Source organism: Camelus ferus, chromosome 2 (genome assembly GCF_009834535.1).
Source record: "Camelus ferus isolate YT-003-E chromosome 2, BCGSAC_Cfer_1.0, whole genome shotgun sequence".
NCBI lineage: Eukaryota > Metazoa > Chordata > Mammalia > Artiodactyla > Camelidae > Camelus > Camelus ferus.
In genome coordinates, this window is record NC_045697.1 from 113,880,006 (window position 1) to 115,033,438 (window position 1,153,433).

General features: G+C 35.3%; 2 protein-coding genes, 1 long non-coding RNA gene, 2 other non-coding genes and 1 pseudogene across 6 annotated transcripts; 3 read left to right on the forward strand and 3 right to left on the reverse strand.

Moving 5' to 3' along the window:
• Positions 1-62,410: 62,410 nt before the first annotated feature.
• Positions 62,411-729,921, forward strand: FSTL5 (follistatin like 5). Of its 2 annotated transcripts, XM_032465748.1 has the most exons (17): positions 62,411-62,794; positions 107,660-107,801; positions 170,773-170,806; positions 294,155-294,403; positions 416,733-416,929; positions 430,034-430,154; positions 509,688-509,854; positions 558,088-558,208; positions 599,007-599,168; positions 603,618-603,752; positions 627,918-627,944; positions 637,424-637,542; positions 657,649-657,798; positions 673,048-673,155; positions 677,373-677,497; positions 727,364-728,074; positions 728,959-729,921. In XM_032465748.1, the coding sequence occupies exons 2-16, from the start codon at positions 107,676-107,678 to the stop codon at positions 728,064-728,066; spliced, it is 2,544 nt and encodes an 847-aa protein (XP_032321639.1). In that variant the 5' UTR covers positions 62,411-62,794; positions 107,660-107,675; the 3' UTR covers positions 728,067-728,074; positions 728,959-729,921. The 2 variants fall into 2 exon arrangements, with proteins under 2 accessions (XP_032321639.1, XP_032321646.1); XM_032465755.1 differs by lacking the exons at positions 62,411-62,794; positions 107,660-107,801; positions 170,773-170,806; positions 294,155-294,403 and adding an exon at positions 349,149-349,207 and having other exon boundaries at positions 727,364-729,921.
• On the reverse strand, positions 86,359-86,430 carry TRNAL-AAG. Its single transcript has one exon. It is a non-coding gene; the product is annotated as a tRNA-Leu (tRNA).
• On the forward strand, positions 360,560-370,710 carry LOC116659047. Its single transcript, XR_004314330.1, has 3 exons — positions 360,560-360,680; positions 368,766-368,769; positions 370,701-370,710. It is a non-coding gene; the product is annotated as an uncharacterized LOC116659047 (long non-coding RNA).
• Positions 488,576-491,846, reverse strand: LOC116667968 (NTF2-related export protein 1-like). Its single transcript, XM_032494100.1, is given in 3 exon segments — positions 488,576-488,756; positions 488,758-489,050; positions 491,765-491,846. Coding segments are annotated over 3 exon segments (513 nt in total). The 3' UTR covers positions 488,576-488,618.
• Positions 535,877-537,409, forward strand: LOC102511808 (annotated as a pseudogene).
• A 48,970-nt stretch (positions 729,922-778,891) lies between the features above and the next one.
• LOC116659415 lies at positions 778,892-778,994 on the reverse strand. Its single transcript, XR_004314795.1, has one exon. It is a non-coding gene; the product is annotated as a U6 spliceosomal RNA (small nuclear RNA).
• Positions 778,995-1,153,433: the final 374,439 nt, after the last annotated feature.

A 1,153,433-nucleotide genomic window follows, 5' to 3' on the forward strand; every position in this document is an offset into this window, starting at 1 on the left:
TTTATTTTAAACTTGAAGAAGATGGGACAGCATGCAGTAGAAGTCAATTTCAAAGAGAAGGCATGTTTTGAGGCATTATTTTTCAGTGAATCATTTTCATGACAAAAATTATAATAAGCTAAGTATGGTACAAAATCCATTTTTCTAACAAGGCTAGAAAATAGTATTAAATTGTACCATCCTCATTACCATCCTAAGGCAGTCACTTCACATTACTTTTTGCTCAGGTTGATACGTGCATTCACAGTCATTGCCAGACTTCCATTACCACCTTCCCTGCCATTTATCATTAGTATAGGGTAGGTAGAAAGCCAAAAAGAAATCTAACGTGATAAGGAACACATAAAAGGAATACAGCAAGCAAAACGAAGTGTCCCAAATAATACTTCTTGCATATTCTGGTACTTTAGAAGTTAGGGGAAGAATATTATTTTTTCATTTGCTCCCTTTCTAATATTGTCATAACATCACTCATATGGGAAATATGCTAATAAGATACTGTTCAACAAAGTCTGATCATGAGCAATTTATAAATTAATAAAGTAAAAGCTAGCACCTATCCCAGTCCCCTTCTCAGAATTCAGTGGAGATGAAAAGTACAGAACTGTGAGTGAAGGCTCAGGTGAAGTTACCCTACGGGGAGTCTGAGCTTGACCTTATGCCACTTTCCATCAGTGAGACCCGGTATCCTAGGAGCTGTCACCTTCAGTTCATGAAAGTCCCTACCTGAATCAAACCTGATCTGCGGCAAGCTGAGATGGAAACAGATTTCCTAACTATCTGGAAAAGTCATAGAGCCCAGTTAACAGGCAATCTCTTAGGAGTGGTTCACATCCTTATTAAGCATGATGGGCCAGTCTGTCCTCCAAAAATGAAGTACTCTGTGTCTTTCCATATCTTTTGCTATCAAATCCATGAGGCCATCCTAATAACTGCTGCAAAACGAGCAAGATGGGTTTTAAGAAAGGGAGTTAAGTAAGACAGTGAATCACGTAGAACCTCTCTTTATTGTTAGTAAAAATACCCATTGGATGTTCAGAAAAAAAATAATTATGCCATGAAAAAGAGAAACATGTGGCCAGACTAGGCATATGATTGACTTATCTCAACTGTATTTAGACTCCAAGTCACTGGTTGTTTGCATGAGAATTGTAGCAGTACTATACATAGTGCCAGCAGTACCACAGGGGTACTAGTAGTACCACTGTAGTACTGTTATAGGTGCATAGTACTACCATGCCTAAGTCAAAACGTAAAATTAATCAACAGCTAAAAAAGAGCTAAAAGAGCTTAATTAAGAGCTAAAATTAATTGAGAGGAGCACAGATATCAGTGGTATTGCATCCAGGAAATTAATAATAATAATAATAATAATAATAATAATAATAATAATAATAATAATAATAATAATAATAATGGCAGTGTCAGGCAATTAGACCAAAGTCCAGTGTGTATCTAAGGCAAGATTTTGGTCAATGTCCTTAATGATGATTAACAAAAGAGAGAAATCAACACCCTCAAGTATGCTATTATCTTCCAAAATGGGAAAAAAATAAAACTAGCAATGCTTTTTTAAAACAAACGTACTTCTCATTAAAATTGAGACATTTTGATTGTGTTAGATACGTTTACTGAGTTCTCAATATCCATTTGTTCCTCCTATGTGCCTTGTTCTATTTCTAAAAACTACATTTCCCAGAATCTCTTGCTGGATGTTCTAGATGCAAATTAAGTTTTACTAATTTTCTGCTGTCTCACTGGTGTTTTGCTCTTTTGTTCAGCAAGAAAAACCTAGAAGGACATGGGTGTCTCCTCAACACCTTCATGGATGCAGAAGGCGATGGCGGATTCAGGATGGCTTCCTTCTCCTGGCTTTTTCATTCCTGGATTGATATGTTCATTTGTGGCCTCCTGATTCTCATTCACTTATCCTTTCTAATTATTTAGTAAAATTTACAAAATTTAGTGGATTAAATGTCTTTATGTTTAAACTATCTGGAATGATTTTGTTTCTTGGAACAAAGTGCAACTAATACAAGCAACAAAAAAGTAGGAAATGGGGTTAGTTTATTTCTTCTGTTCAAAAGGATCATAATTATTTTGCAAAACAAACTACATTTACCTGTGGAGCAGGCAGAGGTGCCAGGCATACAAACGCAAAGGAAAAAGTCTTTTTTCAATGTCTTGAAGAAAGACATTATTTTCCAGTGGCAGCTCAAGATTGGTGCATCCACTATCTAATTATTAAATTTGAAATTTCTTCACTCAATCATTAAGTGAACAATGTGGACATATCTTCAACATCAACCTATGAGTCCCATTCCCCTGAGATCAGCAAAAGAGAAGAAAGAGACCATTGAAAATGTCAGAGGAATGAGTACATACCACTGAAAAATCCTACATATCTTTTGAAAAAAGAAAGGAACCATAAAAGAATGCAGAGAAGTGCATTAAGGATGCACTACTGACACATTCTACATTAAAAACAGAGAAAACCTGAAGTCACTGATCATAGTTGTAAAACAAAACATGGCTTCCCACTGATTATATTCCTTCCATAAAACTTTTTATTATCTTATGGAAACCCAGCAATTTTTAGGGAAAGAAATATGATCACCAATGCTATTAAACGACATCATGGAGGACTCTACTCAGCAAATGGAAGTTGATTGACAAGCCACCATCTCAATCTTTTTCCAGTAGTTTGCAAATCAAAAAAGCATAAAAGGAAGCCATGCAGGGTCTTATTACCAATTATTAAACAAATGCCAGATGTAAGAAAACTGTAACTCTTCCTGTAACAAGAGACATTTGGAAAACATGCAACTTTCAACTAATCAGGCCCCCTGCAAGGCACTGAGGTTGTTCTTCTACCTGCAGTACTCTTTCTAGAATTTACTCTAGCATGAGTTTATTGCTTGTGCCTTTTCTCTGTTTTCATTCCTCTGAAGGATATTTGCACTGGAGCTAGAGTTCTGGGATGATAGCTGACTTTCTTTCAGTGTTTAAAAAAAAAGTGTTATACTTTGTTTTCTTCTGTTGAGAAGTCAGATTTAAGCTTATTGTTTCCACTGAATTTTATTTTCCCAAGCTGATTTTCTCCACCAATTTCTGAGGATATAACACATACAGAGTGTGTTTTTGCAGTAGAATTAAATTAGAAACCAGTAACAACATGAAAACCAGAAGATATTCAGTGCTTGGAAATTAAGCAATACACTCCTATGCAATTGATGGGTCCAAGAACAAATCATAATAGGTTTTAAATAACACTTCGAAACAAGTGTTAATAAAAAATATTCCATATCAAACCTTGACGGATGCAGCTTGATAATCTTGACAGAAGGATAATCTCTTTAAAGCATATAATAGAAAACAAGACTGAAAATCAGTGAACCAAGCATTCTCCTTAGAATTTAGAAAGCTAAATAGCAAATTAAAGTAAAAGTGTGAAAAGAATGAAATAATAGAGTCAACAGAAGAAATTAATAAAAGACACATACTAAAGTTGGCTTAGTGAAAATTGGTTTTTGAGATAATAAAATTGATATATCTGTAGAAACAAATCTAGGGGGAGGGGATGGCTCAGTGGTAGAGTGCCTGCCTAGCGTGCATAAGGTCCTGAGTTCGATCCCTAGTACCTCCACTTAAAAAACTAAGTAAATAAATAAACCTAATTATTTCCTCCCCCCCCAAAAAAATAAGAAAAAGAAATCCATAGAGAACCTGTACTTAAACTAAAGCATAAACAATACTAGTATTTAAAATATTAACACTACTATAGAACCTACAATTATGATAATGTTATTAAATAGTTCTAGAAACACCACTGTGGGATAAATTTGAGCAATATATATCCAATGAATACACTCTTAGAAAAACAACTATAAATAAAACTGACATAAAAATAGACTTTCAATATACACAAATGTGCACACACACACACACACACACATACACAGGCAATCCACAATTTCTTACAAAGAAAACTCAACATTCATGGCATCATGGTGAATGCAAGTAGACATCATAAAATTACCTGAGATAAGGGAAGCTGGGGAAAAGTGTGGTATGTGCCAGTCCCCTCCACCTTGTTCAAGGAGAAAGTTCAAATTCATGTAAGGATGCAGGAAGGGTAGCGTGTTAGTCTAGGTTCTGATCTACACTGGCTGTTATATTTCCATATACATTATTGAGGAGGTATAAGTGAATTTTATCACTGGCTCCCAGGGTGGGACGGGGGCTCACTTAAAATTTCCAGTATTTCCTCTCAAGGACTTAATAAACCATACATTTTTGGAACCATGAGGAGATTTGGGGGAGACTGTATAGATTTAGATAAAACTTTAGATTTAATAAAGATATAAAACAAAGACTCATTTTAATATATTAATGAAAAGCCACCTAACGGTGAATAAGCAGACAGTTTAAAAGTAAAGATATTATCTTTATCAAATGTATTAGAAAAGGAAGATAAAAGAATAAAAATATTCTATTTATTATATTTTCCTTCTTTTTAAAATTTTTCATTCTGTAATAGAAAAGAACAAATTGGACTCCACATTAGATCTGTTCCTTTGGCTTTAACCCTGCGTCCTGTTTTCTAGGCTTGGTCTTGCTAGCTCTGCACTCACGTAAAGATAACAAGTTGCAGAACAGAGAATAACATTTGTCTTGTGGTTTACAGGGACACCATGAGCTGGCCCACGCGATAGCTGTGGGAACGGGTAATTCCTACACCAAGAAGTTTGCAACAACCAACCACACCTCCTCCCCTTTTTTTGTGTAAAAGGAGCCCGTATTCTGACTGGGGAGGATGGTCCTCCAAGACATTAGTCCGCCAGCCTCTCGGTCTGCCAGCTTTCCGAATAAAGTCGCTATTCCTTGCCCCAACACCTCGTATCCCGATTTATTGGCCTGTCGTGCGGCCAGCAGAATGAGTTTGGACTCGGTAACAATTCCATTTCCATGATTTTGGATTGACTGCGTTATAGTATTTCTCTGTAAACAATAACATAAGCTATATCTAGGAATTTCTTAATATTGATATATGTGAATTTTATAAGTTGTTATGGAGTGTTTATATTGACTTACTCTCTAAATTATCTCTTATTTTTATTTTAATGCAATCTTAAAAGTTTAGAAGAAATATAATCCTCAATTTAAAGCTTAAAATGCATATCCATTTAGTTATATAGCATACATTTAGTGAGAGTCTATGTCTAGCATTGTGCTAAGTAAGAATAAAAAATTAACATAGTCCCCAACACCAAAAAGCTTCCAGAATATAGATACTAATGAAATTATAAATAACAAATAACAACATAAAATATTTTAAACTATTTAAAATTCAAACTGTATGGAAAGTCTCATTATTCTTTAACCAGATTTCATAGGTAAAATAAGTAAATTAAAAATTGAAATGAATAGGGTACTTTCAGTGTATTTAATATATATCAAAAGTTAAAGAACATTTTTATGATTTCATAATTTGTCTACAAAAATATATTATAAAATCTCCAAAAAGAAAATGTTGAGAAATCAAATTTAAAAACAAAAAATTTTGCAAGGTACACTTCATGTCAAAAATTAAATCTGCATGTCAAAAACTAGAAATTAGTAAAAAATAAAATATTATTTTATATAACAGATGAATCAAAAAGAAATTAAAAACACAAAAATGGAAAACTTAGGAAATAATGTAAATGATAACGTGATCTGTCCACATGTGAGACTTAGACAAGTGAGAATTCATAAGAAAACTCGATTACAAATTATCTTGAAAATCGAACATTAAATAAACATAGTCAGCAATGGTAATATTGCAAAAGGAATTGAAAAACAACCCAAAGTAAAACAGGAATGCGAGGAAGATAAAATCAGAAATGTGCACATAAAATAAGGAAAATTATAATGAATTCATCTGAACTCATATTTTTACAAAAATGAATCGAAAACCATGAAGGCTTTTTGAGCTTAATCTGAGGAACAGGACAAAAAGCACAAACAGCAGTACATTAATAAAATAGAGTTTAGGAAAGTATAATGATGAAGACTGGGTAGTTTCTAACAGTTAATACTATCAAAGTAATATGTTGTTTTCTATATAAAATATAATTTTATAATTATAATGGACAGTAACCAAAATTTCTAAAAATAACACTTCATGCCGATTACATAGCTATCAAAAATCAAAACCAAGAAAGAATGTGCAACAAATTAGATAATCCTTATTATTTTACAATAAGCCTTAGTCAATGTTATACCACTTTTGGAAATTAACAAAATACTAAAAATGAAAGTGTTCTGAACAAGGAACGTACCTCTTCAAAGTCGAGGCATATCTAAGCATTGAGTCTCATCTCTGTTTCTTGAAATACATACTGAGAAAGATCCTTTTCTCCGACTTCTGTTCAGAAAAGTTGCTTCTCTTGCCATTAAGAACTATAACTATCTCCTCTGAATTAAAATCATTATTACTAAGATAATAACAATAACAATATTAATTATAATCAGTTGTATTAATGTAAGTGTGAAACTTGCCTCTTCCAGACTAGGTGGCCTTACAACTAGTCTCAATGATTCTGCTCTGGACTTTTGGCATTCTTCTTTCTTAAATATATCATTTTTTTTTTTGCCCTTTTATGTACTGGGTTATGTAATGATCTCTGGGGGTTTGGGGTTTTTTTCCCTACCAAATTGATCTTTCTTATTGAGTATAGTCGATTTACAAGGTTGTGTTAATTTCTGGTGTACAGCATAATGATTAATTTAATATATAAATATATACATATTTACATATTATTTTTCATTTTCATTATGGGCTATTACAAGATATTGAATACTGTGCTATACAGTAGGGTGCTGTTTATCTAATTTATACATAGTAGTTAGTATAATGATCTTTGAATATAACAAAATATATAAAATACATTTTAAACAGCTTCTGAACATCAGAAGGATCTGTTGCCTATGGGATGGTTTAGGTGGGACATGATGGTCTAAAATTTTTTGAGCACCAGCAATGAGCCAGGCAGGATACTGTCCTTTACAAATACTACTCCATTCAGATGAATGCAGGTATGAGGCAGGGTTTTAACATTCTTGTTTTATAAATGAAGACACTGAGTTCCACAAAGTTAGGGGAATTGACCAAGGCCCCAGTCAGTTAATCATGAAATTAGTGTTCAAATCCTGGTCTGTTCCAAAAAAATTTTTATTTTTATTGCTACTATACTATATCATACCTAGAGGGAATGTGTAAATAGGAGTCAAACCATTTAAATTTTTTAAAAAAATTCCTCAATTTCTCTAATATTATTAACATCGTTGAGAGAAATAAAACTCCCCAGTGGGTGCAGGTTCCCACTGGGGTCATTTGCGAACTCTCCCCGCCACCCGGCATCTTTTCCAATGGTCCAAATTGCTTTCCATTCTAACTTTTGTTGGAATTATTGATAGGACCCTGTTGTCTTTAATGTACCCAGAGAATCACCTCATGGTGTATTTCCTCAAAAAATTTTTTTTCTGTACTTTCCACAAGTGAAAGGAACAGCCACACAGCAGAGTGCCAATTATTATTATTATTTTTTATTGGTCTTTTCCTCGCACATCTAACTTTTACGCTACTGGATCTGTAAACATTAAACTCACATTAGAGTTCTGCGTTTCCTTCCAATTAGCGCTGATTTCCCTAACGTTCTGGCGACGCACAGCGCTGTGACGCCCTGTTTACCAGCGTCTCTCGCATCATTCTAGTTACTCTCTAACCCCCACCCACTGTTCTCATTCTCTTTGCCTGCTCTGGGGCTGGGAGTGTTTCCCTGCCTTCCTGTAGCGGCAAAGGATAAAACAACAAGCTGAAAGATGTTTTCAAATTCTCAGCTTCTCCCTTCGTGAGAGAGAGAGAGAGGGGCTGGTACAGGTCTGAACTACTGAGAGATCTAATTTGTATTCCTCTTGTGCTGAGCGATTCCCGCAGAGTCCTGAACAATCAGTCGTACATCGCGGCGGTGAGACTGGCCACGCTCCTCCCATAGCTGACATTTGGTTGATTATCTCAAGAATGTCCTTGTATCACTTTCTGTTCTTGTTGATGAAACATCTGATGAATTCTGTCCCTGTTCTATGTGTGTCATTCTTTTTCTCATTATGAGTTAGATTAAACAGGAGATAACTTAAAATTTTCACATAATTGACTCCTCTCCTGTTTTTTTTTCCCCCTTAATATCAATAGTACTCAGTATTTCCCTTTTGTGTGTGACTTTCCTAAATCTATTTAGATTCTGTCTAAACTTGGGAGGATCCTTTAAAGTGATATGCAATAAAGCATATATCTAAATAATTTAAATGAGGCATTTGCAGTATTAATGCTCTAAGTCCCTCAAGGGATCATTTATTTCCTCCTTTAATTAGAGCAGGAAAGATGATTGAATTGGTATCAAAGTACAATTATCTTTCTGTGGTTTCCTTTAACATCTGTTTAGAGTGAGATGTTAATGTATCTTATTTAGATTGGAAAGTTTTTACTTCCCTAGACAATTCCAATAAGAAGGTCAATATTATTCATGGAAACATATGTCATTTTAAGTTAAAACTGAGAAAAATATTCACGATTTTATTATTTTAAAAAATCCACTAATTTTAATGAGATGGATATAGTTACTTCTCTAAATATTAAATTTAATATTACATTTTAAATAATATGGAACCAATATTAAATTATAGATTATGCCATTTCATACAATTACATTTAATCTTTTAGAATATGTTCTTAAATTATACATGAGTATTTATTTCAAAGTGCTAAATATCCTTATATATGGTCAGCCCACATAATGCATGTGAAAACACAAAGGGAATGTCATTCACTGTCGTTTAATAAAATTTACTGGAGAGCTCTGGTACCAGATACTCAGCTAAGTGCTAGGAATGAACTATTGCCTTGAGAAAATTACAGTTTAACAGTGAAACACATAAACTTCTAAATATTTTTAAATATTTTAGCAAATCCTTATAAATGGTTCCAAGGAAATACAGATACAAGCCAATAGTTCCACCTAAAAGAGTCATGGATTCATGACTGAGTTATGCTGTGGACAATACGAAGGGTGCCATTTCCATCAGGGACCAGAATCAGAGACATGCAAAAGCAGAGACAGTGTCTTGGGAATCAGAAGAAATCTGTATTAAATCCTCGGGCTGCCTTAACAAAGCACAACAGTCTGGGAGGTTTAAAACAAAAGGAGCTTACCCTCTTCCATCCCCAGAGGCTTGAAGCCTGAAATCAGTGCCCCCTCTGAATCCTCTAGGGCTCCAGGGAATAATCCTTCCTTGCCCCCTCCAGCTTCTGCAGTTCCTTAGCATTTTTTTTTTTTTTTTTTGGAATGAGAGAATTAAAACTTACTATCTTATCAAAATTCTCTGAATATACACATATGCATACAGATAATGTTAAAAAATGTAAATATGTGTGTGTGCCTGTGTGTTTGTATGTGCAGTTTGCATACCCATATTCACAACTCAATGTGCATCTTAGTTTTTTAGTTTCTTAAGAATAGTTTTACCAAGGGAGCAAGGAAGGGTATAGCTCAGTGGTAGAGTGTGTGCTTAGCACGCATGAGGTCCTGGGTCCAACCTCCGGTACCTCCGTTAAAAATAAATAAATAAACATACTTATGCCCCCCCCCCAAAAAAAGTAGTTTTACCTAACCCAGCCCCCTTAGTTTCTCAAGAGAAAGTAGATTGGACTGGAAAAGGTGACAGGTAACGTCCAGTCCAGTCTTATGTCACCGTCATCTGCTTCTAGCATTTTAAAATGCCCATCTCTTCATTCCTCCATGGAGAAATGGGAACTTATTAGAAATACAAATCCTCAGACCCGCCCTCAGACTTACTGAATCAGGGACTGTGCGGGGAGGCTCAGCCATCTCTGTGACAACCTGCCGCCAGGTGATGCTGAGCTTCACTAAAATGTGAGAACTGCTGCATTCAAACTTCCCCAGGGAGGAACTATAGGCTGGAATCCTAGGCAGAAGTGGAGAGGCAGTAATTAAAGGAAAAAAAGCAGGATACTCTACAGAGAACGTTGGGTCAGAGGTGGTAGTGTTAGGTGGTTAGATAAGTGAGGGGCCTGGGCAGATAAGGTGAAGGAGAGACTGGAGGGTCCGGAAGATGGCAGTTGTGCCCGCCTTCAGCATAAAGGGGCTTTGCTTCCTCTACACGGGTGCCAGCAGGAAACCAGTTGGAACCCGACTGGCCACAACTGAGTGATAGCCATAAGGACCTAACCAGACATGACCCAATGTTCATTGTATTATAATTAGCATTGCAGCGTAGGCCTCCCCCATGGGGTTTGTCTATGTACATCACGGGTAAGGACATGCACAGAGGGGAATGAGCATGACGGAGCACTCCAGGGCAAGAGCTGTCAGTCAATCAAGAGACCCCCCTCTCAGTGAGCATGCAAACAAAGACCATCACTATCCGCCCTTGGATCAGCCCGCCTCCCATTCCTGGAGGGGTACTTTCCCTTTGCTAATAAATCCTTTAAAATCTTTCACTACACAATGCTTCAATCTCCCGTCTGAATTATTTTCTTTCTGGCAAGGCAAGAACTGAAGTTTTTCCCTTCCCCTATGGGGTTACAGTAGGAACAGAGTTTAGGGAGACAGAGCAGTGGGGTCAAGGGGACTGTTATTTATGGTCATAAGGAACCTGCAGGGTGGTGAGCAAACAGAGCAGAAGCACAAGCAGCAATAAGAGAGCAGTAACCGCGTCCTCCCGTGTTAGATCTTCTGTTCTCCAGCAGTCAGTTTCTGCTCCTGTGTTAAGATCTGCTGGCTTTAGAAACTTTTCCCTACAATGGATCCCAAAGAAGACACAAAAATCAATATCACTGCAGTTTCTGCCTCTGTCAGCCCATGGCTTTCATCCCTCTGTGTCCTCTCCATTCCTATGTTCCAAAATCTCTATCCTTTTAAGAACACCAGTCATCAGATTTAGAGACCATTCTAATCTCGTAAGACTTCATTTTAATTTGATTATATCAGCAAACACCCAATTTGCAAATGTCACATTCACTGGCAAGAGGATTAGGACTTGAGCATATCTTTTTGGGGGACACAATTTAACCCAAATCAAAGTCCCACCAAAGATTCTTTGGAAACAAATACGAAGCAGCTGATAAGATACGGTCAGGAGTTTGGATCTGAGGCATTAGGGATATACCAAGGGTTTTAATCCTATCTGCTAAGGTGCTAATTTTTGTTTTAGGAAGCTAACGGTTGGATCTGTGGAAGATAAATTGGAAGATGGGAATCCCAGACTTGAACTAAAAAAGGGCTACCAAAGACTGGCAAGAGAGGGGAAAAAAAAAATGAAAAAAAGTAGTTAGTGACTTATGACAAATTCATACTTAAGTGGAACACAGGGTGCTGGTTGGTGAGATCTGTTTTAACAACAGACACAAGAGGAATTGAAATCTAGCAGTTTATTACTCTCAGGTCCTGAAGGAAACACCAGGCATGCCTCCAGGGGCCACAGGGAGGTGGAGGCAGAGGGCACACTGGAGAAAGACAGGACCTGCATTAGGGTCTCTGCATGCAATGCTTTGGGGTTCCTGGGATGAGGCCAGTTTGGATCAATTTAAACCAAAAGAGCAGGGTTTGGGCAAGCCCCACTAGGGTCTTGGGGCCTAAGGTAAGCAGGTCCTCGGAACCAGGGGAGATGGTCACAAGGCTGTTGGGGAAGTCATATGAGGAACTTCCATTTGCTTGTGATTCTGTTAGTTCTTTTTCGGTGTTCCCAGGAGGGGCTGGAGTTAGTTTCAGGTCCCCACAGACAGCTCAGCCAAACAAAATGGATGCAGAGGCAGCAACACCATGGAGTAGCTTAAGAAATTCTCTACATGATAAAATATGTGCGAGTTACGTGCAGGGAGAAAGGGGGGAAGTGAACTAGATACAGAAGTTCTTGGTGCGTGGGGGACTGGGTGGAAGACCCTCTTCGCACACAGTGGGAGCAAAGAAAAGCTGGTTTGGAACAGGAAATCTGGAGCAAGAAAAACTGGAGTTTGGCTTTAGCTTTCTACAAGGAAACCTTGAGATCTGGGGAATATGTTAACGAAAGAATGTTCCGTGAACAGTTGCCGATACCAAGCTGGAAGCCAGGGAAGGGTTAGATGCTGAAATGATGTCATCAGGTACAAATGATGATTCAGTCCTTGTAAATCAATATCACTGCTCAGTTTACTGGGGTGGAAGAAGACAGGAATAAAGACCAAACCCCTGGAAAAATTCAACACTACCACAAGTGTCATATATATAGATCGATAGATAGATATAAATCACTATAATTTAAACTATTTATATTAAAAATATAACTATATTTAAACTATTTTCAGAATTAAAATGAAACAATACATTTACATCACTTAGAACCATGATTGACATAAAATATTTTTACAAATATATGCTATTATTATGTTATCATTTGCTATTATTATATCCTTATTTGCTACTATTAAAGGTGTTAAATATTAAATTAAAATTAATGTGTAAACTAATTATAAATATAAATAAATTAAAAACAAATTTTAAATTAAATAATAAAATATTAATGATAGTAATATCATTAGTGTGATTTCTCAAGTGAAATACACTTACTTTCTACAAGTCTAGAAAGATTTCTTTAGGTTACTAAAACTATCATACATTTTAAAGTTTTATTTTAGATTTTCAGAGAAAAGCAAAGATGATACAGAGTTTCCAAATTTTTCATCCTCATTCTCTTTTATTATTAAAACTTACATTAGTGCGGTGTATCTATCATGACTAGTGAACCAATATTTTGCATCATTAAGTGAAATCTATCATTTTAAGATATTTTTCTTTGTTTTGCCCGAACAGCCCTTTACTGTAGTTGTGCTTCCTCTGGCTCCTCTAAACTGACAGTTTCTCAGACCTTCCTGGTTTTGGACGACCTCAGGAGTAGGCAGGGCAGATATTTTGTAGAATGTCTTTCAATTGGGATTCGTCTGATGTACTTCTCTCCATTAGACTGAAGTTACGGGGTTGGCTGAGGGGGAGAGCACAGAGATCAAGTTCCTTTTTCATTGTATCATATCAGGGGACTGTACATCAACATGATTTTTGACTGCTGACGATGTTGACTTTGATACCAGGCTGCGTAGTATTTGCAAAGTTTTTTCTCTGTAAGTTACTCCCTGTCTTGTCCCCTAGGGAAACTGTAGGAGAAAGTCACTGTGCGAAGCCCATGCTTACAGAGTGGGAAGTTACGCTTCTCCTTCTTTATAACTGTTGATGTGAATGTGGTTTCTATTTTATTATTTTATTTTATTTTACTTTATTTTGAGGATGTCTTTGCTGTCTGGCACCACTACTTTGCTCCTTGTATATTCCTTCCTCAATCCTAAAAACAGCTGTTCCCGAAGGAGCCCCAGATCCTCTTCCTGGAGAATGGTATTAGAATCCAGTCCTGAGTGTTACATGTTCTTATTGCTACAGGGATGTCATTGCTTCTAGCCCCTCTCAGATGAGAGAACAACAAAATATGTGTGTGCACACTGATCTCTGCATATACACATATCTATAAATATTTCTATGAGCCACCCTTTGTATCTATATTAACTACACATGAGTTTATATTAATATGTCCCTCTCTAATACATTTCCACCTAGGTTATTTCAACCTTCTCTTCTTGTATTTCTGTAATGTCTCAATCCAACAAGGAGAAACCTGGCTGCACTATCCACAGTCCACGTACAAGATTGCTCAGTTCCAGGATGCATGCACAATGGTATCAGAATTTTCAGCTTGAATCCCTGTGGAAAACCAGTATATCAACTAGAGTACAGTGCTTCTTACTTACAGTTCCTTTTGCTTTTAGTCTTACAGAGCTCAACAATAGGCAAAGTTACTTCCACAGTAACCTCTCCCCACATCCCTTTCAGTGAGGTCAATTTATTATCTGCACAGACTTTATATTTTAACAAAAATGATTTTAAAATAATTCTTGAATCCACATACAAGGGATTCATACTTTTACAATAAAAAGGAAAGAAAAAGTTGATTAATAATAAGTTTGAATAACTGCAATTCTAAAGCGATACTCTTTCAGAGGCAAAAGATACTTTTTAACTATCTCTATAAGATGTTCATTTAGTATTATTTTGAAATTGTCCTTTGCAGAGTGAAAAATGACTTAAGTAGAATTTTACTTAAGTAGAATTTATCCAAATTATCTTTTTGAAAATTTAAGGAAGGAAATAGAGATTTAGTATTTATGTTACAACATCTATGCAATTCCATCTCTAAGGTTTTCTACAACTAAAAATGAAATACTGGCTATCTCGAGAAGAGCAAACCAATTTGTGGTGTCTCCAGGCAAATTTTATATTATTCCTTTTGTTTAGATATCAGTCGACATTTTGGACAAGTAGTAAACACACTATGATTATTCAGATACTGCACCTGCAAAGTTAATCAAGCAACAGCCCTCTGTGTATAAAGGTCTGTCCTAGGGAACTGTTAACATAGTTCTAGAATAGAAAGGAGGAAATATATATATACTTTATCATTTCATGTCTTTCTAATACCTTTTAACTAGAATACTTTGAAACTAAGTAAAATAAGTTTCTAGGCATCTGAACCCACTGCCGGATTTGTTCCTTTCAGTGGTGTAGAACTATTCTTCATCAGTACCCCATTATTTGACATGTGAATGTTGAAATCTTATTCATTTCCTGAAAAGCAATAGCTAGGGTAAGTTACCCAGAAATCAAACCGAGGTGTAGTGGGAAAAAATAAATCCATTACCATAGAGCCGAGTAGATCTGTTTCAGACCTGGGTTTTTCACTGAATTTCTTGTGACTTTGAGCTCTCCCCTTAACTCTTTTGTGTCTTCACTTCCTCCTTTAAAAGTTGTTCAGCTTTGGTATATTCTAATGAATGTTCTAATATTAGTAGGGTCTGATTTTCTATGAAAACTACACATGACATTCTTTATTCCTCTAATCACACCTGTATAATCATACAAGGTGGCACTTCTCAGCACAAAATAACATAGAAAGCAACTGGGGGAAAAAAAAAAAAGAACCTTAACAATTCCTTTTATTTTAAAATTATTATCTTTGAAATCTTATCAAAACCTACGCAGGGATGAGCTGACACTGTGACCTAAAACATTTAATTCTGAATATGGGTCTGATTATTCATCAAAATCCTATCCGCACCCCAGGCAACCTAATAACCCAAATATATTTTACTAGAATAACTTTCCCTTTCAGGGAACAAATACTGCTCCATAAAGGTGTTTGCAAATAGCCAGCAGAAGTTGCAGAACAATCTTGTGAGTGACATCCCAATAAATCGCTGAAAACTCTACCCTTGACACAAAATTTGCTTTCGAGTCTGCTGCTTACAATTCTGCAGTTCTAAAGAGCCCGCATTTCATTCTTCAAAGCTCAGTTCCATAGAAAACATAAGTACATACAAGTACAGATTTACAGCCCATTGCTTGGTACCCAAGCTGTTAATCATCTAGCCGGGCTCTGTAGCTCAAGCCTCATGGCCTGTTCCTGCTCATGGTTATGTACGCAACAGCCTTTCAGCCTGCTCACAGCTGCCCAGACGACACCTTCCATCACAGGCTTCCACACGTGTCTTCACATATGCTGTTCCTTCTGAATGCAATGGCTTTAGACTCATTTCTTTGTCTGGAGGGTCTCTAAACATTGAACAGACTCACGGGCTCTCCGAATCTCCCCACTGCTTTGGGGTTTAACTGAATTATCTTGCTTCTGATTCCAGAGTAGCATTTCATGCACAGCTCTATGGTATGGCATTGTGTACAACTGAGTCACAAGACCTTTCCTGTCTAAACTAGGGTCAATGTTTTATTTTATTTTGACATTATCCACACTTAACCAAATGCGATGGTCACTCGGTAATGCCTCCTGACTGAATCAGTGAAAAACTAGTTTCTTAAAGAAAGTTGGAAGTGGGGGGAAATCTATGCTAGGTTAATCAATAAAGCCATCTACAATACACTTAATTTTTATAAGTTGAAGCAGGCCAGGCATGTCATGAAAGGTAAAGTGATTCCAATCGGGCTGATTTTAATTTAAATCTTGGTTATGGTAGGCTGTTCTTGAACAAACTGCCTTTGTTTTATGAAACTCAGTTTCTTGATTTTAAATAACTGAACGAAAATAAGCTTATCCACATTGTTAAGAGGTTTCCGTGAAACAAAAAATGACAACCCCACTATGTGCAAGGCACAGAGTAGATACTAATTCTGTTCCTCACTTGCTTAGTTTAAAGCTTAAACTGACACATTGTAACTGAGTATAATTCTATAAAAAATTGCATTGCAAAAGATTTAAATAACATATGAGATTTGTACATAAGCCCCACAAACAGGCAATTAGGTCTTTAGATATTAGTCTTATTTTTTCTTAAAAGTGGATACATCAAGTTAGGGGAATATCATTTTAAAGAAGTCTCATTTAGTCTTAAATTAGAAAAAAAGAAATATTGATATAGTAAATGGCTGGACAAAACCAAAGACATGATGTTTGTACTAGACTAATCAGAAGACAATAAAAATAAACATTACTGGTATCTAGGATAAATTATTGGCATTCAACCTTCTACCATGTTCCAATTGACACTTATCCCATTTATATGTCAGATATGGGTCAAAACAGAATCTGATTCTATTAAAATTAACAACTGATTACTGAAACACTGGTTAAAATGTTAAAAAGCTGATTTTTATCAGTCAGTATCAATATATCCTGAGAGATTATCTGCAGTGTAGAATGATTAAAATGCGTATTGTCATGTCATAAAATAACCAATTGAAGAAAGGGTTGACTGTTTCGTTAATTGAAACATTAGATGAAAATATCATATTTTGAAACTGAATTAATTTTTCTCCCTCCTAGGCTTTTTTCAGTGACAGCTCTAGTAATACTCAGGTAGTGTCAGAATAATGTATACAGTTAAATAGTAAAAGTAAGTGGCATGAATATTATGAAATTGGATTTTCTATTTTTTGCCTCTTTAAAAATTTTAAACGAATACTCTGGACATATTAGACTAACTTAATGGCCTTTGTAAAGATTAGATATTATGAAAATCCAGTCTCTCTTATGGAGACCACAGCATCTACAGCATGCAAAGATGAACCTGACTAAAGTTATAAAAATACAGCTAATCAGTTTGGAAAATACAAATACGAGAGAAAATGCAGTCACTCCCTTCTTGCATTCTCCAGTCTCTTGGCTGCGAATGCCTTCTAAACTGGGAGAAGTCATCATTTTATATCTCTAGCCCCAACTCCCCCTGAACTCTAGGCTCCTGTATCCAACTACTTACTTAACATCTTCACCACGATGTAATCTCAGGCATCCCGTGTCCAAAGCAGAACTCCCCTCTTTAAACCTGCTTATCCTTCAGTTTTCTCAATTTCAGTAAGTGGCAATGTTTTCTATCAGCAGTTTATGCCCAGGATTTTAGAGTCCTCTTTGATGCTTCTTTTGGTGCATTCATATGCAATCCATTAGGGACTGCTGCCAGCTCTTCCCTGGTAGACATCCACTATCCAACCCCTTTCCAGCCCTTCTGTGTTCACTGCCATATTACTTCACCTTTGAATTCTTGTGTTCACCTTCTAATCGATTTCCCTTCTTCTGTCTTGTCCAACTGCCATCTGCATGTAAAACAACAGCCTAGATGTTGCAAAATATAAATTATAATATGATCGGTCCTTTGCTCAGAACTATCTAATCCCACCAGTAGGACACTTGTAGTCAATGTTAGATTGATTCAGCTTGGTGTAGGAAGAGAAAGTTTACATCAGAGTGTCTGTAAGTGTCGGAAAGACAGCATTTATGTGGAGGGTCTAATGATGAGATTTTAAGGAGGAATTTAAAAGGCAAGGGTCTTTTTGGATTAGATACTCTTAATTCGCAGGGCAGGTCAGCACTGGGTAGCTTGCTAATCTTTGTTCAGAAAACAAGAAGAGCGATTTGGGGCTGGTAAGAAAGAAATCACATTTAAGGAAAATGTGGTTATTTTGTAACTATGATGTGGTCTTGACTGTGTTCTTCTAGAAACAGTGTTGATGAAAGAAAGGACAGATTGTTTTCTGAGAAGACTGATTTTCACCTTCTCAGAGCCCATGAACATCACTCGTTTTAGGCAAAATCCAGTTATCACAGTGAACTACAAAGCCTTAGTAAATTTCATCACATGTCTCTGACCAAGTTTATTCCTACTACTTGAATCGCTCTTTTTATAGACACTCGCCTCTGCTTTTTCTGCGCAACCAGGTGTGCCTCATCTTGGTGTCTTTATATTTGATGTGCTTCTGCCTGGCATCTTCAGGGTCTGTGGAGAGCTCACTTAGTCTCCTTCACATCTTCATTCAAAGGGCACATTCTCAGCACTGCTTTCATGGCCACATTTGCATTTTAGCTTTGCAAATGCCACCCTACAGACATTCTTTAGCCCCCTTTCTGGCTATATTTTTGTTCTCATTAACACATCACACAACGTAGCTTGCTATGGACTTCATATATATATATGTATGTTAGTTTATATATTTATATATAAAAATGTTAGTTTGTTTACCACCTCCTTATTTGCACTAGAATCTAATTTCCATTGAGACAGGTTTTTTCATCTCTCTTATTCACTGATGAGCCTCTCGTGCCTAGAAAAGTGCCAAATGCAAAGTAAAAGTTCAATAAAGGTATGTGCCAAGGAAACAGTGGGCAGCACATTGTTTTCTCTGAAACTTAATCACATATGTAAATTTCAAGAGGTTAAGGTAATGCCTTTTTCTGCTTTAATGTTATTGTCTGTGATCATTTAAACAATGATGGACTTTTTTTTTCAGCAGTACACTAAACCTGAAATTAGATTAAGAGAAATAGTCCAAACAAGGTAAATACAAAATGCCTTAAGGAGTTTAAACTGAACTTTGTGGATGGGAATTTTAGGAGATGAAAGTGCATAAGGAGACTGAAAAAAATCTTGATTGGCTTTTGGCTTTTATCTTAGAGCCGTAACAATGGACAGTGTTCGGTGGTCTTAAATGCAGAGATATTTTTTGATAGGTACATTAAAATATAAATTGACAACCATGTGGAAAATTATTATAAAAAAGTAAGATGGGACATGATCACTGCTTGCTGATAGAAGTGTTTGAATTTCCTATTAGCCAAACTGTAGATACTAGTCTTAATCATATGAAGTGCACAACAAAGACTAAAATTTCGCAACCTTGATACACATGGGATTTTGCCATTCCCTGTAGGATATTTCAGTGATGGATATTTATTGTATTATAAGTTAATCACAGATTAGGTTCCAGAAAATAAGTTTTCTGCTTAGACTTGAAGAACATATCCTCATGCAAGGACCACATCACTCTTTACCATTGATTGTGTTTTTTAAATATACACAAAGAAAACTTTTGAATCACTAAATGTCAATGCTTGTTTGTTCATGCACATTTGTGCTACTGATTTTACTCCTTCGGAATGATTAAATGTGCATGTTTTTAAACTAATCATTTTATATCTTTAATAAATTCTAACCAGTTCCAAAATCAGTAGCCTAATAAGAACGTATACCTGCAATTCACTAATAAACAGAGTTCCCATTATATCAGGCAAAAAAAAGAGAAAAGAGAAAGCCATTCACAAAAGATGCCCAGGCTTTCAAGCTTGGATCAAACCACCCTGGGAGCCGAAGACCTGAATAAAGTCTTTAACATGTCAAATAAAATACCACCTCAAAAAGATCAATATGAGCAAAACACTCATTAGCAGTAATGAGACTCTAGTGTAAACAGCTTTAAATAAAACAGGAAAGGGCACCAAAACCAAGGAAAGAAAAGTTGGGACCTCTTACATAGATCCCTATGATTCAAATTCCCTTCCTGGTCAAAAGGAAGAGACTGGTCTTTGGCTCCTCTGAAAAATCTAGCCATGCAAGTGGTTAAAGTTTGTTTCATTTAAAAAATACACTTGAGGGGGAGGGTAGCATAATTTTGGGGGGCTTAGGGTATAGATCAGTGGCAGAGTGCATGCTTAGCATGCACAAGGCTCTGGGTTCAACCCCCAGAAACTCCACCAAAAATAAATAAATAGGTAAATACATATACATATTTTCTTATCCATTCACCCATCAATGGACACTTTGTTTCCATATATTGGCTATTATAAATAAGCATGCAATGGGCACTGGTGTTTATGTATCTTTTAAATCAGTGTTTTGGTTTTCTTCAGATAAATATCCAGACGTGGAATTGCTGGATCATATAGTAGTTCTATTTAAAAGTTTTGATTTACAAAAAGGAAATATTTTGATTTCTATTTCATAGTGATCATTTCGGTTGAGAATCTTTTCATATTTTTACAGTTGGTCCATCCTCATTGGAGAAATGTCTGTTAATACCTTTTACCCAAGTTTGAACTGAGTTTCCTTTTCATTTTTGAGTTGTATTTGTTCATTATATATTCTGGATACCAGCACCTTACAAGATAAAATTTGCGACTATTTTCTCCCATTCCATGGGTTATATTTTCACTTTCTTTTATCCTGGGAAGTACAAAAATCTTTTTAATTTTGGAAGAGTTGAATTGACCTATTTATTTGTCACTCTTGTTTTTGGTGTCATATCTAAGATACCATTGCCACATCCAAGATCATGAAGATTTATTCTGAGATTTTCTTCTAATAATTTAGTAGCTTTAGCTTCTATACTTGGATACATTATATATTTTGAATTAATCTTTGCACTTGGTCTAAAATGCAAATACATGTATAGGTCCAGCTTCATTTCTTTGCATGTGGACATCCAGTTGCCATCACCATTCGTGGAGAAGACCACTCTTTCTACACTGAATTGCCCTGGTACCTTAGACAGAAATCAATCGACAGTAATTGTAAGGGTTTACTTCTTCACTGTCAACACTGTTCCGTTGATCTATATTCTATTCTTAATCTAGATCCACATTGTCTTGATTACCACAGCTTTATAGTAAGTTTTGATACCAGGAACTGTGAGTCCACTTATTTTGCTCATTTTTAAGGTTGTTTTGGGTATTCCTGTTTCTTTGTATTTCCATATACATTTTAGGATCAGTTTTTTTTTAATTTCTACAAAAATATGTTTTATGATTTAAATCATTTCAATTTAATGTGGCTTTTTAGAGGTCTAGCAGTCTGGTATATCCTCATTACTGAACCAAATGTGGGTACACTTGGACCAGGTACAGTAAAGCCAATCTACTGACACCAGATTGTGGTGAAGGAAAGTACAGTGTTTATTGCAGGTGTCTAACGTGGGACCAAGAAAGGACAACAGGCAGCTCATGATGGCTTTAAGGGGAAGATTTGGAAAGGCAAGGTGAGGGAGAGGGTCGAACGTTGCCTAATCAGCTCATGGACCTTCTGCTGACTGATTGGTGAGGAGGTAACCAAGCGGTATCATCTGAGTCAACATCATCAGCCTTCTGGTTCCAACGGGTCTGGGGTATGTGTTCTCATGATCATCACCCATCTGGTGAGGCTGTAGTACCTGCAAAATGATTCAAGGACACCACTTGGAATATTATCTCTAGCCCTCGAGGAGGAGGTAAAGGTCCTTGACCCTGGTTTATGGCTAAACTACTATTATTTTTTCTTGCTTGACCATTTTCCTTTGTTTCTCCATTTTCTCACTTATCTAATTAAATTTGCTCCTTGGAATTCAGGGAAGACCTAGGAGGTTAAAGCTTTTCTATAAACAAGATGAAGGAGACACCATGTGGGTCTGTTCCCAGGAAAGCCCGGAATGGTCCTGCTTGGTTTCATCTTTAAAAAATGTTCCATGTTGAATTTGGGAAGAATTCATTCTTTCCTGTTTCTATGTTGAGTGTCCCATAGATTTATGTGAATTCCTTTTGGTTTAGAGTTTTGCCTAATTCTTCTATTTCCTTGATACCTACTGTCTAGTTTTTCTATCCATTATTGAAAAGAGGTATTTAAGTCTCTAATTATTATTATTAAGTTGTGTATTCCCCTTTTCAATGGTGGCAAGGCTAAAATATGTTAGTACTTTATAATGGATCAGAAGAATAAGCAATCATTGGCACCATGGTGTTGCTATGTTTGTTTGATGGATCAGATAACACTTTTCAAAAGTTGGGTTTTTTTTTTTTTTTTTGCTTCTATCTTAAAAAGAAATCCTCTGAAGAGCATCTAATGTGGTCTGTTTTTGAACTCAATGTTCATCAGTTTTTTTAACACCTTGATTATCTAAATCTACCACTATTATGGCGTAAACCTCAGGTTTCTGTAAACCACATCATTATTTTTCTAAACTGGACTTTTATAAAATAAAACCAATTACCCAAAAAACAAATAAGAGTACTCATTTGATTTACTCAGTTAAAAGGTGCATTCCTGATCATTTCTGGACCTTATTCCTCATTCAAGAGCCCTTTAACTTCCCTAATGCTGCGACATTTCTTCATTCCTGCAGAATTCTAAACTTTTAATTCAGTTTTGAAACACGTTTATATCAATATGAACCCTCCTCATCTTTTTTAAGAATTGGTGTTATGTTTACCTGGCATAATTTTCTTCTACCTCTCCACAATAACGAACATAGTTTTAGTAATGGATATCACTTGCAACTTCTTTTTAAGGACACTATAATGTAATTTTATAAGACTAGAGTCTTGAACTAATTTAGAAGAATGATTCTCTCTTACAACCTCTTTACAAGTGTAGACTTTAATTCCTACAAATCTATGCTAATTCTACACTTTTGAGCCTGCATATCATTCTTCTAGATGAAGAATGTAACTTACAATTGGAGTTGAGGAGGGAAAGTTCTAGAAAGTTGAATAGTGAGAAAGTTGAAAAGCTTTCCTTCTTTTCCTTCTGTTTACTACTTTTTCTCCTGATCAACTTTATGAAAATATTTTTAATGAGAAATTTCAGTCAAAAGATGAATATCTTCACTGCTCATTTAAGAGATTCAAGCTCAAAAAAAAAAAACTTGCAAAACTTTGAGATTATCACCTTTTTAGTACTTCATAGTTTTAATAAGTGTTATTAACAATTAGGGTTAAAATAACTAAAAACATTCATTGTCACTTTTTTTTTTTAAAGTAGAAATTGCATGGCACACAATTAAAGGAACAAGTCTGTTTTATGATTTCTGATGAGTCTCTAAAAATAGCCAGATTGCTGTTTGGTTGATGATGTTGATACACAGGATTTTATGAATGAATGAAATTGGAATCATTATCCATGCTAAAGAAGCTTTTCCTGACAGCTGTTTAGACAATTTCCCAAATGGAAATAGTATTATTTAAATTATTTATTTTTAAGTTTGTACCTCCTATTCTCCCTTACCTATTTCTCTCCTCCCTCCCCTTGGCAGCCGCCAGTTTGTTCTCTGTATCTGTGACTGTGTTTCTGTTTTGTTCATTTGTTTTGTTTTTTAGATTCTACATACAAGTGAAATCATACAGCATTTGTCTTTCTCCACCTGACTTATTTAACTTAGCATAATGCCCTCAAGATCCATCCATGTTGCAGCAAATAGCAGTATTTCATTCCTCTTTTAAGGCTGAGTAATATTCCATATATATACTGTAATATATATATAAAACACATCTTCTTTATCCATTCATTTATGATGGGCACCTATATTGCTTCCACATTTTGGCTATTGTATATAATGCTGCAGTGAAAATAGAGGGTATTTTCTAATTAGTGTTTTCATTTTCTTTGGATAAATATCCAGCAAGGACGTTTCTGGACCATATGGTAGTTATATTTTTAATTCTTTGAGGAAATCTTCATACTGTTTTCCATAGTGGCTGAAACAATTTACATTTGAACCAACATGTCAGTATGATCACCCAGTTTTGGAGGGATGATAGATACAAAGATGAAAGAGAGAGAGAAGGAGAGGATAGATAGACAGAAATATGCATATGGATAGGCACATAAGTATAGAAATACAGATGAGTGCATATGTGTGGTTAGAATATGTACATATACTTCCTAGCCACTGAGAGGACCTGGAAGTAACGACTCTCAAAGCAACATTATGTTTAAAAAAAAAGAAAACAAAATCTTGAATATCTTGCAGAAGTGGTTGATTGCAGGGCTGAGACAGAAAATATACAGGATGGACATGAAACACATTGTGGTGCCATGATGGAAAAAGAACTAGAGAAGGAAGGAAGAAGGGAGGAAGGGAACGAGGGAAGGAAGAAAGAAGAAAATGAAGGAGGAAGGAGGAATAAAGTGAAATAAGAGAGAGGACAAGTGAAGGGAACATGGTAAAAGAACAAAGCACACATCTGCAAGAGCTCTTTATGGCCAAAGGTAGAAGAGTTTGACCTCCATAAAATAATTACATAAAAGTAGACGTTTTCAGATCATAACCCATAGAGTACGAGAAAGAAAGGAACATAGAGTCCAGATAGGATCCTAGAACAGAAAAAGGAAGTCAGTGGATACACTGGTGAAATTCAAATAGTGCCTGGATTAGATCATAGTGTTACACAAGTGTTAATTTCCTGGTTCAGATAATCACACTACAGCTATTTAAGATGACAATACCAGGGGGGTTTTGATGACGTATTTATGAAAATTCTGCACTGTTTCTGCCACTCTTCTGTAAGTCAGGAATTAATTCAAAATATGAAGTTAAAAATAAAGTCAAAAGGAGGAAAAAAGGAGAAGGCACAAATCTAGGGAGGAAACTTCAGTTTGCATGGTCTTCTTTAATGTCTCCAAGTGGCCAAAAGCCAGGTCTTTAATGAGTTCTTACCTAAAATGTATGAAATGCCCTGAGTAAATGGGTAAAAAGGGGGCAGGATCAGATATTTTGGCATACAGTGGGAGTACCAGAAAATTTTCACTGTGCACAAGGAGATGCTGGAGATGTTTATCAGCCTCTGCTTTATTTGGGGGTGGGTGAAAAATGAAAAAAAAAAAAACTGAAAAACAAGATGAAGACACAAACAACACAGAAAAATAGGTTCCTTACCTCATGGCAATCTTCACACTAACAGAGAAATATAAAGGCAGAAGAAATTTAAAGTGGTCTCAGGTTGGTAGTATCCAAGTTCATGGCCAAGCTAGATACTTTTAAAACATAGACTTCAAAGAATTGCCACAGGTAAATATACAAGGATCATACCAAAAAATACAAATACTTTTGGAAACAATTAACCTTGAATGAAAGCCAGCAGATACACACATAGAATGTGTTTGTTTTTTAAGTATTGATACATCCAGACAGTGGAATATTATTCTGTGCTAAAAAAATAAAAAGAGTTTGTCAAGCCAGGCGAAGACATGGGAGAAATTTAAATGCACTCACTAAGCAAAAGAAGCCGATTTGAAAAAGCTACATATGAGTAATTCCAACTCTATGACAGTTTGGAAAAGTAAAAACTAAAGAGATAATAAAAAGATCAGGGGTTTGCCTGGGGTTAGGGGAGAAGACAGGAATGGGTGGGCAGAGAACAAAGCATCCTTAGAGCCCCAAGGCTACTCTCTGTGATACTATAGTGGGAATGCACGTTGCTGCAAAAGGCAGTATTTTATTCTTTTTTAAGGTTAAGTAGTTTCATTGTGTATATACACCACATCTTCTTAAACCAATTGTCTTTTAATGGACACTGGGTTGTTTCCACGTCTTGGCTATTGTAAATAGTGCTGTCTGCATATATCTGGAAAAAAGATGAGAATTCTAATTCAAAAAGATACACGCACTCCAAAATCCCCACTGTTTTTAAAAATCAAGGCACACATGAGAATGGAAGGCAGAAGAAATTCAGAAGCAACTATGATTTTAAAATCTTTGTCTGGTCTTGCCAGCCTCACTCTGGCACCACCTGTTCATCCCGGCATCCAGATTCACTTGGCATGTTAAGAATGAGGTTCTCATAACTTTGCAAATGTGACAACCTCGGGTGGTTGCTCCTCAAAAGCCTGATCCCCAGATCTGAGGGACTATATTTTTTGGAGTCTTGAATTGCCTAAAGTTTTTTAGTCTCTCAATCTTGATTTTTGATCGAATAAATACTATACTTGAAATATATTGAGGAGATGCAAATTATATGTGTGTGTGTGTGTGTGTATTGGTTGGGTGTTGAATAACAGTGAGCAAAATCTTCAACTTTCAAAGTGAAAAGTCAAGAATGAAAATAAAAATAAAACAGAAATTTTAAATTGAGAGAAACTCAATAAATAAAAATAGAAACATAGTTAGGGATGTAGAAATTAGTACCAAAGCAACAGGTGAAAGAATAGAAATAAAATGCTTTGGTGGAATTTTAAATGAAAGGGGAGAAGTGGACATATTTTTAACAAATCTTACTGAATTATTTAACATTTTAAAGTAAATGCATGTTATACTTCAACACTTTGATACTAGTTGTAACTAAACTAAGATAATCAATTCAGGAAACTAATTCCACAAAATAAAGTCTGATTACCTCAAGTAACAGGAAATATGATATTAAGTGTTATTACTCTGAAGACAGTTCTATTAAATTCAAGAATAAGATACTGGTAGTAGCTTTTACTAATATTTTTTGCCCTATTTGGGGAGATTTAGCCAATATTATCATATAAGAAAAATTTTTAATTTGTATTTTTTTAAAGTAGATTAAAATCATGTTATATATTACAATCATAACAATTATAAGATTACTATCTAATTATGGTTAACTAAACATCAGTCACAGTACAACTGCAAATGCTTGTCACGTGCACATGGCCAGAGACGTCAACGTTGCCCTTACTTCAGTTGAGTCACATATATTTTCGGAACTCCATCCATTAAGTTTCACTGTCACTTAATATACCTTTACAAAAAAGAGCATACTATGATTTGACATTGAGACAAAAAGTTATCTTGTATACAAAAAGGCTTGCAAACAGTAGTGAGGGTTTACATTTAATATAGTAAAATGGATGTTTGTCGCTTGAAAAATGTCTATGACTTTGTTTCCTCGCATGGAAAGAGATAAACTAGTCTAGGGAAACTGAGAAAAGAAGGAACACACAAAAATCTACAGCTATGTTATAGTTTGTCATTTATATATGAGCAAAAAGACCTTCTATTACAAGCCAAGTAGTTCAACTGAAGGCAAGAGAAATTGCCAATCTCTTAGAATAGATTAAAAAAAAACAGCACAGTGAGACATAGATTTGACCAATTATTTATACATCAGTGTCATCAAGAAAGCAAGCATCATTTTGTTAGAAACATCCTTGCTCACTTTGAACAGAGACTATTTAACTTTCAATAATACGTGATGCAAATGAGGGAAAAATTATGATTTAGTCAAAAAGGAAATGCTGATAAAGTCTAATGCACATCCAGCACATCCAGAAAGTCCAGTGCCCAGCCTAACGATGCTAAAAGTGTCGAGAGCAAGATCATCAGCATGGGTTACAAAAGCCACTGCTTCATTGTGACTTTATTGCTATATTAAATTTTAAACTGCAGAAGAATGAGGCCACCTCCAAAGATTTTATCATAAGGAGGAAAGAAAGCTTTGGATAAAGGTTGAAAAGGAAGTGTAGGTAAATGTAATTAGAAATAGTCATAGAAACTCATCTACAAAACAGAAAAAGACTCGCAGACATAGTAAACAATCTTATGGTTACTGGGAAAAAGGGGTGGGAAGGGATAAATTTGGGAGTTGAGATTTACAAATGTTAGCCACTATATATAAAAAAGATAAAAAAACAAGTTTCTTCTGTATAGCACAGGGAACAATGTTCAATATCTTGTAATAACCTTTAATGAAAAAGAGTATGAAAACAAATACATGTATGTATATGCATGACTGGGACATTGTGCCGTACACCAAAGACTGACACATTGTAATGGACTGCACTTCAATTAAAAAAAGAAATTGTCATAGAAAATATAATTAGAACTATATCTACTTTATAATTAAGTTTCTATTCAAACTATTTCCCTCGATGAAAACTTTAGACCAAAATGGCTCAAATGTTGATTTCTGTTCAACGTTTAAAGATGACAAATCCTTATCCTTGGTCCTTGGACAATCCCATCAAGTAGAGAGGCGATGAGGACTACCAAACTCACTCACCCTCTTTTCCAAGCTGGGACAGGTGTTACAAGAAAAGACGAGGGCGGGCAGGTGGGTGGGCAGGTAATCTTTCAGAAATGCCAGTACCGAACGTTCCACCATATAATAACATCAATTTCAACAATGCACAAAACTATGATCTGACATGGCAAAATGGAGCTTATTCAGGGATTGAATGTTATTTTAATATTTTAAATTTAAGTCAAATATTTCATCAGATTAACAGAATAAAAGATAAAAACCACACAATCCTCTCAATTAATGCATAAAATTCATGTGATAAAATCCTATGTCCATTCTGATTTTCAAAAAAATTTCAGCCAAGTGAGCAGAATATCCTCAATGTTTCAAAGGGGATCTACAAAATCTTACTGCCAATACTATGCCCAGTGCTACAGTTTTGAACACTTCCCCCTTATTTCTTGGGGGGAAACATGACTTGATATTTATCCTAACATCTTCTGTTTAATTATTCACCAGCAAAAACTCAAGGATAAATAAGTAGAATAAATACAGAGTGTAAAAAACCTTGCAGATTACATGGTTGGGTGTATAGAAATCCTAAACACGTATGCAAATCTACTGCAAATAATGAGTGAATTTTTAAGTTCTTAGGATGCTAAGTCAATATATTAAAAACTCAGTTGCATTTCTGTATTTTAGAAATGTTTGAAAAATTAAATACTATAAAACTGTATTATTCATAGAAAAGGTCTATTATTCAAAAGGTCTATTCTACAGAGCCACCCAGTATGGGGTACTTCGCTGTAACAGCCCTAGAAAACAAATAATAGTGTTTAGCTAAGATGATCTAAAAATGCATGTCAACAAACAGGCTTGAACAAGAACACTGCTATCAGCTATACTCATGACAGACCTCAGAGAGGAAACAATAAACAAAAGTCAAGATGAGAAAAGAGGGAAAACAGCGATGTAATTTGCAATGTAATACGGCCCATCAATAAGAAATAATGCATTGCAGATACACCCATCAGCATGGGCTGGTCTCAGGAACGCTATGGTGAGGAAAAGAAACCAGACCAAAAAGGGTTAAATACTTTCTGAATCCTATTGTTATGAACTTCCAGATCAAGCCCAGGGGAATGTCTTGTGTAGAAGGTGATTCCCAGTCTTGAGTTGCTCTGCACCCCTACCTCCCTCCTCCCAGTTTTTTTTTTTTTTTTTTTTTTTCTTTCCTGCATCTCAGATTTTGTCTCCATTCTTTTCCTGACACTCCCATCATCCTGGCTTCTTCTGTTTCTCAAACTTGCTAAGCAGATACCATTCTCCCTACCTGGAACCCTTGCCCTTGAAAGATCACGTGGCTTTCTTTCTCACAACTTTTAGATCTCTTAGAAGTGTTTCATTCTCAAGAGGTCTTCCTCCTTTACCTGAAATGGTTCATTCTCATCTGTCTTCTCCCTGACTTCTTTTAGCCACAGCATCCATCAGCGCCCATCACTGTGTGTGTGAGCACAGACGTGGCTGTGAGCTCCCTGAGAGGGAAAGCCTTTCTTCTTTTTTCTCTGCTGCTGCACGTTAAGTCCTTGATAATTATTTGAATGACTAAACAAATGAATCAGCTCAGTTGTTTATTACCTTCTAGAGAAGCAGAGGGGATATTTTTAGCTTTTATATTAATTCTCTTGCTGTAAGGCAATCAGTATTTATAGCTAACTATGGATTATGTTGTTTATTTAGAACCCACAGGTCTTAAGTAAAATGCAACAAATTACTTCATATTTTGTGTTTTTTTTTCTTTTTACTGGAAGTAGACCTTCTTGAAAGTAATTGCATAATTTAGCACATTAAAAAAACTTTCCAGAAAACATAAGCCACTAATAAATATAAAAATTAAGTATAGTTGAAATTTATTAAATGGAGGCCTGATAGTAAGTTCATTTTTAAATTTTTACATGCTTATTTAATGTCCTATTCCAAGAAAAATTTTTCTTTTTTTTAAATCACAAACAAGAACAAGCAGGGAAAGACATACTAATTATGACCAATTAACTTTCAATTTCTATTATTGTAAAATATTCTCTTGTAACTTTATAAAGAAAAATATTCATGGATTAAAAAATAGTAAAGGAAACACCACCTGTCTTATTATAATTTAATATGTCTTTTATACCTTTAAAAATCATTGTATTGAACTTGCCTATGTGCTCCATATTTTAATAAATTATCATTTTCAAGAGAATAGTAATGTCACAGAATTTAAATTGAAAAATTTATAATTAGAAAATTGTACTCTACACTGGAATTTGACACAACATTGTAAAATGACTATAACTCAATAAAAAATGTTAAAAAAATAAATAAAGTAATAGTATTTCTCTCCCATTCTTGAAGTGTTATAATATGGCTAATAGAAAAACTGAATCAAAATGGTACAGTATGTAATATGACAGCACAAAAAAGACAGAGAAAAGAATAATTTATTATTTACAGTACTTGCATTGCTTGATAAACTGTTACCAGGACACTATAACCTGATTAGAAGGAGAAGGGGGAGGGGAGGAGGGGCAGGGAAGTGGGAGGAGGGGGAGGAGGTGGCCATTCAGCAAAGAGTGAAGAGTGATGAAATTTAAAGCATCCCAGTATTTCAGGAGAATATGTTCTCTTTTATCAGTTCAAACTTTAGCTGTGCCAATTTATGCAAGGATAGAGTCTAGATGCTTCTCACTTCCCGACTGTATAGAGGAAACAGAGAAAAAAAATTGCATATATATATGCACATACACCTATTTCCAGGCACACACTCAGATTTGGAAAAAAATGTAAAAATTACATTTTCCCTCTAACTTTATGAGTCAAGAGATATTGCAGAGTTATTACTGATTTGTGTCTAAATTCATTTAGCTCAACTTTACCACCATACAAAATAAAAATGATTTATGGATTTAACCTAGCCTATCAGTTATAACAATGTGATTTATCAGTGATAATTGTCTTTGTCATTTGTTAAAGCAGAAGTAATTAAGTGCCTGGAGTATGAACCCAGATCTCAAGTCCACACTGTGTGAACTTGGACAAACTGAACAGATTCTCTGACCTCAGCTTCCATACCTGTATTGATGGGACAGATGAGCACCCAGAGAAACAGCACTAACCACGTCTTAGGTCTTTGTAGGGTTAAATGCACACACTTACCATTTCATAATAATACTGCATTATTATTGTCCTTTTTTTCTTTTATCTGACTGAAGGAAAAATGTTATCTCCTTAGCTTAGCACCGTGTTTGAAACAGGGAACATGTTTGTTAAACAGATGTTTAATCAATGATTTGTCAGCTTTTCTGAATGTATTATTTCTCACCACACAGAAAATGTCAAAAGTTGGTTTCTGAATATTAGATATTAAAATGATCACACTAGCCCTCGGGAAATTTTTAATTAACATAAAACCAATGTTTGAATGTAAAGTCTGACCTTTCTACTCGGTACCACTCCCATGCATCAAGCTTGTTTGTGGGTGTGATTCCGACATCCACACCCATGCACATCTAGGCTGACACCGTTCCTCTTGAAGTAAACAGAAAGTCAAAACAGGGATATTCCAACATCAGCAAAATGCAGACAAAGGTCATTTGTCTTCAGAATAGAGACCCGAGAAATAAACCCACACTTACCTGGTCAATTAATCTATGACTAAGGAATGAACAAGATACAATGGGGAAAAGACAGCTTCTTCCATCAATGGTGCCGTGAAAACTGGATGTGCACATATGAAAGAATGTAACTGAACTGCTTTCTCATGCCATATACAAAAATAAACTCAGAATGGGTTACTTCAGTGGAAGGCTTGAAACCATAAACTTCCCAGAAGAAAGCACATGCTGCGTGCTCTGTGTCACGTGTCTTAGCAGTATTTTTTTTTTTTTTTTTTTGGGATCTGTCTCAGGCAAGAGAATCAAAAGCAAAATAATAAACAAAAAAGAATATAAGAAAGTTAAAAAAGCACCTTACACAGTGAAGGAAACTATCTATACAATGAAAAGGCCCTCTAATGAATGAAAGAAGATATTTGTAAATGAAATGTCTGATAAAGGTTAATATCCAAAATATATAAAGAACTAGAACTCAACAGCAAAAATACAAACAACCCTGATTAAAAAAATGGGTAGAAGACTTGAAATAGACACACACATACTTCCTTTCTAAGGAAGAATGGCCGTATTATTTGAAATTCCAAGCAAGTCAAGCCAGGTGACCTTTGAGCTCCACGTCAGTTTAATTACTTTTTATACTTGCTTTAATAGTGAGCTTTAACATTTTCACAAATGAAACTGTCCTGTGTGACCTTGCTCCCTAGCTATGCAGGTAGAAGTTAGATGACCATGAGAGGAGGTGTGGTAGCGAGATTTCCCCTTCAAAGGGTCTCTAAGGTACAGGCAGCCGCTAGGATGCTGCAGGTCCAGGAGACTAAAAAAGTGTTAACATTAAACCTCATCTTTATATTTTGCCCAGAAAGTATGTTATTCCACATGCAGTTATCATAATCAATGTACATTTGATTAAGAAATTATATGTTAAACTTTAATCATTCTTAGCCTGGAAATATGCAAGTGGAGAATTCGCATAGAGAATTTCAACGAATAAATTTCCAGATAATGAGTCTTTCCATTACACAAATTCAGATTTTTGTGCTAGATTTGACCCTTACTGTAGTTTCGAGAATACAGTTTGACCCAAAGGATATTAGATATTTTTAATAATATAACAAGGAACTGATCGATATTTAAAGCACCAATGATTTGGAATTTGTGATATGAAGAGAGGGGTGGATTAACATTTCTTTGTCATTAAGAGAAGGTTCTAAAGAAATAAATAGTATTTAAAAATGGCTGGATATAGCATTTAAATGTTTCAACTGTACACTATTAAGAGCATTTCAATATCTTAAAATATCAATCTCAGAAATAGCAAAAAAAAAAAAAACAACAGACGTATCTTCATATACAGTACAGTAGATTTGACCCGGAATTTATAACAGATTACAATTTTCCCTAGTGAAGCAAGCACAGTTTTTTAATGGGTTCTAATGGTTGACACAGTTTATAAATAATACATGTAAAATTTACCTATTTATAATTTTGCATGAATATTTGAGGGAGAATCTCCATCATGAAATGAATAATCGTAAATCTTACTAAATTAAAATATTATTTTATAGTTTACTAATGATAAAAATAAAATATACTTAAAATAATAAACAAAATAACAAAATGCATAAAATTCTCTTTTCTCCAAAAATACAGAATTGTAAGATCATTATGAATTAAAGCTGCACTAATATGGACATAATGAGATAAAAAATTAAAATAGAAAAATAAGATACTAGAAGTAAATTTTATTCTAGTATATCAATTGTCTAAGGAAACAGGAAAAGATGAAAAAATGCCATTACTATCAAATTTACCTTGATAAATTGAAATGCAGGAAACAGAATTTTACTAATTTGATTTTAGCCTGTGGAGAATTATGTCTGAATATAAACCAGATTCATAACATACTGATAATATAATTGAAATTTGATCAACTGTATTACATGGAGACTAATTTCAATTAATTTATCTATAAAATAATAAATTGATTATAAGAAAAGTAGCAGAATATCTTTCTAACACATGTCAAAGATATTCCTGTAGGCAAGGGTGTTTTTTCTTCTTCCTAATCAAGATATAATTTAATATGTCTGTAATTGTTTGATGAAGGGGATATCAAATGCTATATCTCATTACAAGATAAGTCTTCAAGAAAGCCAAGTTGTAAATTCTTAAGAAAAATATGATGATATAAGTAAATTTAAATTAAAATTCACATTTTAACCTTGTACATGCAACACTGTTAGAAATAGTATTATGTGTGTGCATATTCTAAAGATAAAGGACAACAAAATATACCCCAATTATATGTACACCCACCCAAAATAATCGTTTTATTGATCGCATTTTAGATTTACCAAACTTAAAGGGCACAAGTAAATAGTGAAAATTTCTACAGAGACTTATCCAAACAATCTTAAACACCATTCTAATGAATTATTGCTTAATAGTGTCAACAGAATAAGACTACCTACATGGCATTGATTACTAGTGTTCCGTGCTGAGAGTGGGTATTCCATATTTTTTTCATGAAATTTATTGGGTAAGACAGATAATAACATTACTTGAGTGCCTGATATATTCCATGTATTTTTATATTATTTTATTTTATTGTCACAGAAGCTGAGAGCTAACCACCATCCACTTTTTATTTCTATGAAAACAGAGATAAGTTGTCAGTAAGTTAGTTTGTCTTAAGAGGTTGTAGAAATTTTCAATAGAATAATAGACTGGGGAGAATTGTCAGGGAGAATGACCACACTCTCCATCCAGCCAGGATAAGCCTGGTTTACCTGTGTTGCCTGAGGGTGACAATTAATCACGGCTCTTTTACTCTCACCAGCCTTCCAGTTTGATGAAAAATTATACGGTGACTGGAGCAATGGGCAACCATGACAGGCTTTTTAGTGGGATAATGGCATGATGTGGGCAATGCTTTAGGAAGATTAATTTGAAAGAAATGTGTCGAAAAGGATGAAGATAAGAAAGACCTGTAGCAGAGAAACCAATTAGGATGTCTATTTCAGTCATCTCAGGAAATGTACTAAAAATCTGAACTAGGTCTGAGACAACGCAAAGAAAAATAGAATATGTATATTGCAAGCTGAATGAAGCAATGTTACAGATATAAACTAAATAGGATTTGGTACTTAATATGAGAAAGAGTGAGGAATTAACCGTGGTCACATGGTTTGCATCCAGCGTGACTGGGAACCTGACCCCCAAACATGTGAAAAACATCCTGATTGTGTTCTTGGCCGGGAAACACTTTTTTTTTTTTCTCCTGAAAAAGCTGCTTCAATTATTATGGATTCTCTGACAATGTTTTCCTGTAAATTATAACACTTCAAATACTAAGATGCAAATTTATATTTGATGGCAGAATTCCTAGCTATGTAGGTCACTCTTACATGTACGGTTGATTTTACAAACTATAAACGTAGAAAATCATGTATTCCAATATTTTCACAACTGATTTTTCTTCCCTCTTTGTCTGTTATCCTGCCTAACAAGCTCCTTATCCTTCATCACAAACAGTAATTTTAAAAAGTTGTCATGGTTTCTGTCATATTTTCCCACACAATGAACACTATTTATAATAGAGCTTAGAAGCCCTAGGTTACTATAATCAAGTCCTCAAAGTGAATGATGGTCATATTCCTTATATTTCATGGAAAACTCAAGAAAACCATACTAACAGGTAAATAGTACTAAAATGCCAGGTTTACCAATAAACGATGTTTAAGGTAACTCAGAATAGACATATTCCTCTGAGTAAAAAACTTAATTTTAACAGGAAAGCTGATCCCTGAAGAAATTCATGCCTGATTAGAGGGTAACAAGGAGGTAGGTCAATGGAAATTTAGGGGGGCTGTGAAGTGAAATGAGGCCTCTTTAATGGAATCAGAGGATTGGATTTTTTTTTTATTTGGAATTTCTCAATAAATGTCTTTACTTTGGGCTTGAATGCACCTATTACTAGCTCTATATTTATAATTGTGAAAAGAATTTTCCCCTCATATTTTAAATTTGGTCTTTTCCTTCTTTAAGTATAAATGCATCTGATACATGTGGTAAATGCAGTATCTAGCCTCTGAGAAACAAATTCAGTGGTTGTATTTTTCTTGTTACCATTTTGTTGAGCACAAAATGCTTTACATAATAATACAGACAAGCCAATGAGTATGGAGATCAACATATACCCTTGAAACAAGACCCACAATGGATGGCATCATTTCTATCCCCTCCAAAAATCTCCTCCCACTCTCTCTCCTTATTTGGTTGTTTATTTCTGATAAGAAAATTTCACATAAGATCTTCCACCATCTGAGCAAATTGTAAACTCTATAGTTCAGTTCAGTTCTATTAACTATATCTCGTGCCGTTGAGATATCTAGAGCTCTTTGTCGAATATAAGTGAAACTTTATAGTCTCAGCCTTTTAATTTTAAATGATAAATGGGATGAAAAGTGATAGAAATCATAAAGACAGTAGATGTTTTCTTGTGTTATCTGAGCAGGTGGTGAAGGGAGATGGAGGATAATTAAAAAGAATATCCGTGTCTCTGGGAAAGCACGTGTCTACAGTGAACCTAAGTGAGGTGTAAGCAAGAAAAATCCTTTAAATATTCTGAGGAAATTCTAGGTACAAGAAAAAAGACAAATTATAGGAAGAAACATCTCATTTTTGATGTCAGGCAGCACCATTATTTTAGAGTTAAACAGTGTGGCTATAAATGGAACGACTTGCTGGCAGATAAAATGAGTGGAGTGAGTTAGTATCCAAAGGTGTGATTTCAGCATTTGTAAGCTAAGGTTTACGCGTCTAGTCCATCAGGGGGGAAAAATAATGACACCACCACTATTATTATAACGACAGTTATTAGTTCAATCATTTGCCACGTAATGCATTAGGCAATGTACACATCACCGCACAATGTTCCTGTATCATAGTAACATTAAGAGATAGCATCAACTTTTTTCATTTTACAGATGAGAAAATTGAACCTGAGATTAAACACCTTTCTCAAGTTCCCTCTGCTCACGGAAATTTGGAGGCTCTAGCCTGTGGCTTCGGACAAACAAGATTATACCCGGAAGGTGCGTTACAATCTGAACCCACATATTCTCTAAACTGATTAAATAGTTTAGACTTGAACTCCAGGGAATTTCTAAAACAATAACAGCTGAATATTTCATAGATAGACAGCTTGGTTACAGTTTGAAAGTCCTGCACTGGCAAATTGATAGCCAGTCTTTTATTTCCATGTCATCTCTGAATAATTCAAATTGTTTCTCAGCCATCTATTGCAGTTGTGTATGTATATAACTGAATTATAATGAAAACGTGTGTCTTTTGATTGTAATAGACTGATACTTTTGGATTGAATTTTAACTTTCAGGTTGAAGAAATATTTTCTCACTATATTTGTGTGAAAATATTTAAATTACAGGCAGGTGCTGTTTTGCAACTTAACAATGAATGTTACTTGCCAGTTCTCTCCTCTCTTTTCTGCTTATTATGCACTAATATTATTAATATAATGATTAATATTTTCTGTGGAAATCTTTAAAAAAGAAATGATATTACCTAGATCTAAAAAGTTTTCAAAACTAGTACATTGTAACAAAAATCATTTAACTTTAACTAATATTCTCGCGTAGAAATTTAGCAGGGAGTGAATAAATGAAACATACTTTAAAAGCTGCTGAGTGTGTGGTGACTCCTTTACCTTTGCCCCTCCAGATGAATCTCTCCCGCACCCTCCCACCCCATCGTTCTATGCCTCCAGAGGCTGAAACATTGGTGGATGACATCAATGCTTCCCAGCTGAGTTTCAGTCAATGGGTGGCATCAAAAGAATACCTGGAAATGGGAAGGCGCAAAGCAAGATCAATGTATTTATTCTCCTATTTCCAGCTGGAGGGGCTTTCTTGACCAACTGCATGTCTCTAAGTAAAGCCTCATCTTTTATAGTGAAGGCATCTCCCTGTAGTCTCTCTTTTTGTGCGCAGGACCGGATACCTGTTCCCCATCTTCCCTGCCCCATCAGACCCAACAGACCCATCAGACCCATCAGACCCATGAGTGTTTGTGACAGATTGAGGATGCAGGTGGCACTACGCCTCCTGCTGTTCCTACACGATTGTTTTCCTTGCTAGGGCTGCCACCACAAAGTCCCAAAGCCTGGGTGACTTAAACAACAAAAATACATTGTCTTCTGAAAGTTAAGACTCAACATATCTTTTTTTTTTCTGAGGATGTAATTTGATCCATAGCTCTGTTCTCTCAACATTATAAGCAACCCTTTTATTAAACTCTCTTCATACTAATTTTCAGAGTCCTACCTGACTCCCTGACTGACAGAGCTCTTATTGGAGGAAAATTAACAGCTGCTTTCAAATGTATGATATCTGAAGTACACTGAAAATAACATAATAAGTATTTGTGTTAAGATACAGGGATGTCAAATTTTGCTTCCTCTGTACAAATGCATGTTGAGGACACAGAATGCGATTTTAGTTACAAACATCCAAGTACATGTATCCAAGTTATAAATCTCCAAAGTTGATTCCCTTTGGTTTAAAATCAAATTGCTCTAGCAAATTTCATGAATTTCCATTAAAAAATTTGTGAAATTTTGAAGTAGACAAAAATGTGTTTTAACTATGCTTCTATAAATTCTTGTAAGTCTTAAATATATTGATACTACATAATTTTTTTTGGTTATTTTTTGCCTAACCCTAATCTCTTGGACTCATGTGAGGCATCTCTGTAATACAATTCTTACCACCTTCCCCATCAAATGTTATTGAGCTATTTATTGTAAAACACTGAAGAGAATTGATCAATTAGCAAATACTAAATAATTGCTTACTTTTGTATAGTACAATACTAGACTATAAGTACTACTGGCAGCACTATTAAAAAGTCAAACAAATATGAAATGATGGTGATGCCGAGAGTGAAGCAGGAATATAATACTTCTCACAGGCTGAGAAATTGTTCCAGTTCAATTAGTAACAGGGTCATTTAATCACGAAGTGGAAGTGACGAGGACACTGATGGAAATACATGTGGGGTAGAAATGGAAGTGGGAGAAATAAAAGAAAATGAAAGTAAACAAACTGGTTCACTAAATGCTTATTCTTTCCCATTTTTCTTTTTAAGTAATAAGGTTTCTTGGGGATTATATATATGAAATATAATATGTATAATAAATTATTCTTCCAAGATAACCCATATCTTAAAAATAAATGTTTTACTGCATTGTAAGAGTACATTTGGGAAAATAAAAAGAGAAAAAAGAGGAAAAGAGTAGTTGGTTTTAGGTTCTGTTTTGCCAAGATCCTTGATGTTACTCATCTGTATCTGGAATTGGGACAAGAGGAAGGTTATATGGATCCTAAATATTTATAGTAATTGTAGGAATGTCCTAATTCTTAGAGGATGCCAGTCATCATCCTGACATTTCCTCAGCATGTCTGTTTAGAGGTCATGCTTCTGGGAGGCAGGAAGGTGAGCAAGTGTGAAAGCAGAGGGGAAAGGATCCAGATAACAAGGCTGCAAAAGAGGGAAGATGCCATGAGGGTCGAGAGTTCATGGAAGTCATGATTGGATCAGGAGACAGAGAGAAAGCTACAGTCTTACAGAGAAAGAAAAATGTCGCTTTAAAGTTATGAATAAAATAGAAGAGGGAAGACATGGAAATAGGAAAACTGGAGAATTAGAGAATTTGTACAGTAGCTTAAGAAAAATTCAACGTAGAAGATGAATTTCAGTGGAGGATGTGTAAAGTGAGGGAAATGCTGCTGAATCTGGGAAGCATGACTTTCTATGTCCCAAAATTCAAATCAGGAATTTCCTTGATCTTGTAATCAAGGTTGGCTGTATTCTACACCATAGAAAGGGAGCATAATAGGCGAGAGAGCATGTATTCGTTTAGGCAATAATCAGTAATCATAGAGTTGACCATAAACCAAGCAATAAATCTGGATCTTAGTGGATACCATCTGTGGTCAGCTGTGTCCTTCCTTTCTGTTGTCCTTAAGTCTTTATGTACAGACCCACTGGTATCTTATATCTGCTAGCATTTATTTAGGAATCCATCTTCAAGAAGGCAGAGAATACCCCAAAGACATCAGTCTCCTCCATTCATGAGGTTAAAAGTTACTTGTGATCTTCAAGTCTATATGCTGCTGATCCATTACTAGTAAGTGTATACGTACTATTTAAAATAGGCAATGGAAAATCTCTGATACAGTAGAAGTACCTATAAACTTTTGGCATCACATCAATCTTTTTAAATTTTTAAAAAATTATTTATTTTTTACATGAAGCCACATCAGTCTTTTTTTTTAATTGATTGATGTATAGTCAGTTTACAATGTGTCAATTTCTGGTGTACAGCATAATGTTTCAGTCATACATATACATACATATATTCGTTTTCATATTCTTTTTCATTATAGGCAACTACAAGATTATGAGTATAATTCCTTGTACTATACAGAAGAAACTTGTTTATCTATTTTATATATAGTGGTTAATATTTGCAAATCTCAAACTCCCAATTTATTGCTTCCCACCTCATTTCCCCTGGTAACCATAAGATTGTTTACTATGTCTTTAAGTCCCTTTATGTTTTGTAGATAAGTTTATTGGTGTTTTCTTTTTTCTTTTTCTTTTTTTTTGATTCTACATATGGGTGATATCGTATGGTATTTTTCTTTTCTTTCTGGCTCACTTCACTTAGAATGATGATCTCTAGGTCCATCCATGCTGCTGTAAAAGGTATTATTTTTATTCTTTTTTATGGCAGAATAGTATTCAATTGTATAAATATACCACAGATTCTTTATCCTGTCATGTTGATGGAACTTTAGCTCATTTCCATGTCTTGGCTATCAGATAGTGCTGCTGTGAGCATTGGAGTGCATGTATCTTTTCAAATTAGAGTTCCTTCTGGATATATGGCCAGGAGTGAGATTGCTGGGTCATATGGTAAGTCTGTTTTTAGTTTCACATCAACCTTAAGGTATCCTGCCCCTATCCTCACCCATGGAAACAAAACAAAATAAAAACTAATACATTGATCCAGTTTATAAACCTCAACTTTTGCCTTAGAGACAAGACTTGCATCAGCATGGAGAGTGGAAGAAATCATGATTGTTAGATTAAGGCAGAATTCGATGTGAATCCTACTTTTAACCCTTTCTAGATACTATACTTTAAAATAACAGTTTTCTAATCTGAGATAGGGATAAATTTGAGGATGAACTTTTAAATTGTAGTTAAAATACATAATCAAAAGTCATCTTCTTAAGCATTTTAAAATGCACAGTTTAGTAGTGTTAACCATATGCACATAGTTGTACAACATATATCTCAATCATTTTCATCGGAAAAACTGAAACTCTAAACCCATTGAACAACCTCTCATCTCCCTCCATGTCAGCTGCTGGTAACCACCATTCTCCACTGTGTTTCTATGACTTTGGTTAATTTTGATACCTCATATAAGTGGACTCATACATCATTTGTCTTTCATGAGTAGCTTGTTTCACTTAGCATAATGTCCTCAAGGTTCATCTATATTGTAGCATACAACAGGATTTCCTCCTTTTTTTTAAGCCAGAAAACAATCTCAATGTAGGTATACACCACATTTTATTTACCCATCCATTCATTGATTGACACCTGGGTTACTTCCACCTCTTGACCATTGTGAATAATGCTGCAATAAACCTGGGTAGCAAATATCTCGTCTAGATCTTGCTTTCAGTTCTTGTGGGTATATACCTGAAAGTGGAATTTCTGGATAATGTCATGATTACATCCTTAATTTGTTGAGGGACCTCAATTCTGTTTCTCATAGCAGATGCACCATTTTACATTCCTATCAACAATAACCAAGGTTAGAAACAAGAGTTCCAATCTCTGCACATCTTCTCCAATGCTTGTTTTCTGGTTGTTTTGTTTTGTTTTGTTTTGTTTGATAGTGACTGTCTTAATGGGTCTGAGGTGATATCTCATTGTAGTTTTTACTTGCATTTCTTTAATGGTAAGTTTTGTTGAGCATCTTTTCATATGCTCACTGGTCACTTGTATATCTTCTTTGGAGAAATATCTATTCAAGTCCTTTGTCTACTTTTGAATCAGTTTGTTTCTGAGTTGTAGGAGTTATTCATTCATTCTGGATATTAACCACTTATAAGCTACATAATTTTCAAATATTCCCTCCCATTGCATATGCTTCTTTTTCATTTAGTTGATTGTTTCCTTTCATGTGCAGAGATGTTTAAATTTGATGAATTCCTGCTTGTCTATAGCCTGTGCCTTTGCTGTCATCAAAAGGAAACACTGCTAAATCCAGTGTCCGAAATTTTTCCTTTGCATTTCCTTTTAGGAGTGTTTACAGTTTTACATTTAAGTCTTCAATCTATTTTGAATTAAATCACATTTATGGTGTAAGGTAAAGGTCCAACTTACTCTTTTCCATGTGGATATTCATTTTTCTTATTTTTCCAACACCATTTTTTGAAAAGACTGTCCTTTTCCCATGTGTGGCCTTGGAACCCTTGTTGAAGATCATTTTACTGTATGTGTGAGGGTTTATTTCTGGGCTCTCTATTCTTCCTATTGCTCTACATTTCTGTCTTTATGCCAATACTACACTGTTTTGATTTTTTAGCTTTATAATATGTCTTTAAATCAGCTTGTGTGAGGCCTGCAACTTTGTTCTTTTTTTAAGGTGCTTTTGGCTATTTGGGGTCCCTTGTGATTTCATATAAATTTTAGGATTTTTTTTCTATTTCTGCAAAAAAATTCCATTGAGATTTTGATAGGTATTGCATTGAATCTGTAGATCTTTGAGGTAATGTGGACATTTTTAACAATATTAAGTCTTCCAGTTCATAAACACAGGATTTTTTTCTTTATTTGTATCTATCTTAATTTCTTTCATCAATGTTTTGTAGTATTCAGTGGGCAAGTCTTTTGCCTCTGTTTAAGTTTATTCCAAAGTATTTTATTGTTTTTGGTGCCATTGCAAATGAGATCATTTTCATAGTTTATTTTCAGATGATTCATTGTTAGTTTATAGAAACACAATTTATTTTTGCATGTTGATTTTTGTGTCCTGCAACTTTGTTGAGGTTGTTTGTTAGTTGTAACAAGTTTTGTTGTTGCTTTTTGCTTTGTTTTGTTTTTGTGAAATCAAAGTCTTTCCACATATAAGATCATGTTATCTGTGAACAGAGATGTTTTTACTTTCTCCTTTCCTATTTGGATGCTTTTATTTCCTTTTCTTGACTAATTTCTCTGTCTAGGACTTCCAGTAGTATGTTCAATATAAATGGCAAGAGAGCCTAGCCTTGTTCTTGATCTTAGTGGAAAAGATTTCAGTCTTTAACCACTGAACATGATGTCACCTGTACTCTTTTGTATATGGCCTTTGCTATATTGATGCAGTTTCTTTCTCTTTCTAGTTTTTTTTTTTTTTTTGAGAGTTTTTCCGTGAAAGCGTATTTAATCTTGTCAAATGCTTTTTCTTCATACGGTTTTTGACCTTTATTCTATTAATGTGGTGTAGATGTTCTCTTCAGTCACTACCACATACTCAATGCCTATTACAGCACCTGACCCAAGGAGTTGCTCAAAAAATACTTCAGTAATGATTAAAATCATAAACATACCAAATAATAAAATCCCTCCCTTATATTTCACATCAAACTCTTCCTCTAAAATCTAAAATTTGCCTATTTTATCTTCTCTTATATGACAATATTTGCCAATCTAATTCATGTGCGTATTTCAGGCAACTGTAACTGTAACTTAGAAGCAAGTCATGTAAGATCTTCTCTTTCTTATTTGGAGATAGACTTGAATTATAATTAAAGTTGAATTAGTGTCCAGTCATCCATCTCTGTCAAAGTATTTCATGAAAATGTTAAGGTTGGAGCAAACGTAATGAACATGTGTAGGGGAGAAAAAAAAGGAAATTCTGCAATAGATGAGGTAGAAAGTGTTGAGAATCCTCAGCTCTGGTTTAATTAGGATTGATTAAGTGTTAAAATGATAATGAAACAAGGGAACTAGGACTATTAATTGAACACAAAGGTGGGCAATAAGACAGGGTGTCTGTGAACTGAAACTGAAGAGGCAGCTCTGTGAAGTCAACTAGGATTATTCCGGGATATACATTGTGCAGCTAAGTGAACCGTCACTTGCCTAGAGTAAGTATATAAAACATTGTGCCAGTAACAGGGCCTGATGTGAATTAAAAATAAATAACCAAGCAAAACATTGCATTATGTGCATTAGGTTGTTGCTTATGTCTAAGGCATCTGATTATTTTAACGTTTTTTCCATAAATTTCCATTACCAGTTTGTCTTGATATTTTATGCTCCACAGTAAACATAGTAAATAGAACATTAATTTTAAGACTCATTTTAAAATGTATTGTTTCTCTTTGTTTATAACTTTTAATTTCTGTTTTGTATTTCACTGGTGAGCAGAACACTTTTATTTATTTGGTATAAAATGCCCTCAGAGAAGTATTTTCAGTAATTTAAGAAGCATTCTACATTTTATAATGATTAAAGGAGTGATACAAGATGAGGATATCACACTCGTTAATATATATGCACCCAATATAGGAGCACCTAAGTACATACAAGAATTAACTAACAGAGATAAAGGGGGATATTGATGGGAATACAATCATAGTTGGAGATTTGAACACTGCATTAACATCACTAGACAGATCTTCCAGACAGAAAATAAACAAGGCAACAGAGAAATTAAATACTACAATAGAAAAACTAGATTTGGTGGATATTTTCAGAGCATTACACACCCAAAAAATAGGATATACATTCTTTTCAAGTGCACATGGAACATTTTCCAGGATCGATCATGTACTTGGGCACAAAAGAAACCTCAACAATTTTAAGAAGATAGAAATTATCTCAAGCATCTTTACTGACCACAATGCCATGAAACTGGAAATCAACAACAGAGAAACAAAGGAGAAAAAAAGGAAAGCATGGAGATTAAACAATATGTTATTGAAAAAACAATGGATCAATGAGGAAATCAAAGCTGAAATTAAAAAAATACCTTGAGACAAATGATAATGAAAGCACAACCACTCAAAACCTATGGGACACAGCAAAGGCAGTGCTAAGAGGGAAGTTTATAGCGATACAGGCCTTCCTCAAAAAAGAAGAACAATCTCAAATAAACAATTTAACCCACCACCTGAATGAATTAGAAAAAGAAGAACAAAAAGCCCCAAAAAGCAGCAGAAGGAAGGAAATAATAAAGATCAGAGAGGAATTAAATACAATAGAGATTAACAAGACCATAGAAAAAATCAACCAAACCAAAAGCTGGTTTTTTGAAAAAGTAAATAAAATCGACAAACCTCTGGCCAAACTCACAAAGAAGAAAAAAGAGAGAGCACAAATTAGCAAAATAAGAAAGGAAAATGGAGAAATTACAACAAACAAAATAGAATACAGAATATCATACGAGAATATTATGAAAAACTATATGGAACCAAACTGGATAACCTAGAGGAGATGGACAAGTTTCTGGAAACATACTGTCCACCAAAACTGAATCAAGAAGAATCTGAACACTTGAACAATCCGATCACTAGAAAGGAAATAGAAATAGCAATTAAAAACCTCCCTACAAATAAAAGTCCAGGACCGGACGGCTTCACCGGGGAATTCTACCAAATATACAAAGAAGAACTCATACCAGTCCTTCTCAAACTCTTCCAGACGATTGATAAGGAGGGAATACTCCCAAACTCATTCTATGAAGCCACCATCACCCTGATACCAAAACCAGGCAAAGACACTACAAAAAAAGAGAATTATAGGCCAATATCACTGATGAACATAGACGCCAAAATCCTCACCAAAATTTTAGCAAATAGAATCCAACAACACATAAAAAAGATTATACATCATGACCAAGTGGGGTTCATCCCAGGGACACAAGGCTGGTTCAACATACGCAAATCAATCAGTGTAATACATCACATCAACAAGAGAAAGGACAAAAACCACATGATCATCTCAATCGATGCAGAAAAAGCATTTGATAAAATTCAACACCCATTTATGATAAAAACTCTCGCCAAAGTGGGTATAGAGGGAACATATCTCAACATAATAAAAGCTATATATGACAAACCTACAGCCAGCATAGTACTCAACGGTGAAAAACTCAAAAGCTTCCCACTAAAATCTGGGACAAGACAAGGATGCCCACTATCACCACTCCTATTCAACATAGTCCTGGAAGTCCTAGCCACAGCAGTCAGGCAAGAGAAAGAAATAAAAGGGATCCAAATTGGAAAAGAAGAGGTAAAAGTGTCATTATATGCTGATGACATGTTACTATATATAGAAAACCCTAAAAGGTCCACACAAAAGCTACTAGAGCTGATTGAAGAATTCAGCAAGGTAGCAGGTTACAAAATTAATGTTCAAAAATCAGTTGCATTTCTTTACACTAATGATAAATCAACAGAAGAAGAAAGTAAAGAAACAATCCCCTTTAAAATAGCACCCAAAGTAATAAAATATCTGGGAATAAATCTAACCAAGGAGGTGAAAGCATTATACACAGAAAACTATAAACCATTGATGAAGGAAATTAAAGAAGACTTTAAAAAATGGAAAGATATTCCATGCTCTTGGATTGGAAGAATCAATATTGTAAAATGGTCACACTGCCCAAGGCAATCTACAGATTTAATGCAATCCCTATCCAATTACCCAGGACATATTTCACAGAACTAGAAAAAATCATAATAAAATTCATATGGAACCATCAAAGACCTAGAATTGCCAAAGCATTACTGAAGAGAAAGAAAGAGGCTGGAGGAATAACTCTCCCAGACGTCAGACAATACTATAGAGCTACAGTCATCAAGACAGCATGGTATTGGTACCAAAACAGACATATAGACCCATGGAACAGAATAGAGAGCCCAGAAATGAACCCACAAACTTTTGGTCAACTCATCTTTGACAAAGGAGGCAAGAATATACATTGGAATAAAGACAGTCTCTTCAGCAGCAAATGGTGTTGGGAAAACTGGACAGCAGCATGTAAAACAATGAAGCTAGAACACTCCCTTACACCATAGACAAAAATCAACTCAAAATGGATTAAAGACTTAAACATAAGACAAGATACAATAAATCTCCTAGAGGAAAACATAGGCAAAACATTATCTGACATACATTTCAAAAATTTTCTCCTAGCAAGAAATAAAAGCAAGAATAAACAAATGGGACCTAATGAAACTTACAAGCTTCTGCACAGCAAAGGAGACCAGAAATAAAACAAGAAGAAAACCTACGGAATGGGAGAAAATTTTTGCAAGTGAAACCGACAAAGGCTTGATCTCCAGAATATATAAGCAGCTCATACGACTCAATAAGAAAAAAATAAACAACCCAATCCAAAAATGGGCAGAAGACCTAAACAAGCAATTCTCCAAGGAAGACATACAAATGATCAAAAAGCACATGAAAAAATGCTCAATATCACTAATTATCAGAGAAATGCAAATCAAAACTACAATGAGGTATCACCTCACACCAGTCAGAATGGCCGTCATTCAAAAATCCACAAATGACAAATGCTGGAGAGGCTGTGGAGAAAGGGGAACCCTCCTACACTGCTGGTGGGAATGCAGTTTGGTGCAGCCACTATGGAAAACAGTGTGGAGATTCCTCAAAAGACTAGGAATAGACTTACCATATGACCCAGGAATCCCACTCCTGGGCTTGTATCCAGAAGGAACTCTACTTCAGGATGACACCTGCACCCCAATGTTCATAGCAGCACTATTTACAATAGCCAAAACATGGAAACAGCCTAAATGTCCATCAACAGGTGACTGGATAAAGAAGATGTGGTATATTTATACAGTGGAATACTACTCAGCCATAAAAACCGACAACATAATGCCATTTGCAGCAACATGGATGCTCCTGGAGAATGTCATTCTAAGTGAAGTAAGCCAGAAAGAGAAAGAAAAATACCATATGAGATCGCTCATATGTGGAATCTAAAAAACAAAAACAAAAACAAACAAGCAAAAACAAAGCGTAAATAAAGGACAGAAATAGACTCACAGACAGAGAATACAGACTTTTGGTTACCAGGGGGGTGGAGGGTGGGAAGGGATAGACTGGGATTTCAAAATTGTAGAATAGACTACACTGTATAGCACAGGGAAATATACACAAAATGTTATGATAACTCACAGAGAAAAAAATGTGACAATGAGTGTGTATATGTCCATGAATAACTGAAAAATTGTGCTGAACACTGGAATTTGACACAACATTGTAAAATGATTATAAATCAATAAAAAATGTTAAAAAAAAGAAGCATTCTATAAGATAAATATTATAATATTATTAAAATATTATCAATTTATAAAGATTTCATAAAAATTTTGTAACATTTTATTGCTATTTATAATTCCTGTGCATGACTGAATATAATTTAAGTATAATTGTTTTCATGTAAAACATCTTTTTGTATTTGTTATATATTTCTATGTCTATGATAATTATATTAGGTTAGTCTCTATTTTTAGGTAAAATAACTGTCATCTGTGTATAATATTTAAATTCTATAGCACAGAAATATTTATTCTATTTGCCACAAGTTTTTTTTCCTGTTAGTAGTTTAAAGATTCCTTAAATGAATTAGTATCTGCTGATTGTTTTTGTTTATAAAGCAAGACATAGTTCCTATCTTTTTTTTTTTTTAACTGACGGGAAGAAATCTCACATTACTAGAAATTAGTTTGCCAATTTCTGTACTTTTCTTCAATAAAACCACTCAACAAATACAATCAACTCAGCTAATAATTGCTAGTGATTACATGTTTGGCAGACAACTCAGCTTAACATTACCATCTGTGTTTTTACAATGGGCATATAGACAGTGTCTATGAAATAGCCACATTTTGTACATCACCCCCGAAACGTGAGCATACATTTTCTTAATTTTTTGAAATCTTATAAATTGCGTTTGTGTCATTAACAAGATCATGGCAAAGGGGAACTGAATACGTAGCCATGTGTGACTAACAGGTATTGTTTTGTTAGTGTTTTCATGTACGTTTGGTTTAAAAGTTCCAAACCTGAGTCAGAGTTTGAAGTATATATTCTTAAGTCAGCCTGGCTTACATCCCCTTCACCTACATTTACCAAAGGTAAGTGTAGACGAAGACTCATAAAAGGCTTTACAGAGCAAAATAAAACATCTCAGTTCATGTCAGGAGGTTGAAACTTATGACTCTCAGGGTGTATTGCTTGTTCTCAGATATTACATTTTCCAACCACACTATTCCTAGAAGCTGATATATTATCTTTATTCCTAAGCCATTCATAGAATATTAAATTAATAATTTGTCTGATGAATAATTAGACATCATTAAAATTCTAGTAATCTTAGAACTCTGCTTGATCAATTAAGCAGTTTAAATGATGATAACAAAATATAGCAGGCTTAACATACATTAACCAGATGATGATGATGTTAATACTTTGATGGACAAGGTGAAAGAATATTTTAGGAAATGCTGAATTTTAGTGAGAAAATGGGCAGACTTTCCTTCTTTCAGCAGCTTTCTGTTCGGCTTTCCTGTGTTGAGGAGATGAGGATTAGCAATGGACAAAAAAAGGCGACAAAAATCTCATTTAGGGGTAGACAACAAAGACATAAGTAAGTATATATGTTTCTAGATTGTGTGTTTACTGTGAGTCAGAAATTCACATCACATTCTGGATATCAAACTTGCATATCCTGGTTGTTACCTCTGAGGTGTTCACTAGTGATTAGAGTGAGGAATTTAAAGAAAGAAACAAAAAAACTTTGAATGGAGTCAGAAAAGAGCATCATAACAGAATTCTAGTGGTTCAAAGGACGGAAGTGTCACAGCAGTTGTGCAAATCAGATAAAGTTTCTGAAAGAAATAGCATTCCGTATACTCTTGAAGAATGGGTAGATTTTTAAAAAGTGAAAAGGCACAACAAACAAACGCATTATCAAATACATGAACGCATTCACTCAGGAAATACTTTGAGCAGTTACATTAAAGACGGTTATCCAAGCCACAGAGAAGAAACATACATATGTCAGGTTTACACTCAGTGAGCTGACATTAGAGTGGGAGAAGACATGAGTGAATGAATAAATGAATGATTAATGTATCTTCAAATTTTAATATATCCTATGAAAAAGTAGCAGTGTTGTTACTCCAAAAGGGAAAGGGAAAAGACCCCAGTTGTTGTCTTACCCAAAAGGTAAGATTTCAGTTGTGCAGCAAAAGATTTTAAAGAATTTATTTAGGAAAGGAAAAGTGCACCTCCAAGAACAGGAGGCGGGCTGATCCAAGTTAGGGAAAGCAGTAGTTTTGTCTCCGTTTCTCTTATACCCTCGCTTAGAGATATAAACAGTCTCTTGATTGATTGACAGCTCTTGCCCCTGGAGTGCTCAGTCATGTTTGTCCTCTTTGCCCACGTCCTTACCCGTGATGCACACAGAAGAACCCATGGGGGTTGGGAGGGATAAACCACAATGTTAATTATAGTACAGTGAGCTTTGGATCATGCCCGGTTAAGTCCTTTTCACTATGGAGCAGTTGTGGCTGTCGGGTTTTAACCGGTTTCTTGCTGGCGCTCATTTAGAGGAAGTAAAGCCCCTTTGTGCTGGAGACGGGCACAGCGCCATCTTCTGGACCCTCCTCCCGCTCCTCCACCTTGTCTACCCTGTGCCCCCACTTATCTAACCACCTAACAATATAAAGGGTAAGAGCTGATAGTATACAGGGTTGGTAGGCAGAAAAAAGTCCACTCCTTAGGGCTAGCTGTTAAAGTCTCACCCATAAGGAAATCTGGGGAACAAAACTTGGGTAAAAGAGACATCAAATATGAAGTCATTAAAATGAGTATGAGCGTCCTATGTTCAGAGAACAGCAAGAATGCTTCAGTGATTGAAACTCGGTGAAGAAAAGGACAGAACTAGCATCCGACCTTGAAGATGTGTGTGCCTGGGGGTGGGTGGGAGGACCTGTGACCAACAGTAAGTAAGCTAGATAATTTTTAAGCAAGGAAGAGAAATAATATGACATAGTTTTTTTTTAAACAATAATTATAGCTTATGTTGGGAAATGCACTTTAATGGAGGTAAGAAAGGAAGCAAAGAGATCAGTTAGGCAACCAGGTCCTGGTGGATTATTGATGATATCTAATATAGGTCTCATGGATGATGACAGGTCTGAATAAGGTGCGTAGCAGTGACAAATAAACCTACAAAGCTCAGGAAAACATGTGTTGTCCAATTTTAATTGTGTTGGAGCTTAGGGAGTCATTCAGGCAAATCCAGGAGTTTTCATTTGAGTTAGTAGACAATAATAACTCCTTAGGGGTTTTTTTTAATTGGTGATGGTGGTGGATTTTTCTTTCTTCTTCTCTTTCTTCTTCAATACGATAACTCTTGACTCCGCATTCCCCCTCTCGCTCCCCCCACCGCGTAACCCACTCTCAACTTGCACACTGTGGCTCCCCTATATGAAAGGTCACCATTTAGGATGTAGAAAAGTCTGAGATTCCTGAACTCATGAAATTCAGCACAACTTTCATTAGGTACTGATTCTATACTATGGGCTAAAATTAGACATCTTGTAATGAAGTTTTTCATGAAGCTTATAGCATAGGAAACAGGATACATGCTTACATATAGAATTGCATGTAATATAATAAAGGCAGCAATTTTGAGGAAATTGAAGATGCAATTAACCATAATTTGCGGATGTCTAACTAAGAATGCAGAGAGTGGAATCAGGAATTCTTTCTGAAGACAGTGACATGTGAGAACTAAAACCTTACAACCACGTTTTGAGCTTCAACGCTGATGGATGGAGGAGTCGCCCAATAAAAAAAAGGGACATTAATGGAGAAGATTTCAGTGTGATAGATGTATTCAATTTGGGATGTGCTGTGTTTTAGATGTCTGTGAATTACTTAATTGCCATTGTTCAGTGAAGCATATGACTCTGAGCCTTGAATAGGGGACACAAAATATAGAGGGTTGTGGAAGGTGTTGGGGAGAGTCTCAAGAAAATATGTAGAATAAAAAAGAGAGAAAGGTGGAGAATTGAACCCAGAGAAAGATCCTCAGCCCAACAGATGAGGGGGAGTCAAAAGGATGAAGGAATGAGGAAGGAAGAAAGGAAGACAGGAAGGAAGGAAGACAAAAGAGAGAAAAAAAGGACAAGAGAAGAAAAGCAAAGAAAAAGCAAGGACAGTAGACTGAAAATGATCCAGCAGTTTCTTTCAAATGAGAGGGTGCAGCTTCCATCTTGGAAATCAAATGAAGAGTGTGTCTTCCTGCAGGAGTGGGCAATTCTGAGAGCTAAGGACAGGAGAAGTGTCCTCAAGATTTATTGAAAAAGGGATCACTTTGATCCTGACCAGAGTCATTTCCAAAGAATATTTGAAGCAGATGCTCTAAAGGTCACAGTATTTGGAGGATGAAAAGGAAGAGGAGAAAGCGGGGGGGGGGGGGGTTGTAACAATCGTATACAACTTTTCAAAGAAACTCTTCTTGTGCCTTTGGACTTCCTTCCATGAACCTTATGTACCCAGTGCTTTCCTGGACCAGATTACTTTAGAAACCATAAAACAAACAGCTCTCTCATCCACCCCCAACTTTTTTCACATTTTCCCTCTGCCTGGAATCCCATTTTCTCTTCTGTAAACCAATCTGTTGTTCCTCCAAATAGAAGTGATTGTCCCTGACTCCTTCTGTGATACCTCAGCAAAACAATTTGAAAATACTAGGGGCCATGAAGACACACTATTGGTGGTCAAGTGGAAAGATTTTCTGAGTTAGGCTTGAACTAATTCTGGTGTATTGCACTTACTTGATCAGTAACAACCAGCAGATTAGTTTACTTTTCTCATCTCCCTCAGCTGTACGTCAGTAGCAGTGGTAGACTTCAGGTATCATTGTGGGTTATAAAAGAGAGAACACATTTGAAGAGGCTAGCAGTGTTTGATACCACGTATTTTCTCATGTAATGCCAATTCCCCTCCCCTGTAAGTTTCCTTAGCACTCAAGGCGAAATTCCTTGGAAACTTTTTAAGTAGTTAGTTTCATCATAACAAGACTGGCACGAGTCTGGGAAGGAAGCAGGAGGGTTTGATAAAACTAGAGCAGCTGATTGGTTTAACAAAGCAAGAAGGCTAATTGCTGAAATTCAGCCGTTCAGGTGAATCACAAGACTCAAAGAAACAAGTAATTCATTATCAACTTTAGGTAGATAGTATAGGATACTATGCATTTAAATATCTGCTGCTCAGCTAAGTGGGTGGAGTATGCAGATAGAGAATACAACCAGACAGTACTTTGAAATTCAGAGATCAGGAATTTTACACCTGGGGGCAAAGGCCATGGAAAGTACCAGCCAATGCTTCGGAATGAATCTTCAAGGCAGCAATTTACTTCCTAGTAGAAACAGCCATAAGGCTCGTAATGAACTGGGATGATTCTAGGCACATTACCCTATTTCAGGACTTATTCCATTGTATCGTGATGCCTTAGATGGGCTGTATTTATGGGATTACATTATCTATCTTTGTCTCTCTCACTCCCAGCATATCTGTTTCAGAGTAGGAACCTGATTTTTATGTGTTGAAGGGATATTTAAAGGAACACTTGGAAAGAATCACCAAGGAAGTGGCTTGGCTCTTATTCTGGGCACATGTGGGTAGGAGGAAATGGAATCCTTAACCGAAAGATAGTCATTACCAAAAAAGTCTAGAATAGAAGCCAAGCAAATAGCTCGAGAGTCGTGTCTGTAGGTCAGAAGGATGGAAAATTTAGCATGGCCCAGGTCCGCACAGGGGAACCGTATCGCGCCAGTCTACGAGGATGAGATTCGTTTTGTTTAATTTCGGATACATGCGGTAAGGCTCTATCTGAGGCCATCAGTGATGTCCTTCATGTAGGAAGCTGGAGACATCTCCTCAGTGTTGACACGTGCTGTGAGAGGTTTATGCATCCGCAATTGTTGCAAAATCAACTCCCGTGCTGATATTTATCTGTTAGTTGAAGCCATCTATGCTGTGGTAACAGACTAGGGAACTTCAAATCTCAGTGGCCTAAAACAACCAAGGTTCATCTCTCGCTCATGTTCCATGTCCACCGTGGTCAGCGCATTAGACGTGCGTGGCTCTCCTGAGAAAATGCACCTATAGGATTTAGGTAGATAGACAGTAGATGGAGAGACGGACAGATAGATAGATAGGTAGACATTTATTATGAGAGTTGGCTGACACAATGACGGAGACCAAGAAACCCCTGATGCCTGCCAGCTGGATGAGCAGGAAGGTTGCTGGTGCAATTCAATGGAGTCCAGAGAAATGGGGGTTTGGGTGGGGCAGAGGCTATGGTGTAAGTCCTGGTTTGAGTTCAGAGGCCCAAGTACCACGGTGCCGATGACTGAGGCCAGGAGAAAATAGATGTCCAGTTCAAACAGAGAGTGAATTTGCCCTTCCCCTGCCTTATTGATCTGTTCATATCCGCAGTGAATTGGACGGTGCCTCTTCCCACTGGTGAGCGCGATCTTTGCTCAGTCTACCAATTCAGATGCTCATCTCCCCTGGAAACACCCTCATGGACATACACTCAGATGTCATGTTTTACCAGCTCTCCTGGCATCCCTTAGCCCAGTCAGGTTGACACAAAATTAACCATCACAGTCAGCAGAAGCTTCTTGGCTCAGGCATGTCCCCCAGGGGTCCGGGGAACTGAGCGGCCAGTCTCTCAGACATTAAAGAGCTCACCAGGATCTCACTAAGTTCTCAGCTCAGAAGTGACACGTGTCACTTTGACCCGTAGCTCTTTGGACGAAAGTGGGCGCGGGGCTCCCTCAACCACTGGGGCCATGGGGTGAGATTCAAACTCAGTTATAGGAGGCCAGGTGGTGCTGGCTGGGGAGTGGTGTTGGTAAATACAAAAAAAGTTAGGCTGTGAGATCTTAACCGGTGCTGTAGAATTGTTTCCAAGTTTCTTTCCTGGCAGTGTTTGTTTTTTTTAAGTTCAATCATTTCTGTATATTAATCAACAGAAATCCACATTAATGAGTAAGTCTGTAAGAAAGGTAACATCTACACCATTGCTTGACCTGTAGCCTGTTTCCTCCCAGACAACGCTAGCACCACTCTTGGGAACAGACTGGGACAGCTGCTTTAGCCTGTGTGCTCTGGAAGGACCTTCTACACGGGGAAGGCCAAAAAGAACAAGAGAAATCAGTAGCAATTGCTCACTTCACCAACCTCTTCTTTACTTCTCTGTCAATTCATCTCTTCGTAGTTGTGACATTTTCCTAATTTTTATTTGTAATATTTTATATATACTGGTAATATTTTTACATCCATCTCAAATGTATCATATTATAATTTAGTTATAGTTATTAATCTACATAGTACTTACTAGATAACATATTAATGTTATGTGTTATATACACACAGGCGCTAGACAGACCCAAGTCCTTTCCCATCTGTTTCCTTGGAGGAGCCTCACGTCCAGCAAGTGGCTGTGGTGTTTGGACAGGATGACCTCTCCATCTGGGCCAGTACACGGATTAGTTCCACGTCTAGTAGTGTATTTCCTTACACATTTCATTGCAGTCTCTGTACGGGAGGCTTCCAGTCATAGACTTGACATCGTATTCTCAACGTTCTGCTCTCAACGCCTGTGATGTAAAATATGTTACTCTGTGTGCCTCTCTGAAATTTGAAAATACAATATTTTGAGACTCCTGAAAGAAAAAAAAACACAATTTAATTAAAATATTGATTGATGGCTGCTAACCCAACAGTGACTTATAGATTCTGAGACAATTAAGACACATTTTGAAAATGTTGAAATGTAAGTGTAGTGTTACAGAAGTTTTATAAGATCAACTGCCATGCCATATTGTGTTTTCATCTATTTGCTTAATACTTTACATCCAGCAATCAACATTACACATTTCTGTCATAAATCTCTTCATTACCATGCACTTAAATAATTGTTTTGATACGCAGAACTGGAGTTCACACTGCTGCACTCAGATTCTCATCTGCAATACTAACATTGGCCAATAGATGCCCTAAGAGGTCTCCTAAACACAGGAACTCCAAAAATTAAAATCATCTATTTGAGCATCAGTAAGTTCTTGTACTTTATTTTCATAGTTCAATGACACTTGTGAAAAGGCACAAATATTTTTAGATCCCAAAGACTCTAAATATTACCATATTTCAAATTACCTCCCCTACACTAATTATGAAAATAATAGAAGGAAGAAAAAAATAAACTTTCCCAGAATAGATTTTAAAAACTACAATGGAAATAGTGATACAGTTGATACACTTAAATTGATCATTTCTAATTTCAATAAATGTGACCAATATAGAGTGTGTAAATAACAGCTCTAAGGTTAATTTAACCAGAGAAGATCAGGTTGAGTCCTGAAGCATTTGTATTACCTCACGTTTGAATTTTTCTGATTTTACTAAAATTTCTATCATTTTCTTAACATAGTTATTATCAGCATCTTCATCAATCAGTCTCTATTAATGGAAGTTACTTTAATTTTAGTTCCCTACTTCTAGATCTCTTAACAAGAAAGTTCATTCATACAAAACAAGATGACTTAGATGCATTTGTTCTATAAAACTAGGAAAATAGAATTAGGTTGTTTTCTCTCTAGTTTATAAAAAATTACACAATTATTCCTAGATTTTTTTTTTTTTGAACTAAGCCAAAAACTAAATGATTTTCTCCTAGGCTTATGTCAGCCTCCTAAGAAGCTAATTGAAAATGTATAGACACATGGCCATATAAAAACAAATTTTAATTTATTGAGCTACACTTATAAAAATATTTTTGAAATCCATCATTTCATCTGAGACTCCCTTTTGGAAAGCAACCCATTTTGGCACCAACCTTAACAGCCTGAGAATTCTGTGCATGGACATATTGATAGATGACAATACTTACTGAAATCTTATTCCCACCACTTTCATTCTAGGTCATACAGAATCCTGTTGACCAAGCCAAAACAGAGAGGAAAAGCAGCTCTGGGGAAAATTCACAGTGTCATCACCTTGATGTCAGGGGGAGCATGTCTGTAAAGGAGCTATTAACTGAGGAAGACGAAAGTGCCTGGAAACTTGAACCCTGGAGTAGGTAACAAACCTGAGACAGTGAATATTCATTTCCCTTGATATGATTTATATAAAAAACCAGTTTCATTTTTTCCCTTCAATTTAGAAGGTAAAATTCAAAAGGCCAAGGATCTGTGTTTATCACAAGAGAAATATTAGGTTTATAGGCTTTTTCACACTCAGCACCCCTGACCCACACTTTTCCTGTGGTCTTCAGCGGTCTTTTGAATGGCCGTCAGTATTTAATTCTAAATTCAAACTCAGAATTTTAATTTGATCCCAAATTATTGATGATAATTATTCACAATAACGAACCTTAGATTATTGACCATAATGAACAAATCTATTCCCTAAACCCAACTGTATTGTTCCGTTTGCTGCTGTAGGTTTTGCCTTTTTAGTTTAGCAGTGTTTCTTGAAATAGGTCCTGTCCTTTTTCTATGTAATATTACCTCAATACAGATTGACATCAACAAATGTCTTAAACCTGTAACTTTTATTCATATTAAACATTCCAGGTTCCTGAAGAATTTGAAAAGTCCACTTGCACAGTGGGAATTAGAGTTCATAAGTGTATTGATCTAAAAGTTTGAGTGATAAAGAGTCATATAAAAGTTTTAGCATATTACTTCTGAAAAAAACTCTAATCATTTATGAAATGTGCCATTGTGATGGTAAGTGTATGATTAAAATTTATAAAAATAATCTTTCTTGATGTATCTCCCTGTGTGTTAAAGTGAATACTAGTAAAAAAAAAAAAAGTGACTTTTATATTATTCATGATACAGGTAAAAATCTCTTCTCCAAAACCAACACAATGCCTGCACTATGATAGTGGAGACAAAAAAAAAAAAAAAAATATATATATATATATATATACATATATATAAACATAATCTCAATGTTCACATATTAAAAAATAAGCTAATATAATCTCATGAAATTATGTGGTTGATTGGAAATACCACTTAAGTCAAAAAAAAATGTGTGTGTAACTGAACAGTGTTCTTTAGTCTAGACCTTTATGTATTAGTACTGAAGTTTTGATTCTTATATGTATCCTAAATCTTATGTTTATATCTTAAAGAAAACATCTGAAAATCCTCCTCAGCGCAGACTTTCCCTCTCACACCTTCCTCACAAAGTGCATTTAAAATCACCAATCTGAGTTAGTTAAGAAATTTAGATACAAATGCATTGTATCAATATTCCATCCATAACACAGTTTTGTATTTAAATATCCTATAACACAAGACATATCAGTAAAGAATGTTTTATTGAACTAAAAATCAATTTTTTTTTTAAATTGATAAACAGTAGAGAGAGAGAAAGATCCTGAAGGAAAAAGAGTTAGACAGGGGGAAAGAAAGAAAATAAAAGAAGTAAGGAAGGAAAACAAAAGAGGAAGTTGGAAAAGGAAAATATACTTTCAAGTGTCACAAATTCAAACAATATTGTAAAACACTGCATATTTAACACTTGGAATTGCATCCAAAGGCGGAGAAGAAAGGTTTAAATTAAATTTCAGAAATTCGTTTTTCATGAGAACTAATTGTTTAATGTGTCATCCCACTTTTTAAACCATGTGTCTGTACCTATCAGGAGAAAACACCGTAGTATAGAAGCCCGCAGTGCAGGAGATTCGAGGTCTCTAACAGAGACACGTTTTGTGCTTAGTTGTAATCTCACCACTCTCTTTAATGAAGGAAGGTTTGGCCATTATGGTGGTGATTTTTCCTGGCCCTGCCTTATTTCACTCCCCTCCAAATTAAAAGTACAAATTACCTAGCCCAAAGTTGTGAACCTTTGCTTTTCAAAATAAGCATGTTCCTAACTTTCAGCCAACCTTCTTAGAATTGATTCAAAAAGAAAAAATGAATAACTCATACAGTGTTATTTTCTTTAGAGTGTTCATAATTCTAATGGACTACAAATACATTAGTATAATTATCATTTGCAAAGGCGCTTGTAAAATTTGATGACGCAACAGGAGCCCAAAAATGGAGAACTGAAAAGCAGTATGATTAAAAGGTAAAGCCTTCATACAAGTATAGATGTGTACTCACAAGACAACAACACAGCGCACTTTATAATGTCTGTCTATTACATTTTAATGTGTTTGTGTAAATTACCTGAATTAAAACCCGTCAGTACATGTTGGTTATTCAGCCTTAAAAATATTTTCCTTGAGTATCCTTACTTAATATTTCAGTCATCTTTCCAGTGACATTTACGACTAAAAAGCCATCCAGTCCCTCCCTGCATGCCTGGCATCTTACTGTTGTTCTGCAGTTACTTTCAATATCCTACACAGTAATTACATGTGTGACTATGTGGGAATATTGTAATATTGCTTATGAAAAATACGTGACTACTTTAATAGACCCACTCTGTCCTCTTTGAGTTTCATTCTGAGTAGGTAAAATGTACTCTCTGACCTCTTAACTTAACTCATCCCTGGTTCTAGTCACTCTGCCCTTTCCACGTCTCCCAAACTAACTACTCTAAGGTACCATTTTCACAGTCTTAACAACAGATGCCAATTTTTCCCACCTAAGGGGAAAGCTCTTAAGATATCAAATTCCAATATAAAAATTTCTAAAGTTTTTGAATTCTTGTTTTAATGTAATTGTATTGAAGTGTAGTCAGTTGACAATGCTGTGTCTGTTTCTGGTGTACAGCACAACACTTCAATCCTACATGAACATACGTATATTCGTTTCCATACTCTTTTTCACCATAAGTTTGAATTCTAATGTAGACTCACAAGATGGCAGGTACGTAACGGACTTTAGTGACAACTTAGTACAAGATCCACATTTTACGAATGATGAGAGTGATGAGAGAATAATTTGCTTTTGGTTACATAGCCAATTAGCAGAGAACAAAACCTAGACTCCCCTAGGAAGGTGCTGTCTTCCCATTACTTTTCTGTATGCATGCATCTGCATGCATGTATGCCCAAATAGTTCTATTTTGTTTTCTTTTTTTCTTTTTTCTTTTCTCCTTTCTTTTGTCCTCCCTCTTTTAGAGACAATGAGAAATTATTCTGCTTTTTCTTTCCATACTTGAGACACGGTTTTGTTTTCCAGTTTCATTCCCTTAGGCTTTTGAATAATATTATGCCTGCCTTAATTGAATTCATAACCCCCGACAGTATGATCACTGGAGTGAAGTGAGAGATAGTGTCTATTAAACAACATGACCACAGGCTTTGGTGGAATCATGTAAGAATTTTTATAATGCACTCTCTATATTTCTATAGTGAACTTTTCGGTCTTCTCTGACATTTTGGCAGGTTGGTATGAAGCAGACCAAAATATGTCATGTGACATTTCCAAAGAAACAAAACACATGTGCTTTGATCAGCCTAAAAACAAGACTATTCTGCTGGCTCTGTTGTAATTGCAATTGTGGAATGACCATCTGCTCCCACATGTCGTTGTTCACGCCCTCCTCTGATGTCAGAAACCATTATTAAAAGCACTTTGGTATTGAGGGACTTTTAGAATATGTGTGTGTGTGTGTATGTGAAGATTTAGTAAGCAGTGCAGAAAGGCATGACATGTCATTTATATATTTACATAAAATCAAGAGTTGTCAGAGGGAGACTGAACATTGCAGATTACCTGGAATGCAAGCATTGTGGTCTAGATGTGTCAGAGGGATATTCCTAGGAAACTGGGAAAGAAACTGACATATTTGGGAATAAAACTGAAAAGAAAGGTTCATGTGGATGCAAATTAGTAAAAAGAAAGCCCTCAGAAGCAAAAATACTGTATTTTTGCCTTCAATTTTGCTCTTGTGTAAGTAACTACTAAGAAGGCATTGGATATATATGTGCACAAAATAAGTATGCTTCTTCAAATAATTTCTGAAACATGGCAGAAAAATCAAACTTATGAATTATTTTTCCAGATAGGATTATAAACAAGTGAATTCATTTCACCAGAGTCCCTGAAAACACTCATGAGTAAACTCAACCCAAAATTATTTTAAACTTCAGGACTATGACAACATGTATCAGGATGTGTGCATTTTGATTGTAAACAACGTGTTGAATGCTATGAGATTTCTTGAATAAACAACGTTTTCATGAAAAATAATGTATCAAACTTAAGATGGTTTAGGCTGGACTTGCCATGTCTTTGTACAACTATATCCTGATGGCTAATAGCTGTTGGGGGGAAATGTGGATAGACTGTGAATAATGACCCTGTAGGATGATTGATCATTTCAGCTCACTGGAAGTGTTTACAAGTTTAAGCAGTCAGGAATCTGGCATCGCAGCCCCCTTTCTCTTGCCATCAAGAACCTTAGATAGAGCCTCATGGGGACAAGAAACATCACATACACAAGAGAATTGCTAAAGGTTCTGAAATGCTTCCAGCATACCCCATCTTTCATAAAAAAATTGATATATTGGACATAATGAATACGGCATAACCTTCAGAATGTTGGCAGTGGAAGTTGGATTTGAAAACTCTCACTCTTTTTTTTTCTTTAATTTAATTATGTGTTTAACCCTGGAATCTCCAAACCCATTTAACTTAATAACGTATTTAATCCTGAGAATGAGAGGGAGGATTCTGCAGATTTTATGGGAACACACGAAGTCTGATACGTGCTATGCAGCACTCATAAAAAAGAAAGAAAGAAAAAACATTCATTGTGTTTACGAAAGATAAGTATTGCAAGCTTTCACATTTTCTCCCAGTGCTCAAAGCTTTTTTTTTTTTTTTTTTTTTTTTTTCCCCTCCAGAACAAGTTTCTGCTGCAGCGACTCCCTCTAGCAGCTCCGTGAACCGCGGAAAGGGAACGGAACATCAAAACACATCCTTTCAGGAAACAAATGGCCGGGAGAAGGAGGGAAGTTTGGCCAGGAAGATCAGACAGATCTTTTGGTTTGTTTTTCTTGGCGTGGTTGCACGGACTCCTCCTGTCCCCCATCCCTGTCCCGCTCCACCGGCCCCCAGCCTGCCCTCTGTGCCCCGCGGGCCCCTCCGCGCGTCTCCCTGCGGGAGCGGCCAGCTGAGGTCTCCGGAACGCACAGAGCGGCGTCCCAGCGAAAGCGAAGCTCCGTTCAGCTTCCTCAGGGCGGGCGGTGATGGATCGTGACGTCCAGCGACGCCCACGCCGACCCTAAGCCCGGACTCGGCCGCCTGCGCGGCCCCAGCCGACCCCGGCAAGGAGCCCCTTCCAGGGGGCGGCCCGCGCCTCCCGGGGGGAGCCGTATGCAAAATCGTTACGTCAGGCGGCGGGGCGGGGCGAGCCCGGGTTGAGTGGCAGCCGCCCCTGCTCGGGGAGGAGGCGCGAGAATCAGCCTGGTTCAGTGACTGAGACTAACCGGAGGTGAGAGCAGCGGGTGCTGTCCACTGCGCTCTCGGTGCTGAACCCGGGACCGGCTCCTCCCGCACCTCGAGGCAACGCCCTCTTCCACCTTCTGCGCCCTGCGGGACCCTCGTCACCAGCTGGACCCTATCAACTTGATAAAGGAGTGTGGTATCGGACGTGGGAGAGAGTCCTCTGTTTGCCACCTGGGCGCCCATTCAGGCGTGACTTCGGGGATTTCTATAGTTTTAGACCAAACTATTTCCACCTTTTCCCAGCAAAGACCATCTTTTGGTTTTTTTAATTTTTAAAAATTATTATTATTATTACTGTGATTTACATACCCACACCGTTTAAGATTCTTTCCGGGAGACTTTTTTGACTGTTGAAATAAGGTAAGAAAAAGAATGTTATTATATATATATACATTTTTCACAGATGGGGGAGCAATACAGACTGCCATACAAAAATTTAAGAGCAAGTTATGATTATTTTTATAATTTGAAATGGGACAGTTGGCAATGATTGCAACAATTATTTTAATAATGACTGCTCTCATTACTATTATGAGAATGTCTGTTGGTGATTATTCACTGAATTCTAGAGGGGAAGTTGAGAGCTTTGTTTTGTGTGTGTGTGTGTGTGTGTGTGTGTATGTGTGTGTATGTGAAGTTTATGTCATCATGTTACATCTTGCTTATAAATATAAATTTTGTAGAGCAACACTTCTAGCACGGCTCAAAGAACAGGAACCATTCCAGGCAAGTCCTCAAATATGTTGGTAAATTATATTAAATAAATCAACCAACAAGTTGTTTAAAACAAATGCAACATTAAAAAAATATGTGAGTGGACTAATCTCTGATAATCGGTATTAGTTCTGGTATCTAAATCATAGGCTGCAAAGTGCAAATCTTTCTTAACATTATTTTGGAGGGGAGGTGGTAGGGCTAGGAGCATTTATACCATGCTGGGTTCATTTAGATGTGTTGTTATGCAGTAGATCCAAATAGAACTTGTGAAACTCAGTCTCTGAGAATTCTATACCCCAAGGTCATGTGTATTTCCAAGTTGGGGGCTGTTTGTTCTGCTACTGACTTGTGACTGTCATCCCCTCCTCACCCCCTCAGGTTAGAGGTGGATGTAAATGGGAAACTCTGATTTAATAACACAATATTACCTTGTATTATAGTCGCTACTGCTGTTGGTAATTGAATGGAACTGGGAAGCGTGGGCTGAGAAAATGTCTCGCTATTTCAGCAATGTTTAACCTCTTGCATGCTTAACAGAGAGCTTTTCTCTACTTAGGCGATTTTCTTTTGAAGCTATGTTCCTTTTGTCAATTGGCAGTGCGTTTTGAATGTGTCTGGAGACAGAATTCAGTGCAGAAAACCCCTGAACAGTACTTCCCATAGTGAACAATTATTAAATGATAGAAGTTAGCTGGTGCTCTGTGCATTTCTATGACTACCCATGACTTTATTGATAGGCACGATGGTTTGCCTGGTAAATGTTGCGTCCTTTCATTTATGTCATTTAGTGACATTAGATTAAGTGTAATTGATGGCTAGGAAGACATTGGGGGAGGTTCCTTTACACTCAGAGAAGAGTTCAGGTTTCAACTAGATGTCCTTTACTAACAGGACTGGGTAAAATATAAGCTATTTCAGACAATAAATATCAGTTCAGCTGACTAGGGCTATATTTTTCAGCAACTAAAAAAGTACACTAAGTTAAGTTTAAATATTTGTATATTTTTAATTATCATGAAAATGCTTACTCCAGTTGTATCACACTTACAAGGATGAACTTTAGATTTAGAGTTTCGTATTTAAAATAATTCCTTTGGGTAGAGGTCTTTTTATTTTATTTATAGCCCAGCCCTACATAGGAGTGATTGTTACGAGAAATGGATATTACTGCAAACACTGGAGGTCAAATGTAAATCCTCTTTAGCTGTCCTCATGTTTTACCCTGAGCAGATGTGCTTTGTAGGATTCCTGTCAGTCGTGTTATTGTACATAAATTAGTGATGCACATTTTTAAGGACTAAGCAGGTAGAAAAGCAAAGTAGGATATATGAAAGCTTATGCCAGTGTCTCTTAATTGTTTATAGAATTATTCTTTTCTTCTGTACATTTTGAAATTTTCTCTTTAAAACTAATTATATTGGTCTAAATACTCAGACTGTTGAATTTCAAACAGAATTATGGCTTTTAAATTTTTCAGCTTTATTTTGTTATTTGTTATATTGAAACATAAACATATATTTTAACTTTGTAACTTACTTTAAAAATAGTAACATATATAACCACTATATTCACCCAAATGAGTATCTCATTGACTTCCTTTTCCATGAAGTTTTCTAAAATGTATGTATTTGTTTGGGTAGAAACAGTAAAGCTTGAACTACCAATTTTCAGAATTCTTTTAGATGAAGTTTAGAGTTGTCACAATGAAATGGTGAAACACTGAAAACCAAAATCAAAATATGTTATTGGCAATAGTGAAACCAGTAAGGTGGGCTCCATGAGATTGCAAACTTAAAATACTAGTAGCATTTTACCCTGATTTTTTTTTACCCATGAACTTTTATGTATTAGTTCTGAAGTAAGGTAAAATTAGGTGACCATAGTAAGTCCAAAATTAGAACATTGAAGATAGTATTTGGATACAGAATGTAATTCTAACTGTAAACAACTAAAATTGCCAACTTTGAAGACATCTATTGAAGATATTCACATGTAGTGATCCTTCATTAATTCTTTGTTCCACAAAGAAATGACTGTGTTTTGGAATTATTACTTGTCCATGTGAAATTCAAGTGGGTATTCAATACCACTGCAACAGACAGCTTGCTATATCATTCGTTCATTTCACTTCATCAGCACTGCAAATATATAAAGCACTTCTTACTTCAAGATGATAAACTTTCATAAAGCATATAGACAAATTATTGAAATAATTTAATGGCACGACATGTTCAAATTGTCTTTCTTGTTTCTCAGTTTCTTAAAGCACATTGATCTAGTTAAAAATTTCAAAATGATATGCTGGATAGATGTCATCTTTTTCTTACAAATAAGATTAATAACTATATATGTTTGATTGGAATTTAAGATAAAGTTGAAACAATTTAAATTTGATGTTATCAAGGCTACATATTGCTTTTTTTTCTGTTTATTAACATGTACAGCAGAAAAATCAAGAAAGTAATAATAAACCTGAAATATGCTAAAAAGTTTTAGCAACTTGACTTTTTTAAAGTAACTAACTTTTAAAATCATATTTAATAGTTTATTGAGAATTTTCTTTGAATGATGGCCATCTTTTTATGTTTGATGCTCATTTATCCATGAAAACAAAAGACGTTGAATGATATGTTCCTACCAACCCTTCATATTTGCTCCAAGTCAACATACTATTGCTAGTATTTTTAAAAATTATTTACTATGTTATAAAGTTCAAAAGACTCTTGTGAACTAATAGGCTAGAAAAATACTCCCTATTGTTAACATCATCATAAAAGGCATGTGACCAATTATTCTCCACAAAACAGACTTAACCACCTTCTGCTTCAGCATCTCCAGTGTCCTCTGGGCATAGTCTACTTAAGGTGAGCTGTAGGGTGCCTTGTGGAAAATCACAATTTTCTCATTAAATTGGTCACCAGACAACAAAACAATTGGTCCCTTTGTGCTTTAAGCACCCTGGTATCAAAGAAGCTAATATTGCTATCACAGATGAGACAGTGTTTTTGATCAATTCAGAATTCTAATGAGTCTTAATATGGATTTTTTGAAAGAGCAAGAGTTAAACAGTAGTATAATGTTACTATAAGGCATGTGTCTGTGGGTGTGTGCATGTATATGTATGTATGTACACATACAAATATGTATATATGCATATATTAGCTATCTATCTTCATATATAATCATATATATAATTTTTGGTAAATTCTACTCTGCCATAAACATGCGATGGGAATGATCTGGAACATGGAAGCTCAAGAAATTCTACTTACTATAAAAGTAACTTACATGCTAAGCTATAATACAAAATGTAATTTTCAGTGGCAAAGGTGTTTTCCAATTATTGTCATGTTGCATTTAGGCTGGTATGCCTAAGCACACACCAGTTTTTGTTTTCTTGCCATGAAAATGTCATTCAGAAGCTCTCATGCTGATCAGCAAGGGAAGGGACAATTGGAAACGAAAATTTGCCAGGAATAAGAAATGGAACAAATGTGTACCTATGAAGAGATTATAGTACTACACTGATTGTACAAACGTATGAGTAATGATGGATAATTTGGAAGTTATTATCCTAAAAGAGACACGTAAGGTTTACTTCTTATATATCTTCTGGTAATAAGCCAGGTACTTCTGAGGAACAGAGCCCAGATATTCCTGCACCTAAAATATTTTTGTTATTTGTGTATCAGTGTTTTCACACATAGATGTGGTAAAATGTGGGAAGAAGAGCAGCTTAACTCCAAACTTTCTTGCTTTAAAGCCCAGTAATTGATACTAATTTAATGTGGTTTGGGTATCGAATTATGCAAATCTCTAAAGCCAAGTAGTTGCTTAGTGAGTTCATTTCCATGTCAATACAGAGAATATTATTCCAGCTCATAACTGGTTCATGGCACTGCTAACAATTCCAAAGCACAGTGCAAAAGACTTGAAAAATCCTTCTTGCATTGAGTTTTATTTAAATATATTCTTTTTAATTGACAGTTAAGAGAAAGTTACTTTAGCGATATATTTTCCCTGTGTAAGTAGCACCAAGGTACCAATTAAAATATAAATACAGCAGCAATTAAGACACACAAGCCTGAACTGTGTTCCCCAAAGACGATGATGAAATGGAAATAATTTGGCGTCCCTGGTTGGACCAATTCCACCAAACACATTAGATAGTGTTTTAAGGACCACTGAGACCTTAGCTTTTCTAGTTTCTAAAACCTTCAAAGTTAAGGTTCTCACACACATGAAGTGACCAACACCCCCACACCCTTTGTGATTATGTGCCCCCCTTTTCAAAGACACAGGGGTTGTTGAGGCCCTGGTGTCAACCTGACTCTGGACTACCTCATCTAGGGTTAAGGAAGTGGTTTCATTTATCTTCCCAAAGAAACAGGGCCAGCGAGCTGCTCCTAGTACAGGCTTTTGCTGTCTCATAATGGATTACCTGTTGATATCCGAGCATATGGTCTGTGGGCGTGGATTTGCCTACACAGGAAGACGAAAAATACAGAAAGATGATCTTCAAAGTACTAATATGTGTACATATATATTTTATTCATATGAGGTCATTTTTTCCATATTAACTCATTTTTACTTTTACATAGCCATGTAAAATTTCTATTACCAATCATTTTAGATATAAGAAAGCAAAAACTTGGATCAAAGCTTTCCACCTCTCCAGCCCATGGTCACACAGCTAGGGTTAGGTGGACTAGGCGATGAAGTTGGTTCACTCATCTTGTATCCACACTGTGAACTTCTGGTCTCTCTGTTTAGATCAAATATTGAAGTGGATGTGTCTTATTTAAAGTCAAGTCTTTTTCTATGATCCTTTCTTTGCTAAATGTGAATGCTACTTTTCCCCTCTTGCCCCACGTTTTTTCCCTTAATTATTAAGTTACGTGGAATGATTTCATGTCATTTATTCTTTACTATACACACTTTTGGATGTACAATACCAGAGGTCTTAAGGACCATTTCCTCTATATTTAATGTTAAAAAGGTGCTACATTATTCAATTTTATAGACTATGTATAATATTAGCAGCAGACAGCATTCCCCCTTTCAATCTCAAGTAGAATAAGAAGCAATATGATAAAGTGCTCACCCAAGAGCTCCCTTGTTTTTGTTTTATTCTCCTAAAGTCCTCCCGGATGCTACATGTGAATACACATACATCTTAAACTGGAGTTCAAGCAATCACCCATTGAAGCAGATCACCACTTGTGTTACCAACTGCAACTCACGTTGAATCTTCAGACTAGTCAGCTGCTAATAGTTCAGTCTATAAACTGAAGTAAAATCATCAGAATACAATGAGTAGTTCGGAAGGACCACACAGAAAGAGGTGATGTGAAGTGAGTTCTTGAACACTTAGGAAGCATTGACTACCTTGGTCTATTGTTTCTCTATTTGAGGTACAAATGTTGGCCAGGATTGATGCTCTTTGCTTTCACGCAGCCTTGAGGCTGGATAGAAGAGGTGAGTGCTGGTATCAGTAACAATAACAGCACTCCTGGAGGAGCCACACGATTGCATCAGATTCCCTAGCGAATCCTCGTTATCCAAGTTCGGGCTGTCCTTTATTAAATGGATCCCGAAGGAGAGAGAAAAGTTTGATTTGTGGGAAGTTTAACGTAAAAGTGGAAAGATGTATAGAGCTTTTATTAAACATTTTACGTATTGGTTAGCAATCCCCAGTGTTTGACTTTTGGAATGAAGCCTGATGTAAAAGTTTTTAATCTTGAAATTTCTCTACCATTTTGTGTACTATGTGTGGTTCCCTATTTTCTCTAACACCCTGCGGGAAGGCCATTCACTCCAACAGCTACAATTATTCTCTCTTCACAGATACCTTCCAAACCGAGGGCTCTGGCCCACATTTGAACTCCATTAATGTATTTATACAGGTTTGCTAGACATTTTGACTCTGATTTCATGGTAACAAGGAAAATTCCATGAACTCCATCTTATCCCTATATGGTCCCCCCGTCCTGATTTTTCTGCCTATCAGTTGATGACACACTTTTTCCCCATTCACCTAGGTCTGCAAATGCGTACACATTTTCCACTCACATCATTCTTACTCTTCTATATGCAGCGAGTCTCCAAGTTTTGACGTTCCTCCCTTTGTAAGGCGGCTTTATCTAATTCTCTATTTTCTATTCTTTCTTCTTATCATTTTTACCTTGACCCAGACTGTCCCATCTCACCCAGAATTATTTTGACATCTTCAACATGGATCTTTCTAATTCTTGTTTCTTCCTGTGGTAATAATAATTAATGATTCTAATGACAAGTCAAAATGTTGATGATTCCTAACACGCCAGGAAAGACGTTAAGTATTTATAAACATTATTTCATTTTCTATGCGTAACACCCTTTGGGGTAGATATTGAGGGACCGAAGCTTAAAGAGTTATGTTACCTACAGAGCTGGACTCAGACCAGGCTCAGTCTGAGGCAGCTGCCTGATCATAACATTCTACTCTGCTGATACAGACCTCTTACCTCTTCTGGATTCCTCTTGATTAAAGGAAGCTTTCAAATGTCACTGTGTTCTGAAATCATCAGTGGATATCTAATTTTTCCTGTAATAAGGTGCAATTCTCTGCTTGGTTATAAGATCCTTCTAATTGGTTCTACACCCTGCAAGTAATCAGTCTGATTTTCAGTTTTCCTCATATGTACAACGCACATTTGCAAAACAGAGATCGGTCAAAACAGAAAGCATGATTCTTTCCCTGTATAGAAAAACAAAGTCTTGTCTGAACTGTTGTGTTTTCCAGGATCCCAACCTCCACCCCACTCCTCTTTGCAGCCAAGTTTTCTCACAGGATAAGAGCAAATTGTGCTCATGTGTACTTTTTAGAGTCTCTGTAGTTTTTGTTGCAACAAATATCAGGTCACTGTCACCCTAAATACCACCAAAATGCCCATTTTTACATATATTTGTTTTAGGTTGTTGCATAAAAATTACCATGATCTCAGTGGCTTAAATGGTTATGACCTCACAGTTTCCATGGGTTTCAAACCTAGGAAGAGGCTAGCTGGAACCCCTCCTCAGGATCTCACTTCAAGGTTTCATCCAGGGCTGAGCTCTTATTCGAAGCTCTGTTTCTTCCTCCAGGCTGTCGGTTGGATTTATATCTTTGCAGCTCATAACTCATGGAAGATGGTTTCTTCCAGCCTAGGAAGAATCTTGCTGACTTCTTCAGTTTCTGACTTCTAGAACTGCTTTTTAAAGGGTTCACACCATTAGGTCAGCTCCAGCTAGAATCTCCTTTTTGACATATGTATACAGTCATCTGATTTGAAATCTTAATTGTATCTTAAAGTCTCACCTCTTCACCATAGAACGTAGTATAATCACAAGAGTGTTATCACAGCACCTTGGCCACATTCCGTCGGTCAAAAGCAAGTTAAAGGTGAAGTGGTTACAAGAATTACAAGAATGCAGGCCTTTGGGAGTCATGTTGAATCCCTGTCTACTGTACCTGGTTCAACTTCTACTTGAACTTTAGTCTTTCTTCATTGAGGTAGTGCCTCTGAGCCCTTGTCTCTCCTCCCCAGCATTTCTGACCTGGACTAGAGGCAGTGGACAGTTTGACATTGTTTAGGATTTTTAAATCTCTTTTAGGCTATTCTATCCAATTAATCTTAAGCTCTTAAAGGAAGAAGTCTAGGAATTCCTTCTATGTGCACAAGCCTTTGTGGTTTAAAATTACTTCATACACATATTATTATTTAATCCTCATTGAAATGTATTCTTTTTATGTATGTTTCTATTATGCAATGTTTTATACATGTAAGATTTAATAAATTTGTACAGTGTTTTGCTCATGTAAGACTGTATGTAACAGTCTTATTCTTACAGATTAGTTGATATTTTTAGATTTTCGACTTTGGTAATCTCTGTTTTCATGTTTCTTTATCTGATCCCTGACTAATTTACAAACCACACAAAGGATTTTTTTTATTATTATCTTACTTCATGTAACATGGAGTCTTTCCATGCAAATTAGGAATTTATGTTCAGCATTATGCTTTACAGATGAGGCATGATGAATTTACAGAATGATGATTGTTACCTCTGAAGGAATATTGCACAATGATACTAATAATTTTGTTCTTGCTGATTTGGTCTAAAGATTGGTAAATAATTCCACAATTTCTTTTACTAACATTAATTATGCAGAAAAATTTCATTGGACTCATATCTTTCATAGTTTACATACAAAACTAAGGTCATTTTATCTTTGACAAAAGCTAAAGAAAATTACCTAGTGTATAAGTTCAAAATGTTAATTTTAATGAACAGTAATTTTCTTAAAATAATAAGGTCTTAATTTATTATAAAACAAACGATTAATTCACTAATAGTGATTAAGTTCCTATTATGTTTCAGGTGCCCTTTTGGTTGATGGGGGTTGAGCAGGAGTGAGAGACCAAGTTCCCACTCTGCTCTTTCTGTGGAAAGACAGACAATAACAAACCAATAGAGACAAAGGATAATGTCTATCACTGATAAGTTTTATGATAAAAAGTAGAACAGGGAAAGGACTACCGAGGGATGAGAGTGTACCTGACCTCGGGGTCTTCACAGGTGCCAATTCTTCCATTCTAAGGTACTCATTAATTAGTTTCCAATAAGCTACCGTTACTTAGGGCAATTGTGAATAATGCTGCAGTGTACACAGGTGTGCAAATATCTCTTTGAGATTCTGCTTCAGTTCTTTCGGCTAAATACCCAGAAGTGGGATTGCTGGATCATATGGGAATTCTAGCTTTAATTTTTTAAGGAGCCTCCATACTATTTTCCATATGGCTGCACGAATTTACATTTCCCTCAACAGTGCACAAGGGTTCTAATTTCTTCAAATCCTTACCAACACATTACCTGACTTTTTTCTTTTTTGTAATAGCCATCCTAACAGGTGGGAGGGGAACTCATTGTGGTTTTGATTTGTGTTTCCCTGATGATTAGTGACATTGATCATCTTTTTATGTACCTACTGGTCATTTAGCTGTCTTCTTTGGAATCTCTCTCTCATTCTTACATATATATATATATATATATACATATATATATATATATATATATATTTTATTACAGAATTAGATTTTTTTTAATTTAGTGGAGGTACTGTGGATTGAACCTAGGACCTCGTGTGTGCTAAGCATGCACTCTACCACTGAGCTGTACCCATTCGCCCCTTTTTCATTCTTAATGTCAAAGTGTTGACAAAAACTCAAAAGCTCTCATCATGAAAAAATTACATTTTTATTTGTGGTTTTCTCATTAGTGAAAATTATCTTCCCTCTTTGTGCTACAATGTATTAAATCTATGTTATTTAGGTTAACTTTTCTTTCCACTTTTAAACACACTAGACAAAGTGTATTACATCTAAATTCTGGGACTTAAATAAGCTAATCCAAAAATTAATTTATACTCTTTGTGCATTGTACAGTTTATTTGTTCAGAACTTCATAGTCTTTCATAGAAAACTTAAGTGTTTCTCAACTGTGTTCCTTGGAGGCAGTGATCCAGTGGGCTGGTATTTATATCAGATAAGCCATTATCCCAGACACTTATAGCATTATTAGGGAAAGCGAAATGCTTCAAATGCCTTTTGGGTTTGTGCACATGCTTGAGAAACTACAGTGTTTAATAGTTATTATGTAATTATGTTCTTTTTACCAAAACGTGTGACATCATGGAACCACACAAGGAAATGGGAAAAGAAAATCAAATTAATAAAATTCCATTCACAACTTGACAAAATAAATGCAACAATTAGATGCACGAATCTCTATTATTTGGCAGAGTCTCAAGAAAGAGTGCATTTACACAAAAGTAAGGCTGGAAATAACTTGCAAACATTGTGCCAGTGCTTGGCCTGACTTACTTCCTTTAGTGAGATGTCCCATGAAGCCATAATTAATTGAGCTATAAAAAAAAAAAGTGAAGAGAAACATTTCTAGCAAATGTTTTGCATTTGAAGTCTACATATTTACAATTCATGACAACAAAGATTTCGAATAAATACTCTCTACGATTATTTCTTTTCTTTGGGTAAGTGTCCTATTTCCCAAGTTTCCCGAGGCCTGAGGAAGCGGAAAGAGTTTTGGAATTTGTTTCCTGTCTGTGCACAAATGGGACAACTTAATTGGTCATGTCTAGGATAGAAGTGTGTGCCCAGCTGTGAAAACAGCTCTGGACGCTAGGTCTCGCTCAACTGGACACCTCGTTAATTACATATGTTTTGTGGAACATTTCAGTTAGGTTGACAACTGTGTGAACACCAGTACAGGAGGCTCAGGAAGGCATTAAGCCTATTTTCATACTAGCTTTCTGATGGCACTGTGCATTTCCTGCAGTCTTCTTCCCATCTGGGGAATAAAGACGTCCTTATGCGCAAAGTAACCTCTTGGAGGTTACAAAATTTACAATCATTTAAATCATTAACGAAGCTGCACTGTTTCTCTTTAAATGTCATTGCCCTAGTTCTTACAGAAGGTAAATGGGTTTGATTTCTAAAATACTGGAACACACTGAGGACCCCGCTTTGATCCCCAGGTTTTTACTGCCCCAGGTTTCAGACGTTAGTGCAGGGCTCTCAGCCCAGGAGAGAGAACCTGAACACTTTCAGCTGTTTTTTTTTTAATTCTTTTCCATTATGTTGTTTACAGGTTATTGAGAGTAGTTCCCTGTGCTGTACAGTGCGATCTTGTTGTCTAGCTAGTTTATAAGCAGTAGTTTGTATTCCATAATCCCAAACTCCTAATTTATCCCTCCCCCATCCCCTACTCCCTTTGATAACCATAAGTTTGTTTTCTATGTCCGTGAGTCTGTTTCTGTTTCGAAAAAAAGTTCGTTTGTGTCATATTTTAGATTCCACATTATAAGTGATATTGCATGGTATTTATCGTTCTCTTTATGACTTACTTCACTTAATATGATCATCTCTAGGTCCATCCATGTTGCTGCAAATGGCATTATTTTATTCTTTCTTATGGCTGAGTAATATTCCATTGTATAAATATATCACATCTTCTTTATACAATAATCTTTTTTTTTTTAATTTTTTGGTGAGGGGAAGTAATTAGATTTATTTATTTTTATTTATTTATTTTTTTAATGAAGGTACTGTGGATCAAACCCAGGACCTCATGCATGCTAAGCATACACTCTGTCACTGAGCTATACCATTCCCCCTTATCCAGTTGTCTGTTGATGGACATTTAGGTTCCTTCTATGTCTTGGCTATTGTAGATCGTGCTGTTATGAGCATTAGGGTGCATGTTTCTTTTAGAATCAGAATTCCCTCCAGATATATGCCCAAGAGTGGGTTGCATGATCATATGGTAAGTCTATTCCTAGTCTTTTGAGGAATCTCCGTACTGTTTTCCACAGTGGCTGCACCAAACTGCATTCCCACCAGCAGTGTAGGAGGGTTCCCTTTTCTCCACAGCCTCTCCAGCATTTATCTCTTATGGACTCTTTAGTGATGGCCATTCTGACGGATGTGAGGTGTGAGTTTTTAAGGGACATATAAACACCAGTAGGCTTAAAGTAAATCTGTGATAGTCATGAGAATATGGCAGACCGTATCCCACAACTGCACTCGTTTGCTCAGATACACAGGACTTCCGTTGCATCCCAGCACCTGGTGTAGGAATGAGCTGTTACATAGCAGCACTCTTGAAAATGAAATAAATATTCTTACTAATAACTTCTTAATATAGTTTCCATGTGATAGTATCATTAATCTTGATTTAATACTAAATTAATAGATTATTTCTTTGCATAATGTCAGTTTTGGAATTAACTGCCTTTTTCTATAGGATATTTAAATTGAATAGTAGCATATATGTAAGATCATATTAAATTTGCATTTTTAGTAAGATTTAAATCTACTTACTATTTATTCATTTACTATTTGTTAATTTGCTATTTACTATTTCTTATTCTTTGTCACTGAGTTTTTATATGAACATTAAGTGATCTACAAACCCTTGAAATGTACATCTGAAATCTATCCAAAGATTTTATATTGTTATTATAAAATTTCCCCAGAGGTTGAATTACTTAGTAAAATCACTTGATTGTTCTTGAGATTAGAGATACCTATTGTCATATTATTTTCTTAAATGATTACATCAATAGATTTAGGCTAGTAATGTTTGGGATATTTGGCCATAGTGTTGTGTGTTATGACTTTCTTTTTTTTCAATGTTTTTCTTGATTTAATAGTGAAAATTGCACTTTCTAGATTTTTATTTACCATTGCTTACATGATGTTTTAATACGTTTCTTAGAAGAAAGTCTTCTGTTGTAAATCATCCTGAATATTCTTTGACCATTAATCTAAGGGAAGGGAAGCTTGATTTTAGAGAATCAAAGAAAATTGGAGTCTATGGATTAATAATAATAATAATAATAATAATAATCATAGTTTATTGAGCAATTGTTGGGTTTCAAGCACAATTCTAGACACCATATATTTTACTAAAGTTTTAGAAGAGCTTTTAAGGGCAAACAGAACCCAAGACTTCTTGGGAGGCTAGAGGCCCAATATCTATTTGCGAAGAACCCTGTAGTTTTAGTGTCATATTTTGCTGATTTTTTCAGTGTCAAAGTCTTCAATAAAAATACACCAAGCTCAGCTTGTTTTTCTAGAAAGCACTTGAATTTCTCAAGTACGTAAGTATTTCTTCAGAGCAACTCATCTCTTGAATATCTAAGATTCTAAACAAAGATGTTTTATCCCAGTGCCATCCTGATCTTCCATTATTTTTTAATTAAGCAATTGTCAATTGTTAGCAAAAAAGCAAAAACACCATGAAGCAAAATTTTCCCTTATTTACCAGAAAAAAATCAAACATTTTATGAATGCAATTTTATCTCTTTGTTTTTCACTCAAGTCCTCACTAAATAATGGACTATTAGATCTAATTCTGGCATACTCCGAATAGCCTATCTTAAAAACAGGTGATAAACTGAACATAATATTGAAACTTACTTACAAATTAAGTAAAATCACTAGGTGGCATTTTTATCAGAAACAAAAATATTTAAAAAGTCATCTTATGTTTCCAATAAAATTAAATATATGTATACCCATATTAATATAGATACAAATATACAGACAACATGGATCTATGCTGACTTTTCAGTGGTGCAATCTTTATTTTCATTGAATTCAATAATAAGAAAACTAATATTAAGTCATTTTATTTTAATGGGAATTGAACTCAACCATGTGTGAGTCTCATTTCAATCACTCCCCATTTCCAGATTTTTGTGAACAATCCTGGCATACATTCAGAGACATCCAGCCATTTAATTTCAAGGTGGTTGTTACTGCAATAACTTTTGAATACTAAAATTCCATTTATGGGCCTCATCGCTATGATTATATGGTGAAGAATATAAACAGAAAGAGTTGATTTTGATTCTTCAGTATTTTTCTTCACACAAACTTGGATCGAGTGATGTCAAACACTGCTTTGTTGTTTGTTTTCCTTTCTTATGTATATTCTTTGCAGGCTGAGCACTAAATGTGGCACTTCTCAAGAGTTTACCCTTTTGTAAAGACAGATATCATATGATATCACTTATATGTGGAATCTAAAAAAAAAAAAAGGGATATAAATGAACTTTTTTACAAAACAGAAAGACTCACAGACATAGAAAACAAACTTATGGTTACCAGTGGGGTGTGGAGTGAGAAGAGATAATTTGAGAGTTTGAGATTTACAGACACACACTACAATATATAAAATAGATAAACAACAAGGACCTACCATACAGCACTGGGAACTATGTTCACTATCTTGTAATAAGTTATAATGGAAAAGAATCTGAAAAAGAATATATCTATATGTACATATGTGTAACTGAATCACTTTGCTGTACACCTAACTAACACATCACTGCAAATCTACGATACTTTAGTAAAAAAAAAAAGTATACCCCTTTGCAATCATTATAGCACTTAAAAGTCATTTTAATTTATATAAGCTGTATTCATTTATAAATTGATTTGGCAAATCATTCCTTTTGAAATGCAAGTTAATAATGCCTGACTCTGAAAAACAAAGTGTGGTAATAAATCACATGGACTTAAGAAGTTTCATATCATTTTTTTGCGCTATACTGTACAATACTTTTACATGTTTAATATGAACACAATTAACTTTTGGGGAGTGAACTACATAAGTGATAATTTATTATTGACAGTGAAAAGTCTAACTTTAATCCTGTTTAATATGACATAGGTAATATTCTATTTTTATAATATATAATGTATATCTTCTAAAACTCTCATGTCAGTTAGAATTTCCATACTTACAAATGTATATAACTACATTTTCAATTGAGTATTATGTTGACATATTAAAAGTTGAAGATCCACTAGAATCATGTATATACTCAATAAAATGGTTGTAAATGCAATAAAACTCCAAATTCTAGACATAACAGAATTTAAGGTGACACAATAATTTTCACACTAAAAAAAATACCAGCAATGCCTTTGATCTTACATTAATTTGAATTGTACTCGAGGATTTTTTTAATGATGGACTAGTTGTGGGTATCAGAGGGAAGGACTGATCACCCAGTAGGGAATAATATAATTTTCTTAGAAACTTATCTAATATGGGAAGGTTCTGATAGCTTAATTGTTTAAATATCTATTTATTACTTTTAGATATCAAACTTCATTGAATATTCACCAATAAGCTGCCAGATTCCGGGTAACTCAGATTGTGATTTAGGTGATTAAGATGCATGAACCATTCAGGTATAAATACCTGTTATTTACTTAAGCGATCTATATAGTTAGAACATTAGTTTTGCAGATACAAGTGAATAAGCAAACTAAGGAAATGATACAAACAATAAAAATGCTTCTAGAAAGCGTCATCAGAGAAAGAAAAGTGAATTGATCCCAAGTAGAATTCCAACTTAAATTGTGTACAAAACTGACTCCAATGTGGACTTATCACTCTATTTTGTATTTTCTCACAATAATAGAGTGAATGTATGATTCTGTACAAAAAAAGAAATCTTAAAGCTTTTATTATAGGATACACTTGGGGAAACCAAGCATCAAAGAACTGTTGTAGATTGAAAATCCAATTTTTGCCTGTTGTGAAAACAGCTTCTCGTGAAATGTTTCTTGACGTTGAACTTGATTGGCATTATTTGAAAAGAAACATTTCTATGGTAGGTTAGAGAGAGTGACTTAAAAATAAATAGATACATTTAGAAACTAATTCCCGGATAAGAATATTTACAAAATTTTGAAAACATAAAAGTTAGAAAACAAGCAAGAACACAGCTAAGAAGAGCCTAGAGAAACCTGATGACTAAATATGTGATGTCTTCAATGAGATCTTGGGAAAGAAAGAGGACGTTATGTTAAATCTGAGAACTCAGAGTAAAGTATGGACTTTAGTTGGTAATAGTGTATTGGTACTGGTTCATTAATTGTGACAAATATATCACACTAATAAGATGTTTCTAGTAAGAGATAAGAGGAGTTGAGTTATGATCTAGTATGCAAAATATGTACTATCTTTTCTGTAAATCTAAGTCTTGTGAAAACTATAAAAATCTTTTAAGGGGGAGGGTAGAGCTCAGTGGTAGAGCACATGCTTAGCAAACACAAGGTCTTGGGTTCAATCCCCAGTACCTCCATTAAAATTAATAAAATTAAAAAAAATTTTTTAAATCTTTTAAAATGAGGTAGACAAAGAAAAACATGACAAGAAGACTAGTTAGACTACAAATATAGTGATTCATTTCTTTGGCTAATCAGTAATTTTATGCTGTACAGAAAATCATAAAGTTGAATATGTTTTAATACTCCTCTGTGTAAGGAGTGTAGAAATTATGACAGAAGGTCATTATTAAAGATTTGATCCTAGGAAGGGAATTCTGTATTTGATCCTGCCATTAGGATAGGTTCATCCCAAAGCTTCACAAGTATTTCAATTAAAGAAGAAGTATTCTTTATCTAGATAATAGACAAATATATAAATGATACTTAGATAATAGAGTTATAGACATTGATGTTATTAGTTATATAGACATGCCCATCCAAGTGTTAGAAAGAAAATAACATTTGAGTGCTTAATTGGTGAATGTCTGTGTTCCAGAAATTCATTATTATTTCCTTCCCTATCATTCTATATGAATAAGAAATTATTACAGATATATCTTAGTAAATAAAAACATCAAATTTTTAACTACTAAAACACAACTGTGAAATACTTGTAGTCTATTTATCCGTCCCAGAGTTAAAATATAGCATAAAGTGCTCTTTAAGATATATTCATAGAAATTTCATGCAAAAATATCCTACTTAAAAAAAAAAATCACTTTTTCAAAAAGTTGAGGATATTCAATACAGCCTTGGAGAATCATAATGCCCATTCAGGTATTATCAACTCTACGATATAAAAGGTTCTGAATCGTGGTAGAAATGATGACTTCTCACCAGTTCTTTACTCCTGATCACAAGGCCACGTCCTCTCACCGTGAGGTGTGGCCACATGACTTGTTTGGCCAATGAAAGCAGAGTAGATACAGCAGGGTCTCTCCCCTCTGGGAACATTGAAGGGCAGGTCCCTACTTCTCTCTGTTTTCTTTCCCTCTGTGGCATATCCTGATGCCCATGTTGAGATAACAGTGGCATAAGAAGGAGTACTCTTCATTAGTTCTTTTTTTTTTTTTTTTAATTCTAGGAGAAGACTTTTTTCCTGCCAACTATCAAAGAATATATAGCACAGGCAAAGAATGCAATTTGAAAAATAGAATCCTAGTAACCCATAATGAAAAAGAATATGAAAACGAATGTATGTATGTATGTATATGTGTGACTGAAACATTATGCTGTACACCAGAAATTGATGCAACATTGTAAACTGACTCTTATTTCAACAGAAAAGGAGAAACTACAATCTTGACTGACTATGCACTGTATAAAAACCTCTCTAAACTTGCATTTTTATAGACCTTTTGAGAAGAAAGGTTTATTTATATCATAACCACTAGTGACATTCCATAGGCATTTTGCCCTAAATGTTTCTAAATAGACATTTTTATTTTTACTTCTTAAAACTCATGAAAAAGTTGAGATAGTTATAAAATTTCACTTTCATTATTTGTCAAAAAATAAATTCTCCTATTTTATAAGTTTCTAACTATCTTTATATATAAATGCACATGCTTGTATGAATTATGTGTGTATGTGTACTGATAGTGGATGTGTGCTTATTTCAAATGCTATTGAATTATATAGACACTTACAACAATAATTTTGTGTGGATATCTACTGTTCAGAAGAAGCTTCACATTTCTAAAACACACACCTTTACAAGCATTTGATAAGAAAATTCCATAACAAAAAAACAGGGTTTTGAAAATATTCATTTAACACACTGGATCACCATGCGACATGCATTTCTGATTTTAGTTAATTCTTTTTGCTTTTCTGTACTGGTAATTTGATGAAATATGCATTCACTTTTTTCTTTTTGATCATTATGTTTTTCTATTCACATTTTCAAGACGATCGTGATGTTCTGTGATATTTACAACCTCATCATGAAGATTTGGTGTCATCCTCCGGAGCTGACAAAGTTATTTAAAAATTTAAGTTGAATTTGATTCCATACTAATCACAGACTCTAAGTGATTGTATGCATCATAGCATACTATGACATGTTTGATGGTAATGAATGGAATACAGCTCAAATAGTCACCTAGAAATAAATTCCCATTTGGAATAGCCTTGTGGGAGAAAAGTTCAAATTAAATCCTCACAGTGCATTAAAATGCAAATACAAGAAGGCAATCCAACTGAGTTACATCGATAATAGAACATATAACACAAATGGAAATTCCTCCCCAATAATTAAGTTATAGTTGTATAAATCAGTGATGTGTGCATTTGGATTTTGTTCTTTCTGTGCATGCTTGAAAGTTCATTAACTTTGGATCACATTAGAGAACTGTTTTGTTTATCTCCCACAGACCAGTTGCCAGACACGTCCTTTTCCCCAGTGAGCCCTATGAAGGCCCTTCCCTGCTCTTCCTGGCTTTCCCGATATGGTTAACCGAAGCTTTCAACTCTGTTGGCAGGTTTTGTTTCAGACAGAATGATGGAAGCTCTGTAATTGGGGTGTCACCCTGGGAATGTCACTGTCTTGGATTTTCTCAGTAGATAATCTGGACTCTAAAATATGCATTATCATGAGAACAGTAATGTTCACACTCCAACTGTGTAATCTTGAAAGAAAACAAAGAGCTTTAGAGAAAATTCTGCTTAGAAACTCTATAAAAGCATGCTTCTGTGTGTGTGTGTGTGTGTGTGTGTGTGTGTGTGTGTTAAAAGTCAGATGTAATGTCACTTTAGCTGTTGAGATTTGAGATTTTCTAAGCCTTAGTCTTTTGAAGTGTGATTATCCAGGTATCCAAACAAGTGCTACTGACAACGATTATGGAAGTCAAGTAACACTTGCAGTAAAAACAGGAAATATAAGAAGAAAATAATATGATTTCAACATTTAAATTAGTAATGATGCCAATTACACGTCCAATTAGTAAGGAGCATTAACGATTATGTTGACCATTAAACATGTGTAAGATTGTCTTTGGTACAAATTCTGATCTTGAAAAAACTGATCATCCGCTCTCAGATTTAAATTCTATAAGGACACTTGGCAGTGAGAATGTGAATTCATAATTAACATTTTAAAGTAAGATAACTTGGGCTAAATCTAATTTAATTTAAATTTAGCAAGCATATGCAAATGCCTTAATACAGATCAAGCTACAGTGAATAACTTTTAAAAGTAATTTTTTTGGACATTGTAGTTTAGTATCTATACTAGAAACAAAATGACCTAATTTAATATAAACTTCAGTTGTTACGAAAAGAAGTGTAGGTGTTGTTTGAGTTAATATTTCTAATGTTATCTATCATTGGATTATCAGTGGGTTTTTTTCTCAGCAAAACATACTCTATTTTACCCTATATTATATATTGTATATTAGCTAAACTCCCTGCATTAGTTTGCTAAACAGCTATAGATGTTACCTTTGAGACTTTCAATGATGCTAGCAATCAGAGAAATAGTTCAGGGATGGATGGGTTGATTTTCTCATTAACAAACTGGAATACTAATAGTTGTCATTGTCTGAGAGACTAATGTGTGTAAGCGAATTGTCAGATGTCATTTAATTCACACAGCAGCCTCATAAGAAGCAATGATTGCCCAGGTGAAAGCTGAATTCGAGTCGAAATAATTTGACTAAAGTCACTTTGCTAATAGTTGACAGAAATCACAGTGAATGTCATGCAGGTATTCGTGCCTGACGGAGCATCCTTGTTCTCTCATCTTCTTTAAAAAGATTTTGGAAAAATCAATGACTGTATCACCTCTTCCCTTAGCTACTCAAGGACTCAGCTCCAAGGATTCTCTCCCCTCTTTCCACCCCATCCATGGGTTCGGCTCTGCCGGACCATTTTCATCAGCAGAAAAGAATGTTGTCATTTTCCCATCTTTAAACCCAACAAACAAGCAAAACTCTTTTGACCACAATTATCCTTCAGCTGTCACTCCATTTTGTTTTGTTCAAAATTCCTCAAAAAGTCATCTCTACCCACTTTCTCAAATTTCTGTCTTCAAATTCATCCTCACCAGAACTGGTCTTACGGGCCCCCGAGATCTGCACTGAGGTCAGATGCCCTGTGGTTACTGCAGACCTTGCTCAGCCTCAGGTCGCACTTTCCTTGAACTACTAGACAGTTTGCTCCCTTCTTTCACTGCAGATGTCATTGCTCTCTCTCTCTCTTTCTTTCTAATTTTCACTTTTTATAATTTTTAAAAATTTTATTTTTTATTGAAGTATAGTCAATTACAGTGTGTCAATTTCTGATGTACAGCATGATGCTCAGTCATATATATACATACATACATTTGTTTTCATAGTCTTTTTCATTATAGGTTACTACAAGATATTGAGTAAAGTGTCCTGTGCTGCACAGAAGAAACTTGCTTTTTTATGTATTTTATATATAGTAGTTAATATTTGCAAATCTCAAACTCTCAATTTACCCCTCCCCACCCCCTTTACCTCTAGTAAAGCTTTTTTTTTTTTTTTTTTTTTTTTTTAGATTCCACTTACAAGTGATATCATATGGTATTTTTGTTTCTCTGTCTGGCTTACTTCACCTAGAATGATGATCTCCAGGTCCATCCATGTTGTGGCAAATGACATTATTTTATTCTTTTATCTGGCTGACATTCTCTTTACTTGTCAATTTCCCCACCTGGTTCTTCCCGTGGCATCTCTCAGACGTCTTGGCTCTTTCTTCTTTCATATGCAATTTAAAATCAGTTAATCAGGTTCTGTAAAGAATCCCATTGGGGTGTAGATCGGAACTGCACTGATTCTTTTGCTCAGTTTGAGGAATATTGATATATTTATGATAGAGAAGTCTCTCCAAGATATAGTCAATGTCACCATTCATTTAATATTGTTCAATGTTTTCACTAAAATATTTTAATTCATTCTATAAAGAGCTTTTATGTTTTTTTATTGACACACTAAATGTTAATTTTTTTTAATATATTTTCTAACCGAATGTTGCAGCCTAAAGACTTGCAGTTGTGTGCTGCATGCCGAATATCCTTTGGGTTCAGCCACCCTTGTTTATTCTAATAACAAAAAAGCATTTGGAGCTTTTTATATAGACAATCACACCATTAAAAATAAACAGAGTTTTGCTCAACTCTCCAGTCATAGATTAGATTTTATTTTATTTTTTTCTTTTTTAACTACACTGACTAGGGCTCCAGAACAATCCTAAATAGCATTGATAACAGGAACCATTTTTTTTTGTTGCTGGTTTATTAATAATTATTTTAATTAGTATGATGTTTTAATATTTTTTCTTTTCTTTTTTTTTAAATAGATGTCCTTTTTTAGGTTAGGTAGTTCCCTTCTATTCTGAGTTTGCTAAGTGTTTTTATCAAACATTACCTTAAATTTAATTAACAGAATCATATCTACATGTATTAAGATGAGCTCCAGTATGTCACTGTCCTTTAATTGGTAAATTGGGTAAATTACAGTAAATACTAATCAAATTAAGTAACTCATTTAATTACTTAATTGGAGTTTCTGTAACTCTGAAATATTCTTTCTGTCACACTGTGCTTTCTCAGAAACCTGTTTCATATTCGGATTAGAGCTGGATTGTCGACCTGCATACATCACTTCGTACATTTACAAGAGAGAGGCTTATATTCCACTTATTTATGTCTATCTAGTCAGAGTGTGTGTTCATATATATATAGAAAGTCTCCAGATTCTAAATAGTGGACTTCCGTAGATTGTGACCTAGACCATGTCTACAGAGCTTTTGTTTTTGTGAACAACTAAATATGCATGTTGAAAATTTGGGGGCACATACTGTAATTACTCATCATGCAGAAAATATTCACCAGCATTTATTTATTTTCTCTGGCGGAATTATGATGATAACTATTGATTTATAGCGAACGTAGCAAAATAGCTGAGACAAAGTTAGATAGAATTTAAACATGTTTTTAATTGCTTAGTACAATGCATTTTTTAAATTCTTGTTTTACTTAGTACTCAGTGCAGCAACTGGGGTGCCTGCAATTATTTATAGCCGTCTAGTTCAAAGTTTAATCATGTCTATTTATCCCTTTATATGCTCTGGTTAAAAAATAGGAGTTGCTGTTAAATATATTTAAGAAACCCTGCATACTACAGCTTCCTCTTGGAGTTTTCAGTACATATTATCAAACTGAAGCCTCTGAGAAGTCCTTCCTAAAATTATTTCTTATCTCAGTTTTTTAAATTTTATTTGACCAACTAAGTCAGTTTCCTTCCCTTATAAATCCAATTAATATATTACGAATGCTCTGCAGAATGAGTTTTGGAAAATATAATTTTAGGCAAGAAATTTATAATTTTGCAATCATACTGTCACCTGGCAGATGTTCTTTTGGTGTGTAAGTGGCCATATTCCCAGGCTGGATTTTCCAGTGTAGAGTGATGGCCCCTTTCTAACTTGTTTAGCTTGTTAATTCAGTCTACTGCTGCGGAGTTCTGTCCAGGTTTATTGGTTAATTCTCTAACCAAATCTCCCTCAGTCCTAATCCATTTCACAGGGACTTTTACGTCCACGTCCTCCGTCCCCCAACCCTAGAGTTGTAAATCCGACACACTCCTAGTGAAGAGTTTCGTTTGCGGATGCATTTCCCTCAAAAGTAATCACCATGGGCATGGTCCTCCTCCAGGGTGTCTTCAATTCTTCTCCTTTTTCACCTACAACTGGAGTCTCAGCTTTCCTCAAGGTCAAGCCCATTTTGGGTCTGAATCTTCCTAAAGATCTCCCAGAGAGATGGTTATCTGGGGAGAGGTGAGAGGGTGAGCTTTTTGGCTTAGGACCTGTTGTTTCTGAGATATGTGTGCGTGTGTGTGTGTGTGCGCGCGTGTGTCAAAGTGGAAAGCTACCGTAGACAGTCACAGTGATGAATCTGGTAAGAGAAGATCTGTAATGGATTTTGATTTAGGAAAGGTAACCATCTAGATGGCTACTGAAATAAGGAGAGTGTGTGGAGAATCAGGCGGATTGTGAGAGATGGAAATGTGGAACAGGAAGACACCAGCATTGAAAGTAGCGAGGAACAAGATAAAAATAAGATTTGGAGTGCCCTTGTAGAAAAGTAGTGGAAAATCCACAAAGTTTACTGCCATAAGATAGAATGCAGATATTGTTTGAAGATGAAGGATGTGACTGTTTATTCAACAAAATATCTAAGGGGCCATAGTATGTGCCATGTACTGTGCTAGCACTATGGAGCTAAATAAGACGGGTATGACCCATGAGCTCAGAGAGACGGAAATATATAGTGATACCCAATTATATAGGGAAAGCCAAGGCCAGTAAGAAAGTATTCTGAGGATTTCATTAAATTTAACAGCAATGAGGATGCAAAAGCCTCAATGAGATACCTTTTTGTGGCTTAATGGGGGGCCATGGGGGGAGGTGAAGCCATATTGAAATGGGTTAAACTGTACTGTAAGTTATTTATTTTAACTTAATTTAATTTAATTTTTGGAGGTTGGGAAGTAATTAGGTTTACTTACTTAATAGAGGTACTGGGGATTGAACCCAGGACCTTGTGCATCTTAGGCATGCACTCTACCGCTGAGCTATACCCTCCCCTTTAAGACATTTATTTTAGATTACATGCATAAGGAAAACACTGAAATGCACCAAAATATTAAGCATCATTGACTCTGGATGGTGGAGTTACAAGAAATTTTTGTTGGGTTTTTTTCCTCAAATGTGTTTTATAAATGCTTACAATGAATATATATCCTTTTTATAATACATTATTTTTTTAAAAAAGAGCTACTCTGTTCTAAACCAATTATTATTAATTACAATTTAAATATAAGTGAAATGGAGGCATAAAGTTTATCTGACTAACAATATGATGAACACAAAGAGCTTAACCAGATGATTCAAACAAATACTAATAGTAGCGAAACCTGAGTAAATCTATTTTGAAGACTTCATTATTTTGATTGGCTCCAGGATGATCTCATTAGGGAGATAATTGCAGAAACGCAACTTTTTCTATGCTGACAACACACATCCACCACAAAACTAGAGCTGCTGAAGCTGCTAGAAGTTTTTAAGAAGTGGAAGGCAGAGCATCAATTTCTGTAGCTGCTAACTTGGCACACGCTAATGCTTTCAAAATGCAGAATGGCTTCAATTCCCACCAGCTTAGCAGCTGACATGATTATGTACATGAATCCTCCAGGAAATTGAGGGAACGGTAATAACAAGCCCAGTTAACAAGAGAAGAAAAGGACTGGCTGGCTGACGGTCTCGGCTTCCTCTGTTAACACTGATTATAAACATCAGCGGTGGTAAACACAGCTCTTCCACCAGACTGAGCCGTGCGCATTTATGGGAATATGAGACCACCAGCCATGATTCCACTCGGTTAAAACCCCTCCTCTGAGGCCCGTGGAGGGTAATTCCTTGGTTGGTCTGCTTTCCTCCAGCATGTGAAAGGGACTATGGGATTACCTTCTCTAGGAGCAAAATCCAAAGGGGTTAAATTGTTAATTTCTTCCAACGTTATTGCATTGTTTAAAAAAACCCACCTTGGAAACTGATCAGCTACCAAATTCTTTTTTTTTTTCTTTATTTCTTTCAGATAGCTTTCCAAACAAATTAAAATGGGTGGTCTCCCGTGTCATTTAACAGAAAAGCATGCGTAATTGCTAGCTTGAAGCCCATCCACCAATTATGGATTAAAATACACCTTGCAAAAAAAAAAAAAAAAAAAAACTCCACCTTGCAAGATGGGAAACTTCAGGGGCAACGTCATCACATATTTTCAAATGGATTGTTCTGCGTTACCTTTCTAGGTCACCTAACTAAGCTCATTCTCCCCCAGCGCACTTCCACGAAGCCTCCATCGCCTGAGATGCCACAGCGCTTGACGTTTCCGGGTTATTCTTACTTCTCAGCATTTTACAGTTAGGGGGGCCCAGAGGTGGACGTGAGGGAAAATAAACTGTGTGTGGGAAAAAGAGAGGATAGTGGAAGCTATGGGTTACAGATCTGAATTTTGAGCTTTAAGAGACCAGAAGTTCATTCACGCCAACTCCTATGATTGACCAAAAAAAAAAAAAAAAAAAAAAAAAGAATCAAAACAATTTCAGTGATTTACAAAAGTTGGGGCCAGATCACAATCTCCCCAGCTCTCAGGATTAGGTGCATTTCCAACGTAAGCACAATGAGTTCGGTTCCTTTGGAGACAGGGAAAATGTCAGAGAGCCCTGGAGAACGGGGGTAGCTGTGGGGACGCCAGATAACAATGGGTCCCGACAGACAGAGGAGAAGCGGGCACATGAGCACTGTGATCTCTGTCCTTTGTGTTCTAGACTTGCTCACTGCAAATCCCTTCGAGGCAGACACAGAAGAAAGGAAGCATCTCTTTAAGGTGCCAGTTACCCCAAATTTAGGAAGGTTCATAATTTCCAAGGAACTACTTCTGATAGAGCTTTATGGCTTCAATTTAGGAGTATTTATCTAGGCCACCCTGTGCCTGGCCCCAGCTAAAACACTGACCGAGACTGAGAGAAGGGCATCATTTTAAAGTATCTGAATGTTGTCAGTATTTGTAGTAAAATAAGATGCTGCATGGAATTATTGCCCATGAATACAGGTTCTTGTCCAGCTGCAAAAGAATTCAGAGAGGATATATGGAGGTTGAAAAAGCTAAGTGGGGATTTTTTAAGGGATGGATAGTGCACTCTCGAGGGGAGACCGGGCAGGCTGCCCTGAGTTTCTTTGGCAAGTTGCTTACATAGGGTGTAAAAATGAATGGGCAGAATATTCACTGGGGAGGGGAGGGTTTGAGGTCATATTCACTGATTTTCATCCCAACTCCACCTTCCCGAGGGGAGGAGAGATTTTTGTCCATGTTTAGTCCATGATGTCAGTGCATGATGGGTTCTTCTGATCTACAAGGCTAATTTTATTGAAATGAGGGTGTAATGAGCAAAAGGTTGCATTTGGACACTGGAGATTTCTGCTTTTTCCCACCTTTCTTTGTCAGTCTCCAGGCTACTCATCAGCTAAAAAGGTATGACCACTTACCAGCCCAAAGGTTCCTGCTTTTCTTTCTCTGCCCAGGGACCCCTGGTGCTTACATGTTGTAGGGTTTCCTGCATTTGGTCTGTGCCCCCCTTACTCTGCTCCTATCTAGCTATCTGCCTGCTCTAACAGAATACCTAAACAAGGAACAAATGAGGGCGAGAAGAAGGAAGAATGAGGAGGAAAAAAAGCACAGGGAGTTGAAGAAAAAGTCATCAGTGGCCATCAGGGTAGTCCCCCTCTTCTGCTTTGTATGCTGTAGAAAACCTGAGTGGGGACCCCAGAGGGAGACTCAGGGTGACCTTCTAATGTTCTCTGTGTGACCTTGGAATTTCTTAATTGTACACTGCAGACCAGACTCTCATTTCTACCTTATTCGTGTCTTGGAAAACCACAAATATTATCAGAAGCTCAAAAGCACACAAAGATACTTAGATGAAGCTCGACTCTCAGCTTCTGAACATTAGAATTCTATTGCTACTACTTCTTTGCTACAGATTGAGACAGTTTTGATCAATTTCTAATAATTAAGCCAAAGCCAGATTTTAAAATAATTAGTTACAGTAACTGAATAGCATATGAGAGTTCACAGGTTGACAATCTTAGGGGGCCCAACAACTTCCTCCCCTAGATTAGTTGGAATTAGTTCCTCCCAGAGAGCAGATAGCAAAATCCCCCAGAGAAATACAGATGCCTGCAGTTTCCTTGATTGCACCTTCTTCCCGCTTCTGAAAATGATTTCATCTCTCTCACCTCTAACAAAGGTGCCCTATTGTCAAACTCTGACGAAATGGCAGGGCAGGGATTTTTAACGCCGCTACCAAGTTCCTCCCTCTCAGGGTGGAAAGATTAAATTTTTGAAATTCTAAAGTGCCCCGTATCTGACCTCTGTGTTTTTTCTGGCCCCCAGCCCTGTAAATCAGGATACTTGAAATAGATGTGATTCGGCCCGCCCCTGCTTAGGTCTAGAACAAAACGGATCTCCTGGCTCTGGAATTCCACACTCAGTTTCATCAAAGAAGCAAATCATCAGCCACAAGTATTTTTCGTAGACCGCGATGTGCAAGTTTAATCCGTGCGCTTTGAGGTTAATCTGTGTCCTATGTGAATAGAGCAGATAGTCCAGGGCAGTGTTTCACAAGTCTGGGGCCTTCTCTGCCAGGACTGGGGTCACCTAGGATACCTGTTTGAAATGCAGATTCTTGGATCTCAGCTAAGGACCCTGAAATCAGAATCTCTCTGGTTGAGCCTCAGAACAGCACTCTATTTAAAACTCTCTTGCCCACCAAAATCTGACAGCTGTGGGCACAGCATCAGGTCTGCCTGTCTGAATACAGAGGCTGGGAGAGTCAGCGAGGGGGGAAGGACACGGGCAGCGTCAGCGCGCACCCCGCGCCTCCTGCTGAAGCTCTTGACTTTCATTTGGATGCGGCTGGTGTCCACCTAGCCCAGGGAGTCTTCTCTCAGTGAGAAACCCCCTCTACAGCAGGTACTCTTCAATTCCATGGACTAATTTTATGTCATTCTGACATTTGATGACTATAATCTCCGTAAAGGGAGTTGAATGGCTTAGCCACATCCTCCAGAGAACAGAGTACATCTTTGGGAACGTGACTTCAATTCGAAACGATGCCACCAGATGGCCAGTTTTAGAGAAGATCAATGAACTGGTCCCTAAGCGGCCAAAGAGTCCTCCATTCTAAAATTTAGTTGTTTTTGATACGAAGCAGTTGTGACCTTGTTATAAGCACAGCCCACACTTTTTTCTCTGTGTGAATGCCGACAAAGGCTGTCGTGGATTTATTGGTTTAGTATGAAATATAACTAGGGCTTTATTGGCCCACAAATAAGAAATAATAGAAGATCTTCCCAGTGAGAAAGCATGGCCCGTGATCATTCAGATTACCCAGATGACACCTGAGATTCTAACGCTATGTAATTTAAGGGGTGATCGTGTAGTAATGCGTTCCTGCTGGCTTAGGCATCTTCTTAAATCATCTGATGAGACTGAATTTTGATGAATGCACCAGACGAAGGTATGTAAACCCACTGGACCGCCGCATTTGCAATGAGCATAATGCAAGCTGTGGTCTAATTCAAATGACACATTCACATGGGCTATAAGTCTTTCGGGCTAGAATATGTCTGTAAAAAAATAGATGTTTAAAAGCAATTTTCTTTTCTATTTAACATTATTCATATATCTAATGAGCAATGTGGCTTAAAGCTACCACTATTAGGATTGACATGTATATATTAACAAGGACTAATATTATATACTATACATATATATAATATATAGGATTATATATTATATATAATAGTATTATATATTAAGATTGACATATATGTTAATATGGACTAATGTTATACATTATACATATATTATATATATTAGGATTCTATATATTATATATATAATAAGATTATATATATGGATTGATATATATATATTAACAAGGACTAATATTATATATTACCAAGGCTTAAGAGAACACATCATGTCCGTAAGCACAGAAATATGTTCAAGGCATAATCATTGACCGTATTTAATACTTCTTACCACACCTACATTATGGAAGTGTTGATAAGGTGAACTGATAACTTGCTATTGTTTGCTACTGTTATTATTATATCATTTTAACTCTGTCGGCCTCCACATATCTAAAAAAGTTTTTCCTATGGTTCTCTTTGAGCTCATGCAGCTAATGTAAATACAAAACAGAAAGAAGATGATCACATTCTTTTGGAGCTTTTTAATTTAACGTAGTTATCAGTCATTTGAAACATATGATTGTTAAGGGTAATACCTGTCTTTTTACATAGGTCTTAGGTATTTTGCTCGTGCACTTTCTAATCGGTTGCATAGAAAATGTTCACAATGTTCAGGCTTGACTGAGTTCATTTCAAAAGACTATAATCTTCAAACCCATGAATCGATTTATGACACACTTGATGACGGGGGAAAATGTAGTTAAGAGGGAACATTTTATACGGGTAATACTGGAATTTTGGATCTAGGAATATTCCTTTGGAATGAACTTACGGAGACACTGAAAACAGAAAACAAAGTGAAAGTTTCTCAAAGACCAGACACACATGATTTTTTTTTTTTTTTTTCCTAAACACTTTGTCAAGTGCTCAGGGATAGCAGGAGAAAATCATTTTACAAGACCTTCAGTTTGTTGCTTAAAACGGCAGGGTGATTTCAGACAATGAGAAATGTTCCACACCTGTGTGGATTTTATGCCTCTAGGTTCTTCTAATTCTATTGCTTCATATTGGCCATCTCACTGTATCATCTTCGTCAACTGTATTTATAGTGCTACCACGTTGCCTCTTAAAAAATGGCACATTTTAAATCTTGTGATGAGTAAATCTAAAAGGAATTGATGGCTTTGTTTGATTAAGCGCTTCCTCTCTTCCCTTCATAGCAAATGTATTTCAGAGTACGATCTGTAAAGCAATAAAGTTTTAAAAATTGTTTTATTATTTATTTAAATGTAGTATTTGCATAAGATACTCATATGAAATGGATTATTTAATTTGCATTAAATTAATATTTGATTCCAATGTAACGGGTTTTGCTTTTGTTTTCATTTTATTTTGTTTTCAGCGTGGGACTGAGAGATGCCTTCTCTTATTAATACTGACAGGAGACAGTTCAATGCCAATTTGGAAAGGTTTCACAATTATACAGCATTGTGTTAACATTCTTCTGGGGAGAAGAACATAAATAATGTTCTCTTGATTTTTTTTTATTATGTGTGTTTTGATTACTATGTTTTAATTAAGAATTTGCTGTATAACATCAAGTATACTGTCAAAGTTTTCTTTTCACTTATTACTTTTCTTTACATATTTTTTTATATATGAAGACCTGCAGAGTTTTTTTTTTTTTTTTTTTTGGAAATATTAAATTCCACTTGTGTTCCCTGGGAGAACTTTTTTTTAAACTTAAAATGCAAATGATGACAAGTCACACTACAACATTCAACGCATTCTGCTTATGTAAGAAGTGGCTGTTAACAACACAAATTAATTAAAGATAAAAATAAAGTCTTGAGCAGTGAGGTACCAAAGTTAAATTTAACTTGGAGGTAACACACTGCCAAAGTGTGACTGACCTCTTGTGTATAAAGTCATTTCCACAATGAGAAAAAAATGTCATTTACAAGCACTGTTACAGAAGTATGCGTGCTAAATAGCCAAACACATTGCTAGAACAGGGATAAAGAAATTATCAGCAGTTTTATCCTGATTTCTTATTCTAGATATCGTTCTCCTATAATATTAATATACTCATATGGACGTATTCAATTAGAATCTTCAATTAAAAACTTGAAAAGAACTCTAGGTATCAGGAACTTTTATGTCTAGACATATTCCCATACATGTGTCTATAAATAGTCTACATCTATTACTAGAAGCAATTAGCTAAGTACCATCCAATTTTGACTCATTATACTGTTTTTTTCCCTCATCTGTGAGAATTGACTTTAGACTACATCAATTCTAAGATGCCTTTCAAATATAAAACTCTAGTTTTTATAAAATTTTATAAAATTCACATTTCATTGAATTTATGTTGGCAGTAAGTTAAATTTAGCATATTAATCACTTGCTCTATAGTTTCTGGAAATCACTACAAACAGACAGATTTTTTTTTAATGTATAAAAATTTCCCTAATGCATCATTTGAATTATTTCCAGGGTTGTAAATCCAATAAATTCATGACTTTCACATATTATCAATTTGGACCACCAAAGCATTTCTATTAGTTTATGAATTGAATAATAATATGTCACTTTTTGACTAATATTTATAAAAGACCCTCCGTTCAGGTTGGCATTGTCTTCTTTTCTCCAGACTTTTACGGTGAAGGCCCAGTCATACACCAATAGAATGTAAAATTAGCATTTTTGTATCCATGTTTATATTTTAAAACACTTATAAATGCAAAAACATTGTCCACTTAACTTTTATCACGAAAGAAGTTAACAAACATGCATTTAAATTGCCTAAGGAAATTTCCAAAACAATAATCATTAAATGACTAGCAAATGATATTTCTGTGAAACCCATGTTTTTTTTTTGAATTCTTAACAACACAAATTTATTTTTTGGACCTACACAATAAATCGTTAATATTTGGTTCATCTTTGCAAGTACAATTACTTGCATGGATTATAGTGTGAGCGCATCTCCGTCAGTACACAGGCACAACAAAACAAAACAGAATTTGTTTCCCTAGTTGTTCTCTGAGGCTCTTCCCAAGCATAAAACGTATAATAATAAGGGAAATCAAAGAGGTCTAACTTTGTGGGGAAGGGGAGGATTTGGTGGCAAAATCGAAGGATATACAAGAGAAGCAGGTAAAGTCGCCTGGACAATCAGTACTTTTGAGTTAATGGGAAAGAAACCTTTCCATGCAAATTCATGGAGGGGCCAGAAGCAAACTGAGTCCAGGGACTGGAATAGTATTGATTTGAGATGGAGAAAAAAGTCTGATTGGTTCTGCAACTTAAATAACTTATTGTATTGAGAGAGCTAGTCACTTTAAAAAAAAAAAAAAAATTCTTGTGATCTGGCAAGCTGACCACAAGCTTGGTGATACTGCGGTGCTTTGAGCAGAGGCAGGAGTCCAGAGCTGCAAATGTGGGACCGGGGCCACCAATGCTACAAATAAATAAGCAAAGATGGCATTGAAGATGATTATGTTCTAGAAGAAATTTTTTTAAGTCTGAAAAATTTATAAATTGATATATTTAAGATCATCAAATAAGTAAAAGAATGCATAATGTGCAACAATAAGAAGGCATTATGAAATGAAGTCAGGATAAATCAAAGACAAAATAAGTTGATATTTTTAAAAGAGAAAACAATTTGAAACTTTGACAAAACAAATAGACCATTAAAGTAACAGTTAAATGGAAAGACATTAGATTATACACAAAAAGAAAAATAAATGATAAATCGCAAAGTACTATTGAGAAATTCGCCAAGAGGAAATTGCTGAAAAAAAAAAAAAACAGAAGAAAACAATTAACAAGGAGAATATTAAAAGCTACCAAGGAAGAACGCATTGCCTCTAGAGAGTGACAAATAGATTAACAGATGACTTGTCATCAAAGCAGTACATGCCACAGACATTTGAAAGTGCTGGAGAGGCAACACTACCAACCTAGAATGACTAGCCTCTCTAAAATATGATCTAATAGTAAGAGCAAGACAAAGATATTTTAAGACACAAAACACAAGAGAATTTGCTTCTCCTTGACCCACACTGAAAAATTATAGAAAAGTTTACTTCATGCAAGTAAACCACTAGAAATGTGTGATGTGCAAGGAAAAAATGACAAAACAGAAGTTAGATATCACTTTTGACTTTAAATATAATAATCTATTGTCTTTTAAAAGTGAAGCAGTTATTCTTGTTAATTTCATATAAGATCAAAATATTTAAAGCTTAAGATTTTTTCTTGTTCGGAAGAAAGATCATCTATTGAATACTTTGGACAATAGAAACTCCTCTTCAGCTTCTAAGTGAGAAAAAGAGAATGTATTCAAAGTGTATCAATCCAACAGAATGTAGGAGAGGAAACAAAAGAATCAAAGATAGACAGTGGTTAAAAAACAACACACATGCAAAAAAAAAAACCTGCAGAAATCTGTTAAAATATGTCTGCAGTCTTAATACATGTAAAAAATGTATATTCACCTATTAAAGACAGCTTTTCATAAGGGTTTAAAAAATTTCGTGTGCTGCTTAGATAGTAAACCGCTACAGTAAATTTTTGTGAAGAATTAAAAATAAATGGAAATCAAACATGCATGGCAACACATTCTGCTAAAGACCTTCATGTGCTCATTCTGAAATGGATATGGAAGGAGAAAAGACCAAGGGTTTTCCTTACTGAATAGCAAGAATTCTTATCAAACTCCAGTCATTACAATCTGTGACATCTGCCTAGGAATAGATAAGTTAATGGAACCAAATAGAGAATTTAAAAAACCTAATCACAGATGCACCAAACCTAGTATTTAACCAGGACAGAATTATAAAGCAGATAAACTTTTTTCAGAAATTGTAAATAGAATAAAATTAAAATGCAAGTAAAATGAAATAAAATAAAAATAAAATAAAATCTTGTCCTCAAGCCACACCTCAGATTAATTCCAGACCAAATAAAAAACTAAAGTGAAAAAAACTTTAGCTGAAAATAAAATATTTTTGAGAAAAGGAGGATTTTTTTTCTTAAAAATTTTGGCTTTATACCAATCCATTAAATATTTGGATGAATTGTATACATTAAATTTGAAATTATATACATTATATTTAAAAGTAAAAACTAGAGACTATAGTCAGAAATTTATTAAAAATACAAGAAGTCAGAAGCCAAAGCTGAGGGGCGGCTGCATTCCCTGAGGTAGTTTTTTCCCTGTGCTTTTTGGGCAATTCTGCCCTCTAAGGGTTGGTCTCAGCTAATTGTGTGTTTAACTACAGGACAGTCAGCGGGCTGAGTCCAGCTTGTACCTTGCTTTTTCAAAAAAAATAATGAAATAAAAGAAGCATTTAAGTGTGCTTGAGGGAAGTTTTGATAGGCTTTCCAGCTTTTATTCAGTATTTTCTTGGCTCCTCTCTGGGTGCTCAAGGACCCATTCGGCAATAGGTTCCCTTATTAAAGAAACTTGAGAGGCCTTTCTTTCAACCCCTAGCTGCAAGGCATTGTTAGGGTCATTTCTGGTTCTAATTCCAGGAGAACAAAGGAAGGCAAATAAATGTTAATTGGTCTCCATCCCAACCAATTCTGCTGTGAGGTTTACATATTCATGATCCAGAGAAGAAGAGGAATTGAGACCCAAAATGGTTTAAACAAATATATACATAAAATAAAAATATTGATTGTCAAGTTACTGTAGATTTTGCAGAATTGCAAGGGACTACATTTTTGTTAGCTGCCTTCACATTAGAGGCAGCATCTCGATGGAGTGGCAAGTCAGCTCCAATTTTATGTAGTTCCATTCCATGTAGTATTTACCCCTCAATTTAATTAGAAGGACTCACCCCCAAAAGCCTCACAGGTGAGATTTTCAGAGATTGCATTGGTCCCTGTGCCTTGCCTTTATTTTCTTCTAGAAAAATGTGTTTCTAGGTGTAGACTCTAGTAAACTGTTAGTTTTATTGACTGGACTCACGTATCTGGGCTACCTACACTGGTGGATTTTATGTTGATAGCTTGTTATCAAGATTGTGAAAGCACATGGTATCCTTGTCTCTGAGTAAATATCCCAAATATTCTCTTTACTGTTACAATATAAAACATTGTATGACTGATTGTGTTTTCCGTCTTCAGTTTTCTTTCTTCCCCTATCTGATAAAATGTTCCTTTTTCTTCTTCTTCTTAATCCAACCTTTTATCTGTAGTTTACTTGTGAATTTTGAAAACTGTTGGTTATAACATAAAATGCAAGTTCTCTTACGTCACTTGCTGAAAACTACCTCGACTTTTGCTGGGCTTTTGCTAATTAATGACTTGTGTTTTGATCATTGGTCACCACTGACCGCATACCTGGCTGGAATAGCTCCTGTTAATTCCTGTTAGGAGTTTCCTGGGAAGTTTCCAATACTCTTGTCTGCTTTGCTTCAGATCTCTGGGAATGTGTCCCTCTTTTGTGACCTAGCTGAAGTTGATCTATATGCTTTACTATCTGCTTTTCCTATCTCCCAGGAAAACATGGAGGTTTTGATGCTGAGAAACTGTGAGAATCCCCTCCCAGGGAGCTAGAAGTAACTTTAATCAAGTTTCCTCTTTCTTCTGTACACCAGGTGGCTAAGATCTCCCCTTCTGGGGAGGCATGAGGTCCTTCTGGAAAATATACTGGGTCACAATGACTTCTGCTGACTCTGAGCTCTATCCTTGGACTCTCCCCACACTTTCCTGAATCTCAGCTAGAAATTCCTCTGAGATTCAGCTGGTCTGAAAGAATGGGAGAGTTTCTCCGCTGGCATTTCAGTTTTAAATACAGAGGAAAATTAAGTCGTTTCTTATGCAGGAATTCATTGCTAAACTGTGACAGATTTTTTTTTCCCTTCTATACTAAGTGTAGTTCCAGATTTAAAGAACATAGGCTGCTAGAAAATTTGGTCTGGAATAGGTTGAATTTAAAATGTCTGACATTGACAAAATTGCAATGATTTTTTTTAATAGCAAATAAAATCTATAACATAGTACCTTTGGGATTTTAGGCAGAGTCAATCCTAAGAGCTGTATTCTCCCTTAATTTACATTTTAAGTGCTCATCAAGGTAGAAGGCAATGAATTCAGAAGACATAACCTATAATAATTTTCTCTACTCTTGAACCAGGGCAATATCTTCAAGGTCATATAATATATTATTACGTTTAAACTTTCAAAGCATCATTTTTCATTTTTTTCATATTATATCAGGCAAATAGGCAAACTTATTGTAGTTTAGATACAAAGTGGAATAACAGGTCTTTCACGCCAAGCATATATAAAATTGCTAATTTTTAGCTACCATTTTGCAATATGTAGTAAGTTACATCCGTAGTGTATAGGAGAAAAGAGAGAAAAACTGCGATCGATGTGGTTGGTTAGTTTTGGTTTGCATAATCACTTCCAGCTGGTACTTACTTTGAAAAGAAAGAAGGTATTTTTTATATCTTTCAGTTTATATTACTGTGACATGCAGCTGTTGCTCCTTATTTTTTTTTTTTGATCTAGTATTGAACATAAAAATAAAAAGACAAAGGAGAAATGAACTTTATTATTCTGATTAAAATTTTCTTGTTTGAATCTAACATTAAGCTGGGATATCAGCTTTCAGAGGTCAGGTAAATGAAGAAAAGTGGAAAAAGGCACTGCAAAAGGATGGCTGGAAGGTGAAATGAAATGAGACTATTGAGAGATTGAAGGGAAAATGGTTAAAGGTGCCATAAAGGACTCACTTCATGAAGAGGCTTCTGTGCATTAGCTGGGAGACACTTGTTCAGAAAACAGTTTAGGAACACAGCCATAAGTCTAATCCATTTTTGACTTTTAGGTGAGTGTTATTTCCGCTATAGCATGCTCAGTATTAAAAGGACTTTTTGGTCAGGTTTTTATAAATCAATATCTTCATTTTATCAAACAAGGAAAAAAAGTGCCTGTTTGGTGTCATATTTCAGGGAAAATAAACTAACACTCAGAAATTTAACCTGTGTAATAAATTGAATACAGAAATAGAGGAACCGGGGGAGGGTGTAGCTCAGTGGTAGAGCACATGCTTAGCATGCACAAGGTCCTGGGTTCAATCCCCGGTATCACCATCAAATAAATAAATAAGTAAACCTAATTATCTCCCTCCCCCTTCAAATAACAATAAAGTAAATAAAATTGTTTTAAAAAGTGGAAAAGAAGTAGAGGAACCATACTGAAGTGGCTTCTTATTTTGAACTAGTCACACATAAGGCAGGTAAGGCAAACAGCAGAGAAATTTAAGAGCAGCAGGTGAGCTATGTCACAAAACCTCGGTCAGATTAGGACCCGACTGTGACCTGTCACTTTTCACCATGTTATGGGGCAAAGTGGGAGAATGATGGTCTGTTACATGTACATAAAAACATACATAATCCAGAATATTAGGATCCAATCTGCTCTAAGATAACTGAGGTCATTCATTGTGAAGAAGAAACTGACAGCACGTGATTCAATAGGCTGTACACAAAGAACTGAATCAAGTTTAGTTTTAAAATAGTGTCTACTGAAGTCATCATGAAAATGGACATAGGGAATTAAGTTAACTTCAGGCTACACATAATATGCCTTTTGACTGTTGAATCATGGATGTATTTATAAAGTCCCAGGACTTCTTTGGGAGGATTGAAAATGAGTCACTGAAGCTTTTATTAGTTTTTTTCTGCCTAAATTTGAGACACGGTGTATACAGGTGGAAGTCCAGCCTACTGTAAGTTTATACAATTTAAGAATATTTCCTGGGTTAAGCGAGCTAAACCCAAAGTTCATTCTTTAATGAAATAATTCTGTTTTAGCAAGAGCAAAAACAAAAACAAACAAATTCTTTAAATATATATACATATTCTGTATTATATATATATAACCATTTATGTATGTATAACCAGAAATATCTACATGATTATATAATTATATCTATATATCTAACACAAGTTTTATATATATATTTATTATATATATAATTTTACATATAGAAAATGTAATTATAGTTACAGGAGAATAACTGTAACCATCTGCGTATAACTTGAACCATAACTCTGTATAACCATCTTCCCAGTGAAGATCATGGTGATAGAACAAATGTACAAACAAAAAGTTTTCCAAAAATTCTACTTACACAACAGGATTCTGAAGAGGTGGTGACTCTGGTGTCCCAGCATTTGGCTTTCAGGAAGCCCAGCAAGTAGCAAATACAAGGGTGAAAGGGCTCAGAGAGATGCTATTTCTAAGCAAAGCTTCATTTGTGTCTTTGTACCTTTCCTAGAATCCACAGTGAATGGATTCTAGCTGGGTATGTTGCAGCATCTAAAAAATACGACCTGTGTCTTCGGCATCAGGACAGCTGTGTTCCAAGCCCTCACCGCTCATCTCATAGGCAAACCGCATTCTCACTGGTTTTCCTGTTCCTCGCAAGTAAAAGGAAAGCGTTACACTAGGTCTCTAGTATGTTTTTCCGTTTTGTTATCTGGCATTATAGATTGCACTTGAATATTTTATTTAAAAAATTTTTTTCAGTGCTCCAGAAGACTTAATGTAACTGCCACATACTTTTGTAAAGCAAAGATGGTTTTGGAAAACAGTATTTCCCCCCTAACATGCTTTTTTCATAATGTCAAATTTTCACTACTTTAAAGCAGGATAATATACATTTTTTTCACTTAAATGGAAGTTAGTGTGAATACTTTCTCCTAATGTGAGCTTAAATTATTATGCATTTTAGACTGCAGTCCTTCTAAAATGGCAATGAATATATTTTATCTATATTTAGCATCTTTCAGCTTCAAATTAAGCTGCTATTGAAAGGTATAATTGATTAAAATCTGGACAGTTTTGTTCATCTGAATTAATGACTCAGATGTCATTAAAATACAAGTTCCTCCTTCTTTGAAAGAGTGAAATTAATTTAATGATCATAATTCTTATTATTTAATGCTTATAATTCTATTCTTATCCCAGATATTAAGAAAAAAAGTATACTGCACATTTTATAATCCTTCAACTTAGAGCATTACTTTGAAAAGTTTTAGACACACTCACAACATGAGCCATAGGATTAAGGATAAAGAAATTTCCATGTTTACTGGTGCTTCTGTATAGATTCGAACCAGTCTTATCCATGCAATCTGGCCATTAAAGCTATTACTCTCCCATTATGACAGCATTTGTTAGCTTACGTCTTCCCTTACATTGCTCTAAAGCAAATGTAAGTGAAAGATTCCCTCTTCCAGTTGGATAAGGTCTGAATAATTGTTTTTTTCTCTATGGCTACTTCTTTTATAGGCTCTCCCTTTATATCTGCCACATTGTGTGTGTCTTCAAAGTAGAACTGTGTAACAGAACCATGGGTCAAATTTGATCGGAGTCAGCCTTGGACACTTTATCTTGAGAAGTTTCTCTTTCTTTGGAGAGTAATTCAATATAAGCAATTGTATCAGAAAATGTTTTGGGGTGATTAAATACCACAAGGAAGGTACCATCCCAGCGTGTCTAGTAGGGTACGCATGATCTGTTCTGCCTTTGTTGCTTTCCCTGTGGTTGTACGACTCTTAGTGTTTTCATTATTTGGTTTTCTTTTGTGTTCAGTGATGCTTGTTAGAATGAGTATTTGGACATAGGACATTGATGGGGAGAATCCATTGCTCTGATGAGGATAATTCACTGCTGAATGGAAATAATCTTCTTCCCTGAATGGGAAAGAATCCAATGCCTGTTATAAAACTGGATTCATGGACAATACTTCCTCCTCAGAGAAATATTAAAGTAGATCTTAACCCCAGAGTTCACAGTGGTGGGTGTCCTGCTAAAGTGGGTCAGGAGATGAAAACAGTCGCTGCAACAGACAAGCCTGACGGACGTGGGACAGCGTCTCTGGTCCTTGCAGGTTCAGTGGAGCCAAGGCAGGAGAAGGCCCGTCTTTGACAAGTGAGGCTTTTTCAAAAGAACCTCCGATTGAAAGCCAAGCTCAAAGCTTTTTTGATCCAGGGGTTAAAGAAAAGCCTTTTGCTTCTAGATTGATTTCTTAGTTTTCATGAATATTTTTGATCACATGAAGAATTTTAAGCATCCTTTAATGTTATACCTACAATTTAAAATTCATTACTTCATCACCATTAATTAATTGACTAATTAATTAATCAAAACTATGTATTGAGCTTGTGCTGTGTGCCACATACTGCTCTGATTCACACAAATGATTAACAAAGACCCATCTTTATGGAGAGAACATTCTGGTTGGACAGAGAACACACAAGCAAACCAGTGAAAATACCGGATGTCGAATGATGCAGACAGCTCTGGCCTCCAGTCCTTCTGCTCTGATGAAAATGCCCATCTATCATTGTTCTAAAATTGCCATTTCAGTCTTCTCACTTCCTCTACCTCCTAGCAGTGTTTAATTTTCTCTTCCAGCCTCTAAACCTGACTGAGGGCTTACTTAGTCTTTAGACCTTTTCTCCTCTCTAACTGCTTCCCATTTCATACTGAGATGAGAAGAAATATCAACGTTAACGACCCCAAACAGGTGTCTCCAGCACATCCCTCTCTGCTGAGCTCTCAGTTCCATATCTCAATGTCCATTTAATATCTCCAATAGGACTACAAAAGGTGTCTCAAAAATAGAAATCATAATTTTCTCTCTCAAACCTGTGTTCTCTCCAGATCGATAAATCTACTCAGTAGGAAGAATCTGGTACAAGTGCTAGACTTTATAAGCAAATAAATTTCTTCTTACAGATGGGGTCCAAGTAAGGCAATCGATTTTGCTTAGATTGTACAGCATGACACAAGGTTTCTCCATCTCATTGAATTCCAGGATACCAAAAAGGGGAAAATCACCCGTGATTATTTCGGCACCTTCCTGTTATGGAACAGAGCAAAGAGAGGCCAGTGGAAGTTTAGAAACTTGCTAATTGTCACAGAACCAATTTATTGCATATTTCCTTCCATATCCATATGAGGGTGGAAGCCTTCCTAAATCAATAACCATGTGCAAGGTAAACACTCACGGACTGCAGCAGAGAACAGCAGAGCTGGTGTGAGATTGGCAGGGAAGGTTTCCCAGGGGAGGTGCTGCAGCTATCTCTTGAAAGCTGTCTTTCTAGGATGGAGGGAGACACAGTGAGGGTGCTCCTGGTGAAACTCTTAGGATGCTTGACTTCTCTGAAACATTTGATAATATTGGGGATTTGCTCATCCTTGATTTTCTTTGCATTAATAGCCGTGACACTGAAGTTTCCTTCTCTATCTCAAATGCTGCATTTTGTTCCTAAGGCAATGCTTTAACCCTCTTATTTTGTCTTCCCAAATGCTTAGACATTCAATTATATGGAATCTGTAAACAAATCAAAATGCCTCTAAATTGAATCTACGGAATAACATAAGTACTCTAAACCCTACTGCCGTAAGCAACATGGCATATTATGCCATATGGTGAAAAAAAATAGTTTGATTCAGAGGAAAACACTATTTTTGAAGGAAAGAAACCTCTGTCCATCCCCCTTATGATTTTTAAGTCCAACTTTGTTAACTTCAAAGTTAGACAGATACCTTTTGGGTACACAAGCATGTTGTTTTCTCTAAGTCAATAGTGAAGTTCTTTTTTAAAATTTATTTCTTTGGGGGGAGGAGTTAATTAAGTTTATTTATTTGTATTTCTTAATGGAGGTACTGGGGATTGAACCCAAGACCTTGTGCATGCTAAGCAAGTGCTCTACCACTGAGCCATTGCCCTCCCCTTGTGAAGTTATTTTTGATGCTTCTAATATAAATGTTGAGGTTACGAGGAAAAGTCATAGGATCATTATCTCACCATCTGTTCCAGCTTGTTTGTTTCAGTCACATGCTTTTCAGTGTTCTTCCTGAGCTGTCAACAAACTGCCAATTAATTATGAAATCTAGCAGGTTTTCAGAGGTTACTACACTGAGAAAGTGAGATCATGAGTCAGTATATCATGGGATCAGTTACTGCTGATTTACAATTTCCAGAACACCTGTGGACAAGTAAACTTTTCAAGATGGAATAATGACTTCTTTGGATCCTGTAGATGGGGAGAGGGAAGAAGCTGATATTTTCTGAGCATCCACTGAGAAAAGCCCTCTTTCTGTTTAAGTTGCCATTTGATAACTATGTAACTGAATTCTAGTATTTTTCTTAGTGATATTTCAATGGAGGGAATCTTACGAGATACCCATTCACAGAAGATAAACACGGAAACTAGTCTTTTCTCTTTGTCTTGTCTAACACCCCACTGCTGAGCTCAAATGCCCATCTGTAATAGAAATCAGTGTTCTCCTAAAAAAAAAAAAAAGTTATCTGACTTTTAATGTTAGTTCTGTTTCACTTCATCTGTAATACCAAGTAAATCACTCCAGTTGTACAGTCATTTTTGCTGAGAAAAGGCATTTTTATTTTTGTATAACATGGTATTTTTAAGAAACTTTAGACTTGAAAATCCTGACTACCAGTGAAAAAAGTTAATCATGGTTCACAGTAGGAGGCGATTGAAATAGTATAAATAGGCTGCATATACTACACTGAAGATTTACGTGCTGACTTATTTTTCCAACTTTTATTGAAATTTCTTAAAGTAGATATTCCTATCCTATTGCCTTTTGGGAGAAAAAAATATTTCAGGAGACTGTTGATCTAATTATTGATGTGTGGGAGTTTACGCACCCAAGATGTGTGAGATTTTTATTCACCTACTAAAATTAACTCATTGTTCATTAGTTCTATATTTTATAGTAGATGAACTCTTTCTGATGTGGGAGATGTGTGTGTGTGTGTGTATGTGTGTACACAAAGGAAAAGAGACAGAGAGGTTAGGAAGGGAAAAGAAAGAGGACAGAGAAAGACAAAAAAGACAAAACTTGAAATGAGCACTTGGAATATTTAGGACCTCACCTTCACAAGAATCGTGATGGGAGAGGATTGTTGCCAGGCCCCCTCCCGCCCTCCCTTTCCCGGCTCATAACAGAAGGAACATAATATTCAGAGCTCTGACGAAAATCTTCCTTCACCTCAATTGTTGGCTTTATTCTTGGTCTCTATCTTGGATTTAAAATATTCCATCCAGTTGTCTTGTGAAACAAATATTTACCTCTGAGAGAAGGATTAGACCATACATCAAAATGACAGCCAAAGGATGGATTGCAAAAGAAAATATTTAGTTTTCCCGGGTTCGTTTTCAGATGTTTTGTAGCAGCAGTGGAAATAGGAATTGTATTCAACGTGGTCAGAATGCAGGAAAACACGATCTTTCTTGTTACCCTTGTAGATGAGATGACATTCATTTATGCATTCATTCCTTTAGTGTCCAGTAAGTGTCAAACGACTTGGTAGGCCCAGGTGATCTAATGCTTGGGGGGCGAAACAAAGCAGATTCCAACATTCATGAAACTTGAAGGAGAAGTCAGGTATATAGTCCAGTGAAGAAAGCCAGAATCATTAAAGTATTCATATTAATGGTGTATAATTAGATGTTCTGAAATGAAGGAAGACTGATCTGTAAGCAAAGTAACCAAGAAACGTAACTGGCTTGGTGTTATGTGGAACGATTCTATGGGATATTTTTGAAATGTGATGGTATTTGGGTGATAAATGGGGAAAAATGTATTTCAGTTGGAGGAAATGGATATACAAAAGCCTTAGGGTAGGAATGAACAAAATAAGTTTAAAGAACTGCAAGAAGATTAGTCTGGCTGGAGAATGGTTATTTGAAGACAAAAGGAAGACATGCAGAGCCAAGATGCTAGAGGATCTTGTAGGATCCAGGGATTTTCTTCTTTATCTCAAGGACAAATAAGTATAGCCCAAAGTTACTAGTAAAGGCTACAACACTGTGATGTTTGAATTTAAGGTGATGACTCAGGCCATTGTGTAGAAAAGGATTGAAGGTGCATGTGTTTAAGTGTGGAAGGCCAGGAATGATGGGTTTGGGGCATTTCGAGAGCTAAGTGGTGCCAGTAGCTTGAATTAGGGTTGTGACAGGGGTCTTAGAAAGGAACTGATGTTTGAGAGATATATTATGAAGGTAGCACTAAAAGAACTTAGAGATGGGTTTAATATGAAGACGTCAAAGGTGTCTCCCTTGTTTCTGGCTTCATCAAGTGGATGAATGAGAGTCTGGAAAAGCATGGCTTGATGTGGGGTATGAATACCATGAGGAGTTGCTTTAGGAACATGAAGGTGGAGCTGTGAAGAAGGCTAATTATACCAATCTGGGGACTGAATGAGAAGCAATACATATAATTACAACCATAGACTCTGCTGAATGTCTGGCTGAGTGCATGGAGTAGGATGAATGGTTAATAGAATTAAACAAAATATAGTATTTCATGGCAAAATAAAAAAGGATGAACTTGCCACAGGACTGGGAAGGCATTTTTACAAATTCCATAGAAACAGAGGAGCCAGATGTTATAGACATCAACTAAAGTGATCATTTTTTTGAGGAAAAAAAATATTTTGATAGAGTGATGAGGAGAGAAGTATGATTGGTCAGAAAATGAACAGAAAGAGACAGACAACTCTTTCTGAAAACTCAGAAAGTAGAGGAGGGAAATTATTTTAAACCATGGGTAATTTGAGCATGGTTAAAGACGGAGGAAAATAATGGAGAGAGAGTTTCAATACACTGAAAAACAGGGTTAGTCAATTGGCAAAGTTTCTCAAGATGTCAGATGAACAGATTGGATTTGGCAAGACAAAGAGCGCCTCCTGTTGTCACAACAGGGGCAGAGATGTGTTCTGAAAGTGATAAAGAAAAATATAGATGAACTCAAGGCATAGATTTGTTTGGAAGAGAGCTTCGACTTTATATTGTAATATGTTTATGCCATTTTACAATTTTCTCTGGTATATCCAATAATACAGAGCTGTGGAAAGAATCATAGGACTTGAGTTTAAAGCACTTAAAAAGCAATTTTCTAGGAAATGTCCCTTTAGATACTATTGGAAAAATGCATTCATAACTCAATATACCCCACCTGCATAATTTCTGTTGTACCTACCATGGAAGACTACCTTATGAACCTTTCACTGATCTTTGCCAGTAAATTATGATAGCTACAGTTTTATTAAACTTTATTCATCAAATGTAGTCAATGAGGAGTTAGAAATTTATAAATATGTTGTTAAATGTATTCTGTATGGATGCTTAAAAGTAAATCAAAGTTTAATGTTTTCTCTGGTTTTAGTACATTTTCTTTCAGCCTATGTTTATTAATTTTTCCTCAATATATTTTTATTTGCCCCTATGTTTCTACTTATTGAATGTTGTATAAAGCTGTATGAGTGAAACAAACAAACAGTATTTATTATGATCAGGAGGTTCATAATCTTTATTCAGAGATGCTTACCTATGATGGATTTTTTTGACATTTGCCACCAAGTTTCGATTAGCTCAGTGGAGATTTCTATTTGCTATTGAGCAATTCTTGATACATTTCTCGATACATTTCTCCAGTATATCATGTATTTGCTGATTATTTGCACTGTTAATTTTCACAGGTGTAAACCAATAAGGATGTTTAAGTGCTGGCCAGCTGTTTTGATTCTTGGATTCATTTTTCTGGAGTCCGAAGGAAGGCCAACCAAAGAAGCGGGATATGGCCTTAAATCCTATCAGCCTGTCATAAGATTGCGACACAAGGTACAATCACATTCTGAACTGACTCATGGTGCCTGCAGATTATGAGCTAAACTATTCGACGTCTGAGTTACTACTCATTTAGGAGCACTTATTTCAGAATATGCTTTCAGAACATAACTTACATGCAAAAACACACATTGTAAAACGTGAAACGGCAGTACTTTTGGAAATTTACAATCTGGAGAATTAAATACCTCTTGACAAAGTATAGAGATGGGTCATTTAAAAAGATATCATTAAAAGTTTACGTGAAGTAATAGTAAAGGATTTGTAAGAATAAGGAAATACGTTAAGACCTAAACTCCCAGATGCTTTCTCTTATTTCCATATTAATTTTAGTTTACAACTTTTGAAACGGAAACAAAAATGTTGTGCTCTTGAATTTGCCATAAAGCTAAACAAAAAGGATGTCTATACCATCTGCAGATATGTAGTTTGACAAAGTTTTTATTTTTATAGAAATCATTAGGCATTTTAATTTCATCAACAATTATCATTTTGGGTGGTCCAATGTTGAGGAAATATGTCATTCCTTTATGTTAAATATTTTCAAGCATAAAATAAATTGACATCTAGGCATACTATAAATGATATAGATTATATACTTACAATAAATAAATCTGGTGCTTTTATTTTAGTAACAGATCATGATACTGAAACCAAGAGACTAAAGCAACTTTTATTCGATCAAATAAAAGTAAATAACACATTTTGGTTTTAATAGACAGCATACAAAAGATAAGAAATGCTAAATTATGAAAGGAAAATATATATTTTAAAATTTCTTGTCACTTGTCCTTTAAAAAATAGGTAAAATAAATAAACACGATCATATTGATTTTCTCCCTTACATTCAATACATGCTTTTGGCATTTACATTGCATATATTTTTGTTGAAATTATTTCATAATATTATAGTAATCTGATAAAATAGCGAACCTTTACTGGGATTTTTATGTGCCAGATACTAGGCTATGCTGTTAAATTTATTATTTTATTTAATATTTAAAATAATCTTATGAAGATGTACGTATTTTCATTCTATAGATAACAAATCAAAATTCTTGGAAATGTTAGAGGTTTTCTGAATGCGTGCATTTATTAAAGATATCAATTGGCTAGATTATGTAACATGCAAGATAGACTTGATAGGCAGACAAAAGAAAATAAGTAAAATATAAAATATACTTCAGTGTCAAAAAGCATTGTAGAAACTTAGTCACATGGAGAAGTAAGTTCTTAGTGTGTCTAGTCTGGATAAATACAATTGGAAAATTAGTCTTGTTCCACTATCTTTTAATTATCGCCCGTTTCCTCTACTTCATGGACTAACAGTAAGTTTTTTCCTGGCCCCACTCTTAGAAATAGTAAATGCTTTATGAATGTTCTCAAAACACATTATTAATTCAACATATTGGCTCATGCTGTTAGAGACCCAGTTAATATTTATTCCGTGCTGTGTGTCTGCCCTAAGTGAGGTGTCTTGAGGTTAGAAACTGTGTCTTTCTAATCTTTTCATTTGTGGTGCCATGAATATAGTAGCTACTGTTTAATTGAATTGATGGCAGAAAAATAAATGACAGGTAGAATGCATGACTAGGTGTTTTTGATTGTCCCCTTGCTAAAATATAATACCGCAGATTTGTATGTATTAGAGTACATTTATAAACGATTCTGAATTAACTTTGGATGTTGAAGATAAATTACTTATTCCTCCATTGTTATGTGATTCAATTAACCTTTAAAGAAAAGAAACGGCACAATGAGTTAAACCTATTTTGGAAACACTAATGTCCACCAAATTGATCAAAGTCACCTCACGATCTTTTCCATCTCTTTAGTCTGTACCTCTAAATAGTTAGAAATAATACATGATTGTTGGTATTTGAAAGCAGAGAGGCAGAGAATGTCATGGTAATATCTAACTTTCAAGTGACTTGGGACAGAGGTGACATTAAGCTATAAAAGGCATTTTGTGATTTTGTGTGTGTGTGGGTGTGTGTATTTGACAGGAATAAAGACACACCTTGAGTTGTTCAGGTCCCTGCAAAAACCCCAACAGATACTTTCTATTTCCTGTCAACCCCTGACCCAGTTGTTACCCCAAAAGGGGGAGGGAAAAGACCCCAGTTCTTGTCTTACCAGAAAGATAAGAATTCAGATGGGAGATGGAAGAGTTGTGTAGCAAAAATACGAAAGGTTTTATCAGCAAAAGAAAAGTACCCCTCCAAGAATGGGAGGCGGGCTGATCCAAGGGCTGATAGCAATGGTCTTTGTCTCCCCTTCTCTCATACCCTCTCTTAGAGGTGGTCTCTTGATTGATTGACAGCTCTTGCTCCTGCAGTGCTCAGTCATGCTTGTCCCCTTTTGCACATGTCGTTACCCATGATACACACAGAAAAACCCATGGGGGCCTAGCTACAACGCTAACTATATTACAGTGAGCATTGGGCCCTGTCTGATTAGGTCCTTGTCTCTACTGCGCAGTCATGGCTGTTGGGTTCTAACCGGTCTCTTACCTGCCTAACACACCACTGGGATCTACCCTTCCTTTCCCAAAATCTTGAAGACCAGTCTCTTAATAGCATTTATTTTTGCTTGGACCAGTAGCTATTTGAATCCCAGAGATACCTGGTCACCCCCTTTTCCACTGATTCCCATTCCAATTAGGCTCATAGGCTACTTTATTGGCTAGGTTTTCCCAACCATAACTGGAAATGGAGCAGACATAGACATTCCCTGCCTCCCCTTTCTGATTTACTTCAATTCACAGAGCACATCACTATTTGTCAAGATATCTATTTCACTTATGTATTAGTTTGTTGGATGTGTCTTTCCATTATAATCTAGGCTACTATTCATCTTGTATCCCACAGCCCCTAGAACAGAAGTCAGCACACAGTAAACGCTGAACAAATACATGTGGAATGAATGATTCCGTCTGCTGGCTACAATATGTCAGGATGACATACGCATATAATCACATTATATCATTAATTACAGTTAATAATAAATTGGAAATAATTTCCTTTTCTATAATTTCATCAGAGTAAAACCAACAAAGCAATATTAATGCACTTTAAAATACATTATTTTAATAGCATTACATAAATTGGTTTTCTCTTATTTGCTTTTTTAACCTACATAGTTTTATTTAAACTGCAAAGAATATAAACCTCGATAGTTCTGTAAGACTTAGGGAATGCAGAGGAGATTTTCTGTTTGTCTTAGATTTATCTGGTGTTAAATATTAATTATTAACTACAAACTATAAAATGAATAATAGATACAATGGATCTCGAGGTCTGATTAGACATTTTCCACAGTTTCCCCAGAGAGGTGTCAGTACCTTACATCTGAACAAGTACATGTATAGAATTCATTTTTTATTGAATACTTGTGTGCCAACTGTATAATGAATTCCCTTTGGGGAGCAAAAAATGAAATGTGAGTCCTATTTGTCAGCTTACATAGAAATATTGTAGATATAAATATAAATATATAGGTACTTAAGCTATATCATTTACAACTCTCTCTATACACACAGGCTTGTGATTGAAAACACATTTGTCTGTGTCTCAGGATAAAAATGAAAACATAAATCCATCATGCTAACTATAGAAATCTTAATTACAGTCCACGGTATGTATCCGAGGGAGCTGATCATGTGTTTCATCCAATGTGTTTATCCAACCAGCATTTATCAAACATAAACGTCGGAATTCATTAGCACTGTAAAACTGCAAAATACAATTACAAAATGCAAATCCAAACAGTGGCTTTTTCTTTCATTATTTTAAAACAACCGCCACATACTTACATTGTGCTAAGTACTCTCACATACATTAATTGCTGTAATTTAATTCTACAATAATGGGATGCAAGGAATAGTATTACTGTTCATCCAAATGATATGATTAAAACCCAGAGAGGAAAAAGTAACTTTCCCAAGGAGAAGGGGTGGGGGGGACAGATACACTCAATGAGCTTAGTAAGAGGTAGAGAAAAGCACTGGTAGACCAGAGAAGAACAAAGGTGATGATGGTCGTAGAGCGACTGCGACATTGACCTCAAAGAGAACCGTCTAATGTTCTTTCACATAGTTTCTCCTGCCCCTACATAAGCACCACCATAGTACTCCCATATCTATTTCCTGGCCAGACTGAAACAAGTCTTCTTCTGAAGGTTGCTGTAGCTCTGGTTTAGGGCACCTTCCCGATGGAGACTCACCAGAAAGCAATAGTCACTCCCCTAAATGCTCATCTGCAGCTAGGAATCTGGGTGTTGAGCATAGTCGGAACACATGGCAATGTGCATTGGTAAGAAAGTTTCCAGAAGTCCCACAAATTTTGAGCCTTCTCTAGAACTGGTGTACTCAGAGCATCCTCTACAGAACTTAACAGTATCACCAGGCATTGATTCTATGCAAGGCAGTCTGTTAGCTTTATTCTATACACTGATTTAATCATACGAAGATCCTCGTGTTGTAAGTGGTTTATTGTTATTGGATGGATGAGAAAACTGTGGTTCACCAATGTTTAGTACCTATTAATACCACATACTTAGAATGTTAGGAAGCAGGATTTAGGGTTTCATATCAAGCCTAGATACTTAGCGCAGGTTCCACAATGAGTACTTTTTGTAGTAATTTGACCTGAGAACTTCCTATTCTCTTTATATTCTGATCATATAGTAATCAGTCATGTCTTGGTCCCCTTGTGCTTGGGTGGGACTATGTGTCTAGTTCCGGCTAATGAGTTTTAAGGAGCGCCATGGAGTGCATCTGGGCTGAACATTCGATCACAATGATAAAACCTTCCTGAACTCTCGTTTCCTCCTAGCATGACAAATATCATCTGTTCTAGGTGGTGGCTGCTTAAATCAGCCCAAGTGTCTAAATCACTGGGCTGAGTAAACCACCTTGGCGATTGATGATTACCTGGCAATGTGAAATGAGGGAAAAGCTTTTGTTTTAAATCACTGAGATGTGGGGTTTATTTGCTATCTCAGCATAACCATGGTCTATCCTCACCAACAGAGAAAAATTTAGACCTTAACCTCCTATTACCTAACCAAGATTTCCGGGCTGCTTTCCCTGGACTACCTTGGTTTCCTCTTTCACTTCTACTTCTAGACTTTTCATCCTCTTTTCCATCCATTCTTTCTTTTTTCTGTTTCTTGCTGGGTCATGATTTTCTATCACAATTAAACCTCCTGTTGTATTTACAACCCTAAAATATGCATATTTCAGCATGTTACTGTATATCCTAATTGGTTTGCTGTAAACCCCGTTAAGATCAATGCCTTATCTTACATCCCTTTTCTTACCCACAGCACTGACCACACTGCTACATTTTGTGCTGATAATGATCATCAGAGTCAAGCTTGAGGGAAGATCTTATAAGGACAGCAAGGAGCGCCCTTTGAGTATACCTAGTGGGACCACTATAAGATCTGAAATTGCTCACATCTTTGTGTGTTCAGGAAATGCTATGTCCAGCTTTAGAGCGCAAACTAAAATTGCCTTATGATTCCTTTACTTCCTAAATCAAAATATTTGTCTATGAAAGTAGTTACTGTGTGAATGGGGCAGAGAGTTTGCATAATTGAAATAGATCCAGAGAGCATTGGTATGCACGCAGTACGGTCGAATTCAAAGAAGTCATTTGTGGGAGGTGATGCTTTCCTTTTGGTATTAAAAGAATGATCCATGGGGAAGGGTGGAGAGTGGCAGGAGAGAACTCTAGGGAAGGAGAGAAAAAAAAAAAACGTTAAACACCACATCAAAAAGGTGACTGCTCAGAGGCTGGAAACCTTCAGGCAAAGCCCAGGAGCATTATTTCCTAAATGACGAAAAATTGGGCCATTCCATCTGAAATATCTGACTGCTTGCAGCTTCTTCAGGGGAAGGCCCTTTAAAGTGTTAATGTCTTTCGGAGAGGTCAAGAAGCAAGCTGGGCTGTTGCCTGAGAGCAAAGATGGTCATGATGAGGGAAATGGAGTGCTGGTCAAAGAATTAATTAAATGTTAAGGAATATATTAATTAATATATATATGTATGCATTCCATTGATATCATAATGGCTGAATACTATTCATAAATATCAGATTTTTTAATTAAAAAATTATGTTTGAAAAAGAAGATTTTTTTTTTTTTTTCTGAGAGATGAAGTTCCACTATTAACTAAGCTAGTGCCCTGAGCCCAGCTTCCACAGGGCAATGTAAAGAGGGTCAGATTACACCTGCACACATCATGCAGTCTGTTACACAAGATCTGTGGTCTGTGGGTTGAAGAACATCGTATGGACCAAAGCCTGCCTGCTCTTTGCACCAGAGGAAGACATTATCTTTAGGACACTGGATGGTCAGTAGTCCTACCTGGAACACCAATGGCAGTTGGTGTCTCTGCTTCCAAGATGTGCAGAAACATGAGGGACCCGTGGAGAGCTGTCTCCCAAAGCACTTGGCGAGTACCGCCTGTAGCAGGAGGTCAGAGTCACCATCAAGTGTATCTAAGGCCAAAACTAATGCTGTGCATGTTTCAAAGTTGATTTGCAAACCAAGTGCATAGGTGTAGCTTCATCCTACCTTTTACCTGGTTAATTTTGTCCTTTCTAGGACTTTAAGGTAAAAAGAAAATGTTTTGTTGACCTTTGAATATGTTGCTTGCATGTTTATTCCATTAAACCAGGTTATATTTGCTAATCTGGGGGAAATTGGCATGCAGTGGACTGAATCGCTTTGCTTAACAAAAAATAAATCAATGAAAGGATATATCTGACTTCTAAAATTCTCAGGATAGGAAACTACTATGGAAAATTGCCATTTGATCCTTTTAACAATGAATTCCTAAAGCAGTCTTATTAGTACAGACGTGGAGGGTGGTGAGCCTGTTCCTTTACACCTCTGTGGCCCTACATTAAGATACTTTTTGTAAATCTTTAAAAGTAATACTTATATCTTAAAAAAATAGAGCTGCTTTCAGTTGAAGATGTGAAGTTTTGAAATGGTAAAAATGTGATGCATTAGCTTCTACTTACATCTTTTCCATGACTCACAACAAAGTAGTCAAATAAAGTCAAATTCATATGGTACATTAGATCCAAGTTCTCAGGATTCCAGAAAACTCCATTTATGCACTATTCTTGGGCACTTACAATGTTTTCTACAGCCCCAGTATGAACTTTCAAGGGACTTAAGCCACAGTGCTTTCTCTGACCTGACTTGATCATTTTAAAAAATTATGTTGATAGTTTAAAAAATGGCTTTATTCCTGTTTCCCTAAACAGTCACTGATCCTTTTACTGACCAAGGAATACCAGACTCTCAGGACCAAGGTGCAGGTTGGTCGTGACTGTTCATCTCCCTCTGACTCCCAAAGCCTTCTTATCTTTAGATCTAGTTGTACTTTTCTCATCATTTCTGTGGAAAGGATAGTGCTCGTTCACATCAGTTTGCAAAAGAAAAACAAACTATTGTTAGTACATCCAGATCTACTACTGATTAAGCATGTTGTTCAAAAAATAAAATATGGGTGTGATTGTTTATAACAGGGCTCAATGTGGATACTCTAAACTTGTAGATGCAGGAAAGAGGGTTATAAGTTAAGAACAGCTGAATGAGATAAGTGAATATTAATACAGCTCAAGCTAGTATTTACATTAACGTCTTCAATGTGTAAATTATAAGTTTCGTACATCTTTAATTATTAAAATTCTAATGCAAATTCAATTAGCAAAGCCCATATTATAAATAAAAAGAAATATCCTAATTTACGAATATGACATTCAAAATGTTTAAGAGATAAAAACCCTAAGGTGTATAAACCACAGTTGAAAAAAGATAGTATTCTTTTTAACTAATATTACTCACTGCCTATTTCTGGCATCAGGCCTTCCATATGAGCTGAGAGGCAGTGTTTTTAGAGCTATAAGATAGTAGCAAATATTCAATCTATCTTTAAGAGCATACCGTACAGATGGGAAAAGTGAGGGCCTGAGAAGCAAAGATCTTTGTTGAAGGTCACATGTGGCTGTGTGCCATTCAGCTGAGATGATAACGGATTTCCTGTCTTCCAGAACGGCTGTGCTTTCCTTTAATACTCTGTCCCCCAGATTCACACTTTTCTTCAAGTCCAGCATTTACCAACAAAAAAGTAAATTCACTCATTATTTCAACAGTGTTTGCTAAGTCCCTACTACACACGAAGTACTGAACAACATAATTCAAATTGTGTTCTTAAATACACGTGCTGATTTGCCTGTGATTGTTGGTGAGGCAAACATCTCAAATGAATTGATTGAAAACATCATTCAAGACTATCTTTAAACATGCACAAAGGGACCATCCTTCAGGGACAGCTGGTGCAAAGTTGGCTTTATAGGGGTTGGTCTATAGTAAAATAAATGGAGTGGCTAAGCACGTATGCTGGACTAGGCACTAGAAAAAAAATGGTTAGTTAAGACATTGAACTAGCCATCAGGCTGTCTGAAAGTGATTGCAGTTTATCAGCTGTGTGGGTTAAACACGTGGCCCATTCAAAGATTATACTGCCAATCATTATACTACCAACTGGTAGAACCTTCCAACAAAAAACGTCTACTTTCAGCCTTCTGTCAGATGGTTGCTTACATATGCTATCAGCAATACTGGTAGCGTGGTTATGTTTTCTCCTAAGAAAGGAGCCTCTTTTCCCTTTCTCAATTTTTAAATAGACTTTATTTTTATAGCAGTTTTATATCCACAGAAAAATTGAGTAGAGAATACAGAGGGTCCCCATACCTCCTGGCATCATACCTACCTGTACAGCCTCCACCACTGTCAGCATCCTGCACCAGGTGGTACCTTTGTTGTAATCCATGAACTTACATTGACAAATCATTACCACCCAAAGCTCATGGTTTACCTTGGGGTTCAGTCTTGGTGGTTTATCCTTTTGGATTTTGACACAGACATGATAACTTGTACCCAACATTGCCATATCATACAGAAAAATTTCATTGCCCTAAAAATCCTCTGTGCTCTGCCTATTTATCGCTCCCTTTGCCATAACCTCCCATTATCACTGATTTTTTTTTATTCTCTCCATAGTTTTGCCTCTTCCAGAATGTCATATAGTTGGAATCATACAGAATGTGAACTTTACAGATTGACTTCCTGCACTTAGGATATGCATTTAAGATTTCTTCCATGTCTTTTCATGGCTTGATAGCTCATTTCTTTTTAGTGCTAAATAATATTCTATTGTCTGGATGTACCACAGTATATTTACCCACTTACTTATTGAAGGACATCTTGGTTGCTTGACTGGGAGAATTAAAAATAAAACTGCTATAAACATCTATGTGCAGGTTTCTTTGTGGACATAAGTTTTCAACTCATTTGGGTAAATTCCCAGGTATGTGATTGTTGAATCACATGATAAGAGTACATTTAGTTCTTTAAGAAAGTGTTACACTGTCTTCCAAAGTAGCTCTATCATTTACCGTTCTTACCAGCAATGAGTGAGAGTTGTTCCACATTTGCAGCATTTGGTGTTGGCAGTTTTTGGATTTTAGCCATTCTAATATATGTATAGTAGTATCTCATCCTGGCTTGAATTTACCATTCACTAAAGACATAGGATGTTTAACACATTTTTATATGCTTATCTGCCATCTGTATATCCTGTTTGGTGTAGGTGTCTCTCAGTTCTTTTGCCCATTTTTAATTGGGTTGTTAGTTTCCTCATTGTTGAATTTTATAAGTTTATTGTGTATTTTGAATAGCAGTCCTTTATCAGATGTGCTCTTTGCAAATATTTTCTTCCTGAGCATGATTTATCTTTTTATTTTCCTGATCAGAGTAGGCTTTTGTAATTTTAATAAAGTTCAGCCTACAAACTATTTCTTTCATGAATCATGGCTTTGTTGTTTATGTTAAAAGTCGTTGCCATACTCAAGATCATCTTCGTTTTCTCTTTTGTTATCTTCTGGGAGTTTTATAGTCTTCATTTTACATGTAGGCCTATGATTCACTTTGGGTTAACTTTTGTGAAGGGTTTAAGGTCTGTGTTTAGATTCATTATTTTGCACATGGGTGTCCAATGGTTCCAGCATCATTTGTTGGAAAAGCCATCTTTGCTCCATTGTATTGCTGTTTCTTTTTCACCCAAGATCAGTTGACTCTAATACTGTGGATCTGGTCTGGACTCTACTCTGTGCTGCTTGTCTATCCTCCCACCAATAGCACACTCTCTTGATTACTGTAGCTTTATAGCAAGTCTCCAGTGCATTAGTGTCAGTCCTTCCACTGTGGCATTGTTCTTTTTCAATTTTGTATAGTCTCTTCTGGGTCTTTTGCCTCTCAAAGTAAACTTTAGAATCAGTTGTCAATATCCATAAAGTAAGCTACTGCAATTTTGTCTGGAATTGCATTGAATCTGTCAAATTGGGAGGAATTGACATTGTGACAATATTAAGCCTTTCTATCCATGAACATGGACTATATCTCCGTTTATTTAGTTCTTTGATTTTATTCATCAGAGTGTTGTAGTTGTCTTTATATAGATCTTGTACATATTGTGTTAGGTTTATATCTAAGTATTTAATACTTCTGGGTGCTAATGTAAATGGTACTGTGTTTTAAATCTCAAATTCCACATGTTCATTGTCAGTGTGTAGGAAAATCTAATATAATGTGATATTCTGAAGTTGGAGGCTATCTTTGCTCCATTTTACTGCCTTTGCTTTTTTGCCAAAGATCAGTTGACTATCTTTATGTGGGTCTGTTCTGGACCCTCTACTCAAAATCTGACAAAATAACTCCTGGAAATAATAAGTGATTATTTTATAGAACTATTTATATTATTGCAAAATTTCAGGCTATATAAAGCCGCTGTTGGCCTCTTTAGTGTGATTTCAGAAAAAACAACGTGAAGATGATGAAAAGGGTCTACATTTGGACAGATGTTTCAAATGTTTAACAAAACAATAATTAATTAAAAGCTATAACTGTTAACACAAATTAGATATGGTTAAAATAATGCCATATTTTATTACAGTGCATCTGAAGATATATATGGATACATTTTATATGTATGTACATTCCTATATGTCTGTATTTAGAATTATATATAATAATATATTTTATAATTACATAATAATTATTTTATTATATTCTATATAATTAAATTATATAATATTATTACATATTATATATATTACTATAATATATAAGTATACATATAATTAAAAAACATACATGTTTCATTGTTAAAAAATGTAGGAATTCATATATTGCAGTCAGTTTATGAGACACTAAAATTAATCAGTTACACCCAATTTAAGATCTAAAATAGTATTTCCCTAGAATATTATCTCTATAACTCACTTCCCTGAGAAGATTAACGATATGCAAACCATAAATGGCAGAAATAACACTGAAAAGAAGAAATTAAAGACTCCAATTAAGAAAAGAGTAAGAGAACACACAACTATTGTAATGAGAAAAATCTCTTGCTTTATCACATTATATATTAGATTTTTAACAAGTCTTAAAAATGAACTCATATTTCATCTTTGAAGAATAAGGAAGTAAAAGGTACTTAACTCTACTGAGTTCTACATCCCTCTCAGCACCACAGGCATGTGGCAAGCGTTAACATAGTGTCAACAGTGTATCACTCAATGTAGCAATCTCGTATCATCAGCTGAGTATTGTTGGCTTTTATTTTTTGTATTTATCTTTTAAGTTTATTTTGAATTGATAGATATTTAAGATACATACGTGAATATATTTGACAATTCACATGAAGCTTGCTCATATTTAAGCTGTATTGTATTGGAATAAATGTTAAGGCTACATTGTTTGTCCACAGAACTATTTCTTTCTTTGAGTGGAGAACATTTATTAAGTATTAGAGTTCCTAAGGGAAGGAATGTGTAGACATCTGTGAGTGATCACTAGTTCCCTTTCTATTTTATGCTTAGCTTTAACGTTATGTGGTTGTGACCAAGAAATAACACACAAAAATGGCATGTAGGCAGAAAGCTGAGCATAACGCCCTCTTGATTCTACTTCTGTTTCACCTGGAATATTTAGGATTTATTTTTGTATACAGTTTGATTCATAATGTATTTTGATTCATAAAAAAGTCTAGTTTAAATACAATATTTCAGTTGCTTAATAAAAATGAAAATATTAGAATGGATGGTCTTGGTTACTTAGTCATTTTGTGGATTATGGTTTCCAATGGCTTAGCTAGTTCCAAAAATCAAATATATCCCCAAAGGATAAAGATAGCTGCAACTAAATAAACGAAACACACACACACACATATAGTCTATACATAAGTATATATATATACACACACGTATATATGTAGTATATATATATATATATATATATATGTATTCTTGAACATAGACTATCCCAAGTTCTGAAGAAATAATAAAAAATTGCCTTGGAAGACTTTTTTTGGTAAAAAAAGAAATACATATATGTATATATACATATTTTTTAAATTGAGGACAATTCTAAAAGATTTTTCTAGGAGAAAATACTAAAATTGGGGGAAACATAATTGCTTTTATTTATACATACATGACAAAAGCATCACCGAAAGTTAAAGTTGAAATGCATCTTATCTGTCTACAAATCTAACATCTTCACCTGGCTAATGAAAACTTTAGGTCCTAATTGTTATGTGCCCAAGTTGTTAGCATCAAGTAGAGATGGATTTGCGAATAAAATCCTGATCTAACGAAGAGTAGATAGAACTCTACACAATAGCAATATACTTTTTGATAAATTTGTTCAAAACACTCTGTCATAGTATTTACATGCATGCAGCCTATGTGTGTATTGTGTGTACAGATATTTCCATCACAACAGTATTTCTACCAACTCTACCCAATTTTCAGCTCCTATATAGGAACATTTTCTTCAAAACTTGGAATTCCAAATAACTATGTATTTCCACAAAAGAAAAGAAATTCCTTTAAATTCTCCCTGTGAAATATCACCCAACTATTTGAGTCCATCATTATAATAACCTCCCCCCACCTTTAAAAAGGTAAATATAATCAATCTAAATGCTGTAGATAAAAATCTCTTGCTGTGTTCAGTGTCCCTCTCTCTGGAAAATGTTCCTAAAGATCTTAGGGGTTTTCCTTTTGATTGATATAATAAAATACCCTGTTCACTTCCCAGACGTCTGCATTCATTGCCCTTGAGAGCATTATTTCTGTGAAATGTTCTGCTGAAAATGGATTCTAATGACCAAGTCATTTGGAGAAAACTGCGTATTATGCTTCTGTGGAAATCCACAATGCACAGGAGCATATTAAAGTCTGAGAAATATTCTAAACTTTACTTAACCTAGAATTTCCCAACTAAATGAACTATAGAGAATTTTGAACACTTTCTGGTATTCTGGGAAACAATTTGGGAAACTGCTCTAGTGACTTTTAGACTTAATTGCTGCTATACACAGCAGCTGACGACTTTGACATCTCTTGAAATTAACCATGTCAAGGATCTGGCTTAATATCTTTCTGCAGTTACAGATACTACAGTGCAATTAATCCAGTCTCTATTTTAGGGTATTTTTTTTTTCTAGAAAGAGAATGTTGATGCTATATTTTGAGAATTATGATACAGGATTTAAATCACAAACTGGCATGTATGAAGCACTCTTTCTCAAAATACTGCTATCAGTAACCAGACTGTATTGTTAAAGAACATTATTGAAATAAATCAATTTTCAATTTTTAACTTGATGCAAATAGATACAGTAATGTACCAAGGCAATCATTGTACATTTAGATACATATTTTTATATGTATACGCTCACAATGCTAACACTCAAATTAAAATGCAGACTATTTCCTGCAATCCAGAAGTTTCTTCTTACCACTTCTAATCAATCCCATCTTCTGAAGGTAATTACTCTTCCACATTTTTTCACCATAAATGTTTTGCTTTTGAACTCCATATAAATGGAACCCTACTAATAGGTACTCTTTAATGTATTACATTTTTCTCTCTTTTTTGTTTTGCTAAATACTCTGTGATATTTATCTACACTGTTGAATATAGTAAAGACATATTGTTTTCATTACTCTAAAGGGGTTTATCACACAAAATTCAGTTTTGTTTGTGTTGTTCTCTTGGTGTATTCTTGACTATTTTCCAGTTTGGGGTTATTCAGACAGTCTTGTGTATGCCTTTTACTGGGCACGTGCATTTGTTTCTCTTGAAGTGTAGATGTAAGATCATAGGGTTGGTGTATATTTAGCTTTAACAGATAATTTCAAATAGTTTTTCAAAGTGTTTGTATCAGTGTATTTATTTTTGTAAAATATTTTAAAATGACTCTTAAGAATTATTTTAGTTCTAGATCTTTCTTTTGTCTACCTAGTTAAAAAAAAGGGGGGATGGGAGCAGATGTTATATTAATGCAACTGCTGACAAATGTTGAGCAAAACAATTACAGGATGATTAAGGGACTGAATATTCATTCTTTAAGAGGAAAGAAATACTAAAACTGAAGCTCTAGAATTTCTTGCTTAGTCCCCTTGGAAAGTTTAATATAATGTGAATTAGAATGCAATATCCAACTCAGAAACAGTCACTCCTCAATTATGTATTTATTTTAATGATAAACACATCACAGCACTTTATAGCTTAAATGTTTCTTAAAGGTATTTATCTTTTTTGACATATGAGGAAATGTAGGGATTATCCATTTCAACTTCTTACAGCTTTTGTACATGGCAAAAACATCAAAGTTCTTAACATGATTTGTTTAATTATTTCATATAAAGTAGTCTCTCAGGTATGGCATTTCATATTTATACTCTTTAATGTAAGGCATTTGAAACAGCTTTTATCTTTCCTCAATCCTTACTAAATTGACTTCAGCATTTTATTTTTAAAATGTTTGCTGATAATTAGTAAAATCAGATTTTACTGTAGAAAGTGTTATTCCTCTGAAAGAGTGCTTGCCACTGAAAAGCACATTAATTTTGGTATTCATTTCTGAATATCTTATTTTTCTCACAATCTTATTACCATTAATTATAGAGACTTGCTGGACCTAGCAGCTTATTGAAATTGCCAACATTTATAAGATAGAAGCCTCTAAACCACCAGAAAACACAGACAGCTATTTTTTAATTATGTGACAATTGGTAGAATTGTTGAGTTTCTAAATGAAGCTACTGTAGCTTATTTCTCTTTTTCTTATTTCTTTTTAACTTATCAAACAATAAAAAAATGACTGTCTTAATCAGTTCAGGCTGCTCTAATGAAAACACTATACTGTAGACTGGGTGGGTTAAATGACACTTATCACAATTCTGAAGACTTGGAAGTCAATCATCAAGGTGACAGCAGATCTGGTGTCTGGTGAGAGCATTCTTAATGATTCTCCCTATATCACCACATGACTGAGAGAGACAGAGAGACAGAGAGAGAGAGATAAAGAGAGAGCTCTCTCTTGTTTCTTCTTGTAAGGGCACTAATCCCATTCGTGAGGGCTGCACCCTCATGACCTAATTACTTCCCAAAGTCTTCACCTCTAAATACCTCCACACTGGAGGTTAAGCATCAGCATATTACAAACATTCAGTCCATAGCAATGACCTCAAAAGCATCTCCGTCCATTGTTGTGGTAGTGCTGTTACCAGGAATGTGTAAGTCAAGCGGAGTGATGCCTGGCAGCAAAATGACCATCTGCTGGGAATTTCACCTCTTACCAGTTATAAGTGATCATAAATACGACTCACTCCCAACAGTAAACTTCTATCTAGTGTCATCATGGTGAAACATTACACAAATCTGCAGAAAAAGGTTTTAAATTTCTGTCAAATTTCTTTGTAGCATTTTAAGAATAGTTCAAGATTCACAGAAGCAGATGGACTCCAAGGGCCTGTAGAGCAGTGCTATACATCTTAAGGGCACATCAGCACCACCAGGGAGCATACAGAAGTACAGATGTCTGGTCGGTTCCCTTAGAAACCTAATCAGAACTTCTGGGATTGGGCGCCAGGCATCGATATTTATAAAGGTTCCTGCATAATTCTAAAGTGCATTCAGGGTAGATAACCATTATGCTAATGGCTAGAATTCCATATCTAAGAGTTGAATATAAAAGTAGAAAAAACATAAGAATATCAATTTTTAAACAGGCAATATTAAGCATTTTTCAACTTAGAAATTAAATATAATCGTATAATAAGAACATGGAGAGAGAATATATTCAAGTCATATATAATAGTCTATTATATATTATTAGAAAATATATATTCTAGAAAAGAATATATTCTAGAAAGAATATATATTCTAGAAGGAATACGTATAGAATTTTCAATATTTCTAAATGTTAAACATATGTATATGTATAAAATAATTACATAAGTAAATTGAGTATAAGTAATAAAGTAAAATGATTCCATATATAAAGAAAGCCACTTTGATGGAAACTTTGTGCAGATGTCAGGGATTATTTTTACCACTGCAGTCTTTGTCAGAACAAAGGAAATAATAATGCAGCGACATGAAGCAGGGAGGATGTAAATGTGTGATGCCTGAGGTGGGTGGCTGACTATGAGATGTACATGACGTTAGCGGAGGAAAATCAAACCTATAATCTTTGGAGCCACAATCAAGCCCTGGGAGAGTGAACCTCCAAACAAATAATAAGAACAGAACTTCCAGAGGGCATGTTTGGATCATCTCTTTAATTAGCCTCCTTTAATTGTCCGGTTGGCTGGGGAAAGCTGCTTGGAAACTTTTAATGACAATTTACGGTGAACAGAATCCCCAAAGGGGCCAACACCTTTGTTGAGGCCAGAGAGATTCTGTTCATAATTAAGAAAATATATTTGGCTTAAGCCACAACTGACAGCAGTTGAAAAATATGAAGCAAGGTGGTGGTGTAAGGCAGGTAGTTAAAATCTTCCAATATTAATCTACTTTTATTTAAGTGTGTATTATGACAGAGATTTCAATAGTATATACTTAAACGTGCAGGGAAATAATTCATCAAGCAAAAACTTGCAAAGTGCAATGGACATGCATAAGACAAGTATTCAAACTGGTTTTGGGGGGTGGATTAAGTGAAGAAACAACTTAGCTGAAACCTGAAAATAAATGTTGGTGGTACATAGTAAAAAGAAGGAAAAAATGTTCTAAGCAGGAGGAAGGTCCTATATATTCAAAAACCCTGAGAACTATTTCAATATTTTCAAGGTTTAAGAGTATTCAGACTACAGGAAAAGAGAGGCAGTGAATCCTTTTAAAGAGGTAAGGAGCAGAGAGGTGATGGAGGATACTGGAAACAACCAGTAAAACCTTTGGCTCTTATTCTGGGATTGACAAGGGGGCAATGGAAAGAGTTTAAAGAGAAGAAAATCAAAGTTAGTAATTTTGTATATCTTAAACATAAAAAATAATTTGCTAATTTTTAATAAAACATAATTTTGTAAAGAAGCTAATTTTTATCACGCTTCAGCTAATCATATTTTGGAAAGTCCAGACATTCTGTTCCCCACCAGGTTCTTTGACTTCTTAATCAATGGACATTGATAAGAGGCCAGGCAAGAAATTCAGTCAAGGCTTTACTGGGACTTGTGCTGCAGTACTGGGGAGCAAGAACTGCTAACTGGTTCCCTTGCTCACTCCCCAGGGTGGGGAGCTGGTCCCTTAAACGGGGTGAGGTTAGAGGTGGGTCCAAGGGTCAAGCCAGAGGGGTGGCTTTGGTGTTCTGCCCACCTTCTTGGTGGTAGAGTGTGCAGTAACCCATGTACAGTAACCCTGATTTTGCTCCAGACACCTCAGAAATGGCATTTGGGTTTTGGTCTTTGTGTATCTTGTTTACAATTTGCCCCAACTGGCATGCCGGCAGTTATTTTTAGTGCCTTATGGTTTCTTTGTATCTTGTTGCTCCAGGAGACATTTGTCCAGGTGCCAGCACTGCAGCACAGGGTCCCAGGTCCCAGGTCCCAGCCTGTCTCAATTCTGCACAATAACCTGGAACTCAGCTTGCACTGCTGTTTAAGTAGGCCCTTAACCTGCTTGAGAGTTAGCAATACTACTACAAACCCACTCCCTTTAGGCAGTGGTTCAGAAAGTGTGGTTCTGGAATTGACCCCACCAGCACCCTTAGGGAATTTGTTAGGAATGTTAACTCTCAGATACCATCCAGCTCTATTAAATCAGCCTTCCTGGTAATTCTGGCTCAAGATAAAATTTGAGAACTACTGGCAAAAGCATAACTCAAAATGTTCTAGTTTTCTTCACATAACAAAATAGCTCCCTTTTTCCCTCCAAATAAAATCAAAATGTCTAATAAGTATATAAGAATTTAAATCATATCTGTTCCTTCTCTTAACATAAGATAGTTGATCACAGTGTGTTATTATTTTGAATGTGTTAAAAATCTAGTTTACCAGATGATTATCTTTTTGTGATTAAATAATCTCAAAAATGCCTGTTAGTCGTTCAGCTTATAGTCGGTAACTTTGCATAACTTGCAACCACTTGTAAGTGGATGAAACTCCTCATTGCAACGTGAAAACATGCTATTTTGACAAAAATCTATTCCCTTGTAGCTTTCACTTACTGGTGCTAATTCAGCTTTGTGATTTGTTTTTTCATGAAATAGCAAATAGTCTTCCCAGAGAAGCCCTGGAAATATCTGAACAGGGCTGCCATATTCTCTGAAATGCTCTATTTCTTAAGCTAATTTTTTTTTAGTTTTATTAACTGTTATTTCTATGACTTGGTTTCAAGTCCCTCTGCCTTCTTGCTTTGCTAAATACAATCTGTTTTAACCCTTCCCCGTGAAGCGCATTGTCTGGAATACAACCCAGTTCTCTAGGTGTGGTTTTCCCCCCAACCTAACCTAAAACTTCCTTCTTGATATGACATTTGTATCAAAGTACTTAAGTTGTTAATAATAAATTAGTTGTTTCTTTTTTTTTTCTTTTTTCCCCATCCTATTAAAGATGGTACACATTAGTTACTCTAGAATCTACAGTCTAGAATCAAAATTTTTGTTTTTGTTTTTGTTTTCTTTTTTTGGTGGGAGAGATGTTTTTTCTATCATGTGGTTAAGTCAAGCTCTTTTATTGTGAATTTGGTGGACTCTGGGTTTTGAGAATTAAACCAGTGTCTTATCTTTATTTTTGTTAAAAGATAAAAATCCCCGTTTTATTCATTTTGTTCCACTTAGATTTATGTTACTGTCAAATCAATATATTATTTTGTCTATACCAGGACAATGCCTGCAACTTACAGAATGTTGATATAGCTGTTCTTATTGAAAACGTGAACAAGTATGCAAACAGGTGTGAGGGCCCTTAGTTGTTCCAGAATCAACCTATCAGCACCCCTTAATGATACTATGAAATGTATTCCATACTTTACTGAAGTGAAGATCTATCCTCTCTCTCCTTGTGATAACCTTCAGAAGTGAAAATAAAAAATGTAGTACATGGTTAATTTTTACTTAATCATCAGACTCTTAGCCGGTAAGTGTCCAAAGCCTTTGCTCAGTAATTGCTTTTGGAAAATTGTCTCGAATTAAAATTCTTCTATCTGTGATTTGATGAATCTGTTTTTGGTTTTGAGGACTTTTTTTGGGGGGGGGGTAATGGGAGAGAGTGAGGAGAATGGAATTCATTTAGACCATAAATATGAATTTGATTAAAACAGGAATAATTTGTGTCTATAACCCCTTTAATTTTTCTAAGCTTTTATTTACCAGTGTTTTCCCAAGGTTTCATTCTCTTGATTAAAGTCAAAACAAAGCAAAAGCAAGTTGAAGATCTTCCCTTTGTGCATGGCAATCATAACAGAACAGCAGACCTGTGATTTGCTTGATTTTCCCCCAATACAAATAAAATTAAAAACTAATAAATAGCCAAGCAGGCTTTTGTTCAACTTAACTTCCAATAATTGGAGTAGTCTTGTATCAGCTACTCTAAGAAATGATCATTGCAGAGTTTCATTTGGGCAGAATTTAAATTACTTTTTTTTTTCATTCTCTTATTCAAAAAGAATAAAGTTTGATTTATTTCCCCTGAGCAGAAATAAGGTAGCCATCATGGTGAAGAACCCAGGGAATCTGAAGAGAGTTCTGAAACCTCTAAGTTGCTGCATTTTATATAATCACACAATTACATTTCCTCAGATTCGGTGCATAAGTAAATCACCTTTATAGATACAAAAAATAAATTTCTTATCAGAAACAAGTCATTACTTGAAAATATACAAAGAATGGTTACCTTGCTACACAGGATAACGTGTAATGTTAAGGCATTATTTATACACTTGGATTTAACTAAATATTCAGACATACTTCGTTCTATTTTTTAAATTATAGAACATTGCTGAAATGTTAACTTCGTCTTTCGAAGGTTAAAATTATATTGTGATTTTCCTAAATGGAGGTGTCTGTTGAGTACATAGGAATTAAAGTTTGAACTCTTTGAAAAAAATGAAAAATCAGCTCAATAATCATTTTGAAAGACACAGGAAAACCGAAGGGGGAAATAATCCCTTCCAGGCAAAATACATTTGGAATAAAACACACAAATTGCCACCATTTCAACATTAAAAGAAGTAGTAAAAAGGGAATTATATTTGAGATTGGGTCAATTTTCAAAAGCATCCCACAGAGATAAAAGCCATAATGACTTAAACATAATAATTGTTAAAAGTTTTATGAACACTCAAATATCGTTAATGTTGACAGTGGAATACCAGGTCGGGACTTAATTGAGAAAGCAACATCCATTATCAAAACTGAAGCTTGAGAAAGCATAGCAAAAACAAGGTGGTAAGTCAAAGGCAGTAATATGTGCGGTGGAAATGATGTCAAGGAAGGAAAAAAATATGAGCATATTTCCCCTAATCTATGATACAGAAGTTTTGGATTCAGCCTGGTGCCTTGTGAAATCAGGTAGCTAAAGCATGTGTTTTGATAATGGTTGAGTTAAGAACACATTAAATCCATTAAGTATTAAGGGAAAGAGCGAAAAGAAAATTAAAGTTGGCATCTGGCGCCTACATTGACAGTGCCCTGAGGCTAATCACGGATAAAATTTCAGAGACCACCTTCCAACATGCTGTATTTTTTTAAAAAGCCGATTCCATTTACATTCTGGTTCTATTTTCATATCATTTACCTTCTTTCTCGTTGACGGTGTCTACGGATAAGATGCCACACTAGAATGAGCCCCTGTTCAGCAAATCGTTATATTGACTCTACCAGGTTGTTAAATAATAAATGGCATATGTTTTCAGTGGCCTCCTTAGAAATAAAAGATGAGTCTGACTCAACCGAGACAAGTCTGAGCTTGGCTTCCCACCCAGACGTATGCTGTCTCTTGTTTGGAGGACCGAGAGGAAAGGCTGGGTGGGGTTCCTTTCCCATCTTATCTTGTTTGATTTATCTGGGTTCTGCCCACTGATGGAACGAATCAATTTACAGGTTGGCCTTTGACAAAACAGACGCCAGGCTGGAAATAAATGTGAGTTAAATCGTTCTCACCGATGCCTGCCTGCGGTCCGCTGCATTAGGCATAAGGTCCTCTCCCTAGGGGCCCTTTGAACTCCCAGGCTCCACTGTGGTCCGTTATATGGTGTCGGTTGTGAATGGACTCTGAGACTTGCCTGTTAAATGCCGCTGGGTGCCACTGACCCAGGAAAACCCTAATTTTGTATAAACTCCAAAGCTGCTAAACCTTGAGATGCAGGCATTAAAGGATGAACAATGAAATATTCATCTTTGAAAAATTAGAATGCTTCCTACGGTGAAGATTATTTAGAGGGCAGACATTAAAAGCGTTTTTGCTAAAATTCACTTTTCAGCTAAATCAATCTAATAATATATTTTGAGCTTGGGATTTCAATTCTTATTTTGGAAAAAAAAAATCCTATGGATATAATTTGTACAAAATAATATTGTCTAAAACACCAAGGCTTATTAATGCTTGGTCACAGCAATGCTTTTATTTATTTTATTTTATTTTTGTTTTGCTTTGTTTTGTAAATCGGTACTTGCTGACCTCTGCCCTTGGGTATTTTCTTTTCTTTTTTTTTTTTTTTTCTCTTATTGAAATACAGTTACAATGTGTCAATTTCTGGTGTACAATGTCCCAGTCATGCATATACATACATATATTCCTTTTCATATTCTTTTTCATTAAAGGTTATTATAAGATATTGAACATAGTTAACCTGTGCTATACAGAAAATTTTTTAAATCTATTTTTATATATAGTGGCCAACATCTGTGAATTTGGGAGTTTGAGATTTACAAATGTTAGCCACAGCAATGCTTCTAAATGAAGCCAATTGAAATATCCTAAGTTCCTTTTAGTCAATTTATTTAGGATTTGAAAGCTGTGTTTAGAAGGCCCTGTATTGAATCTACTGCACAGTTTGTCAAATTCACATTAAAAACTTTAATAGCAAAAAAAATTAGCAAATTTGGAAGCATGGGGGATTTTGTTCAGATTCAGTTTCAAATTATTGATACTCTAATTAAGATAAAAAGCAATGATTTGGAGACAAGATAATGAGGTGACTCACGTCCCACTAGAAAATTAGTAAAACTTTGAACCACGATTTTGTAATTCATTTAAAGGAAAATGCTAGTCTTTGGTACATTTATAAAGAGTACACTTTGTAGTACTTTACGAAAATGTCTAGAATGAACCTCAGTACCTTACTGCCTTACTTCAGTACCAGTGATGCAGTAATGAACAGCAAACTCTTCCCCCGCCCCCTCTCTTTTAATTTGTCATTACACAGTATTGTGCACAGAGGGAAATAGCTCCTTAAAACCCTCTAGCAATCGGCTTATGCCCTGCAGCCTGAGATTTAATTATTCATGTCAGTTTCAGGATACGCATTAAATAAATTAAGTCAGGAAAAAAAAGATCCTTACAAATTTTTTCATAGAAAAATAAATAGAATAAAAATGGGAGTAAAATTACCCTTAAAACTGATTAAAATGAATCATATCTGAAGGGGCTTAGGGAACTCAGACACATATAATCTCAGTACTATGTTGTTTCAAGAGATGTTTTTCAGCTAGTGATAAAAAAAGACAGACTACTTAAAAGTTCACGTGGAGCAGGACAAAATACAGCGTTCTAGGGAGGGGGTATAGTTTTTCTGTCTGCAATTTCTGTCATCTTACTTTTGGAAAAAGTTATGATCCCTCTAGGAATATACGCCTTCCTTTTCCCATCAAGATGGTATTTTATCTTTGGGCTGCTACAGTCCCTTAATTATCGTTGTCCTAAAGTGTGTACCCTATGCTTTATCTCTTCAACAAATCTAATGGATTTGTTTTAGGGAAAACTGACAATAGTTTCTTGTTTATACCACACACTAGCATTACCTCAAATCCAAAGTGCAATTTTGTGTCTTAAAAATTAGTCCCAATTTGATTATGTTGCGTGTTCTTCTTAGGTAATTTTTTCTTTTGTTCCTTTATTTTCCTTAAATGAATCAAACCTTCCTAATTCCTGCTCCAGTTCTCATGTTTATCATTGTCTCTTTGGACACTAAAATGCTTTGAGATTGTCCTGCTCCTGTCTTGAAGAACTTGCTAATTAAAGGGTAATTATCACCATATTGAAATGTTTACACATGAAAATTTAGGGACAAGTAAACATGAATACATTATTGTATTTTTAATTTTATTGAATTTTTTAAACTTTTAAATACCTAAAGCAGTATATAAAAATATATAAGATAAACAAACTCATGAGCTCATAACCATATAATGAGAGATTCAAGATTGGTTTCATATTTCTTTTGGTAAAATAAAAAAGAAGAAGAAAAAAAAAAACACAGGTATACCTAAAGACCCTCTGTCCATCCCTCCCCACTTCTCCATGTCCAGACGTCGTTTCTCCTATTGTGTAATGCAACTATCTATTTTTTTTAATTTTGTTTTTTATTCAAGGGTAGTTGATTTTCAATATTAGTTTCAGGTGTACAGCAAAGCATTTCAGTTATAAGTATAGATACAAATGTTTTTTTCAGATTCTTTTCCATTATATGTTATTACAAGAAACTGAATCTAGTTCCCTGTGCTCTACAGTAGGTCCTTATTGTTTACCTATTTTATATTCAGTAGTGTGTGTCTGTTAACCCCAATCCATGTGCCCAGAAGAAGACACACTAAATTCCACTAATTGTGGAATACAAACGGATATGATACTCACTGCACTAATTCAGCCATGATGCCAACCTTTGTAACCCTGTTATTAACCAGTCTCCACATGTGCTTGCATCTAAGGAGGATGTGCAGTGAACATGTGAGTGTCTCTACATCGACCTAGTGGTAACTGAGCAGGAAGAGGACCCAGCACATGGCTCCTACTTTCTGCTTATGCTGTTAGTGATAAAGTCATTTGCCTGTGAACTCTTGGTGTCTTCTGCCTGCATCCCTAACACTGGAGTGGAGTAACTGGTTAGAGTGCAAGTCGTGTAAATTCTCAGATCCTTCACAGTTCTTGACATCAGGAAGCTATCGGTGCTGGCGCTATAGCTGACCCTCATACCTGTGAATGTGATGGCCATGCCCTGGAGCATGGATCTGCCAGGCTCCATGCATCTGTCCCTTGCTCCTGCCTCAGATCCTCATGACAATGACAGCTAGATGGCGGAACACTAATTCCTGCCATCTCAGCTGTGTCCAACACTCACTGTCATCACCACCTTGCTTTCTGTTAGCAACAGCATCAGGAAGATGGCCTCTGCCTCAACGATTGTGGTCCAGATCTGATGCAAGTGCATCTAACTGGGAACAGCCAACTTACATCCACACCCACGTGAAAAAGGAAGTGTGGGAAAGAGAAATTTTGCATCTTCTGTCTATCCAACCAGCAGCACAGAGACAACACAGAAAGATCAGGAGGTTGAGAGATACCTGTAGGGTATTTCCTGGCTCGTGTCTCTCTGGAAAGCTTTTGCTTTTGATTTGACTTAGTGATATAGGCAGCCAGGGCCCAAAGTTATGTTAATAACTTGCCTGAGGTTTTCCTATGGCACAAGCATTACATATATAAAACCTGCCCTGGTGGGCTCATGGTTATAATTTATATTTGCAGAGATTTCCCCAATTCCCCAGAAATAAATCAGAGATTGTTGCCTTGTTTTCTTCTTGCTCTAATGCTCTATATTTTTATTTTCTACCTAGTTCAGATTTTCATTAAGGGTAGAGCCCCACTGAAGGTGCAGATGTTTTTTGCAATCATTACAGATATAAGGCAGTTGTTGGAAGCTCAAGGCTTCATCTCCTGCTTCATGTGGACGACATCTTTCAAAACCCAGAATGGCTATATCAGTAGTTTATGGAATGTGCAGTATTCGTTTTGACTCTTGCAATTTGATTTTTCACTTTCCTATGCGTTTCTAGTACCTTTATTTCTCTCTTTCTTGAAAGCTCAGGTATGCATTTGAGTGAAAATTTGTTATATTTATCCAGAATTTCTAGGCGTTCTTGGAAGGAGTGTCTGTGTGTGTGTGTGTGTGTGTGTGTGTGTGTGTGTGTGTGTGTGTGTATTTCTAACAGATTTCTGAAGCTAGGAACCAAATTATCCTTATTGTAATCATTTCACAGTACTTAGCATTGCCTGGCATATTTCCTTCCTCTTACTTATTTATAGACACTCAATTTTAGTCTGATGAGAAATTAGTAGTTTACCCCCTAGCTCTCTCCTTAAAGATGTTTTCTTCATTTTATTACTAGGTTATTTTATGTCAGTCTCCAGCAAATCTCTCTTACCAGCTTCGGACCATTTTCACAGAGACATGGGGCAAATTAAGGGAAGATGGTGACCAGGCTATACAAAACTGTTATTTGGAATATGAATTCCCTGTAAATGTCCTAATGAGATAAATTCCTATATATCTAAAGTTGAAAATAATGACTTCATTTTATTAAATTGCTATGTTTGTTTATCTCTGACGCTGGTGATTTTGCCATGAATAAAAAGATAAAAGAAAAAATATATGGGATTTGTTTATAGGAAGCTCATATAATGGTAAAATAGACAATGATTCCAACAAGTTATGCAAAGAGGGTGCCTAGTAGGAGAGCTACATCAGTCCGTTATGCTTTATGGATTTAGTATTTTAATAATTAAAATTATATGTATGATGTCAATTCAACATATATTCATTAAGCCCCTAGAACATAGTGTCTTCAGTATTCTATATTGAAATTTGCAGTCTTACTGAAAAAAAACTGTTGGTTATAGTTGTAATATATATATGGAAAAATACAGGAAATAACAAAAGACTCAAACTAAAAATAAAGAAAATTTAGCCAGCATTATTAAGAATACTATCATGCTCCTGGAGAATGTCATTCTAAGTGAAGTAAGCCAGAAAGAGAAAGAAAAATACCATATGAGATCGCTCATATGTGGAATCTAAAAAAACAAAAACAAAAACAAACAAACAAACAAAAACAAAGCGTAAATAAAGGACAGAGATAGACTCACAGACAGAGAATACAGACTTGTGGTTACCAGGGGGGTGGAGGGTGGGAAGGGATAGACTGGGATTTCAAAACTGTAGAATAGACTACACTGTATAGCACAGAGAAATACACACAAAATGTTATGATAACTCACAGAGAAAAAAATGTGACAATGAGCGTGTATATGTCCATGAATAACTGAAAAATTGTGCTGAACACTGGAATTTGACACAACATTGTAAAATGATTATAAATCATTAAAAAATGTTAAAAAAATACTATCACTAACTAATATATATATATATATATATATATATATATATAAATAAACAACAAGTTTATACTGTATAGCACAGGGAACTATATTCAATATCTTGCAGTACCTTACAGTGAAAAAGAATATGAAAACAAGTATATGTATGTATGACTGAATCACTATGCTGTACACCAGAAACTGACACAACATTGCAAACTGACTGTATGTCAATGAATATACATATACACAGAAAAGCATACCATCACTTAAACAATAATAAATATTCAAAGGAAACTGTAACTACATGATTGTAAAAAACAATTAAGTGTAGCTGGCAGGAAAATAAGGTTTTTCAGTCTTCTTAGGTAAAAGAAAATAGTAAATCTGTAAATTACTAAGTGGTGAGCAGAATATTGTGCCTGGGGAATTACTGGAGTTCACCAAAGGCAACAATTTAGAATCACCTAAAATTGTGAAGGCGCTGTGCGTAATTGACCTGACTTTTTGAAGGGCTAATGTGCTGCTAACCTAATTTCTTTTCTTTTTTTTTCTTTTTTTTTTTTTTTTTGGTAGAGTAAGAGTTTTCCTAAGCAGGGAACAACTGAGAGATGTAGAAATGCAAGTGAAAAAGGTAAATTTTAGAATATAAGACTTGTCGTTGAGCAGCTAAAAATATAAAATGCATTGTTCAATTTTACTTTTAAAGTTCATTAGCTCAGTAATCTCAAAATTCTCTAAAGATAGTATCTGTTTTTCTTTGGCAAAACTTGTAAAAACTGAAAATATTGCCTGATCTTTCCCACCTTATTTCTGTGGAAAGGAGTAAAGTAAGAATTTTCAATATTATAAACAGGGAAAGTGAAATAAGTATAGTATTTTTTTTTAATTTTACAACCATTAATTTCCCTGTAATTTTACCCACTATTATCCCAAACAAAATTAATTCACCAAAGTAAACTACAATACAAACAAATATCCATTATTTTACACTTGCGACTGTAGTCCAATATAGACCTCTTAATCCGAAGAAAATTTTCAAAGTACAACTGTTTAGGTCTTATGTTTTGCTGCTGCTTGAGATATTTCTTGATGTAGAGTTTTTCTCTTTTTGCAAAGATCAAAGACATAGCACAAATAAATAGCTCACAGTTTACCTTCATATAAAGACCTTTACTGTGATGTTTTCAGTGTAATCAATCAGATAATTTACTAAAAGAAACAAAGAAAAAAGAAAAAAATGAGTTTCCTAAAATGGTCAATGTAAAAGAAGTTATTTTTTAATTCAAAATAATACCATGATATTGCGTTTATATCATAAAACAGACACACAATGATATAGTGATTAACAGCAGCAACTCATTAACAACTCATTTTTTACATTCTGTATTAGTCAGGTTTCTCCAGAGAAACAGAAGCAATAGGATGTACATGTATTTTTGAAAGAGATTTCTTACAAGGAATTGGCTTATACAGTTATGGAGGCTGGTAAGAACCAAGATCTGCAGGGTGAGTCCGCAAACTGGAGGCTCAGGAGAGCTGATGGTGTTGTTCCGATCAGAGCCTGAAGGTCTGAGAACCAGGAGGTCTGGTGGTGTACTTTCAGCCTGGATGCTGGCAGGTTTGAGAACCAAGGAGAGTCAAGGTTGCAGTTCAAGTCCAAAGGCAATTAAAACAAAAAGTCCCAGATTTAAGAGACTCAAGCCAGAGAAATTCTCTCTTCCTGAAGACAGTCAACTTTTTTGTTCTAGTCAGCCCTTCAACTGATTGGATGAGGCCCACCCACACTAGAGAGCAGTCTGCTTTAGTGACTCTACCTATTTAAATGCTTTTCCCCCAAAAACACCCTTATGGAAACACCCAGAATAATGTCGGACTGAATATCTGAGCACCCCTTGGCCCAGCAAGTTGAAACATAAAACTAACCATCACACATTCTAAACTTAAACATGCCAACTATGTTGTAACTGGATCTTAGATTCCAACTGTATTACATTACCCATAGCAAGTGTTTGCTGTTGTGTCAAAATGCAATTGCACTGGTAAAATCATTTTCACTGAGGGGTACCTATATTATATAACTATAAAACAGCTCTGCTTATAGAACTAAATTAATATTTAGACACAAAATCATGTCATATATTTATTTATTGAATTAGTAGTAAAAAATGAATAATTACTTTTGAATTCATTTCTTAATTTAAGAGATTTTCCCTTATAGATTCTTAATAAATTTAAGAACAAAGTTATCTTCCATTATAAATAATTTATTATATATTTCATTTCAACATTTTAATTATATTGTATCTCTGCATTTTGGAAGAATAATTATAATTGGAATTCTCTTAGTAAGGTTTTATCCTTGTCCTCTGTATGTAGTGGTGGGAAAAAACTATTTACTTTAATAAATAAACACTTGCAGTTTGATTATTTAGAGGTGAAAGTAATATCGTGAGCTCTGATTAGATATTCCTTATTAACTGTGCATCATTTAGTCTGTTGAACTAATGTCAATTAAACTGACATTATTGAAAAAAAATTATAAAGACCAGCTATTTGACTTAAGACTCCTGCATATTTCCTCCATCTATTAAGATTCCTTTGCACCAAAGCTTCCTTGATCACTTGCTGTGGATATTGATATTACAATATCCTCATGGCATATATAATATCTAGTAACCATGCCAGTTCATCAAAACTGATGCTAAGCCTCACCTAATTCTGGGGTTAAAAAATCTAACATCGAAAGATGCTAATTTAATTGTTTTGGTTCAGTTTAGATATGTTTTAAGCACAGTATAAATAAAAGAAGTAGTGAAACCGGGGGGTAGGGAAATTGAGTTTGAGCCCTGATATCCTTCTTAGCTACTGATTTCTTATAAACCAATGTTATATGTAAAAACTCATGTGTTGCTCAATTTTATTTTTATACTCAGAACGTACCTCTCCAACATCACCTTGCTTTTCATCAAGTCAAATTGAGACAGTTGGGCTTTCTCTCAGTGTCAATTCTTTTATTTACTGCCATTTCCTCTTTCTAAGGTTTACACTGAAGTACAATTGGTAGAATATTTAGAAATTATAGATGTTAGAAACCAAAAAAGTAAGAGGTTTTAGGAAATGAATAATTTTCATAAATGTTAGTGCACATTTCCTTGGAATGAATTATGATTGTGCTGAGAGGAATTGCTCAATCATGTCTTTCTAAAGTATGCCAAGGAAATCTTCTTTGATAAGCCAACCTCAGAAAAAAATGAGACCAAGAAAAGTCTTAAGGGATAATTTACAGGCAGATGTGGTTACATGGGAGGAATAGGAAACAGGTGAACCTTTCCACAAATTCCACTCTTTTGTTTATTTTCCTTGTATTCCCATTATATGATACAACTCTGGGGAAAAAAAAGTTTATTTTTAAGAAATGAAAACACTATTATTTAAAACAGATATACTATGCAAGATGACATAATTTGGCTTCAAAGTGGACACAGATATGTTAAATCTGTGTACTATAATCCTCAAAGGACCAATACAAATTTTAAAAAGTGGAAGAATTGTAGGTAATAAGGAAGAAGTTAATGCAAAATAGAATATAGACTTAAATGAAAAATACTAAACTACAAAGCTCCTAGAAGTTAACAAAGGAGAAAACCTAGAATATATATATTCTGTATAGCAATGACTTTTTATTTACAACATCAAAGGCATGATCTATGAGAGAAATAATTGATAAGCTAGACTTCATTAAAATTAAAAATGTGTGCTCTTCAAAGGACACTGTCAGAGACTGGGAAGACAAGCCACAGACTGGGAGAGATATTTGCAAAGACATATCTGATAAAGGACTTGTAGCTAAATAGTTAAAGAATTCTTAAAATGCAACAATAAGAAACAAACAACCCAATTAAAATTGGGCAAAATATCTGAAAGAACACCTTACCAAAGAAGATAAACAGAGGGCAAATCAACACCTTACAAAGAAGATAAAAGGACAGCAAGGATGCTCAGTTAATCAAAAAGGAGGAAGAATAAAATGAAGGTAAACAAACCACAGAAGATACAGATGTAAAAGATAGTGAGAAAACAGATTCCAATCTAAGTCCATTAATAATCACATTAAATGTAAATTGTCAAAATATCAAAATTCAAAGGCAGAGATTGTCAGATTGGATAAAAAGACCAGAGATAATTATATGCTGCCTATAAAATGCACTCTAAGTGTAAATATCCAAATAGATTAAAAGTTAAAGGATGGAAAAAGATATCACATGGTAACATGAATTAAAGAAAAAAGCTAGTCTAGCATTATCACTGTAAGACAAAGCTGATTTCAGGGTAAAGTATATTTTACTGGGGAAAAACAAAAGCATTTCATAATGATAAAGGAGTGGATTCTTCAAGAGGGCAGGATAATTTTACACAATAAGTATCTAAAATTGATGCTTTCAAATATGTGAAGAAGAGAGAGAGATTGAGACTTACTATAAGGAATTGGCTCACACAGTTATAGGAGGCTGAGATGCCCCAAGATCTGCAGTTGGTAGCTGGAGACCCAGGAAAGCCAATGGGTGATTCCAGTCTGAGAGCTAACAGGCTTGAGACCCACGGAAAACCAATATTTCAATCAAGTCCAAAGGCAGGTAAAGACCAATATCCCAGCTCATGTGGTCAAGCAGGAGGACTTCCCTCTTAGTCTTTTCAGTCTATTCATGTCTTCAACTGATTGGGCAAGGCCCACCCACATTAGGGAGAGCAATCTGCTTTCCTCAGTTTACTGATTCTAATGTTACTCTCATCCAGAAACACCCTCACAGACAAACCCAGAAAAATGTTTGATCAAATGTGTGGGCACCCTGTATGGCCCAGTCAAGTTGACATAGAACATTAACCATCACATATACCATCTATTGATAAAAGTTCACCCCTCCAGCAACAAGACCCAGAGGCAATCAGGAAAATATCATGCAAGTACCCCATAGGTTACTTTTAATTAAGAATTCTTCATCAGTAGGTTACATGCCTATTTTAAGAGGAAAACAATAGATCTGAGGGTTGCAGAAAGGCCTGTTGTCATATTAAAAGCTGTTAAAGAAATTTAAACAAGGAAACCAAGAGAAAAATGAATATGCCAATAGAGATATAGTTGAATAATTAAGAAAGAAAAAAATCTAGAAAAAGTAATTAAGGTAAATATTGAGCAAGGGAAAGGGAAGAAAATGTGTTTCTTAATTTTTTAGTCTATTTTTCACTGGATCTACAGGATGAAAGGTGAATTTAGAAAGTGTACACAAGTCTCCAGGAAGAACAGAAGAGAAAAACTGGAGACAGGACAGAAAAAAACACTTTCAAGGAGAGTTTCACTTTCAGACTTCACTTCATAAGTAATAAGAGTAATTTCCCAGAAAAGTTTTGTGAAATTGGAACCTTGATTAATTCCAGAGAGATGAATTAAGAAAGCATAATTGTCCAAATTCAAATCTTTCAAAGGCATGTATTGTTTTAGAGGATAAAGAAATAGAATTATTTTAAGAGATGGCAGTTAGTTTAATCAAACAATAGCAAATCAATGAGATTTCAGGAAAAAGAAAATTAAATGACTTAACTGTCCAGGCCAAATTTAAGATAGCTAATTCTCAAATATAATGTTACATATTGTTTTTCTTTTAAAAGTTAGCATCTAAATTTAGCATTTTTATTACACAATATAAGATTTGGAAGGATGAGTTTACTGTGTCCTTTCATTCAATACGAAGAGTTTTAGTTGATACAGCACATTGATCAATACAGACTATCAATAAAACTCAGGAAGCCATTAAAACAGGCTTTTTGAAATTTAAATGCAATCATGGTTTTATATTTAGAAAATAAGGAATGTGAAAGTTTCCTTATGTAAAAGAAGTTTATAACAACTGCATTGGAAAGAGTCTTTGTTATTCAAAGATTAAAAACAGATGGGAAACCAGTACGTCAAAAAATAGTTCATAATTTTATGGATGATAGACAGGAGAAGAAAAGAATGAAGTGAAAATAATGGAGTGAGATAACAAAAGCAAACAATGATAACCACATCATAGTTAAAGGACTAATCTCAGAAGAGTTAAGGACATGTGGGCGATTAAATGATGTTAAGATGTAACAAAGGAACTGGAAGAGTCAGTAGGATCACAAGGGAGGGCATTTAGAATACTATTTGAAAAGAAAAGGGAAAAAGCACAATTTAAAATAGTAGCATATAACACAAATAATAAATAGATGAATTATGCAAACTTAAGACAACAGACTATCAGTATCTTTTATAAGAAACTGGAGAGAATCCGACTAGACAACATTTTGTTTATGGAGAAACTTGATTTGAGGACCATTTGCAAAATTTATTAGAAGAGAAGTGTATGGCTTTTATTATTATTATCATCATTCTTTTTTAGAAAACATGAACGCTTTGAAAATATTGCTTAGTGTGCACAAAAAAAGGCTCAATTATGCAACTAAGTTGTATGAGTAAAAATACATACTGTTAAGCATTCTTTAAGTAAACTTTATTGTAACATACCTTTTAATTATAAAAGAGTATATGAGGAAGATCAAAATATTATTAGATATTTAATTATACTGATTAATAATCAATCCCACATTGATTTCTTACTTCAACAGTATATGGAGATTGATATGAAATGAGGATGGGAAATGTCAAGTGTGTGAATGTAAATTGTTCCCAGAAGAAACTTAAAAGAGGGAAAATATAGTGTGTGTATTATCTGCATTTACTAAGGCAGGTAAAGCAGGTACTAAGAAAAGAAGGTTTCAACTTACTTTAGGAAATTCTAATAGGAATTGAACTAAGCCAAAAGCAACATAATGATCCTGAATCTCTGAACAAGCACTTTACCTTTCATGATGTTAATTGTGGTCAGGTATGTTGAAAAATGTCCTTAAATATTTTCAAAAATGTGTCACAGGATGTAAATAAGATACATAATATACCTCTTGATAAAGCATCTCATGAAAGGCAATAATATTTTTAAAAAGCAAAAACTTATAAAAATCAAAGACCAAATGAGAGGAGTTGAAAAAAATGAAACAGGAGGGAGGCCTATGACCAAACAAGAACAAAAACAGCGCCTAGAGTTCTCATGTCCTGAGAGGAAAACCTAGGGCAGAAGCTGGTTTAAGAAATAAAATAAGAGCATTATGGTGCCAATTGAGAAACTCCAGGATTACAAAGTTCTTTTCTAAAGCGAAGTTAGTCAAGATGGGATTTGGATAGACTGGAAAACTTGTCTAGGGTATGGCCACAGATTTTTTTTTTGTTTTGTTTGGGACATTGAAAACCAACACCTTAAAACAATTACTTTATAGCTATCAGTTAAAAATAAAGTCATTCCACATCAAGCAGGAAAAATAACTATAACTATCACCTTTTTTCCACACTGATACGGTAAAAGGAGAATTTCAATCCTGAATATTTTAGAGAAAGTGGCCAGAATGGGTATTTCCACTGTGTTGTAGGAATTTTTAGAGTTCACTGTCTCCATGTGGCTGAATGTGGGATTCCAGCCACTTGGAAACTTGTTTTATGGTTGAAAGATGGTCATCACAGCCACTGACTTTTTCACAGTCATCTTCTGACTTCGAATGTCATCGTGTTACGTAGCTCAATCTGCTAAATAGCGTAAATTATCCTGTCTTTATAGGAGGACAGCTTGTAAGAACAATGCTTATTGAAACTTGAAATGATGCCAGATATAACTCAGGTCTGAAAATGACCAATATCACAGTATAAAAACTGAAGTAAATGAGGGTTATCTAAAAAAAAAAAAAAAAAAAAGAGTTATAATGTATTTAGAAGCTTACATAGCCTTGTATATTATAAAGCTAGTTTTATTCTTATCAGAAACTAACTCTGAAATTATTTTAGAGAAATCCAATCACCGTTCCAAAACTCAAAGACGCTCACTGTGAGTCACAGAGGGTCTGCTGTAACATGGTGCTTATAGTTTCAGCCACCGTTCCACCAATTTGAGTACAAATCTAGCATGAGACCACTATTCTACAATTTTACAAAATTTTTCAACAACAATTTTTAAGAAAGTCTTGGAGTGAAAAATGTTTAGGGACAAGAGAACAAAGGGCAGAACTGAGTATAAAGAATTAATTGAATCCCCCAATAAACACAAACCAACTGAATGTAAACTTCAATTATGATGTGTTTTTATTCTACGTTTCCAACATGATTTTGAGAGAAAGTATAAGAAAAGGCTCCTAGGAAGAATTTATTTTAAAGATATTTTAGATGAAGCATACTGAATTCATTCACTCCTCTTAAAGTGAAATTTAAGGAAGTCTTCAGTTTAACAAGTTCCCCAGTGATTCTTATGCACACTCAAAATTTGAGAAATACGAATTTTTTTTTCCAGACCTGTGACCTTCGTGCACAATTCAGACATCTGTGTGGATGTTTCTGATCTCTTAACCTCGACCTTCTTTGTAGCCCAATCATTCCCTATAGTCCCCTTAAAATTTGAGCGTGATCTTGCCCTGTTCTCTCCATGTTTATAGACATAACCATTTCCTATTTTTCTGAGTTACAGATTATGCTATTTACAGGCTATTATTAGCTTTCCCATTCCACTGTGGCTCTTGACTTCTCCTGACCATTGTGATTCTTCATGCACTGACTTGGCAGACCAATATGGTATTAACAGGCATCTGAAACAGAAGGTGGTTTGTACATGACAATACTGATGATCTTACATAGACCTCAATAAATACGCAGTAACTGATATTATGTTCATTTCCATCTACTTCTCAATTTCCAATGAGGCTAAATTTGACAGCTTTGAATCTAATTAGATTATTCTCCTGCATCTTGATTTTTATTTGACTTCACAAAAGTTTGAAATGTGAATACTTTAACCCAACCACAGCACGCACATATAAGAATGTATTATGATTTCAATTATGCCTGAAGTTCTGGGGCTAATTTTTCCATTGTGAGAACTGAAAATCTCTGACTACCAATGAGTGTAAGAAATTAACACATGACTCCTGGCCTTTTTCTTTTCCTCCTTCACTCCTGTTGCATCACAAGTATTAGCCACTCAGCACCTGTTGGGGTTCCAATACCAAATAGTTTTAGATTGTCTCAGACGTTTGTTACCTTCTCACACTTTTAGAAATTTTGACTGTTATTTGAAAGATATGCATGTAGCTTTCTAACTATTTAAGAAGTTTATAAGATTTCTACCTTATTTTAAAAAGATTTCCTCAATGATCTTGAGATGTTGTTCCTTAAATTTCAAATCGATAGAATCACACCTGTTCAAAGAGTGAAGAACTAATGAACTTGCTTTCCGATACAGTTATGCATTGTTTTAGATGTAATAATGAATTGTAACCTTGAAAGACTGTAGGCTAATTGATTTTTCTCTCTTAACTAAGAGTGTGAATATATCACACCTTCTTTATTCTTTGACTTTATTCAAAGACTTTATTCTTTGACACAAAGTAGTGTATCCCCCTTATATTAGTTTAGAAATCTAATCCATTTAAATTGTATGTCAACCTAAAAATGTTCAAATAATACTCTAATTGAATAGACGACAAGTTGAAAATCTGAAGTTGATCAGATGTATTCTCACTTTTGGAAAACCAACATAAACATTTGATCTATTTCCCTGTCACTTGATACCTTTGCTTTCTTTTATGGCCACTGATTTAGATGAAAGGTTTATAATTCCAGTCTAGCCTTGTCCCTAACTCTTGGAACATCTTCCTCAACACTGATGTCCCAGAACAACACATAAAGGACCCTGATCTACACCACCCTCCCCCTCATGTGTCTCATTACCTGTTCCAAGCTTCACAAGTATATATGTACCTTCTCTAGCTTATAACTATTAATGGAATCAATTAAGAATGCACACACCTGTAATTGGCTAAATACTGAAATTTTCTCATAATACGTCCCACTATTTCAGAATGTGTTTGTGGCATACTACGTTCTCATTGCCAATACCCCAGCATTATATCTTCCCAAATATAAAAATGGATGGAATACAAAGTGAAATTAAAGTTAACATTTAAAGAGCAATTGTAGGCATGTTTCGTAACCTCAAAGATGCATTTTTATTGTTTCTTCAAGCAAAATAGCTCAAGTAGTTGTAAATATATTTAACTTTGCATACAGGTCTATATTGTGCATAAGGCAAAAACATTAAAAATAATAGAACATACTTTTTGTATAATAAATCTTGGATAATTTTTGTAATTATAAATCTTAAAAATGTATAAGAATTTATAAAGAATCTATATTAATTCTTAAATCTTCTTGCAGTGAGTTTTTGATAATATGAATAATTTTTTAAATTATTTCAAGATACTTGTTCTGCTTAAATTTTAGCTCTGTGGAGTTATTTGTTTTGTTTTGTTTTGTTTTGTTTTCCCAATAATGTAATGTCAGAGGATGTGAAGAGTTTATCAGAAATACTAACCATCTATCAGTAGAGCCCTTGAGGGAAATCCAGGTTAGGAAGGACTAACAGATGGAAAGCTTGTCCAGTCCCACTAGAAAGCTATGGTTTAGTGAAGTGAGGTTCCTGGAATTTAAAGATTAGATAAAAATAGAAGCTGCTTGTCAGCTCGGCTCAGCCACGGTGCTAATCGGGCAGGTGGTCCACACACTCCATCCCCTCAGGACCTATTTGCAACCTGCTGCACACGGCCTTTTATATGAAGCAGCAGTTTCAATCATACACCTGTGCAGACACATGATATCAAGTCTCCATGCATCAACGTATTTCCTCTGTGATAATGAAATTCACAAAAGATGTTTTAAGTTGTCTTTTTAGTTTAGTTTGTTGGAATTTGGCATTTAGATAAATTCTTTTCCTATCACTCATTAGAAAATAATTCTGATATACAATAACATATAAAAATAATTGAATAAGCCCCTATGGGGGTTGTCAAAGAAAGAAATAAGATAGCAAAAATATTGTTTAAGCCCCTCTGTACCTCTTCCCAACGATATTCCTTACTTAATTACCTCTTTAAAAGCGTTATACTATTCTACTTACTTGGATGAGTTTTTTAAAATTACAAATTTCAGACTCACAGACATAGAAAACAAATTATGGTTCCCAAAGGTGAAAGGGAAAGGGAGAGATAAATCAGGAGTTTGGGATTAACAGGTACACATTACTATATATAAAATAGATAAACAACAAGGACCTACTATACAACACAGAGAACTATATTCAATTTCTTATAATAACAATCTGAAAAGAAAAAATGTATATATGTATATGTATAACTGAATCTCTTTGCTGTACACCTGAAACTAACATTGTCGATCAACTACAATTCAATAGAAAATAAAATTTAAAAGAAGAAAGTGTTTTCCTTGAATTTTGTGTTAAGCACTCCCATTGTATTCTTTGCAAGTTTAATATATATGGATATGTTGATAAATGATAGTGATTTTATGTGTTAGAAAATGTTACAGAATTGTAACATTTTATTTAATCATAATGATTTCAATAGCTTCAATTTATTTATTTCCTCTATAATTAATACTCCACTTATAAATATGCCACATTTACCAGATGAAGGATAGTTTGTTTCAGATTTTTATTACAGTTGTTGCTAGGAGCATTCTGATACATTTTTCCAAAAGCACGTATGCAGACATTACTCTAGTATACATTATCAAAAGTGGGTTTGCTACTTCACAATATATCTGCATATCCAAATCTAGTTGATATTCACAAATAACTCTACACATGTTGTCAAACAGTAGTATTTCTGATGACATCTGGTGGCAGTCAGCTGCGTTGATTCCAGTTTCTTTGGTTGAGCTGTTCAGATTTGTCTTCCGCTTCTCCAATTCTTCAGCTTGGTGCTGTTCAACCTGTTAACTAGTTAGGTCATTTTGTTACCAAGTCCAAACTCGTTCTGCTCACCGCACGACAGGCCAATAAATCGGGAGACGAAGTATTGGGGCAAGGAATAGCGACTTTATTAGGAAAGCCAGCAGACCGAGAGGACGGCAGATTAATGTCTTGGAGAACCATCCTCCCCCAGAATATAGGCTCCCTTTATACAAAAAAAAAAAAGGTGGGGGGAGTTGGGGGTGTGGTTTGTTGTTGCAAACTTCTTGGTGTTGGAATTACCTGTTCCCACAGCTGTCACGTGGGCCAGCTCATGGTGTCCCTGTAAACCACAAAACAAATGTTATTCTCTATTCTGCAACTTGTTATCTTTACATGAGTGCAGAGCTAGCAAGACCAAGCCTAGAAAACAGGACACAGGGTTAAAGCCAAAGGAACAGATCTAATATGGAGTCAGATTTGTTCTTTTCTATTACAATTTTTAATTAGCTCGGTACACATTTAAAAGGGTCCCACCCCTTACTTGTATGTCTCTAATTCTCTGCATCTCCTTAAATATTTTAATCTCTTCATTTTATATTCTATGTCCAGTAACCCCAATGGTTGAGACATGGGACAGCCTAGCTAGTCTATTTTTGCTTCCACTGACATTCACATGACATAAATGGCAGTTTGGATTCTGAGATTCTGTTCTTTTAATTCCTGTCTTTGAGAACCTTGTCAGTCATGAGCCAAGAACACAGATTACCAGATATGAAAACCTCTCTGCTTTAAGGATCTTAAAGCTTTACCAAAGTACAAACACTTTAAATTTATTTCTTGAGTTTTGATGGCCATATCAGTGATATAAATTTGCATTTCAAATCTTTATGAGGACATGCCCATAGTTACGGATACGAAGGAAATTATCTTCCCCCAGCTAGAGCTCAGCCTAGAAATGGCATATTCCATCGTTGCTTCTACTTGCTAAAGATCTTATTTTTTAAAAAATTATGTGGATATGTATGTACGCATCTCTTCTGTTTGAATTCCATACAAAACAGCTAATTAAGGCATGTTAAGTACCTGTTATCCTCATCTAGTGAAATGAATTATCTTTTTATTTTTTTCTCTCTATGAGTATGTATCTGTGTGTTTATCTACCTACCTGCCAATCATCTATGTACCTACCAATCATTTACCCACCATTGTATCAATCGCTCTGTCTTTTTATCTTCATTCTCTATTTAACTCTTTCCCTATGTCAACCAGTTTAATTTGTTCGATGACTAAGTTTTCTCTGTGCGTACTCTCATAAACCTGTATATTCTTGTGTTTTTGTGTTTTGAATTCACATAAAAAGCATTGCTTTTGTTCTTGTGCCATTGATTAATTTCTTGTTCAGTACTTTGTTTTTAAGATCTTTCACGACATTTGATTATTGTTTCTATTTGTTGAACGCCCAGTCTTCACAAATCAGGTCTCCTAGTGATGACCACGTCAGCTGCCACCAGTGCCTTTTACCACAAACAACGCCGTAATGGCCATCCTGCTACCCTGTGCCTTATGGAACTTGTGAGAATTTCTAAGCGTTTATAGTATATTGTTTGCAGAAAATTGTTTTTACTTGATTGCTCTAGTCTCAACAAAAAAGTAGTGCATCTTTTGTCATTTTATGTTTTCTTGAAAATTGTTTCTAATATATGAAACATTTATTTCCTAAACATATAGTAGAACTCATCTGCTAAAGTATTCGGGTCTTTGGATTTCGGAAGAGAGATTTTTCATGGCAATTTCAGGCATTTCTGTTGTTTTGTTTGTATTTGTGGTGGTGTTTTTAAAAAAATTTTACTTACCTATGCAGAGGTAAATAAAAATACTATACTATTATGATATTTTGCATTTTTTCCAGAAATATATCATTTACATATACAATTATTAGATGAGACATATTAGAATATACTATTTCAGTACACTTTACATTAAATCTTAGTTTTCTGTATTTCCAATTTTCTTCATACCACATTTTGTTTACTCTTAACATTCTTTTACTTTTCAATTCAGTCTTGCAAAGCATTTGTCTTATTCATCTTCACAAAAAGAAAGTCCCAATTTAAATTTTGTTTATATTCTTTATTTCTTTTTGTTCTGTATTTCCCTGATACCTACCCTTCTTGTTCCTTTTTGTTTGTGCTGCAGCTATGTTTTAACCTCTTAAGTTGAATGCGTGGTTTGAATTTTATAACCTTTCTTATTTCCTGATAATTAAAGCAATAAATTTCCTCCAAAAGTTGTTTTTCGAGCGCTCCATGCATTTTGTCATGCAGTGATTTCCTTTGCTTCAATCTAAATATTTCAGAATCATTTCATGGTTTCCTTTTTAATCGAAAGATGGTTTAGTAATCCATTATTTAGATTCTGGTTACAGGGTACTAATTTCAGCATCATTTTGTTATTATTCCAACATTGCTGATTATTATCTGGTAAAATTATATGCATAATTTTCCCATCGGTTTTTATGATGCTCCATTTATGACCTAATACATATTCAGTTGTTATAAGTGTGACATGCGTGCTTTAAAACAATGCATGTTGTCTTCATTGTGTACAGGATTCTTTACCTCTCTAATAGCTTGAGCGGGTTCTTTTTAGATCTCATGGCTCAGACTGTGCCTTGCTTGAATGTTCGGTTTCTGGGATGTTGTTAAAGACCACACCACCGCTTGTTGGCCCACTTGTTTATTTGTATATATATATTGCTTATCTCGCCACTGAATCATGATTTTATATAATTAATTTATACATTAATTCAGTGATAAGTCTACTAGATGAATATGTGTTGATGATGGTTCTATCTTCTTGTTCTATGCTTCCTGTTACGACTATAATTTTTCTCTAATACCGTCACCATATTTGCCATATTTTTTTTTACAAGCATGTGATCTCAGAGTCTAGTATTGCCATGTCAAATATCTTTTTGTTCTTATTTGAATAGATAGATGTAACTGGACATTTTTGTCTTTTAAGCACTTCCTGAAGACAGCATATTGCTAGACCTTATTTTTTGACCCATCAGAATTTTAAATGGTTAATTTAAACCATTTTCAATTATTATTTATTACTCCTACATTTGGTTTTGTTTTTGCTATCTGCTGTTTATATTTCATATGTGTTTTACTGTACTTTTTTGTTCATTTTACTTTTTTCTTTCATTGTATAGGCATCATTTTCTTGAATTGGTCTAAATGTTATCATTTGGTTTTAATCATTATTGTAGGAAATCCATACTTAAAACTCAGATTTATATTCTATTTATTGATTTATTAATTTCCTTAATATTTATATCTTCCCATAGAACAACACACATTTTATTTAGATTAGACTCAAACCCCTTTGTTTAATTCTGCCTCTCCTCCCAAAACACAGCAAGTTGGTAGTCAGTATCTCTCCCTTTACCTTAAGAACTAGTTTTTATTTCCTTTTTCTTTTTTAAGTCCTTGTTATTTAGGCAACAATATATCTGATGTCATGAGGTTATTTTCTTTGTAATTCTTCTGGAGTCTTTTCTCTCATCTTAATAAAATATTTTCTCAAAGAGTGACTTTCAAAGTGAAAGAAGAAAGAAAGTCATACAGTGGAGAATTCTGCTGAATTATTGACAACTGAAAATATTGAAGCTATTTTTTTTTGCCACCCTTATGCCTAAGGATATTTTATTATGAACTCACACATAAATGTTAAGAAATAAACTTAGTAATATAAAACATTCCATTGTCTTATTACAAGTACATTGCTATTGAGAAGTCTGGTATCTATATAATTATATTATTATTATTATTATTATTATTATTATTATTATTATTACTCTTTATGGAATTTAAATATATATACTTATATATACATGCTATATATACATACATGTTATATGCCTTTGTCATTGATCTCTTTCTATTTCACTCAATGCAAGTAGTTTTAAATTTCTTCTTATATCCTAATTAATACTTTTTAAGCTCTCTTGATTCTAGACTAATTGAACATTGTGGATAATGCATTTTCACTATTTCTTCTACTCTTTTCTGCGTTCATTTTTAGATTGCTGTTTTTCCTGGAATTCCTATCAACAGTCGATGGCATTACTACTTAGAAGACTTATATCACTTAGCATCATTGATAGATTTTCTAACTCTCTTTTCAGGATTTTTTGTCTTAATTAAGTCTACACTTCACTAACCGTTGAGTTTCCTTCATCCTGCTTTTTAATTCATTTCTCACTTCATCATTTCAACTATTATATTTTTTATATTTGATATATCTACTTAGTTTTTTCTCTATGATTACTTATTATTTCACTTACTAAAACATTTTCTTCAATATGCCCATCATGTTTATTTTAAAATTGTAATTATTTCACATGGTTTATGTTGTCTATTTTGCCTTTGATGGACCTTCCAGTAATTGTATTTGAGTTCAACTATTTTAGTAATTGTACTTCTAAGGTGACTAGTTGTTTTGATCTGCAAAATCATGTTCCAATGGGAAGATGTTATCTAAGTTGAGAAGGGCAGATAGTCAGGCACTGTTCTCTGTTAATCCTGATTTGATTTGAGAGAAAGAGGTCACAGAGTTAAAATCCTTAGGCACCAAAGAAGGTCTCTGATCTTCCAGGTGCTACAAATATTCCCTGAGCTCCTATACTGAGAAGTTTACCTTTTAACACTTCGAAAGGAAGAGCTTTGTGTAGGTCTAATGCCCTTAGACTGCAATCCATAAATCTTCGTGATTTTGAAATACAGTAGATAAAGAATTACATGAGCAAGAATATATAATCAGCCAGCCTACGCCAGCTGGGGGTTTGGGCTGCACTGAGAGTATCCTGTGGGCAGTGGGCTTTGGGGGTTTTGCTGCAGACATATGTGTTATGGTACCATTGGAAAGGGCATTAATAAGATTTTTGTCGCTAGGTAGAGGTGGAAGCAAGAGCAAATCTCCAAAGATTTCCCTCAGTCCTTCTTTCCATCACTCTTAATTGGTCACCTGCACCAATTAATCTCTGATCTTCCCAATGGTTTATTATATTTTGTAGTCTCTTACTTGCATGTTTTAATCTTATCTTTGTATATTCTCACAAAGAATCAGCAGGTGGTACCAGTTGAAAATACATGTCCCCAGTCCATTTCAAGGGTTTAATATTATGCCAACATCTCAGTTCTGACACTTCCATTTGCACTGTTCCAAGATCATTTGTCCATGTCCCCACATAGGGTGTACTGAGTGGGACAGACACTCAATGTTTCAGTGTCAGTTTCCAGCTACCTCCTCTGCTTTTGGACCCTGTATCTCTGAGAAGACTTTTTTTCCCCAGAATATCTAGTGGGAAGAAAATAATATGCCTATGGAGTCAATAAGGTTTTAATTGTCAGATTTAGATATGTGTGTGTATAATACGAAATGTATTTATGAAGCTGATGTGTTTTCCAGAGCGGGGAGAAAATAATACTAGCAGCAGTGGGGAGATCAGAGTTACTGTTGACCACCCAGGTTGTGCCTTGGTCTGTAATATGCTATTAAGTGTCATCTGTAAACTATTCTGAGATTTTACGTATTCTGTGTCTTGCCTGTTTTCATCCTTCAGAGGAGACTGTGAGTTTTTTGAGGGAAGAGGCTTTGATAACAATTGTAAACAGGAGGTGACGTCAGCAAGATGGAGGGCTAGGAGGTTCCGCGGCCCTTCGCCCCCAGAAACAATAAATAAATGACTATGAACTGATGAAAGTAGCTCTGGGAAAGGAGCTCTAGAAAAGGAGCAGCAGAAACCAAAATCTGAGGATGGCCACACAGAAAAACGTAAGAAATATTTTATCTGCATCCTTCAGTCCAGAGCAGCTCAGCTCCAAGAGGTATTTGGGTACTTGGAAGTTTTTTATCCCATACAAGCCTCACTGCCGTGGATATCTAAAGCCTTTGCTACTGAAGACCCTCAAAGTCTTCTCCGGCAGTGGACTCAGCTGATGGAGATGTCCAGGGCTCCTGCCTCTGTGTCTGCTCTCTGGAGGCCCCACTCACTGCCTCACTGCTGTGCCCTGCTCCCAGGATTGGAACAGCACAGTGCCTCACTACATACACACAGGACCGGCACTGCTGCTCTGCACCCTCCCTCCTCACCCAGCCCAGGTTCTAAAGCAAGGCTTTGATCTGCCGTCACTGTGGCTGTGCTGTTGCACCTGTGTGACTGGCCACTGGAATTCTGAGTTACAGCTTCGTTCCGCCATCACTGGGGTAAGCTTCTGCTGTTCCATGATTACCCCAGGTCCTAGGCTTCAGCTTTGACCCACCATCTCCAGTCTGCACTGCTGCAGCTCTGTGGTTGGAGTCCCAGGTTGTGACTTGGACTCATCATTACTGGAGCTGAGTGGCTACTGTTCTGCAATTGTCTCCTGGGGCTGGGGTCAGGACTTTGACCCAACTTCCCCAGAGCATGCTGCTCCTGCACTCTGTCCCCTAGGCACAAGCCACCACCACTGTACTCTGTTAACCCAGGACCTTGCCACTGCAACATCTTCCCTCATCCCCTGCAACAGCATGAGTCACTGCAGTGGGTCCCAGAGACCCAGACCCTGATTCCATAGGAGACTGGCACCCTCCTGGACCTCAGACACTGACACCACCACTGCAGCAAGTGTGTTTACACCCCAGGAGTCAGGCACTTTGGAAGTTCTATGTGCACCTGGTCCCAGGACCCGAGCTTCACTGCTATTCTCAGTGCTAATGTGCTAGACCTGGCGCCAAGATGGATCCCCAAGGCTAGAACATCCTCCCATGGGTGAAAAAGAATAAGGGGGCTCTAAGCCTTCACCTCTGAGGACTGAAATAGCCCAAGTTACCACTGCCATCCACAGAACCTCTGTAGGCTTGGCAACAGAAGAACACCCACTGATTTTGCCAACATTAACCTAGGCTGATGGAATTTCATGTGACCTCCCTGGAACCAAAACACTGTACCCGCTCAGCCAGTACCCTTGTAATCACGTTCAAGTGAAAGTATTTCCACACTGAACCCAGTCTGGAAAGGCTGGAATTGGTGACTGCTCTTTCAAATAAACAAGCATCAGTGTGAAGCTAATGGAAACATGAAAAAGGAAGGAACCATGACACGGTCAAAGGCACACAATAATTTTGCAGTAGCTGACCCCAAAGTAATGAGATCTGCCAGGTACCCGAAAAATCATTCAAAATAATGATTTTAAGGAAGCTCAGTGAGATGTAAAGGAACACAGATAAGGCAGTGAACTCAGTAAACAAACACATGAACCAAATGAGTAATTCAACAAAGAGACAGAAATCATAGAAAAGAAACAAACAGAAATCTGGAGCTGAAGAAAATAATGAATAAAAATAAAAAAGTCACCAGAGAGCTTCAGTAGCAGGCTTGATCAAGCAGTAAAAAGAATCTGTGAATTTGAAGACAGGTCTCCTGATATTATTGAGCCATATGAGAAAAAAAAGAAGAATAAAAAAGAGAAAGAAAGCCTAGGTGAATTATGCAACACCATTAAAAAAAAAACAATATTTGTGTTATAGAAGTCCTAGAAAGAAAAGGGAGAGGGAGAAAGGGACATAAAACTTATTTTTTAAAAAAATATCGTTGAAAGCTTTCCAGATCTGGGGAGAGATACAGCCATCCAAGTACATGAAGCTCAAAAATCTCCAAATAGAGTCAACTCAGAGATCATCATCAAGACCCATTATAATTAAACCCTCAAAAATCAAACACAGAGAAATAATTTTGAAAGAAGTAATAGAAAAAAAATTCATCATATACAAGAGAACTTCAAAAAGACTATTGCTCAGCAGAAACCTTGCAAGCTAGGAGAGAGCAAGCAATCCCATTTACAACAGCATTAAAAGCAATAAAATGCTTAGGAATACACTTAACCAAGGAAGTGAAACACCTAGACACTGAAAGCTACAAGACACAGATGAAAGAAACTGAAGTAGACACAAATAAATGGAAAGACAGCTTGTGTTCTTGGCATAGAAGAATTAATATTGTGAAAATGTCAATGTTATCCAAAGAAATCATCAATTCAATGCATTCTCTATCAAAATTCCAATGGCATTTTCCACAGATTAAAAAAAAAATCTATCCTAACATTTGTAGGAAACCACAAAAGATCTCAAATAACCATAACGATCTTGAGAAGAAAGAACAAAGCTGAAGCCTTTACACCTAATTTCAAACTATGTTACAAAGCTAAAGTAACCAACACAATATGGTGCTGGCATAAAAATAAGCACATGGACCAGTGGAACAGAATCAAGAGCCCCAAAATAAACCTACACATATGAGGTCAACTAATTTTTGACAAGGGAACCTGGAACACACAACAGGAAAAGGGTAGCCTCTTCAGTAAATGGTGCTTGGAAAACTGGATATTCATATGCAGAAAAATAAAACTGTCTTCTATTTTACAATACTCATAAAAATTAACTTAAAATAGATTAAAGAGTTCTGAAACAGTAAAACTACTAGAAGAAAACATAGGGAAAATATTATTTTTGGAAATAATACCAAAAGAATAAGCAACAAAAGCAAAAATAAACAAGTAGGACTACATCAAACAAAAAAAGCTTCTGCACATCAAATGAAACAGCCAATAAATTTAAAAGGCAACCTACAGAATGGGAGAAAATACTTGTAAATCATATATCTGATTAAGGGTTAATAGCAAAAATATATAAAGAACTCATATAAATCAATAACAAAAAAGTAAATCATCCAATATAAAATGGACAGAGAAAGTAAATAGACATTTTTCTAAAGAATACATCCAAATAGCCAACTGGTACCTAAAAAGGCACTCAGCGTCACTAATCATCAGGGAAACAGAAATCAGAAAAAAAAAAAAAAAAAAAGCACAAACAGATGTGATCTCACACTTGTCATAATGGCTGGTATCAAAGAGACAAAATATAACAAGTATTGAGAAGATGTGGAGAAAAGGCAACCCTAGTGCATTATTGGTGGGAATATAAATTGCTGCAGACACTGTAGAAAACAGTAGAGATTTCTTCAAAAAACTTAAAATAGACCTATGGTATGATATTGCAATCCCACTTCTGGGTGTATATCTGAAGGAAAATAAATTACTCTCTTAAAGAGATATCTGTACCCCTGTGTTCTTTTAGCGTTATTCACAATACCCCAGGCAGAAACAGCCTAAGTGTTCATGGGCAGATGAATAGTTACTGAACATGAAATAATATTCAGCCATTAAAAAGTGGAAATCTTGCCATTTAGGACAACACTGTTGAAATTGAAAGGCATTATGCTATGTGAAATAAGCCAGGAGGAGAAAGACAAATACTGTAAAGTATCATCAATATGCAGAATACTATTTACTGTGTCTGCGAGTCTGTTTCTGTTTTGAGTTCATAGTGTCCTTTTTATTCTTTTAATTCTTTTTTTTTAGATTCCACACATGAGTGATATTATATGGTATTTTTCTTTCTTTTCCTGGCTCACTTCACTTAGGACAATGATCTCTAGGTCCATCCATGTTTCTATATTCTTTTTTATGGCTGAGTATTATCCCAATGTATGATTACCAGGGAACGGAGGTGGGAAGGGATAAATTTGGGAGTTTGGGATTTACAAATGTTAGCCACTATATATAAAAATAGATTTTAAAAAGTTCCCTCTGTATAGCACTGGGAACTATGTTTACTATCTTGTAACAACCTTTAATGAAAAGAATATGAAAATGAATATATGTATGTATATGCATGCCTAGGACATTGTGCTGTACACCAGAAATTGACAAAATGTAACTGAATGTACTTCAATAAAAAGTATGCAGAATATTTTTAAAAAGCCAATTTCATGGAAACAAAAAATAGCATGCTTGTTGCCAATTATTAGGGAAAGAAGAATTGGGGAGATGTAGGTGAAAGGACAGACATAAAAAGTTATTATAAGATGAAGTTCTGAGGATCTAAATGACTATATTTGATAATGCCATTTTGTATACAGTCGATCCTTCACATCTCCAGATGTGGAACCATGGATACGGAGGGCCAACTGTATTGTGTCATTTTTATAAGGAACTTGAGCATCCATAGATTTTGGTATCCTTGGGGGTCCTGGAGCCAATCCTGAGCAGATCCCAAGGGATGACTGTACTTGAAAGTCTCAGAGAGATCTTAAACATTCTCACCACTCACAAAAAGAATTCAACATGTGATGTGATGAATGTGTTAATCTCTTGATTTTGGTAATCATTCCATAGTATGTATGTTTTTGTAAATACATATAATATCATCAGGTTGTACACTTTAAATACTCCCAATTATATTTGTCGATTATTTCCTAATAAAGCTGAAAATAGTAAACTCGTATAAACACAAGGCCCTAAGCCTCACTTACCCTTTGGTTAAAATGAGGCTAACATTACAGTCACCTGCCTGCATAAGCACGAGTGAAAATCCTATCAGATATTCTTCCACTTATTTCAGGACAGCCCAACTGGGCAGCTCTTCCTTTAATAACAGCAGGTTAGCTCATGGTTTTGCTTCCAATCTTATGTAATTTGCTTGAAAATGCTGTTGTACATGTCATGGTCGTCAACTCCTAGAGGCTGTCATGAGCCCACAGGTTGAGCATGAAAGTAGGGGAAGCTAGACCATGACTTCGGTAACCTCAGATGAGATGATACGTGTAAAGAACTCAGAAACTGCTTGCCACCTAGTAAGACCGATGTAAGTGTTTTAATCTCTTCTCCTCTTCCTCCTCTACCTCCTTCCTCCTCCTCACCCTCCTATTCCTCCTTCTCATCCCCCTTTTTCTTCTCCTTCATTTGTATTCCCTAATCTAGCTTTCATAGACCCTTGCAACCAACTCTCTGCCTACTGGGAGCTCAGTCGGTGTGTTTATACTTCGACTCCATGCTACTGACCTCCTTCTGCTTATTTCCCCAAGACTTGGTGGCCTTGGTTACTTGCACCGAGAATATCTTATAGTAGTTTGGGTTTACCTGCAATACCTGGCTACAGGTGATTATATTTTCTACATTGCAGGATATAGTTTTATGGACAAAGTATATTCTCCACAATAAATGTGAGTTACAGATAGTCTCTGTAAATTTAAATTCCTTGAAAAAGCATACTACATGCTCCAGATCATGGGAAATTTAAAAATCAAATCATTAAATTCCTATGACAATTATTACTTATGATCCACTTGTAGACGTAATAAATTACAAATCCCAATCTACTGAGGGATAAACATAAAATGGAAAGAATTCTAATGTAAACATTTGCATTTTAAATCATACCTCACCAATTTCTGTGTCAAAATCACTAATTAATTAGTGACTTACATTTTTTATTTATTCCAAATCCTTTAATTAGTGATTTGTGTTAGGAAAATCATCATTATTTTTCACACTCCAAAAACACACTGTAAAAACTGCTATGATTATTTACTTTAATTTGTATGACTCTTTACCAAGTAACTATAATATTAAGTGGGCATAAATTTTCTTCTGAAAATAGAAGAGAATGTTTTGAATATATTTTTATGTAATTCTCATGTCTAAAGAAGTATAGAGTTGAGCTATGCTGAACTATTCAGAGTTCCTCCCAAAGGATTAAATAGTTTACAACTCTGTGTCTTAGCATAGCTTAAAGCTCTTTTTCCCAGAAAATTGTTTTGTCATTCTTTAAATCTTACCTTTAAATCTTAGCTTGAATTCTTTAAATTCATTTTCACAGTGATTTCTCCCTTTATCCCATAGTCAGTAGACAATTGCCCCTCTCATTCTTGTTTTCACATCATTCTATAAATGCTTTATCATTATTATGTAATAAAAGGTATCAGTCTCTCCAAATAGAATGTGAACTTCTGAGATCAGAACTTTATTGTTCTCCATATTTAGTCCCTGTCTGGTGACACAATGCTGGTTATGTATTTTCCAAACAAACCTCAATCTAAAGACAGAGTAGTTTAGTATCAATACCTGGAAGTGGTAACATGATCATAGAATAGATAACTTCCAATCACATATCAAACTTCTTCACACAAAAATGAGATACATGCATAAAGGATCTGAAAGTCATTAGAATATGCATTATCCATTTGGTGTGAGGTGATACCTCATTGTAGTTTTGATTTGCATTTCTCTGATAATTAGTGATACTGAGCATTTTTTCATGTGCCTATTGGCTATTTGTATGTCTTCATTGGAGAATTGCTTGTTTAAGTCTTCTGCCTATTTTTGGATTGGGTTGTTTGTTTTTTTCTTACTAAGTCATGAGCTGCTTGTATGTTCTGGAGATCAAGCCTTTGTCAGTTTCATCTTTTGCAAATATTTTCTCCCATTCCATAAGTTGTCGTTTTGTTTTGCTTATGGTTTCCTTTGCTCTGCATAAGCTTATAAGTTTAATTAGGTCCAATTTGTTAATTTTTGCTTTTATTTCTATTGCTTGGGTAGACTGCCCTAGGAGAACATTGCTAACATTTATGTGCAATAATGTTTTGCCTATGTTTTCTTCTAGGAGGTTTATTGTGACTTGTCTTATGTTTAAGTCTTTAAGCCATTTTGAGTTTATTTTTGTGTATGGTGTGAGGGAATATTCTAACTTCATTGACTTACATGCAGCTGTCCAGTTTTCCCAACACCATTTGCTGAAGAGACTGTCTTTATTCCATTGTATGTTCTTGCCTGCTTTGTCAAAGATTAATTGACCAAAAGTTTTGGGTTCATTTCTGCACTCTGTTCTGTTTCATTCATCCATATGTCTGTTTTTGTATCAATACCATGCTGTTTTGATTCCTGTAGCTCTGTAGTAGTATTGTCTGAAGTCTGGGAGGGTTATTCCTCTATCTTTGCTCTTTTTCTTCAATATTGCTTTGGCAATTCTGGGCTTTTTGTGATTCCATATAAATTTTAATATGATTTATTCTAGTTCTGTGATAAATGTCCTGGGTAATTTGATAGGAATTGCATTAAATCTGTAGATTGCTTTGGGCAGTATGGCCATTTTAACAATATTGATTCTTCCAATTCAAGAGCATGGGATATCTTTCCATTTCTTTAGGTCTTCTTTAATTTCCTCAATCAATGTTTTGTGCTTCTCCATGTATAAGTCTTTTAACTCCTAGGTCAGATTTATTCCTACGTATTTTATTGTTTTGGGTACAATTTTAAAGGGGATTTTTTCTTTACTTTCTATTCCTATCAATTCATCTTTAGTGTAAAGAAATGCAACTGATTTTCGTACATTAATCTTGTATCCTGCTACGTTGCTGAATTCTTTTATCAGCTCTAGTAGTTTCTGTGTGGAGCTTTTAGGGTTTTCTATATATAGCATCATGTCATCTACATATAGTGACAATTTTACTTCTTCTTTCTCAATTTGTATTCCCTTTATTTCTTTTTCTTGCCCAATTGCTGTCGTTAAGACTTCCAAGACTATGTTGAATAGAAGTGATGAGAGTGGACAACCCTGCCCAAGATTTTAATGGGAAGGTTTTCGGTTTTTCACCATTGAGTACTATGCTGGCTGTAGGTTTGTCATAAGTAGCTTTTATTATGTTGAGATATGTTCCCTCTATACCCACTTTGGTAAGGGTTTTTATCATAAATGGGTGTTGAATTTTATCAAATGCTTTTTCTGCATCTATTGAGATGATCATGTGATTTTTGTCCTTTCTCTTGATGATATGGTGTATCACACTGATTGATTTGCATTTGTTCATGCAGCTTTATGTTCCTGGGATGAACCCAACTGGATCATGTTGTATGATCTTTTTTTATGTGCTGCTGGATTCTGTTTGCTAATATTTTGTTTAGGATTTTTGCATCTATGTTCATCAGTGATATTGGCCTGTAATTTTCTTTTTTGGTAGTGTCTCTGTCTGGGTGATGGTGGCTTCATAGAATGAGTTTGGGAGTACTTCCTCCTTTTCAGTCTTCTGCAGGAGTTTGAGAAGGACTGGTATGAATTGTTCTTTGTATGTTTAGTAGATTTCCCAGTGAAGCTATCTGGTCCTAGACTTTTGTTTGCAGGGAGGTTTTTCATTGCTAATTCGATTTCATTTCTAGTGATCGGTTTGTTCAAGTGGTCAGTTTCTTCTTGATTCAATCTTGGTGGACTGTATGTTTCCAGAAACTTGTTCATTTCTTCTACGGTATCTAATTTGTTTCTATAAAATTGTTCATAGTATTCTTGTATGATATTTTGTATTTCTGCCATGTTGGTTGTAATTTCTCTATTTTACCTTTCTCATTTTGTTTATTTGTGCTCTGTCTTTTCTCTTCTTGGTGAGCCTGGTGAGTGGTTTGCACTTTTGTTTACTCTATCAAAAAAACAGCTTTTGATTTGATTGATTTTTTCTATTTTTTTTAATCTCTATTTATTTCCTTCCTGATCTTTATTATTTCCTCCCTGCTGCTGATTTTTGGTTTTGTTTGTTCTTCTTTCTCTGATTCTTTCAGCTGGTAGATTACATTGTTTATTTGATATTGTTCTTTCTTGAGGATGGCCTGTATTGCTATGAACTCCCTTCTTAGGACTGCTTTTGTTGCATCTCATAAATTTTGTGTGGTTGGGTTCTCATTGTCATTTGTCTCAAAGTAGTTTTTGATTTCTTCTTTGATTTCATCATTGACCCATTGTGGTTTTTTTGTTTGTTTGTTTGTTTGTTTTTTGTAGTGTGTTGTTTAATCTCCATGCTGTCTTAATTTTTTTTCCCTTTGTTTTTCTGTTTATTTCTAGTTTCATGGTATTGTGGTCAGAAAAGATGCTAAAATAATTTCTATCTTCTTAAATTTGTTAAGGCTTCTTTTGTTCCGAAGTGCATGATCTATCCTAGAAAATCTTCCGTGTGCACTTGAAAAGAATGTATATTCTATTTTTGGGAGATACAGTGTTCTGAAAATATCAACCAAGTGCATTCATTCTATTGTATCATTTAGTTTTTCTGTTGCTTTATTAATTTTCTGTCTGGAAGATTTGTCCAGTGATGTTAATGGGGTGTTAAATTTTCCAACTATGTTTGTGTTTCCATCAATTTCTACCTTTATATCTGTTAGTATTTGCTTTATGTATTTAAGTGTTCCTATACTGGGTGCATATATGTTAATGAGTGAATATCCTCATCTTGTATTGCTCCTTTAATCATTATATAGTGTCCTTCTTTAGCTTTCTTTCTGGCTTTTGTTTTAGAGTATATTATGTCTGAAATCAGTGTTGCTGCTCCAGCTTTCTTGTCATTCCCATCTGCATGGAATATCTTTTTCCATCCTCTCACTTTCAATCTATGTGTGTTCTTCTCCCTAAAGTGTGTCTCTTGTGTGTAGCAAATTGTAGGTTCTTGTTTTATTATCCAGTCTGCCACTCTATGTCTTTTTATTGGAACATTTAGTCCATTGACATTTACAGTAATTATTGATTGATGTGTCTTTATTGCCATTTTGAACTCAGTTTTGCAATTTCCTCTTTGTTCCTTTCTTTTTCTTTTTCTTTTTGTGGTTTGATAATTTTCCTTTGCATTATCTTGATTTCTTTTTAGTTTTTGTGACTGTATTTTAAGTTTTGGCTTGTAGTCACCATGTTTTGTACATCTATTAACACATTAGTATATCTGTTCATTTTAAACTGATAGTGTTATAATCTCAAACTCATCTTATAAAGAACAACAACAAAAAAATCTATATTTTCTTGCTCCCCTCTCCCACCCTTCATGATTTTGATGTCCTCTTTTACAATTTCATGGTTATTCTGTTGTAACTCATTGTAGTTATCACCTTTCCAATTATGGTTTTCTCCTTTCTGTAGCATCCTAGACAGGTCATTTTTATCTTAAGATTATAAGGTAGGTAAAAGAGCATTTTCTTCTAGCATTTAAAAAAAACCTCAAATATATATTTATTGTGAAATAAATGAAAAATTGTATACTTTAATATGAAGAGAAGTGCTTGTGTATGTTTTACTGTGTGGTGGCTTTTTTTGTATAATTTTCCTTTTGATTATTTTCATTATCTACTCTGCTTATGAGTCTTTGTGATATTTCCAATATAGAACATATCACTACCTAATTCCTCATGTTGCCGTGCTATTTTTCTGCCCTGTATAGCATAATTCCTTCACCTAATTAAATGCTCACCTTTTAAGATCCTGTTTATTTATGTCTTTCATGAGTCAATCAACCAAAGGTATCCTCTGAGGCACTTTGGGCAAATTCTTATTGATTGTATTTGACACAATATGTAGTAACTGTTTATTCATGTGTCTTATCCATTTTCCTTGAACACACACACACACATACAATCAGACAAAAAAAAAACTTTGATGTTTACAATTAGATTTAAACCATGAATGCAATTAATTATATCTCTCCTATAGTAATCACTGATTTTATTTTAAATGTAAATACAAATCAATTTCCATTATAAAACTTCTAAAGATAATATTTAAAATTACCATGTATGTCATAAAAGTATAATACAAGTATGATTGACTATCAGAGAAATTTGGTGAGCAAATTCAGTTCTATTTTGAATTTTTTTTTTAAATCCTGTGCATGTCTCTCTTGAAACCTTGCTTATGGGATTCAGAATCTGAAGTAATATTGAGACTATCCATCAATCCAATGACAAGTTCTCTTTATCTTATCTTAAAATCCTATAAAACATCAAATATGATAGGAATCTACACTAAGAAGCAACTATGATTTTTGACTTGGGAATTAATGACATCACATCAACAATTAAGCCAGAAGAGACGTAGCTGTAGATGGATAGTCATCGCTTTTAAAGTTTATATTTTCAATGTCTCTGTAGAGCTAGGTCTCTCTCTCTCTTGCTCTCCTTCTCCATAGCAAATATTTTAATCAAATTTTATGCATATGTTCGACTGTTAATATATCTGATGCCATTTCTTTAAAAAAAGAAAATTACTTTCATTTCATAAGACAGCTGAAACATACAAGTTGGCCAACTCTACTGAATAAGTTTACCATCCCAATTCTGCACTACCACAAACACCACTGGTGATTTTTCAGTCTTACCGTGCATTCTCATGGGTCCGTGATGTTGTCCATGCTGTGTCTTCTGCACAGAATCCTCCTCTTCCTTTTGCTGTAAAGATCAACTACTTATTTTCACAACTTCATCTTCTCTCTGTGTATTCCACAATCCTCTGCATTCCCAGAGCATCCTTCACCTGCCTAGGTGAAGAGCAAACATGTTGTTCCCTTGAACTTACTGTCTAGATTTTATACATAATTCCACTACTGAATGTCACATTTTATTTCACTTTGTGTATGTGTGTGTGTGTGTGTGTGTGTGTGTGTGTGTGTTTTGCCTGTCCTTACACCAGACTGTTAAGGTCTAGAATTCAGACACTCTGTTAAGAATGGTGCTAGATAGTTCTAGACACTGTGGATATACCAGTTAAGACTCATGGAACATACATTCTTGTAAAGGGAACATACCATGCACAAAGAAATACACAGTATTCCAGGAAGTAGTAACTTCTCTGAGAAATGAATAAAAAGCTAAAAAAATCAAATAGAAATGGGGGTGTTGTTTTAGGGAGAATGGTTAGGGACTGAGGCTTATTAAGGAGGTGACATTAAATCAGAAACATGATTCACATTCCAAGGTAAATCATTTTAAATAAAAGATAAGAAGGTTGTGATTAAACTAAGTAAGACTGAAAATTCACTATTACAGTTTAGCAAAAATACATAGATAAACCCAAGATTTAGGAGGCCAGATATACTGCATTCTGATTGCCATTACCTCTTATTTTCCAGGCAATTTATAATTAAATTGTCACCAACAAAGTACGCTTTGGGAAAGAATGTGCATGCCTCTGTGTGTGTGCGTGTGTGTGTGTGTGTGTGTGTGTGTGTGTGTGTGTGTGTGTGTGTTTGAGTCCCTGGGGAGGAAGTTCACGTGTTCATGGGTGTGCTTGTATCATAATGGCATGGAAAAGATTTCTTACAAGATTGTGGTGGACTGGCTCTACTGAAATGGTCTCTCTTCCAAACTTCCATGAATTTACAACCCATATTACTGAATACCTCTAATACATATTTTAAAAATCTTTAATATTGTATATTTTCACCACCAAGCACATGGAAATATTAAACAACTATTTATTGAACATGAGTAAGCTGCTGTAAATTAGCACTCCACAAATTTTGTTTGGTGGCAGTTGTATGGAAAACAATTATTATTTACATCAAGGAGAAGGGAAGAGTTCTGAGAAGGAATATAAACTAGGAATTTTAAACTTCTAAAATTATTAAACTTTATTTTTATGTATGTTTGCCACTAAAATTTATACTTATATATATTTTCTTTCCATCCATTCTCTATTTTCTATTGGTCTTAAGTCGTTAACTTAAAATTACACACATTTACCTGAGCTTCCATAGTGTTTATATAAAGCAGATATTCACATACATATATGGCCACCTTTGGTGAATGATGACATCAGTTTACTTCAAGAAAAAGTGTGGATCTTATGAATTGAGGGCAAGATTCGCTCAACTAGGACACGTTACTTTTGGCTACTACCAACATAGTTGTAACTTTTGTTCATTTAAAAATTTTAAGTTTAGTTGATTCATTATGGGCTTTATTTAATACACTAGTAAAACTCTTGCATACATTTGATTTGTCTTAAATCCCATGACAGAAGTTGCTTTTTTTCCAGCATATGGTCAACCTAAGCACAGTTTGAGTGCACTTCATTGCACACTTTAGGCAAAGAAAAATAAATAAATAAAAATACCTTTCTCCCCCCTAAAAGGAGAGGTGAGGTCTATGGTTACTCAGCCTATGCCACCTGTTCAACCAAAGAATGTTATGTTTGGAATGAGCAGGAATCCTTAAGAAGAAAATAACTTCTTTTTTAATATTACCATGTTAATTACCATGTTAGTTACCATGACCTTACCATATGCTTTTTATTAATGACCTGAGTCCCATGAGCTGAGAAAAAAAATAGCAACCCAGAAATATTTTCTTCATCACTCTTGCATGAAAGGTGGAAAGATTCTTGCATTCTATACACTTCCTTCATGTAGTATAGATAAATTATGCTCATGAATAATCTGCTGAAAGACTAAAAGAACTCTCTCAAAATGAAAGAGAGAATCGGTTTACTTTTTTAAGGAACCAACTCAATTCTACCTGCACTTGTTTCTTTCCTCATCTCTCAGTGTGAAGACCCTGTGGGATTCCTGGCAATGACCAAAGGGCACATAAGTAGTCCCATTTATCTAACCTCATACATATGCAATAAAAAAAAAGAGTATCCATGGGTATCTCCTGTGTAGGGTCCCTGCCTTTTCCTTAGAGTGATTTCAGCATGGAATGGAAGGGCAAGTCACAGATGATCTGATGTTTATAACTCAGTGTTGTTATGATGAGGAGGAAGTGCTTAGCATTTAGGTAGTTTTGTCTCTACCCAGAGAGTAGTGAGATGGAAGGTATCCGGTAAACTATGTCTGAAGAAATGGTGGCCATATATTTAGTTTTAGTGTTTGACTATAAGAAGTCAATTTTTAATGATATAGCCATCATCAGATGTTAATAAATGTCATACCAAAATCCAAATGCTGGATAAGAAATGCTCAATAAGATCGTCCAGGTTGATAACATTCTGTCCCCTTAAAGGACTAGCTGCCTGTGTATTGATGTTATTTGGGTATATTTTAATTTGCCTAGATGCTTCAGGGACCACCATATCTCCTTTAAAAATTATTGCTTCCAACTAGACTTAATTTTACCCTGACTTAGCTCAGTTCCATTTATTATATATTTTTTTTAACTTTAAAGAGATCATACCTTACGATCATGTGTTTTCTCTGAATCCATACTTCTGTCCAGATTATCTTTGCTAATCTTTAACATACTGCCTGCAAGAATCTATTTGCCCATTTCTACCTTTGGGCTGGATTTCATGGAGTTTATTTATGTAATCAATATAGTACGTTGGGATTCTTCTAAGAAATGATATGGTACAAAGTAAAGCACAGATCATTTGCTATTATTTAGCTTCTATATGTGGCCAAGTATATATTTATTCAATTAAGACAAGATCACTTTATCAGAAAATCTTTTGAAAGAATATTAAAATTGAGTTATACCAAGAGATTGACATTCTACTCTTATGGACAAGACCTAAGATTTCCTGGCGTAAGATTGTTTCTCAAATGTATCACACAGCCAGGGTAACAAATATTTCCAACTTCTTAAGAGTTCTCACATAATTCAGTAATTCCAATTTTCTTAATATTTCCTCATTTCAAAATTAACACTTGAAATATGAGGTAACAGTTTATAAAATAAAATTGTGGAAAATATATATTACCAAGTGAATATGCAATATTTTAGTCATAGAAACAAGTTGGAACAGTTTTGACTTTGAAAATCCTAAATACATATATGTTTTTCTATGTATGACATACATATGAATTTTACATTTTTATAATATATTAAATTCATATATACACATATATTTAAATACAGGCTTCTGAAGCATTTCCCATTTGTAGAATATTTTAAAATATTTCATTGGTAATTTATAATTATGTACAATTGTACAAATAGAGAATTGGGGTTGAAGAAAAGAACATAATAAAATACTGACATCAGTGAGTGCTAAGCCTATTTGACTCTTGCTAAAGTAAGGCTTAGATCAATATCACTGCATATTTATGACAGACAAACTCAATTAGGCTTCCATCAACACCAAGCTCTTTTACTCCTCTCACAAAAACCAATAGGTTGAAAGTCTACTCTATCTCCTCAAATTTCTGACAAACCCTCCTACTCTACCACTCAGCCAACTTTCCTTCCATTGCATAAAGAAAATAAATCATCCCAAACTGCACAGCGTTCAATTCGACAGGTCAAACCCGCAAACCTCCGGCACCTATAACCATGCTTTCCTATGCCCACCAGTTATTGCAGAGAAACCGGTTCTCCTTCTAACTAAATTTTGTCCCCACTTATATTCTATATAACATCTACCTTTTCAATAACCTTATAAATACAGTCTAATCAGCTCTCCCTTTTATCTGAATTCTCTCCATTTCTATTATGTATCTCCTATCATTTAGACAGTCTAAATTCTCACTGATATAAATAACATATTCTAAATTTATACAAAATAAAACAAAACAGCAAATGAGCAAAAGCAAACACATCTCTGCAGACTTTGCTTTATGTTCAGCTACACACCATCCCAGAACTTTCTTTCCCAGTCATGTTCTCCCATCCCATTTTCACCACATCACACATTTCTCAATCACCTTCTCCTTCCTTGACTAACTTCAATTTTACTTCCAGGCCCAATACCACCAAAAATAAGTTTTCTTTGAAGTCAGTGATTCCATCTATGTCAATACAAGAGATTGGCATTGTCTTACACATAATTGTACTTGAGCTATCAAAAGAATTCCCCATTATTGAAAATTTCTCTCTTATATAATACATTCCCTAGTATGCCATGATTCCATGCTCTCCTGTTTGTGCTCCTATAACTTGTCCACCCTCCTATTCTCTTTGACTAATTTGACATTATAGTTTTCTTATGTTGTTTACAGTATTCAGTTCTAGATCATTCAACTCTACTGTATGTTCTCCAAATGCAGTACTGATGATTTAAACATAGGCTGGTGATTTCTAAATTTATATGTTTGTTGAAGGACCTTCCAAAAGTTTTAGACATTTTGACCATCAGCCTACATTGCCTCTTCAAAGTAGTATTCAAAGTAAAATCAGAGTCAAATATCAAACCCATGAAAATTTCAGGCTCTTCACTCTTAAGAGACAGAATAGACCAAGATTACTTTAAGTGTCTGAGCAACCAGAAGGACAGAGAGATGAAGAAGATGGGGCAGATGAGAAAGATGGTCAAAGAAGTAAGGGACAGTCAGAGTTTGGTTTTAGACGTGACAGGTAGGTTGTTATTAGATATCCAAATAGAGATGTCAAGAATACACTTCAGTATGAATCTGAAGCTAAGGGATAAGGATTGGCTAGAGATATAAATTTGAGAGTCCCTAGGCAAAGGATTGCACTTAAGGCTGGAAGACTAGGTGAGATCACCCAAGGAATGAGGTATGTGGAAGAAACATCAGGGCTCAGTGTCTGGAAATCTAGTATTGAGAAATTGAGGAGACTAGGAAGAATCAGCAAATGAGCTAAAACAGGCATAGCCAGATAACAAGAGAAAATTTCACAAAATGGAACAATTCTAGAAGGCAAGCGAAGGAGGTATAAACGTGTTTCTTATTTGGCCATCTTTCTTATCTTAGAGGTAATGCCATTCTTCTAGGGGCTTAGACGCTTGAGATCACCCTTGTCTGTTCTGTCTCACATCCACAACATTCTATCAACAAATCTTTCCAGCTCTAACTGATATTCTAGCTCCGTTGGTACCACACCATTCATTCCAAGTTATTATCACCTCCCACCAGGATTCCTGCAAGACCTTCTACTGGTCCCTCTAATTTTATCCTTGCCCTGTTCAAACTATTCTCAACAGCCAGAATGAGTCTACTGAAATGTCACTCAGATGATGTGACTCCCCTGAGTAGAAACAATGTTTTGTTCAGCTCTCTCAGTGCAAAAGCTGAAGAAGTAATCAGTTAGCCCGGTGCTGGTCTGTCTGCCCCTGTTACCTCCGTTATTGCACTTCCCCCTAAACTCCCCTCCCACCACCTGCCTGCCACACAGGTCTCCTTGGTATTTTTGACAACACCAAGACCTCTTGTATCTCAGGCAATTTGCAATTTTTTTTCTCTCATGAACATGTTTTCCCCAGATATGTGCCGAGATCATTCTTTCATCTCAGTCAGAATTTTACTCAAAAATTATTATCATGGTAGACTTGGATAAAATTGCAGGCAGTCACGCCACACTACCACCTTCTATGGTGTATCTTTTTCTAAGCAGAATTGATTACCATTTATATCATAGTTAGTTTCCATACGGAAATCATTTTTTTCTATTTTGTTCATCCTTTAGAGTTTTATCACCTGGAACAGTGTCTGGCACATAAAAGTGATCGATACAAATCTGTTGAAAGAATGAATGACTAAATGAATGAATGAATGGCAAAAAAGGAAGGGATACAGAGACAGAGAGACAGAGAAAGATTTTTTTTCATTAGTATCTATTTGGAAAATTTAAGTGTGCTTGCCCTATAATTTTGAAAAAATAAGGTAGTTTTAAAACAAGTAATTTATATTTAAATTTTAGTTTAAATGAACAACAGATACTCTAAATTAAAAATAAATCAGAACTGGAAGAAATAAATTAGTTAACAAAGGACAGTATGGAATTTAAACACAAAGGTTGGATGGGTTAGGATAACAGCCTTAGAACACAAAGTATTAAAGTCCAGTAGACTCATACATTGGGTTAGCTGATTCAATAAATATACATTTGTCAATATACATTTTTTATTCCTGAAATCTGACTAGGTGAATGCTTGCAGCAAAATACGTTTTGTATGTTTTTTTTACTATGTTTACACATTTTACCAAAATTTATTGACATTCATACAATTCTGCAGCTAAATATATAATTTTTATTAGAAGCATATTTCAGAATTATTTTTAGTATGAGACCCTGAAACTTTTAGACAGAGTAAATTGTGCTTGAATGTTAATTGAGAAGTTATAGAGTGCACAATTTCTACTTAAAAACTTGAACGCAAGCTAATTCTTCTGTGGTTGCCTGGGAACTAATAAGGAGTATGTCAAATTGACAGACAGGTCTGACTGAAGCAGCTTTGAATAAATAATAGAATTGTTGTCAACTTTAGCCTCAGATAAGTGAGACAGGGACCAATTCTAAGCTAAACTGAAGGGAAGACAGTTGAAACATCTTTTGTTATTTTTAGTGAATTCTTCATTGTTTGCCCCTAAACTTTTTTTTCTCACCATTTATGATTAATGTAAAGACTCTGAAAGCAAATTTTGAAGATGTCATTCAATATCTGTTGGAATTAAATGGAACAGACCAAGGCATTTGAGAGGCATAATGATTATTATTCATTAGCCATTTATTTATAAATTCTTATTATATTATATGCATTGATTTCTTATATGTATTGGTTTCTTAGAAAAAAAATTTATATCCACTAAGAATGATTACTACTCTAATAAAAAAAATGTGTATAAAATATTTTTAAGGTGAGAATTGTGTTACAATGACTCCTGGCTAAACATACAACAAAATATTTTAACAAGTCTTTAGTTATAGTGATGTTTTATATCAGATTGTTGATCAAATTCTTACAAATTTTGACCTCTTTTTGTTTTAATTCCAGCAGGAAAAAAGTCAAGAAAGTTCCAGAATCAAAGGTAAGTAATGACTGCTTTAAGATTATTATACATTTATTTAAGTATAGAAGAAAAAAAAAACAGATTTGATGCTACTTTGAAAATATAGTTAAACATGAAAAAACAATGAAACTTCAAAATCTTCAGTATAATTTTAAAACCATTGTGAACCCTCTGGGAATTCCCCCAAGGCCATCGAAGATTCTCTCTTAAAATTTCCTTTCTTCATGTAGTGCTTTTGGAAACCTCAAGACAAATTTCTGTTTATCCCCTGAGCTGTCCCCATTGCCATCCTTCACCAAGCATTGTCCCTAAGAGTTGGTGTTCTGTCACGTCCAGAGTTAGCAAACGAATCTTCTCAAAATATGTTTTGTGGAGAACCAACAATTTAGTCACTGCCATCTCCTTTTATTTTCTCTGAAAAAGCAAGAAAATGTTTATTTATATCTTAATAGTTGGAGATAACATTTCATCTGGCATAGTGTCAATGCTAGTCAGACATAAGGAGGCTCTTTTCCCCATGAAGACAATCCTAACTTTTGAAATACATTCACTGAGATGGTGAATTACTCTAAGTAGATTGTAATCCTTCGGTAAAACGTCACCCTGAGTGTGTGCTCCAGCGGATCATAATGATAGAACTTCACAGGTTGTTCCAGCTTACTCTTTCTGGCCTTTCCATTCAGGCACTGGCCCTTAGTCTTCATTTTAGACACTCATCCACCTGACCCTTCCCAAATGTGTCCTAGGACAGAGCCTGACTGGAGCAAAGCACAATTGCCCTGTTTTATTCCATCATTTTTGCATAAGGAAACATATTTATTACTTTTTTTTTAGACTTCTATACAAATAAATTTAAAACATGACTGTGGAGAAGTTACAAAGGTCACACGTACTCCTGAAATGATAAAAGGGCAGTTGTACCCCTGAGGGTCTCTACATTAATGATAATACCAGTCATGATTGCTTTTCACAAGTTCAACTATAACTATCTCTGCACATTATCCCACAACTGACTGAGTGCCACCATTTTCCCCCCTTGTTTGATCATCTGTGTCTATATTACTGAAGAATATAAAAATTCATGCTTTCTTATTTTGCTAGGTATGTTTTATTCAAGTGAATTATGTAAGACTGTCCTTCCAGGAATTCCCAGATTGTGTTTTCTTTCAGCAAACTGAAACATGAATTGTTATTTTATATGTGAAATCATTATCCTTATTTATCCTCAAAACACTCATATTAACTCAAAGTTTTGTATTTCTGTGTTGCCAAAGGGAATTTCTATTCCGAGATGGGCTGTGTGATGTTCATTCAAATGATGTATGCATTTTAAGCATACTGAGTGCACATCTTCCTTTTCATGAAGGGCCTCGTGTTTCAGATTAATCTTAAATCATATTTATAATTTTGCTATAATTGACATAAGTTTAGTATAGCTTTGTTTTTGATACCTGATTGTCTTGGAGTACATAAATTATATCGTCTGAAGTAGTACAAATTCTGTTTTTCCAGCCACCCTCTAGGAACGTGTTTTCTTTTATAACGTAATAAAATTGTCAAGATGATGTTTGTCACAGCTTTCATTGCTATTGGCTGACTCATGTCTCAGAACGCTCACATAATGTCTTCTAGACCACCGAGGTGTAAGTAAATCAGAGATACATGGTTGCATTAGGACTTAATGCCTCCCTCTGCTTAGAATAAATCTAATTTTTTTCTTGAATATTTATGGGAATCAGCCTGAAACATTATCTTACTGGAAACTATGAATAGCCATTTAAATGTGTTAAAGCAAGACTGAGAGGAAAAATCTGAGTCATAAAAGCAATAGTTTACCCATTATTAGATAACAAAAAATTCTGAAAATTAAATACTGTACATTTCCTCATCATTAATAGTTGAATTGTGAGCTGTACCCTCACTTGATGTTAATAACCAATTCTCAGCCAGTAATTCTCTGGATTTCCTGATTAATCGGTAATCTCATTTGCTAGAACACGTTTATTGCACTGTCAAGCATGTATACAGAGAGCCTTTAATCTTCTAATTTTCTGCATTTGGTGCCTATTTCTGCTTAAAATAGCAATTCCAACCTCAAGATACCAGTGACCTGAAATTACATTAACTGGCAAAGCACGCCAATGAAAATCAATCTGTGTTTTTTCTGTGTACATGGAGATAAATGTTGAAATGTTTGGAAACTTGCAATTCTATCAGTGATTATTTGACACTTGTACATGCTCTTATTCTATTGTTATTTTGAGATAGCATACAAATCCATATGTTACATATTCTAAAATGATATTTATATGGAATTCCACTAACAAGGTGAATTTCGGTTCAGTAGTCAGTATGTTATTGGATTCTCCAACTCATTTCCACCTTAATATTGCCTATTATTCAATGAGACAGACTAATCTCTATTTAGTACACAATTCTGAGGTTTACACTTGTTTAAGATACCCTTCCTGAAAGTTACATTAAAGATTATAGCAGAAAAATGAAGACGGTCCCATGGGTGTGCAAGAAGGATGGACTACCCAGGAAGCCATATTTCACTCTGTTCTCCAGGGACAGGCTGATATGTTAAAATGAAGTGCATTGTGGGTTTAAAACCCATTGAGAATTTTATAAATATTATCAAGAAATGATTTCTTTTGAAGAATAGTTCTACTCTTAAGGAGCACAACAAATCAGTTATCCTCTGCCACGATTTCTCAGGGGAGTTTTTAAATTTCTGTTTGGTTTATTCAGGCCTATTTAAGAGCATCTCTCCAGAGGTCTTAAGTGATAAAACAGTAACAGTTTCTGAGGAAATTTTAAATAAGCCTCACTTTACAAATAGCTTCAAAATTCTGTCAACGTAATTGAGTCTTTAATTTGCCAAAATGGTTTGAAGTTTTACTACAATTAGAAGGATTAAATCACTGTGGAAAGTTTGCACCTGGTTACACTGTGGCGTTACCTCAGGATCATCTTTGCCCTCGTTCTGCCAATAAAAGAATGTTTATCCATTCACCAAAAAGATCCAATAGCTTTTATCACACAGTTTTCCCTCCTCTCTTCTCAGCTGGATGTTCTTGGCTTCTCGCATTCAGATCTGATAAAACAAAGTATGTTGCCCTTTCATCACTAGCTATATTGTTGTTAAGAGTCTACGCTGGCGGGACACTGAGGACTAAAGTGTGTTTCGTGCTAGTCATTTACATGTTATGAACATGTGTCTTTGGCAAATGTCTAATAATGTCAGATGCTCTGCTGAGCTTTTTACATATATTATCTCATTTTCATCCTCAGGCACACATTATAGGCAACAATGAGCATCCAAGTATGTCAGCATTTTGAGAAATCATATCCAAAGCAAATAATTCAGATCAATATTATCGTTTTTGCTCTGTCTTAAAAGGGGTCATACTTTAATCAATCACCAATTGTACATTAGGTAAATTTACCATACTGTTTTTAGAAATGCTTTCTACATTTTCATGGATTTGACACATATGAGTTTTATTGTCTATGCATGATTTTTCTTTAATGTCATGCTTACAAATATTTTTATACTGCTAATTTATATAAAAACTGCTCAGTACTTTGTAACTTTAAGAAAAAAAATTAGATCATGGTACATGCAACCTGGTAACATTCTAAGGGACAGATGTAAGGCTCATGTCAGCTTGTTCACCAAATACTTGTGATCTTTCACAAACGACTTAACACTTCCAGAAGTGATTCCTCTTTTATGGTAAATATTAGCCTAACACAGCCTGTAATATCAAAAGTTCCTGCCTGTTTGAAATTCTGATGTTTATACTTCTATAAGGACATTGGACAATGCTATTATTACAATTACGCATCCTTCAAAACTCTGTAATTCTCAACAGGATTCCACATGGTAAATATTATGTCAGATACATTTGTGTATACGAAAAGGTAAGCTGCACAGTTTCTCTTCCTATGGTACATGCATTCTCATGTATACTGAACAATAACAGAAAATATTATGTAAGACCATACTTCATCAAATTAAAAGAATGTGAGACAATAGATGCTGTTACAGAATTATGAAGCCTGCAGTCTTTCTACACACAAATGCACATACAAGCGCTTTTCTATGTACTTTTTATACACTCATACATTCAGATTCTCTGTTATTTCCTACATCACCAGATTGGCAACTGAGAGCACTAAAAATAGTCAGATATACAGGGATATATATATTTCCATTGGGCAGAAGGGGCGTTGCTATGAGATTGGAATGCTAAACGCCTAATTTGGGCTGCCTGAATATTCAGGGCTCTTTAACCCAAATTCCCTGACTTTCTGAGGTCAGTTCACTCCTTCCAGGTCAGGGACGGTGAGGGGATAGAAACTGATCTTCAAATTCTTGTTCATTAAAGCCACTGAATATATTAACAAATGAAAAGATCATATAAAACAGAAAGATGGTAAATCATGTAGATGAGCCATGTATGAGACTGTTCTAATTGTTGCATTTCTTTATGTTTAAGAAATAAAATAGAGCCAGCACAGCAAGTCATACCTGCAATGGAAATTCTTACCATTAAATGAAATTCAGAGTCACTATATTTTTTAATGGATTACAATATCATGCGTTATGAATGTTAGGTTCCGTGGTATTCAGTTCAGAAAGTTATTGCTGAGACAAATAACCATTTACTGGATTTATGAAAACTGTGGTGTTGGACCATCCGAGTCCATAGTTATTTATACAATCCTTAGAAAGTCCAAGTGCCTAAGAGATAAGAAAACTCACCTCTAGAAAATGTCCACTGAAGGACTGGCTTCTTCGCTCATTTGCTTGCTTTTGGCGAACTGTGATGTTGGATAAACCCCTGACAAGTACACCTAGAGCAGACGTGTGATAATAATTCTTAAAAAATAATTTAATGTTGTAAAAGGTTGTGAAGAAACGATAATTACTTTATATATATTTTATGCCGCACTGGTTGCATTATATCAGAACAATTCTGTTTCCACTCTATTTGTTTCTTTTTTAAATGCACTTTTGAAATTAGATGGGGTCAAATACATTCTTATGAGTAATTATTGCACCTTGCAGCAAAACATCAATGTCATATATACACAGCTTAGTAGTGACCGACTGGCCACTCTAATTACTAACATGAGCCCCTCAAATATCTAAATCCATTTTGCTCTATTCCTAACTTAACAATATAAATACAAATTGATTGCAGAGTAAGCAATTAAAAATGTGATTTCCAATTATTGCAAACACATTGCCAGACTTTTCTGATTTTATTAGCTGAAATCTGTTGCATTTCTGATCTTCCACTATTAGAAAAAAAGTGTCAAGTCTCTTTATGTGAGTTATATTTTGTGAGTTCTTGTGTTAAAGTGAGTAGAGTCTTTGAGACAAAAACAACACATAGATGCAAATTCTGGAAGCCATTATATACGCAAGACAGTCATAGTTACTTGGACAAACTTTCAAACGTATAACAATTTAAGTCCTAATGTATAACTCCATAAAAGAAAAAAAAAAAGAATGAATGGAAATATATTCACTACAGATAACCTAAAATGATGTCCCCAAATGTCCTCCTGAATAAATTTTAAGTAGGAATTTCACTGTAAGTAATAACTTCTCAGGGAATTAAGGTATTATCCATGCTCCATTCTTTAAAGAAACTCATTTATGCAACTTGGTCCAGTTTTAGAAGATCTTGTCTCATGATCTCCTCCCACAGCAAACAGGAAGACAAAAGTCCTTCCCACCTAAAGGTAATATTATCATTGACCAGAAGAGGTTTCCAAAAGGATCTGATTCTGTGTCTCATTTATGCCAAGAAGGGCTCAGTGTATATTATACATTGTCTTTCCCCATCCGTGTTACATACATTCTCTAGTTTTCACAAGGATACCAGTATATACTTTCCTTCAACGGGCCATTGATTTTGGTTTCAGGATGATTAATTTTGCAGCTCCCTTTGCCCATCAGGAGGCAGTGCTATTTAAAAGAAATCAAGGTGTAATAGGGAAAAAAAAGGGGGTGTAATAGGTTTGATGAGGTTGGGAAAACAACCCAGAATTACTGGATTTGATTTTTTTAAGAAATAATGATTTAATGCTGCGTGTAATATCAAATAAATATTGTTCAGGTTTTTCTCTTTTTTTTCTTTTCTTTTTTTTTAATGAAGTATAATCAGATTACAATGTTGTGTTGATTTCTGGTGTGCAGCACAATGTTTCAGCCATACATACATATACATAGATTTCATTTCTTTTTCATTATAGGTTACTACAAGATATTGAATATGGTTCCCTGTGCTACACAATAGGACCCTATTGTTTATTTTATATCCAGTAGTTAGTATCTGCAAATCTCAAACTTCCAATTTATCCCTTCCAAACCCCTCTCCACCTAGTAACCATAAGTTTGTTTTCTATGTGAGTTTGTTTCTGTTTTGTAAATAAGTTCATCTGTGTCTATTTTTTTTAGATTCCACATATGAGTGGTATCATATGGTATTTGTCTTTCTCTGTCTGGCTTACTTCACTTAGAATGATGAACTCCAGGTCCATCCATGTTGCTGTAAATGGCATTATTTAGCTCTTCTTTATGGCTGAGTAGTAGTGCATTGTATAAATACACCACATCTTATTTATCCAGTCATCTGTTGATGGACATTTAGGTTGTTTCCATGTCTTGGCTACTGTAAATAGTGCTGCTATGAACATTGAGGTGCATATATCTTTTCCAATTAAAGATCTCTCCAGATATATGACCAGTAGGGGGAATTGCTGGATCATATATGGTAAGTTTAGTTTTTTGGGGACTCTCCATACTGTTCTCCATAGTGGCTGCCCCAAACTACACTCCCACCAACAATGTAGGAGGGTTCCCTTTTCTCTATACCCTCTCCAGCATTTATCTTTTGTGGACTTTTGAAAGATGGCCATTCTGACTGGTATGAACTGATACCTCATCGAAATTTTGATTTGCATTTCTCTGATAATTAGTGATACTGAGTATTGGAAAAATGCTTGTTTAGGTCTGCCCATTTTTGGATTGGGTTGTTTGTTTTTTTGTTATTAAGTTGTATGAGCTGTTTATATATTCTAGAAAATAAGCCCTTGTCAGTCGCATCCTTTGCAAATATTTTCTCTGTTCAGGCTTTTCTTTACATAGTTTATTATCATTTTTCTTTTTTTTCCTTCTTTGTTTTTTTTTTAACCTGCTCACTAACATCCCAGCCCTGGTCTTCCCTTCAATCATGAATACAAAATATCTTTATTCTAGACTCTTAACAGAGTTCAATGGTTTCCAAAAGATTTTTTTTTAACTTCACATGCTGTCTCCTGAAATAGCTGAATATCATGTTTCAAGAAATTTCTAGTAATATTAACCGAAATGTGTTTTATGGCTTCATTTATTTAGCTTACAGCAGTATCTTCACTTACGTGCAATTAACTGGTTAGCCTTTGTGAAAGAATAATTTTTGTAATGGTCATGTGAACATGACTTTTTTTTTCTTTTTGGCAAAAGACTGTCTTATCTTCCAATGAACAACTGTATGGTCTGTGAGTTTTCCCTTTTTGCTTTGTCTCCCCTGTCAATTAAACATGACATTTGAGTTTATTAAATAAACTATATTTACTTGACTTTTTAAAAAATATATATGTCTTCTTTTTTACCCAAGGTCTCAACCTAACATTCAATGTAGTCATTTTTAATATTTCATATTTTTTTTCAATTTTTTTTAAATTATGAAGGATATACATTTTATGTAAAGATAATTTTTGACTCTGTAAGTGATGTTATGTTCAATGACTTCTATGAGGCAAAGTAGACATGCATTTCTTTGTCGGATTGTGATGGATTAGACTGTGATAGATTAGTTAATTTGAAGTTTTACCTATTATGTCAAAGATCATATAATTTCCCTTTTAAATATCTATAAATGGTATTTCACAGTTTTAAGTCATTATATGGGTAATAATAATGATTTAGATAAAAAGCTATAAATGTTTTTACTGGAAAATAATGCCTATCATTCTACTAAAATTAACTATCCTTGTTCCTTAAATTGGTGGACAGGATTTCTGATCCACTGGACATTGAAGAATAAGGAAAAACTCTGGTCAAATATGCCCTGTGATATTGTGAAATTTTACATAATCCTCTAGCAATGCATGCATTTGCTTTATTAAGCATTTCCATTGTATTTAACCAAAGATCTCTTTCTTCCTCTCTGCTCAGCCACCTTTCAGGAAAGAGCTATTATCATTCCAAGCGTTAGAGTTACATGAACCACATTCTCAGAAGCACTGATTTATGTAACACTTTTCAGGATATATCATGGGGTTTAGACTCAGCACATTAAGCTCAATTATATATCTCCCCACTTTAGGACTCTTAATCTCCTTTTCTCTCCTGTAATATAAATATACTGCCAAGAGCTGCTTTAAGGATTAAATGAGGTAAAGTACAGAACCCTTTAGAGTGCAATGAAAAGTTCTTGGTTTATGTGAGTTCTTATCTCAACATGTTTTGCAATGTCTATAATTATTTTCGAGTTACATCCATGGTAGACATTAATTTTTTTAAAAAAAGGTTTAATTTACAAAATGTTAAGATTAGAGGTCAAGATGCATTGATTTTATTTTGCCTCATTATTTTATATAATTCTAAATTAAAATCCACATATTTTCCCTACTGGAAGATATAAAATAATCTCCAGGTGGCCTGTCATATTTCTTAGACTAATGTTCTTACCGGGTCCCGGTCAAGATGCATGAGGTTGCATGGAAGAAAAAGTATAGAGCAATGCAGTGGACCTTGCTTTGAACATAAACACAGATAGAAGATTATATGTTCTGATGGTATGAATTTATGTTTTAAGGGCTTCTATTAAATTTGAAGAAATTCATGAGAACTTTTAAAAAACTAATGTAACCCACTGATTTAAAAGTTAACTAACTATTGCTTCAATTAGAAATTGCCGCTTGCTGTTAGAAATATTGTGTTCAGGTTAGCCTGCCCCAAGAATTCAGAAAAGAAGATATGGTAAGTACAGTTGTATTCAATAACAAAGCCTCATCTAACCAACATTTGGGAATTTAAATATTAGAAATGAAGTTAGAAGCCAGGGAAATTAAGATTAAGGAACAAGTTTTGGCCTCAAGGAGGCAAGTAATACTAGCTGTGAGTTTGGGAGCTAGGGCTTAGGACAGACAAACGCAGTCACCAAAAAAGTGTGATAGATCATTTGGTAAAGGCACAGAATGCTATGTAAGCTCCCAGGGAAGGTGAAGTGTGGGGAGGGAATGTGGGAATGGACTTTTAAAAAAGACTTGCATTTTCTTCTTATAGGGGGAGAAGATCTTGTCTAGAAGAACAGGGAGGAATAAGGGAAGTGAAAAATGAGGGAAGATATTCCAGGTTGTGGGGGCTCAGTGAATTACAGATATTTAAATATTCACGTGAGGCTGATGAGAAACAAAGGAGACATCAGTACACACCAGAATGGATTCATAGAGTAATTTGAAACTAGAAAAGTATTGGTAGAAAATTTGGTGGTGTTATCAAGTCCAAACTCATTCTGCTGGCCGCACGACAGGCCAGTTAATTGGGAGATGAGGTGTTGGGGCAAGGAATAGTGACCTTATTCAGAAAGCCAGCAGACAAAGAAGATGGGAAACTGATGTCCCAGAGAACCCTCTTTCCTAAGTCAAAATTCAGGCTCCTTTTACTCTAAAAAGGGCAGGAGGGTGTGGCTGGTTGTTGCAAATTTCTTGGTGTCAGAATTCTTTGTTCTTGTAGCTGTCCACCTGGGTCAGGTCATGGTGTCCCTGTAAATCTCCAACAAGACAATTGTTATTTTCTATTCTGCAACTTTTTATCTCTATATGAATGGGAAAGTATTAACCCTTAAAGATCAGAGCCTTAAGAATGGGCTCTCCTGTCTATTTCAGGCTCTAGGCAACATTCTATTACAAAACTTGCAGAACCAGCATGATTCAGCACAGGAAACAGAGCACAGGGTTAGAGCCAAAGGAACAGATCTACTATGAAGTCAGATTTGTTCTTCACTCCTACAGTGGCAAAAATAATGCATGTGTGAGGCTATCGCCCAGGCTAGACAGAAGGCTAATACTGATTAATAGGTACAGCATTGAGAAATACTGGGTACAAGCTCAGCAGTTTTCCAGTTTGATAAGCTGCAAGTTTTTCTTCCATTTTCTGAAATCATGATTCCATTTTTCCCCTTACAACAAGCAGAGCAAAACCTGAGAGCTGCACGATGATATGAAATCAGTTTTGCTTGGTGCCTGAGCACTTAGGCTCTAGGACCACAGTGAGCTTCTATCCTGGGTCTGCCACTAGACCTGTGTGACTATGGAAAATTATCTGACCTTCATAGAATAATGTCCCCACTTGTATTACCCCTAAAATGGCATAATAACATTCCCTTCCTGATGAGTTTGTTCTGACGATTTAATGATTTATTAAATACAGAGCACTTATGGGGAACAGTCTGAGATTTTACCCTCTTCACCAACTAATTAGCAAGTGAGCCTCACTCTTCTGGATGCTGGCAGAAGTCATTAGGCTTCCATTTCAGAAGCAAAAGAACAGTTACTTCCTCCCGGCCGTAAAAGTAGCCAGAGTACCAGGACTTGGGCCGATCCCAATGGGGTGACGGGAAGAGGACCACGTGATGCCTGCAAGTGCAACAGTTTGCTTTCCAGGAGAGAACCACCACCCCCACCTGCCCAGCTTAGGAAACCCAGGCGTTTTATAATGGACAGGAAGTGCACCTGACATTTGACTGCAGAGAGATGTGTTATTATTACACCTGACAAGTAAGCACACTTGCTTCCAGTTCCAGAGGGAGGTACTCTTTCTATTTCTAAGGATATTCACCATTCAAAATCCCTGAAAAGAAAATTAGGAGATCACAATTTGCAGATACACACTATATGTTATAAAAGAGATAAACAACAAGGTCCTACTGCATAGCATAGGGAACTATATTCGATATCTTGTAATAGCCTATAATGAAAATGAATATGAAAAGGAATATATATACGTATAACTGAATCACTGTGTTGTACACCAGAAATTAACACAACATTGTAAACCAACTGCACTTCAATATGGGGTAAAAAAAGTCAAGTCTGAAATAATAAATAAAAAAGTGTCTCTTCTCTCAAGACATGCAGTAATGCAAGAGACTCATGAAGAATTTTCTCTCAGAGAACTTAGAGTGGTAGGAGCACAAAAAGGTACCCAATAAACCTTTATAATTGCCACCACCATTGCCATCATTCTCATTCAGAGAGTAATTTGAGAGAGGAATTTGAGAGAGGGTGTTACCCTCTAGGCTGCAAGTGAATGTACAATAGAGCATCTATCCGGCTCACCTATTTACAGCCTCTCTGTTGATGTTTCATGGAAGGGGCATGTTTCTGAATTTGCTTTGAAGGTAAAAGAATTACATAAACATACAGCCTATAGATGGATGCATAGAGAAATACACGTATATTTTTTTCTCTCCAGAAAGTTAATGTGTCATCATTTAAAAAATCAAATTCAGAAGTTAAAAAGAAAAATTACAGTAATTCACAGTGATTCACCTACGTAAGTTGCTTCAGTTGCTTTATCTTGCTTTATATATATGTGCGTGTGTGTATATAGATATGAATAGTTAACGTTTATGAGTACTTTTTTATTGCTAGCTCTTCTGCTAAGTGCTTTCCGTGTATTATATAACTCTCAGAAGAATATTATATACTAAGAAGAGAGTACATTTTACTGATAATCTATCTGTCTAAAAATGACCGTCATTAACAGTTTGGTATGTGTGAATTCAGAAAAATTTTACATGCATATATTTCTGCAAATAAAACTCCCAGTATTCTTCTTTTGGAAGTTTTCATGTATACGCTTGTTTCTCAAAACTTTGCAAAGACTCTGTGGTGGATTCTGTGAATTGGTTCACTCAACAACCATTTTAAGCCCCAATTAGCATGCTTTCTTTTTATAGACTTTTTACAGAGTCTAGGAAATTGAGAGCTTCATTTCCCAGATTCCCTTGCAGTTAGCTTTCTGAGTCTATTTTAGGTTTCTCTAATCAAATTCATGCAAGCATTATCCTTGTATGAAACTCCTGTTGGAACACAAGGACAGTTTGGTGGGTTGGGGAGAAATGTTCCTTTCCCGGATAACGGCAAAGGTGGTGTAGTTCCGAATCTCGCCACTAGGGGGATAACTTCCTGTTGAGGGTTGGTCCGGATGATGGCAAAGGCAGCAACCCTTTGGCATTCCAGTTCTGATGGGTTTTAGAAGTTATTTCTAAAAGCTTAGTATACGACCCTTTTCTTCAGTCCTGTGCGCTATTTCCTATATCCTTTCATAAAGATCTTTCACTTAAATTAAATAGTTCAGATACTGCTGTCTGTAGCAAAGTCTTGATCGATACATCCATCCAGCCTAGGGATCTGGTATGGAAAAAGTCAGGTGCCAAGGGATTATCAGAGATCTATTTGCCAGATCTTTGGGAAAGACTCCAGAAGAAAACCAATCTGCAAAGCTGACGCAGGCAACAACAGCCAGGAGGCACCAGCTGTTAAAATCAAATTGCAGAAAAAAATATACATATATTGTTCAGGAAAATGTAAAAGGAGATGGTCCTATGTAGCTGGCAAGTGTAACAGTAGGAGTTCTCAAGTCAGACATAATGATGGCTCATACAGTCACTTATTCAAACTCTTCAGTCTTTTGTGTTGAGCATCAAATATGTGCCAAATACAGTTCTGGTCCTGGAGATATAGTAGTGGACAAAACAGGAAAAATACAGTGTCTTCCTGGATGTTAGGCTGCAGCTCCTAGGAAACCTGCCCATGCCACAGGATAGTGCTACTTTCAAAAAAAAAAAAAAAAAAAATCTAAAGTCCCATAAAAAGTACAGGCAGCTTTTCTTCTCCTCTCTTCCACTAACCATCTCTATCTCAGCTCCTGCCTGAAACTTTGGGTGAGACACCAATACTAATGAGTGGTGGAGGCAGAAGGGTAGATAGAGCTGGAAAATTCGAATCCAGGCAACACATAAGGATAAACTCCATCCTGGAGAGGTTAAACCACTGCTACCTTGAAATTACCCTCCTACCAAGCTGTCAAACCTTACACTAGAAATTATTTCCAGTTATGCAAAATACATCTCTCTCTCTCTTTTTTTTTTTTTTTTACTGTGCTCATTTTTTTATTCTTATTTTTTATTAAAGTGTAATTGGTTTGCAGTGTTAGTTTCAGGTATCCAGCAAAGCAATACAGTTATACATATACATATACATATATATATATACACACACATTATATATATATATTCAGTTTCTTTTCCATTACGGCTCATTACAAGAATGTAAACTGGTGCAGCCACTTAGGAGGACAGTATGGAGGTTCCTTAAAAAACTAAAAATAGACTTACTCTGTGATCCAGCAATCCGACTCCTGGGCATACATCCAGAGAAAAACTACAAAGCTTTTAGGCTTGCCCTCAAATCTCTTCCCACTGGCTCTGAATCATGGGAATTAAGTGTTAATTTCATTATGTAATCCTCATGAATCCATAAAAGAAAAGGACTCCACGTCATTCCTTGGCTCTGTTTGGTCTCCACTGTTTTATTTCCTCAGGAAAGAGAAGCAGCAGGGCTTTGACAGGTTGACTTAGAACGCACAGTCAGTGTCTATGGGTATCATCGCTTTTCTCAGTTTTCTGTGTGATTATTCTTCTGCTCTATTATGCAACCATTTCTCCTCTCACAGGCATTGATAGAACATTATTATCTCATTGTAATTTTTAATACAAAGTGTTCCAATTGTCTTCTTAAAAAAATCTTAGTATGAAGGATATTATATAAACGATACATGTAATGCTAATATAAAATGTTAATATAGACACACTAATATATAATATATATAATACATAATAATATACAATATTATGAATTATATGATCTGATAGATCATATAATATAAAAGATTTATGTAAATAATATAATTAATACAATCACAAGAGTAGGTTGTCATAGATGTGATTTAGTTTCTGTTTGTGTATTTCTTTTGTTGTGTTTGTTGTAAGAAAATTAATAGAAGAGCTAAAATCGATCAGTTTCTTACCATGTACCACATACCTATTCATAGATTTATTTCTCACCTTAATATGTCTATAAAAAAGCCCAGAGAACTAGACACACGTTTACATGTAAGGGAAATGAATCTTAAAAGTTAAACAACTCATGCAAAATTATACATCTAATAAATGTTTGAAGCTTCATTTAAAATAAACTTACTGCAAAAATTAAATGAATGAATTAATAAATACATAAATAAATAATTGAAAATAAACTTACTGCTTTTATTCAGGGTTACTGATGTCACAATTATCTGTAAGCATCCTTCTGCATGTGTAAGCCAGTGAAACCTTTCTCTTTTTGGATAAGTCTAAATCTGAGAATGTGTTCATTGTTTGAAACTGCATAGTAACCAATATAAATCACATTGTGTCCATTGTAAGATAGAAAGTTCCCAGCCCCCCCCCCAAATTGAATAAATAGGTTAATTATTTAAATGTCAGAATCTAAGTGAAAAATTCATGCCAATAAAATTGTAGACAGGTTGAATGAATTAAATGGGAGAAAAACTTTTAAACTTTTGCCATAAAATAAAAAAAATTGCTCTGTGATATAAAAAGTAAAAGATTAATTTTATTTACTGCAATTTCAATTATAAAAGAAAACAAAATGGAAACATTAATTTACCTCTTTGAGGTGTCTGATAAGGCAATCATCATTTGGGTCAATCAGCAAAGAGCACATGACATACATGTGCTGAAAAAGCATAATTTTTGTGTGAAACACTTTTTTGTTTATTTGTTCTTTGTGTGTGTGTGTGTGTGTGTTTTTTTTTTTTTTTCACTGAGTTGGAGGTAACTTCATTCTCTGGTGTCTGGTTAAGCAGAGTCAAATCGCAGTGCGGTGTGATCCAGTCCAATGCCTGGGTCGGACCCTGGCTGGGGTCCTCACTAGCCCGGGGACTGCAGGCACACCTCCTCGTTAGCCCGAGCCTTGACTGTGTCTGCCCTAAAAGACAGACAACCAATAGCATCCATCTAACTGTTCTGTTGTGCGCATGAACTATGACTGCGTATAGTAGTACTTGGAACACTTCCAGCACATAGTTAACACTCAAGAACTCTTAGCTTAAACACTATCATTACAACTTACTGGGTGATTTGACCTCTGAACTAAGATTCAAGGAATTGTTTAATAAATATATTACAAGCCATCTTGGATGGGAGCAGAAGATACCTGTTTTAAGGAAAAGGATACTTTCCAACATCAGTATCATTTACGACACTGAACTTAATCACCTATTTTTCTAAATACTGGATTTAATTGTAACTGAACAGATTTACTTTAAATCCGCATTTTCAACAACTTAAGTAGTTAGTTTTATCCACAATGTGAGTTTATCCATAGGCTTGTGTCCATGACCCTGGTTACTCAAGAGATCAGTGTGTAGTGTTATTTGTTCAAATTGAAAAAGATGTTTAAATTGTACATATTTTTTTCATTTCTCTTTAAATTTTCTCATATATAATTTGGGATTTTTAAATAGTTTTCTTTGCTAAGGCCAAATAAGATAATGACTCTAACAACATATATGAGACGTACTTAACACGTTACCTGGAATCTCCTAGTCAACGAATATTAATTAAATCTAAATCATAGTTTATGAATATACATAGATATGCATATATAATGACCATATTATATATAGTATTAAATATCAGTTATAACTATAATTTCCACAAGTTCATATATAAATGAACTATATTTAAAATAAATTTATATAGCTTTATACATACTTAGATATATAAAGATATAAAATTTAAATCCTTTTCCACCTTTTGAAAATCCTCTGTGTATTATCCCTCACTGACACGCGCACGCACGCACACACACTCACACACACAAGCCAGTGACTTTGTGGTTAAAATCAAGACTGACCCAGATTTGTACCTCTCTTAAAACCTTGGCAGGTGCATCCTTCATAAAAGGTATTTAGCAAATACTTGTGAATAAGTGATGAATGAATTAGAAAACACATTCAGTTACAAATACTAGTTACTTTCACATAAAAGCATTTAATGCAATACACAGTGAATTATTTGGACTATTTCTAAGCAGGAATGTGATGCATTGTTTATTCTCCAAATTAACTACTCTTATCACTGTTCTATGTCTAAACAATAGCAGATATATTCCCTTTTAAAGTATATAATCTAGAAAAACAATGTGGTGTAGTCTGTTATTAACTTTTTACATTTATTGTTGCATTATAAAAATTTCATTTAATTTCAAGAGTTGAAGCTTACAAATGTAGAATCCTATTTTCATTACAAATTAAAAAATGAATTGGAATTTGAATCATATGTTATGTTCAGCTAACTTTTTAATGAGTAAGATACATGAATTTGGGATTGGCTCAAATTGCTTTTATTTTATAAGACACTTTAAGGATTCTACATGGACTACTTAAAATTCCATTTTCCCCAGCTGAGGGAAAACATGTGCCATATAATAAAAGGGAGCAAATTTCAGAGGCAGAGAGAAAAAGCATCCTTCATGGTTGATTGACAAAATCAAATGTACAAACCAAAATAGTTTGAGGAATATCATCGAAGGCTACAAATCCAACAACAGAAAGTTGTGTAAGTCTTTGATTAGGATAAAGATATTTAAATGCCAGTAAATCAGCGGGAGGGTATAGCTCAGTGGTAGAGCGCATGCTTAGCATACATGAGGTCCTGAGTTCAATCCCCAGTACCTCCATCTAAATAAATAATACCTAATTACCTCCCCTCCAAGCCCTCCAATTTTTTTTTAAATAAATAAATATCAGTAGAGCAATTACTGCAGCCACACAATAAATAATATGTGGGCCATTTAGACTTTGAACAGATTGTTTACCTGTTTCCATGCTTTATTATTTAAAAGGTTATTCAGCATGGAATAGATGGGGGTAGTTAGTGGGAAAGACAGATCTGCCCAGATTGAAGTAAAAGAAAGGACTTTATGCAGCACCTTCAATCTGAGTGTTAGCTGAGGGGATGAGAGAACAGTAACTGGGTCTACATTTATTTAGAATGCTTTCTCAAGTTTTCTGGAAGTTGAGAAGGAACACTGAACAGGCAGATGGCACTCGTCTGTTTTTTTTTTTTTTAATTAAAGAAATGTAAAATTACTAGAAACAAAATGGAGAAATATTATACAGGTGGACACAAACGAAATTCAGGTAAGCAGGCTTCAGTGGCAACAAGGATGAAGGGAGAAATAACCTAAGCTGCACTGTGGTTTCCGCGATGCACTAAATATATCAGCAAGAGCATCTCATAATTATTTAAGAGTTACTGTCGCTCATCATGCTGCCAAATAATAATCATCCACAGATAAAACAGTTCTCAAAGTACTGTCACCAATCCATGACAACGTTCACTGCCAATAGGATTTTGAGAAATTAAATGGAAAACAGTAGTCTAACTATGTAAATCCTATGAAATTTGGTTAAACCTATATTCACTTGCACAGTCTTGCTTCATGCAAGTTTTAAACAGGTTGGATTCTAACGTTTGTGGGTCGTGGACCAAGAGTGCAAATAAAGCCCTCCCCCCACTCCCCATACACCATGGTCTGTCCTCTTCTTCTCCCCTACTTGCATGCCCTTTCCACCCTATTACCTCTTTTGAAAATTAAAAAAAAAAAAACAGTCTTTGCTATGTAGGTCCAGGAAGCAAGTTCAGGTTCTTTATTCGGGGATTCTAGGGTCCAATCCTTCCAAAGAAGTCCCAAAAGATAGCAACTCCCACACTTACACTTCGCCCCTTGAACTGCTTGCCTTGCTTAGAAGGGAACAGCCAAAGAAGGGTGCTGGGGCATCCTCCCAAATCAGGTGCTCAAGGCAGGAGCTTAAGTGCCTCACCCCACCCAGCTCTGCCAGAGAAGGTAGAATGGGTTGGAAAATACCACTTAAGAAACTTACAATGAGTAGGAGATTTGCACTGGGGAATCTAAAGAAGAGGCAACTGTATTTGAAAGTATTTCTGAGTCCAAGCTCAAAGTGCTCGCTGCATGACAGGCCAATAAACTGAGAGGTGAGTTGTTCGGGCAAGAAGCAGCAACTTTATTTAGAAAGCCAGCAGACCGAGAAGATGGTGGACTAGTGTTCCAAAGGACCACCTTACCTGAGTTTGAATTCAGACTTTCTTCATATTGAAAGGGGAGGAGTACGGTTGGTTGTTGCAAATTTCCTGGGGGTAGGAATCCTTTGTTCTTACAACTGCCCAAGTAGGTCAGGTTATGATGTTCCTTTAAACCGCCGGTAAGACAAATGTTATTCTCTGTTCTACAACTTTTTACGTCGATACAAACAGAAAAGCATTATACCCTTAAAGGTCAGAGCCTTGAGGATGGGATACCTGGTGCATTTCACAGTCTTAATTGTGGCAAAAGCAGTAGAATATAAAGGTTAAGGTACAAGAAACAGATCCAATCTGGAGTCAGATTTGCTCTTCCCTGTTACAAAAACAATGGTTTACGTGAGATACAATCACGTTTTGAAAAACATCGGTATCATAACTTGTTACCCAAGCTTTATACGTTAGGAAAAAGTGCTGTCCACGGTTGTCTCCCCCTCTAACATATTTTACAGTTCTCGCTGACCCCATCCTCCATTGATCTAATTACGCTGACTTAGTAAGTGGTCTGCTGGAAGTATGAAAATAAATAGTGATAAAGTACAGAAAACTATGCCTTCCAGCAGACTGACGGTTTGGGTGTTCCGAGATTAGCCTGTTTCCAACTGCTCTTCACAATGGCAGTGGAAGCCGCATACTGAGTCTCAGTGCATCTACTGCATGTCCAACACAATGTCCCCCTGCATGGTCACCTCTTTGGTAACAGATATCTTGTGTAATGATCTTAGTATGATGTAATGGAATTTGGAAATATCAGGAGACACTTTGTCAAAGAAAACATGTTTTCACTTTTGTCTTAGGGCTCTGAGTCTTCAGTGAATTTATCTGAAAACAAAACAAAACAAGATCAAGGTCAGGTAGAAATGTTGCAAAGAATTTGGCTGTTGTCTGGTCCATCTGGAGAGAATTTGCTGGCAGGTAATCTGCAGGCTTATATCATACAGCCCATCTGGTATGTAGCCTGCACACCACAGGTCCCGTGATTCCCAACCCAGAGGTAGGAGCCTGCACGGGTAACTCACAGGCAGTGGCACACACTGACTTGAAGGGAAATTTACTAGATCATAGGAGCAGAGAGGACATCCACCCTGTCCATCCAGATTTTTGTAAACTTTACCTTTCAACCATTTGGCTAAATTACTAAATTTACATTCAATCTGCAATGTGAGCATCGTCCTTGGAATTTACTGGGATAGTTACAGGACTTTGTGAAGTCACAAACTCCGTATTGACCAGAACTACTAATGGTCTGATGGCTGGTGTAGATTTTGTCCCCAGAAGACGCTGAAATGGGATTCAAAAAATAACTTAAGACTACTCCCTTCAAATCTGGAAATCCATTCCAATTCTCTTTCACTTCCCAAATTAAGCACAGCCGTGTTGTGAACTACATTTCACCCAAAGTTCCATATTGAGATTATATAACTTTAGAGACTCCAAAAATGGCCAAGAACGTAGAAATACCTCAAATACAATGATAAATCTCATTCTTACTTGAAGCCTGTGGAAGCTATTAAAGAAATTTAATCAGAAGAATACATCCCTATGTAAGTTGAAATCCAAAGACACTAAGAGTCCAAAGAATGAAAATTAAAAAAAAAAAAATCAATTACCCAGGTCCTGTAAATCTAGAGAAAATAGAGTTTTCCCCATTTTTCATCCTGCTCAGCAGGAGACCTGAGGATGCACCAGCCTGGTGCTGAGGCAGCTTCACTGAGCAGCAGCAGCTGGGTGTCCGTGTTCCCTGGGGTGGCCGTGGTCCCCCCACAAACGCAGAATCTCAATGAGATTCAAGTCAAGTCATTTTGGCAGAGAGCCCAAGGACTGGCAACATCTGCATTCTCATCCAAGAGGTTTTCTAAAGTGGCTCATTTCTAGAACCCAAAGTTATTCCACTCAGAATTAATTCTTCAGAGCCTAAGATTCAGGTCTGGCAAAGACCAAAATACAACCTCGTTATCTGAGGAAATGAGACCGTAGAGGGAACGCGTGCAATGCTTCAGTCACTCCAGGACTCCTGTTACTCTGCGCCGGGGCCCACGGTCCATGAACTTTGAAAGCAATTTCAACCAGAAAAGACTTTCATCAGGGGATTAATTAAGGCGGAGAGTTTCCCGCGTCTGGGATACGAGTAATCTCTTAACACTCTGCTTTCTCAGATAATGGCTGTTGAGACATGGCCACCTTCTTTTGAAGTCTGGAAATACACAATGAAACAGCTTTGGCAAGTCTTAATTTATGTAATTTTGTTTCTCATCCAGCATATTAAGCACCTTTTAATTTCTTGTCTTAACGGAATTTCCTCTAAAAGCAGAGCCTTTGGAAAAGCTTATGTGCTGATGTTTTATGGTGAATAAATCCCTAGGGGTTGTAGGGGAAAAAGTAACATAGGAAAAGGAGGATATTGGAGAGTCACAGATGTGGTGTTCTTACCAAGCTGGCCTTTTAATGCTTCGGAAAGTTTGCACTAAGAACATAGTGAGAATGCAGCCAAGAGTTGTTTTCCCAGTCACTGCCACTCCTCAGATTTTTAATGTTTTAGATTTTTTATTATTAAAGTAAGGTCGAAATATATAATATTAAATTAGTATCAGGTGCACATCATAGTGATTCAAAATTCTCATAGATTATACTCCATTTAAAGTTATTATAAAATATCAGTTAGCAGCATTCCCTGTGGTGTTCATTACATCATTGTATCTTGCTTGTTTTATACATAGTAGTTTGTACCTATTACTCCCCTACCCCCTACCTTGTCCCTCCTCTTCCTTATCCCCACTGGTAATCACTAGTTCATTCTCTGTATCTGTGAGTTTGCTTCTGTTTTGTTATATTCATTCCTTTGTTTTTGTTGTTGTTGTTGTTGTTCCACTCATAAGTGAAAACATGCAGTGTTTGCCTTTCTCTGACTTATTTCACTAAGCATGATGCCCTCCGGGTCCATTCATGTTGTTGCGAATGGCAAAATTCCATTCCTTTTTATGGCTGAGTAATAGTCCATTGTGTATGTATACCACATCTTCTCTATAGATCTTGAGTGGGATTTCTAGCAGACATATTTCACACCATAATGGAAGACAATGTCAGTTGTTTCATTTCCCAACTCATACTCTTCTCTTTTTAGAAAAGCCATTGTGACCTGTTTATAAAGTTGCTTTCTTCCCTTCTCTACCATGTAAAGAGATAATAATTTCCTGGATCCAAATGCCTTGCTTCTGTTAGCATCCATTTGTTTCCATCCAGAGATTTTTGTTTGTTTGTTTGCTTTTTAAGATTTCAACTTGTTTGTTCTGTGTTTGCCAACTGCATGTGCTGTTCAAACAAATCTTGTACACCTTCACTTTCTTGGCTTGGACAATCCCACCCAGGAGATTTTGCCGACTAACCGCAGCATGGACTGAATCTATCATCATCCCGCCTGCCTTCCTGCCACACCCCGCTTTTTTTGCCATGTGGTTTTGTGTGGTCTCAATTCTGCGAATTTATCAAACATGTTCCCTCAAAGCACAGCAAATCCCTGGATAACATGTAACTTCATTACCTAACACTATTTTATTCCATTTCAGACCTCAGGCATGTGGATTAAGTCCCTGAATCCAAGCTTAGTGTTCTTCCACACTCTCTTCTTTAGCCCTGAGTATAAAATGAGATTCGAAGCATCAAATCTAAGCCTGACAATAATAATTAAAACCTGAGCGTCTTTAGTGTTACGAGTATGCTTGGAATCCAGCTGCCTTGAAATATAAAAGGCATTCCAGGCAGGTAGACTGAAAATCGTGGTGCAAGTAGGAAAAACTGTTTTGCTCTATAAAGTCTAAATGGCAGGCGTATAGGAAGGTGCCCTTTTCCATCCAGTTGAACTCTTGCTTCAGTTAAATCTGATGACTCACACCTCTGTAGCCCCGATAGTATCTCCCAGGTACTCACTGCCTTCACACATGCACGGGGAGTGGGGTGCCACCAAGCTGCCACAGATACACTCGGAGCCAGGACCCACGGACACTGCCTCTTTCGAAAGCCTGTGAGGCTTTGAGTGTGCTGTGGCATTTTCTGCTCACATACAGTGCATTTTGGCTTCTGAGCTCCGTGTAACTTCTGCTTTGCTTAAACCCAGGATGCCCCATGTCTTTGTCAAGGTCAGTGCACCTTTGCTTATGGTCTGGTGTTTGCAGGGATGTCTTTCAATCTCTTTTAGAAATTGCTAGTGGACAAGTCCTTCATAAACTGGGATGGCCAGCCAAGGCAGAAAAATCAATCACAGATGTTTGGTTTAAGGCTGTTGACAACTTAAAGTTCCTTTGCATAACCCAATCTAAGCCTCTGCAAAAACAAACAGAAGAAACATAAGACCCTTGTTTACAAGGGAGGGAACAGCTCAGTGGTAGAGCACATGCTTAACATGCTCGTGGTCCTGGGTTCAATCCCTAGTACCTCCATTCAAAATGATACATAAATCATTAAACCTAATGACCTCCCCCAAAAAATTTAAAACAAAAAAAGACTCTTGTTTACCAATGCCTGATGGAGAACCGTGTGCCATGATCCCAAACTGTAAGTCAATCTAAATAGTGGAGAGTAGAGAATAATCTTCAAAAAATAAAAAAAAAAAGGACTAAACAGAACAAATCTAGTTTTTCTCCCCAATTCAACTCTCCCATCAGCCCTTCTCCTGAGTGACAGGTGCCAGGAGTGTTATGTTAGTGGAGTGGAGTTCCTCTTGTGGGAGGTGCGTCCTGAGAGGGAGAATGTTCCTCCACCTCATCTCTGCCCTCTGGTCTTCCGCGCTGTCCTTCCCCAAATCTCAGGGGGACAGAATGACTATTGAAGTGGCCGTAGGGAACGTTTAGACTGTAATAGCTTTTTGTGAAACTATCCTGAGAGGTTACACTTTAGTGAATACAATTCAAAATACTCTAAAATTTAAAAATTCTAATGAAATATCATATCATATAGAGGAAGAAGGTGAAAAAGCACGATTCTTCATCCACTCTGGGAAAAGTCTCCAAGTGCCCAATATAATATTATTAACCGCTCAGATACTTGATATTCACTTGAAATGCATTTGACGTATTTAAATAGTTTCCTATATAATTTCACTAAAGGATAAAACTTTCTATGAGATTTTCAACTTTGGTCAAGTGGGGATTTTTCTACCAAAATTCATGAGCAGGGTAGAGATGAAAATTTATTTGCTTAGGACTTTTAATTGATACTTTTAGTTGATGCTTTGCCACAGAGTTTTCTTCATTGAAGAAATAATTGGAGTGTTTTGAGTTACGATTGAAAAAAATTGGGGTGACTTAACTTCAGTTTTAACTGTGCTTTTCTGTTTTATTAATCATCAATGTTCACTTGAAGAGTCTGTACATCTTGTTCAGATATCGCGGCAAGATGCTCACCAAGGCAGGAGAGTCACGTGCTGATAATCTGGAAAGTTGGGAGAATGTTTATTAAAATTCAGTGCTTTTCCCTCTGGAAAATCATCAAGATTTCTGCGAGTGGCATATTCTTCAGATAAATATACTGTTTCTCTTAGCCTAACCTGAAAGGTGATATTGAAGTTTTTGTCTCATTCAATCTGCTGCCTTCCAGAGATACTCTCCCCCACAGAGGGTTCCTGCAAGTGTGTATCAATATTTGAGATGCCCTAGGTAGTGTGGCCCAGACATCTCATGGGGATATAGAATCCACAGACTTATTAAACTCAGTGTAAACACAGAATACTCCCCTAGGCACACCAAAAATGCAAACTCATAAATTATTTTTCCTGTCTTCCGGATGCTTGAGGTCTACTAGGAAAGTCAAAAATACACAGGGGGAAGAAATGTCATAACAGAATACATGAGACTGCAGAGGAGTAACAAATGGCGGATTTTCAGAAGGCTTTTGGAAGAGTGAGGTTTGATATGGTGCTTGAAAAATGGGCAGAGCTTGAGAAGTATTCATAAAAGAGACACACACGCCAAGCAGACAGCACAACTGAAAGGCAGTCTAAGTTAAGAGAGTGAAATAATGAGGAGGCAGGTTCCCAGAGAGGGCGAGGCAGAGGGAAGCCAGGAAACGGAGGGAGAATTATGTCTCCAAAATTTTAGGGAAATATGATTTTCAATATTCGGTCCTGCTGTTGGCCCATATGTCAACCATATGTTCTGGTTTTACTTTGGAAATCTGGTCTCTGGACTAGGAGCCAATTTGTGGGGAGATTATTCCAGAAAAATTCTAGTCAGATCTTTGGCATGTAACCGAGGTATGGCAGCCTGAGGATGGAAATCTTAGTGATTTGGAGATAAAAAGTATGGCGGCTCAGCAGAAGAGTGGCATTGAGTATCTGGCGTGAGAGCTCCCCGAACTTGGAACCCCAGTCTTCCAGGCATCACTGCATGACTCCCATAACACGACAGCCAAGAAAGAAGGCAGTGAAACAGATGTGTTCTTTCCTCCTGGAGGATCTACAAACTGTTCTGGTGTTTCTGGCTTTTTCTGGGCTATGCACAATTCCCCCAAATCCAATTAATTAAACTCAGAGTTACCATATGGTCCAGCCATGGAACTCCTAGGTGTATACCCAAGAGGAATAAAAACATATGTCCAGGCAAAATTTGTACACAAATGTTCATAGCTGTGCTACACATAATAGCAAAAAAAGAAAAAACTGAAGCAATCCAAATGTTCATCAACTGATAAACGGATGAACAAACTTGCCATCGTACAGTGGAATATTATTCTGTAACAAAAAAGGAATGAAGAACTGATACTTGGATGGATGAACTTTGACCACATTATACTAATGAAAGAAGCCAGACACAAAAATCTTATATGGTTGCATTTATATGAAATATCCAGAATTGGCAAGTCTATAAGGACAGAGAGTATGTTAGTGGTTGACTCAGGCAAGAGAGATAAGAGGAAAGATGGGAAATGACTGCAAATAGGCATTGGGCTTCTTTTTTGCGGTGATGAAAAGGTTCTAAAATTTTAGGGATTGTTGTACAATCCTGTGGCTACAACGGAAAGTCACTAAATTGTCCCCTTTAAATAGGTGAGCTGTATGGTATGGGATGTGTTTCTCCTATGTTTCTCTCTCATTTTTCCTCCTTAGCATGACAGACATATTATTAAGCAGAACTACACATCCTTTTTAACTTGCCCATGATCTTTATCAATAATTCATCACCACCTCAAGGTGCTTTGATACGTTTATGATTTTGTTGGTTTACAAATGCATTAGAAAATAGAGAAAAAGGTTTGAGATATGTTGCATGATACAAGCTTGTTACTTTGAAATAATGTCATCTGCTAAACTCCTAAGTTCAGTGGGTTGAACTCTATAAAAACCAAATTAACCTACAAGGAGGGACAAAGCACCAAGAAACGGTTCAGAATCTCACCACTTCCGTTTATATTCTGTATGAGTAAAAAGACAGGAAAATTGTCCAAAGATGTAATAGGTTCCATTTCCTCAAACCAAACAATCGAAAAGTAAAGAAACAAAAAAATACCAAGCAAATGTGTTTAAAATTTCCCATCGAAAGCTGAACACCAAAAAAGAATCCTACTTTTCATCTTTATAGCTTGCCACCACCGTACCTAATTTGTAGAAAACTGGTCAGAAGTACGTTGAGTTGAAAGATGATTTCTATAATGCACATAGGAAGAAACACAAAACACTAACTGATTTTGAAATGTTTATGCACGCACAGAATAATGTAGGAATAAAACTCGTAATCCTTACTTTCTGTGGATAGCAGTTTTATTATTTTTATTTGTATGCCACCCATTACCTTCACGTCTATGAGTTAATGCTTTTAAATATTATTAATTACATATTAAGATGTAGTATTTTTCTCTTATATTGTCTCCTGGTAATTTAAAGGGCAATCAGCGCTCATATAACCTTGAAATATGAACCCAAGGGGTGCTTTTCTCGTGGCGTATTTTATCATGGTAGCCTTTTGCATTTTGCAAGTTCTTACTGGAACAATTATGGTATCCTTTTGGGCTTTTTGCTTTTCCAAGGAACCGCGACACTTCACTGACATTTAAGGTCACGTGCTGGTTCACCCCAAGTACTCTTCTCTGCCCCCCCACCCCCCGATCCAAGCTCATTATGAATAGTGCCAGCTCTGGTTAACGTTTACATCAGACTTGAGAGGGGATGTTAGAGTGAAGTACAAATGAAGCCTGCTAAAATACTGCTGCCGACAGTTATACCAGGGCACAAGTATGTTTTTCATTTATTTCAGTGGGTCAGATTAACAAGGCTGTGTGCCGCATTATCATAAAAGGTGGACGAGGCTGTCACTTCTGATTATTGTCACAGGAATGGCATCTCAGAGACAGCTTTGCTAAAAGAGACGCAGCTACTGCTAACTAGTAGTTTAAATGTAATTATTGGACACTGTGTGGGATGTTAGAAGCTTCTGTCAATCAAAGGTCAATTTTTAAAATGTTCCCTCTTTTATTTGTGTGTTTTTTTCTTTTCAATTTAATCTCTCTACATAATCAAATCTCTTTATGTAAGCTAAGTAGAAGGGAAAAATGCTTGCATGCCAATAGCTTCTTGAGTAACTACGCCTGTTTAATTTAATATACTACAATACAAATTACTATCCTCGAGGAGAACTGTGTAAATCAGTCCCAAGTTTAGTCAAGTCATCCTCCATATTAAATATTAAAAAAAGGAGAGAATGGCCTAAAGCCATTCAAGTGAAGGAGGATAGAGCCCAGCCTTTTTCCTACCTATTTCACTGTCTTTGGGGTAATTAATGGTGTCTGTCTCCTGGAACACAGATGAAACTTGCATTCAATAACTCATTGTTTATTCCTGTAAAATATGAGCAAATGTCACAGTGATTACACCATTATTTCTACAAAACAGGAACATCAAACAAGATTTTTCTGTCCCTGTCAGGAGAATAGTGCACGAGTTATAAACCATCTCTAGATTAAAAGAAAAGTAAAATATGACTTTCCTATTGAAACATCTTTAATCAAACAACCATCCTTTATCAAACAGCTCTCTTTTTACCAAAATTAGCTGAAATTAAATATTCTAAAGCATTAAAAGATACTGTTGGAAAGTAAGTCATGGGTCTTAAGGTTAGTGCCTCACCATCTGAAAATAAGATTCTTATCGGCTCTCAGAAAGCCGAAATATCCCAAGGACTGACATGGGATGTTAGCAGGTGACTTATTTTATAGTTCAAAAAGTAATACTTACTGATCTAATAATTTAAAGACTTGAGCAATCCCTTCCCAGACCCATGAGACTATTTCATTGTTTTTTGTCACTGTGCATTATTTGGAAAAAAAAATCTACCACAAAAATAGAAAATTGTAATGTTGTTTAGGAGCCATAGGAATTGAATAATTTTCAAAGCAGGAACCATACTTGGAAAATAACCTAAGCATGGCAAAACAAAAGAAATTGTTTTGGCTTATTATTAAGTCACTTAGAGCAACAAACAACACTGGTACTTAGGAAATATGGTTCTTTTCCTGTTAGCAAAGGAACAGTGATTCTGATTCATGAATAATCATTCTACTGTAGAAACATAGAAAAATTGACATTAATCACAGCATTTTTTACTTGTTAATAACAACATATAATTTTTTTCTCACAAAAATACCCACAGAGAACATGTATTATCTAAATTTTTATATAATGTATTTATTTATCTGGCTCTCATTTTTTTAAACATCACTCTCCAAAAAAAAGGTCAGAAAATTATTTTTCAAATTCTACTATTACCCCAATGTCTTTGATTTTTTTTTTCCTGAGTTTGCAGGGGATCTAAATCGTTAATTATGTTTAGAAGAAATGATGGAAAACTTTTTTAAAACATGTATTAAAGATACAAGTCTTATCAATAATAAAATTATATGTGATAATGATAAAACACCGCAAGAATCTATCCAAATAATTAAAAATTATACAGAAATATAATGTTAGCCTTTCCCATGGGGCACTGCAGCATCTTATCTCTTTTAGAGTCTTTATCTACATTAGTCAAAAATTAAAGCCTGTGTTAAGTTTGATTTATGCAATGGAAACTCATAATGCTCAAGATGTATATATAACTGCAGCCAGTTAACTTTGTGTGTGCATTGGGAGGGTGGCTGCGGTGGTTGGGGAGGAGATGTGTATGTTCATATACACAATTTAAGACCAAAACATGACAACAGCACAACTTGTAGAATTAAAATTGTGGATACAGGCAAAAGGAGCTGTGTACAAAGGAATAAGGGAGAGGGTTTCTGGGTTTAAATCCACTTACTAGAAGCATTTGCTCAGGACAGTTACTGAGTCTGTCTCTGCCCTGGTGGAGGTGTAAACAGTACCTGTCCCCCCATGTCACAGGGGGAGTCACGTGGTCATGGATAGAAAGGGGTTAGAGGTGTGCCTGGCACTCACCAGTATCGGTGTTCCTCAGCGTCACAAGATGAAGGAGGTGACTGAGCTGAAACAAGAAAGAGCCGATGATTGTAGGATCTCCCCCAACCCCATTACTTTCTCTGCTCCTCCCTCTCCTCTTTCACTGGCTTTCCTGTCCTCTCAAAGTTTCTTGGTTTCCCAGTCTCCATCTCACTGGTCCTCTCACTGAACTCCCTCCCTGGCGAGCTTGCTCAATCACCTGATTGTATCTGTCATTCATCTGTTCAAGGATGCACCAACCGATGCAATGACGCAGGTTGGAGAAGACCGCCAGGAGCAAAAGGAGTAACACAAGCTCCATTGAGGATGTGTGAGTTTACGCTGTGTGCTATCCAGGTGAAGGAACGTGTAGAGCAGGGAACTTAGATCCATGTGTCCAGAACTTAGGAAAAAAGAAATAGTAAGGTCTATTTCATAAGGTGAAGAACACAAAATGTGGATAAGTGACGTAATTTGCCAAATAATGCCACTATTAAGTGGTAGAGAAAAGATAAAACAATCTTTTCCTGGCTTTCCAAATAGATCTAATGCTTCTCTTCTTGATTTTGCTCCCAAGCTGTTTCCAGAAGACTCATTTCATTTATTCAAGGCTATTCTCACTTGCCAAATAATCGCAATAATACATGAATTACCTATAGCCATAGGATTAATGGGGGGGTAGAGTAAAAAATGAAGTAATATATGAAAAAGCACTTTATTCTTATAAGTGTTAAATGAATAAAATGTTATATGTAATTTGCATGCATATAATTTAATGAAATATTGCATTTATTTGTGCATAAAGATTTTACATTTAAGTTATATATGTGTATATATAAAATACATATTAAATGGGTCACTCTTATGGATAGTAATCATACCGTTTATTCTGTCTTCACCATTGAACGCACAAGTTAAATACTATTCTTTCCTCCCTACCTTGCTGCCTTATTGACCAGCTATCTTCTTACTCTCTTTCTTTCTTTCCTTCTTTTCCTTCTGTCTTCTTTTCTTTTATTTCCCTTCCTGTTTTCCCTAAGCATTCACGTGTTTAGAAGCAAATCTGCTAAGACTGCATACCGTAATGGCTGAGATGCCAAATTTCAAAGCCAATCACCTGAATGTAAATTCTGAATGACTTCGGTTGCTGTGCTTTAGTTTCCCGTCTTTTAGGTGGACATGGCAGTTCCTGCCTTAGAGTTGTTGCTAGGAAATGGAATAGTGAGTGACCAACATCTGAACCGCAGTCAGTGCAAATGTAAATGTAACGTATTATTACTTCTTGACAGATACTGTGATAGAAAAGTCAAGATGAAAAAGATGATGAGTGACCCCTGCCAAAAATTTTTTTAATTTTTTTTTGAGGGGGTGGGGAGTAAGTTAATTAGATCTACTTATTTAATTATTTTTTAAATGGAGGCCCTGGGGATTGAACCCAAGACCTCGTGCATGCCGAGCATGTGCTCTACCACTTGAGCTATACCCTCCCCCCACCATGTCTCCTCTAAGTGATCTTTAACAACCCAAGGTCGATGGAAGGAAAAGACATGGAAACAAATAACTGTAATAATAATTTGGGAGGTGATTACCAATGTAGCATAATCCTGCAGTAAGACAGAAGAGAAGCTCTCTGATGTAATAGGGAAAGACTTCACACAAAGCACATATATTTGGGTCTATGCGGTAGGTTGCCACTATTTTGACTAATTCTATTGCATCTCTATGTGTCTAGAACTAGAATCTGGTGTTCTCATGTGTGACTACGACTACGACAGAACGTAGCTGGAAGCAAACCACAGTGCACTGGATTTTTGCATTTGTAGCCATTTGTTAGTCAATAGGATTGCTAACAAAATATATATAATCTCATAGTTAACAAAGTGAAAACAGCAACTGTAATTAAATCATTGGCAGGACAAGACAACATGGAATGAACACCCCTGGGCGAGTCTCTGTCCTATGGATCGCCTGTGCTGAGGCTGGAGGGTTGACGAGAGGAAGTTTCCACTAATCTTATACGTGAAATATGAGCACCCGTCAACCGTGGGATGGCACGCTGGATTTGGGGAAAGGATTTTTACTGATTTTAAAGTCAATCTTTTCCTCTGAAATTATTTTGAATCAATATTTCTGTGTTAGTGTGCTAATTAAAGCTGTGCAATGAAGCCGACATAGAAGTTATAAAAGCTGCACATTAAATCATAAAACATCAGTCTCTCTGTGGTTATTGAGAGGTTGGTCCCAACGTGAAATTTTTGCATATCATTGATTTAGATAGTTTTCCTATATGAAATGCTAACTTTCTAACTCAATTGATCAAACAAAATAATGATACATTTTTAAAGAAAACAGTAGGCAGTTTCAATTTTATCTTGGAACTTTATACAATTATGATTACCCTTGTAATCTAAAAATTATCTCCCTAATGGATAGGCAGTGTCATACTTCTTGGAACCACCACAATGTCTGAAACAACATACAGAATTTTATATAAAAATAAAAGTAAAGGGGAATAAATCCCTTTTTTTAATCTCTATCAAAGCAGCAAGAGAATGAGAAGCTTGCGGCTTTCGCACTAATGCCGCGAGAACAATGGCTGTGGTGTGAAAATAACCTCGGGCTTGAATCCTGGCGCTAACAGTAACAGCGCTACCATTTCTTGAAGCATCAAATGTGTACCCCACTTCTTGGATGTTTTGCATCTATTTCTCTGTACACAGACACACACACAGGCATATGCCCGGATCAGAAGGAGCCTTGAACATGTTAATCTGACCGACAGTTCCCACATACGAATTTGCTATCAGACCCTTCATGTACAATGATGAAAAGTAAAACTCATGGAAACGATGCAATGTGTCTAAGATCTAATGGCCAGCGAGTGACTTCGTTGTCATTCAAATTCATGACCGTGTGACTCTTAGCTTCTATTCAATGATAACCTTCTTTTCACAGTCCTTGCAAGTTACTAAATGTCTGCTCAGTTCCACTCCTTACATATGACGTTCTTCATCGATACAGGAGGGAGTGCTACCAATTGCCTTATAAGCTTGTTGTAAAAAATGAATGCATTAAGGAGATGCACATAGAAAACAGTGAGACACACCTATAAAACACTGACTTTTTTCTTCCTGAAGGGAATCCACCATTTTTAATATCTTATCTGGATCGCAGTCTTGCATTGTATACGATATATACAAGGAGTTTCCCTTTGTTAAAAATATGAATCTGATAAAGATGTAAAATGCAGTATGGCAGTCCTCACTAATCTGAAGTTTAGCTTTTTCCATGATTTTAGTTAGCCAGGGTCAACAGTACAGGACAAAAAAATATTAAATGGAAAATTCTAGAAATAAACAATTCTTAAGTTTTAAATTTCATACCATTCTCAGTGATGTGATGAAATTTCACACCACCCCCCTCAGTCCCTCTGGAGCCACGATTCAACACTTTGTCCAGTGTATCCACCCTATATAAGGTCCATGCCAGATAGAATGGAAAAAAAAAATCACAGTATATGAAAGATTTGGTACTATGTGCAGTTTCCCACATTCCGGTGGATAAGGGGGTGGGACTAAGGCATTCAGTTCCTGGCCCAGGGTGGGTAGGTAATAATTGGTAGCAGATCATTCTTATTTGTCTGTTTTCATGAAATTCAAAATTACAAAATCTCGGGACTTCTTGCTGTTGTGGTTGTTTGGATATTTTTTGAAATCAAATTAAGAATCGTGCTTGCTGATCCACTTACAGTTTCTAGGAGATCTGAACCCACAAGATATCAGATTTCATTATTTTTACATAATTGGATGTTTACTCTCACTTACAACACTTACAGCTTTAATCTCTTTGCAGACATTCCCAGGTCTCTCTCTTTCTCTGTGTCTGTCTTTATTTTGGTGTTTCCTTATTTTGGACCAAGGATTGATATTCCTTTGAGTCCTATTTTATATCTACTTCCACAATCCCTGTAATATAGTTTACAATTATGACCTTCTCTTTAGAAAATAATAGCATTTATGTTAGTAACACAATTTCTCAGTCTCCCAGTCGATTAGAAAGGTCATTCATTGTACAGAGGTGATTTTGGACCATCATCCAATAATACTACCTTAGCTTTGCTGTTTTATTTCACAGAAGTTTAAATTTTAAAAAAGTGTAAGAAATACAGTGTGTTCAGTTATTTTATGACTATAAGTGGTACAATAATAAAGGAAAATATTCAATCTTCAATCTAAAGCATGAACTATTCAACCTTACGGATGCTCGAGTCTTTGTGCCTGGCAGGCATGAGTGCACGCACAGGGATTTTGGCTGATGCTAACAGAAGTCAAACCTCCTGGCATCTGCTCTCCTGATAGCCCCCAAGCACAAGAACTTCAAATCCAGCACCTCAGACCACCTCATTAGAATCAGTTCCAATCTTCAATCACTTAATACAGGTTGACCTTATGCTGCCTGAAGAAACCAGCAAAAATGGTTACCTGTGTTTAAAAGTCTACATGTGATTTACTTGGGAAATCAGAGCTGAATTTGACCTCTGCAACCTTTTCTGACTCTTGACTAGACTTCGAGCTGACTTTGATGGTTCCCATGTGAATTGTCTAAGGAAGAATGACAGGGGATGTGCTTTTTTACATCATTCTTTTATGTAGGGCTATTACGTTTCTAAGACTTAACGGATTACACTTGAATTTTTCATTTCAAAAATTAAGATATAATTGCAGCATAAAGGAAATTTGCTGGCTATCATGGAGGTAATTCAGCTGCATGAAAGTGTCATATCCAAATGATCATTTGTGCGTGTGTAAGGCATTGTAATTTTCCCAGAAGAGGGGGATTCTCTTCCTGTTAGACACTTTAAGACAATCGATTTGCTGATGAGTACAAATATCTTAGTGACATCATAAAATATTTACTGCATACAACTAATGAGAAAGAGATTTACTACATACAAAAGCAGAAGATTTCAAAGTGAATTTGTTTTCTCATCAATATCAATTTGTATTACCAGATTAAAGTTTATGTTGCATTTTCAACATTTAACTTTACTTTCAGGGAACTGTTAGTTGTTCATTTTCTATCAGTATTTTAAATAGAACAAATAAATTGTAACTTTTGATCCATATGGCATGGCATTTTTCCATATAGTCAGGTAACACATTTTTTTAAAATTTATCATGCACTTTTAATAATAGACTTTATTTTTATATATTTACATTCTGTACATATCACTGTAGTGATTGCATTATAAAACATCCTGGACAATAACCTCATACTTCTTCGTGAGATTATTGTCCAGGATGCTTCTTTATTACGGCATAATCTTTATCTTAAATAGCTACCTTCATATTTATTTCAGCGTGAAAGTAAAATAAATTAATGTCTTTATAATTAATCTTCACTAAAACTTGAACAGGTCTAAAAACTTGAAATGTTAACAAAAACATATTAATGACTTAAATATTGGACATATTTTTATAGAATTCTCATAGCTCATTTTGATCAATATGTCATCAATTATTTTGTAAACAGTACTAAAAACACATATGCTCTATGAAATTCTCTTTTTTCTAAGTACCTACATGTACTTTTTTTTTTATTGAAGTATAGTCAGTTTACAATGTGTCAATTTCTGGTGTACAGCACAATGTTTCAGGCGCACTTATACATGCATATATTCCTTTTCATATTCTTTTTCATTATCGGTTACTGCAATGTATTGAATATAGTTCCCTGTGCTATACAGTAGAAACTTGTCATTTATCTAGTTTATATATAGTAGTATCTGCAAATCTTGAACTCTCAATTTATCCCTCCCCACCCCATTTCTCTGTTAGCACAATTTATATTCTTTTTTTCTTTTCTTTTCCTTTTTTTTTAACACCATTATGAATTAAAAAATCTAGCCTCTTAGCCATCTTTGACATTATCCTAGACATTTCTGAAAACAGCATTGTTTTTCACTGAAATAATATTTTCAGCCCCTGTTAATTTCTTCCTCCAGGATCCGGAATAACTTGCTCGGATAGGAGGCCTAATTCCTTTAATGAGGTACCGTTATTAACATGATCATCACATGTGATTACCACTTACAGGCAGGGTTATACCCCTTGGGGGTTATTTCAGAGACTAAGAAGGAAAATTTTAAAGCCATGAGTTCCTGAAAGTATTTTCAGTTTAACTGTCACCTCATTTATTTTCTTCTGTTGCTCTCTGAAGATTTTTTTCAATTATTCGCATCTGCTTTGCATCCAAGCAAAACAGGTGATATTTTATTCTCACTCTTACATTTTTAATGTTTTTATTTTTTTCCTTAAAATTAAGATGGCCAGAAGAAATAGAGTATTTAAAGATACTCTTTTTCTGTATTTTTTGTAACAGCCTATCTTGGATTACATAACGGGATGAAAGTTTTATCTACTTATTAGACATCATGGTAATAAACTTCAACATCAGACTAGAGGTCACAAATTCCTATCATTTATAGAATCTCATACTTAAAAAAATAGGGTAATTCACAGGAAAATCAGAGATATTTTACCTAAGAAAAAACACAAATTTGAGTGAAGCCAGGATCAAAATCCAAAAGCCATAGATCACCCAGCACCTTATCTAAATCATTATTTTAAATAATATACTTGACACTTGATGTGGGAAATATTTTTAGATATACATGCTGAAAAGTAAATATCCTATGAAATAAACAACATAACATTTATTTCAAAATACATCTGTAAAGCAGGAGCAATGTAAATATAAATTTAGAGCTTAATATTGTGTTGTAAATATTTCCCATTAAGGATTGGACTGTTATGATTTATTTCCTGTACTATTTACTATTTACTAAAAAAGTACTTATTCCACTTATATTGGTAAAATTTGAATTCACAAAATTATTTCCCAATTTGCTACTCCTTCACCATTTACCTTCTTAACTGGCGCCCAATTTGTTAATATTTTTTTTAAATGTCGTGAGCTTTGAAGTAATGGAATAATATCTCTCCTATGCCTTTTGTCTATGTTTAATCACCTGAATGTTTGACAAATCAATTTTTAAATCTTTATATTCCTTTATAAGAAAGCTATTTTTTGTTTAATACGTAAATACAATAGTACATATTTTGTTTTCCCAGGATATAAAAAATGCATATATATGTGTGTGTGTGTGTGTGTGTGTATGACTTAAGTATATACCCTCCAAAAGCAAATTTATGATTAAATTTCCCTGTATAATTCCTTTTGTATAGTACAAAAGGCCAATGATCTAACCATTTAAGGCTCTGTTTGCATGAATGAATCAATTGTCTGAATTGGCTGGTTATTAATCCAAAAGCAATTCAATCAAATTGTCTTTCAGCTACATATATTGAATATATACTGTAAGGAAAATTGCGATGTCCCAGTCATGCATATACACACATATATTCATTTTCATATTTTTTCATTAAAAGTTATTACAAGATATTGAACATAGTTCCCTGTGCTATACAGAAGAAACCTTTTTTAGTCTATTTTTATATATAGTGGCTAACATTTTTGAATCTCAAATCCCCAAATTTAGCTTTTCTCACCCCCTCTTCTAGGTAGCCATAAAATTGTTTACTATCTCTGCTAACTATAAAAAATAATAAAATAATGCCATTTGCAAGAACATGGATGGACCTGGCGATCGTCATTCTAAGTGAAGGGAGCCAGAAAGAGAAAGAAAAATACCATGTGATATCACTCACATGTGGAATCTGAAAAAAAAAAAAATGAAAAAAAAGGACACTATGAAATCATCTCTGATACACATCTTGATATATTCTAAAAATAAAGAAAATCTATTAAAATATAAAATTTTTATACAAAAGATAAATTGTGTTTAATTCATCAAATAAGTTACGTGATGAAAATTATGTTTCTAAATATCTTTATCTTTCCGTCTCTGAGGACCTTATTCGTTCAAAATAATTCTAAAAAGTAGATTTAGCCACTTTATTTGCTCTTCACCAAGGTAATAATAAAAAGTTAAATAAAACATTGTAAAACTATGAAATAAAAACACAATATACATCTGTCTGACTCATCCCATGAAAGATCTAATTAGCATGTGTTTTGACTATACTCACATAAATTTTATCAGAGTGGTGATTTCACACGTTAAATATAATTGCCTACTAAAATGTGGTACATATTTTTAACTATAAAAAGAAGATTTCCTTGTCATAACATCTATCGCAAGAGAGCGATGTTTGCAATGTTAAAAATATTTTCTAATTAGCAATAGCTATCCTTCTTAAAATACAGATGAGTTCCTTATTTATAATGAAACTTTTAAGACAGGAAAAAATATAAATCTATATTGCAGTGATTTCAGGAAGCAAATAAGGTTGGCATGTGTATCAAACAGTAATCTGGGCCATTGGGTCCAAAGTGGGGAGAGTGCCTGCTAGGTGGTACACAACAGGATGCACTGGGATGCAAGAAAAATATGATGCTGTGGGCAAAGGCCATTAAATGACTCTTGATATGGTTATTTTGCTATGTTAGAAAGATGGCATCAGCAGCTATATGGAGCACGGACTGAATGAAGGAGACAGAGAAGGCCGGCGAGGGAGCAGGCAGTTGTGTGAAACATGAACGCCTAAATTATGGCAGTGGCGATGAAGTCTGAGCAGAGGGAGAGGGTTTAAGAGATCTGGAAGAGTTAAGAGTTATCAGCAGGGGATGTTTGGATGTGAGGGAGCAGGAAGAGATACCATAGATGGCTTCCAAGTGCCTGGATATTTGCCACACATTGTGACAATGGAGCCAGAAAGAAAAGCAAGTTCTAAAGAGTAATTTTGCTGAGATTCCACTGGTGAGCAGCCCTAGTTCAAGGCACCCCCAGGCCGCCCACGGAAGTCAGATAGTTCATGGTTCACATGTAGTCGCGGGCAGGATATATTACCTTGGACAACGTACGTATTACCTTTGAGTCTTAGTTAACATGATCGATAATGGAGATTGTAGTTGCTACTCCATACTGTTGTTCTCAGGATTGAATTCATTAGCAAAAGTCACCTTTTCCTAGAGCCCAGGCTTTACCTCTCTGGTTTTTGGGGGCCTTAATTAGCAAATAATTCTGTCACGGCTAACTCCTGTGTACTTTTGTCTTGCTAATAAAGTGGTTTTATAGCCTTACGAGGTGACTGAGTAGCAGATGGTCTTTTTAGGAGAGCAACAGGCCGTAAGACTCCGATGGGTGATCTGAAGAGGGGTATGAATCCCCAGAGAGTTCTCCTGGCTACCTCAGAGAAGCAGTGTGTTTTCATTACATTAAAAGGGATATACACCCAACCACATAAAAAGCTCACTACATGTTAATAGATATTTGGGAAACTGCCAATGTATTTAGAGAAATATTTTGAGAATATAAATTAATAATTCATTAGTGGTCTCTCTCCTAATTCGTATTTTTGATGCGATAACACCATCTTTCGTACAAGAGTACTGGTCAGAGTGTTAATTCCCATATTCTTGGGTTCTGACAGGTGAATTACACTGGTCCATCTGCTTAAGGCTGATAAGAACTATCTTCGCTTTCTGTACTAAGAGAGCGTTTGTTCAGAGGAGTTGGGTCAACCAAAGGATGTAGGTAATACATAAAGATCTGACAGATTCATAGCAAGCCAAGTGTAGGCTCTGGCGTTTGCCTGTCTGATTTGGAATCCTGATTCCATTGCCTCCTCACTCTGTGAAATTGGGGAAGTCACTTCTCATTTTCCTTCTTTGTAACAGGAAGTAATTTCAATTTTATCCGATAAGAGTGGTTATGAGTAACCAGTGCTGTGCCTGTAAAAGTGCACACAGTTGTACCCGATTCGCCTGGCATACAGCACACAAAGCATCAACGCTATTTACCATCATCATTATTTTTAACTAAAGAGTGAGCATATGGTTTCCCTTCCTAAACTTACAGTAAGGGTAGGCCTAAGAAACTGTAATCTTTTTTGCCTAATTGTCTACAAAATATCCTTTACTGCAGTTATTTTAATCAGGGTCCAGTCAGATTATACATTACACATGTTTGTCATAGGTCTTTGGTTTCTTTTAATCTAGCATATTCCCCTCTCTTGTTTCTCTTTGACAGTATTAAGATTTTTTTTGAAGTATACTCAGTTACAATGTGTCAATTTCTGGTGTACAGCACAATGCCCCAGTCATGCACATACATACATATATTTGTTTTCATATTCTTTTTCATTAAAGGTTATTATAAGATATTGAATATAGTTCCCTGTGCTATACAGAAGAATTTCTTTTACCTTTTTTACATATAATGGTTATCAACTGCAAATCTCAGACTTCAAAATTTATCCCTTCCCAGCCCCTTTCCCCTAGTAACCGTTAAGACTGTGACTATGTCTGTGTGTCTGTTTCTGTTTTGTAGATGAGTTCAAAGTTAATTATTGTAGAGAATGTTCCACCATCTACATCTGGTTGTTCTCTTGTGATTATATTCACATTAAACATTTTGGTAAGAATACTGTATATATTATATACTTTTGATAACATCACATCAAGAATCATATCATGACAATTTATCCCGTTACTAAGGATGTTACATTTGATCACGTGGTTACGATAGTAACTGCTAGATTTTTATATCGTTAAAGAAGAAAAGTCCAGTTTAGGATTTCATTTTTTTGTTAGTAGTACAATTTTTTTGTAATAACTCAAATGAGAAAAGCTATGCACTTATTCAAATGTAAAATAAATTATATAAAATTTGCACTTAATTCCGGTTTTTAAAAAAAGTCTTTATTTTATACAAATATTCAAATTTTTATTTATTTGTAATTGAAATTTAATAAACACACAATATTATTACCTTACTGTCATGTGTACTACATAAAGGTTGATACTTGCATACGTTGTGAAATTATCACTATGCTAAGTTTGAGCATCATGTGTCCCCACACAAAGCTATTACAATGCCACTGATTAGGTGCTTTATGCTGTATATTACATCCCAATGGCTTATTTATTATATAACTAGAGGTTTTTACCTCTTAATCCACTGCACCTCTTTTGCTTATCCTCCATTCCCCCCTTGCTTCTGGCAACCACCTGTTTGTTCGCTGTATCTGAGTCTGTTTTCATTTTGTTTCCTTTTTGTTTTCTTTTGTCTTATATTTTAGATTCCACGTATAAGTGAGATCATATGTTATTTGTCTTTCTCTGTCTGACTTGCTTCCCTTTAATATGATAATCTCTAGGTCCATCCATGTTTTCCATGTTGTCATAAAGGGCAAAATGTATTTTTTTTTATGGCTGAGTAAATTCCATTGTGTACATAAATGTGTGTGTGCATGTATGTGTATATGTACGTATATAAATCTATGCAGACCTCATCTTCTTTATCTACTTGGCTATGGATGGACACTTAGGATGCTTCCATACTTTGGTTACTGTAAATAATCCTGCAGTGAATATGGAAGTACATATATCTTTTCCAATTAATATCTTTTATTTCCTTTGGGTAAATGCCCAGATGTGAGATCGCTAGATTATATGATAGTCCTATTTTTAATTTTTTGAGGAATCTCCATGCAGTTTTCTGTAGTAACTGTACCAATTTATGTTCCCACCAACAGCATACGAGGGTTCCCTTTTCTTCATATCCTTCCTCATCAACACTTGTTATTTGTTGTCTTTTTTGATGATAGCCATTCTGACAGATGTGAGGTGATATCTCATGGTTTTGATTTGCATTCCCCTAATGAAGAGTGATGTTGAGCATCTTTTCATGTGTCTGTTGGCCATCTGTATATCTTTTTTTAAAAAATGTCCATTCAGGTCTTCTGCCCACTTTTTAAATGGGTTGTTTGTTTTTAATGTTGTGTTACCTAAGTTCTTTGTTTTATTATGGATTTTAACCCCTTCTTGGATATATCATTTACAAATATCTTCCCCCATTCAGTAGGTTGCTTTTTTGTTGATAGTTTCTTTCACTGTGCAAAAGCTTTTGAGTTTGATTAGGTCCCGTTTGTTTATTTTTGCTTTTATTTTTCTTGCCTGAGGAGACATATCCGAAATACTTTTACTAAGACCAAAGTCAAAGAGTGTACTGCTTATGTTTTCTTTTAGGAGTTTTGTGGTTTCAGGGTTTACATTTAAGTCTTTAATCCATTTTGAGTTTATTTTTGTATGTGTTGTGAGAAAATAGTTTGATTGTTTTGCACAAAGCTATCCAGCGTTCTAACACCATTTACTGAAAAAGCTGTCTTTTCCCCATTGTATATTCTTGCCTCCTTTGTCATAAATTAGTTAACAGTATAAAGGTGATTCAAGTTGCCTCACACCTCTGCTTTTGTCAACACCCCTATCATCTCTGCTGGGAAGTTTACCCCCGTCATTCACTTCGTGCCTGCCCTTTCTTCCCTTCAAACTCTTCTCAATCCAGCATCCAGGATGATTTGGATAAAGTTGCTCCTCTGCTCAATCCACTCTTGTGTCATGCTGCCTGTGTAATGGCCAAAGACCCAAAATTATTCACAAGGCCCCGCGGGGGGTGAACCTGCCTCCAGCTCTCAGACCTCAACCAGCACTATTTCTTTTCACTCGTGCAGCTCCCGCCACACCGCCCCTCCTTGCTGCTTTTTTTTTTTTTTTTTTTGATTAATAATCATTTTACAATGTTGTGTCAAATTCCAGGGTAGAGCACAACTTTTCAGTTATACATGAACATATATATTTTCATTGTCACATTTTTTTTCTCTGTGAGCTACCAGAAGATCTTGTATGTATTTCCCTGTGCTATACAGTATAATCTTGTTTATCTATCCTACAATTTTGAAATCCCGTCTATCCCTTCCCTCCCTCCGTCCCCTTGGCAACCACAAGTTTGTATTCTATGAGTCTGTTTCTGTTTTGTATTTATCCTTTGTTTGTTTGTTTTTGTTTTCCTTGCTGCTTCTTGAGCAAGAACAGATCAGGCCCTCTCTTCCTCGGGTCTTTGCACTCCATCCGCCCTCTTTCTGAAGCCCTCTTTCCCAGTTCTCCATGTGGTTTATTCCTTATGACACTGATGTCTGTGCTTACAGGCCACCTTCTCCATGAGGTCTTCTCTGACTCTTCTATTAAAAACTGAAACTTCCCTTTCTTCTCATACTGTCACTTCTCTACCCTGCTTTCTTTTTCATCGTGGCCTTATCACTTTCTGAGAAACTCTATATTTTGTTTGCTTATCCCATTAATGTCTGCCTTCCTCTCTAAAATGTGAGTTACCTGAGGACATGGATTCCATCTTTTTGGGTCACTGCTGTACATCTTGTTGATGGAATATTAGCATATGAATATTTTAATGAGTTAATAATGTAGGGCTTGCCTTATATTTCTATCTTTAAATATTTGATTGAAGACTTGAAAAAGTCTCTCCAAATAATAATCTTCCATTAGAAATGTTGAACTTAGTGAGAGAAAGGACATACATAGAGTTGAGGATAGTCGGTGCTGGAGCCACTGAATGGGTTCACAACTTTGGTACTCCAACTTCTTCAAGAAGTTTCTTCTTCTCAGTTTTTTTCTGCTTTCCCAAAGATTAGTTATCCTAGGTATAAAATTGGGTGCAGATTATAAAACAACATTGATTATTCAGTAGGTATTAGAGATACCAATGCATTATGTGAACTGACTTACATGAAAATAAAATGCAAAATTATATAAAATCAAGATGTAGTATTTTCCATTTGAATATATTAATAGTCCTTTTATTTGTATGCCTTGATGGTTTTTCCAAATCAATAACAGTGTAATAAGTTTTGCTAGGAAATTAGCGTTGGGAATTTGGTCCACATCTGGAGAATTTTTTTTTCTAATAAAGCCTTTTCCATTCAGTCACTTCTGGGACCCCACTGCTAACATGCTGCAAGTCACTGCTCTATCCTGATTTCTAGGTAAGTGGAGACAGCAAGTTTGGGCATGCACACCTAACACCTAGCTAGAAAGAGTGACCATTTGGCAGCTATGATTCAATCTGAAACTTTTTCATTCACTGAATCTCACATATTTCATTCACTGGAAGGCGCTTAGGAGCGAGTTGTCAATTCAATTCATTTTTAACTAGCATTATGATGCTTCATAAGGAATTAAGCTAAAAATGTGTACTCAGGAAAAGAACAAGATTGAACTTTAAGATAAAAGCTAAATACCCTTTCAGTGTAGTACTTATCATCCTATAAATTTTGACATCTGTTTGTGTTTCTCATTGCATTTCTTAATGAGTTGTAATAAAAAGAAATTTACATAATAGTTGTATAATTTATATGTAAATTTATAAAAGAAGAATAATTGATATATTTTTATTTTTTAGATTAACAAAATTTTATCATACTTATGTTCTTAAGAAAGTATCACTTAATAATTTATTCATATTTAAAGTGTTTAAAATTTAAGTAACTTTATTGATCTTAATTTTATAACATCATTTTCTTTGAAAATGCATCAAAAAACAAAAAAATAAACAAAATTGAGTACTTCTGCTTCAAGTGTTTTGATAAAGAAGGCGTTTTGTATGTAGCCCAATATATCTTTCCTGCCAAAAATCCAGCATATTATAATCTTATTATGAAATGACAGTCACATAGAAACTGCTTTAAGATGGTTTATATTGTCTACATTCTTAAAACACAGTGGACTGAACAAGAAACCATCATCACTTGTTAGAACAGGAGCCACCAGACTGTAAAGTATCTGAATTTCCTCTTGGGGTTTTATTTTGAATATTTGAATTTGACTTTAATTTCTAGCAATAGCGTCTCCAAAGTTATTTCCTATACATCTAAATGCGTGTAATATAATTTCAAAAGTTTATCAAGGTATAATTCAGTTATGGGTGTTTATGAGGGTTTTTTAAAATAACATTTATCCACCATTAAGGTTTCATACAGAGTGTTTTCACTGCTGTAAAATTCCTCTGTGCTCTGCCTGTACATCCCTTGCTCCCCTGTAACCCTTGACAATCACTCATCTTTTTAGTGTCTCTACAGTTATGCCTTTTCCAGATTTATACAGTTAGAATCATACAGTGTGTAGCCTTCTAAGACTGGCTGGCTTTTTCTGTTTAGTAATATGCATTTAAATTTCCTCCTTATCTTTTCATGGCTTGATAACTTATTTCTTTTTAGTGCTGATTAATAATCCATTGTCTGGATGGACCATAGTTTATTTATCCATACCCCTACTGAAGGACACATTGGGTGCTTCCAAGTTTTGACTGTTATGAATAAAGCTTCTGTAAACATCTATGTGGAAGATTTGCTCTATGAGTTTGACAATATATTCATACATACAAGGCTTATCAACACAATCAAGAGATATATGAATAGATATCTAATAATATCTATGTCAATATCTATGCCTAAATCTCTCTCTATCCACACACATATAATTAAATGTCTTACTTCCTATTTTTATGCACAAATCTATGAGTTTTAAGACCTGTTTAGCATCTTGAAATTGCCACCAAAATCAAGACACTAGACAGATCCATCAGCTAAACATACTCCCTCATGCTTTTCCCCCAAAGCCAAACCTTCCCCGTTGATGTCATTTCTGTCCCTGTATGTCACCTCTTCAGGGTAACAGATGAATGAAATCATGCTGTAAGTAACCTTTTGACATTGGACTGGCACGTAATGCATTTAATATTTCAATGAGGTAGTGCTTGTTTTTACCTTGTTAGAACACATGGATAAAAGTCAATATACAGTTAGCCATATTTTTAAAAATTTTAATTGATGTATGTAGTCAGTTACAATGTGTCAGTTTCTGGTGTACAGCACTATGTCCCAGTCCAGTTAGCCATATTTTTTAAAGCTTTGATTCTATAGCTCTGCTTTAACTGGTATTTGGAGCATGATAAGTCCATGTTCATGAAATGTGAAACATGCTGTAATATTTTTAACAATATCTTGATTGAAAAGTACTAGGGTATTTTCCTCCTTGAAACATTAAATACTTTAATCTGACTAGTATATTTCCAGTAGTTATTGATTATTTAGCATACAATTGGCTGACCTTTTCTATTCTCTTCTCAGTTTACTCAGAGGAGGAAAGCTTTTCACATGCACTTTGTCTTTTTGAGAAGTCAATTGCAACCTTAGGCTTTTTTGGCTTGGATCTCCCGAGAAACATTACGAGACACGAGCGAGGCCCGTTGATTTCTTCCAAGCCTTTACTGTGCTGGCAAAGACTGCCCTTTTCCAGATGTCTGTTTTATTTCTCAAGTTGTGGAAACTGTTTAAAGGTTAGCAGAATCAGAGATTCAAGTGGAATACATCCTCGGCATAGGGGGTGTGAAGGTCATGGCCACATTCCGCAGAATGATTACAGTTCCCCAGCAGACACGTTTCAATCTGATCCACTTGCTATCAGAAAAGTCAATATTTGCATTCTGTTGAATATGCATGACCACTAGTGTTTGAAGAAAGGGCTACTTGATACACACTTCTATGATTATCTTGTTTGCATTCATAAGAAATTGTCTGGAAATCCTCTAATGATTCAAAGACTTGCTGTCAGGGGTTATTTCATTATTAGAATTAGTTCTGCTGCAACTTTCAATTAAAAACTGACTTAACGTTTTATATATAGCTTAATTTTTAAAACTTCACCAGAAAAGGGAAAAAACTAAAATATCTAAGAAATAACATCTTTTGTTCATAAACTTTTGGATGTATGAGGAAAGAACTTTTCAGTAGTTTCATCATATTCTTGACTTTTTTTTAATTTCAAAAGTGTATGCGTTGAAGGAGTTTGCCTTCCTGGGTGTTGAGATTCTCATATTTTAATAAAGCCAGCTAGCGTCTTTTGAAAATTATAATATGGCAGTTTTTAGTTAATAAATTATTTTTCAAGCTTTATTTTCTATAGAATTTTCTTCCTTTTGAGATTGAGCATCTCTTTGGGAAGCACTGTCACTATAATTTATTTACACACATTCTGGATTTTTTGGTGTTGCTTTGCTCTGTATCACCGTTTTGTTTGTAAATGTTCCATCTTCTGTTTTCAGTGACTCTATCAGCCTAAATACAAGAGATCCCTTTGTCTGCTTGGTTATTTGTGACCTCTATATTTTGGGGTTTGTAGGCCATGAAAACAGAGAAATCTTGTTAATTACCTCCTGAGATGAAACTTGCCCACTTTCTGGAGATTCTATTTACCTTTTCCAATTTTGTGAAATCAAAAGAACATGCTACAGCTAATTTGATACTAGAAGCATCTTTCAACTGTCATTGAGTTTCCTCTGTTGCTCTTTTAGTGGCTTTTAATTCAATCGTGCATATTCTCATTCAATAAAATGTCTAGTTTGCTCTTTTTACCCTTAGTTTAAAATTTCCAACTGAAATGCCTTAGAGTTAAGTTTCTTTCCTTCTCTTAGGTTCACTTTTTAAGTCTGTAAAGTGATAAATAAGTTGGAGCAGGCAAATCCTGAATTTTAATACGGTTTGTTAGTCTAAGCTTTATTGACCTCTCAAAGCCAAGCTGAAGGTGGCCAACCTCTTGCACAGGGATTATTTTAATTAAAGGTACACTCAGGTATGAAGCCCTTCTCTGTTAGCAAGTTTCAGCCTGCAAGTTAGAACTTTCTGGAGTCTTTGAGTAGGAATATTCCTTCTAATTCTGACTTCATCTGTTAGGCTTGGTAAATTCACTGAATTCTCATATTATATAGTATTTAAATTGTTACTTAAGATTTAGAAGCCTACTTAAATCCTTTAAGTATGTAAAAACTTTTTTCTCCTTTTCCTGCCTTTCCAAAATATCTTCCTCACTACTTTGTTACTGTCTCTGAAAACCAACTGGAAGAGACACACTTATTTGGGTTACAGAAATGATTCTGTGAAGACAAATAAATTCAGCCACCACTGTAACAAAACCTCTGTGAGCCATAAGGCAGAAAGATAGAGGTAATACAAAAAGAAACCGGGATTGTGTTTTGGATCAGGTTTCCTCTGCATAAAATTTAATGCATGGGCTTGATGAGGGAATAGGAGGGGTGGAGAAGGGGAGAGGTTGGGGCTGGAAGGTTTTCATTGTGTGTGTGCCCCCTGGAATGACTGAAGGTCAAGGCTCCTCTCTCCCTCAGGCGCCAAAGCCAGTTTCACAACTTTTAGTATCCAAATATCATGTTTTTAGGGTTCATCTTTCAAGGCTTATGATTGATCTGTAGTTAATTCCCCAAATTTCATAAGTTACATCTGATTCTTGTCTTCAGCGGTTACTTAGACAGAAAGAACTAAAGGCAGACTGGAACCAGGAATGCCAGGCACGATATTTCCATCCACCCTTCTTTCTGGCCTCTGTCTGTCCATCACCTCACGCCCTCTACTTTTCAGAAAGCTTTTCTGCTGAAAAATCTGGCCTCCATTCAGTCATCTCATTCTAGAAACTAAGACGTCAATGAAGCTATTTCTGCATTGGAAACAACTGCAAAATCCCTCAATTATTAACTTTAAAAACTCATTTAGGCAGGACATTTATTCCTCTAATGTCTTTCACTCTTCGTTCTTTACACAAATATTTATGTAGTGTTTACAAATACCGTGACCTTTGGTAAAACCTAAGGCAGCAATTGTTAAAGTTCCCATGCCCTACTTTCAAATACTTCATATTCTAAGGGGAAAATGTGTTCCAAAAAATCATAATGTGACTGAATTATGTTTGGTCCAAAAGCCTTTTGGAGCCTGAGAGGAGCACAGTGGCATTTGCAGGGGAAAAATGTGAAAAACTTTACAAAGAGGTGATGTTTAAATAAATTGTGACAGTTACACATGTAATACTAGGCGAAGTAATACTAGAGAAAGTAGTTTTAAGAGGACATTACCTCTCAAAGGAATGCATATTTAAATAATATGGTTTATATGCATAGCTACATAGCATTCAAATTATTAGATATACATAGGATGCAGGCATGTGGGTAACAATAGATAATCTGTATGCAGATATTCATAGAATTACACTTCCCTTCCCTCCAATAATTTCAATCTCATTTAATTTTTGAGAAGGCAAGTATAAGGTGCCATCAAAACTAAGTGATATTAAGTGTTTACCTAGTGATATATGGATATTTAAAATTATAGGTGCAGTTCAAAATTAAATCCACCATCATAATCAAAAAGTTTAGCTAGTCTTTATTTCGATGAAATTCTAAGTCAATTATATTTTTAAGAAAGTTACTTGATTCAGAAACAAATTTATTTGTATTTACAACTTAAATGTGTGGTGAAACCATTGTCAACAACAAAACCCACGACCTCAAATTTGAGAATTATGTCTAATTTGGTGGCTTTGCTGAGGACCATGGCTTGGGATCCAGCCTCTCAGACTGTTCCAAGGAACTTGTAAGAGCTAAGGGAGGAGCCAGGAGATAGAGGAGTTTTTGCTGAAAAAAAAAAAAAATATGTAGCTGAACATCAAAAGATTGCTGCTAATCACGAAAAGGACATCACACGTCAATGACTTTGGTGTTTTTGGATGTACAGGAAGATGCAAGGGTCTGGGCTCATTAAAATCCTTCCTTTGATATGCATCTTAACCATCTAGGGACAGAACCCTGTTTTTCTCCATCCTGAGTCCCCTCAGGGGGCACCATGTTGGGGGATTGGCAGAGGGTGGGGCACTGCAGTGCCTGATGGCTTGATGGCAGGTAATGCTCATCATTTACTGAAATGCCAGTCAAATTTTTTTGTCCACATCATGCAATATTAATAGATGGAATAATTGGGTAAACCACAAATTGGTCTTACAAATGAAGTTTTTCCCAAAATGTGCACTATTTCTTAAAGTGATTCATAACGTTAATAAAGCTTTTTTAGTGAAGTATAGTCAGTTTACAATGTTGTGTCAATTTCTGGTATACAGAACGATACTTCAGTCATATAGGAACATACATGTATTCATTTTCATATTCTTTTTAACCATAAGTTACTATAAGATGTTTCAATAAAAATACATTTTATAAGATATTCTTGCTAACAAAAAAACAGTTTTTCATGAAGTTTCCAGAATGTTAATATCCTTGATAGTGAGATTGTAGAACCTTAAAATATAGTTGTTGTTTTATAATGAGATATGAAAGCAACAGTACATTTAAACAATTCTGAGGGCGTATTTGGTTTACAAGTAAAGTAATCTTGGGTAAATGTAAGAATCACTCAGAAAAATGTTAGAGAGAGAGGAAGAGAGAGTGACTCTTTAACCTGTTACTCAAGATTTTGATTTAGTGGTTCTGAGAAGGGGCCAAAGAATCTAGTTTTGTAAAAGCTGTCCTAACACCAAGTTTCTACTGTATAGCACAGGGTGAAAAAATAAAATAAAAGCTGTCCTAGTTTTTTTGATACATGATCAAATTTGCAGAACCATTGCTGGAGTAGTGAACACACTACGATATTTTGATCGTATTCTTTAATATTAAAATAAGGACAATTGATTATCGTTAATATTATTGTAATCATTTGGAAATAACTGAGGATCTGGAAACAAAAGTCAGTTAAAAACAGTTAATAGCATTACAGAAACCTGATTCTAAAGTGAGTAGGATTATTTCTGCTATACTTGTTAATCCTCCTTATTAAGTTTTACCTACAAACAGTTGGCAAATTAAGAAATATTTTTATCGTATTAATAAAGGTAAAACATTCACACTTAAGTGCTAATTATTGATATAGTATCTGTCAAGAATAAGTGTTTGAAATATCAAAAAGTGAGGTGAAATCTATAGCAGAAAACCTCAGAGAAAAAGAAAAAAAAGTAAAGAATTGCAGAAGATGAACTTGAAGCATGTAACCCTAATTGATTTTATCTATTTCACTTTACCTATTACTTGGTTAGAAAAACATTCTTGGTAATTTTGACTCTAGAAATTTAAAAAAAAGAGTAGAGAGAAACACACATTTTAAAATAGCATGGTATGGGATATAAAATAGGAGTTAAATATTTTTCACAATGTTATAGAATATTGTATTATTTAGAGTAGAATTCCTCTAAACTTCATTATGAAAACTTTAGGGGAAATATGTTTATTAGATACGAAAATGAAAGGATTTAGACCTTGGGTATTGTCTTGAAAAAGAGTAAAAGGAAATAGAAGAGAACAGTTTTACAGGGAGGTCGACTCTGAAGTTATTTTATAAGAAATTTTTCTAGGGATGCTTGTCAATTACATGAGATTAACCATGACAGCATATTTTAATCCAAATTATGTGATTTTGTATTCTGTGGTTTTAAGAAGTTTGTTTTGCATGCCCCAAAGTTAAACTGGTAAACAATATGATCCTGGAGTAAATGAATAAGATAGATCTCATACTCTTGATGTGTAAATGAATGTCCTGAGTTCCAATTTTAATCCTTCCTCTGTAATTTTCATGAAATGTATAGATATTTAAAACTCTCTAAGACTTGAAACATTTCACATGAATGCTAAAATAGCAACTGTGAATCTCAAACCACAGACACAAGTTTTGAAAAATATACCCCTTACAATTGATGTGTACAATGTGTGGTTTCCTTAAGAGATCATTCTTTTGCATGTTGTAAAAACCTTCTTGAAAGTGTTTTTCCCCCAGTTTTATCCTAATTTGTCAGTGCAATGCATGCAAAATGGATATGTTTCATGATCCTTTTGATTAACTTAGTGCTTGCTCTAAGAATATCCTCTTTTTTTTCAAAGATTCAAATGCCAAAGTTTAGTATTTGAGTTACGTTTGAATAATACAACATTGTAGAAGCTTCCAAAATCTGGGGAATGAACTGTGTATTTTGATGGCAACTGAGTGCATAGTATAGTATCTTTTTTTCTGTAATAGATCTTATCTATTGTTATAATACAATTAATGTATTGTAAGCAATATCAAATTCTCAAGAAATTCAAAAGAATATTACGCAGTCCTAAGAAGTAGGCCATGAGTATTTTTTTTTGATTTATAATCATTTTACAATGTTGTGTCAAATTCCAGTGTAGAGCACAATTTTTCAATTATACATGAACATATATATATTCATTGTCACATTCCTTTCTCTGTGAGCTACCATAAGATCTTGTATGTATTTCCCTGTGCTATACAGTATAATCTTGTTTATCTATTCTACAATTTTGAAATCCCAGTCTATCTCTTCCCACCCCCCACCCCCTTGGCAACCACAAGTCTGTATTCTATGTCTATGAGTCTATTTCTGTTCTGTATTTATGCTTTGTTTCTTTGTTTGTTTGTTTATTTTTAGATTCCACATATGAGCGATCTCATATGGTATTTTTTCTTTCTCTTTCTGGCTTGCTTCACTAGAATGACATTCTCCAGGAACATCCATGTTGCTGCAAATGGCATTATGTTGTCAGTTTTTATGGCTGAATAATATTCCATTGTATAAATATACCACTTCTTCTTTATCCAGTCATCTGTTGATGGACATTTAGGCTGTTTCCATGCCTTGACTACTGTAAATAATGCTGCTATGAACGTTGGGGTGCAGGTGTCATCCTGAAGTAGTGTTCCTTCTGGATATAAGCCCAGGAGTGGGATTCCTGGGTCATACGGTAAATTTATTCCTAGTCTTTTGAGGAATCTCCATACCATTTTCCACAGTGGCTGCACCAAACTGCATTCCCACCAGCAGTGTAGGAGGGTTCCCCTTTCTCCACAGCCTCTCCAGCATTTGTCATTTGTGGACTTTCAAATGATGGCCATTCTGACTGGTGTGAGGTGATACCTCATTGTAGTTTTGATTTGCATTTCTCTGATAGTTAGTGATAGTGAGCATTTTTTCATGTGCCTATTGATCATTTGTATGTCTTCCTTGGAGAATTGCTTGTTTAGGTCTTCTGTCCATTTTTGGACTGGGTTGTTTATTTTCTTCTTATTGAGTTGTATGAGCTGCTTATATATTCTGGAGATCAAGCCTTTGTCGGTTTCACTTGCAAAAATTTTCTCCCATTCCGTAGGTTGTCTTTTTGTTTTATTTCTGGTTTCCTTTGCTGTGCAGAAGCTTGTAAGTTTCATTAGGTCCCATTTGTTTATTCTTGCTTTTATTTCTTCTAGGAGAAAATTTTTGAGATGTATGTCAGATAATGTTTTGCCTATATTTTCCTCTAGAAGGTTTATTGTATATTGTCTTATATTTAAGTCTTTGATCCATTTTGAGTTGATTTTTGTGTATGGTGTAAGGGGAGTATTTTCTAAAGAGTTAATGAGTGAAGAAGGTGGCAGTTGCTTTTGTAACTTTTCTTAATTTATCATCAAAATGGACCGTAGTTGAATATATAAGGCCATAATTACTGTGGATATAAATTAACACTCTATTTCCATGTCACGGATGTCAACTGAAATATTATTCGGGTATTTGAAAAGGCAGTCTTTTAAAGGTATGTGGATAGCATTTCCTAAACAAAGTAATATTTAATACATATATGGCCACAAATACAAAGAAGTCTGCAGAATTCAGCAAAGGGCCAGGAGAGGGAGAACGTTCTCTGTCCTAAGCACAACTCTGTTTTCCATGTCGGTCGCTGTGTTGTAGGAAATGGCAGTTGTACACAGAGAACGCTTCTGTTTTCTAATTGCTGGGTGCCTCTTCATCCTTACAACAGACATTTTTACAAATTTGGTCTCAACTTCCTGTGAATACAGTCAGTGGGAGGAGGACCCACAACATTTCTAGGAAACAAGTCTTAATCCAAACAAATAAATCAACAGGCAGATCCCGTCCATGCAGTTCATTCTCACGAGGCGACGTCTTCACCCATCTTCTTTTCCTGACCCAGACCAGGTCTCAGTTTGGTGTCATTTCTGTTGCTATTTGTGAAGGCACTGGTAATACTCAAAAATCAGAGCCTGCCCTTCCACAGAACTGCTGTAGCTCAAATTCAATCTTGAGTACCAACTAGAGCCACAGGCATCGTAAAGTGGACTCTAAAACTTCCATGAATCAAAGAGAAATCAATCAGAATTAATGAGCTTGGGTTTTTTTGAAGATTTTATAAAAGTTAAATATACTTTATTTCAACATATAGCTATTTCTAACTGAAGAAAATCAGGACCAACTTTGAGGTTATCTACAGATTTTGACATATATTGATTGTGTTCACAATCATTATATAAATGTTCAATTTAAATACATAAAGTACATATTAATTAAGAACTCATTTAATGTCTAATGCCTAACATATATATGCAAAAAGAAGAATGAAAAGGTAAAGAATATGTTTAAACACTAAAATGTCAAGATGAAAACCAATTCCAAGGAACTGAGAGGGACAATCCAAACTTACATTGCTACAAAGTGTCATCTGGATCAACTAGTTACATGCTCTGAGGTGACACTATAATTACATATCATTATGAAAAGAAAAGGAAGTATAATGGCTTATTACTAGGGTATAAGAAGAAAATATGGGAGAAATCTGACATATATATAGTCTAAGTGCTATTTTATAACAGTTACCCACACTTCCAGAATTAAATCAATAATTCTGAATTAAACAACGTCATGACAACATGAAAGTGTTACATTTTGGGGTTGTAGAATATCAAAAAGCAAAGGGCTTTGTTAGATAATCTCTGGAAGTCTGTTCACTACTCTGATTTCTTATGGGAAAGTTACTATAAAATGCCAGATCAGCATTATAACAGTAAAGCATTTTCATTATCTTTTAATGGATCTAACTTCTGGTGTAGAATGTGTGCTGTGCACGATAGCGAATTTCAATTGCGGGAGCTAGGGTTTTAGATCTGTCTTTTAGTAAAGAGGTAACACATGTGATTTACTTGGTTGCCTCCTCAAATCTTTTCCTACACTGACTTTTCAGGAATTATATATCTTAGAACTATAAAGTGTTCATTTGCTTTTGGCAGAAAAAAAAAAAGCGCAGAGATTTTATTCTTGCTAAGTTTTGCAAAAATTACTTGAAGAAAGTACAACCACATTAGGCTTATTATTAAATTCCTTTTGTGGATTTTTTTTTTTTTTGTAAGAAAAGGGACTGGTGTCTTGAATAGATAAATTTAGAGACCAAGTCAGAGCATAAAAAATACCACTCACTCTCTTCTAATTTCCACATGTTACAGATGACAAATGAGAAACAAAAGATTAAATTGAAGACTATAAAAAGAAAGATAGGGAAGATGAAAATGTTCGGAGGGAGTTATAATGAGCAAAGAAAAAGACAAATGGGAGGGGAGAGAAAAAAAAAAAAAAAAACCCTGCCATGTTTAGGAATAAAGAAAACAAAAGAACAGGTGCCTGTGGATGTAACTTGTCATTTGTTCTTTGATCTTAAGCAGCTGCTCCTTCTTTCCCAGCGTTTCATTTTAAATCCATCTGTTTCTTGACAATGCAGTCAGTTCCTTAAACTTTCTTATTTCTTTCTTTTTTTGTGTGGGGTGGGAAATAATTCAAGTAATTTTTCTTGGAAGAGTTTGGCCTTTAGGTAGGAAAAATGCATAATGTTGGATTTGCATTGGAGGCATCTGTGTGAAATCATGAATTATATGTGTATATAACCTTAGCTTTGTCCTCCAGTGTGACTGGAAGCAATCGCCCATAGTAAGACTGAGGCTAGAGTCTACATCCCTATGTTTAAAGAGCATCTCTCACTAACGTGGGTCAGAGATCTCTGAGAAATGGGTGACCCCACGTCTGGGCAGCAGTGAATATGCTCTTATCACAGAAAGCAAAGAAGTGTTCAGAGACAACAGGGTCATATGCAAGGAACACAATAGTGGTGAGGGCATTCCCCTGTACAGTTTGACATAATTTAAATTTTAAAAGGAATAATGATGTAAATAAATTATAACCTATTGAATAAAAAATATTTGAATCCATAGAGACTCATAAAAAAACAAGGAGAGAGAGAGTTTTTAAAGGCAAGTTAATAAGTATGGAAGGAAAGAAAAATTAGAGAATCATTATTTTTTGAAACCCAAAATTTCTACAAGTAAAGATCATCCATGCATGTTATATATTCCATTCTCATACAGTCTTTGCATGCACAAAGAACATTTATTTCTCCTTCAGATATGTTTACTCTAGGCTATATATTGGGTTCAGATCAACCTTATGTATTTCTCTTTCTCTCGGTCCAGTAGCTCTTCAAGGTCACATTCTTCTTGTGGTGACAGGCAGGAGTGTGAAAGAATAAGCCCAACTGAACAAGGACATTGAAGCGTGATTTCTTCACCTCCACTGACATCTCTGTGGCCAGAGTAAGCCTCATGACCAATGCAGATCCAAACAATGAACAACTTTCCCATGACTCAATCTACTAAAGATTAGATAGATCTATCCAATTAATAGTCTGAACGTTTGGTGGACTTCAGGGTATTCATACTCAAATATTTCAATGCAGATTACTTTTTTGGTTTAGAGAGAAAATAATACACCTAGTGAATGATGAGATAGTGCTGTTACCATTTAAATTAAGAGATACAGCAAAATCATCAGAAAAGGAACAACCTGATATTACATAGCTCCTAATATAATGCAGTAAGTGCCTAATATCACCTGCATGGTAATCTTGTCCCCAAAAATAGATTTAAATTTAATTATGAGAAACCAGTAGGCTAATATGGAATGTAAGATATTCTAGAAGACAAGTAGCATGTCCCATAGTCTTCAAAACACACACTAAATGACAGTGCTGTTCTACAGGAAAAGAAACAGAAGATAAACACCAAAGGTTGATTACATTCTAGATGCAAAAAAAAAAAAATCTTGGATAAGTTGGAAAACAGGTAGAGACTATATATTACATGATATTATTAAATTAATATCAATTATATTTAGTGTTACAATAATGCTGTGTTATATAGAAATCTGTCCTTATTCATAGCAGATATGTGCTGAAATATTTAGAGATGATTTTCATGACATCACAGCTTACTTTCAAATGCACAGATAGATAGAATAGATGGATGTATAGACGATACATAGTATAGGGCATTGTTGAAATGTAAAACTGCTCTTAGATTGTGAATAATAAAACATGAGGGATGTATTATTTTTTGCATGAAAATAAAGTGTATCAGTCAGCTTAATGTGATTGAGACAAAAGAATAAGTATCTCAGACTAGCCATCAGTGTCCGCTGAAAGGTTTTTCTTTTTTTTATTGAGGGTTATTTTAACACTTCAGAAAACATCAACATTTTATAATCAATAGCTTCACAAGATTGAGCATACGCGTATAAATATGCAGCTGACTATTTGGTATTCTGATTTACTTCAGCGAGGCATGAATAACACCATTTAGGTCTAGCAAATTATCATGATTTGTGAATTATTAATAAGAACTCTTATTAGCCATTATTTTCAATGGCTGTTGTGTACAAACCACATTAAACAGGCACAGTAGGTTGCCTCTGGATGTTTACAATGTAAGTAAAAGTGGAAAGGCCAACACAACTAGTTTCAATTTGATACTGTCAGGACAATAACAGGAGTTATTAGTGGATTCTGCATTGTCATGAGAGCATCAAAGTATCTCACAGATTTTTTTATGGTAAATCTTTGTGGTGATGTAAACAGACACATAAGCACTATGGATTCTCAGTCCCTCACTGGGATATAGATTAATAAAGGATATTATAGCAATGGAACCTTCTGGTTTACCTCATTCTACTTTGGTGAATTCTGGCCCATTAGCAAAAGATTAACTTATGATTGAGACTTTAAAACTGCCCTTCTGTGAATGCACCAAACAAAGGTAGCCCAGAATAGTCATCAATTAAATCAAAAAAGATGGTGTCTATTTTCAGAGATTGGTTATCTTGATAGTAATAAAGTTTGAACCATGGAAACTTTTGGATGAATTTGTAATTCTCATGTATCTCAAAGACTTTTTTCCTTCTGCTCTCTAGGTCCCATGGGGTTAACTTGACTTATGCAAATTTCTCACTTAGCTGTGCCTTAAAATCACTTGACAGATATCATACAAACTACTCATGCCTGGATCCTTTACCAATAAATGTTAATGTTTATATTAGGAGAAACAGTTTATCCCATTCTTCCTTTAACAGCCCTTATGCCTATTTTGAATGAATCACTCTATGTGTACAAAGACCATCAAAGAGAAGCCTTTATGATTGGCTGTGGGGAACAAAGCAAGAAGTAACAATACCAATGCCCCTTCCCCATATTCCTCCATCTTTATTTCAAAGGAGAATGTGTTCATAGTCTGAGATTTTCCACTTGGGATGAATGTGGGCAAAGATGAAATGATAGAAGAGGTCATTAAGTGACTCCAATTTGATCCCTGCCTTTCTTTGCTTGTTCAGTGTTAGAAGTTGGGTCTTACACAACACACACAGTTAAAATTCCCCCCCACTCTTTTTTTTTTTTTTTATTGCAGTATAGTCCATTTGCAATGTTGCATCAATTTCTGGTGCTGAGCATAATGTTTCAGCCATACATATACATACATATACTCCTTTACATATTCTTTTCCATTATAGGTTAGTACAAGTATTGCTATAGTTCTCTGGGCTATACAGAAGAAACTTGTTGAACTATTTTATGTATAGTAGTTAGTGTCCACAAATCTTGAACTCCCAATTTATCCCTTCCCACCCGCTTTCCCCTCTGGTAAGCATAAGTTTGTTCTCTATGTCTGTAAGTCTGTTTCTGTTTTGTAAATAAGTTCATTGGTTTCTTTTCTTTTCTTTTCTTTTTTAAGATTCCGTGTATAAGTGATATCTTATGGTATTTTTCTTTCTCTTTCTGGCTTACTTCACTTAGAATGATGATCTCCAGGTCCATCCATGTTGCCTGCAAATGGCATTATTTTGTTATTTTTTATGGTTGAATAGTATTCCATTGTATAAATATACCACATCTTCTTTATCCAGGCATCTGTTGATGAACATTTAGATTGTTTCCATGTCTTGGCTATTGGAAATAGTGCTGCTATGAACACTGGTTTCCCGACTCTGGTTATCAAAATTGGAGGGAGGTTTCCTCCTTAGTACTCTAAGTTCCCTAAAACTATCACAAGTGGGAGTACTTTGCATTGTACTGAATTGCATTTTGAACACTTAAAAAAATCATTTTGAATACTTACTTTGTAGTAGACGTAAAACTGAGTGCTTTCCACATGTAAACTCATTTAATCTTCTTTATGACCTTATATAAGTTATATAAGTATAACATAACATATTATGTACATAGAGAATGAAGACTTTCTCATTGCCAGTGAAGAAAGTGAGCCACAGTTTTGTTCACTGAATATTTTGAAATACTTTATTTTTCCATCCATTGACTATTCCCTCTAATTTTGTGCTATTTAAATTAATTGTATACTACTTCTAGTTTCTCCTACACATATTGTCAAAATATTTAACAGAATAGGGCCTGACCTAGGGACCAGGGACAGCTTTACAGACATCATAGCTTCATTTGATATAAAATAATTATGCTCAAATCACTGTTCTTTGTCATGGTTATATTGGTGCAATTAAAACTACCATGAAAGATAACATTCAATAAGTAATACAAAAGATGAGGCATTTTAGAAAATTATTTCCTGAATTTGACTGCATGGCCAATAAGAGGATCCCCAAAGTATTATCTGGGGAGAATTATCAGAGACTAGAGAAATAGGGAACGGCCACGCATGTAAGTTTTTGAGGCCATATTAAGGACACATGCATTTCTTATGGAGAAACCATTAAAGGGAGGACTCAAGGTGGTTGGGAAAAGATAGTAGGTACTGGGATTGGGGTTTCGTTTCATTGCTGAGTGGTGTAGAGGGTTTGGGATGGTGCCAGAGGAGAAGCTATTAAACTACGAGAAGCCCAGGTGAGTGTGATGGTAACTGTGTTATCTGTCTTTGGTAATGAAGGGTCACGTACGTAGAAGCTTAAAATGAAACACATTTCTATCTACTTTTTGACTCAGTTTCTGTGAGTCAGAAGTCAGGGCTAGGTTTCACTGGATCCTCTGACTCTGTATCTCTCTCGTGAAAGATCTGCTAATGAGACAGATGTCAGATCTTACAGTATCCTAATACATTCCCCACTTTCTGTTTTTACACTTCTTATTGAGGTATATTTGGTTTGCAATGTTGTGTTAGTTTGAAGTATACAGCAAGGTGATTCATATATATGTATATATGTTCTTTTTCAGATTCTTTTCCATTGTAAGTTTTTACAAGATATTGAATATAGTTCCCTGTGCTGTTTTATATGGAGTAGTGTGTATCTGTTAATCCTAAACTTAATTTATCCCTCCTCTCCCTTTTCCTCTTTGGTAAGCATAGTTTGTTTTCTAAGTCTGTGAGTCTGTTTCTGTTTTTTAAATAAGTTCATTTGTAACATTTTTGGGGGAATTCCACAAATAAGTGATGTCATATTTGTCTTTCTCTGTCTGATTTCACTTAATATTTAAGATAATCTCTAGGTCCATCCATGTTGCTGAAAATGGCTTTATTTCATTCTTTTTTATGGCTGAGTAGTATCCCATGGTATAAATACACCGCATCTTGTTTATCCAGTCATCTGTCAATGGACACTTAGGTTGCTTCCTTACATTCTGTTGGCAAGAATCAAGTCACTGTTTCCTCCCACAATCACCCAGGGAGGGAGGGGCAGACAGGAGGTAGTATGCAAGTGATGAACACCAGCAGGCAGGGACCGCTGAGGAACCTGTAGTCTGTGCACCACGTTAACTTTGAGTTGATACAGCTACAAGTGATGGAAGACAGTATAGAAAGATTATTGAGATAATTAGAAAACATCATCAACTTACTAATGGTTGGATAAGGTAAGGGTGTGGGAATGAGTTCAAGAATATTTAATAGTGTATATACAATATAATACTACTCAACCATAAAAATAATGAAATAATGCCATTTACAGAAACATGGATAGACTTAGAGATTATCATATTAAGTGAAGTAAGTCAGACAGAGAAAGACAAATACAATATGATATCTTTTATATGTGGAATCTAAAAGAAAATGATACAACTTTTATTTACAAACCAAAAATAGACTCACAGACGTAGAAAAAAACTGTGGTTACCAAAGAGGAAAGGGAGTGAGGGATAAATTAGGAGTTGGGGATTGATTAACAGATACACATTACTATGTATAAAATATATAAACAATAAGGACCTATTGTATAGCACAGAGAACTGTAATCAAAGTCTTATAGTAACATATAATGGGAAACAATGTGATAAAATATATATATATATATGTGGATATGTGTATGTATAACTGAATCGCTTTTCTATGTACCTGAAACTAACATTGTAAATCAACTACACTTCAATAAAAAATAAAATTTATACTAGGAGGGAAGTTTATAGCAATACAGGCCTTTCTCAAAAAAGAAGAACAATCTCAAATAAACAATTTAACCCACCAGCTAAAAGGATTAGAAAAAGAAGAGCAAAAAACCCCAAAAGTCAGCAGAAGGAAGGAAATAAAGATCAGGGAGGAAATAAATAAAACAGAGATTTAAAAAACCATAGAAAAATCAAACAAAAATATGTTTTTTTGAAAGAGTAAAGAAAATCAACAAACCTCTGGCCAAACTCACAAAGAAGAAAAAAGAGAGAGCACAAATAAGCAAAATAAGGAAGGAAAATGGAGAAATTACAACAAACAAAATAGAAATACAGAATATCATATGAGAATATTATGAAAAACTATATGGAACCAAACTGGATAACCTAGAGGAGATGGACAAGTTTCTGGAAACATACTGTCCACCAAGACTGAATCAAGAAGAAACTGACCATTTGAACAAACCAATCACTAGAAATGAAACCAAAATAGCAATAAAAAAATCTCCCTACAAATAAAAGTCCAGGACCGGACGGCTTCACCAGGGCATTCTACCAAACATACAAAGAAGAACACATACCAGTCCTTCTCAAACTCTTCCAGAAGATTGAAAAGGAGGGAATACTCCCAAACTCATTCTATGAAGACACCATCACCCTGATACCAAAACCAGGCAAAGACACTACCAAAAAAGAGAATTACAGACCAATATCACTGATGAACATAGATGCCAAAATCCTCACCAAAATATTAGCAAATAGAATCCAACAGCACATAAAAAAGATTATACATCATGACCAAGTGGGGTTCATCCCAGGGACACAAGCGTGGTTCAACATACACAAATCAATCAATGTAATACATCATATCAACAAGAGAAAGGACAGAAACCACATGGTCATCTCAATAGATGCAGAAAAGCATTTGATGAAATTCAACACCCATTTATGATAAAAACTCTCACCAAAGTGGGTATAGAGGGAACATATCTCAACATAATAAAAGCTATATATGACAAGCCTAGAGCCAGCATAGTGCTCAACAGTGAAAAACTCAAAAGCTTCCCACTAAAATCTGAGACAAGGCAAGGCTGCCCACTCTCACCACTCCTAGTCAACATAGTCTTGGAAGTCCTAGCCACAGCAATCAGGCAAGAGAGAGAGATCAAAGGGATCCAAATTGGGAAAGAAGAGGTAAAAGTGTCACTATATGCAGATGACATGATATTATATACAGAAAACCCTAAAAGGTCTACAGGAAAACTACTAGAAATAATCGAAGAATTCAGCAAGGTAGTAGGTTACAAGATTAATGTTCAAAAATCAGTTGCATTTCTGTACACTAACGATGAATCAACAGAAAAAGAAAGTAAAGAAACAATCCCTTTTAAAATAGCACCCAAAGTAATAAAATACCTAGGAATAAAGCTAACCAAGGAGGTGGAAGACTTATACATGGAAAACTATAATACACTGATGAAGGAAATTAAAGAAGACTTAAAAAAATGGAAAGATATCCCATGCTCCTGGATTGTAAGAATCAACATTGTTAAAATGGTCACACTGCCCAAGGCAATCTACAGATTTAATGCAATCCCTATCAAATTACCCAGGACATATTTCACAGAACTAGAACAAATCATATTAAAATTTATATGGAATCACAAAAGAACTAGAATTGCCATAGCATTACTGAAGAAAAGATAGCGGCCAGAGGAATAACTCTCCCAGACTTCAGACAATACTATAAAGCTACAGTAATAAAAACAGCATGGTATTGGTACAAAAACCGATCCATAGACCAATGGAACAGAATAGAGAGCCCAGAAATGGACCCACAAACTTTTGGTCAACTGATCTTCAACAAAGGAGGCAAGAATATACAATGGAATAAAGACAGTCTCGTCAGCAAATGGTGTTGGGAAAACTGGACAGCAGCATGTAAATCAATGAAGCTAGAACACTCCCTTACACCATAGACAAAAATAAACTCAAAATGGATCAAAGGTTTAAACATAAGACAAGATACAATAAACCTCCTAGAAGAAAATATAGGCAAAACATTATCTCACATACATCTCAAAAAGTTTCTCCTAGGGCAGTCTGCCCAAGCAATAGAAATAAAAACAAGAATAAACAAATGGGACCTAAATAAAATTACAAGATTCTGCACAGCAAAGGAAACCATAAGCAAACAAAACGACAACCTATGGAATGGGAGAAAATTTTCGCAAATGAAACTGACAAAGGCTTGATCTCCAGAATATATAAGCAGCTCATATGACTCAATAAAAAAAAGACAAAAAAACCCAATCCAAAAATGGGCAGAAGACCTAAACAACCAATTTTCCAAGGAAGAAAAACAAATGATCAATAGCCACATGAAAAAATGCTCAATATCACTAATTATCAGAGAAATGCAAATCAGAACTACAATGAGGTATCACCTCACACCAGTCAGAATGGCCATCATTCAAATGTCCACAAATGGACAAATGCTGGAGAGACTGTGGAGAAAAGGGAACCCTCCTTCACTTCTGGTGGGAATGCAGTTTGGTGCAGCCACTGTGGAAAACAGTATGGAGATTCCTAAGAAGACTAGGAATAAATTTACCATATGACCCAATAATCCCACTCCTGGGCATATATCCAGAAGGAACCCTACTTCAAAATGACACCTGTGCCCCAATGTTCATAGCAGCAATATTTACAATAGCCAAGACATGGAAACAGCCTAAATGTCCATCAACAGATGACTGGATAAAGAAGAAGTGGTATATTTATACAATGGAATACTATTCAGCCATAAAAACCAACAACATAACGCCATTTGCAGCAACATGGATGTTCCTGGAGAATGTCATTCTAAGTGAAGTAAGCCATAAAGAGAAAGAAAAATGCCATATAAATCACTCATATGTGGAATCTAAAAAAAGAACATAAATACAAAACAGAAACCGACTCATAGACATAGAATACAAACTTGTTGTTGCCAAGGGGGAGGGGGGTTGGAAGGGACAGACTGGGAGTTCAAAATTTGTAGATACTGACAGGCATATGCAGAATAGATAAACAAGATTATACTGTATAGCACAGGGAAATATATACAAGATCTTACGGTAGCTCACAGAGGAAAAAAAAAACATGAATGAATATATGTATGTTCATGTATAACTTAAAAATTGTGCTCTACACTGGAATTTGACACAACATTGTAAAATGACTGTAACTCAGTAAAAAAAGTGTTTAAAAATTTATAAAAAAGAACACTTAACAATGAATTGAAGGAAAGATGTTAGTATTTCTGAGATATAAACCAGTGTTTATATTATTGTTTATTTTTTTTTTTGTTTGAGACATGCACAGTTTATAACTAGGATTTTTGCCTTGTTTATGTCAATCGATAGACTGTGACTGATGTCTTTTTTGTTCTCATATTTAAACTCAGGAGATTTATAGTTTTCAGAAAATAAACCCATATTACTGATTTAAATATTTTCCCCAAGACTTTTAAGCCAATCACGATGCTTATTCCATGTTTCTGGCCACCTTCTAATAGTATATTCATGTATGAGGATGGCTCCCTGGGCTCCTTACAGAGAGAAATTGTGAACATAATTAATAGGTACCTCTTAAATCATCCAGATTCTATGAAAAATGTTAGAACCCCTAAAAAGTAGCTTAGGAATGCTTTAATGTGGGATTTGTCAAATTAACTTCTCATATCTTAAAGTAGAACTATATGAAGTTTCTGATATTTCACAGTTTATGATCTATTAAAAAGAGCATTTTTAAAATGATGGACAATAAGTTATCAGATGCTATCTGATTTGAGAACACCACTCTGTTTTTCTCATGAGATCTCCAGTGTGAGTCCTTTTATATGAATGAACATTAAAAAATAAACAAGCACTTTATATTTGCCATTGCTATTATGATATTATGGCAGTAATTGACATATGCATTAGTAGGAAATTATTATTGTTTCCGAGTAAAATAATTCACAGGCCCAGATGGAAAAGTCATTTCTTAACGATGAACCAACTCCCTTTTTATGTAATTGCATTGCTTACGGAGAGTACACGAACGAAATAGAATCCTTGCCAGGTATTAATTCTAATTTCTACATGAGTCACTTGAATTTCATTGTTCAAATATAACTGAATCAGGCAGAGCTGCTTAGAATATAAATTAATTTCCAATCATCTATTGAAATCATGTTGCTCTGTTTGCATTTCAGAGGCTCTATTCTGAATATTTCCATGCTTTCCTATGGGAATCTTATTTCTAATATTCTGATTGCAATGGCCTCGTTCTTAAACCAGGATTAAAATTTTGTGCCTTTTAGAAAACTTTCTGCTCAACATTCCAGCCTGAGAGAGCTTTTGTTCAGGATGGAAAAAACTCTTGTTTCTCACTGCACAGATGCCTTCTCCATAAGGCAATGTTTTGCTTTTTATTTCCTTTTTCATTCAATCTGGACACCAGATTCCTGAAAGATAAACAATAGAATTTTAGGTGAATTAAGTATGTTTGAAAATGTGTGTCTTGAAAGAAACGCAACGTGCCATAATAAAACTTCAGTTGTCACCACAATGTTATATTTCAAAATATTATAGCTCAGAAATCTCTATTATTCTCCTTGCTCTTTTCTTCCTAAATCCAAATTCAGTGCTGTTTAGAATCAATCAAGGTGTTTCCATATTGCAAAGGGTCCCTTACCATCCTGGAAAATGGTATTGATACAGTCAAGATCAATTTGCCAAATACAGAAGGCACCCTGTGATTGTCAATGCTTATTGTTTTTAAAATCTATTCTTAACCTTTCTGTTCCTACTACCATAATCCTACCCAAGTCCTCATCTTCTCCATCTGGACTGTTTTCATCATACAAAACAATCTTTTATTTAATTCTTCTCCACTCAGAAAATATCTTCTACTTTAATGCAACTGTTCGTAATTTTTTTTTAATCACATAATTTTCCTGAATTTCCATCGAATCCAGCTGAGATTTCTGAGCCTGGAACTCAAGACTGTGGTCCCCCCAACCTCTTCAGGTCATACTGGCTCTCTATCTCTCTTTCTCTTTTCCTGCATTGAATCTACACTCTATGAATATTAAAATTAAGCTAATTGCAGTTTTTTCAAACATATACCATCCCTTTTATGTCCTCTCTAATCCTCCCTCATTTCCTCTGCATACATTATCATCACCTCCCATTCCTTTTTCACTTCTCCTATTTTTTTTGTTTTTCCTTAAGATTAGGCTCATAAGTCAACCTCATTAAAATAAAAAATTTTAAAAATGCCCTTACCCATCCTGAGACTAAGATTTCCTCTCCTGTCTCGTCTTTCCCTGTGGTATCCTACATTACATCTGTAATAGTAGGTGTTACCATTCTTTGTTGCTCTGGAAATAAAGGTTGCACCATTGTTATACACTTGGTTGTGTTTTAGAGTCAGTGAAATAGAGAAAGAAATGCAACTGACTTTGTAACCTGCTACCTTGCTGAATTCTTCGATTATAGACATAGAATACAAAACGTGTGGTTGCCAAGGGGGCGGAGGGTGGGAAGGGACAGACTGGGATTTCAAAATGTAGAATAGATAAACAAGATTATACTGTACAGCACAGGGAAATACATACAAGATCCTGTGGTTGCTCACAGTGAAAAAAATGTGACAATGAATATATGCATGTTCATGTATAACTGAAAAATTGTGCTCTACACTGGAATTGGACACAACATTGTAAAATGACTATAACTCAATAAAAAAAAGTTAAAAAAAAAGGAAATAGAGAATGAGATTGTTTTAGACTTTGAGGAATACTCTATCACTGCATTTTCCTTCCCTTAGGCCTAACTTCCCACTCAGCAGGAAGTATAATAACTCGATTTCTTCTAAAATGGAATATCTACATTAATATGTTGATCTCTCTGCTCCCTAACATATTCTGCTCTTTATCTTACTACAGTCTCGTTCCTTTCTAGGATTCTATAGACAGATTTCTGTCCTCACTTAGACAGTCTTGACTTTTATTTTTACCTTCTCCCCCAAAAGCTGAAGTCTGCAAACAAGTATCCTTGGTCCATCTGTCATTGACTGTTCATTTCTTTGGGCGCAGGGATCTATTATTTTTGGTCTTATTCTCTGCTCTTTGAACACACTGCTCTATAGACTATAAACATAATCTCAATTATTTTAATTTTAGTCTGCATTCCAACTGGGTGACTCATGCCTACTCTAAGTTAGACTTTTATTATTAGGGAGAAGATATTTATAAGATGTATTGATCGTTTCTGCAAACTTTCATTGAGTTATCATTGTCTCCATCAACAGCGCACCACGTCAGACTGTCCCTCTTTATGTCTTCAACTATATGCTATTTTGCTACTTTGAAGTAAGTCCCCCAAGCAAATGTCATTCTTTCATCTCCTAGGGGCCAAGTATCTTGAAAGAACCAACTGTGATAGTCAATTGCACATCTTCTATATTTATGACTTTAGTTCATTTCTCCCAGTGATAAATTTGGCCCAAATACATTAAAGTATATTCTTATAAATGTATTCCTTTCAAAAGAAATGCAAAATGAAAGGTACTTAGACATTTGTGAAACTGTATTATTGTATCTTTTTGGATTATAGAAGAAATGCTTGTCAAATTTGTGTAGATCACAAAATTCTGATCAAAACCTTGGTAAATATTTTGTAATCTTAAACCTGTAAACGTCTTGGCCAAGATTTTTTGTAAGACCCAGTAAAATATGTTTGTTCCTACACTTGGGTAGACAAAACGGCTTGAGAAATGTAGGGAAGGGAAACAGAACAGTAAAGTATCAGAAAAAAAAGTATGAATTAAACTCACCCTCTCCTATAAATAGGCCATATGCCAGAATAGGTTAACTGATAACTACCTTCTTCCAGTTCTCACCATGGAGTACTTTCTTCATATATGTATGTGGCCCTATACTTTCAAATGATAAAGCCCCTACTCCTTCCCCCAATCTTAGAACTTGTACAGAGGATGCCAGTGATTGCAAAGCTTCACAGCCAATTCATAAGTTCCTGATCTTTACACACTTCTCTTGAAAAAGAGAAAGTCTGAGTGTGTGTGTGTTTTGTGTATGAGTGTGTGTGTGTGTATACATTGTGTGTGAGTTTTAGTGGGAAGCAAAATAATTGTCTTTGCTTATTTAAAGTCAGTTATGACAAGAAGGACTTTTCCTCTCTTTTAATGTCCAAAAGGATTACTAAGAAGAGGCTAAAGGAAATGCATTTGGCTCTATAGAAACCAAATATTAGCTTTGAATAATGGAGATGCTAGAGACAGTCTTGGCAGGGAATTTGTGGTATTGCTTGTCACAACAGGTGTTCAAACATAGATGAATGGTTGCTTGGCTAAGATGCTTTGAAGGAGATTAAAATATCAAATGAATGGTTGTCTTAGAATGTCTCTGAGGGTCCTTCTAAAGCCCAGATTACCTACTTTTAATATCCTCTTCCCAAATGGATAGTCAGATATTCAGTGGGGAATTTCTGTTTGAAATACCTGCTGTGAGAAAAATCACAGATTTTCTTTTGAATTTCCCCTTATGTGTGCTCCACATATGAAGTAATGTAACTACTTGATTTATAAACACACTACTTTTCAACTATATGTGCTTTTGTCTCTTTTATAGACTATGTCACATATTTCAAGGGTGAGAATGATGAGAATGACACCTTTTCAAAAATATTGCATTTACCTTTTACACTTGTGTTTAATTTTTCCCACTTACTTAACTAATAATGAAGGTATATTTCTTCCTTAACCTACTTTTCGGTAACATTTGTCTCAGACACTGAACTCTGTTTGCATCATTAATTTAACTCTAAGAACAATACATTTTACAGATGAGGAAACTGACAGTCAGGGAAATAAACTAATTACCATATCTGCCAAACTCAAGAGAAATCAGGGTATTTTCAAAAATCAGAAATACATCAAACTTTTTTTTTTAATCAGTTCGGATATCCTTCAAACAAACAGCAGAGAAAGAAGCATTTTTTCCTTGAAACATTCATAAGCACAGAAGATGCTTAAAGGCAAACTCTTCCTTGGGAAAATTCTTCTGTTCAGCATAAAGTATTCTCATTATTAAGATTTCTCTTGGGGGGAGGATAAAGCTCAGTGGTAGAGCACCTGCTTAGCGTGCACGAGGTCCTGGGTTTATTCCCTGGTACCTCCATTAAAAATACATACATACATACATACATACATGTAGTTACCTCCCCCCAAAAAAACAAAACAAAACAAAACAAAACAAAACGGCAAGCCTAACCTAATAAATTTTTTTTTAAAAGAAAAAGATTTGTCTGGAAGACCTTTTTTTTAACAACTTTTTTTTCAGAACAGACACTTAAATAAGGAGGTTTTTTAAATCAGTTGCTTCCAGTGATTAACGGTTTTAAAAAAGAAAAGTCAAATTAGTGTAACCCAGCAGGACCCTGTGGAGCCTTCCCAGGACAGACCTCCCCCGTGCCCTCTGCTGCAGCTCCTCTCTGAGGTGCCCTGATAATAGTATCTCACGCATATTTCCTGAGTGTTTCAGATGCTAAAAACCACCACCTGATGGAAGAAATGAACTACTTAATGGTGGAGAGCACGTGGCCCCCAGACCTCCTGGCGCCCAGGGGTTGATAGAGCTGACCACCCTGTTCCCTCTACATCAACCAGTCAGAATTGTGCACAAGGTGATCACGTACCCTGCGACCCCCGCCCCTCCCTCACCTGCCTTTAAATGGGCTTTGCTCAAACACTTCTGGGAGTTCAGGGTTTTGGGGGAGCATGAGTTACTTATTCTCTGTGCTCTGACCTGCAATAAACCTTTCTCTGCTCCAAACTCCAGTATTTCCATTTGTTTGACCTCACACGGCACATGAACTTGCCTTCGGTAACAATTTTCATGAAGCCAGCAAAGGAGTCTGTGCCCTTCTGGGGCCATCCTTCCCTGGTCCCAGCAGCAGCCGGAGCTCACTTCCCTCCGGGGAACCGGGAGGTACCCTCTCCCACAGCACGAGTCTGTTTGGAGCCTGAAAATGTCCGGAGCTGCGCCCACACTCGGTGTCACCGGCGGTGAGTGGCTCCAGCCCGCGCAGGCTGGGGCTTCTCTCCACTGTCTGGGCTCGTTCCCTCCAGGAAGGGGGTCCCTGGGGGTGTGTCTCTTTGGGGAGCTGAGCTGCTCTGTTTGCAGGCCTCCCATCTGGGAGTGGATGGAAGTTTTCAGTGACGCCTCCTCAGATGGGTTGTCTGTGTGACTGTAGCTTATTTGTTGTTTTGTTTTATGTGTCTGGTTTTGGGGTGAGCCACTCTGACTTGCACAAGATGGAAAATTCTGGCTGCTCTATCCGGGCTCCTTCCCTTGCAAGGAGTGAGCCCTTCTGGGTCCGTCCTCTTTCAGGAGCTGGGCCCATCTGTTTAAAGATCTCCATCTGGGAGAGGAAGTGGAATTTTCAGGCTGCACCTCGCCTGAACTTTTGTTTGGGGGACCACGTTTGTTGTTTGTACATGCGTGTCAGTACTTGCAGGGGCCGCGGCTGAGACGTCTTTGACTAACAGGGCCCACGTGTGAGGACACCGGGGTGTCCCCCCTGTTGCACTGGCCTCATCGGTGGTGGAGCGTCGGCTGGGACTTCCCCTTTCTCTAGCCTCGGTCTTTCATTCAGCTCCATCTCTGATGGATATTGGTTGGGGTTCTCCCCTTTCAGATTGATGGGCCATTGGTTGGGTATGTCCCTTTTGGGGATGAGGAACTGTGACCCTGAGAGACCACTTTGGATTGTTTGATTGATTGAAGTGTAGATAATCAGAACTGTGTTTCATCTTATATACAGTCCTCCTAGAGTGTAACTCGCAAAACTGGGGAATCTTCAGCTCTGCTCCCATAAATGAAAGAAAATGATGTTTTTATTGGAACACTGTGTGAGCTGAGTACTCCCTGAGACCTGGAGAACAATGACCCTCAGTGCTCTGTTATTATATGAAAAGGGGCCTTTTGGAGTTTGGCTTTTATCGCGCGTGTATGTGTGTCTTGCTTCCTGAGTCCAAATCCTGTTCTCTTGTCTTTGTTTTGTTGAAAGTGAGGCACATGAATGTGAGAGATGATATCAATATTATTATCTACTATTATTATTTCTTTAAACTGAAGTGGATATTTGGGAACTGGAAGAAAAAAAAAATCCCTGAAATTAGCCAAGATGATTGAGTTCTGTACAAGCCATTAGAGGAGGAATTCGCATTTCTCTTTCTGTGCCTTTGACCTATAAATGATCTACCTGGGCTCTCAAGGAAAAAAAATTTTTTTAAACTCAAGGAGAAAAGTTGATCTCTACTTCTGTCTGTCTTTACGTAAAAGCATGTAAAAGAGCTCATGTGATCTAGGAAATACTCAATACCAAATTAATATGGACATTAATGCTAGCTTAAGTTTGTTGGTATAATCAACACCAAGACACATCTTTTATTACACCTGGGTTTACTGAAAGCCAATAGGTTTATGTTGTTTCTGTTCTGAGTTTGACAGAAGAAAAAAAAAAATTCAACTACCTTGGTATGACAAAGTTCTTGACAAAATTCTGACAAAATTCTTATAAGTCAATTAAATGCAAATAACATAAAATCTTTTGACTGAACTCTTTAGATATAATTCTGTTTTAGTTAATGTCTACCTGAAAATGATCTCTCTAGATATTGGGTAACTTGAAATTTTAGAGTTGTGCTAACTTAAATTAAATGATGGAAGTTTATTGAATAGCTAGGTGATTCCCCCCCAAAATAAGATATTGGAACATTATTTACTAAATATTGTCTTCCCTTTACTAAACTAAATGTGGTTAGGACTATTAGTAAATATGATATTTTCTATAAAAAGCACATGCTCATGGAAATTATTATTGGAACTTAAGTTTGCCAATCTACAGAATGCTAATGTAAAAGACAGTTTATAATTGTTTACTTCTTGGTTTTCACTAGAAATTAAGGTTTTTAAGAGTTGTTAAATATATTTTAATTTAAATATATCATTAAAGCTACTAAAATGAATAAAGGCAACGTTTCACTACACAGTAAAAAAGTAGGATATATGTTTTGAATGAAAAGTATGAGGAATGGAATTGCATTTTGTTAAGGGAAAATTTTTAAAAAGGAACCCCTGAAAAAGGAGTTTTGTGCATGATTGGGCTGAAATGAGATTAAATTTAAGTAGACAAATGGATTTTGCTATTAAAAGTAGACCAGTGCAGGACTAGATTTGATTTCTCTCTGTTAAGAGAACAAGTTTACTTAGAACGCTTCTGATTACAGACTGTGTGAAATTTTTTGATGTTGTTGACAAACTTCCTATCAAAATCTAATCAAAGTTCTTTTGACTTCAGCTAACTTTGGGATGCTTGAGAGGACCCCTGAGACATCTCAGAGGAAAATATTAAACTAAGTGGGATTGTTGGTATGTTACATTACATGACATTGTCAAAGGAGTGATGAGTCTCCTCAGATTATACGATATGTATAAATGTTACTAAGATAGATGTTCTGGAAGTGATGTAAGGTTTTTGAAATTTAGATGCATCCTGGTATAATGCTGTCAGTCATAATTTCAGTTGTTATCTTACAAGGCTGTATGCCACAGCAACTTGATTAAGCTTGATTAAGTCAGAAACTTTGTAACCAGATCTTGAGCCTTGCCTTTTTAGGTTTTGTCACTCATAGGCAGTTAAGCTGATGTTTTGCAAAGCTGCTTCATCTTTAATAAGATTGATAGAAAGGACTTTTTGACAAGTACGGGTTTCTTTTAAATCATACTGTTGAGCTGGATAAGATATTTTCAAAGTCTAATGAAAACTCTGATTTCACAAAACTTAACAAAAAGGATTGATTACAGAGGATTGAGTGAACTGGTGGATACAGTTATGATTTTTTTTTTTTTTTTAGTTTTGTCTGAAACATTACTGGCTTTTAATCTATATTTTCTAATCGAATTTTTTATAAGATATTTGTCTTCCTATCAATATTGAAAGTCATTGTTTTATTTCCAACCACACTGTTGCCCCCAGTGTTTAGGCTAGAGAGAGAATTCTCTGGTGGAGCTGTCGCAGCACAACCTCTCACTGGTGCACAGCAGTGCCTGCTCTGTGTCTGTTGCTAAAAGCACACGCACTACGCTTGTGTAACAATGGGGTGGAAGTGACGAAATGTATGGCCTGTAAAGTGTGTCCCCATTAACATGCCTCTGAGCCTGTTCACAACACCTGGCTAACTTTGCCTCCACGTGGATAAGTAGGCAAATAGAAAGGAGCCCCAGCACCGAGGGACATGCTCTGAACCTGGAGCGGGAGCCCTCACCCCAGCAATGAGGGACTAATATTTTGATCATGAGTGCTTTTTCTACTTTGCAATCAAAAGGGGAAATGATGGGAAAACCTGCACATACTGAGGTGTGGGGAAGTCGTTCTGGCTTATACATAGTTTAACTTAAACTTTGGCAACCAAAGTGGCCTGTTTTGTGGCCTGCAAGACATGTATTGCACACCTGCTTTGGCCTGGAGGAGGGGGATGCACTTGAAAGTCAAAGTGGAGTCGCTGTGGTTCAGACAGTCAAGGGAAAACTAGGTGGCCAGGGGGTGTGTGATGTCAGACACGTTCTTGTATCATGGAGAACTCAAATTTTCTGAGCTGTGCCAGACTCGGGAGACCACCAACCATGCTCAAAGCAGTGCCAGCTGGCAGCTGCCACCTTACGACCTTAATGTCTCCTCTCGTACATCAACCAATCAGAGAACTGTGTATGAGCTGATCATACACCTGCCTTTAAACATGCTTTGCTGAAACCCTTCGGGGAGTTCAGGCTTTTCTTGGGTAGAAGCCATCCCATCCTCCTTGCTCAGCCCTGCAATCAACCTTTCTCTGCTCCACACTCTGATGTTTACGTTTGTTTAGCCTCACTGTGTGTCAGGCACACAAACTTGAGGTAGTTAATATTAGCACAAACTATGTTACCCAGATATTAGTGTGAGCATTTTTTTTGTCTGTTATGTCTCCATGTTGTGTCTGTCTGTCTGTCATATCTGCTTGTTGTATTTGTCTCTTATATCTTCACATCGTTTAACAGATCAACAACTTACAAAGTTACTTTCTATAATTAAATTTTTTTCCCCTTTTCCTTAGGTCTGAGACCGTCCTCCTTTTTAACTTCCTCTCCTTAGGGTTCTTTTTTTTCCCCTTCCTTTAATTTCATTCCTTTCCCTTTTTCTTTTCCTTTCCTTCCCTTCTCTTTCTTTCTCTCCTTTCCTTTTCCTTTTTTTTTTTTTTTTTTGATTTTGTTTTTGATTGTTGTTAGTTTTTTTTTGTTGTTGAGGAAAGTATTGGTTTAGTTTAGTTGAGGGTATATGGAGACAGGATATTTGTCTCCTTTCTAGCTCAATAACCCTCAAGATTATTCAAAAGGAAATTTCATAAAGTGGACCTTCTTAACAGTACACGGCAATTATGTGTCCAGTATCCTTTAACAGCTGTGACCCTAGCCTGGAACATTTTGAGGTAGGTGTATCTAGTTGACTATCTCAGCTAAACTAAACTAAAACTAAAATGTTTACTTCAAATTCTTATATTTGAGTAATACTATAACATTGTATATCTATGAGTCACATTAAATGGTCAACTTTGTGTGAAACTGTTTTTTACAAAAAATAAAAATTATGGAATGATTAAGGAAAACTTTAGTTTTAAAATAGCTCATTTGTGTCACTTGTAGAGAATCAATCATCTGTTGAGAAACTTGAAAACCTGAAATAAATACAAGAATGTTTGTGTAGGAAAAAATAGTTTTCTTATTCATTAAGTTACTTTCTTCAAGTTGTTATCAGACCATTCAGATATGAGTCAAAAGAGGACATCCTGGAACGTACTCTGTTTTATTGTGTTTTAATGATGTAATTCTTGCTTGATGTTTAGAGAGCAGTTTCTAGTGTTTCATCAATGACACTGAACTCATGAGGATTAGATGGTAACTTATTGTGTATAAATAATGACAAGCTGGCGGGGAGATAGAAAATGAGTCAGTTTATCTTTCATTATTTTTATGTATAGAAGTTTAGCAGGTTTATTAGGGCTAACGTAGCTTGTCACTAAGTCCATCTTGTGCAAAATATTTCCACTGTAAGATCTAGATATTGATGCAGCCAAATAGAATCAGGATGGGAAAATAAGGAAGAGATTCTGTGTTAGTTTGCTGGGCTGTGTAACAAAAGACCACAGACTAGGTTGCTTAAACAACAGAAATTTATTTTTTCAAAGTTCTGGAGGCTAGAAGTTCAAGATAAGGTGTCAGTAGGGTTGGCTCCTTTGGAAGGCCATGAGGGAAGGACCCCATCTAGGGATCTTTCCTTGGCTTGTGGATGGCCACCTCCTTGTGTCTTCACATTGGTGTCCCTTTGTCCATCACTGTGTCCAAATATCCTTTTCTTCCAAGAATGCCAGTCATATCGGATAAGGGTTCACATAATGACCTCATTTTGACTTAATAACCTTTGGAAAGACCCTATCTTTAAATGAAATCACATTCTGAATATTAGGGCTCAGGACTTCAAAATATGAATCTTGTGGATGAAGACAATTCAGCGAATAACTACCTCTTTTAAAATATTTCCTTAAGTGCTTATGAAAATGTCTTCAAAAAGACTGCCTGAATAATGCATGTCGTGTTTCTTTTTATACTTAGCTACACAAGTGAGGAAGTTAGTGGAACCTGGAATGGACAGCTAGAGATCAGCAAAACAAGGAGAGATCTTTTCCAACTGTAGAGCTGTAAGCCAAATGTCTGTATGAACCGGAATTTCAGTTTCCACAATCTCATTCATCTGCTTAGCATGAATCAAAGAAAGTACATATGTTTTCTTGTTGTTGCTCCATGTTTCCTACTGCAGGATTTTATGGCAGCTCTGTTATCTCTGTGGCAATAAGAAAATTACACACATCCATTCACACATGCTCACACATGAAATAAGAAATACACATACACACATGTGTACTAAAATGTATTGAGTCCTAGGTGTGTTGCCCCTCATCTACCTGGTTACTCAATAATCCCTAAATTAATAAACTAAGTAGGTGGGAACATTATAAACTGTGGCAGATTATCTGTAATCTACCAGTAATTGGTCAAAAGAGAAACGTTTCCAAGGCAGCTAAGTCAAATTTCTAAATATACTTACCAGTAGAAAATGATAACCCTCATCATTTTTCCTTTCCTTAAATGCCTCCATCAGCATGGTCTGAAAAAGGGCCTGAGAACTGCTTTGTTCAATATTAAGCAGAATTAACACCTTCTGACACATTTAAATATTCTAAGGAGAGTAGGAAGCAAAAGAAAAAAAATAATAATGGCTTCTATAGTAGATATGTAGGTCACGTTCCTTCCAGATGTATTTCTGCTGGGCAGAGCCAATTCCTGTCTCAAGACAAATCCCACCTGGTCTTCCCTGAGACTCTGAGCTACCACCAACTTTGCTCTCAGAAAGGATGTTAAATGAATTATTAATTATATTGAATCTAAAAATGAGACAGCAGTCAATATTCGCCTCTTGTCTAGACCAGACAAAAATTCCATTTGCTCTTCCAAGGTGGAGTTACCAAAAGTCTTTGAGTCTTTCTTGGGCTCAGAATGAGATTGCTAGAAGATCTAACTCCCTGAAATAAACAAGGGTAGACTCACCCTCTACTTCAACAAAGTTAGAACACTCAGAAAAGTGTCTAGAGGGTGGGTCATGGGCTGAGACTCAATATATTTTTAAAAAGGGACCATGGATGTTGCATGGAAATTATGATCAAATAACAAAGGGAGTGGACCCAGTAGACATAGGAAGGATTCCCGTGTAATAAAAAAATTCAACTTTCGTGTGGATAACATGTGTTTTCAAAAAATATGCAGAACAATTAATGTAGGAGGATGGGTCTAACTCAGTGGCAGAGTGCATGCTCAGCAAGCATGAGGTCCCAGGTTCAATCCCCAGTACCTCCATTAAAAAAAAAAATTAAAAAAACTTTGTCAATGCTTACCAGTAATCAGTTCTTCTTTAGCTGTGATAATGTTTTCGAAGATTTTTTTTTTAAGGGGAGGTAATTAGGTTTGTTTGTTTGTTTGTTGACTCATTTATGATGGAGGTACTGGGGATTGAACCCTCCCCCCAACCCCTGAGAAGATATCTTAACAGTTTTATATCAACTCTCAGTGTTTTCTCATTAATTAAATAAGCGTTATCCAGCTCTAAAATAAAATGAAGCAACATAACGATGAACCACTAAGTAAGGAGGGTCTTATTTGTTATAAAAAATTATCCTACTTTTCCAGGAGCTCAGGAAAAAAATCCTCAAGAATTGTGACCATATGTGTTATAAAATTAGGAAGTGTTTGGTTCCAAAATGTAACTGTTATAACTAGAAGTCAGAAATCCTGTTTCACAAATTTCTCTGTCATGTTGCGTCCTAGAAGGCAAACACAGGAAGCCATTAATATTTATAGGCTGAGAATGAGGCAAACATTATAAATTAAATATTACCTGATTTCATAGAAGAGCACAGTAAATGGACCAAAAACCTGGCAGATGATTTCCTGTGGTAACAGAAAAAGAAAGACCACAGGGGGTCTTTAAAATAGTTAACCTTTGATGTTATTAAATCTCCCTCTTTGCTGCATGCAAGAACCTGAGATTCCCCGAGGTAAATAATAAATAACTAAGCTACTCCTTAGGCTTTGAGCTAAAATTTTATATTCTTTAATTCCTTGCAACGTAGCCTGACTGTGCTGTGTGGTTTTGAAAGAAAAACCATAACAATCTACATGTACATTGTAAACCACATTTAAGGAGCTGCTGCAAAGCTCTGTAGAATCTAATAAAGAATTTGATAAATTGGTTGTTAATTAAATAATCAGAAACCAATATCAGTGTGCTGGAGTGTGAAGATGTCATTTTCTGCTAGAGGTGAAACCTGACTTGAAATTTTCCACCTCAGTCAGATGACTGCCAATCCAGAACATACTCTCAGAGACGGTCTTCAAATAACAATAAAAGCCACCTTCAATGCAGTATTTTTATTTACAACTATTTCGCGGTCACGTTAGAATTCAATAGGGGCACGGATCACTGCAAATGTAAATAGTTAATATGTAATATTCATAATGCTTAAATGAAAATAGATAAAAAAAAGGATATTACTTAAAATTACTCTATATTATCTTCTCTGAAATCCTTTGTCCCAGTAATACAAATCTGTATAAAATTCATAATTTCTGGAGATATCTTGCTAAATGCAAGTACTCTCATAAGATCACTATTACATCCAATTTCCCAAGTGTTTTGGTCGGTTCGGAAATGATTTAAATCACCACTCAGTGTATTTTACAATTAGACGCGTGTCAGGCGCGAACAGGGAAAATGCCTTTTCAATGTGTTCAACATAGCATAGTATCAATTAATACTTAGACAAGGCCATTCATTGTTAATAATATGTATGCACATTATGTTAAAAACAACAATAGTTGGACAGATTTTTATAAAAAAATAAATCTAAGGAACTCTCTACCAAAAGACATCAATCTCTCACCAAAGGTCAGGCATTAGAAATGGCCAGTTCATAGAAGACTGTGGTTTAAATAAGTCCCATTGTTTGTTACGATTTTCTTTATATGAGTGTTCAAGCATATATCATAATTTGTTACTTTCACTCTGTTTGAGTCTTTTTAAATTGGAAATATATTAGAGGGGGATTAAATTATCTAAGAAGACACCAAGACGACTGCAATATTTCAGTTTTGCATGCATTACGTGCAATAAATAACCCTACAATTGAGGCAGATAGCTATGAATGCCTTAACTGTTTCCACTTCTGAAAATTCAAAACCATCTTCTTAAAACTACCCTTCTTAGAAGCATATACAGTAGGTAGGGGATTTTAAAACCTGTATCATGTTGACAAAGAATATTTTTGTGGATTGCGGGTGACTGGAAACTTGCTAGAACAAGGGGAGATATTCTATTTCACAGTTATTTAAAATTCAATTACAAGGAAGTTCAAGGAAAAAGATAACAGAAACACTCATGTATTCAGGTGTTCTGCATAACATGTTACTTGAATAATTTCATTTAAATTGACAGCAAATCTGTAGGATAGTTACTGTGTTCCCCAGTAGTGGTAAATTGGGGCTTAACAAAATACAGCTCACATAGCAAGTGGCTTGGCTGGAATTCAAACTTAGTTCTAACCCCAAAGCATAAGCCACCCCTTTCATAATAAGACTTACCTCCTGAAATACAGCTTACACCAACACACACACACACACACACGCACACACACACATTTGTTTCCTCCCTTAAAATATCCTTATAAATTAAAATACTCCTTCACTGGGTTCTAAACATATATGCAAATAGTATTTCAAATAATTATTTGTAAATAGCAATTACCAATGCTTATTAATTACACACACACACAGAGACATATATGCATATGTGTGTGTGTATATATACATATATATATACATGTATATATACACTTATGAAAATATATACTACTGTTACTGGCAAGACTCCATTTTTAGAGGAATAGTCATTTTGTCCATAATTGTAATAATAGGGGGCTCGTTGGGAGAAAGGAAAATGGATCCTGAACTCAAAATCACAAATCCGGCACATAAAACTTTTACATCAATTTTCCTTAACTGGGAAATGAATGTGTTTAAATGATAGTCCTTCAAGTGCCTTGGGAAATAAAAGTTCTTTAGTTCTATGAACATGCCTGAAAATTGCACTTAGTGATTACCTAAATAGTGGTTTAAAGAGTGTTAAAGACTCAGTTAATAAGCTGTCTCAGTGACAAAATTGAATTTAATTCATGGTGCCTGCCTCAGAGGAGCTCAAAGGACGGGGTATCAACTTATGAAAATTAAATGACAGATAATCAACAGTAAAGGTAATCATAGAAAATGCTATTATACAATGCCTGCAATTCCATTTTCAAAGAGCAGGATGGACAATTACTCCTCTGAGTTCACAGGAATGTACAAAATTAGCGTGTTCTGGAGTGTTCCGGCAGAGGGAAGGAGATATGTTATATTTCAGTAAGGGAGCAGTCTTGGCTAGATTAGCAAGCCGAAAATGTGTTCTAATTTATAGAAAAATAGTTACACAACAAGAGCAATGCTAGGTTCTGAGGTGACATATTTAAACAGTAAGCTGAACTCTTTTCATGGAGCTTCCAATCTATTTGGGAATATTTACATAAATCATCAAATTTTATTCTGTAATTTTCTTAGATTAATCTTTTCAAATTTAATATTGTATTTACTATTATAAAAGGTTTTATATTTGAAAGTAGGGTACACAGAAAAGTACATGGCTTATTAGATTTTACTCATTTTTTATTATTTTGTGAGCGGGACATTTTTCAAAAAATGAAAAGATTCTGTTGCAATAAATACACATTATATGATAATGTATTTGTAATAACATAGTGATCACATATCACTATATTTATCATAAGTAAAGTGTATATTAAACTAGTTAGCAGTTTATTTGTTTAAAGTTATGTGAGTTTACCTAATTTGAGCAATCAAATTCTACAATGACTATATCCATTTTATGAATTTTAAAAAGTATTGTGGTGAAATTAGGTCATGTACTAGTGATCAGGACCAGGATACAATTGCTAATTGAGGTTGGGGGAAGGTCAACTTTTTTTTAAAATTAATATTCAGGGACTAACTGGGTTTTACAATTTTTAAAAAACTGTGTAACATCATACCTTTAACTTTGGAGACACTGACATTGTTCTGTTCTGTGGAGAAATTTGTCACTAACTGTTGTTTTTTGGAATGAAATCATAGTTTCCTGGATTAAGAGAATTTCAGTTTATATGAAATGATGTCTCATCAATAAAGACCCTGAATTAAAGATTAAATATTTCAAGGTGAAGCACAGTACATATTACTTATTTGCTCATTACCTCTTTGGGGGCAAGTATTCCAGTTGTTAGTAACTAAGCAGCGGTATCATTTAAAATTGAAAACCCTATTATAACCAGAGTTATCCCTCTGCTTTCCTTTATGACAATAAAAAATAGAACAAATTAAAAATACATGATCAAAAGAGTGTGCATCAGAAATCTGCACCAGATCCTTATATTTAATGAGATATATGTCGAACGACAATTTAAATTTAAACGTTTTCGTATTCACTTGAAAATGAACTCACTACGCTCCCTGACTTATTTTCTGTGTGACTTGTCGACTGAAATAAATGCACAGCTTAAAAGTTGAGAGTTATGTTTTATTTGGAGGGAGGACTCGAGCTGGGATGACAGCCTCTCAGATGGCTCTGAGGGACTGCTCCGAAGAGGTAGGGAGGAGCTAGGATACATAGGAGCTTTACAACAAAGACCAGGTAGTTGGAACATTAAAAGATTACTTGTTAACTAAGAAAATCAGACATCTCAAGTTGAAGAATTTAGTGCTTTTCTATGTATAGGAGAGAGCAAACATTTGGGCTCATTGAATTCATCCCTTTGACAAGCACCTAGCCATCTAGGGCCAGTACCCTGTCCTTTCTTATTCTGAGTCCCCTCAGAGGGCACCACTGGGAGTGGCTGCAGAGGCCAGGCTGCAGGCTTGTCTTCACTCGGGGGTGCTGGCAGCCTAGATGACTTGATGGCTTCAGCATTCTTTGTTTACTGATGTGGTTTGCAGTATTTTTCTTTCACAGACTCAAGACTTTCCAATATTGAATTGTTAGCTAGGTTTTCCCATCCATATCTGAACCTTCTAAAATGATTATTGCTTTGAATCATCTTCTCAGGGTCTTCTTTTTATTTTAGGGTGGTATCTGGCTTGCATTTGGTGGGAAGCAGATAGTTTAGCAGGAGGTTCACTTCTGTCTTGAAATCAACAGTAAGCATTGATATATACAGGAAGAGCATTATAGTTAAGTAATTTGAAATAAATTATTTAAGCCAGGTATAAATATTTCTACATAATGACCAAACATATTAGCAAGAACTATGTTGGCACTGATTTTTGGCCCTGACTCTATATATACCTTTCATTGGTTAGAATATGTTAAAATTCTGTACATTTCAGTCTACTTCTATTTTAGCATAGAAATAAACATTTTTGAAAAAGCAAATAGCTCACTGAACAGTCGAATGTCAAAAGTTACTTTTATTTAATTACACAGTAGATAATAAATGTTTATCTGCCTTACTTCGCTTGATTTGGTGTTTCAGTGTGGTTAAGTTTGGGGTCTGGGAAGACTTGGAAACGTTAGCTTTGTCATGCTGAGCACACAAGAAGCCAGAATTGGTCTTCTGTATAAACGGCTCCCTAGATGTAAATTTAAGGCATAGTTCATTCTCCCAGGCAACCAGAACACCATTTTGTGAATTACTGTTTGTGTTAAAGGATAATTCAATAGCACACCTCTGAGTGAGCTCCCTCAGATGGCTAATTCTCACCCAGTGAATTGTGAGGCACGTAACTCTGCAGGGAAGACACGTTATTGAAAACAGTCTCCCAAACCCCCTCTATACTGAGAAACATACCTAATCTGAGTGCACGATATTTCTCATACATACGTTACTTTTTATTAAGGGAGTTAGAAATTGTTGATATTATTAAAATACATTCATTTAAAAGCTTGACAGAATTTCATGCCGTTGTTTCCATTATCTTGATCGTCAGTAGAATTTCTGTTATGTAAGGGTCTACATATTTTAAACATGAAAATATAATTAGTATGCATTAAGTAATTAAGAATTATCTACCTAAAGGATTTATAACCAACTGCACTGAACAGAGAATGTCATTAATTGTCAGACTTTATTTTGATACTACAAATAAAAAATGAAATCCTATAAATTATTGCATCTATGTTAAAATGTGGGAATATGTGCACCTTAGAATCAATGAAATGGATACATGTATTTAAAAGTTATAAGTCTTTGCTAACCATTAAAGTTCTTGTCACCAAGCATAAAATAATAGTTTTATAAGAGTAAAAGTTCAAACTCTATTATGAGATTTGTGCTTCTAAGATGAAGGAATAGCCTTCTACCTGAAACAACTCAAAAATCAGGACAAAATATATTTAAAAATAGTTTTAAGGCATTGAGCATCAGCTAATGAACAGTGATCCCTGGGAGTCAGGAAATCAACAGTGTGAGAACTAAGCTTGTAGAATTCATAGACTGGGAAGTTTCCACACCATGGCACAAGGAGAGAAGCTTAAAAAGAGAACTGGGGAGACAGAGTTGGATTTGAGGGAAGCTAACACAACTGGAGTTTAAAGGATAAAGTACTGAAAAGGAAAGAACTGCACAGAGAAAAAAAAAAATTGGACATCTGGGCATCTGCAGAAATTCTTCCATCAGGCTTCAGCTGAGTTCTGAGCAGCGCAAACATGTGAGAAAATGGTCTGTGGCCGGAGAAGAACCAGAGGGAATAATCCTGGAGCTTACAGGACTAGGAATATTTCCTAGTTTGTCCAACATCCGAAGTAGAATACTTCACAATTCAACAAGTGGCGTATTGGGGAGAGTCCTGAGAAATCTTGTCTTGCCTGAGAAATGAGTCAAAATTAGCACTGGCTTAAATACTATTCTGAACCCCATTATAAAAGCTTGAAAGCAAGTTAGAAAAGGATCAAACTGTTTCCAAGTAACTTAATTTCATCCCAGAAAAAAAACTCAGTAACATTTATATTAATACAAACATCAAGCACCCAAGAAGGTAGAGTTTGCAATGCCTTCTATCCAATCAAAATTCACTAGACACATGAATAATCAGGAAAGGATAACAAGCATGAGAAGAAATAGCAGTCAGTCAAAACCAGCATGTGACAGAGATAATTAAATCAATACACAGGGACATTAAAAGAGATATTACAACTGTATTCCATAAATTTGAGAAACTAGAGGAAATTTTTAATGTATTAATTAGAGGTATGGAAATTTTTGTTTTTATTATTATTTAAGACAAAATTTATGTAGAATAGTTTTTTGGGGTTTTTAAAATGTGCTTTAATTACTTCTGGATTTTTTTTTCATTATTTATTTACCTTGTTATTGCTTTGAGGTCAAATAATATGCTATGGAGAAATTCCACATTATGGAATTAGTTACAGTTTCCTTTGTGTTTAGGTACCTAATCAATTTTTGTAATTGTTCCTTAGATACAAAAGAATAATTTACTTTGTCAGTACAGGGCATAGTCCTTTTGGAAAAAACAACCTCAAATTAAATGCACTTTTCAAACTGCTACCAGATGCTACCAAGTTATATATCTTATAATTATATAGAAAATATTTGAAAATCATTGGAAAAAATTCTCTGTGGGATAACTACAGGGTTTGAGATACACAAAGTGAAACAATTTTCTTGTTTTTCCCTCTGGATTTAAAATATCTCTACCCAATTTTTCAAAAGATTCATTTGGTAATTTTGTGATGACCTAAAATTGCAATTTTATCAAAATGACATAAAATGATTGTTTTTTGACTGCATCAAGGCAAACTTAACCTACCTACATAAAGAAGTTTGTCATTTCTGTGAAATATAAGACTAACATGTGGACTAATATGAACACATACAGCTTATAAGTTAGCAATGTCTGTTATATACCGTCTTCTGTATAAAATAAATGTATTATCCTAAAATAAGTTTTCTATATTTTTCCAATTATTTAAGCATGACTAGTCAAAAGTTAATGGAATATAGTGTTAAATATAAAGTTATACATTTAAAAATTTCAGAATATTTATATTTTATGGTTATCAATTCGTACTAAGATTTAGATGAGTTAGTTGTAAAGTTACAGTACAAATCTTGAAGTAGTGTACTTGAATTGAGTCCACAGACTCACACATTAGACCATAAATTAGACAACAACTCTTCTGAATATAGGGAACCCAGAGCCATATTTTTAAAGTATGCTCTGAACGACCTACTTAGGTTGCCTGCGATAATAGATTCTTAAGGGAAGAATGAGAACTAAACTAACCCTTTGATCATCCATCTATCTTCAGGGCCTTCAGGCAGTCAACTGTGTAAGTCATTTTTAAGAGTTGTCCCTTATACTCACGAAGATGGGGAACCTTGCCCTGAGCCAATAGTAAATAATCAGGTAATTTAATGTGGGCTTAATTCTCTGTAAACCCATCATCTTTTTGGACATGGTGGTGTTTTTAATAAAATGATAGTTCTTACAGTTATGACTGTAATGGCTAAATACAACACTATTTTCAGAAGCAGTTAACCTTGAGACTGCTTACCTGGTCTGATAGAAACTACAACATGTCAACAGCTTGATCATTTTCTTCCTTAGCTTAGTACCATGTCTAGGAATTCCTTTCTAAATAAATGTCCTTTGCTAAATAAGTGGATGAATATAATTATTTTATTGAATTTAAAAATGAACCTAAGACCTTAATCATGTTTATTGTCAAGGCCAGGTGCGATCTCTTCACTGCATAAGAATACTGTTTAAATCCAAAGAGTTGATTTCTTATGCTAAGTGTCTATCTGATGGCCAAAAGAAAACTTAACTGCAACTCTGAGATATTTCTCAAGGTTTGAGCAAAAAGCACTCTGCAGTATTTTTTCTTTCTTTCTTATTACATGATGGGTTAAATTACCTTCCAGAGATCTCAAGTCTGTCTGTAATAGCCCCTTGGAAAACACTGCGTCCTGTCCCACTGCTTTTCCTTGTCGGAATTTTCATCTTCTCTCTCACTTTCCATCTCAAGTTCCTCCTGAGGCATAGTTTTCAATAAGGTCAAAAGCAGAACTATTGATTGTGTCTGACAAATGTCAACAGTCTTTTCTATCAAAAAGAAAGAGATGAGAACAGTACCTGAAAGTCTGATCAAAGACTTGTGAGATGGACATGTCACATTGAAAGGAAGATCCATTATCTCGCCACTTTCAACTCTTAAACCCCCTTAGTTATTTGTCAAGTTAGATTATATGTCTGTAAAGCTTTCTTTGTTCAGAGATTATTTTTAATTTAATGTTCTGTCAAGGGGCTTATATATTCATTACTTCAAAGAATAAACGTGTAATACCTTGAAGGCTGTATATTTTAACTAAATGAGAAATCAGTGAATTTGGTTGTAGCTGCATCTAAATCTTTTTCTATTCATATGAATTGAGTTTAGGTTTATGTTAATTAAAACATTTCTATGAAAATGTCTTTATTGTTCTACTGCTATTATTCTAAAAAACACATAATTCTGTTTAAAAATAAAATTGTATTCCCATGTAAGGATATACTATATGAAAATTTACAGACACCAAACAGATAAGTTTAAAATCTCAAAATATATTTCAACCATTTTGCAGAAAAAAGTACTGTAAGATTCTTTAGTCAAAAGTTATGGATCTTAATACGTAATGGCATTTGACTTTTAAACTTCACTTACACTACACTTTCTAATGTATTTAATGGATAAAATAATTTAAATATTAGTAGTTAAGTTAATTTGGAAGATATGCCTTCAGCTCAGGACTAGTCACTACACATTTAATATCAAACATTGCAGACTTCTGCTTTAAAGTAAGACAGAGAATGTGGCAAAACAATATTACTTTCACTGTAATAATGAGAAAAAGCCACATAACTGACAAAATCATAGTTTTAAAAACCCGCCAGAGATGTAAGATTGCATTCGGAAATCTTAGTAAACTAAAACCTGTGACGTGACCGGTTCCTCCTAGGAGAGAAGAAAGCTAAGTCTGCTTCCATTCCTGGTGCAGTGGAAGGAGGAGGAGGAACTCACCAAAGAGAGTAAGGAGATACAAGGCAAAATGAAAATATAATAATGATGATGATGATAGTAATAGCCAAGTGTTGTCTACAGTGATGGTTGAGAAGCCCAAAGGGACCCAACCTCCAAGCAAGTCTCCACCTACCTGCTAACCCTTTCCAGAGTCTTCACTGAGAACTGGAGTTGCGGCCAAAGGAAAGGGACAGAGCAGAAGAGTGAAGGGAGCGAATCTTCCTGAGGCCCTGGGAGCCCATCGAAGGCTGGGGGCAGGACCATTGAGCAGAACCATTCTGAGGCGCTCTGTGCCTCCAGTCTCTGGGAGGCTGTGGCTGCCGAACACTGAGGGCAGGATAGGCCTGTTAAGAGATGCTTCCAGGTCAGCATCCTGACCCCTGGGAAATGCTGGGCGTGGCGGCTGCAGGCGGGCAGCAGAGGAGCTTATGACGATGCCTCCGAGGTGCACCGAGTCTTCTCAGAGCCTGAGGCCCTGCAGCTGAGGGTGGCGGCAGAAGAGGAGAGTGGAGAGGAGTTCTCTCAGGCATTCCCGGCTTTCGCTGAATGGTGGACCACAGCCCTTCAAAGGATGGGCTCAGGGCAGAGGAGAGAGCAAGAAAGAGAACACCTGAATCCGTAAAGCCAGACGCAGGAGTAGAAAGCAAACAGTCTTCCTGGGTGTCCCAAACCCCTGAGAGCCGAATCCCCCATGGTTAAGCACATTGGGACTGTGCTGTATATCAAGAGGGATTTTTCACCATGTCCTTTCTACTAAGAGCCCAAGTTCTGCTGAGAAGGATGTGCCACATCAGTACTGAATTCAGTCGAACCACAGTGTCAGCCTCGCCTAGAACTTCTCAACATCAGACTCACTGGCTCAGAGACCCACATTATCATTGAGACAGAGAGTGGGGGGGACCATTTTTTAAGGTCATGTTATTTATCACATTTTTGCCTTAACTTTTTAAATGATGAGATATGAGAAAGGAGTTATAAAATGTAACATCCTTCAGAGATGAAACTGTTAATAGAGGCAGATGCAGAGATGGCCCAGGTACTAGACTTAACAGAGAATTTTAAAGGCTTGTGATAAATATGTTAAAAGATACAGCAGAAAAGAAAATGACTTGAGTGAGCAGATTAAGAATTGAAGCAGAGAACATCAACTATTAAAAAAAATCCAAATGGAGATGTTATTAAAAAAAAATTCAGTGTGGATGTCATACAAATGGACACGGGGGAGTAAAGGATCAGTGAACTTAAATACTGATTTTTAAAATGATCTAAAACATGTAGAAAAATACAGAATGATAATGACTTTAGATAAAACATTTGAGGTCTGTGTAACAATAAGAAATGTTCTAATGTATAAACTGAAGTCTAAAAGGAAAGAGAAAAATTGGAAGAGGGAAAAAGAATGATGACATAATGCTAGGATTTAAAAAAAAAAAATGGTAAAAGACCTTAACCCACAGACTCAAGAGTCACAGCAAACATTATGCAGGAGGAAGAACATAAAGCTGTGCCCAGGCATATCCAATGACAAATTGAAGAAAATCAAATATAAAGAGAAAATTTGTAAATCGCTGTGTATAAACTGAAGACTAACTCCCCAGAGACATCCACATCCTCATCTCCAGAGCCTTACATGGCAAAAGGAACTTTACTGATGCAATTAATCCTGTGAAGGGCATGAATATGGGGAGATTATCCTAGACTATCCAGGTGGGCTCAGTATAACCACAAAGGAACTCAACAGGGAAACAGGCAGACAAAAGGGAGAGTCAGAGAAAGAGAACAGAACAGAGAGGGGAGAGGGACTGGAAGATGCTGTGTTGCTGACCTTGAAGGTGGAGCAGGGAGCCACAGGCCAAGAAACACAGGCATCTCTAGATGGTACCAGAGGCAGATTTTTCTCTAGAACCTCCAGAAGGCACATAGCACTGCCAGTGCCTTAGTTTTAACCCAATAAGACCATTTCTGACTTCTGATTTCTAGAATTGTAAGAGAACTGATCTGTGATGTTGAAGCCACCCAGTTTGTGGTGATTTGCTGCAGCATCAATGGGAAGGTAACACAAGCTTCCGGAGGAAGAATCTAGGGGACACATGAAAAGCAACAAGAGACACAGCTGAGTTGTCATCAGAAAGTATGCAGGTCAGAATACAATGGAACAACATCTTTAAAAGGCCAAATACAAAATAAATGAGTGAAAATTTAAAAATTCATTAAACTGTCCACCTAGACTTCAATTGCTTGCAAAAAAATATCAGTCAAAAATGGAAAGTAGTAAAAACTACTTTTCGAAGGACAAAAACTGAAAACATTCCTCACACTATGAGACTGATTTAAAACAAGAGCAAGAAAGTAACACAAGCTGATCAAAACCTAGATTTTAAGGCACAGAGGGTAGCAGAAAACAGAGACACAGAGAGTAACGGAAAAGACTGATCAATTTCTATTTCTTTCTCTATTTCTTTCTCAATTAGAAATCAAATAAAACAGCATTAACAACAGTTTTACATTAAATAAATAAGTGTAAGTCTAATGAATCTAAGAAAAGCACTGAAAGGCATCTTTATGGAAATCCTGAAGGAGGGAGAGGCAGACCAAATGCATGGATTAGAAAACACAATATTGTTGTAATGTTCGTTTTTCTCAGATTGATCTACAGATTTAAATAAGGCTCAATCCAAATACCAGAAGACATGTTTTTGTAGAAATTGCAATATGATTCTAAAACTTAGATGGAAACTCATCACACCTAGGCTGGACGAAACTCTTTGAGTGGAAAAAAAAAAAAAAGAAAGAAGACGTCATAAAAAAGAAAAATTCTGTTAATCAAAACTCTCCATTAAGGAAATTGACAGGCATTGGCAAGGCACAATATGATACCCACACACCCACACAACATATATAACTGCCAAAGGAGTATATACAGAACTTCTAAAAAGCGGTATATAATGATATATGACCCAATAAATATGGACAAAAGACTTGAACGGAAACTTTGGAAAGCAAGCATATAAATGGCCAATAAGTACATTTAAAGAGGTTCAACATTATTATTCATCAGGAAACTTAAAATTAAAACAACAATGAAATAGCATCCCACATGCATCAGAATGGCTAAAATCAAGATCAATGACAAGAACATGATTTAGCAAAGACGTAGCATGTGGAACTCGCACGTGAGAGTGTAATATAGTAAGTCACTTTGCATAACAGCTTGGCGGTATTTTATACAATTAAACATCAACCTACCTTATGACAAAGCAATGCCACTACTAGGCATCTACCTCAGAAATGAAAGCATATTCCTACAAAGACATGAACATTCATCACAGCTTTATTTGTAATATCCCAGAACAGGAAACAACTCAAGTACCCATCTGCAGGTGGGTGGGCACGTGGATATCCATATACTCATGTAACGGAATACTACTCAGCACTAAAAATTGAAGAACAGATACTTTACATAGTAACATGGGTAGTTCTCAGCAAAACTCCATAGAAAGAGTACATTCTGTATGATTGATTTCATTTCCACGAGGTCCAAAGCAGACGAAGCTTTTTTTCTAGAAATCAGGGCTGCATTATGACTCTGTGGCACTAAACACGTTTGCCTCAATGGGCTCTTTCCCTTATGCAAAAAAAAAAAGATTGTGCCTTATGATTCTTCTTGTATAATGAAAAGTAGTATCTAGCATTCCTTTCTACCTGAAGTTCACTTTCCCTATCCAATTTAAAATAAATCAAAACCTTTCCACGGAGCCCTAAGAGTGTTATGGGCACTAGATACTCTGTCCAGACAGAAACAGAAGGATGCTTCTCCCTGGGCTGGGGAGTTGAACTTGGAAATTGACAGGAAAGTTCAGAAGTGAACTTGGCTTATCTTGACATGGGTACTGTTGATACTGAGTATATAATACTGTGAAAATTGAATATTTGAGACCTATGCACTTAATAATATATAAATTCTATCCCAAAATAAGCTAAATAGGTACAGATTTGTAGTATCTCCAAATATGTTTAGAGAGAAATAAATTACTGTGTGAGATTAGAAATTAATTCCCGCCTTCCTGAAAGATAATTTTATTCCTCATTCTCATTGCTATGTGATTCCTATCCCAGATGTCCCCCAAAATGTTAATGCTTCACAAAATCCTTCCTTTTGGTCCAGTTTAGTGTTGTCTTTACATTATGTATATAACAATTATTTTCAAGTGATAAACCACTCCATGTCTCAAGTAATGTAAATCAGCATAGATAAAGAGAAAAAGTAATTAAAAAGGGATTCCTTTCTTTACTTCTGTCTCAAGACCATTAAAAGGCAATGCAATGCTTTTTTTTTTTCCCTGCACTATAATAAATTAATTTTGGAAGTTTCCTTTGTTAATCTGGTAAAGTTATTTAGCAACCTGTCCACATTTTACTGTAAAGAGTGAGAAGTGGAGGTCACCCCACCTGACCTGTGAGGTTACCTCTTTTTTGGGACATATGGGTTAATCCATGGATGGGGCATGATCCAATCAGGGCCAGTTAGAAACCTTTGGAAGGCACTGATGTCCCAGAGGATGGTATCACCTCTCCTGAGATAAGATGCTGGTTAGCTCCATGAACATCCATAGCAGCCTGGAATCATCATGGCTGCTGGGGGGACGGGCTATTACAGAAGATGAGGCCAACAATAAGGAAAACGGCTTGAGGGTAAGAACAACATTCGTGATGACACTGATGCAGACCTGAAAAGAGCTGCGCCTAAAACCAGGATCAACCCGGGGCTCTGAGTTCCAGCAGCCAGATACTCTGTTCTGTGTGCATCTAGAGTGTGCTGTTTCTGTCAGAAACAAGTAGGACCAGTCTGACCAACACCAGCTATGTTCATAACCCCCACGGACACTTCCCGAAGGCCCTGCTATCTATTCTTGAATTTTCTAGCCAACCCCTATGTCTCTGGAATCCTTCTCATGCCAGCGTTTCTCAGACACCTTGGCCTTGGAGCTTTTCCGTCTTCCTCTTCCGCACGCTGTCCTTTCATCATCGATACCCTGAACATCCCCCACACGCGTGCCCACAAGCCCACACCCTGTTCTTGAGGAAGAGAGGAAGGTGGAAAACAGCAAGGGGAATACAGAAAGACCATGAGCATTTCCACAGTAATAGTTTCTCTGGCCCTTTTCTCGCACGAATTGTTTGAAATATAATCTTGTTTGCAGCAGTAATTATCCTCAGCTATTTATAATAAATTCCGTGTTGAAATAAGAAAAGCAGACATTGCAGATTAAAATTTAATCTGGAGGAAAATAAACGCAAAACTATGAGTATGAACAATCATTTATGTCTATTGTATGTATTCTACATATTTATGTACATTCGTGTGAGTATAAATATATGACATCTAAGGCTAAGATGCATTAACACGGTTGTCATCTATATAGTGCTTAAAAATTAAAATGAGCTTTTCTCTGGCTAAAAAATGTGCATTTTAATTTTTCAGTAGATCTTAAATTACTACAGTGTCTTTTATGAACTTTTGCAGGTAAATTTTTTAAATAATATAAAGCAAAGCAACCCCATAGATATATCAACAGAAATTAGCAAGCATGGCTTACACATCTGGAGCGCAGCTGTTAGACAGGAGGGCTAAAGGTGAGCGTGAGTCTTGAGTGTTTTGCGTGTGCTGTGTAATTCCCGGTCTGTTATATCTATGAAGGAGCAGGGCGTAAACCTTTTCTCTTCACTTATATCATGTATTCCTCTTGGTAACCTGAACCCTAACATGTTACACGTGTCCAAAATGTACCATCAAGATCATTTTCTCCATTGTTGCATTAATGTAAGTTTTGGTTATTTATAATTGTATTTGCAAGAATGGAAATTAAGTTGCTTTAAGGAATAATAAGAACAGGAGAATTTAGAATCGGGTTTGTCTCATAAACCCAACCAGAGGCGTGATATAGAACTGTGCTTAATGTGCAGGTGGGGACAGGAATCAGAGTCCACCGTCACTGGATTTCCTGATAGCACCTGCTTTTCCACTGTCTAATCCCTCAGCAGGAAGCAGGCCATGCTCTGTGCAGAAGCTCTGATGACCCACCCTCCAGTTCTGCGTGTTAGAATCCCCCAACCACATCCTGAAACCATCCAGTAGTCTCTTGCTTCCAACTTCAAATTAGAAATAAAGTCTAAATAACAGAGTTTGGATTAGGTGTCCTCTCCCCTCATAAAATTAGCTGTGGTCAAGGTGTGAACATCCTTATTTGAAGGTCATTCTGAAACATGGCAAGTCCATTGTTCTTAAATTACTCTCAACAGACCAGAGCATGTGGCACTGAAAACAAAGCAAAGCAGCAATAACAAAATAAACCTATTTTCTGTTTTGGCTAGGTTCTGAATATTGCCTCCACTCTAAGGGTTCCCTCAAATCCAGCTTTTAACATTCAAAGATTAGTTACAACTGTATGCAAACAGCACAGTCCAAACACTTGCTCTCCTTTGCAAATGTGCAAAAGAAAACACTAACTAAAACAAGAACTAAGCAGATGAAATGACTCATGACTGTTCACTTTGTTTGAGGATTCCCCAGAAGATATTCTAACATGATTCATAATTGGCTATGAGGATATTTTTACTCATTTTTGTGAATTTGCAATTAATAGTACTTTAAGTTAAGAATGAAAACAGAAGCAAAAATCAAAGGATGGTGCCTAGCCATTTAAATTACTTGATTTTCTCAGGTGCCTTTCAAAATCATCAAATCATTACAGGATACTGTTCCATTACAATGACAATATTTCCAAAAGATACAAGAAAACTAACTTACACTCACAATCTGATTTCATCAAAATATCTGAAATCCAATACATATTCTGTATGAGATAATTCAGTTTTAAAACGCACAGTGACTTTTAAGAGAGTAGCATAAAATCATAGAAGCGGAAAACAACTTTTCCTCTGCCCTCTTATTGTGAGTACCGGGGGCCTGCAAATTAAATGGACAAAAGAGAGACTGACAGGAGAAAAAGGGTTATACATATGCAGGCTATGCACTGTGGAGACAACAAAAGAAGTAGCTGGCTGGTTAAATGATTTAAGTTAGTAGTCTAAGTACCTAGTGCTGTAGGGAAAAGGGAAAAAGACAAGGCTCGTATAGAAAGAACAGAGACATTTCTTTAGGAAAGACGCATGGGTTCTTAGGAGAACACAGGGGAGAAAAAATTCTTATACTGCTTGTCTACACAGGTGTGAGTGGTCTTTCTGTTTGGGAAGATGGGATTTATGGTAGGTTTATTCTTGTTTTTCCTCCTGAGAGTGAACCCCTCTTTGAAGAGGGGATTTAAGGCAGCCTTATTTCCAAGGTTACAGACTTTAGTCATTTAAGGGAAGCTCAGAGAAGGCTTCATTCTCTATCTGTTGAATTTCAAATGTCTTCAGCTTAAAATAATATTTACACCAACTCCAAGGTTTCCAGTAGGTCCCCGCAGAAACAAATGGGTCACATTGATGAAAGATAAACTGACACATAGTAACTATTTTAAGAGTTTATATAAGTAAAAATCAGTTCAGTTTGGGCAACACCAAAACAGAAGTGGTTAGGAGCACTCAGCCACAGGGAGCCAGAGGGAAGAATTATTTGGAAAAAACGTGAAAGCAGAAAAAGGTCATTATTGGATTGGCTGCAGCCTAGCGCCTCAATGGCTGTTTGTGATTGGTTGTTCTTTGCATTTGGACTTCATAACTTTGAGGAATTTTCAGACTTAGATTTTTCTTTGCTTATGTAAGTCGCTGCGGCATTAAAGCCACCTCGGTCTAAATGGTCTCCTTGTTTAATTAACTTAACAACACACATTATGTGAGTGTTCTCACCAGAATTCTGTGTCATTTGAAATTGTAGTAAAGCTTTATATCTTCTGAAGCCATCTTCATAGGAGGAGGTGAGAGAACAGTGATTAATGGGTACACAACAATTCACTTAGGCCTCAAAGTTCAGAAATGACCAGGCAAAGCTGGAGCCCATAAGACGTAGAAATGTTGCTAAAAAAAATAAGTTAATGAATTTACAAATCAGACTGCTTTATAAATAATTCTGATCCAGGAATTTGAAATGATTTAGTGTGCACAAGGAGAAATATGTGATGAATCTATAAGAAAACCCTTGGTAAGCCTGAGTTATATCCTTTTTTGCATCAGCGTGTGCTAAAAATTATTTTATCCAGATAAATATGTGATATTGATCGGAATAGGAAAAGATCACTAGAAAATTTTAAATTAGAATTATAATGTGAAAGTGTTATGCAATTTTTTAAAATGTCCTTAGCTCTCTCTTTCTCTGTTACTTCTCCTTAAAGGCTCCTCTCAGAATTCTATCTTTTTTTTTATTCTTAGTTTTTCCTGATTCCAGAGTCTAAGAATGTTGTGCCTTCCTGCTCCAGGACTACTTCATTCCTTATATGTAGCTTATGAAATTGGGAAAGGGGAAAGAAATGTGGATAGAATGCATCCTCAAAAAAGGAGATCTAAAAAACTAGCCTTTCTGTTGTTTGACAGTGGTTGAATTCCAGGAGGAAAATACCCGAGACCTGTTTATAATATACATTTGGCTTTGGAAACGATGACAATAGTAGCCTTCCTTTGATTTATCAGGAGCCTTCTGTCATTGCTAGATTATGTTAACAGTAATAACAAATGTTTTCATGAAAGAGAGACTCAAGTTCTCTTAATGTACAAATGAAAGCCTCACCTGGGAGAAACAGCACAGAAAGACAGGACCGTCCAGATTCCCCAAGTCTACCACTGAGTGTTTCAGACTTTTCTGCATTAGTTCCCTGCTGCTGGCGTCCAGCTTGCACAGGCACTCCTGTTTCCTTATCTGTTTGGTTCCCAACTGGTAAAACTACTATATATAAAATAGATAATAGATAAATAGGTAAATAGCTAAATAGATAATAGAATAATAGATAAATAAATAAACAGATAATAGATAAATAGATAAATAAAAAGATAAATAAAATTTTGTTTCTATTTTGGATTGTTCACTCACTGCTAGTTTATTAAAAAAAAAAAAAACATACTGATTTTTCTGTTTATTTTGTATCCGGTAACTTTCTTGAATTTTTTTATTAACTATCATAGTTTTTTTTTTTTTCCATAGGTCCTTAGGATATTTATACGTATAAGCATGTTACATCTTCCTTTCCAGTTTAAATGACTTTTATTTCCTCCCCTACTCCCCAAGATTGTTCTGTCTGGAACTTTCAGTACAATATTGAGTAGATTGGGGAAACTGAGCACCCGTATTTTGTTCCTGATCTTAGGGGGAACGCTTTCAGTCATACAGTATGAGCTAGCAGTATTTTTTTTTTTTTTCTGTAAATGATCTTTATCAGGTTGTGGAAATTCCCTTCAATTCCTGGTTTGTTAAGTGTTTGTTTGTTTGTGTTTGTTTTATTTTTTTAATGAAAACATATTGAATTTTATCCAATGCTTTTTTGCATCAGTTGAGATGGTCACGTTTCCCTCTTTCACTTATTGCAATGGTGAATTACATTTGTTTTCATATGTTGAAAAATCTTTGAATTCTTGGAGTAAATCCCACTTGGTTATGAGGCATAATCATCTTAATATGCTGCTGGGTTGAATTCACTAGTATTTTGTTGAAGATTTTTATATCTGTGTTCATAAGGGATATTGTTCTGTGATTTGCTGTTCTTGTGATAGCTTTTTGGATTTTGTAGTAGAGTAATGTTGGCGTCATAGAATGAGTTAGGATATATTCCTTCCTCTTCTGTTTTTAGAAAGTTCAAGAATAAGTGGGTAAGTTTTTAAAAATGATTGGTAGGTGTAATCAGTGAATTCATCTTGTTGGGAAGTTTTTGAAGTTGCTGCAAATAGCATTGCTTTATTCTTTTTCATGGCTGAGTAGTATTCCATTATATAAATATATGACAACTTCTTTATCCAGTCATCTGTTGATGAACACTTAGGTTGTTTCCATGTCCTGGTTGTTGTAAACAGTGCTGCTGTAAACATTGGGGTGAAGGTGTCTTTTTTTTGAATTAGAATTCCCTTTGGACATATGCCCAGGAGTGGGATTGCTTGATCATATGATATGTCTATATTTAGTTTTATAAGGAATCTTTATACCATTTTCCATAATGGATACATAGCTTTGGGTTTCTTTATCTCTTCTTATTCCAGTTTTGTAAAATGTAGTTAGGTTATTGATTTGAGATTTTTTTTAAATGTAGGCATTTATAGCCTGGTTCTCTCTTAGCTCTTCTTTTTCTGAATCTCAGAAAGTTTAGAATGCTACGTTTTTATTGTCATTCACTTCAAAGTATTTTTAATTTCCATTTTGTTTTCTTTTTTGATCTTTTAGTTGTTTAAAAATGTGTTGTTAATTGCTACATTTTTTGTGAATAGTCCACTGTGCTATTGATTTCTTGTTTTATTCCACTGTGGTTGGAGAAGATAACTTTGGATCATTTCCATTATTTAATGTGTTGAGACTACCCATGTGACTTACATATGGTTTATTCTAGGGAGTGTTCTATTTACACTTGAAAAAATTGTATATTCTGCTATTTGGAAGTGAAGTTTCCTGAAAATGATCATTAGGTTTAATTGATTCATTCTGTTGTGCAAGTTTTTTATTTCATTATTGATCTTATGTCTACTTATTTTCTTCCATTACTAAAAGTGGAGTGTTGAAGTATGCAGTTACTATTTTGGAACCATAAATTTTTCTCTTCAATTCAGTCAATGTTTGCTTCATATATTTTGGACCTCTGACATTTGTTGCTGATACGATTGTAATTGCTTTATCTTCTTGACAAAATAATTCTGCTGTCAATATATAAAATCCTTCTTGGTCCCCTGTAACAATTTTTGACTTACTGTCTGTTTTGCCTGATATAGTATAACCATCCCATCTCTCTTTTGGTTACTACCTGCATGAGATATTATTTTCCATCCTTTCATTTTCAATTTGTGTCTTTAAAGTGAATTTCTCATAGATGGCATATAGTTGAATCACCTTTTTTCTTTTCCTATTCTTACACCTATCCTTCCCTATTCTGCCTTTTGAGGGAGAGTTTAATCCATTTAAATTTAAAGTAATGAATAGTAAGAAAGCAATTACTTCTCTATTTTCTTATTGTTTTTCCATATGTCTTTTTTTTTTTTTTTTTTTTTGTCCTCCAATTTCTTCCATCATTGCCTTATTTTGTGTTCAAATGAGGTTTGGGTTTTTTTTGTTTTTGTTTGTTTTGTTGTTGTTGTTTGTAATGTATCATTTTGATTCTTTTCTCATTTCTTTCAGGCATATTTTTAGTTACATTCTTGGTGGTTCCCCTGGAAATTGTATTTAATCTCTTAAACTTATAATTATTCATTGTGAATCAATATCACCTTAGCCTTGATAGCATATAAACCCACTATTCCATAAGCTCTGTCCCTCACCCTGTATATTGTTGTTTTCCCAAATTAGATCTTTATTCACTATAGACACATTAATCTATATTTAAAATGATTAGTTTTTGCTTTATAGTGTCGTAGAGTTAAATGAAAAGAAGATACCACCCTAAAATACAATAATACTGGCATTTGTATTTACCTGTGTCGTTCCCTTTACCAATTCTTAAAAATTTCTTGATATGGTACTGAGTTAGTGTCTAATATCCTTTTATTTCTCTCTGGAGGACTTCCTTTGGAGGTCAGGTCTACAAGCACTGAACTCCTACACCTTTTGTCTGTCTGAGAATGTCTCATTTCTCCTTCAGTTTTGAGGGATAGTTTTACCTGCTACAGAATTCTTGGTTGTCAGCATCTTCATGTCAGCATGCAGAAGTTAACATCCCACTACCTTCTGCCCTCCATCGTTTCTGCTTAGAAATTAGCTGTTATTCTTACTGAGGATCCCTTTTAAAGAACAAGTCCCTTCTCTTGTTTCTTTCAAGATTCTTTCTCTTCATCTTCTAAAGTTCGATTATGTGTTTCAGTGTGAATATTTTTGTGCTTATCTTTCTTGGACTTCCTTGGATGTGTAAACCCACCTAAAACTCTAGAAAGAATTTGTCATTATTTCCTTAGTTTCTTCTTCTGCTCCCTTTTCTCTTCCTCTCCTTCTTAGATTACCATGATTTATATTTTACACATCTGGTGGCACCCCATATTCTCTTAGGCTTTATTCCTTTTCATTTTCTTCTTCAGACTAGACAATTTCAATTTACCTATCTTCAGGTTTTCTAATTCTTTCTTCTGCTGACTAATATCTGCTATTGAAAGCCTCTAGTGAATTTTGCATTTCCAATTATTGTAATTTTCAGAGCCAGGATATCTGGAAACATGGCTGACATCCTCAACTCTACAACAGACCTGGGAAAGGGGATGAAAAAGAGCAAACAGAAGTGCCACAGAGATTTTCTACCACTTCCAAGTTGCCTTTTTCTGGCTTCAGTATTCTCTGGGTTTCCATTAAATTTTTACTATTTCCAGAGTTCTGATAAAGCAGATTCTGACAGTTTCTGCCCAGTATTTTGGTGTTTCTGTGGAAGGATGGGCCCTTAGAATATCCTGCTCCACTGTTAATGTTGATGTCATCTTGCACAAAAATTTAAAATTAACCGTTCTGATTCACAGTTTTCCTCGTGTTACAGCTGGTTCAATAACTAAGAATGATAGTTTATTTCTGGTCAAATAGAGCCACACTCTCCAAACTGGCAATAAAATTTCTATGTGTTTCCCTTTCGTAAGTAACAAAACCCAACTCCTGTTGCACAGTCCTCCCACTGCATGATCATTTTCATGCCTGAGTTATGAAATGTGTCAACCAGCTCAATGAGCCTCAGTGCCAACTAGATGAGAATCAGCTAATAGTTATAAAGAAGAAAAGTGACTGAAACCATTGACTGAATAACTTTAAAATAGAATTGAGTCTTATCTTTATTATTTGGGATTAAAAAAATCATAAAGTAATGTATCTGCTGTAATAAAAGCTTCTCATATTACAAATATTTCCCATATAATTTCAAGTTATAGGTACTCCAACATTAACAAGAATATGCATTTTAGGAATTCATTATAATTCCTGTACTCTAATTTAATATATGGAAACATACTTTTCTTATATTTATTCTAAGCAAAAAAAATGAACTTATTTTTCAAATGCATCCTTATTATTAAATATTTCCACAATTTTCTGTTCCTATATAAAAAGTGGCAGGATTTTGTACAGCATAATAATTAAATTATGTTATCAATGTTTTTTGCATCTCTTAGATGATATGATTAAGGGTCTCAGTTAAAACTAAGAAGGTGATGTACTATGCTCATTGTCATTCCCTTTTCCTGTGGCTATAGTTTCTTAATATATTCTTATATTATTAAGTATTCTCTTTGTTAAAGACTAAAGCAAAAAATATACATTTAAATTAAAATTTTTTAAATTACTGATTAATAAATTAAAATTAACTACTGGAAAACTTTTTCTATGACTTACATCACCAATAAAAGATAAGTTAAGTTTGAGAATAACTTATTCCTTTGAGACAAAAATTTTAACTAAAGATACTACTTACTCATAAGAATGCAACAATTATATTATCTTACATCTATAGTTCTCACACAAAATGGAGATCAAAGACAATCACTTTGACATGTACTGTACATTGAAATATTTCTTTAGTTATGTTATATTTTTATAAACTCTAATATTTATTATTTTTCAATATTGGACTTTTTACTGCTCTAATCTATCAACAGTACATTTTAATCAGCCATGGTACACAAAGATGAAGATGTGGACCAGTGTTTCATAAAACAAATTTTCTCATATAATATACCTTATAGGTAAAACTTGTGCCCAGCTTCTGGAATTTTAAAAGGATCATTTTTGCTGAATATTACTTTAAATGCTATATATATATGTATGTATACATATATATCTTATTAAAATATTTCACAATGTAGTACCATTTGATGATGCATTTTGATCTTTTTGCATACAGTACAATATCAACTTTGTATCAAGCATTCATTTGTTCACTGTTCAGTATTCACCAGAGAATTTGCCAGCCCCAGACAATATAGTTGCGGAACTAACACATATCTTCGCTCTCTTGGGACCCAGATGTATTGAGACAAATGTATTTAACAAATATTCCAATATGTAATCCTTTAATCACAATTTTGTTTAGATGTTTTGGAGAAAAAACACAGAATTCTGCAAAAGTGCATTGACACTGTAGCAGTAAAGTAGGACAAGGAAGGGTGGAAAGGAAGGGGGAGGTGGAGCCTCTTAGATGAGAAGACATGTCAGGAGAGACCTGTAGGATGATCGTGGGTTAGACAAAGAAAGAAGGGTGTGTGGGTAGGAAAGAGAGGTGATTTCAGAGAAGTCAGTGTGTTGGAATGCCTCCAAGACCAGGAAGATTGTAACACGTAGGGCTGAAGTGTGAACCAGGTCACAAAGTCCAGCAGGCATATGAGCAGAGGGAGAGGTCTGCATATCTTGGCTTCTAAGTTTCATTCGTACCTCCAACTCCCAGGAGGACCCCAAAGCAGAAAAAATGTCTCTGAAGATGAAGAATCGTCCTCAGGAGGGGGACGTGGATGGGAGAGCAGGAGCAGGGACTTCGTCAGCACAAGGTTCTTCCCCTTCAGGCTTCTGCGCTGCCTGGTGGCCTTCATGCTTCCCTGTGGCTGTTGAGAACTCAGAAGCAATTCTGATTCCTCATCCATTTCGTGTGGCTGAACATTTTCTTTTTCCATGTGGGAGCCTGTAGATCATTCTCTTTGTTTTCGCTGTTTTAAAATTTCACTATGTGTCATGGCAAGAATCTATTTCAGTTTATTTTACTAGGCACTGGCTGAAATCTCTCAGTTTGGCAACTCATGTCCATCAGGTCTGGGAAATAGTTTAATAATTTTATTAATTATTTTTTCCCACCATCTGTTTTTCTTCCCTCTCCATCTGGACATTCTATTATTTGTACTTTGGAATTCTGGAAATGATATCTATGTTGTTTTATATTTTCTTTCCTGTGTGTAATCTTTTTTTTTCCTATTTATTTATTTTCTGTAAGATTTTCTTAACTTTATTTTCCACACTTTCTCCTGAAGTTTTTTTTTTTAATTTAACAATCAAGTTTTTAAATCCCAATAGCTCTTTTGTTTTTTGTAAAGTTTTTTTCTTATTAATTCAGGATTCACTATTATGTATATCTTCCTAGAAATAAAAAATATTTCATTTGTTTTCATAGTATTTTTCTCTCTGCATATTCTCATCCCATATTATTTTATCTGTTTGTTTATTTTGGCCTGATTTTCCACATTAGATAGTTTACTCAGATGTCCAGTTAATCATAGCTTCCTGCTTTTGATTAAGAGAAGGATATCCAAAAGCTGACTTGGAATTTCTGAGCACTGGGTAAGATTTTTAACCAAAAGCTTCACTGTGGGTGACCTGGGTGGATCAGTTTTAGGGAACTCCCAGAATGAAATTCCCTAGAGAAGAGTCTTTGAGTCATCTGCCTAAAGATGGTACCTGTGACTTCGGATTCTTGCAGGTGTTGGAATGGACTGCCCTGGGGCAGATGACAGCCTCTCATGATCCTCATTTTCCATGTGGGTGTGTCCTGAGTAAATCAACCTCTAGACTTCTCCCAGGGTTGTACAGTGGAAGGGATCTGGAAATTTAACCACTTCTCAAAAAATTTTCAGCAGCCCTCCCTATTTCCCAATCACTGAGCTTTCATTTCCAAAGGTACTTGGTATTGCTGAGTGTATGTATGTTTTGAGGCATCTGTGCAGTAAATAAGGTTCTCTACCCACTACAAGGTTGGGAGTCAGCCTCCTTAGGGCAAGTAGGTCAGTTCCCATTTATCCATGTGCTGTCAGACTTCCAGTATTTCATTGTTGTCTGTTCTCCAGTTCTCCTCATCCTTGTATGTATCTTTTAAAATAATTTCATTTTAGTGGTTTTGAAGGATTTAAAGAGGGGGCAAAATGATGTTTGTGTGTTCAATATTCCATAGTAGACCAGAAGGGTACGTAAGAGGACTATCTACACACATATACACATACTGTTTAGGTATATTGCATATATGTATGCAAAACATCAAAGAAACATCATTGCTTTCTTAATTTCTGCAATTCCCCAAAGAAATAAGTATCAAGAAACTCTGTTTCATGAAAGGAAGCTGTGTGTTGGGTGGAAATTGTTCCTATTTTTTGCTTGCTTGCTTGCTTGTTTGTTTAATAAAATATTAAAGAGAGGGTCTTTAAATCTATGCTTTTCTCAAGAATCTCTGTGAAGGATGTATAGATTTATCCTATTGGTTGCCATCAAGGCCACTGAGAAACCTAGGAAGGAAATCTATTAATTGGGCATGACTGGATGAAAGCTGAGTATAGGGAAACTGACTTAGGGCCAAAAAGACTGAGAATCAGAAGGCACGGAGACGTGTGCAATGGAGGAGGTAGAAGATGACACCCACCAGCTTGAAAAAAGCCCTCATCTTCTCCTGAACTGTTCCTGCCAAACATTCAGCCTTTAATTACTTCTCTCTGGTCATTACAGAAATGGCTCTGACCACGCAGCCCTAGATGTCACCCTGAATTTTTATAACAGAGACGTATTCCGTAACCCCAGCTTCCTTGGGTCTGTGCAGACTGCCATTGGTAAGCAGATGGACAAGAAGCAGTGTAGGACTGCCTTTTGCAGGAAGACGTGGGATGGTTGACTTGTTGAGGAAAGGTAGGGAGATCTGCATCCTTGATGCTGTGTTCCCAAGAGAATGAACTGGAAACAAAGATTGGGAATCAAATTGAGAGAAATAACTTGTCTCCACAGTTTTCTCTCCCTACGATCTTTACGTTCTCATCCTTCTCTTTAATGACCCCTTACAAATGTCCTGCCAAATAGCGTCACAAAGGAGGAACTGGCCGGGGTTCTTACTTCCATAACTTGGACAGGACATTTCATACAGTAGAAGAAGTATGGTCCTGAGATCCAAAGTTAAATTGCTGCCCACATTTTACCGAAGAACACTTTACACATAATGTTTATCTTCTGTAATATCATTAATAGGGCCCATAGTATTGAAGCATTCATGACTAAGTAGAGTTTGTGGGCTAACCTGGGAGTCTATCGTGTTACGTATTGTTTCAGTAAGTATTCATAGCACATAAACTCTGGATTGTAACTCCTTTGAAAATTGCCTACTTTTTGGTTTGCTTTTTAGAATGAAATAACCTGACGACAACAACATCAGCAGGGATAATACTGATGTTAGTAACAGTTGGCATGAAAGTTGTGCCCATTATCTGACAGGTACTAGTTTACAGGATTTACATGCTTTAATTCACAGTAACTCACTAAGATCAGTTCCATTACCATCTCCATTTTACTCGTGAGAAAATGGAAGCAAAAATAAACCAAGGAAATTGCCAAGGTTACAGAACAAGTTACTGTTGGATTTTAAGTTACCAGTTTTTTAATGACTGAGGGGAAAGATACTTCTGGTCCTCTTGGAAAACTTCTGAGGTCCAAGTTGCTGTATTTCCAACTCTCCTTTCTACGTATACTTTTATTTACTTTTTTTTTTTTTTTTACAAAACATTCAGTCATATCTTCACCTATCATTTTATATAGGTGACTGTAAAACTTAGATTCCTGGGCTTTCTACTAAGATCAAGTTTTCATTTCCAAATGCCTACAATGCATATCTCCTGTATGTTCCACAAGAATCACACAAATCAATAGAAATGGCATCCAGGCAGAATCACATAATTGCTAAGTGTTCAAATAGACTTGAGTTTGAAACTTGGTGTCATCACTCACAACTTTGTGACTTAGGACATGCTAAGTAGCCATTCTGAGCGAATTCCTTCCTTATTTGTAAAACGGGAAACAAAGAGCACTTACTTCATATGATTGGCTAAAAGATCAGAGGAGGAAGAATGCTTCAGGAAACGTTTTAGGCAGTGTACATAAACTGTAGTCATTAGAAAGGGGACTTGGTTTGGAGATGTTTTCTTATTCGTTTCTACTTGAGAACTCTCACTCAAAGAACTAAATACATAGAGCTATATTGTTCTTTTTTATGTGTAATTTTTGAAAGTATACGATAAGCAATTATTTAGAAACAAACAGTTTAGGAAGAGATACAGGAGATTTTGCTAGATGGCCTTAACTGGGACAATAAACATGGTGGGCTCACCCACTTAGGAAATGATGACTCTGAAACCACTGGTAAGGACGATGTAAAACTGATAGCAGGGTCAAGTTTTGTGAAACACAGAATACTGCTCTTTTGTCTCCCTTTGCTCTTCTGTTTCCAACACATTTCCACCTGTCAAAAGACTAACCATTAAAAAAAAAATCCCTGATCAAATCTGACTTTTATTAGGAAGCTTTTATTACTTTCCTTCAAAATAAATGTCTTCCACCTCCAAACATCATATCGCTTTGTATCTCCCATGTGACAAGGTTTTTTTTTTTTGTACCTTACAAAGTATTTGTTTTAATTGTATCCCATCCCTACTAAAATATAGTGCCCTGTGAGCCTACGCACATGGCATGTATCTTAGCGTACAGTATGCTAAGGGCATTACGTTTATGTAAAGTGTTCTATAATTTAGCCTCTACACCAAAAAAGGAGAAGATGGGCAAGGGGAGGAAACATGGATCATCACCGAGTTGCAAACACCATAAACTATCAGTCCAGTGGGATCCTGAGGCCCTGAAGCCTGAGATACAGAATGAGAGAAGGCCCTGGAAAAGAGCCTTGGTGCCAGATATGTTGGCAGAGTAGGGAGACTGAGGAGCCAGATCACAAACTAACTTTTACAACAAGCCTGCCATACCTGTCTGCCAATGACGTGAAACAGATAAACAATATTATTATCTAAGCAAATTATACATGATCTAACAGTGTATATGCAGAAGATTATCATATGTAAATTAAAACATTTAAAAAAAAAGTATTTAAAACCATATTTCTTTATGTATCGTAGTGTCCTGGTCTGTTTTGTTGTACTAACTTGTACAGAGTTTATCAATGGTTTGAAAAAACCAAAAGCCAGTGATGGGAAGGACACCACAACCAAAATATTCAGAAGGCTAAGAGAACAATGCAATTAGCTAAAAAAAAATTAATAAAATAATTTTTAAAAACAATTTAAAAACTTCTGGTTAAGCAATTAATTTAAATATTAATTTCACACCAGAAATTGACACAACATTGTAAACTGACTATACTTCAATAAAATATGTGCCTATCTATCTATCTATCTATAAAATTGGCTGTGGATAAGTGACACAGTTGAGAATGGAATGCAAGTATCTTTAATTATACCAATCTGCAAAGTCATGCTATTTTTCATCAGTACTCAGTCATCTCACTTGGAAGAGTGGAGAGGTAAGATCATGGCGCTGTTCAGAGCAACGGTCCTACTTGTCCTGTGTGGTGGAAGGATTTGAATGGAGGCTGCCAGGGGCTTCTCTCATTCTGTATCTCAGGCTTCAGGGCCACAGGATCTCTTAGATATAGATAGATAGATAGATAGGCAGACAGGCAGACAGACAGACAGACACATGGTATGTGTATGTGTGTGTGTATACATATATGTATATACACATATACATATATACACACACACATACACAAAAAATACTGACTTAATTTTGTGGAAAAAAGAAGATTCCAAATATGTAGAAGTCCTAAATATAGAATAAGTTTAAAATACAAATTGTTTTTTCAGAAAGTAATAAACAGAGTGATATGGGGCAGAACCAAAATATTTGTGCTATAGGATAGAGAAAAATCAGTTAAGACCAAAGACCTAGAGATCACAGTGGGGCTTATGCTATTAAAATGGGATTTTAAATGCTAATATATTAAACATCTAATATGATAATTATATTTATTGTTAGGATAATTAGTTTTAACATACTTAAATTTTATTTCTGCTGCATAAAGCTTAATTTTCAGGCCCATGAGAATGGCGGGGAAGTATCAGAGCTTATGAATATAAAGGAGATAATAAATAGTTATCTTGAAAAAAATATTTATGATCTTGGCAATCTCTCATTAAAAAAAGTTCTTTGTTAGTGGGGTGGAATGGAAAGAGAATTTCTTATTTTCATATATATTAGAGACGCATCACAATAGATGGTCACTTCAGCAAAGACTATGTTGGACTTAATTCCTAGACTGTTAGTGATATTAAAGTACAAAATGATTTGCCAGGCAAGCATTTATGTAACTTTGCCTGGTTTCCTGTATTTGTACCCTGTTCCTTGTACCCTGTGTGCAGTACTTTCTTCTGAGTTACTTATCTTCTCCTCCATTCAAATCCTTCCACCACACAGGACAAGTAGGGCCGTTGCTCTGAACAGTGCCATGATCTTCCCTCCACTCTTCCAAGTGAGATGATTGAGTATTGATGAAAAACAGCATGACTTTGCAGATTGCTGTAATTAAAGAGATTTGGTTTCCATTCTCAGCTGTGTCACTTATCCACAGCCAATTATTTATTGTTCTTGTGCTTAGTGTTGTTATTATTATTCCAATAATATTAAGAATATTGGTTATGAATCCCTTCAACTGCTGACATTACTTTTCACAAAAATTTTATTTATAGCCTTGGCTCCTTCCTTTATGTTCAAAGCTACCCTTTTTGCATCCTCCTTTTCCAACTCATTCAATATTATTCCATAAATCAATTTTTTTTATAGTTCTTTCCTTGGTCTGACCCACATGATTTTCAACTAGACTGGGGGTGTGGATAACTTCCTAACTCATGTGGTTTCTTTTCTATCCTCTACATGTACTCCTTCTTAAAACTATTAAGTACTAACATGCATAGCCCCAGTAACATATCCTTAACATAGCCTTCAGGACTTCTAGTACCATTTCCCTAATTCATTACTGGCATCTTTTAACAATCCCAATCATACTTTGGCAACACTAAATCACCTTATGCATCTGTTCACAACTTTGCCCCAAATCTCCTTGTATGAGTGTCTTCTCTACATGACCAATTCCTATACAGTGCCAGCTTTTTTCTCTTCTAGAATGCCTTCTACAACCCTACTAGACTGGGTTACCTATTTTTTCATTATGGTGGTGACATAATACATTTCAGGTCATATTCTTCCACTTATTTTTTTTTATTAAAGTATAGTCAGTTACGATGTGTCAATTTCTGGTGTTCAGCACATTGTCCCAGTCATGCATATACATACATATATTTGTTTTCATATTCTATTTCATTAAAACATTATTACAAGATACTGATCATAGTTCCCAGTGCTATACAGAAGAAACTTTTTTTAAAATCTATTTTTATATACACTAGCTAACATTTGTAAATCTCAAACCCCCAAATTCATCCCTTCCCACTTCTCAGGTTGTAGTCTACATTTTCTCCTTGACCTTTGTCCAATTCAAGCAGTGGACTGAATCTGTATCTGTGACCTCAGGGAAGTTAATGGCATCAAAAGCTGAAAAAAGCCTGCTTTTATTCCAAACACCTAAGCTGGGGGCATTAAGAGAATTCAGAGAATGTGTCAAGTTTTTGGGCAAATCAGATATGAAATAGTTTTAAATCACAGATGGTGAAGGAGAGACATGGGAGGGTGAAGGAAATGAGTTGAGGAGTGTAGAGACAGTGCCTTTTGTCCTAATTTTTTTTTTAATATTCAAAGAGCTTGAGCAACCAAGAAAACAGAAACCAGAATTATACCAGTAATAAACCGTGGGTTCTGAACCTGAGGTCCATGTATTTACGTCCTGTGCCTGGCTGTTTCAGTAAACCCTCCCTAACACTGGCCTCAACTGTCAAAAGAGAAAAAAATGATTGAGATGGAAGTTTTATAACTTACTTAGAGAAGTATAGAATTTCTGGTGTTGTAATAAATTGATTCTTAGGAAATATGTAAAGGTCTCTTTTTTTTTTTTTTTTTTTTTTTTTTTTGCAAATGGTAGGTGCTCAGATTTTTTGATGGTGGTGAAGGCTGTGTTTTTGGAAGAAGAAGATACTTAGGAAATCTCTGGACCTTAAAATTTTTTTCCAGTTTTTTAGTGGTAAAATGCATATATCATAAAAGCTACTTAACTGTTATTTATGTATACAGTTCAGCGGTATTAAGTACATTCGTATTGTTGTGCAACCATCACCTCCATCCAGCTCCAGGACCCTCTTCATTGTGCGAAACTGAAACTCCGTACCTATAAACAAGAATTCCCCATCCCCTCTCCCCTGGTCCCTGTCAAAATTCCATGCTTTTTTATGTGTATGATTTTGGCAACTCTAAGAAGCTCATACAAGTGGAATCCTACCGTATTTGTCTTTTTGTGACTGGCTTATGAAACTCTCTGTACTTTCCATTCAATTGTGCTGTGAACCTAAAAATGCTTGCAAAAATTATTCCTTAATTAAAAACATAAAATCAAGTCATTAAAACCCTCTTTCATTTAAAGCAAAATGATTTTTTGAAATACATTCAGTATATTGAAATAACTTAGGAAAGTGAATTTTAAAATGAAAACTTTTAAATTCACCAAAAGCAGTATTTCTCTAGCAGTCATTGATTCCTGTAGTTATGACAGAATTAGCTATGTCTTCCTGTCTTCCCCCAGTTCCCTCTTAGCAATATGACTGGTCTCACTCTAATGGTTAGTATTAGAACCTAAAGATTACTTAGTTATATCTACCCTTTTATTAAAATCAAATTATAATTTGATCAGTTATCATCAATTATATAATTTGATTTTTATAATCAATCTTCACTTTCAACTTTTTATTTTGGTATTTAATATTTTTCATCACAGTGTGAAAATATCTACTTTATGTGAGAAAAATCCATATACTGCTTTAAACTTTAATAAGAAATCATGGTGTTTTAAAGTTTTGGGTTTATTCCAAAGCCTGAAGTATTTTTAGTCTCACAGATGATTTAGCATATATCTTTACTCTCATTGCATAGACTTACATAAAATAAAAAGCATTTCTTTAATGGCTGCTAATTAATTTAGTTTCTTTTTTACAATACCTATCAACACCTTAGTGGACAGTGGCACCCAAATACTAAGCAAAAGAAATGCTTTTCTTCTTTTTAATATCACTCAAAATCTTCACTAAATTAAAACATTTTAGAACAGACATTTTGCTTTTAATAATCAGGGATATCTAAAAGAAAGCCTTAAATAACTATATATTCACCTATGATTTATCTGTTTGTCTATCTATCTATCTGTCTACCTATCTATAATGTTAAGACATTTTTAGGCACTAGTGGAAACTGTGAGAGTGAGATTTCTTTGGCTTCTGATCCATTTGTACGATCTACATAAATAATACAGATGATGAAAGTGTTTTTATCTGGTAAAGTATTAGTTATAAGTATTCTAAGTTCTCAGGGGACTAGAGTTTAAAATTTTTATTTTATTTTATTTTTTTATTGAAGTACAGTTGCTTTATAATGTTGCATTTGTTTCCAGTGTACAACACAGTTTACAATATTGAGATACTAATAGAGAAATATTGGTTCTTAGATGGGACTTAGAAAGGATAAAATTAATGATATGGAAAAATAATTTTATTATTGAAGGTCACAAGTGGAAGCTGGAATTTTGAGAGTATTTCTTCAGCTCTTCCAGGGTTCAGCTGTCATAATTAGAATGCTCATAATGCAGTTGAGACCAGGAAATAAGGAGTAATTGTTGCCATATTGGTTAGTGACCCCAGATCATGTAATCTTTGAAATGACAGATCAAAAATCATCTGCACTGGGAAAAACTAATTTGCACTAAACAGAAACTAAAATTTGGATAGATGCAATTTAACTGAATCCCCAGGCTTTTTTATACCTATCTTTTTGCAACTTTACTTCTTTTAAAATAAATTTGATTGCAGCATTTCATGAAGGTGCCTGCAGAAGTCCAATGGATTGTCTGAAATAAGTTGGAGAAAAAGGTTCCAGATTCACTGAACTGCAGATATGGGACCGTTCAAACAATGTTTCAGCAGTGGCCCACCGGGCAGACCTACAGTCAGGCAGTCTTGTTTTGACCACCTTTACAAATTAGCCACAGGAAATACACATCCTAGTCATTAAAACTCCTGAAAAGATCATACTGTGCTCAATCTTCTCAGGTTTGGGTTATTTACTTGAACTAGCCATGAAGTTTGCCAGGGCTGAGTGTGTTTTGTTAGAGTTTACAGTATGCAATGGGAAATTGTATTTTGGATTTAAAGAATTTAACAGTTTCACAATACATAGGGAGCAAAATGTCACCAAAATTCTTATTTTTAAATCAAAATATTCCATTAAATAAATATGAGCTTGCTTGCTTGCTTGCTTGCTTTTTTTGCAAGTGAGGGAAATTCTTATCTAGCGGATACTCTTGAGAAATTTAGGTGCATTATTTGAAAACACATATTTCAAAATATGTAACAAAAACTAGTCATAAGGCTGTTCTTTCTTTATTCCAATGATCTTGAGCCAATATATTGTATGTGCCAAAACTACAGTAAATGATACTTTTTAATAACTACATTTATGAACACCCTATGCCAGGCATTTTCAGTGTGTCATCTCACTTAATCCCCTCAACAACCATGTGCTACTATAATGATTATGGTTACCTCCATTTTACATATTCATTTAAATAACACACAGTTTCTTCTGTTCCAGTTAGGTGGGGAAACTGAGGCGCAGTGACTTTAACTAACTAGCCTAAAATCACATTTGTAGTAACAATTGGAATACACATAAAGGACTCAGACTTTCAAGTCCATTTTTGTAACTATAACATGATACAAAAACAAAATAATGACAAAATCTTTGAATAAACAAAGCAATTCAGAAAATCTAGCTTAAAAATAATTCTGCATTTTGTATAGCTAATGCTATTTCTATGGTATGCAAATTTTATTTAAATTAGGGGATTATGAGCCTAGGATTGTTAAATGCAGGTGAAGTTTGAGTATTAAGCATTCTAGAGAAAGATTACTAAATGTACTTCTCAGACATTACCTTTTATTAGAAACTGTTTTGCCAAGCATTCTTAAACGGAAGTATTTTTTGGATGAGAGTAACTATAAAGGTGGTTTATCAGTTTCCTTTTATCTTACCATTTGATCATCTGGAGCAAAGAGATTGCAGCCTGGCAGAGGTCAGACTAATAGGTAATGGAAAAGCAAAGACAATAATCCTTTTCTCCAGAATCCTTTGTTCTTTCTAACAAGTCAAAATTAAGATAGTATTTAACATTTCATACTGAAACATTATATATTTTTATGAGAGAATTAACACCTCAAATTACTTGGCACTCTAAATCAATTATACACACACACACACACACACACACACACACATACATATATATATCACCATTAGAAGTTGTTAGCTCATCCAAATCTGGTTCTTTCTTCCCTCTGCTGTTACTGTTTTAAATCCAGCATCAGCCTTTATTTCATACCCTGTCTATCCCTATGTCAGTCTTCTGAACTCCTAACCCATTCCTGGAACATAACTTCCACCATGACATGATACATTATTTGTGAGACCGTATCTGTTATTAGCCAACTCACGCTCCTTTGCATCCCTAAATATGTCCCTAAATCTTTGCCTCTCTCATTGGGACCTTATCCTGACTTAAGCCCTTTGTAAGCCCCTAGGAAAAGTGTCAACAACTGCTCTTTGTGTCTATTCTATAGCATCTAATATAGCACCTTGCACATAAAAATAATAATTTTATTAAAGTTTATTTCAGCTTAGATCCACTCTCTGTTAAGAACCTGTTTGATAAAGTATATATTAAGTCACTTGAAGAGGATTGCTTCATGATTGAGAACCTGAAAAGACCATCTTTAGAATTACGTAGAATGATTTTGCTTTATTATTTGGTGTCTTTCATCTTTTAATGTTTCCGTAACATTTATTTTAAATCCGAGGGATTTTTGTAACGCTCTGAAAGCAGAGGTTACAAAATATTGCACTTGTTGAATATATAGCACTTTTGGAGGAACAAACGTCATTTCATCAAGTTGTGAGAGAGCAGGGTATAAGTTCTTGATTAAAATTCGCTTCCTGTGTTATCTGACTGAGTATACTTGAAAGAGATCTTTGACGTGCTGATCAGATTAAATTGATTTAATCTTAGCTGAAACTTACGTTCAGCACTAGTCATGGATAATTACTGTCAGAAAGGATATGTTCTAGCTGTTCATTTACATAATATGAGCTTTCTTTTGGATTGCATGTGAATTAATTAAATTTATTTTAATCATAGCAGCTATATGCAACACACAGCTTCTGGCTAGTATAAAACAGTTCATTAACTTCTAGAAAATGTCCTATTGGCCATTCTAACACAACTCTCTGAACTGGAGTACAGGCCAGAAGAGGAAAACTTTAAGAAGAGAGAATCTAGGAAATATACCAACCTAAATATACCAAAATGACCTCACTTCATGGCAAATTATTCCTCCTCAAAAAGGAAACTCTACTGATTCAGTTAGTGTCCTCAGTTTGTGACAGAAAAATGTAAAATAATCTTTTGACCCACTTTACCTTAATCTCATTCTTCAATTATAAATAATAAAATACCCAATTGATAAATCTTAAACTATTTGATAGTAAGAAACTAGTTGTTAGCAAGATGGTAGGGAAATAAACAAATACAAGATATAAAACTAGACAAAACACAACTGTGTTATAATGGCAGCCCCAATTTGGATCCTATAAACATTAGATCAACAATTGGCATACGTACTGGTATAAGGGTGAGAAAAAAGATTTTCCAAAACGAAACCAGTCATTATTTTACAGTTGTAACTGACACAACTATGGACTTTCTTTTTTAATGTATTGCATTGAACGTTAAAAAAATTATGTAAAAGTAGAAAATTTTCCCTGGTATCATATCCAATTAGCTAATGAATTGTGTTCATTTTTCCATATATTTTCTTAATTTTATCCAAATACTTGCATTCTTATGTCTGGTTTATATCATAACCTAAATGTCTCATCTTTTCCACTTAAGAACATTTTATAATTATTTACCTAGTTTTTTGCTTGTGTTATATTACTTTAATTAGCAGCTAAGATTTCATTAAGCCAAAGGCCCAAAAGTTTGACCCCAGAAACAAAAATATCATGATCACCTGGGAAATTAGAAATATAAATTTGGGGCTTTACTCCAGATCCACTGAATCAGAACTTCTCGGGTAAAGTGAAGGTGGAATCTGTGTTATAAAACTTCTCTAGGCCATTCTAAATGCCAGACTTCAAGAAGAATTGCATTAATATATATTTTTTAAAATCTACTAAATATTTCAGTGTCATTATCAGTTATTTAAAATAATACTGCATTGGAAAGCTTGGTTCAATAAATAATCTTTTTCTTATTTTTTGTTCTAAGTGTTATAGAATGTTTTCTCAACAATTAGATCATGATGTCAGAGACCAAATAATTTTAAGTTGTTTTCTAGAAGATTTGTTCCAATTTATACTACTATCAAAAATTATAAATTATTTTCTTAATTATACTATTAATAGTGTTGGTCCTTTTTCCTGTCATTTTAATTTTTCTAAATTCTATTTGGAAATACACATAATTATATGAACATAAAAATACCTCTTAGGTATTATTTAAAAAACAAATATAATTGATTATTGAAATACATTTTTATTTGTGTATGTCTGTTCTTATGAAAACTAGTTTCTAAAAATAGTAATAACAATAACTAACATACAAATGGAGTTTTACATATGCCAAGACTTTTTTTTTTAACATTTTAATTGGTTTATAATCATTTTACAATGTTGTGTCAAATTCCAGTGTAGAGCACAATTTTTCAGTTATACATGAACATACATATATTCATTGTCACATTTTTTTCTCTGTGAGTTACCACAAGATCTTGTATATATTTCCCTGTGCTATACAGTATAATCTTGTTTATCTATTCTACAATTTTGAAATCCCAGTCTCTCTCTTCTCACCCCCCCACCCCCTTGGCAACCACAAGTTTGTATTCTATGTCTGTGAGTCTATTTCTGTTTTGTATTTATGCTTTGTTTGTTTGTTTGTTGGTTGGTTGGTTTTAGATTCCACATATAAGCGATCTCATATGGTATTTTTCTTTCTCTTTCTGGCTTAATTCACTTAGAATGACATTCTCCAGGAGCATCCATGTTGCTGCAAATGGCATTATGTTGTCGGTTTTTATGGCTGAGTAGTATTTCATTGTATAAATATACCACAGCTTCTTTATCCAGTCATCTGTTGATGGACATTTAGGCTGTTTCCATGTCTTGGCTATTGTAAATAATGCTGCTATGAACATTGGGGCGCAGGTGTCATCCTGAAGTAGAGTTCCTTCTGGATATATGCCCAGGAGTGGGATTCCTGTGTCATACAGTAATTCTATTCCTAGTCTTCTTAGGAATCTCCATACTGTTTTCCACAGTGGCTGCACCAAACTGCGTTCCTACCAGCAGTGAAGGAGGGTTCCCTTTTCTCTACAGCCTGTCTAGCATTTGTCATTTGTGGACATTTGAATGATGGCCATTCTGACTGGTGTGAGGTGATACCTCGTTGTAGGTTTGATTTGCATTTCTCTGATAATTAGTGATATTGAGCATTTTTTCATGTACCTATTGATCATTTGTATGTCTTCCTTGGAGAATTGCTTGTTTAGATCCTCTGCCCATTTTTGGATTGGGTTGTTTGTTTGTTTCTTATTATGTCATATGAGCTGCTTATATATTCTGGAGATCAAGCCTTTGTCAGTTTCATTTGCAAAAATTTTCTCCCATTCTGTAGGTGTTGCTTTGTTTTACTTACGGTTTCCTTTGCTGTGCAGAAGCTTGTAAGTTTCATTAGGTCCCATTTGTTTATTCTTGCTTTTATTTCCATTGCTTGAGTAGACTGCTCTAGGAGAGCATTTTTGAGATGTATGTGAGATAATGTTTTGCCTATATTTTCCTCTAGGAGGTTTATTGTATCTTGTCTTATGTTTAAGTCTTTGATCCATTTTGAGTTGATTTTTGTCTATGGTGTAAGGGAGTGTTCTAGCTTCATTGTTTTACATGCTGCTGTCCAGTTTTCTCAACACCATTTGCTGAAGAGACTGTCTTTATTCCATTGTATATTCTTGCCTCCTTTGTCGAAGATGAGTTGACCAAAAGTTTGTGGGTTCATTTCTGGGCTCTCTATTCTGTTCCATTGGTCTATATGTCTGTTTTTGTACCAATACCATGCTGTCTTGATGCCTGTAGCTCTACAGTATTGTCTGAAGTCTGGGAGAGTTACTCCTCCAGCCTCTTTCTTTCTCTTCAGTAATGCTTTGGCAATTCTAGGTCTTTTGTGGTTCCATATAAATTTTATTATGATTTGTTCTAGTTCTGTGAAATATGTCCTGGGTAATTTGATAGGGATTGCATTAAATCTGTAGATTGCCTTGGGCAGTGTGACCATTTTAACAATATTGATTCTTCCAATCCAAGAGCATGGGATATCTTTCCATTTTTTAAAGTCTACTTTAATTTCCTTCATCAATGGTTTATAGTTTTCTGTGTAAAATTCTTTCACCTCCTTGGTTAGATTTATTCCTAGATATTTTATTACTTTGGGTGCTATTTTAAAGGGGACTGTTTCTTTACTTTCTTTTTCTGTTGATTTATCATTAGTATACAGAAATGCAACTGATTTTTGAACGTTAATCTTGTAACCTGCTACCTTGCTGAATTGCCAAGACTTTTTTCTTCATATGAAGTTTGGTTGATTTACAATGTCATATTAGTTTCAGGTGTACAACATAGTGACTGGATATTTTTATAGATTATGCTAGATTTAAAGTTATTATAGAATATTGGCTATATTTTCTCTGTGTACATTGTATCCTCATATCTTGTTTATATTATACTTAGTAGTTGTATGTCTTAATCCCCTACCCCCAACCCATTCCCCTCGTCCCCTTGTTGATAACTACTAGTTTGTTCCCTGCATCTATGAGTCTGTTTCTGCTTTGTTATAGTCATTATTTTGTTTTATTTTTTTAGATTCCAAATATAAATGAAAGCATATAACATGTGTCTTTCTCCATCTGACTTATTTCACTAAGCATAATACCCTTCAGTTCTATCCATGTTGCTCCAAATAGCAAAATTTCATTATTTTTTATGGCTGAGTAATATTCCATAATATATATATATATGTATGTATATGCTCATCTTCTTTATCCTTTCATCTGTCGATGGACATTTGGTTTGCTTCCATATCTTGGATATTGTAAATAATGCTGCTAGAAACATCAGGGTGCATTTTTTGGGGGGAATTATTTTTTCAATTTTCCTGGGTATATACCCAGGAGTGGAATTTCTGGATCATATGGTAATTCTATTTTTAATTATTTGAAGAACCTCCATACTGTTTTCCATAGGGGATATGCCAATTTACACTCCTACTAACAGTTAGGTCGGGTTCCCTTTTCTTCACATCCCCGCAACTTTATGCATTGTGTTTTTGACAATAACCATTCTGATAAGTGTGAGGTAATATCTCTCTGTGGTCTTGATTTTCATTCCCCTGATGGTTAGTAATGTTGAGCATCTTTTCATGTGCCTGTTGGCCACCTGGATGTCATCTTTGGGAAAATCTATCAGATCTTTTGCCCATTTTTTAATTGGGTTGTTTGTTTTTTTGATATTGAATTATATAAGCTCTTCATATATTCTGGATATTACCCTCTTACTAGACATATCATTTGCAAGTATCTTCTCTCATTCAGTAGGCGGCTCTTTTGTTTTGCTGATAGTTTTCCTCGTTGTGCAAAAGCTTTTAAGGGTAATTTGGTCCCATTTGTTTATTTTTGCTTTTGTTTCCCTTGCTTAAGGAAAAAGATAAAAAAATATTGCTAATATGTATGTCGAAGAGTGTACTGCCTATGATTTTTTCTAGGAGTTTTATGGTTTCTTGATTTACATGTAAGTCTTTAATCTACTTTGAGTTTATTTTTTGTATAAGGTGTGATAAAACATTCTAATTTCATTCTTCTACATGTCACTACACTGTCCAGTTTTCCAACACCACTTATTGAAGAAACTATCTTTTCCCCATTGTATATTTTTGCCTCCTTTAACATAGATGAATTGGCCATATGTGTGTGAGCTTATTTCTAATCTCACTCTTCTGTGCCATTGATGTATGTGTCTGTTTTTGTGCCAGTATCATATTGTTTTGATCAGTTTAGTTTTGTAGTATCTGAAGTCAGGTAACGTGATCCCTTTAGTTTTGTTCTTTTTTCTCACGATAGCTTTGTCTATTCAGGGTATTTTGTGCTTCCATATAAATTTTAGGATTATTTGTTCTATTTCTGTGAAAAATGTCATGAGTATATAGATTGATAAGGATTATGCTAAAACTGTACATTGCTTTACGTAGTATGGACATTTCAACAATATTATTCTTTTCAATATATGAATACAGGATATTTTTCCATTTCATTGCATCATCTTTAGTTTCCTTCCTCATTGTCTCATAGTTTCAAAGTATAAGACTTCACCTCCTTGATTAAGTTTATTCCTATGTGTTTATTCTTTTTGATACTATCGTAAATGGGATTATTTTCTTGCTTTCTCTTTTTGATATTTCATTTTTAGTGTATAGAAAAGAAGCCAACTTTTGTTTCTTAATCTTGTATCTTGCAACTTTACTGGATTCATTCATTAGTTTTTTTGGTGGAGACTTTAGAGTTTTCCGTATATAGTATTACGTCATTTCCAAATAGTGATAGTTTTACATCTTCTCTTCCAATTTGAACGCCTTGTAATTCTTTTTTCTTATTTGATTTATGTCACTAGGACTTCAAATACTATGTTAAATATAAATGATGAGAGTGGCTATCTTTGTCTTGTTCCTGATTTTACTGATTTTAGAGAAAAAGCTTTCAGGTTTTCACTACTGAGTATGATGCTAGCTGTGGGTTTGTCATAATGGCCTTTATTATGTTAAGGTAATGTTTCTTAAACATCTACTTTGTTGACAGTTTTTATCATGAATATGTGTTGAATTTGATCAAATGCCTTTTCTGCATGCATCAAGATGATTATATGCTTTTTATCCTTTGTTTTCTTAACGTGGTGTAGCACATTGACTGATTTGCAGATATTGAACCATTCTTGCATCCTTGAAATAAATCCCACTTGATCATGGTGAATGATCCTTTTTATATATTGTTGCATTCAGTTTGTTGAGGATTTTTGCATCTATATTCATCAGGGATATTGGCCTGTAATTTTCATTTTTAGTGTCTTTGTATGGTTTTGGTATCAAAGTAATGGTAACCTCTAGAGTGAATTTGGAGTGTTCTCACCTCTTCATTTTTTGGAATAGTTTGAGAAAGAAACATAGTAAGTCAAGTAGAATTCCCCTGTGAAAACATCTCATCCTGGATTTTGGTTTGTCAGCAGTTTATTGGTCACTGACTCAATTTCAATACTAGAAATCAGTCTGTTCAGATTATCTATTGCTTCTTCTTCAGTCTTGACATATATGTTTCTAAGAATTTATCCATTTCTTCCAGATGTACAATTTCTGGAATATCATTGTTCATAATGTTCTCTTATGATTGCATTTTTGTGATCAGATGTAATATATCACCTTCCATTTTTATTTTGTTTATGTGGGTATACTTTTTTTATTATTAAGTCTGGCTAAAGGCATTTATTTATTTATTTATTTATTTATTTATTTATTTATTTATTTATAGAAACAGCCCTTGGTTTCACTGACTTTTCTTTTTATTTTTTTTTAAGTCTCCATTTATTTTCTCTCTAATCTTTATTGTTTCCTTTCTTCTGTTGAATGTGGACTTTGTTCTTCTTTTTCTAATTTCTTTAGATGTTAGGTTGTTTATTTGAGATTTTTATTCTTTTCCAGATAGGCCTGTATCATTAACAATTTCCCTCTCTGAACTGTTTTTGCTGTGTTCTATACATTTTGAAAAGTTGTATTTTTATTTTTATTTGTATCAAGGTATTTTCTAATTTCCTTTTTGATAACTTTTGTTGACCCACTGGTTTTTTAGTAGCATGATGTTTATTCTCCATGTGCTTGTATGTTTCTCATTTTTCTTCCTGTAATTCGTTTTTTGTTTCATACCTTTGTGGTTGGAAAAGATGCTAGGTAGAATTTCTATCCTCTTAAATTTGTTTAGACTTGTTTTATGGCCTAGAATGTGATCTATCCTGAGAATGTTTCATGTGTACTGGAAAAGAATGTGTATTCTGATGTTCTGGGCTGTAATGCACTACGTATATCTACTAACTCCATCAGTTATAATCTGTCATTTAAGGCCATTGTTTCCGTATTAATTTTGTCTGGATGATCTATCCATTGATGTAAGTGTGATTTTAAAGTCCCCTATTACAATTGTATTATTGTCAATTTCTCCCTTTATGCCTTATATATTTAAGTACTCCTATATTAGGTGCATATATGTTTATAAACGTTATATCCTCTTATTTTTTTGATCTTATTATCATGACATAATGTCCTTCTTTGTCCTTTATTTTATACTTTGCTTTAAAATCTACTTTAAAACAAAAAGTCTACCCAGCTTACATTTTCCCATGGAATATATTTTTCCATCCCCTCACTTTCAGTCTGTGTGTCTTTAGCTCTAAGGTGGTTCTCCTGAAAGCAGCATATAGATGGGTCTTGTTTTTTGTTCATTTGTTTTCTATCCAGTTAGCCAGCCTATGTCTTTTGATTGGAGTATTTAGTCCATTGACATTTAAAGTGATTATTTCTAGATATTTACTTATTGCCATTTTGTTATTTTCTGTGGGGTTTTTTTCTACTTTTTTTTTTAATTTTTAGTTTTTTCTTTGTGGTTTGATGATTTTCTTCAGAGTTGTGTTTGCATTTCTTTCTCTCTAGTTTTTCTATACCCATTGTAGGTTTTTGATTTATGGTTACCATGGCATTCATATCTGTTGGCCTATATCTACTTGATTTAACCTGATAATCATTTAAGTAAAAACACATTCTAAAACCTATGTGTTTTTTTTTACTCCCCAAACCATGTTCTATGCTTTTGATGTCATATTTTACATCATAATGTCTATCTCTTAGCTACTGATTGCAGCTATAGTTGATTTTATAATTTTTTGTCTTTTAATCTTCATAACAGCTTATTTAAGTAATTGATTCACAGCCTTTACAATATACTTGCCTTTACTAGTGGAATTTTTTTGTACGCTATAATTTCTTATTTCTTATTGTAGCCTTTTCTTTTTCACTGTTAAGTGAAACTTTTAACACTGCTTGTAAGGTCAATTTAATATTGATTAACTCAGATTTTGCTTATCTGGGAAGCTCTTTATCCTTCAATTCTAAATGATAAACTTGCTACGTAGAGTTTCCTAGGTTACAGCTTTTATCTTTCAATATTTTAAATATATCATGTTAATCCCTCCTGACCAGCAAAGTTTCTGCAGAGAAATGAGCTGATAGCCTTATGGGGGTTCCCTGGTGAGTGGCTCTGTTTTTCCTCTTGCTGCCTGTAGAATTCTCTTTTTGTCTTTAACCTTTGCCATTTTAATTATGATATGTGAGTTCATGTTGTTTGTGACCTTCTGTGCCTCCTGACCTGGATACCTGTTTCCTTCTTCAGTTTCAGGAAGTTTTCAGCCATAATTTGATCAAATATATTTCTATCCTTTCTCTCTTTTCTTTCTCAACCCCTTATAATATAAATGTTTGTACACCTCATGCTTACCCAGAGATTCTTTCAACTATGCTCATTTAAAAAAAAAGTTTTTCTTTTTGCTGCTCCTATTGAGTGATTTCCATTATTCTACTTTCCAGCTCACTTATGTGTTCTTATCACCTCGTCTGCTGTTAATTCCCTCTATTGTGTTTTTTGTTTTATTTATTGAATTCGTGAGTTCTCACTGGTTCTTTTTTGTATGTTCCAGTTCTTTGTTAAAATTTTACTTTGTTCATCTATGTTTTCCCCAGTTCAGTTAGCCTTCTTGTTTCTGTTGCTTCAAACTCTATCAGTAAATTACATTTCTCTATTTCTTTAGGATATTTTGGGGGTTTTGTTGTTATTATTCTTTCATTTGAAGCATTCCTTTCTTTTCATTTTTGTTTAAATTTCTTTGTCTCTATAAAATTTGGTAAAGCTAGTTAGATTACCCACCCCAATCTTGATGGAGTGTCTTTGCATGGGAGCATCCCTATTCAGTCTGGGTATGTTCTGTGGCTCTGGTGGGAGTGCTAGGTCTGAAGGAAGCACAGGTTGCATCGTCCTCTGGATTTGGTGTGTTGCTGGGAGGTTGGGCTGGAGTTGGTGAGGCCAGAGCCAGAGCCAGGCGCAAGCCAGGGCTGCTTCTATGCTCAGTAGACCTTACTGCCCTAACTAGGGCAGGGGCAGAGCACCTGAGTGCTTGGGGCTGCACTTCTGTGCTGCTTTCACATTTGCCCCAGGTGCACATGCTTTGTGTAGGGGCTGCAGATGTAGTGCCGCACCAGTGAGCTGGCCCTGCCCCCACTCAAGTATGCACAGGAACTCATGAGCTGGCAATGACTGCATCTGCCCTGGTCTGGGGTCTGAGCTGGCCCCATCCCCTCCGAGTGTGCACACTCCCATTGGCAATGACAGCCTCCATAGTAGTGGGTGTAGTAGCACCGGAGCATGATGGGCTGGAGCAGGAGCGTAGGCAGGCTGAGGGTGTGCTGGGGAAGTGCTGGCAGCCTGGCCAGGGCCCCAGGGAGTTGCAATCTGCTGCCTCTGTGATGTGAATAGGATTAAGTCTGTGTCTGTGCTCTTTAAGCCCGGAGACTGGGTTCCTTATAGACTTCCAAGAAGCTCATTTTCAAACCAGCTTAGAGAACTCACTTTTCTGGTGTTGGACCCACAGGTTGTGGTATCTAACGTGTAGCTTGAATCCCTTGCTCCCCAGGGAGGATTCCCAAGCCTGTGTATCCCCTCCTCTTCTATGTCCTCCACCAGGGATGCAGGTCTGTGCCTGACCCCTTCTCCCTTCCTATCAGACTCCATGTGAACCTTTAGTTATAGCCTTGGTTGTAGAAAAGCTGTTTTGTTCATCCCAGGTAGATTTCAGCAAAAGTCACTCTATATGCATTTATAGTTTTGACATGTTTGTGAGGGGTGGTGAGCCCTGTCTCTTCCTCCTCCACCATCTTGATCTCTCTCTCTCTCAAGCCCTTTAATCTTAGTAAACCTCCAAGGATATACAATTATCCTCCTTTTACAGATGAGGAAACTGAGTTACAGATGGTTAGGTACCCACCCAAAGTTCTGAAGTTTGCAACTGTTGGAGCTGTGATTTAAAATCTGGGATCAGAATCCATACTCTCAATCATTATGATGCAGTCATGTAGAGAGATGGCTTTTAAACCAATCATCGGAAAATATACTCTAAGCATCCAATAAAATTACTATAATTTAAGTTTATAACCACTCAAAAGTTGTTTCTTTTTTTTGCAATATATAATTGTCACTGACAGTAAATATATGTATGCACACATATATATGCATGTATATATGTGTACATATTATTCCTGAATATATATATATACACACACAAATAGATATATATGGTGAGAGAGAAATTTATATATAGACTTCTTTACTTTTCAGTTAGATAACATTCTCAAACAAGAAAAGCCAATTTACCCATAAAAGCAAAAGGACTGAAGTCGCTTAGTTTGATTTTAGTACAAGACTATTTGATCCACCTGTACTTTTCTGATGCCAGTGGAGATTGTTAGACTGAATAACAAGACAGATTCTTCATGATTTGTTCATTTGCTCAAGAAATGCATCTGTGATTGCCAAGTGGCAAAGGTCAGACAAGAAAGGATCTGCTGTTCGAACCCCACAAGAAGTTTTCAAGACACTGTTTTTCATTGCTATTCCCCCTTATTTCCTGCCTTCTATACAGACATTTCCTTTCTCTTATTGGAATGCTGTGAATGTGAAATGTGACATTTGTTAAACATTTACTGTGTGCCAGGGCTGTGCTTTCTGAGGATTAGTACATGCAACGTTTGCTACACTTCTAGGAGATGGTCTATACTCTTAACCCCATATTGAAGGTGGTACAACGTGGCAAATAGAAGCAATTTATCCAAAGACATAAAGCTAGTAAGTTGTAGAGAATTTGAATTGAGGCAGTTTGACTTTTCAGCCCTTGTACTTAAAGACTATAATCCTCATTGGGTTGGGACGTGAGAGTTCAAGGAGGAGGAAAGAAGGGGAAAATGTCAAACGTATTTTGTAAAACGTTCATCTGCTAGTTCTGCCACAAGTCCCTTCTCTGCTAAACACAATGGAACCCTGATTATATTATATTTTTCTTAGACTTTTTTTTTTTGTTCTTTTCATTTGAAACATTGACCACAGCATATAATTTGGACATAAGTATCCAAATGATTTTCTGTTCTTTGTCCTCAGGATTCCTGATTCAGGATGGCCCTTGGGGATCTTGTGAAAACAAATACTGTGGTTTGGGAAGGCATTGCGTTCTCAGCAGAGAGACGGGGCAAGCGGAATGCGCCTGCGTGGACCTTTGCAATCGGCACTACAAACCTGTGTGTGGATCTGATGGAGAGTTCTATGAAAACCACTGTGCAGTGCACAGAGCGGCCTGCCTGAAAAAGCACAAGATTACCATTGTTCACAACGAAGACTGCTTCTTTAAAGGTAAATGCGGGGTGAGCCCAACGTGCCCCCTTCCTGTTTCCTTCCTCTTCTTGACTGATGCCTTTAAGTTTAAACTCTAGCAACACTTTTTTATGGCAAGTGTTTAAAAAGAGAAAGAAAATGTGAGCCTAATGACACCTATAAGCAGTGAGTGTGTAGAAATTTACACAGATACAATTCTGAGCTGTGAGAACAAAGCCGGCCAAAATATGACTCACAGTGTGATACAGCTTACAGCATTGCACCATATGGCTTCCCAATCAGGGTGCTTTTCTTAGGGACACCAAGTGGCCAATTCAGTCCAGAGGCCAAATCCACCCAGTGAAATGCACCTGGAGTAAAATTGAGGGAAGAATGAATGCCAAGCCATGCTGAGATAACATCCCATTTCTTCCTGATTAAAAACGATGGCTTCAGTTTGCCCCACACAATTCAAATTATATGCAACCTGGAAATATGCACAGAAATAACTATGATAAACTCATGCTAAACCCAATTAGTAAATCCGAGATGACAATTATTTAAAATTTGAAAGTTACTGGTATTTATTTTCATGGTACCCAAAATCATTGGGAACTCTTATGGAAAACTACTGCTGAATTAGTTATTTGACAAATTATTTTAACATGCTAGATAAATAAATCACTGAACATCTTTAATGCCACTTATTTATTTATAAGTTTATTTCTTGTTTATTTATTCATACTGGAGAGAATATTTGCTTATTAATAGTCATAATGTTACCAACTACAAACTTGTTCAGCTTGCCATACGACAGGCCAATAAATCTGGAGACAAGGTGTTGGGGCAAGGAATAGCGACTTTATTCGGAAAGCCAGCAGACCAAGAAGGTGTCAGACTAATGTCCTGGAGCACCATCCTCCCCAAGTCAGAATCCAGGCTCCCTTTATACTAAAAAGGGGAGGGAGGGATGCTTGGTTGTTGCAAATTTCTTGGTGTGGGAATTCTTTGTTCTTGGAATCCTTTGTTCTTGCAGCTGTCCACATGGGTTAGATCATGGTGTCCTTGTAAATCTCCAACAAGACAAACGTTATTTTCTATTCCGCAACGTTTATCTCTATAGGAATGGAACAGTGTTAATATCCTTAGAGGTCAGAGCCTTGAGGATGGGCTCTCCTCTCTATGTCAGGCTATAGGCACCACTCTTTTACAGAAGGTGCAGAACCAGCAAGACTAAGCCTAGGGAACAGAGCCCGGGGTTGAAGTCAAAGGAACAGATCTCATATGCAGCCAGATTTGTCCTTTTCTGTTACAATCATCCAGACTGAAATTGTAACATTTTCAATATATACAATTTCCATCATTCAAATAGGTCAGTGATCAACCTGTGATTTCTAATCTTTAGTTGGTTCCACCTCCAAGTTCTCAGACTGTTTCTGAAGTATATTTACCCTTAAAAGCTTGTGTGATATTTTAATTCTTAGCTTAGATTTATGGTAATGTATAATGTTGTTCATTTGCCCACTAATTAAGTTCAAATGACTTAATTTTTTTTCAAAGTTGGTAGAATCAATAAAGTATCACTCCCAAGGTAAAAAAAAAAAACAAAAAAGATACACAGAGCTTTTCAAATGGTACAAGATGAAATGCTCTGTATTCATTGTAGCTACTAGAAGCCCTTGATACAACTTAGATAAATTATAAGAAGAATTTCCTTACCCTAGTGAACTCTCTGCACCTTGAATACATACACTGAGAATTTGATGATATCAGATTGTCTTCTTTTACAGAAAGAATAGCAGTTGCTTTGGTTTCAAGTTCAGTTCATTATCATCTTCCATCTAATCTATTTTATAAATGGCTAACGTTGATTCTATGATCATTGTGTATTAATACTCATAGAAGCATGTATCTTTCTATGATTCTGACCTGAAATGGTATAGTGAGAATTTTACTGTTCCACAAATCGATGCTATCACAGAACTATATAAATAATAATAATGTAAACTTAATGCTAGTAAGTCCATTTAGAATCATATTTTAATGTTGAGGTTTTGTCCAGCTGACAACCAGCAATTGATTACACAGAAAGATATACTATTAAATATCATGTAAGGGGAAAAATGTCTGGTGTATTTAATGTTCTGCTTTATTGCTGGAGGTTTAGCATAATGCAACTCAAGACGTCAATCTGCACGGAAACAGATGAACTGGATATAGTTAGGAAGTTCACCTTCCTTGTGAGTTACTTCGTGAAACAGTGGTTTGAAACACCTTTGTTTTTCAGACTTGTACTAAGCATATTTATTAGATCTATGATTGCTTCAAAATGCTTTCCCATCATATGTAGTATTGCAATTTAATTCATATAATCTGGGTGAGTTACCAGGGGTTAGCGCATTGCCCAGGTCCCAGAATGTATGGGTCTTCTGTTTGTTTATTTGTTTTGGTGGTTTACCTAAAATACATAAAAAAGACTTAATTTCAGAAGAAGGGAAGTGAATAATATAGAATAAAACAATAAATTGCTTGTCTTATTAGTGTGCAGTTAGCCAAATTTTGGACATAAAAAAGATTCTGAATACCTGAAGACCTGATAACTGTGATGGCTAAAGTTAATTCTTGTGATTGTGGATTATATTTTCTGTGGAATTTCAACAATTTGTATTGTTCCCAATAATGGCCCAAAGGAAGAAGCCAGTCAAAATATTATGTTCAAGAACTGCAATAAACTTACACTTAAGTAGATATTTTCAAATGAAAAAAATCAAAACAAAAATTACAGGAATAAGTTTTCCTCCTTAAAAACAATGCTACATTTAGATCTAACAAAAGGTGATTATGAAAATCTTGGGGTAGAAATCAGTAAACAAGAACCTATAGGCCAAGTCCAGGTCCCTGCTAATTTTTTTTAGGCAAAGTTTAATTGGAACATGGTCTCACTGGTAGTTTAGGGCCCTGGTGCTATTGAAATACAAAAAGAGAGTTGAATCTTTACAACAGAGACAGCATGGCCTGCAGAGGCTAAAAAATGTTTTATCTGGATCTTATCAATAAAGGTTTGTTAACTTCTGCTTTGAAAGATTTTTAGTGCCTTAAAATTAATTTTTAAAATATCTGCAGGTCTTTACGAACTTACCTTCTTGGCCGTGGTGGTGAATACACAGGCTTGAATATAAGTGCCACACATAAATCTGATAAATTCAATACGTGAAACAGATAGGACTCTGTGTATCTATTCATTGTTTTAAAATTAAGATTTGAGTCCAGATTAAAAGCATCTATATCTATATTTCTGTCTCTATATCAACACATGTATCTAATTTATAGCTATAGCTCTACCAATATCAATATATCTTCTTTTTATTATTAGCATTAAATATTTAAATGCCTTCATAGTAGGCTCAGCATTTACTATTACTAACTCAAATATGGACATGAATTCACTAAGAATTTTCTTTAGTGATTTATGACTTGTGGAATGCTAGATAAAGCACACATCGATGAACATAATTTTTTTCTAATGATTTCTATTCACATGTATTTGACTATGAAGAAGTTCTCTACCAGGAGATACAGAATATTGTGAAATTTGTTTATTGGCATCAAATACTTTATGGTGTTGCTTAGCATAGAATAAAACTTTCTATTTTGACATAATGCCTAGCTATTCACTGTGATGGGAGTTTTGTCTTAATTCCCCCATCACCACCCGCCCCGCCCCCTCCCTAAACAGCTTTCTAACTGCTGTGATTCATGTGGGTACATATAACAAAGGAAAATTCCTCTCAGCCCGGCCCCGGGTCTGTCTGTCACGCGCAGCAGAATTTACACACTCAGGATCTAGAAGCTGGAATATAAGAAACTCAAGCTACAGCCTATGCCAAAATGAGTAGGGAATCAAACCGTTTTATGAGAAAGTCAATTGTACAGAAACTCTTTTGCCATTGACTGTGTTGAGAGTAAAGCTGCCATAAAGGCAAATGTTGTGTGCACTTAAATGTGCATCACAAACAATAACAACTTGGGAAATATGGTTTTTACAGCTCTCTGTGCGCTCCTTGAATGAGAGCCGACACTGTGTTCTTTCTCTTCGGGGTAATCTGGAGCGATATTCATACCATTTTTAATTCGTCCTTTTACCTGATTATTATTGTTTTTTAAAGGCAGGATTTAATAGAACATAGGCTAGAAAACTAGGTTGCCAATGATGTTTGAAACTAGATCAGTAAATGCCATGTGCAAATCTGCAAGTGCTTTTAGGGTGTCTTTTTTTTTTTAAGGGCACCTTTGTAAATCTTCTATTTCATGTTTAAGCAGGCTTGTGTGCCACTTCATGAAAAATAATTGTGTTGATAAATACATCAACTTTGGTAAATGGTACCCAGAGATTGGTTGGTTTGTTCTGTTCTGTTTTGTCTGGTTTTCAGTCGGGATTGGCCAAACGGAATTACAGGGGGTGGTGAAGTGAATAACGTGGCAAATCATAAATGTACATTAACTCTTTTGAGGCCAGAATGCTGACACTCAGAAACTCTAGTGCCTCTGAATAGTTTGTACCCACAACCTTAAAATAAATTATATTAATCCCTGAATTTCATTAGATCCCTATTACATTTTTCTGATTGGATGACAAAACCAACTGAGCTGTGTTTCTTTTTTTTTTTTTCCTTAATTAAAATTTTTTCTTTATTTTCATTATTTGGTGGGGGGAGGTAATTAGGTTTATTTATGTTTGGAGGGAGGACTGGGGATTGAACCCAGGACCTCGTGCATGCTAAGTATGCACTCTACCACTTAAGCTACACCCTCCGCTTTGTATCTCATTTTTAATATTTATTTTGCAGTGAACTTTTAATCAGTGTTGAGAACATAGTCCTGCCGTCATTCTTCTCATCAAGCAGGAACTGCAGAATCCTCTGTGTGACGCATTCTATAACAGGCTTTAGGAATCAATGCTATGGGTACACTCCTAAATTCACTATTTGTTATTAGAATCATACCAAGTGTTTGTTTCTCCTCTGATTTTTGAAAACTCTGTAAAGGATGTTGCAAACATCACATATGGTACGTGTTTATCTTCCATTTATAGATAGATGGTAGATATGTGATAAATTCCACATATAATATGAAAAAATGCTCCAATCAAGGGTGATTTAAGTATTAGGACCACCCAACAAATGTATTTAAAAAAAACTGTGGAGAGAGGGAGGGAGCGGGGGAGAGAGAAATGAGAAATACTGGGTATTATTTGTGTCAAAATGCTTTCACAACTATTATATTATTAATTCATTATAATAACAAGCCAGAAGGCAGTAAGTCTAAAAGTTTAAAAATGGCCTGCCAACATTCACACGGTAAGTTAATGCCACTGGGACAGGAACCAAGGGATTTTGGCTTCTCTTTTAGTGCACGTATGCGCCAAATATTTCTACTTAAGTCTATAATACCATCAGATCTTACTTGCCTGTGATTTTTAAAAATTTGCTTTTTATAGTAATTTCCATGTAAATACTTTACGTTATTTAGAAACAGTATTTCTCACTGTGGTACTTGTAAGGATTAAATAATGCATTTAGCACAGTTCTTGGGCAACAGAAGAACGCGGTGACAGATAATGACTGGGTTTAAGACTGAAACTTCAATAACTGTGAACATTTGATGGCATTAAATTTTCAAACTTGAGTCTGGGAAGCCACACATTTTCTTTTAGGTTTACATTTGATTTATAATCTTGCATAAAGAGACGCTGGTCAAATCATTACAGAACTGAATTCGCCAGCTCACAATAGACTACTTGATGGTGATAAGTTTTCTGATACTTAAAGACAAAAACTAACTCAAGTTTAGGAACACCTTTTTTACTAGGTTCCTGATTGACATTTGAAAAATCTTACCTCATTGTCAGCTATCTCACTGACTTATTTTGCACTTAGTTTGTTTATCTTATACTATAAATAGAGTATCTATTAGATGTGTAACAATGCTATTTGACTCCCCTACATCTCCAAAGAAATTTAGAGACTATGTGGACTTCTTATTGCATTTATTTTTTGTTGTCAAATTTTCCTTTTTTGATGGCATATAGAAACTAAATTTAATTTTCAGTTGAATAGTCTTATCTTATCTTGTTTTTGTACATTTCTATATGTATCATTTTCAGTGTCCATTTATAAAATAAATATTTTAGTTTAATATTTTATTTCATGTTTTCTATGGATATATGAATATTCTATTAATAGTTATGAGTACAATCTTCAATAGTGATGGGAAAAAATGAGAACATTTTATTAGTGCAAATAATTTGTCATCTGTCTTGAGGCTATTTAAATATTATCTCAGTCATTACCTCTCACGGACACCTTCAATTATTGTGTTTATGTTCTCAGTATCGTATTCTCGAATGTCCAGTGTGATATTTCTTTAATTTGCAAAGTGAAGAACATTTTTAACAACTGTTATTTGTCAATGTGGATGATTTTTCCTCTTTGGTATTTCTTTGCAAAAACTGGATGGTGAAAGACTTCCCATTGACGGTACTCAGTATGTGTAATTGAGGAGAAAATGTTCTAGAAAATGCAGTTGAAAATTTTTCTCCATTAGTCTGATTTATACTTCACTTCTACAATCCTTTCCGAAGGGGTGCCTCTAGATTTTTCAGAAAATTTGAAAACTTTCTACTAATAAAAATGTAAAACTAAATGAGAAAAGAAGCTTTGCATGTGGTTATCACCTAGAGAGTTATGTAAAAACACGTTTGGAGGAAATCACAGTGAATAAAGGAGATTTGACTCTTTCCAGCACAATGAAAAAGGCATAGGTAATTAGCCAGTGCTCTTTTGATGCTGGTTAAGCGAAGTATAAAAACGCTTTCAATTCAACTAACAAATACTTAATTTAGTGCAATAATATGCAATCAGGTTGGTTTTAATTCACGACACAGCATCATCTGACTGTAAACTTTGTAACAACTTTGTGGATACAATAGAGTGTTAGTCTTCTGGGTGGTGTGTGTTCAGGGAGAATGATACACGTCATGTTCCTTTGTTTCTCTCAATATATGAATTTCCGATGGTTTGTATCAAGTCTTTCTAAAGGTGCACCCTGAGATCAAGACATGAGTTGCGATTACATTTTGTCAGTACTTTTTCCTCTTGACCATTTCTAAAGAACTCAAAAATGACCATCAAAGTTGTTCAATAGATTCATCCAATAGACTAGGCTGAATTGAAGTCCACAATATGTAGAAAGATTATGGAACTACAAGTTGATTGATTTATATATAGATATATCTTTATATAAATGTATATAGATAGATAGATGTCTACATAGAGATAGATAGATGATAGATAGATAGACAGATGATAGATAGATAGATAGAACCTAGATAAGTTCTTCATCTCCAAATTTTGTTAGAATTAAAACATAAAAGAGTAACTTATAAAGAAATGACAATCACAGACTGGCCTAGCATACAACTTTGTGGTAATACTACAGATTTCTGAATGGAAATTTTCACCTGGTCTATGTCTACCATAAGTCAATAATGATTTTCACAAATCCATAATAATTTAACACAAATTATAATATAAAAAAATGGTAACATAAATTCAAATAACTGATACCATTTCCAAAGCTTTCCTCCCAAAGATTCAGAATAACTTAGGTCCCGGTTCGGTCTTCCCTGGTGAGTGCCATTCATTTTAATGGTAACACTGTGACTCAGAAGTCCACAGGTGAAATATTTCTGAGCAGCACTTAACGGATGGAGGTCACAAGTTGGCCACTCTTGGGTGATAGAACCAGGAGCAAGATCAAAATATGGCAGGCAGCCAAATCAAAAGTTACAATTGAGATCAGAATAACACATTGAGAATCTAGGTGGATTCACAGAAAAACAAGTACAATGATTTCATTTATAGAACATTTAGTAGAAAAGATGTGCCAAGACTGTGTTTTACGTTAGATTTACATGTCAGACTGTCTGATATAATTTGCTGTGGATTGGACATGGAGTTTATGGAATTTAAAGAAATATTCTGGAAAAGGCAAAGCTATAGAAACAATAAAAAGATCGTGGTTTCCAGCGTATGGGGAAAAGGAAGGAGGGAGGAATGAACAGATGGAGCACAAGGGATTTTTAGGGATGTGCCACACTGATGAGGTATGTTGAGGGTAGGGGAATATATTTGTGTGGGTGGGGAGGGCTATGTGTAAACTCTCTGTAATTTCTGCTCAATTCTGCTGTAAACCTGAAACTGCTCTAAAAATAGTCTATTAATAATAAAAAAATAAGCTGAGCAAACAAATAATTTGAGGCATCATCTACTGAAATGTGAAACACTGGTGGACTCACATTTGGAAGTGGATGTAAGGAATACACACACACACATGCACGCACACACACACACACATTTAAGGACAGTTAAATTCAAATCCCTTTTAGGCAAGCAAGGAAGGATGCCATTTATGCAGTTGGATATGAGTCTACAAATCAAGGAAGATTTTGGAGCACGAGACATACATTTTTTAGGAGTTAGAAGCACGTCAATTAAGAGGCAAGACCAAAGGACTCTGCAGTTGAGTTAAACTAGAGCATGAATGAGTGAACCCTGGGAAGCAAGAGGGCTGAGGATAGACCCTTGCTGTACTTCAGCCACCAGGAAGTGGAGGCGGAGCAAATAAGGCAGACACACAGTCAGCAGAAATATAGGAGGAAAACCTAGAGCGTGAAGAGACACAGAAGCTAAGTAAGAACGTTTTTCGTGGAGGCCAGAATGGTGAGCTGAATTAAATGTTACCAAGACCAAGTCTGACAGGGATTGAAAAATGACCACTTATCTGGAAAGATTAAGGCCATGGCTGACCTTGTAAGAGTTGGTAAGAGAGAAAACGGGCTGAGAACATGAGAGTTCAAGCAGAGAAAGCTCATGGGAAGAGTGTTTCTCTAAAGAAGAGCAGATGTATATAGAGATACCTCCATCTCTGCCTTGGCCTCTGTCTCTGTCATATATCTATGTATCGTGATCTGGAGGGGGACATGTAGGTAGGACCAGTAAAACAGAGAAGGGAAAACTTATAGGACAAGAGAAAGAGGGACTATTGTCAGAGCAAAGCCTTTGGTTGGGCTTGAGAGACTGGGACCTAGAGCACAAGGGGCGGATGTCGCTTTAGATGAGAATATGGATTTTTCATCCACTCAACAGAAGGAAAGCAAAAATAGATGCTTTCTGGTGCGGGTAGCAGGACATATTTCATCCTATAAATGTGTGTTGTTTTCATCGGGTTGCTTGTAATTTCTTAATGAAGTAAGAATTAAAGCGTCCGTTTAAAGCATCAGAGGAGAAAGTTTAGGTGATTTGAGAACAAAGGAAAAAGGTTGTGAAACAAGAAACAAGGAGAGAGAGAATGGACCAGGGGATACAGCAGGGCTTCCAGGAGTGCTGTCGTATCTCCGCTCGTAAACTTAGAGTGAGAGTGGTCTGTCATGGCTGTGTATTTTTCTACAAACACAGTCAGCTGCTTAGTGTAAGGCATTGAAAAGATGAAGAACTGGGTTGAACCAGGATTTAATTTCTCCAGGGAAGACTTATGGGGGGAGGAGATAGCTCAGTGGTAGAGTGTATGCTTAGCATGCACAAGGTCCTGGGCTCAATCCCCAGTACCATCATGTTAAAAAGACAAAAAAAAGAATTATGTAGGAAGAAAGAGTCCACAACCATATTTTGCATCTCGCTCAATGGATAGTATGATTCTGTTATCTCTGTGCTTGCTACTCTAGCATCCAGAGATCTCTTGGTGAATATCTTCCGCCTCAGTTTGCATATTGACCAAAATGGATCCTTACACCCTAGACATTGTATTACACATTTTGGCTTAACTTCCTAATGCTAGTATTAAGTTTACACCTGTGCCTCTTAGGTAAAACTTCCAGTAATGAAATCTGTTTAGACTAGTTAGCCAGGGTGCACCTTTCCAAGGAATTTGGCAAGCATATAAGCCTAAAATAGCTACTTAACTTCAATGGCTTTCCATCTCTCTGATCAATTTGCAGTTGCCATGATGGACATGGGGACATTACACAAAATATTTCTATTAAGGGGAAAAAAATCACTATGGGCAGATAACTCTCGAAAACAATGTGGATGGGCAATTTATCTTGACACATATCTAATATAATGTCATTTTATTATTAATTCCACGGTCAGCCTATAAGTCAACATTATTAAGAAGTCATTGTTTCGAGATTACTCTTTGACAAATGAAACTGCTTTATTTGGTTAAGCAAATTATTTGCAAGCGTGAGGCAGCTCAAACATTTATTTTCTATCAAATATTTCTTCACTTAAACATTTTATTTATTCTATACATTTTAGCCAATCTGGCTCCCAATGATGTTGGAATACAGTCAGACTTAATGTGGAGGTGTCAGGGTTTCTGACATTTAATTCACTTTTTGAAACATTTTTTTCCTTAAAAAGGAGGAAAGTGCTAATAAAAATTGAGAAAATGCGCAAGCCTTTGAATCTAATTGAGCATTAGTCTAGTTGATTGAAAGGAACAACGTTACATATGCTTGATTTAATTTGTACATGTTCAAAGTGTCACACGCTTGTCAAAAGGAGTCAGATAATAATGTAAATGACATATGTGCATATGTATGCCGTGAATAGGTATGCATGAGCAATTGTAATTTTTTGACTGTTTGCTGATGATCATTTATTGTTACTCAGTCCTGTGACAGACCCATTCTAAAGGCTGTATCCAGAGGTGAAGATGACATAGTTCTTACTTTTGCCAACTAAGTGGAGACCAGTGGCTAGATCAATCGATAAATGACCAATGACCAAGGATGTTTTTCACAGGTTGCCAGAAAATCTCACGATATTACGTTAGATTAGCATCTGTAATAGTTAGATACACTGAAATCATTCTATGTTGAAACATAGCTATGTGCTCTTTGCTGGAGTGGAATATTTTTGTTATCCTAGGGAGTATGTACCACATAACATCCAATCATCATTTTTGGATCTATAGTTGTTTCTCTTGGCGGTTTATTACTACGGAGTCTGAGGTCCAAATTAGAAGAGGAGAGGAGGGATCTTGATAACAAGATTCAAGAAAGAAATGAGACAATCAGAAAACAACAACAGGGGCGTTAGTACTCAAAAGAATTGTGTTGAGAACTAATTTCATCTTTTCATCCTGCCTCTTAACTCATGCAGCTTTGAACATTACTGCATATTAGTTTTAATAAGGAGACAGTGTTCCTTTGTAAGAATTCACGTCTTCAACCTTCTTCTCTTCACTCCCACAACCAGAGATACTGGTCCTTCACTTGACTTTGAGACAAGGACCAGGAGATGTTTTGTGATGCAGTGTATGCTGAAGCAACGAGTATCTAAACAAACTCAGGACCTAGTGTCATGTATGTAGTGTGTGGCCTCTTTTGACTAAAGAGATACCATGAGGAGGAGAAAGATTTGGGGAACTACTCATTTGCATTGTACCTGTCTGGTCATTGGACATTGATCAGTCTTCTCTCAAACAAGCACAGGATGTTAACATTATAGCTCCAGCCTTGAGGGGAGTTTTCATGTCTTATCAAAACCCATCAGTCATGTTTTGGACCCCCAGATTGACTGACTTTCCAAACAGATACATGTTTGGAAATTAACTGTATAAGACAATGAAACTGATCATTGTTTCCTTTTCGCTTGAGAGACTAATGGCCCACATCAACTGCACTTCCGGTGAAACATGAAAGATCCCGCAGGTTGGTATGGGGTGTGTTTTCCAGCACTCAGGATAATCACTGTGGTATTAAGCTATGATGACTGTCTACAAAACATGAGTGGTTTGTGGGGGTTTAATTAAATTTATGTCAAAATTACTTTGAAATCCTGGAGAAAAAAATATGCTTCAATAATAATGCACATGGTTTTGGCCTTTAAAAATTTGAACAAGTGGAAACATTTACACGGCACATTGGCACAATCTCCGTAGCTCAGAGACAGCTCGTACATAACACTACAGCTGCTTTGTTCATTAATTCCACTGCAAACATGCACACTGACTCCTGTATAAATTTGGCACCGCTGTATCTACATCTCCTGGAAGCAGCAGGTATGGAAGTAAGAGTCATTTAAACAGATCTTTAAATATATGAAAAGAAAAGGACACGGCCATGCCCTTACTATGTAATTCTAATTATTTCACCATCAGAATCCTACACAAAATAAATACTTAAATAGGCAAAAATCTTATCTAGACAGCCAGACATTTACCTTACAAGCACAGGGAGCAGACAGTTGCTGTATTTGACTCCAGGTCATACCAGGAATTTAGAAATTTTACTTGCAGATAAAATAATGTGTTACTCAGAGGCAAAGCCTCTTTTCACCCCAGCCCTCCCCCAGTCCTCCTCACCCCTGTGTCCCAACAGGGCCCATCCCATTGCTTTTGAGACTGGAATGCTGTGGCCCTGATGGAACTAAGTCCTTACACTGTGGCTTTGGAAGAGGCTACAGCATTGCCCTCATTTATAACCCAATCTCCTGACCTTGTTTCCTAAGAAAAGCCCAGGAGAACCAAATTCTTAAGTGCATAAAAAGCACCCTCTAGTCCCTTATTTCCAATCAAATTAGAGTGAATGGATCAATTTGAGCTAGAGCTTTTAGCTATTTCAAAAACGTAGCTTTTTTCCACCAAAGTACTTGACCCCAATTGTAATTTGGTGAAGCCACTATGGAAAAAATATACATGTACCCCAGTGTTAATAGCAGCACTATTTACAATAGTCAAGACATGGAACTAACCTAAATGTCCATTGACAGATGACTGGATAAAGAAAATGTAGCATAAATATATACAATGGAATACTACTCAGCCATAAAAAAGAATAACATAATGTCATTTGCAGAAACATGGATGGACCTCGAGACTGACATACTAAGTGAAGTAAGCCAAAAAGAAAATGAAAAAAAAAATACAATATGATATCACTTATATGTGGAATCTAAAAAAAACAAAAAAGAGACAAATGAACTTATTTACAAAACAGAAGCAGACTCATAGACATAGAAAACTTGTGGTGACCCCAATCGTTTTGCCTTTATCACTCGCCTGCTGTTTGACTCCTTACCTGACCATCAGCAACTAGCAACAAAGAAGAAACTGTTACTGAGTACAAACTTGTTCTGCTCGCCACATGATAGGCCAATAAATAGGGAGATGAGGTGTTGGGGCAAGGAATAAACGACTCAGAAAGGCAGCAGACTGAGAAAGTGGCAGACTCGTGTCCTGGAGAACCATCTTCCCCAAGTCAGAATTCAGGCTCTTTTTATACTAAAAAAGGAGTGTGGTTGGTTGTTGCAAACTTCTTGGTGTTGGAATTCTTTGTTCTTGCAGCTGTCCATGTGGGTCAGGTCATGGTGTCTCTATAAACCTCCAACAAGACAAATGTTGTTTTCTATTCTGCAATTCTTTATAGGAATGGAAACATGTTATATCCTTAAAGGTCGGAGCCTTGAGAATGGGCTGTCCTATCTATGTCAGGCTCTAGGCAACATTCTTTTACAAAAAGTGCAGAACCAGCATGACTGAGCACAGGAAACAGAGCACAAGGTTTGAGCCAAATAAACAGGTCTAATAAGATTTCTTCTTCCCTATTACAGAGCCATGGTTGTTATTCATGATATCTGTAAGTGTTCATAAGATTCCACTCTGCTTGGTTCCTTGTCATTTTCTCTGGGCACTTAGATATGTCTCATTCTTAGGACACTCACACCTCTCTTCCATCCTTCTGTCACAAAATCCATCTTCTATACTGACTTGGAGTCTGGAATTTTTGACCTTTTGAAGTTATCACAAGTTTACACAGGCTGGATTCTAATTTCAGAGTTCATGTGTTAAGTCACACATTACAACTGTCTGAAGGTAGGTCCTCCAGAAGACTCAAGTCTCAGCCACATTCTGAGTCTGAAGGAAACTTCAGTCTCAAACCAGTCCGCCCTCCTCCTCTTGGCTTGGTTGCACTTTGAATGATCAGTGTCCTCTGTGCTCGGTTAATCTCAGCCATGAATCCGCCGTCCACACCACCACGTTTCCCTCATTTTGAACTTCGGGGGCAAAGGTCACATTCTTTATTCCTACCTACCAGTGCATGGCCAGAGTCTTCACATCAACAGGAGAAATAGCTTCTTGTTGTTTTTTTTTTTTTTTTGACTTTATCTAAGGCATGCATATTCACAAATTTTGAGGGAATACATTTCTCTCAAAGTGAATGTGACCCATTTGATTTAAGCTCATATTATACCAAGAGGCCATTCAAGAGGCTGTTTCCTGAGCACAGACCACCTGGGACTTGGCGCAGCGTTTCCAGGTAAACACACAAAGTTCAGTTGTTTCTGACTGAGCACCACATGAACACAAGGAGTTGCATTGCAGCTGTATTTTATTGTCCGCCAAAATTTCTATCACAACTCCACCTAATTTAATCATCAAAAAAATTGTTAAAGGAACTACAGTGTGAAGGAACATCTCCTATGAAATGAAAATTACTTGACAAAAGGATAGTATTTTTATGGCTTATTAAAAATGAATTTTTATATATCAGATTTGCTAAGGCACGATATCACCCAACTGCCCAGGCCTATGATAAATTCCTCATAGTGGGTAAGAATTAAGTAATTCAAATGCCAATTTAAAAATAGTAATGCATATGTACATATATACATATTTATACAAAACTTTAACTTTACAGTAAGATTACTGTGCTCTTTTTAACCTTTTTTGGGGGGAGATTATTAGGTTTTTTGTTTATTTATATTTAATGAAGGCACTGGGGATTGAACCCAGGACCTCCTGCATGCTAAGCCTGCACTCTACCACTGAGCTATATACCCTCCCCTCTTTATGTTTTTCCTTTATTGAGTGAAATTTTTTGTGTTTTGTGGGCTATTTGTGATTTTTGTTTTTCTAAGGATAGGATAAAAACCATCTTTTATGGTCCAGTTTCTCTCGCATGCCAAACATACCCTTACTCTTAAAAAAAAAAAAAAAAGAAATTTACATAAACCGAACACTAACAGTATTGCTTTGCATAGATTATTTAGAATAAAGTAAGGTTTCAACCGTAAAATTTTCTTTTTCTGAGGAAAAGATGAATGAGATATTTCAAATAATTAGCTCTCATCACTAATAATGGATTGAATCTTGAGAAAATAAACCTCTTATTTATAATTATCAAATCGTAAAGCACTTGAATAAACTAAATTGTGAGCCAGTTTAAGAAATGATCCTCTTGATTTCTTAATAATATTTTTGTCTTTTTTTCTGTATATGTATTTTTTTTCATTGAAGTATAGTAGGTTTACAATGGTGTGTCAATTTCCGGTGTACGGCACAATGCTTCAGTCACGCATGAACATGCATATATTCGTTTCATATTCTTTTTCACCATAGGCTGACGTGACATCATCACATTCATATTGCACACCTGCATCTCCAAACTAAGACTGATGTTTAAGTGCCAAGATCTGTGAGTTTGGAAGTGACGATATTCATCAGGGTTTTTTTTTTTTTTTTTTTTTTTTTGCTTGTATCTGAGTTAACAAATCGGGGAATCTTAATGAGAGTTGAGAAAAACGTATTTCTTAAAGTTTTAGAATTTGAGATTATAGAAAAAAGGAGTGAATTTTTTTTTTTTTTTCCTTATAGGACTATCCTAGTGTGTTTTAGGATAGACAAGGTAAGTTTTCTTTTTCCTGATTGTTTTTTCCCATGAGCTTGGCTCTTGAGTTTTTCTAGTAACACAGTTTCTGTCATTGTCATAACATTACCTTTCACCTTCTATCTTTACATGATTGAAGAAAGCACAAGAGACTTGGAAGGTAAATGAGGGGCCCAGAGTAAGACAGAAAGGATTTGGGACAGGCTGTATCTGAATTTCTGTTAATCAGTGATTGATCTCTGCCTTGCATGCTTTTGGAAAAAAAAGACTGAATATACTTTGGGAAATCCACATATGATTTCCCCAACAGAGATATATTGCCTGTAACTAAGTACCACAAGGAATCCTCCCTATACCCTCAGTATAATATTGATGTCTAATTTCAGGGAAAATCCAATGTGACTTCAATAATTGAGCTATCTGCCTTTTGATAAGAATTAAAAAAAGAAGTCTTGAGATACCTAAGATTCTTGTTGTATGACAGCAACTGATAAAAAATACATTTTACTAAAATTCAAATATAGTTATAACAAGATATTTTAATAAGTTATCCTTGAAAAGGAATAATGGTGAGGAAAGAAAGAAATGAAAGGGTGGTTTCCAGTAATAATACTTGAAGACATGAATGAAAAAAAGTGGTTCTCATTTTTCTTATTTTTATGGGACAAAGCTATAATGGTTTTTGAGGGATCTAGATAAGAAAGGTTTTTTAAATTATCTCTTTATGCCAGAAGGAAATGAAAATTACATTTGAAAAGGACACTTGGGGCCAGTCACATCAACCGCAACTTTTAAAATTTGTTAAAAGTGATGGCACATAAAATGACAGAAAGTTATAGAACATTTAATAACCTGATCAAAAAAATGAATGAAGTTCACGAAAAAAATAGTATTAAAGCTTGAGTTTTGGTATCCTGTAGGATTAACACTCATTAAAAAAATACCACAATAAAAATCCTGAAAAGGCATTTAATATTGTCTACTGTCAATTCTTGTAGGGCGAGCAGCCTGACTTTGCTGATTAATTAGATCTTACCCTTCAAACATCCAAAAGCAGTTTTCAAAATCTTAATATTGGTGGGCAAGCTAGCAAAAGGTAAGATACCAGATGTGAGAGTAGCAAATATGAAGTGTATCCACAAAAATACTCTTTGGGGAATTATTTTTAAAAAGTTTTATGTTTGAATCCTTTCAGCCTCACTGTAACTAATGACACAAATTCACTGAAGAGAAGGAAAATCACTGCTGTATTTAAATTTAGCCCTATTGCCTTTGTCTGTTATTTTAATATGTGTCTGTTCTCTTGTCTGACCATTTAAAAGATGATGGATTTAAAAAAAGAAAAAAAAACTGTGACTGTAGCAAACAGGAAAAAGATATTTTGGCTAAGGATTATTCGTACCTATAAGCAGGTTGATGGGAATCTCTGTCTTCAATTATTGGACTTAAAGGAATGAATTCTCATTTATCAGATTAGATATCGCATGGCTTTACATATTAAATTGATTTTACAGAATTTTTTTTAGGAAGATGCAATCTTCATTAAACTTAATGAAAAACTAGGCAAAATATTGCCATGTGTAAAACATAATTGGTAACAATATTAAGTTGTTAAGTATTTTAAGGAACTCAGCAAGGAAACTTATCGGAATACATATAGCAAAGCATGTCTAGAAAAGGAAGGAAACAAGAGATTAAAAATGTTACACCTATACACTCACCTTTTTTGGGGGTTGAACTGATACATACCCAGCCTTAACGCCAGTCTGTATAACTACATATCCATTTCAAAGATGAGAATGAAATTTACAGAAGACAAATGAGATTGTTACTTTCTCTCTCAAAAGATGTAAAATGTATTTTAATACCCCAAACAATATGTAGTCTCTGAGTCACAATTTAGGTTTCAGAGGATCTGGTAAACACCTGTACTTTACAGTGCATCACTTTTATCCCTAACTTTTCACTCATTTCAGCCTTACACCCGTTTTCATTGATGTTTAAACACAGCGAGCTCACTGCCACCCAAGGGCCTTTGGGTTCCTGTCCAAAATACCGAAACATATTTTGATACTTTTCTTCAAAATGCATTAAGTATTTTATACTTAATTTTATGTATATGTGTGCAGGTTTTACATTTTATGTATAATGTGTGCAATTTTTAAAGTAGAGAACACATTCAGTACAGCTTAGTAACATAACAGAAATCTTGCTGGCAATTTTTGCTTTCTGTTTTTTGTCAGCCTTTCTTATTAAACGTAAACTCAGTGAAGGCAGGGACATTTTCTTTCTTATAAACCATCTGTGCCAAGTCTAGCCTTGAGGTAACAACTCAGTAAATAAGTAGTGAATAAATGAAGGAACAAAGAAAAGAATAAATATTCAAGAATATCCCTTCAGAAGTTTTGAAAGATGACAGTAAGAGCAGTTTAGAAAAACATTTTCAGGTTATAAATAAATGACTAACTGGTTTCTAAAGAGTTAAACAGCACAGAAACTCTCATACATGTTTAACTATTGCTAGAATCTTTTTTATTTGTATATAGATGTATTTTATTGAAGTATAGTCAGTTACAATGTGTCAATGTCAGGTGTATGGCATCGTGTTTCAGTCATACATATACATACATACATTTGTCTTCATATTCTTTCTCACCATGTTACTATGAGGTATTGAATAGGATTCCCTGTGCTACACAGTATAAACTTGTTGTTTATTTTATGTATATATTTGTATCAGCAAATCTCGAGCTCCCAATTTATGCCACCGCATAACCATAAGAACCTCTTTGCAAAGGAGAACCGATGAGTGACTACTAACCCAGCAGGACTTGATCAGGGCCAGGGCTCCACTGTTGGGATGCTTCTGCATCTTCTCAGGGTTCAAGGTGCACACAGACACCGCAGGAAATGGCTTAGTGTGCACACATTTCTCTCCTTATTTCTGGTCTTTTTTGGGGGGCGGGGTGGGTAGGTGTGGGGGAAGGTAACTAGGTTTATTTATTTAATGGAGGTACTGGGGACTGAACCCAGGGCCTCATGCATGGTAAGCACGCTAACACTGAACTATACCCTCCCCCACAAGGGATTTCTGGTCTTTCACTTCCTGTTCACTCCTTGTGTTGTTCCTCTGGCTCTGTGTTTCGTGTATGATGGGGTTTTCCCCAAACGTGCCTTCTGTGATCCACGGGATGCACCTGTTCAGCCTCTGTTTAAAGCTGTGGTCCCCAGTATCCTCTGCATCCTTGCTTTGCTGTCCCCGGTTCAATGTCAGGGGTACCACTGGTGACACGTTCTCTAAATACACAGCCTCTTCCATGCAGGTTCCTTGGTGCTCCCTCCAGGACGCCTGGCTGCACTTGTCCTTGGTTTCCTTACCTGCCGGCCCATGCTGTCTGGTTATCTCTGTCTCCTCCCCACTGGAATGACAGTCCGTGAAGTCAGGGGCATTGATAATTCATCCCTGTATCTTCACACCCCAGAACATCATCTGACATTTAGTAGACGTTCAGTAAATAAGAAATAGCTTAAAATACTGAATTAATAGGAAGACAGATGCTTCTCTGGAAGTTCTGCTACGACCGGCAGAAGAATTTGAGGCCTTTCAGGGACACCTTATGTGTAACTGTATTTGTTTGCCACTTTGTAAGTGACAACAAATCTGAAGAATTGGATTAAGCGGAAAGTAGGACATTCCGTGGTCGGTAAAGTTAAAATCGCAAGAGTAGAGTCAAGCTGGGTAGAGGGGCTCAAATGGTTTCCCACGGATGTGTCCTCTGCCCATGCCCTGCCTCAGTTTTCCTCCGCATCAGCTCTGCGGACCTGAGCGCCGGGAAGTGGACTTCTCAGAGTCTGCAGCACCTGGGACTTACTGTCCCCAGGATCCTGTCCCAGGGGAGACGGCCTCTCTCACACAGCGTCCCGTTAGCACCCCATGTCTGACAGCTGCGTCCCGCGCCCGTCTCAAACCCCTGCCCACCACCTCGCTGCTTACGCCGGGCCTCCTTCAGATACTGAGGATGGAGTTACCGCCTCCAAGAGGGGACGGGTTGCAGGGAGAGCGTCTTCCTCAAAGAGAACTGTTGCATTGTTACTTGCAAAGGGGGATAGAGCTGAGCAGTGATGGACTCCTCACTAAAGAAGGAAAACAGATGCAAATATGTATAGAAAGAGGCTCAAAATCATGTTTTTCATTTGGAAATTGGAAACAGAAGCAACAATTAGACCCTAACACATACCTATTAGAACCACTAAAATAAATAAAAGAAATCCCCAAATTGACAATATCAAATGGTGTTGCTTTTTTTTTTTTTTTTGTCTTTCGTTTTTCCAAAAGACTTGACACAAACTTGACCTTGACGTAAAATTGAACCCTTTTAATTACTGCCTCTTAGTGGCTTTTACATTCCAGTTGTCTGATAATGTAAGAATTACAGTTTACACTTGAGAGCTGGTTGTAATTGAGCTCTCAGGCCTGAATTAGCCTTCCCTGCAATCTGAGTAAAAGGAGGTTTGTGAACCGTTGCAGATGCCACAGATCTGATTTATTGCGAGTAATGATAATCATAGATTAGCACTCTAAATTTTTAAAATTTAAAATGCATACTAGTAATTGTTGGAAATCTTCCTGAGAACTCATACCTGATCTTGGAAAGGATAAGAAAGTGTATTCTTTGGGTTCATAGATGCAGGTTTTAAAAACATCACTGTAGAACAGTCAGAAGTGTCCCCTACTGTGATAATTTCCTCTGCTTCAAAATTTCAGTAATTCTCTGAGCCCAATTAGCTGACAGTTTGGCAGTTTCTTACAGAGCTGAACAGTTTTACCCTATGATCTGCTAACCATGTTCCTACTTTTTCATCTATTTGAGTTGAAACTTAAGCCCACACCAAAAAAGATTTGCATGCAAATGTTTATAGCAACTTTATTCATAATCACCAAAACCTGGAAGCAACCAAGATGTCCTTCAGTAGGTGAATAGATACATAAACAGTGGCACATCCATAAAATAAATGCATCAGTGTATGTAAATATGAATGTAAATATAAATTAAATTAAAAATTATTTATAATACTTATATTTATTTTATGTTTTAATATGTACTAGGTAAATATATCTATAATATATTAGTATATTTTAATATTTATAATGTTAATATAATAATTTGATATAATATAATAAATACATGATACAATACATTCATATACATTAATACAGTGGAAAGGAATAAGCTATCAAGCCATAAAAAGACATGAAGGAATCTTAAATGCATGCTGTTAAATGAAAAAGCCAGTCTGGAAAAGTCAAAACTGTTGCGAGAGTGAAAGGATTAAGGTTTGTCAAGGTTTTAGAGATGAAAGGAGGGGTGAATGGGTGAAATACAGGGGATCTTTAGTGCTCTGAAACTATTCATCCTGTGTGATACTCTCATGGTGAATACGTGACATCATGCATTTACCAAAACCCATAAAACTGTCCAGCACACGGTAAGCCTTAATGTAAGCTACAGACCTCAGTATATAATAATGTGTCACTGTCAGTTCATTAATGTAACAAGTGCACCAAACTAAGGCAAGGGGTTAAAAATAAGGGGAAATGGTGGGAATTGATGGGCAGATAAATATCTTTGCACTATGTGCTCACTTTTTCTGTGAACATACATTTTCTAAATATTAGACTGTTACTGAAAAACAAAAGCTTTTCACTATGATAAGTACAGCAATCTTGCCACAAAAAGCTTAGACATTTTAGTTACCTGGTGGCTCGATACAAAAATGATTACTTTCAAATGTACATATTAGAATATATCAATTAGTATTCAATTTGTATTAATATTAATATTAGTATATTCAATTGGTATTAGTATTAATATTCATATTTATTAATACTATCAATACAGTTAGTATTCTCCCAATTACTTGTTACAAATAAATTAAATGGAATGAAATATATAATTTTTCTCTCAATATTTTTATATTATAACCAGTATGATCCAGTTGAATTCTAATGTTTAATGTCTTATTTTAAAAATATGATATATACTATTTTTAAAATATTTGTATATATGTCTATATGCCACTAGAATCCTTAATCACCTAAGGAAGAAAATCAATACATTTCAGAGTACATGGTTGCTCAGTTGATTGATTTATGCTTCCACTCTGAAATTAAAATGTAGAATGTGAATATACAAAATAAAATGCTCTATAATTCAAAAGGCCTTCAGGAATAAAAATTATAATTTTTAATATTTTATAAAAATTCTTTTGAAATTATGTAAATGCCTAGTTATTTAATTAGAAAAAATGTAATAGTTTTTCAGGTTTAGGATATTAAAATTTTAATGTTTCATCATTTTCTACACCTGCAGCATTATTAGATACAAACTCCATTAGGTATATTATAATCACTTATATTTATTGAGGAATAAAAACTAATTCCTAATATTACATAAAACAAAATGGAAGATATCAACTTTTCCTAGTTGCATTAAGCTGATTTAATACTGTCTAATTTGTGGGCGTATGTGGTGGGGTGGGGTGGTAAACATCTTTCCAGCATTTAAATTAAAATTTTCATAAGGCATTAATACTCTGGTGAAGATCAGTTAAAGGAACTATTACCTGATAACCAAGTTTAGCATGAACATTTTAGAAAATAAGATAGTATTATCAGTTGAAGCATAAGAAATTGCTAATATTCAACCATTTTCACCTACAAAATAATATTGTGTATTTCAATGATTGAAAGTCAAAGTAAATGTATATGTAAATCAATCATTGCAAATATGTAATCTATCAGTTTTACCATTAATTAAAGAAAGAAACAGTTCAGGTAGCGAAACAAGGAAGATACAAAAAACCACCTATGTAACTATTGGCAGTATTTTTAAGAGTTTAGCATCATTATGGAATTCAGAGGTCGTGACAATGTATCAGAAAGATAAGGCTAAACTAACACTTGATGGTTTAATTATCTAGGCAAGTACTGATCCTATGTGTCAACTATCTATGTCCATGACTGTATAGGAGGAGGAGGAAACCAGTATTCTCTTGTGGTCCGGGCGGCAGTCCTGTGTCACTGATAAAGCCTGATATTGTCAGATATCTGGTGGGAAAAATCATAGAAAGGTAGCAGCGATATGCTGCTCATTATTCCTATTTGTGCTGCACTAGAAAGTCTAACTTCTGGGGTCAAGAATACTTGTTCCCAAGCCCACACCTGCCACCTAGGAGCTAGGTCCTTCTCCGGTCAATGACTAGGACATGCAAAAAATACTGTGACATGTGAAAAACAATCCTAATGGTCTTTAGTGAGGCTTGAAGAGGATGATGTGTAAACACCTTTATCACAGTGGCAGGCACAGAGTTACGTATACCCTAAAAGTGAATTAAAATCATTAAATTTATTATTTTCTGCTGCTTGCTGTATTTCTGCTCTGATGTATCATATATAGTGTCCTAGTTACACCTGCAGTGGATAGTTGCTCAGGCAACTGCAAAACATCTGTATAAATTCAGTTTCATATTTCTCTTCTTGAACTAGCTCCGCACTTAAAATCAAACGATTGGTCTCAATTTTGGTCTTTGCTACATACTCACTGTGTGGTAAGTCTTGTAACTTAATTGAGCTCCTCAGTTAAGTGTGAATCATAAATCTCACTTAAAACCTGGTTACTAAAAAAAGGACGTGATGTATAATCGTATTTTTTTTTTGATTAATGCTTATTTGAAAGAAAGAACTATACCAACTGATCTTTTTCTTATTCATGCAGAAGTAAGGGCATTTCTAATATACTTTTGAAATATACTCATGAAATGCAGTGTGGCCTAGTGATTAAGAGAACAGGCATTGGGGTCAGATTATGTCTGCTGGTTGTGCTTCTGCTAATTATTAGCTCTGAGACCTTGGGCAAGTTAGCCAGACATATGAGCCTCCATTTTCCTATCTGCAAAATGGAGCTAAGAACAGTACCTACCCTGCAGGGTTGCGCTGAATGAACACTCTAAAAAACGAAACTCTCAAAGCACAGTCCTGGTCACAACGTAAGTGCCCTGTACATATAAGATGCTATTCTGATTGATTTCCCTGGGCTTTGATTTACTTTTGACAATCACTAATATGGCCAAGAGAGCATTACTAAACAATGAACACATTCTTGAAAATAATTTTCTGCCTCATAGGAACTTCATGCCCAACATGAGACGTGGTATAAATATGCACCACACAAACAAGTGCGTGTGCATGTGCGTCTGCAGAAACACATTTGGAAGAAACACATGTTTCTTTGTTCACAGGCAGACACACTGAAATGACCAAAATAGTCGTTCGTTGGAATTGTTCAGACACTGCAGTGAATTGGACATCGGTGGTGGTCCTGTAGTTACGTGAGCATATAAGAAGAGATCTGATTTTTCTAAAGTTAGTGTTACCAAGTCCAAACTCACTCTGCTCACATCACGACAGGCCAATAAATTGGGAGATGAGATACTGGGGCAAGGACTAATGACTTTATTTGAAAAGCCAGCAGATCAAGAAGTGGGGAACTAATGTCTTGGAAAATCATCTTCCCCGAGTCAGAATACAGGCCTCTTTTATATTAAAAAGGGAAGTGGGTGTGGTTGGTTGTTGCAGACTTCTTCGTGTTGGAATCCTTTGTTCTTGCAGCTGTCCACGTAGGTCAGGTCATGGTGTCCCTGTAAACCTCTAACAGGACAAATGTTATTTTCTATTCTGCAACTTTTAATCTTTATGTGAATGGGAAAGTGTTACACCCTTAAGGTCAGAGCCTTGAGGACGGGCTCTCCTGTCTATTTCAGGCTCCAGGCAACATTCTTTTACAAAAGGTGCAGAACGAGCCTAGGAAACAGAACAGAGTTAAAGCCAAAGGAACAGATCTAATAGGGAGTCAGATTTGTTCTTTCCTAATACATTAGAACTAGTAGTTTTATAGTATCATGGAGAGAAGGAGGAACTCTGGAGTCAGGGAAGCCTGTCATTACCCTAAACTCCACCTCTAACTCTGTGACTTTATCCAGCCTCTCATCTCAGACTTAAAAATACCCTCATCCCTGACCATAATGCTGAGCTAGGTGAATGGTAATGCCCTCTCCATATAAAATTCTGAAACTGAGAACTCTATACCAGTTCCTGACTTTGATAATTCTGTAACATAGCCTATAGAAATAGGATTAAAAACATACCTATATTTTTCACAAAGGATAGAATTTAAGCTCTAGAGGCATCTCCCTAGGAAAGTCTCAGTAATATTAAGTTTGCAGAATTTAAAAAGTTGGTATTCTTCTCCAGTCTGGAATATAATTAAAATATTAAGGCACTGGGATTATTGCATTTTTAGAAGAAAGAAAAAAAAATACCATTATTAATTTATTTAAAAAGCATTGATGCCAATCTAGGAAACTGAAAATTCTTAAGGGTGATTTCTAAGGGATTACTGTTTTTGCTGCAAATCAGTCAGCAGTGCACTGTGCTCCTGTGTTCTATTTTAATAGACGTTATGCAGCTACGTAAGAGTTCACTGTTAACAGAATACATGACAAATAGCCGATGTTCAGAAACAGTTTCAAATTCCCTGATAAGAAAACAAAAGTGCATATATGCTTATTTTTTTCCTAGGCAAAAGACATTTAGTGATTTTTTTCCCTTATCGTGCCATTTAATTGGAAAGGCTATGAAATACAATCTGGTGGTTTAGCTGCGAAGGATTATGCAATACCTTTAGCTGACATTGATGGCAACATTAGAAAAATGAAGCAAAACCATAATCAAAGAATTATTGTAAGATGAGGAGTTTAAAGTATCAGAATAGAATATAGAACTTGAAAACCATCTTTCCAGTGTTAAAAACTAATTATGACTTAGAAGTTCCATTATCTGTCTTAACTTTAAGGCAACTGCTAAATGGATCATTTCTTTGTTGTTTAGCAATTTGAGTTTCTCTTTGATCAAGGTCCTCGCCATCCAAACGGAACATAAAGATTTTATTGGTCTCTAACGATGCCAGCTACGGCTGTACAATCTTCCCTTTAGAGTCCAAGCTCTCTCTGCTCTTAGATCTGCTGTCGCTTGATCACAACTGCAGAAGTATCTTTAAGTGTATTTGCTTAACCAGATGGTAAATGGTTGTACAGGGATTTACATCCGTCTTCGTTACTGTGTGACTGAGAGTTAAAACAGCAATGTTAGCTATGGTGGGAAAACACAGACTTGGATCAATGTAAAAATTGTTTCTCTTTGTTTTTTGCAAGAAGCAGGTATGGATATTTGCAGCATGAGGATGCAACATTAGGACAAACATTTTTCTAGGAGGTACTTAAATATTTGAATCATACTTCTAATTAAAAGTTTAGTAAAGCAGGAAATATTGCTATAAAATGCTATGTAATTCCTGACCTATTTTCCAGAAGAAAATCTGAAGAATTTCTACTTGCTATATTCTCCTGTAACTATTAATTTATGTGTTTTTTCATTTGTTTTTCTCCCCTGTAACAGGAGCACTGGGGATTGAACCCAGGACCTTGTACAAATCAAGCATGTGCTCTACCACTAAGCTACACCCACAAACCCCCTATTAACTATTAATTTAAATTGTTAGAAAGATGGCTCCAGAAATCATGATATTCAGAAGTATTCTAATTTACTGTATATCATTAACAATGTTTCGCATCTGTAAAAATTAGTAACAAAACTTATGGTGTGGTATGAGATTTATTAAGGGTTTAAATTTTTTTTTGAGCTGTCTTACTGATTTTGCACATTTTTGAAAAACTGTTTTTATTTTGAGGGGAAGTAATTAAGTTTGTTTGTTTGTTTGCTTGTTTATTTAATGGCAGTACTGGGGATTGAACCCAGGACCTCATGCATGCTCTATCATTGTACCATGCATACTACATTCTCATTTCCCCCAAGATTTAGTAAAAGTTTTATCTGAAATAATTTGAGCTAACTTGGGGTTAATTTTTGAAATTTGAAGAGCTGTGAAAATATATGCATAGATATATTTAGTATATTTTGAACCTACACACTTCTAAAGGTTTATGTATCCAAAGACAGCTAGGATTTAAATTTCTGTGGCAAAGAAAACCACTTTGGTGGTGTCCTAGGGTAATGAGTATAAACTGAGAAGAGTTATAAAATATTGAACAAACATAGATTTTGTCTCTTTTTTTGAAACCAGGCAATTATTAGCCACTATATATAAAAATAGATTAAAAAACAAAAACAAATTTCTTCTGTATAGCAAGGGGAACTATATTCAATATCTTGTAATACCTTTAGTGAAAATGAATATATGTATGCATATGCATGACTGGGATGCTGGGCTGTAGAGTGGAAATTGACAAATTGTTACTGATTGCATTTCAACTTAAAAAAAAAGGAAAAAATGTTTAGAGTAATGGCAAAATTGTATGAATTCTGAATTATTCTAGTAACTAAAATAATGTGATCAGTGATTTTTATCCCTGCATAACAAAATGAACATTCAGCTTATACAGGACTGTCACTAAAACAGGGAAGCACATGAAAACAGATTTAAGTTGAAAGGTTAGTAGAAAATGAGAAAGTTATCGGTTGCATTAAGGTCTAAGCTGGTAGTTGTTCAAACAATGACGTGATTGAAGCGAAAGAACAGCAATTTACAATTGTGGGATCCTGGAGTGCGAAGTGTTTGAGAACAAGCACACACGAGGAACAACACAAACCTAGATGCACCCGTGAGCACGGATAGCCGGTGTGGACTGGAAGGAAAGCTTCCCGGACAGGGGACGGTCAAAGCTACCCTGTCAGTTACGGTCGGTCATTCAAATAGGTTTCTTTGACGGTAGACATCTGTGTTGGAGAGAAAGATTAATACCATTAACCTCAAGGCGTGTCAAGGAAGTGATTAGGTCAGAAAGTAAGTAGGAGGTCAACGAAGTCCCTCTTTTCTCCTTGCTGGGCTTAAAACGTTCTGTAGTCATTGACATATTCAGATTTCTGTGTGTTAAATTACCTAAACGGGTAAGTTATGCAATGTTTGTACGCTGCTAATTCAATCATGATATGTGTGAGGAGTACAAGGAATTCTTTTTCAAAATTTTCCCCAAACTAGCTCGATAAGACATCTATAATTTATTGATTTCTAACTATATGCCATCAAATGTGATTTTTGTCAAAAATTCAAAGCATCATCATGAGCAAGGGGATATTATCCACATTTTACTTATGAAAGGTCATTTTATTTATACGAGATAATGACTTAGACAAGATCACCAGCTAGTAACTAGAGTAAATAGAGGAATGGAGACTTGAAATCAAATATGTAAATCATCTTTTTTTTTCCTTCTTATCATTGCTATACCAGATCATTTATCTTAGCAACTAAATTGTCTTTTCTGACCTTGCCCTGATATCCTGGCAAACAGAATACCACTTTGTCTTTAAAGAAGAGAACAAAGTTTTCTGAATTCTATTCTGGGTGTGTAAAAGACAACAACAAAACTAAGGGAATACAATTCTTAAAAAAGGAGTAAATTTTTCAGGGATGACATGAAGAAACAATGAGTGAGTTGAAAAGGGAGATTTTTGACCACATAAAACAAATGAAGATCAAAATAGTGTAAGTAAAAAGTGAATAGTTAATACTTCAGAAGCAGCAAGGAACAGAATTGACAACGGAAAATACAAAGACTGAGGAATTCATAGTTATGAAGATGAAAAATCAGAGTGAGCAAGGTCAGTAGGAAATGATGGTATTTTTAGACTGAAGCAGACATCAGGGTCTAGGGGAGCAGCGTCTAATTTATCTATTAAGTCAGAATCATTAGGGGCCCTGTTGATACCAGCTGCTTTGCAGTTAAAAACACAGCATATAGCTTCATTGTATAACCAAAGGAGAGAGACAGACAGAGAAGGACAGAGGGACACAGAGGATGAATATTAATATTTTCTCTAACATGAGTATCTCCATGACTACTAATAACTAAATTTTATAGACAATTTTGCTGGTTCCAAAGTATTTCTGTATTTTTTTCTCATTTTACTCAAAGTAATGTTGGAAATAAGAAAACATAACACTAGTCTTAAAAGATTGTTTCACATTAATAGTTAATAGAGAAATAGGACTTACATAATGATTACACTACGATCCATTCAAACTTGAATTTGTAATATTTGACATCATTTTACATCTGAAGGTCAATCTGCTGTCAACCTATAGCTTAATAAAGTACATCTCGTAGGTGCCAGTCAGGTAAGTTGTGGCACGTGAATGGCTTTAGCTTTCACCTTAATGGGTTTCATCAAAACTTGTTTTAAACATGTCATATAGATGAATTTATTTCCATTTACGAACACAGAGAGCAAGAGGAATAAACATGGAGGTGTCTTAATTTTGTAAATCTTACGTGCTTCAGAGCCATATTAGACGACTGGGATCTCTCCTTTCATATCTGTGCTATTGGCACTGACTTTCTGATCTGCTAATGTTTTTCAAAATTATGAGATCAGATTATAAAACATGAACCTTCATTATAATGAAAATAACCAACTAAGTTTTTAATTTCCTTTTATCAAGAAAATCTTACGGTTATTGGAGAGAGGTAGTATTAAGCATGGAAAGTCGATTAGAGAAAGCAGTAAGAAGCGTGGAAAATCATATTTTTCAAATGGCTGGATTACAACCATTCACATCAGAAACAGGAGTCGGAAAATGTATTTATATCTCCAATAAGGTTATTGTAATCCTCCTAGATAACATGTTTATTTCATGAACTTCCTGGGGAAGATAACGTATTTACTTCACTGGGATGTTCAAGGATAACCATGAATTATCATTGTCCTGGATTTCTCCAGCCGAATAACATCCAAATGAATCCATTGTATTATAAGATAGAATCACTGTCTTTCAATGAAACTAAATACTGTTTAAAGAAAAAGCATTCAGACACCTCTATGATGAATAATCATTAAACGCTATTTAAAGTTTTGCTAAATCTAAGATACTTAGACTGGTATCTAATTGTAGATTAAACAAATTTAAATACTTTTTATTCTTCTCAGTTATAAACATAGTCACACATTTTGCATGCACATCCATAAATAAATTCCTAATTACCTGTACAACTAATATCAGAAATCCAAATAAAAATATCAATTGTAATGTAAGAACACTGTTCGTCTCTACATGAAATGCTTTGTTAAAAGAGGTAAAAATAAGATAATGCGCTGTATACATAGAAGGGTTTTAAAGAAATCTTGAGTTAATTATTTTATGAAGAAAATACGAATCATCAATGAATTAATTTAATATGGTAAAATTAATAATTATTTCCTCATATGTATGACTTACAAACCTCCTGCCTTATTGTGTTCCTTCAATAAAGGATACAACAGTTGAAATATATAGGAAACTAAACATCTATAGAGAAATACATGGTATGTTTAGTACTCTTTAAGTCAGCATAGACAAAACAGAGTAAAATGACTGAACACATCAAGTCAGAAGCATTTAGTAGCACTGTTGATGTTTGGTGTATTGTTGTCTGGCTGGAGTCATAAAATGAGGCAGAGACAGAATCAGAGTGTGACTAGTTCTTAATTTATGTGCCAAATGCACAACAATTGATTACTAAAATCCGAGTATATATTAAATACAATTTCACGTTTCTGTCACCCATCATCCATTAGAAATAGTCATTATGTTTGAACTCAGAAAGCATTTGCTTGATTGCACACCTCAGTGGAATCTCTGACAAAACCCTCTTCTGAACAAAATGCAAAGTAACCCACAGGCACCATCAGTGCAGGTTTATTAGTCCAGGGTGCTACTTCCTGTCACAAGCAATTCCCAGGTCTGCTGCGACGTAACAGGATGCACCATGACTGCTTCCACCTGCTCTCGTCCAGTAGGGGTTGTTTGGGGGTTTGGGGGTTGGCGGGCTCTACTCCATGCTATAATCAGAGACCTGGGCTGCTTCTTCCACCGTAGGGCTCTGCTCTGTGGCAGGTCTGTAGGTTCTCTTAGTCATCCAGGGAGTGCAGAAAGGATGAGGATCCCCCCTGGGGGACTTTAATGGGCCAGGCTACAAGGGAAACACCTTGCCCTACCACGTGGCATTGACCAGAACTCAGTCACTTGGCTGTGCCTCACTTAAGGGAGGCTGGGAAAAGTAGTGTGGTTGGATGAGCAGGAGAAAAAGAAGTGTATACTTTCTTGTCTCTTGTTTTTCCCCCATTAACCCATTGACCTCATCAAAGTTCGTCTGAAAATTGTCCCAACACTACTGCAGTAAAATGGGTAAGGTCTTAACCAATATTCATCAAACCCATTTATGCTTCCAGTTGGACTTTGATGAAGTCAATGGGTTAACTGGGGGGGAAAAGAAAGCATGAACTTGAGTGGCTATTGGTGTGCAGGGGCTACATGAATCAATATCTTTATGAGGTCTATTCTTGCTGGACTTAGGTGTCCTCACCTGTAAAATGAATAAATTATATGAAGTATGTCCCTGTCGAACATTTACATGTGCAAGATTATCTGTAGGTAATATCTCACGAAGACTAGTCTTAAGGAGAAAGTGACTTAAATTGGAAGACTAATAGTTACATATGAGTGAATATTTGATCAATAAATGGCCCTGCTCATCAATTTTACTCATGTATGTATTAAAGTGGAAAAAATACTGGACTCAATCCTAGAAAATATTAAGAGATGAATCTAAAAAACTTTTAAAAGATGCTAAATTTATCACTAGGGATATATCAAAAGATGAAAAAATCTGAGAAGCATTTACAATTGGGAAAGTAAAGAGATGCAATAGTATAGATCAGAGAGCTAGATGACAGCTAAATAGATAGATAGACAACTTAATAAGAACAAAACAAACAACCCATTCCAAAAATGAGCAGAAGACCTAAACAAGCAATTCTCCAATGAAGACATACAAGTGGCCAATAGGCACATGAAAAAATGCTCAATATTGCTAACTACCAGAGAAATGCAAATCAAAACTACAATGAGGTATCACCTCACACTAGACAGAATGGCCGTCATTCAAAAGTCCACAAATGGTAAATGCTGGAGAGGCTGTGGAGGAAAGGGAACCCTCCTACACTGTTGGTGGGAATGTAGTATGGTGCAGCCATTATGGAGGACAGTATGAAGGTTCCTCAGAAAACTAAAAATACACTTACCCTGTGATCCAGCAATCCCACTCCTGGCATATATCCAGAGGGAAACTTAATTCAAAAAGATACATGCACCCCAACGTTCACAGCAGCACTGTTTACAATAGCCAAGACACGGAAACAACCTAAATGTCCATCAACAGATGCCTGGATAAATAAGTTGTGGTATACTTATACAAGGGAATACTACTCAGCCATAAAAATGAATCAAATAATGCCCTTTGCAGCAACATGGATGGACCTGGAGATTGTCTTTCTAAATGAAGTAAGCCAGAAAGAGAAAGAAAAATACCGCATAATATCACTTATATGTGAAATCTAAACAACAAGGACAAATAAACTGATTTGCAGAACAGAAACAGACTCACAGACATAGAAAACAAACATGGTTACCAGAGGGGAAGGGGGAGGGAAGGGATAAACTAGGAGTTCTAAATTTGCAAATACTAGCTAATATATATAAAATAGATAAACAACTCTATGCTGCATAGCACAGGGAACTATATTCAATATCTTTTAGTAACTTATGTGAAAAAGAATACAAAAATGAATATATGTATGTATATGTAGGACTGAAGCATTGTGCTGTACACCAGAAATTGACACAACATTGTAAACTGACTATACTTCAATAAAATATATTAAAAATAAATAGATAGATAATTAAATAACTATAACATGCCGCTCAGAAATAGAAGACAACACTGATTTATGGAGGAAATAACAATTGATCAAACATGTACCTGAATTTTGATGAGACAACCTTGGTAATAGTGGGTAAAGTAATAGTTTTTTTGTTGTTGGTCGTGCTGTTGTTAGTTTTTCCCTTCTTGGTCAGAGGTCTGAACGAGCAGTTTAATTTATCTGTGCTGAAATAACTAGGCAATACCCTTGAAACCATGCAACATCAGTTTAGGTTAAATGACTCTCAGCCTTACCTGCTAATGCTTTTATGGGATTTGGGATTTGTGAATTTGCTACAGACTTTCTTTAGAACCATGAAATATTGCATTCCCTATAAATTACCAAGCCAATAAAAAGTAAGCAGTCATGAATTTACCTACTTGAAAGCTTAAGTTGACCAAGCTTGGCAAAAAATATTTAAACACAAATTTTGGCCTGGAGGAAAAAAAAAAAAATCAGCTGCCAGGTGTTTCTCCAGCAAAGATGGGTTTATTTGGGTTCAACAGAGAATCCCAATTTGGGGTCTGCAACCATGGTGAGCTATGAGTAAGTCCCCTGCACAGCAAGGGAAGGAGAATGCTTTTATAGATGGGAAAAGGAAGTCATCGGGGCTGTAATAAATAGAGTCCATGATTTCACATTGTCTGGGTCCTGGCCAAGGAAAAGGAGAAGACTTTCTTGGGCTCTGTGATTATCGCGGGGCCTGAGAGCTCCCCCTGCTGGTCTCCCGACGATTTAATGGAGATTTTTGTTTATCAATTTTTTACAACACTGAAGTTGCAATCAATGCTGCAGTTGTTTTGTAGAGGATATCTTAAATCAGGATTGTCGTGATGACCACCCAGGGACTCTGGAATTGTTATACAAATATTTGTGATGTGTTTCAGTATCAGATTTAGCATGTGTACATTCTAAACAAAATGTGCCCTTTTTCTTATGTGTTAGGCATATAGCCCTCGAATATAGTACAAAGGTGGTGGGGCTTTAAGAATACAGTGAGCTTTACAATCAATGATATCATTAAAGATGACTTTCAGACACAGATGCAGGTAACGATGATGTAGAGAGGTACTCATTTGTAATTATCTACTTCAGAGTCCATTCATATTGTTCAAAGGACTGGCCCTTTTTGTATCCAAATATGATTAATGAATGTGGAAGATATTTGTCTTAATGCCTCCCATTCATAACTGAAATAAAAGAACTTCCTCTAACAGAGGCTGTATGGTACAGCTATCCACCAATATGAATTATGGAGCTTAAGTTCCTTATCTGTTTTCCCAAATTAAACAGTAATTTCATTCAAGACAGGACTATTATAGAATTACCAGTTGCTTCAACTGTGTGCAGCCCAAGAGCTGGTGTGTAATTTGCTTTTGAGAAATAATCGTTGATTAAAGGAAAACAAACAGGAACTGGTTGAGTTTTCTAGCTAATTAGTTATACTGTGTTTAAGTCCTTTCAATCTCTCTTCATATTATTCTTCTAACACCTTTCATATTTTGATGGCACTGGCATCAATGAGAGCAGCTGTGACTACCTAACTAATCCAGATTAAGGGTTCCTGCCAAAAGGAAAACACACACACATGCATCGAGAAAAACATATTAGCAGCCCACTGACTTTTTAAAATTTTAATTAATTAATTAATTAATCAATCTATATTCTTGTCTATGCTCTTTTGGGGGACTTAATTTATTTTTAGAGTTCAAAATGCACAGTTAAGGGCATGGGTATAGCTCAAGTTGTAGAGCGTAGGTTTAGCATGCACGAGGTCTTGGGTTCAATCCTCAGTAACTCCTCTAAAAAAAAAAATTTAAAAAAAACCCTCTAATTACCTCCTCCCCCCCAAAAAACCAACCAACAAACAAAAAAACCAAAATACGCAGTTAGATTTCCAAAGCTTAGTAATGCCATCAAGAATGTATTGAGCAAAGAAATAGCTCGACTATTTTCCCTTGTTGACGTTTGCTCGTTCAGCCATTTATATAACTATGAATCAAATATGATCTCATCCTCATTTACTTCTTAAGTTTCCAAATTGTGACAATACAAATGGCAAATTTTACAGAACCATCCTTGCGTGTGACTCCTTGCATTGTTTTTTAGACCACTCTACACCCTTAAAGTTATAGTATTAAAAAAAAAAAATGCAGACAGTAACGGCCTCCTACTTTGAACATTTTAGGGTCTGGCGGTCAATCAAAAATATCCCCGGTCGAAATTTAGATCATTTGTGCTGATCTCTCTCCTTCAATCGTAGAAATGATTCAGATATTTAAAATTGAGTTGAGCAGCAAAGCCAGTCACCAGAATAATTCACCTACTTTTTCTCCTGAATTTTCTCAGTTTCCAGCTGTAGAAATTGAATTTGGGCTATGTATTAGGGTCTCAAAACATGACAAAGATCAGTTGCAAAATTAAAAAAAAAAAAAAAATGAATGGTCTCCTACGCATTTGACTGGAATAAAGACTTTTCTGTTTTTGAAGACTATAATTACCTTAACCTTAAATTCACCTCTTAAAATTAAAATTAAAATTCTAGTTTCCATTTATCATGGCATCTCTCATGCATAGAAATAATTTAAGATCAAAAGGAGATATATCCCAAAATTTAGTTTCAATTTCTACCTGAGACTTTGTAACTAACTGTATGAGAGACAGAGCTTGAGTCTTTTTATTGTTGTTTTGTAGAATAATTATTTAGTGTGTAATTTTCATATTATACTCCTCCCTCAATAAAAATGTTCTTAATCTGAAGAGAGATAGGGAGGCAGACTTGTTAACACTTTTTTTCAGAATGCTCTTGCCATAGATGTAACTTCTTAACATCTGTAAAGTACAGGGTATGCAGTTGATAAGGACTTACATCAATGGTGATGTAATGACACTCCAGAGATTTTTAATTGAAATGGAAAAAAAATTGTTTTGGAGAAATGCAGTATCATCTAAATACCTAAAAATGATACTATTATTTAAAATGTGTTTTGTATATAGATGTATCTGATTTCTAAATTGTTAGACTTGACACAGGAGACAGTTCACAGAAATGAAAGTCCAGTTTAATGAAGTGGCATTTTACAAGTTCAAGTAAAGCATTCATTACATTGTTGAAGCTGTATTTCTGTGCTCTTTTTACTTTCAACGGAAGGTGAGCACCATTGTATATTGCATTCCATTCCACTGTGCATCAAAATTTCCTGGGAAACACAGAGCAGAGGAAGGGAGAAGAAAGGCAGCCTCAGCTCTGAAGATGACAGTGGGCATTTGCTGTGGCTTTCATGTCAGTCTTTCACATCTGCTGTCTCATTAACCCTCACGGTATTTCCTCCAGTGTAGACGGGATGGATTGAGACTGTGAGACTTGTGGAGGTCTGAGCTTGTCCTGAGTTCCTCATCTGGTCAGTAGCAAGTTTGCACTAACCTCCTTGCCTGTAGCCTCCTCTTCCTCAGCTCTTCCCATCTCTCCCTTGTAATTTACACCGTTCTATTTCCAGGGGAGAGACAACCATTCCAGACAAGAGCTGCTTAAATAGATGTAAACACTCAGAAGTTCAAATGAATGTCTAATATTCTGCACCATAGGCATATTTTTACAAAAAGATATATTTTATAAACATTGAATAGGTCTTACAGAAAACATTCAAGAAGGTAAGGAAACATTTCATGATAAAGAGCAAAGAATAATGCACCTGGGGTTCTCCTGCTTTGCTGGCAACACCGTTAGTTAATTTCTGGGAGAACCTCAGACGTGAGAAGCTCTAGCCTGACTTCATGAGCTTGACATCTCCCTATGCACACCAGCACCTGTTTTTCACCTATTAATTAACTTTTACATCAGTTTACTTTAGTCATTAGTAATAGGTTCCTGATGAAATTGGATGTCATCAAAATGCCAACAAAGTTCATGATTCTAAATCTCAGATTACCTGCATTGGAACACTTTTACTGTCCCAGAGGGCTGTCTTTGCTTCCCTACTCATCACAGTACAAATCGGGGGAAATCTACATTTTTATGCAAATTTTGAATTACTTAGCAAACAGCTGCCCAGGACTAATATAAGCCCGATAATGGTGACAGAGGTATGTGACAGTGAGAAACTAGGTTAGAAATTAGATGGATCATTTATACATGCTTATTATAAGAAAATAGAGCAGTTTTAGTTTAACAGCAAAATTGAGCCGAGATTTCAGAGTGTCCACATACCTCCTGGCACCACACCTGTATGGCTTCCCCCGCTATCAGCCTCCTGCACCACATGGTACATTTGTTATCATCCATGAACCTACACTGACACATCTTTATCACCCAAAGTCCGTGGTTTACTTTAGGGTTCACTCTTGGTATTCTGTATTTTATGGATTTTGGCACATGCATAATAACTTACATCCACCATTGTCATATCATACAAACTTGCTTCATTGTCCTAAAAATCCTCTGTGCTCTGCCTATGTATTCTTTTCCCTTTCAAACCTTGGAAACCACCGATCTTTTTCCTGCCTCCATAGTTTTGCCTTTTCCAGAATGTCCTGTAGTTTGGGTCCTACAGTATATAGCCTTTTAAGACTTCCTTCTTTTAGTTGGTAATATGCATATAAGATTTCTCCTTTTCTTTTCATGGCTTGATGGTACCTCTTATTTTTAACATCAAATAATATCCCTCAGATTTATCCATCTACCACATTGTGTTATCCATTTACCTACTGAGGGACATCTTGGCTGCTTCCAAGTTTTGCCAATTGTAAATAAAGCTGTTACAAACACCTGTGTGCAGGAGGTTTGTGAACATAAGACTTGAGCTCCTTTGTATGGATAACAAGTGCAATTGATGGATTGTCTGGTAGGAATATGTTTCAATTTGTAAGAAGACACCGCACTGTCTCCCAAAGTGGCTGCTCTGTGTCACGATGCCGACAGCAGTGAATGAGAGTTCCTGTTGCTCCACATTCTCCCCAGCATTTGGTGTTGTCAGTGTTCTAGAGTTTGACCTTTCAGATAGGAGCGTAGAGATAACTTTTTGCCTAATTTTGCATCTCCCTGATGACATCTGATATTGAGCATCTTTACATGTGTTAATTTTCCATCTGTATATTTTCTTTATTGAGATGGCTGTTAAGGTAGTTGGCAATTTTTAATCAGGTTTTTCTTTTTTTTTTTAGGTTTTAAAATTTATTTGTATATTTTGGATAACAATTCTTTATCAGATATGGGGTTTTTTTTGCAAATATTTTCTCCCAGTTTGTGGTTTGGCTTCTCATTCTCTTGATGTTGCCTTTTGCAGAGCAGAAGTCTATACTTTTAATGAAATCCAGTTTCTCAATTGTTTCTTTCATTTATCATGCCTTCTGTGTTGTAACTAAAAAGTCATTGCCATACCCAAGGTCATCTAGGTTTTCTCCTATTAAAACTAATAAATGAATTCGGTAAAGTTGCAGAAAACAAAATCAGCATACAGAATTCAATTGTGTTTCTATACACAAACAACAAACTCTCAGAAAGCAAAATGAATAATCTAATTTGTAATAGCGTTAAGATCGACAAAATACTTAGAATTTAGCCAAGGAGGTAAAAGGTTTGTACACTGAATATTGATGAAAGAAATTGAAGAGGACATGAATAAATGGGTCCACTTCCCATGTTCACATACCAAAAGAATGAACATTTTAAAAAATATTCTTACTACCCAAAGCCATTTATAGTTTCATGCATATCTTGATCAAAATTCCAGTGACATTTTTCACAGAAATAGACAAAACAATTCTAAAATTTGTATGGAACCACTAAAGACCTCAAATAACCAAAGCAATCTTGAAAAAGAGGAGCATAGCTTGAGGTTATCACACTTCCTGATTTCAAACTATATTACTATTATTTCAAACTATATTGCTATATCAAAAGAGAATAGCACTGCCATAAAGCAGACACATTGACCAATGGTACAGAATTGAAAGCCCAGAAATAAACCCACCCATATGTATTTGAATAATATTTCACACAACAGCCAAGGACATTCAATGGCGGAAGGACAGTCTCTTTAATAAAAGGTGTTGGGGAATTGGTATCCCCATGCAAAAGAATAAAATTTTACCCTTATCTTAAACCATTCACAAAATTTAACTCAAGATGGATTAAAGACTTAAAGATACAACATGAAACCATAGAACTTCTATAGGAAAAAATAGACTTACTATATGACCCAGGAATCCCGTTCCTGGGCATATATCCAGAAGAACCCTACTTCAGGATGACACCTGCACCCCAGTGTTCTTAGCAGCACTATTTACAATAGCCAAGACATGGAGATGGCCTAAATCTCCATCAATGGATGACTGGATAAAGAAGATGTGGTATATTTATACAATGGAATACTATTCAGCCATAAAAACTGACAACATAACGCCATTTGCAGCAACATGGATGCTCCTGGAGAATGTCATTCTAAGTGAAGTAAGCCAGAAAGAGAAAGAAAAATACCATATGAGATCACTCATATGTGGAATCTAAAAAAAAAACAAAAACAAAAACAGAAAAAACAAAGCATAAATACAAAACAGAAATAGACTCATAGACATAGAATACAAACTTGTGGTTGCCAAGGGGGCGGAGGGTGGGAAAGGATAGATGGGATTTCAAAATTGTAGAATAGATAAACAAGATTATACTGTATAGCACAGGGAAATATACACAAGATCTTATGGTAGCTTGCAGAGAAAAAAAATGTGACAATGAATATATATATGTTCATGTATAACGGAAAAATTGTGCTCTCTACTGGAATTTGACACAACATTGTAAAATGATTATAAATCAATAAAAAAAAACTGAAAAAAAAATTAGAGGAAGATACCTTGACATTATCTGGGCAACAGGTTTTGAATGTGAAAGCAAAGGCACAAGCAAAAAAATAAATAAACAAGTGGAACCGCAGCGAATCAAAAAGCTTCTGCACAGCAAAAGAAACCAAGAAGATGAAAAGACAACCTAAGAAATGGGAGAAAATATTTGCAAACCGTTTATTAGATAAGTGATTTATATCCAAAACATATAAGAAACTCATATAACTCACTGGCAAAAAAAAACATAATAATCTGATTTTTTTTAATGGGCAAACAATTTAAATAGACGTTCTTCCAGAGAAGACATAGAAATGGCCAAAAGGTACATGTAAATATACTAATCTAATCATCAGGAAGTCACTGATCATCAAGGAAATACACATGGAGACCACGTGGTATCACCTCACACTTGTTAGCACGACTATTACCAAAAAGACAAGAGATAACAAGTGTTGGCAATGATGTGGAGAAAAGGAAGCCTTGTGAACTATTGGTGAGAATGTAAATTGGTACAACCACTGCAGAAAAGCCTATGGAGTGTCCTCAAAATAAAATAAAATGGATCTAACGTATGATCCATCAATCCCATTTCTGGGTGTATAGTCAGTGAAAATGAAATCACTGTCTTGAAGAGATATCTCCATCCCAAAGTTTAGTGTGGCATTATTTACAATAACCAGACATGGGAACAACCTATTTGGGTATTGATAGATGAGTGAATCATATATATGTGTATTCTATTAAACCATGAGAAAGAAGGAAATCCTGACATGTGTGATAACATAGATGGACCCTGATGATGTTCTGCTAAGGGAAATAAGTTAAAGAAAGACAATTACTGGATAATATCACTTGTATGTGGAATTCTTAAAAAAAAAAAAAAAAAAAGAAGCCAAATTCCTAGAAACAAAGTAGATTGATGGTTTCTAGGAGCTGGGGAGTGGGGGGAGATGGGGAAAAGGTGATCAAAGGGTACAAACTTCCAGTTATAGGCTGATTTACTTCTGAGGATATAATTTATGGCATGGTGATTATAATTAATATTTATGCCTTATGTACTTGAAAGTTCCTGAAAGAAAAAAATCTCAAATATTCTTACTGTAAAATAACATTGTAGTTATATGAGGTGATGAGTGTGTTCACTAACCTTATTGTGGGAATCAATTCACAATACAGACATACATCAAATTGTTACATTGTACACCTTAACTTTATCCAATGTGTATGTCTGTTGTATCTCAATAAAGCAGCAGCGAGGATGGGGGAGGGACGTGAGTCCTTCGAAGCACTCTTTAACTGTGCTCCACTATTCTTGATAAGCTTATGTTTTCATTTTCTTTAATGCAAAATATTTTTTAATTTGTTTTGAGATCTCCTCTTTTACCCATGTGTTCTTCAGAAGGGTGTTGTTCATCTCCACATGTTTGACTTGTTCCAGTTATCTTTCTGTCATTGATTTCCAGTTTAATTCCATCGTGGGCTGAGAGCAGACATGGTACACTTCTGTGCTTTTAAATTTGTTAAGGTGTTTTTATGGGCCTGAGTGTGATCTCTCTTGATAAATAGTCCGTGTGAGCTTAAGAAGGATGCACATTCTGCTGTTTGGGGATGAAACAGTCTATAGATGTCAATTATATCCAGTTGACTGGTGTGTTGCTGAGTTCAACTATGTCCTTAAATGTTTATTTGCCCATTAATTCCCAGTTGACCTGAAAAGGATAACACCTGAGTATTTTGGATAGGTGTCTTTTGGAGGCAACATGAAACCAACCTATGTATACGTTTCAATGGACCATTTAGCAGTCAGCCTCCTACGTGGATGGTGAGAGATGGCTTCCGACACAGCAGCTACTCTCCCACGGAAAGAGGCTGTGGCTCTTCCTTCTACTGGAAAGATAACTCGGGTTTTGTAAAATGATTATTCCACTGGAAATGGAAATGGAAGTGTGTAGAGAAAATAAATGAAGATAAAACATGCTTAAAATCATTTTTATTTTCCATTATCCTTTTTGATCTATATAAAAAGGAAATACCCTAGATATAGCATTCTTGTTTATTGTTATTTAAAGTTTTTATGTTTCCTTAACAAAGAACTGTTATGAATACTTTGGATTTACAGGTAATATCATTGGATTGAAATGTTTATTCTGGGTTTCTAAAATAGTAACATTGGGATGAATAAGGGTAAAATAGTAAACAGATAAGGAAAGAAAATTATTAGTTGGTAAAGATGCCAAAAGCTGTAAGAACGTTTCCCGTTTTCCAAATATTACACTTTTGCTTTGGTACAACAGATAAAGTTTCCAAATAATCCGTTGTCAGGAATTAGTTGAGGGTTTGTGGTTTTCAAGTAGTAGGTCACTAGTGATTTCAGAAAATCCTGAAATAGAAAGGAACAATTTAAGATAAGGCAGGTGATCAGCTTAAAGTCCATTACTGTCGGCTTAGGCCTTGTAAGAGGAAGACAGTATTACTGCTGGGCACAAAATCTGGAAAAAAACTGACCAGAGGATATGAGAGCAAAGGAAAGCTGTAAAAGAGGGACTTTTATGTAACTGAATACTATTTAATCAAATATGACAAATATTCAGGCCCTGTTTTGATCATTTGTAAGGCCATGGTACATTTCTGTCTTCACATTGCCTGATGAAATAGGAATTTTAAATGGTCACAAAGATAGGGGTCTGATCTACATTAAAAACTAACATCAGATATTAGTTTGAGGCCATTTTATAAAATTCCCTAGATACCTGCTCACATGGTTAATAAGTAATTTTTGAGGGTTCATGCAAATTGGCATTGTAGGAAATTCCTGAATTCAGAACTAAGGCATCACGCAGTAGAAACCATTCAAATAGAGGGGAAAAGGCTTTTCTGACCCTGACTATAATGCAGAGTATTATATGGAATGTATAATTTCCACTGGGCTATAATGAAGCCGGATGGCCTGAGATAATACGGTGTAAAAGAAAATCAGGGTTGTGTGTGTGTGTGTGTGTGTGTGTGTATTTTTCTTTTATAAAAGGAAAGCAAAAGAAAAAAAAAAAAAGCACAGGGAACTGAGTCCTTTCCTGCTATTACTGGGACTTGTGCATTTTTCTCCCACTAGGATAGTTAGGTCAATGGTACATCGCTGTCAGAAGAAACAGCTGGTAGTCAGCAAGAACTTGTGCTGGGGTTCAAATGTCCGACTCAGAGAAATCAGCATCAGTTTGTACAGTGTTTTCTAAAACATAAACGTGAGTAAGAGATGTAGTTGTTTGTAAACCTGTTTCTTTTTCATTCATTGTTGTTTTAGATGATGTCCTAGGTATTCAGTATAGTGTGTTCTTAAATATATTAAAAATATTTACCAAATGCTCTTGATTCCCAAGTCCTGAAGTTAATTGATACTACTTTAATATGCAGTTTAACCCTACTATGAAAAAAGGATGAAAATGTGTGTGTGTGTGTGTGTGTGTGTGTAGTGAGTAAAGAACAAATGATGACTTGAAATACAGTTTTCAAACTAGGGGCTGGATGTATTAAATTGGTAAATCACTGATGTTTACCAATCAGAGCTGTTAGAATTGCTTCGTTCCTTAGCAACGTCATAAATTACTGTATCATGGAACACTGTAAGGTTGACAGTTTTAAAATGTACATACAGTCAGGTTTAACTTTTTTACCTCTTTGGTGTACAGTGGCATGAGTTTTAACACATGTATGGATGTGTGTAACCACCTTCACAGTCCAGGTACAGGGAAGTTAGCTTACTCCCCTCCCCAAATTCCCTTGGCTGGTTGTTTGCAGTCATATGCTCTCCCCATTCCTACCAGAGGGCAATCACTTAATCTCATCTCTTTCTCTATCATTTTGCCTTTTCCAGAACATCACATGGATGGAATCACACAGTCCAGGACCATTTGAAACTGGCTACTTTCCCTCAGCATAATGGCTGTGGGATTCATTTTTGTTGTGTAATCCGCAGTTTGTTTCTTTTTCATTGTTGAGTAGTATTCCATTGTGTGAACACTGCAGTTCATTCATCCATTCACCTGTCAAAGGACAGTTAGGTCGTTTGCAGTTTGGGGCAATAAGAAGACAGCCCCTATAAAACATTTGTTTATAGGTTTTTGAATGGACATACATTGTTACTTCTCCAAGATAAACGCCTAAGAATGAATTTGCTAGGTCATATGGTTAAGTATATGTTTTAACTTATTAAGAAACTGCCAAATTGTTTGCCAGAGTGGTTGTACCATTTTAGAGTTCAACATTATATCAGTGTCAGCTTCATACATATTTTTCAGAAAGACAAATATGAAATAGATGAGTCAAGGTTCTGTTATATTTATATGCTGTGTTTAATCAATATAGTAGACAGGATAATGACCTTCCAAGAGATATCCAGGACCTGATCCATGGCAAGTGTGAATTTACTATAAAGGGGGGAAAAATGTCTTTGCCAATGTGGTTAATGATCTTGAGAAGGATGTCTGCTAACACGGTTAATAATATTTAAGTTTAATAAAGATTAACACTTAAGAAATTACTGTATTCAGAATCAGAGAACCAGACAGGAGAAAGAATTCTGTTGCTTCCATAGAAATAACATTCTAGTGGGAGAGAGCAGAGTGTAAAGAAATAAATATAAAATATAATAGTGATAAAGGTAAGCAGTAATAACAGATAGGAAAGTGTCCCAGGGTTGGAAGAAGAATATGAATTTCAGAAGAAGGTCTTGGATGGTCCTTCTCATAAGTTAATATTTGAGCAAAGAATTAAATGGAGTGAGGTGTGCTAGCCAGGTGACAATACAGAAAAAATTTTAAGGCAAAATGCAAAGGAATTGGAGAGGTATGGAGTTAGATACACATAGCCTGTGTTTGGGAAGTTACTACTCCATGTGGCTGAGATGCTGCTGGGGAGTTGCCTGAGATGAGTTCCTGTAGAGACATGCTCACTTTGCTAAGCGGTTGGGAAGTTGTCCCTTGTGGAAGTCACTGCTGTGTTTTGCCCCAGGAGGTACCATGAACAGATTCATATTTCAAAACAATCACTCTGGCTCCAGTGTGATGAAGACTTTGCAGTATGAGGGGAGTAAAAGAGAGGGGCTCAGGTTTGAGGCTATTAAAGTGGCAAGGCACTAGCTCAGAGGTGATGCTGTGACACTAATGCACTGTGACAGTGGGGGAGGTGAGGCAAGTTCTTGGATTCAGAATGTACTCTGTAGGGAAGTCCAATGTCATGTGCTGTTAGTCTGCCAGTGAGGGCAGGGTGGGACAAAGATAGAGTCAAAGCACTGAAGTGAAAGACATCAAAGACAACACCAAATTTTCAGAAATCAGCCATTTTTTGACTGAGGAAAGACTGAAGAAGAGGAAGTTCAGAAAAGGGGGAAGGCTCCCGTATTGCCTTTTAGAGTGACTATTAAAGCTGTAAGTGGAGATTTTGATTGGGCATTTCAAAGTACAAATCTAATATGTAGGAAAAAGGTCATAGTTGCAGGAAAGATTAATAACCACCAGAAATGTAAATTTCTTAGCCCAGTGGTATTATCTATAAGCTTAGGATGATAATATCCATGTCAAACAATGGATGGAAAAATTAAATGAGGTTTTAGATCAAGAGAAAGTTTCTAGAATTTGTTATCACTATTTCACTTAAATTTGATATTCAAAGGACTTTATATGAAAAAACTACAAGTTGAGTTACCATATAATCCAGAAATTCTACTCCTGGGCACATATCCAGAGAAAACTGTAATTTGAAAAGATACCTGCACCCCAATGTTCATAGCAGCGCTATTTACAACAGCCAAGACATGGAAACGACCTTAATGCCCATTGACAGATGACTGGATAAAGAAGCTGTGGTATATTTATGCAATGGCATACTACTCAGCTGTAAAAAGGAATGAAATAATGCCATCTGCAGCAACATGGATGGACCTAGAGATTGTCATTCTGTGAATTAAGTCAGACAGAGAAAGACAAATATCATATAACATCAGTTATGTGTGGAATCTAAAAAAAAATCTAAATTAACTTATTTACAAGGCAGAAACAGACTAATAGACATGGAAAACAAATTTATGGTTACCAAAGGGAAAAGTGGGAGGGAGTGGAGAATAAATTAGAAGTTTGTGATTTGCAGATAAAAAAGGACAGAACAAAGGAATGAATATTTAAATTGAATAAAATGATATTTTTTTTAGGAATAATAATATATCAGTAAACTTGACATTTCCCTTTTCATGTTTCAGCTAGGACATTTTATTTCACACTTTATAATCAGAGCCCTATTATCCTTATTGTTATTTTTTCCCTTTATCTGGAATTTCATAGTCCTTTTGTCTTTTCTTCTAAGTTTTAAAACATATGTCCTTATTTGTTGGGTCTCCTAGTTTGAGGGAGATGCAAACTGTGAGTAAACCAGAAAGAGATTTCCTTTATAGAGTTTAGGCTGTATGTGTTGATCAAAATCATGAGGTCATACAAGCACCTCCTCTGTGACATTCTTTGTGTGAACTATCAGCTGAAGCCCTGAGGAAGTTAGTACTGCTCAAGTAAAAGTAACGCCCAATAATGTCTGCAAAATCATGATTACTTCTTGGCTTTGAGCTTCTCAGTTCATCTGCTGGAATGCATGTGTTTACCCACTATTCACATAATCTCAACCAAGCTGGGAAAGAGAAGGGAAAGAAAAAAGAGAACTCATATTACTCCTGAATATAGAATTATAAATAGATTCATAAGTCTGTATAAATATAGATGGATGTTTAAATAAAACTATGTATGCACTTAAAACTGAACATTGGATTGAATGTTTAGTAAGTATACATAAGAGAAGAATATTAGTTAAACAAAATTTTTAGAAAGAGTATACAAAATTTAAATTTTTATTTTAAAGATGGTAGAATTATTTTTTCACTTATTAGGTAAATATATACTTTGTTAATCTTTTAACAGTCTAATTATATCTAAATATAAATATAAACACACCAGTACATGTTTCTTATTTATATACATTTTGTACTTTTTGCAGTAATATATGTAAGGAGTTATGATGCTTTTATTGCAAAAATTTTAATAAAATAAATACCTTAATTCTTGAAAACACTTAAATTACTGAAAAATGAACATTTGATTACTAGCCACTTAAAAAAAATACAGTTTAACTCTGTATTAATAGCATGACCATTTTTGGTTTTAGTTAGGACTTAAGATATGCACTATAGCTGCCCTTGAATGCAATTCAAAGAGAGATGATTATTGACCCAAAATACATGAATGTGGTACAAATGCGCAGTGCTACCCTAATTGTCACTTGAAATTTTCTTCTCTATTTAATCTTTCTTCATTGATTAAGCATACTGTAATATTTCCTCCTGATGATAACTAGAAAATGCATGCAAAAAATTATTTAAATGATGTATATATAGTCTATAAAATATTGAATACAGAGCCATAAAGTTGGCCTAGAAAAGTGTCATTAAGAATGTTTTTGACAATTTATTTAATAATTCAAGGCCCACTTTTCATATTTTATACGTCATTCAAGGAATAGGACTGTTATTTTTGCTTGCATGTATGTCTAAAATTTTTGTTTTTTATTAAAATATTTAATTTACAATTAATTTATAACAAATTTTTTATCTTTGTAGTTTTATGAGCAGTGCTATACCAGAAATAAGAAGTATATATAAAATAAATATTTTCTAAAATAGAAAAAGAATGACTTCCAGCTGTGACTGTATGATGCAGTAAATAACATAAACAATCATCCAGAAGGAAACATTACATCACCAAATGTCACTTAAAACCCAAAGCGCTTCAGAAAATCAATCAGTTAAATGACAAAAAAGACGGTAATCTTGAGAGGTCAAGAGCAAGGTCGTGGTGGAACCCCACATTGTACATAGCCTCTGAAACCACTAGCTTACCAGCAAGTATTGGCCAAACCTGAAGATACTGAGCTTGCGTATTTTCAGTTATTTTAGGCAAAAAAAAATCATGTAAAAAGGAGAATCTGACAGAATGCTTCTGCCTAACACTGAGACTTTCAAAAGCCATGACCTCAATGAAATAGAGATCAGTCTACTTTCAGAGGAAGCCATCGTTGTCTATCTCAATTGTGAAAACACTCTTAAAAATAAAAGTGACAAGCTGTTCCTCCACTGAGATTTGGGCTAAATTCACATGACAGCCACAATATGTAAAACCTCATATAGTGATTTTATTTTAAATGGGATTTGGGATGATAGCGCCCCAGCAGGCACCAGGGCAAAGCAAACAATACAAAGGTTTTCTTTCCAAACAAACTGTAACCTTACAGCTCTGTGCAGTTCCACAGGAAAAAATAAAAAAGTTTCATTGAATACAACTCCTAACAAAAGATCATTTTTCAGGTAATCTAACAAAAATCCTAAGTGAGAACAAAGAAAACAACAAATAGATGAGTCATGCCTATAGATACATAATATTAAATAAGTGCTTCCACATATATAAAGAAAAGAAACGTTGTTAAACATATGATAAACAAAAGCCTATAAAACAAGCAGCTTTTAAGATTAAATAGAACTTGCAGAATTGATACAGTGTGTGCACACACATGCATCGCCCATTTCACTGTGCTCTGCTTTATTGTGCTTCACAGATATTACATTATTTATGAATTGTAGGTTTATAGCATCCTTGCAAGTCTGTCAGCACCATTTTTCCAATATCATTTACTCCCTTTGAGTCTCTGTGTCACATTTCGGTAATTTCACAATATTTCAGACTTTTCATTATTACATATCTGTTATGGTGACCTGTGGTCATTGATCGCTCGTGTTACTACTGTGATTCTTCTGGGGCACCAACAGCCATGCCTATGCTTATAAGACCAAGCGCTTCCCAATGAACACCCTGTGAGAGAGTGTGGCATTAAGAAATTATAATAAGTTTAGGGTTTTTTTTGAGGAAGTTGCCTAAAGTGGTCGAATACACAACCACTGACATCGTGCTAATGATTTAGGTAGTAACTAGTTCATGATAAGGAGTCATTGAAAGAAGATGACCAAAAATTAATAACAACATACCAAGTTGTTAAAAAAAAATCACTTTGACAATATTGTGGAAACTAGATTCCTGAGGGAGGTGGGACATCCTTGAGTCCAAAGAATAAGTGGGTTCAGACAGGACTGGGTGAAAGATGATGGCCAGTTAAACTAAAACTGCATTGGTGGTTTTAAGAAAAAGTCAAGTTCTAGAGAGATTGAGAAAATTAGATCTACAAACGGTGATAACTGATTTGAAATAGTAAAAGAAAGAAGGTGACACCTAAGGTTTTGGCTTGACCATGTAATGGGTAAAGTGCACTGAAAAAGAAATACCAGAGAGAGAGAGAGAGAGCCGCTCTGGAAAGCAGAAGAGGGTTAATATGGTGCCAGGACTGAGGATAACGTGTAGAATGGGAGAAACAGAAGACCAGCTTCAAGATGTTTTTCTTGTTTCATTTCGAACACTATGTTTATTTAACTCACTCTCTCCAATTTAAAGCAAAAATCTATTTTAGTTAAAATTGTGCTATTCTAAAAATATATAAATTGATTAAATTTTGGGTTAGTTACCTTGATCCTTTTTCAATGCAGTTTTTATTTATATAATGTAATTGTGAGCAATAGTATAAGCAGAAATTTGTACCACGTTTCTCTCACTTTGCACTGTAATATATGCAAATCCCTATTGGTCAACTTTTTCTAATTTTTGCACTGAGAAACCCTGAAGTAACCATCTTCTAATGTGTGTTTTGTTTTTGTTTTTGTTTTTTGGGTTTTTTTGTATTTTCAGTTCTTTCCTAAGCACATGGTCTCATTACTTGGTTTAAACCAAAGTTTGTGGCTATTTCACACTCCTATTATATATTGCTTTCTTTCTTTCATAAAGAATTTTACTAAGTGATTTTCACACAAGTAATATTTAAATATGCCATTTACTTTTGGCCCTGTCAAGCATGAACTCTATTATTTTTCAGTTTATTTAATATCCAAATAATTATATAGAAAATATATATAAAATTTTGAATGTATTTGATTAGTTTCAAAGTTGAACATAATTTCCAGACATGTTTAAAATATTTGTATTTCCTCATTTTTAAGTTGCCTGCATAATTTACTCAAATATCTGTGTGTCTGTCATACAGAAAGTGCTCATTACATTAATTAGTAATTAATGACTTGAGACATTGGCAAATTAAATAATTAATACCTTGTATTACTTAGGGCATTAATTTCAAAAGAGCGTATGATCAATTTAGGGAAACACATTTTAGTTAAAGGACAATTTCAAGATGTTGAGTAGCATGCAAATATAATCATGGTGTGTAACACACAGTGAACGTGTGTACAAATATTAAATGTATATTGTGGAATTAAGGCCACTTGATAAATGTCCTCAAATGATAAAGCAAAAGGTTGAGATTGAGACTGGTAGCCCAGAATACTTCATTCTATTTCAATCTCTCTTCTTCTGAATTAAATATAAACTTAGATATTTCCAGAGGCAAGGAGGAGAGGGAGAGAAGGCATTTTATTCGTCTACTATAAATCACATGGAATGCTTGCTTTCATGGTCTTCTCTTCTTGAAAGAGCTCAAAGAGAAGGTGAAAAAGATGCCATTTAATTGCATAACGCAAATGAAGCAATGTAAAATTCACCAAATCCCCAGGCTTCTTTTGTTCCTTCATTTTCCCAGCTGCAATATTTTGCAAGGTGAGCTGCTGCTGTATGAGTCCTATCTGGCCACAGATAACAACTTGCTTTACAAAGTTATAGAGAAAGACTTTATGGTATAGGAAGAAAAAATGTAGATTAAATAGATTTTATACTTTAATTTTATCATCAAAAGATATAATTTCATTGAATGGCAACTGATGTTCAGGCTCCTCTGAATAATACACTCGCTGTTTAGATAAAATGTGCAGGGTGTCAAAATTTTGAACATGCCCAGGCTCTGTCTTAAGGAGCTGAAACCATAGAAAAAGTTTGAGGGGTTAGATTTGAAGAACTGAATGAAGAATGGAAACAAAGCACACAGGCAACAATGCAAGTGAAGTGAAGTGAGCTTCCAAGTTTGCATTAAAGTTGTAGGAACCGGCAAAGGCAAAGTCATAAAAAGCCTGCTAGTTCGGGGAAAGTATTTAAGATATTATTCTAAGTGCAATCAGCAGAGACTACAGTGTTTTCAATGAGCAAGCTGAAAGGTTTTTTTAAAAATAAAGATCACTCTAGTATTAGGTGACACAACAGGTTGGAAGAACATAAGAGAGAAAATTAGAGAATTAAAGAGACTAATTAGAAACCCACTGATGGCTAATAGAGGATGGAGATTTGAGCGAGGCTGTTGGCACTGGGGGTGGAGTCGGGGATGATGAAACTCTGAGTCTGCGTGAGATTAGGAAGAAGAGAAAATGAGTAAAACCTCGAGAACTTCTTTTATGTGCAACTAAGAATATGATACTCCTTCCTAAAAATACTATGTGTTCAGTTTTGAACACTATGAAGCATCGACACGGAAAACTGAAACGCCTGTGGAACATCCCAGTGATACCGGTTATTCGTATCTAGGTCTGGAGAGAGAAAGGAGGAAAACCAGGAAAGTCATGTGTCATAGACGCCAAGAGCAGAATGAGTTTTAAGGAGGAGGCAAGAGAGTTTTGTGTTTCATTTTAAAAAAGAAGAATTCTCGTAAATTTCCTGAAGGAAATTCTGCAAAAACTGTCTGCCATCCTAGAGAAAACAGAGTTGGGGGTATAGAAGCCTTATTACATACAGCGTTGAAAAGGTCTGGGATGTAATTTTTAAAAGGGAACCATCATTCTGGGGATACACTAACCCTGACTCCAGAATCTCCTTCGGGTCCTGTATGAACTAGCAGAACTTACTCCAGTAGCCAGAATTTCTGGGATTATGTAGAATACGGAAAATAATTTGCCTCAGTGAGCAGCAGTCTACCCTTTCTCGAACTAAATTATTTTCTCTGAATTATACAGTGTAGGGGGAAAAATCTCACATCATGGACTAGAGAAGAAAGATGCAATAGTTAGAAGTAAGTGTCCATCAGCTGTTCTTAGGAAAGATTTCCTATTTGTGTTCAATGTGTTTCAGGCAAAGGAACTTGAGATGTGCTGTTGCAGTTTGGAGATGGTAAAATTCAACTCAGTACAGCAGCTAAAGAGAAAGGGCATCTTCAGACGTCAAAAGAGCCTATTTTTTTCCACTTGTGATTCAAATTAGAGCCGAGTGGGCTCATAATTTTGGAAAGACTATGGAAATATCTTGTAATGAAAACAAATGAGGGTATGGTAACATTACAGTAACAAGGCAGTATTTCATTGCTTCTGTCTCTTGTCATGACTTCTGACATCCTGATGTATGATAATAAAAGAGGATTTAAAATAATTTACTGAGGTTACAATTTGATTAATGAATGAGAAAAAAAATCATTTGCACATTATTGAAAGCATGCTTCTATTTTATTTTTATAGGTAATTCATAGTGTTATTCTTTAACCTGTGATTTCCACCAAATATTTTTGTAGCCTGTTTACAAATTGTACAATAATCTTGAGAACACCTATTAATTTTAAATGAGATGAAGAATACTTGAACTTCACCCATCGTGCTAACCATGATCGCTCTTGCTGAAATATTTAAAGTCTCTTGATCACCTTTTCATATTTGACACTCTCTCATCTTGCTTTCCAGGAATCTGTTGCTTTGTGGTTCTCCCCTGACCTGTTTGTTATTGTTGTTTAGTTGGCTTTTCTTTCTCGTTTTCCACTTAGTAGATGTAAGTCTTCTCCAGGGAAAAACGTTGATTCTCATCTCACGTTTTGCTCATTCTCTTGGTCCACTTGTATAAATCCATAGGTTTCAGTGTCATCGCCATGTGGCTCCATGCATCTCTTGTGTATCTGTGGTTCCTGTGACATTCCACCCTTGACCCGATGTTGCGTTGGTGCAAATCTGTTCTGAGATATTCCACCAAAATTACAAACACAGTACAACTTAAATTGAACTCAATAGTCACCCTTGCTAATACATCAGAAATTGACACATGGTAACTGACTATATACTTCAATAAAAAAAAAAAATAATTTCACTCTGATGTATTGCACTAACTTCTTAATTTGCCTCCAACATTCAGCTTGGTGCCTTCTGTTCATTATTAATATCACCGTCTTTAATCTCTATGCCTGGAATCAGTGCCGTGCTTCTGTCTTTTAATCCTCACAACACCTTTTGAGTGAGACATCATCTCCCCATTATACAGATGGGTAAACTGAGCTTCACGTGCCTTAGATGGCTTGTCAATAGTGACACAGTTAGAGTCAGGGATGGGATTTGAAGTCTGGTCTACCTGACTCAAAGCTATGAATAACTTCAAACTTCAGCCCAATTTCAGAACGCATGTTACTTCTCATAACATAGTCAGGGACTCTCCTAGTGCCCCAGGATTCCACGAAACTGTTGGGTTAAAAGCTTCAGGATCTCAGCTATACTCTTTCTGAAAGACAGTAAGAAATACTTTGTTCAATGTCAAGCTAGCATACAGAAAAACAAAAGTTGATGTTGCTCTCGGAATCTTTAGGGGAGTCCTATTTCAGCTAAATAGGACCACTACTCCCCACTTGAGTTATAGCAAATTTCAACAACAACAAACAAGCAGAGGGTCTTTTTAATCCCACTGATAAATCAAAGAAGACACGGCTTGATGTTTGTGAGCCTGATGGTCTTAATCTTGACCACAGAATGAGCCAATCCCATCCCAGCAGCGTGGAAGCCTTTCTCCAGCGGAATCCAAGGTCCTGAGCAGTGGCTGAGTTGGCTCTCTGCTGGCAGATGGGCAACTTTCAAGGAAAAACTGAGAGGGGCTGTGAGGGGTTTGCTGAGCTGAACTTCGTAAATTCACAAACAAGGTGAAGAACTCTACTTCTCCAGAGTGAGCGGAGCAGGTAACAGTGAGGGAGGGGTGAGGTAAACCACTTCTCCTGGAAGTCAGGGACTGGAAAAGGCGCTCTCATCCGGTTGCACCCGGCTGGATTCTCCCCCAGCCTCTATGCTCTGTTTGTGTCGTGTCCAGTCGGCCGTTCTGCTGCCAGCTAGCCTCTCACGTTGCCTCCAGTCCCTCAGTCCTGCCTGTTTCTGTTGTGACTGTTGCATCACCCCCTAACCGATTCCCACGAGTCTTCACTTTCTTTCTCTGTGTTGACTTCCTCCATCACCTGAATACAGGCGTTCACCCTCCTGCACGGTTTTGATGATGCAACCCCTTGATCAAACAAACAAACGTGATCTGTTATCACATGTAGTAAAACTCAGCCTTCCATCCAAGGTCTTCTATCTTCTGACATGCACTGACATTTTCCATCATTATTATTCACTGTTTACATCCAAAAAGATCATTGATTTATCCCTAAGCAAAACCATCCATTTCCCAGCTGTGCCCTTTTATTGTACTTCTTATAGAACAATGTAACAATATATGCAATTACATTTCCAGTAAAATAGGAAGGCTGAAATGACAGAATTGATAGAAACAAAAGAGACGGCTTTATTACAGATGAGGAGTACGGATTTTCATAAATGGAACTTTGTGTGCACATAGGGGTGATTACTTTTGAGACTCCATTTAATCGAATAAAACTGTGATGTTATCACTGGCATTTGGGGCAGAGAATTTTTGGTACTCAGTGGAGAGTACTTTCTTCATTCATTCATAGCCTTACTACTTTTGTTTTCCATATAGTTTGAATTACCAGAAAAATGCATTTGCAAATTCTCCACTTATTTTGAGAAAAGAGAGAAGAGGCAATCACTCACTTAAGATCTTTACAATTTTGAAATTTCTCATATGGACTTCTTGTAGATCATTCCTTTTCTGATAGATAATTTTGGTAGTGATGCTGTTGCTTCTTCAGAACTGATATTGTAATAGAAAATACCGAACTTCTTTTACTAAACCAAAACTATTCATTGCAGTATATTTTTAGATTCAAGCCTCTCTTTCATATTTATTCATAAGTAAAACAATTATCTATTTTTTCCCTTTGTTATATTCCATTTTAACTACTAAAAGCAAAGGGGAAGAAACTGACACGTTGTAACCGACTGTACTTCAATAAAAAAAGAAAAGAAAGTAAAGGTGAAATACTACTGTTTTAAAAAATTGTACATTTTATAAGGTTATCAAAGACATTTATTTTAACCATACATAATTGAGTTATTTAAAATATTTTCTACAGTTTTTATCAAGCAGGAAATCTTTGCAGAAAGAATTCATTCCCACTGAGATTTAAGATAATGTCAATTACAGTTCCTCCTAAAGAAGGAAATTGAATCTCCTCGCCTGTCCTGTGTCGGTTTCACCAGGTGAGGAAGGACTAACGATGTTAGATTGCTTTTCAGTGGGATAGAATGAACTAAATTTGCATCCAGGGAGAAATGATTTCTTAGCCACAGACACATGCATTGATCAGATTGTCTGTGAGTAGTTTATTCTACGTATTTATACATTTTCTTTTCCATCTTCCTGTCAAGTATTATTACACCCCATTTATCATCAGAGAATTAAAGCGAGAGACAACTACCAGAGGCTCCCTGAGATGAAAGGAAGCTGGCCTGCGAGATTCTTCAGCTGCTGCTTTTTTTTTTTTTTTTTCTAATTTCTACTGTGTATTTTATTTTTTTTTTATTTTCCCCTATTGTTTTTAAATCGAAAAATAGCTGGTTTACAGTGCTGTGTCATTTTCTGGTGTACAGCAGAGCGATTCAGTTATACTCAATTGTTTCTCTAATAAGAGTCCAGAAGGAAGAGTAAAAAAAATGACCCATGAAAAACACAGCACTAACTTAATGTTTTTTTTTTTTTCCAAAACTTGGTCTCCTGAATTTTGGGTACGATGTTTGAGAATCAGTGTCAGAATAATTCTTCTTTTCATTTGAATGATGCCACCCAACTATCACTTAGCATTTCTTCCAAGAAGAGAGAATATACTGCAGCAGAACAGTAAAAGCTATGATATCGAATCAGCACAAATATTGACAAATACACCACACCATACGCTGAACAAAGAAGTTATCCTGAAGCATATTGGATTGTAAGATGGACTTAGATTGAAGGCAAATACCTGTAAGAAATATTATGTACTTTCTTTCCTTCCTAGATTTCACCAGACAGACTATAAATGCACAAAACTAGGGGAATGGTGAAATTAATTTTTATATATCCACAGGGTAGGGTATTTTAAACACCCAGTGCCACTACCCTGATTTATGCTACCATTACCTTTTACATGAATTCCTCTTAATTCAGCCCTCTGCCTGTGGTTTTACGCCCCTGGAAATGTTCTCTACCCTGAAGCCAGAGTACAGACTGACAGATACAAAGAGTCAAATCTAACCCTATTATTTCTTCATTCTGCAAGCCTCCCCCGCTTTTATTACAATATCCAAGCAACTAAACATGGCGACAGTAACGTCATTACTTGTTCCACTTCATCTGCCCCCATCTTCACCTCTAGCTCTGCATTTCGGCCAAACCTGGTTTTAAATTCTACACATACTCTTCAACATCTCAGAAGGGCATCGCACACATTGTGGTTTCCTCACTGTCATTTCTCTTTTATTTAATCCATTCTTCGCTTCCTGAAGCCCTTAACGTAATTAGTATGCGATCTTCAAAGCCATCCTTGACGCCCCACCTAACCTCTCTGGGTACCATTCCTTCCTGTATCCCTGTGACTGCATGTAATAGCACTTAGCTGATGGTATGGAAGCATCTGTCCCTTCAACATGAGCTGTGAGCCTACTGATGGTTGGGAACAGGTCGCCTCATTTACTGTTTTATTCCCAGCAGTTAGCGCTATGCCTTTTACATAGCTGACATTTTGATTTGAATTCTTTTCCCCAAATTTTTGAAATCGAAAAAGTACAATTTTTAAAATAATAATAAGATACAGACTGTTGCAGAGCAAGGCTCTATGAATTGGGAGTCTGTATGTTAGAATAAGCATTGTAGAAAACAACTTTAGATAGTGACACTTAAGCCAGGCTAAGAGTTTTAAGTAAACAGGTGAAGAAATTGAGAAATCTACTAAAGGCTGGAAGAATTTCTGAAAGTTTTGGGACATGGACGTAACCCAGTGAAACACCTCTTACTAAGGTTCATGTTGCGGCGCAACGTATGATGAATCAAAGAGAAAAGTTCAAGAGCTGAGAGGTTTGTAGATTAGCATTTGTATAAACCTTCGAATGTTGACAGGGTGGGGAGGGGCGTGGGGAGCAGCCCTCATCCACTCCTGCAGGAGAGAAATGACGGCAGTAGGAAAATTCACGGCTCTAGGTGAGTGTGCTGGTCCCAGCATATTAAGTTAAGAGCCTTACTTTTGATAGACCAAAGAGTCCAAAAATGTAAAGCAATTCCATCTGCTAAGAGACGAGGAAACAGTGTCAAGAAAGATTCCTGGAGAGCGTGGACGTCAGTGAGACCTGACTAGGAACACATGACAGGTCTACTGAACACTGGTCCCAATGGAGATGGCAACCCACAGACTTGCAAAGCCGCTGATTAAAACCTCAATGGGATTTTCTCCAGCAACGTTCTATTGCATCCATAGAATTAGAGAATGAAAGATAAGTAAATATATTACAGATGGGGCTTTACCAAGAATCGGTGGCTGAAAGCAGCACTGAAGAGGGTACAGCTCTAGGCAAGAGAGGAGCTCCACGGAGTGTCAAAGGAAGAGGCAGCCAGAGGTAAAGCCAGGGACAAAGCAGGCCTCTAGGCTCCAAGCCAAGGCCCTGGGCTACATATCTCCATGGACTCACAGAGCAGAACCAGTAGAATGAGACTGGTGGAGGGGACGGATATGTGGTGCAGGAATCAGGATTAGAATGACAACTTTAGAACGGGAGCAGTTCATGGCCATGTCTATGGAAGACGACAGCTAACCTGGACTGGAGGTTAGGGTGTTTTGGGCTTGATTGGTGAATGTCTGTCTCCTCCATCAGAACTTAATTTTCCCAATGGCAAGGATCACACCTGCTTCTGCTCAATATGTTATCCTCAGTGCTCATCATAGCGCCGAGAGATAGCAAAGGCAGGCTCTCTAAATACACCTTTTATGGAATTGATATATGCACGTAAGTCAAGGGCTTTCAAAGTAGGGCATGAATGGTTGCCCGGGTCTTTGAATTTGGTTGATGGCTACAAATGGGCTGAAAGCTGCTGCTTCTCACTTAACCAATGAGTTGTTGACAGAAATAAGAGGAAGCAAAGCGTGATAGAAAAAGACAGCAGGAGATCGCATATAAAGGATTGGAGAAAAATTATGAGGTGAGACAAGAAACAGAATTGCTTACTCACTCAATAAACATTTATTGACATTCAACTGTCTTCAAGGTCCTAGTATTGAGAATAATCTGTGAGTGTAACAGACCCAGCCTCTGCCATTCTGGAGCCCTCATATTGGGGCTGTAAACCTTAACTTATTAAGTTAAAAAATAAGTAATAATGGAAAAGAATCTGAAAAAATACGTATGTGTATGTATAACTGAATGGCTTTGCTGTACACCTGAAACTAACATTGGAAATAACTACACTCCAATAAAAAAAAAAAAAAACTTTTTTTCTGAAAAAAAATTATGTAATTAAAATTGAGATAAATTTGTTAAAAGATACTTCTGGAGGCTGGTGGGGAAATAATCTATAGGAAGATAGCGTGTAATAAAATGCAAGTGGCACCATAGCAGTTAGATTGGTGGAAGGGATGGGGGAGGAACAGCATTCCAAGCAGGTCAGAATAATGCAGCAGTTAAGACTAACTTTACTTTGATAACTTAATATTATAAATAATTGCTCCTGCAGAATTATCTTTTGGATTTCTTAGAAAAAATAATTCTAAGTGGATTGAAACATATTTTTACTGAGGTGCTCAGACAAAAACCCAGAAAATATCTTTGACTCCACTCTTTCCCTCCCATCACACATTCCATCTGTGAGCAGGTCCTGTAACCAACATCCTCAATATACACATCCGATTTGAAAAACTGATCAATTTTCATCTGTCTTCCACTACCACCTAGTCCAAGCCCGTTTCCTCCCTCACCTCCAACGGCAGGGGTGTTTTTTACATACCACTTCTCTGTTTCCAGCTTTGCAATTAGAATCATTTTTTTTTTTTGTAATTGAAGTACAGTCAGTTACAATGTGTCAATTTCTAGTGTACAGCACAATGTCCCAGTCATGCAATACATATATATATTCATTTTTGCATTCTTTTTCATTAAAAGTTATTATAAGATATTAAATATAGTTCCATGTGCTATGCAGAAGGAACTCATTTTTTAATCTATTTTTATATATAGTGGCTAACATTTGCAGATCTCAAACTCCCAAATTTATCTCTTCCTACTCCCTTTCCCCCAGTAGCCATAAGATTGTTACTGCGAGTTTGTTTCTGTTTTGTAGATGCGTTCATTAGTGTCCTCTTTTTTCATTTTTTCTTTTTTTTTTGGATTCCACATATGAGTGATGCCATATGGTATTTTTCTTTCTCCTTCTGGCTTACTGCACTCAGAATGGTGATCTCTATCTAGGTCCATCCATTTTGCTGCAAATGGCATTATTCTTTTTTATGGCTGAGTAGTATTCCATTGTGTAAATATACCACATCTTCTTTATTCAGTCATCTGTTGATGGACATTTAGGTTGCTTCCATGTCTTAGCTATTGTAAATAGTACTGTTATGAAAACTGGGGTGCATGTATCTTTTTGAATTAGAGTTACCTTCAGATACATTCCCAGGAGTGGGATTGCTGCATCATACGGTAAGTCTAAGGGCAAGTCAGATCAAGCTACTGCTGATCTTGGACATCCCAGTCAATGAAATTCCAACAGTGCTTAAATTCCAAGCTCTACTCAGCAGTCTACCAAAATGGTAGATTCTCCATCCACCTGACCCTCATCTTGTCATTCCCTCTGCAAGTTTACTTTGCCGTCATCCACATGGCCCATTTTTCCATTCCTTCACCACCTCTGGCCCCAGGGCCTTGAGTTCTGGAGCTCTCTGCCCTAACCCTTTTCCCTCAGGTTGTCCAAAGCCCCATTTCTGTTCATTGTGAAGGTTTCAGGAGACATTTATGCCTTAGATCTTTAACTCCCATCCAAACTTTCTACCCTCCTCCTGGGTTTTATTCTTTATGATACCTATGAATATTTGAATTTACATTACCCATTCACTTGGTTACCTTCAAGTGAATGGGTAAATACACATGCCTACATATACCAGCATGCAAATAAACAATAGAGGCACAGATATAAATAGCAGTTCCTTTTCTTTTCTGTTAGAATATAAATTCTATAAAGAGAGATACGAATTTAGCTGCCTTGTTCACTCTTTTTTCTCTGAATCAATTCAGTATCTAGTCCAGTATATGCTCAAGAAATGTTTGATGATTGCATATAACTAAACCACAGGGTGTTTCATAATGGCTTTTAAAAAAATGACTACACTTTGATGCTATGCAGACCTTCCTAAATCATTAATTAATTTTATAATTAAAGATATTATTAATATTTCCCTTGAAGTGTATCTTTGAAAATGACAAGGTGTTTAGTTGTGATACTTTCCATTTTCTTATGCAGACACGTTTGCCCACTACCAGACCTTTCCTCATGCTCTTCCTTCTACTTTCCAGATCTAGAAATTCAGCCTGAATTATCTTTTAAGGAAAATTCATATTCCTTGTGATACATGAGAATTTTCCCATCTTCCAAACGGAAGTCTCTCACTGTTCCCTTGGCATCCAAATATTTCCCCCCTGCTATTGCTAGTTAGTATTCTGTGTTACATGCATGTGGTTTGGATTGTGCCCCTGAAAGAAGACTGTTACAGGTTTGTGTTTTGTACTGTGTCTCTATCAGACTGCAAGCTCCTTCATGGCATGATGTATGCAAGCATTTAAAAACTAAATTAGCACACAAAGTAACAAACAGCAGAGTTAAAATATCTTGCTTTTTTTCTGCTGTGAGCTTTATTTCTCATTCAGACCCAGATGCTGTTACTTTACTTAGTGTCTCCTCCTCCCCTGTGTTGAATTATTCTTCCCAATCCAGACAATATTATGACCACTTTAATGTGTACAATTTGGAAAAATATCCATTGAACTGAGATTGCATTTAACTTGGGGGTGTTTATCTTACCAATCAAAGTGAGAAAAAATTAGACGTTATTAAGTTAGCTTCAGTGTAATATGATTGGTGTCTCTAATAGTACAAATGATGTTCCTATCTGACCAGAAAACCAGCAAACTATTAAACAGTACTCGAAGTAGGTAGATATTTTATCCTTCCCATAAATTTCAGATATAATCCAAGACCCAAACCCTGTACTGCTCTGTGTTTTTTTTTCTGCACTTCCTATATATTGTTTTGTCATTGATGCAATGAATAATTAGGAGCAGATTTCTCTGAGCTTCTGCAAATTTCCAATCTAACTATACATCCTGAAACAAATGTGAGTCAGTACTCTGCTTGTAAACAAGCATACCGACATTATACTGAAATAAATGAGTCTGTTTATGCTCAAAGGAGAGATTTGTTTCCTTTGCGTATATTCCTTACAGATCTGAACATATAATTTTCTTCTACTGTCAGATTTCAGGGTTTGCAGAGTAGCTCTGACTATGCCAGTTAGAAATCTCTCCAAAGATACGTTTTGGCAATATTGCCCTATGTTTACATAGCACAATTAGGGCTTAATCAGACTCTCCTCTCTTTCAGTATTACCGCCTTGAGTCAGCTTCCTGAGAACATTTGTCTTTTCTTCCAAACTGTAGAACTTGTAGCGAGACTAGAAGGAAAAACACAAAACAGAACTCACAATTGTATTCCTCAGAAGTGTGCCTCAGTTATGCTGTGAGTTACATGTCAGTTTCATCAGGTTTAGATTTAGGGAAATGATTTGCCAAATGACATGGTATTTTTTTTTTTGCTTTGGGTTAAAAAGAAATAATAACCTTCTGAGTTCCAGTAATATGTGTGAATGCATACAGTATGATAAATATGGCATTTAAAATATTTTAAAATAATTTAGCAAATATTGAATTTTATCTATTATAGTTTATATAGTTCATTCTTACATATTTTATAAAATATTTCGAATGACGCGTCTAGTCACTTGAAAGCCAGCTACTATTTACACAATAGCTTAACCTAATTCATTTATTCCTAGGATTTCTCATTTGAGTCACACTCTCTGACTCAGGGAAGTACATGATTGTCTATAAAATTGGTGTTTTTGTTGAAACAACATTAGTAAATCCCGTGGAGAAATAAAACTCCCCATCACCCACTATGAAATTAAATATCTTTTGTTCTTGTAAGCCATTGGAGAGGTATGGGATCATTTCCAATGAATATAAATGCTTATGATCAAAGGGTGTCAAGGGGAATTACTGTGTTGGGTAGGGACTCCACAGTTGTCCATGGCACTCGTCCAAAGAAATAATACCCTCTTTCCTGTACAAGCAGCCTCTACTCCGAGCGCTGAGATGGTCACTGGAAGACGCTCCGTAGGTACCAGAAGCCTCTTTTTATTACTCTTTTGAGCAATCGTTCTGCTCAACCAGAAGGTGACTGTCAGTCACTTTTAACTTTCCATAATTCAAAGCATAACTGCCTAACGTGTCCTTAGTTTCTCCCATCAACATCAGTTTTCCCTCAAATTCTAGTAAAAGGCTTTTTTCTTTCCCCACCCCTGCAACCAGCCCCACCCTGGCCGAACTCTGAGTTCCAGAACTAGTCTGTGTTTAAAATTCAACTTAACACTACAAAGAAATGTACACAGGTTTTTTTCCTATGTTTATAAACATGTCTTTTTATGGTACTTAGTTTTGTTATCTACTGTCTGGTAAGGTGGACAATTTTATTCAACCTTCATCTTGAGCCTGGAAAGGAGAGGTGATGACTTTCATTGTATTGATGTGGAAAGTGAGTCAAAGTTGTAGCTTATCTAAGGCTACAAAGAGTGTAAGTGGTGGACCCGAGATAATCTTATTACTCAGTCAGAACCTGGGTAAGCCATGCTGAAATGCATAGAACATTTGAAATCAGTTTTACTTTTTTTTTCTGACCAGGATGAAGAGGTGTAAATACCTACCCAAAAAGAAATAACTTTGCCCCTGGGACCATGTCCCTAACATCAGCTATTAACTAGTGTAACAGTGCTAGCAAAAGCTGACATATACCCCAGAAAAAGCAACAGATAAGCGATTACAGTTAAGGAAAGTTTAAGACTTCCTTTTTTAAAAGTGAAATATGCATTTTTGGAAAATCCAATCAGTCACTTAATACTTATTCATCTATATGATTAAACTGTATGGGTTTTATTATAACTTCCCTAAAGCAGAATTGTGTTCTATTAATATTATAGTTAGAAAATTGACGGGCTAGAAAAAAATGGGACATGATTTGATAGAATTCATCAGGGATACTATCAGGAAAACAATTTTTTTCTCTCATCTCACTGATAGAAATGAACATAAATGATGTAAAATATGAGGAAAAAACCCCCAGGAAATTATCTACTTACCCTTATTCTAGAGGGTACAATGCATGCTGAGGGCGTTTTTTTTTTAATTATTATTTTTATTTGTTCATTTTGGGGGGCTTTGAATTACATTATATTCAATAAATTCTTTTAGATATTTTAGTATTTGGCAATCATTTTCCCTTAGAATTTGGATGCATAATTTCTAATACATGTATATATTTCAGATCTGCCTTTATTTAAAGAGTGTATTCAGTGAGCACTTTGAAAGGCTGAGGGTCAACTTACTAACCTCATTTAACAAAATGAGAAACTATAATGATTCTTTATATATATTTTTAACTGAAGTATAGTCAGTTTACAATGTTGTGTCAATTTCTGGTGTACGGCACAATGCTTTAGTCATACACGAACATACACATATTCATTTTCATATTCTTTTCCACCATAAGTTACTACAAGATATTGAATATAGTTCTCTATGCTGTACAGTATAAACTTGTTGCTTATGTATTTTATATGTGGTAGTTAGTATCTGCAAATCTGAACTCCCAGTTTATCTCTTCCCATCCACTTCCCCCACACCCCACTGGCAACCATAAGTTTGTTTTCTATGTGAGTCTGTTTCTGTTTTGTAAATAAGTTCATTTGTCTTTTTTTTTTTTTTTTAGATTCCACATATGAGTGATATCATATGGTATTTTTCTTTCTCTTTCTGGCTTACTTCACTTAGAATGACAATCTCCACATCTATCCATGTTGCTGCAAATGGTGTTATTTTATTATTTTTTATGGCTGTGTAGTATTCCATTGCATATATATACCACAGCTTCTTAAAAATACATGTCTTAGATGAGTCTGAAAGATGGCATAAATTAACCAATTTACAGTGCATTTTCAGATATTATACCTTAACAAACTAACCAAACTGTCATGAAGAGAAAATACTAATGAAACCAAAATACAATTAAAGTAAATTAAATACTTTGAAAAGTTATGTGTTCTGGTGTGTGTGTGTGTGTGTGTGTGTGTGTGTGTTTGCACATGTGTCTGATAAACTGGATTTTCCTTTATACTATTTCTCCTATCATTTAAGATGGTTGTAATGAAACAAAAAGTATCCTTAACTTACATAACTTTGAGAGAAGTCAAAGTTATAAATGATATACCATGCAAAACAAAATATACTAAAAATAAAATACATGGAATATATATGATTCTAAATTTAATTTGTTTTCTGAGTTACTATAAAATATTTTACTAGCATTTAAATATTCTGATAGTGTTTACACTACCATCTCGAATCAAATTATTTCATATGTGGAAAAAATCATAGAAAACATATAATAATCTTATGAATTAAACACACATGCATCATATGCATATATATGTATATATGTAGGTGTATATTTGCACATACCTTTTGTTTTGGCCATTTGTCATTAAGAAAGTCATACTGAAATAGTGTTTCTCACATTGCTTTTGGTTGTGTGCACCTGTGTTTGTGTTCAGGCATTTAACCAGAGAAAATTGAAGTTTCTCCACTCCAAACAGAAAAGTTTAACAGAGGCACTGTAACAACACAGACTATGTTAAAATTCACTTATATTTATGCTGTAAACATTTTATAAGAGCTTCTACATTTCTATATATTCCTTGTGAAATAGAACTAGGAAGTCATCCAGATCAACTTCCAAATCCTCGCTCTCTCAGTTATTAGCTAAATTACTGTGAGCAAGGGATTCAAGCTTTCTAAGCTTCAATGTTGTCATGTGTAATTAATGGGAATAATAATTCCTACAAGATGTCAGATTTTTACCTGAATAGTTCTTGTCCTTGGAGACACAGAAGAATTTAACTCAAACCTCCAAACTCATACCCTGTTCCTCTCCAAAATGTACAAATTTCTTTTTCTTATTTTTTGGGGGAGGTAACTAAGTTTATTTACTAATGTATTTATTGGAGGTACTGGGGATTGAACCCAGGACCTCGTGCATGCTAAGCACTCACCCTACCACTGAGGTATACCTTCTCCCCTGCAAATTTATACAAATTTCTGATTTTATTTACTTACAGTCATGTTTGTCTCCTCTCATATTAATACACAGACCATAACTGTTTTTTGTTTGTCTCTTTGTTTCTTTGTTTGTTTCTGATGAGCCCTTGGAGGTCTGTGGGTTAATGGAAAGAGAGGTCACTTTATTTGCTGCGTAATCTGCCGTCCTGGGATGGAGACGCCGGTTGCTTTCTGTCACCCAGTGACCATTGTCTCATGCTGAGACCTTCCCCATGACTTTGAGCCAAACCCACGATTCTCCTCCACTAGGGACAGTGTAGCCGACTCGCCCTCTCTGTCCTCCCTCAGCACACGGGCACACGTGCATGTGCTCATGTGCACATGTATCCTTTGCACGAGAGAATTCAACTGTGTTAAAAAAACAGTCATCTCCATCTTGTTCCATGGCAGTGATCGTTCAGCCTGGTACATGAATGGGCTAATGTTTTAAAAACCCAAAATGGTGCACAGTAATATAATCGGTGCATTTTAGTTTCCCTTCTCTTCAGACACTGTAATCTCCATCCCATGGTGCTGATTCTAAAACACATTATTATTAATCTGTATAAATAGCAACTTCTACCATTTTCTGGCTCAAATCTCCTGAAACCATATCATCCCTTTTGAAGTGTATAGACTATTTTGATGAAATACATGTGGCATTGTACAAACTGTGTACAAGTTTACATGCTGAATGATACTCATCATTACAGCCTAATTTTCTACAATATATATTTTCACCAGGCAATGCAGGGTATAAATACTGTAGCAACTCTTATGCAAAATTAACCTTTCCTTTGTGGTCTTTGTGGTATCAAACAATTCCATTTAAATGGAATAAACGAGTACATATTTTTGACACAGAAATTGATTTTATTGATTGTGTTAAGACCCAGAAGAGCTGCCTTTGCTTAAGGATAATTTATGACAGCAGAGGTGATATCAAAATATCAGTTTTATGACTATTGAGAGAAAAAAGTCCTCTAGAGATTATCATATTGAGTAAAGTAAGTCAGACAGAGAAAGACAAATATTGTATAATATCATTTATGTGTGAAATATAAAAAATGACACAAATTATATTTACAAACCAAAAACAGACGCATGGACATAGAAAACAAACTGTGGTTACCAAACGGGAGAGGGCAGGGAGGGGTCAGTTAGGGGTTTTGGGGGTTAACAGACACACAGGACTATATGTAAAATAGATAAACAGCAAGGACCTCCTATATAGCACGTTCAGTTTCTTATAATAACATCTAACGGAAAATAATCTGAAAAGAAAAAATACATATATGTATTTATATGTATAACTGAATCACTTTGCTGTACACCTGAAACTAACCTTATAAATCAATTACACTTCAATAAAAAACTTTTTTAAAGTCCTAGACACTTACAGATAATATAGGTTAAATGTAAGTAGTGTCCCTAAAGACACTGACAATTAATATTTTCCATTTTTAAAGTTGATTTTGCTTCCTCCATTTTTATTCCTATAGTGTATATTAAAGAGCTTGCCTTTTACTATTATTCTGCACTATATAATAGAATTATTCTTGTTTAGCAAAGAAGGAAATAAAGAGAGGAGACGAAGGGAAAAAATCCAATATAGTTGGAGAACCTGTGTGTGTGTGTGTTGTAGCTTGGAAAGCACTGATGAAACTTTGACGTGTGTTTGATTGTGTCCGTCAAGCACAGATAATCCTGACCTAGAAGACATACCAATGCTTTAGAGATTGTTTTTTCCCTATGACTCTAACCAGTATAACCGTTTCAATACTATTCTCGTGGGTAACTGAGAAATAATATCCCATGTATATCTAAGGAGTCAAAGAGATCAGAGCATGTCCGAGCTGACATCCTATCACTGCTGGATGTTTGAGGAGACAATGCTCCAAGAAATACGATTCTGCTGCTGGTGGTTGGGGGGGGGGGTTCCTTCTGAGGAAACAGTCCACGTTATCTTGAGTTTTCTCAGATGGAAGAGTGAATGGACACGTTTTCTAAAGATCTTCCCAAGAAAACGTCTTTAATGTAAAAACCATTTTACTTTATTCATTCAAGAACATTAATTTAGCAACTACTTTGTTCAGTGACATACAGATTTGTCATGAATCCCTGTAGAGACATAAACCCATTTTTCATATCCCTTCACTACAAACTTACAACACTCCCCCATCCTACTGAACTCAGGACAGCTGTGCAACTTACTTTGGTCAATTGAATGGAAACAAAAATGATGTGTATGTCACTTTTCAGTCATTGGCCAATTGAATGGAAATGAAAGTGTTATGTGTGTCACTTTTCACAGTTTAAGAACTGATTCATGGTTGTCAAAACTCTCTTTTCTAACTGAAGGACCAGAAAATTTTCCAGGTAGTGGCAGCATCACAAAACTGGGCCCCCAAAATAGAGATGAAATTGAGCAAGGCTTCAACCAACCCACTGTGGACATGTAACAGGGTTTTTTTTGTTTTTTTTTTTTTTTGATTGCCTAGCACTGCAGAAAAACCTGTCCTTCCCTGACTACATCATGATGAAATAATGAAATAATGTTATATATAAGATGCAAATATGTAGCATATCATATCAATTTCTTGAAATGTTACAACACCTGCTAGTGTATCAAATACTAAGAATTCATTAAGCATTGTTTACCTGGTATGGTTTAAAAATGATAATGGAGTCCTTTTTAAAAAATAATTCCCATTATAGAAAATGAATTTGACACAGTATTGGTTTAGAAGAATTATGAGATATAGTGAAAATACAATTTTTAAAATAATAGTGACACTCTATCTCCTAAATCAAAGCTAAAATGATCAAGAAGTCAGGATCCTAAAAATTACAGGGCTGAAAATCCTTTTATTGTACCTATTTCTTACATTTATACAAAGCCAATTATACCTGAGATCATTTTTATGGATGATTCTTCAAAGCTGATGGATTTCTAATAAATTGTAGCCATTTTAGGACCTTGACATTACTGTTAAGTTTGCAATGCTACAAACTGTTGTCTTTTCTTAAAACCAAATACCAAGAAAGAAATAAAATTGTAGATGTTGTCTAATATTTCTTGGAGGTTTTAAGTAGAAATGATTTTAATATTATGCTGAAATTTAAAAGTTAATATAGCTGCAAATACTAAAGTAAACTTGGGGGGAGTTTGGTAGAGCTCATGCTTAACAAGCACAAGGTCCTGGTGTCAGTCCCCAGTACCGCCATTAAAATAAATAAATAAATGAATGAATAAACCTTCTCCATCAAAAAAATAGTAAACCCAGAAGCTATTTTCTTCTTTACTCTAATTCCACTTAGAAAAAGACAGAAAACAAAACATAAGAAAGAAAACAGAGAAGAAAAACCTGCTTTCTGGAAAAGCAACCAGCAGTGATTTTAGTGGCATCTTGGCGGTGAAGAGTCAGGAAGGTGTGGTGGTTGGGAGAGCCAGCCCTCCAGCCAGGTCGCCGGGCATTCAGTCCCAGCTCTGCCACTTGAATGTCCATGTGACCTTGAGCAAGCAACCTAACCACGCTGTGTGTGCCGCTTCATTTGTAAAATAAGAGTTATGTCAATTGAGCTGATTTACGAAAAAATGCTTAGAACCATAGCTTACACATTGGAATCGCTCAACAGGAGTTATTCATTATAACTATAAGAAGGATTACCCATTCACCATCCTTTTATAATGATTTTCTGATAAAACTTTGTACAAATATTTTGGACTTTTTTATCCTGATATTGATACTTTTTAAATACACTATTCAATACGTATCTTATGTGACCTGAACACCAATAAAAGTAATAGAACTTTTCTGACATTAAATATTGATTTATTTTCCTCAGTTTTGAAGGTTGCATGATTTTAAGGGGATATTTCTATGATACTGTCAAACACCTCTCACTAGTTATTTAAAATGATAACAGTCTAATACAGATTATCAGAACACCCAAGTATCACTTGAGATCTAGGTTTAAAGGTTAAAAATATGTTCCAAATAATATTCAAATGCGCCCATTAACTTGTTTTGATCAAAAACCACTTCAAGTTTTGATTAAATCAGTTGCCGAAAAAATCATGGTGCACTCAGAATGCGTTCGTACTTTGTGGTTGCATAGTGGAGTGGGGTTGGCAGTGGAGGAGGGTGCGCTTATGTTTTAAGCCTCCATTCAACCTTGACTCACCGTTGACCCAGGTAAATACTCAGACTTTCAGTGCCTGAGTTTCTCTGTGCAATGCCAATAATATAAAACCTACTTGATATTGTGGTTTTAAGGATAAAATGAAATGATGAAAATAAAGGCTAGGCAGGATGAGTTATGGTTGGTTAACCACTGTGACTTCTCTTCACAGAGATCAGGGGAGGGAGTTAGTATCCACATAGTGTTTACCAGGTAACAAACAGCATTTGAAATCATTGTCACTGCAGTTTTAGTACTAAAGAACGCTTACAAGGGCATTATACCTTAACTAGTAAAATAAAATAAACATACATTCAAGAGCTAAACATTCATTTGTATCTTATTTACAATATAACCAATGACAAAAATGTGTACCACAAACCTAAATACTAAATTGCTGTCTATATGATTATAGAATTTTAATATATGATAAATTATGGTAAAATATCACAATTTTGAACAAAGAAGTCACTTTAGAAAAACAGGCTGATTTAAAAAATATTTTTAAGACTGAAGCATTGTGCTGTACACCAGAAATTGATACAACATTGTAAACTGACTATACTTCAACTAAAAAAAAACTCCGAGATAAAATAAAATAAAAAATATAAAATATATTAAAACTTTTTACTTGATTATAGAAAGTAATTTAAAGATTACTCCAACAATAACACTGTGGACCAGAGATTACTTGTTATTTGTCTCAGTTAAAACACAGGTATGCGCACACACACACAGACACTCACACACACACACAGTATCGGGTAAAATATTTTAAAATACGTGCAGAGAATAACATCACAAATTGTTGAAATGAATAGTGGGCCATATTATGAACTTACATACATCAATTATCAAATGTAAATCTAAAGATACTGACATTTCTGAAAACATGTCTTACGTTTCTCTTTTGCTGTTGCATTGTACCTAAAACAAGTTTCCAATATATTTTGTAGTGTTTATATGTTTTTTTAAAGCAGAATCCTTCCATGCTTGTCAAATAAGATGAGTAATCAACCTTGATAGTATCATTTGCAGTCACAAATGCAATTTGTCTATTGAAGACTAGGATTGATTTTCCAGTGCGACTTGTAAACTAGTTTGCAAAGCAGCTCCTAAGTACTCTGAAGCTTGAAAAGACACATGAGAGTCATGCTTGTTTTAAGAGTACGTTACCTTCTTACAGCAGCAAAGATAGCATGAATAAAGAAACAACAGCCTTAGTTAAAACACAAAAGGAAAAAAAAAAATGTACTTGGTTTTAAAGATATTTAGGAATCAATTATTATAATTTAAAAAGTATGTTAATCTCATCATTTGTACTACTAAAGAACATTAAATCGTTTCTTAGACATGCAATTTGAAGATCTGGGCATTAAAGTCAGAAAATAAGTAGTGTAGCATGATTGAACTCCTAAGAACAGGGCTTGTTGTTGTTTCCTGTTCTTTTTTTTTTCTTTTTAATTATATTCTGTAATACAAAATCAAGCAACAGTTTTCCAGATTCACTGCTATCATCTAATATTTAATAACCCAAGGCAAGGAAAATAAGCAGCAAAATAGAGTTTATATAAATAATATGATTGTTATTCAGCCCTTGAAGTGGATATCCACACACTTTTTAAGGAGATTTCTGGAAAAATGGTCCTGCTCAGCAAATAAAGAATTGGACTAATCTGTCCTAAGAAAGAAGAACAAAGCTGGGGGCATCACACTTCCTGATTTCAGACTTTATTACAAAGCTATTCTAATTAAAATGATATGCATTGACACAAAAACAGACACATGGACCAATGGAATAGAATTGAGAGCCTAGAAATAAACCCACATATGTGTGTTCAACTAATATCTGAAAAGGAAGCCAAGAATACTCAATGGGGAAAAGATAGTCTTATCAATAAATGATGTTGGGAAAACTGGATATTCACATGTGAATGAATGAAATCAGATCCCCATCTTAAGCCACCAACAAAGATTAACTCAAAATAGACTAAAGATTTATATAAGACTCAAAATTGTAAAACTGCTAAAAGAAAACATAGAAAGTTTCTTGACACTGGTCTTTGCACAATTTTTTGGATGTGACACCAAAAGCACAAGCAATAAAAACAAAAGTAAACAAGTGAGACTGCATCCAAAACAAAACAAAACTTCTACACAACGAAAGAAGCAATCAGCAAAATGAAAAGGCAGCCTACAGAATGGGAGGAAATATTTGCAAACTGTCTATTTAATAAGGGATTGATAACCAAAGTACATAAAGAACTCATACAACTCAACAGCAAAAAAAAAAAAAAAACCCAAAAATCTGATTAAAAAATGGGCAAAGGGTTTGAATAGACATTTTCCTAAAGAAGACATACAAATGCCCAACAGGCACATGAAAAGATGCTCAACATCACTAATCACCAAGGAAATGCAAATCAAAACCACAATGCGATTCGACCTCATATCTGTTAGAATGGCTGTTATTACAAAACCAGTGTTAACAAGGGTTGGAAAGGATGTGGAGAAAAGGAACCCTTATACACTGCTGCTGGGAATGTAAACTGTACAGCCACTGTAGAAAAGTTTGGAGGTTCCTCAAAACATTAGAAATGGAACAGCCATTATGATTCAGTGATTCCACTTTGGGGTATTTATCTGAAGAAAATGAAATCACTAGTATGGAAGAGATGTCTGCACCCCCATGTTCATTACAGCATTATTCACAATAGTCAAGACATGACTGTCGTGTCCATCTATAGACACATGGATAAAGAAAATGTGATATATATGCATAGAAATATTATTCAGCCGTAAACAAAGAAGAAAATCACATCTTCTGCAAAAACAGGAATGGGCTTTGAGGACATTATGTTAAGCAAAATAAGTTATTCAGAGAAAGGCAAATACTTTACGTTCTCACTTGTATGTGTAATCTAAAAAAGTTCAACTCATAGAAACGGAGAATAGAATGACGGCTGCCAGAAGCTAGGAGATGGAGGAAATAGAGGGATGTTGATCAAAAGGTACAAACATGCAGCTTAAAGATAAACAAATTCTGAGGACCTAATGTACATCATAGTGACTATAATTAACAACACTGTGTCACAGACTTTCAAGTTGCTAACAGAATAGATCTTAAATGTTATCACCACACGCACGCACGCATGCATACACACAAATGGTAATTACGTGAGGGGATGGAGATGTTGACTAACCTTGGTGATTATCATTTCTCAGTATATACACGTATCAAATCATCATATTCTATCATTAACCATCATTAATAGTATCTCACTAAAGCTGGAAAAAAGAATTGAGTTTATAATGGAGATACTTTAATAATCCAAGAAAGAAATATTAGATCAAATTAAATGATCTACAATGTTGAAAATATATAGTAGAGCAAACACAATCATGTTAGCAAACATGTACTGAAATCCTTCTGCCCTCCTTAGGTTAGTAAAGAATAATTTAGAACCTGAGTCATAATTCAGTTGGAGAACTCATGGCAGATCAAAGTGACGAAGGTCTCTAAAGATTGTCTTGTTTTATGGCATGTGTCTATGTTTTGTTTCTTTTTTTTTTTTTGGCTACTTCTTGTATCTTTTTTTATTAAAGTATACTCAGTTTACAATGTTGTGTCAATTTCTGGTGTACAGCATAATGTTTTCTTATAATGATATTTGAACTTTAGAGCAGGACAAGTTATTAGAAAAATTAACAGAATGGTTAGTTGTGATTGCTTAGTGGAAAAATAAATAATATCAGAAACCACTTGGATTTGTCAAAAATCAGTAATAGCTGATCGTTGTTTCCCTTTGCTAGGATAACCTTTTGTTAGAGGAGAGAAATCAAAATTTTCGAAGAGTTTTCGGACATAGAAATTGTTAAAAAAAAATATACAATTGTTTAATTTAGTGACATGAACTAGTAGTAAGTTTGAAGTTAGACTTAGATGATAGACTTCAGATATTAGATGGTAATTATTAAGCAGCATGTTTTTAAGGAGCCCATTTATCAAATATAAAGAGATATAAATTTCATTTTAGGTGAGGATATTTGAGTTTTATTTTGGATCGTGTGTAATTTCAGAAATAACCTGAAAGAACAATTATACCACTGTTCCTTTTTAGAGGACCACTTGCAGGCTCATAGTTGGTATAAATTAACTTTAGGAAAGAAGAGCTGTTTGAAATGGTAAAAGTAAATATGGACTCTGCCCTGGTGAAATCACAGATGAGGGATGGAATAAACCTGGAGTGTTTGTCATGCCAGCAGCCATGCTGATCACACACAGGGAGATTCACAGACTGTACCTTCAAAATACAATACTCACCATCGCATTTCGGTTCACATTTGGCCACCTGAGTCCAGCACCCCAGTCTCTCTCTCGGGCTGCCCAAGAACCTAGCATCCGACCTTACTGTTGTTGTGTTAACAGAGAAATAATGACAGCCATTTATAAATTTGTTATGTCCTTTTATTTGCTTTTGAATATTTTAAAAGCACAAGAATGCCCAACAACTTTATATATTGTGAGAAAATGCTTTTTTTAGAAAATAGCTTTTCTCTAAAACTGTGAGTTAATACAAAATTGGAACTCAAAGTGAATATTTGCAATAGTAATAAAGTATACGTGTAATATGAGTAAACTGTAGTTATAAAATTAAATACAAATATATTATTAAATTATCACTATTTTAATATTTAATAATATGTATATATTATTTAGTAACATTATTAGCATTTAGTAATACAAAATTTATAGTTACTATCTAATTTAGCAATACATTTAGTTGTTATTTAGTAATTTAGTAATGAATGTTTATAGTTTATAATATCTAATAGTTTATGTTTATAATACCTAATTATTTAAATGACTATTTTAAATGATAAACCTAGTAATAAAACCATAAAATATATGGTAATACGTTTTATTCATGTGATCAGTAGTAACATGACACTATGCTTCAAGGTACCATCTTTATGTGAAGGAGTATATTTCCTAACATGAGTGTTTAGTTTAATGTCTTTAATTGTTTTTTTTTTACATTTTCAAAATGAGCTTAATTCAAAAACTGAGCAAATAAAAGCAACTGAAGGTCACTCTGTGACTCTATGATGTTTGTGTAGGGAGAAAGACAAAGAGAGGGGTCCTAGTTGTATTTTTCCAGCTCCATCAAGAGAACCAGGATCACGTCTCTTGGCCCCTAGAGTTCACCCTGGACCCCTGACCACACAGGGTAGCCCTTGGGAAGACCAGTGGTTTACAGTTAGTTTAGCGCAGGCCACATGATGGCGCCACTGAGCCAGTGACATCATCTTATGAGTGACTATTAAGGAGTTGTATTTTAGTGTTCTGTGACGATGCTGTCTTTATTCCGTTGTTCACATCTCTTCCCTGTAGTCTCAAGTCCATAATAACCGTTCAGTTTCAACAGTAGCATTTATTCAGCATGTCTGTATTGTTCAAAATCTATCCTGCCTTTCCAATATTTAATATTTTTTTCTGATATTTATAATGAAATTTTTATGGGAAGATGGTTAGTTCCTGGAAGTGGCCCGCATTTTATTTTAGAGAGAATTCTATGCTTTTCATTTCATAGTCACATCCATTTCTGGGCACTTAGTGACTATCGTTTGATAAAGGTAACATCAGTCCCCAAGAAAGATTATATAACGTTCATCAGTGTCATCTCTTGATATTCTTTTCTTATATGAGTAAAATTTACAAAAAAGGGAAGAATTACAATAAAAAATAAATTTTTCATACACAGATTTACAGGGACACGAACAAAGGAATCACAATTTACCATCTTTATTATCAGCTGGTAATATCAAGAAGGCAGTGTTATTTTAAAGTTTTTGATTGTTTACTTGCTTATTTTGCTTTTAGCTTGAATTCTTCCTTGGATGATTATTTACTGTTATTACCTGCTTGAGCGTGCGCACGCACGTCTGTGTGTGTAAATCTTGGATATATGTTAGTGAACACACCCCTACTTGCCAAAATAAAAAATAACATTACAATCAGGTAAAACAGACAACTCTTGTAAGCATATAGAATGATCAAGTCAAATGGTTAATATTCTGTGACTCCCAGAATGATATAGTGGTATCTGTTTTATTGACCCTGAAAGTCAAAAGTATATCTATTTTATAGATGAAGAGGTATTCATAATTTCAAGTGATTCAGCATTGCTTATATAAGTAGATAAAAAAGTATTATATGCACAAAAGAGAAGATGTTTCCACTTCATAGGTCATGGAAGATATTTTTAACCTCATTCAAGGCTGTAGTAAAAGTTAACTTTTCAAAGTGTATTTTTTTTTATGGTATTTTAAACAGTAGAGGTTTTAGGTAATTGGACTCCTTTCTTCCGGAATCATAGGTATGCAAAGATAGCTGAGACCTCACAGATAAAATAGTGGAATCTTTTTATTTGACTGATGATGTTAAAATGCTTCATCTAGTTTAAAATAGCTTGTCTAATTTCATCATTTCCATTCTTTGCAGTCGCTTCACCTCAAAAACAATGCAATGATATCTGCTCCCCCAAATCCACTGAAACTTCTTTCCCTAAATTCAAAGTCATCCTACTTAATTACCAGACAAAACAGGCATTCTCCCGGACTGGTTGGATACAACTTTTCGTGGTATTTGAGATTGTTGAGCACTTTGTAGATCTAGAAATTCTCAATAGTATTCTTTTCTAAACTTCCCTCAACACCCTAACAACGCCTTAGTCTCTTTCATTGGTTCCACTTCCTCTTCCTTTGGTCTTAAGGGAGGGTCCTTCTTGGATCCCTTATTGACTCTTGCCACAATGTACTCTCTTTGGATGACCTCCTCAGCAACTCTCTTGAGTTCCCCAGAATGTTTTATTCCTTTTACACTCTGTTATCAAATAAATAATGCTCTTCTCCATGATTTCAACTACCACCTGCATTTTAATTAACTCTTTTTGTAATTAACTCTTAAGTTGAACATATATCCTAAGCGTCCAGATTTGTAAGTTCAACCGCATGTGTAGCACGTGCAATTCGGAGTCGCAGAGATGTGTCTCAAGTTCCATAGACCCAGAACTGATTCATTACTGTTTCACAAAAACCATCCCTCATCCTTTTTTTCTTATCTCAACATGCACTTGATTATTCAATCAGGAAATGTGTTTTGTTTTTTTTTTTTTAAATTCCTTATACTCTTCTAAACATAGCTTTATTATATCTTTTTGTAAATGTGCTGTCTTTCTGTTTAATATCTGAAAAATATTTTTTAAAAATCCAAAATTTCATAATATCTCAAATTGCTCCTCAAAAGCCTATTTTTTAAACTGAATTATAGTTGGTTTACTATGTTGGGTTAATTTCTGGTGTGCAGCATAGTGATTCAGTTATACACATATATATTTATTTTCCTATTCTTTTTCATCATAGGCTATTACAAGATATTGAATATAGTCCCCTGTGCTGTAGAGTAGGTCCTTGTTGTTTACCTATTTTATATATAGTAGTTAGTATCTGCCAATCCTGAAATCCCACTTTATCCCTCCTCCCCACCTTCCTCCCTGGTAACCATAAGTTTGTTTCCTATGTCTGTGACTCTTTTTCTGTTTTGTAAATAAGTTCATGTGTGTCATTTTTTTTTCTTGATTCCACATGTAAGTGATATCATATAGTATTTGTCTTTCTCTGTCTGGGTTACTTCACTTAGTATGATCATCTCTAGTTCCATCCACATTGCTGCAAATGGCATTCTTTTACTCATTTTATGGCTGAATAGTATTCCATTGTATAAATATACCACATCTTCTTTATCCAGTCATCTGTTCATAGACATTTAGGTTACTTCCGTGTCTCAGCTACTGTAAATAGTGCCAACAGTCTATTCTGACCCTGCCTCCACAGTGCTCATTCTAATGTCCAAATTTGGTTTTATAGTAGCTTTGCTTAAAATAGACTCCCTGCTCTAGTCCAAACTCCTTAGAGCATCACACGAGTGTGTCCATGAACAGCTCATGATCCACCAGCATCCTTCAGCATCTTCCATGGGCAGAATGACTCATTATATGAGGGGGAGGAAGAATTCTTACTCATTACCAACTCCCTGCATTTCTACTAGTGTTCTGGCTTCTGGAAAGATCATCTCTCCGCACGAAATTCACCACCACCTCATCCTATTTTATGGCTCATTTTTTAGTTCAGTTTTCATATCATCTATGGATTCTTTCTTGGTCCTTGCCCTGAGACAACGATTAGTCAGTCATCCCCTAATCTGAAGTGTCCTCCAGACTTGCAGATATATACCACGCATAAAAGTGTCAGACACTCCCTGTCTTGTGTTATAATGGTTTGTTTACAGGTAGGAATTTTCCACTAGCTTTACTGTCAGGGAGTTTTCAACTCTATATTAACCGTCCTTGGCACATACTAAACCAGAGGCACTAAGAATCTGTTGAATGAATTAATGGTCTTAATTGGGCAACGTCCCTTGCTATTATTCAAATCACTTAATAGGTCAATAAAGACACAAGTCATTACTTTTACTAGTCTTTTAAAATATGTTTTTCTGCAAATTCTCTCTCAAATCATAGGAATTTTTTAACATTTTTTATTGATTTATAATAATTTTACAATGTTGTGTCAAATTCCAGTGTAGAGCACAATTTTTCAGTTATACATGAACATATATATATTCATTGTCACATTTTTTTCTCTGTGAGCTACCATAAGATCTTGTATATATTTCCCTGTGCTATACAGTATAATCTTGTTTATCTATTCTACATAGGAATTTTTTTGATTTTTCAGAATCGCATTATTTGTATACAATGTATATGTGTATATATTATATGTAAATATATATGATGCATTCATATGCTATTCATAAGTATAAGTATTGCAAACACAGTAAAAGTTACTTGTGAACGTCATTACTTTAAGAGATATTTTTAAACAGTTCTTACTGTTCAAAAGGAAAATTTTGTGGAAAAACACTAGAATAAAATATTATATTGAATTTCAATATATAAAAATTTAACCATATTTGATTATCTTTCATATAGCAATGTACATTTTTGGAATTGGGAATTTAAATGATAGCAATTTTAATGTTCACATATGATGCATGTGTACTTCTTAACAGGACAGAGAATAACCTTGGAAATTTAAATTTTTCTATTTTATTTCCAAAGATTGTATCATTTCCCCCACAAAATGGCACAAAAGAATGCATTCAGGTGATAATATGTCAGTTTATAAACTAGGCAGATGGTGCTTGCTTGTCTTATCAGATGTGTGGTATGAGGTGTATTTCGAAGGGGGAAAAATGAATTTCACAGTCCAGACAAGAATTTACAGTATGTCTATTGATTAGATATTTGGGAATGACTAAAAGAGCCAAAATGTTTCCTTGTGCTAAGTCACGAAAGGCTCATGTTGAATTTTGGAGAACGTGCAAGAATTGTGATTATCAAATAAGCTAAACATCATAACAGTTTACTGCTGGTGGGAGCCCATATGCCATCCCTCACACCCTTCCCCTCAGAATAGCAATGCAGCCCCCGAGGGGGCGGGGAGATGTTAATATGTGTGCTCACCGCCCTCCCCCCATCCCAGTGTGTTCAAGTACTCTGGTCAATTCGAGGAAATGAAGATTGACTTGTTCATTTATTTATTTCAGTTTTTCTTCAAGATTTCTTGAAGTCCTTAACATTTTGAGGTTCACAGGTCTCTTTGTTGAGTAATTAGAGAGAGACTATTTCCCAAACATTTCATCAAAGAGTATTTTTCATTTAATTTTGTGTCTAAAGCACACAGGATCATCTTGACTTCAATACTGATACCTTCACTTTGTAAACAGAGCATCTCAAGGCCAGAGCCCGTAAGACCTTCTCTTAAAGCCACAAAGCAAGTGAACAGAGAAGAATCAAATGCTCCACCTCTACAAAAATATACCCTCAGACACAATTTCACCTTCACCAAAATCTTTCACTTAAGCAGGGGAAAGTAATTTTGGTCAAGGCAAATATTATGATCCAAAACAATAAGCACTCAAATTTTTAAAAATCCAATTATAGATATCTTTATTAATTCTCGTACCCACTTAAGAACTAGGAAAGTATATCATAACAGGCAAGAAATTCTCTGGAATTAGTTGGCAGTATGTTCACTTCCTTTCAAGGTACACAACTTGGAGAACAGGAGGTGTTCCGAAAGGGCAAAAAAACACACACAAAAAAACATGTCTTAAGACCTAAGATCAGTGGCCAATAGTTCTCTGTACTATAATCATAACCACAAAGAGAACTCCGCTTGGCCAACAGGAAATATTTTCACCTACGTTAAATCCCTATATATGATATTACATCAGCCAAAAGTTCCAACGGTACTGGTTGTTACTTAAATCTGTAATATTTATATCATATATATTTTTAAAACCATTGAAAACAATAAGCCGATTCTGGAATTCCACTGTGTCTTTGTTTCTGGTCTCTATTCATCTCAAAAATGCTTCTGATTCTCATCTTTCCCTTAATTATTGCTTTTTCTTTGCAAACAAAATTGCAAAACGTGTTTGTTCCTTGTCACTGATGCAAAACAATCCTTTAAGGGGAAAATTGGCCGTAAGTATCTGAGATTTTGGCTCCGTGGTTTGACGACACTGCAAACGCTCGTGTAAAGGCAGGTGGCAAAACGTGAATCCAAAACTCTATCCATTATGTTCATTTACTTTACCATTTAGAAAGCACAGATGTTAACTACGGAACAACAAGGTGGTTTTTATTGTAATCACCTGCTGTTACGCTCCCTCCTGGCACAGTGGCCAAAAGGATTCTCGTTCCCTTCTCATTTACGAGGTGTGTGTTATTTGATGGCTCAAAACAAAACTGGAAATTATTTTTCGTTCATAAGAAATGCTTCGAATGAGATAATTTTGAAGGAAAATTGGTAGAAATTTCAATTGCATGCTATCAGACTTAATTGTATACATTCATTGTAATGTGATTTGTGTTGATTTTCAACTTGAAAATCTAGTTCTCTCTTGGTGTATCTCTTGATTTCCTATTGTTTAGGTAGAATCCCTTCTCTTCACTGACAATCCTGGAACTGATTATTATTTGATTCTTGTTTCCTTTAGCTCTGAGTCACAAAATGGAAATTTTTAATATTTTCCAGTTTGTTATTGAATTAAAATTAATATTTTAAAGAGCTTTTGCTGTTAAATACCAGAACTTATATATAAATATACACTCATAGGTAGTATTTACATACATAATGTATAGTGTTACATATATATGATACTATATTGCGTATCTATAAGGATTTTGTCATTAATGTACTAGCCAGAGGTTATATTGGCAGAGAAATAATTAATCTAATGTCACAAAGACTGTTCCTAGAGGTAGGGGCCACTTGCCTCCTTCTTCTCATTACGTCTAGTGAGATTGAAAGTTTTGTAACTCTGATTTTTCCTCATGGGAGTTAATCTATTTCCCAAAGGGCCTAAATTCCCCGCCACTGGCATCTACAAAACGCAGAGTTTCCAAGTCCACTTCTCTCATCACTTCCCTCTTCACCAGAGACCTGGTGGAGGACAGGACCACATATTCTGCCTCTACTGACACAGCCTTTGGCACACTCTTGGTCTACCGGAATCGGTCCCTGTCCATGGCGCGACCGTATCAAAATATTCACCTCTGTCTCTGTTGATCTTCCTGCTTGCGTGCATATCCTGTTTATAAAACACAGCGAACACGGGAAAATACGTGCTTTACTTGTCGACTGAAATAAAACGCACAGCCTAAAAGTTGAGAGTGATGATTTGTTCGGTGGACTTTCTGAGGACTCAAACCCCCTTGAGCCCAGGATGACAGCCTCTCAGATTGCTCTGAGGGACTGCTCCAAAGACGTGGGGGGGGGGCAGGATATACAGGAGTTCTTACAGCAGAGACCAGGTAGTCAGAGCATCAGAGATTACTGTTAAAGAAAACCAGACATCTCAAGTTAATGAATTTAGCACTTTTCTATGTATGGGAAGATACAAGAGTCTGGGCTCATTGAAATCATTCCTTTCATGTGCATCTTAGCTGTCTAGGGCCGTGTCCTGTTCTATATCCTGTGTCTCCTCAGGGGGTACCACTGAGGATGGCGGCAGAGGCCGGGCTGCCTGCTTGTCAGCATCCTGACTTCCATCCGGCTCCCCGTGGGGGACCACAGCAGTGGCTGATGACTTGATGGCCACATCCTTTATTTACTGATACAGCTGGCAATATTTTTTTATCACATATTATGATGTCCAATAAATGTCATAACTGCTAAAGTAAACTTAGACACAGAAAACATACATTTTTTTCAATTATTCAATAAAAATGTATTGAACATCTATCATTTGGTAAATAGAACTTAACTCTGGCCTAGAAAGATTCATGATATACAACTTTACCCTCAGAGAAAATATAATCCAGCAGAGGAAAGCACAGATTCTAAAATTGTCAGATAACTTTTCTAAAAAACCCAATGTCTTTTTTGTGGTTAAAAAATACCCTCCTCCCAAATAAAACATCCTTTTAGAAAATATGAATTGTAACATGCCCAATGGACCCTATCACATATTCACCATCCAACTCTTCACTGCCCTTTAATTTAACTGATGTTTAACTAAATATCTTTATTTAAAAGAGTTTACAAATATGTACATTTTCCATTTGTAAAGCCTTTGCTTTTTTTGGTAAATCACCTTTTGAATTCTAATAATGAAGGATCTTTGAAATATTATTGTATTAATAAAATGACTCTAGGGGGTTGCAACAAATCAACAAAAACATTGTGATGGCATAAATATGACAGACTTTTTTTTCTTGCTTATGTAAAAATAAAAACATGTTTCTGAAAGGCTACTAATTTTCCTCCAAGTAATAATTGAGGGACTCAGGTCCTTACATCTAATGGCTTCATTATCTTCAGCACATGACTTCAGAGTGTCACCTGTTTATCTGCATCAGGGCCATGAAAGGAATGTGCCATGGGGCCCACCCAGCTTGTGGTCCTGGCCCAGAGTCACTGCATAAACCTGTGCTGATTTCTTATTGTCTCTGTCATTCAACCACATCTGCTACAGGAAACACTGAAAAATGCACACACTGCTGAATTCAGGAAGAAAAAAATGGATTTGGTGAAACATCCAGAGAAAACCCTAATTCGAAAAGACATGTGCACCCCACTGTTCATAGCAGCTCTATATACAATAGCCAAGAAATGGAAGCAACCTAAATGTCCATCAACAGATGACTGGATACAGATGCTGTGGTATATTTATACAACAGAATACTACTCAGCCATAAAAAATAATGAAATGATGCCATTTGCAGCAACATAGACATAACTAGAGATGATCATATTAAGTGAAGTAAATCAGATAGAGAAAGACAAATATCTGATATCACTTACATGTGAAATCTTTAAAAAAATGATACAAATGAACTTATTTACAAAACAGAAAGAGACTCACAGACATAGAAAATAAATTTATGGTTACCAAAGGTGAAAGGGCAGGGAGGGATAAATTAGGAGTTTGGGATTAACAGATATACACCACTATATCAAAAGAGATAAACAACAAGGACCAACTGTTGAGCACAGGAACTATATTCAGTATCTTGTAATAACCTGTAATGAAAAAGAATCCAAAAAGGAATATATACATATGTATATCTGAATCACTATGCTGTACACCACACACTAACACAACACTGTAAATCTACTATACTTTAATTAAAAATATTTTTAAAAGTACAATCAGAACTCAAAAAGATGGATTTGGTAAATAGCTATTCTTTATGTCTTAATCACCTAATCAATTAAAATTGGTATGTCCATGTGTATTAGATGCTCATAGATTGGAATTAATCTTTAAAGTACATCTATTTGAATCTTGAGAATCACAAGAAGTCTTTAATGGTGATTCTGAATTTGTTTCTCCTCCTCTCTTTCCATTATTGCTCTGCTTGGAATATGGGGGGAAATAATTAAATGAATCAATTCCTGTCAACTTTATCTTCCAATGATGTTTTCTAATCTTATTTTTAAATCAGAATATATTTCTATTAATCGATATTACTCTAAATAGTAGGCAAAGTAAGGGAGAAGTTCTGGTAAATTTTTGTAAATGGCTCCTTTGTATTATTGAGAACAAGTTTTGGAAAACATCAGGAGACAGATATTTCCCATTTTAAAAGAATACCACAATCGAATGAAAGATTATTCAAAAATTTAATGAAACTAAAAAGTCTTCAGAGTCCTTTAGAGAAAATTGTTGTTTTTAAAACGTACTTTCATAATCCTTTACTTTTACCATTAAATTATGACAAAAATCTCCAAAATATTTTCAGTTTTTGATATATACATAATATTTCAAAAAAGTAATTGACTCAGATGTCAACTAAATTTCCCTCTGAATTACTATTATTGAGGACTATGATTTAATCACATATTTCTCATGCTGACTTTATTACATTATGCTATTTATACTTAAATTTCAAAGGAGATTGCTGTAGTTAAAATGTATTTAAATGATCAAAACTAAATTTGGGTTTTCTATTCCAGTCCAAAATTTCCTCCCATTTGATGCAATGGTTTGAAAATAAATTATAGTATATCTGATTGATGTAGTTTTGCTAAAAAGTTCACACTCTATGTATATATCAAAATGCAAATACTGCATTTTATAATGTTGAGAATCTACAGAGAAAGATAGGCAGATGGTGAAAACTGGAAACTAAAGATTAAATTTGAGAAACTGTAAGCTTTCTTTATGTTAGTTATAGAAAATAAAATCTCAGGAAAGTAATTTGACTATTACTGCATAAAATAAAAGGAACCAACTCAAATTGCCTGCTGTTTGCTGAGTAAGTTATTTGACCAAAAAAAAAAAAAAGCTATTGGTTATTTCTAATAGATATTTTTACCTCTCTTTGAACACTGAAAAATACTAGTCCCTTAGTACTTATAATGAAACACAAAGAAATATATTTCATCAAAAACATCATTAAATTGGTAATTATTATCAGATAAACACATTATTTCATATATTACGATATAGAAAAGTAAGACTAACAATATAATTTAATGCAACAGGCAAATGAATGCATATATACCATAGGCACTAATATTTAGAATAATTACATTATACTATAAATTGTTCTTTATTTCAGCATATGCACCTCTTTTTACTTTTCATGACTAAATAAAGCTTTTATTAAGCTTTAAGAATGTGAGGAACAAAGTAATTATTCAAGGCGGTCCCCTTCAAAAAGTTAAATCCCAGCATTTAAGGAAGTTACAATTTTCTTGGGAAACCAAATATATCCAGCAAAAATAATAAATGAACAGACGAAAAAATCAGCACCCATCAGTAGATACAAAAATGATATAGCCAAGGCAATTGTCTTAAGAACTGAGCAGACATTATTTAGGTTTGGAGTCAATGCCATTGGCTCAAAATACACTGAAATTTTCAAAAGCCCTGGAAAATAAAAGGGATTATTCCTTGACTAGAAGAATAATGTGTTATTCTAAGATTTACCGTGTAAACTAAGATCTATTTGTTTAAGAGAATTAAAATAATTTAAGAGTACTTATGAGCTCAGATCTTTTTATCTGAAAGTGCACACACAGACACTCACACACACTAGAGTCCTTCACATTCAATATTCAGGTGTATTGTGCGTCCATCACCATTTAAATTTCTATAAAACTTGAAAATTCTGTTTTTAAAATGCTATTAAACACTTAAACGAAACTGCTAGGAGGTATTAAGGATATTTTGCAAAATGAGAACATAAATAAGCTTCCTTTTAAGAAATCTCAGCCAATTGCCTCATTTCATCACTGTGGGATTGACCCCAGGCTATTACTTAATGGCCCCTGCTCCCTCTCCATTGTTCTGGGCTGGCCTCCCCTTGCTGCAAAGTTGTATATTGTACTTTATTTTTTCCCCTAGAGCCTCCTTTTTTAAAAGCATTTTTCATTTTTTTTTTTTACATAAGTAATATTTCTGCATACTTACTTTTTTTAAAAAAATCTCAAGCCTAATCATTAAGTAGACCTTTTCATTGTTCCTGAGGCGCTATTAACTTCCTTTTTTCTCTGGTTTACAACACTTCATAACATGTGTGTGTCCTCTCCACTGGTGTTACTGAAAACCTTTGAGAGAACAGCTCAAGAAATGTCTTCTCAAATTAGCTCATGGACTCCACACTGTTTCCTGGCTTTCATATTAACCTTCCACATGTTTCCCCAGCTCCATCTTTGGCTCTTAATATATTGTGTCTTCCTTGTTATGATCAAACTCTTCAATTTGTTCTGGTTCTTTTGCTTAAATTTTCCTCTTAAGATAACCCTTCTGTTTTGAAGAAAAAGACTAATTTTTTTTGGAGAGGGAGAGTACTTAGATTTTTATTTATTTTAATGGAAGTGCTGGGGATTGAACCCAGGACCTTGCACGTGCTAGGCACGTGCTCTACCACTGAGCTCTACCCTCCCCCTAATTTTTTCATGCATCACTGATATACAACAGTTATTACCAGTCAATGGAGAAAATGGCCACCATTGTACCCCATTATTTCTACTGGAGAATCAGCACTGTATGGACACTGTGACTTGAAGGGTGGAGGAGGGTAGGTGGAAAGATACAGCCAATTCTATGAAATTGACAAGTTGCGACCTGAGACCTGGTAGCTGTTCCTCACAATCCTGTCTTGTCATTAGCACCTATCTAACAATGTCTCAAAGAGTGACTTAGGCTCCCTCAATAGCTGCAGCCCAGTTACCGCCCTCGGCTTCTTCTGGAATTGGGTGAGCAGGATGGGACTGTCTTTAGGTTGTCCTAGCAAGATCGTAAACTGAAAAAAAATAACTGTGATTGGGGAGCTACTCCTGCATCTGAGAGGGAATAACAGATGCATACATCTATTGCCACTTGAACTTTTTATAACACAAAGCTATGTAACTATGGAACTTAATTTTTACATGTTAACGACAGAAATGTATTTAAACCTGTGGTTATCAATAAATACATAATTAAACGTAGAGTATTCTCTTTAAATATTCTAAATAAATATATAATTTATATATAAATATGCAATTAAACATATGTAAATAAATATATAATTAAACATAGGGTGTTCTCTTAAATTAAATATTGTATAAAGCCAAGAAATGAAAAACAATGTCACGTGACACCCGTCTCAGCCTGTGTGGTGACACATGTCTGTGTCAGGGCAGAGGTGAGGGACAGCCTCACTAATGACTCATCTCAGTTACTTGCCCAGATCAAGAGTCTGAGTCCACCCTGAGAGCTTGTTTGCCTGATTTGGAATCACATTCCAGTGGGTTCATCTATATAAGAAAATGTTTCCCATTAATCTAGCCCAGAGGACTGATGCCAATTTTCTAATTTTTCACACGTTTATATGTGTGTTCCATATAAGCTGCTGTTTCAGCAGAAGAACCTGCTTTAAAGACACCATGTTTCCCCTTATTTCTAAATTCTTGGTGCAGGCGGAGAGAGGAGTTTCATTTGACTTACTTTCTGTTACTTAAATGGATACATTTAACAATTTACCATTCAGTAAAAGTGTGAAGCAAAACCAGTAACATAATGAAATTCCGTAATCTTCTAAAACTATATACAGAAAATGGATCACTAAGATGTATACTAAATTATTTGCTGCATATATCAACTTTTCAGCAATGCTGAAACCATTCAGACTTGAAGCAATAATGTACTGTAAAATGACTCAAAGGTTGGAAATTATTTTTGATAATCTTAATTGGATAACTCTACTGACTTAATTTATTTGTGGAGCTGAATAAACAGTCAGTTGTAGTAGGATGGCTATAGTGATAAATAGATCTTGATTTGGGACAATCAAATTGCCAGAGTTCTGTTATTTATTAAAAAAAAAGTACAATAAATGGCTATCTGTATTTATGGGGTTAAAATTATAGACAAATCTTTTGCTATATATGGAATAATGTATAGTAAGATGATTATTTTTTTATTTAGGGTATAAATGTTTACATGATTAAGTATTATCTTTATCTCCAAGTTGATATGTCATCAGTGAAAAGAGGCAACATACTATTTTCCAGATATATAAATAAATAAATATTAGCTGAAATGATTTGTATCTGTCACGATACCGTCCACATATTCTGTGTATACCATTATATGTAAAATATCCAATATTCATAATATTATAATGTGTTTATTTTAAAATAAATATTATATAATATACTTTAAATTTTAAATACATTTAAGAGCTTAGAGAGGATAAAGCCTTGTTAACCTTGATGGTTAATATGGAGAATTTGAAAAGATAAATCATCAGATATAATCTACCACTGCTTCAGAAAATAATTTTTAAAAGCTCTTTTAACTTATTGTGTGATAGTGTCAACCTTCAAAATAAAATGGTCGGTTGTTTTACCAGCAAGATGATTTTATTTTGGGATAGCAGAGAATTGTAGTTTGGGACAGACAAGCTATGGTGAATCACAGGAAAGTCCAAAGAGACAAAGGGAAGGTCACCTTTCATCAGATTTTTGGAGAAAATTGAGGAGGGTTGTTTTGAATCAAAGTTAATAGGAGAACAAGACTTCCAGGCTGTGGCTGTTCTTTACTGGCTGTAAGCAGGTTTTCCTGCTTTGCTGCTGAGGGCAGGGAGGGACCTTCCTTCCTTTTCTTAAAAGCAGGAGACGGAATTATACCAGAAGCAAAGTAACATTCTTCTCATCAAGGATAAGACGTTGAGGCTGAGAGAATTACATACACAGAATTCTACACAAACAGACCTTGTTAAAATAATCCTTATCTTCAGTCTTCCTGCTAGTTATGTAGGTTTAATGAATGACAGGTACCTGAGAGCGCTCCCTTCAGGGCTTCCTGACTCCATTTTCCACGAGGTTTTCCTTTATTTATTTTCACAAAAGCCATGATCATCTGCAACAATTGATCTTACATTTTCAACATAAAACTCAAACAGCACTACGTCATTCTACAAATGTGTAGTTGGTATCTATGCCAGATGTCTACTAGTTATATGCGAGGTAAACATTATAAACACACGGAAGGCAGGATTATGTCAACTTTTGAGACTTTCCATAATATTAGGGAAATGCTATCACACCTTAGAGAATTAAGAATTAAATGTCTATCTCATAAAGTGGGCAAAATACAAAATGTATAATGGACTCGAACCTCTTTTTGTAAGCAAGGCATGAGAGAGTACACTGAATGTAAGTGTATAAAAGCTTTTGAGGTGGGAAACCTTTTAACATTTTAAGCCAGAGGTTGGACACGATGCCACAGGCAGCACTAAACCCCTTGATACAGAGCAAATGTTTCTATCACACTTTCCAGAGTCCATTGAAACCTGAAGTGAATGGTGAGAAGTTTTCTCCTGTTTCCAAGTTGTTCTATAGAAATGACACCTAGAGTTAAGATTCGCTCTCACCCTGTGCACATCTAAAGTATTATGTGACACCAGAACAATCAGTCCAAATATTTATATACCAATAAAACAATAATCCATCAAGAAGTGAGCTACGTAATCTCCTTTTTAGGCCAGTTTGATCCTTTTTCTGGATTTGATCCCTGAATCATAGCAATATATTTTTGGCTAGAGCCTAGTTGAAGGATGTTCTATAAATTGGATTGACTAGAGATTCAAGGCTACAGGATTATTTAATCAGACTTTCATTCAGCAGCAAGTGCACCGTTGGCTTCCTACATGCTGAATTCCTCTGTAATTACCTGGTTCTTGTCCTTTACTGTTCCCTCATCCTGGTGCATTTTTACATCTTCATCCATCTGCCTTTCTCTTCCCCAAAATTTACACTTTCTTTCCACCTCTCCACTTGCTCTCTTTCTTTCAATGTCATTTTCTCTTTCTCTGTTCCTCTCCGTTCATCTTCTTTAAAAACTTCTTTACTCAAATTCTTGCTAATCTGTTTTTTCCTTTGCACTTCTTACCTCTTTGTTACTTAGAGACCAATTCTTTTTTTTAATTCTAAGAATAAATGTATTTATATTTTAATTGAAATGTAGATGATTTACAATGTTAGTTTAGATGTACAGCAGAGTGATTTAGTTATACATATACGTAGATATATATTTTTTCAGATTATTTTACATTACGTTTTATTACAAGAAATTGAATATAGCTCCCTGAGCTATACCATAGGTCCTAGTTGTTTATCTATTTCATATATTATAATGTGTATCTGTTAATCCCCAGCCCCTAATGTATCCCTCCCCTGCCCTTTCTCCTTTGGTAACCATAGTTTGTTTTCTATGTCTGTGAGTCTGTTTTCAGTTTGTAAAAAAGATTTATATCTTTTTTTTTGGATTCCATATATAAGTGATATCATATGAGATTTGTCTTTGTCTGACTTACTTAACTTAATATGATAATCTCTAGAGCCATCCATTTTGCTGCAAAATACAATATTTCATTCTTTTTATGGCTGAGTAGTATTCCACTGTATAAATATACAACAACTTCTTTATCCAGTCATCTGTCAGTGGACATTTGGATAGCTTCCATGTCTTGGCTGTTGTAAATAGTGCTGCTATGAACATTGAGGATGTATGTTTCTTTTTGAATTAGAATTTTTTCTGGATATACACCCAGGAATAGGATAGCTAGATTTTATGGTAAGGCTATTTTTAGTTTTCTAAGGAACCTCTATACTGTCCTCCATAGTAGCTGCACCAATTTATGTTCCCACCAATAGTGTAGGAGGGTTCCCTTTTCTTCACAGCCTCTCCAGCATTTATTATTTGTAGACTTTTGAATGATGGCCATTCTGACTGGTGTGAGGCGACACCTCATTGTAGTTTTGATTTGCATTTCTTTAATAATTAGCAATATGAGCATCTTTTTAAGGGCCTGCTGGCCATCTGGATGTCTTCATTGGAGAGATGTCTCTTTGGGTCTTCTGCCCTTGTTTTGATCTGGTTGTTTGTATTAACTAGGTTCTGTAGATAATATTTACATTTTCTATTTAACTAAAATTTAATGAGAGGCAGAAGTAAAATAAGGTATATTTTGTACTTGAACTTTCTTTCCACCTCCAGCTACATAAGGGTCAACAATCTTGCCAAAAACTTTTTAGTTAATTCTGAATATTTGATATAGATTAATAAAATAACCATAAGTATTATTATGTATAATTAGAACACCCTATCTTATCTATACTCTGCTAACAGAGTTTTTTTTTTTTATGGTGGTCATATTTATAAAATACAAAAAACAAAAATTTCAGTTTCTAGAAGTGTTCTGTTTTGGTAAAGTAAGCTTGTGCCATACAGTGTACCAGTATGTAAACCACAAAATGTTTAGGGTTCACAGAAGGGAAACGCCAACTAGCCATCCTCACAACAACCTCAGAAAGGAAGTTAGGATTCAAAGAACTAAATCAACAGTCCCATAATCACTTCATAAGTGAGTCTTTCCATTACAACATGCTGCCTCTAGTAACATTTTATTACATGTAAATCATTTAATTGTTCACAGTTTAGCATGTTTATTACATGTGCTTATTAAATGTGGTGTGGTCTTCTGTGATTCTAAAGACCCTTCCTTAGCCTTTTATCCCCACTCCCCCTATCTTGTCAAAAGACCTGTTAGAGTCCCCAGCTCATCTAAAAGGGATCTCTGACCTGAGAAAATGTTCTTACTGGCTCTGATTGCTTCTGAAACAGAATCATTTTTGGTGAGATTTGGTATCTCGTTTGGATGAATTATTTCCTTACATCTAATGATTCACATCTATGCTCACTCAATAAAAGACCTACTCAAGCATCTACCACGGGCAGCGTAAGTAGTAACAAATCCTGGACTAATGTGATTGAAACTGTAGGACAGTATATTTGTGAAACATGCTCAAATAGAGATTCCCATTGGTACACTGCTCCTCAGAGATGCTTGGAGGAATCAGTGTCTTAGGTTGGGATCCTATGGCAAAAATACAAGACTGAGTGGCTTAAACAATATATATATATATTTTTTTTTTTTCCTCACACTTCTGAGGCTGTAAGTTCAAGATCAAAGTGCTAGCAGATTCAGTGTCTGGTGAGGGCTCACTTCTTGGTTTGCAGAGACCCATTTTCTTATTTTAGCCTCACATGGAGCAGAAAGAGAGGGAGACAGACAGTCAGAGAGACAGACAGACAGAGACAGAGAGAAGAGAGAGGTTGAGAGAGAGTGAGAGAGAGGTCCCATGTCTGTCTCTTTTTCTTTTTATAAGGGAATTAATCTTACTCATCAGGGCTCCACCCTCATTACCTAATTACCTTTCAAAAGTCCCACCATGAAACACCATCACATTGGGGCTTAGAGTTTCAACACATGAATTTGAGGGAGGAGGATACCAACATGCAATTCATAGCATGTTGTAACAACAACCAAATTTTAATGGAGGGGGGTCCTTTCTGCCAGATGCTACTCTAAGTCCTCAAAATATGAATTTTCAGTCTCCATTAGAACCTTATGAGATAGTTTTGTTTGTTTCATTTTTTGTACTTTTTTTCTTAATTTTTGATGAGAACATTTAGACACAGAGAGGTTAAGCAATCTGCAGTCATGTACCTAAAAACTAGCAGAATTGGGTTTTGTCCCAAGTCCATGTGATCCCAGAGTTCAGCCCTTAGTCATTCCTAATGGATCTTGTAGTACATGGGCTCTGTGTCCAAGGAAAATCTTCACCTGAGTGGTGCTCTCTTGAAAACTCACAGTGCTTTGTTAAAAGTTCTAAAAAATGTCTTAAAGATGTTTGCTTCAATATTTCCCCAATATATTTGCCCCCCCAAACTGTTTTTTTTAAATGAATCATCTATTAATATTTTATATAACTAATGTTGCCTAGAACACAGTTTGGGAACAAATTTCTCTCTAACATCTATTGAATTTTCAGCTCCATTGCTGAACACAGAGATTCTAGGATTCTGAGAAAAGTATTTCTTAAGATTTATCTTATATTTAAATACTTCCCAGGGACTACGTCAGGTATGACTTCAACACTTAACCCACTAGTTAGACTCATAGGGTAAAAGTAGTTTTTATGAATCATCATCTTCAGAGTATTTAACTTGTATTCAGTGGAGCAGACCTGAGTGCTAATTGGAAATAATTATTTATTTAGGGTAAATTCTGTGCTTATATTTAATTCATAAGATAAATATTTGATGCTTCGGCACATGGTGTGTAACATTAAGTATTTACATGAATTGTTGTGCCTGAAATTTGCTGATTTACAACAGAATATTGGCATAGATTAGCCATGATTAACGACTTCTTTTTTATTTTTCCAAACCCTGTCTGGATTTGAACATCAAATAAAATTGGGAGTGGATGTCTCATTGGCGATCTCCTCTCTATGCTTTTGGACATGTGGTACACTATGCAAAATCCCCTCCCTTCTCAGCAAAGTTATTTTAAGATGAACTCTCTCCAGCGCATTTCAGTGAAAGCTGAGTGAGGGAAATTTAGATTCAATTGTCGTGTATATAGAAAGTCCATTAAAATGCTGTCACAGCGTCCAAGTCATTCAATAATTCAAGTGCTTGGCGTCTGCATGGAAGGAAAACATTTTAAAAATCTCATTATAAAATAATATTATAATTTGATTACCCTGCAAAAAAAAATTCTCTGGTTTAGGTATGTTTAACTCTCTCCTGCTTTGGTTGAGTGAGGCTTGTCCTTGTTCAGTCCTCCTTTGCACACAGTAGCCTTCCTTCTTGAAGTCCTCTTGCTTCTCTCACTGGTCCTTTCTGAATCAACCAAAAAGATGCTCTCCAAGAAGCTGGCCACGTTTCTCATCCCCTCCCTAGTTACTCACTTTGTGCTACCTATTTATAAAAATGGTGGAGGAGAGGAAAAAATAGGTCCCAGAAGTTTCTGAAGATTAGAGGAGAAAATTTATGTGAAATGTTTAGGACAGGGCTGGCACAGGTAGGTAGCAAGTGTTTCACATGTTCAGATGGTGGCTACTCTTGGTGGTGATGCTTTTAGTTTGTTGCTGTTGTTGCTTTTGTTTTTATTATTGGGATCTTATCAAGTGCTTATGTCAATAGATACAATTATTCTTGTTATAGCTGTGTCTAAGGACTGTCTATGTGTTTAAATAGATTACTGTTATATTAAATAAATTATTTATTAATATTTTAATAATTAAACATATATATTTAGAACAAAGCTATGAAGTAAGCATTCTCTTTCCCACTGAGACTTTAAGCAACGTACTCAAGGTCACATTCATAGTAGAATTAGAAGCCATAATCTATTTCTTTCTAGCTATACCATATAGCTTTGTAGGGAATGGAAACCTTTTACTGTAACAACTGCCAAATTAATGTCTCTGGTCAGGAACTTTCCTGCACACTTGGTTCGGAATTCCCAGTTTCCTATTAGACATCTCTATAGCTTTCTTTTTCAGCTACTCAAAAGAGAACTCACCCATCACTGGGGCTCTCTTCTTGTGAACATTCATTTGTTTCTTTTTGCATCTGCTAATTATTTTGTTAGCTTTATCATCATTTTACCCATCTTAGTCTCAGGAGATTGAAATAATAATGATAATAAAGAAAAATTAATTTCTATTAATTTCTTCCCATGTGTTGCACATTGTGCAAAGTACTTCAAATGTATTTTCTCATTCAATCTCACAACACCACCATAGTATAATATTATTAATATTATTTGCATTTACAATTCTAGTAACTGAGTCTCAGAGAGGCTAGTTGACTTGTTCACCAATCTGTGGGCAATGATATTTTGACCCAAACCTGCATATCTTAACTTCAGTGACCAAAGGGACCAAAGAATTTGATGCTATAGAGTTCTTGTTTTTATTGTTGTAAAATATAGAGAACATAAAATTTACTATTTTAACCATTTTTTCAGTGTACAGTTCTGTGACATCAGTACTTTCTCATTGTTGTGCAGCCATCATTACCATCCATTTCCAGAACTGTTCATCTTCCACCATTGAAATTTTATGCCCCTATGATATGAATCCCTCATTTCCCTCTGTCCTCAGCCCTGGGCGAGCACCGTTTTACTTTCTTTTCCTATAAATGTGACCACTCTACGTACTGCATTTTAATGAAATCATGTAATATTTGTTTTTTGTGCTGGCTTATTTCACTTAGCGTGTCTTCACAGTTCATCCACGTGGTGGCACAGGTCAGAATTTGTTTTTATTTTTTACACCAATATCCTAGTGTCTGTACCAATCACATTCTGTTTATCTATCGATCTATCTATGGACACTTGAGCTGCTTCCATCTTAACTATTAAAAGTGATGCTACAAACAGCACTTTGAAACCCTGCTTTCCATTATTTTGTATATAAACCTGGAAGTGAAATTGCTGGATCATAAGGTGGTTCTATTTTTTAATTTTTTAAAGATCCTCCATACTGTTTTTCTATAGTGGTCATGATTTTACATTCCCACCAATAGCGCACAAGGGTCCCAATTTCTCCACATCTGGCCAAAACTTCTGTTGCTGTGTGTGCATGCATGTTTGTGTGTGCATTTATCCGGTAGCCATCCTGATGGGAGCAAGGTGACATATTGTGGTTTTGATTTGCATTTCCCTCATAATTAGTTTGTTGAGCACTTTTTTTCATATACTTGTTGGCATCTGTATGTCTTCTTTGGGAAAATATCTATTCAAGCCCTTTGCCCATTCTTAATAGGGTTCTTTTTGTTGTTGTTACTGAGTTGTAGGTGTTATTTATGAAATTTAGATATTAATGCCTATCATATATATGATTTGCAAATATTTTCTCTCGATTATGTAGGTTTCCTTTCCACTCTGTTGACTGTGTTCTTTGATGCACAAACTTTCAATTTTGATAGAGTACAATTTATCTAGTTTTACTTTTCTCATCTATGCATTTGGTGTCATATCCAAGAAATCATTGCCAACTGTCATGAAGCTTTTCCCTAATGTTTCTTCTGAGTTTTATAGTTTGAGGTCTTATGTTTAGGTCTTTGATCCATTTGGAGTTAATTTTTTGTGTATGGTACAATAATTCAACTTTTTGTTTATTCATTTATCTGTTGATGGATGCTTCAACTATTTCCATTTTTTGGCTATTATGAAAAATGCTGAGAGGAACATGGGTGTACAAATGTCTGTTCAAGTTCCTGTTTTAATTTCCTTTCAGTAATGCTTAGAAATGGAATTGTTCTATCATATGGTAATTCAATCTTTAATTTGGGGGAGAATCTTTATGTAATTATTTTACTCTGATATCATACACTTCTATCTATCTATCTATCTATCTATCTATCTATCTATCTATCTACCTCATTTATTACTATTTTTATTTTCTGCCCCCATTATTTATATTTTCCCTGTAAGTTATAATACTTATATTATTTTCTTCTCCTCTACACTGCCAAAAACACATAATATTGTTTCATCATTTACATAGACAGAAAATTGCTATATCCTGATTTTACTATATTCTATTTCATCTACTTTAGTTTCTCTTTCTTCTACCCAGTAACACACAACATACATGTTATTTGTCTCCTTTGATTTTTGATCCCCTAATTGTTCCCTGTGGATAAGCCTCCTGATTCAATTAGCTCATGTTTCCAGCACAGTCCATCCTACGTGGCCAGCACTTCGAGCACTCTTTTGTCTATATTCTCACCCCCACGTCTTGTCCACCCTGTCCCGGGATTGGCAAGTTCCGCCCAGGTGCAGTACAAGTTTCTGTTTCCTTGTCTACAACCAAATGCATATACATTCCTGCAGAGCCAAGGTCTGTCAACTACAGCTTGAGGGCTAAATCTAGCCCACCACGTATTTTTGCAAATAATGTTTTCTGAGAACGCAGCCTTACCCATTTATTCATGTATTTTCTGTGGTTGCTTTCATGTTAAAACAATAATTGAGTAGTTGCTACAGAAACCTATGGATCACGAATCTTAAAATGCCTCCTCTCTGACCTTGATGGGACGTGCCTGCTGACCCCTGCCTGGACAGTACCACAGATCTCACAAAATATTGTAGTCACAAATTCAGCCCCAGCAGCAACGCTTCTACATTTTCCAAGTCATCTCTGTCTTCGTATTCCACGGCAACTCTGTCAAATTATCTCCATTTTCTTCAGACAGTCTTAGTAAATGGCCTTGATTCATCATTCAGAGTGAACATCATTATCATCAATTTTATGCCTATAAACCAGTGGATTAACCTGTATCAAGATCCATTGCTTCTAATTGCCTCCTATTATTGTGGAAAAGATTCCTCCAACCCATGGATACTTTTTGTACCTGTGTGCAAGCTTACAGTATCCCTTTTTAACTTTCATTTCTTCTACTCTTCTTCCAATTAAAAATCAAACATGTTAATTTGTTTAACATATGTCTGCCTGTCTAGTCTGTGAAATATAAAATATATAAGGCCACCATTGAGCACTCCTCTGTCTTGACTACTAAACTTTTTTTAATCCCATTCATAGACACTCTCAGCTGTTTCTACTGCCTTTAATCAACTCAGGTGCTAACTAACTTCAACTTGGCTTTACTCCCGTGATTCCAAGACATTTTTAAGGTCATCAGTAATCTGCATCTTGTTATGTCTGTCAACTACTTTCAGTCTTTTTCCTACTTAGACTCATAATATCTGTCCTTCACTGTGGGGCACTTTTTCTTTTCAAGCTCTCCTCACTTGAATTGACACAGTCCATGTTTTCCTCCAACTACTCTTGGCCCCTGTTTGAGTCTTTGATGGACTCTATGACCAACCATGGGAGAAATGTGTGCATATACAAACTCACCCACAGAAACATTTCCATAACTTAATGTTAAGAGTGCTTGTTTATCCAAGTGCTACCATTACTTATTGTACAACTTGAATAAATCTAACTTCTCCTTGGCCTACTTACTCATCTATAAAATGTAATTTAATAATTATGCCTACCTCGTGGGGATTTTTAGGATGAAATGAGTTAATATGTATAAAGTGCTAAAACAGTATTGTGCACAAAGCAATGTCTATAAACTATAAAGGTCAGGAATGACCTCTGGAAACTTCCTTTGACCAACTCAGTGTCAGTGGACCTTAAGATTTCCGTATATAGATAATGTCACAAAACTGTACATGTCTTAAGAGTCTCTTCATAATTGATTATGTTTTCAGTTCCAGTCTCTTCTGGTACCTAACCCAGTAAACAATTAACCTTTCTCTCTATTAAGAAACTGAATTCAAGTTTTGAAATGTATATATTTTTTTCCATTTTATTGTGTAGAAGTATTACAGTGCGACTGCACATACACATTATATTGCATGTAAATACATATACACAGCATACTGCACATTTTTTTAGTTTTCATATATGTACTAATTATTGTTTCTAAGAACAGATTTGATCTTTAGCTTTTTAAACTTACATAGTTATCAAAGGAATAAAGCCAACTACAAAATAAGAAACAACAGAATGCAGAAATCCAATCATAAAGGACAGTCAGATATGTTTACACATGTTCAAAAATTGGTTCTCTTATGTCATTATTATTATTGTTATTATTTTTTAGATTCTTCATATAAATGATGTCATATGGCATTTTTCTTTCTCTTTCTGGCCCACTTCATTTTGAATGACAGTCTTCAGGTCCATCCATATTGCTGCAAATGGCATTCTTTTATTCTTTTTTTAAGGCTGAGTAGTGTTCCATTGTGTATATATATATATATATCACATTTTATTTATCCAGACATCTGTTGATGGACATTTGGATTGTTTCCATGTCTTGGCTATTGTAAATAGTGCTGCTATGAACATTGGGTGCAGGTGTCTTTTTGAATTTCATTTTTCTCTGGATATAAGCCCAGTTTTTGAAATTTATATTAAACACACCTCTTCAAAACCCTCTAGCCATCTGTGCCAGTCCACAAATCCTTACTATCTATTCATTTTTTTTAACGGACAAAAATCCATACATATTTTTAGGAATTTTCTCATAAATCCAGAAACTGTTAGCTGTTTTTCACTTTGAAGAAAAATGATAATTCTATACAAAATAAGAGAAACTGCTCATGTACATTTTGGCATATGACTGTTTCAGTGGACATCAATAAGTTATTGGAGTTTAAAAATAAAATGTGATTGAAATAATTCAATATTGAAAAAAATGGGATATGTAAAATAACCAAAAAAAATCGGTGGTAGTCAGAAACTGTCCCGAGCTCCAAACATATCCACATCCCAATCCAGGGAATCTGTTAATATGTTCTGGGGCTAACTAGTTAACTAGTCACGAGGGCCCTTAAAAGCAGAGCGCTTACAGCTACTGAAGCCAGAGAGAAGCAGCAGAAGGGAGCTTCAGCAAAATTTGAAAGATAGGAAGGATTTGATGTGCCCATGCTGGTTCTGAGATGCAGGGGGCCCCCTGTACTATTCACAGAGAGGCCTTTGGAGGTAAGAGTGACAGCAAGGAAACTTCAGTCCTACAATTTCAGGAACTGAATTTGGTCCACAACCTGCAGGATCTTGGGAGCAGATTTATTCCTAGAGCCTTTAGACAGGAGTGCAGCCCAGCTGACACTGATTTAAGCCTGAAGAAACTCAAAGCAGGGGGCCCAGCTGAACTATTCTAGACCCAGACATCTCATCTCAAGAAAATGTGGAATAATGAATTTGAGTTGTTTTCAACTGGCTAAGTTAGTAATTAGTTGTGGAGGCAGGAATTGGAAACGAATAAATCTATTAGTACTGTAGTTTTGTACAAATTATTATCACCATCTTTGCATGGAGAAAAGCATCCATTCATGCAAACTTGCTAGATATAACAAAAATGATCTTCACCACCATGAGTGTTTTTGAGTATTTTTAAAAATCTTACCATTATGAAGAATCATGAGAGAATATTTGATCATTAATGTTTTACAGGATCATAGATATTAAAGAGCCATACAGAGTGTATATTATCTCTCTTCAAGAAGTTACAACCTATTAAATTCCAATGTTTTATTTATATGGGTCCATTTTAGATAGATTTCAAGAATGACTCTGAAGCTCATTAAGCTAGAAGATTAATTTTACCCAGTTAATCAATCACAAAGCCAGTGATAAACATTGAGCATTCACATAGAATAAAGTTTTAAGTAATTTTGGGGATGCCTTATGTAGAATTCATGCAGCTTTTCAACACAGCAGCAAATTAATTCTCTTTTGGAATTTGTAAACCAGCAAGTATAAAATATACTCAACACTAGGATACCAGGAAAGCTCAAAGCTCAATATACGTGTCTCATACCTTACTTCTCTCTGTAGATTCTTGCCATAAATAATAGGAGAAAAATTACTTCTCACAGTGAGTGAATGATTAAGTTTCAAAAACTATTTTCAAGCCGTCGTCACAAAATATATTCAGCTCAGCTATCTTCAAGTATGAATTTTGGGACACATCCTTCTGCTCAATAATGCCATGGACATCATTAGAGATGGAACAGAATGATTTTTTTTTTAATCCTTCCAGCCACATATGAATGGAGTTCCTCTTTTCAATAACAGCATTTGTGTTATTTGTCTCCCATGATCTACCAGCAGCAGTACATGAATTAAAGAGTCTCTGGGAGAGATAGCACCTGCCACCCTTTAAATTTTACTTAATATACAGCAGCGCATCCTAGGTATTGATCTATTAATAAAGATAATTAACATCATGGGCTTTGGAAGGACGGAACATACCGGCTTAGTAAAACTGCTCGTATGGTGGAGTTTATTACCCCTTGTTACCTAAGCAGATGAATGGAGAGCGAAGCAGAGCCAAGTGGAAATACCACACCGTTTTCTCTGACTGTGCTGCCTCTCTAGCCATTTGCCAGAGTCCTCTGGTTTGGAAAATTATGAATGGGTCCACTGTGTTAGATCCAGAAAGTATTATCGAGACATACAGACACACAGTATCTTTATATTACCTGGCTTTAGAAACACTTAAGGCGGTTATAATCAATGTCCTATGATTAACTCTCGTTGGGACAAGGAGGACAGCTAACTTTCTTGCATATTATGACTAAAACTGCAGCTCTTCAGCCACATAACAGAACCAACACGTGGTTGTGTCTTCAAGCACATGTGAAGGGAGAATCCATTATTTTCCTAATAAAGAAAATCCTGAAGGTTGACCAAAATAGTCTTCTTTATATGTAAAACACAGCACACTGTCTAAGTCAAGTCAGTTTGCAACGTTGTGTCAATCTCTGGTGCACAACGGAATGTCTCATACACGTACATGCACACATTTATTTTCATATTCTTTTTCTTTATAGGTTACCACAAGATATTGAATATAGTTCCCTGTGCTGTACAGTAGGACCCTGTTGTTTATCTATTTTGTATATAGTGGTTAGTATCAGCAAATCTCACCCCCCCAATTTATCCCTTCTCACCCCCTTCTCCCATTGGTAACCATGAGTTTGTTTTTTGCATCTGATTGCTTTTTATTTGACCCTTTTAATAAGCTTATGGGATAGCTACTGGTATTGTAAATACATCCCATCTTTTTTTTTTTTTTCTTTAGGTTTTTTCTTTTTTTTTGGCAGTGTGGAGGTAATTATTTATTTATTTATTTGATGGAGGTGCTGGGGATTGAACCCAGGACTTCATGCATGCTAAGCACACACTCTACCTTCCCCTCATAAGTTTGTTCTGTATATGTCTGTGAGTCTGTTTCTGGTTTGTAGAAGAGTCCATTGGTGTCTTTTTTTTTTTTTTCAGATTCCACACATGTAAGCGATATCATATGGATTTTTTCTTTCTCTCTCTGGCAACATTGTAAACTGACTATACTCTGATAAAAAAAAAAAGACAAGAGTGTTAAAAAAAAAAAAAGAGAATAGCATACTATCTAAATATTCTTGAAAGTGTACATATGAGGCCTTCGGATGCCTGCGTGATTTGATTCCTGTCTTAGATTGAGTATCACCATAAAGTAAGATTGTATCTTTGAATCCTGTGCGAATAAGGAGAAAGATCTTCAAAAAATGCCACATCCTGCAGATTCTTTGCTAAAGAGAAGGGAGAGTGTTAGTACTAGAGGCGCAACAGGAATATCTTTTTAATCTGTCCTCTGTCCTTTTCAGTCAAAGCTCATCAGGTGTTGGAGCAACTTGATGGAATGCCTGCTACGTAGAGGCACTTTTCTCAAAAGGCTTTTTGATTATTTTTGTACATACAGTATTAGCTAGGTAAGATACTTATAAATATTTATCTGACACAGTAATAAAGTGATATATTCAACTACAGTTTCACAAGAATGTATCAGTCATATTGAAAATTCTGATTACAGTGTGTTAAAAACCGAATGCCGTGCTGGCTGAGAGATTTGAAACCTGAGCCCTGGAAGGTCTGGAAGGCAGGGAGGATTTTTGCTCTCCCTTCAGGGATAAAACAGAAAGCTCTCTTGATATTGCAGAAATGATTCTTTCTCATATTTCTCTGAGGACATTTCCTCTAAAGAAAATCCCAGACCCCAGAAAACATATCGGTGAGAAAAACTCTCAGGCCCCCTTCATTTCTCCACAAAACAAATGTTCATTGAGTGAATACGTAAACCCAAATAGTGCCCCTGCTATTTGCCAGTTCTGTTACACGCTAGCCATGAAAATGATTAAGAAGAAGGAATAACATAGTTCAAGTAGGAAATATGTAATTTATGCATCATTTTTGTCCTCCCAGAAACACTTCCCCTCCTACAGAAAATGCATGAACAACAAAAATCTAAACACTAAGATATTTACAAAAGATTTTTTTTTAATGTTTAAACTGGTTCTGCAAAAATGCTGCTTTATTTATTTTTCATCTCCATAATGTAACAAGCATAGCATTTTTCACCATCTAATACCAATCCCTGCAGCTGCTTAATGAAACATATCCACTGTCATTTATCATTATTTTCTAATGGTTCTTAGCTTTTCCAAACTCCTCTCAAAAGAAACTAAACAATGTTTTCACATAAACTACGATAAACTTATCACCTACTTAAAAATATGACCAAAACATATTTCAAAATATGATTCTGTTATTTTATCAGGGATTGTTTGAGATCATATGAGAATTAAATAAAATATTTGTTTATATTAAAGATATTTATTCTATCTGAAGAACTACCCAGTACAACCACGCTTATACAGTTTATTGCTTGTATTTTTTTAAAAACGTATTTTTCATGACATTTTCTGATTTAAAGCATGACTGAAACTTCATAGAAATTAACTTCTTCAATTTCCAGTGACTATTTCAGTCACTTTGGGTTGCTGATTTATCAAAGTTTTATCCCAACAAAAATTAAGTTGAAAGGTAGTATTACTTGAGAGGTAAAGAAATCAGGGCAATCTATCCCAACTGAGAAAAAAAAAAAAGGATGGTCTTTGTATATTCATTTCCATCTGGCCACCAGAGGAAGATTTTCTTTTATTAAAAGATTATTTTACAATTTAAATGTAGTTCACATGAAGGCTCTGTAATGTCCTTTGACATAAATATTTTTTAAAATTTCTTTTCAATTTTTGAGGGTTTTTTTGGGGGGGTCATTAGGTTTATTTATTTATTTTTAAAAATTTAAATATATTTTTATTGAAGTATAATCAGTTTACAATGTTGTAGAGGTGGAAATTGGCCGGGCCGGGCGGGGAGGCTGCTGACAGTGTCTTTGTTCAAGTGCCTTCATTGTAAAGGAGGGAGTCAGAGTCATATGGAAATGTTCCTCTCTGCCTTTTCTTTAAGAAGTATTTCTTTCTGGTTTGGGCTTGGTTTGTGTATTATTTCCTATATGTATCCCTTTCAATGAAATTAACCATTAGAGAGAGGAAAAGATTTGTAACATAAGCTTTTTCTTGTGAAGCATTTACTTAAAAATAATAGGTCAACGTTTTTCAGGTCCTTGGAGATTACATCTGAAAATTAAACCATAGAAACACACAGGTGAAATGAAAATGGGAAAGGGATTTTTATTTCAGTGATGAAAATGGAATGTATAATTAGCTCTTTAAGACGAGACATCACTATTTCAATAATCAGCCAGCCCACTCTCATCTCAGCCTGTCCCTGGCACTCTGTACTACATCTGGAGGAGGTGGAAATCTAAATTTGAACAGATGTCCTGAATGGTATGTCAATATTTGAGTTGCTATCATGGCTATGAATCATTATTACTTTGTAAACATCCTTATTTCAAGTGGCTTGAAACACGGCACGGTGGTTAAATACACAGACTTTGGAGTTTAACTGCCTGATTTTATAACCCAGCTTCAGTGTTCACTGACTGGATCTTTTCTTGGAGACTTATTCGACACCCTAATGCCATGGTTCACCACCCATGAAACAGGCATAACAGTTATCTCATAATATGGTTGTGGGGATTAAATATGTAGATATTCAGTTTTGGATCTGGTAACACGGTGAATATTCAGTTACGATTGGTTGCTGTTATTCTTGGATAGATTTGGTCTTGTTTCCATATTTCCATTTTGGAGTCAAGCAAGTTATACCAAAATTATAGACCACATGACCAAGATGTCAAGTGGCAAGTGGGGATAGATAATAAAGCAATTTCAGTCAATTATCTCTTTGCTTTCTCTATCAAAATAGTTCAGCCAAAAAACTTTTATTTTTTTTTCATATATTTTACATTTGGAGACATCAGAATATTATAAAATACTATATTCAAACTGAATTACTGTCCCTAATACCTAACCCCAAGCATCTGTAAGCGGAGTATCAGTATTGTACTTTGATCTCTCATGACTCCCTCATCAATGAGTTCTGTTTATATTAAAAGGAGAATCTAATGAGGGGGGTTAGTTACATGCCGTAAATGGTGGTGAACTCTTCACATATAACATAATTTAATCTTCTCAAAAATGCACAAGTTAGGTTTTGATATCACTATATTAAATAAGAACAATATGGCATAGAAAGTTCCAGTGATTCACTCATATGTTCACAGCTGGTGTATATTGCAGTTAGGTTCTTAACCTGGGCACCTTGTTTTGGTAACTGAGAATAGTCATTTAATAATATGTGATCTCAATATCTAAGCTAATCTAGGGTTCATCTTTTGAACTGTCATTAGATTTTACTATAAGGACTTCACAGCCCTTCATAATTTCCCTTATGTCTCTGGTCTGTCTAAATTCTACCTCCCTCCCCAGCTCTGCAATTTCCACTTTTCCTTCCATTTCACACAGTTTAGAAGTTTGAATATTTTCATCATTTTTCCTTTATGTACTCAGATTATTACAACAAACATACTAGAAATTAGGCTTGGCTCATCTCTAAAGCACTTAAACTCTGTGTTTTTTTATGTTTCTAAATGGACGCTCTCACTGGATCATGCTGTTGTAAGTAAAATCCAGTGTCTGTCAAATGTGAGTGTTCATCTGAATCACCTAAAGAACTTGTTGAAACACAGATTATTGGGTCATATATCTAGAGTTTCTGATTTATTAAATACTGATTGGGGCTGAGAACCTGTGTTTAGGCTACAAAGGAGACCACTGGTATAGACTAATGGAATACAGCTTTAAATTGCTTTCAATTGCTGTATTCTGATGAGTGCTAAGTACTTTTAAAATGATTATGACCATCGTTTGTTGTTTTTAACCCTTGGCAAATTCTAACCAGCAAAATATCTATATTAGGTAAGGGCTGATAAAATTTTGACTCTAAGACTATTTTTTTTCTTTTCCATTGTTTAGATGTGTTTCTGTATTTCATAGACTAGAGGAAGCATTTGTGGAAGAGGAGGCTGTAATCGAGATTGTTAGTTGTAATGATCTACTGTCAATCACTCTCACTGGGCAGGCTGTGTGGTGGTATCTGTTCTTAGCTAGATTACGTGAAATTCAGAGTTCGTTTCCACCATTGCTTAAATCTGCCCCTCTGATTAAATTAGTTAACCTCTGTGTGCCATGGTTCCCTGGTCTCAAATAGGAAAATGATAATAGCATTTCCCCTATTATGTAGTTTTATAATCATATAGATTAATATTATATATATACATATATATATATATATATGGCATCTAGAGATACACATAGTGAGGAATATATGAGTTTTAGCTTTGACTTTGATGATGACATGACGCTTTGCCTAATGTAAAATATTTTGCTTGGAGGGTTTATTAACTGATAATCTATAATGGACATAACCATCAAGTGTCAAAATGAAATCCAAATCTCAACTTAATGTGTTTTGCACTGCTTTTATATTTTTAATTCAACTATAATATTCCTGGAAGCTTTATAATTGAAATATTTCCAACAGAAAAACCTTCAAAAATATCATCTTAGTGAAGCAACAAATAGACTTTGCTACTTATGAGAAAAGTAATTTCTTATCCTTGAAAGTATTGCATTCATTTAAAAATGTGTTTGAAATCCTTTAATAAAAACAGTACTTATAAAACAGCATACAGAATTTACCTTTTGTTTTAAAATCCATCTTTTCTATTAGTGTTCCATGTACTTTATAATTGAAATATAATCATCAGAGTGGATCAATTGTTTGGCTGAATATTCATTTCAATTCCTAATTTTGGAGAAGACTTGTCATTTTCATATAAGAGAAGCTAATATTGCCAGTGTGGTAAAAAGTAACACTTTACCTGATTAAAACCAAATTAACCTAAAAAAAAAAACTGCTCTAGGAAAGTTAAGTGCTGTACTGGATATCATTAAGCTGTTCCCAGAATGGTATAGTTCTCGATTTGTAATAATTTAAGATGTGTATGGACATTTAAACAGTTTGTGTGTAACATAATGCTTACTGTGCGTCTTCAGTATGCTTTTTGCACCATGACCCTGCTGAATAGACAGTATGAAATCTTAGCTAAAAGAAATAGACAGGCCAGTAGGCAATCAGCTCTCAGAAATTTCAAACTATCCACAGTAACTACACTAGAAATAGAGTTCGTGAAGACTGCAGGACAGCATCACATGTTTCTGTTTGAACTCACTATAGAAAGGAATGGTAAGCCATTGAAAGGTTTAAAGCCGAAAAAACATCTGAAAATATTAATGTACAGGTAAGTTCAATTAGATTGAGGTTGGCAAGACTGAAAGCACAAAGAGTTAAAAGTAAAGCAGTTAGGAAACAAATGCTACAATCAGATGAATGATGAAGGAGCCCTGAGTTAATTTACCTACTATTAGCAGGGATGGAAAAATACAACTGACCTTAGGAAGGCAGAGTGGAAGAAAGCCAGCTGAGGTTAAGCATTTCTCCTTACCTCCTGGAGACTCCAATTAAATGAGAGGAAAATAATAATCCCATAAAAGAGTTGGGCCATTAATGAAAAGAATTTTAAATAAATTTCTCAAAGGCATGGGAAAGAATAAAAGATATTTCTACAATAAACATATATGATAAAATACCCAGAGCTAGCACTAAAATAAGGGGGAAAAGCATATAAATTCCAAATCTGTAACAGGAAAATGATGAAATAAAAAGAAAACAAATAAATACACTGTATCAAAAAAATATATAAAAACAAGACAATAGTGAGCACAAAGAAAAGTTATAGAAACAAGTCCAAAGATATCAATCATCATAATTGTCCTAGTCCATTCAGGCTACTATAACAAAATATCACAGACTGAGTGGATTATAAACAACAAACATTTACTTCTTACAGCTCTGGAAGCTAGGAAGTTCAAGATCCTGGCAGGGGCAGATTTAGTGTCTGGTGAAGATTTCCTGGTCATAAACAGCTGTCTTTTCACTATGTCCTCACAGGGAAGAAACAGTTAGGGATTTCTGTAGGTTCTCTTTTATAAGAGCAGTAATCCCATTTATAAGAGTCCTACCCTCATGACTTAATCACTCCAAAGGCCCCACCTCCTAATACGATCACATTAGGCACTAGGATTTCAGCATATACATTTTGAAGTGATGCATTTAGACTATAACAATAATGAATATAAATGGGCTAATCCAACAATTAAAAGAAAGAGAATATCAGATTTTAAGGTTAAGATAACTTATATGATAGCAATATCTTTGTCATGACTTCTCATGCCACACCACACTCCCCAAATTATACATAAGTAAATCTTACAAATTGTATGCACACAGTGGAAAAATAGTACAAGGTGAAACATTTTTTTGTATTGGTCTTTTTATTTTATGACAATGTAGTGAAATTTTATTATATGTAAAACCCGGTTCAAGAACCTGTAGATGATTCAAAAATGAATCATAGATGGTCCTTATTATCAGCATATCATAGTCCAAAAGAACAGGGGAGAAAGACATGTTTAAAAATTAAGAAGTAAAATGAGGCTCATGGGAAGAAAATAAGTGTGATTCAGATAAAGCATTGTAGAAGTTTAAAGGGAGAAAGAAAATTAGGCTTCTGTGTTTCTGAATTTGAGGACTGGGGATATTGCCTAGATTGCCCCTAAACTGGACATGGAAAGTGGATGAGACTTGGAATGCAATTCATTGAAAAAGTATATTTTTCTTCAGCTCCACTAATCTAACTCAGATTTACAATTACTGCAACACACACAAATCACCGGGAGCCCTGGATGCTCAAGGAACTATTCCCTTGCTTAATCTACTAGGTCTACCTGATCTAACATCATCTCAGTTTTCCCCCTAATAGTGATGTGATTTTTAATCTACTTTATTTAAACTCTGAAATCATGGTTTAACACCTTGGCTGCACATATAAATCTCCTAAAGTGCCCTTAAAAATACCGATGTCCAGGCCCTACCACCGATCAGTTAAGTCAGGACTTCTGAGGATGAGGCCCAGACAGCACCTGTTTTAATGCTCCTGAGGTGACTGGAATGTGAAACAAAGGTGAATACCTTCTTTTTCTGAGGGTGCTATTTTCTCATTCAGTATACCTTGAAAACTACTTTAAGCTGTGCCAACAATCGTCTTTGGGGTCTGAATTACCTGTTTATCTAGACTTCCTGACCATCCTCACCAGGTAAATGATAGCTCTGTCTTATGTTCACCAATTAATATAACACCAATTTACCCTGGATTGTATTTAACAAAATTCTTCTGCCTAAAACAATCCCTTTTGACCAAGAGTTACTTCACTAGAAGTGCCAGGTCTAGCCCAGTCTTTGACAGTAGAGGAAAATCAATGACCTTCCTTGGGAAATATGAGGAACAGCAGCCCTCCACCATTCTGATATTCTCCCTTGAATTTACATAAAATATTAATTTCTCACATATTATTTGAAATGCATTTATATGACAAATGCTAAAGGATCTTTTAAATTGAGATAAAAAGTTGCTACTTTTGAATTCAACATTGAATATATCTATACATATTTTTCTCTGATTCCCCAAAACTCTAAGAGCATCGTAAGAGCCAAAAAAAACCAAAAACCCAGGAATAATGTTGATGAGTTTTATACTAATATCTATTCTATACCAATATTCTCTAGATCATGGTCAACAGACTATGGCCCAGAGCCCGGTTGTGTAAATAAAGTTTTATTGGAAGATAGCCATGACCATTTGTTCACATATGCCTGGATCTGCTTTTGCTCTATAACAAGTTATGTCATCACGAGAGATGGAATGGGTCAGAAAGCCTGAAATATTTACTCTCTGGCCCTTTACAGAAAAAATTTTCCCGAATATACTGTAGATTGATTTTTAAAAATCTGTCACTTAAGATAACTTGTGATTACTAATTCTCCCGAATTGCTCTTTGACACTTCCTTGCAGTAAACAAAGGAAGTTGCTTGTGAGAGGTCTGTTCCTCAGTGTGATACAATCTCCCTCTTTTCCCTCTTCCCATATTGTTTGTTTTTCCTTCTGTGGTACACTTTTCCTATCTTCCTTGATCTATTTAAAAAGCTGTACTTCCTTGGAATTTTAAAAGGATTGTCATCTTTCTCAAATCAAGTGCCAATTTTTTCTTTGCTTCCCTGGGACCAAGTCTGGGAAAGATCATTTAAGGATAATTTGAAGGGTTATTAACATAAAACAGAAATTCAAATCATGTCTCACATAAATTTTTATTTAGTCCCTCAAACTTGGCAGAATTCCAAAAAGTTGGATCTGTGCTAAAGATCTCATCCTGAATCACGTATTGGATGGACACCCAGCCAAAATCCTGTCTGTTCTTTAGGGTGCCACGTCTGGGTGAGGACAGGAATAAATCAGTAATATCAGGTGTAATGTCTCCAGAAAGTTGGTATCAAACAATGAGAAAAATGTGAAATGTGAAAAGAAACCCTTCTCAAGTAGGAGTGTTATTGACTAAATAGAGACACCATTTCCTTTTAATTATGTCTTTGATTTTCTTATCAGATTTTTTTCCCTCTAATAAGATAACTATTAAAAGCAGTATTTCCATGGCACTTTAGTCATTCTCTTAAGTTTTATCATCTGATCTCTTTATATTATATATGAAATACTATGATAAAGTAATACATATAATGGTATAAAAAATAGATGCTTGCTCATGAAAGGTGCCCTTAGAATTTATATTAGAACACTTACGCATAGTGAAATACAAAAATGATGCCCAGTATAAAACGATAACAGGCAAGGTTGCCATCAGTTGTACAAAGCACTAAGGCACTGGGCCAAGGCAGTGAGTGGGGCCGGAATCTAGCTTGTACCTCCCTGTTGAAACCAGGCACCCTAGGTGGGGCATATTCACCAGGGAGAGCTTTCCTCTTTCCAGGAAGGTTTATATTCACCAGTGTTTTCTTCTTTTCACAAAGGCAATATTTGCTTGTTACGTTTTGTATCCAGAGCCATGTCCACTCAGGATGAGACAGGAGAAGGGGGCAGGGAACAGCCACTGAAGGAGTGACACAGCAATGAGGACAGGACACACTGGTTAGAACCAAGATGGCAGAAGATTCGACTCCCAGTGGACTGCGAGCCTCAAGGCACAGCCACAGGTGCCATGACAGTTCCTAGGCTGACCATAGAAGGTCCAAAAGTGGTCAGGGCCTGATTCCTGAAATCCTTGCCCCTTCCCCAAATAGTTGGAATAATCCTCCTACTCATTAGCATATGAAGTTACCCAGCCCACAGAAACTAGCAACCCCACGCCTCGTGGTCGCTCTCCCTCTTGCCTTCTGACACAGCCTGTGCTTTTGTCTATGGAGTGTGCATCTCTCTAAATAAACTTGCTTTCCCTTTACTGTATCTTCCTCTTGAATTCTTTGCGGTACCAGGCAAGAGTCTATTGTCCAGCACCAAGGAGAGTGCCTTTCTTAATTCACCAGAAGGTGCTGCAAAGCCTAAGGGACCCTGTAGAAGCGCACGGTAATTTGAAAATTCTTTTGAATAAAACCAGTTAAAACGTTGTGTCTTCAGGAAATACTAGCTCTTGATACTTTTGCATTTTATTATATCATAATAAAAATAGTATTTTCTCCTTGAAAAGATGTTGTGATGATTAAAACCAATGAAAGAACTATCTATTCAAAGTAAACTGGTAGAATATGTGTAGGAAATTTACTTATAAAGCTCAAGATTTAATTCAGTTAGTGAGTTTTACTTTTTTTTTTAACTTACTTTGTGTAGAAATAAAGGATGGAAAAGTTCAACCTGGAAGGTGCTCTGTAAGTTTGCTATTCACAGTATCTTTTCTTGTTACACTCTTTTTAACTTGCCAGAAGTATATTTAAATTCACCCATATATATTCACTTACATATCATAAATGATATATAATCACTTATATCTGAAATAATCATAAGTACTTTGAGCCTGTATTAGGACTTTTTTTTCTTTTTTCTAAGAAAAAAAAAAGAATCAGATATCTAGAGTGTTAAAGGATACATTTTAAGGAAAAACCATGACTCTTACAAATATAAATTTAACATGTTAGGTATTTAATTAACTCATTATTTACGAGGGAACGAGGCACATTTGCACTCAGTTTGAAGAATTCATAGAGCCCTGCATTTATAAGGAGTAATCAGTTGTGGCCATGAACTTGCCAATCGACATGAACATGGCTTTTGCCACAAAACTGAGGAGAGAAATCAATTGACTCTCTTCCTGTCAGAATTCATTTGCAAGTCCATAGGCAAGAATTATTTTTCATTGGGGTCAGTTACCTGCAATTTACAGGGTAGTAAAATACGTTAAAGGCAATGAAAGGCTAAAGTCGAATAACCCAGAAAGTCCTGCCATAAATAGTAAGTAACTTTTCATTGGGGACACCTAATAATGTCTTTGCTTACTCCAAATTTACTTACCAAGCTATACTAGAAATCAGTGTGTGGCCTAAATGACATTCAACTCACACAAAGTGATAATCTTTAGACACAGATTATATGTCATTATTTTAATTATGGAGTTAAGAAAAAATAAATTTAATTGAAGAAAATACATCACTAAACCATTATATATTTTTGCATTAGTATATACAAGAGCATATATAAATATAGACATATGAACATTAATGCATGTAATCTTCAAAGAGAGGGTGTTTTTATTTCCATGGCTTATAACATGTAACTCAATCAAGAAATTAGTAAGAATTTTAGAGGTATATAAAGGTAAAATCTTTCCTCCTCTTTCCTCAACAAACTAGAAAGCCAGACATTATTCTAAAATGCTTATTAAATAATTCAACAACTCACTTGTAAAACTAAATGGCTTGAAATACAAGCGGTTTGTAATTCATTTTCATCTGAAAAAAATACATGGAAAGGACAAGTGCTTAGGTAATTTTCTTCTGCTATTTATTCATAAGGTGAAAATTAGGAGTTTTACATCTCTCTATTGATTTTAGAAATTTCACACATTTTCATGAATTTTTTTCACGTAGACATATTCAAAACTCATGCTTTTAGGTTGTGGCAAAATGAATGTAAGAAAAGTCAATAGGATAAAAAAGCAACTTTTCTTGTGTAAACTAATCTTGATAAAGCAACTCATAGCCCCTTTTTAAGTCAATACCATATCAAAGGAATATATTTCTGCACACACTGTTCTTATTTGTATTCATATAACCACAGATTTTTTTTTTTTTTTTACTTACACACACACATCCATGAATATGGTAAAAAGTAAAGTGTCGGCCGGGTTTCACAGAAAAGTTTTGCATTTCAGAGAAAGGCAACATCGCTGGTCTTCAGATTCTTGCATCAAACTTGCACCAATTAGTTGCTATTTTTCCCTTTTCAAGAAATGGACTTTAGTACATAAAGGTGTGTGATGAAACTATCTTCATTTCTTTTTCCATCAAACCAATCAATGCTCCAGCAGTCTCTATTTAAGTAGAGTGTATCTTCATACTCTTTAGAGCTGCACAGTGATGATTTGACAGTGATCATCTTTATTTTATGCTTTACAAATGTCCTCCTTGATCAGTTATACAGCAGCTGCCATGATTTGCCAGCGACTCACAAATCTAATTCATCAAACCCTTTCTTTCTTCCAAACTGTAGAGCTTCTGATCTATAGTTGTTTCTTTTTCCCTCATTGAGGCCCCTGGTAGAGGTACCAGGATATCCCACAATTAACTCAAATCCATCTTATTGAAAAATTAATTCCCCCAACCCTTGAAGATGTAGCTGCTTTCTGTACTTATTTTTGAATTACTTCGTTCTTTTTTTTTTTTTCCCAACCTAATAGCTTTGACAGCAATGAAACCAATTCCCTATATTAAATCTCCCATTTGAAATATCTGGTTTGGTTTTGCTTTTCATCTGGACTCTGACCTGATAGGTCATTTGATTCTTCGAACTCCTCCCAGGTTACATGCTAAACATCACCCAAGGGTCCATCACTATAAATCATTTTTACATTGACCACTGGATGCCAATTTGATTAGGTCCTGCTTCATTTTATTATTATTATTCCTATTATTTTTTTCCTTTTTGAAAGCCAAGAATTGAAGTGGCTGGTGAGGGGAATCCTCAACTTACCAAAATATTTGTTATTCATTCATTAGGACTATTCATTCTCTCAATTTCTGGGAGCTTTTCAAAATATAATTTATCAAGACTGATTAAATGGCTATTAATTTGAGCTGTTACCCTGTTGATTATACCCGTTCAAAAAAGCATTGGGAACTGTTGTTAGTTTCAGTACACTTTTGCCACTACCATATTTTTGATAAAATACGTTTATCATATAATGTCCTCTAAATATAACTTTGACCTTAAACAAACGGTTAAAATTTAAATTTATGGAAAATGTTTGCCCCTTACCTAATTGAGGAAGTTATCATCTGCCAATGAACCAAGACTGACCTATTTCATATTAAAAAATATATATATTTTTCAGTTTTAGCTGGTGTAAAACTTGTGTTCAAAATGTTTTTCTATTAGTAAGTAACATCAGGAAATGCTTGTTTTTTTCTAATATGTAGAATTTTTACTATGTTTTATTGAAAAAATTCTCCAAGGAACTACAGTGAAAAATAAAATCATTATTTTTTTAAAAAAAATTATCATTTTCCCTATATTTATTTGCTCACTGTCTCATAAGCCCAATTTCTGCTTATGACACACATAGTCTATAATTAGTGTAGAAACTTTACAATGTGAATTACTCTGCATCCTTTTGTTCACATCCCTTATATGACATATAATTTGTCCTCTGCCTTTTCTATTTCTTTTAAATCTTTGGTCAAAATCATGATGAGCTATATTTAAAACATAAACATACTCATAAAAAAGTGCATGACTAAATAGATATTTGTTACTCATTTTGTGTGACTAAATACATGCCAATTAAAAGAAAATGTCAAGTAGTGTCATATTTCTATGGTGACAAATTAAACAGTTAACATTTATATTCTTCCAGAAAACAAAACAATGCACATTGCCTATAGGCTATATCTGACCAAATCTTCTTAATATATTTTATGGATGAGTTCCTGAAGTTTCAGACAAAAATAGGGGTCTGCTTTGGAAATATTCTGAAGAATCTATATATATATATTAGAGAAGGGTAGATACATGTCTGTTTGAAGACATTTTCTGTTGACTATTTAATTGCTAGTACCGGACTTAATTTAAGATACTGAGTGATCCTCTTCCACAGAGGGACACAAATTGGTAGAATCATTAGTGTTTATTTGGTTTGGGGTCAGTGAGGAGGCAATTAATGCTAGCATCCATGTTATGACTGATCAAAATATGAAATCAGCTGTGCCTAAAAGAAGTAATGACAATACATAGTGACAACCCCAGGGACATGGCTTTTTGCAAGTTACATTTATTCAAATAAATTGTTTATGAATCATCATCATATTGAGATTAAAAATATCCAATAAGGTGATTTTGCCCCTCCCACACATAATACATACAAGAGATCTCTTCCCAAATCCAAGCTATAAATTGTTACATATATTAACCCACTTCAACATTGAGCCTGTATGAAAGTATCTATCATAAAACAAAATGGCTACCGTGATGTTATAAATGCTACTGTTGTCATGGTTAGTGTGTGATGGTACTTGAATATTTACAGTTGATTAGAATTAGATTTGTTTTGGGAAGAATATTTCTCTATGTTAAATTTAATGGGATAAAAACATAACCGGGGGTTGATCCCCATTCATGACTATTATCTTGTTCGTTTGCTTGACAAAAAAGCGTCAGGTAGGCTAAATAGAAAATATATGAAATACAGAAGAAACCTCTTTTTCACTCTCACTTTTGTATCTTTCTGTGATGAATGAGACAAAGAGTAACTGAGATGTTAGGAGATGACGGATGTGAACCCTTGACTGAATGAAATAACCAGTGACCAGAAGAAGGTGAATGATTATCTTCCTAACTTGAAACTTTTCACATCAAACTGTTCAAGGGACCCAGGGATCATAGATAAACTTCAGGAAGAAATTAACTCAACCACACCTTCTACTCTATATAAATTTAGTGATACACGTAATGCTTTAGGGAAGAGTACGGTATTCCTGTAAGAGTACACTTCTGGGTTTGTTCCAAGCCAACACTATGCTTAATGGTTGCTTAATCTACATTTTTCATGTAAAAGTATTACAGTGTTTGCTTATCATTGTGGTTTATCAAGTTTGCCTGGTAATTATGTTGCCATTTGATTTTTGAAGCTATTTTGTTAAGCGCGTACACAAAATCAAGATGTTTTGACAGGCATGGTGAGTCACTGATGTTCTTATTATGTAGTGTCCTTAATGATTGTTGGGGAAATTAAAAGTCATACTAACCAAAAGACCTTTCTGTCCCAATATGGCAGAAAGAAAAAACATAATTTATTATTGAATATGCATATCAGAGTATGTGCATGCAGGCAGTCCTCAGAAGATTGTAAATTCTTGACAAATTTCACACAAATTTGTGAAGTATCACAAAAGAAAGATTAATTAAGTCTTCTCTGTCTTCTCCAGAGACAAATACACACACCTTGTGAATTCTGTGCAACTCATGAGAAACATCTGAGTTAATTTCTGAATGATGTGCTTATAATTCTAGGATCAGAAGTTTCTTAATCTCTCATGTAAAGTCAAATGTCAAGCCTGTTATTGGGCTTATTATGTTTTCAAGGATTTGGTATAGTAACTGCACTTACTGCATAGGATTATTATAAAGATTAAAAGAGTTATCTGTAAAATACTTAGAATAGTGCCAGCACAGAATTATTGCTGTGTAAATACTGTATCAGGATCATTATATGCCTATGGTTTCAGAGATATGAATAGCACATCTTCCATAAGATCAACACAAACAATAACACTTTCACTGAAAACCACCTATTGGAGTGATGTGGTAAAAGTGTTTCAGAATTACTAAGAGACCTGCTTTTAATAGAGTTACATGAATCTTAGTTTTGACTCAACTCAATGCAGTGATAGATCTACTTTTTTGTAACTTGGTTAATTTTTAAAACTATTTTTGTCAAATTCTTTAAAAATTAAAGACTATCTTTTATATTTCTTCACTCCTAGAAGTAATATAAATCCAGATACTGTAAATCAAAATTAATAGCCTCTATAAAACACAACAAGAACTATAAGAACTATGTGGCATACTCTTTAAGGAATATCCAGTCACATTTTGACAGCAACTGTAGGATTGTGAAAAGGTGAAAAGCCTGACATATCATGTACAAAATATTTGTAGAAAGATTGTCAGCATAAAACCAGAATAGATTAGAAAAACTTATTTCACAAACTGTTTGACAGCATTAGCGATCACATATTTTTTTCTAGGCTGTATGCCTTTTCGTATGAAGTATATTATATTTTCTTGGTTTTGACTAGAAAGATAATGACTTGAAAGACTGTTAAATTCACTAAACATTAAAATCACACATTTGAGCAGTTATGATAATTACTATTATAAGTTGTATTTACTTCAGGTAAGATAGATTTACATTTTTCACTTCAGTTCTTAAGCCCCATTCTAAATACTCATCACCCTTGTCTCATACGCTGTTTTATTTTGTTGTGTGTTCCATCAGCATTCTCTGCATCTTTATAATATGTGATCATGTTTGTGAGGATGATGAGAGAGGGTGTTGATAGTACGTCATAGTTAAGCTGTGTACTTGCTCCAAAGTGTGTCCCCTTTAAGGAATATAATTGGAAACAGAGCATGGGTGCCTAATCTTGTCTCTCAAGGGCACTTTAATTAATGTTCTTTCAAGGCAAAGAGAGCAAAATGACCTGGTTACTTGAGCACTTTTATTGAAATTCTAATATATGATCACATTTACTGAGCTAGAAAATCAAACCCTTTTTTAATATTGCTTGCAGAGATTTGTAGGCAGTCCTCAATGATAATGTGGAACATAACTGACAAAATATATATCACAAGTAACAAAGTATTTGGAGAATGAATATTTAACTCACAATGCTTTCCTTTTCTTACCAGTAAGGTCAATTTCCAAAATTAATCAAGAGGCATGTCGATTAAATTAATTGTGTTTTTAATCATTTTCTTTTAACAATTCAACAATGTTTAAGGAGGTATGAAATTAAGCCCAATCACATTGTGCATGTGTAGAGAGTAGGGGAAGGCTAGTGGGACCAATGTCTCTTGGAAAATACAATCTCTTGTTAACTAAAAATATCCCCTGTAGAACAACGAGATGCCACTATGCACCTCTTAGAATGGTGAAGTCCAAAACACTGACAACATCAAATGCTGGAGAGGATGTGGAGCAACAGGAACTCTCAATCATTGCTGATGAGAATGCAAAATGGTGCAGCCACTTTGGAAGACAGCTTGGAGATTTTTTTATAAAACTAAACATAATCTTACATATGATCCAGTAATTATGCTCCTTGGTATTTATCCAAAGGAGTTGAAAACTTAAACTCATACAAATACCTAAACATGGATGTTTAGAGCAGCTTTATTCATAATTGTCAAAACTCAGAAGCAACAAAGATGCCCTTCGGTAGGCAAATGTATAAACTGTAGCATACTGAGACAGTGGAAACCAGTCTGAGAAGACTACACACTGTATGAGTCCAACTATATGACAATCTGAAAAAGGCAAAACTATGAAGACAGTAAAAAGATCAGTGGCTGTCAGGGGTTAAGGAGGACAGAGAGGAACAGGCAGAGCACAGAGGATCTTTAGGGCAGTGAAACTATACTGTATGATACATGTGCATACATGTCACTATATATTTGTCAAAACCCATAGAATATGTAACACTAAGAACCCCAAGTGCTTAATGAACTGTGATATAAATGCTGAACTTTTTGTGACAATGGTATGTCACTATATATTCATTGATTGTTGTGGAGTGTTGATAGTGGGGCAGTCTGTGTATGTTGAGGGGTCAGAGAGTTTATGGAAAAATCTATACTTATGATCAGTTTTTCTGTGAAAATAAAACTGATCTAAAAATAAAGTCCATTGTTTAAAAAATGTCCTCTCTATAGAAAAATAATAAGCTTTTCAATGTACAAAGTTACAAAGTGGTATGTATATATGTGTTTATATTAGTAAATTTCAAGAATTAGACAAGTATCTGAAATATAGCAATTTTACATTAATCTTATGTGTAACTGTAAACACCTTTTAATATGTATATTTAAGTAAATTTATGTAATATGAGACAATTTATACCCTTATCTTTTATACATTTAAATAGATACTCCATTTAAAGTTTATCTTAATTTTGTTCAGATTATTTTAACCAAGATAGTTTAAATTCCTTCCTACACATCATTTAATAACTTACAAATTAATATAAGTAAAATGGTTTTCCATGGTTGAATTTGATTCATATATGCATATTAAATCAACATACTAAAGTTTTGATATATTCCCTAGGGTATAAATAGAAAATATTTTTCTAATAGCTTATAAAAGTTTCTATTAGCAGTTACTGAATAGTCTGAGGAAAAATCAATTCTGATATGGATTCTAATAAGTGAATAGAAATGACACTACCATAAAAGCATTTAATTTGTATTCTTTGGGTTTCTAAGATTTCAGCTTATATTAGAATCAAACTAATAAAATTCTAATTATAAATGCTAAAAAGAGACAAATAATATTCTTCTAACATTCACTGTAAATAATTCTAATATTTAGATTTGAATATTTTTGTGTTGGCAGGAATTGATACTTTTTACTGATGAATGGGGGTGGTGGATAAAAGTGTAATTTCACAGAGATAAGAACAAATTACAGCCTTTGAAAAACTCATACCAGGCATACCTGACAGAATCTGTAAGTTGAGCACTTGTGTACTCAGAACAGATGACTGTACTGTCAAACATGTAAATTGTAATTATCCTCATTCCCATAGAGACTGGGAGAGGCACCACCAGCTACACAGGTGCAGCCATTTGAAAGTCAGAGATTCTGCGTGGTTCCAGGACCCAAAAGGCCGGGTGGATTTTAACTGCCCCTGAGTCCAGAGTCAGCGTGGCCCCAGAGGCAGCGCACTCATGAGAAGAGGTGGTACAGATCCCACCAGGTGGGACCTCAAGTGTCTTGTTCTCAGTTTCTAGAGCAGGGACAACAGAGGGGATTCATAACTGGTCTCCAAGAGCAGGAAGTGAGCTCAGGAGAACATTTCTTTCCCTTTCCTTACACCAATGTAATGCCAGATGTTGGTTAAGTATTGAGAAAGGAATTCTATCAAAGCAAACAAACAAATAAAAACTCCTTACCCTCCTTCCTGGTGTTATTTGTGGATGTGGTTTCTTAATCTACATCAGTGTTTATTTCTAAGCATCTATTCTTTTTTTCATTAATATTGCTAGTTCTTTTTTTCATTGATATTTATTAAAAGGGTGGTAACCATTTAATATTTCTAAATCTTCATTTTGTGTTTACTCATTTTAATCCATTGTAATATGAATTCTCCATTTATTTGATAAAATTTTTCTTTAATGTCACCAGTTGCCTCCACCTTAGGGCATCCCATGGGCGTGTTTTACTGTGTACCTTGCTTTTACCCTGAAGCACTGAACAGGTCATGACACCCTCTTTCTTGAAAAGTCCTTTTCCCTTTAGCTTCCTTGTCAGTACTTTCCTGTACTTTTCCTGCTATTTCTCAGATACTCCTTTTTTCCCCCTCCCTTTACAAGTTCTTTCTCTACCTGTAGTTGGAGCAGTGATATAATCTGGAGTTTATTATTATATTTGTCTTTCACTTTTCAAATAACCATTAGATGAAGGTGCTGAACCCATGTATCAGTTGATTTTAAAATTGAGTTCTGAGGATAAGAAAATTAGAAAATAAAGGATAAAGGAGATATTGCCTGGGTGTACAAATCACTGTGTTCCTATCTCGCTCTGTAACTTTGAACAAGTTATTGACTCTCTGTGCCCGAGTTCTTCATCTGTAGAATAGTAGTAATTGTGCGGTCTTTCTTGTTGGATTGTGAGGAGAGTTAAATGATTTAATATGTATGAAGTTCATGGAACATAGGAAGCCTGCATTACATGTATCTGTTATAAACAACAGCTGTACCTATTTATTACTAAAAAAAACTTGACATTATTTTTAAATCTAAAAATCCTACAAAGTTTTATATAATTTTATGACTGTTTATTGTGCATTTCCATAGAATATGAATGCCTTGACTACAGTCCTTTTATTTTTGTTTTCTTTGGATGTCCAGCAACCACCTCAATGTCTGGACTTGCCAGGAAACTTATAATTTGGGAAATGAACAACGTATTAGTAGAGAGTGTTACGATGATCATATTACTTGATTTGATCAGATTTAGAGTGTGACAACCCAAACTGTATCTCCTCCCCTGAAATTTCAAATATTGGTTAAAATATGTTCATCATTTAAATTCCGTTTCCCATGTTCTTATCCTCTCATCACTGATGGACCCAGGTCAGGTCCCCCAAACTCCATCCTTCTCCCCATCAGTCAAATATGAAAGGACATGCTGGTCCAAGGTCAAATACAGAAATTCCAGATAGGGCTGTGGGATGTCCTGTTCTGCTTTCCCCACTCTTTGATCACAGTGTCTCCCTTTTCTCAATGCAGACACATGCACGCACATATTTGAAGGCTCCTCTTTGGCAGTTTTCACCGACATCCAAATTGCTCCCTACTGCTCTGGATTTATCTCTCTCTCTTGTCAGTGATGTCCTTGCTATTATGGAAACATATCATTCTTCTTTACTGAGAACAAGATAATGCAAAATTGACTTAATCGGTGGCACAAAGTTTACATTTTGTGGTAAGAAAGAAGTTCTTGACAGGATTGCTAAACACTAAAATTGCTGAACAACAGTAGTTATTTCACAGTCTTAAAAAATAAGATAGTTTCCCATCGTTCTGGCAGAGATTGTTTTCCATCTTGTCTTGAAAGTTAATGAGACTTCAAATATTGTTTTTCACCCTCATGCTTCTCAGATACATATTTAAAAATCTTCAGAAACCTTCTTTAAAATTATAGATTCTGTTAAAGCCTCATTGTCAAAATGAACCACAATTGTAATGTTAGCTTTTTCCTTAAAATGTTGTAAAAATTCTTAGCTAATATAATACCTACTTTTTCATTTTGAAATTATATCCTGCACCTGTCTTTTCTGTAGTATGTTTTATATCAATTTACTATCTGTAGTATGCATTTCAATTCAATGCATCATTTATAAAGACATCGGCATGGAGACCACTGGAAGAAAAATTCTTCGTAAAATAATCATGTAACAATATTAGAGAAATTGCGGTTACTTTCAAAGATATTAAGCCAAACAGTTATTTCTATTATCTCTGCGGTTCCCAGGATTCCGCTGGTTATTTTATGGGAGATGCTGAAAATATGGAATGCATTGTTACTTCAATAAGTTCATACTTTTGTTGTGAAAGTGATATTTTCAAGGTTAAAACTTCAAGATAAAAAATGCAAACATACCGAAATTGACACAACGTTGTAAACTCATTATACTTCAAAAAAAAAAAGCAAACATATATCATGTTAAGCTCCAAGTGCTCTAAAGGAGAGAGAGAGAAATATCAGAAAAATTAGGTAAAGACTTTTGGAAGAATACAAATATGAGCTTAGCATCATTAAAAATAGGATCAAGAAAAAAATGTAAACACACATACACATACATACACACAACTTCTTCAAAAGAGATCCAAATCTAAAAAACATACTTCCAGTGAAAAACTTGCTGTACTATTTTGGAGCCAGATATGTATGGGTTTAAGTGCAAAATCTAGCACCATCTAACCCTCTGCCTTGGGGCACTGTTTCATCTCCCTGAGCTTCCTGTTCAGAACCTATGAAATCATCACTATAGGAACACACAGTGTGGAGTTAAACTAAGAAAATGCATTTCAACACTGGAGCTAATTGAAGCTGTCATGTTTTCCTAAGTCCTTCACAGAACCAATGACGTTGGCACAGAGAAAACACACAGCATATATACGCTGTTATTAGATTCGGTACAAATGAAAAATGTCTACCCTCCCATGAAAATAGCCCATTCTTTTTTTCACCTTGTGCGAGTGATAAAGTATGCAAAGTAGATATATGACACTGATGTACAAAGTATGTTGTCTGCTAGATGTCTACTCTAAACATTAATAAAATCCGTGATTCCTTTTTGATGATATTGCTTTGAAAATAACATAGTTCTTTTGTTGCAGGAGATAACTGCAAGGCTACTGAATACAGCAAGATGAAAAGCATGCTTTTAGATTTACAAAATCGAAAATACGTTACCCAAGACAATGAAAACCCTAACGGTGATGATGTATTCCGGAAGAAGTTGTTGGTGGATCAAATGTTTAAATATTTTGATGCTGACAGTAACGGACTTGTAGATATTAATGAACTAACTCAGGTATGATTAAATTAACATGCTTATTTAAGTAGAGCACATACAATATATTTACATTTGTGTGAATTTACTCTATATTGATAAAATCTATGTTTTATCTATATTATTTAAGTGTAGACATAAAATATTTTACAAGAAAACATTGATTACTCTATCAGCTGTATTAATTTTAAATTACATTTATATGCTCTCGTACAGTTTAAGAGAGATGTCTACTTTTAATATACCTTAAATATCTAAAGGAATTACCAGTTCTCTGTCTTATAGGATTTATAAGATATTTCCAAATATTTTCTGGGGCTTCTGTAAAGTTTAATTTTCTATCAGTCAACAGAAACTTGTCTATCTGGTATTCAAGGGCAGTTGAGTATATCTATAACATAATGTAAATATGTGATTTAAGAAGGTATTAAATCACTCACATATTTTAGTACTTTTTCAATAATCAAAGATCAATTATAATATATCAAATCTGGTTTTAATATGAAGTCCACATTATTCAATTTTGTTTCTTTGAAATTTGTCACCAAAAGTTTTTTTTTTACATATTAAAAACTCATTATTAAAGAGAATATTTTAATATTCAAAAAATCTCTATGTGAGCCACTTTGGAAAAAATAGAAAATTTTTATGTGTGTATTATTGAGATAGACAGACTCCTCTGAAGGAAACTGTAATCCCCAGATTTAAGAATCTAAACTAGTTGTAGAAATGTAAAATAAGGGACATAAGATTTGTCCAAAAACATACATAGGTTTTAGGGAGCAATGGAGAGAACCACACAATCTCGGGTGACTAGGAAGACGGTGGTAGCATGAGGAATTTTGCTGACTTCTTGATGATTTCCAAAATGTATCTTAAGATGGGTTTTGCTGTCATGCTTAGCAGGGAATATCATTTTCCAGAAAGACTCAGTTGTCTATTTCCACAACATCATGCCATTCAACCTTTATAACTAATTCTATCGCTTATTTATAAAATGCAGCAGTATGGAATATTGGTCTTATTATACAAGTATTTCTATGCTTTGGAATAGTGTAACTTAGTATGGAGGCTTCATATAATGTGACCTTGTGACAAAGTTGAGTACAGTTTTCGTCAATCCAGTTAATGAAAATATCCATCATTTTCATTATCTTTTTTAATTCAACCTACATTTATTTAGTAGTTACTAAGTCCCAGGCAATGGGATTTATGGAATTAAACTCTGGAATTTGAGGGTAAAATGAGAAAAATTTTATTTAAGATATCTATTTTGTTCTATTTCTCCTAATTTAGTTTTCAGGAATGAAACTCTTTAGAATTTTATATCTGTAGTAATAAGAAGAGATGACTAGTTAATTCAGGAAAAGTGAGTTTATAATTAAGGCATGTCACCTTGCTCTATGTGTGTCTGACATATTAGAATGTATTGGAGTTTTGTTTTTGTTTCTTACTTTTTTATTTTTTTAATAATTTTTAGTCTTTATTAACCTGTCTACACTGCTGTAACCACTGGTTGGGTATGACACATGATCTGTCTGAGTCTAATTATTGTCATATTATCCACTTCTGAATCCAAAGGAAAAAAATCCAAATCACTAGAAAACAGCAGTATCAGCATTTCACCTACGCAAGTGTCAAGATTCTGCTACATCCAAGTTTATATTAGTTCCTAGGGTGGCGGGAAAAAAACATCGCACACTGGGGGCACACCAACCTCGCTCTCGGTTCTGGAGGCTCAGGGTCTGAGATCGAGGTCTTGGCCCATCCACGCTCCCTCCGAAGCCTCAGAGGAGGAGTATCTTCTTGCCTCTTTCAGCTTCTGGCAGCACTGGGCATCCTTGGCTTTAGACGCCTCACTCCAGTCTCTGCCTCTGTGGTCACACAGCTTCTCTCTGTGTAGTTGTCTTCACATCATCTTGTATCTTCTTTTTAAGAGACTATCAGGTTTCTTTGAAAAAAAAAAAAAAAAGGGAGAGAGAGAGAGAGAGAGAGAGATGTCTAGGAAAGCAAATCTCTGCCACTGAAACCTGGAGCTTGGCCCCAAGATGGAGTCTCACCAGCAGAGGCTCGATCAAAAAAGTATGTCCCAATCGGCTCTCTCTCCTCCAATAAACCTGTGTCAGCTCAGGAAGGAGGGACGTATCGTCAGCAGGAATAACGACGTGAAGTGAAAAGAACCTGAGATGTTGATCTTTGCTTGACACAAACCCTCATCATTTTTCTAATTGGCACTTTTTCTTGGGTTTCCCATTTTTTCCCAATGGTGTGGTCAGCTGTGTCTGGGCCACCTCCATGTGCATTGTGGTTTCCTAGTTCACATTCTTTTTAAGACATCACTCGTATTGGAGTAAGGGTGCACCCTCCTCCAGCAGACCCTCATCTTATATTCTCTAATGACGTTTTCAAGGACCCTATTTCCAAAAAAGCTTACATTCTGAGGTACTTAGGGTTAAGGCTTTAAAATGTCATTTGGGAGAAGACAACTCAACCCAAAATAAAATCACCTGCTATAAAGTTTAGGTTAGTTTTCTCTGCTCCCTTTGATCTGGACTCACTGTTACATCTGAAAATTGCCCTTCCAGTTCATCTGAAAGTTATGAGGCAAGAGCCGAAAGGATCATCAGAATCCCATTTATATCTTGGCCATCCCTGAGGTACCTACAAGGGGGGACCAGGGAAGGTGATGTTTATAAACTTCTGCATACATCCCACAGAAGTCAGTACCTCGCCTTCAACAGTAATAGTGGAAAATTTAATATCTCTTTTGTCAGCAGTTAATGAAATTTAAAAAACCCAGAAGACTATAACAGGCACTCTGGAAAAGATGTAATATATTTCTAGCACAAATATTGTGTTGGATTTGTGTATTTTTAGGTTACAGGTGCATTTTAAGCACCTATATGCCAAGCAGTATAACCAATAATACATCTGACCTTAATAATAAACTTGGAAATATATGATCTCATAATTTAAGATCAAATTTGAAAATAATTTAAATTGAAAGAGTAAAAGGGAAAGAACCATAATGGTGTCTGTTAATAATTTACAAGGTCTTATTAGCAGAAATGTGATGTGTAACTCTAAGATACTGCCAGTGACAAGTAAAAATTAAAGAACATAATTTGGCCTTGAGGTTTTATAAATGCAGCATGAAAGCTGGCTGCACACATTTTATTTTTACTCCACATAATGGCTATGTATTCTAAAGCTTCTCTTGCAGATTTTCAAGGAAATTAGAACCTAGAGGCCTTTCTAGATGAGAAGAAAGACATAATAAAAAGCAATAGAAAGGGGGTAAGACCTCCAGTATCACAGTTAACAGCTTGTCACAGCGAGAAAGTATTTGCTAAGATGAGCTGACCCGTCAGGGAAATAGATCTCATTCGACCCACTGCTTCCGCCCATTAATGTGAACGTCAACACCTGTGCGTTTAGTCTTTCAGCTGGAGGCTGATTTTTGTACGTTGAGAATATCCAACTATAAAGTGCAAACGTATCACAAAGCAAAACTGGAGTTTCAAAGGCATCATGTTTTATGAAGTTGATACAATGTTAGAATGCTGGTCGATTTGACAATTGAGGGTCTGGAAGAGTTAAAACAGGTAATAACTGAAGAAGAGAAGTCAACAAAGATGAAGATGGGATACGCATTTCAAAAATCAAAAGCGAGTAATTTCTCAAATAGCAAAGGCGTGAACGGCACTACCCCCATGAAGTCCTCGAATATTTTTCAAAAAGGACCGTTTTTATGACCACATCGTATTAGTTAAGAACTTTGATTCTAGAATCTGGGTTCAAATCCCATCTCTACTGCTTAACTACCTGTGTGACCTTTGGCAAGTTGCCTGACCTCTGTGTCTCAGTTTCCTTTTCTAAATATTAGCTATGATAATAGTACCTAGGATGTAATTTGGATGTGATATCAATATTATTTAGAATATGTAAGTTTCTTAGATACGGGGCTAGCACATAGAAAACATGATGTCATTGCTAGCTTTAATTGTATTTTCACATTTAAGTTTCCTGTGGATACTGTGATATTAATAAAAATAAAAGGGGGCACCTGTGCTTGAGTTAGTGAAGGAGTAACTGATCAGTACTTCCTTCCAGGCTACCCTGTGCATTTTTTAATGTTTAAGGTTGGATGGAAGGTGAGAATGAATCAAATACCATTAATTCACAGCCATTATAAGCAGAAGTCCACCATATACATTATTAAAGGTCTGGAAAGTTTTAATACCCATTGTATAATGAAAACATTTGCCCTTGCAAAAGATGAAAGATGATTTTGGTTATTCCAAGAGATGGGAAAAAATAAACGGTAGCATTTTTTTAATTTGTATTTGGTTTGCCCATCTCGTTTGAAGTATTAATCAACTTAACTCATATAGTTAGCATGGATGTTATTAAGTCCTGAGTTCTAGCCTAGAGACAAGTACGTATCATTCAATGACTACTGTGATACTGGGCACTTTCCCCAGCGTATGCAGTGCCCATGCCTTTACATATGCGATGGTAGATTGAATGGAACTTAAAATAAATACCGCACATATCTTATTTGGAGATGCTGGTATGTACTATACTGAAATATCTCTACATATCAAAACTATCAAATACTGAATTTCATGCCGGTTTTTCTTGCCCATAAACCCAAGTTATAAGAAATAACTGAAAGCAATGTTTTGAGTAAGGAAGAAACAATACATTGTAATTGATGATTTTTACAATTTCAGTATTTTAAACATACATAGGTCCTCAGTTACTACTAATAGTGTAGTAATTGAGTAATAGTGATGATAATAATAGTAGTAACAGTAATAATATTATGATTACATTACCATAACCCAGGTGTCTGGTGTCTCTTTGCATTCATCTTTGAGCTACACACGCACACGCACACGCACACGCACACACACACACAAATCCATTTGCAAAGTGCAACGTGGACTTGGTTGAATGATTGAAGCTGTACCAAGGAGACAGAGGAGGGGTTTATGTCACACATGACACAAATCCCTGGTTGAAATCCAGTTTAGATGAAGCACTCCGTACACCTTTCCTTTCCTGGTGTTCTGTCCAGAGCCTGCTTTGCACCTCCTACACCACCAATGAGGTCCCCAAGTCTCTCTCTCAATTTCAAGTCCTTCACTTTCTCTGGGGCTCCCAATTCCTTAGCCTGGGTTAAGGGATCCAGAAACAACAGGGTTCTGCTCTGGATCCTCCTCCTGAGTGTGTATAATCAAATACATCAGATTTAATAGTTGTCAGCATCTTCCTTTCTTAAAAACAAAAGGCAAGTTATAGACTATCACAACGCTGATATCAAAAGCCAATATCTGGCACACTCTTTCCTCGGGGGAAATATATCTTCAGTCCTTGACGCTAGAGGAAATTCCTCTCCTCTGTTTTCTGCCCTAATTTTTACACCCTCACAGCCAGGTGAAGTCCCCTGCCTCTCCCCTTCCTCAGTTGTATATTACGTCCATTTTCACCCCTTGGGTGACAATTTCTGCCTCCCCAAAGGATACAGAGTTGGATGAGAAGGGAGAACGGGTTATCTGTCAAGTTAGGTTTTACAGGAAGAGACCAGATCATCACTCTCTCTTCTCCCATATGAATGTCTTAATTACTGCGACAAAGTTAGTATTTGATTTAGTATTTATTCAATCACATGTAAAGGGGATTTTTGGGGGGAGCATGTTTGTTTTTAACTTTCTACCCTCTCTTTATTGACAACAGGTAAATGGACATTTAATTTATTTTGTTCTGGGTGGCCCTGTGTCTTTTCTTGAATCTGTGCTATATTGTGTGGACCCCATTCAGAATGAGCTTGTAGAACGGAATGGTCTTGGCCAGTAGCCAGGTCTGTGGACTAAAGGCAAAATCAGATGTTCTGGCTTTTTCCTAGAACCAAGCTGATGAGGTGTGAAACCTCACTCGTTTGGTGTTCTATTCCCCAGATCTAAACAGGTGTCTGAGACTCATCTCTGTGTTCTGAATCTCTCTCTTGTTTCTCCTAAATTGTCTTCTCCAACAGTGAGAATTGCTGTCTCTGGATCTTTGGTGAAATCTGCACTTTACTAGTCCCTGCTTCAGTGGCATGTGTCCTTGTAGCGATATGCTCCAAATTGGTTTAATGTTCCAATGTACACCTCCTAGGATAACAGCTCACTGCAAAGGCCTCAACATCCATTAGGAATTTTCTTTATCTGAAACATGTTCACACACCAGGTTTCTCCCCTTGGTGTTGTGTATATGACCAGTGCGGTCAAGCATCTGACTACATGGTCATACATTTGTGGTTCGAAGAACATACGCTATTCCTCAAACAGACTTGTAATGCTTGAAATAGAGATTTCAGGATGAAGTGGCTTAAGGTATCAACACGTTTCTCTCGGCAGGTTCATGTGTAGGGAAAGAATGAAGGTTAATGATCATTTGTTACAAAAAGAAGCTTCACTCAGAAGGGAGAGCGGCTTAGGAGATGCGCACTCCATAGGCAGAATGAGGGCCATCTCAGCAAGGTGAGAGGGAGAGAAGCCGAGAGGTGCGGGGTGTTCAGTTTAAAGTAAAGACACATACACACTCCACAGACAGAGTTCAGGCCGTCTCAGAAGGCCAGAGAGAGGGAGTGACTGAGAGGTGGGGAGTTAGGTTTTATGGGCTCAGTAATTGCATAGGCTAATGGTAGGAGGATTATTCCAGCTACTTTGGGGAAGGGGTGAGGATTTACAGGAAACAGCCCCCCCTCCCCCGCTCATTTTTTGACCTTTAACGGTCAGCCTGGGAACTGTCATGGCCCTGTGGGTGAGTCCTTGAGGCTCAGGGTCTACTGGAAGTCGAATTTTCCGCCATCTTGGTTCTAACCAGTGTGTCCTGTCCTCATTGCTGTGTCATTCCTTCAGTGGTTGCCCCCTGCCCTCCTTCCTCCCACTTCAAAACCACCATAGAATTTAAGTAAGCAAAGTCATTCCCTCGTGATTCTAGAGTTTAAATAAGTATTGAGTATATTGATTTAGCCTTTTCTTCATTTAGGTTCCATCATCTTAGTAAGCTGATTCGCATTAGGAATGCATGTTAGAATGAAATATTTCCCTAATGTGCACATATGCCAACTCTTTATTAAAATAATAAAAAGAACGACTTGTTCTCAGGCTTTAGATTATTGTGTTATATATATTTGACTTAAAAAGCCATTTGCTCAATGACTACCATATGTGACTACATTTACCAAATTAAATAAAAAGCAAGAATAAATAACACTAGATATTTTTAGGCTTACAGGATGGGCATGGCAATGATGTTTCTGCAGACTTTGTACATATCAATTTTCTTTAAAAATGATTAGAATGGTTTTGTACAGAATGCAGAGTTAATCTTTATTTTGAGTTGATAAAACCTGTTACAGTTTTAAAGACTTTAAAAAAGGTTCTGCCGTCTAGTCAACATATTCATTTACTATGAGATTGGTAAGAATCGTTTTGTCTCATGGATAAAAAGCTATTTTAGTGGGAACGCACTACATACAAACAAATAAGCACTCGTGTGGATAGAAAAGGAGACAAGTGGGGATTTTCAGGGAATGATGCTGTAATGATTAATCCTATTCAACATTGAAAAACCCCATAGACCTACCAGGTATACAAAATAAGGGGGCAGCAGAAGCCAAGTGTTTGACTTAGAATGACACTGGCGATGCCAGTAGGTGGGTCCTCCTAGTACTGAGAATTTCAACTGCTGAAGATTTCAGAATCATAATAATAGCCACAATTAGCACTTAAGAGAGAAAGGGAAGGCCCACAATTGTTGGTGTAGGTGCAGCTCAGAGCTACAATGACTAAATAGTACCTTCAGTTGTATTTGGAAACCTTAGTAACAAGTTTCAAATATTCCTTTTTTTTTTTTCTTTAATGCCATTCCTAATGTGCATAACTTGAAAATTAAAATTTAGTTTTTGCAAAAATGTTAAACACATTATTTGTATCATCTTTCCTTTAGAATGTCAAGGTGCATTTAAAATGTTGGCATTCAAGTTCACATAATCCCTGTGGGCCCTATAGAATGCCTTAAAAGTTGTATCTTCCCACCGGTGGTTTAAGCTAGTCTTTCAAAATTAATGTTGGCCCTAGTTATTTTTTAAATGTCTTCTAACATGTTAGGCATGTTACAAAACCTAAAAGAGAACTTAGAAGATGTGATGATTTTCATAGAATTCCTTTCTTGTAATACACCTGTTGCAGGGAAGCACCAGCTTTGTTTGATTAAACAATTATAATCTGTAATATTATTTACTCTCTGTCCTTGCACTTTGTTTACTTTGAAGCACTGTTGACCATCTAATTATCTTGTCTGTGTAATCTTTTGGTGACGTGTTCCCACTTGACCTTCCTAGAATATTAACTCCATGGGGCAGACACCGTGTCATTCTTACTTCCTAATGTATCGCCTTCCCCTAGCACTGTTCTTGGCACATGGTGGTTGCCGAGAAAGGATAGAAAGAGGGAGAGAGGAAGGCAGAGAGGCAGAAGAGGAAAAGAAAGTGGACAAGAGGGTGTTTGGAGGACCAAGTAATGAAGGAGCCAACCTATATTAATGTGGGGGAAACTTAAAGCTGTTGCAGGAGAAGGAGTCATGAGAGGATGATCACAACTCAGGTTGAGGGTCCTTGGCTCCCTGCAGGTAGGAATGTAAGAGCGAGCTGTAGTAAAGTGCAAGCAAGTTTATTTAGAGAGATACACATCCATAAACAGAATGTGGTCCATTTCAGAAGGGAGAGTGGCCCTGGAGTACAGGGTCACAGGTGGTTAGTTTTTATGGGCATGTTATGCCAACAAATAGGAGGATTATTCTGTTTTGGGAAAAGGACAGGGACTTCCAGGAATTTGGCCATTGCCCACTTTTTGGCCTCTTATGTCAGCTTGGGAACTGTCTTAGTGCCTGTGGGTGTGCCACTTTGCAGCTCATGTATTACAGTAAGCATATCAAGTTCTACTGGAAGTCAAATCTTCCATCATCTTGGGCCCAGTAGGTTCTAACCAGTTTATGTTGTATCTTCAATTGCTGTGTCATTCTTTTAAAGATTGTGCCCTGCCTCCTCCCCTCCTGTCTTAAAGCCAATGCCTGGGGATGTTATTTACTACCAAAGGAGCACGTTTATTTCTTGAGCCTTGGGCTTGGATATAATGGATACATTTGCCAAGTAAAGAAGTGAATGTATCTGCCTCTCCTCAACTTCACAAATGTGATGCACTTTCTTTAAAATAGTGGATCCCTGAGCTCTAACTCTGCTAAGACCATTGTGATTCTGACATGGCCATGATTCATTTGAGAAACATAGTTTGCAAAGAAAGAGGAAGAGCTCAGATTACTTGAACTTATGAGTGGTATATCCCATGAGTTCATGTGTTCTCCTAATTCACCAAGGAGAGTAAAGAAAAAGACACAAACTGCAAGATTTCTCTCCTCTGTCTCCCTACCCCCCATATCAATAGTCTCATCATCACGACCTGACTTGAGACCATCAGAATCAATTGCACCTATTTGATCCCTTTCTTGAGAGTTGGTGTAATAATCTTGAATTTCCAAGTCATGCTTTAGCCCAGAAATCTAATACCCATTAATCTCTATAAGAAGGGAGACACTCCTTTACGTCTACCTCTGGCACTTTCTATTTCTCTTTCCAGTTTTATTTATCTTTAGATAAGTTATCATCATTCGAGATACTGTGTATTTTACAAGCATGCCTCTGAGATACTGCAGCTTCCACCCCAGACCACTGCAATAGAGCAAATATGACAGTAAAGCAAGTCACACAAAGTTTTTTTGTCTCCCAGTGCATATAAAAGATGTGTTTACACTATACAATAGTCTACGAAAATTGTGTCTAATTTAAATTGTGTCTTAATTAAAAAGATACTTTACCAATGAAATTATAAGTGGCCTCCTTGACCAAAGCATCCTAGGATACTTAAATGACAAAAATTCAGTGATTCTGGCCTTGTCAGGAATCATTAATTCAGATGTAACATACATTTTGAGGCACCTGAAGTGGGAAGTTTTGGAACCAGAGCCAGACAAAATGAAACAAATTGCCTACAAGTTTGAATCCCCTGCACCAGAGTGCTTAGTGTGTTACTTTACATATATACACACACACACACACACACACACACACATATATATATTTTTTTTTTCTTCCCAACAGTCAAACAATCAGTACTTTAAGGCCATCAAAATGCTGAATATTTGAAGTAATTGTTCCAAGCTGGTTATAAGATCATAGGAACGTATCTCCCGCATTTGGAACGCCCCAGACTGTTCCAAATCTCTCACTGGGAAACAAAGGAGAGATTTCACTTGGAAGTGTCTTAAGTAGGCTATTTCATTGACCAAAAATGGAATAAAGGAGGAAAACATGTATTTAAAACGTTTCAAATGGGGGTGGGTGCAGCTCAGTGGTAGAGTGTGTGCTTAGCACGCACGAAGTCCTGGGTTCAATCCCCAGTACCTCTGTTTAAACAACAATGACAAATTACCACCCCCACCAAAAAAACAAACAAAATTTTGATGGATGAAGAAATGAATCACCTCTCTCCTGTACATGGCATGGTCAACATCAGTGAACAGGTTTTGTTTTGTTTTGTTTTTAAAACAAAACTCACTAGCCAGGAGCATGCACTGTTCTAAAGCATATTCACGAAAACAGCATGTCCAGCTTGAGCTGTATAATCGTGATCAAACCAAGGTCAAGAGTAACTCAAGAGCAAGGGAGTCTTCAGCCAAAGCCAGTGTTGAGGACAAAGGTGGAAGTCTGTTCTCTCGGTCTAATACATGACTTAACCTGAGTAAAATAATTAGGACAGAAATAAACATGAGACAAACAATGATGAAAGCTTCCCCCAACTTTCTCTTCCATCTCTTTGCAAACATAGGCGTGAATAAAAGCCACTAAAAATGTTATTAAAATATCTGACCAAACCCTGACGCTGCTGCATCCTGAGAATGCCCGCAGTGCTAGCCCCGCAGATCTTTAGCAAGAGGGTAGCGAGGCCAAGGAGAGTCCCTGCGCCACCCCCACCCGGAAAAGTCATTTTCCATTATCTAATGGATAGCAGGTGGGGAGTGGCTGAGAGCTTGGTGGCTTTCTGAATAGAAAAGCAGTCTTTGTTTTCTCATTACTAGGCTTACAGGAGCGACGGCTTCAGCCATTCGTTGGGTTCTGTTAATCTCTCCAGCTGGATCGTGCTAGCCCTTGGGGCTTTCATACTTGCTCTCAACAAGATCTATTTGTATGGATCAATTAAAGCAGATAAAAGGTTCACCCTTTTTTCCACTCTAAGGCAGCAAGTTCCACCTTAACTTGTGACATTTGAATATAGTAAACAAGAATAGAGAAACCATTATGTTGTAAAAATGCTGTTTAGTGGCTCATGTACTGTCATTTCATAGCACTCAGGGGACTGGGGAGGAGGTGCGGTTGGTGGGCTGGGCTTGGAGGCTCCAGCGACCCTCAAGCTAATCTCCATCCTCAGAGCTGTCTCTGCAGCTCACCCATATGCAGGCTGAACTGAACTTTTAATAACAGTGTTCTAAAAAGGGTTAAAAAATAGCTCAAAAACATCAGAAAATCTTTAGAAATGACTGTCACCAATCTGCCATTGCTATGACCAAGAAAGCCCAAATCATACTACACTATCAAAGGAAATAATAAGACATCATGAATACACACGCGTAATGTGCATAAGCTAGTGTGGAAATCTGCAGCAAATTATTTGAATGAGAAGCATATTACATTGAAAAAATCATTTTTAACTTTAAATGATTATGTTTGAGTGTATATTATCTACACAAGTCTTGCAATTGTGTGCGCGCCCGTGTGTGTGTGTGTGTATATGTGTGTATGTACAGATAATCTTCAAAACAACCAGGAGGAGAGATGTTACTATTTAATTTTTTTTGTTTTGTTTCTGGGGTTTTTTGGGGGGGGTAGGTAATTAGATTTATTTATTTAATTAATTATTTTTAATGGCGGTACTGGGGATTGAACCCAGGACCTTGTACATGCTAAGGACATGTTCTACCACTGAGCTCTACCCCTTCTTTTAATTTCTGATTGAGAAAAGGTTGGGCGATTGGTTAGAAATTATAGAGCTATTAGGTGGGTCAGGCAGAGCCTGAACTCAGAACTACTTGACTTCAGACCCTGTGTTTTCTGATTATACCCCCTTTATAAAACACACACTGTGAAGCAATATGAACCACTGCCTCTGTATTTGGACGAATATGAAAGATCGTGGATACAACTGTACAGCTTCGCAGAATGAATAGGAAAGTTTGAAAAATCTTGGGGAGCCTTTTCACAAGACTGGCTTTTACAGACAAAGGCAGCAGAGCATAAAAAAGCCAGTGTCTCAGGCCGTGGACAGAGCACAGAGCACAAAGGCAGCTGGATGATTTTCCTCACCCAAGCCTGGGTAGACCTTCATCATTCACCAGTGCATTAAATTCTACCTGGCTCTTGGAAACAGTCATTTGCTTGATAGCTCCTTTGTGACCCAGGGAGTTAATACGCAATCCCCAGTGGCCTAACTTCCAGCTGGGGAGGAGTTTAGGCGGAGGAGAAAAAAAAATCTTATTCCACTTGTCACAAATAATAGGAAGATGGAAGTTGGAACCAACTACCTCACTATTTTTGTTAGGAAAGCGCTGTTCTGTTTTGACATAGGTCACTGAGACACCGGGGGCAATTTCCATGGGAAGATATTTCTGTGAGTCAGCATAAGCAGATGAAATGTACAATTTCACCATGGAAAGGAAATGGGTGAACTATAAAATGTCCTTTTAATGTTCAGACTTTCTGGGTCCTACTGTGAGACTTTTATATTAGACGGTTGAGACTAAATTCTAAATACCTATCTTAGTATCTAAATACATATTTAAGTCAAATGTGTAACTTTATATCTTTAAACGATTGAAAATAATTGTCCAGATTTTTCATAGGTTCAATTCTTTGCCCAAATGCTGACTTAAAATGACCTATTAAGTGCTTATTATGCATGATTAATTTTACTGTAGATTTGTGAAGATGCTGATATAATTACATGATTTTAATTTTCTTGTCAGGTGATAAAACAGGAGGAACTTGGCAAGGATCTTTCTGATTGTATTTTGTACGATCTACTGAAATATGATGATTTTAACTCTGACAAGCACCTGGCTCTTGAAGAGTTTTACAGAGCATTCCGTGAGTATGAGATTCATTCTCAAATTCCTCTTTGTTCTTTTCCCATTTCATTGCACAATATGGTGTGTTTGCTTGATCTCAAAGTACAAGTTGTTTCTTGAGAGGAGTGATACCATTGAGATAATTGTAGTATTTGGCTGTACTGAAACATGTAAAAGCTAAGGGATTTAGTAGTTCTAAAATGAAGAGCTGGAAATATTTGATAATAAACCTCGCTATCAGTTGTTGTTGATTTTAAGACATTAATTCCACCATTAATTCCAATGCTTCTTCCAAGGTTATTTCTGAGTTGTCATTATAGATCAAAAACAATTTAATTATTTACACAGTGACCCTTTTTTTTAACTGGGAAACCAGAGTAGATTAATAGATGAAGTTTACATACACATTAATAACAATAGTTAGCATCAGATTAAAAAATTATATTTATGTGAAGACACTCTAGAATGATTTATATATGTTTAAGTTACTTAAATACTTCTTAGGATTGAGTCATTGTGCTTCGTAAAGAAAGTTTAGAAGGCGATTTGGTTAGCACAGCTACTTGCCAGGTTAGTCTTTAAAAAATAATGCAAAGGAATAAAGGCTGAGAGACAAAAGACAGAAATGGAAGATTTAGATGCTGTGTGTAAAAGAAAAAGGAAAAAATTAAATGGTTGGTATCTGAAAATCACCAAAGAAATTTATATGTGTGTGTGTGTGTGTGTGTGTGTGTGTGTGTGTGTGTGTTTAAAATGTTTGGTAAACAAATGTTCGCTGGGCCAGGCAGAGACCATGGGACACAGAGAGGAATGTTAACAAGCAGACTTTGCTGGGTTCCCACTTGTCTGCACACCTAGTTCATACTATAGTGATCCATGCTGATAGCTCCCTTCCTGGAACAGGTCCTCCATCTACTTTCTTTTATGCAGTTAGGAGGAAGCTTGAAGTTTCTTTCTGAGTCTTTTGGGCCTTGATTGTTTTCACCTGGATATAATATGCATCCTAAATAGACAATTTGGGGTGGTAAGTTTTGCTCCCCTACAACAGCATAAATAAAATCTCAAGTTCATGACCCACCAGACTATTTAGAGAAACTAGTCCAACTGCAAGGTCCGTTCCAGGTCGAAATTCAATGGAAATATATCAATTCTTATTTCAATTTTGCTAACTTACTTTATTAAATAAGCACCCTGACCCATCCTCACTGACTTCTTTCCCCCACCCCATACTATGAAGACCCATGGATCTGGCTCCACACAGTTGACATCTAGAGCAATAGCAGGAAATATTTTTAATGGTGTACAACCTATCAAGCATCAATAGGATAACTAAATGGTATATTCATGGTGGATTTTTATTCAAAATATAGTTCTTCATGATGGAATAGTGAGGCTAGAAAGTAAGAAAAACATTGAAAATAAAGTGTGAATAATATACTACATTTATGATAACACCACCAAGACTGAAGAATGATGCCTGGTAATGTCAGCGTGTAGAATTTTGCCTAGAATCCTGCTACCTGGACCTGTCAAGGGGAAAAATGGTATCGTGTTTGAGATATGAGTTGATGTGGTAAGGAAGGCAAGGTAGATCAGTATAGTGTCCCGATAAAATTTTGTAATTCGGGAATCTGAATCATCTATAAAAGCATTCAATAGAGACATAGTAAAACATTGTTTATAAAGGCGTGTAATAGGAACTATGAATTTGGATAGAAGAACATCTATATGATGTCGTTAACTATCAGAAGGTAATATGGTAGCAATTTTATGGAAATTATCTATAGTAAATGCACTGAATCAAATGCATATTGTGATGATTCTGCCGTTTGGTCAAAATTAACACAAAAGGTCAACATTTTTAACATTTTGTATCACAAAGAGATATTAGGTAATGAAAGCACTTGGCAATCAGCAATCATAAGCTTTTATCTTTTTGAATAATCACAAGCTTTTTCCTTCGCTATGATAAAATGATATGTACATAATTATTTAGAGAAGATAATGTCTTTCTATGTCATTCTGGAATTATATGGAGTGTTTTAATATTCCTTGTGATCTCACCACGCTCTGCAAGGTTTCACACTTTCAGTGTATCACCCTTATTAAACAGGGTGCCAGGCTTTATAATGACTCCTTGGAAATGGCAAAGCTAACCTGTTTGAATGGACCATATCAGCAAGAGGTATTCATGTTACCTCAAAATGGGAGGGAAAAGATCCCAGTTCTTGTCTTACCCGAAAGAGAAGATTTCAGACAGGAGATAGAAGCGTTGTGTAGCAAAAGATTTTAAAGGTTTTATTAGCAAAGGGGAAGCACCCCTCCAAGACTGGGAGGTGGGCTGATCCAAGGGCGGGTAGCAATAGTCTTTGTTTACCCCCTTCTCTTATACCTCACTTAGAGGGGTGTCTCTTGATTGACTGACAGCTCTTGCCCCTGGAGTGCTTTGTCATGCTTGTCCCCTTTTGTGCATGTCCTTACCCATGTTGCACACAGGAAAACCCATTGTATGAGGCCTGACCCACAATGCTAATTACATTACAGTGAGCACTGGGTCATGTCTGGTTAGGTCTTTGTCGCTACTGTGCAGTCGTGGCTGTCAGGTTCTAACCGATTTCTCGCTGGCACTCATTTAGAATTGAAGCCCCTATATGCTGGAGGTGGGCATAATGCCATCTGCCACACCATTCTCCTTCTCCTCCACCTGTCTGCCCAGTGTCCCCACTTATCTAACTACCTAACATTTATACCTACATGTGAATAAGAAACATATGTCTGTTTCTTTCTCTGCTTCTGCTATGTTACAACTACACCCACCTCAGATTTGTAAAGTTTAGTCACAGGCTTTGTATAAGGACCTGATTTTAGAAAGTCCCTCTATTATAAAATATTAGTATCACAGATATAAATGTATAGCAATAGTGAAAAGGTGATCTCTTGTAAAATGATGTCTTAAGTACCCATGTGTACAGAGTGCTGTGATGTTAAAGCAACTTGAAAAGATAGACTTCCTTTCCTTGAGGAGTCTTTCATCTCAGACAGGTGCTGATAAAAATGACAGATACAGTAAGGGTAAAAAGTCATCATTTTTCACATTCAGCATCCATGCCCTTAGAGAGTTCCTAAAAAGAAAGCCCAGAAAACAAGAAAGGCCCTAAATGAATATCCAGAGGAATGAACTAAGGCCAGAGAAGTTAAACTTGTCTTGATCCATTACTCATTTACTGGTGGATTCAAGGATAGACAGATTTCTGGAGTTCCAGTTTGTTATTCTCTTTGCCACTGTATTAAAATGGAAGAAAGTAAAGGGTAATCTGCAAAGAAAAGAAAAAGATTAATGGCAAAACAAAAAGCACATCGCCAACAGATATTACACTATTACAGTGTTATCTTAGTAGTTATAAGGCTTTCTATAAAATAGCTTTTTTTTTCCATTTTGGATAGGATGAGTTATTGTATTATTTTCCAATAAGCATTGGATGGTATTCATAATTTTTCTCCAGAACTTTTGACATTATTAAAAATCCCTTTGATTTTTATTAAGATACTCAAAATCAATCCTCACTGTGAGCATGAAGTATTTTAAATCATGCCTTGTTTGATTAACAAATTTGGAAATCTATTTAATGGGATCCAATAAATATTCATTGCGGTCAGACAATAGTTTTGAATACTTAGAAAGAAATACTGAATCCTCTCCTTAAATGGTGAACACCCTGCACTGTAGCATTTTGCTGTCTTAATAGTAAAACATGTAGCTTTTTTCAGTACAGAGTTCTTATGGAATTAAAAATGAATTAATAGTGTCGTTAACTATAATGACTCGTGCTAACACACAATGAGTCAGCATTTTATTTTCTTCCAATGCAAAATTAAAATGCGGTGTTTGATTAAGTTTGACTTGCCTGGAACACTATAATTTTGCTTCAGATCTGTAGGTAAACGCAAGCTATTTGCCATCAGATGAGATGACCATACAGATAACTGAAGCATTTAATTTCAGAAGTGATGTTCAAATAAATGTTTCTATTGTCTTATGTTTGCAGTCAAATTCAATTAAGACGATAAAGTGCTACTACAAGATTATTAATTTTAGAAATTCATTGTTCTCATTTGGGCTTTCTAGATAATCAAAAATGGTATAATCGTCTACCCAGAGGAAGGCTATTTGTTTTGGAAATGCTTTCCATGGATTCAATATCCTGAGTTAAACTATAAATCGCTTTGACTTAAAGTTATATGAAATGAGGATTTTTGGGGGGTAATTCTGATAGATTCTTGAAATACCTATTTAATTATTATAAGTTGTAGTTCCCAAAACCATATACATAAACTTTAAGATGTGTAAGTGTTCTAGAGATTCAAGTTTAATGTCACAAATAAATCTGTCAATTCAAAATGATCTCTATGTGTGGAAGGAAGCAAAGGAAGGTGTGCTTCTCCTCAGCATAAAATAAATAGATTTTTGTAAGCATAGTGCATTCATTGTGAGCATTTATATTGAAACTAATCGTACAGTATCTTTCCTTGCTTAGAAGGAATAGATAATTAGGATTCTAAAATTCTAAATTGTTAAAAAAAAATCGAACACTTATTTTCAATCACTTAACTATGAATATATTCAAAATGTCATCTCTCTTTACATGAAAGTCTTCTTACTAGTATATAGATTTGATAATAACATTGTAAGGAAAAGAATGTTTATTTTTCTAGGAAATCACAATTGCTATAATAAAATGTTACTTATTGGAACCATGTAATAACCAGAGCAATAAAATATGACTACTATATTCATATTCATTGATATATCATGAGTATCTGAATGTACTTTATTTGAGAAAAATAGCAGAGTTCAGTGACCAGAATTAAGACTGTTGTGGTAACATAGATTTGGTGATGGGGCCAGGACTAGACAAGGAGTAGCAATAATGCAAGGAAGTGGCCATATTTGGAAAATGACTTACAAGCACAATCACCTTGATTTGATGTGTGATTACATATGCACAGAAGGAAGAGGGTAGGATCCAGGATGATGTCCGACGTTCCAGCTTGCATACAAAGGTGAATAATGATGCTATTCATTAAATCAGGGCACACGGGAAGAGAAGCACATTTGGGGACATATATTTGGTTAAATTTTAGACATATTGGCATATTCAAATAGAGACATTCGGTTGGAGATTGGGGTGGTCTGGAGGTCAGGTGGGAGCCCTGGGCCACAGATACAGATATAGAGCGTGCAGTTACAATTTGATACTCTGGCCGGGAGTGGGTACCCAAGGTGAATAGGTGAAGAGATGGGCAAAAGCGGAGTAGGAAACTAAAACTAAACAAGAGCAACCCTTAGAGAGGTAGGAAGAAAACCAAAGGACTACACCATCATGAAATTTTCATATGGAATTGTTGCCAAGGCTGAGTGCAAAAGAAGAAAGTATAGGGCAGATGAATGGACTGGATTTGGCAGGAAGGAAGTCGGTAATGTTGGGGTCAAAGCAAAAGTGCTGGTGGTTGGGAGACTGGATGTAAAAAAAATATTAAAAAACATAATGTTAAGCCAAGAGGTAGAGCACATAAGGGTGTATCAAGTATATATTTAGTTAAAATCCAAAGCAGGTAAAATTCACCCATGGTTTCACTAGTTAATACGATGGTTTCCTTTGGGGGACTTGCAGGGATGGGGTGGGGAACAGAAGGCAAGAGAGGGGATTCTCTGGTGCTAGCAACATCCTACTTTTTATCCTGATTAAAAAAAAAAAAACCCAAACTGATTTGGGAAATACTGCACTGGATAATTAGAGCTGCTTTAATCTAACCCCACACCAGATCATTGTAGGATAAAATCCTGCAGCAATTTTACTTGACTGGCACACGGGGAAATCACTTTTCTCCTCCATGCTTTGATCACAAAGTTAGTTTGCATGTTTGTACGTCTGTAATTTTCTATGTTGGTGTGTGTAGACCCACCTCAGTGGTTGGATATATACAGCACCGCCGGCTTACAGATAATTTCACTGTATATTACTTTGCTGTGTCTGGGTTCTTTAGCCCTTAGAGAAAAATAGCCCCCAAAACACGATTGCTGAGACCCAACCAATAGACGTATATTCCAAAAGGACAGGTTTTTGGTCTTAAAGAAAATATTCTTTATATTCCAACTGTTAATAAAAAGACAATGGATAAGGCAACACCAATTTGAACTATGATTTAAAAAAAAGAATGGGAATTCTTCCCATTCAAAGATGACTCTGTCTTCTCGGTTGTTAAGTTTGTACCTGTTGCACCTTTGTTTCTTTTCACTGATACCTGCTGGCATGCTACGCACCCTGATCTCTCACTGGTAAATTTTTCTTGTTGACTTGTTCGTAACTCCTAAGGGCAGACTCAATTAGATATTTCAGTGTCTTTTATTTCAAGTGAAGCATTTGTATGTATTTCTCAAAGTCTTGACTCTTTTTGTTACAGTGATATTGAAAAGGACTTTTCTGACACAGAGTGAAATTGAAATAAAAAATAATTAAGTGGTAACTGATTCTTTCTTATTTTCCGCGCTGTGCCGTACCTTGTCAATCGTAACTTAGCGCATCTGACTTAAAATCACTCTCCCCTGGTTTCAGCGTCATATTGTGGGGTGGAGTTTGCCTGAGGCTGTTTGTATACTTTCATAACCTTTTCTGTAATTCACTGGCCTTCGGCTTTGTTAATTCCATGCTGTTAACACCAGTTCCTCAGGAATGCCTTGAATTGAGCCTTGTGTTGTCCTTGTGTGATTCTGAAACCCTACAGGGATGGCATCTTCATATTGGCTTCACTGTCGAGACAGTGGTGACATTGCTGCCCCAGATCCGGTCCGTTTGGATGTGACAGAGTAGCTGCAGATTGGCACAAGAGCCTTTGCTTCATTTCAGAGTATCTCCAGTTCCCAAACTGAGCTTCTACTAATGGGATTTAATTTTTAACTGGCCAAAATTGTTCAAGAATGTACAGCAATTAAAATGTCATGTTTTAATTACCAGCTGTTTTCTGAATTCCCATGTCTAGGTTAGTCTGGGAGAATATATTTTATTTCAGTTTTATAGTTGAAAGTTTCCTTACAGGATTGTGCTCTGTCAAATGACCCTTTAGGGAGGCGTGTGTCTACCACGTGAGGGTTATTACGAAACAGAAAATAAGGTGCTTTTGAAATGTATAGTATCAGATAATCATCCATGTTTAAGCATTTGAATCTTTTACATTTTTTTTAATTTAAAGAAGTTGGAAGCTAATACTTAGAAAATACATATTTTTGCTAAAATTACTTTAATATATAATTATTATTCCCTCTTTTATAAACAGAGAGAGCTTGACTCCATCAGTTAAGTGAGTTCTCCCACTTTTGTGGAATAGTTAAATGGATATAACCAGATAAAACATAAATCTTTAAATAGACCTTATCAATGCGTATAGCAATCATAAGATTTACATTGAATATCTAATATTCATTTGAATCCATTGTGTCTGGTTGAAAAAAAAGAGAAGAAATAAAACAAGAGAAATAGATTTTTGGATTTTCATAAATTTTAAGCCAAATCACATATTAATAAAAGTTCTGCCAGAGTCTTTGCTTTCTGCTCGTGTTAACTACTATAATTCCATCTCTCTTTAAACAGTAACTATTTTTCTTATTGTAGAAGTTAAAGAAAACAGAAAGATCTGCAAGAGAAAATAGGAATCAATTTGAATTCCATCATTCAGTTACAATCACTTGTATGTATATGACTATGTTAATCTTATACACTCAAGAAATCTTTAATTCTACCTTCTTTTAATTAATTATATATTGAAAACATATCTTAACATCAACAAATATAGTTTAACATCATGTTTTTAAAGGCTTACATTGTGAGAAAATAACCATAATTATGAAAATTATAATCAGAACACATTATTCATTACCATTCCCATTATTATTCCTCTCCTAAGAGAGTAACACTGGCTCATGTGAAACATAACACAAGCAAAAAATTTAGCCATCTAATAATTTTAAACTTTCTAGCAGTCGCATTAAAAAAAGAAGAGAAAGGAGTGAAATTGATTTTACTAACCCTTTATCCCAATATAGCCAAAATAGTACTATCACGGCATGCAATCAATATGAAAATTAAGGAACAATTTTGTATCCTTTTTTCTAACAAGTTTTGAGATCTTCTGTACATTTTATATTTACAGCACATCTCAATTTTTTATGAGCCACACTCCAAATGTTCAATAGCCACATGTAGTAGTGGCCACCATCTTGGACAGTGTAACATTAAAATGTTAAAAACAAATCCATCTAAAAACTTACTCCAGTATTTTAAATACAAGATTCCAGTTGCAGATAAATAACATAGTGGGAAAATCATGTTCTTATCTATTTTTCAGGGAATCAGGAAAATACACACTCATGGGTAAATGTAATCATTTAAGTGGCAAAATATATACCCTCAACATAAATAAGACGTTGACTTTAAAAACAGGATTTGCTAAAATGTATTCAATGCCACCTTATAACGACATCTTCCAAATGTTGAAACATCAATCGATCATTAAAATCATATATCCCCTACCCACAGTTAATGCCTTTAAATTTGTATTTTCTGATTTTTTAAAATAATATTATTTTAAAATGAATGACTATTTTTTTTCTCCTGATTTAAAATCAATGCAGCAATTATGTAAGCTTTCCCTTGAGAACCTGTCAGTCTGGGAATAAAAGTGTCCCTAGCCTGAATTATTTCAGTCCTACACTTAGCAGTGAGACACTTTCATGGAGCCTGTACAACCTTATATACCACAAGGATGAATGTTTCATGGTAACTTTTTTGAAGTATTGAAAATAACTTCAGACTGTTGCTACCTCTGAGAACCCTAGGGAAGTTAATGTGCTGCATTCAACATAACAATAATTCTTTAATGCTTAGAAGTTACTGAAATATTTTGTAGTGCCTTGGGGTCAGCACAATGATAAGAAATGCATGTATATATCATGTAAACAAAGTCCATGTAAGATACCTTATTAACAGGCTTTGTAGTAATTCAGTGCATGATATCTTCTTGGTAATTTCTCTTACAGATATTTGAAAACCAGTAACACATTAGTTTTTAAGCAATCTTTTTGAGAATCAACAAAATAAATCATTAATACACATTATCTTCACACTTTTATACAAATACTTAATTTGGGGGGAGGGGATAGCTCAAATGATAGAGCACATGTTTAGCATGCATGAGGTCCTGGGTTCAATCCCCAGTACCTCCTCTAAAAATAAATAAATTAGTTACATTAAAAAAACCATTAATTACCTCCCCCAAGAAATAAAATAAAAAAAAAACTAAATTAAAAAATACTTAACTTGATGAGTATCTATGTAAAGTATGAATGCCTGACACTCATTCTATTTAGTAATGCTCAATCTTTTGATTATTGTACTCCATTTTATTCAATGAAAAGGTTTAATCTTTTAAGAAATTATATTGCAAACTCCATTAATTCATGAGGCCTCTATCTTTGCAGTGGCTTTTGGTGAGTTTTTAGCACAATCTACCATTGCTATCCTTAGTACATCTGAGAATGAAAATTTCATGTAATATTAAAATATGTATTTATCTTAAAATTTTAATAAATGTTTGTTATATCCTTAGAGGACAACTTAAAAATAGGTTTAAGTGAAATAAATTTCTTAACGAAAAGGAAATGGAGGCATCTATATACCGAGTGCTGTTTAGCTGCCTGACTGAGGGCTTTGTGAGGCATGGAACACTGTGTCTCATCTGCAACGTTCCCACTGCAAGTTGTGTTCATCCCACTGCAATCACTTCTATAGAAGGGCAGGAAATGCAGTAAACTTGTTACCATTCTTTCAAGTAATGTAAGCCCACCCTTGTTGTTGGCCATCAGATGGGACCCAAGAGAAGCATCTGTGATGTTTAAAGAATCATAGAAGTTACAGGTTACAGATGATCTTGAGAGGTAATACGCATTGATAGTGACTGCCTGAGGGACATCGAATGATTACTTTCTTTCTTCTGACTGTGGCTATCACTGAGTATTAACCATAATACTACTTTATTAAATACATAAATAAATTAGACATCGTAGTACACAGCATATTGTACTTGTCTATTCCAAAAGGATGGATGTTTTTAACTAAAAATAAAAGTTAGAAAGAGAAGTTGGATGGAAGAAGAAGAAAGAGGGAGACGGAGACAGAGAAGCAGGAGAGAGAAGAGAGATTAAAGGGAGAAAGTAGGAAGCCAGGCAAAGAAGGGTGATATATTGCAGGTAAGTATTGTGTAATTTAAAATTTATCAGCTGTGCAAAGATCCAATTCCATACTTTTACATATTTAAATTAATAGTTCAAGCTACAATGATTAACTTCATCCACAACAACCCCCATTTGTTCTAGTCTTATGTGACATTATCAAAGCTAGTCACTACAAATAGAAAGATAGATAAGAAACAGCTTCTCTTGTCAATGCAAGAAAATTAAATGGTAAAAGGAGATTACAAAATAATATCGTATAGGATAAAAGAAACATGTAAAATACCACAGGACAACCAAAAGTTGCACTCTCAGCGAGGGATTCTGAGCGGAGGTAACTTCTAAATTAAGTAGATTCCCAAATAGGAGTTCTTGAGGAGAAAGCCAGAGACCGGGTGCTTTTCTGCCCAGGAGGTGGTAACAGCCAAGACCCAGATGCGGGAAACTGCAAGGAGTTTGGGAGTTGAGGGAGATGAAAAGACAAAGTGGAAATTAGGGAGAAAAGAGGCTGAGGAGGGAGATAGGGAGTAGATCTTGAAATGCCATGAATACGTTATGGAGAAACTGATGGACAAGACCCTCGGCAGCAATTTGCCGTGGTCAGATCTAACTTTGGAAGGATCGTTTATGAAGCTGAGTGCGAGATGCAGTTAAGAAACATGAGCAGAAGCAGAAAGAACAGTAGGTGAGTGCGACCAGGGATGTGCTGGAACCAGTGATTAAATTTCTAGGAATTTCACTATAAGGTTGATGTCACTTTGGAAACTGGAAATTGGCCCATGGTGGACGTTTACACGTTCACCACAACAGTGCTGACCACCAGCTGCAGTCCTCTAGGTGATAAATTTTGAGGGACTGCACAAGGGTAATAGGTAAATAAGAGGGTAAGGACTTAAGGAATATTTAGAAGACCCCAAACACTTAGTGAAGCATAAGACTGATAATTTCTAGAAAAGATTCTTAGAAAATACGCATTGTTTATCCAAAATTAGTATTAGAATAATTGCATCAAGATAATGGTATCAACAACTTTGTTGTGATTTACAAAAAAAGACACCTAAATAATTGGTGACTTTTCTTGCTTTGTCACACTTCAAATTCAAAATATTCACATTATGGAAATCTTAATGTAACATTTTATAATAGCAGGAATAATTCATATATGTGATACAGTAGATTTCTTAACAATGAAAAGATGCTCCGAGAAATTTGTTGCAAAATTTTTGAGCTGCTGAAGTAAAAAATATGCTTTTTTCTTACCAATGAAAAAATGGAGATTGAAATAATATCAAATTAAATTAGTTGAACAAACTACAAATCTGAATCAGTGATTGCATTTAATGGTACATATACAGTTCATATTTCCATGGACACAGTTCATTTTGTTAGAATGTTCTTTTATAAGAACTTTCCATAGTAACATTCTGAGAAATGCATAGGTGATGGCTTGACATTTTTTTTTTAATGATTGCATCTTTGCTAAAATATATGAAGTGGTAACATTTCGTTTTGAGATCTGGAGTGTATCTTACTGTTATATTGACTGAGATTTTTTTTAACTTCTGAGTTGACATATTTCTTATAGGAAGGATATTATTTGTGAAGTCTCATTAAAAGTGCAGATTATTTTCTTGCCCTTTATAGACATTTTGATTCTCAACTAACAACATATGATTAAATATCTTCACATCTTTCAACTATGTTTAAACAACAGATGAAAGTGTCATATATACCACTGCCTATAAATATTCACATTATCACCTCATATTATAATTAAACAACTATATTTTAATACCATGTTTGAATAATATTTTGTAATGTAAAAATCTGTATTCCTAGTCTTTAAAACTTAAAATAGCACATTTTCATATACAGCGATGGATGCAAAAAATAAAGTGCCAGTAAATAATGGTCGTGTAAGATTATCCAGCCTCTTTGTCAGTGTTTTTCAGTTTTTTAGGATCTTTAAATTTTTAGGGTTTTTAAATTTAAATTTGAAACTTTTAAAATTTTGATTTCAAACTTGACTCCTCAAGTTAATAGTCACTGACATGTCAGGATTTTTCAGACACGGCTGTTTATGGAGATTGTAGGGTTTATCAAATTGAGATTATTCCTTAAAGTCCAGACTATGTAGTCACTTGTTTTTTTTTACTTTTTTAGCAAAGAATTGCTGTCTTTTCTCCAGAAACTATTTACTCTCCCTGCTGCTAGAGCCAATAAAGCAGAATAAACTGTATCTGATATTTTCTTTCCCTGACACTAATTTTATAATTTGTATTCCTTGGCCTTTCCCCATTTTTTGATGCATGGATAACTATTCAAAAGAGGATAACACCCAAAAGCATGAACATTTGATTCTAATAGTGTGTAACTGTCGCCATAGAGATAGTCTCTGTTGAGAGAGTTTCCCTACGTTTAGAAGATTTTTAGTTCTAACAGTGTTAGTGGCTTTAAGGAAAAGACTTTTATGGACAATTTTATCAGATTTTTTTCTTTTGATTTTAGCTGAGACTGGATTTCAGTGTACTGAGACTGACCTGTGCCGATTGGATTATTAAGAGCTTTTAGTTTCCTTGTAGAAACTATCAGAGACCTGAAATAGTTAGAGGTGGATGGAAACTATGTCACCTAGAAACCATACCCTAAGACAGAAATGGCTCAATTCACCACAAGGTGGGATTTATGAATGTACGTATAGATGGTGGAATTTGGTGTGAGTATTGCTTTCATCTTCCATCACACTTTCATAAATAGATGGGGACATAATTAGAGATAAGATGATATCATAATTGTTGCAAAGCCATTTATAATAAGTTACAGATAATAGAATCCAACACTGTAATAACTGAGGAAGGTACAAATCGTGCACCTTTGACATGACCAGTTCATTGGACCCTGAAATCTATCTACACAGTTGAATGCATCATTAAGTCATGGTCAGAAATTAGTGGTGTAAATATATTTCTTAAATTTGTTGGTAGGTTACTCAGAGTGCAATACTGTCCAAAAAAAAAAAAAAAATAAGTCTACAGAGTGATGTGCTTGTTCCACATGCATCCCTGACCATATGTTTTTAATACTATTGTGATTCAAACAAAACACCTATTAGTGAAAGAACAGAATTATTTTGGGAAAAAAAAACTGTATCTGTCATGTGCTAGAAATAGTGGCAGAATTTGCACCTTGTCGAGCATAACAGATAAAATGGTTCTGAATGGTTGCTTGCCAGCGATCTCAGTAAGTAAATTTACATATTGGATTCTACTAGAAGGGAGAAAAGAATCTTGTTTGACTCTAAACAGTCTGCTGCCTTTAAAAAAAATAGGTACCAGCTAAAACATTATTTCAGATGCAACTGCAGAATTCTTCATCTTGAAAAACTTGTCAATCTTACACTCATCTGTCAGTTTAAAAAACAACCTGTGAACTTACAATTAAAAGCAAAGTATAGTTACATTAATTCTGATTTGTCAACATTTCTGAGATAATGGAGAAAGAAGTTACAGATGTGGTAGATTTAAAATGTACCTGTAAGACATTCTATGTTCCTGGATTAGAAGATTTAAAATATAGTTAAGATTTCAATGCTACCCAAAGTGATCCACAAATGCAATGCAATCCTTACCAACATTCTAGTCGTATTTTTGCCAGAAATAGAAAATTCCATCCCAAAATTCATATGGAATTTCAAGGGATCTTGAATAACTAAAATAATCTTGATAAAGGAAAACAAATTTGAAGATCTTACATGTCCTTATTTTAAAACTATAAAGCCACTGTCAAAGCAGTGTGATACTGGTGTAAAAACAGACATTTGGAACAGAATGAAAAGCCCCCAAATTAAATCCTCACACATAAGGTCAAATGATTTTCAACAAGAATGCCAAGACCATTCAATGGGTAAAGGACAGACTTTTGAACAAATGGTATTGGGAAAACTGGATATTCACATACAAAAAAAATGAAATTGGAGTCTTACCTTACATCATTTACAAAACTTAACTCAAAAAGAATCAATGACTTAGAAGTAAGAGCTAAAATTAAAAAACTATCTGAAGAAAACAAAAGACAAAATCTTACAACATTGGATATGGCAATGATTTCTTGGATAGGATGCCAAAAATATAGGCAACAAAAGAAAAATAGTTAAGTTGGACTTAATCAAAATGAACAGAACTTTTGGGCATCAATGAATACTATCAGTAGAGTGAAAGTCAACCCAGGAAATGGTAAAAAATATCTGCAACTCATCTATCTAATAAGGGGTTAATATCCAGAATATGTAAAGAACTCCTAAAACTCAAAAACAACAGAAAAGCAACCCAATTAAATATGGACAAAGGACTTTATACAGTTAATTCTCTGAAGAAGATATGCATAAATCCAATAAGCACATAAAAAGAGATGTTCAACATCACTAATCATCAAGGAAATGCAAATCAAACCCACAATGAAATACTTCACACCTATTAGGATGGTGATTATCAACAAACCAGGACCCTATACTAACTTATAGCTCTCCAGTATACCACTGACCACACACTGTTATAATGCTCTGTTTATTGTCAGGCATTCTCTGGTTGTAGGATGTGTTAGATCAGGGATATTACCTGTATTCAATGTCTACTGCTTCCTTAACACATTACCAAAAATGTATAGACTTAAAACAAGACAAATTTATCACCTTAGAGTATTGTAGGTCAGAAATCAGACACAGATACCTCTGGGCTGAAATCCATGAAGTGCCAAGGCTCATTCCTTCTGGGGGTGCTAGAAATAAGTTATTTTCTTGCCTTTTTCAGCTTCTAGAAGCCACTACATTACTTAGCTCATGGCTCCAATCTTCCGTCTTCAAAGCAGGCAACTTTGGGTCAAGTCTTTCTCAAGCTGCCCATTTCTGGTTCTCTCCTTCCTGTCTCCCTCTTCCACTTACAAGAACCCTTGTGATTACATTCCCCCTCCCCCCACAGCATATTCCAGAATAATCTCCCTATCTCAAGGTCAATTGGTTAGTAATCTTAATTTCAACTGTAACCTAAATTCTTCTTTGCCGTGTATCCTAACACATCATCTGGGTCAGGGATTAGGATGTGGACATTTTGAGGGGTGGGGTGTGGGTACCACACTGTCCAAGTAGATAGCATATTCTGGATGCTTATTTTATGAATGCGCAATCCATGAATGAATTTCAGAAGACATCAAATTCAATATGATAATTGCAGTATAAAGCAATGTTTGTGCACTGTCTATGAAAAGCATCGTGCAGGCATAGTGCTACTGTGTGAGTCAACACAATATGGCCTAGTGTAAATAACATGGAAATCACAAGCGAAGGACTGGAATTTTTTCTCAGCCCTGATTCTTCCTATTCTTGATTTGAGAATGGTTAATTAATTTTTCCAAGAATCACTTTTTGTATGTTGTTTTGATTTATTTTCTCCTTGAAACATAGAGACTGAAGTAGGACCTGACATACTTATTCTACACAAGTACAAATATCAAACTAGATAGTACATTTAAAAACTCTTCTTAAACCCTCCACACAATTATAATATTGTCAATCGAAGCTTAAAAGGGATGCTATCTTATTTCATACCTGAATTACTATCTGGGATGATTTGTCCTCGATTTGTCATTTGAACTTGAATTTAAGGATGCTTTAAATTTTAGGATAGTCTACAAAAGACATAAGGCAACAGTTTTCTTGCTCTGTGGAGCCCCATTATACTTGGTGTTTTTTTTTTAAAGAGAAAAATGTATTGGTCTGGCTACTTAAGTTTTAAGTACATGGTACATGGTTAAATTTTAAACAGAAGACAGAGCCACCTTTCACTGCTTTAAACCACTGCCAACCCTATCCTCCCAGCCTTTACATTTGAGCACCTTATTTCTGCCTTGATCTAGGACATCGATGTCTGAGTCTGGGTCTTTGTCCTGATATGTGCCTTCAGTCACCTGGGACCCTGAGGAGACTTCTGTTCTGACCCTCTTCTATTTATATTTGTTTCCCATTTAAGTCATCTTTGCAAAAAAGTTTGACTGAGTGTGTAGAAAAGTTGGTAGTTAAATCAGCAATGAATATTTTAAGGATAAAGTGATATATTAAACGAGTTGTAGAGGTTTGCTAGAGTTTTTGTAACAAAATGTCACAAACCTGGAGCTTAAACAACAGAAATTTATGTCTCAGTTCTCCAGAGGCAAGATGTCCGCAATACCAATTTGGTAGGATTGGTTCTTTCTGTGGGCTGAATGAAGGCTCTGTTCCAGGCCTCTCTCCTTGGCTTGTGGATGGCTGACTTCATGCTCACATGGTGTTTTCCTAAATGCGTGTCTCTGTGTGCAAATCTCTTCTTTTTTTAAACACCATTATTGTGGTATGGTTCCTGTACAGTAAACTACACATATTTCAGATGTACAATTTGATGAATTTTGATAGATGTGTACACCTGTGAAATCACCACCACAATCAAGATAGCTAATATTTCCATCACTCCCCAAGAGGTGCAAATTTTGTACTCTTGAGTTCTGCCTTCCCACTTCCTTTTTCCCCTGGTAACCATAAGTTTGTTCTCTATGTCTGTGAGTCAGTTTCTGTTTTATAGATAAGTTCATTTGTGTCCTTCTATTTATTTATTTATTTATTTATTTATTTAGATTCCACATGTAAGCGATATCATATGGTATTTTTCTTTCTTTTTCTGGCGTACTTTGCTTAGAATGACAATCTCCAGGTCTATCTACGTTGCTGCAAAGGGCGTTAGTTTATTCTTTTTATGGCTGAGTAATATTCCTTTGTGTGTATATATATTATACATATGCAAGTTCTTTATCCAGTCATCTGTTGATGGACATTTAGGTTGTTTTCATGTCTTGGCTGTTGTAAATGGTGCTTCTGTGAACATTGGGATGCATGTGTCTTTTCCAATTATGTATTTCTCCAGATATTTGCCCAGGAGTGGGATTGCTAGATCATATGGTAAGTCTATTTTTAGTATTTTTAAGGACTTCCATACTGTTCTCCATAGTGGCTCTAATTTAGATTCCCACTAACAGTACAGGAGAGTTTCTTTTTTCTCCACACTCTCTCCAGCATTTATCATTTGTGAACTTTTTAATGATGGCCATTCTGACTGGTGTGAGATGGTATCTCATTGTAGTTTTGATTTGCATTTCTCTAACAATTAGTGATGTTGAGCATCTTTTCATGTGCTTATTGGCCAACTGGATGACTTCTTTGGAGGGATATCTATTTAGGTCTTCTGCCCATTTTTTGATTGGGTTGCTTGATTTTTGATATTAAGCCATATAAGCTGTTTGTATATTTTGGAAATTAGTCCCTTGTCAGTCACACCATTTGCAAATATTTTCTCCCATTCTGTAGGTTGTCTTTTCATTTTGTTGATGGTATCCTTAGCTAAGTAAAAGCTTTTAAGTTTAATTAGGTCCTATTTGTTTATTTTTGCTTTTATTTCCATCACTCTAGAAGCTGGTTCAAAAAAATATTGCTGTGATTTACGTCAGAGTGCTCCGCCTGTGTTTTCCTCTAGGAGTTTTATAGTATCTGGTCTTACATTTAGGTCTTTAATCCATTTTGAGTTTATTTTTGTATATAGGGTTAGAGAATATTCTGATTTCAATCTTTTGCAGGTAGCTGTCCAGTTTTCCCACCACCACTTATTGAAGAGACAGTTTTTTCTCCATTGTATATTCTTGCCTCCTTTATCGTAGATTAATCGACCATAAGTGCATAGGTTCTGGACTTTATCCTGTTCCATTGATCTGTGTGTCTATTTTTCTGCCAGTACCATATTGTTTTGATTACTGCAGCTTTGTATTATAGCCTGAAGTCAGGGAGCATTATTCCCCCAGCTCCGTTCTTTTTCAAGACGGTTTTGGCTATTTGGGGTCTTTTATGTTTCCATACAAATTTTAACATTTTTTATACCAGCTCTGTGAAGAATGTCATTGGTAATCTGATAGAGATTGTATTGAATCTGCAGATTGCCTTGGATGATATGGTCATTTTAATGATACTGACCCTTCCCATTCAAGAACATGGTATTTCTTTCCATCTGTTTATGTTATTTTCAATTTCTTCCACTAGTGTCTTAACAGTTTTCAGAGTGCAGGACCTTTGCCTTCTTAGGTAGGTTTAATCCTAGGTGTTATATTATTTTTGGTGCGATGGTAAATGGGATTGTTTCCTTAATTTCTTTTTCTGCAATTTCATTGTTAGTGTATAGAAATGCAATTGATTTCTGTATATTAATTTTGTATCCTGAAACTTTACCAAGTTCATTGATGAACTCTAGTAGTTTTCTGGTCACTTCTTTAAGGTTTTCTTTTTTTTATGTATAGAATCATGTCATCTATGAACAGTGACAGTTTTACTTCTTCTTTTCCAATTTGGGTTCATTTTATTTCTTTTTCTTCTCTGATTACTATGGCTAGGACTTCCAAAACTATGTTGAATAAAAGTGGCAAGAGTGGGCATCCTTGTCTTGTTCTTGATCTTAGAGGAAATGCTTTCAGCTTTTCACCATTAAATATGATGTAGGCTGTGGGTTTGTCATATATGAACTTTATTATGTTGAAATATGTTCCCTCTATGCCCACTTTCTGGAGAGTTTTTAAGCATAAATGGATTTTGAATTTTATCAAAAGCTTTTTCTTTATCTATTGAGATGATCATATGGTTTTTATTCCTCAGTTTGTTAATGTGGTGTATCACATTGATTGATTTGCAGATACTGAAAAAACCTTGCATTCTGGGGATAATTCCCACTTGATCGTGGTGTAGACCATTCTAATGCATTGTTGGAGTCAATTTGCTAGTATTTTGCTGAGGATTTTTGCAACTATATTCATAAGTGATGTTAGCCTATTTTCTTTTTGTGTGTGTGTGATCTCTTTGTCTGGTTTTGCAAATCTCTCCTTTTTATAAGTACATCAGTCATATTGGATTAGGGCTCCCTCTAATGACCTCATCTTAACAACTAATTGCACTTGCAAGATCCCTGTTTTCAAACAACGTCACATTCTCAGGTGCTGGTGGTTAAAATGTCAACAAATGAATTTTTCTGGGGGACACAATGCAACCCATAACACCAGTCACCACATCAAACACATTTTTAACAACTGGAGCACACAAATTATGCTCATAAGTAAGATGTAGAAAAAATAAATTTAAAAAAACCCTAAATAATACATAAATAAGATGAAACATAGTTGTTGGAATTTTCCTGTAAAAATATTGCCTTAAATGTAATTTGCACAGGAATGCTTTTCTCCATAAAATTTAAAAATAATAGAGCACTTACAAGAGAGCATGATTACAACTTATTAAGGAGATTGTGCAAGTGATTTAACTAAAATATGCAAATAGATGAGGATAGTCAGAACAAAAGCAAGTCAAGTGTTTTACGTAGTATCAAAAATATACAAATAATCAGGCTTATTTTGTAGATCCATATTTTGTTAAGCCGAACAATTTTGATTTCGCATATAATTTTTCAGGTAGATAAAGCATTATTATTTGAGTTTGATCAACAGCAATTAATTTGGTTACCTTTCTACTAGGAGTTCCCATTCCACTTTTATGCATTTCAATAAGCATTGGCATAATACAAGCTACAGTTTGATCAAGGTGTGTTACATTCATTATCCTGTCTCTGGATCAGTTTCAGTGCCAGCTTCTCTGATTTTTATTTCATCCTTATTGATAAATACTTGTCTTCAGTGTGTTCTCTGAAAGAGTTAAATGGACATCCTCTCTCCATGTTCATTCAAGACTCTCTTTATTTTGTCATTGAGAAAAATCATCACTAGGTATATTTTGAATTATTATCTCACAATTATTGAGCCAAATTACATGTGTGATAAAAGCTTTTTGGTTTTCAAAAGCCAACAACATGAGGTGATGCATTGTCAGGATTATTTAGAGGTTAATGGCTACTTCTGAACACAAGGATTTTGTTCAGTTGACCATTTCCCTCTTATTTTCTCAGGTAAAATTGACACTCAAAAGAAAATAAAGTATCATACAAAAAACATAGTTTGTAAGTCATAAAATAATCTATATGCATTCCTATCCAATACAATAAGAGAATATATGTGATATAACTATTATCAGATAAATAATGATCTTCCTCTTTAAAATATTATATGCACTATCATTTAGAAACAGTAAAAAAAAATAGTTTTCTCATTTTTTATTCAGCCTCAATCAATATGATCATCTGTCCATCATATGTTCAAAAGAAGAATAGCACTGAAATTTTAAAACTTGTTAGCCCTAAAGAGTCGATCCTTAAAATTTTGTCATACTGATTATCTTTAAATGTATCACATTTGGCCATTTTAAAATTTAAAATTATAAAGGTTATTATAAAGTAGTTGATTCAGAAAAAACTGAAAATCACACCCTTCTTTCTCTATCTTTTTCCTTTAAAACCAATCAATGAATAGAAGTCAGTTGTTGATGTTATGAACTTATTTCATAATTTCTTTCTTATTATAAGTTCTTTTCTTATTATTAAACATTTTATGTTTCAACATAAAATAAAATAAAATAAAAGTTAATGCTGTTTCTCAGTTTCGAAATAAATATATAGACTTTGCTTAATTTTGTTAGGCATCTTTGATGCTTAATTTTAAATTTTTAATCCATCCTTTTAGTTTATTATGAAATATGACAAATATGGTGTTTGAGAGCTGCTTCATACTTGTGTCCAACTGGTGATAAAAAGACTCTGAAAAGTCTTATGTCTCATGGCATTGTTGCAGAAGGAGCTTATAAGGTAGAAGAGTTGTCCCATGCTTCATGGCCCTTCCTTCTCTTCCTCTTCAGCTTCAGGTCCAGATTGCCTTCTCAGCTCATTCTCTTGGCTGTGGGCACCTGCCTCTGCATGAGACCACAAGGGGTGACTCACAGCCACACTTCACTTCCCTTTTCTTTAGTTTCCATAAAGCTAGCACACAGTGCTGTACGGACAAACCAGGTATTATTAAAGGGTTAGATTTACTAAAGAGGATTATAAATTGATTACAAAAAGCGAAACCCTGAACTGTAAGTTGGACATTTCCCATAAACCAAAGCAGAAGCTTGCAGAGAGTCAGTTTGATTCCTCTGTGGATTTCCCTGGTCACCAGTACTGCTTATTCTACCTGCTCTCTGGGGCTCTAGGAAACTTCCTCCTTCTTCTCGGGTTCATTTTGTTAATCTTCACTCTATGGCTGGTGAGCTTCATTTCACAGGATTGTCCAGAGTGAACAGTGGACACCGCAAGGCTGAAGTTCCTTAGAGTACCTCTTCATTAACAGATGGGGCTTTATTCTTTAGAATGTCCAGGACTCAGAGTTTAATCCAACACACACACACACACACACACACACACACACACACACACACACACACCAGATACCAGTAGGCTCCTATATCCACAGACATTCCTGCCAAGATCTAATTTGCAGCACAAATTCTCTCACAACCCTGTTCAGATTAGGCACACCCTCCCATGGCTCTGTAGAAATAGGGGGGAAAAACCCAAAATTCTTGTAATTACTGTTTCTTGGCAACATACTAGAGAAGAATGGAAATTTCCTTGTCATGATCATTATTATTCCCTTTACTTGTCTCCCAGGAGGAGTATATGAGGTCACTTTTTTATTTCCATTCCATTTTCCAATACTAAATTATCATCAATAAGGTCTAGGCAGGGAATGAAATAGATGGTTTTTTTATGTACTACAAAATATGTTAGCATTAATAAAAGCACAACTGCTTGTTAAGTGGTAGACTGATTCCATTAAATAAAGAACTATTTGGGGAGTTCCATTTTATCTGCATAGTCAATTTGTGTAATAATATTACTTCTTCTTAAGCAAGAAAATTTTTCGTAATGTATGTTTTTACTAAGACAAAATGGTAGTAAAACAGTTAGCTAGAAGACACTAGTAGACTATTTTCTGAAGATTCTTACAGCATTAAACATGTTTATTTGGGTAACTATAAGCAAATGGCATGCTGTAATCAGGTATACTGTTATAAAATTGATATGATTGCTTTTTGAGAGTTTAAATATGTTAAATTTCATTTAAAAAGAGTCACATACCCTCAAATATTAAGTTTACTGAGAGAATCCTATTCTCATAACTGTGGAAATCTAGTTTTTATGTTTCCTGAATACAGAAGTAGAAAGACTGATAAATAATCTCTCAAATAATGCTGTTTTTATTTTTTCCTTACTTTTGGGGGGAGTTGAAGTTAAGCCTAGATTAAACTATTCCATTAGAAAATAGAGTTTTAAAAAGAGAAACAAATAAAAAATTTGACCCATCTTCTTTATAAAAATGAATATACAATATAAATTTTTACTTTGTTCCAAATTATACAGTACATCTACAGGCATTTAATGTTTGTACATTTAATTAAATGCAAACACAAGCTACAATCTCTTATTAAATATATTCAGTGACCAGTAATTTAAAAGTTTCCTTTTGACCATTACCATTGAACCCATCCCTACATTAACAACAAGTAAAAGTACTATTTATACTACACAAATTTTAATTTCTGAATCAAATAGGAAATGTTCCTGACTAAAAATTGTGTGGCATGAACAGATTCAATTACAGCTCAGCTTACTGATCTTGGAAGAAGCAGATGAGGATAAAAGGAAAACCTCTTCTAAATTTAATTTGTAAGACTGACAACTTGCTAAGCAAAAATATTTTATTTTCTCATAGAACAAAAGGAAATTTAGTTGGTAGATATTGAAACATCCACATTGATTTGAGATACACATGGTTACCCTATTTTATTTTTCAGTAAAGCACATTTCAAAAAGTTAGTAGATATCCATAATCTGTCAGGATAATCAAAGATCACAAAAAAATTTGAATCAAAATTTATTTACTTGAATAACTATATTTAAAATAGAATGGAAAACGAAGTCCAGATAGAAAAGAGAACTTGTCCAATGTTTCAGAAGTCATTATTTCACTGAAACTTGATTACAGCTTTCCTTTGATACTAAAATGTTGTTTCAAGATGACATATCTTTTATCTATTTCTATGGTAAATGATAAAAAAATGAAACTGCTTAGAAATGTTCTATTGTCATTGTAAAAGGAACTTTAAATAACTTTATGTTATTGGCACCTAAATTTTACCTCTTTTGTTGGATGGAAATCTCATAAATCCTCAAACTCATAAAATATACCTTTATTAAAGTGCTCATATAGTTTATAATGCTTAAAAGAAAAAATTATATTTCTCATCCATTAAAATGAATTTACAATAACATTATTTAATTTTCAAAGATCTGTTTGTATTTTCCCATTGAATTTACAATGTGGATTAGTGAACAGATGGAAAACAATGTGTCAGCGGGGCTCATCAGTTGTTGCAGAGGTACCATCTGATGTGGAATGTGGATAACAGAGAGGGCTGTGCATGTGCAGGGCAGGGGGTTTATGGGAAATCTCTGTACCTTCCTCTTAGCTTTGCTGTGAACATAAAACTGCTCAAAAAATAACTCATAAAATAATAGATGATCTTAAAATTAATACGTGTATATTTACATATTTATATTTTTTCCTTTCACTTGGAAACTAGTAGTTTTTTGGCTTGGTTTTTCCTTATTTGTTTGCTTTGCAATAGATACTTATATCCTCCCAAGTTCCATTTCTTCTGTTTTGAAATGAGAGTCATAGTGTTTTCATCAATAATTTTCACTTACCTAGCATAAAACTTCTAGTAGTACAATGTTCAGCTTCAAATCTGAAATCCTTCCAAATCTCTGCGGCTGCTACAGTCAAGTGCAAGCAAGAAAATGAAAATTAGTGTTGAATCAAAATGTATGGACAGTAGGCCCAGTATTCTGGCTAATGAGCCGAATCCATCATTTCAGAGGAAGGGTTAGACTTGTGAGAATCTGGCCCAAAGGGGACATAGAAGGTTAACAATTGAAGATGATTTGGAGAGCAGCAAACTTTCTGTACTAAGTTTTCATATGAAGAGTTGATTGAGGTCATTTATTAAGGATCCCAGGGTAGGAAAATCTTGATTTTTGAAATATATTCTTTACAAAAAGTTAATTTAAATATATTTAAAGAAAACTAGAATGAATTTTAAATAAAGAAGTGAGGTTGTATTAAATAAATAAAACAGAAATAAAATGGAAAATATCCCCTATAAGAAACTGTTTCATAGTTTTTAATTTTTTATTGAAGTAGAGTTGATTTATAATTGTTAGTTTAAGGTACACAGCAAAGCGGTTCAGTTACACATATATATTTTCTTTTCAGAGTCTTCTCTATTTTATGTTGCTACAGGAAATTGAATATAATTCCCTGTGCTATACAGTAGGTCCTTGTTGTTTATCTATTTTATATATAGTAATGTGTATCTGTTTAATCTCTAACCCCTAATTTATCTTTCCCTGCCCTTTCCCCTTTGGTAACCATAGTTTGTTTTCTATGTCCGTGAGTTCTAGAAAAAAAAAAAAGCAAATATTTTAGATTTAGATGCTTAATATTTCCTATTTCTCATTTGCTGTAAATGGGTTCAGAAAAGTATTACATACCTGGAAAAGTCTCAAAGCAACTCATTTATAATTCCTTTGACACTGTATTCTAGAACCAAAGTTTCCAATAGAATATGGATCCATTATAATTCTCAAAGGAATATTAGCCTCATACAAAGCTCCTCTGTTGTATAATTCAATATGTGCAAACACAAGAAAAGAATTGATGCCACAAAACACAGAAACTGAATAAGATTGGCATGAATCTTATTTACAGTCATGAAGAAGATTGACATCAAATAACAAAAGCATTCATCTTGCAAAAGCAGAATAGAGCTCATGTACACACGATAGGACAATGCAGGCACTCACACAACACAATTCCAACCAATGCTGATTTAGAACATTCTCAGCTGAAAATACTCCTAATTTCTCATGCAAAAGGAATATATGAAAAAATAAAATACTAGTTTTACATCTACATATAGGGAGAGGTGACTATCGTGTTACTGGCAGGTCACACAGGAGCCCATCGCCACTTTCTCTGAAGCCTCTGCATGATGCAGATCATTTGAGACCCCCTCCATCACTGCATCTCCTGGACCTGTAATTCCTTGGAAGGCAGTTTTAATCACTGGCCAACCACTGTCCCCCAACTTCAGTATAAATGCCTGTGGAAATAAATGAATAGTTACACATAGAAGAGTAAGATTTTGTTTGCTTTAATTTCAAGTTGGAAGGAAACCATTGCTTCTATATCGTTCAAAACATTCTTATAATTCAGAATTGCTTTGCTTAAAATATCTATTTTTGTTCTTCCTTTCAAATTTTTAAATCACTGACAAGATGAAAAAGGAGACAAATCACATATCACTGAACATGATGAAGTGGTAATTGCTAGCTTTTTAAAGACTGCTGGGCTAGAAAGATCAGGTCTGAGGGCAGAGTCATTCAGAAGTGTGCGTTTAAAACCCACGGAGCTGAAAATCTGACACGCTTAGCATCATAAACTATTCTCAACTGTCTCTGCCTCTTGGCCCCACACTTCTCAACATTCACCTCCAGGAAAGTGATGGGTAGAGGACAATAAAACATTCATTTTAAGAGAGTTATTGAGGGGAGCTTATAAAAATAGAGAGGATGGGATCCAGTGGACACTAAAACTTTCTTCAACTGAAATTTTATAAACACACTTTGGTGTTATGGCCACACACCTTCACAGGATATTAAAGGACAACTTCAAAGGGGACAGCGGGGTCCAGGGTTATTTAAAGTAAACCATGGAAGACACAAATGGACTTCTTTACAAAGCAGAAACAGACTCACAGACATAGAAAACACACTTATGGTTACCAGGGTCTGGTAACTTCCAGTGATAGTCTACTAGGTTTTAGGGTTTGTCTTTTTAATATTGCCCTGGGCATTATTACAATGAGGTACCCTTCTCATTCCTGTGTGACACACGATGGAGATTAATATGTAGTATGTCATGGTAGGAATCTAAGCAGTCATGCAGCTAAATCCTAGAAGGACAGGAGATATATTCGCAGGAAGCATGAACAGTTTTCTTTCCTAGTGGTGGAAGGATTTCAGTGCCTTGAAGTTCTCTTCTGGTCAAACCTTCCCTCTCCACAATTATTAACCAGGAAGAGGAACAAGAGGAAGACAGAGAAAGTATTATGTATATTCATATATGTAATAGACTGTTACAAATGCCATTTCCAATAAATTATTTGAAACAGAAAAGAATAAAGTGCACAGATGGTTAGAATTATCTGATTCTTCTTCCCAGGCTCCACTGTGTACCTCCATTTCTCTTCCTTTCTCTACTAGTACCCGTTACTCTTTCTTATATTGATGCATGAGTCCTGCGTGATAGACGCCTTCAGTTATATTGAGCATGTCCCAGTCCTTATCTCCCTCTTTTTTCTGAGCTCAAATCCAAACAAATCCACATGCACAGAGTTTGATAAATTAACTTATATGCTCCCACGAATGGCATCTTAAATTCAAAAGACGCCCACATTTTCATCACCCCATCCAAGCTATGGTCACTCCGGGATTTCCTCTATGAGGTAAGCACCAATTGTCCAAGCTTAGATGTTTACACTTAGCGCATTCTTCCCCTGCCCTAAACAGACAATTCGTTATCAATGGGACAATTCTATTTAACCAAATATCGCTCAAAAAATACCCTTCTCATCCACATTTGTACTAATTGTTTCATCCTTCAGCATTGATTGCCTAGATTATCGTGAGTCTCCTAATTAATATTTCTGTTTCAAAACTCCTCCACTTAATTTCTGATTTTTCACAAGGTGATATTTCTAAATTTGGAAATTGTTGCTGTCTTGCTGTAGGTGTCTCCATGGCTCTCTCTGACTTTGGGGATCAAGCTGGGCTTCTGAGGATCTGTTCCCTGCTTCCCCTTCGTGCATAATTCTAATTGCTGTCCTGTTTCCTATTTCTTTCACTTTCCATCCTCATAAATTTTTGACTCAACACGCATGGAACTTGCCTTGCATTGTTTTAAACCATGGTTTTATTTTAGTTATTTTTAAAAATTATTATTTATTAAAAATTTGGGGGGAGAGGAGGTAATTTATTCATTTATTTTATTATCATGTTTTGTTTTGGAGGGAGGGAGGTAATTAAGGTTTTTTAATTGAAGTATAGGCTGTTTACAATGTTGTGGCAATTTCTGGTGTAGAGCATTATGTTTCAGTCATGCATACACATATATATATTTGTTTTCATGTTCTTTTCCATTATTAGGTTACTACAAGATATTGAATATAGTTCCCTGTGCTGTACAGTAGAAATGCGTTGTTTATCTGTTGCACATATAGTAGTTAGTATCTGAAAATTTCAAACTCCCAGTTTATCCCTTCCCACCCCCATGATTATTATATTTGAATGGAGGTACTGAGGATTGAACGCAGGACCTTATGCATGCTAAGCATGCACTTTACCACTAAGCTGTACCCTCCCCTCTTTTAACCACGATTATAAAAATGCTACTCTCTTTTCCGTGGACACTTCTTCATCTCCTTTCTTTAGTTCAAGTTTTGCAAAATGAAGACATCACCTTTTTCAGAAAACCTTCTCATCATTTGTTTCTACTTGCTTCTCTGCTGAAACTGTAATGACCAGGGGAGGCCAACGCCGTGGTGGGCAGCGGGAGGGGCATGAGGGGGAAATGCACATACTGTCTACACACAGCAGACAACGTATTTGATTAGAGAAAAATTCCACTTGATTTCATGGAAAGCTGTGGGGTCCGAGTCAGGGACAGAGCTGTCTGGGACCAAATGAAAACGCTGAGAAAACTGTTCAGCAGTTTAACAGGTTGATCATTCAGTAAAATGAATAAGGTGAAATGGTATTTCGCAAATTGGCCAGCCTTTCTTTGTTCAAAACTCCCTTACAAAACTACTGAAGCAGAATCACACATGTCTACCTGGGGCTAGGACTCAATCTGATTCTGGCTGAATTTAAATTAGGAGCAGATACGTTCGCACATCATCTCTCTTTCTCTAATTTTGACTCCCTATGTGTGAAAAATGAACAATAATTCAAATTATTTGAAAATGTATTGAGACAAAAAATAACTGAAGACCATGATTATGTCAAAATATAGTCTTATGATGTAAATAAAGAAAGCAGTTGTCAAACACTGTTTATAAATTCAGCAAAAGCAGGCTCTCTCACCAGGATAAACCCTCAGTCACTATAAATTTCACATTTGATTCAGTACAGTAGCATTATATTTGCTTCCTTGTTCAACATCATTATAGGCAGGCAATGTCTCTGACAATCAGAATATCTTTTTTAAATTTATGTGTTTATTTTTAATTGGAGGTACTGGGGATTGAACACAGAACCTCATGCATTCTAAGCATGTGCTTTACCAGCAAGCTATACCCTCCCCGAGAATATCTCTTGAAAACATTTCATTTCTCTTTAGTTTTTAAACTAAAAAATCTTGTACATATGATGCAAAAGATTAATTATACTTTCATTGTACTTTAATGCTTTTCTTCATCCAGACACAGACACAATAAAAATTACTGAAAATCTTTTCTTTCTTTGTTTTGATTTCTTGCCAGAGCATTGATTGACTTTTGATAGGTCAGAATTTCTTAGTTGTAATAACTTCCTTCATTGGTAGCCTTTCGAGGATATCAGCTCCCAGATGAACTGTTTTATCTATATAGTTACTTCATAAATTAGCTAACTATTTATGTGTAACTAATGTACTTTTCATGTTTATGATAATGAAAAGAATGACAGTATATTTCAGTCTTTATAAAATATGATGTTTTTAGTAACAATCATTGGTGACAGCAGTAGAGTTAAAACTTCTGTTCATATTTTCTTCTAGCTTATTTTTGTGGGCATAGTATATATACATTTAGTTATTTTTTCAGAACTGGGCTCAGATTATTTGAGTTTAATTTTTTCAGTAGTCATCACATCAAAATCGTCCATGTCACCAAATAGTTTTTTTTAGTTTGAATCCATTATAGAAGCAGAGTAGTTTAGCACACGGTCGAACCAGATAGCCTGTGTGTGCGTCCTTGACCCTACGACTCACTTTTTTACTTTGGGTGGATTACTTAACCAGTTTGGGCTCCTTTTTTCTCAGCTATGAAGTGGGGTGGTAATGGAAATTAAATGAGTTAATATATATCAAGTGCATAGAAAGTGCTTAGAACATTACCCGGTACACACAGTCACTATTATCATTATTCCCATGATTTAGGGAATCTTTCTCCTTGAATATTCAAATGCCTCCAAGGACTGAAGTATTGACTTTTCAAAATTTTATTCGAATCATGAAGTTTGTCTTTTCACAGATGCGCCGAATTACATTCCTCTCAATGCTTGCTGTCACTGAATCTTATGAAGATAATGTCTTTTTCAAAAAATATGTTTGTATATTAATTATGTATTAGGTAATATTTTCATATATTTTATTTATATATTCTATTTTCCCTTTCAAGTAACTTTTTATATACTAACAATTTTTAATTCTAGATTTAGATTTGCTATTATTTAACTTTTACAATGCTCAAAGTCAGTCGAACTATTGTGATACCTGCAAACTTGGATTTTCTTTTTGCTCTTGAGTTTTTTTTTTAAGTAGTTGCTGTATACACATGGTATGAAATAAATAATTTTGAAGAATTTATAGACTTAATGGCACAGAACAGTTTTGCCCTTTCCCTTTTCCCCAAAACAATTCACCTTCCTGGAGGAATCTATTTCACGATCCACTTAAGTGAATTTCTAGAGTTTTCTAAATAAGCACAGGCATATTAGAATATGATATTCGTGGGTATAAATTTTGCTTTTTCTATTAATTATATTGTAGAGATTTTCATATTGTCTTATGTATCAACCTCTTTAAAAATGTTTATATCCTTTTGCCAAAATGCTGAGAATTTAATTTTGATTCCTGACACTTACCCAGACTATAACTCAAGAATGTGTTAAAGATAGGATATGCAATTAGTAACTTTTCTTAAGAAAGATGTATGTGTAATTGTCTTTTTATTGTTTTCAGACAGAAACTAAAGCAAGCAAACAAACATGTATAGATACAAAATTTTATGTCACAAGCATGGTCTGTATATTTTACAATGTCTTTTAACATTTTATATTCCAGAAAAAACCTTTAAAATAATGTAAGCTTTTATTCCTTTATATATATGTGTGTGTATGTGTTTACACACATACATATATGTTTGCATGTTTTGTCTATATTGTATGTGAATATCTTTTCACTAACTTTTCCATTTATTTTGTCTAAAATGTAATGAACTTTCTTTATGTATATAGATAATTTTTCAGCTCCAAAAAATAGTTGTTATTCCTATTAAAAATTGCATTATACTATACATAGGAAATCCTAATGATGCCACCAGATAACTACTAGAGTTTATCAAGGAATTTGGTAAATTTGCAGGATACAAAATTCATGTACAGAAATCAGTTGCATTTCTATATCCTAACAATAAAGCTTCAGAAAGAGAAGTCAAAGAAACAATCCCATTTACCATAACATCAAAAAGAATAAAATACCTAGGAATTTTTGCCACCTAAGGAGGCAAAAGACCTGTACTCTGAAAACTCTAAGACACTGATGAAAAAATTAAAGATGACACAAACAGATGGAAACATTTACCATGTTCTTGGGTAGGAAAAATCAGTATTGTTAAAATGACCATATTACCCAGAGTAATCTACAGATTCAATGCAATCCTTATCAAAATACTAATGGCATTTTTCACAAAACTAGAACAAATAATTATAAAATTTATATGGAAACATAAAGACCCCAAATAGCCAAAACAGTTTTGAAAAAGAAGAACAGAGGAGTAATAATGCTTCCTGACTTCAGACTATATAACAAAGCTACAGTCATCAAAACAGTATGATACTGGCACAAAAACAGACATATAGATGAATGGAACAGAATAGAGAGCCCAGAAATAAACACACACACTTATGGTCAATTAATCCATGAAAAAAAGATCCAAGAATGTACAATGGAGAAAAGACAGTCTCTTGAATAAGTGCTCTTGGGAAAACTGGACAGGTTCATGTAAAAGAATGAAATGAGAACATGCTCTAACACTATATACAAAAATAAAGTCAAAATGGGTTAAAGATCAAAATGTAAGACTGGATACTCTAAAATTCCTAGAGAAAAACATAGAACACTCTTTGATGTAAATAACAGCAATTTTTTTTGTTTGATTCATCTCCTAAAGCAAAGGAAATAAAAGCAAAAATAAATAAATGGGACCTAATTAAACTTAAAAGCTTTTATACCGCAAAGGAAACCACAAGCAAAACAAAAATACAACACACAGAATGGGAGAAAATGTCTGCAAGTGATGCAGCTGACAAGGATTAGTATTCAACATATGTAAATAGTTCAAACAACTCAACGTCAAAAAAAAAAAAATTAAAAAATAGACTGGAGAACTGAATAGACATTTTTCCAAGGAGAACATGCAGATGGCCAACGGGAACATGAAAAGATGTTCAGCATTGCTAATTATCAGGGAAATGCAAATCAAAACCACAATGAGATATCATCTCACACCTGTCAGAATGGTTATCATCAAAAAGGAATACAAGTAACAAATGTTGGAAAGGAGGTGGGGAAAAAAGGAATCCTCGTATGCTGTTGGTGGGAATATAAATTGGTGCAGCCACTGTGGAAAGCAGTATTGAGATTTCTCAAAAAAACTAAACGTAGAGCTACTATATGACCCAGCAATTCCACTCATAGGTATATACCTGAAACAAGAACAAAAACACTAATTCAATGAGATACAAGCACACTAATATTCATAGCAACACTATTTACAATTGCCAAGATATGGAAGCACCTAAGTGTCCAATAACAAATGACTGAATAAAGATGATAAATGGATAAAGACTATCTATCTATCTATATATCTATCTATCTATCCATCTATAAAATGGAATACTACTCAGCCATAAAGAAGGAATGAAACAATGCCATTTGCAGCAACATGGATGGACTTGGAGGGCATTATTCTTAGTGAAATAAATCCGAGAATGACAAGTACTGTATAATATGACTTACATGTGGGATCTAAAAAAAATACAAGGAACTAGTGAATATAACAAAAAAAAGCAGACTCACAGATAAAGAACAAATTAATGGTTGCCAGTGGTGGGGGGATGGGCAATATTGGGATCAGAGAGTGGGAGGCACAAACTATTGGGTGTAAGATAGGCTAAAGGATGTCTTATACAACACAAGGAATACAGCCAATGTTTTGTGATAACTATAAATGGAAAGTAGCCTTTTAAAAATTGTATTAAAATAGAATAAATAGCCATTCTTCATGAAAAATGCATTATTTACTGACAATATTCATTTGATCATTCTGGCATCATGAATCATATTTGTGCGGCCTGCTCTCTGTCCTTATCTGTCACCTCTCTTCATTTACATTTTATTTTTCCTACATACAAAAAATTTCTCAAACTTTTTCTCAACATCACTCATTTGATATTTGTATTACCCAGTCTGCTCTTATTGCATTGACTGTACAGCTGGCACAACGCAGGGGTTAATCTGAGTATCATTTATAGTTGGTACCTGAATGGTATCCACAGTCCCTCTGCATCTGAGGATTCAACCAACCATGGCATGTGTAGAATTTACGATTGAAAAATATCCTCCTCCAAGTCGACCCGCAGAGTGCAAACCCGAGTTGTTCAAGGATCAGCTAGTTTTTAATCCTGCTAATACTATTTTCTTTGTGATCCCTTCTTTCCAAGAGCCCATTCTTTTGAATCTCATTTAGTATTACTTTTATTTCAACTTTATATCCTTTCAAAAATACCTTCTACTTCTTACAGCCTCCAATTGTCCTTCACAGATTTAATGTCATTTTGAATTTCACTAACCACCTAAACTGTAACATTTTTTTTTCTCCTGTAGAAATAGTTTGAAATGTACGTTTCCTCGTCTTGGGTATCATAGCTCTGATTATGAACCATTTTCAAAATCCAGTGCTGGTTTGTTTTCTTGTTGGTTCTGTTCCTCACCATACTCTTCATAATTCAGACATCTGTCCTGTGAAGTGGGTACTGAGTGGTGGTTTAATGTCCACTTTCAGAGAAATAGGTGTGTATATTGATGGTCACACCTCTAAGCCCAAATCTGAGTTTGCCAGGCATCAGTAGCTTTTTTAAACCATTCCTTCTCTTAGGATTCAGTGCACCTTTAATACTCCTCTCCCTAAAGTCCCAGTTGTTGTCTTTTAAATCTACATTTCAGAAACGGATATAGAAAGATGAGAGCAAAGGGGAGAAAAGTTTCAATATTTAGGACGTTGCACCCTACCTAATATTCTGTTGGGTGCAGATTCTTGGAGGACAGAGAGAGGGAAGGAAATCAATTGCCTCTTTTATTAAAACAAACAAAGAAACAAACAAAAAACATAAATGGTCCACTCTCAAAAGCCATCAGTTTTATATCTAGTGAATAATCTATCCTCTGCCAATAAATTGCTTATCAGTCGAAGTTTGGCTTAGTTTTATCTTCACATATTTGGTGGACAGACAGGGCTGCTAATCAAATGTTTCTAGCTACAAATCTTTCTATTTTCTCATTTCTTTACAAATAGCATTTCAGCAGGGGAAAATATGCCTTAAATGTGCCCATTAATTCTAAAGATGCATTTTTATTTCAGAAATGCACTTTCTGGCTGGCCTTTTGGATGCCTTGGCCTTAACAGATTTCTGTTCTTGTAATCTGTATTCTCTAGAAAGCAATGTAGCTGATTCTCTGCAAATGTAAGGGTGACACTTATAAAAGGATATATATAGCTCTGAGTATTTTTAATAAAGATACGCTTTAACAATAGCTATCCAGGGCTCAGAAGCCTGTGAGGCATTCCGGTGACCCAAAAGGATTAACAGGTCTCCACGATTCCCTTCTAGTGACATTTAGTGTATTTAGCTTGAAAAGCTAATCAATCATGCCTTATGAAGTCTGCCATTTAAAAAGTAGTTTGGCTAAGAATATAATTCAATATATCCAAGTGAATAAAGGCTGGGAGAATGATTAAAATGGAAATTGTCTAGATGGAGGATGTAGCTAGTTAAGTGCCGCAGGGTTAGCTCTGCCTGTATATAGAGCAACAGTGTCGTTATAGGGAAATACATCACTGCAATTTACATACATCAGACTATTTAAAGGTACTGGAAATACCGGTAAGGAAAATCACCTAAAATAAGTGAACTAAAAGGAGATCTGTGAAATGCGAGCTGAACGTCAAATGAGATTCATCTGTAGAGTAGGAGAGACAATTATTTGAATTTCAATAATTTTATAGCCAAGAAGAGCCTGGAAAGCAACATTCCAGACAGACTTAGATGACCTGGCTTTTTCATTTTGAATGAAATCCGTGTCGTTAATTAATAATGACAAAATGTTGAATAGGATTCATCATTAAAACAAATAGATAAAGGAGATGTTTACAAGGGTGGAGAGCATTTTGCGAAGGAAGTGTTTGCATTTGCATTTAATTTCCCAGATGTGTTTTCACATCAGTGAGAGGATGAAAATAAAGTAATATTAACATTTCTGGGAATGAATTCCAGACACCCACATGATGTCTTAAGGCAAGACAGTAGACGCTCAGCATTTTATTCCAGAGAAATGAAAGAAAAAGAACATCTCAAAGGATTTTTTTTTTCGTTTGTATTTGCATCCATATTATGTATAAGATGTTATCACAGTCTACTTATAATTTAATTCGCCAGATATCCTTTGTGCCTTTTTACAAATTCAATTACTTTGACCTCTAGCTCACCAGTGTACTGATACCTGATTATTCTCCTTTAGACTATCTCTTTGCAAACTGTTTAAAAATTCACTGTATTTTGTATAATCTTTACCAAAGGAAAATTTGAATATTTTCTATTAAGTAGCTTTATTCCAAAGATAAGCTTGTCCCCATGGGATAGTGGTTTTTTTTTTTTTTCTTTCAGTTTATTTAGAAAAATAAATATATCTGAGTTCTAGTCCCTGAGGTCATAGTCTTCAAAATGTGATTCTGAGGGACTTTGCGGTAAAGGTAATGCTCAGAGCTGGTTCACAGGGAGGGAGGAAAAACCTGGCACGTGGGGCTTGGACCTCCACTTCCTGACTCAACATAAACAGCCTAGTTTTTAACCATTTAAAGTTTCAGAGTTTTTTCCATGTCACTATAGACGATAGTGTGTATATGATTTGTTGGTATTAATGGTTCCTAAATGCAAACCAGTGGGTTTCTAGTGTCTTCCATAGGAATTTCAAAGAGTTTTGACTTAATTATTCTTTCTTCTTAAAGCAAAAATTTTAGTAACTAATTTCAACAGCAAGTAAACATCTGCGTCAGTGGAAATAAAATAAGCGTATTGGGATATGGCTCTTGCTTCAGAATTTTACTTGGTGGAGTATAATTGCTGTAGAATTAATGCTTTAATGTGTTTTTATTTGTAGATGCATGCTGTATAATTTACACCTGAAGTGCCATCATTTAGAGATGGGGAATATAGGAAATACTTATTTTGAGATAAAACAGTTTAATGAGGAACATAAAAATGATAATAATTCTGTTAAATTGCCCCAAGATGCTGCTTATAGATTAGTAAAAGACATTAATCTAAATGAATTCCTTACTTAGTATATAAAGATATCTCTAAGACTTTAAATATCATTGATAATAGACTGAAAATGTGGTAAAGATTACTTTTAATTTCTCTTTTCAGTGACAGAATATACGGAATAGTCAGATCTGCTATATTTAAAGAATAGTACTTTAAAAGAACAGCCAGAATTTTCAAAAATGTGTATCATCATTTATAAATAAGGTAGAACAATTATTATAGAGGTATACCAGTTGATTTTCAAAGACACAAAGTGTAGTGATTTCAAGTATCAGTTAATAAATGTACATTTTTTTCTGCTACATGCCATAACACATAATAAACTTCTATAGCATTTGGAATGAATATTTCCCAGATCAAATTGTTATAATACATACTTTGTATTACATTAGTCAAATATATTATTTTTAAAATAATTTAAGTAACTATATAACCTATTAAATGGGAAAATAAATATATCTCTATGCAAATATATAATTGATTAAATATTTACCTATACAGAAATATAATAAACGTATTTTTCTTCTAATTACATTCTTATGGGAAAAATGATTTAAGAAAATGTGAAATCACATAAATATAGTGGTTTACAATAAAAACACATTTTTAAACTTCATGTTAAATTAAGATAAAAGAATGACACATAAAAATCATGTTTACCAATCCACTTATAGCTGATCACAAGAAATGCATTCTTTCCCTTAAGTGGACCCCCTCTGCACAATTCTAAGAATCTTAGAACCCGGTTGTCTGAAGAGATCAATCGTTTTTATTTGATCCTACAGGGGCTTTGAGGTGGAGATACTGAAAAAATATATTCAGTTACACAGTTACACAAGAGGTGTGTTTCTGATGTTCTGTCTATTTTGAGGGGCTGTCTGCCGGGACACAAGCTCGAGTGGGTAAAGACTGATGTCTCACTAAGCTCCACATTAGCCAACATGAGTTACTGCCCCGAAGTCAGTAACAATTTCTCACAACGAACAGGAAGAGATCGACCTCTCCTGTTGATACTCTCAGCTGTAGGAACTCCACAGTGTAAGTGCTCAGCAGAGTCTAAATATTTGTTTAGGGAATGAAGTCTCTAAAGAAAACATGATCTGCATACACGTGTACATCTGCCAATTTCTGTTAAAAAGGCCATTTAACTTCTCGATGTGAAATATAGGCATATGTCGTATCTTAACCAAGCATTAAAAGATCTTCGAAAGGCAATTTTCCAAAACCAAGGGAAAATCTGTCCCCCAAAAAAGTGAATTTTAATATCAGATTAAAAAATGTATATTTGCAATTTTAACCTAGTAGTTTTTCTCCATTCTAGCCATAAAAAACTTCAAACCATTTTGAAGTCTACATTGAAACTACTAAACAGATATTTTTATCTAACCACTTCTCTCCTGAATGCCATGAGTAATCAGAATAGTCTCTTCTCTAGACTTAAGCAATTAATTCCTTCATTCATTCAGTTAACAAAGATTGTATATCAATCTCTTGCCAGGTTCCTACTTAACACTGAAGACAAAAGAGTGAATAAAATCTCTAAAGTTTCATAGAACTTCCAGTCTCTCGGGAGGGGGTGAGAACGGGACAGAGTCATTAAGAGATTAACATTCTTGTTCTGCTACGTAGAAACCTGATAAGAATTTTGGGCTTGGTTCTGAGTGTGAAAAGAAGCCAATGGTTTACTTTTTAGTGGCATTTGTCTGATGGCTGCATAGGAAATGTTCTATGGAACAAGGGAGAGCAAGATTGGAAGTGATAGACTGGACGGTAGTTCTGGCTCTGATCCAGGCTAGAGATTATTCAGGTATATATTTCAGAGTTAGAATGTATCTTTTGATGAGACACAGAGTGAGTGAGAAAAGAAAATTAAGGATGGACTCTTAGAATTTTACTCTGAACACTTGGACAAATGGAGTTGTCTTCCCCTAGATAGGGGAAGACGGTGGAAGGAATGAACTTGGTGTATCTTATGTTTGGGTATCTACAGACATCCAAGTGGAGACGTTAAATTGGCACTTAGAAGAGAGATCGGCATTGGAAGTACAAATTGGACAGCAGGAACTTATAGGGGGTACTTTGTAGCAGGAGTTAATGAAGAGTGAGGAGTTAGCAGAAATATTGTGAGTTGAGAGTGGAAATGCACCCTGTTCTCTAAAAGTCAGGAAGATGATACCTCCAGTAAAAAAGATGTGAACGAGTAACCAGTGAAATTGGAAACGTAAAACCCTAAACTACAGAGTGGGAGTCAAATGAGGAGACTGTTTCAGTAAGGTGAGAAGGATCAGCTGGTATCAAACACTTGGGCATTAGACAAAAGGATGTGGACTAGCCATATACATCATCAGTTTCTCATAGTTCATCCTAATGCCCTTTCTGCACTTTGGTTTCCATTTTCCAATGGAGGGGAAAACCTACCTGTATGTTAAATGCCTCACAAGTGGTAGTAGATTCTCTGCAATTTTTCCCCCCCCCCCCCCCCCCCCACCATCCTACTCTTTAAAATCGGTATTTCTCATTGCAGCAATTCTGGCTGCATTCCTAATAGTGCTACATTAATTATTTTAAATAAACAAAATTATTAGTTGTTTAAATGTTTTACCTAATATGTTTTACTAAAAAAAGTGTTGCTTTAAAACTAGTAAAACCATTACATTTACTCATTATTAAACTGGCTTCAAACTCAGAATGAAAGAGATATTTTGAAATTGACATTGAAATGACCTGTCATATCTACTACCTATTGGATCAAAAAAATTACCTCAGGTCTTTTTTTTTTTTTTTTTTTTGCCAGAAAAATATGTCCCAACTCATCTACTAAAATGAAGTGGTACCTGTTTGCCTCCATAATCAGCAAAGTGCAAATCAAACTTCATTTCTCCCTGGGCAGAAAGTACAAACATTTTTAATTAGAGCTGATATTTTTCTGTGTCCTTGTTTCTAGAAGAGACAGGCTAGTAGGGAAAGGTGACACTGAAATAACCAGAAAACTAAGCAGGTGACAGAGTCAGATTGAGGGCAGGACCCAAGGCTTGGTGGCACAGCAAATCCTGCTCGCAGGGCGGGCGCTCATTACAGGAGTGGATTAGGAGATTTGTTAAAGGATTAGGGGATTTGAATTCCTTTTTTTTTCTTTTCAGTTCTTATTCCTCACAATAGCCCTCATTGTGTCTATTGTTTATGAACCGTTTTATGCCTAGACATTAAGTAAGTAAGATGGAGTTCGCTTTTTGCTGAAAAGAAACACACACACACACACACACACACACACACACACACACACAGAGGACTGAGGACATAATGCACTTATGTGTATTCTGGTGCTGAGAAAACCGAACGAGAATTTCAGGTTTTCATTTACATTCTCTTTGTCTGAGAAAGTGTATTGTGAGGTGACCTCAGACCATTTCACACACTTTAATGAGCTGTCCCTTTCGATGGGACTCTCCTGAAACAGCTTTTCCCAAAGAATGTTTTGGGAATAGAGGCGATTTTTGCAAAGTAGGAATGCAAGTAACCAACCAAGAGGAACCGCTTTTCAGCTCACTAGTAAATAGAGAAAGAAAATTTGAAATGATGAGATTGTTTGAAACATTTACAAATAGACTAGTTTGAAAAAACAGCAACAAAATTTCCAGAAGGTTATGAATAAAAGGTATCCCCTGAGAGTAGAAAATTATATACTTCTGGGGAGGAATCTGGCATTCAACATTGAAAAGGTAAAGTGCATACCTTTTAATAAACAATTCCAAGTCTAATTAGAGAAAATGTAAAGCAGTCCAAATCCTATCAATAGAGCTAGTTGAATAAAATACACCAAAAACACCCCAAAGGCTATCAAAAATGAAAAGGTATTTACATGAAAGTGTGCCTATTTTTTAATTAACATAAGAAAAAATAATTTGCAAAACACTGTGGAGAGAATAATCTAATTTATGGAAAACTTTAAACTTCTGTGGAGGTACATGTCGGGAAGTGTGTGTGTGTGTGTTGCAATTTTAAATGGATAATCAAGTAAGTTTGTCACTGCTTTTGTGGGGATTTCAGGTGACAATCATTTTTTCATTCTTTTTATAAGGCAGGCATTATTTTTACACTCTGATATAATTCATCAGATGTTCTCTAATATAATCGAAGGGTCTACTCTGAAAGAAAATATTGAAAGTTACGGTGAATATTAGCTTTTCAAAGGAATGTCACAGAGCAAAGAAACACATTTGACATTGTATTACTTGACTTTTCCTTAAAGTCCTTAGCCAGAAGATCCCATTTGACTTAAGTGCTGCTATTGTACATGGTCTGAGAAACTCTCTTTGAAGCGTCCACACCTCACCTGTCAATTCCACATTCTCAGGCAGAACTATAATAGCATGCATGTAGGGAAAAGACATTTTGGTGCTATTTTTTTTTCTCTCACATTATTATTATTACTTCTCGACTGTGCAGTTATTTCTTATTGACAGTCAATTGACAAGAAAAGAGGTCCTTCATTAAGTCAAAGAGTTGTTCAGGGCCAGTTCAGACTTATTCCCTGGATGAATTAACTGTGAACTCTACTACTGAGCACCTGCTCATTTGAACATGGCAACTGTGTATGATTTGCAAATGACCATGTTTCCCAAGTGTTCTCATCTCAGGCTACCAATGTGAAAGCTAGTGTCTTCCCCTAGGTCTTGATTTAATTCTGTGGTAAGGTTTTTGTTGTCTTTGTGAAGTCTGTGATGGCACTTGGAGAGTTGTTTCCAAGTCCAGACTCGTTCTGCTGGCCACACGACAGTCCAGTAAATCAGGAAACAAAGTGTTGGAGCAAGAAATAATGATTTTATTTGGAAAGCCAGCAGATAGCAGACTAATGTCATGGAGAACCATCTTCCCCCATCAGAATTCAAGCTCCTTTTATAGTAAAAGGAAAGGGGACGTGGTTGATGGTTGCAAACTTCTTGTGTCAAAATCCTTTGTTCTTGCAGCTGTCCACCTAGGTCAGGTCATGGTGTCCCTGCAAACCTCCAGTAAGACAAATGTTATTCTCTGTTCTGCAACTTTTTATCTCTATATGAATGGGAAAGTGTTACACCCTTAAAGGTCAGAGCCTTGAGGATGGGCTCTCCTGTCTATTTCAGGCTCTAGGCAACATTCTTTTACAAAAGGTGAAGGACCAGCATGACTGAGCCCAGGAAACAGAGCACAGGGTTAGAGGCAAAGAAACAGATCTACTATGGAGTCAGATTTGTTCTTCCTTATTACAGTCACTACTGGGAAGGTTAACCTTATAGATGAAAAATGTTGCCAGTCATATCAGTAAACAAAGGATGCTGCAGTCCTCAAGCCATCAGCCACTACAGCCACTCCCAAATGTGCACCCTGAGGAGATTCAGGGTGGAGAAAACAGGATGCTGGCCCTATTTTAAGCTGCATATCAAAGGAATGATTTCAGCGAGCCCAGAATCTTGCTTCCTCCCATACATAGAAAAGTTAAATTCATTCACTTGAGATGTTTGGTTTTCTTTAATTAACAGTAATCTTTGGATGTTCCAACTACCTGGTTTTTGTTGCAAAACTCTTACACATCCTAGCTCCTCCTTTACCTCTTTAGAGCAGTCCCTCAAAGCTATCTGAGATGCTGTCTTCCACGTTTAAGTTCTCAGTTTTGTCCACCGAATAAAACAGAGTTCTTAACTTTTAGGTTGTACATTTTTTCCCAATGGATAACTTAATGGTCAAATGAATTTAAGAATATTTAAGAGCACTTATTTTTTTTTTTACATAACATCAGATCTTGGCCCCATATTTATTGCTTTTTAAAAACACTTTTATTGAGATATAATTCATATACCTACAATTCATACCCATTTCGAGTGTACAACTCAGTGTTTTTTCAGGGTATTCACAGAGCTGTGCAACCAACACCACAATCAATTTTAGAACATTTATAAAATCCGCAAAGGAAATCCCTCATCCATTGGTAGTCACTCCACATCCACCTCAACCTTCTCTATAATATCAAACAGAAGAATTGAAAACCATTGTTTCTTTTTCCTGATCTTAGGAGGAAGCCCTTAAATTTTTCAAATCAAGCATGCTGTTCACAGTGGGATTTTCACAGATAGCATTTTATCAAGTTTAGGAATCTCCCTTCTACTTCTAGAAATTGAGTATTTTTATCACAAAGATTTTCGGGTTATGTCAAATACTCTTTCTGCATCTATTCAAATTACCATATACTTTTGTTCTTGATTCTATTGATGTGGTTTTTCAGATGTCAATCCAATATTAGATTCATAAGATAAATCCCACTTGGTCATAGTAGAGAGTCCTCTTTAAATACTGCTGTTTGGGGTTTGTTTGTATTTTGTAGAGAATTTTTGCATCTGTATTCATAAACGATACTGTTGTGTAATTTTCTTTTTTGTGTTGTTTTTATCTAATTTTGATATTAGGAAAAGGTTGATTTTATAAATGAGTTGGGACAAAAACTGCTCATTTTGGACAAAAGATTGCAGTGATTCTGAATACTGATCCCACCACTCTAGAGCTTGTTGCTACTTGCTTTTTTGCTTCTTATTTGTTTAGCAATTTGGCCATAATATTTCAATGACACCTACTTTCTTTGAAATAAAAAAAAAAAGTTCTGCCTCTGAGATTGCGGCTACAAAGCTTATCTTGGGCATCACATGTTCACCCTGGACCCCACCACCCAGCATGTCAGCAGCTATGGTTAGGCTCTCTTTGTCTCTTCTCCTTACCTCCTTGGTCAGCTTCTACCTGGTCTGCATCCCGTTTTTATTTTCCACTAACTGATTAGTGAGCTGATCGTTCTATTGCTTGATAACACCTTGGAGCAATAATTGCCCCACAGTCTGATCCGATTAAATTTGCATAATTTTGCAAGAGTAATTTTGATGGATTCTTCCTGGCTTGCTCCAACGGCTCTGTGTCATCATTTCTTTTCCCGTTCTCTCTGTTAGATGTCTAGCTTGTCTACAATTTCATGTGTTGTTATTATGAACTGGCAGCCTCATTTTAACTACTCATCACAAAAAAACACTGTTTTCAGCCGCTCCCTTAGGGAGGGCTATGAAGGATGTTCCGAAGGATGTTAGTCCCCTTCGGGAGGGCTATGAAGAGCTCTTTCCCTTATGGCCTGCCTCTCCCCAAGGGCACAATTACCATACCACTGCTCTGGACCTGCTGGTGAGATAGCAGCCCGTTTCTCTCTGCAGGATACTTCTGTTCTATAAGAGGTATATTGGGTAAGGGTTATCACCCTTTGTCTTCTTACTTGACTCTTCTAGGCTGAGGTATCCACCCTATGAGTGGATGAATGCCATTGGGTCCAATGTTCTTTGAACTTACAAATGAGTACTGAGTTGTAGAAGGAACCCCAGACTTCTCTTCCATGCTTGCATGAAAAAGAGCCTCTATAACGTGAAGCTAAAGGAAAGGAGAAGTGAGGGCAACCTTGATTTCTAGAAAGCAACTGTAGCTCTAGACTTGTAGTTTATTGCTACATGCACCCAACCTCCATCTTGATGAGGTCAGAGAAGAGGCCTTCAGTCGGCACCATACTTGTGCCTGCTGGACAAATAAGATAAACTGTTCTTTCTTTCTTTATACAATTCATCTCTCTTTCCCCAATTACTAAAAAAATACATAATCATTAGAAATGGGGAAAAAACTTAGACAAAAAAGTTATGGCCACATAAAGAAAGCATAACATAAAGGAATGGTATTTTTGGTTTGAAAAAATTTAAAAATAATTTCTGTCGTGACTTTATATAGTTATAAATGAAGACTGGAAAACGCTGGGCTCTGAATGATACACGTGGTATGAAGGAGCTTTAAGAGGGCATCCAACAAGAGAACAGTTTCCCTCTGTCTCAGGACTCACCCTTGTCCAAATTTCTATGGGTTTCTTATTTTGATTGTTTTTTGATTAATGTTTTTAGAGTATTGAAATGCAACTACGCATTAAGCATGGGAAATAATCTGTTAAAGAGCAATGTTATTTCAGGAAATATTAAGTGCAAAAGTCAACTATCTAGCAAAAACCTTATTTTAGGTAAATATGAAGTAAAAGAAGAGATACAGTGCGGAGGATTAATTATATATAATTCATTTCATATAAGCTGAAGCTTGGAGGTGTCTACAGTTTTCTGAAGTAGACACAGGTTAAAAAAAAGTAATAGAGAAGAAATATAGACATGTTACAAGGATGACAATATCTACGATTTTTTCTTTGCATCTGAATTTGGGACAGGACCCTAGATATCTTCTGTGCTGAAGTTTTTTTGTTTTTTTTTTAATTTTTTAAAATTTTTATTGGAGTATAGTCAGTTTCCAATATTGTGTCAGTTTCTGGTGTATAGCATAATGTTCAGTCATACATAAACATACATATATTCATTTTCATATTGTTTTTCACCAAATGTTACCACAAGATATTGAATATAGTTCTCTATGCTATACAGTATGAACTTGTTTATTTTATATATGTTAGTCAGTATCTGCAAATCTTGAACTCTCAATTTATCCCTTCCCACCTCCCTCCCCAGCTGGTAGTCATAAGCTTGTTTTCTGTCTGTGAGTCTGTTTCTGTTTTGTAAATAAGTTCATTTGTCTTTTATTTTTTTAGATTTCACATATAAGTGATATCATGTGGTAATTTTGTTTCTCTTTCTGACTACTTCACTTAAAATAACAAACTCCAAGTTCACTCATGTTGCTGCAAATGACACCATTTTATCTTTTTTATGACTGAGTACTATTCCATTGTATACATATACCACTGCTTCTTTATCCAGTCATCTGTTGATGGACATTTAGGTTTTTTCCATGTCTTGACTATTGTAAACAGTGCTGCTATGGACACTGGGGTGCAGGTGTCTTTGAATTAAGGCTCCCTCTAGATATATGCCCAGGAGTGAGACTGCTGGATCATATGGTAGGTCTATTTTTAGTCTTTTGAGGAATCTTCATACTGTTTTCCACAGTGGCTGCACTAAACTACATTCCCACCAACTGTGTGGGAGGGTTCCCTTTTCTCCACCCCCTCTCCAGCATTTATCATTTGTGGACTGAATTTTAATGAAGGAGATAGGAAACAAACATTTGTGTGGGGATGTACATATCTCTTAGTTTCTGAAGTTTTGTTCCTCTTGTTACAGCTCTCTGTTTCAGTGTTACCATGTTTAGATCCCAAGTATCAGTGAAACAAAGGCCTTGTCTAGAGACCAAATTCTGTCAAAGAGTTTTTTAATCTACTCTATTTGTGTGATGGAATGCATTCTCTGATTTTACTTCACCATTAAAGGATGATTAGTAATGCTTGTTTTCCATTATGTTATAAAATTAAATTTATAAAATCAGAACAAAATGCATTAGCAAATTAATTTTTTCATATATCACTATTTTGGCAGAATGATTTTGAAATAAGATTTTCGTGAGGAAACTTTGAAGTAAATTTTGGAATACACCTATTAAATGATTTTATTTTCATTAATAATCTGTGTTAATTTATATAAAAGGATTATATGTAATACATACGTCAATCTTTATGCTTTGGAATTTTTTATGCCATTATGACATTTGAGGCATACTGAATGATGTATGATTTTTAAACTTTTATCATATTTTCTCCTTTCCAACTCATATATCTCCTAACTAAGGTATCATCATTTATATTACAGCACTAATTACAATCTGTATAAAAGCAATGTTAATTTAAGAATTAATGACCTTGTGCGTAAATATTTTAAAATTAGTTTATGTCCCTTTTCTGTGAGAGTTTGTCCTAGTTAGCTGGGTGATGCTGTAACACTGTAAACAAGCTAGTTCACTCAGATTTATCTCTTTTAGCTAATGATAACTGTGGGTGTACATTTTCTTGCTTTAACTTTAAAAATCACTTTTGTTAAGAAAGCAAAAATATTTATAAATCATACTTAATATATAAATATCATTTTTTAATTGTTTGTACAACTTATTTATTTATCTAGGGAGGAGGTAATTAGGTTTGTTTGCTTATTTATTTACTTATTTAGTGGAAGTACTGGGGATTGAACCCAGGACCTTATGCTTGCTAAGCATGCACTCTACCACTGAGCTATACCCTCCCCCCTAAAAAATAATTATTTGAAATGATTCATACATTAGAAGAATATAAGCAGAAGAGACACCCTGTATTAGCAGATACCCGGTAACATCTCCTTGTAATTTTCCTTTATTTTTTCTTTTTTTAATAGACTTTATTTTTTTTAGACCAGTTTCAGGTTTACAGCAGAATTGAGCAGAAAATACAGAGATCCCACAGAGCCCTCCCCACCCACACATACATACTCCCCTACCTTCAACATCCTTCATCCTTTGTTGTTTACACGGGAAAAACATCAGCTTGACAACTGGGCATTTAGTTTCCAAATTCTTCTAGCACTAATTACATCTGCTTCGATAAGTCAGTGATGCATTTAGATATAAGCCATTCCAATAAAACATTTAAAAAATAATGATAACTTATTTCTTCTTCTAAAGTAAAATTAATCTTATTCAATAATAAATGATACAAATAATAATGATCACATCTTCTCTATGTATAAAAATAAACTATTTTCACCTATTTCCACACGACCACTTACTGTGAGTTCTTTATATTTATTATAAGCTAATACACCTTCTGTTCTTAAACTACTGCATTCACCCACTGTTTTTTATAGACATTGGCAGTTAAGTCTCAACGGGAACCAGTGGTGAGTAAAGGCTTTTTGCTTCAAGCAGTGTTATCTGAGCTCAAGGGTAGTTTTGACCCTCAGGAAATGGGTGATAAAACCCATCAGAAAAGTCCAACAGGAGTAAACCCGGAGTCAAACAAATTTAGGTTTATTCACTTGCTGTAGCAGGGAGACCACGGGCAGCTCAGGCTACTGAGGCAAAATGTGACAGCCTGGGGGCTTAAACAATAGATCTTTATTTTCTCCCAGGTTGAGAGGCTACAAAGCCAAGATCAAGGTGCTGACAGGTGTGGTTCTTCCTGGGTCTTTTCTCCTTGTTTGCAGATAACTCCCTCTCACTGTGCCCTCACACAGTTGTCACTCTCTATGGGTTCATCCCTGGCACCTCACTTTTTGTAAGGACACCAATCGTAATGGATCCAGGCCCTTCCTAATGGCCTCATTCAACTTATTGTATTTACCCCTTTAAAAGCTCTATCTCCAAATAAACTGACATTCAGAGGTCCTGGGGCTTAGGGCTTCAACATATGAAGGGAGGACACATCTCAATCCAGCATAACTGGGAATCAGGCATTTTCCTGAGGAAAGACTGGAGGAAACAGAATTCAACTTTATTTTGGTTCCTGTCAAAAAGCAAGGGGGGACTTAGCAATTGGTTAAGTCAATAATCTTTTTTAAAAATTTTTGTTTACTGATGTTTTGAAGTATAGTTGATTTACAATGTTGTGCTATTTTCAGGTGTACAGCACAATGATTCAGTTGTATATATATAAAAAATACACACACACACACACATATACGCACACATATTCATTTGCAGATTCTTTTCCATTAGGTTATTACAAAATTTTGAATATAGTTCCTTGTGCTATATGGTAGGTTCTTGCTGTTTATCTATTTTATATATAGTGATGTGTATCTGTTGATCCCAAACTTCTAACTTATCCCTGCCCATGTTTCCCTTTTGGTAACTATAAGCTTGTTTTCTATGTCTGTGAGTCACCTTCTGTTTTGTAAATAAGTTCATTTGCTTCATTTTTTAAATTGCACATACAAGTGATATCATATGGTATTTGCCTTTCTTTGACTCACTTAGCATGATAATTTGTAGGTTCATCCATGTTGGTACAAATGGCATTGTTTCATTCTTTTTTATGGCTGAATAGCATCCCATTATATATATATATGTGTATATATATGTGTGTATATATATACACACACACACACCAGTATTTTTTATCCAATTGTCTGTGGATGGATATTTAGTTTGCTTCCACTTCTTGGCTATTGTCAAGAGTGCTGCTCTGAAAACTGGAGTATGTGTATCTTTTGAATTAGAGTTGTTTACCTTTTCCAGATATATGCCTGAGAGTGGGACTGCTGGATCATATGGTACCTCTATTTTTAAGTACTCAAAGGAGCCTCCATACTGTTCTCCATAGTTGCTACACCAATATATTTTCCCACCAACAGCGCAGGAGGGTTCCTTTTATCCAAACCCTCTCCAGCATTTATTATTTGTAGATTGCTTTGATCATAGCCATTCTGACTGTTTGAGATAATACTTCATCATAGTTTTGATTTGCATTTCAAAATGTCTTTAACCAGAGCAAGAAAGTGGATCTAGAGACATCAATGGTATGATAGGAGAAATCACTCAATAAAAGGTGATTGCTTTAACCAACAGCAAGGGTAGCCTGTGAAAAAGTGTTTATTTGTTACCTTTGGAGTTAATCAACCTATGATTGGTTAGCTAGTCTGATAATTATTGATTGATTATTGATTTTATTGTCTCATTTTAGGATGTCATACGAAATAAAGTGCAGAAGGTAGACAATCCTGAGTTCTCTCTGAAGTGATATCCTGAGGTTGGCACTTCTTTTGGGGGGATGACTACATGGCTACTCATGGATAAATGGTCATTAATAGGTTCCTATACCCATGGAAGCCTAATAAAAGTCCCCATGAACAAGCTCCATGACGTTACTGTGTAAGCATATTATCCCTCTGGCCCTTCCCCTGAGCTTCAGGAAGACTGAAGCTTTCATTTGATTCAAAATGATTTTTTTTTTAATTTTTTTATTGAACTATAGTCAGTCACAATGCATCAATTTCTGGTGTACAGCACAATGTCCCAGTCATGATAATACATGCATATGTTCATTTTCATATTCTTTTTCATTAATAGTTATTATAAGATATTGAATATAGTTCCCTGTGCTCTACAGAAGAAACTTTTTTTAATCTTTTTTTTATATAGTGGCTAACTTGCAAATCTCAAACTCCCAAAATGATTTTTAAATTTTAATGTGGATTTACTTGCATCTTGAGTGTCATAAATTAATTCCAGTGCTATAGAGTAGCCTATATTTCATTTTGTAAATCAAGGGAAATCATTAATAATTTTAAATAGGATACTGTCATAGCTAATTTTTCAAGATTCCACTAGTACCACCAATTTCAGGATCTATTTGTGCCTTCTTGGAAACATATTTAAATATGTACTAAGGAAGTGTGTTTCATAATATACTATGATATAAATAACCCACGATATCTTATAAATAGTATATAATGGTGATTAAGTATAGTAACATATTTATATGTAGGTAATGAATGTGTAATGTCAATCTAATACAAACCATTACAACTATTTCATAAACCAACATCAAAACATAAATAAAACCATTTTGAATTGTTTTATAGCAGTTGATTTCATACACAGTGTGTTCAAACATAATTTGAATAATGTGTTTGAATGAATTACTTAAGAATTCTTTTAAGTCAAATCAATTGTCCCTTAACTATGTGAAATTATGATGAAATATTTTAACTTATATTTTGAATAAGTAAGACAATATGGAGAATTTTCTTAGAACATTAGCATTTGTGAGAATGAATAGTCATTATAAAAATACACTGATATGGTTTGTAAAAGTCATATCTTGTTTTTCCTAAAACTTGTGCTAATTTTATAGTATATGATAAAACTGTGATTTCCTGGGTTTTTCTCAATTCTTATAAACAGATATTAAAATATTTCTGTTTTCTTTGGGGGTAGAAATAGCTTCTGTTTTACTTGTGGAAATTTGGGAAAATGTTTTAATATATATTTAATTTTTTTTCTAAGTGACATTTATGACAACACTTAAGAAAACACAAAATATAAATTCCAGTGAATTTTAAGTATCTTGGAATGTTTGTCATCCATATGAACAGAGATTAAAATAACTGATAGCAAATACTATCTCATTAAAATATGTATTAATTTTTTTCTTCCTTGATGTTTTGATGCATCAGAATGTTCATATGTGAATATTGCAAATATTTTCTCTCATTTTATAGGATGTCTTTTCATTTTGTGGAAAGTTTCCTTTGCTGTGAAAGAGCTTTTAAGTTATATTAGGTTTCAGTTGTTTATTTTTGCTTTTGTTTTAGTTTCTCTAGGAGATGGATCCAAAAAAATATTACTGTGATTTATGTCAAAGAGTGTTCTCCCTATAGTATCTGGTCTTACATTTAGGTCTTTAATCCATTCGGAGTTTATTTTTGTATATGGTGTTAGAGAATGTTCTCATTTCATTCTTTCACATGTAGCTGTCCAGTTTTCCCAGAACCACTTATTGAACAGACAATCTTTTCTCCATTGTATATTCTTGCCTCCTTTGTCATAGATTAATTGACCATAAGTGCATAGGTTTATTTTTGGACATTCTGTCCTGTTCTATTGAGCTGTGTCTGTTTTTGTGCCAGCACCATGATTTTCTCATTACTGTAGCTTTGTAGTATAGTCTGAAATCAGGGCTCATAATTCATCCAGCTCTGTTCTACTTTCTCAAGATTGTTTTGGCTATTTGGGTTCTTTTGTGTTTCCAAACACATTTTAAAATTATTTTTCCTAGTTCTGTAAAATATGTCATTTGTATTTTGGTAGGGGTCGCATTGAATCTGTAGATGGCCTTGGGTAGTATGTTCATTTTAACAATATCAGTTCTTCCAGTCTCAGAACACGGTGTATCTTTACATCCGTTTGCATTGTCCTCAGTCTCTTTCATCAGTCTTACAGTTTTTACAGTACAGGGCTTTTGCCTCTTTGGTCAGGTTTATTTCTAGGTATTGTATTCTTTTTGATACGTTGGAGACATACAGATGGCCAAAAGGCACATGAAAAGATACTCAACATAACCAATTACTAGAGAAATGAAAATCAAAACAAAATGAGTTATCAATTCACACCAGTCAGAATAGCTGTCATCAAAAAAATCTACAAATAGTAAATGCTGAAGAAGGGTGTGGAGAAAAAGAAACCCTCTTATACTGTTGGTAGGAATGTAAATGGGTGAAGCCATTATGAAGAACAGCATGGAGGTTCCTTAAAAAACTGAAAATAGAGTTATCATATGATCTACAATCCCACTCCTGGGCATATATCCAGAAAAGATGAAAATCCTAATTCAAAAAGAGACATGCACCCCAATGTTCATAGCAGCACTATTTGTAATAGCCAAAACATGGAAGCAATCTGAATGTTCTTTGACAGATAAATGGATAAAGAAGATACAGTGTATATGTATATACAATAGAGCATTACTCAGCCATAAAAAGGAATGAAATAATGACATTTTCAGCAACATGGATGGACCTAGAGATAATCAATCATACTAAGTGAAGTAAGTCACACAAAGACAAATATCACATGATATCGCTTGTGTGTGGAATCTAAAAAAAAAGTGATACAAATGAATTTATTTACAAAACAGGAAGAGACTCACAGACATAGAAAACAAACTTACGGTTATCAATGGGGAAGGTGAGGGAAGGATAAATTAGAAGTATGGGATTAACAGATACACATTTCTGTGTATAAAAGAGATAAACAACAAGGACCTACTGTATAGCATAGGGAACTGTATTTAATATTTTATAATCTATAATGGATAAGAATCTTAAATATATTATATATATATATATATATATATATATATATATATATATATATAAATGTATCACTATGCTATACACTTGAAACTAACACAACATTGTAATGCTCACTGAACTTAGGACAGAGTCTCTTGACTAAAGGATGCTTTCTGTGGTTTTAAAATTCAATGGCTTTTAAATTACATTCTAAAGAGGCAAACCAAATGAACACAAGCTTAATTTAGTCTCATTTCCAGATAGAAAGAATATGCCTCCATGAAGCTTATTAGTTTAGAATTTTAGCATTAGTTTTGAGGAAACAACGAAGTAGAACTTAAAAAAGAAACAAGAAGCTCCACATTACATTATTGCTAATAGAATTTATAATTGAATATGTAACTGAAACATACATTTTAAGTAGAAATCTTTCTGTCTTAATCATTTCATAATTAGTAGCATGTTATATGCATTATAAAAACACAGGCTTATAAACGTACAAATTAGCATAAATTTACATAATTGTATTCCATAGAAATTCAATATTTTATGAGCCACAAAAGAAATGGCCAAGACGATACTCGTTCTGTATATCTTAAATGTGAATTTATGAATGTGTTTCTTGTAGATTTTCTATTAAATAATGTAAACGTATGCCTGAAAATATACTGCAACTCATACAGCAGATTCCAAGTTACCACAACACAAGCTGTTACTTGGGAAACAGAGCGCACTTCTGGAAAACACAAGGGGTGAAGGTTAGGGGAGGAAGAAAGCAAACTGCTTTTGTCTTGTTTTTGAGCCGAAAAGACTTATTTCTTGTGATCGGCACTAAATAGCAGATATTAAATGTCCAACAAATGTTTAATATTAAAAGTGAAAATATTTCTATAAACTAATTACAAGGAATATCTTCCTTTTTATATATACATCATGGGGATGATTTTTAAATAAAAACCTAAAAACATTTAAAAGTTTCAATTTTACGTATTTACACTTCATAATTTTATTTGTGAAACTAATAACAGAATTTATAATTTCTTTATTCTAAAAATAAAGTAACAAAAGTTTCAGAGAGTAAACAATGTGTTGATATCGGTCAGCTAGTTAAGGACAGGCACAGAACTTAAAATCAGGTTTCTGGTTCATTTTGCTATTCCTCATCCTTTTTCATGTTTCTTTATTGCTTTTTGTTGCTTTGAACTGTTAAAACAGATTACTCTTGCTCTTCTTCACTTTCTCTTACTCCTCACTCTCCTCCAAACTTTGATCACTGCTGTGAATTTCAATTTTTAGACCTTCTTATTGTCTTTCACTACTGGTTCCAAACTGGCCTCTAGTATGTCATGGAAGATGGTTAAATTGGAAGCTCCAGGAAATGGTCCCTTCACTGAAACAATAATTGAGCAAATATATCTACAGGAATAGTCAGGGGTTCAACTATAGGGCTATGGATTCCAGCCAAATAATTGGAGTACCCAGGAGAGTGCCTGAGGAATAAAGAGACTGGTAAAATTTGAGGAATTTTGGCATTTCACATAACAGCTACCATCCCTATTCCCCAGCTCCCATGGCAGCCATCTGTGAGAGTAGTAGCACACATTCCTGGTGTGGCTTCTGATGCCTGGGTGGACGATGCGGACCTTATCCTCTAGGGATCAAGGTCGCATTGTTGATATGCCTGTTGGTTTGGTGGGCAACTGCTGCAGAGGTTGGCTCAGATGGCTTCCCAGGTAACATTTACAAAAATAATGTCAAGAAAAAAACCTCTTTTTAAGAAGAAAATTAATATTTGTCCCAGGCATTTAAGGAAATCACTGTAAGGTCATTAGATGACTGTAGAGATAACAGAACAAAGATTTCAGTGATAACACATGACAAAAAATACAGTCTTTGCAAAAAATAAAAATTTAAAAAAAGCTTACAAAAGTCACTAAGCAAATGGACAACTTGCAGCCCTCAACCAGTAACATCATCAGTCTCTGATGAGGGAGGATAACTTGATCTCCAGAGTTAACACATAACAATATTAAAAATGTCAAATTCTTAACAAAATTTATAAAACATCCTAAACAAAACATGAAAACATAACCCCTTCATAAGAAGAAAAATAAAGTCAGAAAACTTCTCTGAGGAAGTCCAGATATTAGATTCATTAGATGAAGACTTTAAATTAACTGTCTTAAATATGCTCAAAGTGCTGAAGGAAACTGTGGATTAACAAAATAATGCAAATCAGGAGACTGATGTAAGAATAACTAGATAATATCAGAGATACAATTTATAGGTAATAATAAGAGATATAAATTATTAAGAAAAAAAAAAAAGAAACACACAAAGCGTCTAGGTGAAAAGTAACGTAGCTGAAAGAAAAAATGTCCACAACTTGATGTTGAATCATGACAGGGGTTCAACAGCAGATTTTAGCAAGCAGGAAAAAAACCAGAAAATTTGAAGATAGGGCAATTGAAATCCCTCAATCTTTGGAGAAAATAAACAAAAAGAATAGAGAAAAAGTAACAGCCTAAGGCACCAAGAGACATAGCAAAACAGGAATTCTACGAATCACAGAAAGAAAAGAGAAAGAGAATGAGAACAGAAAATGTATTTTAAACTATAATGTCTGAAAACTTCCCAAATTTGATGAAACATATGAATCTACATATCCAAGAAGCTGAATGGACTTAAAGCTGAATTTACTCCAAAGACGTCTACACCGAGACACATTATAGTCAAACTGTTGAAAGACAAAGAGGGAATCTTAAAAAAACAAAAAGCAAAAAAGGAAGTTGCTCCTCTTATGCAGAGGATTCTCATAAGAAAGTATAGAGGCAGTAGGATGAAACATCTAAGTGCTCAAGAAAAGAAACCTTGTAAAAAAGGAATTCTGAAAGAGACAAAAATTATCATTCCAGAAATGAAGGAGAATAAATAAGCTCACTTGTGTCGTTTTTAAGAGTCCACATATACAGTGATAGAAATGGTATTTTTCTTTCTCATTCTGGTTTACTTCACTTAGTATGAAAATGTTCAAGTCCATCCATGTTGCTGCAAATGCATTATTTTATTATTTTTTATAGCTGAGTAATATTCTGTTGTATAAATATATCACAACTTCTTTATCCAGTTATCTGCTGATGGACATTTAGGCTGTTTCCATGTCTTGGCTATTGTAGATTGCTGCTATGAACATCGGGGTGCATGTATCTTTTTGAATTAGAGTTTCCTGTGGATACATACCCAGGAGTGGGGTCACTGGATCATATAGTAAGTCTATTTTCAGTTTTTGAAAGAATCTCCATACTGTTGTTTACAACGGCTGAACAAAACTACATTCCCATTGACGGTATAGGAGGGTTCCTTTTTTCTACACACCCTCTCCAGCATTTATGAGGTGTCACGTCACACTAGTCAGAATGGCCCACATTAAAATGTCCACAAACAAAAGTTGGCATTCATTTTGACAGCTCAAATATCAAATACGAATGAAAAATTTTAATTTGTCACCAAATTTGTTTCACTCATTCTAAGGATTTATCCTAAAATTATATTTAAGTACTTACTATGTGCTACATTGTTTCCCATGCTTTATTAGGTTTCATTGATTTAATCTTCCAAAATCATGAGTTAGAATTATTACTCCATTTTAAATTTAGAAACACCAGAATAGGGAACAATTGTGTAACTTTCTTAAGGACATAAGACTAAGTGGTGGAGCTGTGTGTTTCCTAATTCGATTTTATATTTCTCTTATTTACTGTGATTTTTTTGTTTTGGGGGATTTTACATTTGTAAAGCAGAAAACCAAGTGATGGTATCCTGAAGTGCTCATTGGCAACACCAGTACTGACACATGCTTAGTGGAATCATTTCTTTTTAATGAAGATTATTTTCAAATCACACAAGGCAGACTTTTTTTACTTAACTCATATGACCCAGGGCTGGATTTAGCTGCTTCATTAATTGATTTCCATAGTTACTCTCTCATATAATGAAACTTTGCTTTGACTCTGTAATTCAGTTTGATTTCTGGACAGCGTCCACAAACTATTACTGTTTTTAGTGCTACACTTCACTGCACCGAGTGATTTAATGTGTTTTTCTTTAATGCCAGAGGAACTTACAAACAGGATATATTAGAAACATGGAATTATTTTGAATCTTGCTGTTTTCAATCTTTCAGTGCCTTTCATTTTTCAAGTCTTCATACTACCACTGTTAGTATGTTACCTAAAATTTTTGCTTGATCTTTTGTAAATGTCTTGTTTGACAAGATATTTGCATTTTCAGGCATTTTCTTCCAGGGAAAACTCAGAAATTCAGAGATATGTTTGGAAATATACACTTCATTATAATTCCTTCTCTACATGTTTTCCTTATTTAATAGAAATAAAAATAAAACATTTGAAATAAAAACAAACTCTAATCTCTAAGAAAGGTGGCGTAAGTCATATCACTAGGATATGAATGTCTGTACGAAACCCTTATCCTCCCAAATGAAGACGGTGGAGAGAGAAAGATGAAAACAAAACAAATAAAGGCAGAAAAGTGAAAGATTTAAAGTAGCCCTTCATTAAGCAGATTAAATAATGAGTCTTCCTGTAAAAGTTAGCAAACAAAAGCTGAAAAGAAGATGGAAGTGTTGAAGGAATGAGAAAATGTGTCTTGGAAGGGGCAAAGAACAGCTTAGAATTGGGACACAACACACACAATACGGGTGAGTGGTTCAGACTGATCTAATTAAGTACATTCAGAGCTTGGAATATGATATGAAAAATACATAGCATTGCATCTAAAACCATGTTCACATCAGTTTAATTTGAATCTCAAAGCTCTAGGTACCTAAACTGAAATCTGGATTACATTCATCTTTAACCTGATATTTCCTTCTTACATAAAAACATACTGATGTAAAGTTTTGAGGTTAAAATTTCATCTTTTTATTATCCTTGCTATAATAGTGGATTTAACTTTATCTGACATTATTGCATTTTGTTTCAAAACTAATTGGATGAATACAATTAGGAACAAAAGTGTAAATACTTGAGCCTTGGTATGTAATATTTTTTCATGTTTTCTTGAATTTTAAATTCTCTGAGGACAGGACTGCCTCTGTCTGTTTCAAAAATATAATTAACACATACATACTCTCCAGCATATCGAATGTGTGCATTAAATATTGTCTATGAAGGAAGGCACAGATCATGATGATTTATTATTTTTATTTTCTCAGTGAGCTATTGTTTATTCCAAAGCTTTCTAATTCACTTAGGTAATTTTCTATGTATTTAATAAATATTTATACTTATACTCTGTGTGAGGCACAATACTTTTTCAATAATCCCCATTTTTTTTTTTTTTTTTGCGTTTAATTATCTCAGCACTTACATTCTCCTGTGTACTCACCCCTCTTCCCAGTGCTAGAACTGGTGTAGTACGGTGCTAACGAGCCCTCACTCCTGGAGCTGGCAGTGTGGAGTGCTACATTCCAGTCCCAGCTCAACCGCTTCACCATCGGGTGTCCTTAGGAAAGTTACACAATTGTTCCCTCTCCCCGTGTTTCTAACTTCGAAATGGAATAATTCTACCTCACATGACTTTGGAGGGTTAAATTAATAAAACCTAATAAAGCATGGGAAATAGTGTAGCACCTCGTAAGTACTTAAATGTATGTTACAAATAATTGTGAAAATTGTGTTTTACTGAAACCTTAATTTCTATATATTATTATTCAGTGTTTTGGCATACTGCTTTTAATTTTCTCTTCTTTAAATTTTATGCTGTAAGTGTTCAAATTTTATATCATCTTTGCTCCACTGCTCATAACTCTACAACTCTGAATAATTATTTAACCTTCCTAAGATCTCATACCCCACCTACAACCTCAGGATAATAACAATACTTGCTTCAATATTAATTGGGGTTTCCAAGACTAAGATAAAGAATTTAGTACAATGTCTAGCACATACTTGGGGTTCAAAAAATTTAGTTATTAAAATTATTATTGTTTTAAACATTTATTGTTTGCTGCAAATGGATCAAAGGGTAGTAATACCCTTCCCATACTATAACTCATCTTTTATTTAGTTTTGCTTCACTGTCATGTAGCAAAATTCTCTCCCATAACAACATACAGTTAATCTCCAAACATTGTTTGGTCTCTAACCAGCCCACATCAATGTGTTTCTTTCTTTCAGAATTCGTTCTGGGTATTACCTTACATTTATCTAAATTAAATCTCAGCCCGGATTGGTATTTTCCCATTTCTCACTTTTCTTCACTCCGAAATTTTCTCCCCCTCCACTGGGTTTGCAGCTCATTTGGAAAATGTATCCGTAACTCTGATAAATGCGCACTCTCCTTTCTGTTGATCAGTTGTAGTGATAGACCCCCTTCTGTGGATTCGACTTGACTCATATAATTATAACATCCTTTCTCTATATTTTCAACGATTTATTTCTGTAATTTGTGTTATCAGTAGTAGCAGTTAATAATGAAAACAAAACTTGAAAGAATGTGGACCTTAGAAACTGTCCAGATTGGTTCGCTATTACTTGTCGCGTTTTTCTGAGCCCACATGTCTAAAAAATGGGGCCGAGGACTGTTGCAAATATTCTGTTTTTCTTTTTTTCAACACTCACTGTTTTATTCATCAGAATTTCCAGAACCAGGGTCTGTACAGGGCAAGCAGAAAAATACAGAATCTTACTATTTTGAAAGGGCAGCTATGGCAAACACGCACGTGCGCAGGAAGGGGCCCCGGACTTGGGGGGGGGTGGGCGCAGGGCAGAGAGCGGGCTGGGGGTGTGACTGTGCCCCCACTAGCGGGCCCGGTTCTGGAAGCGGAAGCAGCCCCTGGCAATCTCCCACGCCGTGTTGCCCGGTGAGGCCTGGGCGGTCAGGATGACGTTCTGGTTGACGTCCCGCTGCTTGCTGCCCTCGAACTTCCCCGTCCCCCGGGGTCACCACGACGACGGTGGTCTGGCTCCGGGTGGCTCCGCCGTGAACGGGCTGGCAGTCCACCGCGTGGATCTGGAACTCGCTGGAAGGCAGCATCTCAGAAAACTCACGCAAGGACTCCTGTCCTGAAACGGCGTGTCCGTTCGTCACCAGGGTGGCCGCGCGCGGGGACAGGCGGGGTGGCAGCCCCCGCCGCCCGTCGGTGGCGGCGCAGCACACGGTCACAGGGCCCTCCGCCGCGCGGCAGGCCTGGCCTCCTGAAGTCCGCGGACGCCACCTCGGGGCCTGTGCTTCTTGATGAGTGAAAAATGAGACAACATATTTGAAATGATTGCCTTTAATCTCCTTCGTATTCCTTTCCAGGAGGAATTGATTTCCATGAGGGCAGCTTGTGTGAGCTTGGTCACTGAGACTTATATCCAAGTATACAGGATGTGTATGCACATATAGATAATATATTTATAAGCATTGCTGTATCTACATATTTCATATTGCATATAATAACCATTACCTATATTATATACTTGCATCCATCACAGACAAGTATATTGACCGATCTCTTTATAAAAATCTGTTTTCTTTATTATCTGCCTGCCATTAGCTTACAGTCTTAATTGGTCTCAGGAAAACTATAGTGAACACTCCAGCCTGTTAGTGAAAGTTCTCACTTGGGAGCTGCACTGACCAAAGATCAGAACTGACACTTAAAAATGTGTAACTGTTTCGGGTCTACGATTCTCCAAGGATCCTAACAGGCTCAAGAAGGGAAGTGACAACATTTCCGAGTGTATGATATGAGGAGGCACGCATTAAATACTTGGTGGCTAATAAATAATAAGTTTATTAAAGGAAAGCAATATATTGTAAAGAGGTAGCAATTGATTTCATCTTAGGGTGTATATTTATCCCTGAGATACCATACTTTGTTAGTATTTTCTTGCTTTCCTGGGCTCCTTGCCCTCTTTCTTTCTCTTAATTGTCTCCCTTCTTGCCTGTCTCTCTTATTTCTCTGTCTCTCTGACTCTGCGTCTGCCTGTCTGTCTGTATCTTTAGCTCTCTCCTATTCTTTTCCTATGAGTTTGCAATGTATGTCAATTCTATGGACTAAATGACTGAAAACTTCTCAAACAACTCTATTGAATAGTCTGAAATGAACATTTTGTAATTCTTGTCATGATTTCTATTTTATTGAAGTATAATTGGCTTATAATATCACATTAGTTTCAGATGTACAACATAGTGAATTGATATTTTTATAAATTATGAAATGATCACCATGAAAAGCTTAGTTACTATAAAGCTATGATCAAAATTAAGAGTCAGGGACACGTAAATTCCCTAAATTGAGAGTGATTCTTTATTATATTTTAATTTAAAAGTGACATTTAATATTCATAAAATGATATTTTACCTGAAGAAAAGGGAATTTACACTTATAGATCCATTCAGGAAGAAAAATATTGCTATCTTAATCTTTACATTTTTACAATTAAAATATATTTAAGTGCTCAATGTTTAAATTAGTTAATATGTCAAATAAAAGTTAAAGAATTAATGTATAGTTATGGATATTCTTGGAAAACCTGAAGAGTACCTTAGAGACACCCATCCCAGGGGAAGCAAGTGATTTCCTTGTGTACTACTTTCTATGTGTGTGTTTGTGTGATGTATGCATAATCTCATATATAAATATATAACTTATATTTATATATGTTTCTCAAATTCAGTTGTGAATAATTGCAAGATTGTTTTTAGCAAATAGAACATCACACAATAAGGTTGGAATTACTTGGAGTGGTAATGTTTGATAAAATAAGTTTGATTTTTTTTAATTGATTTTCTGTTTGGATGATTTGTGCATTGATGTAAGGGAGCTGTAAAAGTCCCAGAAGTTTATTGGATTGCTTTCAGTTTTTCCCTTTCAGTTTGTAATATTTGCTTTATATACGTTGATGCTTCTCTGTTAGGTGCATATATATTTATAAATATTACACCTTTCTGTTGGGTTGATCCCTTTATCATTTGTGAGTCCCTTCCTTGTCTTATTATAGTGTTTCTTTCAAAGTCTATTTTGTCAGATACAAGTATTGCTACTACAGCTTTCTTTTTTGTTTTTGTACGGAGTATCTTTTTCCATCCCTTTACTTTCAGTCTTTGTGTCTTTTGTTTTGAAGGAAATCTCTTGTAAGCAGCAGGTAGATGAGTCTTTTTTATCCACGCATAAACTTGATGTCTTGATTTGTGAATTTCATCCATTTACGTGTAAAGGAATTATTGATAGCTAAATACCTATTGCCATTTTTTAAATTGCTTTCTGGCCAGCTTTGCAGCTCCTCTCTTTTTCTTTTTCTTCTCTTTCTCTATTCCCTTTTGTTTATTGAAAACCCCTTGAGTTTTCTTTCCATTTAGCTATAGCTTCTGTTTGGTGATTTCTTATATTTTCTGCCTCTTCGTTGGAATTTTTGCTGTGCTCATCCATTCTTCTCCCAAGTTCGGTCAGCATCATTATGACCATGACTTTGAACTTCGTATCAGGTGGATTGCCTATCTCTGCTCATTTAGGTTCCCACCCCTCATAGGTTCTTCTGATTGGAACTTATTCCTCTATCTTCTCATTTTGTTTAATTCTCTTTGCTTCTTTCTATGTATTAGGGATATCAGCAGTCTCTCCCAGTACTGAAAGAGGGACCTTGTTTGGATGGTGTCTTATGTGGCTCAGAAGTGCAGTCTGACCTGTCCACTCAGTGGCTGGGCCAGGCACTCAGTGGGTGTCCCCTCTGTAGGCTGTGTGTATCCTCCTGCTATGGTGGGACCGTGGCTGCTGTGGGGCACTGGTGGGTGGCACTGGCCCTCAGACCAGGTTTGCGGTCTGTCTGCAGCTGCTATAATGCATTGGTGGGTGTGGCTGTCACTCAGCTTGCTTGAGGCCTCGCCAAGGTGCAGGGGTGGGCAGGGCTCTCAGCAGAGCATGCCCAGTGCTAGCAGGTTAGAGGGAGAATTCCATTACTGCACTTGGCAGTGCTGGTGTTAACAACGTAGCCTGAGCTCAAGTAAATGGCTCCTGCCTGTGACTGCTCCCCTGGGAGCATCCCGACTGTTTCCAGCCTCCCTGGCAGACACTTCACTATTTATTGACACTGCACCTTTTATTCTGGTTTGTTTACACCGGCTTTCAGGTTGAGGGTGTCTGCACACAGGTCCTTTAAGGGTGTTTTTTGATTTCCTACAGTTCTGTGGTTCTCCTGAGTGTATTCATCTTTGGTTTTCAAATCCAGGCATTTTGGGGTTTATCTCTCCTGTGCAGGATCTAGATTAAAAAATCTCTAGTTTTGTGACCCCGCGCAATGGTGGATCACCATGGCTGGGGTGCGGGTTTTTCCTTGGCCAACTCATATCTCTGCCTCTATTTTACATCTCAGTGCTTTTTCTTTTATTCTTTGTCGTGGAGGATGTTCATCCAGGTTTCACGTCTTTTTCTGAGGGAATTATTCCATATGAAGTTGTACATTTGTTGTTTCTGTGAAAGGACATAAGTTAAGGATCTTCCTACACCACCATTTTGAACACTCCCTTCTGGCTTTAAAAAAAAAAGTTCTTAAAAGCACATTTATATAAGCATTTCTTAGCAGAAAATTAAAATCTGATTATACCACATGGTTTTGGGGAAAATTACATTATTATTTTTTTGTCCCTCTAGAATTTTAATATTTGTACTTCTGAGGAAATTACATCGAAGTTTATGCTTTCATAATAGTATAGACAATCCCTGCTCCTTGAAGCTGCCAAATTAGAATTTTGATAAATAAAAAAAATGGATTATATAAAAATACTTTCCATTTAACTGTGCTAATTACAAATCTTTGTTTTTATGAGCATAAGGGGAATTAGTTAAGGATCTCAGTTTGTTCCTGGGTTGCTATTTTAACAAAATGGAGAGCTTAATGTCTGACTTATTTAATATTAAATTGATAATTAAGCAGTGCTTGGGAAATACTGTGTTCTGCGTGTTCGCTTGTACTACTGTGTCTGAAGTAAATGAAATACCAGCAAATATACATTTAGAGAATATGATGTGACAATCTTTATAAACCAAATTCAACAATAAAATCAAACTTGCATTGGTTTATTGAATTTTCTTGAGGGGAATAATACTAATGAAATGTCTCCACATAAGACAGTAGCATTAATAGTTTAAAATTATTGAAAATTGATTTTGTTTTTTTCTGAGAAGGGATGCAAATATAAAAAGACAAGGATTACTTTTTATTTTGAGTATTATTTACATTAAAGGCTAGGATAGTGATGGAGAAAGTGATGGTTTTAAGATTCCCCTTAAGATATTTTCCCTGTTGCCTTTCATTCTTCTTTTAATTTTTTAAATTCAGTTTATTTAAACTAAAAAGAAAAACAAAAACAGTACACCCATTTCTCCCACACCCACGCCTACCACTGTCAACCACCAACCTGTTTTTCTGTAAGCTAGTTTTTACATATATTTATTTATACATATTAACAGTTATTTACATATAATTTACATATTTTATTATATATATGTGCTTATATATATACATGTATACATGTACATATGCATTCCTTTTTTACAGTAGCCATTCTAAGAGGTGAGAGGTGATAATCTCATTGTGCTTTTGATTTACATTTCCCTGATGATGAATGATGCAGAGCACCTTTCCATACATCTGTTGATCATCTATAAGTATTCTTTGGAAAAATGTCTAGTCGGATCTTCTGCTCATTTTAAAAAAAAAATCACTGTTTGATTTTTTGATTGAGTTGTATGAGTTCTTCGTAGTTTTGAGATATTAACCCCTTATCAGATAAATGTTTTACAAATTTTTTTCCCATTCGGTAGGTACCTTTGCACTTTGTTTTTGATTTCCTTTGTTGTCCTGAAGTTGTTAGTTTGAAATAGCCCCACTTTTTTACTTTTGCCTTTGTTGCTTTTGCTTTTAGTGCCAAATTCAAAAAATCATTGCCAAGACCTGTGTCAAAGAGGAGCTTATTGCCTATGTGTTCTTCTAGAGGTTTTATGGTTTCAGGTCTCACAATCAAGTCTTAAATCCATTTTGAGTTAATGTTTGCGTACCATGGGAGATAGTTGATCCAGTTTCTCTCTTTCGCATGTGACTATCCAATTTTCCCAACACAATTTATTGAAGAGACAAGGCTTTCCTCATTACATATTCTTGGCTCTTTTGTCATCAATTAATCGACAATATATTCTTTGGTTTATTTCTGGGCTCTTTATTCTATTTCATTGACCTATATGTCTGTTTTTAAACCAATATCATATTGTCTTGGTTACTACAGCTTTGTAGTATAGTTTGAAATTAGGGAGCGTGATGCTTCCAGGGTTGTTCTTCTTCCTCCAGATTGCTTTGGCTATTTGGGGTCTTTGTGGTTACATACACATTTTAGAATTGTTTATTTCCGTGGAAAATGCAATTGGTATTTTGATACAGATTTTCTTGAATCTGTAGATTTCTTTGGGCTATATGGACATTTAACAATATTTTTTCTTCCAATCCATGAGTACGGAGTATCTTTCCATTTATTTGGGTCTTCTTCAGTGTCTCTCATTAATGTCTTACTGTTTTCAGTGTGCAGGCCTTTCATTTCCTTGGCTAAGTATATTCCTACATATTGTATTCTTTTTGGTGTGCTTATAATTCAGATTTTCTTAATTTCCTCTCTGCTAGCTTATTGTTAGTATATAGAAATAAACAGATTTTTGCATATTGGTTTTGTAACTTGCAACTTTACTGAATTTGTTTATTAGTTCTAACACTTTTTTAATGGAGTCTTTAGGGTTTTCTGTACATAATATTATGTCATGAAAATAGTGACAATTTTACTTCTTTTTTTCCAATTTGGATAACTTCTATTTCTTTTTCTTTCCTGATTACTGAGGCTAGGACTTCCACTACTGTGTTGAATAAAAGTGGCAATAGTGATCATCCTTGTCTTTTCCTGATCTTTGAAGGAAAGCTTTCAGCTTTTAAATGTTGAGTATGACATAAACTGTAGGCTTTTCTTATTGACATTTATTATGCTAAGGTACACTCCCTCTATACTTACTTTGTTGAGAGTGATGTTGAATTTTGTCAAATGCATTTTCTGTATCTGCTGAGACGATCGTATGATTTTTATTCTTTATTTTGTTAATGTGGTGTACCACACTGACTGATTGGCAGATGTTGAACCATTCTTACACCCCTGGAATAAATCCCTCTTGATCGTGGTGTATGATCCTTTCTAATGCATGTTGACACCAGTTTCTTAGTATTTTGTTAAGGATTTTGCATTTATGTTCATCATGGATACCAGCCTATAATTTTGTGTGTCTGTGTGAGTGGTCTCCTTGTCTGGTTTTGATATCTTATATTTGGTGCCTTTTATTCTGTACATTTCTTCCACTGAATCAGCTGTACCTACTCTTTTCATTTTATTTTCTTCATATCTATTCTTTCCCACTTTTGATTTATTTCCAAAGAATTTCCTTTTGTAACAATGTCAATGCTGTAAAATTTTAAAGTGTAGCTTCCTGCTGAAATGTATATTTGTGTTAAAGAATTCTATTTATAGTGAAAACCCATGGTGTTTTTCTTTCCCATTAATCCTTCAATTTCCTTTAATTGTACACCAGCCAAAACAGAATTATTCTTGCTGACAACTTTATATGTAGCCCAGTGTTTGATCATATCTTAAAATAGCCTTAATTCTAAATGAAATAAATTAAAAATCTTAAAATGATATGTTTCTGTTGACATTTTGTAAATATATATTGAAATATCCTGTTAAATATGTACCTTAAAATCAATTATAAAATGTTTTTATGAATTTAAAATATGTATAAAATATATTCTCAAAAATAATAGTTTAAAAATGTAAACAAATATCATCTGATAAAAATTATATACTTCTATCACAAATTAATAATATAAAACTCAGAATAAATGTAAAAATAGAGACATTTGACAATTTATTACAAAAATTACATTGGCTGGAATTCATCAGTATATGTGTTTGCTTCACTTTTTTATTTACTTAACCAGAAATATCTGTTTTACTTGTTTTTCATATGATGCTATAAGTAGTTTAGACTTTTATTGTTTAAGGATTACAAAAAATCCTTTTAGATTTGCTTCAGCAGTTTCTTTCAAAAATAATTGTATTTAATTATTCTAGTCTGTACCGTTTACAGAATTTGCTTAAATGAATAGGATAAAGATATAGTACTTAGTAAAACTTTCACAAAATTGAGAAATATTATAAATATTGAAGTGACATTAAAAAATGAGACTTTTGCATGACAAAAAGCTTCAAAATGTAATTCTGGTGCTTATTATCCTGGACCCCTTTTCTCAAGTAATCAAATGTGCTTAGTAGTTCTCTAATCTGTACTTCTAGAATTTAATTTAAATTAAAGCTATGGAGGTTCTAATTTATATAAATGCATTTTCAATCTGTATAATTTAAATCTAGTATGCTAATTTTAGCAAGCAAAGTGCAGAACATCTATTCACAATTACTGAGTTAAGTTCACATCTCTTTGTTTTGATGATGAAGATTAATGACCCTAAATCTGAGTTCTCAGGCATTTGATTTGCTGGAGAGCTTCCAGTTGTTTTGCGTTTACGGAGGATTTGTAAAGACCTGTAGTTCCATGGTAGTGATATTATTTTAAATTACTCCTAGAAGATTCTAAGAGACATGCATATTTAAAGTAATTAAAACTACATTCATATGCAGAGAAGATGCATACCAAGCTTTATAAATGATAAGAAACAATCATTTTGTGGCAATAATCATAGGTTTATAAAAATCCTTAAATTTATGACTTTTTATTTTGGGAGAGGTAAAAATAAATCAAGCCAATCTTGGTTTTTCTTCCATTCTAGTCCTCTCTAAAATTATAGCTCATGCATAAATATTACCTGTTCTTTCTTTAATTCTTTGTAAACTCCCTCTCTCCTAAACATGAATGAGAAGGAGTGAAGGTAAGCAAATACTTGTAATTTTTCCAAAAAGGAAAACTGATTTCTGATGGTCAATGAAAACCTGCACCAAACAAGTTAAAAAGATGAGGGAAACTTTGTCCAAGACTTTTATGGCAGGAGTCAAGACTGTCACAACAGGAAGAGAGATGGAACTCAACTCCACTGAAAAGAAAGGCAGGAGAGACACTGATACTGTGGTGAGCAAGTGGAAAAGTACCAAAATCAATGGCCTAGGGATGAAGTTGTTCAACTTGGCTTGAACGTGCGTGTCTGCTAATTGGCATTTATTGGATTTCAACTCCTACACTCTCACAGAGACTGAAATTGAGGTACTACCTTCCCTGATGATTACATGTCAAAGGCATGGTTCCCAGGTCCTTGAGAAAGATATTCCTGGGTTATAAAACTGGCAACAAGTTGGGAGAAGATTACATCTGAAAGGGGCAGAGAAAGAATTTACAATTGCAACTTTCCTAAGAAAAGGGAGGTGAGAGGCCTGTACTCCAGACAGGTTTTGTCTAAAGGTTAGTCACTGAGAAAAACATTAAGGCAATCTTGGTCAGACCTACGTCCCTCTGATTTCTTAGAAAGAAAGTAGTAACAGTGTTGACAAGGGTGCCTTGGAAGATTTCCTTCTCAAAAGTGTTTCTGCTAAGCATTTTAGTAGTTTAAAGACAGATCTGAATTAAAATGTTCCCTATTAAAATGTAAATACTCTCTTGGAAATCAGGCTTGTTTACAGACTAAGATTGTGAATGACTTACCCAGGGAAAATCGGATTGCCTTCCTTCTGGCTAAGAGATGTGCCCAGGGAATTAGTATTTCCATTGGAAGAAGAAGGAAGAAATGATCACTGTTGTTCATGATCAACTTGGGGAAGATAAACCCAGCAGGATGCCACTACCAGGGACTAAGGAATTGCACTTGGACGAGACAAATGTAATTTAAACTTTAACATTGTGCATTAGACTCTAAGAGTGGCAACGGTCCTAGTTATTTGTTATTGACAGAGGACTCAAAGATTAAAAAGAAAATGCATCGATAGTTTACAAGCTCACCCATATATAAATGGGCACGATCTTCATGTATTCTCTGTGTAATTATTTTCTGCTTAGTGTTTTGAACCTGGAGAATGAGCAGAATCCAACAGATCATATTTAAATAACTAAAGCATATCAAAGGAAAGTGAAACCATCCAAGCAGTATTTCAATTGATTAAGCAACTTCTGTAAATAGTTAGGGTAACTATTTTAGGCTTTGCATACCAAAAGTTTTCTGTAGTCACAGCTCAACTCTGCCTATATAGCTGAAATCAGCCACAGACAGTAGCATGCACAGCAGTCATGAATGGATGGATGGTTGTGTCCAAAACAAGTTTATTTATAAAAAACAGGTGGTGGGTGTGGGTTCTGTTCGGCAGAAGTCCCACCGAGATGGAATGAATTACTCGAGACTCTGGAAAGTCAAGAGAGAAGGGGGGTCGGAGACCAACTCCTCAAACCTCTCAAACACTCCCATATTTATTGTGCACCATCAAAGAAAGGATCATGAACAATTGTGTCATGGAACGCAGGAGCAGGATCGGGTAGAGATCATAAAATCCACAATGAGTGCAAAGGCTTAATTTATCTTCAGGGCAGTCATGTGGGGAGGGGAACAAGGTACATTCTTCAGATATAAGAAGTTGATTACAAAACAGACCACCAGACCACCAATTCCTTGTCTTGGGGGATATAGACTATCTAAACAGCAGAAAGCATGCCCAGGGTTTATAACTGAGAGCATGGGTCATCACTTTGCAACGAGCAGAGTAAACCCTGAACTATGGACCTATGCTTAAAACAAGCCGTGTCCTGCATTTACAGCAAGGGACACACAATGGCTTTGCCATTGAGGAAGCAGCCCTTAGCTAAATCCTCAAGTATGTAAGCAAGGCATTGTCTCTGCTTTTTACAGCAAGAAGGCAGGAGTGCAGATGCACAGGCGCCTGCAAGCAATACACATTTGTTCTTCCTAAAGGTCACAAGTAGCTGGGGTCTGTTACAATTTATTAACCCAATCATGAGCTCCTACAGGTGGGTCCGATTTGGTCCATGGGTATAGTTTGCCAAGCCCACGACTATCGGAACATTTGCTGAGGTGAAGAAGGCTCTAATACTCTCTTATAGCTTACCTGAGTTAATGGTCTAGTTGCAAATGTATATGTACAAGGTGTTAAAAAATTTAAAGGAGGACCAGTACTGAGAATTTGTCAATAAACTTGAAAGTGACAAGAAAAAGAAAGGCTCTGTAGACAGAAACCTCTTAAGGGTTGAAAAGGGCAATTCATTAGCTGATTAAAGCTCGACTGGCTTGAGGATCACCAGCTCCCTTTTTTGTAATTTTCTGTGCATCAGTCTTGAGAAGCTTTTGACCTGAGCATCACTAGGGAGACTCCCAGGCTCACAGCTGACACCGCTGACTAAACCTGATGTTTTCCCAGTTGTCCATGAATAAATTGGTATTCCAGTATAAACAAAGGTATCCTGCGGTTTTGATGAGCTCAGTCAATCCCCAGTAGTCTAATTAATTCTGGATGAATTGTTCAATTTGTTTCTGGATTTGCATAGCAGAGGCCGAGTCTTCAGATGCTGTGAAGAGCTGCCAAAATGAACAGCCAGGGTTCAATGCCCATTTTTCACGTCCATTTGCTGTGACATCTTAGAGAGACTTGAACTCTGTAGAACTTCACCGTGAAGGCAAATGGCCCAGATCCCAGTTCCAGTTTTATCAGTAACAACAGTGCATTATGGCTGATAGCAATCTCTCTTAACTGAATTGTTTAAATTAGGCAAACAATACTAAAAGTCTTTGTTCGGTGGCAGAGGCTCAAATTCTCTTTCACTCTGTGAAATGAATAGTTCATTCATTGAGCTCTGTCTGACTGACTGTAATCTGAAAAATGGTAATTTTTTTTCAATTTATTAAAGACAGAGCAAATAAGGTGTCATTTGATTGACTCCCATATTAACACCCTGGGGTTTCTCAGAGATAAACTGAAGGAATGAACACGGGTTAACGTTCTTTGCTTCTGTCTGTAATAGCTTTTTAACACGCCGCTGAGCACACTGTTAACATACAGGAAATGGGTATTGATTGGCTGATTGCTTTATCCTGACTGACAAATGAGTATTCACAGCAAACTCTTCGTGTTGAATTGTGTCTTTCATACGTCTGTATAATTCACTCACCCCAGATGACCACATTGAATTCCATCTCTAAGTGAGCATCCTAAAATTTAAAAACCGATTAAAGATAGCAAGGTAATTCAGTATTTTACGCATTCAGTCATTTTGGTCATAATATCAAATTTTCTCAAATCATATATGATATTTATACCAACGTATCATACAGAGAAAAGATACTTGATTACTTGAACATTTCTTTGATATCTGTCATGCTTTTTTATGAATAGAACAGTGATCATCATTATGTTCGATAAGAGTTTTTTTTTTTTCCCCCGCAAGCATATATTTAAATACAACCTCCAGGGCACTTAGCTCGTATGTGAGAGTAGAAAACCACAGTAAAGTGTAACAGCCTTCTGGGTGATAAGCTGGGCTTTTCCTCTCATGCTTAAATAATGTCTATGAAAATTAAACCAGTATGGTTTTACATAAGCACTACCTTTCTCCAAGTGATCATAATGTTATATTATAAGCTTGGTGAAACGGTTCCTGTCTTAACCTACGGACACTTCAATAGCTCCTCGCTAGTGATAGCAGCTGTAGCCTATGCAGAATGAACTAAGGGCCAGGCACAGGCATAAGTATTTTTTTATTGAAGTACAGTCAGTTACAGTGGGGCAATTTCTGGTGTACAGCATAATGTTTCAGTCATACATATACATACATATATTCATTTTCATGTTCACTGTAGGTTACTACAAGATATTGAATATAGTTCCCTGTGCTCTGCAGAAGAAATTTGTTGTATATCCATTTTATATATAGTAGTTATTATCTGCAAATTTTGAACTCCCAGTTTATCCCACCTCCTTTTCCACTGGTAACCATAAGTTGGTTTTCTGTGTGAGTCTGTTTCTCTTTTGTAAATAAGTTCATTTGTGTCTTTTTTTTTTTTTTTTAGATTCAGCATAAGTGATATCATATGGTATTTTTCTTTCTCTTTCTGGTTTACTTCACTTAGAATGACAATCTCCAGGTCCACCCATGTTGCTGCAAATGGGATTGTTTTTATTCCTTTTTATGGCTGAGTAGTATTCCATTGTATAAATATACCACAACTTTTTTTATCCAGTGCTCTGTTGATGGACATTTAGGTTGTTTCCATGTCTTGGCTAATGTAAATAGTACTGTTATGAACACTGGGATGCATGTATCTTTTTGAATTAGAGTTCCCTCTGGATATATGCCTAGGAGTGGGATTGCTTGATCATATGGCAAGTCTATTTTTAGTTTTTTAAGGGACCTCCATACTGTTTTCCATAGTGGCTGCACCAAACTACATTCCTACCAGCAGTGTAGGAGGGTTCCCTTTTCTCCACACCCAATCCAGCACTTATCATTTGTGGACTTTTGAATGATGGCCCTTCTAACTGATGTGAGGTGAAATCTCATTGTAGTTTTGATTTGCATTTCTCTGATAATTAGCAACTGAGCATTTTTTTCATGCACAAGCACAATCATAAGTATTTTAAAATATCATATCTCATCTTCACAATATTCTTACATGTTAGGTACCATTTTTACTTTAAAGATGGAAAAATTGAGACTTAAAGTTTAAGTCACTTATCTTCCAAAAGGTGTGCATTAGAAATCAAACTGAAGCAATCATCAGGTCACGTCTGAAATTTGGGTCTTGCTGGTAATGTAGTTCATGCTTTTGTCCCCCACACTATGCAGACTTCTTTGTCAGTAGCATGTATCTTTTTTAAGACAATTGCTTTACTGAATATCCAATAATAGGATGCTTTCTTTCTTCTCACCAATTGTGATTAAGGACCTGAACTTTTCTTTTTGTGACCTTAGTGTGTTGGGGACGTTCCTATCTGATCACAAGATGGCTGGTGAAACTGCAATTATTTATTTCTTCCTCACATAATAGTATCACAAATAGAACAGTTATACCTACCTCATAAATGTGATAATTAACTGAATCAATTACTTAGAACAATTCCTGGCAAATATTAATTACCAAGTAAATGCTGACAATTATTTTACTTTACCCCAGTCCTACAAGGAGCAACTCAGTTACTAAGAAATTTTGAACTTGGTGTAATATACCTTGAAATATCAGTACCGTATTATTCCAGCCTATATATCTATCATGTTAAAATCATCCAGTTGTGTGCAGTCTTAAAGTTTTCCAAATCATAAAATTAGAATAAACTTGACTTTGAGTGATCACCAAATTCTCTTGTGAATACAATTTTTGTCAGGTCAGGTTTCAAATGAAAACTGCTCTTCATGAGGAGAGAATGGTTTTCCAAGCTCATAGGGTCATACATATCATTGAATGAAGGGCCTTATCCTTCACATATTCCAGTTTAAAATTCAACGGTATGTAATTTATTTGAAAGAGAGAAGTGAAATAAAGTTGAACAGAAATGTTGAATGATAATTGTATTATATTTATAAGACTACAGAAGGAATATCAGAATCAGGAATAAATAAAAAGGAAAATGAGGTTCACTATTGTTAGCATGCAAAACTGCTTGAAGTGTCATCAAAATACAGTCCTGTCTGTAATACTGTATTGGCCTCATTACAAAGTGATAAAGAGAATAAAAAATGAGATTCTAATTCTGCACAAGAACCTTTTTCCTTCATTGTTTTATAAAATATCTTTTATTGAAAAGTATTTTTTAATGTCTTCTCATAATTTTTAAATCCCACCAATGACATAGGAAAATGACCTTTCTGTTGTAACTACTAAATATTTATATTTATGTTTGTGACTATAAGCCTGTCTTGTTTCTTTCAGAACTTGTGGCAGAAATAATTCCACTTTTCACTTGAATTCTCAGGATTTTCCTCAGTACAGCTCCTTTCCTGGGGGATAAACTTGGGATTCCTTTCCCCTATTCCTTTCCAATTCTTCTTTTTTTCTCTGTCCTGTGGATTTTTTAAAGACATCCTGAAAATATATACATTGCTACCTCTGCTATGTCTTTATAACACTTGAACACTCCACTGTCTCCTGTTCAAGGTATATTAGAATTTATGTTGCCGCATGTTCATCCTGACAGATGTTATCTCTAGACTTGGTAATTCACCAAGCTGAAAGCTTTGGTTTAAATTTGCATCTCCCAGATTACATGTATAGTTGAGCACTTTTTGAGATTCGTTTTAGCCACAAGGATTAATTCACTCATAAAGCATGTATTTGAGTCTCTTGTTGGTAGTTCTTTGGCACTGTCTTTTTCTTATTAATCTTTAGGAGATCTTTATTAATGCTACATATGAGATCTTTGTTAGTTTCGTAGATGGCAGGTATATTTTCCTGCTCATTGGCTTGCACTTTTGGTCTCTTTATAGTGTCTTTTGAGAAATAAATGATCTAAATTATAATGTAGTCGAATGTATAAATTATTATGGTGAGTTTTTTGTGCCTTATTTAAGAAATTTTTCTATATTCCAAGATTATGAAGACATTATATATCCACCATATATTATTATAAATATATTTAGTATAAATATGTATAATTATATATAATCATATATCATATTATCAAGCATTCTTGAATTATTGAATTATAATACTAAGGTTTAACATATTTAGATATCTTCTTTTCTCTCCTTTCATTTTTGAATCTTTAAGCTTCCATCCAAGATCATTTTCCTTCTTCCTCAGGAACATCCTTCAGAATTTACCTTAAGGCTAGTTACTAGAGATGAATTTTCATACTGTTTTTTGAAAGTATATTTATTTTAATTTTTATGTATATGAATAAAATTTTAGGGTTGATTTTACTTTGTTTCATCACTTATAAATATAATCCCAGTAGCTTCTTGTTCTTATTTTTGCTCATGTATCAGTTACTGAATTCTCCTTACTGTAAGATCAATCTGTATTTTTCCTATTTGCATAGTTTTAAGATTTGCCTTTGATTTTTCTTCAATTTTACTACTAAGCATCTGGGTGTGGATTATTCTGGTTTTTCATTTGCTTTGCTTGGCATTTGATGATCTTCTTAAATATATAGGTTGGTGTTTTTTAACATTTATGGAAAATTCTTAGCTGTTATTTCTTTAAATATTGCTTCTGGCCCATTTTCTGTTTTCTCCTTCTGAGTTTCATATATACCTATGTTTGTTAACCTCATCTGTATTTTCAAATCTTTGTTCTTCTGCTTTTCATTCTGTAATGTTTCTTTTTTTTAATGGAAGTATTATCAATTTACTATGTTATGTCAATTTCTGATATATGTCATAATGATTCAGTCATACATATACGTATGTATATTCATTATAGATTAATACAAAATATTGAATGTGGTTCCCTGTGCTATACAGTAGAAAGTTATTGTTATCCAGTTTTGTGAAGATTTCCTTGTAGTTCTGAGAGTAAGAGAGATGGTCTACTGAAGTTCAGTAGGTGTTCTATGAGAATTGTTCTTCATGTAGGTGCAGGTTTTGATGTATTCATGGGAGGTGAGCACCGCCTCCCTCCGTTCTGCCATCTTGGGAATCCCCTCTGTAATGTTTCTTTTAATCTCTTTTCCAGTTTACTAATTCTCTTTTGTGCTATGTCTAATCTGTTCTTAAGGACATCACTTTCTTAATTTTAGTTACTATATTTTCAAATAATATAATTTCTACTTGGCCCTTTCATGAACTTATAATATGCAGAGATTATATATTTATGTTCTTTTTAGAATTTCTAAACTGATTTTATTTTTGTAAATATAAGTTGTTTAATCCTGGTGGGTTTGTTACTGTCGTATGTCATTTCTAGTCATTCTGATCATGCTGTTGTCTCTCTTTGTGTGCCATATTGTCCTTCATTTGTTTTCTGGATGTTTTATTTAAAAATTGCTTGTGATAGTAATTAATTGAACTAGGATAATGCAATCTTATTATAGAGAGGAAGACGTTATGATACATGAGACACCTAGACAAAGGTGGTCCTCAGTCCATGCATTCACCTGCAGAGTAAGGCAATTTCAAGTCCTGACACAGAGGGAGGTCGCCCAGTACTGTCCTTGTCCCATCCACCCTGTATGCCTCTGGGAAGAAAAAGCCACATGGGACATTTAGGCTGCACAGTCATCTTCTCAAGGTGCAGAAACTCCCAAAGCAATGTGTGACTCCAGGTGCAACCTCGTCTCTCAAAGTTAGAATTCTCTTCAGGGCACAGGCTGGGAAACTCCCCTCTGTTGTGTTATCTTTTTCATGAGATAAGAATGAGAAAGCTATCTGTTTCACATATTATTTAAAACATATTATGTGTATTTAATCCCAGGTTGTTTATTTGTTTGTTGTTGTTTTATTTCTTCAGTGGAAGTGTTAGTCCAAATTATCTAATCCATTGCTATTGATGAAATTTCTAGATCTCTTTTTAAATTTATTTTGCTTTATTTTGATATTACACATTATGATATAAGCATATAACTGTTTACAGATGAGCAACAAGTATAAAAATTCTAGACATTTTATCATAATAAATTAGTGTATATCTTGGCATGTCTGAATTAGATTAGACTTAACATTTATTTGGAAATCACCTATTTATTGACAAAAAGCTACCATCATAATTTCCCAGTTAGTTAAAAAGCTTGTCTTGAGTAATTGTGACTTTCTTGTTATAAGAATAATTATTTCTTCTACTATTCTTAAGCATCTTAAATTGTGATATATTTCTTTTTATTTTAATCATTATCTGCTTTTAATTTGTAATTCCATTTAGTGGAATAGAAAAGGGAAAACACATGTTATTTTAAAATATTATACATCAAATTTCTCCTAGGTTTCATTCCTATAATATAGGAGTTATAAGCATGATCAATGCAGCAAGATTATGAGACTACCATTAAAATAAATAAAATATTCAACATAAGTATATACTTAGGAACTTGAAAAGATGTAGGTATTTAGAAGAGAATTCTGTTTATGATAAATTATCTTCTTATGATTTTACAGAATTGATTTTCAAACAAAGTTACTAATATCATCTTATTTTTAACTGGTGTTTCATAAATATTCATAATATTTTATTTCCTTTCTATACTATTTTAAGTTTACATACTATTTTTAATCCAGGTTCCTATTTCTGTTTCTATCACCTCAGTTGCTATTGGAATAAATGCTTCATCAATACTAATCTGCAGTGGTTGAAGTTGTTCTTAGCTCCACTTGTCTCTCCAACTTCAGGATTCTGCTAAGGGAGAATTCAATTTTTTTTATTCCTTTGATAACAAACTCTTAACATGCCTCTAAGCCAAATCGTGAAAGTGAGAAACTATAGACTGTGAATCCACAGAAAGTAACTACTTCACTTGCCTCTTGGATTTTCCAAGTGAGCAAACGGAAGAAGCTGGTCTGGAAGTGTCATTAATAGTCTTCGTAACATGAGATCAAAGGAAACATCACAGCTAGAGCTCTGATTTCTTTCCATGAGTAGTTGAGAGAGCATCCAAAAAAAGGCAAAGTGTGTAGGTCAGAAGAAGTACTGACATGTTTCGACAAACTCAGTACCCTCTGTTTTATCTACCCTGTATAGTTTTACCTTTGGTCAGGACATCAGAAGACTCAATGTCATGTGATACATGATTTTACTTAGAAAAAAAAAAAAAGACCTTTCAAATGTGCATTACCGTAGGAGCTAAAAAAGATAGAGAAGGGTACTAAAATGATAGTTGTTATTTGCTTCACATAACAGTGATTTGTACATAACTGGTGTAAGATGTTTGTGGATAAAATGCTACATTATAAAATACGTACATTGAAAAAGTGTATGTTAACCATAATTGATAAAGAATTAATTTTTCAAAAAGTTTCTTTGAAACTCTTATTTCTAAACTAATAACTGTGATCACAAATGCTCAGCTACACCCAACCTTACTGATACCTTTTAAGATCACTTTAAATTTGGTATATAGATTGATTCATAGCTACTGTTTCAGGTTGTTAATGCATTTCTATATATAATCACCATTTTTCTATGAAATTTACAAATGTGATGTGTTTCAGAAGCATTTAGTCACCATTATTAAAGCATTTCAGATGACATTAGAATATAGGAACAAAAGTGTTTAACATTTGTGATTTTGTGAGAGTAAACCTTAGCCTGGTAGTAACTGTCAAGAAGACTAGTAAAGATGAGATGACAATTTGTAGGTGAAAGGAATCTTGCAGCTAAATTTATTTAAGGAAAGGGCCGCTTGATTTTGTGGATTAACATGTAAGCATAATTGGTTTTGTGAAATAGCTCTATATAATATATTAAAGAAGAGGTGACAAGTGTAGCATAAAATATGCAGGAATTTGAAAGACTTTTTGAAATACATATCATTATTTAATAACACATATTACAGAGATTGTTTTAAAAGTCATTTAAAAATGCAATCTCCAAATTAATGAAGAAGTTTTTACTGTGCATGTTAATATTCCCTGGGTGAATAGTAATTCTTAGTTCTAATTAGGCATCCTCTCAAAAATTATATTTTACAAGGATGTCCCACGTAATGTTATGCCAGATCTCGGCATTTATTCTAAGATGTTCATATTATCTAATTAGCACTGTAATGTATAACTACCAAAAGCACAACTAATGTGAATGTCCTGGGACCTAATACCAGATGCAAAAGGCTAGTAAAGACATTTCAAGGTGACTTAGTAGCAACTGTATTTCTAAATGCCAGAATAGCCAGTGCTAACATTCTGTTTTCAGAATCGGATGTCTCATTATCTCTCACCTGATTTGATGAGGAACCAGAAGCTGAAACCCAGGAATGTTAATGGAAAAATATTAATAATTCTTATGGGATACTCTACATGATGTTATTTCTTTTATAGTTTTCTCTCTTCCTGTAAGTTTATAATATTTGAGAAAAAGACAAAGAAACATTGTGTCTGCAAATTTCAAAATTTTCCTATGCCTAATTGGTCAAATATATTTTCTTTTAGGGACTTTATATAAATATAAATACATATATAACAGAATGAGTATTAAAGAAAAGAAGATTGAACATATTCCTTCTGATCTTATTACTCAGGGGACATTGAAATACAATGTGAACAAGGATAAATGTCATTGGGGAACATTAAACTGTCAATACAAATGACCGAGCAAAATGCTCGTTTCCATTTCTATCATTTCTATGGGTGACATAAAGATCAAAAGAATAAACTGCACAGAGTCTCTCTCATAAGATTTTTCAGTTTCAAAAACTTGCCTACCCCCATCTTTCACAACACAAAACAATGATGACTTAAATAACTGTGGCTTTTAGACTTAGAGACAAGATGCTATGCAACAGAATACTAGGGTCAGTCTCTTTCTGTTTATTTTTATCCAACGATGGTGTGGCGGCCAGTATTCCATCCCAACAGACATCTCTTAACATTGACATGTAACAAGTGCATGTGGAGGATTATATATGTTCGATCCTGGCCTTCGGATAAACAGATAGGTGCCATTTTTGACATTCCAATTGGTGATGGTACCAAAAAGTCAAAGACTTGTTTGCTGAATAGTTATATTCTATAATGATTATTTGATTAGCATTCCTATTCCTCCTCCAGATGAAGGCAGGATTCAGAAATAGAGGGGAAGTAGGTAAAATGGTGAAAGGGAAGAAGAGGGGTTGGTGGAGGAGACAGACTGTCCATGATTATGTTTATTACAAATTAAAAGCCACCACGTTGGACACTGAACCCCCACAACCCATGAAAAATATCACCAAGCACAACAAAGGAATAAAGGGCAATCATGGTCCTTCCCAACCCCGTGGAAATTTCAGTGAGTAGAGTGATTTTGATATGTGTACCCTGGCTCTGACTGAACAAAGTCAAAATGCAGGACTCCATCATGACATAGAAATGTCAGCGGGTCAGTGAACGTCAGTGAAAACTAAAGAGCAGTTGTCACGTGGGTGAAGACTGCTGGGATTACCCCGGGCATCCTTCATGGTCAGGGACAGTGACAGAGTTGTTCTTTCCCACAGTTGGTAAGGATTGTCTGGAGACAGAACAGGAAAGCAGATCGAGATTACAAATGATATTTCCTGCTTTGGCATCATGGTTAGGAGAATCATGTTTGATGGTTATTTTAAAAATATATTTAAATTTAAAATTTAAGAGCAAGGAAGCGAGTGCACTCTACACATACCGTCTGATAAAGGCAGCTGACAGAATTTCAGTAAATTGCCATTTGGTTGGTGAACTTTAGTTTTTTCCCTCCCTCAACTTCCCAAATAAATCTTATTCCTTTAGAGTCAATTTATATTTCCCAGCGTAATGATGTATTTTACCCATTCAGCTATGCTAGTGTTCTGTGAAGCCAGCCAGCAATGATCTCACCTCACCTACAATATAAATCTATCAGTGAATAAACAACATCATTTTTATTTCAATGCCGATGACACACTGCATGTCGATTTGGCAGTTAAATAATTTATCTCTCTTTTGGGTGCAATCTGCTAGGCTTATTATAACTCTCCTTCTGATACTCATTTCGTGTTTAATAGTTCTTTGCCTCACGAGGATGCCAGTCAGTCAATTAAATTGAAATGTCATTCTGACCTTTTATTGGAAACAACTTACTATTTTTTTTTCATTTCATCTCAAGCTTTTTTTTTTCCATTTTATTCAAATTAAAAGCCTTAATTGCTAGTATTCAGAAACTTCATACTCATTAACTTTACAAAACCGCGTGCTCATCACCATTACCGACGATTTATCTTCCCAGAGGTTATCCAGCTGAGTCTTCCTGAAGACCAGAAGCTAAGCATCACGGCGGCAACAGTGGGACAAAGTGCTGTTCTCAGCTGCGCCATCCAGGGGGCACTGAGACCCCCCATCATCTGGAAGAGGAACAACATTGTCCTAAATAACTTAGATCTGGAAGACATCAATGTGAGTACATACATCCATGTTGCTTAGAATTTGTGCATTTCATGTGGTAGACTTTGTGGAGTCTGCCGAGCTTAATGAAATTGGGTGTAGAATAGAAGAGAGTCGTTGGAACATTGTCATAGCCTTTCTGCTGTCTGGGAAGTGCACTTACAGATCATTTGAAATTATCCAAATCGCTTGTATACAAGTGTGGTAAACAGGTTATGTACCACTGTGTGGGTGGGATCCCAGGAACTTAAATGATAAAGGTCTGGCTTTAAGAATTTCTAATTACCAACAATTAATCTCTATGGATTTGCTACTATAGTTGAATAACAGTCTATAGCTTGTGAAGTGTTAAAGTGGGTAAAAGCAGATTTTTGCCTCAAATACTTCATACAGCATTTGAAAGAATGGATATTAATCAAACAAATAAAGGGTTTATTTTCCCAGAATAAAGGAACATGGTTCATCACTCGGATTTATTCTTAGAGATTCAGAATCTAAACTCTGTTCAGTAGGGTCCAGCCCCAGGATTCAATAGGATCCAGCCCCAAAGATGAAACAAAAGCAGAACAAACTCCAGGGTATTCATCTGTTCTTTCCAAGCTGTCTGTTTAAAGTGAGCATGAAAAAGTGAATGTCATCTTAGATGATGAAAAGAAGTAAAAATTATATGTTATGGGATGTCTGTGGACATAGGGTGGGGCGATCCTCTGCCTTGGTGATTTGGGAGTTTTATGATGTCTTTACATATAAATTTCAGTCATTCTTTACTATCACTCAAGAAAGCCATCACCTGTCCACTTATTCTTTGCTGCACCTTAAAGAAGCTCCCAAACACAGGCCCAAAGAGTCACTCTTATTTACTACATTTTACTAATATTTTTATTTAATGTCCTTGAATGCTTCAAAAAAAGAAAACTTCTCCATTTTTTTTTTTGATAAAATTTTTCTAAATGTGCTTACATCTGGGAAATTTCCTCAGAGTATATGGGAGAATAATGTCTAATGCTCTAAGATATCAAGAACATTGTGCCTTAGGACAGCTACACTCAGGAGCATTCAAGATTCCTTGAGAGGTATGGACCTAGACAAAGTTATAGTAGGCTCGCATCATCCATTGTTGTGTCTACATTTTTGCTTTTTTTTAAAGTTGGGGTAAACTTGGTGTATAATATTATATTTTATTTCAGATGTAAGACGTAAAAAATAATCTATCTTTGTACACACTACAAGGTGATCCCCTCAGTACATCTAGTTACCACTCATTACCATACAATTGACCCCTTTTACCCATTTTCACCAAGCCCTTTACCCTTTCCAGTCTGATAACTGCCCATCTGTTCTCTGTATCAATGAGTCTTGTTTTGTTTTGTTTGTTCATTTGTTTTGTTTTTTTATATTCCATATATAAGTGAAATCATATGGTATTTACCTTTGATTTCACCTAGCATAATGCCCCCTGGTCTGGTATAGAAAATAAATATATTTTCTTCTTTTTACTCAGCTGAGAAATATTCCATTGTATATCTATCACATCTTCTTTATCCAGTCATCCATGGATGCACATATAAGTTGCTTCCGTATCTTGGCTTTTGTAAATAATGCTGCAATGAACATAGGAAGGCATTTACCTTTTAGAATAAGTGTTTTCATGTTCTTAGCATAAATATCCAGAAGTGGAATAGCTGGGTCATATGGTAGTTCTATTTTTAATTTTATGAGGAATCTCCATAATGTTGTCCATGGCAGCTGCGCCAACTGCCATTCCCACCAACAGTGCACAAAGGTTCCTTTTTCTCCACGTCCTGTCCAGAACTCATTATTTCTTCTCTTTTTGATAACTGTCAACCTGACAGGTGTAAGATGATATCTCACTGTGATTTTGATTTGCATTTCCCTGATTATTAGTGATGTTGAACATCTTTTTATGTGCCTGTTGTCCACCTGTATGTCTTCTTAGGGAAAATGTCTGTCTAGATCATCTGCCCATTTTTTAAACTGGATTGTTTGTTATTTTGCTATTGAGGTGTTTGAAGTTTTAATATATATTGGATATTATGCTCTTACCAGATATACGGTTTGCAAATATTTTCTCCCATTCATTAGGTTGCCTTTTTATTTTGTAAATTGTATCCCCTTTGCTGCCCAAAATCTTTTTAGTTTGATGTAGTCTCGCTTGTTTATTTTCACTTTTGTTGCCTTTGCTTTTGGAATAAGACCCAAAAACTTCCACAGCAAGGCTGACGTTGAGGAGCTTATCACCTGTTTTCTTCAAGGAGCTCTCATGTTTTCAGGTCTTGCATACAAGTCTTAAATCCATTTTGAGTATATTTTTATGTAAGGTGTAGGACAGTGGTTCAGTTTCATTCTTTTGCATGTGGCTGTCCAATTTTCCTAACACAATATATTGAGGAGACTGTCCTTTCCCCATTGAATATTCTTGGCTTCTTTGTTGTAAATTAATTAACAATTATGTATGGATTTATTTCATGGCTCTCTGTTCTTTTCCATTGATCTAGTTGTCTATTTTTATGCCTCAAACAAATTGTTTTGACTACTATTGCTTTGTGATGTAGTTTGAAGTCAAGGAATATGGTACCTCCATCTTTGTTCTTTTTTTAAAATTGGTCATTTAAGTTCTTTGTGTTTCCACAGAAATTTTAGAATTATTTGTTCTATATTCCATAGAAAAATGCCATTAATATTTGGATGGAAATTACATTCAGTCTGTAGATGGCTTGGGTAGTATGGTCATTTTAACAACATTAATTCTTCCACTCAGTTAACAGAAAGTATCTTTCTATTCATTTGCCCCTTCTTTTATTTCTTTCATCAGTATCTTATAGTTTTCAGTGTACAGGTCTTTCAACTCCTTAGTTAAATCTATTTCTAAGTATTTTATTCTTTTTAATACAATTGTAAATCAGATAGCCTTCATAATTTTTCTTTCTGGTATTTCATTATTGTTATATATAAATATGACCGATATCTGTATATTGATTTTGTATCCTGCAAGTTTATTGAATTCATTTATTAGATCTAATGTGTTTTTACTGGAGTCTTTAGAGTTTTCTATATGTAGTTATCATGTGATCTGCAAATAGTGGCAATTTTACTTCTTCTTTTCCAATTTGGATTCCTTTTGTTTCTTTTTCTTATCTAATTGCTATTGTTGGTACTTCCAATAATTTGTTGAATAAAAGAGCCTAGAGTGAGCATCCTTGTCTTATTCCTGATTTTTAGAGGAAAGGCTTTCAGCATTCACTGTTGAGTATGATGTTAGCCATGGCCTTGTCATACATGGCCTTTATTATGTAGAGATATGTTCCCTCTATACCCACTTTGTTGAGAGTTTTTATCATAAATGGATGCTAAAATTTCTCAGAAGCCCTTTTGATTTCTTCTTTGATTTCTTTGTTGACTCATTGGCTGCTCACTATTGTGTTGTTTAATCTTATATATTTGTGATTGTTTTTTAGTTTACTTGTAATTGATTTCTGTTTTATGCTATTGTGATCGGAAAATATGCTTGATATTATTTCAATCTATTTAAATTTATGGAGGCCTGTTTTATGGCCCAAATGTAATCTATCCTGGGGAAGATTCCACGTGCACTTGAGAAGAGTGTATTCTGCTGCTTTTAGATTGATTGTTCTGTATACATCTATTAAGCTTCAACTTCTATAATGTATTGTTTAAGTCCAGTGTTTCCTTATTGATTTTCTGTCTGGATGGTCTGTTTCTTGATGTAAGTGATGTTTTAAAGTTCCCTACTATTGTTACATTGCTGTCAATTTCTCAGTTTAAATCCATTAATATTTGCTTTATATAGTTAGGTACTCCTATACTGAGTGATTTTATATTTACAAATGCTCTATCTTCCTGTTGGATTGACCCCTTTATCATAATGTAATGTCCTTTTTGTCTTTTATTATAGTCTTTGTTTTAGAGTCTATTTTGTTATGAGTATGGCTACACCACTTTTTATTTTTATTTGCATTAGATGTCTTTTCTGTTCTTTCACTTTCAGTCTGTGTGTGTCCTTAGTGTCTTTAGATCTGAAGTGTGTCTCTTGTAGGCAGCATATAGATGGGACTTGTTTGTTTGTTTGTTTGTTTTGTTTTTACTTTATTGAGTCACTCAATATATTTAGATTATTCAGTCCACTTACATTTAAGGTCATTATTGATAAGTATATACTTATTGCCATTTGCTACTTGTTTTTTGCCTGTTTTTATAGTTCCTCTTTATTTTCATCCCTTGCTCTCTCTTCTTGTGATTTGATGACTTTCTTCAGTGTTATGTTTAGATTTCTGTGTCAGTATCTTTTGGGTATGTACTTAAGTATTTGTTTTGTTGTTACCATGAGTGCACATGTAACAGCCTATTTTAAGCTGATAGCAACTCAAGTTTTAACACATTTTTTAAAATCTACATTTTTAGGCACTCTCCATGTTTTACATTTTTGATGTCATATTTTACATCATTTTATTTTGCATATTTATTAACTAACTATAGTAGTTATAGTTAATTTTGCTACTTTTGTCCTTTAGCCTTTATGTTAGTTAAGGCTAGTTAAGGTTAGTTAAGTGGTTAAGTCCACTACCTTTATTATACATTTGCCGTTACCAGTGAGATTTTTACCTCTTATATTTTCTTATTACTAGTTAGTGCCTTTTCTTTTCAGCTTAAAGAAGTCCCTTTAATAGTTCTTGTAAGGCTGGTTTGCAGGTGATTAACTCTTTTAACTTTTGCTTATCTGGAAAGCTCTTGGTGTCTACTTCAATTCAATTCTGAATGAAACTTTGCTGGGTAGAGTACTCTAGTTAGACTTTTTTGTTTTTTTGTTTTACTTTCTGCAGTTTGAATTTATCATTGCCACTTCTTTCTGGCCTGCAAAGTGTCTGTTGAGAAGACAGGTGATATTCTTATCGGGGCTTTCTTGTACACAGCAGTTTTGTTTTGTTTTTTTTCTTTTCTGTTTTAAAAATTCTCTCTTTATCTTTTACTTTTGACATTTTAATTATAATGTGCTTGCTGTGGATCTTGTTTTGAATTCTCTTTGCTTCCTAGATCTGAATGTTTGTTTTCTCCCCCAGATTAGGGAAGATTTCAGTCATTATTTCTTCAAATATATTTTCTTCCCCTTTCTTTGTGTTTCCTCCTTCTGGTACACCTATTATCTGAATATTATTCTGCTTGATTTTATCCCACAGATACCTCAAGTTATTTTTAATTTTTTTTTAATTATTTTTTTCTTTTTACCACTCTGGGTGAGTTTTGCCGTTCAGCTTCCAGGTGACTGATACATTCTTTTCTTCATCTAATCTGCTTTAGAACTCTTCTAGTATATTTTTTATTTCAGTTATTGTATTCTTCAGCTCTGTGACTTCTATTTGGTACTTTTGTGTATTTTTTATCTTTGCTGAAGCTCTCACTGTGTTCATCCATCCTTCTGCCATGGTTGGTGACCATGACTTATAACTCTTTATCAGGTAGATTACAAATCTCCATTTTTAAGTTTTATTTTTTTCCTCCTGGTGTTTTTATCTTGTTCTTTTGTTTTTAACATATTCCATTGTTTCCTCCTGTTCTTGTCTCTCTGTATTTGTTTCTATGTATTAGGTGAAACACTGCCTCTCCCAGCCTTGAAGGTGTAGCCTTGTGTAGACAATGTTATTGTTCAAACTTGTCCTAGTTCTGATCGTCTCTAGACCCTTTGTGATTGTCTAATTGGCCTAATTTATTCTTGGTAGGTTCCACTTATTGAGGTTGGCCAAGCCATGTCAGTATTACACATGGAAAGATTACTGTCAGCACCTAGTTTTAGGCTGATTGGAAGCTAGACCCTCAGGCAGCTTTTAAAGTATGCGAATATACACAATCCTGTGTGACTGCCTTTATAAACCCTGCTGGCCTCCAGACCAGGTGATTGGAAGATGTCTCCTTGGAGACAGTTACAAAATCTGGGCTCCAGATAGCCATGTAAGGTCCTTTCTGGGAGGTACTGGTGAGCTGTAGCAAGGCCCAGGGAGAGCACAAAGATGGCATCTCCAGCCTGCATTTGCTGAGAACTCCTTTGTAGCTTCTAGATGTGTGATAAGCCCAGACCCTGCCCTTCAGACTGGCATACAGAGACAAGTAAATAGGGCTTTGTCACAAAAATTCTGGGTATGTGATGTAGTCTGCTGCCTGTGTTGTGTCCTGGAGGTGGTAGCCTGCCAAGAACTGTCTCTCCAATTGTTTCAGTCCTGTGGGGCCCAGAAACCTAGGTCCCCTTGGCCACCTGCACTGGGTGCTCAAGGGATGTGCCCTGTATGGACTATGTGCTCATCGGGTTCAAGAGGGTCACAGACTAGCCTGGGACTGGGGGGAGCAAGGGTAACAGGAGGGTTTCTGGGTGGGGCAAACCCATCAACCTCAGTGAGACTAAGGGGGAGCCCAAGGCTGAGGGCAGCCCATCAGCTGCAACAGAGCCATGAGTGAAGCCAGGGCCATGGGTGAGCCTGGCACCAGACAAGCCCACAGGCTGCAGCAGGGTCATACAGGGATCATGGGTGGGGAGAGATGGTTGCCTTTAGTAGGGCTGTGGGAGAGTAGGTGGAAGGGGCAAGCCAGCCAGCACTAGCAAGGTAAGGGGCACTAAAACTGGGGCCCATCAGTGCTGGCTCTACCAAGGTGGAGTGAGAGAGCAAAATGGCACCCAGCCATGCCTCTGCCCCTGGAGAAAGCCCCAGCAGATTCCTGTGCCCCGGGAAACACTTTAAGATTAGCTGAGGAATCTCTTTCCATATGGTCTAGGTATTTTTCAAATGGTGTTTTTACCCTGGGCTTGGGGGGTAGGGTGAGTCTGCAGGTGAACCCTTTGAAACCAGACTTTCCAATCTCCACAGCATTTTGGGCACCTGAACATAAGCCCCACTGGTTTTAAAGCTGGCCTTTGGGGGTTTGTCTCTCCAGTGCAGGTTCCCAGGTTTGGGGTGTTTGGGGTGGGGCTTGAACCCATTGCTCCTCAGGGTGAAGTCTGTAATTGTGGACTTTCTCTGGTTTGGGGAGAAAACTGGGTGTAACATTTTGGGGGAGACTGTATTTCTGCCTTTTCTACCCATCTCAGGGTGGGCTATCTTTTGTTGTGGAGCAGCTGTTCAGCTAGTTTCTAGGTCTTTTTCAGAGGGAATTGGGCAATATGTAGCTGTAGATTTGATGTGTGTGGAGGTAAGTTTAGGATCTTTCTATGTCACCATCTTAAACTACTGTCTGCATTTTATCTTTCCTTTTCTACCTTAATCCTTAGTATACCACGATTATTTTTAATAAGCCCATGCATTCTTCAGTGTTTAGTTTGAATACCTCAAAACAAGCTGATTTGAATTGTTTCAAGAATCAGAAGAGTATGCTATGAGTAATACTCACAAAGCACTAGTCTGTGGACAACTTGCAAAAGTGGACACATTCTTGTGACTGGATCTTGTAAATTATTTTGCTTACGTTTTATTCTGGACTGTTCTAGAATCTCGAAATTTCTAGAGAAAAAAATGATTGCAGATAAGTTAGCTCTCTAAAATATATGTCAATATTAGATGAATTCTGGTATCCATAAATTGAATTGAATTGGTTGAAGTTATTTTTGGATACATTTCATAGAACAGGTAAATATTGAGAATTTTAAAAATGCTTCCAATATTCAGAAAGTTTCAATTTCATTTCAAGCCATATTTAATTAAGTTGAACAAGCATTCATGATGTATAGTGTACACAGAACTACAAGCTTTTCAAGTAAAGCTTCAGGGAAAAGCCAAAGCCTTATTAAAAAGGGATACACATTCAACTTCTCAATACACTCCTAATATTTTCATTAAGTGCTATGACATCAGCTGTGAAATTATCAAAATATTTTTAAAGAATTTACCAATATAATAAAATGTGAAATAAAAACTATAAAATATCACTTAGTATGTTTTTCTTTGTCCTTATTTCTGCTTAAAGTCTGCCAAAATAAAGTCCTCTACATATAAATGAACTATATATGTAAGTATATTTATAGTTTATTTATACGTATTTACATATCTATAAAGTTTAATGTGTATATAAATTTTATACATATAAATATATATAAATAAACTATATACATATATTATATACATGTGTGTGTATACATACATATACATATTCATTACTGTCTGTGGTGGCACATCTAGTGTGTTTTTGGTTACCCAACACTTTTGAATTCCCCTTCAATATTTTGGTGATGCTTTGATTTTTGCTTACCCCACGGTGAAAACTGAGTCTTCTTATTTGGCCTTCTTTGCAGTTAGGGAGAGGATATGTGGATAAGGCTCTGATAAAAGGAATGCTGAACAAGACTTCCTTTCATAAGCAAGAATGTTAACCACTATGTATAAAAATAGATAAAAAAACAAATTTCTTCTATATAGCACAGGAAACTCTATTCAATATCTTATGGTAACCTTTAATGAAAAAGAATATTAAAATGAATATATGTATATATATGCACGCCTGGGACATGATGCTGTACATCAGAAATTGACACATTGTAACTGACTATACGTCAATTAAAAAAAAAAGAAAAAGGAACAGGGGAATGCAGGTGCTTTACAGAGTTGACTCTCCCTACGCATCCTCCCTCAGTGAGTGCTGGGGCAACAAGCTCCCACTTTCAAGGACATCGTGACAAAAACTCTGGAGCTGGTCAGTGTTCAGCTTCAATGGGGTCTCCAATTGGCCAGTCTTAGCACGTGGCTTGTGCACCTTCCTGGCTTCTCATTCCGCAAGACTAAAGTTCTGATCTTCTGGTTATTCTCTGACCTTCCTAATATCTTTATTAAATCCTTTTCCTGCTTAGAACTAAAAAAATAATTTCTATTGTTTGCCACTAAGAACACTGTCCAATTTTTTTTTGGATTTAATGTTTTAAGCAATGTCTATATTTTTATCTCCTTAAAATATATTTTTAATTGTTACATATGAATTTCCAATGTTTTGAAAGATCAAGATGACCTTACTGTAGTAAAACACATCCTCAGTTTGTTTATAAGCAAAGAATACTTTCAAAAAGCTCAGATATTAATCAGATTTTATACCCTATTGGTATATTGTCTGTTTTCAAGAAAGTGGGTTTAAGTTTTATTAAATTATGTAAATTTAAAATTATATGTACTCTTTATGTCAAAGAGAATCAGAAACAATTTGCAATATTCTTTCTGATTCCTTAATATATATTAGACAAGATTTAGTATTTATTCACCCAGTCAATAGGTGAATACCTTCTGATTGCAAAAGATGAAAATAATAGGCATATTTTTTAAAAAGCATAGCTATCCTTCACCTTTTATATCCACTTACTTCCAATCTCAGGTGAAGAAAGCCTGTGAGTACATTTTTAATTCCTTTCCCATGCATTGCAAATATAATTTTGTTTATTTAATTAGACAGATTTATATTACTTCTCATTACCTCACTACCTCATTATCTCATTAGCCCTAAGAACAACTCCACAAAGCAAGGAAGGAACTTACCATTTGCACCTGTGGGAATTTATGCCAAGAGAGATATTCACCCCAAGTTGTTGATCTTATAGGTCGTACATCTTGGGATGTTTATGTGACCTGATTTACTCTAGATCATGAGGTTATCCACTGCATGGAGATGAGATGTTCTGTAGTTTTCTGCTGCCCTTTGTAAAATGTAACCCAAATAATTCTGGCTCCTGTATATTACAAATAGATCTGATATATTCTGCTATTATGTATGAAGCTTGTTGACGATCAGTGGATATTTAGAGTCTTTCATTTTGCCTGCCTTCTGTTTTGCACCAAATAAGTAAAAACAACATCACTGAACTCCTGGAGTAAGTATGATACTGGGATTTGCAACATGGGCTGGGATTCAGACTATCTGAATTCTAATTAGTATAAAGTCTCTTGGGAGTGATTTTCCCTCAAGCAAATTATATAACCTCCCTATGCCCCAGCTTCCTTATCTGAAAATTGTATACACTAGTAGAATGAACTCATTTTTGTGTGAGAACTAATGAGATAAAACATTTCACAGCTGATAAAACTTGATGAGGCACATTGTAAATGTTCAGTTAAACTAGTTCTTTGTTTTTAGTTCCCTCATCTTCTCTTCCTCCTCCTCCCTCTTCCTTCTTTCTTCTCTTCCTCCTAATATATGTTTCAAGGAGCATAGATACATCAACCTGATGAAAACAACGTGAATTCATTGTTAGAATACATACAGTAATGAAGGAGTTTGGAAATGTGTAGAAAATGCCAGAACCAAATCATATCCAATTATAGTCACTGAAATTTGAAAAATTTTTTCTATTCAATGAAGCTTTAAGATTGTGCTGTTGTCTCTCCCTATTAGCAATCTTGTATTAATCTTTGTTCTACAGAGAGGCTATTAGATTCACTCAGCTATTATATATTTATCCATTTTGGGGGAATATGTGTCTTTAATTCTCTGTCTGCCCAAATTTTGGAAAAACATAATTGACTTATTTGGATCATCCTGTTCTGGGTGGAGCTTGGCACACAAACTTCAATTTTGGTATTACTGGGACTAAGCTTGAGTCCTAATCCTGGTCTGATGAGCTCTGCCCAGGGGATGAGGATGAAGACCACAAGGTATAGAGAAACACTCTCCTATTGACATTACTTCTCACCAACTCATTCCTGATTTGCAATTTTCTTTTATTAAGAAAGCTCAATTAAGGAAGGCAAGGTGAACATAGAAACAAAGGTATAGAATTGAGAGAAATGTGGGTAGAAAATAGAATTGCCTAACAGGCTTAGTAATCAGAAGTGAAGGAAAGAGACAAGTTGAAATATAGCACTTTTTCACATGTTTTGACTTTACCAAGAAAATTTTCAGTTCATCTTCGGATAGCAAAATTTTGTTTTCCTTTGTTTTCACCTGTGAAAATATAGGTCTAAAAATCCTTGTTTGTATCCTATTTATAATATCTGTGTTTTTCACCATTTATTAACTTGTAGTACATCTTGGTCTACATTTAACACTGAAATCAAACTTTATCTTATCAAATTTGTCTTACTAGATTTCAATCCTAGTTTTGCTACTTTTAATTATGTGATCACAAAGAATTGACGCTTAAGCTTCTGTCTCTTCATCTATAAAGAAGAGATTATTGTCAAATTTAATGACATATTACACTTGCTCAATGAAATATATGGAATTTTCTTATCATTACCAGTAGCTTGATTCAATGTGGCATTGTCGATCATATTGATTAACAATGCCCCAGGAAAATATTATCTCTTTGAAAAACAACGTAATGTAATTACTGTTACTATGACTTTCAACAACTTTACAAGTAGACTTGCTAGATAAAATGCAGATCTCCAAGGTTAATTTGAATTTTAGATGTACAACAAATCAACTTTTACTAGAGGCATATACCAGATGTTGCATGGGATATACTTATACAAAAATCATTCTTGCCGATCTGAAATTCAACTCTAGTTGAGTGTCATATTTTACTTGTTATGTCTGGCAACAATTTACATGAAACTCAAATTGGTTTGAATACTGCATTAAAATGATAATTGCTAAAAATGTTACTGTGGCTTGTATCAGTGAAATGAAGTGTTTGAACTGTGGAAAGTTCCTGTGAAGTTAAACACTTGGCTTTGTAGATTCCTTTTGTTTTCTCATTCCTAGCATTTTTCTGGGATTTTTGTTTTTCTACATCTGCCTAACCTGTGTTAGTAATTGTGTCCAGCACTCAGTAAAAGACTCAGAAAAAAAAAAAACAAAACAGTGAAGGAAATGGACAGAAGTTTATTCTTTCATAAAACATGCTACCCACAGCTGAGCTGATAGATCTGTGTAGCATCTGGAACTCAATCTCCTATCTTTTCTGGCATTCCAAGAGCATGGTTTTCATCTCCAAGATCATCTCAGGGTTCAAGAGGGCTGTAGGAGCTCCAGCCACCAGTCCATATATTCCATCAATTTATAATCCAGGCTTGCAGTAGTCCAAAGCAAGTGAAAGACAAATGGTACTTATTCCTCAAAATCCCACACTGTTAATAGGTCACCGATGTGCTATAACAGTAAAAACTATGCCAGGGAGGCTGGTAAATACAATCCTTTAGTTGGATGTACCGTTTCGCCATCTGTTACAAAGGAGGACCCGGAGAGCAATTTCGACCTCCCTCTACAAGGCCGGCTAAGAGGATATAAGACGTTTTATTTAAACTTTGTCTTTCTGCATTGATGAAGAAGGATTATCCCTTTGAATTCTAATTGGAACATCTCTGCCCACCATTTTAGTTCTTCACGTGGTGGTATCAGCCTTCAGTTTCTTTCTTTGATCATTTTGCTTTCAGAGTCCTCTCCTTAAGAAGTCTACTCACATTTTTTGCATTCAGTTGGATGATTTTTCCTTCTAACCATTCTTGAGATAGCTCTATCCCTACAACTTATTGGAGGTGATTCTCACTGTGTACAGTTGATCTCCCTTTAAAGCTAAGCATTCTGTTGGGAAAAAAATCACGAACAATAAAACAATTAAAACAAACATTTTCATTCATATCAGGATCCAATTGCTGGTGTGGCAGCTTGTCATATTACTAGTTTTTTTTTTTTAATAGTAGATTTTCTAGTACATAGTTGGCAGAACTAGCACTGAGAGAAAACCTATCAAAGTATAACAAATAAAATGTTCTTTATATGTCTATCCAGACATACAAAGTCATCAAGTGCTTAATATAAATAGTATACTTTATTCTGGTAAAAAAAATAAAATAAAATACAGTTCTGGAATACGTACTGTACTTAAATTTAGAAGTAAAATCCCTAAGTCATATTTAGTTCCCAGAGACTGAAAAGACACTGTTACTCAATTTTAATATTTAAAGCAGTATGAAAATATAACTTTTTTTCTTCTCATGTATGAAGGTTGAAATCTTATGTGTATGCAAGGGACAATATTACCCTTTAGGCTCTTCACTGATAACAAAGCCCAGAATATATATCACCAAGAAAAATAATTTAATTAGTAAGATTTCTTTTTAAATCTTTTAGAACCCTAGTGCTGTCTTCTAATATGGAATTATTAGAATATACCATTAAAACTAGCTATTTAAAAAAAAAGCCATTGACTTTTTTCTTCTCTAGACTACAAGTAATCCATTTCTTCTTCCCCTTCCACTAAAAGTGGAGACATTTAATGTTTGAATTATAATACATCATTCAGCATGTAATTTTTACCACTAATTCATTTTTCATATAAGCCTGAGGCCATTGTGGCTTTTCAAATCCAGTGGAAATCAGAGTATATTTATGATTCAGAATCTTCCAATCCAAATAAAGCAAAGCTTTGTCATGGCTGCGGAAGTTGAATTTCTTCCACAAATACCAAACGTACAATATACATTCATCTTTCACTTAAATATGCTATGAAGTTTCAATACTCACTGTTAATTTGGTAAAATTTATGTGATCATAAATACTTCCTAGCAGTGTGCTGCTTTAAAATGAATATTATTTCTAAATTACTTTTTTTTTTCCTGCTGTTATAACAGAACACTGAATTTTACAATTCACTTCTCAAAAAAAGTCTTAAAATCAGTGCTTTAGAAAAACATTTTGAAATGTCTTTGGTCATATTCTTTTGGAACTTACCCTTGCCAATAGCAAACGTAAAAATAAAATGCCCGCATGTGAATGAGTAGAATAAATACAGGTTTACTGAGTACCTGACAATTTTTTAATTTTTAATTTAGGTTCAGTCTTCAAAATTATGGAAAATCATGTTATTTAAATCAGTTTTTGATGGATAGTAATGTAGAAACATGACTTCACTGGGACTTTTTTTCTTTCAATAAAGCCATGGCCAAATAACTACACAGATTCTTAAAATGATGAAGTATGTTTTTTGAAGTTTTTTTAATATTATGTCTCTGAACCCATGGCTTCAATTACTATGTTTAAGCTGATATATTCCAAATTATACTTCTACTTGAAATGTCTCCTCTGAGCACTATTTTCTTCATTTCAATGTGCAAAATTCAAAGCAATATCTTTACCCCTGAACCTACCAGATTTGTGTGTTTCCTATTGCACGTAAGCATAGCCCAAAACTGAGTCCTGCTAGCATTCTCTCTCAGTTTCGCCCTCAAATCTAGTAAGTCATAAAACCTTGTGAATTTAACTTTTTATTTATCTTAAATCAATTCTGTCATCTCATGTCCACCACGGCTGCCTTAGTTTAAGTTCTTATCATTTCTCACCTTCAAAATTTATCCTCACCTGCTGAGAAGCCCTTTAATTCACAATACAGCCAGACGTAGCTTTGTAAGGTTTACATCTGGACTTCTCATTTTCCTCGTTAACACCCTTTAATGGCTTCTTGTAAGTTTCTGGGAAAAAGAAAAGATTAAAATCATTTACTGTATTCAGAAAAAAAGCCTGTTCTCTATTAGTTCTTCCTACCCCCCAACTCACATTCACGCTTTACAACAAACTTTCCACAGCATTAGCTGTTCTCTGACGTGCTGTGTTATTACCCCGTTTGTCAAAAGCATCTCTTCTGGGAAACCTCCCCTTGTCTCTTTCATCTACCCAAGTCCAGTTGTCATTTAGAAATAGACAAATGCTTATGCCTAAACTTGATTTGTTTTTAAGTTCTTTACTACTACTTTACTACTTAACTAAGTCCAATAACTACAGTTCTTGTATCACAATGAAACTATTAACACTCTCATCTTTCTTCTTTGGACTAGAAACTCTGAGCGGAAGGACCTTTACCTGGTCAACGTTGTGTTAATGATGTTAGCACTGTACTGACTCCGAAGCTGCTCAATCATTTTTAAATGCTCAAATCAAATCACACATGACATAGTGACATTTCTTATATTTGCTGTTCTGCGGTAAAGAGTTTATTCGTGGGCTTTTATATTTAAAACTTGCTGGGGTTTTATTTACTTTCTTAACCACGTAAAGGATCCTCAATCAACTGATGTTTATTGGCAGTCGATCATTTAAGTCTAGCACAGCTCAACAACTTTTAGATTCAATTTCTTTAATAACATTTTTCATTAAGCATATTGATTTTTAACTACAGTTTCAATTTAATCTCCCATCATATGCAATAAGGTGGGGAAAAGAAAAAGATGAGGAGAAACATATTTGGTTACTGTTTCATCTTTATGCACCCCCAAATATTGATTTAATGACCACAGTTTTTCAGGGCCTCAGCTAAATGGGGAGGATATACCGATAAGAGACACCATTTCTGTCTTCAAATCTCATAGATTTTAAATAGTCAAGAAAGAAAAGAAGTGCATTATATTTAATAATGCAAAATGAAACAGTATACATTCATAAATGTATACATCTACATGTCATATACAAATATATAAATAATAGTAAGGGGGAGTAGACTTTAAGTTTTAAGAGTCATAGAAGACTTCTACGAATACGCTAGTATTGTAGTTTAGATACTAACTAGATGAAGGAATGGTGAATAGGAATTCTTGGGAAAGTGCACAGCGGGCTTGAGACAGCATGGTTCATTCAGCAATCTCAAAGTCCCTGTTCTGTCTCAGAGTAACGAAGTCGGTAGATTAATAAATGGCTTGAATACATCAGATGAAACCAGGCTTTTGCATTTGATTGTAGAGCTGCACACTTACACTTATACACTTAGGACATACTATGCAAGATAACGTTTGATGAAAACTTAATATTTATCAACCATTCTAAATTGTCCTTAAAAAGTTCATTAACTCATTTACTTCTCAAAACAAGACCTATGGAAACCCATGGAACTATACCCATATAAGATGACATTTAAGTTGATTTTTAACAGTATAATTTCAATAATTTCGTTCTCTTTGTAGTTTCTCTTTCTCCAGTCACTTTGGTTGGTATGTGCAAATTGAACTATAATTTAAGCAAATAGTACATCCATAAAGTTTTAAGCAATTTTTAAGTGCTGTAGCAAAGGAGAATAGCACACTCCATTCAAAGGTGCATAGCTCATGCCAGTTGATATAACAGACTCCCTAAAGGACATACCACTAACTTCACAGGAGATATTTTGTTGCCCTTTAATTTCAGTTAAGTTTATTCCTAACACTTTTTGTTTGTTTTATTATGTTTTCATTCTTTTTTATTGAAGTATGGTCAGCTTACAATGTTGTGTCAATTTCTGGTGTACAGCATCATGCTTCAGCCATACATATATTTCTTTTCATATTCTTTTTCATTTTAGGTGACTACAAGATATTGAATATAGCTCCCTGTGCTATACAGTAGAAACTTCTTGTTTACCTGTTTTATATATAATAGTTAGTATGTGCAAATCTCAAGCTCCCAATTTATTCCTTCCCACTAGTCCTAATCTTTTAAATAATGCCCAGCTTGTGGGAGATATATCTGCTACAAAATGTATTTAAAAAAAAAACTAAGGAAAATTTATAGAGAGATAATTGCTTCACAACCACAAACAAATCACAGTGTTTAAAATCAAAATCTTATTACATAATTAAATAGATTGAGAATTTTTGACAACCAATCACTTTAACAGTAATTGTTGATTCTTATTTTTCTTATCTTTGTCCTTTTGTGCAAGAAGCAGCAGTTTACAGTATGATTTAAAATAAACGGTATTATAGATAGTTCTGTGATCTGGATGTAACAGTACCCATATTAGTTATCAGCTTTATATTTCTGAATATTCAATGTTTCAGAGAAAGAAATTTAAGAAGGCTAAAAGAGGTGATTACCAACAAGAAAAGAAGTTGTAAAATATGACCCAATTTTGTTGTCCCTTCAAGGATTTGTTATTTTAATTCTGTTCAATTAGCAGGGTTTTGGCAAAGGTTGGAGACATATTTTCTTCCTAACAGCATACACTATTAAATGTTAGACAAGGGAATAAAAATACAATTAATAAAGAACTTTTTTTTTTTGCTCACTGAAGGAACTTTATGCAGAAGTGTGTGAAATCAAAGTTATGTTAGTGAAGCATGTTGACTAGCAATTGCTTATAAATTACTGCTATTCCTCCTGCAAATAAATTCTGTTTATCATAAATAACTCTGGTAAACATTTTTAAACTCACATAACCAGTGTTATGCATATTTATACTGACATCATGATTCATAAAATCTTTCAATGGGGAAAATGAATTGCAATTTTACTACAGCTTTTATCTAAAAATAATAAACCAGCTCTTGTTCAAAAGAAGATACTGATCCCCTCCCTGTTTTAGTCATTTCTATTCCACTATGGCATATTTAAGGCTAATTATTTAATTTGAATATGCCTCTGCAAGATCTTTACCAATGAGTCATTGTAAAGAATCAGCAGATCTGTACAAGTTTATGGCAGGGGAGATATTTTATTATCTATGCTTCTAGAGTTTATAGCTGTAAGCTCTATTTTGACTTACGGCCAGAAAAAATCGTGACATCGGAAATAAAGATGATCGTCCATGGATTGCCACTATGTGTGTAAGGCAAACCAGAAGAACTTATATTTTAGAGAGAAACAAGTCAGGACAAAGGTAGTTGCAATGATACATTGTAACCTTGGCTTTTTTCTAGGTTAGAGTAATTAGAGGCTGTCTTCTGCCTAATGCTGTAGAATCAATTGCTTGAGACGAGGTATCAAAGGCATTAGAAGCTGTGGAAGGACAACGTGTCTTTCAAAGTCATACTACAGTACTCACTCCCGGCTAAGGATGACTTAATTCTCTAGGATGTACCTTTGCGTGTCCATTAACTCCTGATGAGGGCGCCGAATCTGTGAATATGCATGTTAACTTGTACATTAAAAAAAAGATGCAAATGACTTCCGTTCTATAAAAAAGATAGCTACAAAATAATTGCTTGTTGCCCTGTGGGACATTAACGAGTTTTGTGTTTAACTTAACAAACTTATTACCTCATGCTTGAACCAAGTGATGCAAATCTCTACTCCACCAATGGACTTTGAATTAGCATTACCATCATGCTGGTTCTCTCATGAGACAGATGAACCTTTGCCTCACGTTTATTTCACATGGGTATGAGAATTGTTTTAACCTTTTTAAAATTACGCCTCAACAATGTTTTAAGCTCCGAGCATCTAAAGCTTCTTTAATACTCCAGTTTGATACTGGGATAAAGTATGTTTTTTCACTTTCTGCAATTTAACTGAACAAAAGAAGAAAACATTATTTATACAACTTGGTGATAAAATTAAGTCTTAGGGACAGCTTTTTTTTTTTTTTTTTTTTTTTTTGTGAGAGGAAGGCAGAAGGACCCTAAATATTTTTACTACTTTAAAACATTTAGAGACCTTAACGTAATCCCAGTCCTAAGAGAGATTTCCACCCATGAAACACTTAAGTCATTGCTGTATTGTTTTCTAGGTAACAGGCTGCTGGCAAGACATAAAATAGCTCTAATTCACAACCTTCTTATTTACAAGGGAAATAAAAGACATTTCAGCAACTTGCCTTACAAATGTGTAGAAAAATTATGTTAAAGGGCATATACGTCTTTTGATTAACAAGTAAATAGTAGCAATTTAATAAGATTTTGTTCACTTTCCCTCCCAGAAGCTTTTAAGCTATTCCTCTCGTCCTCGCTTAAATTCCCTTCTTCATTTGCTAATAAATTGTATCTTATTATATTTGAATATTTTAGTAATCAAAAAACTGAAAAAGTTTTCAAATATATTAGAAGAAATATATATAACTCCACTGACTATGTCATTGGAGTATGTAATATTCACCTTATAGCTAAAAAACACAAAACAATTGAAAGGAAAATATTTTGCATATCTCAGACCCTTAATGTCAAATACATAAAATATACTTTTCTTGACACAAATTCAGGGTAGAATATATAAGCTACAATGTGTAGAAGAATAGTCAAAATAACACAATTACATTAACCAAAAAAGATATGCATGGTCATGTACACAGGGTAATGTAATTTACCTAGAAATTTACTTAGGAAAGAAGTTGTTTGTCTTTAAATGATGTAAATTTTCAGGACTTGGAAAAAGTACATACTGATATCTAAATTGTACTTTTAACATTGTTGTCATGTTTAGTTGACTCTATTTTCCTTAAAAAAAAACGCCCCAATGCAGTGAAATGTCCCAAGAAGTTAAAGGGTGTTGTTTTTACTGAAGTTAGAGATGATCTTGCCACATCCTAAAATAAGTCTTATATGAACCAGCTATAGCCTCAACATATTTCTAAATTGGAGGAAAGTTTAAATGAGAAACACTAAGACAGAATAAATCAAGACTCAAAGGGGTGGCTTCTCTGAATTCCTACTTAAATGATATACTGAAATATCTTATACAGTTTGCTTTAATTACCACATTTATTCAGGCATCAGTTCAAATTTGAAACTATACTTATTAAATAAGTAGTTATGATATACTTTCAAAATGTTAATTTGTTATTGAAGTTGTCAAGTCAAAGTGCTGTTGTAATTGTACACACCAAAGAAGGCTACGTGGCATTTTGAATCCTAGTCATATTGTTAAATAAATATACGAACATAGCTCTTTTAATAAGCTATAATGGAAGAGAATCTGAAAACAAAAAGTCCATATATGTATGTTTATGTATAACTGAATCACTTTGCTCTACACCTGAAACTAACATTGTCGATCAATTACACTGCAATAAAAATTAAAAAAAAAAAGAATATAGCATCAAGCACCAAATCAGTGTTACGAGTCCTGAGTACTATGATAGAGGAACAGATAATGAATTGGTGGACTAAAAACATTAATGAGGAAGTTCGGACTTTAGACTTGGAGGGTGAGAAGAAACAGAAACATTTGGAAACTTTAACTGTAGGGATATTCTCAAGAAGGTGCAAACAGACTAACGATATTCAGGGGACACAGAACTGACCACCTCCGTTGCTGTACTGCTCTCAGGATAAGGTGCTAGTGAGGAATGAGGTTTTCCTGACTAGATCAATACAGAAAAAGGATCTGATCAGTTATTAACTTGGACTGTAAGGCATGTATTTAAGTTTTGCCAATTGGTTTGTCATTAAGCAAATGTGTTATGGAAATGCTTGGAATGATGTGGCATGGAATTTTGTATCAGATTCCTCTTAAGAGAACAGAAGCCAACAGCAAGAGAGGGTCTGTTTTTTTCACAAGTGTCTTTGAAGCAACTCTGTCAACAGATGAGGAAATAGCAAGAACAAAATATGACTTCAAGGCTTCAGTCTTAGTGGCTCAAAGAATGATAGAATTATCGGTAAAGAAAGGAAGAATCTTGTGAGTGGGTTTCTTGCTCAAAATAGAATATGACGTCCACACAAATATTCTGACTTTGATGTGTTACAGTGACATCCTGTTGAAAGTAGTTTGAAGACACAAGATGTATTATCTGTCTCTAAAAATCGTACCTAACCAAAGTGTAAAATGATTCATACCTCCCATCGCTGTTATTTACTGTTTTGGAGCTCCTTCAAGTTTCCAGTTATAATTTGAGATCACCAATCCTGAGAGTCAGCTGTATGCTAAGGAATCCACTTCTATCATCTCATACTCCTTATGGGAAAGAAGTCGCCTTCCCCAGCTGTCAGACAAGAGAGGCTCGAAGGAAGTAGGTAACTTCAAGGGCTGAGCTGAGCTGTGGGGTCATAGACACTGATTGGCTCAAAAATCCAAAATGAAAGTAACATACAAGCCTTTAGTCACTGAGTACAACCATGTAAGCAAAAGGCTACATTAGAGAAAGGGCTGAGCTCCCACTGTTCCTGATTACTTGTGAAATAGCACCAGTCCAGGGTCAGGTGGGTCACTTATGGCTAAGAGACGCTAAACAAAAGGACCATGCAGTTTTATGGACTTGGGGGAGGAGAGGAGGAAGAGTAAGGGTTAGGAGAGCAAAATACTAAATAGTGAGGCTGGGTGGAAGAAAGTGTCTCTACCCCCCACCCCATAAAGAGGGCTCAGGAAAGCATCTACCATATGTAGGTCCTGATGAAGACACCTCCTAGTGTTACCAAGTCCAAACTTGTTTTGCTCACCCCACGGCAGTCCAATAAGTTGGGACATGAGGTGTTGGGGCAATGACTAATGACTTTATTCAGAAAGCCAGCAGACCAAGAAGATGGGAGATTCACATCCTGGAGAATCATCTTCCCCAAGACAGAATTCAGGCTCCTTTTATACTGAAAAGGAGAGGGGGTGTGGTTGGTTGTTGCAAGCTTCTTGGTGTCGGAATCCTTTGTTCTTGCAGCTGTTCAAGTAGGTCAGATTGCGGTGTCCCTGCAAACCTCCAACAAGACAAATGTTACTCCCTGTTCTGCAACTTTTTATCTGTATGTGTATGGGAAAGTGTTACACCCTTAAAGGTCAGAGCCTTGAGAATGGGCTGCCCTGTATATTTCAGGCCACAGGCAACATTCTTTTACAAAAGGAGCAGAACCAGCGTGACTGAGCACCGGAAACACAGCACAGGGTTAGAGCTGAAGGAAAAGATCTAATATGGAGTCAGATTTGCTTTTCCCTGTTACACTAGTGGAGGTACTTGGGCTGCTAATGCGGTTGACATAAGAGCACAGCTGGTCTGGGCATCCCGGGTCCTTGACTGCTACTTGCCTCAAAGATGGCGAGGCATTGGCTTTGCACTAAGTCTGGCGTGAAAAAGGCAGCTTTCAGCCGTGAGGCTTGCCCAGTAAAGCCTCCGTAACTGCCTGTGGTCAGGCCTGAAAGATCACATGTAGGTGTTTGACCAGGAGCCAGACTTCTCAATAATTTTGGCACCAACTGATTCAAATCAAAACTTAAACCTGTTGGGCTTGAAAAAAAAATTGTATTTCCTTCTGCTCAAAGATACTGGTCTCATTAAAAACATTTTTAGTAAATGACTTGTAACTTTGCAGATGTTCCTGTAATCATTTGTAATTTTTTCTATTTCTTATTAATACAATATATGTTTGGAAATGTTTGTTGTAACTTGGGATAGAAACTAGTGGTGGGGCTAGAGATTTGGTCTTCTAGGCCCAGAGGCCACTTAGAAAAAGAAGAGGGCAGAAATTCCTTGCACTGGGATTTCTGTTAGACAATCAGAGAGTTCTGCTTGCCTGAATGTACCATAAATGTCACCGATCTCCAGAAATTAAACAAACTTAGATTTGACTAATTTTCATTGAAATAATTTCTACTCTGCCTGTGCTGCTTCACTAAATGCCAAACTCTGTTCACTGGTGGGGTTTCTTCTTTCCTATTTTATAACCATATCATAAATACCAAAGTGATATCTGCATGGGAAGCTTCCAGGAAATATTATTGAATCGAATATGCTAAGCAGTCAATGGAATATAGAGTTTTGCTGGAGATCAGTGACTTTTTCTGTCCATCTAGCTGCAGAATAGCATGACTGTCCCTTAGCAGTCTGGAATCCCGGTTTTAGAAATGAGTAAGTAAGTGACAAATTGTAATCTCAGGCTTGAGATAGGCAAGGCCAACCTGATAGGAAGTTTCAAGGAATAAATTACTAATTAGAAGCGGAGGTTTCAGGGTGAGATGCATTGTAAAATTCAAACTTAAACTTCATCAGGATCTAACGTTACACTTAACGGAGTAAAGTGATTTCAAATGTCCTTTTTGGCATCTCTCCACACATTAAAACTAATATAGCTCTCATTCATCTTTGGTTAAGCTGAGAAAGTAAAATAATTATATGCTGATATTATGTTATATATACTAACTTTACTTAGGCATTGTTTTAAACGTGGAATTTCCATTCATGTTTCCTGTAAGCAGTTTTATCCCTGCAGTCATATTTGTGCTCAGACTATGACATTTATACCATGAGAAAATCTTTAGAGTCATCAGTGAGTCATTGATTTTTTTATTGTTTTGTTACAATTTCCCCAAACTAAAATATTCTCCATATCTCAAAACAGACATTATAGATTTTCAAAACAAATCTGTAAAATTTAAAAAAATATATATGTTAGTGGAATTCACATTTTGGGGTGCCTATCCCATGAGAGACACAGTACTAATGTGTTGGATTAAACTGGCTCATTCAAACATGATAAAAATCTTGTGGGAAAGGTGCTTTTTTCCTTATTTATGCATGAGAAAATGAGGCTATGAGACTGATTAACCAGAGTCATATAAAGGAAGCTATAAATGAAGCCAGAAATGAAGCCAGGTTTGTTGGTTCCAAAGTCCAACCATTGTGTGTGTAGAAATGTTTCCAGGCATGTCTAACTCTGCCTTTTGTATTAGGTTTGAATTAAAAAATGAGTTATTTTTGTCATGTCGCTCTCATAAAACTATTCCAAAGCCCATGTTGAAGATAGTATCCAGAGAAATTCAATTTTTCCTTACTAATAATTTGTGTTTCAAATATGAAATCATGCTTTTTTATATGTAGAGCAGAAGTGCTGTTAGTTTAGTCAAATTCACTTAAATTCTCCAGAAAAATATTTGATAATATCCAAAGTTATCATGTCAGAAATCAACGGGCTCTCCACTACCTATCAGTATAGCAATAAAAATTAAAATACAGTGAATTATCAAAAATTAATTCCATATCATTAACCCTTATGATTTTTGAGCTTCTGTATTTTCCACCAAGGCATCTGAAGAAAAGACATTTTCTAAAATGATGGTGGAATACTGGTATTAAAAACTGGTAAACATAGAAACTGGTCAATTTAGCAAGACTTTAAATTTGCATGTGATTAAAAAGTACTTTCCAGAAGGCTGTTTGTTATTGCCTTATCTGCTGGATATTTCATTCTGCTACTCTATGGGTGAAAATTACCGCGTGCTATTCACAATCACAGAAGAGTTAGAATGGCAAACTGGTACCCCCAGCGCCAGCTGCAGCTGCTGTCATGCTGGCCAGAGGCCCCACGCCGCTCACGTGTTATTCACCACTCCACCTGCTTCTCTGTTTTTTTCTCATCTCGACAGCATAGGACTACGGCATAGCATTGGCAGTAAAATTCTTTGCACAGAAAATATACCCAAATTCAACAATGTTTAGAGAAGGAAAACTGATACAGATGAAAAAAATATGCACTAAAGTGCAAAAACAGATTAGGAAAGAGAATTCTTGACTTTACAATAGCAAGACTCTGCTCTAGATGTTTACCTTGCTGCAGAGTACTAGGTGACATTTTGGTGATATTTTATTTTCTCATGGAATGCAAAGTTTTCTATTTTGAAAGAGAGGTCTACTAGCACTTTAATATAATGAGCATACAAAAAGTAATGAATTTACATAGAAGGATGAAAGTTCTTAATGCGTTATGGTTAAAAAAATTAGACACCTATTGTCGTAAATGTGTACCTCTGTTTATAACATAAAGCAACTTTTAATGGGTATTTATTTTTGAGAATCAAAAAAGTGCATTATATAGTCATTAACTTTGAAGTGCACATCGTTTTATGTTTTCTAATTATTCTCTAAATTATTATATCAGACGATCTCTTAAATTTCAGTCTTTAAGGCAAATTGCATTGACATATCTATGGATACATTCATCCAGAGAAAATTTAAAATATCAAAATAAAAGTGCTTATCTCTGGATTTCCAAATCAGGAGTCATGGAGGCTTTCAAAATTTAGCATGCGGTCTTATTGATTTAAGAAAAAAAAAAAAAAAAGCAAATTTAGTGCATAAATTTTGGAGTAGAGGCCCACACTTCAACTTGGCAGGAATAGGAAATTCAAAATAGGAATAGAATGATTGTTGTTATTTTTTAGTAATTGCTTCAAATGCACTTTGTCACTTGGTAATAGCCATCTTATCTCATGTGAGGAAGCTTTTATTTTCCCCATTGTCTCTTTTTATATAAAAATAGTATGTAACCAGTAGTGGAAATGTTCACTTTTGTCCATCCATCCCTATAATCTTTTTCATCACTTAAAATTTCTCTTGAAAACTTAATTGCCTAAGAGCCTATGTGAATTTAATTAAAGACAAATAATTTGAAATATATAAACAAGTCCTTGGGAGTTTTCCCATTTTAGATGTCTCAAATACATGAAATTATAACTCTCTGGCCAGTGAATGCAAGATATTCTGCACAACCCTGTTCTTCATTAGAGATCCCAGTTAATGAAGAAAAGTAATAGACTTAAGGGAAACAAACAGATATTTGTCATTGACTTAATGACTTGAATTATCATATCATGCCAGAAATCAGTCATTTTAGGTATGAAATACACAATACCATGATTTTATTATTTTTATTTTATAAACAATGTGTCACTGTAAAAAAAGGAATGTACTGGTGAAAGCTGAACCTAAAACTAATGTAGAGTAAAATAGTTATCAAAAATTAAATACCAAATGGTTTTATTGATAATGTAACAAACACTTCACTGTTAAATTTTAACAAGCAATCAACAACAGATGATCCATTTAATCAATATGAATGTAATTAATTTGACAAACAACAATAATCATCATATAATTTATGAAGATTTAAAATGTAATACTTCAAATTTAACAATTTTAAATACATGATCATTTGGTAGTCATTTATTTAGTCTAATTCCAAATAAACACGAAATAACAACTAGAATGTATGGAATGAATATATTTTTATGAATAGTGTTAATTAAAAAATAATTAAAAAAAACAAAATTGACCTTATAATCATATTTTTTGTTATTTATGTTTGTGCACTTGACAATGAGACGACAATGGTGTTCATGAATATCATAATTTCTAATTGGATTCAATATATTATAAAATAAAAATTGGGCCAAAAAGTTTAGAAAATTCCCATAGTCAAAAATCAGTACCAGGGACATTGTGTGGACATTAATTTAAAAAAATCAGTACCAGGGACCTCGTCAGACTGAGTAGCCAAGGCACTGTCTGTGTCCTGCCACAGCATCGGGGTGACTCCTGGCCACCCTGGAGAGTAAGCTAAGAGCATCTTGCAGTGTGGCCACTCCTTGGGGCCAGGAGCCAGGAAGCTGAGGGCAAGGAACCCCAGGACCCGAGCTTAGTGTCTTCCAGCTGCCCCAACCATCATGACCCACTTCAACAAGGGCCCTTCCTATGGGCTCTCTGCCAAGGTCAAGAAAATCTGCTTCTAAGTATAATCATCAGGCAGAAGAAGATCTTCACAGTTGGGTAGAGGAGGTGACAGGCATGAGCTTTGGCATTAACTTTCAGCTGGGCTTAAAGGATGGCATCATCCTCTGAGAGCTCATGACCAAGCCACAGCCAGGCTCAGTGAAGATGGTCAATGAGTCCTCAGTAAACTAGCCTCAGTTGGAGAATACTGGCAATTTTATTAAAGCTATTCAGGCTTATGGTATGAAGCCACATGACATATTTGGAGCAAATGATCTTTTTGAGAATGGAAACATAACTCAGGTTCAGAGTATCCTGGTGGTCCTAGCAGATCTGGCTAAAACAAAAGGATTACATGCAACCATTGACATTGGAGTTAAGTATGTAGAAAAATAAAGATGTTTTGATGAAGGAAAATTAAAAGTTGGCCAAAGTATGGTCGGTTTGCCAATGGGAACCAACAGATGTTCAAAGCCAAGCAGGCATGATAGCCTATGGAATTGGGAAGCATCTTTATGATCCCCAAATGCAAACTGACATATCTTTTCTGATCAGGCCATGATTAGCATGCAGATAGAGGCCAAAAAAGGAGCCAGCCAGGCAGGAGTGTTAGCACTGGGTACCCCAAGAGACAACTATGATCAGAATCTAACATTACAACCAGTGGGCAGCTCGAGAATTTCTCTACAGATGGGTACCAACAAAATCACTTCCCAGAAAGGAATGAGTGTGTAAAGCTTGGGCAGCAAGTATATGATCTCAAATACTGTGCTGCTCCCACAGAACCTGTCATTCACAATGGAAGCCAAGGAACAGGAACAAAAGGGTAGGAAATCAGTGGTAATGATTACCAGGCAGAATACGCAAATGAATAACATGGAAAATACCAAGATGTCTACCCCAAAGATTACCAATATGGCGACCAAGGCACTGATGCTCAGTTTCACATAGAGAAGCTCAGTATTTAGCCTATTGTTTTAATTCAGTGAGAACCCAGCTAGCCTTGAGCAATTTTTATCTTGTCTTCCTAAAACATTATTATGCTTATTATACCTAAAAGGGATATTGCCTTACATACATTCCTTTTTCCTTTTTCTGCCTCTTCCCTAAATAGTTGCCATCTAGTGCTGTAACTGTTAACTTCTACAGCATAACCCTAACTCACATATAAAGTCAAAGGAATACTGTGAAAGGGGAGTACTCTTGAACAGACAGTGCTTTTATTAAAGATCTATGCATTTTTACAATCCTCTACTTAAACTGGTATTTTCAAATAATAGGAAGCTTTTTTTTTTCTCTTTCTTTCTTTTTTTGTTTTTTTTTTAAAGTTTAGTATCCGGTTTTTACATGGAAGACTAAACTCATACTTATATCTAAATGTGGTCTTTGCCAGCTAAATTAAAGATGCATTTTAGAAATTTACACATCAATGTTTCTAAAGTATCATTTGCTAATTTTTAAATAAAGTCTTAACCAGTGTGCAAAAAGAAAAAAAAATCAGTGCTAGATATAACCCAAAGTACAACTGTGTGTATTTAAACATAATTTTAACTACTCCTTCTTGTGCTTGATATGTCTTTTGAGGATATTAGAAAACTCTAGAAATAAAACTAGGATGAGACTGAGATTTTCTACCTCAGAAATCTATTCATAAATCTAAACAAATAAATCTTTAGTTGCTGATATAAATATCTCCCCTATTGAAGACATAAGTGCATTAGTTAGATGCATTCTTACTTGACACTTTGTTGAAACTTCTCCATTATTTTGCCCTGAGATTGTTGAACCCTGACATTGTTCTTTTATTTCCTATCTCTCAGCATTTATTTCTTTTTAAGAAGCTCCTCAAAACTCCAGTGCAATCTTGAATGAAGTGGTGAAAATGGGAATTTTCCTCTTCTTACAGATCTCAAAAGGAGCCTTTTGGAGTTTGACCCTTAAGTATGATGTTTATTCTAGGTGTTTTGCATTGTCTGTTGGCAGACAAAGGATGCTTATTTCATTCTGAGTGTGCTAAAAAAAGTCATTCTCATCAATGATTCTTTTCTATCCCATGTGGTATATCTTCTGAGTTTCTGGAATGGTCTTGAGAATTTTCTCTTTTAATCTTTTACTGTAGTTAGTTGATTTTTATAATATACACCAATGTTGGTTTCCTGGATAAAGCAAATTTGGCCATGGTATATTGACATAGCCAAGATACTCCTTATTTGATTGAAGCTGTTATCTTCTGCTTTAATACATCATGAATTTTATCATGAATTAGAGTCGAAAATTGTCAAATGTTTTGTTCTCATCTGTTAAGGTGATTGTACTATTCTGTTAATTTAGTAGATTACATTGTTCAGTTTTCAAGGATAAAACTACCTCCTCCAATCAAAAGGCATAGAAAGGCTGAGTGGATACAAAAGTAAGACTTATCTGTATGCTTTTTATGAGAGACTTGTTTCAGATATAAAAATACACACAGACTGAAAGTGAGAAGATGGGAAAAGGTAGTCCGTGCAAGTGGAAACCCAAAGGAAGCTGGAGTAGCAATGCTTATGTCATCAGCCCCATTATTTCTCACTAGAGGTGACATGTAATTTTTTATCCTCAGCCTGCTTTAAATATTTTCCTTTTATCTTTTAATTTCAGTAGTTTGACTATGATATGTCTAGGTAATAATTTCCTTGGAGTTTCCCAATCTCAGTATTGTTAAGTGTCTTGGAGCCATAGGTTGATATCTTCCAAATGTGGGCTAATAATTAAGTATTTTTTCTAGACATATTTTCTCTCTTACTTCCTTTGGTGGTACAACAGAATATATTTTAACATTGATAGTTTTTCATAGGTCTCCAAGACTTTGTTAGCTTTTCCTTAATACTTTTCTCTTTATCTTTCAGATAGCATAAATTCTGTTTATCTATGGTCAAGTTTACTGACACTTTCTAATGCCATCATCATCATGGTGCTAAATACATTCAATGATATTTAATTTTATTTATTGACTTTTCAGCTGTAAAATTTTTAATTTGGATATATAATGTACACAATATTTAATGTATAATATATAAGTATGTTATATATTGTGATATATATTTATATATTAAGTATATAATATAATAGATAATAGTATACATTATTATATATAGGCTATATACTACATTTTATATAGTTTGTAGCTGAAATCTCTTTAATCCTTATTTGTATTTTTTTAATCAAGTTCTTAATACTATTTATAATATCCTATTTAAAGTCCTTGTTTACTTACTGCAACAGCTAAGTCATCTAATGGTCAGTTTTTATTGAGTGCTTTTTTTTCTTTCTCTTGACTTTGGTGAAATTTTCCTGCTTGCCTATATGGTTGATTTTTAATTGGATATTGGACAAGAAGAACAAAATAGTATAGATAATCTGGATTATTTTTTTCTTCCTTTGAAGGGTGTTCAATCTTATTGTAGTAGGCACATAACTTGATCAGACTCCAATTCCAGAGTCTCCTGCCTTGGGCAGTAGTGGAAAAATTCTATTCAGTTACCCCTATTCAAGCATAGTCCAGAATGGAAGATATTAAAGGAACTTAGATGCTGGAAGACAAGACAGTTGGTTAGAGGACGCAACTGAGACAATGTGGGATGGCATGTATTATTGAAGTGCTGAAAACAGGGGATTTAAGAAAGAGTTGATATTAATTTCAGGAAAATACAAAAAGTCAAAATTAAGGCAGTCGCAGTGAGGAAAGATTTTCTTTTGTCTTCTCAATTTTGCCTGTCCAGCTTTTCTTGATTTTCTTAAAATTAAGCATCTATTATTCTGTGTCTGTGGGTTTGAATGAGGTTGACCTCACCCCCAGCTCCAGAGGAGCATGCATAATCCAGTCAATCCATCAAAACAAAGTCATCATCAATCCCAAGTTTTCTGATGAAATGATCAGTTTGTCAAGCTCTTTCTGCTCACTTTAGGTTTATAAAGAAATACTGCTAGAATCTCATACAATGAGACATTGTGTGTATAGAATCAGCCTGAAAGCATCACATAAAAGATTAGAACAGAGAGATAGAGCCAATAAGAGGCCAGATTTTGATGACATCTGTTGACATTCGGGGTCTATGTTTGCACAAGGCTAGAATGTCCAGGTGTGGATTTTGGTGTGAACTGAATGTCTGAGAAAATGGAGGAAGGAGGTGCACTGAAAATGCTTGAACAACACTGGAGTTATGATCAAAACAATTAAAAAATAAATTGGAAGTTGCCCCTAACTGATGCATCATCTTTGTCTTAACTGGGGACTGAATATGCTTACTAGTAACAGAAAACTAAAAAAAATAATGTCTTGAATACATAAGGAGGTGATTGCCTGTCGTAACAGAAGTCAAGATTGGGCAAGCTAGAGTGAGATTGGTCAACTGTGGCATCTGGAGCCAGGTGGCTTCTTCCCTCACTCCTTGCCTTCCTTTATCACAGTTCCTGCACTTCTGACATCATGGAAGTATTTCAGGCAAAGAAAGTGGAGAAGGCAGGGTCAACAAACCTAATATCCCGTCTGCACTACTGAATCATGTGGCTAATTTTTAACCTAATGCTTCTAGAGTAAAAAATGTCATGATAGGAAGGGCTTGACATGAACATTGTGTGCCGATAATGTATTTTTTTTTCCTACAGTCAGCAACATTCTCTCATTTTCTACCATCCATTGTTGGTCTCCAAGCCAAAGGAGCAATGTGCCAATGGCCCGAGGCTCTGTGTATGATGAGTTTTGTAACAGTTCTCACACCCGTGTGCTTATGCCCTACACAATTCCAGATTTCCAAATTGATTCTTATGTTCACTCTTCTATCAATAAGGACAGTTGTTAAAGTTTGGAAATGAGGCTTAGCCAAGAAATATATGATAATACCAACATGAACTATGCTACATAGATGTAAAAATTATCAGCAGCATTTGATAGAAGATATTACAGGTGTAAATTTTTATTTCAAGAAGATTGGTCAAGGCAAAAATTAGCTATATTGGGGCTGAAATGTCAGGCAGTGCAGCTGGATCAGGTTCATTTTTATTAGGAGAAATCAGAATTATTTGTAAACAAAAGGAGAAGTGTTACTAGCTTTGTAGATAACTTGAGATAAAAGAGGATATTTTAGAAAGAATGACAAGGGAAAGTGTGAGGTAATATGGTTAAGGAAACTAAATATTTCATTCTTGGAAATGAGGGAGAGCTTTATCTCTTCCACTGAGAAAGGCCCAAAAGTAGGAGCATAGTGGGTCTCAAATATTAATACATGTTAAAAATCATCTCAGGAGATTTTAAGTGTGCAGTGTTCTGTCCCCTTTCACAATCTAGTAAATAACATGCTCTAGAAGTCGGAATCTATATTTTTAGACAAGCACTCGTTGGGATTCTGATGCAAGTGATGTTCAGATTATATTTGAAAAAGGGGTATGTTTTAAATGAGGGGAGAGAAGAGACAAGAATTCACACATTTTATTTATAAAGTAGATTAAAAGTTTCCATAACTTTCATGATAGATTAATGAGTGAGACTTGAGAAAAAATTTTGTTTAAAGTTTTGTGAACGTTGTGTCAGGGAGCTGACAAGATGAATATAAGCTTTGGTTGGATTTATAAAGCATAAGACATGCCAGGCTCTGTTTCTATAGCAGTGTGCTACAGTCTAGTGTCCATGACTGCAACAACCAAAAGCAAACTAATTTAGCCTAAGGGTTTTGTCGGACTGTAGTAATGCAAACTTTATTTCTCAAATATCAGGTGGTCTATCCTGAAGAAATATCAAACATGTAAGACGATGTATAGATAGCTTTAAAACATGTTTATGTATATTCCTGAATGTATATTTTTGCCCTGCAAATGTAAATTATAAATAGTAATGAATACGTAGTGATCTTGGCAAAGACTTCACAAATACAACCTTGGGGTTTATTACCTGTGGATTAGAAATAAAATGAAAGAAGTAAATTATAGGAAGTATTGGGAAACAAAAATTCATATCTATAATATTTATAAAATGATGAATGAAAAAGGACAAAATTACTTTGACGAAGTACATTTTGTTCATAATCATGACTTTGAGTATCGAGCTAAGGCAAGTTAGGCCAGGCAGTAGGGAGGCAAAATGATGTGTGTGAAGGCCAGGGTCTTTGCCTTTGTACCCTTCACCTGCTGAGAGATCTGGACTGAGATTTAAAGCCTCTTCACTGTAAAATGAAGATGATAAACTTTTATACGAGATCAGAGTTGTAAGTGTCTGACATAGTTCTCTCCACACTTTCTAATAGTAAAGTCTGAAGATACACTTTAGGAAAGAAAAAGAATATGTTGCTCTTTTAAAGTCAGATTACCAAGAGCATTATTAAGAGAATGTGATTGCTAAGTAGCAGATAGAATCCAAACAATTTCAAAAGGTGTGGCGTAATAAAATAACTTTGACAGAAGGAAAACTAAGTCTGGTACATTTTTTAAATGTATTGCTACAACAGCCTGTTACAAACTTTATATACATGCAATTATGGAAAATGTTGATGGTACCAGAAGCATAATGACAGTGTAAATTATAGAAGCACTGGAAGAAATGGAGAACACATTTGATTTTAATGTTTATTTGATCTAATGAGGGTAATTCAATCTCATTGTCACTTTAAACATTTCTGTGTGACGGGGGTGATAACCTTCAATGAAACAATGATAATTTTTTATGCAATAACAAAGAGGTGTATAACTCTTTAAATATTTTTCATGTTTAAAGATTTTGATATTTAAAGAGGCAAAAACATTAGAGTCTTTTCTTAGATATAGTTATAACATTTGAAAAATGCACTTTAATGAAGTAAAGTCAGACAATGTTGCATCAATTTCTGGTGACCGGCATCATGTTTCAGTCATACATATACACACATATATTCCTTTTCAGATTATTTTTCATTATAGGTTACTACAAGATGTGGAATATAGTTCCCTGAAAAACTCACTCTTTTTTGTTACGTAGCCTTTGTATGTGAATCTGGAGGATGAGAATACATAAATTCCTAATTATTCAGGAGGCTTTTCTCTGCTATTATTTATTTTTAATCTTGTATTTATTTATTTCACCTGAGCCTTTTTGATTGTGTCACCTGGGGGTGGGGAGGGGCGGGCACAACGTGAACTTTGAGAATTGTTTTATTCAGTGGATATCTTGAGGACTCAAGCACGGGAGACAGCCTCTCAGATCACTCTGAGGGACTCCTCCAAAGAGTTAAGGGAGGAGCCATGAGATATAGGAATTTTCCCAACAAAAACCAGGTAATCAAAACATCCAAAGATTACTGTTCATTACAGAGAACCAGACACCTCAAGTTAATGAATTTACCACTTTTCTATCTATGGGAAGACGCAAAAGTCTGGGCTCATTGAAATCATTCCTTTGATATGTACCTTAACCATCTAGGGCCAGCGTTCCATCTTCTCCATCCTGAGTCCCCTCAGGATGCACAAACAAGGTGGCCACAGTGGTTTATAGCTTGATGGCCACAACATCCTTTGTTTACGGATAGCGAAGGTGACCTTCTTCATCTACAGCTGATTACAGTTTCTATCATCTCAGTGAACCTCTCTGAGAGTTTGTAAAGGATAATAATAGACACCTGATTGTAGTCATATATTTAAATTGAGGCTCTCCTTTACTTCACTGTTTTTGGTGCTATTATCCACCAAATGATGAGGAGGGATTGATGAATTTTTAATGATTGTGAATACTTAATTCTTGAGAATAAAATTATTTTAAATATAGTGTATAGTATAATGGATAAAATATAGGAATGGTTTTCTATCTGAGTATAGGTGGAAGATTTATTGATGAGAACAGATAGTTGGAATATAATTAGAAATGCCGATGATACTGATTGCTTGCAATTTACCAGAGACTTCATGTGCATGTTTCATGCAACATAAACATTTTTATTCTTAGTAATCAATGAAAGCAGTTAACTTGTGAAACATACACAGCAAGTACATAATAGAATCCAAATCCTTTCCAAGGTTCTGATTTCAAAATCCTTGCTTTTGCCACTCTGCTAAATTACTTCCAAATTACTTCTGATTTAATGAATGGCTATTTTGCAGTAGGTAATATAGCAGAAGATTAATTGGCCCCAAACTTATTTAATCAAGTTTTATTAACCTTATTTTCAAGATGAGGAAGCAGGTTCAAGGAGCTCAACTTACTTTCTCAGAATCACATAATTGTTAACGTCAGATCTTAGGGTGCATACAGAACAACACTGAGCAGTTTAACAGAAGCCCTACAGGATAATTAAGCTTTAATAGTCTACTAATTTTATTAATTAATTTGGGATAAAATAATTATTAAACAAGAGTATCAAATATGACTGAAGAGATTGGTCCTAACTAATATAAAGCTACCCTGTGAGGTTCCCTCTTCAGGGAGTTCAAATAAATTGGAAGTACAAGTATTTAAATAGCAATAATCCATGATAAGCCCATCTCATTTTTAAAATGTAAATGCTCAAATACTATCTTTCTCTCAGCATAAAAGAATTTGGGAATGTAATATAGGTATAGTGTTGTAAGCATTAAAAAGTAAAACATAAACATGATTGTATTAATTAGTCAATGACATGAAATATAATTGAACTGCATTAGGAATTCATGTTTTGCATACTTTATCATGTTTGTTTCAATCAAAGTCTTCTCAGAATATGAATATTTCATACATGACCTTCAGACTTCATTGTGTTTTCTGTATTCTATGTACTTACTCTGGCAGTCAGTTCACAGACCAGATATGTTCCAGAAAAGTTACATGGGGAACAAATCTTGTACTTTACAGTTGAAAAGATACTAAGAAAATGTGCTCTTTAAACTTAAGTAACTCCAAGCATATTAAACCTTCAATACTCAATCTTTTTTTAAATTAAAAAAAGTTTTTTTGATCTATTTTTATATATAGTGGGTAACATATGCAAATCTCAGCCTTAAGCTACAATTGTTGAACTATTTAAAATTATTGTAACAAAAAAAAACAATATAAGCCTTTATATTACAACTGTACTGTGGCAGACACATTTGTAAATACTTTTGACGAAATAAATTATTTAGCTTTGTCACATGGTCTTTATCACTAATATCTCTCTTTTAGAGATGATAATTTTAGGACACGAGGTTGCCTCACTGAGTCCAAACTCATTCTGTTTGCCACACAACAGGCTAATAAATCTGGAGATGAGGCACTGGGGCAAAGAATAGTGACTTTATTCAGAAAGCCAGCAGACTGAGACGATGGGGGACTAGTGTCCTGGAGAACAATCTTCCTCAAGTCACAATTCATGCTCCTTTTATACTGAAAAAGGGAGGAGGTTTGGTTGTTACAAACTTCTTGGTGTAGGAATTTCTGTTCTTGGAATCCTTTGTTCTTGCAGCTGTCTGCATGGGTCAGGTCATGGTGCCCCTGTAAACCTCCAACAAAACAAATGTTATTCTCTATTCTGCAACTTGTTATCTTTACGTGAGTGCAGAGCTAGCAAGACCAAGCCTAGAAAATAGGGCGCAGGGTTAAAGCCAAAGGAACAGATCTAATGTGGAGTCAGATTTGTTCTTTTCTATTACATAATCTAAAAAATAATAATAATGATAAGACAAAGGAACAGGTATAACAAAGCAGAAACAGACTCACAGATACAGAGAATGGACTGTTGGTTGTCAGGAGAGAGGGGTGTGGGGTGGGGCAAAGCTATTATAGAGGATTATGGAATACAAGCTACTATGCATAAAACAAGATACAAAAAGACCTAATGGATAGCACAAGGAAAATAGTCACTATTTTATAATAGCTTTGTATGCAGTATAATCTATAAAAATATAAAATTTCCATGCTGTACACCAGAACTAATATATTGTAAGTCAAAAATACTTCAGTTTAAAATAAAATAACATGGGGAATGTCATGAGGGTTATTTGGTTTTTTACTATAAAATAATTACCATACAATAATTACTAGCTTCCTGATGGCATTTATAATGACTATAACTTTCAGTTAGAGGCAAACTAGGAACCTCTAAGAAGTCAAAGAAAACACATATTTTGCATGATTGACATGTCTTTCCTTCCAAAATACACTCATACTTCAATTTAAAAAAAAAATCTTTATTGAGAGCCTGGAAATACAATTATGTTCAATTCAGAGTCCTTGCTGTTGAATTGGCAATTGAAATATAAAGAAATCCATGTGCCAATAGCTAAATACATGAATTCTATGGAGTGCTACATAATCAAAAATTAAACTTTGCCACATATATGCTTTACTCTAAAAGTCTTTATTGAAATATATAAATGATAAGACAAGTGCATAAAACTTAACTTTACAGCTTGATGAGATTTCACAAATTGAAAACACTGACATAACCAGCTCTGGGATGCTTTTGAATGTTTTTCTCTGTGTTGTCTCTTTCTTTCCCCTTATTACTGGTAAAAAAAAAAAAGTATGTGTAGTGCAAAATGTGTGGCTCACACTAGACCAGATAGCTGACCATTTTTTTTCCAGATGCATTTTTCTTGAGAGACATTAAAATGTAATATACTTGTTATCAGTGCATTGCCTCTCTGCTGCAAACCACCCTTAAATGACTGCTCTGAAATAATATATTTGGACCCTGTAGATGTTTCTCCTGTGGCAGATGGCATGCTTTGTTAGTAGAGAGTACCAGAGAGACACTAGAGTAAGAAAGGGGTTTCTCTTCCAAGTCTGCTGTGTTTTCCTAGGCAGGCTCCTGCACCATGTCAACTTCCAAGCTCAGCAGAGGGCACAGCTCCTCCAGTCCCTTGACTCCAGAAGTACCTGACTTATAAGCAGCTCAGAGTAGTCCCCGGGGGAAGATTTCTCCAGCAACTCCACAGTGGCTTCTTAGTGGGGATTTTCCAGCAGGGTACCTCCTATTAAAAATTTCTTCCTGTACTCCCTGGGAGGCTTTGGCCTCGGTGAACTTCTCCACTCTCTCATGAGCCATAGATATACCCACCCTCTAAAAAGAGGTCTGGGTGTTCTCCACACTTCAGGAAATGAGTCTCTCCCTGTGGTTCATGATCTCATCTCTAGGAGATCTGGTTGTTATTTTATCTGTTATTCCTATATTTTTTATAGGACCCTTTACTCTTTAGCAGACAATTCCCTGTTATAGTTAATACTTTTAATTAAAATGTCCACATTCAAGGTACCACATGGTTCCTGCCTCTGGATTAGTGCTTGACTGATGTGCTTGCTTCCTTCAGGGTCCCAGAGCTCTTCTGATTCAAGACATGATTCACAGTAGTAAAGTTGGGTGCATTTTGCATAGTATTATTTGTCAGTTTAATCTATGAAATTTAAAATATCTGTCAATGAATATTAAGCTCAACTTAGTAGAATATTAAAATCAACCTAAGATATTGGAAAGGTAATTATTGAAATTACATTGAAAGAAAGAAGCAAATGTTATTGAAAAGCAAATCAAAAGGGAGTGGGGAAGGATAAATTGGGAGTTTGAGATTTGCAGATACTACTAGATATAAAATAGATAAACAACAAGCTTATACTGTTTAGCACAGGGAACTGTATTCAATATCTTGTAGTAACCTATAATGAAAAAGAATATGAAAAGGGATATATGTATGTATATGTCTGACTGAAACATTGTGCTGTACACCAGAAATTGATACATTGTAAACTGACTATACTTCCATTAAAAAAAAATCATCAGAAATGAATATTATTTGAGTACAAATACCAAGACATATTTTGTTTTATCATTTGAATATATAATAGCATCAGAATCTGATTTTAAATTGTATTTATTTGTTATTTATATATGTTCATACAGTTAATTGATTGATTCATTGATTTGTACTATATATGACTGGGTGATCCAACTTCTAGCCAGGAAAAGCATACTTTACACGGGATAACTGACCTTGTTACCTCCCTTCTCTGATTTCTCTTAACCCCTTTGGCGGATCATTCACTCCTCTAAATTATACATCATTTTTTTAGGCACGTTGATAACTTTATTCTGGTTCCACCTGGTCTCAAACACCTGGGAGACACCCCATTTCCTAAAGATGATCATGTACTTTTCTCTGACAGAGTTTAATGCTTCCCTTCATCTTTGGCCTTTAGCAGTATGAATTTATTTCTAGGTTGTTTTTTAATTCATTATTTGTTGAAAATTCTTGACCATTCATTTTGCAATATTTTTTTCCTCATTCTTTTACTTTCTTTTTCCTTCTGGGACTTCAATTAAATATATTTCAGACTGATATGGGCATACAGCTCTCTGTTCTTTTAAATTTAAATTATTAAAATTTTCCAAGAATTTCCTCTTTTGTTTTCATTTGAGTAATGTCTGTTGACCTATATTCAAGTCCACCAAGGCTTTCCTTGAATGTGTCAGGCCTACTGATGAGCCTGTCAAAGACATTCTTCATCCCCTTTGCTGGGCATGTGTTTAAATTTATTCCTAGCCTGCTCTTTGACATTTTCTTATTGTTTCCATTTCTCTGCTGAAATGACCCATCTATTCATGAATGTCTTCAAGTCTTTTCACTGGAGCTTGTGATGTATTAATCATAGTGATTTTATATCCCCTGTCTGATTTTCACTTCTATTATTTGTTTTATCTTTCAACAGTGGATTCTTTTTTCTTTCCATTTCATAGGTCTCATAACTTTTAGTTGAAATCTACATATTCCATGTAGGGGGTCAGAAGCCTAAGTAAATAATGTTTAAGGCTGGAAATAGGCATGCCTCTTTTCCTGCTAGGCTTTCATTGAGGAGCTGAGCTGTGTTTCTGTTTTGCTGGTAGTTTCAATTACCTGCCATGCATGGCCAACCTCAGGTTCCTTCAGTGTCACCTTGTGGTTAGGGCGGGAGCTAGACTGATAGACTATCTGAGTTTTATTCTGGAATGTGCTTGGTCCACCTTGAGTTGTAGATGTTCCCTGTGACCCTGCATCTTGGTCCCTGTGTGCTCTTATCCCTCTGCTGGGGGTTGGTCTGCTGTTGCTTGTTTCTTGGTCCTGGTTACTCCAGGTGGTGAGGAACAAAGAGGCTTTCCACATTTTCTTCATTTAGCATCAGTCTTAGGTAGCTCACGTGTCTCTGAGTCATTGGAGCCAAGTTTCCTTGGTGATCCTGCCCTGCTCCCGTGTAAAAAAATCTCTAATTTTCTGAATCTAGGAGGTTGTCTTGCCTCGCTCCTTTTCCCAAGCTCCGTGAGTTTTCAACCCCCTGAAAGTGACAGGATTTACTGCCCTTTATTTTCAGCATCTTAAGACATTATTCCACTGGGGAAAGCATCCAGGTAAGAATTGTTTTCTCCCTCAGCAGTGCCATCCCAGGGCAACAGGAACACACCAACTGTGGGAGGCTTTCTCCACTCTTTCCTGCCCCCAGGCTTTTTCACAAGCAAACAGTGAGGTCCATGGAGAAGGGGCTGCGACCATCTGTGCTCCCAGGACTCCATACTCTCCCAACTGGGAGTGCTCAGCTTTGAGCAGTTCATTAAGGAGTTAGTTGATATTTTTGTATCTGTTTGCATGGCCACCTTGTCTCCTTCTGTTACCCAAAAGGGGGAAGGAAAAGGCCCCAGTTCTTGACTTACCCAAAAGATAAGAATTCACATGGGAGATGAAGCGTTGTGTAGCAAAAGATTTTAAAGGTTTTATTTGCAAACAGGATGTACACCTCCAAGAATGGGAGGCAGGCTGATCCAAGAGTAGATAGCAATGGTGTTTGTTTGTCCCCTTCTCTTCTACCCTCACTTAGTGGTGATCTTTTGACTGATTGACAGCTCTTGCCCCTGGAATACTTAGTCATGCTCGTCCCAATTTGCACATGTCCTTACCCATGATGCACACAGAAAAACTCATGGGGGGTTCTAAACCACAATGCTAATTATATCACAGTGAGCCCTGGGTCATGTCCTGTTAGGTCCTTGTTGCTACCGAGCAGTTGCAGCCTTTGAGTTCTAACTGGTTTCCTGCTTGCCCTCATTTAGAAGTAAAGCCCCTTTGTGCTGAAGGTGGGCATAACACCATCTTCTGGACCCTGCTGCCTCTCCTCCACTTTATCTGCCTGGTGCCCCCACTTATCTAACTACCTAACACTTCCAGTGCTCTGGGACAGGTGAGGGATTGCCAGTGTCTTGTCTGTCTGGAGGCTCATGCCAGCGTTCCTCAAATTTTACCCTCATGGTAGCCATTCAAAGTCAGCACTCTGATGGGTTCAGCAGCAGTGTGATTTTGCAGATTTCCCAGCTTCTTCTTATGGTTTGATAAGTATGACACTCTTTCCATGTGTCTATCCTTAGATGGAACCAGGTCTCTGTAATACATGTGATTAAATCACTAATTATTCATGGTTACCAAGATTCCAGGTATTTTTGGTTATTATGTTATTAATATTTCATGATGAAACCAAAATAAAGATGTGTTCTCCTTTGAAATATGCCAAAATATAGCTTAAAATCTAAATGTTTTATTTTTATTCCATTAAATTAAAAAATACAGTTCCTGTCTATTTAAAGCAATAAGAAAGAGATGTGGGATTTTCTACGTATACTTAGGGGAACCTATGTACTTTGAAATATGTGACATTTTTTATTGAATATTTTTACGTATTGCACACATGAGGGTATCTATAAGCTATATGTGAGTTAAAGTATTATCATAGAAGTATTATTTTATTATATTATTATAAAATATTAATTACAATAAGAAAAAAATCACAATTATAAATATATTTCTAAATTTAACAAAAATAACTGACCATATAAACACATTCTAGGACTGTTTTCAGGTCCCTGGAAAGGCTTGTACAAATGAGGGGCTCGGAAACAAATTCCATCAGCTTCATGGCAAGTCTGACTCCGCATATGTAAAACACTGAATAATAGTTCTGTAAAAGTGACTGATATTTTTATGTATTTTTATTATGCATGTTAATAGAAATTTTTTACAGTATTGTTTCCTTAAGTGAAATAAAATTAATCTAACTAATTACATGTACCATCAAATAATATTGTCACATAGAATTTTCATACTTTTGGTTTTAGTTTTTCTACCAAAGAATGCAGTTGCTTCACTTTTTGTTTGCTACCAATTTGAAATAAGAATTTTAATTCCTGTACATTTCGTTTTCTGCTGTGTTTCTTTGAATTGATACATGAAATTTTTTACTTTAGGAAAGAAAGGTGTTAAGAGTAATGTATCTATCAAATTCAATTTATATATTTAATTTATATTTCACTGTGCTATTTATTGATGAAAGATTAAATATCTAATTAGATAGGTTAGTGAGAAACTTCCAGGATTTTTAGAAAGTCACATACATTCTGAGATAATGGTACTTTTGTCAACTTCGGTAACTAGAAGCTTGCCTAAATTACTTTTATTGCTATTTTATAAACATATATTGTGTGCACATAAAAAGCTAGGAAAATAGTTTTCACAATATTACAAAGTAAAAAGCATACTGACATAATCAAACTTAGAAAGGAAATGACTTTAATGTCACTGTATATCAAAGCAATGTATATTACATAGAAAACCTCATTCAAAGTATAGTAGTATGTGGACCATGTAATTTAGAACCATGAGTACAAACATAATATGAAATGGGAAAATAAACTTAAATTTAAAATTGACCACATTGTAACAGACAGAATTTATCTTTTAGATTGTGACAAACGCCTGTGGTTAAATACAGGTCTGAAATTCAGCTGTTGGAGTCTGGTGTAATCACACCTGATGTTCACTGCCTTGTACATTCTGACTGAAAAGTGCTCATCACCTACAGGTTGTCAAACCTTGTGATTATTATTCTCACACAATATATTACAGTCAATTAGCACTAGCCATACAATTTTCAAAATTTTAGAAATGTGCTATGATTTTCTTGTTTTTCCTCACAGTTCCCTTCTGTACTGTCTTGAAAATAAAATTAGCAATCAACTCAATATAATACATTATTTTAGGTATTTCCTATTGACTTTCCAGATATTAGCACCCTGAGGCAACTGTTTAATAGTGTTGAGGCCTATAAAGATTTAATCACTGAGGAAATATTTATGGAGTGTCTATTAGCAGCAAGACTATAGAGGTGTAATAGGGGTTCAGAGTAAGTCAAGATTTTGCCCCCTGAATTCCAGAAGTGCCCGTTCTAAGGCCATAACTCTCCACTGTGGCTGAGCATCACAATCACACATTTGATTTCATCTGTTTAAGATTGGGAGAATGCTGAGAAAATCAAAGAGTAAAAGATCAGAAATGCTGAATCAGGATGGAGGTAAAGAGTAGAACTGATGTATCTGTGTTAAAGAAAAACTCAACAGATGATTTTGATGTTTCGCTAAAGTAGTGGAGAATTGGGAAAGAGGAAGATGGGTTAGTAATTGTAATATCACAAGAGCAGGTCAGTTCTAGAGTCTGACTGGTTGGATGCCAATCTTAGACCATTGCTTTGACTGATGTCTTATTCTGCTGGGCTGCTGTGACAAAATCCTACCACATTAGTGACATAAACAACAAAAATGTCTTTCTCACAGATCTGAGGCTAAGTCCAAGATCAAGGTATGAGCATGTTAATGTCCTGGGTGAGGGCCTCACCTTATGGCTCATAGCCAGTCTTCTCCTGTGTTCTCAAATGATGGAATGGGTGAGAGATCTCTGTGGGGTCTCTTTTCTAAGGGCACTGACCCATTCTTGGGGGCTTCACCCTCACAACCTAATCACCTCCCACAGGCATCAGGATTTCAACAGATGAACTGTGAAGGTGGGGTACACAAACATTCAGTCCATAGTAATTGGTGACCCCAAACGTAACATCAGTATATTTCAGTTTTCTTGTATATAACATGGGGCTAATAGTAGTGCATTTTAAAAAGATAGTTTAAAGGATGAAGTTTAATTATTTATTTAAATTCTTAATCACAGTGCCTGACATATTTAAGTGATCAATAAATATTTATCGAGTTTTACTTTAAGTGTAGTGAAAAGATCCATGCTTTATTCAAAGTGGGGAGGCAATATTAAAATATGACTTATTCAGAAATGCTGTCTGGAATGGTGATTGTAAAGTTGTTCATCGAAAGCAGTTGAGTCTGGAAGATTCTGCTTCCACTTAGAAGAAAGAGGAAAAAACATGGAAAGATATATAAGTTAGAAGTGATCACACAATATTCTGATTGAGACAATATCTAAATTAAAGGGATTTCCTGTTGCAGAATGACACAGATAGCAAATTAAGATACTTTAATAAACATTCTCAAGGTTATATTCTTGGATAATTTTCACTTCACTGGGTGAAGGGATCTTGATTATAGCAGATAGCGAAGGGCTGTGCTTTCTAGGTAGCCATATAGGAAAACGGTGGAAAACTTGTTTATTTCAGCCTTAAGGATTATTTAAAAAGAATTATTTGAAAACAGACTTTAGAAAGACCAATGTGCAGTTTGTCATAAAATATAAACATAATTACAAATATCAGATATACTTTGTGTTTGGATGATCGTTTCCAGTTATTCTCATCCAGCAAAGGGGCTCATCTTTGTTCTGATGTGGTCCCCTGAGCTGTTCCTGTGGCAGATCCTTCTCGTGTGCGCATCCCCCGTGTGCTTGTCTATCTTACACACACTGGTTATCTTACTGTTACACTTCAGGTCATCAAGAATTCTTTTTGGCTCGTGAGATTTTTCAAAATATTTTTAACTTGAATCATCCTGAATTGATTACCCTATGAGACCCAGCTATGTGTCCACGGCATGCCTTGGTGTTAACTGGAGGGATGGCTCTGGCCTTTCTGTTTGGAATCTCTGTTCTACTGCCTAAGTGCTCACCCAGGCACCTGGTTTTTCACGGAAGCCTGTGGTGATGCCAGGGGTGTTATCACATGTTAGCGTCACACGGTAATGTCCCTGTTAGGGTCTAAGCCCCAGATCCTCTCCCATTGTCCAGGTCATGAGGCTTTTCCTGTAAGTCCACAAAAGCTCCCCCTGGGAGCTGCAGAAACATGATATGCATAATCTTCTATAATATGACATTGAGAAATTTTATTTTGTTTGATAGTTATTAAGAATATATTCTTCTTGAGCTAAATAATATGGCAGCCAGAACACACAGGATGTTTCCCTTTCTCTTCAGCCCCTCCTCCTCTTCACCCTCTCTTTGACTTTCTTGATGGAGAGAATATTTTCATCATTCGAGACCTAGATTCAACAGCCCCATAATAATTTTTTTCTTGATTATAATCATTCTGTGTGTGTCAGTTAGAGGGGGGCCATTTTTAACAGAAATGCACATGTTGTGAATACAGGTAAATTCAGAAACACAATAGAGAAGATTTTTGGAGCCATGCTTGTGGATATTGCTAAGTCCCTGAATGCTACAATATTTTAAAGATACAGGGATAAAAAATAACAGATGAGGGAAAGTTTTCTTAAACAAATGATGCTGACACAATTAGTTACAGTTTAGAAAAAGAAGTAAAGATGGATACTCACTTCCTTAAAAAAAATTTGAAAGGAAATGTTAAAGGGTTTGATGGAATTACAACAGTAAGGAACAGTAAGGAAACAGCAAGGAAATGAGGGGAAAGTATTGGGAAATGTATTAAATTAGAATGAAAAAGGGTTTTCTAATCATAAAGTTGACATAAAGAATGAAAAAAATCCCAATCAAAAATGTTCTACACAAAAATTAAAAGATGAGTAATACATTAAAAGTAAAATTGGGGAATCAACATGAAAAATAGTAAACTCAAAACTTAAAAGTTGGAAAAGATAATAAACAATTCTTAGAGGGTACATCCTAATCATTACCAAATATATGAACAAAAACCTTTAAATAACACCTATAGTAAGAGATACTGAAAATGTGCAAATCACAGCTTAAGAAGACAGGTGCACCAGCACCCTCCTGGTCATCCTCATTCTCTGCTGCTGAGACAGTGAAGACACCACTTTTGACTCTAGTTTACAGGCTGTTGTTTTCTGACCTCAGGAGATCTGTCAACTTTTCTTCCCTTTACCCATGCATTTCCACTGTATTTCTAGCCTCTCGTCTTCAGCCCTATCAGGATATTTGACCTCCTTTGATTTGGGCATTTTTCTCTCTGCTTGCTTCTTTGTTCTCCTTTCCTGTCTTTATTCCTATTTCAGTTCATGATTGACAAGGTCAGCAGTGTGTGTAGGGGCTTAAAAGCCCAGCCTCTGGAGGAAACCTACTGGTGTCTGAGCCTAGCTCTGCTAACTAGGGGCCAAGTGAAACTAAGGAGATGACTTGACTTCTCAGTATCCCCCGCTCTAAAATGGGAGGATTGTAGTAGTCTCTTGTCATTGGTTTGTTATAAGATCAAATATGTCAATATGTATGAATTACTTAGAACTGTATCTTCCATGTGATAGCTGCTATGTAATTAGGACTCAGATGCACTGATGATTTGTTTTTTCATTTTGCATACATAGTCTGTGGGTTATTATCTTTCAAGCTTACAATGTTTTGTAATGCAGTGTTTCTTCTTTAGAGAAACATATTGATCATTCTTTCTAGATTTCTAAATTTTTTTAATATTCATAAAGATTCCATTAGCCAAAGTGATATATGGCTTTATTTTAATATATTTAATTTTTCATTTTTATGTACTCCATACATAATTTATTTTTAATAACAACTTTATTGAAATATAATTCTCATATGATAAAATTAACCCCCATAAATGTGCAATTTAGTGGTTCCTAGTATATTCCCAACATTATTCAGTCATGAAAGCTATTAAACTTTAGAATAATAGGATTCCATAGCTATTAGTGGTTATTTCTAGCACCCCACCCCCTCAGCTCCTGGTAAGACTAACATATTTTCTGTCTCAATAGATTTGGCCATTCTGGACGTTTTCATATAAACTGACCCCTACAATTGGAGGCTGTTTTCATTATAATGTTTTCAAGATTCATTTATATTGTAGTATATATCAGTACTCTATTCCTTTTAATTGGTAAAAAAAAATTCTATTGTATATAGGTATTCAATTTTGCTTTTGCCCATTCATCAATTGATAGCTTTTTGAGTTGTTTTCACTTTTGGTTACTATAAACATTCGTGTATAGTTTGTGTGTAGACATATGTTTTTATTCTTTTGGATATATGCCTAGGAATGCAATTGTTACACACATAATAACTCTTTGTTTAACTTTTGAGGAACTGTCAAACTGTTATTTAGAGTGGGTACACCATTTAATATTCACACCAGCAAAGCTGAAGGTTCCAACTTTTCCACATCCTTCCAAAAGTTGTTAGTCCTTTTTTTTTCATTTTAGCCATCCTAGCAGGTGTGAAGTTGTATCTCATAGTGATTTTTATTTTCATTTCCCTAATGACTAATGAGGCTGGACATTTTTTATGTGCTGTGTGTAAATCTTTTTTTGAGTAGTGTCTATTAAAATCCTTCACCCATTGTTTTAATTTGATTCTTTGTCTTTTTTCTTGTTCGGTTGTATCGTTCTTTATATATTCTGGATACATAACCTTTATGAGACAAATGACTTGCAAATATTTTCTCCCATTCGGTGGGGTATTTTTTTCACTTTTTGGGTAGTTTCCTTAGGAGAGCAGAAGTTTTTAATTTTGCTGAAGTATAAGGTATCTGCTTTTCTTTGGTTTGCTGTGTAAGGTTACTGAAATCTTTGCTCAGGTACCTAGTGGTGAGCTAATGACTGGCTAGAGATTTAATTAAAGGCTTTGAACCAGTAAGTGTTCCAGACTTTGGCAAGATGCTCTATTTCTGTTTTGCATTCTGCATTGAATTCTCCCTGCAAGCATTACAGGTCTGTCTTAAGCCTTCACTCTGCTTGTTCAAGGTCTCAAGCTCAGCCAGAGATGAGAGATTAGGGAGTCTGTCTTTTTCCTAAAACGTAAAGGAGGTCCATCTTTTCTGGTCATGCACGGAGCCCTGCACATTTGTTTCGCCTTCTAGAGTCCCGGGAACAGGCAGATCTTTTCAACCACCCCCTGCGCACGTGCCCTTCCCGTCTTCCCTGTTAAGATTTTTGGCATGCTAATCTTCATCCCCACTCATATCTCCGCCTTGAGAGCTGTAATGTTGCACAAGTACAGCTGTTTGTCTTCAATAATGGACTCAGGAGCAGGGCTGTTTACACAGACTGAGCTCCAAGTCTTGCGCAAATAAAAAGAAATCACGGAAATGGAAGTTTTCAGGGAGCTGCTACATCCATCAGAGAGTATGGGGTGTCAGAGGAGCCCCAAACCCGTCCTTCCCCGTCCGGGGTCAGCTAGGATGACGGTCTTCCCAGCCAGCAGAGGTACCAAGCTGGTGTTCTAAGGTTCCCACACAGCCGTGAAGAGACGGATGCCACCCGCATCACTGCTCTGGCTGAGACTCAGACATTTTTAACAGTAGATGCTCTGGGGAGCCCTTGACTATTTCCAGAGTTCTGGAAAAAAAATGATTTTGACAATTTTTGCCAGTGTATTCATTATCTTTATGAAAGATAAGTTTTTCTGGTCTTTACTACCTCTAGAGATGCTTCTTGGATTTGATTTTGACAAACAGTGTGAGGATTTTTTCTTTCTTTTTTCTCAAATGGTTATGCATTTGAAATGTCATGGTTATTTATTTTTTTAATATACTGATTGTTTCTGGGAGGCTTACAAAGTCCTATTCTATTTATATGGCTATAAATTTTATCTCTAAGTTCACACTGCTATAATATTTTTCTGGGTAAATTTAGAATTAACAGATAAAAAAATTAACGGACAATTATAATTGTGAAAAATATATTAAGAGCTGTTTAACTATAAATAAGAAAAAATATATATTTTCATTAATTAAAAAGGTAGGCTGAATTACAATAACTGTGAAAATTCAGTTATTTTATATAAATTTGTATAATTCAAATCAATACTAAGAGATTATTCTTTTTAAACAAAATTTGTCCTGAGAAAAAAGTGATTACAGCATATAAAATCTTCCAGCTTTGTAGAACTAATAATGATTGTTTTGATAGTTTAAAGGTAATATTTTAGTCATTTACTTTGCTCCTGAATACACTTTTTAAAAAGTGAATTGTTAAAATACATTTTAAATACAAACAATTCATTTTATTGAATTTTCCTTTTTTTTCTCTAGGACTTTGGAGATGATGGGTCCTTGTATATTACTAAGGTTACCACAACTCACATGGGAAATTACACTTGCTACGCAGACGGCTACGAACACATCTCTCAGACACACATCTTCCAAGTGAATGGTAAGAATTGTCTAGCTGTCTTAATGGCTTTTTGGTTCACTAGCTATTCAAAGAACATAACAATAGACTAGGAAAGCTTTTTTTTTTTTTTTTTTTTTTGGAACTTAACTACTGTAAAACCTTTTCCAATTATAACAAAAGTGTAAAACCTTTCCCAATTATAATAATTTTGTACCACTTTTGTCATCATGAAACATTATGGAGTAACTCATTCTAACTGGAAAATTCAAGCATAAGAAATTTAGATTATTTCTCAGCTCTAGAAAATCAACAATTAGGCAACCATATCAATTTTAGAAACTGAAAACCTTAAGAATTTAAATTTTTTAATTAGATCATCTGTTTAGTTGATCTTACTAATGATGTAGAAAACTTATTTATATATAGAAAATTTTATTTTGTTTAATTTTTTAAAAAAATTATTGAAGTACAGTTGATTCCCAATGATGTGTTAGTTTCTGGTGTACAGCATAGTGATTAGGTTATATGTATGTATATTCTTTTTTATATTCTTTTCCATTATGGTTTACAGGATATTGAATATAGTTCTCTGTGCTATGCAATACAACTTTGTTGCTGATTTTGTATATAGTAGTGTGTATCTGCTAATCCCAAACTCCTAATTTATCCCTCCCCACCCCTTCCCCCTTCGGTAATCATAAACTTGTTTTCTATGTCTGTGAATCTGTTTCTGTTTTGTAACTAAGTTCATTTGCGTCATATTTTAGATTCCACGTGTAAGTGAAACGTGGTGTTGTCTTTCTCTGTCTGACTGACTTCACTTAGTATGATAATGTCTGGGTCCGTCCATGTTGCTGCAAATGGCATGATTTCATTCTTTTTTATGACTGAATGATATTCACTACATAAATATACCACATCTTCTTTATCCAGTCACTTGTGGATGGACACTTACGTTGCTGTCATGTCTTGGCTGTTGTAAATAGTGCTGCTGTGAACATTGGGCTGCATGTATCTTTCTCAATTAGAGTTTTCTCTGGATAAATGCCCAGGAGTGGGGTTGCTACATCATATAGTAAGTCTATTTTTAGTTTTTTAAGGAACCTCCATACTGTTTTCCTTAGTGGCTACACCATTTTACATTCCCACTAACAGTATAGAGGGGTTCCCTTTTCTCCACACCCTCTGCAGCATTTATTATCTGTAGACTTTTCAATGATGGCCATTCTGACCGGTGTGAGGTGATACCTCATTATAGTTTTTATTTGGATTTCTTTAATAATTAGTGAAGTTGAGTATCCCAGGAAATTTTCCAATCTCAATAATTAATTTAATGGCTATGAACATTGGTCCAGTAGGCTGATACCATTCTTACAATCAGTACTCTTTTTTATTTATGATTTAATTCAAATTTTATTTTATTAGTTATTTAGATGAATTAATAATGTGGGATTGAATGTATGATTCATTAATACACACACTGATGTATACAGTAATTTACTCTATGATTTACCAAAAGGGGGCAGAAAGTTACTTGGCTTTCTATAGGAACAGCTGGGTGGCTAGTGTGATTGGTATGAATTAAGAGGAGTGGCAGCTATGAGATTGGAGAGGCAGCCTGGGGTCAGATCACATGGAGCCCCTTGGTCCCACTTAAATATTTGGATTCCTATTCTAACTGTAACTAGAAGCCATCAAAGCATTTACTGTATGAAGTAGAATGTTCTGATTTGTTTTAAAACAACAGGAAGCACTGAGACCTGTTTAAAAACATTATTTTAATAGTCTAGGGAACAGATAAAGTTGGCTTAAAATAAAGTGTTAATAATGAAGAAGTTAAGTGGTCAGATTTGGGATATATTTTGAAAGTAGATCTGGTAGTATTACTGAGGGGTGGCATGTGAATATGAGAAGAGAGCTTTAAACAAAAATGAACCCAAGGAATTTGGAGGAAGCACTTAGATATGTGGTCGTGACACTAACTGCAATGGACAAGGAGCACGTTTGGAGACCGAGATCAATGTTTTGTTTTTTTGTTTTTGAGAAGTTAACTTCAGTACCTTTAACCGGATGGATGTCCCCTGTGCAACTGAGTATGTAAGTCTGGAGATCAGAGTGACAGCCCAAAGTTGTGTGTTTAGGTAACGTCAGTGTGCAGAGACTGTTTAAAGCCATAAATATGACCATGATGACATGACCTTAGGATGGAGTATAGATCGCTGTGAAGTCAGGGGATTGAGCCTTGGCTCTGAGGTTAACACCTGGAGACAAGAAGACCTGGAATGGGCATCCTGTGGTGGGACATATGCGTCCTAGAAGTCAGTGAAGAAAATGTTGGAAAAAATGAACAGAAAGGTTTGGGCATTCACGGTTTGACCAAGGTTGGTGTCCCGCAGAAGCAGACTGAGACCTTGGCTTCTGGTGCAAGTACAGTTGTCACCTAGACGTGGGTCAAGGCTTGGAAAGTCACTTTCAAGGGAACCAGTTAGGAAAGCAGAGTTGCTGTGAAGGAGGTGAGGGGTGCTTGTCCCCAGGGTCTCATGTTTGGAGTTTGTCGTTCAGATACAGAAACTGTCCCAGAGGGTGCGCTATCTTGGGAGGACAGGACCAGTGCTGGGGGTGAGGAGGGTGCTCCCTGCCTGGATGCCGTATTCCTGGGGAAGGGGTTGTCCTAGGAAGCCTGCCCCCCACCCCTGTTCGTTGTGACTGTTTACCCACAAATGGACTACTTGACAAGGCTAATGCTCTGCACTGCTTTGTTTTTGTTTTGTTGTGGTTTTGGGGGGGTTGTTTCCTTGCTTTTTAGAGTTAAGGAGAGCAATTCTCCCATTTTGTTCTTGGCTGACCATTAGTTCTGTCTGTTATAGCTTATCCCCACTTTCAGTCCTTGTTCGTCCAGTCTAAGGACCAACCATTCGAGAGCTCTTGCCAGTTTGTGGAGTGGTGTATGGTCCACAGTTCTACCTGCATCAGAACCCCATGAAAAAATATCAGAAATGTAGAACCTGGGCTTTGCCAGCACTTTCTGGAAGTTCGATTTGAAATCTGCATTTTGATAGGCTCCTCAGGGAATTGGGGTGCTTGGTAAATCATGAGAACCGTTCCAAATGGTGGCTCCTCCACGAGTCTGCTGTAGGTTTGGTATACAAGTCACTCATTTGCCGTCTCCAGCTGGGAAGCCCGGGAAGAACGCTCTGAGCCAAACTGCAGGCATTCACGTTGCAGGATGCACCCTGAGCAGTGCTGGGGAAACGCAGTGAGCGTTTACTCTCTGATGAACCGTTTACTCTCTGATCTCAGGTTTTTCTGAAGATGGAATATGGAAATCAAGGAATAATGAGTTCTCAGGAACAGGCGCCGCCTCTCTCCCCCTCCATCAGGCTGAGATGATGAATTAATTAAGAGGAAGTCACATTAGCAGTGATTGTCTGGACTGAGATCTAATGCTTTCCCTTTTCCAGAAACCAAGATCCCTAAGGCTGGGAGTAAAAGCGGTCTCTTCTCATTACCTCCGACCACATTGAACCTGCTTCAGAATCCTTGGTATTGATGTTTCCATGAAGGGATGGGGTTTGGAAAGAGAAACAATGACATTGTCTTGGTTGAAAGTGAACAGAGAGAGAGAGAGAGAACTGTGCAGTGGCTGGAGTGATGTGGGATCACGAGGGGGGATTTGATGAAAACTGTAGATGTGGTTATCTTTCATGCTGATATGAACAGTCCAGTCAAGAATGAAAAGCAGCTCATAGGAGAGAAAAGGGGGAAACTTGCAGTAATCAAATCCTTAAAAAGTTGATTCAGCCTAGTACACAACTGGAAGGGTTGTGCTTTGCAAGACTGATAGTTAATCGGCTGAAACAGGGAACAAGACAGACTCTTTGGGAACAGATGCTCAGGGTGGCAGCGTGAGGAAATCCTTTTACCGTTGCTTGGGTTATTTCAGTGCAATGAAGAATACCAGCTATTTAAAGTGGGGAGTGTGTGAGAGCTCTAGCAGGTTGAAGAGAGGAAGACGTGTAAAATAATTACCTCGCAGGGACGTAGGCTGATGGAGCTGGCCACCTGTGCTTGGAATGTTGGGGAGATCTTAGGGTGTTCTTGAGGTGAGATATATTAGTATGTTCTCCCTCAGTTGTGGCTGGCTGTGACTTTGCAATCGTAGGAAAGAAGAGATTTGGGTTTAACCAACATTTGATTTTGTCAGGTGAGTAAAAGTATAAAAGAGACAGGCCTGAGGAAGTTGAGCAAATTGATAAGAGAAAGACTGTAATGACGGACCACAGAATGAATGGTAAGGCAAGGAACGTGGGAGGCGAGGAAGGAAGGGAGCCCATGAGAAGTGTGAAATGGAGTGAAAAATTGACTGCAGTAGCCAAGTTGGTCAAATACTACGAGAATGGGGTCCTAGAGAGAGAGAGAAATGCAAAGCCTCCACTCAAAACGTTTTCTTAAGGCATCTGGCAATCGCTGTTTTTAAGAAATTCTTTCAATTAGCTCAAGTCTATATAAAGAAATAGCAGGGCCATTAAGGTTTGACAGGTGTTTAGGCAGCCCGGCTATTCTTCGAAATCTACCTTTTCTGTTCTGGCCTGAGATAAGAGGGAGAGTTGGAGTGTAGTGTAGACGAACACAAATTCATCAAATTCAACCGCAGCTGATAAAAAACAAAACAAAACCCTGTTCTACTGCATTTTATCAACTAAGGAAGACAATAAATGTATTTCAAAGATCATCATTAATATTTAAACCTATTTGAAGAAGCCAAAAAGTGGAGTTAAAAAATGTGTTACGTATCAGTAAGAGATTACCTTCAGCCCTGTAACAGAGATCCCAAATCACAGAGGCTTAAAGAAGACCCTAGGTGTAGTTATCTTCGGCATCAGAGAAGCCCTGAAGACCTGGTTCAGGATGACAGCCTCACCACATCATCATCCTACACTTCCGCTAGTTGTGGTTAACACCTGGTTTCCTTTCTCAGCGTCATCCCATGTTTTCCAAATGGCAGTGGAAATGCCAGTCATCGTGTTCCCATTTCAACAAGGAAAAGGGAAGCCAGAGGAAGGAAAGATACCACCTGACACCTGCGAGAGCACATTTAAAAGATGTTTAAAGGAATCACCAACAATAACTGCCACTGATCCTCTCAATGCAGAGATTGCAAGAGAGAGTTCTTTGACCTTGGAGTCTACCATTCACAGAAAATGAAGGTTTAATTAATTAGAAGGGAGGAAGGTGAGAATAAATGTTGGGTAGGTAATTAGTGGCATTGTCACAAAAGTGTCTGGTGGGTCAAAACATTTTACAAAAGCTGTAATAGAATAATGACACTTGATAATGCAATATTTAGAAATGGTAGGATTAGCTATAAAACCACAGCCCTACAAGAGATTTGCTAAGCAAGTGGTTTGTCCCTGTTTTGGGGGTTTCCCTTTCCTTTGGTTTTATATTCTCCATATTTGGCGTAATAACTTTAAACATATGCTTTGTGTATAAGTAGATATAATATGCTTGAGATTACTCAGAATATTGTTATAGGCCAATAACAAAAGAAGAGTTGAGGAGGAGCTGTGGGGCTGAAAAACACAATGAAATTGCAAGAAAATGCAAATGAGGTAGACAAATAGCACATTTATGGGCCTAGCAAATTTCTGAAACTAGTTTAACTCATTTTTCATTCTCCATCCACTTTTCAGTAAAGGTTTAAAAGGCTTTTAGAAAGTCAGGTTTCCATTGGGAATTTAACATATTTATTTTAACAATTGGCTAATTAGTAATAAAACTAAAATATATTATTGATGACCATCAGAAGCTCTGAAAAATACCACAAGTCATTGGAATTTGTTGAAGAGTGTTTTTGAACTGCTGAGTCTATTTACATATCCCAGGGTGCAAGCCAAATGATGGTCTATCAATAGCCCTTTTTCTTTTCAAACAATGCAAAATTAGATTATTGAAATATGAGTGAGATCCTGTGTCCTTGTCAGAAGAAACAGTATGTATATATCAAAGGAGCTTGACTCTACCAGTGGAATTCATTTCATGCTTTTCTTTTTCTTTTTACATAAAACAAATCGTCTTTAGATCTTCAGCTCATGGTACAGAGTGTTTGAAATGTTCGAAGTCATCCAGTGTTTACACTACCCTCTGGGCAGAAATCTTGTCCATATTCACAACAGAGCCATACATAAGCTGTCATTTCTCTCTCATTTACTGTTTAGAACCTCACACATAATCTCGAGTGGACAATTTTTCAACTCATGTCAGAAACGTCCACACAAAATTGCTAGTTTTATGGGATGTCTACTAGAACACCCCTGTTTCTCCTCCTTCAGGGTTTGGATACAGCTGAATGAAAGACATGTGGAACTAACCATAGAGACATCAAAGCATCACTGCCTTTACTAGTAAAGCTTTTGACAGCAAGCAGCTTAAGTCTGGAGAAGCAGTGGCTTGCTTCTTCTGTGTCGTGGACTTGAACTGAGTTATCTGGTCCCATGCAGCTTTCCCTGCTAAGCTGGGAATCAAACTGCGAGCAGTAAGATGCAGAAAGCAGGAAACGACAGACCAAGTGTCTCCTCTCTGCCTTCCTCCCACTGTGTGTTATTAGAGGATGCCAGAGAGAAGCCTTGAGGGCTACTCTGGCTCAGTGGTTCTCTACCTGCGGTTCTGGGGCCAGCAGCTTGAGCTACTTGTGTTACCAAAGGCAAGTTCCTGTGCCCAACACACCGTGAGGCCAAACAAACTGAAACGTTGGAGTTTGGAGCAAAGAAAGGTTGACTGCAGGGCCGAGCAAGGAAGGCGGGGTGGCTCATGCCCAAGAAAACTCTAAACTCCTGGAAGGGTTTCAGCAAAGCCCATTTAAAGGCAGGTGAGGGAGAGTGTCCAGGGTTACGGTCAACTTGTGCACAACCCTCTGATTGGTTGGTGATGAGGAAACAGGGTGGTCAACACCATCAACCCTCAGGCACCAGAAGGTCTGGGGGCCACATGCTCTCCATCATCAAGTAGTTAATTTCTTCCCTTTGGTGGTGGTTTTCAGCATCTGAAACACTCAGGAAATATACATGAGATACTATGATCTGGGCACTTCAGAGAGGAGCCGCGGCAGAGGGCGTGGGGAGGGGTCTGGCCCTGGAGGATCCCACAAGGTCCTGCTCCACTATGCTTGTTTTGAATGCAGATTCTCAGGATGCATACATCCTGAATCAGAGGCTCTGGTCATGAGGTAGGATGGTCTGCGTTTAAGGAACCCTCCTGATGACTCTAAGGATAAGGTTTGAGAACAATTACTCAGCTGTTTGATTCCGGAGACATATGTGAAGTTGGGGTATAGGTTCTTCTTCATGTTCTCCAGCCTTACTCTTACTTTTGACTTCAAAGAAGCATACAGTGATCTCAGGAAGTGGCTCTTTCTTAGGAGGTTGAGATCAGCCATGAGTCAGATCAATCCTGATTTGCTGCAGACCCCACTCGGGCTTCCTCCTCTTCCTCCGAGGACATCCCCTGACAGCTGAGCATGCAGGGGTTCGTCTCTCTTCCACTCTCCTTAGGACTTTATTGGACACAAGAAGCTTTATCCACTGCACTCAGGGTAGCCCGATTGTGCCAGGGACTGAATGCCCCCGGGGACAGCCCTTAACCAATGAGGGACACGAGTGATGGCTGAGAAGCCCCCTTCCCCCTCAGTGGGAAGATGCTCAGATGCATTCTACCTGATTCCTCAGATGGTCCCCACTGGAACTGAGTCTTTTTGGTGCTGTCCTTTTTTTCCCCCTCTATCTTACTTTTCCTTCTCCTTCACTTGTGCTTCCTGGGATCACACCCCAAACTATTTGAACCTAAGTTCTTTTCTCAGATCTGCACTTGGGGACACTCATACTTAGGGAAGCTTTTAACTTACTGACTTTTGCTGCCCTTGTGTGGCCTGCCCTGAGAGCTAGAATGTTTGCTTTTAGAAGGCTTTGAAATATGATACAATAGTACATTAATTCATTTGAGGATTCTAGTCTTTCCCATGCTAAATTATGTTCCGTTACACTGTTCAGTAGAGCTCTCCAGAGCTTCTGCAATTAGATTAAATCATGACATCAAGATACTCCAATTATGCCATAGCAAGATCATAGAGATACTCAAATTTTAATATATAATCTAATTATTAAATTCCCAGAGAGAAGTAATACTTCAAAGATTAAAGTTTCAAAGAAATTAGTCCAAAGTGATTAATACCCAAAATTAAATTCTCTGCCCTTGTGACATAAAGTCTAAAGAAAGTTGGAAAGTTTTAAGAACAATTAAAGTCTAAAGAATCAAGATCCTCCCTAATTTCTTATTATTTCTTGAAGTTTGTGGTTTTGGGATAACTTCAGCATCTCCATCCTGGGCTAATTCTCACTGGGTCTAAGTGATGCTATGTGTTTTCAAATGGCTGCACATATTCTTTATTTGTTATTTCCTGGAATTCTGCCTTCTGATGGATTACACAGTTTTCAGAATTCTATTTTTCCTCCACTAATCATTTATTGGCTATACCTCTTGGCATGAATTTTAGGTGTAGCTGATTTATTTCTAATATACAACTTTAACTTATTACTATGTATCTTCAGATACTTTACCACTTCACATATAAAATAAGAAACTTGATACAGTACACTTTGACTCACCCCTTTTCATCTGTTGTGATAATATCATCAAACATTTTACTTCGATCATTATTCTTACTGTAATTAAATATCTTTCAAAGAATTAAAAAAAAAAACAAGAAAGCAAGACTTTTGCATTTACCCTTTCTGATTTCATGTAAATCCAAATTTCTGGATTTTCCTTCAGTCTAGTAAATATCATTTAACACCGTGCAGTTCAAGTCTGCTCCTGATACATTTTCACAGCCTTTGTTGTTTAAAGATATTTTAAAATTTTGTCTTCACTGAAGAATTATTCCTGCTGGAAACTGAATTTTGGGCAGATGGTTTTTTTTGTTGTTTTCGTTCAACACTTTTCACATGTTATCCTATTGTCTTTAGGCTTGTGTGATGTCTAATGAGAAGTCTGTTCTGTTTCTACTCTTTTTTCCCCATTTCTCTGGCTGCTTTTGTAATTTTCTCTTTTTCAATGGGTTTCAGCAATTTGATTATGATATGCCTTAGTTTTATCTTCTCTACTTAGATTTATCCTGCTAGGATTGTTCAACTTGGATTTTCCTGTATGTTTTTTTTTCCAACAAATTTGGAAACAAAAATAATTGGCCATTCTTTTCAAATTGATTTCTGCTCTCTTCCTCCATTGGGAATCCAATTACAGATATGTGTTATTGCTCAATATTTTCACACAGGCCCTAAGCTCTTTTCCTTTTATTTCTCTTTAATCTTTATTCTTACTGTACTTCAGTATAGATAAATTCTATTGCTCTGACTTCAAGGTAAAAATCTTTCTTCTGCCTGTCTAATTTGCTATTAATCCCAAACATAGTATTTTAAAAGTTTATTTCAAATATTATATTTTCAACTCTAGAAGTTCCTTTTTTTATAACCTACATTTCTCTCCTCATGGTGTCTGTGCTTTTCTTTAAATCTTACAACCTATTCATGCCAGATATTTTAATTATTTCTTGCCAATTTCACCATCTCTAAAATTTTTGTCCCTATTGACTGATATTTTTCTCACATATGAGTCGAATTTTCTCTTATATTCTCATATCAGTTAAAATATTTTTTAAAATTGGATGAAGAAAATTGTTGAGGAAGATTTGCTGGACACTTTTGAGCAGTTTTGTTTTGACATTAATTTACCTGTATATCAGTTTGATATTTTAGATTTTTTTTCAAACTTCATTTGAATATTTCTGGAGTAGCCTTTACATTAGTTTGTTTCCTCATCCTTCCAAGAAGTATTGTTTCTGGGGTCCCTATGAGCTCTCCAATCTGTTTACTCAGATGGGTCCCTCCAGTCTGAAGTCTGATTAGGTGAACTCATATGTCACCCATCACCGTGTAAACTCCTGGAACTTTTAGACTTTTAGCTCTCTGGGTTTATGTCTTGCTATAGCCACTGAATTTTGCCTGACTTTGTAGACTTTCATTCTATGCATTGAACCAAAGCTCCCAAAGACCCCTCTTCAGATTCCTGTAGCTCTTTGTCTACATATTTCTCTCCTTTATGGTGCGCTCTTCTATATATTACAGCTGCCAAGCTTTCTTGGCTTCTAGTATCTTTATCTTTAGTTCATTGAGACCCTTCAGTTCCCCCTCCCTGCATCAGTGTCAGCTGAATGCCTTTAGGCTGATAGCTGAGGCAATGAGACAGCTTATCCCATTGTTTATTCTTTTTTCTCTTATTTTGGGGATCAGAGTGCTCTGCTGCTGGCTTCCGATGTGTGATAAAAGTTGCTTCACATTTATTCTATTTATGTCTGGTGGAGGACGCCTTATCTCTTACTCATTTTCATTATGATCTCATATCTCATAGGAACCATTCTTAAAACTGAGAGGTTGTACTAATTAAAGTCTAGTTTTCTCATGACCCTCATGTGTAAAAGTTCTGAAAGTTAGTGAGGATGGTTAAGGTTGACAGCCTGAAGGCATATCAAATAAATTTTGAAATTGCAAGTAATACTTCTTTGTTCTCAGAGTTCAGTATTTAATTCTGCCAAAAGCCATGCCATGTACTCAGCAGTTTATGAAGGAAGGAGAATGACCAAAAAAAAGAGTTGGTTTTGCGGTGGCAAGATATGATTCTTTTTTAATCAACTGCTTAAGGTTAAAGAACTTAGATTTAATTGATCAAAACCACACATAAATAGGGGGCATAGCTCAGGGGTAGAGCATTTGACTGCAAAACCACACAGAAATAGGTTAATTTTGTCACTGTAAATGGAGAAAACATGATTTGTTGTCTACCAGATAACTTCCTGTAGTTTTCTTTAGTAATAGAAGGCCAATTTTAGTGGGCCACCCACCAAAAACTGTGTTTCCCAGATCCCTTTGCAGCAAGATGTTGTCCTGTGACAAAGTGGTGGCCAGTGGTGTGTGAGGTAACTAGTGCATTTAATGTCTGAATTATGACCATAAAAGGAAAGATATGTGCCTTCCATCCTCTTTTTTTTTTTTTTCCTATTTCTGCTTTTTTTTGGAATATGGGTCTGATGATGGTAGCAGGAGAAGCTATTTTTAATTTGGAGGAAGAAAATCATTTTTTGAAGATAGCAGAAGAACAAAAATAGATGGTACCTGGGTGGGGTAGACTGAAAATGACTTCACAGAAGCTAGTCACATCCTAATCCTCGGGACAGGTGAAGGCTACTTCATATGTGACAGGGGACTTGCATATGTGATTCAGTTAAGGTTCTGAAGATAAGGATATTATCCAGGTAGTCTCTACGTGTAATTTATAAGGGTCCTCAGACAAGAGAGGCAAGAAAGACAAAGAAAGAATTAGGACATGTGATGACAGAAGCAAGAAGTTAGAAGGATCTGATGAATGAGAATGTAGGTACAATTTTCACATCAGAAATTGCAAGGATGTGCATTTTTCCCTGGAGCCTCCAAAATGAACCAACCCTGCTGGCAGCTTAGTAAAACTGATTTTGGATTTCAGAAGTGTAAGAGAAGAAATTTGTGCTGCGTGAAGCCACTTAAATTTGTGGTAATGTGTTATAGAGGCAACAGGAAACAGATACGTTGAGTATGCAATAAGAGGAAGTGACTAAACCATCATTTGGCCACTGGCAAGGACATGTACCTTGTTTAAGCCACGGTATTTGGTTCTCTGTGTGAAAACACCTTAATTGCATCCATGCTCTCAAGCCAGCATCCCTCTTTATAACACAGATCAGGACTTCTATCTTATTTAAGCCGCTGACTGTACTGTTGCTCTGTTTATTCCAGTAGTTTAAGCACCGTCCTTCCTTTCTGTAGGTAGGATGATTTCCTACAGGAAACGTGAGAAATCAGCTTGATTTCAGTCCAGTTGGGGGTTGATAATGGGGCTCTGCTTCATGCAGTGATCGATCCAGGATCCTCTCTCTACAGTCCGTAATATCCTATAATTCAGCACTCCTGAATGTCCTTGCTCCGATCTGTGAACTATTTGTCATGAGATAAAGTATAGAAATGATGAATATGCTTTAAAATTTGTATAGTAAATCCATAGTGTTATACCATCTATGAAAGGGGTCCTATGTTCTGTAACTGCAGAAATTGAAGGGGAAAAAACATCTCCACCACTGTGGACGGTTTTAGAATCCCTTCCCAAGGCCTTAAGGTCTTCCACTGGATTGTCTGGGTTTGTTTCACAGACAACAAGAGACCATGTGTGAAGGACTTTGTGGGAGATTTTAAAGAACAGGTCTTGTGGTAGCAGACAGCACTTTGGCCAGTTGACCAGGACGCGCATTTAGTGCTTTGTATTGTAAAGGAGTCTGAAAAAGGTAAGAGTTAGCTCTGGGCTCAGAAAGGAGAGGGAATACACTGAGCGTGCATCTGGCCTGATTGTGCCACAAGAGCTCCGTGTTCATAAACTTTCGGGGAGAAAGATCAGACCCCGCAGGGTGCCACCTCTCTCAGAAGACAGTTAAGACAATCACCTTGTCCTTGGGAACAGGCCTTTGTGGACCAGGCGCCACACTGGGATTACTTGCATTTGTGAAGCCAGGTCTATAAGGGATTACGCCGGAGCCCCACAGTGTTTCAGTTGGTGTGTATTCCCTGTCTGATTCTGAGACAAAAATTGAGATGAATGTGCCTTCAGGGGCTGGTGCAGACCTAAAGCTCCCCTGAGCTCCACCATGTTTCATGTCCTCAGTGTGGAAGTTTCTAGACCCTATGCTGTATTTATTTCTGCTACATTTCCCCCTGTATCTCATTCTCTCTTTCTCTTAGTCATTCCATTGTTTCTTTTAGGCGGGATTAGCCTCTTAATTTGGCTCTTTTGTTCTTCCTTTGGTTGGGAAGTATGCCAGAAGGAAGGGTCGGCCCTGTTTTTCACTGCTCTATGCTGCCTAGCCCAAACACTTATGTTCTCACGTATTTCTCTGTGTATTGCCCTGTGGGATCTGTCACAGTGAGAGATTGGAAAATATGGCACTTGGATCTGCCAAAAGCATTCATAAGTCAGACAAATATTTTCCACCTTCTCCTTTCTGATCTAAGTAATCCCACCCAAGGGCTTTACTTCCATTAGAACAGCATCTAACCCCTGCCCAGACTCGGTCCATCATGATCTTGCTTAGGCCCCTTTCGGTATGTTTCATCTTGGCTGTGGCTTCCCTTGGAGCCTTAACTCCACAGATTCCCTGGCTACGTGCCCTTGGGTTCGGAGGACAGCTCCGCCACCTCCTGCAGTCACTGCCACCTTACGTCCGGGGGTGCTGTGATCATTTCATACGCTCTTCTGTCTTTCTGACACATTTCCCCACAATTCGTGTGAACAGTTGATCGAGATTTATGACGTGTTATTCTCATATTGGTGTATCCCCGACTTCACATTTATGAGGTCAGGTCACATGCTTCCCCTGCTGGAAATCCTACATTGGCCCCCAGTGTCACTCAGATTAAAAGTCGGTCTCTTAAACACCCATCAAGACTGTTGTGTTGTGATTTCGCAGTTTCTTCCTAGCCTGCTCCTCTCCCCCTTGCAAACTCCACTCCAGCTGCTCCTAATGCTCATTGCTGTTCTGGTCTTAAACATTGCAAGTTTGCCGTTGGCTGTTCCCTCTGCACGAAGAGACTTCACCAAACCCCTACAAGGCTGCCTTCCAACCACTTTCAACTCCTGGGTTCAATGTCCCTTTCCCAACGAAGCCTATTCAAACTAGACAATTTAGGAGTACCTCTGGTCCCCACCTTCCCACGCTCCCAGTCCCTCTCAGTTGTATTTATGGACAGCATTATCCCTTCCTAACAAGTTGTGTGCATCCTGAAATGCTGGTAATACTGCTCTTTTCCTCATAGGTCAACGTCTTTGAAATAGGGACACATTCTTCAAAGCATGGTTGTAAAAACAATGTGTCTATCAAGTGCCAACATTTTCTTCTTTGTTTGTGGCATGTAGATAATAGCATCTCAGATTTAGTTAAATAAGGTAAATACTTATTTAATATATTTGTAGTTCATTTTTGGTCTTTCCTCATTGGAGGAGAGTTCCTCTCTCTCTCTCTCCCCCTTTGCGTGCCTAAAGCAGTGCCTTTGAGCATCGTTATGACTCAGTATATCTTTGCTGAGTGAAGGCGCAGAGCAGATGGGAGGATGGATGTCGTTAGTTCCTGGTGCTGGATCCCTCTGCAGAGTCACGCTAGCCTGGTCTCTGAGATTTTTCCAACCCCCTCTGCTGTCAGATTGCTGAGACCACCAATGGTTTTACTAAATACACAACCGAAGCGTTTCCTCTTTTTCTAATGATACTTGTTTTAAGAGAAGTTAGTCCTCAGAGCCATGTCTCCACAGTATGCATTTGTGTGTGTGTGTGTGTGCATGTATGTGTGTGTGTTTGTATGTGATGTATATATTTGTGTGTTTGTATGTATGTGCATATGTGTTTGTGCATGTTTGTGTGTATATGTGTTTGTGTGTGTTTTGTGTGCATTTTTGTGTGTTTATATGTGTATGTGCACGTGTTTGTGCATGTTTGTGTGTATATGTGTTTGTGTGTTTGTTTTGTGTGTATGTGTGTGTGTCTGTGCTATGTGTGTTTGTGTATGTGCATATGTTATTGTGCATGTTTGTGTGTATGTGTTTGTGTGCATGCATGTGTCTTTGTGTATATGTGTTTGCATGTATATATGTGTATGTGTATGTGGTGGGGTGTGTGTGTGGTGTGTGTGTTTGTATGGACATTAAGATCTAATTTTCTTTTCATTATCTGGTGGCTTCTCTGTCCTCTAAGATGTTTTCTTAAGTAAACCTCTCTCTCCAATTTAATCACTTTCTTCCTTTGTTTTGTTTTCCTTTGTTTTGTTTTCATTTTATATTACTGCTGTCCTGATGAAACATTAAAGAGTATATTTGAAACCACTTCAGGTCCTCCTTGACACTCTGAGCAAACCTCATTCTTAGAGATAATGAAGACATGGAGCTTTCACTGCTGTTTTTCGCCTTAGTTTCCATTGCTTTCATTGAGTTTTTTCCCTATCTGTCCCTTAAGATTTATTTCTCTAAAATAAGATACTTTTTACTTTGTATTTGTTGACAAATAAACATAAGAACAAAATATAATTTTTCTTTGGATGAAGACACATTGTAAATCTCTGCGATCTCAGAGTCATGACCAGAGTTTATCTAAATAAGGAACCGAGGTCCTTGTTACCACCTAGCAGTGGGCCGGCCCCTGGGAGCCTTTGAACAAGCCCTTCCTTACAGAACTTAGCCCTCCAAGAGCCCTCCTTTTAACTAAAGGTAGTTGATGGAATCTGGGCAGTTTAGAACTGCCTACTTAGGGCCTGCTGCTAACAATTTAAAGCGATAACCTATACTGAACTCTTTGTAACACTAATGGAAATTAGCTTCCTATGCGTTCGAGAAAAAAAAAAAAAAACCCACGAAAATGCTGTCTACAGACCTGGTTGAGAAACACAGGCAAAGTCACTTGCTGATACGTAAAAAGGCCCTACCTCTGCTTCCACTGTGATTGAAACTCCAGACCAAAGTGCACCCGCGTGATTCAAAATTGAACCATGACAGCCCTCACACAGGGCGAACTGTCTCCTGAGGTCTGTGTTTGGCACAGCTCTGCCTGCATAACACAGCTTTTCACTTATGGAAGAAAATCATCCAATGGGTCAAGTCCAATTAGCCCCTATATTTGAAGCTTAAGCACCTCTTGGGAAGTGATGGAAATGTTAGCTATCTCTGTTGTGGTGGTGGTTTCACAGGTGTAGACATCTATCAAAATTCATGAAATTGTACATCTGAAATATGCGTCGTTTACTCTGTAGGAATCATATCACCATAAAGGTGTTAAAATTAAAAAAAATAAATAAATCCTCTTTAAAAACCAAGACTTAAACATAGAAAAAAAAGTAAGGAGGGAGAGGGCATAACTCAGTGGTAGAGCACATGCTTAGCATGCACGAACTCCTGGGTTCAATCCCCAGTACCACCACTTAAAATAAATAAATAAATGAGCAAACCTAATTACTTCCCCTACTGGCAAAAAAATAATAATGATAAAAAATTTTAAAAAGTAAGTCAAAAAAAATAAGATAAAACTTAAGACCTAAAGCTACCTGGTAAGGCTACAAGCATACAGAAGCCAACTTTTTGACTAGTATATATATATATAGAGAGAGACCATATATAAACCATAAATTTGTTTATTTATATGTATATAAATAAAAATATCAGCCCCAAAGAATATATCAATCAGAGTTAAGTTACTCACTGGAGGCATTCAAAATCTATGATTTTTTGTTAACCACAGATGCTCCTTGTGAATTTGTCAAGGTTTCCTAAAGCCTCAGATGTTGGGCATTTAGGAAAGCAGTAAATGATGCTCCTCCAGACGTCAGCAGGGAAACGGGGCTGAATCACTGATGGTCTCATAGGGTCAAGAGAGCTGAGCAGACCCGGAATGTGAGAAGAGATGGGCAGACTGTACCCTGTCTTTCTCAAAATATACCAAGCACTTGCTTTTTCTCTCCTCCCACTTAGGGACTTAATAAGGGCTGGGGAGAGACACAGTCCTCTGCTTGAATCGAAGAGATGTGTACAGTCAATCTGTTGTTTACTGGAACAAATCTCTCAGTTACATGACTCATTCTCAGATACTACTGTTCTCTGTTCACCTACGATTGATTCTCATCTAAATTCATTCAACCAGAATTCTTTTATGGTATCAGTCAATATACCATATGCACTTCTGTGTGTAAATGGATGCATTCAGCCTTGTTTTTGACATTACACAATTATTTGCCTTCATGAAATTTCAGTCTGCGTATGCCTGCGTGCATATTGAAATTGGAATGACGTGGTTTAACCGGACTAGTTTACACGGGTTGGTGGGTGTGCTATGTCATAGACAACTTCTGTGCACACGAGTACTGGTCATGTTACAGAACACTCATGAGGTGGCCAGCACTGAAAGAACTGTATAATGACTAATTAACGTAATGACACTTGTATAACAAGAAAGTCGAAAGAAGGTTAATGTGATAATGAGGCTTATTTGATCTTAAAGATTTAGCATGAGGGCACTCTCAAGATAGCTTAATAAGGTTTTAAGCACCTTTTGCAATTTGCGTGTGTACTTGTTAATCCATATGGTCCAAAAATGAATTTCACTTCATTTAAATTAATGAATTTCTCTAATCCCTTTCCCTTTTCTCTTGAAACAACAAGAGTGCACTTTCACTCCTATTGGTGACGGTGTTTCCTTGAGGTCTTCACTGAGTGTGCGTTACTTATGACTTTTTTTTTTTTTATTATGCTTAAACTGGAGCTCACTTCAATATAGGACAACACTTAAAAATGGCAAAACAACAGCTTAGTGTAACTCAGGCAGTTATGACAAGTCATGACCTGACTCTTGTAACTGATCTTTGTGTCATTTAGCATGTTTTTTTGCACCATACAACAGTAAATTTGATTTCCTTATCTGAGACCTGTGTCATTTTTAAACTTGATGAAATGGAAAGAACACTTTAGAAATTAACAGTAAAACAGATCATCATTTGTAGCAATGATTCAGTCAATGGCATTCCGTTCCCTGCTGCGCTGGACACTATAGAATTATATTTTCACATTCCGTATAAAGGTTTTCATGAGTCCTCCAAATTACCTTTTTTATATTTTGTTAATACTTAAGTGTGATTTTACAATTTATTTATGTGATTTTTATGGCTTATTCCTTATTCCTTTTTTTATTGACATATATTTGATTTACAATGTTGTGTTACTTTCTGGTGTACAGCACAGTGATTAGGTTATACACATATATATTCTTTTGCATATTCTTTTTCATTATAGGCTATCATAAGGTACTGAATATAGGTCCCTGTGCTATGTGGTAGGACCTTGTTTTTTTATATAGTACTGTGTATGTGCTAATCCCAAACTCCTAATTTATCCCTACCTCCCTTCCCCCTTTGGTAACCATAAATTTGTTTTCTGACTATGAGTCTATTTCTGGTTTGTAAATAAGTTCATTTGAATTAATTTTTTAGATTCTATGTATAAGTGATATTATATGATATTTGTCTTTGACTTATTTCGCTTAGTATGATCATCTCTGGGTCCATCCATGTTGCTGCAAATGACATTATTTCATTCTTTTTATGGCTGAGTATATTCCATTGTATAAATATACTACATCGTCTTTATCCAGTCACCTGTTGGCGCTTAGGTTGCTTCCATGACTTGGCTATTGTAAATAGTGCTTCTATGAACATTGGGGTGCATGTGTCTCCTTGAATTAGAGTTTTCTATAATATATACCCAGGAGTAGGATTGCTGGATCATATAGTAACTGTATTTTTAGGTTTTAAGGAATCTACATACTGTTTTCCATAGTGGCTACATCTCCTTATTCCTTTTGGTATGCAGTTTCCTCTGTAGTGCATTAATCTTAAAGTCATCAAGACACAGCGTGCTGGCATGCGTGGGTCTCTTGTCTTCTCTGGCTGGTCTAAGTCAGATCCTCTTCTAAGGCTGAAATCATGTTCCACATTTAACATGAAGCCCTGCAGCTTCTGCAGCTCACAGTCATCAGTTCCACCTCAGGCTTCCTGAGTTCCTAGATCTTTTTGTTTTCATTAGAAGTAGTTCATTTGATTTTCATACCACCTTTCCTTTAGATTTTTAATGTATATGGAGCATTGTAATTAGAGGTCCAAATAACAAGGACCACAATTCATCAATTCTTTGCTTTTTCTATAGGCTTAATTTTGTATTTTTCAGATAGTAAATAAAGAAATCTTTATTGACCTACTTTGCTTATTGAACTGGAATTTTTTTTTTAATATACTAAATAATCAACTAAACAGTTTGTGGACTGGTGAAAGTTGGACACTCTGTGTTGTAACCATGGGATTTGTGCTTGTAGATTGCTACCCTCAAAGGGTGAAATTAGCCATTGAACAAATCTCACAGCAGGTTAGTTATTAATGAAATGTTTTGGTGGCGCAAGCAAGGACATAGTTCTTACCCAGACAGCCTTTTTGAAACTTAATCCAAAAGGTCTTATGTAAAGTACAAAAGAACTGTTTCAAAACAGGTCATGTAGATGTCTGGTTTGCTTACATTTTTTTGTTCATAGCAGGGTTACTACTCTTGCAATAAGTAATTGTCAGTGGGAGTCAGAGAGAAAAATCTGGGCACAGGCTTAAGTAGCATTTTCCCTCAAAAATCTATATATGTGTTTATTTGAATGTATTTATTGAGACGATACTAAATTCAAGGAGGTTTCAATTTAGCTAAGATTATTAGGTAAACATCCATCAAAAGTTTAATGCCAGTGAAGACTCCGTGTTGATCAAGTGCTAAAAAAAAACACTGTTGTTGTTGCTAATTGTGGTGAATATGATAAGAAGGACAGATGAGATATGCGAAAAGAAAATGAGAAATCAGTGTGGATTGGAAGACTGATTATTTTATTGTGAGTAAAGCAGCCTGAGACATTCTTCTTTGCTTCCAGCTCCACATTTCCAGTTAACACAAATTAGTTTAAATAAGCTTTGCCAGAAGGTAAGTAGAAAGCTGGCTGTACGCTGGCATCACGATAATAGTGACATGGAAGTCTGCTTCATGACAAAATACAGATCATTTTGTCTGTCATATAGCTGCACGATGGATTAGCAATAGAAAATACAGCTCTTGTGACTGTCAGTAGTTCTCTGTAACTACTAATAGGTAATTTATGCTGTTACATTTGAAGAGTTTCCTCCAACTCACTTTTTGAATAGAGACCACTGGTTATTTTATTTATTTTATTTTTTAAAATTTTATCTTATTGAGTTATAGAGACCACTGGTTATTTTAAAGTAAAAAGAAATAATAAGCATGCAAAATATCCAGTGATAGCCCCACTGCCAACAACTACAACAGACATCTCCCACACAAACACTACTCTCAGTCAGCATGTCTTAAAAAAAGATCTCTTAGAAAATATCTGAGATATTTTCTGGATGATAACAACGCATTTGACAGTAACTATCGTGTATTAAAATTATAAGCATCGTTTTTGAAAGTGAATATTTTAAAATAACACATCATGATGTTAAGGAAATAATAAAATTTTGTTGAAAATCAGGTTTTAAAAAGAAGAAAATATATAGTTTAATAAACTAATGTATTTTAGCAAATGTTTTGAATGTAGCAAAAAAAAATAGTAAATAGTAGTGCCATCTATTGATAAAACTGAAAACTACAATTTCTTATGTCAGGAAAATGAAGACTTTTACATTAAAAGGAATATATTTCCAAAAATAATGATTCCTTATTGTTATGATTATTTTACATTATTATTGTGTCACCTCGAATACTGGAACTGTGTTAGAAAATAATATGTGTGTATGTGTGTTTCTATATGTATGCATGTGCAGATGTGTGTATGTATGTATGATTAATAATGTGGTACTTCTGATCATAAATATTGCTTATTGGTTTAACTTTAATTGGGCTGACTTATTCATATGAATAATAATAAATTTAATCGATGAAGATAATCAAATTTAAGTATTTATTTGCTGCTAAAATTTTTGAGCAATAGAAACCTTTCCAGTGAAAGAGGAATCACTGTCTTAATTTATTCTATTTTAATATGAATAAAATATTTTAACATGTAAAAATCTGTGTATTTACCTTTTAGGACCACCTAGGCCATTTTAATCTTTCTTTTCCTTTATAATTCGGGTTTTATATCTAATAATAGACTATTATTTGGAAAACTCTTAAATGAGGTGAGCTATTCTCAATAATGCTACATTATACCTGTAATTGTTCCAAATTTGCTACACCTGGCTAGAGCAATCTGTGCTCTCTGGCTAAATTATCAGGGTGAAATCGCATAGTTTAGAAGAGTTAGATTATCTATGTATGCACATATACTATGTAAGTGACAAGATGACAGAGAAGACAAGAGCAGAAAGCACTGGTGAAATCCAATGATATGATCAGTGGTATGATCAGATTACCTGTGGCAGGTGACACCTGCCAGACAGCGAATGAACAGGAGCAGCAGAGGAAGCGGTGTGATTGACAGGAGCAGAAACAATAAAAACAAGCACAGCCTTAAGAGGGACTAAAACTGAGGCTGAGGTGACGTCAGACCCCGCCCCGCCCCCGCATGCTATGATGGTGACTGTTGGAACCTGACGCAGAGAACGAGCTCTTATCCATCCATTAACTCACACACGTGGAATTGACCTGTTTTACAACTGCAGGTTCAGATCTATTACATACTCTGCTGGATGCTGAGGACCTAGTAATGAACCAGTGGCAGTGACATTTTTCCTAGAGGAGCTTTCTGTCATTCTTGCTGCTAGTCCAGACCCCGTTTGTTGAATGCAAGCTGCCCTTCCCTCAAAACACTTTCCTGTCGTTGGTCAGATTATAATAAACAGAGAAATTTATGATGAGCAAAATATAAATGGGACCCCGATGCTACAACAATCAAAACGGAGGGATACTGGCATAGGACAGATGTAAAGATCCATGGGGCAGAATGGAGAGCGTTGGAGGTGGGACATGGATGTGGAGTGGGGAAGAACAAGGCGGATGACTCACCGGGAGCATCAGCGGGGACCCACGACATGGCCTGGTACCCAGCGAGCTCAGGGTCATGCAGCGCCTCCCCCAACACTCAGACTGGCCTTTGCTTTACTTCCACCCACCAAACCTTGGACAGAATCAAAATTAAAACAACTCTTATGACACACTCTAGTTGGAAACACACAAGACAGGGGGTTCTCAGGAATGAAATTCAGTGCAGCCAAGTTGAGACAGGACAAAGCCACTCTCATTATTAATTACTATTATTATCTTACTCTTTCTTCACACAAATGATAACATACTGAACTCACTGTTCTCTCTTTTTTTCCATTTTTCCTTTGTATTATTTTAAGTTATTCTCATCCCATAAAATTAACCTTTTTCAAGTGCACAGTTGAGTGTATTTGGAGGGTATGACCAGAATGGTATGATCATCACTCTTAATACAGGTTTTCAAGAAGAAATTGGCGAGATGTAAAATTTGAGGGTCTAGTGACAGACCAGAAAATGAAGGACATTTCATGTTAAGCAGTTTGGATTTTATTCTGAAAAAAAAAAAAGAGGGCAATGTAATAAAAGATTATGAATAGGTTAGATGCAACATCCATCTTTCAGTTTAAAAATAATTTGGCTGTGATGTGGAGAATGAGTTTGTGCAGGATGGTGGGGGAGAGGGCCAGTGGACAGATTTTGCATTCACAAAGGCTAGAAGGAGTGAAGTTCTAAATGTAGAAATACCTGAAACTTAAGGTAGAAAGAGGGGATAAAATTGAGAAAAAATTAGGAAGAAACATGTGTAGTAAATAAATTTATTGTGAATTGGTTCAAAGGTTTGCTAATGAGTTAGAGGGACAAGTCACAGATGACTCCCAGTTCTCTAATTTGTCTAGATATATGGTGATGACATTATTTGCAAATAAACTTATAGAAAGCATATGGTTTTTGAGTAGAACATCCCATTAACTTGAGAGATAATCCATTATTAATTGTTGGGAGCAGCATCCACTGCTAACAGTCTGGACAACCAACAACTCCTGCCTCGTCAGGACCCTCATTAGCAGTGAGAGACATCAGGTGCAGTCTCAGGGAAGCAGAACTCTTAAGGATGGAGAGGGCGTGGAGGGACCAGGAACACAGGGTTGCCTGAAAAAGGCAACATGGCATTTTGATGTTTCCAATGGGATAACAAATTTCCTTTGAGGGACTCAGGGAAGACTTTCTCCATGACTGAAATAAATCGCATTTGATTGAAAGTGGATCAGTATTTTAGTCAAACATTTTATTTTTGAGCTATCTATAGTTTCTTATGCAATTTTAAGAGGCCATGCAGAAAGAGCCTTTGAACCCTTTCCCCATTTTCTCCCATTGGTAACATATTGCAACACTGTGGTACCAATAAGAACCAGGATGTTGACACTGATACAGTAAACATACAGAACAGTTGCATCATCAGGAGGATCCCTAATGTAACCCTTAAAAGCTATGCCCCCTTCTCTCCTGCCCCTACCCCCTCATTAAGCTCTGATAACTACTGACCTATTTCCCTTTTCTATAATTTATTTCAAGCATGTTATATAAATGGAATAATACTGTATATATACTTTTTGGACTGGGTTTTTTCCCCACGTGGGACAATATATATTTGTAGATTTATCTCTGTTGTTGTGTGTATCAATAGTTTGTTCTTTTTCACTGCTGAATAGTAGTCCATGGTACGCATTAACCATTCACTCTGTTGAAGGATATCTAGGCTGATTCCAGCTCTTGTCTGTTACAAATAAAGCTGTAAAAAAATATTCCTGCATAGGTTTTTATGTGAACATAAATTTCATTTCACTGGGACAAGCACTCAGACATTTATTGTTAAGTCACATTGTAGTTGGATGTTTAGATTTTTTTTATTAGAAACTGACAGAGTTCCCACACCATTGTGCATTCTCACTAGCAATGTATGAGTAATTTAATTTCGCTGTATCCTTACCAGTATTTGGCATTATTACTGGTTTTATTTTACTCATGTTGATAGGTGTGCAATGATATCCTGTTGTCGTATTAATTTGCAATTACCTGAAGGCTAATGAAGCCAAACATTTTTTCATCTGATTATTTGTCATCTGACATCATCTTCAGCAAAATGTCCTCTCATGTCTTTTGCTCAGTTTCTGACTGGACCGTTACCCCTAGGAGGGGAAAAGCCCCAGTTCCTGTCCTACCTGAGAGAGAAGAATTCAGATCTGAGACAAAATTGTTGTGTAAATAAAGAGTTTATTAGCAAAGCAAAAGTACACCTCTGAGGGCTGCAGGCAGGCTGGCCCAAGAGAGAAAAAGCAGCAGCTCCCAGAGTCCCTGTTTCTTTTGTGAGGTTGCCTAGGGGCTGTCTTAAGGTAATTTGATAGTTGACACCATTTGAGTGGCCTGTGTAGGTTATGTAGCCTTTCCCTTGTTGCTTGTGTCCTTTCTCATAATGCACACAGAAAGCCTATGGTGGGGAGGGGCCCAAACCATAATGTGAATTACATTATACTGAGCACTGGGTCATGTCATGTGGTGTCCTTCCCTCTACCGTGCAGGTGCCGCTGTCTGGTTCTACTGGTTTCTTGCCAGCACTCATTCAGAGAAAGTAAACTCTTTGAAGCCCCTTATTCTGAGGGCAGGTGTACCATTATCTTCTGGATGGTTCCCTCCCCTTTCCACTCCCCCTGTCCGAAGCCCCTACCTCTCTGACTGCCTAACAGGTCTACTCTTTTGTTTGGTGGTTTGTTTGTTCCAACTGTTGATTTTTGATGGTTCTTCTCAATACTAGTCTTCTGTCATATGTCTGGTTTGTAAATATTTTCTCCCACTCTGCAGCTTGTCATTTGATATACTTCACAGCATCTTTGTTCCAGAGTCAAAATTTTTAATTTTGGTAAAGTCCAGTTGATCTGTTTGTTCTTTTATGGGTAGAGCTTTTGGGAGTCCAGACTAAGAATTCTCTGCTGAGTCCTAGATACTGAACCTTTTTTTCCCTATGTATTTTCTGATAAGTTTTATAGTTTTACATTCTGCATTTAAGTTTATAACCCATTTTTAGTTAGTTTTTGTATGAGGTGTGATATGTAAGTCAACAATAATTTTATGGCAGAGGATAATACATGATTTCTCTTCCATGAATGGAGGAGAAATAGAAGCTTCCATCCATGAGTGTGTCCACATGAGGAGCAGGTGATGGGAGGGGGGACATAAGTCAGTGCAATTACAAATCAGACCACTTCTACTTATGGTCACATGTTTACCGCTGCCTGGGACAAGTGGTAGATCTCTAAATTCTAATCCCTAAGTAGGCCAGGAAAATAAAAGGATTCTCAGCCCTGCCATGGGATTGAGTCAGAGATTTTGCTGGTCCTCATACACTATTTCTAGGTTTGAGTGGATGTAGAGAGCAAAAAAGAAACGAGGAAGCAAAGACATTCTCAAGCTCTATTTAGGACGAAGATGTTCTCATATCTTGAGTTAGGAGTAGCCGTTATTTAATTCCTGGATACAATTGAGAAATAAGGTTTTCCTATGAAAGTTAAAGATAAGAATATCACAATAGTGCAGTTGAAGAGGAAGGAATACGAAGGAACTGATAAGAAAAGTCAGGATAAAAACAGGAAACAGCAACAATGCTTAATACATTATAAGAATAAAATAATATGAAAATTTTAAAACAAACATGTTTGTCATGATTTATGTAGGTTGAATTTTTGGTTCACATCAGAAAACTTAAGTACAAAAAATTAGCTGTATAATATTTGCAAAAAACACCTGAAAATATATTGTTAATGAAGTCGATATATGTATAGAAAATAAATGAAATGGAATCACAGGTAATATGTTTATATTAGCTAAAGGTTTATTTATACTAAACCCACTGGCTGGCATAAAGAAAAAAGTGTTTCCTGATAGTAAAGAACATATGAAGATCAAGCAAGACTCAAAATATTTTAAGAACCCAATATAGAGAATAAAATTGCATCAAGCAAAATATATCCTGATAAAACTATAACAAGAGGATTTTAATGTATACTTATAAAGTAATTTGACAGATAAACTAAATAAAATCTAAGCAAAAATTTTTTATAACTCAGTGAGTGTGTTTGAGATACCTATGTTTAGATTATAGACAGATTGATGGCTGGACGGCTATAGCATTAATGCTGTCCTTCTATTTTTCTTTTTAAAGTGTTATATTTGATCACAATAAGAGCAGTTTAAAAAAAAAATCTTGTAAGAATAGATGCTGAAAGTATCTGATCACATTAAAACACCGTTCTGAAAAGTTCTAAATTAGGTATCAAGGCAATCAGTCTATACTTTTACAATGCTTATTTTTGAAGTACTGATACCATAAAGGACATCCTTTGGCCATGTTAAATGTTTTTCTTTAACATTGAAACGAGACAAGGCTGTAATTTATCATCCCTCTGTACTGCTATTTGAATTGTTCTGGAGTTGAAATACATGCATATTACAAAATAGACAACTTTTAATATATATTTGTGGGTGATATGATGGCTTATCTCTGAAACCCAAGAGATCAAAATCTAAAGGTATTTTAACTAAAAGAAAACTAGAAATCAGCCACTTAACCATGTATGAATAGTTAGAAACCCCACATTTTCCCTTAGGAGCATGAAAAGAAAATGTTCAAGAAAAAAATAGTTAGCAGGAAGAATTCACATTCTAATTTAAGACAAGCATAAAATGTTATTGAAGGGATTAAAAATAATGTGAAGAAAGTAAAGACAATAATAATAAAATAAATAATAATAGTAATAAAATAATGTAAAGAAAAATAATAAAGAAAGCAAAATACCATCTTCCTCAATTGGGAGATATCATGTGATAAAATCATGACACCTTCTTTAATGATAAGTTTAAAACCATTTCAGCCTGAATTCCAAAGGGTTTGTCTCTTCCATTTTCCTCTTTCTTTCTTTCTTCTTCCCTTCTTCCCTGCATGTCCTCCTTTCTTATCTTTTTGTCGCCACTCTTTCTTCCAATTAAAGAATAAATGTAGAAAAATTACTAAAAAAAAAACTAATAAAATGAACACTAGTTGGAGTGAATGTGTTATAAAGAATATTAAAACTTATTTTAAAGCTACATTAACCAAAGTATATGGTATAGATTCCTCAGATGGATAGAATTCCAGAAAGAGATGCAGTCGGTTAAGGTGTAAAATCATTTTACATATGAACATACATATGTGCATAACTGTGATTTATTAAATAGAAATCAATATATAAAATGCATGATGAAAATGTATTTAGTGATTAAAACATGATTATATAGTGTATTATAAAAAATATAAAATTCTGGAGGATATATTGTTTTATTCTTAATATAAAAAATAATAATACTGAAAGAAAATTATTTTGCTTTCCATGTTAAAAAATTTTTTTTTCATCTATCTGAGGGGAAGGTTTGAGCTCAGTGGTAGAGTGCCTGCTTAGCATGAATGAGGTCCTGAGTTCAATCTCTGTTTCCTCCATTAGAAAATAAATATATGAATAAACCTAATGACCTCCCCAACAAAAAAAAATTCTTTAAAATTTTTTTGTTAATTTAAAAAACCCCTAAAAATTGGATTGTAAATTACTAGATTGTTATTTAATCTTAAATATAATTGTGTTAAAAAGAAAAATAAATACTAGGAGTTAATTATTGAGGAAAATATTTCTATAACTGTGGATGGTGGTGTGTGTGTAAGCATTTCTGTAGCAAGACAAGAAATCCAGTAGTAAAAGGGATGTCTGATGGGTTATATTAAATTAAAAGATTCCGTTTTTTATTTTTTTTGAGCAGATAATGCTAGATTACTGTGCTAACATTTTGTGGGAATCTGTTCTCAAAACTAACCAATGAGAGGGTCCATTTTCCACAAATTTAAATGGATGTTATGAATCATTTTAATTTGGCAAATGATTATCATTTTAAGTAAATTCAATGTTATTGATTACTACATGGGTAAGGATGGTTTTACATTCTCATTAGACCCTTTGATTCCTTCTATGAATGGCCTGTTTATAGCCTTTACTCTTGATTGTGCCATAAATGTCTTATGTAGTCTATTTATTTTAAATAATCACAATTCATTATGTTTATTTTTTATTGAAGTGAAGTGTCATTGATTTTACAAAGTAAGTTTCAGATGTACAGGAAAGCAATTCAGCTATACATATAGATACATACACATATAAATTTTCTTTTCAGATTCTTTTCCATTAACGTTCACTTTTCAGATGAAGAAACAGGCACTGAAGGGTTGGAGTAAGTCTCTCAAAGTCACATAGCTAGCTAGTTTCAGGTTAGGATCTAAAATCTGCCTCTTGAGTAATTCTGTTTGATGCAAGATGTTTATACTTTGTAGTTTTACAATATTCTTAAAATTCTTTAATTTCTTACCCAAATGTTGAAAAAAGATAAGGCTAGCTGGAGTAATAAGTGTAAGAAAAGTTATAAACAAACCTTCTAAAATTATATATATTTTTGCCACATATTTTTATTGTATTTAATGACATGTTTTCCTTATCTTTTTAAGCTCTAACTAATGCAGTGGTTTTTTTTTTCACTTCTAGTCATACACAAAAAAATCGCCTTTTGCAGGGTGTATATACATTTACTAGTTTCATGACTAATGGAGTGCAAATGTCATTGATGAAAAGCTTAGAAGATACACTTGCTCTGTTTACAATTTTTTTAGACGCAGCTTTGAATCAATCTATTCATATGTTGGATTTAGATAGGGTTATATTTTGCATCCTGAACCTTAAGCAAGTTGACAAAGCATGGGTCTTGTTTTCATTTCCTTTTCTTTAGTTTTGATAGATATTGCTGATTAATTATAGCTTCCATTCCTATTGAATCCATTCATGGATTTAGGCTACTACCCGTTTAGGTCTCTAAGAAGCCCCAGTCAATTAGTATTGACTACTGAAAGTATGTGCCTTTCCCCTCTGAAGCCCCCATCATTCTGTTTATAACAGGCAAGAAACATGACTTCCAGAAAGCAAAGTGTGTACATTAAGACACCTAACATTTTCCTGCTGACTTATGTCTAGCAATGAACTGGCCGTACATTGTTTCCTTTAGTCCATTTAATCCTAGAAAGGGTTTCCAATTCTACAAATGGAGAAAGTGAGACTCAGAGAAATTGGGTATGTTTTCCTTTAGAGCATAGAGCAACAGTAAAAATGCATTCAACTTTTCAGGTTGGATGGGGTTACTCTAATATATTCACTTTACAGTCCCTGCCTCATATAATTAACTTGAGATCTCTTGACAAATTATTTGAATTAAATATATACTATTTTACAGTTTCTGGGGAAAGGGGATGGGAAGGGATAAATTTGGGAGTCTGAGATTTAGAAATGTTAGCCACTATATATAAAAATAGATTTGAAAAGAAAATTTCTTTTGTATAGCACAGGGAACTATGTTCAATATCTTGTAATAACATTTAAGGGAAAAAATATAAAAATGAATATATGTATGTATATGCATGACTGGAACATTGTGCTGTACACCAGAAATGGACACATTGTAATTGACTGTACTTCAACAAAAAATAAATAAATTTAAATATATATATAAAAAATCAAAGTAAATAAAGTCTAAAGAAAAAAAAAAACCTGCATCCCTCATGTGCCATGCATTAAACTTCATTTTTCTCATTAATTATTGTTTTCTTTTTTTCATAGATTTAGAAAAACAACATCCTATTTATGGTTGTCTTGAATGCCTCAGTTTTGTTTTCCTCTGTGTTTCAGAGAGCATTTCTGAAAATGCTGGCTTTTAATAATTGAATTTGGGGGTTAAAGGGGTATGTAAGTTTAAGGATTACTAGAATAGACTTAGTTAATTAAACTGGGATGAACTGCTGTCCCTTTCAAAATAGCTTAAAAAATAGTGGTGTGTCACAGTACTGTAGGAAAACTAGGAAGACCTAATAATAATAATAAAAAAAAAATCTGAAAAGTTTATGACCGTAAGTGTGTTTCTGTTCATTTCTATTTTGCCTTCAAATGTTTGTTGCCTCCTCTACACTTTAACGAAGGCTGCGATCACGTGATCAGAGAGTTTTGTAATATTGACGAGAGGCAGTGTGAAAGTCATGAATATAAAAAGAGTGCTTAGGGACAAAGTTAAAGAGAAATTGATGGCTTTAATAATGTCAGAGACAAAAGGCACTGGGCAGGCTCAGTCGCATTTAAAATATTTATTAAACCCAGTCTGTAATTTTTCATAGGAAAGTTGCTTTAATGACAAAGGAAGTCGTAATACAAACAGCACAATCCAGAAACTGCTATGAGTCCGCGCTAATTCAGAGACATTCACATTCTTACCCTCAGGCTCTCCTAGAATCTTTTCTTACAGTGCAGCTGTGTGAATAATCTGTGGAAGAGCATTGGTAGAGTCCTTCAAAAGAATATGGGGTAATCGCAACAAGGAAAGGGAAAAGAAATAATCAGTGTCTTTTTGTTTCCATACCTCTGACCTGACCGTTCACCTTAAATTCACTTTTGTTTTCAGTCAGAATGCAGTCACTGTATTGGGTCAGTGATCTCTGTCTCCTAAGTCTAAACTCAGTCTTCCAAAGTACCCGGGGTCTGCATACTTTCTGGCAATCGGGCAGCGACTTCTAAAGAAAGATCGCAGAATGAAAGTTGCAGGATGAAAAAAAAGGCAGAGTTTGGTATTGTAATTATGCATATTTTTCCATTAGATCCTTTCTAGATCTAATACTTGAAAGGATTTCATACTTTCTATTATGAAACGATTCTGTTAGATCTTTTAATAGACCTAATTAAAAGGATTAGGATTCTTTTAATTAGAGAAGAATTCTATTAAATCTTTCCTAATACTGGGAAACACACTGGTTTATTCCAGTTCAATAAAGTTATTATGGACTTTTGAGAAATATATCCATCAACCGTTAGTACCCAGTTTTATATCTATTATTAAATACTTTATGGTTTTGAGCTAATAAATGTTTTTAACTGATTCTATATAGATTTCCAAATTTCCAGAGACATAATTATACTAATTATACTTTATTTTCTGTAAGTTGTCTATTTTTATTTTTAATTTAATATTGCATCAGAATCACATTTCGATTTCTAATTTCTATAACCATTAAAAAGTATCAGCTTTATGAACATATTCTTAGAGGAACTAGCCTTTCCATATGGAGTATTCAGTTATTTACACTTTATGCTCTAATAACTGTTACATAAATTACAGTTTTATTATATTAGTTCAATTTAGTCACATGGTGTTATACTGTTTAACTGGGTAATAGAAAGAAATAGTTCAGTTTCCTTGAGGTGTGACGTCTACTTGAAATGATTTATTAGTACTTCTCCAAAATACTATAAATGCACTGATAATTTATTTCCCTTTACATTTTAAAACACGATTTTTCAAGGATCTTAAATACACCTTATCTATTACTACATGAAGCCTAATTCAGAATTTATGTTTAGATTCCAAGTAGCCACATACCAGTAGACACTTCACTGGGGACACTTATTTTATGATCAGTACCAGATAAGACGATTAAGGCCGGTTATTTCCAGTGTTCCCTTTGGCTAATTTCAAAACCCAAACTCCACGCTCAGTCATGTTAATAAGTAAGTGTGAACACGTGAGAGATGCAGAGAGGATGTCATTAGCACATCATGCTTCATGCAGAAGTTGCTCAATAAATATTTGTAAATTATTCTCTTAAAACTCAAAATAAGCAAATCTGATTGTATACTTTCCTTAAATTTTATTCATGAACAAAATTCATATAGTTAGACCTTCTTGTATATCTTCCATTTTAAGTCACAGACATTTATTGAGTTATATGTAAAGAATAAAATTGAATCATATGTAGTCTCAACCATTCAATGTGTTTGTAATATTATATTATTAAATATTAATATTATTTGACTTTATTTGATATACTATTATACCAAATAGTTTTCAAATAAAGTCAAACATTTAAATTGCTGAGATATTTTAGTAAGACTCAAATATCACTTGGGAAATTAAGAAATTTTCAGTAAATAGACACTTTTAAATATTAGCTTTTGTTTAAAATAAGAAGAGCTTTACCTAAAGATCTTTATGAACGCCACTTGGGTTCTAAATCCAATGTGGAAACCCTTTGCTCGTCCTTACAGTTTCTGTTTTTAATGCACTGCCAATTGGAAGAAAAGACAAGTTCATGGAGTGCACTTCCTAACTAAGAACGACTGTAACAATTGGCTTGAAACGTTCTCTGGAGGATTATTGACTTTTTAATTCAGGCTGCCATCAATCCTCATTTATATTTCATAATATGTATCCTGGGAAAAATAAGCTACGTTTAAATGTGTGTCTTGTCACTGAGGTTAAACATTGTTGTGCCAATCACTTATCCATCAGTGTGATGTGAATTCAGAGATTCTTTTCGGACCATCATTTGATACTAGTACACTGAATGAGAAGCATGTCACATGAGAGTATTATTATTTTTCCAAATTATTTTTATTACCTATTGAGTATAGAACTCCAATATGACAAAAATTATTGTTGACTGGTTCCCTTTCAATTCATGCACAAGTATATCAATAAAGCAGAAACAGCTGGGAATGCCGGGGGAGGGTGGGGTGGGGCGGGGAACTGAGCACCTTATTTGAACAGTTATCTTTGGGGAGTATCAGACACAGTATAGGTAACCCATATAATGTCTATATTTTCTAATATCAATGATGTAGAATCTGTTGTTATCACTGAGATATTTGATGTGCTTCCTTTCAAACTAATTTTCAAATATATTTAGGCTGTCTCAAGTTTGTGTTATTCCAAAGAATGTCGCATACAGCATTGAGCCTCAGTTTGGCTGTCAGTTCTGTAACAAGATACACTTTCTCTTATTAAATATTTATTGAAAGTAGTTATCCATTTGGCTCTCTCTATAAGTCTTTTTAAAAAGCTCATCCCCTAACTCCCATGTTGTTAAGTGGTTAGAGATTAGGTCAGAATTTGGAAAGCATCTCTTTCCTCCAGGTCTTTTGGTGATGTAGGTTTGCTGGAAGTATTAAAATATCTCTTTAAAAAGCTATTTGTTTTAATGTCCAATAAAATAAAAAGCCACAAGAATGACTCAGTGCTAGATGTATCAAGAGGCTAAACATATGCTGTCACCAGGCCAGCAGGTATAGAAATATTATGAGAGCTATTTTTGAAAACACATTTGTTATTTTAAAGTATGCTATTTAATGTCATTTACAGCAGCATGGATAGACGTAGAGATTATCATACTGAATGAAATAAGTCAGACAGAGAAAGACAAATATATGGTATCACTTATATGTGAAATCTAAAAAATGATACAAATGAGCTTATTTACAAAGCAAAAAGAGACTCACAGACATAGAAAACAAATTTATGGTTATTTAAGGGAAAGAGAGGCAGGAATAAATTAGGAATTTGGGATTAGCAGATACACACTGCTGTATATAAAATAGATAAATAAGGTCCTACTGTATAGCACAGGGAACTATATTCAATATCTTGTAATAACCTATAATGAAAAAGAATACATATATTCATATATATATATATATATATATATATATATATATATATATATAAATGTATGTATAACTGAATCACTATGCTGTACACCAGAAACTAACACAACATTATAAATCAACTATACTTCAATAACAAAAAGAGAAAGAAAAAGAAATCTCAAAAAGATTTTCAAATGTGTCAAGATCACATAACATTTGGCAAACTCCTTTGCCTCAGTCTGAATGTCATTAAATGATACCAAACAAAACAGTGTTTTCATTATCATAGAAGTTTCCAAATATGAGGTCTGTAATTCATGTAAGACTTTTATAAAAACAAATATACATCTTAAATGTTAAATATTATGAAAGGATCACCCTCCAAAATTTACAAAATTCAGCTATCTAGAATAGCTTGTTTTCAGTATGAATACATGTAATACTTGTTATACCCCTAAAAACACTTCAAAATCCAATTCCAACACTCTTTTAAAGTGTTCTGTGTTGAGCACTCCTTTCTCTCTGGAGCCATCACATCCTTATCAGCTCAACTGCAGGACATAATGTATTGTCTTCCAGTTTTGTGTTCCTTGGCTTCCATTACTGAACGGTGTACACTTGAGAGTGTGAGCCTCATTTTCTCATTCTGTATCAGTGTATCACTTTACAGTTTGTCACAGGTATTGGGTAATCCATTTATGATGCTTTAGTAAAATAAATAAAAGCATTCAGGTGACAGGCATATTTAGGTTTCTATAAAAACTGGTTTAGCTGACTGAGGAATGGTAAGACAAATGAACAAAGAACTTCTGATGGCTGAAATCAATATAATGAAAGCCAGAGGAGATAATCACTACAGAGACCACAGATATGTTTTATTCCGCCATCTATTAAGTCTTATTTCATTTTTTAAACAATATTTTTCCACATTTTAGAATTTTCTTACAAAGGACTTGGACACCATTTATTGGTTAGATGTATTCATGGATATGCAGTATGTTTTTTGCTTTATAAAATTTGTATTATTTAAGATATTTTGAATGTTTCTTGCTGATATTTACAAGTATAATTGCATCATGCCAAGCTTACTAAATTTACTTATTCTGACAATTCATCTGTACTTTCTTTTGTATTTATTTTACTCCGTCATATATTTACAGATGTTGGCTATATATTTTAGGATATCCATTATCACAATAAGGAAAACACTTGCTCATTTTTGTGTGCTGAAAATAAATGACTTTTCTGTCTATATTGAGATCATATTGTCTATCTCCTTTGAACTAATTATGTAGTAAATTATATTGAATAATTTTTGAGTATCTATAAATAGACAAATATTTCATGGCATGTTATCACTTTTATATTATACTGGATTTTGTTTGATAATATATTTGGGGGACATCTTTATTTTCACAAATGAAATTGACCAATAATTATTCCTTTTTTTAAATAATGCCCTTGTCTGATTTTGATATTAAGCTTGTATGGTCCTCAAAACAAATTGGGAATTTTATTTATTTATCTACTAGCACATAATAAATTAACCTACATCTTAGTTGCTACAAACAAGAAACATTTTATTATTTTCTGAGATGATAATGGGCAAATGGAGATAAGAGATAAATGAGATAAAAAAAATTGAGAATAGCTTAGCTAAGTGGTCCTGGTATGAGGTCTTTTCTGAGGTTTTGATCTATATATTGGCCAGGGCTGCTGTGATCTGAAAGTTCAGTGGGCGCGGGAGGATTCACTTCCAAGATGGCTCCCTCCTCATGACTATTGGTTCTTTGCTGGCTGTGGGGTGGGGCCTCTCTTTGTCATTTGACATATAAGCATCTCTGTAAGGCTGATGGAGTATTTTTATGACCAGGCAGCTGACTTCTCCAAGAGCAAGTGAGCCGAAGACATAGGAAGATGCTACTATATCTTTTATAACCTAATATTGGGTATCTTGCACCACAATCCACCATATTCTATTAATTAACAGTGAGTCATTAAGTCCAGTCACACATAAGTTGAGAAGAATTGGTCTCCACCTTTTGAAGACAGGAGTTTATCAGTGGATTTGTACAGATATTTTAACAATTCCAAAGAAACTCCACACCCCTTTTCTATTCTCTAGAGAAGTTTGTATGAGGTTGGTGTTATTTCTTCTATAGATTGGGTATTCTACAGTTTTCTTTGAAAAAAATTTTTTTAATAAATTTAGTAAATTTATTTTACTATTATTTTAGTAGTAAATTTTTATTAATGTAATAAGAGTCTCTATTTCTTGTAATAATTTTTGTATAGGGCAGCCAGAAGTTTGTGTTTCTAGAAATACATTAGTTTTATTTAAAGTTATGTACTGGCATGAAGTTGATTATAATCTCACTTTTGTTTTCAGCATTTCTGTAAGAATTTAACTTTTAGTCTGACTTTTATTCTTTGGTGTGTCATTTTGTTTCTTGAGATTGCTTTTTATGATTTTTCTCCTTTTTTCTGCTGTTCTGCAGTTTCACTATAATGTATACAGGTGACCAGGATTTTAAGTTCTAATCAGAAAGATGATTGATCAGAATTGATAAGAATCACATATCCAATATTATTGGAAGCAGAAATTTCACAAATGGTCCAGATATCATGTTTAGTCTATTGATTCTCACTTTTTTATGTGTAGCATTGTGTTTAAGCCATCTCATTGTTAATGTCAGTGATTATATATATATACACACACACATATATATACACACATATATGTATATATATGAATAAGTTTGATATAATTTTTATTTTTACCACTAATTAATTCAGAATTTTTTAAGAAAGTTTTTTACCCAATCGAAATGCAGTTATCAAATCAGGAAGTGTGACACTGATAGAATTTCATGATCTAGTTTACAATCCATATTGACTTGTTGACAATCTTTCCAATAATAACTTTGTAGCTCATTTTTCCTGGCCCGGCATCCATTCTGGATCCCAGTTCGCATTTCTTTAATATTTCTTTTTAGTGTATTTTAATACACAAACTTTCTTCAGCCTTTCTTCATCTTTCTTTTCTTTCTCTATCAAAGTAAAATACACATAACCTCAAACCGTTCTAAAGTGTGGCTTACAGTACATTTAAAATGCTGGGCAACCATCCCGCTAATTCTAAAACGTTTTCATTATCCCCCCAATAAAGCTCATATCCATTAAGCGGTCATTTCCCACTTCTCCCTCCCCTCTGCCCCCCACAACCATGAACATGCTTTCTATCCTGATTCATTTACGCATTCTGGACGTTTCATAGAAAACAGGCTCATGCAGCGTGTAGTCTTCTGGGTCATGCTGTTTTCACTTAGCATGATATCGCAGCAGAATGTTATAGCATATATCAGTACTTCTTTCCTTCTTATTACCAAAATATTTTATTGTATGGTTACACATTTTATTTTTCTATTCACTGGTTGGTAGTTGTTTATATCATTTCCACTTGGTGGTTATTATGAATATTCACATACGTGTTTATGATGGAAAACCTGTTTCACTCATCATTTGTATAAACCTAGGCTTGACATTGCCAATCACGTGGAGATTCTGCACGTAATGGTCTGAGGAACCACTGATGTCTTCCACGGTGGCTGCACCATTTTACATTGCCAGCAGCAGCAATGTGCCAGAGTTCCAATTTCTATACATATTATTTTCCGTATTTATTTTGTTGTTTCATAACCACTGTAGTGTGTATAAGTGGTATCACACTGTGATTTTAATTTGCCTTTCTGTGATGTCTAGTGAACTTTGACATCTTTTGATGAGCTTATTATAAGGCTCTTTGCCTACTTTTGGAGACACGTCTATGTCTATTCAAATCAATAGCCCACATCTGAATTGAATAATATGCCTTTTTGTTAGCCTTTTGTGTGTGTGTGGAACTAAATTCTATTCTCTTAGCAAGTTTCAATTATTCACTACAGTGTTATCTACTGTAGTCACCATGTTATACATTAGATCCTCAGACCTTACTCATCTTATAACTGACAGTTTTTGCTTTTTTAACCAACATCTCCCAATTTCCTCCATTCCCCCTGGCCCCTGGCAATCACTTTTCTATTCTCTGCTTCTAGAAGTTAAACTTTTCTTTTTTTAATTCCACATGTAAGTGATTCTTTGTCTGGCTTATTTCACTTAGCATAATGCACTCCAGGTTTATCTGTATTGTTGCAAATGACAGGGTTTCCTTCTTTTTTTAAGATTGAGTAATATCACATTTTCTTTACCCATTCATCCATTAACAGCCACTTAGGTTGTTTCCATACTTTGGCTATTGTCAATAATGCTGCTCTGAAGAGGAGAGAGATGTCCATACATACAACTGTGTCTTTAAGATAATAGTTGTATTTCCTTTGGTTATATTGTTTCAGAAAAGCGTGTGACAGCTCAGTGTTGTAGCTCAATGTTACAGCTCAGTGTTACAGCTCTGTGTTACAGTTCAGTTGTGACAGCAACTTGGATCCGGGCAAGAGACCAAGCAGCAGTCGGAGAGTTGGAGAGCTCAGGTTTATTACGCCAGCGGGCCCAGAGGAGTTAACACTCCAAGCTCTGGACCCCATCTGTAGGTTTACACAGTCTTTAATAGACTGCCAGTCTAGACTTTGCAACATTTTGTAACATCATATGCAAAAAAGCTACAACAAAGGTGACTAATTAGGAACAAGCTTTGTAGAAATGGACCAATCAAGAGTGAGAGAAATGGACCAATCAGGAGTGAGGGAAATTGACCAATCAGGAATGAGCTCTGTGCAAATGAAGCACTACAAATGGACCAATCAGGAGTTAGCTCAGGGAACCAGTAGAATTCTAGGGGTAAGCCATTTCAGAGGCAAAAAATGAGATAAAGCTGCTGGGCCAGTGTACCTGATGGTGCTGGCAGGAGGTCCTACCAGTCTTTTTTATGGGGCTTCCCACCTCAATATCACCTGAAGTGGGGTTGCTGGATCATCAGGTATTTGTATATATAATATTAATATAAAATAAAAATTTAAAAAATGTTTTGCTATAGAAAGCCCTGACCAGTCAAATTTGGAACATACTTGTTATTAATACCCATTAGATTTTCTTTCTTATTGGCTCAATTCAGGGACTGGTACAGACCATGATCAGCCAGGTTGGTTAGGGCCAGCATGAAATGTAGACTGAACTAGCCCAGAAGTCAGAGCTCCCTGGACTTTAATCTCTACTCTGCACTGTAACAAGTTGTGTGACCTGTGGATGTCATTAACCTCTCTGTGACTCATCTTTAAATGACCATGACTATGAAGCTTTCAGCACATTCTACACTGTCTATGAATGTATTATAATTTTCACTCTTAAGGTACTGCTGCTGATGATATTATTTTCTATCATTAGAGTAACTGACACATGTCACAGAGGAGACATAAATCAAATCTAATTTTTCCTGGTGAGGCTAAAGTTCAGAAGGAATCTGTATCAGTTAAGGCTTACTTAAGCAAAAAGGGGGAATGTATTGACTGGGAACTAGATTTATTTTTAATTTCTTGAGGAACCTCCGTATTGTTTTCCACAGTGACTGCACCAATTTATATTTCCACCAAGAGTATACAAGGGGGTCCTTTTCTCCATGTCCTGACCAACGTTTGTTCTATCTTATCTTTTTGATAATAAACATCCTAACAGTTGTAAAATGATATCTCATTGTGGTTTTGATTTGCATTTCCCTGGTGATCAGTGATATTGTGCATCATGCGATCCATCTGTTAGCCATTGTATGTCTTCTTTGGAAAAAAATGTCTATTTAGACCCTTTGCCCATTTTTTAACTGAGTTTTTTTTTTTCCTACTAAGTTATAAGGTTATTTTGTGGAAGAGGGCAGTGGGAAGTAATTAAGTTGGCTCGTTGCTTGATTGGTTTATTTATTTGTTTGTTTATTTTAGAGGAGGTACTGGGAATTGAACCCAGACCTTGTGCATGCTAAGCACGTGCTCTACCACTTAAGCTATATCTTCCCCCATGTATGATTTTTTTAATGTATATACATACATATATATATATATATTTCAGATATTAACTCCTTTTTGGATACTCATTTGTAAATGTTTTCTCCCATTCTGTAAGTTACCTTTCCATTTAGTTGATGGTTTCCTTTGCTGTGCAGAAGAGGTTATTTGCATTTTGGTTGCTGAGTTGTAACTGCTCATTATGTGCTCTGGATACTCGTCTCATCAGATATCACTTGTCATTTTTCCCTTTTCTGTCAGTTGTATTTGCACTTTCTTGATAGTGTCCTGTGATGCTCCAAAATCTTTAATTTTAATGAAGTCCAATTTGCCTATTTTTCTTTTGTTGCTTGTGTTTTGGGGTCATATCTAAGAAACTCTGGTCAAATACAAAGTCACAAAGATTTACCCCTATGCTTTCTTCTGAATGTTTTACTTTTCTAGCTCCTACATTTAGGTCTTTGGTTCATTCTGAGTTAATTTCATTAGGGTGTGAGGTTTGTGTCCAGACTCATTGTTTTGCATGTGGATAACCAGTTGTGCCAGCATCAGTTCTTAAAAAGACTATTTCTTAGTATCCTTGTCAAAAATCAATTGACTATAGATGTATGGGTTTATCTCTGTGCTCCTTATTCTAATTCCATAGATTCATAAGTTTTATCTTTATGCCAGTACCATGTTATTTTGATTACTACAGCTTTGTAATATAATTGGAAAGCAGAAGATAGGAGAACTCCAGTTTCACTCTTCTTCTCAGGACTGTTGTGGCTCTTTGGGGCCCCATGATTCTGTGTGAATCTGAAGATTAGCTTTTCCATTTCTGCAAAAAAAAAAACGCACTTAGGAATTTTGATAGTGATTATATTGTGTCTATAGATCAGTTTTGGAGTACTTCCATCTTACCAATTCCTTGTATCTCATCAATTAATTATTTAAATCCATTAACACATGGTGTCTTTCCAATTATTTAGGTTTTCTTTAAATTATTTCAACAGGTTGTTTAGTGTCCAGCATAAAAGCCTTGCACCTTCTTGGTGGAAATAACTCCTAAGTATTTTAATTTTTGGATGTACTGTAAATGGAATTGTTATCTTTATTTTTTAAGATACTATAGTAAGGAAAAGCTTTTTGTTCTCTCCTGTATTTAGATATATGAATATATATTTATATATATTTATTTATATGACTGAACTCATACATCCTTATGTAATTCCCTCCTTTAGAATTGGTAATTATCTTAATGCTCACATTATTTCCTGTTTGTTAAATGAGAACCCCTTTAAACTGGTTTTGTATTTTTTGATGTGTTTCTATCATTCCTTAAGAGCTTCTTTAGTTGTTGAATCAAGATATCCCAGGCTTAGCTTTTATCTTCCCTGGAGCCATCTCAGAATAGCTTTTATCCAGGGAATGCTGGTACATTTTAGTGGATAACATTATCTGGAAATGAAGATCTGTGGAAATATATAACATCATCAAAATATATCATTGTTATGTCCACATATTGCAATTTTTCTTTGCTTGTTTTGGAAAATCAAACAGCATCGAGGTATCACTAATTTACTTTCTTTTCCACTTCTCCTTGTAGTTCCTCCAGTAATCCGGGTGTATCCAGAGAGTCAGGCCAGAGAACCTGGGGTGACTGCCAGCCTTAGATGCCACGCCGAGGGCATACCAAATCCTCAGCTTGGCTGGCTGAAGAATGGCATTGATATTACACCCAAGCTGTCCAAGCAGCTCACGCTTCAAGGTGCTTTTCACTTGCATTTTTTCCTTTTAAATGACAATGTAGACATTTCATTCTAAAATTTATAACACATTTTACGTTCTTTGGAGAAATGAGAAAATGAGTCTTGGTGGCAAAAGAATGTCATGAATATGAAAAAAACATGGTTGTACCTAAGACATCATATTTGAAATAGAGTCCTTTAAGATTTTTAGTGTTTTAAATAATAGTCTTGTCATAATGATTAGTTATGTCATTATTTTTGTGATGAGTAAAATGTTAAATTTTTTAAAAAAAAATGTGTCCTCTGAATTACAGCAGATATGCTGAACAGAATAATTGGATCTCTTCATTGAATATGTTCCTGAAAAGACCATTTAAATGTTAAATCATACATTAAAATATGTATTACAGAAAGTGTCAATAATATAGAAATTCTTTAGTGACTGTTCTGCAGCATACCTTGCAAATGAAGAGAGAGAAAAATCAAAACATTACCAAACATGTCTCACATTTATGTTGTTTTAAAGTTATGAAGTCCTTACACTCTAATATATAAAATATGCTATGTATGTTCCAACATTCGAATGTGTAGATATAATTATTCAATTATTATTCAGATGATAAAAATCACAGATGTGTGGTATGTGAAAAAGCAACCAATCTTTGTAATGTCAGATAGTCTAAATAATGCAAAAGTATTTGCATATATGTTAATTACACTGGTAAGTAAACAAATGCTTGAATATTTCCATTGTCAAGGTTAGTACAAAGCCAGTCATTTTACTGGAGTATGTGTTGCTTGGCATTATATTCCTTATTCCAGGTCTTTAAATTCCTTCAATTCATACTGTTAGAAATGAATACATTTTCATTTTAAAATTATTTCTGTAAAAATAGACTGCCCTTTTTATTCAACTTAGTTGATACACTTTATCAGTATACATTTTTATGTAATTAAAAAATTAAATTTATTTTTGCAAATCAAAAGTGACATGAGGAAGTATTTTTGACTTTTAAAACCTGAATCCTAGCAATCTCTGTGTTAATGTAAGTAGGTCCAACAAATTTACATGTTTACATCTACTGATTACATCTTGGGGTCTGTACTCTGAGAAGAGGATTGATCTGATTATCAGAAATTAAATTGAAGAAAAGGCTATTTAGCTTTCAGTTTTTGTCATCTCTTGGCCATTTAATAGCAGCAAACCTTATTATAAGAACATATTATATCTTTGCTCCCAGGAATATACAGGAAGGCCAGTTTGGGAAGTTGGTTATACCCTAAACTCAACATTAAAAGAGTGGAAGACTTGTAAAATAGCTATTCTCATTTTTAAAAGTAAGAAAAAAATAGGTTAAATTTTGAGAAACTATGACAAATAATAAAAGATGAGCAGGGAGCACAGCCTGAGAAATAAATCTGGGTGCACAAGAGTGTGCAATTCCATGTGACTTTATATATGGTTACATATTACCAATTTCCAGTTATTTAATTATCCACTTATTTATCAGATGCTTATTTGGCATTTCCACGTGAGGTCCACGTCTAGCTATGGCATAGATGGGATGATATGTTTAGGAGAAGCAGTAAAATTCTGAAAAAGCAGAGACATTGTATTGGCAGGGAAATCATGATGGATGAGGAGGGGACTAATAATTTACAAAGAGGCAGGAGAACAAGGCGGTGTTACAGAAGGCAAGAAAAGAAAGCCAAAGATGGGAAAGGGCTCAACCACGCTGGGTGCGTGGAAAGGCTGAGGAAGGTCATTGCAGTATCTTTATGGGTTAGTGGTTAGTTCATCTTTATAGCATTTAGAAAACCAGTCTTCTGTTGGCTTAGAGATGAAAAAGGAGGTAAGAATTATAAAAATCTCTTTCCATGTTTTTAAAGGAATAAAAAGAAGATAGTGGCTGCTGGTGGGAAGGCTTAGGATTAAGGAAGATATTTCTTTCTTCTTGGACAATGTATTGGTTTGAAAGGATATTGTGAAAGAGGAAAAAATGTGGATAATGGACTGGGGGAAGGATGAAAAAATTCCTGTAGAGATCAACAAGAAAAGAGGCAGATTTGCCTTGGGAAGAAACAGAGAAAATTTCCTTTGAGAAGGAAATACAAGTGAAGATGTAGATAGAAACAGGAAGTTTGGGGATGAAGTTTTTTCTTTTTTTTCCCCCAGATTTTGTTGAACTACAAATGGCATATAAACTTGCATAAGTTTAACATATACAACTTGATGATTTGATACACTTATATATCGTGAAATGATTTCTAATCCCTTCTATGCACTTCATGATTTAAAGAGCAGGACCTCCTGCTTAGAGTGAGAAGTTAGTATTATCCTGGGAAGCATCAAACAAAGAGTAAAGATTTGAAATATAAGTGGAGTGGGATATGAAATGCAACCATAAAGGTCAAGTGAAATAAATAGCAAGTGACATCCTGCAAATTGAAACTTGTGAATTTGAACATTTGTAAATTTGCTTATGAATAGTCTAGTGATTTAATCAAAAAATTAGAGACAGGAACACCAGATGCAGAGATATGTCATCTTGTTCTAGTTCTAAAGGGCAGACATGTCAGGATGATAAATGGACCAGGAAATTGGTAATTCTGGCAATAGAGTAGAAAACATCTAGAAATGCTAGGTTACATAGGGAAAGAGGGGAAGAAAGTGGGGCATATACACTCCAAGAGCATAAGGATATTGAGATGAGAGAATTTGAAGCAGGACTAAATTGGATGTTTCAAAAATTCCAGAAATTTCCATTGTTAAGTGTGTGGGTCTTAAAAGAAAAATACGTTCTTTGGAGAGGACCACCCTTCATGTAAAAGAAGCTGATCTGGGCTTAAAACACTGTTCAGTCCCCATCTTTTAGAGCTGAGGGTCTGCAAATGAATAAACACAGACCAACCTGGAAAGTTGCCTATTTTTGTAAATAAAGCAATTTTTGCCTGTTTTTTGTTTGTTTGTTAGCTTTTTTGTTTGTTTTTTGTTTGTTTTGTTTCTTTAGAACACAGCCACATTTAATTTTTACAGTCTTGTCTGTGGCTGCGTTCATGCTATATTAGGACAAAGATGACTAGTTACCACAGAGACTGTATACCCCACAAAGTCTAAGATATTTACCATCTGGCCTATTTCAGACAAAACAACAACAACAACAACAACACTGCCAACTGTTTTGGAATAGTGAATCTCAACAAAGGATGAGGGGAATGAAGATGTGCAGTAAACTGAGAAAGAGTTTCAAGTGATTTAAGTGATCATACAGCTCCAAAAGCTCCCACCTCTCCAAATCCCACACACACCCCTTGAGAGCCAGTGGCTCCTAGGAATGACATTTAAGCTCATTTCCTATTCGTTTTCTATCTTCTTTCCCCAAACAATCATGTGTCCCTTATCCATCACAATGTGTCATGTCCCTTGCTACTGCACATGGCGTACGGTGTTCTTGTGATTGGGTATCACAGAACACACACACACACACACACACACAAAGAAAGAAAGGCAAGTAAAAGAAAAGATGAAAACCTACACAAATGAGCAGGGAAAACCCTGACCCTTAGGGTTTGGTAGAACAGGAGTCCAGCCCTTACCTTTAAGGGTAGCAGTGTGCATAAGATCATTCTCTGAGTCTCAGATTCTGATCATTAGTTCTTATCTGGGCCAATTAAGCAATAATCTATGTAAAAGCACCTCATATATTGCCAACATACAGGAAATAGTTAATTATACCCTGGTTTCCAGCTTGGAGAATACAATTCATTATTCAGGGATTAGCTTAAAATAATATTTAACCAAGATTAAGAAGTTGGATTAATCATTCACTTAACCCTTTGTTAAGCATGGACCACATCAGTTTCCATATAAAATATTGTTTACTTTAGGTATTTCAGGCAAAAGACTGAAAATCTTGCAAACAAATCATGCATTATTTTCTTTCTGCCTTCCATGCCTAATAATTGCAGTTATATAAAGCAGACTCAATAATACACTTGAAAAATGGCATTTTTCAAATATTATACTTGTATGATGAGCTCACTTAATTCCTTTATGGCATATCTTTTCACATATATTCTTCTGCAAATGAACCACATTGGTATGAATTAAAACTGTCACAATCGCTGAGGACAAAATGGATTCTGAATATTAAAAATAAATACATAGATGAAATGATGGTTATCCATACGTGACACTTTTTATACTATGCAGGAAATAGGAAGTGAATATAAAATATGGTGTCTGTGCCTTTGATAGAGTATTGGGGTCTCTGTAATAGAATGACAGCATAGTTTATGAAACACTTGAATGCACTTGGAATAATTTGGCATGTCTCCAAAGCATGGAAGGAGGAAGGAAAACAGTTTAATTAGGACAAGCTAAGATAACTGTTTGGCTATGTAATCGGAAATCACTCTACCAAAGCTGAAACTGTAGTTGACAAGTTGCATTTGCCTTCTTTTTTCAGCAAATGGCAGTGAGGTTCATATTAGCAACGTGCGCTATGAAGATACAGGAGCCTACACTTGCATTGCAAGAAATGAAGCAGGCGTGGATGAAGACATCTCTTCTCTTTTCGTGGAAGATTCTGCTAGAAAGACCTGTAAGTATTGAACACACACACACACGCCCCCCCATACTCAACTTTACAACTAAAATTTCTTTTTTTTTTAATTGAAATACAGTCAATTACAATGTGTCAATTTCTGGTGTACAACACAATGTCCCAGTCATGCATGTACACATATATACAACTAAACTTTCATCATAAACAAAGGCACCAGAAAACTCTGTGAAATCAGCAATGCATTAAAAAAGAACAAGCGAACAAAAAGCAGTTTTCATAGGTAGAAAGGATAGAATTCTTGAAATATTAAAAATAGATTAAAGGATTGAAAAACAAGATTGTGGAATTTTCAGGACAACACTAAAACGATTTTATTTCTTCAGCAAGTGTACTTAAGATATTTAGGGTCTTGTCTTCCTATTTACTCATACATGAAGTTAAATCCTTTGCAAAATCCCTCTCCCAAATGATTTGGGAGTCAAGGTTCCAAAATACAGCCAAGGGACATCTTATACGTTTAATATATTAATGTCATTCTTTTTCTTGCCATTGCATGGTGGTCAGTGGCCCAATGACTATACAGCAGCCATTACTGGCAGCAGGCAGAGAAGAACTGGGGTTATTTCCAGCATGAGACACCCACTGCACTGGCGCCAACATCACCCCATGGGCTGTTCTCACTTTACTGCTAGACATCCTTTGTCATCACTGTACGTCTTCTAATTGTATCATGAAGTTTTAAGAAAAATGCACTGTCCTTTTTAAAAATTATTACTTGGTGAAAGGGATGTGGATGGAGTGGGGAGGCTAATGATGGATTTTAGGTTACAGCCAAGTTATTTAGAACTCATGGAACTATTGTAGCATTTCTTTTTTTGAATGATTATTTGGGTTATTTTAATTTTATTGTTTATTGCAGTACAGTCAGTTACAATGTGTCAAATTCTAGTGTACAGCACAATGTCCCAGTCATGCATGTATATACATATACTCATTTTCATATTCTTTTTTATTAAAGGTTATTATAAGATATTGAATATAGTTCCCTGTGCTATACAGAATAAATCTGTCTTTTTAAAATCTATTTTTATATATAGTGGCTAATATTTACAAATCTCAAACTTCCAAATTTATCCCTTCCCACCCCCTTTCCCCAGTAACCATAAGATTATTTACTATGTCTGTAAGTCTGTTTCTGTTTTGTAGATGAGTTCATAGGGGCCTTTCTTTCTTTTCTTTTTTTTTTTTTTTTCAATGAGTGATTTTCTCTCTCTTTCTGGCTTAATTCACTTAGAATGATGATCTCCAGGTCCATCCATGTAGCTGCAAATGACATTTTATTCTTTTTTATGGCTAAGTAGTATTTCATTGTATGAATATAACACAACTTCTTTATCCAGTCCTCTGTCAATTGACATTTAGGTTGTTTCCATGTCTTGGCTATTGTATATAGTGTATATGAACATTGGGGTGCATGTATCTTTTTGAATTAGAGTTCCCCTTGGATATATGCCCAGGAGTGGGATTGCTGGATCATACAGTAAGTCTATTTTTAGTTTTTTGAGGAATCTCCATGCTGTTTTCTGTAACTGCTGCACCAAACTATAGTCCCACCAGCAGTGTAGGAGGGTTCCCTTTTCCCCACACCGTCTCCAGCATTTATCATTTGTGGACTTTTGAATGATGGCCATTCTGACTGATGTGAGGTGATACCTCATTGTAGTTTTGATTTGCATTTCTCTGATAATTAGTGACACTGAGCATTTTTTCATGTGCCTATTGATCATTTGTATGCCTTCCTTGGAGAATTGCTTGTTTAGGTCTTCTGCCCATTTTTGGATTGGGTTTTTTTTTTTTTTCTTATTAAGTTATATGAGCTATTTATATATTCTGGAAATTAAACTTTCATCAGTCGCACCATTTGCAAATGTTTTTTTACCATTCCGTAGTTGTCATTATTGTACCATTTCTTAGGTAAGCTCTCTACAGGCAAACACTCAGACCCTTTCCTCCCCTGGCCTGCATGCCACAGCAGATTGTGTGGGGATTGGGTCTAGGTGCACTTGGAATGACTCTTCTCCCAAGTCTGATCTGTTATACCCATTTGTATCTCCTATCAATCTAAGTTTTTGCAGGGGCCCCTGAGGTTTTAAGGGCCCTTTCCTTAGACATGCCCATTGCTCTGAGCCCAGTTTTTGGACAACATTAGAGCGTTGTCCCAGGAATCTTCTTACTCCTCTTTCAATCAGTGAGTTCACATATGAGTAGATCCCGTGAGGAAGGAGGAACTTATCCAGGCCCCAATTCCCAGTACATCAGTGTCCATACTTGGTCTGACTAGGACAATCGTCATGATGAGCAAAAATTTAAAAATAAAATTCTTCAAGGAGAAAAAGAGAAAAGAACACTGGATTTAATGACCTGGATAAGGTCTACCATAATTTCTCCACTCCTTTTATGCAGTTATCCTAAATACCAATCTGCAGTTCACTTCCTGTTAGACATTAATTTTAGGCACCAAGTAATTGAAAACTAGTTTTCTTTGTCCTTTATGATGATGCTTATGAGACAGGTTTTTAATTTCAGCTCTGTATTTTCATTTTCTTTTAATGCTGGTCATGCATTTTTCTATATATTTCTCTATCACAAAATTGAACTAGCTAGCCATAATTTCTTGAGTCAATAAATTACTATCTACCAGCATTTACATTTTAGGAACATTTTACTGGAAGAAATAATAAAATTGAGTCCTATGAATGTGTATTTTAATTACGAACATTTTATGAAATCAGGTTTTCACTTTATTTTACTTATCCCTTTAAACTCTTACATGTCAAAATAAAGCATTTTAAATAATTTTTGAGATTGTCTTAGAAATATGTTGTCAAAATCAGAAGTATCATTTTTATAAGATATAGCAGTACAGGCCTTAATACATATATATTTATAGAACTTCCCATGCTGTCTTATAAGAAGCAAGACGCAAGTGTAAGATTTGGAGGGTTTTTTTCTAAGTCTGAAAGTGAAATATTTCTAAGAATTTCTTATGCATTTAAATTATGTGACATTTTCAAGGATAAAGAACGGAAACTAAACAATTTTGGTTTTGTTTTTTTAAATTAATGAATGAATTTTGGTAGGGATACTTAACATAAGGTCTACCCTCTTGACATATTTTAAGTGCACAACACTGTTAACCATAGGAACTAAGTTGCAGAGCAAAGCTCCAGAATGTATTCACCTTATGTAACTACAACTTTGCAACCAGTGAGCAACTCTCCATTTCTTCCCTTCTCTCCTTCCCCTGACCACCATCACTGTATTTTCTGTATTCATGATTTTGACTCTTTTAGATACCTCATATAAGTACCTTTAAGGCTGAATAATATTACAGTGTATGTATACACATTTTCTTTATCCACTGATTTATCAATAGATATTTGGGTTGTTTCTGTATCTTGGCTGTTGTAAATAATGATGCAATGAACATGTGAGTGAAAGACATCTCCTTGATCCTAATTTCAATTCTTCTGGTTGTATACCTACAAGAGGAATTGCTGGATCATATGATAATTCTATTTTTAACCTCCAAAATGTTTTCCACCATGGCTACACCATTTTACCTGCCCACAAACAACTTGCAAAGGTTCCAGTTTCTCCATATCCTTGCCAACACTTTTGTCTTTTGTTATTTTGATTAACAGCCCTTCCAATAGGTATGAAGATAACATCTCATGGTGGTTTGATTTGCATCCCTTATGATTAGTGACATAGAACACCTTCTCATGGATTCACTGGCCATTGGTTTGTTTTTTTTGGAGAAAAGTCTATTCAAGTCCTTTGCCCATTTTTAAGTTGGGTTATTTTTCACTATTGAGTTACCGGAGTTCCTTTTTTTTGAAAATTAAATGCTTATCAGATATATAGATTGAACATAGTTTCTCTTGTTCCATAGGTAATTTTTTTTTCACTCAGTTGATTGTTTCTTTTGCTGTGCAGAAACTTTTTAAATTTAATATGTTCCAACTTGTCTATTGTTGCTTTTATTTTATTGTTGCACCATTATTAAGAACATACATTATGTGCAGTTGATAACAGGGAAGTGGACATTTTTAGAAACTAATGTACATAATTAAAACCAGGATAGAGCTAAATAAGCAAATTAACTGAGTAGAATATTAGTAACTACAGAAGAGAGTAAGTGGAAAATGTGAGACCGTCTGTGTGGTAGAAGGTAGTTTCCCTTGGGATACTTCCTAGGACTCAATAAATTGTCAGAATTCCATATAAAAAAAAACAAAATCAGGGAAAACTCCAGCCTTTTTGTAAGCCCTCACTTAAGGACTGCTCTGGGTTCTCTTCTAGACATTTCATGGACAAAGACTAATAATGTTAATTACACAAGTCACACTTGTATTTTGACAGGTGGATGTTCTCAAAAAGAACCAAAGCAAACAGTTACAGACCCACCAGTGATGACTTACTCTTCTTATTTGCATGGGTTAAAAATTCTTCACTTGTCTACCTGCACCAAAAATAATTTCAAAGGTCACTTTTCCTTTTAGTAGTGATGGGATACAATGTGCAGTTGACCAACGTTGGGCTTAGGAAGGCCACCCCCCTCGCAGTCAAAAATGTGAGTATAACTTTACAGTTTGCCCTCAGTATCTGTGGTTCCATGTCAGCGGATTCAACCAGCCACAGATTATATAGTGCTGCAGTGTGTCTTTATCAAAACAACCCACGTATAAGTGGACCCTCACAATTCAAAGCCATGTTGTTCAAGTGTCAACTGTTTATCTGAAAAGGTAGATTGGTATAATAACAGAGCACGATCTTGGGAGTAAGACATGAGTTAGACTCACTGTATTACCACATAAGAGTCCTATGATTTGGAGCTACTACATAGCCTTTCTAAGTTTTAATTTCCTCATCTGTCATATGGTATAAATGTTAACTCACTAGGATTTCTATGCAGATATTATAAAGCACCCTAATGCTAGGCATAAATTACCTCTTCCTCCAACTCCTGCAAATTTTCTGAAAGTAATTACTTATTTCTTGCTAGAGACATTGACAAAAATGGTTTTTAATGAGGCTGGAAAATCTAGTAATTGTTGAAAATCAGAGAGTTTCCAAAATGAGTGGCATATATAGATATAGACATTGAGAGGGATGTAGAGGCAGTGATGGATAGAGATATGAAGTATATGAACATCTATATTATTATATATTCAGATATAAAATATTATTTTTCTTGACATTAAAAAATTGAATCAGCTGATAAGAGTATAATTTTTTTCCTTTAGTGTAAGATTTTTCTGTGTAAAGAATAATATTTTTTTTTTTGACAGAGTCCACTTTTGCCACAGAGTCAAAGCAAAAGCTTCAATTTATTTTCCCTTTATATTGGTCAATTTATATTCCTATAGATTTAAAAATTATTTTGTAAGGTGCTTTTCTTCTGTTTTCTTTTTGGAAGATGCAGAGAAGAGAGATATTGAATTCCATATAGACAGCAAAAAAGATAGGGAAAGATTTACAAATTTTAGATTAAATGACACAATGCAGACTTTGCTTGGCTATGTCTTCAGAGTAATCATCTGGCTATTTTTGGTATAGTCGAGTTCTTATGGTTGGATCAATCACATTTATTTTCTTACAATACATTTCCCAGCCATATGGTGCTATTGAGAGAAAGATTCCTGCAGAGCATGACAGGCCAGGGAGCTGATTTTTTCTGTACCCGAATCTTTGAAAATAATATACCCTACAGTTCCATTAGGAGTAGGGATTGATAACTAAGATTTAATGGAGTGATATTCAGGGAGTACTTAAATGCAAAGAACAGTAGAAGCGGGTCATAAACAACTGTGGTGCTTGGAACAGGGAGTAGAAGGTGATCTGAAATATGTGAGGGGGGTCTCAGGTAGAGGTAGAAAGTTATTTATTTGGAAGCATCTTGCATAGAGTGTCAGCACTTAATACACTTCCATTCCCAATGGGAGTCAATTCCCGGAGGATAACAATTCATCTTCAGAATTAAGGTAAATGGAAAGCAGTGCGAACGTAGGCTGCTCTTGAAAGCTTTTGAGCCCCTGGATGCATTAAGCACCAGGCACAGGTTATATGACACCTTGCTGGGACTTTAGTGAAGGGTATGGTTAATCTAACTTCTTGCAAATATTGGAATATAATGACTGAAAATCTTACACTAGTATATGGAATGTTTTATTTATTTTTTTATTGTCACAGGCAATATTACATTTGGAAATATTGGTCTATTGTAACATTCTTTACTTTAGAATTAACTTCAGCAAATTAATTATATTTGTTGGCTATTATGACCTAAAATTAACTATGACTCTTTAAATAAGCAGTTTAAACGGGTTACACTCTACAAAAAAGATTACTTGAATGAGCAAATTAGATAAATATGTAATGTTCATATAAATTAATAATGATTATAAAACGTGATGAGTGTAATTCACAATACACAGATTTTGAAGTACAGTGAAATAGCACCACTTTTGTCTAAATATTTCAAAAGATATATGAATGCTTAAGAAGTATTTGCCTATTTTAGAAATAGAGATGAGGATCTTAAAATAGGTTAAAATATGGTCTTTTTATATATAACAGCAGTTTAAATATGACATCACAACATTTGAATGTATTCTGATAATATAAACAAGGTAATAACCTTTCTAATCTTCATTTACTTCCTATTTTTAAAGACTAGAGAAAATACTTCATAGGGGCTGTTGTATAGATTTAAAAGATTCATTAACAAAGGGTCAGATTAATATCTACAGAGGCTAGGAGCTAATATAAGCAGATTAATGCATTGTCTATCAGCAGATAGATGGAGCCAAATAGACCAGGCATCAATTAATAATTTTTATACCCAATGTGACCTGGGTAAAATAATTAGGAATTTGGAAAATCTATAGTTAAAGATAAGTTGTGGCCATTATAGCCAGGGTGATATTTTAACCCTGATAGTTATAAGCTAAGTGCTGGAATAAAAAAAGAACCAATTAAAAACATATATTTGAGGAAAAATGAAATAAATCAATAAATGAAAAATATTGTTATTTTCTATCGAACATTTGCTGAATACTATTCAATAGAAGGACTATACTAAAAATATTTTAAAGCAGAGGGAACAAGTCATACTTCTTTTGAAAAGCCCCAAAGACGACTTAGTTAATATTCGTCACAGACATTTACATATTAGTAAGCTTATTATGAAATAAAACACACTTAGTGTAATCAGACTCATGTTGAGGTTAACCATGCTTGAGAAGCATTTATTATTTTATGAGCTTTCATTGCTCATCTTAAATACTAATATTCATGCTCTCGATTTGGTCAACGACACTGTCACATCCTGTGAAGTAACTTGTTCTGTAAATCTTTTCATCTGTTGACCCAGAACGTGCTGAAATTATCTGCCTTGTGATTTCCATATCTGAAGGCTCTGTTTTCAAAATAGCACCGTTTTCAGTGTCATTAAACAGACCTGTTTCTAACGCATTGCTGTTCTTTACACAATAGTAGAAGCTTGCTTGTCATTTGACAAGATGCCGCGTGATCTGAATGTCAAAGATTGACAGGCTTACAACAATCATCAGTAATCAGGCATCTCTTGCCTACAAAACAAAATGCAACTCAAAGCTTCCTTATTTTGATTTATTGCCTACATTCCGTCTGCAGGGTGTTATATACCTTCAGGAGAATGTTCCCATCTTATCTTGTATTCCACAATGTCAATTTGTCTAATTTATTTTATGGTAAAATGAGGCAGGTAATGATGACATTTTATTTACATTTCTTCAGGCATGCAGACTGAATAAGATTATATACAATGACACTACTGAGTATAAAATCTCTGTGAAACTTTTAGAAAATCTAGACACCGAAATTTTGTAAAATGTTAGGACTCACTTTGATATTCGCCAACTCCAGACGGATTGCAGTTGGCAAATCCTTTGCAAAATAGCTGTGCCAGGTATCCCCTGCTTTTTGTAAATTCAATTTATGCCACTTTGCTTTTACGAAAGACCTATTTCACTCATGGCAAGCAATCCTAAGAGGATTTTTCATTCTTATGAAGAAAGGTGAAAAGTGCAAATCACATTCAACCTGTCTTGCAGCAGCCTTTACAGAGGCTGCAAGAGTGGGACCACCAAGCTCCGTCCCCGGGAATCACACTTAGTACCTCAGCATCTCAGCACCAAGCCGCCATAGCTGGGAACTGTCTGTGAGCATCTGTGATTTACCTCCATTTGTTTTGTGCATCCCTTAGCAAGATGTGTCTTAAGGCAATTGCTTCTCTCAGTGCTACTTCAGCTTGGGAAAGGTTTCATAGAAACACTCTATTTTCAGATAGTGGGGAAACCTGTACTTAAGTTCCCAAAGAAGTGAGACTTGTCATCAGTCCATGATTTTCTCAGAGTTCTCTGCTATACGAATTCCGTCAGAGAACGGTGTTGATGCGCGAAGAGTTAGTAAAACAAACGCGCCCTTCAGAAGCCCAGGCTCTGGGGCGAGGGGCTGGAGGGAAGTGACTTTTTTACGTTTTGTGAAATCTAGTTGGTGCTGCACACTTTTTATCAGTTGTGAGCAAGGGGCCCGTTTTTATACATCTGTGTGTCCTCTTATCCTCAATTTGCCCAGATTCTGGATTCTGATAAGAGCTGCTTGTTATACGAATATGCCAGAAAGAGTGAGTCAGACAGTTTGAATATTGTTCTGCCTCCTTCTTTGCTTTATTTTCCAACTCTGTGTGCATTTCCGTATTTGTGTTACCTGTGAAACATTATCTTACATATGAAATGGTATTAAACATGACATTTCCTAGTCACTTTTCTATCTCAGAAGTAAAATTGTGGGCCCATTTGAATATATTTCCCCTACATTGACCTGCTGCCTTTCTAATGCATATCTTTATACTAGATTCTGGTCTCAATAATAATAAAACTTTAGGAAACATTCTGGCAATAGTAAAATTTCGATAGAAAATTAATTATTAGTGAACAAAATAGTTCTGCTTTTGTCTGAAACATGTCCTAATAGAAAGTCAAAATGTGTTTCTAGATATAGTTTGGGTTCAGAAGACTGAGATTATGCTATAGAGTAAAGAAAAAAGATACGTTATTTTCTAATGTAATTATTGCAGTGATATTCGAGCAAAAACTATATATTATACATATATAGATATATCAATCTAATATTGTATTAATTATGATTATATTAATATCAGAATATAATTTCAGGTATATATTTCAAAGGCAGGATAAATGTCAGAAAATCAGTATGATTAGACTAAAATTAAGAAGTTCTCCTTTTTTTTTTTTTTAGGGGAGAGATATTTGGTTTACTTATTTATTTTTGGAGGAGGTACTGGGGGTTGAACCCAGGGCTTCATGCACGTTACACTCTACCACTTGAGCTATACTGTCCCCCCACCAAAATTAAGAAATTCTAATCAAAAGAATTTGTCATTAAGATACTGTGAACATAAAAAATAACTTAGTGTCATAGATGGATAGGTAGATTGGTAGATGTATAGACAGATGTAGGTGAAACAAGCCAAAGAAGATGTCATTTTTAAAGACTTTTCAGAGATGAGGAAAGCTGAAGGGCCAGTATATATTCTGAAATGATGTTAATCCTCATTAGTTTTTAAAGAAACGCACTTTATAATCACAAAGAAATGCCATTTTACATCCCCTAAAACACCAAGAGTTAAAAAGCTACCAAGGCTTGATGAATTTTGGAAAAGTAGGACCCCTTATCCATTGCTGGTGGTAGTGTTGGTTTTACCTCCCTTTGGGAAGCACTTTGGTGTTACCTGCTAGAGCTGATTTCACAGATGCCTTGGGAGCCAGCGATCACACGTATTAGAGAAACACTGAATTACTATACATTCAGGAGTTATTTAAGAAGAAGAACCTGCCATGTAGTTAATATTTTGCTATAATTTACTGTTTCCTTTTAATTTGCCTCTTAATTACTTCCATATTTCCATGGCAACTCAACTAACTTAATTTAATTTAAATACATCTTACAATAGGTGTAATTTGATTTATGTAATTTAAATGTGTGCAAAGCTAAGTTACCTTCCCAAGTGCATGAATACTATTTTGTTATTACTCCAAACTGATTCAGTTCTTAATGGTCTATTGGAAGAGGGACATTTACAAAATGTATAAAGCTCATAAGACTTTTCATTGTGAGGCGAACAAAAAAATCTGCAGGGAGCAATAGGTTTGTTCATTTGTGTTTTCACCTATGAAATATTTACTGAGAAAAGAACAAACACACAAACAAACAGGCTGCTAGCATATGGCCAGCACTCAATAAGACTGTGCTGTACTTTCAGAAAGGCTATAGTTTAGTGCAGTTAGAAGTAAAGGACAGCGGTGATCCCTCGTAGGGTAACATAATTGCTGTAATAGACACACAAGCCAAGTGGGGTAGGACTGCAGCCACAGAAGCATCAAATTCCAGCTGAGCTGAACTGCGTAGTCATTATCGAGGTGACGACATTTGAGCTAATCGTTGGTGACTGTAGTAATACTTCTACAGCTGGAGACTTAAAAGTATGTCAACTCAGAAAATAGGCATGAAGTCCACAGTGGGTTTTATTAACTTTGTATAATGTAATCATATAAAGATTTGCTAGGAATTTGCAGCACCTGGAGAGAGCGAATTATTGGGTAGAACCAGATTAAGGGAAGCCTTGAACTGCATGAATGGAAAAAAATCAGATTAAGAGTTTTTGATATACTATATTTCTGCAGAGGGAAAAATTCTTTTCTACATATTCACTATTTAGTGTTTACTCTAGAGCGTTGTTAACATATAGTAGACATTTGAGTAATTTTTTTTAATCACCTGGGTAGGATTAACCAGATTCAAATCCCCAATCTAGTGTATAAGATCAACAGTCTTGTCTGTTGACTGTTTAATCTCAAGAAGGAGGAGGTATTGTGGAAATTCGTGACAGCATGCTTCTGGAGCACAGCGAACGTGAGCGTTCGACGTGAGGCTGAGTCATCTTCCTTTACTCATCTTTTGAAGAGTCTTTGGCATAATGGCATTTCCCAAAAGATAGTGTTACTTGGTTTATCAGCGTCTCTGAACCTCCAAGAAGAAAACCAGTAGGTTTGGAAAGTACTGTTCTTTATAATAAATAATCATCTTTAAATAGCCAAGGATTAAAATTATGCCCTGGGCAGCTTATGCCTATTAAGTTATAACCATTAAATTAGAGCAAAACTAACACTGAAAAGATTCCGTTATGCTAATAGATAGAAGATAATCCACTGTCAGCTCCATGCTTCTGTGGCCCTGAGAGCAACCTTCACTTCACACAAATCGGTACAGTGTTGACAGGTACACAATTCTGGCTATGGAGACTAACAGGAAAACGTTTTGTTTGAGACTCAAAGAAGTGGGTGCTCTGCTCATTAATGTGTTTTCAGAACATTATTCTTTTACTCCAGACTATTTGATTAGCCTCTTGTACTTGTAACACATGCTGACTTGTTTTGCTTTTTACAATTACTATAGAAATTAATTCAATTAGAGATTACAGAAATGACGTTTTAATGGATCCAATACTCTAAAATACTTGATACAGTGTCTTGCACATAATAAGGGCTCAATCAGTGTGTTCTGTTCACCGATATTATTCTGGGTCACTGATTATCGGCTCTACATTTTTCTTAAATGTATTGGACGATGGATAAAAATGATATAAATGAAAAACTGTCTAAAAGTATGGGGCCATTCAAGAAAGAGTTACAAATTAAATATTTTTTAATTTATATTTAGTAGCAAGCTATTGAGGTTCAGACTGATTTAGGAATTACTTATACCTTCATTAGTATGTATGCCAACTGACGATTTATTTACTCTTGTGTCACATATTCTGTTACTTCTGTGAAGCTAAATCCCCTTTCTGAATCTCAAAGTCACATGAAATGTTTTATACTCAGTTGGAAAAAATGCCCTCAGAAACTGAAAAATTTCTACTTTATTCAAATTTGATCATTTTCCTTTGCTGTTCCTTCATTTTTCTGTGTGGGTGGAGGTACTGGGGATTGAACCCAGGACCTCAGACATGGTGAGCAGGCACTCTACCATTGAGCTATACCCGCCCCAGTTCCTTCTTATAGAGTGTGGAGAAGGTAGGTTTCATAGAGAATGTTAGTGTGTTTGTGTGTGTGTGTGTGTGTGTGTGTGTGTACATACATATAATTTTTATTAAATATATATAAATGTGCATGCATTAATGAGGAGGAAACCGTTTTTATGTCACATTCTCAAATTCATTATCAAAGTCATGCCTGGGTGCATCTGACTTCTAAGCCTGAGCAGTAATTAAAGGTCACACGTGTAGCGACCCTGTGATACCAGAAGGCTTCAAATGACAATGCTCTCAGGTTTCAGTGCCAGTGTTCACTCTCCCCGTGGCACACACGGCTCCACTGCTGCTACTTGGCCTGGATTTCTTCTCTCCCTGACACTTCTCTCTGAGCATCTCTGACCCCCTTCTCTGGTTCTCTGTGCCAATCACTGCCGCTGCCAGAGTATCACTGCTGTCTGACTGCTGTTTGATCTGCCCTTTTCTCAGCGCTGGCAATGGCAGGGAGAAGGGTAGCTGGCATTGTTCTAGCTCATTAATACAGCATCTGTAAGTGGGTTTTTATTTGGAGAGAGGGGGTGGGATGGACAGGAGAGAAGGGGAGAGAGGTAAGATAGACCCAGAGGAGAACAGAGCAGTTTATTCCTTTTGTGATTTTCCAGTGCATGTTTCTCCACTGTAACAATGTGTAGTAATGATCTAACTCCCGGGAGTAGCAATGATGTTTCAAGTAAGGAAAATCGAAAGCATTAAAATCATCCAGGGCAGTAACTTCAGTTTCCTTCTCTTAACGCGTAGTGGTGGTTTCTTTACCTGGTTTTAGACACCGGCGCCACTTCTTCCCGCTTTGATTTGCCCTTCTAACACGATAAGGAAGAATGGTGCTTATCAATTTCATCTTTAGGCATTTAAAAGCAGTGATGGCCATGTGTCCACCACCAAGAAGGCTTTAGGCTCCTGGAAGAATAGAGATTTAAAATCAGGTAGCATTGTGGCCAGGAGTTTCAGTGGAACAATGTTAAGAAGCATAGGAAAAAATAAAAATTGTGGATGGATTGAGACACTTTTCTGGTTTCATTACAGTGTCATCTCTCTTTAAACATACTACTGAATCTTTTTTTAACTTTTTACTTCTTAAAATTTTTATACAATTTTAAAGGTTACTTTCATTTACAGTTATTACAAAATATTGGCTGTATTCCCTGTGTTGTACAACACATCCTTGAGCCTATCTTTCACCCAGTAGTTTGTACCTGCCACTCCCCCACCCTTACATTGCCCTTCCCCTGCTCCCCACTGGTAAGCACTAAATTGTTCTCTGTATCTGTGAGGATGCTTTTTTTTAAATTATATTCATTAGTTTATTGTATTTTTTTATATTCCACATGTAAGTAATACCATATAGAATTTGTCTTTCTCTGACTGACTTATCTCACTTAGCATAGTGATCTCCAAGTCCATCCATGTTGCTGTAAATGACATTATTTCATTCTTTTTTAAGGCCAAGTAGTATTCCATGTTTTATGTGTGTGTGTGTGTGTGTGTGTGTGTGTGTGTGTGTATACACACACATATATATAACCACATCTTTATCCATTCATCTGTTGGCAGACACTTAGGTTTCTTCCATATCTTGGCAATTATAAATAATGCTACTATGAACGTTGGAGTGCATGTATCTATTTTTTTCAGATACATACCCAGGAGTGGAATCACTAAGTCATATGGCAGTTCTATTTTTACATCCCCACCAACAGTGTACAAGGGCACCCTTTCTCCATATCCTCTCCAACATTTGTTATTTGGGTTCTTTTTGATGACAGCCTCTCTGACAGGTGTGAGATGATATCTCCTTGAGGTTCTGATTTGCATTTCCCTGATGATTAGTGATGTTGAGAATCTTTTCATTTGCCTGTTGGCCATCTGCATTTCCTCTTTGGAAAAATGTCTATTCAGTTCTTCTGCCCATTTTTTAATTGGGTTTTTTTTTTTTTTTTGATGTTCAGTTGTATGAGCTGTTAATATGTTTTGGATTTAAATCCCTTATCGATCATATCATTTGCAAATTAAAAGGACATGAGTTTCACTTGGTTCATCTAAATATTTTTAAAACAGGTAGGTAAATTCTAATAACTAGGAGTGCATCCATTGAGAAATTTAGGAAAACATAAACTAGTAATTGACAATATCATGAAATTGTCTAGAGGTTACAATGTCATTTTAGGCAAGACCTGCCATTCCCTCTCCACTAATGTGAGCAAAACAAAGAGACTAATGTTTTCTTGGGTAAATACTACTTTCAGAATCAAGTCAGAAAGAAGGAAACATATCCCAGGAAAAAAAATAGTAAGGGAGACTTCAGGGTAACATTGAATTGGCCAGTGCAAAATAGTCCTATTTAATAAATGTCTCAATGAAGAAATAGGACGCTCGGTGTATGGTACACTCATCTTGGGACCATCAGGACATTTTGTAATTTAAGATCACAAGTTTTTCCATGATTAAGCTGACTGAAATTCTTTTATAAAAGTTATTGTTGGTTTATAATTCTCCTGTTAATATATTTATATCAAAATTCTTATTGCAGAACACACATCTGGGTTCTCCATCATAAAAACTGCATGAGAACTAAGACATATTTAAAGTACTTTGGGGAAGAACATTTCAGTTCTAGGGTTAGTCATCTTTTTGATGGAATTACATGTTAACTTCTTGCTATAGAATGAGGATTTAACAGATCGAGAATGTCAGGTTTTACTTTGTTATTTAACAGCGCCCAGCCCGGAGTTTATTGATTGTGTCTAAAAGCAAATTAAAAGCAATATGGAATTCACTTTCATCAACACAATGTAAACACTAACCAATTATAAAAGACAAATTGAATTTACTGCAGAACTTGCCATGGGCCTGCTAAGCTTTTAACATTTGGCAAAGAGTGTCTGAAGGGGCATGTTAAATACCTGTTCCTCAACACTTCCCCCTCAAACATTATAGTGTTTCTCTTCATTAAAAAACAAGACATAAAAATCATATTATTGCTGTAAGTTGCTTCGTTTTTGAGTCATAACATATTCCTTATCTTTGAAGGTGTGTTTCTTTGTACGTTTAGCAAACGTATAATTTTGTTTTCAAAAAAATATGTGTGCAAATGTATAAAACCTGTGTTGTGTGTATACACACACGTGTGTGTGTGTGAGTGCGCACCAGGCACTGTTCTAAACAATTTAACATTTTTAGTTCATTGAATGCTCATAAAATCCTCAGACTGTCTGATTTTCTGTTGTAGTTCATGCAATTTCTTTAGAAATCTGTTCTAAGAAGAAATTAACCTTTGTTAACTTATCACCAGCTTGTTTCTTGAGACATTATGTCATTTTCTATATGAACACTTTCTCAGACAGTGTGAAGTCACCCCCAAATATATATACGTATAATTTTTATCTGGTAACTACTAGAAATTTCAGGTGCTAAGTTTACAACCTACTTCTGTGATCATCCTGGTTAGGTATCTGTTACCTTTTATTGCCCTGCTACTAATCTGTTTTATAATGTCTTTAAAGATATACAAATGTAACTGAAGTATAAGCTATATATTTATCCAAAATGCCTTACATGTCATGATATTTAATGCATTAGCAATTTGTAATTGTAATTTTTAATTTCCCTCACAAAATATTTGTCTCAAAATCTTCATTTATCTGAATGATAACTTTTTAAGTCATTAATTCCCTTCAAAGAATGGATATATTTTATTTTATATCATAATTAAATATAATCAGATACCTATGTTAACATTGTATGTAGTATAAATGTATTGAATATGTATATTGAATATTAAAAATGAGGAGTTCAGAGCATGAGAGGAGTAATAAAAATTGCCAAAAATAATACTCTTTCATAAAAATTAAGGTTCAGTGCAACAGCATCTACCATCTTTAATTTTTTCTTTGCACATATGCTAATTAATACCCCAGTAATTTTCTATTCCTCTAATTATTTTGTTCTCTCAAATGATAATAAAGAAAACCCTTTGGTAGTCATAATGATAGGTTAGAATATACTTTAATGCAATTTGGGAGGGAGTCAACATTTCTACTAATTTATTTTCTATAAGGTATGATGATCTTGAGTTCTCCTTGTATATATAACATTATGCGCCATGTTCAACTTAGAATATGTCATAATCGTTTTATTTTTTAAATTCTCTAATTAACCCTGTGGTATCTTCTCTAGAAATGGAAGATAGAGCAAAAGAGGAAGTCACTTTGCTTGCCACCTACCTAAAACAGTAGGTTGTCTAAGTGAATTAGAAGGCAGAGTTTTTCTCTTACGAACTGTAGCTAATTACCCATAGTTGTTTAATAATGTCACTATTCTTCATCATGGAAAACCCACAACCAATCTTTTATCCATAAAGAATTATCAAAGTCAAGTCACTTCCTGACAGTGGTAGGCTTATAATTTCTATGTTAAGAGAAGCTTAGGTGTTGGCAATCTGGCCAAGATGATGTTAGTTAGAAAAATGTTCTTAGTGAGCAGTTGCTTACACTAACGTTGTGTGGTGTCCCACCTGGTCCTCATGACCCCCCTCTTCTGTTACATTCATCCTTGTCATCTCCTCCCATGTTGAAATTGGTCAGGTCCCCATCATGCATAAAGTAGGGTGGAGGTGAAGCCAGTTCATGAAGGGCATTGAGGCTTTGCCTGGCCCTCTTGGGTCACTCGTCCTGGGAAAGACCAACTCCCAGCATGTGAGGACACTTGAGCAGCATTGGGGAGAGTCCCATGAATCAAGAACTATGACCTCCTGCCAACAGCTGACTCAAGTTGCCAGCCAGAGAAGTGAGCCAGCATGGAAGTGGATCCAAGTCAACCCTGCAGATGACTCAGGAAAGCCTCATGAAAAACTCCAAGCCAGAACCCTCCCAGAGAAGACACTTCCACCAAGACGTAAAGGTTTTTTGTTGTTGTTTTAGGCCACTAAGTTTGAGACACATTCTTATCCATCATGTCATAACCACCGCAGATGGTACGCTTACTTAGTTTGGCACTGGAGGGAAAGGTGGTTACCATTTTGATTTCTTTTGTGTGATGGCTCAAATCTTTGACATGGAAATACTTCTTGCATCATGGTTTCAGTCTGACTCATTTGGTTGCCTGGAGTAGACACTCTCTATTTGTTTAAGAAGAGGTTATCGAAAATTGATGTGAATGTTACACTGTCAAGGTGAAACAGCCAGAGATGTATCTGTATTCTGAACCCAGAGACTGACATGATGTAGTCAGACAATGGCTGAGTCTCTTGTCTCTCCAGTGGGTTGCATAGCTCTTCCTTCCTTTCACGTCTTCTTGAGTTCTGGTCTGCGTTCTCACAGATTATCATAGCCCTCACTCTACGCCCTGGTACCTTTTGCTTTACATCCTAACAATTCTGGTTCTCTGTGCTCTCCAATTTCTAACATGATTTCTTGGTTCAAATTACCTCCCCCTCCAAAAGAAACTTATTACCCCATTTCATCACTTCATAGACATGAAAACCATGGAGCCATGTCTCGTTTATGAGTTGAATGCTTTAATGTGAGCTTGGCACTGCAGCCTGGTCAGCCAATGCTAGACTTTAGATTGGGGATCTGTGTAGTCATAGGAGAATCGTCTTCAATCAGTGTGGAAAGAGCGACAGTTTCCCTTAAAAGTGGCTTTGAATTTGGCATATGGCAGGCAACGTATCTGGCATATCACATAGATCATTCCATCCCCGAAATAGTACATTTTAAATGTCTCCGTATGCACATTCAAAGAAGTTTCAACTACCATCACACTAACCACTTGTTTTCTCAGATACATCAAATTTTTATCTATATTTTAAACATTGCCCTTTTTCATTTGCCTGCTGAAGTTCAATTTCTTCAATCCAAAGGGAAAAAGCATCAATAAGATATCTAGCTAAAATGTTACTGTGAACATAAATGCACTTTATCAAAAAATGTTTGGCGCTGTTGCAGACCTTGCACTTTCGAAGACAAGGACCAGCAAAAAACTTATTCAGTGGAAAAGCCAAGCTGTTTACACGAATAGCCATGGAAAATAACTGTTCAGTACTCTAGCAAGCTGCTATGTATACTGTCTTATTGCCGTTGCTTATGTAATAATATTCACCCCCTGTATATATTTTCACAAAGAGATAGCATATTATATATGAAATCCATCATTTGGAATATAATTGCAAGTCCCTAAATATAAAATAAGGCTGTTTATTGAAAGGGCATTAATAAAAGTTTCAGGCATTAATAAAACTTTCTGTTGCTAGTTTCCAGATAAGTTTCAGTTATCTGTTCCATTGAACCATAGTTTCATTATAAGGCATATGTTATCTTCAGAAAGAATTTTACATTTCAGCTAAGTCATGAATATGTATTGAAAACTGGAGGTCTGTAACTTTGAGCTTTGGATTGTCTAAGTATAAATAAAAGATCTCAGGACTGATCATGTTATGATCCATTAAGAAATGCCCCAGATGTTTCACAGGATTGCATAGGTAGTGAAAATGAGTCATTGACCCCAACTCTTGTTCCAGACAGGCTGACTATAATAGATAAAAAAAAAAAAACTAAGTTGGATCTTAAAGGACAAATCAGGGCAAATTAAGTGAAGAGCTCTGGTAAGAGGATTCCTGTAGATGTAACATGTCTAAAGATGAAGAGATTCAAAATGACTTGATGTTTGGAACGTGAGTTTAAAATGACACGTGCGTATCTTGGAAGCCTTTATGTGCTGTGCTAAGGATCTGAGGATTTTGAGCTCATACACATACACACACACACGCACGCATTATGTTTTTAAGCAAATGAGTGACCTCATCAAGCCTGCATTGATTACAAGTAGCTGTTTATATTGTGTGAAGGAAAAATTAATGTGACAAAATAAAATCATTTCTATATATAAGCAGCTTTTAAAAATGTGACAAATATCAAAGTAACATCCTAATGGAAATAATGGATTAAGGACATAAATAGAGGAAAGTTTTATTTATATATTGCAAACATCTTCAATATAATTTATAATCAAACTAATATGTGTGTATATAATATACATATACTCACATTTGGTAAGGTTGCACACGCAGGCATGCTCACACACATATACACAACTTATAGTGTATGAACACTGTCTGGTGGTGTTGGCAACTACCTTTGGAAATCAATCTATCAACAAGTCTCAATGGCTTTAGATATTTCCCTGCCCTTTGCAAGACCATGTACTAATGGGAATAAGTCCATAGAAGGATGGTCATCACACACACACACACACACACACACACACACACACACACACACACACGTGTACACATTTGTATCTATGCATACGTCTACATGAATGATCAGTCAACAATATTTACAGAATTCCTATTATACTATCCTTTGATGTAGGTACTAGGTTTCAGTTGATGAAAGACGAACAATTGTATTTTTAAAAATTAGAAATCCATGTAGTGAAATAGTGTACAATGATTAAGACTAGGTATGTTATGATAAATGGTAAATGAACAGGATTTAAAATTATGATTTGTATATGTTGCAAATGCATATATTGTATCAGAAACACTCCCATTTTGTATGCATTTATATAAAAAATCAAAAATAATGTAAATTCATATAAGGAAAATACATTCAGCTGCTATACCTGTGTAATTGGATTCAAAGTATTTTTTAAATTTAATGCACATTCTAACTTTGTACAATATAATAGAATATGTTCTAAACAGACAATAACAATACATGCAATTATTAAATTAAATAATTTCAGAATAAATGTTATCTTTATAACATTCATTCTCTTGATCTAGGAGTAATATAGTGTCCCATCGAAGCATATTTTTAGTGACTATTACACTTGATTTGCTATACTTTTTATATTTTAGTAAATTGTTGATACATTACACTTTGAGGCAATTGTAAATGAAATCTTCTATTGTATCTTCTAATTCTTGCATGAGAATATAGATTTGGGGGTATTTATTTTGTGTCTTGTCACTTAACTCTTGCTAATTTTATGTGTACTTTTAATTTAATCTTTGTGACTTTTTACTTTCACATTTTAATTACTAACTTATAATACTTCTATAATTTATATTTATTTCTGGGTTACATGAATTGCTCAGTTCACCAAAGTTAATTTCTGTTGACAATCCCAATCCACTATTTGATTCTCAGTTTATTATTCTCGGTTTGTTCATTTTTTATTAATATAAAATATGCCCCTACTCTTGGTTTGCTAGATTGCTAAGAGGATATTACACTTAGTAGTATGCAATGCACTTTATCAGATTACATTCTTAAGTTTAAATTATTTTATTATTCTCATTTGATATACTAATATACTATTGATTGATTGATTGATTGATTGATTTGATGAATTGACTTTTTAACTTAATTTCTACCAAATCCTTCTTTCATTCCAAGAAGATGCCTGTCTATGGTCAAACATCTAATAAATACCCTGGTGAATTTTGCTTCCATTTGACTTATAATTTGTCATTATTAGTGAATGTGTCCTGTAATTCCTTTTGCTACTAATATCAATTATTGGCATCCTTTTTGCTGCCTTAACAAAATGAATAGGAATGTTTCCATCTTGATCTACATTCTAACAATATTGAATACAACTGAAATTATATAATTCCTGAAAGTTAATAAATGCTCTTTATAGAGGCCTCAGACCCTAAGAGCATCTTAGGAATAAACTTTTTTAAGTAGTTTAATTAGTACCAAGGTTTCTATTCAAATTTCTTCTTTATATTCAGTTTGGATATTTATAGTTCCTTGGATTTGTTTATGATATACAGACTATCAAATTTATTGCCAACAATTCTACATAAATTAAAATTATAATTTGTATAATCATTCCTTCTTTCTTCCCTCTCTCCCTCCCTCCTTTTTCTTCCCCCTCCTCCTCTCCCTCCTACTTTTTCTTCTCTCTCTTTCCCATCTATTTTGTTCAGCAATGCATTAAATCAATCACTATCTTTTGGCCAAAACTCTTTGGGCCCACATATTGAATTTTTTCATTTTTGCCTTTTTCTTGTTTTATGTGGACTATGATTATATTTGACTTTTTAAAGATATTTAATTTGTCAAAGAACTTTGTGAGTTTAAACATGTGTTGTACATTTTCAAATTTGCTTTCTTGTTGTCAGAAAATGTCTAAACAACTTATGGTTATTGGAATCTACCTACAGAATACAGAAAGACTTCCTCTTTTCCAGTTACTTTGTGACCACTCTTGAATATCTTTCAAGAAACTTTGAAAATGAAGCCCTTTCTGTTTGTATCATACAACATTCATTATAAGAACACTAATTCAGTCATGGTAATTGTATTGAAACTTCGTGTTTTTTCCCTTCGTTTTTCAAATATTGAAAGTGATGAGTTAAGAAGCAGAATATGATTGTGGATTTATAAATTTTGTATCCAGTCCAAATCGTTTTTCACTCATATTTTAATGCTATGTTTTTAGTTTATATAATTTTATTTTATTTGTTTTTTTAATTGAAGTATAGTCAATTTACAATGTGTCAATTTCTGGTGTACAGCATAATGTTTCAGTCATACCTATACATATATATATTCCTTTTCATATTCTTTTTCATTGTATGTCAGGACAAGATATTGAATACAGCTTCCTGTGCTACACAGAAGAAACTTGTCATTTATCTATTTTATACATAGTAGTTAATATTTGCAAATCTGAAACTCCTAATTTATCCCTTCCCTCTCCCATTCCTCCAGAAACCATGTTTGTTTACTATGTCTTGAGTTTGTTTCTGTTTTTGTCTTCATTTTTTTTAGATTCCACATATGAGTGATATTATATGGTACTTTTCTGTCTTTTTTTTCTGGCTTGCTTCATTTAGAATGACAATCTCCAGGTCCATCAATGTTGCTGCAAATCACATTATTTAATTCTCTTTATGGCTGAGTCCTATCATTTTTCAGATACTGAAGGTGATAACTTAAAGAAGTAGAATATGACTGTAGATTTACACATTTTATATCAAGTCCTAACACTTTTTGCCTCATATTTTAATGTTATGTTTTTAGTTTATATAATTTTAAATTTGGGGTGAAGGTATATCTCAGAGGTAGAGCACATGCTTAGCATGTGCTCCAATCTTGTTTCTTCTGCATTGATGGTTGGAGTTTTTAAAAATAAACTTAAAATGGCTTAAAGATGTAAATATAAGAGAAGACACTATAAACATCTTAGAAGAAAACATGGGCAAAAGATTATCTGACATAAATCTCAGCAGTATTCTCCTAGGGCGTTCTACCCAGGCAAGAGAAATACAAGCAAAAATTAACAAATGAGACCTAATTGAACTTACAAGCTTTTGCACAGCAAAGGAAACCATAAGCAAAACAAAAAGGTGCCCTACAGAATGGGAGAGCATATTTGCAAAAGATGAGACTGACAGTAGCTTAATTTCCAAAATCTATAAACAGCTCATGCAACTTAATAAGAAAAAAAACAACCCAATCCAAAAATGGGCAGAAGACCCAAACAAGCAATTCTCCAAGGAAGACACACAAATGGCCAATAGGCACGTGAAAAAATGCTCAATATCACTAATTATCAGAGAAATGCAAATCAAAACTACAGTGTGGTGTCACCTCACTCCAGTCAAAATGGCCATCATTCAAAAGTCTACAAATGATAAAATCTGGAGAGGGTGTGGAGAAAAGGGAACCCTCCTACAATGCTGGTGCGAATGTAGTTTGGTGCAGCCATTATGGAAAACAGTATGGAAATTCCTCAAAATACTGAAAATAGACTTACCATATGATTCAGCAATCCCACTCCTGGGCATATATGGGAGGGAACTCTAATTCAAAAAGATACATGCCTCTCAGTGTTCATAGCAGCACTATTTATAATAGCCAAGACATGGAAACAACTTAAATGTCCATTGACAGATGACTGGATAAAGAAGTTGTGGTATATTTACATAATGAAATACTACTCAGCCATAAAAAAGAATAAAATAATGCCATTTGCAGCAACATGGATGGACCTGGAGAATGTCATTCTAAGTAAAGTAAGCCAGAAAGAAAAAGGAAAATAGCATATGATATCATTTATATGTGGAATCTATGAAAAAAAAGACAAATGAGGTTATTTACAAAACAGAAATGGACTCAGACATAGACAACAAACTTATGGTTACCAAGAGGAGAGAGGAGTGGGAAGGGATAAATTGGGAGCTTGAGATTTGCAGATAATAAGTATGATATATAAGATAGATAAACAAGTTTCCACTGTACAGCACAGGGAACTATATTCAATATCTTGTAGTAATCTATAATGGAAAAGAATACAAAAACAAAAAAAGTGTTTCTGTCTTAATATTTTATTGATTTAGTCAATATGCAATATTTAACAAACATATTGTCTGTTGCCCAGAAATAATTTAACATGAGCCATTAGTGTGCATTAAAATAAACAGGATATACTCAGGTATATTTTATTCTGTCTGATTTAAAAAGTGAAAACATATACTACTTAAAATTAAGCTACTTCTGCATTCAAAGTCCTGTATTGAGATGAACTCTTCTTGCTCCAAAATATTCCATGTGGTGTAGACATATTACATATTATGATTCTTGAGAATTTAAAAAATATAACTTTTTCAGTTAGTAACTCTTAACCATGCTGTCAAATAAGCAGTTTTAGTGCATATCCTAAAGTTATATGTTAATAAAATTAACTTTAATATCCCATCCTTTTCAGTAATAACAGAATGTTTTTTGTTTATTAGCAAAATCTTTATTCCATAGAATTGGCTATTTCAAGACATGAACAGAGCAGTAATATCTACTCGTAGCATTTTACTGTTTTATTAATATAGTTAGTTAAATTCACCATTACTACACTTATGTGAGTGTTATAACCTGGAGACTGTGACTGCTTTAATAGTTATCTGTATTACTCTGCAAATGAATTTACTCATTTTTCTTTTTCTCCTTTTTCTCTTCAACATGCTGCAGTAGCTAACATATTATGGAGAGAAGAAGGTACTAAATTCCATTATTTTTTATATTGTTCTGATTATTCTGTTTAATCTTTATATTTGTCAACTCTCAGTTCTGATCATTGCCTTATTCATTTTATTTTGACTCAGCATTTTATTTAATCATAAATCAATTTTCTTCTGTAAACCTGCTACCATTAAACATATGTATCACTCCTCATCATCTTGATTTGTTATTGACATACAATCAGGCAGAAACACTGCAATATATTGAAATGCTTTTAAGACTATAAAATTCAAATGAGTCAAAGGAATGAAAGCAAACTTAAACATAATTTACATACTAACCCCTGATTTAGATCAGAAAAAGAAAAATTGTAAAAGAACATTGCCATTTGAAGAGAATATAGTAAATTAATTAAGTTTATAAGCTTGAAGAACCTGGATTCAAATCCGGTCTGCACCACTGTGTAACCTAGGGCCTCCTTCTGTGACAGTTTCCTTATCTCAAAAATAAGGATACTTGTTAATACTCAAAAGGGTTTTTAGAAAAACTCCGTACATAAAGTCTACGCTCAGGAAACGGTACCCACGGTCATTTATTATTGCTCTTGCTTTTCTTAGCCAGTCATGAAGGCCAGGAAGAATGTGTTTGACCAGGTATTTAAGTACCCCAAGTGGTTTAGTGCAATTCTTAGGAGAAAGTTGTGTATAAGTCATCATTACACTCCTGGGAAGCAATGGCCAAAATAATCGCCTTCGCGATCAGTCCTACAAAGACTTCCTCTTCCCCAGTTGTTGTTTCCTATATGAAGGGGAGTCACTGCTATCTTTGATGGCAATGCCTCATGAGCTTCAAAACCTCGGGAATCCAGCCACTTCCGTTGTGTTCTCAGTGATGAGCATGACACTATTTTTTTTTTTTTTTTTTTTTTTTTTGTCCTTGGTATTTGTAGCTCCTCAAATCTTTTGTCAAGTTTCCTTTAAACTCCAGTTTACTCAAGAGCTTCTGGTGTAACTGTTCCTTCTCCTTTTATTCCACTTGGATAGTTCACATCTGAACGTACAAATTCGGTCATTACTGGAACTGATGTGATGTGATTAACACATCCGTTAGATAACGTTTCTTGATACTTTCATCTTGAGATCAAGCAAATATTTCTCTGGGCACTGAAAAAATTGATTTCATTTTATCATTATAAATAGAAGGAATGAAACCTATGTAGTCAGAGATCACGTCCCACAGATCTGGCTTTGCTGGTTAATTGCTGGGAGAAGTTGAATGAGTCCTTTTACCTCTCTAAGCCAGACTTTTCTAAAACAATACTTGAAATAGTTGGGGGCTCTCTTTGCAAATTTGCGGTATGTAAATCTCCTTAAAATGTGGGAAACAACTCTTCCTTCTAATTTGCCATTGATAACAGCTATTAACATCATTAGATTATAAGAATTATTAATATGTAATAATTCTATAATCTTCTTCTAGCTCCCCTTGAAAGTTATAGGAGACCTCTGGATTAATTAACATCACACTGAGATTTGTTATATGAAATCATTTTTATCTATTTAAATTTGTCTTCTGTTAGACTTTGAAAATACATGATCTCATAACTGTTCTTCAATCAGCGAAGTGCTTTCTCTTCACTATTTTGTTTGACACAAAATATGCTTGAGAAATCATAGCTATTTAGTAGCTTTTGCAGATAATTTTAAAACAGACAAGAACTGATTGGGGGTAAAAATTTTTTAAACTTTTATGTCATGTACAGTTATCAGAGCACTTTGTTGTTTTTTTTTTTGAAATAAACAAGATTTAAAATAATATATTCGAAAAAATAATATACTTGACTCAGATTCATCAGAATCTGCAAATTACTTTTTGTAATGTCACAGTAATTGGCAAGGCACTGCAGTTAGCAATAATTGCATGTAGGAATAGACGTGGTGGGCCAGAGGGAATGGACCAGCTTTGAGGGATCACTGAACCCCAACCATGTGCATGCTTATTTCACAGAAAATTATTAAAATAATTGCTGAATCTTCCAAAGCAAATTCTACCTCTATTTTTAAAAGATAATAGAATAATAACAGATAGGAACTACATATTTCTGAGATCCATTTTTATTTCCACTTTGGCAGTGATTTCTGTTTGTGTACTTGCCTTTTGACTATGGCCAGGAGAAATTTATCCCTGAGAGAATCAACTGACGAATTTCAAGCATTTTAAGATTAATAGTAATGGAAAGAGAGTTGAAAATGATAATGCCTCTCATAATGTCATTTGACTTACATTTACTTAGATCTATAGAATTTTGTTGAACTGAAAAAAAATTTTAAACATATACATTGGAATCTAGCTTAGCCAGGACTTTGTAGTCTAAATCAATTTTACTGAAAATAGTATGTGTTATCTTACTGATTGCATGGATATTTGAGCTTGACACACAGTGTCCTCTATTTCTCTGGGTTCACCTTTCAGTTCTTTTCCAGCCATTACTGAAGTGTGCAGGAGTGCAGAAAGACAATGTTTTTAAAGAGAGGAAGCACCTCACTCATTTATTGACAAGTATTTCAAAAAGCCTGTCAAATGTAGAGCATTTTCAAAGCACTGGAGATATAAACATAAGATCTAGTGTTTGCTCTGAAAAGTTTTCCATCTAGTAAGTTAAAGGCTAAAGCTTTCTTACTGACAACTAATTTTACTACATGTATGATTTCAAGATACATATTAAAAGATTCAGTATGACTGGGTCTCTTCTACAATATTTTTATGACCTTGTAGTCGACTATAACCTAATGCAGCATTTTCTAACACTTAGTAGACAACAGTTTGGGTCTATGTTATACATTCTGACAATAATAAGTGTTTTGGTTTGCATAAGCACTGAATTAAAGGAATTTAAACCATTTTACTCACTGCAGGATTAAGCTGAGCTTTTCAATATACTAATTTCAAACTCCAAGAAGAGATGTAGGGTGGTTCTTTATTAACATAGTATTTCTAATTTTATTATCACACACAAATACTTTGATAATATCTATATACTCAATACTGAACTGAAGCTAGTTTGAGAAATATTGGCTTGCTATGACATCTAATGATTTGATAGCAAAAAAAATTCTTCAAATTTATAAAAATTCAGTCTCTTCTATTCTTTGTAAATATTTATGAATCTATTCACACACGTATGTTAGAGAAATTGTTAAAATAAATTACTGTATTAGTTGGACTAATTAACACCAAACAACATAAGATACAAACAGACATGGCAGTGAAAACTTGCAACAGAGTTTACGTGTTACATCATTATCTGATTAGCTTTGTCGTCTATTGCCACCAAAGTGGGGAAAACAGGATATAGAAAGCAGATCAACTGCTAACTCCTTCAGCCTGAGATTTTTCACGTTTTGTTGGCCTGCAGGGGAGGATGGGAAATAAAGAAGAATGACTTACATAAACCTCTTGTATAGTTATTTTTAGGGAAAAAAAGTGCTAAGATTCTTGGGACCAGATTACTGTATCACTGCAATATTGGAGGATTATTTATAATGAAAAAAGGGAGTTTTCAGAGAGTAAGCCGTCTAAATTCATGAGACTTAGAGAGTCATAGCACTGGGTGAGGCAGAGACCAGGCCTTCTAATAGATAAACATGATGCCGAGGATATTGTGACCAAGCTGTCAGTTTTTTCACTCGCAGGTTTGCTAACTTCTCTGCTAAAAATGAATGCCAATTTCAAATTTTCATGCTTTATTACATAAAAAATATTTTCTAATCGAAGAAGGAATCTGATAAGAGATATACATTTGCAGATACATGTGTCTACACACACATATGCACATATACATAATTATACATATGAGTCACCTCATTTTTTAAAATTTTATTTATTTGGGGGGGAGATAATTAGGTTTATTTATTTTATGTATTTACTTTTTTTGTTGTTTTGGGGGGATGTAATTAGGTTTATTTATTTTTATTTTTTTTTAATGGTGGTACTGGGGATTGAACCCAGGACCTCGTGCATGCTAAGCATGCACTCTTCCACTGAGCTATACCCTCCCCTCACCTAATATTAATTACATAGCAAACAAATACCCTATTATTTATAAACTTTGCTATTTTGATATTAATTGTGAAATTAATCATGCAGTTTTTTAAAACATAACTTTGGAAGTTCAGAAAATTGTATTCCAACTCAAAAGGACTTTTTTAAAGTTTTATTTTCTATTAAAGTGTAGTTGATTTATAATATTGGTTTTAGATGTATGGCAAAGTGATTCAGTTATACACATACATACATATATACATATATTTTCATATTCTTTTCCATTATGACCTATTATAAGAAACTGAATATAGTTCCTTGTGCTAGATAGTAGGCTCTTGTTGTTTACCTATTTTATATACAGTAGTGTGTATATGTTAATTCCAGACTCCTAATTTACCCCTCCCCCACCCTTTCCCCTTTGGTAACCAGTTTGCTTTCTGTGTCTAAAGGACTAGTTTTAGATGACATCACTCTGATCAATATGTGTGGTGCTCAGATAATACCTACCTCCTAAATTAATAGTTCCTAATAAAGAACTTGACATAATTTCTCCTAAAAGAACTTCTAGCAAGAATGAAAGAATAGGTCAGTCTTGTTTTAGTTGAACATAATGAAAGGGCTCACTGAGGTGTGTTGGTGTGGTCTTGCTCTGTGTGTGAAAACATTTCAGCTCAAGGAAGAAAAGTGGGAACTTCATCCCAAATCTCTCCCTGCTGAGTTATTCAAAGTGAGAAATGCTATGTAGACCATCTATTTTTGCCTATATTTTTCTTTAGCTAAAAAAAGAGTTCTTATATATTAAAAAAAAAAAAAGTAAGTTTAGGATCACTTGAAAGGGAAAAGACTAATATTATATCAAACAATGAAGGACTTTATTTAACACCAAACTTATTAAGTTATCTTTCTTTAGTTACCAAATCACTGCATAGTAGGATTATAATTTGCTACTGATCATAATTTAAATGCTAACGTCACAGTAATTTAAAGTCAGAGGAAGACAAACATCACCACAGAATACTTTTGTTATTGACTTAAATATTCATCCAATAATTCATACATTAACCAAATTTTATTGTTGATATAAATTATGAAATTATAGAATATTTGTATTATATAGTACATAATACAATTGTATTTCTCATACACTATTATCCTGAGCATTTTCTTTTTCTCAGTCTTTCAGGCAGTTAAAGACGCAGTATCGATCAAAAAAATCTTCTGGGTAATACTTCTCTCTTGTGAGGCTGTGAGTGATTCTTGCATATGCCCTCTCTATATAGAAAGGAAAACAAAGCAGAAAAAGGTTCACAAGAAACAAACAAATTATGGATCACTTTCTTGTGCCACTGTACTTCGTTAGGTTAACAATCGACCTGGGAAAGACAAAGTACTTGTGTCTGTCTTCACCAGGGGATGAAAAAAGACAAAACAGCACACAGTCCCAATTGTCACTGTGACTCAAGTGACAAAGCTTTTACTCAATCAAGAGCTTTTGTAACAAACTGCCGTATAAAGCATTAATGAGGAGAGAATTGTAATTGAAATCTACAGGGTTATCAGACTTTTGGGGACTCAGAAGCTTTTTACACTCTTCAAATTTATCAACAAGTCACAGAACTCTGGTTTATGTAGGTTATTTCCGTGGACTCTATATTTACCATGTTAGAAATTGAAGCAGAAAAATTAAAATATGTATTTACTAATTTATTAAAAATAATCATAAAAACCCATTATATGCAGCCATTAATAACAGATTATTTTTAAGTAATATTAACAAAAACGATGTGGCAACACACTGCTGTGGATTTTGCAAATCCTTTTAATAGCTGGCTGAATAAAACACGCTGGGTTACTATATCTGCTTCTGTACTGAAATGTTGTGATATAACTCACAACATCATATATCATGGAGCCTGCCGAGAACTTCCCTCGACATTTGGAAGAATCTAATTTGTGAGACTGAGAGAGAAAAATGCAAATGACACCTCAGCATTATTATGGAAGTAACTTTGACTTTGCAGATCCCTGGAAAGGATCGACTACGAGAACTGCCTAGCTAGAAAATCCAGTTGCATTTTTAGCAGGCTCGTGAATTCATGAACTTGATCGCACAGAAAACTGAAATGTGCTGGTCGCGCATCTCACAGTGTAGATTTCAGGAAGTCATGAGGACAGGAATCATGTTCTGGTGATATCACCATATTTTTTCCCACTGATGTTTCAAAGAGGAGATAATGTCAATCATAAAAATACTGACAGTTGCTATTTCTTGAACTCTTCATATGTGCCAGTCACTCTGCTCCATGTTTTACTTTCTCCATCTCATTTACTTCTTACAACAGCTGCACAAGTCTAATTGTTATCCCCCAATTTGAGATGGAGAAATTATGACACAGACTGAATAACTTTCCCACGGTCTAACAATAAGTTACATAGCCGTGATTTGCCTCTGAGCAGACTGAACCCAGAGAACAGAGTTTCTCTCTTTGTTATAGTCTCCCCTATCCAAAACAAAAAAAGGGTTAGGACATGGAAACTTGATAGTTACAATGAACATATACAAATATGTCACTGCTTTCTTTATAAATAAAGTTAATGAATGCCCCAAAGTGAAAATCAGCATGCATCTTCAATTACGACTATCTTCAGTATCAGGTAATTTATGTCATTCTGTGCCTAGTACATTCTAAACAAATGTATATGTGTATAAATTATAGCAGCAGGTGAAAAATAACCTCTGCATAATATATTCAAATTATAAATTCTGCTGCTAAAACCTAAATGATAAGGGAGGAACAAAATATGTACAACAAAAAAGATGGCAAAATATACCTAATATTTTGGGTGGAAAAGAGAGGAACTCAGATATTTCTGGAAGTATAGTAAAGTTTTATTTCATAGCACAGTGGTTGATACATAATTGTTCATTTTATATTATTATTTTAACATATATTTATACCTGTGTGTTGGCATTACTATTTCATAAACACTGAAGAGTTATATTCCCACTAAAAACAATAAAATGCAAAGGGAAACTAAACTTGCATAATGATATCGGTATTTTTTTCAATAATTTGTAACCTGCAAAGTAGTTTGTACTTTGTAAAAACGCTGATGTATAGTTCACATTTGAAAAGGCAAGAAGGTAGACTTTTAGTTATGGAAGTGATTTGGATGGATTAAGTGAGTTTTAGAGGAAAATACAGTTGAGAAATGTCATCAGTGCAAAAATACAGTGGAATCCCACTGACCTGCTGTGTCCAGAATATGGTAAAGTAACCTAATAAAAGTGTCCAAAGGAGGAAGGGCAGGAGGTACTTCAAGAAACTTTGCAAATAGTCTGGGTTTAGAGTAGTTGTCAGGTTCAAACACATTCAGACTGACTGTGGAGCAGAACTGTGAAGCAGCTGAAGGAAGGTAGAGGCACGTTCATTAAAAAATGTTAAGAGCTTTGTAATAATCATCAAGCATAGTACATAACTGACACAACTGAAAAATAGACACCACATTACAACTGGCTTATGCTCATAAGTTTCGACAGCCAGTAATGTTAATTTCCAAGTCATTGATACGTAGCCCATGTCAACCTTCAGTTAACGTTTACATGGAAACTTACTGATACAGATCATTTTTTTGATAAAAACTAATAATTTTGGTAAGTTTCATCCCTTGGGTATGAAGTTTATATTTCTGTATGCACTATGATTATAAATAACAGCTGATAACCATTATATTTTATTTTATGAAAAATATAACTTGAATTTTGTTCTTGCCACTTCTTTTCCTGTTCAGAAATATGTCATCATAATGTTGTGTGCTTTGGAATTAAAATGCATAATTAACTGATAAAGACTGCATGTATTAAAATATGAGTACTGTAAAATATTTATAAAACAACAGTAAGACATGTCAAAACAATCTGGTGTCACTTAAAACATATATACATTATTAGACAGAGTTTCACTCTGTATAAACATCAAAGAAGTCGTAATCATGATCAGATACATTTTCCTCTGAATCGTAAGAACAGATGGACACATTACAAATGGGCAAAACTGGTGACTTTTTAATGAACTAGGAATATATTTAGCACACATGAATACAGCTTAAGTTGAATAAACATGTTCTTGGCAAATCAATAAACTTTTATGATGATTCTCAGGCTTGACTTCTCAAGCTGTTTTCAGTGGAAATAAAAATGAAAAAGAGATGTTTTTAGAAGGGAAACGTTTTCAACCACAATGGGTTGGCTTTTTAAACTACCATGGTTTCAATATAATGATTTATCTATTAAAGAAACGTGCTCTCACTGACTATGTGAGGTATAGTTAGGCTGAATAGACATGCTGGTGCAATTCAGTATACCTGGACGAGGGAGCTACTCAGGGGAGGATCAGAGAAGGAAGGACTACGAGGGGTCAGTCTGAGCATGTTGGAACAAGGCAGGGCAGAGGAAACAAAACGAGCGAGTGTGCAGTCATTTGGGGCTGCTCCCCAGTTACAGACCTCAGTTAACCCCATGGCATTCCAGACGTCTAACTGGTAGCATCCTGCACCCAATAGTGTAGGTTTATAGTGTAAGTGAAATGAATTTCCAAGAGGTCACACACCCAAATATGCAATGTGGAAAAAAAAATATATGACTTAGATGAAATTTTTGTAAGACCTTAAATTTATTCAAAATTTAAAGTGTAGAAAGAGACCCCCAAATCTGCCAGTATGAAAACTGGTATATAAGACCTCTATGTAGGATTCTATTTACAAACATTATCTTAGGAAAATACTTATTCTCCAAAATCTGGGGACTTGGTCTTTTTGCTTCTAAAACTCTTGATATAAACTAAATTCCTACAATGAGTGCTATTTTATTTTCCCTAGGGAACTCTAATAAAAATAGGGTAAATCTGATCCTTTAAAAAGTACTTTCGTTTCTTAATCTACATCTAAATTAAGTAGGGCAGGTAGCAGACATACACTATGTACCAAAGAGTTTATAATTATTTAAAAATAGATGAAACATTTGCTGAATTAAAGAAATCACTGAACTACAGATCAGGGAGATAAAGTAAGAAGTCTACATGGTATCACAGAGTTGCCTCAGTGTATGGTAAAGGTCTCACATGCATTGCTTTATTAACATTACATTGCAGATATTAACCACTATATATAAATATAGATAAAAAACAAATGTCTTCTGTATAGCACAGGAAACCGTATTCAATACCTTGTAATAACCTTTAATGAAAAAGAATGTGAAAACAAATGTATGTCTGTATATGCATGACTGGGACATGATGCTGTACACCAGAAATTGACACATTGTAACCGATTATACTTCAATTAAATGAAAAAAAAAATTACATGACTTTCCAAACTGATCTCCTGCCAGCAATTTGAGGGGCACTGATTTTGGGTTGCAGAAGTTTCTGACAATTTTGTTTTGAACTTCTAAATGTGTTTTTATTCCTAAGGTCTGGGCATCGGGAACATGTTCTATGTTTTTTATGAAGATGGAATCAAAGTGATACAACCCATAGAATGTGAATTTCAGAGGCACATTAAGCCTAGTGAAAAGCTCCTTGGATTTCAGGCAAGTAGTTTAAAAATTCCTTTGTGGTTTTGTGCAGCAGTCTTGTTAAATAGAAAGATATTTTGGAAAGACAGTGAAATCTATACATATTTGAGATGTGTTGGGAGGACAATATTAAAACTGTGATATTGTCTGTTACTCTGTGCAAGTTTAAAATTTGAAGAGGAAAAGAATATATTGCGTGTTCTTTATTACTTGTTTGTAATTAAAATAAAGGCACTAGACGTGAAATACCAAAAGTGAACGCAGCGTAATAACTTCACCTGCTTCTTAATTTAGAATGTCTCCCATTTTGATAAGCACTAGTTACTTTAACAAAATAAAAGAAAATAGCCTGTAATTAATCTGATGGGAAATTGGGGTATATTAGATGCTCTGTAAATGTTGATTCTCTTTTCTTCTTCATCTTATTTTTTCAAGAGGTCTCAACAGAATGAATGATTTAGATTTAGAGGGGAAAATATCAATTTCTTTTTTTATTTACATTTTCTTTCATGGAAATTTTTTTTTCTGTTAAATTTTGGTACAGAATTCAGAAAATAAAAATATCTGACAAAACGACTATTTGAATAGACATACGAGGAACTGTATTTCTGTGCAACATAATAAAAATTATATATATTTTTTATATTTCTATGGCTATAGATATATCTCCACATAAATAAGTGTACACCAAAATATGTAACACTACACATACCCGTGTTACCTATGTGTTCCCACACAAACGCTGGCATGCACCAGACCCCCCAAATAAAATAAGATACTGGTAGACCACAGAATGCAACCCCATCTTGGTACTCATCTTTAAGGTTGGCATGGCCACAAGATATGAGCAAAATAGGTATTTAATGCCCGAGTTTAGACCCTTTATTTCCAGCTCCTGTTTCCAGCCTCCCAGTAGCCAGTGTTGTCAGAGATTGACATATGGAGACAACACTTTGCACCTTAAAACCATGCCCTAGAATGAGATGAAGGAAAAAATATTGTGAAGGTGAGATAAAATAGGCTAGCTTCCCTCCAGACATTCTTTAGGACAAAGACTCTAATACCACTTATTTTAAATAATGGAAATAATTTAACTCCATGTGTCTACAAATGTTCAAAACAAATGAAACCATTTTTAATTTAAAAAAATATTTCACTTATGGGCTAAATTACTAAATATTCATTACCGTGTTTGTTAAGCTCTAGTTTAACAAGTACAAAAATATTTTAAATTGTACCTGCAATTTTGTTTCACTTTGCAGTCATATCACATCAGTGCTGACTAAATCCATTTTGAGTAAGGTGTGTGTGTGTGTATGTAAATAAATAAATGCATATTAAATATAAATATTTGCATCTGATAAAGCAAGCCATTCAATTTTATAGCCCATTTATATTTTTTATAAAAGCATAACGGATGAGAAATTTGGGCTAACACGGATATCGGAGATGTGGCATTAAAATGATTATTTAAATCAAAGCAAAAGCATTTTTCAACAGAATGTTCCACTCTGATTCCTACAGGGTCAGCAGTGTTGTAGCTAACTATTTGGAATCTAAAGCTGAAAAAGCAAGGAAAAATTGATGTGATAGTTTTGTGACTTGTCCAGACAATAGGGATGTGAAGTTTACTTACCTGAATTTCTCTCTTTAAGACCTTTGAATACTTAGACTTCCTTCTAAAACAACGGAAATAGAAATTGTATAGAATTATGTTGATGTATTTCTCTCTCATTATATATCTGAGTATATATAGTGATAAGTGATATACATACATATATATATATATATATAAATTATGTACACTTTCCTATAAAAAATTAAAAATTGGAGCGATGGAAACCAGACATCAGTGATGACAGCCTTAACTCAGCTCCTTCAGCCTGAGAAACCTGATCCACACGTGTACATCAGGAGTGACAAAGCAGGGATCATTACTTACTGAGAACTAATTTACCACATCAGATTTTTCAAAGCACAGCCCCTGGAAATTTTACAATTATCCAATATATGGGATTATGCTAAAAATGCATACTGTGAAATAAAAAGAAATAGAAGGATAGAAAGTCATCATTCTTGAATTATATAAAACAAAAATGTACAAAAAATTTTATATGCTAATGGAAAAGCAAGCAGAAAGAGTACGAAAAATCAGGTTTGCATTTTTAAGAAGAGAGAAACTATCAAATACTGTGTGTGTGTTTTAAATGTATGACATTTCTAATTTTTGGATGTTGAAATTAAAATGCAAGAACATTTCAGCTGATGAATATATTTGCTAAAGCACTGAGAATGGTATAAAGAATGGTGAATTTGGCTAAAACTATGTCCTGTTTATAATTGTTAAATGCAGAATATAAAGGCATTTGTTTATACTAAAAAAGAAAGATCTATTTCTTATGTAATTATTATAGTCCATATGTATGAAGTAAAAGCTAGAGTAGATAAACTTTTATTTCATATTGCAGTTATCTTGTTATTGCTTAATGTGAAATGAGCTTAAATAATTGAAATGCATGCAGATACTTTCATGATCCACAAGTATTCAGTGGTAGAAATAAGAAATTGATGGCATTACGCTTTGAGAATATATGTTGAACTAAATAATTATTTGCTATATGAAGCTATTTTGTTTTCTATTTAAACACAAGAAGACGTTAATTTTAGAGTGTGTAGGTTATTTGGTGCTACATTCCACTAGATTTGCATTTCTAGTTATAAAATAGTTTCATGAGAAAATTGTTGAGTATTATGCCAGGAGAACTTATTTCTCCCGAGAAATAGAACCAGTAGGATTACTACCTGCATCTGTATCTATATCTCTCTGTCATCATCTCTGTCTCCATCTCCTTACTTTAAGGAATCGGCTTTGGTGACAGTGGGTGGCGTATCACATGTGAAATTCGCAGGGCAGGACAGCCAGCTGGAAATTCACATACGAGCTGATGTTCAGTCTGGAATCCAAAAGCCACAGATTAGGCCAGCAGACTGTTGACGCAGGTGGATATTGTAGCCTTGAGTCTGATGTCTGCAGGCAGACAGGAAACTCAAGCAGATTTCTATGTGGAAATGTTGACACAGAATTCCTTCTGTGGGAAACCTCACTGTTAAATCTTAAGGCCTTCAACTGATTGTATGAGGCCCACCCATGTTATGGGGGGTGATCTGTCTTACTTAAAGCAAACTGATTGGAAATGTTAATCACCTCCACAAACACATTTACTACAATATGAAGACAAGTGCTTGACCAAACAGCTGGACACCATAGCCTCATCATAGCCTAGTTGACAGAAATCAACCATCTCATCTTACTCTTTTAGTCAAGGCTTTGATAAGTATTTGAATTTCCAGTGTGCTTAGTATGGTGCCTTACACATGGAAGGTAGTCAGTAACCTTTGCTAAATGAATTTAATGAAAATTCCATTGCTTAGAGCCTTGGGTTATCCATTCTTTTCTGCACTGTTTGAGTTTAAAGATGTATACATCTAATTTCCTCCTTACCTTAATATTTCTCCTTATTCTACAATGACCACAAAACAGTGTCCTTCTTTTCATGTGTTTGTGAAAAACGTTTCATAGAATAATTCATCATTGAATTGTTTCAGGGTAAACATAACCTCCTGGGTCTATTAATTCAAGATCACAGGGTCAAAATATAGCATAAAGATGCTCAGTCTAAGACAGTTGGGAGTTCTATTATAGAAAAAAAATCTAATCCTTCTGGATTTTAGAAGATAAGTCTCTTGAGTGTGAGTCATGGAAATGAGTCTTTTGGAATCATTTTTTCCCACAGAAAGGGATTAAACAGATATAATATTTTTCAAAGTCACTGTTGGTATCGAGAGGACAGTAGTGCAATTCCCAGTGTAACTCATTGGCCAATAACATTCAGATAAAACTTAAATATTTAGAATATGGAATCTTTCATCAAACCTCTCAGAAAATGCTGTTTGCTGGCTCTAAATAAAAATTCAATTTTGGTGCAATGTCAGATTACATCAGGTTTCAGCTTTCGCTAGTGAGTTGGTGAAGATTCATAGAACATGCTTTTAGTTATAATTTGATCTTTATTCTTCCCTCTTTTTTTTTTTTTTTTTTTTGGTTATGTAGCCTAATTAGATAGGATTCTTGCTATTTTCATCCTGCTTGTACGCATGATTTCATCCTGTCACCGCCAGTATGAACTTCAGGCAAAGAGAATTCTATCCCACGCTTACGAATTCGGAACTCAAACTGAAATGGGTTTAGAAAAATGTTTAAATTACAAGTTCAAGGATGACACACTTCCCCAAGATGACCAACTTTTTTGCTCTTCTGGTTTTCAAGGGATTTGTCATCCATATCTACAACTCTCTCAGTTTTTAATACTTTGTCCTTAGGTTACTTCTGTGTTTATTTAATACACGTCCACCTGCTGTTCTCCACACACACCATCCTGTTATTTTTTTCCTTCATAGGGACTAAAAGAGCTTCAAAGAAAATCACGCAAATCTCATCATGAGTAGGTCTTATATTTTAAGACTAGAAGATTCTATTCCTGGTTTTAATGCAACTTAAATGGTGCTAACTTCAGAGGAGCCCATTTTCTATAGAAAGTGTGATATGAGTCACTCTTAAAATGTCTGTTTTCTAGGCTTGGGATTTCCACATGAGAAAATCACCTGGCCTTTACACATAAATACGATTAGTACTACATTAGAATGAAATTTGTACACAGAAATAGGTTGACCATAGTGTCCACAATACTTAGCTAGACATCTATCAAAATTCATCAAATTGTACATCTGATATACATGTAGTTTACTGTACAGGAATCATACCACTATAAAGGTGTCTTTAAAAAAAATTCAAAACTACAACAACAACAAAAGAAACTGAAACTGAGATTAGAAATGAGGAAACACAGCTTCCTCGTTTCTCTCTCTGCTGGTGCCCCCTCTCCCAGCAGCGCGGCCTTCAGGGCACTTCTCCATCCCCTTGGTAATAACTCGAATTCCCTTGTCAGCATTCCCTTCTGTTTCTAATCCAATTACTACTTCTTCAAACTCTATCCATAAAAATAAATGTTAAAACACCTGCCCCTTTGTATCATGCAGACAATTCATTTCCCCAGAAAGCCATGGAGCAAACTTCTGACTCAGTACCACTGTATTTTTCAGAAAAGTAATCAAAATGTTTCCCCCTTACTCTTTTGTCAGTGGGTCTCTATTCAAACAAGGCTTAATTTCCACAGAGTTAGAGAATGATAAAAAACTAACGCTTTCGTCCCTTTTCGGTTATGTGATACCCTGCAAAGAGCTTCCCAAAGAGAGTAATGTAAATTACCTCTAACTCTGCCTTTAGAAGATTATTCTGTAGATGTTAAAAGAAATAAATTTATGGTATTGGCCTTTGAAGCCCTGGATTTAAAGAGGCCCTTGAATCTTTCATTAAACATCACACTCTTGTGAAACTGTCATGTTGTGCTTCTGATATATTTGAAGTATGCAAGCCTAACATTGGGGAACAGGTGGGGAGCATCTATACCGTACAACAGCATGTTTTAAAGAATTATTCATTTAAATGGAGGTACTGGGGATTGAACCGAGGACCTTGTGCATGCTAGGCACATGCTCTACCATTGAGCAATTATCTACCCCCAGCCCCGACTCTGAGCTCTGCAACAGCATTTTAATGGAGTCATAGAACATGTTAACTGGGTCAAGTAGTTTTATCTAAGATAGCATATTAAGTCTTCAAAAGAGGATTGATAAGAATCAGTCAAGTTACTTGGATAAATGTGAGCAGAATATGTATGTGTCTCAATCTATTGGCCATCACTTTAAAATCTTTTTTTAATGTGAGATATAAGGATTCACTGTATACATGTAAGAGTACATTTTATGTACTTTAAAGAGAAATGTGCTTATAATAATTTGACCTTTCAATAGAAACCTTTCAAGAATAAAATTGAAGAGTTTAACACAAAAGTTATTCCTACAAATATCTTTAAATACAAAATTATTTTACTTGAGACTTACAAAATCACGTAAGTCCACTATGTGGCTCTTAGCCTGCAGTTTCTGGTCTAAGATTTAGTTTTATTTTCAAAAAGGTAGCTGTTGACTTTTTCAAATAATAGATTTGCATGGTAAAAATAAAGTAATACAAAAAAAATTAGATAAAAAGTAGTCATTTCTTACTCCCTGCGTTTCTATCTCCAGTCTGACTTCATGCATCCAGTTACATTTAATCACTTTATGTGCTCAGAAATGATATTTCTTGAATTATCAATATTAGATATTTTCTATTGGTGTTCCTCTCTGAAAGATGATAATTTTGCTTACACAATTCTTAAGAATTCTTAATTTTTCTTCCTTCTAAATACATTGAAAACTGCATAATTATTGTAATGTTTTTGAGGGTTAGGTTCATAATTTTAATGATTTATTTAAATCTTAGTATTTTTCTTGAAATCTCATAATATTTCTATTTAATTTTAATAGTCTGACCTCTTGTTTGATTTCTCATTGCTTACATTTACTATTTCAACAATAGTTGTCAAAACTGTAATTTAACACTGAAGGCTTGTCATTGCCTTGGTATCTTTTTCATATTTTGATAGGTCATCAATCTCAGTGGGAATTATTTGACAGATGTTACAGGAAGGAAAACAATACAGTAAATGAATGCCTTCAATTTTATTTTATCAAAGAAAATATTTAATATTGGATTGCTAAACATTTTTTAAACTGCTGAAAGCTTACAATGACAGTTTTGCATTTCTCCATATACTTTATCACATAATGATTTTATGTTTCCTATGTGGAAATTTAAGATACAGCTCTATAATAAGAATGCCAAGAAAGAGGGGATGGTATAGCTCAGTGGTAGAGCACATGCTTAGCATGCATGAGGTCCTGGGTTCAATCCCTGGTAACTCTATTAAAATGAATTAGTCAATTATTAAATTAAATTAATTAAAAAAAGAATGATAAGAAAAACAAAACTTAAACCTCAAAATTAGTGTTCATCCCTTTACTACTTAAGCTGCTAATTTTTGCCCATCAAAACTCTTCTTTTTTCCTAATTCAGTAACTGATTTTCAAATTTTTATTAAGGCATTTTTTTAAAGATATATTATGGATTGTTTAGCAAATTAACGGCAAAAGCTGAAACTTATCTAGGACTTGCAAGCAACTAGGCGTCTGCTCCATTCTGTCTTAAATCCCACCTGTACGGCTTGAACGAAGATGTAATATGAGGCACTGTGGAGTGACATGCCCACTGGCAGCTAAGAAGTTGCCTGAATCACCACCCAGTGAGTGTTATTTCCGGAATCGGATCTAGTTACTCTCTCCAAAGCGTTCTTTCTTCCGTCCTGAAAAAGACGTCAGTCCTATCTCACCTCTATTTTAGGAAGAAAAAAATATTCCTTGTGATAAGAGCGGAAGAAAATGAGCTTAGCATATTTAACAATCCGTATACTAGCATCATTTTTTATTAAAAAAGTAGCTCTTTAAAGTATAAGTTTCAAAATACAGTTATTTATGAGTATGATTTTGCAAAACTGTATCTTATGTCTGATAGTTCTCTTTTGAAATTATTTAGAAAACTTAAAAGATGCAATAAAATAATAGCATATCAAATTGTATAATCAGTATACGTTTAAAGGATTTGCACTGAACTAAATCACAGGGGTCGTTTTGCTGATTTTTACTCCATAATGTCTTCGTTTTATTATTAAAGAATTTTTCTAGAATGCAAATCAGATTTGTTAGTGAAAAGAGATAAGCCTAAATATAATTCTGTGGGCAATGTAATAAAGATACAGTTTTAAAGAGAAAGGACAGGAGAAATGTAACTTTCATCTGTATTGTCCTACCTATAAAGAAGTCAGGTACAGAGCCAAATTATTCTTTTAATGTAACATGTATTTCTAAAGGCTTACAAAATATGATTTTAAAATGGGTGAATTTTCATGGTTTTTATTTAGTGGATACAAACATAGTAAAATACAAGTGTGTATGAATTATCTGGGCAGGATCCTCTCATGACATACCTGTACGAAATAGAATATAAGATCATTTACAATAATAATAATGAACCAGTAAATAATATAAGTCATACTAAAACAATTTTTAAAGAGTGTTGACCTGAAAGATAAAGTTTAATGATCCTCAGTGTAGGCATTCCAATGTGGAACACGTTTACATGTGAATTACAATACAGTTTAAAAGTACACATGCATATAATTATCCTCTAAACAGCTTTATAATTTTTGAAGATGAATCTATCACATTTCAGAATAATTTTTTTCCAGTCAATAATAGTCTTGAAAAAGCAAGTAAGCCTGTCTTCCATATAAGGCTTCCGGGGCTGGACAATACAGTAAGATGAGGAACTCCCATCAGAATGACACTTTGCCATCTGCATTGCGAGATTATGATCTTCAGGAAAAAAGTTCAGCTCCTAAATGATATTACACTGTGTTGAACAAATGTAGATAATTCAACAATCATAAAATTGCTTCAATTTATGCTTTTAAATCAACATTTTTTTTAAACAGTTCCAAGACAGATTTAGACATTCACAGGGAGAGATTTCATACACATGCTTAGGAAGGAGGGAGTCCATAAAACCTTTTCTTTCTCCTAAACTAATGTCCCCAAAAAGAGAAACCTGTAAAACACGTGTCACCAAAACTGATGTATCATTACCAAAAGAAAGAGACAATTATTTAAAGAAGGGAAGGCAAATTTACGTATTTTCTGATATTACGTCATTCAAATTATTTGACCTTGTTCCTGAAAACTTTGGTTTCTCTTTATCCTACAGATTTATAACAGTAAGAAATAATTTAATTTACTCCATTTTAATATAAAAATTTCAAAGCATTGAGGAATAGAATTCTACATGAAATCCCTTCAAGTTTAAGGATAATTTCATTAACGTGGCGTAACGTGATCCCCAACACTAAACCTCAAGCTTTGTACTTCAATCCGATCCTGCAAATTCATTTCTTTGCCTGCCTGATAATCCATTTCATAGGTATTATTTACAAAATCTGTATTAGCTATAGTAATATGATCAGAACGCAGATAAGTGAAATCTGTTGAAATAAAATTTCTTGTTTTTAAAATACATTTTAAATGAATCTGTTTGCATTAATTTATCGTCAAGCATCAAGGTGAATAAATACGAACAGATTCTTCTTTTTGGTTCTTCAAGAAGCAGCAAATTTAAGGACTGGAAGTTATAAAGAGGCAGATTTAAGCTCAGTACCCAAGATTTAAAGGACTACCTTATAAAAAATCTCTCTCTTTTCAAAGTTTTTTAAAAAGGCTAGATATCCAGCTGTCAGAAAAAATTGTAGAGGGGGATATATACACTTTGGGTATTGAAACCAATGTCTTAACTATAAGAGTCTGTTAATCAATAGTTGAAAGGGATCATTTAAACAGATCTTCTCTATTGTTACTTAAAGAAACTAGAGTACAGAAGGTATTTGAAAGAAGTGACCTACATCTTCCCAAGATGCCACAGTGTTCATTGTGATGTCATAATTATAATGAACTTTTCAACATTTTAGAGAGATTTACATACTAAAGCCCATGCTTTTTTTTTCTTTTTATGTTCAGTTAACATCATGTGTTATCTACTAAGAAAGAAAATGATTTTTCCTCTCCATCTAACCAACTTACTAATTGTGCTTTGTTAAACAAAGTTACAAAAGAGTACCATTCTTCCTGTACAAATCAAGTCATCACATTGGGGAACAAAATTCACAAACACAACTAATTCTTTAATTCCAACTAGCCACACTGCCATTTAATTGAGTTGATACACCATGAACCTTGTGGGTCCATATAATTTACATTTTCTTATATTTGCCATAATTGTCTATTTTATTGCTTAATGTTAGTTTTTAGTTCAAGACTTTGCCAAATTCTATTTACTAGTTCTTGGACCTAAAGTGAAACCTATGGTCTTGGTTTTAATTTGGTCTCCCCACTATTTAGATGTATGGTTTCCCCAACAGACATGAAGTCTCTGTTCCTGGGATTCTCAGTGCTCACTGACACTTAGACCAATTCCTAACTGGGATTCTGGCTCGTTTAAAAGAACCAGGAGAACCAAGACACAAATCATCCAGTCCTGCATTTACCAAATGTCGAGAGTTTTCTTCTCTTATGTTCTGTAGACATTTGAAATTTAACACTCTACAAATTTATTTTTAAATTCACTCTTCACCCTCTCAAAATGATACCATCAAAAAGTCTGCAAATGACAAATGTTGGCAAGGATGTGGAGAAAAGGGAACCCTTGTACACTGTTGGTAGAAACATAAATCGCTGCAGCCACTGTGGAAACCAGTGCGGAGGTTGCTCAAAAAACTAAAAATAGAACTACCATATGAACTACCAATGCTGAGTGTATATCCAAAGAACACAAAAACACTAATTCAAATATATATATGCACGTCTATCTTCGTTGTAGCATTATTTACAATTGCCAAGATCTGAAAGCAACCCAAGTGTCCATCAATAGATGACTGGATAGAGAAGATGTGGTATCTCTATATATAATGGAGTATTACTCAGCCATAAAGATGAATGAAATCTTGCCATTTGCAACAATGTGGGTGGACCTAACACTATATTTTTATAAATCGGTAAAACATTTTCTGTTTAAGCAGAGTCGAATTAATTCAGACAGCTTTGAATTATTTTTCTTTTATGAAAACAATGGAAAAGTCCTAATTTAATACTCTCAATTTCTGGAGAAGGAAATGAGAAAAGTCGAATAATTAGCCTAGTGTCACAGAACTGACAAATGATAAAAAGGAAAAAAATTCTAACCACATATGCAACCATCACTGTATGTTTAAAATAACTCACTGAAATTCTTAACTATCCACAGCAAACTCTCCAAAACATTTTGGGAAATTGAGGAAAACGTTTGTGTGAAGAATGTGTAGACTATTACAGTTTTTGTGAAATGTTAGCTCATGGAGAATTTTCTACATGAAAATACCAAGTGGCATTTATTGATCATTTGACCTTTTCAAACATGATTACATTTAACCGACATAATAATACAACATGAAAGGTAATATTATTATACCAGTGGGGTAAACAAAACTTAAAAGGAGTATTTACACAGCTAATGTAAGTAGTAAAACTGGATTACATTTAAGTCTGGTTGATCTCAAAGCCTGTTTATTATTATTTTTTTAACTCTGCCTGCTTTTTTTTTTTTTTTAAACTCTCTTTAGTACATTATTTTTGAAAAGAAACCAGCCCTCGGTTTATGATAGTGTAATGTTATCAACTCAATTTTTATGATAATACTTGAAGAAATTAAAGACATTCTCCTTATGTTAAAAGGAAGGATGAAAATTTCTACAATATAATCTTTGTACTTTGATATCCTGGAATCAGTATCATGCTACCTGACAGTTTTCTATGATATGCAGATTGAGGCAAATCAGGCCCTAAATTACCATGACTACTTATGTTTTGACTAATATGAACTAGACAGTTTATGACATTTTAATAAATTAAATGGAAACTAGAATTAGATAAATTGAATATATCTAATTGTAGGAAAAAGCAGCTGTATCACTGGATTAGAAGCACTGATCTCAATTAAAAATCAATAAAAGTACTTTAACCTCATTGCCTTTTAAAAAAAATGGACCAGTAAGGGAGATAGCCATTGATACCAAATTATTTAATATGTTATTATTATAAGATGGAGTGCTTTTTTTAAATCTTGCTTTGCAAGATTTAAAAGAATACATTATACCTAGTGTATACAAAATAGCTCAACCTTGAATATATATGTTTCCACATGATTATAAAAATAAACTGGGATTCCCAACCTACACATTCCAGTCCAGTACATTGTTTCATTGTTTCATTTCCTTCATTCATGATAAACTGAACAAACCCTCATTGAGAATTATTTACATTCTATTGTGTTTGATAAAGTGGACACTATCTTTTCAAATATTTCATTATTCACTTTTCTATTTATCTAAATAGACTCAGATTATAAGAGTTTTGGATTTAAAAAATAAAAGCTATTTCAAAGAGAGAGAGAAAGCTAGAAAAGAAAAGAAAGCTAAAAATCAGTGCTTCTTAAACCATATGTGGGAAACAATCACCTTGGCTTTTGTTCAATCTATTTTTTTTTTTTTTAATCATTAGGTAGCTTCCATCCCATGAAACCCTCCAGGCAAGTTTAGACCAAGCTGATCTAAACCCTATTCAAGGAGACAGGTCCACTGATTATGCTCATGGATATGATAGCAATATTAAATTGTTATCAAATATTTTAAGTGTTGTTTTTACTGGACTACCATATTTAATATCCAGTTAATTGAGAAAGAAATATTGAATAACAAATTAAGTGGATCCCGTGCTTCAGAAGTTAAGGCATCTCGTATACCAAAAGTATTACATTCAGACAATGCATTGATAGACTAATGATCAAAAATAGGCTATCTAAGAGCTAAATGTAGCATGATTTTTTTAAATAGTGGGTTTTTTTTTTAAAGAAAATCTCAATGTTTTTATTTTTAATGGTGGTGATGACAGAATCTTAGCTACACATTTTATTTTGCTTATGGTATGAAAGCTTTCTCCTGACTGATCTAGGACTGGTTTATTCATGTCAAGTCAGGGATCCAAACTCAAATGGTCATAGGGTTGGTCAAGTTAAAATAGAAGAGGAAAGTTGTCACGTAGGGCCAGAGTAAGCCCATCGCTGAATGGAAGACAACCCTTGATCTTTGCCAGAAGAAGCAACAGGGGACGGTGGCACATGCAGTGGCCTAGTAACAGTTTTTTTCAATTTTGACAATTATTTTCAATTTCTATTCTATTTCTAAGCTTGGTGACAAATGATATTCCAAGTAGCAGCCATCCACGCACCACATTTTGAAGGCTGCTCTAGAATTCTGTTTCTCAGTGATTCTAAATGACATGACATTCTAGAGTTTAGCGTCATGATTGAGAACTACCCACTTTTTGATTCTCCCCTTTTATCTGTGCTATGACACGTGACACCTAAACGTGTATTTAGTGAAGAAACACTGCACTTTCGCCAGTGTGTTTGAAGGTGTAGAACTGTCGGAAGAACAAAGTCTAGCATTTTAGGTGAGAACAGTAGTACATGATTAAAGGCCCAATTACGTGGCACCAAATATAAATGCTATGAAAATTCCGACAAGGAGAAAATTAATAAGACCCATGGTAATTAAGGATGAGTCATCTAGGTGTTGGAAATATGGCTGCCGAGTGTAGATTAATAAGAATTTGATTAATAAAATATGTGATGTGCTCTTTATTCACTATGGAAAATCCATGTGTTTTATGAAATTTTGATGAGAACACTAGCTGGGGAAGAGGCCATTTGCTGGAGAACAATGAAGATTACAGTTATATATTTTGAGAAAGATTTTTTTAAAATTTCTTTTTGCAAAAGCCCTCTTCTGTCCCCAATTCTCAATTACTGCCAAGGGAGAGGACTCTCCTGCCAGTCTCAGGAACCTGATTGGTAGAGAAGCAGAAAAGTAACATAATGAGAACTACCAAAACCAGTGAGAGAACCAGGTTTCCATCTTACAAGTTTGCAAGTGTAGATTTTTATCAAACATCAAACCGTCTCTCTCCTCTTATTGACTCAACATTAATTTATCAGTAGCTCAGTACATGTCCATATCTCGTATCTGTATCTAGGATGTATATATACCATCCTTGGAGGAACCCACAATGCGGCTTAATTCAGTACCCAAATTGGGTGTATCTGTCTTGGGTCACCTTATTTGTTGCACACTTACCACTGTCTTCTTTGTAATGTGCATGCCGATTTGTTTGCATTCACACCTATGCGGATGACAGAATGCATTTGTCATCCGAATTATGCAGATCAGATATATGAACCTTTCTTTGTATCTTAGAAAACGCTAACCTATCAGTGTTTAATTAGCCTGCCTTTTCAGTGCTTTGGTTCCCTATGTTCCCAGGCCTGGTATTCCGAAGATTAAGTCTACTTTTAAACATTTTTAAATAAAACGTTTTACATGTCAACTATGCTTAGCTTCTCTAGATGGGTTCCTACACGATTATCATTGTCAATTTTATTCTTTCTTATTTCACTACTCCATAGCCTTTCTGTTATTTTCAGAGCTACTTGGTTTTTTAAACTTCTCTAAACTACACCAAACCTTAGCTAGATGGTTTGGATAAGTAATTTGTATTTATCTATAGCACCTATGTAGTTATGTGTCTATCATCGACGTATCTCTGCGTGTGTTCATGAGTGTGTGCTTGGATTCCACCTTTTAAAATATAGTTTATATCGAATTTTAGAATCACTTTCAATACTTCCTTTAGTATAGAATACTTTTGTTTCCGCTATTGTGTCTCTATTTTAAATTGCTCATTGAACAGTTTTTCTGGAAAGAGAGGGAAGGAGGACGGTCTGGTGAATGGTAAAGCCAAAGATGAATTTCTGGTTGTCATCTAGCCATGATAATAATAAGGCAAAGAGAGTGAATGAGCTCTTAAAGGAATTTAATGTCAAAGAAACAGAGCAGAAAAATAAAGTCTGAGGCCTGGCTCTCCTGAAGTCACCTTTAAGGGTACAGAAGATAAAGAAGCTGTTATAGATAGAATTTAATTAACAGGATATTGCCCACTCTGGGCTATATCCTATGAATCAAGATCAGCAAAATTATACTCTGCAAGGTCCAGAGAGAAAATAGTTTTGGCTTTGCTCTCTGTGTGGTCTTTGTCTACCATTCTAGCATGAATGTAGACAGACAATTTATGTTTTTTTCCTTCTAGTTTTAGTGAGATGCGATTGACGTATCACATGGTGTAAGTTTATGATGTACAGAATAATGATTCAACTTACATACATTATGAAATGATCACCACATTAAGTTTAGTGAACATTTGTCATCTCATATAAATAAAAAAAGAAAAGAAAAATATATTTTCCCTTGTGATGAGAATTCTTAGGACTTACTCTCTTAACTTTCATATACACCAGACAGCCTTGTTAAATGTATTTATCATGGTGTACATTACATCTCCTGTACTTATTTCTCATATAACTAGAATTTTGTATCTTTTGACCACCTTCATCTAATTCCATCTCTCCCTACCCCTTGCCTTGAGTAACCACAAATCTGTTCTCTTTCTCTATGAATTTGTTTTTGAAGGATAATTGACCTACAACCCTATGTTAGGTCCTGGTGCACAGCATAGTGATGCAGTATTCCTACACATTACAAAATAACCACCACAATAAGTCTACTTACTGCCTTTTATCATACGAAGATACTACATTGTTATTGACTATATCCCCTGCACTATACATTTCACCCCCGTGACTCATTTATTTTGTAACTGGAAGTTTGTATCTCTTCATCTCCTTCAACTATTTAATGCACTCCCCCACCATCCCCCCTCGCCTCAGGCAAGCAACCCCTTATTTGTTCTCTGTAGCTGTGACTTTGTTTCTATTTTGTTATATTTATTCATTTGTTCTGTTTTTTGGGGTCCTACATATAAGTGAAATCATACAGTATTTGTATTTTTCTATCTGACTTATTTCACTTAGCATAATACCCTGTAGGACTATCCATGTTGTTGCGAATGGCAAGATTTCATTCATCTTTATGGTTGAGTAATATTCCATGACATATGTAAAGTACATCTTCTTTGTCCATTCATCTGTCGATTGGGCACTTAAGTTGTTTCCATATCTTGGCTATTGTAAATAATGATGAAATGAATGTAGGGGTGTATATGTTTTTAGAATTAGCACATTTTTGTTTTCTTCAGAAAAATGGCCAGAAGCTATTTTTTGAGGAAGCTTCATACTGTTTCCTACAGTGTCTGCATCAATTTACAATTCTTCCAACTCTTCATGAGAGTTCTCTGTTTTCCACATACTTGTCAACAATTAATATTTGTGTTTTTTTTTAAATGATAGCCATTTTGGCAGGTGGGATATAATGTCTCATTGTGGTTTTAATTTGCATTTCCATGGTGATTAGTGATGTTGATCATCTTTTCATGTGCCTGTTGGCCATCTGTATGTCTTCTTTGGAAAAATGCCTACTTAGATCCTCTGCCCATTTTTTAATTGAGTTGTTTGCTTTTTTGATATTAAGACAGATAATATTTAATGAATGGCTGTAACTGTGTTCCAATAATCCTTTTGTTATGTAAATTTGAATCCCATATAATGTTTACATATCACAACATAATATTCTCCTTTTGATTTATTTTCAACCATTAAAAAATGTCAAAAACATTCTTAGTTCCTGGGCCACATACCAAAATAGGGAGTAGGCTGAATTTGGCTTGGGGCCATTGTTTGTAAATCCTTGCCTTAAAAGTATGATAGATCATTCCAGAAAGAATCACATGTCTGAAACAGACAACTGTGGCAGAAATTATAACAAGCATTCACTCATATCATGTTTTTATTTCCAAACGTTGTTTTGCATGATCTATTTCACATAATAAGTGTTCAAAAAATGCTTCCCAACAAGAACTAAAGATGAACAATTGGAAATTCTAAGGCCAAGATGTCTTCCGGAAGAGACAGGATCTCGAAAGCCAGTATAAAGTATGAACAATTTAGAGTGAAAGGTCAGGAAATGGAATGAAAGTTCCAAACAGCTGCTCCAAAGTCTAAGGAGAAGTAGATGGGTGGTTGGAAGGAAAGGTGGGTGAATCTGATTCATGTTGCTTTACTGTTTGTTTCTTCAATTACACGGACATGTGCATGTTCAAAGGCACCTGGAGACAGAACTCAGTTATAAATTAAATGTAGACAGATTTTTTCTGAGGGCAAAGGATAGTGGACAAATCAGGATTAGAGAGAAGAGTGGGAGGAAGGAATGAAAACACAGAAACTTGCTGAGTTTGGAGGCAAGGGAGATGGAGGTGCTTGTGATAAATACTGTTCATCCTCACCATGAATGTCACAAGGGGGAATGTGAGGAAGAAGGGGAAGGAAAGATGGGAATTTGGAGATTTGTGGGCCAAGTATTTTTATAGGTAATCAATACAATAAACAAAAATGACCAACTTCCATAGAAGATGAGTATATATATTCATCTATTTGATCTATGACTTCTGTTTAGCAAGGCAGGAAGCATCAACACTATTTTAATTGATAAACCAAAATTTCCATCATTGCTAGTGATGTATCTATTATTCCTTTAAAATTTTGGAACGAGATAATGCATGCACAGGAAACATGCGATGAAATGTGGACATGACCCGAAGGGAGACAGATAAGTTCTCATTATGCATTAGAATTGTCTTTTTATTACGGACTCATCCTCATTAGTTCTAAAACCTTATTAATTCTTTCACTCCAAAGGGTAGCATACATTTCTATAAAAATGATTGAATGATAGATACCCTTTGATATAATTTCTGACAATTTCCCTCATCAGTATGTATTATCTTAATCTTATTTTGCATCTCTGGTATTTTTTTTTTAGTTTCTCTTTCATCCCACTGAATGCCTAATGCATGTGAAAAATGTTCCCCTATTATTCCTATCCTCAGAAATAAATATTAATCTGTGTATCTGAAAAAAGGAGAGTGCTTTTGTAAAATGAGACCTAATAGAGTATAATCAGAAATAATGGCAGAAAGTGAAGCAAAGAAAATTCACAGTGACTGTCAGGAAACTTTTAATGGCTTTGTAAAAATGATTGTGAGTCTGGTCAGGGCCATCTTATGGGGACAGCATACAAATAGGAAATAATTCCCAGCAGCACAATTTATTTTACTGTTCAATAGTTTTGTAGCAAACAAAGGGGTGGAAATTACTCCTGGTTTCAGCCGTTGTTTGCCTAACAATGATCTGTCAGGTCACTCAAACTTTCTGCTAATTTGGCAGGTTTTGTTGGTAGCTTTCACACAACAGCAAAGAATTTGTAAACAATTTCCCCATTTTCAGATCCATTCATCAACCCTCCTCAACTTTTTCACCACCTTTTCATGCCTCTCGAGGACATATTTTATACAGCATTTGATTCTCACAAAAGAGGGCCTTGTCAGAGATGTTCAATATCCTTAGGCAGAAAAATGGACGTAAACAATAATGATTCAGTGAATTGATGAATCAAAGTACAACCCCGTGCTCTGTTTTGGGCATGTGCGGAGGACAGACCTCTGCCTCCGGGTTTGTGCTGCCTCTGAAGGATGCCACAGACACCTCTCAGGATGACCCACTGGTCCTCATCCTGGAATGATTGCTGCACCTTCCATGACATGGGAATTACCTGAAATTACCTGAAACATACACTGCATGTTTAGATTTTAGATTTTTTTGCTTGTGTCCTGGAAGCCTGGAACAACTATGCTGTTCTAAGAATTACATGTTCCTGGTGTTTTGGTGAACCTGGTCACTTCTGGACTGGATCTCAAAAATGAGTGGATGCTCCAGGTCCTCTGGAATTTAGACCTGAAGTTTGGAGAAAAAAACAGCAGACCACGTACTGAGCTTCTCATTCCAAAGTGCTCTGGTTTTTATGTTATTTTCCAAATGTTATGCAAACAAGAAAAACAATTATGATGGTTGTGCTGTCTGAGGAGAGTTATTATGGTATTCATTTTAATTATTAAATGCCAAATGTGGTTTATCTGCTGTCAATAGTAGCTTTTAATGAAAAGAAATGCTTAGGTGATGTTGATAATGAAAATTTTGTTGATTTTGTTTCATGAGTATTAAATGCAGATGGTGGATGACATCTCTCCTGGAAAATAAATGTTTTTGTTTGAATTGGAGAAGAGAGTATTCTAATTTAGCTTAAGTGTTACTAACTGGACCTATAATGTCCTACAATGAAAAAGAATACGAAAAAGAGTGTGTGTGTGTGTATAAATGAATTACTGTGCTATACACCAGAAATTAACACAACATTGTAAATCAACTATGTGTCAATTTAAAAAAAAGGAATTACTAACTGGATACACAAAACAGTGAATTAGACATGATAACTAGCAATCAGTCCTACATTATGAAACAAGTAATACATTGGAATCAGTGTGTATCATACTTTTATCATTATATAAATGTTTATCTTTACACATATATTTTATGCATAGTTCATAAAGTCTCTCTTCTTAGTGATTTTCCTAACTAGAAATAAATTGAAAGAATTACAAAACCAATAGACCAGTGAATAAAAGAAAAACCTGAAGCAAAAATGAGCTAAATGACATTTCTTCGACTTGCAATGTGTCTGCCAGCACGAATCAGAAAGGCTTATGTTTACCTGCAGCATTCACTTATTGAATGTTGAAAGGAGGAAACAGAACTTTTTTTGCCTCATTTATGGCCATCTAAACACAAACTATACAGTATTCAGCCAGAAGGCAGTTCTAGGGTAAAGGAGCAGAAAGAAAAGGGCTTGGGTAGTTTAAAAGATTTTGTAAAATTTGACTTTGATACTAAATCAAAAATAAGATAACAGCTCTGAATAACTACCTTATTCTTGTTTTTCTAAGCGTCTGATTCTTCACAAATTAGAAGACTTCTTTAGTCTTGTGCAGTGGATTTGGCAGCTTTTGAAAAGACCATGAATGTGCTAAGGGGGTAGTCCCTGAGGTTTTGAAAGGCTCAAAATATACTTTAGGGTGGCATCTAATGTCTGGTGAGGAAGTGTGAGATTGGGGGGGATTAGGGGAGAAACATTGGACTTATTCTGTTTTTCTGCAGTGACTGAGTTATGAACAGATAGTGACAAGTGAAAGAACTATAACTTACTAGAAATAAGCAATAAAGGTTTGACAAAATTTATTTTAAAGGGTAATGCACACTGATTTCTATGCACATGTAATGAGTTTAAATAGGCACCATATACTGTTTTACTTGATCTAACACTTTTTACATACTTACATATTTGACATAAATATGAATATGTAACACATGTAACTCAGATATTTATATATTTAACATATAAATGTTTATATATATAACTTTTGATGCTAAAAATAGTAAAGTGTCAAACATCAATGTTACCTATAATATGGCCATGCCCATGTTATAATTTAAGAAACTCATTTGATTTTCTGTTTCCTAAATCATAGGATGAAGTTTGTCCCAAAGCTCAAGGAGATGAAGTCCAGAGGTGTGTGTGGGCCTCAGCTGTTAATGTCAAAGACAAGTTCATTTACGTAGCACAGCCAACTTTGGATCGAATCCTTGTTGTTGATGTGCAGTCTCAAAAAGTTGTTCAGGTATGAATGACTCCTCCTTTTGAAAGCAATTTTAAATAACGTTTACTTTAGTGTCATAGTCTTTACCAGGTAACTCGTGCAGTGCTATTTTATTGTGAATGATAACTTGTTTCATTCCTTGGATAACTGGAAAATGTTTGCATTTTCTGCAAACTCTCCTCTCATTCTGATCCTTGAGCCTATAAGCAATTAAAGAAGTGATTTAAATAGATTTTGTTTTCTGCATTTAGACTCCCTGAACACATCGTAATGCCAGCATGACCAGTTACACAAAAATCATCCTCAGAATTGCTTATTCTGTCTAGAGCAGAGAGAGTCCCACTTCCAAGGCCAGTTAAGGTATTCCCAGTTACAGTTGCAGAAACAGAATTACATCTTCCTCATTTGATCCTTAACAAAGACTAAGACAATAGTAGATTTACTGAATAATAGGAACTTAATAGGTTTTACTATAGTAGTAAAACAAGTAATATGTTCATAGGTCAATGACAGAGAAAAAAAATCTCTAACAACCTCGTCATTGTCATGTTTCCATGTTGCCATGGCCATGGTTATGAAAAACCATTCCGTTTTTGAGCCACCAATTATTTTATGCCCAGCTCTTCCCAAACTGTCCAACTTGGGCTATCGACTAAAACTCAGTTGCACGAAGACCCAGGGGCAGTGCAGGATTTGCCCCCGGGGCAGTCTGGCTCCAGTATCCAGGCCATTGAATGTTAGGATTCATGGCGTCTCAGCTCAGAGGAAATGAACTTAAATTAGCTTTGTGAGATATGTATAGTCTGTTAAATGGGAGCAATAACTGCAATAATCTTATAAAGTTATATTAAGGATTCTATCAATTAATGCATAGAAAACATTTACAGCATCACCTGCCATATGGAAGTGCTGTTTACTATCAAAATTTCTGACACACTGGAACCTAACCATTTCTGATATTTATGGAAGGTTTTTTTGCATTAATATTGGTTTGAAATTGAAGCAGCTGTCAGTCCCTCTAATACCAGTTCCTGCCCAGAACCACAAGACTGCTAACATGCTCAAAATCAGGGCTTCTTATTCTAAGAGTTCTTAACAACTTCATATATAAATTCATCCAATCCACCCACCTATCCATTCTGCATACATTTATTTGTGCATTATGAGATGTGTTTGGTACCACAAATAAAAGAATGAAAAGTGGTTCTATTAGAAAGCTCTGGTACTTCCAGGGTTACAAATATACCGTGCATAACTTGTATAGTGGCTCAATTTCTAATATTGGATTCAACAGTACAGCCTTGAGTAAAGGATGAGCAGCTGTCTACTAGAAAATTCTAGGTCTCCAGGGTTTCCGGGTTTTCATGGGTACCCAGTCCATGGCCCAGTGTCTACTGTAAGAACAAATTTTCCTGTATACTTCACCTCTTATGCGTCTGTCTTTGAGACAGGTTAACTTTGACCAGTTTAATTTTACTTTGATTTCAGCTGCAACAAAGGCCAGCAAATTACAAGCATTCCTTTTAAGATTATCAAGACTTTTTAGCTAATAGGTTAAAATTAGAAATTCTTTCAGGAATAATCAGGCTGGCCTGTAAATTCAGTGTTCAAACTAGAAACCGACACTGGCTGAATATGTATTACCTACTAGATATTCGAAAGTGAGAAAAGCTAACATCATTTATTATTCATATAACTTCTGTCTTCAGACAATGATGTAAATTTTGAAATTAATAGAGAATATCAATATTGAAATATTTATGCAATGATAAAAATCACATAAATTATATTGTTTTTTGAAGTGCCTGTAATGACTATGAAATACCAGGAGAATGTAAAAGACATTATACAAGGATAAAATATTAAAATATTATGATACAATCCTGATTGTGGATATTCCTCAGACAAGAATCTAGCACATTTTTATAAGTTAGAAAATTAGACCTCATTCCGAATGGGTTCTCCATATGGTCTGGTTATTAAAATAATAATAATTATGCTTTATTATTCCTTCTAGTTATTACCTTGCCAAAGGTAATCATTATGTAAATTTCAGTCATCATAAATCAGCATTGCCTGATTTGGAATATTACAGAAATGGAAATATACAGTATTCACTCTCTGCATCTGGCTATCTTGGCTGTACATTGTAATTGCGAGATCATTTTGTTTGCATGGAGCTAGTGTTAGTCTTCCCGATTTTCCTGTGGAGTAGTTGATTACAGTTGATTCTCATTGTTGATTCTGTATTTAAAATGCAGCTACTTTCTTAAATTTATTTAGACCCGCAAAACCAATACTCATCATGATTTTACAGTCATTCAGGGACATGCGCAAAGTGGTGAAAAGTATATCATGTGACGTGCTCCCAGCTAAGAGTGAACAAGGTGCCTTCTTGTTTCAACCCTCGTACCGTGAACAAGTGTCTTCTCATGGTATATTTAGTGCACTGCTTTTGTTGACAATTTTGCTGTTCAAAATGGCACCTGAGCCTTGGGTTGAAATGTTTGTGCAGGAAGGCTGTGGTGTCCTGATGGTAAGCTTCATTCAGGCATGAGTCAATACTGTTTAGTTCAATGTTAATTAATGTTAATTAATTAACTGTGCATATTAAATAAAGTGTTTCTGAACAGAAACACTCATGAAACCAAGTTATGTATTGATCAGCTGATCAACTGATCAATACAGAACTCATAACACTCATGAGGCCAAGATATATGCTGATGAGTTGAAAATCTTGTGCCCAGAAGCCAATAAGAAGCTAACTGTACATTTCCTCTGGAAACAGTGGTGCAGGATTCGGAAATTTAGTGTTTCTGGTGACTTCATAGAACAACTACCACTAATGAGAGACTCAAATGTATTTAAATATATAAGATTTTGTTTATACATTATACTTACTATATATTATACAAAAAGTAAATAAATATATGTACAAAAAAGTATATAAAAAATAAAGTTTATTTTCCATAAAAAAGTAGGAATCCTTTCTAACAGTAGAAATGATAAATTCCAGAGGGAGCTACTACAAAGAAAAGAGAAAAGTTGACATTTAAGTCAAAATGAATGAGAACTTTCTACAATGTAATAAAGAATAATGTTATCATTATTGTTTATAATATTATCATTATTCTTTAGTATACAATTTATGAAATAAAATAAACTCTCAGATTTAGAAAGGACAATGGAACTCAAGTGGAAAAAAAAAATCAATATCCAAATATATTGACATGGTACAACCAGACATACAGCCAAAAGGAAGATCTTAAAATGGGAGAGGAATTGCTATGAAAACAGCGGCAATTTTCTCAACAGCAATAATAGACACCAAAAGAAAGTGAAATAATATTATTAAAAGACTAAGTGGAAATAAAATATACTCTGATATTATATGGTCAGTGGAAAAAAGCATATAACTCACTTATTGTGTCAGATGCCAAAACATACAGACTTTATCAACAAAATGAATTGAAACAAAACTGAAACTGAAAACTATTTGCTTCAGGAATAAGAAAAATTAATCAATCAATAAGTTCGATATACAATGAGCAAGTAAATTGTTAAACATATGATCTATTAAAATAGTGACGGTCAATAATAATGATATTCCCTGAACTTAAGGTTGAAATTTTTGAAAGAGTGAAAATGCAGGACAAAAACAGCAAAAAAAAAAAAAAAAAAGTGTTTAAGTATTGTACACTAATGTGTAAACAGGAAAAAGTTTGATATTATTTGAAATATATTAAGATTTCTTCTATTATTTAAGAATAAGAAAAGTACTGATTGCTTATGCATATGTTAAGTATGTTTAGTTGTATTACAAGAATCTATATCTTCAATATTATATTTTCTATGAAAAAAATAAAATTAAATGAACACCTTACATATAACTACAAAGGGAAAAGAAGAAATAAAAACAAGAAAGTAATAAGAATAAAAAAGCCAAGACCAATAGAAAAAAAATTTAAACCAAGGTATAGGTAAAACCAAACATGTTTTTAATTACAGTAACTGAAGGAGTAACTAGCTGATAATAAAAATCACTGGACCGAGTAGTGAAAATCTAGCCATATGCAGATTATAAGATATATACCCCCAAAATAAGAAAAAAATTTGAAATTTAAGAACAGTCCCAGATAATGCAGGCATATATGAACAACAAAATGAAAAATCAGATGTAGCTTTATTAACACCAGATTTTAAAAGAGACTTTAAAGCACAAAGTGTTAAGTTAAAGCAAGTTAATGATTTAAAAACTTGACTTCACTAAAAAAAAAAAGAACAGAAAAATATATAATTGCTTACAATTTTATAAAGTGATTATTTCCATATTACTAGACAAGACTGACATGATCAACATGAGAAATATTTGATACTTCTTGATAAACCAACAGACAAAATTAATACTATATACAAATTGAACATTATTACTATGCTTGAACTAGCAGATATAAGTATTAACTTTTTCATCTAGCAGTGATTAAATATACCTTATTAGTAAATAGTCACTTTCTAAATATTTTCTGTATCATTTCATATCACCATTCAGGCTGCTAATTAAATACAACACACTGCTTAGCTTATAAACACAGGAATTTATTTCTCACACTTCTGAGTGTGCAAAGTCCAAGATCAAGATGGTAGCATGTTCATGATCTGGTGAGGGGCTTCTTCCTGGTTCATAGCCCGTGCCATCTCACTGTGTCCTCATGTGGTGGAAGGGGCAAGGGATCTCTGTAGGGTCTTTTGTTTATAAAAGCACGAATCCCATTCATAAGGACTCCATCTTTATGACCTAATCAATTCCCAACTGCCCACCTTCTGATACCATCATCTTTGAGGGTTGGGATTACAACATATGAATTCTGGGTGGACACAAACATTCAGACCTTAGCATTCACTACATGAAACATTTAGTGAAGATGAACACTAGCTGGGCTATATAAACTGAGTCTCAAGAAATATTAATGAAATTATTCCATACGGATTCTCTGACGCAATGCTAAGCTATCAATAACTGCAAAGTAAATTTAAAATACGAATATCAGTATCAAGTAATATTGCTAATCATGAGTACAAATGTGGAATCCAAGTAAGGCTGTATTTTTAGGGAATTTTTCTACCTTTATAAAAATATATAAACAATAGATTGGAAATAAAACATTTAATTAGGTAATTTTAGAATTAGCTGAAGAAAATAAGAATATTCTAAATGAAAGAAGGGAAGTAAAAAGATATGTATATAAAGATATAATTGAATAATGTATAAAGGTAAAACATGATTTATTCAAAAAAACTAATTAAAAGGGAACTCTGGGAATTTTGGCAAAGAACAAGGAGTAAAGGCATGATTAACACTATTAAAATTGAATAAGGGAAGATAATAATGACCACAATCCTAGCAGAGAGTAAAAGGATCTAAGAATTAAGGTGAAAGTCATGGCAGTAAATTTTGGAAACGTGGAGGGAAAGGACAAATTAAAGACAAAACATAAGTTAATAACATGTAACCCAAAGAGAAATAAAAAAGGAATGTTTTTATGACTAATTAAATGAACTGATTTAAGAGGACTAAAACAGAAAATTCTGTCCTAGATGGCTTTACAGGTGAAAGTTTTCCCCCAACTTAAGTAACATTTTAGCAAGCAATCTGATGAAATCTACTAATTTAAAACTGTGTATTTTCACTGACTTGGTGGTTGACTTCCAGTTTTACTCCCTCTACCTGCTCTGTTTTACAGCCTCTGTCTATTCTCAGATCGTCTTCTGTAAGCAGCTGTTTGGAAACCACCTTTGCCTTATCATTTTAGCACAGCTACATGTGTAATTAACTTTTAAAAAAACTGAAGTACAGTCAGTTACAATGTGTTGATTTCTGGCGTACAGCGCAATGTCCCAGTCATGCATATACATACATATATTCATTTTCATTTTCTTTTCAATTTAATGTTGCTACAAGGCAGTGAACATAGTTCCCTGTGCTATACAGCAGAAACTTTTTTAAAATCTATTTTTATATATAATGGGTAACATTTGCAAATTTCAAACTCCCAAACTAACTTTTAAACCAAATGCCCTCATGATCTACTCATCTCTGGCTTAATTACACCTTTTTAAATCTTTTGATTACTCAGTGACTTGCCTAAAGAAGAACTTAAGAATAAGTAATTCATAGATAATCAGATCTCTTCCCTAGCTTCCCCTTCAGTCATCATGAAGACAAACCTTGCGGACAAAATAATATCTAAGGACAGATCACAAGAAGTCAACAAGCCTGCACACAATGAGGGACAGTGGTGACTCTGCCCCCCCATCTCAGTGATCAACTGAGATCACTTCCCCTTTTCCCTTTAAAACGTCTATGGCTGAGCAGAATCTTCAGAGATGGTTTCTGGGGACATGAGTCCACCTTCTCCCTAAATTGCCGGCATTCTGATTAAAAGCAACTTTCCTTTCTACCAACATCTGCCTCTTTTGACTACTGATTTTTGAGCAGCAAGCAACCAGACCTGAGTTCATTAACATACTATCAAAACAAATTTTAATCTTTTCTTGAGGTATCTTGCCCCGCATCACCATTTATCAGCCTTATTGCCTCACTTTTTATTGCTGTCTTCCATTTGGAGAACAGGAGGATCCAAGATTAACATAAAAGATAGGTCCCCGTTGTAGGAAAAATGTGGGAACTCAATCCTTGAAGCAAAAAGGCAGTTCTGTGTTGGGGGTTGCTCACACAGCTCTAAGAAGGTATGTGATGGAGTTGAATATCACCCTTCTGTCAATAAAAAGAAAAGATTTTAAATTGGGGTGAGGGAGCGACTGAATACCTCGCTATAAAGAAGAAGAGTGAAGTAGCAGCTGCAAGGATTTGGGACATTCTGCAACAATCTAGTCCATACACATTCAGAGACCACCTTAGGTTGTGAGATGAACATTTTCATACTGGGTACACTCAATCTCGCCTTCTTTCTGTTAAAGAGACCACTTTTTTCAGGTCTACTGTTGATTGTAAATATCAACCTAAAATTTTAGATATTTACCCCCATAAAACTGTCTTTTAAAAAATTTACAATTTTCTATCTTTGAATTTGGCTAAGTTCTCTTTTTATCAACCATGTGTAATTTCAGCCTCTGAACAGATTTAGATATTGAGTTCCATTAAGTCCACTAACTGCTGGATGAAATAACACTTCCTTATATTTGCCTTAACATTACCTTAGAGGATGTGAATTTTAGTCCTCAAAAATACCCACATAAAAATGAATTAGAAATAACCTAATGACTCTATTTTTTACTTGAAAATACTTCATCTCTTAGAATTCTAAATTCCCTCGAGGTTTTTCCTAATTTAAAGACAACATGTAAATGAGAGATTTAACATATTAGATATTGAAACGTTAGTTTTGTAAATTAATAATCCAAGTAATTCAAGCTTTAAGACAATTCAAAGAAAGAATATTTCTAGCTACTTAAAAAAAATAATGGTAAAAAGCTTTATTTGTGATTTAAAGCTTTATTTATACCCAAGGGCAGGGCATACTCAAAGTTAACTGCAAAGTGCAAAGTTTAATTTTGTAAAGAGTAAAGCACCTTTTCTCAGTTTGACCTCTTTTCTCAATGAACTTTTACTTCCTTATGGTGTGTTGTATCTCTGTTTCTTTTTCTAACCTGAGTATTTGAACAGTGGCAACTAAGAATAGTAATTATATTCAAAATTTAATCATCTCCCAAACATGATAAAAACGACTGTAGAATTTTTATAGGGTGGACATAGAGATGGAACAGTGAAGTCCAAAACCAAATTGCTTTATTTTTGAAAAAGAAAAAAAGTAAACGAACAGAAAAAAAAACAACAACACGGCACTTACTTAAATTTAATCTTTCAAACTTTCTTTTCCAATCCGATTGAACTAGATCCCTACTGTTTTATACCGACCTTATCTAAGAAATCAAATTTCTGACTTTTTCTTTTCCATGTATTTGACAGTGTGAATTGGTATTAAACTGTGTAATTTTAGGATTAAACATTTCAAAAACTTGAGCAACACTGTTATATTTTATTATTAAACTGACAGATATTTTTTTGACCACATAAGGTTCTACAAACATGATAAATTTTTACCACTGGGGCATCTTTGTTTTAAGTGGATACATTAATATCATTTTTATCTGCCGCTTAAAAATAAAAGGTCTTGATTTTTTAATGTAATCTATAACCTTGGCGTTGCTTTAAACATCAAAGGCTTACTGCTCTTCTGGCCATTAACAACTTTGGTAAGAATGACATGCAGGTGATGTTTTGCCGTGTAAAAGACTACCTGGTAAACAGCTGACCTCATTTATTTTCTGTAGAGCAAAATCAGGTTCTGCTTGGATGCACAAGTGGCTTATTGTATCACCCCGGGTATTCTTAAGTGTCACCCGCGGTCTCCTCTAGCAGTTTACACATTATCCTGAGAATCCACATCATTAGTTTAAATTAGGTTCACTTAATTAGCCAGCTGGTACTCTCCTTGTCAGACTGATAAACAAGATGTGCTTCACTGTTTCTTCCCGTCAAAGCTGCCCTTCCAGTTCCGTGCACCTTTGTCGCTATTCTCTGTACTTCCTCCTTACAAAATTAGCCATCTTTCTAGAAGCTGATACAACTGGTCCATGACCAGTGGAGCACCAGTTTAAAGTTATTTGTAATTGGTGCACCCACCCTTAAGAAATACTGATAAATCTGTATCACACTAGGTGTGTTGGGATTATGAGTTGAGGTTTATAGATCTACAAAAGGCAAAAAGAATCTCATAATATAACTAAATTGTATCCCTAAACAATATTTTTAACTATTAAAGAAAAAATTATCAATATCTTTATAAAGCTACAGCAAATAAACACTTTTTGTTATTACATTATATAGTCCATTTTAAACATTTCTACAAAGGGATAGGATAAGAAGTAATTCATCGTGATACTATAACACTCTGAAATGGTACTTACGTAGAAAATTAAGAAATATGGATTCTAGGACCTGAATATGTAGATCATTGTATTAATTATTAAACAATGTTTTAAAACGCTAAATAAAAATATCAATATCTGGATAAAACTGAAACAAGTAACTTTTTGTTATTACCTTATATAATACATTTTAAACATTTTTACAGAGGAGCAGAATAAGTTAATTCATCATGATAAATTAACTCTGAAAATAGTACTTACATGGGAAAATAAGAAATATGGATTCTAAGATCTGCATATGTAGATCACTATCATTAATTATAACAACACAGAATTAGGTTATTTGAAAGATATTTCTGAATATGTTTAATAAACCAATAAATCTTTGGAAGAAAGATTGTGGCTTAATTATCTGAATATGACCAGGCCAAGCAAATGCTACTGTTTACACAAAATTGTAGTGTTTATGGGATGGGAGAGAAATTTCCAACCTATGGTATCAGAACATTTTATTTAAACAACGTCTCACAGAATCATTCAAGAGATCAAACCGGATTGCCTTTGTCCTGTTGTGGTGAGGTTTCCAATCATTTCCATAGGCTTCTCAAGGCAAAGTTTAAAACCAATTTTTCTATCAAAATGATATTGGTAGTCCAAACAAATTTATGCTAAGTACTAAATCAGCATTGTGTGTACGTGGTTAATTTTGTGGTGAAAAATAAGCTTATATGCAACGCTTTCTCCAAATCCTGTGTCTCGAACATTGTCTTTTGACTTATATGAGTTTTCCTGATAAATGCTTGGTGGCTGCAGAAACAAACTATATATACACACCACTGGTCTCCAGACGGAGTGTATGCAACACAAGGAAAGTGAAAGATGACCAGTTGTAGGAAGGGAATCCTGGGACATCCCTTACATTCCTTTTTATCTTAAGAAAAGAATGATAGTACATTGTATAAATATTTAACATATGGACCAGTATTGGATGCCTGAATTCACCTTTCTGTTGGATGGTGAGGGTATCTTGAGAGGAAAGTGGGAGTTTTATAGGAGGGAGGGATGGACTTGGTTCCCTTCGTCTTTTGTTTACTTTTATCTGTACAAATGGGATATGTCAACAAAGACTTCAGTGAAGATTAAAAAAATAATTTATATTTGTAAAATATTTAGGAAAGAAACTTTGTTCATAATAAGCCTGTCGCAAAGTATAGTTGTTCTCACTGTAAAAAATAACGATGATCTTGGCATGTTCAATTTTGCGATTTGTTCTTCCCAATTAAGTCGATTTAGAGGGTCATTAACTATGTAATGATGTGTATGATTTACAAGGTATTGTTCTAAGTGCATAGGTTATATCGCCAAGCTACACAAACACGAAAGGTCTGCCTGCTTGGAGCCTAGAACCCACTGGATGGAGACAGACAATGAAAAATAAAATAGCTAAAAGTTATATGTAAATTACACAATATGGAAAGTGGTCAGTGCTCTTGGAAAGGGTAAAACACAGCGGTTCATGTGGGATTGGTGAAGACGAGGATGAAGGGAAATGCACTGAAGGGCGGGCTGGTTACAGTTTGAAACAGGATGTTCAGACTGGCCTCACCCAGGAGGTGGATTCTCAGCCTAGGTATTCTGGAAGCACCTGCTGGGGCACCTGTGGAAGATGCCTAGTTCCAGGGGAAAGCTCTCCAAGTGCAGAAGCGTGGCTGGTGTGTTGGAAGAACAGCAAGGAGGCTTGAGCATCTGGATTGGAGACATCAGGGGAGAAGAGGAGGGGGGGTCTCAGAAAGCAGACTGGGGAGTGACAGGTCATTATAAGGACTTTGGACTTTTACTCTGAGGGATATGAGAAGATGCTGTAGTGTTTTGAGCACATGGCTGTCATGATCTGTCTAATGCTTACTGAAAAAAGAAAAAAAATTGCTCTGACAAAGCGGTCGAGAAAGTTGATGAGCAGAAGGTTCAAAGGTAGGAAGCATGAGAGGGGGTTCCAGAGGCTCTGTGTGTAGGGGCAAAGGGGCAGGAGCGACAAAGAGCTCAGTGTTGAGAAGGATGCAGTCACGTGGGACGCGAGGCATAGGAGGAAGAGGACCGTCACTGGCAATACAATCTTTACCTTCTTTTTTCATTAAGCTTAAGGACTTAATTGTGACAAGCATTTGTGTGTGTGTGTGTGTGTGAGAGAGAGAAAAATAGTGTCTTTCTCTTTTACAAAAGCTGATAGTCTAAATTTACTGATCGCTTATTTTCCAAAGTGGAATTTCAGATATTTCATAACATCCAACACCTGGAATTTCACCCTTTCAAAAGTTGACAATTTCAAGAGGAAAAACATTTTTTTTTGACTGAAAATTGGGTTACAGCCAAGATGATCCTGAAGACAGTTGTTTGGAAAGACTTTTGTCCTTGCTGTATGATATTGCTGAAAACCATGGAAACATTCTCTGTGTAAAATGTGTTCTATCCACATGCTCGAAAACTTATAAATAGATTTTTTCCTAAGAGTTAAACCTTTTCCCAGTAAAGTATGTCAAAAGGACTTTTCTTCATTTTTATCTGCATGTCTTTTTCCGTTCTGGTGAGCTTTTAGAACCAAACAACAAAATAAACTGAATTTAATACCAAACCTTTGAAATGCTGAAACACAACATGTTCACAAATTTTGGAGACAAACATTTTTTTAAATTCTGAAGTTGTTTTGAAAATTGAAGTTTTGTTCCTTCAAAAACATATCTCTTAATTTATTTAAAGAAGATTAATTAGGAACTGCCTTCTGACTGCTTCCTGGGACATACCCTCTCTCATAAGTGAACTTTTAAAAATTGTCTCTGTCTCACCACTTATAAAACAAGGTTCATCCTTGAAGGCTTAATTGAAGCATCACCTCCTCCTCATCCACCCTGCTCATCCTCTGAGCTCCCATGGGATCTGCTCCTTGTTTTTATTTCACGACACGCGTTTTAAATTCTTTTAAGTTCTTTCACCCTCTCACCTGCAAACTCTTCCAGGACACAGACTCTGTTTATTACAGTAAATAACCTCTCCCAGTTCTCAGTTTCTTCATTTGCTCAATGAGAGCAGTGCGTCTCTAAAACGCTCTGGTGCTGTGTCATGACTATACCTCTAGTTCAGTTAATTTCTCTAGCAGTAGTTATAGTGGTATTTTGTGGTGCTCAACAGGCACCAGGCACACTCTGAACACATTATATTTGTTACATTTACTACCTTATCTAATATTTACAATGACTCCTTGAAGTAGGTGTTATTACAGTCTCCATTTTATTATGGAGCCACAGGAAAGGTTAGTAACTTCCAATAGTATTATTATTATTACTGTTACTGTTATTGTTAAAATTTAAGTGAAGACGCTAAGATTTGAAGTCACACATTTTGGAGTGACAAGGTGCCCTGGAGGCCAACAAAGAAACACTGGAAAAGGTAGGAATCTCCAGTGTCCAAAAGTAACCTTTTGCTCATTATGCCCTCATTACAATAAAATGATCCTTGCAGATTAGAAGAACCCATCCAGCACTAACACCATGACACCTCCGATCCAGACCAAATAAGGGCAAAAAAAATCCCTCCTCCCCTCGGGAAGGTGGAGCTGGGATGAAAATATGAAAATCAGGGACTACTACCCCAAGCCCTTCCCTCCCCAAGGAATATTCTGCCCATTCATTTTACACCCTGTGTAACCAACTTGCCAAAGAAGCTCAGGGCAGCTGCTCACCTGAGTCTGCCCGCTCTCCCCTTGAGAGTGCACTACCCATCCCTTAATAAATCCTCACTTTACTTTCTTAACTTCTGTGTCTTGTCTCTGAATTATTTCTGTGACAAGACAAGAACCTAATCACCTACAATAAAAACACTTGCTCATAAACATGGGGTATAGTGCCTGTCAGTGGTTTTCCACTGCAGTTGTGCTCCTTACACAAATGCTGCTCCATATCGTTGAGCCCCTTGGGTTTCTTTTCACCTTCCAAAAGAGAAAAAAACAAGAATAAAAGCAAAAGACTGTTTCTCATCCACAAGGCATATATAGGAGGGCAACACATCCACACACTGTCAGGAATGAAACTCTCAGTGAGCAGGGATGGTCTTTGGTAGGTAGAGAAGTTCCCACTCTGGGCAGGATCACAGACTCAGATCCCAGGCCCACTGACCACTGGCTGGCTGGTGACTGGTAAGACACGGTCTCAGGTGTCTTATCCCATTTTATGTGGCTATTAACAGAACCTAGAGATTGTGGTATGCCCATAAGATAATATTTATGGAAGAGTCTCGTAGAAAGGAAAGAACCTTATGAGAGCTGGCCAGCCAAAAATTTTTATTCAGATGGTTCTCAATTTGACACAACATTGTAAAATGACTATAACTCAATAAAAAATGTAAAAAAAACAAAATAAAATATAAAAAAATGGTTCTTTACTATTTAAAGTTATCTAAGGATCTTTGTTCTTTTTTTAATGGTATCCTACCAATTGGATAACAATGTCTTTGTTATTGTCACTTTTGTTGTCCTATTGAACTATTTTAACATTTAAAAGCCTAAAGATTATATTCCATTTTAAGTTGTATGCAAAATTGGGTGACTATTATAAGCATACACAGATCGAGTTTAACATAAAAGGGGAAAATATAAAAAATCAAAAGAATCTTATTGCTTTGTTATTAGTGTAATGGTTAATGATGATTCTTTCACTATATACCCATTGAAATTATTGATCAGTACATGAAGACTGGAAATGAAACACCTGGCATTCCTCTGAGTACCATTAACCAAATACCAGACTAACTTTTCCTCAAGCAATAGAACCATTTAATTATCGCCAATAACATCCAATCTCAGGATAGTTATTCTAGGTTCATGCAGCATCTCAAGGCTGTTACTGAAAAATTCAGTCTCCTTTCATTTTTCTCCTGCTGAATCCTCAAATTGTTGCCTTTTCCTTCTTAAGCTTGTTGTTTCATGATCTCAAAATGGCTTTGGAATTTGAGCCTTAGTGTCTTCATATGGCAGCATCTAAGGCAGGAAGAAAGGGAAAGGATGGTACAAGGAAGTCTCCACCTGTCTATTTTGATGGGAATTCGTATCACTCTCACAATTCATCCATCATCTTCATCTTTACAATGTGTAAACTAGGATAAGCCATGTGACCACCTCTAACCTCTAGAGATGTTGGGACACTTAGCCCTTGTCAAAGGGGAATGAGATCAGTCATTGGTTTAAACCTGTGCTGCTAGCCCAGTGGGCTACCTTCCCCGAGAACATTGCTACCCACCTGAACCCAAAACAACATCATGGCTCTGTTAGACAGAAAGAAAGGGGTAAGGTCATGCATACAGAAGTATTTAAATAGGTCTGTTCAGAAATGCAATAACTACTTCTAATCCAAGAATATTGAGAATTTTAAATAGATAAAATATAGGACAAGGTTTTAGAAAAGAAATACTTTAGTAAGACTACATTGCTAACATGTTAGATAAAATATGAATCTGTGTGTTCAACCCACTGTGAAGAGGGTTACATCATGAACTAAGATTTGAGAAATTCTATAAATATATTCACTAGAACTTGGGGATGAAATGCCTTTACTATTGCATAAGGGTTCTTTTATTGAATACAACTTGTTTTATGTTATAAAATTAGAAAATATGTAACTATTACAGGAAATTACTTCAAAAAGGTGTTCACTTGTAATATAAATAGCTTGGAATTAAGGTGAAGTGAAATAACTTACCGGCAGCAATTTGTTTTCTGGAAGTTTTGTTTTCAGTAAATGCTAAATATGATAAATGTTAGCAGGAAAACTCATTTACCATCTCAAGTATGGTACAAAAAAATGCTTTTCCTTTTTCTATTGTTTTAGATTTCTCATTAAGGAAACTAAATTAGGTAATCTGTTATGATAGTTACAACCGTAGATCAGATTGTTGGTGTTTTAGCATTATAGATGGCTAAATCCAATAACCAGCTGTGGGATAGAAAAATCTAATAGGGTAAACATAGTTATCACCTGTATTCAAAAATTAAAATACACATATTAATCACTTATATCTCGAGTTTCTAAATAGCTTCTCCATCAAACACAATTTGCATGAGTAATGAATGAATATGACTATATAAAAGGGTGCAAAAACATGTTTGAGTCAAGTATCATGTTTCCAAATTCATTAAATAAGGGTTTAGAAAATTAGATAATTGACAACAGAAATGTTTAATCTGATATCCAAAAGCTTGGAGTCTTCCATAATTTCTAGCCCAGTTTCAGACTAGCATTTCAGTCTGAAAACTTTTTCAACTCCTGTTTATTGCAGGCAGTAAGCACAGACCCTGTCCCAGTGAAATTACACTATGACAAATCGCACGATCAGGTCTGGGTGCTCAGCTGGGGTACCATGGACAAGGCTTCTCCGACACTACAGGTAAGTACTCTTCAGTATATTTGAGAAAATAGTGGTCTTTAAGCATTTAGATACCTAACGGATATTTATAACCATTTGACAATGATATTCTTCCATCTGAGAAATGTATTTTAAACACATCTAGATCTGCAAAGAAGGGGAAAAATTGTCAATACTCAAGTACCTTTTTTTGGATTGGAAAATGTTCTAGGTCATACTTACCAAGCATTAGATTTATGTGCAAAAATAATAACCTATGATGACAAAGCTCATGCCATTGGGAATAAAAAAAAAGTTATAGTTTACCTTTTGACAGTTCTGTACTTCCTTCTGATTTTCATGAGAATTTTATTGTTTCCATTTCTCTTTAAAATGGTGCCTGTTGGATGGGGCATGTGAGACAGAGACCAGGAGATTTGGACAGAATCTCAACTCAGGTCTCCATTTTCCTCCAAACACACATTATTTTACTCTCTGGGTGTAGGCTCATTTCTAATTGGGGTAAATGTGCTGTCATTTCTGTGGAATTTGCTTATATTTGAAATCGTTTATATGAGGACTTGACAGATATATATGTATATATATGTGTGTGCATACATTTTGACAATGACTCATTGTAGCAGTGTTAAGAAATTCCCCACATATTATCTAGCCATCTAAAATGGGTTCTTTTTCTCTGAAGTTCTAATTTAAAAATATGCTAATAAGATTCAGTGAATTTTTAAAATATTTGCTAGGTGGAAGTGAAAGGTTAGTCTCACATCTGAAAATATAAAATATAGGAATTGAGAATTGCTCTTAAAATAGTACATATACAAGATTTATTTAGATAAAGAGTGTATGTACATATTTCTGTATGTATAAAGACAGAGAGATAGACAGACAGACAGATAAGTGACTGGGTCTCGGAATCAGAGAACAGGTTGTGTCTTACTCATGGAAAGTGCTAGTTTTTATTTTCCATCCTCAACCCACACAGGGTGATGTGGTGAGTGACTAGAAGGAGACTGGAATCCCATGTCCCTAAGTTGTTTTAAGTCCCTCCCTTTGGTGTGAGAGAGAGAAAGAAAGACAGATACTCTGGCACGTGTGCAAACCTTCTCCTGGGAGAGGAGGGGTAGTCAGTGCGCTGGCACATCAGTAACAGCTTAGATGAGTTAAGCCTCTAAATCTCTCAGAAGCAATACTCCATCTCAGGCTTCCGAGACATTTTGGCTCGGCCCATCATCCTTTAACCAAGTTAGCCAATGCTTTCTGCTCAGAAAGACCTGACTCTGCAGAAATGTCAGAATAGTTACGGGTCATTGTCTCCCAAGAGGATTATCAGGAAATATCTCCCAAACAAATGGGATTTGAGTTTTGTTTGAAAAAAGGGAACTGACTTTCCTTTGGAGAAATTGAATTGAGCAAATCAGAACATGTGGGCAAGCTCTCTTTTTTGCTGGAGTGTCCCTGTGCCACAATATTGAAGTTACTGGAAAGAGACTGATGCTAGGGTGTGCAGGCTAGGAGACAGCTGTTTAGCCCTAATGCAGTAGAATGTATAATGGTACCCACTGACCCTTGAAGGTGCAGAAGCATTTTACCAAGGATCCAAACGCCCTCTTTTGTGCTTTCATGTTGAATATTATTAAATCTATACATCTTTGTCAATTAGGAAAGCCGTATATCTTATTTTCTCTGATATTTACAATTAACTCATAAAACCCTATGAATTGTCATAATTTTAGGTGATGAAGACAGTGATTTTCCATCTAGTGTTCTCAGACGAATTCTCAAAAAGATTTATCCTAGGTATTTTTAGAGGACATTTATGCCTTATGAAAATTTAAGAAATTCTGTAAAAAGCTAAAACTTATGAGTCCGTCATCTGCAGTTTTATGATCTTTGTGTAGTGTTTTTGCAAATGTACAATTAGAGAAGAAAATATCCTCAGAAAACAACTTGGAGTAAAATCTTCACACTCTGCTAGTGGCCAGGAAGTAAATCCCAGCGAGATGGGGTGATGGGGCAGATGGTGGCTCTGGGTTTGCAGAAGGTGTGGCACAGAGCGAGGCCAGCAAGGTTGTTGCCAGACTGGCCCTGTTGATTAAGGTGTATCACAGATCAACCTATGTCCTTAAAGTCAGTGGGTTCAGTCCTGAACCTGGCAATTCACCACTTCCTGCTCAATTCTACCAGTGAGAAGGACCTTGACCCATGAGGAATTAAAGCCCAGACTTACCCTGGGGAAGTGGCTTTGTCTTTTTACAACCTAGGACTATGCCAAGCACAGAAGAGACGTTCAGATAATCTTCAGTGGTGTGAAATATTTTTGCATCGTGCAAGTTTGCATTGTAAGTTTGGGATACAATACACATATTATAGCTTTGTTTGAGTATTAAATTCTGTGATGCCTGTAAACTATTCAGGACATATATTGAAACATAGCACGCTCTTAGTAAATATTATTATTATTATTATTATTATTATTATTATTATTATTATTATTACTTCTGTTAGTCTAAGTATTATTAATTTCAAATACACGTACATGCATTTTGAGAATTATATACTTCTATACAATCCAAAGGGAAGAAAATTTGGAGAGTTCCATTGGAATTAATCTTGTTGATTTTTATTAAAGTCTTTTAGGCATTATTATGAATGGCTAAAAACCAGGGAGGGGTTTCTCACTGAAACTCGTTAATAAAATAGATATAGTGTCTTTAAAATTTCATCACATATTTGGTTCTCTCCCCCTCTGGGCACATGGGGGTCTTCTTTTGGTTGGGTGGGGCCATATGATTAGTTCCGGCAAATAAGGCCTTTCATGAGTGGAAACATTCAAAGATCCTCCCTCATGAGCTGCTCCTTCCTCATGGGAAATGGAATGAAAATACTAGGAACAGTAGATATCCTGCCAGAGCCCTCTGGGGAAGCAACAGGTATGAAACAAAATCTTTGTATTCTAAGCCACTAAGATGTAAAGATTTGTTTCTGTTTCATTTATTTATTTTTTTTGACTGTCACGTAACTGCGTCTATCCTGATGGTTGTAATAATCCATTTTCTTGAAGTTGGCAAAATTTCCAATGGAACTCACGAAATTATACGCATTTGAATGAAGAAAAATTAACCTTTTTGGGAAAAAAAACCCTAAAAATAAAAATGCTATTTGCTTCTGTCTTAAAAACCTAAGGAAAACATTCAGTTTTGGGGGAGGAAATGCTACTTAATTTAGGCAGTCACTAGTTTAGGAAGTTTAATTTTGTGATAATATGTAGAAATGATTTAAAATGGAAAAATAAAGGCAGGAGAGTGCTTCAAAAGGCAAAATCCAGAGCAATGGCTTTGCAACAAGGGCAACAGAGCAAAGGTGGAGGTGTGAGAAATCAGGGAGGAGGAGCTGATAGAATTTGGTGTGCAATGGTGTATAAGGAATAAAGGAGCTCAAAAGTGGTGATCTTTTCTTTAATGAACTATGAGAGTTTCCAAGACCAATTAATGATGAATAGTTAGAAGAAACCTCTCTGATTAAAACTCACTTAAATCTGTTATTTTCTATGTGTAAAAGGAAAAAAAAGGTTCAAAGTATGGTGTTCTATTCTAAGATTTCTAAGAGCAAAAATAGTTCATGTGGTATTTTTTTTTAGTTCTCTGTTCTATGTTTCCAAATCTTTTATAGGAGGGGGAAGTTTTTATTTATCAGTTATTCCTCAAAAAAGCCATGGAGGGAGGAAGGGAGGATGGGAGGAAGGAAGGAAGGAGGGAAGGAAGGACGGATGGAAGGAAGGAGGAAGGAAGGAAAGAAGGATGGAAGGAAGGAAGAGAGGAAGGAAGGAGGGAAAGAAGGAGGGAGGAAGAGAGGAAGGAAGGAGGGAAGGAGGGAAGGGAGGAAGGGAGGAAAGGAACTGAAGAAGAAAGAAAGAAAAAGAAAGCAAGTGAGTATCTCATTTATCTCATACGTCCACTTTTTATTTTTCTCATTTTAGCAATAACATTTCTAGAATACATAAGTTACTTATATGCATGTTTTATATTTTAAGCAGACAAATCTTTTTCAATTTTTTTCTCTATAGCAGCAGCAGCTTCTACCTTGAAAATAAGCAACCGATTACAGAATTCCAAATTGCTTGATAATATACTAATTTGAGGGTGGGAATAAAGAGTCTAGGCAGACAACTGCCAAAGATTTACTTCACATCTGATGCTATGGAGGGCATGGTTTGCCAGGTCTAAATGTGCTGTTCCGTGTAGGTCATAACCCTGGCCAGCGGGAACACCCCTCACCACACCATCCACACCCAGCCGGTGGGAAAGCACTTTGACTGCGTGGACGACTTTTACATCCCCAGCCCCACACTTGTCGTCACCCACATGAGGTAAGTGCTAAGATGAGTACCCACTTTTTTTTTCAATAAGAAAAATTATTTACTTAAGATTTTTCTGGAGGGAGGTAATTCGGTTTATTTATTATCAGTTTTTTTTAACGGAGGTACTGGAGATTGAACCCAGGAACTCATGCATACTAGGCACATGCTCCACCACTGAGCTATACCCACTCCTTGTATCCATGTTTTGGTTTCTCTCTACTTCTGATAGAAAGCCATGGGAAATCACCAAAAGAAAAATTCAGTTACCCAACAAATAGACACATCATTGCACATGATTTAGCTTTGTCTCATCTGCCTGATGGACATTCATTTATCAATATGATGATGAATTTTGTGTGATGTACTTCCTTTTCTGTGTAATAGAGAAGTGAATTTACAAAGATATGGTTGCATTTTTAAATCGATGTTACAGTTCATATTTTTGCCAATTATCATTAAGATATTCTTATTAGGATTTTGCAAAATGCTGACATTTGAACTTGGCCTGAGTTCCTCCCAGAGAGGAGAGCCACTCTCATCACCACCTATTCAATGTATTGTAATAGCATTCTTGTATCGTTTTTGCCCATATAGGAATGAATATAACACTGTATTAGTGAGTATGGAAAGTTGAAATGTTTGAGGTCTATAAATGTTCATGACAGATGATTGGATAAATAAGATGTGATACACACATGCACACATATATACACAATGGAATATTACTCAGCCATTAAAAAGAATGAAACAATGCCATTTGCAGCAACATGGATAGACCTAGAGATTATCATATTAAGTGAAGTAAGTCAGAAAGAGAAAGACAAATATTATATGATATCACATATATGTGGAATCTGAAAAAAATGATGCAAATGAAGTTATTTACAAAACACAGACTCACAGATGTAGAAAACAAACTTATGGTTACCAAAGGGGAAAGTGGGGGTAAGGATAAATTAGGAGTTTGGGATTAGCAGATACACAGTACTGTACATAAAATAGATAAGCAACAAGGACCTACTATATAGCACAGGGAACTATATTCGATATCTTGTAATAACTATAATGAAAAAATATGAAAAAACATATATTTGTATAACTGAAACATTATGCTTTACACCAAAAACTAGCACAATGTTGTAAATCATATATACATCAATTAAAAAAATGTTTGAGGTCTGTACCCTCAGAAAACATGTTGGCATGTTTTATCTTTAAGTATTTACAAAAAAGTAAAAAAGTGATAACTTCCAATGATATCACTCTGAAGGTTCTGCAGAAGTGCTTTAAGTGATGAAAAGGGGGAGAATTTGTATATTGACAATTTCTGATACTATGTGTTTTGATAATGTATTCGAAACAATGTAAAGCAGTGCTTAGCAATATTAGTGAATCTGAAACAAACTAGTATTTTATTCTCTTTTTCAAGTAAATTTTGATGAGGGGAACTGCTTCAGATATGTTATATGAGCCATTATTTGGTTCTTGTGTACATTTGTTTCCCTTGAATTAAACTGAAAATTATCTCTTATAAAAGTTGGAGTTGTAAGAATTCTGAAAGAGTGCAGAATTCAACTTGGAAAAATAAAAAGGGAGATTCATAAATTAGAGTTGTGGCTCACAGTCAATTAAATTTAAACTGTTCTTTGTGCACCCAAATAGATGCTTTCCAAGAGTTTGATATATTTGTCAAGCAATTTATTATTGTTTTCAGAATGCCTATCATGTGCTTAGCAATAAAGAGATTAAAAATCATGATATACTGTCACAATTATTACATGTTTTTATGGAAAATAAGTAGAACTTAATGGAAATGCAGCATATTTGAAAAGCATTTGCATCAAAGTAATATTTAGCTCTGACTGCAAGCATTATAATCATTCAGAGACCAAAGAAATAAGAATATGAACTGAAAATTATCCCACTTGAGATGGTGTCTAAAATATATATAATGTTTTTATACTAATTGGATGAGGATCAAACGTCCTTTCATTGGCATTGAGTGTTATGATGAATAAATATGCTTTTGTTGTTTTCAAGTTGTTGGTAAATTATTACTAATCGATAATTTGATATGTAACATTTGCTTTTATTTATCTCATTCTCCTATTCCCTATCATTGTATCTGATATACTATTGTCAACTTTGTGTATTTTTTAAAAATACACTATTAATTCAATTATTTGGGTCCAAATTCCTGTGTCTATGACACTAATATGGTTAATAGTATATAGTTCTGGGTATTTTTTTCTCCTACAAGTATATTGTGTCATTAGGATAAAATAGCTATCAGGGAGAGGAGTCTAAATTTGTCTGAATAAAGTGAGTGCCATGAGTCATTTTGTGTTTGTATGTTTAACTGATACACTCTCAGAACTTAACATCTCTTTAGGGTCAAAATGATTACTACATATCTGAAGTTGGAGCTATTAATCATTACAAGAACATTCATATAATGTGAACACATATAAGGCAACGTTTTATTTAAGTTATTTCTATAACTTATGAGAAACACTGAAAAGTATGCTTGAGGATATTTTTAAACATCTTGATTTCATCTAGAGGGTGTATAGTGAAATGCACAAGTGTTTTGCCAATACTTGTGAGAAGACAAAATTAAATTATCACAATTCTACCTGCATACAGAGCCCCATTTGGAATGAATGTGAATGATCATCATGCTTCCTACTGTGTTTCACAGCAACTCTTCCTATTACTAAAGTGAAGAATAAGAATGGAAGGTAGCATGCATTTCCAAAAATAGATGTTTAAATATGTAAAGTGTTTTTAACATAATGAGGATTTATTACACATCAGGAGAACCTGAGGGTAGATGTGGTCTTTTCTCTTACCAATTCATGGAACGTTTTTCTGCCCAAATGTGGCATGTGTTCTGAGATTGCTTTTTCTATGAATTGCGTTTTTCCAAATTTGAGACTATTTTCTGACTATTGTGCTTGGTACATAGTCCAGGCCAGGCAGAAGATCTGATGCATAATATATGTTTAATTAGTATAAGTCTTCTTCCTCTGATCCCCCATCACACTAATCTGCTTTTCTTTCAGATGGCCATTTCAAATAATTTATATTTCCCATGTCTGAAAAATGTCTAGACAGGTGTCAGGATTTTATATCCTTAGTGACTCTAGACTGGTAGGCACTTAATTCATGTTTCTCATAGGAATGGAAATAAAGAAAGAAGGAACTGTTACACTCTTTCCTAAACCAGACTAGTAGTATTGAATGAAGACTGTATTTCTTTTTTTTTTAATTGAAGTATAATCAGTTTACAATGTTGTGTCAATTTCTAGTGTACAGCATAATGTTTCAGTCAGACATATACATACATCTACTCCCTTTCATATTCTTTTTCAGTATAGGTTACTAAAAGATATTGAATATAGTTCCCTGTGCTATATGGAAGAAACTTGTTGTGTGTCTATTTTATATATAGTAGTTAGTATCTACCAATATCAAACTCTTGATTTATCCTGTCCCACCCCATTTCCCCCTAGTAATCATAAGTTTGCTCTCTCTGTCTGTGAATCTGTTTCTGTTTTGTGAATAAGTACATTTGTGTCTCTCTTTTTTTTTTAAGAGTCCACCTGTAAGTGATATCATATGGTATTTTTCTTTCTCTTTCTGGCTTACTTCACTTAGAATGATGATCTCCACATCCATCCATATTGCTGCAAATGGCATGATTTTATTCTTTTTTATGGCTGAGTAGTATTCCATGGTGTAAATACAACTTCTTTATCCAGTCATCTGTCAATGGACATTTAGGTTGTTTCCATGTCTTGGCTATTGTAAATAGTGCTGCTATGAACATTGGGGTGCATGTGTCTTTTCAAATTAGAGTTCCCTCCAGATATATGCCCAGGAGTGGGATTGCTGAATCACATGGTAAGTCTATTTTTAATTTTTTTAAGGAATCTCCATGCTGTTTTCCATAATGGCTACACCAAACTACATTCTCACCAAGACTATTTCTTATGCACCTGATTTCTCAGCATCTTACATAGTGTGGGACATGCAGTGAGTTGGACATTAAGTATAGGGAATGGTGTGAAAGCTGTAAACTGCAGTAAGAAGGACTTATGTCTCCTATCAGACAGATCTAAGCCTTAATGTCCCAGCAACACTCTTTTCCTTTGGCTCTTGTGATCTCAGCCAGCTGACTTCATTTCTTTCTAGGGATAGGAATCATATAGTGTTTGAATGTTAAGTTGCCCGTAACAGCTGTGTCCAGATTACTCATAATCTACATTGGAACAAGAGCTTCCCTGAGATTAGCAGTGGTTTTGCTGAAAGTCTTTATTTTTCTCTGCTTGATTTCTTCTCATCTTTTTCTCCTTTTTTTTTTTTGGTCTATAATTCTCAGGTTTGTTTACTCTGTGAGGTAAATGGAAACTAAAGACTTTAAGAGAAACAAAATTACTTCCTAAATCTGTATTAAAAGATAAACTTGTAGCTTAAAAAAAAAATCATCCATCTTCACAAAATTGGGAATGTTGTTCACTTTTTAAGACCGTTTGAAATTCTCAGCACTTTAAAACTTCTTCAGAGCCTAACAGCAGGTGCCTTTTACAGTGGCCTGATGAATTTGAATTTCAGGAGACTAATTTTCATTTAAAAACTGCCTGAGAATGAGGGCCCACTTACTCATTCTCACAACTCAGCTGAATTCCATCCCATCCTGAGTGACACAGCCCAGGCCACACACCATTCTTTCTATTTTATACTAGAGGGTAAGAGCTTCTTAGTGAAAAATCCCTTCTGTGGGGTTTGCTTATCACTCCTTCTCTATAGCAATCTGAAAATAACCTGAGCCCTAGGCTGGGTACACATCTAGGCTCAGCCACACCAGTGCCACCGATGTTTGTGCTAAATCAGAATGGTCTCCAAACAGCTGAGTTCTGGCCAATGAAGCAAGTTTGCGTCCTTTCTTTCCTCATTCTTGAATTTGATTGCTTGTGCAGAAAAACCCCAGACCAGCAGGCAACTATTCTTTAAAAATTGCGTGTGTGAACCCCTGTTGTGAATACAATTTAGTTTCACTAAACTACTCTTCCTGGAAGATGAGAGAGTGTATTACACTCCTGTCTCCCCATTAGTTCCTGCACTTCTGAAAGGGATTGACTAAACGCTGATTGACTAAACCTTTATTTTTAAAAGGCTATTAAAACACGTAATGGATACTTTTAATACACCAGAGTGTGAGTTGGTGAATTCATCCCCCAAATATTTAGAAAAAGTATAAAGTACTTGAAATTGACGTAATAACACAAACGATTTTCTGATGTTTATTGAAGTACATTGATCTCAATCACTCTAAAATTATATGCTTATTTGCTTTTAAGTAAGAATAAAACATTTTATATCTTACATTCTGTTATTTTTTACAAAAATAGTTCTGTTGAATATTTAATAAATGATGTGTGTTTCACATTAGTAATTCATCAGGCATTTCAGTTAACTGGCAATGTGTATTAGGTAGACACTCATTTTTCAGACTGGCAGTTCATAGAGAATTTTCTTTAAAAACCTTAAATTTCAATAAGTGATTAACAAACCATGAATCATAGTTCTAAAGTTGAAGAGATTATGCAGTACAAAAGGACCGTGTTTTGTAATGACATGAGAAATATTAATTTCTTATATGAAGAATTTAAATTTGGAATTATGTCTTATTCTATGTACAAAATATCCAGATAGGTAAAATGAAAAGAGACTGTAAAAAATGAAAATATGTATGTAATTCTCAGAAGAATCAATTATGTCTATTAATATTATAAAAAATGAAATAAGTTATTATTTTTTCATCAAAGTGCTCTACAGATGTCAAGCAAAATGTTTCACTTTCCTAAAAATTTGATTTCACAGAACTGTTATTATATCATTACATGTAAATAGATATATTTGAATAGTATTATAGTTCCACTACTCTTAATTTTTTAATGATATGGCTAATGCATGGGAATTTAATAATTTTGTTATCAATTTTTTAAAGTAGCCAGATATTAAATACTAATTTAAAAATAAATTTTCTTTCAGAAAAAATAGTTGTGTTTCAATGATTGGATTAAACATCAAAGCAACTAAATTTTTAAAAGAATAGATATTTACATAAATTATTGTTTTATTTTTGGAACCACTCTGAAGACAGTAATTAAATGTCAATTTCTTATAATATGTGTAAAGATTACAATTTACAGTACAGCTGCCACTAGTATTTGCATATAAGAAATGAAAAACAGTAGATTTGCCAGTAATTTATCATGTTATCATTTTTTTTTTTATTTTGTGTAAGTATTTAGAGGGGTGAGGATACTTGAAAGAATAAGAAGAGGAACTAATGAGGAGGCAGAATGACAACCAATGAGTGAAGAAACATTTCCACTGGATGTCCCTGAAAAATCTTAGGTCATACTTCCAAAAAGGATTTATTTTGGGGAGTTAGCGGACGAAAGTAAGAACTACATGGGGGCCAATGTGGTCAGAGCAGGGGAATTTGATAAAGTTTAGTACAAGATACTAAGAAAGCCATCAAGTAAAGCTACCAGAAATGCAAAAATCAGCAGAAGTCTCTTTTAGAGCTTTTGACTTGTCATGAAAAAAACAGGTGGAAGATAAGAAAAAGGATTAACAGCAAGATGTTTTTACCTCGGTTGCAAGGGCACAGCTAACATTTGGGCTATTTAAGGCTTTACGTAGAAATTCTTTAAAATTTCACGGACTAAAATAATACCTTTGATAAATTTAAAACACATGATGAAAAAAGACATATTTACAGCCTGACCCTCATAGCACCTGCAAATCACGCCTCTCCCATCTCTTGTCCACTCTCAGATTGAAGTGCAACTAGGAACAGATTTAATCCCATTTCATTCAAGTCTGCCAGTGTCAATTGGCACAGAGGACACTTACAGTAAATGCAAGAAGGCAGTTATTTCTGATGTACATGTCTACTCCAGGACTAGTTCTATAAGTAGAAAGGAAACTTAGCAACTGAGGTAACACTATTGCTATCAGAGATGCTTTGAAAGGCTTACTTACTCTTGAAATCACGCCCCCAGCACTACCATTTGATCTTATTGCCTAGAATTTCAAACCACTTCTCCCATTTCTTTGGGTTATATTTTCCTAGACATCTACCTCTAAAGTGCTCCTATTTCTTGAGGCAAAAATGGAACGGATGGGAATTTGACATTTTTATGATTATTTTTCTTCATGGATGATCGATTGATTACATAGTGTCTTAAAATTAATTGTTGTTCATTAGACGTGTGTGTGTGTGTGTGTGTATTTCAGTCAATGATTACATGATAAGCAATAAGATAAATAAGTATATTTGTAAATCCCAGTGATGAGGAGAGCTTGACGGCAACTGGTACTTATATAAACATTCGAAAAATGCCAGGCGCCACACTTTTGTCTTCCTCTACATTTGACCTGCTAACCAAAACAAAGAAACAAACAGCAAATAATGTTCCAGTAGTTTCCTTGTGAAAACTCCTCTCTCTCCCATCACGTACCCCAAGATGAAATTAGTTCCAATGAATATCTCAGATTGCATAATTCAGGATCCTGTGGAAAGTGGACCTCAATAGTATTCTTCAATTTGGGTGGGCTGGAAAGGACAACGTTAACTGGAGGCACTCTTTTAGAGCCCTCAAAATTCGAATGAGTGCTGGCAATCAAATATAGCAATAGGGGACTGAGGACTTATCCAGGGTCAGATCCGCCATGATCCCCATACAACCAATGGCTATGTCTGCACTGCAGGGAATAAAGAAAAATGAAATAGCAGGTAGCAGGCATCGTTCTGCTGGCCTGGAGAGAGGTCTGGAGCACTGCTTTTCCATTATAAATTACAGCAAGAAAATGATTAAGAAGGGATTGGGTTTGATATATGTTTCCTTAAAGCTTCTCCAAGGGAAAAATAAACATTCTGGGAAAGTGAAAGTTAAAGTAAAGTATGTCACCATCCCTCATATTTTATCAAATCTGTTAAAGCCAAATTATATATATGGCTGGCCATATATCAAGACAGCTCTGCACTTGTGACTTGATTCATGGACAGGCCAGGTGCATAGAGATAGTTTCAGCACTAAAATTACCTGGTTGCATTGAAATCCAAGCACATCGGAAATTGAAAACATCAGTTGTTCCATGACATTTTAGGAAAACTATGCTCTCAGAGTGATAAGCAGCAACTGAGATTCTTTCCAAAAATGGGTCTTAGATAAAGATCTCGCAAAGTCACAATTCAGAGTAGTTCAGGGTTTCTTTTCTCCCTTCATTCTTTTTTTTCCCATTTTTTTTTAAGTTGAAGTATAGTCCGTTTACAGTGTTGTGTCAGTTTCAGGTGTATGGCATAATGTTTCAGTCATACATGTACATACATGCATTCATTTTCATTATAGGTCACTACAAGATGTTGACTATAGTTCCCTGTACTATCAGAAGAAACTTGTTTATTTACTCCCATCATTCTTAGATACTAATTCCTCCCACAAAGACAAATAAACTGACAAACAAAAGGGATTCCAAATATCCCAGGAGCTGGAACTTTTTCTCTCTATTCTCTTAAATAGTGAATGTTGGAAACACGCAAATTCTGAAACCGTGACCTTCCCTTTCCCAGTGTCTCTGAGCCTCTTTTTCCCCAGTCCACTCTACACAAACACAAACTCCTGATTGTCAGGATCTGCCACCTCTCGGGGTCATTACATTCCCAGAGCCCAGGGCACTATCTGAAAAAGAGAAAAGCCCAGTCATAAATTGTTTATTAAGCAAATTACATACTTTTACGAGTACATGTGCACACACATATGTAAATCATTGCTGACAAATCTTCCTGCATGCTTACATGGGTGCAAAGTTTCTTCTACATAAACACAATTTTCTTCATCTTATTTCAAAGAAGTGAATGCAATATACCCTTCGAGCTTTGACTTGTAATGCCATTCTTCTGCTTTCATTACAGTTACTGGATTTGCTTTTAAGCTGTACTTTCAACCTTCTTTAGCATATTAGTACAGCCCACACAGGGAGTGTAAAATGCTTAAGACATAATATCGCTGCGTGCTTGCAGCCTAGTGTTGTGTGTGTGTGTGTATTTGGTTTATCTTCACTGCTTCCTGTGTTAGAGAGCTGTGTCTGCTTCCCCACTTGGTCTCTACCCCATATGAACTATCTCCATCTCAATCTTGAAAAGAAAGGGCCTATTGCCTGTGTTAATGAGTCAAAACTCATTCTACTCGCCACACGACAGGCTAATAAGTTGGGAGGTGAGGTGTTGGAGCAAGGAATAACAACTTCATTTAGAAAGCCAGCACACCAAGAAGATGGGGGACTAATGTCCTGGAGAACCATCTTCCCCCTGTCAGAATTCAGGCTCCCTTTATATTGAAAAGGGGAGGGGGTGTGGTTGCTTGTGGCAAACTTCTTGGTGTCAGAATCCTTTGTTCTTGCAGCTGTCTACATCGGTCAGGTCATGATATTCCTGGAAACCTCCAACAGGACATATGCTATTTTCTGTCCTGCAACTTTTTATCTCTATGAATGGAAAAGTGTTGCACCCTTAAAGGACAGAGCTTTGAGAGTGGACTATCCTGTACATTTCAGGGTCTAGGCAACATTCTTTTTTACAAAAGGTGCAGAATCAGCATGACTGAGCCCAGGAAACAGAGCACAGGGTTGGAGCTAAAGGACAGATCCAATATGGAGTCATATTTGTTCTTTTCTATTACACCCCAAGTGGATGAACCTCTTTTGAAAGAACATTCCCTTAGATGAGTATCCTGTATTAACTGCAATGTTTTTGTCATATGGGAAATAAGGTTGGGTTTAAACGCAAGGTATATTTGAAACACAAGGATTTCATTATTTTAAAAAAGGAAAAGTTTTGCACAGTTATATTAGTAGACTCCCAAGTTCTACAAGTTAATAAAACCTCTAACTAGATTTGCTCTGTGGCATTTTTTCCTGAAGAAATCAATGGAGCAATAATGACATGTAATTAGAAACACTCTACATTGCAGATCTGCCTCCTGAGTTTTATTATGCAAAGTAAGATAGCTCTTGCTTCTTCCCTCAGAGGTCCTCATGCCAACTCATCAAAGTGTTCTGTAAAACATAGGGTCGTCCATTTACGGGACCCAGTATTCTGCTTAGGAGAGAGCTGTGATGTATTCATAGCACTTTTCTATGTACTTTTCCCCTTTGTCATATATGATTTGGGATTTTGCTAGAAATGGTAAATCAAACTTAGTTTACCCTGAATGAGTGAATGATAATGGCTACCTAGATTGCTTGGGTTTCTTTGTTTAGTAGTAAAAACAGACTCAAATAACAATTATGATGAATGAGGAAATACATCAGAAGTTACGATACAGTATGATGTTTCACAAGAGGGAGGCAGGGCTTATCCTGAGACCTGAGGTAATTTCTTAAATGAATCTCATGTGTGCATTGCAGGATCTGTTTTATACATTTATTCAATTGATTAGACTATAACATTCTGAAACAGCAGATAAATCATTAATCAATTCTCACAAAACATGTATATAAAACAATAATGTGTACAAGATTTCTAATTCTTTCTATCTTTAAGTGGATATGTTACCAAGTCCAAACTCATTCTGCTTGCCACGTGAAAGGCCAGTGAATCAGGAGACGAGGTGTTAGGGCAAGGAATAGTGACTTTATTTGGAAAGCCAGCAGACTGAGAAGATGGCAGACTAATGTCCTGGAGAACCATCTTCCCCCAGTCAGAATCCAGGCTCCTTTTATACTGAAAAAAGGAGGGGATGTGGTTGGTTGTGGCAAACTTCTTGGTGTAGGAATTCTTTGTTCTTGCAGCTGTCCATCTGGGTCAGATTATGGTGTACCTTCAACAAAACAAACGTTATTTTCTATTCCGCAACTTGTTACCTTTATATGAATGGAAAAGTGTTACACCCTTAAAGGTCAGAGCCTTGAGGATGGGCTCTCCTGTCTATTTCAGGCTCCAGGCAACATCCTTTTACAAAAGGTGCAGAACTAGCGTGACGGAGCCCAGGAAACAGAGCACAGCATTAAAATCACAGGAACAGATCCAATATGAAGTGAGATTTGTTCTTTTCTATTACAGATATATTATTTTTCTGTTGAAGGAAGGTGATATATTTTACCATAACATCTAATTCTCTGAATTCATGATTTTTTCTTGATGAAATGTTTTATTAAAATGTTAAAACTTTAAATACAAGTATCATAACCAAAAAACTCCCTTTTGAATGGTGAACTCCTGTGTGACTGAACAAAGCAATGCTATTAAATAATTTTGTCTTTGAAAATACATGCATAAATTAATTATAGCAGTCAGAATATTTTGAAAAGTTTATGTGAATGTGGCTAAAATGCTTAGTTCACATCTACACCACATTCTTTTCTCTTTTTTTGGCATAAAAACAAATTTATTTTAAATGGAGTAATAGTGGTAGTGGTAGGGGGTGTCTTTAGAAGGACAACATTGGTGGCACTGATATCCTCTGTCTTTACAATGATTAGAGGCTGGAAAAACTATTCCGTGTGATTCCACTTGAGTTAATATTTTGTCCCATTTTAACTTAGTTGTCAACCTCTGGCTGTAGCCTCCCTATGGCTATTCATGTAGGAAAAAAGAAACTGGGTACTGTGAGTCAATCAGAGAATGTCTAGATAAATGCATTCCTTTCTTTAAATGAAAAATGCTCACTTGTTAACTTTCACTCGTTATGTTACAATGTTCCATCTCTTGCTACTTTTATTGAAAAAAAATAATCAGGCAGCATGATGTCAGGTTTGGTTCAAGCAAAACTGAAGTACATGAAAAGAATATCACAGAGCCTTTAAATTTAACTATAACAAAAAACCCCACCAAATTAGTACTTATATTGAGAAAACTTCTCTGAAGTCTAATCTGTCCTCAGTCGTGAGTAGACACATTCACCATAACCACTGAGTATATTAAAAATATTAGGCAATAAACATTAAACTGCCAGGGTTTTATCCTTTGGTGTTTACACCAGTATGGTGTAGGGTATACAGGCCTCCAAAATGAATAGAAACAGTGTCGAGGGAAGTAAAAAATGGTAGTTGCCTTAAGTAACCCTTAAAACTGCTTGTGTGGAGAATAGGGAACCCTCTTACATTGTTGGTGGCAATGTCATTTGGTGTAGCCATTATGGGAAACAGTATGGAGATTCATCAAAAAACTAACAATAGCCTTACCATAAGATCTAGAATCCTACTCCTGGGCATATATCCAGAATGAATTTTAATTCAGAAAAGTACTTGCACCCCAATGTTCATAGCAGCACTATTTACAATAGCCAAGACATGGAAACAGCCTAAATGTCCATCAACAGATGACTGGATAAAGAAGATGTGGTATATTTATATAATGGAATACTACTCAACCATAAGAAGAATAAAATAATAGCATCTGCAGCAACATGGATGGACCTGGAGATTATCATTCTAAGTGAAATAAGGCAGAAAGAGAAAGAAAAATACCGTATGATATCACTCACATGTGGAATCTAAAAAAAATAAAAAGGCAAATCAACTTATTCATAAAACAGAAACAGACTCACAGAAATAGACAAGAAACTTATGGTTACCAGAGGATAAAGGGGGTGGAAAGAGATAAATTTAGAGTTCCAGATTTGCAGATACTAACTACTATCTATAAAATAAACAACAAATTTCTTCTGTAGAGCACAGGGAGCTCTATTCAATACCTTGTAGTAAACTATAATGAAAAGAATATGAAAATGAATAGATGTATATATGTGTATGACCGAACTGTTATGCTGTGCACCAGAAGTTGACACAACATTGTAAACTGACTATACTTCAATTAAAAAAAAAAAACTGCTTGTTGAATTAGGTATGCTGAAAATCTCCTCTTTTTTGTTTAGACTGAAGTTAAATTTCTCCCTTTTTCCCTGTATTTTGGAAATTTCATTTCTTTTTTTTTTTTTGAGAGAAAAAGGGATAATGAAAAGGACTTGGATTTTTTTTTTCCATATTGACAACTGGTTTTCCAGAAAATGGTCTAAAATTACAGCAATTCATTTTTTGTCATGATGTAAAGCTTATTTTCAAGCTTATGTAATTTTCAATACCTAAATATAGCTTTTAGTTTTTTGGGAACAAAAAAGAATCAGAGTTTACCTATACTATGACTGTGAAAGTAGCAGGCTGATTTATATAATTAAACCAAGAAAATCCTGACACAACCTAGATTTTTCCCTTAATAAGTCAAGATCATTTATCAGTTTTGAGTGAAAGGACACATTGCCTATGGTTTTAATTAGTTAAAGTATTCATTGTTAAAATTCTGCTTAAAAACTTAGTTGCATTACTATCAAATACATAATTTTGATCCCTGAATAATTTTTAATTAAAAAAGAGCTCACCCGAACTCACTTAACTGATACATGAAAATAACAAGAACATGAGTTATTGGTTTATATAGAAAAATGATGTTAAGAAATATAGATACATACATTTTATTTTTTTTTAATTAAAAGACTTTATTCTTTTAGAGCAGGTTCAGGTTCACAGCAAAACTGAGCAGAAAATACAGAGAGTTTGCACATAGCCCTCCCCACCCTCACATACTCCCCTGCCCTCAGCATCCCTCATCAATGTGGCATATTTGGTACAATCAGTGAACCAACATGAACACATATTATCAGCCAGAGTCCATAGTTTACATCAGGGCTCACTCTTCATGTACATTCTATGGCTTTTGACAAATGCATAATGACATGTACCCACCACTATAATATCATACAGAATAATTTAATCGCCCTAAAAATCCCTTGTGCTCCATCTGTTCCTTCCTCCCTCCCTCCCTCTCCCCAAACCCCTGGAAACCACAGTCTTTTTATTGTTCCTGTAGCTGTGCCTTTTCCAGAATGTCATTTAGTTGGAATCACACAGTTTGTAGCTTTTTCAGACTGGCTTCTTTCATTTAGTAATATGTCTTTTAAGTTTCTTCCATGTCTTTCATGGCTAGATGGCTCATTTCTTTTTTTTTTTTTTTTTTACTGCACATGTATTTTTTAATTTACATATATGTACTGTTCATTGTTTCTAAGAACGTTTAGAGCTTTAGCTTTTTAAACTTTCATAGTTGTCAAAGGAATAAAGTCAACCACAAAATAAGAACTAATTCAGAAAGATACATACACCCTGCTATTAACAGCAACATTATTTATAATTGCCAAGATACTGGGAGCATCCTAAGTGCACATCAGTAGTTGAATAGATATCGAAGATGTGGCATATATATAGATATATACATTTTAATATAGACTAAACATGCCTTCCTGATTTCTTGCATATAGCCTTAATTTGCTTGCCATTTTTGACATTAAAAAAAATCTCTACTGCCATCCACATTTTTATTCCTACTAGGAAATAGTGAAGTATAATTCAAAGAGGTTTTGTTGGACACAAATGACTTTTTAATAAATAGATGTAGAGGGAGGTTTGGCAACAGTCATTTGAGATTTACATTATTTTTATATGTTCTGTGAATTAAGATTTTATGTTCTGTGAATTAAGAAATATACTGAGTATCATCATTACGATCTTATGAACAGAGAGTTGCATTAACCTATTTAAAACATTCCTGAATCTGATCTTTGTGCCCTGCCAACGTGAAATTAAGATATATCGATAATCCTTTTGGCACTTCTACCTCTTACCTAATTTCAAAGTGGTCCATTTAATATCTTTTAAAATTTTAGAACACTGGAAAGCACTTTTTAAACTACCATAATATTTAGATTTACAGGAGAGAGATAGATCATGTCTATTCTTCAGATTCATAAAGTCATCATGAAAATTTCAAATTCATCAGGGAAACGGCTTTCCTTATTGTAGTTACAAGCGAAATAGAAACAATAGCCTTAAATTTTTATTATAAGTTGATACTATAAATAACTTAAAGATGCCCACTTTTTTATGATGATAAACTCGTGAATGATTTCCTAAGGCATGCACAGAAAGAAATCAAGAGCTTGAATTTAAGCAAGAAATAAAAGAATGACGATGTTGAGGAATAGTGTACCAGGTATACAAAAACGTACTGGACATGGAAGAAACGCACTATCATTTATTCATACTGTCTTAAGAGTTTCATTAGTAATTTCTAATTTTCCTCTTGTCCTCTGTTCAATAATCATTTAAAGGGGTTCTCTATAATTTCCTTCTTTTAATATAGAGGCTACAGTCTGATTTTCTAAAGTCAAGTGTGAGTCACTGCATCGTGTGCGTGTCTTATGTTGTATTGCCTGGTTGTAATTTTTGTTCTTAATGCTACTGCTATTGTACAGTATGTTAATAGTGATTAAGAAAGATTGAGCACTTTCTCTGGATCAGACAGTGAGCTAAGGATTTTTATGCACTGCCTCATTTAAAACTAGCAGCTACATAAATTTTTAGCTCTCTTCTACATATGGTGAATCACTTCACTAATAAGTGTTGGAGCCAGCTATCAACTCAGTTTTGTCTAATTTCAGTGTCTTAGCCCTCAATACGTTATAGGATTCAAGTCCTTTTTTCACTTTCGGGGTAAAACTTAACAACTAATGCGCTCTACCAATTATCCTAAAGTCACCTTTAAAACGTTTCCGTCTCTCCTAAGTACCACCACTACAGCAAAACTCAACAGATCCACACATACTCTCCTGCCAATTTGCATTTATTTGCAACATGTCTTTTCTTCATTGTCCAACTAATAAACCCTTTTGGGCTTCTCTCAAAACCACCTTTCATAAAATGTGTCATATAATCTCCCCAGCTGGGGTCCCCGTGGCCTTTTGAACTTGCATATTTTCTCACTTGTGCTTGAGGACAGGTGACCTCGGTTGGAAACTAGCTCTTCAGCCCCTTTACAACGTTTCATAGAGCATTTAAGTTCATTTTGATCAGTTTGGTTTTCCTCTTTCAGAGATAAATGATTTCAGAAGGGACAGAGAAATACATGGTGTGATGTCCACAGGCCTGGGCAGACTCTGCATTCATATTTTGTTCTCTGCCCTTGTCTGACTTTTGAATGTCTGCTTATTAATCCCTTCCTCTCCAGTCTCTAGACACAGCCCTAAGCTGAACCCCCTCCCCTCTCACCTTGCTACTGCAATGGACTCTGACTATTTCTCCAAACTTCTTATTTTCTCCATACTTCAGTTCACCAAGCAGAGAACCACTAAATTCTTTCTCCTAAGTTAAATCCAAACTGTGTTGAGCCACCCCCTGTAGCAGGCTGAGCTCCTAACGCTGATCTGCACGCATGGGCCGGCCAGTGTGGCGCTAAGTAGCCCCTACACAGACTGACTTATGATGGTTTCACTTAGCATTTTTCCACTTTTAGATGATGTGGAAATGATACAAATTCAGTAAAAGCATAGTTCAAATTTTGATCTCTTCTCTGGTTAGAGATATGCTGTGGGATACTTTCTCGTGATGTGGGCGGCGGTAGCTCCCAGTCACCCCCACCACCAGGGAGGGTAAACAACAGGTGCACTTAACAGCCATTCTGTACCCAGGCAACCATTCTGTCTTTCGCATTCAGTATAGTATTCAGCCAATTACATGAGATTTCCAGTACATTGTTATAAAACAGGCTTTGTGTTAGATGCTTTTTACCCAACTGTAGGTCGATGTAAGTGTCCGGAGCCCATTTAAGATTAAGCTACGCTGTTCGGTGGGTTGAGTGTATTAAATGTGTTTTGACTTGCAGTGTTTACTTGCCTAGCCCCGTTGTGAATTAAGGTCTCGACTTTGTTGTTTCCACTGAACTATTTGTTTTTGTCTCAAGTGCTCTTTCTGATTCTGATTTGGATCCTCTTAATTTATATCTGTCTCCTGGCCAAACTCAAATGCTCTCCAGCTCAGGCAACTTTTTTCTATTCCTTGGTCGTTTATGGCACCACTCTCCTCAAAATTTATTTCTTCTTAAAGGCATTCAACCTCACATCAATTGTTAGTGTATTTCATCTATTTATTCCATATGACTGTATTAAGCAGTAACTATTCACATCCGAGACATTCTTCCAGATTCCAACAGGAAATTAAGTATAGATTTTGCCTTATTTTCCTATAGTGCAATATGCTTATCACTGTTATTAACAAAGGATACAAACTATTTTTAAAAAGAACTACTTTGGAACTGTAAGGACACAGATTGAAATTTAGTGAATCCTACTTACTGTTGTCTGCTGGGGTTCACTCTGCCCTCTTCGTAGGTCCAAGTCTTTTGCATAAGTATTTACACTTGCTACCTGGGGTTTGTTAGCAGATAGAGGGATTCCCAAACTGGAAACCCACCAAGAGCGTGGGCAAGCCTCCCCCAAATGTTTTTTCTCATCCACCAACTTACAAAGAATTCTAATAGAGGGAGGGAGACAAAGTGGAAAAAAAAAGAGCTGCTTGTATTGTTCAGAGAGAGAAAGAAAAGAAAAACACTGGAGTGGGGGGGAGCCATCAGGTCAAGAGAGCTCCAGCCCTCAATGGGGCCACAGGGTCTTTCACTGGAAGGCTCTGCCATCTTTATCTTCGTTCCGGTGGTGTCAGTTACCTCCTACTGGCTCTTTCCTCCCATGGAGCTCAGCCCTAAAACAGAAACTTCAGAGGTGGGGGAGAGAACAAAGAAAGAGATACTGGGCTGTGTCCTCGGGATGGATGCAGCAGCTGTGGGACATAAATAGTCCTGTCGTAGGACCGTGTTCTTGGAACCAGGGAGCCAGCTGTGGGATAAGAAAAATGTCCTGCCTTTCATCAGCCTGGCACTGCCTCCTGTTGGGAGCCAGTAAGGGACAGTCAGCCGCTCTCAGTGAAGCAGGGCACCTGACAGAGGCACAGACAGACAGACTTCGACTTCTATCTGGGAGCAATAATTAATTCAAGCCCATGCCGAACCTATGTGATAAGCATGTCACTGGTGCTGGGGAAAGAGACTTCTGATTTCTGTGCATGCTGGTCTAGAGGATCTGTGAAGCCTGGATCTGAGACCAAGACAGAAGATAGCAGAGACAATACATTAAGGGAAAAAAAATGAGTTATGGTTATATTACTATGGAGCAAATTCCAGCTCTAATTGAGCTGGTTCTTTTTCCTCTGTATGAGCCCTCCGATTTTTATCTTTTTCTTTTTTTTTTAGTTTAAAAAAATTTGGACTGGTTATCCTATTATTTAAAAATGGAAGGGTCTAAGATTGGGTTTCTTTATGTCTAAAATACACACATTACCACCTTCACGCTATTTTGAGTTGATGGCAGCATTTTGTGTAGTTCCTGGCACACAACAGGAGATTCATAAACGCTATTTCCCTTTTCTCCTGGGATGACTAATTTGGTGTCATAGTATCTTCTCAGTAGACACACTAATTAGCACTCAGGAAATATTTGTTAAAAAAAAAAAAAACACTACACTTAGTAATGTTTGTCTGAGTTGTCTGTCTAGGGTAGTGATTCTGCATAAAAGAAAGAAGTTCCCTGAGCTAAGTCCTAGTTTGTAGCTTGCTGAAAACTTCCCCGTGGACTTTGGTGCTGAGGAGACAGGGAGTTTCCACCTATCAACGTCTTAGGTAACACCTTGTGTAGCACCATATGGAGTTCACAATATTTGGATCCCTTGAGTCAGCTCAAGGGTCACACCAAACCTATAAGACTGCTGTCTGCAGAAGTTTTGTTAGAGTTCCTGAAATTACAACAGTTATAGATCAGGGCATTTGCTTATTCAACCTGGTCATTTATCTACGTGGCTTTCACAAATCCGTATTTTCTCTGAGTTCTAAGAAGAGAAAACTCACTAGGACTTTCCTTAAAGGAAAACTTTTATGTCATTGAGGATTTGACTGAAACTTGTGATTGAAGAAAACCTTGAACCCTGAGAACATTATAATTCTTTTAAGGTTTAAAGAATCAATTTTTTTTCTCTCTCTCTCAGGTAGATTTCATTATAAATCTCCTAGATTGTTTGTTTGAGATTTATGTCTTTCATGGAATTCTAAAAATACTCTAGAGATATTTACTCAGTGAATTTTTTTTTTTTTCTGATTCAAAGCAATGTGTGGATATTTCATTAGGCTTCTCAGTTTCAATTTAGCATCAACATACTTTACAGCAATGTCAAATAATTGGTAAGGTCTGTAAGTAAGTTAGAACCCTACATACTTTATGACTAATACTTTTTTGAAATGTATGATTCTTTTTTAAATAAATAGAATTTATCAAATGGTAACACAGTGAAATGTCATCTACCATTGACTGCTGACATTTGCTATATTTATTAAATAACTCATAAAACTCAGGAAGCTGTCTTATTTGTTCATTTTAACTTGGAATTTTAATATTGCTGCTGTAGAGAAACCAAATCATACTCTTTAGCAAACAGGGTATAGGAAGAGGCTCAAAACCAAGAACAGTTTTGTTTTGTTTTGTTCTGTTTTGTTTGTTTTGATCAGTTGTGAACACTGATGATTCACACACCTCCTGTGGCGAGCTCTGTTGAGGACTTCATCTTTGGCCAGAAATATTTCAAGAAAAAACGTTCTGTAATAAAGATGACATGGAAGAATTCTTAATAAATACCTGTCAAATCAATTACAGGAGAATGTTTTGAAATGTCAGTGTCCAAGTGATCAATGATAAATCTGCATGCTGATTACCGAATGAGCATCAAGCAGGTAAATGCTTGAACACTATCAAAATCTATGACTCAGTTTACTAGGAGCATCAGTATGTACCCAAAACAAGTTAAAAAATAATTTCCTGCAGCTATGTCTCTTACGCACAACATGTACCACCTAAACATCAATCCTACAGTGTAAGTCTTCTCAGACCCTTTGGAAAAAAAATCATTAGTGGTGGATATCACAGTCATGATAGAGACCTTCATTTCTTCAAGGCTGAAAGGAAAATGTGGTAAAAGCAAAAATCTATAAAATAAAAAGTCATGGAGATGTGATATTTGGCAGGTCCAGGAGGAGGTCACTGTTTTGAACAGAATGAACAAATCACCAGCATAGTAGATGTTCATTAGGAAACTCAGAACAGCGTGAGAGAAACAAGACAGACAGAAACCCATCCTGCTGGAAAATGAGGTTGTCAGAGGCTTTCTGTAGGTGTAGGGAGAAAGGAAACAACTATGTTATCAACAAATCCAGATATGCAATCACTCTCATGTTCTCGGCAAAAATAATGAATAGAACGAAGATCTGTATGTTGGTGAATCCCTTATGTGTTCAGTCCTGACATGTTCATTTTCAATGCCTCCTCCAGGATACTTAGCTATTCTTTTTTCTGCTTAGAAAGGAAAAAGAAAATCTAAAGTAGCCTTGTCATCGTGAGATGACCTGCAGAGTCACCTTACTCTTCTCCATGACTCTAATAATGAGAAGAGATTGCATTGCTTGACGTTATCTGTATCTGTCAGGACCTGCAGCTTCTGAACATGGCAAATAATCCATCTTTAGTTACTTACAGAATATATGCCAGGGCCAATTCACTTTGGCCATTACTTGGACAACATTCTTAACTTTAGATGTACAAAAGAATAGCTCTATAATTTGGTACGTGTATAACTTAATTTTTAATAATACCCATTTGAAAGTGTCAACTTCTTTCAATTTACCCTGTAAGCACATACATTTCACATATGTACATAGATGTGTGTATTAAATCACCAGGGCTTGTATTATGCAGGTGTACACAGGTCGTCACACATTCTGATTGGTGGTGCCTAGACCCCAGCAGTTGTAAGATATTTTTAAATCATTCACAAATAATTGATCTTTAAGAAATGTTTAATCTGTACAAGGCAACATTTTGTCCTTTGCATGATTTAACCTATCACTAACCATAGCAACCATACTATTTCCATTTCATGAATTAAGAAACAGACACACAGAGAAATTAAATGACTTTCTCAATTTTCACACTGTTATTAAATTTCAGGAACTGAGATACATATGGTCATACTCTCCTTGGAGTGCTGTGTTTGAGTGTTTTTAAACACTTGACTCAGATGATAGCACTTCATGCCCCCAACCCACCCACTCCCCCAACACACACATACACACGCTGACCTCTATGTACAGTTTGCCTTTACTGTTAGTTTACCTACTAATCTTTTTTTCTTTTGTTTTGTTTTGTGGAGAGATGTCAAAACTGTCATTCGATCAGATATAGATCTAAAACTTGTTTTATGGGATTTTTTTAAAGATATGCTCATTTTTAATGTGCATAAAAATAGCGTATTATATTACAGGACATGGAATCAATTAAGTTAAATTGATTATAATGTGTAGTTTAATAATAATTGGGTCACGTTATGTTCTGGTGTTTTCAATGGTTAAATTACTTCCAGTAGAACACAAGCATGTTCATTCCTTATTTTCATCATCATCTGATGGCTTCTTTCATAGCTGCCAGTGTGTTAAATACTCTGAGATCAACCGTGGTTGTATTCATTAGCAAATATTATTGGCATCAGCTTTAGAAAGGATACAACATATACTTATGTTTCAACTATGAAAGGAATGACTATAAAATAGATTTTCTTCATTTCTAATCCATCATATCAGGGTAGATTGTTTATCTATTTCAAAACATGACTTCATATATGCTAATTAAGTACTCTGTAAACAATTCAAGCATCTGGAGTATAGTAGTTAATTCATTACACAGATTCATCAATTTAATTTTACTTTTGAATCTCTGTCCAGTAATGATATATTTTAATTCAATTCAATTATCTTTTGTTCATTTAGATTTATGAGTTGTAGAACTGAAAAATAACCTCGGGTGTTCCTTAGACTTTTATAAATATTTTTTTTCATGGAACATTGTAAAAATGCCATTCTATACCCATATAAAATGCTAATTGGGCAGCCCACTTTTCTTGATCATCAGCAAGAGATAAAAGGGGAATTAAAAGGCACCATGTGAAAGATTTTAGATAAAATGCTTTTGTTGAATGGTGTATTCATTTTCACGACCAGCGCATTCAGTGCAATGAGCCACTCACTTATTTCTAAGTAGCAGTTGTTATTTTTCTCTCTGGTCCATTATGAACATTAAAGGAAAAAAAAACAAGTATAAGCTTTGGGCCACTTAAAGATAAATATGAAAAAATCTCAAATGGTCAGATAGGCTCACTGGCAGAGAATCATCTCAGCTACCTCCACGTTATCCCGCTTTTATAGGCAGCTGTTTGAGTTAAACTTCCTTACATCCACAGACCTCTACCAGCATTTCCTTCACCCTCTTCACCTTTAATGAAATTCCGTTCTCCTTACTGAAGAGCTGGGATTCTCATTCTAAACAGCCTTGATGCTGTAGGTCCGAGGGAGGGAGTCATTTTCTGCACCCTTTTTGCCCACACAGTCATTTACAGACATTGGTCCTACATCAACATAAGAAAAATAAAAAAGCATCCCGTTTAGAAATATGCAATCCTCCGTCTCAGTCAAACAAGAGGAGAAACGGGAAGGGGGTTATCGTAGGTAAAGAGCGTGTGCAAAGGCACATGTAAATAACAAATCATGGCATGCTGACTTTTATAATCAGAAAATAAAATCAACCTAACAAAAACTGTTCTGATTCCTTTGAGAAAGTCCAGTTTTTTTGTTTTTTTGTTTTTTTCTGTATAGTAGGAGTATAAAGTATTGTATTGATTGGCCAATTTGAATAGCATTTTTGAGAGTTGCCAAGGGACGGTCTGGTTTTGATTGCTTACTATGGAGGCTGAACTTCTTGATTAATGATAATTTATGGCTTCTGTTGAAACTTTGTCGTATTCATGATGTGGCTTATTGTAATCAGACCTTATCTTTCTGTATCATTTACATGCATGTGTCTTATTGTGGATCTTTGGAAAAGTAGATAGTAAGCATCGTGCGAGAAATACTTCGATTATTAAATTAGGAGAAACACCTGTGAGAACAAATGTGGAGGGAGCATAGGAAGTCTGGGAGAGCTGACTGCCCCCAGTGCATGTCTTCTCCTGATGCGTGTCTGATCATGGGGCATGTCTGAGTCTGAGTCTGAGTGAAGAATGGTAAGAAAAGAAATGAGTTTGGATGAAGCATCTTAGACCAGCATAGATTCTAAGAAAGCTTTAGCCATGCATTGAATGTCCTAGAGGCAGGACTCACATTCAGAGACGGCTCACTTCAGTAGAAATGGGCCTTTTCTGCTACCGGTACTGCACTCAGACATTGCACACAGGAGCCTGGGGACAGCACGATCATGTCACAAGTGCAGCTAGAGATTTCGAAGCACAGCAGCTGAGACCCTCGGTCAGTCAAGCTCCCCACAGTAGAACTGATGGTCTTATTCTTCCGTCTGATGCCGCATGGAACACGAGTCCTACAGAAATCAGTACTCACCGAGTTGAATAAAATTAACTTTAATGACAAGTAGCCATAAAAATGAAGGGAATACTTTTCTAAGGATTCATACTGAGATCTGTGCAAAATCTTTAAGTCAACTTCCACTATTTAACATTTAGTATCTAATTTAGTGGGTTTCTAATTTCTAGTTCAAATCTATATTGTATATTTACACTGTATGCATATACGTGATGCCTTAGTTTTCCATAGTAAGTAATACACAAGGTGTACTTTAATCTCAACAGTAGACCTAGACCATTAAATCACATTAAAAGCTATTGCCAAAATCTTGACATAGTCTACTTATTTATTTTTTTAATTGAAGTACAGTCAGTTACAATTTCTGGTGTACAGCACAATGTCCCAGTCATGCATACATATACATATATTCATTTTCATATTCTTTTTCATTAAAGGTTATTATAAGATATTAGATATAGCTCCCTGTGCTATACAGAAGAATTTTTTATCTGGTTTATATATAGTGGCCAATATTTGCAAATCTCAAACTCTTAAATTTACCCCTTCCCATCCTCTTTCCCTACTAACCATAAGATTATTTACTATGTGAGTCTGTTTCTGTCTTGTTGATGAGTTCATTAGTGTCCTCTTTTTCCTTTTTTTTAGATTTCACATATGAGTGGTATCATATGGTATTTTTCTTTCTATTTCTGGCTTACTTCATTTAAAATGATGATCTCTAAATCCATCCATCTTGCAGCAAATGGCAGTATTTTATTCTGTTTTATGGCTGAGTAGTATTCCGTTGTGTAAATATACCACAACTTCTTTATCCAGTCATCTGTCAGTGGACATTTAGCTCATTTCCATGTCTTGTCTATTGTATATAATGCTGCTATGAACATTGGGGTGTAGGCATATTTCTGAATTAGAGATTCCTCCAAATATATGCCCAGGAGTAGGATTGCTGGATCATAGGGTAAGTTTATTTTTAGCTTCTTGAGGAAGCTCCATACTGTTTTCCATACTGGCTGCACTAAACTACATTCCCACCAACAGTGTAGAAGGGTTCCTTTTTCTCCACCGCCTCTCCAGCATTTATTGTTTGTGGACTTTTTAATGATGGCCACCTGATTGATGTGTGGTGATAGCTCATTGTAGTTTTGATTTGCATTTCTCTGATAATTAGTGATATTGAGCATTTTTTCATGTGCCTATTGGCCATTTGTATTGACATAGTTTATTCTTAATGCCATCTTCAGTAAGGAATAAAAGTTTTTTCAAAACCACATTTTGTTGAATGCTCTGAGGCAGTTGTCATACATTTTCACTTCTGCTGGAGATCATTAGGTAACTGATTAAATATATGAAATTATTTTCAAATCACTTGTTGCTAGAGATCAGAGAAAGTATGGTTATTTTACTTTTATTCATAATTAAAATAAAAACTTAGCTTCTTTTAAAAAAGTTGTGCCCTCAGGTTTGGAGAGGGAAACAGGCAATGCAGTAGACATGAACTTGGAGTCATTCCTGTGCTAAAAAATATCCACCTTCATATCTGCCTACAAGGTTTTGTCTTTTGTTTAAAACCCACATCGAATTGTGCCTTTAGTTTTAAGGAATTTTTTGCCAGATTTCCCCTGTACCATTTCCTAGCTACATATGTAATACTCTGTCCACTTCCTGTATTCTCAAAGCTGATGGTGTTCACAGCCATTGCAGCATTTATCATATTGCATTTTCTATCCGAGGATCTTGTTTATCCTTGCACTCTATATATTAAGCTTCTTGAGGTAAGCTATAAGAATCTGGAAAACCACTCACTCCGTGCAGCACCTAACAGACAGTGGTTGTTAAATAATCATTAGGTGAAGAGAATTACTATACATGGTTAATTTTTGTAAATTGAATCTCTGCAAATAGTGAAGAATATAAAGATACATAAAATTATGTTACACAACAGAAATAATATTAAGCAAAGAGAGACTGATATACTAGCTAGAAGATGGCACATTTTATTCTTTAAGAATTTTTCTGGCATTATTTTTTTTTGGTTTATAATCTTTAAACACTCCCAAATTGTTAACCTTTCTTTTTCACTATGTACCAATTTAAAAGTTTAATAAAAAATGCATTTCCCACAGTAGTTTTAAGCTCTGCTCATGACCAACTCTTTCCTGAGTGAGGAATAGAATAGAATTTCAGAATATGGGATCTAATAATCCGAGCTCTTCAATAAATGAGCTGTGTGACTTCAGGTATATCCTTTAATCTCACTGGGTTTTAAGATTTTCATCTGTAAAATGAAGGGATTGAACCAGATCATCTCCAAAGTCCCTCCAGCTTCAAAGCAAACTCTCAGGTCTTAAAATGGCCTCAGACCAGCGCATCCGACTCTGGGCTGCTGTCTAATGCCTTGTGGTCCCTTTGTGGTCATCTAGTGGTCCTACAGAAGGACTGCAAAGTGTTAATCATCCTCTCAGGGGAGACAGTCTTTGAAATAGAAACAAGCAATAAATAGCTGTTTAAATTCAACAATCATCCTACATCTATGATATCTGTTACAAAATTCAGTTCACCACATTACCAAGTATAGCCTCGACTACAAATAAATCACAAACTTAGGCTGCTTGGGGGACATTTGGCCAGAAGCTGACATACCCCGTGATCTTCGGATTTTGTATTTTTCATACCCTGATGTAGTTAACATCTAAATATGGGAAACTTGAATAAGTTCAGCAAGACAGCAACATTTTATGATATAAATTATTTTGTTTCCTAGGTACAGTTTCTAACGTCAGTGTCTACCTTTTTAAAAATCTTGCAATATCACATAACCTTTTTGTGTTTTAACCTCCTTGAAATTGAAGAATGTATATCTGCGAAAATCCAAAGTAGTCTTTTGCCACTTGCTGACTTACCTACCAATCTCTACTTTCAGAGACTGGGTATTTACAAAATCTTTTCCTCATACTGAGTCCTAGTACAGGAAAGAAGTAAGATTCCCTTTATATAGGGAAATAAAGACAATAGGAAAAGAGCAAAATGAAACCAATATATATATTTTTTAATTTAGAGAAGGATGAAAAATAAGAGGTATAAGCTTTTCTTTCTCTATTAAGTTTTTTAATGGAGGTACTGAGGATTGAACCCAGGACCTCGCACATGCTGAGCACATGCTCCACCTCTGAGCTATACCCACCCTCATAAGCTTTTCTTTAAATAAAGGAAAATGTAAGTCTTCTACAGACCGTATTTAGGAAGTTTTCTCCCTGCTCCTCAAAAATAAAACCTTTAAGAAGGGTAGAGTGTTTGTGTTCAGGGGATTCTATCATTCACAGTCATGTCGAATGTCCCCCATAAACACTAAGTAAATGTTTTGAATAAATGAACATTCCATTTCCAATGACAAAATAATGATGTTAAAATTACTTTAAGAATTACTCTTACTACATGGATATCTGGGCAATCTTTCAACCTTAGTGCAAGCTTTGTCCTCTCTCCCGTCTCCATCTGATGATGACCAATATAAAATACTAGAGAAGGTCACTGTTCACTGCCTCGGGTCACCTTCAAGTTGACTTTGGTTCAGCTGCCACGTGTCCATCCCCAGGACTAAGGCATCACATTGGAGAAGAGGGCATTTTCACCATAGCATGTATCTGTCCCATTACCCCAGTGATAGGATGCTCATTACCCTGATGGGTTAGTCTTGGCAAATTCAAGATAATACTGAATAAACAGTATAGCAGAGTGAATGATCTTACTTCAACAACAGAAGATGTAAAAATTCAAAAGCACAGATCCATTGAGAGCAACGGAGAGGATTATTCACATGGTGGAAGACTCAGTTAATTGTTTCTTTAGGTAGATTGCATTTCTGAGACAAGGCGTGATATATTTGACCGGAAGTTATTTGTTACATGATTTTTCACAGAATATTTTCAGGAAGTCCTTAAGCAAGAATATAATGATTATGTCATACTGAGCTCAAAGCTAAACTTTTTAAATTTATTTATCTTTTACTAGCCAAAACCTGGTCTTGGAAGGAAGTTTCCACAGAGGCAAGTGGTGATTGCTCTGTATGCCTTTGAAATCTGTTTCATGTAAGGAAATGGAGTTCTGAGCCTCATTAATTTTTAAACACAAAGGAAGTACTTGACACACTGTAGTGAAACAAAGTTATAGTCCCTCATTATTAATTCACAGATCAGCTGTTCAGGCAAACTTGTTTCTGAATTTATAGCAAACTAAAAGGAGCATAAAAATTATTTCTTCTTTGTGGTCTCCATAAACAGCTTTAACAGGTACTTGGTAGTAAGTGTGATATAAACCCCCTTCCAGACAGATCAGTGAAGCTGCAATCAGATTGCAATCCACTGTCAGGTGTTCTCAGTCTTCAGGTCGCTTTCCAGGACAGCGCCACCACTAAGAAACAATGAGTATGAAAGATCATACTCCCTCCTCTAACAGAGAAATGTGGTGCATTATAGAGTGATGTATTTTCAAAAAATCAAATCCAATCCTTAGGACACTTGGAAGAATAGCATTTAGATCTCCTGCAGGGAATGCTCAAATTGCTTGATTTTTTTGGTGGGGGGGTTACACAGTCTGCTAGAGGAAATCATCAAGGACACGGAGTGATACAAGCAGCCCTAAGACCCAGGGTCGAAGCTGAGATACCCTGAGCTATGCTGGTACCTCCATAGTTTTGTCACAGCCCCCTTGGACACCTAACTCACTTTCTCTGGAGTAATTCCAAACCTACCTGGTTTCTGGAACAGTCTGGCAAGATAAATAAGAAAATTGGTTCTGGACTCTTCAGAAGATTCTCATTAGCACAGGAGGAAAATCTAGCTTTCCTGTTCAGAAATCTCATGAACCTCATTAATTAAGATTCATTAAGAGCAAGAACAATGATAGTAGGTGGTCCTGACTATTTCATGCCAGGCAGTGTACTGGGTACTTTCTATATAACATCTACAGTGTTCTCAATAGTCCTGCAAATAAGGAATGTATAGACATTGATAGAGAATGAAAAAATGGAAGTTATATAATGCCAACCAAAGAACAGCCTGCTGGAATTGAGCAGAACCTTACCAAGCAGTCCTTGGATGAGATTACAGGATTCCTCAATCACAGGTCACTAATGTCAAGGACTAGAGACTCAGACGTGGAAATACACAGAGATGCCCAGAATTCCAGCAGCTGACTTTAGCCCACTAAAATGTAGACAAGATTGAGGAAAATATTAGCAGGTATTGTTGACAACAAGAACTATAGCAGGTGTTTGTGAAAAGATGATATTATTGTTAAAAAAAAAAAGTTGAGAGACCAATCAAGCCAAGTATTTTAGGTAGATGCAACTGTGAGCTCAAGGTTATGGAACAGAAATCCTGCTGAAATGTTTGAGGTGGAGCAGGCAGGCCACTCGTCTCTAGAGGTCAGAGGTGAGTCTGGAGGACAGCCAATTGCATTGTATCGTGAGTGTGGTAGAAGCCGTCCAAAGTTTTGATCAGAGATGGGATGGGATCTGATCAGAGATGGGAAAGTGTCTCAGTAGCGGGTGTGGAGTTTATTTTCTAAGAGGAAGGGGTGGACAACAGTGAGAAAACTAATGGAGATGTTCAGTCCGCGGGCAGACCCACCAGGGCAGAGAGTCCTCAAGGACATGGTGCGTAGAACTAGCCAGTATTCGGGAACTTCATCCCTTCCCTGCAGGAGTGTTTTTTTTGTTTTGTTTTCTGGGGCTTTCCTTGCTTTCCCCACCATTTGTTTCACCTCTAGATTTGAAGAAGTTCAAAAGCATACATGTTAAAGTTAGAAAAAGTATGTCTGTTTCATTAGGCAAATGCGTGTGATTTGGATAGACGAACAGAGGGGCTGAATAAAGAGTAAAGGGGCCACAAGGTGTGAGAAATGGGACTCGTGCTAAAACAGCAGTGTGTCTTCAGTGCCTCGAGAACAGGCAGCAACTCGAATTCTTTTGCCTCCTCTGCTTTTGAGGGATTATGTGTGTCCTGTGGGCTATCCTGGAAGCTCTGCGTGAAGTCGATTGAAATGTGATGGAGAGGAGTGTCAGAGGGAAGTTTGGGAAGCTATCAGGAATAAATCATGAGACGACAAGCATCTCTTATGTGTAAAGCTCTGATTCAGGATACAAGCACGGCTGATACACTGACCCAACACTTGGCTCTCCAAGAGCTTAGAAGAAGATCTAAATAAATATCTATGCTTCATGCATTTCACTTGTGTAGTGCACGGCAGGCTGGACTCACTGTCACCGACACTGTTGCCTATTTTGTTTCCTACATTTAAAATGCATTAAATTGGGAGTTTGGGATTTGCAGATACACACTATTACATATTAAAATAGATGAACAATAAGGACCTACTGTATAGCATAGGGAGCTATAGTCAAGATCTTGTAATGGCCTGTAATGAAAAATAATATGAAAAGGAATATAGATATATGTGTATACATAGACGAATCACTATGCTGTACGCCAGAAATTAACACACCATTGTAAACTGATGATACTTCAATTAAAAAAAAATTAATAAATAATAAAATGTGTTTTCCTCCTCCATCTGACCACCGTCTTCCAACACTAACTTTAGTTCCTTTTGAAAGACTTTGATAATCTCTATCGGTCTGTACAAACTGCCCATTTTCCAATGGAATTTCATGCTTGACTATAACACCATACATTGTGTTAAAGTAATTTGTGTCTTCCTTAGTAAACATCTAAATATTTACTTGACAAACATGTATGGCAGTGAACATGTGCAAGACACCATTTTGTTTGTGTTATGTGAATTAATCCAGGCTTCACAAAACCCTTATGAGTAGATGTTATTCTATACTCCTGTTACAGATGAGGAAACTAGATCACGGAGGACCTCACACATGGTACGTGGTACAATTTGAAACCAGATTGTCTGGCACCCAGGACCGCGTTATTAATCCTAGACTACAAATGCTTTAAGAACTATGACTCTTCCCTGTTTAGAGATGCATCTTTAGTACCTAAGCCACGTTTTGAATAGGACACCATGAGAAGAGGAAATGGAGAGTTAGAAAAGGAGGAAAAATGTTAGAGAAATTAGTGTTATGCAACCAGGTTGATTTGCCTGACACGCAGCGAGCCAGGATGCTGACATGCCGAAGTTTGCAGCAAAGAGAGGATTTATTCACAAGGCAGCTGAGCGAGGAGACAGAGGAACAAGTCTTAGATCTGCTTCTCCAAAGGCCAAAGGGTTGAGGTGTTTATGGGGTAAAGAAGCAGGGCGATGTGAGGTGTGGGGAGTGTGGAGAAAGGTAATTGGAAATAAGAAGAAGCTGAAGTCATAGTCATCATTCTGTGAAGATACAGTTGAGCTAGAGGCTTCTTCACGGGACACCTGGTCAAACATGGAGTTGCTTAGCCTGATCTGAGGGTGGCATCTTTCAGCTCTCTGTTGTCAAAAGGTCACCTGGAGAGAGTCACATGTGCCCATTTGGAAGGTCAGTGGTATTACCCAGTCCTAACCAGCTCAGCTCTAACTAGACACAGCTGACTCTGAGTTCCTGGAAAACAACTTGGACAGACCATCTTATTGTTTAGACTACTTGCTGCTTAGTGAACATGCAAGTTTTTTTGTAGCAACAGTTAAAACAACCTTGATCAGTGAGGGCAGGTGAGAGTTGTAATGGATGTAATCAGTGATTACCCATGGTTTCATTAGTAACTGTATAAATGAAGCTGAAGTATATGGTGACATTGTTGAAAATTAGTATGAAATGGGGTGGGGGCAGGGTATAGCTCAGTGGTAGAGTGCCTGCTTAGCATGCATGAGGTCTTGGGTTCAATCCCCAGTGCCTCCATTTAAATAAATAAATACATATGTATTTATATATGTAAATATATAAACAAACAAACAAACAAAGCTAACTAACCCCCCCCAAAAAATTAGTATGAAATGGGGCATACAAATTATTTCATAGATGGCCTTGATTACAAGATAGAGAAGTTCCCTCAATTTGCAGGACCATTAAGAACTGTTGGTTTTTGAGAAAATTTACTAGAGTTAAAAACAAATAAACCAGTTAACTGAATGCCACTGTGAACTGTGAACATGGGGGATTGATTCTAGGATGCCCAAAATCCGGAGATGCTCAATGACCCTGTGTAAAATGGCATGGTATTTGCATATAACCTACACACATCCTCCCATACACTTTGTCAGCTCTAGATTACTTATAATACTTAATATAGTGTAATTTCTATGTGAATTGTTGCCAGCTTTTGGAAAATTCAAGTTTCGCTTTTTGGAACTTTCTGGATTTTCTTTTTTTATTGAAGTGTAGTTGATTTACAGCGTTGTTAGTTTCCGGTGAAAATCATGATTCAGTCATAAATACATATATTCTTTTCCATCTTTTTTATTACAGGTTATCACAAGATATTGAATATAGTTCCCTGTACTATACCATAGGGCTTTTTTGTTTATTGGATTTTTAAAAATATTTTCCACCCATGGTTGTTTGAATCCAAAGATGCAAACCTCGCATATGTGAAAGGATGTATCAGTTACATACACTGCTTCTAGAATTAGGCTGCTGTTGAAATTTAATATCGTATTATTTATGTTAAATAGAAAGACACTGTCAAGTGCACAGATTCTAATATAGTATATATAATAGAGTATAATGTACTTAGTGTTAGAAGTAAGCACAGAGTTCCTTTAAGAAATGGACAACTTACACAGACTGGAAAAGGCACCAATACTGAGTATAATTTCATAAAACATAAACTCACAGAAATCAGTTCAGAAGACAACTGCTGGTGAATCCATACTTTGTATGTACCTAAGACTATGCATAGTGAGAGAACAGGTAATGATTTCAATCATATTTAAAATAAAATGAGCAAATAATGGGGAATAAAATCAGCAGCAGAAACAAAGAAAAAAACTGAAAAAGCTCGTGAGAAGAGTGATATGACAATTTAAGCACTGTTAATGGCACAAAGAAATTAAAAGAATTAAAGGAAAGGTTACTGGCCCCTCAAGTCTCCAAACTAAATTGTTGTTTGTTCTAATTAGCCATGTCAACCAAACAATACTTTTAATCATTCATAAATCAGAAAGAAAAGAGGTTTGTTTAATGATTTTGCTATCAGATAAATCTTTTATTCTCTTGGAAGAATAATAATGCAATTATGTATTGCACTGGATCATTGGGTTTTAGGGAAAATCATTTGTTTTTCTACACTTTAATGCTGAAGGATTGGCATCGAAAAGCTCATCAATAAATAAAGATGTAGAATCAGCCTCAAAGTAAACTGAAGCTCATATACTTGGAATGTGCTAGGCAGACATATTTCTCCATATGGCATTTCTAAGTATCTGAGTGCTAAGTTCTCTGAATTAAAAATGGTCTATGCCAGCCATCCACCACTCACCCACCCATTGTAGACATTAAATTAAAGAACAACATCAAAACGAATTAGCAGCTGGTGCTCTGAACTGCTGGATATTTAGCCCTGATAATGCAACATGTATCTTTTCAAGTAGGTAGAAGATGCGGAATTATTTTAAAGTCAAAAAGCTAAGCGAACCGCAAAAAAAGCGTGAACAGATAGGAAAACCTGCTGAGGGGGAAAAGTCAGAGCTGTTAAATGTATTTATCTTCCTTTTTCAGGAGAATGATCTAAACCCTTGAAAAGAATGGACCAAAGACTGATATTTGCACTCTTTGTATGTTTAATATATTTTCTTGACATCTCACAATTCCCATTAATGGTAATAGCTGTAATTTACTAAACACCTGCAATGTATCAGATTTTGTACACCTCCTTCTGTAACACTCACTGGTTATGTATTATTAGACTATGTAACAAAGAAAATAACCAAAGCTCAGACGAAGTAAACATTTTGTTTATCCATTCATTTGTGGGTAAATAACTGGGTTTTCCACAGTTTGGGTATCGAGAATTGTACTGCTATTGCTATTTGTGTACAGGAGTTTGTTTGAACACCTGTTTACAGTTTTGGAGGAATCTACACCTAGGACTGATTTCCTGGATCACATAGTAATTCCATGTTTAAATTTTTGAGAAACTGCCAAACTGTTTTCTTCAGTGCTGCACTGTTTTACATTCTCATCAGGAATGTATAAGAGTTTTAATTTTTCCAGATCCTGGCCAGTAAGTGTTTTACTCATTTTTTCCATGATAGCCATCCTGATGGGTATCAAGTGGTATTTCGTTGTGTTTTGATTTGCATTTCTTAATGACTAATGATGTTGAATGCCTTTTCAGTGCTTGTTTGTCGCTTGTCTATCTTCACTGGAGAAACTTCTGTTCAAACCCTTTGTCCAGTTTCTATTTGGGTTGTTCATCTTTTTGTCCTTGCAATGTAAGAGTTCTTTTGATCAGACACATTATTTGCAAATATTTTCTCTCATTCTGTGGGATATCTTTCATTTTCTTGATAGTGGTCTCTGATATACAAAATCTTAAAATAATTGATAAAGTCCAAATTGTGTTATTTTTTATTTTGTTACTTGTACTTTAGGGGTTATGTCTAATATATCCATTGCTAAATCAAAAATCATGAAGATGTATGCATGTCTTCTTCTAAGAGTTTTATAGTTATAGATCTTTGATTCATTTTGAGTTAACTTTTTTATATAATATGAGGAAGGAAGCCAACTTCATTCTTTTGCATGTGGATATCTATTTGTCACAGCATCATTTGTTGAAAAGATTGTCCTGTTCAATTGAATAGTCTTAGTACCCTTGGCAAAATTAAATTAGCTGTAGATATATCAGTTTATTTCCAAGTCTCAATACTAATCCATCAGTCTAAAACTTTATCCCTATCCTGGGACCACATAGTTGTGAATAAAGTAGATTTCTAGTTAAGTATTAAAATCAGGAAATGTGAGTCCTGTTTTATTTTCTTCTCTTACAAGATTAATTATCTATTTTTGGATCCTTTTTAATTCCATATGGATGTAAACTTTAGCGTTTCAATTCTGAAATATTTTTTTATTTTTATGCTATTGTAAATGGAAATTTTTCTTGATTTCATTTTCAGATTGGTTATTTCTAGTATATAGAAACACAGTAGAGTTTTGAATGTTGTTCTCTGCAATTTTACTGAATTTATTAGCTCTAATAGTGTGTGTGTGTGTGTGTGTGTGTGTGTGTGTGTGTGTGCATGCACACACACTTTAGGATTTCTTATATATATTATCAGGTCATCTTTAAGCTAAGATAGTTTTACTTCTTCCTTTCCAATCTGAATGACTTTGTTTCTTTATCTTAACGCTTAATTGCTCTAGACAAAAATTCCAGCATAATGTTGACTAAAAGGGCAAAAGTAGGCACCCTTGTCTTGTTCCTGATCTTCGAGAGAAGGTTTTCAGTGACAATGAGTATAATGTTAGCTGCTTCTTTTTCGTAAATATCCTTTATCATATTAAAGAGATTCCCAGCTGGCTGATTTTTTTTTTTGTCATGAAAGTGTGTTGGATTTTGTGAAATGATTTTCTGCATCAATTTTGATGACTATGACCTCCTTTATTCTATTAATATAAACTATTATATTGATTTCCTTATATCGAACTACCCTTTCATCCTTGTAATCAATTCCACTTGTTCATAGCATATAATCCTTTGACTGTGCTTCTGGATTTGCTTTGCTAATATTTTGTTGAGGATTTTTTCATCTATATTCAAAGGGTATATTGGTCTGTAGTTTTCTTTCCTTCTAATATTAGCCTTGGTGTCTGGGTAATGCTGGCCTTTCAATATGTGTTAGAAAGTGCTATTTCCTCTACTATTTTTGGAAGGTCTATAGAAATATAGGTGAATTTTTTTCTTTAAATGTTTAGCAGAATTTACCAATGAAGCCATTTGAGGCTGGACTTTTCTTTCTTGGGAGGTTTTTAATTAGTAATTCAGTTCCTTTACTTGCTGTATTTATGCTTAGATTTTTTCTTGAGTGAGTTTTGGGAGTTTTTCTAAGAATTTGTCCACTTAATCTACATTATCTAATTTATTAGTATACAATTATTCATAGCATTCTCTTTACCCCTTTTTAGATCCATAAAGTCAGTAGAAATATCACCACTCTCATTACAGACTCAGAATTTGATTCTTCTCTTGTTATTTTTGTTGCATTTTTCAAAGAACCAACTTTTGTTTTGGTTGATTCTCCCTATTGTTTTTCTGTTCTCTTTTCATTTACATTCAGTCTAATCTTTATCCTTTCATTCTGTTGGTTTTAGGCTTAGTTTTTTGCTTTTGTTTTTTTGTTTTTTTAGTTCTTTAAGATACACAATTTGATTATTACTTTGAGATTTTTTCTTCTTATTTAATGTAGATTTTTTATAGCTATCAATGACCTTTGAGCACTGTTTTCAATATAGTATATTTTAGTATGTTGTGCATTTCTTTTCACTCATGTGAAAATACTTTCTAACATCTCTTTTAATTCTGCTTTGACTCATTAGTTCTTTAGAATGTGTTGCTTAATTTCCACATATTGTAATCTTCCAGTTTTCTTTCTTTTATTGATTCCTAGTTTCATTCCACTGTATTTGGAGAAGATATTTTGTATGATTTCAGTTTTTAAATATTTATTAGGTCTTGTTTTGTACTTGAACCTATGGACTATCATGGAGAAGGTCCCATGTGTTCTTAACAAGAATGTGACTCTGCTGTTTTGTGGGTGGGATCTTCTAAATACATCTGTTAAGTCTAGTTGACTTATACTGTTGTTCAAGACTTCTATTATCTTATTGAAAATCTGTCTGGTTGTTTAATCTATTATTGAAAGTAGAGTATTTGAGTTTCTAACTATTATTTTAAAACTGTCTGTTTCTCCCTTCAATTCTGTCAGAATGTCTTTTCATTTAGGCCTGAATGAAACCTTTTAGAACTTCTTATATGGCAGATCTAGTAGCATGGACTCACTCAGCTTTTAAAATTTCAGAATGTCTTAATTTTGCCCTAATTTTTAAAAGGTAGTTTTGTGGGATATAGAATTCTTGGTTGACAAGTATTTTATTTCAGCACTTTGAATATGTTATTCCCACTACCTTCTGGCCTTCATGGTTTCTGATGAGAAATCTGTTGTTAATCTTATTGAGGATCCTTTATGCTTGACAAGTTGCTTTTCTTGTGCTGCTCTTGTGATTTTCTCTGAGTTTGGGTTTTTGACAGTTTGATCATAATATGTCTTAATGTGGATCTCTGTATTTGTCCTTGGAGTTTTTTGAGGTTCTTGCATATGTACAGTCGTGATTTCCATTAAATTTGACGTTTCTTTGCCATTATTCCTTTAAATACATTTCCTGCCCCTTTTCTCTCTTCCCTTCCTTCTGGGACACCCATAACAGGTATGTTGATACACTTAATTGTGTCTCACAGGTCCCTTAGGCTCTAATTAGTTTTCTTAACACATTTTTTTCTTTCTTCAGTCTAGATGATTTCATTTATCTTTATTCAGATTTACTCATTCTCTTTTGGCTTGCTCAAATTGCTGTTGAAATGCTCTAGTAAATATTTCATTCCAATTATTATAATTTTTAACTCTAGACTTTTTGTTTTATTTCTTTTTAATAATTTCTATCCCCTTTTTATATTCTATATTTGTTCATATGTTATTCTTTTGTTTTGTTTAGTTCTTTTCCTATGTTTTCCTTAGCTCTGAACAAAATTAAGACAATTGATTAAAGTCATTAACTAGCAAGTCCTCTTACATCTCTGTTAATTTTCTTTTGTTCCTGTGTATGGGCCATACTTATTTGTTTCTTTATCTGCCTTATCACTTTTTGTTTCACACTTACCCTGTTCATTATTACAATATGGAAACCCTAGAAATAAGATTCTCTCCACTCCTCATGGTTTGTCATTGTTGCTCTCTGTAGGTAATAGTTGTTAGTTTTTTAAGTGACTTTTCAAAAATACTTTAAAATTTATATTCTTTATTACATACTGTCTTTGAAATATCTATTTCTTTAGCTTGTAGTCAGCTTGTGGTTTGACAAAGATTTGCTAAATGTCTAAATCCTATGACTAATTGAAAAGTAGGAGCAAATCAAATAATTATGACATTTTAGATCAATTTAGCAAAATAAGAAAAATATACCATTATAGAACTCTAAATTAATTAGCATTAGTTAAGTATTCTAAAAAGGTAGCAGCCATCTAAATTCCATCAAAGTGGGAATACAACTCACTTTGCGTTTTTTTATTATTATAAACATTTTAGTTATATGTATGTTGCCTTTGATCTTTGTAGGAATTTTATAATTTAAAACCCAGAGATTTTTTTTTTAAACTAATTTATTCATGGAGTATTCTGAGAATTAACTAATATAATCACCATTTGCGAACAGAAATAAAACCAGTAAAATTACAGTATTTGGGCAGACTTACAACATAAATATCAGGCACACTTTGGTTTTTCTTTTTCTATTCTCTTCATTATAAAACTTCACAACATGTTTCTCTATGACATCTTTGTGCCACTAAAAGAATTTATGAGGACACTCTACTGAAGTGGATAAGATTACATTTTCAAGCAGAAATGAAGTAGTAGTTGTAGAGTTATACAAATTCAACTCCTTCAGACTTCTTTACACTCAATTCCGTAATATTTTTAGTTGGGCAAAATCTGAAATAAATAGTCCTTTTCAGAGATTTGCAACAAAATTTTATTAAATTTTAAATTCTGATGTAAAGTCACCAAACTACACAGCATAGACTTAAAAATAGGAAACCTTCCAATGCTGTTGAAATGAGGACAATCATCAAAGGTGCTATTTTGAGTATAGAAGTTGTGAAACAATAATCAGTTATGTCAGGTTGGACTTAAAAGCAAATTTTCAAAGAGAGACTAGTTTAAAGATTTTTTTTTAATCTCCTTTTCACATTGAAAAATGATGTCTTCAGAGGAGAAAACTTTCCTATTTCCAATTTTTCTGTGGAATTATTTTCTGTCATACCCTCTGCCTACTGAAACCACAGCTGGACATTTTCTTCTGGACAAAATTTAGTTTCATTGTACTATTCAAATTCTTTGTTTGTATTATGGACCATAGCATTCCCCATTGGTCCTCTGTCTAATATTCAGTTACTATATCCTTGTTACTTGTACTATGAATTTATTGTTCCCTCATTTCCTTTGTTGATTCAGTACAAGTATGCTTTGTATTTACATATGTTTTTCATTTAATTTGATATCCAAACATATGCTGGTATCGTAAGAATTTTTTTCAGCATGTCTATAGTTCTCAGAAGACGATTCTTTACACGGATGAATCTTTTTACTGAAGCACCAAGCACAGTCTGCAGATTTATCTAGGTGCTTAGTAAATGCATATTCCAGACTAAGTGATGGTCAGCAATTATCATGAGAGCTTACCTGAGCTTTTAATCTAGAGTCCCTACATATTGTCTTACTAATTAATAAATATAAACACATATATACAGATATATAATACATGTGTATATGTTTACTATTAATACATATGTATATTTATTAACTCTTATTAAAAAGTAGATTATATTCATTGCCTGAATCAAGATTGCAAACTTCAAAATCAAACAAATGAATTTAATCCAATCTCCTAGCTTGATCTTGGGCATATTTATCTTCAGTGCAAGTAGGGGCTTTGCTTTTTTTATTTTTAATGATTTAATTATACCATTTATCCAATATTATGCTCTTTTCATATAACTTTATTGAATAAACATTCATCCTAAATTAGTGTTCTATAATATTCTTCAACATGGGTATTCTAATATATCAAGTGGCTAGATCATCAATTACAGAAATACAAATACTTTACAAATTTTCACTACTACATATATAATGTTATAAATATATTTGTGAATAAAGTTTTATCCATATTTATTATTATTTCTTAAGGTTATTCACCTAGGAAGTGAATTACTATTAACGAGGGCATAAGTATATGAAAGATCTTTAAGGCTAACAGTTATTTTCTACATGCAAGTTACACTGATTGAAATTAGCAGTACAAAAATGTGCCCATTTAATTGAACATTTTTAACATTATATGTGTTCCTAATTTGTGACATGTAAATGGTATCTCACTGCTCTAATTTTATTTAGTTGAAAAATGATGAGCTTACTTGTTTCCTTTATATATTGTGATGCTTACATGCAATTTTCAAACCGTTCAGAAGTATATATAGTAATAAGTAAAAGCATCCATAGCACTTTTCTCCCTAGAAGAATAGACAGGTTGTTGAGTAATCTTTCAGTTCATTTATTGAAGCAATTACATGTAAGTGCATTAAAATATAATATTCTTTTTAATCTTCTATGCACTTGTTTAAAAATAAACAGTTTTGTAGATATCTCTGTCATTTTTAGTACATTATTAATTTTATAGCTGCAGCATGAGATTTCCTTTGGTGGATGGTTCATAGTTTATTTAAGCATTCCTCTACTGTTTGAAGTTTAGATTGTTTCTAAATTTCCTTACCATAGCCAGTAATGCAATGAGTATTTTTGTACATGCTACTGTGTTTTATGAGCATTTATTAAGGGGAGATACTGAGATGTTACTGCTTCATTAAAACAGAGTCATATTTTGGTTTTGAGAGATGATACTAAGTTATGCTCAGAAAAGCCTAAAATGGTTATATTTCTACCAATAGTAGGTGAAAGAACGTATTTAATCACATCCTTACCACTATTGAATCTAAACATACTTTATTACTGTTATCAATAGATTGGTAAAATAAATATCTCACTTTTTGGTTTTAATTTATATTTACCTAATTATTTATGAAGTTTTCAATCATTTGATGTTTGTAAGTTCTTAATGCTCCCCTTCATGTGAGGAATAGCCTTTTGGTTTTTTGCTAATTTTTTTTTTTTCAGTTCTTTGCTTTTTCTAATTTTGGTAATTCATTATATAGTCAAGATATTCTTTTTCTGTTACTTTTTTCTTATTTCATAGATTGCATTATCTAGTCTTCATTTTTAAAAATACAGTAACCTTTATCAAGCTTCAGCTTTTGACTTACCAAATGTGAGGGTCTTGCTTAAAAAAGGCCTCATCTTCTCCAATATTTAAATAGCTGATGCTTTTAATAATATTATAATACTGCTATTTAATACTGATCTTTTAATATTATTTTACTTTTATTTGTAAACTCTTTCATCTATCTAGATATCACCTTATGTCAGAAATAAGATATACATATATTTTTTCTTACTAAATAGCTGATTAACTCAACACTATATATTATGTATATTTATTATATTTTTAATTTCCCATATGACATGAATCTGCTTCTGAAATCTTTTTTCCATTCCACCAGTACTTTTCTGTATTGTTGAAACACCACTAGGTCAAGACCAGTTAAGAAATTTATATTTTAAAAATAAGAGGAGAGTACTAGTCACCAATGACAAAGATGAAGACTTAAGTGGAATAGAAATTGTGAAGCAGAGATAAAGTTATCTATCTTTATACATAACACTAGAAAATCAACTGTGATCCTACTAATTCAAAAATAAAATAATTCAGAATGCTAAGGGGTCTAAGCATAATATTAAGAAATTAATAACTTTATATATACTAACAAAAGCCAAGGTATAATGAGAAAAAAATCCATTAACATTAGCAGCTAAAAAGATAAAATATCTATGTATACATCCAAGAAGAGATGACTTTTTCTTAATATAGCAATGAAAAAGGAATCAAATAAATAGAAATAGATATCATATTCCTTTTAAACATGTTAACATTCAATTCATTAGTGTATAAGTTCAATAAATCCCCCCAAAACATCAACATTTTTAAGTTAAATCAGCTGATTCTAAAATGTAAAGCTAAAAATGCCAATCATGTTTCCACTTGATAAACTGACTGCAAAGTTTATGGATCACCACACATAAAAAATAGCCAATAAATTTTGATGAAAAAAATGGTGAAAGATTGATTTTCCTAGATATTTATACATATTTATAGGTTCAATAAATAAAATAGTGCAAAACTTAGGAAAGAAGGAAGAGAAAGAGTGATGAAATAAATAGAACATTCTGACATAGACTAAATGCCACCAACAAGTGGCATTCCAAATCAGTGGGAAGTGATGGACTATTTAATAAATTAGGTGCTAATAAATAGCCATATTGAGATAAAACAACAATATTTGAACCATTACCTTATATGGTAGGTTGATAGAGTAATGGTCTCCGGTGAATCCTGTGTCCCATGCTTTTGGGTAGTCTCCAGCCATATTGACCCTAGGCGTGGCCATTTGATTTGTTAATGTCAGTGGGACACAAGCAAACTTGGCTACTTAGTGCTTCCTGTCTTAGAAGATGCTATAGTCACCTTGTGAGGAAGTCTCCTATAGCATCCTTGAGGGTTGAAAGCCACACTGAAAGGGAGAGGCCGACCAATCCTAGGCTTCCTTGCTGAGCTCGGCCACCACCAACCCGATGGTTGGATGAAGCCATGTGATTCTACACGTTATTGAGTGTGCAGATTACATAACACATGGTGGGTCATCCTACAGATACCTGTGAGTGGCTATAAAATAAGAGAGTAAATATACTACACAGAGCGACATGAATGTATCTTTAAAATTCAGTGTTAAAAGAAGAAAAATTGAGACACACTGTGAGATATATGCCTTATTGTCCTTTAAATAAATGAAAAATGCAACAAAACACCCCCCCTTCCCTTACTCTTACATACCCAGGAACACACCCAGGAGAATAAAATTTTAAAAAAGTACTAAATCCAAATAAATGTCTAAACATATATTACATATAACCCCTCAGCCTGTTAAGCGGTAGGTATTCATGCAGTTTTCATCTTGGCTGAAGAAGATGCAAAAAGTAATGGGAAAATAATAATGCAACTACTAGTATTAATCATGTGGGTAACTTTGACTACATGACTTCTGTCTTTGTTCCTTAATTTAATGAAATACTATGGACTAGGTGGCTTAAACAACAAAACTTTATTTGTCACAGTCCTAGAGGCTGGGATGTCAGAGATCAGGGTGTCAGTGTGATCAGGTTCTGGTGAGGACCCTCTTCCTGGTTTGCAGACTGCTGTCTTCTTGATGTGTCCTCACATAGCAGAGAGACAGAGAGAGAGAGACAGAGAGAGAATATCTCTCTCCTAACTCTCCTTATAAGGGCACTAATCTAACTCATGAGGGCCCCACCCTCATGACCTAATTCTTCCCAAAGGCTTTACCTCCAGATTCTATCACATGGGGAATTAGTGCTTCAACATATGAATTTGGAGGAGGGTGGAGGACACAGGACATGAACATTCAGTACCTACCATTTATTTAAAAGATTTTACTAGTAACTGGATGTTAGAAACATTTTCTACAATTTTACCAGAAGGAAAAAAAAAAATGCTATCCAAGAAACATTCATTTCAGGTAAAAAAATCAAGAATTTTCCTTCTCCCAGTTTGCCAAGTTACATGTTTTTTCCTTATCCATTGCCAAATGATCTCAGTTAGAAGAAATCATTGTGTGTGTTACCATCCTCACTCCATGCAGCTCCATACATTCATTAGACTGGAGTGTTTCAGATTCTTTAGTTGGGGACAACTGTGCTGCTCCTTTTGCACATAATTTCACCCTTCTCCACCTTGCTCTGTCCCAGGAGTCTGGATGATAGGATTTCTGGTTAATCTGGCCGGTGGGAAGCCTGGCTGGAGATTGCAAGGAAACGATAGGACCAGAGTTTATAATCCCTAACTCTCCCCGAGCACTTTGCTGATTTCTCGGAGACCACCTGTTTCTTCGGATAAAGGTCCCAGCGCCTCCCAAGACAGACCTCTCCCCATACCGCCTTCCTTCCAGAATGTAACAGTGGCAATAGTTGTACTGTTGCTCTCCACAAACTACCGCCCTGTTCCTTGTGGTGAATTTCCATTTCTTTGTAAACAGTCTATTTATTACACCCTCCTTGATTTATTTCAATTAGAATTTGTTCTTTTTCTTCTGGGATCCAGACTGATACAGGCTTTCTCTTCAAGGGAAAAACTAGCACAACAGAAATGCAAATCAGTAGCTGTAATAGCGATGTGGCTACACCCATCTTTTCTTTGAAAAGTTTCCCCAAACACTCTTTGCAAGTCAGGGCACATAATCATGAGCACCTCACTGCTTGACATAATTACCTTAAGGACAGGGACCACTTATTTCCTCTCCATTTGCTTCCTAAGGTTTTATAAAGTGTACTGCACATAGTAGATTGTGAATAATGACTGAATTTGGTCTCATAGTCTCTAGAATCCAAATTATGCCAAACCTGGTTCCTCTTGGAACCTTTTTTCACCTCCTTTTCTGTCTTACAGGTGTACAATGGAAACTTTGGTATTATTTTTTGGTTAATAAGATTTTTAATTTGTTCATTGTTTATTTTTCTAATCTCCTTTTCTATTTCCACCCCTGTATTCACAAATTATCTCCTATTCTTCCGCTTACTAACTTCTGTTATGTCACTCTTGCATAGAACATTCCTAATCAGAAGAATAGATAGAATCAGGAAGGCTGAGTTTTCAGATTTTCTTGTTGTTTTTCCAAAATCAAGTTAGGAATAGCAACCAATCTTGGAAAATGCCTTCTTAAGGCATAGTTCTCTCTCTCTCTCTTTTTTTTTTTCCTCCGAGCTCTTAAGCTCTTCAAAAAAGTGGAAGACATTGGTATTTGAAATATTGTCTGTAGTCTATGTGGTGTGTACAGAATTCCTAGTAAATCTGTTTTTTATGTACATCCTGGGTACTCATAGATTCAGTAGACTCTGCAGACGCTGTGTTAATTCTGTCAATTAGACATCCCGAATATGCTGTAATTGAATTATGTATTTATGTCTCAGTTTTTTTCCTAGAAGAATCAAACTCCCTCCACAACAGAAAATAGGATAGCTGAGAAGGAACAAAATAGGGGACTTAGTTTTCAGAAACACAGTCTACTTCTTTTAAGAAAAAAATTTAAACTGAAAATATGAAAAAAGAAATATCGCTAAAATCTTTAATACAGAATTCCTGCAATGTACTTATGAAAGTCAGGCAGAAGGACATCCTTGAGTTTCTTTTTGCTTTTCAGCCGTGTGTGTTGAAAACAGAAAACTTCAAAGTGTCGTCCTTTCTCAGACACATCTAAGCATTAGGACAATTCAGAGACGGCCCTTGCTCTTGTTATAAATCTTTGCTAAATGTATCAATTCAGTTTCTCTGTACTCCCCTTTGCTCCAGTGTGAATGTGACCACTGTTTATGAGCAAGGGTGTTTTACTGAGCTATTTATGTGACGTTCAGATCAAAACTAAATTCTCTGGTACTTGAGTGGGAACAGTATTCAATCTTTTCCTACAAGGATCAGTCTGGGATAATAGAAAACAACTAAATATAAAGAAATTCACAGCCTAGTGACTGATGGAGCACGTCAGATTTATGGTTTGTGTCCATGAAAACTGTGTGTTAGCTGCAACACAGTGGAAGATGTTATTTCAACAGCACATTGTGTGTAGGTTTATATATTAATTACAAGGAGAGAAGGTTATAATTTTAGTTTCTTATCTGTTAAGCATTTCTTCCTTTCCAGTTGGAAAATCAAGATACTTAGAATTTAATTAGGGAAGCAAGATATTAATAATCCTGCCCATTACTGTTTATGAAGGACTAATTATTGACTTGATCATATGTTTTAGATATAGATTTTCACACATAAAATCTCAAAACAGCAAATTCCTATGGCTGTTCCAATTCTTTTGTGCAGAAATTTTATTTCAAAGAATATGGTTCCTGTAATTGAGACATCAGAGAAGTTTGGAGAAATGCCTTTTTTCAGCTGTGGATTGCATCGGAGTTGTTTTTATCAACAAGACAGTGTGTGTGGCTAATCTGATGATCCAGTACACACAGTCTTCACTTACTACTGTGCATTTGCATCCTTTGATATACATGGAAAGACTAGTTTTAAAATCTGGAGAGGTGTGGATGACAGGTTTGAGGAAAGAGAACACTGGAGAGAGAGTGTCAGGAACAAGTCCCAGCCTCTAGGATGGAGACTGGTCCTTAGCTGACCTCTAAATATTAGATGTGAGCTAGAAGGAGAACTGGTGGGCATCCGTGTGGACTCTGGGGAGAGACAGTACTGCATTAAGACTCAGGAGATAAAAATAATTGTTTCTCTGCAAATCTTAGGATCTTCTTTCACTCTTCAGTTTTGGGGCGTTGTGACCCTTGGCACACCGATCATGGCAAATTAGTACAGGTCATTAATTGAAAGGATGGGATTCCTTCAGTAGCATCTCGGGTGATAGATTAGAAGGCAAAACAGAAGCAGAATAACGTGGTAGATGGCATGGGGTGAGTGCCTGAAACAGTGCTTGGGGAGACTTTATGTGACCAGATCTATCTGGCGAATGTCCAGGGAAATATCTGAGGAAGTCATTGATTCCTCCAGTGCAAGAACTGTAGCCTGGTCTTGTGGGATGTGGACGTCTCTGACCAGCTGCCCTTTATTAGACTTCACAGGGTTTCAATCATGCTTCCCTTTAAATATTTGTCCTTTTCCCCTCTCTGCCAAATTGCTTCCTTTGCTGTGACATCCACTCTGACTGGAGCTCTCCAGGTCCTGAGAGATCCAGGTCCCAAAGTCAGCCACAAAATGTTCTGTTACTTTTACTGAAAATCCTTGAATAAGACAGGTATGGATGGATTCCAAATTCCAGCATGTGTGCAGAGCTCAGATTCCCCCAGCACTCCATGGCTTACTGCTCCATGCCCTCAGTAAGAACTGAGTATCAGTAAGGGCTAGGGTTAGGCAGTTTTTGTTCCTAACAACAGGTACAATTTGGTGATTGGCCAAAGCTGTGGACTGGGCATAGATCCTGTAGATACAAGCAAGAGCAAGAATAAAAATGTGAATTTCTATTGTCCACGTGATCTCTATTGAATTCCCAAATGAATAAATCTCATCATATTTAGGTAATCCTGTCTGCTGATTTTTAGCATTGTGGGAATACTGGCTACAAAGACAATTTGGTCATTTTTCTTTTTTCATCCACAGATTCTGTTACCTGTTTTCTCACAGGAAATATAGTATTTGCTATATAATAGGAAAATGATGATATTTAAGGTGTGAAGTGTGGACAATTTCTGTTTATTATGAATGTACTGTTTTCTTGGTAATAAACACACATTCCCTCTCATCTGCAAAACAAGATATTTTTATCCTCTTCCTGCTGATGAGGAAATTGAAACTCATGGATGTCAAGGACTTTCTATAAGGTCACATATTTATTATATATATATATATATATATTTATTATATATAAAAAAAAATAATGGATCATTAAACTAAATCAGCCCAGATTGAAAACCCCTATTTCCTCCAAAACAAGTTCTCTGAAAAACACTCTCCCCTCCTCACCAAACCTAAAAACAAATCCACACAGTGCCGTGCTGAGAGGTTGAACTTTCTGCATTGCTTTACATCCCTACGAAAAGAAGGAATTTCAAGAATACGTTTCCACTCTCTCATTTCTCATAGTCTGCATCTTCCTAGACACGGCCTGACAAATATTAGACAAACTATGTTAGACCTAGTACCATGCAGGATTTTATTATACTAAGCAGGCATGAAAGTTGAGAGCCTCGTAAATATTAATCACAGACTAATGAACAGTGGGAGACTTCTGAATATCAGTCTGTACTAGGGGGAAATTCTGAATTAGAGACACCACTTCCTGCCCAATAAATCAGTAGTGAAAAATTGCAGGCGTCCTCAGTGCATCTGCTTATATAGCCAGATCTCGAGTCCTGCAGGAGCCTACAGTGCGGATGCCAACATGGATGTAATTTGATCACCCCCCATGGAGCTTTTGCGTTTTCAACTGAACTAATTTTTAAAAAATTTAATTACCTCCAAAAGAGGCTGGATGGTATCACAGAAAACTTGAGTACATTCTTCAGCATCAGTTAAAATAGTTCGAGAGTAGTTTGAGCATGCCTCTTTCTTCCTCTTTAGCATTCAAAAACCATTGCCTGATGGGAGGAGAGGATGTGCAGTTAAGAGGAGAGCTGAAATGCCAAACCTTGATTGGCTTACGGCTTCTATTAAATGTGCACATTACTGTTTTTGCCTCTGAGCACACATACAGTGTATAACAGAAAGAAGACAATATCTTCCATCATCATTCGTAATTCTGTCAAGGATACCAGCCACCATCATACGTCTACACACTTGCCTATCCATAAGGACTGTCAATGGATGGAGAAACATCCTTTCCTAGAGTCCAAGTTCATGATTTACCAACACAAGTATGAGAATGGATGATGATATTTAGAATTTTATATTTTTGATTCTGATACACAAAAAATAATAGGATTCAGTTTTCAATTTGAGGGTCTTTTTTCCTTCTTAGTTTTTGACATCCAGGTAGCATTTAATACCTACACTAGGTATTAAAATTTTAATGGGGACATTTAGAAGTGTTTGTTAACAATATAAATGTCTCTTCATACGATTGTAATCAGGGCTGAAATTTTATCCTGAAAAAGTAGAGCGTGAGTTTTGTTTACTGAAAGGACACAAGAAAAGAGAAAGGTCCAGGAAATCAGCCAGAAATGGCCCATGTCATTCTGAAATACACTAGAATGATTATTTTCACAATAATTACCTTCTTCCATTTCAAGTATATATAGTAAAAGTAATAGTTACAAAGTCAGTACTAGTTTAGCAGAATCCTATAATTAAGCATTAATCCCTAACAGTTTTTCAGTTTTTTAAATCATTCAAAATATGTAGACCCATTGAAAGCAGGGTGAGTAATTTTGCTCTACAATATATTCCTGGTGCCTTATAATAGGTGAAACCTGTCTGTTTGGCATAATGAAAGGATCCTAGTAGTTGTTCAATAAATATTTTAAAAATATTTTTAAAGGAGTAGTTTTTCTTTTATATGGAAGAATTCGCACTCTCTCTAATGACAACAAAGAATCTCTTGACAAATATTCAAACATGTATAAACTATAATATGATTTTGTAATTATATGCAATATAATGATATAGAAGCAGTTACAGTCTTTCTTTTTACTTTTTAAAATTTTTCGATTGAAGTATAGGTAATTTACAATGTGTTAATTTCAAGAAGCAGTTATAGTCTTATGTCTATTTTAGTAAAACATTTGTGCTTCTGCATTTGATGTCTTCCACAATTCCAACACAAGATTGATTTTTGGAGAACATTCTTCTTATTTTTTCTACAATATTAAAGGTCTGAGTTTATTTATATTTTAAGTTTACCAGATGCTTATATTTGAAATTTTAAGGAGCTGTTACACTGAATGCAAAATATATTCATCCTTGTCACAGAGACTTCTGATAATTTACAGGTGGCATTCAGGACAAATGCTATGAAAAGCGCTGAAGTAATTAAAGAGACCACCAACACATTAAAAATATATATTTATTTTTAAATTGACTTAAATGGAAAAATGCCATAAATTTCCAAAGTTCATCATTGTTCATTATAAGGTAACCAAGACAATGCAGATATATCATTAAAAATGATAACAATATTACCAGGACAAGGATGAAAATTTTAACTTGTATTTAAAATTTATAATAAAATAAATGTTAAAATCATAAAGATAGTTAATCAAGGTGATCCTAAAATGTAATAAACAGAAGTCTAATAGTTCTGTACCCCTCCAAAATCTGCATCTATTGAGGTAGTGAGGCTAATTAAAATGAGAAATTATGGACAGTTATCTAAATAGTGATGTCAGATTTATTTGATAGTCATAAAAAATATAAGAAGCAAATGAAGTTAGTGAAAGAGATACAAGTATTTTTTTTTTTAATTTTTGAAAAATTTTGGAGGGGAGGTAATTAGGTTTATTTATGTATTTATTTAATGGAGGTGTTGGGGATTGAACCCAAGACCTCAGTGCCTGCTAAGCACGCACTCTACCACTGAGCCACACCCTCCCCTCTTATGCTCAAGACATTTATTCTTGCTGGCTTTTCTAGTAGTTAACTAAGCTTATTCAATATCAAAAAGTTTAGAGAAAAGCAAAATCATGTTTCCTTGTTTACCCTCTATGGTAAAAGTAAAAATTCGTTGTTCCAATTAACTAGATCTATCGCTTTTAATTATTTTGCTTTCTACAGCACGAGTTATAATTGTTTGGCTGTAATGAAAGGGTGACCTAGAGGAAGAAGGCGGGCAGCACAGTTTCAAATGAATTCCAACACGATCGTGACACCTGACAATTAATGTGTGGGCTGGGAGGTCCCCCCAACCCAGTCTTTGCCCCCTCCCCCAGCCCTCACCCCCCCCCCAGCCCTCACCCCACCCCCAGTACATTTCCCGCCCCCAGTTCATTTCTTTATTGGGTCCACTCTGCAGTGACCTGTCTGACTCTGGTTTTCATCTTTTCAGGTTCGGATTTATCCTTCATAAAGATGAAGCTGCACTCCAAAAAATTGACCTTGAAACCATGTCATACATCAAGACGATCAGCCTGAAGGACTACAAGTGCGTCCCGCAGTCGCTGGCCTACACGCACCTGGGAGGATACTACTTTGTTGGCTGCAAACCCGACAGCACTGGGGCGGTGCCTCCGCAGCTCGTGGTGGACGGTGTCACCGACTCCGTCATTGGCTTCAACAGCGACGTGACGGGCACTCCGTACATCTCCCCGGATGGGCACTACCTCGTCAGCATCAATGACCTGAAAGGCCTCGTGAGGGTCCAGTACGTCACCATCAGAGGGGAGATTCAGGAGACTTTTGATATCCACACAAACCTGCACATATCTGACCTGGCCTTTCAGCCGTCCTTTACGGAAGCCCACCAGTACAACATCTACGGCAGTTCCAGCACCCAGACTGATGTGCTTTTTGTCGAGCTCGCCTCGGGGAAGGTCAAGATGATAAAGAGCCTTAAGGAGCCTCTCAAGGCAGAGGAATGGCCTTGGAACCGGAAGAACAGGCGAATCCAGGACAGTGGCTTGTTCGGTCAATACCTGATGACCCCGTCCAAGGACTCTCTCTTCATACTAGACGGACGACTCAACAAGTTAAACTGTGAGATCACTGAAGTCGAGAAAGGAAATACAGTCATTTGGGTCGGAGATGCCTAGGAGTGCTGGTAAATAACCACTGAATGAAGGGTTTTCCAGTACGCCGCACTTAATCCGTTGTTTCAATTTACAGCTTAACTTTTCAAGTTTATAGCCGAGTCAAACATAAGTTACTTGGTCGGCCCAAATAAAATAGACATTGTTTTCTGGCAAAGACATACACAATTAGTACTATTGGTTGATTAGAAACATTTAACACAATATTTATTGGGAAACCATATCAATGACAAGAATCAAATCTATAGCTATGTTTAAGCCAATAAACTAGAAATTTAAATACTCCAGAATAACTCAACTGCAGGGAATTTCAAATGACTTTAAGCACCATTTCATTCTGAGGGTGGTTTAGCTATTTTTTTTTTCTCCATTATTTTGCTATGCTTAAACCAGAAATAAAAGGTATGGAACCTTGAAATTCTTAAATCAAAAAATTCTGTCCCATCCACTGTTTATAATCTTTTGTGCCTTGAAGGGAATGTCACAGGAGGAAAAGGAAGGCTAAAAGCTGCATATTGAACACCTGCATACCCATAAATATCTTGTCAATAAAAGAGAAAAGTCTAGCAAAGTCTAGCATCTTTTGCACCAAACCCAGGCTTGGGTCATGTGTTCAACCCTCAATGAGCTATCAGTTGAAGACATAAATTGGCCTTAGGTTGTACACAGGTGACAAACTCTATTTGACAGTCACTGTACAATCTGCAGCATGCTATGGAAAATGGGGAGGAAGGGAGGAAAACAATTATGGGAAAATGTTTGCAAAGTACTGTCCACTCAAACCTTGCTTTCGATCACAAGAGCGCATTATATTTTTAATGCAAGTTTGTCTGGGATGTCAGCTACTTAAGATTGTCTGCTGTTAGCAGAAGAGATTTTTTTTTTTTCCTTTCAGGTAGTCCAGTGTTGCATCGGCAGGAACTTTCATTTCAAAAAAAAAAAAAAAGAAGCATTATTTATGTCTGCTTAGAGTAAACCAAATAGGGAAATTAACAACCGGGAGAAGAAAACTGGCTAGAGGACTGACGAGCATCAGCGGGTTAGGAGGATGCGCGTTAGAACCTGGGAGTCGGGGGACAGCGCCACAGTGGTGAGGAAGGATGTGCTTCTTCATTGCCACTGCTGTTTAAATATCACCCAACAAAGGACCCCCTTCTTTATTAACTTTCCTAAATGACTTCTGTTTGACTCCTACATAATCCTTAAATGACTCTCGCTGACTGTGTGTAGTTTGAAACCTAACTGATCTTCTTATTTGAGACACTGCATAGAGCTAAAAATGATTGTTTCTCTTTTTCAGGGCAAAGAAAAGGCCAGTAGAAGTGGATTAAAACTAGCGAGTAGGTTCATTGCAATAAGCAGATAATTATACAGGCTTTAAATGATAGCTTACATGTTTTGAGAATCTTTTTGTTTATGTTTTTTGTTATTGTTGCTAAAAATGCTAATGAGCTGTTGAAATGACCTCCATTTATTGAAGGTAATCCAGTAAGGTCTTTTTTTAATACAAATTTTACTCAAGGTTGTGTAAAACTGCTTAGAAACCTGAACTTTTCTAGTGTGTCATATCTTATGTGTATATAGCATCCTGAGCTGTGTGATACAGTAGATTTCTTCTTAGCTTAAGGACATATAATGGGAGGAGATGTAAAAAACAACAGAAATCAGCTTACGTTTCTACTTCTCTGCTTTCCTTTTTAGCAAGTTTCTCCTTTGTGAACATGCACCATCTGCAGTGTCTGTGCCCTAATGATTTAATGGAAGTCTGTCTCAAACACCCTCCTTTGGTAGCTTACACTACGTGGATGCTCTGTCTGTAGACATTGCTTGATAAAAGAATAAACTTCTTACATTTTAACCCGTGAGCGTTCCGTCAGTCTTTTAACGCGCATTCCGATGTTTCCTTCTGTTTTTCCTTCCAGTGGTCTGCCTTATTTTGAAAGTGATGGGATACAGTAAAGGGCAGGTAATGTGAGCTCAATCAAGAAAATAATTTAGTTTGTTTTACTCTATCATTGAGTCACTGTATGTCTTCATGTTTAAAGCAAGATACCTATCCCTGTAAAGTGTCTATTTCTTTAGAATCACTTCTCGCGTGTTAAAGGAATGAATGTCGGAATGGAATACTAAAAGTAGACTCAAATCCTTTTCTTTCTACATCTTTACATTGACAGCCATACAAATATGGAGCCATTTTTAAAAAATTATTGTAATATTTAAAATATTGACATTTGTGATTCTTTAAAAAAGAAGGAAATGTAATATTACTGTACAATATTTTCTAGAGTAGATATTTCTTTCTTCAATGATGGGAAAAAGAGTAAGAGATGGCATATGGGCTATCAACATTACTCTATACACATCTTGATAAAAGTATGTTGCAAATAATGATCTCATCAGTATCGTGAGGATGTGTAAAAACTGAAAGTCAAGGAAAACTAGGATAAAATGATGAGGTCACTGCTCTAAAAAGTTCTAATATCAAAGAGTCAATTTTTAATAGGCAGAAGAAAGTAGTGAAGTGATAACAAAAATGTGTGAAATGATTTTTTTTTACTGTAAAATTAGTGATAATTTTGTGATAGCTATGAAGGAATGAAATTAGAAAAGGGGCAGAACCAAGGGTGGAAATAAGATGTGGGGAGGTCCTTGAGCAAAACTGACTGGAAAAAGTAAATATGTATGTAAAGAAGATGATACTGATAATTCAGGAAAAATGGATTATGATTGGATTTTGGAGGGAGGGAAGTGGAGAGTGAACTTAAAGAGTTTGGATTTAGTCCAGATAATCGGAACTCAACAATAATTTGTTTTTAAAAGGCAGTGACAACAGCACTTTTAAAATGTATTATTTGCCAATGGAATGGAGATATGACTGCAGGAAAGGGAAATTAGAGCAAGAGATGTCACTCAGGAGGCTACTGCAAAAAAAATGTAAGTTTAAGGTCTTTAATACATGACAATTAAATGGCAAGTATGTATTATAAGACAGAGAGTGTTAAGAAACTACATAACCTAAAATAATAACTGAATAAATGTGGATGATAAAAAGAGACAAACAGAACAGGTCTCAAATATGACATCAGTGATAAAAAGAGGGAAACCAGCAAAGCAGCAGACTTAGGTGAGAGGAGGAGGATTTCGATAAAGGACAAATGAAATGAGAATCCTGGGCAATGGAACAGATTTCCAGAGATGTGTCATCATGTGGAGCAAACCAGTACAATTTTCAGGTGTTGTTCCACCTCTTTTTAATGATGTAAAGTAGAAGCAATTTTTTTTTAAAGTGCAATTTTAGAAACCTCTCACCTTTATGCCTCCCACTCAGAAGTTCTTCTCAGTGTTTTCCTTTAAAAAAAATAAGTGAACTTGACTGGATTTCACATTAAGTATTTAAGATTTTACAGGATGAAACAATACATTTAATCATCTCTGACAGCTTGTCACATTATGTAAATTTTTAAGTGAGAAAAAAATTTGAGAAGAATATGGCTATCATACAAATTAATACAACTTTAAAATGAGATGAAAACGGACACCCCAATGTTACAACCTTAAGAACTCATTAGGGGCCACTTCTAACGCCACTTGTCTACACATCTACCATTTAGATTTATCAAAAATCTATTTTCACTTTTATTCCAAACCCGCTCTAGCATCATATGCCTCTCCTTGGAAACTTCATGCACTGAAATATGATCTGAAAGTCACGCTATAGAAATTTGTACCTCCAGTCTTGAGTCACGATAACCTTCCCCGTTCCCCTCGACGGCTGAATCTTAACCAAAACATGTGAGCATGGCTTTGTTTGTTTGCATTTAATAAATGATATACTCCATTAGTAACTGGAAAAGCACACATCTCAACAGTAATATTCATCAACAAAATTTAATTATGAACTTGAACACAAGTTTCAAAACATTGAGAATTTCATCGTTACTGAAGTCTTGTATAAAAGAACAATGGTTAGAACTTTGCTAATTCACCAGCTGCACATTACTGTAAAATATTGTAAAATATACTGTACAAAAAAGCCATTATATTTCACAGAGACAGGATGCCAGATATAAGATTCTTGACTGCAAGTTTTTGGGGGGTTTTGTTGTTGATATTGTTTTTAGCAATTTGAACATATTATCCCATTAACTTTCAGCCTTCATTTTTTTTCTGATGAAAATGTGGATTCCCTAGGATTCTCATATACGTGACATGCTGCTTTCAAAATCTGTCTTCCAGTATTTTTGCTATTATATATCTGGGTTTGGATTTCTTTTTGTTTCAACAACTTGGTCATTATTGAGCTTCTTTGACATGTAGATTATTGCTTTTCATTATGTTTGCATGTGTTTGGCAATTAATCATTTTAAAATCACTTTTTTTCCCTCTCTCTGTCCCTCTTCCTCTGCCATACTCATTTTGTGTATACTGTTATGATTAATAAATAGTATCACATGCTTCTCTGAAGCTTAGTGCATTCTTTTTATTCTTTGCCTCTCTTTTCTTTGGGTTTCATGTCCCCGTCTGTCTTCAAGTTGGTTGATTCTTTCATCTGTCAATCCTAATTTACCGTGGAACCAGTCTAGCAAATTTTTACTTTCCTTTATTGAAATTCTCAACTCCAGGATTTTTATTTGTTTAGTTCAAATCAATTCTAGCATTTAATTTATATTCTGTACTCAATAAGGCATTATATCATCATACCTTCCTTTGCTCTTTAAGAATTATGTCCATTCTTTCTTTGATCCCACTTACAGTGGCTGCTTTGAGGACTTTGCCTATAAATTCAATAACTGAATCACTGAGTGGGCAGTTTCTGGTGTATCCTTTAGTTTGAGACACACTTTCCTGTTTCTATGGATGTACCATAGCTTTTTGTTGAAAACAGTCACATTTTAGATAACATCAAGTCTAGCTATCTGCTCTCCCGCCCTAGGCTAGCTGTTCTTGTTGTTCACTGTTTCATGTGTTTACTGACTTGGCTGGACAGATGCAGTAAAGTACAGACTGCCCACAGTGTGACGACCGAAGTCGATCCCCAGGGAGGGCAGCACTGGACGTGTGCACAGTCACTCTGTGACGACGCTGTTTTAGCAGGCTTCGCGTTGACTGTTTCTTTGCCTGATCTCTCTGTCGGGCTGTCTGTCTCTGTTGGCATTACACGGAGCTGTCAGGCTCCACTAATTCCCAGCTGAATCTGATATTGTTTCAACAATGCCCTGGGAGATGAGTTGCCCCAGTCCGCTCCACTTAAAGTGACTCCGCTGCAGGGACGGTTTTGAGGCCTGCCTTAGGGGTTTGTTATGGCCTGGTTTTCTGTCCTGTGTCTTTTCCTGGTTACCTCTGAAAAATTAGCTACCTGTGTTTTAGCTTGTTACGTATATATAGCTACCAGCTTCGTCTTATTTGATTACCACCAAAATCTCTATTGTTTTTAAGAGAGCCCTCAGGTTTAAGTTTCTTCACACTCTGTACAAAAGTCAAGTCAGAATTTAATGAGAAGAGGTCTGCTTCCCTCTGTTGTTATGATCTGCCTCTCCCCTGTTCTTATGATCTGTGAAATACTGAGCCGCAGGTCTGGAGCTGGTGTTGGAAGTAGTTGCTCCCCACTCTGGAAATGATCTTCCAGTTTTATGAGCAGGGTAGTGGGTGGGCAGTGGTAGCCCTCTGTTCTTCTAGATCCTGGGACTTTCTTAAATTGTCTGCATGAAACTGCATGCTGTAGAGTCCCATTAGCTTTCTGATCACCCGATCATCACACCAGCACTTTTTTTTCACATCCATTCATCTCCAATCATCAGTGCTTTTCTTTTCCTTTGAAAGACCACTTCTGACAGTTTCCTCTACCTGGAGGGCTTATTCCCAGATAGTCTTAGGAATTGTCTCTTTTTCAGAGGTCTGCTTGCCAGTGAGATTTCCTCACTACCCTATTCAAAATTTGACATCATCTTCCAGGATGTGCCTATTCCATCACTTTTGCAGATTCTCGTGTCCATAACTAAATTGGCATCTAACGTTCTATATAATTTACCATCTGTTTGTTATCTCTATAAATCCATCCAACACATACACGTTATACAACCAAATGGAAGCAGGGATTTTTGTCTGTTTTCTTTATACCACATCCAGAAAAGGGCTTGGTACGTGGTAGGCACGTATTAGATGGTAAATAAAAATGTGGGAGATGACTGAATTGCTATTTTAACTAGATTCAAGTTTTTCAACTCTATAGCACGTGTGTTTAACTGAGAATTTCAAATCATTATGGCAAAAATGTATGCCTTGAATGTTATTCACATATGATAATTGAAAGTAGCATAATTCAGGCAGGTGATTCCTATTTAACACCCTCTAATTCTCTAAAGTATTAGAATTAATCGACATAATGAACATTTGGATAGATGATGTCTTTTTTTAAATATTTGCTGTCTCAAATTAAATGTAATTGCTTGTCTAAGCATGATGTTTGTTATGGTAAAGATTAATCCCTTTCATATATAATTAAACTCTAAATTAATATACATTATACTTTAGCTATTTGTAGAAGCAGATTGTCTTTTTTATATTAGTCTTGCTGCAACAAGCATATTTATATGAAATAAATAAAAGATGTTGTAGACTTAGTCTCTCAGAAAAATATCAGTATATTTGGGGCTAATTTGTATTTATGTTTTGAGATGAATTCATCAAATCAAAAGTACATCACTCATTGTTGAAAGTAACTACAATTTTATTAAAATTTCTATTAACTGTTTGATGCATTTATCCTTCTCCCAAATTCCAACATGATATAAATTACCTTTGATTTATCTTCCTCTTACATATTGTGCATAAAACTTTTCACTGTGTTATCCAACTATATTCACTCTCCCCTTCCATTATTAAGTTTCTATTTTTGCTAATAATAGTTATCATTATTTTTACTGAGTACAACCATCCAAGAAATTCATACTGTTTAAAAAATTATAATAGAAAAATAAATAAATGTATTATACTTGAAGTGCTAGGCATGCTATTTAGAAATTGTATTTTTGAAAATTTCCAGGCTGAATTTTTTCTCTTTAAAGTAGTTACCACTTTTAAATCCCTTTAGAATTTGTTCCTATAAACCCATTATTATTATTATATATTCTTTTAATTTGTTAAAAAAAAGTCAAGATATGTGTACTAGTCCATGTCTAGGACAAATACACAGAGCACAGAGCTTTGTGGGGAAAGTTATATTATGGGAAGTGTGTAGAATTCAACTATTTAGTAAGATGCAGGGTGCAGTCACCTGTAGACCTTAAGATAAGCACGTTCACATTTCAGAGCTTAATATTATTATAAAACATATTAAATAAGCATTATTTAATAAGAGGATAGGTGTTCATTTGATTCACACAAGATCTGAGTTGCATTATAAGGTGGCTCACCACTAAGTTTGTATTAAGCCTGTCACCCTAGTGGTGGAAGAAGCTTGGAAGAAGCTTGGAAGAAGCTTGAGTAAGTGCTAATGATTTCAGAGTATATACGTATCATATTCGGCTAGAAAAGTTTCTTCAGTTGAAAGGTAGCTTCTGGTTTATGACTGACCGTGAGCAGAGACTAAACTCTTTATCATGTTGGACAAAATTACTGTATGACTTACATTATACATTATGAAATGGGTAGTCCCTGATGTATGGAACAAAAGCACTGGATGTCCACAGCTGTCCAGTCATAGGGCAGAGAACCTACACTAGTCTAGACTAGCTGAAAATACTGGAGCCTTGTTCGAATTTGCCTCAACTCATTTGCAATTTGGAGTTTCTGGCAAGGAGAGAGAATTCAAGAACACTTGCCTGGTGTCACCCAGAGAAAGGTGGGTACCATCCCCAGCCCCGGTTTCAGAGCAGTAACCAGATATTTAGCACAGGAGGAGAAGGAGGCCATGAGAACAGATAGCTCCAAAATTACCCACAAAAGAACTGACTTTATTTGAAATAGAGGGTGAAGAAATTGGGGTCAAAGAGCACTCTTAAAAACAATAAAGATTTTTTACTGTAAACAATTAAGTAAAGGCTGAGAGCTCCACATACAATTAACAAAGTAAACTGTAGGCCAGCAAGTTTACTAGAGAGAACCAGAGAAAGAAACAGCTAAGAAGAGCCCTCTGGAGTTCAGAACAAACCACAAAGATGAGCATCAAAAACTACCTCGGCAAAATATCCTGAATTTAATTTGAGCAACTATTGAACAAGTTGACCCCAAGGTTTATTGCAATAATAGTGGGTTCAGCCAGCAATCAATGGAGTCTAATAGCTTAGTGTGATAGAACAGAGACAGACAGATTAACACCGAGATCAGGCAAAGAAAGAGTCAAACAGAGCCCTGCTAAAACCAATGTTATTCCAGGATGATTGTGGAAATGCTAAAGGCCACACCCTCTGTGTAGAGGAATCAAAGGCTTCAAACTGTATGGGGGGACTGTATTTCACTCTAACAGTCTAGTAAATTCACTAAACAAATAAGCAAGCAAACAAGAAGTTCTACTGGGGGTATATGGACTTGCTACAACATATTACCTAAAATATCTTGTTTTAAAAAACAACAAAAAACTGTACATACAAAAAAAAAAAAAAAAAAGAAAATGTGTCTCATAAAAAAGGAGGAACAAGCAAGCAACAGAAACTGCTTTTGAGTGACCCCAACTGTTGCATTGAACAGGCAAAGAGTTCAAAGCAGCCATTATAAACACTTAAAAAAAAAAAAAGAATGGAAACTGCTTAAAAAAAAGAAGCAAAGGAAAAGATAGTAACAATGTCCTATCAAAGAGAGAATATCAATAAAGAAATGGAAATTTTAAAAAGTGCTGGATTTCTGGAGTGGGAAAATACAGCAACTGAAAAAACATCACTGCTGGGGTTCAAGAGTAGATCTGAATTAACAGAAAGGACCATCAGTGAACTTGAAAGAGGATTCACAATGATTATGCAATATGCAGACAGAGACAAAAGAGAATAAAGACAAATGAATAAAGTCTAAGGTAAACGTGGAACATCACTAACCACATCAAAATAGATATCATGGGATTAACAGAAGAAAAAGAATTGAGGAAATAAGAGCTGAAAATCCCCAAGTTTGATGGAAAACATTAACCTACATATCTAAGAAGGTCCATTAACCCAAATAGTTCAAATGCAAAAATATCCACATGCAGGCATGTCATGGTAAAAGTGTTGGAACCAGTAACAAAGAGAAATACTTCAAAACAACATGAGGAAAATCACATGTCATTTATAGGTACACCAGTAAGATTATAGTGATGCATCATGACAAACAACGGAGGCCAGAGGACAGTATGACAGTCAGAAATGCTGAAAGAAAATAACTGACAACAAGGAATTTTATATCCAGCAAAACTATATTACAAAATATAGTACAGAGAAAATGAAACATTCCCAGATAAACACAACAGGGAATTTATTACTTGAAGAACTAACTTAAAAGAAATTCTGAAGGAAGTTTTTCAGAATAAAATCATGAGTCCCCAAACCATAATTTGAATCTACAAGAAAACATTGACAGCACAATAATGGTTTTTATATAATTATTAAAGATGGTATAAATGCATATGTGGTCCCTTTTCTCTTAACTGATTCACTAATGAATTTTTATCAGACAGTATGCTGTAGCTGTATTGTTGGTTCTATAACATAGAACTATAATATGTTTGGCAATGGAAAAAAAAGGAAGGTATAAATCTGTATTGGCATATGGAGATTAAATCGGCCAATAACTTGAATCCACTGAAGCAACTAGAATTGGAAAGGAAGAAGTAAAACTGTTGCTATTTGCAAGTGATATGATATGTAGAGAAAATCTTAAAGACTTCACAAAAAAATTTTAGATCTAATAAAGGAATTCAAATGTTGAAGAATACAAAATCAATATACAAAATCTGTTGCATTTCAATGTGCTAATGACAAACTATCGGAAAGAGAAATTAAGAAAATCTGAATTACAATTGCATCAAAAAGAAAACAAGACCTAGGAATACATTTAACCAAGGAGGTAAAAGACCTGAATGTAAAATGTTGCATATACTTTGTAAAATGGTCTGAAAATTCCTTGAAATATTAATACAGAATTATCAAATGACTTGAGGATTCCGCTTCTAGGTATATATCCAAAAGACCTGAAAACATAGGTCTACACAAGATCATGTACACAATTGTCCATAGCAGCATTATTCATGATAGCCAAAAGGTGGAAGCATTCAAATGCCTAACACCTTGTGACTGAACAATTATAAAACAGGATATGCAAGTAATTAAATATCATTCATAAAACAATGGATAATTACATGCTTCAACATGGATGAACCTTGAAAACATTACGCTAATTGAATTAAGCCAGTCATAAAAGCCTGTATCTTCAATAATTACAAGACACCAAGTTTCCAAAATACAAATCTATGGAGATACAAGTATATCAGTGACTGGGGGACGACTGGGCGGTCTGGCTGCTAATGAGCATTGATTTCTTTTTAGGGTGAGGAAAGTGCTCTGCAATCGATTATGACAACAGCTCTCCATTCATATATGAAAACTACTGAATTGTACACTTAATGGCTGTACTTCATGGCACTTGAATTTTATCTCAATAAAGCTGTTATATAAAAAAAATGAAAGTTGATGGAGATGAAAATATTCAGATGACATAAGTTCTATGTAGAAAATTCCAAAGAATCTACAAAAAATCTTCCACGACTAATAAGTGATTTCAGTATGTCATAAGATACAAAATCAATACACACAAATCAATTTAATTTCTATGTATATACAATGAACTAGTGGAGACTGATATTAAAGATGTAACACCATTTACAATTTCTGCAGAGAAAATAAAATATTATGTATATATCTAACAACACTTGTTACAGAATCTATATGAAGAAAATAAAATTTTGAAGGAAAAAATCAAAGAAGTCATAAATACTAGAAGAGGCACATTATGTTCATTGATTGGAGAACAGCATAGTAAATACATTAATTTTTCTTAAATTGATCTTAAATCAAGCACACTCACTGCAGTGTGCTCACCGTCAAAAGTTCCTATCAAAAAATCATTTTTTAAATTTTAGATATAGGAAAACATACTCTAAAAATTTTATGGCAATTCCCTAGAATAGACTGAAAAAAAAATGAAAGAAGAATCAGGTCAGAAGAACATTCTGCTCAGCATGAAGACTCATTCTATATCTAGAATAATCAAGACAGTGTGATGCTGTTGGAGAGAATAATTTAGATCAATGCTAGAGAATAGAGAAACTAAAATTAATTTTGCCAAAGGGGCAGAGCAATAGAATTTAAAAGGATAACTTTTCCAACAAGTGGTGTTGGAGCAATTGGACAACCAGAGACAAAAATGAACCTTGACCTAGATCTGTCATCTTATACAAAATTAACTCAAAATGGATAATGGATCAAATATAGAAGTCTGAGACTTGACACCTAAAGCAAGATCCATAAAAGAAAAAATAGGTCAAATGAAACTATCAAAATTAAAACTTTTCTTTATAAAAAAAATTAGATAAAAAAGCAAACTACAGACTGGAAGAAAACATTTGCAATTCCTACATCTGACAGAGGACTCATATGTAGAATAAAGAATTCTTAAAACTCAGTATTAATAAAACAATACAATTTGAAAACAAGCAAAAGACATGAATAGACATTTCACCTAAGAGACTATGCAGATGACAGATAAGCATGTGGAATGATCTTCAACACCAGCAGCCTTTAGGAAAATATAAATTAAAATCGAACTAAGATCTCACTACACAGCTATCAGAATGTAACAGAAAAGAACAAATCTGACTCCATATTAGATCTGTTCCTTTGGCTCTAACCCCGTGCCCTGTTTTCTAGGCTTAGTCCTGCTGGCTCTGCACCTTTTGTAAAAGAATGTTGCCTAGAGCCTGAAATATGCAGGAGAGCCCATTTTCAAGCTCTGACCTTTAAGGATATTAACACTTTTGCACTGATATAAAGACAAGTTGCAGAATAGAAAATGGCATTTATTTTGTTAGAGGTTTTGCAGAGGCACCATGACCCGACCCACATCGACAGCTACAAAGAATTCCTACACCAAGGAGTTCGCAACAATCAACCACACCCCCTTCCCTTTTTAGTATAAAAAGAGCTTGAATTCTGACTTGAGTAAGATGGTTCTCCAAGACATAAGTCTGCCATCTTCTCAGTCTGTGGGCTTTCTGAATAAAGTCACTATTCCTTGCCCCAGTACCTCGTCTGCCGATTTATTGGCCTGTCATGTGGTGAGCAGAATGAGTTTGGTCTCAGTAACAAGAATGGCTAAATTAAAAAAAAATGATAAACCTAAAATTAATTTGTCATTATCCAATGATTTGTACATTTCTGGTTAGAATGTGAAATGGTACAGTAAATCAGGAAAAGGGATTGACAGCTTGTTTATTTTACTTACCTTTTTAATTTTTTTTAATTGAAGCATAGTTGGTTTACAATGTTGTGTTAGTTTCTGAAGTTTCATTTTAAAACTAAAAATGATCTTAACAAGCTACCCAGCAATTGTACTCTCAGGCATTTACCGAGAACTGAAAGCCTTTCCCATGCATAAAACTGTACATGAAAGTTTATAGCAGTTTTATGTGTAACTGCCAAAAACTAGAAACTTTTTAAATGTTCTTCAATGGATGACTGATTTAACAAATAGTAGAACCTTTAAATCATGGAATATTCCTCAGCAATAAGAAGGATCAAACTACTGATACACACAATTTGGATGGCATTCAAGAAGATTAAGCTGTGTGAAAAAAAAAAAACAGTCTCGAACACATAGTGCATGGTTTCATTTATATAACATTTGTTAAATAACATAATTGTAGAGATGAGGATGAATGTTGATGGCCTCAGTAGAGGGTAGGAAGGAAATGGATGTGGTTGTAATACAAGAGAACCTTGTGATGGTACAGTTAAGTGTCCTTTTTGATATTGTGTGATCACCTATAAGATGTACGACCTTAGTGTACATATTTTTGTGACTTCCGGTGTATCTGTAATTATTTCAAAATGGGTATTCTTAAAATTCATATTTTTATTGGAATTGAGTACTACTAATGTCAATGTTGATGGATGTGTTAACTAAACTATATATTTGCTGGTTATGGAAGCCTTGGTTAATACCCCAGCTCTGGGGATTCTTATTTTGTGATGCCACCCTGGGGGATAAGATCACTATGCAGTGTCACTATGTTCCCAGAGGAACAGAAACAAAAGCAAGACGCTGCTATGATATTTACACTCTGTTTTAAGCCATATTTTCTAAGTGAAATTCTGTATCATAGCCAAATATTAACATATTTGGAGAAACTTGCAGAAATACTTAATTTAATATGAGGATGCAGCCATTAGCAAACCACTGGACACTTGAAATGTAGCCAGCATGACTGAGGAACAGAATTTTTAAATTTAATTTAATTTTTAATTTAATCCAATCAATTTAAATATCAGTTTCAACGACATGTGGCTTGTTTCTATGACATTACAGAAACAGTCCTTCAAAGTTCTAGTTTGAAAATCATTAACTTAGTGGAAATGATACTGATCTGGGTTCTTGGACTCCTTAATCAAAAGCAATCAGTAGAAATTCAGGCAAAGCTTTATTGGGACTTGTGCTGCAGCACTGGACAGCAAAAAAAAAAGTAACAGCTTCCATTGTTCACTCCCTGAGAGGGGTTGAGCTGGTCCCTTAAATGGGGTAAGGGTAGAGGTGGGCCCCGGGGTTGGACTGGAGGGGTGGCTTGGGTGGTCTGCCCGCCTCCTTGGTGAGCCTGCATGCAGAGCAGTACCCTGAATTTGCTCGTGACACATCAGAAATGGCAGTTGGGTTTTTGGTCTTTTTGTATTTTGCTGTTTATAATGTGACCCAGCTGCACGTTCACACAGTTATCTTTAGTTCCTTACAGTTACTTTGTATTTTGCTGGATGTTTGTCCAGGTGGAAGAACTACAGCATAAAGTCCCAGGTTCCACGTCCCAGCCTGTCTCAAAAACAAACCTTTTGATAAAGCACGCAGGCTGCATGGCTTCTAATTTACAGTCTTATTCCTACCGCTTTTTATCAGTGTAATCCTTATTAGCCCATAATCACTTTGGAATGGTTTACTTATCTTTAAAATGAAAGAATTAGAGCATTTTCAGGTCCCATGTTTCTATATATTATCTCACCTCCCACTGTTACTGCTTTATTTAAGATATTTATGTCTCCCTGCACCGCCTCGTGCACCATTCTCCTAGTCTCAGTTGGTTCATCCAGATAATACTTTTCAACACAAATCAAATTACAGCCCAAGGGACTAGAGAACCAGGCTCCCTCGTGGTGTGGAAGCTGAGCTCTGTTAGAAGTGGTGCTTTTCTACCAATTCAAGGAATCACAGGGGTGTGAGTGCACTTTCTCTCAGGAGCCTCGCTGTTCTGAGAGAGGCTGACAGGCAGTGGGTGGCAGCCAGCTGTCAGACAAGACAGATTTGCAGTGCATTCCTCAAAGTGATGGGACTATAGAAAGGAAGACATTAAAAAATCAAGTTAGTGTCAATGCTACGTTTCTTCCCAGCTAGAGGAGGCATTGCTTAACATTACCCGTTTTGCAGGCGATCTCAAGAAGTAACAACACTGCCTCCTTTGCTTACAGATATTAGGACAGCCTTTATTTGATTGGGCAGGATGTCTGCTTTACTGAGAAAATTTATTGGGATTTAGTTCAATTAAATTAAAGGTGGGATCTCTAAATCAGATACTGTGCACCATCAGGAAACAAAGATGAATGAGATACTACTGTTGTCTATACGAAGTTTCCAGTTCAGTGAGAACTTAACAATCAAGTTAGCTGTTTGGCAACTTTCTCTCTCTTTTTTTTTTTTTTTTTTTTTGTCAATTCAATTTTGCATCTATGCTTTGCAGCACTGCTAGCCTGGGGACCAGCCAAGAAGGTGGTCCATGAGTGTGATGTTACTGTGTTTTAGACAGCAACACAGCTCCCCACCAACTGGTAAGTATTCACTTTTGGAATAAATGGGCATAGCATATATTAGCAACTTGACATTTTTAGAAGAAGAGTTCTGTGTGTCCACAGCTACCCTGATCTTCTAATCTTCAAATTCTCTCCTTTATTTTTTCTGGGGTACTTTTAGTCTTTGGTTCACCCATTTATGAAGTATTTAGTAAGTGCCAACTATTGGCAGGCTTTGCTCTGGGTACTGCTTGTACAGGAACAAAACTGGCAAAGACTTTGCTTGAAAGGGGGCTTACTTTCTAGTAGGGGGAGAAGCTGGAAGCTGGGAGGACAAATTTCTCTTCCTCTCCTAACTCTTTGACTCCTTGACCTGAACTCTCTCCTATTTTTGGTTTTGAAAGCTGTGTTTCGGCCAATTCCCATTTCTGTTTTCTGTGCTTTGTTATTTAGCCCTGCCCAGGTGCTTCTATCAGCCCTCCTTTTGAATCACCACTGTTCTCAGTCACACCATTCAGGACTTTCTGGGGAAAAATAAATAAGTCACATGTACACAAAGTTAACTGATGCTAAAACAGGGAGGCATGAAGTCTCATGGAGCTAGCCTGGGAACTTTAACCCATAGTTATCAAGGCCTTTTTTTTGTCAAGCTTAGCAAGCTGCCCTTAAATGCAACTTAAAGCCACCAAGCAACTTCTAACTTAAAGTCACTAATGAATAATACAACTTCCTACCCTATACTGAATTTTTACAAATTGCAGCATAAATGAGTCATTATGTTACCAAGTCCAAACTCATTCTGCTTGCCGCAACACAGGCCAGTAAATCAGGAGACAAAGTGTTGAGGCGAGGAATAGCCACTTCATTTGAAAAGCCAGCAGACCAAGAAGATGAGAGACTAATGTTCTGGAGAACCATCTTCCCCAAGTCAGAGTTCGGGCTCATTTTATCCTAAAAAGGGGAGAGGGTGTTCTTGGTTGTTGCAAACCTCTTGGTGTAGGAATTCTTTGTTCTGGCAGCTGTCCACATGGGTCAGGTCATGGTGTCCCTGTAAAACTTCTAACAAAACAAACATTATTTTCTAGCCTGCAACTTGTTATCTTTATGTAAGTGCAAAAGTGTTAATATCCTTAAAGGTCAGAGCCTTGAGAATAGGCTCTCCTGCATGTTTCAGGCTCCGGGCAACATTGTTTTACAAAAGGTGCAGAGTTAGCATGACTAAGCCTAGAAAACAGGGCACAGGGTTAGAGCCAAAGGAACAGATTTAGTTTAATACAGAGTCAGATTTGTTCTTTTGTACTGTAATTACAAATAAGGGAATTCAAATTCATTTTAGAATGTTGAGTACTACACATAGACCATGGTTTGCCTAAAGGACTGTGAGCCAAGACGCCCAGAGAAATGTGAATATGTGACTCTGGTTCTAACTCTACAGCTCTGAGTTCAGGAACACACTTGTCCTGGGCTTTCTTAGCCTCGGAGGCTGCTGGTGACCACTGAGGAGTCTGCTCATGCCTGTGTCCCCTCCCCTCCCTCGCTCTGTAGTCACACGGCAGATAGTGCTACCCGAAACTGACACTGAGGAGATGTACAGCCTACTTCAGCTACTATGTGATACAATGGCTCTAGCCTCGTAGATATAAAAAAGTTGAGTTTGGATGGCTCATTTGGGTTTCCTGGAGCTATGATGCAACCCCCTCTCTCAAATTATTATTTCCTGGAACACATGAAAATTTTTAAGTTTTAAGAACATTATACCAACTAAATCTTAGGAAGAATGGTGCTTCTCTCTGTTATGTATTCTGACTGCACAGACTTACTTATGAGTAGTTTAGATGACTTGCTATGGAAACCTTAGACCATCTAGGGCCAACCTCAGTGGGAAGACACCAGGGTGATAAAGGGAGTGGAGGTGGAGAGGAGCAACAGAACGCCTGATTGAACTGATCCACTTCCGTGACTCCACCATTAAGATATAGGATGGCAAGCTGAATTCCCAGTAGAGTATGAAGACACCTCTTAGGGACCTTGCTTATCTGATTATATTAGACTTTAAAAAGAATCAGTGCATTTCCTTGGTGACTGTTAACCGTTCTGGAGAAGATAGAGGCAACGGAGTTTGCATGAATTCTGGGTTTTGTGGATTATGCCATGCATTCAAAACACAGAAAAGAGGCTTGCTGTAATGCTGAACAGACGTGGGGCCATCATGGTGAATAGTCAAAATGAAGGGGGAGCTAAAAATGTTTAGCATGAGCTCTGTTCTATGACACACTGAGATGACATTCCAGTGCTGTAGGGAATACAACCAAATGCTAAATCTTGCTTATGCATTGAGTGCCTGGCCTTCTCTCAGGTTTAAGAGGTCATGGTCTGATCTTCCTCAAGCTGAACGTAGTGGGGAATTGGAAACAGTACTGGCTCTCAGGAAGACCTCAGGAAATATGACCTCTAGTTAAAGAAGTGGAATACGCAAATGATTGGGGTTGAAGGACAATAACACATATAGCTCTTTGTATTTACATTCTTCTTACTTGCTTGAAGCATTTTAACTGTCTGGATGCTCATGGCCACTCTGTGAATTAGGTACCATTGAAACTCACGTTATTGATTAGGGAAAGTGAAGCACAGAGCGATTAAGTAACTCGGCCAGAGTCACACAGCTAATAGGAGGTGGAGTTAGACTATGAATTCAGGATGTCTGGCTCCGGAGGCCATGCTATTCATCACTGGAGTAGTGGGAGCTCAGCTGCTGGACGAGATTGGTGTGCTGACGTTGGTCTGGTCTGTGATGGTTTCTCCCGCTCTATTACAAACTCTGTTACAAAAAGTTTGCATTTCCTTGGGAAAAGACTCAGGACATCTCTAGTGTGTTGTCCCAGAAACAAGTGTGTTCGATGTTAATGATATTAATATTGCTCAAGAGAGTGTAATCTGTTATGACAGGTCATGACACTCACCACCTGGATTCTGACAAATCGTGTTGACATCACGCATGAATCAGTAGTGAAATGATTTCTCAGTTGGAGAAGACGCGTGATATACTAAGACTGACAGCTCAAAAAGAAAGAAAACAAAGCTTACAAATAGATTATTTCGAAGTCTGTCCTAGCATGACATATCAAGGAGTGAAATTATTTAGGATTTGGTGAAACCTTAAACTGGATGTAATTTGGGGACACATAGGTCAAATCACATACAAAAGGGATGTTTCTGAAGAGGTTAATACAACTTCCCAATTGCTCTGTGACATTTAAAGTGTCAGCTACAGAGACTCACACAAACACTGCTGCAGTCACACTGCAGCACGCACAGTTTGTGTACACAGAGACCTCGATCAACAGATGTAATAGGGAAGAACAAACTTGACTGCATATGAGATCTGCTCCTTTAGCTCTAACCCTGTGCTCTGTTTCCTGTGCTGAGTCATGCTGGTTCTGCACCTTTTACAAAAGAACGTTGCCTAAAGCCTCAAATAGACAGGAGATCCCATTCTCAAGGCTCTGACCTTTAAGAGTGTAACACTTTTCCATTCATATAAAGAAAAAGTTGCACAGCAGAGAATAACATTTTGGAGGTTTTGGAGGTTTTATAGGGACACCATGACCTGACCTACGTGGACAGCTACAAGAACAAAGGATTTTGCAAACAAGAAGTTTGCAACAACCAAGCACACCCCCTCCCCTTTTTAGTATAAAAGGAGCCTGAATTCTGACTTGGAGAAGATGGTTCTCCAGGACACGAGTTCACCATCTTCTCAGTTTGTCAGATTTCTGAATAAAGTCATGATATTTTGCCCCCACACCTCACCTCCAAGTCTTCTGGCCTGTGGTGCAGTCAGCAGGAGGAATTTGGACTCAGTAACACAGATGCTTTCCTTCACTCTCTTTTGGAAAGATAGTTCCTACCCTGATGCTTGACACTGGTTGAGACTATTACTGAAGAATATCAAATAATTCTGTGAAAAGAGGTCCCAGTATTACACTGGGTGATACCAAAGATGCATTTAAATAAGATACCTGCTCAACAAAGCTGATTGTTTACATAGAAAGAGTACATGCCACTGTATGATTTCTAAAAAAAGGGAAGCAAAGGAATGAGCCGAAGTTTCCAAGAAAGTGTGATTGTTAACAGGGAAGAACAAATCCATCTCCATATTGGATCTGCTTCTTTTACTTTAACCTTTATATTCTTTGCTTTTGCTACAAGTTAATCACTAAAGGGATGTTGCCTATAGCTTCAAGTATAAAACCTTGCCTCCCATGCCTGAGCATTATGCTAAAATATCTTTGTTCAGCTCACAGGAAACACCCTGACTGGGCCCATCTGTGAATGGCTGCAGGAAAGAAGAAATTAGCACAGCCCCTCTGGAGCCTGGCTGGAACCAGAAAATATTTGAAACAACTTATTGCCTTTTTTACTTTACTTTCTCACCTACCCCTTTTTGTTCTATAAAAGAAACTAGTATCCAAACTTGGGCAAGATGGTTCTTTGGGACACTAGTCTGCCATCTTCTTAGTCTGCTGGCTTTCCAAATAAAATTGCTATTCCTTTCCCCCAAAACCCCTCTCTTGATTTATTGGCCTATCATACAGAGCAGTATTAGCTTGGACTAGGTAACAATACTTAGGTTTTCATATCATATTTGTGACCTTGGCCAGATTATAAAGTGAGGGAGTGGGATAAACTCTATAGCTTGGATATCCTTTGATTTCTTAATCTTCTCACATCTTCCTCCTTATGTATAAGGAATTCTACCTGTCACTATTTCCCTCATACATTTGGAGAAATCAATATTTTGAATATTCTCTTTGTAACTTGTATTTATCTTGTTGCTTACTTTGGTTGGCCAAAGTTTTCCCCATAACTGATAGGTCATCTTCCACTCTCCCAAACAGAAAAAAACAGAATTTCATAAAAACAAAAGCCATCCATGATGAACATACAAAATTCTCCTTTCATCAAAAATAATATTAATAAATCTTGGCAAATATTTTACACTTAGATGTAAATATGTTTATTTAAATGCCATAAAATTAGCTATTTAAAGATATCTCAAGGAGAGAAGAAAATTGTACAAGCTTTTGTTGACTTTGTGACAATGAATATAATAACATCAGATTGCATAAAAATGTTTTGAGTGGTTAGCTAGTCTCCCCTCCATACATGAGCCATTGTTTCCCTTGTGTTTCTTTGTTTGTTTGTTTTCCTTATTATTAGCTCTCTTCTAGCCAGCTGGGATTACAGCCACCAAAATTTCAAGAGCATTAGACAAGTGCGTGATTCAGAACTGAAGAGTCCTCAGTATTTCGGTTTTGTTCTTGTATTTCTCCTTTTGTGGGGGGAGGAAACGGTGTATTGAATTATAAAAGGGAGAGAACGGGAAAGAGATTCTTAATACCTTTTTCTTGAATGTTCTTGACAATAAAATCATGAATTGTGGTTTCCTCTTTCAGAATTTTAATGTAGACTCACCACATGAAAGGCAAATTATTCTGAATTAAATATTGTGAAATCCCACTTACTAAGGTTCACCAAGATTCTAAGCATTTTATTTCATGTGAAAAAAAAAGATCTCACTTCTTTCTTAGCAGACTAAGCTTTATAATTCTTCATAGTTTTTCTCTGTTGTATACCATAATTTTTCAGCATCTGAACATTTCCACACCTCAAGCTTACTGACACAATTTCTTTCTTTTATTAATATTAAAATAATATTATGTAAATACTTCTCTCAGGCATGGTGAGAAAATCAGAGTTTATTCAAATATTTTAAGTGAACCTTGGTGTTCTTACATTCCTTTTGGCTACACCGGACTCGATGTTACGGCTTTTGCTGATTTCTCTGCCTCTAATTTCTTAAATTACCACTGATTCAAGCAACATTTGGAGCAGGCTTGACTAAAACTTTGAAAAAAGAGATTGAGATGGTTACAAAGCAGGTAGCACTTCACAATACTTTAAATTTAGGTAATAGACACCGCTGTCCTTTATGAACCATTAAAGGTCCCAGCTTCCCAAATAGGACTGACCTATTGAACTTGAACTCTGGTGTCCATCACTCTTTAAAGTACACAGGACCGTGGTACCATAAATAAGCATAAACACAATGGTAATACAGATTTTTTTTTTTTATTGGAACATGTTATACCTTTCCAATAGTTTTAAAGTGTGGATATTCTCTTCAACATTTGTGTCTGCATTATTTGGGGTGTTTAATTACATCACATGAATTCTTGATACCTTTCTTTCTAACTTAGCATAGTAACATATTAATATTGCAGATAATCAGGAATGAAATCTGCACGTTTCATTTACTTGTTTATTCCACACTTCTTTGTTGGCTGTGACATCTGCAGCCCTGTACTTGTTTGCAGTCAGGAAACAAGACAGTAAATTAGGGCCTCTGCTTTCTGGTAGTTGACAACTTTGGTGCTGGGAACCAGACGAGAGACATTTAACACTAAGAGACAACATCCTAAGAGCTGTAATAGCTACATAAACAAAATTCTGCCAGGGACACAGAAGTGATGGTGATTAAAGGCCTTATAATTGAATAGCATCTTGTAGTTTTCTTGGCACTAGTACATGGATAAGTTTATTTAATCCTCACAGCAATCCAATACGGTAGTTAATGGAGATATTATTTTTAACACATAACAAGGGAACAAAGTGTTCAGCAAGGCTCCAATGACAGAACCAGATTAAATCTCTTCAACTCCTAACAAAACAAAACAAAAAAATTGTTTCTACTCTTTTTTTTTTTTACTTATCTTAGTTTATCTTTTTTTTTTTTTTTTTGTGGGAGGAGGTAATTAGGTTTGTTTGTTTATTCATTTATTTTCATGGAGGTACCAAAGATTGAACCCAGGACCTCCTGCATATTAAGCACACACTCTACCCCTGAGCTATACCCTCCCCCTCTTAGTTTATCTTTGATATTTAAATTTAAACCAGTAGAATGGTAAGCGTATTTCAACTTAAAAGAGTGGGTAGTGAAATATATTAACCTTTGATAGTTGGAAACTTACAAGTAAGAACAATAAAGATGATGCAAGGCCACCATTCTGTGCAGGAACTATTAGAAAAGCACCAGGTGAGTGACACTTCAGCGGCTGCTTTGTGCAATTTCAAGAGAAGAAAATGAACATGGAAGATCCAGAACAGCAATTAGAAAATGATCTGTCCTGAACAGTTTCAACATATGCCTTCCTGGAGGCAAGGAGCTGGATCAGAAAATGTCTCAAGATCCTGTTATCTCTTCCTCATGGGTACTGAAGTCAAGCTCTGTAACTCTCTTTGGCATCAGGTCCATAAATTTTTTGAGCCACTCAAGTGCTGTTTTGAGCATCACACATGCATGGCAGGTGCTAATGGCCCTCTCTAAGTGCCTAATTCACACTCAGACAGGGACTTGACTCCACAGAAGAATGAATTTACTCAGTGTGGCTAAAACTGTTTAGATTCATTCCCACTAATGGACAGGCAATAGGTAAAAGGAAAAACAAACAAACAAACAAACTAAACAGAAACTGCACAAAATAATGGAAATGTAAAGGAGTAAATTGTACTTACAAAAAAAAGTTTACAGCTTTTGTTGTAGTCTAGAAGTTTTTAAAGTGCTGATGAAACAAAGTAAAGGTACATCTTGTCTGAAGCGAAAAGAGGGGGTTGAATGTTAAAAACTTGCATTTACTTTCAAAGTTATTTTACGTGTATCAACTCATTTGAAAGAAAGGAACTGATAATCCATCAAAAGAAAGAGAAAGTTTTAAATAAACCATATGGAGGTTTCAGGGAAACATCTTAACATAAAGGATAAAAATTAAAGGTTAAAATTCATAAATTTGAGAAGACAGTATGGGTACCATGGGAATGTTTAAACAGAGCCTTCAAGAAAAAGTTTTAATACAAGAGTTGTGAATTGAAAGAGTGTCAAAAGAAAACGTTAGTGTTTGAAACTCAAATAGCTGGATTTGTACTTAAGGGATGTGTGAAATACGACTGCTGGAATACAAGATCGAGGATAGGGATGTTTCTGTCTTGATCACAGACGTATGTGATATTTTACAAGGGGGTTTACGATGAGGACTCTAGACCTTTACAGAATATACATCTTGGGAAGCATCAAATTCAGCATTCCAAATGAAAATAACCTAAAGGGATGAGGTTTTATTAATTAACAAAAGAAATGTTAAGGAAAAAAGAATCTAATTCCATACAAAAGCTTTAGTGTTAATAGGATTGGAAGTAGATAAAACACTTATTTTATTATAAATTATATCAGGAAGAAATGAGACTATGAAACCTGCTCAAAGATTAATAATTATCATATGAAGTGAATGTTCTGAGTGCTCAGGAAAAAAATACCTTAGAGAGTATAAAATACACTGAAGTTTAACTATAAAGGTTATAGTTTAACTGTAACTATCTTATAGACATTTGGGGTTCATCTGGGAAAAAAAAAGGAAAGAAGGAAAAAACCTGTTCTTGTGATGCTTACAATTTAGTAAGCAGAGAATGGCATCTAATAATAAACATAATTAGTAAATGATACCTTATAGTTAGAAGACAATATGTTCTATTTAAAATAGAGCAGGGGTCCATCGACAGAGTACTGGATAAAGAAGATGTGGTATATTTATACAATGGAATACTACTCAGCAATGATAAAGAATAAAATAATGCTATTTGCAGCAACATGGATGGACTTAGAGATTGTCATTCTTAGTGAAGCAAGCCAGACAGAGAAGGAAAAACACCATATGATATCACTCATATGCAGAATCAAAAACAAAAACAAAAACAAATAAACAAACGAGAAAACAGAAAGAAAGAAAAAAGAGGACACTAATTAACTCATCTACAAAAGAAACAGACTCGCAGACATAGTAAACAATCTTATGGTTACTGGAGGAAAAGCAGTGGGAAGGGATATATTTGGGAGTTTGAGATTTGCAAATGTTAACCACTATATATAAAAATAGAGAAAAACCAGTTTTCTTCTGCATAGCATAGAGAATTATATTCAATATCTTATAATAACCTTTAATGAAAAATAATATAAAAATGAATATATGTATGTATATACATGACTGTGATATTATGCTGTACACCAGAAATTGACACATTGTAACTAATTGTACTTCAATTAAAAACAGTAGAGCAGGATAAGAAGAGAGGAGAATCTCAGGGCAGGGTAGATGTGGTGGCTAATTGTAGTATGAAATAGGGCAGGTGGGATTGATTGCTAAGAAACTGTGATCTAAAAAGTGACTTGAAAGAGATGAAATCTTGTAGCAAGTGAATGTCTTCCAAAAGCCTATTTCAGGCAGAGGGTATAGGTAAAACTAGATTCTAATGCAGGATCTCACTTGTGGTTTCAGAAAGAAAAAGGAGACTCTGGCTGGAGTCAAGGAGATAAAAGAAAGTCAAGTCAGAAAGGTAATAAAAGTCTGTACTAGTCAGTTTGGCCCCTCTTAACAAAGGACCATAGACTGGATGGTTTAAACAACAGAAATGTATTTTCTTACAGTTTTGGAGATTGAAAATCCGAGATCAGGGAGCCAGCATTGTTGAGTTCTGATGAACGTGCTCTTCCTGGCTTTCAAATGTCTTTCTTCTTTCTGTGTCCTCCCATGGCTGAGAGACAAAGAGCAAGTTCTGTGGTATCTCCTCTTACAAAGACACTAATTCCATCATGAGGGCCCTACCCACATGATCTCATGTAAACCCAATTATCTCCCAAAGGCTTCACCTCCAAACATCATCACTTTGGAGGGGGCAGGAATTCAACATATGGGTTTTGGAGGGTTGATAAAATTCAATTCAGGGCAGAGCCAGATCTTGCAAGGCACTATAGATCATGGTAAGGTCTTTGTCCTTTACTCTGAGGGAAATGGAGGCTCATTGCTTGGTTTTGGCCAAAGAAGAGACAAAAATTATCTCATATTTTACAGGACCACAGCTGCAACTATCTTAAGAACAGATTGTAGAGACATGGGTAGAAATTGAGACCCAGTGGTTGTGGCAGCAATCACAACTTGATACAACAACAGCTTAGACCAGGGTTAACAGATGAAGAGGTAAAGAGACTAAGAGAAATGGTGGAAATCGAGGTGATAAGATTTCTGGATGAATGTGGCAGGTGAGAGGAAAAAATGACTTCAGGATTTTTCTGATTGAGTGAATGAGAGGCTGAAGTTACTATCAACAGAAATTGGGAAGACTATGGGGGAGCAGGCCTGGAAGAAAAAATTGGGAGTTAAATTTTTGATTTGTTGACTTGGAGATGTTTATTTGATACACAAGCTAGTGATATAATTTTGTAAATTGTTAGCTTTTGCCATATTTTAAAGCATGGAACCAATGAGATCAAGAGATTAGTTATAAATAGGGAAAGAAGAGGACCAAGAATTAACACTAAGCAGTCTTGAAAGAAACAGAAGGAACCAGAAAAAGAGAAGTGAATTAGTTGAAAAATGATGTAATGTGGTATTCTGCAAACTATGTGAAATACGGCTATCAGTAGTGTTAAATATATCCAACTTGGCTCAAACGTTATGTAAGACATTCTATTGAGAATTGAAAGGAGAATTTATCAATGGGGATGATATTGTTCTTCTTGAGGAGAACAGCATTGGTACAGAGGTGAGTTTCAAAGCCTGATTTAACTGGGATTAAGAAAGAATGAAGGAGGAGGATATAGCTCAAGTGGCAGACTGGGTGGTTGGCATGCACAAGGTCCTGGGTTCAATCCCCAGTACTTCCTCCAAAGACAAACAATAAACCAATAAAACTAATTACCTCCTGTTCCCAAAAAACAAAAAGAGAGACAAACTTTAAAAAAAGAGAATAGAAGAGCAAAATTGGAATCAACGACTCTTTCAAAGACATCCAGGTAGTGAAATGGGTTAGTGGCTAGTTTTGCTTTCATTTGCTAAAACTTCATTTTCAAAATTGCTTTCATTGTTTTTTTTCTTTAATAAGGAGAAATAGCATCATTATGGAAGGTGATTGGAATGATCTAATATAGAGAATTTTTATTACAATTAAAAGAGACAAAGGAAAATTGCTAAAGGTATATACTTGAACAGGTAGGATGTAGAACACAGTGGAAGGACCTGAGTATTGGAAGAAAGGTGGAGTATCTGTGCAGATGCTGGAGAGTGTGGGGAAAAGCTGAGTTTTCTTCTTAAACCTTTAATTTCTTTGGGATAATAGACATTGAAATCATCAACAGAATGTGAAGATCAAGAAAAGGGTCCTGGTGGTTTCATCCATAAAATTAATCCATCAGCATAGAACATATAATTTTAAATATGATCTCAATAATGTTTGATATAAATATAAAATAAAAATTAATTTTCCTAATGTAAGTATTCCACATGAAAGCCTTCAAGAAGAAGTGAAACTTACAGGGTAAAGTGGAACCTTGAAACAGGAAAGAATGTTTGAAAAACAATGTGGACAGACTACAGTAAAGACAAGTAGACTTGAGACTGTCTCCACCTTCCAAGTACGAGTCACTGGTTACAGGCTACACCAACTAACTTTGCTTTTGATAAATTAGTTGAGATGTGGGCTGAATCTGGGTACAGGCAGAAACTTCTTTAGAGTTATTAATCTGTTGGATGAGTGGAAAGGCCAAGCAGTAGGTAGAAAAGAGGGAAGAATGATAAATCTTTTTCCTGTTCTTTCTTCTAGCCACCAGCAAGGTTATGGAAGTATTTTGTATTGCACTGAATTTTCCTTTTCTATTAAACTGATTTGATTAAAAAAATTTTTTCCAGGTTTTGACTTCTCAAACTTTAAGCTTCATAATGATGTGAACTTGTACTGTTTGTTATTAATCATTATTATAAGTACCAAGTTAGTCATAAAAACCTTAAAAGTTTTCTGTAGACATTGCAATTGCCTATTTCCATGTGCAGAACTCTATGTGTTTTTAGAACTAGGTACAAAGGACGGGTACTGGGAACAGGACAGATGTAAAGTCTCTGGCTGGGCAACTGGGCGACCCTGCGTTTCCCTATAGCACCTTATTTGACGCTCTCCTGGGAAACCATGGTGTACAGAAGCCCACAAATCCCTATTATAATTACTTCAGAGGGTAACTCCTAAACCCCCTCTTTGTGGAAATTTCAACTTCCAAATTTTTTGAACTTCATTCTTCCTCAAGCATTCAACATAGCTTATATTCAGCACCAGCAGCAGAGTTTGTTTCTGAGGATCTGGTATCGCTCCACCTCTGGCTCTGGTCTCTAATCCACAGATGACTCGGATCATTCTCTTTGCATGAGACCCACTTTACAGCCCATGATGTGCAGTGTCAACACATTCTGGGAACTTCAGGACCCCAAGAGAAGTAGGCAGAGTGTAGACTGAGCAAAGGAGTACATCGTGACATTCACAAACAGAAGGCAACTCTTGAAAAGAGCTTTGAAGTTAGCAATTAGGGGGGAAAAAATGGAAAGAATGCCAGGCAGAGAGAAGAGAGAAAAGTGACAAGATTGATGAGAAAGATAGGTCATATTTTTAAAGCTGCAAGAAATTTGAGTTGTGTCCAGAGAAGGATGGCTATGGAAAAGCTGGATGAAAGACATATTAACGAGTTTGAATTGTAATGTTAAGTGAAACTTGAGAATTGCTATACAAATCTATTTGAGACAGGAATAATTCCTATGAGCTGGGGAAAAATAATAATGTTATTCATTACTTAACATAGATTTACTGTAAGAAAAAAAAAATAACCTAACAAAACCATTAAAATATTTTAGCTGAATTCAATGTGTGTGTACGTGTGTCTGCTTGTATTCAGGAGAATACGCCCTATTCTCACTGGTATTACTTCAACTGAAAATTGTTAGCGAGGAACCCACCCCTCTCTTCACATTAATTAGGAAAGAATTGAGTGGAGAAAAATTAGGAAAACCGTTCCAGTGGAAATCTTTTTTAGAGCCAGATTTTATATACCAAATCCTTTTGTAAGGAGAAAAACAGAAGGTTTAAAGTAGATCAAACCTCACTTATTTTTATGAACCCATCACTTATATTTAATGTATTTGTTCATAGAAGAACTTGTCTGTGAAACACAGCACACTCATTTGTCATTTCATCACACAGGATGGGCTTTGAGAATATCGATTCAGGGCATTTGGAAAGATGTAGGCAAGTAATACATCATAGATTTCCAAAAGTGGCACATCTTTAAATGGAGGGAGAAACAGGAACAGGAGCTGACAGTCCAGAAGGCAAACCTTGGTGTAAATGAGTAATTGAGATCTGGAGAGGACAAAGTCAGAACCGTGGAAGAGGTAGACCTGGACCCCAGTGACAGGATTTGAATAGACAGAGCGGAGAAAACGGGGCATTTCACATGGAGAAAATGGGTCACAGGAAATCAGGCCTGATTATCTGCTGGGAAAAGTGGACCCTTTAAGAATGGAGGATTCACAGCGGGAGGGTAGAGCTTAGTGGTAGAGCACATGCTTAGCATACATGAGGTCCTGGGTTCAATCCTCCATTAAAAAATACATAAATAAGCTTAATTACCTCTCCCCCATAATTAAAAAAAAAAAAGAAAGAAAGAAACTGCCACTTTAAAAACAGACTCATGGGCATAAAAAACAAACTATGGTTACCAAAGGGGAAAGGGAGAGGGAAAGATAAATTAGGAGTTTGAGATTAACAGACACACACTACATATATAAAAGAGATAAAGAACAAGGACCTACTGTATAGCACAGGGGACTGTATTTAATTTCTTGTAATAACATACAATGGAAAGGAATCTGAAAAGAAAATATGTGTATATGTATGTATGTATCTGTATAACTGAATCACTTTGCTGTACACCTGAAACTCACATTGTAAATCAACTACAATTCAATAAAAAATTTAAAAAAAAAGAAGAATGGTGGATTCACATAATAGAAACTTTAAAGGAATGATGGACAGTTTGAGATTAAATGTGACAGCAAGAAAGGGAGTGAGATTACAGTGTGTGAAGACATGCCTTCAAAGACATTGTGTTTTCCTGGCCATTCTCTGAATTATGGATAGAGGAAGTAATTAGAGAGCCCAAACAAGAAGCTAGCTCTATAAATCCACTATGGAAAAAAAAAAAATCTAAGCCCACCATAACGTAACCAAGCGGGACCCTGGGCGGCCTTCCGGGACCAGACCCCTCCCCCATGCCCTCAGCTGCAGCTCCTCTCTGAAGCACCCAGATCATAGTATCTCATGTAATTTCCTGAGTGTTTCAGATGCTGAAAACCACCACCAAAGGGAAGAAATGAACTACTTGATGACGGAGAGCATGTGGCCCCCAGACCTTCTGGTGCCTGAGGGTTGATGGTGTTAACCACCCTGTTCCCTTGATATCAACCAATCAGAGGACTGTGCATGAACTTCACGTACCCTTTGACCCCCGCCCACCCCACCTGCCCTCAAACAGGCTTTGCTGAAACCCTTCAGAGAGTTCAGGGTTTTCTTGGGCATGAGCCACCCTGTCCTCCTCGCTCGGCCCTGCTGAACCTTTCTCTGCTCCAAACTTCGATGTTTCAGTTTGTTTGGCCTCATGGTGCAGCGGGCACACAGACTTACCTTGGGCAACGATAATGGCAGTTACTTCGCCGCTCGCCACCTGCGAGACTGGCTGTCCTTAAATAAACACAACTGTTTGTCTCCACCTCCAAGTTCACAGTATATTGTTTTTCCTTTGAACTGCCTTACCTCCTCCAATGTTTACTTCACTTTGCTACAGCTTTCTTATTGTAACTCTACCTGTCTCAAATTTTTATTCTTAGATCTTAAACTTCTGGGCAAAGACTATCAACTTTTCATTTTCCACAGCATTCAGTACCTGTATCCCAGAGACAAACAGAAGAAACTGAAGAAGTAAATTAAATGGCAACTGAATTTCACATTTCTAGGCATCATGAATCAGTACATTTTACACGGAGCAAAAAGAAAAAATTATTTATTTTAATTCAGATTTTAAAATTATTATATTTCATTTGATACTTCCAACAGAGTTGAAAATTATTCTTGGAAAAGTTAATGCATCTCCTCTAAAGAAAAGTAGAAACACGGAGCGAGAAAGCTCTTGAGAGATTTTTCTAACTGACTTTGGAGAGGCTGTGTAACCAAAACAGATGAAAAGAAAAAGTAAGTAAAGAAAATGAAGATTTTCTTGCAACTTTCCAAGATCTGTGTAGGTTTATAATTTGTCATGCTTCCTCGTCTTCCTATAGAGCGCATAACCATTAGCGGCATGTTTCAGTTGGACAGATTTAAGCACAGTATGTTTTGCCACACAGAATGTGTTGCTACTTTTATGATTCCAGAATGTACTGTGCCCTCGGAACAGCAAATGTCGTCATATTAAAGCTCTTGTCATTTGGATTTGCTGAAACAATAGCTTTTGCCAGAATTCACTCTTTTCTGAAAATGATTGCCTTTTAGGGGTTCTCACAAATAGATTTATTAGCTTTCATGCTGAATAAACAACCAAGAACTTGCTATGCAGATCGGCCCCAGAAGCTGTTATGGAGGATATATTTCCAACTTTTATGGCAACATCCTTTACTTTTATGTTCTCCCCTCTCTCGAATTGATAAATTGAGTTTTGTTTAAAAAATGCAATGGCATAAAGCGGGACGATTTCTTCTGTTTTTCTGGTTTTTGTTTTTTTGTTTTGGGATTTTTTTAAAATATATAAACCTAAATCTTGGAGTTTCTTGGTTTTAATGTTCACAGGAACAGAAGTGTTTGTGGTAAAGTTGCTAGAAATGATGATTTGACAGGGATGGACTGAGGCACATTTATGAATTAGTAACAAACAAGAACAAAAAAAGTATCATTTAGGAAATGTGGAATCCCTGTAAATTCCTCCACCCCCACCCTCTGGGTTCTTTGTTCATTTGTTTTTCTTTGGAGCATGTTGGTTGCTGTTCTGAAGAAATGAGTAAATGTAGAAAAAAGTTATGTCGTGGACATGCTGTTCTGTCAACCAAAATATTATTAAATTTTGTGAAGCAAAAGTGCTTTCAGTTACACAGAGAGTTTTAGATACGTAGAGAGAGGGAGGGTAGAGAGGGTATAAGTGAAGGAAGAGGTGAAGGAGACAGCATCAGAAAAATAGGGATTTCTAGGACCACCCTCACCAAATTTCCTCTTTGTATCTATCCTGCCCTTTTGTGTCTCCACTGCCTGCTTTCGGAGTTTTCCCTTCTGAAATAGAAACACAGTTGGCGATGCCCTGGGACTAGATGTGGGTGTGTAACAGAGAAGAACAAATCTGACTCCGTATTAGTTCTGTTTCTTTGACTTTAACCCTGTGCCCTGTTTTCTAGGCTCAGTCTTGCTAGCTCTGCACCTTTTGTAAAGAAATGTGGCCTAGAGCCTGAAATATACAGGAGAGCCCTCCTCAGGTCTCTGACCTTTAAGGACATTAACACTTTTGGACTCATGATAACAAGTTGTAGATTAGAAAATCACGTTTGTTTGGCTGGAGGTTTACAGGGGCACCGTGACTTGACCCATGTGGACAGCTGCAAGAACAAAGGATTCCTACACCAAGATGTTACCAACAACCAAACATATCCCTCTCCTTTTTAGTATAAAAGGAGCCTAAATTCTGACTTGGGGAAGATGGTTCTCTAGGTCATCAGTCTGCCATCTTCTGGATCTGCTGGCTTTCTGAATAAAGTCACTATTCCTTGCCCCAACACTTTGTCTCCTGATTTATGGGCCTGTTGTGCAGTGAGCAGAACGAGTTTGGACTTGGTAACAGGTAGACCTGATGCTGCATGTTCTATGTGTCTCTGCCACGTTATAGCACGTTCAGATATATATTTCTCATACTTTTAGCAGAAAATAATATTTTCATTAAAACAGACAAAAGTGACTGCAGTATCCCATGATGGGAACCTGATTGACAAAGCTGAGGTTTGGTAATGCATTTTCTCCAATCTCTGTTTCTCCAACATCCTGAAAGATTTCTTCTGAACTAAGTGTTCAGTCCTTTAACCCACAGAGAGGTCTCAGCTAAGCTGGATCAGCCTGAATTACTTGGGTCCTTTCCACCTAGATGACCAGAGATAGTGTCATAGACCTGCAATGTGCACAGCACGTCTGCTAAACAGACCCCGCACTTGTCACTGTCCCAAATTCAGCTTCTTTTAATACTTAACATTTGCTTATTACCAATTTTTCATCCTATGTGAACCTAACCAAAGTTGAAGACCCTTGCCCTAGGAAAGAATGAATGTATACCTCCAACCTAGATGTTAAGGGAAAGACATTAGGCTAAGGTTCAGGAGACCTAGTTCAGACTTGGCTCAACCAAGACCTTCAGGCATTCCACTTCTGGGATTCAACTCTACTTCTCATAGTGGGGAAGATAAATGAGATACCTTTGAGTAAAGGATATAAAAATGCTTTCAAAAGTAAAAGTCTACATGTATGAAATTCCAGTAAAAGGCAGCTTACATGTATGAAATGCAAGTGTCAGAGAAATCCAAGACGGGAAAGACCTGGCAATGGAATACACGTTGGGTGGAAGCCCTGCATGGAGGGTGGTTCTCAATTTCCTGCCAAGGAACTAGAAAAATACTCTACATGATTAAGCAATGTGTCTAAGTGTAACAAACAACACAGCAACCTTCCTTTATCTGCTGTTGTTTTCTACAAGTGTTTATGCCTTGGCATCTGCCTTCACACTTCTTCCAAGAGTGCTTGGTAAGGAAGAGTGAGGGGTAAGGAGGCAAAGACAGTGTTTTCACACTACCCTTTCTTCAAGAGGCTTTCTTGCCCAGAGCTGTGAAGCAGTAATGCATAAGCTAGGTCTACTCAATGAATAAACTGGTTTATATATAAGCGAGAAATTGTCTGATAAGTTTGCACTTTTCATATTTCTGGGCAAACTATTTCTACCTTCTGGAAATTTCCTACATGCATGTTTTAGAATACATTATTTTTTTTGAGTGCATAGGTTTCCAGGGTATGTCAGTTTAGGGTGCAGTCCAGTCTGTGTTGGGAATAATAGCAACAAAACTAGCTGGTGGTCATTTCACAATTGCCATGTGACAATGCCATTCTAATAATTTTATATTTATTGACTCGCTTAATTTCCCATAATCCTTGAGTTGCATACTTTGAAAACTCCCATTTTAGAGATGAAGAAACTGGGGTACATGGTGCTTAAGTACTTTATTTTAAAAAATCCCAAGTCTAGTAAATGACAAAGCAATTCTGTGCAGTGTGGTTAAGTCAGGTGGTTCTGCTGGACTGGTTAAAGATTATTAGGCATGTAGAATTACCATTCCTCTCCCAGTGCATGCACACGCGTGCACGCACACACACACACACACACACACACAATTTGTATGAATTAATATGCTGGGTAATGCCTAATTTTCTTTTGAATCTTGGATGCCAGTTCAGAGTTTTTCAAAAATGGGATGGTATACAAGGGAGGTTTGTTGGTAAGGGAAATGTGGATATAGGAATGCTTTAGATCTTGATTGATGGAGAGTTAAACATTTGTGGCAGGTTCTCAGCACACCTGGTGTGGGTTCAGAACCCAGGAGACCAAGAAGCACAGAGATCTGGGCATAAAGGCATGCTGCCTCCCAATTCTCCATTCTAGAAGGCTTAGGCATTGTCAGCTCTCAGACGGTCACAAGCAAATGGCAGCTTTACTTGGTTAGGCATTATTCTCATCTGGGATGTGAGAGGCAATTGAATTTCTCATTTCTACCAATAATAATTCAAAAATATTAAAATGTACAGTTCCATTTTCCCCATTCACGGGAGCTAAATGAAGAGATCTAACATTGCAAAGAAATGAGCCAAGGGAGCTAATCAGTCAGGGACTTGGCAGGAAAAACAGAAACCAAACTGGGTATTTGAAATGAGGGAATTTAGCAGGGAATTGGTTATACAGTTGCTGAATAAACTGAATGTGTAAAAACCAAAAACAGAAACAAAAATGCTGAGGTAAGCCACAAATAATAACTGCAAGGAGAATCTATCACACTTACATCTGGGAAATGACGGGAAAGAGTTGGGATTGTCATAACGACTGTCAGAAGACTGGTCCTGTAGAACAGAAACTCAGACCTCTCAGGAAGGGGTGTGCACTGCCGCTGCTGGTACCCGAGGCGTTTCAGTGACGCTGGTTCTGGGAGAACAAAGCGGATCTGGAGGCTGGAACTGACCGCTGGTACTGGAGGACAGTGCCGCCGTTGAGGTGATGGTGACAAGGACAGCAGACGCTCAGGAAGAAGAGAGACACTTCTTCCCTTTGTTGTCTTTCAGTTTCCTTCTCGTGCTGCCCCCTATTGTCAGCATGTAAGAAGGCAGCTATATTAAGAAACATAGTTTGCAGATTTGAAAACTCAGCATTGTAGCAATTAGCAAGGTAGATATGATAGGATGACATAATAGCTTAACAGTCAGAAAAATGGGCTACAGCCTCTTTATGATTCCGTTTCCTCATTTATAAACTTCTGAACGTGTTGATGTAAATATTAAATAAGCATATATATATATATATGCATGCAGTGGCGTACAGTAAATGCTCAGTAAACGTTAACTACTAAAATAATGGTTATTATAGAGTTCTCTAAAATATGTGAAAGTGTGTGGGGGTAAACAAGAGAGAGGAAAACTTTTCAAAGAGAAAAACTTGTACTGCAGAGAATGAATAGGTCAACATTAAAATTCTAAGCAAACTCAGAAAGGGACTTTGAACTGACAATACCTATGGTGTGGCAATCAGTCCTCTCCCTTCTTTCTAAGGAGTAAGCCAGGCATGCAGGCAAGTCAAACGCGTGAAATCTGTTGAGCAGCCATTTCTATGATATTACTCATTTCTGGGGATTCTGCTAAACTCAAGGAAGAATGCTTACATAAGAACATTCCTACCGAAGTGACAACTCACTGAGCTGTGTCTCTGAAGATTCTGTTTACTGAAGTCTGACTGTGGGAACCGATATTTTGCTAAGACAAAATAACTTGGATAAAAATCTTATCCTTAATCTCAACTTTGTTTTCATAACCCTCCAAGGTTCATATTAGAAAAATAATATTTCTTAACATTTGTCATTGACGGTGTATTCTAGAGTCATGGAGAAAAACAAAACAAAAGAGGACAGGCTGCTGCACTGTCACATGTATTTGGAAGGATGATGTAGTAGGCTGTAAGCCACAACTTATGAGCACATTAGTCAAGGGGTTTTATTAAACAAATCAGGCCATATTTATTTTATTTTTTAATTGTTTTCTCTGTTTTTAAATTGATTTTTATATATAGTAGCTAGCATTTGCAAATCTCAAACTCCCAAATTTACCCCTTCCCATCCCCTTTCCTTGGTAACCATAACATATTTATTTTAAAGCATCCATGTGGTACCCCTAGAACAAGCAGGGAGAGAAGTGATATTTATTAAGCCTTACACTTTATAGAAATTACTGCATTCAATTAGTACAGCAATCTTACAAAATAGTGTTATTCTATTTCACAGATGAGAAAAGGACTTGAGACTCTTTCCCAAAGTAATTGTTTTGAGTGATAAAAACATTCATAACCAAAATCGGTGATCTTTCTAGTTAAGCATGTTCTTTCTCAGATCATATTTTGATATATTTTGTACATACTTAATCAATATTCCTTGAAAGTTTATTAACTTTCTATGGATTAACATGGAGGAGACTAAACATTTTTAAGTTTCCTTTCTTCTCTGGAAGGCACATCTCTATTTTGGGAAGATGTATAACACAGTTAGAGATCAGAAAACTTTCAATAAGTGTCAAATATTAAGAAATATATATATATATTGTACAATGTAAGGCAATCATTGATATTAGTTTGTACCAGCTTCTCTTAGTAAGTAGTCTATGTGTGAAGAAGAATGGATAACATTTGGCACACACTAAGGAGAGGGGCTCTTACTGAGTTCTTGCTAATCTGTTTGGAAGAAAGTGCACTGAGGCATGATCTGGGACCTTTGCCTTTAGTCTGACACAATTTCATAGCACTTGTCATACATAGTCCTGAGGCATGAGGGCGCTAGTAAATGACACCCACGTTCCTTGCTTAAGTTCTTGACCAACTGAGAGACAGAGGCAGGCTAGACATCTACACGGAAATTATAATGTCAGTTTAATTACCAATAGAGACATAAAAATATTGACCTCAGAATACTGAGCCCCGGAATAGATACTTAGTTACATAATTGTTGACCATCAAGAGGGTTAGAGATTGTGATTATAAAATTTAAGGCAGGGAAGTGATGTCAGCAAAAATAACGAAGGATGAACATACAAAACTTTTCTTCTCCATAAAAAAATAAGAATACTGCCCCCACCAAAAAGATGCACATCTAGAAACATCCTAATCAAGCTGTAGAAAATCAAAGACAGAGGAAAATAGCAAAAGAAAAGTGATTCATCAGATACAAGAAGAAATAGAAAACTTAAATCGATGTAACATACAAACATTAATTTAGTAATCAAAAATATTTCCACAAAGAGAAGTCCAGGACAGATGCTTTCATTGGTAAATCCTACCAAATGTTTGAAAGAAAAGAATTAAAGCATCAATTTTTCACTGACTTTTCAGAAAGAGGTGAGAAAATTTCTTAATCATTCCATAAGGCCACTGTTACCCTGAAACCAAAATCAGACAAAAATATTACAAGGAACGAAACTACAAACCAAGATTCTGTCTGAATAGAGATACAAAACTCCTCATCAAAATACTGACAAACAGAATTTAGCAACATATAAAAGAATCATACTTGGGGAAACAAGTCGGATTAACCCAGGTAATGCAAGATGGGTTCACCCTATCTCAGGCTGCTATAACAAAACACCATGATCTAAGTGGCATAAACAGAAATTTATGTCTCACAGTTCTGGAGGCTGGTAGTCCAAGATCAGGATGCCAGTATAACAGGGTTCTGGTGAGTGTCCTTTTTTTTTAAATTGAAGGTAGCTGTCTTCATCCTGGGTCCTCACATGGTAGAGGAAAAAGCTAGCTAGTTCTCTGGTCTTTTTCTAGGAAGACACTAATCCCATTCCTGAAGGCTCCATTCTCATGGTTTAATTACCTCCCAAAGGTCCTACCTCTACATATCATCACACTGGGATTAGAATTTTAACATATGAATTTTGATGGGACAAAAACATTCAGTCCATTGAATTATGAAAATCAGTCAATGTAATTCACAATATTAGTAAAATATAGAACCAAAAAAAAAAAAAGCATTATCATCGCAATAGATGCAGGAAACATGTAACCAGATATAATACCATTACATGATAAAACACTTGACAAACTAGGAATGAAAGAGAACTTCCTCAACCTGATAAAGGCAATATGTGAAAAACCCACTGCCAGTATTATATTTTATGCTAAAAGACTGAGAGATTTCTCCATAAGAGCAGGAACAAAACAAAGATATCCATGCTTGCCATCACTTTTATTCAACTTTGTACTGGAGAATTTAGCCATGGCAATTAGACAAGAAAAAATAAAACCCTTTAATATTGGAAAGTAATTAATAGAATGATCTTTTTTGAAGATATGATTTTTTACAGAGAAAATCCTCAGGCATGCACACATATATAATGATTAGAGTGATAAACAGCTTTTAAGTAATGTGTTAGCAAAGTTGCAAGATACACAATCAACACACAAACATCAGTTTTATTTCTGAACATTAGCAATGAACAATCTGAAAATGAAATTAAGATAACAATTCAATTTGCAGTAGCATAAACATTAAATTCTTATGAATAAATTTAGCTAAAGATTTACAAGATTTGTATGCTGAAAACACAGTAAATTACTGAAGTAAACTGAAGACCTAAATAAATGGACAAACATTTCACTTTCATAGAATCAAAACCATAATACTGTAAAGATGTCAATAACCCCTACAATGGTCAACAGATTTATCTCAATCTCTATAAAATTCCAGCTTTTTTTTTTTTTTACAAAATTTGAGAAACTAGTTTCAAATATGTATGGAAATGGATCCAGAAGACTCAAAACAATTTTGAAGTTTGGAGACTCACACTTTCTGATTTCAACACAACCTCTAAAGCCAACACAATCAAGAACCTGTGGTACTAACCTAAGGATAAACATATAGGTCAATGGAATACACTTCAGAATCCAGAAATTAACCCTCACATTTATAGCCAATTTTTTTTACAAAGGCGCTAGGACAATTCAAAGTGGAAGGGAAAATCTTTCAACAGGTGGTGCTAGGAAAACTGGATATCCACATGCAAAGGAATGATCATATGCTCATAAACTCACAACGTATACAAAATTAACTCAAAATAGATCACAGATCTAAATATAAGCGCTAAAGCCATTAAACACTTAGAATAAATTACAGGAGTAAAACGTTGTGAATTTGGGCTCAGCAAAGCTTTTTAGATATGACAGCAAAAGCAAAATAAAGGACAAAAGAAAAAAATAGATAAACTTCAACAGAAATAAAAAAAACTTTTGTACTTCAAAGGATCAAGAAAGTAAAGACTATCCACAGATTGGGAGAAATATGCTGTATGAAATCTGTTGTATAGAAATGCAACAGATTTCTGTATGTTAATTTTGTATCCTGCAACTTTACCACATCCATTAATGAGGTCTAGTAGTTTCTGGTGGCATCTTTAGGATTTTCTATTTATAGTATCATGTCATCTGCAAACAGTGACAGTTTTACTTCTTCCTTTCCAGTTTGGATTCCTTTTATTTGTTTTTCTTCTCTGATTGCTGTGGTTAGTACTTCCAAAACTATGTTGAATGAAAGTGGTGAGAGTGGACATCCTTTTCTTGTTCCTGATCTTAGAGCGAATGCTGTCAGCTTTCCACCATTGAGAATGATCTTAGCTGTGGGTTTGTCATATATGGCCTTCATTATGTTGAGGTATGTTTTCTCTGTGTCCACTCTCTGGAGAGATTTTTTTTTTTTATCATAAATGGATGTTGAATTTTGTCAAAAGCTTTTTCTCCGTCTATTGAGATGGTCATATGTTTCTTAATCTTCAATATGTTAATGTGGTGTATCACATTGATTGATTTACAGATATTGAAAAGTCTTTGCATCCCAGGGATAAATCCCATGATCCTTTTAATGTATTGTTGGATTTGGTTTCCTATTATTTTGTTGAGGATTTTTGCATCTATTTTTACCAGTGACATTGGCCTGTAATTTTCTTTTTTTCTGATATCTTTATCTGGTTTTGGTGTCAGGGTGATGCTCACCTCATAGAATAAGTTTGGAAATGTTCCTTCCTCTTGTTCCTTCCTTCTTCTCCTTGAGAAGGATAGGTGTTAACTCTTCTCTAAATGTTTGGTAGAATTTACCTGTGAAGCCATCTTGTCTTGGACTTTTGTTTTTTGGGAGTTTCTTAACCACTGATTCAATTTAATTACCGGTAATTAAAACAAACAAATAAACAAACAAACAACTCGATTAAAAAATGGGCAGAAGAACTGAATAGACATTTTTCCAAAAAGTAAATGCAAGTGGCCACCAAGCACATGAAAAGATGCTCAGTATCACTAATCTTCAGGGAAATGCAAATCAAAACCACAATGACATATTACCTCACAATTGTCAGAATGGCTATCATCAAAAAGAATACAAATACAACACAAGTAACAAATGTTGGTGAGGATGTGGAGAAAAGGGAACCCTCATACACTGTTGGTGGGAATGCAAATTGGTGCAGCCACTGTGGAAAATAGGATGGAAGTTTCTCAAAAAAAAAAAAAAAAAAAAAAACAGAAAACTAAACTAAAAATAGAACTACTATATGACCCAGCAATTCCACTGCTAAGCATACATATGAAAAAAAAAAACAAAAAAACTAATTCAAAAAGATATATGCACCCTAAAGTTCATAGCAACATTATTTAAAATTGCCAAGATATGGAAGCATCCTAAGTACCTATCAACAGATGAATAAATAAAGAATATGTGTTTTATAAATATACACAATGGAATACTTCCCAGCCATAAAAAACAAAATGAAATTTTGTTGTCTGCAGCAACATGGATGGACTTGGAGGGCATTAGTCTAAGTGAAGTATGTCAGACAGAGAAAGACAAATATTGTATGAGATCACTTACATGTGGAGTCCAAATTATACAAGAAACTAGTGAATATAACAAAAAAGAAGCAGACTCACAGATACAGAAAATAAGCTAGTGGTTCTCAGTGGGGAGAGGGAAGTGGGCAGGTACAATATAATGGGAGTGAGTGAGGAGTTACCAACTAAATGTATAACAGAAGCTACAAAGATTTATTGTACAACATAGGGAATTAGCCAATATTTTATAATAACTAGAAATGGAGTAAAACCTTTGAAATTGTATATCGCTATGTTGTACACCTGTAACATTTAATATTGTGCAACAATTATACTTAAACAAAAAATAAATACATACGATTTTGTGAGGATAGTTCTTGGTGACTTGTTCTTAAAGTGGAATATATTTCCCAGATAAAAACCAAAAGACAACAAAACACTCTAGATTAAATTTCATCCTTGCTAGTTAAAGAGGTAAAACACACAAGTACATCACACTCACATTCACGTACACAGTCTCACATACACTCATACTCAAAAACACATGCTTAATAGTCAGATCCTTACACATAAACACAAGTGCCTGTGCCTCTCGCTGAGTTTCTTGGATAGAACTAATCTGAAAAGCAAAACTGAAATATGACTTATGGAATTACTTACTATTAGAAATGTTTTTTTTCCAGAATATTGATATTCTTTTTTGTATGAAAAAGCTACAGCATGAATAAAATTTTGCAGATAGAATGAAGTTCAAAGATTTGTTACAGATTTATTTTCAATATATGTATTATGGTTTAAATGTTTGTGCAGCCTATTTAAACAGCAGGGAGTCATACAAAGAACAGTTCCTTTAAAAATAAAATAGAAGGAAAAGTACCTCAAGCAAGGGGCATAATGTGCTTAATGATATAATCTTTTATAGAAGCAAACTGTACTGGTCAAATGTTACCACTAAAACATTTAAAGTCAATAAATACTGTGTTAATTTTTTCAGGCACTTCACTCAATCCTTTTCATAGAAATGTATTTGTTTATAAGAAGATCTTTATTTATAGCATACCTTTAAATATATATAAACAATGTATAAAATACAATTAGAAAAACCCAAAACCTGTTTGAAGAATAAACAAAAACTTGATGAAATTGTCAGCTTCACAGTAGATCTACACCAGAAAATATTGATTAGGATGAAAAACCATTAATCCTGATTTAAAACAAGAAAAGGCGTGGCAAATATGACCTTCCTGGAGCCACTATCACTAAATACAAAAACTCCATGCTCTTACAATTTTAAAGGTATGAGGGAAAAAATACTGGGTATAAAGAAATATAACATTGAAGTGCCCAAAACTCAAACAAAAATGAAAATGAGGCAAAGAGCAAAGTGGGAGGAAATTTGAGACTTTTAAAAAGCATTTTTAAGTCTAGTTTGATTTAAATGAATAAAACTCACTCTCCATTGAATATTTCCTAAGGGCCAGACAGTTTGTACAGGGCAAAAGAAAGGAGTTCTATCTTGCCATCAATGTAATTATGTCTTCTAGTAGCTTGCTGCTGGGTTTCCAGGCAAGTATACTAGTGACAATGACCAAAAAAAAAAAAAAAAAAAAAAAAAAATAGAGATGAGAGAATTAAGAGAGACAAAATCCTGGAGGGCATAAAGTTCACACCTGGAAGGTTCTAGAAGGCCTCCTGAAGGTAGATATTAAGGCAGAATCTGTGAAGGGTCTAGGAGTTTTACTGACTTTTCAGTTAACTTGTGGGCCTGCCAGTGTTGCATACACATCCTGAGGGAAACTGAGAACCCTGTGTCAGAGACCAATTACCACTCCCAGTAAAAGTAGCGGCCGGAGCCATATCTTGTACTGGTTTTCTAACCCTGATCTCCATACAAGGGCCCAGTGAAGGACAGACGATACCTGCTCATACATAGGAGGCGTGGCAAAGAAAACTCAGAAATCAGGAAACACAGATCTTACCCAGGGCTGCCCGTGACCTACCCAGTGTCCCTGCAAGTGAGGAAGAGATGCCTCCTCTTTACTCTGGAAAATAAATCTATCTTCTCTGGGAAGGAAAAGGAGACTCTACTTTCCTGGAACTGTTCCTGGGAAAAAAATAAAAAATAAAGAATAAATACGATAAAATTTTCTCTCTTTATTAAACTGGCCAGGAAACAAATGTCCTTTGACCTGGAAGGAGACATTATCTCCAGCTTCCAAGGAAGATTTTCAGTACATTTTTCTCAGAGAATGGGATCATGTAGAAACATGAAATAATCATGGAGTGTTGTCTCCAAATACAGTAGTTTAGTCACTTTGAAGAAATTGCAAAACATCTTTTTTTGGTATATATATATATATATTTTTTAATTAAAACATAATTTGTCAATTTCTGGTGTACAACACAATGCTTTATATTTAATATCTTGTAGTAACTTATGATGAAAAAGCATATGGAAAGCATCTTAAATGAAAGAGACCCTTTTGAATCAAAATGTCCTATGTTACAAGACAGAAATTTGTCTATTTAATTCATATTATATTGGTTGGCTCAATTGGGGCTGCTAGTAGAAGGGAAAGAAAGGTAGATGGGACACAGAGATGTAGGAAAAGTAGGAGATTTATGTCTCAGCTGACAATTCCGTCTTGGCCCAGTGGCTCAGCAGTGTCCTGTGGATTTAGATTTGAGAGCATTGAATATGGGCTACTGATGAGACATTGAGGTACACGTGTTGGAATGTCTACTAGGTATTGCAAATTCCTTCTGCAGTTTGACAACATGGTAGGACTGAAGACATGCAATTAGAATCCTTCATTTAGGACTTACAATTTGGGATCTGGTAACTGACCACGAGGCTCTTGAAGAGTGTATATATTCACAGGTACATGTATTCATCAAGGCCTGTTCGATGACATGACATTAAATTGGAGATCTGATTGACAGGAACAAGGCTGCTGCTTCTGAGTGATGGAGGACGTGTTCTCGATGAAATGCACGGGCACCGTGTGACAGCCCTGTTCTTCTGCCACACAGCAAGCTTCCTGAGCGCAAGGGATACTGCGCTGGGTGGAACAGCAAAGGCAGCAAGGATAAAGGATCACCGGGCTGCTTTGTGGAAAGGGAGACATATTCTAATCTGGAATATTTGTCTGTAGCACTAAGGGGTTAAGGAGTAAGAGGAGTTGACCATAATCAACTTGAATCCAAGCAGCCCTCTGGCACCATATCTGGAGCTCAGTGTTGGACTTTGCTCTTGGAAGCTTATGCAATCATCCAGCGGTGTTGACAGACAACACAGCTTCAGGGAAGGAAGAATCTGTTATTAATCCCAGATAAAGCCTCCATCCCTCCCATCAAAGCCACATCATAGATTGACAGTCTCCTCCACAGGGGGTGTCCTCTGGTGGGTGTTTATATGTGACACAAATACCTACACACTGTGCCTATTCCAAGAGACCCATCAGCAGACATGTTCTCAGACAGATTTGCCACCAATATTTCAGGTTTGTTGTTGCCAAATTCTGTTCAAAAGATTATTCAATTTACACTTACTAATAGGCCATGTCTAATCGGGGATAGAGATCAGAATTAATATTTAGTGAGATCCTTCTTTAACTCAGTCACCGTGTTAGAAGTTTTCTCACACTGCTATAGTTTATCTTCATAAATAACCAACGGGTACTTGGATTTCCATTTTATGGAAGAGAAAATTTAGGTTCAAGATAATCATGTATCTTACTAACGCTACAGAACCATTATGAAAATGTATACTTTAAATAGCCACATGTTTGCATATTAAGTCTACCTCAATAAAGTTGAAAAAAATGGTAGAACTAGAATTTAAATCAATTTCTGACTCCAAGTCCCATACTTCTAAAATCAATTGTCTTTGAATCAATTGAAATATGATTCATTGAACATTTTATTGTGTACTTATGGACACGTGCTTGTGTTCTTGTCTACACAGGGCTTGCCTTATATGCATTAGTGACAAGTAATTTTGCTATAAGTTCTGTCCTCTTATCATTTTTTGGTTTAAATTTTCTCTTAGGAAATTAAATAAATAAATAAATAAATAAATTCTAATTCCTCAAGTACTTCTGGATACTCATTGGTTAGAAAATAGAAGCATTGATCTGATCAGTAAGACACAAACTATTCAATATCCTGTCCCTTAGACTCTAAAAACTTTACCCTTAAGTTACGTTTTTCAGAATCGACTCATTTGTTTAGTTTAAGAGCACTTTAAACACTACTTGCTTTTCACTGCCTTCATCTCATCACTTAGTTAAGATTTACACTCTCATGGCTTTGCTATCATTTATTTGTTTACCCCAAAACTAAATGTCAGCTTTCTTCACAAACTACAACAGCAAACAATGCATAGTGGCCTCCTCCTCAGGTAGTTTAGAGTCTAAAATAGAAGGGAGGTGAATGAACAAACAGTTACAATAAAGCATTAAAAGTGCAGAGGTGAGGTTAAATACAGGTGGCTAGGACAAAGAATTTAAATGAGAAAAAAAAATCTGAAGTGCAGCCAAACTGTACACGACTGACCTTTGTCATTATTTTCCAATTCACTATTGAATAGCCATTGTTTTACTCATTGAACTGAATGTATATACTAATATATGTGTATGTAATGGATAGGATATATTATGCTGGTTAAGGAGCAGACAGCTATAAACTGCCTGAGTCTGTGCCCTCAATGAACTTAAACTTTAACAGAGAAAGCGTTAGTGGTAACAAAATACTCTGCAGTTTTTTTTAAGCTTTTAGTGTATCTACAACAGTCAGCCATGGAGAAAACCATATGAACTAACATTGTAGAGGCTTTCATTCCTTTTTGCAAAATACTGATTTTAGACCAGTCCAAAAATGAAACAAACATGTGCTCTTCCAACTTGAAATCATATTGAGATCCCCAGAGATGAAATGGAAGATTCTTTCATATTATCACTTATTTAACTCTCGGAACATTTTACTTTTTGGCTCTATAGTACTCCATGTAATTCCTGGGAGAAAATAAAGATATCTGCTGCCTCTAGTCTCCTTCCTGTCTCTATCTTTTTTACCTGAAAAATACTAAAGTACCAAGTTAAACAAAACACCTTGGTTCAGCACACACATCCAATGCACACCCATCCAAACGTAGCGCACCACCCACAACACGCCACTCACATCACACCACGGACGCCACATCACCCACAGCACACCGTCCATACCACACTGTCCACACCACACCACCCACACCATACCCTCCACAGCACACCACCCACACCACACTACCCACACCACACTGTCCACACCACACCATCCACACCACACCACCCCATCCACATCACACCATACATACCACATCATCCCATCCACAATACACCATCCACAGCTTATCCACCAAGCCCTTAACACTTCAGGCTTAAGTTGCCACTCTTCTCAGCTTGAATTTTTTTTTTTCTTTGAAATCTAACTAGTTTTAAGTCACCATGTATTTTTTTTTTAAAGACATGCCCTTTCATGACCCACACCTGACCCCATATCTCTAATTAACTAACTTTTTCAAATATAGTGATAAAACAGAGGCAGAGTATCTCAAGCTAAAATAATAAAACTTTACTAGTGATTCAGTGACCACCATACCCATAAACATCACATGAAGGACCAAATCTGTCGCAGAAGAAGATGCTATTCTCTCTAGCTTCCTCGTAATGACTCTTCTCATCCATCAAAGCAAATTTTTATAAAAAGTAAAGAAAGATTCTCTTTTGCCTATTTCAAGTTATTTTTCTTTCTTTGCCATTTCATGTTTTGTAACACCAACTAAAGTACACGGGCAACCTGCTCGTTATTCTCTGCCGTTCATCAAAGCTTTTAAGTTCCCTAGATTTTCTAAACCATAATCAGTTTGATATCCTAATTTGGCTCTCCCTAGAAAAGCTTTCCGGCCTTAGCAAAGGAGCTCATAATATTTTTGCAGTACCACTCTACAAAGAGAACAAGAGGAAACAGAACCATTTGATATATTACATATATTATATAACACCTTAAGAGCTGTCACCCCTACACACACACATACACACACAGCAGTGGTAGAGGTGATGGCTGTGTTAATTTGCTTGATTGTGGTGAACTTGTTGCATCATATACATATATCAAAATATGAACTTGTACACCTTAAATATATATGGTTTTCATTTATTAAGGATAGCTGTCAAAAATGAGATTAAGAAAGAAAATTAAAAAAAAGTAAAATGTGTTAAACTCTTTAAGAATACAGATAAAAAAGATTCCAAAGTTTTATATAATTGAATTTATCACAGTTATGTTGGAATAGCAGTCATTCTTATTATTACTATTAGGCTTTATAAAGATCATAACTCCTCAGTGTTAAGCTGTTAATACCCCTTATAGCCATTGCTCTTTTCTATACAATTTTCCTTCAGCAGACACTAAACTTCCCCTGTATTTTGCTCTTTTCCCTTCAAGATAATGCATTTGTCATATTTATGATGTAAATTAAATCACCTCCTCATAGAAACTTATTTTACTGCAGTTTGATTTGGTCAAGTAACTAATAGTTATGGGACACATATTATGTGATAGGCAAATGCTACATCTTGAGGGTACAGATACAAATAAAACCTTAAAGAAACAAGGAAACAGTCACCATAATTTCATATGCTAATTTCAGCGACAGGCTTAAAACGGGATAGGGACAGAGAAAAGACAAGGAATCCTTTCATCATTCTTTCGCTAGTGAACAATATTTTAGCAACTTGTTAACGTCTAGTTTGCATATGCCATAAAACTGTATCTTATTCACATTTTTATGCCCAACTCTACATAGCTGTGGGTCAACAAATGTTTTTAATAAGGAAGGAAATAAAATATCACTGGAATTACTGAAGGATGTCAGGATGACTTATAAAGGACATTTTTCTAGAAAAGACTTTTCTACAGAATAGAGTTTTAAGCTAAGTGATTTCTCTGGTTCCCTATAATCCTGAGACTCTATGCTTCAATTTTCAGAATTACCTTTCCAAAGTTAATTTATTTTACTTACACTGAAAATTGTCTAACAACTTTGTTTAGATCGATGGAGCTGCTCCCATCTTCAGCACAGCTGGTCAATGTCTTGGGATTATCAAAAGTACAGAAAAGTCATTAGAGACTTTGCACTTTTGAGGTTTGTCACTTATATTTTTGGCCCTGGAAGACCAAAGAGAGGTCGTTCATAGTTACTTCCTCTCACTGAACTATTCTCCCCCAAACCCTGCCTGTCAGAAGTCCATCTATCCACAAGATGCAGCTAAGAGTTATCTCTTCTATAAAAGAGATGCAGATATTTCTGTCATGTTTTAACTCAGCTTTCTGTGTTATTAGTGCAAAATTTTTAAAATAGACTATTCTTTTAGAGCAGTTTCAGGTTCTCAACAGAACTGAGCAGAAAATACAGAGAGTTCACACATAGCCCTCCCCACCCACAGATATAAACTCCCCTACCCTCATCAGTGAGGCATATTTGGTACAATTGATGAACCAACATGGACACATTATTATCAACCAAAGTCCATAGTTTACATTAGGATTCACTCTTGATGTTGTACATTCTATGGGTTTTGACAAATGATAATGACATATACCCACAACTATTATATTATGCAGAGTAATTTCATTGCCCTAAAAACCCCTTGTGCTCCATCTATTCATTCCTCCCTCCCTCTTCCCAGACACCTGGAAACCATGATTTTTGTCGCTTCCATGTCTTTCATGGCTTGATAGATCATTTTTCTCTATACATATATTTTTAATATATATTAGTGCAAATTATAGAGGATCTTGTAGACTACTAACAAACAGAACATAAATGTATTTTATTCAGTATACTGGATTCCTGTATCTACCTTCTATTACTGTGGAAGCTTCTTCAGTAAAGATCTACTCCCCCTCATTCAGTTACAAATATCGTTATTCTTTTGAGTATCAATTATCAACAGATGTTTTCAGCTCTGGTAAGGGCAAATTATTAGATAAATATATTTATCATAAATATTTAAATGTATCATAACACAATACAGATATTTGGACACTGTTGTAACTTTTGAGTTTGGCATCATTGCAGAATGTTGTGCCATCTCGAAAATACACAATTTATAGTTGCAGCACAAAAATTGATGGATTACTGTTCTAACTTAGTACAATGATTTTCAAAGTTTATTTTACATTTCAGGTTGGAAAATTCAAAGACAGAGAGTTCAAAACAGACTTGTTAGTAAAAAATAACAAACCAATATTGATGATTGTCACTCTCAAAGTAGTGTTTTAATTAATATACCTCAAAGTGAGGGCAGCTATGAACAAAGGACAAAGTGTGCCATACAGAGTTTTAACTTTTATTTTTAATTTTAAAATACTTAAGCATTTATAATTTCATATCGGATACTTATTTTTAAAAGTATAATACTTCTTTTAGGAATCTTTTAGGATCCCGAAATTGTGCAGTGTGAGTTTACATTCCCTTATTCTGAAAAACTGGACTTGTCAGTAAAAAACTGCAACCTGCAGGCAACTCTGCTGATGAGATATAAATAAACAGTTCCCTCCTTTTCATAAAGAGTTCTCTTGCTATTCTTGAGGGATAAGCTACAGAAATTTTTATGAATAATAGAACTGAAAAATGTCATTAGTTAAGTGCATGTTGTATGTGAAGCCTCCCCAAATATAAAAATACAGTACTTGCAAGTGCATATTTTGATAATAATAAATGTATAATGAAGCTCACCAAAGCAGTAAATAAGTTGTGAAATACTTCTGAGCCACATAAAATACATAAATCTTAATAAAACCTTGCCCCTGGGTTTGGAAAGAATAATCAGACAATAGGAGCGTCAGCACATTTCTGCCTGAGCTATCTGAAAGTATTTGTACTGCCACAAATGTTACATTCTAAAGGACTCATTCCACTTAAACCGTTCAGTGGCTTCACAATGACATTAGATTTGTGCATGATAAGGCAAAATTGATGAAAGCACTTATCATTTTTCCATTGATACCTGTGTTCTGCATGGACAGTTTCTTTCATGACATATAGTTCAAATATATATATTGAACTGTTTCTACATTTTTTTCATTAATGGATTTCAAATCAAAAGAGACATTAGCATTTACTGCAAGAAAAACTTCACAATTTTGTCTTTCCCCTAACGTCATTTAATAGGAGCATTTTGTAAACATACACACTGTGCCATTACTACATTTACCAAGCGTCTAATCAGCGTCCTTGTTAATTTTAGTAATTCTGTTGAGGATAAAAAGAAACACTGCATTTCCTTTGATTGTCCCTAGATGCTATTATATTTATTTGTTTATTAAAGTAGACAAATCTGCATCAGATTTTTAGTAGATGATGGAAAACTGGAGTTCGAGAGACAGAGAAGATGAGTTGAGAGACCACAGTGAGGACCCCAAGGCCAGCAAGTTCCAGGACTGATCGTAGTAAATAGTACTTACTGAGAGTATTTAATGTCTCATATAGTACACAACTGCAAACAGAAATGAATAATATTACAGTATGCCTTTAAAAAATTTCTTTTGTTCAGCTTTGAGATTTTCATAAAATTAAGGTCAGAGGAATGAGGAATAAAGTATTAAATTGAAAAGCAAACCATCTTAGTTGTACCCATTTATAATGACATTGAGAATGTCACGACTATTACATTATAACACATTGTGCAAGTTTGTTGGCTTGTTTGTTCACTGTCTCACGGTTTGATTGAGATATAATTGACATACAACTCTGTACACGTTTAAGATACACAACATAATGATTTTTTTTTACCTTTTATTTTTTTATTTATTTTTTAAAACTTTTTTAATTGAGTTATAGTCATTTTACAATGTTGTGTCAAATTCCAGTGTAGAGCACAATTTTTCATTTATACATAAACATGTATATATTCATTGTCACATTTCTTTTCACTGTGAGCTACCATAAGATCTTGTATATATTTCCCTGTGCAATACAGTATAATCTTGTTTATCTGTTCTACATTTTGAAAGCCCAGTCTGTCCCTTCCCACCCCCGCCCTCTTGGCAACCACAAGCTTGTATTCTATGTCTATGAGTCTGTTTCTGTTTTGTATTTTTTTTTTTTTTAAGATTCCACTTATGAGCAATCTCATATGGTATTTTTCTTTCTCTTTCTGGCTTACTTCACTTAGAATGACATTCTCCAGGAACATCCATGTTGCTGCAGATGGGTTTTATGTTGTCAGTTTTTATGGCTGAATAGTATTTCATTGTATAAATTGCCACATCTTCTTTATCCAGTCATTGTTGATGGACATTTAGGCTGTCTCCATGTCTTGGCTATTGTAAATAGTGCTGCTATGAATATTGGGGTGCAGGTGTCTTTTTGAAGTTGGAGTCTTTCTAGATATATGCCCAGGAGCAGGATTCCTGGGTCATATGGTAAGTCTATTCCTAGTCTTTTGAGGAATCTCCATACTGTTTTCCACAGTGGCTGCACCAAACTGCATTCCCACCAGCAGTGAAGGAGGGTTACCTTTTCTCCACAGCCTCTCCAGCATTTGTCATTTGTGGACTTTTGAATGATGGCCATTCTGGCTGGTGTAAGGTGATACCTCATCATAGTTTTGATTTGCATTTCTCTGATAATTAGTGATATTGAGCATTTTAAAAATATGGAACGCTTCACAAATTTGTGTGTCATCCTTGCGCAGGGGCTGTGGTAATCTTCTCTGTATCATTCCAATTTTAGTATGTGCTGCTGGAGCGAGCACTACAACATAATGATCTGACTTACATACATCATGAAATGATTACCACAAGTTTAGTGAATCTCTATTATCCTGTATAGAAACAAAATTAAAGAAATAGAAAAAAATCTGTAATGAGAACTCTTAGGATTTATTCTCTTAACATCTTTCATATATAAACATACAGCAGTGTTAATATTTATCATGTTGTACATTACCTCTTTAGTACTTATTTTTCTCATAACTGGAAGTTTGTACCTTTAAATGTCCACCCCTTTACCCCAGCCTCTGGTAACCGCAAATCTGATCTCTTTCCCTTTGAGCTTGTTTTTTTATTTATTTATTGCTTTTTGAAATATAACTGACCTGCAATACAATGTTAGTTTCTCTTACACAACATAATATTTAAAATTTTCTATACATTTCAATATGATCCCCACAATAAGTCTAGTTATGATTTGTTACCAAAGATACAATATAATTATTGACTATCTTCCCCACATTGTACACTTCATACCCATGACTCATTTATTTTATAACTGGAAGTTTGTATCTCTTCATCTCCTTCACTTATTTCCTCCCCCCACCCCGTCTCTCTTGGAAACCGCTTCTTTGTTCCCTGTTTCTTATTTGTTATGATTGTTCATATATTTTGCTGTTAAAATTCCACGAGTGAAAACGTACAGAATTTATCTTTCTCTATCTGAATATTTCACTTAACATAATATCTTCTAAATCATCTATGTTCTCATAAATGCCAAGATTTTATTCTTTTTTTTAATGGCTGAGTAACTTATGTTATATATTATATATACAAAATCTTCTTTGTCCAATCAACCATTGATGGGTACTTAAGTTCCTTCTGTATCTTGGTAATTATAAATAATGCTGCGATAAGCATAAAGGTGCACATATCTTTTCTAATTAATGTTCTGGTTTTCTTCAGATAAAGACACAGCAGTGGAATTGCTAGGTCATATGGTAATTCTGTTTTTCGTTTTTGAGGACTCTGCATACTGTTTTCCATAGGGGCTGCCCCAATTTACATTCCCAATAACAGTGCACAAGAGTTTCCTTTTCTCCACATCCTCGCCAACACTTGTCATTTGTTGTCTTTTCGGTGATAGCCATTGTGGCAGGTGTAAGGTTATCACACGACCATAATAAAAATTTTAATCTGGGAAAATGAAGAATGAGAGGCACACTGAAATCACTTTTCCAGAGCAATGGCAACATCCTACAGGTTAGGCACTGCAGAAACTTCTGCTTTGTTGGGGCATCATCTTACTGGGACCCTCCCTAATTGGCCTCCTTTTACATTGTTCTGCAGGATTGCTTGATTTTTTTTTTCCCTCATTCTGACAAATTTTTCCTTGTTTATTATTTTGCAAAGCTACATCTGAAGTGCATAAAATTACCTATTTGGTAGTGTGTGACTTTTATAGCGTTCCTCCTACTTGGCAACTCTGAACACCAAGGGATGATTTGAAGTAAAATAGTCAAGCCATTTTTTTCTGGATTATTTTTTCCTTTAAGAAAACAATTCCTCTAAAATGTATTAGAATTCTGCTCTTTTTTTTTTTTTTCCAAATGTGGCAGCAAAACTATGCAAAGTTCTTGGTGCATAATTCTCAGATCTGCAGTATTTTTTAATTTATTTTATCAATCTATTACAGTTAATCCCACTAATTTTTGGCTAATTTGGGGTAAACTGAAGGAAAGGATTCAGATATGTCAGTATTAGTTTGAAAGATCTTTCTCTCAAGACTAAGACAATCATCCAACAAAGGAGTCTTATCGGGTCTTTCCAGTCTCAAATCTTTTGACTTAGATCTAGACGTGATCTAGAGGTGGTGCCTTTTCCAACCCCATGACTTTCTTTATTTCTTTATTTCCTCTATTAGCGTCTATATTTGAAGACCAGTCAATTCTTACTTGATCTCATATCTTACAGTACTTTGCTAAAAGCTGCCAATCATAGCCGATACACACTTGGTCTTAACTCCATTTCTGTGAAGTTAGGCTAGGCAAGCACATAGTCTATTTTGAAAATTTTCAACAATTAAATGGCAATAGTTTTCCTGAACATTTTGCCAGATCTTCAGCTACAAGATTTACAATATCTATTTTCTTACCACCTGTCATCCAACCACTAAGCCAATGACACACATTTTAGGTGCCTGTAAAGGGAACAAGCCATTTCCAGTTACCAGCTTTGTTGCCAAAAAATCAGCCTCTGCACCCCAAAAAGTGAATTCAAACTCAGTGGCAGAGCTTGGGGAGTAAAGAAGAGAGCCACTTTATTGCTTTGCCCCCCACAGGGGAGTCACGGCAGGCTCATGCCTTGGAAACTGACTCCTTATTGGGGTTGGCGCTTGGTGATCGTATAGGCAAATGGGACGGAGCATATCAGTGATAATGAACAGTAGAGTCTTTTATAAAAGTTTATTGTGTGTCAGTGGGAACTTCCGGTCGCTCCCTGCAGCCTTGGCTATATCAGGTCTGATCCCTCCCATGTCATGGGGGCTCTTGGAGGATCTGGTTGTTCCTTCAGTGTTATCATTCCATGAACTTCTTCCTGGAAAACTGCTTCTGGGTTTTGGTTACAAGCTATTTTGGGGAGGGAGTAAATCATAGGGTTGGGGGTGACTGAGCACGTAATCATTCAAGCAAGTTAAACAGTAGAGTAGCAAGGAATAAAACAGGTGGGTCTGTTAGAAAGAACTCCGAGAAAACAAGTTAACCCATCACAGTGAACTATGTAAGCTGCCTTAGCATCAGGGAGGCCATTTTGTGTCTCCTTCAGTTTTACCAAAATTTTGGTGTAAGGTCATGTAAGACTAGCTACTCTAATAAATGTACAAGTACTCAAATGTGACTGACATTTATCACTCAAGTAAATTTCAACACTGTGCTCTTGACTGGTCTGTCTTTCTTCCTAGGTGTAATTTACACACCAGGGTTTCTTTCATCTTGAGGTTCTCTGTCTTTCAACCCTTGGGCTTTCAGACACATTGGATCATGTCCAAAGAAAAGGGAAATTTTATGGAAGATCCTGTACAGGAAGTTTCATGAGTCAATCCTAGAAACCGTCCCCAACAGTCCACTCCTAATCTGCTGCTCAGTCACAGTGCAGGACCACACTCACATCAGTGTACACTAGCCGTGTGTGCAGGAAGATTATAGCTTGGTATCCATTTTCACATCAGGGTGTGATTTGATAATATAGTTTCAATTTCCTGCAGAGAGGGATTACTGCTTTTCTAACATACCATTTCTATAATATTGGAAGAGAAAGCCTGTGGTTTTGGAAAGGTGTTTTTAGGTCATAGAAGACTCCAGCCATTATATACAGCTGTGTTCTGAGGAGGAAACTTGCATGTATGGAAGTTTGAGCAAATGCTGATGGACATGTCAAGAAAAAGTGTGTCAGGAGCGTCAACATGCTTCTTTGACTAATGAAAGTGAATATTTGTGAAAAGAAGAAATAAAAAATCCTTCCGGATATGGTTTTAGATAAAAATGTGTTGATTGGTCTGGGTTTTTTATTTTAGAAAAAAATTAAAGCATTAACTTCAGAAAAAAAAAGAGGCATATTTTTGTTTGGACAAAGTGAACTGAGTTCTGTTTAGTTTCATCATTGCTTTATGTATGCACATTCATTTTTTAAAGATCTCACAATTTTTTTTAAATCCTCCACTTGTGCTTTGCTTTTTCTTGGCGGGGGAGGGGGGTAAACTAGGTCTATTTATTTATTTAATGAAGGTGATGAGGATTGAGCCCAGGACTTCGTACATGCTAAGCAAGTGCTCTACCTCTAAGCTATAACCTCCCCCTGAACATTTTGTTGAATCGAGGATGAAATGATTAGTTCTGGACTTGAACTAAGTAAGCGATAGAGTTTCTAGATATTATGACATAAATCATGCAAAATTTTAAACTTTTATTCATTGTAAAATGCAAGGTGGCATGCATGGAAGGTATTATTTGAAGCTATGTTTCAGGAAAAGACATTTAATTGTCTTTTGTCAAAATACATTCTCCCTCCAACTGGTCACGTGAGTGATGTCATGACTGTGCACATTTAAAATTTACAGAAATATTTGTATGCTGTGGGGATTTTCACTTACTGTGATTATTACCATTATTATTTTCAAGTCATATCATCTAACAGGACTTTTTAAATCAAAAAATGCAATGGCAAGTGATTGCGTTATCTGATTCTCAAAATAATATGGATCAGAGAGTCATTTTGGCCATAATTAACTTCGGGTTGCCCAAGGGAGTAAGAGGAAATTAGTTTGTGTTGTGAATATTCCTCTTCATATATGCTGTATTTTAAACTCTGTTTTATCTAGGCACTTATTAAAATAAACATGATTAGTATGCAGCCATTGTTTTAAACTTTAAATTTCCTTCAGATATATTTGGAATTAAAGTGTATTTTCCGTATTATTTGGAGGAAGTGTGAACAACTTACTGTTATCAATATTTCTCTTATTTTCATGGTCAAAAAATGAACAATTATCGGGAACTTGTTTTTTTTTTCCTATTTCGGATAGGCCAGTTAAAGTAACATAGTCAACCACCTCCTGCTTTTGTGTTTTTTAAAGTTAGTTTTTATTGGCATTTGAAAAGAACATGACACTGAAAATTAAAGCCATAAATGTTAAGCCTTTTAGGGTTGAGACACTGAAAATAGCATGATAGATCAGAACCAGCTGAGAACAGAGGAAGGAAACTCACCCTTAGAGGATTTTAAAATCAAAGGGAAACAAATGCATAAACAAGATGAAGATACGAAGTTCAAAGTCGTTTAAAGGATTTTGCTTTTCCGAACAATCTGAAGAGCTATGGCATTTTTAAAATGGGTCTGTCATTTTGAAACCTGAAGACAGACGAGTTTATAGTTGAATTTCGTCCAGTAGCCATTGTCCTTAAAATGTATGCTTTGCCTTTAAAAAGAAATAAATGACATGACCTTAAAGAAAGAAATCTACAGTAATGGTCCCAATTTTGCCAGTTGAGGCACTAAAACCGTGCTGACCTCAAAAGTGCTCTGGTCTACCCTTAGTGATGTTAGCGTTCTTTTCAAATCGTGTTGTTTTTGCTACTGGCAGATACACAGGCTTCCGGGAATGCAGGGTAACTGGTGTTTTTCTGTGACTTTCCTCAGATTCCACAGCTACCTGTCTTTGTCCCTCATCTCGGAGGTTACATTGCTGACACCATTAATTTTCTTTAGCAAAGTCAGTCAGCGAGATTTATCCTTGAATTGTTTGGAACGATCACACCAACAAACAACTTGCAGCCAACTGTGCTCTCGGCATTTCAGAATTAAATGATATTGTAGATGCCACGTGAAATCTAATAGTTTTGTGACATTGCAAAAATATCTAAATGAGGGGAGGAAAAAGAGGATTCTGATCTACAAAATTTCAGTCAAGCGGTGTCCAGAACGCAAAAGCTTAATAGTATTTGTAATAGTGACAGTTCCCTACAACTTTCAATAACTTCCTCTGCCCCATAATACATTCTTAACAAGATGAAAAGATTAAAAGAAAGAAAATTCATTTCTTAAATAAAAATTTTCGCCTTTATTCTTTGTATGTTAATGGACAGCAAATCACATCTATATAAAATAATTCTATCTTACTTCCATTTTAAATGCGTCTTAAAAGCAAATTATAAAGTATTTCACTTCTCCTCTGTAAAATAAGTTTTATCAAGAATTCAAGGGGAAAAAGAAAAGCAATATGAAAACACAAACTTTGCTATTAAGAAGAAAATAATAGAATAAAAGTAGATTCTTGATAGTTTTTCCATTTCAGTTGAAGCTCATATAGGTTATTCTAAATGCCCTAATTGGACAAAAGTCACCCAATGGAATTTTACTTCATGTCATAAAAATACTAAAAAATACTAAAAAAAAAAATACCTGTAGCATGGCTAGTATTAGAATAAGAGGGTAAAAAAATAAAGGTTGAAAATAAAAACTTGTATAATAGGAGAGCCATGATAAAGAATAGATGTGCACTGATTTTTTAATCCCAAAACAGCCGATTTGAAAACACTTCTCTTGTGGAGGACTTTTCTAAATAGGAAAAAAATATATTTGTATGTAGAATACATAAAATATATAATGTTGTTTTCTGAAAGATTTTATTAATGTAAATAGGATGTGCGGATTTGCACACAAGAGCATTCTGTTTCAGACAAATATGCATGTTCACCCAAATGGAAAAAAAAAACACATATGGAAATTTTAATACACAGTAACACAGAGAAGTATTTTATTGTCACAAGATATGGCAATGAGTTTGTTTTTCACTGTAATAGATAAAGTTGGTAACACTATTATTTTGTCCTTAGAAATTAGGCTGAGTATCTTTGTAGGCAGAATAGTGTCCCCCGACTTCAGAGATAGCTATATCCAATCTCCAGAAACTGGAAATATGAGATTACATAGCAGGGGAGAATTAGATGGAATTAAGTTTGCAACCAACTGACCTTAAGATAGAGGCTATTCTGTGTTATCTGGGTAACCTCAATGTAGTCACAAAGATCCTTAAATTGGGACAGGGAACCACAACAAGAGAGATGGCAGCTGCTAGTGCTGACTTGGAAGATGCAAGAATGGACCACCAGTCCAAGAATGCGGGCCACGTCTAAAGGATTGAATAGAAAGCAAGTGGATTCTGACGTAGGGCTTCCAGAAGGACTACAACCCTGAGAACAGCTTTACTTTAGTTCAGTCAGACCCATTTTGGGTTTCTGACCTCCTGACTGTAAAATAACAAATTTGTATCATTTAAGCCACTAAATTTATAATAATTTATTGCAGTAGCAATAGGGAAATAATACAGATTTTGGTAACTTTCTGTTCAGAATTTTCAATATCTTACTCCACCCAAATATCTGTGGCCATCCAATTTAATGTTCTGTATAGTGTGATACTTTAGAGAAATACTAAAACACTGAGCCATTGCAGGTTGGCTCTTACATTGAGATTTAGATACACACACACACACGCACACACACACACACACACGCACACTCAAGTATATAATTTATAAACAGCTAGCATTACTGTTTATATTTAAACATTAAAGGTTAATATATGTTTTTGTTTTTACATAAAGATCACCATTCTAGGTGAAATTATGTGAAATTTTAGACTTTATCAAGAATTGTAACTTATTTATATGTAGCAAACACTTACATTTGAGGTATTGTTTGAAACACATTATATATCTCAACCCAAGTAATTCTCACAACAATCCTGTAAATTTATTTACACTTCACTGTCTTTAAAGAGGGCCTTAATGTAAGTCAATAACTTAACTATATCACTTAATTCAAAAACAGTGTAGTTAGAATTCAAATCCAGCAGTCTGTCTCCGGAGCCTGACTGACTCAGCACAACCTTACAAACTGTATTATGCAGCTACAGCTGTGGTGATACTGTGTAACAAACAATCCCAAAGCCCAATGGCTTGCAGCAGCAAACGTTCATTTTTTGGGTTCATGGATCTTTAGGTTGGCTACAGTTTGGCTGATCTCAACTAGGCTTATTTGGTCTTATTAGCCGGGCTCAGTTAGACCCTAAGATTCTTCTCCATTCATCTTCTTCATTCTGGGGACCAACAATTCCACAGGACATGTTCTTTTTCATGGCAGGTGGTAGAAGTCCAAGTGACTAAGCCAAGCAATGCAAGCACATTTAAAACCTCTGTTTACATCACATCTGTTAGCATTTTATTGTCTAAGCAAGTCACATGACAAACGAGGGGTAGAAGGTGGAAGGAGATATTCTGTGTGCTGTACTGATAGGCATTACAAAGGAACATGGCAACATTAGGTGGATGTATAACTCATTACAGAGAGGGGGTGAAGGACTAGGAGTAATGATGGAATCTTCCATAAACTCACACCAAGCCTGTTTCCATGTCAGGCGTGTTACCTTGCTGTTTTTCTCCACAGTTCAGAGTTCTTTGCAAGATTCACTTTAATCATAAAAGAAAGAGTTTAAGCTATGTACTTTAAAAGTACCTATTTTGAGATTGCCTTCAGTCAAGTCTCAAAAGGATATAAAAGCTCAAATGTATTTTATCAAACTAGGCTCTCACAAAAATCAGGTAAGGGTGATCAATCATTTTCATTATATAGTTCCAATGGGCCACAAGAGAAGCATCCTTTATGTTTGTCTCTTTTCAGTCTCCTAAATGAAAGTTGAGAGGTGTTAAAAATAGATTTAGTTACATCAATATCTTTATTTAATGAAATTTTCATATTTCATTATTTTGTACTCAGTTATTTTAAATAATTGACTTTCATCATAAGTGCTATTTTGAAAAACAAACACAAAACATAGCAAATTGTTTTGGAGATAACCTTAGTGATACTAACAACCACATTTTAACCTGACCATTTAAAACTTATGCTATCTCTAGTCATAGAAAAGTGAAGGAATAAAATTATGTACATAGAAATGTTTAGAGAATATTTCTAGGTTATGTGTTAGAAAAATTGTAAAAACTTTTATTTCTAATTTTATTTTAATATTTTAAATAATTCATTCATTTATATATAAATGGGGTCATAAAATATTTCGAAAACATAAAGGTAGTCAGATCAGTTGGGTAGCAGTTCTATTTAAATTTGCTGTGTCATTTTCTTGTTTAATTTTTTTTATTTATTCAGTAGGATTTGCCCTTTTTCCTTAAGTTGATGGTTGGAAAAAATATTTTCCACTGACAGCAGGAATAACAAAGCCATCAAATTTTACACAGTCTGGTTAAATATGAATGTATGTCCAGGCTTCAAATAATGTGAGTTTTATTTTTTTTTCCTTGGCAGAATAATATAAAGTTAAAATGAGGAAAGATATATAATATTTAATACTAAGCTTTAAAAAGAAACCTGGTATCATTGCTGTGTATCTTGGTGCAAAGACTATGATGATAATAAAAAACACAGAAGACAAAAAAAAGTCAGTGGAAAATATTTTTCCAACTCCATTTGAATGTTTATTGTGTTATAGCATGCTCAAGTATGCCCCAAACTAGAAGCGTGGAACAGCTTTCAAACCATAGATAAGTAAGAAGCAGAAATGGAAAGGTACAATTCTAATGAGGAATACAAATTCAAGTGGAAATGGAAATGTTTTCTAGCTTACTTTTGAAAGCAATTACTAATAAATAATTAGAAGAACAGCATGTTTTCAGGATAATACATTCTAATAGTTAATTTTACTTTATTACAAAACAATAATTACATTCATTCTGTCAAATGGAAAAAAATGCACAACCTGAAAGTTGAGAATTGTGTTTTATTCAGTGGACTTTCCGAGGAGTTCAAGTCCAGGAGACAGCCTCTCAGATCACTCTGAGGGACTGCTCTGAAGTGGTAAGGGAGGAGCCAGGATACATAGGAGTTTTGCAATAAAGACCAAGTAGTCAGAACATCAAGAGATTATAGTTAAGTAAAGAAAACCAGATAATTCAAGTTAAGGAATCTAGTGCTTTTCTATGTATGGGAAGATGCAAGAGCCTGCACTTACTGGAATCACTCCTTTGATCTGCACCATAGCCTTCTAGGACCAGTATCTTGTTCTTTTCCATCCTGAGTCCCCTCATGGTGCACCTTTGTGGGTGGCTGCAGTGGCTGATGGCTTGATCACAGGCAACCTGTTTCCATCCTGAGTTCCCTCAGGGTCACCTTTGGGGGCGGCTACAATGTGACAGATTGACGGCTGCAACAGCCCTTGTTTACTGATATGATGGGCAATATTTTTCATTCACAATTCTCACGTTTTTCTGAGACAGACACAACAGCAACTAAATTGTGTTCGTAATCTATGATTTGATTTAAATATTCATTTATGTTTATATAGGATATCCTGCCAAGTATGCAGACCTAAAGGACTCAGGAAAGCCTTTGGATATTCCTTTTGTTGTCACATATTGCAAATTCAGCACGAAGACCCTCTGTATTTTATTTAATTCACTCTCTAGGTTTGCTTTTTCTAGGAAGAGTGATATTAAATATGACTTATCATATGTGCAGGAATAAAGTGTTTGAGACAGTTAAGCCTCTTAGCATAGCACTCAGCAAGACAGCTTGAGAGCTGTACTTTTTGCTTATTCTAAAAAACTACCTGAGAGAGTCTTTCCTTACTCATATTTACCTCTTATTGATGCAATGATTGACATCCTTAAATACTCAATGGAGTAAGCTATTTAACTTTATTTCATCTCAGTAATCCTTTTTAGGCACTAGAATTGTGACACGCAGAGCTCTTTTTGTTTTGTATGAAACGTTTTAGAAATACCTTGTGTTGCCTGAATCAATATTTTGTGAAAACAAAATGTTACCATTTATGAATAATAGAAAAGGTAAGTAATGCTAGAGTGTAGTCATATTGATTTTATCTACACAGTATCCTTCCTACTGAATTTTAATTTTTATTCCATCATAACACTGGCATTTGTAACAATCAAGCCTTATAAATCTCACAGGTGTGAACAGACTGATGACAGTCATGGGAGTGATGGAAAATAATATTTTAAACAGAGATAATCCTGGAAAACCTGATACATGTGATCATGATGATAATATTTAATCTATTGTTTTAAGTTTTTTAATAAAATAAAGTTTCCTTAAATAAGATGACATTATAAAAGTTTAAGATAATCTATAAATATATGTATCACATATATGAAAGCAGTTATTTTGTCCTTTTCCTGTCCCCTTCTAACCTTAAAAGGACCTAATTATAGGAATGAGATCACAAAGCAATTGGAACTAACTCCTGACCTATGTCTCCTGACTGCACACCATGCCCTGTCTAACCGGTTGATTCTTCTCCTATATGGAAAAAAAAGCAAGAATGAAGAATTAAGCAGTTAAAGAATATTTAGGTCTCAATCCTCAACAGCCCCCTTGGCAATCCTGCAGGCAGATCACATGAGCAAGATAACATCTTAAAGAGAGAGTCTGCCAGTCTGCACGCAATGGAGATGGAGCAGAATCCAACCTCCTGCCTCCGTGATTCACTGAGATCGACCCCCCCTCAACCTCCACCACTTTTCCCTTAAAAACTGTCACAGCTGAGCAGAATCTGCAGACTTGGTCTCTGGACATGAGTCCACCTTCTCCCCAGATTGCCAGCTTTTCTGATTAAGCAGCTTTCCTTTCTATAGACTTTTGCCTCTTGAATTACTGGCTTTTGAGCAGTGAGCAGTCGAACCTGAGTTTTGTAACACACACATATATATATATGCTTATACAAATATACATTATCTATCTATATATTCTGTAGTGACACCAGTCTCACTCAGTTCTCAGTGCATTGTGTTATATTATAAAAATAACATTTTGAGGCAGACCTCATTATCATTATTTTTAAAACCAGGGGAAATGAATGCACCAAGAGGAGAAGTTAAATAAGATTACCCAGTCAAAAGGTAAAAGTTTATCAGTGCCACATTTGCTCTTAAACTAAGGTTACATGAGCTATTTAAATATTATCCATTACAGGATGTTGCATCCCATTAAAAGAGAACCCACAGCTAGCATTTGCAATAATTTTTATTCATGCCCAATATTTTGCCAATATCACCCACAATCTTAAAGAAAAGCAGACACCAAGCTGTGGGTGGAGTTTTAATAATTATTCAAACTAACGACTTCATAACAGAAGTCCATGAAGGCAAGAAACTGGACCGTTTCTTTTTTATTCCCAGGGTGGCAGGTTCTATAATTAAGATTCATGAATCAGTCAAATATTTTGTGATTTGATCACATTAATAGCAGCAGAGTGGCTAAAATTCACAAGCTCTAATGTTTTATAAATAATAAAATTTGTCTTTAGTCCATCTGTAGTTATTCTTTTAAATTTCTTTTAAATTCTCACAAATCAGTGAATGATTTACAGAAACCTTTCATGGGTTGCAATATTCATAACTAATTTAGCATTACAGTAAGGCCCTTAAGTCAATCTATTAAATGCCTAACCCTTAATTAAAAGTGGGAACTTATATGCTATTTCTTACAAAGTGGTATGATCAAAAGATAAGCACCTTGCATTGCTGTTATCCACTAGCAGACTTTCCTTATGCTAAAAGTAATGATTTGAAAAAAAATCAAAGAAAATTAAAAATCCAATGACATCCAGGCTTTTTTTGTTTTTTGGTTTTTTTTTTTTTTTAGCTAGTTCAGGATACTTCTAATTTACATATAGCCATTAAAACGTATAGTCTTCCAGGTTGGTTATACACACTTTAAATCGTCTCAAATGCTCTGATTCCTCGTACTCGTTCTCATCAACAGATGAGCAAGTATGATTTGCCAGCGACTGGTCCGGCTCCCCACTGCATGTCCTGCTGTCGAAGTTTCTCGAAGAAGAGCATTTGAAATAGCTGACTAACCCACACACTCACCGTGTGTCAGCAGTTTCTTATATTGATTGTTGAAACTCTGAGGAATTCGATTCATCACATCATTTTTGTTCTTTAGACACTGGTTTGCCGTAGAAGAGTTTTTGTTAGAATCCATCAAGTGTGTCTTAAAAAATAATAAAACAAGCAAACGACTGAACAGATCCAGGAGTGGCTTTATTTTTACTGGATTCTTTAATTTGGAAGCAGCCGTCTTGCCTGTTTATTTACTTACTTTTTGGTGTGGCATTTTAAAGTTAGTTTTCACTTCTATGCCTCAATCTATTTATGTTTAATCTCTTTATTAAATGATGTTTCCATTTTGCGAAAAATACTATAAATCACGGAAGGCACTTAGTACTCATGCAATCCGAAGTTTGTAAGGACAACGCTGATAAGGGAAAGTGTAGTTATAGCTTCTCTGAGAATAAAGGGAAGGAAGACGAAAAAATACTGAAAGCAGAACCTGGGAATAATGTAAAATGCATCAGCTCATAATTACTTCCCACTTCCCATCCTCATTTTATTTCATCGAGGCAAATCTGACTTCTTTAAGTAGCTTTAATCCTCCAATTTTACAATAAGAACAAATATTTACAACTTCCTTTAAGTGCATTAACCCTGTTTCAAAATCAGTAGCAATGCTAAAGTTAGATTAGCATATAAAAGTAGTTTAGAAGAATACATATTTTGAGTTTAATAACTGTCTCTCAAAGGATTTATTCTGCTAGTTTTTTTCTCCCTACCTAGATGTCTTTAATATGGCTTTTGCAAACAGGTTTGGTGTTGCTTATATCAAGCAATCTCCCCGTGTAAACAGTTTTATAACTGGGGTATGGCACCACTCCCCAAGCTCTGTTGGGCCAATTATTTTTATCCAGCTGAATGACCCTTCATGAGAGGAAAATGATTACACATTTCCCCTGAAATACCTCAATGCTTTACAAAAGCAGACCAACGAAGACGTTTAGATCTATTCTATTGAAACCGTTTGCTAACACAATCACTCTTGTATTTGGCACCATATTTTGTCAAATACCAAGTCTTTGCTAATCAAGACAAAAAAAATGCCATGACTTGAACATAAGTTAGATATCTGAAGGAAAAATAATCAGGCAATTTATGTGATGTAATTAAAAAGCATTAGTTAAATATCTAGCAATATTCAATAGCAGGGTGTATTAGTTTATTCACTTGTTCTATCATATATTTATCCATTTATTTCATGAATACATGTCGAATGCCTACTCTGTGCTAGATGCATTTCTCAGTGTTGAAGATACAGTGATAAACAAGATTGAATAGCTCCTGACTCCATAAAATTTAGATAACTGTGCAATGGGGAAAAGGGGACCACAGCAAGTAATCCTATAAATGTCTGTGAATAATCAAATAATCCTATAGATAATCCAAGCCATACAGATTGACTTTTTGGTTAGGGACATTGTGCAGTTCTGTCTTAGGAAGGGACACTGTCTAGAATTATAAGGATAAGCCAGAGATATAAAGAGGTAAGTGAAGAGAATTCTATTCAAATCAACTAGTACATGGAAAGGCAGAGACGTTGTGTCTCAAGAACTAACAGGAGGTCGTTATGAGAATCCTTATGCATATCTACTGGCACAGATATGCAAGAATATTTCAAAGAATAAAATGACATATTTGCAACTTGGTAATACCAAGTCATTTTCAAAATTATTCACATCAATTTATACTCTGATTACACTGTCTATTGTTTTTTATTTCATTAACAATTGTATTTTTCCTTTTTTTTCTATTGGTGTTTATTGTTTTAATTTTCAATTTGGTAGAAATAAAATGGTATGCAATTCAATGGTCTTTGGCTTGTATTTTCCAGGTTAATAATAAAGTTGAAAAGGTTTTACCTTTATTATCTATCTATTTTTTTTTCCACTGTGAAATATTTGAACATGACGTTAGCTCAACATTTTGTTGCAATGTTTGTGTTTTTCTTACCAATAGACAGGAATGCAATAAGTGAAATTTTTGATTACATGTGAGTCAAATATTTTCTTCTACTTCATGTTCATTGTATTCCATTTTTTTAATAATAAAAAGATACTCCAGACCTCAGTGCAATCAAAGGTATCAATCTTTATTTTTATGATTTGTACAGTTAGTTTAAGAAATTCTTCCCTGCATCTAAATTGACTTAAATATATTCCAATTTAGTAGAAATTTTTAAAGTGTGTTTTTCATATTTAAGGTCTTAGTCCACTTGAAATTTACTGATTTTTTTAAAATCATATGTGAACTTGCATTAAATTAAGAGGAAGGAATTTAAACACTAATAATATTATGTGAAAAGAAAGAATAGATTATATTCAGAAACAGTGGAGGGATTATGTGGACAAAGTTGATAGTTATTCTAGGAGTCATCAAAATGCACCAGAGAGATAAACAGGAACACATAATAGTGGTGTTTAACACGAGATGAGAAGATAAAATGCTTTACAGTAATCAATATGGTGTGCTTTTGAAAGTTTAAAATATGTTGCTTATAATGAAAATAGTCCTTTAAAAAGGATAATTGAATAGAGTACTTAGACTTTAACTTGAATACAATTAAATTAAAATAGAGATACTCCAAGGGACTGTTCTAAAATTCAGGAAAAAATTAAATTGGTAAAGAAATTAAAAAGCAAAAAAAAAATATATATGAACAAGAGATTAATTGTAAAGAAAGTATAGATCCAAAGTGATTGAGATTGTATATTAGTGACAAAGAAGAAAACAGAAATAAAATCTGTTTACTAGGTTTGTAGACTGTGTGAATGGGAGAATAGAGGCTCAGTTAAAGTAAGATGTAAGGTTATTTGCCTGGAGAAGTTTGTGGCTAATATGAAGAGAAAAAAAGGAGAGTGGAGAAAGTGTGGTGTGGAGGTAAATAAATACCATAGATGTCAAATAGCACTTAGGGCCCAGCATTGGTAACCTTGACAAAACATTCAAATATCCTTATGGTGATTATGTTTATTTTCCTAGAAAAATTCAGAGGCAAAAATTCCCAACTGTTTTAAAATGATTGAAAAGATGTAATAATAATGAAGGTAAATATCCTTCTGTGATAAAGGCAGCAAAATCCAAGCAAGTGTTCCCACTGAAGTGGAGCATTTCATATACATAAACTTAGGTAAGGTTCTAGGATGCAGCGGTCCTCAAATCTATGTAAACTATTTGTTACAGAAAAGTCAATAGGGAATTTGAAAATACTAATTTCTAAGAACGTTGTTTGGTTGTGTTAATATCTAGGGGAAAGAATTTAAAAAAAAAACAAATGGAAATTTCCAGTTGTCAGTTTCACATGTAAGGTGCTTGAAAGTTGCCACTCTGTTCTAACAATAAATATAAAGTTGAACAGACTGAAAAATCCATAATACTTCTTAGATCCGTAATGGAGGTGAAGGAACAGGGCAAACCACTACTCCCAAGATTGGTGAGACAGACAGGGAGTCATATATCACCAAAACAGGGCTCACTAGCAGAAAACTCAGAGTAACCACTGCTGGGATAGGAGAAACTGAACAGGAGTTTACAAATTGCTTGTGGTTCAGAGAGGACAAGTCTGAGAATTACAACCTGCAGGGAGACCCAGTCATAGGGGCCCCACATTTTTGTGAGTTTTACTTCCAAAAGATTGACCAAGATCTTACAGTAAATACTGGAGAAAATGCTCCACTGGCTTTCAGCAGGGAGTGGAGGAAAGGAATCCTTGTGAGACATACCAGATCTTTCAGTTTTTCTTAAAAAGGTCTGCTCTCAGGACAAACTGGTTAACTAGAGTCTAACCTACTGGAGATATTATCAGTGCATAACTGACCCAGGAGAAGGACAGTACCCAACTCCAGCCCACTCGAGCTGCTCAGTTCCATCTGAAAGAGTGGGAGTTGGGGAGACTGGGAAGCTCTTGTGAAATTCACAGTCCAGAGGCATGGACTCACTGAAAGACTGGGAGCTAATTATAGGACTGTAGAACCATTTCTCCTCCTTCCACACCTTATCATCACATTTCTAAAGTCCTACTTATAATAGTTGCTTTTCCTCAGTCCACCATTTCCAGTCATCAAGAAAAAAACTTCAAGAAATATAAAAGGCAAAGAAAACAAAGATAAAAACAAAATTAAGGGGTAAGAACAAGCATAAGAACCAGATACGGCCAGAATGTTGGAATTATTAGACAATAATTTAAAATAATTATGATTAATATGCTAGGGCTGTAATCAATAAACTACACAGCATGCAAGAAAAAATGAGAAATGTAAGCAGAGAGATTGAAATCCTAAGAAATAACAAAAAGGAAATGCTAGAGATAAAAGAATACTGCAACAAAAATGAAGAATGTCTTTGGTGGGCTTATTAGTAGACTAGGCATGGCTGAGGAAAGAATTTCTGAGCTCAGAAAAAAACTTCAAGAAATATAAAAGGCAATATATATATATCAACAGACACTCCTGAAACTAAAAGGTACAAAATTACAAAGACTGAAAAAAAAAAAAGAACAGAATATCCAAAAACCATGGGACAGCCATAAACCATATAGCATTCCTATAAAGGGAGTACCAAGAGAAAAACAGAATGAGAAACAGAAAAAAAAATTGAAACAATAATGACCAAGAATTTCCCTGAATTAATATCAAACACCAAACAGATACTAGAAAGTCAGAGAACACCAAGCAGAGGAAAAATGCCTAAAAAGCTAGACCTAGGCATGTTATTTTCAAATGAAAGAAAGAAAGACTCTTAAAAGAAACCAGAGAGTGAGAAAACACCTTACACATTGCGGAGAAAAGGCAAGATTTATATATGACTTCTCCACAGAAACCATGTTAGCAGGAGGAGAGCTGGGTGAAAATATTTGAAATGCTGAGGAAAACAAAGCCATCAACCTAGAATTCTCCACCCTGTGAGACTGTCGTTCCAAAGTAAAAGACAAATAAAGATGTTCTCTGACACATAAAACTGAGGGGATTTTTTGCCAGTAAACTGTACTTAAAAGAAATGTTTAAAAATTTTTCTTTAGAGAGAAAGAAAATAATATATAATATCATATATATACAATATCACATATATATAAATAATATATCATATCTGAAAATAATATGAGAAACCTGGAGGAGCATCAAAGGTGGAATACAGGAAATTAAAATATAAACTTTTACTTCTCTTATTCTAAATTGATCTGGGAGAGAACAGTTTGTTCAAAATCACAATAGCAACAATATATTCAATTATGCATGCTTGTGTACATATCTGATATATATATATATGTATACATACATATATAGTATATGTATACGTTTATCTCTATATATGCCTAGGTATGCTTAGATAGAAGTGAAATGAATAATAGCAATGATACAAGGAATGGGAGGGAGGAATTATAATAATTTAGTTACTATAAGGTACTCACATTATCCATGAAGTAGAATAGTGTTATTTTAAGGTGGACTTGGATTAGCTGTAAATGTGTATTGCAAAATCCAGGGCAACCACAACAAAGTTTTTAAAGCATAGCTAATATGCAAGGAAAAGATAGAAAATGAAAATGGAATTATATAAAATGCCTAATTAAGATAATGGCAGAAAGAGAGAATGGGAGAGGAAAGTAGGAATAAAAAACAAAATTAGAAACTAATAACAAATATGGTTGATAGTAATCCAACTACATCAATCAGCACTTTGAACATTAACGGTCTCAATGTATCCATTAAAAAATAGAAATTGTAACTGTGGATTAAAAAACAAGACTCAAATATATATTGTCTAAAATAAACCCACTTTAAGTATAAAGACAAATATAGATTAAAAGTAAGTGGACAGAGGCACAGACACCATGCTAGCATTAATCAAAAGAAAACAGGAGTAGCTAAGTCAATTTCAGATGGAGAAGACGACAGAGTAAAGAAAGCTATCAGGGACAAAGAAGAGCTTGGCACAATGATAAAGGAGTCGGTTCTCCAAAAAGACAAAACAATCCTTAACATGTATACATCCAACAACAGACTGTTAAAATATGTGAGTCAAAAGCTAATAGAATTACAAAGAGAAATACATAAATTCACTATTACACTTGGAGATATCAACACCCCACTATCAGAAATGAATAGGAGGCAGAAAATCAGTAAGAACATAGTTGATCGCAGCCATATCATCCATCAACTGGGTATAATTGACATTTACAGACTGCTTCATCCAACAACAGCAGAATAAACATTTTTTCTTAAACTCACTTGGAATATTCATCAAAACAGGCTACATTCTGGAAAATAAAACACAAATTAACAAATTTAAATGAATAAAAATTATACAATGCCTGCTCTTGGATTACAATGGACTCAAACTAGAAATCAGAAGCGTACCTGGAGGATCCCAAATATGGGATTAATGGAGATTAAACAATATTCTTCTAAATAACATAATGGGTCAAAGAATAAATCTCAAGAGAAATTGGAAAATATTTGTAACTAAATGAAAATGAAAACACAGCTTATCAGTTTGTGGGATACAGCAAAAACAGTGTTTATAAGGAAACTTATGGCACTGAATGAATATGTTAGAAAAGAAGGAAGATGTAAAATCAGTAATCTAAGTTTCCACCTTGGAAATTAGAAGAAGAGTAAAATAAAACCAAAGTAAACAGAACCCAAGAAATAATAACAGTTAAAGCATAAATCACTAATTTTTTAAAAAGGAAATTAATAGAGAAAATAAACAAAAATTGGGTCCTTGATAAAATAAAAAAGTTCTATTAGCTTCTAGACAGGCTAATTAAGATAAAAAGAGAGAGAACTCAAATTATAAATACCCAAAATGAAAGAGAGGATATCACTATGGATCCTAAGATTATGAAAAGGATAATAAATGAGTACTTTGTACAACTCTATGCTCACAATTTTGATAACTTAGGTGAAATGGTACAACTCCTTCAAAGACACAACCTGCTAAAATTCACACAATTATGGACAAACATCTCTCATGAACATAAATGAGAATCTTCCCAACATAATACCAGCAACCAAATCCAGAAATGTATACAAGGAATTGTACACTACAACCAATTGTGATTTAACACAGGTGTACAAAGCTGGTACAACATTTAAATATCTATTAGTGTAACCCATCACATCAATAAGATAAAAAGTAAAAATAATATAAAAACACAATACCTATAATATTCACATCCCCAAAAGTGAAATACTTATATATAAATCTAACAAAATATGTACAACATTTATGAACAAAACTACAAAACTCTGATGAACAAAATCAAAACGGAACTAAACACATGGGGAGATACTTCATGTTCATGGATAGAAATTTCAATATTGTTAAGATGTCATTGCTTCCTAACTTGATCTATGGATTAAATTCAGTGCTAGTAAAAATGCCAGAAGGTTATTTTCTGGATATTGACAAATTCATTTTGAAGTTTATATGGAGAGGCAAAAGACCCTGAGCAGACAACACAAGATTGAAAAAGAAGAGCAAAGTTGAAAGACTAATGCTGCTCGGCTTCAAGACCTACTATACAATCAAGACGATGTGCTATTGGCAAGAGAACAGACAAATAGATCAATGGAACAGACTAAAGATCCCAGAAGTAGACCCCCATAATTATAATCAGCTGATCTCGGACAAAGGAGCAAAGGCATTTCAATGGAGCAAAAACAGTCTTTTCAACAAATTGTGCTGAAAAAACTGGACATTCATATACAGAAAAAATTAACCTACACACTGATCTTTAACTTTTCACAATAATTAAATCAAAATGGATCATAGACCTAAATGAGAAACGCAAAACTATTAAAAGCAAGCCTAGGAAATAATATAGGAGAAAACCCAGAAGGCCGTAGGCATCCCAGTGACTTCTTAGAAGTAAAACCAAAGCTGCAGTCCATGAGAGAAAGACTTGATAGGCTGGACTTCATTAAAATTAAAAACTTCTGTTCTTTGAAAGACAATGTTGAGAGAATAAGAAGAGACACAGCCTGGGAGAAAATATTTGCAAAGGATTTACGTGGTAAAGGTCTATTACCAAAAATAGAAAAAACCTTAAACCATAATCTTGAGACAGAAAAATCTCAACAATAAAAAAAAAAAACCTGATTAAAAATGGGCTAAATATCTTCACAGACACCTCATCAAAGATTTAGAGGTGGCAAATAAGCCATAAAAAGTTGCTCCACAGCATAGTTCATCAGGGAAATGCAAATTAAAAGCACAATGAGATACCACTATACACCTATTACAAAGGCCAAAATCCAGCAGTGTGACAGCATTAAATGTTAACAAAGATGTAGAGCAACAGAAACTCTCATTCATCATTGGTGTGAAAGCAAAATGACGTGGCAACTTTGGAAGACAGTTTGGCAGTTTCTTATTATTTATTTAAATGAGTTGGGAACATGTCCACACACATACCTGCGCATGAATGTTTATAACAGCTTTATTTATAATTACCAAAACTTAGAAGCAACCACAATACCCTTCAGAAGGTTAACGAATAAACAAAACTGTTGAACAGTATTCAGTACTAAAAATAAATGAGCTGTCAAGTCATAAAAAGACATGGAGAAACCTTAAATTCATAATACTTAGTGAAAGAAGTCAATCTGAAAAAGTTATATATTGTATGATTCCAACTATTGGCATTCTGGAAAAGAAAAAACTATGGAGACAGTAAAAAGATTTGGTGATTGCTAAAGGTTGGTAGAAGGGAGGGGTAAAAAGAGCACAGAGGAGATTTATGGCCTTGAAAATACTCTATATATACATGTCATTGTACATTTGTCCAAATGAATAGAATGCACAACTCCAAGAGTGAACTCTCATGTGATGTACAGACTCTGGATGATTGTGATGTGCCAATGCAGGTTTATCAATTGTAAAAAGAGACTTGTCTGGTGTAGGATGTTGATAATGTGGGATAATGTTTTTACATGTGTGGGGGCAGGAGTTGCATGAGAAATCTCTATAGCTTTCTCTCAATTTTTGCTGTGAACCTAAAACCGTTCTAAAATAAAACCCTAATAATTGGTCTGACCACTTCTAGGTAGATGCCTGAGTTTTCAGTAAAGAATATAATTGATTAGTGAGTGGCTCTTTGGTGAGAGAGGAGGAGAATGTAGTGCCAAACAAAAAGAAATCTAGACTTAGATCTGAGACTTTCTGAAAAAAGACTTGCAATAGAGAGGAGGCTCTGATCTCAGTAATTCACAAACATTCTCCCAGTCAAGCAAATAACAACAAAAAACACTTTTCTTTTATACATATACCTAAGTAGGGCTGGCAGGGATTTTGTGAGAGAGGAGAGTAAGCAGCTTGAGTGTGCAGGTGATGAATCAGGATGCCATGAACTAGCAAGAAATGTCTCTCAGCGTAGTTCGCTGATTCTCACATCGAGCTGGTGAGGAGATACATTCTGCACTTCGTGCTTTAGTGTTTTCTCAAACTTGGTTGGGGAGGAAAGAAGTCTGATTAAAGTTAGGTGAAGCCAAAGTTTAGTGCATAAGTTTAGGGCAACTGTGAGCATTTGGTTAGCGGGTGTTAGAGAAAGGTGGAAAAGATTTGTATTTAAAGATAATATGTGCCCAATTAGAGATCTTTAATGTGGAATAAAATAATGAGGTTCATGAAGGGTAGGTCATTGAAATGAGAAAATCAAAAAGCCTTTGTTTGCTAGTAATCAGATTCCAGAATATAAGATTCCCATTTACAGAATTTGTGCCAGTATCTTACACATATTATTGGCTTGCTTCCTATTAAATTCTTTAGATTTTAGTCATCTTGAATTGATTGAGAAATTTTCATAGATCTAGAGGTCTTTCAGCCACAATTTAAATAAATTAATATAAGATAATTATAATAAAGTTATTGCATATATACATTTGTTATATTATGGTATATATGTATACAATGGTGGATTTGAGATATAAATTAAGGAAATACAAAATATGTGATCTCTATAAAATTTAGAAATAAATGATTTGTTTATAAACATGAAGAGGTTATACCAAAATTTTTAGTTCAAGTATAATTTGTAAATATCTTTTGAGTTTTCAGTTAGTGTTGCTTAAAACCTTTAGAATTGAAAATTTCCAAAAATATGTAAATCAGATGCATTCTTTATAGTATTATAATCTGGTTTCAGTTGTCATTTGAATTCACTTTGGATGGAGTTTTTTCATACTCTCTCAGTAGACATGGACATAAATATTTTATCTTTTGAAATTGTGGAACTGGGATAGTGGAAATATTATAGTGCACATGGTGAACGAAAATGCAGTATACACCACACGGTGGTATTTACACCTCGAATTCTCTTCCTTGTTCATCCCCTCCAATTTCATTTACAATCAGAGTGTAGTGAAGATGCATGTTATATTATAGCAACCTTCAATTCAGTCAAAATTCAATTCAAAATGGAGTATCAATGTTTGTTCTATCAATGAGCATTGACTTTATCTCTGTCTTAATGTGTCATTTTAATATTACCCATGTCCAGGAACATGCAATTTGTAATTCATACATCAATGAGAGTTTTACAGTGATATATTTAACTGAGCCAAGAAAACTTAGTTTATATGAATACAGAGAGTCAAACAAGCTAAAGAAATAAGCCATAAAAGGTCAAATTCAAAGAAAAAAAAAATCAAAGACAACCTGACATTTATTTGCTTGGCTGCATTTATTTTACCAGAAATTACCATTATAAAGGGATTACTTTATCCAAAATGAGTAGAATAGAAGGTACCAGAATGTCATTTTCACTCACGGTGTACAAATAGGAATTACAATTTACAGATCTAAATGTAATAAGATGTCCTGATAAATGAGTGTAACTCGTCAGGTTGAAATAGAAAGAGTATTCCAGTTGGAAAAAAATAGCATTCCAGAAAGAATTCAAGTAATACAATACAAGACCTCTCTGGAAATGATAAATGTTCTCTTTAAATTTGGCCACATGGTATGAGCTGTGGAGTAAGAAAAATTTGAAAAGAGAATGCATTGCAAAATGCTGTAAGTATTTTATTCAATTCAGTAGATATTACTGTTTTGGTTGTAGGTGAATATATATTGACTATTTTTTTTTAAAACAGGATAGGCATGTAAACAGTTAGATTTTTGTGATGATTCATCTGATCCAAAAATATAGGTGTGCTTATACAGACCTGAAGGTAAAAAGTCAGTCTAGAAACATAGTGTAGAACTGACCTGGGAAGAAATTATTTGACAGGTAAGTGAGGGCAGAATTAAGTGACAGTGTAGAGAAAAGTATAAACAGATAAGAAAGAGGATAAGTGGCATTTATTGAGCAGGTACTGTATGCTTATTGTTTTTCTAATAATCTCACAGTTATATCTTAATTTCATAATAATTCATTTTGAAAGGTATTATTATGATAATTTGAAAGATTAAAAAATTGGAAGTCTGTAGAGATGAAATGGTTAGCTTGAAAGTGCTAACATAGGCATTCACACCTAACTCTGGCTCCTAACTTCAGGTACTTTCTACTCCCTCACATGGTATGATTATAGGATAAAGACATATGAGTGGTCCTAATAATAAAGACTAAGAATTCTAGAAGTGGTGCATGGGTTCAGTTTTTAAATAAACTGAATGTCAAGAACAAATGGAGCTGTCTTATAGACCTTTAGAAATACACAGCAATATTGAGAAATGAAGTTAAGATGGAAAAGTGAATTTGAGAATTACCCAAATAAATTCTTTATAGTAAGAAAATGGATGAGATGCCTATAGCTGTGCTGTCCATCATGGTAGCAAATAATCAAATGTGGCTCCAGAGAACTTAAAATGTGGCCAGTGCATCTGAAGAACTGAATATTTAATTTTATTTTTTATTATCTGTTCCCCCAAAATAGTCTATTTAAAAAATAAATATCATTTTAGTGTTATTTTTAATGTAGCTAATAGAATTGAAAATTATATATGTGGCTCCCATTATACTTTTATTGGACCTTGCTGACCCAGAAAGCAAGATGAGAAACCTAAGCATTTGTGGTCTTCTGCACTGGAAGTGAAATTGGGAGTCCTGTGGTTTCAGACCACCCAGGAGATGGATGACTGTCTCTAATGACTGTCACAATCTGGAATTTATTTCAGGAGTTTTTATTTGATTACTTCATAGAGTAGAATTTATTCTTTTAATAACTGATTAAAATATCTCATACAACAAACAACTTTGTCCAAATATTAGCCATAATAAAAATTAAAATGCTATTTATTCTAGAACTCACCCTGGTTCCTTTCCATAGGAGGAAACTCCTTGAGGTTAGGAAATTTGAGGATCATAATTTAGAATTTCTTTACTGTGAGTAAATTATCAATCAGTCACAACTTAGTACAGGAACATAACAAATATATTTTCTCTGTCATAGAATTTTTGCTTGTATGCTGAACAAATATGAGTAATTTTTCAAGTATGGTATCTTCCCTTTAAAGCATTTAATTTCCTATTATTTTTGGTCCAAGTGCTTCAGAGGCCAAAATATTAATCATAACATTTCAAGTATGTGTTTATTTTACTCATCCATTTCATAATCTTGCAGTGAGTGAAAATTCATGGAGTTTGACAAATGATTTATCTGGTTAATTTTGACAACAAATGAGACTTGTTAATTCTAACTGGCTGGGTGACCCCTGAATTCAGAGGACAAATGTCCTCTGACTGTTATAGAAGCCTGGCTCATCTCTCTCCTCCAGTCTTACCATCATTTACCCTTCTCTACTTAATCTTTAAAAAAAATCTTTGTCATCCACATTATTGAAACTTTCCCTTCAATGTACATTTCTACCAAGTACCCTATCTTTTGCCTTATTTCTCATCCAAGATTCCTTAAATATTAGAATAAATTTGATTGTGAGGAACTCTAAAGGACAATTAAGTTTGTCTAGCACAAGTAGTTTTAAACTTGTTTTCTTCTATCAGTAGCCCTAACATGAGCCTAATTATCAAACATATACATGAATTATTTGCTATACATGTCTGCTTCAGGAATCTTGAAAACCGTATGCCCAAGTTCACTGGGAACTTAAATGATCAGTCCATTCAACTCTCAGTGTTTGTCCAGTGTTCTCTAGCATCAACTTTTATGATATATGTTTGAAAATGTGATATATCATGAAAATGGGAAGAATTACATAAGACAAACAGGTCCTTTGGAATAATCAAGAAATGCAGCCTTATGCTTCGTTTTCAACCATTTACACTATCATTTACCCCCCCTTAAGGTTACATCACCTTGTCACCATACTACAATTGCAGTGATTATCAAAAGGAAGAGGAAGCAAGAACTTGCAACATATCATTTACACTCAGCACATAGGTTTAGAGAGATACTTGTCATTTGAAAATGTACCACAGGTTATCATGATATGCACCAAAATAATACATGATTTTGTTGAAGATTGCTTTTCAGGGTTGAACACAAAAAATTTCATTTTTTTTTTTTATTGTGCTCAGGTGACTTAGATCTTTTAAGAAGTCTTTCCTGTAGGAAAGATCAAATCAGTACTACTTAGGACGCCTGCTTGTGCTGACATCCTCTCCTGTCCTTCATGTGACACTGTATTTAGGCAGCAAATATATTTATAAGATAAAAAAATAAATAATATGCATAGGCAATAAATAGACCAGAACGCCTAGATGTAAGCGAAGAAGATAGGGGCCATCTTCAGTTACAATGTACAGACAAGTCTGCATAATTTTCTCTAACGGTGCCTTCTGTACTTCAGAACCACCCTGGTAGAACCCTTATCCATCAAAATTTAGTCTTAGAAAATCATTCTAGACAGTAAAAAGGAGGGAAGCTGACATTTGCTGAGTGATCGTGCTCCAGGCACTATGCTACCACTTGTCTCACCTGCATCATTTTGGTGTCTTGCCACATCTCCTGAACTACATCTTACAAATGGAGACAATACAGAATTTCATCACATGATCGCATGCTCTGATTTTTGCTTTAGACAGCAGTGCCAAAGCATCTGTAGGACTTGGACTCATAGGGATATAGAATTTTGGAGTTGAAAGGGGCTATGTAGATTTTTCAGCCTAGCTCCACTATTCAATGCAAGATTTGAGGTCATATGTCTTAAAAGAATAGTCAAGTTCATGCAGAACTTTAGAGAGGATACCAAAACCAGACATTTGCCTACTTACCCCAAGTCTCATATACGCCTATCCAGAGATGGCCCCTTCTCAGCTAAAACTGATTTTCCCTTTTTAATTGTATATTATTGTCTGCATTTTCCTAAAACTCTTTATTACACTGTATTTGATTTGTATCAGAAATGACGGCTTAATGTAAGATATGCAAACGGTACAGTGCATTGCATTTACTGCTAATTTTCCACAGAGGTATAATTGACATAACACTATATTAGTTTCAGTTGTACAATATAATAATTCATAATTTGGGTATATTGCAAAATGATCATGACATAAGTCCAAGTAACATCTGTCACCATACATAGTTACAATTTTTTATTTTGATGAGAACTTTCAAGATCCACTCTCCCTAGCTACTTTCAAATATGCATATAATATTAATTATAGTCACCATGCTGTACACCATAAGGTCCCTATGACTTATTGATTATTTAACTGAAATTTGTACTTTTTGACCATCCTCATCCATATTGCCCATCCCTTACCTCAGGTAATCACCAAAATCAGGTAATTTTCCATATCAATAAGCTTGAATTGAATTTTGTTAGTGTTTAGATCCCACATATAAGTGAGACCATGTATTTACTTTTTTCTGTCTGACTTTTTTCACGTAGCACAATGACCTCAAAGTCCATGCCACATTTTCTTTATCCATTCATAGAGACAGATGGACATTTAGGTTGTTTCCATGTTTCCACTATTTTAAATAACACTGCAATGAACATGGGGGTGCAGATATGTTTTCAAATTAGTGTTTCATTTTCTACAGATAGATAACCAGAAGTGGAATTGCTGGATAAGATGGTAGTTCTATTGTTACTTTTTGGAGAAAACACCATCCTGTTTTGCACGGTGCTCGTACTAATTTACAGTCTCACCAACAGAGCAAAAATGTTCCCTTTCCTCCACATTTTTGCCAACACTTGTTATTTCTTGTCTTTTATATATTAGTCATTCTAACAGAGTCATTCTAAGATGGCATCTGTTTGTGATTTTGGTTTTCTTTTCCCTGATAATTAGCGATATTGAGCATCTCTTCATGTCCTTGTTACCCATCTATATGTCTCCTTTGGGAAAAAAAATGCATTCAGATGCACTGACCATTTTTTAATCAGCTTGGATTTTTGCTATTGAGTTGTATGAATTATTTATATATTTTGGATATTAACCTGTTATCAGATAAATGATTTGCAAATAGTTTTTTGCATTTAGTAGGTTACCTTTACGTCTTGTTAATGGTTTTCTTTGCTGTGTAGAAGCATTTTAGTTTGACGTAACTCCACTTGTTTATTGTTTTTGTTTTTTTCCCTAAAACTTATTTTTAGATTATTTTTAAAGTATGCAAATATTTATGTTAAAAGTGAACATTCATATACCACTTAGAAGATTCATCTATTTTGTACATTTTTTAAATAGATGTTTCCCTGTTTTAAATTTTTACTCATTAGAGATGTGTCAGCAAGATTAATTCTCACTACTCAAAATATATCTTAAACACAAATAGGATTCATTATGATTGATCATCATAAAGGGATTTTCCTTTCAGAAGAAAAATATGTGAAGCAAGTAGGTGTTACAAAGAGAACACCTAACACTTCTTTATCCCATGTTTTGATCTCCTTTAAACTTCTGGAGAGGCTGTTTCTATTGAAATAGCAGGTCAGGAAGATTTGTTGAGCAATTGACAACTGTAAAGAGTTTGTGTGTTGTAGCACAGCTTGGCAGTCCTTTTAATCAATATTTCTTTTAATCCTAGCATGTGAAATAGTCTGATACTATCTGTTGATAATTATGTAGCTTCCTATAAACTTCTGAATAAAAAGCTACACATCCAAAACACATGCCTAAGTAAATTTTTATATACTTGAAAACAACTTACCTTGCTTTCAAAGAGTGTGAGATTTATGAGATCAGTGGAGTGTGACAGAAAAGGAAAACTAAAATGCTTTCATCGTGTCCAGCAGAGAAAAGCTTGGCTTTTGGACTGCGATGTCAACAGAAGGGGGAAAAGAGGCATTGAAGCAGGTGGGGTTTAGTAGCAAAAAGACAGATGACTGTAACTTGACTAAGGAGGCCATGTCTGGCAGAACAAGAGGGCTCTTCAGAGCTGGGCTGTTTCTAGGGAAGGAGAGAAGGAAAAGACAGTGCACCTACCTGGAACCAGATCATCAGCCAGACTAATCACAGAGCCTGTTGGCTACTGTGCATGAAATTTCCAATGTATTGACTACCTTACTCACGATATGGGCTGACTGAGCCTTTAGCTAATAAACATTCATTTAAATTGAACAAAGCCAGAGAATAAGGCAAGTTTGGATACCATTTTCTGCATTAAATAAGCTTATCAACAATATCAAATGAGAAAGTCATTAAACATAAATAAAACATTACAGTGGTAAGAAAATTATAGATAATGGATCAGCTTTTCCACTAATAACTAACTTATTTTAAATACTTTTCCTCTATTTGTTTTCTTTTTTTTAATTTCAGAGTCAAAATAGCTGTACTTTTTTGGGGGTGAGAAGCACTATATAACTTCTAATATGATTATTACAAGTCAATTGCTACTTAGGACTGTTCCAATATATTTGCACATGCTTCATCTTCTTATTTAATTGCAGAATATTTGGTACAATTAAGGCAAGATCACACGAAAGTTTAAGGTAAACCCTGGTATCTGTGATCTCAAGTTCCTTTGGTATTTGAAACATATTACTACAGAGTCACAGTCTCACAATACAACAAATCATGTTTTCTTTTCCTGGTCAAGTAATTATATTAAAACTTCATGTAAGTGGTATTTTATTAGATTCCAGTATGTGTGTGATCAAGTAATGCTTATAAGGGGCACCTGTGTACCTGTCAGAGCATAATGTAAGAACCAGTGTAAGAATCCACTTCAGGTATTTCAACTGGGAAGAATTTAACAGAAGGAATTTTGTGGTTACAATATCGATTGAAGATTTAGAGACACAGACTATAAGGAATCTTCAGCTATGCATCCTTTGTTTGCTTCACATCTATGAAATGTATAGCTAAATGCAAAAATATGAAATCAGCTACAAATATTCATATATGTCAGGTCTTGCTTGCCAGGCACAAATGGTGCAAAAAAAAAAAAAAAAAAGGATCTAACGTAAACTTGCTTTCAAATCCCATGAAAGTGATCTCTATTTATAAAAATTTAAATAAATAAACTTTAGCTTCAAGGAAGATTGACAAATGTAGCTTTTAGCTTTCCAACCACTATGATGAAAGAGGGGGTTTTGAAGAGTTGCAACAGTATGACAAATTCCAGTTGGTATTACGCAGCACCACAAATAAGACTTTTATGAAAGAAACACATGTTTTGGCAGGTTCACCTTTGAGAGTCAGCTCAACAGACAGTAAATGTGCCAGTTGTTTAGCAATCACCAATAAGTATGCCAAAATTATTTCCAAAAGTTAGTTGATTCCACTTGGATGAAAGGATTTCTATTTTAACAACAAATGGCTTATTTCAAATTGTGCTTAGGAATGAAATGCAAGGTCTGAAATCATCTGCAATACCACTATAAGAAAATGATCATAAGCTACCTAAAAGTTTTATATGTATATTAATTAATATGTATATTTATTTTATGACCCATTAATAGCCCTCTTCTTGTTGAGTTGCTTATTTCTCTTTATCAAGAGCACTTCAAGTATTTTAGCAAAAGGTAGCTAAAGGCAAGATCCTGCTCTGTGCTGGTTTTCTAGGTTGTCATTCTGTCCTTGGAATCTGTATTGTCCTCCTAGACTTTTAATTTTCTCCTGGGGCAGGGATATTTAAACGTTTATTGGGTCCAGAGCCTCTCGGATCCCCTAGGCACCTATTTCTTTAAACTGTAATGACTGTTACTTTTCTTTAGTTCCTGCTGCTATTGCTGCTGGTTGTGTCTTTCATCTATCTCAGTCTCCTCACATTTGATCATTTATTCATTATGTTTCACTGCTAAATGCAAGCACTTCTCACTGTCTAGTTAGGAAAACGGCTCCTCTTTAAACATGTATAGTTTGCTTTTGTTGTATTACATACTGTCCTACATTAGAGTCAGTTTTTATGGGGCACCTTTGCCTGGTCACAATCAAAAGCTGTACCTACATAAAAACCAAGACCAAATGATTTTGACCAAATTTTGGTCAAAATTGGTTGTATTGAGTCAAGTTGAAATGTTGCACATCTCTTCTACTAAATGTATGTTGTTCTGTGTGCATTTCTCAAGGTTGTACACACTCTTTGATTTCCTCCTCTAAAGGCTGGCTTTGGATAATTTGATATACTAAGGGGTCAGAACATTAGTCATGTTTTGCATTCTGTTGATTTGACTAATCTGGAACTATGTTTTCCAGAATCCCCTTCCATGTACCATTCTAGGGTAGAGTTGGCCAAAGGAGAAGTGTGCATGGAATTTGGAAAACAGACGTAAAGCAGGAGTCCTTACTGAAGATTTTCACAGACCCATGCGTTCCAGCCTCTCCACGATCTCCTTAGCACTTCTTTCTGACTGCTGGGCCTTTCCAACAGAGGCCCCAAGCCCACGACCATATACTTAATTGTGAACCCACAGAGATAAAGCTACCCAAAGATCCCACCATGAGTTTCTCCTTCTCAGGCCTACATTGGAGGATAGAAGTGTTTTCACATGGACTGGTTAGAAGCTTCTTTGTTTCCCTACTACCCTTTCAAGGTTTTGTTGTCCAAGCCCCAATGATAAATGTAAGAGGTCAAATTAGTACAGTAAATCCCTTATCCCATAAATCTCAGAGTGACTCTGCTTCCTTGACTGAATCCTGCCTGAACAACAGGGCTGTGATAACCTAATATCAATGTTATAATATATCTTATTTTCTCCTCAAACCATTTACATAAACTTTTCTTACCCACTTATATTTATGACTATTGTAAGACTCATTTTAATGACTTTGCATGTTTGTTGATATAAGCTTTATTTTATACCCAGATGCTTAAGTCCCAGTGACTTATTTCATCTTTACTCTCAACATTGTTAGAAAGCCTTTTATTCCATAGCCTAGCGTGGTAAGGAAACTTTCAGTAAGACCAGTCACTCTAGATGGATCTGGAGATTGGCATTCTAGGTGAAGTAAGACAGAAAGAGAAAGAAAAATACCATATGATATCACTTATATGTGGAATCTAAGAAAAGAAAAAGAGAGGACACTAATGAACTCTTCGGCAAAACAGAAACAGACTTGCAGACATAGTAAACAATCTTATGGTTATTACCAGGGGAAAGGGTGTGGGGAGGGATACAATTATGAGTTTGAGATTTGCAAATGTTAGCCACTATATATAAAAATAGATTAAAAAACAAATTTCTTCCTATAGCACAGGGAACTATATTCAATATCTTGTAATAGCCTTTAATGAGAAAGGATATAAAAATGAATATATGCATGTGTGTATAATACACATATATGCATGACTGGGACATTATCCTGTACACCAGAAATTGACACATTGTAACTGACTATACTTCAATAAAAAAAAAGTTTTAATTAAAAAAAGAAACGTCAGATCACTTTCTCAATCGTTTCTTTTCCCTATTTCCTTTTTTATATTTTTTCTAATCTCTCTTTTTAATCCATTCACCTTTCTAAGAATTTCAGAATTAGAAATAATCATTATATACAAAAGCACTAAGAACACAAAGTGGTACACATTAATGTATCATTTTTTAAAATTCTAAAATACATAGCTTGGTTTCCCAATGCTGTTGATACAGTCTAATATTTTTAGTTAAAAAAAAAAAAGCACAATTTCTGGCTTTACTACCTACAATTTTTCCACACAGATTTGCTTAAAGGTACAACAAGAGATTACTACACATATGCTTATTTTAATTTTGTTTCTAACGATAGCATGGCATTTGCATTTGCCAGCTGAAATTAACAACAAATATTCTAAGAATACATTTGTTCCAGATATTATGCTCTTTTTCCGAGAGAGTAGAGGCAGGGTAAATAGGATATGTTCTGCTCAAGTGTAACATAGCACTCTCTAAGTTTAGTAATAAAGCATACAGCCAAGCTCATACTGGTACTAAGTGAATATTAAGCAATCAGTCAAGGACCTGTGTTATATTTTTATAACAAGCTACTCCACTCCCATAAAGATGAAATGTAGGTGGTCATTTACACTCATTTACTGATACACTGTAAATCTGCCATATTTCATTTGCTTTGGCAAAGCCACTGACAGGAGGTTAAAGAAGATAATGTACTCACCATCTATCTTTAACACCATCTGAGAGAGGTTGTTTGGTTGTCTTCCCTCTTGATCAGAGGACTCAAATACATATACAACTAATCACTTGTATGCTACTTTTAAAAAGAGTGCATTTGCACAAAAGCCAAGATGTGCAAGGCCAGTGATGATCTCTTTTGAGCCCAATTTCTTGCTTTTCTCCCTAAGAAGGAAGATGTTCTTACCAAAATGTATAAGGTACAGTGACATTCTTCATTTGAAAATGTAGGCAATGCCTAACAGGAGTGATAATTTGGCAACTCGTTTTTTGTTTTTTTTGGTTTTTTTTTTTTTTGATAAAATAATCAAAGGTTTAACTTTATTTTTAACCAACATAGAGATGACTTCACTAAGAGGGCTTAGGGTGGAGAGGCATCTATTTTTTAAATCAAAATAAACCAAGAAATTTACCTTCCTTACTTCTCAGCTCATGTTTCTGGAATTCCATGTTTACATTTAATTCCTCTTATATTCGATAATAATTTTCACTTATAAGAGAAAAATCAAACTTGCTTACATAGAGACTTACATACATGTTGACTTAGGTAAACTGAAAATCCATTTTTCTGGTTTCAAGGATAGCTGAATTTTGTCAAAATATTGGCATCAATCTAGGTTTCTCTTTCTGTTTATATCTTTGATCAAAAAGAGAGAACCTCTTTCCAAAAGTAGTCAAAGAACAAAGGTTCATTTTGTGCCTTGACTCAATCTCACTTCATTACCTAAAAAGTCACTGTGACCAAGGGTATAAAAGGCCCATCCTGGATCATGTGCCCACCTCTGGTGCAAGGGAAACAATCAGGTCACCTGATTAACATTTCTCATAAAGAATCTAGACTTAGACTTCGCATTATTGGACAAATTAGAACATCATTTCTTTTAAAACGTTTTTCTATTATCATGAGCAATGCAGTATTTTCAATACATAAAGTACACATGTTCCAATGAGGAGATAGAAATAAGGAATGTGTATTACAAAAACAGTAAAAAGATTATAATGTAATAAAAAGTTAATATATGATATTACATTGTTTCTGAGAAATACAGAGATCAAAGTTTTAGATTAGGAAATATCTATTATATTTTTTACCTCTGAACCTTTTTAAAACAATGAATTTCTTTATTTCCTTAAACACTGCTACAGAGACAATCTTACAAAATTATTTTCAAATTTCCTCAAAATTATTTAAGTGCCACTTGACCTCATTTATATATTTTTAAAAATTTCCTAAGAAATCTAGGTCTCTTAATTCTCCATTGCTGTGTTACTTATCTATAACAATGATTATATTTCAGTATAAAGACCAAAAATATTAACCCTTAGTTAGCATTGAAGTCTATTACTCAGCAATTCTTTCTCTTTCATATGAATGAGATTTTCCTAGCTTTGGAGTTTTTTTTTTTCTTAGAATTAAAAAAAAAAATCAACTATTTATTAGACCACTTACAGAATTGAAATCATCTTGCTGTAGTTTAAATATTCGGTTCCACTTTGAGTTTGCATTCTTAGTGTGAGAAAATAACTTCTTGACTTGGTTTTGGGGGGAAAAATGGACTTCTTATCTGGATGCTCATTAATTTTTCAGCAAGGGATTGGAAGAAATCTTGCCCTCATCTCTAGCCTGTGTATGATCAGTAGAAGGAGTTCTTGTATGTTAGTCTTTCAGAGGGCTTCTGTGAGTGTGAAGTCAGCTAGGAAGTGATTTACCATCTACTGACTTCAGATTCTGAATCTTTGTATTTTGTTAATGGAATTGATAAGAAAAATGGGTCTCTCCTGGCTTTTCCTTCCTTTTCTATTTCCTTCCTACTTCACCTTGGCAGAGATTTATCTGGTGGCACAGAGAGGAGTCAGGTATATGAACTGCAGTGGTGCTTATCTCCCTCTGAGGTCACTGCAGTATATGCCTTTCCTTCTGAAACAAGAAAAGAACAGATTTATCACAGATGCATGATACTAAAAGGATGTTGTTGAGGAAGCTGTTTTTCACAAGCTACAAGAAGTATTTTGTGGGAGGTCATAATTACTCCTGTTAGATACTACAAACCAAAGTGGTTTAATTTTTAATTGAAAAGATACATAAACTGAAAAATGAAATTATAATGTGCTATTTATCAAAATATTCATGTTGTCTTTGAATTAGCTAAGTAGAAACATACAATCTTTAAAAAATATCATCTTTAAATATACTGATAAATAATGTTTTGCCTTAAATTATTTATTTGCCTTAAATTATTTATTTTAAAGAAGAACAAACAAAACCCAAAGTTAGTAGAAGAAAGGAAATAATAAAGAACAGAATGGGACTTAATGAAATAAAGACTTAAAAAATATAGAAGTGATAAATTAAACCAAGATCTGGTTCTTTGAAAAGATAAACCAAGTTGATAAAACTTTAGCCAGACTTATCATGAAAAAAGAGAGAAGCCAAATAAATAATATCAGAAATGAAAAGGGAGAACTTATAATCAACACAATAGAAATACAAAAATAGAAGAGATTACTATGGAAATTATATATAACCCAATAAATTGACATCCTAGAAATGTGCCATCTCCCAAGAGTCAACCAAAAAAAAAAAATAGAAAATCTGAACAGAATGATCACTAGTAGTGAAATTGAATCAGTAATCAAAACTCTCCCCCCGAAAAACGTCAAGGAACACAAACCTTCACAGGTGAATTCTACCAACCATTTAGAAAAGAATTCACATCTAGTCTTCTTAAACTACCCCAAAAATATGAAGATGAAGAAACACTTCCAAACTCATTCTACAAGGCCAGTATCATCCTGGTATCAAAATCAGACAAAAGTATCACCAAAAAAAAAGTTACAGGTGATATCACTGATGATACTGATGCAAAACTTAGATGCAAAAATCTTCAGCAACATATTAGCAATTTGAATTCAATAATCAATACATTAAAAGGATCACATACCATGATCAAGTGGGATTTATCCCAGGGATCCCCAGAAGATTCAATATCCAAAATTCAGTCAATATGATATGATACACCACATTAACAAATTGAAGAATATGATCATCTCAATACACACAGAAAAAGCTTATGACAAAATTCAACATCTATTTATGAAACAAACTCTCAGCAAAGTGGGCATGGAGGAAATATACCTCAAAATAATAAAGGCCATTTCTGTGAGTGTGAGTGTAACAAACATTATAAAGATAACATTATACTTAATGGTGAAAAGCTGAAATCTTTTCCTCTAAGATCAAGAACAAGATAAGGATGCCTGCTTTCACCACTTTTGTTCAATATGGTTTTGGAAGTCCTACACACAGCAACCAGACAAGAAAAAGAAATAAAAAAAGTTCAAACTGAAAAGGAAAAAATAAAACTCACTGTTTGCAGTTAACATGATACTATTCAGAGAAAATCCTAAAGACAACACCAAAAAAAAAAAAACCTGTTAGATCTAATAAATGAATTTAATAAAGTTGCAGGATACAAAATTAATATACAGAAATCGGTTGCCTTGCTATGCATTAACAACAAAATATCAGGAAGAGAAAGTAAGAAAACAATTCAGTTTACAGTTTCATCCAAAAAAAATTACCTAAGAATAAATCTAACTAAGAAGGTGAAACACTATACACTAATAAATATAAGACATTGATGAAAAAATTGAACATGACAGAAATAAATAGAAAGATATACAGTTCTCATGGATTGGAAAAAATATTGTTAAAATGTCGGTACTACCTAAAGCAATTTATAGATTTAATGCAATCCTTATCAAAATACCCATGGCATTTCTCACAGAACTAGGATAAATCATTCTAAAATTTGTATGGAACCAAAAGGCCTGGAATAGCTAAAATAATCTTAAGAAATAAGAACAAAGTTGGAAGTACCAGGCTCCCTGACTTCAGGCCATACTACAAAGCTAAAGTAATCAAAACAATATGATAGTGGTACAAAAACATGTGCGTAGATAACAGAGTTGAGAAATAAACCTAAGTATATATAGTCAATTAACCTATGACAAAAGAGGCAAAAATATACAATGGGGAATGACAGCCTCTTCAGTAAATGGTGTTGGGAAACCTGCACAGCTGCATGCATAAAAATCAAACTTGATTTTCTCACACCACTTGCAAAAATAAACTAAAATGAATTAAAGATGTAAATATATGGCTTGAAGCCATAAAATTCCTAGAAAAAAAAAACATATGCAGTGATCCGTTTGACATCAGTCTTAGCAATATTTTTTATTTTTTGGATCCATCTCCTCAGGCAAGGGAAACAAAAGTAAAAATAAACAAATGAGACAAAAGCTTTTGGACAGAAAGGAAGTCATCAATAAAATAAAGTCAACCTACCAAATGGGAGAAGATATTTGCAAATAAGATCTTGAATAAGGAGTTAATATCTAAAATATACAAAGAGCTCATACAACTCAACAACAAAAAACAAACAACCCTATTCAAAAATGGGCAGAGGGTTTGAATAGGTAGTTTCCTAAGGAAGACAGATAGATGGTCAACAGGCACATGAAAAGATGCTCAACATCACTAATCACTGCAGAAAGGCAAATCAAAACCACAGTGAGATACCACCTTATGTCAATCGGAACGACTATTATCAAAATGACAACAAATAACAAGTGATGGCGAGGATACGGAGAAAAGGGAACCCTCATGTACTTTTGGTGGGAACTGTAAATTGGTACAGCCACTGTGGAAAAGTGTGAAGACTCCTCAAAAAATTGAAAATAGAGCTACCATACAATCCAGTAATTCCATTTCTGGGTATTTTTCCAAAGAAAACAAAAACACTAATTTGAAAAGATACATGCACCCCAATGTTCATAGCAGCACTATTTACAGTAGCCAAGATATGGAAACAAGCTAACTGTCCATCCATGGATGAATGGATAGAGAAGATATGATTTATATCTATATCTATACACAAAGAAATATTACTCAGCCAGAATAAGTGAAGTCTTGCCACTTGGGACAATCTTAATAAATCTAGAGGGTATTATACTAAGTAAAATAAATCAGAGAAAGCCAAATACTGTATGAGCTCACTTATATTTGGAATCTAAAAAACAAGACAAACAAAACAAAATGAAAACAGACTCATAGAGAACAAAAGTGTGGTTTCCAGAGGCAGAGGAAATTGGGATGGGGGCAGAATAGGTAAAGGGAATTAAGAGGTACAAAATTCTAGTTATAAAATAAATAAGCCACAGAGATATATAATTTACAGCATAAGGAATATTGCCAATAATAATTTAACAACTTTGTATGAGAGCGGTTGGTTACTAGACTTCACAATGTATGAAAATGCAAATCATGATGTAATATACCTGAAACTAACATAATATTGTAAGTCAACTATATTTCTATTTTAAAAAAAGAAGGAAAGCTGTAATGACATTCACAATATTTGGAAATATTTTGGAAGTAATCTGCATTAAAGAAATTTTAAAATCAGTGATATTTGAATGTTTTAGAACTCAATGACTTAAATATTAATCTTTATGAATGAATTCCATTCAGTATCTACAGAGTCTCTCACTGGCTTCTTATTTTTCTCTGGATTTATTTTTCCAGAATTCTGTCTTCCTTGTTTTTATCTGCTCTAATATATGGAAACCTAAATCTCTCTTTATCTTATTCCAAGAATGTCTATGCCTATTTACTGTTCTTTTTATATATTTGTCTGTTTCCTGTTGTCTTTGTATCTTACTCATGCTACAACTGCATTTTTTGGTCTCTAGTTGCCTTTATTACTATTCTTGTATTTCTCTGTCGTCTCCCACCTCCTGTCTCTGAGTTAGGTAACAAGCAATAATAACAGAGATAAATACCATCTGCCATGTATCGAACAACTGAAAACATAGGTGGTAAAATCCTAATTGTGTATTATTACTTTCCCCATTTCACAATCCTGAAACCAAAGCTTAGAGGAAAAAGCCAACTAGTTAATTTTACAGAGTTAGTAAGCGAGGAAGTGATAACATGACTCATTTTAGAGCATTCAACATCCCACTTCACTTGTATCCTGTGTTAATAGACAGAAATTCATTTTCCATTTGCTGTTTTTTTCAGTTCTCCATTCATTTAAAATCAGTACAGGATGTTTATAATATGCTTAGAAGCAGTGACAAAATAGTGTTTTAAAATAGATGCGCTCAGTGGTTATTTGCACTGCGAAGGAATACATCCTGCTAAGAAAACATACTTTTTATTGCATTCCCGAGCTAACGGGAAACGGAGAGACTATCAGACATCTGAGAAGAAAGAAGTCATGGTAACTGAGCAGATAGGAGAGAGCAAATATTAAAAACTTCATTATGGAGAAAAAATGCTGATGTCAGTACGTCCACAGTGAAACTAAACGTTTGGCAAGCAGACAAGCAGGCGACGAGAAGCTACAACCCTCAGGTGAAGCCGCCAGGGAAGCCTGTGAGGAGTCCGTAACCAAAGAACATCAAAGGGTCGAGAACAAACCGCCGCGTCTGCATCAGCTGAATTTCATGTTCCTGCATCGATCATCCGATACGTACTCTGCTGCATGTAATGTGCTTATTCTCTTTTATTTATTAATGAAATGAAGTATTTAATACTATAATTATTAAAATAAAATTTACTCAAATGTATTGTTGAAAGCAACCGCTCTCCGGTGTGGGACTTACATGTTCTTTGACGTTAAACAGTGTTGCTGTCATTGTTTTTGTTCTCTTTTAATCTGACTCTGGTTTTATGTACAGGTTCACATTTACTCTCTCTCCCTGACTTAGTGGGGCTGTTAGAAACCGAAGCTTTTAGGCATCTAGGCGTCGTCCTTGGTGTTTGACACTGATGTAAATTGCTTTCAGGCTCTCCTCCCAAGGTCTCTGTTTACACAACTTACCTCCATTAGAACCTATTAGGGCTAATTAAAAAAAAAAACCACAACAGACTTAATTTTCCTTTCAAACCGATCAGTTGTGCTCCAGGTGTTATTACACTTAATCTTCTTCCTACCGAATGAAAAAGAGGAAAAATTAGTCTCATAAACAATGTCTATAGATTTCAGTATATGATCTATTCACGACTAAATTTTACCAATTGGAAGAATATTACATGAACCTCCTTGTTAGAGAGAATTGAGACACCCTATCATCTTGATTTCTTTTCTGCTAAGATGTTAAAAATGATAAATGTGGTTTATAAATTTATCACAGCTATGAAAATCTGTCTTTAGCATCTACTGATTTTAAAGGATATGTTGTTTTATCATGGTTCATTACATTCTGAGTGACATTTTAAAACAGATAAATAAAAGGACTTTTCAAGTAGTGATTTTAAATTGTTTTCATCACAGAGGCAAACAAAATTCACTGCGTGGAGATGAATGGTTTTATGATGATTCTGAATAGCTTAACCTTCTTTGCTGTAGAATGAAGGCTACACTAGTAAAATCAGTGTGAGAAAATAGGAAATTAAATTTTTGTTCTGTTCTTAGAGTCCAGATTTGAGTACTGAAATGCTGGTACAAGATCATCTATAAAGATATGGTAATGTATTGAAATTGACAAATAGGAGATCCTGAAATTCACTAATAAACAAGGCAAGGAACAGGTGCCAGAGTCTTCTAGAAGATGATTTCCTCTGAACTGTTAACAATTATTATTTAATAAGGATTGCACTGAATTTGTAGATCAATTCAGAAAATATCCCCATGATAACGGTATCTAGTCCTCTGATTCATAAACATGTCATAGTTTTTCATTACTTTGATATTTAAATTTTTTTAAATTAGAATCTTAAAAATTTCAATCAAGCATATTTGGTAGTTTTTGATACACAAGATTTTCACTTTTTTTTTGCTAAACTTATTCCCAAGTATTATATTAATTTTGATGTGCTTGTAAATGGAAGTTTTCTTTTGGACTTTTCATTGCTACTATATATAAATACAAATTATTTTTCTATATCAAACTTATGTTCTGCAAATTTATTGACTTATTAGTCTTAATAGTGTTTTTGTGGTTTCTGAGAATTTTCTATATGCAAGATCATATGCATCACACAATAGATAAAGAGACATAGTTTTTCTTCTTTCCTAATCTGATGTCTTTTCAAACATTTTCCTGCCTTATTTTCCTGTATAAAATTTCCAATACAATGTTAAATGGAAGAGGTGAAAGTATAGATATTTGTCCTGATCTCTATTTGCAGAAAAAATATTCAGTCTATCCATTAAATATGATGTCCTATGGGTTATCTATAGATGATCTTTATTAGGTAAAGGAAGTTCCTTTCTATTCCTAATTTCTTGAATCTGTATCAGTAAAGAGGGTATTTTGTCAGGTTTTTTATTTTCTGCATCTTTTGAGATAATCATGAGGATTTTGTCCTTTATAATAAAATGCTCCATTTTGGGATAAATCAGCATTTCATTTTTATAAGTCCCATTTGATCAAGATGTATAATCCTTTGGATATGTTGCTGGCTTTAGTTGCTAGTATTTGGTTAAGGATTGTCTGTCTATATTCTTAGAAAACATTGTTCTGTAGTTGCCTTTTCATTTGATAGTTTTGTCTTATTTGGTATCAAAATATCACTGAAATTAGTGTTACCATGTAACTCATGAAATTAGTGGGAAAAATTGTTGATTTTATATTCTTGGAGGACTATATAAAGCATTTGTATTAAATATTCTTTGACTATTTGGTAGAGATTAGCATTGAAGCTGTCAGGCTTGGATTTTTATGTGGAAATTTTCAAAATTATTGATTCAATCTCTTCACATTTTGTAGGTCTATTCAGATTTTCTGTTTCTTCTTGGTTTAGTTATGTACTTTGTGTCTTTACAGGAATTTTTACATTTCATGTTGATTAGATATATACACATATATATACATATTTGACAACTGTTTATCATATTTCCTTATTATATATATATTCATTTTTGTAAAGTCAGTAGAGGTAAACCTTCTTTAATTCCCAGTGTTATAAATCTTTCTTTTTCCTTGGTCAGTCAAACTAAAAATTCGTTAATTTTGTTAATCTTTTCAAAGATCTAACTTTTGGTTTTATTGATGTTCACTATTGTTTTTCTATTTCCCATTTCATTTATTTCTGCTTTAATCAACTTTACATCTAGCTTTCAATTTAGTTTACTCTCTATTTTATATTTTGTTTAGGTGAAAGCTGGAGGATTTTTTTTTTATCTTTATTTCTTTGTGATATGTGTTAAAAGCTACAAATTTCACTTTAAGGGACACTGGCTCATTCCACAATTTTGGTCTGTGTGTTTTCACTTTCTTTCTTGTAAAAACGTCTGCATTTTCCTATGATTTTTTCACTGACTCGTTAATTATTCAATTTTTAAATTTTCTGTATTTTCATGGATTTCCCAAATTTCTTTTGCTGTTGATTTCTAATCTAATTCTATTGTGATTGGGACACATGCTGTACATAATGTCAATCCTTTTAAATTTATTGAGGCTTGTTTTATGGTTTAACAGATTGTGTATCCTGGAGAATGTTCCATGTGAACTTGAGAAGAATATGTTCTGCCATTGTTAGGTGAAATGCTCTGTAGATGTCTCAGGTATGTTCGGTTTATAGTTTTGTCAAGACTTTTATTTTCTTTTTACTCTTCTATTTGTTCTACCCTTTGTTAAAAGTAGGGTATTTAAATCTCCAGCAATATTGTTAAATTTTCTATCTTTTCCTTCAATTCTGTGTTTTTGCCTTATGCATTTTAGAACTTTGTTATTAAGCACATGCCTGTTTATTCTTGTTATATCTTCCTGATGTTTGATCCTTTTATCATTTAAAGTGTTCTTCGTTGATTCTCATAACATTTTTTTTTAAATTTTATTTTGCCTCATATTAATAGATCTACTCCTGCTCTCCTTTGGTTATTGTTTGCAAGGTCTATCTTTTCTTACCGTTTAAATTCACTCTATTGTAGCTTTCAATCTAATGTGTGTTCCTGCATAATATATAGTTGGATAACTTTTTTTTTCTCTGTCAGTATGTGACTTTAAACTGGAATGTTTAATCAGTTTAAGGTTGATGAAATTACTGATAAAGACTATATGATACTGTGCTATTCTATATATGTCTTAGATTTCATGTACTACTCTATTCCTACATTGCAGCCTTATTGTATGTGAAATAAATATTTTTAGTCCTCCATTTTAATTCTTTTGTTTTTTCTTTTAGTGTATATTTAGAGATATATTCTTAGTGGTTGCTTGGGATTATAATTACATCTTTACATAAACTTATATAGTTCAGACTAATACCAACTTAATTCCAATAATATGCAATTTTTCCCCCAAAATAGGTTCATTCCCTACCTCCCTTCTTTGTGTTACCTCTGTCATACAAGTAACATCTTTATACCTTATAAATCATCTACATAGCTTTATAGTTATTGCTTTATGCAGTTGTCTTTTAAGCCAGGTAGAAGAAAAGTTTAAAATCAAAACACATGTATATTGTGTTTTCTGTTTACTTATGTACAGCATACGTTGTTTTATTGTACTGCACTTTACTGAACTTTGCAGATATCGTATTTTTTAAAAATTGAAGGTTTGTGGCAACTCTGCATTGAAGAAGTTTATTGGCGCCATTTTTCTTCCAGCATTTGCTCGCTTCATGCCTCTGTATCACATTTTGGTAACTCTCAGGATATTTCAAACTTTTTCATTATTTATTATATTTGTTATGGTTATCTATAATTAGTGATCTTTGATGTTACTACTGCAAAATAATTATGACTCACTGAAGTCTAAGATGATGGTTAGCAGTTTTTAGCAATAAGATTCTTTTTTACTTAAGATATGTACATTGTTTTTTTAGACATAATGCTGTTGTATTACATAAATACATATTTACATTATTGTATATGCTATTGCATACACATAAGAGAGTATATTAAAGTGTAAACATAACTTTTATGTGCAAAAAATTCATGTGACTTGCTTTATTGTGATATTTGCTTTACTGAGATGGTCTGGAACAAACCCACAACATATCTGATATATGGCTGTAGTTATTTTTATCAATCTCTTTATTTTTATTTATTTTTATTTTTATTTTTGTTTTTATTTTTATTTTTGTTTTTATTTTTTGGATGGATTGAACTTATTTTCAGGTACCCTTTTATTTCAACCCAAAGGATTCCTTTCAGAATTTCTAATAGCGCAGGTGCCTTGGCAATAAATTCTTCATAATTTTTAAATTTATCTTAGTTTTATCTTCATTTTTGAAGGCTTGCTTGCTGAATATAGAATTATTTGTTGATGATCTTTTTCTATCAGGACTCTGAATATGTCACCTTACTACTTTCTGACTTAGGTGGTTCTTGTGAGAAGCCTACTGTTATGCTTTTTAGGGATCCTTTGTAAGTGAGTCTCTTATCTCACGCTGCTTTTAAGTCTCTCTTTGTTTTTTGCTCTTGACAGCTTGACTCTAAGATGTTTATGTGTAAATATCTTTGGATTCATACTACTTGAAGTTATGAATTCTTTGGACATGCTTTTATTTTTTTATGGATCATGCTTTTTATTCAGCGTGGAATGTTTTTGACTACTGTTTAGTCAATTATAATTTCTGCCTTTCTCTCTGCTCGCCTGTCAATCTCATTATCTGCACACTGGTACATGTTGTGGTGTCCGCCAGACATCTGAGCCTCTGTCCATTGTTTCTTCATTCTTTTTCTCTCTCTACTCCTAAGACTGGATAATATCTACTGATCTATTTTCAAGTATGGTTATTCTTTATTAAGCCAACCCAAGTCTCTTCTTGTGTTGGAGATTTGAACTCTTCTTGTGATTATTTTAAATTTCAGTTAATATATGTCAGTCTATTTAGGCTACTATACCAAATTTATGACAGACTCTGTGGCTTAAACAACAAACATTTATTTCTCACAGTTCTGGAGGCTAGTAAGTCCAAGATCAAGGTGCTGACAGATTTTCTGTCTGGTTCATAGGTGGACAGCCATCTTCTCATGTGTGTAAGAAATGAAGGGGCTCTCTGGGACTCCTTTTATAAGGGCACTAATCTTGTTCATGAGTGCTCCACCCTCATGACATAATCATTCCTCAAAGACCCGACCTCCAAATACTATCACATTGTGGGAATAGGCTTCAATGAATTCTGTAGGGACTTCTAGCAATGTACTTCTCAGCTCCAGAATTTCTTTTTATTTTTTTGTCTGGAATTTTTTTCTCTTTATTGATATTACATATTTAGCAGGCTATCAACCTATACTTTTCTTTAATCCTTTAGACATGATTCTCATTTCTTCTTTGAACATATTTATAATTATTAACTAAAAATCTTTGTCTAGTGCATCCAACATGTGTTCTTCACTAGGGAGTTTCTACTGACTGCTTTGTTTAGTTTATAAAGAACATAATGAATTTTATCATCTATTGAAAAAACATTTTGTTGAAAACTGGATGTCTTAGATAATATAATTGGTAAGTGTGGATATCAGACTCTCCTGCTTCCTTATGTTTTGTTGGTGGTGCTGATTGTGTTGTTTTTGCTGTCTGCTTAGTGAGTTTCCTAACTGATTCCTCACAGTCTGTATTCCCTGACATTTACGGCTACTGAAGTCTCTGCTCATGTAGCTTAGTAGTTAGGTTACAATTGGGCAGAGATTTCCTTAAATGCTTGGAATCAAAAAGTCTCCCAGACTTCGTCAATACACTGTTTTTTTTCTGATTTGAGATCATGTGTTCAATGCTTCTGTGGGCAGTTTGCAACTTTGTTTTGGTCTTTACTTTCTGCTTGCATAGAGCCTCACAGTCAGCCAGAAGTGAAGCATGTTTATTTGGGCTTTTCTGGGTGTGCACACAGCCCTGCACAAGCACATGATCTTTTAGATCCCTAAGAAAAAAAGACGGTCTTTTCAAAACATCTATGGACATCTCACTCCTCATATCTTCCTTATAATGTTTTACTTTCTTCTCGTTTGTCCAAATTGGTATCACTGCTTTAGTCTGCTGTGATGTTAAATAATTGTCACTAAGTTTTTCAACAGCTGCTTGTGAGAGAGCACTTTTTCTGTTGAGCAAGTTCAGAATCAGACAACCAGGCCTGGGGATGGGATTTTTGCAGGGTGCTTCCTTTAATGCCAAACAGTGGCGGTTCTCCAGGGACAGGGCTTCTGGATTGGCTGTATACAGAGTCCGCCTCTTCCACGGGCTGTGAGGCTGCTAGTTCCCACAGCTTTCATGGTTGTGAGGCTGTTGTTTGAAAGTCTCCTGTGAACTTGGGAAGAGGAGGATGGGAACAGGCCAAGTTCAAATGTCAAAAACTAGCTATTCTTATAAAGATCTAGCTGTCATTACTGAACAACCACTTCTTAGATTATTGCAAGCCTGTGGTTAAATGCCAAGTTCTGAGAAGTTGGTTTTCACACGTTTTTTGCCAGTTTGTCATGGCTTTTACGGACATGTAGATTTTTGGAGAGCCTTCCTCCACCATTCTCAAAGTCCTGCCTTCCTCCTGAATTTTTTATAAGTACATGTGCCCTGATTTATTTCTGTTTGTTCAAAAGTATGCAGTTAAATGTTTTAGAGAATTTTCTCTGTCATAAAATTTAGACAAAATGTTTTCAATAAATTGAATGCTTTCACTTTAAGACTAATTCTTTGGATAGCCACTCAAGTCGCTTTTCATCAAAATGTACTTTTTATGCAAGCGAAACAATACATTTATATTCAATATAAAAAAGTACCTCTTGCCTATGTATCTAGTCATCTATACATTTATTTTAAGCAGGTATTTATTGAGTAACCATAATATTCCAGACACTGGCAAAACCATAGTGAGTTAACTATGCAGTCGTTGCCCTAATACATTTTATATTCTATATTTTAAGTGGATCGTCAACGACATTGGAAAATTCTTCCTCTGTTTAACTCTTTCATTTTTCATTTCATAGAAAAATCCAAATATGCCACCATTTTAACTTTTGATATTAAATAGGTTTAAAATGTAAAAGTTCTGCATATTCTTGGAAACATATTTAGTATAAGAAAGTAGATATATATAATTCTTATTGAGGCTGTCAATGTCAATGTCTCTTAAAGTTGAATAAGGTGTGGCTTATTTTAAAGAAAATAATTAAATTATTGTGAACTTCTCATCTTACAAATATTTTTTATTAAAATATTAAATGTAATAGTACTTTATTTATAAACTCATGCTATGGTTATCTGTGCAGCTACAAAATCAAAGCATTTTTAAGAATTAAATACCAACATAGAAACAGTTAAATTTCAATTGATTCCTTGATTTAATGTTACAAATGATGAGCTGAAGCCAAATTCCTAATAGAAGTTTATCTATAATATTAATAACTACAGTACCAGTGATTTTTTTCAAGTTTTTCATATTTGAATTTATGAGAGACATTTGATGCTTAAATTCTCATCTTTTAAAAAAAAATTGGACTGTTACAGAAGCTTCATTTGTACACCATGATCATCACGGAGGCTTCACTTGACATGAAAACATTTTTATGTCACATTTCCACTGATCATTTTTCATTTACCTTGTTAAGTTAAAATAGGACTAAGAAAACAGCTAACAGCACACCAAACACAGATTCTAAACTTATGTGTCAATTCTCAGTTGAATAACCAGTGATCCAGAATATTATAACAAATCTCAAAGAAAGAGAATCTCCTTCTCCAGGCTCTGTGACCATGAAGCTTTTAAAAAGAATGAGCTAGATTTTCACCCATGGACATGGAATGAGTCACAAGAAATATGACTAAGTGAAAACTTATCATTGAATAATATTGTTTATTTAATATGTTATATAATATCATAAAATAGAATATGCTAAATAGTCTCTTTCTATATATATATAATATATAAATACACCCACATACACATACACATATAAAATACCTACATGTGTAGATTCCAAACTATTAACTGTTTTTACTGTTTTATTGCTAGTAGATGGGACTGAGTCTAGGGATTGAAAAACAGCTTTAACTTATGTTTTTGTACACTTTTACATACTAAATTCATTATCTCTCCTAAGATTAACTATGTCACATACAGAAAAAATATATTTTAACTCTATGATATTGGGAATTTTAGGACAGTTATTAAATATAATTTTTCTAAATATAAGTTATAAATAAAATGAACACACAAGTGGGTGATTAGGCACTAGATGTTAGTGATGAGATTTTGTGTCAAATGAACCCAAAGGGGAAAAATACCAAATATCTGAACCTTAATATATGATGAAAAGCAACAGTTTGCTTTTTTTTCTTTGTTTTGAAAGGTAAGCTATAGAGACAATTGAAACTCACTTTAGAACTTCAGTCCACTACTATGGAAACTCCATCATGTGTGGTTCAGAAATATGAGTATTTGATGAAGTTCAGGTAAGATAAAACCATTCCGTACAAATAGATGTGTGAAGAACCCTCAACTTCTAACACCAAGATAAATCTTTCCATATCTTACATGACAGAAAGAACCACTGTTTTACAGTTAGCAGGTGAATTCATCCCTCTAATATTTTCTTCTTAAACTAGTGATTCATTCTACTACCAGTTACGTCCTATTGTCACAGAGAGAAGTCATAACCTAAACTAAAAACTTTTTTCATGAGGTAAATCCCAGCATGGAAATCTTAGTATAATACAACATAAATATGGATAACTGTCCCCTTATGCCTTTTCTCTGAGCAAAATTCATCCATGAGTGTTTTTTTCTTGAGAAGTTGGTTTTCAGTTTATCTCAAAATAGTCATGTATAATATTACATATTAATATGAATTTTAAAAATATACATATGCATACAGTAAGTTATATTACTTGTATATTATTTGTACTTAAAAGTTGATATTTAAACCCAATCATCCTCATAAGTACAACTTTTAAAAAGGAGCTCACTATTTCCTTTAGTCCTCTAACTACACAAGAAAAATCTTAAATTCTTCTAATGGTATCAATTCTTAATATCAAAGAGAAAGATGGATAACCCTGGAAGGAAAAATATAACCCATTAGAATTCTCTATTCCTAGTAGAATTTTCATATCCAGTTCTTTAAAAAGGGAACAATTTGAATATCCAGAGCCTACAGCTGCACCATTTTTTTTGTCTTCTCTTAATCTAGTTCAGCATTCTCCAGATTCTATGTGCACAAGACTCACAGTACAATGTTATGTTAAACAAATGAAGAGTAAATATTTACATGATTTAAAGTATCACCCGTGATAAGTTAGATGAAATATTCAACTTTAGTTTGATATTATATTCTAGTTTTTTACCCAGTGCTTTATTATGAAAATTTTATAAATAGGAAGAAAAATGGGGAATATTAATACTAATTATGTAGTTTTGTCTCCATTGAATTAAAATATTTTTTGATATATTGGCTCCTTATCACTGTATAAATACAGTAGATATTTTATTAGTAGACCACTTAAAATTAAGTTGAGACATCACAATATTTCACCACAAATTCTTCAACATGTATTTCTTAAGATTAAGTACATTCTCCTCCTAAACATCTACCATTTACATAAGCTTCCCAGTCTAAGACGGTATCACCATGAACTGACTGCTTTCAAACCGTATTGAGACAGTGTTCTCAGAATGTTTTAGTCCAGAAGCAGATGCCATGAAAACAGACTGCATAAGTCAAGATTGGGAAAACAAGAATTAATTACCTATGACTAAATGGACCAAAGAAAACTTGCAAAGTTTGTATTAATAGTGTATGCAAACAACCCGTTTATATTTTCTTGATCTATAACCCACAACTTATTGGATTATTATGATACAAACAAATAAAACATTTTATTTACATGATACCTCTTTCCAACTAACCCTTAGAATTAAACAAAAAAATTATCTTACTAAAAAGATTATTGATGTTTATAAGCGAATGAATTTTCAGGAAAAAAATAATTAATACAATTCATAAAAGAATGATGAATATTAATTGACTAATTTGCAAAATAGCTCAAATTGATAGCAAAATATTTAAATATTTTCCAAATTGCCTACATTATGTTCTTTTCCTTTGGATGACCATGTAATTATTTGCTTAGGATTAAGAAGATATCACTTTCCCAAAAGGACAAAATTGGATTTATTAAATGTACAACTAAACTATGTCAGAAATCTCATTAACTAGGTATGATAAATACAATATAGGATCTTCCTACTCATTTGAAAATAACACCTACAAAAACTTTTCAGGAAACTGGCCCATTATCTGCTCTATAATTAATGGAGTCACAGCTTCAGTTAGTAAAGATTATCATTTTCTGGCAGGACAGAAATATTGACAACCTGAGATCTCAGAAAGAGAAAGGGAAGACCTTAGTAGGTACTGCAGGTAAACCATAGACCAGTTGGACTCAATAAGAAACCAGGTGGTTTCTTATCTTTTGAGTATAATCTCCTGGAAAAAATATATAAACCCAAGGGTAATGTTTGAGCATTGAAATTTCATGACACAAATACCTGTAAGTACATTGCTATGAATGGTTATCATTTTTATTCAAACGGAATTCGACTAGATTAGCGGAGAGCAATGTAGAATTCTGGTTATCACATTTTAGATCCTATCCCTTCTGCCCTATATAAGAATAGTATTTTCATTAGCCATTATCTCCCTTATTTATCAATAAGAGGAAGGAGAGTTGTGAGAATTTGCACATGGGCATGATTTTATATGAAATTCTTTGAAGTCAGACAAGACAGAATCAACGTAACCGAGATTCAAATAGTTTACGTTAGGCGTGGCGCTGAGTAGTAACTCGGTTCTCTGAGGATTCTGTAATCTCAAATCAAATTTGCAGCTTTCCTTCATTGTTACAGACATAAAAATCTTGCTGAGTGATGAACATCATGCTGTTTTGGTTTTTGCACCTGCTTTGAAAGGACAGTAAAGGCTCAAATAAAATTACTGTAGGCACTTGAAGTTTCTCACCTGTGAAAGACAGAACGTTGCAGGAGGGAAGAGTCCTTGGAGACCACTATAAAAGATTCATTTGCAAATAAGCTGAAGTGCCTAAGAGAGAACTTTGAAAGTACAGGAAAATTTTGGATACTAGAATTTTTCGTATTACCCTATAATCTGCGAACACATATGATTTTTTTTTTTTTTTTGCCTTAGGTATTTCTTTGGGAAATCACAACACATTCGGTGAAACAATGGACATCTTTAAACATTTTTATATCTCAATAAAAGCTGTAGGTCAGTGAATAATGAAGATTAAAGAAGGAATTAGAAACTGTTAAGTCAGAAGTCCATTTTATGAGGTCATTCATGCAAGTGTTTAGTAGAACTCTGAGCATCCTTACAGTTTATCTTCTCTTTCTCCTAATATCAAACATCTTATTTTTGTTGCATGCAGTGTATTTCATTGTTGCCTTCATCATCACATATTGCTTATTTCTCCATCATTTCAATCTTAGCTTTACGCTGTTTTCCAGACTAGTTTCTCTGACTCCCATGCTGACACTAAATTCTCATTTATATGCTTTTAAGCACTCTTTATTTATTTATAGGACTCGCATTCCCTAAAATCAGTTTCTCTCATCACAGAGCATGGGGGGGGGGGGAGAGGAGTGGGAAATGGGTTTGGTGAGGCAGAAAGGAAATAAACAGCCCAGGCAGATAAAATATATTTGACTAAGTTACTAAAATAATCCCATAAAATGGACTATACTGTAGGTACCTTGATTAGAATAAGGCTATTCAAAATCCATTTTAGTCGACAATTTACAGATTACTATTTAGTTTTAGTAACTTTACTGGAGAGATTTACTAATCTCATTTACTCTATGTCAATGTTTCCAAATTGCATTATTAGAAGGCAAGCTTTATCTTAAATTTATGGGTTCTCTTATGACATCTCCTGTGTACTGATTAAAATTTCCACAGCTTTAGTTTTGGAAACATTAATACACACACACTCTACATAAACCTCCTGAGTCTGTGTATGTTTCATCCTAATGTTTTGACTGGACAAATGCTCCTTTACTGGGCTTTATTGGTTTTCTTTTTGTGTGAGAACTATTAATTTAATCTGTCAGTCGTCAACTGTGCACCTGTTAATATACTGTCCTCATTATAGTGCCTGCCTTTCAAACATTTCAAGCATAGCTGAGTTTTGCTTTTCTTCATAAAGCTTTGCACTTAGCATCTACATTTGGCTCTGCTGTGGTGTTGTTTCTTCAGCAAACGAGAAGCAATTGTGAGTGTAAAGGTGGTATGTTCACCTCCACTATTGCAAACAAAGAGTCAAAGTCAAGTTTGCTTTCAGTAGGACGTGAAGAAAGCATTGCCTTGCACTTTGCATTCTGAAAGGGCTACTTACCAATCTCACAAACGCTGTCATTGCTGACGTGGTAGGTATCACATACATTGGATGTTATGTCTTATTCAGTGATAATTTTCGGAACGAGAATATATCTCTAAAATGTCTGAATGTGGTTAGAATGAGTCAACAAAACTTATATTTTCCCCAGTGAGCATTAAAACCCCTCATTTCTTAAACTGAATCAATTCTAAGTTACCTCTACTAATGGAAGTACAAAAATGTACAAGAATAAATAGTGTATGAATCATTGCATTTTGTTTGGAAATGGGACAAGTGGTGAACAGAAGTCATCCAGCAATCTAAAACAGCTTGAAGTCAAGGACAGTGGGTTAAACATTTTAGTTATGGTCATGGGAATAAAGTAAGTGGTTTACATAGTTTTTTGGTCCACCTAATGATTCTTTGCTTATAATTCAATCATAGTCTAAGACGTATATTTTTCCTAGTCCCTGCCACATACAAATCTGTGGTTTACTTTAAATGCATGTGATTTTCTAATTTAAGGAAACATATTTATTGATGAAATTTATTTAGTGCTTATAATATTAACTTGATATATTATATGTATATTACTATTACTAACTAATAATAATAATGACAGAAGCAGTACAGAAAATTTATTTAGAAAGGTAGAGTACTAAGCATTTGTGATAATTATCCATTTCATTGTCACCAAAATATTCCGTAGGAGTGGAGCAATGCTGTTACAACGTCAGAAGGACACCTTAATAATATACCACAATACACAGTGCCTTGATACAGAGTTGTAACAAGCCATTTCACTTTTTAATTGAATAATTTCGTGATAAAATTTATTAAATGAGAGTCCAAGAACAGGAGAAATTTTCTTTAGTTCTCAGTGACGTTGATTTATGACACAAGATACATTTGTGAATGTGAATTAGCTTTATTACTCCCTGCCTTCAGGTATCTTCAGATCTAGGACTACGCATAGTTCATCCTTTCATCATGCTCCCTCACCAACAGACCGCTTCCTACAAAGATGGCATGTCTAAAGGATTTCATATTCGTCCTTATTTTTCCATGAATCTTCCATGAAGCTCCTCCTTCATGCTAAACCTGTCTAGGAAAGCCCGCGTAATCCTGTAACCCTCACCGTAAATGTAATCCCATTTTTCTAAACAAGCGTCCAGCCTCCTTTAGATAATTTTCTGCCAACTGTCTCCAGATCTGAAGCCATAGGAATTCTCTTTAACCTGATGGAACTCCCCTTCTTCTTGTCCTATGAAAGAAGGAATTTTGTAAATCATTCTCTTATATTCTTACGGTACTTGATGATTTATGAGATAAGGGGGCATTCCATGTATAGTCCACAACATAACTACTATAAATAATGTGTGTTTTGGGGTTATTATTTTGTGCTGAGTCAAGCATAAATAAATAAAACCTAGGTGAGTGTGTCGATGCTAAATATAAAAATAAAGGACAAAATAAACATCTGTGCGCAGTGCAGAAAATACTGCTCATTATATTTTTTCTTATAGTCAAATAATCTTCAAGCATGTAAAGTAGGATATCTAATTAGAGAAATAGGAGGAAAGAGTAGAGAAAACTTCAGGGGTTGTACAACAGAGGTAGCCCAGAGATGATGCTTCCTGGGTCCAAGGTAGGTTTTTTTTTCCCTAACAATGTTATTTTTATTAATATACACAGTATAATTTTGGTTGTTGGGGAGCAAATAATTATCTAGATACTTTGGCACGTTGTTGGAGAGGTAAAATAGAGGCTATGAAGATGGAAATACATAGTCTTTTTGTCTTTGTGAGTCTGCGGTTACCAGGAGAGATGAACTTCTTGTGAAAAGTGTGCATTCCTTGCCATTAAAAAAGGATACATTGTGTCACGTGAATCTTATCCTGAGGACAAAGAGAATGTTTTATTGAAGACTGCGTTCTGAAAGATAAGAATTATTCGGGAAAAGAGTGAAAATACTCCAGAAAGAAGAAAGAACATGGATGATGATAAAACAAATACATGGTGCACGTGTGAAGAGTAAATTGGTGGAAGTACGGAAAACACAAAAGCCATTAGTTGAAGAGAAGTTTGAATGCTTAACGAGAAATGCTTGACCTTGACCTTGACCTTGACCAGGCAAGGTCATTATCCTTTTTCCTCGGCCAATGCCAAAAAAAAAAAAAAAAAAAAAAAAAAAGCTATAAAATACAAAGATAGTTTTAATTAACAAGGTAAACAGGTTTTTCTTTTGGAGAATTTTAAGTTTCCCGTCTATTTCTTTTTCAAAACTTTTGAAATAAACTAAACCTGGAAATACTGTAAAAGTAGTTTTACCATTCTAGTCACAGATGACTAATTTCCACACAGGTCCAATTTTAGGGATGCTAATTTGTTCTGTTTTCCATGGATCAATGAGAAAAATGTGCATGTTGACCCTCTGGCTGAGTCACTGCCCTCTACTTGAAGATGTGTATAGAATAATGTTCAAGTTTTCACTCTGCCAATATCTTCATCAGGGATTTCAACTAGCAATTTGCAAATGTCTGACCATGCTGTCTGTGCAAATGATATGTAATGGTGAATTTGCAATGAAGCTAATAAAACTCAGACTTTGGGCTTTTCACTTGTATGGGCTTCTTTTAAAGCCCCAGCAAGGTCTCTGGAGATTTGTTCCTACAATTATATATTTCTGTAAAATTTGCAAAAGCAACATTTTAGATGCAAAGGCTAAAGACTACTACCTCTTAATGGTTTGTTTTGCCACCTTTTCTCTCATACGGGCTGAAATTGGACAAACATGCCCACTTTAGTGGGGAGGGGGTGTCTCACTGAGAAAACGTTGAATCGGGAAAGCTTTCGCTTTTGAAAGGTTCAGTAGGATATATTTCTGGGATTTTCAACACGTGGCTGGCCATGTCCCTTCTAGGAACTGCCCTCCACTGCGCTGCCTCACCCAGCATGGTGACATGCAGACGTAACCTACCATACCAGGCTCAAGGATTATGTGGGTAGTGCAGGAGGGAAAAAATGAAATATATGGATCTAGGAGTGATTTTGCAGAAAATTGCTGTGATCATGAGCTGTGTAAATTGCAAGTGTGCTATTCACTTCATTGATGCTTACAATGGATATTCTTTCCTGTTTGACCCTGTAATTCAGTTTTTACTATTGTAGGAAGTGCATCTGCTAGGTAGGTAGGTAAAGGGAGAGACAGGTAATTTGGAGGGTGAGAAATAGAAATCATCAAAATGCATGAGTTTGTGTAGCACGGAGTACATTCAATACTTCAAACAGTGAATATGCCAGTGTGGAAAGTTGCATGTTATACGCATCTCAATGCATCAGATTGTATTTTAACGCACTTCATGTTTAACTGACTAAAGCTGGCAAGTCCCAAAAGAAATGGCATGCAAAATTGCCTCTGGTGTAGCAAAATAGCCTGAAGAAACAGATACTATAGTGAGAAACTACACTTATAAATAAATACATCAACGTGGGTCATCTTAGAGTAATGTGAATGTGCATTTTTGCAGCTTAATACGTGAAATGCTTGAAGTATTCTTGTGTATGTTCTGATTTCAGAATCATGTTACGTTTTCTTCACAATAATTTAGCCTGCAAAACTTAAAAATTAACTGAAAGGAAGAGTCCTAATTGAAGGCAAAACATTTAAAAGACAGCCTGGCCGAAGCTTCAAAATAACAAATCTTTGTTGATTTTGTTTGGGTGTTTTAACAGGCAGTTAACTTGATTTGATTCAAACAGCAAACTGTCTGTAAAGAAATCCAAACCAGGTCTCCAGTCCTCAGCTGCTCAGTGTCTGCCCCGTATCCATGTGCCTCAAGGGTAATCCAGATATTTAAGCCGCTGATACACAGGTGGGGAGCTCTCCCTGGGCTCTGACCTTCCCAGGATTGCTCCCTCATCGTTCAGCCCTGTAGTTGTGCTCTTCTTCATGCCAGAAAGACTTCACAGATTTTTCTCATGAAAATTGAGCCACCCATCAGTGCTGCCAGCAGCCTGCCTCAGGCTGAAAGTCAGAGAAACTGGAAACTCACTCAGAGACACTCCCTTCGTCCAGCTGCCAACCATAGCCTGCCTGCTTTTCTTCACTCTCCAGCATCTTCAGGTAGTTGTTTTTAGCACTTAATTGAGTGTCAATTTGTTCTCTGCAAATGTTGCTCCTGGGGGACCTACTAGGTTAGCTGCTAAGTTGTCGGCTGAAATAAATGCACAATCTAAAAGTTGAGAGTTATGTTTTCTTAAGTGGATGTTTCTGAGGACTCAAACCCCTTGAACCTGGTATGCCAGCCTCTCAGGTTACCCTGAAGGACTGCTCCGAAGAGATAGGGGAAGAGCCAGGATATATAGGAGATTTTACAAGAAAGACCAGGCAGTTGGAACATCAAAAGATTATTGCTAATTAAAGAAACCCAGATAGCTCAGGTTAAGGAATTTAGTGTTTTTCTTTTTATGGGATGGTGCAAAGATCTGGTCTCATAGAAACCATTCCCTTGATGTGCATCTGAGCTCTCTAGGGCCAGTGTCCTGTTCTTTTCCATCCTGAGTTCCCTCAGGGGGCACCATTGTGGGTGGAAGCAGAGGCCAGGCTGCCTGCTTGTCTGCATCCTGAGTTCCCTCCTGCTTGCTGTCGGGAGTGACAGTAACGGCTGATGACTTGATGGCCACAGCATCCTTTGTTTACTGATAAGGCTGGCAATATTTTTCGTTCACAAAGTGTAGGCACTTCCCAGTCTCTTGATTAAGAGCGTAGGGGGTTTCTGATTCCTCAGAGCTAATGGATTATAGAAGACCCCATTCTATCCTGCCCAGGTTTGGAGTTTGGCCCTTTCGCTCCATCCTACACATTTTCACAAGGGAGAGACTCACTGTGCTGTGTGGCCAGCTCTTCCTGAGCCCGCTGCCCCCGGATCAGGGAATGTGTGCATGGTAAGCACTGTGACACTGTAGGAGATTTCACTTTGTCTTTCTGATCCAGACCCCTCACTTGATGCGCCACCCTAGAATTCATAAAATGAGCCCAGGGTAAATTCGACCTGTTTTACGGATTGACTAGTTTCCAAACTGTCAAGCTAGTCCCAAGTAACTTTAAAGATTTTTAACTTTTCTCCTCTCCTTAGTGGAGATTGTCTTTCTGGGCAAATCTGATCATCATATCACACAGAGAGTTGGCAAATTCCCACTTGGGAGAAAAGGTCTACTGATGATAGATTACTTATGGAGATTTCTTTCTTCTCTACTATTTTAATTACATTTAGTTAATCTGATTTCTCTATTTTAGTATTCATTATTTCTACCATCTTCTGATATTTTTAAAATTTAATTTTGTCAACACTCATTTATGAAAATAACTCTCAGCAAACTAGGTATGGGGGAGAACTTTCTCAACCTGATAAAGGCTATCTACAAAAAAAGTTATAAAACTGACAAAACTAACATCACCCTTAATGGTGAGAAATAGATGTTTTCTGTTAACCTCAGAAACAAGGAAGAAATGTACCTTCCCCTATTCTTATTCAACACGACACTGAAAGTCCTTGACAATGCAATAAGACAAGACAAATAAATAAAAGGTATAGATATTGGAAAGGAAGATAAAACTGTCTTTGTTCACAGATCACATTATTGTCTCTGTAGAAAATCCTAATGAATTCACAAAAATTCCTGAAACTAAGAATCAATTATAGCAGGGTTGCAAAACACAAGGAATTAAACTAAGTCACTTTCCTATATATAGCTATGAGCAATTGAAATTTGAATTTGAAATTAAAAATACAACCCATTTACATTAGCATCATGAAATGAATAATGCAAATATAACTCAAAAAATGTATAAGATATATATGAAAAAACTGCAAGACTATAATGAAATGAATTAAAAAGATATAAATAAGTGGAGAAATATTTCATGTTTATGAATACTCTTTGATGTTATGATGCCAGTCTTCTCAAGGGTATCTATAAAATCAACACAGCCTCAACACCCAAGCAAGTTTATGCATATCTACAAACTGATTCTAAAGTCTACATGGAAATCCAAAGACCCAGAATAGTCAGTACAATGTTTAAGGAGAATAACATCAAAGAACTGGTAGCATCCAACTTCAAGGCTTACTCTAAAGCTACAGTAATCAAGAGAGTATGATATTGGTGAAAAGACAGACAGGTCAATGGAACAGAATAGAAAGCCTAGAAATAGAACCACAATACAGTCAGCCAAACTTTGCCAAAGGAGCAAAGGCAATCAAATGGGGAAAGTATAACCATTTTGACAAATGGTACTAGAACATCTGGAGATACATGTGCAAAAAAAAAAAAAAAAAAATCTAGACTTGGGCCTTCCACCTTTCATAGAAATTAATTCAAAATGAATTATAGACTAAATGTAAAACAAACTATAAACATTCTAGAAGATAACAGAGGGGAAAATCTAGGTGATCTTGGGTAAGCAATGAGTTTTTTTGGATACAATACTAAAAGCATGATAATGAAAGAAAAAATGATTAGTTGGGCCTCATTAAAATTAAAACTGTATCCTCTCTGAAAGATCATGTTAAAAGAGTGACAAGGAACAAACTAGGAAAATATTTGCAAAACATATATAATGAAGTACTTGTATTCAAAAAAAACCTCTTAAAACTCAACAGTAAGAAATCAAGTAGTTCCATTAAAAAGTTGGCAAAATATATGAATGACACTTCAGCAAAGAGCATATACAGATGTTAAATAATCATATGAAACTATGTTCAACATCATATATTGTTAAGGAATTACAAATTACAAATAACAATGAGATACCATTCTGTTTGTTAGAATTGCCAAAATCTAAAACACTAACAATATTAATTTTTTGATATTTGATTTGGGTGACTTTTATGTTGTTTGCCACGTTGGAAGACAATTTGGCCATTTCTTACAAAGGTAAGCATACTCTCACCATCTGATCCAGTAATCACACTCCTTGATATTTACCTAAGTGAGTCAAAGACTTATGTCTACACAAGAATCTGCACACGTATGTTTATAGTAGCTTTATTCACAATGGTCAAAATTTGGAAGCCATCAAGATGTCCTTTAATAGGTGAGTGGGTAAACAAACTATGTATCTCCCCACGATCAAATCTTATTCAGCAATAAAATATATGAGCTATCAAGCCATGAAAAGGTGTGGAGAAACATTAAGAGCATGTTGCTAAGAGAGAGAAGCCAATCTGAAAAGGCCTCTTACTATATGGTTACAGCTATATGATATATTGGAAAAGGCAAAATTACAGTGACAGTAAGAAGATCAGTGATTGCTTAGGGCTAGGAGAAGGATTGAAGGATAAACAGGTGAAGTACAGAGGATTTTTAGGATAGTGAAACTATTCTACAGAAAACTTCAGTGGCAGATACATGACATTATGCATTAGACAAAACCCATAGAACTGTATAACACCAAGAGTGAATGCTAATGCTAAATATATATGTATATATATATACACACACACACACACATATCAGTTAATATTAATATATTAATATTTGTTCATCAGTTTTAGCAAATGTAACACATCAGTTCAAACTATTAATAATAGGGGAAAATGTCTAACAAATAAAATCTGTTAATTAAAAAAAATACACATATATAGTAAATGCAAAAAACTAAGTTCTGTAAGTTGTCAAGTTTTTTTTTTTTTTTTTCCATCGTTAATGTTTGCCTGTCACAGCCTACTACATTTTACTCCTGAGTAGAAGTCTCAAATAAGGAAATTTTAAAGTAATATCTGAATAAGTTACCCTATGGAAGACTTTCAGTTCTTAATCTCTGCAATCTAATGGCGCATAGACAAGCATGGTGTAAGTATGCTTCAAAGAGTGAGAACAGATATTTGGTGCAACTGGTTGTGTCACTGCTAAAATATTTACTGCGTGACAGAATCTATAAAATGGCTTCTACTAATCCCACTTAGACCATGGTTGGTTTGTTTTTAAACATTTTATTATTATATTATTTAATTATTTTATTTTGGGAGAGAGTGACTAGGTTTATTTATTTTAGAGGAGGTATCGGGGATTGAACCCCGGGACCACATGCATGCAAAGCACGTGCTCTACCACTAAGCTATACCCTCCTCCTCCCCTAGCTGTGTCTTGAATACTTGAATTTAAGTTGTGGTTACACAACTTACATTATGTCACACAGGGACATTATTTAACAGTAGTAATCCATAGTATTTTCAATATAGTTTAGGTTTTCAAATGGTTTTAGATTTACAAACAAATTGAATAGAGTGTGTAGAGTTCTCAATAATCCTGTACAAAATTTGCCCTAACATCAGTATCTTATATTAGTATATTACATTTGTTATAATCATTTAAGCAATATTGACATATAATCATCCACTGAAGTCCATAGTTTATTCAGATATCCTTAGTTCTTACCTAACTTTCTTTTACCCTTCCAGGATCTCATCCAGGATGCATTATATTTAATTGTCATGTCTTTTTGGGCTCGTCTTGTCTGTGACAGTTTCTCTGACTTTGCTTTTGTGACTTTGCTAGATTTGGGAAGTGCTGGTCTGATATTTAGTAGGACTCACTTCTGCTGGATTTTATACATTTATTTTTCATAACTATATTGAAACTATGGTGTTTTGTGAGGAAGATCACAGACAGATAGCGCCATTTTCACACATCATATCAGGCAAACACGTTCCCATCATTACTTATAATTGTGGATGTTGACCTTGGTCTCCTTCCTGAGCTAGTATTTGTCAGGTGGCCCTACTGTGAAGTTGTTTTCCCCCACCTCACCTTTTCCACACTGTTATCTTTGGAAGAAAGCCATTATGGACAGCTTGCCTTCAAGGAGTAGTGAGTTACACTTCACCTTGCTGAGGTTGAAGTATTTGCATAAATTATTGTTTATTCTCTGCATAAAAGATTTATCATTCCTCACTCATGTATTTATTTTTCAGTCTTTTATTTACCTCAGTATAAAGTTATGGATATTTATTTTATAATTTGGGTTATAATCCAATGCCACTTTATTTAATTTTTCATCAAATTTTTATAGCTTTGACTATTGCTATTATTGAGTCCAAACTCGATCTGCTCCCTCCATGACAGGCCAATAAATTGGGAGGGGTTTGAATAACAACTTTATTCAGAAAGCCAACAGACAGAGAAGATGGAGGACTGATGTCCTAAAGAATCATGTTCCCCAAGTCAGAATGCAGGGTCCTTTTATACTAAAAGGGGAGAGGGTGTGGTTGGTTGTTGCATATTTCTTAGTGTTGAAATCCTTTGTTCTTGCAGCCGTCCACGTGGGTCAGGTCACGGTGTCCCTGTAAGACCTCCAAATATTACTCTCTGTTCTGCAACATTTTGTCTCTATACAAAAGGAAAAATGTTACACTCTTAAAAGTCAGAGCCTTGAGAATGGGCCCTCCTGTCTATTTCAGGCTGTAGGCAACATTCTGTTACAAAAGGCGCAGAACCAGTGTGACTGAGCCCAGGACACAGAGCACAGGGTCAGAGCCAGAGGAGCAGGTCTACTGCGCAGGCAGGTTTGCTCTTCCCGACTGCACCGTGAGCTCTTTCAGTTGCCCCTTTGCCCCTTTGCCCCACTCCCATCAATATGTTTTGTTTTTGCCTTTGAGCACTTCCTTGCTTTCTGAAACTCCAGCATGCTCCAGGTTCATAGTGTATTTTTCCAGCCCCAATCCTAGAAGTAGTCATTTCTCTAAGAAGCTGTGGAAACTTTTATGGGAGAATGATACTGTAAACAAAGATCTGGGTGTTAGATATGCTTATTACTACTAGGGAGTCATTTTTAGGTCATGGCTGCTAGTTTTAGGTGAGAAAGGAAAAAATATGCTGAGTCACATTATTATCAAAATGATATAATAATAGAAGAAAGAACCAAGATTTAAACTCGAGTAAAGCAAAATAAGGAGATATGAAGGAGCTAGTTGGAACACAAATTTTATAGCAAATTCTTTTTCTAGTGAATGGGCAGCTGGAGAGTTGTTTTGTTCATTAGTTATTTGGTTGGTTAGTTTTGGTTTGTCCCAGAAGCAGAAAACTGCAGGAACTCTTGGGTTCAGTGACATAAAGATAACTGTCACCTCAAACTGAAGAACTGTTTTCTGTATGACATCTCTAAGATGACCCACTTTGCCAACTGCAAGCAACTTGGAATTCTAAGAGTTTAGCATATTGCCCTGATCCTGGCATTTTCCATGCTGATTTTTTACCTACCATATCTGCTTTGAAACGAGAATGCTTCTGTTCCTTGAGATTATTATGACTCCTCTAATCACATTTAAAGCATAAATAATTAATACATGACACAAACTTATCAGGAATGCATTTAAGAAATGCATTGCTAATATATTTATTTAGAAAAGAAATCAGTGGTGGTTAACCTCTTATAAATTATTTACTACATAACAGTTGTTTTCCATTCCTAATGATAATTCATGCTAGAAAGAAAGAAAAGAGACATCCTCTAAAGCTGCTTTCAGTAAAATTTGTTATAAATAAGAAAAGGACTTCTGGGTCATAATTTCTAAATCCGAAAACCACAAAAATTGACCAATAAAAATAAAAACCCACAAATGGAGAAAAAATAAGCAGAAAGTAAAACTGAAGTTGTCTAAAAGTACATACTCTAAAATTAGTACTTAAAACTTTACAGAATGAAGCCTTCTGATGAAATTTGTATCTGTGACAGCAAAGTAAGTCTTCTTTGGACTCAGGGACCAAAAATAATATTCACAATGGTACACATTATAAATCAAAATTGGCATGAACCAAAATTCTTATTGAATACTTATTTGAAAATTAACATAGCAAATAATGGATCTCAAATAATTTTGTGTAAATTAGAAGAAAATGTGTTTAATCAATTTTTCTTAAAAATAACTATTTTGATTTAATAGATTTAGATGCAAAAAAAATAATTTTTCCCCAATATTGTAAAGTGTTTGCATTATTTTGATAAAATATTAGTTTTCAAATGTCTCCATTAAATATTTTTGGGCAAAAAAAAAAACAATAAAGTCATTATATTCACTAAACATGAAAACAGCAGATTTTGAAACATTCTGTATTCAGAGCTTTCTATAGGTCAACAAAAAAATTCATTAGCATTGAGACTATCTGAATTTCTATTTATAGAATACCAACATATAAAATAAAGGTATTGAAATAGGAAAAAAACTGAATTAAATTCCCCTTAAGGAATTTAATATGAGACCTTTAAGAGTCAATTTTAGAATCTAAGTAAATTAGGATTGTGGTAAATTTATCTATTTTTCATGTTATAAAGAATAAAATGAAACCATGGAAGGAGGGTATTGAAACAAATACTTAAGTAGTAAAGATGGAATATGTTCAGATATGTGTGAACTGAAACCAGTTTAATCAGTTAAACTTATAGGCAGAGACTAGTTTCATCCAACAATATGACATAGTGTTTTATATTTTTGTAGAATATACAATCTCTATCCTGTTTCTAGAAAAACAACCTTTTGAGGTTGTTACATATTTTATGCAAAAGTTTAGAAACAAATATGGAACCTCTTATGTACTGAAAAATAAATGAAAATAATATACATTTTTACATACATTTTTGTGATTTGTTCCTTCCTAAACAGTGGAAAGTCAGGTGAAATTATTTCCCAAGAAATTTACTCCATAACATAAATTTCTCTAAGGAGCATCCAAGTCATTATTTGCAAATGCCATTGATTCATGTTTTCATTTAAACAATGGTTTATATTAATTTCTGTGCATATTGTGTAGCTGTTTTAGTTAGTGATTTAACAAGAATATTTTATGCCTACAATGAGGTAGCACCTCATACCAGTCAGAATAGCCATTACTAAAATATCTACAAGTAATAAATGCTGGAGAGAGTGTGGAGAAAAAGGAACCCTCCTACACTGTTGGTGGGAATGTAAATTTATGCAACCACTATGGACAACAGTATGGAGATTCCAAAAGAAACTAAAAATATACTTACCATATGATCCAGCAATCCCACTCCTGGGCATATATCCAGAGGGAACTCTAATTGGAAAAGATACATGCACCCCAATGTTCACAGCAGCACGATTTATAATAGTCAAGACATGGAAACAACCTAAATGTCTATCAACAGATGACTGGATAAACTTATGGTGTGTATGTGTATGTATATATACATATATACATACACACACACACACACACACACACACACACACACACACACACACACAATGGAATACTACTTAGCCATAAAAAAGAATAAAATAATGCTATTTGCAGCAACATGGATGGACCTGGTGATCATCATTCTAAGTGAAGTAAGACAGAAAGAGAAAGAAAAATACCATATGATACAACTTAAATGTGTTATCTAAAAAAAACAAGGCACAAAATGAACTTTTTAACAGAACAGAAGCAGACTCACAGACATACAGAGCAATCTTATGGTTACCAGGGGGGAAAGGGGGTGGGAAGGGATAAATTGAGAATTCAAGATTTGCAAATACTAACTACCATGTATAAAATAGGTAAACAACAAGTTTCTCCTATATAGCACAGTGAACTATATCCAGTGTCTTGTAGTAACCTATAATGAAAAATAATATAAAAAGGAATATAAGTATGTATATATATGGCTGAAGCATAATGCTGTACACCAGAAATTGACACATTGACTACACTTCAATAAAAAATGTTTTATTTTTAGCATACAAAAATATATGTACATAATCGGTTAAAAGATGATTTCTTCTCCACTTTTTCCCAAAAAAAGAAATGTGGGCTTTTAGGTAATATTTATTCATTTGTGTTATCTTAAGTTCAGTTAAATATTCTTATTCCTCCTCTTCCATTGCTAGTACTTATAAAATTTAAGGTTTATGGGTATGGGTTTAATATTGAGTCAGAAAAAGAGCAGTATTTTCTTAAACTATTTCCAGATAAAGGAGAATTATTTTCAAAGTACTTAGAATAATAATCAACCCCTATAATAAAGACAATCACATTTTCTGGGAATTTATTTTTTTGGCAGTAATTCGTAGAGCCATATGGGTAGCTTTATTTTCTCCTGGCTTCAGCTCCCATTGTTCCCTTTTTTTCCCCTCAAGGATGCTTTCGATGTCTTGTTTATACTCTTTCAGATAGTTTCAGGTCCAATGAGCTATTGCAACACTATGGCATTGACAATAACTAAAAGTTTTCTCACCTTGGAATGGCAGATAAGTGTGAATATATATTCATGATCTAATGAATCTACAGTCATGTTTATGTACCAGCTGTTTGCTTTTCCTCAGCTGCTGTGATATATCTGGCTCTGAATTTTCTCCTGCTTTTCATTAACTCTCTTGAAAAAGGAAAAGAAATAAAAATTCCACAGGATGTGAAAAGAGTCCTTTGATAAATGCAAAGTTCTGATGTTATGACTTTTCAAATACATCTGCACCACGATGAAACTCAATATTCTATGTGTCCAAAATACATCAAATACATTTATATTAATATTCCAACTTGGTTTAGATGGAGATTTTTAGTAAATAGGCAATGTAGTATGTGACTACAAATAAATAAAACTGATTAACATAAGGTATATTAAATAATCTTGTTTTCCATAGCATCTCACAATCAAAGCCCTCCTAGGTTAAACAAGTTTTGTATTTTCCTTAATCCATTTTCTGCTGAATCTAATTTTCTGATTTCAACATAATACAGTTTCATAAAGTTGCTAATACCTTAAATGAATGTGCAAAAAAAACCAATAAATACTTTTGGTGTGTTCAGAATTTAAATGGCAGAGAAAAGAAAATTAGTGTATTAATCTATCAGACCATTATTCTGAGGTAGGAAAATTTCTGTCACCTTTAAACTAAAACCAGTCTGAGACCCATGTCAGTTGCTCATAACTTGCAGACAGCAGTGTAAGTTTCCCCCTTGTTCATGGATTGTGGAAGTGTCGACTACACACCCCAGATTTCAGTGCACTCTTGGAGTCTCACATCTTCCTGGCTGCCTTAGCATCTAAAACATTAATGACTAAAGAAACCCATCCACCCAAAGAACGTAGGTACAACAGATGTCCAGAATGATTTGACAGCCATAGTAAAGTACACATTGAACAACCATCTCCGTTTCTCCTGTCGGTAAAACACTCTTCCCAATGTAAAAGGAAAAGTAAGAAATTCTCCTAAATGATTCATGAATTAATTCATTGATTTAACAAGACTTTAATGAATACCTGCTAAGGAAAATACTTAACTGGATCCTCAGAATTCAGCAGAGAGAACGGAATAATTCTCTTTCCCGTGAGAACTCAGTCTGCTTTATACTTAAAAGGTATGTGGTCACTTAATAACCACTTGCTATGACTTTGTACATCCTGGAAACATGTCATCTACACACATGACTTTCTTTACACCGAGAAATATAATGAGTTAAGAATCACATGATTTTATTTATTTTGCTAAAAATATGATGAGGGAAGAGTGGATTTTGCTATTTGACCAAGTATTAATTGATGATGCTTCTCTTATTTAAAATTAACTTATTATTATACTTTAATTTCCAAATGTGCAGTCAGAATTCCATGACATCATGACTCAATTACATATTTCCAATTTCGAAATCAAGGCATAAATTGTAAAACTGAAGGTCCAATAAAAAGGAAAATTTAATTGTTAATATTTGTCCTCTGACTTAGCCTGGCTCTCATTAAATTTCTGATTATTTACTTGGAATAGATTTCTTTTTTTAACGTTTTATTTTTTGTTTTGGAGGGAGGTATTTAGACTTATTTATCTGCTTATTTATTTTAATGGAGGTACTTGGGATTGAACCCAGGACCTTGTGCATGGGAATAGATTTCTAAATCGAGGTTATTTGAAAATATTTGACATTTAATACTAGTTTTTAACAGTAAAAAAATTGAGTTCTTTCAACAGATTGCATATATAGATGTTTAGCCACAGGAACTAATTTTTAATAAAAGTGATTATTTGACGAATTTCCACTAGCTTCTGTGAGGATCATATTATCACTTCCATCCTCTGATTTATATTATAATTTAATTTTTTGTTAATTTAAAAAAACATACAAAAAAGAATCCCACTGTAATATTTAAAATTTAATAATTATTTGATTGCTGGTGTGATTAAATATATTTTCATATGGTGATAATTTGTTATTTTTTGTATACTGTCTACTTTATTATCCTTTGATATGTAACATATTCACATTAAAAAAAAAAAAACAGAATGTCTTTAACAAAATGCAGTCACCTCCTGCCAAAGTTACCTATTACTCTTTCCCTGGTGATTTCATTTGACTGGTCTGTTAGTTACCACCATGTATCAAAGTCATATGTCTTCTCACCTGTGCTGGATTTATCAGTTTTAGATATTAGCTATTACTTGACTGTTATAACAGATGAGAACTTAGCTCATTTATTTCATCTTGCACCTTCCCTCCTGCCAACTCTCTTATCATATTTCTAACCCTATTTGAATTTATCTTTTGGTTGCTTGAAAATTTTTAATACTTTATTACATTTATATTTTCGCTTTTGTTAACTATTATTTAACTCCGTATTTTGGAAGACAGGGGCATTATGGACACTACTCTTTTTTAAGCTTTGTTCCCCTGCTCCAAACTCTTAGCACCTGCAATGCAATAATGCTAAGTCTTCTAGGTTTATGAGTTATAAACACAGCATAACGTTGTCTATTGTTAGTGTAGAGGTAAGAAGACAGAAACAAAGTTTACAGTATATTTGTGTAGAAAAATTTCCCCATGGAGCCTAGTCATATATCTTATAAATAAATCTTTACTGATATACTTTTCAAAATTAATAATTTACCTTCATTTTTCATGAAATACATGTCTATATATTAGCCAACTACTTTTCCCAAACTTTCCAACTAATGAATTTCTATGGAGTCAGCTTTTTTTTATTTTTTTATTTTTAATTCTTGTTTTTTATTGAAGTCTAGTTGATTTATAATGTTAGTTTCAGGTGTACAGCAAAGCAATTCAGTTATACATATACATACATATGTATATATATATATATATGTTTGCAGATTCTTTTCCATTACAGCTCATTACAAGAAAATGAATCTAGTTCCCTGTGCTCTACAGTAGGTCCTTGTTATTTGTCTAGTTTATATACAGTAATGTGGAGTCTTCTTTATTGGCTGAATCCACCCTCTCTCTTCACCCTTTATTTTTCTGCTTCAATATGATGTTTACCTTCTCAGCCACTCAGCCGTCATTCTGGGAATCTTTTCTCATCTAGTTTCACACTTTTCTGGATCCATTGTTTTCTTCTCTTTTTTTGTCATCCCTTCATTTGCTGTAGCATCTCCTGGCTACCTTCCTGCAATGAATTTATGGGATGAAATGTTTGAGTTTCTTAAAAATGCACTTATCTTTACCAGTAGAATTGACTGACATATTAGCTATGTGTAACATTTTAAAATAGGAAGTGAAAATGATACCTCACACATATTGAGCGCTTACTATCTCCTATGCTCCCTTCTAACTGCATGTTAATTTATTTAAAATTCAAAACAACCTTCGATGAAGGTGGTGCTATTATTGGCACAATTATCCAAAGTATAAACAGAAAGTTTCAGTCACTCGGTGATGTTCACATAGCTAATAAATGGTATGGGCAAACACCGGAAGATTTATTCCAGAAGCACATTTCCTAAATGTTATTTCCTAAAAGTTACATCCTTCCTGACTTTGCTTCGGGGTGAGGGAGGTGGTCTCAGTTCCCATCTGATACTCGACCTCAATTTTTCCAGGATCTCAGTGTAGCAGGGGCATTATTTAAAGCTATACTACATGGTCTTGTCAGAGCAAATTTAATTGGCGAGAAAAATCAAGTTTCTTTGAATATATTTAGTTTTCTCATCTCTATATTTCTCTTTTCGTTAATGTTTCCAAGCCACAAACGTCCTTTTTTCTTTTTCTTTTTTTTTTTTTAAATGAGAAAGGAATCAAGTCTAAGTGTCCCCAGAACATGTGGTCCTTAGTTTGGTTTCAGCATCTCAGAACACACACAGATACTGTGTTTAATGTCCCTGGTCACTGGCCTTCTCCAGGGTATTTCTTGGCACTGACGGATGATAAATTGCTATCACTGTTCCTTTTGTTATTTATAAATGGAATTAGATTGAGCTATGTCTCCCAGTGGAAAGTCTAATTGCAATGCAGTTTTCCATTCTCCCAGAAATGACCTGAAGGGGATGTTTTTTTTCTTTAATTGAAGACTTCAGGCAACTTCAGACTTTCAATAACTTTATCACACAGTTATTGAAGCTGTGCACTCAGATGTCTATGGCTATTAGATCATAACACACACAAAACAACCATCTGTTGGTTTATCATGCAGTAAATCTTTATTCAATACACACAAAGGCACTTATATAATAATACCGTTTTCTCTTCTTCTATTCATTTGACAAAGGTAATGAAAATCCATCACTATGTTATAATGCCTGGGAAACACTTTGATTATTTTGTTTCTTTAGAAAACAAGTCAAATACAAACTAAGAATAGAATGCTGAGTTCTGCTCAGCCAGATCTTTCTTTGATCTTCTAGAAAGTAAGATCAGATCTGGTCTGATATTTGCTCTGATCAGTTGGATGTCTACGACAAAATATATTTCAAAGATATCTGAAGGAGCTGAAATGGGATGAAGAAAGGAAGGAGTTCATTTAAGGGAAGAATGGGTCAAAATAACTCCAAGGCTAAGACAGGAAAGATAGAGCAAACCTGTAGCTAACTAAGGAAGCAAAATGGATAGCCTAAATATACAAACACACTTTAGATCTTCTTTTAAATTAATATTGTCTACATTCCATTATAAACTGAAACATTTAAAATATTTATTATGTTAAAAAAAATTATGACCACTCCAGGCACTGTTTTTGAGTTACCTTATATTCTAATCTTGTAGCAATCTAGTGATTATACATGTAGATAATATAATAAATATTATATATAATATGCATACACACATGCATCTGTGTAGGGTATGCTTACCGTATTGTTTACAGATTGTAAATAAATATATATTATATATTAATATTATATTACACATAATTATATATACCAATTGTACATATGCTCAATTATGGATATTTTTAGTATTTACTATGTGATAAACCAAGTTTTTAAAAAAAATTATCCATCACAAAACAACTTTGTCATATTTCTGCTTGTCTCATGTTTATCATTGGACTCCAGAGCTCTGCTTTCTCTGTATGCTCACCTGGATGACCTCAGCTGGACAATTTTTTGATTAGCACATATAAACCCAAGAACTCCAAATCCATGTCAGAATTCTGTCCTTTGAGCCAAAGCCCATCTGGCATCTTCCACTGAGATGTCTCATTAAAAGCTGAAATAAATATGTTTAAATCTGAAGACGATCTTTACCCCCAAATGTCCCTCTCCCTGTAAGTGTCATGTTTGTGAATCGCCCTGTTTCTGCAGTCAGCCAAGCCAGAGACGCAGAAACCTGGACTCCTCCCCTGTCACCCGTCTGGTCATCCAGTCAGCCTGAGAAATCTCCTCTTTATTAAATTTGGCATCTCTCGTCTTCTCTTTTTTCCCACTGTCCCAGTTCTGTTATTCTCCCCACTATTTCTGCCTAAATATCCAGATTTGATTCCCAATTGCACTTCTCGCTTTTATTTTCACCAACTTTCCACCGTGCTCCACACCCACCAAAATCAAACACCCACATGCTTTAAAACTTCAATAGCAAATACATCCTCTGTAAGTGCTTCCTTTAGAACATAAAGCCTTTTATAATTTGGCTGGGGTCTCCTCCCCACGCCTCACTTCCCATCGCCTACCCTAACCCCTCCCTCTTTCCTCTCTATTTGTCCCAGAAGAACGTCCCCCGTCATTTTGTACCTCCCCAGACATTGCGTATGCACTTTCTTCTACCTGGAACACGCTTCTCCCCTACTTCATCCAACTGCTGCCAGTCCATCTTTCAGAGCGTCTCCTCCAGTGACTCACCTTGACCAGGTCTGGTGGTAGACTGGCCCTCCCTTCCCGAGCACACAGTGTGCAGTGCGTACCATTATTGCCCAACATACATCACACTGTCCTGCACCCACTGTTCCTCTCTGGGATATCATATCCCTTAAGTCAGGATCTGTCTTCTTTAACCTTCTATCTACTTAGCACCTAGCATAGTGTCTGGCAGAGAATAGGGGTTTTAACATAAATGCTATAGGTTAGAGGCTGATTTCCCTATGTTTTATGTTAAAAACAACAACAACCAAACCTGAGTCTCACAGAAGTTAGTGATGTGGCCAGGGTCACAATGCAAATGAATCAAAGAGACTAGTTTGATCTTAATTTTCTCTGGGACACAAAATCCTTACCTGTGTACTATTATATACCAAGAATTAAAGTGAAGTAAGTCAGACAGAGAGAAACAAATATCATATGATATCACTTATATGTAGGGTCTAAAAAAGATACAAATGAATTGATTTACAAAACAGAAACAGACTCACAAGAAAATGAAATTATGGTTATCAAAGAGGAAAGAGGGGAGGGATAAATTAGGAGTTTCAGGTCAACAGATATGCACTACTGTATATAAAATAGATAAACAACAAGGTCCTACTGTATAGCACAGGGAACTATATTCAATATTTTATAGTAACTTACAATGAAAAATAATATGCAAAATAATATATATGTATAACTGAATCGCTTTCCTGTACAACAGAAACTAACACATTTTAACTCAATTATACGTTAATAAAAATAAATAAATGAATAAAAACAAAGTAATTTGTCTAATTACAATGAATATTATTTCTACACTTACTAGAATTTGGCTATTTAAAATGTCATAATATTTAGCTGTTACTTATTTTGTATGAAGAAAACTCACACTCATCTTTAATAAAGTTGCGTGTGTCACACCTCCGGGTTTTTTCTCTACCACACTCACATGATACAAAGTGTATAACATGTTTTTTATTTGTTTCTCTTACCATATTTAATATTGAAAGAAAAAATTGGACAGAAATATTTACCTGTGTTTTATTCTGACACATAAATATACAATTGATACCAATATTCCAGGCATACACTGCTCACTTAGAACTGTTATGTGGGGGGGATTAAATCACTTTTGTAAAATGTTATGATTATTGAGTGTTAAAGTTTTCTTTGCAATTACTGTCTTGGTGACTATCAGCTTCCTTTTTCTAATGACTTATTTCAGCAGTGAATGCAAATGTTTTGAGGGTTAAAAATAATTTTTCCTTTTTGATTTTTTTTAGCTCTGCAGTTAAAATGTGTAAACTAAGTCCTGCTGTCATATAGACTTCTTGGTCAATTTTTCTGCAACTGAAAAACTGGCCTTATAAACCCTCTCTGCACAGGCTTTTCTGAGCATCTTCTGAGATTATATCAGTTATTTTTTAGAGTGCTCTCATTCCTTATTTAGGTATTTGAATGTGATATCTTTATCCACTCAGAACTGCTCTAAAACTATACTCTGGCTGATTTATTATGCGGTGCTGCTGGCTTAAATATATTCATTTATGCACAATTTTTCTTTCAGTAAAGATTTAACGTTGATGTGTTCATAGTAAATATTCTCTAATATCATTAATTTTTTAAAAACACCACTACCATTGTTTTGATCAACAGAGTCAAAAAACAGATAAATAATTTTCTGAGGTATTTCAGGAGATTTTATGGAATTCAGTAAGTGTATTTTTTAACGTTTGACTGCATTTAGAAGCAAGAAATAATTTTATATGAAAACATTAATCATAAATAAGAGAGTAACTGCAAAACATTGTTTAAAGGAATATGATCAAAAGTAAATCTTTGTATGCCAACTTCAAAGCTAAGTTCGAATAGATTTCAGAAATGTTTGAACTGCTTTTTGGTTCTGTCAGCTTGGACTGATTAAAAAAATTAATGTATGTGAGAATACAAGACAACGTTGGTAGAGAAATTAAATCCTAGTAGGAGGAAGAGTAGGTGGTAAAAAGATAAAGAGGGTAGCAGAGGGAACTAAGTTCAATTATCTTGTAATAACTTTTAATGAAAAAGAATATGAAAACGAATCTATGTATGTATATGCATGACTGGGACATTGTGCTGTACACCAGAGATTGACACATTGTAACTGATGGTACTTCAATTTAAAAAAAAAAAAAAAAGGTAAAGAAGGGCTTTACTTTCATTTTGTACGTAATGTTAGATGAGTGGTTTGTGGGTAATGAGTAGAAGTAACCTCTGAAGTATACAAATAGCACCAGGAGATCCTTGACTTTGTGTCACCATCTTTTTTTCTTCCAGAAAAGACATAACGGGCATAAGGCATCATGTAAGTTTAAGGCGTAAACATCATGATTTGATATATGTATATATTGCAAAGCGATCACCACAATAAAGGTAACACATCCATCACCTCACAAAGTTACAATTTTGTGGTGAGAACTTTTAAAAACTACTCTCTTAGCAACTTTCAAATAGAGTACCATTAACTAGAGTCGCCAAGCTGTTTATTACATCCCCAGGACTTACTCATCCTGCAGATGAACGTTTGTACCCTTTGACCACCTTCACCCATAATTACCACCCCTCCTCATCACCCCCGCAACCTTGATAACCACCAATCTGTTCTTTAGCCTTTTTCACAGTTAGATGTGTCCATACGTTTTAATTTGATGCATTGAATTTGAATCAAATGTTGTGTGTACCTTTCGGTTTAATTAAGTATGATAGAAATTACATTCTGTCTCCCCATCCTTCCAAATATTGACAGACAAAAGCATCTAAGTTGAGTTTTACTCCAAAGACCAAGTGGATGTGTGTGTTCTGCCATCTTAAATATGTCGTTTGGCTTCCAGCTCTAGGTCTTAGTCCATGGAAGTCAAAAGAGAAAGCTTAGGACAAGCACACATCTGTCCCCCTCATTCTGCTGGTCTCATTGCAGGCACAATGCCACATCTAAGGGACAGGAACTGTAGTCTTTGCTTTGGCGTCTACATTACCAACTACACAACTCAGGGGATTTTATAAATATAATAAACAACAAAGACTTACTATATAGCACAAGGTACTATAGTCAATAGCTTATAGTAACTATAATGGAAAAGAATCTGGAAAAGAATATGTATATATATATATCAAACTGAATCACTTTGCTGTACACCTGAAACTAACACAACATAGTAAACCAACTATACTTCAATTTAAAATAGGGTCTAGGGAGAAATCAGCCCTCCAGCCAGTGTAGTATTCCTGCATTCCACTTTTTTCCCACAAGTAGAGCTATTTTTCCACCCATCCCAAGGCTGAACTCCTCATGCCCCCTCTGCACTATATCCGCCCGCTTTCTAAGATCTCTTGGGATGTGTCCTAAGCACTCTCTTTCAGCTCATGTTGTGGCTACTTTGGCAATGATGACTTAAAAAAAAATACCTGCCCAAAATACAATAATGGAGCAAAAATATAATTTCCGTTTGGAAAAAGGAATCATGTTGCAGTCGTTGTAAATAGTCAATGTGCTTTAATAAAAGGTCCCAAATATCTAAGGGCTACGTTTACATGTTGCCTTTATCAGAAGCATGGTCCGTCCACAGCCTGGCGGAGGGTCTGTGCACTCACTCACACAGGTGCTCTGACATCTTTAGCACGTGGTCCTACAAGGTCAACCTGAGATAAACCACATCAGAAAGCCAAGAGGTGGGAAGACCTTGGAGGAAGTCGTGCCAGCCTGAGACACGGCACTCAGCACTTCTGCTTGTATTTCATGGAACTAAACAAGGAAACATGACTTTAAAACAAGAACTAAAAGTTAAATTGTCTGTCCCAAGTGGTAAAGGCATCATGAGTGCTCATTATTAATCTCTATATTTTCCTGATTTCTCCCAAATTGACTTGAGTTCCCACGTTACAGATTCTGGACAATTAGAGAAAATTGATCAACATCGTGGGGGTGAGTTTTCTATCTCCCCTTTGCAATCACCTGCCACTGCATCTCTGCCGTGGTCTTTGACAGAGCTGCGTAATGAGTTCTTGACTCATTTAATCGCCCAGAGTGTGGGAATAGTTTTGGGGGTGTGCATGCATAGTTTTCTGGGTGTGATATTGGTGGTATGATAATATGTGTAGGGTTAACTCTATGGAATTCTTTCTAAAATTGTGCAAAGTCAGAGGTTTGGATTCTAAATTTTGAGACTCTAAGGAGATCACATCCCTGCAGTGAAAGAGGGAAAGGCTGAGATTGCTGACCAGACCAAGGTTACCCAGGCAATAGGGTGTCTCCTTTTCAAACGTAGGTCTGGATGGATTCAAGATCAAACTTTTTTTTTCATTTTTTATTTTACTGTCTTTGGGGTCTTATAAAAGAAATAAGACCATGATAAAATAAACATAAAATAAATTGTAAATATTGGTAATAAAATAAGAGAGAAATTAGGTAATGATCCCCAGTAAAAATCAGCAAGCATACCCTTTGACTCACACCTTAAATTCCAACAATTGATCAGACGAGAAGTGACTGCAAATGTCAACATAGACTGAAATCCTTTATACAGTAGAAAGTCTTTGCTGTGTTATTTAGATACAACAAATGATCATGTGAACATTTTCTCTGTAATTTAAGTATCAGATTAAATGTGAAAATACATAGAAAATTAATTAAGAGTACATCTGAATTAGTTTTAGATTTCACTTACAAGCAACATAACACAACTCAGTCACACACATCATCATCATCATCATCATCATCATCATCATCATAACTAGGAGAGGTCCTGGATAGACAATTTTCCAAAAAAAAAAAAAAAAAAAGGCCAACAGGTGTATGAAAAGGTGCTCAACATTACTAGTCATCAGGGAAATGTAAATCAAAACCACAATGAAATATTAGTTCACACCTGCTAGGATGGCTAGTATCAAAAAGACAACAACAAAAAAACAAGCATTGAGGAGGATGTGGAGAAAAGGGAACCCTATAAACCTGTGCACAGTTGATGGGGATGTAAACTGGTACAGATACCACAGAAAACAATATGGAAGTTCCTCAAAAAGTTAAAATTAGAGTTACTATCTGACCCCAGCAATTTCACTTCCAGCTACACATCCAAAGGAACTAAACTTGGTAACTCAAAGAACTAATGGTTCCCCATGATCATTTCAGCATTATTCATAATAGCCCAGGCGTGGAAACAACCTGGGCATATACATATATATGAATCTACATAGATACATCATATGATTCAATCTCAGAAAAAGAAAGAGATGATGCCATTTGCAACAACATGGATGAAGCCGGAGGACTAAGCAGGAAGAAACGATTGCCTGATCTCACTTATATGTGGAATCTGAAAAAAATACACCGAGGCAGGGGGTGGAATGGTGGTTTTCAGGGGAGAGGCAGTGGGAGAAATGGGGAGATGTTGGTTTAAGAGCACAAAGTTGCAGCTACGTAGGATGGGTAAGTATTTAATGCACAGTATGTTGCCTACGATTGGTGATACTGTACTGAATACTGGGAATTTGCTGAGATAGTAGACTCAGGTGCTCCCACTCCAAAAAAAGGCAACTGGGAGACGGTATGTCAGTTGGCTTAACTGTAATAATCATTTCACTATGTACATGTATATCAGTACATGAAGTTGTACACCTTAAATATATACAAATTTTATTTGAAAATAAAATTAAAAACAAAACAAAACCATGACATCTTGGAATCCATCATTGCCAATAAATATTTTCTTGTACACAATACTACTATATATTATATTTAATATACTATATATAATATATTATTAAAATAGGAAACAAAAGAAGAATGCACAGGAATAGAGAAGATGATCCAATCTTTATTTTAAACACTCAGCAGAAAAGGTTTATGATCTATTTGAGGAAAAATTGTTTGGGCGGTAATTTAGAGCAAATTACATCAGATGTGTGTTGAATATTCAGATCAGTACGATTAGCATGCAAGATTCAGCACCAGATCTCTTTAGACTTCTCTCCTGTCTATAATCACATGCTCCAAATCCCATTTCCTTCCCCATTTCGTCTTCCTCAAGCTGTCCTTCTTTCCCATCAACCTGCTACAAAGCACAGGATTTCACTTCAGTTAGTATTTTACTCATAACTTGGTGCACATGGAGTTTCTCTAGCTTTTTCAGCAACAAATCAATGACATTTGTCCAAAAGTCGATCAAAATTTTGAGTTTTGCCTGTATTATTTACAGAAGCGACACCCATAGTTCTTATACCATGAATTTATGATCTCCATAACTGAAGGATACAACTTATGAAAAATATAAAGACAATATATTTGCAAAATATATTCAACGAGGATCCATAAATCCTATTAAAATACATTTAGCATCATTGTTTACAAATCTCTACCAAGTTTCTTTATTTTACATAACATACTTTTAAATATTCCTGTAATAAGAACTAATTTATTAGAAAAAATAGGTATCATTTAACTTTTAACAACTGACTTTGAATAGAAATATTTTAAAACAATGCAAATATCTAGTCTGTCGTAGTGAATATTTGCAAGGCAGTAACATTTTGAATAGATTCCATGCAGCTCAGGCAATAAATTACATATTAATCTACTATAAATTCTCAAAAAGTCACTATTATGTCTTTTGAAAATCAGTATCAATGATATTTGCAATTTCCATAAATGACTAAAACCAATAGAATATAATGTGCTTATAGTAGAAAGACAAAATAATGTAAAAATAACATCTTCTGAGGTACTAAATGGAAAATGCCAGCACTTAATCTTCAACTAAAAGTGGTATTAATGGAAAAAAGGTGATTACAACTACACTTCTAAGATTTTGAAACATATTTTGATTCCACAACAGATATGAGTGAAGTATTTGAATATAAATTAATATAATCATATGACTATATATTTTTGGAATTTGCAAAATGTCAGCCCCTACTAAGAATATCTAAAGAAACTAGCATAACCAAGTCACATTTAATAAAACGTAAGCCACATTAAAACTAACAAAAAACAGTTACAAAAATCAGAGTAATTCTGCTTCATTTTCTAGTGGATGTTAAGGTATTCCATTATTTCATGTTGCTCAATTCAAGTATCATTATATCTTCATATTTTGTATTTTCATTTTTTCCATCCAATCAAGTGACTTTCAGAACAGTTTTCTCCCACTCATCTTCCTCTCTCTTCCCTTTATGTCCTTTATTTTAACATTGCTCTCTCCCAGAAGCACAGATTATAAATTTGGAATGTCCATTTTTTATTTGTCAAATGTGATATCCTGTGGCTTAAATAATAGGTATACTGTAAGAGTAAAAAAATCATATATATGCATATATGTATAATACTTTTATTTCATTACTGTTAAGTGTAATTAAATTGTATGCATATATGAGTGTAGACATATACCTACACAGACATATATATGGATATATATGCACATATATATTATATACATATATATGGAGAGAGAAAGGGAAGAGATAATAACCCCACTCTTCTGACTCTACTCATAAGGACCCTCGTTTATTCAGGAGCTAATTTTTTTGACTATTGTGGATTTTTTTTTTTTAATAAACTGCTCTTCCACTTCCCAGAAAATGTGTCTGATACAAACTCCCCTGCCAAACAAATATGCTTATACTGTTTCTACATTCTCTCCTTTTCAGTGCTTCATTTAACTTTCTCTTCAAGGACTTTGTTCCGTGTACTGTTTTCTATAGGTTGTTACATGTTAGCACAGCAGGGTGGAAAAAGTTCTGGTTCTTCTGCTCCAGTTTTAGCACTAAAAGTGCTAAATCTGGGCGTTGGGGGGTTAAGTATAGTTCCGTGGTGGAGCGCATAATAACCATGCAACTTAGAGTACAAATTTAAAAAAAAAAAAATCCTTTCCAGAATTTAAAAAATTCTGTTTTTGGATGATGAGTTTGGAAGTCTGGGGGAAAAGTACAGAACCCATATAACTGCCCCCAGATAGAAGCTAAAAACAATACCCTTTTCAGTGTCAAACGGATGTGACAGAGATGATCTGCCTTCCACAGTCCCTGTTACTGCTTTTTCTTTGACCCCTGATCTTGGAAGCCATGATCTGTTGTTTCCAGCAACGGATGCTGAGAATCTTTGCTCACTCTAATTTACAGGACCATGTGAGCAACTGAAGTGTGTTGTAATTTTGAGCATTAACGTTCCATCATTGACTTGGTCCATGGATTAACAGTAATGCTTTGTATCATGCGAATGCTAGATTAATTTTTAACAACGTGTATATTTTTATTACCGAAGGCAAGTTCGTGTGCCCACTGCACTATGAGGCCAAACAAACTGAAACCTGGAAGTTTGGAGCAGAGAAGGATTTATTGCAGGGCCAAGCAAGGAGGACGGGGTGGCTCATGCCCAGGAAAAACCCTGAACTCCCTGAAGGGTTTCAGCAAAGCCTATTTAAAGCCCAGGTGATGGAGAGGATTGCAGGGTGCCTGATCAGCTCATGGACAATCATTTCCGATTGGCTGATGTGGAGGTAACATGGCAGTCAACACCATCAACCCTTAGGTGCCAGAGGGTCTGGAGGCTATGGTTCTTGATCATCAAATAGTTAATTTCTTCCCTTTGGTGGTGGTTTTAAGCATCTGAAACACTCAGGAAATACACACGAGGTACTATTATCTGGGTGCTTCAGGAAGGATCTGCAGCAGAGGATATGGGGGAGGGGTCTGACCCTGGAAGGCCCCATAGGATTCAGCTTAGTTACATTTTGATTCTTTTTTCTGAGTTAAGATAATGAAAATGAATGATTCTCAACACTGACACCAGGATGACTCAAGCATCACCAGAAAGAGGGCAAAACAACTGTGTCACACTAATGGCAGATGGAAGGACGTATCCAACTCTGTGAGGGAGGAAAATAACCCCAACTGAGTGTATTGGACAATCCACAGAGCAGAATGTGTCACTGGACCTAGGAAAGCAGAGCATATGAAAGTCCATGTGGAGACAGAAAGGCACAAATCCAGGAGGAGACACAAAAACATTTCTAAATCAATCGAAAGACTTTCCATCTCCCCAAAAGATATCAACTGTTTGTCCAAAACAGTGGCTGCTGAGTTAGTTTGGGCATACCACAGGAACCAATAAATATTTATCATATTTGATTGGATGAGGTCCTGGGTTCAATCCCCAGTATCTCCATTAAATAAATAAAATGAACAATTAAACCTGATTACCTCCCCTTCAAAATAAATAAAATAAATAACAGAATTTTATACTATTATGGTCATATTTAATTTGTCTCCTACTCCTTTCATAGGTTGTCTTGAAGACAGTAGCAGTTGTAGTGATGGGGTAATTGTGATACTGCTTTTTGTTGACCTTATAAAATCTTCTTCGGGGACTATTTTTATGATGCCTTCATTGTATGTTCGGCTGCCTCAGTCACGCTTTCTCACGTACTGCCTTTGTTTATTGCCCTTCTGAGAGACTCCTCTTTCAATCCTCATTCTTGAACTAAAACTTTACTCTCTACCCTGCAATTGTGCTGTCATCTTGGGACTGACTGATAGGAAGAGGCACTGTTACCTGGTGTCTAAGACTGTTTCTTCCTTGTTTACAGTCGCAGTGTGCCAGAGTACATTCTCAAATAATTTCTTAACAAAGGCAGATGCAAGAGAAACTTTCTAAATAATAATATATCTGCCTTGTTTAAACTCCTCCCTCAGGGCCGTTAATTTTTCTGCTTTTAACTGGTAGAAAATCACTTTACCCATAAAGTTAAAATCACCACCGCTGTGTCTTTTAGCAGCCATGTCAGAGTTAAATCCATTGCCAAGCTGGTTTGTATATTTTTCCCGAAAATGTGTTTTCTGTGTTGTCTTGTTTTGATCTAATTTTATTCTTTTTTTGAAGGTTATAAATGTTTTCGTTTATTATTCCATTTATTATTTTATTCATTCCCTATACATATTAATTTATACTTTAGAAATAAACGTGTTAGTTTATTAACTTTCACAAAACTAATATTAAAATAAATTGTTTACAGATTCTTAACATTATTAACTCAATAGATTCTATTTTTATTTATTTTTTTATTGAAGTATAGTCCATTTACAATGTTTTATTAATTTCTGGTGACACAGCACAATACTTCAGCCATACATATATACATTCTTTTGCATATTTTTTTCATTATAGGCTATTACAGGGTATTGAATATAGTTCCCTGTGCTGTACAGTAGGACCTTGCTGTTTATTTTCTATATAGTGATCTAATTTTATTCTTCTGAATCATCACTAAGTACTCAGTGAGCCATTTAGATTTGAATGCTTCACATTTCTCAGTTCTGGGCACATGGAGGTAAAGGAGAAATAAACTTAAACTTAAGTCATAGCAGTAGATTTAATCAATATCAGTTTGTAAATTTAAGTTACAAACACTTAACTGGAGTTTTGAAGACTAATTTTAACACAAAGCAGCTCAGACTTTAGGGACACTAAGATCCAGAGAGTAGCAAAAAGAAAGAAAGAAACTGATGCACAGGAGAAATTTATAAATATATCAGGAGTACCAAAGATGCATGATCTCTTAAGAGGAGGAAAGAGAAATTTATAAGTAATAGGTGACCTGTGGCACCAAATGCTTCAGAAGAATTAGGGAAAAGAACAATGCAAAAGATTGGATATTTTTTTTTTGTAAACTTCAGGACACCTGTGTATAAAGTAATATAAGGGTGGAAGTCAAATAGAAGAGTAAAAAATAAGGAACACATGAACGTTCTGATGAAACCTCATTTCAAGGAGTTTTAATGAGATCAACTAGTTACTAGGAGATACGCAAGTTAATCATTTAAAAAATATTGAGCAACTTGAGATATTTAAAGATATAAAGGAAGGAACACTTTACAAGAGCTTGAACATGTTAGAAGTTAAAATCACATTCATATGGCCAAAGCCCGGATCAGAGATGAGATATGATCTCATGCTAATTTTACAAATGGTACCTGTGTGTTTACTGCGATACTGAGAAGAGATCAGGATGTGTGCAAAACTCAGGTTTTTCTATTCAGTGCGAAGCAAGTTATATTATTAGATGGAAGGTGGGTGGGAGTTGGGAACTTTAATCCTTGTGAGATAACATCTGTGGATCACAAACTGTAGAGTAAATTAGAGATAAGGGGTGGGTTTGAATAACTATTCGACTTCAGGAGAGATTATTATAAAACATACACAGAGATTCAATCAGTTTTCCAGTCAAGCTAGTCTAAATAACTAAAAGTTGTATCTTTGTTCTATAAGCTCCAATAAGTAGACTTACATATTAACTAATTGAAACTATAAATCTCCAGCCTTTCTTTGATTACTTCTACTCTGGGGAAAATGGAATAATCTATAACAAAGGATTGACCTACAAATTCTAAAGCAAATTAACCTTTGGGAAAACGTATCATGATTTCTTTAATTAAAATAATGAGAAATCTAAGAATAATAGCATTTAGATCTTTCCTATTTAAACAGAAACTTGTTTGCACCCAAACAGCTAATCAAAAGGCAAACTATAACTGTACTTTCAAAAAGTCCATCATTGTGCCTCTATGCTAAGATGACTGAAATTTATGACCCTTAAAAAATGACTAAATTTAGACACGGGTAAATTTGACATTTGCCAAAAATGATGGCCTCTGTAGAATGTCAATGTTAAATTTTCTTGAACTGCATTCATATATATGTGCAGGAGATTTTATTTTATAAAAATAAGATTTTATTTTACAATCTTAGCTTTTTTTTTTTTTTACCAATTATTTTTCCTCCTCATGCTCAAAATTTTGAAAATTTTGGAGTGTTTAAATTTTACCCTTATTTATTTATTTATTTATTTTTTGGACTTCAAGCATCACAAAGCTTTTTAGTGACTAGATATGATGTTGGTGACACACTGTGTTTAGATGATATAATCAAAGAGTTTAGATGTTGAAATTGTGGTTATAATACTATCAGAAGAGTATGACATGGATGAATAGGACAAACACTTTGGTTTCAACACTGGTTTCAGTGAATATTGATGAAGAAAACACAAGGAAGGAGATAGGAAGTGGATGTAAAACTTCTACTTTTACTTGTCCCAAACATTTTGTAAGGCAAGATAAAGGCAATAAATAGATGATATGAATGGCAAAAATAATCATGGAGTAAACTGACAGTTACAACACTGGACTATGATGTAAAATGAGAAATAAAAAGATATTTTGAAGTTTCATAAAATATTGAAATTTTTTGTGTTGGCAACCATGTTAGAGCTATTTAAAATCCTGTTAAGCAGATGTAAAATACACGTGTGTAGTCAAGTCTCATTTCTGAGGAATGGAGTGAGTGACAACAAACACTATGAATTGGAAATTTCTGGGGATCTTCCAAGGAGGTGAATTTAAAGTCTTCCAAAAGGGAGATGCAAACAGACCCAATGTAGTGTTAAGAATGAATCCCCAGGGGGGAGGGTACAGCTCAGTGGCAGAGGGTATGCTTAGCAGGCACAAGGTCCTGGGTTCAATCCCCAGTACTTCCATTAAAAGAATTACATAAGTAGATAAACCTAATTGCCTCCCCTCCAAAACAAAAATTTTTTTAAATATTAAAAGAAAAAAAGAAAAAAAAAAGAAAAAGAGAAAAAAAAAAAGAATGAATCCCCAGTTGGCCCAACCAATGAACTTAGCATTACGGTTATCTACACACACAGTTATAGTTTGTACAGTTATAGTTTGCCTTTTGATTAGCTGTTTGGGTGCAAGCAAGTTTCTGTTTAAATCCCAGTACCATTCATGGATACCAGTGGAAACCACATCTGTGAACATGACCTTTCTTGACACTTAATACGCCATTAACCTTAGATAAAGACAGATAATAGACTGAATCCTATTTCCAGGCAGCTTTGCCCACAATCTCAACAAATAATGTAGGAATGCTTTCTCCTTAAAAATTTTAAACCCACTCTATTTTATTTTAATTAACAAAAGTTATTTTAACACTGTGAACGTTTGTCTATGGTCTCTTCCATTTTTCACTTGCATTTACTGAAAATATGTAGAGAGAAAAGATGCTTCTTGCTTTTCAAGGTAAAACTTCATGGGGAACTGCATCATGGGTAATAAAAAACATATCATTTATGGAAGGAAAATAAATCTCTCTCTCAGGATAGCCATGGACATTCATGTAATGCATGGCAGAAACAGGAAAATGCTGATATGAAGAGGTTAGTGCTGTGCTGGTCTTTCCACATGATCCATCGTCTTAGGCTTGTAGTCTCTCACCTTCCATCCTTAGTGTCAGACAGTTATCAGGTGACAAAAATATGTGGGCATTGAAAAAAATTGCATGTGCACACTGAGTGTTGTATCTCTTATTACTGACCTCTGAAATTACTGTATCAGTCTGATCATTTTTCATCACTGTGTGGTATTCTGAATAAAATTTACTTTAATTAATGGAAAAGAGACTAGGTTGCTCAATTTAAGAAAAGGCTCATGAAAGAGGGTGGAGGCAGAAAGAGGAAAAACACTCTTATGAGATGAGATGGAAATTGTTGAGTTGGGATTTAGATATATGAGAAGCTTCAGAAGACATGTGTCAAGAAAATTGGATAGAAAGGGAAATTTTGGAAAATGTTGATATGGATTTTGAATTAAATATCTTTTAGTAATCTTTCATAGATTCAGAATATATAATATAACTCTGTTTTTTTCAAACTGAAGTATAGCCAGTTTACAATGTTGTGTCAATTTCTGGTGTACAGTGTAATGTTGCAGTCATGCATATATATACATATATTCATTTTCATATTCCTTTTCATTATAGGTTACTACAAGATATAAAATATAGTTCCCTGTGCTATACAGTAGAAACCTGTTGTTTATCTATTTTACATGTAGCAGTTGGTACCTGCAAATCTCCAACTTCCAATTTATCCCTTCCATAAAAAAGAATAAAATAATGCCATTTGCAGCAATATGGATGGACCTGGAAATCGTCATTCTAAATGAAGTAAGCCAGAAAGAGAAAGGAAAATACCATATGTGGAATTAGAAAAAAAAAAAAAGACACAAATGAACATATTTACAAACAGAAACAGACTCACAAACATAGAAAACAAACTTATGGTTACTGAGGGGCAAAGGGGGTGGGGAGGGGTATAATTCTGCTTGAATTATTTTCTATATGCTGCTTTAGAAATAATTTGGTATCAAGGTTAAGACACTTGTCCCCTCAGATATATCAGGTTTTTCTCCAGGCATTTATCTTAGATTTTGGAACTTAGTATAATATAAGCCTATTGATTAAGCCTATGTCTGTCAATAAGTTCAGAAATCTAAAGTATTTCCCTTATAAAAAGGAGTAATCTGGTCATTCTCTCTCCACAACTTCAAGAACACACATTAGCTTAATAATTTGGATTTTTTTCTGGTTGATGAAAAGGAAGTCAGTATTTAGGATTATTTTAGTGTTTCTGCCTGGCTGTGTGAGTCAAGATCAGAACTTCTAGGATTTGGGAAGCTGCTGTGGAAATCATGGTGAAGTTGCTAGTATAGGCAATTTACTATTAGAAATTTGAGTAATTTCTATTAAGTAATGTTCTATGAATAGGTATATACATCTATTAATATGGTAGTATGGTTTAAATATGAGTTAATTTAGAGCATAAAATTTCACTGACTGAGAGAATCTGTAAGGTCCACATTTGTGGGTGTTTATAGGTTCAAAGCCACAAAGCCACATATATATATATACACACATACCCACACACACATATACATACACACACACACATATATACATATTTTCCATTTTACTCACTGGCCTAGGAAATATATCTACATCTATATATAATTATGTATGTATGTATCTATCTATATACACACATATATGTGTGTATATATATTACTTTACTAAGGTCAAAGCGCATGCAAAAATGTGTGAGAGATTATATTATACTGTTCACATTATTCTCCTCCATCTTCTTAGAGTCTAGTACTGAGTTGAGAAACTAAGAGAAATTCATTGTGATTTTGGTGTAATTTAGACGATGACTTATTATCACATGCTGAGGGAAGGGCTCAGACTGCACTCTCAGGGATCCTACTCGGCAACAGAATTGTAGGATGAAAGTTACTAACAGGATAAAGAAAATGGTTCCCTATTTTCCTGGCATCCTTTGGAGAGGAATGTTTGGGCCAGACACAGCTAGAAATAACACTGTACTCTAGGAAAGTCATTTTCCCAAAATATGTTCTACATTTTTATGCAGAAAGTATTTGAATGTCCTTTAAAATGGTAAAATAACAGTCTGATCTTGGGTACCAGCTGCTCAGTCGTTGTGCTGACATCACTGGAAAACCTGGAAGGACATTGAGACTTTTCACAGATTCTCATAATGCCTGGTAACAGGACAAGCCGACTGGTTACTGAGCAATGCAAAGAGAATTGTCGTGGTCATTAGTCTTGCAGAAAATTCTGTTCCTACTTCCCCAGTCAATTCTTAAGGAATACTCAAATATAATTCCTTTATATCAGGAGATATAATTAACTGAATCAAGGATAGGACAAGAGAGAGAGGAAGACATTATACCCTCCATCCACTTCCTGGGGTTGGCAGTGTTCATGACCATTCAATTGGGCTTTTGTTCTTCATTAACTATTAACTGTCTTTCATACCCAACAGACAGCATTCTATCACCATAAGTGATCTCTAGAAACATAAGAGAGTAGCTCTGGAACCGTCTGAAATGAAATCATTGCCCAAGGTGTGTCCATTCAGTTGTCCATCATCTAAGCAATGGAAACCATCCTTCTGCATAATTAGTTCAAAGCAATTATAAAAATAGAGAGAGAGAGAGCAGAGCACTGTTCCTCAAGGTCTCCACCCTCCCAGACACCTAGTTTTCTTGTTTTGTCAGGGTAGGGGACCTGGGCATTGACTGCCCTTCTTTGGTGAACTTTTCTACCAGCATTTTTTGTTTGCAGTGATTATTCTTTTGAAGCCATCAGAAAAGGTCACAATAAGCAGTTTCAACTGCTGTTTTGACACGTTCACGATAAGCTAATAGAACAGCAGCCCAGGCCAAGGAACTTTGTATGGCAGATGTTTGGAATGAGAATTAAGTTTTGATCTCTGAGAGTCTGTCCTCTTCAGGTGATTACTCTTTCTAATCTGCAATTTGGTTACTCCCAAAACTATCTATTCTGCTACAATGTTCAACATGCCTCCTTCTTCTAAAAATTCTACATCTATTTTGGACATTAGCTCTGTTTCTCTAGCCTTCCTGAATCTCTTTTCTACAGAATTAGCTATTGGTAAGTTCCCAAGGAGATTACTCCACAATAAAGACATTCTGGAAACTCTCCTTTGTCTCATCTAGATTCCTTATCTATCCTTCCAGGTCCATTGGCTCCCATGTGTTTCCACCATAGAGTTAGCCATTGACAAGTCCCCAGGAAGCATAGCTGTGAAGAGTAAGGCAGGGAAGTGGGAATGTGCTACCAAAGAGGCAGTCCTCAACGCTCAACACTCCCAGCTTTGTGAAGTGCAGCTCTCACTTGATTGCAAACATGAAGTACTTAGCTGGAACTGATAATTTCCACTCTCACCCACTGGATTCCCAAATGCAAGAACTAATAGCTAGAAGGAAACATTGTCCACATCATTGATCTGAAATCTTTGATATCCAGTGAAGAGTTGGGATTTGAATCCCAAATTCACAAGGCTATATATGGACTGGAATCCTTGCCCTATTCTTTGTATGTAGTTGTATTCCAAAATATAAGCCTAGATTTTGCTTTTTTATATAAAAATAATACTTCTCTGAAGCTGGGCAAGTCCAGCATTTCATGCTCCTTACCTCAGTCCTTAGGGCTGGTTCCCTCCAAAGCGATCAGAATACTGCAACAGTTTTAGCACTGTGATTGCTTCTGATGACATCAAGGAGAAGGAGACAGTTGGTCTTTTAAACTTGCCACCTATTTAATATTTCTATTGAAGCCATGAAAGCTGGGAGTTAAAACTGTATGCTGTGTCACCTGGTACAATTTTGCTCAGAAGTGAATGTGACAGTTCATGTCAGCAGGAGCAATTCTGAAAATATAAATCCAACCTTGCTAGACCCACATGGGGGACAATATTGCTTTATGATTATATGATAAATTTTAGAATATGATAGACATGGTTTCAAGTAATAGATATTCTACAAATTGGTTGTCTATTATAAACAAATCACTTGCCTTCGGAGATCCTCATTGTAAAATAAAATGAAAAAATACCTATTTTTCAGTGTATTCTAAAAATTAAGAATGGATAATACTTTTTATTCCTATACTGTGCCCAGTAGATAGAGGAACTGTAAGAGGATAATTTTATTGTGATGTGCACTGAAATTGTAAGCTTAATGTGCTTTATGTGAGCAGTCTGAACCTTTTCTACACAATGAGCTATAAGTGGTGTGGCTGAACAATCGTTCAATCATTGCTGAATAGAAAGCAGAAAATGAGAAATAGGCAAAAGTGTGATCCAATGAGAAATCAACAGGCTTTAAAGATTCAGGTTCAAATCCCTTACAGCTGCATAACTTTATTATTCTCATTTCTGGACTTCACTGTCCTTCATTTGTGTAATAAAGATAACAATGTACACATTGTTTGCAGTGAAGATTAAGCCAAATAATAAGAAAGTAATGATAGCAAACACTTTACTGAGTACATTTTAGACACAAATAAACATTCTTTTAATCACTGGTTTTGTATATACACACAAAGATGTATGAATTAATAGCATTGATTTCAAGCCTCAATTATTTCTTCTGCATGGAGACCGATCCTTGGTTTAAGGTTACTTTCCATCTTTGACTGGCCAGGGGATGGTCATATCTGAACTGAAAGGATTCTCTCCCAGTGGTCACCATGGTTAGAAACCTGCAAGAACCTCTGAGGGTCAAGAAAGCATATTTGTTCAACAGTGGTGGCAATGATTTTTTTTTTAATCCTAAATAATGTCATATATTTTACAGTGCTTCAAAGTAAACCTCCTTATTTTTGATTCTTTGCATATTAACAAACCAAAATCAAGTGGAAAATGAGAAGAATGGTATGTATTTAAAATTCACTCACAAAGAAACGTGCTTTTATTTGTTTAATATATTTCTGGAAGCCAATATTAACAAGCTTTCATGATCTTTATTAACACACGGCATCTTTGTAGTGTGCAACAGTGTCACTAATTTTTACATGCATAGTGGTGCATTACCAATTGCAGCAAATGAAAAAACAGGCAATTAGGAGCTATTTGATTCTGGTCCTTCATTTAAATTTTACAGCTGTTCTGTGTTTGACCAGAGCAAGTCTTTGGATGTATGTAAGTTTGAAAAATCAGGTGTGGACTTTTTTTGGTTGGTGTTTTATTTTTGTTTTATTTTAACACCAGAAGTGGCTCCCTCAAGTGAAAAGTGTAAAATTGCTAGACTCTCTAAAGACCCAAAGGAAATTACCTGTAGCATGAAGGTTGGTGGCAAATCACGCTTGCTTTTTATCAAGATGTAATCCAACAAGTCATTTGGGATACATATGTTTTCACCATTGCTGTTAAAACATAAAACCAAATATCACAGTGACCAACTATTTCTACACAACTCTGTAAAGAGACCAGAGAGAATGGACTTTCCTGAGGTCCCTAGGTTTCCAAATTGCTCTGGAAATACAACCATATTCTGCAGAGGAATAAAAAAGACTCCTGTGATCTCTAAGTATTTTATAACCCTGGTAAGAACTCAGATTTAACAAATTTTAGCTAAAACATAGCTTGACATTTATGAGATGCTACATTTAAACACTGTCATTTTGATTGAAATCAACTTTCTCCTGGAACAAACCAAGCCTTTATCTCTTTTATATCTGTGGTTTCATAGCGGTTCTCACACACTGCAATCTTGTCTATATAGAGCTGATAATATTTCCAAAACCGGAATGTTTAGGGGATAATGCATCGTACTGGTTATGTTATTCAAAAATAAACTGCAAAGAAACAACAGATCTTGAATGAAGGTCTATTTAGTGTGACTGCTCTTCAGAAACGTAATTTCAATGTCACGGATTTCTGAGGCTTTTCTTTCTCTAGTTTCTGGCTATTCGTGCAAAGACAGACATGAAAATAATAATTCTAATTAACTACGATCCTGTGGGGTTTAGATTTTTTCATTACACAAACATTTATGTAGTGACAGTTATCATCTAAAATGCTCTTTTATGATCTTGTTTTTCTAAGTAGAAGGTAAATAGCATAATAATACACATTTTAAAAATAATGAAACTGAAGCAGCAGGATCTTAAGTAGATAAATCACAAAACTTGCTTTTGGACCCAGCCTCCAGGCAGCATGGTGTCGGCTTCCGCACTCCGTTGCCTCCCTGTGGAGTGAGGCAGGTGCCAGTTGTTTTGGTGTAATGTTTGGTGTCATCAGCGTCCCCATCATCAACTTTCTTGATGTTGGAAATCCACATGTCAAAACATGTGTCTCATGGGAAAGTTTTTCTTTCCTAAGATAACACTTGCGTGTCGGTAAGTGGCCTCATGAAGGAATCTGAAAGAAAGCATGTGCAAGGTTGGGGGTAGTGCTGGGATGGGAGGGGGTCAGGGGACAGATCAGTGGTAGAGCCACATGCTCAGCATGCACGAGGTACGTCCTAGGTTCAATCCCCAGTAACTCCATTAAATAAATAAATATAGAAATCAATACTAAATATCTCCTCTCAAATAAAAAAAAAATCGTGGAAGAGGGTATGGCTCAGTGGTAGAATGTGTGCCTAGCCTAGTATGCACGAGGTCCTGAGTTCAATCCCCAGTACCTCCATGAAAACAAAACAGAACAAACCTAATTACATCCCCTCCCACCACCAAAAAAAGTAAAAGAATGTACAAAGAAAAGTAGCTCTGATAGATGGACAGAGGAAGCTATGAGTCAAATACCACCTTTTTTAGTCTCTAGGTCCCGGGGTACCTGAAGTCCAGTTAGCGCTGTGTTTTTTTTTCAGGACCAATGAATTCTCCCACTTCGCTGAAGCTTGAAGAGTTCTTCCAGGTGTCAGGCTCTCCTGCAGATGAGAAGGCAATTAAGAAATGCCACCATCAGTTCCACTTCCAACTCCTTAAAGGCAGGGGTTCTATCTTGTCCAACCCTGATGCCTCTGCACATGAAGGCGTGCAGAAATGTTTGTGGAGTAAGGGAAGGAAGGCTGGTCTCAAAGCTAGTGACTGCCAGTATTCCCACAGCCAGGCTGGGCCACACCAAGCGCTGACTCCAGGAAAGTCAAAGGTGGTTTGACTATTATGATACACTCTACACTTGATTGGATTTATATTGAATATCTTTGTTTGCCATCATCATATTTTTGCAAAATATTGAGGTATTATTTACATATAATGTAATTTAGAGAGATATTAGGACAAACTTTGGTGACTTTTGACAAATGCATACATCCATATAACGTACACCTCATCGTGGTACCTACAGAACAACCCCTCACTCCAGAAACCTACCATCTTTTCCACTCACTCCCGATTACTAGAGTTATCTGTGCTGAATTCTATCACAGGTTAGTGTGGTCTGCTCTAAAATGTCATATAAATCGAATAATAAGATTTAACCTCTTTTGTGTCTGGTTTCTTTCTCTCTAGACACTATTAGTATCTCTCTTGCATGAAGTAGGAAAGAGAGATAAAGTGAATAAATAATTGGTGACTAATTATTATTGGCCACCGATCATCCAGATAGTGGATGTCTGAGCTCAGGTTCAAATTTAGCAATTTGACTTCAGAGTCCATGTCCTTAGTAGTATGTCCAGGGTCCACCTGCTTGAACTTCCATGTATTTACATTTAAAAACTAAACATATTATCAAAGGCTCAGGGTTTGAATTTTATTGTAAAATTTGTATTGTAAAACATTTATTGTTAAATATTATTATTTAAAATCATATCTTTTTTTAAAGGGCCTAATATTAAATTATGGATTTTCTCTTATGTTACTCTAACATACTTTATACATATAAAGGAAAGACAAAATTAAGACAATCACCTAAAAAATTTAATAATAAAACAATTGCTTTAATTAAAATTCCTACTATTTCATGCATTTTTTAAACCAAGCTATTTAGAATCAGTCCTGAAATTTTCATTTCACCTGCAAACCAGACTTCAACGGAGGCAAAGTACTACAAATAAAAAGTGTTAAACTGTATGTTAAAAAGGTAAATGTATATCATAATATAATTTAAAATGACATAAATAGGCTTGTCAGTTTAACTTGTTCTGACCGAAGCATTGATACAGTGAAATTTTTAAAAACAGCATCATGGATTTAAGAACATACTAGGGTAGCAAGATGGAAAGAAAGACTGCTGTCAATTAATTGATGCTACAAGGATCCAGAACATTGTTTACAGAGGTGTTTTCTTATTGAATTATTTGAATGAAATTACTTAGTGAAGATTTTAGCATAATGGTGCCACAAAATATTGTCTGCGAATGAATCGCCACAAACTCTTCATGAGTTCCCCAATGGAAGCACATTCTTTACTGAAATTTAAAGCCTCTCATTAAGAACTCGGAGGAAAATTATTGACGTGCTGTGGGACTTTCCAGGGCGAAGAGAAAATGATCTGTTTTTCTTCAGCATCATATAAAAAGACATATATAATGAAGCAGCTGTGAATGAGGATGATAATGAATGCACAAAGCTGCTTTTTAAGGGATTAATTATTTCCCTCAATATTTCTGGAGGCCCTTTAACGACTTTTATTATGGTCACTGTCAATTATACGTAGGCTCATTTTGATAACATTTTCTAGGCGTCAACATACAAAATTATGTCCTACCCAAGGGTGATCTGAAACTCTGCCACCTCCCGCAAAACCTGCCTTCCCACTTCCTCCTGCCTGACCCTAGTAAACTAAGATGGCATTTTAAATTGGTGAAACTAATGGGGTATATATAATACACATATAAATTAATTGGCAGAGACTTTGTTTTCCTATAAGCAGTATTATAGAGAACCGTGTGATTTGCACCTTAACAAAGGAATCATTTAAACCATGCATTCTCAAAGGGAGGCATATCGCCTTCAAGGATACAAAAGTGGGGTCTTTGGGGCTGACGTATCTTGGACGTCACAATGGTTTGTGGGCTTCCGAAGAGTCACAGGACATAAAGTCAGTATATCTGTGATATTCGAATTTCATGGTGCAAGCTAGACAATTAGGAAATAAAAGTCTAAAAATTTTAGTCTCTGTAGAGTAGTGGCAATGAGCAAAAGAGTGCAAAACACTGGACAGTGATGTTATGTCAGATACAGCAGTGTTGATTCAATGATTGAGGTCATTTTTAATATTTTGTGTGTCAATACAGTCCAAGAAATAATGAATTTTAACCTCTTGGTGGTTTTGACTGACTGTTAGCCCCCCCCCCCCCATTCGTATGTTGAGGTCTAATCCCCAGTGTGATGGTATTTGGAGGTAGGATTTGGGGGAGGGGATTGGGCCATGAAAGTGGAGGCCTCAGGAATAAGATTGGAGCCCCTATAAAAGAGACCCCCAAAACCTCCTTTGCCCCTCCCACCAGTGAGGACCCAGCAAGACACGGCCCTCTGCAAACCCGGAAGAGGGCTCTCAGAAGACACTGAATTTTCCAGTGCCATGATCTTGGACTTCCTCGCCTCCAGAACTGTGAGAGATAAATTTCTGTGGTTTATAAACCACCCTGTCTATGGTATTTCTCTTACAGTAGCCCAGATGGACTAAGACACTTGGTATGGGGGCAAAGGAGAAATAATTAAGGTCCAGTTATTTAAACAACCGGCTCATGGACAAAGTTGCAGATACATATTTGCAAATACCTCCTTGATTTTCAATAGCATAGCTTTCATTATATTTGAGTTAATATACATATAATTATTTCTGCTAAAATATTCTCATGAGCCAATTAAGATAGCAGCAAAAGGGAAACCTGTCTCTACCTGTGCCATTGGCTTGATTCTAAGTAAGCGAGAAAGTGCCAGGTGAGTCAGAGGAGGGTTGAAATAACTCCCATACTAAGAGCAGAGTTTTTTGTTTGCTGGTTTGTTCGCCTAATATTTCTTCTACTGTTTCTTTTTAAAATCATCAAAAGAAATGTTGGTTTTATGGATACTTAGTGGCAGTTCTTTCAAAGGAGGTCAAATCTGGCCACGCCCCTTTCAATCCCCAAGGAGGAAGTGTAGAGAGAAAGTGTAGGATTAAACAGCAAGGATGACGGTATTCAAGACTATTGAAACATGGGATAGAGACTGAATTCACCTCTGCTGAAACCAAAGGCAGGAGAGTTTTTAAGCACCGGGGTGAGCAGGTGGAAAAGCACAGGACGATATTAGTGCGGAAGATGGCCGATGGGATTGGCCATTTGTGTTTGCTAATTGGAAGTCACCAAAGATAGAGTTCTTCCCTCCCTCAGGGATGGGGAGACAGGGGCCCGATTTTCTTAACCATCACATTCAAAAGGCAGGCTTCCAAGTTCCTGAGAAAGACATACCTGCATTGTAAAACCAGCCCAGCTGGAAAAAGTCTGGGAGAAAATTTACATCTCACAGAGGCACTAAAAACACTTACAGTTGTAAGTTTTTCCTAAAATAAAAGCTCTGACAAAGTGGAGATCAGGGGTCTATAATGAGGAACAAACTGTCTAAAGTTTAGTCAGTTGAAGGGAACAGTAAAGACCTTAATCAGAAGAAGATTATTGATCAGGATCCATGATGTAATTAGATGATGCTGTTTTACTCAGGGATGGAGTTATTATAAGGAGGAAGAAGGTGAAAGATGATTGAAGGTGTTTGTGGTTTTCATTCACCTTTTGGGATTCTGTTTGTTGGTTAATTTCTTCCAGTCTCCTAGTAAGTTAACATGAAAGTGCAGATTTTTCTGTCCTCTTTTCATTTCCAATTGACTTCCAAAACTGTGCTTTAGGGCCCCATAATAAATCCTTTTTCATCTGCTGATAAATTTTTAGATTATATATGTGTTTATTTTTATTTTTACCTTCCTCTGCCTTTGAGATGATAAGTTCTATCTGTCTAGGATTTGTTGAGAAATTAGCGAAAAAGAATCAAAGGGCCATTTAGTTGGATTTTTGTGCAGTCTTAAACATGACAGGCAAAAGTGGCCTTTGTCACTTCCTGGCTTGGCCCAGGTGACAGAGACTACAGAGAGTAGGGTTACAGGTACTTGGATACTGGAAGGGCATCTGGGTATCTGTGATTTCTTCCGACCTTCCCACTTCTACATTATAAGTAGCACAGGATTCCACATTTCTACTAAGAAAGTGAAGAGAATATTCATCTTTTAAGTAATAGTAGAGAAAACTAAACATTTTTTCTTTTGCAAAACAGTATCACATGGAACTTCGGATAGCAAAGCCAAACTCCAAATTATAAGCTCATTTACAAACAAACGGTGTGGTTTTATGTGATCTAGATTTTCTGCAATTTTGTTTTTAATCAAGTGGACTGAGTCTTGTCAGAATAAACAAGTATAAGAAAATCTCTGGTTTATGCAGGATGACTGGGCATTAAATTGGCTAGAGATTAGCTGAATATTGATCAAATGAAATTCAACACGTTCTTGTGTTTATACGTACATATATATCCGATTTTCAAAAAATAATATTCAACTTTGAAGTTATCCTGACCGTAATCTTCTTTTGATTAGAAATTAATGGTGAGGTGTTATATTTGTTTCCACAGGCATTAAATCTCAACTGAAGATTAAAGGTAAGGGGGATCCATCCACAATAATTCTCCCTGTTTACAGAGCGGGAAATTCGAATGAAGAAAAAGTACAGTTGTCTGTTAACTGGTATCCTCTATCCAGTCCTCCTCCAGGTCCATAACTCAGCAATACGATTCATGTTGTATCAATAGCTGTGTCCATCTCTTTCCGCTGACCAGTTGTGAGTTCTCTTCCCCAATATTATAACATTTCAGAGTTAAATGTTGGAATTAAATAATCATACTACCGTTTTCCAGAGTGTGTTTCAAGAATTGTGACACAAACGCTGGGAAGGGAAAACTTTGAATTGCACACAATTGTTGTGTTTTTCCTTTTTTAGCTGAAGGACTTCCGGGGCATTTTGTGTGGTCATTGCACATCTTCACGATGGTTTTCTAATACAGTGTGCTTCTCTAACTAACTCGATTTTTTTTTTCCCATGAAACAACTTAAGTAGTCTCATACTATTGAAATCACATACTGGGTAGTGCCATTTAATTCAGATTCACAGTAATTTTATATTTTAACTTCTAGTTTCTAAGTGATTAGAGATAGAACTTCTATATTTTATGAGGATGGTATATGCTAAACTAAACTAAAAAAAAAAAGAATGTTACACATTCTTGGAAAATTTTAAGAACCCTCACAAAAGCCCTGTCTGCCTATTTTCTGTCATGCAGCTTAATGTAGTACTTTTCAAATATCCTGTTGCCACTTAAATTTAATTTACTAGACTATTGGAAAAGTACAATGCAAATTTATTAATATAAGCTGACCTTCTTTGGGGGTTTTAAAATTTACCACTTTCTTGATTTTGAGGTATAAATAGTAAATATCTTACAAACATGAAAACCAACTTATTTTCTCTACGATTAGACTCAAAATAATTTTTGGTGACAAACATATTATTTAGTGAGTTTTGCCCTTACCACAGGTCTGTAAATATAATATCATGCAAATTAATTAATTTACATGTGAGGTACGTCTTGACTGCTGTCATTGGGAGAGTTGTGATGACATTAATGACAGAAAATAGAACCAGCTCAGTTCCAGAGCACCCCTTAGAAATCTCATGATTTAGTTTCAAATTTCATTAGGTCTTCAAGAAGTAATCAACTACTTTGAACAGAATTACAATTTGCATTTACCTGAAATTTGAATTACCTACACTTCAAGTAAATCTTAGGAAGAATGCAGATCAAAACAAACAAATGCAGGTGTCTACCATTAATTACCCCTTCCCCCAAATCAAACTTTTTGCTATGAATTTCATCATCATGAATTTTTTTAATGAAATTACAGAAGGTTAACTGTTTAGCTCGTGAATCAGGGTCATAACACTTAAGATACCCTGGATCCTGATCTTGAAAGCTTCCACCCTGTTTCAAGGCATTTAATCTAATCTTTTAATTTGATTCACAGAATTTTGTAAATAATTTTGAGGAAGTCTAGGATTGATTTACTCCTTCAAAACTGACAAGACCTTACTTTGGTCAGAATATTTCTTTATTAGTTAAAAATAATTATAATAAAATTGTGCCAAAAGAATTATTGTCAAAATGACAAATTACCTAATTTTTCAATTGAGGTACAGTTGATATACATTATTATGTAAGTTTCATGGGTACAAGATAGTGATTCACAATTTTTAAAGGTTTTACTCCATTTATTATAAAATCTTAGCTATATTCCCTGTGATGTACAATATATCCTGGTAGCTTATTTATTTCTTACATAGTAGTTTGTACTCCTTAATCCCCTGTCCCTGTCTTGCCTCACCCTCCTTTCTTGTCCCCACTGGTAACCACGAGTTTGTTCTCTATATCAGTGAGTCTGTTTCTCTTTTGTTACATTCACTCGTTTGTTTTACTTTTTTAGGTTTGACATATAAGTGATATCATATAATATTTGTCTTTCTCTGTCTGACTTATTTCACTTAGCATAATACCCTCCAAGTCCATCGTGTTGTTGCAAATGGAAAAAAAAAAAGTCATTCTTTTTCATGGCTGGATTGTCTTTCATTGTATATATACCACATCTCTTTTATCCATTCATCTGTTGATGGACACTTAGGTTGCTTCCATATCTTGGCTATTGTAAATAATGCTGCTATGAACAGTGGGGTGCATGTATCTTTTTGAATTTTGTGGGGTTTTTTTCAGATGTATACCCAGGAATGGAATTACTGGATCATAAGGCAGCTCTATTTTTAGTTTTTTGAGAAATCTTCATATAGTTTTCCACAGTGGCTGCACCAATTTACATTCCCACCAAAAGTGTACAAGGGTTCCCTTTTCTCCACAGCCTCACCAACATTTGTTATTTGTGTTCATTTTGATGATAGCCATTCTGATGGATGTGAGATGATACCTCATTGTGGTTTTGATTCGCATTTCTCTGATAATTAAAGACAGTGAGCATGTTTTCATGTGCCTGTTGGACATTCAGTATGTCTTCTTTGGAACAATGTGTATTCAGGTCTTCTACCCAGTTTTTAATCAGTTGTTTTTTTTGTTTTTTTTTTTTTGATATTGAGTTGTATGAGCCATTTACATATTTGGGATATTAACCCTTTATTAGTCATATCATTTGAAGATTTTTTTCCCATTCAGTAGGTTGTCTTTTCATCTTGTCAATGGTTTCCTTTGCTGTGCAAAAGCATTCAAGTCTAATTATGTCATGGTTGTTTATTTTTGCTTTCATTTCCTTTGCTTTAGGAGACAGATCCAAAAAAAATATTATTATGACTTTTGTTAAAGAGCGTTCCATGTTTTCTTCTAGGAGTTTTATGGTTTCCAGGCTTACATTCAGATCTTTAATACATTTCATTTTTGTATATCATGTTAGAAAATATTCTGCTTTCATTGTTTTACATGTTGATGTTCGGTTTTCCCAACACCACTTACACCACTTATGGAAAAGACTGTCTTTTATCTATTGTAAATTGTTGCCTCCTTTGTTATAAATTAATTGACCATAAGTGGTGGGTGACAAGACTTGTAAGAGAGATCCAGGAGACTTTTCATTTTTAATTGATGTTAGTTGAATAAAAACCCTTACCATAGACACCCTTCAGCTTTTTAGAGCTCTGTCTTCTTTTTTGTTTCCTAATATGCAGAATTTCTCTACCTTTTTTTCTGGATTTGTAATCATTTTTCAGAAAGATTTCTTGAATATTATAAAGATAGTTCATTTATTTATAAATAACCTTGGGTATGCCCATAATTTTTTGGGAGAGAAATTGTATTCCATAGGCATAAAGGAAATCTTATTTCTAGATGATGATATACACATAATAGAGTCCAGAGTATGTTGTAAATTTTTTTTAATATCCCTTTGAGTAAGCTATCAACCCACACAAATTCTACCTCCTCTAGACATCAAGGAATCCTCTAACTTTTTCTCTTACCTAAGGTCTTCTGGTATTTTTACACCACAGCTGTCCCTCACCTACCTGATCCTGGCTCTCCCACAGTAGACCAGAAGTAGGAATGATGGAAATGTTTGGGTTTTTTTCAGATCCCTTAAAACAATAGTAATACATAATTCTATATGGTGAATTATCATTTCTCTTGTTAATTTGGAACATCTCTTTCAACCAAACCGTTTCCATGATTGTAGGAAGAGAGAACCTGTCTCTTCTCCCCTCATTACCAAAGACAACAAGATTTTATTTCCTTTCTTGGTGTCGGTTAGGGCACTGGGGTTAGGAGGAAGTGAGGGAAGTGGACTAAGTTCCTGAAAGAAGGTAGGTCTTTTAAAGACTCTCCCTGGTGGAATGCTTTGAATAGATTCAAAGTGAGGATACACTTTCTTCCCAGCTTAGGGCGTAGAGACAGCTAGGGAGCACCTCTCCACGTAGCTTCTATGCACCTGTGGTCGCAGTGGTGATGGTGGGCTATCTCTTCCTAGGATTAATACCACATTTCAGGTCAGAAAAATCTACCGTTGTGTTTTGGTTTTTTTTGTTTTGTTTTTTGTGATTTCTTCATGGAGTTCCTAGTTCCTAGTTCCTCCTCTTTGGATGCCAAGAATCACATAACCCCGTCTCACCAAGCACTTTTATGGAATCACATCACAATCCAGAAGACATTTTGCCACATCTTGACTCTTATCTGTACAGAAGCTGTGGGAGCCACTAGGCTACTAATTCAGGTGTTTCCACCGACCTTTTCCCACGTGATCCACTGGTAAAGTGAGAGGCGTAAGGTTAGGAAGAGAGCCAGACTCTCCTTAGCCCAGTTTTGAGCACAGCAGGGGGAAATGAGCACGGTTGTTAGGGTCAAATTTGGAGGTAGGTAGGGTGGATCGGCACCACAACCCTCCATTTCCTGACTTTGTTAGACAGACTCCTCCTCATATTCAGTCTGTAAAGTCCAGCTAGTTAGACTTTAACTTAGGAATACGGATGACTCTTGCTAACTCTAACACTTTGGGAAAATACAAATGCTCAAAATCTTCATTTTTATCAGAATAGGTGCAAGTCATGAAGCTATAAAGAGGAAATGCATTTTTCGTCCCACCTTCAACACATCGGAAGGCTTGCATTTTATCCTAGACCGATGTTGTGCAGTTCTGAAGTCTCTTCAAAGAAAGGGAAAGAAGAGTGTTGATGCATTCTAATTCTAGCAGCTTTTTAGTCTGAAAATATTAAAAAAAATTTTTTTATTGAAGTTTAGTTGATTTACAATGTTGTGTTAGTTTCAGGTTACAGCAGAGAGATTCAATTACATATATACATATATATATATATATTCTTTTTCAGATTCTTTTCCATTATAGATTATTACAGGATATTAAATATACTTCCCTGTGCTGTACAGGACCTTGTGGTTTATTTATTTTATGTACAGTAATGTGTATCTGTTAATCCCAAACTCTTAATTTATCCTTCCCTGCAAACCCCCTGTAACCATAAGCTTGTTTTCTATGTCTGAGTCAGTTTCTGTTATGTAAATAAGTTAATTTGTATCATTTTTTAAAATTCTATATATAAGTGATATTGTATGATATTCATATTTCTCTGTCTGACTTACTCACTAAAGAGCCTATTGTGGTGTGAAAAACTTTCCTCTGAATGAAACTTTGATTTTTTGCCTGAATATCCACAAACACTCAAGATCAGAAGAACTACATCCTGATCTCTCCACTTTCTGTTCTTCCTAAACATATCCAAAGCCATCTGCATAATCACTGGGGTCACAGGATAATTTTTTGGAAAGAATACCCATATCTTTCTCAGCCCATTTAAAGAGCATAGTATAAATCTGTAAAATACTCCATTAATTACTAATCATTCCTTTGGCTCCTTCAGCATATCTCTTGTGTTCTTGTATTCATGGGGAATATTCCCACATTTAAAATTGCACATTTCAAACTTCCTTCCAGATGTTCCCCCCCATGCACAAGTCCATTACTCTCTTCAGTTCTAATTTTTTCCCACTGACCACTGCACCAAACTGTAACCCCCCCGGTCTAAGGGAGCCTTCATTCCCATCTGCAGTGTGGAGGGTTATGTAATTTATATCAGTTATAGCTGTAGACACAGACTGTCAGGCTGGGTTCTTTGAAGGCTTGGGTTGGTTCCTCTGTTGCTCAACCTGCATCCCACTCATGCAGAGGGGAAGAATACTTTTTCTGGTGGTGTCACAGTCAATTATTTGAAGACCAGAAATGACTATGTTGACAGTATTGAGACTTTCGTCTTTTGTCCTGAGCATAGACAGAAGATAAGAAAAGTGACTGGGTACTGTTTCCTTACCACTGATAAAATAGGAGGTCATCAAATTATGACTTAGTGATAGATATGCTTAAAGAAGGAAATCACCTTGCTATGATACAGCGTAATGGGACTGGTTCAGAGTCAGTAAGAAAGTTTAATCCTAGTGCTGTTTAAGGCTCATTGGCTCCAACTGACATATAAAGAAAGGCATTTATCAGCCAATTCCATATCCTGGTAGTACAGAAGGGTTCTTAAGTGTCATCTAGTGACATGGCAAGACTGAGATGATGGGAGGTATTGTTCCTTGGTGCAGACAACAAGATATCACACACTCCATAGAGAATTCGTGAACAAAAATAAAACCACTGAACATGGTTGGCTTTATATTATCAACATACACTGGTGACTTTAAATAAAGTCAGTGATAAAAATAAATGTGTTGTTTTAAAATGCACACATGTATGTACACATACATATGCACAGATACATTTGTGCCTGTGTTTTAAAATAATGGTAAATGTTAAAGAGGGTGTGGAGAAAAGGGAACCCTCCTACACCGCTGGTGGGAATGTAGTTTGGTGCAGCCGTTGTGGAAAATGGCATGGAGATTCCTCAAAAAACTGAAAGACTTACCATGTGATCCAGCAATCCCACTTCTGGGTATACATCCAGAGGGAACTCTAATTCAAAAAGATACACGTACCATAATGCTCATAGCAGCACTATATACAACAGCCAAGATGTGGACGCAACCTAAATGTCCATCGACAGATGACCGAATAAAGAAGTTGTTGTATATTTATACAATAGAATGCTATTCAGCCATAAAAAGGTAGTAAATGATGCCATTTGCAGCAATATGGATAGACCTGGAGGTTGTTATTTATTCTAAGTGAAGTAAGCCAGAAAGAGAAAGAAAAATACCACGTGATACCACTTAATATGGAATCTGAAAAAAAAAAAAAGGAAAGAAAGAAAAAAGAGGACACTAATGAACTCATCCACAGAACAGAAACTGACTTGCAGACCTAGTAAACAATCTTGTAGTTACCAAGGGAAAGGGTTTGGAAAGGGAGAAATTTGGGAGTTTGAGATATGCAAATGTTAACCACTATATATATAAATAGATAAAAAACCAAATTTCTTCTGTGTAGCACAGGGAACTATATTCAGTATCTTGTAATAACCTTTAATGAAAAATAATATGAAAACAAATGCGTATATATATATGCATGACTGGGACATTATGCTGTACATCAGAAATTGACACATTATAATTGACTATACTTCAATTTTAATTAATTAATTAACACTTATTTTATTATCATGCCTTAATAAACACTGTATTTCACATATAATCTTCAAGGAAGTCAGTCTGGAAAATTCCCAGTTATACAATTAATGCTTGAAACACAGATTTGGCTTTTTTAAGAGTAAACACACTTTTTTGGAGTCAGTGCCTCAAGATTTGCATTTGTTTCAGTTCACTTAAGGCTTAGTATCACCTGCAACCCCTGTGGTGCTACATTTTCTTGCATTTAAATGGTGGAATTGCAGTAAACAAAAGCACAATGATTACAAAGACAAAGGAACAGAACTTGAGTTGTTTCAATTTTGTCTTTCGCTATGACCACTTTCAAGTTGTGTTTAAAGTTTAGGACCATATATCAGATTGTGAATTCTGAAGTATGTTTTTGTTTAGTAAGTGCACAGGTTAGAGCATGTACCTGTTCTACTTTTTCGTGGGTCTGTAAAGGGGGAGCATGTCTGCCTTGTTTGATACTTTATCCCCATAACTTCTCACAATGTCTGCCATACAGCAGATTCTCCACAGATAGCTAGTGATTGAATGAATGAATGAACGAACGATAGAATGAGTGAGTGCCTCTTAGCTCTTCCCAGTGTCTAGCCTGCTCAAGTAGGACAAAAGTAACTACAGTGTAGTGCTTGAGTTACGTGACAATTTAAGCTCTTAATTCTTAGTGTGTATCTCATTGTTTTTAGGGAATGAGGCAATTTTACTTTGTGATCATGTTGTGGGTAGTGTTTCATGTCAGTAAATACATGGAGAAGAAAACGAACGCTTATTCAGAACTTGTGATTTTCAAGGGATTGTTGGGGTATTTAAAATTTATTTTTAATTTTAATTTTCATCATATCTTTAGGAAATAGCTACTTATTACAAATTACAGAACCGAGACTGAGCATTTCAATCTTTAAGTGTTCATATTTTTCTTCGGCGATTTTACAACGACATTTTCTGGATTCTACTAGGTACAGGCGATGCTCAGAGGACACTGGTAAAGACCAAGCGGTGTCGTGAAGACGCTGAAAGAAAATCCATCCAGACTTCAGCCAAAGCAGCTGATACACAGTTTGAACTGACAAGCGAAAACTCATCTGAAGAAAGGGACACACCAACTAAACCGTTTACATGAGTGTGTGGTGGTGTTTTATCTCCCCATGGCAATGTTGAACACTCCAGACTTAATTTCAAAGCCACTTAATTTTTCTTGGATGAGTTATCTGTCCTCACATTAATCCTATCCATCCACAGAGATCCTGGAAGAGAAAAAGAGGAGTGAGACGTTCTGAGTGTGTTACAGACTCCAGATGTTTCAAGTAATTAGCAATGGACTTAAAAACACACGCACGCACAAACACACACACACTGGGAAATATTGATACCCCCTTGGATTCTGGTTTAGTTTTTCACTTCTTTTCTATGTTCATAACAAAACCAACAAGGAACCAGGGGGAAAAAAAAACAAGTTCTGATCAGAGAAGATTTCTGAATTTATAAGCTTTCATATAAAGAACTTCTAAAGCAATGAATTTTCTAAAAGACACCGCCCAAGCACATTTGTGCCATTCATTTCCATGCAATTTGTAAAGTTATTACCTATTTGGAATATTACCCACTTTTCTTCATGTACAACATAAAAATTTATGATGGATACCCTTTAAATGTGTATCTAAAAGTACACATTATCATAAAATATGTTTTGTGATGAGAATACACATTGCATCTTTATTTTTAATTACCTTTCTCTTGGAGATGAACTCAGGAAAATATCAAAGTCAAATGTACCCTATCACAGAAGAATACATCAGGATGACTTGCATGCTAAATTCAACATTTCCTGTATTAATAATCAGAGTTATTCCTCTACTAAATAACCATGCAGGTCAAAATTCAGGGCTTTTTTTAAATGGAAATGACTATTGAATTACACAGTCTATATTCTTTTGCTAATTATTCCAGGATATAGGATTCCACAAAACAGAAATATTTGTAGAGTTTAAAATGTGCCCATTAAGTTCTGAGAAATTCCTTTATGTATTTCCTATTGTCTTAGAGGACAGTTATGTTCATATGCTGCAGACGCTAAATGATTCGTAACTGTGCTATCCTAAGATATTCTATTTTGTGTCATAAAATGAGAAGTAGTATGAAATGAAACTGAGCAGGACAGTCATCTTATGAAAATGACCCTTTCCGTTTAAGTTTGGGAGCTGCAACTTTGAACATAATGTGCAATGTCAGCAAACTTGCAAAGAAATAAGGTTCAAAAGTACATAGAAAACACTAACAGAAAAGAGCAGAATGTTAAGTATTCTTGTTCATTTTATCTTGTAGTATGTTTACAACCTGTGGTGGAAGTCAGTGTGTGAGGATACATGCTATAGACTAGAGCAAGTGTAATCAAATAGTTGCCAATCCACAAACCCTGAATCATGACTCAATCTGCTATCTTCCAGATGGTATCAGAAGCCATCTTCTCAGAGAATGCTCTTTTCACTTCCTTTTTCAGATGGAGAAAAATATCCCCAAAGTAATGAGGACTTACAGTACCCTCAGATACTAAACTATTATACCGTATTCCTTGTATGTGTCAAATTTAGTTCATGGCAGTAAAGAAGATGGAGATCAAACCCATGACAGTCTCTTAGATGCCATGGCCGTCCATCAGGGGCCCATTTATAAGAATGGAAGGTAACCCCAAAGTCAAAGGAGGAAACATAAGTAGGTTTAGGGGCTCAAGCTAGCTAGCTCTGGACACAAGTGGAATGCCACTCTGAGGAAGATATTTTCATTTCGCTCACAGCATGTGGAATTTTTAATTCTTGGTAAAAACAGACAAACTTCTTCAGAAAATATTTGGCTGTAGCACTGGGAGATTTGTTTGATGCCCTTGGGTATTTTGGGGACAGTAACTTACCAGGATCTCTGGGTCACGGAGGAACATGTGGGCAGATTTACATATAGGCTTTTGAAATACAATAAACACAAAGTGTTTACACAAACACAAAGCCTAATAAACACAAAGTGAGACCCAGCAAACACAAATCAAACACTGGGCTTAATGCTTGTGTGACTGTGTGTTTTCTGAACATAAAAGTAAGACATTCGCATAACGAATTTTAAATTATTTAAAAACATAAAAAAGGAAATAAAAAAAGGATCTTAACACCATACAACCCAGAAGTAACCAGTTATTGTATGATACATGGATGTCAAAATGGATATATTTTTTCAATTTGCAGTGTTTTACAAGTTTTTAACACACGTAAACTTTTAACTCATTAGAAGGAAGAACAAGAGTGTCCTCTTTATTTTTTCCCATCTCTCATTATTAATAGTTTATTCTAGAAGCTAATGCGAAATATTTCTCATGATTACTTCATTTATTGATATTACATATTTGATCTACTGACAAAAGATAACAATTTATCTTATTAAAATCACTCTGTACACCCTCTTTTATTCCACTTAATGTAAAATAATTCTGTTATTTTCCAACCTCAGCTTATTTGTAATTATATCAATTGCAGACCACTTTTAAACATTATCTATCGACATCTTCCTACAAGGTAAGGAAGCACCTGTGCTCTCTTCTGTCCTGAACTTATGTGAGCTATAATTTTATAATTTTACTTTTATTTTGACAAGGTTGACAGCAATTTTATTTTGTTCTGCAGCTGCAATTAAGGCTTATGTATTTTGTCTGTTAATACAAAACATAATGTAACAACACAGAGATTTCACTTCCAAGTATGATCGGGTGAGTTTAGATAGACCCTCCACTGTAAACAATCAAAAAAGGACATAAGGTGAGTTATTATGCATTGGACAGCAGGGGCACACAAGCACACATTTTGGAAGCATGGACATTCATGAGATGAGCTCGGCAAGCACTCTCCCAGCAGACAATTTCCTAATGACAGCTGAGCAAGCAGTTCTCCAACAGGAACCACAATGGTTGAGTTGAGACCAGGGGAGAGACATCAGAATTCTTGGGTGCTCCAGCAGCTGACAATTCTGCAGATAAGCCCACTGAAGGAGAGGCAGCCATGCCTGAGGGTTCCTACCAAGCCTTGTGCCAAGAACCAAGTCTGTATACACAACAGAAGACTCTACAGGATTTACCCAACAGTATTGACTACAGCATTGAGAATGAAATGGGCAAGAGAGGTAACAGTGCTGGGAGACGCTGGGAGACCAGCCCAGCTGTTGCAGGAGAAGGAGGGCACAAGAGGAAAGCCAAGGTATTAGGTCCCAGGTGAGCTCAAGGGACGGGCTGCCCAGTGAGGGTCATTGTCTTCCAGCAGGAAAGAATTCAAGAGTAAGCTGTATGTGCATGGCTGGGACCCTGCTTTACACCACAAATTAGCACGTTGTAGCCGCCTGAACTTCAATTAAAAACAAAAAAAAAATCAAGATTTACAGAAAAAGAAGAGCCAGCCACAGTAAAATGAAAGCTAGTTTATCTAGAGAGACGCACATGCCATAGACAGAGTGTGTGGTGTCTCAGCAGGGAGAGCAGCCCCAGAGTGTAGAGGTGGTTAGTTTTTATGGGCTGAGTGATTTCATACGCTAACAACTGGGAGAATCATTCCAACCACTTTGGGGAGGGGGCTGGGATTTTTCAGGAATTGGGCCATTGCCCACTTTTTGACCTTTTACATCAGCCTGGGAACTGTCATGGCACCTGTGGGAGTGCCATTTAGCAGCTAATGTATGACAATGACCCTGTAATGAGGCTCATGGTCTACTGGAAGTCAAATCTTCTGCCATCTTGGGACTACTTGGTTCTAACCAGTATTTGTCCAGTCCGCAGTGTCTGTGTCATTCTTTTAAAGGTTGTGCCCTGCCCTCTCCCCTCCTGTCTCACAGTGAAAGTGGAAAACTCTCCTTGTCACTTCCTTCACATCATGGGCATCCAGCTGAGACACCAGAAACACCACACCTTATGAGTTAGTATGAGGACCTAAGTAAAGCCTACACTGTGCCTTCCCCAACACAACTAAAACCAAGACCTGACAAGTCCCATGGGAGAGGCAGGGTGTGGAGACTGAGTCCTACAAGTTAGAGGAGCTTGGGGAACACCACGGACTTTGCACCGATCCTTTCCAAGAAAGAGTTAACAAAGCCTGCCTAAGGGCAAGGTGATCAGCCAGTGGTTGAACTCTCTACCAGAAGAAAATAAATATACTTCAGGGAAAGTTAACAGAATCTAGAGTCTCTATAGTGTATCATAAATTTTTTTCAGTACAAAATAGTAATTTAAAAATTTAGATAAGCAAGGAAGCCAGCCTATATGATTCGTAGTCAATAAAACAGTCAATAGGAGTCAAACCAGAGATGTCTTGAATGTTAGATTTTGTAGACAACAAGTTTAAAACAGGTAAAGCAGATTCTATAACTATTTTCAAAGAATTAAACAAAATAAGATGATAATGAATGTACATATACGTAATCTCCTCAGAGAAATGGGATCCATTAAAAAAAAAAGACATTTCTAAAACTGAAAATCATAATAACTGAGGTGAAAATTTCTCCTGTGCTTCACTGTAGATTGGAGATGAGAGAAGAGCCAGTAAACTTGATCACTGATCAATAAAAAATATACAATAAAAATTACATCTTAGTAGCAAGAGAGATATGATTGAGAGAAACAGGCACAGGATAGCCAGCAATTGTCAGACAAAATAAAACAAACTAACATACACATAATAGTAGTTCCAGGACAAGAAGCATATGAGAATAAGGTAGAATGTTTTTGAAGAAATAATGTAAAATAATTTCCCAAACATGATAGAAATGAATGAACTTTTAGGTCCAAAGAAATTCAGTAGAAAAGTCAAAAGATAATCGGAAAGTATTCAAAGAAAAAAGAAATATTATATACAGGAAAACAATAATGGAAATCTCATTTTTTCTTCATCAGAAATAATGGATGCCTGAAGATAATAGAATGATAGTTTAAAAGGCTGAAAGAAAGAAGGAAAAAAAACAAGGTTCTGTCCAACTGATTTTATAGACAGTGAAAATATTCTTGAAAACAAGGGTGAAATAAAACCCTTTTCAGACAAATGAAAACTAGGAGATCTGGTTGTGCCATTAGAAAGAATAAGGATGGGGGAGGGTATGGCTGAAGTGGTACAACATATGCTTAGCATGCACAAGGTCCTGGGTTCAATCCCCAGTGCCTCCTCTAAAAAGAAATAAACCTAATTACTTCCCTTCATCAAAATAAAATAATTAAATAATACAATAATAAATAAATATTAAAAGAAAGAAGAAACAGTAAGGATATTTTTCAGGTTGTAAGAGAGCAACACCAAACAGAAATGGGGATCTCCTGAAAGGAAAGAAGATGCCAGAAAATTAAAGATGTAAAAAAGTCTGTTTTTTTTTTTTTTTCATAATCTTCTTAGGAAAAAACTGACAAAAATAAAATTAATAAAATGTGAAATGTGATGTATGGTACACATGGAAACAAGACATGACAACAGCACTCAAAATCACACGTCCAGGTAGGTAAGTGATTATCCTCCTGGGACATTATCCCATTTGAGAAGCCAGAAATGGGAGGTTGGAACTAAAAATTGACAAAGATGAAATGTGAAGTAGGAAGTGTAAAGTTTAAATAATATAAGTTCAACTCTGCTTGTTCTTTCATGAATTAAAAATGCATATTTTGACAGTAAAACCAGTACTAAAAATTTAAAAAGAGGTTGATTTAAAAATACATGTAACGAAAAGACATAACACACTAACATAATGCACTGCCAGCCCCATTGCAGTAACTTATACTCACCTCCCCCTACCACCGCCCCCAGCCTAGAACTCTAAGAAAACTGGACAAAATTAAAAAGAGTCTTTTAACCTGGGGTCTTACTGTTTTTGGATATCACTTTCTTGTATGTAAAATGAAAGAATTCTTCTTGAACAGCCATTCTCACATGTAATTACACAGCCTGGCTCCGTCAGAATTACCTGCAGAATGTTTGTTGTCACTTTTGAAGTACAGATTTCTGGCTTCAAAAAGAATCTTACTAAATAAAATCTTCCAAGGATCAACATAGTCTGATGCACACCAAGCTACGAAAACTACAAAACTAAAAGGCCTTCAGTCTCTCTTGTGATTTTTACATCCTAATTCGCTGAATAAAATAGTCCATTTTAAACATGTATTTGCTGTTACTTCTAGTTATAATATGTCTTTAAGGATTTTTCCGGTACTCATGAACGTGCCATTATAGCATCATTTAAACAGACTTGCTTATGAATTTAGATGTTTAATGACCTTTTCAATGAAATGTTTCATCTTAATACCCCTGCACTATAAATGTCTCATCAAAGAAAGAATACTCCCAGGAGCACATAGAAGTTCTGAATTTACAGGGTCAGAACTACAGATAATAAATAATAGCGACTGGATGGATGCTACAAAATACAGCTTCAGAAACCTAATAATTAGTAGCACAGTTTTCAAAACCAAATAATATGATTGCCAACATAAACGTAAGTAATTACAGGCCCAGGAGTAATTGTAAAATTATGGACTGTTACATAGTGAACGATGGTCAAGAATGTTACATAGTTATCATTTCTTCCCTTTTATTTTCCAAAGCATTTAAGCTTACCTGCCAATGAGATACCACCTAAGAGCCCCTTGTCTGTTCCAAAAATTGATTTCCAATTAATCTGCATCCCTACTTCTCACCTCAGCCAATATACCTCCAGGAAACACTGCTCCCTGAGAACATTAATTCATGAAATTTGATTAGATGACACTTAATGGGATGAAACTGACACTTACTTCACTTCCCTGAGACATGTTAATTACACATTTGGTTTCTATAAATAAATATAGCTAAATACAGCTCTGAGGACTGTCTCGCACATCGCTGGAAACCAGGTCAAGACTATTGATGAAGAGAAATAAAATACCTAACTGGATTTGCTAGGCACATGATCTAAAATAGGCTAGCCATTTCTTTCTCCCAAACAGGGATCTTTGAAAATGTTCCCTGGTGTTCTATTTCCTGATATAAATTTTGTAACCTGTAAGCAGCGAGGTCTGTTCCAATGAAATAAACTTAAAGATGGGGGAGAAGCATTACATACACCAAATGACTCTGCAGTCACCTTTCTGTCCCCACTGCTATGTCCCTCCTTGCATGTGTAACACAAATGATTCGACATCGTGAACATGCAAACACAGACCTTCACAACTGGGACACAAAATGAATTCAGCTACATGTAAAGAAAAGATATTGGCTCCATACTTTCATTGCCACATAACATGATGGCACAGCATGTCTCTATGGCTAATCCATGATGCTCTACAGAAACTGCCTCTGTCCACTTCCAGTGATGATCTATTTTTTTTTTTAATGACTGAAGCAGAGTTGATTTACAATGTAGTGTTAATTTCCAGTGTACAGCACAGTGATTCAGTTTATATATATATATATAAATACATATAAGAATATATATATATATTCTTGCTCACATTCTTTTTAATTATATGTTATTATAAGATACTGAATATAGTTCCCTGTGCTGCACAGTAGGACTTGGCTGTTTTTCTATTTTGTATACACTAGTTAGTATCTGCAAATCCCAAACTCCTAATTTATCAGCATTTAAAAACATGCACTGAATCTAAAAGAATCCATGCAAATTTTATTTCTGTTTTTTATACAGTAGATCCTGAAAAAATATTATTTGCCCCAGAAAACATTCCAGTTTACAGTGAAAAAACTATGTTGCTTATTAGGTCAGAGACTGGCTAGCTACTCTTCAAAGTCGGCATGCCCTTTTAAGCACACAGTGGACTGTATTTTACGTTTCCTTATTGTTAATGCAATTGTGTGTCTGAATCTTCAATTAATGAGATTCAATTAGTGAGGAAAAGGTGATAAAATCCACTTCCAGACCAAGTCCTTCCCAAAACTTCTTGCTTAATTCTTTCTCCCCTTCACCGTCATCCATGTGACAGCTTTTTTTTTTTTTTTAAATCTAGGGTGATCTGGGAAGTCAAATGTTGAAGAAGGGATAGCCAGCATCAGTCTGAGTTCCTGATTCAACTCTGTTGAGCAGAACTCCCCCTACAGTAAAGTTTACAGGTGACAGTGTGTAGCCACACTTCCCAGTGTTAATGAACTAATTCACTTAAGACAGTGAGTGTCAGGATGTATCTTTAACAGCATTCAACTTACTTTAACTAATTCTTGAACCCACACAACTTGAGCTCTTCCCAGCTAAGGTCAGGCAAACACAGGCCAGGTTTCATTCCCAACAGAAATAAGCATTGCACAAAGTAAAAAAAAAAAAAAAAAAATCCCCTAATGCAAAAGTACTTCAATTAATCATTTAAAATAATTTCACCAAACTGATATTTTAAAACCTTTTTATTTGTCATGGAGCTTTTTTTACACCTCAGGGCAAGGCACCTTCATATGATTTCTTTGTTTCTCAAACAGCATGTATGATCTTTTTCATGCCAGTTTCTTCGCCCCGAGTACTCTTTTTTTAAAATATCTACTTCTACGTATTTTTCAGGACTTTCCTTCAGTGCTATCTGATTGGAGAAGCTGTCTCTGATCACCCTACCAGAACTAGTGCCTCGTCATTTTTTTATTTAACTTAGTAATTTGGTTGTTCCCTATTAGTATTTGTCACGTTTGTAAATATTATATTTGTTCCTTTAAGTTTATTTCTGAATCCCAGGTAGAAAATGAGCTGCCCCAGGGAAAGCATCATGTCTTCTTGATTTATTAATAGAATCCAGGTGCTTAGCTTTGGAAGCTAATCCTGGAAGATCACTTTGAAGTAGAGAATATATTGTTCAGGAGTGTAGGATGAAGTGACATGCAGGGGGCAGGGGACTAGGGGGGGCGCAGAAGGGAGTCTACTGCAGATGAGAAATAAATGAATGCTTTGCACTGCCACAAATAAACATGACTAAACCAGATACATTTAAATAATCCCTATATTAGCAGCAATTGAATAGGAGTGAAAACAACAGGTGAGGACCATCCATGGATTAATCTCTGAGTAACAGGAGAGAAAAAAGATGTTGTCTAGTAAACAGAGAAAGAACAGAAATGTTACTTGTTTTTTCTTTTCCTCTATTATATTGGCCCTTCTGTAAGCAATGAGGTCTGTTCCAACGAAACAAACCTAAATGGGAAGGGGGAGGAGAAATAGCAGAATGGCAGAAATAGTTTCCTTTATGAATGCTCTTTGTTCATAATAGAATCCTGATGCAGGATGCAGTTTCTGCTGCTGCTCCCAGAAGGAGCAGTGAAGTGATCAGAGCAGGACTGGTTGTGTGCGAGATTAAGAAAGAGATTTACAGCAGCAGCTCTAAGAGCAACCAAGTTAGCGTGCCTTGTTAGAGGGCAGGAAATATTTGTCCTCTTAGAGCAGATCGCTTCATAGCAGAAGCAGCAGGATGGCCGGTGCCAGAAATCACAACACAGAGGAAACACATGCAGGAAAATACAGTGAGGTGCACAAAACCAGTGAGCTCAGTAAACAAGGTCGTCCATCAGTGATTTAAAAAAAATTAATAAATTTGCAAAGCCCATATTAACATAATATTTCTATTCTGAATAAGCTTAAACTGTGTTTTTGTGCCCCTTATGATGCTGAGAAGGATGAATAAAACCATGATCCACTGCCACAATTCCAGGCCTTCATCTGGTCATTTATTTATTATTTTATTTTGTTTTATTTCATTCCATTTCACTTCATTTCAGGTTACTTTATTTTTTTCAAACTAACGGCTCCAATCATTTCCCGATTAAATTAACAGGAGGGGGTGGGTATAACTCAGTGGTAGAGAACCATACTTAGCATTCCCAAGGTCCTGGGTTCAATCCCCAGTACCTCCATTAAAAAAAGAATAAAAATGCATATATATGTATGTATATGTATAACTGAATCATTTTGCTGTGTACCTGAAACTAACACTGTAAATCAACTACACCTCAATAAAAAATGAAAAATAAACTGGAAACAACCCCCCCAAATAATAATAATAATAAGAAAATTACTGTATCTCTCCAGAGGTTTTATATTCTCCTATTGTCCTTTATTTATTCAAACATTTTAAAGGGATTTATTCACTCCAAAACCATTCAATATATTTTCTTTCTTTCTTTTTTTTTTTTTTTTTTTTTTTGTGGTGGGTGGTAGTTAGGTTTACTTATTTATTTATTTTTAGAGGCAGTTCTGGGGATTGAACCCAGGACCTTGTGTATGCTAAGTATGTGCTCTACCACTTGAGCTACACCCATCCCCTGATATATTTTCAATAACCGGACCAGAGACAGCCCTGGAGCAAAAACTCAATACCTTTGCTGGTAGAAGTCTCCATCCTGTGTCACCATCCTGTCCACTGCATCAGTGACCTTATGCTGTTTCCCACAGCCAGGGGCATTCATTCTACTGCTCTTGTCACATCTATACTTCCAGACCCCTCCTTAAAGTAGAAAAATGGCCAGGTGTGATCTTTCAAGTAAACAAGACTTTATTTTAGATTTATATGAATAGTAACAGTTGCTAAATTAACAAGTCAAACATCCCACATCCAAGGTAAAGGAATCTGGAGGTAGCGGTAGAAAGAGTGGTCCTCCTCCCAGAGACTAGATTTGCAGAGTCCCCCACTGCAGCGTAGAGGCACGTCGGTTTCAAGGAAGCTAGTTGTCTCATTTTAAAAGGTGATATTTACCCATCAGAGCTACATAATTATTAATTAAAATTAATAATGTAATCAAAGTGGAAAGAGAAAACTAAAATGAAAAAAAAGAAAGAAAAAAAAAAGAAAAGCTAACTTGTCAAGTCGGCAGAAAGAATAAACTGTCCTAATAATTAAAAGACTAGAAATTAATTTTCTATATAGGCAAATTTGTGAGTCAAATTATGTTTTATATATAAAATTATATACTTACTTTATTTGGGAAAGTATTGGCTAGCACCTGTCTTTTTGAAAGCATTACTATTTAACAACGTTAACCAACTATGGCTTACATGATAAATGTTTATGACAGACACTGTGAAGCAAGATCGCCTGGCTCATGCCAAATCAAAGGAATCCCACAGTAGACAGGGCATATTTACGTACTCTGAAGAAATTAGGCATTTAAAAAATTTTATGGTTTTCCAATGTTGTTTTGAATCTCAGATATTACTATTCACCAATAATCAGTGAAGAAAGGCTATGTAGAAAGAGCATTTTCTAATTAACCCTGTGGTTAGATTTAGGTATCAGATTGTTGCAGGAAAATAGGGGGAAGGGGTGCAGAGGACAGTCATGTCCCAGGTCTCAGGCCGTGGGACAGGCCTCTAAGTGAGGGTCCTTGGCTTTGAGCAGGAAAGAGTTCAAGAAGGAGCCACAGTAAAGTGAAAGAAGGTTTATTTACAGAGATACACACTCCATAGACAGAATGTGGTTCATCTCAGAAGGAATGGTTCCAGGGTGCAGGGGTGGTTAGGTTTTATGGGCTGGGGAATTTCATAGGCTAACTAGTGGGAGGATGATTACAACTATTTTGGGGAAGGGGTGAGGATTTCCAGGAATTGGGCCACCACCCACTTTTTGGCCTTTCATGGTCAGCCTGGGAATTATTATGGCGCCTGTGGGTGTCACTCCGCAGCTGATGTATTGCAATGAGATGTGATGAAGCTCAAGGTCTACTAGAAGTCAAGCCTTCCGCCATCTTGGACTTACCTGGCTCCAACCAGTGTATGTCATATCCTCAATTGCAGTGTCATTCTTTTAGTGGTTGTGCCCTGCCTCCTTCCCTTCTGTCTCGGGATTTCTGCAAAAATTTTAATTTGCACTTTATATTCTTAGCTGCTTAAACTGTAAGTTTAAATCAGCGTCTTGAGATTTTCAGTCTTCCCTAATACAAGAATTTACTTTTGATATGTCAGTTCTCGTTTCATTTAATATTTTATAAGTTCACTTACAAATTTTCATTTATACTTGTGTTATTGCAAGTATGTTGTTTAATTTCTGATATTCGGGGATATTCCAAATATGTGTTATTAATTTCTGATTTTATTCATTTCTGATTAATTTCTTTTGTAGTCAGAGAAAAAAATGTGTATGAATTCACACTCTTAAACTCACGGAGACTTATTTCACTGCCAGCATGCTGCTTACCTTGGTGAACTTTCCATCTGCATTGAAAACAATGTGTTCTCTGCCAGTACTGAATGTAGTATTTTGTGAATATCAGTCAGGTCAGTTGAGGTGAGGGTGCTGGCTTTCATATACTTACTGATTTTCTATTTGTTTTATCATTTCCTGAGAGAGGAGGGCTGAAATCTAAATCTAGAGCTGTGTATTTATTTATATATTTTTTCTTTTATATATTTTTGCTTTGTGTAGTTTGAAGCTACATTGTTAGTTGCATGAGTATTGAAGATTTGTGTCTTCTTTATAAATTAACTCTCTCTTAATTGTTAAATTAATGCTTTATTTCTGGTAAACTTCCCTGTTCTGAAATGCATTTTATCAGAAATTAATATACCTACTCCAGCTTTTATGATAAATTTTATATGATGTATTTTATGTTATTTTAAATTAAACTTTTTTGTCCATATTAACACTGTTTCTTGTAATAATATAGTTGGGTCGTGTGTTTTTATCCATTTAGACAATGCCCACCTTATATTTGTAATATTTAAACCATTGTTATATATGTATCAAAATGATTGACATTGAAGCATATTATCTTATATGTTTTCTATCTGTCATATCCTTTTAAAAGTTTTTTTTTTCTCTTTGCTTTCTTTTGGATGAATTGTATATTTTCATTTTACTTTTACTCTGAATTATTGGATTGATATATATACCTTTTGGTTTACTTTTATTGGTTCTTCTTATAAAAGTTATAAAGTATTTAAAACTTCAGAGTCATTTTTTGCTTTCTAAAAGTTAAAAAAACAGGAATTGTATTTTATTCTTATATATTTACTATTTCTTCTAGCCTTCATTTCTTTACATAAATATAAATTTCCATCTTTATTTTTTTCATCCTGAATCACTTTGACATATCATCTTTTTCTGTCAATTCTTTAAAGATATTATTTTATTTATATTCTGGCTTTATTTTTCTAAAGTTGGGTGCCATTTTAATCTTTGTTATACTGTCTTTTCTTGTTTGTTTTTCTGGCTGCTTTGAAAGTTGTCTTGCTTTCATTTTGGTTAGCACTTTGATTAAGCTGTAACTTGATATGATTTTCCTTATGTTTATCTTGAGCTTCTTGGAGCTGTGTGTTTATAATTTATAACTTTTATAAAATTTGGAAAATGTTGGGCCATTATTTCTTCAGAATGTTTTTCGCTTTAGTTTCTCTTCTCAGATTCCAATTATGTGTATGTCAAACATATAATATTATCCCTGGAATACCAATTGTTTTTCCTATCTTGTCATTCTATGTGCTTCATTTTGGATCAATTCTAAATAAGCCATCTAGTCCAGTGATATTTTCTTCCTCAGTGACTATATTTTGGAGAGTATCTCCAATGATCTTCTTTGTTAAATTCTAGATACTGTATTATCTCTAGAATTTTCATTTGTTTTTTAAAAATATATCTTTTTTTCTTAGTATGCCTGTGTTTTCCTTTATATTCTTAAGCATACTTATGGTACCTGTTTTAAATCTTTGTCTACTAATTATGTCATTTATGAATTTATTTATATTGAGCTTCCCATTCCTGCTTTCTAGAATGTCTAGTATCTTATTAGATATCAGTATTAATGAATATCAATTTGCTGAATGTTAGGATTTATAATTTATCACTTTTTTCCCCAGCTTTATTGAGACATAATTGACATACATCACTGTATAAGTTTAAAGTACACAACATGATGGTTTGATTCACATATATTATGAAATGATTAACACAATAGGTTTAGTTAACATCTATCATCTTTTATAGAAACAATAAGAAGAAAAATAATACGTCTTGCTGATGAAAATTTAACAATTTTTAACAGTTTTCCTTCATATTATACAGCAGTGTTAACTATCGTCGTTGTGTTGTATATTTTGATTTAAAAAAGGTCATAGTGTGTTTGGGAGTTATTTAAACTGCCAAATTGAGTCTATACAACTTTGTTTTTAAGGTTTGCTAATGAGGCTTTAGATTATCTGTTATTCTGGTGCTAATTTAGCCCTATTACTAAGGCGTTACCCTTTGACAACTGCACCGAATGCCCTGAGGTTTCCACCAGGTCTCTCCTCAGTGGATGATAAAAAATTGAATACCTTCTAACTTTGCCTTCTGTATATCATTTACCATGTAACGCCCTAGTTATTTTTTTCCAACCTCTTGGAGATTTGCCCTTCCCATTTGCAGATAAGAATTAAACAAAATATGTATATATAAATGTATGTATATACATACATAACAAAACAGTAAAATGTAAGGGAAAAAAATAAAATGATAAATGGACAAGAATAGGCATTTATAAAATCAAAAACTGATTCTTTGAAAACATCGATGAAATAGTCAAACACAAAACAGAGTACATAGTGTTGACTCATTTAGATGAAATTCTAGAAGTGAAAAATAAATCTATAGTGACAGAAAGTAGAACCTGATTGCTCCATTTGGATTAAGAAATAATTTCAAAGGAGTACAAGGGAATTTTGGGGGGTGATAAGCGTGTTCTATAAATTGATTGTGTGGTGGTTACGTGGGTATATACTTTTATAAAAAGTCATCACTTAAGAGTGGGCTTTTTGGCATATAATTTTAACCCACATAATGTTTGCTTACTTAAATAAAGGGACAATGTAGACATATTTGAAATTCATTTATGCATTAAGATTGACTGGTACTTGGAAATATTGTATTCTTATTCAAATAGGAAAAATGGCATATTGGAGTGCTTTATATCTATAAACCTACCGATTCTCCAAATTAGGACTTTCATGTTATTATTCTATTGGTAACAGCAGTTATATTAGTGATAAACATGATCATCATTGTTATTTGAATAATTAGGTGATGTAAAATATCATATGACATATTTCATTGTTGAAAATTCCTATTTTAGCACTTATTTCAAAATAAAAATACATCTCCTCTAAGTCTACTAGAAAATGTTTATTCAGCACACACACAAAAATGATAAATCACTCCTTTTCTAGTTTTATCTATATATACTTTGTATACTTCTTCTACTTTCATTCTCAAACTTTTCATTTCCACCCCAAGATTTTCTTCTACAATAGCAAAGAAACTTTGAGGCTATGTACTTCAAATTTTCTTTAGATTGTTAACTCTTTTTTTGGTAACTCTTCCTCTGTAGTAATTCAATAAGTCTTTTATTTCCATTTTAGGTGTGGTCTAACTGTCATACCAGTGGCATCCTTTGTCCATCACCAGGAGCAGAAGTCTGAGCACTTCTGCTCACTGCATCTTGGTGTTAGAGTCTTCAAGGAAGACACAGTACAGTCCACCTCAAGACAGAACAAGGCTTTCTTCTCAGAGAGAAGAAACAGAGTGAGATCAGCTTCAGTAGTGGGCATTGGTCCCCCCATGGTCGTGGGGTCTCCTCCAGTGGCAGCAGACAGGGACACAATCCCTCTTGTGGAGTAGAATGAAGGACCTCCTCCCCTTCCCAATGCAGGCAGAGTAGTAGGGGGGTTGGTGAGGTGCCGTTTCACACACACTTGAGTAGAGGAAAGGAGCACACACTGAGTTGGAAACAGGGAAGGATCATCCCACACAATGTGATAAGCCTGCACGGGTTGGGTTGTGATGTCTCTTTAGCTCTTGGTGAGGAAGTGGAACCCCAGGGGTGCCCCATTTTTATACTGCCCAGTATACAAGACTCAAAAGACTGTGTGCACAGAGGTGGTGGTCATCATGCTGCAATATCTAAATGTATCAAGTCAACACATCATACATCTTAAATTCACACAAAGTTATACTAATTCTATCTCAATAAAATAAAATTTTTTTAAAGGTGAAAAAAAAAAAAAGATTGCATGCACAAGAGACTGCCTTTCCCAACACTGTCACTATATGCTTGATTTGAAATGAATTCAGATACTAAAGTATACTTATTCAAGCCAACAAAACAAATGTAAAAGTTATTTCAAATTAAAAATGTATTTAGGCTTTTTTCTTTATATATTCTGGATACTAGTCTTAGAGTATTTTCCCCCAGGACTTGGCTTACCTGTTATTTTCTTAATATTTCTTATTATTGATCTTTGATAATGTTGCACAATTTCCCTAATTTTTCTCACAGCTGAATTTCTCTTCAGTTTCCAAATGACCTTTCCACCTACAAGTATTTACCCTTTTTAAAAATTTTCCAAGTCATCACAGTAAACTTCTTTAAGAAAAAAGACAAGTCAGATCTATAAACCCCAAGTTACAAGTATTTTTTCTGGATCGAATTTTACTTAACTGCTCTTCCATTTTTTGGTCAAATATTTCCACGTCAGTGTTTTCAAAAGTAGAAGCAGTCATTTTGTTTCCACTTCCTACTTAATATTCGACCCTGCACAGTAACCGTGTGTCATATGCATTTAATAATACTTTCAATTAGTCACTAATTTTCCTATATCTTAGATTCATAAACTTGTTCAGAATCCCAAATTTTTGCAATTTCAGCTCCCTGATTTTGACTCTATGATATCATGCTTTCTATTAAGATTGTTTCAAGCGATGTATAATCCAGATTCTTCAAACCGTCCAACTTGAAGAGAAAAACAAATGTATACTGCCAACGAGAAACAGTAATCCTCTTACAGTAAGCCTTGTCCATGAAATTGGTAAAAGTTTAATTCATATTTGAAAGTACCTCCACAAATATTTATGAGTTCAGGAGTGAGGGGATGAGTGAGTGCTGGATGAATTTCAGTTTATTATTTGCGATGTACTTGTGTTGATTTAAACTCCCTTTTTCTTTATGCCCTCCATTGCTAAGACATCCAGTGAGATTAAATTTTGTGAATCCACCTTAATTATTAAATGTGTTTTTCCTTGTGTTCAAAATAACAGGCTTAAGACATTGATCATTAATTCTTATTGCTTCCTAGAGCCTTAATGCTATTTCCTCATGCTTTACTGTCACTTTCTGCTGAAGGGCTGGTGTTAGGGGCTAGCATTACCAAATATTTCCTCTCCTTTTATAAAACCATTTTGTTCTAATGCAGTGTCACTCTCCTGACTCATTCTTTGTATTTGGATCATTTATTTGTTTGTTTAAGTCATTATTTTAAAACTTCATACACAGACTCTCGTCTATAGTAACCACATTACCAATGGGCAAATCTTACAATTAACCCAGATAGCCTGCTTATTAACTTAATAGAATAGTTTTTTTTCGAAAATCTTTTCAATCCATTCATAGCACATGTCCAGATCTTAATAATAAAACAATTTCCTTTCCTCTCACTATGTAGGTTTGCATTTCTTCCTGTGGATTTAATTATAAAAGTATCAATTTCAATCAAATGTCTCTCCCGAGCAAGAGGAAATTTCTTACTTAGCCAACTGGAAACTTGTTTTAGAGGAAACAGTTGATATGTCAACAGAAGTAGGGACTAACGTGGTCTCCTGTTAATACCAGGACACCTATCTGCCCAGCCTACAAGACTGTAAATTAATGTTCACTCAGTAAATAAGCCTGGAAAAAAGATGTCCAGTGTCTTTGATCTGATGTTGGGGGTAACAGGAATTCTGATTCCAGTAATTCTAACAATTACTACTTGAATCAGACTGAAGAGTCTACCAGATTGGAAGATTGCCACTCAATAAGACAACAACATACAGTAATTGATAAATCTAAGCATTTGGTGTTATTTCTCTTTTACCTGAAATTAAACAATTGGGTGGGGGAAAGGATAAAGACGGTTTATTTTTGACTTAACACAGAGCTAGATATCTTCTAAGACAGGCTTGGAAGACAAGTAACTAAGATATTAAACATTAACATTAGAAGGGAATTTATGTTTCTTACCTTTACTTTTGGCTGACATGTTCCTCCAGCCTCTCTTTGAACTGCGGGTTATTTTACTCTGTTCAAGGACAGCGATGTGAGAGCAGGTGGGATTATAAATTTGGATGCTAAACTTGTGTGTGTTGCTGCATGCACATGTCAAATCATTTTTTAAATGGGTTGAGTTCTTTATAGCATCCTAGATGGATTGGTAGCAACTGGTTCACAGACCACCTCTGAGAATCCCCGCTCCATGCCAAATGCTGAAGATATCTGAAGACCAAGAGCCAAAAGGGAAAATATCTTCTTTAGGATTTGGAAGCGTTCAGTGTAGCTGCAGCATAAGACACAGTATGAGTATAGATATTGATACCTCTCTCTATAGATCTTAAAAATATATGCTTGGCTATGTATACACACACGCATATACATCTACTTCTCTATGAGGGAGACTTTCTCAGTTAAAGACGTATTGCAACCTTGCACTGATTTATACTATAATGAAAATGCTTTATCTCCTTATCTCCTGCTTGACCTAAAATGCTCCTTTCACCATTTTTCACCTGGATAACGCCTGGTTAAACTGAGAGCATCAGTTAAAATTGACATCTTTCAAATCTGTCATCACTGCCTCGCTTCTTGGTACTGTATCTGTGCAGGCGTTCTTTCTTTCCCTCTAAACTCCCACGTTACGCCTACAACCCCAGTATAAATATTAACAATGTACTCTTCCCTTGCAAAATTGTGTGGGTCTGGACAAACTTACACAACACATTATATATAAGGTTATATTTAAACAGTGTAATCTACAAGTTCTTACTATACATTAAAACACAGAAGGACAGAATCTGTATCTTGTTTGTGTATAGTTTTTTAGCATCTGAGGCTCCATACACAAAAACATTTAATAGATATTGAATTGAGATAGGTTGACTGAATCTACATTTTAATTTTTCATCTGAGAAAATGTTCTTTGATGAGAAAACTGGAGACATTTTAGAATGATAACAAAATCATACATAAAGTAAGGTTACATCAAAAGTAAGTGCTTAAGCCAACTCTGTGAGAGAAAAATGCCCAGTGTTTTGGTGCTTGTCAATTTCTGTGTTTGTAAATCCTCCCACCAAGGCCAATGTCAAGTTGCTAATGAGACGTCATTGAATTCAGACTTGAAAACTCACTCTCACGTCATCTACATAAATATACTTTTCTAATGTATTAAAATAAAGTTATCTCCTTGGCATTTATAGCTATCTCTGATAATTTAAAAGCTGTTTGAAAGTAAAGTGTAATCGAGTGTTTAGTTTTTTAAAATAACTCTTTTCTAATCTTTCGTGCCATATCTTAAGGGAATATTTTAAGTGAAAAAAATTAAACTGATTACAGGGGAGCACATTCAGCTGATCAATTTTAACTCATTTATCTGCTGATCTAATCGAAATACTGTTTTCATCCAATTCAGTATCTCACTTTGGTATTTTACCTAGAAACCCTCTGTGATACTGGCACAAAAATGCTTCGCTGACTAAAAGGACTGTTTCTCAGTGAGTGTTGTTACCATGTTGGGTGCCACACTGGTCATGATAATAGACATTCCAGTTCCTGTCTCTGTAAATTTAAACACCCATTTAACTCACCTAAGCCTCAGTTTCCTCATTTGTGAAATGGGATCATAAGAACCTGCCTCAGAAAGTTGCCGTCATAGCGAGGTGAAATTCTGTATGTGAACAGCTTTGAATAGTTTAACACATCCTGCGGGCTTATAAATGGTACCCATCATTACTTTCATGGAGATCTTCCAAAAAAAATAATGTGTAACTATTAAAGAGATGCCTACAGATCCTAAATGAAGTAAATGAGCCTTGTTTTTCATCTTAGCACAGTGAATTGCAGAAGAGTAGTTTCCTCTGGGGGGAGAAATGGTTATTTTCAGGGACAGGGTACACAGGGGACTTCTACAGTGCTTCTAATATTCCATTTCTTCTGCTGGGGTCTTATGGGTATTCAGTTTGTAATTATTTGTTAAACTACACACACAAGTGGCATGGCCCCTTCGACGGGATTATTTTGCACTAAAATGATTAAAATGATTATATATATACATACATTCGTGTGTATGTTATATTATATTACATTAAATATAAAAGACATTAAAATGTATCTTATATTATGTGATATTATATATGTCTATACATACATATTCCTCTTAATGATTGAAGATTGCATAAAATATATAAGCTACCTATAGAAATAATATTGCAAAAGAATTTTAATCTAGAATGGCACTGGAGGAGATGAAATGCAGAATCTCATGCACGCACCTTCAGAAGAACTGGACTGAAGAACCGAGAGACTGATTTCGATTCAATGCCTGATTTACAGAAGACTGAGTATTATCTCCTGACCCATGAACATCCACCAAGAATCTGTCTCTGTCTTCTAACCAATGCATTTGTGGCTCAGACTCTGGCTGAATTCCCCTTTCTTTGCACTCCTTCTTGTAAATACAGCCCAACTCAAACCCTCAGTGGACTTGCCCGTAGCCTACTTCAGCGTGGGATTCCCAAATTGCAATTCCTCTGCTATTCTCAAGCCATTTCAATATCAGGTAAATTGGGCTTGCTTCAGTTTGACATTCAAAGGCCATAGAAAGTGGGATCGGAAGGAGAGGACCCCCAAAAGGATGACAACCCTTCCAACCCTCAGAATCGTAGGAAGGACCCGCACTGAGCTCCTGGCGCTCAGTGCTTCTTAAGTCACTATCTGCTTCTGGTTTGGTGAGTCTCCTCCCTCCTTTGGTCAAGCTCTCCAGCTTTATTCAGGATTTAGATAAAAACAGATGGTCCTCTGATGAGTACATTTTTGATTTCTGAGTTGGGGTGTGCTTGGTTTAGATTTAAACTTGAGGATTTTATTGAGAGCAAAGCTAAAATTAAAATACAACCTAGAATGACAATGGCATTATGAGGAATGTTCTAATTAGACACAATTGTTTATCTAAAAAGTTCACTTGAAAACAAGGGTTCCCAAGTCAAACAAAATGAGAGAACTATTTTAATTGGCAGAATTATCCAGAGTCTCCAAAATTCCAAAATAGCTTCACTGAAGAATTCACTAAAAATGTTAATGAAAAATCAAAGATACACTAGGTACCTAAAATAAGAGACTGTAAGACTGAGATAACCCCTGCTGTTCCTTTCTGGCCTTCTTTATTTGAGTACCTGTTTTACTAATCCTCTCTAAATTATCTTTCCACTTTAAAGAGACTATCAACAAAAGTCCACCAAAGTAATGACCTTACAGACACCGTCATACCTTGGTGTAAAGAAATTCCAGCAAATGGGTCCCTCCCACTGTCGAGAGGACTCCCAGGGATTCAGAGTTAAGTGCTACAAGTTAGTCCCTTAAGCAGCTGAAGGGAAACTAGAATTCAAATTAATACAGAACCTTGCCAAATTCTGGGAGATACCAGAGATACACTGACTTAAACCCGACTCATTCCAGAGCCTGCAGCTAGGAGCCTCGGAAAACTGGCAGAAGCCAGCAACGGGCAAGAATCCTTACTAGGTCCGCTCTCCCAAACCTCTGTCTGTAGTCCCCAGTCAAGAGAAGAAGGGAAAATTTCACGGTGTCCCGTCCTTCCCAAATCCTGACGCATTTGTCATTGAGCCTTTCTCTCCTGGAGACAGCTGTTGTCTTCTTGTTTGTTTTGTCTTGTGTCCCGAGAACTTGGCTTGACAACTGTCAGGTTGGAGGCCCCCAAGTACGGCAGGTCAGAAATGTGAGTTGCATCTCATTTCCAACTATATATGTATGGCTAGACAAAAATGTGGGTTTGACTCCAGTTGCAGCTAGGGTCCTATGAATTCCTGCCAGCCCCCAGGGGAATTGTCGAAATCTTTCTTTCTTTTGGTTATCTTTGAGAATGACTTTGCATCTTGGAGGGTAGGGTCTTTTTGGCCCTCTTCAGGGACACTTCTTGAGTCCAAAGTTTCATTCAATTCTTCCAGAAATATTTACTATTTGTCCCAGCTAAAACCTGACAAAATATTTGAAAGAATTTTTGTCAGTTGCTTTATGATCAGAGGTTAGCTAAATTGGAAGCCAACTTTCAGAACCTGGTAGAATTTTTTTAAGTATTCTCCAGTAAGCCAAATCAAAACATATTCCTAGATGGAAGGAAAAACACTCTGAAGCTTTTGTGGAAGGATTTATTAAAACATTCCAAAGGCAAAGCTCTAAAATTCCAGAACATAGGAATCTTTTGATGTTCATCTTAGTTGAAGACCTTCTCCAGGATCTAAAGAAGCAAATTGAAGATAATGTAGTTGGATGAGTGGATCTACCTACGTACAATGTCATTTAAGTGGCAACAAATTGCTTGAGGGATTAAAAAACAACCACACTTGGTCTTTGCAAGAACAGAACTGGCAGCTCTCAAAGGCAGCTCTCAAAGCCATTCAAAGCCCACCAGTCCTTTTTTCAGTCCCCAAACCTCCCATACTTATCTCAAAAGGCTTGTAGATATTATGTAAGATCTGTATTTAAGAAATAAAAGTCTCTCTTTGAGGAACTTGCATTCTTTCCCTGTGCCTTTGAGATGTAAATATTCTACCCAGTCTTCTCCAGGACCTCTGATCTAGGCATCTGTTTGAAATGCAAACTTCAAAGAGGAAATTCTTGTCAGAAGGAAAACAAAAAAACAAATGAAAAAGCTATTTGGAATTTAGGCAAATAAAAAATCTTGAGTCTTCCTTATAAGTATCAGTAAAAAGTTCGTCAGCTGAGCAGGTAACATTAACTTATTCCATCTGCCAGAAACACAATTAGGATCTGACTGTCACTAGTAAAACTTCCATTATTGTGCCTGTCTCATGGCTAAAATTTTAAAATAAAAGCTGTAAGAACTCTGTTTGCCTCTGTCTGTAGGTTTATATGTACGTCATCGATGTGATATTTTTCTACCTCTGGATGGTGCTGCCAAAATTTATTTGTAAAAGAGCTCTATTTAATTGGCTTATAAAAATAAGAGCTTATCAAATGAAGTATTTCTAGACTCTCAGAAATATTGAAACTCAATTGTTTTTTTTCTAGTTTATGTGATCTGACATAATCTTTGGTAAATAAAAGTTACTTTTAAGTTTTGTTTGTCTGTTTAATTAAAACAGGAATGTCTTAGGAGGGAGGGTAGAGCTCAGTGGTAGAGCACGTGCTTAGCATACACAAGGTCCTGGGTTCAATTCCCGGTACATCCTCTAAAAAAATAAACAAGTAAACCTAACTACTTACCCCTCAAAAAAATAAAAACCAAACCAACCAACTAACAACAACAACAAAAGAAAACAAACAAACGAACAAATAGGCATGTCTTTCAAGTTACCAGCATTAAATATACTGCAGTCATGAAACTGTTACTCTACCCAGGTTTACTAGAAGTTAAAGCTCACGTTATCTCTGTTATGGAATTTTTCAGCAAGAAAGATAAAGATGATGGTTAGCTGTTTAATGTTTCATAAAAATTTCGTGAGTAATCCAAACATAATTGTTAAGAACAAATTAAATAGAAGTAAGATAAAAGTTTATAAATGGACTTTTCAGCAATAACTATGCTTTACTTAAAGTGTGTCTACTTAAAAATAGTTTCCCAATCTTTTTGGTAACATGCAATTTTAAAGTTATACTAAAATAACTTAAGTGATGAATATTCATCAAATAGCTGGATCATTTCCAAGCAAGATAAAATACTGCAATATTAATTACTGAAAATTAGTTTAGCCACACTGGTTTCTTTTTACAGAGGAACTAAAGATAGTTGGGTATATTAAACATGTTTTGTGCCACATTGGAAAATTTACTTGGAGAAAGAATGTGCTTCTAGAGGTTATACAATGTGTCTATAAATTTGTCAGTCCACAGTTGCCTGCTTCTTACTTTTCACTAAAATTAATGTTTCGAAGGGTTAAGAATTCTAATATGTGTGGTAAAACTACTAGAAATAGTAAGAGAAATATCTCTGTATGCATAAAAAGTAGAATGTGTTTTTGGCTAAGAAAGAGATGCATTTTTGTTAAAAAAAAAATAAGTAAATTTGGCACGACTGGGACATTGTGCTGCACACCAGAAATGAACACAATGTAATTGATTGTACTTCAAAAAAAAAAAAAAGTAAATTCATCTTAAACTAAAGATGGTTATTTCAGAATAGGAAAAGGGAGAACAGAGAGCAAACTAAATGGAAATAGAAAGTTATGAAGGGAGAGAGACAGAGAGAAGTAGAGGGAAGGAAAGAGAGATAATCTTTTGTGGTCAAGCTGGCTAAAATTGAGCTAATTTATTACAAGCATTTTATAAATAAGTTTTAATATGAACAAAGTACTTCTGTAAAATTGGAACTTGATTTTCTTTCATTTGACTAATGGGCAACGTTTTGGGGGACTGTTGGTCTTTTCTTGATCAGCAACTGTGAAAGGTTTTCCTTTATCTTTTAAGTAATTTGTCTAGAAAGCAAAGATTATGTGTTTTATTAAAATAATTTCCTGCACTTTGTGTTCTCTTTAACAGATATCTGATTACTTAAGAAAACTCAGTCTTCCTAATACTTAAAGAGCTAAGTTTTGTTCATAAACTATATAACCTTTTGCATTTGCCTTAACATCTTCTACTGTTTCTTTGGCTAAATAGACAGTTATTATTTCATAATGATTTATGATTTTATTTATTCAGAGGTTCAAATCTTTTGATATTTGACAACTTCCCAAAACCTAATTTTTTTTTATTGAAGTACAGTCAGTTTACAATGTTGTATCAATTTCTGGTGCACAGCATCATGTTTCAGTCATACATATACATACATATATTCCTTTTCAAACTCTTTTTCATTAAAGGTTACTGCGAGGTATTGAATATAGTTCCCTGTGCTGTACAGCAGAAACTCGTTTATCTATTTTATATTTAGTAGTTTGTATCTGCAAATCTCAAACTCTCAGTTTATCCCTTCACACCTCCTTTCCCCTCTGGCAACCATAAGTTTGTTCTCTATGTCTGAGAGTCTGTTTCTGTTTTGTAAATAAGTTCATTTGTGTGGGGCTTTTTTGTTTTTGTTTTTTAGATTCCACATATAATTGATATCATATGGTATTTTTCTTTCTCTTTCTGGCTTACTTCACTTAGTATGATGATCTCTAGGTCCATCCATGTTGTTGCAAATGGCATTATTTTATTCTTTTTCATGGCAGAGTAGTATTCTATTGTATAAATATACCACATATTCATTATCCAGAAATCTGTCCATGGACATTTAGGTTGTTTCCATGTCTTGGCTATTGTAAACAGTGCTGCTATGAAATTTGGGGTGCATGTATCTTTTTGAATTAGAGTTCCTTCTGGATATATACCCAGGAATTGGATTGCTGGATCATATGGTGAATCTATTTTTAGTCTTTTGAAAAATCTCCATACTGTTTTCATAATGGCTGTACCAAACCACATTCCCACCAGTAGTGTAGGAGGGTTCCCTTTTCTCCACACCCTCTCCAGCATTTATTGTGTGTGGACTTCTGAATGATGGCAATTCTGACTGGTGTGAGGTGATACCTCATTGTAGTTTTGATTTCTCTGATAATTAGTGATACTGAGTATTTTTTCACTTGCCTATTGGTCATTTGTATGTCTTTGTTAGAGAATTGCTTGTTTAGGTCTTCTGCCCATTTTTGGATTGGGTTGTTGGTTTTTTATTATTAAGTTGTATGAGCTGTTTATATATTCTAGAAATTAAGCCCTTGTCAGTCTCACCTTTTGCAAATGTTTTCTCCCATTCTTTAGGTTGTCTTTTTGTTTTTGCTTATGGTTTCCTTTGTTGTGCAAAAGCTTATAAGTTTAATTAAGTCCTATTTGTTTATTTTTGCTTTTATTTCTATTGCATGGGTAGACTACCCTAGGAGAATATTGCTAAGGTTTCTGACACTTGTTAAAATGAGGCCAATAAAATCCAGTTGTCCTTTCCATCCTTGGTGGGAAAAGACACCTGAAGGTAGTCCTCCTCAGCTCCGTTGAATATATACTCCATCTAACAATGTCTTTGATTAAAAAAAAGATGGTGGAAAGACAGACAGACAGACAGACAGACAGACAGAGAAAGAGAAAGAAAGAAAGAAAGAAAGAAAGAAAGAAAGAAAGAAAGAAAGAAAGAAAGAAAGAGGAAGAAAGAAGGAAGAAAGAGGAAGAAAGAAGGAAGAAAAGAAACTAAGAAAAAGAAAGAAAGAAATGCCTAAATGATAATTGCTTGATCAGCAGTGCTTTCTGTGAAAGTTCTTGATTAAGAGGGGAAAATGTAAAAGGATTTAAATCCAGAATTGAACTGGAGGATATAAAATGGAGCATCTCAAGCATGTGTTCTCAGACGAATGGAATTTAAGAGATTGATTTCCATTAAATGCCTGGTTTAGAGAAGATTGAGATTTACCTCCTGACCCATGAACATCCACCAAGAAAATCTCTCCACCCTCAAGAATCTCTCTCCGCCCTCAAGCCTCAACTTACTGCTCGGACTCTGGCTGGACTCCCCACTCTTTGCCCTCCCTGCTTGTAGATACAGCCCAAATCAGACCCTCGGTGCACGTGCCGGTAACTCGCTACAGCACTTGTTTCTCAAATCGCAATCCCTCTGCTATTCCCGAATGAGGTCAATTTCAGTTAATTTCACCTTGCCTCGGTTTACTGCTTTATTTAGGTCGACAATATCGATACCATTAGATTAAAATACATTTTAATTAAGGTATTTGCATCATGTTTAAAAATTAAGAAATAAAGATATACTCAAATGAAATCTTTTAACTGACTTACAAAAGTTTCAGGCATTCATATTAAGTAGTCGCAATCATTCTCCCTTCAGGCAGATGACACACGTGCATAAGGTAAGGATGAAGTTTCAGTGGTAAAAGAAAAGGGATTTTTGCCAATTCAAGAATAAAAGAATAAAATGTTTATTAAAGTTAAATAAAGTCAATGTGGAATTTAAAAAATAAAAATGTGCGGGGGCCAGATGATGGAAGATATGAAAGATTTTTTTTGTTTTCAAATTAATGAAACATCATTCCAGTGATATTTACTCATTGGCAAAGCTATTGCTTACCATTTTAAGTTTCAGTGATCACAGATTGTTAACGTAGAGTTGAAGTGGCCATCTAATTGTCTAACCTAGCTAGCAAATTGTTTCCACTGTAGGTCTGTATTTGCCAAAATAACTGGTGTAATTTTTTACCTCACATGGCGTATTTCATCATTTTGTTCTCTTTAGGTAATTAAACTCAGTTTTAGATGGCATTAGAGTTAAATTATGTTAGTAATTATACTATAATGAAAAAACCCCAGGCTATTGATCCAAGGGTATTTGTAGCTTCTTTTATTCGGTGTACAGTTTGAAACATCATTTATTACCGCCTGAGGCCAGCATTGGTAAAATGAAAGCTCTGAACTTAGGATATCCATTAAGAAGATCCTTTGGGGACCTGAAGAGCTGTCTTCAATCTTTGTCCTAAGATCATAGTTAAACACACTAATGAAGAAAATGGATTCTTTCTTCAGGTTAATTCAAATACAAGTGTTTTTTTTTGTTTGTTTGTTTTTTTCCAAATAAGTAATTAGAGGTGAAGAAAAGAACAAAGAAAATAAGAAAGAGGAAGAAAACAAGGAAAAAAAAGGAGAAAGGAGGGGAGGAAGGAGTTAAGAAAGAGGAAGAGGAGTGTAAATAGAAGAAGGAGATGACAGAAATAGAAACACTGGAAACTGATGAGGAGGGGGAGGGGAGGGGACAGAGGTGGTGGAGGAGGAAAAGGAGAAGGGGAAAGCTAAGCTTTTTTTTTTTTCTTATGAGGTGAGAACACTCAATTGAAAAGCATTTTGAATTTTTTTAAGGTTAGCCAAAGTACCAATTTATTAGACAATGTGCTTTTTCTAGATAAATGAATGCATACAAATGGCTGCTTAATTATAGTAGTTCAAAATGCCTATTTTCAAAGGGCATGCACATTTGCAAATGAAGATAGACTCTCAGAAATTCCATTTCAGATAAATGACTAGTTCACGTAATAGCCAAACACATCTCCTTCTTTTTTGCTTGTGCTTATTCGTCTGTTCATATTGGCTGATGGCAACACGTTTTACAGCTCAAAGTGTATGAAAACTTATACTTTGGTAAACAATATTCATCAACCCCTAAATTACTGTCATTTTAGTTCATAGACTTCCACAAGATGTCAGTCATAACAGTGCAAGTTTATCCTTTAATGTGAGCTCATGAGGAACAGGACCTTAAACATCCAGATGCTTGAACAATGGCCAGGGCATAATCACTGAGTGAATAGTTGTTAAATGAGTGAATGATTGGGAGGAAAGATACAGCTCGCGGCATGCACAAGGTCCTGGGTTCAATCCCCAGAACCTCCGTTAAAAAAATAAATATATAAATGAATGATAGTATAAGTAACTGAATGCAAGGGAGGAAGAAAATGAGGCAGGAACAGAGTTCTATGTCCTTTTATCCACGGAGTATGGTATATTTCGTATGTATTACTTTGGTAGAAATACCATCAACCGCATGATGCTGCTGTGATTTTTATACTTATTGATTATAGCATCTTTAAAAGATAAGCTTCAATGTCTCAAAGATGGCAGTAGAGAAAATTAGAATTATAGAAATTACTGATATCGAAGTCAAGCATTTTTCCAAACGTGGGATGACTTAGAATCTGTGATTTCACAGTTCCCATCATTGTTAATTAATTTCAAATAATGAATGAGTAGCAAACCTGTAGACGTTGAAATGGTCAGTTAGTAAATCAAATGTTGAACATTCTGTACGAAAGCGCAAAATCTGCAAGCGATGACAGAAGTCTGAATCATGAAGCAAACCGTCACGGCTGACACAACGGTTTTGCTTGAAGGCTCATTCTTTGCCGTATGTGTAAAGTGTAAAATTATATTTTAGGTCATTAGTATTTTTAAAGAAAGGACTTCTATTTTTCCCCACAACAGACTACTTAACTGAAGATGTCAGCAGATGACATTTTATTCAGGCCACTGTCCTTGCAAACCATTAAGTTTAACCTCAGTAGCCTTTTCTTCTTGTTAGAAAGTTATGAGTTCATTAAATGTCATATTTAGTCAATGACATTCCTAATCAGTGGTATTTCTAGTTAGAACATCAACACAGAGGCCACTGACTACGATTACTGTGATCAATTTTGAATTTTTCTCACAAACATAACTTTAAACTCCAAGTTACAGTTTAAAAAAATGCATAAAATAATTATGAAGACAGTTGTTGTCATCTAATTTTGCTTTCACTCGTTGGCCCAAGATAAAAAGTCACACCAATTATCCTCGCCTTCCATTCTTCCAGATGATGGGCAATAATATAAATCATTCCAGTGGGTAGCTGCTAGCATTCTTGTGATTTAGGAGGAGATTGATGGCCGGGGTCTTTTTCCTTTTTTGATACTCACATATTCTGGGCATTACTTTTTGTCTACCTAAATGTTAAAAAGTAACAAAAACAAATGCTTTTGGTGATATGATGAAGCCAGAGGCTGCAGAGGGGCTTTTGACCTGATGGTCCCCTTCCCATCAGCCTGGGCTCCCTGGCACAGACCTAACCAGCTTGCAGCACTGAGTTTCTAGGTTTTTCTGCATTTTTTTTTTTATCTCTCTGTTACTTTTCATGTAGGGCAGTAAAGGAGGAGGGCAGCCTTTCCTCAGTTTGTTCTTAAATAATCCCAAGATAATAACTAGAAGATAAATTAAAAATACACATCCAACATATAGTTTGAATCTGAATGTAAAATAAAAAGAAATTCAGAATAACTGTAGTTAATTTTGATTTTTTTCCCTAGAATAAGGAAAATAGACCAATAAAACACAAAATTAAACTTGCTTTCAAAAGTTCTCTCTTCAGAAGAATATTTTCTCCCCTTCGTACCTGGCTTTACTGTGTGTGTCAGTTGGGCACAGCCCCACCTGAAACTTCTGGATATATTATCCCAGATTTTAGATGTTTTTGTAGTAGGGTCCAGCATGGAAGAAATATGAAGGGAATAAGGACACTCTTCACCCTTTTCATCCTGTCTGGCACAGACTGTATAAGACAGGGTGCGTGAGTGATGCACACACCCGCTCCTGTATAGCAAGGAGATAGCACTAAGGAACATAGTTCACATATGTCACATAGTCCCACTTCTGTGAGTTCCTGTTCCCAGTTCATAGACTCGCTCCCTCTCCTTCACATTTTGCTTCTTTTTCTCTCTGGCTTCTTTTTCTAAATGTCTTCATGTGCATTATCAACTGCCTTTCCTGAAATCCGTCCAGTAAATAATGGACACAAGTTGTTTGAAAACCATACTTGTGCTCAGTGCACCCACACCAAAGGTCTGAGTCCTTCAGTCTAGATTAATACCTTCTGGGAGTGGAAGCCCTCAGAAGAGTCCAGATCAGTCGCTCTTAGTACAATGCATGATCATGAGTTTTAAACTTTGGGAACACTTTGCTGTCCACCTGCTGGGGTAGCATCCTTGATGTGAGTCTTGAGAACATTTTTATCTACTCTTTGGCTGATAAGGTGAGTTCTTTTGTTACGGGAAATAATAAGTTGTCTAAGAATGATTTTCAAAGCCATTTCTATCAGCGGCCAAATTGATATTTTGATTGAGAGATGATGCCTGTCATTATTGCTCAATTGTTTCAAACTTAGTTGAACTTGGTGATCTCACAGAGGAAACCTCTGTCCCCAAATTAGAAAGTTTACACTCATGACATTGAAAAGGGAAATTAAAAAAAAAAAAAAATACTATGCCCCAAGGCTGACCAAAGGGATCATGATTTATGTGACAAAAGGTAAATCCAGATGGAAAAATACAGTATCTCATTATTTATGAAATAAAACACCAGAGAGGCTTGGAATTATTATAATATGCTATAAAGAATGAATCAAGATACAGTAGCTTTTGCTCTCCTTTTAAAAGAACATTATTATGATTTATTAGCAGAAATATGAAGATATTTTGGAAACTAGGAAAAATGATTATCTATGGGGGAAAGTTTAGATGTAGAAAAGGGTTCAAGTTAGATTTCTCACTATACAGTTTGTATTCGACCACATTAATGTTATATGGTAGATATAACATTACATTTAACTGAAAAAAATAACTAAAATACATTAATCATATCAAAGTGGCCCTGTATTGAGATTTAATTTCCTTCCACATACACATTTTTTATCTGTATGCCTTTGTTTATGCTTTTAATTCTACTATTATTTAAAGCATTTCTTCAAAGACTTGATTGCTTGTTCAGAAAGCAACCCCTATTTAATTATTCCTGTAATGGGGATGCTTTTTATTATTTATCACAATACTTAAGACCAATTTGTATTTTCCTTGTTATAACAAAGATTTTCTGTGCATAACTTCGTTTTCTTAAAATAAATTGCAATTGAAAGTATTTTGATCTGCTTTTGGATATACCAGGATTTTAAATGCAGAGAACATCTAACATATGCAGATGACTGGAACAGAGAAATAGGAGGAGCAATCTATTGGCATTGATTTTGAAACTGGAGAGAATCTGAGATCCAAAGAATAGCAGATGCAACATCACTTTAGCTTTGTTTTTTGTTTTCTGCATTTTTATGAGTTTCTCAGTGCAATATTTGCATAATAACTTCTCAGAGTTTTACGTTTTCCTCAATCTCATGTTTTTTCTACAAAATACTTTGCCATCAGAGTGACCATTACAAACTACTTTTTGAATGTGCCAAAGGAACATCATTTAGAAAGGTCCCTCGGGCACTGGAGTGCTCTCCTCTGACCTTTTAAGATAATTTGATAAGATTTCCTACTTGCCACTTATTGCATTTATTCTTTTTTCTCTTTTATTCAATCCAAGATCAGTTTCAAACTACCAGTCAATTCCAGAACTCTTAAGATCTGCTAAATAAAAGGCCCACACAGTAAATAGAGTTGACATTGCAGTGACATACTGGGTATTGTTACACTGAAATTTAGGAGTAGTTATTGATCAAGCATGAAGAAACATGTTTGTTAAGCTCATCAACAGCTAGGTACAATTTCTTTAAAAAAAAAAATATATATATATATATATATACATATATATATATATTTGTAGTTTCCAGAATTATTTTCTTCAACTTTGTGCATGTGATTTTTTTAAAAAAGGAAAATAAAGACCTTGTTAATAGGTGCAGTTATGTTTATGTGGTTTTTTTTAAAAAAGAAAAGAAAAACTTCGTTAATAGGAGCAGCTGTGCACTTAACAGATGTCCATTAGAGGCACTTTGCGCAGTGGTAGATTCGATGTTAATTTTTTGTTTTTCATTTTGGAGTAAATTTGGTAACTAATGTTTTAGTGACAAGTCAGATGATGTATTTTAAGGATTCTTTCTGAGTCTGTATGCTGGCTATGTATAGAATTAGACATGTCCAGGAAGTGTAATGAAGTCTGATGGGAACAGAGTATCATTTTGTTTCTAATTCATGTTCCTAAAGCAAGCCCTGGGCTTACATACTTCCATGGGTAGAAAATGGTGATTATCTTATTTGCTTCGGTTGTGATGCTGTAGCTTATCTCAGTTATGGGACCAAGTAGACACACACACACCCCCACAGTACACACACACACACACACACACACACACACACACACACACAAGCATGTTAATTTCATTCACATTAAAGGAGAGTATTTTCAAATATTAAGAATCATTATTTGTTTTCCTCAAAAATTTATATACTTGGTGTGATTCTGGTTCCTTCTTTAACTAATGATTTTATTTATTTCACGAGAAGATAGGTAGTTTAAATCTCGCTATTATGCAAATATATTACATTTCCTAAAACCGAATAGCATACCACGGTTAAACTTCAGTAATTACGTTGCAGTGGCTGAAGTATATAAGTAAGGAGGTCTAGTAAACAGGAAAAAGGCAGATCAAAGCAGCGTGAGATTATCTGCAGTGTGAGGGACAGTCTGTCCAGGCTCACTACAGTCGTGTAATAATAAATTTGTTGTTTACTACCCATTATATACACTTACACACAAAGTAATCAAAATCAATTTATCCCTGACAAGAAAAGTAAATATGTGGTCTTTATCCAGCTATTTTTATAAGTGACTAACTATTGAGAAATGAGAAATCAGGTAGTAAGAGAGATGAAATAAATGAATCAAAGAAGGTTCAACAGAGATATACAACATATATACTAAATCACCTGTAATACATCTTTTAAAAGAAGCATACAATAGATGTTAGCAATAAAGTGCTGTAAAGTTAGAGATGGGGTGACATTGTTTGCGACAGTCTGGGCCATATGAGAAGCAGTAACTTACTTTTTTCACCATGTTGGTATCGAAATCTCCCCTCTGTTTTAATCAGTGATTCAAATTTGTGTGTGAAGATTTTCTTCAGGTAACTCTGTGATTACAAAATATTTATAGTCTCTGCTCCACATTTTGTCTACTGCTTTGTAGAAGCAAAAGCTCAAAACTGTTAGAGTGACTTCAAAATATAGCTATGGCTTTCACAGTTTTGTGTGTATTGTAAAACATTGCACACAAGTACATTGCATAAACGTCCAGCATATAACGTACTGTGAGGGGGGGGTGAAGTGAAGATTTTCTAATATGGGAGAAAAAAAGATGTTTATAAATGGTTACGGTGTAGTATATGTGTTCTGCTCTCAGTTCTTGAATTACATTGAATTAACTCCAATCTAGAATGTGGAATTTTAAATTGATGGTGTCAGGGAATGAAAATTCAAAATGCTTTGAGGTGGTAAAGCGTAATAACTAGATACATTTGTATCAGCTATCTTGATCAAATACGTTGGATTGATCATTCTTGGGCCAGTTTAAAAGACTTTGATCACTTTATTTTACTTCTCAAAACCTTACTTTCATCATTTATAAAATGAAGATGACAATTCTTCACAGAATTGAGGTTAACAGTGTATAAGATAAAAATGTAGAGGTAATAATATCATAAGGCCATTTAAATATACACATTACTCATTTTAGATAATGGAAGGGAACCCATAAAATAGAAATCTGCATGAAATCATTTATTATTTAGAAATATAAGTGAAAACTTAGGGAAATACTAGTATCATAGATTCAACAAGTTGGCAAGGTATATAGATAAATTTGAATTTTGTTTAATGATGCACCATGGAATTAGTATAGTTGGTAACTAAAGGATTCTGCTTTGTCTGTTTCTGATAATGTGTTTATAATTCTCTAGGACATCACTTCTTTAAGTGCTGTAATGACCTCCGTTTGGAATATTTATTAAAAGTACAGATTCACATGCCTCAAGTCGTGCCTGTGGAATCAGATTTTCTAAGAGTAGGACCCTGAAATTTGCATTTTTACCAAATATGCCTTACATACAATAATCATTGAAAATCCTTTCATTAGAATGCTATATCTGAGAACTCTAGCAGAACCACTTAGAGAGGATTAAAAAAAAAAAAAGATAAAATGCATGCCTTCTTGGTGACATCACTAAGAAAATTAGATTAGGTTCTGTGAACATTACTTTACTCAGTAGCTACTTCCTGAAAGCACCCTGATATTGTTTAAGGGAATGGTTTGGTCTCCTTTGAATTCAATCTAGGGCACACATAAAATATGACTGAAGTTAGAATAATCACATGCTTCCTCCTGAATTTGAATCTTGACCTGAAAAGAATCACCTCACACCAGTAAGAATGGCCATCATTAAAAAGTCCACAAGTGATAAACGCTGGAGAGGGTGTCGAGAAAAGGGAATCCTCCTAAACTGTTGGTGGGAGTGTTATTTGGTGCAGTCACTATGAAAACAGTATGGAGATTCCTTAAAAAACTAAGAAAACAGTATGGAGATTACTTAAAAAACTAAAAAAACAGTATGAAGATTCCCTAAAAAACTAAAAACAGACTTAACATATGATCCAGCAAACCCACTCATGAGCATATATCTGGAGAAAACTCTACTTCAAAAAGATACATGCACCCCAATACATGCACCTAAATGTCCATCAACAGATGACTGGATAAAAAAGCTGTGGTATATTTATGGAATGGTATACTACTCAGCCACAAAAAGAATAAAATAATGCCATTTGCAGCAACATGGATGAACTGGAGAATGTCATTCTAAGTGAAGTAAGCCAGAAAGAGAAAGAAAAATACCATATGATATCACTTGTATGTGGAATCTAAAAAGAAAAAAAAGACACAAATGAACTCATTTACAAACCAGAAACAGATTTACAGACATAGAAAACAAACTTATGGTTACCAAAGGGGAAATGGTGGGGGAGGGATAAATTAGGAGCTTGGGACTAGCAGATACAAGCTACTATATATAAAATAAACAATAAGGTCTTCCTGTATAGCACAGGGAACTATATTCAATATCTTATAATAACATATAATGAAAAAGAATATATATGCATAACTGAATCACTTTGTTGTACACCAGAATTTAGCACAATATTGTAAATCAAATATACTTCAATAAAAAATAAATTCATAAGAATTTTTAAAAAGAATTAGAATGCTTAGCACACCTGCTGTTCTGGTGGTGGCTTCTTACAGGCTGGCTTCTGCCGTGAGGCTGCTGTGAACACTCCTACTTCTCAGTCTCTGCAGTGAAGCTGGATGCTCTTCGTTTCCAAATCTCTTCCCCGGATATTTATCAGGTTTGTGAGGGCTCAATCTATTTTACTTAGACAAGTTGATTTCTGTTGCTTAGAGCCAAAAACAAGCAAATAAGAAGAAGAAAATAAACTAATGACAGATGTCCTTGTAAGAAGGGGATACAGTTGGGGAGATGTGAGGGATTTTTGAAGAATGGGGCCTATGGTGGCGAAAATCTGTTCAAATTCAGAAAAAAAAAGTCCTGGCCACTGTGGTACCCCATGATAGAACAACTAATGAAGCTATTGCTGATGGTGTCTGTGGCACGGCAGGTCAGTCCCTGGGGAGATCACAGAGCTGTTGTATTGTGAACGGTGTGCAGGAGTCGAGAACTGTTGTGTGCATGTGACAGTTTTTATGACACTTAAAGAGAAAGAGTGATGAATAGCAATCTCTGAATTCTCATTTCAAGGAATGACCTGAAACTATGCCTGTGTCGAAAGAATCTTCTATTTTCACTCACAGCCCTGTGGTAGCTGAAAAATAAACTTGGAGTTGGCTGATTTATATTATCAACTCAATTCATATCCTTAGTGTTCTCTCATGTGAAACTTGGGGAACTGATGGAAGAGCAAGACCCTTGTCATTAGTTTGGAGCTGCAGGAGAGGGTGTAAAGGATTCAAGCATCCCTAAATATGAAGACCTGTGAAGGCTCCCAATGATCTTCCCTTTTCCTGCAAATCAGCTCATTCCTGTTACCTAATAATACCATTTCTCTCTTGTTTGGACATGATTCACTCCCTTGCCAAACTGGAGACTCTCTCTTGCTTTAGAAAGTCAATAACATCCCATGACCCCTTGCCACTGGCACCAGGCCAGTATGGAAACCCCCCTTTTATGGAGAATCAGTGACATTTAAGGGTATTTTATTGTCATTTCTAATGAGATCAATGCTTCTAAAATGTTTTACGACCAATCAAAATCCAATTAGTTCTTTTTCTGAGAACTTTATCTTTTCAGTGTTCTTAAATTTATGATAAATGTGGATGTAGCTACTAGGTCCAACCCATCATTCCATATCCATCTAAAGCGCTTGTATCTGGATGGCTCTGTAATATCCCAACTTGGCTAGGCTGGACCACGAGGCAGGACCACCCTTCTTTAACAATGTCTGGATATAGCTGGCTACAAGAAGCATTTTGCACATGCTTTAAGACGCAGGAGTGGGACACTCACGTTGAGCAGAGGAACCACATGCTGTCAAGCCTCACCCACAATGTCTATTATTTGCTGGATCACTTTATTTATCTAAAGAAGATTGTTCCAGTTCCAACACAAGTTGATATAAAGAGTCTCCCTTTTAGGGATTCCCAAAATGACCTTCAGCCGTTTGCACGAGTCATGGTGCACTGAATAAGGTGGGACATGAAAAATTTTCAAGGCTGGGGGGAGGGTAGAGCTCAGTGGTAGAGTGTGTGCTTAGCATGCACAAGGTCCTGGGTTCAGACCACGCTACTGCCATTAAAAAATAAATAAATAAACCTAACTGCCCCCTCTCCCCCAAAAATAAAGGATATAAAATTAAGTAATAGGATTTTTAAATTAAAAAAAATATGTTTCAGGGAGATGATACCTTGGTTTGAAGCAAAATCATTTCATGGCACCCAGACTACCATTACGGCTCACTAGTAAGAGGGAGGCTTGACAGAGGAGCTCAGGGAATGGATTTTTTGTATGTTTGTTTTATTTTTCTTTATCTTATTCCTCTTCTTGCCCCTCATGCAGTTATTGATCTCGTCTACGATTGATTTTTTCCTTCCATTTTGTTAAAGAGAAAATAATTGAAGTAGTTTTCTTTTACCCACACAGGGACATATTTTAGCCTTACTATTTCATCTCATGGGTAAATCAATATGTTTACACAGTGTCAGAATACAATACACAGGTTTTTAACCTCTTAATGCCATTCCTGGAAAGGAGGAAATACCAGACACCCTGTGTGACTTAGGAAGGCATGTGTGTCACAAATTATGTGTCTGTTATTTATAGACAAAAATAAATAGACACCAATCCCACAACACAAGAGCCTGCTACAGTATATAGCTTTGGGGATTTTATGTCTTAAGTAACATGATTACTCCTCTAAAACAAAGAACACATTGCTGCACTTTGTGCTCCGCTATTTTTAAGAAAGAGACACGATATGGTAGGTCTTTGTGAATTATGAACACAAAAATTGTCAGAGTTGGCTATCCCATTTTACCTTACTTTCGATATGTTCCCAAACTTCGCATAGGACTCAGATCAGGAAAAGGTATTCCAGGTGGACCACAGAGAAGAGTTCTATTGCTAAGTCTTTATGATTATTCAATGGGCATTACAATGTGGGATTCTTTATAGACCATAGCAAATCACAATAGGATCAACATGATGGAGAAGTCTGGGTTCTTGGAGCAAAGATGTTTCTTTAAAATAATGAAAAAGCATCCTCTTGAGAAGGAACTCTTGCTATGAGCCTCTGAGGAAGGCTGAAAAAACAGTGGTGATTTTCAGGAAGTTAGGAGAATTTACACGTCTGTCTGTCATGAATCTAGCATTATCTGATATGAGTAGCCATGTAAATTATGAGTGTCCAATAACATTCTATTATCAAGATAAGATCTAAACAGACTTTGAAAGCCCAAGTGAATTTGAAGACCTTCCAACATGTCTTCCCAATCCTATCATTCTGTTCTTTCCTCCTCAATCTACATCTAAAACCTCAGGCAAGGATTTTTGTGACAATTAACTGGCAAGAAGGGGTCCTAATCACTTCATAGTATTAGATCTTGTCTTAAAGGGTCCCAGAATGACCACAGAGAAGGAAAATTTCACAGTAGGCAGAACTTTCAACTATTACATTACTTTTCTTATTGTGTCTGAGAGGAGAAATAACTAGATCTATGCCAATTTGTAGCAGAGAGCAAAGGACTGCCCTACAAGATTGCAAGTGCATCTGTCCATTTTAAGGCTCCTTTATGAGGTCCAGTCTGCAGGAGGGTCTTTATACCTGGGGAAAACCCAATGGGCTCATGGATATCAGTTACCTACCGAAGACATCACCAAAAATTGAATGAAGCAAATATGGTGGCAGTATTGCCGATTATGTATAAGATCAAAAGGACACGTTTTTCTATTCACCCAAGCTAACTTGGTTACAGACCCTAACCCAAGCACCCAGTTGTCCTGCGCCAACCACCAGCTCTTAGCCACGGCAGTATGAAACCATACATACGTAAAGCTAGCAGAACAAACTGGTTTTTGCTCCCAACTGTTAAAACAAAAAGAGAAAACAAATTGAAATGAATTGGAATTTGGCTTTTTTTTTTTTTTTTTCATATGCAGGACTTTTCCCTTTTGTAAAGAACTCCGTTTCTTGGAGGTCTGAGATGAAGTATGGAAGAGGGCATCTCTCTACATTTTACGTAACATTGTGTTCCAGATCATGACTGCTTGGTCTACAAAATTTTACAGATTTTAGTTCTCTCGTTTGTGTTGTATGAAAACAGCTGTCGTGGCTGTTAATTACAGCCTTTTCTCCTCCTGGGAACCAGTTATGTGCCCATGAGGGCTGGATAAAGAATATAGCCATTGGGTTATATTCATAATGACTATCCATCTTTGAAATCTGTGGATCATTCCTTGATTAACTGCATTGTTCAGATCATTCTATCCTTTAGGAAAATTTTCTGCTCCTGTGCTCCCCAGTTTCTTCTGTAAACAGAATTGTTAAATACTGTTCAATCTGTTCAGTTTGCTCTAACCTTTAACAAATTTCCCAAATGTGCCAGAATTCCAGGTGAGGCTCCAGCTGATAACTCTTCATATAGAGAAGAATTTCTAAAAGAAATTAAGCAAAACAAAACAAACAACAAAATCTCACTTCTTCCCATTATATTCTGTATTTGGAAAATGCATTTTCAAATCTCAGAGTACCTCACTTACATCAATTTATTGAATAAATATTTGTTAAGCATTTATTTCCAGTAGGAATGTATTGGATTGTGGAACCACATTCAAAGATGAACCAAATATGTAACTTTCTGTACAACAAAAAGTCTGAAAATTTCAAAGATGAAAGTGGAGAAGTAAGAGTGAAGTCTAGTGCAGTTATGATGGTTTGGCTCAGAATATCTATTCCAGTTTTCTTCTATTGTGACTTCCCTTTCCTTTGGAGAGCAGAAAGCTAAAACAAAAAATCCTCCAATTCATTTTCATTTCAATCCAAGTTTGATTCAGGTCCTCATCCAATGCAATCACATGAGACTTGAAATTGAGCTGAGATAAAGACAATATTGGGCATGCATTTTATTAGGCTATATTGTAACAGATGAAGAATGGCTCTGGAACCAGACAGTGTCTCCCAGGCTTGCTGATTTAGCAGAAATGGCTTCATGATAGTAGAAAATGTATGACATGTGACTCAGAAGCTCTAGTGGCACCTTCTGATTTTGCACGTGAAGTGTCCTGATCGGAGCACAGTGATGCTGTTCTGGAGCCAGTAATTAGCTAATTCAGCATCTCAGACTGCAACAGCCCTAGGTCTGTATGTGTAATAAGGGACACCTCCTGGTTTGACAAACAGCCTCCCGATCATGGCAGAAGCAGCAGCTCCTTAGGCATCCTGGTTCTACAGCATAGACTTGAGAATAGAATCTGGAATCTCATCCTACAGATTTTTATTCAGCCATCTCAGTAATTCTGTAAGTCATCTGACGTGCCATAATAAATACTTTTATTCTAAATTTCTTGGGGCGAAATCTGTTCTCTGCATCAGAACATTGACCAATGTGAAGCCTCAAAGAGTATACACAAAATACATAAAAGAGAATTTTTAAAGGCTATATTTTTTAAAATTGAAGTATATTTGACTTATAATGTTGTGTTAGTTTCAGGTGTACAGCAAAGTGAATCATATATATATGTGTGTGTGTGTGTATATATATATATATTCTTTTTCAGATTCTTTTCCATTATGGGTTATTACAAGATATTGAATATAGTTTCCTGTGCTGCCAACAGTAGGTATTTGTCATTTATCTATTTTATGTGTAGTAGTTGTATCTGCTAATCCCAAACTCCTAATTTATCCCTTCCCATCCCTTCCCTCTTTGGTAACCATAAGTTTGTTTTCTATGTCTGTAAGTCTTTTTCTGTTTTGTAAGTAATTTCATTTGTATTATTTTTTAGGATTCCACATGTAAGTGAAAGCACATGATATTTATCTTTCTCTTTTGCCTTAATTCACTTAGTATGATAATCTCCAGGTCCATCCATGTTGATGCAAATGGCATTATTTCATTCTTTTTTATGGCTGAGTAGTATTCCACTGTATATATAAATGCTACTTTTTAAAGTATATCAGGTAACTGAGTTGAATAATGACTGGCCCTGATTGTAGGTCTCCCTTCGTGATTTCTCTTTTTTCACTCCCAGTTTACTCCTGCTTTCTTCTCTCTCTTCCTCATCTGTTGCCTCACAATTCAGAGGAAAGGTAATCTTATATTCAGCTACTATATCTGCTAGGAAATCTTATTTTAGATTGTTGTGTTTTGGTGTACTATGATTTCAAACCCACATATTTATGACTTCAGTGAAATCACGAATTCACTTGTTATGACAAAGACAGAAAAAAAAGTTGTTTTTAGAAGTAGAGTTGTTTTGCTATAAGAATGAAAAATGTTGTATCAGGATGTCATCATCTCATCTGTCATCCTGGATAAGCACTCAGTAGCTGAGGGGCCCTGCTGGGGGCTTATCAATAAAATCATATAAAGAAGCATCATGTGATGGGACGCTAAGACTATAAATACCGAGGGTTTGTGAAGAGTATCCGAGAGTGGATTTTCAGTCTGGGCAAAGCTGCCCTTTCCTGATCTAGCTTCCTGAAGATCTTGAGATTCTTGCTACTGCCCTGGCCAAGCTACTGTTGGTTAGTAGTGGTGGTCAACCACATAGCAGACTCAGGAAAAACTGGGGCATTTGCTTCTGCCCTGGTAAAGACAACTCCTTTACTGGCAGCAGTGACAAACCCTGCAGTGGACCCTGGGAGGAGATCAGCCTGTCTATCAGCACCACACCTGTGTTCCCTAGCAACATCCTCTAGCAACAAAGGGGCTTTTATTTTGATGCTGGCGGCTGGACTCCACCTGTCTATTGGCAAATTCTCTCCCAAGACACCAAACTCATCTAAAAGATTCATCTCAAATTAAATGTGGACTTTATTCCTTTCATTGCCTCCTGCCTGGAACAGTAGTGTGATTACTCTACTATTGATTTGGAATATTACTTCTTTACTTGCTTATTAAGAAACATTATCCTGTAGACAATTGGTCTATGAAATTATAATTCCCACAGTGAACTTGTGTTAAATAAACTTTGTCAGACAATCTTAGTTGCTGGGCTTAATTTGCTACCTTCCAAAACAAAACAGAAATGCAATGTCATATTTCTAACTTGCATTGTTTGATTCTTCCTCAATATGGTGCAATGATCTAAATTCAAACCAAGCTCATTTTCGACTTTATCCTCAAGTATACATTCTCTTACTTTTTTCTTGTAAGGATTTTCAACTGCATGGAGGGTCAAAGGCCTTAACTCCCATGTTTTTCAAGGGGCAACTGTATATTCACAAAACACCATAGTAAAATGCAGAAAATATAAGTATGGTGTTATTACAGAAAGACAGGTGATAAAAATAATGTGAGTCCATGACAAATTCCTGTCTTCATTTAGAAATTTATATGTTTTAATAAATTTTATAGATTAGCAGGAGTAAAATTATCTCAGATATAGGCCTTAATCTTAATCTAGTAATTAAAGAATTATTTAATATATTAATATCTTAAAAATATATTTGAGGGAGGTTATAGCTCAGTAGTAGAGTGTATGCTTAGCATGCAAGAAGTCCTGGATTCAATCCTCTGTACCTTAATTAAAGTAAAATAAAATAAAATTAGCAAACCTAGTTACCTCCCCCCAGAAAGAAATAAAAATGTGCAAAAAATTATTATTTAAATATATATATTTGACTCTTTATTCAACAGGAAGAAACTTGACATATACTATTGATGTGCTTAAAATATATACAGTGGAAAGCTAGTCAGAAAAACAGAGGAAAAAAAGTACAGTAAGTGAAAAATGTACAGCATCCTAGAAACAAATCTTAAAATAATGATAATTTTGTTTTGTTTTGTTTTTAAATAGTGATCATTTTGTTGACTACAACTAGCTCAAACACATTAAAGAATAGAAACTTTCAAATTCACAAGTAATGAATTAATGATTTGCTATTTAAAAGAGAAGTGTACAGAAAATGTGAAAATAAAAGCTAGAAAATATATATGTAGAAAATAGAAATCCTTTTAAAAATTGGGTATGGAGGAAAAAGCCAGATTGGGTTGGGTTAATTTTCGCTGTGTCTTCAGGACAGTGGGCACTACTTGTCCCCTGGGGCCCCACCACCCTCTCAGAGCTGAGCTCCCCTCTTAACCCATTTTGTCTCAGCACCCAACATCAGCAGGTGTCCCTCACTCCCCAAGACTGGGGCCTGGCTTTTGGTATAGTTTCCATCAGATCTGCTACAGCAGACTGTGAAATAAAATTCATACTTTATGACAAGACAAGGACAATTGAAACATAAAAAAATTCTTCTCTGCCCTTTAGTCTCCTCGCCCCTCACTGTGCACTGTGTGTCTGTGTTATGCACTGACCAAACCTCCCCTGTCGGCAGAAATTCCCGTTCAGCCATAAAGAGCAACTTCTCCTAAGGCAACTCCTTAAAGATAACATTCCTTCTTGATCTTACAAGGGGTCACGTGATGCTTAGATCTGGATTATGTAAACTGTCAACAATACATCATTTGATGTACAGCCCTCTGTCTAAAAGAAAAAAAAAAAAAAACTTATATAACTGTGCCTTGAATTCTAATGGGTGGAACAGTTCTCAGAGCTTTCTGAGATGCTGTTCCCGGGTTCTAATCCTCAAATTTAACTTGAATAAAATTTTCCATTTCTTTCTTAGACCAACTGATGAATTTCTCATCGACAGGACATTTCAGTGGCTCTGGTACCTGCTTTTACAGACTGGACTCACAGAGTATCTGGATCCTCCCACCAGGTCCTGATTCTGGTGACATAATGCACCATGGGGCATGTGATCTGGCGACACCCTCCCCCCAGGTAGCCCAGGTGGTCCAGGTTACACATGACAGACACACAGAGGAGCTAATACCCCATGAGGCAAAATAGAAATACGGAGGGTAGGAGAACTGAAGGCATGGGTGAAGTCTAATTATCTCCCCTGATGGATGGTTACTTTAGAGCCACTGGTGCACCCAGTCTGTTTTCCTGTGAAGCTCTGCTCAGCTTGGTTAAAATGTCATCTTATGTTTGTTTCCCCTACTTCCTTGCTTCCCTTCAGTTTCCCCTAAGAATTTTACCTCCAAGGAAAGCATCAGTACATATATTTTGCCTCACCTCTCTTTCTTGACAATCGAAGCTAAATCACTTGAGACCAGAAGAGGCCAGAATCTCATACTGCAGTGAGATTTCCCACTTTTAAAAAGACATAAGGATCCTCATACCTGGTTGTTATTAGGGTGGGAGTCAGCCTCGATTTGCAGTGACCACACAGTATTTACCTGTGGTCAATTGGAATGACATTTCTCGAAAGTTAATATTTTGGGGTTGGGGAGTGGTTATTTTGTACTTAAATGGTAAAATGGTAATGATCACTATCCTATAGAAAAGCTGCTTTTAGCAGCAACTGGGGCTGTGCAAAAAGAACCTGTTAGATTCAGAAGTGTTAATTAGCTACTTAGATCCTGCTGTGAATGTGAGAGCATCGTTATGAAGCTTCAGTAGAAATTCTTATCTGGAATTCTAGAGATAATGGTCAGACAAACAGCAGATTCAGGATTTAATCATAAAAGATGAGTAATCTAAGGTCATGGGAATTATATTATATCAAAGTCAGATCCCTGATCAGATAGGAAATGGACCTTTAGTCCTAGGATGATAGCCTCTGAGTGCACAAATTTGGAAAATTTGAATATACAAATTCTCTCAAAACTTTCTGGCTAAGAATAACATTCTTTCTCCTTTTCCAGAAAAAAAAAATAACAAACAAACAAACAAAAAAAAAACCGATTTCCTTGTCTGTAGACTGCATGGGACCTCACCTGAAGTAGATATATCACATGATGAAGCTTGTCCCTCTCGAGTTCTTCCAAACCAGCACACTTCTCTGTGCAAATAACCACAGTGAGAGCATAGCATCACCCAAACTAGGAATATAATCTCTGCTCCAAAAAAAAAAAGTATCTCAATCCTCCTACTGTTACTGGAGAGCAGATGTTTGTCGCTTGGTACACAGAATTCAGAAACAAACACAGAGGTCAAGAAAGCAAAGCAAGGATTTAAGAGATAGTACGTTCTCAAGGGAAGAGTGGGCGGACTCAGGTGAGCAGCTGCCCTGAGTTTCTTTGCAAGTTGGTTACATAGGGTGTAAAAATGAATGAGTAGAATATTCATTGAGGTGGGGGTTGGGGTCATATTCCCTGATTTTCATCCTAGCTCCACCTTCCCGAGGGGAGGAGGGATTTTTGTCCTTATTTAGTCTTGATTGAATAAGTATCTTGGCATTGGTGCATGATGGGTACTTCTAATCTGCAAGGCTAATTTTATTGTAATGAGGGCATAATGAGCAAAATGTTACATTTCGATGAGGGCATAAAATATTACATTTGGACACTTGAGATTCCTGCCTTATCCCATCCTTCTTTATCTGCCTCCAGGACACTTATCACCCCAAAAATGTGTGATTTCTTCTCAGGTCAGAGGTTCCTGCTTCTCTCTGCCCAAAGACCCCCGTTGTTCACAAGATGTATGGTTTCCTGCATTTGGCCCTTGCCCTACTTTCTCTGCTCATATCTAGCTATCTGCCTGCTTCAACACTACCATAAATGAAAAAAAAATAGCTTATTGAATATGTACTGGAAGGAACCTGTATAACACTTATGTAGAGATGTATCTTTAAAGGGAGTTGGACAAAAGTAGGAATTACAGAAGGCTAGATAAAGGAGGATACATTGAGAAATGGACTTGACCCAGTGTTCTGGAGAGGAAAAAGAGCTCACTTAATGTACTGCTGTGATGTCACCTTGAACCCTGAATAGAACAATGCCCTATGGTAAGTGAGACTGAGACATCAGTACACGTTTAGTATGTAAGGAAGTCCTCTAAAGTCTCAAGGAATAGGTGATGCTGGATTAGATTTGTTACCCAGTTTGGCAGGTCCTAGGTGAGGCTGTGAACCACCACCCCCATCTTGACCAGGGATGTCCTCTTTCTGATTGGATTTGTGCAGCCAGTAACAAAATTGATCCTGAGACTGGAACAGCATGGGTTTTATTCAAAGGCCAAAGAATGAAGAAACAGGAACCTAGTTCGCAAATCAATTTCTCAACTCAATTCAGGTGGTGTATGGGGCAGTGGAAGTAAAAGGGAAAGAATTAGTGTGAGGGATATTCCTGACTTGTCCAAGGACAGGGGTGTGGTTTGGACTTGTGGGTGGACTTGAACCGATGCAGCTCTCCTTTTTAGTTCTTGCATGGGTTTTTCTGGTTGTTGTCATGGCAGTCATCAGCTGTCATGACGTGGTGGGTGTGTCATTTAGCAGCATTACAATGAGCCTACAATGAGGCTCAAGGAAGTCAAAGCCTCCACCATCTTGGGCCTAATTGGTTCCAACCAGGTCTTTTTTTATCTTTGCAGCTTCCTCCTGAGATTTAGATAAGAGTATTTGGTATCTATTCAAGGGAGGGGCAGGGGTATGATCCTGGGGGCAACAGTCTTGGGAACAGATTTACAGTGTAAGACCCAAGAAACTTCAACTTATTATATTCCTTGGGAAGGTCCAGAGATCACTTCCTTCAATAAAGCATCTCTGGGGATGCTTGGTGCTGACTGTCTTCTTATAGCTGGAGTTAACAGTAGAGATGTTTCCATGGGACAGAGCTTCCTAATTTCAACATGGATGAGAGAATTCTGGATGGCAGTGCTGGGTTATGACACTTTTTACCTTCCTATGTAAAATGGTTTTATTTCCTTATGTGCAGCAAGGCTGGGGGGCCAGCAAGGTGCTTGGACTCTCAAAGTATTTGCCTACTATGGAGCCTTGGGATTTGGGGAATCACATGAGTGGCAAAAGGCAAGGCTTTTGGGTTCATAGAAGGTGAGGATTTGGAGATGAACAGGGGATGAGAACTTCCTTCCATCCCCATATAAGGTCAAGACTTTGGAAGAAATACAGCTTCAGTGAAAAGACAGTGAGAGAAAAAAATCTGCATTTCTAACAAAGGGAGACACCTGCATACACAAATGTGTCTTCTTTGCCTGGGTTATGGGCAGAGTCTTTTTAACAGAGATTTTTTTTTTCTTTTTACATAAGAATTTATAAATACAGGTCTGTGCTTATAATGATGTGGGGTTTTGGATTATCTATTGGTAAAGCCAATCCAAACCATTTAAAAGAAAAATGAATTATCTCAATAAGTAAAAATAAAAATAGCCCTCCCAATGCTTTCTTTGATTCATAAGAATTTCTCCGTGTACTTCTCTGATATGTCACAGCAAACACTATCTTTAAGGCTGAAATATTAGAACCATTTCCTTAAATGAAATTTGACTTTTCAAGAGTTGATGATAAAAGTTCTTTTCAAAAATGGTTGAGAGTTATTCAGTCAGTAGTAAAGGAAAATAATTTATTCTGACCATAAAATGTTAAAACAGTATTATTCAGCCATGCAAACGTATTTTCTACTTAGTATATCTTTCAATGACATAAAATCCAGTTGTCATAATTTCTTCCCTACAGGAAATATTTCAAAAACCTTGGGGTTTTATGCAATTGCTAAAATAAGCTTTATTTATTTTGTTTGTTTCACCTTCAAGCTAAACAACTGTCAATAATTATGATCCTGTTATATATTTCTGTGATTTACATAATCAATTCCAACACCATTCCTCAAGCATGGTTGTACTATTTATATTAGTACATAACTGTTTGATTTTGGTGGTTCCAAATAATGTGCACACAGAATAATACAAACAGTCTATCAGCAAAGTCTTTTGTAGTTTGATTTAATTTTTCAGTCAATGCATACTACATTATCTTAATCATTGTTCCTAGTGGGAAATCTATAAATACGTTGCTTGATGTTTAACAATTTAAGTCACTTCTGTTTTATTTTAACCGCTAGTATATAATATCCTTACTATAGCAACACATGCACATTTCAGACAGAAACTGTTTACTCTTTCTTTTCTAGTTTAATAGTAATAATGTATTTCCCTTTGTCATTACAAATAAAATACAAAATTACAATATATGGGCCTCTAGGATCAATGAAACTGTATTTAGAGAAGCAGCAAGAAAAAAAAAAATCTGTAAATCTCTGATTAAGACATGGATTTGATCCAAAAACTTATTTTGAAGTTGGCTGATTGATGCTCAGAAAGATTTTCTTTTTCAACTATGCTTGAAAACAGGCTCACCCATAAAATCAATGTACTGTGCAATGGTGTCTACATACTACATGCCTTCAGTGGACTCAAATAAAAATATTAATTTTTAAAAACTAGTTTAACAAGACAAAAATGTTTACATTGATGAGTAAAACGTGTTGAATTTTACGCTGAATGTTGTTTCTGTGAAAGAAAGCAGTTTCAGAATAAATATTCAGATGGAAGTTGATTGAAAACTGTCATGACAATGCTTAGATCATTCAATAATTCAGAGATCAGTGATTCTTCATGTCATGCCTCATTTTATTGAAGCATTTTCATTTAATTGAAAAATGGTTCACTGTTTGGGATGTATTTGTGATGTAAAAGTTTTCTGGGTTACTTGTAAAATAAACTTATAGTTAAAACAATGTGTTTTCCTTAAGCATTTGGGGAAATAGGAAGGGTCTGGATGGGGAATAAAAAAAAGAATAAATAAAATATTTGTACACATATGAAAAAGAAATAAACTTAAGTTAAATTACCTAACTCAGGTATAAAAATGAAGAGGAACCTTTTGTTTTCCCTATTATTTATAACTATTTCATTCTACTCTATGTATGAGCAGTAACAACTTAAGAAGCAGGGTATTAACCCCCCCCCCTTAGGCCCATCCTTCAGAGATAACTATTTAAAATTTTTTTCAGTTTTTAGTTATTTGATGATTCATTGCACAACTTTGAATCACATACTGTTTTTCTTCTTTTTCTTAATTTTAAAATTCTTTAGAAGCAGTGCACTAACTTAGCCCTTGGCACCCAGCCCTCCCAGGAAGGAGAACAGGGGAGGGCTGGCTGGTGGCCACCTGCCCTGGAGAAACCGCTGGGCAAAGCGCGGGCCCCAGTGTCCACCCTGCAGGACCAAAGCGGCATCTCTGCTTCCCTGATGTGGAGCGTGGTTTGGGGTCCAGGCTGTGGGCAGCTTCCCCACAGCCGCCCCCGGCTGGAGGGATGTCCTTCAGCACCACCAAGCCTGCGGTCAGAGCTCCGAGCCCTGTCAGGGGACCTGGTGTCCCTGGAGTCCTGTGCTCGGCTCCACATACAGAGGATGCTTGAGGATGGCCATGGGACGAGTGTTGCCTGTCACATGCAGAAAACCTGGACCAATGAATGTTCTTCTGATGCACCAGGGAGACCCTGTGCATTATCCTCTTTCCATCCTGGCTTGACTCCCCAGCAAGATGCCCTGGGGCCTCAGGGAGCCCACCTGGATTAAGAAGGAGCCTCCGGCTCCCAGATGGCCGTGGGTGCAGGGGAGTGAGGCCAGGCGGGCAGGGGAGTGCCACCCAGGACGACCTGAGGCCCAAGCTGTCGAGTTGTACCTATTCCACAGCCCACGGGATTCCCGAGGTCAAAGAACAAGAGGGCTGCCCTGGAAAGGGGAACTTCCCCTGGAACCAAAGCATCTCCTGGCTGTGCAAGCACCCCCCCACCCCAGCCACATGCCCCCCCTGGGAAGGCCAGAGCTCTATGTCAGAAAGACCAAAAGGAACTGGCCACCTCAAGGAATCTCAGCTAAATATCCAGTGATGTTGCTGTGAGCGGTATCTTCCTCAAAACACTAGAACTCAGTTCAGCCATGTTGTTTGCCACGTGATATCAAGGATTGTCTTTCCTCCAGTTTCCAGGACCCAGTCGCCCATTTCTGTCTTGGACCCCATCAGAATGGCCTTTGGTATCTCTGTCTCTACCAACATTCAGAATTACTTATGCATTCTCAAAGAAGATGGAAGATCTCTTTATCGCTCCTCTTTTCTTTCTGATACTCACCAGAATGACATTTAATGTCCATATTTCTAGCAACGATCCTTTCCAGCAATCCAGGCTTTTTCTCACATGCACCTCAAAACTTCTGGCCTCTCCCATCACCCTGTTCCAAAGCTGCTTCCACATTCTCAGGCGCTTTGTGCAGCAGAAGCCCACTTCTCTGTCTCCAAATCAGTCTCCTGCTCAGGCTGCTATAACAAATGCCACAGACTTGGTGGCTTACACCGCAGACATCTATTTCACACGCTTCTAGAGGCCAGAAGTCTGAGGTTAATATGCCAGATGCACTGGTTTCTCCTGAGGCCTCTCTCCTTGGCTTGCAGATGGCTGTCATCTCCCTGTGTCCTTTCCTGGTCCTCCTTCTTTCCAAAATGATCCCATTATAACCTGGAAAGGCTTGATTTACTCTTTCTATCTTCCAGTGTTGTTGATGACAATGATGTTAATCCAGCTCTTTACTTTTTTTGGTTCAGTGGATTTTTGTCCCCGAGAACAGTCTCTTCTTTGGGTCTCTGGTAGTTTACCGTAATCTATCTAACCATGAGTCTTGAGTCATTGGTCCGATTCAGCAGTCAGTGGGCCCCACTAATGTAGATATCTCTGTTCTCTCCAGCTCAAGGACAATCTTATTAAAGGGCTTCATCAGATCTAAGGTGCTGTTGAGGCTAAGTCACATCATATTTTGTGTGCTATTCAGAGAGAACCCTGCCAAATAAATGAATACGTAACAGCAATTGTAAGATGCACGCTAACTTAAAGAGATGTTAGAATGTGACAACAAATTTGAGTTCTAGAGGCAGTGAAAATGGTGTTACTTCTCCACTTCTGTCTGCATACCTGTGTACTCCCTCACTGTACTTTCAGTCACATGAACAGCCAGCCTTTAATCTGTCCCCTCATTTTATTCTTATTTCTGTGAGAATAAATTTGCATTACATTGTTAACAACATACTAGTTGTGTTTTCTTTTGTTGACACTTTATTAACTTATTTACCCTGTATACTTACACTAATCCTTTTCATCCTATGTGCAAAGTAAATTCTAGATGTATTTAAAGCTTAATTATGAAAAGCAAAACTTAAATATTAGATAAAAGCATATGAAGGACTCTCAATTCATCTGAGGCCAATTTATTTTTTTTTAACTCCCAATGAGGATTTTTTTTATTGAAGTATAGCACAGTGATTCAATTTTACATATACGTACGCTTTTTTCAGATTCTTTTCCATTATAGGTTATTACAAGATATTTAATATAGTTCCCTGAGCTATACAGTAGGTCCTTGTTGTTTATTTATTTTATATATAGTAGTGGGTAGGCCAACTTCTTTTAAAAGTACTGAGAAGCAGAAGCAATGGAGAAAAAGTGACAAGAGACACACAGATGCCCAGCAAGTATATGAAAAGATGCTCAGTGTCACTATCTAGGGGAACTTTCATCAAAACTACAATAAGATAGCACCTCACGTGAGGACGATTATTATCAAACAACCAAAAGCTAACAAGTGTTGGCAAGGTTAATGAGAATTTGGAAACCTTGTACTCTGTGGATGGAAGTGTTACATTGGTGCAGCCTCTATGGAAGACAATATGGAGGTTTCTCAAAAAATTAAGACAAGAACTACCATATGATCCCCTTTGGGGTATTTAACCAGGAAAATTGAAATCCAGAGCTCCATGAACTACCGTGTTCATTGGTAGTATTAGTCACAATAGCCAAGAAACAACCAAAGTGCCCATCAGTAGATGGACGGATAAAGAAAATGTGGGAAACACATACCATGGAATATTCTTTAGCCTTAAAAAAAAGGGGGGGGAATACTGCCATATGTGATAACACAGATGAACCTGGAGGGCATTATGCTAAATGAAATGAGCCCGACACAGAAAGGCAAGTGCGAGGTGACTCCACTTTTAGGAGGTGTCCACCATAGGCAAACACGTCGTCGACACCCAGGGTGGACTGGTGCTCACTTGGTGCTGGGGGAGGGGAGATGGGGAGCTGCTGTTCAACAGGTGGGAGGTTTCAGTGACGAAAGTGGTGAAGTTTAGAGCTCTGCTGGACCACACTGCACTGTGGGGAACCACACTGCACTGTGGGGAACCACACTGCGTGGTGCACTTAAAAATTATTAAGAGGGTAGGTCGCATGCTCAGTGGTCTTCCTACAACAGCATTAATATAAAAACTGGTAAACAATGAGGGGTCAAGGGAGCTGGCCTCTTGCTCCGTTTCTGAGCAGCAGGGGGATTCTTTAAGGAGGAATGCATTTGGGGAAATGGGTGGGTCGGGGGCGTCTTTGGCAGTACTGCCACTCAGCAAAACGTCTGCAACTATTAAACCGTGTATTTGGTTTATATTTTCAACATTACAGATTAAAAAGCATATTATGTTTATATTAATTAAAAAGTGCAATTTGTTTATGCCTTCGACATGACACATTCTTTACATGACAAGAAAGAAATTTTTGAAAAAGCTCTCAGAAGATCATTTCTATAGTTTGCACATTGTCTTTGTGTCCGTGACCCTTTACCCTTGTGACACATTCATCCTTTTATAACTGATGGCAGGAATTCTTTTCATATTAAAAGGTGCTTGTCTAGGAAAAAAAAAAAAAAAGACAGAGAGAGAAAGAGAGAGAAAATATAGGGGACAAATTCATCTTTCTTAAAATAAAAACAATTTCATGAGAAATGAAAATGCAAGTGCCTATGTGAAATGATATATTTACATCTAGCAAATTCAACAAAGAATTGGTATTCAGAATAAAGACAGGAAAGGTCATCTTTAAATGGTAAAAAAAAAAAATACCCACAAATCAATAGAAAACCAGTCAAACTGTATGACTAAAAATGTTATATTGGTTGATATTAAATATGCATAAAATTGCTCATCTAACTTGAATATTCCAAAGCATGAAACTAAAGGCAACACTGAGTTATTTTTCACACCAGAGTTATCACTCACACACACACACACACACACACACACACAAACACACACACACACAAACACACACACACACACAAAGTCTGACAGTACCAAGCATTGGACACAACACAGAAAAAGTGGAATCTCTCTTGCATTGTTGGGCTAGCAGCAGATTAACTGGTAAAACAATTTGGAAAATGATTTCAAAATATTTATAAAGTTGGGAAATGAACCACTTTGCCAGCCGTCAGTTCTGCTTCTAGGACAGAAAACCTACATTGGCATCAGGAGTTAAATGCAACAATAGCCATTCCAATACTGCATGTGTTCTCTGCTAATTGTCGTTTCTCTGGTTTCTCCTCAGTTTTGAAACTTGACAGTGTTTGCCGGTGACGCCTCCAGTTGTTTTCCAGCGCGACTGCCCATCATGCATTGCTATTTAAGATGATTTCATTTTCCCCACATTAATAAATCATTTCAAGCAAACTGTAATGAACCTTTAAAATATTCTTATGTATCACCAAATATAAAACAACTTCTGCATTCATAATTCAATTTTGATTCAGTACTGCATTCGTTCTTAAATTACATTCGTAGGTGACTGGTACCATATCCTCCCCACTGAGTTTCACAAAGACGTACCAGAGAGCTCAAAGTCTATTAGCACAGCTTTACTAGGCAAATCTGATATGGCTCATATAGGGGTTACTCAGAGTCAGCTAGGGGGCTTTACTTGTCATAAATAATATCAGCAAACTTCACAGTTGTCCCTGGCCCCTGCTACAAATTGACACCAGTTAGAGAAATTTCGATCGTGAACGGTAAACAATAAAACAAATCATTTCAAAGCTAATTCCCTCTGGAAACAAATATAAATTTTCCTTTCACACCTACTTTGTCAGCTCAGGAGAAAATGTCTGTAGCTCATATTTCCCTGGTCTGAGACTTGTCTCTAAGCCCATTTGCACTTTTAGATTTAAACAAACAGCAATACGCACATGTTGATTTAGGTAGAGTGGAGTATTTTTACTTGCAGCTTACCTAAAAACTCTTCAAGATATTTCTGAAAGTGAGAAATATCTGAAGTGTGTGACCATTATCTAATTTCTTAAATTATCATGTTCTGATCACATTTATACCTCAAAAGTGGTTAAATGTGTTGACTATTTACCATGTCTGGTTGGGCCAAAAAAAATTTTTTTTTAATATTGGGGAATATTCTATGTAACAGTGAACCATCCACTGATGATACTTGGCGAGTTTCATCTATAAAATGATCTGGATCTCATGTGTAAGATCCTTCATAATCTTTCCATCTGTTTCTACAATCATTACTTTCCTCTAGTTTCCTATTTCTTCTCGGTCCAATTATGATAATTTATTATTTCTTAGAAGATTTCTCATTTCATTTATAACGCTTTTGTAAGTACATTGGCATAAATTGAATAGAATTCTATGATATAAATTTTATAATGTTATGCTGCCTATGATCTTATTATAAAAAGCTAGATCAATATTTTCTCTTTTTTAATTATGACGTTTTATTTTTTAATGCATCTTAAAATACCTTTTAATATTAAATGCCTTATATATTTTAACATGCTTCTTAGGACTTTAGGATAAATATTCAACACCCTTTAGAATGTTAGAAAATATTCTGCTTTACCAACTAATAAAAAAAGAGCCAATGAATATCAATTCAATTTCAATATGCCTGATTTCTGCGACTTGTTGAACTTCTCATCCTGTCCATGGTAGGGACCATTTTCAGTCATCTTCTCATTTGATATTGTCCCTCAAACCTCTGACATAAATTTGGGGGCACGGGGTGGAAAGGTGATGTCTTCTATTTGGTATGTATTCTGGCTTTTTTAAAATAAGAAATAAGATCAGGGGTTGCATTTCCCATGAGGGGTACTTTGCTCTCGGGTGGGGCTGCGGCATTTACCCTTCATGCAGGGAGGCTACAGGAGACACTGCCCTTTTTCTTCCACCCCACTCACATAGCCGTCTCACCTCTGTGTGATGTGCACACTTATAAGTCCTGTCAGGACTGAGGCAGATGGGAATTGAGCATGAAGGGCCGACTCTCCGGAAATCATACTGTATATGCTTTAATATTATCCATCTTGAGACCTTTTCTCTCTCTTGTATCCACACCTACTTATGAAAAGGACTGTTGGTGCCTCAGGCACCCACTGCCAGTGATCAATCTCATATCCATCCTAGCTTTCTTCATTACTAATAGAAGCTATTAAAAAAAAAAAAGCAAACTTCAATTTAGTTTGGAGAGGCAATGGATAAAGATAAACAGAGAAAATGAAAACTATATTTCACAGACTCTCTCTTTTGAGAGTGATTGCCATCAGACAAGCTTTTGGCCAAAGAGCTATACAGACACAGGAAGTCTGTTTAAAATAGGGTCGGCTGGTACAGGTGTCTTGTTTTTCCATTTCCAGATGATGCCCAGCATAAAATGGTTTGAATTATGAGTTTTTTACTTTATGATGTTATGAAAGAGATATGCAGTCAGTAGAAACTGTACTTCAGATTTTGAATTTTGATCTTTTCCCTGACTAGCAAAGAAACTGACCTGGGTTCTTGGATGCTGCCATCAATAGAAATTGATAAGAGAAATTCAGGCAAGACTTTCTTTGGACTCATGCTGCAGCACAAGGGAGCAAAAAGTAACAGGTTCCCTTGCTCAATCCATGACAGGGGGCGAGCTGGTCCCTTATATGGGGTGAGGGTAGGAGTGGGTCAGGGACTGTGCTCAGGTGTCTGCCCCCCCTCTTGGTGGTGTGTTGTGCGGAAATCATGCTCAGTACCTTGCTTTTGCTCTGGGCACCTCAGAAATGGCAGTTGGGGTTTTGATCTTTTTGTATCTTGTTCACAATTTGTCCCAAATGGCATGCACACAGATTATTTTTAGTCCCTTAGAGTTTCTTTGTGTTCTGTTGCCAGAGGAGAGAAACATTTGTCCAAATGTGAGCACTGAAGTGTAGGATCCCAGGTCCCAGCCTGTCTCAGCAACACGTAGTGGGATGCTCTCTCCCTGTGCTGGGTGGGGCTGCGAGACTCAGCTCCCAGTCAGTATATGAGGATACACGATGGGTACACTTACAACTGTTCTGTGCCTAGACAACCACTCTGTTTTTCACTTTCAGTACTCACTTGTATTCAATCAATTGCATGAGATATCCAACCCTTTTTATTATAAAATAGGCTTTGTGTTAGATGATTTCGCCCAGCTGTAGGCTAATGTAAGTGTTCTGAGCACATTTAAGGTCAGCTAGAGTAAGCTATGCTGTTCAGGAGGCTGGATGTATTAAATGCATTTTTGAATTCATGATATTTTCAACTTACAATGGGTTTATCAGGAGATAATCCCACTATAAATTGAGGAAGATCCGTACTTTAATTTTTTGAACTGCCTGTGACGTGTTCTTGATTCCTAGAGATAGAGGTGCAACCCAGAGCATATGAGGAAAAGACCCACCACTAGTAACAGCTGAATAAAAAACTTTTAAGAAGTCTCCCACGTTAAGGAGGCCATGAGACCCTGAAATTCTTATCTTGGAAAAAAAAAACAGATTAAACCTTCATTTGTTGAAGCTATGAATGGTTCAAGTTTTCTGAGTCATAACCAAACAACTATAAATTTTACAGTTCCTGTGCAATTTTCAAAAGAAAATTTTAAAATTTAATTGACACGAACTGAACCATACATGGTTTATATGTGCACTTTGATATTCAGTCCATATGAAATCAACACTATGAACGAGATAATGAACACATCCATCACCCCCAAAAGTTTGCTGACATTTGTATTTCCACCTACCCCTTCATGATTATGATTATATTAAGAAGGCGTACACATCCAGACCACAAATGATCAGGTCTATTATGTCTTGCAAGCCCATTATCCAAATGCTATACAGTTACTATTTATTATGAGAGTTGAACAAGATAGCTTCATGAACAAAATCAAATCTGTTCACTACATAATCTCAGCTTCACGAGCCCCATCCCAAGATGACCAAGATGACCATTGTTCTTCATGCCACTATATTTTAGTGTAGAATTTCACATAAATGCCTTCCAAAGGCACTATAGAATGTTACATTCTCATATACAGTGTATCACATGTTGATTTATGGCACATCTTAGTTAGTATGGTAAGCCCTTTAAACTTTGGATATTCTAACTGGAATACAGTATGTGGTTTTAATTTGTATTTTTCTAATAAATAATTATATTAAGCTTTTTTGTGTGTGTCTTATTTGCTGTTCTTATGTGTTTGCTGAAGTGTCAGTTGAAATCATTTTCCCACTTTTTAATTGGATTGCTTGTTTTCTCATTACTGAATATTAAAAGTTCTTTATATATTTTAGATAAAAATCCTTTTCCAAGTGTGACATTTGCAAGTGTTTTCTTCTGGTCTGTGGCATGTCTATTATTTTAACAGTGTCTTTTCAAAAGGTAGCAGTTTTTAGCTTAGATAAATTCCAAATTACCTTTCTTAATTAATCATCTATTGGGTGCTGTATCAAAACATTCTTTGCCTAAATCATGCTCGCAAAGATTTTTTCCCATGTTTTCTTTTAGAAGTTTTAGCTTCACATTTAGGTCTAAGACCCATTTTGATTTAAATTTTCAATGAAGTATGAGATACAGGTCACAGTTTATTCTTCAGTATATGGAAATCTAACTTTCCCTGAACCAGTTATTTATAAGATAAATTTTCCATTGAATTGTCTACATTTACGGTTTATTTTGTTGTTATTTCAAATGGGAAGGGAAATTTGTTCTCTGACACTCCATATTGATCATACACACTTTTCTTTCAAGCCTTTACCACTTTGAGTTTCCTATTCAGTAACATGCCATTTATTTTATTTCTGATATTCCTTGAAATTTCTTGTCCACTGAGCATTTCATTTCTAGCTTTCCAACAAAAGCTTAACATATTCAAAAAAAATTTTTTTTCTTTCAGTATCACACATTTAAGTAGGCAGGGGGCTACTGAGTTATATGTTCAACCCATCATCCTGAAATAGGCTATTATGCAAGATAAATAATTCAAGGCCAGAATTCAAATCGGCCCTTTTAAGATTTCAGAGCCCAAGACATTAAGATGAGAAATATATTTTATAACATCCTGCTTTTGTGATTTTATTATGTTTTGTTATCATTTAATTTAAAAAAATCTCAAAGTGAACAAGTTTTTACTGTATATTACAAAACTAAATGTTAGCAAAAGATGAAGTGTTAATATTTTTTAGTTCCCTATTTGCTACTAATTATCTCTGTGATATTGAGTGATTCCCTTACGCTCTCCAGATCTCTTTCTGCTTATGGGGATGAAATAAATGGTCACTGAGTTTCTGTTCAGTGCTGTTAGTGATTTTCCATCAGGCAGTGATTGACAATCTTTCTATGGGCGAGTTCTACCTGGCTTTCTGTTCTTCAACTCTAAGACATCTTCCTTCATCAAGCTGTAGATTTGGTGTTTTAAATGAAAGCTGGGACACATTCAGACTTTCTTCACACCAGGTTTATATTTTTGTTCCTTTTTTTCCCCAGCTTATCTGATCCATTACTTTTTCTTTTCAAGGTTTTAGTGCCTGCAAAGGACTTGTTATTTAATTCTACCCAAGAAGAATTGAACTCAAGATATTACTTCTCTCAGGAGATATCTAAAGTCTTATTTCTCACTGTGGTATATAAAAGATTGATCTCTTGTTAAAGGGATTTCAAATATCAGTTGGAGAAAAGTTACTTTGGAATTACAGTATCTTCCCAGAGGTCAGTGAAATCATGTCATATAGATAAGTGTTTGCTTTACTTACATGCAGTACAACTCTTTGCCAATGGAAATGCAAAAATCAGGTCTGCATTACAGCATCCACTATTATATAATCTTAGTTTCATGAATATTAAGTTAATTTTGACTATGTAAGTTAATAGATAATCAAAAAAAATCTAGAGACGTCTAGATAATATTAAGATACTTCAGAAAACCAAAAAATGTATTAAAAATAAGTTCTTGACTAGGGAGAGTAAACAAAAAATGGAATCGGCAAGAGGCAACCTATAAGAAAAAATGAAGTTAAGCTTTATTTGAAGAGCTTGGTAGACAACATACACATTTCTACAATGAGAAAACCTTGGAGAAACCAAAAATCAGTGAGTTTTCTTGGACTCAGAGAACTAAATTTGCAAGGAAAACTGCCAGAAGAAAATAGGAAGAAACTGGTACATCCTGAGCGAAATACCCCAGATTTGTTCACCTGGAATTAAAGCTACAGGAGCCCTAAATAGTTGGGAACACTAGACTGGGAATTTCGATCATTGTTGGAGGTTGTGTATAGATTGATATGAGAGTGACAAACTTCTGGGGGCTTTTGTCTTCAAGGGCCCCAAACTTTTTTGTCTGTTTTATCTCGTAGGAACCTCACCAGATTCCCATGGTGAAGATCTAAGAAAGATCCCTTTTTGGCTCTGGCAGGTGAAAAGGAAAGGTAATTATTATGAAATCTGTCAAGAGTTTTCTCCATAACAAAGGATTTAATTTAAGTGAAAAAATTTGGGCAGGGTTTGTTGACAGCTGAGGGAAGGGAATTCCTCCCAGCCCAGCCCTTTTAGCCTTCTTCTTACAGTTCAAAGGGAAAAAGGAATCAGCAGGGGTCAGGGCTGCAAGGAACTGGGTTGGCAACAAGGTAACCATGGGAAAAATACCAAACAAAACTATAACACCGAAGAAATACTTGGGAAAATCATAGCCTTGATTCATAGGGCCACGTAAATACTGTGATTTGATTTAGAGGTTGGAGAATGATCTCCTTTCAAACTCCTTTCCCTACAGTAATAGAGCATCAGTGCAACACTGCATCACAGGTGGGAAAGTTCTTCAACAGAGACTCCTTTGGAGGAGGGAGACTTTCAAAAGACAAAGCCAAGATAAAAGACAAAAGCAAGGGCACTGAGGAGACTGAAGCTCCCTGGTACTGACAGCTACAGCAAAAAACATCACAGCCTATCTCCTGGCCAGGTTTTCAAAAAACCTTACACTGAAAGGCCTATTTAACTCGGTTCCTATTACCAGTGTCCAAGAAAACCAGAACTGGACAATAGTCAAAGTGAGAAAAACAGATTTTATTCAGGAATGAAACCTCAAGTTAGAACAAGACTCAATTTTTAATACAACAACGAAATGTAGACATTGATCACCAAATGGCTGATTTATGGATGGAAAATTACTAAGAGGACATATTAAGAGTATGGTGGGGAGTGAGATTCTGGCTCAACCTAGTAGGATTCTTGTCGAAGTCAGGCCAGGGTAATAAGAAATCACCTGAGGGGTGGTGAGGATGATGAGGAATTTGGTCAGATATGGAGGGTGGGGGATTCTGGCTACACTTAACAGGGTTCTTGCTAACATTGGGCAGTGGAAGTCCAAAAGGGTAGGGCTAGTTTGGAAGAGGATTCAGAGGAGCATGACTGAAGTTTGGCTAAGGAAAGACTCTTTATCCTTAGGTACCTATGCCCAGTTTTCAACAAAACATTGGAAGACATGGCAGAACACAAGGATAGGCATGGCCAAGGAGGCAAAGGAACAGAACCAGACCCAGATATGCAGATGTGGGGATCAGACTGGGAACTTAAACTAAGATGAAAATAACTAAGATTAATATACTAAATGCTCTAACAGAAAACATAGGGGACATGCAAAAACAAGTGGGTATGAAAGCATAAATATAGAAATTCTAAGAAAAGATCAAAGGAATACAATGGAAGTAAGAAACACTGTCAAATGAAGAATTCCTTTGATGGCCTAAGCAACAGCTTTCTCAGGGCTAAGGAAGAATCAGTGAGCTTGAAAATAGGTCAATAGGAACATTCCAAACTGAAATTCAAAGAGATAAAAAAATGAATAAAATAGAGCAGAACATCCAGGAACTGTGGGACAACGTCAAAAGGCATTGTGTGAATGGGATAGGAATGCCAGAAAGAGAAAAAAGAGAGAAGAAATATTGGATGTGATGGCACACGACAGACCACAGATTCAGGAAGTACAGAGAACAGTAAGCAGAATAAATACCAAAACAAAAGCAAACACCAAAGAGAAACACACATTGGTATATTCAAACAGAAGGAAAACAAAACACAAAGATTGTAAAAAGCCAGGCCAAAAAAAGTAAAATAAAATAAAGCACCTTCTATATAGAGAAATGAGGATAAGAATTACTATAGACTAATCACTAGAAAGCATGAGAATAGACGGAAACATTTCAAGTGTTGAAAGAAAAAACCCCACCAACCCAAAATTTTCTATTAAGTAAAATTATCCTACAAAGTGAGGTGAAATAATTTCTTTTCCAAACAAACAAAAACTGAAGGAATTCATCTTCAGCAGACTTGCCCCACAAGAAATGTTAATAGAAATCCTTCAGGAAGAAGAAAAGTGATGTAGGTCAGAAACTTGGGTAAATAAAAAGAAGAGCATTGGAGAAGCCATAAGTGAAGATAAAAAATATGTTTTCTTTTATCTATCTGATACAGAAGACAACGCTTTGTTTAAGCGTTGTGTAGGTGCCACTGTGTAGGTGATTATAGTGCATAGATTAGTAAAGCAAGTGGCAGTAAATGTCACCTGAGATGGGAGGGAGGAACTGGGAATACTCTGGTGAAAAGTACCGGCACTTTCTGTGAGTCGGTGCTTTGTGAAGGTAGGTTTAGTTTAGTTTAAAATGCTTACTGTAAACTTTGGAACAGCACCAAAAAATTACAAAGTACAATGGATATGCTAAGAGAGGATATAAAATAATATCATATAAAAAATGACAAATATAACTCACAGAAAACACAAACATGACAAATATGAGACTAACTATATCAACAATTGCTTTAAAATGAGTGATCTAACTACACCATATAAAAGACAAAAGTTGTTAGAGTCTATTTAAAAAAACTCACAAGATCCAATTGTATATCCAATTATATACGTTCTACAAAAACCTACTTTAAAGATAAAGACTTAGGTTAAAAGTAAAGTGACAGAGGAACATTTACCATGGGAGCAATAAAGTAAAGCTGGAGTCTCTGTGTTAATTTCAAACATATCAGACTTCAGAAGATGGAAAACACAAAAGGGGCGTTACACAATGATTAAGATGCCGATTCTCCAAAAGGACATCACAATCCTAAACACTGATGCACCTGACAACACAGCTTCAAAATAGGAGGCAAAATTGATAGGAGAGAGAGAAATACATCCACTGGAGTCGTGTGCATTCCTATCACTATGGTTAGATCAAGGAGGCAGAAAAAAAAATCACTAAAGGTGGACATGACCTGAACAGCACCAATCAACACTGTCTAATATGCATTTATGGAAAAAAATCGATACATTTAATAAGGCTTTAGTCAGACTACCAAGGAATATGAGAAAGATACATATTAGCAATAGCAAAAATAACAGGGGTCATTAATAATGATCTCAGGAAGAGTAACGGGGTTATAAAGGAATACCCTGAACAAGTCTATGTCTGCAAATTTGACAACTTAGATGAGATGAACCAACTAATTTCCTGAAAGGCACAATCTACCAAAACTCATACAAGGAAATATAGATACCCTGAGCAGCTCTTAAGAAGCCTGGCTCCTGGGCAATCTAATGTGATTTTTCAAGCCTGCCCATAGGCAATTAATTACAAAGGCTTTACCTGGCAGGTCTCGGGGGAAAGCTGGCCTTTGAACTCGATGCAGAGACAATGAGTCGCAGCTTCTGAAAAGCACTGCAGTCAAGAGCTATGGCCCTGCTGACTGGCGACGCTCTTATGTGCAGCTGCCTTCCCAGCCCACGTGTCTTCAGTTGGCCATCTCTTTACCTGGGGGTTTGGCTGGGACCTTCCTCAGGTGCCTGTGCTCAGGCCTCCTTCTTAAGGGGAGGTGGACTTGAAGACCCTTTTCCTCACTCTGATTCAGCACTCAGTAATTTTCTACTCCTAATCACCACGCCACCCCGTTTCCTCTCTCCAACCTCAGGGTCCATAAAACTACAGGAGTCCTTGGCTTTGTCTCCCGTGAGAGTGAGCTGACCCCATCCTCTGTGCTGATACATCCGCCCCTGAACCGACTCACTGACTCACAGGGGAAAACGGAACGGGGAAGCGTAGGCATTGCGTCTGGGTTTAGCCTATCGCACTCAGTGAGTGATTAAAGACATCACTGGTGCCTACTTTCATTTTGGCATGTTGTTGCTTTAATTGAGGATTCTGACACCTGGCTGTCTTGCTCTCTCCCCAGCTTAGCTGGGCTCCTGACAGCTCTATCTCTGTTACAGAAATGGAATCAATAATTAATAACCTTCACCAAAGAAAACACTAGGCCCAGATGATGTCACTAGTGAATCCACCTCATGTTTATGAAAGAAATAACACAGTTTCTCCATAATCTCCAGAAATGCACTTCCTAACTCACGTATGAAGTCAATATTACTGGTGAAAAGCAGATAAAAAGACATTACAAAAAGGAAAGCTACAGACTAACGCCATTCATGAACACAAATATAAAAAAGCTGGAATCACAAAATGCACACACACAAGTTATGCCCCATGGACAAATAGAATGCAGTCCAGGAATGCAGGTGTCTTCAGCTGGGGGTCTTTTTGGGGACTTTGGCTGAAGCCTTCCTCTGGTCTGTTCTTTTACTAATGCCATGTTACTGTAGCTTTGTGTGTGGTCTTAAAACTGGGTAGTCTACGCCTTCCAATTTACTTTTCCTTCTTCAGGATTATGTTGACTATTCAAGATCTTTGCCTGTCCATATAAAGTTTCCATCATTTTGTCAATATCTGCCCAATAGCTTACTGGAATGGTGTTTAATCTATAAATCAAGCTGGGAGCAATGGCATCTTAACAATGTCAAAAGGATGGGCATTGTTATATATTTTGCTGCCTGCTTTTATCCTTAACAATTTAAACATATTCCAGGGTTATTATATATTCATAGAGATTTATTGTTGGATGGAAGTACAATATTCTATTTGAAGACTACGATATAATTTCTTAATCCCATTTTCATACTTTTAAATAGTTAATTGTTTTAACTTTGGTGAAATGATATGTAGCAATCTAATGAATATTTGTAAGCATGCATCTTTGACCACAATTTATATTATGTAACTGAATTATTGGAGGTCGAAATAACTGAATAAAATATGTGACAAAAATATGTGACAAAAATATGTGATATAATTTTATCATTACATTATTTTTTAAAGAAAGTTTGGACTTGTTTCAAATTTATCTGAGGGTAATGTGAATTTCTGCCTTAATCTTCCTTGGATAATAGTATTTATCACACTTATTAAATGTTTGCATACTTTATGTAATTAAATTTTCAATGTTTGCATTGATGAAGTTGATCTTTTTTCCATATTCATCAGCCATTTCTAGTCATATTACTATTTGTTGCATCTTCTAAATCTTTATCAGTTTGCCACTCTATTATTACTTAATGAAAATTGCTCTATTGCTTCTTTGGAATTTTTTTCCAGAGCTTTCATTTTATTAATGCAGTTTTAATTTTATCAGAGAGCTTTCATTTAAGTGAGATTTTCACATTGATTAATAGAATTAAGTATAATCTCTTAACAAAAGAAAGAAAAGGATAAAGTAATCTAATAAAAATTGGTGTCAAACCATAGCAGTGTATTTAATTACATTCTAAACCATAGCAGTGTATTTAATTACATTCTATTCAGGAGCATAATGCATTAGGTTTGCCAAATTTTACACCTTAACAAAGGGTTTTCAAATCCATTATGTTTTATAGAATAGCATAATGTTTCAAGTGAGAACTCATTCCTAAACTAAACTTTGTCAATAACTAACAATGTGTTTAATTTCATTGGGCTTCTATTTCCTCTTTTTAAAACGATGGGGTGTATTTGCGATACCAGTACATACCCCATAGGCTTATTAAAAGGATCAAATAAAAAACAAACAGATGTAGAAAGCAAACTTACAGTTACTGGGGGAAAAGGGAGTGGGAAGGGATAAATTGGGAGTTTAATATTGCAGATACAAACTGCTATATATAAAAGAGATAAACGAATTTCTATTGTATAGCACAGGGAGCTACATTCAATATCTTGTAGTAACTTACAATGAAAAAAATATGAAAACAAATTTATGTATGTATACGTATGACTGAATCATTATGCTGTAACCCAGAAACTGACTCATTGTAAATTGACTATATGTCAATAAAAAGCAACCAACCAAACAAACAAACATGTTTTTCCCATAGAAAGTACTCAGTGAATGTGATTTATGATAGAGCTGCTGCTACTAATAAAATGAGGACAATAGAGGACAAGGCTAATGTTATTGTACAAGAATGCTTACAACGTGCCTATAATGTACTTGGGACCATCATTTTATCATTAATACACACAACTAAAACTTGTAGTGTTAGGGTGACTGCCAGTCTCCTCGCGTGTAAGCATCAGAATGCCGAAGAGATGCTGATGTTCCAATCTTTGGCCTGTGCCTCCACCACGGTTCCAGAAAGTACAACCCTGAGCCAGTATTATCTTGGAACATAAGCTGCACGTAGAGGATTCATAGCGTCAGAGCTTATTTTAGACAACTCTTGCTGCTTAAATAATCAGACCTCCAAAATAGATGATTCTTCATTTTGAGGTCTGTCCTATGTAATTCCGATCCTATTCAGCATGGTCAGCAATAATCTCAGTGATAGCATGGCAAGTTCTTGTCAAATCCGCAGATGATTCTCACCTCCAAGGGACAGCTGTCAATTTTGTGAGTGACAGAATCAAGGTACAGTGTATTTTTTTTTAACATATTGATCGCCATGTCATCCAAATCTGGGTGGCAGTTGTGTTTCCTCAGGGGCCCCTGTCACCCAGATATGGTGATGCTTTCCTTCATCCAATTATGCACAGTTTATTCCATGCAGAATAATGCCATTCCAAGAAGAAATAAAACTGCAAAGAGGTTGAAAATTAAAAATAAGAAATTGTTTTTTAAAAGAATTCCAATTATACTGGAAACACAAACAGATTAGTTATAATGACGTATTGTTACTGCACCACACTGCAATGAAGTGTGAATTTGGGTGCCGCATAAAAACACACCTAGTCTACAGCAGGCTATCAATGTGTTTAAAGGTGGAAAACTTAAATATTAATTGCTATGGAACAATACAAGCAATATAACAAAATTCTGCAAAATCATATTATATTTGTAAATAAATGAGAATGGAGCAAAGAAAAATTAGTAATAATACTTGGATACGGGACCAAGAAAAAAAACACTTTGTATGTTGACTGTATCATGATTTTAAAATAATATAACCATGTGATGTGCTGCTAAAACACAAAGCCAAGGCTATGTTACTGCCTAGATATTTAAAAAATTGTGTAAGCTCTATATCCAAGAACTCAGTATAATGAAGGTGATAACAGCACATGTTAAGATATATTCTTGACCATTAGGAACCATGTCATAGTGAGAAATTGATAAAAAGGAGTGGATTTTGGACACTCTATGATCTCAAAACCTTGATATATAAACTTTATAAAATAAACTAGGCATTTTTGATGGGCACAGAATAGTTCTTTAGTGTATACTGACTATTTTAAGGTTTACAAATAGGGTGACATTTCAATCATTGGTCTTTAAAGTGATTACAGATGGGAAAGTTAAAAGTCCAGAAACAAAAGTCGGTGTAGCATTGAGACCAGGAACAGAGATACTGGGCCCCACAGTATAGGTTTGAATCTGGCCCTTCCGTTCAGTATGTCACCAGTCTCAGGGCTTAGCACCTGGAAGCAACCTGAATTAAACAGAGAAAAAGCTCATTCTGTTTTTGAGAGGACTACATTTTCCACCTGTAAGAAAACTATTCAAGACCCAAAACAAAACTTGTGCCCCCAGATTCCTGTGTCCATGCTGAGGGCTAATAAACGTCTCTCAGATCCCAGAAAACACACATTTCACAAAGTCCCCCCAGGTAGAGCAAGGAGAAAATCAAAAAGGAATCATTTGCAGGAGGGCAGAGTCAGGGTCTTCGGGGACCAAAGAAAGGATCTGCTCCCATCGGGAGGCATCCAGTCTCACTTAATCATCTGCCCAAAAGATCTCAGAATTGCTGTAGACCAAATGCTTCATTTTCTCTTCTTCACTTACCTGAATAAAGGCAATTATTGTGATCGTATTATTCCTGTTTCATCTACTGCAGTTGAATACAGGTGAAGGCAAGCTTATATTTTTATTTCATAAGTTTCTAGATCAAAGGGCACCATCTGGGTCTGATGAGGACATAACTGAGCACCCCTCACTGTTCCTGAACTTTAAATTGGTTGCCATGATACTGTCACTGCCCTGAGCTTTGGAGGTTGTTTCCTTTGGGGATGGGGTGGGTATATTTTGCCTATGGGGAGAACTGAGTATTGATGGAAGGTAGATTGTCTCAACTATACTGCAATTAAAAAAAAATAAAATAAAAAAACCTCCAACAGGGAAGGTATCTGGGGAAAAAAAAAAAGGTAAATTGTCAGTGGAAATAATGCATTCATCAGATATTTTCAACTCTGCCTTCTGGGCACATGGATGAACTTCCTGTCTTCTTTAACCTCGAGTGGTACCCAAGGTATGATATGTGCGTTGAGGTGTAAATATTACTTCTGAGCCAGAACATTTAATTGGTTTGAGATCCTTCAGAGATTTATGTTGCTCCGGTACAGAAACCAGCAACATTCAAGGTTGCTTTATCATCCTAAAGAAATTCAGTGAGCACAGACCCCTTCCAACTGATAGCAGACACACAATGTGTGCAAAAAAGAGTTTTTATTGTTTCAAGCCACTCATTGAAATCTTGGCATTTCTTTATACCAGATAATACCTTGCCTATGCTGACAGATACAGGCAAAATGATAGAAAAATAGGTAAGTAGGTAGGCAGGTAGGTCAATAGATAGATAGATAGATTTTATGTAGATATATCTAGATATGTGTGTATTCGTTTTATCTAGATAAATCTAGATATATCACATGTATAGATACATACTTAGCTTGATATACATCTATTTATCCATGTGTTTATGCAAGCATATGTGTAGAGATATTTATACATATATTTAAGATGGAGAAATTCTAGTATATTTATAGTTAGCCTGAATTATTTATTAGAGAAAAAAATAGAACTCTGCTGGAGAAAGACTATGAAACTGATAGAATTGTTCCTTGCAGGGGAGGGAGGGAAAGGAACCTAAAATATGAGTGTAGACACTGGCTTTGATAGACATCTGGGCCATTTATTCATAACAACAGAAAGAAAGTGGAAGGGAAGAGAAAAATGGTGCATTATCAACTAGGCGACAATTGCAGAGAAGACAGGATGTCCTGGATAACAGTGGGAAATGTAAAGATGAAAAAGTAGTCAGAGAAAAACCATATTGGGTGGGAATTTCAGAAGTTAGTAGAAATGGATTGTTTCTAGGTATTGAAGCACTTGAAGTTGTCTCTGAATTTCTAGTGTATGTGACTGGCATTTGCAATATTACTGATTTAGGTCGAACACAAAACAAAAAAACAGTGTGAATTATTGCTGAGAAACGTGGGTGAGCAAAATGAAATAATCAGGTTTTACTGAAGGTGAACTAAAATTAATGCTATTCATTATCATTAAGCAGATAACAATAAATGCCCATAACCCTCTGGATGGAATGAATAAACATTTTCTTTCTATAGGTTTTACTTCTTTAAACTGACATCATGATCACTGAACAAATAAATGAATAGATAAATCTAAATACGTAAATTCTTTCGCAGGCTCGTTTTACTTAATTCACCTTGTTTTCCAATCCTCAGAACAATCACACTAGAGAAGGAAGATGTTTCTCATTTTAACGAAAAATAAAACAAGACAGAGATTAGGTGCTTGACCCAGTTCACAGTTGATAAAAAGCAGAGGTGAATTTCCAGCCCCGGTCTGGATAATTCTGGATTCCGTGGTTGTGAACAGGACGTCATGGGACCACATGTCTTACAATACAATTTTTTTTGTCTTTTTTTTTTTTTTTTAATCATTAAGGAAAGGCTCCCGCAAGCATTTAATCCTCTCTAGCACCTTGTTCGCTAGTCACAAGTATCGGCAAGGTTGTTTGTCGCTCTGCAAAGTGGTACCTACCTTTACTGGTTAAGATACCCCTAGTCCCCTCCCCCACCCTCCCATCCAAGAGAAGCACTTCAAATCATGTGACAAGGCAGCTCCTGTCCCCATGGGATCTACTGTCTTAGCCCCGCTGTCCTGCTTGGAGCTGCTGCCTACACCCACGTGACTATGTGGCCAGCAGCTCTGATTCTGTTCATGAAGCGATCTTGTTCAACTGTCATAACAAATAACAATTGTCTAGCATTTGGATAATGGGCTTTTAAGTCATAAAAGACCTGACCATTTGTGGTCTGGATATTTATGCCTTCTTAATACAACTATAATTGGCTGGGGAAAAAAAATGGGATACTTTTAATCTCATAATCACCACTAATGCACATGCATTTTACATTGTAAAGTGCAAAGAACATTTTACCATAAATCTCATTTGAGAATTTGGAGCCCACAACAAACATCTGAAAAGATTTATATGGATAAGCTGAGTTCCTACTTCCAGAGGAAGAATGAATTTTTAATCATACCGTGCAGAATATTTTCGTTTAAATTGCCACTGTATGCAGACTCTTAGACAAAGCAAGAGTTCTGAGAAGAACTTCCTTTTTTGAGCTTACAACAAATATATTTGTTGAATTCAGTTAATAAATGAAAAATTAAAAGGGAAACAAAAGGACAAAGCAGCTATTTGGATGGGCAGGTCAATAGTGGAAACTTTTAAATTCTATACATGAAACAGTCCTTTGCCAGTGTGAACAAAATTAACACTCATATAATTATCTTTTCCACCTCCTATATTAAACACGGGAAGTTAAACAGGCAAACATCCAAACTTCAGTTTATGTTAACACTTCGACTATCAGAGACTTCACAGAAGAAAACAAGTAAGCTGTGGTCAATTATCCAAATATAAAATTAAAAGTGAAATCTTTAAACAAGAACAACAGGTTACCTAAAGACCTATCTGACCTTGTGCCTTTCATCTTCAGAGTACAAACCATATATTTTAAAAAGGTAAAATTACATATGTTGAAAAACAGCTGGCAGAGTTGTGTTTTGTTTTGGACAAAATCCTGGAATTGGAATTGCTGAATAAGAGTATGTGTCACTTCAAATCTTTTATTTATAAATACCCTGTATATTATATGTATAATATATATAATGTCAACCTGAATTTCAAAGCAATTGTACCATGTTAATATCTTTTTGTTTGTCTGTTTGGAGGGGAGGTAATTAGGCTTATTTATTTATTTATTTATTTATTTATTTATTTATTTAATTTATTTATTTAAACGGCGATACTGGGGATTGGATCCAGGACCTCATGCACGCTAAGCACGTGATCTACCACTGATCTGTACCTTCTGCCCTAATTATACCATTTTATATTCCCAGTGTAGGAAAATTTACCTAGTATGCATCCTCTCCATACCTTGCTATTTTCAGAATGTTTAATCTTCACCCTTCTGATGGGCAGGCAGTGGTTATTTCATTATAATTTTAAGATGAAATTTCCTGATTCCAAATGAAGTTGGTCAACTTTTCATATTTTTGTTGATTTTAGATGTCATGAATGAAGTTCCTATTCATGAATTTTGTCCATGAATTTTGTTTCTAATGACCTGTCTTTTTCTTAATGATCCGTAGATCTTCCGTCAATAATCTGGACACTGCTTCAGGCTGTTTTTGCTGTTGCAAATATTTACTCCAGCTTACACCTTGTAGTTTGACTTTCTCTCTCTTAACTATTTCCTTCTGTCTTTTCTTTTTTTTTTTTTTTAACTTTTACCCTGAGCTTTTTGGGTATTTTTATTTTAAAGAAAACTGGCACCTACACAAAACAAAATGATGTGTCATCGTATTTTTTTCAATTATTGTTCACTGTTCCTTCTTCCCTTGCCATTTAACTATTTCTCTTGAAAAACCAAAGTTCTTAATTTCAATTTAGTCCTATCTTTCAATCTTTCTTTTACAAGCAAAAATGTCTTAGCTACACTGGCCCTCTGTCTTTCCTTTTGTGTTTTAAAATCAGTTTGTCCAACACAATCAAAATTAAGTAAATAAAAACTATTAAGAGTTTAGCTGTGTCTGTTTTGCATCTGTAGGTTAGTTATACAAGCGTTGATATCTTTACAACATTGAGTTTCCAATGTATAATCATGGCATTTTTCCTTATTCATTTAGGTAGATTAAAATTCCCTGAAATTTTTTCAACACATGGAGAGATCTTAAATATCTTTGGTAGCTTTATTTTCTAAGTATCTTTTTAATGTTACTTTTTAAAATATCATTTAATAAGTGATGATACTCAAAAATTGATGTAGAAAACTGACTGAATTCCTAATTATTCTAATGTTAATAGATATTCTAAATTTGATATTTACATAGTTATAATGTCTGGTAATGTGGTTCTTTTTCTTTCTAATATTTATATAATTTATTTTTTCTTTCTTTAAGGGAATGTCTGAAACTCAATACAATGTTTGATAGCTCTGTTGCTAGTGAGAATTTTTGTCCCATTTATGATCTCTGAGAGAAAGCTTTCAAAAATTCACCAGCAAGTATGATGTTTGCTGAAGGATTTTTTTAAATAGAAATTCTCTATTAAGATTAAGGGAGATTAAGGGAGTTCTCAACTGTTTATTAAAAGGCTTTCCACACATACGGAAAAGTTTATGACTTCTATTTGTTTTGTTAATGTGATAATTTTATAAATACATTTTCACATATTGTAAGAACTTAGCGATGGATGAACCTAATTTGTTTATGATGCAATATAAATATATTCTTGCTATTTAAAAGGAATTGCCTTTTTCATATTCTGTCTAGGGTTATGACGTCTATGTTCATGAAGAATTTGGCCTCCGATTTTACTTTCCTATTAATATCTTTGCACAATTTGGTAGTAAGATTGTAAGAACCAATAAAACACACTAGGGAAAAAAATCCATCTTTTTCTATTCTTTGAAATTGTCGTAAAACTGGCATTCATTTTCTTTTAAATGTCTGGTAGAACTGACCAGGCGACCAACTGAGCCTGAAATCTTCTTTATGAAAAGGATTTTCATTAAGATTTATTTCATTTAAAAGTTACAGGACTATTTATATTTTTTGCATGTCTGTTTTTAGTAGTTTTGTTTACTAGGAATAATCAATTCTATTTACATTTTCTAATTTATTCATGTGATGTTCTTTATACTATCTGCATCTTATCTCTGGTGCTTTTCTGATATGTTGTAATGCCTTCCTTGTGACTACTTATATTTGATATTTATGTCTTCCTTTTTTTTTAATTCCTGATCAATCTTCCCAATTCTTTACTGTTTTATTTTTAACAATGTTAATTTAATTTTCTTTATATATTTATTTTATATACTTTAATTTACTTCAATTTTAAAAATTAAAGTTCTCCTTTCTACTCTGTATTCATTAATGTGACGGTCTTGGGGTTGACGTGTAGGTCAGTGACTTTCAGCCTTTTTTCTTTTTAATATATTTAATGAAGGCTCTTAACTCTCTTTTAATCATTCCTCTATCTGTATTCCACATTTATCTGTATTCCGCTTGAAGTATAACATTCATGAAGTACTTAAGGTTCACTAATCTTTAATACACAGATGTATTTTATTTTTCAACAATATCCATCTATATAAACAGAACTCAGATGAAAATATATGGTTTCTAGAAGAGCCAAAAGTTCCTTTGTATCACTTTCGAAGCAATCAGACCCTATTATTAGTGTAATCAATAATCTGATTTCTATACCTATTTCTATATCTTTCCCTAAGTTTTCCTGTGATGGAACTTTAAATTTATGGAATTTGCTGTTTTGATTTTATCACAATATACTATCTCTAAAATTCATTCATGTTGCTCTGTGTATTAGTGTATTCTTCTTTTCTCTTTCCTTTTTCTTTTTTTGTTTCTTTTTTGACAATTATGTTTCATTTGGCAACAGCCCCTCAGATAAGTCTGAAGGACTGCTCCCTGTTTTCTTATTTTGTAATATTATCTTATATAAATGTGCCATAAGTCATCAGTCTATTTGCCTGTTGACAAACTTTCTGCTATTATGAATAATGTTACAAACATTCTTGTATATGTCTTTTTGGTGCACATGGGCACTTGTTGCTTTTGTTACTTTTTATGCAGGAGTAGAATTGTCTTTGTCATAGATTGAATATAAATTTACACTTAGTAGATATTATCAAAGAGTTTTCCATAGATGTTACACCAATTGGCGTTGCAACCTGCAATGAATGATTGTTATGAGTTATTCATATTTTTAATTTTAGCCTTTCTATATTTTCCTGGTAAGTATATTAAGTACCTTTTCACATGCTTATTAGCTGTGTGGTTATCCTCTTTCGTGAAATGCAAGTTCAAATCCTTTACCTAATTTTTGAATTTAATTGTTTGTCTCTTCCTTATTGACATGTAGGAGTTCTTTAAAATAACTGGATGATTCATTTGTTTGATGCATGTTGCATGAAAATGTTTATTTTATCTGTTATTACCCTTTTTATTTTCTTAATTGTCTCTGTTGAAGTAAAGATTTTTTAATATTAATGAAGGCTAATTTATCAAACTTTCCCTTAAATGATTAGTGTTTTTTGTGTTTTTATGTATATATATGTGTATATATATATATCACCACCTTAATGTCATTATTTTGTCTTATTTTTCATGTAAAGCTTTATGTATTTTATTTCATATTTATTTAATTAATTCATCACAAATTAATTTCTATATTAATATTAGGTGGAGGTTAAGATTTATTTGTTCTCTCTACAGATTGACTCAATGTAATTACTAAACAAATTGTCTTTTCTTTTCCAAAATTTATTTTTGGGCCTATTTCTGCATTTTGTATTCTATTAAATTCTCTATTTGCTTATTCTTGCCCTAGTAACATACATATTGTGGCTTCATAGTAAATCTTGAATTATAGTTGTACACTACTCCAACTTTGTGATTCTTCAAGATTTTCTTCTAGAGACCCTAGGTTCTTAATATTTTCACATTATTTTTAAGACAAGCTTACCAATTTTTACAAAAAGGTCTTCTCGAATATTTATGAGATTGCATTGAATCTATATACCAATTTGGGAAGTTTAGATCAGCAAATATTATCACCCTAATTCCTAAACAAGGAATAGCTTTCCATGTATTTAGGTCTTCTTTAATTTACATATCAATGTTTTGTTATTTTCGGTTAGAGATATCACACATACTTGAATGCATTTATGCCTAGGTGCTTTATGGTTTTGATACTATAGTACTTTAATTTTTAAAAACTGTCATTTTTTTTTTTAGATATTTGAAATAGTTAGGTATATGTTCATTAAATGATAAACCTTTCATTTATACCTATTTTTTACCTTGAATAAATGGTTTCCCTGCCAGATAATGGATTCTATAGCAAATAAAATATACTATTTGATATTTATTTAGAAGAAAGTTGAAATCATTGTATATTCTGTAAATTTTCTATTTACTACAGTATCTGTGTGAATATTGCGATTTTGTGTCAAAGCGAATATCCTTTAACCACTGTCTCTTTCCAGCTGCCAGACCTGTGTGATATTGCTCAAAATATATGTAGAGTCTTTCATGAATATATTTCAATGAAAATTATGTTTTAAAAATTTAAGATAATGAGATTATATAAAATTCCTTTAAGGTTTTTAAGTCTTCTTTAAGGTTTTCTTTCTTTCTTTCTTTCTTTCTTTCTTTCTTTCTTTCTTTCTTTCTTTCTTTCTTTCTTTCTTTCTTTCTTTCTTTCCTTTCTTTCTTCCTTACTTCCTTTCATTCTTTCTTATTTTTCTTTCTTCAAGTATATTTATACATTTATTTAGAAAGGAGATTTGACACTGGTCAATCAGAAGAAGCATTTATTCCAAACACTATATAGAGCATAGTTTCATGTTAAATTAATGAAAACACTGAGAGATTCTTATTTAATTTTGTGTCAATTTTCTTTTTTTAACCTAAAATTAGACAGGCTGTCATTTTTGTATATTTTCACATTTGCAAGGTTTTTCAAGTGGTGTTGTTGTTTGGGGCTGGGGCAGGGAGGTAATTAGGTTTATTTATTTTTAAAGGAAGTACCGGGGATTGAATCCAGGACCTCCTACATGGTAAGCATGCGCTCTATCACTTGAGCTATACCCTCCCCCTTAAGCTTCTTCAAGCGTTAAGGGCAGTCTGAGTTAGGCGCGGCCACCTCCATCCCGCAGTGGACACTTTAGTAGTTGCAACATCATCCCTTTGATAAGCTGTTAAGTCTTCAAAGGCGAAAGGAAGTACCTTCCCTTTTAGAAAACGGAGCCATTATTTGGTGATGCTATTGTCAGAATCAAAATAAATCTGTCAAAACTGAAGAAATCATACCTGCCACAAACCAAACAGAGGGCCTATTTTGAAATAAGCTGTAAACTAGGCAGTGGGGAGGGGTTTCATTTCCCCATCAAGGAGGCGATACACTTTAAATCACAATTCACACTGAGACAAAAGTCAGAATGCCATTCTCAGCAACACTAAAACCTTTTTCTGCTATTTTGATGGAGAGCCCTACGCGGCCTATAAATCAGACATAAACTTAGCGCACTGAGGCAGGCTCGTGTATCCTTTTCATGTATCTGATGCGCTGTACAGGAGGAATAAAACGCCATCAATCTTCACAAGCTCCGGTACAGTAAGGTAAACTGCTAGTGCCCGATTCCCTTGCTCAGATTTTTCATCTCAGATGCCAGGGAAGTAAAGTCTATAAAGAAAGCCTATTCAGAGTCTTTTCTCCCTCTTTTCTGTTAATTCTTTTATAACTTTCATTAAAAACTCGCTACCATTCTCCGTGCTCCATCTGCAGCTATATTCGTTATCTCTGCTTCCTAACGACCAGGTGAGCATCTAAAGTCTGTGATGAAGGCAGAACAGAGTTCTCAGTATCTGAGATGGAAGAGCGGGTATTAACGAGAGGGACCATAGGTCCGGGTGGGCCAAGACAGTTCTGGACTAAGCCCGTGGCTCCAGGGTCCCCATCTGGTTACTGTCTTGGACCCACCAGCTTTCAGCCTGAAAAGTGCTGTGGTGTGAACACAGGTTTGCATTGTCTTTCCTGCCAGAAACACCACCTCTGCTCTTCCCCAGGGAGTAGGTAGCATCTGACAATTTCTGAGCATAATGTCAAATCCATTCATTTGTTTATTAAATAGTGATCTGGAGAACTGTTTTCATATAAAATGGGGATAATGGATTTCAAACGGGACCTCTTTTACTTTCAACAATTTCCCTTTTCAACTGAAAGAAAAAGGGGCAGGAAGAAGTTTTTCCTTGTGTTGTATATGCTTCGTTATTGGTAGGAAAAATCCCTATAAAGTTCAGAGGCATGTATTCCTATTAATTGTTCAGCTATTTAAATGTTTATGTTATCAGGCATGCTGAAAAAGAGATTAATAATCATGAAAAATCTTGGACATCAAGTATATTTAAATTTTAGTTTTGAAATGTTGATATTGATAGTCATAAAAAAGGGACATTTTCTTAAATTAATAAAGACTCTTACTTCATTTCAAAAGATAGTTACTACTATAATATTTCAAATGTATATAATATTACAAAGCACATCATTGATTATATATGGTATAATGTCAAATAAAAAGCTATAGCCAGCTATCTTTATATAAAATACTATTTTAAAATATACCACAAAATTTAACTCTGTAATTCCAAAAATTGGATAGTTTTCATGTAGGTGTCTAATAAAATGTGTTATTTGACCATTAGGAAAACTATGGTTATACAAGATCAAAACATTTTAAATGACAAATGGTACGATTACTGTTAACATTCAATGATACTGAATTAAATATTTCATTTAGGCATTTCTGAAACATGTTTAATATCTTTGGTCTTTGGTTGAATAATATATTTTATTTTCCACTAAAAAGTTTTTCTTTTGGCTACTTATGTGTCCAAATCTGTGAAACCAGACTGGCCTGAATTTATAAGAGTTCTATTACCAAGTCCAAGCTCATACTGCTCACTGCAGGACAGGCCAGTACACTGAGATGAGTTGTTGGGGCAAGGAATAGTAACCTTATTCTGAAAGACAGCAGAGTGAGAAGATGGCAGACTAATGTCTCAGAGAACCATGTTCCCTGAATCACAATTCAGGCCCTTTTCATACTAAAAAGGGGAGAAGGTACGCTTGGTTGTTGCAGACTTCTTGGTGTCAGACTCCTTTGTTCTTGAAATCCTTTGTTCTTGTAACAGTTCACGTGGGTCAGGTCATGATGTCCCTGTAAACCACCAAGGAAACAAGTGTTACTTTCTATTCTGCAGTTTATTATCTTTATATGAATGGAAAAGTGTTAATATCCTTAAAGGTCAGAGCCTTGAGGATGGGTTGTCCTGTCTATTTCAGGCTCCAGGCAACATTCTTTTACAAAAGGTGCAGAACCAGCGTGACTGAGCCCAGGAAACAGAGCCCAGGGTGAGAGCCAGAGGAACAGATCTAATGTGGAGTCAGATTTGTTCTTCTCTAGCACAGCACAAGGGACTTCACAACACGGCAGTCAGAGAGTCAGTGGAGCTGCCAACCTGGGAGATGAACGTGGCCAAGTCTTGCCTTTAACTCAAACCAGGCTGCAGTCAGTGGGGATGGCTTATAACCTGATTAAACACTGCATGCCGTGTGGACTGATGCTCTGTCTTCACTACAGTTGCTCAAAACTTCGGTCTTTGAAAGTACAAGGGAACATTTTTCACATGCTTATCTACTCAGTAAGTAACCAGAGCTGTTCTGATAGAAGTCAGGGTCATAAAGAAAATTAGCCTCTGAATACATAAGATATCCCAATTACCCAAATATTTTTCCCCAGGTTAAAGAAAAAAAAAGTCTGTTAATTTTTCTACCTATACCTATAGGTATGGACCACCTCTGTGTGTGTGTGTGTGTGTGTGTGTGTGTGTGTGTGTGTGTGTGTGTGTGTTGGGTATATACTCAGTTTCTACTTATTTTACTATACATGATATTACTTTCCATGAGTTTTGAAGTTGTTTCTCTTCTCTCCCCATTCCCTGAGTCCTGTCACATTTCTTCTTGCATATTGGCTCTGATATCCTCAGCTTAGGTTTTCCTGTTCCTGTGGTGCCACCGAAAAGGTCCCACCCCACATCCTTGTCCTCCTCCTGTCCCTTTCGCAGCAATGTTCTACCCTTCCTTGTTATTCAGTGTTTTTTGATGGAGGGCAGTGGTGGAGGAATTCTCTGTTTTTCTGAGCAAGTTACATCATAGGCAGGCATGGAGTCCCTGGTCTTATGGATGGTGGTCCCCTAGCCGTCTTGGCCCTCTCAGATGGTATTTCTAGCTGTAGTGCACATCCCTGCCTCTCTCCTACAAGTTCAATGTTTGATATTTTAGACAGCTCTTTGCCCCAGCTGCACAGAGCCCTAAGGACCACCGGGTTTGTTACCTTCCTTCAATAAAAGTAAGGCTTTTATTCCATAGGATAAATGGGGAAGAACCATTCAAGCTGACTTTCCTGAAGCTCCCTCATTGGTTACTGTTCCCCTCCTCCAGGTCTAAAACACAAAGAATGTTTTCTTTGAACAGTGAGCAACTGGGTTTAATCATGGGAATTAACTTTACCTTTATATTCCAAATCAGAAACATTGCTCAATTTTGAAATATAGGCATCCATTAGCTATCCATCACAGATAGTTATCAAGCAAAAAATAGAGCTGATATTTGTGCTGCATAAAGAATTCAAAAATATTACTTAATTGAAAGACAATAGATGAATATTTCCAAACTACTCTATTAAGGAAAATTGTTTTGAAGAAATAGGAAGTATGAATTATAGGCAAAAATAGGCTGTGTTTTGATAATTTAATTACATGAAAAAAGTAAAAGGCATCACCATGCTACCGTTTCTATCCTTTATTGAAAACAAAAAAGTAAATAAAATATCTACTTTTCCCATAGGTACTAGAGTCATATTTAAATATGACTTGTGCATCCTAAAGAAATCTTGTCACCGGGCTTTCCAAAAATTTTGTCTTGAGAGAATGCACAGAAGTCTCTGTGAATTGGGAGGAAAGGGGGAGGGCACAACCATCGAAGGAATGACACAGCCATTGAGGACAGGACAGACAGGCTGAAACCAAGATGGCAGAAGATTCAACTTTCAGTAGACCTTGAGCCTCATGGCACATCCACAGGTGCCATGACAGTGCCTGTAGGTTGACCATAAAAGGTCCAAAAATAAGTGGAGGGGCACATTTCCTGGAAATCCTCACCCCTTCCCCAAAGTAGTTGGAATAATCTTCCTACTCATTAGCATATGCAATTACAGAACCAATAAAACCTAATGGCTCCACACCTTGTGGTCACTGTCTCTCGCCTTCTGAGTTGGCCCTCATTCTGCCTGTGGAGTGTGTATCTCTCTAAATAAACTTGCTTTTACTTCACCATGCTTTGTTCTTGAATTCTTTCTTGAGCAAGGCAAGAACCTATTCTCCCACAACATCTGTAAAAATTATTTATTTTACTCAATATGTACTGAACAAATATTTAGTGAGAGACAACTGTAAGTCACCTGTTCACCAGGTAGAGGGTTAGATCAGTGAACGCCAACAACAAAAGTCAAAGTCTTGACCCTTACATAACTTACCATATTCTAGTTGAAGGAAAGGAAGAAACAAGCAAATGCAGACTATGATGTCAGGTGTTGATGACAACTATGAGGAAGGGCAAAGTGGAGTGAGAAGAGACAACATGCTGAATGAGAGGGGGTTCTATTTTAGACACAGTGATGACCAACGCCCCCATGCTCCCCAGAGACTCTGAGGAGTTGGCATTTGAAGAGACATGAATCCACTGAGAGACTAGACCAGGGAATCTTTTGAAGGACTGTTGCAAGACAGAGGGTCCAAGTGCAATGAGATGGTGAGGTGAATGTAAAAAGAATGTGAGGAAAGAAGGATTTTAGAAAATGAAATACTCTCTAAAATAAAATATTAACTCGATCTTTATAACAACCCTAAAACTATTACTTGCAAATGAGAAAACGCAGGCACGTTAGTAATAAGCAAGAGATCATTCATCTTGTAAATGTCTGAGTTTTGACTCAATTTCATAGTTTCAATATTGGCTCCAACGCTATAGATTATTCACCTCTGTTCATTCTTTTCTTTCACCACTCACTGTTTTGTAAGGTCCCTGGTTTCTTGGAGCCCCCAGCACTAAGCTCATTACTTTCATATACCTGAAATATATTCCATATTTATTGCACTCTGTTCAATAACTTTGGACCTAAGTAAGACCCTGTGTGCCCTCCTGGTCACAAAGCCTTTCTGTGGTGTCCCCAGATTCTGATTTGCAGGATGAAGGCTCCAACCTCTTACACTTCCCTGAGTTCCAAGGGGCAGATTCAAACCGTTGCCCATCAGGGCAACATCTAGACACCCTTTCAGGTACACAGATGTATCTGGGACCCTTGTTCCCCTTCCACTAAACTAGCATTTTCTTTCTCATCTGAAACTGATATGTCTCCCTGACTACAATATATATATTTTTAATCACCTCATATCTTCTATTTTAAAATTTTTTTGATTACATTTCTTGTTTCTATTTATTTTAAGAAGAAAATGGGAGTTTCCCAAATTCATTATTTTGACAAATGAGAAAAAAATTCTTGGGTAGAAGTTTAAATATTAGATTTATGTTTGATGTCTTTAGCATTATGGGAAAAGAGGAAACACACATTCATATAGTTCATTGTTCCTCAGATTAAAAAAATTTAAGGTAAAATATACGTTCCGGTGTTGTACTTCCTTTAAGGTCTATATTTCATAGGCAATAAATGGGGAGTGGCAGACAGGAGGAAGACACTATGAAATGCTGTGAGGTCAGGACCAAATGTTAGGAGACGCTATAAAGCCATCTTTGAAGGATGATAAATGAAAAATGAAATTTGGTTTAGGCTGGGTAAACCCTGGCTTAAAAGGAAAATGGTTTGGTTTAGAAAAACCACTGAAGCATGTCTGTGCTGTGTGATAATAAGGTTCTGAAATGCAGTTGGCCAAGGGACATGGAAGAGACAGTTTTCCAAAGCTCAGAAAATGCTACTGCCTACGGGTTTCAGTCTCTTAATCTAGATGGTGGATTTTTAATCTCGATTGTGAGAAAAAGCGAGAAGCAAAAGTTGATGCTATATTTCTATCTCAACTGACAGGAAGGTGAAATAAATTAAATGTCTCACCTGGTTTCCCAACATACACATAGTTTTTTTTGTTTGTTTTGTTTTGTTCTTGTTTTTAATTTTTTTATTGAAGTATAGTTGATTTAATATGTTGTGTTAGTTTCTGGTGTACAATGTGGTGATTCAGTTATACATACATAGGTTCTTTTTCAGATTCTTTTTTCATTATAGGTTATTATGAACTATTGAATATAGTTCCCTGTGCTATATGGTGGGATCTTGTTGCTTATCATAAAAAAAAGAATGAAATAAGGCCATTTGCAGCAACATGGATGGACCTACAGATGATCATACTAAGTGAAGTCAGTCAAACTGAGTAAGACAAATACCATATGATGACACTTATATGTGGAATATAAAAACAAAAAAAGACACAAATTAACTTACTTACAAAACAGAAACTGGCTCACAGGCATAGAAAACAAACTAACAGTTACTGGGGGAAAAGGGGCTGGGAGGGAGAAATTAAGATTTGGGGAGTCCCAGATACAAACACTAAATTTTAATGTAACAGTCAATCACCTAACTCTATTCACTCCTGCTAACTACTAACTATTAATATCACTTGTGCCAATCATAACCCTGCCAAAACTTCACGTAGACATCGGGTAAGAAGTAGTACACATTTATGCTTCTTTATATACACACGTGCATATAAAATAGGGTTGGAGGCTGTTTTCTTAGTAGTAGTAAGAAAACAAAACACAACAATGTATTAAACAATGAGTGTTACATCTTCCCCACCCAATATCATCCACACTATAATCAGTGGGACATCGGTTAACCGCTGCTATGTTAACACACCAGTGCAAAACTTGAGGGGTTAACACAATGAACACTTATTTAGCTCGTGAGTCGCTGAGTCACTGTGAGCCTGGCAGGTCTGGGCTGGCCTGTGTCACACGCCTGCTGCAGTCAGCTTGAGGGGAGGTGGTGGGGAGGGCGTGTAGCTGCAAAAACTGACGAGTTTCAGCTTCTTTACATGGCTCTTTGACGGGTCGTGGCTGAGATGGATCGGCAGACTGACCCCTGGCTCTGCTCCATTCAGTCTGTCATCTTCCCAGAATCTAGTCTGGCTGCATTCGTGTCGTGAAAAAGAACCCACAAGTCCAAAATGGTGCCACTTGTGCTAAAGCCCAGGATAGCAAACCTGGACTTAATACCTGACTTAACTGCAGTTTCAACCTGCCCAGAAAGGCGACCTTAACCAACCAGTTGGAATTTTGTGGTCCGCCCCAATGAGGTCATCTGTCATGAGGGCCCCTTCTATCCCCAGAGGAAGAAGAGGCTATTCGCATGATAAAGCCCTAGCCCTTCCCTTCTTCCTCTCCACCCTCATCCCCAAAGAAGATGTCCAGGCCTAAAAATAATTCTTTTATTTTGTTAATAGCTCCCTTGCCCACTCTTCTTCCTGTAAAAACCTTCCATTTTGTACAACTCCTTGGAGCTCCTGTCTAGTTTCTAGGTAAAATGTTGCCTGGTTCATGAATTCTTGAATTAAGGTAATTAGAGCTTCCAATTTACTTGGTTGTGAGGCAGGGAGGAAGGGACAGGGCACAACCATTAAAACAATGACACAGCCATTGAGGATAAGACATAAGCTGGTTAGAACCAACCTAGTAGATCCTTAGCCTCATGCCCTCATTACAATAAAATCAGCCTTGCAGATAAGAAGAACCCATCATACACCAACACCATGACACTTCCAAACCAGCCTAAATAAGGACAAAAAAAAAAAATCTCTCCTCCCTTTGGGAAGGTGGAGTTGGGATGAAAATCAGAAAATACAACCCAAACCCTTTCCTCCTCAATGAATTTTTCACCCATTCATTTTTACACTCTGTGTAGCCAACTTGCCACAAAAACTCAGGGCAGCTCCTCACCTGAGTCTCTCGCACTGGGAGCATCCTATCACTTAATCCTCACTTTACCTTCTTGTCCTCCATGTCTCATTTCTGAATTCTTTCTGCAACTAGACAAGAATGAACTCTCCAGTAACAGTTGGATTTTTCTTTTTCTAACAGTGTGGAGGTTTCAGGAGTCCAAGAAAAAGCAAGCAGAGACATGCAAGTCCTCCTGAGTCTGAAAGAGGAAGTCATATGACATTATTGGCCTCTCTTTTAGCCAAAGCCAGCCACGATACCAGCTCAAAGTCAAGGAGTACGGCGAGATTCTCTACCTCTTAAAAAAAAAAAAGACCTACCAAGTCACTCTCCAAAGTGCATAGACATAAAGAAGCATGCATAATGGTGGCTAGTTTTTCAATCTACCAGAGTTGGCCTTACATAATTGTAGAGAAACTATTAGCAACTTTCCTTAGGCACTTGCTGCTCTGAGGTTTCCCTTAAAGAATCAAGAGACTTTTGTCTAGCTCATTATAATATTAGAAGCAATGCATCATATTAAGTTTCCATTTGCCTGCATATACTTTGATTCTTTTTTTTTTTTCTGCCACCTCTGTGGCATACCTAACAACTTGTAACCTTGGGCTTTGTCTCCTCTGGATGTTACTAATCTGCAATAAAGTGTGCTCATTACTACCCTAATGCAGCAGTTAATTGAATTTCAGTACTAGTCTAATCCAACCAAGGTCATCTTAAGTCAACCTCTATTTTGACAAGAATCTATTAGCATCAAGAAACATCAAGCTGTTAATAGCTATATTTTAAGTTCGGTTATTTTCATTTTTTTCTCTCTCCTTACATCTTAGTAAATGGAAACACATATCAAACCTTACAGTTATGAATTAGAATGTCTTTCCTAGTAAATGACTTATTGATGCTGAAGTGATTAACCTTTCATTAAAATTTGATATAAAATTCTTCCATCCATATATCTATGTTTATTACTCAAGCCCCAAAGGAAAATACATCAAATATAGGACAGCTTGGTGTTTTTTTTGAACACTTTTGCATCTCAAAGACTCATAAAATCTGGGATTTTCTGATTCCTCTTCCACTCTATCTACTTAATCATAAAAAGGAGCAGTTTCCATAAATGAACACACACTTTCTTGAACTGCATCCTATGCCAACCTTTAGGACAGATACATGACATTAACTAAGGTGACATTCTATAATTCCCATGTAACGTCTAAATCGAGAAGCAAAAGTGAAACTTTTATTTTGTTTTTTAATTGGAAAATATATTTGTTAATTTTGAAAAGAAAGTTATATCTGTACTATTGATGTCTAGCTTAATTTAACTATGATTTCAGAACATATTTATAATCTCACACTTAAACATTATTTAAATTTATGCTATGTTTGAAGAGATCATCAATTTTATAAATTTTTCTTTTGTAGTTTCAAAGTATATATATATATTTTTTAATGAAGTACAGTCAGTCACAATGTGTCAGTTTCTGATGTGGCATATAATATTTTAGTTTTGAATCAACATAGTGCATAACTTTGTATATCTTTTTGTATATCTCTGACATAGTCGGCACATATTGCATAAGGGACCTATTTTTTTAGGAACTGGATGTAAAGGCGGTGTCACAACTTCAGTGACTAAGAGAAGGTATGTGTCTCCATCTGAAGGAGCCTTTCAAAGCCTCTGCCTACATAGTCCTTCAGATCCTCAGGGGTTGAGGTCCTCTGATCACAACACAGCTGTTAACTAACACAGTCATCACCTTTTACCTTGTCTTCTGCTTTGACTCCGGTTATCTTTGATGAAATTCACTCTAAAAGCCAGCCAACTCCCTAGCTAATATTCAGCAGGCTAAAGACGTTCCAAACTGTCTGCAGCGCTTGCTGTGCTGTTTCTGTTGCCGGTGCCAGGGCAGTGCCGGTGATGCCGGATGATGTCCACTAAAGTGCGATTAGATCAACATCAGGCTCCTGGGAATCTGCTTCACTGATAGGAACAGAATCCCTTCCCCTCTGCTCTAAGCCATTACGTTAGTTAAAAACAAAGCTGTTTTATTTGCAAAGACTTTAGAGAATTTGCAGTGCTATCAGCATTTTTAAAAAACAACCAAAAAAAGAAAATCTCAACTCTGGTCCTCTCTCTCTGCCTTCCCAGTCCCTCTGCCTGCTCCTCCGAGTTCTTTACAGAAATGAGGCTGGACCTGAGAACAATCTGAGTTTGGGACACCATGCTGTACTTGGATACAATAACCGATAACCATTGTTAAATTAAGAAACTACTAGGTGCATGGTTTTCTTCCCAGGTGATTTCCTAGACTTTGCCAGTTATAAAACCTAGGTGACTTAAGATAATCGCAATGAGTTTTGGGAATATATTAACTTTTCACGTCTTGATCGTGAAAATGAGTTTATGGCAACTCTTGAAACAACATTCCATTAGGAATTTCTTCCAGCTTTATTGAGATATAATCGACATAAAACTTGTGCAAGTTTAAGGTGTAAAATGCAGTAAGTTGATATCTTTATATCTTGCAAAACGATTACCGCAATAAGGTTAAGTAACACATTCATCACCGCATATGGTTACTTCTTTGTGATAAGAACATTTAAGATCTTCTTTCTTAGCAACCTGTAAGTATATAATACAGTGTTGTTAACTGTAGTCACCTTGCTGTAAATGAGAGCCCCGGGACTTATTCACCTTTTAACCTACCCTTTGACCACCATCACCCATTTCCCCCTACCCCTAGCCTCTGGCAACCTCCACTCTACTCTTTGTTTGGATGAATTTTCCATTAGCAATGTTTTAAGCTGATGCCACATGTAGCAGGATTAGCCCTTCTGACCTGCAAAGTGAAGAATGAGGCTAAAAGTATTTGTTTCTCATTGTTGCACAAAGAATAGAAGGAGAGAAATAGTTGAACAAAGCATCATTAGGTCAAGTCGCAATTTCCAGCTATGGAATGCATTTATTTGATAATACATAATACCACTTGGAATCAAGTTTTTAATATAAAATGAATGAGGAAAGATAATTACTTTTTTCTCAATAACTCAACATGAGTCTCTAGTCTGGAAGCATGCCAGGCAATGGGAACACAATAAAGGGCAAAACAGATTTGGTTTCTGCCCTTCATGTACCTGTATCTTAACAGTAAAGACAGATATTAATGAAAATATCTTGACTATCATGAGTATATTTCATATATTTGGAAAGAGCAGATGGAGTAGAAGTGATTAATTGTGTAACAGGGATTAAATGTAGTCAGTAGAGTTAGTTCAGCATGACTTTCTCCCATACCGGGACATGAAAACACAGCGAGTGGTCAAATACTTGGTTGTGACCAAAGAGGGATAGCCAGAAATTCCCTGAAATGTTTCAAATAGAATTAGAGTGCAATTACCTTTTTTTTCTTTCATCTTTGGTAGCGACTCTGAGTGTATCAACCCCAAAATTCCCGTGGTCCCTTGGAACACAATGGAAGACTCTGTGTCCTAGAAGAGAATGTAATTGATGTTGAGACATCAAGCTGATTCTGCAAATGTTGGAAAACCACAAACTGAACCACAAACTGATGAAATGCCAGTGCTGAAGTCAAGGAGGGAGGCTGGGACACCACTGATGGAAGAGTTGACAGGAAGGGCAGACACTAGAGATGAAATCTGTTCCTCCTGCAGACTCTCTAGTGCCCCCTCGTGGCAGAGACTAGGACATTAGCACACTTTCAAAGCAAATATGTGCCTTGTGGAATCTCAGCCCCAACATCCTGAGGTTGAATGTATGAGGCAGAGAGACAAAACTTAAGGACTAAATTAGTCCCTTAACTATTTTAGTAACTGAGCAAATCCTGTGAAGTCCTCTTACACAGAAAACACCAGACCCAGACAGTTTTACAAGACAGTTCCAACAGCCAAAGGATTAAACACTGATAGAGAAAAGACAAAAAGGGAATTATTCCTTCTATGCTAATTCAGTTGGAATAATCTGGATAGTAAAGCCAGACAAGGCCAGTATGAGAAAAGAAAAATCACAGCCTTAAATCTAACTTAAAAAAAATTTTTTTTGACGTGGAGAGAACATGATAATGAAAACAAAAGGGTTGGCAAAAGGGGGAATTGAAATCACAAAACAGTTCCTGGTCCACAGCAACAACAGAGTCAGCTGGTGGGGTCTGAAAACCTCCTTGACCTGGCCGCCGAGCAAGTGCTTCATGCATCTGTTTCCTATTTCTGCTATAACAAATTTCCACAAATTTACTGGCTTAGGACAGTAGAAGTTATTCTTTCCCAGTTCTGGAGTAATTTGTCAAACATTAATAATAATATCGAAACTGAGTATCACACTGTTCCTCCTGGCATCCTCGAGGGCCTCATACCAAGAGCTCTCGTTTAAAATAAATGCCAACCCTGCAGCACAGATCATATTAAAAAGATGCTCTTCTAACTCTAGCCTATTACTTCAGGTAATTTTATTGCAACTACCAATAAAATAAGGGGGGAAATGATAGATTTAAGGCACTTTATAAGGCAGACTTAAGAACTTTGTCCAAAAAAAGAACAATGTGTTTGTTACTAATCCATGCTACCAGAAACATATTATTTTTTTTTCTTAGATAATTTTTTTTTATATAATGGTTAATGACTCCAAGCCTGGTCTGAGTAAAAGGGTCCAGGCTCCCGAGCATGCATCAGAAGTCACAGGCGATGAAAAGTACATCCTAAAGGAGAGTTCTCCAGCATCCACTAAGGTCAAAAGAAAGAAATGGCCAGGAAGACCTCTAAGAGGTCATGGATGACAGTGGGAAAAGGGGTTCTTCCCAGAGAACAGAAGCAGGGTCTTGTAGGCTGACTATTGGCCAAGATGTCCAAATCCTAAAAATGGAAGAACCTGAGAATTAGTTAACTACATGGTAAAAGGAATTTGCCAGTGGATCTAGATTATCTGGGTGGGACCACCGGCATTACAAGAGGGAGGCAGGAGGATCAGAGACAGCAGTAGGGCATGTAATGGAAGCAGAAAGACAAACAGCTATGTGCTTCTGGCCAGGATCCGTAACTCTAGAAATCTCTAGAAGGTGGAAAAGGCAAGGGAACAAATTCTTCCCTCAAGCTTCCAGAAGGAACTAGCCCTGCTGACACCTGGATTTTACCCTAAAGTAACTTCTGACGTCCAAAACTGTAAGAGGATAAATTTGTATTGTTTTAAGCCACTAAGTTTGCAGAAGTTGGTTCCAACAGTATAAAGGAATTCGCATCACTTACAGACCCAGAAGGCTTTCAAATCCTGCTCAGCTGGATTTCATCATTGCCACGGACCAGGAACTGCTGTGTAATTTCAGTTCTTCATTTGGCCAAATTTGTGTTGGTTTGTTTTTGTTGTCCTGTTCTGACTCTATGCTTTGATATTTGCTGGAGCAGGAGCAAATGCCTTTCAGTCTGTAGTCTCCAGACTAGAAGCAGTCAAATCTGGACCTGGGGCAAAGAACAGTGGATCACACAAGGATTCCAGACTTTTGCTAAATAAAGTAACTTGATGGACCTCAAGAAAGTGGATAGTTTTGCATTTGAGGTTTGAAAAAATTATCCCCATGGATTTCTGCATATGCAGGAGATTGCATATAGCTGTCTCTCAAACCTATATTCTCTTTTCCAGGGCATGTAAATTCCCAGCAGGGGACTATGTATTTTTTATTTTTATTTTTTATTAAAGTATAGTTGATTTATAATGTTGTATTAATTTCTGGTGTATAGCATAGTGATTCAGTTATACATATATACATTTCTTTTCATATTCTTTCTCATTATAGGTTATTACAAGCCATTGAATGTAGTTTCCTGGGCTATCCATTAAGACCTTGTTGTTTATCTATTTTATATACAGTAGTGTGTATTTGCTAATTCCAAACTCCTAATTTATCCTTCCTCCCTTTTCCCCTTTGGTAACCATAAGTTTGTTTTCTGTCTGTGAGTCTCTTTGTGTTTTATAAATTAGTTCACTTGTGTCCTTTTTTTTTTTTTTTAAATCTCACATATAAGTGATATCATGGTATTTGTCTTTCTCGGTCTGACTTTTATTCACCTGTGTTTCATTAGGCATGGGCATCTGATTAAATTGTTGCTAATAAACATGAACAGAAAGCAAATTCTACTTGGCAGAAGGAAATCACTGCCTTTAATGGTTAATTCTATGTGTCAATTTGAAGGCTACTTGGGGATGAAATTAACATTTAAATTGGTGAACTTTGAGTAAGGAGTGTGTGCTCTGTAAAGTGGTTGAGCCTCGTTCAATCAGTTGAAGGCTTGAATAGAACCAAACGCTGGCCTCTCGCAAGCCAGAGAGAATTCTCCTGCAGACTACCTCAGACTTCATAACACTATTGACTCCCCTGGGCCTCCAGGGTGCCTAGCCTTCGGACTAGAACCACATCACCAACTTACCTGGGAATTGAGTGTGCTGGCCTACACTGCAGACCTGAACTTACCCACCTCCATAACTGTATGAGCCAATCCCATATAATAACTATCTTTCTACCTATATACAAATCTGCTTAATCTGTTTCTCCAGGGACATCCCTGACTAATACATGGTCCTGAACCTCCTCTCTTTCCTCTGTATCCAAGCTGCAACACAGGCATTTCCAGGCTCCAGCATAGAACTTGAAGGTGAGGATGAAGTTTTTAGGTTGGAGGGAATTTGGGATAGCAGAATCGCCCTTTTAATATGCCTTGTTTCTTGCAGAGTTCTTTCAAGAGAGGGGAATAACTTTCTTCCTCTCCTCATTATTTGCATTTATAATGAAGAGTATAGCACTGCTTCCCTTTTCCCTAAATTATGTCTGCAAATAATTATTTAGGAATGGTATATGGGTGATTTTTTTTTTTTCTGAGTCTCTCAATATGTGAGTGTTTTTCTGTTGTATTTACCCAAAAGGAAAAAAAAAAAAACTGGCTGAAAATAGTCTTAGTTTACAATTTTTTCCCTTAACATTTGAATTCCATCAAATAGAGGAATCAGCTGTATATGCAACACTGTCCTGCTCAGGCTGAACTAAGTAGAAAATTCACTGGTGGCAGGGGATTTGGAACTCAGTCAGTCTTCCAAGTGAGTATAGATTTATTGGTTCAATAATTTGCCAGTATTTATTTATATCAACAACTTTTAAAGCTAGCATGCACTCTTAGTAAATGTGAGTGGTGTTTGGACTTCCCTCCTGGGTGTCTTTACAGGTATTTGTATGAGAATTTGAGATCTATTTTAATTGGAAATCTAAACCATATGAGTAGGATCCCAAAAGATCCACAAGGCATATTTACTCTTTCTGGGTTCTAGGGACTACTTTTTCACTAAAATGTAATGTGTTTTAAAAATATTCTCTGATAAGCAGAGTGCTTCTTAGGTGCTGAATTGCCACTCTAAAATGGTATCAAGGTTGTGAAGTTACACAAAAGAGATACAGAAAGATCTAGTAACACACCAACAGTCTCTCCACTGAATAATCTGTTATATATTACCCTAAATGCTATTTAAAAAAGCATTACATATTTTGTCAATGTGTGTGCAGAAGTAAATTTATTGTTTTATTTTGATATTTTTGTAAGATACCTCAAAGTCTATTTAGAATAAACAAAGACAGAAATTTTATAAAAAAAGATTTTAATTGTATATACGAAACCAAGCAGGACTCTTTGAGGCCTTCCCAGGGGCACACCCCCATATCACCACCTCTTGTTTGTAGAAAAGCCTTCCCCAAGTTCTAAAGAGCAAATTTAATCAGAGAGGTGAGAAAAGGCAGAAACAAAGGAAAGCAGTCAAGCAAGAGACAAAATAATAGTTTAGCCATAAAACTGTCAAGGATCCTTAGTTCCTCCTCAAGGGCTAATTATCCTAAGGGATAATATCCTGAGCCATGTCCTTGAATTGTTTTGCAGGTACTTAAAACCCAGCAGGTGGAAGAAGTGAACTGCGTTATGACTGTAAGCACCTACCCCAGACCAGATGGAGCCTGAGGGTTGAAAGGGCTGACTTCAGTGACCTCACCTGTTAACTCACCATCAACCAATCCGAGAATGGTGCACAAATTGATCACACACCCTGCAGCCCCCTCCCTCACACTCTTTTTTTAAAATCTTTCCCTAAAAGCCAGCAGGGAGTTTGGGTCTTTTGAGCAGGAGCTGCCTATTCTCCTTGTCTGACACCTGTAATAAATGCTGTACTTCCCTTCGCCACAACCCGGTGTCAGTAGCTTGGCTTTGCTGTGCATCTGGTGAGTGGACTGAAGTTTGGTTCTGTAACATATGCTGACATAATGTGAATTCTCGCTCAGGAACTGCCACATTTGCAAACAAAATATAAACTTGGTGCAAGTACTTATTTTGCAGTACAAATGTTATAATACAAACATTTGGAGACTCAGATTAAATATACATTAGATAGAGGAAATTTGCTAATAACAAAAGTTATTTTTCTTTAGTTACATGAAAGGGCATTGGTATCAACTATTCAAATATTTTCAAATATTATCAAATAATAAATATTAAAATATAAAATATTAAGAAGAACACTGTCAGCAAGATTGAACTACACTTCCAAGGCAATAATCATCTAACCATGTTATAAAGTTTCCAGGCATTTTCATATCTCAAAGTGTTCAAAATCAAAAGCATGACTAGTATAAATATGCACAATTTTTCAAAAGAAAGCAAATTAAATTGAAAATACTGACACCACTGTTCTGCACATGCATTTAAGAATGTCAGAAACATATGACATATTTTGAATTTCTGACATATTTAGATTCTTAATCTTATTAAACATGGCATTATAATTTTTGAAGTAATGTATTTTAAAATCACATCCATTTTATAACAAAATATAAATAGGTAAACAACTACAATGATTTACAATTTTCCACACAATTACCCATTAAAAATAGATTGGTTAATAAACTTATATTTGTTATTTAGATGTATTCCCAAATCACTTTGTAAGTATTATATAACATGGAATAATATTTTGTATATACAATTTTTAAGTTTTAATAAGAACCTCAAAAATACAGTATTGTAACAACTTAAAATTGCTTCTCACAAATATTACAAGAGAATTTATATGTACAAATACCTAGCTGAGAAATCTAGAGGGAGTTAAAAAAGATAAACTCTTTGTTCACTTACTTGGACCCTCATATACTTTGGTTTGAAAAAATCATTTTATGATAGAAAAAAATGTTGTAGTTAGTTTGGAACTATCAAGATTAAAAAAATGTAGATTTTTAAACTAAAAATATTTGAAAGATTTGTCAAGCTGTTTTGATTGCAAATTTATCTGTCCCTTTTAGATTTCTGGTATCAGAAGTTGAATATTTTAAATATTTAATAATGGTTGGAAGGAATGTTATGCTTGGTTTTATTTATAGTAGATATCAATCAAAATCTGGACTGAAATTTACAAGAAATAGAATTTTTTTTATTGTTGTTGCTGTCTATAGTCATCCTTTAAAGAATACTGTTTGATAAGTTTTGAAAAAGTGTTGAGTTATTATATTAATTTCAGGTGTACATCACAATGATTAGATTTTTGTATATATTGTGAAATGATCACCATAGTAAGTCTAGTTGTTAAAAAAAAAATAGAAGCAGAGGAGAGATTGGTGGTTGCCAGAGTAGGGGAGAGGGGCGAGATGTGTGAAGGTGGCCACAGGTGAAAACTTCTGTGCTTTTCATATGTATTCTTCACACTTAATGCCCATGGCCTTGGGACCACCCCTAGAAGCATGCTATAATATTCTTCAGAAACTTGTCCTTGCAAAGTCTGCTAGTCAACAGAGGGGAAATCAAATAGCTTGTATTTAAGGATGGAGTTAAAAATGAATTTAAAGACATTTAAAATATTGATTAGGAAGACATCTTCTGTAGAGTTAAGGGAGAGAAGAGAACTGTAAGTTGAAATCCTTTTTTTTTTTTCCTGTTTTTAAGACTTCAATCAATCATCTGGGGTAGTCAGTTTCTTTGTTGCTGAGAAAAATAGAAAGAAAAGAAAGAGCTCCTGTCAGTTTTGCCCATTGACAGCAAAGACGCTCTCTAGTCCTAAGAATTTTTGGAAGACCTTGAAGAAGCTACACAAGTCAAAACTGCCTCCAGCTCTTTGCTACTCACATGAAGGGGAGGCAGATCTAACAGAGAAGGATTCTGGAAGGAGGGAGAGGGTAGAGAGGGATGTCAGATGAACACTGCTTAGCAACCTGGACCCCTGGATTCGTTTTGTGCTCTATTGTCATTTTGATGGCTGAGATCACAACTCAGGGAGTGTTCTGGAATCCCCAATTAAACATCAAATATTTGGCATCAAGGCATTCTGGTTTGCCCGAAGTTTAGTAATATTTCTGAAATTTGGCCTTGTGCTTAAAATGATCGCAGCTTTACCTAGCAAATAGGGTCATCTGCCTGTCTCTCACAGTTTTAGAATCATTTCCATTTGCTATCTTTGATCTATGTGTTTCAGACATGTATTTGGACATAGGATATTGATTTTATTTTTAGAGCAGGCAGAGAGCTAGATATGAGCAGAGAAAGGGGGCATGGGCCAAACAGCAGGAAATGATGCACTATATAAACAATGGGGTCTGTGGGCAGACAGAATATCAGGAATCTCTGGACTGTTAAGAAATTATGCATTTTAGGGTAACAAGTGACCTGGAGGCAGACATAGAAAGGTGGGAAAAGGCAGGAATCTCTGGTCCAAATGTAACCTTTTGTTTATTATGTCCTCATTTCAATAAAATTAGCCTTGCCGATTAGAAGTACCCATCATGCACTGACGCCATGACACTTCTGATCTGGACTAAATAGGGACAAAAATCCTTCCTCCCTTCAGGAAGGTGGAGCTGGAAAGAAAATCAGGGAAAACCACCAAACCTTTTCCTCACTAATGAGTATTCTGCCCATTCATTTTTATACGCTATGTAACCATCTTATCAAAGAAACGCAGGGTAGCTGCTCACCTGAGTCTGCCCACTCTCCTCTTAAGAGCACCTTATCACTTAATAAATCCTCACTTTACTTTCTTGACCTCTGTGTCTCCTTTCTGAATTCTTTCTGTTTTGAGACAAGAACCTAATCTCTGGTAACAATACACGGAGATATTTGATAACACTGGACCCTTCAACCCTCAAGAGAAGGAAGTAGCAAGGGTGGCCAACTGGATACACAGAGTTGAGAAGTGGGCTCCCAAGTCAACATGGGGGTTGCAAAGTGAGGTTCTGTCTACCGTCCACGAGTCTCCTTTATATTGCTCCCTGATATCAGAACATATTGGGGAAAGGATCACGTGATGAAATGTGCAGACTGAAATCAGTGCAAACTGAAGACATTTTTTTTACCAAACAAAATTTATTTGCCCAGAATGTATGGTCTACCTCTCATGAGCCTTTTTCACTACTTGCCATAATAAAGTCCCTTTATTTATTATATAGAGTTGTGCCAATGCATCTTTCTAGTTTACTTTAGGATCCTCAAAGCGACTAAAATGGTGAACAAATTAGAATGAGAAGAGCAGGGCATGGGGTGTAGCTCAGTGGTAGGGTGTGTGGTTAACATGCACGAGGTCCTGGGTTCAATCCTCAGGAGCTCTATTAAAAAAAAAAAAGGAAATGAAGAAAGGAAGAAAAAAACCAGAAATGTTGTTGTTTTCATTGTTTGCTTTCTGTTAGACATTAGGTGGGAGGACAGGTATAGCTTTTAAGATGCGGGTGAAAAATATCAGAAATGGGCAGGAGAATGTTTTCCCTGGAGATAAACAGAAGAGAAAGTGATTCTGATACTGAAGGATCAATATTCCTGGGAGCAGCACTTCTGTTGTTGACCAGGCATTCCCAAACGTTCTCAGTTCACAGAGCCCTTAGTGTTGCAAGATGTTTTACATGGTGCCCCAACTTCAAAAAGAAAGTCAATCAGGTGCATTTAAATCATCTCCCCAAACTTAGTATGATCATCTGAAAATCATATACACACGTTGAAATATAAATAGAATATTTTTATTTCATTCTTAAATAACCACAATTTCTCGTGACTGGATATGGACACCTTTTGTGCACTGCATAGCTTCTCGTATCTTGGAATTCGATTGGACAGCACCACCTTCAAATTCTGCTCCATGGTGATTGTCAAGCAGTCTTTGATTTTAATCACAGCACCCCGTGGAAACTTAGATTTGTGGAGACATGATGTCATGAAAAGTAATACAGTGTGAATTACATTTAACGTAAAATATCTTGAGATGTCCAATGTTGAGTAATGCTGTTAAGTGTTCCTTTGTTTCCACTGAAAATTTAAAATGCTCCACCGTGATTGGGTGGCTTTGCTGTTGGAACCTGGGCAGCTCGGCACACAGTTTGGGAACTGCAGTATTAAAATGTTGCCATCATCACAGCAGATAGAAACCACAATGGCAACAATGAGGTGTGTCCCTGTATTAGGTTAATGGGTAATATTTTGGATACTGGAAAAGGAAAAACAATTCTGGATCCCAGCTCAGCCATTACCACTCCATCACCTTGAGCTATTTATCTTTCTGCACCTTAGTCTCCTCCTACATAGAACAAAAATAATAAAAATCCATAGTATCTGTCTCGTAAATCTGTGATGGGTATTAAATGGAATAAAACATGCAAAGTTTCTTTTCAATGTGTGACAGGTTATTCCCACAAGAAAATTTCACTTACTTATATTATGTTTGCCTAATCTCTCTCCAGAAATGTTACATTGACAACTGTTGTCACCAGTACCTTGCCAACAATACATATGTCATATAGTTAAAATAAAGAATGTATTTTAAAATTCTGTTACTTATAATAAATTTGGTGGTATAAAATCTAGTTATTAGTTTTAACCTCATAGGAGTAAATCATATTAGTAACTAATATTTTAAAACATTTTCTTGAATTAGATTTATTTAAAATATCTCTTAACTCATTTAATAGGCTGAATCTTCATTAGAATAATTATTATATTCTGTGATTTTTTTTGAAGTACAGCCAGTTTACAATGTTGTATCAATTTCTGGTGTACAGCACCATGTTTCAGTCATACATATACACACATATATTCCTTTTCATATTCTTTTTCATTATAGGTTATTATAAGATATTGAGTATAGTTCTCTGTGCTATACAGTATAAACTTGTTGTCTATCTATTTTATATATAGTAGTTAGTATCTGCTAATCCCAAACTCCCAATTTGTCCCTCCATACCCTCTTCCCCCTCTGATAACCGCAAGTTTGTTTTCTATGTCTGTGAGTCTGTTTCTGTTTTGTAAATAAGTTTTTTTGTCTTTTTTTTTTTAAGATTCCACATATAAGTGGTATCATATGATATTTTTCTTTCTCTTTCTGGCTTATTTCACTTAGAATGACATTCTCCAGGTCCATCCATGTTGCTGCTAATGGCATTATTTTATTCTTTTTATGGCTGAGTAGTATTCCATTGTGTATATGTATGTGTGCGTGTGTGTGTGTATATATATAGCACAGTTTTTTTATCCAGTCATCTGTCAGTGGACATTTAGGCTGTTCCCATGTCCTGGCTGTTGTAAGTAGTGCTGCTATGAATATTAGGGTGGAAGTATCTTTTCCATTTAGAGTTCTCTCTGTATATAGGCCCAGAAGTGGAATTGCTGGATCATATGGTAAGGATATTTTTAATTTTTTAGGTTATACTGATACTTTTTCCATAGTGGCTTCACCAATTTACATTCCAACCAACAGTGTAGGAGGGTTCCCTTTCCTCCATACCTTCTCCAGCTTTTATCATTTGTGGACTTTTGAATGATAGCCTTTCCAACTGAAGTGAGATGATTGATACCTCATTGTCTTGATTTGCATTTCTCTGACAATAAGCAATATTTTTTCATGTGCCTATTGACCATTTGTCTTCATTGGAGAAATGCTTGTTTGGGTCTTCTGTTCATCTTTGGAATGGGTTATTTGTTTCTTTGTTATTAACTTATATGCACTATTTATATATTCTGGAGATTAAGTCCTTGTTAGTTGCATCATTTGCAAATTATTTTTCATTCCATAGGTTGTCTTTTTGTTTTGCTTGTGGTTTCCTTTGCTGTGCAAAAGCTTATAAGTTTAATTAGGTCCCATTAGTTTATTTTTGCTTTTATTTCTGTTGCCTGGGTAGACTGTCCTAGGAGAACATTGCCAAGATTTACATCAGGAAATATTTTGCCTATTTTTTCTTCTAGGAGATTTATAGTGTCTTGACTTATGTTTAAGACTTCAAGCCATTTTGCATTTATTTCTGTATATGCTGTGAGGGAGTGTTCTAACTTCACTGATTTACATGCAGCTGCCCAGCTTTCCCAACACCTATATTCTGTAAATTTTTAATCCTTCCAAAACGTTCATGGTTTGCTTTCAACACACATACACACATGTATACATATTTTGTTAGATGGCTGGGCTTCTTGTGATTTAACAGTTTATAGTCCAATTACTGTGCTAATATATCAACTTTTTAAATAAACACATTTAATGCTTTCTCTGTGCCAGACACTCTTCTAAATGCTTCACAAATATTAATTCATTTATATCTCATACCAACTCTGATAACCATTGAACACACTTTACAGTGTTAAGCTGGTGTTAAGTAGAGTCATTGCTTTCAATAAAAGGCAAAATCTAGATCATGAAAAATATAATGGACAATTGATTATTTTTTACACTATATGACACACTGTCTTCAATGCTCTAAGTGTATCAAATAATTTAATCTTTATAATAACAACATGAGGAAATGACAGAGATTAGTTTTGTATCCCAGGCTGCAAAACCATCTAGGGGTAAGGAGACAGTCAAGTACAACTAGAGAAAGAAAGAGGGAGAGGAAAAGTTGGAGGGAGAGGAAGGAGATTTGAGATAGTTTATAAAAATGCTTTTAATGCCAAATATTGGAAATATAAAAACAAGTTCACATGAAATGATAACAACATAGATGATTTTGCTTTTTAACTACTCAACTTTACAGTTGATCACTTTTCCTTAGCTGCACTTAATAAAATGTAGATGGGTTCTTGCTAAACTTTATCATGAGATTGTCCATTCTTACTTAGTTTACTCCCAGCTTTTGTTTTTGCATTAAGTCCATAATTTAATATTCTTAAGAAGCCACTGCTCTTCAGGCATAGCGATAGTTTCATTCATATTATATTATTTATCACATTATTGATTGGTTATGTGAATTTTTACTTCCATTTTATAAATAGGAAAGATAAATCTCTGATAGGTTAATTAACTAGCACACCTGAATTTTTAATGTTTAGGTTTGTCCTGAGTCCAAACAAACTCTTTAGGATACCAGAGTGCAAACTGTATGCATGACATGATGTGTAGATAAAACTTAAATCTTTGTATAACGTAGCTTTTGTTGGGTAGGGAGGACTCCTAAGATGTGTTGATAAATGGCCATTCAATTCTTGGCACACAGACATAATTTTGTGGTTCAGAAAAATAGAATTAAAAGAACTTCAGAGAGGTCATCTAATGTGTCCTCCACCTTCCAAAGAGGCTCTAAACTACCTCCATATGTCACTGTCCATCATATTTCAAGACTCAACAGGGAAAGAGCACGCACAACGTTCTTCAGATTGCTGTTTCATTTTTAACACCACTTACATTAAGAAAACATGTCTTTGTGATTATTCCAAACTTCTCCCTCTTTATCTTAAATCCCCTTTTCTTGTTTTGTTCTCAGACAATATGAAAAATAAATCTCTGAACTGTGCTTTTTCATGTGTAGGGCAACAGGTTTTTTTGTTTGTTTGTTTGCTTGTTTTGATTAGGAAATTGGCCAGTTTATTTTTCATTGCATTGCAATTCAGAATACATCATTATTTGCTTTCCTATTTGATACAGTAGAGTATTTTTTTAAATAATTTTATTGTGGCATAATTTCTACACAGTAAACTACATATAAACTACATATATTTCAGATGTACAATTTGATGAATTTTGATAGACGTATACACTGAAGAAACCACCACCATAATCAAGAAATACTTGAAAAATAAACTTATCCACATTTACACACAAAAATACAAGGATCAAAATTAGGCACTTAATGGATGGATTTTATAGCAGATTAGACAGAGATGAATGGAAATTTAACATATTAGGGGATAAAGCACACAACACTATCTAAATTGAAGCATAAATAGAAAATAAAAAAGATTTGTCTTTAAAGCAAGTCCTAAAAATATCAAAGGACTAAAAGTCACACCAAGTATTTTTTGCAGTACACATTGTAATTAGCTGAAAATATTCATACAGTTGAACACTGAGAAGTAAACTTAGAGATACAGTGCATCAGAGAAAAACCTTAATAGAAGTAGGAAAAGGTTTTTAACTGCAATGTTATTTTTAAGGAGTTAAAAAGAGTGCAATCCACACTTAATTTTTAAGACAACAATATTTTACTATGAAAACCTAACAATGAGATTAGAAGAAAAGACAATTATAGATTACGATATATCAGAGATCAGGAAATGCTTCCATAAAGGACCATAAAGTAAACATTTTAAACTTTCCAGGCTATACGGTGTCTGTTATAACAATCCAGATCTACTGTTATATCATGAAAGTAGCCATGGACGATAGATAAAAAGTGCAGCTATGTCGCAGTAGACTTCGTTTGTAAAAGCAGATGGTTGTGGTGGGCTGGTTTACACCCACATGCCCTACATTGATGACTCCTGAGCCTGAAGATAACAATAGCCATCGATCACTATGAGGGAGATCGTAGAAAGAGCAGTTTATTAGGAATTCAGGTTTGAACATGCTGAGTCTGAGCTGTCCATTTAACGACTTAATAGAGCTATTGAGAATGCTTTTGGGTAAAATATTATGCAAGTCAGGAGAGGGGTCTCACTGGATATATAATTGGGAGTCATTAGTATGGGACATTATGCTGTACGCCAGAAATTGACACCTTGTAACTAACTACACTTCAATTAAAAAAGAAAAAAAAAAGGATAAAAAAATAGAATACAGCAATATTCAAAAAAACTTTTAAGAAGTGATACAATGCTGAGAAGTGTATGAGCAGCTATCCTGCTTCCCATTCAGTTTCCTTTCACCAAAGGAAAATAAAGAAGGAAAATGACTTGGTCAAATCTCCTTATAATTATATTAATGAGAACCTTACTAATTAATAAATAAATGGTATCTGCTAGCAGAAGACTCCTTACCTTCCGAGTGGTTTTAAAAAGATACATCTGATTTAAATTGCTTACAGTACACCTATAAGATGAATTCATAAGAGTGGCCTACGGAATATGTTATATAATGTATTTCATTATGTGAGTATAAAATAATTTAACTTCTTGATCAAAATGACCCCCTTCTTTGGAAGTGACCTCAAGAGCACATATCACTTAGAGATCACTTGTTTTAATCTGAGCTCAGAGAAGGTCCAGGACGGAAAGAAATCACTGTGGACAGGTGCTAATGGTTGTGGACCTCTCTTTACTTCAACTGTGCCTCAACTTTTACGAGTAATTTTGGGGGGGAGGGGTAGTTAGGTTTGTTCGTTTGTTTGTTTGCTTACTATTAATGGTTGTGCCAGGGACTGAACCCAAGACCTTGTGCATGCTAAGCACATGTTCTACCACTGAGCTGTACCCTCCCCCTCCTAACTTTTTGAGCATTAAGACCATCAGCAGGCAGTCACTCTGGCCTGGATGGAGGTGGCTGGGTGCTCAGGAATAGTTTTAAGAGTATGATGTGTCTTCCAGAATTAGTTGCAAGTTCTTATTATCGAGAATAAAATCTTAGTTCAATATTTTTTGTTTAGCAGAAGGAGGAAATGTGTTAAGCAAAGGGATACTGCTGCACAGCCAAACCATTATTTAATTTATTGTATTTTATTAATTTAATGGAAGTACTGGAAGTTGAACCCAGGACCTTGTGCATGCTAAGCATCCACTCTACCACTGAGCTGCCCCCCTCTACCCCAGTGACTAATTTTTGATACTGGGTAATATTTCTGATTCATATGAGTGTGAGTTGACAGCATGATTCTGTGTGTTACATCTAATGCCATTATATCGGGCCAGATTATCATCAGGGTGTGTTTACACAGAGAAGAGAGCCAAGAACTGATATCCCTAAGGCACACCAACAGTAAAAGTCTTATAGAAGGGAGGCAGACATGCAAAGAGGACTGATGTAAAACAATCAATGAGGCAGGAGGAAATCCAAAAGTGTAGGATAAGTTTGAAGCCAAGTAAAGAAAGAGTATCAAGAAGAGAGTACTGACTGTGTCAAATGTGAGTCTGAGGTACTGAAATTTAGGGTGACACATAACAGACATCTGGGACCTTGGCAAGACCAGTTCCATAACCAAGCAGAACCCTATCATCATTGGTGACCATCTGATATCTACAGTGGTGTTTGTAACTGCTTAAATGTATAATGGCTTAAAGGGTTTTTCTTGTCCTCTTGCTGACCAAGAGCAAAGAAGGCCAAGGACATTAGGAAGAGGATCCAAAACATTTTTTCTTAAGATAGGAAAAAATTAAAATATATATATATATATATTTCTATGTTGATTGAAATATCAATTAGAGAAGTTTTAATGATGTAGAGAAGAGAGTAATGTCGGAGCAGTGTCTGAGTGAAAAAGACAAGAGGGAATCAAAGATGTAGACTAAACAATGAGCATTAGATAAACAAAGAGTTCATTTCTTACTAAGGGCAGAAAATTGCCTCAAATGAGTACGGATGTTCATATGTGGGTAAATGTAGTGGGGAGAGTATCCATATTCTCTTCTGTGCTTCAGTTTTCCCAGTGAATTCAAAAGCGTGTCCATTACATAAGAGTGTAGATGAAGTCGAGAATGTTGGAGGCTTTAGGCAAGAAAATAAAGTGTGAGATGATACCCTAGGACATTAGCAGAATACATGAATTAGGTAAATATATATGGGAGCCCATGATTGTTTTAATAAATTGTAACAGACCCCAGCCACTTGTGACCTTTAAGAAGAACAAATGTGCTTAGTAACTGCTTTGCTAACAGGCACCTGTGCATATGCACTCCTATCTCCTTGTAGTAAAAAGCAGAGACAATGTCTTGCTTACATAGTTGAGGTTTTAACTTAGGGCTGCTTCCACAGTGGCAAAACCATTGTGTGTCCCTTGCTATAAACACAGGACATGGCTTTTCTTGTCATAAGCATATGTCCATAGTTCAGTGCAAAGTGACGACCATGCCCTCAGCTATAAATGCTGGGCAAGCTTTCTGCTGTTTAGATAGTCTATAACCCCTAAGACAAGGAACTGGCTGGTCTGGTGGTCTGTTTTGTAATCAACTTCTTATATCTGAAGAATTTGCCTTGTTCCCCTCTCCCCATGACTGCCCTGAAGATAAACTAAACCTTTGTACTCACTGTGAGTTTTATGATCTCTACCCGATCCTGTTTTTCCTTAAGCTCCTGCGTTCTATGACACAATTGTTTGTGATCTTTTCTTTATGCACAATAAATATGGGAGTGTTGAAAGGCTCAAGGAGTTGGTCTCTGACTCCCTTTTGCTGTCTTGACTTTCCACAGAGTCTTGAATAATTCATTCCATCTCAGTGGGACTTCTGCCGGACAGAACCCACAAATATAGCCCTGTTCTTTGGAAATATTAAGAATCTAGTTTTTCTTTTTGATCATGCATTTAAATAGATGTGTGGATTTTCTTTAATCACAAGAGTAGGATAAGGTTGTGAGCTAAAAGAAATCAGAGATTACTTTACCCATGGTTGTTGTTTTGCCAATTGCATGAAAAGGTGAGCCAGGTATCTAGAATCTGAGGGTCAATGCAAGGGAATAGCAATGACAGACCATGGAACTGATGTAGAGTGAGCAAGAAGAGTGCCTCTGGTGGTGAAGGAGCATGAAAGTGCGGGATGGCCAAGGATGTGGACGTCCTGGTTGAACTGACACAGAAACAAACCTAGGAAGCTAAGAGACAGTGGTTAGGGAGGTATGCATGAAATTGTGACTATCTAAGTCATTGCAATTATTAGCAACGATGACACCTCAGTGCTGATTTTGGTTTTGAGAGGAGGAATTTAAGGAACGTCGTTCAAGTTGTTGGAAAAAGTATCTACATGTATACTGCAATAGACAAGAACTAATATTGGAATGAGAGACAGTACTTTGAGTGGATGGTCAATTCATTTAGAAATTCCAGGGGATGATCAGGTTTTGATAGACAGGATGATACGTGATAGATTACTTCCATGATAGGAGATTGGAGTTTTTAGATGTGGGCAGAAGGAAATTGATCTGAAAGGAGCAAAAAGTGGTAATTAGGAGCTTTCCCGGGAGAAACTCAGATAAAAAGACTGTTCAAAGGAGAAATATAGGCTGTGGAAGTATTTGCTGATAATGGACGGTGGAATTCCGAAGGGATACAATAAAAGACTTTATGTGGTAGATATGGTGAGAAAAGAGAAAGAAATAAGGCATATACACACAAATCTGAAAAACAATGGAAACATCTTGTAATACTACTTTTGGTAATAGTGTAGAGTGACTCACTTTATTAACCACTGCTGTTAGTATAGATAGGTACACCTACTCTGTAAAAGAGCTAGATGCTGTCTGGGGGTCTAGTAAGTTTGCATGTATAAGCAGAGTTATAGCAATTAGAGTGGTAGCAATTCCACTCCTAAGAATATGCCCTAGAGACATGCATGCATGTGTGTGCCAAGCGACGTGGAAAACCTATTCGTAACAATGTTGTCTCTAATTACTCTAAATTAGAAAATTACCATGTGCCTATCAAAAGAAGGGATGAGACATTTGTGATGCTTATCATAATAGAATTGGATACAGCAAATAAGAAGTAGAGATGGGCGCTGCAAGGAACAACATGTATGAAACAGGCAAATATATATAATATAGAGTGAAAAAGCAAAAATGAAATAATATAATGTATATGATATCTCCTTATGGACTATTAAATCCTAGAAAAAACTGATCCATGCTATTTTGGGATACACTGATATTTGGCAAACCTATGATTGAAAAAAAGAAAGTAATTGACAAAAATGGTAGAATATTGGTTACTTGTGGGAACTCGTGCTGTAAATGTGATGATAGAACTGAGTGGCTTCTAGGGTGCGGAAAGTATTTCATTTCTGCACTTACTTGATAATTCCAAAGGTTTTTTTTTATCATGATTCATTATAATGTGAATTGTATGTGCGTTTTCTATATGTGTAATATTTTATGATAAAATTAAACAAAAATTTTTTTTAACAAAATATTATTGAAATCAGAGGGTCAGTGTTTTAATTTGGTAGTTATTTTTGAATGTGACCCTGGGAATATTAATGAAAAGCTCCAAATCTTTATTTTCTCTTCTGAAAATGAGTAGATTAGAATTTGAAATCTCTTATGAATCCTTTGTCTCATTTTCAACAACTTACTGTATATAATTTATAATGTTATTATATTTGTTTTACCCTCATATTTATTCCTTTGTTTATTCATCCATTCACTCAAGAAATAGATATTAGATCTCTTTTATTGAAAGAAATTATGTTAAGCACTGGATGCCAAGCAATGTATAAAATAAGTATAGTTTGGATAAAGCAACATTTTTTAAATGTTTGCAATGATTAATGTCCTATATCTATTTTGTCTTTGTATTATGTTGTGCTATCATACTGAAGATTTTTCATATTTTAAACTTTTTTGAAGTTTCTCTTCGATTTATCCCTTTATTTATTCTACATCCCAGTGGATAGGAGAAGAAATATTGAAACAGCTGCAGTGTCTCAATTCTTTCATGTATACCGAGGCAAAAAGTTTCAACACAGGTGACTGAATTACTCTTCGGAGAGCAGATAAAAATCTAATTGCCACTGAGTACATCCAAATGCAAAGCAATTTTCTTTAACCTATATAAAACAGAAAAACCCAAACAAAACTGTAAAGTAGTTTTTATTTTTTACCACCCACAATCCTTCATCATAGACGGTGGTCCTGGTTTTGATCAGTATGGTCACACAATGTAGACTTGAGAGCTGCGTACAAGGTGGACTCATTTTATCTTCAAACACAGCATTGGCCTCTCTTGGCTAGATGGCTCAAGTTAGCAGAGTTCAGCCATTGAGGGTGTATTCCACGGACAGAGAAGCATGCCATGGTAATTAAGAAGTCACTCAGGTTGTTTATTATTTTCCTTGGAGTATGTCTAGGGGGTGGGGCGGGGGGATGTCACAAAACAAGAAACTCAGGTATTTATCTTCAAGCACTCTGAAACATAATTTCAAAGTAACTTTACATTTTACATAATATAATAGATCACAGAAAATAATCGTGTAGATGTGAAATGGAATTTAGAAATCATCAAACCACATCCCATTCTACAAATGAGTAAACTAAGCCCCAGAAAGGTTTTGTACCATGTTCAAATTTTAGGACATTTCTCAACAGTGCCAGAGAAAAAACCAGAATACTGAACTTGTTTAATCGTTTCTAAAGATTTAGCAGGATTCATTTGAATACAAACAATGATAATTGCATGATTCATATTTATTTATTTGAGGAAGTCCAGGAGGAATTATAATAGGAAAGAGTTTGCTAACAAAATTGCCAGACTGATTTTTTAATTATTTATCCTTCAATTATTTAAATTAATGAGGTTTTATTCTATGTTTATAACCAATCTTCAAAAGAAATTTGTGAACTGCCTCATTTTAAAAATGGCTTGGGTTTTTAATGTCCTTTCTATAAAATTAGACCCTGAAGTCATTCAAAGATGAAAAACTAAATTATATCCTTTATTTCACAGCAGGTGATGAATATTCCCTGATCCAGAATGCTGATTTCTGGACAAGTAAATGTACTCAAGATTTACTAAATTTAAGCTAAATACAAGCCATCCCCTTAGGCACTTATATGTTTTTCTTGCTCTTCTTCCTCTTCCTGTCTTCCAAAGTGGCTTTGCCATTTTACATTTCCACCAGCAGTGGATGTGAGTTCCTGTTGCTCCACATCCTCGTTCCCATTTTCTGTTGTCAGTGTTGATCTGAGCCATTCTAATGCCTGTGTAATGGTATCTCAGTGTTGTCTTAATCTGCATTTGTCTGATGACATATAATGTGGAGCATCTTTTCCTGTGCTGATTTCTACCCTATATGTCTTCTTCAATGAGGTGTTTGTGAAGGTCTTTGGCCTGTTGTGTGATCAAGTTGTTTGTTTCCTTGTCGTTGTATATTTTCAATAACAGTCCTTTACCATGTTTGTCTTTTGCAACTATTTTCTCCCACTCTGTGGCTTATCTTCTCATTCCCTTGATACTGTCTTTTGTGGAGTAGTTTCTTCATTTTAATGAAGTCCAGCAAGATCACGTGTTTTTCAACAGCAGTAACAGCAGTGTTGGTATAGGTGACACTGTTTGTCTTTATACATTCGCAGGTTCTGCAGGGGACAAAAGAGTTAGTAAGCTTTAGACAGCATTTATTTATTTAACAAATCCCAGTATTGTACTTACGTTCCAGCTACTGTTCTAAATGCTTTAAAAGGCTCACTCATTCTTCTCCTCATAAAAACCAGCTGAGTATTGTCATGATCCCACTTCGTGGATGAGAATACTGCATTGCAGAAGGTACCTAAGTGACTTGAACAAGTAGATGTGCAGTTGGTATGACTACCCAGGCAGACTGGCTGCAGTCTCTGTATTCTTAACCACTGCATCAAACACTGTGTCTTCTGTGTTGCATATGATTTTTGGAAGCATTGCTTTCTGGTAATTACTTCATAATTGACTGGCTCATTCCTTCTCTCTCCATCATTAGATTTACACTGAATGCCAGCCTCATAAGTGTGATGCTTGAAATACCATCCCAAGTGATTCTTTATAGTTAATCTATGACTTTCCCAGAGAATAAAATATTTTGAATTTTACAAAAGCAAGTTTTAGTAAAAAAAAAAAAAAAGCTTAGCATGGAGGGAAATAGTATATATCTGACACTTCTTTTTCTGAGGAGCATAATTGTAAATTCAGTTGTCATCATGATCCAGCTGGTTTATTTGTCCATTTATAACAATATTTTGAAGAACTATTTAACATGTATAATTTTTGGCTTATTATAACATGAATGAGGATTACTGACTGCTGATGGAGAAAACCACAAAGCTATGTAGATTTGCACAGCTATATAAAAACTGGTTTTCGTACTCAACTGAGACTGGAGTGTGGCCTCCAGTCCTATACTCCAGTCAGCTTATTTAGTTCATGGAAAAATATTTTCCATAAAGTGATTTCAAACTTCCTTCATTCTTACAGATCCATAAGAAAGCTTTTTGATTCTTTGCCCTATCATTTACTCTACACCTGAGGGAATGAGGAAATATAATCCCCTGTGTGGGGTCGATGTGATTGCTTAACCATTTATTATTATAAGTCCAAGCTCACTGCTCACCACACAACAGACCAATAAATCGACGGATGAGTCCTTGGGGGAAAGAATAGCAACTTTATTGTCAGGAAGACAGCAGACCAAGAAGATGGTGGACTAGTGTCCCAAAGAACCATTTTGCCTGAGTTAGAATTCAGACTTCTTTTATATTAAATGGGGAGGAGGTGTGGTTGGTGGTTGAAAATTTCTTGGTGCAGAAATCCTTTGTTCTTGCAGCTGTCCATGTGGATCAGGTCATGATGCTCCTATAAACCTCCAACAAGACAAATATTAGTCTCTGTTCTGCAACTTTTTTATCTCTATATGAATGGAAAAGCGGTATACCCTTAAAGGTCAGAGCCTTGAGAATGGGCTGTCTTGTATATTTCAGGCCACAGGCAACATTCTTTTACCAAAATGCAGAACCAGCATGACTGAGCCCAGGAAACAGAGCACAGGGTTAGAGCTAAAGGAACAGATCCAATATGGAGTCAGGTTTGCTCTCTGTTGCATGATCAGCATCTTTTGAAATAATCTATTCTCACATAAATTAGTAACTTTGAAGAGCCTATGCACTCGCTTCCCTTCTTCATTTGGAGTATAGAATATTCTAAAAGTGTTCTACTAGAATATCTGTCAAAATTGAATAGGCACACACGCATTACTGAGAAATTCCACTCTAGAAAATATACCCACCCAAAGTGTACACAGCAGCACTGTTCATAATAGCTCCAGGCTAGAAATAACCCAAGTATGCATCAAAAGCACAGGATTATATAGTGCATGGCATATGTACACAGTGTAATTCTTTCAGCACTGAGAATGAATAAATTGCTGGTGTGTGAGTAACTCTCACAGCACAAGGTTGAGCACAAGAAGGTAGACATTAAAAAACACTTACCAAAAGATCGAAATTACGTAAGAGTCAAAACAGATAAAACTAATCAATGATGCTAGAAGTCATTATAGTGGTTACTTTTTTGGTAATCAGGAATGGGTGTAGGTGGGGCTTCTGACCTAGGTGGTTGTTACGTGAATGCCATCATTGTATGAAAATGAATGAAGACTATCTTTATAATCTGACCTGCTTTCTCTATGTATGTTTTGCCTCAATGTCTTTTGTTTTAAGAACAATGTAAGGGAATACTTCACATGCGCACACACACACACACACACACACACACACACACACACACAGAAGTGTTTTAATATTTCCTAATTGCAAAATTCTCTGAGAAATTACACATTGCAGGGAACTTTAAATGATACCACAGAAATTCCTTAAGAAAACATGACTATCATTTTCTTCCTATAATTTCTTAATCCAACCATATTCTCTGCAAACCATTTCCATAAGCCCTTCATAAGTAGTCATCTGGACATGATGACTTTCCACAATTCTCCCATGTCACATGAAAATATATTCAATATCACTGATATTGTTGGATGTTCCATACCTAAAGTCAAGCCAGAGTTTTATATTTGTTTTATGATTTTATTTCAGAAACTCACTAGTAACTAACTTGCTTAAAATCTTCCAGCTCTGTTTGTAGTTGAAAAGAACAAATCTGATTCCATATGAGCTCTGTTCCCTTGACTTTAACCCTGTGCTCTGTTTCATAGGCTTAGTCTTGTTGGTTCTGCACCTTTTATAAAAGAAGGTTGCCTAGAGGCTGAAATAAACAGGAGGGCCTATTCTCAAGGCTTTGATCTTTAAGGATATTAACACTTTTCCATTCATATAAAGATAACAAGTTGCAGAATAGAAAGTAATATTTGTAATATTGGAGGTTTACAGGGACACCATGATCTGATCCATGTGGACAGCTGCAAGAACAAAGGATTCCAAGAACAAAGCATTCCTACACCAAGAAGTTTGTAAGAACCAAACATGCCCCCTCTAAAAAGAATAAAAGGAGCCTGAATTCTGACTTGGGGAAGATGGTTCTCCACGACATTAGTCTGCCATCTTCTCAGGCTGCTGGCTTTCCAAATAAAGTCGCTATTCCTTGACCCGACACCTTGTCTCTCAATTTATTGGCCTGTTATGCTGTGAGCAGAATGAATTTGGACGCAGTAACATGTTTCCTAGAAGCACAATAGTCTTAAGAATAGAACTACCAATGTATTTTTTTATTCTGTTTTCTTGTCCTTTTTTTCATATCAGACACTTATACAAATGGATCACTTCCATGTTTTACCCAGATCTATTCATCCTATTAAATTAAAGTAATTTGCAAATTTGTGTCATAAACAAGCATGTTGTTTTTGGCTATACGGGGCTTTTATAGTAGATTTCATAATGTTCTCATATCCCTTTGGTAATTAATCCCACCGTTTTTTTGACAACACTGGTGCATGGATAAATCAAGTCATACTGCCAGTGAGTTTGGTGACATATTGAGTTTGCAGGTCACTTTCATGATGAGCCCTCATTTATTTGGTCTGCTCTGCTTGCCTCTGAGATGATTTTATTAAACAAGTAATAAAGAGGTGTAGGTACAAAAGGGTAAATATGGAAGCATGTAGGATGTCACACGCTGAATACAAACATGCTGTTAAGAATGCATAATATCACACAAAAAAAGAGGAGAGAAAATTTTGCTGGCAAATATCCACAGGCAAACATCACAATCAAGGCTTGGACTGAATCGATAATCTCCGTATGTGACCAGACAGCAAACCATCTCTACAAAGACCTTTCTTTTTATTTGCTTTGGTTATTTTTTTGTTGTATTTAGTGACTGAATTTGTGTTCGATATGTTTTGTTCTATTTATGACTAAATGTGTGTTCTTTGTCTAAATTGGAACAGTTGCACAGCAGTCAGGACAGCGGGTAAGGTAGAATGGGGTTAACTGTCGCTACTGGACTTTCCATCTATGTGAATATGCTCAGTATTTTCATTCAGTTCTAAAATGGGGAATGAATAACTTAGTGTTTAATATTAATATAAATTGACAGAATATATTGGCAAAGACAGGCCATTAACATAAAAATTCTGTGCCATTTTTATTTATGTTGAAGGATAAGAATGAAAAAATGATAAATACCTTCTTTCTATATGTGTGCTAAGTAGTTTTGTAATGTCCAGGAACAGTCTGGTCTATTTGACCTTGAAGGAGAAAAATCAGGTGTACTTATTTAGCCAAGGAGAAGCTGGGACTCCTACATATCTTTTAAATAAAACCATCAGATTCTGGTAATGTTTTATCATGTTGAGTGCTTGCACTTGGTCTGGTGTGAATACAGCCACGCTCCACTTCCCACAGCAGGCAAGCAGCGTTCGGCTTCAGGTCTCCACTGAAGTCACTCGTAAGCCTGAGTGAAAGAAAGAACAAAGGAACGAAGCAAGGTGTTTTTTCCTCTCTTACGTATCTTTAGTGCATTAAGACATTTCAGACAAAACAATCCTTGAAGTTTAGCATCTCAGTCTGATCTTGAAAGATCAGAAGAATAGAGGCCAAGATTTAATTGCAAGCACACACACTGTATTTCTTCCAATATTCGTGTCTCCAAACCTAAGTCTGTGTCTAGTTTTGTTTTCCTCTAAGTCCTCAAAAAAACCTAAATAAATAAATCATGACAGCAGAAAGTGAATTCTGATTAGGAAAAAAAGAGGGGCATAGTTTGCTGGGATGACTTGAGAATAACAAAAATGAAAGGAGATTCTCAGGAAGTAATACCACGTAATTTAAATATGACATAAATGACACAACAAAGAGAAAGCAGTATCTTGAGCACTCAGTATTTTTTAAAAATCATAAATTAACTCTTTAAGAATGACTATCTCCAACATTGTGACTTTAAAATCAAGTAGTAGGTGCTTGCTGTTCACTTGAAATACTATTTCTTCATTTCGGGCATTTTTCATCTACGACATGAGAAAATGATCTGGCTGTTCTTTGGTCCAGCATAGGCAAATATGATGCTGAGAGGTTTGCCAGATGGTCTATGGACATCCTCTAATGATGGACACTGACATCTGCATTTGGAGCTAGATTTTGTATAACACATTGGAATTAAAATATCAAGCAATTTTCATCATATTGAAAACAAATATTTAGAAAATATCATGCATTTGACTGAACAATGAAAAAATGACTTAAAATACGGTGTCAATATTAGAAATTGTTCTCATAGTATTAATAGTTCAAAGCTTGGCAATGATCAAGGCTTCTGGGTGGGAAAAAAATCTATCCTGACTATTGCGCTATATTATTTTCACACTAAAATTTTCCGTTCTTACGACGTTTTTATAGTTGCTGTACTTACGTAATGATACATAACACAGGATATATATGTGTTTAAATTTCTTCATAAATACTTCTATTTTATAAGTATTTCTACTTCTAGGTATTACTTTTAAAATGCATATATTGTAAGATTGTGATGGACTAACCAGTGTCACAATATAGATTTTCATTATTTTTTTTTCAGGGTTGGGTTGTCATAATTATGTTTTAGGTTATTAATTTCTATTGTAAACATGTTTTCTTGGTTTATGACAAGCATTTATGTAATAGGGAAGAACAAATCTGACTTCATGTTAGATCTGTTCCTTTGGCTCTAACCCTATGCTGTTTCCTGTGCTCAGTCATGCTGGTTCTGCACCTTTTATAAAAGGATGTTGCCTAGAGCCTGAAATATACAGGGCAGCCCACTCTCAAGGCTCTGACCTTTAAGGGTGTAACAGTTTCCTATCCATATACAGATTAAAATTTGCAGAATAGAAAATAACACCTGTCTTGTTAGAGGTTAACAGGGACACCATGACCTGACCTATGTGGACAGTTTCAAGAACAAAGGATTCTGACACCAAGAAATTTGCAACAACCAACCACACCCCTTCCCTTCTTAGTATAAAAGGAGCCTGAATTCCGATTGGAGAAGATGGTGCTCCAGGACATTAGTCTGCCACCTTCTGGGTCTGCTGGCTTTCTGCATAAAGTCATTATTCCTTGCCCCAACTCCTCATCTCCTGACTTATTGGCCTGTCTTGTGGTGAGCAGAACGAGTTTGGACTTTAGTAACATTTATAGGAATGAAAAAATCCTTTTGTTTCAAAGAATAATAGTGTGACTGACTGTCATACTGGGAATTTGAGTGTATGAAATTGTCTGACCAACCCATGGAATAAGACTGAAGTGGACAGAATGGTGAGAGTAAAGGATTTTAATACTCAACTTATTTTATCATCAAAATTATAACTGTCCCTTCTTCACAATGCAAATAACTGAGACTTTATCATTCTTAGCTCTGTAACTAAATATAAGTTGGAACATCAATTTTGAATTAAAAACAGGAAATCTTCTCTGAATTAAATAATTCAAACAGGCTACATAATACCAAAACCACCTGTTGAAATATGAAGACACAATTTTTTTTTTTTTCAAAATGCTGTTTACAACTGGGTTTTCTACCAAGGAATGGATGTCGCTGGACAGCTTGGGGGCAGCCATCTTCTGAAGTTGACTTGCACTGCCTAGATCTGCCCGTCCAACAGAAAATCAGGATCATTTAATGGAGCCTACTAATGTGCATGTGTACTACATCATTCACTTTTTAAAAAACTAATGGACTATTTTTTAGAGTAGTTTTAAGTTCATAGAAAAACTAATTGAAAAGTACAGAGAGTTCCCATGTACCCTCTCCCCACCCATCGTTTCCCTTATTGGTGACATCCTGCATCACTCTAGTACGATTCTAACAATTGATGAACCAGTACTGACACACTATTATTAACTAAAGCCCATAGTTCTTAAGGTTCACTTTGTGTTGTACAGGTCAATGGGTTTTGACAAAGGTATAATATGTATCCACTGTTACACTATCATAAAGTTGTTTCACTGCCCTAAAATTCTCCTGTACCCCTTCCATTCACCACTCCCCCTTCCCCCTTCCATCCTGCTTTGCAATCACTAATCTTTTTATTCTCTACATAGTTTTGCCTTTTCCAGAATGTCATGTAGTTGGAATTGTACAACAACGTACTTTGAAAGAAATCCCCAGAGATTCTGATGCACAGACAAAGATGGTAACCAATAGAGCAAGGAAACAAACAGATGAGCTGTCAGTTTCAAAAGCCCATGTCTGGTCTAGTTAGTGGAGAGGTTGTTGACAGATGTCTAAGAAGACTGAATGTTGATGAAATGAGTAAACTCAGAATTCAATAAGCTGAATGGAATATTTAGGATAAAAACCTTCAATACACTTGAAGATTTAGTCTGCAGCGGGGCTATAAAACTGATAGATGTCAAAATGGGAAGACAGATGATTGACCACAGATATGAATGTAAAGTAGGTTTCTGTCAAATATTAGAAATATAATACATCTGCCAAAATATATCTTTTTTTAATTTTTATTTTTATTGAAGTGAAGTTGACTTACAATGTTAGTTTCAGATGTACAGCAAGCAATTCAGTTACACATACACATGTTTTCAGATTCTTTTGCATTATATGTTATTACAAGAAATTGAATATAGTTCCCTGTGCCACACAGAAGGTCATTATTATTTATCTGTTTTATATATAGTAATGTGTATCTGTCAATCCCAAACACCTGATTACAGCTATATGGATGGACCTAGAGATTATCATATTAAATGAAGTAAGTCAGACAGAGAAAGACAAATATCATATGATATAACTCATACGTGGAATCTAGAAAAATATATATACATTTTATTTACAAACCAAAAATAGACTTGTGGACATAGAAAACTATCTACGGTTATCAAAGGGGAAAGGGCAGGTGAGGGATAAATCAGAATGTATCTTCTAAATATATCCCTGAGCTCACAGGGTTGAGCAGAAGGTGGGGGAGGGTGGGTGCAGGGACTAATATGCGCAAATGAGATACTGAAATTCCCTAATGTGCCTCTAGAGAAGTGCTTAGTCTTGTGGGGTCTAACCTGAAGTCTCTTTACCATAGAATATTTTTAAGACAGTTTTACTAAATGATTTTATTATAATAAAAACCTAAGCCTTAGTTTATACACTATATTTTCCCACCATAAAGCTCTACAGTTTAAAGAAAATCAAGAGACTTTAAATAGAATCAGGATATATATTAATTCAATGTGATAAAAATTGAACCATTTGCTGTTCAGAAATTTTGGATGACAATACCTTTCAAAACATGAATTTCACAGCAGGGAGGAGGAAAAATTTTTAAAAAGCTGTTCACAAATAAAAGAGCTATGTATGTAATATGCATTTTATTGCAAAGGAAAATGGCATTCAACATTAACCTAAAGGAGGGGTAATTAGTAGGGAAATTTCACCTATTTTAATCAATTGCATTTATTTTAAGATCTAGAAAATGAGAAGCTTCTGGAGTGAGCGGAGGAAGCTGTGACAACTAATGGTAGTCACTTTTCTTTTCCTTCCATAATTCATTCTCAGTTGAGCCTAAACCTGTAGTTTTCAATAACACATTTAGGTTGAAAACAATTAAAATGAGGACTAAAATACCACACGGAAGTGAAATCGATAATATATATGAACACACCACCTACTATAATCCTCATTTGTTTTTGTCCACCCTACCCCTCATTCCATTTTTTATAGACACTTACATTTATTTTGAGGAATCCCACATTACAAACAGATTTGGACAAATGCTGAATCAAGTTGCCTGCCCTCCATCTATGGAAAACAAAAGACTTCTTGGAGACTATTTGAAGATGCGTTCTCTCACCCTCCAGGTACAGCAGAAGTGAAGGCACCTTCACATCCTCCTGGGACCCTGATCTTGGGGAGAGACTGAAGGTCACTTTCCCAGCAGCAGTGCCTACTGCACACTTCCCACAATGCAGTGCTCCTTTCTCACCTCCCGAGGTGCCTCAGTTGCTTCTAATTTCCAAATCTGTTTTCTCAGCCTTATCACTGACTTCCAGGATTTTTAATAGTCTTACAGTAAAATCCAATTTGTTAAAGTAGCCAGAATCATAATTTTCAATGCTTGCAAAGAAATCACCCAAATGGATATACAGCTGTGTCACAAACTCTCCGCTTATGCGCAGTGAGAAATGCCACTTGTCATCCCCCGACCCCATAACATATTTACTGATGTAACAGGGGAAAAAGAGGCTATCTTTTGTATGCAATATTTCAAAGTGAAATTTGGTGTGAAAATTACCTATTTTTGTTTAATAGGAATTATTTCCCATGATGCAAGATCAGCTAAAGAGGGAAGGAGACTGAACGGAATAATGATCTAAGAAAGCAGATTTCATATTATCAAGAGATATTAATGATGCATCAAGGTTCCCAATAATAACAATAAAATAGATAAATTTCATTAATAAAATGAAACGGCTATTCTTTATCAATCAAAAAGCATTTATTATTATCTCTAACTTGTATATAAATCATTTATGAAGCCGTGAGCTACTCGGGAAAGTATATAGAAAGAATAATCCTTGATGATGAAACATAAACAGGCAGTCAAGGATCTAACGTTTACAGCTTTACACAGATTCTCTCTTTTCTGCTATGAGACTGTCAAGGTCAGATAAATAATTTATGAATAATCAGCACTCTTAAACACCAACAATTAAAACATGTTGTTATAATAATAACAATTAATAATTACACAAGTGGGATGCCTGTCTTCCATACATGTAACTTCTGCTATTTAACGGTAAGACTAATTATATTATAAATGAAATCTTACTCTTATAACCTCATAAAATGTGTTTTATGATTTGGGGGACGCTATGAAGTTCTCCCATTTTCTTTCACCATCGTCTATCTCTCCTCTGTCCTTTAGCTCCTGAAGATACCTCAGATTTATCTACAATATCCCTCACATTTTCTCTCTCTAGCTCATTGCCCTGGAAGGATGCTCCCACATTATCAATTTTATTACACTGTATTTGAAATAAACATAAGCATGTATGTGTGAAATTCATCAAATTAAAAAGAATGTCTTCAATAGAATAAGAGACATCTTAGGGGGATTAAGAAAACTTTTTTTTTGGAGGAAGTGGTCAGAGAGATCACAGGCTTAATGTGGAACAGCACTGTGTTCAAAGTGGAAGGAAAAAGAGTCATTCCTTCTGGCGGTGTGTAGTCCTAAGGAAAGCGTTGCCATGGCAAAGGCAAAGCTGTGTTCTGAGTGTGTTCAGATAAAAATGATGCTTGATATAAGATCGTGGAAAGTTTAACCACGAGACAAAGTTGCTTTTATTTCATAATGTGCTCAATGGAAATTTGCTTCATCCAAGTCTTCTTCTCTGCCTCCCCTTCTAGCCCAGTGGATGATGCTAATTAAACTCAAAGTATTACTTTGACCTTCCTTATTCCCCAATGAAAACCAGGAAAAAAGTGATGAAATAAAGAGATGCTCTCTGTGAAGGGAGGGGCAGCGTGTTGAACCGTGCTGCAGAGGGGCTGCCCTCTGCTCCATCCCCTCCTGAAGAGGCATTCTGGAAAAGCCCATCTTCAAACATTCTGTATTTGTCGCAGTGCAGTAAAGGACTTTGTTTTGCTATATATCCCGAGAACACTGCAAGGAAATAATAAAATCGTTAGAAGCATACATCAGGAGTGACTATGTGTGTGTGCATGTTATAACTTAACAAATGTCCCCACTGTCAAAGAAGTCTGAACCCAGAGTGACTATTTTGTGACTGTGCAAAATGTCAATCAAGTAATATGAACTGCTACCCACAAAACGGATTGTCTGTCCCATTGGATGGCATCCAGCCTCTTTTAATAGAAAATAAATCTCTTTTAATAGAATTAAACACATGAATGACCCTATTTCAGAAAGTCATGTTCATGCATATTTACATATCTCTGCATATAAATAAGTTGTTCATGTTCTAGTAATTCCAAGTAAATATGTGACATTGCTTAATAATTAATCTAATTTTATAATCAAATCCCTGTTTCACAGGTTTTTACCATAAACTATTCAATGATATTATTGTACATATTTTCCTATAATTAATTCTAAACTATCCAGAGTGGAGTGGGTACATAAAAGCTTCTATTCACTCATTCATTCATAAAGTATTTTAGACCCTCTGTGTGCCAAGTACTGTCCTAGGAGTGACGGATACATGGTACATAAGACTAAGTACTGATCTTCATGGTGGCTTAATTTATAAGCTTATGCCTTTGTCTTTGTCAGTTTGGGTTGCTATAACAAAATGCCACAGTCTCGGTGGCTTAAATGATAAACATGCATTTAGTCTGGAGGCTTGGAAGTTCAAGAGGAATGTGCTGGAAGATGTGGTATCTGGTGAGCACGCACTCCGGATGTGCAGCTGGCGAGCTTCATGCCATAGTCTCACCTGGTGGAGAGGGGAACTCTGGTTTCTCATCCTCCTCTTCTAAGGGCACTAATACTGTCATGGGACCTGCACCCTCAAGACCTCACCCATCAAATTGATGATGTATAATTGTTCTTAGTTGTCTAGAGAAAGACAAATACTATATGGTATGACTTGTGTGTGCAGTATTAAAAATGAAAAGCCAATTTCATACAAACAGGGAGCATAATGGTAGTTGTCAGGGACTAGGGGGTTGGGGGAAGGAGAAATGGAAAGAAAGATATAGGTCAAAAGGTTCAAACTTTCAGTCTTAAGAAGAATAAGTTCTGGTTAACCACTATATATATATAAATAGATTTAAAAAATAAACAAATCTCTTCTGTATAGCACAGGGAATTATATTCAATCTCTTATAATAACCTTTAATGAAAAAGAGTATGAAAATGAATATATGTATGTATATACATGACTGGGACATTATGCTGGACTCCAGAACTTGACACATTGTAACTGACTATACTTTAACAAAAACTTGTTAAAATAAAAAGAAAAGAAGAATTAGTTCTGGGGATCTAATGTATAGCTTGGGGGCTACAGTTAACAATATAGTATTGCACACCTGAAAGCTGCTGGGGGTACATTCTAAGTGTTCACAGCACACACAAACACACACACACACACACACACAGAGTAAATTGAAATATATAATAAAATAAAATAAATATAGGAAAAGAGAAAGTAAGAGATAAACTTCTTAGTCCGACTACTGTGACTTCAGAGGGAGCCTGATGGGAGATGGTTCAAAGATCTCCAAGCTTCACATTTACACTTCCCACTTCAAACTTTTAGTTGAAACTTGGCTGCATTTTCAACGTGCACCGTGGTTCGAGTGAAGGAGCTGTCCAGCAGCTGGAGGCCAACGTGAGATCAGCACGTGCTAGTCTTGATGGAAGGGACTAGGGGCCAGTGTCCTGTAGATAGATGTCAGCCAAGCCAGAGAAGTCAATTCCAGTTGAAATATAAGATCCTAGGAAATTAGGCAACCCTCAGAGTTAAGGTGGGAAGATGAAGACAAAAAATCTGAATGAACTAAATATTGGTGAGAAACAAATAGACCTGTAAACCCTGATTTGCTTATTATTATCATCTGATTTCCGAGTTGAAGTGAGGAAACACAGTGGCATTGCTAGATTAAATTATCTAGCTTGTGAGCTCAATAGGAGCTCGTGAACTAAGCAAAATTCCACTAAAGAACTAAAAATAGGGTAGATCATTTTGGGGGACATTTGAGATTTGACTGTGGATTACATATCTGCCTCTACTCTGTTTTTTGCAATTTTCTCCAGGATTAATTTTGTCCTTTAAACTCTCCTTCCAATTCTCTTTCATTCGATTGCAGGAAGTCATTGCCCTCAAGTCTCATGATGCATTGGCTATAACATTCTCATTCTGCCTACTCCTCTCTAAAAATACTATTTTCTGGACCTCTCTCACCCCTCGTCATAATTGCATTCACTCCATCAAAATTTACATGGTCTATGTGCCACTATTTCTGGCTTAGGAAAAAAAATGTTACCATCCATCAATTTAAAACCTGCCATATAAAGAATTATAAAGGAACCAGGGTTACTTAGCATGGAAAATTGTGGCCTTTAGATAGTTAGATGACAGTTATTTTGAAGAATTTGTTGAGGGTGACTTCAGTTGAAAATTGTGACATTATATAGTACTTCCTACGTAAATTGTTAACGAGTGTCATTAAAGCTATTTCAGGACTAAGCAAATTGGAAAGCCCTCATCCAGCACAGTTACCCTTGGCCACATGCAGTTAAGAGCGTGTGAACTGTGGCTAACACAATAAGGGTTGGGATTTTTAATTTATTTAGTATGTATTAATTTCCACTTCAGTTTAAAAACTGAAGAAATAGGAACTATCACTCTACAAACACAAATGTACTGTTTTGTTAGCACTACATTTCACCCTAACTCTTGCATTATGTATATTATAATTGTGTTGTAGTGTGAGTTAAGTGGTACTATGTACATTGTAATTTTAAATTAAATTACAACACTTATGACATTAATTATAATAAAACAGTTTTCTAGTTGAAAATAAGAAGGTACACATACTGATTTTATAATAAAGTAATATTACTGATACCAAATGGGTTAAAGATGCGGAAGATGGAAAAGTAATTAAAAGAGTTCAAAAGATATATGTTGTTAATTTTATAATAAATGCCAAATGCAATTCACTAGGCTGAATAAAATGAGAAACCTATATGTTTGTCACCTAAAATAAATTTACAGATAATAAAGTTGACAAAAATACTTAATTTGAAAAGAAAATTCTTCCTAAAGCTAAAAACTTGACAAAATTATTCACCTGAAATTAGAACTAAAAATTCAACAGACTTTAAAAAATCTTATTTAACAAGATCTGAGTGAAATTTTGGCCAGCTGTCAGATGACTTCGTTCTTAAACAAAATGAAAGCTATATTTAGATGATGAGGAAATAAAATGAATTAGTAACTTATTTTAAGGAAATTGTGTTAGAGAATTATACACTACACCCAAAAAAATCATATTTTAACAAAGTGAAAAATCTTCACTTAAGCCACCAGTTATCTACATAATATAAAATCTTTCCAACAATATTTATGACCATTAGATTCAATGCATTAAAATTGAAAATGCTTTAGTTCCAACTATTAGGTGGAAGAGACATTCCTTGCTTAAAACATCAGGTAAGTATTTTCTCAAAATATTTGGAAAGTAAGAAAAAATGTTTCCAATTTGCAGCCTAAAAATCAAGCTCATGACAAAGATATTCTAAGTTCTATTGTGGTTGTCAAAAAAGAATCTCAACTAGATATGGAAAAATTATTTCTTACAATGGATGAGTCTTATTATTTTAGGAAAAAAAATCTAATTTATTGGAACTTTAAAACAAGAAAATGATAGTTTTCTTATTTATTATTATTACTGCATGATACATATTAATATATATGCCCAATTATTTGACTCAGATTCTATAGAAAATGGATGGATAAAGTTATTAACGGCACTCAGTATATATATATGCACATGCTGTGAAACGTCACTGGTCCATATAACTGTTGAAAGAACTAGAAAAGAATGGATTCTGTGATACTATGTTCTGTGCCAGAGCTCGCTGTCTGACTTGTAGAAGAATATCACGGTGATATTAACTCTAATTCTAGACTTTCTTGAACAAAGGAAATGCCTCCTATATATTCAGTAGTCAGGGACCAACATTAGTTGTTATTTCTATGTCTTCGTATCACACTGCAGATGTACAAGCCACGTTTAAATTTCCCAGGAAAAGTACATTTATTTTTTGTTACTTATCTAGACAACAAGACCAGGTACATAATTTATGATGTCTGGGGCAGAACTAAATGTGGGAACACTTTCTAAAACAGTAAGAATTTTAAGACATCAGTAGCACAGCATTAATTCAAGCAGAGCCCTTCCTAGTGCGCAGCCAGCACAACTGCACATGTTCCACACTTATGAAGCCAAGCTTCCTGAACAAGTTTACAATTTGTATTGAAATCGAGTTTTCATAGTGCATATCAATAACAATGACTTTGCCCATATTTCTAAATGAAGATCTGCAGATGATATTAATTGCAATCTACAGCATCATATGCAATAGCTATAAAAACCACAAGGAAATTTAAGCACTTTGTCAATATTGATAAATTTGTAGTTTCTGTTCAATTTATTTGATAAACTCTACCTTTTATGCTAGGAATACTCAGTTAGAATAGTCAATGGATTTCCTGAATTTGGATAGATATGTTAGAACTGATACGTTTCTCCTCCAAAGTCAAACCAGTTCTTGAAAAATGATGAACCAGCTTTTTGAACATGGATCATTAAAGGAAAATGACGTTCTGTTACTTGATTGAGTTATTAGAAAATGCCTCCGTATGTTTAGGAATATGTATCTACTTTTTCAACTGAAATTTTATAAAAGCTAAATACAAATCAGGTGTCTCTTGGTGAAAATCTGTGTCCTTATTGAAATGTAATATAAATGGAAAATATACTCTGAATTTTAAAGTCTTATATTAAAAAAAGTAAAATATCAATAATCTTACATTGCTTATCTGTTGAGATAATATTTGGAATTTATAGTTAAATAAACTCTATTATTGAAATTATTTTACCTGTTTCTTCTTATTTTTTATATAAGTCTTGATAAAAAGTTAAACTCATGTATGTGGCCTACATTATATTTTTCTTGACAACACTGTTACTTTTTATAACAGTCACTTAATGATTATTTATGTTATCTTATATTTCATCTTTTTATTAAAGAGGCTTAGAAACTGTGGTCTGTAGGACAAATTTGTTCCACAGTCTCTTTATGTGAATAGACTTTTATTGGAAAATTTACCCTTTTTTTAGTGTGTTGCCAATGGGCACTTTTATATCTTAATGGTATATCTGAGTTATTGAGTCAGTGGTGGATTGAGCCATATAGCCCACAAATGCTAAAATATTTACTGCTTGACTCCTGACCCCTGCCATAGAAGATATATAGCATTTGTCTTCTGGGTATTTGGCCAATGGATGCTGAAACTGGAGAAGGGATTCAAGCACCAAAATGCTGAGCTGAATATTCCAAGATCCTGAAATCTCGACGATGGCTGGGGGAGACGTGTTAGCGTGTGTTGGTTGTTGTTAATGTAACAGTGCAGGAGAAGTCTGCAAATTTCACTAAAATTCCGCAGAATCAAAGAATGCTACAATTGGGAGAAACTGTGACTTTTGCAAGGATAAGACAGTGTGTTTTTTCCCCCATCCATTCTACACGTTTTGTTCAGAATGTCCTACTTAGAACCAGATTCATGCTAGTAGTAGAGTAGTAGTTTTAGTTAACCTCATAATTTACAGTTGAATCTCATGATAAACTTATCAGTAAGTTTCCTACATTCTAAAAAGTGACATCTAAAATTAGGTTGCCCTATGACCCCAGAAGCCACGGCTCCTGGAAAGGGGGCCTTGACATTATTTATATACTTTATGTTCTGTGTGGACCTGAAAGTCAACTAGAAGTTCAAAAGTTGAAAACCATCCATTTGTGGATCAAATATTATTAGCAATTAAAGAAATGCACGTCAAAACCAGAATGAGATACCACTTCACTCATGAGGATGATCATAATCATTTTTAAAAATGGAAAATATAAAAATATTGGCAAGACTGTGGTGAAATTAGAAAATTGGAACCCTCCTACTTTGTTGGTGAGCTTGTAGAATGGTGCACAGCTGGTGTGAAAAACAGTTTGGCAGTTCCTCAAAAAGTCAAACACAGAATTACCGTATGATAGCAATTCCATGCCTAAGTGTGTATCCAAAAGCTTTGAATACAGGTGTTCAAATAAAAACTTGTATAAGAATGTTTATACCAGCACCATTTCCAAAAGCCAAAGAGGAAAGCAACTCAAATACCTGTCAGCTGATGAATAGACAGGTAAAATATGGTCTCTCTGCAAAATGGAATACTATTCAGCCATAAAAGAATCAAAGAGTGATGCATACCACAACATTGATGAACCTTGACAGTATTATTTTAATGAAAAACATCAGACACAAATGACCACTTATGGTATGATTCTATTTATAAGAAATACCCAGAATGGGCAAACAGAGACAGAAAGAAAGCACACTAACGATTGTCAAAATATGAGAGAAGGGGATAATGGAACATAATGGCTACAGGGTTCCTTTGGGGAGATGAAAATGTTCTAGAACTAGAAATCCAATGCAAGGTTGGTTTAATCCAAATGGAACACCAATGGTACTCCACCATTTTATATAAGGGACTGGAGCATCTGCAGATTTCAGTATCCATGGGGGTCCTGGGACCAGTCCCCTGTGGACACCGAGGGGAGACTGCAGTGGTCATAGTTGCACCACATTGTGAATGAACTAAATGCCACTGCTTTGTACATTTTAAAATGGTTAACATGATAAATTTTGTATTTATCTATATTTTATCACAATAAAAAAATTCTAGCGATTTAGAATATGAACCAACAGACCACCAAAAAATTTCATAACTATCTCAAACAATTGGGTTTTCTGAAGGATTAGTGAAGTCTGAGAAAACTATTGTGAGAATGCTGCCAGTGGCACCAAGTATTTGCTAGCAGCTGGAGTTGATGATGTCTAATGATCCTGTAACAGTTAGATTTTTTTTTTAAATAAAAATCTGACCTTATCCTCCAAACAACACTTTAAAAATTTATACATTTTAATTGCTTAACCAGATGGCTATTTAATTATGAAAATTTTAAATGTGTATCTTCATTAAAACGGTCATTTTTGCACAGCACAAACCATATTTGTGTATTATAGGATGGTCCTTGCCAAATTCTATTTCTTAGATGTGACACTTTTTATTTTAGGGAATCTGTACAGCTTTGGATCAAGTAAATAACGAGTTTAATTTCCCAGGGGGGGCATCTCATGGTGTGATGTATTAGATAGTTTGTGTTGTATATGTAATCGGTACTTTTATTGTATACTCTGTGATATATATGGAATTATCTTAAAACAACAAGGACAGCTACTTCCCTGGGCAAGGATGGAGAAGGTGAGAATGGGAAGAGGAGGAAATACATGCGGATTTCATAGAGAAATCTTTCTCTTATCTTCCATCGGGAATTAGAGATTGAGAACTATTACAGTTGTTTCCAGCGTAGATTGGAAATCTGAAATAAACTCTCAAAAAATAACCTCGTTAAGAATAAGAATCGTGTTATAGTTGTTAAAAAATATGAATTCAGACCTCTCAAAAATTCCTGTTGTTATTATTTAACATTCTAGAAAGTTATTTAAATGATTTTTATAGACAGTGTTGTATAAAATAGCTGTGCTGGATGAAACCTACTTAAGCACCATAATTAAGATTAAGTGTCTATTGAGACACATAATTCTCCATGAGCATCTTATGTTCACACAGGCTGGATCTTCCAAGCAAAGGGCACTGGCAATCTTTGCAAAGATATTTGCTTATTTGTAAAGACATATTCCCTTTATTAGACTATGCTGTCATGAGTAAACACATTCCGTTTATCTTTGAGACTCAGAACTTTGCTATGCATAGTCAAGGCATAGAAAACATTCTTTGAAGACATAGACAGTGTCTCCGTCCAAGCCCGAAAGGGTGGCTTTTTCATTACACAGGCAGAGAGTGTCTCCCTCCTCAGAGACATTCCAGGAGAGTGAAATACCATTCCCCTCTCTGGAATAGAATTTATTCTCTTCATTCCAGAGTAAAGATACGTTCTCTCTCTCTCTCATATAGACAGGGAAGCATCAGCCCTGTCTGTACTCACCGTTTCCCAATACAGAGCTCCTTGTTCATACTTGACCCCATGGCATGTGCAAAACCATCTCATCTTCACTGAGCCACCCTCATGGGAACTGATACTCAAAAAACTGACACACGATATCACTATGGCTGGTGCTATTTCTGTGAGTAGTAAGTGGTCTTTGTCTCTAACCCAAAGAATCTTCTGTACACACAGACACCCACATATGCACATACATATATGTCCATAAATATTTATAGTACATTTATGTACTTAATGCATACATACAAACACAGGCACAGATTTATAACTATGGTAGGCTAATTTGCTAGCTTAGCTTGTGAGCTTAAAATCTCAGACCCTTCAAAGTTCTAGACTAACAGTATTCAGCACAGTCAGGCAAAGCCAACTAAGCAGAACAATTAGCACAATGTTAGATGTGTTAAAATTTCCCACTTCTCTCCAGGTCTGTTGTATGACAACCATCCATATATTGTTTCTTTACTAGTCTATACTGAAGGAAATAGATACATTGAATTTGTTTTTATGACACAGAATAATGTTATATATTAGAAGGGAAGTAAAACCTCATATGCTTTACTGTCATTGAATCCAATGGTTTACAAATTTAAAACAATATTTTAAAACTTGGCTGACTGTGCTAGTATTTGAAAGACTAGAGCTACTTAAAGACTTTAGCAGAACTTAAGTCTCCTTGACTTACAGGATCTAATATAGATCAAATATAAAAATGTAAATACATCTATGATGGATTTACCTACGGCTGTAAAAATGCAAAAGAATATTGTTAACAATTTGCTTCTGAAATAATTCTGAAGAGATGAACTCATTAAATTCACAGTTGGCTATAATTTATACTGTGGACAGGGTATGTTGCCTGCCCTTGCAGTAAATAACAAATGCTGTTCACCACCAAGCCGTCAGTCACTGTGGCTGCCCCCAACAGAGTGCCCCTGAGGGGCATTAAGAATGGAGAAAAAACAAGAAGCATTTAGGATAATAGTTCTATGTAGTTGAGATGTATATTTAAGGAAAATTTCAATGAATCCAAACCCTTGCATCTTCCCATACACAAAAAATCATTAACTTGAGATGTCTGTTTTGGGGGATTAGCAGTAATCTTTGATGTTCACTACATTTTTATATTTTTTGTTCTTGATTTTTCCAGCAAAAACTCCTTGTATCCCAGATCCTTCATTACCTCTTCAGAGCAATTCCTCAGACTGATGTGAGAGGCTGCCTCCCGGGCTATAGTTCTCAGTAAGGTCCCCAAATAAAACATAACTTGTGACTTTGAGGCTATGCATTTTTCTTCAGTCAACAATAATGATCACAGAGTAGCAGAACTTGAAAACTTTTGCAAAGTGAGAAAATAGGAGCAGAGTTATTTTTAAATATAATGTATTTTATAAACATAATGTCTCCTGGATAGAATTGTTCATTTGATACAGTTCCACATCTTGTGTCATTACCATTTCAGTGAATATATGTTACCTACTAACTTCCAGGTCATTATTCATACATTTGTGTGGGGTAAGCCCTGACAAGTGTTTTTGTTTCTTTCTTTTTTGTAATGTAAGTGCCTGACCTAGGTTTGTGCTGTGGCATCCACTTCAAAGACGGCTATCTCTAACACATTGCCAGCTGCAGACATAAAGAACCAGGTCATCTCCTTCCACTGAGGCTACTTTGTTTTAGAGATCTTGATTGAGTTCAAAAACTGACCATTAGACTACTTGCGGTCTTTTTTCCCCCACACTTTAAATTCCTGCTCTTCTGTTGTAAATTCAGTAAAAAAGCCCACTAAGCCCTAGGGCTGGCCCCACCCTCCATCCCAATAAAGCACAACCCCTCTTGCACCCTCTCTGCCCATTACCTTGCTGTGTGGCTCCAGGTGTGCTGTGTAATTTCTAGGTCTTGTAAGTGGTAAACTTATTTTTTTACAAGTTTCCTGATTTTTGCTGAAGGGAGTCTTGCCATCACAATAAGAACCACAAAGGTTGATACAACCACAACATTGGTTATTAATAGGATGAGACATGGTAGGGTGGCAGGTGGAGGGGTAAACTGGGAGTTTGGGATGTACAGATATGCACTAGTATATATAAAATAAATAAACAATAAGATCCTACTCTATAGCATAGGGAACTATAGTCAATATCCTATAATAACTTAAAATGAAAATGAATATATATATATGTATATATATATGAAACACTGTGCAATACACCAAAACTTAACACAACATTGTAAACCGACTATAGGTTAATTAAAAAAAATAGGATGAGACAATCACAAAACATTTTAAGACTATATATATATATATACACACATACATACACATTATATACACATGCACACATATTTTATATATATATGTGTATATATATGTATATGTGTGTATATATATATATATATATATATATATACACATATATATATATACACACACACACATGCACATATACACATTTTTGGGGTGGGGGGACCTAGGCCTGGGACATTGTGTAGGTCCTTGTAAGCACTATGTCCATTTCACCCAATGAATTTAACAGAAAAAAAACAAAAAAACCCAGCATAACAGCATATCTCTGCCTAGAACCACACTTAGAATCTTGGTTTACTTAAAAGATTGTCAGGAAAATTCTGTGTTCATAAGACAAACCTAGATTGCTTTATTCATTATTATTCTCTGATGGCACGTGGATTTGTGTAAGTCACTCCTTGAGGGCACTGTAGTTATCATTCCTTTCCAGAGATTATTTCAATTGATAAAACTTGGGATTCTGATTTTTCACTTCTAACGTTCCAAGAGAATTTCAACTCTGTATGTTTTATTCTGTTTTTATTTTATTAAAAGAGTAGAACATGATTCACACACAAAAGGGAGACTCTAATTACTTGGGATCACACTGAGGAAACCAGAACAATTTTATCAGAGATTTTGAGAGAAAAGGCAGAGGACCTGAAGATTTATGAGATAGACTCAAATTACCTAAATAGCCAGCACTACAATGTGAGGAATTATTGGAAACATACACCCTTCTCAGCAAACATGATACCACTTTAGGAATGGGGTTAGCTAAATACTTTCTGATTTTCAAGGATGCTTTAGTTTGAAACATGAATTTTTAAAATGATGACAATTACAAAAATATCTTTAATTGTTTTAATTTTGCACTTTGCCCAATTAATTAAGAGTATTTTTTTTTAACTCTCCATCTAGGTAGTTTAAAGGATCTATATAAAACATAAATTGGAAAAATAAAAATTGCATTTACTTTTTTTGTAGAATGCTACAATTTTAAATCAATTTTTTTCTGATTTTTAAATGAAAGCGATGTGACAATATCTTTAATTTACAGAAAGCCCTTGCACCTTGAATAGAAAATCAAAAAGTTAGTTGCCTTAGAAACTAAAAAATTTCATATCACACTCAATACATTATTAACCCAGTATCACGTGGCTGTGATATCACACTTAGAAAAAAGGCATTGATTGTATGATTGTGATCTTTTTTATGTAGGTTTATTTAAAGTATTTTAACTTATAATTACATAGTCTTTGAAATGCACTTGATATCCCCTTGTCCCTCCTACTAGAAGTTACTTGTTTAGAATGTCATATGTTCTTATTCATATTATTATTGTATTTGTGTGATTGAACTACAATTCTTCCATGTGGAATTCTTTTGCACCTCTCTCCTAGAGCTATTTTTTTTAATTTTTCTGAAATAATTTTTTTAAATGTCTGATTGTATTACATGACACACAGTTCCTACCATTATCTTTTATCATGCTGCATTTGACATTTAATGTACATAGTAATTTTAAACACTAAGAAGACAAATTGTACCTTGACTTCTTATTGGTCATCAGAATTAGTTGGGATGAATTGTAGAAGTTAGTGACATAATACCTCAAATTTAGAATAATTTAGGATAATCAGAAGGTAAGTATTAACTACCAATTCTCTGGCATTGTTTTATTGCTTTTTGGTTTTTTTTAAGGTAGATTGGTACTGGATTGAAGTCCTTGTTTTAATTTTTGGATACTACTCTTATCATTACTGTTGCAACATTGGAATTATTTAATACTCCGTGAATAGATTCTGGCACACTTCATGTTACTGTGCTTTGCTGTATTGAACTTTGTAGATATTGCAATTTTTACAAATTAAAGGCTTGTGGCAATTTGACATCAAGCAAGTTTATCAGTGACAATTTTCCAACAGCATTTGCTTACTACATATCTCTGTGTTACATATATTTCAAATTGTTTTTATTATTGTTATATTTGTTATGAGGATCTGTGATCAGTGATCTTTGATGTCATTACCATGACTTTCTGAAGGCTCACATGATAGCATATTTTAGCAATAAATTATTTTTAAATAAAAGAATGTATTTGTCTTTAGATAATGCTACTGAACACTGTAAAAATTACTAAATAGAAACCTTAGTATAATTGGGAGACCAGAATGGGGAGCTCACGGGCCCTGTGACAATAACAGAGCCCAATGGGAAGAAGGAAGCCTTCTCTTCTTTCCTGGTGAGGACTCAGCCAGTGAAAAGCCATGGACTCTGCATTTCCTAGTGTTAGAGCAAGCAGATACTAGATATGAGCAGAGAAAGGGGGACACAGGCCAAATGGCAGGAATTGTGCAGAAAGGAGGGCACAGGCCATATACAGGAAACCCTACATCATATAAGCACCAGGGGTCCCTGGGCAGAGAAAGAAAAGCAGGAATCTCTGTGCTGATAAGCGGCCACAACTTTTGGGTTGATGAGCGGCCTGGAAGTTGACAAACAAAGGTGGAAAAAGGTAGGAATCTCCAATGTTTGAATGTAACCTTTTGCTCATCATGCCCTCATTTCAATAAAATTAGCCTTGCAGGTTAGAAGTACCCATCATACATTGACGCCATGACTCTTCCAATCCAGACTAAATAAGGACAAAAATCCCTCCTCCCTTCAGGACGATGGAGCTGGGGTGAACATCAGAGTATGTGACCCCAAACCCTTCCCTCCCCAGTGAATATTCCACCATTTATTTTTTACACCCTCTGTAACCATCTTGCCAAAGAAACTGAGGGCAGCTGCTCAGCTGAGCCTGGCTGCTCTCCCTTTGAGAGTGTGCTATCCATCCCTTAATAAATCCTCACTTCACTGTCTTAACCTCCATGTCTCATTTCTGAATTCTTTCTGGGACGGGACAAGAACCTGGACACCAGATGCATCTGCCCGCAACCCTAAAGCCTTCCCAACATCTTTCCCTCCCTATTAAAAGCATTCTCCTTTGCTTGCTGTTCAGGGACTTGCATGTGGCTCACCATGTCCACAGACCCTGAACTGCAATTTTCTGCTGATCCCGAATGAACCCACTTTTGCTGGAGAAGTATCCACCAGCCTATTTGTTTTGTGTCACCATTTTGGTGGCCTCCACAGGGACCAGAGAAGACATCCAATGGCTTCAGGACTGGTCAGCAAACAGATGCAATACCCACAATTGTCACTTCGTCACTCACTCTTTTCAGGGTGACCTTGGAATCTGAAGGTCAATCTTTCTCCTGGACCTGAGCTCTCATTCTGTTGCATTTAAAGCTCTCCAGGCTTTACCCAGGATCTATTCAAAGCTTTTGTTTTTCTGGTTAAAACCTTGTTCTCGATGTGAGTACCCTTTTGACACTTTGGTCTGATCTTGAGATAACGACTGTTTCAACCAAAGCTCAGTGAAATTGCCTTTGTCTCAATTCCTTTGGGAGGGTCTGCTTCAACTGAAACTATGCTAGGTTTTCAGCCTTTGGCCTCTTCCTTTGGAAGGAATATTCTCCTCTGGAGACTGGCTTTAAAAAGGCCTTCAGCCTGGCTTTTCTGGGATCAACTTGTCTTCTTCAGTCTGGTTGGAATTGGCTTGCAAGCTGTTTGAATTTGAGCCATTCATTGCCGGAAGCTCTTTGCGCTGTTTGAAAATTGTTTTTTAGAGGAAAAATCTCTAGGAGATGGGAGCCCAGTTACCTAAGAATTTTGAGGGCACCCCCTCCTATAGGAACAACAACAATTTTATTTTTAAAGCCATGGTCCTTCCTCATACTCATTTCTAACCAAATGTGAAATACAGCAAGACCCTGTGGGGGCCCTCTTGGGTATAAATCTTCCGTGTCCCTCCCTTCTTGTTTGTAAGAAATAAGCTTCAGGCGGCCTCCTTGACCTTCCCTGAGTTCCAAAGCGCAGGTTTAAACAGTTGCTAATCAGAGAAGGGAAGGAATATAGAAACAAAGGAGGAGCAGTCAAGAAACAACAGTGCAGCCTCCTCGGGGCAGGGTCCTGGTTCTCCCTCGAGGAATTACACTTAGCACTATCTCTGAGTTCTTCCCCAGGATCTGAGGCCCCCTACCCAGGTGGAGGTTGGCAACTTCAGGCAGAGCACAAGATTCCTGGACCGCCACCCTGTCACCTCCCCCCCCCACTGACCAATCAGGACAAAGTCACACAACCTGCAGCCATCACCCCAAATTTTGCCTTTAATTCTCCTTGAAAACCATCAGAGAGTTTGGGGTTTTGGGGCACAAGCCACCCATTCTAATTGCTTGGCCTCACAATAAACCTTTCTCTGCTCCCAGCTCTGATGTTTCAGCTTGCTTGGCTTCACGGTGCCTCAGGCCCACAAACTTGTGTTCAGCAACAAATAGATGGACTCGATAGAAGGCAATTTAGAATATCAATGGCCCTAATGGGGATCTTTTTAAAATCCCCAAATTAATTGCTTTAAAATTGAAATGGACTACAATAGCTCAAAGATTTCCAGATCTTGAGTGGAATGCTTATTTTGAATCTTCCCAATGTTATCAGGAGACTCTGCAAAATAAGATTTTAAGATTAACTGAGTCAAACAAATGATTAAAAGAAGACAAAATGATGTTAGAAGCCTCAGGCGCCTCCTCCTGGACTTCCTGGTCTCAGACGCCACCGCTGGCACCATCTTTTCCTTCCCTTCTGGGCCGCCTCTGCATCTCCTATACTGTCAAGTCCCACCTGCTAATTCTCTTACCAAACTTACCCTTTTCTCTGAAATGCTCCCCACTCCCTTTTCTCCCGACTTGTCAGAATCTGTCCCTTTAAAATTAAGTCTTTTGAGGGTCCAGGGGCTAAACCTTTAATTTCTCATTCTCCCTGGACTAAAGCTGAATTGTGAGCCATAGCTAAAGATGTTCCCAAAGTAAACAAATATCCTCAGATGTGCTGAGAAATTTAATATAGTCATTTAAACTTACCAACCTGGCTTCTATGACTTACATCAGTGAGTTCCTAAAGGTCAGGTCCAGCATTGGGTGAAAACCACTCACTGGGGGAAGTCCTGGCAGGTCTCTAGAATTACCCCTGGGGGACCACACCTAACTTATTGCAGGGTCGGGCTCAGGCCATTCCTCCGTGACCTCATCAGGCCATTCCTAGGGCTAGGATGGGTCTTTCCTGACACTGAGGGACAAAAAGCTGCTGAAATTAGAGAACATGCCTCTTGATCAGTGATGATTTCAGAGAAAGACCTTGATCAAAAGGAGCAAATGGAGAACACCTATAAACAGAAACCTCAAGTAAATAGAGTTGGGAGACCAGAATGGGGAGTTCTCATGCCCTGTGATGATGCAGAGCCCAACAGGAAGGAGAAAGACCCCTCTTCTATCCGGGCAAGGACTCAGCCAGTGGAAATCCATGTACTCTTTGTTCATGATGGCCCTCCCAACTTCCCTTCCCCTCTGCAAAGGCATCCGCCTTCCCTTGCCGGGTAGAGATCTGCACGGGGCTCACCAAGGTTAGACCCTGGATTGCAATTCTCTGTTGATTCTAAATAAACCCATCTTTGCTGGAGAAATATCTGGTAGTCTATTTGTTTAAGATCAACAACATTTAATAGGTATAGTATATTGTAAACATAACTTTTATATATAGCAGGAAACCAAAAAAATCGTGTGACTTTATTGTGATATCCACTTTATTGTGGTGGCTTGGAACTGAACTTGCAGCATGTCGACTGAAATAAATGCACAGCCTAAAAGTTAGAAGTTATGTTTTATTTGGCGGGAGGACTTGAGCCGGGATGACAGCCCCTCAGATGGCTCTGAGGCACTGCTCCAAAGAGGTAGGGGAGGAGCCAGGATCTATAGGAGCTTTACAACAAAGACCAGGTAGTTGGAACATTAAAAGATTACTTGTTATCTAAAGAAAACCAGGCATCTCAAGTTAAAGAATTTAGTGCTTTTCTACATATGGGAGGAAGCAAACATTTGGGCTCATTAAATTCATCCCTTTGACAAGCACCTAGCTATCTAGGGCCAGTATCCTGTCCTTTCTTATTCTGAGTCCCCTCAGGGTGCACAACTGTGAGTGGCTGCAGAGGCGGGGCTGCAGGCCTGTCCTCACTGGGGGTGGTGGCAGCTGGTGATGCTGGCAGCTGGTGATGCCTTGGTTTCAGCATTTTTTATTTACTTTTGTGGTTGCAGTATTTTCGTTCACAAGCATCCCAGAGGTATGCTTGCATTATAGCAGTTACATTATACTTAGTGATTTCAAAAGATTTCATCTCATTGGTATTATTAATAATAATAACCAAATGAAAGGAATTAGGTAGACTTTTTTTTTTTCTTGTTTTGGAAGGGCAAAGTTGGCAAAAACATTTTTAAGTTGCAACAAATGTTTTTACCATGTAGTTTATGCTTCTTTACTGAGTTGTAATTTACATAAAATAAAATTAAACCATTCCAAGTATACTTTGAATACATTTACATAATTACTCATATTTACAATCAAGTGTAAAATAATTTCATCACCCCAAGAATTATTTTTATAGTGCAGACTGAGCTCTCCATTAGTGTGTATTTATAGGTGTGTTCACAATGATTTGCTTCCAAGCAAAATCTAGAACCTTATGGCATTCTGTTTGTTTATTTGTTTCAGAAAACTACTCAAAGAGTAACAATGTTAGAACCATCTGTAAGGCTCTATAATTCCTCTTAAATTTTTCTTTGAGGAACATTTTGAGTGTATAGAAATATTTTTTGTCCCTGCAAAATAGAGGATTCCTGCATTAATTTTGTTAAGAACTGGCGATTCTTGGCTAAGAATAACCTTGGGAAATTCACCTACTTCTGTAGAGATTGTGAAAGATCTCCAGAGAGATTTATCTAACTCAAAAGTATGTGTATACATTGCAAGGGAAAATGAAGACCAGTGCCAGGGAGATATTACTGGGTTGTAAATTTCTGAAACACCGAGACTGATCTGGTCCTTGGAGCATTTATTTACACAGCATATAGTTAGTGTGCGGACTCAGAATCCTTTTCATTTTGTCTCCAAATAGCAAAAGGTTTTTCAGCCTCTAAAGGAGGTAAGGGTTATCAGCTGCATTGTTTTAATGTATATAAGCAGAGAAAATCAATTTTTTTTTCTATTCCTCATCTATAATACAGATTTAGAATTTGTATGTTTGAGACATTTAGGGTTTTATTGCAATACCCCAGTTGTTGGAATTGTTCTGTGGGGAACCCCGAGCATATTATTTGATCTTTAAGTAAACAATAATAACGTTTTCATGATTCCAAAACCTTATGTATATTTGAAGAGTATTTAAATAAATATTTAAATATTATTTAGATTATTTAAATAGTCTATGGATGATTTAAATCATTTAAGGTGATTATTAAAAAACCCAAATATGTCAAAATTCAAAAGTCCACTTGAAGGAAGGCATATGGAATTTTCTATCATCATATATAATGTATCATTTCCTATTTGTTGCATAATTTTGTGGGAAACCATAAATTTAAAAATACATTTGAATGTGAAGGAAGATTAATCAAATGGCCACATTTAGGCTAACAGATTGCTTATTCTTATGCTTGCCCTTTAAACGGTCAACTGACCTGACTGACTGGTTGCTATTCACAGCTCCAGGCCCTGTACTTAAAATAAAGCTATTCATTTTACTGTTTCTGTTTTATTCCAGTAATCAAAAGTAATAATCATGCTTGGTTTCTGAGTTGTTCTCCAGGGAGGAAGTCACAGAATTGTAACCTTACAAAATAGGCTAAATACCAAGAAGACCACACCTTGGGTGCTTAGAGGTAAAGAGATAAAAAAACAAAGTGACAACAGCTAGCTTCTATAGAATTGGTCACCTGGAGGCATCATGACACCACTTTAGTCTTATGATGAGAAAATGATTCTGTTGATTATTTATTATTTGAGCTACAGCTCTATAATCACCCTACCCCGTCCCCAAAGGGGGTTCACAGTTTTGAAGGCACCAGCCTTTTGTGAGTCCCCTTTGCCCTGCAAAGTAATAAAGCTGTCTCTTTTCTTCTAAGCTCCAAGACCCAGTCTCTGAGTTTCAATTTGGCTAGTCAGGGACAGGGGCCAACCTTTTGACAAAAAAATGGACTTGTTCTGTTCCAGTGATGAAAAGTGATTGACATCAGACTGCTCTTAATTCTCTAAAAATCATCAATCTGGACAAAATAAATGAGATAAAAATATGAGATAAATGCTTTTCAGCATTTGGTAAAACTGATTACAGGAAGAAAACTCACGATGCACATCACCGCCCAGATTTGACCCCAGCTCTTGGTCCAAGTTCTGTTTCTGAACCGGTGGGGCAAGCTCAAGTCCAAGTAGACCGTGGTGGTCCCTCTGAGCTGAGGAGGTGCAAATCAGAGTTCAGGGCAGATGAAGTGTCTGAACTCAGCAGATTAGAGCACAGGAGAGGAGGATGTTTCCCAGACAGAAACCCCAGATCTTTTTGTGGAGATTCCCTGAGATCCCTTAGCCAAGAACCTGGCAGTGCATGCTCAGAGCATCTTCATACGAGAATTACCAGAAGAAAGTTTCCATGGGATAGAAAATATGAGAGACACTAGATGTTAAGAACTGCTGTGGAAATGTTGGATTTCCAGATAAGTTATGATGTATATATTACCACCCCTTAACATTCAACCCTGACAACAGAAAGCCTGTACTTTAGCAGCAAAGGCTGTTTCTCAGGTCTTGAATGGACTATTATCTTAAGAACACCTAAAAGCAAACCCTGCAAAACCAACAGGGAAGACAAAATTGAAGGTCATGTCTACTGTGTGAGAGAGACATGGACAACCCCTTGGATTTTTCCCAGATATGCACAAGAAGAACTGAAAAACAAGTTGCCCAAGTTCAAGTAAAATATAACAATTCTGGGGATCTTCCACGTATCATCAACACTGTCTTTCCCAAAGTAAAAACTATTCAACATGGGAAAAAAGCAGGATAATGTGACAGAACCAAATCATTTATCCCAGATGACTCTGATGTTGGATACAGGAGACAGATGTAAAATAAATAGCTTTGAATGTTTTCAATTTACTAGTGAAAAATATGATTAAAGAAAAAGGTAAATATAAAAAAGATAAAGGAAACCATGAATAATTGATAAACAGACCAACATTGAATGATAAATATTATACTGGGAAAAAAACAAACTTAAAATAGTGCATACTATATTATTTCATTATATAAAGTTGTAGAATGGATAGCACTAATCTATTGTTAAAAATTACATCAGTGGTCACTGGTACCAAGGTGGGAGAGATTCATTGTAAAGGGGAACCAGGAGGCTGGCTGAGGTGATTGAAGGAAACATTCTGCATCTCTGTTAAGGTGATGGTTACATCAGTGTATGTATTTGTCAAATGTCACTGAATTGGGCACTTACAATACTAGCATTTTAATTTATGCAATATGTACCTTAATAAACTTGAGAGATTATATTTGACCAAAAATCATCTCAAATTATATTTTGTTATATATCCTTCCTGGTGAAATGCTTCGTATCTTTAACCAATAATGTCTAAAATCTAATAAGATTTTATTTCATGCATGTCTTATATTTTCAGTTCAGACAGTGTGGCACACAAAATTTAGAACAAAACAGCACAACTGATTTCCAGGAGGAAATTTTGTGTCACAGCAGGTATCTGAAAACAGTCATCATTTTTTGCTGTGATCGCTTGTTTAAAATGCTCTCGGGTGTGTTCAGAGTTGCAACAGATGCTAGTGTAACTGGAGTGAAATACGATTATGTTAACACTAAGAAAAATGTTTTTAATCAGTAATTACTAAAAATTTCATAGAATTTCACTCATTTGCCTTAAAATTAATGCAAAGTATCTCATGTGTAGTCATCGTTCAAAATATGCCAATGCTTCCATATGTACTTAATGTTTCCTGGAAATAATAAAAAATAAGACTCTTATTTTTAACAGTACTTGCATTTTGCATTTTAATGATTAAGTAGCCAAAAGGAATCAAATAATAGTTGAAAAAATCCAAATTAAACCTCTGCTACATACTTGAAGAAGGATTTTTTAAGTTGCCTGCTCACTCTATAAGTCCTTATTTGTCTGCTGTTTTAGCTTATTTTTCTACTATATTGAATCATTTGGTTGCTTTTCCAGATAGTCTCTACAGATTTATTTTTTAAATCAAACTTGAGACAGGAAGGAAGGGGACAGGGCATTGCCATTCAAAGAATAATGAGACAGGAGGGAGGGGGGCAGGGCACAGCCACAGCCATTCAAGGAATGAGAGTGATTAATGCCAAAGTGGCAAAAGATTCAACTACCAATAGGCCTTGGGACTCAAGATGGAGGAGAGTTGACTTCCAGAAGACCTTGAGCTTCATTATAGGCTCATTGTAATATTAACATGATAAATGGTAGCCCCACAGGTGCCACAGTGCCACGGTTAACCATGAAAGGTCAAAGAGTGGGCAGTAGCCAAATTCCTGGGTATCCCAGCCCCTTCCCCAGGGTAGTTGGAATGGTCCTCCCACTTGTTAGCATATGAAGCTACTGAGCCCATAAAAACTGGCAACACCATGACTCATGGCCTCCTCTGTTACTCCCTCTTCTTCAGAGATGGCCAGGACACTGTCTATGGAGTGTGTACCTACTTTTACTTTAACCTGAACACCCAACCCCCACACCTCATAGCCTTTCTCATGCCTCTTGAAACAGCCTGCAGCCTTCACTCTATGCAGTATGTATCTCTCTAAGTAAATCTACCTTTACACAACTGTGGCTCACTCTTGAATTCTTTCCTGGATGAAGCCAAGGACCCACACTTTGTAGGGCACATACGACTCAACGGAGACCCGGGACATGGCCCTCATCATGCCCCACATTTGTTTCTTCCTGAGTCAAATTCAAAGCAATTAACACCAAGATGGCAGAAGATCCAACTCCCAGTAGACCTTGAGGCCCAAGATGGTGGGAGATTTGACTTCCAGTAGATCTTGAGTTTCCTTATACACTTATTATATTACCATAGTAAATGATACTCCCACAGGCTCCATGACAGTTCCAAGGCTGCCCATAAAAAGTTAAAAAGTGAGTGGTGGCCCAATTCCTGGAGATCTCTGACCCTTCTCCAAAGTAGTTGGAATAATCCTCCCACTTGTTAGCATAAGAAGTCACCAAGCCCATAAAAACTAACCACCCCACACCTCATGGCCTCTCTCTCGCCTTCTAAGACAGCCTGCACTCTGTCTATGGAGTACATATCTCTCTGAATAAATCTACTTTTACTCAACTGTGGCTCGCTCTTGAATTCTTTCATGGGTGAATCCAAGGACCCACATTTGGCAGGGCACGTCCCAGGGAATCAGTCGAGACCTAGGACATGGTCACCCTGTAACAAACTCAAAAGTTAACAAAAACTAAAAACACTTTCCTATTGATTCCTTTTTAAGAACTTAATGGCACTAACTTCAAGACAGAAAGCAATTAAGTTTTATAGTAATAAAAATAATAATAGTAATAAGAATTTTGTATTATGATTGTCCAGGTAGTTATTATATTTTCTCTGAATTAAAGTGTTATGATGGAGCCTTTAAAAAAATTATATTAGAAATTTACATTTCCAGGTATTATAGTCTGTTAAACGTATCTGTTTAGATAAAAGAAAATATACTTCTGGAAAGTAGGATAAAAACTTTTTCTTAGAACTCAGAGTGAAAATAATAATGATAATAATAATGTTTCCTGTTAATGATACACAGTTTAGTTCAGTCTTTCTTTGATATCTTTTTCAACACAGTGTCTCTTTGTTTCTCCGAGAGTTTTGCTGTTCCCGGCTGTCAGGGACAAGCATTAAAACCTATAGGAATTCCTTTCCTGCCACTGCTTTCAACAGCTATACAAGACCAGCACCAGGCTACAGGACTCTGGGGTCTCTAATAAAACTGAGTCAGCCTCCTCCATTCCTCGGGTCTATTAAGGGATGCTACAAGGATGTGATTGACAATCATTATAGCTTCTAGTTTGAGAGTTCTAAAAATGCTTTCACATACATAAAATCTACATATCATTTGGGCTATTATTATGCTTGAAGAAGCTGAATTCTCTTCCAAGGAGCCACACAAACTAGCAAAGATTCAATATGTATTATTGTAAGCAGTATGTCAAGAAAGAGCTCTTTGCAGATAAGAGCTCTTTACAGGGGGGCCTTTTGTCTTGTCACTAACCTTTAACCAGGCACCCTCATGCTCTACTCATTTCTGGCCCTGGGCATCTTTCAAATCTTTTGATTATATCATGCCTTGCTTAACCTGTTGGTTGTTTCTGTAGATCAAAGGAGTAGAAATGGAGAATAAGTAATTAACAGATGACCAGGTCTCTTCCCTTGCTTCCCCTGCAGTAATCTCATGAACAAACTGTGTGAACAAGATAACATCTAAGGAAAATACACAAGTCTACAAGCCTGCACACAGTGTGGGCTCTGTGTGGGATACTGACCCCGTATCTCAGTGATTAATTGAGACTGCTTCCCCTTTTTCCTTCAAAACTTCATGGCTGAGCAGAATCACAGCCCTGGTCTTTTTGTGGGTTTTTTGACACTGATTCCAGTATCTCCCCAGATGGCAAGCATTCTGATTAAAAGCAACCTTCTTTTCTACCATCATTTGCCTCTCTCGAGTATTGATTTTTGAGTGATGAGCAGCTGGACCTGAACTTGGTAATACCATTTGTATATAAACTAACTCAAATATGCCAAGGATTAATAGTATATTGGTCCCAGGGATAGTCCCTTGATCCAGACAAGTAGAAACACAGTACTGCTTTGTCTGAATATCATGACAAATAAATCAAACATGCCTTTCCTGCCATTGCCTAAGACATTCTCTCTTGTGGATGGGGCACTTGGTCTATTCACTGGCCCTGTTGCCTTTCTGGGCACACAGCACAGTCAAGTAAAACTAAGAGAAAAAAAATTATTGGAACCTATTCTGAACGTTTGGATTTTGTCATTCTGGACAGACTCCATCCTGCAGACATCTACTTACATGTGGCAATTAATATTTCTCTTTCTCCTTCTCCTCCTCCTTTCTTTCTTGTTCTTCTCAAGTTTTTAATAGTCTTTCTGGCATTTTCAGTGGAAATTTTATTGTTAAAATGTCTTAAGTACTATATGTACCACAGCAAGAAAATATATTAGATATAGCTTAAATAGTATTTTCATGACAATGGATATTTTATTTTTATTTATTTTCTTTGTAATTGCAAAGAATATGCATTAACTAATTCATCCATTTAATCCACATTTATTGAATATACATGACACAGATTAGCTTCTGTAATCCCAGAAATAAAGAGAAGAAAATAACTTCAAACCCCAAAGTATAAAACTATAACATGGACCAAAGTGAAGAAGACTGATACAAACTGAAGTAAACTATTTTTTAGATTTTGGAAATAAATAAAACATTCCCTAGGATAAGGCGGCCCTCAATAACCCATTCTAAAATTCTCTATTTTAAGTGGTAAGAGTCAGGTGTGTGGGGAGCCATAGAAGAAATAAAGGCTGTTTAACCAGTGGTCCAGTTGTAAAATCTGAAGAACAAAAATGGATAGCTGAAATGTAGGACGCCAATTAGCATGTGGGTTTTATTTTCTACAAACCAGTCTCTTGATGAGAATGAGACTGTCAAAATGAAAGAGTGATCATCAAATTGCACACTAAGAAATTGTGCCCTAATGTGCTTCATTTTGAGTCAAACTCTTCCCTGAATGAGTAAACCTAATTAAGAAGTGCCTCTGAAAAAAACATAGTAAGATCACTCTAGAGGGTATTTCAGACAAGTATCCAATTTGAAGCCACTGTTTACTCCAATTCAGCCCTATTTCCTACGTAGTACTGAGATTACCCATAAATGTCGAGCTGCTTGGCCCCACTGGACTTTAAAAGAACCCAAACTGTGGTAGCAACTAGAAGAGAAAGAAGAAACAGAGATAAAGGATGGAGGAAGAGAATTAAAAAAAAAAAAAAAAAAGATGCACACATGAAAAGAAAGCAGATGAAGAGATTAACATTCTCCATGACTTCAAAGGAAAAAACAAAACCAAATCAGATCTGACAGCGTTCACATGTGCACACTTTTCCACATACACTCAGCGTCCTGCATTTACATGCCATAATTAGAGCAAGTAAAATACAATATAATGGATAAAAACCTGGCCAGGGTAAGATAAAACAAGCTCTTCTGTTAAGCAATCTCCCTTTACAAAAATAATAAGTGACACACATATGTAATTTATCTCCTTTCAGGATGCCCTGTTTTCTCTCTGGGGAGGCATCATTTGCTAACCAAAAGCTCAAATGCAGACAATTCTGGTGTTGCTCATCTTCAGTTCCTTTCTTTGTGAAGTCTCATTTGCTTTCTGCCAACACCATCAGGTGCCTTACTTGCATCCGACTTTGCGACCCAGTTAAATTGCCTTCAGCTCTGCATGACAGAGATCATGACTTAAAACCCCTATGTCTCCTTTGGCCAGAGGATTATCTAAAGCTCCAACTGGAGATGCTCAGTACGTAGCAATTGCATTGAAAGTGTAGATATTACTGGAATTCAATGCTTATGGCATACTTTTCTTTCTCCTACTTCCTGGGAAGATTAGAGAAGTGTTTTCATTATTTTTAGTAAGAAGTATGGAAAATCTCAGAACTGATTATAGTGTTATAGTCAATAAGTGAAAATTAATAATTAAGAAAAAACTTTCACTAAAACCTGAATCAAGCGAAACCACTTTTATCCTTAATTTTATACCTGAACATTTGTAAAATTGTCATTTATGTATCTCCATTGTTTATTCTGATCATAGCAAGTGCTTTCATATTTATCAATAATTTAGTTTTGACTAGGAAACAAAGATGTATACATAAAACTATTTATAGAGTACACCACAGCATTAAGTTCTAATACAAAAAGAAATGTATAAAGCCAGTCTGGCAAGTAAGGTTACTTAAATAAAATATAGTATCCCATATGAACATCACGAGAGAGAAATCTCAATTTGCCATATGATTTTGCGGTTGTTTTTTGTGTATTTTCATGGGTTGTATGAGGCAATACTCTACTCTCAGTAGTATGACAATATATTTTTTTGGAATTTAATTTAAACTTCATGACTACACTATAAACACAGTTTCAAAAAGTCAATTATTTCACAGGGCTCAGAACACAAGCTACTGTCCTCTATCCCATGTCTAACTTTCTCTCAGTTTCTCCTTCAGAGAAGCAAACATTTTTAACTCATCCAGTAGTCTATTCTGCTACTTTCCTTCATTTTAATGACATCATATTTGTAATTCTTTGTTTTAAAGTTTTAGATATTACAAATTTACTTTCTATCTGAAAATGTAGAATTTTAAAATTAGCTTTACATTTTTTAACATTTTAAATAACCTTTCAAGTTAATTTTATGCATTCTCTCACATTAGGTGCTCCTAATACAACAGAAATGTATATCACCATTATTTTCATTCTACCATTTCCCTGTTTCTGTCATAATTTTAGTGCAGATCAATAGTCAGTACTTACAAATATCAAAATTATATTTTTTTTCAAAACTGAAGCATATAGCATACTTCCTTTCTAAGGCAACATTGTTTTCCCTGGGAATTTAGAATATTCTATTTTTTAGGATGGATTCCTGGATTTTCCATGCAAAACATAATTTCAAACTCAAATTCTAAAATAAATTACAGTTGTACTTTGAATAATTAACAAGCATAGAATAATTTATTTTATTTATTTTTTAATGAATATATGCCTCTGTATCTCTGAATCCTACTAGTCCCATTGTGGTTTGCACTCAAACTACACCTTAGAGCCTTAACATACAATATGCCTTCAGTTTGCCTGGAAATTCTCATTTCCTCTCTTCTAAGATCAGCCTCTCTTTTCTTACTCCCATATCCCTCTTCATCTTTTCATCCCACTGTTTTAGCTGATATGGACATTGTCAGTAATTAGGAATGTAAATATTTTGAGGAGGCAACTTTGAAATACTTTAGTTTACTTTCACTATCCAATGATAGTTTGTTGGATACAGTTATCTAGATTGAAAGGCATTTTCCCTGTGAATTATGAACACTTTCTAGAACTGCTACTGACAGATTTTATGTCACTCCTGATTCTTTCTGTGTGAACTCTTTCCCTCCTAACCCAACCTCAAAAGCTTTTAGAATCTTTAATTTGTATTAATAATAATAATAATAATAATAAATAATAAGTGGACATAGAACTGTTTTATCTCATTTTCAGGTACTTCTATATGCATATCTATGTCCTTCAGTTCTGGAAAATATTCTTGTATTAGTTCCTTGAACATTTCTAACTCTATTTCTTCTACTCTAGCATTCTATTTTTTTTTTTAATAAGTCAGAGGATTCTCTAAATTTTTTTTTTTATTAATTATAATCTTTATTGGAGTATAGTTGATTTATAATTGTTTTAGGTGTATAACACAGTGATTCAATATTTTTGTAGGTTATACTGCATTTAAAGCTATTACAAAATCATGGCTATATTTCCCTGTGCTATATAATATATTCTTGTTGCTCATTTATTTTATACATGATAGTTTGTGTCTTTTAATCCCTCATACTGCTCTTGTTCTTCTATCCTTCCCTCTCCCCAATGGTAACTGCTAGTTTCATCTCTGTATATGAGTCTGTTTCTTTTCTGCTACATTTATTTCTTTGTTTTATTTTTAGACTCTACCTATAGTGATAACATAGAGTATTTGTCTTTTCCTGGCTAATTTCACTAAGCACAATACACTTTAGGTCCATACATCTTATTGTAAATGGAATAATTTTCTTCTTTTTTATGGCTCAGTAATATTTCATTGCATATATATTACACATGTATACATATATATCTCAAATCTTCTTTATACAGTCGTCTGTTGATGGACACTTAGGTTGCTTCCATATCTTTGCTATTTAAAATAATGCTGTTTTGTACATTGGGGTGTATGTATCTTTTTAAATTATTGTTGTCTTTTTTTTTTTTGGAAAGCAAAATTTCAAGAGTGAAATTGCTAGATCATATGGTAGTTCCATTTTTAGGTTTTTGAGGACCCTCCATACTATTTTCCATAGTGGCTACATCAATTTACATCCCCACCAACAGTGTACTAAGGGTCCCTTTTCTCCACATCCTTGCCAATGTTTGTTACTGGTTGACTTTTTTATGGTAGCCATTTTGATGATGTAAGTTAGTATCTCACTGTGGTTTTGATTTATTTCTCTAATGATTAGCGATATTGAGCATATTTTCATGTGCCTGACAGCCATCTACATATCTTCTTTGGAAAAATATCTATTCAGGTCTTCTGCCCATTTTTTTTTTTTTTTAAATTGAGTTGTTTGTTTTTTTTTGATATTGAGTTATATGAGCTGTTCATATATTTTGGATATTAACTCCTTATTGGTCATATCATTTACAAATATTTTCTCCCATTTAGAAGCTTATCTTTTCATTTAGTTGATGAATTCCTTTGTTGTACAAAACTTAAATTTAATTGGGTCTCCCCCACTTTTATGCATTATCTCTATTGTCATTGTCATATAGATTCAATTTATGGCAGCGCCTTGAGTTATCTATTATATAGCCTATATTTATTGATTGAAGAGTGTCAGATTAATCTTGTTTTCTCTCTCTTCTTGTTCTGTCTAAATTCATATGTCTACATTGTATCATCAATTTTGAAATAGTTGAATGTATGATAGACAGGCATCATGACTGGATCTAAACTTATACACCAGTAACTTAAAAAGTAAGTAAATTTTATCTGAAAGAACCATTTTTAAAAATTTATATCAGAAAATATGATATGTGGTTTCTTTGTCTATTGATTCCTATTATTTTCTTCTTAAAGTTGGGTTAAATGATTTTAAAAAAAATAAGTTTTCATAGAAGTTTCTTATCATTACAATTTGATACCTCTTTAATCTTAGAACATTTAACCATTTTCTTCAGTGAGTTCATTCCTCCAGTCAATAATATCTTTTGTTCATGACTTTTTGACACTTTACCATTCTAACTTATCCAATAATATTAGAAAAGTGTCGTCTATTTTAAATTTAAAAAGAGCTAAGTAGTGGGCTCTTTCAAGAGAAAAATAGCCAAGATAAAGTTGAGTAGTAAAACTGAAAGTAAACATAATAACTGAAAGAGAACAATTTTCAAACTTTTGTTTTGCATTTTATTTATTTATTTGCATCAAGCAATGATCACTTATCCCAGTATACAGAGAATTTAGTCAAGGAAGATTTTTGTTGGTTTTATTTTTGAAAAGAGAAATTTAGTTTGTATATTAGCTGGAAAGCAAATAAATCCATTAATATAATAAGTTGTAATTGAAAATAATCAACTTTTAAAACTGTAAGGGCTAAATATAGAATGATAAACTTCAAGGTTTTTTGTTTGTTTACTTTTTTTAAAAAATTCTTTGACTAACTAAAGGGAATACTAGGTACCTGCTTCAGTCAATGAGGACAAATTGAAAACATTCAACATGTCATAATACAAATGTTAACATGTTAATACTCTTCATATCTTGGGACTATATTTTTTTTTAAGTGGAGAATCTATTGTATAATTAATATGTTTTATTGTATGCTTTTCAAAATTAATATGAATTGCTTTTGTAATTTAAAAATTTTTTTAAGATATATTTTAAAATTGTGATGTAAGTGTCCAAAACTTGAAATATTTAAGATAGTCTAGAATACCTAGAATAGAGTTCACAAATGCAAACATATATATGAACCAGGCAAGAAAAATAAATTCTGAAGTAACTGGTTTTAACTACACATGCATTCCATATGTTTTGAATCTTAGGAACTATAATAAAAAGAGTATAGTCTTGTGTTGCCTGATTTACTAATTTGTCAAGAGAAATTCAAAATCTATTATATAAATAAAAATTTTAAATACTGCACTGGATAAACTCTATAAAAGCATAAGTAAGGAGCACTCATTTACACACCAAAAGTAGTCCAAGGACCATTATTTGAACCCCTACATCAAATAGTGTGAAAATATAAATATTGTTTCATCTCCTGGCAAAAAGTCATTAGAAGTTCTTTAAGGAAAGAAGACTGATTTATTGGCAATTTGAATAGATGTTGATTATTGATAATGGAAACAAGAATTTCCCATTTGCGTCTTTTATCTTGAGTATAAGGAAGGATGGTTTTGTGCTACTAAATTCTTTTAACCTTTTGAGATGCTCATGTAAAAGTAACCTTACTCCGAGCTCTTTTCTAGCTTTTTGGAAAACATGAGGGATTTGCTTTCATCTTTCCTGCTACCACACTTCACATTCTTTGCCTAAGTGTACAGTTTCTGTTTCCTGATGGTTAAAAATACTAACATTGTCTATGCTCCACATTTCATTCATTTATTTTTAGCTATTTGAGTATTAGCTAGGAGTAATGTCAATTCTGAGAGACCCTACCTGAAGCTGTAGAATGGGGTTTTTATTAACAATTTTGAACAAGACTCAGTGGTTCAGAATGGTAGTTTATGTGATAACCTTGTTGATAAATAACAGAAAGAGTAGCCTGAACTAAGTCCAAAGTCATAGTTTCTCCCCCCCACCTTTTTTTGTTTTTTAAACATTTGATAAAGCTGTCTCAGCTCAGCAGTACACATCACTGAACTGAGAAAATCAGTGACCTGAAAGATTAAATGGACAAAGAAGCTGTTAAATGCTCTTGATATCCTGATAATGTTTAAGTATTACTTAAACCATCACCTTAGGTGCCTGAAGGGAAAAACTTACATAATTACCATCTGTATTAGCTACCTATTGCTGCATAACAAATTACCACATGCTTAATGGCTTAAAACAGCGCATGTAGGTTATCTCCCAGTTTCTGTGGTTCAGAAATTTTTGGATGTGGGTTGATGGCTTTTCTGCTTTAGGACTTCACATGAGGCATAATCAAGCTGTTGGTCAGGATGGAGTCTTTATTTGAGAATTTGAGGGGAAGGGTCTATGTCCAAGCTGGCTTGAAAGGTTTTTGACAGGATTTAATTCCTTTGACATTGTTGGACTGAAGATCTCATGCCCTCATTGTTGGTGGAAGGTCCCCCTCATTTTATTTCCACGTTAAGTTCCTCAGGGTGGCAACTTGCATGGGAGGGAATCTGCTGGCAAAATGAGAGCTGTAACTACATAACAGTATCACAGAAAACTATTATGCTATTATCTTAACATATCGTATTGGTTGAAAGCAAGCCTCACATCCTGTCCCATTCAAAAGGAGGGGATTACACAAAGGCATGGATGCCATTTCAAAGGCACCTTTAGGAACCTTCTTAGGATTTGTCCTCTACATGATCTGTCAGTGGGTTTCTGAAAACCTAAAGTGAGTCCCCTTTGAATTCTGTAGCAGAAGAACTTGGCCAGTTTCTTTCCTGGTTTGTCACATAAGGCAAATATATTAAACTTAATTAAATATCTATCTATATGTACATATCTATTTAGTGAGCATACTTTTATATACACATATAATATTTATTCACATATGTATTATATATATCTAGCAGGTTTAGCATAAAAGATAAAATACGATCATTACAATTTTAAGAAAAATTCAATTTGCCATTTCCTAAAAACAGACAAACAGAAACAAATGTGAAAACAATATCATCAATCTGAAAAAGACACGAGTTGATGTTTAGACGGAGTAAGAATGGCAGAATGTGAGTGAAAACTTTTACATTTGGATTCCAGCAGTTAAGTATACATTTTTACAAACCTACAACTGCAGCCTTCAAACTCATAGATTCCAGGACATTCTCTGTTTTTGCGCTATTGAAAAGTTGCTTCATAAGATTTAAATTAGTCATCTGGGAAATGTACTCTGCAGGCCAAACCAGTTAAGAATTGCATTAAAAGCACCACTGCTGAAAGTTCTCTTATCAATTCAATTTCATCAGCTCTATGAATATGAGCTAGTGGAACCTGACCCAAACTGTAATATAAACTTAAACTCTTAAATTTTCTTTTTTAAATTACAGAAGATAGTACAGAGTTCCCACATGCCTTTCCCCCTGCTTGCCCTAACACTGCTTAGATAATCTTAGTGCACTTATCTAAACTAAGACATTGACCCTGGCATGGTACTGTTATCTAAACAAAGACTTTATTCACATTTGTAGATTTTTTTTTTCCTATTAATATCCTTTTCCCATTTTAGTGTCAATCCAAGTCACCAAAGTACATTTAGCTATCATGTCACTTTAGGTTCTTTCAAATCTCTGACTGTTTCTCAGTTTTTCTTTTTTTCTTGTTAATGACCATGGCAGTTGTGGAGAATAATTTTAGAATGTTCCTCAGTTTGAGTTTGACTAATATGTTTTCATCATTAGACTGGGTTTCCAGATTTCTAAAAAAAAGTTTAAAATTTTTTTTTTGTTTTTTGAGGGGGAGATAATTAGGTTTATCATTATCATCATCATCATCATCATTATTATTATTATTATTATTATTATTATTATTATTATTAATTAATTAGTTTATTTAGTGGAGGTGCAGGGGATCAAACCTCGTACATGCTAAATATGCACTCTTCCACTGAGTTATATCCTCCCCTCTGGGTTTCCAGATTTTTGAGAAGACTACAAAAGAGATAATATTATTTATTTTATTTTTATTTTGACATTATCCCATCAAAACACTTCTTCAGTTTACTTAAGTTGGATCTTTTCTTCCCTACCATCCTCACTAAAGTCACATGCTACACAGAAATACAGTTAGATCTATTTCAGTTTAAATTTTATCCCAGATCCATGACATCTGATTGATTTTTTTTGCTTAACTTGCATACAGGAAGTGCCACTCATTTTGTGTATAGTTCTGTGTGCATTGATAAATACACAGAGACATGTCCACCACCAGAGTATTAGAGAGAACATTTGCAACACCTAATATTCCACACATTTGATCTCACTTTGTTTACTATTCTGTAGTCCCTCAACTCCTTGCAACTAATAGTCTTCCTTATCTATACTTTTATTTTCTTCTAGAATCTCATTAAAATGTAATCATTCAGTATGCAGTCTTTGCTGGCTGACTTCTCACCTAACACAATTGTTCTTGACTGTGGGTGATTCTGATTGCCCTGAAGCATTGAACAATGTCTGAATTCATTTTTCACTGTTACAACTGAGGAAATGATATTGATGTCTGGTAAACAGAGGCCCTTTGATGGATGCACAAGATAGTTGACCACAACAAAATATTATTCTGGCCCAAATGTCAATAGTGCCAAGGTTGAGAAATCTGACCTACCAAAATTCATTTATGATACATTCTTATTGTTGCCTGAATCAATAGCTCGTTCCTTTTATTGGTGAATGATATTACACTGAGAATATGAACCAGTGTTTGTTTATCCATTCACAAGTTCAAGGACATTTTGATTGTTTCCAGTTTGAGCAATTATTAATTCTGGTGCTCTAAAAATTCCTCTACAGTTTTGATGTGAAATAAGTTATTAGCTCACTTGGATAAGTACTAAAAATGAGATTCTTGGGAATTCGTGGTCAGTGTTATATAATATTATAAGGAATTGTTGTCTAAAGTGGCAATGCCATTTTGCAGTCCAGCAGGCAAGAAATTATTTCTATTGCTCCATGTATTTTTTTTTTAATGAGACTAGAAAAGGAATTTATTAGGGGAACGCTGCCATAGACAACAGCAGGTCAGGATGAGATCTGGTTAATTAACTGCTTCAAGTTGCTACTTGTTGGTCTGGTTGAGCTTGAGTAACTTTAGGAAAAAATTCATATCTATGGCCATGGTTAGAGCAGATATTAATTGCCCAGGTAAGGGAATCCCACCTAGTAAACTTACTATAATTATAATACTACTCACTATCTAGTAGAATTCTTAGATTTGAAGTCTTGTATTTTTCACCAATAATTGAATACCATTTCTTACAATATTTTCAGTCTATTTTTTCTTTTCTCCTTCATTGTTTCCAGTTGCACTTACATTTGACTTCTTAATATTGCTCTATACTTCAGAGGTATTTTATTCACTTTCAGTCATATTCTCATTTCTGTGCGTTTTACAGTTCATTAATCATTTTTCTTCAATGTCTAAATATTTTTAATACTTTCAAATACACTCTTTATCTTCTATGTTTTTACTTAGCTTTTTCAACAAATAGAATACAAATAGTAACATAATTACTGTTTAGTTATATGAGCTGTTATGTAAAATGTCGTGCTAATTTTAATATTTAAATCAAATCAAGGTCAATTTCAATTGATTGGTTATTATTCATAACATTCTGCTTCTTTGCATACTTATGGATTTTTGATTGGATGTGGCTATTGTTTTTTATCTTGGTGCTGCTAGTTATTTATTTCTATAAATATTCTTCACCTTTATTTCAGGACACAGTGAAGATAATTGGATACAATTTGATGCTTTCACGTGTTGGTTTTGATATCTTTTGACTCAGATATTCTTACTGCTTAGTTTAGGGTTAATTATTTCTCCATATTGAGACAAGATTCATTTTAAAATGTCTAAATAAAATCTCAGACATCATAAATACTTTTCAGTGTGACTTGCAGGAGCAAACTCTATTCTCAAACCTGTACGAATACTAGATGCTGTTACCTTTACTCTTTTCAGGTAATTCCTTGGGGAGTTCCTTTGCATGTATGCTCAGTTGAATACAGGAGAAGCCCCTCTCCAGAACCCCAGAACTCTCCAGCGTTCTCTCTCCGATCAGCTCTTCCTTCTCTCCATCACTCTATCCTGAAAACTCTAACTTTCTTGCTCTCCCCCAAATCTCAGCTTGTCTCTTCAGTTCAGGGAGTTCACTAAGCTCTATGTGGGCCTTCTTCCTTGCATTGTGGGCTTGAAACTCTTTTATTAGGAAGGTGATTCAATTATAGAAATTATATACCTTGTTTCTTATCTTTCAGCTTAGTTGCTCATCATTGCTTCTTATGTAGAATTTCTTTATAATCAATGTTTATTTTTGTTGTTTGTTTGTTTTTTGGGGGGAGTGGAGGTAATTAGGTTTGTTTATTTATTTACTTAATGGAGGTACTGGGGATTGAACCCAGGACTTCATGCATGCTAAGCAAGTGTTTTACCACTGAGTGATACCCTCCCCCTCATTTTTTTTTTTTTTTTTTGGTTGTTTCGTGAAGAAGGGTAAATCCATTTCCTGTTACTCTATCGTGGTAAGAAATAGAAATACTACCTTTCTTTTAAGGGAAAAAAATATTCCAAGGGTGACTTTGATTATAGTTAAAATAATAAAATTTCTTGGAAGTTAACTAATATATAAAATTTATTATCACGAACAGGATGACTTAAAGGTTAAAACCAATATTTAAGTGAAGACTTAACTTTATAATTATTTTTTAGCATTTAATAACATTTTGCAATTAAAATAATTTTACAATTATTCTTTATTATACTCTAATTTACTACAAATATCAAATGGAATGTTTTTTTCTTTTTTAAATAATCCACAATAGAATATTTTTTTATATTTCTCTTTAAAAGATTCAAGTCTCAGCTCTAGATCTTTTTGCCCTCAGATTTATTCACTTGTTTTTCTCCTAACCTCTGTATCAGAAGGATTGTTTGTGCCACACAGTTTATTATACAATTTCTGCAGGGCAGGAAAAAATTCTCCTCAGCTATCTCAGGGTCTCCAAGTGGGCCTACAAGTTAAATTGATGTAAAACAGATTAACAGGGGAAAAGCATACAAATTTACTAAATTTTTACATGTGCATGAGAGCCTTTATGAGAGAATGAAGACCCAAGGAAGTGACCAGAGCAAGGAGTTTTTATACTTTTCAGAGAAAGAAACAAAACATTTGTGACAAATTAACAAGACAAAAGGGTTTGGGGTGAGGGCAGTAAATAGTGAAGAAGGAAGTAAGATGATAAAGGTTTGTTTAACAAGGTTGGTTGTAAGATTTCAGAGCCCCCAATTCCCCATCGATAGTGATAATAATGTTTTCCTTCCTCTCAGTACAGGGAGAGTACATTTTATATGCAAGTTTTATCTCCTGCTTTCAGGAAGAAAAAGAAGGGTCAGAGTGTCCTTCTTGAACTTGTTATTTCTTAACTAAAAATAATCAATATGTCAGGCACATATTTTGGGGGGACATATTCTGGTTTCCTTCACTCCTGTGCAAGCTGGCTCTTATCATAGTTTGAACAATGCTTGAAACCATTAGAGGAACAGGGGAGAGGGAGACACCTGTGCATTTTTCATCCTGGTTCCCTTCTTCTAGCAACGAATCCAGGCCCTGTTATGTCTCACTGTCTACTTCTCAAATACTGACGCAATGACCTGCCATTGCTTTACTTTTCATCAAGTGATCTGCACTCTAAGTACAGTAATACAGCAACTGAACTTTGTCTCTTTGACCTGTTTTAAATACTCTGAGTGGCTTTTAAGTTGTTGAACTGACTTGGTCTAATCTAGAGAAGGAAGTGTGGAAGTGCAAATCATGTGTTGGGTTTATTATATAAAATTTCCTTACCTTCTACATATAGGTGTTCACAGAAAGATCCTGATTATCCTTTCTCCAAGGCATGGAAAAATATATTAGTGATAAGAACATCAGCATTCTTGGAAAGCTTTTTAGATTTGGAATTAAAAAATTTCTGGTACCAATTCTAATATGCATGTGTGTTGGGAGGGTTTCCCCATACCAACAAGCTATTCTCGGGACACAAACTAGGTGTCCTACAATTCATCTCAATTCTGACTCTCTGTGTGGAGATAGCATCAGATTCTGCTAGTGGATAAAGGAACCCCTAAATTAGGAAGCCCATCAAAGTGTGTGTCCTTAGAGGCAGAAGAATGAAGCAAACAGCCATTTCATTGCTCAGAAGGGGAGATGGAAGGAAAGTGCTCAAGCAAGGAGAAGGAATGAAAAGCACTTGGGTGGGGAAGGGGAACACTTGGGCGGGGAGCCATCAGCCAAGATGGCCAGTAGAGACAGCTCCAGCTGTAGCTTGGGCCATGTGGACTTTTCTGGGAGGCTTCTGCCATCATGTCCCTGCTCTGGGTGTGATGCAGCCAATTGTCATGTCTTCCATCTTTGTACGGGCTTTTCTGGTTGTTGTCCTGGCAATCATCAACTGTCCTAGTACTCGTACTGGTGGCTGTGTCCCTTAGCATGCTAATGCATTCCAATGAGCGTAAAATGAGGTACCAGATCCACTGGAAGTCAAATCCTCTGCATTTGGGGCTCTGCAGGTTCTAACTAGTTCTTCTTTCTTCTCTTGAGTCTTAGATAAGAGTAATTGATTTCTAGTCCAGGGAGGGATAGGGGTAGGATCCTGGGGACAACAGCCTTGGTAACAAAAAGAAAGTTGCTTTGAGTCAGAATGCTTGCAATTTGGTGGACCCAGTGAACCCCTCCAAAAATAACTCTGAAGATGCTGCTCAGCCATAAACAAGAGGCAGTGGTGTGGGGGGAAGTGGGGTCCTTGGTTCCTGTAGAAGAACTTGAAGATAGTGTTTTGTATACATACCCCTTGAGGAGGAACCAGGACCCTGCCCCAAGGCTGCACTATTGTTTTCCTGACTGCTCCTCCCTTGTTTCTGCATTCCCTCCCTTCCCTGATTAGCAACTGTTTCAATCTGCCTTTTGGAACTCAGGGAAGGTCAAGGAGGCTGCGTGAAGCTTGTTTCTTAGGAAGGAGAAACAGGGGACAGAAAGGCTTTGTACTTGGGAGGGCCCACAAGGTCCTGCTCCCTTTTAATTCCACAGGTTAAATGCTCAGTCCTACAAGACTACCCTGGACCCCCATCAGAGATCATTCACAAGTCCATGTTGTTACGTGTATGTCTAACCAAACCAGCTGCAAACTGCAGGTTCTCACAACCTCCTTCTTGGACTTCAGACACCATTCATCAGTCTATTTTGTTACCTGACTTCTGACTGAACCCCTCCTCAGGTTTAGCTAATTTGTATGAGCAGCTCACAAAACTCAGAAAAATCATTTTACTTACTAGATCACTGGGTTATTATAAAAGGATATAACTCAGGAACAGTCAGATGGAAGAGATCCATAGGATAAGGTATGTAGGAAAAGCACAGAGCTTCCGAACCCACTCAGAGAGCACCATTCTCCCCAAATCTCTACATGTTCACTAACATGGAAGCTCTCTGAACCCCATCCTATTTGAATTATTATGGAGACTTTATTACATAGGTGTAAGTAACTTATTGGCCCCTCGTCATTAATTCAAACTCCAGCTCCCTCTCCACTCCCCAGGACCACAGCAGCCCTGTGATCTCTGTCTTAAAGTAGTTGAAAGAGAAATAAGTCATCTGAATATCCTATAGAATACCACGCTGTCCCACTATTGGTAACTCAAAATGATGGCATCCGTTAGCACAAAATAGCTCTTAACCATCTACTCTAGTAAAATATAGGCTTGCTGGTGGTCATGTTGCCAGGGACTAGGTTCCTGTCCCATTGCAGAAAGAATTCAGAAATGAGATGTGGAGTTTAAGAAAGTAAAGTGGGGATTCATTAAGAGATAGATAGATAACACCCTCAAGGGGAGAGTGGGCAGACTCAGGTGAGCAGCTGACCTGAGTTTCTTTGGCAAGTTGGTTACACAGGGTGTAAAAATGAATGGGTGAAATATTCACTGGGAAGGGAAAGGTTTGGGGTCATTTTCCCTGATTTTCATCCCAACTCCACCTTCTCAAAGGGAGGAGGGATTTTTGTACTTACTTAGTCTGGATCAGAAGAGTCATGGCGTCAGTGCATTATGGGCACTTCTTATCTGCAAGGCTAATTTTATTGAAATGAGGGCATAATGAGCAAAAAGTTATATTTGGACATGAGATTTCTGCTTTTTCCCACCTTTTTTGTCAGCCTCCAGTACACTCATCACCCCAAAATGTGTGATTTCTTATCAGCCCAGAAGTTCCTGCTTTTCTTTCTCTGCCCAGGGACCCCTGTTGTTTACATGATGTAGGGTTTCCTGCATTTGGCCTGTGCCCCTCCTTTCTGCCCAGTTCCTGCCATTTGGCCTGTGTCCCCTTTCTCTGCTCATCTCTAGCTATCTGTCTGCTCAGAGTCAGAAATCAATCCAATGAAAATTCTGAGTCTGGTTCGATGACTGAAGAGCCTAGAGGTCCCACAATTATGAACACATTGGGGAACAGAGTCTAAACCTAGAGGCACTTGGCACTGCCTAACCCTGAGAAAGTGGCTACATTCATTTTGGATCTCTTCAAGTTTTTGAGGCAACAAAAGCCCACACTGGGCTTCGTGATCCAACTCCTGTGAGTTAACTCATTCAGCTGGAAATTTTTGAGTGGAGTCAAAAGAAAAATATGGCTATAAGCAAGTTCAGACTGAAGAGGAAGCCTCCCAAAAATCTGATCTCATAAACCTGCAGGTACAATGGTGCTCACACAGCCAATCATAGACAAAGGGTGCTTTGTGGATCCCCTGAGAAGCCCCATTACAATGAGGGCAGCACAGATTCAGAGGACTTTGTGGGAAAATAATGGCCTCCTCTAGTGATAACTATTCTCTTTCTGAAAGGCAGCTCTTGCCTCTTTATTGGTCCTTGATAGAACTTGACCGTATAGCTGTGCTTTATCCCTGACTCTGAGACCTGAACTGACATCCTGATAGAGTGAAACTGAATACACCGTACCACAAAAATGGATTTTCAGCCTTCGTTTTCTGTTATAAAATTAGGACAGGATGAAATATATTTGGAAGCTGTGTTATTCACTAGGATATCTCTTCATACATCCAAGACCAAGTTTCGTGGGTGGATATAGCAACCCAGTGAATTGAGGACCACGGAGGACTCAGTTTCTTCAATAGGAATGTCTGGATTACTACCCCTGTAAAGAAGGGTGATCAGCTTAAGTGCTGGCTGTGTGCAAAGTAAAGATGGAAATCTTTTTCTTTTTGGTTTGGGTTTTTTTTGGTGGGAGAGCAGAAATTAAGTTAATTTATCTATTTATTTTAACGGAGGTACTGGGGATTAAACCCAGGACCTTGTGTATGCTAAGCATGCATTCTACCACTGAGCTATACCCTCCCTCCCCGCAAAGAATGAAATCTTAATAAATGCCAACTACCACCTCATTGCCAGCACAGATATGAAAATTTTAGTAGCTAGGTATACTTGGATTACTCTATATTAACTAACATTAGTTGTGCCCTTTCTCGGAGGTGTGGTGCTTAACTACACAATTTAGAATTTGGGGGAGAGTTTGGATATTACACTGGTTTGGTTATGATGTCTAATAAATTTGAGTTTACTTTTCTTAAAGAAAAGATGAGATCATTTTTTTTTCATGACAGATATTCACCTAAGATTCATCGTAAGCAAAAAGGATTAAATAAAGATAATTAATGTAACACAGTCACACAATTCCTGAGTTTCACCTCATTTTTTGAGTGTGCTACTTGGTTAAGAGGTTATCTGGAGATCAGAGTAATATTTGTTCATTATTAACAGCTAGTTTCCTTGGAAACTCCTCTGTTTGCTCACCAGTTTGGGTATCTCCGTATACTCCAGGATGATTTTAGATTTCAAATCTCATTTCTCCTGTTGATAGAGCATTGCTGTATCAATCCTCTTGGTATGTTCTAGTCTGTTTCCTGTGAAAATGTCTTAGACTTTTGTATTTCTAAACCATATAAATTCTGAACTTGTCTTAAACATAATGAATATATGAAATTGTCAAAACCTATCCAATTTAGTACAACTTAGCTGTCAAACTTATTTTATTTGGGGCTGAACTATTTTTTAATTACTAAGTCCATGGAAAAATATTTTAAGCATAATAGATAATAAAGATTGACTTTATTATTATACTTTGAAAGTTACTTACTATTCAGGTTTTGTCTTTGGGAAGTTTTTTATGAAGTTAAGTTAAAAAGATAATGTTGAAAAAACTGACAAGATTTCCATAAGCTTTAAGTGACCATTTTTACCTTTTTTTAAAGTTCACTAAAATCAGTGAAAAGGCTTTTATTTGCGAATGTACAGAGCTGAGTTCTCATCACACACTAGAAAGCCAGGAATGTGATGTAAAATTATCTGCAGCACATTTAGAAAATGTTTCTTTTCTCTCTCCATGACATTTTGGTTCAAAATACCATACTACTCATGAATACTTCCTATTTGCAAACCACAGATTATGTACAGAAATAAATGATGCCTGTGGTTCCCAGTTCTATAAAAGAATCTCTGGTCTAACTTACACTACAAAAATGAGCCAACGAATAGAGTGCGTGCAACATTTAAATCATCTGAACATAATTCTGACAAGGTTTGGTTGCAAGATTGAGATTTCCCAACATAGGCTGGTGAGATTCTCAAATTTTTTTTTTTTTTTTAAAGAAATGAGAGATTTAGAAGATCAAATCTGCTGCCGTATCCACGGAAGCCAATCTATTATCAACAAGAATGTCATCACTCAGAATCCCTTCATGTCTTGTCATGTCTTGCTGGAGCCAACTGTAGCAACACACAGCAGAACTGGCATTGTTGCTTTTGTCATGATGAGCAGCCCTGCCAGAGTAACTGCCTAAAATGTCCCCAGAAGGGATCAAAACATCTTCATGTTAATTATTAAGAAACTCCAGTAGCTAAAATCTAATTATTGAAACGTACTGCAATTAAAAAGAAAAACAAAAAAAATCACCATAAGAATCACGTAAGTGGACGAACCAACCCATTTCATGCCACACTGATAGAAAATCATGCAAATCCATGTTTTAAATGTTAAAAAGGGTCTAAAACATATGTTCAGTCCCCTTGTTACAACTTTTGATACCACTTATTTTTGAAACTGCTTAAACTGAAAGAGAGCATATTGTTCTCGAGGAACACAGTTATAATTATTGGAGATTTTTTCTTCTTTTAAAACCAAAGTGTTTAAATATCGATGTATTTCTGACAGCATCTACCTTGCAAATTAGTGCCAAAATATGTATTTAGTGTATGAATAAATGATAAAATGCTGTATGGAACAACAGAAGAACATCTGTGGTTTATTTATTGTATTCCCCTAAATTTTTGACTTACTGTCTCTTTCTTTCGATTTATTCTGCACTCTTCTGAATCAGTATACTTAGCTATTAGAAAGAATAAATATTTGGCAAATGCCTCCCAGGGAGAAAATAACCCTTATATTAGATAGTCAACTATAAGATCATTTATGTAAAGTGGAAAAATAACTATGACAATTCTTATTAAAAATAATTCTCCAGATAAAATATATCTTCATGATTCAGAAGTACATTTGCAGAGTGAAGTCAAACTGCATAATATAGTCTTGGCTTAAATTATGGGGAAGAAAGAGTTTTTCCCAAGTACATGAGTCTTTCCTTTTTATCCATATATTAAGCAAATTTTAACCTATTGCAGTACTCTTGTTAAAATGCTTATAATTTTAGGTATGTAGGTAATTATTTATTAACCAAAAATTGAACATCTCTAAAGAGGAAAATTTTGGTGGACCTCGTGTTACCTGAAGCAGTTGGGGTATTTTGTCCTGGGGTTTCTTCCAAATAACTGTCTAGTCATCCGTCACATAAACAAGATTCAACTTTTGGGACAGGCCGAGCCAGTTTTCTGAAAAATTACATGGGCCTTTACAGGAAACTCATGTTACAAAATTACTATTTTGGTTAAAAGCGGAGTTTCTGTCAGAAATATTGCAAAGCCATCCTTCTTCCTTCTTGAGAAACACGGACCAAATATACTTAAGAGGCTGGCTTTTATAACATTATACCCTATTTGAAATAATCGTTTGACACCTTAGTTATCAAGGGCTTCAGTGCAAAAAAGCGTTAGAACAAAAAGAACCTGTTACTCAACCTTATTAACAAAATCATCCTCAGCATTTTGTTTAAATGATACATTATCCTAAGGTTCATATTTGAGCATTATAGGTTATGACTGCAGTCATACTGGGTAATCTAACACACTGAAAATGTCTGTTATGCCATTTGGTAGAATAACATTGTCAAGTGTTATTCTCCAATGCAGCGCCAGGAACTGGGAGGCGTAATAGAGAAGAAATGATCAGCATATGGTCATAATAAACCAGCCATTGTGTTGGCATTTTACAATACATGATATTACTGTTCGTAAGGGTCCCATCTGAATTGTGACTTTGTTTTCTTTTTTCTTTTTTTTTTTTTTTTTGATTAGGGAAAAGGGCTTAGAGAGATTTAGTAATTTAATATTGCTTACAACGGTAGGAGACCATAACACTGATGTTTAAGCCAGGATCCATTTGACCCCGACATTTCACATATGTCAGTTTTGCTAGTGTAATAACTGTTGTCTACACTAACTTGAAACACCTAGCCTGCCTTTTACACTCTGTTCACTTTCTGGTGTAGAAGATTTTAATGCACAGTTGTCTATCAGAATTATGTGCCTCAGTTGAACAGATAATAAACTTGACAATCTTCATCTGATGTGTCATTGGTTATGAGATCATGTTAGACAAAGGTGAAGGGGACAGTTTTATCATTTTCAAATTTACATACATTCTTCCTGTTCTTTGTTGTTTGGGTCTGACCTTTTCTTGACTGAGCTACCTGTGTGCATCATGAATTATCAAAGGTACATCTTATGGAATGACTTACCTGCAGAACTTTGACCTTAGTGCCTGCCAGCTTTGAAGAGTGTGGGGTATTGGGACTGGTACTGAAGGACTGACTAACCATGATCACTGTGCACCAGAAAGGAAGTAGTTTATCCCATTCAGATTCCTTGGGAAAAGATACTTGAAGGTCATTCTCGCCTTTGTTGAAAATTATTGAAAACATACTGCTCATTACGATAAACTTTCATGCCTGAGATCCCACATGGAAATGGATTTCCATAAAGCTGTTTATCTTGAATGATCCACATCCTTTCCCCTACCTGTTAATAAGTGACTATGTATACTTTCTTTTGAGTTGACACTGAAAAGTTTTGCATTTGAAATGAACGGTCACTCACTAAAACTCCTTCAGCTGTTAATCATTCATTCATTAAAAGTTATCGAGACCTTATTATGTGCCCACAACTTCTCTAAGCACTGAGAATTCAGCAGTAAATAAAACGGTTCTAAAAGCTGCCTTCAGGAAGTTTACATTCCAGCAGGGAAGACAGATGGAAAAACCTGGAGCTAAACAGGTAAAGGAGAAAAACAAATCAACAAAGAAGGTAAATAGGAAGTTTCCAATGGTAGAGACTGACAGAATGAAATATCAATAAGATAAAAATCGGAATGATCTCTAATAAAAAGGTGACTTTTGCATAAATACATGAAGGATCCTAATAGTATACTTATACACTTCTATTTGTTACTTGTCTTAAATAATTAAGACAGAACAGCTTATCACATGTATTTTATAAATCTTGAGTCTCATAAAAGCCTTATCAACCTTTACAAATTGTATTGTTATGTCACTGGGCTTTACTCACTACACGCTGAAAATCACTGTTATTCTTTCAAGTCCTCAAAGTCAAGAAGAATCTTTTCTACTTGGGGATCTTTACATATACTGCTTCTGCAGCACAATGTGTTTTTTCTTTTTTTTTTTTTTTTATTCTGCCTCATCATTAAGCCCACTCCTCATATAGTCATTCTACAATCGTCTAATATAAAGCAAATCTCCCCTTGGAAGGTAATATAATCACTTTTTTTTTGCACAACAACACTTCAGTTTCTTTAATCAATATATAGGTCTTTTCAGATTGCCATTTCTTATATCAGTTTGGATATTGTCTGTATCAAGGAATTTGTCCAATTTCTCTAAACCACTAGTAACTGGTATAAATTTGTTTATATTGTTCCCTTTTCATCTTTTTACTGATTATTGACTCTTTCATTTTTAATTTTAGTAATTTGCATCATCTCTACCTTTTTCCTTTTACAATCTAGTAAAATGTTTACCAAACTATTGACCTTATAATCTATTGTTTTTATTTTTATTTTTCTCTATTGTTTGTCTTTATTGTTTTTATTATGCCTTAGTACTCATCTTTTATTGAATTTTCTAAGATTTTTCTAATTTGTTAAGATGAAGTCAGATCATTATTTTATATTTTTCTTTTTTCAGTTATAACATTTAAAGATATGACTTTCCCTTAAACATTTCTTTATGTACATCACAAATATTAATATTTGTGTTTTCTAATCATTCCACTTAAAATATTTTCTAATTTCACTTGTATTTTTCCATTTGATCCATTGGCTAGTTAAGAGTATGTGAGTTTACAAACTGTGTGCATTTTCCAGATACTTTTTTGTTATTGACTTTTAACATTTTCTCTTTTGGTCAGGGAAGAGTCTTAAAGGATTTAAGTCATTTTATATTTTATAAAAAACATCTGAGCCTGTCCTGGTCAGTTCAGATGTGCAATTGAAAAGAATGTTTATTCTGCTTTCATTGGTGGAGTGGAGTGTACATGTCATTTAGTTCCAGTTGATGTCTTTCATAGCTTTTTTAAATTTTCTAAACACTTTGTCAATTCCTAAGAGAGAGTTGTTCAAATCTCTAAATATGTTTTTGATTTTTTTATTTCTCTTTCAAGTCCAGCTTCTGTATTCCAACTTTTTCATCAAAAGCATACACATTTATTATTTTATTTTTGGTTAACTTAATTGACTCCTTTATTGTGAAATATCCCTTTACATTTATTTAATATTCTTCCTCCTAAATTATACTTTATATTTATATAGACACTCTTGATTTTGTATAATTAGTGTTTGTATGGTAAACATTTTCATTCTTTTAATTTAGCATATTGGTGAATATCACTCTTTTATTTCATCTAACAATCTTTTCATTCTAACTGGTGTGTTTCATTCTAACTGGTGTATTTATATCTAAATTAATATGTAGTGTGGTTAGGTTCATATACATTATATTGGATTTTGCCATATTTCTTTAAAGAGTATTGACTTTTGTTAAGTTGTTTCTTAATTTATAGATCAGTTTGACTTTTTCAAAGCTTGTTTTTAGAGTTTCTGTCTTTCTCTTTCTTTCTTTCTTTCTTTCTCTTTCTTTCTTCCTTTCTCCTTCCTTTCTCCTTTCTTTCTTTCTTTCTTTCTTTCTTTCTTTCTTTCTTTCTTTCTTTCTTTCTTTCTTTCTTTCTTTCTTTCTTTCTTTCTTTCTTCTTTCTTTCTTTTTCTTTCTTCCTCCCTCCCTTCCTTCCTTCCTTCCTTCCTTTTTTTCCCCCTAGATGAGAATATATTTTACTTTATGGTTTTTTAATCTTGCTTCCAAGATATTTACTTTTTTGATGTTTCTACTAAATGCCCTACATGTTTGATTAATTATCTCTACTCTGGTAGAAACTTGAATGTTTCCAGCCCTTAAATCTTCTTGGTAGCTGTTCATTTCCTGCTTTTAAAATGAATAAGTAAAGCATTTAAAATTAACGTCATGATTCATGTTCTCCATCGTAGTTTACCTTTATGTCCTAAAAGTAGATGTCTCTTCTGTTACTCTACCTAGCACAAATGTTGTATCTCCGTATGTCTTTTCTATGTTTGTTTTTTTCCTTTGTTTTATATTCTTCTGTCAACTTGTAATTCTGGAAACTTTATGTTCTCATAGAAATTTCACCAGTCTCTCTAGAATCTAGACATATTTCAAGCATAAAAGAGTAGATAACTATTAGACAAATTGTTGAGTGAAGGAATGATTTGCAATGATTGCCAGAAGGAGAAAAGGAAAATGTATAAAGATGAATAAGATGAGAAATTTATCTTCTGAAGATGAATATAGTAGAAATGCTCGGGCTGTTATAACAAACTGAGTGGCTTCAACAATAGAAATGTATTTTCTCACAGTTCTGATAGCCAGTTGCCTAAGGTCGTAGTGTAGGCAGGATTGGTTCCTCCTGAGAACCCTGAGTTAGAAACTGTCCCAAGTCTCCTCTAGCTTCTGGTAGGACACTGGCAATCTCTGACATTCCTTGGCTTGTAAAAACATCACCCCAATCACTGTCTTCTTCTTCATATGGTGTTCTTCCTGTGGGCTTTTCTGTGTTCAAATGTCCTCTTTTTACAAGGACATCAGTTATACTGGGTTAGAGCCCAACCTAGTGACCTCATTTGAACTTGATTACCTACACACAGTCGGTCTTCTATATTCAGATTCAACCAACTGCAGATGGAAAATGTTTGAAAAAATTCACCAAGTTTAAAAAAGCAAAACTTGATTTTGCCACATGCTGACATTTACATAATATTTACATCATAGTTACAATTATTTATGGAGCATGTGTATAGTATTGAGTATTATAAATAATCTAGGGATGATTTAAGATACACAGGAGTATGTGCATAGGTTGTATGCAAGTACTGTACCATTTACATAAGAGACTCGGTATCCTCAGGTGTCCTGAAACCAATCCCCTGAAGATACCAAGAGACAACAGTATAGACCTTATCTAAAATAAGGTCACATTTTGAGGTACTGAGAATTGGGACTTCAGCATATGAATTTTGGAAGAAGCAAATTAACCCATAAAAATTGAGTACAACAGATTATATCCAATAATATAAATAAATTAATAAATGAGATGTGATGTAAGTGGTGTATTCCAGACTTTCTAGTTCTTAACAAAGCATCACAGGAGACAGACATTTCCAAAATGAAATATCTATTCTATGGTATAAAAATATTTTCAATATCATACTTTATCATGGACATGAGGAAAATAACAGGATAGTATCCCAGGAAACAGGAGCATAATGAGGGCAGACTCTAATCAGGTTATAATGTCATACATTGGTTTTTTGGAAATTCTACAATGCACCATTTTTAGAGAATATGGTAGATTTATAAAATAACAAGGCCCAAATCCTGGCTTTATGTGTCATAGCAAAGCTGCACACTCCTCTTAAATAGTAATCATTATATTAATAAAAACAAGAAAAGCAAAAAACATTCGATAATCATAGGTCTAGTCAGAGTCAAATCAAAGTAATTAGGTCTTGATATGAATTTACTTGTGCTCTGAAATGTCTTATGGTCAAAAATAATTACAGAGCATCTTGCCATAATTTTTTCATGCTTTGATTTTGAAATTGTAATTGTGTTTTTAAAACATACCTAACAGACCATTGTGTTATCTAGTATATTTTAGAGCTCAATAATACAAAAGAACTTCCTGAAGATACTGTCCCTTGTGTGAATACAGTAAACTCATGACTGAAAGATAAGAGAGACACATTTCTTAGGTTATTTCACACTATAGTTACTTGAATATCCATAGTTTGTATTAAATCGTATTGTACAGTTGACAGTGTTCCTGCATATCATGAAGTAAAACTTCTCTCCAAAAAATTTCTTGGTGACTTATTTCCTGTGCACAAGCTTTAGACACTGAGGGTGCCCGGACTACCTTCAATTTATTTTTAACTCTGTTTAATATATGTGATTTCTGTAACCTGAAGACATTTAAATTATGACTACTTCCTCTGTAAAGTTTTGTTACCTTCTTCCTATCAAAAAACATATATATTTTTAGTATATAATATAAAACAAACATACTTCACTTAAAATAAAATCCACTGTCTGTCTGGAATCCTACAATTTCATATTAAACTCATATTTCTAAGTCATCCTGTGTTGTGTCTTTAAGTTTTTACATATGGTCTTTATGCTATTTTCGACTTAAAACACTTCCTTGGGAATACGTTTGTCTTTTCTAAGCCTTGACATTTTTTCCTTAGCATCTTGGAAATACATGCTTAAAGGAAGTTTTTTAAATACAGTTTTTATGTACAGACAGTCCCTGACTCAAGCTGGTGCGACATTCAATTTTTTGACTTTGTGATACTGTGAAAGACATATGCGTTCACTAGAAACCATACGCTGAGTTTTGAATTTTGATCTTTTCCTGGGCTAGTGATATGGGTGGGAAACTCTCCCATGATACCAGGCAGTGGCAGCAGCTGCAGCTCCCAGTCTGCCCTGTGATCACAAGGATGGACAACGAGTACACTGAAAACCATCCTAGACCCAGATACCATTCTGTTTTTCACTTTCAATACAGTAGTCAATCAATGACATGAGGTATTCAACACTTTATTGTATAAAATAGGCTTTGTGTTAGATGATTTTCCCCAACTGTCGGCTAATGGAAGTGCTCTGAGCACGTTTAAGGTGGGCTGGGCTAAGCTAGGCTATTCAGTAGACTAGGTGTATTACACGTATTTGCAACTTACAATATTTGCAGCTTACAGTGGGTTTATTGGGACATAATATCATCATAAGTTGAGGAAGATCTGTATTTTATTTTATAATAAATGTCCTAAAAACTTTCTTGTAGAGCAGTATGTGTATCTACACATACACACAGGCATGATGATATGCTGCAAAAGTTGAAGAAGCAAGTTAAAAGGGTCTGTGATAAAAATCTTTTAGATTATTTATGGTGGTGCCAAATTTTGTCATTCACTTTGGGATGAGTATTGCTTTTGATTTAAATTAAGTATGGAGTTGAAACTCCCTGGCTTTTGGCACAGGTACTTGGTCTTGTCTTCCATAATAAATCTCATTCAAAGTTTTAGGTATCCAATGGGAGGATTCTGACAGTTTCTGAATATATATGGTCTGGTCTTGCATTCACTGTCTGCAGATATATAAGTAAGATGGTCTTGAATGCATTGAGATCACTGAAAGACACTCTTAGGATAAATCATATTTATTACCTGACAACCGTGAGCCCTAAGCCTAACCAGCAGACCTCAGTGATACCCTGTATTTGAGGAAAAATCATCTGTTTGGAGCAATGTCCAAAAAGTTCTAAGACTAGTTTATTTCTCTTTTGTTAAAGCCCTGTTACCCAGTAGAGCCTTTCTTTGGGCCTCTTGGGAAAAGTCAGGAATAAGATTTATAGTACAGGCACATTTGTTGTATGATTGGAAAATCTGTCCTTGCAATTGTATGAGTTTTCTTTAAGAGGTGCTGGATTGTGAACTTAACTAACTCATGTTCAAGAATTGGAAGAGGGGCCATTAATTTTCATGACAACCCAAACTGTACCTATTTTAAGGACCTCTAGCTTCTGCGATATAAATCAAGTGGTCCCTTAGTGCAATACCCAATTATATTAGTTATTGACACCTTAATATCACTTAACCACAGCCACAAATCTGAGGCCTAAATCTGTTGTTTAAATCTGAGGCCTAACTTATCCCTGGAAATTATAGACTGTTACTTGTTTCCTTCCAATCTGATAGCACATCACTTCCAATAAAATCAAGGAGTGGGTATCAATGGTAGTATCTCCTACCTTATTCCAGCCTTCAGTAGGTAGAAATGGCAATGCCTTTTAATGATGCTAGTGCCCCCTTCATCAACTTTCTCAACAACATGGTCATCTTTGGGGATATATTTAAAGGTATATGAGAAAATCACATGACAAATCCCCGCCAATATTTCTATCTCTTTAAGTCATTTTATCCATTGTTCTACATTAAAATAGGAAATATTTAAACCTTAACTTTTAGAAAATTCCATCAAAATCCATGTTTTAGTCAGCTAATCAAGTAAAGAGAGGGGAGGAAATTACATATTGATTCAGTATTTCTGGTTGGTAGACTCATGTAGATAAAGCATCATATCTAAAATTATATTCCCCCTTCTCATTCCTCCATCTTGCCTTCTGAAACATGGTGCTAATGTTAGTACATACACACAAGGTTATTATAAAAATTAAATGAGTTAATATTTGTAAAGCTTTGAGAAAAGAGCCTGTCATACAATTTCTATGTCACTGTTTGCTAGACAAACGTTTATAAAGGATATAAGAGCTCTTGAGCAGATGACTTTCATTCTTTGTCCCTTTTGATTTCACACTTTTTCTAGATGCCTTTCTAAGTTTTTTTTTTTTTTTCAATTAAACATATGCACAGAAGGAAAAGAAAAACTAAAGCTTTTCCTGGTAGAAAAATTATGATAATACCATTCCTTTATTCCTTTAACATTTTCTTACAACTAACTACTATGAACCTCTAATAAAGTTATATGCAAATACAAGATATTGCCTTTAAGGAACTTACAGGAGAAAAGAACAAATAAGGATGTAACATGATAAGCATTCAACATTAACAACAACAAAATGTGATCAACCAAGAAAACACGACACTTATGTCTTTAGAGAAAATACCAAAGATGCGCTTATATTGAATATGACATTTATCTAAATCTTAATTGATGAAGAGGATATTAAATGACAAAAGCAAGACAACTCAATGTGACTGGTGTGTATGTTTTATGGGAATGTATAGAAATCAGAGAGCTGCAGACAGACTGAATATTTGAATATGTAAGTACTTCCCATGTGGTACCTACCATAAACCAGTCTTTTATTATATGTAAAAATATAATCAGCTTCAAGTAATGGAAAGTAAACATTTGGTGGACTAAACAGATAAGGGGTCTATTTTATATCACACATTACAGTATTGGTATATGGAAACTGGAATTGGTGGTTGTAAAAATTCCTTTTAATAAACCCATTTCTTTCTGTCTCTCCTCTCTGCCAGTCTTACAATATTGACTCTCTTCTTCATTGGTGTTGTCTTATGAATGTACTGAAGTCTGCTAAATCTATAGATTCTGAATTCAAGAAAAGACCAAGAAAAAAATGGTACCAGATCCACCAATAACCTTTTACAAAATATGATTATGAGAAAAGCATTCTTTTTGATTCTCCCCTGCCTTTGATTTGGAACAATCAGTGTTGTCTTAACCCCATGTCATCTTACAAATGTTTTCCCAAAATTTTTCAGCAGCATTCCACTTAATGTCTTATTGGTGGAACAGAATAGCCATCCTCAGCATCAAGAAGCCTGGTTAAATCATTACTTAGCTGGGCACGTGGCTGCCCCAACAAGACAGACAGAAAGGAGTACTGGATGCAATGAGTATTGGATGGAATTGCCTTGCTATGCTTCGATTTTTGCTAACAAATCTAGAAGCTTGCTGCAAACACCAAAAGTGATTTTTCTCTCAATAAAATCATTTCCTTGTCTTTTAATAAATGTTTCCTTTCACTTCATGGCTCTCCCCTCAATTATAGATTACAGAGTTTGCTGAATATGTGAGACTCACTGCTCTATAATTCAGAGGATTCAATTAGAATCTCTTATCATAGATAGAAACGGTATCGACGCATTGTCCATCCCTCAGTTCAATATGCTTTCCAAATGACACACTATAAATTGGGGACAACAGACATTCAATTTCAATTGTTTAAAAATTCTTGATTCTGTCATAAAATTTTCATTATATATTTATATATATTTTGCTAATTAGATCTATGATATTTATTGGTTTAGAACTCTTTCACAATGAAGAAGTCTAAATCTTCATTGATTTTTTTCACCTTTTTTTTGTGTTTCTCAAAACATTTTGTACATTTGACAATAATAACACTTTAATTAAATTATCTCTTGAACTTCCATATCACTCAATTATCAGTAAAACACGTTCAGCATTATAAGCACATATGAAACTCTTGTACTGTAAATCATCTGCCTGGATGGTTATGCTAAAGTGCCATGTGCTTTAAAAACCAAAAACAAAATAGGAATAAAAAATAATAGAATTTCCATGCTAAACTAATACCTGGACACTAAATACACAAATAGTTGATCACTATTAAGAAAAATGCAAGTTTTTAAAAAATAGACTTATCATATGATCCAGGAATCCCATTCCTGGGCATATATCTGGAGAAAACTACAATTTGAAAAGAAACATGCACCACAGTTCATAACAGCACTATTTACAATAGCCAAGATGTGGAAGCAAAGTAAATGTCCATCGACAGGTGACTGGATAATGAAAATGTGGTACATATATACAATGGAATACCACTCAGCCATGAAAAAGAATGACATAATACCATTTATAGCAACATGGATGGACCTGGAGATTATGATATTAAGTGAAATAAGTCAGACAGAGAAGGACCAATATTGTATGATATCACTTATATGTGGAATCTAAAACAACCTACAAGCAAACTTATTTACAAAACAGAAATTGTCTCACAGACATAGAAAACAAATTTATAGTTACTAAAGGGGAAAGGGTCAGGGAGGGATAAATTAGGAGTTTGGAATTAGCAGATACAAACTGCTATATATAAAACAGATAAACAACAGTGTCCTAATGCATAGCACAGGGAACTGTATTCAGCATCTTGTAATAACCTACAATGGAAAATAATCTGAAAAAGAATTGATTTATATATATGTTTAACTGAATAATTTTGTTGTACACCTGAAACATTGTAAATCAACTATACTTCAATGAAAACATGAGAAATGTAAGTTTTTAAATAGTCTTCCTTCTAATATTGATTTTATTGCTTTATTGTCAGTTATATAATCATTAACTCCCCTTGCCACAAGCTGTCAGAGTATGTATGTGTACAATAAACTGAGTCCTTCATTTGTTCATTGCTTGTTGAGTTTTCATCCTTAGTGTTCTTAGTAATTATTTCTTAAAATAATCCACTTACATTTATGTAAGAGCAATGTAACATAATCTATATCCATGTGGCAAGCTACAGATAAACTGCAATTTTTTTAGAAATCTGTGAAATATAAAAAAGAATAAATAGGAATGATACTAACAACCACAATTCATTAAATAACTAAAGCTATTTTTACAGAAATACAAATAGTAAATAAACAGGTTTTGCTATTGAATCAATACAAGTATGTAGAGATAAGTACAGATATGTGTAAGTATTTTAAATAGTAACATGTTTAGATGGAAATTTATTAAGCTGGATTTATTTTCTTTTGAATTTCTAGGGAGAAAAAAATAGAAATTTGAATAAATTTTTCTTATTTTACAGTGGATTGTCATTTTCACCCCACATTTGGGGACCACTCTTCCAGCTGGAGGCATAACTAAATCTGATATTATTTATCTTGTGTTCTCTTGGAAGATTTCAGTTTTAACCTACCTAATACATAATCCATATATTAGCACATTTACAGAAATGACTTGTACATGCCCTTAGTTCTCTGTAGACACAACTTTCTCCAAGATAAAATTTGACCAACTTGAACTATGTATAAGTATCTTTGGGTTCATATATTATTTAAACTCTTAATTAAATTGAATACATTTGATCATTCTTTGTTCTTGTTTTATAATATTCCAATATTTCTCAATGATCATTGAATCTTCACTGCTACTACTTTTTCTTTCTTTGTAAATAACAGAAAAAACACTTTAGATTCAGTCCATAGTAATTTCAAATATAGTATCTTATTTGGAAACACCAAATGTTATTTTTTTAAATAAAAGATGTCCAATTTTTATATAACTCTACTATCTAGATCCATATTCATGAATGACATTCCATTTGCCTGTTTTTTTTTTTTTAATTTCACAATGTACTTGAGATATGGACAATGCAAAGATAATTAAGAAATAAATGAGTAGCTAAGAAAGTTAATTTCAATAATGTAGTAAAGCAGAAACTAGAATGCAATGAGTTGGGAATTGCAAAGTAATTGATGGATAGAAGGGAGAATGTGAAGGATGACATTTTAAGTGGTTTTACAATGAACTAGGAGAATCAGTTATTTTCAGAGTGTGGCAGAACAGAAGAGGTGGTTTTGGATTCTGATAAGCTGGGATAATTGAAGCAGAGATTGTTCTAGGTGAAGTGTGAGGTACCAAATGCTGAGGAGGTGGAAAGAATAAGATCATTAAAAGCTGTGGTCATAGATTTGAATGTCTAGTTGGAGATCCTGGAAAAAGGTAATTTAAAGAATAAACAGTGTATATAAAGGTTAATTCAACAGAAGAAGGGAAAGATTTTTATTTGAATGTGTTTAGTGACTGGGAATCTAGCACTAATAGAAAGGTGTGTGTAAAGGAGATATTTCCCAGAATGATGGCAGAGGGTCCTTTAGAGAGCGTAATCAATAGTACTTATAAAAATATGTCAAAATTGGTAAATTATTTTGGCTTTTTTCTGATGTTCTATTTCATAATATTTACTACTTATCAATGTGAATTTTTTTTTTTTAAAGAATGTTTTTTAAGTCTGTAGAAGTAGAATTCTAACAAACTTGTGGACATAAGGCAAATGATTGGCATGATTTTTTTAGAGACCATCTTAATAAAGATATGTTCTTTTCAAAGTGTGAAAGAGTGTAACATTTTAACTTGCCCTTATTTTAAGAGTTGTCTTATCATTTTTTCATACTGTAAATACAAAAAGGAGAATTGGTTTTACATCTAATTGAAATAGCAATATGGTGTAATAAAATGAAAAGTGCATTCAGAGTCATACCAGGGTTTGTTTCTGACACTAAGAACTAGGTATATGTTAAACTTCAGTTTTCTTGAATTTATATTTGAATTTGCATCAAGACTAATAATATATAATAAATAATATATAATAAATATATATAATTTATGCCAACTTATAGGTTAATATACAAACATGTGTTATAAATTCTAATGAGTTAGCAAATTTTGTTATGTCTAATAGTGATTGGAAACAAAACTATAATTTTTAATTATCAAATTTTATATTTCATTTACTTTATGATTACTTTCAAATTATAATTTCAATTCAACCCTAAAAAATCCTGAGGGAATATCTGAGGTGTCGCATGTCTCCTGGCATCCTTGTATTTTTAATAGTAATCTTGAGAACACTCATCTTTAGAGCATTTTTAAATAATTATTATTAAATGACTATTTACAGAATGTCTATCATATTTAAGGGACTTTGCTGGAGTATAAATTCACCAAAATGCTGAAGAATTCTCAATTTTTAGAAACATTGAGAAGTACTTAACAAGTCAGGTCTTTACGATTTGGTATATAATGATGAGTTAGGCGTGAAGGATATGACGTATAGGAAATATTATTATAACCACAAATATCTTTTGAATTTCTCCCATTATAAAAATTCTCAGCCATGATGAGCTTATCAATAATACAAAATCTTGAATTTGAGATAAATATGAAAAAGGTTGAAAAGGTTGAGAAACACTACTTTAAATGAAAGCATGTTTTGTTTAAATTGTCACTCTGTGTGTGTGTGTGTGTGTAAAAGAGCAGGAAATATAGATCAGAAATGGTAAATTAGAAAGAAGAAGGGAACAAAGTAGATGGGAAATGAAAAAAGTGATACAGTTTATGAGTTTAAAGGAAGGAAGGAATCGTTATGTACCCTAGTAATTTGACCATTTGATTAATATATAATATTCCTCTTTATTCTTGGTAATTTTCATTGTCTTGAAGTCCACTCTGTCTGGTAGTAATAGCGATACTCCAGGTTTTTTTTTTAGTGTTTATGTGATACATATTTTTACATTGTTTCCTTTTTAGTGTCTCTATAACTTGATACTTGAAAAGTTTTTCTTGAGGAAATGGGTTTTTTTAATTGAAATAGAGTTGATTTAGAATGTGACAGTTTCTGGTGTACAGCGTACTGGTTCAGTTATATATATATATATTTTTTTTTTTCATTATAGATATTTATAAGATTTTGATTATTGTTCCCTGTGCTATACAGTAGGAAATTATTTTTTATCTATTTTCTATATAGTAGTTTGTGTCTGAAAATCTTTTTAAACCAATCTAGCTTGACTATTTCTGCCTCTTAATAGCAACATTTAGTCTATTAATGTTTAACTTAGTTATCACTATAGTTGAGATTGAATACATCATCTTGTTCTTTGTTTCTCTTTTCTTCTCCACAGCACATTTTTGTCACATTTTTATCTCTACTAGTGAATTATTATTTAAATCTATTTGTTTTTAACGTGCTTGCTCTATTTTTTACCATTATGTCTGTAATATAAGTCTTGTCAAAAAATACAATGCCACATAACTTACAGTAGAAAATATTGTACTATTAATTCCTCCTTCATACCCTCACACATGCTTAACTTCCAAGTCACATTGTTAAAATTTTTATTTTCACCATAAAATGTTTCTACTCTTTGGTTTAAAATGATGTATTATCTTTAAGAATATCAGAAATATAAATAAACCTAATTACCTACCCCTAAAATAGAACAAAATAAAATAACTTAAAAATAATAAAAATTAAAATATCAGAAATAAATAAAATGGTTCACATTTATTTTCTTCCCATTTTCAGCTCTCTTCATTTCTTTATGAAGACCCACATTGTAATAGACTCAGCTATTATAATTTGCCTTCTGTCTAAAACCCTGTTTAATTTTTTTTTTATTGCATGTCTGCTGGCAACGGATTCTTTCAGTTTTTGTTCTCTGAAAAAAAGAAAAAAATCTCATATTTTGCCATGAGTTTTGAAAGCTACTTTAGATGAATATATAATTCTGGGTTCGCAATTTGTACTTCCAGGGTGTGAAGGAAGACATTCCGTTGTCCACCAGCTTCAGAAATTTCATGTGAAAAGTCTTCTTAGATCTGTTTCTCTATATGTAACATTTTTTTGTTTGTTTTTAGGAGCTTGACTATAGTGTAATTTTTTAAAAAACACTCTTTGCTTGGGGTTCTCTGAGATGCTTCTCTCTGTGTGTTCTGTCTTGTATTAAATGTGAACACTTTATGGACATCATTGTTTCAAGTAATTTTTCTACACTTCTTTTCTTATTTGGCACAATATATGCAATATTGTCTCAAGTCCCTGCGTTTTTTGGTTCCCTTTTGTACTCTCTTTTGTATCTTTCTTTTTAAGTTTGTATAATTATTATTGATCTGTCAAATTCTATTGATTTATTCTTTTATTTATGCTGAGGATTTTGGTAAGTTTTTAACTCTGCTGGTAAAACTTTTGAAGGAATAGTTTGAATGATATCCTCTCTAAATACTCTTTATGTAGTAGATTATGTATAATTTAGCATTCATATTTAACCCTCTATTATACTTTTGAATGTTTCACTGAAACTTCCCATCTGTCTCTATCTGTTTCCAAGTTTTCCACCAGATTCTCTACCATCTGAGTCCTTCTAATACATCTAACACCAGATAATATCTGCCGCTACCTTGTTATTTATGTAGGGTCTGAATGCCAAAGGAATTTTTCCTGTGCTTCGTGAACCAGTCCCTTCGCAAGTAGCATACTATTATTTCTCACATTTATAATCTCCAAATTTTCTTCTTCAGCTCAGTCTTAGGAAAGCCCTGTGAGCCTGGCTTTGGGATGGGCTTTGTGAGTTTTCCTGTACATCCTCCAGAACCCTGGGCCATTCAATTTGCCTCATGTCCGTGGAGGTCTTCATGAGATGGAATGTCTTGCCTCCCGCACCCACCGTGATCACAGACTTCTGATCTGCATCAGTGCAGGTTGCTTGGTCTAATTGGTTTCCCTACCTCTCTCACTGGGTCATGTAGCTTTTTCTTCAAACCTTCTCCCTGTGAACCTTTGCTTTGTCCCTTCTGCATTGGTGTCTTATTTGCTTGTTACTTTGCTGAAGGACTCATGGTGGGGCAGGAGTCTATCCTTCCCCTCCTCCTGGAGCAGATGCTCAAGCTCCAACAGTGCTAATGTAATGGCTTTACCACCGTGTGAGCTCAGAGCCTGGGGGGCACACAGGGTTTTGTGTCCTTACACCACAAGGCGAGGCTAGCTTGAGTCTCTGCATTTTCCTTAACCTTTGAGTTCATGGTCAAACCGCTGAGTGAGTCTGGATTCTATGTGTGCCTGGGACTCCTTGCTCTTCCATTCTGTCACTGCAGCCACACTCCAGCCATCAAGATGTGAACAATAGCAATTATTTTTTTCTTTGCTGCCACAGCAAAGTTCGGTGCCACTTTGACAGAAGTGAGACAGTTTATCTGTCCCAGGTCTCCTTGGAGACCTTTGTCCTACCTTGGAATTTAGTTAGAATGGTTTCCCTGCAATTACCCCTATTTAGTCTCCATGGACTGAAGTTCCCCTTGACCCTCAGAGTTGGAACATGCCACACTGAGCATGATTCTAGAGTTTAATGCTATATGGTTTTCTCAGTTCCTAAAATTAAGCCTAGTATCCACTGAGTGTTCAGGAGAAGAATATTTTCTAATATTGAAACTATGTTGGATTCCTGAGAAGCACATGTCTCTTTGGCAACGACTCCCAGAGAGATTATTCAGGAGGAATTTATCAGAGCTATTTGCATAACTCGCTAACTTTATAATGTGACCCTTATATAAATGACAAATACACTGTGTAACTTTTGTGTCGTGTACTATATTAATGTGCATCTTTTGAAATTATAACCTAAACAAAGTCTAGAATTATACTCACATAGGTTTCAAGGAGAAATAACAAAATCGCCACACTCAGGCTAACTAATTCTTGGCTTTATGCTGACCGCTTGCTTTTAGAACAATCAGCAAACCCGCCTGACCAGACACGGCTCCCAGTGCCAGGCCCGTTGTTAAAGCTAAAGTTACTGATTTCCCCGTTTGTCTCACCTTACTCTGGCAATTGAAATTTACAATCATGTTTGCATTCTGAGTCATTCCCCCAGGAAGGGAGTCACGGGATGCTGCTCTCAGGAGAATGACCAGACCCTCCGAAGTTCCTCCTGGCACCTGTTAAGTCTGATCAGATAAAGGTCGCGGGCTGATGACCCTCCAGACCACCGGACGGTCCCATGATGCCGGACAGACTCGCCAAGATTCAGGAGGAAGCGTCACCAGAGACTCTTGTTGGTTAATATCACCTTTTACACCCCCAGTTTGTTCACTATACAATCACTAAGCCCCATCCCCAAGGAGGGTTCACAGTTTTGAAGGCACTAGCCTGCTGTGAGTCCCCTTCGCCTGGCAAAGCAATAAAGCTGCCTCTTTTCTTCTAAGACCCAAGACCTGGACTCTGAGTTATTTGGCTCATCAGGGATGGGGGCCAATCTTTCGGCAGCAGGGTCACATCACAATATTTTCTTCTTAAGTGAAACCCTGAGAATGAGGAAAAAATTTCAAGTCTTACTTGGGTAATTAATTTTTTCTCTGACCTTGAAGAGGTAGTTTAATCCCAATTTCCTTTCCATGTAAATATTAAGGTACTCCATCTCTCTTTAAAAAATCATGTCAATTAAGTAGGCGATGGGTTAGACTTTTCCAGGTGTATAAATGACTCCCTGAGTGTAAATTACATTGTACTAACTGCATTAAGCCACCAGTGCCTGAAATTCAGTGAATTACGGCTCTACTGCACTAAATGCCCCCTAATGACTTGAAATACTCTCAGAAACATCCAGCTTTAATACCAGGGGTTTCCTAATATTCATTGCAAAACTCGAAGAGAGGCGTATTACCTATTCGTGGCATGTTTTCTCACTCCTCGTAGAAAAACAAATCTGACAGGAAGCTTGAAAGCTAATTAGATTTTACAGCACACCCACTGCTTTTAATTTATAAGATGTACTTTAAAGGGAATAAAAAATAAGCAAGTTAAGAGGACTATTTAAATTCATCATGCTAAACAGAATTTCTGAAGCATGAAGCAAAAGTTGTCCCCAAACACTGGGTAGTGTAACACCTGTCAAAATACTCTCTAATTAGTAAAATCTAAGAGCAGTTCATGGTGAATGCAGTTTTCCATACTTTCAAACTGAGTACATTTTAGGGCCTTGAAACATCCGTCTATTTTAACATTGAGTATCATTTCCATGAGACCTTTATCATCTACCGAAATGTGTTACCATTTTTAGATGTCTGCCTACATGCCTAGCTATTCAATGGTATTTTTTATTTGATCATAATGGTGTTCTGTTGTATTAGTGGTTCCATGTTGATTTCCATATCTGTTGCTGAAATTAAGGATCTCACTAACTTCGATGTAATTTATTACTTTTTTTTTTATTGGAGTTACAACTGCGATTTTTTAAAAAACGTCTTCACATTTTTAATTTCTTGAATCTTGAATATACTATTTTGGCTTCACTTTCTCCTACTTGGTATAAAAGCACCAGAGATTGTTTTCTTAACTCATTTTTCTCTCCCCTCTGTTTATGTTTTTCTATCTTTTGTGACATCACCTTCACCTCTGATCAGTTGCTTCACAAGCCAAAATATCTTATCTCCTCCATAGCCCTATGAATATCCAAAAGAAATTTACATTTTTATAGATATCTGTTTCATAAGCAAATGTTAAAAATAAAAATAAATCTCATTTGCTAAGACAAATGGAAGTCTTAGTATATCTCTTGGAGTTTCTGTCTTCCAGTCATAGTTGACTTTTCCAAATATTATCTGTCCTATAATCTAAGTAATGTATTTTTTATGTCATTTGAGATTTCTTATTTTGAAGAGACTCAGCACATGTCTGTCTCCTTTTGAAAAGACCAACTCTGAAAAATATATGCAAGGAATGATCAGGGCACATAAGAAATGGCAGAAAAAAACAATAAAAAAAAAAAAAAAACATTTGAATGTATGGAGACTTGATTTTATGTTTTTGTTATGTTTTTATGTTATGTTTATGTATGAATGCTATGGAAGATGGACATTTATGTTGTTTCTGCTATAATTATCATAATAAATCAAAGTACCTTCTGGATCTCCATTTATAATTTATCTTAAGAGACTTTTACATATGCACTGATTTGCAGTTATTGTCTACAACTCCAAATCTACCTTTTCAACTCTGTGATGCAAAAATTGGAACTCAGGAAACTCCATTATGCATACATTTCTGTCAGTTTAATTCATGTTGCAATTTTCCACTAGGAGTCACTAGAGGATGATCGGAAGTGTAGGGACAAGGAGAATGACATCTTTCCTTTTCCATATTCCTGCTAGGGTGCCCCAGCATTGGAGGTTCCTGGTCCGGGCAGGCTGACCCAGAGGCTTTTTGGCTGTCCCCAGAATAGCTCCACTGAGCCTCTTCAAATATCCCTGCCTCTGATGTCTGAGTAAAAGCAGTTCACAGAACTCCTCTGAAGTCCTGAGGCACAGAATATTTAGATGACCCATTCCTCAAATATCTGCATTACAAATGCAAATAGCCCCTTAATCAAACTCCCGATTGCTGGAAACCCAGCCTCTTCCATTTGGCTTGTCTGCCCTTAGGGGCATAATGCTCCCCGACTTACGTTCTCTGACTGTCCTTACTCTTTTATAGTTTTGCTTTTTAGCCTTCTTGTCGCTGTAAAAAGAATTTCCTTATATGAAATCCATCATTTAAAATAGCTAATATAGTTTTTGATTTTTTTGACTAGTCCATGACTACTATTATTTAAGGTCCAGGCTATGGACTGCAAAACTAATTTCCAAAAAAACTTTTTTGCATTTGTATTAATGAAATCAATACACGAAAATGCATTTTTTTCTCCATGTCTTTTCACCTATTTACCTCATTTTAAAATATTTATTAACATTATGTGTTACAAAGGACAGTTTATTTTAATTCATATTTATTTCATCAAAAATGATTTTTATTAATATTATTCACAAGTTTTAGCCATTTTTAGAGGTGTTTGAAATATTTTAAATAGATATTTTGCTGAGAATATTCCGGTTCATTTTTATAAAACACAATTTTCACATATATGAAATATTCCCTTTTCTTGGATAGCTTTTGGGAAAGGGTAGGAAAGGCTGCACTCTAATTTTCTGTTTTACATTTTACAGATTAAATTTTTAGGTGATTGTCATAAGTTATTAAATTCTTCTGCTTACAAATGGAAATGAATTGAAATAGAAAACCAGCTTTGAGAACCCTCAGTGTACCTACTGGCATCACTCACAATTTATTTGAAGGAACGATAATTAGAACAAATGATATTTTAAAAAAATGGACACAGTGCATTTCCACCTGCTGTACCAACTTCTGCCAGTGGAAATAGCAGGGATTCATCCGTATATAATCATTCTCTCTTATTTCAAATAAAATAACTGCATCACCATGGCTTTTTGCCTATCGTGTTTATTTCTTTATTCCATCATTAATGCTTTAGTCATTTTTTTTACCTAAAATATCATAAACAGAAAAAAAAAGTATTCACACTCCTGGGATCACTGTAATTATTTTCAGTATATGTAAAAGTAGCTCCTATTTTGAATAAACTTTCCACTTTAGAATAGTTCTGAAAACGGCACTGAGAGCTCTCAAATGCCCTGAAACCAGTTTCCCTTCTGTTAACAGCCTATAATGGTATATTTGTCACAGTTAATGAACTAACACTGATACACGATATTTGGCTACAATCCATATTTTCTAAGTTGTGTCAAGAATACTAATGAGTCCATCCATACAGTCTGCGTTTCTCCTCCTGTGTTTTCTCATTTCGAGTATTTCATTTTGAGTCTTCTGTAGCGTTTCCATCTCTCCACTTTAATTTCTCATCCCTCCTGTACGTCCCCCACTTTTTCGGGAGCGCCTTTCATGTGGTGGTCACAGTTACTTTAAATTCTCCATCTAGGTCCAATGTCCCTGTTACAGTTGGATCTGGTCCTGATGTTGCTTTGTCTCTTCACGCTGCTTTTACTTTTTGACCTTTGTCACCCCTTGTCATTTTTTTTGCTGCTATCCAGACGTGTCATATCAGGTTATAGAACTGAGATAAACTAGGCCTTTTGTGTAGGAGTTTTTGTTAATCTGGTTAGGAGTTGTCCTGGGCTTAGTATTTGTTGTACTTGTGGGTGCATAAGGCTTCAAATTCCTCTAATGTCCTTTTTTTTCTGTTTTCTTTCTTGACACTGGGCTTCCCTATGTACTTCTCCTTAAAATGTGTCTGTGTCTTGTGGTACTTTTGTTAGGGCAGATAGATAGTTAGATATGAGCAGAGAAAGAGGGGCATGGATCAAATGGCAGAAAACCATACATCTTGTGAATAATGGGGTTCCTTGGACAGACCAAGAAAAACAGGATCCTCTCGACTGATGAAAAAAAAAAAAAAAACATGCCTTCTGGGTTAATAAATGTCCTGGAGGCAGAAGGGTGGGACAGGACAGGAATCACCTCTTTCCAAATGTAACCTTTTGCTTGTGATACCCCCATCCAAATGTAACCTTTGGTCATCATGACCTCATTCAAATTCCTGATCAAGACTAAATAAGGATGAAAAATCCTTCCTCTCACCTGGGAAGGTGGAGCTGGGATGAAGATTAGGAAAGACGACCCCAAACCCCTCCCTGCCAATGAATATCCTGTCCATTCATTCTCACACCCAGATAACCAGCTTGCCAAGGAAACTCGGGGCAGCCACCCACCTGGGTCAGCCTGCCCTTCCCTTGAGAGCACACCGTCTACCCTTTAATAAATCCTTGCTTTGCTTTCTTGACCTCCGTGTCTTGTTCCTGAATTCTTTCCACAACAAGACAAGAACCTTCCACCCACAGCACTGTTACTTGCAGCCCATGTTTATTAGAGCAGAGCTCTGTCTACGTGATCCTAAGGCTTGGATGCACTTCATCATCTTCCAAAGAAATCTAAGTCTCTTACTGAGCCTGTATCTTGGGACTACGATTTTCACAAGTGTTTTTCTTTCTCCGACGCCTTCCCCAGCCGCAGTGCCTGCAATGTCTTTTAAGCATCAGTCCCTTGTTGTCTATGTATTTCTCCCTCACCCCATCATTGTGTAGGTGCTACAGGAAAGCTGAAGGGGAAGAATGGGGGAGAAATGTCGTTCCACCCGTGAGGCTAAGGTTCTGGCAAACTTTTTTTTTCTCTAGGAAACAGACCTTTGTCATGAGTCACATATTTGCATACTTCATAATGCTTACTATCCCTTCCTCTCCCAGAGTCAGGGGATTTCTTTCAGAGCTTCACTGTACAAGTACATCTACTGATTATTTTCCTTCAAGTATTCTATTTATTCAGTTAAAAATATGAAGTTATACCAAGTATGTTTTCTGAAATAAGTTAGAAAAGGCAATGGGATTGCATGGCCCTTGCTGGGATCAGAGGTTGGGTTCAAGAAACACCATAAAGGAAGACAGTGAATAGTCATCCACTTGAAGCTAGATGAGGGAACCAGAGGTTTTCCTCAGCAACACAGGAAGTGATTTTCATCAGCAGCAGAGCGCCGAAAAATGTGCAGCGCCCAGATCAAGGACTGGGATTAATCAGGTGTAGATGAACTTCAAGTAACATTCAGTTCCAAACTTAGCAAGTCTGCAACACCAACACCAGGCTGTGACTGAAAATGAGAAGAATCCTGACATACAGGTGAGTACCATCTGAGTGGATAGACTCAGAAGCCTTGAAACGTCAGATTTCCTTGACATATTCCTTGGCTTGCAAAACATCCCTTTCCTTCTGTTGAAGGCTAGTGCCCTTCCTGTGCCTGGAAATCTCTGCTTTGCTAGGTAATGCGTACTCCCCTGACCTCTTGTCCACCTCTTTTCCTTCATCGTAACTTTGGTCTTGCCACTTTCATTGGTAGAGGTTGCATATTCCCCTGGCCATTTACCAAGAGACACAGAAAGGTGCAGGCTTTGAAATGAGCCAAGAATATCAACATGTTCTACTGCAGATCCCATTTGTGACATAAGCAGCCTTGCTAATTGGGCCATGTCTCCCATGCCCCTAATGGATTAATGGTATCTGAATGGTACAGAGTACCATGAGTTTATGCCAAGCCCTGAAGAAAATCAAAACATAATCTCAGTAGAAAACCAAAACAAAGCCTTGATTTCTACAATACAGAGTTGCTTACAAATAGCTCTGTTGGTATTATTAGGTCTTAGTAGAAACGAAGAATTTGATTCTAAGATATTGAGTGATTGTGCAATTCAAATTGTCCATCAGTGTTGATTTCGATCTGACTCAGCAAGTCAGGGTGTCAGGTGCATCCGGCAGCTGTCTGGTAATTTGGAAGTGGTACTTCCAGGGTGACACACGAGCAGGCACAGTGACACCTATGCCACTAGAATTCCCAGAATTCCATTGTCATTTCTCCCTTAATTTTATCTTTGACCGTACAGGGTGTCTCTTTTGACAAACTAAAAAATAAACAAAGAGACAGAGACTGATCTCTGATGAGTCAACTTAATATCTGGGTACAAACAAAGATGAAACACCGGCTTATATCAGGGCTATCCCTAAAAGGCAGTGAGTAGGGGACGTTCCCACACTGAGCAGAACTTTGGGCAGTGCATTTGATTACCCACCTTGTTTGGAAATAGAAGTGTGGTTGAGAGAATAGCTTCTTGCCTCATGCAGGAAAGAATTCAAGAGCAAGGTATAGTAAAGTGAAAGCAAGTTTAGAGAGATACACACTCCATAGGCAGAGTGCGGTCCATCTCACTCAGAAGGAAAAATGGCTTAAGAGATACACACTCCATTGGCAGAATGTGGGCCATCCCAGAAAGGTGAGAGGGAGAGAAGCTGAGAGGTGTCGGGTATTTAGTTTAAAGTAAAAGTAGATACATGCTCCGACAGAGCGAGTGTTGTCTCAGAAGGCACCATGAGGTACAGAGCTAGTTTTTGTGGGCTTGGTCATTTCATATGCTAATGAGGAGAATTATTCCAACTACTTTGGGGAAGGGAAGAGGATTTCCAGGAAATACTCCCCCCTCCCAGACTACTTTTTGAGCTTTTATGGTCAGCCTGGGAACTGCCGTGGTGCCTGGGTGTGCATGAGGCTCACAGTCCACTGGAAGTTGAATCTTCTGCCATCTTGGTTCTAACTAGTTTGTCTTGTCCTCAATGGCTGTGTCATTTCTTCAGTGGTTGTGCCCTGCCCTCTTTCCTCCAGTTTCAAAATTACCCAAGTACAAATACATTAAGACTCAAAAGCGGTGAAGAATATTATCACTAGTTGGTTAGGGACCTATAATAGTAAAGATTGGGAGGTCATTGTACACATACAATGTGTTCATTGTATGAAATGCAATATAAAAATTATACTGCAATTTCTGAAAAAAAAAAAAACCCACATGCTCAAGAGTACTAAAATGCCAAGTGATAAGCAATTTGAAGCTACTTCAGTGTTTTAAGTGTAGAAACAGGAAATTGTAGAATCAATTTGAGCTCAACAGGATAATGGGAATTAAACTTTTAAATTCAACATGGGTAAGCCATTATATATATACTGAATAATGACTAGGAACTCAATCAAACCAATTACTGCCTGTATGAGTGACTTTGTATTATCCCAAATACAGTTGTTGCTTAGTCTCCAATCCAGAAATCTAGAAAGAAAAAGTTAGGATAAGATTTGATATCTATTTTTATTTCAGAACAAATTAGAATGTAACTGCAGGACATCAAAAATAAGGGGGCAAAGCAATTTAAAAGCTACTAGATTGAAAAGACAGATAACCTTCAAAAGAAAGAAAATCTAATTATCATTAAATTGTTCACTAGTAACTGTAAGATACAGAGTAAATGTAATAAGGATTTTAAACTACTGAGAAAAAATGACAGTAAACATTCTCTCTTATGGCAGTGGAATATCCATCCAAGAATCATAAAAGGCATTTTTTTCAGACAAATCTACAGTCACATATTTTACAGTTAAAACAACCCATACTGAAAGACTGATTGAAAGATATTCTTACTCAAAATGCACATTTATCTATTTTATATATGGTAGTTAGTATCTGTAAATCTCAAGCTCCCAATTTATCCCTTCCCACCTTCTGCCCCCATTGGTAACCATAAGTTTGTTTTCTATGTCTGTGAGACTCTTTCTGTTTTGTAAATAAGTTCATTTGTCTTTTTTTTATATAATTCTCATATAAATGATATCATATGATATTCTTTTTCTTTCTGGCTTACTTCACTCAGAATAACAATCTCCAGGTCCTTCCATGTTGCTGCAAATGACATGATTTTATTCTTTTTTATAGCTGAGTAGTATTCCATTGTATAAACATCACAGCTTCTTTATCCAGTCATCTGTCTATGGACACTTAGGTTGTTTCCATGCCTTGGCAATTGTATATATGGCTATGAACATTGGGGTGCATGTTTATTTTCTAATTAAAGTTCCCTCTGGATATATGCCCAGGAGTGAGATTGCTGGATCATATAGTAAGTCTATTTACAGTATTTTGAGGATTCTTCATACTGTTTTCCATATGGCTGCACAAAACTACATTCCCACCAACAGTGTAAGAGGGTTCCCTTTTCTCCACACCTTCTCCAGCTTTTATCATTTGTGGACTTTTGAATGATGGCTGTTCTGACTGGTGTGAGGTGATAACTCATTGTAGTTTTGATTTGCATTTCTCTGATAATTAGCAATACTAAGTATTTTTTCATATGCCTATTGGCTATTTGTATGTCTTTACTGGAGAATTGCTTGTTTAAGTCTTCTGCCCATTTTTGGGCAGACTTAAAATTATTATTAAGATGTATGACCTCTTTATATATTTAGGAAATTAGTCCCTTGTCAGTCTTATCTTTTGCAAATATTTTCTCCCATTCTGTACCTGTAGGTTGTCTTTTTATTTTATGGTTTCCTTTGCTGTGCAAAGGCTTTTAAGTTTAATTAGGTCCTATTTGTTTATTTTTGCTTTTATTTCTATTGCTGGGGAGACTGCTCTAGGAGAACATTGCTAAGATTTATGTTGGATAATGTTTTGCCTATGTTTTCTTCTAAGAGGTTTATAATGTCTTATGTTTAAGTCTTTAAGCCATTTTGAGTTTATTTTTGTGTGTGGTGTGAGGGAGTGTTCTAACTTCATGGATTTACATGCAGCTGTCCAGCTTTCCCAACACTGTTTGCTGAAGAGACTGTCTTTTCTCTATGGTTTGTTCTTGCCTCCTTTGTCACAGGTAAACATTTATATGTATTGTGCATTCAAAACTTGATTTCAAAGACAAGGGAGGTATATTTTATGAAAATTGATATATTCTCTGACTATAGTTTGGAAATTTCACTGAGATATTAAATTTACACAGATAAATAAAATGATTACATAAAGGAAATATAAAAGTGGCAAAATTATACATGGATAGGGTTATCACTTTAAGCCTAGTTTTCCATTCATTAACTTAAAATTTCTCCAAAGGAAGAATTGAAGATCCCTGAAATGTGCATGAAAGCTTGTTCAATTCTTTCACGTTAAAAAACAAACAAACAAAAAAAGGGAAAACCAATTAGGAGACAAATTATACTTTAACATTTAAAGCTTTCACTTTAAAAATAAAGTGAAAAAGATAAACACTCTTTTCTCACTTAAATCTCTTTATAAAAATGATAATTATTTTCTGAGTGCAACTTAGATCCCTACTCTGCTTTGTCAGTAGCCTTGCAGAGGATAAATACACAGATGAGGACACAGTTCTTTTGTGCTTAGAAACGCATGTGAAATTGTGAAACTCTTGCTGATAATATGTACTCCTTGCAAATTGAACTACTAAATTTTCATTATGAAGTAGTTTTTAAAGTAATATTAAGGTACCAAAATCTCTAAAACAGCTGATTTGTACTATTTTGCATTCTATTAGATCTGTTATTAACTGCATCCTCAATTCTGAATTATTTGCCATGTGCTTTAAATGTTCTAGAGTCACTTTTTATAGACAGTATGCTGTTTCCAAAATTAGACTATGTACTTCTGAGGGTCAGCGTTTAGACATGTTGTTTCTTGTGTATGTCAGTATATTGTTTATAGAGTGATTGATTACATGTCCTTACTAGTCTGGAAAAATCCAGTTTTATATATGCTGTTCTTGAATTCCATTTGTTTTATATTTGGTCCCATATTGTCCATCTTTTCTGTGTCATTATAATTTTTAGTCGCATTAATAAAGCCAGGATGGGCTTGTGTGGTTTCCATTTTGTGCATTGGTTTCCGCCATGTTTTTCTATAACAGGGACTGAGAGGCATGAGTTGCAAGTAGCATTTTACCTTCAACACAATGTTCAGCCTATCCTTTGAGATGCAACAGTCAGTATTTCCCTTTTAAGGAAGTATTTAATGCTGTTCGGCCGGATGGTCACTTGTTCCTTCAGCCATTTTGTCTTATGGCCCATGTTGCAGGCCAAGTCATATTATATACAGAGCCAGGCCATCAGGTAAGGAGATGACAGGGAAATATGGGCAATTACAGGTTCATTGCACATAAAATGTGTGTGGAAAATAGAGTCTGATTAGTTCTATCTTAGCTTGCATAGAGTTGTCTGAATACTCTTGTTATAAAGATAAAGAATTTCTTGCAGGAAATGACTCTAGCAATTTGTTTTATCATTTTGTGAGATTCCTTTCTTTACTTTTAGAATTAAACATTTCCCCAGCTGTGAGCTGCAAAAAAAGAAAAAGAAACTAAATTGCATACAAATTTAAAAAGTGAGTATTGAATTTTTGCTTTTCCAAGTGAAAGAGTTGATGGTTGTATAGCCTGCACAAACTGTACATCTGACATCTAATTTGCGGACAGAATTGTTTTACTGACAATATGGAAACCAGAAGATGCAAACCTTCTGAAAAAAATATCAGCATGACTTTTCTAATAGAGCAAATGACTATGATAGTAAATTCTAAGTTTAAAAAAATTAAGATGAATTATTTTGTTTGTAATGGTAATATGAGTACAAATTTCAGTGGATAACAGCATCATGATATAAACAATGTTCTAACCAAAATGAAAAAGATTTAGTCTTGGAATTGGTTGTGATACATACCCATTTGAAATACACCTAAACTGTTGTATTTAGCAATCAAATATAAGCACTTGTGTACAAAGATTACCGGTATTTTCACAGTATAAGATATCAGAATCAAAATATTTTTGCAATAAAGCAAATGTTGAATAAATGCATTATATGCAGAATTTAATACATACTCTTTTTTGCCTGGTATTGACTGAATTAAGAAATGTTAGAATCTCTGATTCTTGAAATTATCACTTTTTAAAATACATCTAAGTATCCTACAAAGTTTTAAAATAATTTTAAAATAAATTTTACAAATAAAATAATTTTATAAACTCTGTAGTATTTGTTGCATTACAAAAAAATCAATTGAAACTTATTAATCAGAGTATTCAACAAATGGAGCATCAAAAACTGCAGATTTTAACATGTTAATTAACAGGCAGCAATTATTTGAAACAAAAGTTACAAAAAGGTCAAAATCGAATTATGTATCTTTGCAAGCAAGGGAGAAAATGCAAAATATAAAATAAAAAAGATGAGATCTTCAGACTATCTTCAAATTTTACTTTTAAATTCCATAATTTTTAAAAATATCTTCAAATGTAGAAAGAATCTATTGTTGGAACTTCTACTTTTAGCTGTATTTAAATTTTTATGCTATAATGAAATGGGATGGAAGTTGGAAAGCTTTAGATGTTTCATCATCTCATAACAAGGACAATCCACTTATTTTATTACATGTATCTTATAAAAATGTATGTCAAAGACAAATGTTCTTCAGTGGAGGCATAAAGACAGTATTAATGAAACTATTTGGGATGAAACATTTATAGAACTTAATATAAAATTTATTAGAATTAATATCCTTGATTTAGTTCAACTTGCTAGGTCTACTTTCCAGGTGTGTTCAATGTGCCTCTGTAGTGTCTTGTCAATGAAAAATAAAGTGGTCTAGCAATCACTATATTAACTTTAATAAATTATTAAATAAATTAAATTATTAAATTAATTAACCTTGATAAGTTAATAGGCTTACCTTAAAAAAATTTAAAGAAGATTTCAGGTTATTTTTTATAAAAAAAATAAGTATTAAACACTATTGAAAGTATATATTCCTTAGAAAAATGCCATTGATTTAAGAATCTGATAAAATATATGAACAGTTCCAAGAATAATTACTTGATTTGGTCTTATTTTTAAATGATCAGGTGATAAAAATTTAAAATATAAAATTTGAGGCGGTTTTCAAGGATGTGGGTATATGCCATTTTACTTTTAGCAGACTTATGTCTTAAAAATATATTTGTAAAGCAAGTGACCAATTTAGTAAAGCCAATTATTTTCAATAAATATTTTTAAAAATTAAAAACAAGCCCCAAATCATCTTACTTATAACCAAACTCTGAATGTAACAGCTTCTCAGTAAGTAATGTTAATTACTTTCTTCATTTTTCTTTCTGAAATGCCAGTTTTATAACTGTTAAATTCTCTAAGACTCCTGAATTATAGTTGTGATTCAACTTAGGGTTTAAAAAAATCAAGATTCTATGATAAGTTATTGCTGTAAGATTATAGTTGGCTGTTTGTTTGCTTTGCCTCCTGTTTAAATAATTTGCATGATAGATGAAGAAATAGCAAGTTAGAAGTCAAAACGTGCCGTTGTTTTTTTAATCCATTAACTCACTCCCTCAAATATTAAAATGTATTATGCTAACTACTTCCTATGTATCTAGGTATACAGATTCAAAATGAAAAAAATTGGAATTTATACAATCAAACAGCAACTTAAGAAGAAGCCCTCAGACCTTACGAGGTACCAAATGAGATAGTTTATTTTTTCTCCTGTGTTGATTACTTAAAAAAAAAAATCTCAGATAATCTTTCTAAAGGGTAGTTTACTGGTACTTACACGATTCTAGCACCATTGGAAACCCTTTATCTTTAACTATAATGGTTCTTCATTTTATTTTATGGAGATCTATTCCTGCTTCTTAAAAGTTTGGATGGTTATGTTTGTTCATTAATGCTTTTAATGTTCCTTGTTATACTGCGGCTTCAATTTTTACTATCTGGTTCCCATCAGGTTCTCTCAGCTTGGAGTTTACCTTGAGTCATAAAAATTTGAGATTGTGACCTAAACTCTAATGATGTAGAACACTGCATGATGCTACCGGGCTCAGTGGGACTAATGGGGGTTTGTGTACTTTTAATCAAGCACTGTAATGAACATAGACTGAATTCTGTAGAGTGGCTACATGATAAATAGGCCTATTAGGAGGGGAAACAGATGATGTTCCAAGTCACATAAATAAGACGATCAAGGGAGAAAAAGTGCAGCAGACCTCTCCTTAAATATGAGAATCCCACTGCGTGTTTGCAATATGCTCTTAGCTGACAGCCATAAACAAGCATATAGTCTATGCAAAATAATTAACTTTTATATCTCTAAGGCAGAGTGTGATAGCAGAGACCTGAAAAAAATGTATGAATAATAAAGCCTAAGGAAGAGGACTGTCTCCTCCAGGGTTAGCGATAACATTTTTTCATTAAATTGAATCAAAATAATAATAATAAAAAGAATAGATTTTAGATGTGAAATTAAGTTTTTCCCCAATCTATCCTTTTGACACCCATCATGTCAGCTTTCTTCAGAGAACTGAAGCAACTGAGGCAGAACTGCTTTCATGCAGAAGGGCTGAGGATTTAAACCCGCCGATTGTTAATAGTTACCGGGTGTTTCTGTCTTCAGCCCAGAAGAGCATTATAGTGAAAGAGAAATACACACAAAGGACTGTGTGTGATTTTGGTAGCATCACAGCCATGCATTTTCTACCTAAAACCTTGATTTTTGTCAAAGTTAGACAGATCAATTTCATTGTGTATCTGCATATACTTCTGAAAGCCAAGATTCCTTTTATCTCTTTCAATTACATCATTGTAATCTGTTTTGCATATAGACACATACCCACATAACTTCATGTAAATATAAATGCAATTGTATTCTTACTTTTGAACAGTTATTTTTATTGTTTAATGATGTATTTCTTTCTTATTTCCCAACTCCCACTTTCCTTCCTCTCTTGACCCTCCTCCAAACTCATCAACCCCCCGAATCACATCATCTCACCTAATTCCTAACAACCTGATGTGTATGTTTTGGAATTTTGATTTTATGATCAGCTAACTCTGTACAGTCATATACATTTGCAAAGAGGTATATAGTTATAAGTATATAGGAGATAAATTTTTGCTATTGTTTTCAGAAATAACATTTTATGTGTACCTTGGGCCATCTTGGATTTTTTTATTTTAGTGCAACAGCATAAGATGGAAATTTCTATGTACTGGGTGTCAATGCTTTTAGCCATACTTTTTAATGTCTACCAAACTCTGCTTGCTTTGTATATACCATAAGTCTTAGTTATTTTTCTATTGGAGAGCATGTACTTTCTTTCCATGCTTGCTTGTTATAAGAGATCTTTGCTCATTAGATGCATGTTTTAATAACCTCTGCCAAATAATATTTTTTTAATTTTATTTATTATATTTATGTATGGAAACTTTGGTACCCATTCAAACATAAATGCATTTTGTTTCAGAGCTTCTGACTTTAACATCTTTTTTTTTAATATTTGTATTTATTTATTATTATATTATTTAATTACTTTATTTTGGGGTGGGAGGAGGTAATTAGGTTTATTTATTTTTAGAGGAGGTCCTGGGGATTGAACCCAGGACCTCATGTATGCTAAGCATGCGCTCTACCACTGAGCTGTACCCTCCCCCATGATTTTAACATCTTGATTAGTTATATATCTTCTACTTCTGGAATGTATATGCATTTTTATTTATCTTTTAAGGTATCCATACTGATGCTTTTAACACTATTTTCATCTGAATTTTATTTTTAAAATGCTGTGAGATGACAATTTTTTTGTTAGGTGTGAGTTTTTTCTCATTCATTCCGTTTTGTGTTTAATACTCCATTTCAATTTGAAATTCACTTTTCTCTTTAGCTCTGGAAAATTTCTTTAGTTATTTCTTTTGTTTTAATCTATCTTTTAAAAAAACTTAGATGAATACTAAGATATGCCTGAACCATTAATTAAGTAATATATTTCAGATCAATTTGTCACATTTTAATTATTCTTCTTATAATGACATCTGGTGGCTTTTTCATTTCTTGTGTATTCCTATTCTAGTATATGTTGATTTAAATACAGTGAGTCTATACTGTGTTCCACCATCAGTGCTGTACTTTTGTATCCTTTTCTTAACTACTCTAAGAAATTTATTCTTTCAGATGAAATTTAGGATTAGCTAACAGAATTCAGAAAAATAACAGTAATAACTCCTAGAGAATTCTCACTGTAGTTGAATTGAATGGATAGAAGTTTTCTGAGAACTTATATTTTTATAATATTGTCTTTCCAACCAAGGACAAAGCACTCAAGAGAGAGATCAAATGTACATGTGCAGAGAAGCTTACAATATTTGAAACCATATCCAGTATACATTTAGTACATAATTTTCACATAAAAATAAAATAGTACATAAAAGTAAATTGCATCCACAAATAAAAATGCAAATAAAATTTTAGCCAGCAGAACCCAATAGAGATATCTGAATCCAGTATAAATTTAATACCAAAACCAGAAAACTTCCTTTTCATGTGAGAATTTTGCCTCATTTTGATATTAAATTTACACTGGATTGAAATATTGTTAAGTTTTCTCTGTGTCTATTTGATCTTTCTTAAATACTCTGTACAATTATTTCTCATTCTAATTTATTCTTATTGGTATTACTATTCGCTCTTAAGGCAGTCTTGAGAGAGATTATAGTGAGGTCTCTTATTTTGCATGAAAATATACTTTATCAAGATATCCTCAAATTTCTAATTATTTTTGATTTATATGTTTGTTTCCCAGCTTACGTGCACTGAGGTTTATTATCATTATATTTTCATTATATATCTTGACATTATTTTATATATAATATAATTATGTATTATATTTGTATTATTGCTTTTGGTTTGAATTTCCATTTGCCTGACATTATTGTTAATATCTCCATTCTTAATTTTTTGGCCCCACCTTCCCAATAAAATTAATACAAATTATTGGCTTTGGTCTATTTTTGGGTAAATAATATATTACTGAATTTAATCTTCCAAATAGGTAAGTAAGGTTAAGCTTAAATAAAAAACAACCCTGGACTCTCAGTAACTTAGAACAATAAAGGTGAGATTTTTCAGTCATATTTTATACCTAGTTCTGTCTGGGCTTGGGTACACTGTCTTGACTTCACTCAAAGCCTTGAGGATGGTTAGGACAGCTGTATTTCACGGGGTTTTTAATTTAAAATGTCTGTAATCTCTCTCTTTTGTTAGTACATGCTCCATTTTTACCGTATAATCTTTAGAGTAAGAATACGGTGTTGATGCAAAACCCGTACTTGAATACTTGAATAATTTAAGCATCATTGATGAAGCTTTTAGAAGTAAAACGATTTTTGTTTTCATAATTTGCCATGAAGCCCTATAAAATGGAGATGACTGTAAAAATAATTAAACATTTTATTTCTATATTGGACACATCTACATAGAAATAAGCTCAGGTTAAGGCAGATGTCAGAGCCAATGCAGATCTGCATGAATAACAATTATTTCATTTGGGTTTAAAGTTAATAATAGCGTCTGTGAGAACTGTGAACAATAACACGTTTATCACGTGTAAGGAAAATACAGGGCTCTGAAGTACGTCTGTTTTTCCTACTCAGTAAGGAACATGAAATAGTGTTTAATGTGATCCAAGAGAGTAATACCTTTTATAGTGAAGCTTCGGGCTTCTATCTGGGTAATAGTTATCTGGCACCTCTTTGAGTGGCTTATTTTACTAATTAGTTGAAGTCAATGATATTTCCTATGATCCCAAGTGAAATCTTCATGTTCAAAGTTTTCACACATTGACTTCCAGAGGAAGTTTTTCTTCCCTCCAGAGCACACTCTGAAATTCCAGCTGCCCGTGTTACTGGCTAATGACCACAGCCCCATGATGTTCCAGCCCCTGGCTCTCCGTAGCCAAACTGTGCTGAGTCTATGTTCCGTATGTTGAACAATGAGAAAAACATTTAAAGACTCTCTAGGTGGGAAGCCACCTCCTGCTTTTAGTCCTATTTGAGAAAAGGGTCTCCTGTTGTGAAGTATCATTAAATTTCCTCCCAGCAAACACCCTCCTGAGGCATCGCTTTCCAAGTATCCATGTTCCATGTGTAACCAGCATTTCTTGGAAATAATGTTCCTGTAAGATATATTACATGAATATTTCTTCTACTGAAATATATACATTAAAGTGAATTTATAGGTTTTTTTTTTCTCTTCATATTGAATGATTACAACTGATATTTTGGTACTTTCATTCTGAGAATGCGGAAATAAATGAATTAATATTCAATATCTGATATTTTTATCAATAACTTTAAAAGTGATACACTTTTATTTGTCATGAGTAACTAAAGAAGAATCAACTTTGTTTTACTGTAAATGTTACTACATTTTTCTTGGGTAGAAATAGTCAGAAGCATTAGAATAGGCTTAAAAGCATGTCTTGTCCTGTCACATAGTATTATATAAAGCAGAGTTTTGTAGATTATGAAGTATCATTTCATAGAATGTTTTTAAAAGCATTTTACTAATTTCTCATCAATAGATAAATAATTTTCCAAAAAATACATTGTAATAGCTTTCAGAATTATATCCTGTTTCAAAAATAATATAATCACAAGCTGGAAATTGAATTATACCTTTTTAAAAAGTAAAGATATTAAGTGTCTTAAATTTCTATAACCATGGCAAATGAAAAGCTACATGGTTAGAATTCTACCTTAGTGAAACTGTTATAAAAACATAATGTTCTCCAAAAGTTGTGTGTAATATCTGAACAGATATTTCTTATGTTTGGGAACTCAGAGGCCCCCTCCCCACTCTTCTGTTTAACGCTACACATCATATGACAGCCTCACAATCTTCTATTCACAGATTCTTGCCATTTGGCCTCTGGTTGGCTCTGCCAAAGGGAGGTAATCTTGGAACACTGGAACTTAGGAGGAGGGGGAAACAGCACTCTTTCTGTTTCAGTTGCTTTGGGGCTGTATCTGTCCAGCAGCAGCAGATCCCAGTGGAGCCCAGGAGATCTGGTCAGTTCTGGCATCCCTAGCACCCGGTGTTAGTGTGGCCCCTGCTGGTCCCCAGCCCCTTGGATGGGACGTTTCTTGTGTGGTTGCCACGCAGTCTTGGGAAGTCCATTCTTAAGAGGTACAGCCTTGGTCAAGTGATCGTACCTTAGGATTCACAGCATCCCCCATGGTGTTAGAAGGGCAGCAGCGAGATGCCCACCCCGGAACAAAGCAGGAGTAGACATTTCTTGCTATTGCTCATCTCTGGGTTATTTCATTTTCCTTTTTTTTTTTTTTTCCAGTTCAGTCTTCTCAACACTTTCTACTGGGTTCCTTGTACTAAATGCCCTCTTTTTGAAATACCTAGAACCATTTCTGTCTTGTTGATTGATGCTGCCTACCTAGCTGATGCAATATAGAATACAATCATATGACTCAAAGACTGTAAAAGGAGATTGTTTTTCTTAATTGTTTGAGAAAACTAAAACCTGGATCATTTGGCCAGGGGCTATGCCAGGGATTGTACTGCGTTCATTGGTAACTTATTCACATCCCATAGTCATGATGGAAACACTTGCTTGACAAGCCCCGATACAGCGAAGGAAACAATCTTACAGGAGATTGGGAAATTGATTCTGATTGTTTTCTTTAATCAAAAGTCCTCCTGTGAACAATTATGAACTGAGATGCCAATCCATGTTTAATGTGAAAAAATAAACATGTTATGCATATGAAAACTTATGTCAGTGTTGAACTTTAAATAATTATGTTTTATTTTAATAATGAAATAGCACATTCTCATTGTTAATTTAATATAAATCGATTTGAAAAGGCAAAATTCTCCAAAATGGAGCCGTCTTCTCCTAGGCCCATATTTCAGCAAGGGCCACTAGGGATTTTAAGGTATGTTGGTTATATATTAAAGTTTAAAATGTCAGAATTAAGAAGGGAAGTTCCAAAACGCAAGAGTTTCAAAATAAAGACAGGAGATCTCTTGCTGAAGGTGTGGATGTAGAGGAAAGAGGCCTATTTATTGAATTTAGTGGGGGGGGGGGAAGAAGAATCCATTGTGCAAATATGCCTTAGTCCTTTCTTCCCAGGACCTGTTTTGGGGAAGGATGCAGTGTGGTTCAGGCCCCCCTGCAGGACGTGGTACTGATTAGCCCATCCAGACCATCGCTTGTTTGCCTCACTTGAAGCTTTCATAAAGGCAGTGGCAGGTCAGTAACGTGGGGTTTCACTGAGTCTCTTTGTAAGAACTGTGTTTCTATGCGTACTGGAAGTTTTTTTGATCTAGTTTTCTTATTATCTGGCAACTGGAAAGCATGGTAACTTATAGATCACTGTCAGTCATTTCAAATTGCCACAGAGGCTACACGTTCTACAGAAATAGATCCAAGTTTACATTATTTGTGAAATATTCTTTAGAAATATTTAATAACCACATATTCAATATTGTTCTGTTCAAGAGGATACAGGTACAAAGTAGATATGGTTATTTTTAAAAATCTTTACTTTATAGTTACACAAGTGGAGTGTTTCCATTGTTTTGTGAAATGAGATGAAGACTGTAGAAAATATTTAATTTTTCTCTCTCTGTTTGACCCTAACTCCATGACCAATACAGAGAAGAAACAAATAAACAAAACTAAACATTACAACAATGTGTATGATTCTAAATTCAGCATTAACTCCAATTTTAATATTTTACTGTGTTCTGTTATCTCTCTATCATTTGTCAATCATCGATCTATCTACTGAGAGGAGAGAAACACTTCAAAATGAAGGCACTCAAATTTCTTGAAATTATTTATGAAAATAAAATGTTTCTGTTATACCAAAGGTTGCTTAACAAAATTAACAAATACATTTTTTTTTTACTTCTTAAGATTATGGACACATAATGCTACTGTATTAACAGCAATGGCATATTTTGTGCACATATTTAAATTTTAAAAGTTGAAAGTATACATTTGTCTGACTCTCAATGAACTGAGTATCACTGAGACCCTATTAAATAAGAATAGTTTAAAATAAAACCCAACCTGATAAAATTGGTATTTAACTTCTAAAATAATAAGTTGTTATTAGAGGCACAACATTTTTTTAAAGAATTGAGTCTTATAAATTATTTTGGCACATGACTTTTTTCCTGCTGTTATGATCCCCTTTGCAAGCACATAGAAATAATTTTAATTCATAGAATGGATATTATGATGCTTGATTGGGTCCTAAGGATCATCGCTGAGAAAATTACCTGTTCTTTTCAGGAGGAAAATATTTTGAACATACAACTTAGAGACTATTTTCCTAACTTATTAAAGCATTTTGTCGTTCACTTCTAGTCAAGAGTTGATTACACCACCAGGACAATCATGCATTCAATGCGGGCCCACGTGCGTGCGTGCGCGCACACACACACACACACACACAGGCGCACACACACACGCATAAATATACATGTTATAATGCAATCACTTTTACATATGGATCAATATTCAGTACCAGAAAAACTGAATCTACTACAAGTGGTATATTTAAGGAGAATCATTTCAGAGTTTGAGATGTTTTACAAAATCATTGGGGACTTGCTAAAGAAAGCAAATTTCCAGGCATGAATTTGCAAATCACATCTCATATCTCGGATGCAAGAAAGAGTTTTCTTCATGGCACCATAAGGAAGCTTAGGGGCAGAGGGACAGGGTGGAGGGTATAGGTCGGTGGTGGACTGCCTGCCTAGCAAGCACCAGTACTGTCATCAAAAAGAAAAAATGCAAGAGCAGAGGGATAAAACCTGAGCTGAAGGATGATATCAAACAGCCTAATGTACATGTGATTGAATGCCAGAAGGCGAAAAGAGAGTATGCGTAGAAAATCCTTTCAGGAAAAGCAAGAGATAAAAAATTTCCTAAGTGTAACGAAAATCGCCAACTTACCTAAAACAACTCATCAAAACCAAAAGCAAGATGAGTAGGCACACGATAGTCAGCAATATTAATCCAGCTCCCATGACGTACACATTCAAAGCACGCTACCTCTCGCTTGGAGCAGTCATTTCCACTGTAACTTTAATTTTACATCAGCCTCCCCCACCGACCTGTGATTACAAGAGGGCAATTTTGCTTGTTCATTCACATAATGGGTGTCTACGAAGGGCTCCGCGTACATAGATTTGTGGAGCGAATGATTATTGATTTGTGATCACGACAAGGTCCAGAAACAACACAGTGAGTAAAATGTTAATGAACAGTGCTTAACTTAAGTCATAAAGTAATATTTCCCGACTCAGGTGTAAGTTATAAATTGCTTCCATTTTAGTAATCATTCCTTAATGGACGCATGCAAAGTGTTACGACTGGTACAGTGATAAGACTAAACTGTAAATAACAAAGCGGATCTGATAAATGGAACATGCAACCTGGATGATTCAGTGCAGAGCTGAGAATCCCAGGGAAGACAGAATAGATGGAGGAGCAGAACTATATAGGCACGAAATCCGTCAGTGGCTGGACTTAGGGGGTGTCCTCGATGACAAAGAGGCAGAAGTAGACATTTTGGAGTTCTTGGAATGTTCTGTATCTCGATCGTGGTGATGGCTGTATGATTGCCTGGGTTTGTCAAGACTCATGGAACTGTACACTCTTCTACTGTATGTAAATATCTTAAGAAACCTGACTAGGAAAAATAAAACTAATAAGGAAGTAAAAATGTCTTGTGTTCCCTCTAATTGCAACAAGGATTGAAACATCATATTTATATTTATCAAATTAAATATTTGTACATACTTTAATACTTTTTATTTATTAGTATCATATTTTTTAATCTCAGCAAATGTTTTAAAGTTTCTTGTTATTTGTATCTTAATGTTATTATGAATGAGGATGTGGTCTTTGGTCTATGCAAGCTTCATGGTCAGTCTGTGTTAATGTTCCATTCTTTTTTTTAATAATATTGTTTATATTGTTCATCTTCATAAACCTTATCTCTTTAGAATCAAGCTCATTAATTATGTAATTAAAACTTGCATATATTTTCTTATTTGTTTGGAATGCTATGTCAATCTGTTTCTGAGGAAAATGTATCAAAGATCTAGAATGGGGAGTTTTTAAGCTGTCATTTTTAATTCTGTCAAATGCACTTTTGTGTATTTTGAAGCCACCTAATCATTTGTAAATAAGTCTGGACTATTTATATTTTAAGTATATTAATTTTTCATAAGCAGTGATATGTGTTAATCTGAAGAATTCTCCCCACCTCCCCTAAAAAAAAATCCAGGTCCTAATCACAGGAAATTACGAATGTTGCATTATATGGAAAACAAAATAAAACATAAGAAAAGAAGATCTTTGTAGATGCAATTATGTTACAGATACCGAGATGGGGAGATTATCCTAGATTATCTGTGTGTGTCACAAATGCAATTATCTGCATCCTTACAGGAGAGAGGCAGAGATTTAGTTGAATAGAGAAAGGAAACTGTAACCTGAAGATGGAGTAGGGAGAGATTCGAAGGTGCTGGGCTTGAGGGCTGGAGTGATGCAGCCACAAGCCAAGGGATGCTGGCAGCCACCAGAAGCTGGAAAAGGAGGGGACTGATGCTCTTTTAAAGCCCCCACAGTGAGTAGGGCAATGCTGTTACCTGGATTTCTGCCCAAACTGAATACAGATGTCTGGCTTCTAGGGCTGTGAGAGAATAGATTTCTGTTTTAAGCCACTACATTTATGGCAATTTCTTAGAGAAACCACAGGAAACTAATACAGATACTCTTACGAATACTGGTGTTTTTGTAACAGTATTAGTCCATTTTTGCTGATATTAACTACATTGGTTTCTAATTGGCTAGAATGTTGTATCATCTTTGACTTTCAGTCTATTTGTGTGTCTTTTTTATCATGTCTTTTTCAAAAGTTTACAGTTTGGTTTTAATCTAGTTCAACCTATTTTGTCTTTTAGCTGGCATATTTATCACACCAACAGTGAATATGAGATATGGACATTATTCAGACTAAATCTACTGTCATATTTTCTGCTATCAGCCCTAATTTAAAAAAATTTTTTTTCTGTTGTTTTTCTTTTTTCCTTGTGTTCATATATACATTAAAGTTTTCCTTTTCTCAATTTTTTAATTTACCACTTAGGATGAGAAACACTTTTCGGTGACCACTATGAAAATTTTAAAACACATAAATTAACAAAGCCTACACTTAAAGATCTTTACTCACTTTCTTTACAATAAAGATCTTAAAGAATTTTATTTCTGATATTATCTTTTTGATTCAGATGCTATTTGGGTCAATGTTATTTTTATTAATTAGTAGTCATTCCGATTTTTAAAAATATATTTTTATTTTAAGACATCAGTTACACTGTGTCACACTTCCCTTGGTCTTTTTTCCTTACATCTCATATCTTTATATTGTCATTTCTCTTGGATTTCAGATCTTCTTCTAGAAATACATCTTTCAGTAATTTATTTAATAAGAGTTTGTTTGTATGTGTTCTTTCACATCGTTTGAATGGGGGGAAAAGGCCCTTACTCATTGAGTGGTAAAAAGTAAATGCATTAATGTTAGTTGAAATTTCTCTTAAATAGTTAGTTGACATTATTCTACCATACTATTTTCTACCCTTGCTGATGACAATTCAAATGTTAGTTTAAATGCAAAATGCAGTTCTTTGTAGATAATAATTTTTACGTCCAGTTTTGATTTTCTTCTTATCTATGGCATCCTTTGCTTCTAAAAATGGAGGTTTGTTTTCTTGTTTACTCTTTGCTTTATTCAAAATTATTTTCTCCTCTCCCTAACTGATTCTAGCTTTATTTTATCTCTTAATAATTTTATATCCAGATAAATATTTCCTTTTAGCTTATATAGTTTTTTTTTTTCTATTGCAATAGATTTACAAATATATTATTACTTTTCGGTTACATTATCATCACCCCATGTCTATATTTCAAGGTTCAGGGCTTACGTTGTGTTGCCCTTTTTTACCTTAATCATGGGTCCCTTTTCCTAATTCACTTGACACACTGTTAAATGGACTCAAAGCATTTCCTTAAATAAGCTTAATGATTGTTGCCAAGGATGCTCTTCACAAGCGTGAAAATATGTGACACTACCAAGCAGAGGGTGGCTTTTGACTCGGATTAGTCAACTGCCCTCACATGGGAAGGTCCAGGTTAAATGCATTATCTGGGATCTGCCAGCACTTTTGCAATCACCATTCGAGACAGGAAGTTATGAAGGAGAAGAGTTGTGGATGTGTGCTCAGCCTGCCCTCCATGTTCCCCAATTCAAGGGACAGTGTTCATTATTTCTTTATCTTTCCATTTTAACTTCTGTGAAGTTTTGTATTATTCAAAAGATACGCATTGATCATTGGATTGTATTTAATTCTACTTAGTTAATATCTTCTTTTAATTTTTTTTTTTAATGTGGGCAGCACTCAGGATAACCAGGTAGAATATCCAGAAAAGTTACTCTTCAACACGATGGAGGCAACATAGATCAAAATTCCAATGTTCAGTGCATCAGTGAGGATGTTCCTTGTCTTAATGAGTTTTCAGGAGCTTCATATATGCACTGTTGGCACTCTGAGGCATTTTTATAGCTCATAAGAAAACATAAGTGGAAACAAAAGTGGCAAAATAGCAAAATTAGACACTTAAAAATTGTTTTTAGTGTGTACATGAGATCATTTCATTAGAAACTAGATCACATGCAGAGATGACTGTGGTGTCAGCTTTTCCCTAGCTGATGATGAAATCAAGTCAGCTGGTATACCACACAGAACACTAGAACACCATTCTGCCACTTAAGTCAGTTTCTAAAATAGATCTGATTCAGGTTAGATATGAGCTGAGATGGGGTTGATTTCACTTTAACTAATTTTTATTAGGTGATCATTTCATCCACATTACTTTTTCCTGTGAAGTAAAAGCCTATGTCTTCATGCATAAAATGATAAATTCAGGTAGCTTTAAGGAGATAATTTTTCAATTTTTGAATAATTCAATTTAATTTAATAATCATTTAATTTAATAATTATCAAGCTAGTAATTATTTAATTTAATAATTTTGATAATTATACATATATAAATATGCAAATAAATTATGGCTGACAGCCTCTAAAATGGATCCTAATGGCTTCTGCCTCCTGGTATTCACATCTTTGTGCAATCTCCTCCGTTTGACTATGAGCTGGACCTTGTGTCTCTTCTAAGGAATAGACTATGGTAAAAGTGATTGATTATCATCTTTGAAATTAGATTGTAAAATGACTGTAACTTTCATCATATTTGTTCTCTCTCCCTCTTTCTTTCTCTCACTTTTTCTCTCTGAATCTCAATTCTTATTTTGAGTGATTATGAGATACTTCAAGTTAGAGGCATCCAACTAAATTGTGCTCAGTTTATTGACCACAGAATCTGTGAGACAATAAATGTATGCTATGTGAAGCCACAAAATTTTGGAGTAATTTGTTATGAGGCAATAGATAATTCATTATCATCTGACAAAATATATACTAAAATTTAACTTTTTACATTTTTGTTATTAATATTAATTTTAGTGATTTCTATAAGTCTTAAATTTATACTTGATGCCAAAAATCTCGAAATACAGTTGACCCTTGGACAACACAGGATTGAACCACACTGGTCCACTTATACAATTTCTTTTTTTCACGAAATAAATACAACTGTAGTATATGATCTATGGTTGGCTGAATCCATGGATGCAGAACTATGACTATGAAGGAGGACCAATGATAAAGCTGTATGCAGATTTTCAACAGCGTGAGGGTTGTTGCTGTTAACCCCAGTATTGTTCAAGAGTCAGCTAATATATTGTTCAAGAGTCAACTAAGAGTCAACCATTTGATTGGTTTACAACTATTTGTAATAACATGTTATAAAGGAATACATCCCAGCTTGGATTTTGTAAACAATGTCAAAAGGGTTTGCTTACGGGGAAAAATAAAATATTCTCTCTAGCTTTGGTTTATTTTAATTAGTCCTTTGGTCAAGAATTAAAGTGAATACATTTTGACTATGAATTTGCTTATTTTTACTGTAATAGATGTTAATCTGATTTCTAGGATTGTACATCTCATTCACAGATCCATGAATTGCTTCATACATAATTGGTAAGTTTCTCTCTTTACAGGACATTTAGTTTAATTTTGTTTTCAATAAGTCTGTTTTGATATTATTGAGAGGTATTAAAAATTTAATTATCATAAATGTATCTTAAGCATCTAAAAATCAAAGGATAATGTATTATGATATACAACTTGATATTCTGTTGTTTGAAAAGCAAATTGAAAAGTAATTTAGTTTGATAACTGATATTTGCACAAAAGTGATATTAATGTGTCACAAATAGTGCAGGAATACATTCTAGAGGAGTCTAGCTAATTCAAAACAGAAACAAAGCAAAAATTCAGGCTTCCTACTGTAAGTAAACATATAGGCAATCCAGTTGTGTGTTCTAATTGATTCTAGCAACTAGCAGCACAATGTCAAAAAATAGAAGATTCAAAGAATGCAAGCATTGACTGTTGGAGCAAGCTTACATCCAGATCAAAATGATTGGAATATATTAGGGAAATGAGCAAGTGGGAGGAATAAAGGTTTATTTTGGGTGATGATTATACGATGTCAATCAGGACATTATCTTCTGGTGTAACGATCTGCTTTTTAGGCTTATAATAGGAGTGTGCAGCTCTGCATACATCTTTGCCTAACTTTAGCTGCAAACACTGCTTTTATTCAAAATCTAGTGTGACTGAATCAGACAGTTTATCAGCTGGAAGGGGAGAGGTTGCTGACTTTGGTAGAGGTAAGTGGTCTCAGATTTGGTGAGAGAGACCTTGATACTGGGAAGAATGGTAAGATTTCTGTGATTCTACAACTGGTGACTGCACAGAATCCTAGTACCCAACAGTGGGGGAGAGAAGGTCAGAGGGCACTGGCCACATAGATGATGTAGATTAGACGCAATGTCAATCATTTCTTTAGATATATACTCTATTTTGATATAAATGTTGTACCCACAATATGTAACTATTAAAAATGAAAAACTTAATTTAACAGGTATAAGATAATATATATAATTACTTTATGTATATATATATATATATAAAGACAATTACTTTAAAAAAAAGAAGAGAAAAGTGGTATGTTCACATTTAAAGAAGAGAAAGTACTCATCTATTTGAAAAGTGGGGACAGAGTACATTTATTTCAAATTATGCAGTATAGAGATTGCCCAGAACTATTTGCTTTTAAACTTGTCAGAAGGAATCCCATTTTAGCTGGGTTAACTCAACAGGCCTTACAAACAAGTGTTTTCATTGAATTCAGTTGCTGAAAGTTTTGTTAAATTTTTACCTGTGTTTATTTATCCTGTGTTCATAGTCTCTAAAGTTGAAATTTTCGCCATCCTTCAGAAGATTTGGGGTGTGTCAGAGGAATGTTTTCCTGTTGCATTTCTTTACTAATTTCCATGATGTCTGCATGAAAAACGTTAAGAAGTGAAATTGAATGAAATAAAGAATTTATCCAACACAACAAAACTAGGTGCACAATTCAAACCTCCAAGAAAAGATGAAAGACAGCATTCAAATCTAGGGGGAAATGACAACAAAGACAACTGCAAATGTTACCACGGCCACTACTCTTAACTCCAGCTAAAAGCATACATTCTTTTAGATTTCAATTCTATCAAGAAAAAAGACTTTTTAATTCTATGTTTAATTATAAGGAGAAATATGACTATAGAAAGATATTTTTGATAATAAAGGAAAACCATAGAATGTATTGAATACTGTAATACCTTAATTTCTCAGTTCTGTATATTATATCTTATGCTTCTTCCATAACTTCTATACTTCACCAAATGTTTGTTGATTTTTCTTATTTTGTACCAGACAGTCCAGCTGCCTGGATGATGTAAATTATCACATTTATATCAATGATGATCACATTTATAACAAGAGGGGGTTGGGGTAGAGCTCACTGGTAGAGCATGTGCTTAGCATGCACGAGGTCCTGGGTTCAATCCCCAGTACCACCAATAAAAGAAAAACACCACCCACCACCAAAACAAAATAAAACAAAACAAAACAAAAAAAACCAAAAAAACCACACTAACCTTTATAACAAGAAACAAATTTAATCATATAATTTCTCCTCTCAAAATTCCACTGGTTGCCATGGAATGGATGAATTCCTTACTATGGAAACCATTCTTTTTTTTCCATTTAAGTGTTCATCTGCCATCAATGTTTATCTGTGTTGGTTCAATTTTGGTTAAACTGGAAATTAGCACAGTTTGGAGAGCTTGTCTCACATTTTTCTATTTCTATATTGCTTTGCAATCTTCTTCTACCTAGATGACTTCACACTTTGTCAAAATTCCACAAACAGAAAAATATTAAATACTTCAACACTGATCTTAAATATCAAGTCCTATATGACTTGCTTGCCCCGGCCTTTATTATGACCAGGGGAGGACCTAAAATGAATACTCATGAAGATTCATTGAATTATTTTCCTTATGTTGCTCAGTCCAGAAGCCAATTCCTTCAGAACATAAATAATCCTTTATCACTTTGAGCTTATCAAAGTAAATTCATAACTTTTGGTTCAAAGAAGTGATGGCATATCACTTTTCCTTGTTCCTCCCTCTATATACAACTAAATATATGAGAAATAATACAACACAACCATAAAAGAACTCTGAGTGTTAAAAAGAGGAAGGTAAACTAGCCAGAGACATCAACACTTAAAGAATAATATATAGGTTATTTCTAGATTGAGTGGCACAGAGCTCTGCAACCCAGAAACCCCTTAGGCATAGACGCATACAAAAACTAAGCGTGCAAATGTTTTACAATTCAGAAATTTTACTATTGGGCATTTTCCCCTGAGAAATAAAAACCTCATGTTTTCCTCAAAATTTGTAAACAAATTTTAATAGGAGCTTTATTTTTTTATAAGCAAAAACTGGCATCATCCCAGATGCTCTTCAATAGGTGAATGGTTAAAGACATCATGTTATGTGATTACCATGGAATACTACTTAGCACTGAAATGCAATGGGCTATCAATACACACAACTTGGATAAATCTTCACAGAACTGTAATGAGTGAAAAGAATCCATCATCAAATTTGGCATATTATATGATTCCACTTATATAACATTGTATAAATTGTGGTTAAATATAGCTAGCATACCATTTGCCATTTTAACCATTATTAAACAGTGTACAGTTCTGTGGCTCTAAGTACATTTACATTATTGTGCATCCATGATAATCAGCTATCTGCAGAGTGTTTTCATCTTCCCTAAATGAAATGGTACAGACACATCATTAAACCCTAACTCCCCATACTCACCTCTCCCCAGCCCCTGGCAACCACAATTCTACTTTTTTTTCTCTATAAATGTGACCCTTAGAGGTACCTCCTGTAGATGTAATTATACAACATTTATCTTTGTATGGCAGAATTATTTCATTTAGTGCAATGTCTTCAAGGTCTATCTCTATTGTAGCATGTGTCTCAATCTTGGGTCTTTTTAAGCCTAAATAATAGTCCATTGCATGGACATACCACAGTTTGTTTATCCACTCATTCATTAGGTAACATTTTTAAAATGAAAAAAATTTATGGAAATGTAGACCCAATAAGTTGTCAAATATTCAGGATGGAGTTAGCTGTGGGGAGGAAGTGGGTGCACTTGGGAAAAGGCACCTGAGAGCTCTTTGTAGTGTTAGAATCATTCTTTGTGTTTTCTGCGGTGTTGGATACACAAACAGATGTGATAAATTGTCTAGAACTAGCACACACACAAACCTGTGTTTATACACACACTCAAATAACTACATGTGAAGCTGCAGAAATCTGAACACGGTTAAAGTCAGTATCTTAGTTACCCTTGTTACAGTTTCACAAGGGTTTACCATTAAAGAAAATTGGGTAATGTGTAACACGAGATCTCTCGGCACAAATTATAATGACTACGTGTGAATCTTCAGTTTTTTCAAAATAAAATGTTTAGTGAAAAATTAAGAGAGAATTTCAAATGTCTCCTATCTTTTAGTAATGTAATGGGTACCCTTAGTCATGGTGGTATTTGACACATCTGATAATGAAGATTGATAAGAAACATCCAAACAAGATGGGGTCATAAAGCTTTCCCAGGGGGATAAAAAGGTATCTGAGACACATATTAAAAGAGAAAGTATTCAAGTGAATCAGGAAGGCAAGGTGATTGAGGTCCTTCCAGGCAAAATAAATACCATGAGGAAAACCATACAGGTGTAAATCTGCATTCACTGAAGAGAGTATTAGTAGCCAGTTTTGTCCATAAGTGATTGAGCAAAATAGGGAGGGACAAATAAAGAGGAATTAAGTAGGAAGAAGTCATATAGAATATTTGGGATTAAATAACAGTGTCTGGCCTACATCCTGAAAGCTCTATAGAGCCACTGAACATTTTTAAATAAGGAAACTGTGGGGTCCAACTTGCATTTTTGAAAAAAAAATCATGGAAGATAGTTAATTTAAAGTTATTTAGAATGGAAACTGGAAAAACAGAAGAGAAGCTACTGAAATAAATCATCATAACATTTTGCTTCTATGAAAGTGAGGCCAGTGGAGATAAGGAATCAGAATGGAAAATAGGGAACATGATACAGTAGGAGCTGAGGGGGGAAGAGATGCTTACATCCCATGGAAAGATATGAAAGACCGCACACTGGGGGTCACAGGGCACGATCTAAAGACAGAAGGGTCTACAGTGGTAGCATCACGTGTCCGGCAACACAGAGTGAAGGAAAGTTGTAAAAGGAAAAGTGCAGAGCAGAAAAAATGTAAATGTTCAGGACCAGGAGACAGTGGCCAGCCTTATCTTCCGGAGGTAACTACTGTGTGTATGTACCATTAATTTAGTTCACTTAATCACCATAAAAATAACCTTTCCCAAATATTTAGTTCTGTTTCATGTTCTAAGAGTCTTAATCAGGCTTCGTCAACAATGGGACTATCCAATTTTGTGTGGAAACCCTTAACTGCAAGGTCTGTGGCTTTCAAAGAAAGACATAAGCACCTTGCAATGATGTGACCTTCCTGGACAAAATGATTTTCCTGTGGGCTTTAACACACTGTTTTTGATGGCGGACTTTAACATGTTCTTTTTGACTATGTAACTCTCATAAATCCAAAACATTGATTGAAATACCTGCCACTTTCCCTCCTCTCATTTTTCACTGTGGGGCCTTTTTGGTAAGACACCCCCCCCCCATGTTCTCTGCTTGCCTCTTGTTTTCTTGTTTGTAGAAAAGCTGTAGTCTCCAGGACCTCCCCTGATGGGGAGTTTGGGATTTGCAGATATTAACTATTATACATAAAATAGATGAACAACTAGGTCCTACTGTGTAGCACAGGGAACTGTATTTAATATCTTGTAATAGTCTATAATGAAAAAGAATAGAAAAAGGAGGAGATATATATATATATATATATATATATATATATATATATATATATATATATATATCTGAATCACTATGCTGTACTTTAACGTAACACTGCAAACTGACTATACTTCAATAAAAACAAACAAACAAAAACCAAAAAATGAATTAATTGATTGAAAGAATATGAACACGTAGTGACCCAAAAAAGTGACATTTAGACCAGGAAAACTGGTGACAATTTAGGAAATCAGCCTTACAGTAGTCACAGAGTTTAGTTTCTCCCTGAAGCACTTAGCTAACACTGTCTGATGCACACTCCTGAGTTGTTTCACAGATGTTTCACAAAAGGAAGAAGTTAACTGCCTGATGAGCAGGAGCACGTAGCCCCCCACACCGGCTGGAGCCTGAGGATTGATGATAGTTACCCCTTGGACACCACCCTGTTACCTCACCATCAAGCAATCAGAGAACTGCGCAGAGGCTAATCACACACCTGGCCGCCCCCTTGCTCACATCGACTTTAAAATTCTTCCCTAAAACCTACTGGGGAGTTCAGATTTTTTGAGAGTTCAGATTTCCCACACTCCTTGTTTGGTACCTGCAATAAATGCTGCACTTCCCTTCACCACCACTCAGGGTCAGTAGATTGTCTTTACTGCACACAAGGGCCAGCAGACCCAAGTGTGGTTCAGTAACATTAGCTTTTGAGAAATAGAGACCATCATCACCCTCAGCAGCATCACCATCAGCAGCAGCAGCAGCATCACCATCATCACCCTCATCATCGTCATCATCATCACCTTCCTTATCACCCTCATCATCATCATCCCTTCATAGTTTGAGATCAGTGTTTATAGTAAATCAAAACTGTATCATGTTAGAAAATACTCTGTCTTCTCTGGAGACATTGTGAAGACAAGATGAGACACTGGCATAGTGAAAAGTTCCATGAAGGCAGAAAATTTTAAGTGCTAAAGCATAGCCCAGTCACTTACGAGTTAAACCATGGGAAATTGCCAAGGTGAGAAACAAAAGTCAAAAACGGCAGTTCCATTTTATTCTATGTACGCATAACTTCTTGAACTCAGTTTCTTAATTTTTAAAGTCAGGTAAATAATTCCTTTGTTGTAGAGAATTAAGTTAAGGCAATATTTGCATAATGCTTGGAATACCTAAAAGACTAAATAAATAATAGCTATTTTATTAATTTCGGTATATCTCTGTACTCATTTCACTGTGCTTTACAAACTGCCACTTAATCCCTCTAGGATTAATTTAAATGCAAATGTTGCATTCAGATCTTAACAGTCGTATATTGGGGGAAAAAAAAGTCTAAGGCTTTGAAATAATGATAAATACTCTATTAACTTTAATTGTTATTTTCTAAGAAGCACGCAAGAGACTGTGACAAGAACATCACCACAGGCAAAGGTCTATTAGCCAACTAGACCAATAAAAATTATACCTCTTGTCAAAATTGGAAGGGCCAGTAATCATTAACAAGCCTAATAAAGAATTACAGTATTAATTTAAAAGTTTATTTTTATTCACTTGTGAACCTTGGGCTAATTCCAGAAGTCACATGAAGGAAATGGAAATGCCGCCTGTCTAATTTCCCTGCCTGCTTCATGCATAACAAGAACGGGGTTGACGCTCCAGTCAAGAAATCAATTATTAGGCAGGGCAGACATTATTTTAATGCAGAAGAAATGTGTTTCTAAAAGTTTGTACTGTTGTTGTTAAATAGATTCTTTTCTTCTCAACAGTTTCCGCAGCAACAAACCCACCCTCTCTCTTTCTGTAGCAAGATTTCTACTTAGGTAGAAAGGATTTGAAGTAAACATGACAAGGGGGAGGGTAAAGCTCAGTGGTGGAGTGTGTGTTTAGCAAGCATAGGGTCCTGAGTTCAATCCCCAGCACCTCCATTAAAAATCAATCAATCAATCTAATTGTCCTCCCCCAAAAACCCCAAAAAACCCCAAAAACTAAAAAAAAAAAAATGAAAATAAAGTACACAACAAAATAACTAGCATTTCTATACATGCTTTTTTCATTACATTAGACTATATATGTTCAGTTTAAATTTATTTATCTCAGATAACTAATCTGGGGAAAAAAACTATAAACTAAAAATAGACAGATACAAAAACCTTAAACATCATTGTCTAGTGGATAAAACTAACTCACTTATAGACTGTATTCATCCCCTGTATAATACTAAACAAAAAGGTAAACACTGAGAAATAAGTTTGCAAATCTTATCTTTTACAATGTTTTATGGAAGGCAAAATTAGAAATTGTAAAGATTAACCTTAATGGAATCTACTGATATTGTCCCAACATCACATGATGAAGGTGGATTTACTACTGTTGGCCTCAGTCTTGAGAAAAACCTTCTTCTTGAAGAGCAGTCCACTGACTTGAGCCAGGAAGCTTGACTTTAACCTTCAAAGCTGCATTTTCTTACCATTACCTCCGTTCCTCTATTTCAAGTCCTCCGGGGAAGGCACCACACTTAATGGGCCAAGTAACTTTTTCCCCTTTGACCTTTCTTTTTGTTTAATGTTTTATTTATTATTGTATTATTTTTAATTATTTTACTTTGGCAGGTGGGAGGGGGGAGATAATTAGGTTTGTTTATCTTTAGAGGAGGCACTGGGGATTGAACCCAGGACCTTATACATGCTAAGCATGCTCTCTACCACGTGAGTTACACCTCCCCACCTATATCTTTCTTTACTACACTTTTTCCCCTTCTTGTTTCAGCTGTTGTCTCATCATTATTTTAAGTCTTTAATGATATAATTAGTGAGTAACAGATTGAGAAGACACTTGAGAGGGCAAAGTCTTGTTTTCATGCCATCTGGATTTCTATTACATGTGTGACTCACTCTCTAAATAAATCTCTATACACTATGTGTTCTAAAGTATAGAATACCCTCAGTAACATATCACTGGGATAAGACCATTTGATGCTTAAATGATGTACCACATGGATATTATGAATATCTAAAATTTTTTGAAAGGTAACTATGCACTAACATTACTCTGTATGGTGTTCAGCTATAAGGGGGTCCCTTTGAAGCCCCATTTACTGTTGAATAAACTAAGAAATGCAAAGAATTCAATTTGCCTATTATCACATAGTCAACCAGTGTCAAGATTTGATTCCAAGCAGTCAGTCTCCAAAGCCGTGCTCTGAATCTTCACTCATTATCCTTTGTTTTATCACGTGGGACATGCATCACCCATGTGCCTCTCTCTGTTACACTGACAGCAGATAAAGTATTAACATAGTCCACAAACTGTCTCTTACTCAAAGAGAAATGATCATTATGGTCTTTTAGATACTTACCTTTATATATCTGAAGTTTGTATCTGTGCATACACACCATGATAAAAAACAACTTAAGGGCTACTTTTTAACATGGTTGCATATCTCATAAGAAAATGTATGTCTAATCTATATTTTTCGGTTATGACACATTATGGAAAGAAATACATTTTAGAATAGAATAAACATGGCAACATGCCTTTGGTTTTTCATTTTCTTTTTTTTTTTTTGGAGGGGGAAGGTAATTAGGTTTATTTGTTTATTTCTAGAGAAGGTACCGGGGATTGAACCCAGGACCTCAGGCATGGTAAACATGTGCTCTACCACTTGAGCTATACCCTCCCCCAACATGCCTTTGGTTTTACAGAAAGTAACATGCAAAATAATTTTCTTCAAAAACATGGCTTTAACAGTCTTTTAAAAATGATCAGTTTAAATTTAAAAAGGATAAACTAAAGTTTCCAATACTCAGATTGTGAATTCATCTTTACCACACGATTTTATTGTTCCTTTGACTGGGACTGCTAACGTCCATCGTAAGGTGGAGAGGTGCTAATGTCTTTACAATCCCCGAAAACTCTTAGTCTGCCTATGAAGAACATAAATCTCTTGCCAATCCATTTTATCTTAGTACAAAGTTTTTACAATCTCCTTTTCAAAACAATACATTACTGCAATACCGCATGAGTTCTCAAAATCACTGTTTTTGGTGTTAACAGCCATGAGTACAAGTTTACACATCATTGGTTTCTTTGGGGGTTGGCAGGAGCTCACCATGTTTCTTGTAAGGGAAGGATTTCATTTTGGCACAGGTCCACAGAGAAGAAAACACACTCTGCTTGCTATTTTCAGTAATACCACAGAATAGAATCAGCCCTCATAATATAATATAAAATAGAAATCATATGTGATAGAAAATATATATGAATTAATATTATACTTATCCTAATTGTTTTGTTTGGTGTATATAAAGCATCTTTAAAGGACTATCTCAATATAGAAATGAAAGCATGAAGCATAAGAAAGTATCTCTCCTTCTTCCTTCTATTTTTTTTTTTCCAACTTACTTATACTTTGTGATACTTGGACTCTTAGGAAAGAAAGAAGTGATTAAATCCTCTGTGCTGGTGTTAGTATTACTGGTCAAAGAAAAGGAAATGAGTGCATTATCTTTCTCCAGTTAGGGAAAAAAGTCATAAAATGAAATTAGAAGTAAAAGTAATGAAAACCCTCCTGTCTCTTTATTCTGGCCTACGATTAAAATTCTTTTTGTGCTTGCTAAATGAAACATACCTTGCAAGCAAAGAAGGAAGAACAGTGGCGTCCGAGTGTGGCAGATTTCAAGTTTGAAGACTGCCATCACTCCCCAGGCTTACCTGTGGGCTTTAATCTGCTGCCAGGGGGCAGCCCTCTGGCTGAGAGCACAGATAGAATATTCCACCAAGTTCTTCTGCAAGTAAATCAAGAAAACAACTGTGCTTCACAACTTAGTGTGTGTGTGTGTGTGTATATATATATATATATATATATATATATATATATATATATATATATATATTTAATTGAAGTGTAGTTGATTAGAAATGTGTTAATTTCTGCTGTACGACATAGTGATGTAGTTATACATATTATATATATTCCTTTTCATAATCTTTTTCATTATAGGTTATTATGAGGTATTGAATATAGTTCCCTGTGCTATATATTAGATCCTTGTTGTTTATCTCTTTTATATATAGTAGTGTGTATATTCTTAAACAGAGTTGGGCAGTGTAGGGTTACTCATTCCAAGCAAATTTAGTATCTCCTTTTCCTGTGACAAAGCCAGATACTGCAGTCAATGCTTTAGAAAAGAGGACCCAGTGTGGTTGTGAGTGTAGCTCATTTGCCCTGAATTGTTCCACACTGACATCCTGATACTTAGCCATGTGTTCATTTCTGTAATTTAACTGTGGGAAGACTCCTTAGGGATCTTTGTTTTCTTACTTTGAGTAAAAGGTGCTGCTTGGGTGTTTTTTGCCAACTTCAAAATGAGCACAATAATTTGTAAGTGTTGGAAAGACACGTACTATAATGTGAACAGAAGTAAAATTATTCTGAATGCAAAACAATTTGCTATTAAGAATCTCTTAGTTGCCTTTGAGACGTAAGTTCTTCTTTAAATATTTATATTTTCCAAATATTAATTTGAATAAGTCAAGAAGCCCCATCACCAACAAAGACCTCTTCTGCTACATGGCTAAAGAATCTATTTCCAGCTTATGTATAATAATACAAACAACAGCATAGTCTCCAATTGTGATTTGAGTTCCAACTGAGGGTTAGTCATCAACAAGATAAGGAACAAAGCTATGTTACTACATTTTAAATTTGCAGAATTAATTTCAAATTCCTAGCTTTTAAGTTGTCTTGGTTGTATTTTTTATTAAAAGAGAAGACCAAAGCATGGTAAAGCTGATTTGTTCCAGGCATGCTAGAAATATCAGAAGTGAAATAAGCTGTATTAGGTGCTAAGTTGAAAATGATTAATTGATCTGCTCTGTTATATCTTATTACTCTCCCATATGCTATTAACTTAAATAGATGAGTTTATCCTCACTTACCCTGGAGTGACTTGAATCTTTTCTGAGCAATAGTCAAAATCAGAAGGCATCGTTTGTTACAAGAGAGAGATCCAGGACCAGAAAGCCTGAATCTCAGTAAATCTGTTGCTTTAGATTTCCTGGTAACTTGGTAGAATTTAATCTAAATTCAGTCAGATATTCCACTCTCGCTACTTCTAACCTGGTTTCCCGTTCTCCAGAGAGCGATTTGTATTTTTCTTGAGGATAATAAGCTAACAAAGGCTCCTTGGCACCTGGTAGATCACCTCAGTAGAAAGGGTCATGGTCTCCATGCATATTGATGAGTGAAACTCTTTTCTGATCAAGATTTGTGTTTGCGTGTGGAATGTGTAATAGTACAATTAGCCTTGAGTGTCCGAGCAACATTCAATTTCAACACTCTGACCTAAACACACGGGAAAACCAGAGTGCAACCCCTCTGATACTCTCTTCAGGGTTCAGAAAGGACAGAAACGTTTCCTTTATCCTTCTCCTTCCCATTCTGTGTCTGCCCAGGTGTGAGGCCTTAGTCATGGGACACATTTTGTCACCCGCATCTGTCTCGGGATGTCACTCACAGTTTATATGCAGTCTACAGAGTGTGACAGAGTCTCTCCGCCTGACAGAACAGGTCTTGGCAGTTCAAATGTTTCACATCAGCTGGCAATGATGGAGCCTTTCTCAGTAACTCTGGCCTAAAATGAAATTCTGTAAAGTCTCAGGGATATCATAATCTGAACTGTTCTTAAATGTACTAAGAAGGGTTTTTTTTCGCAGCCAAGAGAGAGAAAACTAAATATATAAGAAAAGATATTAGCAGATAACAGCCTACAGATGCCAATGTTACACATCTGTGTAGATCTCCAAAAACCAAAGGTTACCAACATTAATCTAATGCCATTTCAATACTAGCAATATGTAATAATATTACTATAAATAATTATTATTTATATTTTATATTTTTATATATTATATAACTATGTATATTATTATATAATTATGTTAATAGTATTTATAAATTATTATATAATTATAATAATACAATTAATTAGTTTCATTATTATACAAACTCTTATTGAATCGAGGTTTACAATGTTCCAAGGATTCTTTTAAGTAAGCTCGTTATGTATTGTCTTTCAAACTATGAATATTGTACTCTTTTTGCACAGATTAATGAAAAAAAAAACTAAGATTCAGTGAGTTTAAACCACTTGCTAAGTTAGCTGATAACTGGCATAAGCAGGGTTCAAATACATGTGTTTGATAGCGTTAAAATCCAATTTAAGTAACAGACAGTCAATGTTAACTGAAAATACGTATTCCTCACAATTAGTAAATATGTATTGCAAACTGGTAGAAATCCTATGCACATCAATTTGGAAATATCCACCACAGCATAAACTGAACTAAATATTTTTTGTACTGGGCATACATGCAAAGCTTCAGCAGGCCATATGTTAAAGATCTCCAATGAAGCCTTTTTCAGTAAGGAAAACAGCAGGATGGACTACAATGGAGCTATGTGAAAGAATGACAGTGATATATCTCTGCTGATGTGGAAAGATCTTCATTAATTTTTCTTTAAATGAAGCTTGGAGTAAAGGAACACAGGAAACAGCAAAGCTGAACTCTACATTTGCCTGAGCTAACTGATTAGAGAGAGTTGCAAGAATGCTGACCCCTGAGTGGAAGAGAGGGAAATGGGCACTGGAGGATGCCAGGGTGGCCAGAGTTCACAGGGCTGAGTATCAGAGAAGAAAGAACCCAGCACACATACAAAAGCATGTGAAATCTGCAGAGGAAGCCAATCAATTCAGTGCACGCTGAGGAAACCAGTAAAAGCCCATGCTAGGACAAGCTGCGGGGCGGAAACTAGTTAGGACTGGGGGAATCCATCCAAATAGATAGAAATAGTACCCAGAGCTCAAAAAATAGTTGAGTGGCACCCCTCACGCACCATGGGATATTGCATAGGGCACACACAGTGTTTTACTGCAGTTTGAGGGAAACTCGACCAAACAATGACCTTGTACCACCTAATAAACCTAAAAACTTCCAAAGGATCAAATTCTAAGTAATGTAACAAAATACTAGATTAAAGCTGAGAAATATTTATAGGAACACAAATATCCAGCATAGACTAAAATTCAAAATGTCTAATTTTCAATCATAAGTTATCAGGCACTCAAAAAAAGAAGAAAAGTAAGCCCATAATAAGGAGAAAAATCAATCAAAATCAATCTAGAAATGACAGAGGTGGTATACATAGTAAACAAGGGCATTAAAAGTTATTTAGCTGTAGTCACACATTCAAGAATCTAGGTGAAAAATAAAGTATGTTAAGTATACATCTGGACAGCATTTTTTTAAAAACCCCAGTTGCAGTTTAGAAGTTAACACTGCAATGGCTCAGATGAAAATGATAATATGTGGGATTGATGTCAGATGAGAAGCTGCAGAAAAAATATTGGTGAGCTTAAAGATGTAGCAATAGAATCAATCAACAAAAATGAACAGAGCCTCAGCAAGTGTGTGACAACTTCGAGTGGCCCAGTTTCTCGCAGTGGGAGTCAGCAAAGGAGAAGGTAGGATGAAAAATACCTCAAGAAACAATGGTAAAGAGATTTCTAAATTTGATGAAAACTAAAAAGGTAAGTTTTAAATACCCAATGAGAGAACTTCAAAGTGAAAGAAGGCAGACATAAAAGAGTAGATACTGAATCATTTCATTCACATAAAATGCATATTAATGGGGGCTGGAGGTGGAGCTTACAGAAGGGCATGAGGATATTTTGGGGGCTAATAGATAAATTCATTATCTTGATTGGGGCTATAATTTTGTGGATGTACACACACACCAAAACTTACCAAACTGTATATATTATATGTTAAATATACATTAATAAAGCTGTTAAATTTTTCAGCAGAGATTAAAAGATAAAAAGATAAAAAGACTTATTTTGTGTGTGTATGTGTGCATGTGGAAAGAGAGAGAATATATATACACACACACACACGTGTATTCACACACACATATATATTACATTTTAAAATAATTAGTGGTAAGTAGAGTTCTGGAGAAAACTCATATACAAAGAAAATAGCAAGGAAGTAGATATATGTCAGCAAAACTGTATGCAAAGGTTAGAATTAATTCTCTGAGAAAATGGTTAAGGTACTCAGAATGAGAATAAGGTTTGTAAAATGTTAGTAAGAGCAGGTTGGTATATCTGGAATATGAATATGTAGAAAGCATTTTCAATTTTTCTTATGAGTATGACTGCTGAAATTTGTTAGGGTTACTGAAGTAGATGGGTTATAGTAGCAATCATCTAAAGTGCCACATCCATCATACAAGAAATCCTTCAATAGAAATGGTGTTGCCCACTAATGGAGTTGATAGACAAGTAGACAAAACAATCAGAAGGAACTATTGGCATACAGTTAGTGGATTTAAGAGATGCTAAAATTTCTTGCAAAGGAACAGATAGTCATGTACAACAAAGAATTTACTTCCAATATAACCTTCAAATGACCTACTTGATAATCATGAATTTGAAAATTAGCCGTGACTAAAACCTAAATCTATTATATATAGATATACAGGGAAATACCTGGTTTTAATATGTCCTGTGACTTTCATAAATACATCTACCATTAAATCTGAAGGGAGAATTATTTTATTTCTCTAAAAAATTTGCTAAGAATTACCTCCTATTTTGCAAAAATAACATTATCTATGGAAAAGTCACCTCTGGTGTTTGAATACCCAGCACAACACAATTGTATTTCATATATATTTGTAGCTGCAGCATTCACACTGTGTGTCCATTATTTATTTCATGTTTATGTTTTGTTACAAAGTAACAGTTTGAGTAGCTTGAGTAAAAGAGGCAAAAATCTACATTTAAGGCCTTGGAATTTAGTTTTAATCTTCACATGAAATTGAAGGTTCTAATGCATTACTCTGCTAACATATATTCTTTACTATTACAATGAATCCATGAAGATTAGATGGACATTTTATACATAAACATGCTATTACAATATTTTCTCTCTCTATATTAATTCTTATATTTATTACAAATATTAAAGCCATGTTATTCTCCCCACTACAATTTAAATAGTCCTTGAGTCATGATGGTGTTCTCACTGCATGGTGTTATTTTTTTGTTGAATAAGATGAATGAGAAGAAAATGCCTTAAGCCACATACTATTAGAGAATAATTAATCTTACTTGCTGCGTGATACATTATTAGTATGGTGATGGAAGGACATCTAAATGAAATAATTTATTCTACTCCACTGCGCAATGGTATGGTTTCACGAAGAATCAATGGAATAGCAAAAATATTGAGAATCAGCTGTGTAATGCGGTGAAGCATATTCTCATTATAAGTAGATGAAACCACACTTCATGATAATGAAGATTGACTACTTGCATCTGTAATCTTTCCAAGGGAGGAAAAGTTCTGAAGAAAACGATAATTCTAACAGTTATGAGAATGACTCAGTGGGGTTTTTCAATTAGTGAAATCCTTACATGTTATTTATTGGAAATACATTTAATTTTCTAGTCACTGATAGTGTATGAGTAGAAATACAGCCATGGTGGTCAGCAGCACGGATGCTGGTCAGTGTAAAAATATGCCAGTGCTTTTGACAATTCATTATGTTATTTATGAGCAGTATTTAGACAGTAAGAGTGATAGAGAAAAATGAAAAAGACAAATCAGATAGAAATTATCAATGTCACTAACACATTAAAAGCCATTTCTCAAAGAAATTTTCTCTTAGGATATAAAACACGATTAAAAGAAGTATTAGCATCTTGGCCTACAATTAGAAGCAACATATCTTTCAAAAAAAGTTTAAAAATACCTAATCATTCTGAAAAAAAAATTGCAGAATTTTTGATTCATTCATTGGAAAAGTTGTAAATAAAATGTTGCTAAATTTTATACCATATGTTAGGTATACATGTAAAGTTAAATGAGTATCGTTTATGCTAAGAAGAAATAAAATTAATCTTATTAAGTGAAGATATTTATTATAGAATTTATCAGTTATCTTAATTTTTAAATTTTTCTTGTCCTCCAAGTGTTTTTAGTTTTAATCTTTTCAGTTTTTGGAAAAGGAAAAGACAAAGTTACTGATTTAAAAATATCTTGCTCTTTTTGATACTATTAAATTATATAATTAGTAGATTAAAAGATTTGTCTGAACTTACGATCAGATTTGGGTGATGATTCATTTGAGGCAGATGTAAAACTTGCTAGTCAAAACTCCTGAAGAGTTTTTTGAGTCACAGCATAGTTTAATCGTTGTACTAATAAAATGTTTTAGACACATTTAAAATGTCAAAACACACTTCTTTTGTGATAAACTACATTTAATTTCATTTCATTTCTGAATATATTATTTTAAGTTGGTTTTAGTGCAGTGTGCAATTACAACAAATGTATTCATATGAACAGCAATTCTGGAAGAGAGATTTGAGTCTCATTTTAGAAGAAAGATTTAGAACTTCTGTGTGAAGGAGAATCACCTGGACGGAAGAGTTACTGGCTCTTTTGAGTGAGAGTTTGAGCTCTGATTTTCTTTTGGATGAAACCCTTCCCTGCTTATTTCTGTTTAAGCAGGAATCTTCCTGGATGGATGTGTTCTTGGCTCTTATTGAGGGGGGATTAAGCACTGACTTTCTATTAGATAGGACTCTTCCTGACTTCTTCTGTTGAGCAAAAACCTCCTCAGCTCTTTTGTAAAACCAATTTTGTTTCTTTCAATTGTAGTCTAAGCCTGTGAGTAATTCTCATTCTAAATTGCAGCTCCCCAATTCCTTACCGGCTGACTATATGTTCTACCACTATGACACTAATGTGGACCAATATCTGCAAAACAGAATAATTTGACAAAGGATAATTTTGCAGTTCCATGGCCTCTTTGGGAAACTTGAAGTCTCCCCAAACCAGCTCATCTAAGATCTCTCCCATACCCTGCTCCTTGTTTCTCCTTTTGGAGCATATATATAGTCATTGTCATTTTTTTTTCTCTGTGAGCTACTATAAGATCTTGTATATGTTTCCCTGTGCTATACAGTTTAATCTTGTTTGTCTATTCTACAATTTGAAATCCCAGTCTATCCCTTCCCACTCCCCCACCCCATTGGCAACCACAAGTTTATATTCTATGTCTATGAGTCTGTTTCTGTTTTGTATTTGTGTTTTGTTTGTTTGTTTGTTTGTGTTTTTTTAAATTTTAGATTCCACATATGAGCGATCTCATATGGTATTTTTCTTTCTCTTTCTGGTTTACTTCACTTAGAATGACATTCTCCAGGAGCATCCATGTTGCTGCAAATGGTGTTATGTTGTCAGTTTTTATGGCTGAATAGTATTCCATTGTATAAATATACCACAGCTTCTTTATCCAGTCATCTGTTGATGGACATTTGGGCTGTTTCCATGTCTTGGCTGTTGTAAATAGTGCTGCTATGAACATTGGGGAGCAGGTGTCATTTTGGAGTAGGGTTCCTTCTGGATGTATGCCCAGGAGCAGGATTCCTGGGTCATATGGTAAGTCTAGGAATATTTGTATTTTAAAAGAGCAGGTAACATTCTTGGATTCTTGTCAATGCTCAGTTTTTCACAATGTAACAAAACAGAGTTACTACTTTGAAAATTATACGTTTTCTGTAAAGTCATAGAATATTCCTAAGGGTAAAGGAACAATTTGTATATCAAATCACCCTGGAGAGTTGTCTAGGCAATGAACAAACAAGCTTTAAAATTTACATTTCAAGCCAAAAAGTTAAAATGGTGTTACTCTGTAGCTGTCCAGCACAGTTAGTGCTGACACAGAATAAAAGACTAACTTTATTTTCCTACAGTCGTCCACCTTACCTCCCTCCACGTATCCTGTAGTCTCTGCTGTTTATATGAAATCAACTGTAGGTATATTACTCAGTAAGGGACAATAATGGCAATTTAGTGTAAAATCAACAGTAACATTTTCCCCTAGGAAAAAACCTTTGTCACTCTTCCTGATTAATGTATCTCTATTAGTTTAAAAAAAAAATGAAATAAACTGTCATTCTTTAACATTAGATTTCTCTGGATTTCTTATATATAGCAGCATTTATAGTATCAGGCATCATTTCAAAAACGCATCTATGAAGTTTAGTTTGAATCTGGAAAAATTAGTTTACATTTTTAATGAGAAGAGTATATATTGTACTGCTATGGATAATAATCCATTCAAAGTTATAGAATCAGTAGAAAAAATGCACATTTTGTAAATACAATATTTTTTGACTGAAATTAGGAAATATTACCAATAGTCTAAGGGAGAAAAATCAAAAAACATCCTTGAGTCCTGTCCATGAAATTTCAGTGGTTGTAAGAATCTTAATTGAAGAACACCTGAAATAGATTATAAAAGATAATTAATTCTCTGTTATACATTTAAATTAGTCAATAAAAATTAGGTTACTATAATTACAGTATAATCCTAACTCTATTCAGTATAAGAGTAGTGTTAACTAGTACTAGTAACCATAGCTATTGAGTACTTATGAGATTAAATTAGTATTAAAAGCGATTTTTTGAACTCTCATGTTTATGTCCTCAAATTAACATGGATGAAATTGACTGCTAATATATATTGTAATATGTTATATGTTATTTTACAATATATATTAATATTCTAATTTTTGTGGGGAAAAGAGAAGTTTAGCAATGTTAACTAAATTTTGTAAGGTCAAGAATTCAAAAAAGCAGTCTGACTCCATTTTTAAATGGTAAAATTATAAACTATGAGAGAGCTCGAAAATCAAGATTTAACACCTTCACGAGGGGAAAAATGGTATTTGATACAAGCTAGTATGTCTACTGATTTTTAATTTGTCTACACTCTAATCCCTTTTTCATTGCATTGACTTTTAGAGAATAAACAATATATTTTGCGTAAGTTATAAATTAATTTTGCTACCCTGTTTTTTAATTATTTCATTATCAATTATTTTACACACATTGTACTGTATAAGATATACGTTTGAAATAAAGAGAATTGAAATTAACACTCATGCATACAGTACACTGGTGTTTCTACCTCTTTGAAGCCTTGTACACATTTTAACATCACTACCCTCTCCTCCTAGACCAAGTGAACACTGCTGAGTTACGTAAGTATCATACTCATGATTTTCAGATTACTTTTCTGAGCATTAAATAATGTCCTTGTAGTTTTCTCTGCTTTTGAAATTTACATATTGGATCCACACTCAGGATACACCATGATTTTCTTTTCCTTTTCTTTTTTTTGCTCAGTATTATAATTTTGAGAGATACATGTGTGGATGTGTATGGTTACAGATGACTATAGATACTCCATTTTTGCATCCTTGTATATTTCCATGAATAAATGTAATAATTTAACTATCCAATCTTCTTTAATGAACTTCCAGATTTTCCCCCGTTTCTTGCAAACAGTACTTCTATGAACACTGAACACTTGTGAAGCACACACATGAGAAATTTTACTGTATAAAATACTTAAAGGAACTGCTGTGTCACTAGAAAACTTGGCATTTTAAAATTTCATAAATATCATATTTTTCCAATGTAGTTGTACCAATTAACACTCCCATGAGGAGCATACCTAATTTTCCAAGTCTTTACCAAAGAAACTCATCAGACTTCTAAGTTTTCCTAATCTGATATGTATAAATTGATGAGCATTTGTTATAGTAATTTTCTGTTCTCTAATTATTAATGTTAGGGTGTATCTTCATCTCCTTTTGGTGAAATGATCACTTTTTATTTAAGATTTTAAAAAATGATATGTACTATGTAATGTTGGCCTCTTACATATTTTAAATACACTCTCCAAATTTATGGCTTGTTTTTCCATTTTTTGTATTGTGTCTTTTTTTTGGCATTCTTTTTTACTGAAGTACAGTCAGTTTACAATGTTGCATCAATTTCTGGTGCACAGCATCATGTTTCAGTCATACATACACATACGTATTTTCATTTTCATATTCTTTTTCATTTTCATATTCTTTTGCATTATAGGTAATACAAGATAGTGAATATAGTTCCCTGTGCTGTACAGTAGAAACGGGTTTTGTGAGAATCCCCCTGTATTTCAAAGTAAAAGACACTCTGCCAGAGTTCAGCAGGTGTTCCTTGTGATTCAGCGGGTTTGTAGATGTAATTCTTGGTGTATTTGTGGGAGACGGTGAGCTGTGAGTCTCTCTATTCCACCATCTTGGCACCTCCCCCTGTATTATTTCTATTTTGAGCAGAATTTATAATTTTAATTTAATGAAGTCATTAATTTGACCATTTTAAGGTTAAGAAAAATTTTCTGCATTATCTATATATGCTAAAAGTTTTAAAATTTAATTTCAAACTTAAACCCTTAATTCATCTTTTATTGATATTATAGGGATTAAAATTTCTGAAATTTCATCCTTCCCCTTATGAATTATGTCCTAGTCTACTTGGATTGCTATTACAAATTATCATAGACTGTATGGGGCTTATAAGCAACAGAAATTTATTTCTCACTGCTCTGGAGGCTGAAAGTCTGAGATCAGGGTACCAGCTTGTAGATTCTGGGAAGGGCCCACTTCCTGGTTGCAGACTTTCAACATCTCATTGTTTCTCACGTGGTGGAGAAGGCAAGGGAGCTCTGAGGTCTCTTCTATAAGGGCACTAATTCCATTCACAAGGGCTCCACCCTCATGACCTAAGCACCTCCCGAAGGCTCCACCTCCACGTACCACCACTTGTGGGTTTCAGCATATGAATTTTAGTGGGTGAGGAAAACAAACATTCAGTAAATAGCAGATACTGTGTGGGTGTGTGTGCATAATTTTTTGAAAACTGTCCATCATTTTTCCATTTTCTCACTCCCTCCGTGCACATTCTTGAATAGTCTCCTCATATGCCGACCCTGAGATTGGCTTTGTTGAGCTGGTTTGACAATGAGAATTTAAAAAAACAAACAAACAAACAAAAAACTAGTGTGGCATAAGCAGTGATTTGAATTACTTGCTCCTTCTGTTCATGCTGCCAACATCTCCTTTGCCATCATGTAGGGAAGCCCAGCATCCTACTGGGGAACGGCAGCATGTGGAACAAAATTGAGCTTTCTTGGTAGACACCTTAGATCACCCAGTCTCACTAAACATTCTAGACCATCCAAAGCCAGCCAAGCTGCTCAGTGAACACAAGGATCAGTCAAGACAGCCAAAAACATAACCACACCAGGCGATTCATAAAACCAAGGGCTGAATAAATTGATTGTTTAGACCCTTCCTATCTTGGAGAAGTTTGATATGAAGCAGTAATTAATACAAGACAACTAATATTGAAATAGAGTCAGTTTACAATGTTGTGTCAGTTTCTGGCGCACAGTATAATGTTTCAGTCATACATATACATGTATTCATTTTCATATTTTTTCATTATAGGTTACTACAAGATATTGAATATAGTTCCCTGTGTTATACAAAAGAAACTTGTTTATCTATTTTATATAAGTGGTTAGTAATGGTTTATTCTTTCTCTATTAATCTGCTGTGTCACATGAGCCACAGAGATCAAGTTCTACATCTACATGAGGTCCCCCCACAACAGGTATTTTTATTTTGTTTAAGTGGTCTTTTTTTTTTTTTTTAACCTGTCTCTGAAATATCACTATTGTATCTTAATTACCAGATCTTTATAAGAGGTCTTGGTAAGTAGCACTTCAACTCACCCAGTTTCTTTCTCTTTCTCAAATTTCATAGATATTCTTAGCATTCGGCAGAAGTATAGAACAACTTAAAGGAATTTCGGGTTTCCAATTGACTTAATTAAATTAATGTAGCTCTATTGATCTACTTAAGAAGAATTGATATCTCTCCAAAATTGAACAATATGGATCCATTAGTTTGTTTATTCTTCAAATCTTTTCCAAAAAGGTTGACAATAATGTTCACAATTTTGCACACATCCATACATACATATGAAATTACTGCTTTCCTATCCGTATCTGTGATGGTCGTGAGAATGTCCCTTCAGATCTGTGGACGCAGGGAACCTAACTGACTGAGGCCCCAGTGGCTACACTCTGAAATCTAACATCTCATTGCAGTGAAGTCACATCCCCATGGTCTACTCTTAGCCAGTGAGTGAGCACATCAGGGATACTAAGGCAGGTCCAGTTCTGGGAGATGCGGGACCATCTGATGTGTGACTTGAAGACACTTCACAGCCCTGTTGAACTTTCTCTAGACGCATATTACCCTCTAAGAAGCTTCCACTCTGCTTGTCCTCCTCCCATTTCTCTCTTGTTTACTCTGAGTCCAATTCCTATCATAGTCTGATAGCTTCCCCAGTGTCCTTTCCCATTTCTCTTTCATAGATGTTTCCCCTAATAAATTTCTTGCTTCTATAACCCATCTTGGTATTTGCTTCTCAGAGGACCCCAGATAACACATATTCTTAATGAAAATAAAATGGGAGTGGTTTGTTTTAATGAATTCCAATTCATCATTATTTAGTGATTATTGTTTTTTAATATCTTATTAAAGTGAGCTTTGCTAGCAAATATATTTTCTTGCATTTCCTACATGAAGTTGATGGTTTTGGCACATAGATATATATTTATAAGCTACAAAACGCATGCTTTAGTAAGGATACAGTGAGATGTGTCATTTTGTTTCACAGTGATATCCAGTGAAGTCTATTATTTTCTTACTAAATTGCAATGATGTTTTTGTTGTAAATAAAATGGTTGTATAAAAGTGGAGCTACTTCAGGACTTGATTTTGTTCAGTAAGTTATTTTATATTATTTTATTAATATCAGTCTTAATTATTGCTATCACAGAAAACTTTAAAATTGATCACTTAAGTGTTCAAATGTTGTTATTATACTTGAAAAGTGTCTTGACTTTCCCATTTCATATCATCATAAATTTTAGGACCAGCTTGTCAGACTGCATCAATGCACACTCACGCATACACTCGCATTGAGTAGTACTGTGCTGTCTATTGACTGATTTGGTAAGATTTGATGATGTTATTTTAACAAGATTTAATATCTTAAGTATCTTAAATCTTCCAGTAGTTCTCAATTTGGTGGGGGTCCCTTTATATCTCCCAGTAAATTGGTAGGTTTTAGTGTAGATATTTTTGCTATTCTTTGTGAGATTAATTCTTGGGTATTTTATTCTTTTTGAAGCTCTTTTTTTTTTCTTTTTGAAGCTCTTTCAAATGATATTTTTCTACTTTTGATAGTTGTTTTTGCTTATTGAAATACAAATAATTTTTAATAATTTTTTATTCAGTGGCTTGCTATGATCACCATTTACTGATCATTTGTGTTTTTAATGCCTATGAAGATTTCATCTCAAATAATGACATTTTATGTATTTCCTACATCCTTACACCAGTTATTTCTACTTCTCATATATTGCACTTGGTAGGGTCCCCAGTACAATGTTGAATAGAAATGGTGAAAGTAAATAAAATATCAATCTGTTCCTGAATTTAGGAGAGAAGCATTTAATGGATCATCATTAGGTATTTTTGTGAGCAGAGTTTTGCCTATTTATTTTTTGTTTCTTTGGATACCACTATCCAATTTAAAGAATTTTGCTTATATTCCTAGTTTTGAGTAGTTTTAAAATCATAAATATGCATATAAACACTTTTTTCTGCTTTTTTATTCTACTGATGATATATTCTATTAATATGTTGAATCATATTGAATTTTTAGCTCTTAGTTTCTTCATTTAAATAATTTCAAATGTACAAAATATTGCAAGAATTAATCTATTGTTAAATTTTGCCCACATTTGTTTTGTCATTCTCTCTTGAGATAGATAAATAGATGGTTAGATGGGTAGATAACTGATAAGCAAATAGATGACAGATAGACAGATAGATAGATTGATAGACTGATAGACAGATAGGTAAAGTAGGTAAAAGAGATAAATAGATAGGATTTTCTGAACTTTTAGAAACTAAGTTCCACATATGCTACTTTACTCCAGAATCTTACTGGGTTTTATAAATTTTATCACTTTCTAAAAATAGCTTTTTGCCTCATTGCTTTTTAAAAATTTGATTTTTTTATTTCATTGTTAACTCTTAGATAATTTATTTTAGACGTCTCTTCATTTTCAGTGTATGCATTAGAGCAAAAAAGTACTGATTATAAACACTGTTAGTTTAAACCCATAACTTTGAACATTATATATATTTTCTCACAGTTCAATATATTTGTGTTTCCTATGGTTATTTTTTTGTTAGACTTTTGTCTTATTCAAAATAATGAATTTAATTTCCAAACATTTTGGTCTTTCAATCATTATTCCATAGTTTTTCAACTTTTGTCTATTTTTCCATTTTCTTATCACTGTAATAATGGACTCATGAGCTACTATGAATATATTTTTCTCCTATTTCCATTGTCCCTTGATTTTTTTTTTTTTTTTGGTGTGCCTTGTAATTTAATATAAGATGTTCTATGTTGTCACTGAAAAAATACTGAAGTTCTGAAATGCTACCTATCTTCAAATTACTTGACATATTTTGTGACATGTAGACGAATCACCCTCATCCCATCTGGGCTTGGTTAGAAGCCTTACACATTTTCCCCTTAAAACTGCAGAATGAACTTTGTTGTACCCCCAAAAAGATGCAAAATATGTTTATCATGTTTTAATTTCTTGCTCTGACTGATTTCCCACTTGTTTTCCCGCCGCATGGATGATAACATCTCAAATTAGGTTTATAAAACCTCAGTGATAGTTTCCCCATGGTTTCTTAGACTCTCACTCTATGCGTGGCTTGACTTTAACCTCTCTTGCAGTCAAGTTGGCTTCTATTCTCTCCTGCTGCTTTAATAATGAAGCTGGTTGGATATGAAACACAATTCATAACCTTTCTAATGAGTTCAAAAAAGATATTATATATATTTTCCAAGTTTTATTGTTGTTTTTGGTTGGACATTTAGTCAGGTACAATCTAGAGCAAGACATCCTGTAAGATTTAATTTTTTATTGAAATGTTAAAGTCGTTCTAATTGCGCATGGAATAATTAACGCAACTAATTCAAATTTTGTGAGAAAGTTTTAGATAATATAAAATATTTGAGCTATAATCAATTTCATAAAAACATTGTTTTAATTGAAAATAATATTGTTTCTGACAGTTATTAGATTAAAAAAACTAGTGTATGTGAATTTCTTGAAAATTATGATAAATATAGAAAGGCACTCCTATTGTATATATTGTCAACTCTTCTTCATCATGTTTTCCAATTTTGTGTCTCTTATTACTAATTATGAGTAGTAATGTTTTGCTTTTGTATCTTTTGCTAGCCATTCTGTTTGTTAAATATATGTTAATAGAAATTTATGCCTGGAAGAATAATGGTCCTGAAAATATATTTATATATCTTTAAAAAACAAACACTGAGTTGTATGATATAGGACACACTTAATGAGATGTTAAGCCCCACAAATATGGGTAGGATTATTTAGGAATGCTGTAAAACCAAAAATTAAGAACAAACCTATACCTTCCTAAGTATATGTGTCACGATTAGCATTAGCAAGTGGATACATACATAGGTTGGCTAATAGCTTTCCCAGGGAATAGAATCTGTTTGTTCAGTGACTAGCAAGACCTCGGCTCCTATGGGCTACTGGTGAAAAGTTATCCTCATTAAAAGAGCAGAGAGTACATTTCGCATGAAGCTGTTAATTACAGTATCCCAATTTTAACTCTAAATTAAGAAACTGTTTTCCACATATTATATGATTAATGATCCCCAGGCAAAGCAAAGGAGGCCAGTTTTTTTATATTATCAGATAAATGATATTTATATTAACCCTATTAAAATTAAAATATAATTTCAAAAGTGATAATATATTAACTTTCAAATTGAAAGCACACATTTTTCTTTTCAAATGCTCTTATTTGATTTAAAATAGAAGAGAAATTCTCCCAGTTACTTTCTAATATCTTTACTGTTTCACAATTTAGAGTTTGTAGGAAATATTTTATTTCTCTAAATCTTCCAGTGAATCTGGAGATGAATACTCCTTAGAAGCATGAAAAACCTCCAGCTGTTAGGATTTCCCCTTCTCACAGTTTGATTTATTTTAATGAATATATCTACCGAAATTGAACTATATTTTATATATAATACAATATAGTGATATAATATATATAATAAGAAAGCAAAATAATTTTTGCTGGGGTCTCTAGACTATAAGAGTGACATTAAATGTTTAAAACTTTAAATTAAAACTAATAGCACCCACAAATTTGAGCAAAGAACCAGTAGGGTAAAATAGATTGCCTGAAAAAAATTAACCAGTCAGCACCAAGATTCTCACATCAAGACTTAGATATGTGAATGTACACTAACACTGAGTGTTCCTCATTAAGCCAAATTCCTCAAAACGGGCCAAAGTCCAACACAAAGTAATGTAGCTATTGCCTGTTTCTCTCAGGTCTAGCAGAAGCAAACATAATTATCTTGAAGGTAATTTGATTCAAGAAATACTCAAGAAATACTCAAGATTAAATTTAATAAAATATGAAATGAGCATCAATAAATAAAAATGATAAATGCACAAAAAATTAACACCAATAAAGAGCCCATTTTTTGTTGTAATTAATTGGAGACATTAATTAATTGTTAATAATTGTAACTAATTAGTCATTGATATTGTCAATAATCATTAATTAAATGCTTCTGGGGGTTAATGAATAGCAAATTGATTTATTGGTTAAATGAGCAACTATGGAGCTTCCTGACAACAATATAAAATTAATGGATAATTCACCAGAAACTGGCTTCTGGGTTTTAATTTTAATTACTACTTTGAAACAACATAATTTAGTACCAAATGTTTAAACACCCCTTATAATTGCTAGGCTGTGAAATCAGCATTATTTATATCTCATCAGCTCTACAGAACTACACACACACACACACAGACACACACACACCACACATCACACAATCAACAATAGCAGACTTCTCGACCTTTGTATCAGCAAATCCCTTGGATATTTTAATTTTCACTCTAGCCAATGTATATGTTGATATTAATACTGAAGTCTAACCGACATAAGCAGCTGGTAAGGAGAAGAAAAATCAATTATTTAAGTGGGGCGAGATTTCTGTGAAAGAAAAATCACAATAAATGAGATTTATACCAACCTCATATGGTTGTGAGACTTAAACCAGCTTATGTTTATTTTTCTTACAATTTTTAAAATAGTCATTCAAGGAGACAATTTCGCTCCCCATTATTTATTTGATAGAATATCTGGAATAATCTGTGACGAGTCTTTGAAACTCTTATATCCATCCTTTACTTGTTCCCACGGTGTTGTTCCTTTTGGCACCTGCCCTGCCCCCACCGCCTGTGTGGTTGGTATTTCCACACTGTTTATTCTGGTTATGGCTTTATTGACTTCTCCCTCTGCATAGAGTCTCCTTTACTGATATCATTTTATTTTCATGATCTCTAACTCAAATTGTTAATGATACTTTGGAGGATGATAATGAAGATCATTGTATGGTGTCAACTGAGTGTAATATTTATATTTGCTATTAAAGCAATAACTGATATTCCTTCAAAATAATTATACATGTACAAAAGAGAATTTTTGAATTGCTTAAATTATGCCAACTAAAATACTCATAATTAATATTTGATACTACTGTTCCTATTGGAGATATTTATATATATACTTTATAATTATTATATAGACATTATACATTATATATAACCATATATTAGACATTATAGGTATAACATGTTGGGAAAATTGGAAACAGTATTCATGCTCATTTATATAATTTTCAGGTTTTAGTTAGCAATATGTAATTAACATTATTTGCAATATTATTAAATATGCTGCAAAAATTACTGTAAGATGTCTGGCATTCATTTTCGAGAAATATCAATGTATTCAATTAACTGTTTATTATTGTACATCTATGCTGTTAAGGGTTACTTTCCCAATACTTCAATACTTGATTAAACATTCTTGCAAGTAAATCTTAGAGCAAACATGTAACTTCTTTATAATCTACCAACATGGATCATCTCATCTAAGGAGTATGAACGAGCAGGGAATTTTTATTTCTTGAAAAAATTTTCTTTGTCTGTCTCAGGTTCAAGGGAGCGTGGTGGGGGCTCAACCAGGATTTTAAGATGTATTCAGACTGTAAAGCACCTTAAATTCACAGCTGACCATTTTTGCATTTGAATCTTGCATTTAGAGGCCAGACCTGGTGTATCAAATTAAGTATAAGCAGATTGCAACCTGCTGAATGAACAGGCACACGCCACCACACCTGGTCAGCAGGTAGCTGCCTCAGAAGCCAAGCCCCCACTTTAGGGAAGAGAGATCCACAGGTTGTTTTGCTAGAAGACACAGTGTCAATAACCCCTCACAAAGTCAAGTCAGAAGATTAATTACTTAGAGAGCCTAGAAAGAGGGGAGGGGGCTTTGGGACAAGGGAATGAGCCAGAGGAAGGACAGATCTCAGTCCCAGGTCACAAGTGAGCAGGAGATGGAGAGGAGGGTAACAAGCACCTATTACTCTTCGGCTGCTTGGGGCGGAGGGCGCTCTTTTTCACCGGCTCAGCTCTAAGTGAGTATATTAAAAGGTGCCCTAGGAAAAGCAAAGCAGGAACTTCCGGTAGGAATCCTAAGCTTGGGTCCTTACCTAAATGTCCAGATTCTGGATGTGAGCCAAGTTATCATATGGTAAAATGCCTAGACAGCAACTCAAAATAGTAGTTTTTTTCTCATCACAATTCTGAAATGAGATCCAAGAAAAATATTTAAGAAAGGAGAACATTAGCCACCTCTTGGATTTTGAATTATACTGTGGAAAGGTGGTAATTTAGGATAAATGGGAGAAATGTGAGGCTAGGAAACCAGAAGGAGGCTATTTTCACAGCGCAGGTGAGAGATGATGAGGGTCTGACATATGGGACATTGTCTTTGAAAGGAATATGAGGGCATGATATCATAATAATTTAGAGACAGAACAGCAGAAATTAAATATGAGATGTGTACTTGTAAAGAATTTGGTAGCACATTTGTTTTATATTTTATGTAAAATATTAAAAGATTGATACACTTGTCCCATTAAGAAATAATCACAAATTTAAAAAGTTAATTATAAATGTAATTTTGTGCCCATTCATTCTTAAGTACTATTTTACAAGTACCTGTCCTTGTGAGCAGAACCATGAGTGATGGATTTTGTCTTCATGCAATATGATTCTAAAGTTCTGTTTTATCTCTTATAAATGCAGAAATAAGATTATTTTCACAATTGTATGTCTCTATTTTGATTTCTTTTTTCCTTCACATACATTTCTTGGAAAAGCCTTGCAGATGTCGAAAGTTATGAGGAAAAGGAAATGTAGTCACCTTTTTTCTTCCCTTTCTTCTTCTTTTGAGAACAATTTGTGGAACACCAACTGAAAGGAAAAAGCTTTCCTTTCTACTATAAATGTCTATTTCTCTGGCTAGAATTTTTATTAAGAAAACATTTCCAGCTCTTATGTTCACATAGAAATTTCTAGACCATATTATAATAAAAAAATTAAATATGGACTATTGTGTCTGTCTTTGAATAGTCAGAATGAAATCATGATGAAGATATTAGAGTTCAGCTCAGAGGGAGATCAAAGTAATACTTTTGAGATATTCTTTGTGGCCCGTTCCATAATTATTTTAGCTTATGTGCTATGTAGACATTTAAAAATAAAGCATATCTATTCAGAATGCAAAGTTTGTTATTACATTAATTCAATAACTATATCATTTATTTAGTAAATCTGTGATTTACTACAGTCTTATTTAAATATTTTACTGTAACTTTTACATACCTATAGGAATAATCATTTACATTAATTGTTTTTAATATTAGATAGAATCCCCAATTATTATATTAACTCAGGGTGACTATGCCATTTTACAGTCCAAGTTTACAGAATACCTAAATGCCAGATCTGCTGTTAAGATGATGTTATTCCTGGTCCCAACCTTGACATTTCTGGCATATGACCACTGCCTGATTCAACCCTGTCAGGTGTAGACACCACTCCACTGCTGAAGGTGACTTCTTTCTGAAATGGGCCACTTGTCTCTTCTCAGTTCATTCTTTTTCTGTAAGTCAGCCTCCTTCCACTTTTCATCTTTTAGGAACCCTCTCATCAGCACAAAGTAAAAAGCAACAGAAGACAGAACACTGCCTCCTGAATCTGTGCATTATCAGTTTTTAACTTGGATCATAAGGCAAATTTAGAAGTATTTTCCATTTTACATGTTCTCTGACACTAGTTAAATGAAGATGGAAATGAGTATGTCCTTTAATCCAGCTCCCTAAAGCAGAGAGAGAATTTCTTCCATTCTGGTTCATTTTAGCCATTTTCCTCCATTTCAAGGATCTTTTCCCTTTTTTTTTTTTAATTTATCTTTTTATATTTTCCTTTCATTTTAGGGGGATCAGTTTTGTTTACTGTAGCTTTTCTAAATATTTTAATCAGTATTTAGTTTAAGACATTGCAATATAAACCTGCAGCCTTCTTATGCAATAATCTAAATTTTTAAAATTTATAGGGGATTTTTATAATCACTGTCTCTAGTACTTTAAAAATTACTTGCAAATGTACTAGTTACAAATAAAATTAAAGTCCATTTGCCAGAAATATTTATAAAATCAGTGAAGAAAATGTGGCTATTCTGCTAGTTTTCTACATAAAACCCTTTATAAATGTCTGCTGTCAAGGAATAATTGTAAAGTAATGAGTTTTGTGTCAGCCTGAGTATCTGAAGCCTAGTCTATAATTTTCTTTCAGGGAAAGAATTGCAAATAATTAAATTTGAGTGGTCTGTGATATTTTTAATTATCTCAAAAACATTAAAACTAAGACAAATAGCCAAGATGACAATATGCATAAAATTAAAATGCTTCAAAGTCTGATTTCTTTCTTATTAAAACGTCCATGGAGATGAACTATACTATAGGGTTTAATATTCACTGTGATTTTTTTTAAATGTTATTTTAAATGTCATCATCAAGATCTTCTTTCAGAAGAAAGTGATTTTGCTTGGGAACAGGGCTTGACAAGCTCATTGAAGTTGAAAAGTCTTTCTAGGCTTAGGAATCAGCAGGTTCAAGGTATTTGAGGGGAAAAAAAAAAAAGAGCTAATGCAGACAAAAATCCCTTCTCTCTACCATGCTGGAATGGTAAGAAAAGTCAAACCTAATTTTTCACTTCAAGTTTTGTATTAGTCTGGATCCTCTAAGAGGTAGATACTGTGTCAGTGTAGGTCCTAATGGGAGAGAGGAGTCAGAGAATTTTGTCAGTAATCTTTTGATGTTCTGACTACCTGGTTTTTGTTGCAAAAACTCCTATATATTCTGGCTCCTCCCTCACCTCTCTAGAGCAGTCCCTTAGAGTGATTTGAGAGGCCGCCTCCGGACTTGAGTCCTCAGAAAGTCTGCCCAGTAAAATCTAATTCTCCGCTCTTAGGTTGTGCATTTTTTTTTTTCAGTCAGCACTAATTATTAGAAAGACAATTCTTCCTTTCTTACTGATCACACATCCACATAGAGATAAGAGAGTTACAGGAGAGGAAAGATTTGTCTTAGGGCAGGAGAAAACATTTATCTTTTTGGAAACTTACACATCCTGAAGAGGCCAACGTCTCAAGTTAATGAAATTAGCACTTTTCTATGCAGGGAAAGATGCAACAGTCTGGGCTCATTGAAATCATCCCTTTGATGTGCACCTTAGCTATCTAGGGCCAGTACCCTGTTCTTTTCCATGCTGAGTCCCCTCTGGGCACAGCATTGAGGGCAGCTGTAGGGGCTGAGAGCTTGATGGCTACAACATCCTTTGTTTACTGACATGGCAGGTGGCATTCTTCGTCCACATTAGTGTATCTATGAGCTAAGCAAAAGCACTTGCCTTTAAAGATTAAGCAGGTGAGCAGAGTTTCTGGAAGGAAAGGGATCATTATGTACACTTCAAGCTATAGGTCACAACCTTTTATGATCAACGTGCCTACATGCATGCACAGTTAGTAAGACTGGGAGGAAGGCAGTTAGCTATAGAGTGCAAGGGCCAGAGCTTAAAATATAGATTTACTATGGAGTCAGGTTAGTTCTTTCCTGTTACAGATGGAAGATAGATTAGAGCTAAAACAGAGTTAGAAGCATATGGAGAATCAATAAACAAGATTATACTGTATAGCACAGGGAAATATATACAAGATCTTGTTTTAGCTCACAGCAAAAAAAAAATGTGACAATGAATATATGTATGTTCATGTATAACTGAAAAATTGTGCTCTACACTGGAATTTGACACAACATTGTAAAATGACTATAACTCAATAAAAAAAGTTTAAAAAAAAAAAGAAGTAGAAATATTACCAGAGAGTAGGTTCTTGTTTCATTGCAGAAAGAATTCAGAGACAAGACACAGAAGTCAAGAAAGTAAAGTGAGAATTTATTCAGTAATAGTACACTCTCAAGGAGAGAGCGGGCAGACTCAGGTGAGTAGCTGCACTGAGTTTCTTTGGCAAGCTGGTTATATGGGGTCTAAAAATATATGGGTGGAATATTCACTGGAGAGGGAGGGGATTGGGGTCATATTCCCTGATTTTCATTCCAGCTCCACCTTCTTGAGGGGAGGAGGGATTTTTGTCCCTATTTAGTCTGTAAGTGTCACAGTGTCAGTGCCTGATGGGTACTTCTAATCTGCAAGGCTCATTTTATTATAATGAGGACATAATGAGCAAAGGGTTACATCAGAGGCCAGAAATTCTTGCCTTTTCCCACCTTTCTTTGCCTGCCTCCAGGACATTTGTCACCCCAAAATGTGTGGTTTCTCATCAGTCTGGAGGTTCCTGCTTTTCTCTGTCTAGCCAAGGACCTCTGTTGTTCATAAGATGTAAAGTTTCCTGCCATTTGGCCTGTGCCCCTATCTCTGCTCATATCTAGCTCTCTGCCAGCTCTAACAGAAATAGTATGAAACAGAGAGGAAAGAAACAAGAAAGAGAATGAGAGACAGGAATAGAGAAAGTGTTGAAATCTGTAATCTGGAATCATGTGAAACACAGAGATATAATTTACTAATATAACCCAAGAGATAAAGGAGTCAATAAAACACTTGCAGAGTCATGCCCCAACTTGAGAAATGTGATGAAATCTTGAGGAACACATGAGGCTTCCACTCACAGAATCAGGCGTGTATAATCAGACTCCATGGAGACATTCTTTATCAGAAATAAAACCATCTTTGAAACTCTAGAGGCTTGTTATATAAAAGATCCATTTCAGCCTCACTATTGTTTAATCTTTTTTCAACAGCATGGTATCTTTTCTATGATATACCTACTACTGCCGGAGAATAGATCTTTCTACTGTAGACTATCACCACATATGTGTCTTGGATAAAGTTGGTTGTTTCCTACTGACATTTTGAGGACATACAATTAATCTTGAGATGTTGGCATCTGGAAAGGCAACATAATGTTCAAATATCTTTCTAGTTATTTTAATATAATACAGATTTTAAAAGATTGAAATAGAATAAGGAAGCATGATTATATTGAAATAGGAATAAATACAATAAATCCATTTACTTCTATGACTCTGATACCCCGTCACCTCCATCAAAGTTTTACTGTAAACTGAACATTGTTTGAGTATAGTGTTTGCAGGTGAAGGGAAAGCTTATAAACAAGGGCACAAATAACATCTCCCCTTAACTCCTGAATATTACTTTGTCTTTTTCCTATTGTGAAATCCCTTTGAAATGTGTGAATATATCTTCCAGCCAGTAGTCATATTGCATATCATATTGCATGTAAATTAAATTCAAAAAAAGATTGCCTAAAGGAATACTTGCATTTCCTTTGACCATGTAACCTGATAACTTTTTCCCCCCTAAGGCATTCTTTTCAAATGACAAGTGATTGTAAAACTAATGGCTAACAGGAAAATAAACAACATTTGAAGAAGTAACTGAATATTTGAAAATGAAGAAATAAAAATATAACTGCTCAAAAATGTCCAGCAGGTAAACGCGAGGTTGGTACCAAATACAATAAACTTGCTGAAGTCTGAATGTTGTTAAAATGAAATTTTAATATCCTAATGCTCAATTTCCATGTCCCTTTTACTGTTCACTATTTTAAGAAACATATGCATGTGTATAGACATCCAAAGCTGTGATAAGATATTGAGACAGACAGCTTTTTTACATTTTTATATTCCATTATTTGTGCCACAATGAATATGAGATATCATAGTAAAATTAATAGTCAAATGATTTAATCTCAGATAATATATATATATATAATTTTTCCTTCCTCCACCCCGAATTCCTATAAAATAAGCAAAAAGAGAAGAGGCAAGACTACTTCTTTAGTAGTTCATTAGTAATTGTCCTTTGTAGAAGAAATTACATTTCTGACTAAAACACCCCAAGTCTGATTAGGTTTAAAACAACTTCACAGAAACAACATTCTCAGAATTTAAAATATGTCCCAAAGCACCTGTCTTAAACTATTATGACCTTTGTCCCTGTTGCCTTGTAAACTCTCCAATTATGTGAGCATATTCATTTATCTTTTCTGCACAGTTCAGAGGCTGTTCAGATAAAATTCAAGCTTGTTGCCAGCTGTGCACTACCACACTCTGCCAATTGGATTGGGCACATCTATTAGGTTATTTTTGGTATATACTGGTAACCACCGTTCTCAGTCAAATTCTGCTTTGCTTAGAGATATTTTATTAGCCAGCACAGTACTAAACAGTCATACATTCCAGTCCTCTGTACATCTCAGTTGTCTGAAACATCCTGCATGAGAAATTCATTTGGGAAAAACATACTGGGATTTCAGAGGCAGGTTTAGTCAAATGTCATTGAGATTCAGCCCAAGGAGAATCTACTTAAGCATCAGTGGGCTTATTAAAAGAAGTTTCTGCACGAAAAACCAGGCAGTCAGAACATCAAAAGATTACTGTTAACTAAAACCAGACATCTCAAGTTAATGAATTTAGCACTTTTCTATCCATAGGAAGATGCGAGAGTCTGGACTCACTGAAATCATTCCTTTGATCTGCACCTTAACTATCTCGGGCCAGTATCCTGTTTTCTCCATCCTGAGTCCCCTCAGGGGACACAGCCAGGGGTGGCTGCAGTGACCAGTGGCTTGATGGCCACAACATCCTTTGTTTACGGAGATGGCTGATGACATTTTTCTGTCTCCAAAGTTATACAGGTTCCCAGATTCTAACAACTTGCTTCTTTCGTGGTTTCAAATTATTTTTAGATAGTTGACCCAATTCACATTTCTTGACTTATTCCATGAGTGGAAGTTGTCCACCATCTGATGTGCTAATTAACAAGCCATTATCTCTAACAATAAAAGCCAATTTCTTACTGTGCTTAAAACAAACCAAAAAACAAAAAATGTCAGGTAGATCTGGGACATCAAGATCAGTCATTTAACTGACAGAAAAATATAGAAACCCAATTTTTGTCATAAAATGAACAAGTTTTTGTGAAAGAACAGGAATGGAAATACTCACGTATTTACAGCTCGTGCTCACGCTGTCTGGTTTCTAACCCATCTTCCCAGCTGGAGGACAGAGCCTGTCCTTACATAGCCTACTCCAGACCTAAAGAGGCAACAGCGCCCCAGAAATGTCACTGCTCTCTCTCCCTTGTTTCCTTTTGGAAGGGGACCATTCTTGGGTTTTCTGATTGATTGGTTTGGCCACTCTTCTGTTTTTACAGTCTCTATTTCTGTTCTTCACCCCACCAACTCTAATTCTGTAAAAGTCACAATTCCCAGAGGCTCTGTGATTGAACCCAGACTGAAACAAACCCCTACTGTTGTGATGGAGGCAGAGAAGATTTATAAATGGATGCTAAATCGTTAGGTAACGGGAGCATCTCCCCCCTCCTCCTCCCAGTGGTACCTAATGGTCCAATCACATGTTTCTTTCTGGCCATGGCTGTGAGCATCTGGCGTACCTTGTGAATTTGATGCAACTTAGCTTAGTATCATTAATATTAGAAGTCTGCTTTGTGGAATTGGTGCAATTTAAATTTAATATCTTTAATATTAGAAAACAACACGCAATAGCACATGATATGAAGCAATTGTATTTATGTATATATAAAATAGACATCATAATTCAGAAGAGCAATAAATATATTTTGAATGAATAAATAGATATTTCTCAAATCTATGCTTACTCCTCGTTAAGAATCACTCACTTTCCTTAACTGATGTGTGTGTGTGCACGTGTGTGCAGGTGCATGGATTTTTTTGCTTCTTTGTTATTAGCTCTAAACTTTAAGAATCAGATTGCACTAAATACTCATAAGAAAGGCAGTAAAGCTTTAAAATAATTATAAAATACAAAATATAAATATAAGATATAAAAATTATATATTTTATAAAATAAATAGATGATATATAAAATTTTATAAAATAAATATATAAATTATATATATTATAAAATATAAAATAAAAGCTTATAATAATTTTTAATTTTTTACTTTTTGTTATTAGACGTTGCTGCATTATGTGCAAATTTACACAGAGATGGAGTCATGGGAATCTTCATACTTTTTTAGTGATATAGGAGCCACAACTCAATAAGACAATAGCCTGCAATTGATAGAGTTTGTACAATAGGACTTAATTTTAAACCTAGAAAATACCAAAAGTAATATAATTGACACAATCACTTATTGTCTACTTAGGCATAAATAAGAGAGTTATTAATGGAAATTATTTTTTTAAATTTCATATGTTTGTAAAGTTATCACAAAGGTACTGTCATTATGAAATGTGAAAGTCATGCCAACATATTTCCATTTTGAATATGATGGTGGCTTTTGAAGGAACTTGTGTCCAGGCAGTATTCTTGAACATTTATTTCCTCCTTTGAGAAATGCACATCCTCTTACAGGATAGCCTTTAAGATGTTTATTTAAGCCCTGCTTAGAAATCAGAATTTCCTGCAAGCAAAAATCAGGAAGGTTATAACTATCTTTTCATATAATTTCTCTTGAGTAAGTTTAATATCCAGGACAAGTTCTGGCATGGTAATATTTTTCTTGCAAAGGTCTGCAAAAAAAGTATGAACTATTTTTATTGAACTGCAGCAGGAGAGTAAACTACTTGTAGAAATTACATTAACTAAAATATATATTTATCAGAACATTTCTTGGACAGTACTATTAGATTTTTTCTCACCTCAGAAACATTTTAAGATATTTAATTTATAGTGAGGTCTTGTATTTGGTAAATATATATATTTACTTATTTATTTTATGTGTTGATATTAAAATATACTTCTTGACAAAGTAAGATGATATTTGAAGACATGAAAAGCCTTGCATCAGCACAAACTTTTTTGACGTCTGTCACACATTATGAAGTAAGTATGGTGTGCTGTTAAGATGTGGCAATTTGTTCCAATGCCAAAGGGCAAAATCAAATCGAAAAACAACATGCTGTAACAAAATGCAATTCATGTTTAAATAAATAGACACTTAGTTCAGTCTAAGAGTTTAATTTATTTGGAATTTAACTCTAGCAAATTTTATCATCTCTACACTCTGCAAATATCTCTATTTGTATAATAGGAACGAGAAAAGAATTCTTTCTCATACAATAGCAGCAACATGCATTAGAAAAAGTGCTTGGTTTGGAAAAGGACATGTTAGTAATTCAGTGCTGACCAAATTTAAAATTACTTATATTTTAAAAAATCATGAAAAGTAACAACTGCCCCATGTAACTCTTAAGGTTTCTCTAGGGATAAAAGATTAGTGTAAATGTGGTTTTATAGTGTTGTATATGTAATTTTTGTTGATAGAATCAAATGAGCTTCACCTGTGGGTGATCAGAATGTCTCTACTTCAGAAGGAACAATGAACCGCCCCCCCCACCCCTCCTGCCCTGCCAGCTGTGAGCTCCAAAGATTTTGGAGGATCTGGACCAGTAAAAGCTGGTGGAAAGTGATGGAGGATATAGTGAAAGCATAATGGAGGCTAAATCACCAAAGAAAGGGTGAGTCAGAGAAAATAAATTACAAAGAAAATTACAGCAGGAAGAATATCAGCATGTCGAATAAAGATTTTTTTTTTCTTTTTAAAACTCCCTTCACTCAATGATTATAAAAGAGAGCTGTTTTCTGAAAAAGTGAAATTTGAAGAAAAAAATGACACAGAATAACAAATAACCTGGTTAGATGGCTGGAGTCAAAGAAAAAGAAGGTGGAGAAGAGAAAAAGGAAAGCCAGGATTGTTCTTTCAACTTTCTCAACTATGCCGTGTATAGAAGAAAACAGAAAATCATATACAATATCTTCATGAAGAGAATCAAAATATCTCTTAGGTATTACAGTTTTAAACATCCATTTTACTCAAGAGGATGGCAGCCCTCACAAATAGATTGATAAATTAAAGCAGAATGAATTTAATGGTTACATTTGCAATTATTGAAATTCCTAGAGTTAAGAAGTTTAGTTACGTACAAAGCCCCATACATTTAAATGAGTCAAAATCTTCTAAACTCATTTTCTAATATGATTCTCTTTTAGTTCCACTCCAACCTCACTAATCTGGCAGTTTCTCCAAAATGTCCAACCTCCACTGACCCAAGGATGATGGGACAGTCCCTTGTGTGTGTTGTGGTTCCTTGGCTATCGACACTGCTCATCTGACTTTTCCTTCAGACCAAGGACTCCAAATTCACCTTGTCATGTGTTCCCTCCCTCCCACTCAAGCTCCATCTCTTACTGAAACTCTCTGCCCCCACATCCTTGACTCACATAGTTTTACCCCTGACATTCAACATGTGTCAGTATGTTTTATACAACCTTAGGTTATAAGTCACAAGAGATCAAGGGTTTCTTTCATTTTGTTCCCTCATTTATCACCAGTACCTATTGAAGGATCTGTAGCTCGACAAATACCTTTTGAGTGAACAGAGGAGTAAGTTTGGGTCTAGTTTAAAATTGACGAAGAAATTAGGTTTGTATTTGAAACCATAATATGAGAAAACTGAACCAGTATAAAACAATGGGTGTGCAGAGATGTCTTCTGACAACTCAAGTAAGCCAACAAGTGTTCTCTCTCTTTCTCTCTCTCTCTGTTTATAGGCTCCCTTTACATATAATCTATTTGATGAGTTATATATGATTCTCTTTATGATTTATTTTTAAAAGGTATTAAAATATTTTAACATTTCACAGAAAGTGTTTGATAGGCTCATGATATGAGTTGAGAAATGGATGAACTAAAACTTTGAAATAAAGAGAATGGAATGTTAACAACCCAGTATATTTCGTTTGGAGACAAAGAGGGCATGGAAGTCTATGGTAAGCACAGCTCTAGCTCTGGCTGTGACTGGAGAGAAAAAATCTGAGTACAATGTTCAGTCGAGTAAATATATTTTAAATGTGAGAACCAATCTAGTACAATCATGACCACCAGTGTAGTAAAATTAAGTGTGTCTTCCATGGTAAAAGTAAGATTTATGCATGACTTTAGGTGAAAAATGGCATAACCAAGAAGTTAAGTTGCCTGTAGAAATTAAAAGACCAAACAAACAAAAACCCACAAAGGCTGTACCATCAGACTCTATGAAAAAACTGAAGTCAACAGTAATTTGTAATTTTAGTAGAAACATTTTCAAATAAATCAAAGAAGCTGGCTAAAGATAGAAAGAGATATAATGAAAAAATAGCAGAAAAATCCTAGAAGACAATTCAACAGAGATCACTATGATTGAAAAAACAGAGGAGAATGAGGGAGAAGAAATATTTCCCAAAAATGTATTGGACAAATATTAAAGGAAAAAAAATCAGCTACTAGTGAAATGTAAATCTCAATGAGACCATTGATATGGTTTGGAGAAACAATGTAGAAAACAGACAAAATAAGAAGAGATTAGTAATGGCAATTAAAAAGAGAAGGATGAAGTTATTTAAAAGAAATCATTGAATGTCTATGAGTCTGTTTCTCTTTTATAACTAAGTTAGTCTGTCTTTTTTTTAGATTCTACATATAACTGATATCATATTGTACTTTTCTTTCTCTGTCTGACTTACTTCACTTAGAATTACAATCTCCAGGTCCATTTATGTTACTGCAAATGGCATTATTTTATTCTTTTTTTATGGCTGAGTAGTATTCCATCATATAAATATACCACAGCTTCTTTATCCAGTCATCTGTCGATGGACAATTAGGCTGTTTCCATGTCTTAGCTATTGTAAATAATGCTGCTGTGAACATTGGGGTGCATGTATCTTTTTGAATAAGGTTCCCTCTGGGTATATGCCCAGGAGTGGGATTGCTAGATCATAAACTTATGGTTACCAAGGGGGAAAGGCGTAGGAAGGGATAAATTGGGAGTTTGAGATTTGTAGATACTGACTGGTATATATAAAATAGATAAACAAGTTCATGCTGTATAGCACAGGGAACTATATTGGATATCTTGTAGTAGCTCATGGTGAAAAAAATATGAAAACGACTATATGTATAGCCATGTATGACTGAAGCATTGTGCTGTACACCAGAAATTGACACAACATTGTAAACTGACTATAACTCAATAAAAAAAAAAATACAAAAAAAAAAAAAAACCCAACATCAAGCAAGCAAGGTGAAACTCCATGAATGCAGTAGAAGCTGTTGTCCGCAAGCAGAAGGGTCTTTTTCATGTTCACGTGCCACCTCTCTCTCCCTCGCTCTCTCTCTCACCCCACCCCTTCTCTTTCCTAAACCCTCTTTTAAGAGGCCTTCCAACTGTTTATCTCGTGCCCACAAAGGATAACCCCCCCTCCACTGGATAACCAGGCCCACCCTAGATAATCTCCCTAACTTAAAGACAACTGATTAATGACTTTAATGACATCTGCAAACTCCCTTCCCAGCAGCAACCCTACCCGCATTCAGTTAAATCACTGGGAGGAAGTGTATGTGTGCTACAAGGTGGCTGTGCTTCACCCTCTAGCTCTCACAAGACGACATCTCTCGGAGCCCACCCTCTCTGGAAACGCACTAGAAAGGGAATTCTGAAGGACACAGGTTAGCACAGCCAAGCTGACACATCCCAAACTCCTAACTCACAGAAACTAAAATGTAATAAAACTTTATCATTGTTGGAAAAAAATCACTGAAAATCTAAATCAACCCTTCAGCAGTGACATGGAAAAAAAAAACCTAACTAATGAGAAGTTATAACACAAATATTATGTAAAAGTAAAAGTAAAAGGATCAATGTCTCTAAGTTAATCTACATATATTTATATATAATATATAAAGATTGTATAAAGAATATCTCTGAAAGTTACTTAAAAACTAGGAAAACTCCAGAAAACTCTGAAGGGGGGTCTGGATGTCTAAGAGAAAGGGAATTTAACTTTTGTACCCCTTGAGTGTATCTTTATGTGCGTGTGTGTGTGTCCCTGAGCATCTAATTTAAAGAGAAAGCTCCTCTGACATTTTCTAATTTCATGTCTTTTATAACTAAATAATCTCTATCTGTAATGTTAAATATGCCCTTTAAAAAGGTTTTCATCATCTCAGAAGAAAAAAGAAGTTTTAAGTGTAATATAATACCTAGAGACAATAAGTAAAAGGTTAATAACAATGGAAATTTTCTATATGAAGAACACTATAAAAAAAAGTCAAGGAAAAACAATAAAATCAGGAAAAAATTACAGTTTATATGAGTGAACTAAAGATAAATTTACCTTTATTTACATATAAGAAATTTATAAAGGATGTACTCAGACACAAGAAGTTGGCTAAGGATTTTAAAAATTGTTCACAGAACAAGGCATCCTATAAGAGATCTTCTACTACGGTGATAATTAAAGAAATAAAATTTAAAACTATTTTCAATTAATCTGATAGGCAACCATCACAAAGATGTAAAACCTATTTGTGGTCACAAGTTTAGAGAAAGACATGCCCCCGTTTGTTACTTTAAGAGAGTGCCAATGGATGAAAACCTCCATTGAAGTTAATTGGAAATAGCTGTCAAGATTATAAAAACTGGACCTACCGCTTTACATATGTGCAAAATGATGTATGTAAAATTGTATTAGCTGTATTCATCATAGCAAGATATTTGAAAACCTCTGGAAGCCAGTTAACAAGTTTAAATACATTTGTGGGTTGACATACTTTGGGATGACATAAAGTTGGTTAGAAGTTTGAGTAACTCCATAGGGACCAGTGTGGAAAGTTTATCTAGATGTACTCTGACATAAGAAAGACAATTGTATTAAGAAGTTACTTAAAAAACTAGGAAATTTTCTGAAGAGGGGATTTAGGTCTCTAAGAGAGAAAGTATGGGTAGATATTTTTTAATATTTATCCTTTGTGCAACCTGAATGTATATGTGTGTGTGTGTGTGTATATGCACATATTCTTAATTTATATATATATATTCAATATATATAATATTCATAATATAAACAGAAACATTAAAAAACATAAAATCACCAAATCAGAAATTACAAAAAACAAAACAGATTAACCGAATTGCTCCATATCTAGAGATACAGCAGTGGAAAATGGCTGGTGAGAAAGATTTAGTGTAAACAGGGAAAAAAATATCTGTAATGAAAAATGATTATATGAATAAAAGCATTTAAAAATATTTTCACTTATTCAAAACATGTTAAAAGGTGTTATAAAGAAGACTCCAGCGCTAAAGGTTTGATGGAGACAGTAGCCCATTGTGTAGTACAATATAGTAATGAGCACAGACCAAATTAAAAACAGAAACAATGGAAAAGGGAATTAAAAACAGGAAAGTTATAATGGAGGAGCAGCAGAATGAGAGAAGAAAGATAATGTTTTCACAATGGATGTGATACACGCATAGTGTGCATGTCCTTGTGTGTATTCATATGTTTTCCCCCAGAGTATAAGTAAAGAAACAAAAGATACAAAAAGTGGAATTCATAGAACCCTCACACAACGGAGAAGCTGCTCTCGGGGGCAGAATTTGAAGTGCGAGAACGCTGACTATCAGAAACATCATCTTATATAAGACATTAAAAATAATATAACAGCCACTGAAGAAATTAAAAGGGGATGAAATACTGGAGATGAAGTGGGCTGACACTTGATTCTGTTAGACTTTTTAGACGTATCTAAATAACCCTCTGTAGGATTTTTCACTTAGGGGAGGAATGGAGTAAACAACATCATCAATAAAGATGCATATGTTCTCTTTAAAGGATAGGTAAGGAGGAGGGAGGGTGTAGCTCAAGTGGTAGAGCATGTGTTTAGCATGCATGAGGTCCTGGGTTCAATCCCCGGTACCTTCACTGAAAAACCAAATAAATAAATATCTCCTCCTTGCAAAAATAACTAAATAAATAAATAAAAATGTGGACTATTGGAATCGGAAGCTACTAAGATGATTTAACACTAATGAATAGAAGATTTTTTTTTTCAGATTACATTCTTCCTTTCAGATTTGCTTTCCCACCAATGCAGGATGAATGAGAGACAGCATATGAGAAAATCTCTAGTGGTACCGTAGTGGTGGTGACAAGAATAGAAAGACACTGAATACAAAGAAAACACAGAATAGCCCAAAGATGGCAGGGTGAAGGAATTCCCCTTTAATCAAAAATATGTTTATATTGGAATACAACTCTGTTTAATTACTTTCTAAAGAAATACTATGTCAGCTAAACTGCCTGGTTGTATGACAGAAAAGATCAATAAAGTACATCTCATTATCCATGAGGAAATGCAGAAACCAATTACAATTAACTAAGGAAATGAATGAAGACTTATTACCCTCTCTATGTATATGCAGTTTGTAAAGACTGTATAGAGAAGGCATTTATAAAATTTAAGCTGTCAAAAGTAAAGGATACAAATATTGCAGGTCTAGAAATCGGGCAGATTAAATTAGTCAATAATTGAAAACAATAGAGCTTAGAGAAATATATCTGATTACATTAGAGCAAGACACAACAATCAGTAGAACAAATGGTGTCTACAGAGAAATTATATGCCACTGAGTTGGTATCCACAGCAAAAGGTGAGAACGAAACTGAAAAGTTGGTGTACTTTTGAAGGAAATCTACCCCCTTAAAAACACATATGTGTTTATCACAGAAGGGTTGGTATAGGAGGCTCAGAAAGATGTCCATTATACTTTAAGAAGACAAAAATACATTGGCAAAGTTATGAAAAAATGTAAGAATGGTTATGCAAATCAGCAATTAATCGAGTTGGCTCCCAAACAGAGGTGTGGTTTCCCCTGCCCCAGAGATCCCAGATATTCATTAAGAGAGCAAAGATTCAATAAATGGAGTTTGCCAATTTTGTGGGGGTTTATGCTTGTCTACACTTCCAAGCCCTTCTGAGAACTCTGTGTGCCTGAGCTCGCAAGATGCTCTTCCATCGAGAACAATGCCATGATTTTCCTGAAGGTCTACTGTTATACGAGAGAAGCCAAGGTCAGGTTTCCTGTAATATCTTTCAATCAATGCTGATTCCAAACCCTCCTTAAAGCTGATCCTCAAAAGTAAAGGAGGGAACTGTGTTAATAATTGGGAAGTATCATTGGAACACAGGTGTCTCATTGAGCAGGTTCTGAGGTCAATTTCTGTTGCATTAGTTCTTTGACTGTCACTGAAGTATGTAGTCTCATGGAGGAGACCCTTTTTTTAATCATTAACCAATTGCCTACATTCACTTCCTGTTCTGATACAACACTGTGGACTCCAGACCTCGAGTCCTATCACTGGGAGCCTTTCAGAAAACAAGGAGAAAGTTTTCATGTAATATTTTCACTTTGATGGTCATAAAACACCTTAGAAATCTTAGGTGGAAGATTAAAATCTATCTGGAGATGGTGCAAAACTGCTACTGGGGTATAATTTCATCACAAACATTTGTAATTACACTCATGATATTGTTGGTGATAAACATCCTGTGTTTTCTCTGGGTAATAAAGAAAGAACAAAAGCAGAATATATATAAATGTTGTTATCATATCAAATGAAAGCCAGATGATAAAATGGCACATTCCATTCTCTAATAAAAAGAAAATAGAAGAAAACCATAAAAAAAAAAAAAAACAGCAACAAGAACAATTGCCTTCTCTAAGGTAAAGAGTAGAAATCACAGTTTTAATTCTCAAAAATTGTGGATTTCCAGAAATACTTCAGAAACTTTTAATATTTTTATAGTAATTTTCAGAGACTGCAGAAGTAGATTATTAAAAATGAATGAACCTATTTTATACTAAGTACTTTAATGGGCTTTTTCTTTAATGTTTTATCTGTTTGTTACAAATAATAACACCGTTTTTTACCTGCAGTGATCTCATTGTACTATTTCCATGCTCTGATTTGACATTTTCAAGGCCAAACAAGCAAATTGGAGATAGAGCTGCTAGCCGTACAAAGAAAATGTTCATTGATTCAAATGGGAATTTGTAATTTAACTCAATGAGCCTGTCTCATATAAAACGTTTCTAAAACAGCATTGTGTATTTTTAGTTAATTACATTTTTAGTTATACTAAAGAGTTAAGAAACCATACATTGTATAAACTTAAGAAAAAATTGATCCAATATACATGAAAATGTATAGGCAGATAAATCCTATATAATGATTTTAATTTTTCTTGAAAATTATAGAACATATTTTAATAAGTATGTAGAAAAATTAAGCAATTTTACAGAATAGGTTTTAAATATTAAACCACCTATCCAGCATCCAGGCCCAAAATGGAAGATGGTCATAACCCACAAGTCGCGTGAATGGCTCTGCTGATTTCCCCCGCCCTCAGTTCCTTCCTAAGTTAACACAAGCAAACTGCTATACTCCACAACCCCCAATATTTGTGGCCCAGAGTCTTTTAGAACCCAAGGCTCCTCTTACATAGCCTACCATCCTCTGAAGCCTTGGCATCTTCCAATGAATTATTTCCTTTTGGCTGGTGGACAAGGGATGTGAGAAGCAAACAAATTGGACAGTAGTATGAAAAAGTATCATGGTATCACCTGTGATGATGAGAGTTATAGTCTAATCTCAACTAGAAGGAAAAGGAAAAAAATATTTGGTGAAACCCCCGTCTTTGTAACTATTTTCCAGTTCCCTGCTCTTCCCATGCTGAGTTGAAAGCTATTAATCTCCTTCCATTCTTTATAGATTTTACTACCCACATGTCTATCCCTAAACATAAAAGGATGTGAAACTTTGTTTTCTAATGTTACGTTATTTCTCTCCATGTTGTGTGCTGCAATTAATTCATGATGTGATGTGGCACATTGTTTTACCGTGGTATAGCATCCCACTGTATGGGTGTCGCAGGACATATTTGTCTCTTCTACTGTTAGTGAACATTTGGTTTGGTTTTATGTTTGTTATTATCACCAATGCTCGAATAAATATTTTATATATCCCCTGCTGCATATATTTTTTTCTTTCATCTATTTTCTTTGTTTTTGATTATCTTTTTTTTTTTTTTTTAGCTTCTTGAACTCCATCTAAGTTTTGATTTTTGATATCTCTTCCTTTCTAATATATACATTTAGAGCTATAAACACTGCTGTAGCCACACCCCAAGCTTTACAATTTGGCTTATTTTTATTACTGTTTTACTGTTGAATTTTTATTGTATTTATTTTTGACCCCCTTGATTTTTAAGTGTGCTGTTTCATTTGCAAATATTTGAGAATTTCCTAGTTATGTCTCTGGTACTTATTCTTATGTTAATTCCACTATAATAAGGGGACATAATTCTTTATATGTGTTGTTTTCAAATGTGTTGTGACTTGTTTTATGCCCCAACATCTGGTCTCTTTGATGAAACATTCCCTGTGTACTTGAAAAGAATATGTCGTTTGCAGCTGTTGGGTGTAATGTTCTATATATGTCAATTAGGTCAAATTGATTAAATGTCTGGTTCATATTTTTTATATTGTTACTGATTCTTTTTTTTTTTTTTTTTTTTTTTTTTTGTCTGCTTCTCTTACCAGGTTCTGCAAAACCTGTGTTAAATGCCCAACTATGATTGGGGAATTTTTTTTTCCTTTTAGTTCTATTAACTTTTGTTTTATATTTTTAAAATGATGTTATCAGATACTTACACATTTAAAATGAACTTTTTAAAATAATGCATGAAGAAGAACAGCAGAAGAGTGCACTTACTTGTAGGAGGGAGCTGGCAAATCATGGAAGACCGTGTAGTTCATTGGAGCAACTGTGATGTTCACTGGACGTGAGATGGAGGCGACTGAAGGGTTTTGACCAGAAGAGAGATGTGAAATGACTGATCAATGTGGCCTCTGTGTGGAAAATAAACTGTAACAGAGCAACGGGAGAATCGGGGAGACCATTTAAGAATACCTCGTTTTAATCTAAGTGAGAGATGAGGATAAAGTGGGAGGAGTAACTGAATTCTGTATATATTTTTAAAGCAGAAGCAAGAGAACACCCTAGTGGGTGTGGGTGGCAGGGTTTGGGGGTGGGGAGGAGAGAGTGAGAAAAACAAAGGAGAAAAGACAACTTCCAGTAGTTTTAGTCTCAGAAATTTGAAGAATGGCACCATTGCCAGTTGCGATAAAAGATTACACACGTGTTAATGGTGAGGTATGCAATCAAGTGTATGGCCATCAAGCTGCCTATTCCTCTAAATAAGATGTTGGGCCCATGTAAGTGTAAATTTAAAATTAATTTCTCCTAAAGAAGATATTTCACAATTTTTGTGTTTTCAGTGACATAGTTAAAAAAAAAAAAAGAAAAGAAAAAAGAAAAAGGGGGAAAAAAAAGAAAGTAAAGGAATAAGCCTACTGTATGGTTTTAATACATTACAGTTGTAAACTACTTTGTGAACTAAACAAGGTCGATTTGATTCAAGAATTAGAAAAGTGAAGGAATAAATTTATAGAGATTCTGGTTTTTCACAGTTTTTTTTCTCAGTAATTCATTTATGTAAGTATAAATGATAGAATACAAGAGATGCTTATACTAAGTTCTGTTTGTGTCCTTTATAAACTTGAGTGTGTCCTTTATCAATTTGGAAAATTGTGGATTTTATTTCTCTCAAGCCAGCACTCTTGGTTAGTTTAAATTTAACCTCATATACTTAGCAAAATGCCATATGACTACAAATGACACCTTTCTCTAATTTGAAGAAGACACATTTTATTTCCTGCTGAGGCTTAACAGTACCTCTCTCCTTTTTTTCTTTTTTTTTTTAATTCCTGGAGTGTTATATAATGGATTCTAATTTTGATACACTTCCTTGGGCTAAACTGCTCCATTTCCATCAAGACAAAAGCCTCCCCTGGGTCACCAACTAAGTACCCATCCCATTGTGTACAGTCCCAAATGAAGCTTTAGACCCTCTACAAATTATTAATATAATTTTCAAAGACATATACTTAATGAGAGTCATTTTAACACTGATAATAGTTAGAGAGCTTCTATAATAAGTAAACCCTTCTAGGTAAGATAGTATCAAAATGTTACTCCCTGCTGTTTTTTCATTGTCTGCTAAAAGCAGTCTCTCAAGAAGAAAAAGTGAATTGAATTAGAAAAGATAAATAAAAGTAGAAATCTTTACAAATGAATGAGTCATGTTGTCACTTATATTCTACTGTTTCTACTGTACGGTTTACCTCTAAGAGTGTCTTTATTGAGAAATGAAAGATTTCCATCACCTAAACTTATACATTAGAGTGAATTATATTTTTCCTTCTGTGGAAGCTGACTTAATTCATCTATTTATTGGTGAGATGTAAGTTAATGTATACATGTTTATCTTGAATTTATACCATGCTTTATGTCAATTACATCTCCATAAAACTGGAAAAGATGTGTTTCTTAAGTTGAAATTATTCCTTACCTATGGTCCAAATGTTTCCTTTTGTAACAAAATAGTATAATAAAGGCAAGATGAAAAATTGAGAAAAAAGATTAGATTGTAGTTTAAAGCTTACATTTGCAACCAAAAGGTAAATAGTTGAATTATGGCATCAAAATAAATTCTGTGAGATAAGCTTTTATTTTTAAGTGGCATGTCAGAAAGACAATTAGGTAACATAAATAAAAATTGTTATACAGTTTTCTTGTTAGTGTAGGAGAAACATTCAACACTGCAGTACATCTGCATATGCTTTTAAATGATATTTTCACTAATATGTTAAGAACATTTATAGGGTTTCATATTTTGTTTAAAATTTAATACTTATAAAAACCTTTTAATGTTAAATTTAAAAAGAATACAATAATATCCCAATCTACAGTAACCTTAATGAAAAAGTAGAGTGAATAGACTAATATTATAGACTGAGCTGGCAGGTAAAGTTCCCTAAATTTTGTGTATATGTGATTAAGAAAAAAAAAATGTGTAATAATAAAAACATAAAATACAATGTGTTTTACTACTGTCCTTTAAAGAGCTGAGTTTTTTAACAAGTATCACAGAATATTACTGAGCCAAAATTTTAGCATGGCATTTAATGTTGCAAAGGGTCTTTAGCCAAACATCCCACTGCATCTCCCCAGTACCTTATAAATAGACTGGATAGATTATACTTTTTCTCAAACTACAGTCTCTCTTCTGCATGGACGGGGGTGTCCTTTAGATCTTGTGAGGACACTCACTTACCCTTGAAGCTTGTTTTTTTACTGTCCCCCTCCCTTCAGACATGAAGAATTACTCTTTCTCAAACACTTTGAATATATCAGCATCACCATACTCATCGGTAGCCTTAGATCTGGACAAGTTTCTGATGGATGACGACTCACTGGCTGGGTTCCAGAAAATGGAACCCAAATGTAGCCACAGAATGAAAGACTCTCAGCATTTTCATGAGTTTCTGGCTGTGTTTGATCATTGTTGGTGATGTATCAATACATGCCACGAGAGAAAGAAGCAGTACTCAATGAAAAAGGTGCTCCATGGACACCTGGTTGGAAATTGTTATTTCCAAATTGTGGGAGAAGCCATCATCAGTCTTTTCAGGCATAGCAAGAAACAGGGACTGTATTTTTTCACATTGACATCTGAAAGGAATGGCAGTGAATCACTGAGACTCGACTTCATTAACCAGCAGACATTTATTATTTTTTCTCTTTTTTTTAAATTGACATACAGTCAATTTACAATGTTGTGTTAGTTTCCGGTATACAGCATGGTGGTTCAATTATACATATATATATTTCATTTCACATTCTTTTTCATTGTAAGTTATTAAAAGGTATTAAAAATAGTTCACTGTGCTATACAATAGGACTTTGTTGTTTACCTACTTTACATACAATAGTCAGTATCTGCCAATGTAGAACTCCCAGTTTATCCCTCCATCCCCGCCTTTCCTCTCTGATAACCATAAGTTGTTTTTCTATGTCTGTGACTCTTTCTATTTTGTAAATAAGTTCATTTGTGTCATTTTTTTTCTAAGATTCCACATATAAGTGATACCATGTGATATTTTTCTTTCTCTTTCTGGCTCACTTCACTTAGTATGACAATCTCCAGGTCCATTTATGTTGCTGCAAATGGCATTATTTTATTCTTTTTTATGGCTGAGTAGTATTCCATTTTAAATATATACCACATCTTCTTTATCTAGTTGTCTATTGATGGACATTTAGGTTGCTGTCATGACCTGGCTTCTGTGAATAGTGCTGCTATGAACATTGGGGTGCATGTTTCTTTTTGAGTTAGCATTTCCTCCAGATACAAGCCCATAAATGGGATTCCAGTAGACATTTATTTCATATTCATTCCGTGCCAGGCTTTGTGAGGAGGAGAGGGATACAGAGGTGCTGGAGGTCGATATGAAACACAAGGTTTCTGTGATCATGGAACCTACTATAAACATTTTGACTATCATCATGCTGTACTCTGAAGACTCAAGCTACAGTAGTTTCTGTTACTTTGCCAGAAAAATCATGACCTATATTCAGTTATGATTGTTTTCTAATAGAGGTGGACACAAGGTATCTAGTATATTTATGTTCTTCAAGGATCTTACATACACACACATAAATTCTTACTATGATTTCAAAACATGGAGGCAAGCTTTAGGATGATTCAGTCTTTCCGAGATCATGTTAAGTCTTTATAAATGCTCTCTTTCTATTCTCCAAGATGGGCCCTGTACTGAAAATGTTTTCAACTGAGAAGTACCCTGTTCGTCTTCCACTGAGCCATAGAAATCTGCCATAAAGCATTTAGATTGCTTTGCTCCCTGAAATGTTACCGTCTGTGGTGTGATCACTCCATCTGGTTCTTTATAGTTGGTCGGTGGAAATCCATCATTGATTTTTTTTTTCCCTTATTCTCCAGACTTACGATGGTCTATCAATGTTCTCTGTGCATGTTAGTCCCCTCACCAGGGGTTCTGTGTCTACCATGGAAATGCCATGGACAGATGGGTAACTTTGAGAGAGTATCACCTGTCCGGGGCCCACCTGCTGATGGTACATTTTCAGCACCTTGTTTGTGCTGTAAGTGAACATGTGATTTCTTTGAGAAGCCATGGACCTCCCCTTAACATGGTTAAGAGTTTATGCTGTTAGTTTCAATAATATTCTGGTCTCTTGAATTTCTTCCTTTAGATGTCTGTCTTCTCTTCTCCCCAAGATTGTGGAAAATGGATAGGAGGAAAGCCAACACTAGAGAGGATGGTGACTCACCCTCCCATAATTTTCTTGAGTTTTGAGTCAAGAAGGGCCCACTTCCAGGCTTTTTATGTCCTTTAAACCATACAAACCCTTGTTCCCTAGGCAGAGAAATGTATGGTCTAGCCATCATAAGTAAAGATACTTTCCACACATGATGAAGAAAGCTTATAATCCTCTGATTTGGTTTTTTATATGATAGCACTTTTATATCATCTCTTAGTAAATTTGGCTTAAATCCTATTATGTTAGGAGGGGGTTCCTTTTTGAAACACCAGAGAGTTAATATCAAATACTTCGATCACTACTGTTATTTCTCTCTAAAAATCCTAATCACATCCTCTGTAAAACTCTGTGGTAGCTGGATTTCTGAGATTGGCTGGAGTTAAGTCATGCAAAATAAAATGTAAAAGAAAACACTGTATGTGTTTTTAAAAATAGTACTGCCAAAGCATGCTTATTTACTAATAACATTTCCTTGATTCTAATATATGTACTCTTTAGAGTTGTTAACCTATAATTTTGGGAGGGGTTATGTGAAGAAAATTTATTAACAGAAAACAATAGTTTGAGTAGCCCTGTTTACAGTTGGTGACTATAGCAACACCCTTCTCACAGGCCCTGTTGAACATCAGTGACATCCTGAATCCATCTTGGTCCCAGGGCCAGGTGTCTTGGTCATGTTTCCTCCTGTGACCTGGAGTTCGGTATATAGGACAGTACGTCCAGCTCCTTGTACCCTGGGCCACATCCTGGGTGGCCAACATGGCAGCACATGGTGAAGATCCATCATGATCAGCCTTCCGCTTCATCCCTGCAGTCACACAGCAGACTGTCTCCTTGCCAGGGAGATAGGTGACATAGACCAAAGGGTCACTGAAGGATGTAAATACGTGGCAGACACGTATTTTATATATATTATTTATATACATATGTCCTTCATATAAGAATTATATATAAGGCTATATATGTAAGAATTCTTATACATAAGAATTATACAAGGATATATATATAAGAATTCTTACATACATATAAATTCATGTATGTGTGTTGAAATAGAACCATGATAATGTTGTTTTTAAATTCTGTTACAATGGAACAAGTCTGTGCTTATATAAGACTAATTAATGTAGTATTTTATTATATCAAAAAGCTTTTAGTATATCAATTATGCCAAGAATTTGAAATTCACAAATTTTCTTTCTTATACTTAGAAAAACAAAGATATAGACATCAAAAAGAGCTTTGAATATTAGAATGCATTACAGTTAAAATGGGAATTCCAAGGTTAACTGTATAAAAGATGAGTTAATCTTTATATACATATTTACCTTTATATACATATTTACTTTGTATCAGCTTCAGATATGGGCTTCTTCTGGATGAACACAGACTACTTATTAGAAATATGAAATATGATGTGAAATATTTTGGAGGAATAAATCATTTATCCAGATTCACAATCTTAGTGACTGATCTAATAAGGTAAACTTATCAGAATAACTTTAACATTCAAAATTTTAAAAATATATATATTATTTTAAACTGAGTCCAGAAAGAAGTGAGTAATGTTTTTTTCTTTCTATGTGGTTCATAAAAATAAATACTAGATTTTGCCTTCCTCGTTTAATATATATCATGAAATATTCTCTTCTCTTATAATTCAGATAAGCAGATTCAGTTCAGATTTTTGAATGCGAGAAGTTGCACATCAAATTTCTCACAGTCTTTTCATGTGTACTTTAAAAATATGATTAAAAGTGATTTAAAATGTATACAAAATTTTTCAATAAGTAGAATCAATAAAAATTATGAAAAAACTCTGTACAGATATTTTAATACCTTTAATTTCCTCTCGTTATCTTTCTTATTGTCAATCTTTCATTTCAGGCATGTTGTATATTAAAATGGAAAGTTCACTAGATTTAATTGGTCTTTTCCTTTGGTTGTTTATCACTTAATCATTCAATGCCCAACTGCAATATTTATGATCTTAACAAAATAAACCAAGAAATAAAAATGTAGTCAAAAATAAAACTGACCCAACAATAAAATAAGATAAAGAAAAAAAACTGCAGCAAACCTGTCAAAATTAAAATTGACCCAATAATAAAATTTAAAAAAATAAAATAAACAAAAGAAAAATAACTGCAGTAAAACCGTGAGTGCTTCTCTATTGTCTTCCTACTTAAATCAAAATTCTTCAGCTGGAACCAAGGCTCTTCATCACGTGTTCTCCAATTTGCCTTCTAAAGCATCTCTTTCTATGCAGTGTGAACCTGCCTACAACACAGGCTCTCTCCCTTGGTTCCTTTTCACATGAAATGCCATTTATAGGGATAATGCATCTCCTAAAACTATGCTCATTTTTCAAGCTCTATCTCATCCATGAAACATCTCTTAATTCTTGATGTCCTTCTGCTCTCAAGGCAGAAGTGATGGTTCCCATTTTAAACTCACATTTTATTTATTTGGACATTTGTTATCTGGGATATTAAATATATCTGTGTGTATCTTCTCTCATTAATCACGTAATAAAACCCAAAACTTCTCAATTTTTAGGGACACCTTTATGCCCCTTTTTAGCAGTTCTTTGTATATAAAAGTATTTTGCAATACATAACATGTAAAAAAAAGCGTCATTTTCTGAAATTTTAATGTTTTTTTTTTCTATTGGATAAGATGGAAAACATTAAGTTGCAAGGCAGGATAATTAAGAATTTGCATAAGCATTTTCATATGAGTATTTCCTTTTGGGGAGTACTTGATTTGACCCCTACCCCCATTTACCATGATGTCTGTTTTTGCACTTAACCACATTCCTTGAAAACAGATGTCCAACTCCTCAGTGTTGGTGAATACTTGTACTGAGAATTTCAAATAAGATAGACGAGAAGATCATGTTTCATGCTATTAACGGAAATACTTGTTTTCAAATACTTTCAAATATCTCTTGGTTTGTCCTATTTCTCCCCTTAACTAAGACATCACTAGGTGACCCTCTCCTCCCACATAGTGAATAGTGCACCAGGGCGTGTCTCTTACTCAGAAATAGAAAACCAGTTACACAGTGAATCTTATCACCATGCCAACTCTGGAAAAATCCAAACCATTGCCATAGTGACAATGGATGCTAGCGATGTGCAATTTTGATCAAAGATATTTTAACTAATAAATAATATTAAGAAATATTAGACAGGTGATGGATGTACTAAATGACCATATAGTGGCAATTATGTTGCTATATATTTATATATATATATATAAAATCATTATGTTGCATACCTTAAACTTACACAATTTTATTTCAATTAAATCTCAATAAAGCTGGAAAAAGAAAGTTTAGACAAATACCTATTGATGAAGATTCAAGGCAAGATTACTACAGTTGTACTAACGTAAAAATCACGATCCTGATCATTTGAGTCAATTCACCCCCAACCATTCTTTCCTTTGATGGTTGTCCTTGGTGTCTCCTTCGAAGTAGTGTTACAAGTCAAATCCCCCAAGAGACACTGACATTTAAAGCCTTGAGTTTCTCTAAAGCAAATGCTTTGTCCCCACACTTGGGATTGTTTTCCATGCATCGTGACAGCTAACAGTTATTTTTCCAATGGAAGGGGCATGTCTTGCAGAAACAAAGAAACTAGAAGAAGAAGAGAATTTGCATTCCCTCTGTGCAGCTGACTCTCAGGCCAAAGAAAACAGAAGAAGCATGAAAGGCACACCAAGGTTTGCTTTTCAAACGTGTTCATTGGATCAGTTGCTCATTTTCTCAGGTTCAGAGTAAGTGAAACTGCAGAGAGATTCCAAGAGTATTGCATGATTAGATGTCGCAAAGCAAAAGCAGGAGTGGAAAAATGTTTGCCTCAATATTCTCCCATTTCTATTCTCTTAACCTCACCAGTCTTAACTTTTAAGACTACAGCCAACTAAGGGTGTGGCTATCAATTTCAAGGCACTACATCAGCCATTTACACGGTTTTATTTCTACCTTCATAGGACCAGTTTCTCAAACAGCAGCTACTTCTGCTTTTGGGCCAACAAGAAAGGGAGTTAGGACAGATCAGTGAATTAATGAAATCCATCTCAAAGGCATCCTGTATCAAAGTCCATATGTTTACTCTATATTTTGTTTCCCTTTCCATACTGAGTCAAGCTTTGAAATTCACCATCCTCTCTAAGTCTTCTACTATAATTAAATGCCACAAGAATACTCCAATTATAAGATACACAAAGATTTTCTAATAGGAATGCTAAAAATATCAAAATATCCCTCTTTAATAAGAACTCCTCCCATTACAAAATGTCTAAACTCAATGAAAATATAAACATTAAAACTTCTTAAAAATTTAAGTGTGTAATGTCAAAATTCAAAGATTAAAATTCAAAATTGATGTATTTTACTTGTGAGTTAAAAGTCCACAAAATGAAGATTAGTTATTACTATTAATATATTTTATGTTGCTCAGTCTTAGCCAGATGCCAAGATTGGGTTGGAATTTCTTTCACCAAGAATAGTATGGGCTACCTCTCATGGGATTTATAGAACCCCCAACAGGGTGTCACAGATGATATAAATCTAGTTCTAAATCTCTTGTGGATCTCACTTTTATAGAGTACACAGTGTTAACAGGACACAAAAGATGTTCATATTTGTGTTCCTCCACTTACCAACTTTAGAATCATCCCACCTCTGCCACCAGAGCTGTGACCTTAGACAAAATTGTGACCGTGGAACATAGTCTCAAATATTGCTATAGGATTATATTAAAACAAAGCAGTAGTTGCAGGATGGAGAGTATGAAAGAAAAATCCTGGTTTCTCCTCCCCCAGAATCACAATCAGTACCAGCTGACAGCAATCTAAAACCTGTAAACTTAAACTCACTTGTGAAATGTCTTCTAGCAAAAAGGTTAATTTTGCCATGAATCATTTACCATACAGGGAGGGAACGTCCAACCATGCATACGTCTTCTCTTTTGTGAGAAAGAAATTGAAACAGTGTTGCCTGCATGCAAGATCTAGAGATCTGCCTATTGTAGTTCCACTCAATCTATCTTATTTCAGGTATAATTCTTTTCCTTCTGGCATATTCAAAATTAGTAATATTCACTACCCCAAGCCTTGTGTTTCTGGCACCCGTGGATTAGTCAACTGAAATTGGATTAGATTTAATGACATGGGATCTAAACTATTGTGGGAAATGATTTTGAGCTGAGTCACAGTGACTGTGTGTGTTTGTTGTCACTTGGCATAGAATTCCTTAGGTCTAAAAAAATCTGTCTTGTAAAAAATGATTCATCCATCATATGTTAATAGCCAAGCTAGAGCCAGCTTGAGACTGTCCTAGGTGAGGGCTTACATGCCTAGATTGTATGATTTCACACCTCTCTCTCCCCTCCATCCATGCTACTGCCTTGACCCTGAATGGAAAACAGAAATTGGGAAATGAATCCGGAGTTGCCTAGGTGGACCAGAGTCTACAGTTTAAAGTTGGGAGCTCACCAGTGGCTGCACAGCACATGCTGAGTTAACTCAGTTTGAAGTAGCATAAGTTTTTCCAACTCCGTACATCTAAAAAGCCAATATTTGAGTTGCCTGTTTTGTCATATTTGAAACTTCGCTTCATTGATGCCAGCTGAGGTAAGGTTACTCTTGATATAGAAAGACCTACTCATTCTGGAAAAAAAATTTAGTATAAGGCACAGTCATCCACTAAGGTGGTAACACCTTGTGGCCTGTGGCATAAAGCTTCCTGCTCAGGCTGCCTGCAACTATAAAAGTCGGCTTCATAACTCTATATAAACTTCTGCAAACTGCTCATTTCCCAATGCCAGGCCCACTCACAGAAGTCCAGAAGCCACAGAACGTTTGACTTGACCGTATAAGACACCTCAATCAGTCCAAACGTAGCTTTTCCCCTGAATGTTTGCTCCTTAACTATTTCTCAAAGTCAAAGGCCAGTCTCCTGTAAATTGAATTTGCCTCTCCACACACACACATCCATCAGGCAGGGCCTTCCCCTTAAGATGCATGTCTTAAAAGAAAAGATAAGAACGTGTGAAAAAGTAGCCCCTTCCCAAGAAAAAAATAAGGATAGTGGGCTGGTTGATTCAAGCCAAGTTACCACAAATCAGACACCTATGTCAATATCTAAAGTGGGAGGGTGAACAGAAGGGGCAGAGAGAGCCAAGAGCGTGAACTGGCCATCTCACTGCATAGAAAACATCAGAAGAGTGTTTATGGATGAAAAGAAATCTCACTGTCACTTTAGTTTTAATTTATGGATTACTAGATAAATTGATCATTTTTGAATTAAAAAGCTACAATTACACTTCTTTTTTGGGAATTATTTTTCCATGTTTCTTAAACATACGTTTTCCTTTATCAATATGTACTTTCTGTTTACCTAGAAATAAATTAGCCCTTTGTTGCAAATGTCCTAGAGACAAATTGTTGTCAGATAGAATCCAATCCAAAATCCTTTCAATTTTAACCACAGTTGTTATAACACATAAAAAATATGAGTGTAGGTCCGCTGTATTGATCAGGATACGGTTTTGGCTGTTACAACCAGGGCCAAAATAACAATGGCTTGAACAAAATAAAAGTCTATTTCCTCATCATGTAAAAGTCATACCAGCCAGTGGGAAGAGAAGGGGAGGAGGGCACTGTTCTCTGCTTCCAGGGCACAGGCTGGAAGTTGTGCACGTCATGTCTGCTTCTCCATCAGTGGTCCTGTCAAAGGGCACATCTAACTTACAGGAGCCTGGGAAGTGTCTGTTCAGCTGAATGGACCTGCAGCTAAATCCTCTATTACTCTGCAGATCAGCAAACATTATCTGTATAAGTACCGAGAATAAATCTTTGAAATTTGGGGGACCATTTGATCTCTGTCACAACTGCTCAACTGTGCACAACCACTCAACCGTGCTGTTGTAGCACAAAAGCTGTCATAAATAGCACGCAATGGGGTCACTGTGCTTCAGTGTGAGTTCATTTATGAGCAATGGAATTTTACCTTCGTTGGAGTTTCACATTATAAAATATTATTTATCTTTTCATGTGTTTTTCAACCACTCAAAATGCAAGAGCCAAACTGGGTTTGGCTGCCTGACAGTAGTTTGCAAACTCCACTCAGCAGGAAAAAAAGGAGTATGGGGGACCGGTTGTTAGTTTCTGCCATAGATACCTGGTAAAATAAATTTCAAAAAATACAAGAATGGCACTGCATTACTAAATGTATTAATGTTTTTCATGATGTGAGTCCTTAAGATCATTAAGCATTTTGTATGATCTCAATAAATAACAAAAAGATTGTTTTGACAGGTTTGAAATCTGTTTATAAATAGTGAAACAGACAAAATCCTTAGACATGGATTCAATTCTGCCTCGACATCTTACTGTATGTGAAGATTAAACACATCTTTCAGCCACACTGATGCCAACTTTGTAAAGTGATAACACTAATTTTGCCTATTTGATATCATGAGGTTAATTACCAAATGCCCTGAACTTGGTCAATTCTCATTGTTCCTATCTCTCCATAATTCCACATTGTTTCATTCTTTTTATGGAAAATAACTTTATAAAGCAATTTCTCACTGCATGATCCATGAGAGTCTTTTTTATTTCTTTAGCAATTCCTTTTACAATCCTTTCATCTGTTTCTTCTTTCTTTATTCATTTTGTGTCACTTTTTCCCTGGGTACCATTTTTAGTCCTTTTTTCTCCCTATATAATTTTGCCCATTAAAAATTCATCTTATTTTATGACTTCAGTCATCACTGAAGACTGAAAGATCTATAATATCAACATATTTAAATGCCTACCAGAAATCTTCTGCACGTCCCTAGGCAATTCAAACTCCTCATGACTCCCATTTCACAAAATGTGGTTTTTCTAATAATCTTTTCAGTTATTTATACCATCATTCACCTAGTTGTCTAAGTGACATTATTTATCCATCCAATGTTCATAACATGTGTTTTGACCTGGCATTTAGTTCTCTAGACATTATGCTGTAATGTCGAGCAAAAAAGAATAGTTCCCACTTTTCATGAGCTTAAATGCTAGATGGGAGAGAAGCAGAAAAAAAAAATCAAGTGAAAAAATACACGTGGATAATTATTTCATTTTGAACTAAGTATTATAAAGATAATAAGACAGACTACCCCTTTGGAAAGTAACTATGATAGGGAACCAGTAAACAGGATGGTCTGGGAAAGCCACCCCTAGGAGGAAGCACTGGAGTTGGGTTCTGAATCAATCTGAATAAGACAGCCTTCACAAGAAGCTAGAAATCTGAATGGCATCCTTCACTGCTGTCTCATGATACATCACGTATCCAGTGCGTTATCCCAAATGGGCCGTTACATGTCCTCAGTAGCATCCCAAATCATCAGCTTCTCTCTGTCTCCTCTGCTACCGTTTTGATTCTTGCAATCCTATTTTCCAGTGGAGTCTTGTCTCCTCCCATTAGCTCTCCACATTTCACCAGAGAGATCTCTCTACAACGCAGATCTTCTCAGCTGACTTCCCTAATAACATCTGTCATTGGGTTTTCATTTAGGGGGAGTCACCACTTGTCCCCAGACTTAAAATGTTCAAGATCCCAAAATATGACCAGATTACAGCTTGAATCTTATGTTTCTCATTCCCATAACATTATCCATGCCCAAACTCTCCTAAAACACTCCAGTCCCCTTAATATTTACTGTTGAATTTCGACTGAGCTTTTTGAATGGTCTTCCTAATGTTTGGATTCCTTGCCCTGGCTAGTTAACTCCTGTTCACATCACTTCCATGCCAACTTAAATGTGATAATTTATACATTGTAAAGAAAATATCCTTTGAATTTTTTTACACTTTTGCTAGCTTGTAAGGTTCTGGAGTGCTAGGAATTATTTTTGCTCAACTTCATATACGCAAGACTTTGCACGGAAATTAACAATATTGCAAGTAATGCTCAATCGTTATTTATTTGATAAATCAAATAAGTTTAATAAAAGTTTCAGTCCTTTAAATTAAATAGTTTCACTCAAAATTTTTGTAGTAATAACATAAACTGATGTCTTTGCTGTTCAACATTGAATCCCTGATACACTGACACATGGTAGTTTCTCAACAAATATGTATTTTTATATTTGTATGTTTTTGTATGTATTTATGTTTGTAGGAAAGAATGAGTGCATGGCTGAGATGATCTTCAGTTAAAAATGAAACATGGCCTAAGAGTTATTTAGGGCAGGAAGACACTTGACATAAGCTTAGTGCTTTCTGGAATGTGCTACCCAAATTGTGGTTGGAGGCCAGCCCCACTGAAATCACCTGGGGTTGTTGGAAAGGCAACTTTCAGTCTCATCCCAGACTTGGTGAATCAGAATCTCTTCTACGTGGCGTCTAGGAATCCGTGTTTGAACAAGCTAGTCAGATGATGGAGGGCATATTACATCACAGTTTACTGGAACCCACACACCAAAATGCTGATTTTGCAGGTACAAGGTCAGATCTGATAATCTGCATTTTTAAGAAGCGCTCAGGAGGTGTTAGTGCCAGTTTGGGGACCACACTGTACGAAGCAAGAGCTGGCCAACTACAGGCAGGCCAAGTCTGGCCAGCTGCCTGTTTTTGCAAATGAAAATTTATTGGAACAAAGCCACCCATTCCTTAAAATATGATCTACGGTCACTTGGGTTCAAACACAGCAAATCGAGTTGTCGCGACAAGACCACTTGGCCCAGAGAGCCTAAATATTTACTCTTGGACCCTTTACAGAAAGTTTGTCAAGTCAAAAAGCATAATTTTTTCCTGTCTTACTTTTTTGTTTTTTCATTTCTAGTTGAATTTAATAAATTGAATTTTTTTTTATTAAGAGGAAAAAAGGAAAATCAATGAAAGTAATTGCAATTTAACCTGTGATTTTTATGACATTTACCTACTGGCATAAACACTTTTGAATCCACTGTCTGTGGGCTCTCAGAAGATTTGTGCTCTATTCAATATTAAAAACCAGCAAAACTTACCCTTTAAATGAATAAACACCACATTGATTCCGAACAACCTATTTCATAGCACAGCTTTAAAAAGTATGTTTTCTTAGGTTTACTGAAAGAACTACTAAATTAAAATAAATGATATGAATATGACATAAATATAATATTAAAATATCATAATGCATCTCAGTTAAATGAGCAACTAAGAGAGTAACAGAACAATTTAAAAGATACATTTTTTTTGTTCTTAACCAGAAAGAAACAAATTCAACAAATGTCACAAAAATGTTAAACAAATAAGCTCTTTAATGACTTACATTCTAAGCACTAAAATATAAAATACATTCATTTGCACCGTAGAAGTACATTAAAATCATAAAGCTATTAAGGTGCCACTTTTCTACCCAAATAAAAACACATTAATCTCCTGCCTTTCCAAATTATACTATAAAGAAAGTATTTCTTCACTAAAAACAGATTGAAGAGTTTTACCCAAGTGTGCTTAAATAAATAAATGTTTCAAGAAACTACAAATAAATATTTAATTTTTTGTGTGTTAAATATTTAACACAGTTCCTGGAAAGAGCTCTTGCCTGTCTCGGAAATTGGCTTATGTTCCTGATGAAGTCATGTCATTAAAAACATAGCAGCAGTTTCAATATAAAATAATTCAACTTTAATCTTCTTTTTAATATTCCAAGCCATACACTGAATGATTAGTCTGGGACATTTTCTGGTTTGAAGCAGTATTTTTTACAAATAGCTTTATGCTTATCTATAATGAAGTTGTGTTTACATTCAAATGTAAAACACAATTTACCAAGTATTATTCCAGAGATACCTCAGTGTCATCTCAGCAAGTAACACACAGAGTTATACATAGATGTATATGTCTATATATGTGTGTGTATATATATTCATAATCATAATTTTTGTAATTATACTGCAGCTCCATTTTAACAAGAAGAAATATTAGTGATATTTGACTACATGCATTTTTATCTTAATGCAGAATGCTTTTTTTAAAATAATTTTTTAAATAATAATAATTATTATTATTATTATTTGTTTTTAGGAATAGGTACCACATTCTTTTCAGGTATCAAGACTAGGATGTGGAAAGAAATAGGCCAGGGATGAAGTCTGAAGATAAGTCCCTGCACCTTAATGTTTTGGGTTTAAGGAAAAGACACTTTAAAACCTTTAAAAACTTAAAAATCCCAGCGCCAAGTGACTATATGTCTGTATCTTTAAAGAAAAAATTCAGAATAACAAAGATCCAAATTAAATGGGGGTATACCAAATATATTAATAGTGTTTTAATTAAATAAGATATTAAGACCTCTTAATCAATAATGCAGTTATTAAACTTGGTCATATAAACTCTGTGGAAATAGTCCAATGTTTGAGTATATATTGCCCCTAAAATAGAAATAAATATTTAATTTCATTTTGTGTTAAATATTTAGAAGTTACTTGAATAATTTTTATTTTAAAATTTGAGAAAAAAAACCTCTTAGAGGTGTGGTGTCCAACAGGTATTCACATTTGAACTGTTCATGGATGCTAATTTTTTTGCACTTCAGTGATCTTGTGGTAATTTGTACTCCTACAATACAGGAAGGCATGTATTTTCACACGCCTATAGTTAATATTTACAACTGATGAAAAAAAAATTCTAAGACTTATGTGACTATCATTCAATTATCTGTGAATATAAAATATATTAACCTGTTCATTTCGCCTTTATGTCTTCAAACCATTTTCATTAAGTGCTTTGATCCTATTTTTATTTATTCATTTGTACAAGCTCATACGTTATGCATTTTAGTTCTTGTTTTAAATGTCACAAAACGCCCCTAATTGCCAGTTAAATGTTAATCTGATTATACTGACACATCATACAGAATTTTGAGTTTCTTTCCTTATGTCTTTCTTTGTCATTTCTAACAATTTACCCTTCAGTCTTTTGCTGAGGAATGTCTCGAGCTAATTAAATCTTCCCTGCTCGCCTTCCTCATTCCCTTACAAGTCTGAATAAATTACTTGCACTTAACTCCTTGCCTTGGGCTCTGCTTCAGGGGAACCCAATTTATAGCAGCAGACTTGGGATCACCTACTATAGGGAAGTAGGTGAGGGAAATTGTGCAGTGCCTAAGACTCAGGTCAAAAACCTCCTGTTTTGCCTTTTTATTGATTGATTGATTGTTGATTTCCAATGTGATGTCACTTTCTGGTGTACAACATAGTGATTCAGTTATATATCTATATCTGTATCTATATCTATATATATATCCTTTTTCATTACAGGTCACTACAAGGTATTGAATACAGTTCCCTGTGCTATGCAGTGCGTCCTTATTGTTTATCTATTTTATATACAGTAGTGTGTATCTGCCAATCCCAAACTCCCAATGTATTCCTCCCCACCTTTTCCCCCAGTAATAAGTTTCTTTTCTATGCCTGTGAGTCTTTTTCTGTTTTGTAAATAAGTTTGTTTGTGTCTTTTTATTAGATTCCACACATAAGCAATATCATACTTTCATTTTTCATTCTTTCTGACTTACTTCACTTAGAATGATGATCTATGGGTCCATCCATGTTGCTGCAAATGGCATTATTTTATTCTTTCTTATGGCTGAGTAGTATTCCAATGTATAAATACACCACAGTTTCTTTATCCAGTCATCTGTCGATGGACCTTTAAGTTGTTTCCATGCCTTGGCTATTGTAAATAGTGCTGCTGTGAACATTGGGGTGCAGGTGTCTTTTTGAAGTAGGGTTCCTTCTGGATATATGCCCAGGAGCGGGATTCCTGGGTCATATGGTAAGTCTATTCCTAGTCTTTTGAGGAATCTCCATACTGTTCTCCACAGTGGCTGCACCAATCTGCATTCCCACCAGCAGTGTAGGAGGGTTCCCTTTTCTCCACACCCTCTCCAACATTTATTATTTGTAAACTTTTTAAGATGGACATTCTGGTGGTGTGAGGTGATACCTCATTGCAGTTTTGATTTCCATTTCTCTGATAACTAGTGATGCTAGTCATTCTTTCATGTGTCCATTGGCCATTCATATGTCTTCATTGGAGAAGTGTTTGTTTAGGTCTTCTGCCCATTTTTTGATTGGCAGGCCCTAGCAGTCTAGAACAAGGTACCCAAATGTGTCTTCTTAACTAAGCATAGTTCTTGCCAGAGTGATGGTATCTTTTATTTAGTTATTATTGCTAACGTATCTATACGGTGTTGCAAACGTACCTGACAAGTTAAATATTTTACTTTGCTATAATTTATTTCACTTTCATTTTAATTTATTTCTGCTTTCCAGAACTTTAGTTAAAGTGAGACAAATTTCCACAGGGACCATAATAATTGTTGTTAATATTATTATGTATAAATTGTTAACATTTATTGAAGCATATTATATGTCAGACATAGTGCTAAATATTTTCAAAAGTTTTGTAAACTAAGTTTATTAGAGCATTGCACCCATTTTACAGATGAGGCCAAATGAGACAGTCCTATCTCTTTAGTGTGAGAATGCTGCAAATTGTGCAATTTGAGTTTCCTAAATACCCTAGTTCCTGCTCATTTTCTCACTGTGGTCTTCCAGCCTCCGTGGAATGTTTGGTAATATCAATTCTAAAACTTCTCCATGTGATATAGTTAGCCTGAATATTTTTATCATCGTTGTTTCTATAAAATAAGACTTTTACTGATAAAGAGTGATTAATTGAGAGGCATTTCTTCCTCCCTATGTGTACTTACAAAATCAAACTCATGAATATTACCCGTGTGTATACAGACCCCAGAAACTTCATTTGTGTTACAAAGGGTGACTATATGTGCTAGAATTTCCATTTCTGGCTTTCAAATGCCTGGCTAGGGCAAGAGTTTATTAGGAACAAATAGATTCCTAAGCCCACCTTGATGAAATGGAAATTAGAAATGCAGCTCTCAGTTTAAGACATTTCTATATTAAATGCTTATAAATGGAATAGCTGAATAATTCCTTATGCCGAGTGTTTTTTTCAAGTGTCAAAAAATGGGGAATAGATAGTTGTGGCTTCATAAATTTTAAGAGTGAATCAACGAACACATGGTTACATCTGATGAAACTGGAATATATTGTTTGGATAGGCTTTATACCAGTTGGAATGGGGCAAAGGGATATCCCAAATCTGTATATCTAAATCAGAGACCCATAGTAAATAACAAACGGAAAGAAGCAACCAGTGCATCTTCATGTAAGATTTATGCTCTAATGCCTACAGCTGAAGGCGTCCCTCATAAGAAGAAAATCACGCTCCTGGGTTGTGATTGTGCCCTGCCCATGCTGTGCTCCAATTTATCTTGTCAGATGTGCATCTGTTGCTAATGCCATTAGGCTCTTTGGATTCCAAGTGCACACCCTCTGCACCCTCCTAGTGTTCACTGTTCTTTGGCTAAACCAACTCAGTCTTTAAAGGTATGAGAAATCAAATCGGGATATTAGAACTTTAATGATGCTCCCTGGCTATGCAATGGGATGTGCATTATTCTAGGTTACAGGCAGAGATGTAACAATAATCAGTTGTTTTTTACTACATGATTCTGACACCACATTGCCTGTAAAACTTAATAGTGGGACTTGTGTCATAGGAATCCTCTTTTACATAATTCCTCCTGTAAGTATTGGGGTGTATATAGCCCACCCCTTATCCTAGGTGTTCACCTAGCAAGGTACTGGGTTCTAGTTCGAGGATCTGAGCAATATTTAGTCATAACCCTGCCTGGTCTCTCTGCTTTTTTTTTTTTTTTTTCCTGCTGTAGACAAAAAGCTCCTTTATCCTTTATTAATCTCTCTTTCATGGTATACCATTTCCAGACTTTTGCATCATTTCTTCAGTTTATTGATACATGTCAATAGTGCCACAGTTTAATAAAAGAAGAGCACCCTGAACTATAAAGGGGCTAAGATGCTCCCCAGTGGAAGCTAAGGTAGCACACTAGCACACCAGTTTCATGCATCCTGACATAAAAATTCTGGCTCAGAAATAAAGGAAAGTGTGTTGCTCACAGCAGTCGCAGTGGCCAGTGTATTGGCACATCTTACGTTGGTTCCTCAAGCTCTAAAAGGCACCAGCACGAAGGGGTCAGGTGACATCCGCTGATGCAGTGGAGCTGTGTTTCAGGAAAGGAGCTCTGAGCTTAGGGAATCCACAGACTTTATCCTAGATAACAAGCATGTCTACTCTTCTCAACCGGAAGACACTAACTTATCATACTGAGCAGGAAGAACACCTGTCCTTTCTTCTGGAGGAAAGCATTACTTTTGTCTTCCCAGAATGAAAGCATACATGTCTTTTGCTCTAGATAGAAACCCTACTCCATCTTCCAAGGCTCTGAAACTACACCAACACCCTTAAAAAAATTATCCAAAACAAAGGTGGTCAGTGTCTTTGCTCAGATGACTTACAGAAATGGGAGACTACCATTGAGAATTCCCTGACAAAAATACCACCACTCATTTC

Excerpts from the sequence above, each read along its gene's own strand:
- FSTL5 (XM_032465748.1), top strand. The coding sequence starts at position 107,676 with ATGTTTAAGTGCTGGCCAGCTGTTTTGATTCTTGGATTCATTTTTCTG. Across the intron at positions 657,799-673,047 it reads AGTCTCAAAAAGTTGTTCAG|GCAGTAAGCACAGACCCTGT; the intron begins GTATGAATGACT and ends TGTTTATTGCAG. Across the intron at positions 673,156-677,372 it reads AGGCTTCTCCGACACTACAG|GTCATAACCCTGGCCAGCGG; the intron begins GTAAGTACTCTT and ends TGTTCCGTGTAG.